At 43.5% G+C, this 1,153,433-nt stretch overlaps 1 protein-coding gene and 2 long non-coding RNA genes across 9 annotated transcripts; 2 read left to right on the top strand and 1 right to left on the bottom strand.

Moving 5' to 3' along the window:
* The first annotated feature begins 37,856 nt into the window (after positions 1–37,856).
* LOC141981799 (uncharacterized) lies at positions 37,857–42,767 on the top strand. The gene is made up of 3 exons (XR_012637925.1): positions 37,857–37,959; positions 38,168–38,263; positions 42,346–42,767. It is a non-coding gene; the product is annotated as an uncharacterized LOC141981799 (long non-coding RNA).
* Positions 42,768–301,825: 259,058 nt separating this feature from the next.
* DPP6 (dipeptidyl peptidase like 6) lies at positions 301,826–1,085,119 on the top strand. Of its 7 annotated transcripts, XM_074946296.1 has the most exons (27): positions 396,930–396,947; positions 593,306–593,392; positions 805,477–805,591; positions 817,438–817,536; positions 850,942–851,036; positions 856,441–856,515; positions 902,887–902,939; positions 921,220–921,301; positions 946,498–946,618; positions 1,003,734–1,003,888; positions 1,005,102–1,005,199; positions 1,015,850–1,015,973; positions 1,016,887–1,016,925; positions 1,022,268–1,022,375; positions 1,023,030–1,023,121; positions 1,027,645–1,027,692; positions 1,029,885–1,030,003; positions 1,058,516–1,058,563; positions 1,066,725–1,066,823; positions 1,069,276–1,069,345; positions 1,072,251–1,072,445; positions 1,074,303–1,074,357; positions 1,076,988–1,077,093; positions 1,079,357–1,079,415; positions 1,081,428–1,081,500; positions 1,081,616–1,081,689; positions 1,082,889–1,085,116. In XM_074946296.1, exons 2-27 carry the CDS (start codon positions 593,363–593,365, stop codon positions 1,083,036–1,083,038), a joined length of 2,382 nt encoding a protein of 793 aa, XP_074802397.1. In that variant the 5' UTR covers positions 396,930–396,947; positions 593,306–593,362; the 3' UTR covers positions 1,083,039–1,085,116. The 7 variants fall into 7 exon arrangements, with proteins under 7 accessions (XP_074802398.1, XP_074802394.1, XP_074802397.1 ...); XM_074946297.1 differs by lacking the exons at positions 396,930–396,947; positions 593,306–593,392 and adding an exon at positions 301,826–302,433 and having other exon boundaries at positions 1,082,889–1,085,119; XM_074946293.1 differs by lacking the exon at positions 593,306–593,392 and having other exon boundaries at positions 396,467–396,947.
* On the bottom strand, positions 1,048,922–1,105,783 carry LOC141983301 (uncharacterized). Its single transcript, XR_012638342.1, has 3 exons — positions 1,105,654–1,105,783; positions 1,051,569–1,051,696; positions 1,048,922–1,049,333 (listed from the first exon to the last, which is right to left on the bottom strand). It is a non-coding gene; the product is annotated as an uncharacterized LOC141983301 (long non-coding RNA).
* Between the last annotated feature and the right edge of the window lie 47,650 nt (positions 1,105,784–1,153,433).

The following is a 1,153,433-nucleotide window of genomic DNA, read 5'->3' as shown; positions in this document are numbered from 1 at the left end:
AGTTTGCAGTGGTGCAAGTAGAAATCATTTCTTGCCAGTACTGCACTCATGGGAGGGACACAAGAGAGGGCACGTGACCTCCCCACGTGACTTCTCCCCACCCAGCCTGGGGCCCCCACACTCACCCCCCCCAACATCCCCTTTACCTGTCTAAAATTTTAGAACTGCATCTGTTAAACAGATGCAGTTGTAAAATGATGCTTTGGGCCCCTGGTGCCACCTGTAGTTCCAGGTGTCATTGAGGATCCAGCAGCATCCCAAATTGAAAACTTCTTAAATGAAAGAAGGATAGGAAGGACAGTCACCCCACTTTCCCTTAACACACTATCAGTGCCTCCCTTATGTCCAAACTCAGCTTCTGCCAGTTTGCCTGTATCTAAGTATTGCTCTCCGCCAAGCACTAGGAAAGCAAAGATGCTGCACCATCTGGGTTTGATGGAAAAGAGGCATAGGACTGTGTGTGCCATGTGCATCTTGATAGAGCTACAGCCCACATTGTTTTATTATTTTCATCAGCATGACATACAGGAGGGGCAATCAAAATCAGCCTGGCAGAACATGCATCAGAATTGTCCCTGGACAGATAAGCAATTGATCAAAATCACATTCTCTGATCTCTTGGGGCCAAATCCTGTTCCCATTGAGATCAAAAGGAGTTTTGCTATTGAGTTCAATGGGAACAGGTTTTGACATTTGGAGAGGAAAGAACAAAACCACTCAAGCAAGGGCTATGTTGCTTATATCACAGGAATCAAAGGTTGCTGACTCATGTGAGAAAGTCATCAGACATCTGATCTTTGTCCATTGCAAGGGAGAAATCAGCAATCAGTGAGGCTAGAACAGTCTCTGTACCATATCCAACTCATAAGTCCATCTGCAAAGGATCAAGGAAATATGAAGGTTCCAGATTACCTTAAAGTCCTCAGTCCCTTCGTTAGAATGCTCCCATTAGTATATGTTCATAGTCCAGAGGCTGGAGCAGGAAAGAGGCCAGAGCAGGAAAGAGGCAAAATGGAGATGTTTCCAGGCCAGGGCCTTTTAGCTTCTGCCAAGTGCCAAGTAAAGGGAAATCTGTTCTAACTGTGAAAGATGGTGTTTGGAGTCACATGGGCAAGTTACACATCCATCACCTCCACCCATATTCTAGTTAGAACATTCACAAAAAGTCCATTAAGTGTAGACAGGTGTTTTCCAGGGTCCATTGTGAGCTAAGTGTTCCTTAATGGGCCATTCAACTTGACTTGTCCCTTCATGTGCTGGCTAAATACCTTGTGGGCGTTACCACAGGAGCAAACATGTAGTAAATATAGCTCAGATACCAAGCTCATAACTCAGATACCAAGATGAATATACATGCACAGAAATAGCAGAATTATAAGTACCAGCTATTTCACCTACATGACTATTCCCAAAAGAGATTCTGAAAAATCACACCACGTATCTGAGAGCCTATGTACCACCACCATGCCCCACTGGGGTTTTGTTATCTGCTATGTAACAACAGAGATGGAGCCAGTGACATGACTCCATTTAGCTTTAAAGGGCAAGGTAAATTTTTAACTTTCCAGGTGTGACTGCACCTTTAGTCAGTGAGGGCACACTGGCTGGCACACATTCAGTGTTCCTTTGCAGTTAACTTTTTAATGTTCAAAAACCTGGTATGTGCTGAGGTGGTTTCAAGCATAACAGTTTTTTAGATTAGCAATTCTGTGAACCTCTGCCTCTTTGAGATTTATTGTTAGTATTATTATTATTTTTGCTGGTCAGAATGTGGAAGGTATCCTCTCCGCCCCCTGCTCATGAGGTTATGTATGTGTTTTGGAGCACTCTTCTGAATACCAGTTAGAAGGAATTTTTTTTTTTCCAGTAAGTGTGAACTGATTCTTTTTTCTTAGAAGGCAAGTAATTTTTTCAGGTTCACACTGATTAACACAGAAAACAACTGGGGCTGTTAAACTTTCTTCAAATTCCATAAAAAATTAAGTTCAGCTATATTTTCCAGTACAGTGATTAAATGGGTGTTTGTATATACAAACATCAACACGCTTAAACCCCCAACACTTTCCCCTCAAATATGTAGTATTTCAGTCTATTTATACAGAATATGGGAGTTGGGTGAGGAGCCATTTCAGCATATGTATGACTTATTAAAAGACAAATTTTAAGTAGAACTGTATCCTAAACTGCATTATGCTATTGTACCCAATGTGGCAAATTGCCAGAATGATTATGATGGGTCCCACAGTTCCTCTTCTTGGGGGGGGAGGGGGGTTTCAGGACACAGTTTCCTGCTCCTGAACTAGGGTATCTACTGTCCCACTGGTAACCCAGAGAAGGGTAGTGGAGAGGGAGGGACCTAGGCCCGCTCTCTACTCTGGGTCCCAGCCCAGGGGCACTAGGGATAGTGGTAAACCACTTGAACTAGTGCTTCCTTCCCCTGGGGTACTTCCCTCTCCTGCTCTTCAGCTTGTGGGGCTTCCTGCCCTCTCTGCACAAGCCGGGTGTCTCTTTACCTAGGGTCTTGGTCTTCTAGCCAGCCACAGCACTTTTCCAAACTCTCCTCTACTTCAATTCCTCCAAACTGCTCTTTGCTCCAACTCCTTCCCCTGGCTGATTGAAGCGGGGGGGTTTTATCAGGTGACTAGCTTCAGGTGCTCTAATTGGCTTCAGGTTTCAGAGTAACAGCCGTGTTAGTCTGTATTCGTAAAAAGAAAAAAGAAAAGGAGTACTTGTGGCACCTTAGAGACTAACCAGTTTATTTGAGCATGAGCTTTCGTGAGCTACAGCTCACTTCATCGGATGCATAGCATATTGTGGAAACTGCAGAAGACATTATATACACACAGAGACCATGAAACAAAACTTCCTCCCACCCCACTGTCCTGCTCGTAACAGCTTATCTAAATTGATCATCAAGGAGGGCCATTTCCAGCACAAATCCAGGTTTTCTCACCCTTCTCCCCCCCCCCCACAGACACACATACAAACTCACTCTCCTGCTGGTAATAGCCCATCCCTCTTTGAAACCTCTCTTTATAATGCGCATGATAATCAAGGTGGGTCATTTCCAGCACTAATCCAGGTTTTCTCACCACCACCACCCCCCCACACACACACACCCCTCCAAAAACCCCACACACAAACTCACTCTCCTGCTGGCAATAGCTCATCTTACAATGTGCACAGCAATAATCCAAGTTTAACCAGAACGTCTTGGGGGGGGGTTGTAGGAAAAACCCTGCTGTCAGGGTGCCAATGCCTGAGATGATGGGGCGCCCAGGATTTCCAGGTTTATGGATCTTGGGTAGTAGATAGAATATCCCAGGTCGGGGTTCCAGGGGTGTGTCTGTGTGGAACACTTCAATCTCTCTGGTCACGCAATCACAGACATGAGGGTCGCTATCTTAAAGCAAAAAAACTCCAAATCCAGACTCCTGCGAGAAACTGCTGAATTGGAATTCATTTGCAAATTGGATACTATTAATTTGGGCTTGAATAGAGACTGGGAGTGGCTAAGTCATTATGCAAGGTAGCCTATCTCCCCTTGTTTTTTTCCTACAAACCCCCCCCCCCAAGACGTTCTGGTTAAACTTGGATTATTGCTGTGCACATTGTAAGATGAGCTATTGCCAGCAGGAGAGTGAGTTTGTGTGTGGGGTTTTTGGAGGGGGGTGTGTGGGGGGGGGGGGTGGTGGTGGTGAGAAAACCTGGATTAGTGCTGGAAATGACCCACCTTGATTATCATGCGCATTATAAAGAGAGGTTTCAAAGAGGGATGGGCTATTACCAGCAGGAGAGTGAGTTTGTATGTGTGTCTGGGGGGGGGGGGGGAAGGGTGAGAAAACCTGGATTTGTGCTGGAAATGGCCCTCCTTGATGATCAATTTAGATAAGCTGTTACGAGCAGGACAGTGGGGTGGGAGGAAGTTTTGTTTCATGGTCTCTGTGTGTATATAATGTCTTCTGCAGTTTCCACAATATGCTATGCATCCGATGAAGTGAGCTGTAGCTCACGAAAGCTCATGCTCAAATAAACTGGTTAGTCTCTAAGGTGCCACAAGTACTCCTTTTCTTTTTTCTAATTGGCTTCAGGTGCTTTTAATTAATCTATAGAAACTTTTCTTCCCTCTACAGGGAATAAGGCTTCTCCTCATCGTGGGACTTACATATCTCTCCTATATCACTCTCTGGCTGCTTTCTGGCCATGCTGTATCACACCAAACATTGCATTTCAATGGGAAATTCAACTTCCTTTATAGGAACAGAACAGACTCCTGAAACTCTTACCACAAAAGTGGTCCATAGACATGCAAATAGTCCCATTGTCTTCAATGGGATTGATCAAATGATTAAAGGTTTCCAGTATTAGGTTCCAAGTTTGTAAATTGTTCTAGATAAAACTGACAATGCCTGAGCTGTCAGATCAGAAGGAGCGTCATTCAAATAAAGGTGGGCAGATGTGTGATAAGTCTTAGCTCTGTTGCTAAGATGAGGAACATATTTTCAGCAAAGTTCTTGGCAGATTCCTGAGGCAGCTGGTTTAAGGTTGTCAGTGTCCGGCATTATAATCTTCACTTATAGTTCTCTCACCCACAGAGATGAAAAATGAGGCATTTGTTTCCTTTGTTTTGCTGCTCCAGTTCCAGTTAGCAAAATGCATGTTAGACTAGTTTGGCTGCAAAGAAAAATTCTATGTACATTGGGGACAACACCTGATACCTGTCAGGCTGCAGAACTGGGCTGACATCAGAATCCAAACATCTTCTGGTCAGTGCCAGCAGAGGCTTTCCTCTAATGATTTGGACTTGATGTGATACAGTATGGATGTCATGGATAATTTAGACTAATGGGGAGAAACAGAATAAACCCCACTGTTTAAACACCTTCCCCTACCCCCCACCCCTCTCCTCTTGAGGACTCCTGACCAATTTAACAGCACAATACATAAGCTAACAAACTTAAACAAAGCCTTTGTTTGTTTGTTAGCATATGCATTGTGCTGTTAAAGCCATACAAAGAATGAATGCCCTCCCTAGCCAGGCCACACACACACACACTCCCGAAGGGGGTGGGGGCTAGTCCCAAGTCTTTCCGGTACCCCGTACACGCTAAAAATCTCTTGCTGGTACTGCATACTGGAGAGTACCACCCTACTTGCACTACTGCCAGTTTGGCACGCATCACAAGCACTACATTAAATGTTAGTGCGTATGAAATGCTCCAGTTGTGGTTTGATAGTGTTTAACTCCCATGCTGCACTTGCCTGGCATAGATATACAAGTTTACACACAGTAATAAAGAATCAGGCCCCAGTCCTGTTTATGTTGAAGTCAATAGCAAACTCCTCATTGACTTTGATATGAGCAGGATTGGAACCTTAGTAAGAACCTGCAGTTTCCTATAAAGTTAATGAAAGTTGGAGGTGCTGAACCAGTCAGAATTTGGCCCTTTGAATGTGGCTTCTGTTCTCTACTAACCACATAACCTGTTGCTTGCCACCATTTAATCAAAAATTGTAGAACCGTTAATTCCTCTGAGGCAAACCATACAATGTTATTAAAAATGCTCTGCACCTGGTTAGCAGCACCTCAAGAGCTGTTCCTGCATATATTGCTCTCTCTTTTTCAGGCATAATGACCTTGAAACAATTTATGCAGAATGCTGAAAAATGACCAAGAGCAACATTTTAATAACTTCCATAACACATTACATTACAGGGAAAAAGCGACTTTATTGGGTTGAGCAGCTGATATGCATTCCAAAAGGATTTACTGAAAATCAGTTGCTTCTGGCTTTAAGATGAGTCATAATTGATCCCACCAGGATAACTCAACTAATCTCTGAGCAAAATATAATTATGGTAAGTATTTTGGAAAATTTAATTATTTTTGCCCCTGAGAATCCAAGGCCTTTAGAAGTGATCAGCTTCCTACCAGATCTATTTGGACCAATTCTTTGATTGTAAAAGGACAAATGTTTAACTCTCTTCACAAAACAGGCTCCGTTTATATCCCATTTAAAAAACCCACCAAAAGATAAGTTCTGCCCTTGGTTACATGCATTTACAGGCCAAAACCTGACCCTACAAGAGTCAATACCCATCCCATCACTCCATGTTATGAAAGCAAAATGTTTCCAGACCTTGCTCCCATCTAGCCATAGAGAAAGAGAGGGTGGGTGAGATCTCATGAGATCTGGTTGGAACCCCCTCGAGGTTGTGACCTCCAGGTTGCCAACCCCTGGACTAGACTGTTTAAAGTGTAGTTGTGCTCTGAAAAGTGACTATAAAATGGTGTCTGGTTCCATGTTCACAGGCTTTCTTATCAACTTCGTTTGGCTTGCAAGTAAAAAATGTGAGCCTATAAACAATCTTAAATCTGAAAGTCAAGCTGGAAAGTTTTTTTTTCATGCATCATTTCCAGTAATAAAAGTTCTTCGGGTCAAACTATGCCATCAGCTATAACTGAGCAATGCCAGTCGCCTTCAGGAGGACTACAGGATTTCAACAGGTGTAACTGAGTGCATAATTTGAAGACAATGGAGTTGCACAGTTGACTAACTACAGTCCTCTTTCCTTGCAAATATGTGATATACACTTCTCTATTACCTTTATTTTTACTCTACAAGATGCTCTTTTCTTTATTATCCATCTTTTTTTCTTTTTCACCCTTTTTGAGGGTTTTGAACTGTTGTCTGGGGCTTTTTATTTACACTGAAGTGAAGTTGCTGCTTAGATGAATAAACGTGTGGGCACAAGATTAAATATTGATTAATTGTTAGGGAGCCTGGATTCAAAGTAAATAACCATTCAAAAATCTGGCATGCACGAGGAGGAGAAATGTCAGAAAGGGTTTTAGTGAAGTGCTAGTGTCCATTTTTTTATACAATGCTGTTAGTTGAAAAGAAAGACTTGCCATATACTACTACATAGTATTTCATAATAATACTTAGCACTTTATGTAGCATCTTTCAACTACAGATCACACCATTGTTTATGAAGGCGGGGAATCATTATTTTCCCCATTATAAATGGGGGAACTGAAGCCCAGAGACTGGCTTGCCCAAGTCATTGGCAGAGATGCAAATAGCACCCAGCTCTCCAGTCTCCAAATCAGTGCTTTTTTCCCCTGGATCACACTGTCTCACTCTGGCAATGCAGAAATGGCTCTGACCAGAAGCCCTACCCTAGGACACACCTGTACTTTGGGGGTGTTCAAAAATCCAAACCCAAATTCAGATTTCACATAATGTTCATTTCTTCGTATTGTGTTAAATAGAAATCCAGATCCCAGAATCTGTGAACTTTGGGTTGTTCAAAATGCAGAGATGTGTGTCCAAATTTGGAGGCTCTGGATTATCTCTAATGATATTATACAGCAGTATCATCCTGGGGACAGCTCCTCACCTGATGCAATTGTCCTAGTTCCGTGGAAGTCAGTTGAGCTACAACAGTTTTCACCAGAAGAGGATCTCCACCCGGGAGCCTTAAAATTCCACTTGCGCTGCAGAAATGCAGTGTTTATGAAGGACAGGAAATGTCATGCAGGGTCAGGCCCTAGTTTGGTGGATCAGTAATTTCAAGAAGAAAAAGCTCTTCTCAGATACTAATCTGTAATGCTAGCCCTCCCTGCCAAGGTGATAGCTATAGGGCCAGAGGCTGATCTCAGTTTCATCAGAGTGAATTTAGAGGAACTCCACTGACTACAGTGGAATTGTTTCAGATTTACACAGTATTGTCCAGTTCCTACACACAGGCATAGGTAAGATTAGGATCAGGACTGCTCTGTTTATGCTTATCTTTGATCTGTGTTCAATTCTTGGGTTTGCTAGATCTCTGTCCATGGTGTAGGTAGGTCAAGCAAAGCTAGATTTAATAAATAGATACCAGCAATTCTTTAAGCAGGCAGCAAAATCAAGGACACCATTCTGCTTGCAAAATCTATTTTTCCTTCATAATAAAACTGAGGAAGTAATTTTTATCCCGGATTACATTGCATCCTTTGGAAAATGACATTGGAAGTGCTTCTTCTGAGAGCTTGTCCTCCAGCCAGAAGCACCCAAAATTCCAATGGCAATAGAAGGGTTGGTGTTCTGTGTAGTAGCAACACATGAAAAGAGGATAAAATATATTAATCCTGAAATACGAATGCATAATCTGTTGGAGCTACCACCTTTCTGCTGAATTCAAAGATGGGCTCTCTATCTATCTATCTCAGGTTTTGTACTGGCACCTATTGTAGTATCTGGGCACTTTCCATTTAAAATAGATTGGCAATAGCTAAGCCCCTAATGGACTTCATGGAGTCTCTCTTCTCTATTATTGGGGTACAAAAAGGTCTGCATGGGGTAGGGTATTTTTGGAAGGAGGAGGGTAGAGGGATCAGAGGCTGAAGTTGTGAAAATCATATTTATTTCTGGTGGAAAAACTTAATCTAATCAAAGGGTGCATGGTCATCATCGGAACGGTACAAACACAACATGTCTGGACATTGTGGAGACTTTGAACACTTCTGTGACTGTATAGGGAGGGTCGAAATTATAATGACTAAAATTTTCAAACTAGAGCCCCTCGAGTTAGGCACTATTTATTTAGGTACCTAAAGGTGGGTTTTAGATGCCTAACTTCATGTTTTTGGTGTATATTCTTGTTCTTCATATTGAAAGTGGTGGCCCAGTGGCAACAAGCATGGTCGTGAAGAGGATAAGCAATCCTGCAGAGGCAAAGGCTGTAGAGATTTCTGGTTTTTAGTACTTCTTCAACGCTTAGCCAGAGAGTCAGCCATAGCAATTGTTCGCCATTTGGTCCATTCCTGTGCAACCGCGAAGGCTTGACGGCCTGAGACTCCAACAACAGAACAGACTTGATGAACCCGTGTAAAAGGGGGTCTGCCTCTGGGCCGCCTTCACCCCTCGGTGGGTGGAATTTTATCCCAGATATTACAAGCCACCCGGAGAACTAGTACTAGTACTGAATAGTGAGTTACCAGATGTTGGTGTGTTTGCTTCTGTGAGGTTGGAAGGAACAGAACCGCAAGGATTTACTGTTCTCAAAGGTAGCACATTTGATAGCCTGTGAGCAGCTTTGTATACGAATACAGTAGCAGGGAACATTACAGTTGATTGATGTGGCCAGATGTCTACCCCCACACAGATGGTGAAAGAGTTAATGTAGGTCTGAAAGGCCAAATAATCCACCTGGTGTCACCTGGAGAGAGGGCCAGGGATAATTAAAGATGAAAACCAGCTGGGTAGGAGCTCTCTGCTGTTACAAAGAGAGGAAGCCTGGAGCAGAAGGGGGCTGTAGGAAGAGAGGTAAGAACTCTGCAGTCATTCTCTTGGCACGAAAGAGGGAGAGTAAAAATCATAGAATATCAGGGTTAGAAGGGACCTCAGGAGGTCATCTAGTCCAACCCCCTGCTCAAAGCAGGACCAATCCTCAACTAAATCATCCCAGCCAGGGCTTTGTCAAGCCTGACCTTAAAAATATCTAAGGAAGGAGATTCCACCACCTCACTAGATAATGCATTCCAGTGTTTCACCACCCTCCTAGTGAAAAAGTTTTTCCTAATATCCAACCTAAACCTCCCCCACTACAACTTGAGACCATTACTCCTTGTTCTGTCATCAGCTACCACTGAGAACAGTCTAGAGCCATCCTCTTTGGAACCCCCTTTCAGGTAGTTGAAAGCAGCTATCAAATCCCCCCTCATTCTTCTCTTCTGCAGACTAAACAATCCCAGTTCCCTCAGCCTCTCCTCATAAGTCATGTTTTCCAGTCCCCTAATCATTTTTGTTGCCCTCCGCTGGACTCTTTCCAATTTTTCCACATCCTTCTTGTAGTGTGGGGCCCAAAACTGGACACAGTACTCCAGATGAGGCCTCGCCAATGTCAAATAGAGGGAAACGATCACGTCCCTCGATCTGCTGGCAATGCCCCTACATATACATCCCAAAATGCCATTGGCCTTCTTGGCAACAAGGGCACACTGTTGACTCATATCCAGCTTCTCGTCCACTGTCACCACTAGGTCCTTTTCTGCAGAACTGCTGCCTAGCCATTCGGTCCTTAGTCTGTAGCGGTGCATGGGATTCTTCCGTCCTAAGTGCAGGACTCTGCACTTGTCCTTGTTGAACCTCATCAGATTTCTTTTGGCCCAATCCTCCAATTTGTTTAGGGCCCTCTGTATCCTATCCTTACCCTCCAGCGTATCTACCTCTCCTCCCAGTTTAGTGTCATCTGCAAACTTGCTGAGGGTGCAATCCACACCATCCTCCAGATCATTTATGAAGATATTGAACAAAACCGGCCCCAGGACCGACCCTTGGGGCACTCCACTTGATACCGGCTGCCAATAAGACATGGAGCCATTGATAACTACCCGTTGAGCCTGACAATCTAGCCAACTTTCTATCTACCTTATAGTCCATTCATCCAGCCCATACTTCTTTAACTTGCTGGCAAGAATACTGTGGGAGACTGTGTCAAAAGTCAAGGAACAACACGTCCACGACTTTCCCCTCATCCACAGAGCCAGTTATCTCGTCATAGAAGGCAATTAGATTAGTCAGGCATGACTTGCCCTTGGTGAATCCATGCTGACTGTTCCTGATCACTTTCCTCTCCTCTAAGTGCTTCAGAATTGATTCCTTGAGGACCTGCTCCATGATTTTTCCAGGGACTGAGATGAGGCTGACTGGCCTGTAGTCCCCAGGATCCTCCTTCTTCCCTTTTTTAAAGATGGGCACTACATTAGCCTTTTTCCAGTCGTCCGGGACTTCCCTGGATCGCCATGAGTTTTCCAAGATAATGGCCAATGGCTCTGCAATCACATCCGCCAACTCCTTTAGCACTCTCGGATGCAGTGCATCCGGCCCCATGGACTTGTGCTCGTCCAGCGTTTCTAAATAGTCCCGAACCACTTCTTTCTCCACAGAGGGCTGGTCACCTCCTCCCCATGCTGTGCTGCCCAGTGCAATAGTCTGGAAGCTGACCTTGTTCGTGAAGACAGAGGCAAAAAAAGCATTGAGTACATTAGCTTTTTCCACATCCTCTGTCACTAGGTTGCCTCCCTCATTCAGTAAGGGGCCCACACTTTCCTTGACTTTCTTCTTGTTGCTAACATACCTGAAGAAACTCTTCTTGTTACTCTTAACATCTCTTGCTAGCTGCAACTCCAGGTGTGATTTGGCCTTCCTGATTTCACTCTTGCATGCCCGAGCAATATTTTTATACTCTTCCCCGGTCATTTGTCCAATCTTCCACTTCTTGTAAGCTTCTTTTTTGAAAGAAAGGCTGTGGGGAACACAAAGGCTCCTCCAGGGTGAGGTGGAAGCTGTGGGAGGGAAAATACCTGGAAGACACAGGGTTGGACCAAGCTCCTGAGTCTGACCCTGACACAAGGACAGGAACTGAACCTCTGGGGAAAAGCCCTGGGAGGTGCTGCTTGGTACAAACAGCTAAGGGAGGGGCTGAGGGAAAATCCTGAAGCAAGGCTAATGGTAGGATGGAGTCCAGGGAGGCAGTGGCAAGATATCTGATGGAGCAGATCTTGGCTGCTCATCCTAGGGTCCCTGGACTAGAACCCAGTATAGAGTGTGGGCCTGGGTTCCCCTACCAGGCACAAGGAAGGGGGTGTGAAGGCTCCTGTGAAGGATGATTTTAAACCCTGAGAGAAGGGTGTAAGGATCACTGGGCCCAGAGTTAGGGGCCTGAGACCAGACATAAGGTCTTAGAATTATTTGTTGGACTTTTGTTCAATGGCCTTGATGTTAACTTGGAAGGGGTGGGCCTAAAATGTGACCTGGCTGGAGGGCCCCGTCGTGACAAGATGCAGACCACCATAGGCCTGGAATGACCATCAACTGGGAAGCTAGAGAAGGAGAGCCTGCTACATCACACCCAGCCGCAAGGGGATGCACCAGTGGTTAGTTGATCCTTCTACAGTAGGCTCCTCCATGATGTGATAGTGTATACAAAACCCACACTGGGCCTGGAGGGGTTAAAAGACAATACTAGGCCCAGGTACACCTGCCAAGGCAAGCATGCAAGGGTGGTGGACAGGCTGCTGGAGAAAGGAGTCCTTCTCCAGGAAGCCAGACAGAAAGTTGTGCTTGAGAAGGGACCACAGAGTAAGACCCAGAGGTTGTGCCTTCTCCAATCACCACCCCCTTTGAGAACCAGCAGGTCCCACAAGGCCCTGTTCCTTTGGACTGTCTTGTGTGATTCTGTGTGTTTGGACTAGGGGGCCATGCCCTGAACTGAAGGGACCTATTGGTAGGCAGTAGTCCAGGGAGGCAAACTTGGACTTACGTCAGGGAGGACCCTGCCAGCATTGCTTCACATAGGGCCCTGGGCTGGCATCTGTTGGAGAGGGAGGGCCCAGGTCCCCCTACCACACCAACTTAAAGGCAGAGGCCCAGATGCAGGGGGGAATCCAAAAATCCCCATCTTAGGGTCAGGAACAGATACCGTTACCACCCTGACAGAAAGAGAAGGGGGCTGGATGTCGGGTGCTCTAACCACTAAATCACCCGGACGTCTGAGCCCCCTATCACATATGGCTGCTACTGTTTGTTTCCTTGCAATCAACTGGCATTTTTGTGCTCTGAGAGATTTGCGTTTCTGATGATCAGCTTGCTAATACTCACTGTTTAACTGCTGATGTTCCCCTTTGGGAGGAAGCATGAAAACCACAGCAGATGAGAGCAGAGAGGTTACTTATCCACTTCTATAAATTCAGGCAGCACTATGCTATGTCATTGCTTCACATTTAGCATGCGGATGTCTCTGAAGAGCTTGATCAGCAAAGATTTGAAATCATCAAAACATAACTCAGGGTAGGAATTTAGTCCAATTTTTGTCTCCAAGTTACACAGGTATAAGTCCTGAATATCTAAACACCTAAACTGGAGCCCTTTCCTTTTCTCTTCTTCTGTTCTGTGAGTGGTGAGTAATGGGCATGTTTCCATTAATGTGTGATACCCACAAAGAGCCTGGATACGGCCGGCCCTGTGAGCACTCCTCCCGGTATCCCTGTGCTGGAACCAGGCACCGGTTCCTATTCGCATCCTCTTGGGTGCCACGTACCGAGAAAGAAGCAGGGAAAGCAGGCTAACACCTCTCCCTGCTGAGATAATACACACTGCCTCTGTTTGAAGAGTGGTGGAGCTGCCACTGCTGCGTGCACTCTGAGAGCTCCCAGGAGGCAATCTGGCTGATTTAGCCAAAATGCCTCCTGGGAGCTCCCAGAGCAGTGAAGCTCAAAAGCTACCACAAAACTCTCATTGAGTCTAATGGGAACAGAGTTAGGCCAATACTGATCGCTGTCTAAAATCCCATCCTCCCTGTGGCACATAGTGTGGCTATATTAATTACCCATTGGTGCCTAGCCTCTCCTTGATTTACAGCCTGCAGAAATTGGCATTTCCAGCAATAGCTTTACAGTACTGGCAAATCAGCAATTGTAGAAAGATGGTGAGGTGCTCAGCAAATATATCACTTCCAGCTTTTCAGGGAGGTACAGTCTGGGGTTGCGCTATAAGAAAAGCTGAATGAAACACCTATTGCTTGTCTCTTCCTGTGATGGTTTTGTGGCAAGCCTGAAGCAGTGCAAGCTCTTGCGTAAAGCAGTTGTAAGAACTCTTGCAACACCGGGTACATGTACACTACGATAAAAGAGTCACGGCACAGCTGGGTCCCAGAGTCTGGGCTCCAGCTCAAGTCCCAACGTCTACACCACCATTTTATAGCCCTGCGAGCCCATGTCAGCTAACTTGGGCCAGCCATGGGTGTTTTATTGCAGCGTCAGACTGCCATCAGATTTTATAATGCACCAGGTCTTTCATGTGTCAAGCTTCTCATGCAACTCTAGGTGTGAGTTCTTCCAGCAATCCAGTACGGTCCAAATACTACATCTTCTTTTCATCTTATCTAGGGTTAGTAATGCTAGGGGGATGCTGCAGAGCGAGAAACCCAACTCGCTTAACCTGACTGACAATCTGGGATGAATAAAAGGGGGGATTTATGGGCCCAATCCTGCATGCGTACACTGAAGGTGCTGGGTGTTTTGCTCTTATCTTCAGTAGGAGTAGGATGGGGCTGAGCTGTGAGATTCATGTGTTTTGATAGACAGGCGGGTCATGAATCACCTGAAACACCACAGTGACCCCACGGTTGCTTCTTGCCCTGCACTATTAAAGTTAACTCCTATTAGCAAACTGGCCAAGGACTTTACATGCAGCTGAGGTGAATGGAGATTGGTGCCTGCTGAACCTCTGGAATATTTATTCGGACATTACATCGGGTTACAGCTGACAATCCTCAGCCTAGGTGATAACTGATCAAGAACTCCGGAAGTGATTGTGTCACAAGGTGCAGCTTGTAGTAAAGAGGGATGCTCTAGCACAGAGGTAGCACACCTGCTCCAACAGCCCTTTGTGAGCTGCAGCTTACTCCTCGCCGTGTGGCTGGTCAGCTCTGCTGGCTGCTGCATGTGGGGAGCCATGGCCACACCTGCCCCCTGGGTTGCAGCTGCACATGGGAGGAGTACGGAGGGAGACTCTGGGCACAGGGATTGGTATTTTGGCCTTTACAGTGGCTGTATAAAGGGACGTGGGGGGGGCGGGGGTGAGGGATAGGCTCTGTATACTCTCTCCATTGTACACCTGCATGAGGTCTGGCAAAGAGGGCCAAAGTCATGCAGTGACTTTGGCGGAGTTGCAGCAGGGATGGATATAACCCGGAATATTTATGATCAGATGGTGCTATGAAGGCACAGTACTGACTAGGGGGCACGGTGGAGCTGCACTGCCCCAGGGGCGCTCAAGAAAGCATAGTGTCTCATGAAGCACAGTGCTTCACAGCAGCCACTGTGCCGTGGCCACCCATTATGAGGGAAACCCCCCGTTGGCAGCCAGTGGATCTTCTGGCCAGTGTGGTAGAGGGGCACGACACCATGGCTCTGTCTCCTCCCCTGCCAGAGACATTAGTACCTCCAAGGTGCTGTCTCAGAGCAGCTCTCACGGTGAGGAGAGTGCAAGGGTTGCACTCATGTATCTGGTCAGCCCTGCGTAAAGTGTGGAGAGAGCGGTGCCACCCAAAGAGGGGGGAGAAGTCAATAAGTTGGGGCCAGCAGGTTGGGGTGAAGAACAGTAGAGCAGGCATGGTGGGATGATGAGGGAGAGTGAGGAGAGGAGCTACTCAAAATGGTTGTCTGGGAGGAAAGGGGAAGGACAGGAGCAGCTGCCAGGGAGCTGGGAGCGATAATTTGAGTAGAACTAGTTGACATTTTCCATTACATTTTTTAACAGAAAATGCTCCTTTGACTAAAATGAAATTTTTTGTTTTGAAATAAAAAAGAAAAAATTTTGGTTGAACTTTTTGTTTTTCAATAATTTTCATACTGAACAATTGCATTCATTTCAGTGGGGGGAAAACCACCTTCTCTTCTTCCCGAACTCCACTTCCCTGTCTTCTTTTCTCTGATGGAAAAAAGTGAGAGAAAATGTGTCTTCCCTCCACTCTGTTAACAACTCTAATACTGGGAAAGAGACAGTGCAGAGGTAGGCAGGAGGATGGGTCCCATGTTACATTTCTGCTTAGGTGCCCCTCCAAATATCATTAAGCCCCTGGCTCTGGGCTAGTATTACACTGTTAGAGTGACCCAATGACACCATTCATTCCACTCTTGGCTGATGCAGGATGGGCAGATGGCGTCATAGCACAGAAATTCCATCCAGCGTGCTGTATTCATACCAGTCCTTGGATACAGTGTAGGAATGATGGCGCAGTGCCACAACACTGGCTGGTGACCAGGTGAATGGAAAGCCATGAAGCTGTCCGATGACACACCAGAATGCAGATTTGTGTGTGCTTGTTTAGCAGCCTGTGTATTCTTAATAATTTATCCAGCTGACACGTTCTCAGTGCTGACAGCTGAAGTCATAGTCCCTGCTGGTCAACAGAACATAGGGGTGTTTCTGAGATCTGTGAAACATAAATAAAGCACACATTAGAATTCCCAGTGCATTTCAGTGAGCTGCCAGATGATAAATATTTGATGAGTCGTAGATCAATAAAGCACATATCCTACCTGCTGAGGTCTTTTTTTAGGAACACAGCCTTGAGTATTAAGACCATTGCAGTGCAACTCTTTTTAAGTGTGTAGCAGCATGAGACCCTAGTGATGGTTGCAATCTTTCTTGCAGCCTCTTGTAACCTCATTAGAATTTGATTATTACTCTCAATTTTATGAGGCTTCTTTTTAGCAGCCACAGTGTTTGGAGAAGTTGCCACTGCACTGCTGATCTCAGTATTATGAATGTCAGATGCTACCAATGCTACCAGGAGCTTTTCCATTTGAAAGGTGAACTGCAAGGCTGAAAAAAGAAACCCAAGTATGCCCTTTATTGCTTCTCTATGATGCACAAAGACAGCCTCAGTGTATCCTTTTGCTTGTTTTTTTAACAGAAATATCAAGCCTTGATTTCCCATTTTTTTGCTTGCAGGTACTCTGGAGGATAATAGAACTAATTGGACAAAGACATCACAATAGACAGAAGCACTCCAGAAACCTTGGTTCTGTGGCTAGGTCACTGGAATGGGCATCAGGAGATGTGCATTCTATTCTGGTCACTGCTATGACCCTGTGCAAGTCACTTCATTTCTGTGTGTCTCTGTTCTCCCTCTTATCTGACTCTGTTATAATATTGTTATAATACTATTGTTATAATACTATTTGCCCCTCTGCTGCGTGGTAGCAGATGTCAGGTTTTGTAGTCAGCTTTCTGTCGGAGGAGAAATCACGGACAAGGAGTCTGGGTATACTCTGTGCAGTTTGTTTTCTTTACATGTATATGCATAAGTCCTGGAACTGAGGTGGCCACAAATGGCCCACAGGTCTTCTTGAAGGGATCTCAGCCCAAACACCAATGTCTGGATCCCAGGATGCAACTCTGCCTCAGTAATTGACAGCAAACTCTCCTTCTGCTTGGCACGGAGCCCTTAAAAAACACTACATCAGAAAACCAACAACAGGACAGCATTTTTTTCCAAGACCAAATACTTGCTTGCATGTTAAGAAAATGCTCAGAATGAGTAAGTCTAGGGCTAACAGCACCATCTAATGACAATAACAAAAGCATGTTGCAGTTTTCCCTGTCTAAAATAAAGGGATATTCAGTCAGTCTCTGTTTAAAATTTTCATTGTTGTTGAGTCAAACAATATATAACAAGAACACAGGTTTAACTCTGGTCTGCTTCAATATTCCCTCTTCTTTCAGCTAAGAGTTTGGAAATCTGCCACTCGAGTTTCAACCTACTGTGATGTCCCTCTAGGTCTCCACTCCTCCCAAGTATCCTCCAGCAAAACCAAAACCACTGAAAACTTGATATTCCTGATATTTCTATGGGGAAGGAAACTTTTTGATGAAAGGACATCTCTATGTATCTAACGGGCACAAGAAGGACTTACTTCCCCTTTTCAGGTCACCTTTGACACTTGGTGATGTCTGAGGTCCATGTTACCTTTAGTTAGGGATCAGGGGCCCAATATGACTATAAATACGTCCAAGGGAAAGAGATGAGCCAACAATGGGAATCATAACCTGCACACGCTCATCCCATCAATTCCATGTTGATATGAACAGTGGGCACAGTTACAGCAAGAGGGACTATCTAAGGTACTTACATGATCCCCTTTTCCATCGTATCTGAACACTGTACAACCTTTACTGTATTTATCCTCACAACACCCCTGGGAAATAGGGAAGTGTTATTATCCCCATTGGGAATGCTGAGGGAGAGAGAGACTAATGGCTGGCCTCAGATGACACAGGAAGTCTGGCAGATAGGGACCTGAATCCAATTCTCCCAGGTCCTACGCTAGTGCCTTAACCACTTCCTTCCTTTTTGAGTGGATATTATACACAAGACAAAGGCAATATGACCCAAATATTGCAAAATCACTTTCCTTTGCTGTTTCTGGAGGTCCAGAACATAACAGATTGTCTGTAAGCCAAGTACTAAGTTTAGTGGTGAAATATTTTTAATAAACTACAAATGTGGGAGATGAGGGAACAGTGATTAAAGCTGGTAACAACAGAAATGCTCTCCTGAATCCCAAGAGAAATACTTCGAGCCAATAACAGATATGACAAATAATGCTATTGTTAGTCGAATCGATTATTAGACAAATTTTTCTGTATTTGACCAGATCTATCGTGATAAAATAATATCCATTAGCTAACTTGTCAAAGAATGGATTATTTGCTGAGTATTCAACAAATAATTGTAGCTAGTATTCAACCAGCTCTGCTATCAACCCATAAGAATAGAGGACAAACAGATGCACATGAGGACAAATGTTGGGTGACTCAGATGTGAATATGCCTAATAGTGTTGCACACAAGGATCATTTCTGCCCTGTCTGTGCATGCCTGCCAGCACTGGAATGCTGTTCTTCTCATTGCTGCATGGGTTATAGGAAACACAACGTGTGACTGTGTGAGCCAAAAATGAAAAAATTAGTTGCAATGTCACATCAATACAGTTGTGACCACATTTGCTAGCAGTGAAATTGTTGAGGGGAGGGATAGCTCAGTGATTTGAGCATTGGCCTGCTAAACCCGGGGTTGTGAGTTCAATCCTTGAGGGGGCCATCTGGGGCAAAAATTGTGGACTGGTTCTGCTTTGAGGAGGGGGTTGGACTAGATGACCTCCTGAGGTCCCTTCCAACCCTGATATTCTATGAATGCAGTGGTGTTGGCCAGCTGAGCCTCAGGACCAGAGTCACGTGAAAAATACCCAATAGTCTGGAAGTAGGAATGAGATGATTTTTTGGAAATAAGAAGTTTACTTCAAAATTCAGTGTAGTGTTGAAAAGTCAATGTATGTAGCTGAAACCTGCCTGGAACCCCAATAGCTTCAATGTCCTATGTTCACCTCTGGAAAATTGTTGCTCATCCAACTTTGAATATCTGACAGCTGGTCAGACACCCCTGAGGCTCTCTCAGGAACAGCCAGTTTCAGAGGATACCAGGACACCATCAGCATACATGTGCCAAGTCCTAGTGTGCTGATGAGCTCTATTCCCAAATGGCAGCACACAGATCAAAACCAATATCAGAGGCCAACAACCACAGCTCTGGAAATATGCCATGGGTGAGTTAAATGAACAGAAGGTGAACACAAATGACCTCTAGACACAAAGTGGTGATAGGGAACAACTTAAAGTAGCACGGTGTCTTCTGGCAAGGGAGAGACATGACTCCAGAGGGCCACGCAGGGGCTCTAATTGAAGACTGTTAAAAGCACCATTCAGAAGAACAACAAAGGAAGGAGAGCGGTTGGATTGAAAAGTGGTCTGTAACTAAGTTAAAAATGGCCTTTGTGGAGTGCGCTTGTGTGAAGCACATCTCTAAACAGGAGTGTGTCAAAGAGTATGGCAGCTTGATCAGCGCGCCAATAGGCAGATGTAAAATGACAAGGCTAAGGCAAAAGTTGTGAAATGAATGCTGATTGCAGGAGTAATTTTAAAAGCGAAGAGGGAGCAGAGAGGTGATGAAAACAGGGGCCCTGTAGACATCCCCATGTAGTGTGCACCCATCCTCCCACCTTCTGTGCATGTCACCTTTGTGCTCACATGGACAGAGAGTGCAAAGTGGGGTGAGTTAGCCTCAGCCGGATCCAGTTACTTGGGCTAGGTATGCCACAGAAAGAGCGAGAGCATTTCCAGCTGGTTGGCTGAATAACGTCCCTTTGGCACCTTAGACCCTGGTTTCTCCAAGTGGAGGCTTACTCCACTGAGCAGAAGGGTGGCCCACTGGTTAAATGCTAGCCTGGGACTCAGGAGATCTGGGTCAACTCCCTGCTCTGGCCCAGGCCTCCTATGCAACCTTGTGCAAGTCTCTATAACAGTACTTCCTTACCTCACAGCACCACGTGAGGTGCTCAGCTACTATGGTGATGAGGGCCAGATAGGTACTGTCAGGGGCTAGAGGAGGGAAAGATATGGGATATTGGTTGCGGATGCTTTTAACTTTACTGTAGCACTGGTTGGAAAAACACTTTTTTCGTTGGAATTTGGTCGTTCATAAAAATGGAAATGTTTTGTGGAGACAGCTTGATTTTGCCAAAGTTCTGATGGAACCCAGGCTGGAAACCTTGGAAACACACCTGCTTTCCTGCCAGATCACCTGCCAAGCTTCCTGGGAAACCAGGCTTCCAGGGTCTGCAGCTTTTGGGCAGCCTGCCAGGCTGACTGCCCCAGAGTGGGGGCTTCATTTGTGGTGTTATGCATAATCAGAACAAAACCAAATGTCAGAATATTGAAATTGTCTGTGAAATGGAATTACCTTTCTCTGCCGAGCTTTACTTTACTGTGTCTAATTGTACGATACATCACCCTGGAATTCTGCTGTGAAAAGAAAGACAAAGTATTTGTTTCTTTTATCTATGCTTTACTATTTATTTTTCGAGGGGAGGGGATTGGATTTTTTGCAGCCTTTTCTCAATTTGTTCTGGCACACTGTCTCTCTGCAATCACTCAGTTCTATTTTCAATGCAGATCTGTGTTCTATTCCTGGTTCTATCACAGACTTTCAGTGTGACATCAGACAAGTAATTTGGAGTCAAATTTTCAAAAGTGCTTAAGTGAATTAGGCACCTGAGGCCCATATCTTCGAAGGTACTTAGGTGCTAACTTCCACCAAGTACATAAGTCACTATTTAAAATGGGTCTAAGGCTTCTCTGTCACTTAGGAGATTTTGAAAAACCACCCTTCATGCCTCAGTTTCCTCATCTGTAAAATGGGGCCAATGAAGCTTTTCTGCCACTCAGAGGTCTTGTGAGGCTGCTACATTTTTGCAGGCCATAAAATAACCTATATAGTTGTTTGGTTTTGATGGGATGATTAGCAAGAGTAGCAAATGGGGGATGTCTAAGAAGGTTTTAAAAGTGGAGTTATGGTGTATAGCATACTGTACATTATTTCCCTAATGCCGATGCTCTTGAGTTATACCTCTTCATGTGCTTCTAATAGAATTGCTTGCGTAGCTCAAGAGAACGGAAAATTTGCATTATTTTGTACTTCAGTAGGAGTGAGGATTCCACTGAGATATTATAGAATCTATTTAGCTGAAGCAGATCAGGAATTCTGCTATCACCATGTTTCTAGCTGAAAATCTAGTAGCTAATTCTGTGTGAGGAACAGCTTTGAAGATGTTTGTGTCTGTTTGGCCACCTCTCTCGCCTCTGTCTATTTCCTAGGTGAAGTGCAGTGTTTGGATCATACAAATAGGATTTATTTTTAAGTAGGTGACTATAGAAAAGCTGAGTACTGCTATTGTGTGACTCCAGCGTGTGCTGAGGGAGCCCAGTACCTTGCAGGTGGCACCCAGCCCCTCCCAAGATTAGATTTGCTATTAGTCAAGCTGGGATGGTTGTGGCTTGTCACAACCTTGTCACCCTGCCTGGTATGTGGCTCACCACTGAGAGGCCAATCTCAGGTCAGACAGTCAAAAAACAGGGCAGACACCCCAACTGTTTTTATATTCTATAATTAGATTTCACCAAGCCAGTAATAAATGTGTGCTTCTGGATTACTGTATTAGTCTCACCATGGAGCCACAGGCAGTCCTCTTCGGCACTCCAGCCAAATGACCACCCAGACAAACTGAACTTAATGATGAAAGGTTATTAAAACCAATATTCACCACACGCTAGGTCCTTCCAGCCCCAAAGGGCCAGTCACATACCCCAGATCTCACCAAAGACAACAACAAAAGACTAGGAGTACTTCTGGCACCTTAGAGACTAACCAATTTATTTGAGCATAAGCTTTTGTGAGCTACAGCTCACTTCATCGATGTGAAGTAGCTGTAGCTCATGAAAGCTTATGCTCAAATAAATTGGTTAGTCTCTAAGGTGCCACAAGTACTCCTTTTCTTTTTGCAAATACAGACTAACACGGCAGTTACTCTGAAACCAACAAAAGACTAACTAAAGATTTATTAGCTAAGAAAAGGAAATGAGAGTTATTGAGAGGTTAAAGCAGATAAAATATATTACAGGTGAATCAGAGTGTATAGTCCAAATGATGCAGAGTTGTAATGTCCGCTAATTTTCCATAAATTCCTCAGGGTTTCCCAGAATGGCTTTTGGAGTCCTCTGTCCAATCACCTAGGATTCCCCCTGTCAGAATCCAAGCAGTCCAGAGATGCAGGATCATTCCCAGGGTACATCTTTATAGCTGAAAACAGCCTGGCAAACATTCCTAGCACTGTGTGGGTCCACAGACTTCCCATTGTTGAACATACAATGACCCACTCTGAAGCTAACATTCTACTTCTTACGCATACACAAAGTAATCTAGTTACAGTGTTATACATAATGTAATTGCTGGCCATTCATTACAATCGGAATGGCTAAGTGGAAAAATAAGAGTATCCTTAATTAGTTTTCCACATCAAGTTAAGTCACATCTAAGCACTAAATACAAGCCTTTTGACCTAATGTTAATTAAGTAGCATCACGTACATAATATAAAGGTAATTACATAGTTATAGGACATGAAAAAGGATATAGCAACAAAAGGTTAATTTAGTTACACTAGTATACATCAAACAGGATGTAGATAGATGAAGACAAATACAATTAACATCTATTTAACAAGTGAATTGTCTAGATACACAATAGTACCTTTTAGCACCTCTTTGAAGGTCACCCACTAGTGAATTGCCCAAGGACTCTGATCCTAGCTTTGTGGTTAGATGTTCTGCTATGTGTCCGTGTTCTCCCAGTGTACTAGCCCAGCTCTGCGCAGACAGCTGGCACAGCAGGCCTTGAGTGAACCGCCCAATGGCCACAAGATCCGTTAAGGTACGAAGGCATCAGGCCAGGTTTATTATCAATAAAGCATAGTAATAGCACCTGGCAGACTTTACAAGAATGCTAAGAGATGTGTATGCCCGTTACAATGGATGCAGCTCAGTGAATGGCAGAACTTTCCATTCTCCCCTCAGCTGGACAAAGAAACTCCCTCTGAAATACTTCTTTATACCCTAATACAAACAAGTTAGTACCGCCTCTGACATAATTAGTCACTGCCCCCTGTCGTGACTAGTTATCACCTTGTACATGTTGGTTCAATTAAAACATTTCTATTACGTACTGTTATTTTGACCTTATCTTTTAGAAGGGTTCAGTGTATTCCCGTTATCCTTGGAATGTTTTTGTACCATCCTTAATATCAGGGTGTTCTGATACCACTTGATATTGGGATGTGTTTGCATGAGTATTTTGTAACTAGCACTTCTTAGAAATGTGTATGTCTGCAATATTAGCCCTGTTCTTGCCAGAGTCTGTAAAGAGGTCCTACCTCCTACCAGGCCTCTAATACAAGGGCTTATGTCTCAGACCCTCTTCCTATTACAAGCTGATCTGTCAGTGTCACACCCCCAGTGCAAGACTGATATGTGAAAGGGGTGTCACTGACACTTCTGAATATATCGTAGGGCTCCTCCATTCTCAATAAAGCATCAGCCAGTACACTGTCTTTCCCCTGGATATAACTATGTTCATATTAAATTCTTGTAGGGCCAAACTCCAACAAAGTAACCTAGAATTGGTTCCCCTAGCTTGGTGAAGCCATGTTAGAGAAGCACGATCACTTAAAACAGTAAACTTTCTGATGTACAGATAAGGTTTAAGCTGCTTAACAGCCCACACAATGGCATAGCATTCTTTCTCAATTGTAGCATAGTTTTGTTCAACTGGTGTAGGTTTTTTGCTTAAATACGCAATGCTTAAGTACCCCTCTCCTTCTTGCATTAGTACAGCTCCCAAACCAATATTAGAAGCATCAGTACACAGCAGGAATGGTTTATTAAAATCAGGGCTGACTAAGACAGGCTCTTTAGACAATGTATCTTTGAGATTTGGGAAGCCTTTCTCACAGGCCTCTGTTGACATCACCTTATCTGATTTCCCCTTTGTTGTAAGGTCTGTTATGGGGCCTACTATGTCACTGAACCCCTTTACAACCCTACAGTAATAGCTGGGAAGACGAACAAAGGATTGAATCTGCGTCTTTGTTTTAGCGGCAGGCCAGCTTTTAATGGCTTCTCCTTTTAAAGGGTCAGGTGGAACCAACCCACTGCCCACCCTGTGTCCTAGGTAGAATTCCTCTGCAGCTCCCATTTTGTACTTGGAGACCTTGACAGTGAGGTTGGCTTCTCTTAGCCTCTGCAACACAACGCCCACTTGGTACAAGGATCTTGCCAGGAGCTACTGAAAATAGCCACGTCATCTATACATGCTTTGGCAAATGTTTGCAACCTCTGCAGCACCTCATTAATAAGCCACATGAAAGTTGCACTGGAATTCTTTAATCTGAAAGGCAAAACCTTCAATTTGTATCGACCAGATTCCAGTACGAAAGCAGATTTTTCTTGGGCATCAGCATCTAAGGGAATCTGCCACTACCCATGAGTCAAATCTTAGGAATTTTGAACTCTCCACCCAGCTGGTCTAATACGTCTTCTATTCAGGGTGTGGGGTAAGGGTCAGTTTGCATGATCACATTTAGCTTCCTATAATCTGCACAATGGTTTTATCCCTTTTACGTACCATCACAATAGGATGACGCCCAAGGGCTTTTTGCCTTTGCAATTATTCCCATTTCTAGCATGCTCACAACCTCCTCCTGTATTTGTTTCTATATTTCCCCCTTGGCCCTATATGCCCTGCTAGGAGCTGGGTGGGGCCCAGTGGTTTGAATGGAGTGCACAATCTTGTTAGTTAAACCTGACGAGTTAGAAAAAAAAACATTTCTATGGTGCTTTAAAAGGGATAGCATTTCCTACCTTTGGGCTACAGTTAAACCCTCCCCAGACTCAGGGCATGTCTACACTACAAACTTAAGTTGATCTATGTTAGGTTGACTTACAGCCACTGCAGTAATTGCTTCAGTGATTCATGTCCACACTGCCTTCCTTCTGTCATGGTGCATATCCTCACCAGGAGCCAGGGCCGGCGTTAGGGGTCGGTGACCTGACAGGGATGTCAGCCCCTGGCCATGGCTGGGGGAGCTTTTGGGGCGGGGAAGAGGTCAGCCCCAGTCCTGGCAGTGGTGCGAGGATCTAGGAGTGGAGGGGTCAGCCCCAACCCCTGGCCGCAGTGTGCGTAGCTCAGGGGGAGAGGGGGTCAGCCCCCGGCATCACAGAGCTGGGGAGGGGTGGGGGGGAGCAACCCCAGCCAGGTGGCACAGGGCTCCAGCTCTCTCAGCCCCAGCTGCAGCCAGGGGGTGGAGAGGAGCTGGTGGGCAGGGCCAGGGGGCGGAGAGGAGCCCTCGGCCAGCCTGTGACCCAACAGGAGTGAGCGGGGGCAGGGGCCGGGGGTGGCGAAAAGCAGGCCGGGCCTCAGAGCCAGCCCAAGTGGGCCAGGCCAGGGCCCCTTTGGAGCCAGGGCCCGGCACCATGGTGCCACTGGCGCCATTGTAAACCTAGTACTGGGTGCCAGGACTCCAGGCATCAGCCTGGCTCTGAGTTGGGAGCCCAGGCAGTAGCCTGTCTGGGAGTGGGGAGCCAGGACTCCGGGGGCAGCCGAGCTCAACCACAGGGGTGGATAATGTGTCCTCATCTTTACCACACAAATCATATTGATGGCCACCTCCCTTTCATGGTAAGCTTTTAACCCATTTAACCTTTCTTTTAACCCAGTATGTACTGTCTGCACAGCTCCTTTGCCATGGGGCTTTTTCACATTATAGGTAACTTCATTAGGCCTTTCCACTACTTCAGAGGGTCCATTCTGTATTTTGTTTTTCCTCACAGGAATTGGCATGAACATTGTATCACCAATTTCAAACGACTTTTCCTCGGTATGCCTATCATATCAAGCTTTCTGATTTTTCTGACTTTCCTTAATATTCTGCTGTACCAAATCCATTATAATTTACACATTCTTCTTAAACTGTGACAGACAATCTCCCACTGGCTGTTCTGTGTTCTCCGTACTGCCCTCCCAAGAGTCATGAGTCAAATCTAAGGGTCCCCTGACCTGCCTCTCATATAGAACATCAAAGGGAGCAAATCCAGTAGATTCTTGGGGTACACGTCTGTACTCATACAGTAAAAAGGGGAGCAACAAGTCTCAGTTGTCCTCATGCCTGGAAATGTACATTCTAAGCATAGCTTTTAAAGTTCTATTTAATCTTTCCACAAGTCTATTAGTTTCGAGGTGGTAGGGTGCAGCCTTCAGATGCTTTACTCCACACAATTCCCATAACTTCTTAAAAACAACAGCCATTAAAATTAGTACCACAGTTTGTTAAAATTTCTTTGGGAAAACCTAGTCTGTTGAAGATAGTTAACAAAGCTGTAGCCAGTGTTTCAGCTTCAATATTAGACAATGCTATGGCTTCGGAGTACCTGGTAGCAAAATCTACCACCACAAGAATATACTTCTTTCCATTCCTGGAAGGTTTAGGAAGAAGTCCCACAATATCTACAGACACTCTGGCAAATGCCTCCCCAATAATGAGTCAAAATTGCAGAGGCACCTTGCAAGGTCCCCTTAAGCCCTACACTTCTGACATAAGTCACAGCTCTTACAATAATTCTTCGCCATCTGAAACATATGGGGCTAGTAAAAGTTTCGTTTTAGTCTGTCATCGGTTTTTTCTACTCCCAAATGATCTGCAAATGGCCCAAATTGGAGCAAATCTCTTCTATGCCCCTCAGGCACAACTATTTGCTTGCAAATTTCATCAGGAAGTCTCTTCTTCTATACCCCAAATTAAAAAACACAGTAAAAGAACTAAAAAAGAGCCACCGTGGCTTAACAACCATGTGAAAGAAGCAGTGAAAGATAAAAAGGCATCTTTTAAAAAGTGGAAGTCAAATCCTAGTGAGGTAAATAGAAAGGAGCATAAACACTGCCAAATTAAATGTAAAAATGTAGTAAGAAAAGCGAAAAAGGAGTTTGAAGAACAGCTAGCCAAAAACTCAAAAGGTAATAACAAAATGTTTTTTAAGTACATCAGAAGCAGGAAGCCTGCTAAACAACCAGTAGGGCCCCTGGACGATCGAGATACAAAAGGAGCACTTAAAGACGATAAAGTCATCACGGAGAAACTAAATGAATTCTTTGCTTCAGTCTTCACAGCTGAGGATGTTAGGGATTCCCCAACCTGAGCCGTCTTTTGTAGGTGACAAATCTGAGGAATTGTCACAGATTGAAGTGACACTAGAGGAGGTTTTGGAATTAATTGAGAAACTTAACAGTAACAAGTCACCGGGACCAGATGGCATTCACCCAAGAGTTCTGAAAGAATTCAAATGTGAAATTGAGGAACTATTAACTACGGTTTGTAACCTGTCCTTTAAATCAGCTTCTGTACCCAATGACTGGAAGATACCTAATGTAATGCCAATATTTAAGAAGGGCTCTAGAGGTGATCCTGGCAATTACAGACTGGTAAGTCTAACATCAGTACCAGGCAAATTAGTTGAAACAATAGTAAAGAATAAAATTGTCAGACACATAGAAGAACATAAACTGTTGGGCAAAAGTCAACATGGTTTCTGTAAAGGGAGATCATGTCTTACTAATCTATTAGAGTTCTTCGAGGGGGTCAACAAACATGTGGACAAGGGGGATCCAGTGGACATAGTGTACTTAATTCTAGAAAGCCTTTGACAAGGTCCCTCACCAAAGGCTCTTATGTAAATTAAGTTGTCATGGGATAAGAGGGAAGATCCTTTCATGGATTAAGAACTGGTTAAAAGACAGGGGACAAAGAGTAGGAATAAATTGTAAATTTTCAGAATGGAGAGGGGTAACTAGTGGTGGTCCCCAAGGGTCAGTCCTAGCACCAATCCTATCCAACCTATTCATAAATGATCTGGAGAAAGGGATAAACAGGGAGGTGGCAAAGTTTGAAGATGATACTAAACTGCTCAAGATAGTTAAGACCAAAGCAGACTGTGAAGAACTTCAAAAAGATCTCACAAAACTAAGTGATTGGTAAACAAAATGGCAAATTAAATTTAATATGGATAAATGTAAAGTAATGCACATTGGAAAAATAACCCCAATTATACATACAATATGATGGGGGCTAATTTAGCTACAACTAATCAGGAGAAAGATCTTGGAGTCATCGTGGATAGTTCTCTGAAGACATCCACGCAGTGTGCAGCAGCAGTCAAAAAAGCAAACGGGTTGTTAAGAATCATTAAAAAAGGGATAGAGAATAAGACGGAAAATATCTTATTGCCCTTATATAAATCCATGGTACGCCCACATCTTGAATACTGCATACAGATGTGGTCCCCTCATCTCAAAAAAGATATACTGGCATTAGAAAAGGTTCAGAAAAGGGCAACTAAAGTGATTAGGGGTTTGGAACAGGTCCCATATGAGGAGAGATTAAAGAGGCTAGGACTTTTCAGCTTGGAAAAGAGGAGACTAAGGGGGGATATGATAGAGGTATATAAAATCATGAGTGGTGTGGAGAAAGTGAATAAGGAAAAGTTATTTACTTGTTCCCATAATATAAGAACTAGGGGCCACCAAATGAAATTAATGGGCAGCAGGTTTTAAACAAATAAAAGGAAGTTCTTCTTCACTCAGCACACAGTTAACCTGTGAAACTTCTTGCCTGAGGAGGTTGTGAAGGCTTGGACTATAACAGGGTTTAAAAGAGAACTGGATAAATTCATGAAGGTTAAGTCCATTAATGGCTATTAGCCAGGATGGGTAAGGAATGGTGTCCCTAGCCTCTGTTTGTCAGAGGGTGGAGATGGATAGCAGGAGAGAGATCACTAGATCACTGTTAGGTTCACTCCCTCTGGGGCACCTGGCATTGGCCACTGTCAGTAGACAGGATACTGGGCTAGATGGACCTTTGGTCTGACCCAGTATGGCCATTCTTATGTACTTCCCTGAAGGAGCTTCCCTAAACAATAATCCAGCTTTATTAAAAAAAATAGCTGGGGCATCCTCAGCTGGGGCATTATTCTGTGCTGCAATTCTCTCATGTTCCAAAGAAGCATCATTTTGTTGAGCAGATATAAATTCCTTTTGTATTTCACTTAACTCCAGAACAGATTCTGGTACAACAGAATCCTTAGATCTGTCCTCAGCTGGCAAGCTGCCATTCTCAACATACAATAGCTTGGGGGAGGGGTTTACTCTCCCCTTCATAGTTCTCACTGACAACAGGCAAAGTAGAGGAATCAGATCCATACTTTCTCTGTGGTCTGGTTATAACATTAATTACAATGTTATTACCCAACCTGAAGCAAATACTCACCAGCAACCACACACCACACAACAGAACCACTAACCCAGGAACCTATCCTTGCAACAAAGCCCGTTGCCAACTGTGTCCACGTATCTATTCAGGGGACACCATCATAGGGCCTAATCACATCAGCCACACTATCAGAGGCTCGTTCACCTGCACATCTACCAATGTGATATATGCCATCATGTGCCAGCAATGCCCCTCTGCCATGTACATTGGCCAAACTGGACAGTCTCTACGTAAAAGAATAAATGGACACAAATCAGATGTCAAGAATTATAACATTCATAAACCAGTCGGAGAACACTTCAATCTCTCTGGTCACTCGATCTCAGACCTAAAGGTCGCAATATTAAAACAAAAAGACTTCAAAAACAGACTCCAACGAGACACTGCTGAATTGGAATTAATTTGCAAACTGGATACAATTAACTTAGTCTTGAATAGAGACTGGGAATGGATGTGTCATTACACGAAGTAAAACTATTCCCCCCCACACACACACACTGCTCCTCGGATGTTCCTGTTAACTGCTGGAAATGGCCCACCTTGATTATCACTACAAAAGGTTTTCTTCCCCCCTCCCCCTTGCTGGTAATAGCTCATCTTAAGTGATCACTCTCCTTACAGTGTGTATGATAACACCCATTTTTTCATGTTCTGTGTGTATATAAATCTCCTCACTGTATTTTCCACTGAATGCATCCGATGAAGTGAGCTGTAGCTCACGAAAGCTCATGCTCAAATAAATTGGTTAGTCTCTAAGGTGCCACTAGTACTCCTTTCCTTATTACCTATCAAAATATCAGCGGGTGGCAAATTTCTAATGCCAACCACAATATCACCTTTAAAATCTTCCCACTCAAGGTGAATTTTAGCCAGAGGCATAGTCACTGAAAATTCAGCTAAAGCCAAAAGATTTATACTCCTGCCAGGCAATCTGTCTTCCTCTCTTACAAAACTTTTTGTAACCAAAGTGGCACGAGAGGCCATATCACCTCACCCTATACATTCAATGCCATTCATGTCTGCACGCTTAATGAATTCTTCACTACCATCCCAAGGCTCAGTTCTAATACAATGTATGAGGCCATTTTCCTCCTCCACAACTTCCTCTGGGACTAATATGGTAGTGTTAGCACTCACGGTGGTGGTTGTGGGTGCAGGTTGTGGTGTTGTTTTAAGCTTTGGGCCATTTGGCTTTATATGGCATGGGGTCCCAGACTGATGGCAAGCAACCGGCTTCCCCATAGGGTAAGAGGTTTTTAAAATCTGGGCTTCCCTGAGGTTTTTGAACAAAATTGGGGTTAGGTTTACTCTTAAACCCTTCATCCCTTTTAATCTGGGGAGTAGAGGGATTACCCTTCCCTTAGGGCAGTGGTTCCCAAACTTGGTTCGCGGCTCGTTCAGGGTAAGACCCTTGCGGGCCATGAGATGCTTTGTTTATCTGAGCATCCGCAGGTACGGCCGCTCGCAGCTCCTAGTGGCCGCGGTTTGCTGTTCCCAGCCAATGGGAGCTGTGGGAAGGGGCGTGGGCTGGGCCACCGCTTCCCGCAGCTCCCAGTGGCTGGGACCGTGAACCGCGGCCACTGGGAGCTGCGAGCAGCCATACCTTCGGATGCTCAGGTAAACAAAGTGTCTTGTGGCCCGCCAGTGGCTTACCCTGAACAAGCCGCAAACCAAGTTTGGGAACCATGCCTTAGGGCTTCCACCCTTCCTGAGCCCTGGATTCAACATATTAATCAGCTATTTCTGCTGCCTTTAACACTGTGGAAGGTATTTTGTTACAGACAGCTGCTTTGATCTCATTGGTGACTATCCATAATAATTGCTCTTGTATAACCCAATTTAACATCTTATCAAAGTAATTATCAGCACCCACCCCAGTTATCCACTTTTTCACGTAACTGTGCAGCTTATGTTCATAGTCCACATGAGTGATATTGTCAGACATTTTAAGGTTTCTAAACTTTAAGTGATAGGATTCAGGTGTGATTTTAAACCTTTTCAATACAGTTGCTTTAAAGTTCTTATATACCATATATCCTTCACCTCCATTTCATTAAATTCCTGTCTGTCTTTTCCAATCAATCTGGTTAAAAGGACTGGCATCCAATTATTCTCTGGACTCTTGTGGATATCACATGGTCTCTCAAAGGTGGATGGGAATTCCTCAGTGCAGTCAGACACATGATAGATCGGGCAGGCTTTCTCCTATTCTCTGATGTTGAGAGGGGTTGTACTCAGAGGCTGAGGCAGCTGTTCCTTTTGCTTGTCTAGGACTTGGAGCTGGAGCTGCAGTGTGTGGGCTTCTTTCTCAGCTGCTATCAGCTTCATTTGCCTCTTGTGTACTTCCTTTTCAGTTCCAGCATTGGCTAGGCCCCTTTGCTGGGCTCTCTTCTCTGCTTCCTCCGCGTTTTTCTTCTTCCTTATTCAGAATTCCAGCATCTTTATTTCATGCCCATGTTGTTTCTTGGCTGCCAGCATCTGCAACCACATCACTTCTGCTGTAGAGGCATCTGCATTATCTGGGACATGGTGGCGGGGGACTGACTCCGTGCTTTTTGGTCATACTCCATGAGAGTTCCTGATCTGAGTTTTTCTTTTTAAAGGATAACCCACTTTGCAAGCACAAATCCTCAAGGGCTTTTCTGTCAAGATGCTTATATAATTGTGGCTCCCGCACTGTAACTAAGCTTTAACCCTTAAAACTCTCAATATCAAATTTAAATTTTAAATAGCATTGGGTTCTGATCTTAAAGCCCAATTGGTCTGTGGCATATGAATCCTGCAAAGACTATGCCAGTTGTTATGGTGCCTCAGATTTCTGACAGTCTGACCTGAGTTTGGCACTCTTAGTTGTGAGCCACTCCAGGCACCATGACAATCCTCATGTCATAAACACAGAGAAGAAGTTGGATAAAAATAACCAAATGCTCTTGCTGGAAGGTTGCAGTGTAACACTGCTTTTATTCTTAGACTCCAGAATGATAACACACTGTAACCAAAAATAGAGAGAGACAAAGCAGGCTGCTCTTAAGGCAGAGGGTCACAACTCATGCCAACTTAGGCTCATTCTTTTCAGGCTGATTCAGATGGCCCAGATTGTATAGCTTCCCTCACAGTGTCCTAGCCTGCAAGCAGGACCAGGAAAATCCCCCACATTTACTGTGATGGCTTGTCATTTTTTTAACACAGTTTCCAATAGGTGACAGTGATTAAAAACAAGTGATTAACTCACAGTGAATAATTTTCTTGACAAATGTAGCACCTTTCACTGCTGGTAGAACATTTGTGGGAAGGTAGGGATCTCCTTTAAGGATTAGCTCTTCAGATTTACTCAACAAATGTTTTTGTGGAGAGTTTGGTTCTTATAACTCTGTGAATTGACTCTGAGTAGTCTGAGAATATTTCAGACTCTACAGTCAAAACTCTGTCAATATCAGTTCCCTGTGATTGCTGATGCCTGGCACATACTGTTGGATGACTTGTGTGCTGTCCTATGTTGGGGATGGTGTACTGCCCTACGGAGGCAGAATTCCTCCTTGCATTCCCTGGGGCCCAGGTGGAAAATCCCCTGTGCTACACTCCTTCAGGGGGTGCAGCATGCACAGCGGCATGGCAAACTCCCCTGCACTTGGTCCCCTGCTGGCACACGCTCTAGACCTTACCCCTCTCTAGGCCTGCTGCTGTTCCAACTTCCTCCAGGGCTGCATAGCGGAGCATCAGGGAACCACAACAAGTTCCCTGCAGCTGCCACTCTTCCATATGTAACTTTAGCGCCCTCGTGGCCAAGATGGAGTCTGCTCTGCAGGCAACTTTGGCCAAGAGAAGGCACGCGCAGAAATGCAGCAGGAAAAATTCCTTCCACCCCAGGGGCACCTGTTCCAAACCCCCCAGAGTGAACACACACACCCACAGGAAAAGTACAGTGGATATAACAAAGGGAGATGTTTATTTACAGAGGGTTAAGGGAAGACAAACAACAAGGGGAAGTATAGGGGGAGCAGTAGAACAGGGGTGCATCCAAACCAAGGCCCCACAGGCCCAGTGGTAACACAGTCTGAAAGGGCAGACAGAGCAGTGAAATGAAAGAGCAGTGTGTCTGCACACATTGTTCAGGAGTCCTGAGCAAAGACCAGTTTGATGGTGAGTCTTGGGTGCTCCTGGTTGTCTTCGACGCCAGTGAACTTTCCCCAACAAACCCCTCCAGTGCCCTCTTCTGCCAATCTCTGCAAAGCCACACAGAGCAACAACCTCCCCACTTAACTAGCTAGCAGCCTCCCCTCCTTATTCCCAGTGCAGAGTCACAAGCCCCAGTACTCACAGCCCCATGCAGCTCTGGGCGGTAGTGATACTGGGTCCAGCTCCGGCCTGTCCTTCTCGGTCGATTCCTCCCTGGCACAGTGCTCCTCCTGGCTCCTGTCCTGGGGTGTCCCCGATTGGCCGCCCTGTCCTTCCCAGGCTTCAGGCAGGTTCTCTCTGCTTCACTTTGTCCAAGGCCTCCTGGCTGCAGCCCTTCTCTCCCCCCCGCCCCCCCGCCCCCAGCTCCAGAGCTGCACCCCCAAGTTTTCCCTCCTTTCTCTCACTGCTCCCCCTCCCCACTAGGAAAAAGATATAAAGAGGCCATGCTCTCTAAACCCCAAGGGGTTACACTTCTATCTGAGCATGGCTTGGGCACAGTAGATAATTGGGACCGTAAGCTTTATTTGAAGTTGCACTCTTAGGAACAATTCCCCTACCTAGCACCCAGCCTGAATAACTCAGCAAGTTGCTAGGATGCCCATGGGGACAGGAATCCTGTCCTGTATCTCAGCCGTGCAGTGGAAGCACTATTATTAATATAATTATAGGACTCAGAGGCCTCCGATCTGAGATCAGGGTCTATTGTGCTAGGCACTGTGAAAACATAGTGAAAATATGTCCTCTTCCCCAAAGAGCTCACAGGTACAAATGGGTGGAAGAGGGAGAACAGTGTAATGATAACAGGACTTGGGCTGTGTGAATAGCTGATTATTTGGTTCACTGGCCAAAACAAAACATAAACAAACAAACAAAAAGTTTTGGACTGACTCAAAATGAAACTCTTCCAAAATTTTCAGCAAACTGAAAAAGTCAGATTTTTTGTTTAGAAACTTTTGCTCAGCCCAAAATGAACTGTTTGGTTTTGTTTGAATTTGTGAACCTTTTCAAACAAAATGGAGTTTGTTTGGGGGAGTGGCCAGAATTCTTTTTTTTTTAAACAGTTCAGTGAATTCAACATAAATTCCCAGAATGTTTTGGTCAACCCATATCTGTACTTTTCATTAAAAAAAATAAAGTTTCTGCTGAAAAATTTCAACCAGCCCTGAACCCATGTTTTCATGGCAGTCTAGCCATACACAGTGTATCATTTTAATATCTGATCACAAGTTTCGTGCTCTATAAATAAAACCAAATGCAAGCCTGATGTGATACTAATAGGAAAAAGGATAAAATTGCTAATATGTTCTGGAGTTTTTATTTTGATGTGATAGGCCATTTAGAAAAAATCAATATAGATTTTCTGTCGTTTACTTGATCCACTTCCTCTCTCACCAGGGAACTAGTCGGAAGACAAGTTCTACACTCTTGTTTCATAACTGCTGCTGTTCTTAGATGTTTATGTTGCTCCTCTAATAGAAACGCATTGAGTCATTCACTTCAGATTGCTATTACCTATTATTTTCACATCCATTTCTTATTACTCTTAGCAAAGCACCCATTTGGCAATCGTTACCTGAGTCTGTGAGCAAATAATAACAAGATGTCTAGTGTCAGCAAGTAGGACTCATTACATATTGCATGCCCATATGTGTAACTGCATATGAATGGGATCTGTGCGTGCGGTTATACATTTTCAGTATGCAAATGCTGAGTCTTTGTGTGTGTGTGCTGATAGGAGATGTGCACAGGTATAATTTAGGTACCCATATTTGAAAACGTTGTCTTGCAAAATGCATGCTCATCTGTTACATGCACACAGTTCAGTTACAGCGTCTGGTCTACAGAGGCTGAGTGTCCTACAACAACTAGCAAAAGCAGTCACTCCTTTAGCTCAAGAAGCAGATACTCATTATTTTGGCACTGGAGTCCTCAAGTCAATGCTGGTGCTGATGCATGACGACCATCGTTACAAGAGCTGGTCAAAAACTTTCCATTGAAAGGATTGGGTTTGGTTTTTTTGGCAGAATCACAATGTCTGTATGAATGTGTCAATTCTGATGATACTTTGTTCTAAAAAAATATTCAGATGAAGCATTTTGATTATGTCAAAACATTCCAGTCTGACATTTTCAGAAGAGGATGTTTCATTTTGTTGTCATGACAACTTTTTTGTGTTGAATATTTTTAAACAGAATGGAAGATAAAATGTAGAAATCGAAATGAAGCACTTCAGTTTTATCACAAGAAACCCCCAAATGAAATTTTTTCAAAAATTCCCTTTTGCAGGACACTTCAGAATGTTTTGTTTTCAGTCCGGTCTGGGTGCTGAGGAAGGCAGAATGCTTGGCGATTCTGGGGGAAAGTACCTTTTAGAGATGTAGAAAGTGCGCCTTCAATCACCCACCTGTAACCCACTAGCTCTGTGTGAGAAGTATCTTTGGGCACTCAGCCATCCACACTTGCCCTCTTTAATATATATAATGCCTTTGGTCACACCAACACTTCTCTGCACCTTAAAATCAAGAGGTGTGAGTCCTGGAATTCTGCCTGTCCCCTGAGTATCAGGGTGTGTGTGTGTTTTTATACTTGCCCGGTATATGGTCTCTTATTTAACTCTAAAGTTAAAAAAAAGAAACCGTGTCAGTTGAACCTTTGCTCCAAAAGGTAAATAAAAAGGATTTTATCGTAAACTGTAAATCAAACCATTTGTGCATTGCTAATTCAGATTGTCATGCCTACTATTTATTATATATCTTGTGGTTTCCCCACTAACTTGCTGTTAATTCAGTGAGACAAACTTACTAGGGGACTGTTACAGTACTAATGTAATTACAATCCCATAAATCATATTTGCACAGTGCTTGGCTTTCCATCCCCTTTCAGTTTGTTCCTGATGCATTAGGGCATGTTTTACTCAAGATGAGAGATTGTTTTTACAGGTTTGCTTCACAAAACAAACGCAACCACGAAAAGCATGTTCAAATCATATGATGACTCTAGCATAAAACCACAAAAGCAAGGGATTTCAGAGTTGTTATTGCTGAATTGCCATTACCTGTCTACAGTGCAGGTAAGGAAACTGTGAAATTGTAATACAGTAGCATTAGCATGTACCCCAACTGTAGACAGTGATGATCAAGGGCTATGCTGACTTACTCCTTGCCCGACCCCATTGTTACCAGTGGAAGGAATAGAGTGTAAGTCAGTATGGCCCTCAGGGATATATTCTGGCTGTTAAGTCAGAGACTGCATTGCAGGCATTCAGCGAATCTCCAGACACATTCTAGCTGACTCAGCCAGAATTCCTCTAGGGGGCTGAGGAGTGCATAACTGGAGCAGGAGCCCCACCAGCCTTCCCCAGAATGCCCTGTACACTCCTCCATGTGCCAGCTGAGCTCTACCGGCCAGAGCAGAAGGGAGATGGGCTATGGCAATAGATTTGCCCTCACCCCCTTCTATATTCTTTCAGGATTCTATCATCAGTGGCAGCACAGGACTCAGGTTACCAGATAGGAAGTGTGAAAAATCGGGACAGAGGGTGGGGGGTAATAGGAGCCTATATAAGAAAAAGCCCCAAATATTGGGACTGTCCCTATAAAATCGGGACATCTGGTCACCCTACACAGGAGTCATACAATCCTTGGAGATTGTGGCAGGAAAGACAGGTGGAATGAGTGCTTATGGAGACCCCCACACACACACGCCACACCCACTCAGGGCCAGAGGAGTCCCATAAATGCTACAGTAAATGGTACTCTTTTCACAGCATAAGCACACTTTTTTGTGCCCATTGTGTCTTGACTGGTAGCTAAGGCCCTGATCCAGTGAATCATTTAAGCAGGTGCTTAAGTCCATCCCTATTCAGCAATGCACACACTTAAAATTAAGTGCTTTGCTGAATCAGGGGCCCTTGAACATTCCCTCCCCCACCCATCACTAGGAGAAGCCTGTATTACCTTGTTTTTTTCAGATCCACAGGCTCATTTGATTGCACTGGTTTTCTGTGGTCTAATTTACTTTCTCTGTGCTATTACTGTCGACTGACTGTGTATATTTAGAAAAAAAATTTAAACAAGTACTATTTATTTTAAAGACTGTAATGGCCCTTTTGGAGCGAAGCCATTATGTAGATTTTTTATATATACTTTATAACATATATCAATCCTTATTAGAGCTCATGCCATAAATACAACTGTACAAATACAGCGCTGAAGCCTGCAAACACTTGCCCCCTAAAACAGATCAGATTCACTAGGTACACTATGGTTGCTTTGCACTGCTCCAGCAACACAAAACAGCTGTAAAGCCAGCTTAACCGCCCAGTTGGTTTCACGGCTTTTGATGCCAGATCTGCATGAAGCAGTCAGAGCCAACATGTGAAGCTGGACCAGTGAATTTAATATGAAGCTAAAAGGCTGCAAAATACGGAAAATAACCCAGGTGCTTCAGTTACAAGAATACAAAGGTAGTGGAAACAAATAAAATTGTTTTCTTTCTGTATTTGTACAATTTAAATGAGAGCCTGCCAAATGGATTGCTTTAAAAAAACTGATAAAAATAGTCATTCCTCATTCATGTGAAGACAAATTCTCTTTGAATCAACTCTTATCTTTGCAGGTTGCATTAAACAGAATTCAGATATGATTTATTGTTATTATTATTTATTATGGTAGTGCCTAAGAGCTCCAGTCATGGACCAGAACACCATTGTGCAAGGTGCTGTACAAAGAGGAAAAAAAAGACAGTTCATATACCAAAGAGCTTACAGTGTAAGTAATTACCCAGGGGGGTGTGTGTGTGTGTGTGTATAACTCTCTTTGTAAAGATGTTCGGGAATATTTTAATAGGGATGGAATGTAAAATTTTAAAAGCAAAATTACTTTTTTGTGCTGTGAAATGAAATCAGACCCTTTGCCTGGAATAAGAAGGTTTTAGGGATAGCTACGTCTACAGTACAGTCAAAGGTATAATTTGCAGTGTGGGTAAGCAAACCCACTCTAGCTTTAATCTAGCCAGCAGGGAGTATGGTTATAAATAGCAGTGAGCCTGCATCAAGATGGGCTTCAGCACATGCTAAGAACATAGGAATATGTATCCAGGGGTCCAGGCAGGATTGTACTGATCATACAGATGCCCCTGCCACCGTGGCTTCACTGCCATTTTAAACCATGCTAGGTAGATTGAAGCTAACAAGGATACATCTACCCAAGCTGCAATCACCTTTTCAACTGCAGTGTAGACACACCCTTAGTATAGTCACCTTAATGGAGCCACACTGATTTACACCAGCTGAGGATCTGTCTCCATATGCTTAGCTATTGCATTCTTTTTCCCCTGTTCACACACTGACACTACCCGTCCCCATTCACCTGCCACACACACCCTGGCGTTGTCTCTGATTAAAAGATTTTGATATTTTGCTATTGATGCTTAATACAGGCTTCTAAACACAGTCAGCAAAGCTTCAGTTTTTAATCTCTGTGAATTCATGCACTCTCTCATGCTCTTCTTGAGTGTGAGCAACATGTGTGACTGAAGGGATCCCCCTACTAGTTGGATGAATGAACCTTTTCCTTGAGCTCAACTGCTGGAGATATTGTTTTAAAGCCAGAAATCCTGGATGCTCTGTCCCCGTTATTGCTGCTCTACGGAGACAGGGACATGGTTGTTGTTTTTTTCTTGTCTCTCTAAATCTCAACAAATTTACTCAGTTCCCTTTATAAGACCCTGTTACTGCACTATATCTCTGTGATATAAGGCTGCCTTGTACCTTCACTCACAACTTGGTAGCAAAGCTAGAAAGGGCTTGAATGATTTTAGAGCGAAGGTAAAATATTTTATTTACCCACCAGTGCTATCCGAAGAAGCCACACTGATGTCACTTTGTCTGATACAGTTCCTGAAAACAGTGCTTCCCAGGTGTGTTGTTATCGCATCAGACTCATTGAATAGCTGATGCAATGCAGGCATTCCGGGAACTAGCACTTTCAGGGGTGGTACTTAGGGAAGGGTGCCATGGGCATCCGTTTGTTTGATTATTGTAACTTTGTCCTTCCTGCCCCCAATGTGCTTTCAGCTCAAAGAATCTTCTTGTGTCTCTCTGGCCATATTACTGCTGAAACCCGACACTGGCTGCCTTTGCCTCCGCACATCAAGTTCAAGATCCTGCTGCTCCCCTTCAGTGTACTGCAGAGCTTCAGCCCTGCCTATAGCTCAACTCTCATTCCATTCCATGCCCCCTCAAGCCCTACATGGCACCCAGTCTTCTCTCTTGAGAGCTGCTTCTGTCTGCTTTCCCTTCCTCCCCATTAAGACAAAAACAAATGTGAAATTAATATGCCAGGCCAGGCATATTATGCGCCTTTGCCAGGCGCAAAGTAGGAAGCGGCTCCTCCCCCTGTTGCAAAACTGGGTTCTTTGGCATTGAGAGTCCCAGGACAGAGTGACAATGGGAACAGTGTAAGACTGTGTACAGTATTGCCTGTGGCACCCATGTTTTGAAGGAGATGACTGAGTTCTGCACCTGTGTGGTCGTGGAACTGCTGAGGCCTGATGTCCTGGAAAACTTTGCTATCCATATTGGATATTAACCCTACTCAGTTTGCTCAAGGTCTCCTGGCCAGCACCCAGCTGTAGGACTATCCTAATGGTTACTGGTGTAACCCATCCTGACACACTCTGGGATTGGAGATAGGTGTGAGGTGAGTCACAACTCTGTCATCAGTCAGTTTAATGAGAAGGAAACATGAATAAAGTCTTTATAAGATGGGTTTCAATCACCTTTTGATCAGCTGGCAAGAGCAAGTGGGACAAAGGCCCACTTTTGTCAAAAAGTGGGGTGTGGAGGAACATGTGGGGGAGGGGGTAAGTGGTGATACCAGCCCCGCCTGGGGAGTGGGGGGAAGGGCTTGGGTGGGGGCCAGGCAGGGCTCAGGCGAGCAGCGATGCCAGCCCTGCGTGGGGATGGTGGCTCGGGCGAGTGGCTCAGGCTAGCCCCAGAGGGGGTCTCATTTTCCCTTTGGGGAATATGGTCACCCTAGACTAAACTATCTCCTGTTTGTCAGAAAGTGTTAAATTGTCTTGTCACACACCAAGAGGAGACACTTTGACCTAGAAAATTAGATAAGATGCTTCAGTCTGTGCTAAGTAGTTTCTGCTCATAACAATTTCAAAATAGTAAAATAGAGTATTTCAGGTATTATATTATGTCAAAATCTGATATAACTCAATGTGATAGGACACCTCATATTATGCACTGCTACTAGTGACACTCTCAAACGGATCCTCACAGCTCCTACCACCATGAGGCAGGCAGGAGAGGATTGTTATCCTTACTTGACAGAGGGAGAAACTAAGACTGAGAAAGGTGAAGTAACTTGTCTTAGGTCACACAGCCAGTCAGTAGCAGGGTTTGGAATAGGATTGGGAGTCCTCACTTTCAAACTAGCTGTCACATCTTGAATTTCATACATTGAGTGATCAGAATAAAGTGCTCTCAAATGAGCTACAGACCAACAATTGTTCACAGTCATTATTCAGCAAGTCTTTTGGAAGAACTAGAACATTAGAGAGAATCATGAACTGCTCAGAGACAATTATTGGAGAGAAGCAGCAAGATCAATCAAATACGTGATTGGTTATGAGGTGTATGCTTGGTCTTAAAAGAGAACAAATGGACTTGAATCTCCTCCCTGTCAATACCCCCTTGCCTGGCCAATCAGCATTGAGACTCTGAGAGGTGAGAGGTTGAGGGGTCTCACTAGATGTCCCAAATGATGGCCCAGGTCACCACTGAAGGGGATCACTCTCAGAGCACTATTCCAGCCCCACCTCTTTGTGCGGGCCTCCCACAATCAGAGCAAACCCGCTGGAGGGAGAGAAGCAGGTAAAATGGAAAAAGGAAGCATGAGAAGAGGAGAAAGGAGGGCAGGAAAGAGGAAAAGGGAAACCAAAAAGGACAAACCCCAATGTCCCCAATGATTCTAAGGGACAAAGTCCTAGGCAAGAAAGCAAATTCTGCCACCTTAACCTAGTGTTTTCTGTGCCTAGAATTCAGCCAGCATCAGATGGATCAGATTGAACAGGTTCCTAACATTGCTGAGGCTCTTACCTTCTAAACAGGGACATTCATTTTCTAGCAATATCAGTAACAGAAAAGGAGAAAGTTCCAAAGAGGTTCCTCCTCACGTTCACTTATGTGAATCCTACTTCTCTCTCAATCCCCAAGGAGAGCTCTTGAGAAGCCACAGGCATCTCGGAGGTTGCCCTGTCCTGCCGGGCTGATGTCAGGGTCTCTCTGTGAGGTCACCGCCTCCCTATCACCTTTTACCAACAGCATGATGCTTTGTCCCTCAAGTACCTAGCACAGGATGTTACTGGAGACGATGGCAACAACTTGATGTAAGCTTTATTCCATCAAATATTTATTGTGTCAAAACTGGCCCCAGTGCCCAGTTAGCATTGGGCTGTAGTATAATGGACTGTGCAGGCAGTTGCTATTCTTTATTCTCTCTCCTTATTAATTTGGCTATGCATAAGGACAGTTCTACTTTAAGCTATACTTACAAAACAACATGACAGCAATCAAATATTTAAGCTTGAGATGTGCATAATTTACACACCTTGAAGCATTTATAAGCCAAACTGGTTTCTCATGCGTATATGCATATACACATAGGTATCTGTGACTGTACTTTTGTTTGCGTTAAATGATGTGTTTTGATTGTGCCTTGTTTGCCAAGCGAATCTGACCATGCTGCATCTGTGATCTGTTCTCATCATTATTTCCCATCTCACCAATCTTTGTGTCATCTGCAAACTTTGTTGGTAATTATTTTGTATTTTCTTCCAGGTCATTGAATATTGAAAAATATCGAATAGCACTGGGCAAAGAACCAACCCCTTCAGAATTCCAATGGAATAACCCTCCCTCATTGATGACTCTTTATTAGATCTATCTGCACACACGTACACAAATGAGGGGTCTATTGGAATTTTCACCTTTGACTTCACTGGGAGCAAGGTTGGGCACTATAAGGTTGCATCTGACTGAGTTATTGCTCATTCAATTTAACAGGAACTTTTCTCACTCAAGCAGAGTTTTGCTACCTAGTTGCAAAGGAAGATGATTCTAATCATAAACTGTATGCAATACCAGAGAAGTACTCATCTGTGAATTCTGAACCCACTCCCAATTCCCTATTATTATTGCTGAGAACACCCAGCCTCTGTCACTGGAAGAGCAAAGACACCACTCCAGATATTGTTGAAAATGTACCAAGCAGCACTATGTCCAGCAAAGTAATACAACCATCAATTTGGCTTCATATGTACTTTGTCTTAGTAAATCATTGGGCCAATAACCTTGACAAGGCCAATGTATTTTCCTTATTGAATTCAACTAAAGCAATGTCTAAGGCAGGGGTTCTCAAACTTTTTTTGCTGGACCCCCTTTGAAAATATTTCAGGGTGTGACGAACCCCCCCAAAGGGATAGCAAATTACTGTATATATTCATAGGAGCATTAAATGAAGCATGTATTCATTATCCCTGCCGTCAAAGGCTCTGAAGTCTCTCAGAAAGCGTAAATCAACAGCTGTCAGGAACAAATACATGGACATTTAAGAAACATGTTTTCTGGAAAAAAAATAGACAACGGGCTACAGTTTGGGAAGCTGGAAGCCTTTTTCAATGATTGTAGCAATAATCATAACATTGTCCAATTTCTGGTAATAATCATAACATTGGCCAAGGATTGTGGCTTTAGATGCAACTATGTACAAACAAGTAAATGGATACTTAATGTGAGGGATGCTGATGTTTGTTAGGGGTGCTGATGTTTGTTAGGGGTACCATACATCTGGGTTTTCCTGGACCTGACCTCTTTTTTGGTCCTCTGATCTCCATCCAGGCAGATATTTGTATTATGAAAAACCTTCCTGAGAATCTACGACCACTTCCGTTGAAGTTGTGGGAAACGATCTGCCAAGAACTACTGGCTGTGTTGGACCTCGGGGTTGTAGAGGAATCCCCTAGTGCAGCGTTTCTCAAACTGGGGGTCCCGACCCAAAAGAGGGTGGCAAGGCTAGTGCAGGAGGGTCATGAGTAGGGTCACCATATGTTCAGGTTTTCCTAGCTATTATGTCTTCTTTAGTCCTCCGATCTCCGTCCAGGTGGATTTTGGAAATATGAACAAATTTCCATGATTTTTCCTTGTCTTTAGAGCTGGGTAGCTGGAGAGTGGCAGCTGCTCTCTGCTGCCCAGCTTGGAAAGCAGTGCAGCTGCCAGCAATGGTGCAGACGGAAGTGTGGCAATACCATACCATGCCACCCTTCCTTCCGTTCTGCTGCTTGCAGTAGCGCTGCCAACCGAACCGGGTGCCCAGCCAGTGGCCGCCACTCCCCGGCCATCCATCTCAAGGAGGAAGGGGTTTGGGGCTCTAACTCCCCAAGCCAGCCAGGGGCGCTGTGGTTACTGCTCAGTAGAACCGGGCAGAGCCCTGGCTTGAAGTCCCAACTCCTTCCCCTGTCCCTGGAGGAAGAAGGGCCCAACATAGAATTGCACTGACTGCCCTGACCAAGGATGGCCAACCGGGGTGCAGGCTAGCAAATGGATCTTCCAGTCTCTGCTTTCCAGTTCTCCCCTGCACTAAGGTAAAATTGCCCCCCATCCCTCCTCATTGTGCTCACCTCCAAGATGTATTGGAGCCTGTGTCTGTTTGGGGACTCTGCCAGCAGGTTCCCTAGCATGGGATCCAGGAGGTTTGCCAAGACCTTGTGAAGAGCCTGCAAAGGAAGGGAGAGCCATGAGTCACAGTTAGGAAAACTAGGGAAACTTCTCCTCCCTGTCACTGGCCCCCTGCTCGGCCAATCAGAATTGAGACTCTGAGGGGTGGGAGGCTGAGGGGTCTCACCAGATGTCCCAAATGATGGCCCAGGTGACCACTGGAGTGGATCACTCTCAGAGCACTATTCCAGCCCCACCTCTTTGCCTTGGTCTACACTAGGACTTTAGGTCGAATTTAGCAGCGTTAAATCGATGTAAACCTGCACCCATCCACACGATGAAGCCCTTTATTTCGACTTAAAGGGCTCTTAAAATCGATTTCCGTACTCCACCCCTGACAAGTGGATTAGCGCTTAAATCGGCCTTGCCGGGTCGAATTTGGGGGTACTGTGGACACAATTCGATGGTATTGGCCTCCGGGAGCTATCCCAGAGTGCTCCATTGTGACCGCTCTGGACAGCACTCTCAACTCAGATGCACTGGCCAGGTAGACAGGAAAAGAACCGCGAACTTTTGAATCTCATTTCCTGTTTGGCCAGCGTGGCAAGCTGCAGGTGACCATGCAGAGCTCATCAGCAGAGGTGACCATGATGGAGTCCCAGAATCGCAAAAGAGCTCCAGCATGGACTGAACGGGAGGTACGGGATCTGATCGCTATATGGGGAGAGGAATCCGTGCTATCAGAACTCCGTTCCAGTTTTCGAAATGCCAAAACCTTTGTCAAAATCTCCCAGGGCATGAAGGACAGAGGCCATAACAGGGATCCGAAGCAGTGCCGCGTGAAACTTAAGGAGCTGAGGCAAGCCTACCAGAAAAGCAGAGGGGCGAATGGCCCCTCCGGGTCAGAGCCCCAAACATGCCGCTTCTATGATGAGCTGCATGCCATTTTAGGGGGTTCAGCCACCACTACCCCAGCCGTGTTGTTTGACTCCTTCAATGGAGATGGAGGCAACACGGAAGCAGGTTTTGGGGACGAAGAAGATGATGATGATAATGATGAGGTTGTAGATAGCTCACAGCAAGCAAGTGGAGAAACCGGTTTTCCCGACAGCCAGGAACTGTTTCTCACCCTGGACCTGGAGCCAGTACCCCCCGAACCCACCCAAGGCTGCCTCCTGGACCCGGCAGGCGGAGAAGGGACCTCCGGTGAGTGTACCTTTTAAAATACTATACATGGTTTAAAAGCAAGCATGTGAAAGGATTAATTTGCCCTGGCATTCGCGGCTCTCCTGGATGTACTCCCAAAGCCTTTGCAAAAAGTTTCTGGGGAGGGCAGCCTTATTGCGTCCTTCATGGTAGGACACTTTACCACTCCAGGCCAGTAACACGTACTCGGGAATCATTGTACAACAAAGCATTGCAGTGTATGTTTGCTGGCGTTCAAACAACATCCGTTCTTTATCTCTCTGTGTTATCCTCAGGAGAGTGAGATATCATTCATGGTCTCCTGGTTGAAATAGGGTGCTTTTCTCCAGGGGACATTCAGAGGAGCCCATTCCTGCTGAGCTGTTTGCCTGCGGCTGAACAGAAATGTTCCCCGCTGTTAGCCACGGGGAGGGGGAGGGTTGAGGGGGTAGCCACGCGGTGGGGGGAGGCAAAATGTGACCTTGTAACGAAAGCACATGTGCTATGTATGTAATGTTAACAGCAAGGTTTACCCTGAAAGACTGTAGCCACTGTTTTATAAAATGTGTCTTTTTAAATACCGCTGTCCCTTTTTTTTTCTCCACCAGCTGCATGTGTTTCAATGATCACAGGATCTTCTCCTTCCCAGAGGCTAGTGAAGATTAGAAAGAAAAAAAAACACACTCGTGATGAAATGTTCTCTGAGCTCATGCTGTCCTCCCACACTGACAGAGCACAGACGAATGCGTGGAGGCAAATAATGTCAGAGTGCAGGAAAGCACAAAATGACCGGGAGGAGAGGTGGCGGGCTGAAGAGAGTAAGTGGCGGGCTGAAGAGAGTAAGTGGTGGGCTGAAGACAGGGCTGAAGCTCAAATGTGGCGGCAGCGTGATGAGAGGAGGCAGGATTCAATGCTGAGGCTGCTGGAGGACCAAACCAGTATGCTCCAGTGTATGGTTGAGCTGCAGCAAAGGCAGCTGGAGCACAGACTGCCACTACAGTCCCTGTGTAACCAACCGCCCTCCTCCCCAAGTTCCATAGCCTCCACACCCAGACGCCCAAGAACGCGGTGGAGGGGCCACTGGCCAACCAGCCACTCCGCCACAGAGGATTGCCCAAAAAAAAGAAGACTGGCATTCAATAAATTTTAAAGTTGTAAACTTTTAAAGTGCTGTGTGGCATTTTCCTTCCCTCCTCCACCACCCCTCCTGGGCTACCTTGGTAGTCGTCCCCCTATTTGTGTGATGAATGAATAAAGAATGCATGAATGTGAAGCAACAATGACTTTATTGCCTCTGCAAGCAATGATTAAAGGGAGGAGGGGAGGGTGGTTAGCTTGCAGGGAAGTAGAGTGAACCAAAGGGCGGCAGGTTTCATCAAGGAGAAACAAAGAGAACTTTCACACTGTAGCCTGGCCAGTCATGAAACTGGTTTTCAAAGCTTCTCTGATGCGTACCGCGCCCTCCTGTGCTCTTCTAACCGCCCTGGTGTCTGGCTGCGCGTAACCAGCAGCCAGGCGATTTGCCTCAACCTCCCACCCCGCCATAAACGTCTCCCCCTTACTCTCACAGATATTGTGGAGCACACAGCAAGCAGTAATAACAGTGGGAATATTGGTTTCGCTGAGGTCTAAGCGAGTCAGTAAACTGCGCCAGCGCGCCTTTAAACGTCCAAATGCACATTCTACCACCATTCTGCACTTGCTCAGCCTGTAGTTGAACAGCTCCTGACTACTGTCCAGGCTGCCTGTGTACGGCTTCATGAGCCATGGCATTAAGGGGTAGGCTGGGTCCCCAAGGATACATATAGGCATTTCAACGTCCCCAACAGTTATTTTCTGGTCTGGGAATAAAGTCCCTTCCTGCAGCTTTTGAAACAGACCAGAGTTCCTGAAGATGCGAGCGTCATGTACCTTTCCCGGCCATCCCACATTGATGTTGGTGAAACGTCCCTTGTGATCCACCAGAGCTTGCAGCATTATTGAAAAGTACCCCTTGCGGTTTATGTACTCGCCGGCTTGGTGCTCCGGTGCCAAGATAGGGATATGGGTTCCGTCTATGGCCACACCACAGTTAGGGAATCCCATTGCAGCAAAGCCATCCACTATGACCTGCACATTTCCCAGGGTCACTACCCTTGATATCAGTAGATCTTTGATTGCGTGGGCTACTTGCATCACAGCAGCCCCAACAGTAGATTTGCCCACTCCAAATTGATTCCCAACTGACCGGTAGCTGTCTGGCGTTGCAAGCTTCCACAGGGCTATCGCCACTCGCTTCTCAACTGTGAGGGCTGCTCTCATCTTGGTATTCATGCGCTTCAGGGCAGGGGAAAGCAAGTCACAAAGTTCCATGAAAGGGCACTTACGCATGCGAAAGTTTCGCAGCCACTGGGAATCGTCCCAGACCTGCAACACTATGCGGTCCCACCAGTCTGTGCTTGTTTCCCGAGCCCAGAATCGGCATTCCACAGCATGAACCTGCCCCATTAGCACCATGATGCATGCATTGGCAGGGCCCACGCTTTCAGAGAAATCTGTGTCCATGTCCTGATCACTCACGTGACCGCGCTGACGTCGCCTCCTCGCCTGGTATCGCTCTGCCAGGTTCTGGTGCTGCATATACTGCTGGATAATGCATGTGGTGTTTAATGTGCTCCTAATTGCCAAAGTGAGCTGAGCGGCCTCCTTGCTGGCCTTGGTATGGCGTCCGCACAGAAAAAAGGCACGGAACGATTGTCTGCCGTTGCTCTGATGGAGGGAGGGGCGACTGACGACACGGCTTACAGGGTTGGCTTCAGGGAGCTAAAATCAACAAAGGGGGTGGCTTTACATCAAGGAGTATTTCAGGCAGGACTTCACGGAGGGTTCCAATAAGAAATGGTGCACCTAAGTTATTGTTCTTATTGGAACAAGGAGGTTAGTCTGGCCTCTGATTGATACATGGCTAGATTTACCTCGCTGCACCTTCTCTGTGAGTGACTGCAGTGTGACCTAGAGGAATGAGTCCCCTAGACAGGGGAGGGGGGGAAGCAAATGAGTACAAAACAAATCTGGTCTATTTCTTGTTTTGATCCACTCCATCTATCTTTTACATCTTTGGCTGGCAGCAGACGGTGCAGAAGGACTGCATGCCATCCACATCTCATGGCTGCTCGGCAGAAGATGGTGCAATACGACTGCTAGCCATCCTCATCTCTTGCCTGCCCGGCAGAAGATGGTACAGTACGACTGCTAGCAATCCGTATCGCCTGCCTGCTCGCCATAAGACGGTTCAATAGGACTGACTGCAGGACTAAAGAGAATGACCTGGTCAGGTCACTCCAAATTTAGTCCCTGCGCCCATGTCTGCCCAGGCGCTCCTGGCCGACGTGGCCAGGAGCACCTTGGACATGACGATGACGGCTACCAGTCGTATTACAGCATCTGCTGCCAGAAGGCAATGGGTTGCTGCGCCTGTGTAGCAATACAGTACCGCGTCTGCCAGCACCCAGGAGACATACGGTGACGGTTACCTGAGCGGGCTCCATGCTTGCCGTGGTATGGCGTCTGCACAGGTAACTCAGGAAAAAAGGCGCGAAATGATTGTCTGCCCTTGCTTTCACGGAGGGAGGGAGGGAACGGGGGCCTGACGATATGTACCCAGAACCACCCGCGACAATGTTTTAGCTCCATCAGGCATTGGGATCTCAACCCAGAATTCCAATGGGCAGCGGAGACTGTGGGAACTGTGGGATAGCTACCCACAGTGCAACACTCCGGAAGTTGACGTTTGCCTCAGTACTGTGGAAGCACTCCACCAAGTTAATGCACTTAGAGCATTTTCTGTGGGGACACACACACTTGAATATATAAAACCGATTTCTAAAAAACCGACTTCTATAAATTCGACCTAATTCCGTAGTGTAGACATACCCTTTGTGAGGGCCTCCCACAATGAGAGCAAACCCCCCTGACACTTATACACCTCCTTTGTGGAGGGAGAGAAGCAGGGAAAATGGAAAAAAAGAAGCATGAGAAGAAGAGAAAGGCGGGAGGGAAAGAGGAAAACGGAAACCAAAAAGGACAAACCCCAAATGTCCCCAGTGATTCTAAGGGACAAAGTCCTAGGTAGGAAAGCAAATTCTGCCACCTTAACCTAGAATTTTCTGTGCCTAGAATTCAGCCAGTACCAGGTGGATCAGACTGAACAGGTTCTAAACCTCTCTGAGACTCTTACCTTCTGAGCAGGGACTACAAAATTGGCAGTAGGAAAGGAGAAAACTCCAAAGAGGTTCCTCCTCACGCTCACATATGTGAATCCTAACTCTCTTTCAGCCCTCAAGGACAGACCTTGAGAAGGAGACTTGCTCCAGCAAAGCCATGGGGGTCTCTGAGGTTGCTCCTGCTCTGCACCTCTGTCCTGCTTGGCTGATATCAGGGTCTCTCTGTGAGGTCACTGTCTTCCCACCACCTTTGCCCAGTAGGCCGAGGTCCTGCAAAAGACCTTTGTGATGTCGCTGCCATACCAACCTCTTCCCTGCAAGGCTGATGTCCTGCCCTGGCCAGCCTCTTTCAGTGTGTGAGCTGCTTCCCTGCATCACCCCACTTAACTACTGCTGAGTCTGGGGATCAAGCAGTCTACACAGAAAAGCATCGGCGTCTTCTCCCCTTGCCACACTCAGTTTTTCATAAATTAGTAGACTTTAAGGCCAGAAGGAACCATTAGAGCATCTAATCTGATCCCCTGCATATCCAAGTCCTCCTGTATATCACAATAGGCAGGTTTTGATCAAAGCATGTACCAGAAACGCATCTAGTGTTCATTAGAAGACTTCAAGAGATGGAGAATCCACCACTTCCTTTGGTGGTTTGTTCCAATGGTGAATCATCCTCACATTTAAATATTTGTGCCTTATTTCTAATATGAATTTGTTTGTTTTCACCTTCCAGCCACTGGGTCTTGTTATGCCTTTCTCTGCGAGATTAAAGAGCCCTTTAATACCCGATATTTTCTCTCCATGAAGACACTTAAACACCTCAATGAAGTCACCCCTCAACCTTCTTTTTTATAATCTAAACAGACTGAGCTCTTTCAATAGCTCACATGAAGGCATTTTTCTCCAGCCCTCCAAACATTTTATGGCTCTTTACTGCACCATCTCCAATTTTTCAACATCTTTTTAAAATGTGGACACCAAAACTGGCTCCAGTATTCCAATCTCAGACATATGAGCAGAGCAGTGAGTAGGGTAGGGAGGTGACACAGCATCAGTGAGACTAATGATGGCTTTGGCCCTGTTCACCACAGCACAACACTGGGAGCTCATGTTGAGTGGCTTGCCCAGTATGACCCCTAAATTCTTGTCAGAGTCACTTCTTTCCTGGATACAAGGTTCCCATTCTATAGGTGTGGCCGGCATGCTTCGTTGCCGGGTAGATGACCTTGCATTTGGCTCTATTAAAACTGTTTTGTTTGACTGGGTCCAGCTTACCAAGTGATCCAGATTGCTATGTGTGACTGCCCTGGCCTCATTATTTACCACTCTGCCAGTATTTTGCTACCCACACATTTTATCAGCAGTGATTTTATATTTTCTTCCAGTTCATTGATAACAATTATTTTTAAAAAACAGTCCTTGAGAGCCTCTTCAGACCCCTAGTACCAAGTGCCTGCTCCCTACAGCACAGCAAGAAAAGGCCATCCAGCCCTGGTGTTACATAGGGGCGAAGCACAGAACAAACACATGCTTAGGAGCTGTGTTATCCATAGGCTCTGAACAACATGTTGGGGTTAGCAGCTTACAGATGCACTAGAGTCCTGTAGTGTAGACAGGCCCCAACTGTGTCTCAGTCTCTCACCCTGTAAAATGGGGATAATAAATGAAACCTTGATTATCTCTATTTTATAGTTGGCGAAACAGGCACACGGAGATGAAGAGACTTGCTCTTGGTCACAAAGCCAGGATTAGAAAATGGCAGGTCTTCTGATTGCCAGTCCTGGGCCCTAGCTCTGATTATCCTGGCCTCTCAGCTCTAACTTTAGTCTCAACCAAACCAGAGGTTTTCTTCTTCTCCATGTCCCTTAGCGCCACATCACTACAGAAAAAGATTTGCTGTGTAGCCATCTGGCTCTAATGGATGTGGATGCCTTTCCAAAGGATGTGCTCTGGCTCACTCACATGTTGTGGGTTTGATGGAGGAACCACCTGGTCACATTCTATGGTCTGTGTTATACAGGAAATCAGACTAGATGGACATGATGGTCCTTTCTGACCTTAAAGTCTATGAACCTATACATTTTTTTGCTGCTAGTTAGATAACTCTGGTCGTATTTTCTATCATTCACTTTCAGTGGGAATAATAAAGCTTACTACTTACTTAATCCATAACACCAAATTAGCCTTCTACCTTCTCTGAGCACATGCTTTATCTTGCCTCCTTTCTCACCTCCTCCCCCACTCTCTCTTCTAACGAGCTGCCAGCAATTTGCAGTAATACGGGGTAGAAGCAGGCAGAGTTATATAAAGAGAGCATGGGAGAGACAGGGTGAGTTAGCAGCAGATACACACTGATTATAGCGCTGTTTATTTTTATTGATGAACCACCTCAGAGAGGGGTGCATATATTGAGCACTGGAAAAACAATCATGTCTGCATCCCTAGAGTAGCGTGTTGTAAGATTTCACAAGATGAGCAGCGTCAGGGTTGGTTGGTGCTTGGATAAGTGTCCTCGAAAGAGAACAATGTGTTGTTGGGAGTACTGTGGATGTTTTAGTACTTCTGTTTGAGTCAGTTTGGAATCAATGTTCCAGCAGGGTGCTGCTGGACAAGCAGCTGTTTGGAACAGATGGAAAACGATGCTGTTGACCACTCCGGTGCTGAAAAATCCTAGTCCCAGTCTCCTGACCAGATGCCAAGGTAAGAAGCTACAATCTGCCTACCCAAATCCCCTTTGAATATAGTATGCTTTCTTAAATACCTGCCCTCAACAGTTTTTCAACAGCTCATGTTAGTGCTGCACACCCCAGAGGTAGCTGCATTTCAATAGACGATAAAATGGTTTCTCTTTCATGAATCTGATGCAAAACCCAGTGAAGTCAATGAAGTTGACAGAAAGACTTCCAATGAACACTGACACAAGTCCTATAGGCATTATGGATAGCCTTATTAGAGCATAACCTGATCAGGCCTTTCCAAGAGTTACTTTGTATAAGAAGAACCTACTATAAAGGTTAATCCTAGGGTAAGGCATTTATCAGCCTTCTGAAGATCCCTTGATTATGTCTGGACTGGATTTCAGGCCAGCCAGAGGGGGAAAGATTCTGGAGTTTACAGACCTTTATGATGGGCTTCATTGTAAAACAGGAACGTGAATGTAAATAATTTTATTTATTTATTTTACTATAAATTCACTTAAATTTCAAAACAAAGTTGTATCAATTCCAAAAATTAAAAACATCTTTGTTTAGAAAATTTTGAAGGGGGGGGGGGTCTTTCAATAATTTTTAAAATATTTTTTCAATTTTTTGTTTAAGTGGAAAATTTTTTCGCAACCATTCTTTTCCCATGAACAGTTTCGGTTTCAACAAATCAGCATTTTCCAATGAAAAAGCCTTTCATCAAGAAATTCCCACCCTGCTCTAGATCCGAGGGTTAGCCCCACTCCTGCTGCGAAGCTCCAGGTGGCCAGGGCACAAAAACCATGAGCTCAGCTATGAAGTTCAAGGTGACCTCTGGCCACTTGCTTAATACAATCCAACTAAAAGGCTAGATTGCTGGATTCAGACACTGCCACTGTGAGAGCTGTTCCACTTTGTATAAATATTCATTGACCCAGAAACATAGATTGACTCTATAAGCTGGTGGGTAGAAGTCTGAGGACCAAGTCCCTGCACTGGCTGATTCAGTTCAGGGACTTGAGCTGGGGTCTCCCACATCCGAGAAGATTGTCCCAACTACTGGTTATTCTGGGGTTTCTGTCTCTCTTGTGTTTTTCCACAACAAATTTCAAATGGCCTCATTTTCCGTCTGCACTGGAATGAAAACAAACTTCAAAACCTGGCAAATGTTTGGAAAACAGAATTGTTGTTTTCCAGTCAGCCCCAGTTACTGCCCCTAATGCACTTTGTGGGTCATGGAGAAAAACAAATACATATTCTATGGCAGCCACTTCTAATGCCTAACTGCCTCGTGGAGTTCATCATGATAGAACTGGTAGAGGATTAGCTAGGAGCACCACTCAGCCTCACAGTTCAATTCTCATTGAGCGAAATTGTAAAATACCTTTTCTTCTCCAACAGGAAGCATAGGGTGACCAGATGTCCTGTTTTGGCCGGGTCAGTCCCCTTTTTTAAGCCCTGTCCCAGCCGTCCCAACTTTTTTGGCAAAAGTGGGCATTGGTCCTGTTGGCTCTAATCCAATTGGCAAGAACAAATTGGACAAATGCCCACTTTTGTCAAAAAGTGGGATGTGGAGGAACATGCGGGGTGGGGTGGGGGACAAGAGGTGACACCAGCCCTACGCAGGGAGGGAGGCAGGGCTTGGTTGGGGGGCAGGCAGGCCTTGAACGAGCAGCAATGCCAGCCCCAGCCTCACGTGGGGGGCAAGTGGGGCTCACGTTAGCAGCGATGCTAGCCCCTTGCAAGGGGGGGGGTGGGAAAGTGGCTTAGGCTGGCCCCACAAGGAGGTGGGAAGGGCTCTCGCTAGCCCCACATGGTGGCCCATTTTCCCTTTGAGAAATATGGTCACCCTAACCCTAAACTGCTCTTAAACTAAGTACTTGATGAAAACCTCAGTTTCCACACCGACCAGTTTGAAGGAGGAGGGGGAACTTTCCTGCATCTTGCTGAGTTCTGTCTGTCTAGGTACCTATAATTCCCATGTGAGTGCATCACAGACATTAATGCCATGATCCAGAGTCATTCCCCACCTATAGATACTCCTGGAGATGATTTTGATCACTGGCTCATCATGATATGTCTTGAAGAACAGTTGAGTTCCTTTGAGAATACACTAGATTGCACCAACTGGCATATTTAGAAAATGTCCATGGGAACGAAACTCCCAGCCCCTTTAAATCTCCCTCCCCGTACAGCAGGCTTGATGGTCAGAAAATTTGGGATGAGATTTTTAAAGGAATTTAGGCACCTAACTCCTGTTGAAATCTTAGCAGCTCTGATGTTTGTCCTCATTTAGGACGGGGGGATTTGAGGTTAGTTGCCAAGGGCAGGCAACAAGAGCTTTTTATGCTGCTGGCAGAGTTTAGAATTCACTCCACTATCATGGTGATTGGTGCAAATGTACCAAATGGAGGAGAGTGAAGTTTCTGCAGCAGCTGTTTACATGATGCTTAATTCAGATGTAAGAGATTGGCTGCTTTCAGGCTAAGAAAAGCAAACCAAATATCCACTAGGAAACTGGAGTAAAGGTGCAAAACTCCATTATATACCCTCTTTCGAAGTATATATATATATATATATATATATACACACACCCACACAGGCAGAGCTGGTAATGATGCCAATCTTTAAGGTTGCCTACCACTTCTCATTATAAGACCCTCTTTTTAGTTGCTTGTTAGTTAAACTTTAACCAGTTGAGCTGAAATTTGCCATGCCAGGTGTTGCCTCTGAATGACGTTTTTTGGAATGTTACAGCTAAAAGGTTCAGCCACTTCAAAGAATGAGATTAGGAAACAATATGTTGTTTTGCCCATGTTAAAAACATTCTTACAGCTGTTTTTGGAGGAAGGACTTGAAATTTGGCAGGGAACGGCCTCTGTGTCTGGGATGTGCCTCTGGCTGTCCCTGTGAAAATCCATCCAAAATGGGCCAAGTTATAAGGCTCTGAAAAAAATCACAGTTTGCACATGCTTACGAGAGACTAATTAGAATTTGGCGGCTGCCTGAATCAAATGCAGAGGGGACCTGGTATTGGCCACTAGTTGGAAGACAGGGTACCAGGCTAGAGGGACCTTTGGTTTGACCCAGTATGGCCATTCTAATGTTCTTATGTAAGAAGCTTGGGAGGAGAAGAAGAGACAAGTCTGAAACAGAGGAAGGCTCATGCGGACAGGGGCAGAATGGGTCACATAAGGGAGTAGGAGGGTAGGGCTTGTTCAAAGACTCCATGGCCCACCTATGTTTCATAGTGAGGTTGGGGTGTGGCGGCTGCGCAGGGAGGCATCTATGCCCCTGTGGAATGCAGAAGACAGCAATGCAGATGGCCAAAGTGTTCTGTAATTTTATCAGCAGTGATTTTATATTTATGTCCAGATCATTGATGAAAACATGGGATAGCTTTGGGTCTAGAACAGATCCCTATGGACCACCACTAGAAACATGCCTATTCCATGATGATTCCTCCTTTCCAACTGCTTTTTGCGATGGGTCAGTTAGCCATTTCTTAATCCATTTAACGTGTGCTTTATTGATATTGCATAGTGCTAGATTTTTACTCAGAATGATGTGTGGTGACAAGTCAAATGCCTTACAAAAATCTATTACCTCTATGCAGTTACCTTATCATCCAAATTTGTAATCCCATCAAAGAATGACAAGATCTATTTTCCTTAAACCCATGTTGATTAGCATTAATTATATTGGCATTCTTTAATTCTTTATTGATTTGAATCTCCGATCAGATTTTCCATTATTTTGCCCAAGATTGCTGTCAAGCAAACTGGCCTATAATTTACTCACATCATCCCATTTACCCCTTTAGAATATTCACACATTTGCACTCTTCCAGTCTTCTGGAATTGCTCCAGTATTCCAACATTTATTAAAAATTAACATCTGTGGACCAGACTGCTCCTCAGCCGATTTTTGTAGGACTCTTTAGTGCAAGTTATCCGGACCTAATGATTTAAAAACATTTATTCCTAGTAGATTATGTTTAGCATCTTCCTTAGTCACTAGTGGACTGAAAGCAATTTATTATCCTCATGTGATATAAGTACCTCATCCTGCTTCTTTCCAAATATAGAACAGAAATATTTATTGAACATATCTGCCTTGAATTCTTTAACAGTTTTATCACCTCCAGTTAGTAATGGGCCTATACCATTGTCAGGATCTCTTTTGTTCTTGAAATACTTAAAAAACTCCTCCTTATTTGTCTTTTGCCCTGCCAGGCATGGACTTTTCCATCTTTAGCTTATCTTATGCATTTTCTACACTTCATAGCTTCTAATTTATATTGATCGCCATCTATGTCACTCTTTTCTCATTTCTTTTTTTTTTTATTCTTTCTAATTGCTGCCTTCACTTTCCCTCTTAACCAGGATGGGCTTCTAACCAACATTGTCCTCCTTCTTGATTGTGGAATCATGACTTTTTGGCTACCTAGAAAAATCTTAAAGAACTCCCAATTCTCATGTGCATTTTTCTAATCTAACTGTTCCCTCCAAATCAGCTGCTCTCAATTTTTCTCAGCTTTGAGAAATTAACCCTTTTGAAGCATCAACAACATATTACTGGTTGGGACTGTCCTGTTTGCCTGTGTTGAATGTGATCAGGTTATGAACACTTTTGTAGATAACCATCAACTTCCAGTCCCTTGCAATCCTTCCGTCTCTGGCATGGTCCCTCCTCCTGTGACACAGCCAGTCTTCCTCTGGCATAGTTCTTCTTGATCTCTGCTTCTGCAGTGTCATTCCTAACAGTCGCTCCTCCTCCTCCTCCTCTTCCATGGTCCCTGGCAGACCCTCCTTATGCAGCACAGTCCCTCATCAAGAGCTGCTGGCATCACAGCATTGTTGCATCATTTTCTGTGATGACGTATGTCAGGGACACAAGGGGCCCAGGGTGGACAGCGTTCAGGCAATGAAGCAGCTGTCCAATATTTCTTTTTATCTTCATTCTTTAGATACCACGATTAAAACTGAACAGACTAGAATGTGTGTCCCCAGGGAGGCTTTATTTACTGTACACCATCTAAAACCTGCCTCGAATTTTGGGAGCACTGTCCAACTCAGGGACACTCTTTTCCTTCTCTCTTCTCTCCCAGCTGTGGAGCAAACATTTCCCTCCCAACACAAGCACTGAGACATTGGTAGTAGCCCAAGGCATCAAGTCTTATTTTTACCTCCCATTGGGTTGTGCTTCTGCTATAACCTGTGTGGCTCCTACAGAAATTGGTGCCTTCCCTTAAAGAACTTCAGTACCACAAGTGACTTTCAGCTCCATCCTGTGGAAAGAGATGTGTTCCTCTTTCACCTGGTTGGAAAGAGTTTTTGAAAATGATTTTAAAAAATATTTTTAAGCAAAGGTCAACTCCTCCCCTTCAATTCAGGGGTCAGATTGGAAAGAAAAGGTGGTGGGACTCTGGAAAAATGAGACACCACTCACAGGAGATGGTACAGACACTCAAACTATGATTGTGTCCTGCTGTCCCCTAGCGTTTACCTTGACCAGGTAACAAGGGTTAGAATTACAGCTGCCTGTTCTCCACTAGAAATTTACCATGGGTTAGATAACAAGGATTAGTTTAAAATGCAACTTTTTCCCCAGTGAAACCCAAGATCAAGGAGATTGTCTATACTAGGGTTTTGGTTTTTTTACCTCAAGTCAGTTGATTGCCAGTTAACTCAAGGGAAATCACATGCTTGTAAAGGGGTGGACGGTGTCTGTGTAGGCCCTCCCCAGACATCTGTTGCAGGATATAGACTGACAGGTTCACCCTAGCCTGAGCCCTGTGACCTGGCAAGAGAGAGGAAGGGGGAACAGGATGGCGTGTGACCTGTTCAGGGGGGATGGCTGGGAGCAGAGGGGAGGGAAGCTGCTTCTTCAGTTTCAGGAGGGACAGAGGAACCATGGTGGAAGGTAGCAGAGGAGTAGATGTCAGGGAGCCAAATGTAGTGATTGAGGAAGGGGGAACAGCCCCCATTTGCTCAGTTGGCTGACTGAATTTCTTTAGGGATTAGAAATGATTGGTGGGCAAGGGAGTCAGAAATAATGTTTTATTGGTGTTATCTGGTTGCCCCCACCCCATCATATGAGAGACTGTTGAAAAGGTTCCTGATACTGCATACAATGTATTGTAGATACCATTAAAGGTATTGTATTAGGAATATTATCTGCCCAAAGCCTTCAGTAACTCAGAGTTAAGGTTGCCCAGTGGTGCTTTGCCCCCTTCCAGAATGTGGGCGGTGGCCAAATTTAAACCTCGAAATATTAGCGGATGAAGAGTTAAGGTAACACAAATGTAAACTTCTGGAAATTAGTAATTACAAAGTTCAGGCAAACACCACTCCTGCAATTCAGCCTTAGCTCTGCCCTGCTGGAGCTGGCAGTAGCCACTGGGAATGGGTCAGCAATGGTGATACAAAGGGTAACAAACATTCAAGGGAAGTGATGGATTCTGTACCTCTTGAAGTCTTCAAAGCAAGATGTGTTCATAGATTATCAGAGATGGAAGGGACCTCAGGGGGTCATCTAGTCCAACCCCCTGCTCAAAGTAGGACCAATCTCCCATTCTTGTCCCAGATCCCTAAATGGCCCCCTCAAGGATTGAGCTCACAACCCGGGTTTAGCAGACCAATGCTCAAACCACTGAGCTATCTGGAAAATATGATCCAGCCAAACACAAGTTATTCGGCTCAACACAGGAGTAACTGGATGAAATTCTATGCCCCTGTGCTATGCAGGAGCTCATACTAGATGACCAAATGGTTCCTTCTGCCTTAAAAATCCATTAATCTATAAACACATACGAGGAAGGACTAAGAGAGCATGTCTGTTTTGTGTTCCATAGATTTGAATTCCAGCGTTTATATGCATGCATGCCAGCTGCATTTATTGTGTTATGTGTAGACTGCATTGAATAGTGGAGGGATTAGCTGGAGCAGCTTAGTGGAGCTGTGACTGTAATATGAAGAGAGATGCATATGTACCTTGAGGGATCAAGAATGCTTCATTTCATCTCTGAATTCCGTGGTTTGTCAGTAGAGGTGCCTCAAAATGTCATCCTGTTATGGGGATTGTCGGCAATCTGGTGACAACTTGACAGTAGCTTCTGGGGCTTGATGAGGGTAAGTGAAGGCAATGTGTCCAAGGAATCATCAGGGCAAGGGCGAAGGGCTGGTAGATGTGATGGAAGTGGAGCTACTACACTTAGATTGTAAGCTCTTTGGAACAGGGAGCATCTTTTTGTTCTTTGTTCGTATAGCACCTACCTCAGTGGGGTCCTGCTCCAGGAGTGGAGCTCCTAGATGCTACAGAAATATGAATAATATGTAATACTCTAAGAATACTGATGATTTCATGAACACTGTCTGTGATCTGGTCAATGAGGGAATCTTATTGTATACTGGGTTCTAAGGCCTTCCCATACGAATGCATTGTTCTAGCGTAACAGGGGGCTGTGGGAAGAACAAACAGGAAGAGTACAACAGCACTAGATAAGGATACCCTGCACACATATGAAAGACAACAGGCAAACGGATCAGCTTCAATGACCTTGCTCCCCGTCACCAACAAGTTGCAAGCCTTGTGCTGCCAAGGCTGGGAACTAACAGATCACAGGGCTACAAATAGTTTAAAAAGTGACTTATTCCCTGGGCAGCAAGGTGATCAAAAGGACCAAAAAGCTTTTAAAGGGGATTCCCCCTGAAGTAAGGGGAGAGAACTGGTTTGGGAGTTGAGGGAACAGATCTGCCAACCAGACCCTAGAGGTCTTAAGGGGTCTACAGGAAAACTTAGACCTCCCAGAATCCCGCTGTGAAAGATAGACTCCTGGGAAGGTGGATATGTGTATAGCCTGTTTTTATTTTTAAGACCAGTTTTCTCTTAAATGCTTTTGTTCTAAATAAATGGCTTTGCTTTAATGAGGCTGTTTGGTCACTGGGTACCAGCCAGTGCTCTCAGAGGGAACAGATTTGCAGGTGCCGGACATAAGTCAGACCTGCTAAGGTAATCACAGTTGATACACAGGAGACTGCAGTCAGGGCCCAGTCTGAGTGAGAGAATCACATGATTCCTTCCCAAGGGACGTGAGGGCCTGAGACCTGACAGGATAGCCAATCTAAGAGACCAGGATGGGTCAGAGGTACAGTTAGCTGGGTAACTGTGACCATAACATTTACAAGCCTGGGTTGGTTTGTGTGGAGCTGGCTCAGTGTTTGAGTGTACGCACCTCCTCTTTACTATACCTAACCTAAACCCAGGTTTTGTCTAAGCAAAGAAAAGGTGTTAGATTGTGTCATACAGTGGTCATGTGTTCTGTTCCCAATGGGTGTGGCATCTGTATGACAGAAGGCAAGTGTAACGCCAACAGACCTTGGTTGTTGGTGGGCAGGGAACCTGGGAACTTTTGGAACTAAATGCAGGAGCCTCCACTGCATGAGCTAAAAGCCACAAGGCTCTTCGCTAAGGCTGTAGCAGACTCATTAATCTTTAAGTGGTTTTGGTGCCACTACCTGGGACAGAGCACCACACCCAGGAGGTGTGTGGGTTACACTAGTATGAGTGTTATTGACTGGATGGAGCAGCTCTCAAAGATACAGTGTTAAGGTTGCATTTAAGGGACGTTAAGTACCTTAACTTTGTATTTCCTGCCCTTCAGAGGTTTCAGTTTAAGCATTCTCCATTCTGGAAGGGCACGAGACACCACTGGGTAATCTTTACTCTCTGTTATCAAAGTTTTTGGGCAGTTATATTATATATATATATATATAAAATGCAAAATTTTGCAAAGGTTAAGTTTAATTGAAATCCTGGCAGTTTTATGGCATGAAATTTGCAGTTTTGCTGTTATTACTGAAGTTCAAGGTGAAAATTTAGCTGAGTGTCTGACCCAAAGCCCACTGAAGTAGAAAGACTCTCATTGACTTCAGTGGGCTGTGGCTCAGACCCTACATCATATCTGATACTGCCTCCATTGTTAAAATCAGTGCCAAAACCTGCTTCAGTGGCAGCAGAATAGAGCCACAGGAAATTAGTAAATGTTTGTATGGCTTGTATTGTTTACCTGGCACATCTCCATTGGATTCCTTGAGCAAAGATGATTTAACATAGCAGTTCCACAGCCACGACTTCTGGGTTTTTTCCCCAGAATATTATTCCTCTAGAACAGTGTTTCCCAAACTTGGGACGCCGCTTGCTCAGGGAAAGCCCCTGGTGGGCCAGGCCGGTTTGTTTACATGCCGCGTCTGCAGGTTTGGCCGATCGCGGCTCCCAGCTCCCGCGGTTTGCTGCTGCAGGCCAGTGGGGGCTGCGGGAAGCAGTGCAGGCCGAGGGACATACCGGCCGCCGCTTCCTGCAGCTTCCATTGGCCTGCAGCGGCGAACCACGGCCAGTGCGAGCTGCGATCGACCGAACCTGCAGATGCGGCATGTAAACAAACCGGCCCGGCCCGCCAGGGGCTTTCCCTGAACAAGCAGCATCCCAAGTTTGGGAAACACTGCTCTAGAGAGGAGACATGCTGTTTTTACTATCTGCCTTTTCACTCTGTAAGTTGACCAAAGAGGTTACCAATGCAAACTGTTCTATTGTTACTTCAGCAGACACTTTCCAAAATGACAGGTTTCAGAGTAGCAGCCGTGTTAGTCTGTATTCGCAAAAAGAAAAGGAGTACTAGGGGCACCTTAGAGACTAACCAATTTATTTGAGCATAAGCTTTCAGAAGTGAGCTGTAGCTCACGAAAGCTTATGCTCAAATAAATTGGTTAGTCTCTAAGGTGCCCCTAGTACTCCTTTTCTTTTTACTTTCCAAAAGTGTCCCGTAAGAAGCTGGCAGCATTTTTCTGAAGCACACATCTTGTTTGCAGGCATTGATCCTGTTGCAAAACGGTTAAGTGGGTTTTGCTGACTCATTCATGCAGGTTCCTCATTTCTCATACCCTGATATCAGGGAAGTGGGAGGGGCTCTCTGAAGGCTTGTGTTCACTGCAACAGTTAGCTCGAGTTAATACACTCGAGCATCAGCATCACTTGAGCTTCAGCTCCTCCCGCCACCACCATGGGCTAGTTACCTTATGCTTAAAGCATCAAGTAACTCAAGCTAGAGATTTTTGCATTTGGATGGGAGTCGAGTTGGGGTAATACTGCAGTTATAACTCAAGCCAACTGTGCTGTGAAGACATACCCCTAGACCAGTGGTTCCCAAACTGTGGGTTGCACTCCAAAATGGAGTTGCACCATCAGCAGATGGGATCATAGTGATCCCTAGTGTGTGGAGGATGTCATTTTGCTCACTGCATGACCTTGTGTGTACAGTGCGTGCAAGGCCACGATGCACAGAAGACACCATTTTGCTCTACAAAATGCATACTCCACATAGCATGGCATGACCATGCACCATATGTACAAGGTCACGCTGTGTGGAGGATGCCATTTTAGAGAGCAAAATGGCATCCCACACAAGGTGTGACTTCACATATACCGTGTGTAGTGCCCCCTCTTCACCTGGTTACCTTTTTTAATGCCAATCTGCTTACAGGTTTTGATGGACAGGTCTCGGTTCTTCTGGATCCCGCCACCCACTCAGCAGGGTGTATCGTCTTTATTTTTCCCTATGAATGTATTTGGCGGTGCCTCCACCCCCTTTGCTCCTTCATGGCAGAGTCACCAGGGCAGCTTGGGAGGAAAATTCTAACCACAAGGTAACCCCCACTTACTTGCCAAATAGTTGGAGACTCCCAAGAAATAACATAAATACATACAATGTATTCAACACAATAATTATATTAAACAGGAGACAAATATAACGTAACAGGGTAAAACACTATTTTTAGGGTCACCGGTGCCCACGCTGATAATACCCATGACTTTCCCCAGTAACGGGACCTGATGTAGCAAATGTAAGGTTAGTGTCCTGTTGGTACGCGTACTTTGTTGGGGCCCCTTTTGACCTATGACCACGATATCTTCTCTGCAGTGGTTTAGCAGGGTGTCTGACTGGCTTCAGTACAGCCCAAAGGACCTCACAAGTGGGAGGAGGTGGTAAGTCCCTCCACAGGTTTAATATGCAGCAGGTTGTAAAATCCCCAAACCCTTACTCCCTGGCTTGAGGACACAGATCAGGGAGTAGGGGGTCCCCAAAACAATTTCCCTGACTAACTAAAAAGATGGTGCACTCACAAACTCCATGAATGATCCTCAGGTTCAGAGATGACTCTGGACTCCTCAGTCACTGAAGAGGGGCTGATCTCTGCTGGCAGGGATCCTCTTCAGGCAGGAATCAGGGTTTCTAGTCCCACCCAGGATTTCCCCTCACCACAAAGGGGTGCAGGGGTCCAGGTGCAGATTACACAACTATACTAAAATCCAAACCGTAGTCTCCTAGCCCAGCGTCCAAGCACACTCACAGCAGGCAGAAGCCCTGAACGAGCAGTCAGAGCAGAGCTGACCACGTGGTGACTGGTCTCACCTAGGGAGCTGGGGGGCTAACTCAGCCCGGCTGGGGAAGTTTCCCAGCAAAACTCTACAAACTGGGAGTCATCAGTGGAGAAGGAAAAGCCCAGCTGAGGGATCTTGCTTTTAGGTCCCTAAAGGCCTGTTCTCGGGGGGAACCTCGGACTCACCAGCTCCCCACACAGCCACTCCTGCCCTTGCCCTGGCTGGCTCCAGACTAACTCAAAAATTTCTTTCCTGAGCTCCCTAGGAAGGGCATCTCACTCCCTATTGGTTGCCAGGCAGATTCTGAGTCTGCCTTGGCTCCCCCTCCCTACGAGGGACAGTGTGCCTCTCCCTGAGCTGCCAGCAGACAGAGCCCCAGGAATCTAGGAAAGCTCCTTGGGGGTTACTCGGGTGTGCGAAGTCATGCTGTGTGGAGGATGCCATTTTACTCTTCAAAAAGGCATTCTCCATGCTGTCTGGGGTCCTGGAAGGAAATAATTAAAATGGGGTTGTGCCAGCAAAAAGTTTGGAAACCACTAACCGACTCACGGGATATAGGACGTGAGCTGAATGGTCAAGTCTAAAGAGAAGGTTTGAGAAGAACTTTGTTGTTTTATTGCTGATTTCTTTGTAAATAAAATCAAACCTCAGGATAGGAATCTAAGTTTGGACTCTGCATACATGTTCATAGAGCAGATTGGGAAAGGCAGCTGATCACATGTCCCTTGCAAGTACCACTTTTATACACACATTGCAAATTACACTAGCCTTTTCATATATAGGAAACAATGTTGTGAAGAGGTAACCATTGCACATGTGTAGGGTTGTTTACTTGCAGCATTTTCTCTAACTGATCCATTCAGGAGAATTATGTTGGTGGTGTGTGTATAGCCGTTCAGTGGTAGATTATTATTTCTGTCACTGAGCTCTTCTGCAGATGTGATAGACAGAAACTTTGGCAGGGGGTTATGGGGTGTGCAGAATCTCATTAGCCTTGAGCTGTAAACATACTTGTATGCCACTGAGATAAACATGAAATACAACATCCATAAACACTAAACCCCAGGGCCCAGAATGCCTCGTGAAGGTGGACTGTGTTTCTTTCATTTATGTGGATGTGAGACAATGCTACATATTAATTGAAAATTAAGCAATAGTCACTAAGCATTCTTTATAAACAACATTTGTGTTGACATTTACCTTAAATAATACATTATGATAACATCTGCTTACAACATTTTAGGAAAATTATTGCCTTCGTGTCATTTAGATAAATAATCCTTCTGTTTCTAAGTGGCAGTTTGCTGTCAACATTTGCATCTTTTACCCACATCATGACAGCTTTGGCACTTTACCTTTCAAGCCCATTAATATTCAGCAAAATATCAGTGTTTGTGTTGGATGTGACTTATTTATTTTATCGATCCTCTATATAGAAGCCAAAAGCAAAATTAAATGAGTTCTGGCTCAGGCTAGCATGCAAAGGCAGTACCTATAAAAAATCAAACTGCAATGTGTTGAGAAGATTAATTGAAGAATAGTCTCTTGGTATTAGGCTTACCACATTAAACAGATCATTTTAGAAATCATGCCATGTATGCAATATTGCATTTATCACCATGGTGGTGAAATTTCTGTTTAGCTTCACTGCCATCAGTTTTTATACAATCTGTGATTTGGCTACAATTCCCAACAGCCTAATTGTGTTCTTTTTCTACCTGCCCTTGTTATGATGCCAGGAGTTTATTATGTGTAAATTAAAAATGAAAATATATCATGTGCAAAGTGTGGAGTCAGCTAGAGCATGTATCCTTTAAACTGCAATGTACATTAGTCCAAGGGCTTGTTTACACAGAGCAGGGATGTGATTTCTAAAGCTCACTAATGTGCTGCACATTAATTGGTCTGTTGGTGTGCAGTAAAGGTTCCCTACTGTGCTTCAACATAGTATTGTTTGAAACAGGTCCTGAGAGAGAAGGAGGGATCAGGGTCCCCTACAGCCTCCCCCAGCCAACAATCTAGCCACTGGTCTGCCTGGCCACTGATGGCCCTATCACAGGCCTGTTTTTCAGAAGTGAGTATGAAGCCTGATTCTAGCATGTCTTTTTAAGGTGTCTCAAGCTGGGCATCCAATTACTGAGACACCCCAAATCACCAGGCACTTTTGAACATCTTGGTCCAGTCAGGTGGTGATTAAGAATAGTGGTCTTCACTAGCAATCCAATCACTGCAGAGCTGCACCACTGAGAGTCCAATAATGGAAAATCTGAGGAAAAGTGTCGGAGTAGACAAGGGCTAAATGAAAGACTAAGAGAAAAGTATGTTCACAATGACAACAAAGATTTTTTTTATGTTCTTTGCAGACTCCTTTCTTTCCTCTTGCCAAAATAAAGTGACAGTGTGGGTCAGAGAACAAGAAGTCACAGAGATTAAGGGAAGAAGGGACCATCTAGTCAGACCTCTTATAGTACAGGCCATCAGCACCCATGTGCTTACTCAACAACCGAAATCATATGAGACTGAAAACACGATGTGGAGCTAGACGTGAATCCAAAAAGCATGTGATTGGAGAAGGAAGATAGGAGCATGGCCTGAGCAATAAAATGTTGAAAGCAAACCACAATACATGGAATATTTCCTATTTTGATGTACCGAGTTAACATTTTATGAGCCCCAACATGCAACTTTAAGAGTTTATTTTTCTCTTCACTGGGTTTTGTTGAGCCTGGAATAAACTATGAAATGTGGATTTTTTTTAATAACCCAACATTCTGAGCAAAAGAGCTAAGGAAAAATTCATGCCACTAAATCAAATTAGAGCCTCACAGGGGTTCCTTAGTTTGCCAAGTGCCAAAAGAATATTTGTTGCCAGTAAATGCTGGGTAAATAATGTGTAACAACTTACAAATATAGTATTTGACCTATTTTGTCTCTGTTATTTTGCCTGTGTATTGATCACAGTTTTCAGCTCTACCTCTGGGCTTCTTTGTAAAATGGGTCTCATAGTACTTCCTTATCACACAGGAGTCTTGTTTGATACTCCAACCCAATGCTGCAGGATCACTGGAAGTTCAGTTAACTCCAGTGTCCAAGAGGTCAGCTGGGAAACCATCTCAGCAAAGGTCTGAAAGCCTTCTGAGAACATCAGACTGAGGGTTGTGAATGTGTTCCATGCTTGAATGCAGAGCTCTGTTTGAGTCAATTCCAGGTTCTTTGTAAATATTTTATCCAGCTCCAACTGTGAGGTTTTGTTCATTCAATTCTGTAAAGTGTTGTGAGCTCCTGTGGAAAGATGAAAGGTGCTAAGAATATTAATTTATAATAAACATATACATTTTAAAAATATATTCTGAATATGACAAGACCATATCAATTTGGGCAAAGTCCATGGATTTTCCAATATTAGTATATGACTAGGGACTATATACTCCCCTTGGCTCATGCAGAGAATCCTTTGGCATCATTGGGAGTAGCATACGTGTCTCAAGGGCACCATATATGTGTAACTATGTCCTAATCGGGGACCTAAGCTAATAATATTCCTGCCCAGTGTGCAATTATGATTGTGGTCCAAACACTGCGTGCAGTACTCACTTGAGGCTCAATCCTACGCTCATTTAAGTCAGTGGAAAAGCGGCCACTGACTTTAATGGTGTAGCATCTGGAACTTGATTCTTGCAATGGGCTCAGCTAGAGTGGCCCACTGGGCCCTGTTCTAAAAGTTTACATTTCAGGATTAAGGCCTTACCCACATAAATGTAAAGGAGTTTTGACTATGTAGGATGTAGCCTTATGGTTAACAAATAGGTAAATTGCTAAAGGTTGAGAATTTGAGTCAGTATGGGAAATTTTTAGAGGCACAACTGATCTTGTCCAGTCCTTCCTACTCTAGAAACTCTGCTGGAAATGTCACAAGAAAAGATAATTTTGGTACCTTCTGATTGTGGCTTGGTCAGAAATGTTGTGACAATAAACTGTCTGATAGTACTTTTGATTCTAGTCACAGCCAAATTTAAACCTGTGAATAGGAAAAAAATAAATAGCAAGCAAATGAAAGTTAGCTTAATATTTATAAAAAGAAAAGGAGTACTTGTGGCACCTTAGAGACTAACAAGTTTGTTTGAGCATAAGCTTTCGTGAGCTACAGCTCACTAACAAATTTATTTGAGCATAAGCTTTCGTGAGATACAGCTCACTTCATCGGATGAAGTGAGAGCTGTAGCTCACGAAAGCTTATGCTCAAATAAATGTTAATCTCTAAGGTGCCACAAGTACTCCTTTTCTTTTTGCGAATACAGACTAACACGGCTGCTACTCTGAAACCTTAATATTTATGTTTTCACAGCCACTCTAAATGACTTGGTTCTGTGGCTGGGCTTTGAGTTGGGTCTGTGCTTAGTTGCATCTGGCAGTTGGTCCACTAGAGGATTACAGCTAACTACTTCTACCAGCTAACAGAATTATTCCATTATTTCAAATGATAGCTGTCTGTGATGGGGTTCAACAGTTCCAGGTTCAAACCCTGCTAATGACCCATGCAGAGTGTCATTATTACACTTATTAATTTGAAGTGATTTGCCCAGGATTCCCCAATGTTGATAACCCAGATCTCTATGCCACTATTTCTCATAAGAAGAGCATTCCAGCCTTTTCTCCTAAGAAAGTGCCAGCAATAATTTTGTTGCAAAGAAGAAAATTCTGCATAATACAACATAATTTATTTGGAAGAAATATGATGGAGGGGTTATTTTTAAATAACATAATAAATAGTTCAGCAAGAAAATAAAATGTGTTCTGAGTCTGGTAGGCTATCATCTGAAAATCAGAATCCCATGCATGAGGAGTACGAAGACAGAAAAAGGGCAGCATGAAAAATTGATCATAAGGATAGAAGCCTTAGCTAGAAAACATTTTTTTCAAAGAAGAACATCTTTTGCACTTTCAAAGGGAGCTCTAACAATTGAAAAGACATTTATAGGAGACAGGAAACTAGTAGAGCTGTGTGAAACATTTATATTGAAATCTAAAGCCTGGTAAAACACGACTGGCTTCAGGTTTTGTTGCAAGCTCAGAACTTGGAACAAATTCACTGAAACTTTTGGTAAATTTTGACTAAGCTTTGAGCAAATTTGGGCTGATTTATGGGTTTTGGTGAAAAATAGGCAATACTTCAGAGAAGAGCAGGGTCTAACCAGCATATTTTGGGAGGCTCAGTCAGTGGCACAGATGAGTATGGTATTGTGCAGTCTATGGAACTCTGATGTCATTTCCTAGTGAGCATTAAGTGGTCCAACTATAATATTACAGCAGTGCCCAGTAAAAGTCAGTGGGAGTTGCGGTGCTCAGTACTTTGGAAAATTGGCCAGTTATTTACAAGCTTATTTATGGACTAACTTTAGAGGCCTGTTTTTTTTTTTAATTGACCTCTACTTTAAGACAATGGTGGGTATCTGTGAATTATTTGGCGTCACTTTTGAGAATTAGGACTTTATCATCTCTTTTTGTGTATCACTGATCTGCTTTAGAGACGAGACTCTTGGCATTCTCCTCCTTCTGTCATAGCTCAGTAACAACCATTGCATCTTCTCTTGTGACTCCGTGAAGTTAGCACCACCTGGCTTTGATATATTTCAATGAAGAGATTTCACAATGAATCTTCACATGGCTCCTGTCACCTCAGACTGAGCTGTGCATACTTTGGGCCTCCTCTTGCAATATTATGAGGGCCATATTCTGATACTCTTACTCATGTTGAATAGCAACTTTATTCTGTGAGACATCCCACTGTCTTCAAAGTTAGGTCATCAATAGGATGTCTTGCAGAGTAAGGTGACACTGGGTGTGATCTGAGAGAATAAGGCCCAATGCAAGCAGACCTATGGATTTCAGTGAGACTGCTTGTGTTATCAGATACTACTCAACATGAAATCCATGGGTGTGCTATGTTTTAAGGTACTAGTCAGCCTGAGAAAAGGTGACAGAGCCCAGGTCTTTTGTGTTGGACCTCTTTTCATTTTGTTAGGTTTTTTTTATTTTTTAAACTCCAGTTAGACTTTCCCTTTTGCCCATGTTGGCACTCATGCCAACCCAGATGACATAACTGCAAAGCTTTCCTGGAACTGCTGATAAATCTGCTGTCAGGTCTATTGGAACTGATTCCAGCTATGGGGTGTATCTGTATGATACTTTAAGGACTATTGTGAATGCTATTCTTGAGCTTGCTGCAAAACAGTTTGCTTCTTGCTCTAGTGCATCGTATTAGTATTTTCCCTTAACTTTCATTTAGATTGGTACCGTACATCGGTACTAATTGCATACGGAGGTGATTCATGACTTTGGGCAGCATTTTAAGGTCACTCTGAAGGAACTGTAATCTGGGGAGATTTTGTGGTATTTGTGGCTTTTTCATCAGTTGATCGCAGAAGAATCGAGTCCAAGGCTCCGGGGATTCACAACTCTACTAATCAGCAGGCAAGTGTTTCCCTGCTCCAGGTTCAAAAAGCTGGACAGCTAATGAAAGTGATTTTTTTGCTTTGAACACTACTGCCAGAGTTAGTGATGCTACATCCAAAAAATGCCCTCGTTTGTCAATTTTTTAAAATCTGAAATGGGTAGTTTTTTTTCTATTCATTCTACATCTGGACAAAGGGCTGGATCCAAAATCCACTGAAATCAATACAAAGATTCCTATTGACTTCAGTGGGCTTTGGATAAGGCCCATATTGAGCTGGGATTTTAATACATTAAAGCTCACATTTAGAGGGCAGAGAAGTTAAGCTGACTGGCCTATAATTCCCCAGGTTGTCATGTTATTTCCCTTTTTATAGGGCCCTATATTTGCCCTTTTCCAGCCTTCTGGAATCTCTCCATTCTTCCATGACTTTTTGTAGATAATCGCTAATGGCTCAGATATCTCTTCAGTCAGCTCCTTGAGCATTCAAGGATGTATTTCATCAGGCCCTGGTAACTGAAGGCATCTAATTTGTCAAAGTAATTTTTAACTTGTTCTTTCCCTATTTTAGCCTCCGATACTACCTCATTTTCACTGGCATTTATTATGTTGGTCATCCAATCACTGCTAACCTTATTGATGGAAACTGAAATAAAAAAGTCATTTAGCACTTCTGCCATTTCCACATTTTCTGTTATTGTTTTCTCCCCCTCGTTGAATAATGGGCCTACCCTGTCCTTGGTCTTCTTCTTGCTTCTAATGTATTTGTAGAATGTTTTCTTGTTACCCTTTATGTCTCTAGCTAGTTTAATCTCGTTTTGTGCCTTGACCTTTCTAATTTGTCCCTACATACTTGTGTTATTTGTTTATATTCATGCTTTGTAATTTGACCTAGTTTCTACTTTTTGTAGGACTCTTTTTTGAGTTTCAGGTCATTGAAGATCTCCTGGTTAAACTAGGGTGGTCTCTTGCCATACTTCCTATCTTTCCTATGCAGTGGGATAGTTTGCTCTTGTACCCTTAATATGCCTCTGAAAAACTTCCAACTCCCTTAAACTGTTTTTCCCCTTAGACTTGCTTCCCATGGGATCTTACCTACCAACTCCCTGAGTGTGCTAAAGTCTGCCTTCTTGATATCCATTGTCTTTATTGTGCTGTACGATTTCCTCCTACCATTTTTTAGAATCATTAACGATATCATTTCATGATCACTTTCACCTAAACTGCCTTCCACTTTCAAATTCTCAACCAGTTCCTCCCTATTTGTCAAAATCAAATGTAGAACAGCCTCTCCCCAATAGCTTTCTCCACCTTTTGAAATAAAAAATTGTCTCCAATACATTCCCAGAACTTGTTGGATAATATGTGCCCTGCTGTATTATTTTCCCAACAGATGTCTGGGTAGTTGAAGTCCCCCATCACCATCAAATCCTGTGTTTTGGATGATTTTGTTAGTAAAAAAACCCTCGTCCACCTCTTCTTCCTGGTTAGGTGGTCTGTAGTAGACCCTACAATGACATCATCCTTGTTTTTACCCCTTTTAGCCTTACCCAGAGACTTTCAATAAATCTGTCCTCAATTTCCATCTCAACCTCAGTCTAAATGTTTACATTTTCAATATATAAGGCAACATTTTATCCCTTTTTTTCCCTGACTGTCCTTCTTGAGCAAGCTGTACCCTTCTATACCAATATTCCAGACTGGAAATATTCCAGTCAAGGATATTATCCTACCAAGTCTCTGTGAGGCCAACTATGTCATAGTTGTGTTTATTAACTAGTATTTCAAGTTCTTCCCGCTTATTACCCATATTTCTTGCATTTGTATACAGACATCTAAGATACCGATTCGATTTCCCCCCAGGTTCTCTCTTGTCTCTCCCTTATCCATGCTATAAGAGACCATGCTTTCCCCAGATTCTGACTCTTCTCCCAGATCTCTATGTTTTTGATTTACTAGTGGGCTTTTATCACCTGCCCCATTGAACCTAGTTTAAAGCCCTCCTCACTAGGTTAGCCAGTCTATATCCAAATATGCTATACCCCTTCCTCGATAGGTGGACCCCATCTCTGCTTAGCAGCCCTTCTTCCTGGAACAGCATCCCATGCTCAAGGAAGTGGAAGCCTTCCTGGTGACACCATCCTCATAGACAAGCATTCATCTCCAGGCCAGTCCCAGCTTTTGTCAGTCAGAGGTTTAGGGACACCCGGAGCATGGGGTTGCATCCCTGACCATCTTCACTAATAGACATTGATGGATCTATCCTCCATGAACTTATCTAATTCTTTTTTGAAGCCACATCCCATCACAACATCCCATGGCAATGAGTTCTACAGGTTGACTCTGCATTACGTCAAGAAGTACTTCCTTATGTTTGTTTTAAACTTGCTGTCTCTTAATTTCATTGCATGATCCTTGGTTCTTGTGTTATGAGAAGGGCTAAATAACACTTATTCACTTTCTCCATACCATTCATAATTTTATAGCCCTCTATCATACCCCCTTAGTCATCTCTTTTCCAAGCTGAACAGCCCCAGACTTCTTAATTTTACCTCATATGGAAGCTGTTCCGTACCCCTAATAATTTTTGCTGCTCTTCTCTGTACCTTTTCCAATTCTGATATATCTTTTTAGAGATGGGGCAACCAGAACTGCCTGCAGTATTCAAGATAGGGGTATATCATGGACTTACATAGTGGCATTCTGATATTTACTATCTAATTATCGATCCCTTTCCTAATGGTTTCTCATATTCTGTTCGTTTTATTGACTGCTGCTGTACATTGAGCAGATGTTTTCAGAGAACTATTCACAATGACTCCAAGATCTTTCTTGAGCGGTAACAGCCAAGTTAGAACCCTCCATTTGTATGTATTGTTTGGTTTATTTTTTCCATTGTGGATTACTTTGTGCTTATCAATGTTACATTTCATCTGCCATTTTGTTGTCCAGTCACCCAGTTTTGTGAGATCTCTTTGTAACTCTTCAGTCAGCTTTGGACTTAGCTATCTTGAGTAACTTAATATCATCTGCAAACTTTGCTACCTCACTTTTCAGTCCCTTTTCCAAATCATTTATGAACATGTTGAACAGCATAGATCCCAGAACAGATCCTTGGGGGACCCTACTATTTACCTCTCTCCCTTCTGAAAACTAACCATTTATTCCTACCCTTTGTTTCTTATATTTTAATCAGTTACTGATCCATCAGAGGATCTTCCTGCTCATCCTATGACTACTGACTTTGCTTAAGAGCCTTTGGTGAGGGACCTTGTCAAAGGCTTTCTGAAAGTCCAATAACAATATATCCACTGGATCACTTTTGTCCACATGCTTCTTGACACCCTCCGATAATTTTGATAGATTGGTGAGGCATGATTTCCCTTTACAAAAGCTGTGTTGACTCTTCCCCAGCACATTATATTCATCTGTGTGTCTGATAATGCTGTTCTTTACTATAGTTTCAACCAATTTGCCTGGTACTGATGTTAGGCTTACTGGCCTGTAATTGCCAGGATTGCCTCTGAAGACTTTTTTTAAAATTGGTGTTACCTTACTACCACCACCACCAGCCCCCCAGTGTCATCTGGTACAGAAGCTGATTTATGCTATAGGTTACATACTACACTTAGTAGTTATGCCATTTCATATTTGAGTTCCTTTAGGACGCTTGTGTGACTACCACCTGGTTGTGGTGACTTATTACTGTTTAATTTATCAATTTGTTCCAAAACCTCCTCGATTTACACCTCAGTCTAGGACAGTTCCTCAGATTTGTCACCTAAGAAGAATGGCTCTGGTGTGGGAATCTCCCTCACATCCTCTGCAGTGAAGACTGATGCAAAGACTTTATTTAGCTTCTCTGTAATAGCTTTATGTGCTTCCTTTTAATATGTAACAACATTTCACTTCCGTTTTCTAGCCTGGTGCAGGACTAAAGGTTTAGCTGGGGGAACAACATGGAAAGGGGGGTGGGAGAACCATAGAAATAGCATAAGAGAGTAAAAGATTGGAGGTATCTAGCTATCTGGAGAAAAGTCCTTCTATCAGAAGCCATGCTGCTGCTTCTCCCTTTAGAATGTGTGTTAGTTACCTCTTTGGGGGTCACAGTGCAGCCATACTCTCTCTAACCTCCTACCAGATGTTTGCTTTCCTCCTCTTAAAACAGGTATAAATCTCTATAGCCCCACACAGAGGAAGAAGAAAGTCTAGTTTCAGTCACCTTCTTTGGGGACTCCTGTTGCAAACCCCTTTAAAGGAAGGAAGATGATTTGTGCTTACTGTGGGGTGCTTTTCGGAAAGTGTTGACTATCCGGTGAAGCATCACACCTGCTTCACAGAAGCTGAGGCTGAGAGGTTATTTGCTCATAGTTAAATAATAAGCCAAGGGCAGAGTCAGGACTAGAAGTGCAGTCTTCTGACAGTGGTGCTGTACTGCCTCTGCTGAAATCCCTACAGCAACCCACCTTTGCACTAAGAGAAAACACACATTCCCCTGTGAGGAAATAATCCCTTTCTCTGACTTACCCCTTATTTTAATAGCCGCACTAAGCAGCTAGAATTGAACCTAGTTGCACTACGGTTTTGATGGTGAGCATCTTTGTACACCCATCATTTGGTTTTGAAGATATATGAATCATCCTCCTTTAGATCCTGAGTGTCAAATAGGTTCCCAGGCCTTTGCCAGGAGAGCGTTCTACAGTACCACTCGATCCGACCCTTCCCTTCTTTTCCTGTACTTATTGACTTGCACGGAATAATATCAAGAGTTGACCCTTAAAACTACGCTCAGCATCATTCATTAATTTATAACCCAAGGCTGTGTGTAAGCCCTAGTGCCAGTTCCTTAGTGCAAAGCTAGAGAACAGGAACAATTGCCTGGTTAACCTGACCTTGTACATCTCAGGCTAGCTACCTATGTCTGATCTTGAAAGCATAACCAAAGTGAACCATTAAATAACATACAGCAGGGCAGGCAGGGTCATGCAGCTCTGAAAGCAACATAAACAAATTGATTCTTTAAGCTCCATGAATGCATCATTCTGTCTCCGCTAGCACTTCTGCTATTTGCGGTACTTAAATACAATCCTTTTGTGCCCCCTAGGAGTGAATGGGAAGTTACAGGTTATATTCAATCTGAAGTTTTATTGCTTTACAGCAACAGTTGTCGCATGTTTCCCAAGATAGGTACAAAGTCAGGACTCACTGAGACTGACAGTTACAGGATTGCAAGATTTGTGATCAACATTATACGAAAGGCTCTATCAAGAAATATGTATGCAGTGTTATTACACTGCCATCCAATTAGGTACCATCCCTTGAAAAATCATGAGCATTCCTTGTAGGCAACATTACAGATGTTACATTGGAACATAAATACAACATTTATTATGGCATATTGATTTTATACAGTCATTAAACTAATTTATCACACTACTACTTATGGTGATGCAAAACCAAGGGGGTGATTCTAGAGCACTGAATGGCAGCAGGATCAGACCCTAACTAATGGAAAACATTTTCCAATTTTCTTTGAAAAGCAGGAGAGAGAAACCGTGCCATTTTCACTATGAAAAATCTGATTTGCTAGGTGATAGCTGTTCACCAAGGTGAAATGTTGTGCATTTTTTTACTACTATGTGTGAAATGTCCAGATTTCTCACTAGAATAATCAACATTCAAACAAAGAATGTTGGGTGCTAGAACCCTTTATAGGAGTGCACAACTTATTTTGCTGACTCATCTTGGCAGCTGAACCAAGTGGGTCTTATTAACATACCACACACAAGGAGTTCGAGAATATGTCTTTGAAGCAGGGAGCAAAGAGCTCTACAGGGAAAAATCCTAGGAAAAGCCAACACTAGGACAGAATTTAGGTTGAGATTTGTTTCCTGAGATTTGTTTAAGATAACAAGGACAAATCACAAAAAGGTCAGTGTGTAAATATCATGTTAAGGGCAGGATAGGAAGGTCACATGATTAAAGGTATGTTTTCTTTCCCCTCCCTTCTTCAAGCTTTCTTGTGTTTACATTGTACATCAGGGTTGAACATTCATCACTTTGACCACAACCACTTGAAAGGTCAAATGCAGTCTGAGTATTGACCAATGACAATGTTTTCTTGTTTCCTTATAGAGGTTAATTAGTGTCCAGCTGACTACCTGATTCAGGGTGCATTAAAGATTTTGTCTAGACTGTGAAAAGTGATAGAACTAGTTACTTAGGGTTACTTAGGTGCTAAGTGGCATTTTAAAACATGTCAATTAGCATGTTTTAAAGCTCCACTCTTTTCTCAGTCTAGACAAAACTATGGTGATGGTGGTATGCAGAAGCACCCCTGTTACCAGGTATGCCTTCTTTTGTGATTGCCTAGTCCCTAGTGTCCCACCCCATGGTGGGAATTCTTCTTCTAGGAATGTTACCCCAACATGCCTTTTTGGAAGTGGCCCTTTAAATTTAGTAGAGAAGTGACTATTTTACAACTTCTCAGTGGTTTGTTGCATCTTCCTGTCATCCTGCTAGTCAGAGTTCTTATCTTTTGCTATGTTTTCCCTTTTTTACATCTAAGGAGATAGCACATCCCCATGCAGGAAGAACATTAAATATAGGGTAGTTGAAACCTTGTAAGTAGATAGGGGCCTAAACCAACTTCTAAACCCCAAGGGCTTCCAAATGTCAATAATGATGATGTTGAACTCTCTAGTGAAAATGCATAAATGTGCAAACATTTGACAGTCTGCAAATGTTAATTTTCATTTACTGCATTCATAAATCTCATATTACAAAATTAGCTCTTAAAATGAAAGCATTAACTAAGCTGTACAAATATTTGTCAACTCTTATATCCTGTAATTATCATTCGGGCACTGGTACAAAACACAGTACATGACCTATATGTGAACGCTGTAGTCCATAGGAGCTGCTGTGTGCCCAGCAGCACTTCTGAAAATCAGTCCAGTAACTTAGACACCAAAATATGGACCTAGCACCCTAACTTTCAGCATCCATTGAAAAATCTTGGCCCTATATTTTTAGGTTCACTTTTATTTATATTTCTGCATATCCATTACTGCTAAACTATTTGCTATAACTATTGCCTTCTGTATTCATTATTTGTGATTTATTTGCACGAGTATTTGACATTCCATCAACTTCCTTGAAGATAAAGATTCCCTCTTGATTGTTTGTATAAGACAAACATAAAGGACCATGAATGCTTTTGAGATTTGTTTTTGTTGAATGAATGAATGTTTGCAAGTGACTTTGTGTAACCTATGACCAGCCCTAATGATTACAGTGCAACTACAACTACTAACCTGTGCACAAAACAGAGAAATATTAAAAAGGAAAACCGTTGCTTTTACAGGGATGCAGTGAATGAAGCTCAGCCAGGCCACAGAATTTATTAGTGGGATGTAGGGTAAGGTTGCTAGATGACATTCATTGTGTGGATCAGTGTGTTGGGACAGGAATAACATGCTTTGCAATGTCACCTTTCATCTGTTAAAATATATATTGGCTGAAACCAACAGGAATGTGCTGACTGCAGATCAGTGGATGCAAGTCCCAGTGATGAGAATTGCTGTGAGATGCTTTGGTTTTGAATTCTTTTCTGCAAAGCCCAATATTTTCTATAAAATAGAGTACAAAATATATATCAGTTACCGAAGAGAAGAGCAACTTTGATCAGACATGAATGAAAGAGGAACAAGAGATTAAAGGAGCCTCAGAGGCAGGGAAGCTTTTTGTGGGCCTGAGAAAGAAAACCCTTGGCCCAAAGGATTGCTTCCCCTCCTTGTGGGTTTTCAGCTTCTTATGGTCTTGGGGAGGGGAGGTTGGGTAGAAGGGTACAGCAGACGCCCACTGGCTCCTGTGCACCTGAGGGGGAGGCAAATACTCCCTGCCCCTTTTCCTTGTCGAGGGTGCTATTCTGGAGCAACAGCTTTCTACACAGTCACCCTCTCCTCAGGATTAGAGTAGGAGCAGTATCATACTAGTTGCCTTTTAGGGGCTGGGAAGGAATTCTTCCCTCACCACCAGATTACACTGGGCGGGGTGGTTTTGTTTTTTGCCTTCCTTTCAGCAGCCTAGGGACCTGGTGAGTAGGTTACGTCATAATGTGTTCATGTTGTTGCATCAGGTGCCCAGTGCAGGTATTTGTTCACTAGGGGATCCAGTTCACTGATAAACCAGATTGGAATCAGGATTAGGGCAGGGTATCCCATGCCCTAGAGAAGGTGGGGAAGGGGCTGGGGTTTCTAATGTCTGGTTTAGCAAAGGGTTTCCCCATATACCTTTGCACAGGGAGAGGGTGGTAGGGTTCCAGCAATGCTGCAGAGACCTAGTTACAGGTTTGGAGGGTGGCAGGGCTGAGGCCAGCCCTCCCCAGGTGGCACAGATTATGGAAAGAAGGATGGATGAATTATTGCTGGCTAGTTTCCCAGCAGTGTTAAATTAATAAAGTTAAACCACATTTCAGGAGTCTTGTCAGCCTTCCGGTGGTGTCCAAGACTGGGCATGCTCAGAGGCATTGCCACATACTCAAACAGCCCCACAGCCTCCTAACTCATTGTAGAATCCAGCTCAGAAATTGCACTTCTTCGGTCTAATCCTGCAACCCTTATTCATTTGAGAATCCCCTTAATGTCTGTGATTGCTTATGTAAATGAATGGCTTAATGACTGGATCCCTTCGGCCTGATTCTCAGTTACTCCATTTCTGTGCTTGGGGCAGGATGGGTAAAGGTGGTTATAACCACCTTTATACTCCTCAAATTCTTTGGCCACCCAAGACCCTAAATTGGAGCTGCTTCAGAACTGCTCTAACTTACGTTTTGTTTCTCATGATCCCATATGGGCCCTGGAAAGTAGAAAATAATTGTACTGCAGTGCACGCCAGCTACACCCCTGACCGACTTAAGCAATTCCCTACCATTGCAGGGGACTTCGTGTACCTCAGTCCTTCCTGTGGCACACAATAGTCACCTGAGGGCTGTAATTCTTTCATCTGATTCTGGTTGTGGGGCTTGATGTGGAGGTGGCTGGGTTGGGTTTAGTGGCCTGTGATGTACAGGAGATCAGACTAAATGATCTGGTGGTTCCTTCTGGCCTTAAACTCTCTGATATAGTACTTCCTATCCTGGGAGCAGGGCTGGCTCAGAACCCTTAACCAGTTCAAGACTGAGCAAGGGGCATCCCTAGCATGGTGTTTCCACCTATTGAAAGCCTCTTTGCACTGCCAGTGTGGTGTGAAAGGGCTTTAGCATAACTACGAGTCAGGTCTTTTGTTTTCAAAACTTTCCATGGAATTTATGCAGCTTACATGCTAAACTGCTTCTCTAGCTCTGCCCTTTCTGTCCATTCATGTACTCCCAAGGCGGTTAATGCAAGAGCCATCTCCTCTGCAGCTCCTGTCATCTGAACAACTGCCCCCCTCCACACTTTTTTCAGTTAGCCATCCCTTTGGAAAACTCATCAGATAATATATTTTGCCTGTGCCACAAATTTTTCTTTTTGCTACTGTTATGTCAAGGGAAGGAGTGGCAACCAAGGTGGAAAAAGTCATTTGTTTTGGGATTTTTTCTCTTAAAAGTAATTGAATTTCCTAAATACACCCTCCATAATAGTACTAATGGGTAGTAAGAAGTAGCAGTATTATTACATCTCGTATATTTTGTGTCTTGATATCATTTATATTTTATTAGCAGGTAAAGTATTTTGTTTTTTGGTTATTCTCTAGGACATAGTTCTCTTCTCAGATCTGCAGAGTAGATCTTGACTCTGACATTGTCCTCTTCTTAGGTATGTGGAACTGATATTGATGCCAGTTCATTTAGAGAGCTTTCTTCTAAATTAATCTTTTGTTCACTGGGGTATTTATAACCAAGTTTCCAGGCTTCTGTGTTGTAATGTTCTTAGAACACAATGCTATCTAAATTTTAAAATTCTGATCAATGGAATGACTTGCTTGGGAACTGCTGTGTTAGCATTTACTTCTCTGACAATTTCTCTGAACAGTTCTGGAACCCTGATAACATAATCTATATGAAGCCAACTGGGAAATACCAATGTAAACGTATGCATTCCTAATTTTATGCAGAAAGGTTCACTGCATCTGTGGTCTCTTCTCTGCTGGGGAATATCCAGTGGGGTGTTCCAAAATATTGTAAATATTCTCCTTACAAAAGGGCATCAGTTAAAGCCCAGGCTTTTCTAATCAGGATGCCATTGTGATAGATGGATACGGTTAAGAACTATTCCCCAATCTGTCTTATTACCACAGCTAGGGGCCATGTACCCACCCCCTCCCTCAGCACAGAGAGGTGTGGAAGGTCCCTCTTGCACAGAAGGCTGTCCAAGGGGCTGCATGAAAGACAAGGGCAGCCATATGTAGCAAATCCAACCATGTAGCATTATCTCCCTCTCTCTGTAGATGCCTGTAGCCTCTTATATGGGAGCTCAGCTCTGTGCACCAAAGAGGGGAGAGGTCAAGACACAGTCACGATCTGCCATGTTCCCATCTCTAGGCAGCATTTTGCTCTGAGTAGCATTTTTTTTTCCTTTCTCTGGCTTTAACAGACCACACAATATATGAGAGCCTGGGAAAGGTGTGGGAACCAGCCAATGGCAGTTCTGCGAGCCATGCTGCTATTGTGTGGGTGGCTGGTGATTGGGTAATATAGGGCAGTACAGATCTACCAGCGAACCTTGTGTATGACTAAAGATCCATGGGAGCGGGCGGCGCTTCATTAGTATTTCCTGTGGATTGCAGACGTATGCAAGTTTGCCAGGCCGTACTGCCTGCCTCATTTCGTGATCAAACTGGACAATTTTAGCTGAGATGGAGCAATAAGATTGAAATCCCACTTCTTCCACCTCTTCATTCTTTTGGTACCTTCCCACATAGCAAATTTCTGAGCATATTATTGTACCATCTCTTAACAATATAAGAGTGACCGGGGTGAACCAGCTCCATCGTTCTATTAATGTTAGATGAAGCTGTTCATAAATCATGTCTGAATTTCCTATGTTCCATTATGGTGGAACTGCTTCTGGCAGTGCTCAGTATAATTCAACTAACAAACAAGGATAGATTTATTTTTAAATTGCATATCTACATAGTATCTATACTAAACTCTTTTGGAAAGATGCAAATAACTTAAATGCATTAATTTATATGAATGCCATTGAGTACAGGTTACAGTATATTTTAATGCTGAAAAATGTTACTAGGCAGCTTACCTAAATAATTAACACAGGGGAGCAAACAAATCGCTGAGATCTCCTCATTTCCAAATTCCAGAGGAGCAGCCATGTTAGTCTGTATTCGCAAAAAGAAAAGGAGTGCTAGTGGCACCTTAGATTGGTTAGTCTCTAAGGTGCCACGAGTACTCCTTTTCTCATTTCCAAATGCCATCCAGGCACGTTTGGAGGAGGGTAGATACATCTGCGTCTGTCAGCCTTTCAAAACAGTAAGGTTGCAAGCTAAAGGCAATAATGGGAAGATTTATATTTCTTTTCTTGCCTTCCACCTAAAACAATTCACTTAATGCTGCAGCTGTAATGATGGAAGTAATAAGGGAAATGTTAATCTCTCTGAAATGGTCGAGACACGAATTACTTTAAATGAATGTTTAAATTGTGTCATTATTTTATTGAGAGATTGGAAAATGAGGAGTCAACAGATATTTCACAAATATAGATAGATATTTATTATGAATTATTATTATTTATTTTAATTAGTTCAATTTATACCGGTCGGAGTGGTCATTTCCATGCACCAAACTAGAGTTTGTTATGTCCTGCCCTTACAGGGCTGAAAATCCTATGTAAGACTTAGGACACAAGGACTTGTCTAAACATACAAGTTGCATCAGTTTAATTTAGATCAGTTTTTAAACCAGTTAGCTAAAGCAATGAAAACCACCGTGTGAACACTCTCATTTCAATTTGAATGGTTTATTTCAGTTTATCTTAAACCTGTTTCTTCCAGACTTAAACTAATCCAAAGTTAGTCAGCTTTAAACTGAACTAAGAATACCTGAAAAAAGAAAAGGAGTACTAGTGGCACCTTAGAGACTAACCAAAAATACCTGCATGTTTTTTGTGCTGCTTTAAAATGACAAGCTTAGTTAACCCAGGGCAACTTTTTTTTGTAGTCAAGCCCTGAGTCTCCACAGTCTTACAGCTTATACAGTCATTTGCACTTCTGGTAAATGAATGCAACACAGGTGCAAAAGTCTCCCAGTCTGATTCGGTAGTGTTCATACTTTTTGTTAGTCACATGGCACAGGTGGAAATGTCTACAAAGGGCAGTAAAGAATCAGTCCATTTGGGTTAAGTGGGCCCAAGCCACCTTCAATTGACTTGAATAGGAGCAAGATGAAACCCATGACCCAATTTTCCAATGCCTTGTGCAGTCACTTGCACCTAGCCAATTGGTATGCGAGTATTTTATACCAACTTCATATAGATAAAAATAACAACACAAGGCCCTGGAGAATCAGGCCCCCAGTATTCCTAATATCTCTGAGTGAGAGTACATGGGATAGGATTGTATGGCCAGTTCTTCCCTAGAAAAGGTCACAGAGTATATTGGAACAAGGCTGTCTGTCATCCCTGTGAGAGCTTCAGTGGAAATGGGAAATCTTTGTATTTCCTTTTTTTTTAAGAGCACTTGTTTAACTAAAAAAAAATCAGATGATTTGTGGAGAAATATTTACAGAGAATGAAATCTCTGTAGCTCTGTGTCATTTTTATACTTGCCAATCCTCCCCAAGGGCAATTTTCCTCTCATTCAGAGGTTTAGCAAAAGCCATTAAAATTGGCAAGAAGCTGTCTGTTGTTAGTAATATTCCCATGTGTAATAAACAGAGAAATGTTACTTTTAATATATTTAGTTTTAGTAAACTCTTTTCACTCTCCCTAACTCCTGTTCCTCTTTAATTATGTGAATTATAAACAAGTATCAGAGTGGTAGTGGTGTTAGTCTGTATCAGCAAAAACAACGAGGAGTCCTTGTGGCACCTTAGAGACTGACAAATTTATTTAGGCATAAGCTTTCTTGGGCTAAAACCCACTTAAATTTGTCAGTCTCTAAGTTGCCACAAGGCCTCCTCATTGTATAAGCAAGTATGTGAGTCACAAGTCATTTATGTAAGATTGCTTTAATTCCTGCTCATGTTTGATATTCTATAAATCTATCAATTTTCCAGAATGAACAAGCAAGATTAGTATTTCCTGGATGTTCCATAATCTATACACTTCTTATCATGAAATCCATATCTGTGATTTAAAGGAGCAATCATAAGATTATTTATGTTGTGTCTTCCATTCGACCAATAAAAGTGCTTTACAGGCATTAAATAACTATGCCTCAAGTAGCAAAATTCCTAAGAGGCAGGAACCTGTTGAGGGCTGATCCAAAATCCACTGGAGTCAACAGAAAGACTTTTAATTAATTTCAATAGACATTTAATTCAGGGGTAAACTGAGGCACATATGTGACATTATTTGGATTGTAATCTCTTTGTGGCAGAGCAGGCCTTCTTGTCCTGTGTTTTGTCCAGTCCCTGACACAGTGGGATCATTGTCCATAACTGGGGCTCCTAGATGCTGCCGTAATACAAATATAAGTAACATCTTTGTGCAGGTGATACAGCATGGAAGGATCAGAGTCTGTGAGGAAGGCACATCTGTAGCATTATAAATACCCAGTGCTGACAGTATGCTTGGTGACCCAGGTGAGTAAGTGGCCCCTGCTTAAAGGAGCTTATGAGCTGATTAGACAGAACACAGGGGGAGACCCCGTGGAGAAAGTTCTATCATAGTACAGTTATTTACCACAAACCTCTAATGGGTGAGTGATGGTATTTTGTTGTTGTTGATGTGGATTTTCATTGGTAGGATTCACAAATGCAAGGAGCAGCAGCATGGAAGACATGGAGTTCTGTGTGAGAAGAATACCAAGGGCAAGGCAGGCCTTGAAGAAGATGAAGGGCAGTGAGAAGAAAGGAGTTAGGCAGGGCCTTGGAGGCAGAGATGAGAAGCTCAGACTCAGTACAGAAAGCAAGAGGAAGCCAGAGGAAAAACTCGAAGAAGGGTGGGGCTTACATGGGGAGACCTTCTAATATTCAAAAGCACTTTACAAGGAATAACTAAGCACAATGCCCTTGTGAGGTAAGGTTAGAAGCCAGAAGTCCTGACTAGCTATTTCCTGCACTCATCATTGCACAGTGCTACTTAATAGGTATAATCTCCCTTGTTAGTATGTAATGCCTCATCATATTAATGTGAGTGACAAGTCTCTACAAAGGGGCAACTAAACACCTTCAACATCAAAGGGAATGGAAGAGGAACTAGAGTCAGATCTCATCCATATTCCTTCCCGTCACTCCTAGGAACTAGGCCTGAATGTGTAATTTTTCTTTCCAGAATGCAAAACCACCTTCTAACAGCATGCCATATTCTTCTGAACAGTCACAAAGTAAGGTAAACAAAGATATGAGTTGCTGAGTGCTCTGAGCAGCTAAATATAACAGATTCATGGAGATCAGAAATGGGAAATACCTATTAGGTCCTCTAATCCATGCAGATTTTTCTACTGCAGGATTATTCCCTATACTATTACTGCATACTTCCTTCCCAGCCCTTACCTTCCACCCCCCGCCCTCCAAAAAAATTATAGGAAGGAGAAGACGGCAGGCTTAAACCTCCATTTTCTCCCTGCCCCTCTACCCATCCCCTGTCCTCCAATAGTTTAGCTTGTTCAGTGTCTTAATGTTACTTGAAAACTGTCTTGAGAGTTTTAAGAAGCTGAAGTGGGAGCTGGTTTAAGTAACAGTTCAATGAGAAGCAGCCCAGGTGCCTCACAGAGGGCTCTCTCCTTTTGAAAACGTCCCTTACAAATGCTGCAGGGGTGCCTTTAAATGGAAAACGACACTACCCCTCTCAAACCTGCAGTGAACTATTTCTAACCGAAATATTAATGGGAGCCGGACTGACTACAGTTTTCAGTTAATTACAAAACTTTAAAGGTTAGCTTGTAGGCAGGAGAAGAGGCAGTCTGAATCATGGGCAGAAGGAGAGGGAGGACTGCTACAGACTGTGGCTGCCTTTACAGCTGAAGCCTGTAGGGTTGTTCATGTATATTTAAAGACAATGATACTTCTGCTTCAGGTATTATCCCTGTGGGTGCTCCACTTCAGGTGCCCATGCACCCTATGTGCCTTTCATGGGAGACTTTTGGTAGCAGTGCCTACTTAGTCCACACATTCACCCTAGCTATCCTTATGCCCTATACCATGTTTATAGGGCAGTGTCGTATAAACAGACCTAAGTTCCTTCAGAACCACTCGGTTTGAGACAGAGCAACTTGCAGTGCCAACTTCTTCATACTGGTTAAGCTTTTATGTAGCTTTCCCTTTCTCTTCTGTTCGTTTGAGTGGATTTTTTTTTCAAGAGACCTTTGTCTCCCGCCCCCCACACCTCAGTTTTATCTCCCTGTTCCCCCCCTTGGGGGGGGTTCCTTCTTCCAAAGGAGTTTACTTTTTTCCTCGGGGTTATGCCTAGATCCCCCAGTATTTAAGCATTGCCTAATTTGTCAGGAGTCTCTCCCATTCTAGCTGTACGCGTTGCTTAGGAGCCACCCATGTCCCTTCTAAGGAAGGTTCAAGACAGGGAGATAAAGTTAAGGCTTCTCATCATGGAGTATTCCTTCTGTCCTCCTTCGGACCCAGGCCCAGATTCCAGCTCCTCAATACATCAGAGTTCTGAGAATCAGAGTGCCTACTTGCCAGGGAGGTCTGCCCAGGAAAGCCTGTGAGGGATGATTCTAAGACTTCTATGAAGAGTAGCGCTGAATCCCTTCTGAAAAGAGTCAGAACTAAGAAGCTCTGGTCACCTCAGAGACCTGCCACGTGGGAGACCTCACATCCTAAAGAGAGTACTGTTGAGGTTCCAAGATCCTCTGGTAGTGAGTGTCTTGTGAAAGTCCCATGTACCTCTAAGGCTCACAGTACCCATCATCTCTCAGTACCTAGGCTAGTCTTGGTACCATCCAAGCAGGATCAGGGCTCTAGAGACTCTAAGCTCTCTGCATCAACCAGACCAGTACCGATTCTGGTGTCAGTGGCTCCTGCACTGCCAGTGGTACCCAAAAACATGTTAGACCAGTTCTTTACAAATAAAAGTCATCCTCAATATTACCAGCATCCAGCTCTGAACCACACCAGGTTCCTGAACAGCTTCACCTGGTACTGCAGGAGTTTAGGTTCTCCCAAGGCTTGATTATTTCGGACAAACCCAAGTTACCTCTGTTGATGGGTGCTGAAAGACTCTCACACCTCATTTCTTGCCAGTGCCACACCATTTCACCAGACACTCTCTGGTACCCACTGGCATAGATGGACACCTTGTCTCAATTCCCCGATCACTTGCCCCCATCTAGACTTTGGGGAGGGTAGCTCCTTTGACTCTCAGATATCTGTTCAGAGTTGTTAGATTACTAGTCCAGAGGTGCCTTTTCCAACAGCCTTTCCTTAAGAGAATCCTTGAGGCACAGACATGCATGGGCCACCCCACACTTCTCTTGGTATGAGCATTCATGGGTGCCCCCCTCCCCTTATTGACCACCCCAGTGGTCATTCTGGGATCCATGGGCTGCCTTTAGGGGGCAGTTCTCCAGAGCTCCTAACTACAGCCATGGGGAGCATCAGAGGCAACAACCTCCTACTCCTCCAGCTCTTCCACGTCAGTCACCTCCTCAAGAGGAATTTTTCAAGGATCAGGAGAGAAGGGCTGATGAGGAAGCTACACCCCTGACTAATATCTTTCTCCTCACCTGATGAGGCAGTAAGGCCTCCTCCCCAGTCACATGCAGATGATTTTAAACTATTTCATGATCTCATTTAAAGAATTGCAAATTCTCTCCCAATCCTTTGGGAGGAGATTCATAAGACTCAACACAAACTGATTGAGATCCTTCATCCTGCCTTCTCTGGCAGGGTAGCCCTGCCTATAAACTAGGCTCTGCTTGAACCTGAAAAGACAATTTTGCAGACTCCAGCTACCATACCCGACATGTACAAGAGGGCAGACAAGATGTACTATGTTCCCACCAAGGGTTCAGAGTTCCTGTTCACACACCCTACCCCAGCCTCCTTGGTGATTGATGCAGTCAATGACTATAACAGGCAGCACCACTCTATGTCCACCCCTCATGATAAATACGAAAAACAATTAGGCTTGTTTGGCTGCAAGAGTTATTCTTCTGCATCACTATAGTTTAGAGCTGCCAAATACCAAGCCCTAATGGCGAAATATAACTCCACCAATTATGGAAAGTTCAATGCTTTTATTGACCATCTGCCTCAAGAACAATGAGAGCAATTTCAGGCTGTCATTGATTTATAGTGAGGAGTTCACTACAGTCCTCGCTGGATGTAGCGGACACAGCACTCTCTGGCAACAGTGATTGTTATGTGTGGGGCAGGTTGGTCAGAATGCTGTTGGGGTTCTCCCGTTCAACAGATCCAAGCTTTTTAGTGAGTCCACTGAGTCCTTGCACCCTCTAAAGCAGGGGTCAGCAACCCATGGCACGTGTGCCAAAGACAGTAGACAAGTCCATTTTTAATGGCAGGCTGCTGCCTGCTGGGGCAGCAGCAGCCTGCCATTAAAAATCCTGCCCTGCCCAGCCCGCTCTTCTCCGCCCCCCACCCCCTCTGGCGGGGGCAAGGGACAGGGGGCAGAAGCTTTGTCCCGCCGGCTCCCCTGCCTCGTCCCACAGTGTGCTGGGTTCCTGCCACTCCTCCTCCTCTCCATCCCTCCCTGCTGGCCGATCAGCTGATGGCCCTTCCAGGGGGTGGGGGAGGAGTGGGGTCAGCATGCTCGCTGCTACCGGCGAAGGCAGAGAAGAAGTGGGGGCAGGGCCTTGGAGAAGGGGGGGTGGAAGCGGGCATATCCCCTCCAGCCCCCTGCCGTGAGCACCCCACGACCCCAGCCCTCTGCCCTGACCCCACCCTCACACACACCCAGCCCTCTGCCCTGAGACCTGCAGCCCCGCACACCCCTCAGGCCCCTGCCCTGAGCCCTGTACCCCCCCTCACACACACCCAGCCCTCTGCTTGACTCCTCCCCCTGCCCCCCACGACCCCAGCACCTCCACACATACCCAGGCCCCCCACACCCCATGCCCTGACACCTGCACCCCCCTCACATGCCCCCAGCCCTCTGCCCTGACTCTTGCACCTCCCACGTACCTAGCCCCCCCATGCACCCACCACATCCTGACTCTTGCACCCCCCACATCCCTACCCCCACCCTGAGCACCAATCGGGAGCTCCTGCACACACACCCCCCCACATTCCTACCTGCACCCCTCCCACCAAATGGGAGCTGCCCAGGTAAGCACTCCACAACCAAACCTCCTGAACCCCCTCCCTCATTCTAGCTCCTGGCCAGACCCTACACCCCAACCTGCTCCTTCACCCCCAGCCCTGTGCTCAGTGCACTCTCACCGTCAGCTCAGTGCAGAGAGAGGAAGAGAATGGGCCAGAACCAGGGAGAAGGTAGGTACGCACTGTATATGGGCAGGGCCGGGACCCCAGACTGGCAGCGGGCTGAGCGGGTGCAGCAGCTGGGATCCCAGCTGGCAGGAGCCGGCAGATGGAACCCCTGAGTCGCAGTGGGCTGAGCCGCTCAGCACACCGCCGGTCTGGCATCCTGGCCGCCGGCCCCACTCAGCCCGCTGCCGGTCTGGGGTTCTGGCTGCCAGCCCCTTACCAGCCAGGGTCCCGGCCACAGGGCCCGCTCAGCCCGCTGTTGGCCTAGGTGAACGGAACCCCAGACCAGCAGTGGGCTGAGCGGGACGGCGGCATAAGATCAACATTTTAATTTAATTTTAAATGAAGCTTCTTAAACATTTTGAAAACCTTGTTTATTTTACAATACAACAATAGTTTAGTTATATAATATACAGACTTTTATAGAGAGAGAGACCTTCTAAAAACATTAAAATGTATTACCGGCACGTGAAACCTTAAATTAAAGTGAATAAATGAAGACTGGCACACCACTTCTGAAAGGTTGCCAACCCCTGCTCTAAAGGATTCAAGCACCATCCTCCAATCTCTCAGTATTTACATTCCTGTGAACAAGAGGAAGTTCAGTAGGTCGCAAATCACAGTACAGAGGTTTTGCCCCATTCTGTTCTCAGTCTGCCATACACCGCTGGAGCCTCCCAAGAAGACACTCAAGCAGAGGGACTGGGGCCAAGTAACTTGGAGTGAAGTGAGGAGCACTAAAGATGTATATATTTGTCCCCTGTGGAGAAAGGATTAGCAAAACCTACTGTATCACAATTCCTACAGCACCTGGCACAAGGATAAAGTTAGTGTTTTGCCCTATAAATAAGGCTACAGTTTTGTCATGGACATTTTTAGTAGAAGTCAGGGACAAGTCACGGACAATGAACAAAAATTCATGGAAGCCATGACCTGTCCCTGACTTTTACTAAAAACGTCCCTGACAAAATGGGGAGGGAGGAGGGTCCAGCGCCCTTCCCCACTGCATGCAGCAGCAGGGAGCTGTGCCCCCCACCCCCCATCCCTGCCCAGTGGCTGGAAGCTGGGAGGGACCCCTGACTATGGGGCTGGGAGCTGGGGGGGGGGTCCACCACTGCCCATGGTGACTGAGATCTGCGGGGTCCTCTGCCACCCGCAGGGCTGGGAGCTGGCGGGGGGGGGGGTCCCCCGCTGCTGTGGTAGCTGGGCTGCTGCGGGAGGGTCGACCTGCTGCCAGCAGTGGTTGGGCTGCTGTGGGGCTCCAAAGTCATGAAGGTCTCTGGCAGTCTCAGATTCCGTGACTTCCACGACCTCTGTGATGTACTCGTAGCCTTATCTATAAGTCTAGTGAAGAACTAAGAGAAGTCCTTGCTCATAGGGAATTTCTCTCTTGCCTTCAAATGTAGTTGTAGTTTCAACTCGCTATGAAGAATGGCACCTTGTTACTCAATATAATGACTCCCTGTGCATGTGCACATCCTCTCTGCTTGCTTTGCTGATGAAAACAAGCGTTCACTTCAGCTTTCAGGCTATATTGGCTCTGCATTTCAAACTATGACAGCCATGGATGAGCGAGCTGCGTCTAACTCTGGATCGTGCACCATCATTGATTTAATGAGGAAAGCTCCAACTGCAGAATGTTAACTGCTATTGTGGTTAGAGGCAGGAAGAGTACAGCCGGATTTTCCGATCCCAGGTAGGGAGCACAATTAGAAAAATCACCATAACCTGAGCACATTTGAGAATGTGGTCACTGAGGCAATATTATTCTTTTCACCAGTAGATGACAGCCCACATTTCACTCCACTTCTCACCTGAAAGGGTTAAGGTAGATGGGAAGGGGCTAAGGGGAAATTAGGCTGGTTAGGCAAGCCCTCATAGAAGATGGAGCCCAGCTGGACAGGAACAGGAACAGGCTCAGGTGGTCTAAAACTAAGAAGCTGAGAACAGCGTAAGTTATAGTCACTCTCTAACCTTTGAGAGGGAAAGGAAGAAACTAAGGAGAGACTAGAAGTCTTGGGGTCCTGGCCCTGGAAGAGGAGCCTGATAGAGACAAAATAGGAGCAGCCCAGGGAAACAGTAGCAAGGTTTGGGACAGTGTACACTTGGCTGCTGGTTATAGGGTCCCTGGGCTGGTACCCAGAGTAGTGGGGAGGCCTGGGTTCCCCTACCAGCCACTGGGGAAGTGGCACAGACCAGAAGACAGCCTAGGACAGTTATTCAATGGGACTTTGGTACCCTGGAAGGGGAGGACTATAGTGACCTAGCCGGAGGCCAAGCCATGAAGAGGGCCCTGCCTGTGTCAGAGAGAGAGAGAGGTGGCAGGGCATGTGAATGAGCAGCAGAAGTGGGTGTTGGACCTGGAAGGAGCTAATGCGCAGAGCAGCCAAGAGGAGGCCCCCTAGTGGTGAGTGAATCCCATGACAAGGTGGCAGTTGGGTCAAGTAATCCACCATTTGTGCTCTGTATTTCATTTTGTTTTTCCCTTAGTGTTCTCTTTCTTTTAGACCCTTGGTGGCCAGTGGGGGTAGGGTGCTTTCTTGGCATTGTGTATGGTCAAAGATTAGAATTGTGTCAACATATACCAGCACACATGGGAAACATTTTCACTTGTGCCCAGTTCTGTGTGGCCTGGAATCAGATTTATTTCAGTGCTTGGGGCAAGCCTTCTGACCAGGATGGCTGTGTACTATTTCACTGAACACCATAGCAGGAAACATGCTAACACAACACAAAGTGGCACGTATCAGTGATTAGGAAATCATCTATAGGAGCATAAAGCCACCTAGGTGGGTAGCATTTGGGGGCTCTTGTTTCCATGCACTGTGTTGTAGTGAGCAGTGCCAGTGTGTGTGTTACCCAAAGTTTGTGCCCAGAACTGCTGGAGCCACAATCACTTCTTTGTTACTCTGCGTTGCTGTTACTGCCACCTTCTCTGGTCAACTGTCACTTTCCAACTGCCACAGAACCTGTGGACTCCAACATTCCATCAGGTTCTTTCTCACAGGGCCCAGTGTCACTGAACCTGGTTATATATTAAACAAAAAAGGGCTCTCAGCCATGCTTGTAGCTGCTTCCATTGCTTCACACTGACTCAACAGACTCAATGACATGCAGACACAGTGACGATCCTGGAAGATTTGTGTTGGTGGCAAATGAGGGATGTGTGCTGCGGTGAGGGGTTATGGGTGCTTGGGGTTATTGTGTCTGTTGGTTGTGTTGTGTGGTTGGTTTTGAAGAACAGTGGCAGTCGGGCCAAGTAATCCACCATCTGTGCAGTCTCTCTCCTGCAAACAATGACATTTGTTGCACGCAAGTTAACTCGAGAATAAGAGTCATGATTGGTTGAGTTACCTCTGATATCACAATGATGCCTATCTCTTGGCATGACATAGATGCATGCCTTACTGTAGCTGTACACTGCAAGAGGTATAATTTGTAAAGTCAAAATGGCTGAGAACTTAAACACTGACCAGTAACTGACTGCGAATACCAGTGGTAATTCAATCTGGTGATATTCTGAACAAAAATAGCCTTTAGCTATCCTTGTAGATGTTTCCACTGCTTCATACTCAGTGTATAGACGTTCTAGGATTCAGAGTAACAATCCTGGAATCTTATTACATAGATTACATTAGTACCACACCATGGTAGGTGTTACATGAACATGGAGCAAGAAATAGGCCCTTCCCCAAAGAGCATATAGCTAAATAGACATGCCAGACAAAGGGTGGAAGCGGGAACAGATGCCTCTGTTCCTTGTGACTTGCCCAAGGTCATATGGCAGGCCAGTGGCAGAGCTGGGAGTAGAATCCAGGTCTTCTGTTTGCCAGCCCAAAATAACCTAGCCATTAGACCACACTGCCACAAGGTATCAATTTGATAATCACTATAATTACACATCACTTTTATTGCATACTTGATCATACAGCCTCACAGAAGCGCTTATCACTTCAATGATACATAAAAGGGCAGGTGCCTACCATGAAGAGTTCAGTCTAAATAACACTCAGTACAGTAAAGCAATAAAGGACAATAAATAAAACAAGAGGGTTGGGAGGGCTGTAACATTAAATGCATTTTGAGATATCAAAGGACATATAACAAAATCCCAATCTGAGGGCAGTTAAGTTGACCTAAGTTGCATTGCTCAGGGGTGTGAAACCCCCTCCCCCCATGACACAAGTTTTGCGCTGTCCACACTGGCACGAGATGCTCTCCAACCGACATAGCTCCTGCTTCTTGCCAAGGTGGAGTAATTAGGCCAATGGGAGAGCGCTCTCCCATCGGCATAGCGCGTCTTTACCAGACGCACTACAGCGGCATAGCCGCATCAGTGCACATGTGCTGAGGTAGTGCTGAAGTGTAGACTTGCCCTGTATTATCTTTCATCCATAAGGCAGGACAGTTTGCAACAAGGGAGAATTAAGCTTAAATATGTCTCAGACCCATTGAAAGTTTGAGAGCACCTTCCTTTCTGCCTCTGCTGCCATCGAGGAAACTCTCCCAGCCAGGTGTGCTCCCACCTTTTCTCCTCTTCCTCCAATATCCATTAAGTGATGGGTTTTTGCTTGACATTCTGAACTCCTTTCTAAGTGAGGAAGTCCAGTCCACCCATTAAATGGAGGATTAGTTACCGTCAGCACTGTGATCCATTGCCACCTTCTGCTCTTCCTTGGATTTGTTGCTGTGCCTGGCTGAGGACTGTGGACTCCCGTGCTCTGAGTATCCACGATAATCCACCAGTGGAAGCAGGAGGTTGCTCCTAAACATGAGCTGACTTCCTGGTTGGTGTATATGTTACCATTAAATGATGCATATGAATGAGCTGGATCAGTTGTTGGGTGAAGGCAATGTGTGAGATGCATAAAGGAAGGTATGTGTTTGTGAGAGACAGACAGATGGTATTTCATACAATTGTAATGGAAAAGGAAGAAGTAGCATCCAAAGTGCATAAATAAACTGTTGCCCAGCTCTGCTTTATGGTTGCTAAGACTTCACACTCCATCAGGTCTAAAAAGACCTCTGCTCCTTAACCAAACAGCCGAGGCTTACATACAACTGGATACCATAACTCACTAAATCTTCATCACTCTACAGATCAAATTCAGCTCTGGTGATTTGAAGCCAACAGATTTGCACATATTTACAGCAGGGCTGAATTTGGCCCATAATCTTCACTGTGTCCTTTGGCACAGCCTACATATTAACTAGACCAAAGCATTTATGTCCAAAATTCAACAGACTAAAGTTATGAGTTAGCTGAATTATGTAATAAGAAAGGGAAATGCAACTTCATTTAGAGAGCTACAGAGATAATTTAGTGTTCCCTAGAGCCTCTTGACACGATACCTGAAAAATAAGGGTTTCCTCCTCACTCTGTTTAATAACCTAGCTTTCCTAGAAACCTTCAATTAAGTCAAACAACTTAAAGCCCAATCTAGCAGCTCCCCACATGGTACTGGGATATTTATAAGCAAGTTACAGCTAAATTAGTTCAGCCTTTGCTAGATCTATAAATTACACTTTTGGAAGTGAGGCATCTGAAAAAACTGGGCTGCTCATCATAGTTCTCTTAGAGTATCTTCCAGCATCCAGCCTTCATATTTCTTGCTCCACAAAATAACACAGGCACTGATTAAAAAATGACTGATGCTGGATTATCTGATTCTGATTTATGGTGATCAGGAAGGATGGCTCAGTGGATATTTATACACGTTTCTCCAAAGGCCTTTGACTTAATTGTCTTATGAGCTCTTTGGGGCAAGGACCATCTCTTTTATTACAGTGCCTAGCAAAATGGGGCCCTAATCCTTTTAGATGCTATTACAGTATACATAATATTTAATTTATCCTCAGAAATATATTAGAATTGCAAAAAACAAAGGGACACTCTGGGGCTTATTTCCAGTGGGACTCCTCAATTGAGCCCACAATATTTGCACTTGCTTTCATTTCTAGAGATGTGAGTTAGAGCTGAGCTGGAAATTGTTCAAAATTTTTCCTATTTTGTATTGGGATGAAACTGAGATATTTCTCAATGTTTTGCAAAGTTACTGCTCTGACTCAGGCAGGAATTTGAACTTGGGTTTCCCACACAATGCCCTTACCTTTCTCCCTGTCTCACATACCCATTCACAGTGAAAGTTTAATCAAAGCTGATACGTTCCCACAAAAAGTTTGTTTTGACAAATCAAGTGTTTAGCTGAAAAATTCCCATGCAGGTGTATCATGAATAAGCTTTGATGGTTTTCTGGGGGTAAACAGTGGTTGGGAGAATGAGGAAGGGCCTTATTTGGGAGTGAGGAGAGGTTGGAAAGGAACAGCCATCTGAACATAGAAATGATCCTTGATCATTTTAAACTGTCTGTTTGCATGTATAAATGTGAAGGTTTGATTGTGCAACCGACTGTGTGCACAAGTATTAGAGGACACTGAAGAGGCCCTTTGACAATTTGATCCAACATATTTTTATTAAAATATAAATCCAGATAATAATAAATGACAGTTAACTAACACACAAACAGAAGTGATAACCTATTGAGATGTGTAGTTAAATACCTTCTGCAGCTTCGAAGGTTTCTTTTCATTAACAGGTACATCACTGGATTTGTTCGGTTGTTATGACTTAGGACAGGTCCACTCTACAAACTTTTGCCAGCATGGCTATGTAGCTCAGAGGTGTGATTTGTGACTGACGTAGCTGTCTTAGTGTAGACAGTTATTTTGCCAGACCGATTAACATAAGTTTCGCCAGCATAAGTGGTAGTGCGGACAGCGCTATGTCGGCAGGAGAGCGTCTCCCGCAGACATAGCTACTGCTGCTCATGGAGGTGGTTTTATTATGTTGACGGGAGAACTCTCTCCCATCGGCATAGTGCGGCTACACAAGCTATCTTACAGCGGCGCAGCTGCATTGGTACAGTGTGCCACTGTAAACTTGCTAGGATAGACATGGCCTAGAATAAGCTATCCCAGCAGTTTTGCCAGTATAAACTGTGTCCACACGAGGAGTGCTTAACATCCCTCCAGTCATGGGGAGGGGAAGGAGCAAAAAAGCTGGGAGCCACTTCACCTTGAATGGTCCCTTGAAATATGTGTTAACTAGTTATGCTAAACAATCCATTCCACCTTGTATTTAGCTGTGACATTCTAGATATATCTACGCTGCTGCTAAACACCAGTGGCTGCCCTGAGTCAGCTGATCTGGGCTCGCAGGGCTCAGGCTGTGCAGCTGTTTAGTTGCAGTGTTGATGTTACGGCTTGAGCTGGGTTCTGGGACCCTGTGGGAGGGGTGGGTCCGAGAGCCTGAGCTCCATTGAGAGTCTGAATAACTACACCGCAATTAAATAGCCTGGTGAGCCTGAATCAGCTGACACGAGCCAGCTGCAGGTGTTTAATTGCAGTATAGATAGACCCTCTGAGTACGTGTCCAGACCTGAAGAAGAGCTCTGTGTAAGCTCACAAGCTTGTCTCACTAACAGAAGTTGGTCCAATAAAAGATTACCTCACCCATCTTGTATCTCTAATATCCTGGGACTGACACGGCTACAACAATGCTACATGCTTTATTAGTTGCACACTTCTATCATTTCCTTGATCGATGTACTTCTACAGTGTGCTGCATCCCTGGTCCCTTTCAGATTGGGAAATTTTGGGGTTGGGGACTGTTGTCCCCATTCTCCACAGTGCTAAGTGGCTGTAAAACTGCACCATTCAGATTTGGTAGCACTTTGCACAGCTGTGAAGGGATACACAAGGTGCAAGGCTGCAGAGACTCAGGCCCTGTGTCTTCTTGAATGAGCCCTTCACACATGATGGGTGTGCACTGCTGCAGTCTAACTAAAGAATAATAAGGATTTGATCCAGAGCTCATAGATGAGCTACTTTTTCATGTTCCTATGGAAAAACCAAGTATGTTTTAAAACAAATAATACAAATCCTTTTGTTATAAGTTGACTGAGCTACATGATTATCATGATTTACTATTTGCATTAGCATAGTGTCTAGAAGCCCCAGTCATGGAGCAGGACCCCGTTGTGCTAGGTGCTGTACAAACACAGAATAAAATGAGAGCCCCTGCTTCAAGGGGCTTCCAGTCAGGACGATAAATCTTTGCATTCAGAAAAACATAGATGGAATCATGGCACTGGGGCTTTCGTATGTAATTTACTTCAGAATTTAAACTTCTCTGTGTTGTTTTCAAACAAAATTACTTGTAGACCTTTTGGTTCACAGCATGAACCCAGGGGGATTTGGCCAGATCCCAGGAGGTGCCAAACACTCTTAGTTCCCACTGACAGCACTGGGTACGTGGGCACTAAGCACTCACTATGATCAGGCCCCCATTTCTTTGAGTCTCCAACCAGAGGGACAGAAGCAGGAGTACCAACAGAGTTATGCACTACCTGCTGCCCCCTCATTTATCTCCACAGAGTGTTACTTTTGAAGCTTAATTATCAGCATCCGTGATCCTGAGCAGACAAGCTAAATGTAAATTTCATGGCAATGCAAATGCAGAATTTCCATTTCATGCTTGGAGGAGGGAGATAGGATTGTGAGACCTCATCCAATTGCAGCCCCTTCCTGAACTAATAGATCCAATCTGATTCAAAGCTGCTGCTGCTTCTGCCCTTGAGTCTATAAAATCACTGCAACTCCCCTTGCTACTTCTGTAGCTTATTCTTTGAATATGATACTCTACCCTTCCCAGTCCCCCAGAACTGATTCAGTTTCAAACACACTGGCCTCTCCCCCACCTCCCAGGATTTTAATCCATGACCCTGTGTTGCTGCACGCAAACTCAGTCAGGTCCCTGGCCAGTCAAGTGCTGTAGACTTCTAGTGAGTCTACCCATCACAGAATTAATATCACCGTGCCCTTACCCTGTCTAAGGACTCCATTGCCATGACTGGGAAAGATCAATTTTTAAAGCGAATGTTAATCTTCTTTCTGTGCTGCTCCCATTGCTTTAGGCTGCCATCCAAATTTGTTACTGTACTGAGTTGGCTCTCTTCTGCATTCAGCACTTCCTTGTACTAAGCACACTGTGTGTGTCATGAAACAAACAGTGCTACACAGCTCCTGAGTTACAAGCTGTTTAACACCTTCAGGGGCAGCATACTCCTATCTAAGGGCATGCCGACACTATAAGCTTAAGTCAACCTAACATAGGTTGATTTACTGCCACCGTAGTAATTACCGTGGTGGTTCATGGCCATACTACCCTTCTTCTGTGGGTGGTGTGTGTCCTCATAAGGAGTGCTTCGCTGAGGGGTAGTGAGGTGGTGGGGATGAGAGCCACAGCTCTCAGCTCCAAACACAGATCCTCCTGCCCTCTCAGCTCCCTGCCGGGAGCCCAGCTGCCCCCCCACCCAGGCTCTTGGCTCCCTGCCGGGAGCACAGCAGCCAACTGGACTCCGGGCATGGAGATCCATGCTGGGCACAGCCTTGCTCCCAGTGGGGAGCAGGAAGCCGAGAGCCTGCGGGGCAGCCGGGCTCCTGGCAGGGAGATCCACACCTGGAGTTTGGTCAACTACCGGGCTCCCAGGGGGGAGCTGGGAGCCCTGGCAGCAGCCCAGCTGGGAGCCTTGGCCGGGGGGCAGCTCCAGCTGGGACTGGGGAGCTGGCTTTCTTGTTAATTTCATGGCTGGAGCAGAGTTGTGAAATTGACAAGAATGACACCCAATAGATGTAAATAACCTGGTGTCTACAGGGAACACAGTGTCACCCTAATTACACCAAGGTAAGCCCTGTGCCTCTTGTGGAGGTGAAGTTATGTCAATGTAGTAGGGCCCTTACATTGGTGGGAGCAAGGCTTGTACGCTGACATGATTAGGTCGACATAAACAGCCTTACATTTACCTAACACTGTAGCGTAGACCAGGCCTTAGGGCTTGTCTACACTTACAGCGCCACAGTGGAGTACCTGCCGCTGTAGAGCTTAGTGAAGATGCTATCTACACCAATGGGAGAGCTTCTCCTGTCAGTGTAGGTACTCCACTTCCTTGAGAGGTGATAGCTATGTCGATGGGAGAAGCCCTCCTGTTGACATAGCACTGTCTACACCAGGGGTTAGGTCAGTATAACTGCGTTCCTCCAGGGTCTGGGTTTTCCGTACCCTTGAGTGACATAGTTATACAGACCCAAATTCCTAGTGTAGACCATGCCTTAGGTTCTTCTAGGGTCCTCATCTGAGCTCCTCACAGTCTAGAATGTTTTTATCCTCACGACACCCCTTTGAAGTAGGAAGTACTAGTATCCCCTTTTTACAGATGGGAAACTGAGGCATAAGAGGCTAAGTGACTTTCCCAAGGCCACAAAGGCCAATGCCAGAGCAGGAAATTGAATCCTGGTCTCTCAAGTCCTAGGCTAATACTGGACTATCCTTCCTCTCTACTCCTGGGGGCTAAAACGTTATTTTAAAAAACACCTTCCCTTTTCCCCAGCTCAGGCTACAGAAAAACAGCAGGCAGTGTGAAAAAGGCAAGGTTTGGGGAGAAAAAAGGTGATGTAAGGCAAAGAGAATACCCCTCTCCAGTATTTTATTCAGGCACTCAACTTCTTAGGGTTCTGTTTCCCTATCTGCATAATGGGGCTATTAAAACCTACAAGAAATTAAAACCTCCCTGCTTTATAAGGATGTATGGCTCAATTTATGGATATTTGCAATGCACTTTGAGATCATGGGAAGATCCTATAGACATGCAATTTAAGTGTGAAGTGCCAACAACAATGCTGATAGATATTCAGAGGGCAGAACCCTCAGAGAACCATATAATGCCAGTGAATTCCCCTGTAATTGTCTAGCAGCTCCTAGTACAATCTCAGCCTCCAAATCATGAAAACAAAATGTGGCCATTTCAGTCCAAGTATTCCAGCGTTTCTGCATTTGTGATATGAGAGATGGTGAAGAAAGATTCTTGCAAAAATACACCCTGGCATGTAAGCCATGGAGTGTGGATATGGGGGGGAGAATAAATGCTTGTTCTTTGTCCTTCTCTCTCCTCCCATACTTAAATCAACTTGTGTAATGCCCCATGATCTACACCTCTGATCATTGTCTTGAGAGAGTGCATTGCATATATACCAGAGCTTGGGATACCAGAACACTCTAAAGCAGCGGTTCTCTAACTTTAGTAACCTGAAGGCCCTCATTTTGATTTAAAAATTTTTATCGACCCCCCCCAAGTCCTCCACTCCGCCCCAGGCCTTGCCCCCACTCCACCCCTACCCCCCATAAGGCTCCACACCCACCCCTCCTCTTCCCTGCCTCTGTCTGCCCCTCCCCTTGACTTGCCTCCCCTCCCCCTCCCTTCCAGTGCCTCCTGCATGCCACTGAACAGCTGTTCCCCAATGTGCAGGAGATGCGGTGAGGGGGAATTGATCAACAGGACCTGCGGACTCCCTGGAGTACTCTCACAGTCCCCAAGGGGTCCGTGGACCCCAGCTTCAGAAATGCTGCTCTAAAGGCCTGATTCTGATCACCCTTTCGCCACGGTACCTCTATTCACTTAATTACACCCTTGTGAGCAAAATCAGAATCCTGACCCCTCAAATAAATGAGGCATACTATTTGTTTCTTTTGGTTTGCTTTATGCAGAACATTTATTAGTAATCACTAAGAGGTGTGTGCAGTGCATGCAGGAGATACTGTCTTATGTCCTGCTGAGCACTCCCTTTTAATAAATAATTGAGACCGCAAAAATCCATTGCCAGGCTGCCAGATACAGCAAACCCTTAACAATTCTAGGTTACCTGCTGTTCTGCCCAAAATATGTTTAGTTCGTAATGATTTGAAGTGAACACACTGCTTTTCCTGATGACTTTGCACCTTTTTGAATTGCTTTCTCTTCCAGTGACACAGATGACTTGCTCATTTAATGACAGAAAAACTCTTTCATTTATCATTTCCTCCCCCCCTCCCTTCTTCTGCATTCTCAACTTTTTACGATCCTAGAGGTTCCATGGGGAAAGTCTGCATTGAATACATGACCAGATTTGTTTAGTAACAAATTCCTGAATATGTAACTAAATATAAACTGGTACTAAATTACCAGCAGCTGGTGAGAACATTCACTATACAGATGAATTAAGAAACAGAATTTAAAAAATAATTCTGTTTTATAGTTGTGATTAATCTCTGGGGGTTTCTGCTCTATGATGTTGATGTAATATGTGAATACGCTCATAGGTGCCAACTCCATGGGTACTCTGGGGCTGAAACACCCAAGGGAAAAAATAGTGGGTGCTTCGCATCCACCGGCAGCTCCCCCGATCAGCTCCTCCCCCAGCACCTGCCTGCCTGCCAGCAGCCCCACCAATCAGCACCTTCTGCCCACCAGGGATCAGCTGTTCAGCAGCGTGCAGGAGGCACTGGTGGGGAAGGGGAAGTGGGAGGAGTGAGGGTGGGGTGCACGCAGGGGCAGGAAGGGGCAGAGGTGGGGGCTTGGGCGAAGGGGTGGAGTAGGGATCCAGCAACTCAGATGGTGCCTCTGAATGCAATATTGCTGCTGGTTGGTGGATTCCTTATGTAACCCCCCCCCCCCCCGCCTTTCCTCCTAGGGTTACTCGGGAGCAGGCAACACTCACCTGTGTGCCTGGGCTCCTGCTGTTGTTGACATTAAAGAAGATCCTGAGTATCCCAGTGGTGATGCTGGAGAGGTGGGAATCCTCTGTTCACCCCTCTGCTGCAGCAGTCCCTTTACTCCGAAAGGAAGTTAAAATTGGTGGTGTCTCCACTTGGCTAGCCCCTGTACACACTCAACGGCGTGCCTTGGGAACCTCCAGGAATAAACCCCTTCAACTAGTAATAATAATAACCTGCGGCATGGGTCTAACTCAAAAATACCAATTATAAATAATATACATCCAATGTAGTTAAACTAGAGTTAACACACCTTTACTTAACAACTTAAAGAAACAGGGTATAACAGACTCAGATAAAATGTCACTACTAATTTAAATCCCCAGGGGCAGTTGAATAAAATCAATTAACAAATATAATATACGGTAATAAATGAAACTTATCTAACTGGCATGTGTACTGCCATCATTCACCCCACCCCGCAGTGTACACCCCTCTGGATTTCAGAGTCCTAGACACTTGCTTGCGTGGGCGTGCTTGAAGATCTGAAGCTGGAACAGCACTCTGTTGGTTTTGTGTATAAGTCCAGCCAAGGCAACAAGCTGCACAACCCCTCTGACGATTGGAGCTGGCCCCACCAAAGGTCAGCAGCTCTGGGTCCTGGTTCGGTGGGAAGATCACTCTGCCTCTCCTCAGACTCAGTCTCTCTGCTGTGCCCCTTCCCGTGCAAGTACTTTCCCAAACAAGAGTGTGGTTACTCACAGTCCCTTCACTGCAGACTCACCTCAGTCGGCTCTAGGCACAGCAACAGCCTCTGCCTCTTTCCCCAAGGCATCACAGAATATCAGGGTTGGATAGTCTATGATCCCATCATGGGAGTTGTAGTCTCTAAGGCTAGATTGCAGCACACAGGCTTTCCCCCTGGAACACTCCCAATAAAGTTCAGAGGCCCCTCTAGTAAAGGGTGCATACACTTATTAAACATTCTGTAGAAAAATATGTACTGCAAAAATATAACAAGAAAATTGGAATATTCAAAAGTAAGCTTCCTCCTTTCATCCACTACTGCAAAGTAACCTCTTTTACGCTGTGGCCATGTATCATAATGTGCAACAGTTATGGGCATGCTAGAAACAGGGCCGGCTCTAGGCACCAGCCTAGCAAGCTGGTGCCTGGGGCGGCAAACAGGAAAGGGTGGCACTGCGGTGGCTTTCGGCGACATGCCGGCGGCAGCTCCTCCACTTCCCTCTTCGGCGGCATTTTCCTTTGCCACTTGGGGCGGCCAAAAAGGTAGAGCCGGCCCTGGCTAGAAAGAACTATTTTCTGTATAAACGAGGAGTATGATTCAATGGTTACAGCACGAGATTGCAAGTCAAGGTTCCTGGGTTTTATTCCAGACTCCATCGCCACCTCATTGTGTCATTTAAGGATGTCATTTAACTGTTCTTTGCCTCAGTTTACCCATCCACAATGCAGGTGTAACAGCAAAATAATTATTACATGTACTTCAGTCTCAGAAGTGTTAGGTGTAATTAATAGATATTTATAAAACCCTTTGAGATTCTCTGAAGAAAAGCAATATATGTGCAAAGTATTATTATAATCATGGCCTAGTACTTAAAAAGGAAAATTGCTATTGGGTTGGATGCATTTCAGCAGAGCATAAAGTGATCCCTTTATATGATTTTATATCGGTTTTAGTTTTTAATGTGCTTTGGGATCTTTCAAGATGAAGGGTGCTATATAAATAAAAGATTATTATTGCTTCATGTTGCTGGGGCTGGAAGAGCCTTGTGGGATAATGGAAAAACAAAATTCTAGCACAGCATTCCATAAATGGAGTAGAGATGATTGTTTTTTGAAGCAAACTACTCCGAGATGAGCATTTGCAGAATGACTCAGTGGCTGTCTTAATCCAGCTTTCTGAAATTTAGAATATTGACAGAGATTGGGCGATACACGCCCAAGACTGGGAAGGCAGTTCCCATTGCCAAGAGTAAATATCTTCTCTTTCTGGGAATGACATAACCTGCTAGAAATGTGAACTCAACCTTGTCTCATTTGGGAGGTTGCATCCAGAGTGATTCTGTTTGCAATTAATGATTCCAAGAGAGGAGTTTCATTTACCGCGTGCTGGGTAATAACATGAGAGGACTCCATGCTTGCATAACTAAACGGGCTCTTTATTTAAAAAAACTAATTACAGAGATGCTGCAGCTAGCATTCCAGTCATGTGCACACAGATTTAGCTCCTGGTGCCTCTCGAAACGCTTCCTTCCTGCAACCTTGGCTCCTCCCTCCAAATTCTGTGCAGGTTGTTACAGGAAAGATCACCCAAGTTGGCAGTAGTCACTCTGCTGTAGTGGGAGTGGAATGGGTATGACATTTGCTGCATTGTTGCAGGTAATTCCTCGTAATGGGGCCAGCTTCACTGGTACATTCTGGGCGCTCCACTGATGCGTCATAGCCAAAAACCTGGCTTAGCTGTAGAAGCAGGTGGAGTAGTCTTCAAATAGCAAAGGACAATATATTCCACTATTGCTAGTGCCATATATGATGTCCACCATCTTGAGCAAAAGAGCCAGGCTCTCAGGCTGAGAGCTGTGACTGACCCATATCTCTGGGGATTGGAGACATATTCACTAGTTAGTTACACAACATCACAGTGTCTGACTGATGGAAGTAACTATTCCGGGTTGCAATAGCATGCATTTTACAAAAAGTGGAGATAGCAGGCCTGTCGAATATGCTTCCAGCCTTTCCCAGAACAATCTGCCGAAAAATCTGCATTTTTTTTTCTTGCGCCTAAATACATTTTGTAAAATTCCAATTCACTTTTTAAGTTGCAAAACATCCTGCTGTTTTTTTCTGCTTTCTAGCTTGAGCCTTTTTTAAAATAGGAGCATTTTGCACTCCTAGAGGTAGATGTTGTTATTACTTTATCCCATTGGAAAGCTGTGGTTCCAAACTTCCAGATGCTGTGTGGCATTAACGTTCGCTTTAAACCTTGGGTTCCTCAGATGAAGTCCATTAAAACCAAGACAATGAAGTTGATGGTGGAAGGAGAGTTGGGGAGAAGTAGCTGGGAATTGGAATGGAGTCCGTCTTTAAAGTCTTGATTCTGCAATCAGTCACATATATAGTTTCTGCACATTAAGTCAACAGAATTACTCAAATGGTAAATGTATTTAGTTTTTAAACTAGCAATAGCTTTTATCCCTGGTGGTTCATTGGATATTGTATCTTAAAATGGAGCAAGGAAAAATACAAGCTATTTATCTTTCAATACTCCCATCCCCCTGGGCCATTCCATAGATTGGCAGGTGATATAATGTCTATTAGGCTTGGCAGAACTTGAAATTTTTTATAATTTCAGCAGATAATTTTTTTAAAGCGTTTGTTTTTATCTGTTTAAATTTTTACAGTTGCGGGGAAATTAGGGGTGGGGTGTCAGAAAATAATTCTTTAATGACAGGAAATGTTGAGATTCAAAAAGTTAAAGCTACCTCAATGGCGTCTCCGCTCCAGCTCCACGAATGCCGGCATTATGTTTTATACAAACTAAGGTAGGACTCGAAGTTCTCCAGCAGCATTTTTCTTTGTTTGCCCATCTGTAATTTCGATTAGTATTGATGGAAATTTTTTTGTCAAGTTGGGTCTGTACACTGTAATCAATGTTTACTGAGATTTACCAATAAAAATAGAATCCTTCCAAGCCTATATATAATCTGCTATATTTACTGTACTTGAATTCATCCATTTACCAGTGTAGTTATTCCTATGAATATCAATCATGGAACGATCACAAAAGTAAACATCCTTGTTCTTACCCCTCACATCTGCCCCAGTGAAGACAATGTAGCCTTCTGGATGGTGCACTGAACTGGTACTCAGGCAATCTATATTCTAGTCCTGGCTTTGCCACTGCCTTACTGAATGATTCTGGGCAAGTCATGTCACCTCCTGTGCCTCAGTTTCCCCATCTGTAAAATGGGGATAATGATACTTATCTCCTTTATGAAGTGCTTTGAGATCTACTGATAAGTGGTATTTAAGAGCTACTAGGTATTGAATTTATTTATTCCAAACCTTCTGGGAATGTCTCTACTGGATTCCTATTTTTGAGATCTTTTATATAAACTTTTAGGTAAACTCTGTCATCTTGTTTTATTTATGCCTGTCTCCATCTCAGTTCAGGGTATACATTTTGTGACTTTGACCCAGCATGAACTGACAGAGAAAACATTTCAGGCTAACTGACAGTGGGTATCTTTAATCCATCCTCACCAAATGTGTATCTAATATACTTACTTTAATCCTAAATCACAGTTGTTCATTTTCACACCTCCACAGGAAGGCTAATGTTTCCATCTTGAGCCTTGAGAATAAACTAGCTGGAATGCCCAGTGGAAACACTGACAGTAAGAAATGCATGCCCGGAAATGCATCCATTTGACAGCACTTGTCTTTTCCCGGAGGCCAAGGTCTAAGGTTTCTCATCTTTTTGAAGTGCTCAGCTAGGATTATGAGTTTCCAGTGGTCTTGCACTACATTTGGGAGCCCCTCATTTAACTCTGTGCACCAATATAGTACATTTCTGTGTAACCACTTAAATATGCATGCAGTGAACAGTGATGGAAATCAGACTTTGGACAAATGCTGTTTTCTTGATATATTACCAAAATTGTTAATCATTTCCAAGGACTGAAGTTTTGGGATCCTTATCCCAGCAATAATAGTCTCATTTCTGATTGTAGTCCTGAAGGTGAGCCTGAATGAAGTCCCGGATCTGAACACCTCAAAATGTACTACTTTATCTCTTTTATGCTGCACAAAGGCAGAGACGCCTAATCTAGGCCGGGACCCATTGTTCTAGGCATTCTACAAGCATATCATAAATGACAGGCCTTGCTCTGAAGAGCTCATAGGCTAAAAAAGTTAGAAGTTGGGAGCTGGATCTAAATTTTGGGTAAAATTTTCAAAAATGCCTAAGTCCTATTGCAGGTGAGAGCGATACCATTTGTGGCTTATACTCTGGCCTATTAGACTTGCAGCGTGCTGTCCTGGATAATGGTATTTACCAAGTATGGAAAGCATCCACTGAAAGCCTCATACCTCTCAGTGCAGGCAATTAGCCAGCCTGTACAAATGGCTAGTGCAGCACATGAGTAAGCTGGCTGGCGTCACAATTAGTTACCCTGCTCCAATAGTTTTGGAGAGGAGGGGCTGGTGGTGATGATGGGGTAGTTAAAGAGCAGTATGGCTCTGAAAAGTGGCTATGTAAAAACAAGGGTTTCTTACTCATCAGATGTTCTCCCTCTGATTCAAAATCAGATCTGCTGATGTCAGGAGGAAAACTAAGTTCTGCTGCCTTTTGCTCTTGTTAGCACTGCAGGGCGAATGCAGCGGAGAGTTGAATTCTGTTCCTTCGTGGGCATCTACAGCATCGTTTGTGAGTTTACAATAGTCCAATCATTTACGCCTGTGCAGGAAGGAACACAACTGGAAGACTATAAGGTTGCATGGGTGTAACATAGGGTATAATATGGATGACAGAATCTGTTAATGCATGAGATGGGAAGAACTCACTTGACTTTCAGATTCCAAGGTTGGATTATAGAAATTGATAATTACAAAAACAAAAAACCCACCACCTTTTCATTTTGTGAACTAAGCACATTTTCTATGGAATAATTAAGAGGCAGGAGTCAGGGTACCCATTTGACACAGCCACTTTTCTGAATAAAACCATACTTAATTTTTCTCCTTTGAGTCCATCTATTACCCCTTGGTGTTTAAGTGTGTGCAACTCTTGTTAAAGTCAACGGAAGCAGTGACAATTTACACTAGGACTGTATTTATCCTCTGTATTCAGATATGGCTGAGTTCACAAATAAAAGGAGTCTGGTTATCTCTGTCTAGTTCACTGTTGACATCAAGGAACGGATTTTCAAAGGCAATCTCTAAATTCTGATACTTTCTTCTAAATAAAGAAATTGTCCATGCAACAACAACATGCATTTGATTATGAAAACAACATACATTTGGTATAATTGCATGCACAAAACCATGGGATATTTTGGTTTCGCCATGAGCCATGGAGGTGATCAAATGTGAATAAAAGAAGTGGAGTGTGGTAGATTGAGGTTTGGCACACCTTGTAGGGAGAAACTTGTTTAGCACTTTCTTGCCTACAAAAAACTTGACAAAGGTTAGGCAGTGGTGTGCTATCATGCTAACAAATAGTGTTTCATATTTCCTTTTGCTCTGCTCTCTGTACCCACCTGTCATTTCTTGTGTTATACTTAGATTGTAAGCTCTTTGGGGGCAGGGACTCTTTTTGTCCTGTTTGTACAGTGCCTGGCAGAATGAGCTCCCGATCAGTGACTAATAATGCTGTTTAGCTAGTGTTATTCATCTCAATTTTGTGAGCACTAAAATTCATCCAAAAGGTATTTATTAAAAAAAATAAGAGCTGTCAGGTAGAGTTATTGAATTTCTTATTTGTGAATAATGAGGGGAAAAATGGGGTGAAATTAAATACCTCAAAATGTTTTCACAAAAAGAAAAGGAGTACTTGTGGCACCTTAGAAACTAACAAATTTATTTGAGCATAAGCTTTCGTGAGCTACAGCTCTCTTCATTGGATGCATGTCTTCCCTCCCGTCACCACCATCAGACTCTGCTTGTGCTGATAGACAAGAAGATGTGTTGTTCATTGGTAATTTTATTTCCATACCTATTTCTTCAGAAGAGCGGGTCTAGTTAGGAAGATTGTCTTTCAAAGATATAGTTTTAAGGCATGAATAATTTAGCAGCTTCCTGGCACACTAAATATTTATTTGTGGCACCAGTCTGGGCAGAAATGAAACAAACCAACAAAAACAAAACACATCAAAAACAAACTTTACATTGGCCAGGGGGATATTTACAGTAGATTCTGCTTAATAGCAATCCTGATACTAGCAACTTCCTGTTAATGGCAACATCCTGCTGGGAACCAATCCTGTCCCATGAATATCAATGTTAATAGCATTCAGATATTAGCAAGGCATGCTGCTTATTCCCAACTTTTTGGGGGAAGACTGGTTCCACCTGCAGGCTGGTTTGCAGGGGTTCAGTCCCAGAAGGTAGCTCTGGGATGTGCAGAACACCCCTTGCAGGCAGGTTTGCAGGGCTGCAGCCATGGAAGGAAGTGCTGGGACATGCCATCTCTAGCTGCAGCCCTGCAAACTTGCTTGTGGTCAGTGCTCAGCCTCCCCCAGCCTTTCCTTCTGGGTCTGCAGTCAGGCAAACCTGCCTGCACACAAGCACAGGAAGTAAGGGGCTGTGAGGGCAGGCTGGGAGCAGGGCAGTAGCAGGGAGGAGGGGTGCAGTTGGAGCTGCTTGGTACATCTCCCTGTGCTCTGTGGGCTGCATCCTGATGGGGGACTGCATGAAGGGCGGGAAGTGCTGGGATGTGCTGAGCCCCAACCCCAACCCCAAGAGAGGGCAAGGAGAGGTATGGAAAGATGCTGATAAACTGGACAGGATTCAGAGAAGAGCCACAAGAATGATTAAAGGATTTGAAAACATGCCTTATCGTGGTAGACTCAAAGAGCTCAATCTATTTAGCTTAACAAAGAGAAGGTTAAGGGGTAAGTTGATTACAGTCTATAAGTTGGTACATGGGGAACAAATATTTAATAATGGGCTCTTCATGCTAAGAGAAAGGTATAACATGATCCAATGGCTAGAAGTTGAAGTTTGATGTATAAGGTATAAATAAGGTATAAAAATTTTAGCTGTAAGAATAACTATTGGAACAATTTGCCAAGGGTCGTGGTGGATTCTCCATCACTGACAAATGTAAATCAAGTTTCAATGTTTCCCTAAAAGATCTGCTCCAGGAATTATTTTGGGGAAGTTCTATGGCCTGTGTTACACAAGAGGTCAAACTAGATGATCACAACAGTCCCTTCTGGCCTTGGATATGCGATACACCCAGGCATGAAGCTTTCTTTGCTTAGGATACTCCAACTAGTACAGAATGATGCAGTACATTTCTTCAGCAACACAGGCTATCACAGGCACATCAGATCTGTCCTCCATTCTCTCTCCACTGGTCACCTTCCCATAGAATATGCAACCCTATTCAGGGTCTCAGCCTTTACCTGCAAAGTGTTCCATGGCCTGACCCAGGATGTCTAAAAGACTGCCTAAAGCTCCGGGATGTCAGCTGACAAATTTGCTTCTCTGGCACAATGGAACTCCCTCCAATAAAGATAAAGCTTGCCTGTGTGGGAGATAAGTTTTTTCTCAGAGGCTGGTCCAAGACTGTGGAATTAACTCCCCCAGGAACTAAGAACCATCACAAACCCCACCACCTTCTGTTCCAAGGCTCATCTCTTTGACCTTGCTTTCTCTAGTATAAACACATAGCAGCAGGCATATTTATTGAAATATAAATATCCCCCCCACCTTAAAATCTACCAAAACAAGACACCCCACAGCACATGCTTCTACCCCCAGGGAGAGGACGAGAGAACAAACATATGACAGATGTGTATTCATGGTGCTTAATACTATGGTGTTGAGGATGGTATAAAAACCTAGAATAGAGTGCAACCTTAATTCACCTCATTTATGCATTTTGATGATTTTTAATTACAAAATGAATTATGCATTTAGTTCTGATACTGTCATTAATTATATGATCCCACAGGAGTTTTGGGGGCAGCAAAGCATTGGCAGGTGGGGCCAGAACAACCACCATTTCTTCTGATCCTCAGTTTCTTCCCACCTCTGTCTGGGATTGGTGGTGTCATGGGACTTCGGTGAATGGCTCTGCACCTTATGTGCTCTCTCTGCCCCCTTCTCACTTACAAACGTTCCCTGTAGCCAGCTCATTTGCTCTGATATTTAGGGCAGGGGACTGTGTGTGTGGGGGGTGGGGGTGATTACTTCTTTGTGTCACTCACATCACTGAACTATAGCCAGCAATTGTTCTATAAGCTGCTTAATAGCTCAGCCATTTCACATTCCATTTGCCTCCTTCAGGTCCCTCTGACCCACATCTTTGCTTTTGGTCATTGTTCCCCTAAAATCTTCTCACTGTCTCATTAAGTTCTAATTTTGGAGTGTAAATTTGAAGTGTTTGTGAAGGGAAAACTGACTGCATTGGCTAGAGCCAAGCATAGTTCATGGGTATCTATAGGTTTCTTCATAGAACTCTGCTATAGAAAGGAAGGATGGTCTAGTGACCTAGGCTATGAGGGACCAGTATCAGTTCCCTACTCTGTAAAAGATTTCCTGTGGGACCTTGAGCAAGTCACTTAGTCTCAGTACCCACCAGCAGAATGGAGATAAAAGCATGCTCTACCTCACAGGGCTGTTGTGAGGATAAATGCTTTAAAAAATGTGAGTTGTTCAGTTAGGGCTATGATGGGGGACTATAAAAGTGCATTAGGTAGTGTGATGGGGCACCTGCCCCGCACTGGCCCTGAGAGGGTTAAAACTAGCCTAGGGAGGCTGTGTGGCAGGCAGCCAAAGGAGTGGCTGCCAGGGAACCGGCCAATCAGGGTGGTGGCTGGACTGGCCAGTCAGGGCCCAGCCAGCCGATATAAAACGGAAGCTGCAGACCAGAATGAGGAATCTGTTGCAGGGAGCCTTAGGGAGAAGACTGGCTTCCTACAGGACTCCTGGTGGGTTGCCAGGACTTAGGAGCGGAGCAGCAGGAATGGAGGCTGTGGGGAAGTGGTCCGGCCCAGGGAATAGAGACAGTGAGCTAGAAGGAAGAGGCAGCAGGAAGCTGCTGTTTGCAGGGTCCCTGGGCTGGGGCCCAGAGTAATGGGTGGGCCTGCCCTCCTCTCCCACCCCCCCACTAGCGGATGAAAGAGCAGCCCGCCTGTGGACTGCCGAGCTGCTGCAAGGAGTGGCTGCACTCTTGCTGGAAGAATCCCCCGGAAGGTGGGGGCGGACTGAATGGTGACACAGCCGGAGGGCTGTGCCGCGAAGCAGATGCCGAGATAAAGGAGCCGTAATGGGTCTGCAGGCGGAGGTGAGGACAGCGGAACCACCACCACCCCAGGGTGCACCCGCTGGGACTCAGCTAATTCACAAACTGCCCAGGAGGAGGCTCCAGTGTGGTGAGTGACCCTGTGACAGTAGATAGAAGCCCTATACAACAGCCTTCTCTAAAACATTGTATTTCTGAAGCATATTTTATGCATGCAACTGTTCCTTGTACCAACTGCAATAAAAAATTCACATGAGCCTCTGCAGACAGAGTCAATAGGGAGCTGTCTGCCTACATGTGGTTTTCAAACACGTTTCTCATAAGGGTGTTGTGAGGCACTCATACTACAGTTATGGGGGCCATATCAGTAACTTAGTTTAGATACCAGCACATCTCACTCAAAGCCTGTCCAGAAACACCTTTCTTGAGCCTGTCCAGAGCAGAAGCTGTTAATTATAACACCAAATTTAGTGGTGGGTTTATCCACTACAGACTAGCTTAACTAATTTTCACTTGTTCTGTATAGAATCGGAAGCTAAGTCTCTTGAGCCTTAGCCCATATCCTATTCAACTTCTACTCCCACTATTTTGGCATGTCGTCTTCTGTGGGCTTAATTGTAAGCTCGGATTCACAGGATCCTATCACTTGTAAAAACAGTCACAGAACATGCAAAGGCTGACTCCCCCCCCCTCTTTTGCATGTTACCCAGTGATAGGTCCCCCCACCTACCTGAAAGTAGAATCAAGCTCTTTGTTTACTGCTAGGTGTGTGAAATTGTTCTGCTTGAATTTCCGAATGGTTAGCTTGCAATCCCTGCATTTTTAATTACTCAGTACTGTACACTGCATCTGTTAAGCATTCTCATTCTTTTCCATAATCTGGATATCTTGACTTCTTCCGATAACTGTAACCTCATTAGCTATTATTCACAGTAACCAGCCAAAGTAAAATCAAGGTAGGAATTCCAAGTATGAGAACTAACAAGAGCCTTGCATATTAACACCATCGCTTCCTTGCACTTGGTTCATTTTCTGTCCTTCCATTGCTGTCCTCTATCCCCTATTCTGTTCAGTTTCTTCCTATATAGTCCATGCTGGTCTGTGAGTTAAGGATATTTCCACAACTTATCCCTATATCATCAGCGCTGGACATTGTATGACTGCTCCATTTCACATGTAAATACTTTTTAGCTAAATGTTAGCTGTTAGTTGCCATTTCATAGAATCATAGGCGTTTAGGGTTGGAAGAGACTTCAGGAGGTCATCTAGCCCAACCCCCTGCTCAAAGGAGGACCAACCCCAACTAAATCATCCCAGCCAGGACTTTGTGAAGCCATGTCTTAAACCTGTAAGGATGGCGATTCCATCACCTCCCTAGGTAACCCATTCCAGTGCTTCACCATCCTCCTAGGGAAATAGTATTTCCTAATATCCATCCTAGACCTCCCACACTGCAACTTGAGACCATTTCTCTTTGTTCGGTCATCTGCCACCACTGAGAACAGCCTAGCTCCATCCTCTTTGGAACCCCCCTTTAGGTAGTTGAAGGCTGCTATCAAATCCCTCCCTCCTGCACTTTCCATGTCTCTTAGAATCTAGCTTTGTTGTTCAGCATCATTTGTTCTTCCAGGTGTAGACAGAGTGAGTGGGTGATGCTACCTATATACATGTGTGCTGCAATACCTAGGCACAACGAGTTGGTGGTGGACACTCACTTTTGGGTAGGATTTTCAGAAGTGTTCGGTGTTGGCCTAACTCTGTTCACATTGGAGTCAAAAGGACCATCCTTCACTGTTCTATTACCTGTGGGTTTTTAGATATTTTTAAAAACCAGTGTGCCCATAATTAGGTCCTTAAATCCATATTCAACTACTTCAGTGAAAGCTGCAGGTGCTCAGCACCTCCAAATCAGGCTACTTATTTGAGGTGCCTAAAATGTGGATTTGTAAGCCTCATGTTTGGAGGCCCGATTTGAATATGTTCCTCTGTGTGAAAGAAAATTTCCTCTGAGAAGGACTGCCTTACCTTCCTCCAGTTGATTAAACTGATCTTTCTTGAGAGGAATAACCTTAAATACAGCATCCAATGAGTGTCTGGCTCAAAATACTTAGAGCCATTGAGAACAGAAGAAATAATCCATGACCCAAAACTTGCCACCTCCCTTAAGAAATATACTTAGCTTTTCTTGATATGTGGAGAGTGTATTTAATGACTCCTAAATTTATACAGTCAAAATCTATAGTGCTGGTGCTTTTCTACAGCATGACGATAACTCTTTTTTTAGGGGAAATGGTAAATATGTAGCTTTTTATGGCTTTCTGAGAATAAAAACTAAGTCAAATGCACTGAATCTGTTTGCAAAAGATGAACCAATGACAAAGATGTAAGGGATACCCACAAGTGCCTTTCATCAAACACTGCACAATCAATATGACACTAAATGAAATCTAGACTGCTGGGGTAAAAATAACACATTCAAGATCACTTTGGAAATTGGGCTAAAAATAAAGATTAGGTTTTGTATTAGGATTAGGTGGCTTAATATTTTTTTTAAACAAAGGAGGTTTGGAGACACAGTGGTTAATGTCTCTCATGGGATATAGGTTTTTTGTACATGCAGCTCAATAGAAAATTTAAATGCAAAGAGAATCTTCATCTCATTCTGAACACCTGCTTTTCCCACACACAGATCCCAGTCCTGCAGCCCTCCCCAGCCTGTGTGCATTGTAATCTCTCTGAAGGCAATAGGATTGCATTTGTGCAGCTTCAGGCCCTCAGATGTGCAGGTACAACTCATTTCCTCTTGTGGGGGTTGCACCTGCATGCACTACTTGAAGGCAAAATTGCTTTCTTGATAACTGGGCACTTAGTCAAAATACAGCTGGATGCTGGGCCGCAATTAAAAGAGTGGTTAGAACAGCTTAGCTAGAGTGGGGGTGTGGGAAGGTGGCTCAAAACCCACTTTCAACTCAGTCATAGCATTTAAGACCGGAAAGGACCACCAGATCATCTAGTCGGCCCTCCTGTATATCGCAGGCCACCAACACTCCCCAGCACCCACACACTAAACACAACAACCGAAATTCGAGCAAAGTATTACAGCCCATAAGAGACTGGAGCAGAGGTCAGCAACCTTTGGCAAGCGTCCCATCAGGGTAATCTGCTGACAGGCCATGAGACACATTTTGTTTACATTGACAGTCCACAGGCATGGCCCTCCCGCAGATCCCAGTAGCCATAGTTCCTGGCCAATGGGAGCTCTGGAGTCAGTGCTCTGGGTGGGAGCAGCGTGTGGACACCCCTGCTCTTCTCCCCCCACCCCACCCCCCACAGGGGCTGCAGAGATATGCCTGCTGCTTCTGGGAGCGAAGTGACACAGAGGGAGGGAGGCAGAGCGGGCAGGGAGATGCCCTAGCCCTGCTACTTGCACGTCTGTGCGCTCCTTAGGGGGCAGAAATGTGCCAACAGCCGGCCGCTTCTGGGAGCGGCGTGGGGCCACAGCATGCATGTAGCCTGCCTGCCTGAGCCCTGCTGCGCCTCTGGCTGGGACTCAAGGGCAGGTTGTCAGATATTTGTCCTGCATTTTGGGGGCCCCCCTGTCATTTGGGGGGGGCCCTATGCCACCGCATGGTTTGTTTCATGGTAAATCCGCTCCTGCGGCAAGGAATACTCTTCTGGAGACAAGACACAAAAAAACTCCTTTTAAAAACATCAGAAACAAGCTTCCTAAAACAAGGTAGTTATTGCTATTGTTAATTACACCTGAGACAGTAAAAAAACTGGTGAGTTTATAGCGGAAGGGAAGGGAAAGAAAGTGAATATGAGCGTGCATGTGAACCCAACATTTTGTCTAATCTTAAAGTCTTGTTCACAGTGGGAATTCAGGGAAAAACTAATTGAATTTCCATCTCTGATGCTACAATGAGAAGTGGATTTTAACTGTACAGTGCAGTAAAACAATTTAAGCGAGATTAGTCTTGGGGGGAAAATATTTCATTTGTCTTGGAGTACAAGATAGTGGCAATTTTCCATCGGTTTTATAGTGTGACTTATTCCCTCAAAAGAGCTAGTGTACAGCTAAAGAAATAGAGCGCTGAGCATAATGTGATAATCCTGTGAAACTAAATAGAAAAGGATGCTCCTTCAGTAAATCTAAGCATTCATCAAATACTGATATGTGGGCTTGATTTTATTCTCCATCATTTGTTCGAGTAAAAGAATAGTTTAACTGTTTTTGCTATTTGTTTTTTCCAAAAAATGGAAATATTTTTGTACTTTATGATTACATCTAGTGCTATTTTCTAGCCATCTTCACTGGGAAGAAGAAGAATAAAGAGTAATAGTTAATCTGCCTGCTAAATCAAAGGGCCATACTCTTCCCCTCTGAATGCAATGAAACTTAATGTAATTATACCAGCAAGGAATTTTGGCTCAAAATATTGGTCTACCTGGTTAACTCTAATGTGTCTTCCTGAGGCATGCTGGTATGTGAAAGTATAATAAGGAGTTCTGTACATATCTTCTCCCATCTCTCTCTCACTCATTCACTGTCTCCAGAAGTCCAAATATCCTACATTCTCCCCCCTCTGGTCTTATGTCTTTATTGACATGGATACAAGACTGTGAAAAGGACTTTTATGTTCTGTCTTCAGTAGTCTTTTAAATTTAATGCCTTGCATATTCTGTTTATCTTTTTAGGAAGACCATTATTTCCAATGGAATGGGTGGGTATCATGTAGGCATATCATAGGTTCACACTAAAATGGGATGTACAAGACCAAATTCTGTTCTGTGGTTTTTTTACCACTCTAAATACAAACTAATTCTAATAGTCAGTGGTATTGCTCTGGATTTACATGGTGTAAAAGGCAGCAGAATTTTATACCCACTGTATGATCTTTCACTAATTTACTGTGGGTGTATGTATGTATTTCCTTTTCAATTGATTCATCTTTTCTCCCACAAATACTAATTTTTTTGTACATTGTTGTAGAGTTTTTTTTGCCATTACAGTGGCTTGTGATTCATGGCTGTGTTTAAAGCAATGTTTTCTCATCCAGTCTGATTCAGGAGACTTCTGTACTTGCTGTATGAAAATGGTTATGTTCACCATCCATCATCAGCATGGAAGTCACAGCGTGAGAAAGGTGTCACCTAGGTTAGACTTGCCTTGTCAGTCTAATCACACGGTCCCTGTTAGGACACTGCTGAGCTGCAGTAAGTTATCAACCTGCCAAATGAAGTCAGAGGTTCCAGAACATCTGAATTTCCTTACTCAAGCCAGCAATTTCTGAAAGACCAAACAGCTCTGCATACATATGGATGGGAGGGAAATATCTTGCTGGCCTCTACAAATTGCCATTTGAATAACCATGTTGATTGTTCTTCTGCTCTTTGAAGCAGACATCATGCAAAAGATTGAGGGGAAACGCATTTTGAAGGACCACTCTTCACATGTATGCAATTATTTAAAAATGCATTTCCCTAAAGCCCTTGAATCTCTCATTTCCCCTACATTTTTTCTCCATCACTGCTGATTGCCAAGATACTTGCCTGTACATTGGAAACTCTCTCTCCCTATAATCAGCTACCTGTTTCTGTTTGATTTATTTCTTCATTGATGTCATACTTAAATGTTTCTTACAGCAAAATCATGCCTACCATGGTGGTAAATTATAATAGATGGGCTGTGACTTGATTGCAAATACTGAAATGTGACATTGCTGAGAAAGAGGGAGGTGAATTATTATTAGGAAGTACATTAGTGTCCTGAGTAAGCTTTCTAATAGCGGCAATGGAAAAGAAATCACAAAATCCGTATGCCACAGTTTTGGTAAAAGGAGAGTGTAATAACTAATGCTTACCTGACCTCAGGAGACTGCATGTTAAGGCTTCCAAGATCTGTCCTCAACTCGATTGCTTAGCTTCTTTGTGCCCCATGCACCCTCCTGTAGAGCAGGCACAATACCTTTTTCCTATTTCAAAGGTGTGTTGGAAAACCCAAAGAGTTGATTAATAAGCATCTTATGGAAGCTACTGTATGGGTCCAATGTGATGTCATTGTTAAAGTGTATCTGGCAGTGGGGGCAACTCTTCAATAGTGGATCAGGTTGTTTTGGTTGGGTTTGAGCAGTCTCTTTGTAAGTGATCTGAGATTCACCACTCTCTAGCTCCAGACATGGAATAAGCTGTAAGATTGTTCAGAGGGTTTGCTACTTTGCTGATGTAGCTATGTATATAAAATGTGATGTCATTGTGTTTTTGTGCATTGTGCTTTTAAACATGAGTCTCCTGTGCAGATACAGGGGGCAGCTGTGAGAGCTTCCATTTTCTATTTCAGTTCACATGCAGAATGTTGCTGAGTGAGTCACTGTTCTCTTTCTTCATCTGTCTTGGAGACTTTACATTTGTTCCTTCTGTCTTTGCTCTTTTCCTACTTTGCTGATGTAGCTATGTATATAAAATGTGATGTCATTGTGTTTTTGTGCATTGTGCTTTTAAACATGAGTCTCCTGTGCAGATACAGGGGGCAGCTGTGAGAGCTTCCATTTTCTATTTCAGTTCACATGCAGAATGTTGCTGAGTGAGTCACTGTTCTCTTTCTTCATCTGTCTTGGAGACTTTACATTTGTTCCTTCTGTCTTTGCTCTTTTCCTTACTCTGAAAATAAATTCCTGAAGCAACATGTTTATGCCGAGTGTCATCTGATTTACTGGTGAGAGCTCTCCAATATGTTGATGCCAAATGGTTAAGACATAGTGTCTGGCACTGTCTGTGCACCATGTTGTAGAATAGTACTGCAGTTTGGAAGCTCTGTAACAGTAATTGTCCTTTTAGATTTGAGAAATTGTTTTCCCAATATAGAAATACAAATATAGCAGAACTGACCTTGGTTCTAGAATGTATCCCATCTTACAGCAGAGTGGAGTTCAAATGTAGCTTAATGTGGGCAATAGTCTGCTCTTGGAGTTTGCCAATGGTTTAAACAGTAGTGGCCAGATTCTCAGTCCTGCTATCGCACCACTTTAAATATGGCTTAAAGAGCCCCTGAAGAGTCTTTTGGTGGTCAGGGGGGAGGGGAATGCTTGGTTAGTGCACAGCTGCTGTAGTGGCCCCTATATCGGTCTCCCGGGCAGGGGGTGTGGCTGGGGTATCCCTATGCCCAGGGAATCTCTAGCTGTGAAATGGTCCTTACAAGCTGGGGGCAGCCAGCATGATGCAGTGCAGCCGATTAGGGGAGCAAAAAGTGGGTACAGATCTTAGATTTAATCTTCTTCTTTTAGACTAGGAGCTGCTTGGGGCAGGGACTGTCACCTACTGTACATGTCTGTACAATGGAGACCTGGCCTGGTTAGGCAGTAGGTGCTGCCACACTATCAGTGTCAGATAGGAATAACATACAAAGCCTTGGCTACAACAGGCATGAAAGCCCAGACCCCGGCGTCTGACCCTGAATATATTAAAAGGACAGGTAGTTTCTTGTTTGGGGCTCCAAGCCCACAGTGGGGCTTTAAACCAAGTTTCAAATACAACTATGCCCAAGCATGGTGGGTAGAAGGCTGGTGCCAATACTCAACACCATTACAAGTCATGGGGCCTGGGCCTGCCATCCTTTCTTAGTCCTTTGCCCTTGAAAAGTTGAGATTAATGAGAGTCCTGACAAGGTAAGGACTGTAAAGACTCAAGAATTGAGCTCCATGATACAGTGGTGTTAAGGAGCCATGCAGAAACACTGCTACTGTGTCATTAATGCACTCTCACCTAGAGAGGAAGGCTGGTCTGGTGCTTTGGGCCCTAGTGTAGGCCTTGGGTGATATGGGTTCAAATCCCTTCCCTGCCAAAGACTTCCTCTGTGACCTTAGGCAAGTCACTTAGCCTCCTTGTTCAGCCTATTGTCCTCCATTGTAAAATGGGCGACAGTGATTCCCTATATCACAAGTAGCGGTAGGGATAAATAAATTAGGCAGTGTTGCCTAGTGGATAGAGCAGCTCACTGGGGTTCAGGACATCTGGGTTCCATTCCCAGCTCTGCTGCTGGGTGACCTTAGGCAAATCACTTCACGGCCTGGTGCCTCAGTTTTCCCATTTACAGATGCAGGTAATGATACAGATCTACTCTAAATGCTTTAATCTACTGTAAAGAGCAAAGTGGTATTATTATTCAAGACAGTGAGTTGCACATATAATGTAGCAATGAGGGCCATGTAAGTACTTTAGATAGCAGACTTGTTTTAAAAAATCTGTCTGCACTGGAGACCCAGACTGTAGTAAAGCCATAACAATTAGGGCTGTGGATTGATCGCAGTTAACTCACACAATTAACTCAAAAAATTAATCGTGATCAATCTCACTGTTAAACAATAGAATACCAATTGAAATTTATGAAATATATTTGGATGTCTTTCTACATTTTTTTAAAATATATTGATTTCTATTACAACACAGAATACAAAGTGTACAGTGCTCACTTTATATTTTTATTACAAATATTTGCACTGTAAAAATGAACAAAATAGTATTTTTCAATTCACCTCATACAAGTACTGTAGTGCAATATCTTTATCATGAAAGTGCAACTTACAAATGTAGAGATTTTTGTTACATAACAGTTTTGTTTTTGAGTGCAATGTAAAACTTCAGAGGCTACAAGTCCACTCAGTCCTACTTCTTGTTCAGCCAATCACTCAGACAAACAAGTTTGTTTACATTTGCAGGGGATAATGCTGCTACCTGCTTCTTGTTTACAATGTCACCTGAAAGTGAGAACAGGCATTTGCATGGCACTTTTGTAGCCTGCATTACAAGGTATTTACGTGCCAGATACAATAAACATTCTTATGCTCCTTCATGCTTTGGCCACCATTCCAGAGGGGATGCTTCCATGCTGATAACGCATTATTTTTTTAACTAGCATCAACTAAATTTGTGACTGAACTCCTTGCAGGAGAACTGTATGTCTTTGGCTCTGTTTTACCCGCATTCTGCCACGTATTTCATGTTATCGCAGTCTCAGATGATGACCCAGCACGTTTGGTTTTAAGAACACTTTTTTTCACAGCAGATTTGACAAAATGCAAAGAAGGTACCAATGTGAAATAGTACAGCACTCGACCCAAGGTTTAAGAATCTGACGTGCCTTCCAAAACCTGAGAGGGACGAGGTGTGGCGCATGCTTTCAGAAGTCTTAAAAGAGCAACACTCTGATGCGGAAACTACAGAACCCAAACAACCACAAAAGAAAATCAACCTTCTGCTGGTAGCATCTGACTCAGATGATGAAAATGAACATGCGTCAGTCCACGCTGCTTTGGATCGTTATCAAGTAGAACCTGTCATCAGCATGGATGTATGTCCTCTCGATTGGTGGTTGAAGCATGAAGGGACACATGAATCTTTAGCTTATCTGGCATGTAAATATGTTGCGACGCCAGCTACAACAGTGCCATGCAAATGCCTGGTCTCACTTTCAGGTGACATGGTGAACAAGAAGCAGGCAGCATTATCTCCTGCAAATTGTAACCAAGTTTGTTTGTCTGAGCAATTGGCTGAACAGGAAGTGAGACTGAGTGGGCAGGTAGGTTCTAAAGTTTTACATTGTTTTGATTTTGAGTGTAGTTATGTAACACAAATGTAGATTTGTTTTTTAAGTTGTACTTTCATGATAAAGAGAGGAATTGAAATAGTATTTTTTACAGTGCAAATATTTTTAATAAAAAATAAATATCAAGTGAGCACTGTACACTTTGTATTCTGTGTTGTAATTGAAATCAATATATTTGAAAAAGTAGAAAACATCCAGAAATTTAAATGCTATTCCATTATTGTTTAACAGGCAATTTAAAAAATGAATCACATTGACAGCCCTAATAACAATACATCATCTCTCTTGCCAGTTCCCTATTCAGAGTTGGTGACTTTTTTTCTTTTTTTAATAGCCTTTTTCCAAAACTCCTCATAGTACACTAGGCTGTCCTGCAGATTGATCTTTCTGAGGTCCACTGATATCTGGTCCATGTACTAAGTTTTTGGCTTCCCCCTTGGTCATCTTCCATCCACAATGTTGCAGGGGCCATCCTACCGATATAACTCTCCACTTGCTGCTGGATATTCCCATACCAACCTAACCTAGCTTCCCTCAACATGTCTTCAAGTGGAGCAACCCACATTAGGCCCCTTAACCTGTTTCTTTTCCTAGCGGGGCTGTCCAGTCATCTGATCATTTCAACATCTTCATTTCTGTGGTGGAGAGCATATTGATTTCCTTTCTTGTGGCTGGCCAAATCTCTGTTCCGTACATTAAGAGGGGTCAAATGTATACTCACCTTTTAGCTTTATTGGCATCCCTGGGAACTATATCTGTTTGCAAGCAGTTCCTGTGAAGTTGTTGGACAGGGCGAAGGATCTTGCACTGAATTCCAGAATGATGACCTCTCTGAAACCCGGATGCTGTTTATTACTGTGACAGAATCCTGTTTCGTGTACTCAGTGAGTGCTCCCAGGAATACTTCTGAGATGTATTGAGAGAGTTCATCTTGGAAAATATAACTTTTTTATTGCACTTTTGTGGCTGAGCATAATGAAGTCTCAACAGAATTTTGTGTGAGTTGCTTTTGATTTTTTTCATTGTTTTCTCAGTGAAATTTTAAAAGCAAACATTTCTGCAGATTTGACTAACTTGTTCAGCTCTTAGACATATCAGCAATAGTAACGTCTCTGCCATATATACCCCAGCAAAACAACTCAGAGTAAATGAAAGTGATGTGACCTCTGAGTTTATTTAGGCACCTGGCAATGTCAGTCTTTTGTTGGCATTCTTAATTATGGGGTGAATATTCAAAGTGGTGCATAAACTTTAGCTTTCCGTCTCCTCCCAATAAAAGCAATGGAATGTAGTGCAGCTAAAACCATATTCAGTGCTATAAAATCTTATCCTTTGTGCACCTATGCTTAAGCATTCTTCTCACATGGAGAATGACAATAAGTTTATGAAACTAAGTTTGAGATGCTTATTTTCCAAAGCCCCACTGAACAACTCACAACAGCTCTATATGTAGTTGAAGGTGTATATAACACCTGGGATATAAATACCATCTACTGAAATGTAGTTGATCAGAACAGAAGAATTTTGAGTAAAGGAATTGTCAGATGAGATGGAGAGACAGAGCTGGGAGTCAGTCAGTTCCTGATGGACCATGGTTCCTCAACCTCCTAGTAGCTTCACTAGCGCATTGAACAAGCAGACAATCACCTAGGACAACCCTGTGGGTTACTTCAAAAAGAAAGGAGGGAGCAATTCTATAGCAGGGCTCGAGGAATTTGCTAGCAACCACAGATGTCATCAAAATGTCATGATCACCAGTGTCAAAGGCTGCTAACAGGTCTAAGAGAAATGAGAATAGATGCATCACCAAAAAGATGGCATTGACTAATGATACTGGTGCTGTTTCTCTACAATACCCTAACGTGAGAATAGACTGAGGTCTCCTGAGAGTAATAAGTTTGTTGTGTCCGCACCTTTCCACCTACCTTTCTGAAATAACCAGTGAGGTTCAAAAGCAATCAGTCAGATAACAGGAGAGACCGAGGTTCCACCAGTGCTTGAGGCCTCTGCAATGTCAAGGAATTCATTAGATGAGAGATGCACGAAGAATTTCCCACTCCTTGTAAAGCCACATTCCAAGAAGCAACTGATTACATGAGAATCTCAGCTTTTATTTACACAAAGTTTCTGTCCCTCATGGCTGCAAGTAAAGCCTGAAAATATGAATCATTTGGACCCTTAATGGCTAGAAGGCAAATAAAAAGAAACCAAGTGGGGTTTTTTTTGTTTGTTGTTTTTTTCAAATCTCACTTCTTGAGGACTCGCTCATGATTTATGAACACTTGAGGTTGGCAAGTCAACTAAAATCATCCTCCACAACATCCCTGTGAAGTAGGGGAATACTGCTATCTTCCTTTCATGGGTGGAGAACTGAGACATAGCTGAATCAGGGTCTGGCTGACTCCCCCAAAGTCACAGAGAGAGTCTGAGAGAGAACTGGGAATTGAATCTATATCTTCTGAATCCCATTCTACTGCCTTAACCCCAAGAACATCCTTCTTTGTTTCAGTTTTCACCAAAAAAGTTAACAGTGATCAGATAGAGAACATCAGTGTAAATGGGGTAGGAGCTGAGGTTAACATAGGAAAAGAACAAGTTAAGAATTACTTAGACAAGTTAGATGTCTTCAAGTAGGCAGAATCTGATTAAATACATCCTAGAGTACTTAAGGAACTGGCTGAAGAGATCTCTGAGCCGTTAGCAATTGTCTCTGAACTCATGGAGGAAGGGAGAGATACATGAGAACTGGAAAAGGGGCAAATATAGTACTTATTAATATAAAAAAGGGAATAAGGACAATCCAGGGAATTATAGACCAGTCATCTTAACTTTGGTACTGGAAAGATAATGGAGCGAGCAAACAATCAATCAATTTGTGAGTACCTAGAAGAAAATAAGATAAGTAAAAGTCAACATGCATTTGTCAAGAACAAATCATGTCAAACCAAGCCAGTATCCTTCTTTGACAGGGTAACAAGCCTTTTGGATTGGGGGGAAGCAGTAGATGTGATATATCTCAAGGCTTTTGATACTGTCTCACATGACCTTCTCATAAACAAACTAGAGAAATATAGTCTAGATGAACCTACTATAAGATGGGTGCACAACTGGCTGGAAAACCTTACTCAGAGTAGTTTATCAGTGGCTTGCAATCAACCTCGAAGAGCATATTGAATGGGGTCCCCCAGGGATCTGTCCTGGGTCTGGTTCTATTCAGTATCTTCATAAATGATTTTGGATAATGATAGAGAGTACACGTATAACGTTTGCAGACAGTACCAAGCTGGGACAGGTTGCAAGTGCTTTGGAAGACAGGATTAGAATTCAAAATGATCTTGACAAACTGGAGAAATGGTCTGAAGTAAATTGATTTGTCTATATTGAATTTCATTCTAAGTACTACACTAAGGAAGAAATAATCAATTGCACAAATAAAGGGTGAAATTTCTGCAGTACTTCTTAGGTGGTCAAGAATCTGGGGGTCATAGTATATCACTAACTAAATGTGGGTCAATGTAATACTGTTGCCAAAAAAGTGAACATCATTCTGGGATGTTTTAGCAGGAGTGTTGTAAGCCAGACACAAGAAGTAATTCTTCCACTCTACTCAGCACTGATCAGGTCTTAGCTGCAATACTGTGTCCAATTCTGGGCACCACACTTCAGGACCGACGTGGACAAATTGGAGAAAATTCAAAGAGCAACAAAAGTGATTAAAGGTCTTGAAAACCATGACCTACAAGGAAAGAATGGGCCGGGGCGGGGGGGGGGAATAGGTTTGTTTGGTCTGGAGAAGAGACGACTGAGGAGGGACAGAAGAGTTTTCAAGTACATAAAAGGTTGTTATAAAGAGGAGGGTGAGTAAATTTTTCTCCTTAGCCACTGAGGACAGGACAAGAAGCAAGGGGTTTAAATTTCAGCAAGGGAGATTTAGATTAAACATTAGGAAAAACTTCCTATCTGTAGTTAAGCACTAGAACAAATTCCCTAAGGAGGTTATGGAATCTCTGTCATTGGAGGTTTTTAAGAGCAGGTTAGACAAACACCTTTCAGGGATAGTCTAGATAATACTTAGTCCTGTCTCAGTGAAGGGAACTGGACTAGATGACCTCTTGAGGTCCCTTCCAATCCTGTGTGTCTATGATTCTTCAGACAGTCCTTGGTTAGCCAAGCTATGAAGTGGCCATAGCCATCAGTGTTGGCTAGCTGCTTTTCTTGGAATAATAGCATCAGTGAAGACCTCCCTTTATACCAGTGTTACTCATGCTAGTACGTTTCAGTTGTGACAATGGAAGAGCAGCAGTGCACTCCTGCCCCTTCTGACATTGCAGCCTGTTAAATGATCCCAGGGATCACTGGCAACATCACTATCACTTATTGTGGCCATGGTCAGTGTGAGGGTGGCATGTTGGCAGATGATAGGCTGGTAGATGGGACACTTCTGTTGGTCCATGGAAAACATCTGTGCCTTAATTTAATCAATAACATTAGTCCTTCCTCTCTGTCTGGACAAATGGCAAGGAGATGTCCACTGCAGCAGTGAGGGTTACTGTGATCACTAAATAGTCAGTATTTGCATGATGTTACTTACCACGCAGTTACGTACCATGCATATTTTTCTATATACTTGTTATAGGAAATACTCTGAATAGGGTGGGACCTGATGGAAAATACTGACTGTAAGTGATCACTGATTTAGTCTTTTCCATGCCTCATCTTCTTGTAACTTGTCAAGAGGACAAGCTGTTTGGTTTGTTTTTTTTAAATACATAGTGTGGCCTGGTAGAGGTCTGGGTTTTTCTTGCTGGATTTTTTCAGTTGTTTTTCAAAGCTTAGATAAATGGGACAACTGCTTAAGAATGCTGTTTCAGCTATGACTACTTCAGTGACAACTATAAAGGGCTTTGGGAGGTGTTTGAAGCATGGTCCAGGCAGAGCAGAGAACAAAATTGTATATGATTTGTTAAATTGCTGTCTCATAAAGACTGTTCAGTCATGTAGTAGGTAAAATCCCATCTGGTCTGTACACCCTGAAGAAACTGCTGCATTGGACATTTTTTTTTCTCTGGTGGATCTAGGTAAAAGCAGTCTTGCAAAACTCTCACGACAATATACCAGTTCATGCACAGATTAGACTTGCCCGCTCTTTGTCATGATAACTCAAAAAATTATGCACATTATTTGCCAAGCAAAAATATATATTAGGGCTGTCAATCGCAGTTAACTCATGCAATTAACTCAATCACTACTAAAAAACTTTATCACGATTAATTAGTTTCAATCTCACTGTTAAACAATAAAATACCAATTGAAATGTATTGAATATTTTTCTACATAGTCAAATATATTGATTTCAGTTACAACATAGAATACAAAGTGTATAGTGCCCATTTTATATTACAAATATTTGCACTGGAAAAATGATAAAAGAAATAGATTGCACTACAGCACTTGTATGAGGTGAATTGAAAAATACTGTGTCCTGAAAGTGCAACTTACAAATGTAGATTATTTTTTTGTTACACATCCGTTTTGTTTTTGAGTGCAATGTAAAACTTCAGAGGCTACAAGTCCGCTCAGTCCTACTTCTTCAGCCAGTCACGAAGACAAACTAGTTTGTTTACATTTGCAGGAGATAACGCTGCCCATTTCTTGTTTGCGTCACCAAAAAGTGAGAACAGGCATTTGCATGGCACTTTCATAGCCAGCATTGCAAGGTATTTAGGCGCCAGATACGATGATCATTTGTATGCCCCTTCATGCTTCAGTCATCATTCCAAAGGACATGCTTCCATGCTGATGCTTTTTTTAAAAAAAAGTGTTACATTAGTGACTGAACTCCTTAAAGGAGAATTGTACATCTCCTGCTCTGTTTTACCTGCATTCTGCCATATATTATATGTTATAGCAGTTTCAGATGACCCAGCACAGTTCATTTTAAGAACACTTTACTGCAGTTTTGACAAAACACAAAGAAGGTACCCATGTGAGATTTCTAAAGATAGCTACAGCACTCGACCCAAGGTGTAAGAATCTGAAGTGCCTTCCAAAATCTGAGAGGGACAAGGTGTGGAGCATGCGTTCAGAAGTTTTAAAAGAGCAACACTCTGATGCAGACACTACAGAACCCAACCACCAAAAAAGAAAAGGAAACCTTCTGCTGGTGGCATCTGACTCTGATGATGAAAATGAACATGCATTGGTCAGCACTGCTTTGGATCGTTATCATGAGCATGGACACATGTCCTCTGGAATGGTGGTTGAAGCATGAAGGGACATATGAATCTTTAGCACATCAGGCACGTAAATGTCTTGCAATGCCAGCTAGAACAGTGTCCTGCGAATGCCTGTTTTCACTTTCAGGTGACATTGTAAACAAGAAGTGGGCAGCATTCTCTCCTGCAAATTGTAACCAAGTTTGTTTGTCTGAGCAATTCGCTGAAGTGGGACTGAGTGGACTAGTAAGCGCTAAAGTTTTACATTGTTTTATTTTTCAATGCAAATTTGTAAATTCAACTTTCATGATAAAGAGACTGCACTACAGTACTTAGGTGAATTGAGAAATACTATTTTTTACAGTGCAAACATTTGTAATAAAAATGAGCACTGTACAATTTGTGTTCTGTTTTGTAATTGTAATAAATATAGTTAAAAACATAGAAAAAATCCCAAAATATTGAAATAGTATTCTATTAATGTTAGAGCAATTAATCACAATTAACTTTTTTAATTGCTTGAAAGCCCTATTATATATTCACTATGGAAGAGAAGAATTTGCAAGGCTGTGTGAGAGGCTCATGAACTGAATGGCTAAGTTGAGTGCAAATTTCACTATATATAGGAAAGGCAACCTACTTTTCCTGCCCTAGTCTTTGTCATGTCTAGCTAAATTGTAATCTCTCTGGTGTGATGACAGTCTCTTAAGATGCATCTGTACAGTGCCTAGAACAATGGGGTCCTGATCTTGGTTATGGGCCTCTAGGAGCAACCATCCTATAACCAATTGATAATAGCATGGTCACTTCTAACAAATTACAGACTGTGGATGTAAATGAGTCCAGAAGCACCTAGGGAGATCATGTTTTTCTGATACTATTTTCTGAAATGAAGAAGCCTTCTGAAGTGAGCTAGTAGTTAACAACATTTCATCAACCCCATCCCACAGCAAGAGCAGAAGGAAATGTCACCTGGGAGCACAGCCATTTTCTCTAGCATGTGTCGCTGCCAGAGTGTCTACTTAGGGCTTGTCTACACTTACATTTTATAGCACTCTAAATGATGCCACCCATGCCTGGTCCTGAAGCTATGCCAAAATAAAGAATGCTAGTCCACCCCCTCTCAGTCAAAGACAAACTAGTATGCTATTAAATTCCAGGCATTTGGCTATTGGTGCACCTGTGTATCAGCCTGGCTTAACATAAATAACTTGCCTCATTTCTTAGTGGGCATGATTGTGAAGGTGAATGGTGTAAATAGGGGCTTGACAAGCAGTATTATGAAGTCAGGATGTCTGTACCAGCTAAGATAAGCAGCAACACCCTGATGCTAGGGACAATGGACAAGATAAACGTGGAGTATAAAGATCAGGTTTCACGTGGACAGACCATACTGTACAGGGATTGGTTCCTGCAAAGTAACCAAGTCAAGCCAAAAATGTGTGGTGTAATTTTTGCAAATGAAACATGTAAATGTATATCAAGGAAGAGGTTTTTCTGTGTAACTTTGGATGTGTGGTACATCCTATACCTACTTTCCTACATTTGTGTCTGATCAACTCAGCGTGGCTTTGCTGTATGCCAAATAAAGGAACTGAGTGATTGAAAATCTGGAGTCAAACTGAGTATTTTGGATTCTAGACAACTGGATGAAGTGTTCTCCCAGAACTGGACGAGGTCTTCTGGATAAGACGAGCGAAAAAGGTCTCAGAGGGAATCCCAGCAATGTGTGGCAGAATGTATGACTTGACTTGCCTGACAGGTCAGGGATGTAGACAACATTTTTTTGGCGTGGAGGGAAGGCTACAGTTTAAAAATAGGTTTCAGAGTAACAGCCGTGTTAGTCTGTATTCGCAAAAAGAAAAGGAGTACTTGTGGCACCTTAGAGACTAACCAATTTATTTGAGCATGAGCTTTCGTGAGCTACAGCTCACTTCATCGGATGCATGATGAAGTGAGCTGTAGCTCACGAAAGCTAATGCTCAAATAAATTGGTTAGTCTCTAAGGTGCCAAAAGTACTCCTTTTCTTTTTAGTTTAAAAATAATGAACTAGTAGCTATTGACTATCATTTTACACTAACTTATTGTAGCACAGATCAGCGCCTGGTAATTCAGTTTATTCTTTTCAGTCCAGGTGAAGGCAGTGAAAGTAGACTCCACCTGGTCTCATGAGGACATCTGGCAAGAACAGTGCAAGGATATGAAGTTATGTTCAGTGCACCAACAGATATACCAAAGGAGACCCAAACTAGAGAGATTGAATGCAGTTCAGGAATGACCATCCATTGATCCACTAGCCTCTTAATCTTGATCCCTGACTACCTTAAACATGGGTTCTCAGGAACTCAAAATCCTCCAGATTGACTCCAGAAAGCTCACTAGTTCAGTTAGAGGTACATGTATGGTGTATGAAGGTAACAGGATTGTTTCGCCAGCAAGCTTACAGAGATTAGTACTGGAATGCCTTAAAGCAGCAAATCATGTGGGGTATGAAAAGACACTGAGCTGAGTGTCTGACAGGGGTTGGTTGGTTGTTCTGGGGGATTTTTTGGCTGGGCAAGACTGTAGAAAAAGGAGAGTTAGGTGCTGTGACTGCTCTCACTCAGGGGTCCTCTGGTTTAGGCTTAGTGATGTGCAGGGGGGTTGTTGGTAGGAAGCCCAGGCCCTCTCAATCCACTGGGCTCTGACCCAGGGCCCTCTGAGGGCTATCAGTTCTCTGACACCCAGGGATGCCTAAGGCAGTCGTCCCTAAGCCACTTCCTACCACCTCCCTGCAATTGTCCAAAGGTCGCTCTCTGGGGACATGAGGACAACTGCCTGCTCTTGTGGTATGGCCCAGCTCAGTCCAAGGCTTTCCCATGCTGGGGTAGTCCAAACAAAAATAAAGGGGATCAATCAAGTCTAGAGTTCATATGAGAGGGGAATGCTTCCCTCTCGGGTTGTCTCTGTAGCAGGCCTTCTCTTCTCTCAGGGATGGGCCTTTGGGCAGTTGTTTAGAGAGATTCTGCCTTCCCTCAGCTCATCTCTCCTGGAGTTGCTGGTAGTAGATCTGCTCTCTTCCATGGTCTACCCCCAAATGAGGTGCTCCCATGCTTAACTCCTCCTCCTTGGTGCACTTGCTACAGGTGCAGCAGGGCTGGCTAAGCCCAGAGTAGTTCCTTAACCCCTTGTTGCTCAGTGTGGGTTTGTACACCCCATCGCAGGAGCCCATTGAGAAAGGAGAGAAGGTGTGACTACACAACTGGAAAAAGCAGCCTGGAAAAAATCCCAAACGTACAGCTTTTTGGAGGGGACCTTACACAGTAATTAAACTGAACAACTTATCCTTGGTGATATAGGATCAAGAGCTTGCCCCTTTGTAGTGCATAGAGAACTACAAACACCTAGGAGGCTGAACCACCATCCCAGATGGATGCAGAAGACAATATGGAGGTATCCCAGCAGGTTCCTATGGCCATAATGGGAATCGGTTGTGGAGGAGGAATTGCCAGGGTGTCTCAGGACCTCAACACACCAGTCTTCAACAGAGTCTGTGTACAATGGATAGGCCTAACCCTATAGGACATGAAACCTGCACTCAACGATAATCTAGTTCTAACTGCAATTGGTGTTGCAATGTCTGAATATAGGACTCAAGTGGCCAGAGCAACATGGAAAACTGTATGGATGGCAGAGGCAGTACAGTTTCAGGTAGAGAGGGGGAAGTTGTAGTGATTAGTGTAGAGAACATCTCCACCCAACAGATGTTCTGTGTCTTTATCTTAGTTTTACGTTGTTGTCCTGTATATTAGTAAGTTGTATCTGATGCGGGGGGGAGGGTTAACAGGAGGTTCTGTAGCCCCAGTATTTGACAGTACTTCAGTAAGCCATTTTGTATGTTCAACCACTGCCAGCTGAAACCCAAACATCACATAGCTAGGGATAATGTTAGGACCATGAGATGCAAGGCTGTGCAGCTGCATGTTTGCAGCTCTGCTAATCCAAATGGGAGGTTGGGATAGGGAGTTTAAGGTTCCATGAAAACAGAAGCAAAGTTTGGACAGCTGTTAGTTTTAAGCACCTTTGACAAGTAAGTTTTACTGTTATGATTAGAAATGCTTTGCTGATAAGGAGAATAATAAATTGTTTTTGGCTTTTTCTAGGGAAATTGTTAGCCTGTTAGGAGCTATTATGAGTTATGTGCTTTGTTCAGAGAAAATTTATAAAAAGTTTAGTTAGAAAGTGTGTTTTGGGAGCAATCTGAGGAAGCTTTCTTTGGGCAAGGATCTGACACCTAAGTTCCCCAGCAGCTAGATGGAAGGAGCTCCCTCCCTCCCCCTGCCCAAAAGCCTGGCTGTTGATTCCTTGAAACCATTTTAACTTAAATATAAAGGTTTAAGATGTTCTGAACCTACTGCTACAGCATAGATATGTGCTTGAGGCCTAATAAAAGTTGGTTGAGGTGAAAGCACTCTTGTTTGTATCAATCATATATCAGACGGCGGTGCTGTGTCCCCATTTGATTTATTCCTGACATCACTTGGAGTGAAATAGTTAAGTTACCACTGTTTTGGGTTTTGAAACCCAGGAAACAGTTTCAATCCTGCCTGTGTGTGCTGGAATTGGTTCTAGCCAATAAATCCGTGTGATCCTATAAGCGAATAGTACACTATTTCAAAGGAGCTGAAAGAGTCAAGAGAAGTCCAGTTATTCAAAATGAAATAATGGAAATTATGGCTCTTTAAATCATGGGGGATATTTCTGAGAAATGTCTGGAAAATGGTATACAGTTATGGTAGATGAAACGGACTTCTCCAGCAAAGAGTAAGTGGCTTTATGCTTGCGATATGTGGACAATGACAAATGTTCATGAAGAGTTCATTGGATTGTACAATGTAGCCTGTACATCAGCAGAGGTGGTAATCTGTAATTACAGAGATATTATTGAGTCTAAATCTAAGGATTGACAGCTGTTGTGGGCAATGCTATGATACTACTGCTAATATGGTAGTCTGAGCATCAGGTGTAGCAACCAGACTGCAACAAAAGGAACCATGAGCCACATGTACTCATTGCTATAGGTACACTTTGAATTTGGCATGCCAGGACAGTTATGAAAAATAATATTATCCTAAGAGATACTAACAACTGTTTACAAAAATCACAGTTAATTAAAAATCACCCAAATGGTCTGCTGCATTTAGGGACATAATATATGAAGTGTTAAGTACATCACATGGCATCTGTGTCATCTGTCAATCCAGAATTCACTCTCCATGCAGAAGCATTGGCTTTAGTTTCTGAGCACTATCTTGAACTGTCTGCAACTTGGGAGGTTGTGAAGGATGCAACAAAAGATCTTGTAATAAGGGCTTGAATTGGTGGCTTTGTGGCTCAAATGAAAAAGTTTAACTTCCTCTTTGGTATTCTAGGTCCAGATGCCTAAATATGGTAGACAATCTGTCCAACTCTGTAATGGATAGACGTTGCAGCAAGAGAAGGCCAATCTCTTATGAAAATAACACTTCAGCCCCTCTGATCAGAGAGAAGTTATAACTTATTCTGGGAGAAGATTCATCAGAAAAGTTTGAAGTTGGAGATTTTGGGAATGTCTGAGCTTCCAAGGAAGATAAAAGGTTCCCAAGAAAATGCAGATGGAGACAGATGTACCTAGCTACCTAAATTCTGCAAAGGAATTTTGTATACACATCTACTTCAAAGTAATTGATTTTACAATGTCTAGTATTCAATCATGATTTGAGCACATTTTATAAAATCTTGAAACTCTTATAAGAACTCCAAATGTAATAGAAATGCAAGTTCAGATGAGCTTCAGGTGTATGGTTCCAATTTCAACCCTGATTAACTAATTATGGAGCTTCATCTGTTGCAAGCCAGCCAACTGTCATCTTACAACAAGATAATTTGAAGTGAGTTCAGAAACATATCAGATTGCTCAGCCAAACCATACATCAGCTGTTTTTTCAAAGCGGTGAAGCTGATAAAAATGATTTTGATGGTATCAGCCACCAGTGCTGTAAGTGAGCATAGTTTCAGTGCTCTATGCTATGTTAAAACATGGCTTTGATCCACAATGGGACAATCACAGCTCAACTAGTGTATGATTTTACATGTACACAAGGATAAAACTGATGACTTACAGCCTATAGATGTTGTAGAAGAATTCATTTCAAGAAATGGGACTTTCATATTTACAAGTTCTTTTTAATCATGTTTATAAAAGTAATACTTTCATGAATACTTTTATAGTGAGAGAAAACCGCTTCTGTTCCTTTTATGAGTGCTGTAACGATGCTGCCTTTGGAGGACACAACTGAGAGTATTAATTCAGGACGAATTGCTTAGAGCAGGACAGTCACAGCCCCAGGCTGGTGGTTCTCCACCTCTAAGGCACACCAAACCAGCCAAACAGAGAGGACTTCTGGCTAACCATAAGTCATACAAGCAATTCCTTTAGACACTCCAGTTTCCCAGTATCACCACCAGTGCCACTTGTTATGGGGATGAATGGTTATGAAAACCAATACCCCACTAAAAGAAAAAGGGTTCTCCTGATCCCAAAGGACCAAGCCCCAGACCCAGGTCAATATACAGGTCAGATCTTACCCACAAATCATGCTGTTGCCAATCCTTTAGAATCTAAAATCTAAAGGTTTATTCATAAAAAGAAAAAATATAGATGAGAGCTAAAATTGATTAAATGGAATCAATTACATACAGTAATGGCAAAGTTCTTGGTTCAGGCTTTTAACAGTGATGGAATAAACTGCAGGCACAAATCAAGTCTCTGGAGTACATCCACAGTCCTTTGTTCAGCGCTTCAGTTTGCAGCAAGGTTCCTCCAGAGGTCAGAAGCAGGGCTGAGGACAAGATGAAGGAGATGCAGCAGCCTTTTACAGTCTCTTGCCATGTGGCCTCTGCTTTCTTTGTCCTAAAGACAAGCTGTCCATCACATGGTATGGAAAAACCTTAGAGTTCTGGCCATAGACATGTCCCTGCCTGCCTTGCTGAGTGATAAGGTGTATCAGCCTTCTCTCAGTGGGTCAGTTGTATAACTGATGGTCCTTAATGGGCCATAAAGCAGGCTAGGCCGTGCTGACACCAAATTGTCTGGGGTGTCACCCAGAAGCATAGCACAAGTTTGAGATACAGACAGTATAGAGCCAATACTTATAACTTTAAATGCAAAAATGATACATGCATACAGATAGGATAATCATAATCAGCAAACCATAACCTGGTCTTAGACACCTTATTTTACCCCCTTGATACAAGATTTGGTGCCACTACAGGATCTTGTTTGCAACAATGATCTATACAGTCCCAGTTTGTGTCAATAATGTCACAAATGCACTCTCTAATTTTTGGGGGATGGCACTAAAGCCCTCCAACCCCCCAGTTGTCTATGTCCATGCAGTTTAATCAACAAGTTGTCAGAAATACAAGGTACTGCAACAGGTGAGAAGAGTTTTCTGATTGGGATACAGTAGCTCTTTATGCTGCAACAGCACAAATGGGAGTGAGTAGAAATTGGAGCAGAACCCATTGTTTTTCTTAATGGGGAGGGGACATAAATGGCTGGTTTTAGTACTAGCTAGTACTGTCCCTCCCCCCACACACACACTTTTTTACATGCCTGCAAAGATGCAAATTGTGTGATTCTCCTTGGAATCATTTGCATCTTGGCAAATTCAAATGACTTAAGGGTGGCATCTGGACTAGACTGTACCAGTTGTCTGTAACACTGTTACAGCTTATGTCTCTGCCTATTGCATTTAAATGGGTCCTTTCATCCATGCAGGACTCCTTGTCGTCTTGACCTGCTCAGGTCAAACCTTAATGGACTATTTTAGCTTGTTTTAGGCAGTGGTTCTCTGACTTCTACCTGCGTGGAGACAGGTTTCAGAGTGGTAGCCATGTTACTCTGTTAGTTTGTTAGTCTCCTAAGGTGCCACAAGTACTCCTCATTCTTTTTACCTGTGTGGAGTAGCTGCTAGTGTTATGTGAGAGATGGTTACTTCCCTTCGGCATCTTGTTCTTAAAGTCATCACAACCAGCTAGATTACAGGATCTTGTAAGACACTTAGCTATGTAAGAGCCTGAGGCTCACGGTATTACTATCAGAAAGTCAGTTTCAAAGAAACAAACACAACATTAATTGTTTGCCTGCTGTAACAGTTGACTTTTAAACTGATAGAGGCTAATTCAAATCATGCCGTCATTAAAGATGAAAATGCGCTTGGACAATCAGAATAAAAACTCAAGCACCATCCAAATTAAACTGTTAGGTTTAGAATTAACAGGCCATACCATCTCTTCTGATTGACAGAAAAATTAGTCATTAAGTGCTGATAGATTATGTTGATTTATTTTCACCACGTATATTTTCTAAATTTGCAGCATGCTGCTCAGCCATACTAGTTGGAGAATCATAAAAATTGAATCCTGTTGTTTACAGTTTGTAATAACAATCCCTGCCATTCCTATAAATAATAGAAAAATATACAGCACCCAGTCAGATATGCTTTCTAAATAGGATACTAAGAAAACGCTACATTTTGGTATACTGTATAGCTTATTTTTCTGCCTCTAATTGCCAGTGGAAATTTGTTTACTGAACACAGGATCCAAACTGGGTTAGGATATTAATTTTTAACTGTCTTGTGTAAGTGGCTAATTAGACACATTTCCAGATTCAGTTACATGACTGATGTGCACCAGTATGCTAGTTGCATGTGCAAATTAGGCACACAAATGTGTTTCTAATGTGTGCATGCAGTTGTGTAGCTAATATGTTTGAAAATCTGTCTTCTAGTCTTTATTATTGAATAATAGTTTTTTAATATCTGTCTGAAGAGAGAATCTGGCTATTTTTTTACCTGATGCAATACTCATTGAAGTCACTGGAGCCTTTGCACTGATTTCACTGAATATTGGTTCATAAAACCATAGATATGTAGGGCTAGAAGGGACCTTGAGAGGTCATCTATTCCAATCCCCCATGCTGAGGCAGGTCAGAGTATACCTAGACCATCCTTGTTAGGTGTTTTTCTAACCTGTTCTTAAAAACTTCCAATGGCAGGGATTCCACAACCTCTTCTGGAAGCATATTCCAATGCTTAACTATCTTCATAGGTAGAAAGGTTTCAGAGTGGCAGCCGTGTTAGTCTGTATTCGCAAAAAGAAAAGGAGTACTAGTGGCACCTTAGAGACTAACCAGTTTTAGTTTCTAAGGTGCCACTAGTACTCCTTTTCTTTTTATAGGTAGAAAGTTTTCCCTAATATCTAACCTACATCTCCCTTGCTACAGATAAAGCCCAGTGGACATAGAGAACAATTGATCACCACCCTCCTTAAAACAGCCCTTAACTAGGGCTATTGATCGCAATTAACTCACACGATTAACTCAAAAAAATTAATCGTGATTTAAAAAATTAATTGCACTGTGTCATAAATATAAAGAGAAGGGTAAACCCCTTTAAAATCCCTCTTGGCCAGAGGAAAACTCCTCTCACCTGTAAAGGGTTAAGAAGCTAAAGGTAACCTCGCTGGCACCTGATCAAAATGACCAATGAGGAGACAAGATACTTTCAAAAGCTGGGAGGAGGGAGAAAAACAAAGGGTCTGTGTCTGCCTGTATGATGCTTTTGCCGGAGACAGAACAGGAATGGAGTCTTAGAACTTAGTAAGTAATCTAGCTAGGTATGTGTTAGATTATGATTTCTTTAAATGGCTGAGAAAATAGCTGTGCTGAATAGAATGAATATTCCTGACTGTGTGTCTTTTTTTGTAACTTTAGGTTTTGCCTAGAGGGATTCTCTGTTTTGAATCTAATTACCCTGTAAGGTATCTACCATCCTGATTTTACAGAGGTGATTCCTTTACTTCTATTAAAAGTCTTCTTGTAAGAAAACTAAATGCTTTTTCATTGTTCTAAGATCCAAGGGTTTGGGTCTGTGGTCACCTATGCAAATTGGTAAGGATTTTTACCAAACCTTCCCCAGGAAGTGGGGTGCAAGGGTTGGGAGGATTTTGGGGGGAAAGACGTGTCCAAACTATGTTTCCCAGTAAACCCAGATAAAGTTTGGTGATGGCAGTAGAAATCCAAGGGTAAAATAATTTTGTACCTCGGGGAATTTTTAACCTAAGCTGGTAAAAGTAAGCTTAGGAGGTTTTCATGCAGGTCCCCACATCTGTACCCTAGAGTTCAGAGTAGGGAAGGAACCTTGACACACTGTTAATAAGAAAAGGAGTACTAGTGCCACCTTAGAGACTAACCAATTTATTTGAGCATAAGCTTTTGTGAGCTACAGCTCACTTCATCGGATGAATGAAAGCTTATGCTCAAATAAATTGGTTAGTCTCTAAGGTGCCACTAGTACGCCTTTTCTTTTTGCGAATACAGACTAACACGGCTGCTACTCTGAAACCTGTTAAACAATAGAATACCAACTGAAATTTATTAAATATTGGTGGTTTTTCTCTTTTCAAATATATTGATTTCAATTACAACACAGAATACAAAGTGTACAGTGCTCACTTTATATTAGTTTTTATTACAAATATTTGCACTGTAAAATGATAAACAAAAGAAATAGTATTTTTCAATTTGCTTCATACAAGTACTGTAGTGCAATCTGTTTAGCATGAAAGTGCAACTTACAAATGTAGGGTTTTTTTACATAACTGCACTCAAAAACAAAACAATGTAAAACTTTAGCACCTACAAGTCCACTCAGTCCTACTTTTTGTTCAGCCAATCACTAAAAGAGAAATAAGTTTGTTTACATTTATGGGAGATAATGCTGCCCACTTCTTAATTACAATGTCACCTGAAAGTGAGAATAGGCATTCACATGGCACTGTTCTCGCTAGCATCGCAAGATATTTATGTGCCAGATGCACTAAAGATTCATATTCCTCTTCGTGCTTCTGCCATTGTTCCAGAGGACATGCTTCCATGCTGATGACACTTGTTTAAAAAAAAAAAGGCGTTTAATTAAATTTGTGACTGAACTCCTTGGGAGAGAATTGTATGTCTCCTGCTCTGTTTTACCTGCATTCTGCCATATATTTCATGTTATAGCAGTCTCGGATGATGACCCAGCACATGTTGTTCATTTTAAGAACACTTTCACTGCAAATTTGACAAATGCAAAGAAGAATTTCACCAATGTGAAATTGTCATAAATATAAAGGGAAGGGTAACCACATTTCTGTATACAGTGCTATAAAATCCCTCCTGGCCAGAGGCAAAACCCTTTCACTTGTAAAGGGTTAAGAAGCTAAGGTAACCTCGCTGGCACCTGACCCAAAATGACCAATGAGGGGACAAGATACTTTCAAATCTGGAGCGGGGGTGGGGAGGACAAAGGGTTCTGTCTATCTGTGTGGTGCTTTTGTCGGGAACAGATCAGAAATGCAAGCCTTCCAACTCCTGTTAAGTTAGTAAGTAATCTAGCTAGAAAATGTGTTAGATTTTCTTTTGTTTAATGGCTGGTAAAATAAGCTGTGCTGGAGGGAATGTATATTCCTGTTTTTGTGTCTTTTTGTAACTTAAGGTTTTGCCTAGAGGGATTCTCTATGTTTTGAATCTGTTTACCCTGTCAGGTATTTACCATCCTGATTTTACAGAGGTGATTCTTTTACCTTTTCTTTAATTAAAATTCTTCTTTTAAGATCCTGATTGATTTTTCCTTGTTCTTAAGATCCAAGGGTTTGGGTTTGTGTTCACCTGTACCAATTGGTGAGGATTATTATCAAGCCTTCCCCAGGAAAGGGGGTGTAGTGCTTGGGGGGGATATTTTGGGGGAAGACTTCTCCAAGTGGTTTCTTTCCCTGTTCTTTGTTTAAAACACTTGGTGGTGGCAGCATACTGTTCAAGGACAAGGCAAAGTTTGTACCTTCGGGAAGATTTTAACCTAAGCTGGTAAGAATAAGCTTAGGGGGTCTTTCATGCAGGTCCCCATATCTGTACCCTAGAGTTCAGAGTGGGGAAGGAACCTTGACAGAAATTTCTAAAGATAACTATAGCACTCGACCCAAGATTTAAGAATCTGAAGTGCCTTCCAAAATCTCCGAGGGATGAGGTGTGGCGCCTGCTTTCAGAAGTCTCAAAAGAGCAACACTCTGATGCGGAAACTACAGAACCCAAACCACCATAAAAAGAAAATCAACCTTCTGCTGGTGGCATCTGACCCATAAGGATGAAAACAAACATGCTTCAATGTACACTGCTTTGGATGGTTATCAAGCAGAACCAGTCATCTGCATGGACACATGTCCCCTGGAATGGTGGTCGAAGCGTGAAGGGACATGTGCATCTGGCATGTAAATATCTTGCGACACTAGCTACGACAGTGCCATGCAAACTCCTATTCTCACTTTCAGGTGACATTGTAAACAAGAAGCAGTAGGACTGATTGGACTTGTAAGCTCTGAAGTTTTACATTGTTTTATTTTTGAATGCAGGGGATTTTTTGTACATAATTCTACATTTGTAAGTTCAACTTTCATGATAGAGATTGCAGTACAGTACTTGTATTAGGTGAATTGAAAAATACTATTTCTTTTGTTTTTTACAGTGCAAATATTTGTAATCAAAAATAAAGTGAGCATTATACACTTTGTATTCCATTGTAATTGAAATCAATATATTTGAAAACATCCAAAAATATTTAAATAAATGGTATTCTATTATTCTTTAACAGCATGATTAATCTTAATTAATTTTTTTTAATGACTTGACAGCCCTACCCTGAACATATTTGAAGACTGTTATCAGATTCTCTCCTCGGTCATCTTTTCTCAAGACTAAACATACCCATTTTTTTAAACCTTTCCTCATAGGCCTGGTTTTCTAAATCTTGTAGCATGTTTGTTGCTCTCCTCTGGACTCTCTCTCCAATTTGTCCACATCTTAAAGTGTGATACCCAGAACTGGACACAGTACTCCTGCTGAGGCCTCACCATTCTAATTAGAGTAGGACTCTTACTTTTTGTGTTTTACAAGCAACACTCCTATTAACACACGCAAGAATATCAGCCTTTCTTGCAACTGCCTCAGATTGTTGACTCATTCCATCTGTTATTTACTATAACCCACAAATCCCTTTCAGCAGTACCATGCCTAGCCAGTTATTCCAGATTTTATAGTTATGCATTTGATTTTTTTCTTCCTAAGTGTACTGTGCACTTTTTTATTGAATTTCATCCGGTTCATTTCAGACCAATTCTGCAATTTGTTGAGGTCATTTTGAATTTTAATCCTGTCCTACAAAATGCTTGCAACCCCTCCCTGCTTGGTGTCCTTTCTAAATTTTATAAACATATTCTTCACTCCATTGTCCAAGTCATTAACGAAAATATTGAATAGTTCAGGGCCTTCCATTGTTCAATACAATGTAATAGCTTTGTTTTGTGTCTCCCTCCAAATGCTCAGCTAGCTAAGCCCTTCTCTATCTGTATAACTGTGGTTTCAGTAAATCAGGGTCACCTCAGTCTTAAATTGATGGGTCTTTAAATTAGCATAAGAGCTCAAATCTTCCTTTGAAGATTATCAAGACATAAAAGTCCTTCCTCTTTAACCACAGAAGAATTTGGACTGACTAGCGTGTTCTAGAAGGACATTTAAAATTGTGAAAGGAATTTTGCCAAATGAATTTGCATCCCACCCCTTATCTGTCAATTGTTGTCTTAGATTATAAGTATTTAAGAGAAGGGACTGTCTCTTCTTACCTATATGGTGTATACAGGACCTAGCATGCTGGTGGCACCATGGCTTACATTTTCAAAAGTGCCTTGTGATTGTGGGAAATGACATCTCTGTGCCCACCTGGAGAAACTTTAAAGGAAGATGGTCACCAGAGGGCAGGTTCTCAGAGCTTTGTAAAATCAGGCTCCATCAGATCTCGGGTTGAGCACCCGGTCATTTTTGAAAATGTAGGCCTGCATAAATCACAAATTAAATGAGATTGCAAAGGATCTCCAGGGCAGGGCCCATATTGTTCGTTTTTTACTGCAAAGAGGGCCCAGGTGGTAAAATATATATATATATATTGTTCTTTCCAGTAATCTACTTGGAGGGTAGGGTCAGAGCAGCCCAGCATTCCCCAGAGTGAAGAGCTGCAATTCTGTCTGGGCATTAGGTAGGCCATGCAAGGAAGGAAAGTTTCTAAGGCTCCTTCCTCACTGCACATCAGACTGGCCTAGCCTAGGTCTTCTGTGTGATCCTTACTCCTGTTTGCTGCCTTGATAACTAAAAATTAAAAATTCAATGTAGGTGGTGTGTTCATGTCTGGAATGGGAGTGGGTCAGTGGGAATGGTGCTTCTGGTAATAACCTCCTTCAGCGGAGAGGTAAACCTGCCATCTTGAGTTCCTTTGTACATTCTCCCAGCTCCTCCACTGTCTTACTAACATGGCAGACCCATGCCAAGTGGAGGAAATGGGAGAAGGCGGCAAAATAAAGAGTGTCAGCACAGACACAGCTGGGGAGGCAGGATAGGATCACGAAGGTCCTTCGTGGTGGTGGCTTTGGAAATTGTCGTGGTAAATCAGAAGTCTCCTCATAAAATCAGGAGGCTTAACAGACAGGTGGATAAATTATTAACCATTTTTATGTTCATATTGTAGATGCTCGCTGATATTTGCTGCTGCTTGCCACTCCTTCAAGTCCTTCCTAACAAGCCATTCTTAACTATAAGCCTTATGCTTTCATCCACCCCTCCTCTCATGCCTCCCCTGTTATCCCTCTAATTTAGCTCAATGACATTTTACATATTAAATTAAGTCAATGGCACTAGCAAGGGGCATGTCAGACTTAGCAGCTCCAACTCTTTATTTTTACATTGCATTCCTTTCCCCCACACTTCCCTGGGCTGAATTTTAGCTGCTAAGAGCTAGATTTAGAAAAAAGAGCACAACACCCCACCAGCTCCCATTTAGATCTATAAATAAGGGTATGTTTACATTGCATTTAAACACCTGCAGCTGGCCTGTACCAGCTGACTCAGGCTTGCAGGGCTCTGTCTGCAGGGTTGTTTAATTGCAGTGTAGACTTCTGGGCTTGGGCTGCAGCCTAAGCTCTGGAACCCTTCCACTTCACAGGGTCCTAGAGCCCATGCTCCAGCCTGAGCAGGGAAGTCTACATTGCAATTAAATAGTCCTGCAGCCTGAGCCCCATGAGCCCGAGTCAGCTGGTATGAGCCAGCTGTGTGTCTCACCTTGCAGTGTAGACAGACCCTTAATCGGCAGATTGTCAGAAGAGACCAGCTTCCCTTTAGGCACTCAGTTGACCACAATCCACTGTACCTTAGAGTTACCGTTGATCAGACACTGAGCTATCACCAACACCAAAAAGAAGATAAAGACAAGGGTTAACATCCTCCAGAAGCTTGCTGGCACATCCTGGGGATGTGATATATGCACACACTTCAAACAGCAGTACAAGCCCTAGTATTGTCAATAGCAGAGTATTGTGTGCCAGTTTGGTGCAACAGCTCCCACAGCAATCTCATTGACACCAAAATCAGTGCTGGGCTCAGGACTGCTAGCAGTTCTCTCCAATCAGTTCCAATACTGTAGTTCCCAGTTTTGGTGGGCATCATACCAGCCAACATCAGGTGAGATGCTGCTGTGATCCAGGAGAACAGGATCATGGTTGCTCCAGACCTGCTGATACACCGAGACCTCAGTTCACCACCACTCTACCAACTCAAAGCCAGGAAGCCTTTCTGGATTTATGTGTCAGTGCTAGAGACCAACAGAAAGGATGTCAGGACTCAATGGCTCAAATCATGGGCCACTTGTGATGTCTCAAACAAAGACCTGATTGAAGAACCAAAAAAAGAAGCTCTGGGATACTGCCTTTCCAATAGGCAGTGGATTTCACTCAATGGCATTGGACAATGCACGGAAGGTGTGGCTATCTTCTCCACAAATGGAAAATCACAGAATCACCAAACTCTGACTGTGATGAGGTACAAACCATGCAACACATCATAGTCAACTGCCCCATTCACACTGACAGTGGTGGCACAAGGGAGATCCACCTAGGTACCCCAGAAGCATTAGAATGGCTTTTGGATATCAAGATTCATTTATAATCCCAGCCTGTTCCTTTTCAAATGCCATATGGAAGAAGATGATGATGATGAGTTCTCAACCTGGAGATTGCAAGCAAGTTTCACGGGTTCACAACCATCATCCCTGTCTTTATACCTAGATGGAAAGAGTCGTCTTACACTTGAGGGGTTCCTATAACATTTTTCTGTTGTAATGTGGAATCACAATAGGAATATAAATACAATAGGAAAAGGCTGAGAATCACTGATCTAGTTGGCGCCTTCAGTTTTTCCTACGTGTTTCACATCCATCATGTCACTGCCTTCTTCATATAGGTGTTTCTTGAAAATATGGTCCTGTTTGTGGGTGCTGAGCTCTGGAAAATCAGTCTCTTAGATTATAAAATCTTCTGGGCTGGGAGCTTGGCATCTTAAATGTCTGTAAAGCTTCATGGGTCCAATGATACTTAAGACATATTGTTAATATGATGCTGAACTTTTAGCATATGTGTGAAACGTATTTCGTTGTCTTAGCCTTTATCTCCTGCTTTTGTACATTCAGTGATTATGGTAGGTCATAGCTAATCCTTAGAGATAAATTGTTTAAACTTGATTAATATTAATACTTTTTTGCTAATTAATATAGCATTTCTATTTTTGCCTAATTATCTTTAAGGGATTATATTTTTTCTCTCTCAGTATTTGGCAACCCCAGAAGCTCAGTGTTTATTGATCAACACTTTACTATACATTTTAATGTAACTGCAAGGTCAGTGTAATACAGTTTGATCCTTCTTCATATTGGCAATGAATACCCAGTACAGGCAAATGAGGTTAACCTTGGCTTTAGTACCTCATGGAGATCCTTTGGAAATTGTATGAAATAATGTTGCAGACAATAGTCTTACTGGTAACTTAAAAGTTCATTACAATCATGCCCAGAGATCTAATTCTAGTTAGATTTAGACTGGCAACTTCCAAATTAAGGTCTTTATTTTGCATCAGCAAATGAGGTCCATAGCATTCTGCACCACAGAAGCAAATGTGGGAGGTAATGGACCTTGACTCCATCACTGCCAAGGGAGAGTGATCTGGTGGAAAAAGCGGGAAACAAAGTCCGGACTTCTGAGTTACAGGTTAGCCACGGATTTGTTGTGTGACCTTGGGCAAGTCGTTTAACCTCTCTCCACCTTGGTTTCCTCATCTGTAAAGTGAGATGCTATCTATCTAAGCAGGGGTCTGTGAAGCTCAGTAGGAGTTTGCCAAAGCAGTTGTGTTGTTTCTAGAGGACAGGAGTAGGAGCTGGCAAAGGGGAAGGGCTCCTGCAGGAAGGAAAGAGGAGAAGGGAGAGCTGAGGCTATTTACCTTCAATCCCTGTGTGAAGACCACTGAAGTGTTCTTCTGGCATTCCAACAGTTAAACACTGAAGGGAAACCTTTGGGTTAAACATCAAGAATTGGGAAGCCCTTGATGCTACTGGGGTAAGGCCTAAATCAGATGGCCCTGGAATTAGTGCTGGAGTTTTTTGTTTTGAGGGAGTGGGTGGATCCTAAGGGGAAAAAAACTTGATGGGAGGGGTTGGTTAAAAATGGGATATGTGGATTCTCAATGCCTATGAAGTCTAGGCCCAATATTTAGGCCCCTAACCTAAGAACCTGCAGGTCTAGAGCCTGGACCCATGGGGGTTGTGGGCTGCTGATGCTGCCACATCACCAAAGGAAGCTTAGGCTAAGCTCCCAAGGAAAGACTCTGTGAAGCTGGGCTCAGGAGGAAGTACTGCTCAGCAGGACCTGAGTGGTAGCTCCTTACACTCCACTGATTGGCTGGCACCAGAACCTAAGCCAGGAAGCCGTGATGGGGAGCTGTCTGAGCAACAGCACAGCCTGCCTGCATGCTTCAGAGCCTGTGTGCAGCAGACCCCAGAATCTGGCTTCGGACTCTGCATGTCTCCTGACACCTGACTCTTGGTTTGTCCTCTGGTCTGTCTTGGACTCTAGCCTTCTGGTACCTGACCCAGCCTGACTCCCACATTCTGATCGTGACATCCAAGTTTCACAAATTTGTTCTTGAAGATGATCTCTAGTACAGGGGAGGCATGAGTGGAAGTGTGCGCCAGTCCTGAGATCTCATGTGATTTCAATTGAGATACTGAGAAAATCATAGAATATCAGGGTTGGAAGGGACCTCAGGAGGTCATCTAGTCCAACCCCCTGCTCAAAGCAGGACCAATCCCCAACTAAATCATCCCAGCCAGGGCTGTGTCAAGCCAGACCTTAAAAACTTCAAAAGAAGGAGATTCCACCACCTCCCTAGGTAACGCATTCCAGTGCTTCACCACCCTCCTAGTGAAATTTTTTTCCCTAATATCCAACCTAAACCTCCCCCACTGCAACTTGGGACCGTTACTCCTTGTTCTGTCATCTGCTACCACTGAGAATAGTCTAGATCCATCCTCTTTGGAACCCCCTTTCAGGTAGTTGAAAACAGCTATCAAATCCCCCCTCATTCTTCTCTTCCGCAGACTAAACAATCCCAGTTCCCTCAGCCTCTCCTCATAAGTCATGTGTTCCAGTCCCCTAATCTTTTTTGTTGCCCTCCGTTAAACGTTTTCCGATTTTTCCACATCCTTCTTGTAGTGGGGGCCCAAAACTGGACATAGTACTCCAATGTATTATCCATGAGCCATTTCATAGGGCATCCATGGATTGTGGTCCTCAGATTTCACTTCAATATTTCCCTAGCTCCCAAGAGTGTTTGATTAATGATTGGTTTCAGAGTAACAGCCGTCTTAGTCTGTATTCACAAAAAGAAAAGGAGTACTTGTGGCACCTTAGAGACTAACCAATTTATTTGAGCATAAGCTTTCGTGAGCTACAGCTCACTTCATCGGATGCATACTGTGGAAAATACAGAAGATGTTCTTATACATACAAACCATGACAAAAATGGGTGTTTACCACTACAAAAGGTTTTCTCTCCCCCCACAAACCCACTCTCCTGCTGGTAATAGCTTATCTAAAGTGATCACTCTCCTTACAATGTGTATGATAATCAAGGTGGGCCATTTCCAGCACAAATCCAGGTTTTCTCCCCCCCTCTCTCCCCCCCACACAAAACCACTCTCCTGTTGGTAATAGCTTATCTCCAACACACCTCTGAACAACATACTAATCCACAGAGACCTCCCTACCAACACTACAAAAAGAAGGATTCTAGGTGGACTCCTCCTGAAGGTCAAGACAGCAGACTGGACTTCTACACAGAGTGCTTCCACTGACGTGCACGGGCTGAAATTGTGGAAAAGCAGCATCACTTGCCCCACAACCTCAGCCGTGCAGAACACAATGCCATCCACAGCCTCAGAAACAACTCTGACATCATAATCAAAAAGGCTGACAAAGGAGGTTGTCATCATGAATAGGTCGGAATATGAACAAGAGGCTGCTCGGCAGCTCTCCAACACCACTTTCTACAAGCCATTACCCTCTGATCCCACTGAGAGTTACCAAAAGAAACTACAGCATTTGCTCAAGAAACTCCCTGAAAAAGTACAAGATCAAATCCGCACGGACACACCCCTGGAACCTCGACCTGGGATATTCTATCTACTACCCAAGATCCATAAACCTGGAAATCCTGGGTGCCCCATCATCTCAGGCATTGGCACCCTGACAGCAGGATTGTCTGGCTATGTAGACTCCCTCCTCAGGCCCTACGCTACCAGCACTCCCAGCTATGTTCGAGACACCACTGACTTCCTGAGGAAACTACAGTCCATCGGTGATCTTCCTGATAACACCATCCTGGCCATTGTGGATGTAGAAGCCCTCTACACCAACATTCCACACAAAGATGGACTACAAGCCGTCAAGAACACTATCCCCGATAATGTCACGGCTAACCTGGTGGCTGAAGTTTGTGACTTTGTCCTTACCCATAACTATTTTACATTGGGGGACAATGTATACCTTCAAATCAGCGGCACTGCTATGGGTACCCGCATGGCCCCACAATATGCCAACATTTTTATGGCTGACTTAGAACAATGCTTCCTCAGCTCTCGTCCTCTAACGCCCCTACTCTACTTGCGCTATATTGATGACATCTTCATCATCTGGACCCATGGAAAAGAAGCCCTTGAGGAATTCCACCATGATTTCAACAATTTCCATCCCACCATCAACCTCAGCCTGGTCCAGTCCACACAAGAGATCCACTTCCTGGACACTACAGTGCTAATAAACGATGGTCACATCAACACCACCCTATACCGGAAACCTACTGACCGCTATTCCTACCTACATGCCTCCAGCTTTCACCCTGACCACACCACACGATCCATTGTCTACAGCCAAGCTCTGCGATACAACCGCATTTGCTCCAACCCCTCAGACAGACAAACACCTACAAGATCTCTATCAAGCATTCTTACAACTACAATACCCACCTGCAGAAATGAAGAAACAGATTGATAGAGCCAGAAGAGTTCCCAGAAGTCACCTACTACAGGACAGGCCTAACAAAGAAAATAACAGAACGCCACTAGCCGTCACCTTCAGCCCCCAACTAAAACCCCTCCAACGCATTATTAAGGATCTACAACCTATCCTGAAGGATGACCCAACACTCTCACAAATCTTGGGAGACAGGCCAGTCCTTGCCTACAGACAGCGCCCCAACCTGAAGCGAATACTCACCAGCAACCACATACCACACAACAGAACCACTAACCCAGGAACCTATCCTTGCAACAAAGCCCGTTGCCAACTGTGCCCACATATCTATTCAGGGGACACCATCACAGGGCCTAATAACATCAGCCACACTATCAGAGGCTCATTCACCTGCACATCTACCAATATGATATATGCCATCATGTGCCAGCAATGCCCCTCTGCCATGTACATTGGTCAAACTGGACAGTCTCTACGTAAAAGAATAAATGGACACAAATCAGATGTCAAGAATTATAACATTCATAAACCAGTCTGAGAACACTTCAATCTCTCTGGTCACGCGATTACAGACATGAAAGTTGCGATATTACAACAGAAAACCTTCAAAACCAGACTCCAGCGAGAGACTGTTGGATTGGAATTCATTTGCAAATTGGATACAATTAACTTAGGCTTGAATAGAGACTGGGAGTGGCTAAGTCATTATGCAAGGTAATCTATTTCCCCTTGTTTTTTCCTACCTATCCCCCCCCCCCCCCTCGTTCCTCAGATGTTCTTGTTAAACCCTGGATTTTTGCTGGAAGTGGCCCAACTTGATTATCATACACATTGTAAGGAGAATGATCACTTTAGATAAGCTATTACCAGCAGGAGAGTGGGTTTGTGGAGGGAGAGAAAACCTTTTGTATCATAGAATATCATAGAACATCATAGAATATCAGGGTTGGAAGGGACCCCAGAAGGTCATCTAGTCCAACCCCCTGCTCGAAGCAGGACCAATTCCCAGTTAAATCATCCCAGCCAGGGCTTTGTCAAGCCTGACCTTAAAAACCTCTAAGGAAGGAGATTCTACCACCTCCCTAGGTAACGCATTCCAGTGTTTCACCACCCTCTTAGTGAAAAAGTTTTTCCTAATATCCAATCTAAACCTCCCCCATTGCAACTTGAGACCATTACTCCTCGTTCTGTCATCTGCTACCATTGAGAACAGTCTAGAGCCATCCTCTTTGGAACCCCCTTTCAGGTAGTTGAAAGCAGCTATCAAATCCCCCCTCATTCTTCTCTTCTGCAGACTAAACAATCCCAGCTCCCTCAGCCTCTCTTCATAAGTCATGTGCTCTAGACCCCTAATCATTTTTGTTGCCCTTCGCTGGACTCTCTCCAATTTATCCACATCCTTCTTGTAGTGTGGGGCCCAAAACTGGACACAGTACTCCAGATGAGGCCTCACCAGTGTCGAATAGAGGGGAACGATCACATCCCTCGATCTGCTCGCTATGCCCCTACTTATACATCCCAAAATGCCATTGGCCTTCTTGGCAACAAGGGCACACTGTTGACTCATATCCAGCTTCTCGTCCACTGTCACCCCTAGGTCCTTTTCTGCAGAACTGCTGCCTAGCCATTCGGTCCCTAGTCTGTAGCGGTGCATTGGATTCTTCCATCCTAAGTGCAGGACCCTGCACTTATCCTTATTGAACCTCATCAGATTTCTTTTGGCCCAATCCTCCAATTGTCTAGGTCCTTCTGTATCCTATCCCTCCCCTCCAGCGTATCTACCACTCCTCCCAGTTTAGTATCATCTGCAAATTTGCTGAGAGTGCAATCCACACCATCCTCCAGATCATTTATGAAGATATTGAACAAAACCGGCCCCAGGACCGACCCCTGGGGCACTCCACTTGACACCGGCTGCCAACTAGACATGGAGCCATTTATCACTACCCGTTGAGCCCGACAATCTAGCCAGCTTTCTACCCACCTTATAGTGCATTCATCTAGCCCATACTTCCTTAACTTGCTGACAAGAATACTGTGGGAGACCGTGTCAAAAGCTTTGCTAAAGTCAAGAAACAATACATCCACTGCTTTCCCTTCATCCACAGAACCAGTAATCTCCTCATAAAAGGCGATTAGATTAGTCAGGCATGACCTTCCCTTGGTGAATCCATGCTGACTGTTCCTGATCACTTTCCTCTCATGTAAGTGCTTCAGGATTGATTCTTTGAGGACCTGCTCCATGATTTTTCCAGGGACTGAGGTGAGGCTGACTGGCCTGTAGTTCCCAGGATCCTCCTTCTTCCCTTTTTTAAAGATTGGCACTACATTAGCCTTTTTCCAGTCATCCGGGACTTCCCCCGTTCGCCACGAGTTTTCAAAGATAATGGCCAAGGGCTCTGCAATCACAGCCGCCAATTCCTTCAGCACTCTCGGATGTAACTCGTCCGGCCCCATGGACTTGTGCACGTCCAGCTTTTCTAAATAGTCCCTAACCACCTCTATCTCCACAGAGGGCTGGCCATCTCTTCCCCATTCTGTGATGCCCAGCGCAGCAGTCTGGGAGCTGACCTTGTTAGTGAAAACAGAGGCAAAAAAAGCATTGAGTACATTAGCTTTTTCCACATCCTCTGTCACTAGGTTGCCTCCCTCATTCAGTAAGGGGCCCACACTTTCCTTGGCTTTCTTCTTGTTGCCAACATACCTGAAGAAACCCTTCTTGTTACTCTTGACATCTCTTGCTAGCTGCAGCTCCAGGTGCGATTTGGCCCTCCTTATATCTTTCCTACATGCCCGAGCAATATTTTTATACTCTTCCCTGGTCATATGTCCAACCTTCCACTTCTTGTAAGCTTCTTTTTTATGTTTGTATGTATAAAACTATGTTTTATAGTTTGTAGAGGTAAACACCCATTTTTTCATGGTTTGTATGTATAAGAACATCTGTATTTTCCACAGTATGCATCCGATGAAGTGAGCTGTAGCTCACGAAAGCTTATGCTCAGATAAATTGGTTAGTCTCTAAGGTACTTGATTAATGATTGAGAGGTGTTCAGATAGTCTGGTGTGAGGGCCATATGAGTAAGTAGAAAGACATCAGTACTTGATGGGAAATGGTACAAGAAATGGGGGGATAATTTATTTTTTGGGAGAGAGCTTTTGGTCCTGTTTTTTATAAACATGTTATGTTTGTTCCAAGAATCATGAAACTCAAGCCAGGGCCATTTTATCAGTTAAAACACTATGGCCTGAGGCTACTGGGTGATGCCATTAAGGCATTTCACCACTGTATCACTGGGTTGTTGGAGGATTTTTCCCTTCCGATTAGCAGCAAATGGCATATTGCCCTGGATAAACTAGAATGTGTCCCTGTCCTTTAAGCAGAAAAGGTATGGGGCTAGCTGGAACTTGCTACTTTATTGAGAAAACTGAAAACAGCCTTTGGGTGTGCTCATATGCTGTCAAGGAGAAGATAAGACTCCAGACATTCAATGTAAAAACATTTTGCCACCAGATTCAAACAGTTCAAGGGAACTATCAGCAATGAACACCTTCCCCCGCCCCTCACACAGTTTGTTTGCTTTACATGTTTATTCCCACTTCGGGGAGCTCAGCAACACGTTGTCGTCCTGCTGCATCTGGGTCTGACACGATGGTGACCAGTGCTAAATAAGCACTTGGGCAGATGGAGCTTCTCTAATTCCTCAACATTCACATTTCAGTGTCTGGAATATATTCTGAAAAGTCTGGGGCTGGATTAATACTGCTGCTACTGTGCAGCATGTGTTTTGTGCTTCTTTTATTTCTTACTCGCCAAAATCTTCAAAACAGGGTGCTCGAAGATAGGCTCCTAACCCCATATTTAGGCACCTAAATCTAAGTGGCCTGGTGTTCAGAAGTGCTGAGTGCGCACAAAGCCCATTGACTTCAGCTGAGTGAGTTAAAACGCTGTAATAATAGTAATTTGTTCTTCTGTAATATCTCCCGTTGGAGGAACTCCAAGGCCTTCACAAAAGAATTAAAGAATTGAACTGCATGACATCCCTGTGAAATAGCTAAGTTAGTTTATTGATGGGTGAAATGAAAGACAGAGAAAGTAGGTGACTTGAGCAAATTCACACAGAGTCAGTCAAAGAGCTGGGAGTAGAAGCTAGGAATTGTAATTTCCAGTTTCCTGCTCTAACCATTTAGTACCCTTCTCTCACTAATGCTAATATGCTCTGCAAACTACTTCAGATTTACTATCCTAATTTCCTCACATTTGGAGAAACTCCTTCTGGGGTTGTAACTACCATAATTTTTTTTCTATACCACTTTTCAATTATGATTCCACCTCTTGTTTAAATTTACCAGACTTCGCAAGTCCTTTCTATGTGTTCCTTACACCTGTGTCTGTTAAATTAAATTAGGACGCATGTTTCTCACTTTTAATACCATGTTTAATACAGGAAGGTAATTGATCTAATATTGTGAGCACTTACAACTGGTGGAAGGGAAATGAAGGACCATCCAGCTGAAATTGCAATTACACTGCATTTTACATTAGCTTGAATCGTGTCCCCCGTTATCACTGATATTCCCCTATCAGTATAACAATGTTTTTGTCAATGTTTCAATGTATCGAGGGTTTTTTTGCAATTCTATATTTAGGAATAAGGATACATAGCCAGCTATGGATTACTAATATATAGTAAAGTTGCCGATTCACAGACTCATAGATTTTAAGGCCAGAAGGGACCATTGTGATCATCTAGTCTAACTTCCTGCACATCACAGGCCACAGAACCTCACCCACCCCCTACTGCAATAGACCACTAAGCTCTGACTGAGTTAGTGAAGTCATCAAATCATGACTTAAAGACTTCAAATTACAGAGAAGCCACCATTTTCTCTAGTTTAAACCTTCAAGTTACCCGTGCTCCATGCTACAGAGGAAGGCAACCCCCCGCCTCCCTAGGTCTCTGCCAATCTGACCTGGGGGGAAGTTCCTTCCTGACCCCAAATATAGCAATCAGTTAGACCTTGAGCATGTTTGCAAGACACACCAGCCAGACGCCTAGGAAATAATTCACCATAGTAACTCAGAGCCCTCCCCATCTAGTGTTCCATTTCTGGATTTGCTACTAGCAGTTGCAGATTGGCCATATGCTATTGTACACAGTCTCATCATACCATCCCTTCCAGAAATTTATCAAGCTCAGTCTTGAAACCATTTAGGTTTTTTGCCCTCCACTTCGAAGGCTGTTCAAACTTCAGTCCACTGCTGGTTAGAAACCATCAAATTTCAAGCCTAAACTTGTTAATGGCCAGTTTATATCCATTTATTCTTGCGCCAACATTGGTATTTAACTTAAATAATTTCTCTCCCTCCCTAGTATTTATCCCTCTGATGTATTTATGGAGAGAAAGCATATCTCTCCTCAGCCTTTGTTTTGTTAGGCTAAACAAGCCAAGCTCCTTGAGTCTCCTCTCATAAGGTAGGGTTTCCATTCCTCTGATCATCCTAGTAGCCCTTCTCTGCACCTGTTGCAGGTTTGAATTAATCTTTTTTAAACATGGGGGACCAGAACTGCACACAAATACAGTCTCAATAGTGGATTGTATAATGTACTAACACTTCCCTGTGTCTACTGGAAATATCTTGCCTGGTGCAACCTAGGATTTCATTAACCTTTTTCACAGCTGCATCACACTGATGGCTCTTAATCATCCTGTGGTCAACAGTATAGCCAGGTCTTTCTTCTCCTCAGTCACTTCCAACTGATTTATCCCCAGATTATAGCAAAAATTCTTGTTGTTAGTCCCTAAATGCATGACTTTGCACTACTAAATTTCATTCCATACTCCCACTTTCAAGGTCATCTGATCTTCTTGTATATATTCCTGTCTTTCCAACTTTGTGTCATTTTCAAATTTTATTAGCACTGTCATAAATATAAAGGAAAGGGTAAACCCCTTTAAAATCCCTCCTGGCCAGAGGTAAATTCCTCTCACCTATAAAGGGTTAAGAAGCTAAAGGTAACCTCGCTGGCACCTGACCAAAATGACCAATGAGGAGACAAGATACTTTCAAAAGCTGGGAGGAGGGAGAGAAACAAAGGGTCTGTGTGTCTGTCTATATTCTGTCTTTGCCGGGGATAGACCAGGAATGGAGTCTTAGAACTTTTAGTAAGTAATCTAGCTAGGTACGTGTTAGATTATGATTTCTTTAAATGGCTGAGAAAAGAACTGTGCTGAATAGAATAACTATTTCTGTCTGTGTATCTTTTTTGTAACTTAAGGTTTTGCCTAGAGGGGTTCTCTATGTTTTGAATCTAATTACCCTGTAAGGTATCTACCATCCTGATTTTACAGGGGGGATTTCTTTATTTCTATTTACTTCTATTTTTATTAAAAGTCTTCTTGTAAGAAAACTGAATGCTTTTTCATTGTTCTCAGATCCAAGGGTTTGGGTCTGTGGTCACCTATGCAAATTGGTGAGGCTTTTTATCCAACATTTCCCAGGAAAGGGGGGGTGCAAGTGTTGGGAGGATTGTTCATTGTTCTTAAGATCCAAGGGTCTGGGTCTGTAGTCACCTCGGCAAATTGGTGAGGCTTTTTACCAAACCTTGTCCAGGAAGTGGGGTGCAAGGTTTTGGGAAGTATTTGGGGGGGAAAGACGTGTCCAAACAGCTCTTCCCCAGTAACCAGTATTAGTTTGGTGGTGGTAGCGGCCAATCCAAGGACAAAGGGTGGAATATTTTGTACCTTGGGGAAGTTTTGACCTAAGCTGGTAAAGATAAGCTTCGGAGGTTTTTCATGCAGGTCCCCACATCTGTACCCTAGAGTTCAGAGTGGGGGAGGAACCTTGACAAGCACACTCCCACTTTTTTGCCTAGGTCATTAATGAAAATGTTAAAGATTGGTCCCAAGATCCATTTTTGAGGAACTCCACTAGGAACCTCCCTCCAGCCTGATATTTCACCTTTCAGCATAACCCACTGTAGTCTCCTCTTTAACCAGTTCTTCGTCTACTGCATTTCCTTTGTATAAAAAATATCAGTTATCTTCTTCAGGAAAGAGAGACTGCGCCAGACCAACCAATCTCTAAGCCCATCCCCACTGAAAAAAATCTCCTTTAGAATATAACATACTAACATTTTTAACTACTCCATATAATTTAATAGAAAATTATCCCTGCTATAGAATTCTGTAGAATGATTCCAAATATTTATAGAAAGAATATCTTTCTCTGTCAAATTCTCCAGGTTTTTAATCAATTTACAATTCTGTAGATTTCATCCCTATTTACATTCAATAGGAGTTTCCTATACAGGATCTCTTTCTACCCCAGTGTCATCTTTAGGAAACTGGTCCAGAACTCATGGAAGGTATGTAGTGCCATCTTCTTTTATCTCTCCTACTTCTTCCAGTTACGCTGGGTGGACTCCCAGTTAATTCCTTTCATTTTTAATTGGGCCACAGGATTTGAAACTGGAAAATAGCTAACCGCTCAAGTCTACCCCCCTTGTGATTGCAGGACACAGTCTCCCCAGCTGAAGCTATATTGGCTATTAAATTTATGGTGCACTTCATCTTAGCTGAGCTGCTGAGCAATAAATCACTGTGAAGCAGTAGAAAGGGTTATGCTGCAGCTGAAATGTTGGCGCCACTACTGCAATCTGGAGGTCATACTGAGTTAAGCGCACCGTAAGCTTCCACTGTTGCTGAACAGGAGGTCAAGAAAAGTTCAACATAATTAATAGTTAAGAGATACATGGGATGGAAAAGTACTAGGCAGCATTTATTTAAGGAACTATAAAACTAGTAAGAAATAGTTAGCCTGACAGAGAGGGAACTATTAGATTCAGTCTTGGTTGGGAAAGTTTCTGAAATAGTGTTGTGATTCCATAAATGTGTGTGAAACTGTCTGAATAAAACCACATGAAACTGATTTCAGCAGCCCAGGAGCCAAGAGAGTACCAACTACTATTACTAGCTCGTTCTGCCGTATGAATGAGTGTGTTTGGGATGCTACTGACTCTTAAATGGCCAGCATGCCACGACACACTAATAATCATTCCCAGCTCTTCTAGCACTTTTCAGCAGTAGGTCTCAAAAAGCTTTACAAAGGAGTTCAGTATCATTACCCCCAATTTACAGATGGGGAAACTGAGGCAAGTGACACAATCGCTCCAGGTCATCTAGAAGGCCAGTAGAAGAGCTGTGAATAGAACCCAGGTCTTCTGAGTGCCTGTCCAGTGCTCTCTCAGTAGGCCCCCCTGCCTAAGATATTTCTAAGGGGCCTGCTACTGTAGTATCAAAGCACTGCCTAAGGGAGGAATCATCACCGTACTACGGTCACTTTATATTGATTCTATCAGTGTAAAATGGCCTCAAAGCAGCCACAGTCCCCCTACCCTCAGGACGGGTGCAGAACCAACCCCATGGGCTCTGTACTGCTTTGCAGAAGCCCCATACTCAAGGGTGTGCCCATAGGAATGGGGAGGGCACAGATATAGCAAAGACATTCCTATGTCCTGCTGATTAGTTGCTGGCACAAGCCCCATTGGTGCTATAGTAGCATGGAACATAGTTTAGGGAAGCACTCAGGCTTCCCCAGCTTGCATTAGGGTCCAAAACTGGGCCACACACCAGCTGAATAAGGATGGCACAAGCCACTTGCCTTTAATCCCTGCACTGGCCCTCATGCTGCCACAAGGATGAATTGGGCTGAGGAAGGGTTACTTCACATCATCTCCCACTGCTAGTGCCCTTCCATTGAACTGAAGGGAGAAGGCTTTCCTTCCTTTCTGATGGGGGCAGGTGGATGGGATCAACTCAGTAAAGGGAAGGTGAAAGCTGCAAAGTTCAGATCTGCATGTGAAATGCCACAATGTTTCAGTGGTGTCGAGAGCTGGGGGTAAGGGGTTCGTTCATTCCATTATAAAGTCAGGGGGTATTTTCAGAATACAAGCACGTGTTTTCCAAGCTTCCAAATGTGGCTGTGCCAGTGAACTTCCATCCTGGCGGACAGCACCATTCCATGCCTGGGACTCCCTCCCATTTATTGCTCAAATCTAATTGAATTTTGTGGCTAACTAATGGTGACCATCAAATTCACTTGACCTTTGGGAACCAAACCAAGGTCTCTGGACGGGAAAGGCTAGTACACAGAGCCACTTAACTATTGCTGTGCCATTAATGTGAAAGCTCTGCTTGTCTAGTCTGGATGCTGTGTCTCTATCTTCTAATGCAAATCCATAAAACAAAAACTACAACGTGTGAGCTAAGAGTTTTGCAGAACCATGCTCTTAAACACCTATAATGTCCTTGATAAGTATCCCTGAAAGCTGCTGGCTTTCATTTGTAAACAGAATTCTATTATCTTTGCTGGAAGTTAGTTTAATATTTAATTTGATAAATCTTGTCTTAAAATTGTTTTTCTTTCTTCCCTCCATTATAAATCACCTGTCAAGGTATCCATGGGACTATAAAGCATCAGAAATAAACAAAGATACTATATTAAAATTATGATTCAGATTGCAAAAATAACAAAGGGTTGACAAATGACCTGCCATTATTTAATGTGGACATTAACTCACACAGATACATCAAATGCCCCTTTCAGTGTGAATATATCACTTGGTTAAATTCATGCTGTCCTCACTCTATTGCAAGTGCCCATCACGCCTTGGGTGCTATATAAAATAATGGCCATCATTAAATTCTGCCACATGTATAAAGTAGAAGTTTTGCCTCAGTCAGAACTGTGTAAAAACTACAGCATTTGGCTCACTGTATTTTCCATTTTGTACAGTACTTTTATATACGTTTTTGCACTTGCAAGAAGAGAATGGAGCCTAGAATGGAAAAACTGATCCATGAAATTTCATATTACTATAATTAATGGGGGGTATTTTTATTACTAATATAAATTTATACCGCACTTTGCAAACCTAGCAAGATATTGTCTATGCCCTAAATACCTTATGGTTTTAGAGAGACATGCCAAATCATGGATCAGTCATTCATGTTCAAAGCATCTGAAATCATTCTCTGCAATGTTTGCATTTGAGAAGAATTTCGTAATCCTTTTTTTATAACTATGATTGGCAGTACAGACCCTTGTGGCCTAAAATGGGGGTCTTGGTACACCCCTATCTTAGCTTCTCCAGTAAAGTGAGGAGGCATTGCTCTAGGTATTGAGTCAGAATGACTTCTCAGGAATTCCTTGTGTGGTTCAGAGAATATCACCCTTTGGGAGTCAGGCTGTGTAACTGTGTTGAATTTCTAACACAGTAGAAACGTTCTACAGGAGCTTGTAAAGGCTGAGCAGACTCCCAAAGGAAACCTGTTCCCATTTACCCAGATAGTTTAAGGAATTAACTTTGTTGAAATCAACGTCTATGCTGAAGGTGTTATATAGCTAGCCCCGTGGCACTGGGCAGATCATTTGGGTCTTGATGCTGTAAGGTGCTGAGCATTCTAGTCCTGATCCATCAAAGCATTTAAGCACAGCTTAACTGTAAGCATGGGACAGGACTGTTTATATGCTTAAAGTTATACAGTGCTTAAGTGCTTTGCTGATTGAGGGCCAGAGTGCTTAGCACCTTGCAGGATCGGGTCCTGGAATTGGACTACCTTTGTATGTTTCATGTTTCCAAACCTAATAAATGAAGGATTGTAAGACATAATTTACAGTACTTTCTTTTCTCTAAGAGGAAGAGTCTGTGGTGGTTTGTAGTGGGGAACAAGAGTTCTCTGTTTGTGGGTGTCCTGTTTCTTCTTCAGAAAAAACATCATTTGACTTTAACAACAAAATCTAAAAGCTACCACATAAAACTTCTCTCTTCCTTTGTGGTACCATGTGAGAGGCTGTCAAACAAAGGTTTAAAAGACTCTGTACAGAGTGAGTGAATGATGGGAATTGTTACAAAGCAAGGATTACTACATGACTTTCTCCATTTTCTTTTCCTGTGGTTTGATGGTGAACAGCAAGCAAAACTCAGTCCCGATCAAGAGAATGCTGAATCCAAATTATCAGTCACATTGCTGCAGTAAGAAAAGTAGCAGCTGGGCTCATTTTAAAAACAGAGCTGTTTGATAAAGGGAATTTTTGTCCTGTGGGAAATCCTACTGTTTCAACAATTGTTTTCTTCCCAAAATGAGACCAAAAATTTTGGAACGAAAAGTTCTGAAAAATTTTGATTCGGAAGTATCAAAAGGAGAAACTCCGACCTTTTTGATCGAAAGGAAACCGGTTTTAAAAGGTCAATGTTTTTAAAACATTGAAAATATCGATTCAAAATTAAACATTTCCATTTGAATTTTCCTATTGAAAAATTGGAACACTTCATCAATGTTGACGTTTCCCATGAAAAGTTTCAATTTCAACTAAACCCCATATGTCATCGGGGGGAAAAATGGCCACAATTATTTCAGCTGAAGTTCTACAGTGCAGGGACTGTAGCTGCCCCGGACATTGGGCAGGTTGTGCTGGCTGACGAGAACTCTGTGCTCCATCCAGCCACACACACGCACATCCCCACTCCCCACATGCACAGAGCACTTACATCTGGTTTCTGCTGGGAGCATGTCCACCCCAATCCCCATAACAAGAGATTGATGTATGATGCTTATACTCTAGTTCTTGTTTGCCCATTACTTTTGCTCCAGGTTTAGTACAGCTTCCATCCAGTCAATGGGAGTCTGCAGTTGACGTACATCAAAGTGAGTTTGGGACCTATAGCAGGATTATTTGTGCAATCTTGTCCTCGGTCTCTCCTTGTGCTCCCCTGTCTGTAAGCATATGTTGTCTTTTGTCTTATACTTTGGCTACGTCTACATTACGAGGAAGGGGTGTGATGCCCCTGCTCCAGGACACACGCCCGCACTCGCTCCATGAGAGCTGGCATGAGTATAAGTGGCAGTGTAGCTGCCATAGTACAGGTAATGGCAGCAGAGGCACAGCTGAGCCATGCCAAGTACAAACCAGCCTAGAAACCAGCTGTCCATGCTACCATGGCTACACTCCTATTTATCCTTGCACTGGCTCTCAACGACCAACGACAACTGTGAGTGTATGTACACAAGCAGCGGAGTCACACCCTTAGCTTGTGGGGTAGACATAGACTTAGATTGTAAGCTCTTAGGGCCATGGACCATGTTTTTGGTCTGTGTTTGTACAGCGTGTAGCACAATGGGGTCCTGGTCCATGTCCTTGACAATGCCCCCCCACCCTTGTAGTGTCTTAAGTCCTGCAAGCCTTTCTGGGAGCATTCGTTTAGCTTCATGCAATCAGTCTATGATCAGAAGGAGGCTTGGAAATCATATTGGGCTAAACAAGACTTAAAAAATAAGCACCTTGTGCCGGATCCTGTGCAGAAAGTTCCTGAGTTTGACCTTCCATGGTCATCTTGGTCAACTCTGAACCAACCATGATAGATGCGCACATCTAATGCACAAATGGAAAAATCAAGGACTCCCCAGCGTGCGAGTGTGGTTCCCCACAATGGACCATCAGACATATCACTGTCTACTGCCCAATTTATAAATATGAAGGAGGCATTATTGCAATAAATTCTGATACTCCTGATGTAGCCATTTTGCCCAATCAAACTTCAGATGAAATTGTACTTGCTGTTCTACACCAACCATACGAAAGAAAAAGAAGAACTGGGGCGGGTAGGTGCTACAATCATACAAATAATTAATAGTAATAACAATCTCCTCAGTGTGAACATAATGGATTTTAATAGTATGCTGCAAATGATTCTTTGTTGGTTAAGCACCAGCACTCTACTTGGGTTTGTAAGTACTGAAGCAGTGACTTGTTTTCTAGGGCGTGTATTTGTTGTGACTGGGTGAGGGTCAAAATGTGGTTGTTAGTACATAACTTTAACTCTTCATGCTCCATCTGACAAAGTCATTATTCAGCAGGCACTTTGGTAAGCCAGGATTTGCCGATAGTGGCATGTCTGGGTTCATTACTGCTTTAATTTTCAAGTGTTTAAGGACAGTTAGCCATTCTTATAATAATGTTACAAAACGCTAAAGATAAGGGATTGATTTTTTGGTGGTTTCTATACACAGAATAATCGGTGTCATGTGTTATGTTAGCATTTTTTCTAAGTCCCCACAGTTACTACCTTTACAGCATAAAAGTACTGTGAGTGTTGAAGGCAAGCTGCCCAGTAGCGGTCACAACTCACTGTGGACACCCAAACTACCATTTCTTAGGTTAATCAATGATAATTCTGAGGACTTTATTGATCCGGTTATTAAAAATGAATTCAGCAACTTACAGAACATGGGCACCAATCCTGTTCCCACTGAAGTTAACTGGAGTTTGAAATCAGTGACAAATCAGGATCAGATATGACTTCAGTAGGAGTACTGGCATGCAGGGTACCATGTAAGACCTGTAAGCTTGGTCAAGCTTTTGTGTTTATCCATGGGATCAATTCATAGCAAAGGATGTTACTCTGTTACAATGCAGGGACTCTGCTTTTCAGTCTTTAATCTTTAAAGAGTTGTGTTTTGTCATTTTGAGTGTTTGGGTTGGGTATTTTTAACACTATAAGCTGTTCAGACACATCAGTGCTGAAACTTCTAAATATCAGTTAGCAATGGTGTTTAGTGTTTTATACACCTACATTTACGTTAACCATCACGCTAAGCTTTTGTGATTCCCAAGAGAATTTCCAAGCACCCTGATGCACTTTACAAGTACTAGGTAATTATTATTTATCATAAGCCCCTGAAGACTGGAATGAGAACAGGAGCCATATAGCAGTCAGCCTGTCAAGATCCCAGCTCCGGAGCCTGGCACAGGTAGAGGTTGGGGCCTGGGTTGGAGCGGCTTCGAGAACGTGGTCTGAGTTCAGTCTAGAGGATCAAGGCCAGAAGCAGCAGTCCATACTTGTATCACATTGTAGGATAAGGCTAGAGTTGAGGTTGATGAGCCACACCACATTAAAGCCCAGGGAGTCAGCTGAAGTCAGGTTAGTGGAATGGAGACAGGGTGAGTGGTCAGGAGTGGAGCAAGGCACTGGGAATCAGGGCCTGGAATGAGGCCAGATATCAGGAGTGCACAGGAGGATCTGTTTGCAGCAGCAAGCAAGGGATCCACCTATTTGCACAGACAGCCTCCAAGTGTTTTCCCTAGGCCTTAAATAGTGTGCCTGAGCCATTCATAGAACCATAGGATTAGAAGGGACTGCAATCAGGGAATGTGGTAGGCTCTGCCAATAAGGACCTTCAGGGGCAGGACATCCACTGGTGCTTGAACATGTAGGGCTCCCATTTCACCGGAGCTGTTGGGCACCAGTGTAGACACAGCAGCCACCTAGGCAGCAGGAGACCAGCTCCCAGACCCATCATCACACGGGCTTTTTAGAACCTTTCTTCTTAGCCACAAACAAATGCTTAATTATCACAACTCCACCAGACCAATATCTCCCATATACCTGTGCCATTTTGTGAACTCCCACCAGGCATTTCACACTAAAAGAAAAGACTCAGGCCCATACGCTTGGCCAGGGCCGTAATCAGAGCAGGGCAAGTAGGGCAATCACCCAGGGTGCAAAGCCATGAGGGAGAAAAAATGGGGTGACATGGAGGGCATGCAGATTCATGTGCCCCCCCCCAGATTTCTGCCTTCTATTTAGCACACAGATTTTCAAACTGGGGGGCATGCCCGGGGGGGGTGCACCCCACAGTTTGAAAAGCATTGCCTCCTGCCAGGAGCTTGTGGATCGGAAGCTGATGGGAGCCACCTGGCGCTATCAGGCCCCTGGCTGTCCACACTGTGGGGGCAGGGCCATTGGCTGCCTGCCCAGCAGCCCTCCCTGCCTTGCTTTGCAAGCCGGGCTGCCTCTGCATGGATGGGTGCTCCCCAGGCAGGGTGGGTGGCACAGATCTGAGCTGTGCCCCAACACGCTCTTGCCTCTCCCCTGAATGAGCCCAGTGCCAGCCCCTGCCTGTGGAGCCCAGCTGGTGTGAGATGCTCCCTGAGGCTCTCTCTCACCCCATAGTCTGAAAACCTCTGTGCTAAATGGAAGGCAGCAATTGGGGCGGGGGCATGTGCCCCCCCATGCATTGCATCTGGGGGGTGGGGCGGTGTGGCAAATATGGTCTCTCCGGGCACTAAAATGCCCAGTTACAGCTCTGGGTTTGGCTGCTTTCTTCTTCCAGCTCACCACACTCTGATAGTCCTCCTTTGTTCTGATCATTTGGCCTACTCCTCTGCTTATGATTATTACTTATATAATGGTAGGGCCTAACAGTCCCAACTAAGATCAGAACTCCATTTTGATAGGTACTGTTCAAGCACATGACAAGTCCCTGAGCTGAAGAGCTCACAGTATAAATAGGCACAATGGACAAAGTGGGGGAGAAAGGAAGTATTAACCCCAGTTTTACAGAAGGGGAGTAAAGACATTAGGGATAAAATTTTCCAACATATCTAAGTCCTGAAACTTAGACTCCTAAATCACTTCAGCCCCAATTTTTAAAGGTATTGAGGCATTGCTCCACTCAGCGCTGCAACACCCAACTGATTTAGGATCCTAAATGTCATATTCAAAAATGACTTAGGCACTTAGGCCCAGATTTTCAAAGGTATTTAGGCACCTAACTCCATTTACATTTAGTGAGACTCAGGCTCCTAAATGCCTGTTACTTTTGAAAATGTGATTGAGGCTCCTAAATTAATTAGGCATTACAACACTGATTGGAGCCATGCCTAAATATCTTTAAAAATCTGGGCCTTAGGCACTTCTGAAAATGTTATCCTAAGGGACGTGCCGAAGGTCATGCAGGAAATCTATCGGAGCTGGCAAATAAATCCAGATCTCCTGAGATCTAGTTTAACTGCAAGAGCATCCTTCCTCTCTCTACTTCCACCTGCTGCACTTTGTGAAACATTACGAGCTTCCCCTTTATTCCATCCAGCTACAAGTAGAATGCTCATCATCCTTCTGCTATAGAGATTTTCTTGCCTCTCACGTTTCAAATTTCTCTTTATACAGTGCAAACCAAAGAACAAAATCGCCTCAGTCCCCCAGTGTCACTTCCGCTTTTGCATGGTTCGTCATTTGTTCAAATCCAACATTTTTGTGTGAGGTAAATCAAGTCCCCAAATGTTGCCAGTCCTTCCCATTTCTCACCCTGGGCAATTAAATACATGAATTACTTAGACTTCGATAGTTCATCAAAGGTCATCATAAGCTGCCTTGTCAAAATAACTCAATTTTTTTCCTTTTAGTGATGACATTATGATGTCATGGGAAGAACTTGCCAAAAGTGCTTTCTGGTAGGTAATAAATTCATGTAGTAAACATCAGCTCAAGTAATATTGAAAGTAGAGGCACTAATGGAGATTAGCCAAAAGTAGCTGTGTTTTAATACTAGCAGATGTTTTGCATCCACAGCTATCATATTTCACAGCCAGCGTGTTATAATCAGAATTATTCTGAGACAATAAAAACAACAATCACACTCGCTGTTTCCAATTTGCTTATAAACCATTCAATCTATTTGGCCAATTTCCGGAAAATCAGCTCTGTATCCCTTTACCTTAGCTATGATGAGCACCAAGGCAACCATTGGGAAAGGTTCTTATTTGCAGCAATATTCCGCACTAAACCCACATCACAAATACATTGTCTTTCCAGAAGACACTGCATACCCATGCAGCCTTGTAGTACTATATACACAAACACTTTAGCAATCAAACAAATAGATTTACTGATATTTTGGGAGAGAGGCATTGTGACAGCAAAACATAACCACATACACTGAAGTCTGTTACCATCAATACGAAAACTATGGGATTAACGTTTTTTAAGATGGAAAGGGACACTGTCAAGTACTGTACCTTTAACTCTGTTTAACTTGACTGCAGTTATGTTATTATTTGGCAAGTTCCATCTATACGTTTAAAGAAGACATGGGTCCTGCCCCTAGGAAATTGTCTTCTAAATTAGAGAGATGATACAGTTTGATATATGATCAAATGAAAAGCCAGCATCAAAGCAATGTTGGTGACCTTTTTGAAAAACAAAAATCTTCACCAGATTATCATTTGAAGGCTTTATAGCAGGTATGATTTTCGGCGAGGAGGGCTGAATGATAAGGGTGGTCAGTGTGCATAATACTTATTTAGAAGTTGGTTGTCATGGGTAAAACTTTCAAAAGTGCTTAAGTGATATAGGAGCCTAGGTCCTATCCTCAAAAATGACTAAGGCACTTAAGTGCGGATACAGGCCTTGAAATCAATGGGAGTTAGGTAACTAAATGCCTTTGAGGATCTGGACCTTAGGAGCCTAAATCTCATTGCAATGTCATTTGTAAAAATGGGTCTTAGGCTCCTAAGTCACTTGGGGTATGTATGTCTATTCTACAAAATAATGATGGCCTAAGTTGTGTTGGCATACAGCCACCACAGTTGTTACATCACTTGTGCGTGTCCACACTACGCTCCTTGTGTCGATGGTGCACGTCCTCACCAGTGCTCGTGGCGAAGTAACTTGCAGTGCACCGTGAGTAGCTATACTAGCGTACAACTTGCCTCCTTGCAGAGCAGGATGTTTTGGGAAGTTTTCACAATGTCTCATGGGGCCAAAACAAGTTGCGCAGGGAGCATGGGTTCAACTTCCCGTCATGCAGTGTTCTCCATCCCATAATTGCATCTACACTCCGTAATGTTTTGTGCCTCTTTTCAAAATCCCACAAACCCATGCCTGCCTCCTTGCTGTCCACCATCTCCCACAGAAGCACGGAGCCTGCACAGCTCTGCACTGTTGTGAGGAGGAGTGCAAGCATGGGTCTACCTGGTCCTGCCGTATTTACAGAGCCACAAGATGAGCCAAAGGGCCCATGACTATTCCTTGGAGGTCAGATTGCTGTGGGACATAGAAAGACACAATTCAAAGCTGTTGGTGGCATTCACAGAGCAGCTTCAGAGGGTGGAGCGCTGGTTCTGGGCCTGAGAAACAAGCACTGACTGGTGGGATCACCTTGTCATGTGGGTTTGTGATGACGAGCACTGGCTGCAGAACCTTCAGCTGCGCAAGGCCACATTCCTGGATCTGTGTGCTGAGCTCGCCCCAGCCCTTCAGCACAGCGACACCAAAAGTAGAGGCATTTATCAGACCCAGATGGGAATGGGTCAGGTGGTTGCCTGGTTAGCATTTAATTCCTAGAAAGGCTGAAAGAGCTCAGTTGAGGTGGAGAGTTATGGGAAGCAAGTTGGTTATTGCAGCAGGGGAATCCCAGATAGATGGCCTATAAGAGGACTGGGGAACAGGTGCCATGAGCATGGAGGCTCTGGCAAGGAAGCCCATGGGCCAGGGAATGGTAGCTGCTGGATTTATGTAGAAGTTTTTTTATTTTGGGGTTTGCTGGAGATTGTTGGTGCAACCAGTAAATGGTGCCCTGAAGGAAGGGCCTGAACAGCCTCTGGGTGTGGTGCTACTGTGTCCTGGGCTGGGGAAACAGGCCAGCAGCCAACAATAACAAACAGCAAAGACTTTACACTCCTCACTCTAGCCATGATGTGACGTGTGAGTTCTCAGTCTGAGGACTGTGACCCTTAAGGAGGCTGTAAACAGGTCACAGGGTTGCAACCACCCCTCCCTAGTGGCTAGATGGGAGGAGACTCCTGAAAGTCTGGGCGAGGCTGGAAGATCTATTTGCCATTGTAATATTAGTTCACAGTGCAGAAAAAAGTCAACACACCAGCAGAGACAGAACACAGCAGGGTAAGGTCTATGTCATATAGTTGACCATTTCTGTTTCTCCCTCTCCTCTCTGGCAGACTGCCTCAGCATTGCAGCATGAAGAAATGGGAAGCAATATTTTTCAGTGGTTAGGGCCAGGGCGTTAGAATTCACAATACCTACATTCTATTTCCATTTCTGCCAGTGACACATGTGACTTTGGTCCAGTCACTTAGATCAGTGTGCTCTGACATGGTTGCCTAAAAGCCAGGCACCTAAACAAAAGGCCTGATTTTCAGAGGTGCTGAGCACCTGCCACTCCCATTGACTTCAAAGAGACTTCATTACAGTGAACCATTTACAAAGAAGCAACATTTTGGGGTTAGCTGTTTGCTACTCTTTAAGGTTAGTTTTTAAATTGGATGTAAGTTTTCTGACCAAAAAGGAATGATTCCCATTACAAATAGTTTGTAACCTTCCTAGAAACTAAGACACAATCCACTGAGTATTTCTGATAGAGAAGAGTACTCTCTCTAAAACTGAGAGAGGAGAGTACTCTAGAGTATGGTGTTTTTAACTCATGTAAAAATAGAATAATAGACTCATAGATATTAAGGTCAGAAGGGACCATTATGATCGTCTAGTCTGACCTCCTGCACAACGCAGGCCACGGAATCTCACCCACCCACTCCTGTAACAAACCCCTAGCCTATGTCTGAGCTATTGAAGTCCTCAAATCATGGTTTAAAGACTTCAAGGTGCAGAGAATCCTCCATCAAGTGACCCGTGCCCCACGCTGCAGAGGAAGGCGAAAAACCCCCAGGGCCTCTGCCAATCTGCCCTGGGGGAAAATTCCTTCCCAACCCTAAATATTGCGATCAGCTAAACCCTGAGCATGTGGGCAAGACTCACCAGCCAGACACCCAGGAAAGAATTCTCTGTAGTAACTCAGATCCCACCTCATCTAACATCCCATCACACGCCATTGGGCATATCTACCACTAATAGTCGAAAATCAATTAATTGCCAAAATTAGGCTATCCCATCATATCATGTAGCATTTTACTAGATCTTCATATCACACTTCCAGCATATACAGAACAACTTTTTGATACAGGGAGTATATTTTACAGCAATATTTAATAGTTGTGGAAATGAAAAGCCTGGGGGTGGTCTAATTAGAATGTTTGTTTGGTTTTTTTATAGTCAGATTTAACAATTATAGTGTTTCTTTTATTTTGCATTAGCTAATTGCTTTTCTAATGAGGATAACCAGAAATGGAGTTTCTTTGAGATTGTGACGGAATGGTTGGCGTGTGTCGTGTTTCAGCTGCTCATGTCACTTTGCGTTGTATCAAACTTTGAAGTGTAATGCTGTTACACTGCCACACGCAGTAAGGCACATTTGTATTTGAACACTACAAATCCAGGGCCTGCTCCTGCTCCCACTGAAGACAATGAGAATGGGACTGGGCCTTTTAAAAAGACTCCTTTTAAATTTAAATATCAGCATTTTTAGGTGGATGAACTATCTATGGTGGTAGTATTACTTATATCTTCCATTTCACAAGTTTATATATTGTTTGAACAATATGAACCTGATCCAAATCTATCAACGTCAATGGTCTTTGGATCCAGCCGTATATGAATCCATTCACTTGAGGATTACAAGTTCCTGAGCACTAGTTAAAGAGCCAATATAAATTAACTCTGTTGAATATTGTGCAGTATCATGTTTATTACGGTACTGTCTAAGGTCAACCAAGAATGAGGCCTCATTGTGTTAGGTGCTGTACAAACCCTTAGTAGCAGATAGTCCCTGCCCCAAGGAGCTTACAACTGAAATAGACCAGACAGGCACAGTGTGTGGGAAGGGGTAGAACACACAAGCAGAGTGAACCATGTAATGGCAGTAAATGGCATGTTAGTCCTGTGGTTTTATGTATTTATTTTTGAGGGGGTGCATTTAGGAGGGGATCAACTAAGTGGAAAGAAAAGTGAAGGGAGAGGGCACGTTGGGGGAATGGGGGTAAAGGGGAGAGGGTAGGAGGTAAGAGGATCAGGTGTGGAGTGAAGCTGAGGTTAAGAGACTGTGAGGGAGAGAGTTGAAGTAAATAGCCAATCAACACAGGACAGAGAAAGGTCCCTGCTTTGGCTGCTTCTGGAACTGCTCCTTCTGGCTGGTTCCTACCAGGAGTTGTTCCCCAAAACTATAAGGGGTGAGGGGGAGAGAGGAGGCGGCACCTGGGTCCTAGTGCTCCAAGTGTGTGTGGTTTTGGGTCTACGCCTACAGTTCTGGGTTGGGGTGTGTGTTGAAGGGAGAGGTTCCCCATTTCACCCCTTTTCCTCATTACTCCAGATGTTTCTATTCTGTGAAGATCTGATGGAAAAATTATTAGGGGTCTGGAACGGCTGCTGTATGAGGAGAGATTAATAAGACTGGTACTTTTCAGCCTGGAAAAGAGATGACTAAGGGGGGATATGATAGAGCACGTCCCTTGGCCCGCACTGCTTCCCGCAGCCCCCATTGGCATGGAGCAGCGAACCGCGGCCAGTGGGAGCCGCGATTGGCCGAACCTGCGGACGCGACAGGTAAACAAACTGGCCCGGTCCAGCAGGGGCTTTCCCCGACCAAGCAGCGGACTGACTTTGAGAACCACTGTGATAGAGGTCTATAAAATCATGACTGGTGTGAAGAAAGTAAACAAGGAGGGAGGAGGGATAGCTCAGGGGTTTGAGCATTGGTCTGCTAAACCCAGGATTGTGACTTCAATCGTTGAGGGGGCCATTTAGGGATCTGGGGCAAAAATTGGGGATTGGTCCTGCTTTGAGCAGGGGTTTGGACTAGATGACCTCCTGAGGTCCTTTCCCACCCTGACATTCTATGATAAGGAAGTGTTGTTTACTCCTAAAGAACTCTAAAGAACTAGGGGCCACCAAACGAAATTAAATAGGCAGCAGGTTTCAAACAAAAGGAAGTATTTTTTCACACAATGTACAGTCAGCCTGCGGAACTCTTTGCCAGAGGATGTTGTGAAGGCCAAGACTATAACTGGGTTCAGAAAAGAACTAGATAAATTCATGGAGGACAGGTCCATCACTGGCTATTAGCCAGGATGGGCAGGGATGGTGTCCCTAACCTCTGTTTGCCAGAAGCTGGGAATGGGCAACCGGGGATGAATCACTTGATGATTACCTGTTCTGTTCATTCCCTCTGGGGCACCTGGCATTGGCCACTGTCGGAAGACAGGATACTGGGCTAGATGGACCTTTGGTCTGACCCAGTAAGGCTGTTCTTATGTTCTAAAACAAATTGCAGCTTGAAAAATCTTTCAAAAACTTTGATGAATTGCTTTAAGAAAGTGAAAACAGTCCCTGGAATCACTCAAGTTTAGGAACAACATTTATTCGGCACATGTAGTTCTCCGTGATGAACCCTTCTGAATTTTGAAAAGGGTGCCAAATGGAAGGCAGACCGCAACACACTTCCATTTACCCTGGTGACCTTGTTACAAAAGTTGCATTGCACTGTACTTGGTAATGGATTTGCATCTGAATTCTATGCAAAGTACCAAATTCTTGCTGTCAGTGACATTAATTTAAATCTGGAGTAGGTCAGTGGAATTACTTTGGACTAAGGCTAATGGAAGTGAGTGGAGAATTTGATCCAGAATCTCTTCTTGAAACTTGTAATATAGATTGATTGAAACATTATTTCAGAAATATAGTATAGTCGATACCATGACTTCAAGGCTCAATGTCATCTTAGCTCTGCTGGCATGAGTACATGACATTTATTAATAGAGGTACAGAAGGACTAGCATATTTAAATCCAGTTGATGTCATCAGCCAAATTACTTCTCCATTACTTATTGATTAAAGATGTGCTTGGCATAGAACATGTGCTTTCTTTTTCTACCAATGGGAAATAGCAAAATACAATAGCCAACCACCCAGGTAGTTATCCAGTTCCTGACACACCTTAACCAAGGCCAACTAGAAACTCCAGCTTATTCAACATGCAGCAATCCACCTCCTAAATGGGAAGTGCCATCAAAAACATATCACACTAGCACTCCTCATGCTTCAAACGGTCTTTCCCACCTGACACTGGGCTGAATTCAAACTCCTGGTTCTATTCTACAGAACTAGGACAGATTAAGTCAAGGGCCACTTTGTCATGTGTGATCCCCAAGTCAAGAGGGGGTCATCAGTAGGGCTGGTCAAAAAATGTTGACCAAACTGTTTTCCTCAAAAAATTGCAGTTTTATTGAAATCATAATATTTTGTGGGAACACGTTGATTAAATTTTCAATGGGAAAAAGTCAAAATGAATTGTTTTGACTTTTTTGTTTTGTTTCAATCAGATAAAAACATTTCATTTCAATTAATTTCATTTAGATTTTGCTGTTCTAATAAAATATTAAGTTTAATAGATTGTGACGGTGCCATATAGGAGCTAGGTAGTATTATTTTATTTTATTACAATGTTTCAGCATTCTCAAAATGAAATGTTTTTTTGTTCTGTGGGAAATTTTGAAATTTCAACTTTTCATTCTGGTTTGGGATGAAAACAAATTTCAAAATGTCATAATTTCACATGGCTCAAAAGTTCCATTTTCTGGCCAGCTCCAGTCATCAGCAACTTTAACTAGAGGGTGACTCTTCGGAACGGGGATAAGGCATTTTTGGTACTAGGTCTAAGGTTTTGGAAACTATACTTGGTTCTTCTTATGCGCTTTAGTCTGACCACCTTTCCGAGCTCAATGCAAAACCCGCTTTGTGTGAAAACACCTAGAATATTATTATGATGTATTCATTTGTATTCCGGCAGCACCCACAATATAAAAGTGTTTTCTAAACACATATGAGAACATAGCTATGAGGACCAAGTGGGTTCTTATTGTTGTTAAGCTAGCTCACCCCTCCCTATAGAAAAATCCATAAAAGGTGCACAGCTATTATTCCTTCTAAATAAACCTTCTTGTCTGTCTCTCACTCAGAGGTGGTGCCTGACCATAAACTTTATCCTCTGGTTATTTACGTTCTGGCTGCTTTCAAGCCTTTCCTAAGGAGAATGTACATGTAGCTGCTGCTCTGCTGTTGGAACCAGCAGCTGCTGGTCAAGAATGTATTAGAGACAGCTGCTGCTCCCAGCTGAAGTACAGTCATCTGCTGAGATGTAGTTTTCATGTTTGTGCAGAGAAGGCTCTTGATTTAAGGTATCTTGGAATTATTTGAAAAGTTACTTTGAGGGTTGCTGGGTTGAACTCTGCTCTGATTTATATCCTATGCAGTCACAAAGACTTCAGTTGACTTGCGTGGGGAGTAAATCAGGACAAAATGTGTCCCATTGTTTATGCTCAGTGAATATGTGACTGAATGGAAGCTCTTTGGACCTGGCAAGCAACAGCTGTGGGGCTTCATGAGCAATTTCGACATCCTGCAAAGCATAATGCAGTGAAAAAAATCTGTATTTTTCAAACTAAAAATCTATGCTCCTAGGGACTGAGCTGTCTGAGTCACTGGCAAAAAATGGTAAATGAATTGAACTTCTTAGGTTGAAAGCGAAGAGTGCACAAGCTGACTGACTTTGTTTTCAAGGCACCTAGTAACAGTATTCTGGCTGTGATCTAATCCTTGAGCAGCCCTGAAAGAAGCCTCTCCATATATTTATTTAAGAAAAACAATAATACAGAAACTTTGCTGAATATAAGTTTTAAAGGGAAAATTGTGGCCTTCACTATACTATATAGCAGGGGTCGGCAACCTTTCAGAAGTGGTGTGCCGAGTCTTCATTTATTCACTCTAATTTAAGGTTTCGCGTGCCAGTAATACATTTTAACATTTTTAGAAGGTCTCTTTCTATGTCTATAATATATAACTAAACTATTGTTGTATGTAAAGTAAATAAGGTTTTTAAAATGTTTAAGAAGCTTCCTTTAAAAATTAAATTAAAATGCAGAGCCCCCCGGACCGGTGGCCAGGACCCGGGCACTGTGAGCGCCACTGAAAATCAGCTCGGGTGCTGCCTTTGGCACCCACGCCATAGGTTGCCTACCCCTGCTGTATAGACATTGACCATTCTAAAGCATTCCCAATCTTCTAACAACCATAACTCCACTTCAATCCACCTGCTTTCCTGAATACAAGAGGAAAAATATTATAAGCAGGGGAGGTGGGACTCGTAGGATGCTATTTTGTCCAAGAGTGACCTGTACTGAGTAAGTGACTAAGTTATCTGTAGCTACTGGTGGGTTCATAAATGCTTTGTCCTCATGGTGCCTGGCCAGCTGTTTACCATGGATGTTAGTTAACATCATGAATGGTTAGAAATGGCATTTTATAAGGAGCTACCTGAATCAGTGTCTAGCAACCAACATTAAGCCCCTAAAATTAGTTGACTGGTAACTTTAGTTATCACTAATGAATCCAGTCCTGCAAGTGCTCCACAGGCTTGCAGACGTGGGCCCTTTACAGGCCCAGACTTGGCTGCTGGATAACCAGTCACTTGTCAGGTGGACTGGTCACTTGTTGCATCTGTAGGTATGATCCACTGGCACGTAGGCATTAGTTGCACTGCACCATCTGCCCTGTTCCATCAGGGAATATTTCCATATGGACAGTTAGGACATGACTGCTGCTCTCTCTTGCAAAGGCCCCACTGCTGCCACCCTATGTTCCCCGGGCTGGCCTGCTGAGATCTGCTGCCCAAAGGCTCCTGCCTTTAGTGCCTGGGTGTTCCATACATGTATTCTGAAGCAGGAGAGGCAAGGGTATAATATCCGTACGGGAGCACGGCCACATTATAGCACCTCCCTGTTAAAAAGGAGGGTTGCTGTTCCTGTTTCATTTGTCTGAACTGGGTGTAGCCTCCAAGCTTCTGATAATATGCCAATTCAGCGCTTGGTTGGGAAAAGCTTGGGTATCTTGCCTTATAGGGTACGTTATTAGCCAGGTACAAAAGGTGTTACACAGCCATGTGCCATTATTTTTAACAGGCAATAATGTATGTAACTGTTTGTGCCCCATGCTGAAGATTTAACCGCACATCCCAAAGCCCAGTGAACTGATAGTTAGGAGCCATCTTTCATACCTGAAAGGCAGATCAATGAAGAGCTGTGAGCTTTTTATTACAGCTTCTGGATCTGTAAATATAGCCAGTAGATGACTACCTTAGTGTTAACAACTGCAGGTTAAGAAGGCTTGGAAATGTAGTACCATTCTGTGCTCACCGAAGTAGAAAGGATAACTTTTCTGGTGTGATGGGGAAGTTTGAATGCTATTACAAGCCCTGTGAGCATGGAGGTTTTAAGATTACAATTCCAGAAACTGAACCAATTGAGTGATACATCAGAGACTTGAGTCTGAAACATAAGTCATGTGTGGGTCTGTGAACAGAGGTCAGACCTGTGAAAGGCATGTAAAACAGCACCCAAAAAGTCTGCACATCTTTAAAGCAACGGGCTTTAGCAAAAGCCAGGTAGATTTTTAGCGTTTCCGTGGGGTTTCCAAAGATTTCTCCTCTGAGAAAATTGAGTGCAAGGAAACTGAAACAATAAGGTGAGGTTTTAATGGTCATGGATAAACACCATTCTTCCCTACCCCTCTAGCATGGGCAGTAGACAGAATGGGTGAAATCAGGGTCCTATTGAAATCAATGGCAAAACTCCCATTGACCTAAATGGGATCAAGATTTCACCCAATAACTGTACATTTCCAGGTTTCAGAGTAGCAGCCGTGTTAGGCTTTTACCCTAATTGTCTGGATACAGGCAAAGCAATACAGATATTCTACTATTGTTCAGCAATGCCCTTCCTCATGAGCATTTGGCCCATGCTCAGGCTTCAAACATATTTCACACAACAATACAAAATATAGCTGAGACAAGTAATAACACCACTGCGAGTCTAAACCTCATCAGCATTCCACTGCATGCGAAACAAATGGGGAATGAGATAAAAAGATTAATACAGTAAGTGCTGGAAAGATCTTTTTAAAACAAAAAACAGAGGGATAAATGTCAGCCCAAGGATCAAAAGCTTATGATGCTTGGAGACAGGTTGTCGACAAGCAGAACACAGCCTGCCCATAGAGTAGCATACAAGCAATTAGAAAATGTCCAGCCTGAGAAACCTAAGTCATCTTTAAAGAGTGCCAAGAACTGATACATAATGGATTTGATTCCTCATTCCTTCCACACCCAATGCTCTCCTTGGAGTCAGAGGGAATTTTAGTCATGCCGGGAGAGTGAAATTAACCCCTACGCAGAGGTCCAGCATAAGGCCCAAACACCACTTGAATTCCACTCACCCCTTATCTGTCCAGGGGTGGTGATAGCCTGTGTCCAGGAGTGAATCTCTATCTATTTTAGGGTTTTATATTGCTGCCCATCACCCTATTATCTCAGCTCCTATCTCAGCCAGAAAACAGGCAAGGGACCTATCTAAATAAGATTGTACTTGATTTTGCTTCTGTCAATGTTCCTTCCCCACTCTGATCTCTAGGGTACAGATGTGGGGACCTGCATGAAAACCTCCTAAGCTTACTTTTACCAGCTTAAGTTAAAACTTCCCCAAGGTACAAATTATTTTACCCTTTGCCCTTGGATTTCCACTGCCACCACCAAACTTTATCTGGGTTCCTGAAAAAACGTAGTTTGGACACGTCTTTCCCCCCAAAATCCTCCCAACCCTTGCACCCCACTTCCTGGGAAAGGTTTAGTAAAAACCCTCACCAATTTGCATAGGTGACCACAGACCCAAACCCTTGGATCTTAGAACAATGAAAAAGCATTCAGTTTTCTTACAAGAAGACTTTTAATAGAAGTAAAAAGAAATCACCTCTGTAAAATCAGGATGGTAGATACCTTACAGGGTAATTAGATTCAAACATAGAGAATCCCTCTAGGCAAAACCTTAAGTTACAAAAAAGACACACAGACGGGAATATTCATTCTATTCAGCACAGCTATTTTCTCAGCCATTTAAAGAAATCATAATCTAACACATACCTAGCTAGATTACTTACTAAGTTCTAAGACTCCATTCCTGTTCTGTCTCCGGCAAAAGCATCATACAGACAGACACAGACCCTTTGTTTTTCTCCCTCCTCCCAGCTTTTGAAAATATCTTGTCTCCTCATTGGTCATTTTGGTCAGGTGCCAGCAAGGTTACCTTTAGCTTCTTAACCCTTTACAGGTGAGAGGATTTTTCCTCTGGCCAGGAGGGATTTTAAAGGGGTTTACTCTTCCCTTTATATTTATGACAGCTTCACTGGAAGAGAAGCACAAATGCTTGCAATTAATGATGTGCAATTAATGATAACACTTAAGCATGTGTTTAATTTTAAGCATATGTTTAAGTCCCATTGAGAACTAGAGTCCCATTGAAGTAAATGCCTTTGCTTAAGCATCCTTCCTGAATAGGGGTGCTGGGGAAAAAAATTAAAAGCACGTAGGTGATTTAGGATCCTAAGTTGCATTGGAAATGGTGACATTTAGGCTCCCAAGGCTCTTAGGCACTTCTGAAAATGTATCCCACTTTCCTGAATGAGGGCCTAACAGAAAGTGGGGAAGACTAAGGATTAATAGACCGAGCAGGTACCTCATTATAATATCCAATAATATCTCTTTCCTCTCTCATGCTTTACAGCTGCTCTTTAGAGTTGTACGTAGGGGTGGACAATACCTTCCCTCTTGTAGACAATGTCCAGAAGAAAAAGTTACCATGTCTCACCCCCTGCCCCACACACATGCAGTGTTTATTTACAATGCCGAACAATTGTTTTAGGAGCTCTCCAGAAGAACTTTGATAACTTGTTCAGTCAAAAGCTCGCCATTGTCAATGACAGGAATGAAACATGACAGCAGAGTAGACAGAGACATATTTCATCTGAGTCAGACACCCCTTCCAATTTTCCCTGGTCATTTATTTTTTTGGTGGCTGTTTTATTTGTGCATTTAGGTTAAAAAAAATAAAGGAGAGGGGAAATCAGGGCACATAATTCCCATGACTGGAAGCATTTGGGTAACCTCCCCAATCTTTGCATCTCCTCCTGTTTAGAGTTAATGGTAGGAGTTATGGTATGGACCACAAGGGCATATATTACATGTGAACATCTGTCTCGTGTACAGCAATTGATGGATCTTGTATGTTTAATAATAATATTTGTCACTTATATAGTGCTTTCCTGTTGAAGGCCTCCAGGTGCTTTTCAAAACTGGGTGATTATTATTGTCCCTGTTTTACAAACCAGGAAGCTGAGGCACAATGTCTGTGATGTGCCCAAGGTGACATGGCTTGCCAATGGAAGAATAAGACATAGGACTTTTGTATCGTTATTTGCAGCCCTGTCTATGCTCCATCCACTAGACCACAGCTGCCTTTGTGTTCAGTAAATCACAGGGTAAGCTTATGGGCTCTATTATAAATAATAATCCTCCATATTTATAGTTTGATAATTTGAGTTTGTGGACTGGAGCATGAAATTGTTGCAGTAGCCTACAGGCTTCTCACAGAGACAAAGGAGAGCAAAATGAATCGCCTGGTGCAATTGTTAGGATGGGGAGAAGTTATAGATGCTGAGCTGTATTTTAAAAGAAATTTTCAATGACAATCAATACACACTTCTCCTCCTGGCCTTAAATGAAGGTCAGACACAAGAAGGTGAGCTTTGCTTCCTTTCAGGCAGGCTTCATTGACATCTGGGCATATCTGACACCTGTGCTTACCTCACCTAATCAATTCCCTTCCACTACAGGGGCCATATATATAGTGAAACCTTGGTCTCTCCTGTTCTCTGCCCATGGCACACAAGAGATTAGTCTCCTGGGGACTGAAATGTTGTAGTTATTGGGTTCAATATGAGATAACTGGATGAAGTTTAATAGCCTGTGATATATAGGTCAGACTAGATGATCTACTGATCCCTTCTGCCCACTAAACTACTACACAAAGAGAGGACTAAACCAGTGTTTGGACAGGAGCAGGGGTGCTCAGAGGTGATTTAAAACACTTCTGCCACCCTGCTATGCCAAGTGGTCCTTGGTCTCATCTGAGCATCTGGGCAATATCCTCCTTTCAAAAACCTAACCCATCACTGTATGGAAGGGTAATGGACTCAGAATCTAGGAATCTGAATTCTTATATCTACAGCATTTCTTGTCACCAAGTACCTTAACTCTGTCACATACCAGCTCTTCAACTCCATCACAGACACCATATGTATGTTATAAAAGTATCAGTTAGTGCCAGTTACTTTTGACTTGATGACAAGAATTCCAGAATGGCAGGTGAGCCAGAGAAGGAGACCTCTGAAGGACCTATTTGGAGTTGGTGGCATTCATTTCCATTAGCAGAGCTTAGAGAGATGTGTAGGTTATACTGATGTATGGTGCCTCTGACTGCTGGATGTTGGGACTGGATGACAGGGGATGTATCACTCGATAATTCCTCCTGTTCTGTTCATTCCCTCTGAAGCATCTGGCATTGGTCATTGTCAGAAGACAGCATAGTGGGCTAGATGGATCCTTGGTCTGATGCAGTATGGCCATTCTTATGTTCTTAAAAGGAAATCAACCGCTATTTAGCAGAGCTGTGTCTTTGCAATGTTAGAAAAAGTCCTACTTATTCTTATACAAGAAATTGTGGGCCAGATTTTTTAAAGGTATTTAGATGCCTAAAGATGCAGACAGGCACCTAGTGGGGTTTTCAGAGTTCCTATGTGGATCTTCAGGTAGCTAAATACATTTAAAAATCTGCTCCTGCATGATCGGATTAAGAGCAGACAAGGTGACTACAAATTGGATCACTACACAAAGGGTAAAAAACCACATTGATTTGTTTGGGTTTTCTCCACACAGCTGTTCACACCGCCACCACTACCACCATAAAGACAAGACTTTTTTAGTTTAATAGAATAGATATAACTTGAAGTAATGGAATGAAACTGGATGGAGGGAAGACCAGTATAGTCTGAATATTAGTAAGTATTTCATAACACTGGACTAGCAATGGTCTTGATTACAGTCCCTCAGATAATGGAAGCTTCATCCCTGGAGTCACTTAAAACTGGACTCAAAAAAGTACTGAATATATAGACTATTTTCAAAGCTGCCAAGGTGATTTTGACATCCAGTTGCCAGGTGTTCAAATCTTCCAGGAGGCTTTGAAAATTTCAACCATATTGTGATGAAAACCCCTGCACTAGCAGCACAATGAAAGCATGAAGAGTAGGCCTCTCCTATCTCTAACGTATGGGTTTCCCTTTCATTTGTTAGATTGTACAAGAAGTGGAAGTTTCTCAAAGGCACAAATGGCAGCTGTGCTCCTAACTCACTTGGTAAGTCATTGGGAGTTGGGCACCTAACTACTGTTTGTGCCTTTGAAAATCTCCCCTGAATTCTCCAGGTTTTGATGACATTGTCTTTTATTGCCATGTACTCTGGTAACAGGCATAGGGAAATATTCTCTGCTCAGCTCATGAAGTTTTAAGTGTGAATCTCCATTCATAAGAAAATATGCCCTTAAACAGAGAAACCTGTTCAATTTTATCTCCTTAACTTTTCTGTCCTCTGAACGACATGAGTCAGTAGCTAGTGCCAGTGGGTGTGCCTGGATATTGTTTTCAGGGACTGTGTTAATGTTAACATGTTCTGGCTTTTGAGGAAGAACTTTCTGTGCTATGGGATCGTGCTTTTTCCGGTTTGATGGTCTCGCTGGTACAACCAATGGAGGAGGAATGGAGGCTGGGGACATAGTACACGCAGTCTGACAAAGAGTGAAGACTTTGCTTTCCTTTTGAATTCCCTTCTGGCTGTCTGCTGTTATCAGAAGCAATAATGCAGCAGCCTAAATGCCACAGTACTATACAAGTTAATAAGTGCTGGTGTTTTACTTCTACTTGATATTTTTCACACTTCCAGCTCATGAGCTTTGTGTTTGATCTTTGAGCCCTTCAGCATGAGTTTTTATAGTCTCTTTAGTGTACTTGTGTGGAAAAAAATCTATTCAAAAACCTTTTGCAAGAATCTCACTGAAGCTTCCTCTTGAGGATGCGCCAAGCACCACACATCAGTATAACTTCTACACATCACTCCAAGTTTTGTTAATGGAAATGAATGCCATCAACTCCTAATAAGTCTTTCAGAGGACCTCTTCCTTGTCCCACCTTCCATTCTCGGGTTCTCGTCATCAAGTCAAAAGTTACTGGCACTAATGGATACTTTTTTATAACATACATATGGTGTCTGTGATGGAGTTGAAGTGCTGGTATGTGATTGGGTTAAGGTGCTTGGTGAAAAGAAATATTATAGCTATTAGAATTCAGATTACTAGATTCTGAGTCTGTTACCCTTCCATACAGTGATGAGTTAGGTTTTTGAAAGAAAACTATTGCCCAGATACTGAGATGTGACCAAGGACCACTTGGCATAGCAAGGTGGCAGAAGTGTTTTTAAGCTACATTTGAGCACCCTGCTCCTGTCCAAACACTGATTTAGTCCACATCATAAATTAAATACCCTGTTTATTTCTCTTTGTCTCTCTGCATCCTAATGTCAAACAAGTTGGTTACTTCAGCCAAGGGTTAGAGTTGTAGAAGATAGGGTGTAGAGTGGAAGTGTAGAGTTAACTATGAAGTTGCTACCATTCCCTCCATAGCAAAAGGTTTAGACATAGTAGATGATGAAAAAGTCCCCCAAGGAACCTAGTGGATGCTCCATTGCCTGAGTTATTCAAATTGCACTGGACTAAGCACTAGAGAATATACTTTATTATCATTATTATTATTTATTATTGATCATTATTGTATTATATTATTAATAATAAACATTTATATTACAGTAACTCTAAGAGGCACCCAGGCCATGGCTCCACTGTGCTAGCTGCTGTATGAACGAATTAAAAATAAAGTCCCTGCTCGAAAGAGCTATACTCTTAAAAATGACATAACAGGTGGATGAGACAAACAAATGTGTTGGGGGGGAGGTCAGGGAGACAAGACAAAACAACACAAACAATTAGCAAATCAGAGGCAGTAGCACCTGCCTAGCCATTCCCTTACTCTAGGGAACAATCCATTACTGGGCAGTGAATAAACTATATGATGTAATTGGTCTATCCCATCTGTAAATTAATCACTCTTTGCGACTTTAAAAATATGAACTTGGTTATGAGAAGGTGTTGACTTTTCCCAGCAGTAACGTTGCCAGTGGTTAGTTTCATTGTGTGTCATTCTAAACATTCCCTCTTCTTAAATAGGTGTTCCTGTTTGCTTCTTTGTTGTACACATTGTTAATATACTTGACAATTCCAAGGGGGAGGTTATTTTAAGGTACATGGGGCAGTGAGGCACCCAACTTCTACTGAATAGCAAGGGGGGTTGGGTATCTCATTTCTCTTTGTGCAAAGGAAAATCAGTCCCCTTCTTGTATTTTCTCACATGGTTGTGACTGGATGTCCTTGGGCAATAGATCTCAGTATACCAGGAATCTTATCTAAGTACTACGATAAAGTATTATACAATAAACCCTTACATCATTATTGATGCTTCATTTCCCTTAGAAAATCCCATTACATCTGACTTCACGAGATAAGGATTTATCAGATATACCAGGACAGCTAGTTACTGTCAGTAAATTCCATGTCTAATACCACCTCTCTTTTTTATTAAAATGTAAATTATTATTTTGTTTTATTAGCTGGTATTTCCCCCCCTAAATACGTTGCATAAACATATATCCGTCACTGCCAAAGCACCAAAGCTAAGCTATGCAATGTCACTTGCAAAAACCAGACACTTACTGGCCCTCTTCCACAGAATGTAATGGCAAAGGCCCAAATTCTGTCCTCAGTTAAACCAATGTAAGAAGGAGGAACCTCACTGATAAGTATTATTATTTATTTTGTATTGCAGTCACGCCTAGAGGCTTGATCTTTAGAATACAAGGGTACCTCAAGATTAGTGCAGATCAGTGTGGATACGTTATAGGCTGGAAGCATCCATGCAGAGCTCTCTATACTGCATGCCTCCCCACTGTCTCTAGGTTTTCTTATCTCCTTCCAGCTCCATTGGAATCACATTGGCACAGACTCCTTTGCCCACCTCTGCCTCTGGAAAACACCTCAAGGGGCTTCCACAGCAATGAGCTGGCTTAGCTTCTGTTTGCATTCATTTATTATTATGTGGTTTACAATAATGCCTCGAGCCCCAGTCAGGCATCAATGGGATGGTGGCAGGGGTTCTAATATGCAGATTGTGTAAACCCTGGACAAGGAGATGTACCTTATATCATGTTCTAAAAGTGGGGAAGTTTGGGATCACATGTACATTGAGTAGGACACCAAGAGGCCACAAATGAGAACAACTTGTTTCCCAACCTCTGTACTTGGGACAGACAGCTGAAAGCATCCCTCCTGCTGCTGTCAAAGTGAACACAGTTAAAGCCTACCAGTTGTAATGATGGGGCTTAGGAAAAGAGGTGGGATGATTAAGACCCAGGCCATTTAGGGCTTTATAGATGGTATCCAGTATAGATGGGTCACCAGCATAGAGCACAGGTGTGATGTGCTCTGGACAGTGGCTCTACTCAAGAGATGACTGGCCAATATGGCAAAAGAGCAAATTTTCCCAAATAATATTACTATCAATTAGTTACCACCTCCAGAAGCTGATGTTTGTTAATTGCTTTACCACGGGGTACTGCTGTGGCATGTTTGGTATTATCTAATTTGGTAAAATCCATATCTATTTAATATTGAACTAAAGTTTAATATAGTTTGGGTTTTTTTAAGTAATAGCACCCAAAAATCAATGTGTTTGCATTGTTAGCTAGTCACAATGCAATAGTTAGTCCTTGTGTGCGCATGCTTTGTGTGCTGTCTGCCTAAGCTATGCGTGGCACACCTACCTTCCTCTATTAAAGCACAGAAATATAGGCAGTAATGACCATTTCCAATAAGTAAACTCCATCATAAGTGAGTTAAATGGTATCTATTTGTTTTAATTTAGGGTTGACTCTAAATTAACCAACCAACCTTGCAAAGGGAACAGTGACCTCTTCAAATAAATTGATTGCCTTAAATTTCCAAGTGTCTTATGATTTTGGATGTCTTAAATTTTGCGTGGGCAACTTGAGATGCATTAAGTGGGTAAGAGTGCTCCTACCTGAGTTGTACTGACACTTAACGTCAAAAATAAAAAAGTGACCTATTTGTTCTTAGAAACATATAATAGACTCAAGTTAGATCTAGTGGTCTTCCATACCAGAAAAACAGGCTTAAGGATGGATTGTTGGCAAAAGGAACACACTGTCAGAAAGCCATCTGTACAGTACTTTATTACATGTAGTTTTTTCCAGCAACTAACAATTTGTTGATCTAACTTAACTAGCCACAAGACAGTGTGACAGGGTAGCTGGCCCCTTAAATTAAACTGGGCTCAGCTCTCCTGTTCCTGTCCAGTTGCCCTAGTACAGTGTAAGGAGGAGGGTGGGCTGCCCCTGGGAGTTATAAATGAGAGTCCTGAATCCTGAGAGAGAGAAAGAGTGTGTGTGTGTGTGTGTGTGTGTAGAGGGATAGTTCAGAACCCAGAGTTTAGAAAGGGATGGAGTCCAGAGTTCTGATTGCTCAGAAGACAGACAAAGCTGGGGTGAGAAGATGCCCCTGAAGGAGGGAGCAGTGAAAGTTCCCTGGTTGAGCAGTGGCACCAGATCAGGCTGGTGAAAGCAGAAAGCAATTGGGGGTCACCTACAAACTTCCCCAGGCCACAGAGCCATGGTCAGAGAGAGCTGTGAAGCCTGAGAACAGCAGAGGGAGATGCTTGCTGGCTTTCTGAGCCAGAGAACTGAAGCCAGGGGACCAGAGAAGGCTGATGGCTGAGGAATGATGGAGGTTGAGTCCACTGATGTCTCCAGGCCGGATCAGGACCCTACCTGGGAAGGAAACAGAGCTGAGAGACATGGTGAGAGATGCTAGAGCGGTAGTTTGTGTTGGACTGTTGGGGTGAATGTATTGTTTGGACTGTGCTGGGGGGATTCTGGTTGATGGAATTGAGACAGTGGGTGATAAATTAACTCCACAAAAGGGCTATTTATATGCTCTGAAGGCTGTACCCAGTTTTTCTGAAGAATCAAGAGATAAACTACAGTGAAGAGCCACTTGCAGGGCTGCCCTGCTGGCATCAGGGGATGCCTGGGAGGAGGCCACTTGTTTACAGACAGTCTTAGAGACTTACAGTGTTGCCCACTGTTGTGATTTGTATCACAAGCCTGGTAAACTCTGTTTTTTTCGAACCCCAGCTCCTGAAGTCGTGTGATCACCTGAGAACCTCAACTTTCTATTTTTAAAAAGTAAGTTTCTAGCTTTCCTGGAGAAATGCTTGGAAACATGACTTGAGTGCTCCCTGATCGCTTTTGTCATAGAATCAAGGTGAACCTGTTGCTGATGCTTTTCTCCATGGCTTTGTAGCATGGCTCATCTTAGGAAATAGCAGAAACTTGCTACTGGTTGTCTTTCTGTGTTCCCATAAAACATCTTTCTGTCTTTCTCCACAATCATTAGAGTGGCTATTAGTGTGCTGCTTACAGGACTTTGCATCTGTCCTTAGGAGGGAATCTACGGTAGTGTTCAGAGTACATTTTTGGTCCTCCTAGAGGCCAGACTCTAACAGAAGAGGTATTTTACATTCTACTAACGCCACTATTTCCTGTGTAGAGAGAGAGAAGAGGAGTGGGCTGAGGTCAGGGCCTTGGAAAACCCCCACAAAGAAGAGGATGGCAACCCATCAAAAGAGATGCTGAGACAAATGCTTCTGAGAGGCAGGGAATGGTGCTTTATTGCCTGGAGTACAGCCGTGGGTGGCAAGGCACCTGGTGCTGATCCCAGCGTTGTCATTCTCTTGCTGTGGCCTTGGGCACATCTTGTAACCACTCTGCCTCTTCTCCCATCTGTAATCTGAGCATAATAATGTCCACCAAAGAGAGTGCTGTGACTAGTTACTGTTTGTGAAGTGCTTTGAATGTGCAAAGGTCTGTGTAAATGCTATGTTTAAATATTCCTGTAATACAGGATTATGTGAACTGGAAATAATCTTCGAATTCAGACCTGTTCAAACAGACGTTTCTCAGTTCCCAGTAAGCGATCAGAAAGTAGAGCATGACAAACAGAAAGTATTTTAAAAGCTTTCACTTTCTTTACCTTGGATCTGATATTTCCTTTAATCCCATAGTTTTTACAAGTGGCAATGAAATTCAATTTACAGAGACTAGCAAACTCAGTGGTTTAACATTTCAGATGTGTGCCATTTTCTGGAGGTATTATCCTCTTTACTGACAACCAAGTGGAGTTTAGTAATTAAACCTCAGAAGTTTAATGTGAGATTATAAAACTTCTGCCTTGAGATTTTTTTTCCCCCACAAAGGTATCCATCTGGATGCTGTTGTCTTAAAAATAATCCTTTCTCAGGGTTTGGAAATAGCTAGGATTGTGACTATTGGTTTAAAATGATAAGGATTCCCCTGCCTTTTTGCACTCTTGTTCTGTGGCACATTCACTCCCACTAGAACCTTGTCACTCTTGGCCCTGTTTTTATAACCATTGTTCTATCATCTGCTACACTGCCTGATGTATATTTCTTTCCCTGCAGTCAGTAGCAGATATCAACAGTCTTCATCAGTCAGCAGGCCTGGTTTTAGGGATTTTATGTTCCCCACCGACCTGTCAGACTACTCTATCCTATCCCAATGTTTGCTTTATTATAGAGTTATTTAATTTTAATGTTCTGCCAGCGAGCTGGAGAATGTGGGGAAGAAAGCATAAGTATAAAAGGCTGATCTGGGGGCAGAAAGGGCCTTCCATCCACCTCCTGCTATACTGTGTTGTACCTGGAGCTTACTAATAAACACATTTGGTGAAGGTCCCTCAGTAGATTGGGTGTGCTGTATAATTCACCTGGAGGGCTGATCAGCCTGGGTCTTCAGGAGCTTCGCAGGGGGCAAAAAGGGGTAGTTTGCCCTAGGCCCTCTGTGATGTTCTGTACCTCAAGGGAACACCCTGCACCCCGATGGTCATTCTTATAATATGATTGTGTGGTATCCAATGCAAAGTTTATCATGTTGGGTGTTTTCGGAAAGCTCATGATGCACTGAGCATTGTTGTTATAGTAAGGTTATAGGTTGTAATTTCATGTATATAGTTGTGAGGCTGAAAATGTGTCCTCATGGCTTAAAACAAGCCCAGGCAAAAACTCTCCAAGAGCAGAGGGGCAGTTCACACCTCATCAGGGCTTGTATGGGATGAACCCAGCCCAGCCTCACAGGAACAAAGGACACTGCCCTAGGCAGCAATAAAGGAAATGTTAGACTCTCAAGTGAGTCACCCCCCTTCCTTTGGTCAGTTTGGGACTATGATGAGGTAATGCTCACATGACTCCGAAGCGGGGGGCAAAACCAAGAGGGAAGAAAGAACATAATAAAAGGGAGAGACGTTTGCCATGCTCTCTCTCTCTTTTCCACCTACATCTACAGACTCCACCACCAAGCGACTGAAGCGCTGATCAAAGGGGAGAGCCTGGCTGAAGGGCAACCAGCCAGCCTGTGATGAGAAGCATCTAAGTTTGTAAGGGCACTGAAAGTGTTAAGATCAGCTTAGAATGCATTTTGCTTTTATTTCATTTGACCAAATCTGACTTGTTGTGCTTTGACTTATAATCACTTAAAATCTATGTTTGTAGTTAATAAATCTGTTTGTTTATTCTACCTGAAGCAGTGCATTTGAAGCGTGTCAGAGACTCCCCTTAGGATAACAAGCCTGGTACATATCAACTTCTTTGTTAAATTGACAAACTCAGATAAGCTTACAGCGTCCAGCGGGCATAACTGGACACTGCAAGATGGAGGTTCCTAGGGTTGTGTCTGGGGTCGGAGATATTGGCTAGTGTCATTTGGTTACACAGCCCAAGGAGCAGCTTACATGCTAGAGGCTGTGCGTGAACGGCCCAGGAGTGGGGGTTCTCCCAGCAGAGCAGGGTAAGGCTGGCTCCCAGAGTCAAGGATTGGAGTGACCTAGCAGATCACCAGTACAGATAACACCAGGGGAACCTCACCCCTCCCCTGGAGAGGGACCCCAAACCAGAGTCACAGTGCCACTCAGGTTTGACCTGGCTTCCCGTCCATCTGTGAAGGGGAAAATGGGCCAAATCTGAGTGGTGCTGCAGCCTGCGTTAGTCACTTGAAATAGCTGGAGGTATGCAATAGGCAGGGGCCAGAGCAGGCTTACAGTCCCTGAGTGGCTCTGCTGTGATCTCAGCTTCAAACTGCTTCCACCAATGAAGAGGTGAGCACTTGCATTTGTAATGCATTATGGGACATATCAAGACTTCATTCAAAGGCAGCTTCTGCTTTAGACCATCTGCAGGGTTTGAACCCAGGAACTTAATCATCTACTGGTTGAGCTAAAGGAGCTATAGCACTAGCCGATAGCTGTAGTAGACTCTTAACTTCTCACACAGAGTAGCCACAGCAGAGAGAGAGACAATCAGCCAGCATGGGTTATATAAGCAGAAAGTAAAAATGTATTGTACAACATGGATGAGAAAAATTATGGACGTCAATAAGATGTTGATATCGCTCTAGAAAGAAATTATCTCTCCTTTCCACCCCATATATATACAAAACTCATATGTGGTCCCTCAAATCACATTTAATGTGTGTATGAGTCAGGCACATGTTCAATTCTGCATGTGCCCTTTGAAACAAATGCCTGTTTGTATGTTGTCATATCTTCTTGGGGAACATACTTACAGAAGGGTGAGTCCTGCAAAGTGCTGAGCATACAGGAGGTTTATTCTAACAACTCTGTGCTGTAACAATAGTGTTCTTCTCTTTCAGCATGGGTAAGAGTGAGATCTTAGACAACTAGAAAATGATACTGTTTCTTATCTAAGCAAATGAGCTTTCTCCCTGAAAACAAAGGTTTGTGCTCTTCCTTAAAAAGGGGGTCCAGTGACTGTCCTTGCTCATAGAAAGCAATTGACATGGAAGAAAAATTATCATTAGCAAATTCTCCTGGAGATCTTCCCGGGAAAAATCTCAGGACTGAGAGGGTGAGAAATGCAATCTCCATCAGTTACACCTGACTGTCCAGGGAATTAAGCTTGTCGTAAGAACAATAACAAATGTGTTTTCTGTCAGTGGGAAATTCACTGCACAGACATGTTAAAAGTTATTTCAAGAATTGCTTTAACCCATGAAGGATGCTGTTAATGTTTCCTTATGGAGTCTGGTATGTTTGGATTTCCTGCAAGGGCACCAGACAGCTTTCTGCCTTCTACTCTCAGAAATAGTGTGATCAAGTGGCTAGAGCCCTGGACTACAGCTCAAGAAACCTAGGTTCTAGTCCAGGCTACATTGCTGACCTGCTGTGTTATGCAGTGCAAGTAATTTCTCTTTGGTGTTTCCCCTTCCATCCTCTGCCTCAGAGAGGGGCTGAAGGACTGTCTCATACTGTGTGTATGTACAGTGCCTTGCATAAATGTCCCAATTCTATTATGTGTGTTGTGGTAGCATTTAAGAGCTCTTGTCATTGACCAGGACCCCATTGTACTAGGTGCCGAACAAACCCAGAACAAAAAGACAGTCCTTGGCCCCCAGGGAGCTTACAGTTATTGGGGCCTTGAGGTGCTACTATAATACAGATGATAATTTGTAGACATAGATATTGGCCATTAGATTGATTTGTCTTGTTCTTATGTAATGTCATGTTCCTATTGCTGTCAGCCTTGGAGGCCTCCTCCTTTCCTCCATTGGGTTCTGTACTCAATGGTGATGTCTCATCCCTGCTTGGGATCTGATCCAAAGCCACTGATGATCAGTAGAAAGACTCCTATTTGCTTCAAAAGTCTTTGGATTGGGGTCATAGATTGTAAACTCTCTGGGGGTGGGATTTTAATTTTGTTTGCACAATGTCCAGTGTAATGAGGCTTGATCCTGATTGTGATGTCAGGATTGGGGGGGGGGACCAAAGGAGGAGGATAAAGAAGGGAACATAGGCTCGGGTAGAGGAGGAGGAACCTCTGGGACTCAAAGCAGAGGGGGTACATTAGGTGGAATGGATCCTCCTCACGGCTAGAGAAGGTTGAGAAGGAGGCTGCTAGGCTCAAGGATTGAGGTACCTCAGGGATCACAAGGTAGGCAGAGGAGGAGGGAAATCTGCAGTACAATAGGAGAAAGGGAGGCCCTCCCTCAAGGCTTGAAGAGGTTGGATAAGGTGAGAGAGCCTCCTAGTATTCAAGGAGGCCCAGGGGATGGGGAACCTCAGGGATCAGAGAGTGGTCAAGGAGGAGCAGCACTGTGGAAGTTTTTGGAAAAGCGCTGTTGGGGCTCTGTGTTGCTAGGGGTGGTGGGTTTTGGAGCAGAGAGGCTGCATGTTGGGATGGAAGTTTTCTTTGTGCTCCTTTCAGCAGTGTCTGTGAGCAGGGTTCGGGGCTGCTCTGTTGCAGAACCTCATTGACAACTGGGAGAGCAATTAGGGCAACAAAAGAGTAGACTGCCTTATGCCATCCTTACTGCCTCTGAGCAGCATGTACTGAGGGAGAAAACATTATTTGGCTCCTGTCAGAGCTTTGTGATTATCCCCTTGCTAGGGGACAGAGTCTGTAATGCTTATTTATTCCCGCTTCCCATTTCCTTCAGCGGGACTACCTGTCTGAGTTAGCATGACTCATGATGAGTGAAGGCTGCAGGATCTGACCCATAGGGAAGAGCAAGATACCTGCATTATCTACAGTAAGTGAATAAACACAACTGAGGGCAGATCCAATCATTAACAAGCCCACAGAAGGCAGATGGAAATGTTTTCCATGAGGATGACATTTCCCATGAGCCTTTGCAGCGCTGTTTGTTTTCTCCATCACTGCTATGTGGGTCACATACAGACTTCTTGCTCCCGAACTGTCAGGGTGCTTTTTATCTGCCAGTCAGACTGCCTCAGTTCTACTTGCTATGCGCCTCCCTGCCTTGTTTTTGCTCATGACTGTTAATCCTTTGAGCACATGAGATATGGCACGAGCTGCATTTTTCTCCAAAACCATATTCACACTATACAGAGTAAAAGGAAACTACACACAGCTCAGAGCAAGGAATGGAACAAAGCAGATCTCTCTCCTTCCACCCCAGGAGCCTCCCCATGCTCCCTTGTGTGCAGGGAAAGAAACCCAGTGCTACACGCCCCTTCAGCAGGTGCAGCATGAACCCCACTGGGCATTGCCCCTGCAGCAGAGGCCAGTGCAAGGAGGGGAGGTACAGCTCTACCCCACAACTCCTTGGAGGTAGACTTCACCCCAGGGTCATAAACAGGAAGCCGGTCCTTTTCCCTGCCAGACACCCTCCTGCCCCTTCCCTGTTGTGCAACTGCTGTTTTGCTGGTAGAATCTTCAGGACAGGGACTCTCTCTTAACCTTGTCTAAACAAACACTTCATTCACAGCAACCTCGGGTGTAACTCTACTCTGCACTAGCCTGCCTCATGCCAAGTGTCCACGTGGGCCCTGCTGCTCCACACTAGAAGTTCCCTAGTGCACTTCAATATACGTCCATGCAGGTTACTGAGGAGTAGATTTACACCCCAGCTTACTGCCCTTACTGCGTGTGTGCATGTGCAGCACCTAGCGCGAATGGACCTTGATCCTGACTGGGGCCCTCCAGGTATACTGAAATAGAAAGAGTAATCATCTGTCCCTCACTGTTTAAAGCATTTTAGCAGCCTGGCAGAGGTGGAGGATATTTGATTTGTGCTTTAGCTAGAACATTGAATTAGGCTATTACTTACTTAAATGTATTTAAATTACTCCCCCATCAATCGCTCTAAACCCATTTATTTTACGTAGCACAGAAACACAGTGCAGATGGTTGTGCAGAATAGGTAGCCCAGGGGGTTCGGGAGCCTTCCCCTTCCTGCCCTTTCCAGAGGTCAGCCCAGTCTTTGTGCTCTCTGATCCAATTCACCTGCTGTGCAGAGTGGGGGGCAGCAGTAGGTGAATGCACTGATCAGGTCCCACTTAGAGTCTCAGACTTGAAGGGTGCATAGCCCCTGCACTGCTCTGGACTCACCCCCTTGGGGAGGTGTGAGCAAGCCCGGCAAAGGAAGGAGATGATGAGGCAGCCTGTCATTGGGCCTGTGCTCCTCAAGAACTTGTCAAAGATCCTGAGCATCTGGCTCAGTTTGTCACTAATAACACAGGTGCTGCAGTCCATCGGGGAAAGGCTCAGGCCCATTGATTTGTCCTGCCCCTCATCAAACTGGGGGGAAAAGAACAGAACAAAAATAAGCAAGCAACAAAACACCCCTCTCAGATTATCAACAATCTCTATCACCAGCCCCTGGACAGCACTCATTGGCTACCCTGAACTGAGGTCTCGTCTCCTTTCCATATGCTGTCTTGTTAACTTGCTGCAGATGAGAACTCAAACCCCAATAGCCACTGGTAACCAACACCTCATTCCCAGGTGCATACAGTCTGCCATGACCATTCAGACCTGTAAATGAAAAACAAACAAAGCCCCAGACAGTCTCTTAAAGCACCTGCTTCTGCCGTGCTGTAGGGATCTAAGAAGAATTGTGGCTGACACTGCTAGAATTCCCACACTGGCATCTTCTACTTGTCTTCAGATTCCTCCCTACACCCATTCCCATTTCCTCAGCCCGTGCACCTGTTCTGTGAACCCAGAAGAACATAAACCTGACAATGGCTTCTGAAGAGGCATAAAATTCCTGTAAAGTTTGCCCTGAACTTTAATTTTTGTAGTGCTGGGTTTTTGGTTTTTTTGTTTTTTTTTTTTTTTACCAAAATGTAGTTATTTCTGGGTGTGCAGGATGCTTAGGTGTGAGCATTTCACATTTTTTCCCTGTAATGCATCTTTATTTTAGGAAAAGGGAGAAAATGAGCATTTTGGCTCTGATATGTAATATAATTGTTTAAATTATTGATATCCATGAGATAGAGCTGCTGTTGGGATGACAGTGCAGCTTTAGTATGCACTTGTATTTCCCTTTATTCTCCAATAAGACAAGCTTTTTTTGTTTATGCCTTGTGCAGTCTATCTTGCCATCCAGACAAACTGGACTTTGTGATAAAACGGTTACTTACACCAAAAATCACATCATATTTAATTTGCTTCCAGTCCCAAGAGACCAGTTACTTACCCCAGATCAGTTGGTAATCTAGATCTTACAACAAAGACAATGCTGATAGCTAATTCTGTAATAAACTAATTAAGGGTTTATTAGCTAAGAAACAGAAATGAGAGTTATTGAGAGGTTAAAGCAGGTAAAATATATATACAGGTAAATTACAGGTTTCAGAGTAACAGCCATGTTCGTCTGTATTTGCAAAAAGAAAAGGAGTACTTGTGGCACCTTAGAGACTAACCAATTTATTTGAGCATAAGCTTTCGTGAGCTACAGCTCACTTCATTGGATGCATACTGTGGAAAGTACAGAAGACGTTTTTATTTGCAAATTGGATACAATTAACTTAGGCTTGAATAGAGACTGGGAGTGGCTAAGTCATTATGCAAGGTAACCTATTTCCCCTTGTTTTTTCCTATCCCACCCCCCTTCCTCAGACGTTCTTGTTAAACCCTGGATTTGTGCTGGAAATGGCCCACCTTGATTATCATACACATTGTAAGGAGAGTGATCACTTTAGATAAGCTATTACCAACAGGAGAGTGGGGTGGGGGGAGAGAAAACCTTTTGTAGTGATAATCACCCATTTTTTCATGGTTTGTGTGTATAAAAACGTCTTCTGTACTTTCCACAGTATGCATCCAATGAAGTGAGCTGTAGCTCACAAAAGCTTATGCTCAAATAAATTGGTTAGTCTCTAAGGTGCCACAGGTAAATTACAGTTTATAATTCCAAATGGCAGCAGTGATGTAATAAACTGCCAGTTTCTCAAAACTCTTTTCAGGGTATCCAGATTTTCTCTGGGGATCTCTGCTTTGCATCTGGTACGCTTCTCTGTAAGAGAGCAAACAGTCAAGAGATCCAGGATCTTTCCGTGAATCCATATTTATAGCTTATTCTCACAGAAAACAAGCTGTCAGTATCACTACCCATGTGGGCTTTTCCTCTGATGACGGAGAGTGAGGAATGCATTTTGAGCCTTTGACCTCCGATCATCACATACAATGACCACTTGCTTTGAAATGAGCGCTTTTCTGTTAAAGTTCTTCATTTGCATTCCACAAGGCTCCTTGTTCATTTGATGGGTTATTTAGTTACAGGAGTATACACAATGTAAACATTTGCTACTATATTGTAACATGATACAGATAAGTAAGAATAATGCAAGTAACATCCCACTAGTTTTCATGAAGTTCAAACACCAAATACACTCTTATACATTTAACAATCACTTTGATCTATACTAACACACAGGTGATTTTGTAACCCATGCCTGCTTCACATGCTGCTTTGTCCCCCTTTAGTGGCACCTAGACCATCTAGAACAGTGAGTCTCAAACAGGGGTACATGCACCCCGGGGGTACACAGAGGTCTTTCAGAGGGTAGATATTTGCCTAGTTTTACAACAGGCTACATAAAAAGCACTACTGAAGTCAGTACAAACTCAAATTTCATTCAATTGTTTATACTGCTCTGTATATTATACACTGAAATGTAAGTACAATATGTATATTCCAGTAGACTTATTTTATAATTGTATAGTAAAAATGAGAAAGTCAGCAATTTTTCAGTAATAATGTGCTGTGACACTTTTGTACTTTTATGTCTGATTTGGTAAGCAAGTAGGTTTTAAGTGAGGTAAAACTTGGGGGTACACAAGACAAATCAGACTCCTGAAAGGGGAACAATAGTCTGGAAAGGTTGAGAGCCACTGGTCTAGAGATTGATGATTCTGCTACAGCCTTTGCTAAGAGCCATGTGGTTTTTAGCTCATGTAGTAGAGGCTTATACAGCAAGGTTCAGAGCCCAGGTTGATCCTGCCCGCTGACAACAAGGGTCTGTCAGCCTTTCAAATTGTCCTGGGGCTCTGGCATGAGGTGGCACCTCCTTGCCGATGTCACAAATGGCATCCTGACTGAAAGTACAGGGTTGTTCTTTGTTTGTGGGAAAACTGTGAAATCCCTCCCATTTCCTCCTGGGGCGTAGGAGTAAAATGGCAGCTGTCACTGAGGAAGACAAAAGCTTTCTGTTGTGAGGATACTAAATTAGCTTCAGCTATTTCAGAAAAGTGCTGAAAAATCAGGTCGGATTGTGTGTGTGGGTATATACATAAAAGAGGTTGAAAGAGTGTCAATATTCTATTAGCTATTTAACATTTTAGAATGAATCACTGTAGTTTACCTTTCGTGCATCATCAGATGACAATAACCTTAGGAGTCAAATATATGATAGGTTCAACAGATTACCTCATTGTAACAAAATACTGTTTGGGATTGTTAAAGAGTATAAGTGAAACCATGACTAGGCATGACAGATGCTCCGTTGTTAGACTGTCTACTTTTAGACCTTCTTATGCTGTTAATAAAATGTTACAATTAATCTATAAACAGTGAGTAATTACTACGATCCCATCATCTTAACAGCAACCACGTGGGTAGTCAAAATCAAGGATCTCTGCAGCACATTGCATATTGTGCATTTCTTCATGTATGCATTAGCGCATGGAAATATACAAAGGCCCTGTCATGATGCACTAGAGCACCAAATCACGGCACATGGAGAGATGCTTAGGGACTCACTGCAATATTCATGCAACTATATGAGCAGTCCAGTCACACACCCCAGATACCAGCTCCCCGTCTGAAGTGCTGCTTGTATCTTCCTGCACCTCTGCCAATTGTCGCAGTTCGTTCTGTTCCACTGGATTGGATATGTAATGAATACAGAAGCCTGCCTTGAACCTGTAACTTCTTGTTTCTGACCCCAATATGAGTAGTTCAAGAAACTGAATGATTCTGGAAGACTTAAACAAAATGGGGATTAACTTCTTTCCAGTTTGTAACACTCAGTATCTCAGTTTCATCGTTCAGCACTGTATCCTCAGTAAATAAGTTACATTACCAAACCCAGTGTGGGCAAAGGTAAATATGTGTTTAAAATGAAGGATTTTTCTTGGAATGGGAGACAGTTAAGAGGTACAGCTTTTTGACCTACATTGTGCTGCTCTTTTTCTGGTGAGAACTATCTGAATTTTGCCAAGAAAGCCAGATGCCAAATGGGAAATCTTGCCATAGGCAGCAGTTGCAGTTAGTCACCAGTGCTCATGGCTAGTGACTCAAAACACAAGGCTTTTAGTGATTAGTGCGTTTTTATGTAATGTTTCTTTTTTTCACTCTTGTTGATGACAAAGTCAACAATTGTTGGACTGAAAATTATCACATTTAGATTTCTTTTATGCAAAATATCTCACTGAGGCAGCAAAGTGCTTTTTATGTCACTTCATTGCCCGAGGCATTTCTTAAAACCTCTCTTCATGAGCTACTTTTCCCAATGTATGAGCACAGCTATTCATTTTTAACACACATTTTGATTTTTTTCTTAAATGAAAGAGACCTAGGCTGGGAATATTATTGGTGCTAAAAGTCCTCTTCATTCATTTTAACTCATGTAATCATAGAGATTAGAGACAGAAAAGATTTATTGGGTCACTTAGTTCATCCTCTTGCCATTACTGGACTGTCATCTAGTGCATGTACAGTGTTTTGTCCAGTTTAAAATGACTGGAATGATGCAGTTTCAAACAGTTCTCTTAAAATAATAATTCCACGCTCTCATGTTGACCTGAATAATAGGAAAAAATGTTCAGAATTTCTTTGCTTAATTATTATTATTATGTCTAGCTGTACCGTTTGTACCACTGTAAGCTATTATCAGCACTTATACCTTTTCAAATTAACTCCTAACAGTACCACACAGACAAGTAACTGTGATTTTGCTTTCTGTGCGCTGCACCTTTAAATCTTTAAGAACTCTCCCTAAGGCAGTGGTCCGCAAACTTTTCAGGGTCACGCCCCCACTTACCCCTGTCCGCACCTCCCCTGCCCCAAAGTCAGGGCCAAGAAGGGGGTCATGGCTCCAAGAGGGGGGACGCAGACAGGGGTAAGGGGGCCAAGGCTGGGGTTGCATTGGGGGGGGTGGGTCTGGGGCCGGAGCCAGGAATGGAGCCCCGGCTGGGGGCTGCAGCTGGGGGTGGGGCTGGGAGTGGAACCCCAGCTGGGGGCAGGAGCAGGGCCGGGAGTGGAGCCCCATCCAGGAGCTGAGAATGGGGAGTGGGAGTGGAGGCCAGGGCCAGGTATGGGACCGGGAGCTGGGGCCGCAGCCATGGCTACAGCCACTTTAGGTACCAAAATACCAGAATCAGGCCCCTTCAGATTAAAAAACCACTCAGCTGCCACTGAACCTTGTAGGCACCTAAACCCAATCAGCCCCTACATTTTTGCAGTCGAAGTTCCCTAGGTGCCTATATTTCTGCTTCTGGACATGAGCACTGCCACCCCAGGGTGATGCACGAGCCAGGTGAAGACAGCTTGTCCTCCACCTAACTGACCTGCGGGGCCCAGTTTGGTAGGTGGGCTCACAGCTTGCCTATTGGATCAGGCCTCTATAGGTGAACTTACAAAAAATGGCCGGGGTGGGACGAACTTGAACTGGGGGGTCTCCCACACCCCAGGTGGGTACTTTAACCACTAGGCTAAAAGTTAAAAGGGAGGGCTCCGTCGTCCTCCACTTCTTGCCAAAAATGGCATAGGTGCTTAACTCCAAGAGAGGGTTTGTTTGCAGCTGAGAATCACATGGAGAGTGAGGTGCCTCCCTGCAGCCTGGACTTAGGCCCCAAACTCCCTTCGGAGGTAGGACTTAGGACACACTCCTCTCTTCAACATCTCCCATTAGGTAGCTTAGGTGGACAGCGGCCTAACAAGCTGGCTTTTGTGTATCCCATTCTGAGCCACCTGTCTCCGCATTGATTGTATAGGGAGTCTCAGTCTCTGTGAATCCCAGTGTTTTTTATAGGTTCCTAAAAGTCAGGTTTGATGATGCTGAACACCTCCATGCCTAAATTTCTTTGTGAATCTAGCCCTGGGTGCTCTCTCCTAAAGACTTTCCTTTTGTTTTTGTTCTCTTGGGATAAGATGATCTAATTGAAAGCATCTGGGTTTGTTCTTTGTATGTGATGACTACCAGTCAGGGTATGTCTACACTGCAAAAAACCTCACAGCAGTGAGTCTGAGCATGGGTCAGCTGACTTGGGTACATGCTAGGTGGCTAAAATTAGGAATGTAGACATTCTGGCTTGGGCTGGATCCCAGGCTCTGAAATGGGGAGAGCGCCTCAGAGCCCAAGCACCAAGACCCGGCCCCCTTGCTGGGTTGGAGCCCAACTATCTACACTGCTATTCTTAGCTCTGTAGCACAAGCCTGAGTCAGTCGACCTGGGCTCTGAGACTTGCTGCCATGGTTCTTTCTTGTAGTGTAGGCGTACCCTTAGTGTTCATGTCCTGCTCTATTCCCCCTCCAGACATCCCTGTAGCTGTCATTTGGCTAAATATTTTATATTTAGATCTCTTTAATCTTTCCTCACAATTCTACTCCTCCAGATCTATAGTCAAGTCAATTGAGTCTTTAAGTTCCTTTCACTTTGTTGGTATCTTTGTGCAGTCTCACCGGTGCCACAGACTCTTGCCTCTCTGCAACAGGATGTGCAGCCGGTGCATGTGCAGTGCAGCGTCGCAGTGTCTTTTGTCTGCACCATTTGAATTACAAAGTCATGGCTGTCTGATAGCCAGACTACTCAGATTTCTCAAGTTAGTGGGGCAGTATAGAGGTAAGTCAGAGCACCATCTGGCTCTCAGCACCCCATATTAAAGGTGTCTTTGGAACTTCCAGAGAACTTTTTTGAAAAATCAGAACTAAAATTTTGACTCAGGTGTGGCATTGACTTTAGCATCTTGTAGGGCCAGAATATAAACAATTCAGTCATCTGGTACTCAGTCCTCATGGAAGCGCTTTATTTTTTATTGGAAAATATTGTGCCACTCAAGCTTAGGTCAGCACAATCTTTACTATCTGTATATTTTCCAGTTTCCATAAAACAGCAAAAGTCCTAGGAAAGGTGCTGACTGTTCCTGTCCCCTTATATGGATTAGGGCCAGTTTAACAGGCAAAACTCTTCACTGGTTCAGTTTCTCATTCTGCAGCTGATGGCACTGTGATGTGTTACAGAACTCCCTTCCTGGACTGGTGCAGGGTTTGCTTGATACCTTGTGTTCCTGGCTGGCCAATGAGTGGGGCGGTAATTGCATCAGGCTTCCAGCAGATGAGGCCGTTGGTTCAAAATTTCAACCAATGGATAAAATATGATTGCGACAGCTCCTGGTGGGAGTGAGGGAGGAAGAGTTTGGAAGGTTTTGCCCCCAGTACAAGAGGGATTTCTATCTCCATCTGATCCAACATGAATCTGGGCTGGGACCAGTGATGGGTGGAGAATTCAGTTAGGTCTCCGAAAGGAAAACAAAATTCTGAGTATGGCAAATTGGAAAATTGCACTTGGGAGAGCAACGTTGCTAAGAGGGAGTGATCTGTCATGGAGGGTAAAAACTTGTTTGGCTTTTTACTAGGCCATTACTTGTGTGTGTGTGTGTGTGTGTGTGTGTGTGTGTGTGTGTGTGAATCCTAGCACCCGTGGCTCACCTGCAATGGACAGGAGACTGTTGAAGTGGTCACCTGTAAGCATTCCCAGTGTTCCCCGGACAATAGTATTCAACGGTTAGTTAAATACCATCTCTGACAGGCATCTGATACTCTTCATGTCTCGTGGGTGTTCACTTAAGAAAGGCATCAGTGTAGCTTATTTATGGAACCAAAGGGATCATTTCAAACTTGGGCCCCTAAGCCCCTATTTAGACACCTAAAAAAGTGGCCTAATTTGTCAAGGGTGAGCATAGGCATCTCCCATTGACAGAAGTGGCAGCTGTGGGTGCTCACTGTCTCAAATCAGGCTATGTATTTAGGTGTGTAACTTTACACACAAGTTTGAAAAGTGTGGCCTAGCACTCTTAATAGCCACTAACCCCCAGACCCTCCAAAGCCTGGAAAAAACAAAAACAGACCTTGCATTGTACCCCAAGTCAACAGCAGTAGGTCTCTACATTACCTGCGATACTAACTGGCACTGCCATTAGCGCTCTCAGTCAAAAAGCTAATAATGCTTTTAGCCTTTCTGCTACTACATCATGGAAAAGGAGTCTGGGGCGCATCCTGATCTCTTCTGGAGGGGAGTTTCACAGTCTAGGACCTCCCAATAAGTAGGTGCCTTCTGTGCCTCCTGTGAGTTTCCCCTTGGGGGCTGTCAGCTGGTGTCCTGTTTGATTATAGCTCATGCAGTGGTAAACAGAGGAAGAGGCAATTCCTGAAACATCTTGGGCCTAGTCCAGTGGGGTCTCTAAAGGGTCTGATCTTGCAATGGATACAGAGCCAGTGGGGAGCATTCCCTAGCAATAAGTGATCAGGCACAATTGTAGGAAAGAAATCTTTATTAACTATGGCCAATAGCCACATTACATGCTGAGGTGCTAGAGTTCTGTGTGACAACAACGTGGGACTAGCTTACATTCCTGAGCCTCCTGGTGCCATGCCAAACTTTGTCCCTCCAGACATCTGACCTTGTCTCTCCATTTCCACTCATCATATTTCAGGGAGCACAAGCTACACCCTTTCTTCAGTCTCTCGCTTCGGAGGTGGGCTGCTGCAACCCATGTGGGCTACACTATCAGTCCCAGAGAGAGTGCATTTGCAGACACCCAGGCTGATGGTGACAGTTGCATGTAGCACAGTGACTAGGCGCTCTTCAAAGAGGAAAGGACAGTGTCTCTTTATGGGGTCCATATTGTCCCTTGAGACCACTTGAGAGATGATTGAGTCCTGGAGCACTCCAGAAATGGAGCTCTCAGAACAGGAAGAAGCTGCTCGTTATGACCATCTGCAGGAGGTTTGTTCCTGATATATGTTAACCGTTGGTTTGTCCTGGCCAATTTTAAATAACAAAAGCAGTGAAGATTCCACCTTTTCCCTTGGACTATCCCATTAGATTGTAAGCTCCATGGGATGTGGACTGTCTCTTTGTGCTGTGTTTGTACAGTGCATAGTACAAGGGGGTCCTGTACCATGACTGGGGCTACTAGGTAGTGGTGGTTGTGCTTTTGTTACTGTTGTGCCTAACTGATTTCACTATTGGAAACTTTTCCTGATATTCAGGTTACTTTCTCCTTTGTTTAATTTCATCCCATTACTCCCCTTCACCTCCTACGTGCAGTGTGCTTTGCAGCACCTATTCAGTGAAGAAATATAAATCTCAACAATCTGTTTTTGAGTTTCTTATAAGTTTGGGGTTGAGAAGAGAAGCCACTAAAAAGTCCTGACCATGCCTCTCAAGTACCAGGGTGTGGTGGAGGGGCAGTTGGCTTAGGCCAGTGAGACCTGCAGCCATACACACATTACACATGGTGCATACCATTGGCAGAGGCAGGGCCACCCAGAAGGGGGACAGTATGCAATAGCCCCCCCAATTGAGAGGGCCCCCAAACTGAGTGGAATTTGCTCCGGGTTGCAATGCCACTCATTGAAATTTGGCACAGTGGCTCCTCTGTCATGACGGAGGGCCAGCCAAGCCAAATGGAAAGGGGACACGCTAAGTTGAAGGAAGAGAGTTTCAGTTGTGCATACCATGTGAGAAATTTCTGGGGCACTCCGGCTGAGACAGTTCCATTCAGGGACCCAGGGTTGAGGAGCAGCTGAAGAACGGAGGGAGAATGGGGAGTCATTTAAAAAGAAGACTGAGAATAATAGTTCACCTCTTTCTTGTGAGTAACTTTAGCTGGGAAGTGGGGGGGTTGTTTGTTTTTTGGATGAAACTTGATAGAAGAAGAGGGAAGATTTGCTCAAATTGAAGAGATTTCATCAAAACTTTGCTCTACTGAGGTTTGGGGTTTTTTGGTAGCTTTCCCATCACAAAAGATTATGAAATGCACCATGACAGAGACTGGGAGGAAAAGATCAAGGCAGAAAAAAGATAATTTTCTAATTTAAACTGTTGCTTCTAGTAATCATTTGAAATGAAAAGCTGTCAGATTGCCCTGCCTAGGCTTGGGGTCATAGAAAGACTCTGCCTGAGAAATGAGTGTACAGGATGTAAATCCTTTTAGTGAGTTTTTATAGACTTTCTGGGCCTGAGCCTCCATTCACATTGCTTTTACACCACTGTTACCATCTAACTCCATTACTTTCCATGGAGTTTCTCCTGATTTACATTAGTGAAAGGGAGATGAGGATCAGGCCCTCAGGTCTATGGAGCAATTAAGCCCAGGGTTAGCAGAACTGAAGTTAGCAGACCCTGGGTTTGTTAATCTAGGGCTTGAGCATCTACTCATTTGTAACGTTAGGAATTGTTGAATACTAGCTCCCAACTTGGGGATCTAGTGTCTATACCTCATTATGTGGGCCCCTAACCACCCCTAACCCAGACTTCCCAGCACCATCCTAGTATGTGGCCACTCTCGCCCTTTGGTTGTGATGCAGTGTGGGAAAACTTGACTGTTCACAAAACTTGACTGTCCAGAGGACAAAGACAGTTGGCCTGTGGGATTGCAGGATACTTTTGGCCAACTCCCAGAGCAGAAGTCCAGTGGGATTGCATCTACACTGCAAAGCAATAGAGCTTAAACCCTGGGTCCTGGCTTGATTCAGTCTCAGAACCTCCACTGCCAAGGGGGCCTGGGACCCTGGGTCCAAGCCTTAGGTTAGGGCTATTTGTGTGTAAAGGGAAGGGGGGTTATACTTGAGCCTGAGTTTGAATCCTGCAGTTACACATACCCACCAACACCCGCAGCTGGGCTGTATCACCTGACTCAAGCTCATGGGGCTTGGGCTGCAGTGCTGTAAAATTGCAGTGTAGACATTTGGGCTCAAGTGGGAGCCAAGGCTCTGGGACCCCCACAAGGTGGGGTGGGAGGGTCCCAGAGCCTTGGCTCCAGTCCTAGTCAAATGTCTATTCTACATGGCAATTTTATAGCCCTTCAGCCTGAGCCCTGTGAGCCTGAATCAGCTCCCCTGGGCAAGCAGCAGTGTTTTACTGTAGTGTAGACATACCCTCAGTATCTGGAAAAATCAGTATTAGATTCAACTGGCCAAATTCTATCCTACGTCCCAGTGCACTCCTTGGTATAAATAGGTGCTACGGGAGAAGATGCAGGTAGAATACAGTCCTTAAAGTGCAGTCTGCATTAATAAGGTATTGGGACACTAACTCCCTGCATTTTTAATGAACTGTGTGGGGAATCTTGCTGCACAGTTCCCATTAATGCCAGGGAAGGCTCTTTGCTACACTTTGTGATTACCACTCTGAAATTTTGAGGCTAGATTTGTGTAGATTTGACCTAGGAGCACGGAGTATGTTCAGATGACTTGGAAGGGGTGGATAGATCTGAGTACAGTTTGTGATAAATCACAGTGTGATCAAACATGTTGTTGTGCCAGATGAAGTCAATGGAACCATGCCAGTTTATGCCAGATGAAGATTTGGCCCCCTTTTTGTTTGATGGATTTACACCAGTGTTACTATCTAAGGGCTCAACCCTGCAAGGCGCTGAGTACTCTGGCACCAAAGTACTTAAGCCTGTGCTTCGTTGTTAGCGTGTGAATAGTAGGGTGATCAGATGTCCTGATTTTATAGGGACAGTCCTGATTTTGGGGTCTTTTTCTTATATAGGCTTCTTACGCCCTGTCCCGATTTTTCACATTTGCTGTCTGGTCACCCTAGTGAGTAGTCTTGTTGAAGTCTGTTTACTTGTGCATTATTGTTTGTATTTACCATAAGCTCCTAGGTGCTCCAGTCCCCCATTGTGTTAGGCACCATACAAACACAGAACAAAAAGATCATCCTTACCCTAAGGAGCTTACAAACGGGACCACAGGTCTGAGTAGCCTATGCACAGGTGTATGGAGGGTTCCTGCCACCCTGTTTGCCTGTGCACATGCTCATCTAGCCCGCAGGGAATAACATGCCATCACTGTTGCTTCTTGGGAGGATGGGTTGGGCTGCAATCCGCTCTAACCTTTAAGAAAATGAAATGGCATAGTAAAAAAAGTTACATAAAATAGAATATCAGGGTTGGAAGGGACCTCAAGAGGCCATCTAGTCCAACCCCTGATCAAAGCTGGACCAATCCCCAATTTTTGCCCCAGATCCCTAAACAGACCCCTTAAGGATTGAACTCACAACCCTGGGTTTAGGAGGGCAATGCTCAAACCACTGAGCTATCCCTCTCTCCCACCCAATGCAAATATTTCTAGTACAAATACAAGTATTACAATAACATAGTATAGCAGGGACACTCCGTCCTGCTGTAGTTCCCAAAACATCACCATTCATTCGATTTTTATAAATAAGAAAGATGCAAGAGATCACTGAGTGGAAAATCAAAGGCAAGTTCAGCAGTCAACAGGATATAATAAGAACAAATAGAATATCTAAAGAGCATAAAGGGATCAGGACCTGCCCTTATAATACCACATGTGTAAAATACCACATTTATTTGATAGATCTTCATTATCTCCCTGTGAAGCAATAGACTGATTAGACTAAGATTGTATTGGTGTGAGGAAGTGTTTGGGAAATGATGTGTTACTATTGTTAACTCTGAAGCACAGTGGAAACTAGCAGCGGGTTCTTGATGATACATCTGAGGAAGAACAGTTGTGAGGAGCTTTGCATAGAAACTCACTATGAAAAAGGCTGAGAACTGCTTTCTCCAACTCACTGTCTGTGTCATGCTACATAGAATCAGTCTCTTAAAGTGTAGGTGTATGTTAAGGTAGCTGCAAACAACAGACACTAACAAGCTTCCACACAGCTTGAGTTCCAGTGTAGGAGGTCAGACTAGATGACCATGATGGTCCCTTCTGGCCTTAAAGTCTATGAGTCTCTCTTGTTTACGTGGGACTGTGGTCTGCCTAGCACGCTGCAATATAGAGAGCTATCTAGTGGCTGGATAATGTACTGCAAATAAACATGTTGATGAGAAACTAGCTTCCTTTCACTGTCCCCTCCTCAAGCTAGGACGCAAATGTTAAGTTTCACTTGTGATCTTTCAGGTACCATGAGTCTTACTGAAGGAAACTTAATCTGCTTTTGGACCGCTATGTTTCTAAATCTTCTGTGATTGTGACAGTTTGGGAAATCTGTCTGTGTGAATTCTGGGTGATTTTACAAACTGTATCATTGTGCCTCAATGTATACGGATTCAGCCATTTGCTAACAGGGACTGTGGCACATACTGCACAGACCCTACCTAGAGAGCTGTTACAGGAACATCAAGACTCATTATGAGCATAAATTTGATCTAGTTGGCATTACGGAAACCTGGCAAGATGATTCGCACAATTGGAATGTTAAAATCAATGGTTATCACCTATATAGAAAAGACCAAAGGAGAGTGGCACTGTATGCCAAAACTAGTATTGCCTGTTTCTGAGTCACTCATCTTGAATGCTTATGGCTCAAAGTCCTAACAGATAAAGCACAAGATGAGGTGTGTGTTGGCGTCTGATACAGACCACCACATCACACTAGGGAACAGGGTGACCACACCCTTATGTATCTATCTATAATGTGTAAGAAAACAGACTGCATGTTCATGGGTGACTTCAATTTGAGTGACCTGTGCTGGAAGTCTCATGCTGCCAGTACTAAAACATCGCTGGAATTTTTAAACATTATAGATGATGATTTCCTATCTCGAAAAGTGTTACAGCCAGCACAGGGGAATTCTTTATTATACTTTGTCTTAACAGAGAGAAAGGAATTGCTTACAGCACTAAAAATTAATGGTAGCTAGCTACAGGTGATCATGACTTGATCACATTTATAATCAATTTACAATGAAGTACAAACCAGTAATACATTTACTTGGTGCTTTAATAGGACTGGTTTTGCAAAGCTGAAAACAATTGAGCCAAATCAGCTGGGAGGAAGAATTTAATCAAAATATGTGAATTGTAATTGCGAATCATTTAAGGATACCTTACTAGATGCCCAAATAGCCAGTATCCCACAATTGAGGGAAAAGACTGTTAGTTTTTTAAAAGATCTGGTTTGGAAAGGAAGTGAAGGCAACTATAAAAATAGCATATAACAAATGCAAGAAAGGGACAATTGATAGTAATGAATATAAATCCAAAGTAGGAAATTTTAGAAAATTGATAATGGAAGCAAAGAGACACGACGAGAAATCTATCACCAGCAGAGTTAAGGACAATAACAAGGTTTTTAAAAAAAAAATATTAGGAACAAAAAGAATTCTGACAAGGTCCATTTCAAGCTAGAAATGGTAAAATTATCAGTAATAATGCAGAAAAGGCCAAAGTATTCAATAAATATTTCTGTTCTGTATTGGGATGGAGGGACAGATATACTTTCATCATATGGTGACAACACTCTTTCCATTCCACTAGTATCTCTAGGGGATGTTAAATGGAAGCTACTAAAATTAGACTTCTGGACCTACTGATTTAAAAATAACTTGCATTCAAGAGTTTTAAAAGAGCTAGCTGAGGAGCTTTCTGTACTTTTAATGTTGCTTTTTAATAAGTCTTGGAGCACAGGGAAAGTTCCAGAAGACTGAAAGAAAGACTGTGTTGTGCCAGTTTTTAAAAAGAGTAAATAGATGACCCAGATTTTTATAGGCAGTCAGCTTGACATCAATCCTAGGCAAGATAATGGAGTGGCTGATATGAGACTTGATTAATCAAGTATTGAAGGAGGGTAATGTAATTAATGCAAATCAACATGGGTTTATGGAAAACAGATCATGTCAAACTAACTTGATACCTCTTTGGTGAGATTACAGATTTGGTTGATTAAAAATAATGATGGAATCTCCCTTCGAGTTTGACAGATGAGTTGAAGTCACTTATCGTGAGTCCTATGAAGAGGTAATAATGTTACTTAGACTTGTGTAAGGTGTTTAACTTGGTATGACACAACATTTTGATGAAAAAACTAGAATGACGTAAAATTAACATGGCACACAATTGGATAAAAAAACTGACTAGTAGGTTTCAGAATGTAATTGTAAATGGGGAATCATCATTGAGCACATGAATTTCTAGTGGGATCCCATGGAGATTGGTTCTTGGCCCTACACTATTTGATGTTTTTATCAGTGACCCGGAAGAAACATAAAATCATCACTGATTAAGTTTTCAGATGACACAAAGACTGGGGGAATGGTAAAGTAACTGAAGAAGACAGGACACTGATTCAGACAGATCGGCATTGCTTGGTAAACTGGGTGCAAGTAAACAATGTGCATTTTAATATGGCTAAAGGTATCCATCTAGGAACAAAGAACGTAAGCCGTACTTACATGATGGGGGACTCTCTCCTGGGAAGCAGTGACTCTGAAAAAATTTGGGGGTTGTGGTGGATAATTAGCTGAATGTGAGCTCCCACTGTCAGACTGTGGCCAAAAAAGCCAAAGTGATCCCGGGATGCATAAACAGGGGAATCTCAAAGGAGCAGAGAGGTTATTTTACCACCCTATTGGGATATTGTGTCCAGTTCTGGTGCACACAATTCAAGAAGGATGTTGATAAATTGGAGAGAGTTCAGAGAAAAGCCACAAGAATGACTAAAGGATTAGAAAACCTGTCTTGTAGTCGTAGACTCAGAGAACTCAGTCTATTTAGCTTAACAAAGAGAAGGTTAAGTAGTGACTTGATTACAGTCTGTAAATACCCACTTGGGGAACAAATATTTAATAATGGGCTCCTCAGTCTAGCAGAGAAAGGTATAACATGATTCAATGGCTCAAAGTTGAGGTAAATAAATTCAGACTCGAAATAACGTGTACATTTTTAACAGTGAGAGTAATTAACCATTGGAACAATTTACCAAGGGTTGTGGTGGATTCTCCATCACTGACAATTTTAAAATCAAGATTGGATGTTTTTTCTAAAAGATCTGCTCTAGAAATTATTTTGAGTTAGTTCTGTGGGGTGTATTATACAGGAGATCAGACTAGATCATCACAATGGTCCTTTCTGGGCTTGTAATATATGAATCTATTAACATTTGAATAGGTCTACCTTGGCCATACAAAGAGTTGGCTACAGTTTTTGGTTGGTTGATTTTTTGTTTCCCCAGTCTGGACTTTAGGTGGGTGGTAACCAATCAGCAAATCACTTATTGGGGGAGGACTTCATCACCTGAGGGGGGCTTTGAGGCTGACCAACTGGGTCAGATGAGAGGGAACTGCAAAGTTATAAAAGGACAAGGTATGCTCTGAGTAGCACTCTTTTTCACAAAACAGATCAAGAAAACAAGACTGGGCAGGAGGAAGGAAGGTAGGTGGAGAGATGATCTTGGGACCCGGAAAGTACTGGCCAAAACCCAAAGGGCTCTAAGTAGTGAGGACGCTGGAGGGAGGTTTTTAACATCCACTTATGTGTTATTTTTGCAAGGATCTTTAAGTCCCTTCTGCCTTCCTTGTGAGTAAAGTGAGTGTGTTTGGAAATTCCTTTGCAGAATCAGCATGTCTGGCTTATAGTGCTGCACAGTCCCTGAAGCAGGAAACAGAAAAACAGAGGGTCCACAGTTTCTGTGGATCCCTAAGAGCATGCAGCCTTGTGAAAAGTGACAGTAGTTTCAGGGCCTACGCAATTGGACTGTGGGGTCCCCACTGCCAAGAGGGGTATCAGACATGAAGTCTGTACTTGGAGTGTGCATCTAGGAGGCCTGGAGCTCTGCTCGGCCCCAGCAAGCCAAGTGTACATGGTTTGGGTCCAGTACAGCAACGTGGTGGGTATCCAGCAGGGGGAGCGCCTTAGGAGTGGAGTAGCCATATTTAAATTAACCCTGAATGTATCACTTTAAAATGTAATGTATTTCTAACCTTGTGCAGTTTGACTAAAGCGCCATGCCTGGCATGCAGGAAACTTGCCTGTGGAAACATAAGGTTTGTACAGAGTGTTTATGTAGAGAGAAGCCAACAATGTGCAGTTTGGAGACAAAACAAAAACCATCATATTCAGCATGGCATGAATACTAAAAGGACATTAAAGGGAAACAGCAACGGTCCAGGTCTCCCGCTGACCATGTATTATATAGTACGTTACACAACCCAGGCTCTGCTGCTGCTTCTTTTATGGCCGTAACAGGGGAGTTGAACTTCTTCCTCGGAATCTGGCCCTGTGATGTGGTCCTCGATAGAGTCAAATGGGAGCTGTACAACTTCTACCGGAAGCCAGTGCCAAACACTGTATGACAGAGACAAATAGAGCCACTCTTCCCCTCCCCCGCCACCCCAAGGTATCAGAGTCAAGCAAGTAAAAATAACTTGAATTATCAGAGGCCTGCTGAGAAACCGCTGCAGAAAGAGACAAACAGAATAGCCTAGTATTACAACAAAAGTTAGGAGTTAATCATCAGGCAAATTAAGCCTCTGCACTCAGCAAGACCTAAGTTAGATGACTGAGAAACAGACCTGGAATTAAAGTGCTGCAAGAAAAGAAAGAAGCTGGATCTTGGAGTGAATTTAGAGTGCTATTAAAGATGGTAGAAGCAGCTGGGGTCATCACAGACAAGTCTGAAGAGAGAGCTTTGGATGGGTATAGATGGTCACACTTAGCACAAGCCCCACTAGGGAGAACAACTGGGTGCTTAGAACCAGTGTGGAGAGACCTTTTTCCTCTAGTGAAAAGACATAATTATATCTTGAATAGTAGGGAATGTGGCCTGGTGTTCAGAGTCAGGAAAGGAAGGTTACTTGCCTCAAGCTGGAATTCTGCTATATTGCCTCTGTATCTGAGAAGAATAGACCTCTTTGGCCATGCCCACACCCTGTCATGGAATTGAGCCTTCCTTGTGAAGCTTTCTGACGGACTTCAGCCACAACTGCTCCACTGGCAAAACAGAGGAGACTCAAAGGAGGAAAGTGAGTCAGAACTCCAGTTACAAGTGAATAACTCCCCCATTAGGAATGACTTGTGCAGATTCACACTTCTTTTGGATATGGGAGCTGTGGTAGATGAGTGGAGAGATGGACTTTTTAATTGCACAGGACTGAAGGCCCTTCCAAAATGAGCATTGGACTAGTCTCCTGAATTAAGAATGTTACTAAGTAAAGGAATGCACTGAGTTACAGGTGTCAAACATTTCTCAAGTATACCACAGAAGTTTTCTTTAACTTAGTGTAATGTGACCTTAGGCTGTGATACTGTCATCCCTGCTGGAGAACAGCACAGTTGACATAGCCTGGTACATTCAGATGATCTCTTGGTAAAGGTTGCTTCTTCTTTGGAGTTGTCCCCCAAATGCCACAAATAACTTTGGAACTTTACAAAATGGGTTTTTGTTTTGTTTTTGTTTTCTGCCCAGACAATGCTATTGTATAATACTCTTGACATCTAACTTATTACAGATAGATTGTGAGGTTTTGGGAATATTGAATGATTAGGGCTCTAACTGTAGGGTGACCATATTTCACTATGCTGAATATGGGATATCTGACAAAACTACTCGTGTTCAAGTGAGTTCAACAGCAATCAATCAGATTTATGCAGTACAAACATTCAAATTAACATCAAGTTGACTGAGGTGCCGTTAAAAAGAAATACTGCATAGTTGGACTCTTTTTACTTACCTTCTTATCTTTAAGGCTTTAGGGTTCACACGGGAAGGGGTGACACACACACCCCTACCTCCCCACACACATACAAGGAGAGGTGACACACACACGCACTTCCATACACCTCTCTCACACAGGCGGGGTAACTGACTGACCCAACCCTCCCTACCCAGCGCTTTCTGCCCTCCATGCCTGGCTGGGCCCCCGGGATGGACCCTCCTCTCCTGGTACTTGGCGCTGTGTCTTCCTGAGGCAACATGTTGGGGGAGCATGCAGGGTCACATGCCCCCACCCCCCAGATTTCTGCCAGGGTTTCACACCAGAATGTGGCCAACAGCAACCTTTCCACACTGTGTGGGAGGGAATGGATGGGAGATGCTTCCAGCTGCAGGGGAGAAGGGGGAGGGAAGGGATGACCTGGCCCTTGTCTTTGCAGAGTTTCTCTCTTCTCCCGCACAGTGTGGCTGGAAGCAGCTTGTTCCTTTCTGTCCACACGGTGTAGAAAGCCAGCTAACACCTCCAGGCTGCTGCTGGTCACTGACCTAAGCAAGCTGCCTCCCGCTACAGCACAGGGAGGAAGGGGTTAAGCCCTAAGGATTCGTTGTGCACCAGGGCCCAGGGAACCTGAGTGCAGGGGTTTCAGATAACCTGGCCATATAGAGGTGGCTCAGCAGGTGAGGGTACCCAGGGCGGAGGAGAGGGGGTTGAAGAGGGTTGCTAAACCCCTGCCCCGGGGAATGCTGTGGAGCCTGCAGGTTCGGGGCATGAACAGGATGGCAATCACTTCCTCCCACCACCACCACCACCACCACCAATTTAATCAACCCAGAGATCCAAGTGACAATTCAACCCTTCAAGTACAACTCTTTCAATTTGCTTACAGCCAAGTTGCCTGTCCAGTACAAGCGCTGGTCAGGAACGTGGACTTTTGCAGTCTATGATGATTATCCCATCCCTATGCTGTTGGGGGAAGACTTGGCCAATCGTGTGAAGCCAGCCAAGAGGGTGGGAATGGTCACCCGCAGCCAGGCTAAACCAGCCATCATGCCTAGCTCTGTTCTGGAAACTTCTACCAGGACCCGGTCAGAGGTGATGGACCCGGACCCCAGGCCAATGTCTGCAACAGCAGTAGTGGATCCAGTCCCAGAGACCCAGACAGAGCCAGTCCCAGAACTGGAACCAGTGGAACAACTAGCACCAGACCCATTGCCAGCACTGAACCCAGTACTTGCAACCCCAACACCAGAGGGCCCCACCGACCCTGAACTGGCAGCAGCTGATAACCCTACACAAGAGGCTCAGCCGGAGCCTGAACCCCAACATAGTGCACCAGCGGAGAGCGGTTCACAGTCAACGGAAACAGCCCCATCCCCTACATCGCTTCCAGAGGGACCAAGTGTAGGTCCACAATCCAACGAGGAACTGATGTCTCCAGCATCAGGGGAACAGTCCCAGACTGAACAGGAAGCAGATGAAAGCCTCCAGAAAGCTTGGACGGCAGCACGGAGCAACCCACCGCCTCTCAGCTTTTCTAATCAATCCAGGTTTGTTGTAGAAAGAGGACTTTTATACAAGGAAACTCTTTCTGGTGGACACCAGGAAGACTGGCATCCTCAGAGACAGTTGGTAGTTCCAACTAAGTACCGGGCCAAGCTCTTGAGCTTAGCCCACGATCATCCTAGTGGCCATGCTGGGGTGAACAGGACCAAAGACCGTTTGAGAAGGTCATTCCACTGGGAGGGAATGGGCAAGGATGGTTCTACCTATGTCCGGTCTTGTGAGGTATGCCAAAGAGTGGGAAAACCCCAAGACCAGGTCAAAGCCCCTCTCCAGCCACTCCCCATCATTGAGGTTCCATTTCAGCGAGTAGCTGTGGATATTCTGGGTCCTTTTCTGAAAAAGACACCCAGAGGAAAGCAGTACATACTGACTTTCATGGATTTTGCCACCCGATGGCCAGAAGCAGTAGCTCTAAGGAACACCAGGGCTAAAAGTGTGTGCCAGGCACTAGCAGACATTTTTGCCAGGGTAGGTTGGCCCTCCGACATCCTCACAGATGCAGGAACTAATTTCCCGGCAGGAACTATGGAAAGCCTTTGGGAAGCTGATGGGGTAAATCACTTGGTTGCGACTCCTTACCACTATCAAACAAATGGCATGGTGGAGAAATTTAATGGAACTTTGGGGGCCATGATACGTAAATTCGTAAATGAGCACTCCAATGATTGGGACCTAGTGTTGCAGCAGTTGTTCTTTGCCTACAGAGCTGTACCACATCCCAGTTTAGGGTTTTCACCATTTGAACCTGTATATGGCCGCGAGGTTAAGGGGCCATTAGAGTTGGTGAAGCAGCAATGGGAGGGATTTACACCTTCTCCAGGAACTAACATTGTGGACTTTGTAACCGACCTACAAAACACCCTCCAAACCTCTCTAGCCCTTGCTAAAGAAAACCTACAGGATGCTCAAAAAGAGCAAAACGCCTGGTATGATAAACATGCCAGAGAGCATTCCTTCAAAGTAGGAGACCAGGTCATGGTCTTAAAGGCGCTCCAGGCCCATAAAATGGAAGCGTCGTGGGAAGGGCCATTCACAGTCCAGGAGCGCCTGGGAGCTGTTAATTATCTCATAGCATTCCCACCTCCAACTGAAAGCCTAAGGTATACCATATTAATTCTCTAACGGCCTTTTATTCCAGAGAATTAAAGGTTTGTCAGTTTACAGCCCAGGGAGGAGATGACGCTGAGTGGCCTGAAGGTGTCTACTACGAAGAGAAAAGTGCTGGTGGTGTGGAAGAGGTGAACCTCTCCATGACCCTTGGGCATATGCAGCGACAGCAGATCCAGGAACTATGCACTAGCTATGCGCCAACGTTCTCAGCCACCCCAGGACTGACTGAAGGGGCATACCACTCCACTGACACAGGTAATGCTCACCCAATTAAAGTCCAACCTTATCTGGTGTCTCCTCAAGCTAAAACTGCTATAGAACGGGAGATCCAGGATATGTTACAGATGGGTATAATCCGCCCCTCTGGCAGTGCATGGGCATCTCCAGTGGTTCTTGTTCCCAAACCAGATGGGGAGATACATTTTTGCGTGGACTACCATAAGCTAAATGCTGTAACTCGCCCCAACAACTATCCAGTGCCACGCACAGATGAATTATTAGAGAAACTGGGATGGGCCCAGTTCATCTCTACCTTGGACTTAACCAAGGGGTACTGGCAGGTACCGCTAGATGAATCCGCCAAGGAAAGGTCAGCCTTCACCACCCATGTCTGGCTGTATGAATTTAATGTACTCCCTTTCGGGCTGCGGAATGCACCCGCCACCTTCCAAAGACTTGTAGATGGTCTCCTAGCGGGATTAGGAGAATATGCAGTCGCCTACCTTGACGATGTGGCCATATTTTCGGATTCCTGAGCAGAACACCTGGAACATCTACAAAAAGTCTTCGAGCGCATAAGGGAGGCAGGACTAACTGTTAAGGCTAAGAAGTGTCAAATAGGCCTAAACAGAGTGACTTACCTTGGACACCAGGTGGGTCAAGGAACTATGAACCTCCTATAGGCCAAAGTGGATGCTATCCAAAAGTGGCCTGTCCCAAAGTCAAAGAAACAGGTTCAATCCATCTTAGGCTTGGCCGGTTATTACAGATGATTTGTACCGCTATACAGCCAAATCGCTGCCCCACTGACAGACCTAACCAAAAAGAAACAGCCAAATGCCGTTCAGTGGACCAAAGAGTGTCAGAAGGCCTTTAACCAGCTTAAAGCGACACTCATGTCTGACCCTGTGCTAAGGGCCCCAGAATTTGACAAACCATTCCTAGTAACCACAGATGTGTCCAAGCATGGTGTGGGAGCATTTTTAATGCAGGAAGGACCAGATCAAGAATTCCACCCTCTAGTGTTTCTCAGAAAGAAGCTGTCTGAGAGGAAAAGCAACTGGTCAGTCAGTGAAAAAGAATGTTACGCCATTGTCTACGCTCTGGAAAAGCTACGCCCGTATGTTTTGGGACGGCGTTTCCACCTGCAAACCTACCATGCTGCGCTACAGTGGCTTCATACCACCACGGGAAATAACAAAAACTTATTCGGTGGAGTTTAGCTTTCCAAGATTTTGATTTCGACATCCAACACATCTCAGGAGCTTCTAACAAAGTGGCTGATGCACTCTCCCATGAAAGTTTCCCAGAATCAACTGGTTAAAATCGCCCCTGAGATGTGGAAAATATTGTTAGTCTTTATATACTTGGTAGTATATTTAGAGGTGCAGTTAGAGGTCTTATTAACTCTGTTTTTCCTAGAGCTCCAGGAAGAAATCCCAGCCAGCGTTTCACCCTTTCTGTGATTTGGGGGGCATGTCATAAATATAAAGGGAAGGGTAAACACCTTTAAAATCCCTCCTGGCCAGAGGAAAAACCCTTTCACCTGTAAAGGGTTAAGAAGCTAGGATAACCTCACTGGCACCTGACCAAAATGACCAATGAGGAGACAAGATACTTTCAAAAGCTGGGGGGAGGGAGAAACAAAGTCTCTCTCTCTCTCTCTGTCTGTGTGATGCTTTTGCCACGGACAGAACAGGAATGGAGTCTTAGAACTTAGTAAGTAATCTAGCTAGATATGCGTTAGATTCTGATTCCTTTAAATGGCTGAGAAAATAAGCTGTGCTGAATGAAATGGATATTCCTGTTTTTGTGTCTTTTTGTAACTTAAGGTTTTGCCTAGAGGGATTCTCTATGTTTTGAATCTAATTACCCTGTAAGGTATTTACCATCCTGATTTTACAGAGGTGATTCTTTTTACTTTTTCTTCTATTAAAATTCTTCTTTTAAGAAACTGAATGCTTTTTCATTGTTCTTAAGATCCAAGGGTTGGGGTGTGTGGTCACCTATGCAAATTGGTGAGGATTTCTATCAAACCTTCCCCAGGAAAGAGAGTGTAACATTTGGGAGGATTTTGGGGGGAAAGACATTTCCAAACGGACTATTTCCTAGTAATATACTGGTAAGACGTTTCATGGTGGCAGCAAAAGTCCAAGGGCAAAAAGTAAAATCATTTGTACCTTGGGGAAGTTTTAACCTAAGCTGGTAAAAGTAAGCTTAGGAGGTTTTCATGCAGGTCCCCACATCTGTACCCTAGAGTTCAGAGTGGGGGAGGAACCTTGACGGGGCAGAAGGGTTGCAGAAAGCAGACTTGTCTCCCACCGCATGCCTAGTCTGAGTAGCAGAACAGGCTGTTGATTGACTCCCTCACTTCACAGGAATCTCCCTCAGAGATCTCCAGGAAACTGTCGTGGAGATACTGGGCAATCTACACTGCCACAGGTTCTTTGGCAGAGCTGCTTTGTTTCTTGCCCCATTAACAGCAACTTTCCTGCACCACTGTGCCATCATGGGGGGGAGGGGGCGGGGAGAGGGATCATTGCTGCACACAGGCAAGCCGCATAGGGCCAGGGCGGAAGCCGCAGGCTTGGAGAAGACCTTCCATTGATTCCCTGCTCACCCTCAGCAGCGAGATATCTTCCATAATGATCAGATCCTGTGGAAAGTGTGGGGACAGGAATGATAATCAGGCCCCCCCTACAGTGCTGGCTCTCCCCAAGAGCCATGTGCCCAGTGTACAGCAGGGTCCGGGAAGAGTGATTTACCCTGCCCCTGCAGCTATTCACCATTTTGGGGGTCCTATGACTCATGTGTGCTTGCCTGGGGTCAGCAAGTTAGTGACAGGTGTGTGAGTACTGGCTGTGTTTTAAATCACTGAATCAGCGTTGTCTATGTTGCAAACAATACCGCTTCTATAAAATGTTGCATTTAAACTTCACAGAGATGACCTTGGGATCCCAGCCTCCCTCTCTGTTTTCGGCAGCTGAATGGCTGTGCAGAATTAGAAAGCAGCCAAGAAGAACTAAGGAGATGTTATGATGCACTCTGCCGCCGAGAAATAGGAATTGAAGGAGTGGCAGGACAGCGAGAAGAGGGACAGAAAGGAGAATGCGGCATGCTAGAATGCTTTGAGCAGGGGGTTGGACTAGATGACCTCCTGAGGTCCCTTCCAACCCTGATATTCTATTCTATTCTATTCTATTCCATTCTATAAATGAAGCTGCAGAGAGGCTTTTAAAGGTTATGGAGCACCAAGTGGACATGCTCCAGGCGATACTAGCTCTTCAAACTGAGCAGCTCCACGCCTGCCCTCCCTAGCAGCCGCTTTTGCAAAACTCTTTCCCATATGCCCCCCAGACACCACCAACATGCTCTTATCAACCTTCTGATTCCAGTCTATACCTGCGGCATTCCACTCCACCCCCCTCACAGTCAAGCACTGTGGACTCCCACTACCCAATGCACTCAACACTCATCCCTCTGCAGTTTGGCCCTGCTGAAGTACAGTACCCACTGCAATGTACTCCAAAGGAGAAGGTTGGATATGATCTCTGGACATACACAAATCTTTAGCCGTCCTGAGACCCCTTCTCCTCCTGGGACCTTCCCTACACCCATCCCGCTCCCTGCTGATGGTTTTTTTGTTAGTTTGACGCTCTCCTCTGGTTGTTGTCTTTTCATAAAAGAATTGTGTTGGTTTGAAAGCAATCTTTATTCTATTAATTGAAAGCAAAAAGAGCCCTGCAAAGCAATATACAATTATGTTAAACCCCCTTATTGCATCATGTGCACCAATCACCTCCTAGCATTACAAGCACTGCAATCCTGAGCATAGCAACAAATATTAGTGGCTTTCAGCTTCAAATTGCTGCCTCAAGGCATCCCTGAATCTTATGGCCCCGCACTGTGCCACTCTAATAGCCCTGGTCTCTGGCTGTTCAAACTCAGCCTCCAGGCATTGAGGCTCTGCAGTGAAGCTTTCACCCTTTCCTTCACAAATATTATGGAGCGTACAGCACATGGCTATAAACATAGGAATATTGTCATCAGCCAGGACCAGCATCCCATAGAGGCAGCGCCAGCGGGCCTTTAAACGGCCAAAAGCACACTCAACAGTCATTCTGCACTTGCTCAGCCTTGCTTCATAAGCCATGGCATTTAGGGGTAGGCAGGGACTTCCAGGATCACAATGGGCATTTCGACTTCCCTACGGTGATCTTCTGGTCCGGGAAGAAAGTCCCTGCTTGCAGCTTCCTGAACAGGCCAGTGTTCCGAAAGATGCGTGCGTCATGCACCTTTCCAGACCAGCCTGTATTAATGTCTGTGAAATGCCCACAGTGATACACAAGCACCTGGTGAATAATTGAGAAATACCCCTTGCGATTAATGTACTCAGTAGCTAGGTGGTCTGGTGCCAGAATTGGAATATGCTTGCCATCTATCGCCCCTCCGCAGTTAGGGAAGCCCATTTGTGCAAAGCCATCTATAATGTCACACATGTTGCCCAGAGTCACCGTCTTTCAGAGCAGGATGCGATTAATGACCCTGCACACTTCCATCAACACGAGTCCAATGGTAGACTGTCCCACTCCGAACTGATTAGCAACCGATCGGTAGCAGTCTGGAGTAGCCAGCTTCCACAGTACAATCACCATGCACTTCTCCAGTGGCAGGGCAGCTCTCATTCTCGTGTCCTTGCACCGCAGGGCTGGGGCGAGCGCCTCACACAGTCCCATGAATGTGGCTTTCCTCATCCGAAAGTTCTGCAGCCACTCCTCATCATCCGAGACGAGCATGACGATGTGACCCCACCACTCAGGGCTTGTTTCCTGAGCCCAAAAGCGGTGTTCCACTATGGTCAGCACCTCCATGAATGCCACAAGCAATCTCATGTTGTAGCTACTATGAGTGGCAAGATCAATGTCGCACTCCTGTTGCCTTTGTAGTTTAAGGAATAACTCCACTGGTCAACAGTTCGGGATCCATTCCTGCAGCCCGAAGAGGCAGGGCGCGGAATACACAAACCATTGAAAGATGGCACCAAATGCAGACGGAAGCACAGGGATTGCTGGGATGCGAAGCAATGCATCACGTGGCACTGGGACAGGACCTAGGATGTCCCGCGACCCGCTCCGCCTTCCCACAAGTCTTAGCGGCCGAAGAGGAAGAGGTGCTCGGTGGTATAGCTGCCCAGAGTGCACCGCTCCAAATACCGCTGCAAGTGCCGCAAGTGTGAACACGCTATTGCGCAGGCAGCTGACAGTGTGAACGCACAAGAGTGGTTCCCCTTCAGTGCTCTCTGAGTGGTGCTGTAACTTTGCCAGTGTAGACGTGCCCTAAGAGACTGACCTACAGAGGTCACAGCAGAGAGGCAGGTGGCAGCAGAAGGTGACTGACGGGCGGCTGGTGGGAGCAGTTGGCAAAAGTGGCGAGCAGTCAGCTGGCAGGGCAGCCAGGAACAGCGGCTGGCGGCACGGTAAGCCGGAGCAAGTGCTCAGATGTTGAAGCAAGCCAGGTGCCTTCTTCCACGGGTGGAAGGTGAATTCACACAGTTGCACTTCTGAACCCAGGATCTTCACTGACCCAGAACAACCACTGTGAGTGGGGTGTGGTGAGGGAGCAGAGGGGGGCACAGTAAAGGAACTTTTGGTTGTAGAACTCAAAAATAGAAGGCACTGCCCCACGCACTCTGGGGTGGGTGTCCTGCTAGAGGTTTATGATTATAAATCCTGCTTGCAGCATTATCCCTAATTAATGTTGGGGGATTTCTCTCCTTTCATTAAAAGTTTCTTTTCTACACTCAGACTCTGTGCTTGCAAGTGGGGAAGTACTGCCTCTCAGAGGTGCCCGGGGTAGTGTGTAATTTTCCCAGGTTACTGGGTGGGGGTTCAAGCCAGTTCTGTGTTGTATTGTTGAAAAGGAACCCCTAGATATTGAACCCAGCCCTGCTTGCTGCCGGCTCCACATGGCAGAAGGGTTACAGTAATAATAGTATAGCTGCTTAGTTTAAAAAAAATTATTTTCTCCCTTATTTTATTTAGATAGATACTAGTTAATTAATAGTTCTTACTGAGAGGTTATGCCCAGTTCTTCCAGCTTCAGATGCTGTGGGTTGTGCCAGGAGGTGATCCTAGTAAGCGACAGGCACTCCCGCTGCTTCCTTTGCCTCAGGGAATCGCATGTTGCCCAGAAGTGCAATTTTTTTCTGGTGCTGAAATCAGGAGCCAGAAAAAACAGAGATAAAGCTTCGTCTCCTCATGATGGACAGCTCTCTATGCCTGGCTTCTGAGCCAAGCCAAGGGACCCTCATATGGTGGTCCCTGAACAAATCTGCTGCCTCCATGATATCAGAGCCGCACACCTGCAGGGCATCTGAAAGCAAGACACAGGACTCCTCTTATAAACCCTCAAAGGAACGTGCCTCTGACTCACCGGGCAGAGAATCTACCTCTAGAAAGCCAAGGTCGTCAGTGTCTTCAGCCAGTCCAGTACCATCAGCTCTCCAATAAGGTACTCACGAGGCTGCTGGTTCCTCAGGTAACCAGGGCTTGGCCTGACCGAAAGATGGCAAAGCCTTGGGCCCAGAGAGGTCATTGGTACTGTTAGCAGACAGAGGTGGCAAGAGCTCTTCCTCTGCTTCCTCTGTACCAAAAAGCCCACTTGGGCTCCAACCATGCTTCCCTCCACACCTACAATACTGTCAGTGTCCTCGGCCACAATCACCTAGGTACAGACTACAGGCTCCGTACTGATACCACTCGGTACTGCAGAAGTTCTGTTTTCCCCAGGACCTGGCTGTATCTGAGACTCCTGAGTCTCCGTTGCTTGGCTCCGACATGCTGTCAGTACCAAGAACATCAAGATCTCCTGAAGTTTGCCTGGTACCGGTGGTGTCACCTCAGATCTCCCCAGGTGGAGACTGACTAACATGCACACGTGGGCTGAACAGACACTACTATGGGAAATCTCCAATCAAAGACGCAGTGCCGCTAGTGCCCCGAGAGTGGAGTACCCATAGGGAGACACATCTTGAAGAACCACAGTTACTGCACAGGGTGAGTAACCGTTTCTTTCTGAGTCCCAATCCATTGTCTTCTCCACTAGATCACACTGCTGCCCCCAATGTAGCCTGCCAAAACACTACCCAGTGGTTAGGCCCTGGAGGGTCGTAATTATTGCTTATCAGGCTGACCAGTTCCATCTCCTTGTTACTTTGTGCTCCCCTATGTCTGTTCATGCCATGTCCTCAGATTCTAACCTGTTCCAGGCAAGGACCATTTTCTTGTTACATGTATGTACAGCACCTAGCACAATGGAGCCCTGATCCATGACTGGGGGCCCTGAGCACTCCACACTACAAATAATAATGAGGGTTTCATTCTTTTAAGTTACTGTCTTTCCAGTGGAGGAGGGAAGGAAGTCCGCTGTTCATCGCTTCTTTTATGCTGTAAGCAGATTTACTGAAAAAGCCCCGTCCATAACTTCTTATTTACCACTGTATCATTCCTACCTCTGTTCTATCCATAATATTTTATCTTCAGTTGTTCTCATTCTATGTTGTTGTTTTGGCTTTGGTTCTGCACACCTTTTCTCCACATAAGCTGTGTGTGTGTTTGTGTGTCCATTGTTTTGTCTCCATATTGTCTTCCCATCTACTTTACTTTCTTCTTTAATTCCTGGGACAACACTCTTTGCCTGTGATTTTTTTCCCCTCTCCCTCCCCACTTACTCCCTTAAGCTTACTACAAAGCGTATTGTCCTTCCCTGTAATGTTTGCAGCTCCAGCTTTGCTGTTATCTGTGTGATTCAGTCTTTATTTCACATTTTCCCTTCTCTTTAATTTGTATTTTTTACAATATTTGGGGTGGGGTTTTTTCCCCTTGTGGAGAGTTTCAGCATTGCACTTGTCGCTCACTATCTTCTCTTCATTCTATTCCATCTGTTCTTTTTTCCTATTTCCAGTATCTTATTTCCTGGGGATTGCCACTTTTCTTATTAAAATTAATTCTTTCCCTCTGATTTTATTACATTTTTTCCTGTCATTTTATATTATACTACACTTCTGAATTTAAGCTTCCATTCCCTTTTCAGCAGCATATTTCTGACTTGTCTGTATATTCTCTCACTCACCCACCCTCAGCCTATCTGCATTTCTTCTCTGTGTATGATAATATGACTCACGGCTCCTACTCCTTTCTGAAGTTGGGGGATTGTTTGTTTTCCCTTTTGCTTCCTATCCAATTTGTCTGCACAGTGATTGTGACATTGATTTCGTATTGTGTATTCGATTGTGTATTCACAGCCATGTAGGCCACACTCCTCCACAGCACTAGGGAGCTGATCCTGTACTCACCAAAAGTCAATGGGAGAGTTGCCATTGCTATCAACAGGAGCAGGACTGGGTTCTTAATGTTGTGCCCATTTACTTGTTTCAGCCTGACTGTCACAGAGCTGTGATGGTAACCACACAGGGTCCCTCACCACTATGCAAAGTCCAGATACAAAAGGGCTTTCTTTGCCTGCAAGCAAAGTAGTAAAAAGGAAGCAGGGCTGATCCTCACATGGTGAAGTCAATGAAGCTGTGCTGATTTACACTAGCTGAGGATCTGCCCAAGGGGGTCTGAGAAATGACATTCTCATTCCCCCACATGTGCTTTAGGGCACTGGTGCGACTGACCCACTGCCGCTGTATCTAAGAAGTGGCAGATGTCTCAGCTGCTCCCTCGCCAGCAGGGTACTGGGGGTGTGGAATTCCACTGTGTGACCAACAATTCCCACACATCTCAGTTTGCAGTTCACCCCTTGACTTCTGCAGGGGAATAACGTGTACTTGGAGCTTCCATGCCTTAGTCCACCCCCCTCCACACCCCACACCCCTACACACACAGCAGAAACACATCATTTTCATTGCATTAAGCTTTTACAGGCCTGCCTAAGCATTTTCAGTATTTGGGATCTAAATCATTATTTTGCTGTCAAAATGTTCCATTTTCTTTTCCTTCCCCAGTCTATAATTCTTTTGTGAGTGATGACTGCATAGTTAATCAGCAATTCATTATACGGCTGTCAAAAATCCAAGCCTATGCTCCTCTTTATATATTTAATAAGTGTCCTTGGCTTGTGTACAGTAATGTGTGGTATTTTTTAGATTAAACTATTGTTACTGGTTTTTAACAGGTTATACATCTAAAATGTAGTCATTGCAGGACATTGGAGACGCCTGTGGATAGGAATGGATGGGGTGAGCGGCAGAAAAAGCACAAGCTATGGTGAATGAACAGGGAAGTGAAGTAAACTGAGCTCTTGCTACTTAGTTCAGTCTAGTCCAGATCAGTAGTGGCTGAAAGACATTCCCCTCTGATGGATGTTCTGTGCTTTTTGTGAAGAGTTTGTTGGTTTCAATCCAGTTTAAAATTATGCTGTGGAAAGAGGTGACAGCAACAAGAGACACCTAGTGGGGGAATGAGAATGAAGAAATTGATGCCCCCAGCAAGTCTCACCTTCCCTTTAAAAAATAAGTCAGACTGGCACTGAAGCTAGAATGATAGTGTATCCCAAATCCATCTCTTTATGCATATAGCATTCAGAGACCTTCGCCTGGGAAATGACGTACAGCTAGATCACACAATTCCATCTTTCACCTTTAGATTATTCTCCTAGGATTATTTTGGTTGGGCGGGGCCTCCACTGTGAGCCTAATGTAGCTGCATTGTTAAGAATTAATTGCATTAGGTTGCTCAATTCAAAAAGATATATAAACCTGGACTGTTCATAAGTCACTACAGCAATTTTCCTCTTCATTCCAGTTCAGAAAAGTGCATTACTAAGTTAAAGGCAGTGTAAATCAGTCTACCCCCTGATGCAAAGTGTCAGCACGTTAAAAAAATATACCCCTTCTTAGCTATTCTGTGTATGTCCAGCACCTAACACAATGAGGTCCTGGCCCATAATTGGGGCTCCTAGGCACCACCGCAATACAAATAATGAGCAATAATCTTCCCATACAGAACCCAGTTCTGCCATCGTTACTCTTGTTGAGGAGGACCTTTTCCCTTAAAATCAATGGATCTACTCATGGAGAGATTCACTGCTCAGTATGAGGAAAGGAAGCAGAATCAAAGGGTCTTTCCCAGATGAGAAGACATGGATCAGAGGAGCAATGGTCTCAATTCAATCATTTGTGTTGGGTGGCTAAAACCTAACGATCCCAGAGTAGAAGCACACAAGTGATTTCAACATGATCTGACATGGGATGGTGAACTACAGCCAGCCAAGTAAGAACAGCTTTGATGCAGAAGAGCTTTTTCCTTCTCCCTCCTGGTAAGAGCGGTGTGTGATATGAATCACAGAAGGCACTGGGCTGCTATTAAAACAGGTGAAATGGTTTGATAGTAAAGCTTCTGATAGATGGGAACTTTCAAAGCCAGGAGCCTCATTTATGCGACCACTAAAACTTTAAAACGACCAAGCGACTGTCTAAATTACTGTTATAATGCAACAAAATGTATATTTATCTCTTTTTGGAAAGATTTGTTTCTTTTCAACTGGTAAAAGCTCATCAGCCTATAAATCACTTCTGTACCTATAGTACCTCTAATAATAGCATATAATCTGTCTGCTTGGGAATCTAGTACAGAAACTCTTGGTGAGAAAATAGAAAATCCAGGCAGGTCCTGAAATACAGGTGTCTGCCTTGGAGGCAGAGGCAGATAGTATAGCAGTGCTTACCACATTAGCTAACTAACATAACATTGGTTGATTGGGGATTATGGACACTTTAGACTCCATATAGTTAGAATGGAAGCTACCTGGTCATTGCAAGCCTGACTTTGATAAATACATGCCCACTCCTGACTTTGCCAAAATAGAAATTACCCACCTGCGATTTCACCTGAGTGACCCGGTGACAGATCTGAACTCTTCTGCAAAGCTTAAGACAGAGAATAAAAGGCACTGGGGACAGAGAAGGGTTCAAAAATGGAGCTCATTTTGACATTTGGAAATTTTCTTAATGTCCTTCTGGCTTGTAATATCCCCACCGCGCAAAACCCAGCGTGGTCTAGAAACACCAAATGTGTCTGTTATGATGTGGACTAGTGCCTTTAGCTAGGTATGGGGCTAGGCTGGGGGAGTTGTGTGGCTATTAGACACAATGGCAGTATTTCTGGTAGCACACAGTGTTGATGCAAGACTTAAGAAGCTTGCAGCCACTGACGGGAGACCTCCTAGAGCACAGCTCTGTGCTACAGCATGTGAACATCAATAACTCCACTATTAGTGGATGTCGGCTTCCTGCAGCTGCAGCAGCAAACACCGCTGTGGCGTTCGCTCACGGCCACTAGCAGCATGGCCGAAAGAGGAATGAATGCAGAAATAGAGCTGTCTTGAGTTCTAGTCTCACTCCTGCAATCTGGTCTTCACAGTATTTTACACATATGAAGTAGCTCCCCTGTAAGGTAGATGAATATCACTGGCTCAGTTTTACGGGGATTAATGGCTATACTTTTCCCCAAAACTCCATCTACTTTTTGGTGCATCCCTTCTTGGGTCTCTTGACATAACAAACCTGCATGTTGTTGAATTGGCACCCAAAACATGGAGGCACCCAATACTGGATGCCACTTTGGAAAACATGACGCTCATTGTCTCATCAGGACCCTAAGCTTTTTGCTCTGTGGCTACGTCTATGACTTCCCACCATGGGGCCTTTTGGTGCAACTGGCAAGTCATGTACAGTAAAGGCTGCTCTTAGTCCTGCTGCTGACCATGTCATCTCCTCAGCCCTCTGACTGGTGTGAGAATCAAACCCAGGCCCACTGAATGACACTCTAATGTAGTCACTAGATGACGAGGCTGACAGTCTAGCACCAGGAGATCAACATATTTATACAACAAATCTTGCTATTGTACTAAAATGGCCCCCAGAACCATAGCGTTTACGCACCTCAATCTTTAGTGTAGATTTTCTCACAACACCCCCTGAGAAAGAGGAAGTTCTGTTATCCCCACTTTAGGGATGAGAAACTGAGGCTTGCAGATTTTCAAAGGTAATTAGGCATCAAAAGCTGCAGATAGGTACTTTTCAAAATCCACAAGGCATCTGTCTGCAGCTTTAGGTGCTGAAATACCTTTGAAAATCTGGCCCTAAGTGACTTGCTGCCCAGGGTCATACAGGAAGGCTGTAGCAAAATGGGGACTCAAACCTAGGAATACGGAGACCTAGGCTAGTGGGCTAGCCACTGCACCATCCTTCCACCTTCTACCAAACTGGCACTGATAGTCCCCTTACATTTTTATTAGGCAAGTACTGGACTGTTATACCAGTTTTAGTCTATTTATACTCTCACCGACTTGAGACCTTGCCTCTATTGTGTATAAGTGCATTGAGGCAGCCAGATAGCAGTTGGTGCAGTTGTGACAAGCCCCACTGGTATGTCTACACTGCAGTAAAACACCTGCGGCTGGCCCATGTCAGCTGACTTGGGCACGCAGGGCTCCGGCGGTGGCGCTATAAAATTGCAGTGTAAACAGCAAGCCTCGGGCTGGAGCATAGGTATGCCTTTTACTGCACTGTAGACATACCTTCTCTTTACTCCTGGATGTAGTAGGCAGATGCTTTCTAACCAAGCCCTTTCTAACCAAGCCCTTCTAATGTTACCTGAAGAGCAAATAGAACCTGTAAAATTATGGATTCTCTTTTTAATACATGTCTGAATATTGTCATCAGTTCACTATTATTTTTGTAGATTGGTTACATCTCACCCAATTTGCTGTCCAGCTCTATTTCTTCACCAGTGTTGACACTAGTTTGGTTTGTTTGCAGCTCAGGCTTTGGTTTCGAAGGGGTGTGTAGAAGGAGGAGGAGGGACCTCCTTCTTACATACTCGCAATGAGCCTGGTTCTGTAACGTGCTGAGTATCTCCTGCAAAGTGCCAAACTCCGTGAGCTCCCACTGCACTCTGTTAGAGTGGAGGGCGCTCAGTACCATGCAGGATTAGGTCTGCAAATTGGAGGAATAATTCAGCCGGAAAAGATGATCCAGTAGCAGTCAGCAAGGCCTTTCCCAGGAGAATTAATGTTTATTACAAGAAAGCAAGAGTAGCTGGAAAGGAAACAGAACATTCTGCAGCATGGAGTCCAATCAACGTCTCTTACTCTGAGTGCAGAGCCCCACCTACCCACTGCCAGACACCCTGCTCTTTCTTCCAAGCAGGATATCTTTGCTTAAATCATTCTCCATGAAGCGGGTGTTCACATCTGAATTGTATTTTTATAGCACTGATGTTTCCCCATGTCGAGTGCTATAGCTATCCAACTGAGTAATTGGTGACTATGACATATGGCCCTCTGTGCATGTGTGCACCCGCTGAAAAACAACGTACACAGCAAATTAAAGGTTCATTTGAGCAGACCTCCCTTCCTCTGCACAGTAGGCTGATGTGCAAGGTGAATATTTAGGCAGCGTTGAGTATAATATTTCTATAGTAAACAGAAATATGGCACTTAACATGCTCCTTCTCTTGGTAGTAGTGCCACCTGCAGCTTCCAGTGTGCACTTTAACTAAAGACCCAGGTCCTGATTCTGATATTGCTTAAGCCATCTTTCCTCAGTCTGTTGACTTTGGTGGAGTTGCTCTTGACTTTCACCAGTGTGAAGCCAGAATTGGGCCCTCCAACCTGGGTGTAGAAGGCCTTACTGGGCCTCCAGGCTCTATCACAAAACAAATCAGCAGTGATAACTGAAATGCTAGTGATACTGGCTTGCTTAAGGACCAGTTTGTACTATTATAAAGGAATCCCAGCCTAAGTGAACGTGGAACCATATATGTGAGCTTGGTGGTGGTCTTTGCATTGATAAAACAGTGATCTGCTCTACAGCACCTCTTCCTTTCTAATTGGATACACCCACTAGAAATGAAACTGTGATGTTAGCTCGAGTAATGCTGTCATCTAAGCCTCTGTAAGTAACTAATGTTCTCAGCCTAAAAAATCTTAATCTCATGGATTCTTGACTTGGTTAAATGTAAATGGTTTGAAGAACATTTTTCAGGAAGGGATTGTTTGTTTTGATTATATGCTTTATACATATTACTTGAACAGTTCTTATCTAAAAGCTGGGTTGTTAAGATATCATTGTACTTCCAAGAGCAGTGGTGAAAGACTGATAGATTGTCCGTGCAATGCATGAGCAAAAGAGGCAAGTTAAACATCAGGGTCTGGATGAATGATTATTTAATCTGTTTACCAATGGCAATATATTATCAGCCATTTTTGATAAATTCATTTTATCCGCATCTGCTTTTCCATAAGAATGAGGATATTTAGCTTGATTCAAATTTCATGGTCTGAGGGAGCCTTTAATACCAATCATGCCAATAATCTATGAATATAAATAGGCTAAAGTACTAGAGAGATGTGCAGAAAAATATTATCTACCAAATGGAACTGGGGAGAGACAAAGATCTTTCTGCCTCCCTTGCAGCTGCAAAAGGGGCAGAATCTTAATGAGTTTTAAGCTAATACCCTCCCATCTCTCTCTCCATTTGGGTATCTCTGGCTACAGTCAATCTCTGAATGGGACAGGAACTGTATGTCTCTATTCCCCTGTAAAGTACTGAGCACGCATATGATGCTATATAAATAATATAACAGCATCAACTGCTAATGTCCTCTCTAGACTGTCCTAAGGGTTTAGCTGATCATGGGTACACACCATGGGCATGTTACAAAACCTGTGTCGTCTAGGCTTTTTTGGTCCACAGCCAACATAAGGGCTTGAGCGTGCAGCTGACAAAGCCATGTGTAGTGGGCTTTGCAGGGTCACCTCACCCCAGGAAGACCATGAAGAACTGCGTGGGGCACATGGGGAGTGTGAGGTCTGTGCCATCCCTAGGGATCATGGAGCTTGTTGCCTCTGGTGCACTGGCGCTCTTCTGTGGGCTAAGGGTAGGGGTCGAGGTGGGGCATGGCCCCAATTTCTCCTTGCCCCTTTCAGGTTGCTTTGCTCTCTGGAGGGAGTAAGGACCATATAGTCTCTGCACAGATGGACTGCTGGTGTTCTCTGTTCTTCAATGTGCAAGAGATGATCATATCTCCCATTTGGAGACTCCCAGCTCTCTGAGCTAGTGGAATTTTCTGTATCACCATTCCAGCTCAAGATGGTGGTGAAATATATGCGGCCACCATTTCTGCCTGCACACTCATCAATCTCTATATCAAGATTTGAGTAATACAGTGGTTTTGGTGTTTTTGTTCCCCTCTGTCTCAGACAGACAACTGCCCAGTTAGGGAACGGGAGCCATCCAAGACTACCCAGGAGCCGGTAGAATGCCTTGCTGTGGGGCAGTTCATAAAAACAGTTTCTTTCAATCCGGTTCTGGAGGCCTCCTATAGCTTCTCTGTTGGCTCGGGGAGAGAGTTATTTAGTCCACAAAATTGCTTTTTCAACATAGCAAATTTTTTAGCATGAAAGCAAGGTATACTAACACACAGGGCTTTTGTAAGTAATGAGAACATGACTTGTATCAGACGTGTGAATTTCTCTCCCGCCTGCTCTGTAGTCTACTTACAATCTACTCTCCCCTTCCAGGAAGGACAGACTGCACTGATCTCAGAAGTAGGAACCCTTTCTCAGCCAGTGGAAGGCCAACTGGTCTGGAGGGAATAGCAGCAAGGACAAGACTGATGTCCTTGAATCCTCCATTCAATCTGTTTATAGAGGTTAGATACCAACACGTTATTCAAATCCCTTCAGACTGTAACACTGGGGTGAGATGGTATTCAGATAGATCCTGCAAACTCAAGGCCCCATTTTCTATTCTTAATGCAGTTACCCTTACGACGTATAGAGAAAACTCTCTCTCAATAAACACCGAGGAAATATAACTTAATAGGCAAGTTAGAACTTTGTTTAAACATCTTGTTTAAATGTTGTTGTTAATACCCTACAACAACATCGATAGGTTGGAGCATGTGTGCATCACAACTCCTATACTGCAATAGTAAAATAAAGGAAAATATTTTTACCACTTATTATACAGAAAAGGGCAGCTCCCAGATTTAATTTTAAGGCGCTATGTATTTGTCAGTAATTTAGTTGTTTGTTGGTGGCTGAAAATTACCAGTTTATAAACTGAGAAGCATTAAAAAAAAGGTAGAAATCTTGGCTAGATACAATGATATAGAATAGGCTATTCCTTCTAGTGGCCTTGATTCTGCAGTCATCACCCCCCATTCACCCACCTGGCTTCAGTGGGACTCCTTATGGGTGCAGGGCTCCTCCACATGGATCCAAGCCCAGGCTCAAATGGATGCTTGTAAAATCAACGTCCTGCTAGATGTAGCAGGAATCTGAGTGGTGACACTCATATGCCCATTTCAGAGCATTTTAAAAGTATTTAGTTGTAAAAAATTCATAAATGAGTCTAGAAAATATCTGAACCTATGTTGACTGATGAGAATTTGAGACTAACTTGACCATCTAGAAATGGCTGCTTACAAGAATTGATTAACGGTAGCATTCTCTGATCTCTCATTTCATCCAGCAATTCCCCTTGGCTCTCCTGTAATTCCTGTATAGCAAGTAACTCAGTCACAATTTTACAACCACAGCTGGTTCTTACAACTCTTAAATCAGAACTTTCCTGTCTCTCCAGTATTTCTGCTGCTTCCAAAACAAGGCTAAACTTGCACTAAACTTGAAATCTTTGACTTAAAATCAGTCTTGCTATGACAGTTGGACTTGATTAAAAATCAATGGGTCAGCCAACAACTAGCATATTAATTCACTCGAAATAACATTTAATCTCGCTTTATCCTTCCCAAAATGCAAAAGGAAAAACAAGCTACATGTTTGTCACCATTGGTAAAAAGGTGAAAATGATCAAACAAAAGTTTGTATCGCAAATCCAAGTAGTGGTACAAAGCAAGTAATATAACTAGAATAGGAGCGAAGCAACCACGAGGCAGGGGCTTTAGAACAATACAACATCCTCATCTTGGCCTTCGAGGTGCTATGTAGATCTCTTCTGGATAGTCTCTTTGCTTCATCTTTCCACTCCGCACCTTCTGTTTGTTCCAGGTAGAGCGAACAGACTCCAACTTCATTTGTGCCATCCCCCCCTTCACATCTTTTCTGTAAATCAGCTTTCTCAAAGCCATTCTGCAATGCACTACATTCAGTGTCGAAATTGCAATTCATATAGGTTCTGAGAAACTAGTTTGGAAATCTAAGAGTAGATCTTAATTAGATTGTAAGCTCTTTGGGCAGACTACTTTTTGTTCTGTTTTGTACAAAGCCTAGCACTGTGGGGTCCTCGGCCATGACTGGGGCTCCTAAGTGCTACTACAACACACAGTCTTCATGCTGCTAGCTTAGACAATTGTAACAATTTAGCCCAAGCTGAGTGAAGTCGTCTTCTAACGTCTGGACAGCAGAGAAGCATGTAAAATCTTTGGCAAAATACAGTGAAGCCATCTTAAGCAGGAGGGTAGTGACTATGGCTGCTTTGTGTCTGTGATATGAGCATTTGTTGCAGTTCACCCTAATTGAGTAACTCCAGTGTGGCTCCCTGGGATCCCGGTCACACAGGGCAATTGCGTGGGGCCACACGTCACAGGGAGCCCCGTGAAACTAAGTTGCTCGGGCTTTACCTTCAGCCCCAGGTGACGGGGCTCAGGGCCCCAGGGTTCAGTCCCATAAGGTTGGGCTTTGGCTTTCTGCCCTAGGCTCCAGCAAGTCTAACACTGGCCCTGCTTGGTGGACCTCATGAAACCTTCTCACAGCCCAAGGGGCCCGGGATCCCTGGTTGAGAACCACTGCTTTATTGCACATTATATATGCATGAAGCTATGGACCAGAGTTGTCAAAAGTAACTAGTGATTTTGGGTGCCCAACATGAGGAACCACTAGGGGACTTGATTTTGAGAGTGCAGTTTCTGAGTATCAAATCCCTTTAGGGTGTCTGGAGTTGGGCACCCAAAATCACTAGTCATTTTTTAAAATCTTAGCCATGTTCCTTGGAGAGAATTGGGGAAATTATCAAGGCACAAATGGTAGTTAGGCTCCCAATTCTCGCTTCAACTCAACGGATGCTGGACACCTCCCTCCCCTCTGTGCCTCTGGAAATATTCCCTAGGATCTACAAACTGCATAATGGAAATGGGAAATCAGTGCCCAATAGTCTGCCTGTGTTTTGGTGATGCTGTTTCACTGCCTGGCTAAAGGCAGTTAGATGAGCAAGCATAGCTGCCCCCCCCCCCAAATAGTAACATTTAATAGAAACAAAAATAAATTGCATTTAATAGAAACAAAAATGAATTGCATTAGAATAAACATATTTCCTTGCCCTTGAAGGGTGATTAAACTTCTTTTACTGGTGGAAAAGGGAGCTTAATAGAGTTTTAGGTGTTTTAAAACTCATAAAAGAAATTTTTACATTCCCCCTTCACGGGTGAGCTGTCATCAGGCATGTGTTCGCAAGCTTATTACCTTTCGCCATTCAGAGACTGGCAGCACGGTTAGAGAGCTTTGCGTGTACTCTCTTTCCTTTTTCAGAGTAACAGCCGTGTTAGTCTGTATTCGCAAAAAGAAAAGGAGTACTTTTGGCACCTTAGAGACTAACCAATTTATTTGAGCATAAGCTTTCGTGAGCTACAGCTCACTTGTAGCTCACGAAAGCTTATGCTCAAATAAATTGGTTAGTCTTTAAGGTGCCACAAGTACTCCTTTTCTCTTTCCTTTCCATGCTTCGCACCATGGGTTCACGAGTGCTTTTGCTTCCTTTCAGGGAATTCTAGCCATCTGCAGTCCTCTGTTAAAAGAGGACAAAGAATGGATTCAGGAGCTCACTCTTTTTCTTGATTCATCCAGCTCTTTATTTGCCAGATATCCAGCCCTTTAAGCTCTGGTTGGTTTTCTTCTGTCAATTGTTGAAAACTGTATTGGTGAAATTGGTGAAGACATGTTAGGCTGTAAGCTCTGTAGGCCAGGGACTCTCTCTTCTTGTTTTATGCTTGTATGGTCCTTAGCACAATGGGGTCCTGCCCTGGCTCATAACTGGGGATCCCCTAAGGATCCCACAGTACAAATAATATATATGTTCATGTTTTGACCAGTGGTGTCAGATTCCTGTATTGCCTAATGCTTGGAATAGGAAGTAAATGCAGCACCTGAGACATCAGAGTGTCTTTGTTTGAATGGTCACTATTGTATCTACATAACTCAGAATTTAAAAGAAATATTCCGCAAAAATATAAGGACTGGAGCTTTAGCTCTGTGGGCTACATTTCCATTGTGGAAGTGACTCTGTTCAGTTGAAAGATGGATTCCATAGGCTGAAATGGTGGAGAACTAGGGCTCCAAGCCCAGAGAGAAGTCACCGAGCACCGCTGGAATTTTCAGAAGGGGTTTGCATGCACACACCCAGAGCAAGACTGTCGAGACCTTAGCCCCTATTGAACCAGCTTCGTAAGTGGCCTGCTCTTCAAAAGCTCTCAGCACACTGAATTTTTTTTAAGTCTGCCCATCCCATGTGTGAAGTGCTGAAGCCTTTAAAAACTATTTATCAACACAGTAGCATGGTGGGAGAAGCACATGGCCTAGAAATCACCCCTGCAATGGTCTAAAAAATTCTCCCAACAAGGTCTGGAGGCATTTATTTTAAATACACTGCAGTCAACAGAAAACATACGCTTCTACACAAGTTTCAGAGTAACAGCCGTGTTAGTCTGTATTCGCAAAAAGAAAAGGAGTACTTGTGGCACCTTAGAGACTAACCAATTTATTTGAGCATGAGCTTTCGTGAGCTACAGCTCACTTCATCGGATGCATACTGTGGAAACTGCAGACATCTGGTACAAATCCCAGAACTTGGCCCTATATATAGTAAGATCAAAATGATAGTGAAATTTTATCAATGCATTATCTAGACACAAGTCAACTACACAGAATGCTAGGATGGAGCCTAGCACACGTGGGTAAAACAAACTTTGGAGAAAAATTTATTATTTTAGTTCACACAGGCTATATAATTAACAAATGTCTCCATCAGTCACAAATTCAATAAGCTCTCAGCATTCTGTATAGAGCCCAAGAATAACAGTTACTTGATGCCTGCCACTTTACTGCTCTCTATTATAACAACTCTCTAGTGTGAAATACTGTTAATTGATCAGTATGAAATATTGATCATTTTAGTGCTGCTGTAAATAAAAAAAATGAATTTGTACTTGAGTTGCAGTGAGGATATTATTAACTCTTACAATGTGGGAAGGATTTGGGGGACCCATTTGATTGGTCAATACTAGCTTCAAGCCCTGTATGTAAATCACAAACTCAACAGATCATAATTCATTAGCCTGCATACTTAATTGCTAATAAAAAGGGAAGGAAAAAAAGAACTGGAGGAAAATCTTTAACTCCATTCCCTTTTGTTGTGTGGTGGTGTCTTGTTTCAGAGGAGTATAAACACACTATGAGCGTTAGCTATGTTGGTAGCTTGATGCTGTAGCATCTTCAAAGGATCTGTCTGTTATAGCCACAGGTTAGCTGACTCATCCGTGGGCTAGCTCTTTGAAGTTGCTGCAGCCTAGAGGAGATGCCAATGTGTTCACAAGAGACTGTTCCATTAAAAGACAACTATGTTGCGCGGCTCCAAGTTCTGAAGACATTGCACTTCCTAGAAAAAGAACTGCATTTCCAGACACCATTGCAGTGTTAGTCACAGCAACTGCAAATCACCCACTGCCTAGGTAGAGGCAGGCTGAGAAGAAACTTGGCATGGTCTAGTGGCTTGACCATCACCAAGGAAACAAAGAACTCCTGGGTTATAATCTTGGCTCTTGGATATAACTTGCTTTGTGGCCTGAGGCAAATCATGTAAGCCAGCATTTTCAAATCCAGTAGCATAAATTTAAGTATGTGGCCTGACTTCCCTCCATCCCTCACCAGTGCTGACTATGCAGAGTTGCCATTAAAGTACCAGTGTTCAGCATTATGATATCACAGTTATGCTAACTGTTCTGTCTCATGCTACATCTCTAGACAGATATATTTGACGTATCTCCTATTTAGCTGCAGCATTCTCTGCTGGAGCCTCTTGCATAAGTTTCCTATTTAAACAATAAATTAAGAAGCCAAATATCAAAGGGGTTTGGTGCCTTGTGTTTCTAAAAGGGCTCCTGAAGTTTGCACTGAGAGCATCCATTCAGAATTTGTGGTTGGTTTGGAGAACCTACATTAGCGATGGGCCCTGTATTTTCAGCTGCTCCAGGCCATGCTTGGCCTTAATCTGACATTCGCCTCCACTGAAATGGCTTGCTGGGGCACGTAGCTCCAGTGGTGCTGACCTGAGCAAAGAGAACTTGAAGAGCATTGTTTGTGGCTTCAGACACAATGATCTGATCACTCTGACCTATCACTCATTCAGGATAGGTATTGCTGCTGTTACTGGTTTCGAAAACCAGGGGCTGCATCACTCACATAGCAAAACCCTTAGAAAGGGAAAAAGTAAACTCCTGGAGCTTCTCCATACATCTTTCTGTTAGGGGGCTAGAAGGCTGTGTTGGCATGAGAGATGATTCTTGCTCTCAGTTGTGCAGAGCCTCTGGGATCACAGGAAGGGCTATGCACAGTGACTCCACTCCCTATGCGAGGCTCTGCTGCCTGGTAATGGGGTGGGGCTGATGAGCACATGCCTTGTGTGCCATTACTTCCATGAAAAGATGAGCAGGTGAGCCAGATGCTGGAGTCTGGCAGTTTGATTTCCCCCCATTGCCCATTAGGGAATATTAATATTATGGTTTTTGGCAGCTGAAGCACCCAGCATGCAAACCTCTTGCTAAAACAAATCCAAACACAAATTGAAATGGAAAGAGCACTGACATAGCAGTGATTTTACCCCTTAGCTGTTCACAAACATGCAGTGGGCGTAGTGTTGGAGAGAGAGTGGAAGCTGGCCTACTGCCACTGTTTTTCCAGCATTGCTGACTTTTTATTGTATTTCAGCCAAGCAAAGTAATATAAGAATTTGGTCCATACTATATCAGACCCCACTGGTCTACCTAGTTCAATATCTCATCACCTACATTAGCTTCAAAGGAAAATGCCCATACCTATCTATTACTATAGTGGCTGAGTACCTCACAACACCCTGTGAGGTAAGGAAATGCTTTGATCCCTAGTTTTATGCAAGGGGAATGGAGGCACAGAGAGACAAGCTGCTAGATTTTTGAAGAGATTAGGCACCTATCTGTGTTTGAAAATCTGGCTTTAAGTGAGTTGGCCAAAGTCACACGGAAACAGAGCAGGGAATTAGGTGTCCCAAATCCCTGACTAGCACCTTAACTGCTAGATTATCCTTTCACTCTGTGGATAAATACATACCAGCTTCTGGGTAGAGAAAGTGTATCCCTATCCCTAGGCACATAGGCGTTGGCATTTGCCTTCTGTGATGGGCTTCCCATACCACTCATGGAGCCTCCTCCTGGCTGTCCTGGGGATTAGCTCTGCCAGGTGCTACACTCTCCTCAGCAGTCTCTCTACGCATCTTGCTCTCAGAGCAGCAGCTTCTGGTTCGTGGCTTGGCCCTCCTGCCAGGTCACTAAGGTCCTCCCATCCAGGGAAATCACAGTCCCTCCAGACCAGCTATCCAGCTGACATCTCCAACACCCTGTGCCACAACCCAGCAGCTGGTAGGGTAACCCAGGCCTGCACTCTACACTGGGTTCCTGTAACATGCAGCCAAGGCCTGTACTGTCCTAGCCCTTGCTGCTGTTTCCCTGGGCTTCTTCCTACATAACTGGCCCCCCATTTTGGGTTTACCAACCCACTCTCCTTCCTCTCAGGGAGAGGCAGCAGACACCTTCCCTGCAAGTCCCCTTTGCCACTTGCAGCTCCTGGGCTTTATACAGGTCCCTCCTGTTCCTGCCCAGCCAAGCCTGCTTCTAATTAGTGGCCTCTTTGTAGCCTATGTCTCTCTCCTGTGTGCTGCTTCATTGGTTAATTAGGCCTGCCTGGCCTAATTTACCGTCTCAGGGCCAGTATGGGGAATATACATCACATTTTTTTGCATGAAAGTTCCTATTGCTTATAAATGTATCATCAATGTAATGTCTAATCCTTTTTTAATCCTACTAAACTGTTGCCATGAGTTCCATATTATTCATAATATGATCCAAACAATAATAATAATGTATTTGTGAATCAGTTTTTTTATTATGGAAACTGTTTTGAAACATTAATTATATCAATTGTTACCCGTGTCTCTTCAAATTAAACCAAAAATAGGTATATATATATGCTCCTTGTAAATACAGTTGTGAAATACGCACCTTGGGGGAAAAAATAAAGCTAAGGAAACAGCAGATTTAGGAAAAGTAATAAAAATGCTTTTGTTCCCACCTTGGAACTAGTCATGCTAATCAGGCATGACTAGTTCCAAGGTGGGATTAGAGTAACAGAAGAACCTGTGGGAACAAAAAAATGCTTTTGTTCCCACCTTGGAACTAGTCATGCTAATCAGGCATGACTAGTTCCAATGTGGGATTAGCGTAACAGAAGAACCTGTGTTAAATGGGAAATAGCTCTGTTTGCTCAAAGTAAATGTAAAGAAATTGTGAGATCTTCTTAATTCATTGTGGAGAAGATGAGGCCAAAAGCTGAAGTGATGTCAGTGCAAGAATTATTAACCGCAGAGGAGTAATTTCTCCCGTCAGTGCTATGGGGATTCCATTAATGTCTATGGATTAAGCACCCTTTGTAGTAGGTTTCTGCACCCTGCTGATCCAGTAGCCATGAAACACAGCTGAGCAGTGGAAATTGCTTTAGTTCATTACTTCCCAAAGACTTGCTGCTTCTTGTCTATGCGAGAAGTGAATTAACAGCCATATTCATTGGAAGGAGTGGGATCCAAGTCATTCAGTCCTCTGGGCTTCTGCGTGTATGTCTACACTACAGTGGCGCCGCTACAGCACTGCAGCTGGGCCCCTGCAGCGCTGTTGGGTAGACACTGCCTACCTTGATGGAAGGGTTTTTCCCGTCAACGTAGGTAGTGCACCTCTCCGAGAGGTGGTAGCCAGGTCAGTGGAAGAATTCTACAGTGAGGATGAGACCAACCCAATTATGTTGCAGAGGTCACAGTATTTTTTTACAGCACTGAGTAATGTAGCTCGGGGTCGACCTAAGTTTTACGTATAGACCAGGCCTCAGTGAATCTTCTTGTGTACATTGTAAACTCTTAAGGGAATGGCTCTGTATCTTGTACAGTGCCAAGCGCACTACCAGCAATTAAATAACTCCACAGTGGCTTCCAGTGGGGAATCAAATCTCATGATTTTATTTTAACTGATTTTTGTAAAGCAAAAAAAAAAGAGTTATTCCTTTATAACCTGCTCTTTGGAAGAAGGATTGTCTTTTCTCTGCGTTGTACAGAATCTGGCACAGTGGGGCCTTGGTCCTTAATTGGGGCCTCTAGCTGCTACCATAATACATAATAACATGACTATCAATAATGTTACTTCAATAGAGCAGCTCTCTTCTCCTTTAACACAGATGGGTGAATTCAGGATGGACAGACCTTTAAATGTTCTTGTGTAACTTGTGCCGTCGGCATTCACATCTGACTCATCTACATAGTCTCTTGACTGCTCCCACAACCATCTGTTCACATGGCATGCGGCCCACTCAGAAACTGGTCATACCCTCGCCCTTGGATACATAGTTGCTGCCAGTGATGAGCTTAGAAAAGGCCAGCCTGCATGATACTACAAGAGACCTATCCAGCAGTGATTCCCTTCCCTGTGTCTTATGGATGAGTGTATGTGGGAGCTCCGCCTCTTCTCCCTTCTAGCTTTTTCTTAGTCCCTGCTGGTGATGTGAGAAGGCACAGGAAGTGAGTCTTTCATTTCTTCCTGAGGCCACTGAGGTCCCTGACCATTCTCTGCTCAGGGGCACTCTCTCAAAATTAACCCCAGTTTCTAGGAAGAGCCTGCTCCTGCCCTCCTTAAATCCAACGGCAAAGCTTCCATAGACCTCCATGGCAGCAAGACAGGCCATAGTGAGTAGAGCACCGGGGTGATGTACTCACAATGGCTGGTGTTGCTTAGGAGACCAGCTGCTGTGTTTTGAGCTGACTGGTACATGTTTTTCTTTATGGAGGGTGCCACTATTCAAGTGCTCTGGTATGAATCTTGGAGGTGCAAATTGTATCCATGAGAAGGAGGCTGCCCTTCTACAGATCTACCCCAAATTAACGAGAAATGACACACGACATCAGGAGGATTTTCTTTCATGTATTCGTGCAGGTCATTTTTCACCATGTTGAATGTGAACAGGAGTAGTGAGCACTGGTCCTTCATTTTTAAGGCGGGTTAGAACAGAGAGACTTATTTGGAGGGAGTAAACATTCTCAGAGGAAAGCAGGTGGCAGGTCCAATTCAACGCAACATTAATTAAATTAGAGATTCTGGTAGCCAACCGTCAACTTATCCTTAGGTAGCTTGTAGGAACTTTTTGTATGGATTGGTTTCAGAGAATGTTTATTGCAACTTTTTATTACAGCTAACAAAAGCTGGTTATATACCTTGATAAATCTTTACCTCCTACCATGATCATAAAGTCTCTGTGAACAGATAGTGATTTACGCTCCATGGTGGAATCCTCACTTTTATAAGTAGTTCTTGGTCAGTAGCTTGACCAGAAGGTGTTCATTGCAAGTATCCTGGCTGGGCTATTCAAAAGCACTCAGCATTGACCTAGCTCTGCTCCCCTTCAAGACAGTGGCAGTTTTCCCAGTGACTTCTGTGAGAGTATAATTACGACCACTGCCATCTTGGCTGACACAGCAAAGATTGAACTGATACCTCCAGAGCCAAAAGCATAAGTCTCTACAGCTTGAACTAAAGAATTTGTCAATGCTGTACCTACTCCTTTTAACATACATGTTATATGTTCTCCCCTCAAGTCAGTGAATTGTGTCCAACTGGTATTTATGGTGGCCATTGTTTTATATTGATCATTTTGGGCTCTTAATATTCAGAAGTAGCAGGCATTTTATTGACAGTCAGTACCAAATCTAACTAGAGAAGCACTCTGATTACAGTATTTAATTAATTAAGGGTAAGTGCCTGAGCATTAGGGTAATTGGAATTATCAGTATTATGCAGTGTACTACTGTAAATTGTCATGCACTGAAGTCCTGCTCGCCTGACTTATGTGAGTAATCCCATTGAAGGTAACAAAACTACTTGTATGTGGGATTTCCCCCTAAGAGCATACCGGGTTGATGGGATATTTAGGTTCTGCCTTTACTAAAGGTCATATTAGCTGGGTTTTTAATCTGTTTCATATTAATATTCAGTTACAGTGTCATGTAAGATTCAAGGTCACAAAATATCACCATAATCCTTGATTCTGTGCTCCAGGCTCAGGCAAAGCTCTCATCGAAATAAATCAGTAAGAAGTATAGGATCAGCTTCTTGTTATAACTTGCTTGTCTTTAGGATCTAGCTGAGCCCTGCTTAGTAGTATGCTATCTCAGCTCCACTTCCCCATTACTGTTCCTGAATCTTTCCAAGAATAGTATTAAGACTGAAGCCAAACAAACATAAAATACTACAAATAATAGATTCAAGGCTTATCTGGGTTTCTCCTCACACTGGCTGAAATGCAGTTCACTGTCTCCAAGAAAGCTAAAATAGCTTTTATAGCAGTCACAGGTATACGGCCTGGATGCAGTTTTTACCTCCCAGAACCAGCCTTGCCTCTTATACTTGAGTGGGGATCTACCCCAGGGAGGGCAGGGAGTTTCTATTAACTAGGAGTAGCTTTAAAATCTACCATGGATTCCAACACGAAGACTGAGGAGAGGATAATTGGCACAACCCCTGCCAACTCTGCCCGTGCCCCCCCACTACCAGTTTTGCTCGCTTCTGAGTTGCAACCATTTTGCATTGCCATAACCTCTGCTTGACCCCATCACCTTGACTACTGATCAGGATCTATGATGGACCATGGACTGAATCTGCAAGCTTTGCTTAAATGCATAGCCTGATAGATTCACAGATTTATTTTTAAAGGCTAAGTGCAACCACTCTAATCATGCAGTCCAGTGGTTCTCAATATCTTCATAGTCTGACCCCATATTTCAACAGAAAAAAGTTTGGGAGCCCTCCCTCACCCCAACATCCCATCTAGCTATAAAGTAAGGGGGAATGGTTCCAAACCCTAGGCTGAAAACACCCATTGTCTAGCCTGATCTCCTGGCCAATACAGGATGCCTGATCACCAGGCCTAGATGCCACAACCACACAATAGTTGAAGATGGCCATACTGATTAAAAAACTATCTGGTTTAGAGGGGAAGTGAAGGCAGCTATAAAATATAATATAACAAAAATGGAAGAAAGGGGAAGTTGATAGTAACGATTATAAATCAGAAGTTAGGAATTATAGAAAATTGATAAGGGAAGCAAAGGGACACAAGGAGAAATCTCTGGACAGCAGAATTAACAATTAAAAGGAGTTTTTAAATATATTAGGAAAAAAATAAATCCTGGCATTGGTATTGGTCCATTACATTGACCATTGGTCAATTATTTGTCTACCTTTACGCCTTGTTCCCTGTCCTGTGCATTGAAGAAAGTGGAATGACCAAAGTGAGGTGTCAGAATCACTCAGCCCCATGATGTTTGTCAGGCTATTAGAGATTAAAGGATTTAGATCACTTAGTCCATCCACTAAGCCATGTGCATGCTAATTTCATACTGTGTATTTGTCCAGTCTAGTTTTATAGAAAATGCTCTTATTCTAGGGGTTCCCATAACTTCCCTTGGAAAGCTATGGCTAATGAACTCAGTGCTCAGAAAATGAACCGACAGCAGGAGCAAAGAGAAGCTGGAATGATATACACTTTAGTGTTCAGATCTTGGGAGAGGAAATACCCTTAATGGTATAGAGAGAAAATAAACTGTACTGCAGCAGAACAATAATAAAGATGGGAAAAGGTGGAGGTGGAAACAGTTTTCTACAAAAAACCCTATGGTGAAAAAGTAATAGGTATCCAAAAAGGGCAGGGAAATATACAGTATGTATTAAATACAATTAAATCTAATCTCTGAAAATAAGAGAAACCAGTGGGGTGGAACAGTCATGCAAAAATCACTATAAACTATAAAGAACATTAATCCTTCCAAAAATATATCCTGTAAGTTTTGGGAATGTTAATTATGGCCTGATCCTGAGAGGTACTGAGTGCTCATCACTCTCCTTGCTTTCATCAGGAACTGCTGGTACTTCCCGCCTTGTAAGGGAAGCTCAGCCTCTTTCAGGATCTGGGCCAAAATTAATGAGCAGTTAAGTTATTAGTAAAACAGAGGAACAAAACTTACAAGTGAGCGTTTATTAAATCAACCTCCAATCTGAAATCATTCCTTATGTGCCTTGTCTGGGTAAAGTGTCCAGTTATAAATGGAGGATCAGACATAACATAGTCCAAGTTAACTGCTGTACTTATTTAGCAGAGGAAACAAAACACTTCAAACCTACGGTTGGGAAAGGAGTACTGATGCATCCAGCCGAAATAACACTAACCACATGTGGCAAGATTTTCAGAAGTGCTGAGCACCTAAAACGCCACCAGAAGCTGTTGGAGCTGCAGGTTCTAAATGCCTCTGAAAATCAAGCCCATATTGTTTCCATATTCTAAGTAACTTAAAAATGTTTAACTCTCCTGAATCCTTGCTAGGCAAGTAAATATTATCCCCATTTTTACAGATCGGAAAACAAAGGCAGAAAGCTTCAAGTGCCTAAAATGGATATTAGGAGCCGAATTTAGACTCTGTTTAAAAGTAAAATCTCCACCCAAGTTGCTTCGGGTATTCTTAGAAAGGCAATGATCAAAGTCCCAGGACTGTATGGTGTAATTGCTGTATACACAAACTTCCTTTCAGATCAGTAGGATGGCAATTCTATACCACCTACCGTCAGAAGAGCTCATTTTTTTCAGAACTGTCAATGAACTAAGCCTTTACAGTATTTCACAAGGAAACTGAGGCACAGAGAAGTCATGTCACTTGCCAAGGTCATACAGGAAGTCTTGAGACAGATCTGAGAGTAGAAGCTAGATCTGCCAGACCTCCTAGCTCTTAGTCCTATGCCTTAGCCACAACACTATTCTTTCTACCCTCCTATGAAAATCAATGGCTGAATGTAGCCCACAGAAATGTATTTCAACCCCTTTGTATGATAAATCACCCTTCACTTTACGGGATAGAGAATTGATACCTCTGCTCCTACACTTCAGAGATTTCCTTAGAAAGAAAATTGTTTCCGTCTGTTTTGAGTTGTTTGGTTTAAGGTCTGGAAAAAGATAGATCTATTTACATGGAAGTAAATTTCATTTTTATTCCTAGCTGCATCCATAATCCTGTCGTCTACTGCGGTTGAAGCAAAGTTCACATGATGTGCTGCTAGAGACAGGTTTACGATTGTTTCATTAGAATTATCTATTTATTTATGGACTAGATTATCCCATCTTAAATAATGTACTTGATAGTCCCCATTGTTTGTCAGGAATATACGATGCCATCACCATTCAAAAGGTTCATTCTGAATTAATGCTCAACCCATTAGAAATAGTTTTCAATGTAGTACGTATTAGTGTTCCTCTCAAACCTCATTCATAGTCGTGACTGGAATAGCTTTCCAAGGGAAGTTATGGGAACCCCTAGGATGAGAACATTTCCAGCTCTAATAATCTGGCTAATTCATAGGGGCTGAGTGACTCTGTCACTCTCACTCAGGCAGAGCCCTCCCACTTTCTTAAGTGAATAGGACAAGGAGCTAGGCATAGAGCTGAACAAATAATTGACTCTTTGTTTCGGTTAGCACATGAGAAAATATTCCCTTCAATTCTGAAAATGTTTAGAACTTGTGAGCAAATCAGAGAAGTCCACTTCAGGCCAGCAACATTTGTCTGGGCGCACACCTGCCTTTGTAACCTTTAGCCCAGTGATTACGGCACTTTCCCCGGGATGTGGCAGACCCAGCTTTGAATCCCCACTCTGGAGCAAGGACTTGAAGTCAGATTTCCCTGCTGCAGACTGCTCCTGGGTGAGTTGCTCTCACTTGCTCCTGCTGTTGGGGCTGTTCCACTTTGTATACATGTGTAAATATTCACTGAGCCAAAGAAGCGGTGAATGAGAATGACTTAGGATAGCCTGTCCATTAAAGCACTCACCCCAGAGGGAGTCAGTGGGGATTCAAATCTTCTCTCAGCTTGATCCAGAGGAGGGATTTGAATCCATAGTGCCTACCTCCTAGGGGAATGTTTTAATTGCCAGAGCCATTCTCCCTCTTTGGCCCAATGAATATTTAAGTATTTACGGCTTCAACAGGAGGAAGTGAGAGCACCCCACCCCAGAACAGCCTATAGCCTGGTGGTTAGGATGCTCAGCTGGTAGGGGAGTGATTTGAGTCCATTTGCTGCTCTAAAATGGGGATCGCAGGCAAATGCCCTAACTGCTGGGCGAAAGGTTATAAAGGGGCTCATACACAGAATTTGCTGGCCCTGAATAACTTTTCCCAGCTGAAACTATCGGATCAAATTCGCATATAGTTTTGAGTCAACCAAAACTGTATTTTTCAGCAAATAAATGATTTTGTCTGAAGATATTTGCCCAGCTCTAGCTAGGAGTTCTGCCTCAGACTCCCTGTATGAACCTGGGGAAAGTCCTGTAGCATCTCTATGCCTGCAATGTAGAGTGTTGTGAGGTTTAATTCTTCAGTGGTGTTCCTCACAGAGTGAGGAGCTATTCCACGTGAGAGGGGGGAAGAATCTGACTCTATGGTAGCTTCTTTTCTTACATTTTCCTGATTTACTGCTCTCCTGTCAATGAAACCACTTCACTCCACCAGGGTTTCACAAAAAAGCTGCTGTAGTTTCCACTTTGCAGAGAAATAAATTGTAATATTTTTCCACGTTGTCAGTTTCGGTTCTGTTACTTCCAGATTCTCCTCTGCAATAGTTAGTCTTGGGCACTAAGAATCAATTCTCATCTTCAGAGACATTAAAGCAGGTAATAAGGTGTTAAGGTCTTCAGATGAAGCTGGCCAACTTTTGGCCATGTAGCAATAGCTCCGCCTCCACTAAAGAAAAAAGCTGAAAAAAATCATCCCTTGGCCCAAATCCAGTGCTTAATTTGTGCCGGGGCTTTCCAGGGCTAAGGCCCAGCACCTCTAGGCTTGGCAGTTGAGAGCCCCGGCACCTCTGGGCTTGCTGCATCAGTTATGAAAGTAAAAAAATTACTTGAGCCCTGGCATCTAATTGGGTGAGCCCCAGCACCTCTTTCATTACAAATGAAGCACTGGCCAAATCCCATAGTCCTTTGCAGCCACAAAGAATTGTGGGATATGATTGGTCACAGAACAGTTCGTTGGCCATTCTTTGGGTTGTGGTCCACAGGTTTAAACTATTGAAAATGAAATTCTGGGCATCTAATTATCTGTCATCTCCTACTGTAGTTACCTCTTGTATCTATCTTAATATCTAGGTATTTATAGCAATGCCTTATTTCCATTGTATTTAGACCCAATCTTCCCACTCATCACCACAGGAGTTTTAGGTGTACAGGGAATGGAGGATTGGGCCCTCTATTTAGAACAAAAACTGGCAATAACCAAGGAGCATGCACAGTCTTCCCTTATAGGTGGGAGAACGAATGGTTGCAGAACCTCTGTGCTTCCTCTGCGCAAGGGAGGCAGCATTTGGAGTCGCTATATTGGAGGGTTGAGCACAGAGGTTTGCTCTGCAGGCTCAATGCACAGGAGCTGCCCAGGAATGGGGCAAAGATGGGATGGAGATGCAGCTTCAGTTACTGTGTGGATCTTTCAGGCCTCCCAGCAACAGAATGGCCATGTCACTGAGTTTGGCAAGGACAAATTTCACGTTGATCATAGACTTCACATTTGCATAAAAATTGTAAATATATATCAGTAAAACATTGTGTTCAACTGATACATATACATATTGTGACCAGGGAAACTAAAGTTCAGCATTTCATTTTAATCACAGAAAAACATGGGGTTTTATGCTTTTTATTGGAGAATTTTGGGGGTTTTATCACAGAAAAACTAGGATCCCTGGTGTTCACATAATTAAAGACATAATGTGTGTGTGCAAGGGAGCCAAATTAAGGTTACACAAGCAACTTTCATTCTGGCATTTTCCTAGCTTTTGAGTACTTCACGTTGCAGCACTATTGTTCTTTTAATATTGTGTGTGTGTGTGTGCGTGCACGGCTGTTTGTGTGCACGTCTTTGTGTGCATGTGTGTGTGTGTGTAATTTCCTTGATTTATTAAAACCAAACTAATTAATAGAAAGTCAATCATGTAGCATCATTGACACCCATATGGTTCATCAGCAGGGCTGGAACCTTTAGGTCCAGTGCACAGACCTCTGCCACTTGAGCTAAAGGAGTAATTGATAGCAGTACTAGGCGGTCAGCTGCTATGTGGACCAGTATTACAAGGGGATGGGACACGTTACCAATGGGTTTCATAGATATTTGCTGGCAGCAGCAGAAGGATGAGACTCAGGAATTTTGGGTTCCATTCCAGAGCTGGAGAGGAGTGTGAACTAGTGGGCACAGACTCTTCTGCCCATTTACCCCCAAATTTGACCCCTTTTGATGTGTTCCCTTCAAACTATCTTTGTCCTACCCTTGGCTCCTTGTCCCCAGTCTCCTTGCTCAGCCAGTCCCAATTCCCCGTCCATAATACTCATCCTCTCTCTCTCTTCTCTGCCTCCCTGCACTACTCATCTAATCACAGTCTCCCACTGCCCTGTGCAGGGCTCCTTGTCTAGCCAGTCCCAGTCTCCAGCTACCCCCAGCTCCTTGTGCAAACTCAGTGCTCCCACCTTGTTCCCAGTCATCCATCTATCCCCCAACCCCACCCCACCCCCCACACGCCCTGTTTCCCTCACTGTGTCTCAGTTCCAGACCCTGACTTCATCCCCCCTTCCCTCCCGGTCCGGATCTTGCCCCTCTGCATTTGAATCAGAAGGCTTCCTCCTCCAGGATGCCTCGGTGCCAGCAGGGGAATCACTGAGAGCACACGAGACACAGGCTCCCTGCTCTCAGATCCAGTGCCTGGCCCAGAGGAGCTGGAAGCAGCCATTACAGGGAAAGTCAGGCTTAGCCCCTGGAGCCTTGGGGCCGGAGGGCACATGTTTAGTCACTCTGTGGGGATGGCACATGCGCAGTCTGGTCAATACTAGGAGCTGTGAGAGGCTTGAGCATGCTCAGTGTGGACAGAATATTGGGAGATTTTAGCTTAGCTCTAGCTAGTCTCTACTGAGCATGAGCAAGCTGTGATTCTTCTCCCCCCGCCAAGGCTTATAACTTGGCCAAATCTTGGTGGATTTTCATGGGGGATGGCTGACATAAGGGCCACCCCCACACACATTTCAAGTCCCTGTTCCACAGCATGTGCGAGGATCATGTTGCCAGAATTTTTCAATATGGGCAAAACAATGCCTGTTCCCCGGGCCTTGTTCTCCGTGTGGCTGAACTATTTTGGCTGAAATTTTCCCCCACAATCCAGGTGGAAGCAGACACCTGGCATGTCAGCCCAAATGCTTAAAGTTTGGCAAAGTTAGAAGCAACTGAAAAGGGGTCTTATAATGGGAAGGGTCGGGCAGCCCTAATAATAGGCAGAGCTATCAGCCCCGCCTATGGTGTTTGTGTAATAACATGTCAGGGGAAGTGTTTTCCATCCGGTAATCAGTTAAAATAGCCAGGGTGACCCTTTCAGTACAGAATCAAAAGCCACCCAAAAGACAAGACATTCAACCCCCATGTCAGCCTACTTTAGGGTGACCAGACATTAAGTGTGAAAAATCGGGACAGGGAGTGGGGGGTAAGAGGTGTCTATATAAGACAAAGCCCCAAATATCAGGACTGTCCCTATAAAATCAGGACATCTGGTCACCCTAGCCTACTTGCCTCCAGCCCAGTTGAACAAAAATAGCTGGACTGGTTAATTAAAAAGTCATACTAGTCAAACCAGGGAAGGGATCTGCACACACACACTGATAGATTACCAGGAAATTCAGAAAATGGGGTTTCCTGACAGACAAGAGCAGTGAAATCAGGTCCTGACCCTGAAAACTCTTGTTTGCATGAGTCATTCTGCTGAACTGGCAGGATCAGACTAATAAAAGGGAAAGAAATAGTGACCCACACTAATTCCTCTAGTTTGGGCCATAACATACTCTTCATCTTTGTTCAGAATTCTCACCCATGTTATGTCACTTGGTACAAGTGTAGAAATATATGGCGTTGTACCTTTTTCAAATGAAAATGGTAGGTGTTTATCCAAATCATTAATCCGATTTTAAAGCCCAGCAAAGGATGGGGTCCATTTCGGAAAACCCAGGTGACTTCAGGAAAACCAGGTTATGCTTCACTAGCTTGTTAAAATTCTTTGAGTTTTACTGTCAGTGTAAAGGCTGCTGTAATGAAACTGAACGCTACACAGTGCTAGGATATTCATAACGCTTTTAAACACAAATCCTTGGTTTCCAATTAAAATAACATCTAAGGGCAGAGCCATGGAGCCGGGAGATATTAGCGCAGTGCTTTAAATTAGACTAGTGCTAGAAGCAGTAGTGTTTTGTTTCCTTTAAGATTGTCAGAAAAACACCACAGAAAGCAGCATTGGGACATGAGCTTTGTTACTGTTTATATTAACAATGTGCATAATGACACTGAAATCAAGGTTTTCAGGTTTGTAAATTATGCTAAAGACCAACAAATGATAATGAGCTTTGAAATTGGACTCCGAAGTAATATCTAAATGGCAAATGTGATTAAATATAGATAAACAGAGAACAATCAGTCATGGAACAAAGAACCAAAAGAGGAATTGCAAAATGGAAATGTACTGCTGCATACTGCCAAGAGAAAAGCTTTGGGAGTGCTTGTAAGAGGGGGAGAAAATCAAATCCAGGATGTCCTAGCTCAGGCTGTGGTTTCTCTAAAGAAGGCAAACAGGATTGTGGGTTGTGTTGCTAGAGAAATATAATTATACAGTAAATCAAAGGAAGTGGTAATACAGTGTTGCTATATTAGGTACTGGTTACAGGTCACCTAAAGTGTCTGTCAGTATACCTTTGGAAGAATATAACTCCTTTTAATGGGGCACAGCATGGAAGGAGTGAAAAGTTACACATCTCAAAGCTTTGAGTTATGAGGAAAGAGAATGAAAATTAAGCTTATTCCTCACCACCTGTGATTAAAGGCGACCAGGCAACAGAGATGTTAAAATTCTCAAATGAGACTGATGAAACTGCATCAAACTAACAATTCCCCCCACGGGTATGATAACCAAGAGGGAAATGCATTCAACTCAGAAAACTAGCGTTCAAAGGGAATCCTGCATCACACTGGGAGTGGAGCTGTACACATAAGGGAAAATGGACATACAGTGTTCAGCAGTCATCTACAGTTTGTGACATGCTCCCCGGGAGGACAGATGTTGTTTGGATTGTTGTTGTTATTAACTACTTTTATTTCACTAGCATCTTGAGGCCCCAACAAGTTAGGGCCTAGGAAGAGACTGCCCCTGCAGCAAGGGTTTACAAACTGATGGGACAAGATAGAAGCCACACTTACCCATGGTCAGTGGTGGAACCAGGAACAGAACTCAGATTTACTGACTGCTAATCCGGTGTGTCTGAGTCTAGGGTCCTAGCCACAGACCCACATTGCTTTGCTAAGGTATAGAATTGGCTGTAATTTGATCCTGGGGTCTAGTCCCACCTTTTCCATAGCTTCCTGAGTAACAATCTGTATCTGCAAAAAGAAAAGGAGTACTTGTGGCACCTTAGAGACTAACAAATTTATTTGAGCATAAGCTTTCGTGAGCTACAAGTGAGCTGTAGCTCACGAAAGCTTATGCTCAAATAAATTGGTTAGTCTCTAAGGTGCCACAAGTACTCCTTTTCTTTTTGTGAATACAGACTAACACGGCTGCTACTCTGAAATCTGTATCTCCATTTCTCCATCTGTCGAATGGTGGGGATGGTATTTCCCTGCCTCCCAATGGTACTGTGAAGCTTAATTCAGAGTATGTAGAGGGCTTAGAGATCCGCAGAGGACAGGTGCTGTATAAATACAGAGTATTATGCATGGATTGCCAGCCCTCACTAGATCCCACTCTCTTTCCCATGTCACTGCTATTCATAGGTCTTGCACACAAAGTGGATAAGGACCACAATGCAAAGGACAGGGAATTAGAAATGAATAAAACTAAAATTCCAGATATGGTATTGCATAATGAATGGTGACTTTCTTCTTTCTGAAAACTCTTTCCACTTTATGTTCAAATCAAACCAATTCATTTATTACCGTCTCTAAAAGAAATGCCTATTCTGCCCTCTAGATCCTAACTGCTTTTCAGATTGTGTATATCATTAGTACTGTATATCTTCATTTATGTAGTAATTGAAAGTTCAGTCATTGTTATACTCACCATTCTGTCAACATTTATTAAAATAGAGCAATTAACTATTGTCTTAAATGGAGTTTAGAGGTAAGGCTCATTGGGTTTAGACTCATTACAATTAACTGGGATGATAAATGTAAAAGTATTTTATTGAAGCTTTGTACAGAAAAGTTGTTCGAACTGATTATCTAGGGTAAATGGTCTTTCTGCACAGTGCGCTTAAACTAATGTTTTTTCTGGACCTGTTTAATAATAAAACTCTGTATCTCTAAAATGGACACTGTGAAAAACAGTAAATCTCACAACTGCTCATGTAGCATTTGAAACACTATGCATCTTGCCCGCTGCAAACCATTGTCAGAAAATGAGGATTAGCTCTGCTGCTTTTCGAACGTACTCAGACTTTCAATCCCTGCGTCCATTTCATTCTTCACCCTGGCTCCTTTGGCATTTGATTTTTCATCATACTAGTTATGAAGACCATAGTTCAAAATGGTCAGAGCAATAGCACAGAAAGGTTATTCTTCTTCTATTCCCTTGGCAAGTGCTCTCTGTGTTACCATAAATACTGTTCTGTCAGGGTTAATTGGCTCCAGTATCAGGAGGCCAATGAATTTTCAGGTTCCACAGCCCTACAAAGCATGGTACAGAAAATCCTCCTTCACTCCCATACCTAATGGTTAGGAATCTGTTACTTTGCTTTCTGTGGGTCGTAAACAGCAGCTGGTCAAACTTATGGGTAGGATTTTCAAACCTGGATGCCTGACATAAAGCACCTAAATCTAGCTTTGGCATGCAGCATGGCCAGACTTTGAGGCTGAATGCCCACCATTTTCATTTAATTTAATGGGAGTTGTGGGTGCTCTGCACATCTGAAATGAAGGTCATTTTCAATTAAGGTCCATACCATGGGTCTAGGCTAGGGGTGGCCAACCTGTGGCTCCGGAGCCACACGCGGCTCTTCAGAAGTTAATATGCGGCGCCTTGGATAGGCACCGACTCCAGGGCTGGAGCTACAGGCGCCAACTTGCCAATGTGCCGGGGGGGTGCTCACTGCTCAAACCTGGCTCTGCCACAGGCCCTGCCCCAACTCCACCCCTTCCCACCCCCTCCCTGAGCCTGTCATGCCCTCGCTCCTCCCCCTCCGAGCCCCCTGCACTCCATGAAACAGCTGATCAGGAGGTGCGGGGAGGAAGGGGGAGGCGCTGATCAGCAGGGCTGCTGGTGGGCAGGAGGCAGGGGAGGGGGAGCTGATGGGGGCTTGCTGACGTATTACTGTGGCTCTTTGGCAAGGTACATTGGTAAATTCTGGCTCCTTCTCAAGCTCAGGTTGGCCACCCCTGGTCTAGGCCCTGATTCAGCAACGTGCTTAAGAACATGCCCCGCTTCAAAGATCTGAGTAGTCCCATTGAAGCCCAATGGGACTATACATGTGCTGAAAATTTTGGCATATGGCAAAGTACCTTGCTCAATTGGGGTCTTAGGTGCTAAGTTTTAAAATATTGGCCCCAGCTCTTACAGTGTGTTCCAACTATGGTAACAAAGTTGTTGCCAGCTCTATATCAATGCTCCAGACTTCATTAAATCAGTATGGAAGACATTGCATTTGCTTCTCTCTTTGAAAGTTTCTAGTCTTTCACATAACTTCCAGAACTTTACTTAATTACTTTCCCTCATTTAAACAGACCTTTCACTATTAAAACGGTGGGGGGGGGAGGGGAAAGCAGTAGGGATATTACTAATACATAAGAAACCAGAGACTGGAGAAAAACAAAACAACTATCAAACTCAATAAATGCTCCTCTAATGGTCAGACCTTATAATGTAGTCTCTCTGTCTCTGTCCTTTCACAGGCTTCATAAGTGCTTTGGAGGTCTGTGAGAGATCCAGACAGTATGCATTCTTGGATTCATCTTGGGAGGAGCATATTGCAGCAGCTCAGATCTCATTCGACAGGTAGGCTACAGCAGCAAACTTTCTAATACTCCTTTAGGGCAGAGTAGAAAAGAAATGGGAGTGGGGGAAGCCCCTAGATCTGTCCTCTCCCCCACCAACAACACACACACTGCAAACAAACTGATGTGCTGCTGGTGAAGGTTGTGGGTGGCTTCTTGAAAGCTGCCTGTCTTCTCCCGCTCTGCCAATAAGTCTTGAGGACTCCCAGAATGGTGTCCAAAATTCTGCTATTGCAGTGCTCGCTCTGGCCTGTCCAAGGCCCTGACCAAAAAAATCAGTGGGAGCTTTGTCATTGACTTCAGTGAGGTCGGGATCAAGCCCAAAAATGCACAAGTAAAACCCGTCAATTAAGAGAACGACCTTATTCATCATAAAAATATCATTGACGAGCTAGAAAAGTTGCCTCTGCTCTCACAAATCTGAAATGTAAAAGATTTGTGTGTCTGCCAGGTACATTTCTGATGCTGAGCAAGTGTTCAGTCTTAAGGAGACAAGCTATGTGACAGCGGTAGTTTTAACAAATAAATTGGTTAGTCTCTAAGGTGCCACAAGTACTCCTTTTCTTTTTGCAGATACAGACTAACACGGCTGCTACTCTGAAACCAGTGGTAGTTTTGTTATGCAAGACTCTGGGGACCTATGTGGGAAGCAGGAGAATTGACTCTCAGCCGTGATGTCTGACAGGAGTCAATTCTTGATGCAGAGCTGCTTCCTAAGAACTGGACACTGATGGAAAAAGCAATTGCCCTGCATGCTGTTTAACCATCTCTGCTCCAGGACTAGTATAAATAAAACAAGTTACACTTGGCAGTATTCCCAGACTGCATCACTGATTTCTTTCCAATGGGAAATAGACCTGCAAAGCCCTGGACATCTGCTACCACTCAACAGAGGAAGGAGGGATAGTTCAGTGGTTTGAGCATTTGCCTCCTAAACCCAGGATTGTGAGTTCAGTCCTTGAGGGGGCCATTTAGGGATTGGGGCAAAAATTTGGGCATTGGTCCTGCTTTGAGCAGGGGGTTGGACTAGATGACCTCCTGAGGTCCCTTCAAACCCTGATATTCTATGATTAACAATAATAATATCCTATGCAAATTTTAAAATCAAATCGTCTGTTCCTTAAAAGGCTTTGGCGCAATTTGAGTATAGGCAGCATATTAGCAGCATATTCCATTTCAAGTTACTCAATAATGATCACTTTATCTAAGATACTTATCTGGCCCTGATCACTGTAGTAGTAGCTGAGCCCTTCACCAACTTTAACATATTCATTCTCACAACACCCCCATAAGATAAGGCAGTGCTGTTAACCCATTTTACAGAATGAACTGAAGCTAAGTGACTTGCCCAAGGTCCCACAGGATATCTATGACAGAGCAGGAACTGAACCCAGATCTCTGGCTAACACTCTAACCACTAGCCAATCCTTTTTCTAATGTTGCATTACTCTGTCGTGACACAGCAACAGCATCATAAGGCTCAGGAATTCAGGATTCTCTCAATAGCCTTCAGATGTAGATTACAGAATGTGGGACAAGTCTATGAAAAGTCAGGACCATAGTGCCAGTATGGGAATGGGCGTCACTACTTAGCAAAGCCTCTTCCAGTGGCAGCGGGCATCGTGGGTGCCAGAGCTGGTGCTGTTCTGCATATTCATTGGGACTTGCCTAAATTCACTGATCAGCTGAATGACTTTCTTGCTGAACAATAATTAATAAAATCTAAATTACTTCAAAATTATAGGCAGAGCTTTATGTCTCAGAGCAGCAACAGGAGAAAAGATGATATTTTTCATCTGTTTAATGGACAGGAACTTGAGTTAAAGATTTCATTCTCTTCAAGACAATTATGGATAATACCCGTCTTTTATTCTACTCACATTTTTATAGAATGTTTTTCATATTTTAGAAACAAAAGGGGATAGTGTACAGAACAGACAGATGATAATAGTGGGGAGAAGACAAAGACATGTTCGTGAGAAGTGGGGGAAGAGAGGGAGGAAAAAGACTGAATAAAATCTTGGCTCCGTTGAAGACAATAGGAATTGTGCTATTGACTTCAGTGGGATCAGGATCCCACCCTTTGTGTGTGTACACATACATCTGAATACTGGCAGGGGGAGACTTTTCAAAGGCAAAAAACAAGAACTAGATCCCCAACTCCTAATGAAAGGCAACGAGAGCTAGGTGCCAAGCTTCCATTTGTTCCTTCAAAAACCCTGCTAAACAGGGAGCAGGAATTGACTTTTAAAGTGTTTTGTACAGCGCTGAGCACAATCCAATCCTAACTGGAGCCTCTGGGCTTTGATTAATCAACACTGTATGGTATTGTTGAGAGTAACAATACTGTATAGTATCACTGAGAGTGAACAGTACTTGAAGTATAACTACAGAGGTTATATTATGTTACTTGTAGAGCTGGTCAAAAATTTTCCGGGGGAACAGTTTTCCATTGGAAAATGCTCATTCAACTGAATTGAAATGTTTTGCAAGGACATTTCAACTTCATTGAAAACATCAGTGGGAAATTATCAAAGCATTTCTATAATGGTTGAAATGTTTCGTTTCGACTTGTATATTATAACAAAAAAAATCATTTCAACCTTATCAAAATAAAAAATATGATTAAAGCAAAATATTTCAGAATATTTTGTTTTGTGAAAAATTCTGATTTTAGCTTTTCATCTGATTTGGGATTAAACCAAATTTTGGACTCTTGGAATGTGCCATGGGATGAAAATTCCAGTTTTTGGACCAGCTCTAGTTACTAGTGTGCTGAAAAGGCAAGGTGAGTTAATGAGTTAGCAAACCAGAAGTTAGAAGAGTTACAGAGATTCATCCCTTCTCAGAGAACAGATGTCCAGAAACCTTGTAAACCTTCGTTAGTGAAACAAATATTCTGTGCAGTTTTGAATGGTTTTGGTCATATGCCACTGCATTGCTGTAACCAAGAGAAGAATTTAGCGCTTTCTAGGGAACATTCTCAGCACCATTTGCCTCTGTTCTTGAGTACCAAAATCACTGAAGCCAGCAGATTCATAGTTGTAGCAAATACGAATAAATGAAGCCAAGCTACTGGCTTCAGCAGTAAACTTCCTTCCAGCATGCCTCATTCCTCTTGTTTGGAAGAGGAATTTATATAAAATACAAAGAATCAGACTTGCCCTATCAGGCTGTGAATTCTCTTTAATCCCTGTAAATTATTCCCTTTCTCCAGCTTTCAGAAAGGCATATCATAGACTGTCTGCTCTTGACACTTAGCCTTGTGTTAAAGAAATGCTAGATGCAAGTGTGGGCAGCTTTGATGGTCTGTTATAACCCAGGCATTCTGTATTTATAAAACAGACTGGAGGATTCACTGACTTACTAGATTAAATATTTCATATCCAGCTCAGAATAGAGTGACCGAAAATCATTATTAGTTATTATCTGTGAAATGTCCAAAGTGAATTGAGACTTTGTGGTCTCATCTAAATCCCTAATGGACTATAATCCCTAAACATAGGGGTTGAGATGCATTGAAATGACGTAATATCATCTGTAATTAGGTAGCTTGGAATAGCAAAGCTACTTCAGCCTGCAGTGTAAATCCTGCATTCATCAGGCAATGTTTTTATACAGAATAAAGAGAGAGCAACAAGGAAACCACACGATTTAAAAAAAGAAATTGAACCAAATACTTCTATAGCTCCAATTCCCCGCCATCCCCCCGCTCCTCTGTTTGTTTCCTAGTTTGAAGTTGAATGATAATGTTTAACTTTGGCTTTTATTTCAATAAATAGCACCTCCTTCTCATTAGAGGTGATTTGAATAACTCATTTATGAGTGTCAAGAAAAGGAGAGCAGTACCACATTAATTTAGATCCCCATTTCATGCACATTTAGATCATTTCTGACTTCAGCATCTTTGGAATGAATATGTTCCTACTGGTTGCAACTTATATGGCTGGACATCTGATTATAGAAGGCTTTTTCTCAGTCTTTCATGCTATTTTTTTACTGCTAGCATTGATCTTGTGTTCTTGACTTTCATGGGAATGTTGACAGTAAAAGGGGAGTTTTGCATGAGTTAGGATTGCAGGCTCCAGCCCGGAGCGCTGTTTCACATTGCCTGCTGACATTTCAGTTACTCTGCTGCATTTTCACTGTTCAGTATCCAATCCAAGATTATCTGTGTCCATCTGTTATCTGTCCTGCTGCTTACGTGACCTGTGTATCACCCTACATTTATTTTCAAACCTAGTTCAGTTTTGTATCCATTCATTATTTGAGCTTTGTTACCTCTGTCCAAAAACTTACAGCACACACTTTCCTCTAACATGTATTTTAAACAAGAGTAACCTGCAGATTATTATAATAGAGGGATGTGTGTATATGTATTTAAATCATGTTACGTGTTTTACACTGGGTTACATCACCTCCCCTGGGTTTATATTACCCTTGTGCTAAAGGGGCAATGGAATCATAAGAGCCAAATGATTGCAGGATGCAATGCCTCAGGAAAGCCAGATGGTCATCGCATTAATCTTTGCCCATGAACCTGTAATACAGCCCCCTTGTGCATATGCATTATGATACAGTCCTTAATTACATGATTGCATACTATTTTTTCCACAGGACCCCTGCCTCATTCAGTGCACAGAGGGGGCCTGCTCTGGGGATGGAGCAGGACTGTGCGGTGAAGGAGAGTTATCTGTGGACTTGTCTCCTCTTCATTCAATTTGGGTGGCTTTCCTCCTCCATGCTTCATGGATACAAACGTAGGCTCCCTGTTCTGGTGCTCAGCCCAGACCTGCAGGGACAAGGAAAGTACCTCTCAGCCCTTGTGCAGATGGAATCTTCCGGAAATTTAGCTGTGAAATTCTAGCAAGCACCTGCTGAGCATGTGCAAACTGTGACTTTTCAAAGGTATAAACCTGGCCACATTTGGGCAGATTTTCATGACTGCAACAAAAGGCACATCCCTGACACAAAGGCCACCCCTTTGCTAAATGTCTTGTCCAAAGCACATGTGCTTAAGAACGTCTCAAAAAAGAGGTTGCCAGAAGTTTTTGAACAATGTTTTTTCCCTAGCCTTGTTCTCAGATGGCTGAACCAAACAGTTTACACGGGGGCAGACATCCAGCATGGAAAACTTCTTCCCAAACACTTTAAAGTTTGGCAAACTTATAAGCAACTGAAAAGGTAGGTCTTATAATAGGAAGTGTCAGGCATCCTTAATAATAGGCAGGCAGTACCAGCCCTGCTGGTGTTAATGGTTGCTATTGCTAATCCATTTAAAGGGGGCATCATACTTTCTTCCCCACAACAGCTTCCACTCACTAGTGATACAGAACGAGGTCTGTGGTCACACTTCACAGGGGGTGTGGTACTATCTGGTCCCAGTGCCTGCGTTCATGCTTCCCTGCACATTATGCTCAGGGTGCAAGCTCCAGAATTCTAACCGCTACTTGTAGAAGTCAGGAAGGGCATCCTGGCCTCTTTCCTTTCCCACCCCACTCCAACTTGTGCACCTGTGCATGAGCAGGTGGATTCTTGCCCAGCATGCAAAGATGTCTCTGCATTTTTGGAAAACAAAGTAGCATCTCCACAACACCAAACTAAAGGCAACTTTCCCCGCCCCCAGAATAATTTACAAACCATTGCCCGTCTCAGCCAGAGTATTACTGAAGCTGTCAAGAGAAAGGAATCTATGTAGAAACATCACTTTGCTGGGAAATATAAAACGGCAACAAGCGGGTCCCTCCTCAGCATGTCCAATACTTAATATAAAATGATGTACAACTAACCTGCAATGAGTTCAGTGCAGCAGCTCTCTTCTGGGATGCCTAATAGCAGGTATTGTGCTTGTTCTGAAAAATAGAGCTTTTTAAAACAGTGAATGAAAAAGCTATGTGGCATATCAGTTGTCAAGGTGAGCATGGTTGGGAAATGTTTTTTTTCATTCCTAATTATTTCATCATAGCTTTAACTCTCTCCTCACCTTAACATGTGTCTTCCAACCTATTGGCTCTCTTGACAATTAAATTTATCAAGTCAGTGACTGAGTCCTTTCCACTTCATTTTCTCCTCTTCTCTTGATACCTTTGCCCCTCTCTCCCTATGCATAGTCTGTTTCTCCAAACCAATCTTACACCCAATATCCAATTCATCTGCTCTTAAGCCGCCTCTAGAGAAAGTTCCTAGTGACTTTATGGATGTCTCCCACAATGAGTTTGTCTTGTGCTCTTTCATCTCTATTTTCTTTGTCAAACAAACACTGTCCTTCCACCCGCATTAATTTCCACACCAACAAACCACATTGTCACTTGTAAACCTTTCTTAACTCTTCTTTTTAAAAACAACAACAAAAAAACAAAATCTTGTCAACATCTTCAAAAGAAGATTGACAAGATCCACCAAAATGTCCTCTTTCATCCCCTCTTCTTTCTCTCTCTGACTCTAACGTTTCTTGCTTACTGTCTTCCTCCACACTATAGACTTCATCCTGTCCTGGCTTCTGAACTCCCTTCCCTCCTCTTTATCCTCTCTCTCCCCCACTCTTCTGATTCACCCAGTCAGAGTTCAAGCATGGTCTGGTGTTCCATCCCCACCTGCTTCTCCAACTAATGCCACATTTCTAAATTCATTGTACATGCCAGGTAAAACAATCACTTTGAGTTCCTTGTCCCCACCACAGTCCTGAATCCCCATCCCCTTCACCAAGACTGCTTTCAGCAAGGTTTTGAATAATCTCTTCCTGGACAAATCACAGGGTCTCTGATCCCCATACTCTGACACCTGCTGCTTTTGACACTGCGTGATGCTCTTTCTCAACAACTTGTGCTCTCCAGACTTCCACACTATTGGCTTCTCCTAGTTCTCCACATATGTCTGTGGCTATTTCTTCAGTCTCTCTTTCAGTGGGTCCTCCTGCCCTCTTCTACTTTCTGTGAGGGTCTCCTGGGCCACCTGTACTTCTCCCTTCACGTTTTTCTGTGTGATCTTATCAGCTGATGTGGCTTCAGTGACTCTTTATACTGATGACTCACATATGTACCTCTGTACTCCTAACTTATCTCCCTCCATTCAGTCTTGCAACACAGTCTCTGAGAGCATCAGGGTCAACTTAAACATAAGATGACCCAAAATGGACTATTTTTCCTCCAAAGCCTTCTCCTTTCTCCATTTTCTGTCATAGTTGAACACACCACCAGTCTCCCTACTGCCCAGGCCCACAACCTTTTACTCTCCCATTTTCCCTCACCCCACGCATCCAAGCTGTGTCTGAATTCTGCTGTTTTTTCCTCCATGGCAGTCGTCATCATGGCAAAACTCAAAGGGGCATAGCTTCCTTGCAGATCAAGTGACATCACGATCGATCTCTAGCTAGGTTCTTGAGATGGCAGTAAGGGAGGTTGTCCTCCTGAGATGGGTCTCTTCTTCTCTTGATTAATACATGGAGTCTCCATAGAATTATTGCTGAGAAAGCACTTCGTACAGGAAATATGCACTGTGTAACTGATTTCTCTGTGTTCTGCACATTCAGCAGAGTTATTTGAACTTAACTGTTGCAGGAAATGCACTGTGTGTGGTCCAAACATTTGTAAAAACTAGGTCAGAGTCTAGCACTTCTTAATAGTGTGGCAGAAGTCCTAAGGCAGGAATTTTCCAGTTCCTACTAGACATTATTGCCTATTAAGATGATCTGTTGTAACCACTGTTCTTCCCTTAGGAAGCAGTAGAGAGTGACTCTTATAAATTATCTGAGTTGAGCTCTAGGCTGAGTAAATATATATGGTAATCCTGAAAGTATCATTTTGCACCTCACTCCTTTTGTTTTAATCAAGGTTGTAAGACACTTATTTTGCAGGTGTTTTCCATCGTCAGATCTGTGGGGCTAGTAGCAGATCTCTAAATGTGATATATGCATTTTGACGGGGAGGATACAGAGAACATTTACATGGAATTGATTTTTAAAAAATAAATAAGCCAAGGTGTTTGTCACCCAGACAAAGAGACAGCTGTGTATTGTACAGCTATGTCACTGCTTCTTAAACTGTCTGTATTTGAAAATCAACGACAGAGGAAGGTGCAAAATCCCTCTGGACTTCCTGCCATTCTATTATTTTAATCATGCTGTAACTTCATGTTCATTAAGAATACAAAAGGATTTTCAGTTATACTAAGGCCCCGTTACACCACGCTGTAGAGTAAAGGGCATTATAGTGAGTAGGCCTGTCACAGGAGGGCTGGCCCTTTTAGAGGAGTTTGATTCAGCCCCACCTGTACCTGGTCATCTTGTTTTTGGGTGATTTGGGGTTGGAGTGGTAGTTGGGTCAGGTGACCAGGCATCAGTGGGGGCATTGCTTCTGATAAAAGGCAGCCAGATCACCTGGGAAAGACAGGCAGGGTATCTAGAGAGGCTCAGGAAGGAGTTCTCCACACCCACCACAGGGAAAAGCTTGGGTACACTTCCCTGTAGTGAGGGGCAGGTGCAAAATTTCTTAGTAGGGAATTGGTGGCCATGAGAAAGGGTCTGGTCCTTCCAGAAGGAAGTAGTCTGGATTGGACAGAGCAGATGGATAGTGAAGGAAGTTGATACTTGTTTAGGAATCCAGGCTGGGACATCCAGTGAGAATGGGAGGTAGTCCACCTTCTCGTGCACTGGGCTGCTGAGCCCTGTGAGGGCACATAGACCAAACAGGGCAGGACCCAGCGTGAGGCTGCTGGGCATCTGTCCAGTTTGTGTTGAACTGTGCTGTGTTAATAATAAAGTAGATCCTGGCAGGGGTGGCCACTTGACTTGCATGGTGTCTGGGGCAGTTTTGAGAACCCCAAGAATGGGGAGACTAAGACAGCAGCAGGGTCTGATGCTGGATGAAGTGAAACCTTGTTACACAGCCCTTGTCTATTACCAGATGGGTGTAAAGAGGTGATAGTGCAGCTGTCCCTCTAGACTAGAGAGGAGTCTTTTTCAAGGAGTTGTTTGCCCACCCCAGGCACCTGCCAGCTTGGCTGGCTGGCTAGTCTGGGTGTAGGGCATGCTGTGCACTCCCCACCCACTTACTCATAGAGGGGATTAGTGGGCACTCAGTCCTCATTCCCCTCCCCCTCCCCTCAGCTAACATAGTAGTTTGAGCAGGGCTAAGCATGTGAGCCCTATTCCCCTACCTGGCTGAGTCAAAGCCTCTGTTGAGAAGGCTAGTCTGGTGGTTAGCACACTAGGCTAGGATGCTGTAGAAGCAGGTTCAATTCCCTACTTTGCCACTGATGTCATGTGTGCAAGTCATTTAATTTTTTGACTCAGTTTCTTGTCTGTAAAATAGGGACAATCATCCCTAGCTAGCAGGGGTGTTGTGTGAGGATAAATACATTCAGGAGTGGGAGGTGCTCAGATACTATAGTAACAGGGGCGATAGCTGTACCACAGACAAGACTGTGACAGCCTAGCCCTTCATTTTTAAATAAAATACAGAACCTTTTCTCTGAATGTCTCTGTTGCTGCTGCAGAGTCCATGCATATGTGCACACACTGTGCAGTAATTTGATTAGGGAGACCAAGATAGTAACAATTAAACAAGTAAAGCCGCATATTTATTCTGTCAATCCGACTTGCTCACGCTTCAGTTGATAAAATTCCACCACTTGAGAGAAAACCCTGTAGCTCAAAGGCATCAGAGGGGGTGAGGAATACCTAGACGAGATTTTGGTTTGTAGGGAGCAAAGCTCCACTCTTGGAACTTTTGATTAAGATAGGGACCTTTGGCTCTTGTCATCCTAATGTGCCCTAATTGACTGCTTGGTTAGTCCGAAGGGTAGTGCTGTTCAGTTGATTCATGCAGGCTGAGATTTGCTTTGAATGGTTTAATGAATTTGGGCTCTCTTATTTCAACAGGGAAAAAAAAGTGGGCATAGGTTTGGATCATTTGGATCTGAACCCAGGTATTAATTTGAGGTATCACGTACAAAGATGCTACAGCAAGTATTTCTGGGGGTTATGTTTTTCACAGCTGGAGAGCTAGTTTCATGTTTTGGCTCTGGGCTTATGTGCAATGTGTTGGTTTGCAGGACTCTTGTCTTTAAAAAGGACATCTATTCATCCCACATTACCATCATACTGTTGAACTCAACTTGGCTGTTTGCTCTCAAGGGGTCCATGCCTGGGATAGCAAGGAGGGTTGCATGTCAGGCATGAGATATACCAACATAGGAGTGGGGAGGAATCAGAATATCCAACCAATGTAACTATTCTTCAGCAATTCCTTCTCTGAACCATAGAATCCAGTGGTCAAAAATAGGATCTTGGAAGTGGATAGATAATGTAATATAAACCTACTGGCTCTTTCACATAACAGCCATGCCCCACTAACATACCACATTTAAGTATATTCATAACATATATATAAAAGCACTCTCGGGAATGTATAGTATTTGCTTAGTAATTGCTCAAGCGCTGCAGAAAATGTACAAATAGTTTCTCACTTAAATGAATAAATAAAGTGATGGCAAAACTTATGGTATGATCTGATTGTACATACACACTGCTTGCCAGGTGACGCTGCAAAGCACTGAATACCTAACTCCCATTAAAGTTAGTCGAGAGTGTATTTACTGAGGGTAGTATTGCCTAGTGGACAGAGCACTGACCTAGGACTCAGAATACCTGGGTTCTATTCCCATCTTTGCTGCTAGCCTGCTGAGTGACTTTGAGGAATTCACTTCACTGCTCTGTGGCTCAGTTTCCCCAGCTGTAAAATGGGGATAATTATACTTTTGGAAAGTGCTTGGAATTCTACTGATGAGAGGTGCTTTATAAGAGCTGGCTATTATTCTACAGCACCTTGCAGAATTGAGCCATTTGTTGTTGTTCATTATTTAACCTTTACATTGTGGTAGTACGTAGGTCTCCATCAGGTCAGTCTCCCATTGTGCACAGGTCTACAAACATATAGCTTCAGCAGTAGAAAACAGTTTACATGGATGTCTTTTACTTTTAATAGAAGTAAATTTATCAGCATGTGCACAGTGTGCCCCACCATTCAACAGCATCATCAGCCAGATGTGGAGCTGGTAGCCCGCTATTGATTAAAGTCAATTGGCACTCATCAAGGATATGAGACAGTCTGAAGTTGACCACAGCTGCATTGCAGGTCATTAAAGAAAATGGCTGCACAGTTGTCCTGTCCTGTTCGAAACAGGAACGTAGTACTCTGCTGTTGAATAGCAGAGGGCTAGAGCTGATGTTCAAAGTGTCAGGGTGCTCACACCCCAGGTTGAACTGGCCAATTTTCTGGGCAAGTTGTTCTGACTACTGACTTTGACCATCAACTTCCTCAAGTGGTTGCACTATATTAATGACCTGTCCAATGTCACACTGAGGTCAACGGGGTTTGGGTCATGCTGCAGGCACTGGCCATTGAAGAAAGTATTTAACTCATGTCTTGTGCTTGCATTATGCAGATGAAATACACTAGAAACCATCTTGGAAAAGCTCAGCTACAGGCACCACTGACTACAATAGGCCGCCATGAACTTCCTGTCATTCAAGACTGTGTCAGTTTGAAGGAGGACTGAGCTTGGTGGCTGCAGCAGATGTCGTCAGCATAGATCAGCTTGCGTGAGAGTGTTGATGTACACATTGAACAGGATCAGTGAAAGAACTGAGCCTTTAGGAAGGCCATTGCGCTGACACTTCAAGAACTACCGCCGTTTCCCATGTGTCCTCTAAACTGCCTGTTCTGGAGAAAGAGCTCTACTATTTTGACCACTCAGCAACTTGAGAGAGTTTAAACAAAAGGCCTCTGTGCCAAACTGTGTCATAGGCATAGGCATCAACTCCATGGGTGCTCCATGGCTGGAGCACCCACAGGGAAAAAATGATGGGTGCTGAGCACCCACCGGCAACCCCTCTATCAGTTGCCCCCTGCATCACTTCCCATCTGCTGCCAGGCCCCCACTCTCTCCCTGCGCCTCCCGCCCACTGCGATCAACTGTTCCACGGTGTGCAGGCAGGAGGAGTGGGCAAGACATGGTGTTCTTGAGGGAGGGAGCAGAACTGGGTGGGAAGATGCCGGGGCAGGGATGGAGTGGGAACAGAGCCTAGGGCAGAGCCCCGGCATTTTGGAAAGTCAGTGCCTGTGGTCATAGGGGGTGGTCAAATCCAAGAAGATGGCTCCAGTCATTAGATTTTGTTGAAAACCATTTTTGATAAAGGTGGTCAAGGCCAGGACTTGATCTCAGGTGCTACGTCCTTTCCTGAACCCTGCCTGCTTGACTTGCAAGACATCCAAATCCGGAGTAATTCACTGGTGTCTGAGTGTTTGATCCTCCTTGAAACACACTGACAGCAAGGATATTTGGCAGTAATTTGATATGTTGTAGGGGTCCTTTTCTGACTTAAGAATGGCAATAATCTTTGCTGGATGCCAAATACATGGTAAATTCTTCTCATTAGTGACCCGTATGTAGAAAATAGTAAGTCACTCTGATGCCTTTGGTCCAAGGTGTTTAATGATTTCCTGTAAAATGTTATCATACCCCGCCACTGTGCCTGGCTTGATGGAGTTAAGGGTCTTATCTAGCTTGTTGACCGTGAGTGGTGCTGGTTGTCTCCTACCCACATTCTGATGTCGCAGTTGGTGCCATTTGTCATATACTTTGCATTTCAATCGCTTCTCCAGCAGGACCTTTGCTACCTGCAGTAGATGGGTTGAAGTAAAGACAATATATGAATACATCAGCCTCTTGGGTTGAAATTCACCCTCTTTCCAGGTCTCTACAGAGATTCATCGATTTTAAGGCCAGAAGGGACCATAAGATCATCTACTCTGTCCTCATGCATAACACCGGCCATAGAACTTCATTCAGTCACTCCTATACTGAACCCATTTTGAGTGCGTATGTGGTCCATAGGGCTTGTGTGAGCACACTTTCAGGAGGGGTGAATTTCACCCTAATATTGCTAAATTTTTTGAAAATGAAACACTCTCTGGGCTACAAATTTACAAGCATCAAATTCCAAACCCTTCCCTCCCCCTTTTAGCACATGAACACCTTTCCAAGGTGAAGATTTTATGGCACCATCGTTTGAATTTTCAAACTCCTGGGATTGAAAGAAGTGGGTACTGTTTTCTTCCAACCATGTATAAACTTGGCAATAAGCAAGGATGGAAGCTGGCTCATTTAAAGTGCAATGGAACAGTGGCATTTTGTGGCACTTGTCATGCTTACTAATGAGCTGCCTCTCTGTAGTAGTAGGTCACATGCAAGCAGGGATATGCCAGACTTAGTGGACCGACTGTGACCTGATAGAGAGCGCATGAGTTACATGAACTTTTACTGTGGCAGTGTAATGTTTTTGATGCCTGTTGTTTGAGAGAACTCATTTAGAGCAATCCTTTGGATCACCTGGGGCTCTTCTCTTTTGGCCCTAACGTGTATGTTTCAGACTACAACCCCGCAACTGATTCCCAGGGCTGCATATGGGTGCAGATGGTCCATCTGTATGGACCCAGTTGTATGATCAGGGCCTATGTAACCACAGATAGGCAAGTGATCATTATAATTTCAGATGATAAAAATTAGGTAGTCAGTTCCATACTTGGCAGATCAAATGTTACCTTGAACAGATAAAGTATACTCAACTATAGCCACATATATACACACACACACACACACACTTATATATATATATATATATATATATATATATATATATATATATATATATATATATATATATATATATATATATATATATATATTAGCTGAACAATGACCATTCATTTCTGGAGTGTGGCACTTCAGACTTCTTCCCCATCCCTCAGGAAAGGTATTAGATCAAAGCTGTGCATGTCAGGGCCTGAACAGAGACTAGAATAAAGTTGAAAGCTAAGTGAAAATCTCCCAGATGGAAGAATTTCATCCTGAGTTTGGATTAATATTAACTAAAACCATTTCTGACATGTCTTCTCTTAAACTACATATATAGTTAAAGACAGACTGAAATACAATATAAGGCCAAACTGTGGAATCTTTAACTCATGTTTGATAGTACTTTTGCTCCACAAACAGTTCCATTGACTCCAATGGAATGTCATCTTGGAGTAAGATACAAATGCAGTGCAAGTAAGGATATTGCAATTGCCCTTTCAAAAGCCTGTATTTTAAAAAGCATTTCCCTAATCCTTAAATATCAAAGACTCTTATATCTATTGGGAATCTAACTTTCAGAAGAGATGAATAGCATCACTGTCCATATTTGCATTTTTTGAGCTCACTAGAATATCAAAGGGGTATGGACATAAGAAATTTTCAGACCTTTTAAAGTGGTTATTAAAACAAAAAAGCAGCTTCCTTGCTCTCTTCCTTTGTGTCATTATGGGAAACATGCTATATTCTAGCATTAGCCTAACTTTGATACTTGGGAAAATATTGGAACAAATTATTAAACAATCAATTTGTAAGCATGGAGGATAATAGGGTTTTGAGGAATAGCCAGCATAGATTTGTCAAGCACAAATGAAGCCAAACAAACTGAATTTCCTTCTTTGACAAGGTTATTGGCCTAAGGTATAGGGGGAAAGCTGTAATTGTGATAGATCTTGATGTTTAGAAAGGCTTGACACAGTCCCACATGACATTCACATAAGCAAACTAGGGAAATGGGTCTAGATGAAATTACTAGAAGGTGAGTGCACCACTGGTTGAAAGACCACACTCAAGAAGTAGTTATCAATGGTTCACTGTCAAACTGGGAAGGTGTATCTAGTGGAGTCCCACAGGAGTCAGTCCTGGATCTGGACCAATTCAATGTTTTCATTAATGACTTGGATAATTGAGTGGAGAGTATACTGGAAGGGGTTACAAGCATTTGAGGATAGGACTCAAGTTCAAAATGACTTTGAAAAATTGGAGACTTGGTCGAAAATCAACAAGATGAAATACTATAAAGTCAAGTGCAAAGTACTTCACTTAAGAGGGAAAAAAATCAAATGCTCAACTACAGAATGGAGTAACTGGCTAGGTGGTAGTACCGCTGAAGAGGGTTGGGGGATTATAGTGGATCACAAACTGATTATGAGTCAACAACGTGATACAACTGCAAAAAAAGCTAATATTCTGGGGGTGTTGTAACAGCATGGCACCCACCTCTCACAAGCATCCCTTCTGGTCAGGTGTGTTTGTGGACTTTAAATAGTCTCAGCCCAGGTATTGGGCCACAGACCTAGCGCTTTGTCCCTGGAGGCAATAGTTTTGCCCTCCTGAGCTATTCTGGTCCCAGCTGGGGCACTAGGTAGTTCAGTTCCCATTCTGGGGTTTAATCACTGTCTGATTGTAGGCCAATTCCCCAGTGACCCATGCAGGGGGACCCAGGCCCACCCACTATTCTGGGTCCCAGCCCAGCAACCCAAAGAATAGCAGCCACATATTGCCATGTCCCTTTAACTACACAGTTTTCAGTTCCCTGGGCCACGTCTCCACAGCCCCAGACATCACCAAAGCTTCGCCTTTACCTCAGGGCTCATCTAAGTTCAGGCCCAACAGCTAAACAGGAGCTCTTCCTCACTGGCCCTCTCCCTACCCGCACTGAGCTGTCCATAGTACTGTCATTCCCTTTAGCCAGACAGGAGCACCATCTACACTTCTTCCTTGCTCCAGCAAGGAACTGATCATCTCTGCAGCTCTTTTTATATGGCCCTCCTGGTCCCCGACTGGCTGCTCCCTGAAGCCTCTCTGATTGGCTGCTTCCCCTGCATCCACTTTAGGCTGCTTAGAGGACTCCTCTACTGCTCCTTTCCTGGGACAGGTGTGGCAGGACACTGAGGCCTCTGGGCCTAGTCCACCCTGTCACAGGTGTATTAACAGGAATGTCTATGTAATACAGAGGAGGTAATTTTCCTACTCTCCTCAGCACTGGTGAGGCCTCAGCTGGAGTACTGTACCCAATTCTGGGTGGACGAATTGGAGAGCTTCCAGACGAGAGCAACAAAAATGATAAAAGGTTCAGTAGAAAACCTGACCAATGAGGCAAGGTTACAAAAATTGGACATGTTTAGTCTTGAGAAAACAAGACTGAGGGGGAACCAGATAACAGTCCAAATATGTTAAGTGCTATTACAAAGAGGATGGTGATCAATTGTTCTCCATGTCCACTGAAGTTAGGACAAGAAGTAATGGTCTTAAGGCAGAATTAGGGTAGATATTAGGGGAAACTTTCTAACTATAAGGGTAGTTAAGCTCTGGAATAAGCTTACAAGGGAGGTTGTGGAAACCCCCTCACTTGAGGTTTTTAAAAACTGGTTGGACAAACACCTGTCAGGGATGGTCTAAGTTTGCTTGGTCCTTTCCAGCCCTACATTTCTATAATTCTATGATTTCTATGATTTTATATTCAAGAAGCAATTCTGGGGAAATTACAGCTTCTATTCAGCAAAGCACGTAAGCACATGTTTAGGTCTCATTGACTGCAAGGTTAAGCATTTGCTTAAGTGCTCTGCTGAACTAGGGCCTAGTACACCTCTTATTACGCCAAATTAGATAGTATTAAATACACAGGGCTAGTTACTAACCAAGACTGTGCCCTTCAAACAGGGACCTAAGGGCATGTAAGATAACACTCTTGGATCAAGGGGAAATGGGGGGAGAATCTTGGCTCTCCCTGTTATGGTGCAGTAATGCACCGCTCCTTCCTTTGAGCTGTATCCCAGGGACATAATCTAGCCCAGAGATATCAATTATGATTCTGTGTTTTGAAAGTCTTTGGTATTGTGACTGTTTTTTAATGTGGAAGTTGTGCGTTTATAAAGGTAAAGTTTCCCATTAATGCATCTCTCTGTCTTTGCCAGTGGAACTAAGGTACACAAGCTTAGTGCCAGGAGATAAAAATTATTGAAATTAATAGCAGTTGATCTTTCTCCATCTGATCTGTTTTCATTCTCTCTCTCTCTCTTTCTGTGTTATTTTTCAATGCTCACTCTTGAAAGTGAAGCTCTATCAGCTATCAGGCATCAACACTATCAGAGAGAAATTGTTGAGGTACATCGGTCTGCAATCTTTCTCATGTTGCTTGTTTTTTGTGTGTCCCTTTGCCAACCAGTGTAATGTTTTGTTCTTGTCTGTCACTGTCTCATTTTCTTTCACCCTCCCGGTAATGAATGTGCTTTACAGGAGTTTGAAAGCTACTTGGGATTCTCTGGGTGCCACATAGAAAACAATGGTCTCTCTCTAAAGATAGGCTAACAAAATGCACTATAGTGGGAAAAGGTAACAAGATCTGACTCCTTCAACTGGAAGCTTTGCTCACACTGTGAGACAAATTATTTTTCATCCCTTTAGAAAGAATGTTTCATGCTTAATACATTCCTGCTGCTCTTATTTACTCTGTACAAAATATATATTGTGACCATTTCACTTCTGTTACCTATAGCCTATGAAAGCAGAGTCTGAATGAGTTCTCCCCTGACAGCTAGTTCGGGAGGGGGAGAGACTTCAGGAGCAAACTGTATTTACATGAACACACCTACTCTGTGAAGGTATCTAGCAGACAGGAGTTGTGTAGCTCCAAGTGATCAGCTTTGGCTGGTGTTGGGTTACAAATTACTTTAGTATGGAATGCGGGGGTAGGGAAATGTTGTTATCAATGTTGTTGTCTTCATTGTATGACTAAAGGGGAGCAGAACTGTGCTGAGCTTGTTCTGATTGAGGGGTCACCCTCAGCTGAAAAGGAACTCGCAAATCCAGGAGCTTGACTGCCAGACCCTTGTGAAAGTAAGAGGGTAGGGGACAAGTGTCCCAGACAGGCGGTGTGGATTCTCCCTAAGGGTTCCCGGTCTGGTTTTTAACCTGTTCCTCCCCACTGTTCAAAGATAGAGCTAAATAGGCTTCATCAGGAGCCTTTTCTTATCTTAAAGTACTCAATAAGAGCTGAAATCACTTGTAGTGGGGCAGTGTTTCTGCCCAGGCTGCAAAGAACTGAAAATCACAGCAGAGAGGCAGGTGGCAGCAGAAGGTGACTGAGAGTTGGCTTGCGAACGAAGAGGTGGTGAGCAGACTGAGTGGCTGGCAGGGTGGCCAGTGGAGAGGAATCACAGCTGGCAGGACGGCCAGCAGAGAAGAACCGTGGCTGGTAGGGCGGCCAGGTGGCAAGAAACAGTGGCTGGCGGGATGGCCAGCCAGAGCAAGTGCTCAGATGGTGGAGCAAGCCAGGTGCCTTCTTCCCTTGGTGGTAGGTGAACTCACACAGATGCACCTCTGAACCCTGGGTCCTCGCTGACCCAGGACAACCACTGTGAGTGGGGTGTGGTGAGAGAGCAGAGGGGGGCACAGAAAAAGACCTTTTGGTTGTAGAACTCAAGAACATGAGGCAGAAGACTGCCCCACGCACTCTCTGGAGTGGGTATCGTACTCAGAGGTTTATGATTATGAATCCTGGTTGTGGCATTTTCCCTTATTAATGTCAGGAGACTTCCTTCCTTTTATTAAAAGTTTATTTTCTACATTCAGACTCTGTACTTGCGAGTGGGGAAGTATTGCCTCTCAGAGGTGCCTGGGGTAGTGTGTAATTTTCCCAGGTTACTGGGTTCAGGCTTGAGCCAGTTCTGTGTTGTATTGTCGAAGAGGAACCCCTAGATATTGAACCAGGCCCTGGTTGCTGCTGGCTTCACCCGGCAGAAGGATTACATCTACCTACAAAGTCGTGTCCCTTCATTTCTCTGTTTTATTTCTGTCTGCACAAATTGTGATCCTAATTCTGACACTCTTACTCTCATTGAGCTCTACCTTCTTCTACAGGCAAACCCAATTAAGACCCCTGATCCTGCAACATGCATATGCAAGTTTTACTCATGTGAGTAGTAGCATTGACTTCATTGAGTAAAGTTGCACACATGCTCATGGGGCTGCGGAACTGAGGCCTAAATTAGTGGAGCTACTCATGGAGTAAGATACTACTCACTGTGAGGAAGGGTGAGAGTTCTGGGCCTTATCTACAATTAAAAAAAAAACCTGCCAGAAAATTAGATGAACAATGGCATGCCTATTTTTGCATGCCTAATTTTTTCTCCAAAATAAGGGAACTACCCACTTCAATAATTGGCCTCCAATAAATACATGTGTTTTTTTTTAAATAATGTTGGTATCAATGCACCTATGCCAGTTTACACCAGCCCTATATAATATTGCTGTTCTGCAATTAAGGACCTGATCCTGCAATCCTTTCACATTCAAAACTCACTAACTATGTTATACTTCTATTCATTTTATTCTGCTAGGCACTTTAATGTACTAAAATGGCATTGACAAAAATCCAGGGAGTATAGTGAAGAATAAAATAAGTGTAATGTACATGGCAAGCACATATGGAATCATACATACTCCTAAACATACACAATTCCCCACCATATCTTCATTTAATTCAGATTTCAAATACAAGATACACACACACTATCCATTTCTTTTTGCTTTAATTTTGTGGAGGAAAGCAAATTTCTAAACTGCTGTCAGACATACTCCTAGCCTTCCCTAATGGTTATCTAGTTAATGAACTGTTTGGTGTGGAGATGAAGAAATGACTACAGGGTTATTGCTCAGCCCAGTCTACCATTAACTAGTGGGAATTGTGTGCCTTCGATTGGTAAGTCTCTTTAACTACTGTGTGACTATAATGCTATGCTATATTTGGAGTTTACAATATTGGGCATTAATTTTGCAGTATAAAAAAGGGTGCAAATCAAGCTAGATCTTAGTGCTATAGAAACGTTTTGATTGAGATATTTTAAAATGTTTTGCTTTTAGTATTACTTTTATGTCAGCTAAGTAATTTGTTAGTCTCTGGGAAAGCAAATGAAGTGGTTAAAAAATGAGAACATCCTGTTAAGCCTTGAACTGTAACGTTTTTGTTCGTAAAACAGACACTTAATAGGCACAGTCCTTCAGTCATCCACATGCATAACTCCAACAGACTTCAGTGGGAGTTGTGTTTGTGTAAGGACTGTGGTACTGAACCTGAAGTGATCTCAGGTACAGCTTTAGATGGCAAAGGGCAATGCAGAAACCAATTACTGTATTTCAAAGAAGTCCTCCATAATTTTAAACTGTTGGAATAAGACACTACAAATACGTCTGCACTTATGGCATCGTGTAGAGTACTGACACTGCACACCCAACTAGGACAGAGCAGGCAGCTGAACCTGGTTCTCCCACATCCTAGGTTAGTGCCCTAATCCCTGGCTCTCAAATAATTGTCTGGATAGATGTTCAAGGAGAGGTGTATCCCTGAAGGACACAAAGTCCAGTGTAGATGTACACTGAATGCCATTTAATAAGACAGCGCTGACAGAGTTACCACATTGTGATATCTGAGACACGACAGTTATACCTTGTGATTGGGTGTACTAACCCCACGCTGGACAACAAGGAGTTAAGGAACTGCTCTGGGCTCAGCCAGCCCCACCCTGTCACACCTGTAGGACATGCACCAACTGGAGGAGGTGTTAAAAGGCAGGGAAGCAGCCTGCTTGGAGGCAGACCAGGGAAGAGAACAGACATGCAATCTACAGCTCCAGCAGAGAAGAACTGAGAGCAAGGTGGACTCTCTCCCCATGACAATTGGCCAAAGGCCCTTTCCTGAGGGAAGGGAGGGCCTACTACGGAGACAGCCTGAGAGGGAAGTATTCCCCTTTCCCTCTCATACAAACTCTGGACTTTGGTAATTCCCTTTGTTTGGTTGGACAACACGAGCAGGGGAAAGTCTTATGACTGGGCTGGCCCAGGAGGAAGGGCCGTACCACAGAAGGAGGCAGTTGCTGCCTGAGAGAGGAAGAGAGCTACCACGCTACACATAGCCTCCAGAAGGTACCTTGGGGTATGCGGTTACCCTTCATGCTACCTTAACCCAGACAGTGACTTTGGGACAATCACAGGAGGGAGATAGGATGTGGCCCAGTGAGGGCAGCCTTAAGCAGCCCCGGGCTGTCAGAGCACTGATAGCTTTCAAAGGGCCTGCGTCAGAGCCCAGTGAAGTGAGAGGGCCCCATTCCCCTACCAAGTCCTGGACCTAAGCCCTGACCACTACATGATGCTATCCTACCAACCAACCTCCAAGCAAGGACTGTTGCATACCCCTATATTTTGAATACGAAATAAAGCCCCAGTTCAGCAAGACACACATGTACATGCCTAACTCTAAGTAATAAGAAGCCTCATTGAAATCAGTAGTAGTGTTCACATACTTTGTTAGGCATGTACTTAAGTATCTTGCTGAATCTGGCTCTAACTGCAGAATCTCCGTTACACCCAGGTATTACATATCCCATCAGTAAGTGTTGCCACCTCAGCGGTTACCACAGTCAGCAGGTGGACATTTTTGCTTCACCAATGTAAGCAGGGTCTGAATGAGCATCTAGTGATGGGCTGGGGGGAGAAGACTTCAGGAACTGACCTTGTTTGCATAGACACACCCACTCTGCCTACATGCACAGCATGATGAAGCTGCTTTGCCCAAATGATCACTTTGGCTCGTGTTGGATTGCAAGTCACTCTCTTATTGGGTGCAGGGGTAATAAAGTGTAGCGTTAAGAGCTGTGTCAAGTGGTGGGAGCTCAAGACATCCCAGAGATTGCAGTAGAGAAGGCAGTGGCAGAGTGAGCAGCTGACAGAGTAAGCAGAGCAAGCAAGCAGCAAATGGTGGAGTAAGTGAGCAGCTGGGCAACAGCCAAGTGAATTGAGAGCAGCCAGACAACAACAGCACGGCCAGGCGACAGCAGAGGCATTGCTCAGTGCCTTCTCCCCCAACCCATAGGTGGGAAGTGAATTCAGGTGAATGTACCTCGGTACTGTGGGTCTTCCCTGACCAAGGACAACAATTGTGAGTGGGGTGTGGAGGAGGGATAGGGGAGTGGCATATTGAAGGAACTTTTGTTTGTTGAACTTTCTTACCGCAAGGTGAGAACCTGAGGCGAAGGACACTGCCCAACGTAATCTGGGGTGGGTGTTTTGCTCATTATCATATACTTCTGAATTATGCTTGCAGCGTTTTCCCAAATTAATACTGGGTTACTTTCTGCTTTTTATTAAAAGTTTCTTTTCTACACACAGACTCAGTGCTTGCGAGAGGAGAAGTACTGCCTCTTAGAGGTGCCAAGGGATAGTGTGTAATTTTCCCGGGTTACTGGGTGGGGGCTCAAGCCAGTTCTGTGCTGTATTGTTAAAAAGGAACCTTAGATATTGAACCTGGCCCTTGTTGCTTGCAACTCCACCGCTTTGTTAAGCAGTTGAACTACTGCTGATGTGTTCATCTCATGTTTTGATAAGTAATAGTTGAGTATTTTGGCAATATAGATTGGTTTAATCTCTCGCTTCATCCCTGTACATAGTGTGGCTACAAACAGCAAATTAAAGCTGACTGCCTCTTTTTTAGCTATCAGCTCTGTTGGGGGAGTGGAGAGGTTTTTACACTTTGGAAAGAATACCGAATGTACTACACATCTAGAGCAATTCAGAGGTTCCATCATAGACTTTCCTAGTGACGGACATGAGCAAAATCTCTTTAGATGGATAGTAAGAAAGAGAGCTTGCCTTTTTTCTCTCTGTGTGGGTGTAATCAGGACCATTACCCACTGAAATTGAGTAGTAAATCTAGTGTCAACGTCAAGGTTAGTATCATCTGGGGGGGTTCCAATAAAACCCAGGTTTGCTGGGATGAAAAATTTTGACTAACTGCTGTTGAGCTACTCTTGATGTAGTTCTTCAGCCTTCTGAGCACATCTCTGGGGCAGCGTCCCATCTCTGCCTCCTTAAGAAGATTTGTTGGGGGGGAGGGAAGGCCATTTATGCACAAAGGATGACTTTACACACACACACACAGAGCCAGAGCAGGGGGAAAGCATGGAAGGTCTGAGGCCAAGGCATAGGGCTGCAGTGCCCCACAGCCATTGCTCCCACTCCTGGACCAGGGCTCCACAGTTCTGTTCAGCAGAGGGCTGCAGCCACTTTGGGCCACTTTCATGGGACCGCTGCAGCTGTGTAAACTTGGACCCTATAGCCTCCTCCTTGGGTCTGTTCCCTGTCCTCCCCACTGGCTAGTGGGACACCATTAATGGCATCCTTTCTCTAGCATGCAGCAGGTGCAGAGACCTCACTGCACAGACACAATCCATAGATCCCTCCCTCCACACACTCCCAGTGTGGGGCATTAGTGGAGCTGCAGCCAGGTTCACAGAACCTGACACTGCTGCCCATCTCTGTTTGCTTTGCCATCTCCCTGGGGGAGAGTGTTCCTCCCCTTCCCTGACTGCCCCAGGTAACTTGGGGATGGGAGCACAGATGTTCCTTCCCTTCCCCCTGCTGGTGCTTGTACCCTGTATCTTCAAAAGGATTATTGTCCCCAGTCAACCCTTCTGTTGCCCATAATTCTTAGGGGAGAGGTAGGAGTACAAGCCCCCTTCTTCTAGTCTTCTTAGAGAGGCTGCAGAGTCTGCAGCCTATACCAGCCGCCCATGTTATGGCGCAGATGGCCCTGCATGTACTGATGACATAGGAGCCCATGTAAGCAGGGGGTGGAGCTTTACCTCCCAAACGAAACAAAGAGGACATTGTTGGAGTCTCCAAAACCTCCCAAATGAAACAAAGAGGAAATTGTTGGAGTCTCCAAAACCTCCCAAACGCACATCCAGGCTAGGAGTGGCCATTTGCTCATGCTGACCCTCCTTCAACTTTTTGAACAGTGAGTGGCACGAAGGAGTGCAGCCACACTTCACACTAGGGCCTCCTCTCAGGTGCAGGGGTGGGGGAAAGCCACCCAACCTAAATACCTAGATCATTCACGGGTGGTTGGGTGGCTCTGCTGAGCGGCCATTGATCTCCTTTATCTACACCTTCTCCAACCTCCCTGCACTCAGGGCTGGTTACTAGCTTTCTCAGCTTGTTACTTCACTGAAAGATTCTTAAAATTGCCTGCAGCATGGCTCCAAAACAGGCTTTCATGGTCCTCCTGCTGCAGGCCCTGAATCAGCAAAGCCCTTGAACACATACTTAACTGTAAGAAATAGGAGTGGACTTAGGCATTTGCTTAAAGTTAAGTATATTGTTGCCCCTTTTCAACCTGAGTGGCTAGTCAAGGTTTGGGGCCTAGGGAGTAGAAACTGGTGAGAAGTATTTCTTTGATGTAGTTTTGTTTATTTACAAAGTCCTCTGTCTCTAAACACAAAAGGAATCAAATATCAGGAAGCAACTTCTTTTGCTCATAGCTAAGGCTGCGAGTTTGTCACTGACATCGCAGATTCCATGACTTTCTGTGACTTCTGCAGCGGCCAGTGTAGTTGGCCTCGGGGCTGCCTGAGCAGCTCAGGCAGTCTCTGGGTCAGCTGCACTGGCCACTGCTGGGGCAGTCTTGGGCCACCATCCCCTCCCTCCCAGCAGCAGCAGGAGGAGTTTGGGTAGGGAGCTCAGGGTTGGGGAACAGGAAGGGGTGAGGGCTCTGGGCAGCACTTACCTCAGGGAGGCTCCCCAGAAGCAGCAACATCCCTCGGCTCCTAGGGGGAGGCACGGCCAGGGGGCTCTGCGTGCTGCCTCCACTGGCAGACATTGCCCCTGCAGTTCCTATTGGCCGCGATTCCCAGCCAATGGGAGCTGCGGAACCAGCACTCAGGGAGGAGGCAGCGCTCAGAGCTGCATGGCTATGCCTCTGACTCCGCCTAGGAGCTGAGGGATGTCGCCACTTCCAGGGAGGCACGGAGCCAGGTAGGGAGGCTGCCAGCCCTGTCAACCTCTCCCTCCCCCTCACCACTGGGAGTCCAGAGCTGTGTGCCATCCCCTGCCCCTTCCTGCCCCCTACCCAGCACCTGCATGCCGCCCCTGGGCTGCCACCACCCCAAGATTTAGTTAGGGGTATACAGTATAAGTCATTGACTGGTCACAGGCCGTGAATTTTTGTTTACTGCCCGTGACCTGTCCATGACTTTTACTAAAAATATCTGACTAAAACGTAGCCTTACTTATAGAACCCACAACTCTCTTTTCAACCTGCACCCCAACCTAAAAATCTTTCTCCTGGGGCTATTCCAGAATCACCCCTGTGCTTTCAGCTATTCCTGTAGGTGCACACATGCGCGCTCTCTCTCTCTCTCTCTCTCTCTCGTTTTAGTTTTCTATGTTCTCTCTGTAGCCACCCACACCCTGGAGTAGTCACAATACCCAATCAAACCCCCCATCAACCTGGGGCTAGCTTCTGGGCAGACTAATAGGCTTTATTTTATGTGTGGCCTCTTAATTGTCTCTTACAGCTGTCTTAAATGGGGGATGCATTCACACATTTTTAACTCAGTCCATAACAATATGCTGAAGTGTTTTGCTGAATTAGGGCTATGTGGCTGAAGGATTTGGTGTTCTCTAATGCTGCCTCACCTCCAATTAGATTTGAAAGGTGTCAGTGCAGCAAAACCTCTCCAAAAGAAACCAGAGAGGTTTCTCCAGCACTCTCACTTTGTAAGGCTGTATCCACTTTCTTATCTTACCACTTTCTTGGCTTATAAATGGCTCCAAGGCCTCCTGGATCCTAGCTCTCCTACTGAGACACAAATCTACTGAAATAGAGAATTCTGCCCCAGAGGGATTATAAGGGCAGGAGCCTCAGATTTATCATAATAAAGAACTGGTGAGACTGTAACTACAAATTAAAATTTTTAGCATAGATTCTGAGTGGGTGTAATTAGAGAAACCAAATTATACATGTTGGCTGGCATTCCAGAGCAGCAGGCTTTAAATGCTCAACAAATAAATTAACGGGAAGCCAGTGAAGGTATTTAACTGATGGAGTACTTGTGGCACCTTAGAGACTAACCAATTTATACTCCTTTTCTTTTTGCGAATACAGACTAACACGGCTGCTACTCTGAAACCTGTCATTTAACTGATGGAGTTGCAAGACAGCGAGAACAGTGAAAGCTAATTTCAGCCATTTTGATTACTGAACATACTTGTACTATGCCTACAGTGATATGTTTTGTATTGCCTGAGCATAGCACAAATGTTAAACAATTCACCCCCACAGTATCCCTGTGAGATAGAGAATTGAAGTACCCAGAGGTTAAGTGACCTGACGCAGGTCACACATGAAATCTGTGACAAAGTCAAGGACTGTTGCTAGATCTTCTACATTCCAAGGCACAGACTTTATCACAAAACCACCCTTTCTCCCCAGCTGATACAGGAGAGACACCAATGAGGTTATTCAAATAATCCAACCGGAAAAGGACTATTGTGCCATCTTGTTTGCAGTATTGTTGTAGCTATGTTGGTCCCAGGATGTTAGAGAGACAAGGTGAGTGAGGTAATTAATACCTTTTGTTGGACCAAATTGTGTTGGTGAAAGAGACAAGCTTTCAAGCTCCACAGAGCTCTTCAATCTTTCTATCTTCTCTACAATGCTTTATTCCCTCCTAACTGATTAAGACATGCTTGTAAAAACTATTGAAAGTACTGTTTTATGGCTTGTGGCTAGAGCCTGGGTTTACTCTATTGCTACACGCCAACCCAAACATTAGTAAAGAGAGTTCTGAATAGTTTTTTTTCTTTTTCTTTTTCTTTAGTTAAGAAAGTACTTGTGTAAGTCTGTCTCTGTGCTATATTTCATGAATCTTTCCCTGACTTAATGTTACATGGCCTTTTTTCAAGCTTGACTAACTGTATTATGGCAAAATGCTCACGGAGGTAATTGAAAGGGTCGCCGGTTCTGAATTGTGCAAAATGCTCAGAGTAAGCTAATACAGTTATTTTTTCTAATATGGTTGAAGTCACCATAACTCCCAAACAAATTCTGCTCTCATTTTGCACCTGTGCAGAATTTCAGCCATGATATTTCAAAGCCACATTTGAATCACAAGTTTTTAATTTTGCAGAGCTCCATCAGACATTGAGGGTCAGATTTTCATAATCCCAGGCCTAATGCCCGTGCGTATTTTTCCCCTTGCATACCTACTTTTATGCATGCAAGTATCACAGCTGCCTGGGCAAATCAGGATGTAGTTCATGCAAATGGGTGCTTAGATGGCTAATTTGTACACATATGGCTGTACTTGTACTTGCAGAAAATAATCATGCAAATGCACAAGCAGTAATGCACGTGAAACTCGGGCTTCATTTTATGAAGCTCCAGCCTGAGGTTTATTAGCAAACACGGGTGAGAAGCAGAGTTCAGCAAAGATCTTTCCATGGTTGATTTTATAATAAATGCCTGAGGCCTGCAATTGATTTCAGTGGGAGTTGCTGTCTCTCTACACCTCTCAAGATTTGGTCTGTTAGCATCACTCTAGATCAGGGGTCGGCAGCCTTTCAGAAGTGATGTCTTTCAGAGTAGCAGCCATGTTAGTCTGTATTTGCAAAAAGAAAAGGAGTACTTGTGGCACCTTAGAGACTAACCAATTTATTTGAGCATAAGCTTTCGTGAGTTACAGCTCACTTCATCGGATGCATTCAGTGATGTGCCGAGTCTTCATTTATTCACTCTAATTTAAGGTTTCGCGTGCCAGTAACACATGTTAATGTTTTTAGAAGGTCTCTTTCTGTAAGTCTATAATATATAACGAAACTATTGTTGTATGTAAAGTAGATAAGGTTTTTAAAACGTTTAAGAAACTTCGTTTAAAATTTAACTAAAATGCAGAGCCCGCCCAGACCGGTGGCCAGGACCCAACACTGGGCTGTGTGAGTGCCACTGAAAATCAGCTCGGGTGCTGCCTTTGGCACACGTGCCATAGGTGCCTACCCCTGCTCTATATAATCCAAGGTTTCTGTCACTTGAGAAATGGGCTGAAGTATGGGTAGAATGGGTTTCCCTTTACCTTCCTAAATAGAATGTATATAACATAACCCAAAATAATAAGCCTGTCTATGGTTGCTGTAGGAACTGCATACTATTTTCTCCTCAGGTTGCTCGCTGGCATGATAACTTTATTTGGTAATACCTCATAACATGATTGACATGTCCATGTCTCCTTGTAGGGTCAGGATAATGGGGGTCTACAAACAACATTGCCATGGCTTACTTGGAGATAAAATACAGTGTGTGCTATCTGGTAACACATGAACCAAGTTGATATTTGCAATATAGCATGTTTCCTTCTTTCTTCTTAATGTTGTTAGCCTAATAATCTGTAACATACAATTATAATTTATTATAACTAATAGGCATAAATACTATCAAACCCAATCACAGATGCACTGAAACATGAAGAACACAGAAAAATAATCAAGCTGTGATTCTAACTCTTATGATGAATCAGAGCTCTACAAATGCTTTTTATGAATAAATACCTCAGCATGCTTTGGTGGCTCAGAAAGAGAGTATTACAACTGTGACAGGGACAGGCCAGATGGCTACAAGAGAGTGGTCGAAGGTAGATACATTAGTTCCAGGTTAAGCAGGTCCCTTTTCCCTGGGTAAGATAATAGGGACTATTCCAGAATACCCAGGAACTTTCTAGAACTAATTAAGGCAGGCAGGCTGATTAGGACACCTGTAGCCAATTGGGAAGCTGCTAGAATTAATTAAGGCTAATCAGGACACCTGGTTTAAAAAGGCTGTCACTCCAGTTAGTGAGGGGTGCGTGTAAGGAGCTGGGAGTTAGAGGACATGCTGCTGGAGAACTGAGGAGTGCAAGCATTAACAGACATCAGGAGGACGGTCCTGTGGTGAGGACAAAGAAGGTATTGGGAGGAGGCCAAGGGGAAGTAGCCCAGAGAATTGTAGCTGTTGTGCAGCTGTTCCGGAAGACATTCTAGACAGCTGCAGTCCACAGGGCCCTGGGCTGGAACCTGGGGTAGAGGGCAGACCCGGGTTCCCTGCAAACCTCCCAACTCCTGACCCAACACAGGAGCTTCCACCAGAGGTGAAGGTCTCTGAGCTGGTCCCCGACCCACATGGTGGATCAGCAGAAACTGCAGGGATTGTTCTTACTCTTTTTTCCCCATGCTGGCCAGTGATGAGGTTATCTGAGTGAACGGCAGATTTGAGCCATGAAAGTGGCCAAACTGAGGGCTGCCGTGAATCTCTGAGGTGAGCAAAATTTGCCAATAAGCGCAGGACCCACCAAGGTAGAGGAGGAACTTTGTCACACAACTAAATATTTAGGAAATCTGAATAATTCCCAGTAAGATGCTGTGTATTATTATTATTATTATTATTATTAGGCTTGGCAAAATTTTATTTTTATTTTCTGTCATTTTGATGGATAACAATGTTAATTTTTAAGCATTTTTCCTGTTTTATCCATGCAAAATTATGGGCTTTAAATATTTATCTATTAAATTTTCACAGTTGCGAGAAAGTATGGAGGGAGATGATTATTTAATAACAGTAGATAGTGAGATTCAAAAAGTTAAATCTTTATAATCCTTAAAACACAAATTGTCAACATCAGATGTCCCAATATACAAAGTAAATATCCTTAAACCAAACTAAGTTTTCAAGCTGCATTTTTCTTACTTTGCCTACTCTCAGTTTTGATTATTAACAATGGAAAGATTTTTTTTTCATCAGCTTGTGTGTATGTGGTGAAATCAACATTTACTGATAAAAATCGAAGCCTGCCAAGCCTCATTATTAGTCACCATTTTTATGATACTATATGTATCCCTATTCAGGAATGCACTTAAATATGTGCTTAACTTCCATCGACTTCAGTGGGATGGAACATGCTGAATGCTTTGCTGAATCAGAGCCTTACTCTGAAAGTAAGCCTATGGGAATCCACAGCCTTACTCTGAAAGTAAGCCCATGGAAATCCTCAGCATAAGTAAATGTACCAGAATCAGAGCAGAAGGATGCTCCAGTGGTTAGAATGCTAGTCTGGGGCTTCGGAGCCAGCTTTAATTCTGTTTGACCCAACAGACTTCCAGTGTGACCTTGGGCAAGTCCCTTAGAGCAGTGTTTCTCAATGGCCAGTCCCTGGGATCTCCCTGACACAGTTTAGGAAGGCAGCAAGCCAGTCCCTGGTATCAAAAAGGTTGAGCAACAGTGACTTAGGGCGAGAGTCACAAAGGGCCTTAGGTGCAGTAAGTCCAACATGAAGACGCCACTGGCATTCACAGCTCAGCTACCACCTAACTCTGTAGGTGCTGAAGTCTCCACCATTAAAGTTCCCAAGGTGCCTATAGTTTGATAGCTGGGCAGGCATAGAGTTGCCTCAGTCTTGTCACTGCCCTGCAGCTTGGTACCTAACTCACATCTAAAGTTCCAAGGAGGGTTGCAAATTGAGCATTGCATCACTTATGGCTTGCTTGTGAATCCCACCCTGTGTGCCTCAGTTCTTCACTTGTAAAATGGGGATAATAGCACCATCCAACCTCACAGGGATGTTGTGAGGGTAAATAAATTAAAGACCATGAGGTGCTCAGGTACTACAGTGATGGGGGCATTTGAGTACATTAGACACGTAGAATCAGACACTAAGGAATTGCATTTCCCTGAGATGATCCACTTGGAGGGAAAACCAGATCAAAGTCAAGAGGAAGATACAAATGGAAGCCGGGGGGGGGGAGGGAAGACCACCTCCACCCCTCAAAAATAGAAGGATTTCTATCTTAACACCCCACTGGCTTTGTAAAAAGAATAACCCAATACAACAAACCTCCATGAAAATGGCATTGCTACTTTATCCCACAGTCTAGCTACACTCTAAAACAGAATGTAAAACCAGCATTTATATAACACATTTATGTCTATAGTTTTTTGGAAAATGTTACAAATCCAGCAAGAAAAATCTGTCTAATTTCCGTGTTCTGCAGGTAGGAAAACACACTTCTTGTCGTTTCACGAGTCATGTTTTCTTGGTTTTATCCAGAGACCCCTCAAAGTCATGATTTATGACTACATGGTTTAACCTCAAATCAGATTGTCGGAGAAGATTAGCTTTCCCTTTCTGTCCCATAATAGGCATTTAAAGCACATAGATCTTTCTATTTAACTGCAAGCTTCAGCCCCATTCAGTCAAGTTTTTTGGTTTTCCAGCGATCCTGTACATTGTACTTTAGCTTTCATAGATAACAGCTAAAACTTGCTTTGGAGAAATATGTGAATGAATAAATTTTTGATACAAAATTAAAAAACTAGAGACAGATGAACTGTACTTTAAATTTTCTGGCCACTTCATAATTTTGAATGAAAGGCAGAGTCAGAATAAAGGCTCTGATAGATGCTTGGAGGCCAAAGTCGATTGGAGTTGTCCTTCCTTGTGCATCATATTTAAGAAGTTCAATTACTGCAAAAATGCAGCTTACTGGAGTGGAACTAAAGCCCAATTCTGCAAGAAGTTCCACATGGGCAGACTCCATTGAAATCAATAGGGTGTCACACGGATGCAAGGGGCTGCCTCCTGTATGGGGCTCGTTGCAGGATGAGGACTCGTGTGGTGGTGGAGGGGGGGGGCCTTCATCCCACAGTTTGGTAATTCTGTTAAGAACCAACTCCAAAAGTCTGAGACCCATATACTGGCAAGTCTGCTGTTGATCATTCAGAAGCTCTATTCTATGCTGCCATTGGAAACATTTCTGTGTTCACGAGTGTTGTTCCTTGCATATGAATTCAGAACTTTCCATGGTCTGTAATAGCCCAGTTGCCTTAATGGCATGATGCAAGGCCTATCCTTTCTACTGGGTCCAGTGGCAACTGGGCTGTGACTGCAGGTGGATTCTGACTGTGATTTGCTTAGAGACTTACTACATTTCTTCCAGTTGTCTGTGCTTTTTTATAGTGCTCCCTATGGATAATTGCTGGAATTAATTTATTTTAAAATATACATTTTTAAGAGTTTGAGGGTGGCCACAGCTTAGGATGTACACACTTTTATTTACTGCACCATACATTTTAAAATAAATACTCCATGAAGAAACTTTGGTAAATATACACACTGAGACCACATTTACTTGCTAGAATTGGTATTAACATTGTATAATAATAATACAGGAATTCAAGCTCTCTGGGGCCGGGCTCCCTTCTCTTTTTGTGGTGGATGCTGTTCAAATACAATGAGCCTCAATCCTGACAGTGAGGTCTGGCTCTACCACAATATCAATAATTAACAGTGGATCCTGTGATGCTGTATAAAAAGAGTGATAACCAGATATACACTACTGCTACAATCACTAATGTATCATTACGGTGACCCAATTGCACTAGATCTGATACGAAGTATGTCATTTAAGGTATCAATGGAAAAGTAATGTGCTAAGTACGATAATCCTGTTTAAATGCATATATCATCTTTTTATCTGAAGTTATGAATATTTGCCATGTATGTGTTTCTCAAACATGCATTGTATTTCTGTGTGACACCTCGCCCCCAGACAAATTTACATTCAGACTAACCATCACTGGTTGATGGGCCATTGAAGGGAATCAGCTCTTCAGTGAGTCTTTCCTGAGGCTGCCTCAGACAACATGGAGCCACTGGCTACCCCTAAGAATCAGTACAACATGTAAGGACATATGATCTAAGACTCCATCTTTTGCCAGTAACTTTCCATGCATGTGAGCTGAGCAATAACTTGTAAGCTGTGACATCACTGCTTTGTCTTCATTCCTGCTTCTCTCTGGACTGTGATTTTTTTCTAAGGAAGCTTTGAACAAAGGACGGAATGAACCCCAACTTGTTTGGGCAAACCAGAGAGACTCATTACAAATTAGCAGATTTAACATCACTGCTATTATCCTGATCTGCAAACTCTGAAAATGAGTTGTAATGTATATGATTCCTTAACCATTTGATAACTCTCTTCTTTTCTTTTTATATTATTAAACCTTTAGTGTTTAGTTACTAAAGGATTGGCTACAAAAGTGTTGGGGTTTTTTGGGTAAGATCTGAGCTATATATTGACCTGGGGAGGTGGCTGATCCTTTGGGATTGGAAGAACTTTATGAATCTGGTTTTCAGAACCTCTCATCATCATCATAAAGACCAGATGTTTGGGTCGTGATAAGGGCTAGATTTCCTAAGGGGACAGTGTTTTTTGGCTTCTTGTTAACCAGTGTGGTGCTACAGAAGCTCGTTTTGTTACTGGTTTGGTGAACCAAAACTTCCAGTGGAAATTAAAGAATGCAGGTCCTGCTGTTCTTAAAATAACTTTTTGTATGGAACATGGTTCCTTTTTTCAATGAAAGGCCTGATTCCAAATGTTATATGTGCGTGTAACTTCTGTTGAAATAAATGGGAGTTTTATGGGTAATGTTTCTTCAGTCCTCCCTGCACAGACTAATTCAAAATGTAACATGTCAAACAGAGCACATAAAGGGTTTTATTTGTAGAATCAGGAGTATGTGTGTTTTGATTGCTGATTGCCAATGTGTACTTCTAGGGTCTTGAATCTGATTGTTTTTCATTTTGAATAATTCATCGCTAGAGGATCAACTGGTGTGTGTTCCTTTAATGTTAATTAGAATAAGATGGCATCTGCTTGTCCTGAAAGCCTCTTATATTGTTATTATGATGACTTTGTTATAACATCACAATGTAAATTAGTCTTTATTGATCTCTCATGTGGTGGTGGTGGGGGAAATCTAGATGAGTTTGATGCCAGCTATGGGCCTGATCCACTGACATCAATGAGAGTCTGTTCGTTGAGCTTTGGTTAGACCCTGTATGATCTGTGCCTTTTATTCAGTAAGGGTGTTTCAAAAATTGTTTATTAAAAAGCAATTATTTCAAAGACAAAGAAGCCACATTTGTATGACTTGGTTTTTCTTTTGTAACTGTTTTAACACCTGCACTCCCTCACATGCTTCATTCCACTCATAAATAACACAATTGCTCCATTTGCTGGGCTTGGTGCAATGAGAATTTTTGTCTCAGAAAACCATGGTGGTCTCTTCTCACTCTCTGAACAAATTCTAGGATTCTGAACACTTCTTTCACGCACTGTGGGTTTTCTCATCCTCTCGCAATTCACTTCTAGGACCACTAAACTATCTCTGTAATGACTCACTCAAATAGTTAGGTATTGAAAGATAATATGCCCTGCTTTTTAAAAGGATTCAGCTAAATCATTAGATTTTTTTTTTTATTTTTTTAGTGCTAAACTGGATGTTACTATGTGCATTTCAAGCATTCACACTATAATACCACATTTACTTACCAATTTCTTTATACATCTCTGATCATCAGTAACTTTTAAGTTAGCAGCAGCTCTATAAAGATAATACTATACAAGATACTGTCAGGGATGCTTGAAGATGTGATTATATTTTCTTTCAGTGTAATGAGTGATTGTGTTTAATATATATGGCTAAACAGGCTTACAAGGTAACACACCATGCCATGTAATGTCATGGCCTCTCAGGGTCTTTCTCAAAGATCTCATGTATCAGCCCCCTGGTGCAGTTCTTCCAGGGGGAAGAAGTCCATTTATATCACAGTTGGCCTGGACTTTTATATATGAAGATCATGCATCTAATTTCCTCCTGATTGCCCCCTCCATTAGATTTTTAGCAGCCTCCACTCATCCTCTGAAGATGGTCTCAGTTTGCAAACCAACACGCTGGTATTGGGGCTGTTTTTAGTCTTTTAGTTAGTCGGTGATGTAAATGTCTTCTCTTTCATCATTTTTTTTTTTAAAGCCTTGGTGGTAAACCACAAAGTTTTGTAACTTACGTACTATAGGGAATAACTCAATAAAATCTCTTGCTATAATGATAAGGTAAATTATGTACGGCCCAATACAATTTGTACAGAAAGTGCAAGGTAAAATCTTTAAGACATACAATGCCTTCCATGTAGTATGTATGAGCAATTATTGCATACATTACGTGGCATTTGTAAGACATAAGGGTGAATGCCATATGACTTCATGTGAGCAGTACCTTCCCTAGAAATACAACATCTAGAATTTTTTATTCCTGATAAATTTGTTTGTGTGGGGGTAGGTCTTATAGCACTTATGCTAGATTGCTATATTTAAGGATGCAACACAACTTCCATTCTAATCCCATTTGTTCAGTTGCTCATAATTTTTGTGAACAAATTTGCTAGTGTGAAGGTCAATGAAATTTTCCATGTGTGGGCTTTTCCCAGATGTAAATTTTATTTTCATTTCCCTGTGGTTTAAAACAAATAAAAAGATACAACACAGATTCAGATCCTAAATTGTGAACATGTATGAGTTTTGCTCAAAGTTGGCTTGTTTTGTAAAGCTCACTGAGAGAAAAAGAACAAGTAAGTTTTTAAGGAAATTGGCTGAATGGTTTAGATTTTGAAAGCTTGAATGCCACAGCAGGAGTTTCTGTTGAGTCCCGTTGCTCAATCTAGTGTTCAGAACACTAGGGGCACACGTGCAATAGAATCTTATGCTGCATAGTATTTAGTCCATCTGAAGCTGTAACATAATTTGGAAGAACTTTAAAAGTATCCATAAAACCCTACAAACATCTAAAGAGGTTTGCAACATTGTAAATCCTGAAGAGGATGAAACTCTTTGGCAGGAACATGACCTACATGAATAAGTCTAGGCTGTGAGACCAGAACTCCTGCATGTGGTTTCCGCTTCAAGCCCTTGATAGTGCTGTACACAGCACTTCACATTAAGGCTTGACACCACTCCTTTGAAGGAGATAAATACCTTGAGCCTAGCTTGACAGATGGTAACACTTATTACACCTTGGTTTCCCCATTAGAATAACTGGGCTGATAGTATTTACCTTCCTCACAACCTGTTCCCTAATGTAAATGGCCCTCACTTTACTGGCATTTCATCTGTTGACTTGGGAATTGAATGGGGGAAACAATTCATCATACAGACCACTGGCAATAAACAGTTGTTAACCTGCTAACACTATGAGTCTGATTTGCAAGAGGTGTTGAGGACCCACAGCTCCACCTGATGCTAATGGGAGCAATGGGTGCTCAGCATTTCTTCCAATCAGGCCAGGCATGTGAGCACATTCAGTTGGTCAGCAAAAAAAGGGGGGGACATTACACGCTGGGCATCTAGCTTCCAATAAATAAGTAACATTCTACCTGTAATCTGCACAAGATGAATGCATCTACTGCCTCTCTCTACCTTGAGTTTGTGGCCTAGAGCTCTGAAGCCAAGGGAAATTGTGTAAGGTTTTACTTCTGGGGAAATTCTGCACCACTGCGCACACATAGAATTCATGTCCCCTGTAGATTTTTGTTTTCTGCAGAATATAGATTCTACTGGAGAACACTGCGGTCACACCTTTTGCCCACCATGGGCTACTGTGGTGCCAGAAGAGAGGGCAGCCAGCCAGCGGCTGTGTTTCTCACAGCGGGGCCAGGTAAGGAGGCATGGGGCAGACAGAGTGAGGCACTCGGAGCTGCTAGGGGGTCACAGACTGGGATTCAGAAGGGCTAGTGGGGGAGACAGATGGGTGTGGGCTCAGGAGCTAGTGAGGTGACAGCACTGAGCCAGGGTTGAACGGGAGGGGGGGCTGCAGAGCCACAGGGTGTAGGGAGTGCAAGGACACATGAGGGCAATGGGTAGGGGGTGCAAGGATACACAGGGATGGGGCAGATGTGCCTGACTGAATGGGAGAGGCTAAGGGTCAGCCAGGGTCTGCATGGGGGAGGCTCCCCAACTCCCTAACAATCCCCCCCTCAAACCTGTTCCATACTTCTTCAACCATACCAAACAACCCTCGAGGTCTGCTTCCAGGCTCCTTTCTACTTGCTTAGCTCCTCTGTTACCCCTGACTCCTCCAAGCCTTTGTGCTGCTTCTAAAGGGTGCCAGAAATACATTTCTGTATTGTAGTTTAAATCAGTTACTCAAAGTTCTGTATTAATATGCCTAGTAAGGAATCTATTTGTCAAAAACAACTTCCTGAATTTTTTTGTTGTTTTCTGTATTGTTAGACATACTTGCTGACAGGTATTTTGAAATAAATTACCCAAATAATTGAAACCGGTGTGACTATATTGTGTTTATTTTGAGAAATATGCAGAATTTTGCAGACTTTTAAAATATTGTGCATAGAATTTATAAATTGTTGGCTCAAATTTCCCCCAGGAGTAATGTAAAGTTTGTAGTAAAGTGGATTACTCAGCATATTATGGGTTGGTGTATGCTTGACCCCTTCCCTTCCCTCTTGTTTAGAGCGTGGGAGACTCCTCCACCAATACCCTATTGTTTGTTATGTAGCTGAATACAGCTGCAGGTTCACAGCCTGAAGTCCTGTGAGTAGTATGTGTTTCCTGTGCACTCAGTAATCCCTTTACAAGAATGTTGTTGTGTAACAACTGAGCTAGACAGAGGCTCACATATGACATGGTTTGGGGGACTCTTGTGAGAGGTATATAGTCTACTGCAGTGTTTAATCAACCTTTTTGTCACCAGGGACTGGCTTGCTGCCTTCCTAAACAGTTCCAGGGAGATCTCAGGGACCGGCATCAACCCACAGACTGGTTATTGAGAAACACTGGTCTACCGGACAGGGCCTGTGACTGGGAATTACAAGACTAGAGTTGTGTGCCCGGTTCTGCCACTGACCTGCAGTGCGACCATGAGCAAGTCACTTCACCTCTGTTTCTCTGACCATGCTTTGTCTCATCCATTTAAATTGTGTGTGGTTGAGGTAGAGACTGTTAGATCTGTATCTTTTATATTGTAGTGAAATTGAGAAGGTGGATAGTCTGGTGCCGTGTTAAAGGAATCTTATCTCACTGCATCATTGGCTGTTTCTAAAAAAATGATGTTACCTCTAGACAAGAGTGTCTTTCTGTGTTATGCCAGATTGTCTCCTTTTCCTGCTTGAGTCATACCCATTGCTTTATGCAAACTTCACACCGCTGGGCTTGTAGCTCTGGAAAGGGTTTAGAGAAATGTTTTCAGCTTGTTCCTCTCTTTGATATTGTATTATTGGCAGAAATTACTCCAAGAATGTCTTGACAGAGGGAAAAGGGTGTTTTTCAATTAACATAAGAATGGCCATACTGGGTCAGACCAAAGGTCCATCTAGCCCAGTATCCTGTCTTCCAGCATTGGTCAATGCCTGGTGCCCCAGAGAGAATGAACAGAACAGGTAATCATCAAATGATCCATCCCCATTCCCATTCCCTGCTTCTGGCAAACAGAGGCTAGGGACAGCATCCCTGTCCATCCTGGCTAATAGCCAGTGATGGACCTGTCCTCCATGCACTTATCTAGTTCTTTTGTGAACCCTGTTATAGTCTTGGCCTTCACAACATTCTCTGGCAAGGAGTTCCACAGGTTAACTGTGCATTATGTAAAAAAATACTTCCTTTTTGTTTGTTTTAAACCTGCTGCCCATTAATTTCATTTGGTGACCTGTACTTCTTGTGTTTATGAGAAGGAATAAATAAAACTTCCTTACTGACTGGTGTGGAGAAAGTAATGATTTTATAGACCTCTATCATACTCCCCCATCAGTCATCGCTTTTCCAAGCTGAAAAGTCCCAGTTTTATTAATCTCTCCTCATATGGCCGCTGTTCCATACCCCTAATCATTTTTGTTGCCCTTTTCTGAACCTTTTCCAATTCCAGTATATCTTTTTTGACATGGGGCGACCACATCTGCACGCAATATTCAAAATATGGGCATACCCTGGATTTATATAGAGGCAATGTATTTTCTGTCTCATTATCTGTACCTTTTTAATGATTCCCAACATTCTGTTTGCTTTTTTGACTGCCGCTGCACATTTGAGTGGATGTTTTCAGAGAACTATCCACAATGACTCCAAGATCTTTTTTGGGTGGTAACAGCTAACTTTGACCCCAATTGAGTTAACTTAAGATGGAGGCAACTCACATTTGAACTCTAGGCTTAACAGGACTTTTTGAAGGTTTTGAGCTAATTTCATTGCAAACGTGAATTGGAAAAACACTCCTTTTTAGCCTGTCAGGGCAGAGCTCTGGTGATCTGGAATTATTGTCGTAGAATGGATTCATTTTCTGGTTTTGTCACAATCAGTGCAATAATGAAAGCTGAGGGCCAAAGCCCTTCTGAAGATTCCTCTACTTAAAGCCATGCAACGCTCTTGGGACACATTCTGCTCTGTCCTACTGCTGTAAACTTGGAGTAACTCCATTAACTTCATTGGATTTACACCAGGATAACTCAGAGCATTAATTTCCTGTACATCCTGTACGTCACTGTGCTTATCTAATTGTTCCATGTTTTATGGAAGGAAAATTTGGATTTAAAACACCTTGGATGAAATCCTGATCCCATTCAAGTCAATATCAGTGAGACCATTATGTCAGCCCTTGTGCTTCTCTTAAAACCAAATATACAATACGGGCTTGATCCTGCAAGGTGCTGAGCATTCTGGCCCTGCTCCAGCAAAGCACTTAAGCATGGAATTGACTGTAAGTGCTGCAATGGGACTACTTACCTGCTTAAAGTTAAGCAGGCACTTAAGTGCTTTGCTGGATCAGGGCCAACAGAGAATTGGGCCCATGGAATTTTTGTAAAGAAATGAGGTTGGTTCTGTAACTTAGCTGGACTCTGCTGAAACACTATGTATATATTAAACATTTTTGTTAGTGAATTTAGACAGATTGTCCAATAGACGTATAAATGAAGAAGTGGAGAGGTGCAATAGATAATCCACCTGCTCCGTGAGAACAGCCTAAAACTGAAGAATGAAAGTCTTCAGCTGGTATTTCTCCATCAGTGGATATAACAATAATAATATAATATTGAACTACTACAATATATCTTTTGTCTGATTATCTCAAAGTGCTTTATAAACACTTAGGAGTAGTCCAATTGATTTAAATGGAATTGCTTACACTAGTAAAATTAAATATGTGCATAAGTACTTGTAGAAATCTGGAAGTGTTGAACATAGTGATGATCTTCAAGCTACTCCCATGTGTAAAAGAGAACAAGAGTTTTTTCTAGTACCATATATCTACTAAGTACCGTTAGTCTATCAGAGTCTATTCCTGGTCTTACTGAAGTCACTAGAATCACTTACATTGATTTAAATGGGAGCAGGACACCTGAAGAAGATTAGATCAAAAGACTCAAAGCCAGACATCATAATGATGACGTGTCTTGTAAATTGCACTCATATTTTTAAAAAAGTCTTTGATTTCATAGTTAACAAACATAATACGATTTTCACAAGTATATGACCCTCCCACACCAATTACCACATGTAAGTTACTGTGTTTGTTTATATTTATATCTGTATACAAATAAATATAGGAACATACATGTGCTATTTGTTACACAATTGTAGGCAAAGCTACTCTTAAACAGTGTTCTTAATGACCTATAAAGGGGTATTTAATTTAAAAATTGGTGAGGTCACCAGGTATAGAGAAACTTTTTAAAGCTCTGTATGAGTGAGAGCAGAGGTAGAGGGATAAGGTTGTATCAAAGAGGACTAGTGAAGCCAGACTGAGACAATCCGAGATCTATGTTAGCTGGAGGTGGGGGGTGAGGTGTAGACTATGTTACACTGTGAGCCAGAAGCAGTTGTTCATGGTCTGTGGCAAACTGGTTGGTCCCATGATAGTGACTCACCACCCTGGTTCCAGCTGCAGTGTTAAATTGCATTAAGAGACAGCTAAAAATACATTAAGGCCAAGATTTTCAAAAGCAACTTTATTGTTTTGGGAGCCCAACCTGAGGCTTTTTAAAGGGGCCTGGTTTTCCACAAGTGGCTGATCACTGAGAGCCAGGCCCATTTAAGGTTTCAGAGTAGTTGCTGTGTTAGTCTGTATCCGCAAAAAGAAAAGGAGTACTTGTGGCACCTTAGAGACTAACACATTTATTTGAGCATAAGCTTTCGTGAGCTACAGCTCACTTCAGAGCTGTATTTTCCACTGCACGCATCTGATGAAGTGAGCTGTAGCTCACGAAAGCTTATGCTCAAATAAATTTGTTAGTCTCTAAGGTGCCACAAGTACTCCTTTTCTTTAGGCCCATTTAAGTTGTTTCAGGTGGTTAACCAATAGAATCATAGAATCATAGAATATCAGGGTTGGAAGGGACCCCAGAAGGTCATCTAGTCCAACCCCCTGCTCAAAGCAGGACCAATTCCCAGTTAAATCATCCCAGCCAGGGCTTTGTCAAGCCTGACCTTAAAAACCTCTAAGGAAGGAGATTCTACCACCTCCCTAGGTAACGCATTCCAGTGTTTCACCACCCTCTTAGTGAAAAAGTTTTTCCTAATATCCAATCTAAACCTCCCCCATTGCAACTTGAGACCATTACTCCTCGTTCTGTCATCTGCTACCATTGAGAACAGTCTAGAGCCATCCTCTTTGGAACCCCCTTTCAGGTAGTTGAAAGCAGCTATCAAATCCCCCCTCATTCTTCTCTTCTGCAGACTAAACAATCCCAGCTCCCTCAGCCTCTCTTCATAAGTCATGTGCTCTAGACCCCTAATCATTTTTGTTGCCCTTCGCTGGACTCTCTCCAATTTATCCACATCCTTCTTGTAGTGGGGGGCCCAAAACTGGACACAGTACTCCAGATGAGGCCTCACCAGTGTCGAATAGAGGGGAACGATCACATCCCTCGATCTGCTCGCTATGCCCCTACTTATACATCCCAAAATGCCATTGGCCTTCTTGGCAACAAGGGCACACTGTTGACTCATATCCAGCTTCTCGTCCACTGTCACCCCTAGGTCCTTTTCCGCAGATTGAGGCATCCAAAATTACAGGTCAGTATGAAAATCGTGGCTTAAATCTTTTTCTGCTATTACTTTCTTGTATAAGCAATTGTTGTAGTTACCTCAGGGATATTCTGTGTCCATGACTCACACTCTTCATGTTAAAATACAGATCACGTAGAACATGTACGAGAACTAAAAGTGGTCACAAATTTTCCATTTATACTGTTTTTGATAGATTTGATGATGCAATAAACTTTTTCATGAGAAGTTTCTGCTTTCTGTGGAAACTTTCAGTGTTTTTTTTTTTTTTTCAATTGACAAACCAAAATATTTTGACTGGAAAACTGAAATGTTTTGATTTGGAAATGCTGCCATGGCACTTCATAGGAGCCATAGTTCAGTTGCCTCATGTCCCCATTCTCCTCTATGGGCCAGGCTCCCCGGTCGAGCTACAGCTCCTGTGATGCACCATTGCCAAGGATTCCCATGATGATCTCCAAGAGGAGAAACTTCAATGCCTCATGGGAGATATAGTCTGACCATTGAGCCTGGCCGGTAGAGGAGAATAAGAACACCTGAATTACAACTCCTGTGAGGCACTGTGGCAGCATTTCCAAATTGAATTTGTCCAGTCTTAACCTGGAATCTTTGTTTAATTTCTGTTGAAGAATTGAAAATTTCTATGGAAAACTTAAATAAAAATTATTTTTGTCAATTTTCTTCCGGGGAAAAAAAAATGTTAACCAGCTCTCTTGAGAAGCTCTGGCTAAGAGAGAGTCTTTAGATTAAACAACTTTTCCTCCCTTTTATGAATTTTCCACCTGATTTGAAAGATGTGAACAATGGGAATTTCAAAATTCTCTAAGTGATTAGGAGCACAAATCCTTTTGATATTTTTTGTGTGTGTGTGTAGCAATTGGTCACTTTTGAAAGTCTCACCCAATTTGTACACTGCTAAAACACTGCATAATCCTGTGGATGGTCAGATTAACAGAATCACAGCATAAATCCTCCTCTCCTCCCCTTATCCTACATGTGGTGCTAGATCCTCAGCTGGTATAAACCGCTTCAGTGACTTCTCTGCAGCTGTGCACTGACTTGCACCAGCTGAGGATTTGAGAGTTACGCTCTTAACCTGCACACTCCTGCAGAAGTGGGATCTAAGTAAAATTACTTCTTATGGACCCGTTCGAGTAAAAGACAATCAATGTATTCTTAATCTAGTCTCAGAAATATTCAAAGGAAATGTACAGTGGGTGATTTTTCTGATGTTTATATAATCTGTAGAGATTATGCAACACTTTTGTTATATGCCATATATCATGAGGTGGTTTAATACCCTTTAGGAAGACTTTCAGACACAAGTAATGTGAAGATGGAAGTCTAATTTATTGATACTTAATGGCCTTTCATAGAGTGAGATCTATACTTGTACTGAATGAATAACCACCCTTGATAATCTTATGGTCTAAGAGGTGTGAGTGGATTATTACTAAAAGCATGCTAAGTGTTTTACTAACAAAGAGACAGGGTCCCTGGCTCAAGGGTCTTACAATCTAAGGCCCCAGGTCTGCAGGCTCCTCTGAACAAGTTGAACCATGTATCTGCATGGAGTGCCACTGAACTTAATGGGGATTCAAACGGATGCAAGGATCTGTTTGTGAGCAGACAAGGTCAGACTGAAAAAGACAAGCAGGCAAGGGAGCGAGTGAGCAGAGTTATCTGCAGGCATTCATAGAATCATAGAATATCAGGGTTGGAAGGGACCTCAGGAGGTCATCTAGTCCAACCCCCTGCTCAAAGCAGGACCGATCCCCAATTAAATCATCCCAGCCAGGGCTTTGTCAAGCCTGACCTTAAAAAACTTCTAAGGAAGGAGATTCCACCATCTCCCTAGGTAACGCATTCCAGTGTTTCAACGCCCTCCTAGTGAAAAAAGTTTTTCCTAATATCCAACCTAAATCTCCCCCACTGCAACTTGAGACCATTACTCCTTGTTCTGTCATCTGCTACCACTGAGAACAGTCTAGAGCCATCTTCTTTGGAACCCCCTTTCAGGTAGTTGAAAGCAGCTATCAAATCCCCCCTCATTCTTCTCTTCCGCAGACTAAACATCCCCAGTTCCCTCAGCCTCTCCTCATAACTCATGTGTTCCAGTCCCCTAATCATTTTTGTTGCCCTCTGCTGGATTCTTTCCAATTTTTCCACATCCTTCTTGTAGTGTGGGGCCCAAAACTGGACACAGTACTCCAGATGAGGCCTCACCAGTGTCGAATAGAGGGGAACGATCACGTTCCTCGATATGCTGGCAATGCCCCTACTTATACACCCCAAAATGCCATTGGCCTTCTTGGCAACAAGGGCACACTGTTGACTCATATCCAGCTTCTCGTCCACTGTAACCCCTAGGTCCTTTTCTGCAGAACTGCTGCCTAGCCATTCGGTCCCTAATCTGTAGCGGTGCACTGGATTCTTCCGTCCTAAGTGCAGGACTCTGCACTTGTCCTTGTTGAACCTCATCAGATTTCTTTTGGCCCAATCCTCCAATTTGTCTAGGTCCCTCTGTATCCTATCCCTACCCTCCAGTGTATCTACCTCTCCTCCCAGTTTAGTGTCATCTGCAAACTTGCTGAGGGTGCAATCCACACCATCCTCCAGATCATTTATGAAGATATTGAACAAAACCGGCCCCAGGACTGACCCATGGGGCACTCCACTTGATAACGGCTGCCAACTAGACATGGAGCCATTGATCACTACCCGTTGAGCCCGACAATCTAGCCAGCTTTCTGTCCACCTTATAGTCCATTCATCCAGCCCATACTTCTTTAACTTGCTGGCAAGAATACTGTGGGAGACAGTGTCAAAAGCTTTGCTAAAGTCAAGGAACAACACGTCCACTGCTTTCCCTTCATCCACAGAACCAGTTATCTCGTCATAGAAGGCAATTAGATTAGTCAGGCATGACTTGCCCTTGGTGAATCCATGCTGACCCATTGTATAGGTCAGTGTTTGTTTTTCTTTTCTTTGTGGTAGTTTTGTGTCTTCTCCTCCTCCCATTCTCACCAACATCTCCTGGGGTTTGTTGGCCTTGTAGAAGAAGTAGGTTTGAGAGGGGTGGGATGAGGGCTGTAGGTGTAGGGGCCACATGGAGGATGGCAATACTGGTTAAACATGGTATTGTATGTGTTCTTTATATACTGCATGGGTTGTCAAAACTTTTGGAAAGATCAATTGAGATACTCTTCCCAGTGTAAGTGCCAGTTCTAGATCAAAGTTTTAGGTGAGTTTGAATAACTCACATTAGTTGCTTGTGTCCCTATTAATAAAGCCTGGAAGCCAAAGCAGAAAGGTCTTTTCAGTGCTAACATCACAGAGGCTGTTTCTACATTGGCATTTTCCCACCACTGCATTAGCACTGATTCAGCTCCACAGCTGGTAGCAACAGGAGCTCTAGTTTAGACCACCATTAGCATTTTACCACTGTGTCATCTAACTTTGCTTAGAGCAGGCCTAGAGAACACAGCCTTTTTTTAACCAATTTACTCATGCTCCCCACTGTTGCACTTACAGTGGTGGAAATGTTGAAGCAAAATGCTAGCACAGATGAGGCAAAGGGGTAGGGGGCATATACTCACAGGGGACATCCTGATTCATCAGTTTTTTCATTTCGGCCTTAGCTGAGATTGTGAATGATAATGTGACTCTCATCTGTGAAATCTTCTTGAGCAGGCTTGATTGTTACAATTCTTCTCTTGCCAGGCTCTCTGCATTAGCTGTGTCCACTTCAGTGGATTCCAAAAGCTCAGCCTGGCTCCTGGCTGACTAAATCATCTAATTATAGCATTCCCATGCTGTGCTTTTTGGGTTCATTCCAAATCCATCAACACATTGATTTTTGGAATGGCATTCTTTACTACTCTCTAGTCTTGTTTCTCAAAACCTCCTTGCTCACTGTGCTCCTTTCACATGTCCTGGTTCTCCATCTGCAGGCATCTCCTTTTCTCCAAGCCTTGCCTTTATTTTACTTGCCACCAGGTATTTGCCCACAATTCTCCTCCTAGATGGAGCTTCCTATCCAATGAAAATTGTTTCAATCCATGTGGATTCCTACACTCTGGGTCTGATTCTCCATTGCCTCTACTTTTTGCATAGTCACTTATACCTGTGCAAAATGGGTATATACCAATACCATTCAAATGTGATTAACCCATTGTGCACCAGCGTGATTGACTACACCTGGAGCAGAAAAAGGGAGAATCTGACCATCACTGAGTTTTGTACTCTGTTTGCAGTGAGGACAAATAGAAAATTTCAGTCAAAATTACATCAAATCTGCAGGGTTAAGTTGAAGACCTGCAATACCATGAAGTGCATATAACAGTGAAGGAAAACCCTAAGGAAGCCCAATTCTATGTGACAATGAGCTATCTTGGAAGGCTTATAAACATTAGCAAATCTTTCAAGGGTCCTGGTCTAAGTCTGGAGCTTGTGATGAAACCAGGTGAGTATCACAGCATTTCCAATTCTTGTAGTCATATCTCAAGTCTAGCAATATGTGGGATTTCTCTTAAAGCCCTCACTCCTGCCTTTGAGGCTGTCAGCTTTTTTTTTTTTTTTTTTTAATATGTTTCTAGTCCCTCAAGGGTACAGAGAAAATCTGGGACATGTGTAATCTATAGGCTCAAACCAGAAGGCAAATAAAAATCTACGGTATTATTTTTTAAACAAGAATCTCATGATTTTAAAGCCAATGTAATGAGATTTCCTTTTAAAAATAATACATTTTGGGTTCTTTTTATTTTGGGGGGTCTAACTAATGCCTTGAGTACTTACAGTTGAGAAAATGATTTTGCATAATTTTGAGTTGGGTTGTGAATATTTTGTACAGCTGTAACTCTGCTCCCCAAACAAAATTATTAGATGTTCTTAAAAGTAGGATTAAGACCTCTCCTTTTTAATACTGTTCTCAGCTGAGTATATATATATAATCCTTTTCAAAGTGTAAAATGCCCGAGGATGCTTCAACAGTGCTTCTTAAATGACAGCATGTTTGTTCTTTTGCACTTCACTGAACAGCCTATGTTGATCTATACACTACTTTTTTTTGTCATACACATTTTAAAATTAATATTTGAATTTGTGCCACTTCTGGCATTTCTGTTTGCGTAGCTTGCAAAGTAAGACGTGCAGTATCATTTAGACTAAAAAGCAATATACTGTAATTATTTTAGTTGTATTATGGTAGTGCCTTGAGACCCCCAACTGAGATAAGAGCTGAATTATGCAAAGCACTCTGTGGATACATAACAAGAGCCAGTCCCTGCCCCCATACAATGTAGACATGACAGACAATGGCTGGGAGAAAAGAAGTCCCCATATTGTCCCCATTTTGCAGATGAGGAACTGAAGCACAAAAAGTTCACTTTCTTCAGGTCTGTGGCAAAGCTGGGGACATAAGAATGGCCATATGGAGTCAGACCAATGGTCCATCTTGCCCAGTATCCTGTCTTCTGACAGTGGCTGATACCAGATGCTTCAGAGGGAGTGAACTGAACAGGGAATTATCGAGTGCTCCATCCTCTGTCATTCACTCCCAGCATCTGGCAGTCAGAGGCTAGGGACACCAAGAGCATGAGGTTGCACTCATGACCATCTTGCCTAATCGCCATTGATGGACCTATCCTCTATTCACTTAGCTAATTCTTTTTTGAACTCTGTTATAGTTTTGGCCTTCACAACATCCCCTGGTAATGAGGTCCACAGGTTGACTGTGTATTGTGTGACAAAGTATTTGCTTTTGTTAGTTTTAAACCTGCTGCCTATTAATTTTATCGGGTGACCCCAGATTCTTGTGTTATGTGAAGGAATATATAACACTTCCTTATTTACCTTTTCAACATAATTCATGATTTTATAGACCTCTATTATATCCCTCCTTAGTCGTCTCTTTTCCAAGCTGAACAATGCTAGTCTTTTTAATTTCTCCTCCTATGGAAGCTGTTCATACCCCTAATCTTTTTTGTTGACCTTCTCTGTACCTTTTCCAATTCTAATATCTTTTTTTTTTTGAGATGGGGCGACCAGAACTGCACACAGTATTCGCAGTATGGGTGTACCGGGGGATTACCACTGGAACTAAATTCAAATCTCCCAAGTCCCAGCCAGTGCTTTAACCATAGGCTCCACCTTCCTCTTTAATATTTTGATGTTTATTAGGGCTTTGAAACACTTAGACACAACCAAAGTATTAAAAGATTCTTTAAAAGTAAAGTTCTCCTCTTGTGAACATTGAACTCTAAGCTAATTGGGGGCTGCCATTTTTTTATGGCAGTGTGGTCCAATGCTCTTTTTTTTTCAGGGAAACAGATGAAATCCAAGATAAAACTGCCCATTGGTGGGGAGGACATGTAATTCCGGGTAACCCTTTGTCTGGGTGAGGGATAGAATGCAAGAAGACTTCCCTTCCTGCTCAGGGGCTTCTAGCCACCCCACGTGGGTGGCACACAGGGAAGGCAGAGCCATAGCCCTGTGTCTCTTCCCCCCCCCCCCCCCCGTTCCACACCCCCCCCCCCCCCGCCGCACCAGCTAGTGGAGCTGGTTTGCTGCAGCATTGTAGTGATTCTCCATGCAGCCAGTCTCTTAGGCCTAGTCTACACTAAGGGCTTGTCTCCACTACGGGGAGATTGATGCTGCTGCAATCGATGCAGCACGGGTCGATTTAGCAGATCTAGTGAAGACCCACTAAATCAAAGGAGGAGTGCTCTCCGGTCAACCCCGGTACTCCACCTGTCTGGGAAGAGTAAGGTAAGTTGACCGGAGAGTGTCTCCCGTCGATGCAGCACAGTGAAAACACCGGGATAAGTCGACCTAACCTATGTTGACTCCAGCTATGTTCACGTAGCTGGAGTAGCATAACTTAGGTTGACTTACCCCGGTCGTGAAGACAAGACCTAAGAAATTAGGTCGGTATAACTGCTTTGCTCAGGGGGGTGAAAAATCCACACCCGTGAGCGAAGCAGTTAAACCAACCAACCCCCCAGTGTAGACAGCACTAGGTCGACCTAGCTTACAGCTCTTGGGGAGGCAGATTACACTACTGTGTTTTAAGTGTAGACAAGCCCTTATATCTGCTGTGTCCTGCCAGTGGTCTTCAGGTGGTAACTCCTTTAAAGAAACAAATTTTAAATACAAAAGCCGTTCTGAAAGAAGACGACCTGCCAAGTATTCAGTCTGTGAAACAACAGTGTATGTGAGAGACGGGGGAGGAATATTGCTTTTAACACTCTTTTGTGTGGCGTTTACTTTTTGCAGATCTAAAAGATAGGAGGAGAGCAAAATAATAGAACTTTCTTCTATTCCACATCGTTGGCACCAGGGTTTAAGACATTTAAAATCTCCTTTTGCACTATCCCTTCCCCCCACTGCATTTTGTAACTGCAACTGCAGATTGTTTCACCAAGGGGGCGCACTGCATGTCCCAGAGCAGCAAACTCTTTTGCTAAAAGAATAACATGCAGCACTACCAATAAAATATGCAACTCGCAAAATATATCATTTGATTTATTAGGCAGCATCTTGTCAGTAAAGTATGAAAACTGAGCCAGAAAACTATCGGGCCAGATCTGTAAACTTTAAATCTTAATCAGTATGAAAAGGAAGAGCCACCAGAGATGTGAACCAAAACAAAAAATGAACAAACCAACCCCAAACAAAAACATCACTGAGTGTATGGTAAAGTTTGCCAGTCTAAGATGCCTGATCAGTGACTGTAATGCTCAAAGTGAACGGAAGCTTACTGATGCTGCTTCGCAGGAGGAGCTGAATGACATCACTGGGAATTAAAGACTGTTTTACTAAAGCAAGGGAAAACCTACTGCAAATTACAAGAACAGAGTATGGGCAATAAAATGTGAGAGCACATTGGGGAACAAGGGTTGGCCCCCGAGGAGATGGTTTCTTGCCTGGGGGACCTATTTCTGCTATTGTGTGTCCCTGGTGTGGTATATGACACTGCTGACTCCCTTAAAGCCCAGGCCACCCTACCAAGAGGGAGGAAGAGAAGCTATTACCTTCTGGATCAGGGACCAAACACTTCCCTGGCTCAGAAGTTAGAGGAGCAGCTCTAACTGTGCCTTTACCTTCTAGCTAAGCTGTTTTAGGGTTAGCTATTTCCATGACCCTATTCTTGCCCCAAAGGTCTAGAGTTGGAAGAAGAATATGTCCAGCCCCCCCCCCCCCCCCCAAGCACACTACATGGTAGAAAGAAGAGCTCTTCTGGTTCCTGGGCTCCTCTTTGGAATGGTTGATGGAGGGAAGGAATATTTCTCTGGCCCTCTGGAAGGATCCATTTTACCACCCCTGGTGTGTGTGGTGTGGAGGGGAGGAGGGGGTAAGGGTCATATGAACAAAGGCTGTAAGGGGATCTTGTGGGCAAAACTGCACAGGCCAAAGGATGTAATCCACTGAGTCACCTTCTGTATCACATCAGAATCTTCAGTGAGTCTCCATTAATGTGGATCCTTTGTTGTCACAGGAGAAACTGGTGGCCCAATAGACAGCCGAGGCGAGGAATTTTGGTGACTGCAATGTTCAGGTTGGGAAAGTAAACATACAGAAGTCAGGAAATCAAAGTTGGGAGATTGAGACATTTTGGGTCCTAAAGCAGCTTTAACTCAGACACATAGGCTACACACATAATGGACTCGGATCTCCCTCCTTATGTTTTATCTTATGGGCCAAATGGACCCTGGGGCAACCTCTGTGAAGTCAATGAAGTTACTGCAGGAATGAATTTGGCTCTATACTTGTAAATTTTTACCATACCGTGTCTGGGCAGTTCAGCATTACCATCCCCCTGCATTCATGAGGGAGGCGCCCCAAAGCAGGCGACTGGCTTAAAAAGGGTGAGATTAATAATAGAAGTGTTGGGTTCTTTTTCTTTGCCCTAAGGTTTCTGAGTCTTCAGGGTGCCTTCGGGTCACATTTTCAAGCTTTTCTCTGCAATCATGAGGGCTACAAATGTATTTTTGTTTAAAAAATGAAAGCTGACATTTTTTTCTTAATTGACTCCCAGAGATGGGACTTTAAGAAAAATACCAACTACGGTGAGACTTGCAAGCATATTGTGAGTGATGGCAATGCTAATGGTATGTCTACACTGCTTCCCCATGCAGCCCCACCCCAGCCCATCCAGCACCTGGATCATGGTACTATTTAGTCCCCAACCCCAAACTGTACAATCTAAATAGAAAACAAGTGTAACTGTTCTTAGTCCACTGCAAACAGCTGGACCCTCCCTGATTCATCCAACCCAAGAGCAGCTGGAAAATGCTTCTCTGATTCCTGCCAGTTTTTAACGTCTCTCTCTCAATGCTTCTGGCTACACGGGAATAAAATATAACTGGTCCTTGCAAACACCCAGCTCTTGTTGCAAAGAGCAATAGACGTTCGGGGCCAAAACTGGGCAGGATTCAGACTTTGGAAGATTTTGCTGGCCCCAACCCTGCTGCCATGAGCCAGGGCTCGCTGTGCTCAGAAAGTGGCCACGGTGCTGGTTATTGCAGGCGCAGTGGAAGGAGTGGGGCACGGGATCCCGCACGGGCAAGGCGAGAGGGGTCTGGGTCTGGCCCTGCCGGGGAGCAGCCAGGCGGGAGGGGCTTCGCCAGCGCCTCCCGCCGGTGCTCTCTGCTGCTGCTGCTGCTCACGGCGGGGGGGGGGCAGGCGCCTGGCAGAGCCTCGCGTGCCACCTCCTGACGGTCCCGGGAAAGGCCGGAGCCCAGCGGGGGAGGAGGCGGGCGCGCGGCGCGCTCGTTAACCCTTGCGCGCCCGGCTCTGAGGCCGTGCCCGGGGTGGGAGCGGGGAACGCATCCCTGCGGAGCTCTCCCGGCGGGAGCGGAGGGAGCAGGGCTTTGCCCTCGCCAGGCGGAGGGCGCGGGGGGGTCCCGGCTGCTGCCCCAACGCGCATGACTCGGGGCCTCGGAGCCGGAGCACGTTGGGGAGCGGACGAGGCGGCACCCCGGAGCCTGCCAGCGAGTTGTCTCCTCCTGCTCCCCGCCCTCTCCTCCGCCCGGGGCTCCTCTCACCTCCGGCCGGGCCGGGCCTTGTCAGCGGCAGTCGGCGGAGGCTTGCGGGCCGGCCTCTCTTCGGGGGGGACTTGAAGCGCCCAGAGCCCCAGGGCTTGCTCCGCAGGGCCCCCCGCTGCTTGGGCGCCCCGAGGGCGGGAATCCCTGGGGAAGTGCCCCGCCCTGCCGGAGCCCAGCAGCGCCCCCCGCGCCTCCTGCAACTCTCCCAAGTCAGCCCGCGCCGCGCGCCTGCCGGGGCGGAGAGGGCGCTTCGTGCTGCCGCCGAGCGCGCCGGAGCGGAGCCTTCCCCGCAAGCGGCTCCGAAGATGAACCAGACCGCCGGGGTGTCCAACAGCGTCCGCTGCCCCAGCGGGAAGGGGCCAAAGGTAAGGGCAGCTCCGCGGCGCGCCCCGCGTTTGCAGGGGATCGGGCTTCGAACCAGCGCCTTGGGAAAGTTGGGGGTTGGTGCAAAGCAGGGGAGGGAGGGGAGGTGACATCGGCTTGTGATTCAGTGCCCGGGACGCACCGTTGTGACCGTAAGACTAGGACAGTTCGCCGGCCCGGGCTGGCGCTGGGAGCGCTGGCTGCTTTAGGCGCGGTGTGTGTTTGTTTTCCCCGAGGAGGTGTTTGGGGGAGAGGGGTTTCAGCCGCGCCGCTAAGTCCTTTACTCAGCCCGTCCTCGGCATTAAGAGGTGCTCGAACTGCTCCCATCTGATCACTTCCGTGCAGTGTGCGGCGTGGTCCGCTGATAAATAGCAGCGTCAGTGTTTCCAGACCGGAGAGCCTTGCTGGAGGGATGAAACTGTGATTTAGCTGGGGGACGGTGGGTGGGCAACATGGAAAGCTCCTGAGAAGCTGGAGTTTTGCCTTTCCCGTGTGTCTGTAGCGAAAGCGCTTGTCATTAGCGGGTGTGCGTCCCGCAAGCCAGTGTGCCGCCAACAGCGAAGGGAAACCGTCTCCAGCGAGGAATTATTGCAACCCAGGCAATGCGAGGTACAGCGAGAGGAGGAAATACACGAGCACACGGGGCTGTGATGTGCAGGAACGAGGGGAAGCTCCAGGGAAAGGATCCTGAGTCCGATGAAGTGAGCTGTAGCTCACGAAAGCTTATGCTCAAATAAATTGGTTAGTCTCTAAGGTGCCACAAGTACTCCTGTTCTTTTTGTGAATACAGACTAACACGGCTGCTACTCTGAAACTTTGCTCGTAGTTATTCACTGCACAGCCATGAAAACCAAACTCCTCTGTTTTTCATTTAGCCGTGTACGCGGGGAACTCGGCATCTTGATTTCTGGAGCATCCCTGGCTGTAGCTGCTAGTCACTTCATGCAAAAAAGCACCATCTTAAACTTTCCTAGAGAGACATTGATAATCCATGTGGTGTACTCCGGGTTAGCTGCTTAACATGACTTAAAAGTTTCCTTAACAGAGACAAACGCTGCTAACCACATGCTGTGCTATTTAACCAGGTACAGACACTTTGATTGCAGCATGCCTGCTCTGTTCAGGATAACCTTTCTGATGTTTCCATTTCAAGTTTTCCGGTTTTTGTAAAGAGTTTCAAATACATGTCTGTAGCTGGAGTTTTGTATTGGATGTTCTGTGATGATGCACAATTATTTTTCCTTGTATTTTTCAACACTGAAATCATGTTCTCTCTTCTGGGCTTTATTTCATATAGTTTGATTCAGTACTGATTCTTGCATGTTCTGCAGTTTTGCTTTTTAACTAGTGGAGTTCTGACCCTGCAAGCACTTCTGCATGTTAATCTATCCTGTATCGTAGTTCCCTAGCTGTAAAATGGGGATATTATACTTCCCCTCCTCACAGGAGTGTAGAGAGGATAACCTCCATTCATGATTGAGTTCATGTTCATATTCACATGATGAAAGACCTATAAGTAAGACTATGATTTAGTCCATGGGTATTTTTAGTAAAAGTCATGGACAGGTCACGGTCAATAAACAAAAATTCACAGCCTGTGACCTGTCCATGACGTGTACTATAAATACCCCTGACTAGATCTTAGCTGGGGATGCGGGGGCGCTGCTCTGGGGGGCTGAGGGGTCGCTGCTGCTGGGGGCCACCGAGGCCAGCGGCACCAGCCGCTGGGGGCCACCCCCAGGGCTGCCTACCCGCGGCTGCTCTGGCTGCTCCTGGGACCACTGCCAGGGGCTGCGGAGCTGCGGCAGCTTCCGCTCCCCCTGAGACCGCTGCTCGGGTGGTCTCTGGGGCCACCTGAGCAGCAGCCAGTGCAGCCGGCCCTGGGGCTGTTCCAGCAGCACCGGTGCAGCTGTCTGCGGGGCTGCTCGAGTGTCTGGCTGAGGAGTCGCTCCAGCAGTGGCCGGTGTGGCTGTCCGCAGGGCTGCTTTAGCAGCTGGCCCCGGAGCCAGCCTCACCGGCCGCTGCAGAAGTCACAGAAAGTCACGGAATCCATCACTTCCGCAACCTCCACAACAGACCCGGAACCTTACCTATACGTATCTAGAAAAATTAGATGAGCTCACTGAAATGACTGAGTCTTGTAAATATTTTCAAGGCAAGGCCTCCTTTGACACCCCTGTTTTTATTTGCGTGAAAAATATTATTTATTAATTTAATAAATCATATCAAATGCTAGTCTGTCATTTATTTAGTGGAGGGGGAAGAGAGGGAGTCCTATTTTTTGTTCTGCATTTTTCAGTGCCTAGTACAGTGGAGTCCTGGTCCTTGACGGGGCTCCAAGGTGTGATAGTAATACTAATTAATAATACAACAGTTTGACCCAGTAGGTCAAACCCCAGTATACCTACCAAGTAATTCATATAGTTATAATGTAATTCAAAGACACCTGCAGCATATTTTCAAACATTGTAAGCTGTAGCTATTATTTCCTTTGGAATTGTATTTCTTTTTCAAGACAGATGACTGATGATTTAAGCTTTTTAATTAAAACATACAAACTCCATGCGTGACTAATTCTGTTGCAAGGAAGCCCTCCAGAGTTCAGACATAATATCACACAGGAAAGGGCTGACAACCTCCTGTCTCTTTAAAATTAGTTAACTTGCCTGGGATGCTAGGTATTGAAGAGCATAGAAGTTTTCATGAAGTTTATTTTTCCCCCCCAAGATGTTTTGGCAGACAATGTAGATTCAGTGCCTTAAAAGAAACACAATTGCCAACTTGTTGGGAGCAAGGTCAGGCTGATTCCTGGCGTAGCTGTGTTTTTTCTCTCTCTGCAGAGTAAATCACTCAGATAATAACTTTCCTTTGCAAGATTTACAGCTTTGTATGCTACTCTGAAGCTTTGTATGGTTGCGATGAGCAATGGAGCTAACATTTTAAAGATGGAGATGCTATTAAATGAATTATAAAAGTGAATAGATTGTAGCAATATGTAAGGATCCACTAAAACCATTTGCATCTTATTGGCAAGACCATTTGACTTCTTTAGCTAGCTTAATAAACATCTGACTTCATGTTACTCACAGTTACCACTGAAAGACTATAACTGGTTGGTACTGGTTTTGAGGAAATATTTTGTATACACATAAAGGGCATACTCTACTTGCTTTATGCCATGTGTGTAACCCCATTGCCTTCACCAGGACAGCTGGTGTGAACAAGATGAGAAGGATTTTTTCCACAATAGTACTCTTTGGGGAAACATCCTCTATTTAAGGCTTCCTAAATTAGCAAATACTATGGGTATGGGGTCCACATCTGTTTACAATGAAGTCACTGGGGGAAATCTATAGATTTCAATGGAAGCAAGATTGGACCCAAGTTAGTAAAGCCTATATTAAAGGAAGGATGGTCCAGTAGTTGGGGGTTTAGCTTAGGACTTGAGAGACCTGGATTCAATTCCAATTCCCTGCCCTACCAAACTTTCTGTGTAACCTTGAGCAAGGCGTGTTGCCTTTGTAGCTATGCCTAGAAAGGGAGGGGCAGCCCGTGGCAATGACTCTCAGAGGCTAGGTCGATGGACTTGCGCTGTGGTGCTAGAAATAGCACTGTAGACTTTGTGGCTTGGGCTCTCAAGTGCACCCCCCTTCCTAAGTTTCAGAGCCTAAGCTGCAATGTCTGCACAGCTATTTTTAGGACCATAGCGCAAGCTTGACTCTGTCACTCCACGCTCTGAGGCTCACTGCCACTTGCTGTGTAGCTGTCCCCTCTGTGCCTTAGTTCCCCGTCTGTAAAATGGGATAATGTCACTGCACTGCCTCATGGGCTGTTGTGAGGTTAAATACAGTACAGATTGAATCACTCACGTACTGTGGTGGTAGGAGGCATGTAAGCAGAGCTAGGCAGGAAATGGTTTTCTTATCCTGCGGATATTTTGTAGAATCTGACTTTTTTTTCCCATCTCAGGATAGGACAATAAGTCAAACTACTGAAAATATTCATAAGCTGATAGCTGAAATGTTTTTCATGTTGGCTCAATCAAATGTTTCATTTTGATTTCAACCTTTTTTATTTAACCTTTTTTTGTTAAGTATAAGTAGCTTAAATTTTGAAAGAAAATAATTTTGAACCAGAAAGCTGGAATTTTTCATTTGGAAATTGTCTGTGCTGGTTTCAGGGAATTGGCATTTTTGATGGAAAAAAACAATGTATTGAAAATTTCTCAAGCAGCTCTACCTTAGCTATCTAGAAAATAGAAAGGGATTCTGAAAACTTCCAACAGGAAAGCATTGTACCTGTCACAGATGCAAGTAATACCTCCAGTCACTGTCACTGAAAGAAGCTGGGGGGGGGGGGGGGAATACATCTGTGTCTTATTTCCATTGTGCCTTTGACAGGACCTTGTGTGTAGTCAGCTTCACTACTTTGCTGATGGTCAGTGTCACTTCCTGTCTCATGCACTCATGTGATGACTGCGTTCTGTAGTGCTGCCTGGAGGGTTGCTCAGGTGCACTCTCTTCCACCGGTCTTTCAAGAGGGTGTTTGGGGCCAGGAGGCTGACTCCTTTTCCCATACTCCCTGCATGGAGCTGGGGTGGGGGTGGACTATGGGGGAACTTTCTCCTTCACTCAGTCCCCTGCATAGAGCTTGGGGGAGGGCCCGGCAACCAAGGGCAACCAAACTTCACTCCCCAGTTCCCTGCATAGGGCTGGTGGGTGGGGCTAGGATCACCTTAACTCTTTGCATCTGGGCTCATAGCTGGAGTGCAATGGAAAGTCTAATGGGGAGCAGCTGGGGACAGGTCCTTCTTTCCCTGGCACTCCCCTGCAGATCCCAGAGAGAAGTTCAGAACTAAGAGTGGAGCTTACCTGAATGCCTGGTAGGCAGCAGGCATAGGCGCAGATGTAACAGATGTGGGGAATGGGTATGAGTGCACAATGGGGAATGGTGAAGTGCACAAGAACCTTCCAACCATTATCAGGGAGATCGAAAAAAAGTGTGTGGGGGGGAGAGAGAGGTAAATTTAGGACATATTGAGGATGTTCTCTCAGAAACCTCAATTTTTAAAGACATTAGTCCATTCAAAAAGCTCATCTCAACAGTGTCCCTTTAAGGGCCAGATCCTATGCCTTTTGAAGTCAATGGGACACTTTCCATTTTCTTCCCAGCACACTGGGTCAGATCCTATAAATGGCTAGAGTATAAATCCAAAGACTGAAAAGGTTTGAAATCACTCACAAATAGAGTAGGCATGAATGATGCATTTTGGTCAAATCTAATAATATTGCATTAAAGTTGAGCAAATGGGAACTCAAGTGGTGGAAATAGTCACTAAATGCTCCTAGTGGGACACACTTTAGGCTATTGGGGATGTTTACTAAGCATGAGCCATATCTTGGCATTAAAAATATAAGTAACAGGAAAAGTTAGTGCATTAAAGAACTGTGTTTTTTTGGACAGCAGTCCAAATTATTGTAACCTGACCACTCTTTAGCAATAAAGAATGCCTATGGATAACACCGAACGATTTATGCAGACTTTGTTTTGAGGAAAAACAACTGTACTAATTAGCAATACCAACTTCTAAAAAAGAGGCTGGGGAAAACAATTAAAGGGTTTTTAAATTGCTTGCTGTCCCTATATGAAGTCCTTGCTCCCTTAAGCTTAGCCTAAATAAGATATTCAGGACTCAGTGCGCTGTTGGTAGCTACCCTATTGCTGTGAAAAGAATACATTTCGTATATGAGGATGACAAGCTGCTAATTTGTATAGAGTGGAATCCACAAACGTACTTTGGTGCCTGAATGCCATATTTACACATCTAAGTCCTGGGTTTAGGCACCTAAGTCCCAGTTTTGGCTCCACTGTGATTCACAAAACTCTCATCAAGCCCTGTGGCCACGTAAGCTCACTCGGCACCTAAGTATTTTCAAGCTCTGGGCAGGCATACTGCTGCTCCCCTCCAGGCGTCCGTGCACCTGTCTCCCACATAAGCCTCAGAGTGATTCATGAACCAGAGGAAGATTGGTCACCACATACCACTTAGACATTTGGCCACCTAACTCATAGGTGGCCTCTGAGCTCATCTACCAAATTGGGTCCAGTTCAGAAATCCAGCTGTGGGGGGAAGGGGGGAACATTATCTTTTACCCCATTGGTTAGAGCACTTGCTTGGAATGTGGGACACCCAGGTTCAACTCCCTCCTCTATGGCAGAGGAGAGATGATTTGAAAAGGGGGTCTCCCACCTGTCTCATGAGTGCCCTAACCACTGGACTACAGAGTTAGAGTATCTCCCTCCCGCCCTCCCACCCACCCGCTCCCCGATGACTGTTCCCCTGTGGATAAATGCTTAATACATCTTGCTGTGTCTACATTAGGGTTTTGAAATATGTTAGTTGGGGAATTTTAAATATATACGTCCTATCCTAGTCTAGTCAGTCCCTTAGTAATCACATTTCTGTCTGAACATTTTAACCTATTAATGCGATATTACCGTAACACACTGAGATCTATTTTAGGTTGGATATTAGGAAAAACTTTTTCACTAGGAGGATGGTGAAGCCCTGGAATGGGTTACCTAGGGAGGTGGTGGAATCTCCTTCCTTAGAGGTTTTTAAGGTCAGGCTTGACAAAGCCCTGGCTGGGATGATTTAGTTGGGGATAAGGTCCTGCTCTGAGCAGGGGGTTGGACTAGATGACCTCCTGAGGTTCCTTCCAACCCTGATATTCTATGATTCGGGCCCCATTGTGCTTGGTGCTGTACACACACATAGTAAGAAACAGTCCCTGCCCTAAAGAGCTTACCATGTAAATAAAACAGTAAGTGGGAGAAATGAGAATTGTTATCCTTATTTTACAGACAGTGGGCTGAGCTTTGGAGATTAAGTGACTTGCCCGAAGACAACAGGAAGTCTGTGACAGAACTAGGAATTGTTTGTTAAAAGTAACACCTAAGGCTACTATAATGACGCACTAGAAACATTTGTTTCGTGTCTGTGTATGTGTGTTTCATTTAATAGTATTTATGTAGAATCAATTTCACTCTTTCCTCTGTACAGTCAGTCAGTTTTCCCACTTGTTTGTTTGGGTCTTTCACATGGCAACAGAGGAGAGAAAAACATGTCAAAAATAGGAAAAAATGTCCAGAAAACTAAAAAAAAATAAAGAATTGACAGCCGGACTCTGGAGGGTCTAATCCTTGACACTGCTTTTATCTTTTTTTTTTCTTTTCCAAATTGATGCTGTCTCTTTAATGAGTAAATGTGGGAAATGTGTTTTGCAGCTGTTGATGTAAATTAAAAGAAGTTGCTTTTGTAAGCCTTTTAGGCAGACGTTAATTAATGCTACAATGAGGATTCTAGTATTAATGACTCCTTGTGAGGTTCTTGGCCAGAGCTTCTGTCTCATTTTATTTCAGACTTTAGAGTTTCTGCCCTCTTCATATTTTTCCTTGTAAGACTAGTGTTTGTTTTCAGTGAACTTCATATATGTGCTAGTGGGGACTCATTTGGGTCAGTTCTACTATCAGCCTTCCTCCAAACTCCCATTACCATTAATGGGAATTTTACATGCAGAACAATGGCAGATTCAGCCCCATAAATTGCAAAGAAAGTCTTTAGTCTTCCTTTTAAAAACAAAATAACCCCCTAATATATTTTCTCTTCAAGAGAAGAAGGTGACACCGTAAAATTTACTGGCAACATAAATATCTGCTAGACACTAAATAACTTTTGAAAGTTAAATGCAATGACTGGCCCATCAATTTGTCTTCCTTTATCAGTCTTTCCAGGTCTTGAACACTCCTGCAAGGGGAGGCAACATGATCTAGTGGACACAGCACTGGACTGGGAGTCATGGTTAGGCCACACCCCTCTCCTTGGCATTTCCTATTGGTTAGTTTAGGCAGCTCCCTGCTTGGTCTGCTGCAGGAGGGCTGGAACCATTTTTATAGTGGGAGTGCTGAGAACCATTGAGCCAAACTGTAAATGCTGTTTATAATGGAAACCAATCCAGGGGGTGCAGCAGCACCCCTAGTTCCAGCACCTATGGTCGGCTGGATTTTGTGAATCCCATTTTTGGGCTCCCAACTCTTCCCCTGTGTTGTATAGGGAGACTGGGTACCTAATTTGCAGTTGTGAATTCCACCAGGTGGCAGGGTTTTTAAACACTGTATAGCAAGGCTCTGTGTTGCAGCACCTAAAAGTGCTAGCTAGCACACTAAAATAGCAGTGTAGATGCAGTGGCATAGGCAGTAGGATGGGGTAGCTGCCCAAGTAAGTACCTGCGGTCCCGGGCAGGATGGTATTTGGGCAGCTAACCCATCCCACTGCCTGTATCACTGCACCTACACTGCTGTTTTTAGTGCACTAGCTTGATAAAGCTAGCATGAGTCTATGTACCTGAGCTGGGAATGACACCTCCAGCTTGAGTGTTGACATACCCTAAGTCCCCTTTGTGAACCTAGCCCCGATGTGTTTGTACAGGGTCTAGTGTAATGGGGCCCTGATCATATTTGGGGCATCAAGGCATTACTAAATACAAATAATAAAAGGTGCTGATTGTGTAGTCCCCTCAACTCCGCCTGACATCAGTAGGAGTGGAGGGTGCTCACGACTGAGCCCTTTAAATCTCCCACCCCCGCCCCAAAGTAATCTTTCAGGAATACATTAGTGAGCCAATGTAACAATGAATGGGAAAGAAACTTAGAATGAGTCTGTATCCAGCCTGATGCAGGGGTTCATGAACTGTGGGGCTTAGAGCTGGGGAGGGGTTGGAAGGGTTAAGCACAAACTTTCCTTGAATTTCTTTCCCAAACAGGTTTAGAACTTCTTTTTTCCACTAGCACTGTTTTTTAATATTTTGCGTGGTGCAGTATAAAGGGAGTGAGGTGCTCCTTGCCCCTGGCCTTTTCACCCTCAGTCTGAGAGCTACCCAGAGCTTGGGTTGCTATTATCTCCAGGCTCTGCCAAGTGGGTTGTAATGGGGAGGGGGGATGGTGCTCGCTTCAGCTCCAGCAGTTAATGTATTAGTGCCTGCTTCAAGCACACATCAGCTCTTGGGTTAGTGTATCACTGAACTGACCTCCAACACAAGGGGGTAAGAGAGCCCTCAGTGTATGTATCATTGAAGTTGTATGTCAGGTCAGCATTGGGAAGATTGCAGTGCTATTCTGGTCTGTGTATATCCGTGGGTGCTGATATCTGCTGCTGTTTTTCATCATTAATGAGAGATAAACACATCATAAAATTTTATTGGGTGTTCATGCTAACAAAATTAGCTAACAGTTGGTGCTTTAAAAATTCAGGCAGAGCACCATCACTAGAATATGCAATGGCTTTTTAACTAGCATACAGCAGAGAGCAAATGTCTGAGAACCTAATATGATGTAACAGATTTATATTAATATTTATCTTATTAGTTAAAACAGGTGAATGGCAATTCAAGAAAAATCTTACTACATATGCACAAATTAAGCGGCTTTTATCAGATTAAAAACTCCTTAAAGGAGCTCAGTCATTAAATAACTATGAGCTGTATTAAAGTAGTGATGTTAACTTGTAATATCGAGACTAGTGCACTACTCAAAAATAAACTAGCCTACCAACTTCAGTACTCAAACACTAAAATCAAATAACGTGAAGAAGATTTATTTTAGCATTTAAATGATTTTATGTCCCCATAAGCCAAAAATGATATGCTGTGAATATAATATGGGTCATCTAGGGCCAGTACCATTGACTTCTTTGGGAATCAGACTGGTCCCCTAAGCTATGGGGGGGGAGAGAAAGGTGACTTCATTTCAGACTCCTTTCCTTGGTCACTGGAATCTGGTTGGGTCATTTTGATATCAATGTTATATCAAGAGGGGAAAGATTTATTTATTGAAACTTCACCAATGCTGGGCCCTTTTATTCTCAGTGAATATGCTGTCTGGATAGAGTTTGATTTTTAATCTCTAAATTGTGAAGAGACTCTATAGTCCTTCATTCCCACCTTAAACAGCAGGTAACTCCACACAGGTGGGTCAACCTTTTTTCTGTGGATAAAGTAGTCTAAGTATTAGTTAACTTTCACTGAGTAAGGTGCAGGTGGGTGTCTCCGTCTATGGGTCTGGGTACTTGTACGGCTGTCATCTCAATAGTGTCAGAGAAGAAAGATGGCCTTGTGGCTAAGACATTGGGCTGTGATGTGAGTGTTGGGTTGATTCCTGGCATTAGGACAGTCTTCCCCAGAGACTGGGTAAGTCACTTAGACCAGTGGCTCTCAACCTTTCCAGACTACTGTACCCCTTTTAGGAGTTGGATTTGTCTGGCATACCCCAAGTTTCACCTCTCTTAGAAACTACTTGCTTACAAAATCAGACATAAAAATAAGAGTCACAGCACACTACTACTGAAAAATTGCTTACTTTCTCATTTTTACCATACAATTATAAACTAAATCAATTAGAATATACATGTTGTGGTTATATTTCAGTATATAGAGCAGTATAAACAAGTCCTTGTATGACATTTTAGTTCGTGCTGACTTTGTTGGTGCTTTATACGTAGCCTGTTGTAAAACTAGGCAAATATCTAGTTAAGTTGACGTACCTTGGTTGAGAACCACTGACCTAGAGTCTAATTCTGCACCACTGAATCAGTGGGAGTTTTGCCATTCTAGGATTGGGGCCATTATCTGTGTGCTTCATTTTCCCAGTCATAAAAAATAGGGATGATAATATTTACTTTGTCTGTTTGCATTGTAAGTTATTAGGGGCAAGGACTATCTCTTCCAGTATCTAGCTCAATAGAGCCCTGATCCCAGCTGTGGCCAGGTGGTACTACTGTAATATAAAATAATACAAATCTGAGCACCTCACACACCTTAAGGTCATTAATTAAGGGCATATAGTCTTTTTTTTTTTTTAAGGGAAAAAACACCTAGAAGGGACAGAAATACATACAAATGTGCACAAAATATGCATAGGAAGTTTCCATGTGTCATGCCATCAGATATACAGAAAGATATAAGTTGTAGCAAACCAAAGGAATGTTCCCTGTGAAAACCCCAGAGAGCTGAAACCTGCAGATCATGGGCTGGGGAAGATCTTAAGCACTGTGATCCTTCAGGTGTGTCTGCAAATTGAAAAGGAGGCAGGGGATCAATGTGTTTGAGCCCCTTACTGTGTGAGGTCAACAAACTCTCACATGTTTGTAGATGGCCTTTCTGTGCTTGGTATTCCAGAGACATTGCTGAGAATAATTTGCTGCTACCCAAGGCAGCAGTAACTTGCAATGTATTTTTTCTTTTAGTGAGTTAGGCTATGCTTGCAGGTTGCTAAGTCACGTACTTTGGCTTTTCTCTGACTTCTCCCTAGACATCACAGACACATCCTCATGGTTGCAAATTTTTGGCTGGATATCTTATTAAAGTAGGAACTCGCTCAATGTGGCATCATCCCAAATCTGAGGTTTTAAGACTCACATGAGCTTTTGGGATGGAGTATCTACCCTGCTCATCTGAACCTATGGAAACATATGACTTTACACAAAAAAACAGTATGATAAACATTCAGTAACTGCTACTCCACTCTAATATTATGATTTGTATTGAACTAGCCCCTAGGAGTCCCAGTCATGGGCCAGGACCCGATTGTGTGACTGTACAAACACAGAAGAAAAAGATGGTCCCTGCTCCAAAGAGCTTAGTCAAAGCTAGTTTTGATTTGTTTGCTGGTTTGTTTTTTCATGTGCTTATACCTTAGTCACCTGAAGTAAGCAGCATCAAAGTAAATATTACCAAACCGCACATGCATGCATAGCACATCTGCTAACCTTTCATTCCCTCGCATGGTGTTCCTCACAGCTTCTTCCCTCTTCCTGCTCTACCTCCGCTGTATTTTCATGGCAGGGGTGGACGCTGCATATGCTACTTCTAATGAAGTATTTTAAAAGTGAATTTAGCCTTTGTGAATATAGTGAAATTAGTCTTGCTTCTCCACAGAACAGGTATCCTTCCCCAGCTGTCCTGATGATACCCCTCAATCCTGACTCGGAGGTGCCTTTGGGGCCCCTCTAGAAGGTGTAGCTCAGTCTCCATTCCATTTTAGTCGGTGTGGCCTGTAATGAGAGGGTTTTGTTTGTGTATGTGTCATTTACTGCTTGCAAAAGGCCCTAGATGGACAGCCTCAGAGAGAGGAATGTTCTTTTTTCTACCACAGAAACAGCACAGCCAGCAACAGCTGTAGCTACTCCACACTGCCGTGGCAATGCGTCTAACTCTTGACCTGGAAACACTGCTAATAGATACCTGTTCACTAGGCACTTGTTAGCCGATGGCCAGGGATGTTTGGTGAGGTGCCAGCTATGCCCGTTTATACCATCCGTGACTTTAACCGCTAGGACGCACTGTCCCTTCACGGCAGGCAGCCCGGGCTAGGCTGACGGATGCCCCAAGGTCCTAACCACCCGTGACTTTAACTGCTAGAGCTCAGAGCTCCTTCGCAGCGGGCAGTCAGGATTGACTGACAGGTGCCCCAAGAGTTTGCCCTGTGGAGGCGGCACAACTCAACGCTAGGCTCTTAGTACTCTCACCTAATGGCCAGGCTTTATAGCCAAAACGGCTGAGGTTCTTTAATTGTGTTGGCTGCTTCACAGTAAACCAGAGAAACAAGTCAGGCTTATGCATAAATGGTTACCAAAATTTATTAAACTAGATTCTAATCATGTGGTTACAAAATTGCTAGTGCCTACTTATTTAAGTGTAGAGATGTTACACACACAAACAAGTTACAAAACTGAAGCTACAATCCCAAAGAAAGAAAACAAAGTATAGAGCTCTATTTCAAAATATGTGTACACTAAAGATAGGAGATCAGGTGTGGGTGCTTCTTACCCTCCTTGCATCTCTCGATTCCAGCGGTGCCAAGCCAGGATCGGTCACTCAATTCCGCGGAAAGACGAATAAGGGACAAGGCTCAGGGACCCTCTTAGCTGCAGAAGCCTTGGGAGGCTGTCACTTATCTGACCAGCAGATAGATAGTGAAAAGCACTCAAAAATCATGGTGCTGTAGGTCCCCTACTTATACCTCTGTACTCCTTTATTCTCTTTCTCCTTTCTATGCTAAATTGGGGCTGGTCTGTCGGGGTGACGCCAGCTCTCGCAAGAGTAGTTCACACTTGCAAGGGAGAAACAATAAGTTTCGACTACTGGACACTTCTTTTATCAGGGTAAATATTTTCCCACCTAGGATGTTGGTGTGTGTGCATCATGCTGTTTTAGTAGGGGCTAAGAGCCATGTCTGTCACAGCGCCTCTGCCTGCTGTGAGCCCAATTGTTGTATACGTTCCCAGAGGCACATTGTCGCAGCACACCTGTGCTTCTCTCAGCTTCAAAGGCTGTGCTGGAGTGCCCTGGTGTTTTGGCTCCCGTGTGTTTCCAGCAATGCTGGTCTGAGGGGGGGGGGCTGGCTGTCTGGCTACAGCACTGGACTGATACTATCACATTTCTTCTCACATAGGATACGGATAGGCCTCACAACTCTTGGTCACTCCTGACCTGGGCCCTTTAAGATGCCTCCAGTTGGACATCCAGAAAAGCAAGGCACCTAAAATTACTTGTCACTCTTGGAAATGTTGGGCCTGTTCTAGCCAGTGATCTAGGTGAAAGACTCCATAGGCTGCTGTTTACTAGCTGTTTAAAAGACTCTATTTCTGACAATGCTTTGAGTGGATTTTTTCTTGCAGATGAATGGAAGACTCCAGTGCATTACTGTGACTTTAATGCAATGAACTAAATGTTATGTGAGCTCACCTTATTACGATAAAAATATCTTGTTTGAAATTACACCTTTGACACAAGAGGACTATAAGTAACCTTCAATTATTAGCCTTCCTCAGCCAAGTATTTTTCATGTTGTGGTTTCAGTGTATCTTACAGTTGATTCTACCCTGAGAAATTTCGATTGCTGATGAACATTGACACACAAAGAGATTAGAGACTTCCCCTTTTTATGCAAGGGGGATTTACGTGTCTCACTCCCATTAATGTTAATGGAGCAACACACCTAAATCTGATGTTCATGGATAGGAGAGAATAGCCACTAAAGCTTTTTCAGAGTATAAAGCATAATGTTTATTAAAGAACTGGTAAATGAAAACTATGCTTCCTGGCACTTATATTTCAGTGACTGTACAAAAATGAGGCCTCCAGCCCCTTAAATTGTAGTTTGCAGTGACATTACCACAAATCACTTAATTTGTTTCAACACTCATCTATTCTAACTTCCTTGTAGGCATTTATTTGGATGGTCTCCATATCAGAATCCGCATCTGAGCACAAATATCAGTGTGTTAGCCATGAGCTGTCACTTGCAGGTTGTTAACTCATGTACTTTGACTTTTCTCTGACTTCTTCCTTGACATCACAGACACATCTCTATGTTTACAGTTTTGGGCAGGGTATCTTAATAAAGCAGGAACTCATTCAATATGGCACCATTAAAATCTGAGATTTTAAGAATCTTATGAGCTTTCTTGACGGAGTTGTTTTAAGTCCTATCTCTAGCAAGGAACATGATATATTTTTTTGACCTTGTAAACATTCACAACACTTAATGTATGCAGCTGAGCAATATCTACTTCTTGCAAAAGCTAAAGAGGCAGATGCACCCAGATATTGAGATAAAAAGAGAAGATGCAAGTGTAATCAAAGCGGAGTCCTATGTTGTCAAGGTTCCTCCCCCACTCTGAACTCTAGGGTACAGATGTGGGGACCTGCATGAAAAACCTCCTAAGCTTATCTTTACCAGCTTAGGTCAAAACTTCCCCAAGGTACAAAATATTCCACCCTTTTGTCCTTGGATTGACCGCTACCACCACCAAACAAATACTGGTTACTGGGGAAGAGCTGTTTGGACACGTCTTTCCCCCCAAAATACTTCCCAAAAACCTTGCACCCTACTTCCTGGACAAGGTTTGGTAAAAAGCCTCACCAATTTGCCTAGGTGACTACAGACCCAGACCCTTGGATCTTAAGAACAATGAACAATCCTCCCAACACTTGCACCCTCCCTTTCCTGGGAAATGTTGGATAAAAAGCCTCACCAATTTGCATAGGTGACCACAGACCCAAACCCCTGGATCTGAGAACAATGAAAAAGCATTCAGTTTTCTTACAAGAAGACTTTTAATAAAAATAGAAGTAATTAGAAATAAGAAATCCCCCCTGTAAAATCAGGATGGTAAATACCTTACAGGGTAATTAGATTCAAAACATAGAGAACCCCTCTAGGCAAAAACCTTAAGTTACAAAAAAGATACACAGACAGAAATAGTTATTCTATTCAGCACAATTCTTTTCTCAGCCATTTAAAGAAATCATAATCTAACACATACCTAGCTAGATTACTTACTAAAAGTTCTAAGGCTTCATTCCTGGTCTATCTCCGGCAAAGACAAAATGTAGACAGACACACATACCCTTTGTTTCTCTCCCTCCTCCCAGCTTTTGAAAGTATCTTGTCTCCTCATTGGTCATTTTGGTCAGGTGCCAGCGAGGTTACCTTTAGCTTCTTAACCCTTTACAGGTGAGAGGAGATTTCCTCTGGCCAGGAGGGATTTTAAAGGGGTTTACCCTTCCCTTTATATTTATGACATATGTGCAAACCGGAATATATGAACCCGAACCCTGTTCCACTCCAGATATAGGAAAGTCAATATGCATGTAATTTTCAATAATACAACATAGTTCAAGCACCCATCAATGCATGTCAAAAAAGAGAACCATGATGCAACTGGGAAGAGGACTTGAGCACTGGACTGGAATTTGGGGAACTTTGGTACTATTCCCAGTTCTGCCACTCACCTGCTGGGTCGTGACAAGCAGTGACGTGACTTGCCCAAGGTCACCCAGCAGGCTGTCGTTAGAGTCAGGAATAGAACCCAGGTCTTTTCAGTTCCAGTCCAGTGTGCTAGGCCCCAGTGCATTCCTATATATTGCTTAAAACATGACTCAGGACTTTCAGCAATTTTATCCTAGATATCTGTGACTACTTTGTCTGTCCCACTCCCCCGCACACACTTTACCCCACCTTGCATGTGAAGAGGGGCCCTAACTCAGCGCAGGATTGGGCCTCTCTGTGTATCTCTGTATTTGGCTACCTTTGTTTTAAACTGATAGTGACTGCTACTGAGTGCTCTTCTAATGAAAAACAAATGTGCTAAAATTAATATACTGAGCACCATGGCTTTCCTTTTTTAAACTAGCATTATGATTTAGCTTTTTTTTTTGTTTGCATGTTTGTTGTGATAAAGCCATAACTCGCCCCACTCCTTTCCCCCTCATGACAAATAACCAGCCTTGATCATAGCTGATCACAAAGCTGTCCCTTTTATTTTTTTTGTCAGATACTCAATGTAAAAGCTTTAGTGTTTTTGCAGTTCTGTTTACTTGTGGTGTTATATTTAGCAACTGTTTTTTGTTTTTTTGTTTATTTCCAAGAAGAGGGTCTATATCGGGCTCACTTCTTTCCTCAGTTGTTTAACATATATCTTGCCATTTTCTGCATAATTACAGTGAATGGCCAAGATTTTCAAAAGTGACTGATTTTTGAGGTCTTTGATGTTTTGGCTCCCCAACCTGAGGGGAGCCTGTATAGAGGAGACAAGCTGAGAGAGATAATATCTTTTATTGGACCAACTTCTGTTGGTGGAAGGAACAAGTAGTCGAGCTAGACAGAGTTCTTCTTCATGTCTGAGGAAGGAAACTAGAGTCCAAAGAGGGTCTGATTTCCAGAAAGTGCTGAGCCTCACACCTTGTGAAAATCAGGCCCTTTTAAATGAGTTAGGCAGCCAAAATGTAAGGAGTTAAGCACCTAACCACCTTTATAAATCTTGCCTTTATCTCTCTTGAAAAATCTTGGCGAATGTGTGTGGATTGTTATTAACCATTTGGTTGATTGATTTATTGCATTAAGAGAATTTGTTGCGTCCATTTTAACAAAAAACAAATGTTCATTCTTGACATTTCCTCCTGAGGAAAGCTCAGTTTTTGAGTGTTTGGGTATCTCTTACAGGTGCAATTTATCTGTCAAAGCTGTTTTCATTATGCATTTCCTGCTGCCTGGCCAAAAAAAAAAAAAAAAAAAAAAATTTGCTAACAAAGGACATTTTAGATCAAGGCCACTAACTAATTTTGTAAAATGCATGCAGGAATGCCAAAGAATTTGAATAGACTATTTCTCCTTAAAATGTGTGTTTTTAACAGCATATGGCTTGCAAGAGTGTATATACATTTTGGTTAGCTAGGTGCATAATTACCTGTTTCTGGACTATAAGCAGCTTTCTTATTACAAATTGAGATTACGATTCCAGTTCCCTAAGGTCCAAATCTTTTTGCTCAGAGCAGTACTGCTCAGGATGCAACAGAAGTGCTGTACTTCTGCTGTGTGGTGGGAGGAGGCGGGATGTGAGATGTTTACACTCAGGGATTTCATGGACTACCTCACTGCTGCACTCTGCAACAGACCTCTAACCCCTAGCTGAAGAGCCTGGAAATGGGTCCTAGTCTGCCCCAAACCAGGAGGTCTTAACCTTACATAGCAGCCTTTGTGTAGTCCTCTTCAAACACTGCATTTCTGGGGGATATTTTATACATGCAAAATATCCTGTGAACCAGCTGCAATAAAAATTCACAAAAGCTGCCTCAGACACAGACTCAATAGGGAGGTCTCTGCCTACATGTGATTTTTTATTTTTTTTTTATTTTCAAACATCTTTCCACTAACTTGGAAGTCCAAATACAAAACCCAGAGCATGGAGAGATGTGGATTTGTGACACATTGTACGGAACTGTCTAAGGTCTATAAAGCAATGAATGACTGACTGACTGACTGACTTCAATCAGTGTAGTTGTTTACTGTGACATGTATAACATGTATTCTTTGTTTAATAAATAATCTAAAGTGATATTTCAATACGTGACTGATATGGTAGAAATTAGAGCTGGGCTTGAGCTAAAAAGTTCAGCTCTGGGAGTCAGAGGTGTTCAAGGCGGGGATTATGGTTTGGCCAGTGATAGTCATGGAGGCCCAGTGCAGACAAAGCCAAAAAACCAAGTGTCCAGCCTGCTCCTCTCTGACTCAGTTTAGTGCTGCTTTACAGTGTTCTCTGAAGCAGGGAGGATTTGTGACGCTTTGGGTTTCAACACAGACAAGTAAGAGGCTATGTCACCCCCAGCCCTGCAGTTCTGGGTGCCTTACACGCTGTGGTGCTGCAGCTCACAGACCTGACACTAACATCCAGTCTTACAAGCATGCAGGTCGCACCCTGTCTGCCACTGCCCAGTTACTTTTTGCAGAGTGACCCCACCACCCTCCCAGTCCTTTTTCCCCCCCTCAAAACTGTCTCCTTGCAGTGTGCAGCCTTCTCACTGAACACTTACAGAAGTTAAGTTAGTTGCTCCTTTAGAGAGACAACACTCTGCAGCTCATTCATTTAACTGGGGTTTGAGTAACACTTTTATTTCAGTCACATCACTGAATTGGTTTATTGTAAAAGTAAAACAAGTGTATTAAATAAAAAGTCCTAGGTTTTAAGTGATAGCAAATATAAGGAGCAAAGGCAGAAAGGATTACAAACAAACAACAGTAAAAATATGCTTTTAAGACTAAAGTCTGCTTTAAACACATTAGAATCTTTGAACAAAAGAATTGTTTCCCAATAAGTCTCTTTTCAATCATGGCTGATCAGAACCTTGAGCCAGGACCCAACACACGGCACTCAAAGCGCCGGGCTCTTTGACTCGTCTGGTGAGGGGTAATTTAGGGGTTCACTCCCTCTCTCTTTATAGTCCAGTAAACCTTTGAAATGTATTCTTCTGAAATGTATCCCAGGGATGCCTTGCTGTTCAGTGTATACTCCATGCTGTCTTCGCCCCCAGAGGTGATTTTTGTAATGAAAATGTTCTTTTCCTGCAACCTCTGGTACAGATGAATAGCCCACTGAATTTGGCCACACCTGCTTTGAGGTGTTGCCCTCTTTCCTTTGTCTGGAGAAAACCTGTTTATCAACTCCCCCTGACATGCCTTGTTTAAACTCATTTTAGTCACACACTTCCACCATATTACTATGAAGTTCTTTCTGGGTTTACTGTAAATATATCAAGCAAGAATATTGATGATCAGTGAGGTTTTTAGTTTTCCAGTTATATTATTTGACACCGTTTGGGTATATATCATGACAACAGTGTGTTAGGTGTAGTGAGTATGTCACGCCTGACAAGAATTGCTGACAGACTAGTGAACCACCAACAGGCCTGTGTGTGTCAGGGTTGTGCCACACTGTCTCCACACAGGAAAGTGTTAGTCTGTCCCTTAGGCCATGCCCATTGTATGTTTTCCCAAAGCCATTTCCTGTTACAGTCATGGTCTCTGGGTAAACAAGTTTAGGCTCCTAATTCTTCTGTACCATTTTCACATTTTATCTCCAAATAAACACTCCTCAATTCAAAGGCCCTATGCCCTTCTTTCTATAATAATTAATGTATTTTTGCAGGCTAGAGATAAAATTGTCCAGACTAGAGCGGTCAACCTGGAGCCAGTTCTGTCTGACTTAAAAAAAAAACAAAAAAAAAAACAAAAAAAAAACCTGAGGTCAGATTTTTATTATAAATCCTTCTTAACTTTATTTCTACTCTGTATCAGATATGTATTATTGACAGGCTAAAGTCTGTCTTTCTCACAGCCCTACTACTAGTGTTAGCTAAGGCTACTCTTCTTTAGCTAATGGGATAGAGCTCTGTGGATTTGGCGCTAAACCACCAGGGTTCTAATTCCAGCTCCGGTGTTGATTTGTCTAGTACTGATGGCGGCTGTATATGTGTTGCTCATCAGAGCTAACTTGGAAGAGGCAGACTTCAGCAGTTGCTGGAGCCTGTTTTAACTTTAGAGTGTGATCATCTATTAACATTTGGTGCAATGCTTCAGCTTGTTGTGCTATCGCTCTATCTTGCTAGAAACTCCTGACGGTGGAGTTCTTTTGGACAACCCTGAAGTTCCTCTCCAGCATGTGCAGTTAGTTCTTGCCTCATTTAACTCAGCTGTGATGTTCCTAATACCACTCTAGACCAGGGGCGGGTAAACTTTTTGGCCTGAGGGCCACCTCAGGTTTCTGAAATTATATGGAGGGCCGGTTAGGGGAGGCTGCGCCTCCCCAAACAGCTAGGCGTGGCCCAGCCCCCACTGCCCTATCCACCCCCTCCTCTCATTCCTGACTGCCCCCCCCAGGACCCCGCCTCATCCAACCACCCCTTCTCCCTGACAGCCCCTGGAGCCCCTGCCTGCCCCCTGCCGCCCCATCCAGCCCCCCCCCTCCTGACAGCCCCTTGGGACCCCTGCCAACATTGAACTCCCCTGTTCCCCACCCTCTAACCACCCTGACCCCTATCCACACCCCCGCCCCCTGACCACCATGCTGAACTTCCCTGCCCTCTATCCAACCCCCTCTGCCCCCTTACCGTGCTGCCTGGAGCACCGGAGGCTGGTGGGGCTACAGCCGCGCCTCCTAGAGCACCCGGACAGTCAACCGTGCCACCCGGCTGGAGCCAACCACGCCGCCGCGCAGCACAGAGCACTGGGTCAGGCCGGGGCTCTGCAGCTGCGCTGCCCAGCAAGAGCTTGCAACCCCGCTGCCCAGAGCATTGCACCAGTGGCACCGTGAGCTGAGGCTGCAGGGGCGGGGCCGGGGTTTAGCCTCCAGGGCCAGGAACTCAGGGGCCGGGGCAGGATGGGCCCGATGTGGCTTGCAGGCCGTAGTTTGCCCACCTCTGCTCTAGACCCTCTCTTACTATTGCTCTTAACACACCAGTATGGAAAGATGAAAAAAACTTGTCCTCTTCCATATAGACATTTACAAAGCCATGACATATTCATTGTGTTGCCCTTATAATGCCCAGTCCAGCTGTCATAGAAGCAAATGGCCAAAGTCCTCTGACAATGGGAGTAGGTTCAGGACCACCTTTTCTAGTCATTCACTTTTTTCATGCAAAGGACAGAATCAAGACATAAACTACAAAAATCTTGCGAGTATCTGGCTCCAATCCTGGAATTTCATGTGTGTGTATGTGGGGGGGAGGGGGCGGGCAGGGGGAGAGAGGATTGCTGAGACTACTCTGAGCCTGAAGTCAGCAGGACCCTGTGATGGCACAGCACTCTATACATGGTTAAGAAACTGAAGGATTCGGGCCTTAGCATCTCTCCATCCCTCCTAAATGTTGGCACTCAATCTGAGCATTAACTCTGTGCACCAGCTTTATTTTACAAGAAAACAATTGCAGCATGCAGTACAGTCATGCACACCTTTCTCAGGGGCAAAGAAAGCAGACCACCACAAAACTAGGTCCCATAAAAGAGAAAAATATTTTATTACCGATGGTGGAAAATTGTAGAAGTATAATTAAAGAGAGATTGTACCACTGAATGCAGTCAGTAGATCCTCAAGAAGCAATATCCATAAGGCATTGTAACACTATTCCAACACTTTCTACACATTGTATTGTAGATAAGTCATCCCACTTAGTGTATATTGTTAGAATACAGATGCCACATAAAATCATAGAAATGTGACATATCAGAATGAAGTATATACACCTGCTAAGATCAGAGCTGAATTTGGCCCATTGATTTGACTCCAATTCTGCATTTGCTAATGTGAACAAAGCTTCTAACACAATTAATAATATGCAGTTAACAATACAGGGCCAGATTCACCTTGGGTTTTTGCCAGCTTTGGCTGGGATAAATCCTAGCACAAATTACCAGCAGTGGAAAGTCCACCAGTGACAGGGTAGTGGCAGTCTCCTTTCTGCAGGTCAGAGGGGCGGTCATCCTTTTCTTGTCACATCCCTGTGGTGATGGTCTTGTCTTCACGTAGGACTAAATGCCATCATTTAGTTACTGGCCTGACGTAGGAGTGAGCCCTGCAGGAGCTCCACAATAGTTTGTGGATCAGAGAGGCACAATGTGGGCCCTGTGTGGCACAGTTTGTGGTACCACCCAAGTTCATGGTGCAAACTGGTGTAGAGATGGGTAGCTTCCCTGCTCACCCTTCTCATCTCCTTTTGGGGATGCATGAGGGAAAGAACTACAACAGAGACCAGCACCACTTACTCTCCCTGTCCATCTGTGGGCCTCTGTAAGTAATTAATAGCAGGAAAAGCGCTGCCCCAAAAATGGGAGGGGAGGGCACTGCTAGGAAGAATGGGCTTGGCTGGGGAGTGCACTGACTCAGTGCCTTCTGTCAGTGGAGCTCCTATAGAGCCCCAGCTGTGGATTTAAAAAAAATGCTCACCTCTTCAGGGAAGGAAAGGTGCTGTTCACCCTACCTGTTCCTTCCCAAATGAATACTCTGCAGGATGTAAAGGGGCTTGCTGGCTCAGGGAGTTATACATTATACCTCCCTGTGTGAGCTATGGTGAATCCAGCCCATAATAGAATGCACGGTGTGATCTGAATGCAAAGCCATTCCCTGGCATGTGTTTCCAACAGAAATTTAATTTCTTTGCTATTTTTTTCATTGGCCCACTTAAACCCATCTACATCTGCCTTAACCATGGGGGGCCAGCAGCCAGACGTTGGGAAGTGTGCTAGCATATTTAAAGTTTACTCCTGCTGCAAAAGAACCCTTATACATTTGACTGTTAATTATAAGCAGCTACTTTGATAGCAGCAAAAATAAATTAACTGTTCTCTTACCTCTCAACACGTGGCATTGAACTTGTCATTGTGTACGAATGCATATCTTAATAGTTTGATCACAAAGTGGAATAAATGGCTAAGAATAGGCTGTTGTAAATGAGCCTATGAAAACCTGAAAACATTAATATTTGGAACTCAGTTTCTGTTGGAGTTAATGAGCATAGTGCTATAAATATCCAATTCCCATGAATCTGAGAAATGAAATATGTAAGGGTGTCAGTATTATGAGTGGCATATTTATTCATGCTGCTGATTGCATGATGATAGCACCTAGAGGCCCCTCCCAAGATCAAGGCCTCAGTGTTCTGTAGGTGCTTTTTAAACAAGCCCCTGTTTTGAAGAGTATACAATCTAATATCAAAGATAAAGGATGGAAGAGAGAGATATGAAGTAACTTGCCCAAGGACTCACCCAAGGTCCCACAGTAAGTCATTGGCAGAGCCAGAAAAAGGAACCCAACTCTTCTTCCCAGTCTAGCGTTCTAGCCCTTAGACCATGCTGATTGTCTTCAATAACTACTGTGAAGCTTAGGACATTGGTACCCAAACTGTTATTCTTGGACCATTTGTACTCCATGGAGCTTTATTGGTAATCATGGAGATCTGGCAAGTCACATGTGCTGTCTCTTCCTCGCTTCCCAATGCTTCTATAGGCATCAGTGCAGAGCCTATAGATGACCTATAAATGTAGCAAGCAGCAAGGAGGAGAGGGCAGCTGGATGTGAATCTTCTCCTCCATTGCATTTCTGAATGCTCTATAGATTTGAAAAGGAGCTCTTCTCTGTAAGAATATTGGATTTGCCATTCTGGAACATTATTCCATCATATTCACTATCCTTGCTTTGGCAGTACCATTACCTGACACTCCAGAGGAAGGCAACATATCCCATGTCATTCATGTGGCTAATGGTGCAGGGGCCCACGTGGAGGGGAAAGAAGCCCTCCCTACTTTCTGCAGCAATCGGCAAACAACCAGACATGGAAGGCCTGATTACAATGGCTTTGGCATTCATACCTACTCGTAGTAATAGACCTAAATTACCCAGTGCCCAGCAATATTAATGAGACTCTGATCCTGCATGGAGGGGAGAATATACACCTCATACAGTCTGCTTGACAGCTTAAAATACATTTTGTTCTGAGCCTGTAGGATTGCTCATACCAGGGTAAACCACTGGCAAGGTGTGTTACAGGATCCCGTCTGTACCTGATCTTCAGAAGAGATGAATCTGGGATTACTGCCCCAGCCAGAAAGTATTGGCTCTTTAACACAAGATATAGCAGCTCAAAGAATTATAGACTGTAAGACCAGAAGGAACCATCATTATCATTTAGTCTGACCTCCTGCAGGCCACAGAACCTCACCCACCTACTCCTTTAATAGATCTATAACCTCTGCCTGAGTTACTGAAGTCCTCAAATGATAAACACGTTAAAGTACAGCGAATCCACCATTTGCACTAGTTTAAACCCGCAAGTGGCCTATGCCCCATACAGCGGAGGAAGGCACAAAAACCCAGAGAGTCAGTCAATCTGACCTGGGGAAAAATTCCTTCCTGACCCCAAATATGGTGATCAGTTAGACCCTGAGCATATTACCAAGACCCACCAGACAGACACCTTGCAAAAAATTCACTGTAGTAACTCAGAGCGTTCATGCTTTTAGTTCTGCAGGTCTCCAGTTCACTCCCCTGTGCGTGGGACAAGATGGCAGCTTGAATACCTGAATGCTTCGAGGGGAAGGAAACCAGAGAATCACTCTACTCTCAAAGGAGCTTACACAGAAAAATAAGATAAACACCATATAATCTGTGGATGAACACTTTTCACAAAAGGATCTCTCCATATCTGATCTTTCAGTAGTTGTCCTCAAAGGAAATGTGCACAACACCTTCAAAAGGTTAGCTTGGGAACTTAAATTCATAACGGTGCTGGACATTAAAAATCATGGACTCCACAGGGCACTGGTTTTAGGGCTCATTACAGCAATTTGTAACACACCTGGCTGCTCCTAAAGAAACAGTACATCCCAGCTTACCAGTTACACCTCAGATCACTGCTTGGCTTAACACACAGCACTTAGATAACTTTGTTAAATAAACTTTTACTTGTTTTCACTAGAGAGAGATTTGGGTGACAGCAAGTAGAAATATTGAAAACAAATGGTTACATATACAATAAAATCATAACATGCTTTCTAAAGCCTAGACTTAACAAGATACTCATTTCTAACAAAGTATTGCTCACCAGCATTTTCCAGCCAGGCAGGCTGTGATTGCTTTTTCATGAGGTGAGTCATGCTGTCTGGTTGGCACCTCTGTGAAGAATGCCAAGTGTTTTAGTACCTGTAGGTATGTTAGGTCACTCCTTTGTTCTTTTTCATAAGCCAGACTCCCCCTGCTGATTGTTTTTTCCTATAGCCTCCCTCTCTTGTGGGCTTTGCAATATTTTAATCAGCATCTGGCTCTGTATGCAAATAAGCTTCCATTGTGAGAGACAGTACACAATGACCAGACAGGGAGATAAGCATCTGCTACCTCCTACTTGAAAGGGACCTGTTAGCTTTTTGTTTACCTGCCTTAACTCCAAGGCTTTGAAAATATAGTTTCCAGTATAGATATCCAACATTTCAAAATGATTATGATGGCCAGTGGCTACTGGCTTTTAGATACAGACCTTACTTTTGGTGAATTTAATCTGACCCAGTGGACCCCTGTAAAACCCTATACATCCCCCATGTCCTCTGCCAGTTAGCATCAAGAGGTTCCTGGGTCACAGTCACCACCTGCTGTTTTCAGTTCACGGAGGAGCTATGGTAGCCCTCCTCGTGGGCTACAATGGACCCCAAAGATACTGCATTATATTGCAATATTGGTCACATCTCCCCTGAAGAGAGGTTTATATATTATTGTGGGCTGGAATTGAATGTAACCTTAATACCAGAAGGTCTTTCAAAGAGATTGACAGTTATGTCAGTTTCCTGCACGCTTGTGTGTTAATCGTTCTGAATTCTAAGGAATAAAGTAGTGTTACTTTAAAACCTTACAGCCAGAGTATTTGGTGTTTTTTAATCTAACTTCTGTGTGTACTGTGAACATCATAATCCTGAGACGCAGGGTCATTCAGTTGCTCGTATGGTGCAACTTTGCTCTAAAAACCCGTAGCTGGATGGTCTCGTGTTGAAATACAGTTTTTTTAAAAAAAAAAAAGCACATGATAAAAACAATGTAATTCCACTTCTCTCAGTATCATTAAACCATTCGGCAAGGGATCCCAACCAAAAAAATAAGTTTGAGAGGAATATAGCTTGGTAAATTAGTTTGCTGCTTCCAGACGTCTGGGGACAAGAACAAAGTACACTTATCCCTGCTCAAACTGCTGAATTGAAACTGCAAAAAAAAAAACCCAAAAAAACAACCCTGGACCTTTGTACTTCTGGTTTGCATTTTAATTCTGTTATCAGAACTAGTACATTTAGCATAGACTGTACATAATTATTGCTGGACAGGTTTCGAGGATGTGTGTGGTGGTATATTCTGAATAATTTGATACTTGTGAAAGTGTTAATTCAGTGACATGTACCCACAGCAAGATTCCCTCCCCCCTGCCCATGGTCAGCCCACCAGCAAAATCAGGCAACGTCAGGTGCTTTAGGTTCACCAGCAGATAAAGAAAATGTGGAATCCAACACAAAACAGTTCTGGAAATAGCCCAGCACAGAAATAACTAGCACCAGTAGGCACCCTCTAGAATATAGTGCCTTCCTCAGGGCACTCCTAATTAATGGAGGCCTCCACAGCATCACCGTACACTCATATCTATGGGGGTTCCCAGTAAAAGTTAGGGCTGACCCTAGCATGGGGCTGGATGGGGGTCAGAATCAACGGCAGAGGCATAGGATTGTTGTGTGGCAGGTCTTTACCATGACAGCCTTTTGTAACCCTGACTTATGTCATGGGTCTCGGGCCAGGCAATAAAGATCAGACTTACCAGTACACCTGTGCTCTTGTTACACCTCGGTTTCCCCATTTGGGGGATAAGCAGGAGCCAGTGTGATCTGGTGGACAAATAGGACTGCCAACTGCCTAATCGCACAAACCCAAACACCCTTGCCCACCCCTGCCCTGCCCCTTCCCTGAGGCCACGCCCCCTGCTCACTCCATCCCCCCTCCCTTTGTCACTTGCTCTTCCCCACCCTCACTCACTTTCACCCGGCTGGGGCAGGGGGTTAGAGGGGGTGTGGGGCTCGGAGTGTGGGAGGGGGATCCGGGCTGAGCCTGGGGCAGGGGTTTGGGGTGCAGGAGTGGGTGTGGGCTCTGGGAGAGAGTTTTGATGCAGGAGAGGGCTCAGGGCTGGGGCAGGGGATTGGGGCATGGGAGGGGGTAAGAGGTGCAGGCTCCGGCCAGGTGGCACTTACCTCAGGCGGCTCCTGGAAGCAACCGGCATGTCTGGCTCCTAGGCTCGGGCTGCCAGGTGGTTCTGCGTGCTGCCCCTGCCTGCAGGCACTGCCCCTGCAGCTCCCATTGGCTGCAGTTCCTGGACAATGGGAGCTGTGGAGTCAGCGCTCAGGGCGGGGACAGCGTGCAGAAACCCCCCCCCCCCCTCAGCTGCCCCTGTGTCTAGGAGCTAGAGGGATGTGCCAGTCGTTTTGGGAGCTGCAGGGAGCCTGCCTTAGCCCTATTGTGCCGCTGACCAGACTTTTAGTAGCCTATTAAAATCTCCTGGATGGATTTCAGTAGCCACTGGGAGATAGATTCCAATTCCAGGAGACTCCCGGCCAATCCGGGAGGGTTAGAAACCCTGTAGACAAAGCACTGTACTGGCAGCAGGACACCTGGACTCTAATCCCTACTCTGCTGCTGATTTGCTGTGGGACTTTGCACAAATCACCTCACCTCTCTGTCTGTTTTGTTTCTATAGCATGACCACTCTTTGGCACTCTCACTCCTGAATGTGTTGGTGGTGATGAGCTGTAACTCCCTAATGCCTCCTGCAGTGGCATTACATCCAGGAGCATTGAAAGGGGAAACTATTGTGCCGTAAACAGTTTGAGTAAATCTGAAGCTGGGCTCAGCATCCTTGGTGCTTTCCAGTAACACTAAGTGAACAGGAATTAAAAAGGAAAAATAACTTTAATGAAAACCGCTAATGAGGGCAAGCTGCAGTTCCCTGGCCTACCCTCCAGCAGAGTCTTAAATATATGGGGAACAACAGGAAGGAAATTACCTAACTGTAAACAGCTTATTACTGTAAGTCAGCACCTGGAGAGAGCATCTGCCTTCCAATAATACTGTTAAATACACAGAAGGCAAAAAAAAATCTTGCAAATATATGCATCTTATGAGGGTGAGCTACGGCACTGCAGTGTTCATGAAAGATCTCTTTGTAGGGCCACTTCAGCAATCCTAATAAATCACAATAAAATAATTAGCAATCTGGGCCCATTGTTGTAGCACAGTATCATAAGGCTGAGTAGCACTAACATATTTAGTAGCCCAATTGATGTCACCAGAACTGCTCCAATGAGTAAATAGAATTAGTGGAAGTTGGGGATACAGAATCAGGCCCATCTATTTGTTTTTTTCTTTCACTTCATCGTTGACATTTTCAAATATACTTTAGGAGTCTGGATACGATAGTTTAGGAGCAGACCCTCAGCTGGTGTAAATCAGCATAGTTTCATTGAGTTCAGTGGCGCGCACTGTTCTACACTAGCTGAGGATCTGGCCTTAAACAGAATTACTTTCCATGTATGCTACTGGAAGGAAATTACTCCTTTCTCAAAAGTCAAGGATTAAAAATGAATTCTGTGCTGTTTTCACTTGGTAGGTAGTTTTTATTAGTGTGTAGCTGGGGGTTTCTCTCTGTCCTACCCCAAGGGACCCTTATCTTGAATCTGTACAGTATTTCTACTGTCCCCGAATGAGGAGTCTGCTTGGATTTTCTCCAATTCTGTTATAGGACTTCTCCTACATACTTTCTGGAGTATTTCTTGGAATCTTTCTTGGTGCTTCTGTGTTTATAGGTCCCCTTCTAGGTTAGGAGTCCCTCAGAAGCCCAGGTGGGGAGCCCTGAGGCTGTAGTTCAAGCTCTTAGCTGTTCAGGTCCCCAGTTTGATCTTTGCTGTGTCAGCCAAAATGGCAGTAATTTACAACAATTAATCTGGATAATAACACTACTTGCCATCTATGAAGCTTACCATTCTATTACAGAAGGCAAGTATCTGGATTCCTGTTTTACACACATGGAAAATAAAAGTTAGGAGTAGATGAAATTTTTTGGCCAAAGTGGAGGGTTTAAGTGAAAATGCTATTTTGGCAACACCAAAATGTTTTGCAAATTCATCTCTATTCAATTTGAAAAAACCCCATCTTTCCAAACAAATCAAAACATTTCCTATCAACATTTTGAACATTTGAAATTTTCCTTTAAATTTTGTTTAAAAAAAATGCTCAAGATAAAAATGAAACAGTTTGTTTTGGGTTGAACAAAATGTTGCATTTCACCTGAAATTAATTTTTTGTACTTTGATTTGCCAAGGTCTTAGAAAATTCTTGGGGTTTTTTTTTTGGTCCAACCCAAAATGAATTTCATTTCAACTTTTCAAAATTGCCAGCAAACCAAAAGGTCGGTTATTCTCCCAGCTCCATTAAGAACTATGATCTGTTGCTCTTACTCATGTTGAGTAGCATCTTACCTTCCACGATTAATGGGATGCAGAGATGTTGAGTGACTTGCCAAGCTCTATGTGTCTGAGGTGCTTCTATAGCCCCCATTGCTGTAGTTTGGGCACCTCACCATCTGTAATGTTTTTATTCTACAACTCCTGAGATATAGAAAAGTGTTATCTCCATGTTCCAGAGGGGCAGACTGAGAGGCTGTGTGACTAGCACAAAGTCACACTGCTCGTTTGCGTAGACCAGAGATTTGAATCCAGGACTCCAAAATTTGAGGGTAGGAGCCTAACCACTGGATCATCTACGGCTCTGCAACCTTCTACACAGATTGAAAATGTAGAAACCTAGCTAGGTGTCCCTGCAAGGGTTTTCTCTGTGTAGAATGAGCTCTAGTTCAGGCGTTCTTAGCCTACAGGTTGTGACTTGGTCTGGAGTTTTATAAGCATCTTCTCTATCTCAATGGCTAGAAGGGATAACTGAGTCCTGAAATGCTTTGTTAAAATGTGAGGGCCATGGTGTGGAAAGGTTCAGACCCCCTGATTTCTCAGAGGCAAGAACTGAAAAACAACAAACAAAAAAACCCTAAAATGTTGGGTCTGCAATCCTTGATAGAGTTCATTGAAAGATGATAGACATGAGTTTAAGAAGTGGGTGTCTTGTTTTCTCTTTACATTTGTAGATTTCTCACCCTGAACTGTTTCTATAGTTAGTTTAAATACTGCAGCCTCTGCATTCACCTTATTTTGCTCTGTACTACACTATCAAAAAGCATTGGAGCCATTCCTAGGTGCAATAACCAAGACTAGGTAGAGTACTCTAGGAGAGGTCTTACCAGTTCCTTACAGTATATAGCAGTGCTTTTGATATTATATTCTCCTAGCAACCAAACATTCTGTTTGCCTTCATTTCAGCTACATATTGGGCTAACAGCTTTAGGGATTCTCCCCCCCAATAAAACACCTTTAATCTTCCAAACAACTCCACATCTTTTTCCTGGTCAGCATGCTAGGGCTTTTTTTTTAAAAGGCTTTTTCTTTTATTATTATTTTTCCAGGGCATGGTTTTTTCCCCTCTTTATTGGTATCTTGGACTTTATTGATTCAAAGGTCTGGTTGTAGTTTTGTTTGTTTTCCCTTTGTTTATTCCAAGCTTGTATTGGCAAATTTGCCAATCTTATCCAAGTCTTATGTGCAGATGTTGAAAATCTGGCACCCCAAAGCTTATGTTCCACCAGCAACTTTTTCCATTTCCCTCCCCACCCACAGGGCATTCACAGCAGAAATTAGTTTCCCCACCCCCCCTTATACACAGGGAAGGCAGAGCATTTCTGCTATTGTGGTTATAATTTATTATGGTTTTCTAAATTTTTGTACAATGAAAGATTCCTTTGAGAACAGGCAGCTTTTATAGTGAGAGCCATCTGTACAAAACTGAACTCAATTTCTGTATTTATAAAACACAGCTATCACTCACATCCCTGGACCTGTACACCATAAGAACAGACACCAGACTTCTCACTATCTTGTTATGACAGCATAGGGCTGTATAATTTGGCACTTTCCATGTGGTATAGTGAGCAAATGGCAACCTCTGTGACAACAGTCTGAGCCTGTTCTGGCTTTTAATACTTTGAGTCAGAGCAAAACTTGACTTGCCTGTGCACTACTATTTTTGTTTATGTATCCATAGTGAAGGAAAGACTCACCAGCACGGCACCTCCTGCTGGTCATCTGGGAATTAGCTCTTTTCCAGCATACAGCACACCCTCTGCAGGTTGGTGTCTCACCTGCCACTGGCCCAGTGTCCCTTTACCTCAGGGTTCTGCCCTAGCAGTACCCCCTTACTCTGGATCTCCCCTCCCAGGGGAACCCCCAACCCTTTCTCCCCACATTGCCTCAGTGGCTACTGCCAGTCATCATGTAGCCCCCACTCACTGGGGCAGACTGCAGTCTGTAAACCACTCATCACTGGCAAGGAGGTTTGGACCAGCTGCCTCTGCCTAACCCCAGGCTGTACCTCTGCAGCCCCAGTACCTGTGTAGGCCTTCACCAAGGCCTGCAGCCTGGGGGGATTGCCAGGCTGGAGCTCCCCAGCTCCTCTTGCCTTTCCCCCAGCACTGCTCTACTCCTGGTACCCTGAGCTCCCAGGCAGCCAAGTCCTTCTCTCTCCAGAGCTAGAGAGAGACTATCCCCCAGCCCTCTTATCAGGGCCAGCTGGTCCCTAATTGAGCTGGCCACAGCTGTGGCTGTTTCCCCAATCAGCCTAGCTTGGCTGCTTTTAACCCCTTCCCAGGCAGCCACCCCACTACAGTATTGTATTTATTATTTGTATAAAGCATAGAACATGTGGCTGGCTCTACATTGATCAGTGAAGCCAGACCCTGCCTTGAATAACACTAGGGGAAAAAAACCAACATTTTCCACAATATTGTGCAGACTCATGAAGAATGGATGCTGGTCTCCCTTCTGCGCTGTCATATCTCTAGTTCTTCTGTTCTATGCAAATGAAGGGCTGATCCTGCTGAGATGCCCCTGCTTAACTTTATGCAGGTGCATGGTCTATTGACTTCAGTGAGACTACATGTGTGTATTACGCCTTTATCTCCTAATCCTGCATGCACAACAGACTTTAGAGTTTTCTACCATGTATAGTCTCACTGGGATCATTCAAGCATTGTGTATGGCCATGAGTGTTAGCAGGATCAGACCTTAAGGCAATCCTTAAGCCTCCTGAAGTCATTAGAGCTACATATGAGTAAACACCATTGAGTGAGTTACTGTTGCAGATGCAGGCCCTGGAATGGTGATTTTCATGAACAAGTGTGGCTGCATTTCAGGCCCCTTTCTGCTGTCAAGACCCTTTGTGGCAAATTCAGAATTGGTGTAAACAGTGACTTCACTCAAAGTGACTAACATGTGACTTGAGCTTCTCTATAGTTTACTCATTCTTGGGGTATGTCTACACCGCAATCAGAGGTGTGACTGCAGCACTTGTAGATACACTCAAGCTGGCTTTAATCCAGCTAGCTCAGATAATAGCAGTGAAGCCGCAGCAGCACCTTTGAACATGTACTGAGGGTACTGGGTGGGCAGGGCTAGCCCCCCTTCCATGCTGCTATGGCTTAACTGCTGTTGTTACTGAAGCTAACTTTGATCTAGCTAGAGAAAAGCTAGCTTGGGTATGTCTGTACGTGCTGCAATCATCCCTGCCCACTTCAGTGTAGAGATACCTTAGCTCTAGAGTTGACCCTTTGCATGGGCGTACAAGTCATATTTAAAATATTCCTGGATGAGTAGAATTAGATGCCTTTATTTTGTGGTATGTCAAAACCTTCCCAATTTCTGAATGCAGTTTCAGAGTTAAAGTTGCCACAGGCTTCTTATAAGCAAATAAAAAGCACCCTCCATTTTTCTTGTATTGAATGTTGGCAGAAAATGCAGAGTGTGTGTAGTGTATACCTAGAATGCTGTACCTTGCTGTAAAATAGGTAGGAACATGGTATCTTGGAATCAAAGGTATTGAATTGTTGCCAGTTGTTCTTGTATTGGTGCCCCTAGGTATTCTGGGGGTGGGATCTATCAATTAAAAATTCTGTCTACTTTGCATAGCCCTTGGCTTTTTAGAACTAAAATTTTATAGATATGTTTAACATAAGAATTCAGGATTAGAGTCTCACAACTCCCTGCACATTGACATGAGATAATATGCCGCTTAGGGCAAATACCCGAGATGGATTCACATGCTAGATGTAAGAAAACCCACCAAAGACTGACAGAAAAAATGTTAAGGTGACAATAGAAATCCCACTTGCCCAGACATTAGAAAGTGGCTGTGTATTTCTAATGGGTATTTTTATTATGCTGTTCAGATTACACGTGAACTGTGGCACAGGTGTTATAAACAGCCTAAAGAAACAGACTACATAGCAGATCTTTGTCACGGTTTCTAGAGACATTAGTCTCCTTTCCGCATAGTGCAGCTGCCTTTAATTACAAATGCAGGCAAACTATCAGGAAAAATAGTTTAACAATATTTCTATTTAATTTATATTAAAATAGAATCTGTTACACTGTATTCAAAAGACCTGTATCTAAGCAATGTCTTTTAGTTTTCATTTTCAAATACAATTTCTTCCTGTGATGCTGGCCTCTTGGATAATGCCCTGAGACAGTTTCTCTAGGCAACTTGTCTTAAGCCAAGTGATTACAGGGGAGACGTTCATGATTTACGTAACTACAAAGGAAAAATGAAATTGTGGTTTATATATATATATTGTGTGTGTGTGTGTGTGTGTGTGTGTGTGTGTGTGTGTGTAAAAAGACATTTTGGGCAGATGACTGATGTAATCCTACATTCCATATCCATTTCAAATGTATTAGTGGAGAACATATCTGTTTCATAGATTCATAGATACTAAGGTTAGAAGGGACCATTATGATCATCTAGTCCGACCTCCTGCACAACACAGGCCACAGAATCTCACCCACCCACTCCTGCGAAAAACCTCTCACCTATGTCTGAGCTATTGAAGTCCTCAAATAGTGGTTTAAAGACTTCAAGGAGCAGAGAATCCTCCAGCAAGTGACCCATGCCCAATGCTACAGAGGAAGGCGAAAAGCCTCCAGGGCCTCCAATCTGCCCTGGGGGAAAATTCCTTCCCGACCCCAAATATGGCGATCAGTTAAACCCTGAGCATATGGGCAAGATTCACCAACCAGATACTACAGAAAATTCTTTCCTGGGTAACTCAGATCCCACCCCATCTAACATCCCATCACAGGCCATTAGGCCTATTTACCATGAATATTTAAAGATCAATTAAGTACCAAAATCATGTTATCCCATCATACCATCTCCTCCATAAACTTATCGAGTTTAATCTTAAAGCCAGATAGATCTTTTGCCCCCACTGCTTCCCTTGGAAGGCTATTCCAAAACTTCACTCCTCTGATGGATAGAAACCTTCGTCTAATTTCAAGTCTAAACTTCCCAATGACCAGTTTATATCCATTTGTTCTTGTGTCCGCATTGGTACTGAGCTTAAATAATTCCTCTCCCTCTCTGGTATTTATCCCTCTGATATATTTATAGAGAGCAATCATATCTCCCCTCAACCTTCTTTTAGTTAGGCTAAACAAGCCAAGCTCCTTGAGTCTCCTTTCATAACACAAGTTTTCCATTCCTTGGATCATCCTAGTAGCCCTTCTCTGTACCTGTTCCAGTTTGAATTCATCCTTCTTAAACATGGGAGACCAGAACTGCAGACAGTATTCCAGGTGAGGTTTCACCAGTGCCTTGTATAATGGTACTAACACCTCCTTATCTTAACAGGAAATACCTCGCCTGATGGATCCCAAGATCGCATTAGCTCTTTTCACAGCCATATCACATTGGTGGCTCATAGGCATCCTATGATCAACCAATACACCAAGGTCCTTCTCCTCCTCCGTTACTTCTAATTGATGCGTCCCCAGCTTATAACTAAAATTCTTGTTATTAATCCCTAAGTGCATAACCTTACACTTCGCACTATTAAATTTCATCCTATTACTATTACTCCAGTTTACAAGGTCATCCAGATCCTCCTCTATGATATCCCGGTCTCTCTCTAAATTGGCAGTACCTCCCAGCTTTGTATCATCTGCAAACTTTATTAGCACACACCCACTTTTTGTGCTGAGGTCAGTAATAAAAAGATTAAATAAGATTGGTCCCAAAACTGATCCTTGAGGAACTCCACTGATAACCTCCCTCCAGCCTGACTGTTCACCTTTCAGTAGGACCCGCTGTAGTCTCCCTGTTAACCAATTCCTTATCCACCTTTCAGTTTTCATATTGATCCCCATCTTTTCCAATTTAACTAATAATTCCCCATGTGGCACGGTATCAAACGCCTTACTGAAATCTAGGTAAATTAGATCCACTGCGTTTCCTTTGTCTAAAAAATCTGTTACTTTCTCAAAGAAGGAGATCAAGTTGGTTTGACATGATCTACCTTTTGTAAAACCATGTTGTATTTTGTCCCATTTACCATTGACCTCAATGTCCTTAACTACTTTCTCCTTCAAAATTTTTTCCAAGACCTTGCATACTACAGGTGTCAAACTAACAGGCCTGTAGTTACCCGGATCACTTTTTTTCCCTTTCTTAAAAATAAGAACTGTGTTAGCAATTCTCCAATCATACGGTACAACCCCTGAGTTTACAGATTCATTAAAAATTCTTGCTAATGGGCTTGCAATTTCATGTGCCAATTCCTTTAATATTCTTGGATGAAGATTATCTGGGCCCTCCGATTTAGTCCCATTAAGCTGTTTGAGTTTCGCTTCTACCTCAGATATGGTAATATCTACCTCCATATCCTCGTTCCCATTTGTCATGCTACCATTATCCCTAAGATCCACTTTAGCCTTATTAAAGACTGAGGCAAAGTATTTGTTTAGATATTGGGCCATGCCTAGATTATCCTTGACCTCCACTCCATCCTCAGTGTTTAGCAGTCCCACTTCTTCTTTCTTTGTTTTCTTCTTGTTTGTATGGCTATAGAACCTTTTACTATTGGTTTTAATTCCCTTTGCAAGGTCCAACTGTACTTGACTTTTAGAGTGTCTCACTTTATCCCTACATGTTCTGACCTCAATAAGGTAGCTTTCCTTGCTGATCCCTCCCATCTTCCACTCTCTGTATGCTTTCTGCTTTTTCTTAATCACCTCTCTGAGATGCTTGCTCATCCAGCTTGGTCTACAACTCCTGCCTATGAATTTTCCCCCCTTTCTTGGGATGCAGGCTTCTGATAGCTTCTGTAGCTTTGATTTAAAGTAATCCCAGGCCTCCTCTGCCTTTAGATCCATAAGTTCTTCAGTCCAATCCACTTCCCTAACTAATTTCCTTAATTTTTGAAAGTCAGCCCTTTTGAAATCAAAATCCCTAGTTGCAGATTTATTTTTGTTAATCCTTCCATTCAGTTTGAACTGAATTAGCTCATGATCACTTGAACCAAGATTATCCCCTACAACCATTTCTTCTATGAGGTCCTCACTACTCACCAAAACCAAATCTAAAATGGCATCCCCTCTAGTCGGTTCAGCAACTACTTGATGAAGGAATCCATCAGCTATCGCATCTAGGAAAATCTGAGCCCTATTATTATTACTAGCACTTGTCCTCCAGTCTATATCTGGGAAGTTAAAGTCTCCCATGATCACAGTTTCCATTAGTATTTACTTTATTAAAAACATTAAAAAGGGCTCTATGCATATCCAAATTAGATCCCAGAGATCTATAGCACACCCCAACCACTATCCCAGGGGAGGCTCTAATAGTTTTCTTCCCCAATGTAATTTTTGCCCAGACGGACTCTGTCTTATCCATTCCATCACTTCTTATTTCTTTACATTCTACCTCATCATTGATATACAGTGCTACTCCACCATTTTTACCTTTATTTCGGTCTTTCCTAAACAGCACATACCCTTCAATACCCATAGTCCAGTCATGACTACTATTCCACCATGTTTCTGTTATCCCTATAATATCTGGTTTCACTTCCTGCACCAGTAGCTCTAGTTCCTCCATTTTGTTACCTAGGCTCCTTGCATTGGTGTACAAACATCTTTAATTTTTGCTGTTTGGCCTCGCTCACATTCTGTACCCTATTAGACACGGTCATTCTACAGCCCGTATAACCTATTAGACTGGTATCCACACTGCCCTTCCTCCTTGTATACATTCTCCTACCCACGGCTGTATCCTTTCTTACTTCGTTTTCTTCCCTCTCAATGCTAAAATCTGGCGTGGAGATTACCTGGACATCTCCCCCAGATTCCTAGTTTAAAGCTCTCTTAATCAGTTGTGCCAGCCTCCATCCTAGAAATCTATTTCCTTCCCATCTCAGATGAAGCCCAACCCGAGAGAACTGTCCTCTGTCCATGAATGCCTCCCAGTGTTGAAGGAGGATTGATGTGAGCGGTTTCACCAGGGTCGCTGAGAGCTCACCCATGGAAAGCAACCTTAAAAAGAAATACTGAAGTATTCTTTTGGTAATATTTCAAGTGCTGCCATACTAGCTAAGTTTTGGAGCCTTGTTATAGTACAACAATGGAGTCAGTGTTTAGGAATGTGAAATAAACAGCTGCCTGTAATTGCAGTCTTTCAAAGTAGAAAGATCTTTAAGGGACATATGATACAGACCTACAGGACTGGAATGAATGGCCCAGGAATTCCCATGAACATCCTTTCAAAGAGTTTCCATGAGAAAATACTTCCTCAGGAGGAGAGGCAGGCAGGAGAGGAAATTGCAGACCCAAAGCATGCTAACCCCTCCATGGTGATAGCTGATTTCTTCCCACCAACCTCAGTGCTGACATAGGTAAAAGGTAAGGCTTAATGATACTTGGAGAATTATGTCCTGCACGAATATCCACCATACTTGGTGGGGAGCATTTTACAGAATGGTGGATATTAAGGCCCCACTCTTGTTCCCCTCTGACATGCTCATGTCTTATCTGAAGATCCAGAATGCCATGGACTTGGGGCAGAGAGGCTTCTATTGCACCAGGAGTGGGTGGAAGGCAGAGCATGTACAGAGCTGCTATGCCACCTTTTATACCTTCCAATCCCGTTCTGTTTTTGCTCCTCTCATGCTATTGGAAGGGAACAGAAGAATAAAGCATTAACTACCTGAACGCATCTCCCTGTGCAATGTGTGCTCTCCAAAGCAAAAGCATAAGGTCCTTTTGCCTTTTGACTTGCTTCTCTGCCATGGCACAACTGAAGAACATATTATGAGTGGGATTTTCTAAAGCACTTCATCTAATTATGCTCTCAGTGAAGTCAGTTTGGGTTGTATTATAAATACTTTTCAAATATCTTTATATCTACAGTTCTGTCTCTTGCTCTCAGAGACATAAGTATATTTAGCCACCTATGGAATATTTAATCCTCCGCAGTCTAATAGTTATACATTCTTTTATTACATTTTGGCCTTTGAAAATCTTGATGTGCCTTTTTTAAAGTTTGCCTTAAACTAGTAGAAAGATGGACATGCAGAGTGAAAGCTAAAATTCTAGCTTTGCCTTGTTCCATTCTCTCCGTTACAGGTATAGTTTTAAATGACCAACTTGTCAAAAAAAAATCCTTTCTTGTGCTGCAAGTTCTCATAATAGGCCTTAAGAGCTTCTGTGGAGCCATTATTGTTTCTTGTGTACAAGAGATCTGTAAAATACTGACCCGGGGCTATGCTTAATGGACTGAACTCTCTTAGCATGATTTGGGAATCAGCTTATTTTCCAGTGGAACTGGGAACCTTTGCCCTCAGCGTGCATGCGCGCGCGCGCGCACACACACACACAATATTGCAATCTGTTACTTCTTTGCTTTGAAATGGTTTCATGTTGGAGCCAACTGTTTAAAAAAGCCAAAACACTATGCACTGTGACACTATAGCTACTGTGCAGTGAGGTTAAGAAAAATTAAATTTGTATTCAGATTAGAAGAGGTATGTGAGAGGAGACTGAACGAGATATATAAAAACAAGGCCTCCAGAAGACAGCGGATGCCACAAAACTATATGACACTCAAAAACAAGAGACAGGAACTTAATTAGAACCAAGAAAGCTCTTAAGTAAAAGCAGCTTCAGCAAGTTATAGACCAGAGGGCAGTTCTTTCTGCACAAATTCAGTGAAGTTCTTAATTTTGTATTTGGTTGATACATAGAAGGGCAAGGAATGCATTGAAATGTATTAGACAGAAAAGAAAGGAAGATGATATAGCAAGAGCCAGGAGAAATGTATTCTTTAACTGTCCAATTGTATTTTTATCACTGAAGATTCAGGATTTCTTAGGATATTAGTGTTTTGTTTTTTCAAACAAACAATGCACAATGAGCTTGTGGAACTTATTTTCACAAGATGTGTGTTCCGTATCAGTCTGACGCTGCCACCCCCTTCTATCCAATAAACCCCTACCAAAAAACCCCAAAAACAAACAAATAAAAACACTGCCCTAATCCCAAACAGAGCTTTTTACCCTATAAATTGAGAAATACCTGAGACTCCACGAAGCCACTTGGGACTTGGATATTGTTAATGATTTTACAAACAGGGCACTTAGATCCTATGCTGATGGGCAGCAGTATAAAACCCTAGGGCTTGTCTACACAAACAATTAAACTATGGCAAGCTGGGGCGTGAATCTATCCACCTTAGCCTGCCCTGGTCTAACTATCCATGTGCACCCCGCTGATGCGGATTATGGTTGTTAATGTGCTTTGAGCTAGTTCTGTTTCAAAGTGCTCTAACGAACTGTTAACATGTGCCAGTGGGATGCACGTGGACAGTTAGACCATGACAGGCTATTGTGGGGTAGATTCACACCTCAGCATGCCCTGTTCTAATTGTTCATTATAGAAGCCCTGAGATAGCTAGATATCATTGAGGGCAAGAGCTCAGAAAGACATAAACAAGGACTGGTTATGTATATGAATAGCAAGAACATCCAGAGTTATATTGGTGACAGACTGACATTGTCCTGAACATCCCTTATGGAATTAAGATAAACCTTATCAAATTAGGGCTAATAACGTTGGGGTACATTGTATTAAAAATGCAAGTTGTAGCACTGTATGTACCTTCTCTAGTAGGGAGGGGGATGCTAATGTTCTTCCTCTGTTATCAGCCCTTTAAATCCACGCCCCCACTCAGATATGCATGTACTACTTCAAACTGGATTGCCCAGGGACCAAGAGACAAAGAATGCGCTTTCAGATAAATAGCCTCGTTTTAAAATGGCTCGGCCTTCTTCCTGACCCAGGAAATGGACAGGACCCCAGTCCTTGGAGCACCCGCAGCCCTTAGGTAGGGTTGGAAGGACTGGACCTATTGAGGCCTAATAAGACTAGGGGCTTGTTCAGAGCTGGAGCTGTGACAAACTTGTAACCACAAGGAATCCCCTTGGGTGGGGTTTGAAGGACTGCTCCTGCCAGAATTCATGTTAGAGTTGGGGTTTGTAACCATGTGGCACCTACCTCTTGCCAGTGCCCCCTTTTGATCAGGTATGTCTGCAGTCTTTAAACTGTCCTGGTATTGGGTCATGCCCCCAGGGCTTCCCCCCTGGCGGCACTGGTTTCACCGCCTTGATCCGTTTTGGTCCCAGCTCTCCAGCTGGGTCTCTTAACAGTTCAGTTCCCCTTCCAAGGTTTTATCACTGTCCGAGAGGAGGCCAGTTCCGCAGTAGCTGCCTATGGCGGGGGGACCCAGGCCCACCCACTACTCCAGGTCCCAGCCCAGGGACCCTACAAATAGCAGCCACATGCCACCAAATCCCTTTAACTACACTGCTTTCAGTTCGCTGGGCCACTTCCCCACAGCCCCAACCTTCACCAAAGCTTCACCCTTACCTGAGGGCTCATGTAAATTCAGGCCCAGCAGCCAGCCAGGAGCTCTCCCTTGCTGCCCCACTCCGTGCCACCACTGAGCTGTCCATGGTGCTGCAATTCAATTTGACCAGCCAGGAGCACCAGCTACATTTCTCTAGTTCCAGCAAGGTACCAACTTGTTGCTGGATCTCCAGGTCCTTTTATATGGCCCTACTGGGCTATGAATGGCTGCTCCCTGCAGCCTCTCTGATTGTCTGCTTCCCCTACAGTGCCTCTAGGCTGTTTGAAGGACTCCTCTATCACTCCTTTCCTGGGGTAGGTGTGACAGGACACTGAAGCCTTTCCAGCAAGGGGCCTAGTCCAGCCCATCACAGGGAAGAACTTAGGTATGCTTATTAGCATGCATGCAGCTTCATTTTTATTTTTAATATGTTTTCTCTGTAATGCTTTCTACCTTAAGAATAGAATAGACTTGCACAGGAATTGCTGTATGGTACTATGATGGGGTTTACAGACCCCACACTAAACCAGGACAAGGCATAGAACAGTATTGGGGAAAGGCTGCCCCCCTCTTCCCCCCCCTCCCCCCCACCGCTCAGCAAGTGCAGGGCATACTCCAGGTGGAAAGAGAGTTTTTAAAAGGGCATTGGCAGCTCAGGGGAGCAGACAGCAGGAGGTGCTACTGTGAAAGAACCCCTCCAATGCTGTGCCCTTGTTCAAGGGAGTGCTCAGATGGTGAGCTCCCCCATTACATCTCTTATCTCTTACTATTGCCATATTAGCTTTTGGTGCCTTTCCTCTCCTGAGACAGTTGAACTTAATGAGATCATGGTCTTTATTACTTAATGGCTATTTTTGATTTATTTAGTAGCTTCTCTTCTTCTGTGTTCTGAACCTAGCTATTCCAAGCAGCAATCATTTAAGATATCAAGAAAACTGCTTCTTATCTGTCCCAGTGTGATATTTGATCAGTTTATATGTGGGTAATTAAAGTCGCCGATTATTACCATTTTATTGGACTTTGTTGTCTCTTTGATCTCTCTGAAAGAAGTGTCCCTTTCCTGGTCTGGAGGTTAAAAGCATAATCCTATTAATATATTTGTATGCTTACGACTGGAGATTTTAAAATGCAATTCTCTTGACTCAGAATTCTGGTGACACTAGATTATGTGGAATTTTTTAGGTATAGTACTACTCACTGCTTTTTCACCTAATCTGTCTTTCCTATATATTTTATAGCCAGATATTACACTATCCCATTGTTTTTCTTTGTCATTCCACTGTGTTTAATGCTTATTATGTCAAGGGACTCTTCCCTTGCAAGCATTCTGGTTCACCTGTTTTTGCTTTCAGAGTTCTTGCATGCAGACATATTGAACCAGATTCTGAGCTGATATAAATTGGCATAGCTCCACTGAAGCCAACGGAGCTACACCAGTTTACACCAGCTCAGGATCTGTCCCTCATAGTTTATATTTTTCACATGTGCTTATTTTTATTTAAGTCCTTTGTCTGACATCTTGTTAATTTATCAATCATGTATAATTAGGTCAAATTATACCTAACACAAGCATTACTTTGCATTTGTCAAAACTGAAATTCATTTGCTACCATGCTGCCAATTCACCTAACTTAATCAGACCTATCTAAAGTTTCTCATAGTATGTTCTCGTTCTGGCTAATCTAAATAACTGTGTAATCTGCAGATTTTGCCATCTCATAGAACATGCCATGACCTAAAACTCTGATAAATATACTGGATAACACAAGTCCTAGTATAAACCTTGGAAGAGGCCACTGTTACCCATTTTGCTATTTTGAAAAGTGACCATTCATGCCTACTCTGTTTTCTGTTTCAGCCAGTTTCCCATCCATGACAGCACTTTACCTCTGCGTTCATGACTATTCAGGGCCTGATCCCAAACCTGCTGCAGTCTGTGGGAGTCTTTCCATTGACATCAGTGGGCTTTGGATCAGGCCCTATGTTTCCTTAATATTCTCTTTCTGGGAGATTTTGTCAAAGGTTTTTTGAAAGTCCTAATATTACATCACTCTCTTCTTTATCCCCTATCTTGTCGATACATCAAAAAGAATTATTGTAGAATAGAGAGTCACAATCTTTTACTCCATGGAAGTATGAGCACTGGGAACTCACAGCTAATGAGGTAGTCCCAGGGTTTGTGTTCTGCACTGTTTTGTGGCAGACACAAGTTTTGAATCCCAGTGCTGGACTCTTTCTCTCCAGACCATTTACTTCTCCATAGCTATATAGATTTGGATCTTTAAAAGGTAATTTTCACAATGTTTAATAATTGCCTCTTTATAAATTAAGTAGTGCGTTTTCAGTTAGTCAAACATTGCATATAGGCAATTGGCCAAGAGCAAGACAACATCAGTTATGTTTAAATACCAGCATAAGAGTCAACTATTTTTGCATTCCAACCAGACCTGGTAAAATACTAGTCCACTGCCTCTAGATTCACAGGAAAATTGTGTATCGAAACTTTAAACAAAGCAAACATTGCATTAAATAAAGCATTCTCCTTTTACAGGGTTTTCCCTGTTGAGGCACAAAATTAAATAATACAGTGAAACAAGTGCAAGAGACCATCCTTTCTCAGCAGCCCCAAACTTTTGCTGTGTTTTATTGAGTGCAGTTCTGCTCCACCTTTGGACACCACTTCTGTTGCAACCAAAATGTGCTGGCCCCTTGACTAGTCACTGAAGACAGATTTCACTGTACTCTTAAGGATATTTACCTCTCTTTTTATTTAAAAACTCATTAAGAAATAACTGTTGATAAAATCAAGAAGTACAGTGAGAGAGGGAGAGTGAATTCATTTTATGATGGAGGGAATTGACAGTACATAAGAACGGCCATACTGGGTCAGACCAAAGGTCCATCTAGCCCAGTATCCTGTCTTCCGACAGTGGCCAATGCCAGGTGCCCCAGACGGAATGAACAGACAAGGTAACCATCAGTGGTCCATTCCTTGTTGCCCATTCCAAGCCTCTGGCAAACAGAGGCTAGGGACACCATCCCTGCCCATCCTAGCTAATAGCCATTGATGGACCTATCCTCCATGAATTTATCTAATTCTTTTGTGAACCGCATTTTAAAATCCCAAGTTATAAGCATACAAATATATTGATAGGATTATGCTTTCAACCTCCAGACTAGGAGATCAAAGAGAAAACAAAGTCCAATAAAATGGTAATAATGGGAGATTTTAATTACCCACATATAAACTGATCAAATATCACACTGGGACAGATGAAGAAGCAGTGTCTTGGTATCCTAAATGATTGGTGCTTGGAATAGCTAGGTTTAGAACACAGAAGAGGAGAATCTACTAAATAAGTCAGAAATAGCCATTAAGTAATAAAGACCATGATCTCATTAAGTTCAACTGTCTCAGGAGAGGAAAGGCACCAAAAGCCAATATGGCAACAGTAAACTTTGGATAAGAGATGTAATGAGGGAGCTCACCATCTGAGCACTCCCTTGAACAAGGGCACAGCATTGGAGGGGTTCTTTCACAGTAGCACCTCCTGCTGTCTGCTCCCCTGAGCTGCCAATGCCCTTTTAAAAAACTCTCTTTCCACCTGGAGTATGCCCTGCACCTGCCGGGGGGCGGGCAGCCTTTCCCCAACATTGAATAAAATGAAAGCTTTGGGAGGGGGCTTCTGCAACAGCCATGCTGGATTCAGCTAAAATAATTTGGATTAGAAAATGGCCTAAAAAGCTAATGACACTTTTCTGTTCATATTTTTATAGCCATAAGGCAGCTTCACTGGTCGCAGGGTGTTTCCCTGTCAGCAGGTAGGAGAGGGAGGCACACAGAAATGATATGAGAGAGGCTATAGTTATGCAGAATGCAAAGCACGGGAAGGAGGTGGAATCATGCTTCTCTGCACATGCTCCCACTAGGCACCAGAATGGGTCAAGGCAGAGTCCAATGCTGCACGTGATGCACAAGCTGGGTACCATGGGCTGGTGCCACAGGGTTAGGATCAGGAGGAAAGCTGCTTTGTTGGCTAGCTGGACCAGGATGCTATCTCCCCAGCAGCTGACAGAACCCTGAATACACAGGTCACACCCTCTGACCCCCACTGATGAGGAATCCAGCTGGGAGGGGGGGCATGCGGCAGCAGGGAAAGGACAGTATGCCTCCTCTCTGTGCCCCCTCCTCCTATGTGCTCAGTAATCTCAATCTACTTCAAATCCCTCCACAAATTCCCTTCCTTCAGAAGCTTTGCACCACTAATCTTATCTCTGCCACAATCTGCTCCCTCTGTGGTACCTGACCACCAACAAAAAGAAATGTTAAAGCTAAGAATTATATGAAACAAAACAAATGTGATTTTGCTTTCCTAAAAAAAAACCCCCACACTCTTCCACGACCCTGATACCCTCCCCATTGTCTGCTGTTGTCTTTTCACCCCCATTTTCTATCCTCTGTGCACCACAGCCTCTGTTATTTGTTCACTCTCTTGAATTTAGACTATAGGTCCTTAGTGCAGGGATCTTGTTATCTTTTATGTGTGAAAACTACCATGTACGCCAGGGTGGGCAAACTTTTTGGCCCGAGGGCCACATCTGGGTATGGAAATTGTATGGCAGGCCATGAATGCTCACAAAATTGGGGGTTGGGGGGCATGAGGGCTCCAGCTGTGGGTGTGGGCTCTTGGGTGGGGTTGGGGATGAGGAATTGGGGGTGCAGGAGGGTGCTCTGGGCTGGGACCGAGGGGTTCAGAGGGTGTGGGAGGATCAAGACTGGGGCAGGGGGTTGGGGCACGGGAGGAGGTTGGAGATCAGGCTCCGGGTGGCGCTTACCTCAAGCAGCTCCCAGAAACAGTGGCATGTCCCCTCTCCGGCTCCTATGCAGAGGCTCGGCCAGGTGGCTCTGTGCACTGCCCTGCAGGCGCCACCCCTGCAGCTCCCATTGGCTGCGGTTCCCGGCCATGGGAGCTGCAGGGGTGGCGCTTGGGGTGGGGGCAGCATGCTGAGCTCCCTGGCTTTCCCTATGTGTAGGAGCCGGAGAGGGGACATGCCGCTGCTTCCGGGAGCCATGTGGAGTGGGGCAAGACCCCGACCCTGCTCCCCGGCTGGAGCGCCGGAGCAGGCCAAGTCCCAGACCCTGCTTCCCGGTGGGAGTTCGAGGGCCGGATTAAAATGTCTGGAGGGCTGGATGTGGCTCCCACTCCGTAGTTTGCCCACCTCTGATGTACGCACATGTACTATACGATGGGTGCACTTAAAAAGGTCATTCTGGTTTTAGAAATATTACCAGTTATGGCATTTATTCTCTATATTTATAATGGAAGATCTTCAGATCTAGTGAATAATCCTAAGAGCAGGGAATAAATTCTTTGAAGTTCCTCCACCCTATAAATAATAATCAACCACCCTATTTTAGGTTAAAAAAAGAGATATAGTTTGTATTAAAAAAGCAGCCTGCTTATACTGTATCAGGAGATGTTATGCATTGTTTTTGGTAGTGCTTACAAAGAGCTAGTTGCTTTCTAAACATAAAAGAAAACCCATTCCCTGCTCTGGAAGGCTTACAAGCTGAAAAAGAGCGATTCAGTCTGCTGTCCCTTGCTGTGTACATCTAACAGGATATTGTTTCTTACTGCTCATGGCAGATGATTTCCACTCCCAAGTGCCTTTCCCATGACAGGCTGGTTTCTGAGTAGTTTGGCTGGCCTTGTTCCTCTGTTTGGAATAGCGCTCATCCTGGTGTGGAGGTAAAGGTCTGCTTTGTCACTTGTCAGAATGATCTAGTTCTGTTTAATCTTAAAGTCTGCTTTCTCACATTTTGTCAAGACAGTGCCTGCTCTGAAGGAATTATAAATTACTGTTTTATTGTATTATGTTGATTTTCTGGTAAAAGCAGATGATGTGCCTGGTGCTGTACAAGACACAAATAGAGTTCTTGTCCCCAAGTAGTTCACAGTCTAAGGCTTTGGTCCAACACAGATTCATGCATATGCTTAACCTTAGGACACAAACAGTCCCCGGTTTAGGGGGGCTGCTCACATGCTTAAAGTGAAGCAAATGCATAAGTCTCTGCACTACTGCAGGTAGATGCAGGATAAGACAAAATGCAGTGGGAGGTGTGGAGGAAGGTGTTAACTTAGATGTATTGATTTAGTTGTCTCTCTCTCTCTCTTTCTCACTTCTCTTCTATAAAAGGTGGAGAAGGAATATGACTGACAGGTTAATAAGAACATAGGAACATAATGTGTATGGGCCTTGCAGAAGTAAAACTTCAGGAGGGATTTGAATGAGTGAAGAGTGATGGGCCTGATGCTTTGGGATTGGGAAGTCATTCTGTGCATAGTGACCAGCATAGAAGAATGTACAGAATTTTGCTGATATTTATCTAGGGAGTCTATATTGGTCCTGTACCTCCGTACATGACTAAAGAATCCTCTCATCATGTAGCCATTTTACAAACCTAATATATCTCTTCAGGCCCACATCTTCATTAAAATGCTTCCTTACTGTTTTGAGCAGTGGATTGTACGGTTCCGAGACTACCACTTAAAGCTGGTTGAAACTGGTGTGATGGACCAGTTTTGTCAAAACTGAAACATGTCGTGGGAATGTGTCAATTTTGATGAAATTTTAGATGGGGGGAAAAATGGAAACAATTGTTTTGACTTTCTAATTTTGTTAATGTTGAAGCATTTGTATTTATTATTTTGATTTGACTTTTATATTAAAATATTAATTTGTGTATACTGTTTGTGTGTGTTTATATATAAAATTTTGTATTTTGAAATTATTAAAACAAAGAAAATCAGAAAAAAATCTGTTTGGAAATTGAAATTTTCTGATTTTGTTTGTTGGCATTGTTTTAAGTTTTGCAGAAAATTTCAAAATTCCATCTTTTTGTTCCAATCTGGATTGCAAAGAAATTTCACAATATCAGAATTTCCCATGGAATGGAAATTCTGGATTCCAACCAGCTCTGCTCCCAGTGAGCCTCCTTTCCATAAATATGCAGGATATAGGTTCCCCAGATTTCCTCTCCATTAAGAAAGTGAGTCAAATAGTTTCCACTAATACAGCCTTTGACATCAGTGGAGTCTCACAGATGTCAGTAAGAGCAGAAACTGGCTCAGTGGATATTGATGTTCCTTTAGCCAGAAGGTGATATATAGGACAGAGCAGCAATAGGGGTTGCAGCTCTGTGTGTATTTAAAAAAAAAAAAAAGATCAGTTCTGGGAAAGAGGAGTACAAAGATTACGTGGGTGGTATGGTGGATGAGCCTACAAGGTTCAAATTACCTCAAATGTTGCTGCCTTAAAAACAAATGACTGTAGCATGTGAGTTTTGAGGCTGATATCACAGTATAGGAGAATGGATAGTACTGTACTATATGACTTCTGAGTTCTTATTAAAATGTAGATCCAGCTATCTTTGCCATCAAGTGCAGTGCGAGCATTTCATTAGCTATGCCATTTGTGGAAAGTTTTAAAACCATATATTTCACTAAGGGTTATGCATCCAGTGTTTCCTTGGTTTTCAAGCCATGCTCAGACATCTTTCAAAATGAAGTGTAAATACTGATTTAGTGCCCTGCTTAAACATGCATCTCTAGCACAGACTCTACAGTATGTGTATCTGTGTCAAATAGAGAATTAAATTCACAGCTGGAGTTCAGTATAATAATTGTCTTATTTATCGGGTGCTGGCTTCTTGCTGAAAACACTTTAAAGTGTGATACAGCTCTGGAAAGTGATTGTAAAAATGGTGTGGTGGGGTTCCATGTTCATTTTCTCTACATGATGGCCTGTTGTGTCTCATGATCTTCCTTGTTCTATTTACAAGTTAAATGATTGGTTTTTTTTTTAATTGTTACGCCATCACACTCAACCTGAGATCTGTAAACCAAGCTGGGCTCTTCTCTGCTTACATATCATCAGCAGTAATGAAGGTTCTACAGGTAACTTTTGCTCTTGGTTAATCCAGTGAAATTCCATCGTGTACGGCTAGGGTGTAACTATGTTTCAGTGGGGCTACACAGGTGAAATGGAGTTGTGATTTATCCCCATGATTAGAGCATAGTTAACAATTATTTCCTGATGTGAAAGCAAACAAAATCCATCTCTCTCTATGCCAGAATTGTTAAACACCAGCAGGACAAAGAACAGGTAAAAAGTAGTAATAAACTGAAAGACACAAAGATATTTCTAATAGACACAAGGAACTGATCCGTTGTGTAATTTGTGTAGTCTCTTTTCAGAGTAGAGCCATGCTTTGGGGCAGATTCTCAGCAAAGAATTTGCCCCTATATCCCAGATCCAGTTGAGCACTGGGCCATAGTTCAGGTCTGCCTCAGGGCTGCTCTGTTAGTGGTCCAGAAGGTTGTTTTGGCATATGGGGATTGCCAAGATGTGGGGAAATCCCATCCACACCCTCTCTTTTCTGGACATATCTCTGATGCTAGGGCCCTGAAGGTTCAGGAGCTGCTATGGCATTTCTACACCACTGGACTCCTCCATCAGCCAGAGCCATGGGGCTTAATTCTTCTTGGGGTCAACAGTCCAGCACAAAACAGACTTGACTTAAACCCTGGAATCATCATAATCATAATATTCTTTTTTCAGTGCAAAAGTTTTGTAGTGCCACAGTTTGGAGCAGATTCCATCCATGTAAATTTTGAGCGGGCTGTTAGGCCTGTTGGGGATTTACCTGGATGGTTTCATATACTACGTTATGCCACTGTTGTCTTGGACAGCCACATTCCACACACACAAAGAAACTTAAAGAACAATAAAATAATTTAGCCGTAGGCAAACAATGAGATAAAATTGGGAGGGGAGAAACCAAGTCAGCTAGTCTGTGAAAGGACAGTAGTCTTGACCATCAGTGGTCTTTGAATGGCCGCCTTCTGTTGTTGGTACCCTCCACTAGTGTTGAGTGGAAGGAATATTGAACTCTCCCCCCTCCCAGCTCCTGGTACATTTGTGGGAGGGGGATTGTGAACAGGGCGATGCTTGCGGGCAGTTCTGCAGGGGCTGCAGAGGGAATCTAGCTTCTAGATGCTTTTCTTGATGCTCACCCAGATGCCTCAACGTGTCTGATTGGTGCTTCATAATCTGCAGCATCTCATCCTGCGTGGAACGCTCCTGCTCCTGGGATGCTCTCCTGCTCCCCATGTCTATGCCCAGTTTTTCAGATAAGAAAATCCTCCAGGCTCTTAGCTCCGTCTCAACTGTCCCAGAGGTGTTCATTATCTCACTGAACGTGTCATCACGCATCCTCTTTTTCCGCCTTCTAATCTGCGAAAGCCTCTCTCCTGGTGTGGAGGATGTGCTGAAGGATAAGCTTTCCGCTGTAAGGCATGCAAAGCACAAGGCAACCATTGTCAGCACGTATCCTGGGTCTAGTGCAAGGTTGCTATATAAAAAATACTCCCCTTATTACACTCTCAAGTGCAAGCCAGAACATACTTGGAATCCCTAGCTATTCAATGAAATAGTTCCAGCCATGGTGAGCATGGCTCCGCAGCAACGTGTGATAAACCTGCATCAGGAGCACAGGTGGACAGTGCTCCCTCCCCATAGCAACATGGACATTGCTTTGAGACAAGGGACGAGAATTAAGCCTCGCAAATTGCTGTCTTTGGCCCAGGCAACTCCCGGGGGGGGGGGGGGGGAGGTGGGGAGATAGCAGCCACAAGAGAACACAGAAAGCCTATCCACCCCTTTCTCTTAACACTGGTGGCAGTAGTCATCCTGGACTTTCAGAATCTGAGGTCTACGCCAATCCCTGCCAACCAAACCACTGGCATGTTAGGGAGAGCATGGTTGAGGGACCCAGAAGTTATCATGGGTGGTGGATCACATGCACTAGTGTTTGTGGTATGAGCACTTGTAATGAAAACTTCCCCCATTTCCCCTAGGTGACCCGATGTGATATCAGTCTCCTGATGGTAACAGAGGCTGCAAGGGAGCAGATGCTGCAAGTGTCTTGGTACAGACATAGTCCTTATGCTGCTATGTTACATAGCGCAATGATGCCAGCAGAGTTAATACTGGAGTCGTGTGGGAAAGTGTCCTCCTGTGTCAGAAGGAAGGCAGCCCTCCCCAGAAACCTGCACAGGATTGCAGAGTACCTCCATGAAAAGTTCCTAGAGATCTCCGTGGAGGATTTGCGGGCCACCCCGTGCACATAAACGGTCTTTTCTGGGGGCCACCCTCTGTGTAGCTGGAGCAGCCACTGGGAAGCAGATACCCACTGCATCTCACTTTTTCTTCAGATTATGCATAAACTATAAAAGTCTGTAACCCCTACAGTTTGATTGCAATTGCATACTTACCAGAGGTGCCTTCACCAGCATCATACTCTGCTACCATGCTGTTCTGGGATCGGCTAGGCTCCGGGGTTAAAAACAGCTCCTGGCTCTTGGGGAGAATGGATCCACTGCTCACCTGTCTCCCATTCTCCTCCTCTTCCTTGTCCAGAATGTCCTCCTTGTTGTTGCCTGAGGTGGCCCAGTACTCGGACTCCTCGGAGGTGTCCACACTGCGTTTGGGGGTAGTGCTGGGGTTGCCGCTGAGAATCGCATTGTAGAAGTGGCATGTCTGAGGTGCAGAACCAGAACAACTGTTCGTCTCCCTTGTCTTCTGGTATGCCTGCCAAAGTTCTTTGATTTTCATGTGGCACTGTTGTGTTCTCCTGCTGTAGTCAGGGACGGTGGGTAATGGAGGCTGGGGGAGGCTAAGCCTCCCCAAACCTCTGCTAAAGCTCTTTGCCACAGCCCCAGGCCTGAGCCTTGGCAGGGCTCAGAGCTCTTATGGGCGACCCGGGCTCAGGGCTCGGTGCTGGCTGGGGTTTGGGGCTCCTCCAGAGACTGCTCTGGGTGCCGGCGGTCTGGCAGGGCTGCTTAGGGCTGTGCTGGTGGGCCGGCTGGTGAGAGTGGCCGGGGGAAGAAGGGGCAGAGTGGAGGTGGGGCCTCAGGTGGAAGGGCTGGGCTTTGGGTGGAAAAGGTGAGGCAGGGAGCTAGCCTCCACGAACAGGGGGGTACACGTGTCACCCATGGCTGTAGACCTTTTCCTCTGTGCTCCGTGTGATCTTTTCATATATGTCTCTGTTGATTTGGCTGAATTAGAACTGTGCCTGCACAGACTCTTCTCCCCATGCACCAATAGGGTCCTCCACCTCCTATGTACTCCAGGCTGGAGCGCGTTCGGGGCATTGAGTCACCATGATCAGCTGGGCTGGTGAGCTCTCCACACTGATCAAACAGGAAATGGGAATTCAATAGTTCCTGGTGATTTGACAGGGGAGGGGCTGTTTCCTGTGTACCTGGCTGCTGTGCAGTGGAGTTGAAAATGATCTCCAAAGCAGTCACAGCAGAGCATTGTGGGACACCTTCTGGAAGCCTATTCAGTCGACTTACACAATGCTGCATCTACACTGCCTCTCTGTCAACCCATCAACATCAAATTGAGCGCTACGTCTCTCCTGGAAGTGGAGTAATGAAGCCAACGTTACAGATAAATTAGGCTGGCTGAAGGGATTGGTAGTGTAGATGCATACATTATTAGGTCAACATAAGGTGGCTTCTGTTGACCTAATTTTGTAGTGGAGGAACCCATGGGGCTGAAGAAGCCATGTTGGAAGCAGCCACAATAAAGCTGGAGTTTGTTAATTAATCTTGTGTCTGACTGAGGCCTTATATGGCAATGGATCTGACACAATGAAGCATAAAGCACTAACCAGCCCTTTCACAAGAACTAAACTGTGTATGAAAGGACATAGCAGAAAAGGCTCAGAGGTCAATGACTAGGATGATTACAGGCATGGAAAGAGGTGAAGAAGATTAATTTAAAAAATAAATAAATGTGACTTCCATGCTGTGAGAAACTCTACAAAGCTGTGCAAGCCCCCCCAAAAATATTTTTTCAAGACATCAGTGGTGTGAATGGTGATGTACAGTATGATTTTGTTGAAGAGTGCTCAGTCAGTAGTGTTTAAATGTAACTCTCATTTTTCTGAATGTGCAGTATTATAGGAATTTGGTATTCTTCACAAAGAGCATAGTGGTTGCGGTACTGGATAAGATCATTAATCCGTCCAGTCTGGTCTCCTGCATTCAGCAGAGTGTGACCCACTGTGGCCCTCATAAGCACAAACCTTTCTACTGTCTGTCTATACCGGGGTCAGCAACCTATGGCACGCGTGCCAAAGATGGCACATGAGCCAATTTTTAATGGCATGCTGCTGTCTGCCGGGGACCCCAGCAGACAGCAGTGTGCCATTAAAAATCCTGCCTGGCCCGGCCTGCTCTTCTCTGCCCCCCCACCCACTGCTCTCTCCTTTTAGGGCAGGCAAGCTTCCCCCTCCCCCCGCCTCTTCCCCCACCATGCTGGGTTCCTGCCCTTCCTTCTCTCCCTCCCTGCCACTGATCAGCTGACGGCCTTTGCTACGGAGTGGGAGAGGGAAAAGTGGAGCCGCAGTGTGCTCTCTGAGTGTGCTCTCTGCTCCGAGGACCTTGGGGAAGGGGGTGGAATCTGCATATCCCCTCCAGCCCCCTGCCATGAGCCGCTCAGGGCAGGGGGCTGGGAGCACCCCCATGACCCCAGCCCACACCCCCAGCCCTCTGCCCTGACCCCTGCACCCTCCCCACACCCCCCATCCCCCTGTCCTGACTCCTGAACCCCCACACATACCCAGCCCGCCCACACCCCTTGCCCTGACTCTTGCATCCCCCACATCCCCACCCCCACCCTGAGCATCAAATGGGAGCTCCTGCACACACATACCCCACATTCCCACCTGCACCCCTCTCACCAAATGGGAGCTGCCCAGGTAAGTGCTCCACACCCAAACCTCCTGCCCCAACCCTGAGCCCCCTCTCTCATTCTAGCTCCTGGCCAGACCCTGCACCCCAACCCCCAGCCTGCTTCTTCAGCCCCAGCCCTATTCTCAGCACTCTCCCACCCTCATCTCAGTGCAGAGAGAGGAAGAGAATGGCTAGAACCAGGGAGAAAGTAGGTACCTACTCTGTGTGGACAGGGCTGGAACCCCAGACCAGCAGCAGGCTGAGCGGGGCCAGCAGCCGGGACCCTGGCTGGCAGGGGCCGGTGGACAGAACCCCAGACCGGCAGCGGGCTGAGTGGCTGTGGCTGTGGGCTGACCTCTACAATTACAACACCGTGAAATTTCAGATTTAAATAGCTGAACTCATTAAATTTATGATTTTTAAAATCCTACGATTGTGAAATTGACCAAAATGAACCCTGAAATTGGTAGGGCCCTAAGTATGTGTCCTGCTATGAAGGGCTAAGTCTCTTTCGGAAAGCATCCAGTAATTGTAATGTATCTTTCTGAAAACATCCTCAAACAATGAAATGCATGTGATACCTATCCGGCCACTTCTGCTTCCATCAACTTTCTCAGAAGTTTAACTGACCGAAGTTTAACTGAAGTTTCTCTTGTCAGTTAAACACCCTTATTAATCTGCAGTTTAAGAAATCTGGGCGTAATGCTGATTCTTCTAGCACCCTGTTATTTTTATAACAGAGGCAAAATAAATATGGATCACCACTGTATCTGCCACTTTCTTTTTTTTTGTGATTTATTCCAACTTTTCTTCAAAAAAGCCTTGCCCTCAGTCCTCTCATTTAAAAAGATGAATGCCCAATATTTTGTAATAAACACAGTGAGAGGTATTGAATGTATACTCTGCTGATGGCTCTGTGCAAGTAAGAGAATGTTTGTTACTTGTATTGTTGTCACTTTAAGACACTGATGGATCAGGTTGCAGATTCAGAGAGACCAGTTGATGTCCTCAGGAAGATAGATGATATGAGAGGTTAATTAATGGCACATGGTTAATTTTAGATTTAGGCGGGGCACCAGCTGTACAAGTTGCAAGACAGGCTTATTGGAAGGGCAACACTGTTGAAACTAGAGGAGCCAGATTCCCTCTTGCTGGACCAGGCTGGCATATTGCATTTCCCTGTGCCAGCCTAGTTAACGGTGCTCTTGGGGTATTCACCCAAGAGGGAGTGATGTATTGGTTCCACTCTTAGCCTTTTATCTTTACAAAGAATTATAGGCGCCAAGCATTCCCAGGACCAATGGTTCCTAAATGTCCAAGTTAACACTGGTTCCTTGAGATAAGGCTCCATTCTGCAAGGTGCTGAGCACTTTGGCCCCAATCCAGGAAAACACTTAAGCACATGCTTAAATTTTGGTATGCAGATAGTTCCAGTGAAGTTGAAGCATATGCTTAAGTGCTTTTCTGGATTGGGTCCAGGGAGTTCAGCACTTTGTGGGACAGAGCCCCATGGTGATCAAGTACTACTTATAATAATAATAACAATAATTATAATTAATTCCTAGCTCTTATATAGTGCTTTTAATCAGTAGATCTCAAACCAACTGACAAAGTAGATCGGTGGTGTTCTCTCCATTTGATAAATGGGGAGACATAGGCACAGAGGTGAAGTGCCTTGCTAAGTGCACCAGGCAGGCCAGTGAAAGAGCTGAGAATAGAGCCAAACTTTACTGAGTCACATGTATATTCATGGAGTGAGTACTGCTGTCCTGCTGGGAGGAGCTACTTCATCAAGTTTGTTCAGTGGGGCCCTGTTCCCTGACCGGAGTCCTTCGGGGCTACCGAAGTAGAAATAATTGAGAAATTAATTATTAATTCCTGTTCTCCATCCCATGCTGAAACGTTGTAAAATGTAATGGGTTGGGTCACCCTGGGTGGATCCAGGAGATGGGATTCCTTCACATGTGGATCTCCGCCTTTCAGCAGTGAAGGGGTGGGGAGAGGGGGAAGTGCCTCATTTGTGACTTCTTTGTCTTGTGAGGACTGAAGCTCTATGGACTACAGGGGGTGGAGCCAGGTCAGGAGCAGGATGGGGAAGTTAAATGGAGCAGGAGAGATGCTGCTGACACAAGATCTTTGCATAGTAAGCTTATGCTCAAATAGATTGGTTAGTCTCTAAGGTGCCACTAGTACTCCTTTTCTTTTTGCGAATACAGACTAACACGGCTGCTACTCTGAAACCAGATAGGAGTTAATATTCCCTCCTTCTGGGTCTCTTCCCTGGCTGCTGTTCCACAGTCCTTGGGACCCTGGGCCTTGATGGAACTAAGCTACCAGAGGAAAGCGGGACAAGCTGAGACAGGGGTTTTGCATATTGATATCTTCTGTTAGCACCTTGTTCTTAGGATATTCCTGCTGCTCTGGAATTCAGTTGATTGAAGCAGGCAGGAGAGTGGTTTGACTTTTGTTTTGATCTGTCTCCACCGGCTGGTTGCAGGGGTTATTCCATTAGATCTGTGCTAGTACAGAGAAATACCCAGGGAATCTGTTTTTCAAACAGAAAAGGATTAATTTTCCGCCTATTAAATCCATCCAGCCATGTACCTTTTCAGCTAAAACCATTCCTTGTAAAAGTCCCATTGGTTTTGCATAGTTGTAATTAAGGGGTAATTTTTAAAATTTGTGCCAGAGGCAACAGGTACTTTCAAAAAACATTCTCAGAGTCTCAAAGAATTGTATGTGTCATGGTGTGCCATTCTTGGAATAAACGTTGCTTCTTTAGGCAGGAGCTAAGTGTTAAGGAAAACAGAGCTTGTTGAATGGCTAACTATACTGTCATTTACTCAATAACGGAGCAGGAAAGTGAGTTCCTTGATTCTCTGTATGTATACAAGAAACCTCCAGAAAATATGTATGCAATTATAATGAATTCAGGGGAGGATTAATGGAATGAGACAGTAGTTTACTGGTATTTAATGTATTGTTTCTCGTCAGTTTGCTGATTTTGTAAAATGTTAACTGACTTGACTGAAAAGCCATTGAGTGACAGGTGCAATTTATGACAGGTGCATCTCTTAAGCTCTGTTGCTACATGTTGCCACATATCTTTATAGGTTATCAAGGAAAGATAAACATCCAAAAACAACAGCTTTCTCTTAACTGTATTATGAACATTTTGAGAATATATAGACTAAGTTTGCCCTCTACTGGATTGCACATGCATCCGATGAAGTGAGGTATAGCTCACGAAAGCTTATGCTCAAATAAATTTGTTAGTCTCTAAGGTGCCACAAGTCCTCCTTTTCTTTTGCGGACTAACACGGCTGCTACTCTGAAACCTATCACTGACCTTATGACCAGTTAGAGAAAAGGGACAATAATTTAGAATACACAGGCATTACTTCCTAAGAATTTGCTCACCTTTAGTATCACCTATGCAGCCAACAGGACAAACTGGTCCCTGGATTTAAAAAAAGCATGGTGTTCATCTGAAAAATGACCACATACAAAATTAGTGTCCTACAGTATTCCTTTGTATAGACTCGAGGCCAGTCTAGATACCAGCACACAGCATTTTGGCAGAGTTAGGGGCATCCATGTATTCAAATACAGAGGTTTTTTTTAAGTGTGGGTGGGGCAAAATGGTTATAGAACCACGACAAGGAATTGTGTTGCAACCTAACCAAATTCTGTAACTATTTTTTGTCACTTCCTCATTGCCAGCAAAAGGGTTTTTTTTTAGTACATTGATGGCCTTAACAGTGCCAGGAGACCATTCGCTAGCAAGGTTAGACTTATAGGGCCAGATGGGCCCTGAAATAAAATCTGAGCATCTTTTAAACCTTTTTTAAACCATGTTATAGCTTTCATTCCTGTATGGAAATGGTGTGGTATTTGTTATTTTAACATTCTATAGGGGTTTGAATGGGGGAAATTATTATAAAAGAACTCTGAATAAATGTGAGGAAACATCCAGCCACTTCACATGATTCCTCTTAAAGAGATACTTTCATGGTAGTGAGACCTAAACATTGACTTACTCTGATTCTGGAGCCTACTTAACAGTTTCATTATAATAAAGACTGGAAACAGCAGGAGATGTGGGGAAAAAATACAACCACCCATTCCACCACTCAAAGAGCTGATTTCCTATGCCATTTGCTGCCTGAAACTGTATGTGGGGAGAGAGGAGAGGAATCAGGGTAAGGGAGAAAGTTAGGGAATTTTGCCTTGCTCTGGTTCTCCAATGTATAGCTGTGATCTTGTTTAAATCTCAACAGCATAATCAACTGCAGCAGGAACTTTTACATTTCTCCTAATGATGGAAGCAGGAACAAATGGTGTCAATTAAATTCAACAGCTGCAGCTGGTTGAATAATATTTGTGAGTAGTTTATTTGACAAATAATTGTTCAGGCATAAAATTTGTCATTCAGCCCACTCTAAAAATTATTTTCTAATTTTATATTTTTAATGCAAGTCAAAAAAACTATAAAAAGGAACAAATTTTGCCTTCAGTTACTCATGTCACCTCAGGTTTATGGGGTCACACAGATGTAACCAAGGGAGAATTTTGCTCTCTAATGAACAGTTAGTTGTGTGGGGCCAGATCCTCAGCTGCTCTATTGATTTCAGTGAAGGTATGCTGACTTACACCAGTTGAGGATCTGCATCATTTTCCATGTCCTTGGGATTTTTCCTCCTTGGGATTGAAAAAGGGACTTGTAATGCACATTTACTGGTCTCATCCCGCCATTTCAGACTGGTTCATCACTGTGTGATTTCAGAAAGTGCTGTTTTACTAATGGTATATACATTATTTCAGAATGTTCTATTTTCTCTCGAATAGTACTGTTAGGGGGCTTATTCTTTCACCCACTTACTTCCCTGGTCCTTCTCGCATAAACAGAGAGCAACAATACCCGAAGTCCAAAGGTGCAAACAATTTGGTGCTTATTGGGGTGACCTTCCAGCAAGCATAATTCCAGTTTCATAGAATCATAGAATATCAGGGTTGGAAGGGACCTCAGGAGGTCATCTAGTCCAACCCCCTGCTCAAAGCAGGACCGATCCCCAATTAAATCATCCCAGCCAGGGCTTTGTCAAGCCTGACCTTAAAAACTTCTAAGGAAGGAGATTCCACCACCTCCCTAGGTAACGCATTCCAGTGTTTCACCACCCTCCTAGTGAAAAAGTTTTTCCTAATATCCAACCTAAATCTCCCCCACTGCAACTTGAGACCATTACTCCTTGTTCTGTCATCTGCTACCACTGAGAACAGTCTAGAGCCATCCTCTTTGGAACCCCCTTTCAGGTAGTTGAAAGCAGCTATCAAATCCCCCCTCATTCTTCTCTTCCGTAGACTAAACATCCCCAGTTCCCTCAGCCTCTCCTCGTAACTCATGTGTTCCAGTCCCCTAATCGTTTTTGTTGCCCTCCGTTGGACTCTTTCCAATTTTTCCACATCCTTCTTGTAGTGTGGAGCCCAAAACTGGACACAGTATTCCAGATGAGGCCTCACCAGTGTCGAATAGAGGGGAACGATCACGTCCCTCGATCTGCTGGCAATGCCCCTACTTATACACCCCAAAATGCCATTGGCCTTCTTGGCAACAAGGGCACACTGTTGACTCATATCCAGCTTCTCGTCCACTGTAACCCCTAGGTCCTTTTCTGCAGAACTGCTGCCTAGCCATTCGGTCCCTAGTCTGTAGCGGTGCACTGGATTCTTCCGTCCTAAGTGCAGGACTCTGCACTTGTCCTTGTTGAACCTCATCAGATTTCTTTTGGCCCAATCCTCCAATTTGTCTAGGTCCCTCTGTATCCTATCCCTACCCTCCAGTGTATCTACCTCTCCTCCCAGTTTAGTGTCATCTGCAAACTTGCTGAGGGTGCAATCCACACCATCCTCCAGATCATTTATGAAGATATTGAACAAAACCGGCCCCAGGACTGACCCATGGGGCACTCCACTTGATACCGGCTGCCAACTAGATATGGAGCCATTGATCACTACCCGTTGAGCCCGACAATCTAGCCAGCTTTCTATCCACCTTATAGTCCATTCATCCAGCCCATACTACTTTAACTTGCTGGCAAGAGTACTGTGGGAGACAGTGTCAAAAGCTTTGCTAAAGTCAAGGACCAACACGTCCACTGCTTTCCCTTCATCCACAGAGCCAGTTATCTCATCATAGAAGGCAATTAGATTAGTCAGGCATGACTTGCCCTTGGTGAATCCATGCTGACTGTTCCTGATCACTTTCCTCTCCTCTAAGTGCTTCGGAATTGATTCCTTGAGGACCTGCTCCATGATTTTTCCAGGGACTGAGGTGAGGCTGACTGGCCTGTAGTTCCCAGGATCCTCCTTCTTCCCTTTTTTAAAGATGGGCACTACATTAGCCTTTTTCCAGTCGTCCGGGACCTCCCCCAATCGCCATGAGTTTTCAGAGATAATGGCCAATGGCTCTGCAGTCACATCCGCCAACTCCTTTAGCACTCTCGGATGCAACGCATCCGGCCCCATGGACTTGTGCTCGTCCAGCTTTTCTAAATAGTCCCTAACCACTTCTTTCTCCACAGAGGGCTGGTCACCTCCTCCCCATGCTGTGCTGCCCAGTGCAGTAGTCTGGGAGCTGACCTTGTTCGTGAAGACAGAGGCAAAAAAGCATTGAGTACATTAGCTTTTTCCACATCCTCTGTCACTAGGTTGCCTCCCTCATTCAGTAAGGGGCCCACACTTTCCTTGACTTTCTTCTTGTTGCTAACATACCTGAAGAAACCCTTCTTGTTACTCTTAACATCTCTTGCTAGCAGCAACTCCAGGTTTGATTTGGCCTTCCTGATTTCACTCCTGCATGCCCGAGCAATATTTTGTACTCATCCCTGGTCATTTGTCCAATCTTCCACTTCTTGTAAGCTTCTTTTTTGTATTTAAGATCAGCAACGATTTCACTGTTAAGCCAAGCCGGTCGCCTGCCATATTTACTATTCTTTCTACACATCGGGATGGTTTGTCCCTGTAACCTCAATAAGGATTCTTTAAAATACAGCCAGCTCTCCTGGACTCCTTTCCCCCTCACGTTATTCTCCCAGGGGATCTTGCCCATCAGCTCCCTGAGGGAGTCAAAGTCTGCTTTTCTGAAGTCCAGGGTCCGTATTCTGCTGCTTTCCTTTCTTCCTTTGTGTCAGGATCCTGAACTTGACCATCTCATGGTCACTGCCTCCCAGGTTCCCATCCACTTTTGCTTCCCCTACTAATTCTTCCCGGTTTGTGAGCAGCAGGTCAAGAAGAGCTCTGCCCCTAGTTGGTTCCTCCAGTACTTGCACCAGGAAATTGTCCCCTACATTTTCCAAAAACTTCCTGGATTGTCTGTGCACCGTTGTATTGCTCTCCCAGCAGATATCAGGGTGATTGAAGTCTCCCATGAGAACCAGGGCCTGTGATCTAGTAACTTCCATTAGTTGCCGGAAGAAAGCCTCGTCCACCTCATCCCCCTGGTCCAGTGGTCTATAGTAGACTCCCACCACGACATCACCCTTGTTGCTCACACTTCTAAACTTAATCCAGAGACTCTCAGGTTTTTCTGCAGTTTCATACTGGAGCTCTGAGCAGTCATACTGCTCTCTTACATACAGTGCAACTCCCCCACCTTTTCTGCCCTGCCTGTCCTTCCTGAACAGCTTATATCCATCCATGACAGTACTCCAGTCATGTGAGGTATCCCACCAAGTCTCTGTTATTCCAATCACATCGTAATTCCTTGACTGTGCCAGGACTTCCAGTTCTCCCTGCTTGTTTCCCAGGCTTCGTGCATTTATGTATAGGCACTTGAGATAACCCGCTGATTGCCCCTCTTTCTCAGTATGAGGCAGGAGCCCTCCCCTCTCATGCACTCCTGCTCGTGCTTCCTCCCGGTATCCCACTTTCCCACTTACCTCAGGGCTTTGGTCTCCTTCCCCCGGTGAACGTAGTTTAAAGCCCTCCTCACTAGGTTAGCTAGCCTGTTTGTGAAGATGCTCTTCCCTCTCTTCGTTAGGTGGAGCCCGTCTCTACCTAGCACTCCTCCTTCTTGGAACACCATCCCATGGTCAAAGAATTCAAAGCCTTCTCTCTGACACCACCTGCGTAGCCATTCGTTGACTTCCACGATTCGACGGTCTCTACCCCGGCCTTTTCCTTCCATGGGGAGGATGGACGAGAACACCACTTGCACCTCAAACTCCTTTATCCTTCTTCCCAGAGCCACGTAGTCTGCAGTGATCCGCTCAAGGTCATTCTTGGCAGTATCATTGGTGCCCACGTGGAGAAGCAGGAAGGGGTAGCGATCCGAGGGCTTGATGAGTCTCGGCAGTCTCTCCGTCACATTGCGAATCTTAGCTCCTGGCAAGAATCTTAGTTCCTTCCTTAGTGTCCCCCTTCCCAGCTCTGACACCACAGAGCCTTACACCTGTGTCCCTGTTCCCATTCCTGCCCTTAGCCAAACATGATTCCAATTTCCCCACCCCCATTCCCTGTTCCCATTTCCCCCACCGACCCACCCACCCACCCACTCACTCACTCGCCCATTCACTTCCTGATTGACTGCAGACTATATAGTAAAACTTGAGTTCTGCTTAGCTATACCATTTGCAAATTGGATACAATTAACTTAGGCTTGAATAGAGACTGGGAGTGGCTAAGTCATTATGCAAGGTAACCTATTTCCCCTTGTTTTTTCCTACCCCTCCACCCCCCAGATGTTCTTGTTAAACCCTGGATTTGTGCTGGAAATGGCCCACTTTGATTATCATACACATTGTAAGGAGAGTGATCATTTTAGATAAGCTATTACCAGCAGGAGAGTGGGGTGGGGGGAGAGAAAACCTTTTGTAGTGGTAAACACCCATTTTTTCATGCTTTGTGTGTATAAAAAGATCTTCTATACTTTCCACAGTATGCATCCGATGAAGTGAGCTGTAGCTCACGAAAGCTTATGCTCAGATAAATTGGTTAGTCTCTAAGGTGCCACAAGTACTCCTTTACTTTTTGCGAATACAGACTAACACGGCTGTTACTCTGAAACCAGTCATTTTACTGAAATGTAACTAACCAATCCTAACATATTGTAACATGATTATTTAACCAATTATATCCCACCACCTTAATTAGTTTACACCCAGCAAAATTAATTATACAGCAGACAGAAACAATCACAGAACCAGACAGCGATTATACAGACAAACAATGGGGAAATGGGGACTACAGTGATAGAACAAATACAGAAATGAGGATTTCACATCCCAGCTATTGATAAGTGAGTTCTTGCCAGACAGGATGCTATCAAACTAAGTTTCCTTTTACATCTTCTAGGCACTTCCCTTTCTCTGAAGGTGATTGGCATTATCAGGACAGGATTGTATTCCTAACAGCCCAATAGCACCTTATTTCAGTGTGACTAGTTTGGAATGTGGGGATGTGACCGGTCGCTTCCCAGGTTATGGCTGCCTCTGTTGCTTAGCCAAAGGCCTTAGCCTAAGAACAAGGCCTCAGATTGTCACAGTAAGAGAATGACCTTACACCGGCAGACAGTGATTTTGATTCTTTCTTTTATACCTCTGTAACTAGCCAAGTGATAAGAATACACCTAAATTCTTAGCGTATAGGCCTTTACAGACAGGCCTGAATATCTATATCCTAACAAGTACTGACTGGAAAAAAAGCATATATATTCCATCTATAGTCTGTACTATGGCCTGGAAAAGTCAGAAAGAAGTGAGATCTTAGGGCTGGACCTTTAGGTCTTTGTTTTGTGTGTGTGTACAGCCCCCTACCACAGTGGTGCCGTGGTCCATGACTGGGACTCTTAGGCAATACAAATAGTCAGTGATGTAGATGATAATTAGAGTCAGGTTCCTATCATTTTATTCATTGAGTCACTTCTGAAGTCCTTCTTGAGAGCATCTACAAAGGAAAAACATGGACCCTTAATTTCCCTGGGCTGATAGCCACACTGAGAACTGTAGTGTTGACAGGACTCTTGTATCTTTTACCCCCATGTCATGTCCTTCCAGTCCAGTGGAGACCTGTGTGTCTGAATTCTCAAAGTGCAGACAAGCCTATTCAGGCAAAATGCCTATTGCCCTGGGACAAAAGAATGCCAGAGGGGCATGGGGAAGAGCTCTGGAAGCCAGAGCCAATGCCTAGGCACAGGGTGTATGGTGTTGGTTTCCTACAGATCATCTGGGTATATCTTACTAAATCATTGCCCTGCAATTGCAGGGGCCTGGAGCATGCCAGTTAAGCACTGGAACAAATCACTTACAGAGGTTGTGGAATCTTTGTCACTGGAGGTTTTTAAGAGCAGGTTATACAAATGCCTGTCAGGGATGGTCTAGATAATACTTAGTCCTGCCTCAGTGCAGGGGACAGGACTAGATGACTATCAAGGTCCCTGCCACTCCTGCAAGTCTATGATTCTGAGATTGGTGGCACAGGTGCTGACTTCTGTTTTTCCTGGTGGGTGATCCACCCGCCCTCTGCCCCCTCCCCTTAGGCCCTGCCCTCACTCCGCCTCTCCCCGCCCTTGCTCTGCGCCGCCCCCCCCCCGGCCCACCACTGCCACTTGCTTCTCTCTGCCCTCCCCTGAGCACCTCCCACCAGCCACTCAACCTCTGATTGGGGGCCCCTCCCAACAGTTGTGGCTGGTGGGTGCTGAGCATCCCCTATCTTTTGTTGGTGTTTGAGCCCTGGAGCATCCACAGAATCGGCACCTGTGATTGGTGGCACTTCAGCACCACCTGTTCACTCCCTGTGGAACACAATATTTCGTCTCCTGAGGGCTGTTGTGCTTTGGTGTAATTCTGGTCATTGGGCTTCACATGGAGGTGGCTGGGTGCTGTTGAGTGGCCTATGATATACAAGAGATCAGACTAGAGGATGTAGTGGTCCCTTCCGGTCTTGAACTTTGAGATTCCCCAAGAATCTGGGGAAGCCTTGTCTGTGAGGAGGGAAGAGCAAAACCTGCTACTTTGGCAGGGTGATCTGGGGTAGATCTTCACAGAGCTTGCCTTTTCCAGAGTACTGTCTGGCAGGGTTTATTGGAAGAGGGTTTATGTGCAGTGCAGAACTCTCCAACAGTGCAGAACTCAGAGGGAGCCATAAGAATCTATGACAGTAACTGTAAAACAGCTTTGTTGCACAAAAAAAGTCACAGATTAAAAGTCTCGTACCTCCAACTGCTTTGAGGCTAGGCTCCATTAAGAAATAGGAAGTCTTTCCTTTCAATTAGTATAAAGTTCCTGTCTCCTGCCATCTGCGGCTATGAGAAAACCAGCTTTAACGCCATGACATTTTCATGTATACAAAACCTGATACAGGCCCAGGACTGAATACTGCCACTTCTGGGCCTCAGGAGTAAATTTGGAGGTGGGGTGAGAACTTGAGAATTCTTCATTTTGGGCTAAGAAAACAAACATTTCTCTGGCAAGATGACTTTTTTTACGGAGGCTCTTTGTAACTTCTCAGTGCTTTGGGAGTTAGAGTAAGTCCCAGGGGAGATGAATTAGTGAGCAGAGGGCAGGTAAGTTGGTCAAAGTCACAGGATAAATAAAATATACTATATGGCTCCACAGTTTATCACGGGGTATCCAAACTAGAGGATAATATGGCTGCTTGTTATATAGCAAAAGGCCTGCTTCTTCAGGTAGGGCTTGGATTTTTAATCAATGAAAGGTGTGCCACTGTCTGTAAAAGGCCATCTGGACCTCCCCAATGTGCAAACACACATGCTTGATCAGTTTATAACACTCAGGATAGTAATGCCTGATAAATGTTTAGTTTCTGAGTATCTGTAAACCTCTGCTTTTGTTCCTGTAATTCACTGTTCCTATTCGAGTGATGTCCCTATGGGTTCTCCACTATAGGTGCAGCAGCGCCTGGGATCTTCACCAGCAGTGCCTATCGGACAGCACATGAGCACTCCCCTCTCTCTTGTGCTGTGTGAGGAATGTATCTATAGCGCTGTGTGGTGCAACCTCCCCCAATTCTTTTTCTACCACCTCTGAGCTGGGATGGAATTCTCTAGCAGAACCCGCTTCTTCTATTTCCTCATAGATAGTGCCTTACCTGTTTAGTGTAGTTAGAAAGAGAAAGAAGAGGCGGAAAATACTATCTTAATAAATAAATTTTTTGTTTCAACTTTATCTTTACAGTTCTTCTCATAGCTTAGGTTTCATTTATGCTACTTCCTGCCCTTCCCTTCTTCACACTTATGCCTGGCTCTCCCAGGTTTAAGAGGTTCATTTTGTGCGAGACCACCTTCTTGATAGTGGATGGCCATCTGCAGTGTATCCGCACGTCCCTCAAAAGTGTTCCCACTGCCTTGGCCTTAAACCCAGAGCCTGGAAGGACAGGGACATTAGATTGAAACTTCTTTTCATGGAGAACTCACTACATCTAGCATTGGACCTAGGCCCGGACTCTTCCCCAGATAGGCCCTCATGCTCTGCCAGGTCGTTGGCTGACCCCCGACTCTCCATACTCCGTGAAGAGAAAGTCATCCTGTGATCATGTGGATGACAAGAAACTGGCTTCCTCTTCCTCACACTGTGAGACACAGCCCGCTAGGACACCATTCCTGGCTAGGTCAGTGGTTTCAACCTAATTCGACAGGGGACATAGCTCCAGGGCTCACCTCTGGTAGTGGCTCAAAGAAAAGGTCTAAAGACCCTCTCTGGGCAGACCTTCAGCCCTTGGCACCGTTTCCCAGCTCTGGGGACCGAGGTGGCCCACTTGCAGGAGCCATGGCACCGAAGCCATTTCTGGCACTGACGAAGCCATCAGCACTGGCCAAGTGACCGGCACTGACCAAATCATCAACAACAAAATCTTCGGCACCGGGCAAGTCTTTGGCACTGACTAAGTCTCTGGCGCTATCTTCTGCAATTTCATGGACATATACCCTCTCTTTGGCACTGTGCATTACAACGGCACCAATGATGCTCCTTCCCTCTCCACAAGACTTCTGATAAAGTCCTGCGAGTCTCTGACACTCCTGAGTCTCTGCTTCCTCAATGGGACCTCCTCCCTCTCTGGACTCACAATATTCCTCCCTCTCTCTGAGTACCACACCTCCCATCCCCAGTGAGGAGGAGGAAGAAGAGGAGGAGAGGGAGGAGGGCTCCATTGTTCCCTTGACTACTGGACAAATTGTACTGGCTTATCCTCACTATATGCAGACTATGTTTAGCCCCAATCCTGGCAGGGACTACTGTGGATGCAGTCACATGTGCCACTCCAACCAAATTGGCCATATTGGGACCCTTGGACCATGTTCAGGGCACAATTTGGGAACCCTCCCAGAGAACAAAGAAGGAGACCTACATCTCTCGCTTCTCCATGCCCTCAGGAAGTCAAACTGCCGCCGGCACCAACTGAGGAGGAAGAACAGGAAGAGGAGGCTCCCCCAACTTTTACATTTTTCCTTCTCCTCACCTGTTGAGGGGATTATGCCTCAGCCCCCTACATCTGCCGATGACTTCAGGCACATTCAAGATCTAGTCCATAGGATTGCAGACTCCCTACAGATCCCATTGGAGGAAGTCAAAGGCCAGCAGCATAAACTGATGGATATCCTCCACCCATCGTCTTCCTCAGAGATCGCACTATTGATCAATGACGCCCTTCTCAAACCCATGAAGGTTCTGTGGCAGACCCTGGCTTCCATCCCGCCAAACTGCAAACACGTCAACAGAAAATATTATGTTCTGGTGAAGGATGCTGAATTTTTATTTTTGCACCTCCCTCCAAATTCTTTGGTGGTCAGTGTGTAGGAGAAAGGCCATCAGTACCAATCTTGACCTAGCCATCCAGACAAAGATTGGAAATGCTTGGACTTATTGGGGTGCAAGACATACTCTTCAGCCACGCTCCAATTTAGGATTTCAAATTATGAAGCTCTCATGGCCAAGTATAATTATCCAAACTATACCAAATTGGAGGAACTCTGCCACGATCTACCAGAGACCAAAAAGGAGCAATTACCCTTCTACTTCAACAGAATAAAACCCTTCCAGAAATCGCCATGATTATTCTTCTCCACCACCGAAAGATCCAGAGGCACTGCTATATCTAAACAACGCCTCTCTAAATGGATCTCACAGTGTATACATTTATCTTACAAACTCCACAATAGACAACCTCCTACCTCAGTCAGAACACATTCCACACGATCATTATCTACCTCAATTGCCTTCCTTAATAGTGTCCCCATTGATGACATTTGTAAGGCTGCCACAGTGGCATCAGCAGACACTTTGCCTGGCACTACCGTTTTATGCATGATACCGCAACGAACACTCTCCTTGGACATTCTGTCCTATCCTCGACAGTACATGTTGCTCCGAAGCCCCAGCCTTCCAACTAAGGGCACTGCTTTATAGTCACCTACTGTGGAGCACCCATAGGGACACCACTTGAAGAAGAAGAAGAGAGAGTTACTCATTCTTTGCAGTAACTGAGGTTCTTTGAGATGTGTCTCCCTATGGATGCTCCACTACCTGCCCTCCTTCTCTCTTCTTCAGAGCTGAAAACAGTCTGCAGCAGAGAAGGAACTGGGGGCGGTTGGACCGCACAGCACTATATATACATCCTGCACACAGTGTGCGAGAGGGGAGGAGGTGTGCATGTGCAGTCCACCTAGCACTGCTGATGAAGATCTCCAGTTCCAGGCACAGCGGGCGCTGCCTCACCTAGAGGAGCACCCACAGGGACACACATCTTGAAGAGCTTCAATTACTGCACAGGGAGAGTAACCCTCTCTTCTCAGTCCCTGGTCTCTCCTGGGGTTTCCTTGGAGGCTAAGCAATTACTAGTGGTTTCTTAGGCTGGATAAACTCTGATTCCAGGGAGAATTGGGTGTATAACCAAGGGTGCAAGTTGGTTCTGAGCACTAAAATCAGCAGGTGTAACTCTGACTATATGCTGGGGATAGAGCTGTCAAATTAGGGGCTTTCTATTTAAAGAACAAACAAACTTTCTGAGTAGTTTTTGCATATCAGAGTAAAGCTGCACCAGAGGTCAGATTAAGGTCTTTCCACACTTGATTTCCTAAAACACCAGATTTCAGCTCCCTCTTCTAGGATAACCAAGGATCTCTTGGCATGTAGTTGTTCTGCATGAGCACAGTTGAATGTGGAGTACCATTTGATGTGGATCCCTGCTCAGTACAAATTCTCTGTGGCAGTGTGAATGGTCTATGTGGGAGCAGGGCACAAAGAGAACACAAACTAGCTTTGGGATCGCTGGTGCATGGATCCTTTCATCCTCCCTCACCCAAATGGGAGGGGCCTGTAAAGCAAGGCAGAGGTGCTATTGGGCTGAAATAATCTCTGTGTTCTGAGAAAGAGACTCTCCCCTAGCTCACGAGTCACCTGCCAAGTGCCTGGTCCAGCTACTTTTTCGCCATACACAGGGCTCTGGATTTGACCCTCCATGTATGCAGCTCTGTTAACATGGCTACAGGTATATTCTTGTTCTGTAATCTCGGCTCCTTTTTGCAAATTCTGTCTTTGATTTTATGCAAATTTCCCCTTAACATCACTGGGAATTCAGATGCACAATATGCAGCTGCCATTAGGAGCTCAGTAATATGGATCCAAGAGCAGGATTTTGCGCATAATAAAGTAATTTTGGGTATAAAATATATTGATTATGGTGCATATCCTGAACATTAATAACCTGCTCCACAGGTGTGCACAGCCCAAAAGGCAACAGACCCTGTGCGGTTTCACTGCATGGGAAGGAGGAGGCAGGTATGGAGAGCTCACACAGGGATCTCTAACTACCTGGACCTCCAGCAAATACCTGTGAAATCATTTTATAGCTACTGTACGGGCTACAACGGACCTAAAACTGGAGTACCATGCATGGAGGAGTTCCACTGGTACTCTGCATCCTGGAGGAGAGGAGATTGTATGGAAAGCTTTAAAAACTTTTACTGGGACAATATTTTGTGTCCTTCCACCTGTAAAGCCAAGTTGCCCTAGCACCACAAGTGCTCCAACCACTGGATCGTCCTTCCTGTGTGCTACACAGATCTCCTACTGTAATATATTTTAAAAACCTGTGTACATTACCTAATAGTTTTCCTGTGCATAAAACTTCACAGTATATTGGTTCCTTCTTTAAAGATAGAAGCAAATTCTGTGTCCCATCAGCAAGCTGTTCTTATCCCCCTTCTCATGGAACAATGATGAAGAGCTGAGATGTAACAGACCTTAAACTTCTCGCTGCTCTAGGACTGAATTTTGCCCCCTCCCTTTTCCCCTCTCACCGTGGATCACAGGCCATTGTAACTTTATGGGGCTGGGGGGAATTAGACATGTGGGATAAAGGAGCAAAAAATTGTTGTGGTAGTTTGATTGTTTTAAATGGATGTTTGAAACTGCTCAAAGGTTTGGAAATGCAAATATACCGGGGGAGCTGGAGTAATGGATTGAGTGCAGGCCAAGTTGTCAAAGGATCATAATGTAATTTCTCATAAGACTGCCATTAATCACATAGCTTTGCAATTTATCATATTGATATATAGTATATCATATATCATAGTGATATATCTAATCTCAAGAGAGGATGGTTAAATTAAAGGAGGGGTAGTGGCGGTCAGGGTTATTCATATGTTCTTTGGCTAGTCCTTTACGTATCATGATTATACAACCCTGTGGCGGAGGGGTCGTGTTTTGCCATGTTTGTACTGTGTACAACACCCAACCTAACAGGCATAGGAGGATCCTGATGGGGGTCTCTGAGCACTACTATAATACCAGTAATATTGTAAATACTAATACAATCACTTCTAAGCATTTAAATTTAAGATGATTCTCTGAGTGTGGCTCTGGCCTCCCATGCATCCCAGGGGATCAGTGAAGAATGGTGATGAGTCCCAAAGCCTTTTCCATGGGGAGCAAACAGCCCTTGATGAGACAATATGGGGGGATTTCTATAAAGGAATCCCCTCAAATTCCCTTCCTAGTGAGACCCTTACCATGTTGTTGTGTTCCCCTGCCCTTCTCCCCCACCTCCTGGAGGGGATGATCTGGGCCAGTGGATATAAGTAGGAGAAGCATTAAGTGGTGTGTAAATTCCCCATGTGCCCCTGACAATGCACCTAATTCATGACTTAGAACCCCTCCGCTGTTCCAGGCTGTGGACAAAAGTCCACTAGGGGCCAGGCTGAGACACTCAGATTAATTTGCCTTGCACGTAAGCTTGGCTTTGAATTCAGTTCTTGAGATATCACAGGCTAATGTATTGCCCCACTCTGCAAGCTGTAGTTCTCTGTTTTCACTTTTGAAAAACAGTAGCTGTAATATTGAAATGAATTCACAGGCATTATACAGAGAGGAAAATGAATTTCTCTTGCATTCCATCATATTTGCTCTCATCTAATTTATTCACCGCACATATGCATAAATCCACAAAGAAGCTGGAGTCAGCTGAAAACAGAATGGAGGAAGCATTTGTTGTGTATGCAAGATATAAAGCATTCTAAGAACGATGTTGTGGGGGGCAAAAGTGCAGAATTGGATAGCGGTAACCTCTGCCCTAATAAGATGCTTTTCACACTGTCCTGTGCAGGAGGGGAAGGGGGAATTGTTATAATGTCTGAGCAATAGCCTTTCATTACAGCTGGCTAAAGAACACATTCATCCCTCTTACAACAAAATGCCCCCATAAAATCATATTAGGTTAAACTTTATATTTCTGCAGACATTTAAAAGGAAATGTATAATGACTGTAATTGCCAAATCCTGCTCTCAGATTGGAGCAGTATGAATGGAAGTGCAAACCAGATTTGGTCCAGTATTATATGATTGTTTCAGAAATTATTTCACTTTTTTCTGTTAAAACATTTAAACAATTTAAGTTAATGGGGGAGGAGGTGTTAGGCAGGAGGAGAAAAGTTTTTGCATTTGTGTGGGATTGAATGGGAGATGGGCAAAAAAAAATCTTGTGGTTTACTCATTATTATTATTTTTTTTTAATTTAACTGTAGGTGGAAAAAGTTTATTTTTCCATTTTTATTTCTTTTTTCATACAAATATCCCCACTAACTAAATTTTTCCATGTGTTTTATAAACCAGCTATAATTTATTTTGTGAATCAGATTATCTTAAATCTAAATAGCAAAATGTAGAGGGGCTTGTGATGGGGTGTACCAGACATTTGCTGCTCCCTGCTGGAGGCCCTGCCACCTTGGCGCTCCCACTCTAAGAGGGTGCTCTGCTCGAAGGGAAGAACATCAAGTTCAGACCCCCAGTGACTGCCTGGAGAGGCCTCCCATGATCAGCTACAGGCAGAACCAGTCTGAGTCGGTCCCCTGGCAACTAGAAGGGTCAGGAACAGGCAGAGGCCAATCAGAGCCCAGCAGACCACAGAAAAAGGGCTGGCTTCTTCTAGTAGGGGCTGCTTTAGGGTGAAGCCAGGACAGTGAAGGATGGCTCTCCCAGCCCTAACCCAAGTAAGCTGCCCCGGTCAGGGGCCTAACCTTGGCAGTATTTGCCTTGAACCTCTGTGGAGGACTAGTGTTTATGTTCTGGACTTCAACGCCCAGGTGGCTATTTTGAGTTCAGCAAAACCCAAAATGAGCTTGCTCCATGGGGTACGTGGCTCAGGTGAGCCCTTGACAGGGTCTTGTTCTCATTTACACTCAGATATATTTATATTCACTTTAAGGCTTCTTTCCACTGCTAGAACAGGGCTTTATTGTAAATGAGAATCAGACCCATGTAGTACAATGCAGTTCTGAGTGCAGAATAGATTAATGGTGTGAATTGAATCCTAAATTCAAGTAAGGTTTGAGGTTAACAGTATTACCAACCTAAAAAAATCAAAAATTGTTAGTCATACCCTGTCAAGAGATCAAAAATAATGACTCAGAACCTAAAAAGCCTTGATTGTCCCCCAAAATTATAAAATGTAAACAATTAAATCATGTTTTCTGGTCTGTGCTTTGACTTTTTAACACTCCTCTATTCCTCTGCCAATGTTTGAGAGAGAATTTGAGATTGAAAAGTCAACCTTTAATTCACACACAAAATACATACCTCTCCCTGGCTGTTCAGATGGACACTCTGCTTACCCTCTCCTTCCCCCCCTATGACGGGGGAACTACCATCCATTTTCAGTTATTGTCTTGACTCAGTAACAGCACCTCTCTGCCCCCTGCTGAACCTGGGTCCCAGCAGCACCACTTCCTCAACTCCCTACTCCTCTGCCTCCTGCTGCCCTGGGACTCCCTCTCTGCTGTAGGGCTCAGTGGCATGCCAGGTCTCTGTCCTCATCCCTCAGGCTCTCCCGAGTCCTGAAAATCATGGGATTGGAGGAACTTTTCAAGCCATCGCAACAGCTCCTCCTGCAGGCATCAAAATCCTGTGACTCGCAATCAGTTTGTGAGAATTGGCAACACTGTCTTCCCCTGGCTGCTCAGAGGGGACTCCCCTGATCTGCCAAGACCACCAGGCTGGAGGAGCTGCCATTCAATCCCTCCATCTTCTACCCTATCACTATCCTCCTGGCCCCTGCAGCCCATTCCTCTACACCCCTAAATCTACCTCCTGTCCCCCCAGGACACCCTCGTTCTCCCCATCAACCTATCACAACGTCAGTGATGTGTCCTCTCATCGCCTGAACCATAAAGAGGCAGGCTGTGGGCACAAGCTTTAATCCATTGAAACAGTGGAAGGTGATAAGCCAACTTTATTAACGGCAGCCTCACTTGAACAGACAGACAGGCTACAGGGAGATGGTGCCTATCTTGTTGGCTGCAGCCCCATTGACAGTACTTGGAGATGGCCATTTTGAATAAGTGAAAATTCATGAGTTGGGGCTTCTCATCATGTTTTCATGATACGGTTTAAACCCCCCTCCCCCAAAAAATCAGGATGAAATCACACTAGTTGGCAATACAGGGTTAATGTTTGGTATTAACGTGCCTCTTACATAGGGTTGCCAGGCGTCTGTTTTTTGACCAGAACAGCCAGTCTAAAAGGGACCCTGGCGGCTCCGGTCGGCACTGCCGACCGGGCTGTTAAAAGTCCAGTCAGCGGCGCAGTTGGGGCCTGGGGCTAAGGCAGGCTCCCTGTCTGCCCTAGCTCTGCACAGCTCCCAGAAACAGCTGCCAGGTCCCTGGAGCTTCTAGACACATGGGCGACCAGGGAGGCTCCGCACACTGCTTCGCCCCAAGGGACGGCTTGACAGCTCCCATTGGCTGGGAACCGCGGCCAATGGGAGCTGCGGTGGCGGAGTCTGTTGGCGCAAGGGCAGCACGCGGAGCCTCCCTGGTCTAGGTAAGCGCTGCCGGGATACTGCACCCCAAACCTTCTCCTGCACTCCAACCCCCTGCTTCAGCCCAGAGTCCCCTCCTGGAGCCCTCACCCCTCCCAATACCCCAAACCCTTCGTCCCGGGCCCCACCCCAGAGCCACACCCCCAGCCAGAGGCCTCACCCCCTCCTACACCTCAACCCCCTTCCCCAGCCTGGAGCCCCTTACTTCACTCCAAACCCCTCATCCCCAGCTCAGAGTCCACACCCCCAGCTGGAGCCTGCACCCCCTCCTGCACTCTGAACCCCTCATCTCCATCCCTACCCCAGAGCCCACATCCCCAGCCAGAGTCCTTACCCCCCCTCACTCCAACCCCCTGCCCAGCCTGGAGCCCTCTCCTGCACCCCAAACCCCTCATCCCCCGGCCCACCCCAGAGCCCACACCCCCAGCTGGAGCCTCACCCCTCTCCCACACTCCAACCCCCTGCCCCAGCCCAGTGAAAGTGAGTGAGGTTGGGGGAGAGCGAGCAACAGAGGGAGGGGGGATGGAGTGAGTGGGGCGGGGCCTCGGGGCAGGGGTGGGGCCTCAGGGAAGGGAAGGGACAGGAGATGGGGCAGGGATGTTTGCTTTTGTATGATTAGAAAGTTGGCACCCCTACACTTACATAGGAGGAGGTATTAAAATCATAAACCATTAAAATCAGTTTTCAAAATTTAAATGGATTTAGGCAAGTTACATTAATAATTTTTGCTTTAATATTTCTGTTGGGATTGCACCTAGAGGCCTCTGTCTGAAATGAATGCCCCACTGTGTCTAGACCCTGTACAGACACAGACGGACACACTGAAAAGACTATCCCCTGCTCCAAAGAGCTTATGGTCTTAGGCATAGATCTTGTATGTGGATCCATACCTATGCAGAGCCAATGGACTTCAGCTCTAAGTATATGACAGGAGTCAATAGGTGGATACAACAAACACATGGGGGGAGCACAAGATAGCAGTCAGACAAGTGTGATCAATGTAATAAGCAGGAGTCATTCCTTCGCTACTGTGTATTTTCAAATGTTTAGTCTTCCTTTCACATCCCATCCTTACACAACCTCCGTAATGATTAAATTTTGAACAAAATGTTTATACTTCTGTTCTGAATTTATTCATCAAGAATGTACTACTTATTGACTTCTGGTGGTCAGTCTCTCTGAATCATAACCTAGTTCCTTTGATGTAGCCTATTTCTATCAGAGAACTGTTCAGGCTATATTTCCCTTACTACGGCTTTTGTGAGGTTTGTTTGTTTTTTTGATCTCTATCTCTTTTACAGGAAGGATTTAGATATGCTGTTTCTTTGTGATAAATGAAAGCGGGGGTAGCTCCCTTTTATGGACACCCAGCCACCCAGTTAGCTATAAAATCCCTCTTAGGATTTGTTCTCTACTTGCTTTACCGGTAAAGGGTTAAAAAGTATCCCTGCATAGGTAAAAGGAAGGGAGTGGGCACCTGACCAAAAGAGCCAGTGGAAAGGCTCGAACTTTTTAAAATTGGGAAAAAACTTCCCCTTCCTCTGTCTGTTGTTTTTCTTGGAGAGAAGCAGAGACAGGGCTGGAACTATGCTGTAAGAAGCTTGGGGCTAGGTATGAAAAATCATCTGAATCACACCTAGAAACTACTCACTTGAAACCCTCAGATATGTAAGTAGATCAGGAAATGTCTAGGAAGTCGCAATTAGGTTTATTTCTTTTTATTTCTTTATGGCTTGTGGACTCCTCTGTGCTAACCCCAAATGCTTTTGTTTTGCTTGTAACCTTTAAGCTGGACCTCAAAAAGGTTATTCTTGATGCTTAATTCTTGTAAGTGGGTTTTTTAAATCTAGCAATAGCCTGAGTTTTCAAATATATTTTCTTTCTTTTTGTTTTTAATAAAATTTACCTTTTTTAAAAACAGGATTGGATTTTGTGTCCTAAGAGGTTTGTGCACGTTATTTAATTAGCTGGTGGCAACAGCTGATTTCCTTTGTTTTCTTTCTCAGCTCTTCCCCGGAGGGGGTGGTGAAAGGGCTTGAGAGTACCCCACAGGAAGGCATTCCCAAGTGTGCTTTCCTGGGTTCTCAAAGTAGTTGTTGCACTTGGGTGGTGGCAGCATCTACCTATCCAAGGTCATAGAAAAGCTGTAACCTGGGGAGTTTAATATACGCCTGGAGTGGCCAGTATTAATTTTTAGAATCCTTGCGGACCCCCAGCTTCTGCACTCAAAGTGCCAGAGTGGGTAATCAGCCTTGACAACGTTTTGTATCTGTTGCTAATTCAGTCTAGAAACTAGCTATTCTACATTTTGTATGACTTCTTAAAAAATAAGTTAGGTTGGTTCACTTTGTACAGTTATTCTTAAGAGCAAATAGCTTCCCTGGTGTAAATATGCAACTGCTATTTACATAAGTCACTTTTTAGTCTTGTTTGTGAGGAATTAGGACCTGATTTTTCAGTTGTCTGTGGAACTCCAACTGAAGCCAATTGGAGCTCAGAGTGCTCAGGAAATCAGATCCTTAGTGTAGGACTGAACAGATATTTTTTTACCAAACTGTTTTTCAATGAAAAATTGGGGGCTTGACTGACTTAAATTTTTCATTAAAAGTGCGTGCTTTCCACAGGAAAATGTTGGTGGTTTTTTTAATGAAAAAATCAAAACATTTTTTGGTGAAAATTGAAATAGTTCAATTTAGAAGTGTAACCAAGATGCTTCATGGCAGTTGTAGTTCATTTGCTTCATGTTTCCATTCTCTTTTATAGTCCAAGCTCTCCTGTCAGACTACATCTCCCATAGTGCACCCTGGCCACAGACTCTTATGATGAACCACCTCCCCTCTCTTACAGGAAAGATTGTGGTACATCATGGAAAATGTAATCCAGCTAAGGGGACAGGCCTATAGAGGAGAATGCAAACATGAGGTACCCAAACTATGACTCCCAGGAGGCAAAGTGGCTGCATTTACAAATCAAAATATTTATATAGAAGAATTTTAGATGAAAATTAATGTTTTATTTTTGTTGAAATTTTCTGTGGGGAAAAAAACCACAGTTCTTGACCAGCTCCACCTTTACACCCTGTTCTAAATAAATAATAAACTTAATAAATTCTAAATTCTACCAATTTTGCATGCTGGTATTTAATAAATGTGGGTTTGTTTTTCAGATATGATAGGAGAAAATGAAGGTGCTTTGCTGTGGCTGAGTTAATTTAGATGCACTGTGTAATTAGAATTATGAGCCCGGCAGGCTGTGTTGTTACTGTTATTGTTAATGTAGTAATGCAGTTAAGTTACATTTACATGTTTGTAGCTACATTGCCACACACAAGCTTATACAAGCAACAAATGTCCAAAACATCCCATGAGTTCTACTCTTCTCAGCAAAACAATTTGAACAAATTAGACTGGAAATCCAAAGTAAAATAATTCAGACAAAACCCACAGAACTGACAAAGCACATCCAAAACCCACACTATTCAATCAGTCTGCTTTTTATTACATCCCAGTCCCTGTTCTTCATTTGTCCATTGTTAGTGTAATTTGAATGCTCTTCAGGCTAGTGATTTTGGCCCTGATTCAGAGCTCAGGGCAGCTTGGGGCAAAGGTGGCTGTGCAACATCTTTGTCATCTGTTGGATTCTGGGAATTTGCCAATTTGGTCCTTGGCATAAATTACAGTAGCTCAAAGGCTGCTCTATGCCAGTGGTTCTCCGCCAGGGGTACACATACCCCCGGGGTATGCAGAGGTCTTCCAGGGGGAACTCAGCTCTTCTAGGTCAGTGTTTCTCAACGGGGGGTGGGGTGTCACAGGATGGGTTTAGGGGGTTGCAAGTGCAGGGCTGGTATTAGGGCAATTGCTTGGGGCCCCACACCTCAGGGAGCCCCACGAAGCTAGGTTATATGCCTCAGCCCCAGGTGTCAGGGCTTGGGCTTTAGCTCCAGCTTCAGACAAGGCTCACAAGTGAAAAACAGACTCAAGTATCGCACTGAAATGTAAGTACAATATTTATATTCCAATCAATATATTTTATAATTATATTGCAAAAATGAGAGTAAGCAATTTTTCAGTAATAGTGTACTGAGACATTTTTGGATTTTTAGAGTCTGATTTTATAAGCAAATAGTTTTAAGTGAGGTGAAACTTGGGGTACGCAAGACATAGACTCCTGAAAGGGGTACAGTAGTCTGGAAAGGTTGAGAACCACTGTTCTATGCTGTGCTTGCCTGCCCACAGCCCCAAGGGGCTGTAACCGAAATTGAGAATAGCCAGAGCATAGCCATGCCCCCTTTCCCTCCACTGATCCCTGACACGCTCCCTTACATTATAGAAGGGGTGGCTTGGGCCTTTGTAAATCCACACTACCCCGAGATCTCTCTGTGTAGGGGAATTCCCAGATAGCTGATTAAGCTAGTTCTCCTCCTGCTATGCCCCAGAAGAGTAACATTAAGCAGGAGGAGCAGGGCTCAGAATACCTGTCTGTAAAACACCTAGACAAGTGGTAGCATGAGTAATAAATTAACGAATTAGAGAGAGAGAGTGTCTCTTTGTAAAGATTGTTAGATTTGTGAACAGCCAAGTTAGATCATGGTGTATCAGTTCAAATCGCTAATTTAAACAAGAGTAACAGCTAGTTCCAGCTCACCTCACACAGGGGAGTACTGTCAGTGAAGTTGCCAAATACTGTTGCAGTCAATGGAGCTTCTCGCATGAGTAAGGCAAGCAGGATTTGATTCATAGTTTGGAATCCATATCTCTGTCATATCCATCCATACCTTTTTGAGATAATAGCACTTCCCTCCCTCACAGAGGTCTCTGTGAGGATAAATACATTAAAGACTGTGGGGTAGTTGGACACTAACATGATCGGGGCCATATAAATATGTAGATATATAGAAAGAGGGTCATGATAACCCATATGTTGTCTGAAGGGACCACCTAGAGGGCTGGAAACCTGTTATAACATTCTCTCTCTGCTGTAGTCATGTCATTTGTTTCAATTACTCTTTTTTTTTTTTTTAACTTAACTCTTTACCCGTATTTAACTTATTGTGCCCAGATATCACTTCCACTGCATTTAAAAAGTAAAGGGAGAAAATGTAATTATGTGTAAGTCCAAAAGACACAGAATTTAATGAAAACACAATCCCATGCAGGATTAACCCTCATTCTCTGAGCCCAATACTGGCAGGTATAGTGCCTAATCTTTCATCTAATTAATTTTGTTAAAACTTCCATTGATTTCCTTGGGAGCAGCATTGGGCCCATAATTGTCACACTGCATAGAATCTGAACCTGCCCAAGGAGATCAGATCTTAATCCATACCTCCCAAAAGTATGTGGGTGTTCAGATCCTGGGATTTAAGTTTGTGTCCATCACTAACTGACATGAGAAAAAGAAATATTCTGCTATTGTTTGTATTATAGAACAGAGGCTAGGGCCCTATAGGCACTAGGCACTGTAAAAACACATGGTAAAAGATAGTCCCTCACTCAGAGTTTACAGTTTACTGGAAATAAGGGATCAAGAGATGGAGGGAAAGCAGAGAGGTAAAGTGATTTGCCCGAAGTCTTGTAGCAGGTTAATGTTAGAGCAGGGAATAGGACCTAGGTCTCATAGTCCCAGGCCAGGAGACTATCCACTGGACCATGCTAGTGCTGATCTTCTCCCATTGACGTTAATGGAAGTTCTGCCATTAAATTCCATGGGATGGAAGTAGGCACTACCTGTACTAGGTACATGTAGGTAGACTGCATCTCTTGTGTTTCAAAACTTGGAGTTGCATTGATTTCAATTGCATTTAAAATTGAAGCAAAAAAAAAAAATCTGCAGATAAGGTGGAAACAAGAGACAGCCCAGCAGCAAAAGGATTTAGCATTGTACACAAAGGTGTAAGAGGAATTTAAAATTCTTTAGTTCAAAATGCATTAACTAGCTTTATGTCAACTTGGACATGTATAAAATGTAATACAATTCAGTTTAGCCTTATTTTGTTGAAACATTTTTGTCAAGTGCAAGGTCTTTCTGGCTGATTCAGATAATTAATAGTGATTTAATTATCCAAATCTAGAATTTTTTTGTCAAAACACAAGCCTTGCCTGATTTGAAATTAGAATGTTCTAAGTGTAAGGCAGACACTAGGTCTTCTAGGATAGAGAGTCTGGCTAAAAGCTAATGGGAATTGGCAAACGTTAAACTATCTTCCTGAAAAAGCCTATATAATTTCACAAATGAAATAATTTTTTTATAGTTCTCAGTATATTTATACGTCTACGGCTACAGTTTTCAAATGGTAATTTTTTTCAGCTTATATTAAGATCAACACATCAGATGTGCCACAAGCCATGTAACTAGCACATGTATCAAAATAAGTCTTCATGCACAGGGTCAAATCCTCTACTCCTATAAACTCAGTTCCAGTTTACATAGTAGAGTGGTGCCACTTTATACTAGCAGGGAATTTGTTCCACAGTGTTGTTGTATATTTAAAGTAAAGTTTTAGGGCTAGATTCTGTACCATATAATTAAATGACAAAACACTTCAGCAGAGCCAGAGTGTTTGGCATAGTCATGGCAATATGTTAGATTCTCCATCAATGTTTGTCAAGCCAGTAATGGTAGAAGTGATTTGTTTCCAACTTGGCAGGAATTGCTACTATGATTGAACATTTGAATGAAAAGGGACTTCAATGTGTTTTGCTTTTCCAACATAGTTGTCATCAGATAATTTCAACTGTCAGACCAGTACTGGAATTGAAATGTTTGAACATAGAACATTTACTATAACAAACTTTTTCACATGTTTAAAACAAAATATTTTAATATTTTATTTCAATTACTAATAAAAATTCCTAAGAATTTTATTTTTAGCATGTTATATTTTGAATATAGTGAATGTTTTCATGTTATTCATTGTGTGTTTAATAATTTTGATTTTTCAAAGGCCTCTGTCTACACTAGGAGAAGACATCTGATAACATAGGGTTCTTTAATTTAGCAGACAAAGGCATAACAAGATCCGTTGGCTGGCAGTTGAAATTAGCAAAGTTAAACTCAAAATAAAATGCACATTTTTAAAAGTAAGAGTACTTAACTGTTGGAACAGATTACCAAATGATATGGCTAATTTCCATTACTTGGAGTCTTCTGAGTCAAGACTGCATGTCTTTTTAAAGAATATACAGATCAACCACAAGTTATTGGATTAGGTGCAGGAATCACTGGCTGAAATGCTATGGTCTGTGTTATGCAGGAGGTCAGACTAGATGATCATAATGGCCCCTTCTGTATTTAAAATCTATTAATCTATCAGCAAGAATTATAAGTGAGCTTCCACATGTTATGGAAACTCAGTGATCTGGCTTCCACGGCAGAGCCAGAGGAAAATGTAACTAAGGACTGGTCTACACTAGAAAATTAAGTCATCTTAACTACGTTTCTCAGGGATATGAAAAATTCACACCCATGAGTGGCGTAGTTAAACCGACCTAATCCCAAGTGTAGACAGCACTAGGGCGATGGAGGAATTCTTCTGTTGGCCAACCTACTGCCTCTTGGGGAGGTGGATTACCTTTGTTGATGGGAGAATCCTTCCTGTCAAAGTAGGTAGCGTCTACTCTGACCTGCTACAGTGGCACAGCTGCAGCAGTGCCATTGTAGCAGTTCAAATGTAGACAAGCCCCAAGGTCATCAAGTACTTTCAACAGCAAGCTACTCAAAAGGTGATTATTTTTAGATTAGTGTTTTCCTGTATCCCTTCTAATCCCCCACTCCCCACACCCTGGAATGGATCCTGATTCCCAAGAGTCCTAGAACCATCCTAGGGTTCTCAAATTTTTATATAAAGTGGACCATATTTTCATACAGAAATGATTTCATAGACACCTCTTCTCCCATTCGTCATCACATCACGGATCTGTGGCAACTTCAGCAAGTTCATGCATGGAAGAGTAACATTTGGAAAATATTCCATATTTTTTTTAGCTTTTCACGGAGTTTAGCAGCTGGAAACATGAAGAGAAAATCAGCACAATGTGAGCATAACCCACGTGTTTGTACTACTACAGTTGATATTGTTTTGTTTAAGTCTAAAGAGGGTAGAAAAGCAGTGGTGAGGAAATATGGATTTTTGTTGAATTCTCTTTGCTTCTGCACTTGTGGAGAACAAGGCAGTGTGCTTAGTTTGAAGGGCCCAGGAGTTTCTAGAGGTAGGGTGACCAGATAGAAAGTGCGAAAAATTGGCACGGGGTGGGGGGTAATAGGCACCTGTATAAGAAAAAGCCCTGAATATCGGGATTGTCCCTATAAAATTGGGACATCTGGTTACCCTATCTAGAGGAGGGGGTATGTGGTAGTTGCTGGTCATGCTCAATGTCTGTCTCTGAAGCTGTGCAGAGGGTTCCCATTAAGGGAAAAAAGTCTAGCAGGTTCCACACATACACCATCTAAGGGCTGGGTCAATTGACGCTCAGTGGGGGAAAGGTTATAAATAAGGGGAGGGGTTTTTTGCACATTTCATTTCTTTTAATGAGAATAAAAATCCAACTACAGGAAGCTCTAACCCAGCTTGCCCCACCCATCCGAGTGGCATGACATCCCCCCAGGGTCCTAGCCTCTCCAATCCATCTTCCCCTCCCTGCCATATTATACAAGACACATTTATATAAATATAGCCCCCACATACAGTCCAGCACTGGATGCCATGTCGCTGGGGGTGGAGAGGAGGCTGACATCCTTGGGAGGCCAAGTAGGGAGCAGGGGCTGTGTCCTGGCAGATAATGCCGCAGATGGGGAGGTAGCTCCAGCTGGTGCAGTTGGACACAGCCCTTTGGACTCAGTGTTTAGCAACATAGGACCGAGATCTGTTTGCTGTGAGAGCAGCATCCCAGAGCCTGTGCTATTTTGGATCCAGAGTGCACATTCCCTGTCTCACAGGAAGCTGAGGAGATGCCGACTATTGATACCAGGACTGGAATTGCTGCTAGCTATGAGGATCTTTGGGCTGCTTTTGCCGAGGAGATTGAGGAGTCTGGAGGGGAACTTTGGGGCTGCCATTCTTCTCTGGCTTTGAAGAATCCGAGTGACACACAGGCACTGCACTTTTGATGCCGCCCTGCAGAGACTGAGAAGTCATCTCTGTAAGAAGATTGGAGTGGAGGGGCAGAGGGTACTTACGTAACAGCAACAAAGTGAGGAAATCTGTGTGGGGAACACCAAGTGAATTAGTGGGTAATAGTTGTTTAAGAAAATTTTCAAATACTGGTTACAGGCAGAGGATTGTGTGTGTGTGTGAGAGAGAGAGAGAGAGAAAGAATCCTTAAGAAGTTCTTGTTTTTTCTCTCTCAGTGTTTACCTATGTGTTATACTTTCCTTTTAAAGTCCTGGAAAGACTGAGCTTTGGAATATGCTTTAGCAGAGAAGTAGGCTGAGGTACAGGAAAAAGTGGAGTGTGTTAGAGTTCTGCATAATGTGACCTCAGCACCCCGCAACCCATGGCAAGAGCAGATCACCAGCAAGTGCTTCATAGGCCACAATGTGAGAACCTCAATCCTAATCTGCTTTTGTGGGAGTTATCTGTTATTTACTAACTTGAATCAGATCTGAACTGCAGTCACCTCCATTCCAATCTCAAAAGCTGTGCACAAAGTGCCTTTTCAACCTTCCTTGTACCCTCTCCTGCAAACCAAAACTGATGTGAGGGCAAAGGTTTATATTTCAAACAGGTGCGAAGTAAGAGATGTGGGTGAAGTCTCTCAAACAATTTCAGACCACATCTAGCAATGCCTGTGTTGTCTAAAACCCAGAAATCAAAGTACAGGTATGTACATTTAGTGGTTGAATAGAGTGGATAAGCGAAACGGAAAGGCTTTCAGGTTCCCCACAGATTTTCAAAAAGAACTTTGAAGAATGAGAAATACGCTGTCCAGTTACTCCCTTAAGGAAGTACTTCCTCAAACAGACCATCAGTGTTAACATCAGTAACCCTTTTCTAGTGCAGTAACTTTTCAGCTCTTATACAGTACATTTTCGTAGTATTTTAGCTAGCTAAGTAATGCCTCTCATTGACTGAAATAGCTCCTGTGTTTTATGGGAAGCACATTTTAATAAAGCTAGAATGATGAGAAATGAAGGGAGAGGCTAAAAAAAACGGAAACAGTTGGAGAATGAGAGGAAGGAGCCATTGAATGCTAACAATATTGCAGCTAATATGCCTATAACTTGGTGTGATAGGATACAATAAGATAAAATAATCAACATTCAGAAGATGTCTTTCTAAGACATATTGCCATTAAAAATTCAAAATTTTTGACATAGTGGTATCTGGGTTAACACAGGTTTTTTTATATTCTAACTATGAGGGATAGCCCACTATGCAGTAGCTGCTGGCAAATGTTGACTTCTTAATAGCAACCACTGTACAATCAGTTCTAGTATTCTCAAGGCAGCAGGGAGTCCCAGATGTCAATGAAATACTTTTTATTTAACAGTTACATCAACATGGGGGGGAGGGATAGCTCAGTGGTTTGAGCATTGGCCTGCTAAACCCAGGGTTGTGAGTTCAGTCCTTGAGGGGGCCATTTAGGGATCTGGGGCAAAAATTGGGGATTGGTCCTGCTTTGAGCAGGGGGTTGGACTAGATGACCTCCTGAGGTCCCTTCCAACCTTGATATTTGATTCTATGATTCTATGAACATAATGGATTAAACCAGATTAACTGTCTGATTCAGAAAACATTTAAACCTAGTCTCTCTGCATGTCTCCTTCTATTCTACACCTTACATCTGAACTTCCTGTTACAAGTTCTTCTTGCCCTCTAATTTCCTGTTAGATACATGTGGCTTCCACAAGATGGCACTGTACCACATCAGCCAATACTGTGAAGAGTTTATCCAGTCCTGGTCAGAAGCACAATAATGTAGCAGCTGCATGCAAATCATCACTAAACATGATAATCCACTTGTGAGCCCCAGCTAAAAAGATCTCCAGAATTCCAAAGTCCTTCAGGTCATCTGAGTTTTCACTTTCAGTGGTAGTTGAATTGGAGCTCAGTCAGTGGAACCTCTGTCCCCTTTTCACATGAGGAACAATGCTATCTGTCTTTCTCTCCTTTTATATGAAATCTTAAAGCATTGAAATGAAAGATGTGAGGTGCTGCTCTTCATTTAGATACTTATGTGCTTTGCTGAATAGGGGTAGACTTAAGCCTCTGCGTAAGGTCTTTACAGTACTGGGCCCTTAGTTAGTTGATGCTCTGCTTCATACTGCCTGGTTATTCATGACTTAATATCTCTCTGCATAATGGTATTTTTTCCTCTTTGTTGCTGTCTGGTAAGGTACAGAAATAGGTCCCAGTGAGGCCTTTTATTATACATTTTTAGATATGGGTCTATGCTGCAAGATTTTGGCCCAAATCCTAAACTCTCAAAGATTAGGGGTATTTGGATCTAGGATTGTTTTGTGTTTTGATATGGCCTGTTACAAACATAGGGGCAAGCTGAAAAATTCAGAACTGGATTAGGTCTTTGATTCTAAAACATTCCAAATGGTGAGGGTGTTCCAATCCATGGTTTTGGCTTGGGTACAGTTCTAATACATACCCAATTGATTTTACAGATGTAATGGCTTTCATTGTTAGACTCTAGCACTCTGTTTAGTCAATCACTTCCAATGCAGTAGAACCTCGGAGTTTCGAACACCTCGGGAATGGAGGCTGTTTGTAACTCTGAAATGTTCATTACTGAACACAACTGAACGTTGACTTTATACAGCTTTGAAACTTTACTATGCAGAACAAAAATGGTGCTTTCCCTTTATTTTTTTAGTAGCTCATGTTTAACATAGTACTGTACTGGCTTTTTCTTTTTGTCTCTGCTGCTGCCTGATTGCGTATGTCCGGTTCCAAATGAGGTGTGTGGTTCACTGGTCTGTTCATAACTCAGATGTTCAGAAGTCTGAGGTTCTACTCTACTGTTATTTGACTTCATGCCTCTAATACATTGTGATCCCTTATCAAAACTCTGGATTTTTTTATGTATCAGTCTTGCTATCTACTAGCCAGTTCCTAAGGGATCTCACCACGCTCTGCAATGGGGCCTCTGCAACTTGCAAATTAATTGGCTAAGTTTAGGTCACTGTTAAGTATTTTCTATAGCTCTGTTAATCCTATCAATGTTTGTGTTATACGTCAATTTGCAGGAAATGGAAGTTCTACTTGTTTTTCTGTGATGAATAAGCAATTTTGTTTTCCTCTGAAAAATATGTGAGAATATTGTGGTATAGTTCCCCTAGGATACCAATCCCACATCCATTGCAATCAATGACAAAACTCTCCTTGACTTCAACAGAAGTAGGTTGGGGTTGTAGATGAGTAGTCTGAGAACCATTTTAGCCAAGCCATGCTACAAATTGACCCACATTGGTGAGGGAAAGGATGCTAGTTACAATAGTGTACATATACGTGGTTGTAGCAGCTACTAGCTATCCATTGTGGCCAGGGTCCAATACTAATGCCCTGATCAAGGTCTCCATTATTTCCTTGCAGGGTAGATTGATTTAAATCACCAACTGGAAAATCTTGATTTAAATCACCAACTTCTAAAGAAAGGTGCATTGTCATTGGTTGTTGTAACCATTAAAACATGTAAAGGCTCTATTTAGTTGTAAATCAACACTAGATTTGGTACATCTTTTTGCTACTTGGCAGGGTACACTATAACTGTATACATTTATTTAAACAATCATAATGCATAATATTTTCAGGTTCTTATTATTTGTACATTTTAGTATGTGAGAAAATGTTGAGTGATATATTGCTTATTTACTAGATAATTTAACTTTTTGCTCATGATTTGTGTCTAGCTGCATTAGGATGGTAACTGGAATTTAATGAAACACAATACAGCATATTCAATTCATTTTTATTAAACAAAACAATCTTAAATGTTTAGGACACATAAACCTCTAATCATAATGTTTCATATTTACAATTAAATTACAATAAGGTTAGGCCTTAACATATTTTGTATTAAATTAAGATTTCATTTTAAACAGGTTTATTTTTAAAGAAAAACTTGTAATAAATAACAAAATAAAATGGATTTCCTCCCCCCAAAAGTATTATTGGTGTTTTATCCACCCTGCCATGCAGTATTACTCCCAACATCTGACATCTGCGTGTTGTATTATTGATCACAATTCTCCCTAATATGGTAAACTGATTGTAAGGCAGATTCTACTGATAACCTGAAGCAGGCAAGCTCTTCATGCTGCTTCCCCCTCCCTCCCAACAGTATATTTCTGTTGTCAAAATACGATCATGGTCCCCTTTGTCAAAGTGAGAGCTGGCCCTCTAGGGGGTTGGGGCTCAACAGCTGCACCCTGGCATGTTCAGACAACCTTCCCAGATGAAAGGGATAAGACTTAGAGGTCATGGGGTAGAACACTGTGACTCAGAGCCAAGCCTGCTGGCATATAAAGGGCAGGCTGAATTCAGGGAAGGGAGAGGAGAACCTTCAGCCTCTCCTTGACTGCTAGGCAGAGAGCTTAGGGAGTGCAGCCCTGCAGGGAGCAGGCTAGAAGCAAGTTTTCTGGAGGAAAGACTCAGCAGAAGGGAGCAGAAAGACTCTCCTTAACTTGCAAGCAGAGAGCCTGTGGAGTGAGACCTGCAGGTAATAGGCACTGCAGCAGACCCTTGGGCAAGGGAAAAGGACATCGTTTATACGTGACACTTACATTAAACTGTTTTATTTGGGAGAAAATAAAGGGTTATCTTTAAGAATGGGACTGAAATCCTGATGCTTTTGGGATTGTTTTTTAAATACACTGGCTGGTGAGTTGGTCCACTGGATTGCACCCTCAGCAAGTTTGCAGATGACACTAAACTGGGAGGAGAGGTAGAGATATGCTGGAGGGTAGGGATAGGATACAGAGGGACCTAGACAAATTGGAGGATTGGGCCAAAAGAAATCTGATGAAGTTCAACAAGGACAAGTGCAGAGTCCTGCACTTAGGACGGAAGAATCCAATGCACAGCTACAGACTAGGGACCGAATGGCTAGGCAGCAGTTCTGCAGAAAAGGACCTAGGGGTTACAGTGGACAAGAAGCTGTATATGAGTCAACAGTGTGCCCTTGTTGCCAAGAAGGCCAATGGCATTTTGGGGTGTATAAGTAGGGGCATTGCCAGCAGATCGAGGGACGTGATCGTTCCCCTCTATTCGACACTGGTGAGGCCTCATCTGGAGTACTGTGTCCAGTTTTGGGCTCCACACTACAAGAAGGATGTGGAAAAATTGGAAAGAGTCCAACGGAGGGCAACAAAAATGATTAGGGGACTGGAACACATGAGTTATGAGGAGAGGCTGAGGGAACTGGAGATGTTTAGTCTACGGAAGAGAAGAATGAGGGGGGATTTGATAGCTGCTTTCAACTACCTGAAAGGGGGTTCCAAAGAGGATGGCTCTAGACTGTTCTCAGTGGTAGCAGATGACAGAACAAGGAGTAATGGTCTCAAGTTGCAGTGGGGGAGATTTAGGTTGAATATTAGGAAAAACTTTTTCACTAGGAGGGTGGTGAAACACTGGAATGTGTTACCTAGGGAGGTGGTGGAATCTCCTTCCTTAGAAGTTTTTAAGGTCAGGCTTGACAAAGCCCTGGCTGGGATGATTTAATTGGGGATCGGTCCTGCTTTGAGCAGGGGGTTGGACTAGATGACCTCCTGAGGTCCCTTCCAACCCTGATATTCTATGATTCTGTGATTCTTATATCCTTAATATATATTTTAAAAAAAGCTCAACAAATGAGAGTCTCTGCTATGCAAACAGTAAATATTCTGTTTGAAATTAAGTCTTGAAATTAGTATTTGTGATCTCTGTTGCTTTCCAGCCTCAACTGTATTCAGTGGGTTTATATTTGATAAAACAAGTTCCTCCATCCCTGTTCATCACAGGTTTGAACAGAATATTTGTGAACAGGATATAGTTCTTGTGATCTCTGTTGCTTTCCAGATAGAGTCCTCCCCATCATAGTGAAACCCACGCTGCACTGAATATTTATGGTACAAGTGAGAAAAGTACTGTTCCTCAAACTAATCCATAAAAACAACAACATACAGGGTGCTATATTTGTTACCATGATAGTAGCTGAAGTTTGGAGAAATAGTCTTGTTCGGGTTTATATATAAATCCTTCTGAGTGTAGGATTCTCCCATTGATAAATGGACACAAATCTGACATCAGGAATCATAACATTCAAAAACTGGTAGGAGAACACTTCAACCTCTCTGGCCACTCAGTAAAAGACTTAAGGGTGGCAATTTTGCAACAGAAAAGCTTCAAAAACAGACTCCAAGGAGAAACTGCTGAGCTTGAATTAATATGCAAACTAGATACCATTAACTTGGGTTTGAAAAGAGACTGGGAGTGGCTGGGTCATTACACATATTGACCCATGTTAAGTATCCTCACACCTTCTTGTCAGCTTGTCTAAATGGGCCACCTTGATTATCACTACAAAAGTTTTTTTTCTCCTGCTGATAAGAGCTCATCTTAATTAATTAGCCTCTTGCAGTTTGTATGGCAACTTCCACCTTCTCTGTATGTGTGTGTTTGTATATATATCTCTCTCTATATATATATCTTCTTACTATATGTTCCATTCTATGTATCCGATGAAGTGAGCTATAGCCCATGAAAGCTTATGCTCTAATAAATTTGTTAGTCGCTAAGGTGCCACAAGTACTCCTGTTCTTTTTGTGGATAGAGACTAACACGGTTGCTACCCTGAAACCTCCCATTGAGAAGTATCTTTGCCTGTAATGGGTAGATCTTCCAAAGTGCTCAGCAGCCAGTGGCTCCCTTTGAAATCTGGCCATTATGGCCTGATTCTAATAACGCTTTCACTTATGTAAAGAAGGAGTAAGTCCACTGAAGTATATAGTTAACACCAGTGAAAGTGAAATTGCAATGGGCTCCCACACTCAAGGAACAATAAGAGTCATATGTGTTCTGAAAGCTTACCTCTGACCCTATATAATGGTTTATATAGCATTGGACTTAACTGTGTAGTTGGGAAGTGCCAAAAGGTGCTATGATGAAGGCATTTTTTGTGCACACATTTTAACTTTCTTTGTGGAAGTCCTCTGGCTCCCACCATTTGGGCCTAAACCCAAAACAGTCACTGCTGCCAACGGCCACTGTAGCAAATATTCTACCCTTATAAATCAAGACTTCCTGGACAATCCTTCCAATCTATTACAAGTGTGTAATAACAAAATAGACTTAACAAAATTGGAAGTGAAAAATAGGCCAGTTTCATGCAGCTCCTAGCTACCTACCTTGTCATGCCTGAGTCATGAAAGTCAATTCCTGCGCCAATAGAGCTAAGTATCACGTGGAGCTATATAAAATTTGCCTTACAATGACATTTGAATAGATCGATGCATGACAGATATCCTCAGCCAGTGTCAGGAAAGGCAGTAGCCTGAATCTTGGCAACGTCTTGGAACATGATGGATACACCTGAAGGCATAAGAAAGTGTTCATCGGTAAAGAATATTTCAAAATCTCTTGGAAGATAATACAGGTGGCTATCTCTCATGTCAAGAGTTTTATCTACCTCTTCAAATTCACTAAGTAGCCTCCTGGCTCTGTGTAAGGCACTATGATGGCCAATTAAAAAAAAATGATCATGCCTTTCTGTGGGGGAAGCAGACAGTGTTTTGCATCCTATGGGTCATAAACCTTTGGTGGCAGGCTGTTGACTTAGTTCTGAAACCATCCTACCCAACCTGGGGGTGGGGGGGTGGGGAGGAAGTCATGGAGCAGAACTTGCCACAAAGACAAGAATTTCAGTTTTGTAAAGGATTTTTTTCTTTTCCCAATGTACCCACTCCCATTTTTTTGTACAGCATTGGAAAACATATATACTGTAATTATATTGGCGCATGCGTAGGGTCTGTTGCCACATCACTTGGAGTTGATAACTGTGATGGGAGTAGGATCCATGGCCAATGTGGAAAAGCAATAGTGCAGTAATCCTAGCCAAATGGACCAGGAGTGTCTGTGCTGAAGGCAGTGGGGGAGAAACCTGAATGGTATCAGAAGTGAAACCAAGCATTTTGCCAGCAATCTTCAAACTAGACTCTTTTAATCAAAGCAATTGCTACACCAATGCCAAAGACACATAAATTAGACTTTAAATAAGAGTAAGCAGACAAAACCAATACACTGCATTATGAGAGATTGGGGGCGGGGGGAAGACTGCTGCCAGAGTTTGTAAGTGATTCTGTTGGTATATAAAATCATTCAGGAGGCAAATGGGAACTACCTACTATGAAGCGTGTATCAAATACTCTGTCTTCATACATAATTAAAAGATCTGAAGATAAAGCACTCAGATGCAATAGGCAAAGCCTGATAAAAATAAAAAATGAATTAAAGAAAGCAGAGGGCAAGATTTTGGGGAGCACAGAGAAGACCTTCCAGTCAAGATAAACAACATACATTAGCTGTAAGCACTACCACGTAAAGGCAACTGAACAGACAAAATCAACAAAGCAGGAGTGAGATGTTTGTAAATCTTCCTAGATGAGCAGGGCAGACAGGCAGGGTTAGCTCTAGCACCATGTGCAATTCCCAACAATAAGAAACTGACCCAGGTGCCACCATGCTCTTCTTTTTGGAGGGTTATCCTCTAGAGCAGATAGGCTTCTGACAGCGTTACAGAATAATTTGATTTTTGCATGTGTCGGTTTCTCTGAGCACCCTGAAATGTGCGAATCCTAAATCATAGGAGCAAGGCTTCTATCAGAGCCTCTTTCAATCAACAGTTCATTTGGGTGGATAGGCACTTGTTAACTGGTTTGGTAGCTGAAAGAAACAAAGTAGTTTGTAACCCACATTAGGAGATTGTGGGTCTGTCTCTCCCTGTCCTGGCTGGGCCACATAAGAAGTTAATGTGTTTGCTACAGCTGCCAGTTAGGAGCCTTGGTTTTTGAGCTTGTGCTTTTAATGGTAAAGAGCCAGACTACAAACCTTTTTACAAAGTGAGCTACAAACAGAGGTTAAAGCAAAGGGGAAATATAGAGACATGCAGCTCCTCTTCCTCTGTTAAAAGAAGGAGCTTTGCCTCCTGTGCTTGGCTTGAATAGCAATATTCCCCCCTCCTCCTTGGCTTCCTCCCTTCCGGTTTCAATCTTCTTTAACCACTGGACACAATTCTCTCTCTTTTTTCAGGCCTTTTCCTTCCCCTTTGATTTCATACATTCTGTTATTCCTGAAGTCAGTATTCATCTGTCAGCACCAGAAGGAGCAGCAGAGTCCTGAAAAGTGAAATTGATGGGATCCTACTTGGTTCCATTTTACTCCTCCTAGGCAGACTACTTCCCTGAGTAGTCGTATCAGTTTCATTTTCCTGCTGTTCCTAACGGCCTCTGAGCAAATTACACAAGTAGGAGGGAGGGAGGGAGAGCAGGAGCTGTTCTTCAACAGGGAATTTTTAAAATGTTAGGTAGTCCAAGAATGTGTAGATCCTGATCCAAATCCAACCCTATGGTTAGGGGTGTGGTTGGTAAAGGGAGAGCTGATACATGTTTCAGAAGCAGGACACTGTACCTTTAAAAAGTGTGACCTATTGTCATCCCTTAAAAGTAACATTTGGGCAGGTCAGCCAGTGAGCACTTAGCTTGAATCTGGCGCCCTCCTCTGGTCTAGTGAGGAGCAGAAACGGCTAGGTCCGGCTTTCTATCCATTGGAGACAGTAGTGATAGCATGAGGCCCCTGGCCACGCTAAAGAGGAAAAGGAAGGGGGCGGGGCATCAATGAAAAGGTGGGGCGAGACTGGTCGGTGGACCAAGGAGTAACAGCAAGAGAATGGTGCATGTTTGGCTTTATGAAATATAGACAGTATCTGCCCCTCTCTGTGCATTTCCCAAATTGCATCCTCTCTCTCTAAATGCCACTCCTGCTGCCTACATAAGGGTTAAACCTCACACAATATATTGCTCCTGAGCCTTGGCATTTTTGGAAAGCCTTTTAGATGATCATCCCAACATTTCTCTGATGCGGCGTTAAGCAGCCTCCGGGTTTATGCTAATAGGATTGTATTGAATTTTCTGCTGTTGTATATCATCCGAATTGCCTGTTTTCAATAGCATTGAAAAAGACATGATGGGGTTTGTTTTATTTTATTAATAAAGGAGGCATCAACACGTAACACCCCAATACACCTTTAGGAGTCATCGCCCCTCTCTACCAGCGATTCCTTTGCCTTGCCACAAGCACCTGGGGGAGAAAACTGCAGCAGGAGGGTCATAGCATTAGAGTGACTGGACTGTAAATGAATCCTGCCTCTCTGCGTGTGTCAGCCCAAGAACAAAGTGGGGTTTTGAATGCCTGGGGTCGCCGCGGGAGGAAGGGTAGGAGAGAGAAGTGGGTGCACGCAGGCAGGCACCAGCGGGCTGAATGAAGGACAGGGGGTTTGGGCAGAAGCGCAGCAGCCAGAGGGGCTCGGAGGGGTGAGGTTAGAGGAGATAGGGCGACCCCAGAGGGCGGCTGGGCTGGGTGCGTGGAGGCCACGCAGCAGCCCCCGGGGCGGCGGGCTCCCTGCCGGGGGACGAGCTGGGGACGCAGCGGCCGGCGGGATGCGGCTGCCGCCCGAGGAGCGGGAGCCTCGGGGGAGGGCTGGGGACGTAGCCGCGGCTGGGTCGGGCGGGGCGGGGCAGGGCAGAGCGGAGTCTAGGCAGGCAGGCGGGGTGCAGCGGGGCAGGCTAAAGGCGCGTCACCATGGCAACGCACCGTGCGTGCCCCCCCCCCCACCGGTAAGGCCAGGATTTACAGCCCCACCCTGTGGGCAGCCACTGGGCGGGTCCACTTCCTGCCTAGCCGCGGCCGGGGAAGAGTTAACGCCGGGGAGGGGCGGGTCCGGCTCCGGCTCCCGGGCCAGACGGCGCGGTTCCTGTTTGTGCTGAAGCCGTGCGCGGCCCCCGGGAGAGGGGCGGGGGTGGGAGGGGGGATGCGCCGCCCTGTAGCTGGGTCTGAATGTGCTGGACCTCCATGCAAGTGGCGCTTCCTCTCGTCCCTGGTGTGAGCAGCAGCAGCCTGCCCGCGGACCTGCCTTCCCACCCCCCGCTCCCGGCACCGAGTGTCATTCAGCTCCCGCTCCTCAGACCCATCCCACAGGCTACTCGCAATAGCTGCCTGCTGCGTGCGTGAGTGTGAGTGCGAGTGAGTGAGTGAGTGTGCGGGGATGGGGCTGGCGCGTGTCTCTGTTTACCCGGGAGCTCTCGCCGGGCAGGAGCTGAAGCTGCTGGGTGTTGACTGAGGATCCCTTCCCCCGCAGAACGTGGCTTGGTTTTTCCTTTGCCAAAGGGGAGCAATTATCACTAATCTGCTCCAGAGGTGGAAAGACACCCCCCGCCCCCTCCGCCCCACCAAAGAGCCGCCGCAAGGGCAAGCCGGCTCTTCGCTGAAGTGCTGGGGCCGCTGGATTAAGTAACTCCCGGGGAGCCGCACTCACTCACGCACGCTCCCGCACGCAGAGCGAACATGAAGGAAAAGCCAATGATAAAAACCGCTAAAATGCAAGGAAACATGATGGTAAGTGGCTGCTGCTGCCGCCTCCAACGACTGTAAGTAATTGTGGGGCTCGTTCCTCGGGCTTGCAACTAGGCTCATCCCCCCCCCCCTTTAGTGGAAGCATGTGGGGTGCCCCTGGCCGGCACTTCAGCCCCCCCCCCCCCACTTTCGTTTTGCTTGGAGATCCCTCCTCTCAGCCTCGGTTGATGGTGAATCGTGGCTGTGAAGTGCCCCTTTCCTAGCAGGGTTTCGCTTAGGCAGAGGCTCCCCGTGTGCCAGGGTCCTTTCTCCTGCCCCTGCTAGGCACTGTGCCAGGGAGAGGGGGATTTGAACCTGTGGGTTTGGAGGGAGCCCCCTTGTGCCCCCCCAACGCAAGCGACTGCTCTGCTGTCTCTGCACTCTGCTGGGAGCTGCTGCTGCCCGGACTCGTGTGGCGAGAGAAGCGGGCACGGGCTGGCTGGGTGACGGCAAGAACCTCGCGCCCCAGGATTACAAAATGTCTGGAGAAGGGGGTGAGATGGTTTTGGGGGGAGCTGCCCAGCCGAAGTGGATCGCTGCACAGACAACTTTGATAACTTGAGGGCCGTAGTGGGGTTTTCCCTCTTCCCGGTCTGCCTCCTGCGTGACTATAGCAGTTGTCTTGATGTATGTGTTTGTTTCTCCGCACATCTGTCGTTCAGCCAACGGGGCTGGGGGGAAAACCCCCACCAAAGGCGGATGATCTCCCGGAGGAAGTGCCGGTTGCCATCTTGTGCTGCTAGAGAGATGTTTGTCTGTGTTGTCTGCTGTCTTGAGCCGCTTGAGGTGTTTGGGTTTTGCTTGGTTGGGGTAATTTCCCCCCGCCCGCCCGGCCTTTGCTTGCATGAGCTGATACTCTGCCGAACTGCAGGGATGCCATGGGTAGTGAAAGTGGATTGCAGCGGTGTCGTGGCGGTCTTTGTGCTGAGCAAGGGATGCCGTGAGACGTGATGTCTTTATAGAGGACTTGGCTTCCAAAAACAACTTATTGTAAATAACCCTGAAGCCTTTTAAAGACACCTGTTGACGATTAAAAACACAAATGCAAACATGTGAGATTTGTATTCCGCGTGCCCGCCTCTTAGGGAAATGCTCCCATTTAATGTAACGGGGGCAGCACGCGTTTCCCCCCATCCTGAGACGTGTAAGAAATGGCCAAGGTGTTCTAAATTCCGTGGTAAAATCACTCATTTTTTATACTACCAGGACAATCATGTTGCTTTTTCTAGCATTAGTTTTAACAGGAGGTGCCGTGCGATGTGACCTGTGAATTCAAGTAAGGGAGCTGAACAGGAACTTCTGCAAACATTTCCCCCCTGGAATATTACCTTAAATGTGATTGCAACGTATTTTTTTTATTATGCCTGTAAAAATACTTGGTGCTGGGGTTCTCTACCATGCGGGAATCTGCTTTTTTTTCTTAAACTGCTGTTGTAAAGGTCATTATAGTCCTTGACTAGAGTGATATCCACCACTAAAAGAATAATTCACCGCATGAGGTGATGCTGTCTATTAAGGGACAGTGTTAACCTAATTTACATATACAACATCACAGAATTAATAAAAACCTATAAGATATTATCCTTTGGGCTCTACAGTCAAGAAATAATTGGAGGAAGGGATCCCATTACTATTACTTATTCAAACGGCTGTATCTTCTGGTGTTATTTCTCTGTGTGACAAAAATGGATCCATCTAAGCACTTCTGTGCTAATGCATGCGAGACTAGAGTGCCTGATTTAAAAACAAAATAACATTGTAGGAGCTGTCTGCCCAATCAGAGCCTGATGCGATAAGACTCAATGGAGGTTTGGCCACTGACTTCAGGTTAGCAGGGTCTTGTTAAATCGCAGCCATAACATCTTATTGGCCACTCAACAGTCTGTCCCCCAACTCCAGTGCCAGTTTTTAATCTTGGTTTTGAAAAAATAATATTTTCAATCTGAATTGGAATGCATACTGAGAGATTTTAGGAGAGCATAACTGTTAAAGTGGCATGGGTGACGTAGATCCATAGTACTTAACTTTGGGGGTTTGTTTTACTTGTAGGAGAACTTGTTTCTGTTATAATTTGGCCACAAGGACCTATAATTTGGTTTGTGGCAATTGAGCGTGTAGCTAATATTTAAAGTGAGGGTTGACTTTTTTTTTAATTTGGTGGACTCAGAATATTTTATCCAGAAAATACTGAACAGCTTTTACCTTTCCTCAAAGTAACAATTACTGGATCCAATCCTGAAATCTAGGGCAAAACTCCCATTGACTTTAATGGAAATTCTAGCAACTTCAAACTGGTGCATTTCTTATCATGGCACACTTTTTAAAAAATATCATTTCGGTAAGTTTCATTTTACACATTTTTATTACTAGGAAAAAATGTAATCTTTGGTCATTCATATTAAAGCCTGATATTTTAAGTGTCCTTGCTAGATAATGCACATGGCAATATACTTTAAAAAAAAAAATCCTGCATGTAGTGTGCATGCCTGTATGTGTTGTCTGAAGTAACTCTGATTGTATTGCAGTATGTATTATCTTAATTACCTGGCAGAATTTGAAAGGTTACTGAAAATTCAAAGCTCGCTGTTTTTTTTTTTTTTTGACAGTTTCACTGTTGCTTTGGATCTTGACAAGAAACTAAGTACATATTGATTTTCTTCCTCTCTTTAAAAATCTCTCTTAAAATGAGATTTTTTTTTTTCTTAAAATGATGTGACAGTGTGTGAGAATCTTGGCCCATTGGCCTCTTACCTCACAATGCACCCTGAAGTGTGGTGATAGCTCATGGAGTCACTACATCTGGGGATGTCTTTTTTTTTTTTTAACTTTACTTAGACCAGCCAAAAGAAAAGTCATACTTGTGAGAGTAAGATACATTTTTGTATCCTTGTGGCAGTCTTTCACAATACGGTTTAAAAAAAAATTTACCTGGACAAGTGTCATTTTTATTTTACTGAATTGTTTCCTATCCATCATTTGAGCTGAGGGACTATCCTATGTGGAAACACAGTTCACAGCCTTGATAATGGAGCTTTTCTTATTTTCATGGGAATGCTTTGGCAAGTGGTCAATTGTTTCCTTTTATAAACTAGGTCATATTCCATGAGCTTGTCAGGATGTTTTTCAAACTATTGTGTGGTAACAGAACTTGAATGATATTGGGCAAACTCTTTGCTCCTGTCGTTATATACAAGTATTACTTAATTTTAGTTAGAACTTTATTCCCTTCGGTTCCCCATCAATCTGAGCCAAGTCTGGCAAATGAATACTATTCCCTCAAGTAAGCATGTTTTATAAATCTATAGCTCCCTGGCTTTGCAGTGGCTGTCACCTCACACATGCCAATTTTCTTATATATTTGCAACAAAAATGATAGATGACTGTTTATTTTAGAAAAGGATCTCCAAAGTAGTGAGACCTACAGGACCAAAGTCTGCCCCCGCTTACACCAGTGAAAACCCAGTGGGCCAAATTCATGGCAGGCATAATTGCACTGAAGTCAGTGGAGTTGCACCCACATTTGCCAGTTGTGAACTTGGCACGTAGAGTTCAGTGAGAGAATGGCTTTAGTGAAGTTGTACATGAATAACGGAGGGCAGAACTGTATGTAAGGGAGAGTTTTATGACTGTTTTGTCCAAGCAATTTATTATTCAAAGGAACAGTGAGAGGAACATGCACATCAATAGAACCCGTTGTGTCTGTTAGCAACAGAGTGGTGCTGCTGTCCAGTTCTTGTTCTGAATTTCATCATCTGGCTACAGCAGAGGTCAGCAACCTTTCAGAAGTGGTGTGCCGAGTCTTCATTTATTCAATTTAATTTAAGGTTTCGCGTGCCAGTAATACATTTTAACGTTTTTTAGAAGGTCTCTCTCTATAAGTCTATATATTATATAACTAAACTGTTGTCGTATGTAAAGTAAACAAGGTTTTCAAAATGTTTAAGAAGCTTCATTTAAAATTAAATTAAAAAGCTGATCTTATGCCGCCGGCCCGCTCAGCCCGCTGCCAGCCTGGGGTTCCGCTCACCTATGCCGGCAGTAGGCTGAGCGGGGCCTGCGGCTGGGACCCTGGCTGGCAAGGGGCTGGCAGCCAGAACCCCGGGCTGACAGCCAGAACCCCAGACCGGCAGTGGGCTGAGCGGGGCCGGCGGCCGGGACGCTGGCTGCTGCCAGCCGGGGTCCCAGCCGCAGGCCCCACTCAGCCCGCTGCCAGTCTGAGATCCCTGCCCTGCCCACATAGATGGGTACCTACCTTCTTCCTGGTTCTAGCCCATTCTCTTCCTTTCTCTCTGCACTGAGCTGAGGGTGGGAGTGCACTGAGCACAGGGCTGGGGTGAAGGAGCAGGCTGGGGATTGGGGTGTAGGGTCTGGCCAGGAGCTAGAATAAGGGAGGGGGCTCAGGGTTGGGGCAGGAGGTTTGGGTGTGGAGTGTTTACCTGGGCAGCTCCCACTTGGTGCGAGGGGTGCAGGTGGGTTGGGGGGGGGTGCAGGAGCTCCCATTTGGTGCTCAGGGTCGGGGTGGGAATGTGGAGGGGTGCAGGAGTCAGGGCATGGGGTGTGGGGGGGCTGGGTATGTGTGGGGGGTGCAAGAGTCAGGGCAGAGGGCTGGGGGCATGTGAGGAGGGTGCAGGAGTCAGGGCATGGGGTGTGTGGGGGGGCTGGGGTCGTGGGGGGTGCTGGAGTCAGGGCTGGGGTCGTGGGGGGGTGCAGGGGTCAGGGCAGAGGGCTGTGTGGGGGGGTGCAGGGGGCTGGGAGCACCCCTATGACCCTAGTCCACACCCCCAGCCCTCTGCCCACAGCAGCTCACAGCAGGGGGCTGGAGGAGATATGCCCTGATTCCAGCCCCCTTCCCCAAGGCCCTGTCTGCACCTCTTCTCCGCCTCCTCCCCGGAGCAGCAGCGAGCATGCTGCAGCTCCGCTTCTGCCCCCCCTAGAAAGGGCCATCAGCTAATGGGCAGCAGAGAGGCAGAGGAGGAGGGGCAGGAACCCAGCACGATGGGGGAAGAGGCAGGGGGAGAGAGGAACTTGGCTGCCCTGCAGCAGCAGCCGGCAGGACCAAGCTTCTTCACCCTGCCCCGGTGCGGGGGGAGGATGGGGAAGAGTGGGCCGGGGCAGGCAGTATTTTTAATGGTGTGCTGCTACCTGCTGGGGTCCCGGCCTGGGTTTGGCAGCGGGCTGAGCGGGGCCGGCGGCTGGGACCCAGCAGGCAGCAGGGTGCCATTAAAAATCGACTCGCGTGCCATAGGTTGCCAACCTCTGGGCTACAGTATTGTCTGTATTTAGAAAGTATCTAGACAGATCTTAGGCTGCTGCATCACTTTTACATTTTACGATGATGAACACTGTGTATGTATATGCATGTATAGGGCTTTGTATATGTATTATGCTAATGCTTAGTTGGAGGGCTAAGGTGGTTAGGAGAGGAACATATGGAGCCTTTCACATCTTGGCTGAATTAAAATCCAGGCCACATTAGCTGTGGCCAAAAACTGTTGCTATTTAGAGGTGAATGTCAAATAGGATTAGTGGCAAGTGTTCATAACACAAGAACTCAGTTGGCATCCTTATTTAATGCCTCAGAGAGCCCAAGGATTGGACAGAGATAGAGATTGAGCTACACTCTCATCACCAGAGGACCATCCGTGTCATACTGGAGACATGTTGGTGCAACAAAATTGAGACACTTGATTTGCTACTGCCCTTTCTGCTGTTCAGTCTCTGGTCTTGTCAGTCTGGTGCCTGTCATGAGTAATATATTCATATTAAAACAATAAAAGACATCAATGCTCTGTTGTGATTTCCCTTATTCACCATATTTCATTCCTAGGTTTATTGCTTGGAGATATAAATCACATCAGGCTGAAACTTGCCATAATGGTTCTCAGCCAGAGTACAGTTGTCTTTGCACTGATTCAGTGTAATCAGCCCATGTGGCAACTGATATATCTGGAAATCCACACATTGAAGTACATTGTGAAATCTCACACTCTTGACTGTCCCTTCACCTTGGCTTCCTCTTCTCTGAGCCCCACATGTCCCATTTCTTTAGAGCATGCAATACTTTGATCGCACATGCAGTTAATTGTTTGTGTGCTATATGGATGACTGCTATCTTGGCTGACGCACCAACGATTGAAGCCGGGATCTCCGGTACTGAAAGCATGAGTCTCTACAGCTTGAGCGAAAGGGCCAGGCTCCATGTCTGGGAGCTGTAACAGACTCTCATCTGTGGATCAGACGTAGAGGGGAATATGTAACACACCCTGACGTGTGGATTACACTATGATGTTATGTGCCCCAGACTGTGCAGTGCCCTAGGAAGTGCCAAAATATTCAAATTGCTGGCACTGAGGCCTAGCAGAAAAGCCCCAAGACCTGCTGAGCCAGTTCTGTTGCCATCTTACAGGTAAGTGGAAATGAGCATCTTGACACACCTAAGGTGGGATGGGAGAGGAAATCTCCCTGAGGATCCACTCATGGAAATTACCCCACATCATTCCACAGGGGGACAGGTTCTGCTCCCCTGAAGAGGACATGAGACCTTAAATATCGGGATTGTCCCTATAAAATTGTGACATCTGGTCACCCTATATAGGGTCCTCACTGCTGTACTATATGAGGGTGGAGTGGAGTTAAAAGAACTGAATGAGCTGGCAGTTGCAGCATTTGCGGCTTTTTGGCCAGTGGGAGAAACCACTGCAGATGGCATGAGTTCAGCTGGATCTAAGTTACAACCAGAGCTTGTAAAACACTGAGGATTGCTGTTGTGTATGTCTGCAAGGCTTTGTACAGGAACTGCAGACCCAAAGCTTTCCCACTGCGGTACAGAGGATGTGTGGGGGTTTTTGTTTGGGTTTTTTTGTTTTTTTTTTTTTTCTCACCTAATGTAGATAAGGCCTCATGGATGATGTGGCCCACTGTTTTCAGGTTGTTTTTTTTTTCCAGGTGAAATCCTCTCAAACCTGTTAAAGAACAGGTGAATGTGAAAAGCTCCCTAGTGTGTGTTCAAATCTCCGTGAGTCTGTATTGTGAGAAGTAAGCAGTGTGTGTATTTTCAGTGTGCGAAGATGGTCTAGAAATGGAAAACATAAAGCTTACCTTCGGATGAAGTAAAATCATCTGCACTCATGGCTGCTGAATGCCCTGATGCAGCAGACTGCATATGTGATAAGCAAAGCGGTCAGCTCTAGTGTGAGAATCCCTTTTAGGTTGAGTTAGAATCATTTGCCTGGCACAACCTTCTGTCAGCTCAGGCATGCATACAGACAGTATGTAAGTTTATTGGGGATGAATTCTGGTAACCCATTAGAGGACCTAATTCTGAAATCATTATTCAGCCTTTATTCAGGCAAAACTTCCACGAAACTTAATTGGATTACTTCTCCCATTGAACTCAATTTACCTGAGTAACTGATTTCAGGATTGAATCTAGAGACAACCTCTGATATTACAGTAAGGATTTTTCATTATATTTTAAAGATCTGAAATGGTGAAATATACTGAATTTTACCAAAAGAGGGGAGGGCAAGGAAAGAAAATAAAAGAAAAACAGAGCAAGTCATTTAAAAACTCAGGCGGTTACAATTTCAGGCCCTGATCCTGCAATTGACTGAACAGTCACGTATATACTGGAGTGAATGTGGCCTCATTCTGCATGTTTTCTACCTGCAGAATCTCATCAGTCCCTCAGATTGCTCACAGGGTTTGCCAGACTCCAGGACCTTTGTTCAGCTGTGATTTTTATTGATGATGCAGATGTGTGCTAGAGATATGGCAATCAAGGATGATATCTAGCATGTTTTGTTTGGTTACCCTTTTGCACTGATGTTATTAAAAACACAGATGGAAAATGGAATTATAGTTAGGCATGTTTCCTCCACTATAAATACTGAATGTTTTTTCTATAATATATAACACAACCAGAACATCCCAGAAATGAGTTTATATTGCTTTTTTTCTTGTGTCTAATTATGAGGATGTGAAAAACATACTTGTACTAATGTCTTCTCATCAGACTTTAAGAGGGCTGAAAGTACCTTTCATGAAGATCTAGTTTGTGAAGCAAATGATTGTAATGCGAGAATGTTACTCTTTATGAACTCTGGTTATTGATCCAGTTAAAAACAGATCTGTGGTCCATAGGAAGGATATCTGAAATGCTGGTGAATGGAGCAGTAGTTAAAAATTACAGCATGTCTTCATTTTAATAGGGCCCAGTCCTGCCTAATCTTCCCATTCATTGGGAGCTTTGCAAGTGAAGAAAGTTCAGGGTCAGTCTCATACGGTTCTTGTACTGTATTGTTTCTGCGTACTGTATTGCAACTTTAATATTTTAAATTTGTTAAAATCCCTTTTTTTAAATAAAGATGTTTTTCTAGATCTGGATACTTTCCTTGGATTCAAACATGTAAAAAAAATCTAAAAATGAGTTACATTAAAAGTATTAACTTTTCTATTGATCTTGTATTTTCATTTCTTTGAGCTCTAGGACGTTGTTTTTATAGATGTATTTTGCCTTTATAAAGGTAGTGATTCTTACTGTGTGTTTGTACAGCACCTAGCACAACAGGTACCCTGGTTGTGGGGTAGGTGTCTTTGGATGCTACCTAAGGCAAACAAATAAATACATGATATTTATAAGCAATAATGGTTAAAACAGAAATCATATACACCAGAGGCATATTCCCTATTTTGGCCTCAATTCAGAAAAATCATTGATTATGTGTTTAATTTTAAAGGGTAGCATATGCACTGGTACTTTACCGAATCGGGACCTATAAGAAGACTATAACACAGACACAACAGTCTAACATCTGTCCAGCCATCTGTCTTATAGTTCTGTACTGGTGTCCAGCACTGTGCTGGATAAGCATTTTCCAAGTTAAATAGCTTGGTGTAACAAGTTCCTTAGTAGTCTTCCTGGGATCTTCAGCTTGTTTATGTTTTATGGTTATAGAAGTTCTGTTCTGGGGTTGTGTAATTTTTGCTTTTTTGCTTAATAATTGAAAACTGGTGTACTGTTGTATAGCCAACACATTCCAAGGGATACTGTGAATACACAATAAATATCAATTCAATTCCATGTTGCTAACATGAATTTGGAACATCTCACATACATAGTGTCCACCCAGGAGTACTTACACAGGGCTATCAGTAATGGCTGTTTTAATGAATTACATATTTATTAACCCCTAAACCCTTACCTATCCCTGGTTTGGAATATTATTTGATGTTTGAAGCTGATTATGAGTATGTGTGGTGGTTACTTCTCATAAAGTTTAGTGTCCTCACAAGTTTCTTTGCAATGTTAATCAAAGTCCATTGTGGCAATGGCTATGGTAAAAAGTCAAAGGAATTCTGAGGCAGTGTAGGAAAATCAGGGCTGATGTTCTGAAGAGAAGTGAGATAAGGCAAAGGTATATCAAGTCAAAGGAGATCCAGCCATGATGTAAAGAAAATGACTCTTTTCAGTGCAAAGGGATGGTTAGCGTTTTACCCAACAAAGAAAGGCAAGTAACACCAAAGCAAACCTATTTGCAACTATCTGCAGTGTGGACAAAGTAGAAGCTATGGCAGTGTTGTTATGCTAGGAACAGCCAACAAGTATCAGTTCAAGTCTTTTCTTGTCCAGTTTTGGGCCCCACACTACAAGAAGGATGTGGATAAATTGGAGAGAGTCCAGCGAAGGGCAACAAAAATGATTAGGGGTCTAGAGCACATGACTTATGAAGAGAGGCTGAGGGAGCTGGGATTGTTTAGTCTGCAGAAAAGAAGAATGAGGGGGGATTTGATAGCTGCTTTCAACTACCTGAAAGGGGGTTCCAAAGAGGATGGCTCTAGACTGTTCTCAATGGTAGCAGATGACAGAACAAGGAGTAATGGTCTCAAGTTGCAATGGGGGAGGTTTAGATTGGATATTAGGAAAAACTTTTTCACTAAGAGGGTGGTGAAACACTGGAATGCGTTACCTAGGGAGGTGGTAGAATCTCCTTCCTTAGAGGTTTTTAAGGTCAGGCTTGACAAAGCCCTGGCTGGGATGATTTAACTGGGAATTGGTCCTGCTTCGAGCAGGGGGTTGGACTAGATGACCTTCTGGGGTCCCTTCCAACCCTGATATTCTATGATTCTATGTGTAAAAATGTAGAGAACGGAAAACTCAAATCTAGAGAGATTAAATTATGATACAAGGAAAGGCACAATGATATCAGTGATGCCAGAATGTGCATTTAACTCTTTCTGTATTTTGGATGGGAGGCTCTTGGGTTTCTTCACAAGGTTCCCTCTTTATTGCCTTCTTACCTGTGTCTATCGAGTTTAAGACTTACAGCTTTTAACTACAGTAGAACCTCAGAGTTACGTACACCTTGGGAATGGAATTTGTTCAGAACTCTGAAACGTTTGTAACTCTGAACCAAAACGCTGTGGTTCTTTCAAAAGTTTTCAACTGAACATTGACTTAATACAGCTTTGAAACTTTACTATGCAGAAGAAAAATGCTGCTTTTGCCATCTTAATTTTAATGAAACAAGCAGAGAAAGTTTCCTTATATGTCAAATCTTTTTTAATCTTTACCTTTATTTTTTTTAGTAGTTTGTTTAACACAGTACTGTACTGTATTTGTTGGGGTTTTTTTGTCGCTGCTGCTGCTGCCTGATTGCATATTTTTAGTTCCAAATGAGGTGTGTGTGGTAGACTGGTCAGTTCGTAATTCTGAGGTTCGACTGTACGTAGAAAGCATTTTATTTTAGTGTGGGATTTGTTTTACCTGTACTTTGTTTTTAAGGATTTGTTGTGTACATTGTGACATTGGAACATAATGCTGACATCATGTCTTAATGGTTCGTGGTTGACAAATGCAGATGCTGGGGCTGAAACCTCTGCTTTTTGCTATCCTAAAGAAGGCTTGTTGCGTGTAACTGTGACCGAGGAAAGGTAAACACTTACCAATATTAAGCAAGGTGGAAGGGATTGGAGGCCTTGCGGTTGGTAATGTGGTGTGAAACCTTTCACTTTTAGGTCCATTTGAATCCAGCCCCAGCTAGTAGCTGTTGAAAGTTCTAATATCCATTGACTGCTTGATGGTCTTAGTCCAGCTGTGGACTAGCGTCCCCATTACAAAGAGCACCACCACAACTGGCACCTTCATTGACAGACACAGGAGGACCTGACTGGGCAAGGAAAACAAATGATTTCTCCACTCCTAGAAGTGGTCCCTTTAGAGCAGGGTTGAAACACGTTGGCGAGGTGGTTTGGGGGAAGTTGCATTGTCATTCCCCAGGCTGTATCATTTCTGTGAATAAATGGGGCATCAATCACCAAGATGCTGTCATAAGCACTGTAATATAAAACAAAAACTACATCAAAATGCCAGTCAGTGTCCATGGCAAGGAAACATGGATGAAAGTCTGGGGACAGCAGCTCTTATAAAATGAGGGAAGACAAAACATCAGTGAGAGAGTCTGGTCAAAATTCTATCGTGTCAGTAAAATGATACAACTTGTGTATCCATACCAGTATGTGAGGTAGTCTGGGAGCGTGGTGGTATTGTTTACTATACACTTCTTATTTGCAAGCAGAAAAAAAGTCATGTGATGGTGAGAGGAAATGCAGAAATAGTATTGTACAGAAACAACTTTATGGTGTGAAAAAAGGCAGTAACAATTCCCAGCTATTAAGACTACATGCTGGTATAAAAAACAAAAGAATATTAATGCAACTCTATTGATGCAAAGCTATAGTGTGCGAAAATATAATTGAAGGTCAGATGCCACATTTCTCCAATACAGAGATGCTTAAGAAAGCAAATACCTCCTGCTCTGGTGGGAAAGGCAAGTCTAGAGACATAACTATAAACATGAGAAAGGACGAACATATGGTAATGCAATGCTAAAGGTCTGATCAAAATGCAGATGTTCACCTGAATAGTGCGTTGTTGTTTTTTTTTTTTAAATGAATGTGTCACTCAGCTCATATAGTCCACAAGATTCTCTTCTTACAGCATAAACTGCCCTTGGTATCCTTTTTGATTGCAGATTCCGGTAAAATTTCATTGTTACCGGTTGGTTTGCTTGCACAGCTGCATGAACTCCAAATTGCTTTGTCCAGTGGTTTCCTGACTCTTGCAGGCTGCAGTCCATGTAAGACAACTGTGACGACTTGTTTAAAATGGAAAGTTTGGGACATCTGCTCACAGATAGGCCCATTTGTAAAATGTCAGTTTTTCCTTTTTTCTACAGTGTATCCAGTCATAAAGAGAGGGAATGTAAAATGAAAACTACATCAAAATGCCAATAAAGGTAATACACAAAAGAAAAGAAACTAAGCTGTGGATGTCATGGTGGCCTTAGCTTTATAAAAGTATTGATGTAACATTGTATAGTTCCTGAGAGGAAACATTGTCTTGCAGCTAAGGCACTGAACTCTGATGCTCAGCAAATCTGGGTTCAACTCCCAGCTCTGCCACAGATTTCCTTTGTGACTATGGGTAAGTGTCTTAGGCTATGTCTACACTTACAATGGTATGTATAGTACAGGCACTACCCATGTAGCTACATGCTGTAGTGAAAGGCTCTAGCAGCAGGGGAAAGGCTCTGGTGGTGAGAAGCTGCCAGAGCCTTTACTTGCTGCCATAACCTTTTCCCGCTCCTGGAGCCTTTTGCTGCAGCGCAGAAAGGCTCCAGCAGGCAGAGGCAGAGGGACACTATGCTGTTAAAAATAACAGTGTAGATGTGGGATGCACTGCTTGGGCATGTAGAGAGTCTTATAGGTGTATATGCTCTGGGGATTCAGGTGTGTAGGGCACTCTACTGTAGTCACCTAAGCTGTGCCTCACCAGCTACACTGCCACGTATACCCATGCTAGCAGGGCACGTAGGGTCTTTACACTACATACCATTATAAGTGTAGATGTACCTTTAAACTCGGTGCCTCAGTTCCCATCTGTAAAATGGGGGTACTTCCTTTGACTCTCTGTCTTGTCTGTTTAGACTGTAAGCTCTTTGGGTTAAGGACTGTTTCACTCTGTGTGTGTGTGTGTGTGTGTGTGTGTGTGTTACCTAGAACAGGATTCCATTGTGCTAGTTTGGGGTGTTTTGAGTGGTACTGTGTTATAAGAAATTAATAATAAGCATTTGGTTGATGTATGGAAAAATTGTACATATAAGAGCAATGGACAATTAGTTATAACATTGCTCTATGCCAGTCAAAATGCACCTACAGTATCTACTGTTTTATTTTCATTTACAAAGAAAAGTAAGGAAAATATTGTATAAGTTCCATTTTTGCATGTGATTTATGTGTTTGTGTCTGTTTAGAGTGTTTTTTGTCTTCTTTAATCAAAAACCTGAGCAGAGTTTTTTCATATGTGGTGGACAGCAATTTACGCTTATTCCTGGACCAGACATTATCCTATATGTAAAAATAAGCTTAAAAAACCCCCAATTTTTAAATGCCTGTGACAGTCTTTTGATGACTATTAGAAATGGTCAAAAATTTTCCAAAAGAATGTTTTTCTATTGAAAAATGCTGTTTCATCAAAACCAAACTTCCCACGAGAACATGTCAATTTTGAAGAAATTTTGTTTTGAAAAAAAAATACTCAGTTTTGTATGCAGTGTTGTAGCCAGGTTGGTCCTAGGATATTAGAGAGACAAGGTGAGTGGGGTAATATCTTTTATTGGACCAACTTCTGTTGGGGAGAGAGACAAGCTTTCTAGCTACACAAAGCTCTTCTTCAGGTCTGTGTAAGCTCGAAAGCTTGTCTCTCTCCCCAACAGAAGTTGGTCCAATAAAAGAGATTACCTCACCCAGCCTGTCTCTCTAACATTAAGTTTTGAAATTTTGGAAATGAAAAGTTTTGACTTTCCCCTCCCCCTCCCCCAATGACTTTTAGCTCTCTTATTAAAAAAAAAATGTATTAAATATTGACATTTTACATGAAACATTTTGATTGACCTGAACTGAAATTTGTTTCATGTGAAATTTCAAAAATTTTTGTGTTTGGACCAATTTGGAGCAAACAAATGTTGTTTGGAAATGGAAAATGGAAATTTCAGTTACTGCACATCTCTAGTGATTATACATCTTAACACACACATTCTCTCACACCATGCCCCATAACTCAGGCATACTGTGAAAAAATAGTAAAATAACACTGAACTGCCCGAAGAAAGCATGCTGAGTTATAATGCTATCAATTGGTATTTGTAGTTAGCAGGTTTATTATGGCAGTGCCAGTGCCTAAGGGCCAACCAAGAGTGGGGGTCTCATTGTGCTAGACACTGAACAGAGCAGTAGACAGTTCCTGCCCTGAAGAGTTTACAATTTGCATAGACAAGACAGACACAAGGTTGGGGGAATGGATATAACACAGAAGCCTAGTAACATCGTGTTACACAATTTTTTCATCCTTTACTATTATAATGAGAGGTCACACACTTCTGTATAACCCCTATAATATCCAGCACAATATTTTAAGCGTGCATTGACTTCCATTGAATGCTTGCAATAATAAAGTGAGCAGGATTTGGTCCAGAGTGGTTTAAATTACAGTAACGAAGCTTTCACATAGTTGGGGGGATTTCATTTTGTTTTCCTTCTTTTATTAAAAAAGAAAATAAATCTGCCATTTGAAATTGTAATGGGTTTGGTAGATGCCTCTGTGTTGCTGTCCCTTTGGATCTGATCTGATTCCAAAGCAATCATTCTGGCCTGCCCAGTAAAAATGCAGTGGGTGTTTTGTAGCTGTTACGATCCCTATAAAAATGCCTGTTTAAGTCATTACCCAAGGTGTACAGAAGTGAACTGAAGTATTACTCTGTGCCTTCTTCAAACATCATGGTGTGGTTTCCAATGTATTGTTCCCAAATCTCCTTGTGGACAAATCTGCTTCAAATGTGGCCCCCAGAAGAAAGCCTACAAATCCCACACTGGGTGGTGAAATCCCTACTCTCAGGCTCAGGTGCTACCACAAGCATAGTCTGAGCCTTTAAACTTACCCCTGCAGAAGGGGCAGAGTCCAGCACAGGGGTGGGCAAACTTTTTGGCCTAAGGGCCACATCGGGGTGTGAAACTGTATGGAGGGCTGGGCTGGATAGGGGAGGCTGTGCCTCACCAAACAGCCTGGCCCCCACCCCCATTCGCCCCCTCCCACTTCCCGCCCCCTGGCTGCCCCCCTCAGAACCTCCCACCCATCCAACCCCCCCCGTTCCCCATCCCCTGACTGCCCCCCAGGATCCCCTGCCCCTTATCCAATGCCCCAGCCCCCTTACCATGCCGCTCAGAGCAGCATGTCTGGCTGCCATGCCGCCTGGCACCAGACACGCTGCTGTGCTGCCCTGCATGAGCGCACAGCCCCGCCACTCGGAGTGCTGCCTGCATGGCGGCATGGCTGTGGGGGAGGAGGGACAGCAGGGGAGGGGCCAGGGGCTAGCATCCTGGGCCAGAAGCTCAGGGGCTGGGAACAATGGTCCCCTGGGCCGGATGTGGCCCACAGGCCGTAGTTTGCCCACCTCCGTCTAGCTGCATCTCCCCAGGAGGAGCACAGTGAAGAGAATGTGACTCATAATTCCTCCTGGTTTGCCCTTGCTCTGGGAAGCAATTTGTTCCCTCCCCCCTGCCACCCCTTTTCAGGATGTAGCATACTCCCCCTGCTTGCCCAGCCACTTTTGGCTGTGGTGAATGTTTAGGGAGGGTGGAGCCAGGGGTCTGCCCTTTCCCTACCCATTTGCCTACAGCTGGGAGTGCTGGGTGCACAGTGGGGATGGAAGATCTTATGCCCCTTACACTCCTTCCTGTAACTGCATAAGTTTGGGGCACAGTCTATAGGCCATGGTGTTGCTATCTGATATACAACAATGAGCACTTGTGCATAGAACAATTTGAACTACTTTCTGGAGGATCTGGATGGAGGTGTCCCCATTTGATCTATATTTCTTCTTATCCTTACGTTACTGACATGACATATATGGAGATGTGGTGGTGCATTGTTGCAAAACATATCATGTAAACATTTAGTCCAAAGAGCTGAATTTTGCACACTAACCATATGTTGCTGTAGACAAAAGCAGGCACTGAACATGTGCAGTGTGACATAACTTGGCCTTTTAAAAAGCAAAGCAATGATTTGTTATAAGGCCACAGTGCACATAAGAGCCCTGTCTACAGGAAATGATACCTTCAGCCTTCTGTGTTATATAGGTAGAAGACCACAGATTCTGGCTGCACGGCAAGCTGACCTGACCTAGTCAGAAAGCTGGATGGCCTATTGCATAAAGCCATCTTCCTCTGAAGGAGTTCCAGCCCTCCACAGCAGGGACTTGTGAAGCACTCCTGTAAATGACCCTGATTATCACTTTCATAAATGATTCTGCATTTTCCAACCTAATGGGTAATGATATGAAAGACACTGAACAAGATTTTTAATTATAGCAAATGGAATCCGTGCTCCCTAATCGGATTGCTGGATAGGTGGCTATTATTCACTGCTAAAGGTTAAAACATTAAACTTCTGCTTGTCTTCGGGCAGACTATTCATAAAAGCACTGGCTAGTTGTTTGTTGTTTTTAAATGACCAGCTCTTGTGGAAGCTCGTAGATCAGTTTTCCAGTCCTGTCTGAATGTATCAAGTCAATAGGTGCAAGAAGATAGCAGCATAAGGCACAAATATCCATCATCTAATATGAATAAATCTAGGGTCAATCATTTCAGGAGTGAAGAAAAGGATCAGAACTTGTTGGTGCCTTGTGCTTTCAAAAAGGCAAACTTTAGTAGCACGCACCAGACTTGGTGTGAAATTTTGTGAGATCAGAGTTAGGCTTTGTCTACACTTCCTGCCTTTTAGCAACACAGCTGTGCTGCTAAAAAGCACGCAGTGTAGCTGCTGTTTGTCAGCAGGAGAGAGCGCTCCTGCCGACAAAGCGCTGTTCACTCTGGTGCTTTTTGTCGGTAAAACTTTTGTCGTTTCGGGGTGTTGTTTTTTTTTTAACACCTCTGAACAACAAAAGTTTTGCCGACAAAGTTCCAGTATAGACAAAGCCTTCGTGGGTGATGCTTTTGAACCACCTTCTTTCTCTCTCCTTCCTGATGTGTGCCTCTTTCCCATTGTTTTCTTGTTCTGGTCTGACTTGGGGACTGAGTGTCTGATCTCCTGCTTCCTTTGCACAGCTGCACCTTTTAATTCACTGACTGTGTTTAGGCAAACCAGGTAGGACTTGTTGATAAGCGCATTTTTTGCAACGGTCATGCATTAGTACAAACCCCCAGAGTAGAAGTGCTGGCGCAGCTTACCCTGGTTTTTAGAGTGAGCCACACTGCTGCAAATCACCTTTTAGTCTGGTGTCCCACATCTACACTAGGGATTTGCATTGGTGCAGTCACGTTGGTGCAAAAATCCACATTTATAGACAAGCCCCAATTAACCTGTCATATGTTTACCTATTTGTAAAATGGGCAGCCTAGCACTTACCTATCTCACAGGGGTGTTGTGAGGCTTAATTGAGGCTTATAAAGTGTACGGAGATCTTGGATGAAAGACATTATATAAATGCTAATAACTCTTTGCCCTACTCCACCACTGCTTTTTTTTTCTTTATTAGAATCAACTTGTCAGCTGCAGAGAAACTAGCACTCTGCTCTTCCACAAAAGCAACTTTGCCCACATTTCTTATTGTAGAGTGAAATTTATATTAATCAGAAGTGGCTCACACGTAGCCTTGGAAATTAGACTAAAGGCCCACAATCGCTAGTCAATTTAACTCTCAGCATGCACCACAGGTGAAGTGTATTCATAAAGGAGCAAAGTTTTGCCAGCTGCTGGCAACATTTGTCTAGCGGAAGTTAGTTGCTGAGGAAGAAATTAGTCCATGTGTATTTAAAGATTGATCTCTGAGGGGAGGGGCTACTTTTCTTGTCAGTCCTGGTCATTTGGTATAATAGAAGCATCTCGATACTTATATGGACCCATCACCGTAGTGTCTCAGCATCCTTGTTAAGGGTTCAGAGTTGCCTGCTGCTACAATATGGCTGAGATTTTTCCAAAGCTCTTGATGGGATTTGGATGTCCTGTTCCAATATATTTTAATTATCCCCAGGCAACTTCGACGATGTCAGCCTGAATGTTGTGCCTTCAGAATGACCATTATTTTCTCTAAAACCTTTTCTATATAAACCTTTTGCCTTTGTTAGAATGTATTTGTTTATGCTGGTCTTTTGTGAGGTTTTAGAATAAGGAAATGGCAGGGTGCTTTGTTCATTTCAAGTTAAGGCTAAAAATGCCAGATTGATAGCCCTGAAAACCAAAGTCCATCCGCACAGCTGGGATAGCATGAGTAGGTAAATTGTCTGTCAACGTACTGCCCAGTCCAAGAGCATCAGCTCTGTTTCAGGGGATATTGCTTACAAGGTACTTCATTTTTTTTTTTCAAGCCTGTTCAGTGCTTGGCCATTCTGCTGAGATTGCCAGTAAAGCATCTGAAAGGTGATGTGGAAACCTGTCCACAAGAACTGCACTGAGACCCATATCACATATGCCACCAGTGATGGTTTTGAAATATGATCCTGGTTGACCATGACTGAAACACTGATCTCAAGGGGCAAAGCAAATCTCCTAAGTCCTGACAGTCCCCACTAAGCATCTAATCCAGCTCTTGTTGACATCGATGGGTATTTTCCCATTGATTTCATAGTCATAAAATTTCAGTGGAAGCAGAATCGGAACCTAAGGCCCTGATTTAGCAAGGTAGCTTATGTGCATCCTTAGCTTTAAGCATGGCAGTAGTCCCACTGACTAAGTGCTTTGAATCAGGGACAAAGTGCTTAGGCTTTTCCATGACACTTATGTAGCTGCCGGAGAAACTCCAATGACAATCTCTCTTCATAACTCAAAAAGTTTCTTTTTTTCCTTAAAAGTTTGTATCCATCTGGACAGTTCAGTATTTTTGCTGATTTGGCTCCTAGGTTCCTTAGAGCCTGCCTCGCAGAAAGCGAAGTACTGATTGCAGTTTTATTGCAGGAAGCAGGAGGATTGGGCTGTAACTTTTTTTTTTAATTAAAGTTGTTTATTACTTATTTAGTAAGGATACTTTTAAGCTGATCCTGTGGAAATAATGACTCAAAGGGTTCACTGGGGAATCACTGCATGATTCCACAAAGATCTCAGAGTTAGTTTGAAATCATCTATCAGATATGGTAAATAAGATTTGGCATTTTTGTAAGGTCCTTTTAAAAAAGATATATATTTTTAAAGATTAATACCCCTAAATTAATGGTTTTAACATCTACCTAGACACTTACAATTTATAATTGCAAGAATGACTGGTTTTGCACTCTTGATTTTTCCACTCTCATTGGGCTGACAGAAGAACTGACGTTTTAGGTAGACTGCTACTTGAAGGCTGCAAAATTCTGTGAAGCAATGTGAGTAATAATTTTATAACTTCTGTTGATGCCTCGGACAAGAATAAACTATCTGTGGGGTTTCTGCAAATACGGGGTATGCTCTCAAGAATGCACAGCTGAAACTCATGATGAATATATATTATTTACCCATGAGATCCGTCATTCTTTTTTTCTGAGTGTCCAGACTCTGATGGTAGGTAACATTATTTTTGAATTTACCGACAAATAGAAAAATTAGTAAATTAAAATAAATTCACTGTAAGAACAAACCCCCACTAAAAACACAACAAAGAAACCTTCTGTGGTGTTTAAAGAAAAAGAAAAATGCTTCCTTTTAACAATCACAGCTCGACTCTTCTGTTGCTAATTTGCAATGGGTTTGCATAGCTATAAAGAAGCACATCTATTTCATAAGGATTCTTTTACCTACTGAAAAGTTATGTTTGTAATAAAATGTAAACTGCACTTTTGCACAATTTAGGCACAGTTTTCCTCATGTAGGGCCTGATCCAAAACCCACTGAGTTTAATGCAAAGACCCTCCTTGACTTCAATGGGCTTTGGATCAGGCCCTCTGTCTCCTCCTAACCTGCCAGCGCTTGTGCATGTGAGTAACTTTACATATGAGAATAATATAAAAGTATAGCTGGGTTCAAAAAAGAACTAAATGAGTTCAGGGATGGGTCCGTCAATGGCTATTAGCCAACATGGTCAAGGATGCAAACCCATGTTCTGGATGTCCCTAAGCCTCAGACTGCCAGAAGCTGGGAGGGAGAGACTGGGTGGATCAATCCATCTGCTCTATACTGAACGCTCCCCTTGATGCTATGATACTGGCCACTGTCCAACGCAGGATATTGGGCTAGATGGATCATTGGTCTGACCTAGTATGGCAATTATGTTCTTAAGTGCTATTGAACTCATTGAGGTGACTTGTGTGAGTAAAGTTACTCGCCTAGGTTAGTGTCTGCAGGAGCAGCCCATTAGTATGTTTCACCATGATGTCGAGTAAACTGATGCAACTTCATTTTATATCCTTCAAGTCTTGCCTCTGTGGCAGAGATGACTTCCCTTTAACTACTTGATCCTGTATTTTAATACAGGACTGTTTAAACTAACTGTCCTGTCATTTGTAGTTGAGACACTCATTGGTTGTCAGTAACAACACTTCCATGGCGCAGCTGCTAGTATGATACCCTATGCGCACAATTACTTCACAAATGCATTTTTCTCCATTATAAATTGGGTTCTAATAGGTTAGCCTTGAACATTTATTATGGCTTTAAGCAATGCATTTCAATTGTCTTTAAAACATTTTGATAAAGAGATCTGAAGAGCAATGTCTAAACAATTGGTGTGAGGATTTTAGTATTTCGGCTGTTTTCTTCTGTAGGCCCAATATTCAATAGAAAACACATGAAACATATCTGCCTTTGATTATTAAAGTTTAAAAACGTTCATGGACTGGAATGAAGTTGAATCAGTATGCTTACTAGTGTTTGAATATTGTGGATTTTCTAATTGTGCTGATCAGAATCTCAGTACGGGCCGAACTGATCACATTAAAGACCATTTTGATCAGACATTCAACTGGACAAAGAGCGGTACAAATAAAGAAATGAGGAATATTTTTTTAGCGTGATTTACAATTTAAATTACATACTTAAAATAAAAAAATCTATAGGAGTCACAAGTGACTTGTGATTTTGGGCTGCCTCAATTTTTGAGTACTGAATTTGCAATACTTTAAAGAGGGTGTGTTTTCAGGGGAGGATGCTCAGCACTTCTGGAAAATCAGGCTCCTTTAAGGTGTGACAAGATGGCCCAAAAATTGCTAGTCACCTTTGAAAATCTTGGCCTATGGAGTAGAGAGTTATTTTACCTCTGTATTTGACACTAGTGCGATCACTGCTGGAATACTCTGTCCAGGTCTGGTGGTCACAATTCAAGAAGGATGTTGATAAGTTGGAGAGGGTTCAGAAAGGAGCCATGAAAATGATTAAAGGACTAGAAAACATTGATAGACTTAAAGAGCTTAGTCTATTTAGCTTGACAAAGAGGAAGTTAAGAGGTAACTTGATTACAGTCTCAAGTATCTTCATGGGGATCAAATATTTGATAATGGGTTCTTCAGTCTATCAGAGAAAGTATAACAAGTAGATAAACTCAGACTGGAAATAAGTTGTTAAATCTTTAACAGTGAGACGAATCAACCATTGGAACAATTTACCAAGGTTCATGGTGGATTCTCCATCACTGACTCTTTTAAATCAAGATTGGATGTTTTTCTAAAAGATCTTCTCTAGGAATTATTTTGGGGAAATTGTTTGGCCTGTGTTATACAGGAGGTCAGACTAGATGATCACAATGGTCCCTTCCAGGTTAGGAATCTATGAATCTATACAAATCTTCTACTCCCATCCCTCATACACGCTAATATATTTTTAAGTCACTGAAGAAGGACTGGGTGACCAGTCCCAAGATAACAAGCTATTTGTTCCTTTTCATACGCTTGTACTTTTTGGTGCTGTTAGTAGAAGTTTTTGTTATACTTTTTAAAAGAAAACAAACAAATGAAATTTGCTGGATGGATGTAAAAAAGGGCGACAAACTTTGAAAGGTCTCTACCAGACATTTTTCATGTCACTCTTGTTTCTCTCCATAATTTCTACTGTAACACATTATTGGAAGCTTGCAAGTACATCTAATATCCTGTGGTCTCCTCTTTTTGGCATGCAGCGATTGTTTGCATGTATGTAGAATTAGAAGAGCATGGGCTTTTCACAATGCCTTTTACATCCGGGGAGTGCTACAAAGTACTGAAGAATAGGGTTGCCAGTTTTGGTTGGATGTATTCCTGGAGATTTAATCACATGACATAATCTTTAATTAAAGATGAATCTTTAATTCCTGGAAACTCCAGGCCAATCCTGGAGGGTTGGCAACCCTACTGAGGAAGAACCTGGGAGTGCAGGGACTGTGTGGGATGGGCCAGTATACACACAGCCACACTTCTGGAGCTCTATTCTCCAGCCACATGATAGCAGTCCTCTGCACTGATCAATGGGAATGGTTCTGGCTGAGGTGGGAGCAGAGGGCTCTTGTGGACATTTTTGAAAAGGGGGAAATCCTGCCTTTTCCTCTCTGGGTGTAGAGTTCCCCCTGGAAGCAGAACTGGTGTGATTGCAGTGCTGGAACATGTGTGTTTGTGTGTGTGATATTAAATGGGGTATAGAAAGGATACAGTCCCCCCCCTCCACAGAATGTGAAAATTGGCTTTGCAGGGGGTGTCTATGCACAGTATATGGGGTGGAGGTGGAGCTGCCAGATCTGCTCCTTGATGGATCCTATTCAGTCAAATACTGTGGTGAGTACCTGGATGGATGAATCTTCCCCTTAAGGGGTTACTTCAGCATGGTGGTAGCAGCCCATCCAAAGCAGCTTCCCTGCCACTTCACAAAGTTGGGGGAACATTCCTTGGCCTTCATCCACCCGCAGCCGATCTATCCAGAGCACAGATCTCAATAGTGTTGTGGGAAGTAGCATTGGAATTCGAGCAAGATTGACGTGTTTGGAATTCATCTGATCTAATCCCTATGCAGTGTGACGAGACTAATTTCAGTCATGAAAGTATCCCCAATAGAAGGGTTGATCAGAATACAGTATTATGGGTGCTTTGCCACTGGCTGTATAGTAATGGGAACAGAGTTAGGCCATTGGAGTGTGCTTTTTGGAATTGCGTGCCTGTAGGTTTACTTCAGATGGCTTCCCGGCAAAGGCCCCTCTTTCTTGTCCTGCTCACAGTTTGATTATTCTGTATGTCAATGTTCGTCTCTACATACTGGTCCAAATTCACCCTGTGTCACTAATATATATGCCCATTCAAATCCGTAGTATGATACCATTGCCTCCAGTGGGGTTGCACCAGGGATGAGTTTGGCCCATTGACCCTTATATCCTGTCAGAAAAACTGACATTCTGTTTATCTTTTCCTCTGTCTTGTAACAGAAGCTATCCACTTCCCAAAACTCAGTCTTTCCCAACACACTCAGCACCTACCACAGCCTAATTAAATTCTGCCATTGACAAGAGATTACATGAACCTGATTTAGCCAAGCAAATCCTCTTAATTAAAAACTCGTAGAACTTGAACACACAAGCACACTTACCTTCTCCAGCAATCTTTAAGGGATTACCAGGCTCCCTACCTGTAATTGTAGACTTGACCCCACTCCACTTAATACCCCCCCACCACAGTTTCATTAGAGAAGGCAGGATGGGAAGGGAGCAGCGCTATCCATCCTCTGCTAAAGCAAGAAAGACAGAGCTCCCTTTCTCTCCCTGGCTTGTTTAGGCAGTGCTCTCACAGAGCCCCCCTTATCGGTGGCTGTTTCAGGCTGTTCTGTTCATTCCCTCTGGGGCACCTGGCGTTGGCCACTGTCAGAAGACAGGATACTGGACTAGATGGACCTTTGGTCTCACCCAGTATGGCCATTCTTATGAGAGGGGAAACTTGGCCTCAGTGTCTGCAATCAGAGGGCTGGAAGTGTCTTTTCTAGAAAGCAAAAAAGATAGTATGGTATTGGTGTCTGGCTGGCTTCTAGTGGAATAGCTCATCATGGACTCACTGGAATTTGGGTGTGTGTATCTGGGCAAAACACTCAGGGAGCTGAGCCCCTTTGAAGTGTCTGTTTAGGGTTCAGAGTAGCAGCCGTGTTAGTCTGTATTCGCAAAAAGAAAAGGAATACTTGTGGTACCTTAGAGACTAACCAATTTATTTGAGCATAAGCTTTCGTGAGCTACAGCTCACTTCATTCCACTGAATGCATCCGATGAAGTGAGCTGTAGCTCACGAAAGCTATGCTCAAATAAATTGGTTAGTCTCTAAGATGCCACAAGTCCTCCTTTTCTATTTAGGGTTGTTTTATTATCTAGCCCATGCACCAAGGATGAGATCAGTGTTCAGGTGGCTGACTGTTGTTGTTATTTTGGTTCTTTGGTTGAGCCCTGAACATTAGAGGTGAAATCCTATAAGAGAGGGTTTTCTTTGATTTGATTTTTTTTTCCGGTAAAACTTGCCTTAATTTGTAGGGACTTGGAACCACAGCCACCTGCATGTTGTTTATTTAAAAACATCTTCAAAAAAGGCTAAAATGAGGAAAATCTGCATGCAAGAAAGAATTCCGTGCACACGTGAACAGAGCTTCTGAACTTGAGTTCTGATGCTAGAATTCTGGCACCAAATAGCTATGAGCTGTGGAGTAGCTGTGGGATGGAAAAGCATTCTGGGGATTAGCATGCAAATAAGGACACAAGTGTAGCACTTCATTTTCAAATTTCCATATTCAGTACTACTACAGCAAGTGTCTCTAAACTGGAGCAGAGTTTACCCACAAGGCAGATTTACAGGAGTACTTCTTGTATACCTGTTTAACACTGTCAGGGCTCATCACTCTAATGCAGTGACCGGTCCTGTATGCTGCTATTTCACAGCTATTTAATGTCAGAGCACTGGGGGATAAAGTGTGAGGTGTACCCCAAAGCTCATGGTGCAGCGCGTGAATATATAGTTTTAAAATTTTTTTGATGAATTTAGTGCTGGTTAAAGGTACCAACTTAGTAGGTCTAGCAATTAAGTCTTCTGTTCTGCCACAGTGCAGGCACATTATGGACATTGCAAGCTTGCAGACATTGGCTTATTGGTGTGTCTCTAGCCTGACCTGGAGGGACCAGAAGTGGACATTCTTGATGACCATCCATGCTTGGCCTGCACTAAGAGTGCATTTGGTAATATGGACACTTGTCCACTAGGAATTGGAGTGAGAGCACAAACCTGCACAGCACTTAGTGCAGTAAGGCCCAGTCTGGAGTGGGGCCTTTGGATACCACAGCAATACAAAATGGATAGTAACCCCCCAACCAGCTGCTTCCTGTGTTAGTGTTTTGAGAAATCAGGGAGAGGGGTGATGATGAAATAATCATAAGCCACTAATTAATTTAATTACATCTGAGTGACAAGTAAAGTGTAACAAGTAAAAACTTGTGAAGATCAGACAAAACATTACAATGATGCTGAATTTTAAGGCCTTTTCTTGAGGCTCTTTAAATACAAAAACTAAACTTGAAAGGATATGTAGCCCAATGTAAATGTAACTAGTGACAATTCCCTAAACTAGGGAGAGGACTTAACAATTAAGATATTACAAGGGAGTAGATATGGCTAAGAATAAAGAGATTAAATCCAGTAAAGGATATAATTTAGGATGAATGTCAGGAAAGGTTCCTGGTGGACTAACACATTTGGTCTGACAGATCCAAAGGACAGAACCCCTGCTGTGCTGGGACAGGAAGAGGGGACATATACCTGATCTGTGGTCTAGTCGTGTGGTGCAATTTGGGAAAAGGTGTGGCAGTGACAGCTACTCCTTCCCCTGAGCAATCCTATAAAGATCCTGACCCTTTGCCAGGGTCCTGTAGTTACTCCAACCTGAGCTCTCTCCTCTGATCTGCCTACCCTGTCACCATGGATAAGGCTTCTTTAGTCCACATAGCCCTTCTCTGCTCCATAGCTAGGACTCAATTTCGGAACTGTCAGGAGGGATCTATGTTTGTCTATGCAGCTCGCTCAGTCTTTCTCCAGTTGTCAGTCAGCCATTGGTCCCCACCAGCTAAAGGGATGTTAGTGAAGCACAGCGCACGTCTAGGGCCTACCTTAGCAATGCCCTCGAGGGACTGGTTGCTATGTGCCCCTCAGTTGTGGTTGGTGGGTTGAGCGGAGGCACTTCACAGATACCTCTGATGGTTCTCCTGGCCCCGTGAGATGTATGGAGTTGGAGAGCCCAGTAAACCAGCATAACACCAACGGTGTTGGAGACAGTTTTACTCTCAGCCCCATAAAGTGCACTTTGCTGGTACACGATGCTGAACAATTAATGTAAGGCTGTAACAAAATATTACATCTAATTAATTATTGTTTATTATTTGTATTGCGGTAGCACCTAGAGACCTGGTCACAGACCAGACCCCATTGTGCTAGGCACTATGCAAACACAGAACAAAATAATGGTCCCTGCCCCAAAGAGGTTACAATCTAAGTAATTAAAAAAACTAATTGCAGACAGGAGTTAGTCACCAGCACAACTGAAGGGCATAAAATACAATTTTGAAAAGGTCATTAACAATGAGACAGGAAGACACCATCTTAAAGGTTGGTTAGACTGGAGAAAATTGAGGTCCCACTGAAAATCTGACAGTTTCAAAGTTGTTTTAAGGTAAATTCTATTTTTACAATATTTTCAGTTAATTTAATAGTCCACTAAATGTTCTGTGAAGCTGGTTAATATTTGTTGAACAAAAAGATTTTTCATTGAAAAAGGACCTTTTCCAGAAAGGAATTTTTTTTGAGAAAAAAAATTGGCTTTATTTCTTTTTCCATTTTTTTGGCAAATGTTATAAAAATGTTTTTGTCGGAATTTTCCGTTTACTAAAATATATCCACACCTTAATATCTTAGTTTAGGTTTAGTAAATGAAAAATTCTGATAACCATTTTGATAACATTTTATATAAAACTTTAGAGAAAAAAATTTCGCAAAAAAATGGGTTCATTACAAACACTTCCAAACAAACAAGCCTCTGACTGCCAAATGCTGGGACTGGATGACACTTACACTGGATAATTGCCGTGTTCTGGTCATTCCCTTTGAAGCATCTGTGATTAGCCACTGTCGGAAACGGATTACTGGGCAAGATGGACCATTCGTCTGACCCAGTATGGTCATTCTTATGTTAACATCAACATTTGAAAAATAGGTTTTCATTTTTCATTCATCAGATTGATTAGCTTAACTAAGGTTTTGTGAACATACAACTTTGTAAAAAATAGATTTTACCTTAAAACCGCTTTACAGTTGTCTACTTTTCACTGAGTTTTTTCTTGAGAACTTAATATTTTTCATTTCTAATGTATCTCCATGGAGTTTGATGACCTGCTGAAATAAAGTGCTGTAGCACTAATGGTGAATGGCAAAGCAAAGTGCTCTTTTTTTGCTTCTCGATTAGGAATAAGACAACCTTAAGGGCTTGTTTCCACTGGGGAAATTAAACATTTTTGACTGGTTCATCTATATTGGGTGCACTGGTATTGATGGGCCACTGGCTGCTGGCACTGTTTTAAAACTTTTGTCCAGTAACCCTGCTGAGAGCAGATTTACAGTACACAGCTGTGACGGCCCATCTGTGCTAACCGTGATGGGAAATCCCAAGTGTAGACGGAGCTGAAGGTATTTTTTTAAATGTTGTTTTCTTTTTGTTTTTTATATTAGGAATATCAGATCTTGATTTTCCTTTTCGGGTTGGAGAGCTTTTCTTACTGCTCAGGTAATCATGTGGTATGTTGGGATGGTGCCAAATTATTATGAATTGCTGAGACTGTTATGAATGAATGTGGTAAGCATGAGTTTGGTATTGCTTGGTATTCCTGAATTTGCAAGAGGATTCTGGGAGCAGGATTCTCTTAGCATTAGATACATGATGTGGAAAATTACTAGAAATGCTGAAACTGCATTTGAATAGTTAATATAGGCTCGATCTGCATGTATGTTTCAACATCGAACTTTGGGGGAACCAGCTCGCCAAAGTAAGGAAGACGTAAAATCATGCGATTGGTGGGCTTGGTAGAGGCTGACCTCTGAATGGCATTGTCAAGGTTCCTCCCCCACTCTGAACTCTAGGGTACAGATGTGGGGACCTGCATGAAAAACCTCCTAAGCTTATCTTTACCAGCTTAGGTCAAAACTTCCCCAAGGTACAAAATATTCCACCCTTTGTCCTTGGATTGGCCGCTACCACCAAACTAATACTAGTTACTGGGGAAGAGCTGTTTGGACATGTCTTTCCCCCCAAAATACTTCCCAAAACCTTGCACCCCACTTCCTGGACAAGGTTTGGTAAAAAAGCCTCACCAATTTGCCTAAGTGACTACAGACCCTGACCCTTGGATCTTAAGAACAATGAACAATCCTCCCAACACTTGCACCCCCCCTTTCCTGGGAAATGTTGGATAAAAAGCCTCACCAATTTGCACAGGTGACCACAGACCCAAACCCTTGGATCTGAGAACAATGAAAAAGCATTCAGTTTTCTTACAAGAAGACTTTTAATAAAAATAGAAGTAAATAGAAATAAAGAAATCCCCCCTGTAAAATCAGGATGGTAGATACATTACAGGGTAATTAGATTCAAAACATAGAGAACCCCTCTAGGCAAAACCTTAAGTTACAAAAAAGATACACAGACAGAAATTTGATTTGATTGGGGATTGGTCCTGCTTTGGGCAGGGGGTTGGACTGGATGGCCTCCTGAGGTCCCTTCCAACCCTGATATTCTATGATTCTATGAAATAGTTATTCTATTCAGCACAGTTCTTTTCTCAGCCATTTAAAGAAATCATAATCTAACACGTACCTAGCTAGATTACTTACTAAAAGTTCTAAGACTCCATTCCTGGTCTATCCCCGGCAAAGACAGAATATAGACAGACACACAGACCCTTTGTTTCTCTCCCTCCTCCCAGCTTTTGAAAGTATCTTGTCTCCTCATTGGTCATTTTGGTCAGGTGCCAGCGAGGTTACCTTTAGCTTCTTAACCCTTTACAGGTGAGAGGAGCTTTCCCCTGGCCAGGAGGGATTTCAAAGGGGTTTACCCTTCCCTTTATATTTATGACAAAAGTAAAGAAGACGTAAAATCATGTGATTGGTGGGCTTGGTAGAGGCTGCCCTCTGAATGGCATCATGCTAAGAGCTTAAGTGAATGATTGATGAGAGGGTAAGTGTTGACTGAGAGTTGGTCTGTGTGTGCTTTGCAGTCCCTTCTAAAATATTAATTAGAGAAAACCAGTAATGAATGCCCACAGGGAATATTTCTGGGACACGTGACTCCTTTGAGAACAAAAAGGTATAAATGCTAAGCAAAGTAAATTAGTTAGTTCCTCAGTTAACATCTGAAGAGGTTCAAGACTGTGAGACAGAAGTCCTCGGGGTAACCTAAACCCTGCTTCGGGGGACACTTGACAGACCAAGTACCTGAGAGGAGAAAGAAGAGAAGAAAAGTCTCCATCTAGAACTGATAGCTATACCTGCTTTGTTTGCTAAACAGGATACTTGTGTAAGGCCAACATAATTACTGAGGGTTTATGCTTAGGGAATTGAGGCTTATTAAGGAGTGTGTGTTATGTAACCTTTACTGCTTGGGTGATTCTTTCTCAAATAAATTACTATGCATTAAGCATATTGTTTTTCAAATTTTCACTGGTACTGGTAACTGTCTGCCCATCTGTGGACCGTTAAAGATCCATTTCAACATGGTGCTGTAATCTAGTTCCTCCAGAGATCTTGCAGAGGTCTCTAGCCAAATGGGGGAAATCAGGACAACCTGGTATTTCTCACGTAATAAACAGATGAGAAGAAAATTGAAACAAGCAGCACTACATTTGAGGACATCTGTAATGAACTGGGAAATACCAGTATTATTTTGTCGGACTATGGTGCATGCCTGTGTGTGTTTATGATGGGTTACCTGTCATAGAGTTGGATCAAAAGGGATTGTGAGGGGAACCAAGCAGGAAAGATGGAAAAAATGGCCTAAATAAGGAGTACTCCAACAAACACTGAAACAGAAGAGCCGGGGTATAGCTGGGAAAAGGTGACACTTCCACCACCTCAGCCCTGGTGACGTCGCTGTTTTGCCACACCTGAGAAGAGAGAGAACAAAGGAAATGCTAAACCATTGCAGGACACTTGGACCTAGCAAAGGAAGCGGAGCTGGGTGAGCTAAGAGGACATATCTACACTGCAGTTGGAAGCGTACTTCCCAACATGGGCAGACAGACACACTCTAGCTCTGTTCAAGGTAGTGCATTAAAAATAACAGTGTGGCCGCAGCAGCACAAGTAGTGAGTGGCTCAGGCTAGCCACCCTAATACGTACCCAGGGGATTAGGTGGGTTTGGGCTTGGGTGGGTAGCTCAAGCTATCACCTGTGCCGCTGCAGTCACACTGCTATTTTTAGCACTGTAGCTCCAGCAGAGCTAGCATGTGTCTGTCTGCTCGTGCTGGGAAGCATGCTCCCATCTGCTGTGCAGACATCCCTAGAGAGGCTGTCCAGGGTGTCAGTGAGGCCTGACAGGCTGGCAAGGAAATGCACAGAGACAGAGCCTGCTGTGAGAAGGACAGTCTGTTTCTCTCAGCTAGAGATGGGCTGAGGGGCACTTACAAAAGCTGGCAAGGAAAGATTAAGGCATAAGACAGACCCATGCATGTATGCCTTTTATTGTTTTTACCCTTTGCTCCATGTGCTTTGTACCTATGGGGGAAGGAATACATGCAGCTTCATCTGGAAGACACAATCTTTGAGTCGCTTTAATCAAAATCACTGGTCGTAGATTCTTGGAAGGAAAGGGCTGACAGGTGCCAAACACAGTTGGGCCTGTTGTATTAACATAAGTAGGAAATGAGGGCTGAAGCCCAGAGACCCAGTCCTAGAGTGGTTGGATCATGTGATTCTCCCAGGGCGAGGTGCAGGAAGCCAGGCCTGTCCCTGAAGGGGTGCACTTGAAAGGGTCGGAAAGGGGTATAAGGTGCAGTTCGCCGGGTAACTGTGACCACGTCTTTATGTAATAAAATACAGATGCTGTAGAGGGGTGACTGACCATTCCTTTCTATGTTTTCATTGAGCTAGAATCTCAAAACTTCGTACCCTCATTCATGATAAGCTGCACAATCTTGGGGAAGGAACGTACATCTGAATTTTGGCCTTTCCAGAAGAGGTCAGTAGACTTTTAGTGGATTTCAATTGTTCAGGTATCTTATTGCATTAGTCTTTGGATAGTCCTTTCTTATAGGATGCTAGTTATAGGTTTGAAACAGCACATTCCTAAGTATTTTTTTTATCACCATAGGTCATCAGTCTAACAGTTTAAAAATTATGAGTTTCTTGTATGCGGAGGTCAGTTTGGGTCTGAGGGTGCCAGTACGGAAAAATGAAGATCCTGGAGGTCACCATTTATATTTATCAGGTTTTAGCCAAGGAAATAATTTCATAATGATAGTACTTTTCTATTATAGTATTTTTCATTCATAATTATATTTATCCAAGCAACTGGATCTTTATCGCAATTATTTTGATGAGGAAACTGAGGCACAGAAGTGCGGTGACTTGCTCAAGGACACAAAACAGATCAGTGGCAGAGCTGGTACTGGAATCCAGGTCTCCTGGCTCCCAGTCCAGTGTATGATCCATTGGACTGCACTTTGTGGCCCTGATTTTTTTTCAAAGACTTATTCACATTCTTAATATTAAGAATGTGAATAGTGTCAAATGAGTACAGTGGGACTACTTGTGCTTAAAGTTAAGCATACGTCAAGTCTTCAGGATTAAGGTCACTACAGGCAGTGACCCAAACAGGTGCATCCACCTGTAGTATGAACTGTCAACTGGAATATCCTCAATGAGCTGTAAAGAGTACAAACAGAAGCAGCTGTAATGGAATGCACCCCTATAGTCACACCATTGTAGTAATCTTTGTACAAAATATGCCTTGTAAGGTATTGTTTGAAAACTAATAACTCACTGGTCAATAATATCATGATGAAATATGTATAGCAACATTATATGTAAAATTATGAATTCCCCCTGAATGATGTTGGTGGCACATGTTCAACCCACATAGCCTTGATTAGGCTGGTCTGATACCAAGCAGGTCCTAAACAAAGGAATGTGCATTTACCTTAATTTACATATACATAGTAAACAAGGTCCTTGAAACAGCAAGAGGGAGACAAGGCAAATCTTCATGTTGGCAAACAAGAGCATGAAGCCTCTTTCCCAACAGGACTCCTTATCTCTTCCTCACAGCAGGAATGAACTGTAACAAGGGGTAACCCTCAGGAAAATGCATTTCAAAGGGGAGTGAACTATAGAAGAGCATGGCAAAACCCCAAGTTCTCTCCCTATCCACCTCTCTTTTCTACCTAAGAAGACAAAAGAACAGTCTATTGACTTGGGGAGCAGATCCTGATCGGAAATTTGGTCAGCCCTGTATCTGGAAGCATGTGGTAAGAACTTCACCTTGAACCTGTCTAGTTTAAGTTTGAAAGCATTTTATCTCTGTTTCTCTTGTAACCATTTTTTACCCTAGTGCCTTATACTTGTGCTCAGTTAGACGCTATATCTTTGTAGTTAAATAGACTTGTTTTATTCTTTAATTACAATTAATTCCGTGTTGTGCATTGTCTGGGTATCTTCATTTAAGGTAGCAGATTGTTGTATGTTGATCCCCTGAGAGGGACAATGAACCTAATATATCTGGACTGTCTAGGAGAGGACTGGATGGTGCAAAACACGCATTTTGGGGGGAAAACCTGGGACTGGGAGTATGTTATGGTCACCCTGCAAGTAGTAACCAAGGTTCCTGGAAGCCAGTGTGTGGCTGGTATGTGCTAATAGGCTGCTGGGGTCAGAGTTGCTGGACCAGGGCTGTGGCTATACACAGACACTCAGGGTGTGACCTGTATGCTGTTTGTGAGGAGCCCAGGTTGGGAGCTACAGACACCAAGCATTGTGAGGCACCCCAGATTGTAGGGTAAGTGGTCATAGAACACTTCACTGGTCTGGACTGCACCCTGGAATATCATAGCAGCTTCTGGGTGTGGCTTCAGAATTCACAATTAATCTGTCAGCCTCATAACCATCAAGTGTCTCAGTGAATGGAGAGAATGAAATAGTGACAAATATTTCTGAAAACTCTCTTGAAGATTCATATGTCTGCATGTAATACAAAAAAATAGGAAATATAATACATTTAATAAGTGTTCATTTTGTGCAGTGATTTGTTTACAGTGCCTTAGTTTCCCTTCAAGTAACTGTGCGCACTGACCCAAGGACCATTGAAATCAGTCATCTTGCGTAGGGAAAGTATGAAAGTACAGTATCTGTAGATCTACTGAATATTCCTAGGCCAGTGATGGATTCACTTACTTTTTCCAGTCAGGAGAAATACCAGTGAACTTATTAAAGCCCAAATGTGGGGCAAAAATATAGAATGAGGGACACACAAAACATACTCATTCAACAAACTCAACTGTGTAGGATTTATTCATTTAGTGTTAATAATGCTTTTCTGTAAACCACAATTTCATGATTCTTTATTTCTGAAATGTTCAACAGGTAAAGTGAGGGGGATGCCAAATGTGAGAGCAGCGCATGCAACTTGGGCCTGCCATGGAACTCGCTTGAATATGAGTAATTTTACCAGGTGTCCCATATTCAGCATAGGGAAATATGGTCACCCTAGTAAGTGGTGTAAGCTACACCAGCAAAAGCACTCTTGAGCCAGTATAAGCTGCACCTGTGTTAAGGGGAGTTTACCAGTTAACATTTCTAGTATAGACAAGGCCTAAACCAAGGGACGGTTGATAGGTATGTCAGGAGTCTTTCCCTCCATAGTTGGTGAATACAGCAATGCAGTGGAAGAAGCACGTGGTACAAGGACTTTTACTTTGTCTGGCGATCTGAGGCCTGGCCTACATCTAAAACTTCGGTTGACCTAGTTATGTTACTCCGGGGGTGTCAAAAATTCACACCTCTGAGAGGTGGAGTTAAGCGGACCTAAGCCTTGATTCTTGTGGATCTAGCTACTACCTCTCAAGGGAGTGGGTTTTCTACAGCAACAGAAAAACCCCTTCGGTTGCTGTAGTGTCCAAGCTGCACTGGTAGTGTCGATATAACCACCTAAGAACTTGTCTACACGTGACCAGCAGAGCTGTAGTGGTATAATTGTTCTACTGTAGCTATGCCAGTCAATTTTCCAGTGGAGACAAGCGCTAAGAGTAACTTGCGTTGAAGCCTACCTACAGCATAATAAGTTAGATGAGATTCAGTGTGAAAACTAATCAGAACACCGCGGTCAGTAATGTAAAAGGTACAGCTACCTCTTAGCACCTCTGAAGTCACACTCTATACCACTCCAGGCGTGCATGAGTAATCACTGTGTGAATTACCGAGAGCAGAGCATCATTTGAAACCATTTGTTGAAAATCAGTTCTCAGGTCGGTGTTCCAGTTAAGCAAGGGCCTCATTTAAACTACGTGCCAATTAATGGGATTCTACTGCATAGCCTTATACAGAGAAAGAGGTACCCCAACAAGCGGTGTATTTATCTCCAGTAGCCTCAGTTTGCCACTAAAAACAAAACACACATACCTCAGCAATTCTTTGTTCATATCCTACTGTTATAATATTTCTACCTTTACTGATTCTGTTGTGTGTTGCAGTGGGTTTGACCCTTCTGTAGGGGTATTCTGTTCTCATGGCTGAATCAAGCACCCTGTGTATTATATTGTGCTAAATCTTTTGTTCCAGATCTGTCAGTTCATTAGAAAGTGATTTTGAGAGATGCCGAAGGAGGGTTTTCATAATATTGGTTCTGTGTATTAAGGTGCACAGCCTTCTATAATAAAGAGTAGCAAACAAAAGGAAGAAATCCTAAAGTAGGTTTGTTCACTGAAATCAAGTGAATTGCTGAGATACATTCCAATGAAACAATCCATACATGCTACCAGTTAACAGCACCAGACCTACAAGACCTACAGAGACACGAAGGTGTTCTGAGCATAAGACTAGGAGGCAGGTAATGGTAGATTTGAATCCCAGCTCAGATAGTGACACCTTCTGTAGTTTTTTAGGGCAAGTCATTTAGGAACAAAGCAGGATATTGCCCTTAATCTCTGTGCCTCAGTTTCCCTCTGAGCACTATAGGGATAAAAAGAGTTACTAGGCAGATCTGTATTAGTATTAATTATTGCTGCAAGAATTCACATCAGCGAAGAGATTAAAATACATGTAGATATTGGGCCATATGTGGTTGTGGTATAAGGAGTCTCAGTTCTTAGGGAGGAAGTATTCCTTACTATTTTGTCTACACAGTGCCTAGCACAATGCAAACCTGATCACGGTTGGAACGAATAATAACAATTGTGCCCATTTATGTGGAGTTTAATTTGGCCTTACACATTGTAAAGTTGTTTTATGTCTATGCCAGCCAGCACAACTGATAGACCTGGTGGTTTGGGGACTTTCTGTTGAAATTGTAGGTGCCTTAATAATGAGGAAGCCTAGCACTTCACATCTTCCAAGCACATGAGAAACATTAAGTAACGTGAGCTTGCTCTCTCTCTCTCATTGCAGCCCAGGGACAAGTTAATACAATTTTGATAATACTACTAGTAAAATGTTACACACCTATTAAAAGCAGCTGATTAGATACCTAAGCATACAAAATATGGAATGATTAGATACCTAACAGAAGCTGCTTTTTGCTTTGCTGTGGATAGCATATGATCTAGAACAGATGTTGAATTTTACTTACCAGATGTTTTCATGGTGTTATGTGTTTTACTTTTCAATATGTCATCACTTCCAGATCAGAAAGGACTGTATTTACAGTACTAAAATGTATACATCAAGGATAAATAACTTTACTATGGTAAATGGGATCCCTTTTCAAAGGGATACTGAGAAGGAAACAGACATTTAGTTAGGAAGATCTTACACCATCACCTGTATGTAAGATGTTACTCATTAAACATTTCGTTTATTCTCACCAAATTCAAATATGAGATTCCCACAGGCTATAGCTTTAAACTGCTACCAGCTGATCAATCTTTGAATAACTGATGTAACTTCAGAGGCATGTAACTGAATACACTAAAGACTTTTGTCCATTACATTTTACTCTGAAAGTCTGCTTATGCAAAATCTGCCCTGATCACCTCAGAATGTAAGCATCAAGCTAAATTTGGAAGTATTCCCTGTATACTATACATTGGACAAGAAATATACACATTGTTCTCATCCCTCATTAGTCAGCAGAGCAAGTTGCTGTATAGTGCAGGGCTCTCATTTTCTATCAGAAGCTAGTATTGATCTATACAGCCTAATATTCCAAATATTCAAATTACACAGTTTTCTTGAATTACAGGTATTTTCTCATATTAATCTGAAAGCAAGAACACTTGTGTTGTTAACCGTTGCACACTGGTACTACCTATTTCTCGGAATCTTGGCATTAGACAATACTTCTGAGAACGATGCTAAATGTGATGAGGAACTTGTTGTCTCCAGTGGTGAGTTGGGTATCAAGATATGTGGTCTTCTCCTTAGTTAGATGCTAGTTCAGTTATTTGTACTGTGGTAACACTTAATAGCTCCAATCATGAATCTGGACCCTCTGAATCCTAGGCGCTGTACAAAAACATGGTCTGGTGCGTCCTCTGTTTCATACTGGCTCTCATTTTGTTCAAGGCAAGTGATAAGCTCTTCAAGGGAAGTTTCTCTGGGATTCCAAACTTGTCACATGACTAATTTTCATCTAAGAGAAGAATTTTACCATTTTGAAACATGAAATAGTCCATTCTCCCAGGAACCAGACTCTAATATAAACATAAAAGTCAAATAACACCAGGGTGTCAGGCTTTGGAACCCTGCGTGGGGATGCAGAGCTATTCTGGTGACTCATCCAGCCATCCAGACCAAAGGGGTCTCATTAGCTTCTACACAGTATGATTAAAAATTCTGAGGGCCTGATTCACATCTGTGTGAGATTAAACTCAGGCCCTGTGTGTGCGGCTGTGGAAAGAGACAAAGTGAGCAGTATAAAGAAGAACAGAAAGAAGCCTCGCAGCCAGGAGTCCTGGTGATAGCCAGCCCAGGAGGATCTCCCCTGTGGAGGGGATCCTTAAGTGGCAGAGAGCCACTGTAGGAAGGAAAGCCTATGCCATCATCATTCACATGGCTGGCATAGAGGACAAGGCCATGACTACCTGGCAATGCTTTGCTGCCACAAGAGTCCCTTGGCAAAGTGCATACCCATCATAAGAGTACATGAATCTAAGATTTTTAACGATGTACAGAAAAAAAAATGAAATGTTTGATGAAGGAGATTTTACATGCCCCATTTCTTGATGCCCATTATAAAGGGGAAATCTGAGCCCATGATACTTATATATTGATTACTGAATAAATACAGATTTTGTTAATTGTCTTATAATTGGGCTAAACCAATTCTACCAGGGCAGTTTGCATTATAAAAGCCAAACATCAAACAAATACCAACAATTGCAAATGAAGATGAGCAGGGCCCACAGAAATTCCAACAGAAGCATACAAATAAGGTGTTTGTCTGCTCATAAAGGGCTTATAATATGAATTTTCCACGGACTTCAATGAAAGCAGCCCCAGACTCAGAGGGAAACATTGTCAAAAGATCTTGTTTAATCTATCTAGATGTTTCTTGTGAGCCCATTGTGACACTGGCAGACCAGGTGCCGACTCATGCCAAGGTACGTAGGCTCTGTGGTTAGATGGTCGGCTGCGTGTGTGTGTGCTGCCTCAGCTCTGTGCAGACAGCCGACACCGCAGACCTCGAGCAAACCGCCCAATGACCACTGGATCTCTCTTCCTACTACATTCCCCCACTTTTTGTCTTTTTATAATGAGGGTCTCTTTGCTGCTTGGACCTTGGGAGAACAAGATTTCTAAGCATAAGCAAATGATCCCCAACCAGCTTAGCCTGGGTTAGCCCTAAAGGACATATAGAGCTTGCGTATTACAGGAGCTTCTATCACCCTTTGGAACCTAACTCTATAACTCATTTGTGTGTGTATGTTTACCTGCTATAACCTTGTAAATAACTCTTATTTCCTTTTCTTAGTTAATAAATATTAGATGGTTTATTATAGGATTGGCTACAGTGTTCTCTTTGGTGTGAGATCTAAGGTACAGTTGACCTGGGGTAAGTGACTGGTCCTTTGGGATTGGGAGAACCTGAATATTATTGTGATTTTTAGTGTAAGGGACCATCTTTCACAAAGGAAAGCTTGCTTGGGTGCCAAGATAGATCGGAGTACCCACAGGGACTGTCTGTGACTCCATGGTTAGGTTGTTATAGTGCCTGAGGATACTTGGTGAAATCTGTAAGTATAGAACTCACAAGAAGTTTGGGATTTGTGCCCTGCTTCTTAAAGCCTTCCCTGAGGTTATACTTCCTCATACTGTTTAGCCACTCCAGACAGCTTGACACCCATCACCAGTGTTTGGGTGTCTAATCTAGCCTATAACATACTCTCGCTAGTGCCATAAAGTTGAACAAATTTATTCATGACAAGTTAATGTGGCTGTGAAAGTGCTTACTCTGAGTAAGCAATTTCCAACAATTTCCATCCCACCATCAACCTCAGCCTGGACCAGTCCACACAAGAGATCCAGTTCCTGGACACTACGGTGCTAATAAGCGATGGTCACATAAACACCACCCTATACCAGAAACCTACTGACCGCTATGCCTACCTACATGCCTCCAGCTTTCATCCAGACCACACCACACAATCCATTGTCTACAGCCAAGCTCTATGATACAACCGCATTTGCTCCAACCCCTCAGACAGAGACAAACACCTACAAGATCTCTATCAAGCATTCTTACAACTACAATACCCACCTGCTGAAGTGAAGAAATAGATTGACAGAGCCAGAAGGGTACCCAGAAGTTACCTACTACAGGACAGGCCCAACAAAGAAAATAACAGAACGCCACTAGCCGTCACCTTCAGCCCCCAACTAAAACCTCTCCAACGCTTCATCAAGGATCTACAACCTATCCTGAAGGACGAACCATCGTTCTCACAGATCTTGGGAGACAGGCCAGTCCTTGCTTACAGACAGCGCCCCAACCTGAAGCAAATACTACCAGCAACCACACACCACACCACACAACAAACACACTAACGCAGGAACCTATCCTTGCAACAAAGCCCGTTGCCAACTGTGTCCACATATCTATTCAGGGGACACCATCATAGGGCCTAATCACATCAGCCACACTATCAGAGGCTTGTTCACCTGCACATCTACCAATGTGATATGCCATCATGTGCCAGCAATGCCCCTCTGCCATGTACATTGGCCTAACTGGACAGTCTCTACGTAAAAGAATAAATGGACACAAATCAGACGTCAAGAATTATAACATTCAAAAACCAGTCGGAGAACAAGTCAATCTCTTTGGTCACTCGATTACACACCTAAAAGTGGCAATTCTTCAACAAAAAACTTCAAAAACAGACTCCAACAAGAGACTGTTGAATTGGAATTAATTTGCAAACTGGATACAATTAACTTAGGCTTGAATAAAGACTGGGAGTGGATGGGTCATTACACAAAGTAAAACTGTTTCCCCATGTTTATTCCCCCTCCTCGCCCCGCTGTTCCTCAGACGTTCTTGTCAACTGCTGGAAATGGCCCACCTTGATTATCACTACAAAAGGTTTCCTTGCCCCCCCCCTTCCCCCCGCTCTCCTGCTGGTAATAGCTCATCTTAAGTGTACCCGCATGGCCCCACACTATGCCAACATTTTTATGGCTGATTTAGAACAACGCTTCCTCAGCTCTCGTCCCCTAACGCCCCTACTTTACTTGCGCTATATTGATGACATCTTCATCATCTGGACCCATGGAAAAGAAGCCCTTGAGGAATTCCACCATGATTTCAACAATTTCCATCCCACCATCAACCTCAGCCTGGTCCAGTCCACACAAGAGATCCACTTCCTGGACACTACAGTGCTAATAAACGATGGTCACATCAACACCACCCTATACCGGAAACCTACTGACCGCTATTCCTACCTACATGCCTCCAGCTTTCACCCTGACCACACCACACGATCCATCGTCTACAGCCAAGCTCTGCGATACAACCGCATTTGCTCCAACCCCTCAGACAGAGACAAACACCTACAAGATCTCTATCAAGCACTCTTACAACTACAATACCCACCTGCGGAAGTGAAGAAACAGATTGATAGAGCCAGAAGAGTTCCCAGAAGTCACCTACTACAGGACAGGCCTAACAAAGAAAATAACAGAACGCCACTAGCCGTCACCTTCAGCCCCCAACTAAAACCCCTCCAACGCATTATTAAGGATCTACAACCTATCCTGAAGGATGACCCAACACTCTCACAAATCTTGGGTGAAAGGCCAGTCCTTGCCTACAGACAGCCCCCCAACCTGAAGCGAATACTCACCAACAACCACATACCACACAACAGAACCACTAACCCAGGAACCTATCCTTGCAACAAAGCCCGTTGCCAACTGTGCCCACATATCTATTCAGGGAACACCATCACAGGGCCTAACAACATCAGCCACACTATCAGAGGCTCGTTCACCTGCACATCCACCAATGTGATATATGCCATCATGTGCCAGCAATGCCCCTCTGCCATGTACATTGGTCAAACTGGACAGTCTCTACGTAAAAGAATAAATGGACACAAATCAGATGTTAAGAATTATAACATTCATAAACCAGTCGGAGAACACTTCAATCTCTCTGGTCACGCAATCACAGACATGAGGGTCGTTATCTTAAAGCAAAAAAACTTCAAATCCAGACTCCAGCGAGAAACTGCTAAATTGGAATTCATTTGCAAATTGGATACTATTAATTTGGGCTTGAATAGAGACTGGGAGTGGCTAAGTCATTATGCAAGGTAGCCTATCTCCCCTTGTTTTTTTTTTCCCCACAACACCCCCCCCCCCCCCAAGACGTTCTGGTTAAACTTGGATTATTGCTGTGCACATTGTAAGATGAGCTATTGCCAGCAGGAGAGTGAGTTTGTGTGTGTGGTTTTTGGAGGGGTGTGTGTGTGTGTGTGGGGGGGGGGGGGTGGCGGTGGTGAGAAAACCTGGATTAGTGCTGGAAATGACCCACCTTGATTATCATGCGCATTATAAAGAGAGGTTTCAAAGAGGGATGGGCTATTACCAGCAGGAGAGTGAGTTTGTATGTGTGTCTGTGGGGGGGGGGGGGGCGGGGGGAAGGGTGAGAAAACCTGGATTTGTGCTGGAAATGGCCCTCCCTTGATGATCACTTTAGATAAGCTGTTACGAGCAGGACAGTGGGGTGGGAGGAAGTTTTGTTTCATGGTCTCTGTGTGTATATAATGTCTTCTGCAGTTTCCACAATATGCTATGCATCCGATGAAGTGAGCTGTAGCTCACGAAAGCTCATGCTCAAATAAACTGGTTAGTCTCTATGGTGCCACAAGTACTCCTTTTCTTTTTTCTTTCATCTTAAGTGATCACTCTCCTTACAGTGTGTATGGTAACACCCATTGTTTCATGTTCTCTGTGTATATAAATCTCCCCACTATATTTTCCACTGAATGCATCCGATGAAGTGAGCTGTAGCTCATGAAAACTTATGCTCAAATAAATTTGTTAGTCTCTAAGGTGCCACAAGTACTCCTTTTCTTTTTGCAGATACAGACTAACACAGCTGCTACTCTGAAACCAGTTACTCTGAGTGCTCATTCAACGACGCGTGCCCTGTTATAAACCACAGAAACCTGGTCATTGAAAACATTTTTAACGCATTTGGGCAGTAAATGCCCTCATTCATTCATAACTATAAAAACGTCCTGTTAATACTGTTTTGGGTACTTATCAGATATGAGGGATTCTCCAAAGTTTGGGTTCATTTTGGGCGAGCATTCTTGATACTTACCAGGCCTGGCTAAATCTGTTTCCTTAAAGATTCTAAAACTGATTTATCTTGTGCACATTATGTTGTTGCTGGGATTTTGCATGTTACACACTTTGCAAAAGGCTCAGGAACTCTTTTACTCTGTACTGCGGCATATGTATATGATTGAGACACTTTCTCGGGGCACCCAGAACTATGAACAACCTTCTTACCCCTTTGCCTTAGCAAAAGAGAGACTTGTGGAGCTAAACTGGATGACCACTCTTTGTCACCGCAGTCTGTTAGCCTTTACTTTGCCTTGCAGATAACACTTGGTGCACCCTAGTTCCTGGGCCTCCTGGAAAAGCATTCCCTAGGTGTATCCAGCTCCTATCACTGGGCACTCACAGAAATTACCAAATTCACTATCTCCAAAAAGACAGTGTAAACACCAGCTTGTCTGATTAAACTAAGAGTTCATACTTTGCTTCATATTAAAGCACTGAGAGCTACTTATGATAAAACAAAAGTTTATTAACAAAGGTAGAGATAAAAGAAAAGGAGTACTTGTGGCACCTTAGAAATTAACCAATTTATTTGAGCATAAGCTTTCGTGAGCTACAGCTCACTTCATCGGGTGCATTCAGTGGAAAACACAGTGAGAAGTGATGTAAGTGATACTGAGTAAGTGTAGTGGGAACAGAGTTGATTACAAACAAAACAAAAGCATAATCTGACTAAGCATAACTTTAGCAAGCTACTATACAATCTCTTGGCTAAAGCAGTTTTCTCACCCTCTTAAGTCCTTTTGCAGACTTTGCTGATTTTCAGTCAAACCAGGTTCCAGATCTTTCACGAATCATTCCCCTCTGCCAGGAGTGTTCCTCGGTGAAATGGAAAACAACATACCTTTTTTATTTCTCCTTAAATCTCCTCCAAACTCATTGTTATGGCCGGTGAGGCTAGACAACTCCCATTCTGGTTTTAGTTTCCAGTATCATCCCAGGCTAATTTCACATTCTATCTCCTCCCCACTTCCCCCCAGGTCAACCTGACTTTTCCTGTTGACTTATATGCAAATGCAGCTTCCTTTGTGTTTGGTTTTCTAATACTTAATTTACATTAGAGGCAGGGAGATAACTGGTTTCAGAGTAGCAGCCGCGTTAGTCTGTATCTGCAAAAAGAAAAGGAGGACTTGTGGCCATAAGTACTCCTTTCTTTTTAGGAAGATAACTGCCTTCCTTCATGTCTGGAGGAGAACCTGTTTCTCCCTGTGTCTGGTTTCAGACTTTTAAAGCATGATATCAGTAAGTATCCATAATTCCTTATACGGTGTTAATTCAAATGTTTCACAAAGATATTAGTAACCCTAGTGTCACTGGCTTTCATTTGATATATTTCAAGAGTCTTCTTGGCTGAACACCATGACAGTGACAAGTTAGGTGTAGTGAGTTTGCCAGACCTGACAAGAGTTGCTGATACAGAGTAATGAACCACCAATGAGCCTCTGTGTCTCAGTCATCTACCCTGCTCCCACTTAAGGTCCATGCAAAAACTCTCAACAGTGCAGGTTCAGGCCCTGTATGTGGTTGCATTAGAGTCCAATCCTGCCATCTTTACTCAATCGAAAACTCTCATTTACTTGAATATCTGTTTGCCTGAAAAAAAGATTTGAGACCTAATTTTATAACCCTTACTTGGTGGAGAATGAAATCCTGGCTCCATAGAAGTCAGTGGCAAAATTGCTCTTGATTACAATGGGGTCAGGCATTCACCTGCTGAATAATACAGTACCTTTATTCTGGGATCAGTTTCACAGATTTCAGGGACCACTCAAGGAGTAAGGTAGATTGCAAGTATAGTTAGGCTCTGAATAAGGACTTCAGAATTGAGTCCACTGTATAATTTTTCAGTGTGATGCAATAGCCACCCAGGATGAGCTGTAGTAGCACAGAGCATTTCACAAACAAGCAAAGCTTGATTTTGGTTTGGTCTGACTTGGTTAGCCTTGATCAGCCTTATCTAGGCATAACTAGACAAACTGAATATTCCCAGCTCTGTTCTGTCTTTAACAGCATTCATTTTTGGAAAGTGTGACGGCTTTCTTTTTATTGCACTAACTGTACTAAAAATGTGTCTTTAATATCAGTTCACCTTTTTTGGGTGATCTGTTTTAGAGACATTACATTCGTGTAGGACAAGGTGTCTGTAGTGGGTTTGTGCCTTGGGAAGTGTCAGAGAGAAAATGTGGTTTTTGTTTTTTCTAATTTTGTAGTGCTTTGGGGAAGTATAAAAAGGCATTAAAGACAAGAACAGGTTTAGAGAGACAGGCCGATGTGCAAGCGTCACCAACAGCAGAGGCAAATAAAGGACAGCAAGACAATATTGCTTTAGACAATCACTATTGACAAGTGATGATGCTTTCAATTTGTTTTATTTACATTATTAAACACACAAATGAAATGGACCTGATCCTGTAGAGCTCATTGAGCCAAAACTGCCATTGTAGTCAAGGGTGACTGAAGGATCTGTCCCATGAATCCATTGTATTTGCATGGTGATTTCTGTGGCTTTGTAACAGCTAAACCATTATCTCATTGTACAGTGTTTATGTGAATTTCAATCCAATCTGGGGAGAAAATCATAAAAATAAATGGAAAATGCCATTAGATACATTATGTGGCTCTTTAATGCTCTGAGACGCTCATTCTTGCAACCTAACCTTCAGATAATTAGGCATTGTTAATGTATTGTACATTGCAATAAATAACTTTGTTCAGAGTGGGGGACTCAGTTCAAAGAAACTTTTTTAATTCCAAATCTTCTAGACAAATTCAAGCTCAATCAAATATCCTCTACTTAATTCCCTCCCTTCTTTTTGCGCACGTTTATTTTAATGCACACTAGGAACAGTGGGCTTGGAAGGTGATTATTTTCCAGAGATAAGTTTGGCATGCAGTTTGCTAGGATGCTCTTATTCCACTTTCATCAGCAATTTTTTCTCCTCCTTCGTAGTACTGTGTTTTGGGAGGAAAGCTGAAGACTTCCTGCTGTCTTTCTTCCCCTCCCTCACGTAGCATTGATTTGTTGTCTGATTTAAATACGGAGTTCAATATTCAGGTAGGTAAGTGCAACATAAATAAAATGGTATCTTCTGCGGAGCCACAGGGGCTCTCTCTTCCTGAGAGCTGATATAACTTAGGACAGGCGAGGCAACCGCATAAATATTATTCGTGCCTTATCGCACCCAAACAGTAAACCACACTGGGCTGGTGGAAGACAGCTGGGCGTGGGAAGAAGAGAGGAAAACACACCCTAGGAGCTTTTGCAGCTCCAAGTTGGGGTGAAGGGTTCTAGTCAGATTTGCCTTGGTGTGACTCTGGAAAATTGGACCAGCGCTGCCCGCTTCAACACACGAGATCACCGAGTGAAAAGAGGACGGTTTTCCTGAATGGGGAGGAACGGAGATTTCATTTTGAGGATCCATCAGCCTCTGAGCAGGGGGATGGCAAGATGCTGTCTTCCCTGGGTTTGATTTCCTGACGAGCAGAGGAGGGAAGAGCGGACTCTTTGGCTGGGGAGGAGGGCATGGAAGAGAGGGACTGTTGATCTATCTGGGAAGGGGATCTCTCTCTCTCCCTGCTTTGCCACAATGTCCGTGATGATTTCGGCTCACGAGAAGGTGACCACCTCCTTCTCCACAGCAGCCACAGCCGTCAGCAAGCTGGTAGGTGTCCTTCCATCTAATGCTCCCTGCAATCACAAACCTCCCGGTTCACTGACCTCTCAAGTGTACCTGAACCAAGAGCTCAACAGAGGGTGCGTGTTTTGTGCAGTTGCTGCTTTTTGATCCAGGCTGTGCAGACGGAGGGAGCCTCCTTTAGTGCATTGTGTAGGGAGAAACTTTTCTGTGAGCTCGGTATCCTTGCTTTGTTTCGCTGATTAGTAGCAGGTAGCTCCATTGTGGTGTGGTGTGCCTGGGAAGGGAACTTTGCTAGCGGGCGAACATTATCCGAACTTGATTCTGTCTTAAATACAGGAGCCAGGAGCAGCTCAGATAGAATCATAAAATGGAAGAATACATGAATCTCCAGGATGCAGTTTCACTGTTTCAGCGAGCCACAAATTACAATGCAAATTGCATTCTTTCCCCCTCCTCCCGCGGCATGAAAAAGGAGAGTCAGCTTAAAGCTGAGGGTGATGTATAGAGAGGTGGTGAATGGTGCGAGGTGAATTACTCCATTCATTCAAAACAGCAGCCCCAGCGTTTCTGCATTTGCGAAGTCTCCAGCTCAGCATTTCCCCCTGGCATACTGTGTGTGCCTTTCTTAAAAAAAGGGAGGAGCGGGATCAAAATTGGGGTGTGTGTGTGTGTGGGGGGGGGAATCCCGCGAAGAGAGAGACCAGGGAACCCCCCCAAAAGGCATTAGATTGGGATTTAATGCACAGCCTTTTCTTAGAGCACGGGTGAGACGTGGATGGCTTCTGAGAGTCCTGCTGCTTCCTTGCCCACGTGCACTTTGTGGGGCCCGTCGCGCCGTCCTGCACCATAAATCAGCAACGGATCTTATTTTCCCGGGTCTCTGACACCAGCCCCGCAGCCGGGGAGCTGTGCCTGGGGGCCATCCAAGCCCTCAACAGGCTGCATCGCGCTGTCCTAAGTCACTGGCCGAGCGGCTCCTTTGCACCCCGGGGGGAGGGGGGGGCAGGCGCTCAGGCACGCGGACCCGTTAACACAGGCGGCTTTGGGAGGTCAGGCTCTGTGTCTTTAAGTCGGAAGGGCAGAGCATGCTGCTATTTGCTCCCCTCTCCCGCGCGGTGCGTGAAACTGCAGCCCAGTCCAGGGCGCCCCCTGGAGGAGTTGAGCCTCCCGTGCACGCTGCAGGGTCGTTACACTCCCCCGTTCTTTGCCCCGCCGCTGGCTGAGAAAGCCGCAGCTCGGGGCCAGGTTGGAGAGGCTCCCCCAGGCGGCAGTGTCATTCGCAGCCGGTAGATTGGAGTTGGGACGGTTTTAAATGGACAAATTATTTGCTTGACTGCAAAGCAGCCGGGGTTCACCCCCTCCCCCCACACCTGAGCGATTTCTGCCACCAGCAAATGTTGGTGTAATGCTTGGCAATTATGATGATTGTAAAGGAAAGACCTCTCCAACGCACACCTGCTGCTCGCTGATGCTCTTAGGTGGGAGCTCGGAAGGCTGCTAAACCACAGGGTACTTCTGAGGTTATATTTGTCACCTGCAGCTCTGATCACTTAAAATACCTACAGAAAAGCTTTTTTAGAAGCCTGAGCCATAACTTTCAGGTAGGAGACAGTGTAGGGGGAAGGCACTCTTCCATACTGGGCATGAATAGCACTTGGATCACATTTCAGCACTTCCACGGCGCTTTTAATCTTCCAAGCCCTTGACTAACAGCAGCTAGTAAGTGGGTTGGAAACATGTTTGGTTTGTTTTATTTTGACTCCTACCAAGAGGAATGTATTTTCCCTGATTTTTAAACTGTTTTTCCTGTTATGATTTGAAAACAGATCAAAATTAATCTCAGGGCTTTTTCTTATTTAGTTCTTTACGGTAACACCGTAACCAAGTTGAATTTGTATCCCATCTCTCATATAAACTGCATGCTTTGCAGAGTTAAATAACAGCCAGAGCATTAAATTGTAAGTAATGGAGGAGGCAGAGACAAATTAAGAGCTGCAGGCAAGAGAAAAATAATGCTTTCTGCTGAGATTTGAAAATAGATGGTTTAGGCAACTATTAATATTATTTATATTCCATTAGCTCCTAGGTGCTCCAGGCTGGGACCACGGCCCCACTGTGTTACAGGCACAGCAAGACACAGCCCTAGCCCCAAAGAGTTTACAATCTTGACTGAAGACAAGATGCCACAGGTGGATGAAACAGACAAATGAATAAGGGGTGGGGGAGATGATGTAACAATAATATGACCAATCACATTGGCTAGCTGTGTTCATAGTATAGCTCCCCAGCTGCCCTAGACTGGCAGCAGCATGGCATAAGAGGGTTTAAGGAGAATAAGGTGATGGTGGGGTGACTCTGGATTTTTTTTGAGGGAGCTTGTTACATCCATGGAAAAAAGCAGTGAGCGGGAGGGATACAGGAAGGCTGTGCATAAGAACAGGGGATGCAGAGAAGGTCCTCCCACTAGCAGGGCCTAGATTGTGCAAAGAGACAGAAATTAGTCTGGTGGCAGATAGGTGGAGGGCAGCAATGGCAGAAAAGATTTGTGTAATAGGCTGGGGCAAACAAGAATGAGGGCATCTTGGCTCTGGAAATCATGGGGAAGCCAATGGAGTCACATTTCCAACTTCCTTTTGCAAGCCTCCCCCTACATATTTAATCATGTTGTCTGATATAGGAGTAAGTGACGGGTGAGATTGTTAAAATTAGGAGTGTGTGCTTGCACAGATACATGTGTGAGCACAAACACCCCATGTGCATGTGCAAATCAGACATTTTAATGGCCAGTTATTTAATGCAGTTGGCATGTATGCATGCATATAGCTGACTTTTACATGCACGTAGAATATTTGTGTACAAAAGTTAGTCATGGATAAATGTATGCAGGCACTTGGTCATACCTAACTATGATAGTTGGTTGCAGTTCCTACTACATCAACATCTAGACACTGTGGGCAAGAAGCACAGTTGTGCTCATCGGTAAGTCACACAGCTTTGTATAATAGAATCTGATGGAATATAGCTTTAGAATATTGCAGTTATCTATTCATTTTTTTTGTTTTTTTTTAATTGCAACCAAGATTGCCACTAAAGACATGACTGTGGGATCCGGATCTTGGTATGACATCTGACCTGAAGTCTTGTATTACCTATATCTTTCAATAGTAGACTGTCCTTAGAATAGCACTGCCTTTAGGTACAATCCCAAATCCTTGTGTGGGACTTGGACCCACAATTATCCAGACAAAAGAGGAAAGTGTTGCCAGCTGAACCATACTGCCTTTTTCAGATGAGACAAAATCAATATATGGAAAATGAATTAATAAAATTTCAAATATTAAATGTTTGTATGAATAGTTAATTTTGTTCATTAGTAACAAAATGTTGATCTAGTACAGTTAGATAATGTTGGCATTTAATACATTACTCTGATCACTTTGCAAACATTTCAAGCTTAGCTCTTCACTGCTTTGTGCCTTAAGCAGTCACTAATATCCAGGTACGCTGCCACATCAGAGTGGTTGTGATTTATACTCACTTTGCACAAGTGCATATCGTTTCATGTACTGCATGCTAGGTAATAACATAAGGGGACTCCATGTTTCTTGAACTAAACTGGCTCTTCATTAAGAGAACTATTTACAGAGATGCCAGCCATGGGCAAACGGACTGACTTCCTGGTGCCTCTCCAATCTCTTCCCTCCTGCAAACTGTGCTCCTCCTGCCAAGTTCCATGCAGTTTTCTACATAAATGACTTAAGTTGCCAGGCAGCACAGAACTAGGCCCTTAATCTTATTTCTTGGGTGGAAACTAATTCATGAAGATTGGCTGCAACTTTGCAAATCTGTCTGTCATGTTCCTGGCATAAATCTAGAGAGTTAGAAATGAAACATAAATATTCTTCCTGAAGGGTTGCAATGTAACGCTACTTTATTTCTTAGAATTCAGAAATCTACTGCACAGCTACCAAATACAGGGAGAGACATAGGAGGCTGCTACCTAAGGCAGAAAAGCACAACTCAACCTATGTTGCCCCAGACTGCCTCTTTTGCAGACTGAGTGCTGAGGATAGATCGCATGCTCCCCCTAGGCTGTAAGAAGGACCACAAAACCCCTTAGAATTTAAAGTGATAGCTTGTAATTTTAACAATTTTCAACATCTTCCACTGTCTATCCATCTCTTGATGTTGGTGATCTCCACAATTATCCCTTTTTGCATAAGATTATTGAGAAAGTGATGAGGTAACTTTGGTGTAATCTGGACCTTAGATTTTCTCAGTCCGGTTTTTAGTAAGAAGACTGCACTAATTTGGTTGTGGGTGTCTTTCTGTTGATTTCAGGGGGCTTTGGATCACGTCCCCAATGATGGACAAGGTCAACTTTTCTGTTAATAGCCTTTGATGTCACTGACCTAAAGTTTTGTTGACTCTTGCACAGACCTTCGTTAGTGTTGTGGAGTAAGCATATTTATTCTAGGGAGTGAGTCCTTAAAACTGACTGCTCAGCTGATCAGTGTCTAATTGATGGACATGTGTGGGGACAGGAAGGAATTTTTCCTGCATGTCAGATTGGCAGTGACTTGGGGAGGTTTTGCTTTCCTCTGCAGCATGTGGGTGCGGGTCACTTGCCAGGATTATCTGGATATATCTCACTTAATCAGTTCCCTGCCACTGCAGGGGCCTTGAGCACTGGTGCACTTCAGTGCCTTCTATACTCTGTCTGTGGCATGTGATAGTTTAGCCTCCTATGGGTTGTAATACTTTGGTCTCATTTCAGTCGTTGGCTGTAGTGTGCGGGTGCTGGTGGCCTGTGATACACAGGAGGGCAGACAGGATGATCTAATGGTCCCTTCTGGCCTTAAACTCTGAACTTTAACATTGGCCAAATGTACAAATTCAGGCTTGAATATGTGGGGGAGAATAGCCTGTGGGCAGAGCCTGATTAAGATTTATTGGGGTTCTGGGCACAAAGAACATTTGAGCCCCCCACATCCCCCTCGCCATGGGGCTCCTCCTCTTCCCCCTAAGGCCCCACCCCCTGGCCAGACTAAGTGGGAGTCGGGCCATGGTAAGAGCCACCCAGGGAGCCCAGACCGCTGTGGGGAGCCCCGGACCCTCCACTTGCCCGGGGTAGCATGCCTCGGGGGGCAGGGATGTGGGACATCCTCCCAATCAGGGCAGTTGGAAGGTCCAGCTCCCCACAGTGGCTCAGGCTCCCCGGGCAGCTCTTCCCATGGCCTGACTCCGGCTTCCATCCTGGCCAGAGGGTAGGCCCTTGAGGGGAAGAGGAGGAGCAAGGGGCAGGGCCACAGTTCCAGCAACAGTGTCCCCCCACTTTCACACAGGTTCTAGCGCTCCTGTGGGGACCCCCAAATTGACCAGGGCTCCTGGGCATGGTGTGTTTATCCACCACTGTCTGTGGGGAACATATTTGCATAAACCCAAATGTATTTGATACTTAGATCATCATTGTTTGTCAAATCTCAATTGTCTTGTCATTGCCTTGCACTCCCTCCATCCTATGAGGTTGAATCTTATCTTAACTCAGATTGTCAGAAGCTGGGAATGGGTGACGGGGTGGATCATTTGATGATTACCTGTTCTGTTCATTCCCTCTGAAGCCCCTGGCATTGGCCACTGTCAGAAGACAGGACACTGGGCTAGATGTACCTTTGGTCTGACCCAGTATGGCTGTTATGTTCTCTGCAGGACAGGGACTGTCTCAGCATTGCCAGTCCTTGCTCCTGGAGTCATGTGAGAATCTCAGATTTAATTATTTCTTTTAAAGGAAGTTCCTAGCCCCCCACACCAACTGTGGCAAAAAGCTTGCAACCTGAAAGGTTCAAAAGCCCAAAAGCAAATAAAAAGAACTCTAAAGTATAAGTGGTTTGTTTTTTTATTGAAATTATGGTTTTAAAGCCAATCTCATGATTTTGGGGTGAGGGTGGCGGGAGACAAGCTTTATTTTTTTGCTTTATTTATTTATGTTACTTTTGAAAATTTGGAGTTGGCAAATCTGCTGCCTTTCTTTTATGTGTTCATATGGTACTTGTCTCAGTGGGGCTGTGTCCTCTAGGTGCTACTACAATACAAATAATAAACAACAACTTAGTAAAACTGGCAGGAAAAGTATGGAGAAAACACACGTACACAAGACCCCAGGGGAAAAACGCTCCAGTTTATAAGTGTAAAATAATATTTAAAGTTTTTCTCCAGCATGAACATATGACATTACAACAAGGTAATAAATCTCCAGTAGACTTTTAAAAGTTTAATTGCAACAGGTGCTATCAAAGAGATAAATCAAATATGTTGTCATTAATTACAAGTTATAACACATTGTTCCAGATGCACGGCATACCAATGGCTGAATTCAGAAAGCACAGGAAGGCATAAAGTGATATTTCCCTGTAAATAAATAATACAGAAATTCTTCTACTGGCTTAAGTTAACATTTATAGTATTGACATTGAGTAGTTCCTAGGATCCCCAGTCATGGACCAGAACCTAACTGTGCTAGGTGCTGTACAAACACAGAATACAAAGACGGTCCCAAAGAGCTTACAATTTAAGTAGACCCCACGGTTCCCAAATGCAAAGAGAATTCCACCCAGCAAACCATGCAGTTTTTGCAAAATTGTTACATTTTGGTGATGCATTTTGCCCCCCTCCACAGGCTGGGCCCCAATGCAGCTGCCAAACACTGCAGATCTTGAGGGATATGCTAGCAGGCAAGGCCATCCTCCTTGGAGTCTCTGGCTCTGCTTTGGTGACCTGTCTTCCCCCATGGCTCCCTGATAGCTGGATACCAACTGTGTAGAACTGGGTGCTGTGTTGAAGCACTTGAAAAGTTTGGCCCAGATTGTAGTTTATTTTAAAAATAAAATAATTAGAACCTAGAGTCTGCAGGTTCTTGCACCTGGGTAGACCACATGGCCCTCTGTTGGCTTAATGGGATGTGCCATGGGGGCAACTGTCACCCACATGCAGGATTCAGGCCCAGTTTTGTTTTCATTTATGTGGCAGGATCGAAGTGTTGCGGGGGCTATTTTTCCTGTAAAAGTTATTGATATCACAAATCCCTAAACATGAACAAGGGGCTATAGTCCACAAACTGTAATAGGAAATCATCAACTGGTGCAGGAGAAGTAGCACCCTGCTCACAGGTCTTGGCAGATTAAAATGCTTTCATTTAAAATGTATTGGACCACGCCTGGCCCCTTGATATGTAAAGTTCAAGTTTGCACGTTTTCTGTTGATGACTGGGGTTATTAAACTGTTTAAATTTTTAGGGTACATAATTTCTCCTTGAAAGCCCTGTGAAGCCATGACTATAAATATGTTCAAAATGTGACGGTTACAATTCATATGTACTTCAGACAGCATATTGCTTTTAAATAGATTTGTGACTGAGGAGTTCTATAGTCTTGCTAAATTTAATAATATACTGAAAAAAAAATCACAGGGTTATGCCTTCCATGTTCCCTGCACGTCATTCTGGGACTGAAAGGAAGTAGCACCAATACATTTCCCAAAACTTTTGCCATCTCACCAGTAGAAACTAGAAATGAAAAATCTGTTGGACGTGGCTTTCAAAAAGTGGCCTGTATTTTTGTACACGCAACTTTATCCTCACACAAATCTTTGCCCACACTTTATCAGTGGGGATAGAGTTTTCACATGCTAAACCCATGGCTAGTGATAGTTCACAAGTAGTTTGCATGCACAAAGGGCGATCAGGTTGTTGGCTTTACTGGAAAATCAGACCCATTAGGTCTTCTGTTACATCTGCCTTGCAAGAACACAGTGGTTCAATGACCACCACTTCTCTCCTGTTCATCCTTCAATCCCTCAGCAGCTTAGCAAACTAAACAGAAACTCAACCTTTTGCAAAGCTCTGAAATGATCAGGTAGAGATAGATAGACGTTTTTCCTCTTCTCATTTTGCACTTCTGGCTTCGAGCCACAGTGTGCACCAGAAGAAATGAAGCTACATGAGTGAAGCTGTCTCTGCAGTATTTTCAGCTGGAAACCTTCTAAGAACCTGTTCTGCTGAGGGTCTGCTGCCACCCACCCACTCTGACTCCTGCCCTCCCCTTCATCCTTTGGCTTCTCGCCATTGTGTTTGCCCACCACAGCCTGATGGCAGCACATCTCTTTGGAAGCAGATATGTCTGCCCATGCTCTCTAAGTGGTGGTTGTGGGTTCCAGAAACTTTTTATCCTTCAGCATCACTCCTTGGAGAATACAGGAGTACTGTGTTCTGTTTGGGGATGTTTGTGAAATTACCCATGCAACAGTTATCTTAAAACAAGATTTATTAAAAACAGGGAGAAAATGGAATTAAAACAAAATAAATGGTTTGCTTAACATATCTAGATGTACATTTCACAAGCTAAACAAGAGAAGGCATTCTCATCTTAGCTACAGAGACAAAATACCTTCTGTCTTTGACCCTTCTGATCAGTCTGTCAGCATTGTTTGCTATCCAGAGACCAATACTAGCTCAGATCCAGAGATTTCTATCATCAAGTCCACTCCTCAATTGCCCCAATCTAGGCTGCTGCCCTCACTTTCGAAAACCGTTTTCTCCAGTTACCTACATGTACAGTAAGATGTGTTTTCACTGCTTTCTCAAGCAGATGGACTATTAAGGATACAAAGACCATTTATTGATGGTAAATACCTATATTTCAAAGGCTTAATAACCCAGCTTGGTTACCATTTTCCATAGACCATTTGCCTAGTTTCAGTCAGACCTCTAGCTAAAACCCCATAAGCAATTTTTCTTTTGCTAAGAAGTAGAATTAGGGGCTCTGTTGCAGGGTATGCACGCCCTGTCCTCCTTTGGGGCAGAGTGCGATCCCTCTGGGGTTACAGCCTACCAGATTGTCCTTTGGCTGAAAACCGCATGGCCTAGCAGCTGGAGTCAATATGACTGCCCTTAGGGTCAGGTCTGTGTGGCCTAGTGGCCGGAGTCAGGGAAGCGGGCCGTGGTGGGGGACCTGGGCCCTCCCTCTCCATCAGGGCCCATCCCAGGGCCTAGTCAGCAGAGAATCCTATCGCAACATGCTGACCTTGCTAGGGTGATAGATACCACTCCCCTTTCCTCCCTGGGCCACTTTCTACCACGGTTCCTGAGGTAGCAGCCGCTATGCTGTCGGGACCTCCGGGCTCACTGGTGGGGTTAACTCCCTGAAACTCCGGTTCTCGGCCGCTCGCTCAGGGTAGCAGGTCACCAGTCTGGTCTCTGGGTACTCAGGCTCCTGCAGCCCCCAGCTGTAGCAGCTCCTGGCCTAGAACCTCCACCAAGCATGCTCTCTCTCCTCAGCCATCAGCCTAGAATGAGCTGGGCTGCTCCCTTTTATACTGTGGTAGCAGTTGGAGCATGCCCAGCACAGCCTGAAGGGCAGGATGTCCATTGCCCATAATGTGGAGTTAACCCTATCTTGCCCAGTGCGGGGTATGCACATCCCGTCACAGGCTGTTCCCCAGACTCTCGAGTACTGGTTTCCAGTGCAGTTTTATACACTTAGATCTGAGGTGACCCATAACTCCAGACTTGATTGCTTTTGCACATCACTGCTTTTAAGTCTGTCTCCATTGCACCACATCTGACTAACTGCAGCAGATTAAGAGAGAAGAGTATGAATTACCAACAGCCATAGTGAGACAAGTTTCCTTACAGCACACCAAGCCTGCTGGACTCCCCACAGGACTTGTCTCAGACACTGGTTAAATCTTCCTCTGCCAGCAAGTCACATCACTGGAGACAACAAAGGGAAACAAGGAAGCATTGCCAGACTTAGCAAGATATATTGTAATGTAAGAGGTCTCACTTTCAAGAATTGCCTCACAATGTTGCTGCTCTTAGGTTTTCAAAGAAGCCTGCAGATGAGATTTGGACATTTAACTGCCTTAGGCTCCTTTCAAAACCCCCAGCCTCAGTTTAAAAGAGGAGAAGATTTAATCATGTATTCTTGGTCCAGCTCTTACACACCCTTGAATCCGTGCCCCTGACGAACTGGGACAAGAAACTCTTCTACACAGGTCATCTCCAAGGAAGACTCATCCAATGAACTGAGCCTGGAAGAATTCCCCAGGAAATTTAGGAAGCAATGGCTAAAGGGCTGAGTTCAGACCTCTTGTCTTGCTTGCTCATCTCCACTGAAGAAGCCGCTTAAATACCCCTTTTGGACCTGTGGGGGGTAAAGGAAAAGGTCTCCTCTAGAAAATTTGCCTCATTTATATAAAACTGTTTTCCCGATAATTTCTCCTTTTCCAGCCTGGCCTTAGATATTTATGGGAGAATTAACTCCAATTGCTGAGAGAAGAAAAGACCAAAGAGCAGGTATTTCCCAGTCATCCCTCAATCAAGGCATTACTGATGAGCATGGGATCAGCTCCAGGTTCTGAATTCTCCCTCCCACTCAGACAGAAGCCATTTATTGTCTACCATCTGGGAAGAAAGAAGTGTGGGGGAAGGAGCTGGCAAACACATTTGGAGATGGAGGGTCAGTTCTGTGCTCCGGAATTCTGAAAATAAAGACCTCTCTATAGAGAAGGACAGGCAACACTGATGGAGACTAACGGCCACACCACCCACAGATGAGAATGTAAGGGCAAACAAGGTGATTCACTACTCCAAAATCATTTACTACTCTGTGTATTACAACATCTCACTTACGTCAGTTGCGCACAGTTGTATCCTAGATTTGTGGTTTGATATATGTTGTCAGTGGAGAAACAGGGTAAACAGATTTTTGTGATTTAATTAGTTTTTTTATTTTAAGGTGTAAGAATAGGAATGTATTAAAAAAATTAGAAGCTATGGGGCCAGTCCCTCAAAATCCATCACTTCTTATCCTAACCCGGCCTCACTTTTCTTAGAGTGTACTTGTTAGATGGTATTGCTTCTGCTAATTACCCCTCAGGTGAAAGAGTGGATGGGAATTTAGGAGGCCCTTGTATGTTTCAGCATTTCCCCTTATCTTCAGTAAGTCAATACTAATGTAATAAACCTGTTAAATAAGTAGTGCCTAAGGGCCAACGAAGAGTGGGGCCCCATTGTGTTACACTGTACTAACAGAGTAGTAGATGGTTCCTGCCCTGAAGAATTTACAGGCTGAGTAGACAAGATGGACACAGAGAAGTGGAAGGGTATAACACAAGCCAAGCAATCACCAGTAATGGTAGCAAAAAGCATGTTAGTTCCACAATTTTTTTAAAGTTATTTATTTATTGGGTGGGTTAGTGAGGAGGCGACCAGCTAAATGGAAAGAAAAAAGGAAGGGAAAGGGAGTGAGGACAGGGCAGGGGAGAACAGAGTAAGAGGGGCAGGTGTGGAGGTAGGCTGAGGTGAAGACACTTAGTAAGGAGGATGGGAAGAAGGGATAGGACTGGAGCAAACAGCCAATGAGCGTAGGGCAAACCAAGTCCAAACAAAATTGTAGAAACCCAGACTGTTTTCAAAATATGAGAAGCATGTTTGCTACCCCTACTCTCTCACCCCCATAATCTGGCCAGGCAGACGGGAGATCCCTCTGATTCCACTCCTCCATGATTCCCGACACCTGTTATGTCTGAGGGTTCAGAAAACTGAACATTTTGTGCTAATGAACCATGCTCTGATTTGCATATTGATGAACATACTTTACTTTGGCTACCATTTATGCAAATAAGGTCCTGGTTCTGACTGACAAGTCTGTCTCATAGAACTAGCTTTAGGAACACAGGAATTGCTGTGTTCCTGGCTGGCTCCTGTATCTCACAGGCATGATGCCTAGGAAAACTCTGGTGGTTCCTTGAGGCCCTGCCCTTGGTGTCTCCTAGTCCTGGAGTGGGTGGAGGGCTGTGGTTGCGTTGATAACCCCTAGTGCTGCTGCTCACTCTCACTCACTCACTCTCAGCCAGGAAGGGATTCTGGTTGCTTTCTACCAACACTGGGAATGCCCTAGCTGGGCTGTGGATCTCTAGCTGAGCGCCCAGCTTTTGTTGCTCATTGCTTCCTGAGCGCTGTCATCCTGCCCTTGCCTGTAGCTTCCTGGCTGGGGGCTCTGTCTGGCCTACTGTTCCTCCCTTGCAGGCAGCTATGACGTGGAAGAGATAGATAGAGTACTTCCCATTGTCACCCTTATTGTAGCTCCCAGTCCTTAGCCATAGATGGGTTAAAAGACTCTGCTCTAAGATAAGTCTCCATGGTTAGAATCCTCTTACCTGGATCGCTGTGCTTAGAGTCCCAGAGAACTAACTAATCATAGGGATCCTGCCTATAAGCAAAGAGTCACCACCTAGAGTATCTCCAGAGAGGAGCTGAAAACAGGAGCCTGCCAGCCAAAGCACATGATCTGCCAGCTCTGATGCCCATCTAGCTGGTGTATGTCTTTCCAAAGGGAGATGGCCTGCATTAGGTTCTGAAGACTACTTAAAAATCTGCAAGCAGGAGATGGTTATAAGGGCAGGGATCCAATATGTCCTGAAGACATTTCCTTGTATTTGTTAATGAGTGCAATAAGGGTTTAGACACAATTGTTAATTAAATTTACTTACCGCCCCCTCCCCCTCTACCAGATTTCTCAGGAGTTCAGAGGAATCTTTGTTGGTTAAAGAAATGGATTTCAGTCTTTTCCTGAGTTTCACAAATATTGCAATCTGTCACTGATGGACAGGAAAGTAATGCACATAGATATTATTAGAATTTTATAATAATTTTCAAGTTAGTGATCTAACAATGATCTGAGACTCTGTAACTTTGACATCAAATAACCAAATTATTCTAATGTTTCCCTAGTTTGCAACCTGGAAAGAGTAATAGATTCTAAGGCCAAAAGGGACCATTACAATCATCTAATCTGACCGCCTATATAACATGAGCCATAAGAGACTGAGAGGACTTCATCAGCTAATTTAACTGCTACTTCTTGAGTACAAGATATGAAGAATGTGAGATATCTGTAGTAATTTCTGTGACTATTTTGTGACCCTCTTGTTTGCTGTTTATGGAGTTGCTTGCTAAAGGATAACTAAGAGTTAAGTAAGTCTTAGGTGGTTTTCACTGCCGGAAGAACCAAAGTTAGATGGCCTAGTCACTGGTGATTCATTGATAGTACAGGTGTCAAGACCTTTGAAGTTTTCTCTCTGTCCAAGTTAGGTACAGTCATCCCTAGCAGAGGCCCTCCAAGTGGGAAACTTTAAACAAAGAACTTGGAAACTGTGAAAAGAGCAGCCCTGATGAGGGGAGAGGCAGGGTCTGCAGAAATGCAGATGGAACACAGGGTCCTTGGCAGTGTCACAGGGGGTACCTCTGATAAGCTGGGCTGGGATACAGTTTGAGGGAAATGCTGTGCTTTAGGTAAGGGCTTGTTTACCCAGGACATTAGCATGGATCAAGCTACTGTATGAATCTACAGCACACCAGCTTGCTATGTAATACTTTGCAATGCAGACACAGCTCTAATGCCCTTAAAGTGCTGTAGTGCCCTTTGATATACTCCTGTTTCAAACAACAGTATGTCAAAGGGCATCACAGAAATTTTAGGGCACTGTTGCAGTGTCTGCATGGGATGTTACTGCGCAGCAAATCTGCATGCTGTAGATTCACATCCTATCTCGCCGCGCACTAATGTTCAAGACACTATGAATGTAGGCCTTCTGTTGTTTGAACCCTTTTCTCTCTGATTGCTCTCTCTGTGGTTAAATAAATAATACTTTGTTTGAAGAAGAATTCCAGACTCACCGCATTTTCATACTGATCATGGCTCCCAAAGGGAAGTCTCTGGCAGGTGCTAAACCCAGTTGGGCCTGTTAAGGAGCTACAGCTGGTAACCAGGGGCTCTGTAATCTGGAGACCCAGTATAAAAGTGGGGTACATCACGGGATTCCACCTAGAGAGACGTACAGGTGCTGGGGTCTGTCATTTGGAAGGTGTTCCCACGGAGTGATTGAGAGAGAAGTCAAAGGTATAGCTAGCTAGCCCTCTAACTATGACACAGGGCCTTATCTATATATAGAGGGAGGGAGCAAGAGAGAGCTAATTAGCTATACTACAATTTCACCAAGGACTTCTCCCCATATTTTCAGCTGTTTGTAGCTTATGCCAATTATCCATGCACGCAAAGGTTAGCAGCTTAGCTTGTGATAGATGACTACAAACTGGTCTTTTACTTTTCAGAATAAATTTGTTAATTATATCTTTCAGATAGTGTTCTAGATGTAACTTTGCTATACACATGGACACCCTAATAATTAACAGTAGATAAAAACCTATGCATCCGATGAAGTGAGCTGTAGCTCACGAAAGCTCATGCTCAAATAAACTGGTTAGTCTCTAAGGTGCCACAAGTACTCCTTTTCTTTTTTCTTTTTACACAATTTTTTCCTACTCAACTTTACCTAACCCCTTATTTGACAATAGCACTTTCCTAGCTCAAGGCTGTTTTGTGTAAAATCTGTCATTCAAGCACAGGTCATTCTAGCTATGTAATTCTGTGACTATTTTTAGTCCTATATGTGCATTCACACCTCCTTGTTAATTAGGCACTTACTCTTGGGAGGGGATTAACAAATCTGTTGGGTCTGCCAGTTGCTGACGATCTGATGCTTGATCTACAGAAGTGTCATAGACCTGTGGAATGGAAATGACCATGATTTCTTTAATGGCTGGCCGAGTAGGGGACCCTCCCAGTTAACAACAGTCCTCACAATCCAGGGAACAGTACTCTTTTGATAAGGCCAGGGATTAATGGTGGACTCTGTGAAGAGCACCTTAAGCCAGCCAGGGTTTTCTAGAAGAAAAGAGGCAAAGCATTGCATTTGAAGTACAGATTCATTGATGATCCACAGCAGTGTTCACAGGGTCTTCAGTTAATCTCAGTTTTGGAGTTGGCTGTTTTTCATCCCCTGGGTTGTATGGACCTACCTCCACTTCAGGCACTTGCACTTACTTCTTCTTCTTCTCATATACCTATTGCCTGGGTTTTCTTGATCTTCCCCATGTAGAAGTCCAGCATTTGCTATTGTAAGAGTTGGAAAAAGATCTACAGGTGTCCTCTTGCAGATGTGGAGGGTAGAGGTGCACTTGGACCATTACATGAGTCTGGGCAGGTAGTATTCCTCTGCAAAGAGATTATATATAAATGCTTTGGAGCATTTGGTTAATTTGAAAAACCCTCATGTCATTTCTAAGTCTAGCTGCAAGAAAAGACATGCTTAGGGAGATCCAACAAGAAGGGTTGCCCCCTACTTCAACAAGCAGGAAAGAACTCAGCAGCCAGAGAGGAGTCAAAATCTCTGTTTTACTCAGTGGAGAAAATCTACTGTTTCTCGCTGCCTGCCATCTTCCAAGGGAAGAGGATATTCTGGCAGAGGACCTAAATTCACTCTTTACTGATGCAGAGAGAAGCCCTTCACCCTTGCTGGTACTATCTCTAAAAGATAAGTAGGGAGAAGGCCTTGTAGACATGTTTTGAAGAAGGGCAGTGATTCAGAAACTACAATGGACCAGATGCAGATTTTCTGAAGCCTGTTAAAGACTGAACGGCTGTCTGCTTGCATTTCAGAACTATTCTATTAATTCCTTGGTCACTTCCAGGGCAGAGAGAGAGGCTTCAGCAAAGATCTTCAAGATAGTCTCTAGGGCATTGAGTAGACATGCATCTATTTTGGCAGGAGTGCCACCTTTAGGTGTAGGGTTCTCCAGAGTATTCTGCAGAATTTGTAGTGTCCACCCCTACACTGTTCTCTCTGATGGATTCTCCAGTCAAATCTTATCCATCCCAGACTAGTGCTCTGAAGATGCAGAATGTAAGATTTGTATTTGTAAAGGTGATATCTACATATAAGAGGTGTGAGGTTTGGTACTGATGCAACACTTCTGGGAATCTTTAGTTATTTGTGATGGAACAGAGTGTGTTTAGAATGTTTTCACTTTAGCTTACTTTTGTTACAGAGTTGATAGTTGCACTTGGATGCACACTTACATCACAGGTATTTGTTTAGAGCCACCTCCGTATAAGCCTTTGCATGTTTGCGCTATTCATGCTTATAAAGGCTTTGTCTAGGTGTCGGGGATCTGGGTCCAAAAAGAGCTCAAAATTCTTGGTATTATCACAGTTTCCTGTCGTGTGTGATATCAAGGTGCATCCCATCAGACCCTAGAGAGGCAAAATTTAGGTTAAATCTTCATTTTGGAGTTGCTGCAGCATACTGGTCTTGTTCTGTGGACATTTTTGTGGATATTTTTTTTACAGTGATATTAATATACTCAGTTGCTCTTTTTTCTTTTAGCAGTCTGCTGTATTCAGCAGTTTGCTGAAGAGATTTTCAATTTACCTGTATTTAAAAGCTGCTGGAGTGAGTTACAAATCAATCTAACTCCAGCTGCAGGGCTCTATGGTGGTTCATCTGTCTTTTTGTTACAGCGTAAGCAAGTGTGTCTCCAACAAGCACGTTCATGCCACACTCACCAAGAGGGATCATGAAGGCAATTTATAGACATATGCCTTGAAACTAAGAGGACACTAGTGGCTTGCCACCAAAAAATCCCCCAAACCCAGAAGACTGAAAAGCATGCAGTCCCATGCCCTTGTTACATATTTAGGGTTGTTCCTGTTCTCACTTTGCCTGGTGTAAATCAGTAGTAATACCACTGTAATCAGTGGAAATACACCCATGTGAACCCAGTATACGTGAAGGTGGAAGCAGGCCTGTACTGTACTGTAATGGAGGCCATCTTAAAATTTGATTACTTGAAGTGCCAGGTGTATTCTGAGAGTGGTGGTCTGAACGTTATTGTGCCACTCTTTGTCACTGATTCCATATCAGAGGTATTCAGTTTACATGAAAAAATATATTTTTCAAATGCCAGAATTGTGAACTCCCCCTGGGATCTGAAAGCCAGGCTGGGTGCTGCTGCTCTTGAGCATTACCAATAGTAAATACTGTAATGACAGTACTTAGCTATTCTATAGCACTTTTCACCTGTAGATCTCAAAGTGCTTTACAAAGGAGGTCAGTATCATTATCTCCATTTTACAGATAAGAAACTTAAGCACAGGGTAAAGTGACTTGTCAAAGTCACTCCACAGGCTAGTGTTGGGGCCAGGAATAGAACCCAGGTCTCCCGAGTCCCTGTCCAGAGCTTTTAAATTCTACAGGTCAAATTATGCCTCCCCCAATTAACACCTGTGAAAATGCTGCTCCCTTAAGTGGTGGTTGCACCAGGTGTAACTGACTGGGACCATAGGCGCGGGAACTAGGGGTGTGGGGGTGCTGCAGCGGGGTCCCAGCGGCTGGCCCTGCACCCAGGGTCCTGGCTGCCAGCCCCAACCTTGGCCCCCTTACCATTGTCCGGGTCCCCCCCTCCCAGAGACACAGCCCTGCTCCCTGTCTTAGATGTGGGGGGCATGGCTAAGGATAAGGGGACTGGCTTTCAGCTCCCCCACTATTATGTTCCCACACCACTGATTGGGACTTAGGGTATAGTTCTGTGGATGATGCACCAGAAGGAAAAGAATCGAGCTCACATCCTCTCAGCTATGCTGACTCTGCAGGACTAATAGGCACAAAAACATCTCTTGTCACTAACATCTGCAGATCTGACTCTAAGTCAGAGGTGGGCAAACTACAGCTCGTGGGCCTGTCCTGCCCGGCCCCTGAGCTCCCCGCTGGGGAGGCTAGTCCCCGGCCCTCCCCTGCAGTCCTCCCCTTCCCTGCAGTGACGCTGCCGCGTGGGCAGCATTCTGGGCAGCGGGGCTGCGCGCTCCTGTAGGGCAGCGTGTCTGGCTCCAGCTGGGCAGTGCAGCTCCAGACATGCTGCTCTGAGCGGCGTGGTAAGGAGGCCAGGGCTGGGGGGTTGGATAAGGGGCAGAGGATCCCAGGGGGCAGTCAGGGAGCAGGGGGTGGTTGGATGGGATGGAGGTTCGGGGGGGGCACTTGGATAGGGCAGAGTTTGGGGTGGCAGGGGATGGGGAATGGGGGGGTTGGACAGGGGGTGGGGTCCTGGGGGGCAATTAGGGGCGGGGGTCCCGGGAGGGGGCGGTCAGGGGACAAGGAGCGGGGGGGGGTTGGATGGGTCGGAGGTTCTGAGGGGGCAGTCAGGGGGTGGGAAGTGGGAGCGGGGGCCAGACAGTTTGGGGAGGCACAGCCTTCCCTATCTGGCCCTCCATACGGTTTTGCACCTCGATGTGGCCCTTGGGCCAAAAAGTTTGCCCACCCCGGCTCTAAGTAAACACAGGGAGCAGATCTCCCGTGGAAGATGGTGACATGTTTACATCACTTTTTGAAGTAAAGCCATACGTTAATGGCTCAGTCCTGGAAGTTGCTGAGTAACTTCAGTAATCCGCCAACCACTTGATATTCCCGGTGACTCTACTGGGGGATGAGGGGGCTCAGCACCTTGCCGGGTCAGGCACACTTCTGTTTTGTAAAGAATGAGCTACTACAGCATTTTCCAAAACATCTTATTGGTAACCAGTAGGTGTATATGAGAGTGATTCAAAACTCACTACAGCATTACCTAGCTCTTCACAGAGAGAATTTTTCTATCGCTTTTCAAGCTGAAGGCATAGTAGGAAAAATGTATTTTTTTTTCTGCAGTGCTTTTATCCTCTGAAAAAATCAAGGTGAACTCAAACCCATCAAATCTGTGCTGAAAAAAATTTGCATGATGAGAATATGAATGCAGTCGGTGGGAAAATTCTATTCTCTGCCTCTATACGCTGAAAATACAAACCAGATGACTGAATTCTGCATCCTGGCTGTAGGTGCTTTGTGTATGTGTATGTTGGTCCTGGGTTTACACGCACTTGTTTTTACATGTATACACGGAGCACTATTGTATACATTTGGGGAGAGATTTTGGAGGACAAAAATGGCAAGTCAGAAGGAGTGACATGTCTGACTGACATTTGCACCTTTAGAAAATCTCCTCTTGGATAAAATTTTCTAAAGCTCCTAAGTGATGTAGGTTCCTAAGCCCCTTTTCCAAAAGTCAGTGGCACTTAAGGTCTTAAGTCCCAGTTTCAAAAGTAAATTTCAGGACTTAAGATCCTAAATCACTTGGGTAGTTTTGAAAATGTTACCCTTGAACTAGTGGTTGAGATGATGATATGATGTGCTTGAGATGCCTTTTTTATTTAAAATATGCTGTAGAAACATCTATGCATGCTAGTAACAAAACCATATTTGGCTTGCTGTGATTTTTTTAAATGCCTGGGATTGGTTTAACACGCATAGCAGTGATAGGGGATAGCGCTGGTTAGAATCAGGGGAGACAAGAGTCAAAGTAGACACTATATTTAATGGCTGCAGTGTCTCTCTGCTCTGCGGACCTGGTATTTCTGAGACTGTTCAGTGGATAAGGGGCTGGACACTACAGGGGAGCACTTCAAAGGGGCTCAGGGACTGGGATGCACCTATGGTTAACCAGCAAGGAAGAGGAAGGGCTGGCATAGCCCAGAGGAGAGTGCTTGGGTGGCTAACAGGCTGGGGGTGTCAGGGAGCTGACACCCACTTAAGTGCAAGCAAATCTGCCTCTTGCTGGAGGCAGGGAGATAACAAGGTTACTCAAAGTCCTAGGCACTCCAAGAACTATCACACCAAGTCCTAGGCTAATGCCCTCATCATTGGCCCTGTGGCAGCATGGGTGCAAGAGCAACGTTGCCTGTACCTCAGAAGGGGGGTGCACAGTGCAGAAGGTGACGTGATGCTAACTGAGGCACCAGCAGTTTGCACTGGCCTGCCTGGAGGGAAAGCAGAATGCAATGGCGTATGGCTGGCTCTCTGCATCTCCTTCCTGATGACTCAGCCTGAATACTGTTGACAATCTGTGAAGAGGAGCATTTTGTCTGTAGGATCAGAATATCAGGCGTAAACACCAGTCCTCTTTCCTTTGCTGAACGTTTTAGTATATGCTCTTAGCTATCAAGGAGTTGGGTGAAGAGGAGAGACTTATTGTGTTGCTGCTGGTCTGAGGCTGGTCTGTATTGATGTAGTCATAATTGACAAAGAATACTAAAAAATTAGACCTGCTATGCTTGTTATGTCTTTCATCATAAAACTTTTATTGAGCAGCATGGGCCAATAGTAATTGATGGAACTCTATTAAACCCAGTGGTCCTGCAGGTCAAATAATAAAGTCTTCTCAAGCAGCTTTTAAAGATTCTGCGTAACATCCATTTGCCTATGTTTCTGCACTGCAATTTTATTGGGTAGATAGAATGCTTTGCTCCTACTGCTTTGCTCTACTGTTCCCATACTGTTCTGTATAAAAGTGCTGGTTTTTCAGGTCAGGTGACTCTAGCATGGGTCTGGTCCTTTGGGCACATGCATAGCCCAACTTGACTGTTACATCAGAGTAGCCCTTTTAAGTCCAGAGTCTGGGGAAATTTAGTTGTCAGATGGAGCATGTGTCTGAGGGATGAAAGTGACTGGGGATCATGTGAATCTCTTGGGATTACAGAGGACAAATTTCTTGGCTTAGTGTGGAAGAGATCAGAGTTGAGAAAAGACCTGGGAAGTAGCTAGGCACAAGGCCTGGACTTGTAAAGTTCTTAAAGCAGTGGGATGCTGGGGCAGATCAGCAGGAGGTCTCGTTAGGGAGGCATGGCAAAGTTATGATTCATGATTGACAGCTGAAGTTTGAGATGAGTGACTATTATGGGGCAGGTCCTCTGTCTCTCCTACCCCCCACTCAACTGCTTTACACCTCTCCTAATGAACCTGTGGACCTGTGAATTACTCTGACATAGATGAGGTAATTTCCCCCGATGATACTCTCACCTTCTTGTCAGCTGTTTGAAATGGGCCACCTCGATTACATTGGCCTCATTAGCACTACAAAAGTGATTTCCACCCCTTCTTGTCAACTGTTGAGAATAACCCACTTCCACCTTAATTGAATTGGCTTGTTAGCACTGACCCCCCACTTGGTAAAGCAACTCCCATCTTTTCATATGCTATGTATTTATACCTCCTTACCGTATTTTCCACTCCATGCATCTGATGAAGTGGGTTTTAGCCCACGAAAGCTTATTCCCAAATAAATGTGTTCGTCTCTAAGGTGCCACAAGGACTCCTCGTTGTTTTTTCTGTGGGTATTCCTGGATGGCATAGAGCAGACATAGGTGGATTTATATCATCACAGCAGAAAGGATGTGACTGGATGAAGAGGATGTGAAGAGTGTGTCACTGTGCTCTGGCGATTCCAAGCTGTTTGAATGGCCCTGCGAATGGGCATTATAGCTGGGAACAAATTAGAGTAGCCCTGAGGGTGCTCTAACTTGTGCCCAGGGCATGCAGCCACTTTTATACCCCTTCCCCTCAGACCCTACACTATGCAGAAACCAGCTGAATCCAAGGGCCAAGCCCAGTGTCAATAGAGCAACAAAGAGAAGCATGCATTTGGCTGACTCAGCAGAGACTCTTGAAATGAAGAAAAGAAAGTAAGAAAAAAAATATAGTGAGCCTGAGCCTGGTGGCCTTGCTCAGGGAAAACTCTCCTTGATTTAAATGGGAACAGTGCCAAGGATCAGGCCCAATCTTTCGGTTCCGCTATACACCTCCTGGGCAGTCCAGGGAATGCATGCACATTTAAAGGAGGCCTATTAGAAATGCAGGTACTGTGGTGTAGAGTTCAACTACTCAGATACTGAACAGGAAAACAATAGTGGAACAAAAAGAAAAGGAGTACTTGTGGCACCTTAGAGACTAACCAATTTATTTGAGCATAAGCTTTCGTGAGCTACAGCTCACTTCTGTAGCTCACGAAAGCTTATGCTCAAATAAATTGGTTAGTCTCTAAGGTGCCACAAGTACTCCTTTTCTTTTTGTGAATACAGACTAACACGGCTGTTACTCTGAAATAGTGGAACAGTTAGTGAAGGAAGCCTGTATCACCTCGAGGAACAGGATTATCCCCTTATGCAGTGGGCTTCATTTTCAAATAGACGTCCTTGTTTTTCCACGCTCCAGTCTGGTAACTGTGTACCAGACAATTGCACTTGCACTCTGACATCATCAACAGGTGGCTTTGAAAAGTTTAGAGGTTATTGTACATCCAAATGAGAGCCCCAAATCCTCAGGGCATCGAGCTCATTGGAAGGGACTGCAGGTGTACCCAGCTATGATGGTGTGTACTTTAAGTGCCTATTTGGAGTCCAGTCCAGCTGGTGTAGCAGTGGATACTTTATCTTTGACTCCAATGGGAGTAGCTCTAAGTGCAGGTAGATGCCTAACTGGCCTTTTAAACCCAACTGTTGTATTTCTATATAGAAGTTATTACGTTTAAAAGCATTCACATTGGAATGCTTTGTTCTCCATTGACTTCAAATCCAATTATTGTGGAATTAATAAAAACTGAACCTCTTCAAGTGGGGAACAGCAACTCCTCACTTAAAGTCTTCCCAGTTAACGCTGTTTTGTTGTTACATTGCTGATCAGTTAGGGAACATGCTCCTTTAAAGTTGCGCAATGCTCCCTAATAAGCTTGTTTGGCAGCCGCCTGCTTTGTCCACTGCTTGCAGAAAGAGCAGCCCATTGCAGCGAGCTGGTGGGGGCTTGGAACCAGGGTGGACTGGCAGCCCCCCCGTCAGCTCCCCGCTCCCCTAAGTTCCCTGTGCAGCAGCCGCCCAGCAGGCTACCAATTGCCTGGCAGTGCAGTTGTCCCGCCCCCCCACTGCCGTGTGCTGCTCCTGTCCTCTGCCTTGGAGCTGCTCCCGGGAGCCTCCTGCTCGCTGTGTGGGGGATGTGGGGAAGAGGGAGGCTAATGTCAGGGTGTCCCCCTCCCCCCTACTCCTGCCCCCCACTTACACCTTCTCCATATAGAGCAGGGTGGGGACAGGACAGGGCTCAGGACAGCAGGAGCTGCTGTCTCAACTTCCTGATTTTTTTTTACAGGCAATGTACGTAGAGTGGGGTCAGCGTACTTAAAGAGGCAACGCACGTCTCTGTCTCTCTCCCCCCCACACAGGGTGTGTGCGTCTGTCTCTGCCTGCCATGCTGTCTCCCCTGCCTTGTAGCCTTGTAGTGTGTTAGGCTACATTAGCAACCAGGTGTTAACCCTTGAGGGCTCAGCCAAATGCTAGTTCATTTAGCAGTAAGGCATTTCCCCAGGAAATATCCCACCCTCTGACTTCACCACCTCAACCAAGCTTCACAATCATCATTGCTGTGTACAGTATTAAATTGTCTGTTTAAAACTTACACACACACAGAGTTTGTATATATATTTGTCTGGTGAAAAAAATCTCCCTGGAACCTAACCCCCCCTATTTACATTAATTCTTATGTGGAAATTGGATTAGCTTAACATAGTTTCGCTTAAATTTGCATTTTTCAGGAACATAACTACAACGTTAAGAGAGGAGTTACTGTATTTTAAAGGCTGGGCCACTTCCCCAAAATGAAGTGGATTGACAGAGCAGTGGGTTGGCATTGTGTGCTCTTGTGAAGATGGTGAAATAGGTAAATTCTAGCAATGGTTAAGTTTTACTTTGGGGGAGCTGCTAGACTTTGAAGATAGGTTAAATTTTGGGTCTGTAAACCTTGACCTTGTTTCTCTAAAAGATTTTAACTCTTGGTGTTTCTTCTCTTCTATCTTCCTAACAAAATTCTCCTCTCATTCCCTCAAAATCTTATTTCTTATAGCCTACTGAGAGTGCCTCTGCTGCTTTAAGAGAAGTTAAAAAAATCCCCAGAATTGTAAGGCTAATTTCTTAAGGGCATGAATTATGAAAATCTGGTGATATAAGGATTTTACACAATAGACTGAAGCAAAATGAGAAATTTATTTAAATATTCACTTGTGAATGGGAATCCTTCTTTATGACTCTGTATTTATTATACACTGGGTGTGGGTGTATGCATGTGTAATGTATACGTGCATGCACACACATGGGTGTTTGTGAACACATTCATTCATACAGTACATTCCTAAGTGATCCTGGAATTAAAGCACCATCACCCAACTGTTGATGTAGTAACCAAATGCTTTTTCTTCATATGTCAAATGCTGTACAAACAACTCTAATACAAGCAACCCCGTACTGATCTACCATCTGCTTTTCTTGCCATCTCTAAGGTAGAGACAACATCTGAGAAGAACTGTCAGCTGTGAATAACTCTTTGGCAATATCAATTGGGACTAGTGAAATCATCATGAAGGGAAATTGGTGAAACCAATGCAAAATAAGGGTCCTAAAATAGATGTTTATTCTTCCACTGTCAAGTAGGCACATGAGTCAGGGGTGGGGAAAGGCTTAATTTTTATTGCCTTTGCTTGGTGTTCTTTGTTTTTTCTTCAAATGTTTGATTGAAGTGTAATTAAATTTAAGATGAGAACACGAATTATGCATAGAGGCATGTTAAGGGATTAGCAAAATGCAGCTCATCATGTTTATAAATTATAAATGTATTATAAATTAGAACATAAGAGTCGTGGAGATGTCAAAGAGCGAGAGAAAATATTATTTATTTTCTGTAAAGTCTAGAATCCTGAAGTTTGCAAACAAAACTAGATTCAAACCGTTCGTCACCTTGTGACCAGGCTCAAATGCCGTAGGAGATGATTTAATGGCAAAAATCTTTGCATCCTCTCTGTAAGGGCTCACATTGTGTTTGTTTGAGACATGCTGCAGAAGTGAAACAAAGACATTTGTCTATTCTTAGAACGCACGGATGAACCTTGCAGTTGTCCCCATACCTCTTTCAGCGGAGAGGATCATAAACGTGGCAGGGAATAAATCTTCTTTATGCTTTCACAGGGTTATAGCTTCATACTGCAGAAGAAGAGGTGAACTACTTTTCTTTTTTCTTTTCTTTTTCTTTTCTTTAAGAAAGGACAATAAAAGAGAAGTAGAGGACAAAGGAGCAATGCCATTCGCTGGATTCCTGAAGAACTATAGCTGGATAAGATGGCCATTTCCATTTAATCATTTAGGTGTGATTCAGCTGCCTTTCTTTGCACACTCACTATAGCTGAAGTAGTAGTGGCTGTGACTCCATACAGGGTTAACATTGAAAACAAGCCACAGGAACTTGGGAGCACCAAGTAGAGGCTTGGTGCTCTTAACCTGTATGGACTCACAGTCATTAAGAGCACCAAGCCTCTACTTGGTGCTCCCAAGTTCCTGTTGCTTGTTTTCAATGTTAACCTGTATGGACTCAGTCATTAACATTGAAGGTGTTGAACTATTTGAGTTTATATTTTTGTAGTTATTTTAACTGACAGACAGTGTGATCTAGAGGATGGTAGTGGGAGTTAGAGGGATCTGGGTTCTGTTCCTGGTTCTGCTAATGAGCTTGCTATTGACAAGTTAATTCACTCTTCTACGTCGGTTTCCCTTCCCACCTTTACCTGTCTTGTCTCTGTTGTAAGCAATTTCCTAAAAGGTCTGTCCCCTCTTCTGCAATATAATATTTTACAATACGGGAAATATCAAGAGATGTAGAGTTAAAGCTAGTGAAAGAAAAAAACAAGATCATTATTTGTATTTCAGTAGATTCTGAAAGCCCCAACCGAGGTCAGGGCCTCACTGTTGCCAGACACATTACAGTCTTGATATTTCGCTTGTTGTAAAACCTTATTTTGCAGAACTGGGGACATACTGTTTAGGAAATAGCAATATTTCAGAGACTCCATGCCTTTGAGATTCCCTGCCACACTTTGGTTTGGTAACAGTACCGCTCCAGAGGGGTGTGCTGCTGTAGACTCTCCAGCTTGTGCCTTCCCCTAGAACGCCATCAGGAATAACTTTGGTACAGAATCTCTGTGGGCTTGGGGAGATGATGTGCAGAGAGCATCTGCTCCTGCAGAGGGGTATTTTTGGGGTCTATGGAAAGGGGGGACAATGCTGCGGTGTTGGGATTTCCCTCTGGGATCCACAGGGTTTTCCTTCCCATGATTACCTTTGTTTTCCTTGCTTGTTTTCTCCCTCTTTTATTTGTTTTAGGCCAGTTGCTGGTTTTTGGACTAGCAAAGCCAAGTAGTGCAATCTGGAAGCAGCAGTGCAAAATACCATGTGCTGGTAAAACTTAACATTGACGTATATCAGTCTAAGAGGGATGTATGGGGAAATGGAAAGCATCAAATAACAAAACCATAACTATAGCCAAATCCTGCACCCTATGTAATCCAATAGAATTGTGTGAAGCTTAAATCAGTACACATTTGATTTATATTTTTTAAAACTAGTCAATGAGGAAAAATCTATTTCCATAGATCATGATGATACATATCAGAAGCAAAATGTTTGCATTTTTTAAAAAGTAAAGGTTGATTTTTGATATAAGGAGAAAAAATCAGTTTATTAGCAATACTGAGATGAACCCAAGTGAGTGGTGTCAAAGATTGGTTTCATTCAATTCTTTTTGTGCAATCAGTTTGCTGCATTATTTCAATAAAGAGAAACCAGAATAATTTCAGTTGGGAATATTAGTGTATGAATGATACGGACCTGTGGCATTGACTCGGGAATAGGCTATATAGTATAAGAAATATGGAGCATTTTGTATATGTGTATGGAAAACTATTGCTTTTCATGTACGTATTTGGTTTGAAAACAGCAGGAAGAAAATTGCCCATTACAAATGTTCAGTTCACTCAGACTCATATCATTTCATAACCTGCAATGCTGTTTTTTTAAAACTAAGTTGCATCCTCAGCTTATGCCATTTATGCTGCTTCAATGGGAACCAGGTTTCTGAAATAATTTAGATGTATTATTTTGCTACAATATGTTGTACGTCGTACTGCAGTAAAACACACTAGTAAAATGGCTAAAAATACTTTTTCCAAAGAAACATGCAGGTATTAAACATCTGCTTTCAGTAGACAAAGTAATGGTTTCCATTTGTGCCATTCCAACTTAAAATATCATGGAGAGCTTACATGGAACATAGCATGATGGATGAAGTTCATAGTGAATGAAGAGAGTAAAATATTGCTCTATTTTCTATGTAACAAAAAAGCACACTGAAAATATCAAAAGCCTTCCTGTTCATTTAGGCTGTGTGTTGTGGATATCCTTTTCTTCTCATACAAATACACCAAAAAGCTGGTTCTTTGCTTTATAATAAACTCTGGGTTCAATTCAGTGCATAGGAAATCCCTACTGCCTTATGTAGTATTATTTGGCTATATAAAGTTGTCTGGGAGGACTTAGCTAACATTGGGAGATATTCATATCTCCTCCACACATTGCATAGAAGGCCTAATCAAATGCCTATGAGGTCAATGGAGAAATTCCTATTGATGTCAGTGTTTCTTGGATCAGGCCCACAGTCATCAATGGCCAGACTCAGATCCATAGATTGTAAACCAGAAGAGACTTTTGTGATCATCCACTATGACCTCCTGGATAACACAGGCCATAGGACTTCCCTGAGTAGAGCAGATCTCTCAGAAAAACATCCAATCTTGATTTTAAAATTGCTAGTGATGGAGAATCCAGCCTTAGTAGGAAGGGATAGGGCTTTTTGTACAGTGCTGGTTTTTTCTTTGTTTATTACAGTGTGTGTTTGAGGCTTTTGAATTTGTAGCATTTTGTAAAGTAGCTTTTACTCCAGATTATGAGGTGCAATCTGATACCTTTTAAAGCAAAATTTACTAAAAACAGGCACAAGTAAAAATGTAATGAAAATTCCTTAGACCTGGGATCTTGAATACCCAGGCCGATTCTCAGGGCAAGTGAGCAGGGGGCAGGGCTCAGCCTGGGTGCCAACTTTCTAGGGGGCATCATACTGTAGGACTGCTTGGTTCGTTTTTTGGGTTTTTTCTCTTTGGGGGACACACACTGAAAACATTTTCCGCACTGGCCGGCAAAACATCTAGGGCCACTTCTGTGCATGCCCATTGTCTAGCTGAAGTTCTAAATCCTGACATGTAATATGCACGTTAATGCTTATATTTTGAAAATATTATAACATGTAAAAATGGGTCAAGATTTTCAACAGTGAAATTTGAGTGCGGGGGACACATTAGTGTCCCCACTCGGATCCTTTTAAGGGTCCGCTGTTGGGCATCCAAAAATTGAGGGCCCCCCCCCCAAAATACTAGCCACTTTCAAAAATCTTGCCCATTGTGCATGTGCATGTTACACATGTAATGTGGCTTTTGGAACATTATCATAACCGTTGTACAGGCAAGGATACAATGACTTTAGACCCTCCATGTGCCCCATGCCAGGAGTGACAGCAAAAGGGTAGTTACTCCAATCTGGTACTGCACTGACATTGTTCTCCACAGAACATTTCTACCCAAAGCATGTGTTTAAGCAGGTGGTATTTGTTTGTTTGTTTGTTTTTTTTTAACTCTTATGCTGTGGCTATGCAGGAGGCAAAGAAAAAGTTCTTTTCCTCCACTGCAGTATCCTCAGAATCTCAGATAGCAGATTTGTTTCATGTGGTAGACTGTCTGGTAAATCTGGACTGTCTCAGCTGTCTGAGTCTGTCCTGTTTGTGAGGAAATGGCTTGTTGTTTTGTGGATTGATCAGATTAGGGATGGGCTGTCTGTTTCTGTGGTAGCAGAGCAAGGTCGTGAGGGCACAGGCCTCATCTTCTCTGGTGAATTTCAGCCAGTAATGCTGCCTGAGATACTGGAAATGTGGGAAGAACTTCGTCCCACAGTCTTTGATTTGAATCCATGTCCTTCCTGGATGGTGAAGGCCAGTAGGTAAGTACTGAATCTCTTACTTGTTGAGGTTGTCAATGCCTCTCTTGGAAGGGGCAGGCTGCTTATGGCTTTGAAAGAGTCATTTGCACGGCCTTTGTGTAACACCGACAGGATCGAGCCTGGGACCTCTGAAGCTAAATGCATGAGCTAAAAGCCATATGGCCCTTAACTAAGGCTGTAGGGCAGGCATATTAATCTCTAAGTGGTCTCGGTGCCACTAGATAGGAGAGAACACCACACCCTGAAGGTGTGTGGGTTATATATTTCCCCTAGATGAGGAAGCGTGTCCCAAGCTTCAGAGACTTCCTAGTTGGAATCCTGGATGAGCCCCCACTTGTAACACTGACAGACCCTGGTCATTGGCGGGCAGGATCGAACCTGGGACCTCTGGAGCTAACTGCATGAGCCTCTACTGCATGAGCTAAAAGCCATATGCCCCTTAACTAAGGCTGTAGAGCAGACTTATTAATCTCTAAGTGGTCTTGGTGCCATTAGATGGGACAGAACATCACACCCTGGAGGTGTGTGGATTACATTTGCTCAAGAAGTCATCACTGGATGCTGACGATCTTGCTAATTATCAATCAGTATCGCATCTTCCCTTTCTGGCTAAGGTCATGGAGAAGGTTGTGGTTAGACAAACTCTCATGATATCTAGATTACTTCGATCTCCTTGACCCTTCTCAGTCTGGGTATAGACCTGACCCAGAGACTGCATTGGTTTATGATGGATAAGGACCAGGTGTCTATGCTGATGGTATTAGATCTATCAACATTCGATATCTTTGGTCACAAGGCGTTGCTGACTCATCTGCAGACCCTGGTTGGAATGGAAGGGGCAGCTGTGTTCTTTTCCCTCGGAGATCTCAGTGGGTAGTTGTGAGCAGTTCTCTTCCCAAAGGCCCCTCAAGTGTGGGGTGCCACAGGTTGCCATTCTGTCACCTTTTCTGTTCAATGTTTATATGGGGCCCTTAGAAAGGTTAATAAGAAGCCATGGTTTGGTATTTTCAGTATGATGGTGACACTCAGTTGTAGGTCTCTGTCTTGTCTGAGTTGGATGATGAAGTTCCACGCCTCAGCCCGTGTCCGGTTGAGACTGGGGCCTGGATGAGAGCGAGGTGGCTGAAGCTCAACTCAGACAAGACTGAGGTGGTGATGATAGGTTGGGGGAAGCCAGCAGAAGTGGTGGTGGAGGTGATATCAAGGAATATGGCCACCATTAGTTATTAGTGTTCACAATAAGGATCACATTACAACAGTGACCCAGTCAGCTTTTTACCATCTGTGCCTGGCTGGGCAGTTGTGACCTTTCCTTTGGGATGCAGACCTCGCCACTGTTATCCCTGCTTTTGTCACCTCAACACCAGACTATTGCAGTGTGTGCTACATGGGGCCATGCACTCGATAGGGTTTATGGAGAGGGCTGCAGGTTTGCTTCCCACAGTGGTGAAGGGATGGAAAGGTGTCTCTGTAGGTGGCTGGCTGGATGTGTGCCTGTTAAATTGATTACTTCAGTGCTGCTGGGATTTTATTGTTAGGGCATTGAGAGCCTTGCAGAGGTGTCTTTTTAAAAATTATTTTAAATCTACGTAAATAAATTACTGTAGCATTTCAAGTGTCTCCATCTGCTGTTGACAATGACTCCCACCATCTCCAGAACTTCCCCCGTTTCTACTGTTCTGCAGTCATTAAAGCAGAGGGAATGGGCATGCAGTGGCTGATCCATAGTTATAATGTGATGCAAGGGACTACAAATCATGGAATAGCCAGGGTGTAGAAACCCCACCCCATGCCTTTTCCTTCCTCCAGCTATCCTGTCATGCAGTCAGCCCTACGGCTCATGTGCTAGGTACTCTTTTTAAGGCGGGGCCTTCCAGATTAGGTCAAGGGTGGGTGGGGTGTGCTGCAGCAGAGGAGGCATGGATCTGTGGTGTTCCTATGGCAACCCGTCATCTCAGGCAGGCCCAGAATGGGAAGGGACAGTGCCTTCCCTCTGTCCCTGCACTGACAGAGATGAATTGTGGCTGCAGAATGTAAATCAGCGTAACACATGGAGCTCCCACGGCTGTGACACGTGATCTGTGAAGCAGTGGAGGTAATACATGAGCAGGTTATGATGGATGATGCTCTGTTTACATGCTGCCTCAGTGCTTAGCTCCTTGCGGCACAGGGTCCCAAGAGAGGACACCCTCTATAGAGCTAGAAACAAACTCCAAAAGAAAAATGGAGTAAATGCCTCAGAAAGGAATAAATACCTGCTTCTAATGGGTATGTGTTGTCAAATTCGTCTTTAATCTTTTCTCAGCTAAGGCGTGGCATTAGCTACTAGCCCTTGCCCTCCCTTCATACCATACATTGACTCTTTGAGCCTGTGCTGTCCTTAGCTTAGCTACTCTTTCCCTTTGCATCACTTGATTGCTTTGGTTATAGTATGCATATTGCAGATATTAATGCAAAATAATGATAATACATCCAGTAGCTATAATCGTAGTAACCAGAACAATCAAATGATTCTAAAGGCCAACATGTTTCTCTGCTACACTATTGTAAATATGGAACCAACTCTGCTTAACTAAGGACAAACTCCATTGACCTTTTGTGGAGTTGCTGTTTTTCTGCCTATATAATGGAGAGCAGAATTTGTCTCCTAGTAAAAACTAACTAAAACAAGGGAAGTCCCATGACACATTCAATAGGGATTAAGCATGATAGTTACAGTGTTCAGAGCAGATTCTCTTTAACTAAGACCAATTGTCTTTATTAACTAATTTTAGATGGAATTAATACAATTAGGAAGCCATTATTCACATGATTGCTCCCACTGATGTCAGTGGAATTACTTGTGTGAACAACTGATCACTAATATGGGGAAGGAGTTTACAGTCTGGCCCCTGATTTTAAATTTTGATGTGGGAAAGTTCCAAATAGTCTAAACTACTTACAAATAATTGTGATGAGAGTTAAAACCTCAAAACATTTTTTTTTTAAATTCTTTTTGCAATTCTTTTATGATACTGGAGGAAAAATTGAAAACTGTCTGGGGGTCCTTATTTTTGTATATTGGCAAAGAGGAGATTTACAGGGAAGATTTTTCAAAGGCAGAAAATGCAGTGATGTGTCTGAAATCCAGTGGGACTCAGGCTCTTTCTAGTTAGGCTGAGATTACCAAAACCGCTTGAGGTGTATAGACACTTAGTTTGACAGCTCATCGAAAAAAATCAATGGAACAGTTTTGTCATTTCCTTTTGATAATGTCAAAACAATTTTCTGTTCTGTTATTAATTTTATTATATGTATATATGTTATAGTTAACATTTTAATATAATAAAAAGTTAAAACAAAAATGAATCAAAATGATAAAGGCAAAACATGTTTCAAGGGTCCTGAATCAAATTTTTTTCAGAATTTTTGTTTTGTGGAAAATTTTGACTTTTTGTTCAAAGTGGAATGGAAAAAAATTAGAAATGTCAGTTTCTAGGGGAACAAAAATGCTGGTACCTGACCGGCTTTGTCCAGTTTCCTTAGATCTCTTAGATATGATTGCTCTCTATAAATATATCAGAGGGATAAATACCACGGAGGGAGAAGAATTATTTAAGCTCAGTACCAATGTGGACACAAGAACAAATGGATATAAACTGGCCGTCAGGAAGTTTAGACTTGAAATTAGATGAAGGTTTCTAACCATCAGAGGAGTGAAGTTCTGGAACAGTCTTCCAAGGGAAGCAGTGGGGGCAAAAGTCATATCTGGCTTCAAGACTAAGCTTGATAAGTTTATGGAAGGGATATGATGGGATAGCCTAATTTTGGCAATTGATCTTCAACTATTAGTGGTAGATATGCCCAAAGGCCTGTGATGGGATGTTAGATGGGGTGGGATCTGAGTTACTACAGAGAATTCTTTCCTGGGTGTCTGGCTGGTGAGTCTTGCCCACATGCTCAGGGTTTAGCTGATCGCAATATTTGGGGTTGGGAAGGAATTTTCCTCCAGGGCAGGTTGGCAGAGGCCCTGGGGGTTTTTTGCCTTCCTCTGCAGCATGGGGCACGGGTCACTTGATGGAGGATTCTCTGCACCTTGAAGTCTTTAAACCACGATTTGAGGACTTCAGTAGCTCAGACATAGGTTAGAGGTTTGTTACAGGAGTGGGTGGGTGAGATTCTGTGGCCTGCGTTGTGCAGGAGGTCAGACTAGACGATCATAATGGCCCTTCTGACCTTAAAGTCTATGATTCTATCTCAGCCTTAGGATTCTAACTGATTTCGCAGGGGACGTGTAGAATTTTCAGTTAAGGGCAAAAGTTAAGGCCCCGATTCTGCACAGAAGGATCTCTACACCTGCGCAGACCTTTCTGCAGGATGGGGGCATGTGACTACACTTTTAATATCACACTATTCAAAAGTTTCTAACTTGAGGACCACTCCTGTTCTCATTGAAAGTGATGGCAATAGTTGCATTGACTGTAATGGTGCTGATTGGGACCGTTGGTGTGGAGTGCATTCTGTATTTGCAAAAAACATTGCAAAATCTAGCAAAAATTACACTGATCACCATAATCCTGGAATGTGCGATTTCCCAGTCCCCGGTCCGCAAGCTTTTAATTTTCTTCTGTTCTAGGTCCTAAGGCTTTTATAATTTATTTTTTGTTATATGTGTTTCAGTAAAACATTTACAATCTCTCTTTCATGCAAATTGTTTCAGAGGTAACATTGTCCCTGTTCTCCCAGTTGGGCCTTGGAAAGAGAATAAAGACCTGGTTCACCATTGTGTTACTCTAATTCTAAACAAACATTACATAGCATAAATCTGGAGTAATAGATTAGGTGATGAATCAGACCTGTCTGTGCTGAAAACAGAAGCGTTCAGCCCTTTGCAGTTTGGAGTGAGAAATAAATCCATTTAATATTGAAGCTATTAGAATTTTTCCCCCAACGGAAAGTTCGTTTTGTGACACTTTGCCATAGCTTAATATTATTAAATACCTCTCTTTCACCCACACGCATGCACACACAAATTGCAACCCTGCATTGCTTGGCATGAAAAATTTCAGCCCCAAGACCAACATTCTTCAGAAACTTCAGAGCATGTGAAAGCAGAATGTTTAATGGAAACTGGCATTCTCAGTTATAATGGGTGCATTCAGGCATCTGCTGTGATTCGAATACTCACACAGAGAGGAAAACTAGAAAAATTAGAAATTGTGATATAACTAAACTGAATGAACTGTAAGATAAGCACTCAAATAATACAAATGTTTAATTAAAAATTATGTGCCCCTAACATAATTCTAATACCAGAGAACCCAGAATGGCTGACATAATAATAAATGCACAATTCTCAAAGAGAGTTTTCTACAAAACATAAATCCTTCTTTTAAAATAAGGCACTGCAATAAATCACGTCACAGTGGAAACAAATAACTTATGCAAATTAGACTGAGTTGTCCTAGTATGAGGACGTCACACATTTGTTACACTGACCTTTACATAATCAACTATATTTACAATGTTGCATGTCATCTGTTGTTAATTATGTCAATTTATTCAGATCTGTAGTTCCAAAACTCGTACCTAGATACCATGTATTAAATCTGAACTAATTGTAACCATCTGCTAAGAGACAAAATGGTCTGATTATTTTTCATTTATAGACATAAATAGAACAAACACCTATAATAATACTTCACATTTTCAAACTAATTTCCCAACACTAACCCTCACAAATCACTGTGGGCTAGGTTATATACATTTTATTCATGGGGAAATTTAAACATACAGAATTAAAGTATCGTGGTCTAAGGTAATATTCTGGCCCCATTAAAGTCAAGGGAAATTGACAGGACTAGGGTTCCACCCTCAGTGTCCAAGCCAGGATTAGAGCTCAGGAGTTCTAGATCACCAGTCCTGTGGTCAGAGCACTAGCCCATGCCTCTCTCCTACCTATCGTTCCTTTTGTATCGGTCAAACGTTAGTCCCATTTAAGTAAATGAGAGTTTTAATCTTGCCTTTAATGTGGCCAAGATTTGGTTCTATTCTTTTTACAAAATCATCAGAGTAGAATCTCATTACAGTGGTTGCCATTAAAGTGTTAACTATTCTCACTTTGCACACTGGAAATGTTCCCTGTGGCATTTGTGGTCTTAGCATAGAGAAGTTGGTGAATATTCTGATAGCATTAAGTACTTGTAACGGCATTTATAAAGTTATCTGATGATGACTTCGGGTGCACCCTTTGTGAATTACTGAGATTTACTAAAACTGAGTATATGAGTTGTCAAGGTTTCTCCCCCACTCTGAACGCTAGGGTACAGATGTGGGGACCTGCATGAAAACCTCCTAAGCTTATCTTTACCAGCTTAGGTCAAAAAGTTCCCCAAGGTACAAAATATTCCACCCTTTGTCCTTGGATTGGCCGCTACCACCACCAAACAAATACTGGTTACTGGGGAAGAGCTGTTTGGAAACGTCTTTCCCCCCAAATACTTCCCAAAACCTTGCACCCCACTTCCTGGACAAGGTTTGGTAAAAAGCCTCACCAATTTGCCGAGGTGACTACAGACCCAGACCCTTGGATCTTAAGAACAATGAACAGTCCTCCCAATACTTGCACACCCCCCCCTTTCCTGGGAAATGTTGGATAAAAAGCCTCACCAATTTGCATAGGTGACCACAGACCCAAACCCTTGGATCTGAGAACAATGAAAAAGCATTCAGGTTTCTTACAAGAAGACTTTTAATAGAAATAGGAGTAAATAGAAGTAAAGAAATCCCCTCTGTAAAATCAGGATAGTAGATACCTTACAGGGTAATTAGATTCAAAACATAGAGAACCCCTCTAGGCAAAAACCTTAAGTTACAAAAAAGATACACAGACAGAAATAGTTATTGTATTCAGCACAATTCTTTTCTCAGCCATTTAAAGAAATCATAATCTAACACGTACCTAGCTAGATTATTTACTAAAAGTTCTAAGACTCCATTCCTGGTCTATCCCCGGCAAAGGCAGCATAAAGACAGACCCACAGACCCTTTGTTTCTCTCCCTGCTCCCAGCTTTTGAAAGTATCTTGTCTCCTCATTGGTCATTTTGGTCAGGTGCCAGTGAGGTTACCTTTAGCTTCTTAACCCTTTACAGGTGAGAGGAGTTTTCCTCTGGCCAGGAGGGATTTTAAAGGGGTTTACCCTTCCCTTTATATTTATGACATGAGTAAACACAATCTACTAGTAAATGTTCTGTACTAAAAGTCACCCTGGTGTCAGCACTGTCTCCATATTGGGTGGGTACTTTTTTTTTTTAGGTGGACTTTGAGGGGGTGGTTCTAATTTCAGCTACCCAAGGTGGGTAAGTGAAAGCTCTCTGTAGTTATAGATTCAGTTGTTTAGTGTTCCTGTTTGCATGTGTGGTCAGAGAATGAGCAGAGAGAGCTTAATTTTGTTGCTTTTGATTTTGTATTCTAATTTGGGGGGGGAGGGGAGGAAGGATAAATGCACAATTCTCAAAGGGAGTTTTCTACAAAACATAAATTCTTTCTTTAAAATAAGGCATGGCAATAAATCACGTCATAGTGGAAATAAATAACTTATGCAAATTAGACTGTCTGAGTTGTCCTAGTATGAGGACGTCACACATTTGTTACACTGACCTTTACATAATCAACTATATTTACAATGTTGCATGTCATCTGTTGTTAATTATGTCAGTCTATTCAGATCTGTAGTTCCAAAGCTCTTACCTAGATACCACGTTTTAAATCTGAACTAATTATAACCATCAGTTGTTTAGTGTTCCTGTTTCAATGTGTGGTCAGGGGCGTGAGCATAGAGAGCTTAATTTTGTTGCCTTTTGATTTTGTATTCTAATATTTTTCGGGGGAGCGGAGAGGAAGGTGAGGTGTGCAGGTCCCTGCTGTCTGTCCCTGTTGATATTAATTTTTGTTCTGTGTTGTCTGATGTTGGCATCCAGGGAAATAGGTTCTGGTTGGGGAGGTTTATGAGGTGGATAAAGGCGGCGGCAGGGGGGCTGAACTAGGGGGTTTACAATTGCCCATCATCATGGCTCTTTCTGGGGGAGGCAAGCCTTGGAGTTGGAAGAGGTTGACTGGACCAAGCCAAAACCACTTGGTATGCACTGATGAATTCATGAATGTCCTGGCAGGAATAGGTTGATCAAATCCCATCTGCTTGAAACTACAATTGTGATGAAGGCCAACACTATCCATGATTCTACCAGAGTTGTCATGAATCTCTGACCAGGTGTCAACATGGTTGTTGGAGACCACCATAGACTGTTGCTGTTGGAGTCTTTAATGCATGTGTGATATCAGTTTAGATGGGCCAGGATGTCTCATCTTGGAAGTGAAGGATTCTCTGAGCTTTATCCAGAAGATTCAGGGCCATTCCCACTGGGAATTTCTCAGTCTTGCCTTTGACTATTTCAAGCAGCATTAGATCACTCCCCTATTGGGGGTTTATTATCCTGTGTATTTCAGCACAGAGGTTGCTCCGCCCCCATATCAGTGCCAAAGATAGTCAATTTCTATTCACATAAGAACCTGGTGGATTTCTGCAGTCTCCTCCCTGGTGCTGAGTTAATGGCATTACTGCTGTCTGGCTGCCAGATTGCTTCTGCCTAATAGCAGGAATAAGGCCAAAGAGGGAGTGTGAAGCTAATCACCCAATTTGCATGCTAAGGATCCAACTCATGGTCTTAGACATGCCCATTCTTGGCTCATATGCCTTCCCTTTGTCCTTCTTTGCTGTAGAGAATAAGAGAGGTGGCACACAAGGAGTTGGGGCTTGAGACTTTCTACCAGTCAGTGCAGAGGATTGCTGTTAGCATGTACCCCATCCTGCAGCCTTTACTCCCACTTCTGCTGGAACACCAGAATCTTACTCTCTGTGCTAGTACCTTGTCAGGAGTTGCAGGATCAAGGTCCAAATTGTCGCCATCGTCATTCTGAGTGCATCTATGCAGCCTTCCAGGTTTACACCTGTAAATAGCCACATGTCAGAGAGAATTACAGCTGGGTGGGAAATGGTTTTCTCATCTCAAATCGGAATGAAAAGTTGAAATCTTGAATATGTTCACAAACTGACCATCTGAAAAAAGGGATATGGTTTGGGTCAATTGAGACATTTTTGTTTTGATTTTCACCTTTTTTATTTTCAATTTTTTTTTGCTACAATTAGCTTACATTTTGAATAAAAAAGATGTTTTAAACTGAAAGATGGAATTTGCAATTAGAACATGTTTAAGAGGGCCACTTTGATTATTTCAAAACTTTTTCCAAAAATCTTCTAAAAGAAGATATTCACTGAAACTGACCCTCTCCTGCGAACCAATTCAGGTTCAACCAATCGTCATTTTCTGATGAAAAATCATTTCACAGAAAAATTCCCAACCAGTTTTAGTGAGAGTGCTTATATAATAAGGGCCAATAAGATAGAGGAGCCAGTATCAGGAATGCCAAGTACCCCCAAACCTTAGAAACCTCAATTAAATTAGCATCATGACATTCTTGTTATAACAGGCAACTTTTCCCCTTTTTTTACGTCATTCGCTCTCTTCTTTTCACAAACACTGTCTCACACACCTGCATGTGCACAACTGCCTGTATAGGAAAAGGAAGATAGTAACAAAATAGGAAGATCCATGGCAGGGGGGTGGGGTTTGATTCAACCCATTAGCATAGGTTGTTGTGTCCCTTTTGAATCATTATCTGTTGTGTTTATGGCTTGTTTTTTGTTTTATTGACCATTCAGTAGGTCTCCTGCAGGGACGGGTCCTATTTATTTCCTATGGCAGAGACTATTCAAATGTCCTATGATCCTATACTAGTTTATAGCAAAATCAATGCACTGGAAATATTCTGTTTTATGGCATTCAAAGGAATGTTTTCACTTAGCCTCAGAATTTATATTTATGATGAATTTCTGAAGCATTGAATTGTGTGCATGTGCATTATTGATGTTGCCTTTTTCTTCTGCTTGATCTCATTAAAAAAAGAGAGAGAGAGAGAGAGAGAGAGAGAGAAAATCCCATTTGGTCATTCTAGTTACTCAGAAATGTCCAACCCTAGCCTTTGCTGTGAAACTAATTCTAAATGTTAAGTTCATAAATTGAAATAATTAGATGAATTACTGCAGTGTAGCTCTGTGCACAAGTACCAGTCTCACAGCACATCTTTGAGCTAATATTTTAAGAACTGCTGTAGCACCCTCAAGTGGTGATGCTGATCTTTATGTATAGCTTTTTCTAATCTTTATTTCCAGGCCTTCCATGATTCAATTTCATGCATAGTGTTGAACTGTTTAGATATTAACTCTGATCCTGCACTCTTAGTTCAGGTAAAACGCCATTGATTATAGTTAGTCACACTGCAGTCTGAAGTGGGGGCTTGGGAAAGATTTTCTTGCAGTGCCTGATGATTTTAAGTGGCACATAAAACATTTTCCTGTACCCTCGGGAACTGTTGCTGCTGCTCTTTGTGCTGGCAAATACAAATGTGCCGATCTTTAGAACACTCTACAGAAAAGAGAAAAACAAAAGCTAGGACTTTCCATGGCAAAGGACAAAGGCAGAAACTCAAGAAGGCAAGAGCACAACATCTGGAACTTGCTGAATTAGCTGCACCCTTTCAGTGAAGCTTATTGCAGTTACTTATGAAGTTTACTGTGTCTCAGTGAAGTTTTCTAGGCTCACCTATGGAGCACTGTGGTTTCAGCTTTTCTCTTGTGGCTGCCTGTTTAAGTAGGCTTCCATCCTCTGGCCCTCTGAATTACCACTTGTAGATACCAACAAGTGGGCAAATTCTTGCCTCAAAAAATAACAAGTAGCATCCTATATTCCTGATGCCCTCTCCTGGGACTTCACCCCTTTCCTAGTACCCAAAGAAGGAGGAGTCAGTAGAACATCAGAATATGAGAGATCAGGGTTCTGTTCTGTGCTCCAATACAGATTTGTGAGACCCTGGACAAATCACTTAATCCCTCCATGCTTCAGTTTCTCATTTGTAAAATGAGGATAATGATGTCTACTTACCACAAGTGTTGTGAGGCTTAATTCATGTTTGCAAACCACTTTCCAGTCCTTGGTTGAAAATAGCTATAGGCGTGCTTGTTGTCAAACAAATATTTTACAATGTCCGTTTTCTTGAGATAGAGATAATCTCTAGACCAGCCTGGTGTCTTAGATGAAGGAATGTGTATGGTTTTGTGGTCTGTGTGCCTTTTTGACCAAATGCTTACTAGATTTATGCCCTACCATTTTCAGTATATTTACAATTTGCAATTAAACACTCATATAAAATATTCTGTATAAAGCACAGATCACAATAGCTAACACTTATATTCATCTTTCAAAACACAGTATAAAAGAAAATAGCAGTGAATGTTAAAGCAAAATAGATGTTATAAACCTGTATTCCAGAGTCTGTGCAAACACATTTGAAGGTTTTAGCACGCGTGTTATCTTCTTTGACACTTTTGGTGTGTCCCTGGTTGACAGAAAGTTCAGCTCTCCTAGGAATTTCCTTAATTAGCTTGAAGATTCGATGTAATGAAACTAGCAGCTAAAACATAAGCATGTGAGCTACCGTGTTCTCCAGGTATGATGTGTATGAGAATAATTATATCCTTTAAAAATTCAGTAAAGGCACAGGCAAGTTTGTAATAACCTAACATTATAAGAATAAATTATTATAATTTTATTAACATTTTTGCATCAACAGTGTGGTGTTTTGTGGTTGGAGATATTTTTAAATGTTAATTGACATCTGTTCCTTTACTATAGCACAGAAATTCATTTATGTTTTTAACTATGTGACCCAGTCAGTCAAGATAAACCCAGGGTGCGCACAATTGAGAACATAATTTGATCCATAAGTTGGGAGTTGTTTGTGTAAGAAAACATATTGCTTAGCTAAGACTAAGATTTACATGGGCATGGTTAATAGGCAAAAGCCAGACCTCCTTGCCTTAGGCATATAGAGCCAGACTTTTAAAGATATTTAGTTGCCTAAAGATGCAAATAGGCACTTAAGTGAGATTCTCATAATTGCCTTCGTGCCTAACTCCTATTGATTTCAAAAGCCTAAGTGCATTTCAAAATCCCACTATTCACCTGTCTGTATCTTTAGAAATCTGCTCCGTAATCCCTTCAGTTGACCCACTCTGAGGGAGTGGAGTAAGTTTTTAAAAGAAAGCTTATATCCTGATACAGTAGGTGCAGGAAGATTCAGATGAGGTGTTTGAAATGAAATCTCTTCTTGTGTGACTAGCAAGTTCACTAAGTCTGATGTGCAGCTACCTGTGCTCATAAACTTCTGGTAAACCAGTAAAGGACATGCCTAGATAATCTTCCATCAGTATGTCACTCTTCTGCCCATGTCTTGTGTTCCATGAGAAGGTGATACATGTGCTTGGAGACCCACTTATAAGCCAATTTATTTGCTGATACTTAATAACAATTGACCAAAAACATTAACAAAGCCTTCAACTAGCATTAGAGGTTCTAAATTATTTCAGGCCTCATGTGACCAGGAGTTGAATAAATGGGGCAATTTGTACTTAGAAAAGTATTTATAAATGGATTAATTAATTTTTTAACTTTTTTATGAAGATGAATGGGCAGGAAAAGAACATACACCAGTACTAACCTTCCTTCCCTTTCATATTAATAATAATGTCAGACTGATCTTCAGTTGTACATCCACGGATTCAATTTACTTCCTTTCACGCCAACAAGAAAGCTGTCAGCCAGAGATTGGGTGACAAGAAGTCCCACAAAGCACAGTGCTGTTTAAAGGAAATCTTTTTTATCACAGGGGAGAAGTCTTCAAACCAAACTATTTTATATCTTGTCTGTTCATTTTTAAAGCTCTGGTATTTCTTTGAAATGTTGTCTGGCTAAATTGCTTGCATTTCACTGGAATTTTATTTTGTCTGCAAGTTCCTTGTGGTAGGTGGCAAATTCAGAATTTTTCTAAAGTCCACTTGTTCTGTGCTGTCAATGTAATATTGATTATAGATTAAATATAAAGGGGTGGCATTGGACCATTCCAGAATGGAGAGTCAAAGAGGTCCAGACATATTTCAGGTGCTAGGATGGAGAGAGAGAGCCCTCTAAACCTGCATCGCATGTACAGCTACATCACACTTTATGCGTCTAGTCAGCAATTGAGAATGTAAGAATGGGAAGAATAATGTCAGTGGTATTCCTGCAATAGGGATGGAAGTGGTCCAGGTTATACAATAAATAGGGACTTTTCAAACATGACAGTGTGTAGCTTCACAGACAACTTCCGTAGATAAAAATCATCAAGGATAAGATGGAGTTTTCCCCTCCATTCTTTATAAAGCTTCAGAGATAAAGCTCACATTCCTGTAACAGCCACCTCAGCCTTTGGAGCTTCTTTATGAAGCAACATCTGATCATTTTTCCATTGATAATCTCCTTCAGTAATCACCTTAATCAGGCAACCTAGCTGGCTCCTCTACATGTACCCAATTCTACCATCAAATATTAGCAGAACTTTGCTGCACAGTGAACTCGTGAAGAACATACATGTTAGAGACCAGATTCCAGCATTTGCCCTGTCCTACAAGAAAGACTCAGACATTTTTTGTACTCAGAGGACAGCTGCATCTCTCCATAACTGTTATAATAGAATAATAGAAATGTAGGACTGGAAAAGACCTCAACAGGTCATCTAGCGCTGTCCCCTGCTCTCAAGGCAGGAATGTTTAGTGTCTCTGCCTGTCTTAATGACATAGTTTTGTAGTTTCATCATAACTTCTTTCAGATAAAGGTTTTAAAGAGGGAAGTGCTTTTTCTGAGTGAGAGGAACAAGGTCAAACACAAATCATAATTATTTATTAATTTTATTTATTTATATTGAGTAGGAGTAACAGGCATGGCTCCATTGTGCTAGGCACTGTACAAACACATACATCCAGTCTCCTTGAACTCCCTTTGCTAGTCAGGCTTCCCAGCTGGCTCCACTGGCAGTAAGTGTGATTCCATCATTGCCCCTTGTACTCTCTTTTTCCTCCATGTCGTCTGTCTGCATTTCATCACCTCTGCACATTTGCAGAATTGTAGAAATTAGAGCTGGAAATGACCTGTCTGGTCATCTAATCCATCCCAACCGGTAGGATTGCCAACTGGTAAGATTGTTCCTTACAGTACATTTCCTAATGCTTTGCTGGGGACATTTAAAAATAGATTGAAGAATGGGATTTCCATCCCTTCCCTATGGAGACTATCCTGTTCTTGGAGGATCTCACTTTGGCAAGTAGTTGCTGATATTCAGCCTACATCTTCCGTCTTTTTATTTTTATCCGGTTACTTCTAGTTGGGACCTCTTCTATCTAATGTTTTTATCTATCTCAGGTATTTCTAGGATACCTGCCACTGGAAAGTGCAGCATCCCGGGTAGCATCCTAAGGTAATTCATTTTCATCCTTGGTGTTTACAACATTGCCATTGCATGTTGCTATGGCACTGTCTTCATTCTACCTCTTCTCAGCCATTCCTTTATCTATTCACCTTAATCACTGAAACTCAGGTCTCTTTGGACCCACCGAGTCTCATCACTTCAAACAACCATGTCTGTACAAGCATAGCAGCATGACTGTGTCACCCCCAGCCTCAAACAACTCCACTAGCTTCCACTTCAGGAACTAGTTTAAAATTTCCCTCCTTTGTTTTTAAAATCTTCTGTGGTGTAACTCCACTTAGTCTCACTGGGTTGTCTCTCTGTTCCCCATCCTGTTCCTCTGCTAATCTGCCATTAGCCTTCTCTCTGTCCACCCACATACATTATGGCAACTGCATATGAGTCTTCTCCTCTGCAGCATTTGCCATTTGAAACGGACACTGTTTCTTTCTGCCTCGTCAACTCTCCATCTCATTTAAAATCACTTCTGAAAACCAATATTTTCCCCCTAGCCTGTATCTCTTAATTTTTCTCTGTGAATGGTAGATCTAGGATTTTAGAATGTTGGATGGTGGAGGAAGTAGAATCAATATCCACATTAGATGCTGCTTTCAGAAAGTCTGCAATTCATTGTCTATCTCAGTGGTTCTCACCCCAGGATACGTGTACCCCTGGGGGTACGCAGAGGTCTTCTGGGGATACATCAGCTCATCTAGATACTTGCCTAGTTTTACAACAGGCTACATAAAAAGCACGAACGAAGTCAGTACAAACTAAAATTTTCATACAGACAATGGCCTGTTTATACTGCTCTATATATTATACAGTAACGTAAAGTGCATATATACACTGTATTGGACATGCATTTTATGTCATTTACTGATGCGTGCAAGCACGTTAATGATGTTGAAGTAGTCATGGTGTGTATGTGGTTGCAATGTAAAAATGGATAGATTTTTTTTTTTAAATGAGGAGCTGGAAGCGGTGGTAGTGGCGACAGTGAAAATTGTAAGAAATTGAAAACGACTGGGGAAAAAACCCATCATCAGTTCTGCGAGGAATATATTGCTTTTGGGTTCACATCTACAAATAGCAATCCACCTCAAGTTTTGTGTTTCCTTTGAGGAGAAACTCTATCAAATAACAGTATGAACAGTGCATTTGCAATGACATTTTAAGACAAAACACTCTGTGCATGCGGGTAAGCCAGTAGAATTTTTTCAGAGAAAGCTTTCTGAGTTCCAGACTTGAGAGCTTAAAATGAAAAAAAAGATTTCAGCTATTTCTACAAAAGCACTTGAAGCTTCATATGTAGATCATTTGGCCCACTTGACATCTGAGTTCAAGTGATATTTCCCCAACATTCAACACAACTCAGCTCAACTCGACTGGGTAAGAAACCCATTCATTTTGTCAGAGGTTAGCAGCAGTAACCTCTCTGCACGTCAGCAAGAAAATCTTCTTGAGCTGTCCTCAGACCATGTTCTGCAAATGAAGTTTAATGACTTCACACTAACCCAGTTCTGGTGTTTTGTACAAAAAGAGTACACTGACCTTGGGAACCAGGCGTTGGATGTTCTGTTACCTTTTGGGTCAACATTTCTTTATGAAGTCTTATTTTCTGCTATGACTGCCATCAAGACAAAGAGCAGAAATAGACTCAGTGTGGAGAAAAACTTGTGGCTGTCGCTTCACTGCCTCCAGAATGACAAGACTCACAAGTGAAAAACAAGCTCAAAGATCACACTGAAAGACTCACAAGTGAAACAGTTTAAATTCCAATCCATTTATTGTATAATTATATGGTAAAAATGAGAAAGTAAGCAATTTTTCAGTAATAGTGCACTGTGACACTCTTTTATGTCTGATTTTTGTAAGCAAGTAGTTTTTAAGTGAGGTGAAATTTGGGGGTATGCAAGACAAATCAGACTCCTGAAAGGGGTACAGTAGTGTGGAAAGGTTGAGAACCACTGGTCTATCTCATGTGTCACATAAGCAACAAACTTTTAAGATCTTGGCTGTCCTGCGAAGAGGTCAGTTGTATTTTCTCTCTGTTGTTAGTGTCTTGGGTCAACTCTTCATGAGTGCTCATCCGGGTTAATACATTCAAATGGCCTGCGGCCATTGATGTATATCTGGAGTTTTTCAGGGGAGCAGAAGTTGAAAGAGGCCATTCCTTAGAAGCTGTAGCTACAGGAAGAGCTGCAGTTATTCTTCGCAATATATGACGACTGTAGAGCCCAAACACATTAGGGTCTGGGGAGGAGCTAGTTACTGCAGCTCCTGCCTTGCCTTCCACCGTACAACTCATCTTTTTATCCTCCTACAATTCCTGTGTGCTTTTCCACTTCCTTGCTGTCCCGTCCCCACCAATCACCCATACTCCTTGTCACTTTCTGCCTTTGGGTCTGTTTCCTCCTTGGCCATTTGTCCTCCCCTTCTCTCAATCCCTTCTTCTCTTCTATTTTTTTCTATCCTACCTCCACCCCCATGCCAAATCCTGGAGCCTGTTGTTCCAACACACCCTAAATTCCCTATGTCTGGATACCATTCCTTTCCCTCCCACATGGACAGTGTTCCCCCCACTCCTGGAGCACTGAAGCATTCAATGCAAAGAGCCCTGGAAAACGATTATTTCCCAGCTGTACCCTCTCCATTCAGGCTTAGAAGGTTTTCTTTGCAGCCATAAAGACTATTAGCTGGACTATTAGTTGTCTGGTTAACCTTGAGGCCTGGGACAAATATTTCCTATGTCCTTCCCATTTGTCTCCCAGAATCAGCACTGTCCTCAGCTGCTTGTCTGTATAAAAAATTATTTAATTCTGACATTGTTTTGAGATGCAGTTTGCCTCCAAAAATGCTATGCAAAGTGAAGCTGAAGAGTATTGTATGCTACTCTCAGACAGCGCATTCCCCCTACAATCTTCAGCAGAATTAGTGAGAGTGTTGGGCATTCATTCAGGGTCCTGTGTTTCCCTAAACTTTAGGTATAGGGTTTAACTGGCATTGATACTGTCAGCCAGCAGCCACCTCTTTGCTCTTTCCAGCACAGCTATTAGATAAAAACTGAACAAAGTATGTCCCTGGAGATTGTTAACCTGGTGCAGAGTACTCATTCGACACAGAAAAGAGAGATTTTGCTCTTGTATTTCTTAGATGGCATAAAATCGCAAATAAATAGATGGCATAAGCCTGAGGCCATTAAATTTCATAAATTGAAAGTTTTATTTGAGCAAAACAAATTCTTATAGGAGTGGAAAAATTCTGTTTAGTGCTTGGCAAGTTGGTATTTAAATTAAAAAAAAAATACCGCCAGAGATGTTATCTCTAGGTAAATGAGATCCTGTGTTAAGAACAGCTATGAATTTTGTGGTGTTTCATGACACTAGAAGACAATCCTCTAATGACCAAGTGAACTATTGATGAGATTTTTGCAGAGCAGCTAGCCTCATGCTATAAAACTAGTGTGATAGCCTAGACTAAAGCTAATGTCTGTCTAGTTGGTGGACAAGGCTAGACTTTGGTGGATATTAGGGCTTCAAGAGAAAAAATGTGATGACAAATATTTTCTTTTCTTCCAAGGAGGAAAGAAAGAAAAAACCTATTCACGCAATCCATTCACAAGAAGCATAGAACTTATTAGACTAAGTAAACTATGACTAGGCAGTCTATACTAGCCACAGCTTAAATCTCCAATACTTTTGTTTGTGTTCAGACTAGGGCTGTCAAGCGTTTAAAAAAATCAATCACAATTAATTGCACAATTTAAAAAAATAATTGCAATTGTGCGATTAAAAATAATAATTGTGATTAATTGCAGTTTTAAACAATAATAAAATATGATTTATTTAAATATTTTTGGATGTCTACATTTTCAAATATATTTATTTCAATTATAGTACAGAATACAAAGTGTATAGTGCTTACTGTATATTTTTATTACAAATATTTGTACTGTAAAAAACAAAAGAAATAGTGTTTTGTTCAATTCACCTATTACAAGTACTGGAGTGTAATCTCTTTATCATGAAAGTTGAACTTACAAATGTAGAATTATGTCCAAAAATCTGCATTCAAAAATAAAACAATGTAAAACTTTAGAGCCTACAAGTCCATTCAGTCCTATTTCTTGTTCAGCCAATCGCTCAGACAGATACGTTTGTTTACATTTGCAGGAGATAATGCTGCTCGCTTCTTGTTCACAATGTCACCTGAAAGTGAGAACAGGTGTTCTCATGGCACTGTTGTAGCCAGCGTTGCAAGATACGTACGTGCCAGATGCACTAAACATTCATATGTCCCTTCATGCTTCAACCACCATTTCAGAATACATGTGTCCATGCTGATGATGGGTTCTACTCAATAACAATCCAAAGCAGAATGGACTGACACATGTTCATTTTCATCATCTGAGTCAAATGCCACCAGCAGAAGGTTGATTTTCTTTTTTGGTGTTTTGGGTTCTGCAGTTTCCACATCAAAGTGTTGCTCTTTTAAGACTTCTGAAAGCATGCTCCACACCTCTTCCCTCTCAGATTTTGGAAGGCAGGTCAGATTCTTAAAACTTGGGTCGAGTGCTGTACTATTTTTAGGTTTCAGAGTAGCAGCCGTGTTAGTCTGTATTCGCAAAAAGAAAAGGAGTACTAGTGGCACCTTAGAGATTAACCAATTTATTTGAGCATAAGCTTTCGTGAGCTACAGCTCACTTCATCGGATGCTGTAGCTCACGAAAGCTTATGCTCAAATAAATTGGTTAATCTCTAAGGTGCCACTAGTACTCCTTTTCTTTTTGTACTATTTTTAGAAATCTCACATCGGTACCTTCTTTGTGTTTTGTCACATCTGCAGTGAAAGTGTTCTTAAAATGAACATGTGCTGAGTCATCATCCAAAACTACTATAGCATGAAACATATGGCAGAGTGTGGGCAAAACAGAACAGGAGACATAGTGTTTTCCCCCAAGGAGTTCAGTCACAAATTTAATTAATGCATTATTTTGTTAACGAGCGCCATTAGGATGGAAGCATGTCCTCTGGAATGGTGGCTGAAGCATGAAGGGGAATACAAATGTTTAGCATATCTGGCATGTAAATATCTTGCAATGCCGGCTTCAAAAGTGCCATGCGAAGGCCTATTTTCACTTTCTGGTAATATTGTAAATAAGAAGTGGGCAGCAGTATCTCCCGTAAATGTAAACAAACTTGTTTCATTTAGCAATTGACTGAATGAGAAGTAGGACTGAGGTGATTTGTAGGCTCTAAAGTTTTACATGGTTTTGTTTTTGAATGCAGTTATATAACAAAAAAAAATCTACATTTGTAAGTTGCACTTTCACGATAAAGAGATTGCCCTACAGTACTTGTATGAGGTGAATTGAAAATACTTTCTTTTATTTATCATTTTACAGTTCAAATATTTGTAATAAAAATAATAAGGTAAAGTGAGCAGTGTACACTTTGTATTTTGTGTTATTGAAATCAATATATTTAAAAACATAGAAAAACATCCAATAATATTTAATAAATTCCAATTGGTATTCTATTGTTTAACAATGCAATTAAAACTGAAATTAATGACGATTAATTTTTTGGGTTAATTGCGTGAATTAACTGCGATTAATCAGCAGCCCTAAAGTTCAGACTAAAAAAATTTCTAAAATGACTAGTTAAAAAGGGATATTTTGCTATTTTGAAATATCAGTAGTCCCAAGTAGTCCCAATTTTAAAGGCACTGTAGTTGATGTTTCCCCTTAAAAATAGTCTCTTACTGCTTGTGACTGTGAACATATGAAAATAATAGGAAGCTTGTTGTTTAGCTCTATTCATTTATACAGCGAATGCTGGCTGTAGTGTCTGGATGTCAAGTTCAAAAATAAATAGAGGCATAAATTTTCTAACAAGATATGAAGGTGGAACATGAAGAACTCTTTTTGCAATCCTGAAACTTAGTCACCATGATGAATAATAGTAATATTTAATACTAAAAGAAGAGAAACAATACTAAGCCCTTTTTCTGAAAATGCCATTCCGAGAAGTCTTACACAAAAAAGATCTTATATTTAGCCCTAAAGGCAGTCACTCCCAACCTAATTTCTGACGGCCTAATATTGGTAGGACTCAAATGTGGGTATTAAATCATTTGCAGAGCAAGAAGAACATAAAGAAGGAATATTGTCCTACCTTTACATAAGAGCGGCCAGACCAGTGATCTCTCTAGCCTGGTATCCAGTCGTCAGACAGTGGCCAGCACCAAATGCTTCAGAGGGAATGAATAGAACTGGGGAATTATTGAATGATCCATCCCGTCTTGTCCACTCCTACCTTCTGGCACTCAGAGGTTTAGGGACACCCAGAACATGGGTTTGCATCCTTGACCACCCTGACTAATCACCATTGATGGGCCTAGCCTCCATGAACTTATCTAATTATTTTTTGAATCCAGTTATACTTTTTGCTTTCACGATATCTCCTGGCAATGTGTTCCACAGGTTGACTGTGTTCTTTGAAGAAGTACTTCCCTATATTTGTTTTAAACATTCTGCTTATTAATTCCATTGAGTGATCCCTGGTTCTTGTGTTATGTGAAGAGGTAAATAATACTTTTTCTTCACACCATTCGTGACTGTATAGACCTCTATCACGTGGCTCTGGGAAGAAGGATAAAGGAGTTTGAGGTGCAAGTGGTGTTCTCGTCCATCCTCCCCGTGGACTGAAAAGGCCTGGGTAGAGACTGTCGAATTGTGGAAGTCAACGAATGGCTACGCAGGTGGTGTCGGAGAGAATGCTTTGGATTCTTTGACCATGGGATGGTGTTCCAAGAAGGAGGAGTGCTAGGCAGAGACGGGCTCCACCTAACGAAGAGAGGGAAGAGCATCTTCGCAAGCAGGCTGGATAACCTAGTGAGGAGGGCTTTAAACTAGGTTCACCAGGGGAAGGAGACAAAAGCCCTAAGGTAAGTGGGGACCTGGGATACCAGGAGGAAACACGAGCAGGAGAGCGCGAGAGGGGAGGGCTCCTGCCTCATACTAAGAAAGCAGGACAATCAGCAAGTTATCTTAAGTGCCAATACACAAATGCAAGAAGCCTGGGAAACAAGCAGGGAGAACTGGAAGTCCTGGCACAGTCAAGGAATAATGATGTGATTGGGATAACTCACATGACTGGAGTACTGTCATGGATGGATATAAACTGTTCAGGAAGGACAGGCAGGGCAGAAAAGGTGGGGGAGTTGCATTGTATGTAAGAGAGCAGTATGACTGCTCAGAGCTCCGAGCTGGAACTGCCTTAAAACCTGAGTGTCTCTGGATTAAGTTTAGAAGTGTGAGCAACAAAGGTGATGTCGTGGTGGGAGACTGCTGTAGACCACTGGACGAGGGGGATGAGGTGGACGAGGCTTTCTTCCGGCAACTCACGGAAGTTACTAGATCGCAGGCCCTGGTTCTCATGGGAGACTTCAATCACCCTGATATCTGCTGGGAGAGCAATACAGCGGTGCACAGACAATCAAAGAAGTTTTTGGAAAGTGTAGGGGACAATTTCCTGATGCAAGTGCTGGAGGAACCAACTAGGGGCAGAGCCCTTCTTGAACTGCTGCTTACAAATCGGGAAGAATTAGCAAGGCAAGCAAAAGTGGATGGGAACCTGGGAGGCAGTGACCATGAGATGATCGAGTTCAGGATCCTGACACAAGGAAGAAAGGAAAGCAGCAGAATACGGACCCTGGACTTCAGAAAAGCAGACTTTGACAACCTCAGGGAACTGATGGGCAGGATCCCAGGATCCTGGGAGAATAACATGAGGGAGAAAGGAGTCCAGGAGAACTGGCTCTATTTTAAAGAATTCTTATTGAGGTTACAGAGACAAACCATCCCAACATGTAGAAAGAATAGTAAATATGGCAGGCGACCAGCTTCGCTTAACAGTGAAATCGTTGCTGATCTTAAGCACAAAAGAGAAGCTTACAAGAAATGGAAGATTGGACAAATGACCAGGGAAGAGTATAAAAATATTGCTCGGGCATGCAGGAGTGAAATCAGGATGGCCAAATCACACTTGGAGTTGCAGCTAGCAAGAGATGTTAAGAGTAACAAGAAGGGTTTCTTCAGGTATGTTAGCAACAAGAAGAAAGTCAAGGAAAGTGTGGGCCCCTTACTGAATGAGGGAGGCAACCTAGTGACAGAGGATGTGGAAAAAGCTAATGTACTCAATGCTTTTTTTTGCCTCTGTCTTCACGAACAAGGTCAGCTCCCAGACTACTGCACTGGGCAGCACAGCATGGGGAAGAGGTGACCAGCCCTCTGTGGAGAAAGAAATGGTTCGAGACTATTTAGAAAAGCTGGATGAGCACAAGTCCATGGGGCCGGATGCGCGGCATCCGAGAATGCTAAAGGAATTGACGGATGTGATTGCAGAGCCATTGGCCATTATCTTGGAAAACTCATGGCAATCGGGGGAGGTCCCGGACGACTGGAAAAAGGCTAATGTAGTGCCCATCTTTAAAAAAGGGAAGGAGGAGGATCCTGGGAATTACAGGTCAGTCAGCCTGACCTCAGTCCCTGGAAAAATCATCGAGCAGGTCCTCAAGGAATCAATTCTGAAGCACTTAGAGGAGAGGAAAGTGATCAGGAACAGTCAGCATGGATTCACCAAGGGCAAGTCATGCCTGACTAATCTAATTGCCTTCTATGACGAGATAACTGGCTCTGTGGATGAGGGGAAAGCAGTGGACGTGTTGTTCCTTGACTTTAGCAAAGCTTTTGATATGGTCTCCCACAGTATTCTTGCCAGGAAGTTAAAGAAGTATGGGGTGGATGAATGGACTATAAGGTGGATAGAAAGCTGGCTAGATCATCGTGCTCAATGGGTAGCGATCAATGGCTCCATGTCTAGTTGGCAGCCGGTATCAAGTGGAGTGCCCCAAGGGTCGGTCCTGGGGCCGGTTTTGTTCAATATCTTCCTTAATGATCTGGAGGATGGTGTGGATTGCACCCTCAGCAAGTTTGCAGATGACACTAAACTGGGAGGAGAGGTAGATACGCAGGAGGGTAGGGATAGGATACAGAGGGACCTAGACAAATTGGAGGATTGGGCCAAAAGAAATCTGATGAGGTTCAACAAGGACAAGTGCAGAGCCCTGCACTTAGGATGGAAGAATCCCATTCACCCCTACAGACTAGGGACCGAATGTCTAGGCAGCAGTTCTGCAGAAAAGGACCTAGGGGTTACAGTGGACAAGAAGCTGGATATGAGTCAACAGTGTGCCATTGTTGCCAAGAAGGTCAATGGCATTTTGGGCTGTATAAGTAGGGGCATTGCCAGCAGATCGAGGGACGTGATCGTTCCCCTCTATTCGACATTGGTGTGGCCTCGTCTGGAGTACAGTGTCCAATTTTGGGCCCCACAGTTCAAGAAGGATGTGGAAAAATTGGAAAACGTCCAGCGGAGAGCAACAAAAATGATTGGGGGACTGGAACACATGACTTATGAGGAGAGGCTGAGGGAGCTGGGATTGTTTAGTCTGCGGAAGAGAAGAGTGAGGGGGAGATTTGATAGCTGCTTTCAACTACCTGAAAGGGGATTCCAAAGAGGATGGCTCTAGACTGTTCTCAGTGGTGGCAGATGACAGAACGAGGAGTAATGGTCTCAAGTTGCAGTGGGGGAGATTTAGGTTGGATATTAGGAAAAACTTTTTCACTAGGAGGGTGGTGAAACACTGGAATGGATTACCTAGGGAGGAAGTGGAATCTTCTTTCTCAGAGGTTTTTAAGGTCAGGCTTGACAAAGCCCTGGCTGGGATGATTTAGTTGAGGATTGGTCCTGCTTTGAGCAGGGGGTTGGACTAGAAAACCTCCTGAGGTCCCTTCCAACCCTGATATACTCTGATTCTCTGATTCTATGTCTCCCTTTAGTCTTCTCTTTCTAAGATGAACAGTCCCAATTTTTTTAGTCTCTCCTCGTATGGAAGCTGTTCTACACCCCTAATAATTTTTGTTGCCCTTCTTTGTACCTTTTCCAGTTCTAATATATCCTTTCAGATGGAGTGACCAGAACTGCAAGCAGTATTCAAGGTGTGGGCATACCATGGCTTTATATAGTGGCATTATGATATTTTTCTGTCTTAAAATATATTATTTTCCTATTGGTTCCTAACACTGCTTTTTTTTTTTTTTTTTGACTGCTGCTGCACTTTGAGCAGATGTTTTCAGAGGACTATCCATTGTGACTCCACAGTCTCTTTATTGATTGATAACTGTTAATTTAGACCCCATCATTTTGTATGTACAGTTGGGATTAAATTTTCCAATGTGCATTACTTTGCACTTATCAACACTGAATTTCATCTGCCATTTTGTTGCCCAGTCACCCAGTTTTGTGAGAGCCCTTTGTAACTCTTCTCAGTCAGTTTTGGACTTAACTATATTGAGTAATTTTGTATTGACTGCAAACTTTGCTATCTCACTGTTTATACCCTTTTCCAGATAATTGATGAATATGTTGAACAGCACAAATCCCAGTACAGATCCTTTCGAGGACCCTACTATCTACCTTTCTTCACTATAAAAACTGACCATTTATTCCTAATCTTTGTTTCCTATCTTTTTAACCAGTTACTGATCCATGAGAAGACAGTCCCTCTTATTCCATGACTGCTTACTTTGCTTAAGAGTCTTTGGTGTGGGACTTGGTCAAAGGCTTTCTGACAGTCCAAGTACACTATGTCAACTGGATCACCTTGTCCACATGTTTGTTGACTCCCTCAACGAAATCTAATGGATTGGTGAGGCATGATTTCCCTTTACAAATGCCATGTTGACTTTTCCCCAACAAATTTTGTTTGACTATGTGTCTGATTATTCTGTTCTTTACTATAGCTTCAACCAATTTGCCTGCTATGGAAGTTAGGCTTGCTGGCCTGTAATTGCCAGGATCACCTCTGCAACCTTTTAAAAAAATCGGCGTTACGTTAATTACCCTCCAGTCATCTGGTACAGAGGCTGATTTAAGTGATAGGTTACATTTCACAGTTAGTACTTCTGCAATTTCATATCTGAGTTCCTCTGGAACCATCTGGTTCTGGTGGCTTATTACTGTTTAATTCACCAATTTGTTCCAAAACCACCTCTATTGATTCCTCAATCTGGGACAGTTCCTGAGATTTGTCACCTACAAAAAATAGCTCAGTGTGGGAATGTGCCTCACATCCTCTGCAGTGAAGACCGACGCAAACAATTAATTTAGTTTCTCTGCAAAGGTCTAGTCTTCCTTGGGTGCTCCTTTAGCACATCGATCATCCAGTGGCCTCACTGATTGTTTTGCCAGCTTCCTGCTTCTGATATACTTAAATTTTGTTGTTGTTTAGTTTGTGTCTTTTCCTAGTTGCTCTTCAAATTCTTTTTAGGCCTACTTATTTGTATTTTTACACTCGACTTGCCAGTGTTTAGGCTCCTTTCTATTTTCCTCACTAGGATTTGACTTCCAATTTTTAAAGGATGTCTTTTTGTCTCTACCCTCCTCTTTTACTTGGTTGATTAGCCACGGTGGCATTTTTTTGGTCCTCTTACTGTTTTTGTTTTTTATTTTAATTTGGGGGATACATTTAGAGTTTATTATGTTTTTAAATAGTTTCCATTCAGCTTGCATGCTTTTCACTTCTGTATCTGTCCTTTTAATTTCCACTTAACTATCTTCCTCATTTTTGCGTAGTTCCCCTTTTTTTAAGTTAAATGCTACAGTGGTGGGTATTTTCCCTTGTGCAAGAATGTTAAGTTTAGTTACATTCTGATTGTTATTACTGAGAGGTTCAGCTGTATTCGCCTCTTAGATCAGATCATTTGCTTCACTTAGGAATAAATCAAGAATTGCCTGTCCCCTTGTAGCTTTTAAAATGTCATTAAAAACATAAAATATTTTCTCTGAAGTAGCAATTCTGTTTGTTAAAATAATATATTTATATGGAAGGAAATGTTACTAGTTAGGAATTTGTATTATGTATACAATATTGTATCCTAAACTAGACAACCAGGAGGTTTTGGGAGGAATCATATTTGTTTTTAAGGGTCTTATTCTTGTCTTCAGTTATGTTCCCAGGATGTTGGGGAAAGACAGGATTTTTTAAGAAGGAGATTAATTTAATTAAATACCTCAGATCTCAGTATTTGTATTTTTGGAAGTGTTTATGTTTGACTTCTAAATTTATTTCACAATACAAATTACTTTCTTTACCAAAAATAACACCCCAAGCTGACTTGCTCTTTTTCTGCAGTGAAACCACATTTGTGCAATGTCTGTACAGGAGTTATTTATTGCCACTTGGATGTTACATTTCAAACACTGGCGCTTTTTCCTTTTTGGGGGGAGGATCTATCCTGTTCTCTATGCCATCATGGTGCATATGTATTATGATGCACTGTTTCATTACATAACCACATACACAGAGCAACGTCATTCAGTGCACAGATGGACAGAGTGAATGAGGCACAGAATTAAAAGAAGAAAAGTGGAACACTCAGTTTCAGACATTGAATTGGGACTCTGCAGTGCTGGGCTCTGTCCCTGGCTTTTCAACATGGACAAGATATCATAATTAGGCTTGGTAGAGTTCAGTTTTTAGTTTTTTAATAATTGTGATGGATAATATTGATGTTTATTTTTAAGCATTTTTATATTTTTTGTCCATATAAATGTTCACAGTAGGAACACTTCTAGGGGGTGAGTCAGACAATATGGGAGGTCAGACAACAATTATTTAATGATGATAGATATTGAGATTCAAAAAGTTAAAGCTTTATAACCATTAACCACAAATGGTCAACATCACATGTCAAAATATACCAAATAAATATCCATAAATTAAACTCTAATAAGTTTGCAAGCTGCATTTTTTCCTTACTTTGCCTATCTGTAAATTTCAATTAGTATTTATGGAAATATTTTTGTTTGTTTTTGTGTGTACAGTGAAATCAATGTTTACTGACATTTACTGATAAAAATCTAATCCTTCCAAGCCTAATCATAATGTATATGCACAAGGGAGCTTAAGTTAGGTTGCATGGTCAATTTAGGTCAGAACCCTGAGACTTCTTGTGAACAGGCAGACTTCCCAGCCCCCACAGAGCCCCATTGAAGATAGTGGGGTTCCACATGGGGACAGAAATTCACCTGCACACAAGAAGTTGCAGGATCAGGGCCGTAATTCTGCTATTTCCTAACTTTTCCTAACTTTTGAGTACGTGACTTTGCAATCTGAATGCTCTTTTAATGTAGTGTTTTGTATCTAGATATATATACATTACCATATACGCTGTATGTGTGGGTATAGTCCAAATTTGAATACATGAAATCTCAGTTGTCAAGAATTTAAAAAATACTTGAAAGCTATTGAAATTATATGGGCTGCTCAGGGATCTTAATCTTTCCCTTTTAAACCGTGAATTAGACCAGAGATGTTTTCTTTTTTCTGTGTCATCAGTTATTTTTCTCACTTTTATACAGTCATTCATGGTTTCTGTGCTATTTTTGCCTTTTTATTGATGCCTTTGATGCTTCCTTTATACCCATCTTGTTTTTTAAAAAAAAACCAAAACTATTTTTCCTTTTAGTTTGGTTCTTGTTGTTACCCTCTTTTGTTGCTGTTTGTTGCTAATAGTTCCAATTAGTCATGAGATCCCAGGAGAGTTCACTGACTTGTTCATGCAATTTTCCTGTGATCATAATGAGATTTAAATGAGGAAACTGACAAGGACTCTGGACTAATGTTCAGCTCACTGGTGACAGAACCATGAAGCAATCAGATGGACCGCTGACCTATGGAAAGTTGCGTTGGTAGAATGCATACCAAGACCTTTACTTCTAAGAGTCATGAGTTTACCTTCTAGTTTTAATTAAATGTCAGGATCTAAGTTCTGAAGATCAAAATGATTATTTCTTTCTTTCAAGTGCAGTCAGGAAGGAAGCACTGCATGTGTTTTTTCCCGATCCTGATGAGATAAGGGTTCCTTTTCATCTAAATGTTATGACTTTCCATCCCTGACTTTGAAGACATAAAAAAATAATGCATGAAAATTGTTTGGGTATAAAGTGATTTATGATCAGACTGGTGTTTTAATAGAAGAAAAGCAGGTTAATTGCACAACTGCTTAATTTTTTCTTCAAACTATAGGGTTTAAATTGTTTAAAAAGATATATGGATGATGAGGTGATTTTTGTAATCAAACTAAAAGTTTCAATAAGATCCAAGGGTTTAAAAAATTAATGATTACTCCATGTGCTTCATTCCCTAAACTATAACCGAGGGAAAGGATTTTCTCAACAGCTTGAGGGATCTGTATGTAGGAATGGACAGGGTATGGCGTATGTTGGGTGTTGCTGGTCTAAAAGGGGGTAATTCCCATAGTGGTTGGTTAACTTGGGTATCAAAGGGACGAAGAAGACTTCTGCTAGAGGAAGGGAAGGAGATTGCAACTCTGACTCCTTTTCTCTCTCCTTGGCCTCCGACTTTAAAACCTAAGCATCTGTTGCTATGGAAACCCAGGAGCCTGATGCTCAGAGAAGAGGCATTGCAACCCTCTCTGCCGAAGTATTCACACTGGACACCAATTGCAGAACCCCCCCCCCCCCCGTGCCCACTTTAATCGTGTGCACATTTTCTCCTCCATTAGCTGTAGAAGTGCATTAATTAGTGGTCCCATTTAGCCTTGAAATTAACACCGCACAAAGCCCAGGTCGTTTTGTTTTGCCCTGTAACTGAAGAGAGGTGAGGGTGGTGACAGAGAGGACCCCCCCCCCGCAGTCGTCTTCGTCCCCCAGCCCAAACAGCTTTTGATCCGACAGTTCCCATTTGTTTATCGCAGGCTGCTCCGGTGCGGAGCACAGTTCGGGTGGATTTCCACAGAGGGGCGCTGAAGCACGTTTTAATGCAGCAAAATGAATTAATACAAAGATAGTAGGAGGCACAATATACTGGATTTAATAAAATAAAATAAATCGTGAAGAGCGTGGGGTGGGGGCTGGAAAGCTTCCTCCCCTCCCCCCAGCTAGTTTCAGAGGGATCGCATTCGCTGCTCATTGCCTGGAGCCAGAAATCAAAGCGCACAGAAACTGGGGAAGCAGCTTGGACGCCGGCTCGGCAGCCAGTGGCATCAGGCGACGCTTTCGTCCTCTCTCCCCTTCTGCTTTTTTTGTCTTTCTTTCCCCTGGGAGTTTGCTGTGAGCCGAGCTAGGTTTTCAGGCATAGAAACTTCCCTGCTCCCGGCCGCTGGGTCCTGTCTCCCGGGCTGCGATCCGGTGTCTGTTGCTCCTTTTCAAGTTCCTTCCCGAAAAGCCACAGGGAGAGAGAGCTGGAGAGCAGCCCGCCCTCCCTGCCCAGAAGTGCAACGTGCTTTGAATGAGGCTTCCCAGTTTGCAGCCTGCTCCGCTCGGTGGCTCTCCTGGAATGCGACCTCGGAGACGCCGGCCCATCCCGGGGAGGCACTGACAGCTGCGATCCGTCCGCCCCCCCCCCCCCCCGACAGCCCCATTTAATACAGATCCTCTCCGGCGCCATTCGCTGGGTTCGGCGTGTCTGGGTGGCTTGCAACCTTGGCTGGTGCAACATCCCTGGGGCCTGTTCTTTGTTTTTGTTTTTGGTAATTCCCCCCCCCCCCCCCAATGCTGCTGTTGAAGCAAGGGAGAGAAATAAATATGCTGTCTCCCTCCTCGCTCTGCCCTGCACCCCAGCGCCACTGATGTGCTACGGAGAAGAGCTCACTTGCGTGCAGCATGCTGTAACCCCCACACACCCCCCCACCCCCAAAAAGCGCCTCTCGTGACCCCCCCCCCGATTGACTTCATGGCTTCGCTGTACCAGCGATTCGGTGGGAAGATCAACACCTCCCGATCTTTCCCGGCGCCACCCGAGGCGAGTCACCTTCTGGGGGCTCAGTGCACCGAGGAGAACAGCGCTGCCGGCCCGCCCGCCCGCCCGCCGCCGCCGGAGAGCCGAGCCCGGTTCCAGTACCAGCCCCGGAGTGACGCCGAGGAGGAAGATGTAAGCCCCCAGCCTGGTTTGGGTTTTGCTCTGTTTGTCCGAGTGTCTCGTGTGTGTCTGTGTGTCCGGAGGTCGCTTGGCTGCCTTCTCTCTCCCTGTCTTGATCTGCGCCTCGCTTCCCCGGCAAAGGCCGGCGAGGGTACTTTATTCCTGGCCATGTAAACAAGTCCCCAGACCCCCTCGGCTCCCGCTCTCCTGGGCTGCCTGGGAATGAGCCGGGTGGGGAAGGTCGGGCTGCTGTGCAATGTGCATGGTTTGGGTGCTTTGGGAAACCGCCCGTGTAAACTGCCTCTGTGCCCCTCCGAGCGTGGCTAGAAGTTTTTGCCCGGGGCAGAACCAGAAGGCTTCGCCTTGCCCCCTTCTTGTCCTTCCTGCCCGGCTCCAGAGCCCTGCCGGGGAGAACTTCGCACCCGACGCGGCCATTTTTGTTTTGTTTTGGTTTTGCTCGAAACTCCTGGTTAATGACCCAACGTGATGAGACGCGAGCCCCCGGAAGGTGCTGGCTGCAAACTTCTCTCCCGGCACGTTCCCTCCCGCCGCTGCCGCGGGGAGTAGCGATTTCAAAGGGGGGCATTTGCATATTGCCTTAGTAACAAATGACTCATCCTGGCCACTGGCTTGCTGCTGGGACTCCTGGATGGAGAGAATTAAATCACCTTGGATCGATTGTTCCTAGTTTTTTCTTGGGGGGAGATTTAGAAAGAAGAGGGCCCCGGAAGAAGGTCCAAACAATCAATCCATCAGTTTCCCATCACTATTTCAGACTGGCGTGCTATTATGTTTGTAAAGGGACTTCTCTGTGTGTGTGTGTGTGTAAACTGCAAAGGGGAAAGTCGCTGCAATTTGGAATAATATTCCTATCTATTAAAATATTTATTTTCCCTAAAGGTAGGTTTGGAGCTGTGATCAGTGTTAATTATAGAAACCACTGATAATGATCCCTTATAAGTACCGACTGAGAGCGTAGTTTTATGTCTGAATCCCTGAGATCCCTGTTGAGAGGGGGACTGCAGCGAAGGGAGTTGTGGGATTTTGGTTTTGCCCTCCCCCCCCCCCCACATGAAAACTTTTTGAAGTTGTAGCAGGTAAAGCGGATTAAGTTTTTCTAGCAGAGAGGAAAGTTGGCCTCAAATCCTCTGGCAGGATTTCCATTCTGTTCATTCCAAGGGCCAGTAGGTCGCTGGAGATGAGTTTACTTTTCTCGGTGGCTGGTGAAATCCTCACTAGCATCCTAAACACGACACACAGTTCCCGGGGGTGGCGAGACGCCTAACGTAAGATCACGCGCACAAACTAAAAACACCGGAGACTTTTTTTTTTAGGTGTTGATTTAAAAACTTTTCATTCTGAAACTCTTATCTCCTGCGATGTGGCCCTGGAGCGGAAATGTGCCGAAACTTCAGCTCATTGGCCTCTAGGTGTCGCTACGAGAAAGCGAAGTTGCCGCTTTGTTATTGGTCTCCGGAATATCTTTCTCCTCTGGATTTTTTTTTTTTTTTTAATTTAGCTTGGAGCGTATCTTTGTGGGTTTTCAATACGACAGATGTCTGGAACGGGTTGATCATCAAAAGCTTTGAGCCAAGAAACAAAGGGAATTTAACATGTGCAGATGATTTCTGCTGACACTGCTCTAAAAAAACCAAACAAACCCTCTTTCCCAAAGTTAAGCTCATCAGTGGAGTGATCTGTACGACAAAAATCTGCATTGCAAAGGCCTTTAAGCGGGGGGCAAGTAGAGGTGATGTATGTACACAGACAGCTCAGATTAATTCCAAAACCCACGCTGCTGGACTGCAAGGGGATTTATTTTATTGTATGTATTTAGAAAAAGAACTTTGCCGTTGACTGCGAGAGCTAAGTGTAGCATGTCAGGGAGTTAGAGCTTGGGAACTGCAATGCAAATGTCATTGATTCATAAGCTTCACATACATTTCCCTAAAGAATCATTTCGGCAGTTAAGGTTATGATGTAACCAGAAAGGAAGTAATGAAATTTGCCTTTAGAGTGACTATTGTAGAAATATTCAATGAATATTTCTGACTCAGGTTGCGCTAGGAATTCCAAATAGTCACATAGTTGAGGTAATAACCCTCGGTTTGTTTAGATCTGTGCAGTAAATCGGCATTAATTTTTGGAAACTAGTTGTGCTAAGGGAAGGAATAATGAGACACCTTTAAGGTGGTAAAATTTAATTTTGAAAATATATTTTTTCCAAGAAGCAGAGGCACAAATTATGCTATACACCCCCCCCCCCCCCGCCCCACACACTCACACCCACATTTCCCCATTCGCTCCGGAGAGCTGTGACTTTGGGAGCTGTCCCAGGTGCTGACGTGAGTCAGCTCTGCCAGGGAATAAGTACTCTCGCTTTGCACTGGGCAACTCAAACGGAAACTGGTGGCTTTATTGCTCTGTTGTGCCTTGTTGTCAGTCTGTGAAGTGTGCTCAGATATACACCAGACGGATTTCTGACCTTGGCCAGTAAATAGAAACAGAACGATTCCCCCCCCCCCCCCCCTTTGCAACTGAACTGGCTGCTGAATATCTGGATGACAGCGACAATAAGGCTTTCTCAGGACAAATTAATGCAGCTTTTGGCATAAAATCCCTGACGGGAAAACAAAATTTGAGGCAGGCACAAGGACAAAACTGGGTGCATGAAGTGCAATGGTTGTGTGATTTGGTGATATATATGTGCAGAATCCACTGACACTGAAGAGAGAGGATACTGACTGCTGGCAGTTCTACTGAATTGTAGTGGTATATGATATTGCTATTTGTAATTAGGGGGAGCCTGCCCGTGATTGACTGCTAAACCCCTTTTGAGAGAATTAAATCTCTGATGTAAATTTCACAGTGAGACTGAAACTGAACGTTCAAGATATTTTTCCCAGTAGAGGATTTTTTTTCTTTTCCAATTTCAAATTAATCAGTTCAACAGTTTCTAAGTCAGAGGTAGGAAATACAAAAAAAAAGCTTTTGTGTGTGTATGGGGGGGGCAGTAATACTTCAACTAAAAATGTAGCTAAGATTTCTTTTTAAAAACCACTAAATTGTTTTATAATGTGCTTAATAATCAGGCAGACTGAGAGTTTTTGAAAAGGCTAATGATCATGATCATAAGGTTTTTATACCTTAAAGATATTTATTCTGCATTCTATATCATTAATTGGTTTTATGGGTCAATTATTATCAAGTATTTCTTAAGTATCAATACATTCCCCAGTGCTATACAAGACAGATGAAGACGGGTCTGGCCTTTCCAACCCATGCTGTTGTTTATATGCAATATTTCCCCTTTCCTATGTATTACTTTCAGTACTAGAGGAAACTTACATGTAATTAAAATAAGAAACAAAAACCTGTATTGAAGTAATGCAAAGAGTCTGATTTGTACCCCCACAATTAAAAATGAGGAAATTTCAGAGTTAAGATTGAAACTCCTCATCCCACCATGAAGTAGCTGATGAGAGCGAGGTGAGTTTCATCATGGAATTTGAACTTTTATAAATGAGATAACACAGTTGTCTGGATGCAATTGGTATTTTGGCATCTAAACTTCACAGTAGTTAATTTTGGTAGCTGGTTCTGCATACCAAAAAGAAACAAACATGTTCAGTGATTTGGGGCATCCTGAGAACTTGTGTAAATATTGATAAGTTTATGACATTTGTTCTTGATTTTGTTATACTTCTGTATCATCCTAAACTGCATCCCTGATTCAGTTCTCTTTGCACAAATCAATCTCCCATTGGTTTCAGTGGAAGTACTGAATTGTCCAGTTATTAAAACTGTAAAAATGAGTCGTCATGTAAACATAACCCAGATGACATAATAGTTTTGTTATTAATGTGCCTTTTCAAATTAATTTATTGGGATATGGTACAGTACCTTTGAAGAATGTAATCAAAGTCCAGAGTGTTGTAATAGCAGAGTATTAATTTATGTTCTGGCAATGTAATCACCGTTTTTTCCTCTATGAGATTCATGTTTTGTATATTATCATGTAAACAGGAAATCTTTTTAGATGCTGGCTTTAGATTTTTTCCCCCGCATAAAATAGAGCTTTTTCATTTTTCCTAAGCTTACTTTTCTTTGGAGTTATAGTGATCAATGAGTTTAATTTTTGCAGGCAACTGCCAGGAGGTGCTGAGTAAGATATACATGCTGATTGTGTATAACCCTGTTCCTTTTAATTACTGTGATGATAGCAATGCATTAATCAAGTGCATAAGAAATTGAGCACTTCTCTGTAATACAGAATATTGATCTATTTCATAAAGCATTGACTATTAAAATGATAACCACAGTAATCCTTTTAAAATTAAATTCCTGATGATAAATGATGTGTTAAAGCTTTCTACTGAAGTGTCATATATAGATTTTCTGTATAAAGAGCCAAATGCTGCATTCCTTTTTCATTTATTCTTCAGGTAAAACTCCTATTTTTTGCCTGAGTAAAGGATTGGACCAAAATAAAGTAGCTCTCATTTTTACTTTGAAATCTGGAATACTTTTCATTCAGTTGTATATTGAATATTTGCCTAGTTGTATACATTGATGCTAATTTTTAAAAGAAGAAACTTAGCTATATTGTAGTTTTATAATTTTCAATAATGATAATTCAAACTGAGACTATTTTATAGAAGTGATCATTTCAGTTTTAAGTAGTAATTCTAGAAGATAAAAAGATGTGATTGCTGGTTTGAGAAGTAAATCAAAGGTTACATGTGTCATTATTGTTCAGCTTGTTTGAACAATATTACAAATATTACAGCCCCTGAGAATATTTGACATTTAATATGTAAGATTTGCTAACACCTGCAATAAAAGTGTTATTTTTCAATCCATTATTTTACTGTTGGATAAGCTATTGCTTCCCAGAAGAGTGTGTCCAGGACAGTGTTATATAAAGGGTTAGGCAAGAGCTGCAGAACAACTTAAATGTCAGAAATGGCTCAGTCCTTTCCCAAACAGATGATTTTTTTTAATTGTATATATTTTGGAGTGATCATTAATCAGTATATAGTGAAGTAGTCCATATGGCTACCAAAAATCTCTGTATAGATCAGATCAACAGTTTTCTTTCTGCAGTATTTGATGCCTTCTAATGGTCTCGCCTGCAGCCTATTCTTGGTAGGCTCTAGGATGTTGGGCGCAGTTATCCTGCTCTCTGTATGCTACTGAGGCCACTAATTTCAGTGGAAGCAGGATTAGGTCCCCATTGATTCGTTCAGCCCATCTCTTTAAATGAATAAAAATGCAGTTTAGTTCTATGAAGAGTAATAATTATACATTCATAAAGTTAATCTTCTCTCTGATTTGTCTGAATGCGAGTTAATTATATATTTCATTATGTAACTTAACATTGGATAATTTAAAATTACAGCAATAGGGGCTTTTCATGTATTGCTTAACAATTGCTATATTTGGAATTCAGTGGCTTCATGATTTTTGTTGCTGGTTTAAAATTAACCTTCCTGTTTTGCAAGCCTTACTAACAGTGATCAGGCCTTTGATATATTATGCATCTATTAAAAATCTGCTAGGTAGAATATATTTTTAAGACACAAGAATAACTATGCAAAGAAGTTGACTCATCTGTCTTGTGGTAGTGAAATGCACAGTAACTTGAATCTCACCGAGTTAGTGTACTCAGCTCAGGTCCTTCCTCCTGAGCTTGCAGGGGCTGGGAGGAATGGGAAGAGAAGGTACAGAGTCCCAGGAGGGAGTACTTTGTATTGCTTTTAAAGGAACTTTCCAGCAGACTAAAAGAAAGACGCTGGTGGGCTCCAGATGAAGCTGTATAGAGCTCTCCATTATCATGGCTTCAGTGAATGGCAAGAAATGGGGGAGAGAAGAGTGGATTCTCAGAGCTCCAAGAAAGGCTTCGAAAACTCCCCTGGAGCACTAAAGAAAGACAATCTGCAGGAGTAGAATCATTCGTATAAATGTCCTTTAAGGGCTCGATTCTACAGTCTGCATGCTAGCAAAGATCCCCTTCAAGCCCCGTGATTTCAAGTTGCTTTTACAGGGAGTTTTTACCTAAGTAAGTAAGGCCTGCAGGATGTGACTGGCAGAGTGCAGTTCGAAGTATGGATTTTCACACTGTGACCAAGGGGTGGCAGCATCTCTTATTTAGTATTTTGCCATAGATCACTTAACATAGCAATTTTTTGTAGTAAGTCATGAACTATTTGTTCATATAGCCACTCCTGCATTTAAGGGTTACCTATGTGTTTCTGTTTATTAAGGGCTAGTTTCCCAGATCTGCAGAAGAGGTCTGTGTAGGCTCAAAAGCTTGTCTCTCTTACCAACAGAATTAGGTTTTTTCTTGTTTGTCAATAGGAACTGAAAGCATTTTGCTCCAACTTTCCAAGAAAGTTCAGCCCCAGACAGACACCAAACCATGAACGTTGCTTCTCAAAAGCTGAATATTTGGAAATGTAGAAGTATGTGAAATGGGAAGGAGACAGTGGGAAAATGCTTTGCAACCTGAACTCTTGTTATGCTGCAAACATTCATTTGTGGGAGTTTAATACATAAATACATTTGTTATTACTTATTTATTACTAAAATGAGTTCTAACCCCACGACAGCCCATTGAGTTTTGCCCATCTTAATTTGATTGCTATTTATTGCTAAATCTCTCCTAATGTTCTCGTAGCTACAGATTCCATGACAAAATTACTTGTTTTTCTCCTATTTCCATTAGGTACCAGAAAAGAAAGAGGACACTTAAAAGACCAGGCATCTATTAAAGTGCAGATAGGAATGCTGTAGAAAGCCACAATGATATTTCTATAAAACCGTAAATGGCCTATAGTGAACCATGTCTCTCCAGCTCTCCTTGTTTTGCTGTTTGCTATAGTGAGTACAAAAGCATTATTGATACAGTCCTTCATTGTCTCTCTCTGTTTTATATTAGGTAACACACTATCTATTGCTCAGGCATTTGTAATCCTAGGTACAAAAGGGGCACCTGAAAAGAATTCTAAAGGGTACTATAATGCTTCACAATTATATCTCTAATAATACAGTCTCTGCTGAAACAGCTGTTTCATTCACCTGCAAACCACAGGGTAAACAATACTTGTCAAAACACATACAGTGATTCATTGCAAACGTTGCAATTAATGAAGACGGACACAGCCATGGTTTAATGCCACAATAACCTGATCCATTTCAGTTACGTTATGAAATTCTGCTTTGCCAGGCCTGCTTTATTACCTGTAAGCTAATTTTACTCAAAATACAGATTTAAGTTTAAATGTTATAGGTTGTCACTTATAGAGTGACATGTTAAAGAAGGCCGCATGGACTAGTGGATAGAGCCTTGGGCTGGGAGTTGAGGGACCTGAATTCTATTCCTGGCTCTTCCACTGACCTTCTGTGTCACTTTGGGCAGATTACTCCTCTCTTTCTGCCTCATATATTTAGAATGTAAACTCGTTGGGGCTTCCTGTCTGTTTGTATTAGAGAGACAAGGTGGGTGAGGTATTGGACCAGCTTCTGTTGGTGAGAGAGACAAGCTTTCAAGCCACACAGAGCTCTTCTTCAGGTCTGGGAAAGGTCCTCCAAGCCTCATAGCAGCTCGCACCACAGGGCCCAGATCTCAGCTGAGGCCTCTAGGTGGCGCTGCACAATTAAAGAAGTGCTGCCTTTTGACCCAGAAGCATCTGCACTTCAGTGGCATGGTGAAGTAACTCTTGTATATAGAATTATAACGTGCTTTGGGATGAGAAGAATCCATAGAAATGGAAGATATTGTTCCATTGATACTACTGTGGTCCAGTCACCCATTCTGTACCAAGCAACTCTCGCCAGAGCATCACTAATTCCCAAAATATCTGATTATGCCCTGCTTGTGGTAGGTTAAAGGCCTTTCAGTCATTGCTGCGTGTCACATGCAGTGCCATGAGTGGATAATCACTATAATGCACATGTTCTTCTAGCTAAGGGACACTAATAAGCATCTGTAACTTTGAAAATGTCAGAATGAGCCAAAGTGCAGGCAATTAGATAAGGATAATGTAACAGATAATAAGAATATGCATGATGCGGGATGAGTAGTTATCAGACTATTGTACTTTGGCTGCTAAAGTGCTGTGTGTCATAAAAGCAAGTGGCTTGTTGGCTGGGGAGAACATGCTGCAAGTAGTCAGAGACGGAAACATGAGTTAATGCGGTGTAGTGACAAGGTTAACCCTGGTGAGTGTAAACATACATTTCAGGCTGTTGATGGATGGAAGTGTTGTGTGGGTTAAAAGTCATGTGCTTATAACATGAGAAAAGAAATGGGAGCAAATATGGAAGAGATGGCTGGCAGGGTGGGGTCCTTTCTTAGAAGGTGTTTCAGAGATAACTGGCTCTGTGGATGAGGGGAAAGCGGTGGACGTGTTGTTCCTTGACTTTAGCAAAGCTTTTGACACGGTCTCCCACAGTATTCTTGCCAGCAAGTTAAAGAAGTATGGGCTGGATGAATGGACTATAAGGTGGATAGAAAGTTGGCTAGATCGTCGGGCTCAACGGGTAGTGATCAATGGCTCCATGTCTAGTTGGCAGCCGGTATCAAGTGGAGTGCCCCAAGGGTCGGTCCTGGGGCCGGTTTTGTTCAATATCTTCATAAATGATCTGGAGGATGGTGTGGATTGCACCCTCAGCAAGTTTGCAGATGACACTAAACTGGGAGGAGAGGTAGATATGCAGGAGGGTAGGGATAGGATACAGAGGGACCTAGACAAATTAGAGGATTGGGCCAAAAGAAATCTGATGAGGTTCAACAAGGACAAGTGCAGAGTCCTGCACTTAGGACGGAAGAATCCCATGCACCCTACAGACTAGGGACCGAATGGCTCGGCAGCAGTTCTGCAGAAAAGGACCTAGGGGTTACAGCGGACGAGAAGCTGGATATGAGTCAACAGTGTGCCCTTGTTGCCAAGAAGGCTAAGGGCATTTTGGGCTGTATAAGTAGGGGCATTGCCAGCAGATCGAGGGACGTGATCGTTCCCCTCTATTCAACATTGGTGAGGCCTCATCTGGAGTAGTGTGTCCAGATTTGGGCCCCACACTACAAGAAGGATGTGGAAAAATTGGAAAATGTTCAGCAGAGGGCAACAAAAATGATTAGGGGACTGGAACACATGACTTATGAGGAGAGGCTGAGGGAACTGGGATTGTTTAGTCTGCGGAAGAGAAGAGGGAGGGGGGATTTGATAGCTGCTTTCAACTACCTGAAAGGGGGCTCCAAAGAGGATGGCTCTAGACTGTTCTCAGAACAAGGAGTAATGGTCTCAAGTTGCAGTGGGGGAGGTTTAGGTTGGATATTAGGAAAAACTTTTTCACTAGGAGGGTGGTGAAACACTGGAATGCGTTACCTAGTGAGGTGGTGGAATCTCCTTCCTTAGATATTTTTAAGGTCAGGCTTGACAAAGCCCTGGGTGGGATGATTTAGTTGGGGATTGGTCCTGCTTTGAGCAGGGGGTTGGACTAGATGACCTCCTGAGGTCCCTTCTAACCCTGATATGCTCTGATTCTCTGATTCAGGGGATTCTGATTTTCAGTTTCTGTTGTTGCTTGTTTTCAGTGCTTTTTGTTTGTTTGTTTGTTTTTTGCTATTTTAGTGCCTTTGTAACATTCCAGAGAACATTTTTCTTTGAACAGTCTCATTCGCACCCTGGGTGTGCCCACAGCAAAAAAACAGCCACGTACCATGCCACTGCTGTGTGTGTCCAAAATGAGCACCTCAGGGAATGTCTACACTGCAGTAAAACAGCTGTGGCTGGCCTGTGTCAGCTGAGTTGGGCTGAGACTGTGGGGCTATAAAATTGCAGCGTAGATGTTTGGGCTCAGGGACCCTCGCCCCTCACAGAACCCCAGAGCCCAGTCTCCAGCCTGAGCCCAAATGTCTACACTGAAGTTGTATAGCCCTGAATGGAGTCTAGCAGGCAGCCCATGCTACAACCTTACTACCTGTCCCTCTCCCCCATGCTTAACCCGATCTAGTGTCCATTTCTGGGGGTTGGGCAGGGCCCCCCAGGCCACCGCTTTTTGGGGTAACTTACATCTATACCAACAGGGAGCTGTGCTTGTGTTCCTCAACAGCACTCTGCCCTCTACCCTTACCCATATCCATTTGTGCCTGGGCTCTCCAAATGTGTCCCACAGAGTTCAGGGGAGTGACATGTATGTTGCTTACACATCTCCCTTCTTGCATCTCTCTGGGCAGACTCCCTTACAACTCTGTTAATTTGGGGTGCAAGGAGGGAGCCAACACACTGGCTCAGATCATGTCTCCAGCATAAATACTCACAGAAAAAGATTTAAACATTACCTTCTTGTGATGATTTGAGCATGTGAATTTAAATTCACATTTCCTGAACATTTATAGAATCATAAAAATGTAGGGCTGGAAGGGACTTCAAGAGGTCATCTAGTTCAGCCCCCTGCGTGGAGGCAGGCCAAGTGTACCTAGGCCATCCATCCCTGCCAGTTGTTTGTACAACCTGTTTTTAAAACCTCCAGTGACGGGGATTCCTCACTCTTCCTTGGTAACCTATTCCAGTACTAACAATCCTTATAGTTGGAAAATTTTTCCTAATATCGAACCTGAATCTCCCTTTCTGCAAACTAAATTGTTTACTTCTTGTCCTCAAGCAGAGCTCGGTTGCTCTGAATGTTCCCAGAAAGCGAATTCAAAAACGGTGCAAGCATAGTCTAAATGATTAATTTCAGAATCTGAATGAGTGCTTGTGGAAGAGTTAGGAGTGGTTGATTTTTTTACAGTTTAATCAATAGCAAATTATATGCCCCAAAACAAGTTGTTAAAATCTCTCCAGTGAATACAGTGCTACATAACCCTTTATTACATCCTCCCATGTTGTGGAGCTTGCACCAAGATGAGATTCTGAAGACCTGTGCTTTCAGAAAGATAGTAGAATACTGGTGGATTGGAAAGATATACAAGAAGGCTGCTGTCAGAAGGCTGACTGTGCAATTTAGTATAAAATTTAGGGAGCTGCAGTGTGAATCAGCAGGTTGAGTTTCCCCTAAAATTTCCACAACAGGCTCTTCTTTTGTTAAAGACAGATTGTGCCACTCCAAACTGAACAAGTATAATTTAATTTGAAAGCAATGTTTTGCATTCCCTTTCACCTGATCTCAGTTGGTGACGAGCCATAAAATTTCTCCTTGGTCTACTGGAGTTCAATAGATGAGAATTTCCTAACTTGGTAAAATGATTAAAAGCACTCCAGATGTATATTATCAGTGAGGCTTCTGAGAAAGAGCTCATTCAGTGGTCTTTAGGAGCCAGGGTAAGAGGCTTTGTGAACACTGATTGAATGGGAGATTGCCAAAGTAATTATTAATAGTAGGGAAGGTTAATAAAATGTAAGGCTTTATGTTAAAATTAAATTCAAGAACAAATAATGGCATATGTGTAAGAGAGAGCTTTTACGGCTTGCTGCAGTGTATTTACATTTGACAAGGCTCAATGCTTTTGGCAATGGTGAGAGGTAAATGTGGCTGCCTCCTTGGCTAGCAAACCTTTCCTGTACCTTCTCATTTCAAATACATTTGAAATCGAGGCAGACTGAGAAGATCAGTTTTGGTTTATTTTGTTTTTTAAATACTCAACTAAGTCTCAGCTAAGAAACCCACCTCCAGCAGCAAGCCATAGGGTAAACTAAACTGATTACAGTATTCTTACATGAACTGTTCTTGATTGCAAAAAGAAATCATATCAGGATAATCACGCTCTATTCATGATATTCCAGATCCAGAAAAAAAAAGGTGAAATTGCAAAACATTTGCTCAGCACTGGTGTCTAGAGGGGCATCTCCCTGCTTCCCTTTTCCCACATATTGGCCAAGATTTTCAAACTGACTAATGACTCTGGATGTCTCAATTTTTAGGAGAGACGCATTAAAAGCCTGACTTCCCAGGGGGTGGGTGCTCAGCACTTTCTGAAAATCGGCCGTCTTTTTGGTGTTTCAAGTTGGGCACCCAAAACCACTAGTCACTACTAGCAGCCCTGGCTGTTGCTTTTAGTGGAATGGATTGCTAAAGGCCTGATCCAAAGCTCACTGAGGTGAGTGGGAATCTTTCCATTGACATCCGTGGGCTTTAGATCAGGCCCCCAATATGTATCTAGCACACTTAGCACTTACAAAGTGCTTTTCATCTGTGTAGCTCAAACAAATTAAGAAAGCTGAATCCTTCCTGAAAATGCTCAAGAGCCTATTCTAATCTCAGTACTCATGTGACCTTCAAGGACGCTCAATGGAATTATGCATGTCTTCTGAGAGGTAAGTAAGCTTTCTGTACTTAGAGTAGAGATCCTCTTTTAAAAGACGGATAATATAATTTTCTGTGACATAGATTCTTCCCTCGCCTGGAAATTGTGGGAGTGAAGAACGTCTTTCTACCTTTTGGGGGCCCATCTGGAATTAGGCACCTGAACCTTGTCCGGTCCAGGTGGTCTCAACCTTTTTTCTATTGTGATTCCACATTCAGCGTTCTACAGCCATTGCACCAAACATGCATGTGGTGGCAGTTCCATCAGTATTTAACAGCAGGTGGTACAGCCAATGGCTGAAGACCCTGCCTCCAACCAGGAAGTGCCAAATAGAGCCAAAGCACAACTGGAGTTGCAGCTAGCAAGAGATGTCAAGAGTAACAAGAAGGGTTTCTACAGGTATGTTAGCAACAAGAAGAAGGTCAGGGAAAGTGTGGGCCCCTTACTGAATGAGGGAGGCAACCTAGTGACAGAGGATGTGGAAAAAGGTAATGTACTCAGTGCTTTTTTTGCCTCTGTCTTCACAAACAAGGTCAGCTCCCAGACTACTGCACTGGGCCGCATAGCATGGGGAGGAGGTGACCAGCCCTCTGTGGTGAAAGAACAGGTTAAGGACTTTTTGGAAAAGCTGGACATGCACAAGTCCTAGGGGCCGGATCTAATGCATCTGAAGGTGCTGAGGGAGTTGGCTGCTGTGATTGCAGAGCCATTGGCCATTATTTTTGAAAACTCATGGTGATGGGGGAGGTCCTGGATTATTGGAAAAAGGCAAATATAGTGACCATCTTTAAAAAAGGGAAGAAGAAGAATCCAGGGAACTACAGACCGGTCATGCTCACCTCAGTCCCTAGAAAGATCTTGGAGCAGGTCCTCAAGGAATCCATTTTGAAGTACTTGGAGGAGAGGAAGGTGATCAGGAACAGTCAACATGGATTCACTAAGGGCAAGTCATGCTTGAACAACCTGATTGTCTACTATGATTAGATAACTGGCTCTGTGGATATGGGGAAAGTAGTGGACATGATATATCTTGACTTTGGCAAAGATTTTGACATGGTCTCCCACAGTATTCTTGCCAGCAAGTTAAAGAAGTATGGATTGGATGAAAGGACTATAAAGCGGATAGAAAACTGGGTAGATCGTCCGGCTCAATGGTAGGGATCAATGGCTCGATGTCTAGTTGGCAGCCGGTATGAAGCGGAGTGCCCCAAGGGTCAGTTCAACATCTTCATTAATGATGTGGTTGATGGGATGGATTGCACCCTCAGCAAGTTCGTGGATGACACTAAACTGGGGGGAGAGGTAGATATGCTGGAGGGTAGGGATAGTGTCCAGAGTGACCTAGACAAATTGGAGGATTGGGCCAAAATCTGATGAAGTTCAACAAGGACAAGTGCAGAGTCCTGCATGTACGACGAAGGAATCCCATGCACTGTTACAGGCTGGGGACTGACTGGCTAAGCGGTAGTTCCCCAGAAAAGGACCTTGAGATTATAGTCGACGAGAAGCTGGATATGAGTCAACAGTGTGCCCTTGTTGCCAAGAAGGCTAATGGCATATTGGGCTGCATTAGTAGGAGTGTTGCCAGCAGATTGAGGGAAGTGATTATTCCCCTCTATTCAGCACTGGTGAGGCCACATCTGGAGTATTGTGTCCAGTTTTGGGCCTGCGCTACAGAAGGGACACGGACATGGGAGAGATTCCAGCAGAGGGCAACGAAAATGATTAGGGGGCTGGGGCACTGGGGCACATGACGAAGAGGCGAGGCTGTGGGAACTGGGTTTATTTAGTCTGCAGAAAAGAAGAGTGAGGTGGGATTTGATAGCAGCCTTCAACTACCTGAAGGGAGGTTCCAAAGAGAATGGAGCTAGGCTGTTCTCAGTGGTGGCAGATGACAGAACAAGAAGCAATGGTCTGAAGTTGTGGTAGGGGAGGTCTAGGTTGGATATTAGGAAAACCTATTTCACTAGGAGGGTGGTTAAGCACTGGAATGGGTTACCCACGGAGGTGGTGGAATCTCCATCTTTAGAGGTTTTTAAGGCCCGGCTTGACAAAGCCCTGGCTGGGATGATTTAGTTGGGGATTGGTCCTGCTCTGAGCAGGGGGTTGGACTAGATGACTTCCTGAAGTCTCTTCCAACCCTAATCTTCTATGATTCTATGATAAGTGTAGGAGGGGCTTCATAATGGGGGAAATCAATCTTTAATTAAACAGGCCAAATATCTTTTTAAAGAAGCCCCAGTTATTATTAGATAGGCTTTAAAATTTAGAAAAGTTTTAGTGGGGTAAAAAAATGGCAGCTGGGGCCAAATTCAACTCTGCACAAGGCTACTTGGCCATGTTTGTTCATGATGATGCATGGATTGCTGTTTCTGGAGACGCCATGTAAAATCCATAATATTAAGCAAAATTTCTTCTTTGAATAGATGCAGCCATCTATTCTACTTCAGTGTGTGCATGCCCTGTGCACCAGATCTGGAGAACTTTGCCTAGCAGTACCCATAGGGGTAGCAGTCATGCCATACAACCCTGGCCATATAAGGGTGGCGCCACCCCAACCCCTTCTGTTCCTTCTCACTGCCTGTGGATAGAGTCAGAGTGTCGGGTGGTGTTTTTTCACCTTGTGCTTTTGGTCTCAGTTTCTGAGAAAATTTTCTTGGATGTAGTAGTTAGTACCTTAGGTTAAGTTTAGTAGTATTTTAGTATTAGTTAGAGTGGTTGGTTGCCCTTTGTGATTCTCTCACCAGGGTTCACCGTCTGTTGTAGGCGGGGGGAATCCCCAACAGTGATCTCATATGAGGTGCTTGTTGTGTCTCAGTGAACAGTATACTAAAGAGCTGCGCTCCGTCTGCAAGTTATTCACAAATGGTATGTCTACACAGTAATGTAAGCCTGGGCTTGAGCCCAGGCTCAAGCCAGCCAGCCCCTTCCCCCTAATTGTGTCCACAAACTAATTGTGCTAGCCTAGGGTGAGGACCCAGGTCCCCAGAACCCTGCAGGGTTGGAGGGTCTGAGCCCATGTTAAGCTGGGATCTAGGTTCCAAGCCCTAGTGCTTTCCTGTGCACACAGTCCAGGCTCGAGTCGGGTCCTGGAAGTCTTCTGGATGTATCCCAGAGTTCTTGGCAGCAGAGGAGCAAAGCTTACAGGCAGGAGGCGGCTCCCGGCCACTGGGGATCATCTCTCCCCTGGCCTTGCTGAGCCAGGAGCTCTGCTGCTCCCCTACCCTGCAGAGCAACTGCTTGGTCCCACTCTGATCTCTGGCCTTTGCTCCCAGGCTCCCCCTGCCCTCCCTGGAGCTGCATGTGCAGGGGCACTTGGGCAGCATGCACTGTGAGGATGGCAAGTGAGAGCCAGCCTCAAAACTTCCCTGCATCCTCCCAGGGATCTCTTATCGCTTTTTCCTGCAGGGATAAGGGATCCTCAGGACATATTGCCTTTGACTGAAGCAAAAAAAGAACCCAGCTAAAATGAGAAAAAGGAATTAAAAAGAAGTTGATGGCATTTTGCCAGCTGGTAGCAACATATAATTTTTGTCAAACTTGAAAGCAAAATCACCTTAATTGAACATCCCATCTTAAAAACTAAGAATTGCAATATTTCATTTGAATAATTTGACAGCCCTGGAGACGGATGTCCTGATTATCCTCAGAACCTGTGCACATGGGCATTTTCCTGCCACTGTGGCTCAGCCTAGAGGTGGAGAGCCCAATTCTCAGGTGAGACGGCAGTTCAGTATAAAGCTTTCTCAAAGAGCAACCATTCTACTGAGACATCCACCAAAGCAGCTAATTATGCAGTTTATGGACTCATGCACCTTATGGGCACCTGAGTCCCCTCAATAGCACTGTTAGAAAACAGGGTGGGCAGTAGAGTTTTCCCACAGTGCACCACGTTCCTAGGGCTAGAGTGTTGACATTGCGGGGGGTGGGTGGGTGGGTGCTAGGCACTCTGGTATAGGGTTACTTTGACTTGGGTCTGTGCACTGCAGTGTGGATGTCAGAGCTGGAGGTTCAAGCACAGCTCAGAAATCCCTTTACCTACCGATAAAATGCAATGTGGACACTGAAGCCCATGTTCCCTGACTCAGGTCAGCTAACTCAAGTCCGACTAAGCCTAGACTTACATTGCTGTGTAGGCATACCTAAAGAGGACTCTGGTGGTGAGATTCTTGTGGCTGAAGCAGCACCTGCTTCAGCACTGAGGCCCATCTCTGATCAGTCACTTTCGGATGTGACAAGTGATGCTGCTCCACACTTGGGCTTTGCTGGTTCCCCCAGGAGCAAAAGAGGTCATTCCCCCTCCTCTGGTACAACGAGAAAGAGGCCATAAAATAATCAGGACCATTCCAGGACTTGGGGAGACTCCTCCTCCTCTTTTAAGAGGACTACTGACCAGCAATTCCCTCCGGCTTGCAGGAATGGAGCAGGTCCATCTAACTGCTCCCTGGTACTGCACCGAGAGAGGCGAGACCCTGTATTGTTGACTCCAGTTCTGGCCATGGGGAATCTGCTGAGTCCCATACCAATGACACTGGCACCATCTCCAACTGTCTCCACAGTGGTGGCATACCAGGTGGCATCAGACCTTTGCCCCTCAGTCCTGGACTCCCGACTGTTTCAGGAGTTCGCTGGTGCCATGAGTCTGAGCATTTATTTCCCCATCAGGGTTGGCGTCCCCAATGTCACAAGAGAACCTCTGGGACTCTTCAAAATCCAGACTGGGGTTGTCCTCTCCCTCATCATTGGAAAAGCGCCAGAGATTGCCCTGGGATCACAATCAGTATCGAGATCAGCAACTGTTCCACAATCAGAAAGGGGCTTTTGGCCTGGCGCCTACTGGCCACCAATACCTTTCCATATGCCTGGTGATCTCCTTGGAATCCTTGGGTTGCTCTTTGATCCCAGAGATCCCACTCCTCAACTTCCTCCAGCATGAGATCACCGGTCTGGATGGTGACTCCTGCTCTCAAACCTTCTCAGCCACAAGCGACTGCAGAGTCCATTCCCTCTGGATCTCTGGGACTATTCTAACTGGAACCTGTGGTGCAAGAATAGGACCCATGGTCTGCACAACAAACCCCCTCTTCATCCTCTCTGGTTGACTGTACCATGCCGGAATCTTCCTCTCCCTCAGTGCCCAAGGACTTTAAGGTGTATCAGGACTTCTTGAGGCATTTGGCCACTATTTTGGGTATCCAAGTGGAAAACCTGCAGGAGACTGTGCATAAGTTGCTGGATATTCTCCAATCATCAGCTCAAGGGAGAGTAGCCCTCCCAATAAACGACGCTTTCTTGGACCCTGCAAAGGCCCCTGGAATACTACAGCTTCATTGCCTCCCACAGTGAAGCATTTAGAGAAGTAGTACTTCATTCCTGTTCAGGATTTTGAGGATTTTTACTCCCATCCAGCCCCTAATTTGCTAGTGGTAACTGCAGCAAATGATAGGGCATGGCAAGGGAGGTATAAGTCCACCCCTAAGGACAAAGAATCCAAGAAAATGTACTTAATGGGGAGGAAGATTTATACCTTCTCTTCCCTGCAAATGCACATTGTGCACAAGTAAGCATTGCTCTCTAAATATGACTTTGTCAATTGGGCGGCCATGTTTGAGTTTGCAGACAAGTTGCTAGAAACCTCCAAGGAAGAGTTGATGGCATTAATTGCGGAAGGCCATATGCTGGCCAAGACCTCATTGCAGTCACCTCATGGCAGTTCCTCTCCATGTCTCCTCCCCACCCCCTTACCCATCCCTCTTCAGGGGCCCTCTTGTGAGATACTGCTCCTCGAGCAGTTTCAGTCTCTGCTGGCTTTGAGGGCTGTAGAGGAGGTTCCCCGGCTGCATCAGGGAAAGGGATTCTACTCCTGGTATTTGCTGGTTTCCAAGCCCATGGGAGGGAAGAGACGTATCCTTGACCTCTGCGATCTCCACAAATACATCAGATACGTGAGATTTTTTATGGTCACCCTCGCAAATATCCTCCCCACCTTAAACCACGACTGTTTGCTGTCCTGGACCTTCAGGACACTTATTTCCATGTAGCAATCTCTGGGGTTTCTTCGGTTTGTTGTGATGGACTAACACTGCCTGTACACCGTGGTGCCTTTCAGCTTGTCTTCCACTCCTTGGGTCTTTACAACATACCTCAGGAAGAGGGGAACTCATATCTTCCTGTGTCTTGCTCAGTAGTAGAAAGCTGTCCTCCAGAGTGACCTATTCAGCCAAATGGAAGCAGTTCTCCATGTGGTCGTTAGTCTGGGCAGTTCAACTGAAACTGGCTGGTATCCAGGACCTAATGGAGCAACTGTTACACCTTCTGTCTTCTGGTCTTGCGCTTAGTTCATTAGGAGTCCACCTAGTGGGGATTTTGGCATTTCATCTGCCTATCCATTGGAAGTCTTCATACCCCGTGACAGTGAGGTTCTTGAAAGGAGTCACTCATCACCTAATGGTTAAAGAGCCGATTTTTTTGTGGGACCTTAATACTGTCTTAGCAGCTCTTATGGGATCTCCATTCAAATCTCTGGCAACTTCCTCCTTCTCCCTTCTCTGTCAGAAAACTGCCTGCCTTGTGGTGATAACATCTGCAAGGAAGGTGGCTGAGTTACAGGGTTGGATGGCGGAGCCCCCTTACGTGCAGTTCTCTAAAGACAAAGTAACCCTATCACCACACCCTAAGTTTTTATCCAGAGTGGTTTCCCAGTTTCACTTCAGCCAAGCTATATATTTACCAGTGTTCTTCCCTAAGCCGCATTCAACCCCAGAGGAGCAACATCCTCGCATGTTGAATGTCAGGCGATGTTTAGCTTTTTATCTGGATAGGGTCAAACCTTTTCGCTCCACCTCTCATGTATTTGTTTCATATGCAGACTGAATAAAGGGTCAAGGCTCTCCTCACAGATGATCTCCAGGTGGATAACTTCCTGTATCATGACCGCATATGAAGTAGCCTAGGCTATGCTGTCTCAAAGAGTGTGAGCCCATTCCACAAGAGCTCAGGCAACATTGACGGCATTTTTAAGTGACCTTCCTGATTTGGACATTTGCAGGACTGCCCTTTGGTCCTAGGTGCATAATTTTACAAACCACTATGCCACCACTGCCTCATCCAGATCAGATGCAAACTTTGGGAAGGCAATCCTGCCGTCCTTGTTTAAATATACTCTGAGCCCCATCGCCTATGAATACCGCTTGCACGTCACCCACATGGAATACACGGCTGCATCTACTCGAAGAAGAAACAGACAGTTACCTATCCGTAACTGTTGTTCTTTGAGATGTGGTACAGATATGTATTCCACGACACACCCTCTGTCCCCTCTGCATTGAAGTCTGTGATTCTGTCATTCAGAGCAAAGGAAGTGAGGGGGTCAGTGTGGCATTGCCTAGGGGAGGGGTCAGGGCCACAGGGCATGATCACCACCCTTACGGGTACTGCATGGCAAAGTTCTCCAGTTCCATTGTGAGGGGCACACACACCTAAGTCGAACACATGTCTGCATCACATCTCGAAGGAAAACAGTTACAGGCAGGTAACTGCTTTTTTTTCTGATTTACCAGCAGTCTGATGATCTGTTTCTTAGAGAACTCTACCGTTCCTGTGGGCCAAATGGTTCCCCTTTCAGGAGAGAGACACATGGTGAAATGTTAATGGATCTTTGCTCACCATAAGGGCAGTAGCATTCACAGCCCTTTTCCTTTCCCCCATTCTATGCTGGCAAATATGGCTCTGAGCATTTTTCTCTTTTACCTTTCTGTTATGCACTTTTATAATTTTGTTCCTCCAGAGTGCTTTGTTCTGCCTTTTCTATACAGAACAGGCTTCCTAAACGTTTCTTTACCTGAAATAGCTTTGACTATCTCACTAAATACAAATGGAGGAGCCTGGATAACACAAAAAAACAAGGCAAATGTCACTTAAGCATTTCTTTTATGCAGCAGTACAGTGTATGAGTCACTGTCAGGGGCCCTGAGGTTTCACTTGAACATAGATTATCCAAGTCACATTAATTAAAATGGTCAGGATTACTGCAGGTAAATATTGTATCCTATCTCAGTAACACACAGCTGGGTTTCCAGAAGTGCTCCACATTCACCTAACTCTGATCCCATTGAACTCAGCCAGCAAAATCCCACCTGTGGCACAGGAAACAGGCAGCATTTCTGAGAGACTCATACAGCCACGTCTTCAGATACAGTGACGAGTGCTACAGGAATGCCTCTGTGTTTGTTTGTGTACACACACACACACACACGTTCTTAAATTTAGATATAAAATTTAGTGAGTTCAGTGGTGTTGCCTGGTTTTAGGAGGCTAATATTATTAATGTGGATAGTACGGGTTATAAGCTCGCCAGTTAATCTGATCAGAAGATAATAAGGTTCTTGACCCAGAATCAGGCTACACAGAGTTTGCGAAGGGGGTATGACAGGATGCCCACACTGAGACAAATATCGTCTTAAAGACTTTTATTGAGATAAATGGAATACTGCTCAAATAGTAGTCAAATGGTAAAATAATCAGAGTTACAAATGCGGTACTATTGTTCTAGGGGTACGTGTGATCTTAAATACTATAAACCTTTTGATTAATATACTCACACCCTTCTTTGATAACCTGGTGGTCAGAGACAAAGGACCAACCTCACCTCTGGCATGCCAAGAGAGTTGAGGTCCAGGTTCTTGAGTGGGAGGTGCAGAGCTTAGGAGGAGCTAAGAGTTGTCAAAGCTCACTTAGAGTTTTACTTAACTAACTGACTTAAAACTTACAATTAGGAACTAACAGACTAATAGACAATAAACAAAGAAGACTTGAAACTTAGAAGCTTTGGAACTCAGAAGCTTCCTTGACATGGTGGGTTACCGCTCTTATAGAGCTTGAGCACTCAGGCCCTCCTTTTATATCCAGACTCGGTTTCCTTGGGTGCACTTACACCATAGGCTGGTATGTCTGGATGTATTGATGACATATTCATACATATTAATGACATTAGCTCATTCTCACAACTGTTATTTTTGTCAGTTCTCTCCTTGTGGTGTACCTGTTAAGTTTTAAAGGGCATGAATTTAGGAAGCCCCCTATGCCAAGCTGCTTCAACACATCCTTTATCTATCTATGTTAAAGGTCGCAGCCATATATGCACCTTATGCTTTAGCTCATCACCACCTATCTAGGTGAAAGGTCCTGAACATGTGTATGCTAACTTTGCTATCTGGGTGAAAGATCTCAGACACATGTACGCTAACTTTGCCTTAGCTCAACATACAGGATGTGACTTGTAGGTCCCTTGCGTTACAGCCAAAATACTTTAATATAAATCAATAAACCTATTATAATAAAACAAATAATCAAACCCATCAGAAACTAAGAAATCCACAAGAAAAGATATATAGGCAAGCAAGCAGGCTAGTCCTATAGGCTACAGTATATAGTGATGATTTCTCTTGCTTAGCCACCTCACCTATTATTCCAGCACTGTGGTAGTGGGAAAGGCTAATGTAGATAAGAACCCTCTCCCTTGTTGAGAGTGGCGGGGGGAAGGGGAGAGCTTGGATGGGGCAGGATGAGTACTCTATACCTGTGGGGTGGGATAAGAAAACATTGTTAACCCTTTCTATGACCATGGGAGTCTCACACAAAACAAGGTGGGGTGGGATGTGCATACTCATTTTTTATGAGTATGTTCAATGTGGTGGGGATCAGAAAGCTAACCACCAGTTAGCGTTGGGGGTCAGAAAGCTAATCACCAGTTATCACACCTCAGAGGCAGAGGGCAGGGAATGGCCCTTTACAGCATGCTATGTGTGAGTAACAGTATGTTAGCCAAGAGTTAGCCAACAGTATGTTAGCCAGTGGATAGAGTTCATGACTGAGACTCCAACCATCTGGCTTTCACTTCATTTGAGTCAGAAGCTTTGAAAACACCGTGCAACTTTGGACAGAAGATTTTGATTTATACAAAGAAAGCTATCTGTGATAATGTGTCTGCTCTGCACTGCACTGAGGATAAAGTGTTCTTATTATATCCTATAATCTCACTGGGCTTTCTCTTCTTGATGGTTTTCGTAATCCCTGGACTAAAAGATATTGTGACGGAAAGGATGGAAAGGATTCATCCAACAAAGAAGTCAAAATTCTTAAGCACTAACAATCATACAGGCGTTTTCTGCATTTCTGCAGATGCATTTCTGCAGACATTACACACCAAAGACTATGCAATCCAATTTGTACTATATAAAAGTGACAATGCACATGGAACACTCATCATTTTTGTAGTTATTTGGACTGGAATTACAGTTGCCTCCAAACACATGGCTTGTTTGAGTCAATGGGACTCCATGCACACTCAGGGGTCTGCCTGCCTGCATGGAACTCCTTGACGTGTAGGGGATGATCTGTGTAACGTTACATTAAATGACCATTATTAAGGTTGCCAATCAAGCATTCAAAAATTAGAAAATATCAAAATAAAGGTTGCTGTGGAACATTTAAGATGGCCCTCTTGTGTGCATATGTATCAGGGTGCAGTCTTTAATTACCTGATCACGTACTCCTTTTTCCACCGGACACCTGCCTCTTTCAATGACCAGAATCGTGCTCACTTAATGAGCAGCTATTCAATATTTTGTTTTCTCCTCATTGTTCAATGTGTGGCCCCGGGCCTTATCTAATGCACACTATTCAAACCCTGTTCTGAAGACAGAATTATTAATTTCCTCGTGAACTTTTTCTGTTACATTACTATAGTATCTGACCACTTCAGAAACATTCATAGAATTTATTTTCACAAACCCTCTGTGGGGGAAAGCGTTATCATTATCCACAATTTATGGCTGGTGAACGGAGGCACGGCAAGATTTAATGTCAAAAGTGTTCATTAATTTCAGGTGTCTATATCCTGATTTTTCAGAGAATGTAGCATTTTATAGCACTTTATATGTTCAGAGCACAACCCAATGTCCCACTGACTTGAGTAGCAGATGTGACTGCTCAGCACTTCTGTGAATCGCATCATAGGTGTCTCAAGTTGGGCACCCAGAAAATGAGGAACACACAGTTAGTGGCCACTTGTCAAAAGTTTGGGTTAAATATCTTGCCCAATATCACACAAGGACTCTATGGCAGAGGCAGGGACAGAAGCCAGTTCTCCAAGGTCACACTCAACTGCCTAAACCACAAGACCATCCTTTCTCTTCCTGCAGTCCCCTGCCTCATTAATTACACACCTTCCAATTTCTGCAACAAATAGGGAAGGGGTCATACAAACAACAGCCTTCTTCACTACGTAACCTTCACTCCCAGAGCACCATCCATCCTGTGGCAGGGGTCCTGTGGGAAAAACAGCATGTGGTAATGTAATTTAAGATGCTCTATTTCCTAACTCTTCAGTGCTTGGCTTTGCTTGGCAATAATGTTCTTTTAATGTAGTTTTCTTATATGTCATTTCCTGTGTTTTTAAAGAAGCAAACTAAAAAAAAAAAAAAAAATTCAGGTTGTGGAACCATATTGATGGCCAGATGGCTCATCAACAGGGTTAGAACTATTAGATCCACAGCACAGACTTCTGCCACTTTTGCTAAAGGAGTGACTGATAGCCGTATTATTATTTGTGTATTATCATAGCCCCAAGGTGCCTCGCTCCTGGACCAGGACCCCATTGTGCTAGACACTGTAGAAGTAAACCAAAAAAATGGTCCCTGCCTCAAGGAGCTTGGTCTCTCACATCCCAGGAGAGTGCCCTAACCATCAAGCTATAGTCAGTTGCTTGTTTTCTTGCCCAGTGAATATTGAATTAATTATACAAAGGGGAACAGCAGGCGAGAAAGAGAGAGAGAGAGAGAGAGAGATTGCTTCCATATTCTCTGCTGCTGATGGCATTTTACATATGTGCAAAAAATGGGAACATTCATGTCTTAAGAAGCTGGGGGGACGACTGATGTATGGGGAAAGATTAAAAGAAACACATACAGCTCTACAAAATTGTGACTCAACCTATGAGGGGGAAATAACTTTCTAGAAGTGTTTGAAGCATGTAAACAGCCAGCAGGAAGAGGGTTTTCTTATGGTCATACATGGGGGTAAAAGGATGAAAAAGAGAAAATATCACAGCTTGATATAAGGATGACTTTCTAATAGTGAGATCTATAAGGTCATGGAACAGTCTCCTAAGGAAAGTGGCAGAGATTCCACTATGTTGCCAACCTTGAGATCAAAAATCATGAGTTGGACCCCCTCAAGAGATGAGAAATCATGAGTCAATTCCAAAAAAAAAACCCCCAAAAACCCATGAGATGGCCCCACATATCATGAGATTTTAAAAATATCAATCAAACCATGTGTTTTTTTCATTTGCCTTTTGACTTGTTAATCCCCCTCTACTCTTCTGCCAATGTGTGTGAGATCATTTCAGATTGTATTAACGCACAGTAAAACACACACCTCAGATTGAGACTCCACTTACCCTGTACTCACCCCTAATATCCTTATTTTCTTGTTTTCCATAACACTTACAGCAGTCTTTCTCTTCCCTTGCATGAAATGACCTTCCATTACTCCTTAAAATACCTCCTCAAAACACATTATTTCTGCAAACCCTTCCATTGATTGCCTTAAGCTCTTACTGACACCCGGATCTGTGTGTCTGACTAGTTAGGTCTGTACAGGATTTTAATAAGCCTTCTGGGGCATAAAGGCCTGGTTATGTTTGTATTTTATGGATTTCACAGATTTTAAAGCCAGACCAGAGCATTATGATAATCTAGCCTGACCTCCTCTGTAACACAGGCCATAGTGCTTCCCTGAATTAATTTTTGCTTCAAGTCCAATAGCTATGATTGAACTAGAGCATATCTTTTAGAAAAATAGCCAGTGTTGATTTAAAAATTTTCAGTGATGGAGAGTCCACCACAGCCCTTAGCGAGTTGTTCGAATGATTAATTACTTTCACTGTTAAAAACTTAGTTCTCATGTAAATTTGTCTAGCTTACACTTCCAGCCATTGAATCTTGTTGTACCTTTGTCTGCTAGATTGAATTATCACATTTCTGATCCCCATGCAGGTACTTATAGATTTTGGTATGACACCAGGCCCAAGGCTGGTGCTCGATAAATACACAATTCATGCCACTGCCCCATTCTCGTGCTCATTTTTTCACAAACCTCATCTACTGTCTTGTTAGCGTGATGAGAAACCTGCCCAGATTCTGCATAGATTCATTATGGAGTCATGTTATCCTAATTTATTTCCTCCTTCTCCCCATAATCTACGGCTATTGTCATGAAACCCAAATGAGGATTAATTCACACTGTTTAGGACTCAGCAAGGAAAGTGAACTCTCCTCTCCATCTAACTATTGGCCCTTGGGAATGATTAGAATGGAAATTCTTCTGAAGGATATTAATCCATTTTGACAAGTGGGTTCTAGCCCACAAAAGCTTATACCCAAATAAATTTGTTAGTCTCTAAGGTGCCACAAGGACTCCTTGTTGTTTTAAATCCATTTTGAATAAACTGCCCCTTCTGCTAGAATATGTGTCTGCCTTAGCTTTACCATAAAAGTTAAGGCTGAGTCTGTATTGCATTGTGAAATAATGTTAATGAAACGTCTTAAAAACCGAATTGCTTAAACCCTAGAAACGCGGAAAACTTGCAGCTAGTTCAGACTCCAGCAGTTAGTAATGGATTTCTGCGTGTAGACCCCCGACCAACATTCAAGGGGAAAGAGAGAAAGGGGTTGAAAACACCTATGTCTCCAAAGCTAATAGACACAAGAGATCAAACAGATTGGAGCGGGGTTGGGGGGGGGGGGAGGGAGGAAGCAGAGGGAGAGTAACAATGCAGGTGAGAAAAGGTATAACAGTAGAACCCACATGACAGAAGCAGCATCTTCCTTCCTCTGGTGTACCTGATGAGCTGCATTTCACCTTTCAGTGTGTAGATTTTGGGTGGGGAAGTCATTGGCCTGCATTGGAAGCGCAAATGTAATAAACTGACCAGGTTAATTTTGAGCAGATTAAGGGGTCATTGCAAATTTCTTGAGGGCCTGATTTACAGAGATGCTCCTTTCAACTTCAGATAGAGTTGTGGGTGCTCAACATTGCTGAAAATTAAAGCTTGATTTTCAAGCATTTAGGTGTTTTTAAGCAAACAGATCACAAAATTCTGCTAATATTGTTGCAAAGGGCAACCCAGCCTTAAGCTGAACTCTTGCTCAACAGAGTTTCAAGTCTTGGAATGACTAGTAGAAGTGGCAAAGACCAAGTAGGTAATCTTGTCTGTCTCCCTGCCTGCTGCAGCAGGATGTTTCCTACACTATTTTCAAGTGTTTTGTCCAGTCTAATTTTAAACTATTCAAACCATGGGCTTCTCAGAAGTAGCCTGTTCCGTGCTCTCTCTCTCCCCCACCCCCTTGTAACTAGCACAACAGTAAATCTAGTGGAAATCCATACAGATCCTCAGTCCACAGAATAAACCCTCACTGATGCCAGTGGGAGATGTGTGTGCTTATCAGGGATACGTTATGGCCCATGGAATATAAATTCTTCAAAGAAGCAAGAGTTCCATTTGTCCCCATGATCCAGATTGTGGGCCTTAAGTTTTAAAAACAAACAAACAGTGTATACATTAGTCTTTCTCTCATGCATTCAAACGGCATTAATGACCATGGGGAAAAATCTTGGCCCAGTTAGGAGTCCTGCTATTCACTTCAGTGGAACTAGGATTTCACCCCTGGCATCTAGGCATCTTTAAAGGGGCTACCAGCAAATGCCATGCATCAGCATTTGATTTGCTAGTATTCTGCCATTCTCCAAAAACTGCAGGTCTCTACATCTGCATTTATGATAGTAGATTCCTTCCCTTTAAAGGTCTGATCCAAAGCCCGTTGAAATCAGTGCGGGTCTTGCCATTGACTTCAATGGTCTTCAGATCAAATGCTGTAAGAGCTTGGTTTGGCACTTCAACACCAGATTCATTCTTAGTATTGTACCACCTGAAACAGTCATACCTTAAGTACAATATACTGCCCCTGCTTGTAGGACATATGAGTGTTATCTGCTTTCATGTGATTTAATGCATCTTTTAGATCCAAATGCCAAATGTCCATTCAGGGACATTGTATGGCTCTTCCTGGAGGACTTAGGTTCTGTAAAGCAATGAATGAAATACATCATACATGGGGATGGGGGCGAGGGGCTGCAGGAACACATGGGGATGGGGAAGGAGGCTGCAGAGATCCATGGGGGTGGGGGTTAGGAGGATGGGGCAGATGTGCCTGACTGAATGGGAGAGGCTTGGGGTCCGCCAGGGTCTGCATGGGGGAGGCTCCCGAACTCTCTAACAATCCCACCCCTTCCCCCCAAAAAACTGTTCCATACTTCTCCCACCCACTCCCAACAACCCGCTCCAGGTTCACTCCAGGCTCCTCCTCTCTCCCTCAGCTCCTCTGTTACCTCTGACTCCCCCAAGCCTCTGCACTGCTTCTGACAGGTGCAGGAAATACAGTTCTGTATTGTAGTTTAAATGAATCACTCAGTTATGTATTAATATGCCTAATAAGGAATCTATTTGTCAAAAAAATTACCAGAGTCCTTTTTTTGGTCTGTATTGTTACAGACGTACTTGCTGACTGGCATTTTGAAATAAATTACCAAAATAATGGAAACCGGCATGATTATATTGTGTTATTTTGACAAAATATGCAGAATTTTAAAATATTGTGGGCAGAATTTTTTATTTTTTTGGCACAGAATTCCCCCAGGAGTATTTATTTGTATAAAACTACTTCATTTATAACAAAGATGGGTTATTCCTCATATAATGCTGCTCTTCTCACTGAATATTATGGGCTAAATTCACTGTTGGTTTAAATAGACGTAGCTCCATTGAATTTCACCCATTTACACCTGTAATGAAATTTTCCCCATGCTTTTATTAACAGTATGGAGATACATATTGGTATGGTACCTTCCATCTGAGGATCTTAGAGCACTTTAGAAACTACTGAATCTCAAAATAGTCCAGTTAATGTGTTGGCTGATGCAGTAAAAGATGTCTGCAAAGCCCATTTTGAATTGGACAGTGTGTCCAAAGCACCTTGTGTGGGGAAAAGGAGGGGTGCAAAAATTGTTGCAAAGTTATTGCACTATTTAGTGGTGCAGTCAATGTGAGATTGGGTTTGCTGCCTCAGTGGCTCTCATGTCACCAACATGTGCCAGAGCTTAGAGAGAAACCACTGGTATCTCCAGGACAGCTTGACATGGGCAGAGTTTTGGTAGGCAGCTCCCAGGTGAGAAGCATTTTAAAAATCTTGTCAGTTTCAAGCTGCTACAGAGGTAGCATTTGCAGGATGTGCTTGAGATGTTTGGAGGAATAGAAAAGGTGAGGATAAAAGACAGGAAACACAGAAAGAGACAGAGAGGGGAGATACACAGAAGTGGGCATGCATCGTCGCCTTGTATCCTAAGAACAGGGCTGGCATCTGTGTGAATCATAATGGATTTGTCAAGTGATATGGTGATTTGCAGCCATGCAGAGAATCTGAGATTAGAGTACAATGGGAAAGCTGTCAGCCACATGGCCTGAAATCCATTCCTCTGCCCTGGCTTTAAGCTACCAAAATGCAATTAAAGCAGCATGAATAGTATAAACAATATAACTCCCCGAAACAAAGATTGCAGTGGTTCCAAGTCTTCCAGATGTGTCTTCAGGAGGGCTCACTAGAGAAGGCAAATCCCACAAGTGTTTTGTACATCTCCCAGGTGTAGGTTTAAAGGTCAAAGGACCTATAAGACCAGGCAGTAATTAATGGCACAAGCAGATACGTGAAAAGAAGGCCAACGGGGGAAAAGAGGGAGTAATGGAAATGGAGACAAAAGATAAATAAAATAGAGCCCCATTATTTCTTCCTCCTTCCCCAATACTTTCTGTAGCACAAAGAGCATGGCTCAGCGGGCCACTGAGGTTCTGCCTGCATTAGAGAAATTTGCACCATATCCCTAATGCAGTCTTGCTGAGCAGCAATTTACCAAATGTAAATTGCACCCACGTAAGCCCTGTGTTACATTCTTGCATTTTCCCTAATACAGATAGGACCTAAGTTTCTTTTTAGAGCAATGAGACCATTCACCATTCTAGTGCTGTACAGCCTGCTATAATGTTGCAAACTCCAAAAGCTAAAATAATCATGCCTCAGACCCCCAAAATCACGATACTGAACCAAAAACATATGAGATTTAAAAAATATATCAATTAAATGTCTGTTGGTTTATCTTCTGATCTCTGATCTTCTCCCCTCAGCCTGTGAGAGACAATTACAGTGTTTCCTCTCTTGCAAATGTACAGTGAGCCAGGTGATTTTGGTTCCTGCTGCAGGAGCTCTCTCTAGAACAGTGGTCACCAACCTGTAGCGCGCGATCGACTGGTTGATCCTGGAGTCAGTCAGTCGCGATCTCTGACTGCTAAAAGTCCAGCGGGTCTAAGGCAGGCTCCCTGCCTGCCCGGGCCATACGCTGCTCCCATAAGTCGCTGGCATGTAGGGTGACCAGACAGCAAGTGTGAAAAATCGGGATAGAGGGTGGGGGGTAATAGGAGCCTATATAAGAAAAAGCTCCAAATATCGGGACTGTCCCTAGAAAATCGGGTCATCTGGTCACCCTACTGGCATGTCTCTGCGGTCCCAGGGGGGGGGGGGGAAGGGAAGGGGGAGGTGGCTCCGTGCACTGCCCCTGCCCCCAGCACCGACTCTGCAGCTGGCCAATGGGAGCTGCAGAGGTGGCGCTTGTGGGCGCGGGCAGTGCACGGAGACTTGCTCCCCCCCAGACAGCCACAAATGCTGCCCCCGCAGCTCCTATTGGCCACACTTCCCGGCCAATGGGATGTGCGGAGTCAGTGCTTGGGAGCCTGCCCCCCACAGGGGCCGCAGAGACGTGCCAGCCGCTTCCGGGAGTGACATGGGGCCAGGGCAGGCAGGGAGCCTGTCTTAGACCTGCTGCACCACCGACCGGGAGCTGCCTGTGGTAAGCACCTCCCGGCCGGAGTCTGCACCCCACGTCCCCTTCTGCACCCCAACCCAGAGCCCCCTCCTAGAGCCCCCTCGTGCACCCAAACTCCCTCACAGACCCCACACCCCTGCCACAGCCCGGAGCCCCCTCCTGCACCCAAACTACCTCTCAGAGCTTGCACCCCTCACACCCTCCTGAACCCCAACCCCCTGCCCCTGCCCCAGGCTCTGCCCAGAGCCCCCCTCCCACACGCCGAACCCCTTGGCCCCGGCCCAGAGCCCGCACCCCCTTCCACACCCTAAGCTCAGCCCGGTGAAAGTGAGTGAGGATGGGGGAGAGTGAGCAACAGCGGAGGGGGGAATTGAGTGAGCGGGAAGGGGCAGGGCTTTGGGGAAGGGGCTGGGTTGATCTTAAATTCAAAAAGTGATCTTGTGCGTGAAAAGGTTGGAGACTACTGCTCTAGAAGACTGAACTGAGATCAAGTTACACAAATTTGTATAAAATGCTTCCTGATGCTGCAGAGCTTCCACCTTATCCCCAACCCCCAACTGACCATTTTAACTGGGTGCCAACATCTGCCCATCCCCCAGCCCTGTGCCCATCCTTCAGTACCAGACCCCCAGCCTCACATCAATTCTATGGCACCACAGGCCCCCATCAGTTACTTTTGTGCCTTCAGTCCCTGGCACTCATCATTGCTGCATGCGCGCGCGCGCACACACACACACACACACCCATGCATGCCCCTTGCTCTGCTCTTTCTGCAGCTGTGGATGCCCTTCACCATGCTCACCACTCCCTGGCCGGGGCGGCAGCTCCATCAGGGGTTGTCTTCCCTCTGTTCCCAGGCCTTGTTCTGTAGGGCTGGAGAGGAGATGGGAGGAGGAGGAGCAGAGAGAAACTGAGTCAAGTCAATTTTCTCAAGAGGGAGGATGGAGCAGAACAGATCTGAACTGCTTTGCTTATTCCACTCCCTCCTCCCACCTCCCCCACTTGAGAGGATGGTATCTCTGCTCCTCTCTGCCCTCCTCAACCCCAAAACATCTGGGCCCTGAGGGGAGAGTGGGAGAGCTCTGCCTGCCTCCCAGAGCAGTTATGATTGGCTGCTTTTTCCTGGGAGGTGGGAAAACAAGGAAGGCAGCCAATCAGAGGGGGCTTTCCTTTTGACAGCTCTGAAAATTGGCAAAGGCAGCCACTGGAAGTCCACTTGCAGCAGAAGCCAAAATCCCATTATTCACGGGAGCTGGTGATGCTGATTTACCAGTAGCCCTGATTCAGCAAAGCACTAACACACAGGTGTAAATGTAAGTATGTACATAATGCTATCTCTGCTCAGGAAAGCACTTAGGGCTTGTCTTCACTACCGGGGAGATGGATGCTGCTGCAGCGGGGATCGATTTAGCGGGTCTAGTGAAGACCTGCTAAATTGATGGCAGAGCACTCTCTGGTCGACCCCGGTACTCCAGCTCCCCGAGAAGAGTAAGGTAAGTTGACCAGAGAGCGTCTCCCATCAATGCAGCATAGTGAAGACACTGGGGTAAGTCGACCTAAGCTATTATTCACGTAGCTGGAGTAGCTAACTTAGGTCAACTTACCCTGGTAGTGAAGACAAGCCCTCAGTCATATGCTTACGTCCCATCGATTTAAGCACATGATTAAGCACTGTGCTGAATCTGGACAAGTGTAAGCAAACTGGTGTTCTATGAATAGTAGGAGGGAGAAAGGACAATCTGTTTTACAGGACCCCGTGAACTTGAAATTCACACACTGTCTGAAAATTGTATGCGCTTTAATTAGCAGTAACACCTAGAATCCCTGTGAGGGAGAGAAATTAGTGGGGTAGAAAAGGTTTCTCTTTTCTCAGCTTGTTTACTTTGCTCTTCTATCTTCACTGCTTTGTGGCTGGCCAGTTGCATTTCCTGCCTCTCACACTGGCATGATGACCTTGCTCCCTTTCTGCTGTTCTGAAGGGAGCTCACGGTCATGCTCTGCCCCAAATTCCTGCTGCTATTCCTGAGTTTGGGCTGGGAGCAGGGGGAGCGGGGTCTCCTTTTCCCAGGGACCACTGTAATGGAGCCTGGGAACAACAAAGGTGGTGCGATAGCAAGGAGACACTCTTTCTCACTGCCCAGTCTCCTGGATGGGCTTGTGGGGATGTGAGGAGTCCCCTCCACTGTGCAGGGATTGACTGAGACTGAGATAGCCCTGTTATTCCCTACCTCTCCCCAAGCATTAGGCTGGGGAGCATTGGGGCAGGGGGTTAAGTGCCCTTTTTACTCCTTGGTTGCCACATGGGACTGGGGAGCAAGCAAAACTAGGGGAGCCATATTCATCCCCCACCCCCAAGTCTTCTATGCAGAACTGGGGAGCAGTGGGAGCCTTGTGGAATGGGGTGAGGAATCAGGTCAGAGGAGTAATGGGAGTTTAGATGCTGGGAGGGAGGGGCATATCCAACCGTGCTGCATCCGAAGAGACCTGCAGACAGGCACATGCACAGCAGGAGAAGTGCAGGCCTGAACAGGGAGACAGACAGGACTAATGGATAGACCATGGAACTGGGACTCAGAAGACCTGGGTTCTATTCCTGGCTCAGCCAGTAGCGTCTCTGCGCCTCAGTTTCCTCATCTGTAAAGTGGGGACAATGATACTGACATCCTTTGTAAGCACTTCGAGATCTGCTAATGAAAAGAGCTAGGTATTATTGTACTAGCACATTTGGTGGGGTTGCTCTCTGACCTGCCTGCACTCCCTTCTGTGAGAGAGGTCATCAGGGGAGCAGGAAACCCTGTGTAAAATATTTTTAAAGGAAAATTTAAAAAATAAAAGGACAGACTGTACAATAAACAGGCTGCTCTATCAGGAAATTGAGCTTTGCAAAAGTTATTGAACTTACAATTCAAGTGGTCAGCATGGTGTTCTTGGAGGATCTGATGAAGGGGTCAGAAGCCAGTGTATGAGAAAGAGAAGGATGCTTCTCTACTGAAGTTAACACCCAGCCTGTAACAGCATGTCTAACGTGGAGCTAGCTGCTGCAGCTTCACTGAACTCCTCAGGGTAAATGTATCAACTTAATAGAGTTGCTAAGGCGAGAGAGAGCGGAGTCTTAAAGGGACATGATCTTCATAGTGTCCCTTTAAATCCATGGCTCACTTGGAAGCCGAAACCTTGTCAGTTTCAAGCAGTTTTGGAGACCCTTGCTTTTTGTTTCACCTCTAACACATAATATTGTATCACAGCCTCTAAGGCAGCACTCCCACGGCTGCAGTCATTTACCCAGGTAAGAGTTGGAATAAATTTTCAGCAACATACTTCATACCTGTTGTTCAATCCAGAATGAGTTTTCTGCAACTTTTTCCCCACAGTAGATCTCAGACTTTACAACCCAACATACCACATGTATAAATCAAAAGTAGTTGGCAAATGCCACCTTCATGGTATTAATCAGTGTAGGTAGAATGGGTCTGCATTGTGATTCTATGCTTCAAATCAACCTGTGTGCCCCTGAGTGTGGCCAATGTACCAATGCTGGGGCACATACTAGCTTTTGGTAGAGCAGCTGTTCTCAGACATCGAATTACCATGGATGCTAACTTGGCAGTCAATGAATGGCTTCCAAGGAGCTGTAGAATCCTAACATGAAAGGTGTTTTCTATGTGCAAGCTATTGCTAAAAATAAAATCTCATCAGCAATAAACAAGAGAGAGCCCCTAGGAGACTGGAAGCGAGGACAATGGTGCTGCGAATACAGATAAGGCTAGACTTGCTGAGACTGTTACAGGCCCAGAGAACCTTCCTGTCAGCCTCCACTCGAGGTGCCAAATCCTGCCTCAAGAAACTATTCTGGGTGGTAAACCTGCTTCATCAATCCAAAATGCCTAGCCCTCAACAGAATCTAGCACCAAGCGCTGCAAAGAACTATCAATTTACTTCACTGAAAAGATCATGCATGTTTGGGAAGCCTTCTCAGTCAGCATGGACCTGCTCCCCTGCTGCCAGCCAACAAGCACCTGCCTGCATTCCCAGAGTTCAGTACATTTGCTCCTCTAGAAGTACTGCAAGCTTGAGCCTTGACCCAAGTCCTGTACGTCTGACTCATGCCCTTCCTGAGGGATGAAAGAGCCACGAGCAACTGGTACCACTTGTGACGGAAATAGCTGATGTCTTGTTCGGGGAAGAACTCTTTCTTATCTCCTTCAAATTCCTTTCCAGTGTCAAAGCTTCCATTGCTGAGCAAGCTGAAAGAGAAGCTAGCCAAAGGCCAATGACAAGTTCATCTTATTGAATGTAATATCTTAGACCCAGCACAATCTGGATTCAGGCCAGGACATGGGTCAGAAACAGCTTTAGTAGTACTAATGGATGATCTCCTGTCAATGGATGGAGGGCAAATATCCATTCTCCTCCTCTTGGATCTCTGGGCAGCATTTGGCACCGTTGACCCATAGAATACTGCTGTATTGCCTGAGAGAGGTGGCAGGGAGTGCTAAAATGGGGTGAGTCCTACCTGAAGGGAAAAGTAGTGATGGGTTACTGCACCCCCACAACCCTCACTTGCGGAGTCCCAAAAGGGTCAGTTCTCTCTCTAGGTCCTATTCAGTGTCTACATGCCAGCACTGGATGAACTGATCAGATTACATGGACTCAAGTGCCAGCAATGGACAGATGAAACAAAGCTCTACGTATTCTTCACACTACTAACTACCATGACAGCCCAGTGTTGGAATGAAATCAGATCACAGATTAAATATGGCCAGTTGAATCTAAACCTAAGCACAACAGAGGAGATGCTTGTGGTCAAAGGGAAGCATTTTGAAACATTTAGTATGATTCAGTATCCTTTGTGTACCCACAATTAATTAGTCATTTCAGTCCATAGCTTAGGTGTGCTCCTGGATTTCTCACTAATGCTAAGTTCTCAGATAGTTGAATCCACCAGTAACACTTTCTTTCTACTATCTCTGGTTGGCTATGAGACCGCATCTTTCCCTGAGGGATGACCACTTGGCTTCTATTATTCATGCCTTTAGTTCCTCTCAGCTGGACCACAGCAATTTAGCATAGCTGGGCATGAAGCCTTTAGGAAACTCCAGATATTACCAAATGCTGCAGCACACCTCCTCACCCTCACACGCTAATGGGATCACATCACACATGTCCACTGCTCCCCGTGCTGGCTTCTCATAGGCTACTGAATCAAGTCCACAGTCTTGGTCATTTTCTTCAATGCACTCAATGGCCTGGGCCCTGCATATCTAAACGATCGACTGCAACTCTCGGATGAAGGCCATAGCCGATAACTTCACTTGCCAGGCACAATGTAACTTTCTACACTAAGGATAAATCTCATCTGTGTGAGAGACAGAGCTTTTTGTACTGCCTGAGACTGCAGTACAAACTCCCCCAGGATCTAAGGACTATTGCAAACCTTATCACCTTCCACTCCAAGGACAAGGCACCCTTCTTCAACCTGCCTTCTCTACCATAAACACAGAGCAGTGTGTGCATTTCAAACCAAAACCCTACCAATCAAAACACTCTACTGCACATGCAGTTCTCCCCCTGGAGAGATGTTAGTCACGTCACTTAGAGCACTAGTGGAAGTTGTGAAGATACTATGGTGATGAGGACAGTAGAAGAGCCTATACAGAATAAAATAGTTGGTCCCTTAAATTTCAAAGTGGTGTGCAAGGTATGGGCCATGCAACTCATAATGGTGTTAGAAATGGAACAGTAAACTCTGGGTTCCTTTCTGGAAATGTAGTGACATACTAATCCCTGCCCTTGAAGTTTATGGGCCTGATACTGTGGCCATTTAAATCAATGACAAAGCTCCCATTAGCTTCAGTGAAGTATGACTGTGCCTATAAATTTGTAGTTTTTCCAATTTACTTAATTTATATAGTAGGCTAGTTCTAAATCTCTGTCTACAATTTGCAATTCAAGAATATTACTTATTTTTATAAACATTCCAGTGTGTCGAGTGTTTTAGTAAAAATTTAGCACTTTCTTCTGTTTTTAGGAACCATTAGTAGGTGACCTTATACACAATGGAGGCCTACATTAGATGCATAATTCAAATAGAAAAATAGTCATTTTGTATTAGCCTGATATCTACTTGGGAATAGAATTTAGACAAGAATGGATTTACATATGGAGATTGAGTATGAACTTTGGAAAATGTTTTTTGCATATGATTATATGAACAGCTAGAATTCACAAATATCTTCATTTCAGCAGAAAAGCTAGTAGCATTCTCCCTCAACAGGAATAATAGTGTGGGACAATATAAATGAACATTATAAAAGCTTTTAGTTTAGAAAAAAGAGAAGAAAACTACAAACATATTTTAAAAAGCATCTCAAATGACAACCTCAATATTTTTTTTTAAAAAATTATACCTAATCTAGTTTTCTAATTTAAATAGTGTGCCAGGTCCTGTTTCTGTGACCTTAAAAACTGTTTAGTCTTGAAAAACTTAGGTTCCTGATTGGCCAGATGTGATAAGTTTAAGGCCCTGATCCTACCAAACGTTCACGCACGCTTCACTTTTGCTTTGTGACTAGTTCCATTGCATTCAGGGGGACCATCCAAAGTGCATAGAGTGAGACGTGCATAAGGGGCCTAGTAAAAATGCTTACTCTCCAGTGCTCTTTAAATGCGCGCTCCTCTGTGCTATTTCGATGGATGGGAGATAAAAGCCTTAAGAGACTTCAGTGGCATTCTGGGACCTTGTGGTGAGTCACGGAAAGGGGGTCGATTTAGCGAAAACAGGGATGAATCAGAAACATAATTTATGCATATAATGCTCAGAGCTGTGCATCTCTTTTGTGGAAGAAATGTGAAAATCTGTCTGGCATGGAACACACTTCCATTTTTAATGATTACCGATTGAAGTTCTTAAGCTGAAGTATGCAAAGTGCCCACCCTGAACAGCTAACTGCAAATAATGAAAGCAGAAAATCAAAGCAATGAGCAGAGACTGCACTATTGTGATTTAGTCACCAGAGGGCAGAATTTGCTGACTAGAAATTGTTGCTGGTAAGAAAAATAGGGCTTAGAACGGAACCAAACATGAATGAAGGAAGAATTTTACTTATTTAAAAGAACTCTTTCAAATTTCCTGGGGTTCAACTTTGGCCTTACTTCTTCTTTGTAGAGTTTATGTAGTTCATCGTGGGTTTATTCCACAGCATATTCTTAGGGCCCCAGTTATTTAAGCATGTGCTGAATCCGGGACTGTCTGCTAATTTTCATAAATAAATAATTTTCATAAATCCAGGACTGTCCGCTAATTCGCAAAAACAAATCATTGAAGTCACCCCCACACTTTTGAGGAACCTTCAAATGACAATATAATGCTACAATACAGTGCAATACAATAAAATTGCAATGCAATAAAATGAAGGGTGAAATTTCTCTCTGAGATGAGGGTCAGGAAAAAGCCTGTCTCTGACAGGGGTGAATTTTACCCACTGTGAACAAAAATAAATTCCAGGCTTCTTTGTCTAAGCATGGTTATTAACAGCAGGTGGTGTTGGAAATAAAAAGTTTGTTGACTGCGTCCCTTTACTATATGGGGATATGTCTACACTGCAGTCAGAGGTATGACTGTAGCAGGTGCAGAAGTACTGGCCTAGCTTTGATCTTGCTAGCTTGAATAACAATAGCAGTAAAGCCATGGCAAGAGGAGGAGCAGCAGCATGGGCTAGCAACTCCAGTAGACATACAGCGCCCTGGGTAGGCTAGTACATCCCATGCTGCCCTAGTTTCATTACTACGGATATTTGAACTAGCTAGCTCTGATATGTCTACACATGCTGACGGCAGCATAGCCATATCCTGAGTGATCATTCCGTGAGATGATATTAGATGCTCCCAAAATTATTTTTGATTGCATGTGGCAAGTTGTCAGAGCTATTTCCAAAGCCAGTTTGCTTCTAGGATTTGTTTATATGTTAGCAGATTTTAACCAAGAGCTGTGTACTGGTAGATAAGTTTATGGATCAATCAGGGCTTAATAAAACAATAGTTCTCTATTCTCTTCCTATGGTCATAGGATGGCTCAGCCTTGGAGCTGGGATTTAAAAACTTTTGGGGGGGGGTTCTCTTTGGGGAACTGATTTCTTTTTAAAATGTCAGAAGGAAATCTTATGTATAAGGAAGAAAAATCAACTTTGGGCCTTTCAACTTTGGCAATGTCCCTTTAACCTACTGTTTATGTCTAATACAGGAATTGACTCCATGTAGATATTCCATAAGGTTACACTCACATAGCGCATGCAGAGTTATTCAGTAGGGAGAAAGAAACTTAATGGTACAGTATAAAGAAATAAGTACTGTCCATATTCTCTCAAATATAACTGAGATGGTTAGGGTTTATATTGGGCCCATTTCTGCTCTCATTAAGTTCAAAGGGAGTTTTATCTTATGTTTATTATTTGATGAGTTTTGTCATTGACTTCAATAAGAGCAATTAGATTCTGTGGTAATAGATGCTCTAGAAATGCCTATAACAGCAAGATAGAGAGCTGGATCAAGGGGATTAGGCATTGCAGACTATGGAAGAGTATCCTTCCATGCTTTCTTAGAAAGTGCTACCTGCCCTTGGACTTAGCACTGAACTGCTCTGGTTAGAATAAATAGAAAGATACTCAGTGAGAGGTAGATGTTCAAAGAAAAAATATTTTGAATAGAGGGGGATGTTTCTCAAGAGGAGTTTGTTCAGGTACCAACTGACGTTCTGATGTTGGCATCTGCACTTGCACCCTTGTTATCCTGGGAATCTTCTGATTCTTATGAAGCCTTATCTCATATAAAAGAGGGATTTCTTTGCATTGGCTCTGCTAGTCCTGGCTGCAGGAGCAACAGATGCTTCAATCACTTTCTAAAAAGAGAGCCGCAGCTCTGTGCAGACTGCCAAGCAAGGACAGCTGTACAGCACACAAAGCGCATGCTGGAGGAAGCAATTGGAGAGTTGTAGCCAGGTGTTGTGAACGTCACAGGATGCTGCTATACTATTTTGAAAAGTCCTATAACTATCAACTAATCTTACACACTTACATGGCGCCATTTCTGTAGCATCCGAGTGCCTCAAAATATATTTAACTTCCCACCACCCTTGGGACGTAGCACAGTGCTGTTATCCTCATTTTACAGATGGGGAACTGAGGCACAGAAAGGCGAAGTGACTGCCCAAGGTCACAAAGGAAATCTGTGGCAGAGCAAGGAATTGAACCCAATCTCCCAGCCTAGCATCTTTACCATTACACCATCCTTCCTCTCTGTAATACAACTAGTGACATTAATTATCTCTGTCTCAGGTGTTTCTAAGGCACTTTAAACATGAGTTATTTGCACAGCTCTGCTCTTAACAGATCTGTTCAATGCTACAGATTCACAGAGAAATATAAGAATGGCAAAATGGGTTCAGATGAAAAATAGTTCCAGAACCAAATTGTGCCTGAAACTTCACTTCTACACTAAGCTGTAGATTTGTTGGAGGTTTTAGGATTACAGTGAACTGCAGTCCATTGAATATTTAAGGAACTGTCAGGCAGCAAAGTCTGTGTACAGTATAAATTAGGACTCTCTAGAGAATGAAAAGATACGTGGTTTTTCTTTTTTAAAGTAGATAGTCTACTATTGAAAAATAATGAGTAGTTGCCATAGCAATGCCACTTTCTCATGGTGCACATGACATAAAAAGAGAACAGTATCAAAGAAGGAATCAAACCTAAGCTTTGCGCGTTTGAATTGTATTCTCCCATCCCAAACTATCCATTTCCAAAGCAAAACTGGTTTTTTCACATTAAATAATTATTATAATTTGCACCTGATATTTGGAAAGGGACGGAAAGTTAGAAATATTGCAGACAGAGGAATGTCCAAGGAAATAAAGACTCTATCCTTTCATAATCTGCAGGCTGAATGAAGGGAGAGCACTTCAAACTGTCAGGTTTTTCTGCCTGTTTCTATTTCTGAATCCAGTCCAGAATATACGTGAAGGCTCACATCATTTACTTCGTCAGCATCTCTCAAGGCAACGTGACACACATGTTGCTTATAACTTGAGCTGTGCAAAGCATTTGTGGCAAAGTCCAAAAGCAAGCCAACTTCTTTTTGTCACAGATCCTCAAAACCCAGCCTAGATTTGTTGAAAGGATTGCCAAGTGTTGTGATTTCTTCATGAAAACCTGGATTGATTTGTAATTACGTAGAGAGACCTCATGAAACCTACATGGTCTGTACAAAAATCCAGGTGACACTTGGTAATTTTGACTGAGTTTTGCTTTGGTATTTTGTGTCAGTTTGAATGAATCCAAAACTCAAACAACTGTTATGGGTCATGAACTCATGTGAATTGAAGCTGAAGAAAACTTGCAAGAACCAACACAAACTGAAACCGCTAGATGTGTTTGACCCTATCCTCTTTCACTATTTATGTCTTATTCTCTTTAAGAATCATTTACTAAATACCCAGAAATCCACAATCAAGAAAGAAAAAATACTCTAGTTAAAAACCAACCTAGCATAGAGAAGTGAAAGCAGCTATAAAAAACATATTTTATATATATTCATTTATATATATATAATCCAGAGGTGGGCAATCTACAGCCCGTGCGCCACATCTGGCCCGTGGGACCGTCCTGCACGGTCCCTGAGCTCCTGGCCGGGGAGGCTCGCCCCCGGCCCCTCCCCCGCTGTCCCTCCTCCCCAACAATGACGCCACCAGGTGGGCAGTGCGGCTGGCTACGTCCGGGCAGCAGGACTGTGAGTTCCTGCTGCTCTGAGCGGCATGGTAAGGGAGTGGTGGGGGTGTTGGGTAGGGAGTCCCAAGGGGCAGTCAGGGACCAGGGGGTAGGGAGCAGGGGGCAGTTGGATGGGGCAGACGTTCTGGGCAGGGGGCGGTCAAGGGTTGGGGAACAGGGGGAGTTGGATATGACATGGGAGTCTGGGGTGGGGGCCTGTCAAGGGACGGGGTGTGGATAGGGGTCAGGACAGTCTGGGGACAGGGAGCGGGGGGTTGGATAAGGGGTGGGGTCCCAGGGGGTCTGTCAGGGGGCTGGGATGTGGATAGAGGTTGGGGGGGCAGTCGGGACAGAGAGAAGTGGGGGTTGGATAGGTGTGTGAGACCCGGGGGGCCTGTCAGGCGGCGGGGGTATGGATAGGGGTTGGGGCAGTCAGTGGAGAGGGAGCAGGTGGGGTTAGATTGGGGTGAGGTCCCAAGGGGTGGATAGGGGCGGGGGTGCCAGGAGGGGGCAGTCAGGGGACAAGGAGTGGCGGGGGGTTGGATGGGAAGTGGGTGGGGGCAGATGGGGGACACTTGGGGCAGGAAGTGGGTGGGGGCGTATAGGGGGCAGGGGCTCGGCTGTTTGGGGGGTACAGCCTTCCCTACCCGGCCCTCCATACAGTTTTGCACCCCGATGTGGCCTGTGGGTCAAAAAGTCCCCCCCCCCGATATAATCAATGTTCCCTCTAATTGTTTCCATCCATGTGTGGAATGAATTTTATGTGCCCCAATATCGAGGTGATGTGTGTCCCCAGTAGAAACAAAAAACCTAGATATAATGTATATTTTTTAAAGTTACCATAGGGATAATTCCTCAGCCAGGACAGGTTAGGTATTTTAGAACTCCCGACTCAAAGTATTACATTTAAGCATAAGAGAGAAATAAAAATTATGAAATGCACAGACCAGTCAAAAAACTAAAATAACACACCTTGAAACAATAAAATTACAGATAATACATGTGCATTGCAGAAAGTACCAAGAATTAACACCAACAACAATAATACAAGTATGTGTTGGGAGGTCAATGTGAAAGACTGAGACAGTGTGTGTGTGTGTGTGACCCAGAGACAGTGTATATGTGTGTGTGAGACAATGTGTGTGTGTGCTGGCTACTGGGGAAGTCTATGAGAGACCATGCGCTGTCTCTTTAAGGCAGTCACTCACCAGAGGGCTCCTCCAGACCTCAGACCACAGCAGCTGCCAGCAGCTCTCCTGCTCCTGAGCCGTGTTCCCACTACCCCACTCCCCAGAGATGGGGTACATGGGCAGGGGGGAGGTGGACACCATGACATCAGCACACCCCCGTCACCCTCCGCTCTGCACAGGAAGCAGGACGGTCCAAGGAGCAGCTGGCCAGGGGCTCCAAGGCAGAGGGCAGGAGCAACGCAGCTGCAAAGCAGCAGGGGGAGGGGCACCTGAGCACATGCGGCCAGATGTGCGCAGCTCTGCTAGGGTGACCAGATGTCCCGATTTTATAGGGACAGTCCTGATATTTGGGGCTTTTTCTTATATAGGCACCTATTACCACCCACCCTGTCCTGATTTTTCACATTTGCTATCTGGTCACCCTAGGCTCTGCTAATGAAGTGCGCGGCACCTGATTCACTCTCGGGTGGCCGCACAACCGCACAGCTTAGAGGGAACACACATATAAAAAAATAAATGGGAAAAAAGCGGAAGTTGATAGCAATGAATTTAAATTAGAAGCTAGGAGTTGTGGAAAATTGATAATGGAAGCAAAAGGACACAGGGAGAAATCAGTGGCCAGCAGAGTTAAGGACAATAATAAGGTGTTTTGTCAGTACAGTAGGAACAAAAGGAATCCTAACAGTGCTGTTGGTCCATTACTAGATGGAAATGGTAGAATTATCAGTAGTAATGTAGAAAAGGCAGAAGTGTTCAGTACATATTTATGTTCTGTATTTGGGGGAAAGCCTGATGACGCATTCATATCATACAATGATGGTATATTTTTCATTACAACAATAAATTTGGTAGCTGCTATTTAACATCCTCCAAAGTTAGATATTTTAAAATCAGAAGCTCTAGATACCTTCATCTGTGATTCTAAAAAGAGTGGGTGGAGGAGCTCTCTGGACTGTTAATGCTGATTTTCAATAAGTCTTGGAATACGGGGGAAGTTCCAGAAGACTGGAAGATGCATTTGCTCCAACCCCTCAGACAGAGACAACCACCTACAAGATCTCTATCAAGCGTTCTTACAATACCCACCTGCTGAAGTGAAGAAACAGATTGACAGAGCCAGAAGAGTACCCAGAAGTTACCTACTACAGGACAGGCCCAACAAAGAAAATAACAGAACGCCACTAGCCATCACCTTCAGCCCCCAACTTCAGCCTCTAACACATCATCAAGGATCTACAACCTATCCTGAAGGACGACCCATCACTCTCACAGATCTTGGGAGACAGGCCAGTCCTTGCTTAGAGACAGCCCCCCAACCTGAAGCAAGTACTCACCAGCAACCACACACCACACAACAAAAACACTAACCCAGGAACCTATCCTTGCAACAAAGCCCGTTGCCAACTGTGTCCACATATCTATTCAGGGGACACCATCATAGGGCCTAATCACATCAGCCACGCTATCAGAGGCTTGTTCACATCTACCAATGTGATATATGCCATCATGTGCCAGCAATGCCCCTCTGCCATATACATTGGCCTAACTGGACAGTCTCTACGTAAAAGAATAAATGGACACAAATCAGACGTCAAGAACTATAACATTCAAAAACCAGTCGGAGAACACTTCAATCTCTTTGATCACTTGATTACAGACTTAAAAGTGGCAATTCTTTAACAAAAAACTACAAAAACAGACTCCAGCGAGAGACTGCTGAACTGGAATTGATTTGCAAACTGGATACAATTAACTTAGGCTTGAATAAAGACTGGGAGTGGATGTGTCATTACACAAAGTAAAACTGTTTCCCCATGTTATTCCCCCCCCCCCCATTCCTCAGCCGTTCTTGTCAACTGCTGGAAATGGCCCACCTTGATTATCCCTACAAAAGGTTTCATAACCCCCGCCCCCCCACGCGCTCTCCTGCTGGTAATAGCTCACCTTACCTGATCACTCTCCTTACAGTGTATATGGTAACACCCATTGTTTCATGTTCTCTGTGACTATAAATCTCCCCACTGTATTTTCCACTGAATGCATCTGATGAAGTGAGCTGTAGCTCACGAAAGCTTATGCTCAAATAAATTTGTTAGTCTCTAAAGTGCCACAAGTCCTCCCTTTCTTAATGTTGTGCCAATATTTCAAAAGGATAAATGGGATGACCTGGGTAATTATTGACCTGTCAGCCTGACACTGATCTTGGGCAAGATAAGGGAATGAATGATACAAGACGCAATTAATAAATACTTAAAGGAGATTAATACAATTCATGCTAATCAACATGGGCTTATGGAACATAGATCTTATCAAGTTTGACATCCTTTCTTGATGAGATTACAAGTATGGTTGATAAGGTAATAGTATTGGTGTAATCTGCTTAGACTTCTGTAAGGCATATAACCTAGTACCACATGACATTTTGACTAAAAACCGAGAATGATACAAATTCATGATGGCACACATTAAATGGATCAAAAACTGGCTTACTGATAGGTCTCAACATGTAATTGTAAATGAGAAAGTATCATCAAGTGGGTGTGTTTCTAGTGGGGTCCTACAGGGATTGGTTCTAGGCACTGTCAATCAAAGATTTTTATAAATGATCTGGAAGAAAATATAAAATCACAGATAAAGTTTGCAGATGACACAAAGATTGGGAGAATGGTAAATAATGAAGAGGACAGGTCACTGATACAAACTGATCTGGATTGTGTGGCAAGCTGGGTGCAAGCAAACAATATGTGTTTCATTATGGCCAAGTCTAAAATCCTACATCTAGGACATTCTTACTGCACGGGGGACACTATCTTCAGAAGCAGTGACTCTGAAAAAGAGTTGGGGGATTTGGTGGATAATCAGCTAAACTTGAGCTCCCAATGCGACACTGTGGCCAAAAGGGTGAATATGATCTTTGGATGTATAAACAGGGAAATATTGAGTAGAAGTAGAGAAGTTATATTACCTCTGGATTTGGCATTGGTGCAACCGCTACTGGAAGGCTGTATCCAATTCTCGCATCCACAGTTTAAGAAAGATGATGAACAATGGTACAGTGTTTAAAGAAGAGCTGAGAGAATGATTAAAAGACTGGAAAACATGCCTTATAGTGAAAGACTCTGGGTGCTCAATCTCTGTAGCGTATCAAAGAGAAGGTTAAGGGGTTACTTGATCACAGTCTAAATACTTACATGGGGAACAGGAATTCGAGACTAGAGGGCTCTTCAGTGTAGCAGACAAAGGTGTAACAAGATCCAGTGTTTGGAAGTTGAAGCTAGACCAGTTCAGACTCAAAATAAGAGGTAAAATTTGAACAGTGAAAATAATTAACTATTGGAACAATTTACTAGAGATTGTGGATTTTCCATCACTGGAAAGTTTTAAATCAAGATAGAATGTTTTTTTGAAAAGATATGCTCTAGTTCAAACAGGAATTAATTCAGAGGAGTCCTATGATCTGTGCTAGGCAGGAAGTCCAACTAGATGATCACAGTGGTCCCTTCTGGCTTTATAATCTAAGAATCTGTGTCTCTCTGCCACACTCTAATTCTCATGATACCTGAGCATCTATCAAATTATGTAGAAGGTCTGCTATAGACATATTCTTTCTTCTCTCCCAGTTTTCAGAAATGGGTTTTATTATTTTTAAATAAAAATTGGCACTAGTTCCAATGTATCTGAGAGATCTCTTAAAATAAACCTTCTACAATATGAATGACTTAATATTTCACAGCAAAAATTAAAAAAGTTATTAAAATAATGAATTAAGATTTTAATTTTGCAATATAAATCCTCTTTGTTTATTTCCCTTTTTTGGCACATTCAATAGCTATGATTTGGTATCTTTCACAATCATGTGTTAAATTTTACTCTTTTAGGCCCCAATTCAGAAAAGCATTTAAGCATGTTAATAACATGCAAAGAACTTAAGAATTTCCTTACTAGATCAGACCCAAGGTCCACTTAGTCCAGTATCCTGTCTCTGACAGTAGCCAGAACCATTTGCTTAAGAGAAAGATGAAAGGTTCCCTCAATAGGCAGATTTGGGATAATCTGCTTCTCTACAAAGACGCACAAGGTTTAATATCCCTTGCAAAATTTGTATCATCTTTAAGGATAGACGTAAGCATAGCATTAAAGTAAAGCATATGCTTCAGTGCTTTGCTGTATTGGATCCATGCATTTACAAGGAAGGTTCCTTTTTCCAAACTAGACTGATAAAAGCGGTTGTTTTCCATACTGGATTTTTTTCCCCATCCTTTTTTCACACTGAAAATCCTGAATTCACCTTACTCATTGTGTGCAAAGAATTTTTCATCCAGGGTTAGTCCTGTCAAATATTAAAGGGCAAAGCACCACCCAGAAGGGTCTGATTTAAAATCCACAAAAGCAAATTAATAGGTAAGTCCCAAACTTTCCCTAGCCTCTTATTAAAACTGTTCTAGATGTGCTATTTAAAGCCACAGCAGCCTGCTTGATAAAATACTGCTTAATGCCAGATGCTAATTATTAGTGGGAATACGCTTTTCTATAGCCCCAGGTTGTTGCAGAAAATGACAGCTCTTGCTGTTAATAAATAAAGTAATATACGAGTTCTCCTGTGGCAATTCAGTGCATACTATATACAATGAAAAGTGGATTTTTAAGGTCATTTCATTACTAATGACCTCATTGGATTATTTTTTTGTGTCTGATAATACAGTAATATATTTATTGAAAACATAAGAATATAACAAAAGAGTGGCCATATTGTGTCAGGCCATGTAGCCCAGTATCCTGTCTTCTGACAATGGCCAATGTCAGATGCTTCAGAGGGAATGAATAGAGAAGAGCAATTATTGAGTGATCCACCCTGTGTCATCTAGTCCCAGCATCTGGCAGTCAAACCAACCAACTTACAAGTGATTATTTTTTATCTGGCAAGTATACTATAGTGTCTTGAACGTTGCAATTCTAACTATTTTTCTTTACATATTTTGGCGCAAATATTTTATATCTTTGGCATAGATGAAAGCTGATCTAATTGGCTGAAGAAGGTTCCAGCCCATATTTTTTCTGTACAGGTCAGAACTATATTTCCTCTTCACCAGTCATATTATTTGCTTTCCCACTCTACTTATTTTTCAATTAATCTTTTTTTTCCTTTTGTATCATATTTTTAAACGTTTCAGGAATCCTCTGTTGCTTCCAAGACACTTAGGTCTGTTTTAGATCATCCCTATGTGAGTTAAGTAAGGCTCCAGCTGCTACTGCTGCACCTGGAGCTCATTGGGAACTGGTCTTAACTACAAAAATGCTGTACGTAGATCTGATCCTGGCCCCATATAAGTCAATGGGCAGTTTTGCCATTAACTTAACTGGGGGCAGATTGGACTATAATATACCATATATGTGGCACAAAATGAGATTTAGATTTAAGGATGAAGACCCATTGGCAAATAAACTGGGGGTCCCAATGGTTCAGAATCTCTCAAAACCCCTGGTCCTGTAATAGCCCAAAGTAGGGAGGGTCAGGTCAGCATTTGTGACACTTGTCCCCCTCAAATATGTTCCTGCAACATGTGCTTGAGCTACTTCCTCATGCACCTGGTTTCACCCTTTGGTACCACTGTTACAATGAGACTTTTATACCACTAAAGATGCTGCTAAAGCCTCCTGCAGCATAAAAGTGGTTAAATGATTTCCACAGGCTGCTCTCAGTTCTAGGTGACCTCTGCTGATGGTTAGCATCTCTGGGACCACTTGAGTCTCCTCACAAGCTACCCAGCTGACCCATGCTGGTTATTTTCTTCAAAGGATCACTGTTGCAGCTGCCGCTCCCTTCTGTGCAGGGAGCCTTTGAAACTGTTGCAACCCCTCCACCTCGTCAGAGTAACAAGCATTAAAATATTTTAAAAGTTAGCTCATTCGTTTTGAATTTTGCTGGATTCCATGGAAATAATTTAAGTTTATGTATCTCTGTCTATTGGAACGTTCCTTGGCAGTCTCGGTAGCTGAGTCATGCCAGTTGCTAGGATCCCCCAGTTTCTTGCACAAAGCTGGGCATCCGTGGTGATGGAAGAATTCTTTGTAGAGAAAACGGCTCCAAAGGAGCAGGTAGGCAGACTGGGGTGGGCTCAGATCGCCCCGTGCCCTTGGGAACCGCAAATGATCAAGCAGGCCCAGGTTCTGTGCAGTTACCTGACAAACAGCATTGTTTGAAGACTTGATCTTTCAGGGATCTAATGGGATTTGGCTCAAAGCAGCCTATAATGGGGTGTAAGGACGCCATTCAGGGTCTGGCAGGGAGAAGATTAAATATGTCCCCAGCCAGGCAATAACCCTTGTGTTCTGCAAATAGGGCAGGTTCTGCTGGTAGCAGGTAGCCTATTATTTGATGGGAGGATATAAACCACCAGCAATTAAGTTGGGAGAGGGAAAGGGCTGGAATCTGAAAACGAACTGGGAAGGGTGAGGGAGTGGGGGTTTCATCCCTCTTTTGGCCTGTGTGAGGATTGAGACAGTTTTACCACTGAGGCCTAGCTGCCTCTCTCTGTGATAGTGAGGCCAGGTGTACGCTTACTGGGGATCCACGCTGCTGTGATCGATGCAGCGGGGGTCAATTTAGCGGGTCCGGTGAAGACTCACTAAATCGACTGCAGAGTGCTCTCCGGTCGACTCCGGTACTCCATCGGAACGAGAGGAGTAAGGTAAGTTGACGGGAGAGCGTCTCCCATCAGCACTGCGCAGTGTAGACACTGCAGTAAGTCGACCTAAGCTACATCGACCCCAGCTATGTTATTCCCGTAGCTGGAGTAGCGTAACTTAGGTCGACTTACCCCGGTAGTGAAGACAAGGCCTTAGTCTGTTACTTGAGTAGCACATGTGAGGAAATTGTTGTTTTCACCACAATTACACTAGGGTGGAATTTGGCCCCTCTCCTTTAGTGTGTACCATAAAGGGACAGGATATTTTTCCTATTTATCTTTTGAAATTACTCCCACCAGCTGCTAAGCCTTATGCCTCAGCACACCATGTCTATGTGTATATTAAATGATGAATGCTTGTCACTGAATGACAAGCACAGGATTGCATTAGACATGTCTCACCCTGTAGTGTAGTAGGGTTTGATCAAAGCGATCCAGTACAATACAACAGGTAACACACTAACCCTGTGATTTTTCAGAAAAGAGATTGATTTGAAAGAATCCCATCCCCACTTCTAGCTTTCCCATTTGAGCCAGTAAGCAAGTGTCCTGTGTTATGGGCTTGTGCTACGACTCAAGAAAAAGTTGTTGGAGTCATTGTGGATTGTTCTCTGAAAACATCTGCTCTATGTGCAGAGATAGAAAAGCCAACAGAATATTAGTAACCATTAGGATAAGACAGAAAATAGCATAATGCCACTATATAAATCCATGGTACGCCCATTGCTTGGATACCGCATGTAGTTCTGGTCACCCCATTTCAAAAAGGGTATATTAGAATTGGAAAAGGTACAGAGAACAGCAACAAAAATGATTAGGGGTATGGAACAGCTTCCATAGGAAGAGCGATTAAAAAGACTTAGAAAAGAGATTACTAAGAAGGGAGATATGACAGAGGTATATAAAATCATGAACGGTGTGGTGAAAGTGAATAGGGAAGTGTTATTTACTCCTCACATAACATAAGGTCCAAGAGTTACCCAATGAAATTAACAAGCAGCAGGTTTAAAACAAACAAAAGAAAGTACTTCACACAATGCAGTCAACCTGTGGACCTTGTTGCCAGGAGCTATTGTGAAGGCCAAAACTATAACTGGGTTAAAAAAAGAATTACGTAGATTCATGGAGGATATGTCCATCAGTTGTTATTAGCCAAGATAGCCAGGGTGTCCCTAAACCTCTGACTACAAGAAGCTGAGACTGGACGAGAGAGACTGGATTGCTCAAAATTTGCTGTGTTCTGTTCATTCCTTCTGAAGCTTTTGGGCACTGGCCACTGTCAGAAGACAGGATACCGGGCTAGATGGATCAGTGGTCTGACCCAGAGTGGCCATTCTTATGTTCTTTTGAAGAATCAGAATTTCAGTCAAATTGTTTCTTACATGTCTGTCCTTAAGCCATGTTACGCAGTAATGCTTGGAAGGTAGTTAGCAATATTGTATGTATGGCATGCCCTGAGAGGTAACTTCAAATGCTATTGACATTTCCAAACATTATTTGGAAAATAATGGAAAAGTATTAATAATTCATACTGATCTTTTGAATAATGGATACATTTTAAAAATACATTAGAGATTGTCTTCTACTGTGTCAGTAATTCAGAGTAGCAGCCGTGTTAGTCTGTATCCGCAAAAAGAAAAGGAGGACTTGTGGCACCTTAGAGAGTAACAAATTTATTTCAGCATAAGCTTTCTTGAGCTACAGCTCACTTCATCGGCATCCAGTGAAGTGAGCTGTAGCTCACGAATGCTTATGCTCAAATAAATTTGTTAGTCTCTAAGGTGCCACAAGTCCTCCTTTTCTTTTTGTGTCAGTAATGTGGACCGAGTCTTGTTGAAACGTGAATAGCTGCTGAAAGCATTAGCTCCATTAGCTCCAAAGGAACTCTTTCTGCTTCCTCCGTGATCCTCATGCATAAATGCCATGTAGACTATAACAGCTCATGACGCCCTAGTGTCTTAAACCTGATTTTTCAACTTCATCCATTACAAACCCTGGGTGGGTCTGTAGTAGAAATTTATATTGGGAATGGGAGAGGCTGAGTCAAAGGACTCAGAAGGAGGAGGAGCATCCAAAAGAAGTGTTGAGACACCTGAAGAAATTAAAATCAATAGGCCTGGTTCTCCTCTCATTTACACTTGTGGGCCATCAGTGAAGTTAGTTCTGATTTACCTTTGGGCTGATAGTATATGAGAGGAGAGTGAGTAGCTAACACCCCTGTGTTAAATAACAGATTTGGCAGATCAGTAATAGGCTACAACATCTTTAAGAAGATTTGAGTGATTTTAGATATGAGCTTATAATTCATACTAAATGCAATCCTTCTCTGCTGTGTGGCTACTTTTCAGATGCTTCCAGGCAGATATTTAGCTGCCAACAGGATAAGACCTCAGTTTAATGATAGCTAATATCTGAAGTTTAGGATTTTGAAGTAGTCTTGTATAACTGCATACTTTGGAAGTTGTAGGCTGCCTATGACAAGAGCACTGTTTAGACCCCAGTGAACAAGGAGTTCACTTGAGCTGGACTTATTTACCCCTTTCCTTGCACAAGTGCTTAGGGGAAGGACTGTGAAATGGCTGCCTCGGAGGCTCTGCTGGGAAGAATGGGTTTACGAAGGCCAATCTTCATGCCCAAATTCACAGGGGACTTGGTTGAACCCCAAGCAGGGGAATTTTATGTTTCTTCTCATCTTGAGAAAAAGACCTTGGTGACTGACTATCCTTCTGCCGATTCATTCCACCAGCCTGGACTCATCTTACAAAGCCACGTTTTAATTTGAAGAGAAAACAATTTGTACTGTAAACTATATATTTATGATAAAGCCTACCAAATGTGTGCGGCATACTGTGAAAACAGTATTATGGTGCATTCTTAAGATGTGTGTTGCAGAAGGATGGAAGAGCTGTGCAAAACCCAAATGCCAGCTCTGCCAACATGCTCCCATTGAGTCTCTTGTGCTTCTCATGTGTAGAATGTTGCTGCAATTGCATTAATTTGGGCCAGTGCCAATGGTATATTTACATAACCTCTGCAGATCAGCAACATACTAATGATGCCTGGGCTGGTAAATATCCACTTCAGAACACGATTGCTTCTGTGTATAAGACAACCAACCAACCAACCACATCTTGCTCAGCAAACCCTGTCATTGTAAAGTAATGGGAAAGATCAAAACCTGCTCTTACAAACAGATATTCCCTACAGGTGGGTCTGTTTGCGGAGACCATCATTATCCTGGTGCTTGCTATCATTTAACTGAGCGCAGCATATGTCATTAGGTTTGTGGTGGGGTCTGTGGTGTACCAAGGAGGTTTCAGGTCAGGTGAAAGCTTCAAGTGTAGGTGCAGTGACTGTCTTTCAGGAAAAGACTGCTTTCCTTTCAAGCTAGCTGAAGAGTATAGTAAATAAAAGCAGTCTTCCTTCCAGGTTCAGTTAAACATAGTGAATGAGCCCAGATTATCGTCTGCTTGACTTGTTCATGAACAGCAACAAGAACATATTAGAAAAAGGATTTTTCCAGTGGCATAGAACCTGAGCAAGTTCTTAGACTCAAAGCAAATAAAACAGGAGATTGTTGGTTGGTTTTCAGCCTCTAGATTCTTTTTTTAAGCCAGGGATGTTTGCAGTAGTTATATTACAAAACAGGAAGAGCTGTCAATTTTCTTACTCAACGGAGTGGAATGTAATAGGCTGAACATCTTTATACGGGGCAACCGGGCATTTTAAAGAGCACCCAGGATGGGTCATGCATGTTTATGATCATTTGGTGGCGCTTGTGTGCGTGATGTGTTGTTAGGGCAACAAGTCAAAGCTGAGGGGATTAGAAAAATATCATATATCATAACCCATAAAAGAGATTTAAGCCTTTAGAATAATGGTGGCTTTTGCTATAAATAAAATCATGTACCAGCAACCAGCTAATTAAGATAGCTCTCTGGACTGCTTTGGGTTTCCACAGTAAAATATCAGTGAACTGGGAAAACTATGTTAGTATTGTTGTTAGATCAGGTTGAATTATTCATTGAAAATAAATTATGTAGAGAATTTAGTTCTTTTGTTTGTTTATGAATTGTTTGCAAACCAATACTGATTTCTTTGAATGTACTTACTTGGTTCATATCATGGTTTATACGTGCAGGTTTTGTGCAAACTTTGACCTTTCGCTGAGTGTGACTGGTCACTTAAATCTGATGCCATTGTTTCTGTTCAATAATTGGATGAGTGAACATTTTAAAAACATGATATTAAATTATTAATAACAATGTATTTCTAGCAGGAATGGTCAGATAACTAATCATGCTAAAGTTAATTAAACTTTTGGGATTCACAGACATGCTCATTAATAATCTGGTGCACATCTGAATACTTATGAATAGCAGACTCAGCAAACAGTAGCAGGGTGAAATCCTGCCCCCACTGAGTTACTAGAAAAACTTCTATTGATTTCAGTGGGGCCAGGCTTTCATCCATGGAATTTATGCACAAAAACATTTGCCAGTCACTGAACCAGCTCTCACTGTTATACCTCAAGAATCCCACTTATCCGACATGATTCATTGGCTATCTCAGTTTTCTTTCATCAACATCAGTCCCTGTAGAGCTGATCTTGCTCCCATTGAAGTCTATTGGAGCACTGCTGTTAGAACTGTATGAATTATGGATTTTCTTCAGTTTGTTGGCAATTTCAAAAAGTTGAAAAAAATCATTTCAGGTTGGACCAAAACCAAATTTTTTTGAAATTTTCAGCAACTCAGGAAGTCAAAAAAACTTTTGTTTAAGGTCGAACTTAACGTTTTGTTTTGATAAAGTTGAAATGTTTCATGTTGATGTTGACATTTTTGAACATTTTTTTAAGCATAAAATTAAAGAAAGTTGTGACTGTGGACTTCAGTGGCATCAGGATTGTGTCCTATACTTGCCGTGTTATGATCGCCACTCCCCAGACTCCACCCGGTTAATCACAGTATTCAATTTCCTCCTGGCAGCACGTTAGGCTGAGACCACAAACCGCTACTGCGGCACAATCGTTGGGTCAGGAAGAGAATAATTTAGCTAAAACTTTCATAGTAAATCATAAAATAAACTGGCACTTTGGGGTTCCCGTTATGATTCTTGCTGTTTTAGTGTTAAACCTTGGGAGATTTTACTATCTGAAAATTTTAGTAATTTTTATGAAGATAATTTGTCAGTGGTTTGAAAATTGGACATCCTAGATTCATGGGGCTGGAAAACTAATGATCTCTTTCTTCAGTGCTTTGTCAAAGTCTGGTACATTGCCCGTAAGCTAGCCCCTGCATTAGTAACTTCTTTGGGATGTGCTCTGGTGATTAATAAGGCACAGTTTTGATCTTAAATTAATACACTGACTCCTTAAGAATTCTTTTGATTCAGATATGCTTTGGTGGGGTTTACAAATCCCATACTGAGCATAGGCAGAAGGGAGATGAGAGTCTTCCTGGTTTACAGGCAACCAGGTTGACCATAGCCCAGCACAACTGCCAATCATGGAGGCAGGCACCCACAATTGGGATCAATAAGGCAAACAAGCGCCGCTATAAAGGAAGGAGAACAGAGAGTGATGGGGAGGCAGAAAAACTGGGATAGCAGAGGGGCAACAGCCCCATGCCAGGCTGCCTCTAAGAAACTGGCAGGGAGACAAAGGAAGACTGCAAGCCCTGGAGTTCAAGGGCTGATTGATGCATTTTAGGCTAAGTGCATGAACTGGGCTAATTTGAGGTGACTGCAGGGAGAGCAGTTAGGAGAAAGCTGGGACCTCTCGAGAGACTGCCACTATAGCCGTTCACAGCATGGTGCCGGAAGTGGGGTTTACTTTGCCAAAAAGGGAATCACTTACAAAAATCCCCCCCAAACAAACCCAGAACCAAAACCCACTTTCTTTCCTGCTGATATATATGCCAGAGCGCTATGGAGATAAATCAACTCCTGCAGTAGCTGGCTGACTCGCAAGCACAGCAGCAACAAGGGTAGCCACAAGTGTTTGAACAGCAACAGTTGTTACAATGGATGGCTGAGCTGACTACTGGCTGCTACTCCTCAGGGTCCTGCCACAATTAATGCATCCCACACACTTCAGGGAACCACTCTGACCCTGAGGCTTCCCAAGATGATGCTAGACAATGACCCGGAGTTATTCATGGTAACTTTTGAAAGGGTGTCCACAGCCTCTCATTGGCCCCCAGACCAATGGGCAAGCTGGCTCGCTGCACTCCTCGTTGGGGAAGCCCTGGCAGCATGCCAGGGACTTGACAATGCAGCAGCCCAGGACTATGAACAGGCGACCACAGCCATATTGGACCAGCTAGGCCTAGATGAAGAAACTTTCCATTAGTGTTTCTGCCATGAGCACTTACTCTCCCAAAGCATGGCCATGGGCAATGACCCAAAGGTTAAAGGACTTCTTCTGGTGTTGGTTAAAGCCAGAGTCTCAAACAAGACCCCAGATAGCAGAACTCATAGTTATGGGCAGTTCGTAGACTTCTGCCAGCAGGCCAAGACTGGGTTTGCAGACACTACCGGTAAGGCTACATTTTAGTCACGGGTATTTTTAGTAAAAGTCACGGACAGGTCATGGGCAGTAAACAAAAATTCATGTCCCGTAACCTGTTCATGATTTTTGCTATATACTCCTGACTAAAACTTAAAACTTAAAAACTTAAAAAAGTTTTAGTTTATAGTATACCAGCATGACAGTAAATCTGACTGTTGACTGGAAGCGAGGCTGATTAAAGGTATGAATGTCTCCGGATATCCCCTATCCAGAGATATTAGGCTGAGACTAGATGTATTTCCCTGAATTCTTCAAGAAGTTTCTCTAAGCGCAGGATCACAAGGAAGGCATGCCAAAAGAAATGTCAGGGGTCCTGTTCCCTTTTAAGGACCCTACCCTACTTACCTCTTGGCCCAGAAGGAAAAAGTCCCAGAGGGAGACATGGATAGAAAGGAAAGAGTGGAGAGAGGTGAGAGAGGCAACCCCCTCTGTAGGCATGATGGGGACCACAGATTCTGTAGTTGATCAGGGCAGTGCAGAAGGTGCTGGAGAAGGGCTTTCCACGGATCCAAACAAGACGCCCCCCTGCAACTGGACCTGAAGAAATTAACAGGCTTCTGCATGGAGAAAAGAAACGGCGAGACTTTGAGCCAGGCCTTCCAATAAGTGGCAGTGATAGACAACAAGGAGATGGACCACCTGAGGGCACAGCAGTACCCTTGTTTTGCCCATGAGATGGACTTGTTATATTGCATAGATCAGGACAAGCAGATGCAGAAGTTACAGACACAATTACTCGTGCCCCATGTATATAATCATGAGCTTCTATATCTAGCACATGGAATCCCATATGTGGGACACCTTGGGAAGGATTAGACAGTCTAGGATCCTAGCCCAACACTTTTGGCCAGAGTTTCTTAAAGTAGTCAAGCATTTCTATTTGTCATGCTCTGAGTGGCAATTAATGGCTCCCAGGGGAGCCCCATGCGCTCCACCACTATTCCCTTTGAATGAATAGGAATTGACCCTATAGGCCCCCTAGAGAAGAGCACCTCTGGACACCAACATATACATGTTATTGTGAACTGTGCCCCCTGATACCTGGAAGCCAGGTCACTTGGGTCAATGAATGCCAAGACTATCTTTAAGGAGCTGCTGAAGGTCTTTGTATGAGTGGGATTCCCAAAGAGATCCTGATGGACCAGAGAACATGAACTCCAACAGGTGGCTGCTTTTACAAAGGTATTTTCAGCCCACCTTGAAGATACCCAGGGCCCACCATCACATTAATATGGAACCCATTAAAGTAATATGGAAAAGGCTCCACCCAATCCACAGCAAATTGACAAGTACCCTCGAGAAAGAGCTCAAGGCCATGTTAGAACGTGGGATAAAAGAAGAATCCCAGAGTGACTGGAGGAGTCCTGTTGTGCTGGTTCCAAAGCCAGATGGCTCACTGCATTTCTGCATAGACTTCAGAAAGGTGAACACTGTTCCAAAATACAATGCCTGTTCTATAGCATGGGTGGATGAATGATCAGATGTGTTGGGAAAAGCGCAGTACACCACCTCTCTGGATTTGATGAAGGTGTACTGGTAGATTCCTTTAACATCAGACTCTGAGGAGAATATGGCTTTATCTATGCCACTCATCCTATTTCATTTTAAGATGATACCTGTTGGGTTATACAGGACAGTGGCTACTTTTCCACATTTGGTAGACTGATTACTCCAATAGCATAATCAATATGCAGCAGGTTGGGATTCCTGTTCATACAAAATAACTGCTGTTCTCTGATCACTGTGGGAAGCCAGGTTAATAGCTAACCCCTCCAAGTGCGTGATAGGAAAACAGGAAGCCCGTTATTTAGGAGACGTTGTCAGTGGATGGCATGTCTGCCACCTGGTGTACAAGGTTTGAGCCTTACAGACATACAAAACTTCCACCAGCAAAAGGAAAGTTTGGGCCTTCCTAGGCCTCATTGACTACTGTTGTTGGTTCATACCACATTTTGCCATCATAGCAGCCCCACTAACTGACCTAACTAAGGACATCTCCCCAGGATGGGTCTGATGGATGCCCAACTGGAAGAGGGCCTTACAAGAGCTCAAGGAAATACTCCGCAGACACTCTCTGTTCATAGTCCAAACTTCAGGAAGGAATTTGTACTGCACACAGATGCATCAGAGGTAGGTTTGGGTCAGGGGGTCCTTTCCCAAGAGGTAGATGGAGAAGAACACCTGATAATTTACGTCAGCTGAAAACTCTTTCCTCACGAGAGGGTATACTTGATGATAGAGAAGGAATGTTTGGTCGCCAAGTGGGTGAGAGACAGCCTATGGTGCTACCTCCTGGGGAACGAATTCATATTAGTTACCGATCATGCCCCCTTGCACTGGCTGAATGTAATGAAAGAGATGAACCAGAGGATCATGAGATGGTATTTGTCATTGCAGCCATATGTCATCTGGATACAGCACCAGGTAGGAAGTTTGCATTACAGTGCTGATTTTTTGTCAGGAGAAGTAGTCTTTGTCAGCCAGGGCCAGGCCTGGGCCTTGAGGGGAAAGATATGTAATGGGGTTTACAAACCCCGTAGATGGAAGGGAGAGGAGAGTCTTCCTGGCTTACAGGCAATCAGGCTGAGCACACCCCAGCACAGTTGCCAGAACTGCCAATCATGGAGGCATGCACCCACAGCTGGGACCAATAAGGAAAACAAGCCCAGCTATAAAGGAAGGAGAACAGAGAGAGATGGGGAGACAGGGAGGCTTGGGACAGAGGAGGTGCAAGAGCCCCATGCCAGGTTGTCTCTAAGCAACTGAAAAGGAGATACAGAAAGACTGCGAGCCCTAGAATTTAAGGGCTGATTGACTCATTTTAGGTTAAATTGATGGAATGGGCTAATTTGAGATGAACACAGGGAAGGCAGTTAGGAGAAATCTGGAACCTGTAGTGAGACTGTCCATACAGCAGTTGACACATGCTTATACCTCTTTGTGATCTTTGTATATAATACGATTGATCCCATTGTGATAAAAAAGCCTCAGAAAGATTGTATGTTTGCATGGATGTTGTTTTCCACTTGTGGAAAAGTGAATTATTATATCATCTAAAATACTGGGCTTTTTTAGTGTTCTGAGAAAACCATGCACTGCATCCTTCAGCCATCTGATAAATTCCCTGGGTCAAGCACGGTTGAATGAGTTTACCTTGATAAGTCAAAATAAAGAGGTGTTAGCAGCTCAGTTAGTTTGGTGAAGTTGCAAGGTGAAAGGAGAATGAAATTGAATGGCTTTTGAAAATGAAATGAAGGAAGATGGGCGAGTTTGCACATCTGAACTCTGGAACCGTTCATCCTTGTTCCAGTTGCAACACTGATGAGATAATTTCCCAGACAGGGAATTGTTTGTCCCCTTCTCTGTGTATTTTTCTGTGATTTGCATTAACAGTGTTTTTCATTAAATCTTATTATTACACACCACAACTCTGCACAGCACTTTATGGAGTTTTAATAAGACATAGGAGGAGATTTTTAAAGGCTCAAATGGCAGTTAAGTGCCTAACTATCTTTGAAAGTCAGTGGGAGTTAGACACGTAGTGGCATGTGTGGCTTTGAAATGCTCCCCCATGGTCCCTGTCCCAAAGAACTTACAATCTGAGTGTCTGATTCTATGGCCATGTCTACACTAGAGAACTTACAGCGGCACAGCTATACTGGTGCAGCTGTGCTGTTGTAAGGTCTCTCGTGTAGCTGCTCTGTGGCGACGGGAGAGAGCTTCCCCATCGACATCATTAAGCCACCCCCAACGAATGGCAGTAGCTATGTCAGTGGGAGACACTCTCCCGGTGACATAACACTCTCCACACCAGCGCTTCTGTTAGTGTAACTCATGTTGCTCAGGGGTGTGTTTTTTTCACACCGCTGAGCAACATTAGTTATACAGACAGATGTGGTAGTGTAGACATAGCCTAAGATAGATAAGGTGGGTGAGGTAATATCTTACACTGGACCAATTTCTATAGGTGACAGAGACAAGCTTTTGAGCCACACAGAGCTCTTCTCCAGGTCTGGGAAAAGTACTCCCAGTGTTACAGCAAAATGCAATGTGGAACAGATTATTTAGCACAAGTAGTTAGCACATATCATGAGGGAACATTCAAGGTAGAGTAGCCCCTTAACACCTCTGCAGTCATAGGACAAAAAGAGGGGGTTAGTGGGTTACAGATTGTTGTAATAAGCCATAAATCCAATGTCTCTGTTCAGTCGATGTTTTTTAGTGTCTAGCAGAGTAATGAACAAGACTTCCAGGCTTGTCTTTGGAAAGTGTTGTGCAGGTTTTCTTTGAGGATGAAGACTGATAGGTCAGATAGAGTGATCATTTTGTGAAAAGAACTCACCCACAGGGGATCGGGTGTTTTTGTCTTTTATCATTTGCCTGTGTGAGTTCATTCAAGAGTGTAGTGATTGTCTGGTTTCACCCACATAGTTGTTATTGGGGCATTTAGTGCACTGGATGAGGTACACCACATGTTCTGATAGGCATCCATCCATGGATCTTGAAAGGTGTGTTATGGGGGGAGTTGATCGTTGCAGCAGTGGAGATATGTCCTTCTGCTGCAAGTGCAAGGTACACCTTTCCAGCCTTGCCTTTGCTAAGATAAACAAAGAGCACAGTGTATGGATAATTTTTAACAACTGAAACAAAATGCTACACTTCATGCACAATTTTCCCCCTGGGGAAAGAATGAAAGCAAGAACGAACCATGTGACTGAGTTATCACAGCACTTAATACACTTCTGGAACGTGCTCAAATACTACAGTAAAAAGGGAGGTATAAGAACCTGTTTAGAATGGAACAGAATCAGAAGGGGGTAAACACACAACATGAAGAGGTAAAGCGACGGGATTAGGGGTCAAACAATATGAGTCAAAGCGTAGGGTGAGCAAATCACAGAAGTTCTGATATTTTTTAGACTTTGGGCCCAATTCTGCCCCCCTTACTCATGGTGAGTAGTCCTTTACTCTGTGAGCTCACGCTGTCCCACTGAAATTAGGCCTTGATACAGAGCTGGGTTTGGTGAAGAGGACAGTTGCTAAAAATTGCAATTAATTTTTTTTCCAAATAAACAGTTCTAAAACTTTTTGTTTTAAAATATTTTCAAAAGTATACTTTCTGCATCCATCTCTGTTAGACTGCTGCAAAGTAGCTTTTAAAAAAAATACTATGTGGCACCTGAATTTTTGGTGATTTAATCTGATCAAGTGATCTGCAAGGTAAACACGTGTTCCTGTGATTTGTTGATGCACCTAGTAATTTTGTTGCAAATATATTTCTAGCCTTCTGTGTTTCCATTTGTTCTGAGGCTACAGGTTTCTTAGCTTTTAAATAATATCACAGTATCCCCCTATTATTCAGGGTAAGATACCTGGCCACTGTGACAGCATCATTCCCTTTTCCCCTAGTCCTTTACAATAAGTAACAATAAAGCAAGATTGCAAGTGTAAAACGATGGAGCTCTGTCTCCTGCTTCTTAGAATGTATCCGAGCTTGGCATTTGATATGAAAGACATGAAAGTAATTGTGTGGCTGACTGCTCATGGTGACTAATTTATTTTAATCTTTTTTTCCAGTTCATGTCATATTTTTTGTAATCATTAGGATTTTCAAGGCTGGAAACAGATTCCTGTATGGAGGAAACTTTCCAGAAGGTGTGTGTGTATGTTGTAAGATAAGCTAGATATTGAGTGTGAATTTTCCATAGTATTTCAGATTGTTCCTGTAGTGACCTCTTCCTTTCAAGGCCTCAGCAGTGTCCTTGGAATTGATGCTCTTTAAAATGCCTCAAGCCAAAGTTTCTTTTTGTAGGCAGGGGAAAGGTGGAAGAGGCCTAAACCCCTTCCAATTTGCATCTCCTTTATGGGGAAGACTTCAAATTCCCCTTCCTCCAGCAGCTCCTGAAAAGTGACCCTCTTGCACTAGCAGGTCTCCTTCAAACGGGAAGACCTGAGGTCCTCTCTCTGCTGTTTACATGCTCTATGGTGTGTTTACGGACAGTCAAATTTGAATTCCACAGCAATTGTATGCAAGAAGAGAAGCTGCTGGACGTACTGGCACCTGGAGCAGTGACTGCCGAGGTCGATTAAGAAATTTAAGGAAGAGGGATCTGAGTGATGTGAGGGGAAAAGGGGCAGTGGTACATACCACTTACAAGGGTGTTGCCGAGGGGGCTGAATCAGAGGATCATGGAGAATGGTGGGAGGGAGGTAAGGAGGAATTCTGTTTTATTTATACAGCAAATACTGTAATAATATGTATACCAGCGGTATTATTCAGCCACTAGATGTCTCTGGGACCTCTAAAGAGCTCAAGATAGTGTCTGTTCCATCATAAATAACAGGGACAAAGCAGGAACTCAAGCTGTGTAGAAGCCTGTTTGCTTCTGTAGTTCATAGTTGTTCTCTATATAAGATGCTGCCTGTTTGAGAAGGGCAGTGATTTTATATATCATGACAGTAAATATGTGTGGTTGTTGAAGCACCACTAAACCTATTTATTCATTCAGCTTGCAAAACTGCCATGGAAATTTACCAGCCCAGGCACAAAGTCTAATCTCCTAGCCTTAGCAGTCTGGAAAAACTAATGACATTTTACTTGTCTATCAAAAATAATTACATGTCCCAGTTGAATGGACAAGTAGAATTTGCATGACTTGATTAAATGCCTACATTTGGGGGATTCTATATGATATTGTTGTAAAGCACTTTGATATGTGTGATCAGTATAAACTAACTACTTCAATGCTGCCTCAACTACCAGGTACGTGGGCAAAACTCAGATTCATTGGGGTCTTATTTCAGAGTAGCAGCCGTGTTAGTCTGTATTCGCAAAAAGAAAAGGAGTACTAGTGGCACCTTAGAGACTAACAAATGTATTTGAGCGTAAGCTTTCGTGAGCTACAGCTCACTTCATCGGATGCAGTGAGCTGTAGCTCACGAAAGCTTATGCTCAAATAAATTGGTGTCTTATGTAGCTTTGACAGGATGTTTCTACCGAGAGCTCGTGTTGGAAGATGGCAGCTGTAGCAAAGAAATTGCAGCCTAATGCCGCAATGATAAATAAACACTAATAAATGAATGTTACAACAGCATTGTGCTGGAAGACCAATATTTTCCGAGTTTTGTGTGAGGTTATTGTGCATTATGTAATCAGTGAGTAACAACAACTCAGTGAGAGATGAAGTGTGGAGCTCCCAAGGCACAGCCCAGCATTAAGAGCATTGTAGAGCCAACCTGCCCCAGGAGAGCTTGCAAAGGGGGTTGTTCCTTAGTGAGATATGATGCTTCTCTGATCTCCCTGGTGTGCCTAAAGTGTGCATTCTGCTATCCTGGTCTCCCCAACTTGGTCTGCAGGCCAGTCTTGGGCAGGTGAGGTATAGCCCTGTTTCTTCTTTCCCCATGCATTGTGTGTCCCTGGGGGAGAGCGGAAGAGCAGGGCCTATGCTCTCCAGTGTACTGGGACCCTCCAATTGTAGCTGGCCCTTAAGCAGATTCTGCCAAGGAAGAAACACTGCTTCCACTTCCTCGCCTACATACTGTCAGGTACAATCTGGCCATTTGTGTGCCATGTTCTTGATAAGGAAAGTCTTTGAAGATGGAAAGCTAATATTTGTGATGAATGTGTCACATACAGCACTGAGTAATGAGATTATCCACTTGCCAGAAGCCTTAATTGTAGACACTGAGTCAGATAATGAAAGTTTTGGAGCAATAATGGTCCAATATCAGCCACCTACAATGACTTTGAATCCTCCACGTATGCCCTTCCCTGCATACTCTAAATAGATTCCACTGGTTCTGTTCTAGCACCCTCGCCCTCCTCCAGCATCTCAATCAAAGCCAGGTTCCGCTGTTGCTAAGCCAAATCTTCCTCAAGTAAGTGCTTGCAAGTCTAATTTCTGACAAATAGGAGCTTAGTGGAGGATTTATGCAACAAAGTCTTGTATGTAGGGTAAATGAAATCACTCTATTTCCTGACATAAGTCATAGAGCACCTGCAGTGTGAATGACTGTCCCTTAAATGTCACAGGGACATTGATTATTCTGGAAACATTACAGATCTACGTCATATTACTGAATAGAATCATAGAAAATGAAAATCAAAGAGAACTGTTAGCACATCAAGCCCATCTCCCTGCCAGTGATGCTGGTTTCCTATTACTCGTCAAGCACAGTGTCCAGTAACTCTCCTCTTGGACTGCAGTTAGTGCAATACCTAGCCTGAAAGCTACCAAGCAAATATTAGGCTCTGATCAAACCAATGCATTGAAGATTTTTTTTTAAAAAAGCTCCTTCCATGGAGCCCAGGGTGCGGTGAATAATTCTAAACACTATAAAACAATAGAATTAATAATGATATAATAAAAGCTGTCTCCTAACACTTCAGAACAAAGGAGACAATTAGAGGAAGATCTGAGTGTGTGGAGTGAGAAGTTTGATATCAAGTAATGCGACAATATGCAGAAAATCAGTAAGTCATAAACTATTTTGTCTTGAGATTTAAACAACCCAAAAAACCTCACCCATATAAAAAGCTCGAGACCATCTAACAATTAATTGAGCTTACAATAAAATGACCACCCACCAGCATTAACTACTCATAGTTAGGTAACAAATTAGCTCAGCCAGCCAGCAGCATTAAGTAATCATTCAGACATACATAACCTCAGCTGGCCAATAAATCAAAACAACTGAAAAGCCCGTTTCCGCACCACCTCCTCCAAACCCTGTCAAACACACAAGCTTCTGTACAGTGTCTGGGAGGCCATCGAGTTTTGGCTATTTTGGACCCGGAGGGGGAGCCAGTCCCAGAATGAAAGGCTCTCATAGACAACACTCTGCTGGCCATTGGCTCCCTAGAGGAGGGCTGTCTACCTCAAGCACCTCTGCTTGTTGCAGCTCTGGCACCTAGTGCTGGGAAGAAAAGCGAGTCCTCAGACAGGCAGCTGTGAAGGGAGAGGAAGAGTGGGCCAATGGTTAGAGCACTAGCCTTGGCTGAGGGAGACCTGAATTCAATTCCTGCCCTGCTACAAACATCTTGGGTGACCCTGGGCACCTTACTTCGGCTCTGTGCCTCAGTTCCCTATCTGTAAAGTGGGGATAATAGCACTCCTCTCCCTCACAGTGAGGATAAAGACATTAAAGATTGTTTTCAGAGTAGCAGCCATGTTAGTCTGTATCCACAAAAAAAACCAGGAGTACTTGTGGCACCTTAGAGACTAACAAATTTATTAGAGAATACATACAGAGAAGGTGGAATTTGCCATAATTAATTAGCCTCTTACAGTTTGTATGGCAAGTTCCACCTTCTCTGTATGTGTGTGTGTATATATATATATATATCTTCTTACTATATGTTCCATTCAAAGCATCTGATGAAGTGGGCTGTAGCCCACGAAAGCTTATGCTCTAATAAATTTGTTAGTCTCTAAGGTGCCACAAATACTCTTGTTCTTTTATTAAAGATTTTGTGGAGCTCAGATACTATACCAATGGGGCCATGTAAGTATCTTCCATAGATAGGTTGGTCCCCGGTCATTGAGGGATTTCTAGATCATGGCTGAGGCTATGATTTAGTCACGTGTATTTTTAGTAAAAGTCATGGACAGGTCATGGGCAGTAAACAAAAATTCATGGCCCGTGACCTGTCCTTGACTTATACTATAAATACCCCTGACTAAATCTTGGAGGTGGGGGGGGTCACTGCTGGGGGGAGGGGGCAGCCTGGGGGGTTGCTGCTGAGGGGAGTAATGGGGGGGCGCCGGGACCAGCGGCATCAGCTGCCAGGGGCCGCTGAGCAGCAGCTGCTCCAGCCACCCTGGGACCATGCCGGGGGCTGCTGAGTAGCAGCTGCTCCAGCCGTACCAGCCACTGCTCGGGTGGTCCCTGGCCAGCTGCCTGGGGCCGCTCCGGCAGCAGCCAGTGTGGATGTCCCCAGGGCTACCCGAACAGCTGGCCCTGGAGCCAGCTGCTTGGGTGGTCCTGGGGGTAAGCCACACCAGCCGCTGCAGAAGTCACAGAGGTCGCGGAAAGTCACGGAATCCATGACTTCTGCCACCTCCATGACAGACATGGAGCCCTAATCAGGACTAACACCTTAAACTCCACCCTGAGACCAACAGGCAGCCAGTGCAGATCCCAGAGCACTAGTGTCAGGTGAGATGCAAAGTGCCACACACTGCACCAGCTTTAGTCTCTGAATGGCTTTAAGGTGTGGCCTCATGAAGAGCACACTGCACTTCGCTAATCTTGAAGTGATGAAGGCATGGATAACGGTAGCAAGTGCCACATCCGAAAGCCGGAAGGAGGTATTTGTGGCAGAACTTGTGCCCTTGTGGCCCCTAATGGTTCCACACAACTGGAAGGGTCTGCCTGCATGGATTAGCTTGCAGGATTGCAGTCTATCTTCCCCAGCTGTAGGAAATCAGGCTTCTGACCAGCTAGCCACTGTGAGAGTCTCATGATTGTTTTACATTTAATAGATAAAATCAGCCTAAAAGCACATCTGTGAATCAGTTAACAATGGAAGGCAAATGCTTCAGGAAAATGCACTTTAAAAAATATGACTGTTCGCAATGGTTTTGAAGTGTTTAAAACTTGTCACTTTCTGAATCTGGTCTGCTCCTCAGGAGTATAGGGGAAGGAGGAGAAGGGTATAGTCTCTGAAATAACAAAGGGATAAGATGCAGATTGCTAGGTGTCCCCATAAGAAGAAACACATGTTGGAGATTATGAGAGAAAACCCACAGAATAGCTAATAGCCCAGTGGCTTTTTGGCCCAAGGGCCACATCGGGGTTGCGAAACGGTATAGAGGGCCAGGTAGGCAAGGCTGTGCCTCCCCAAGTGTAGGGCTGCGGGAAGGGCTATAACATGTAGATGGTTGTATTAACCATTTCCTATTAGGATCAGTACACTATTCCCAAATGATTCCTCAGCCTTGTCACCATTAGCCAGCAATTGTGGCATCTTTGGTATTAAAGAAATGTGATATTTGATGAGGAAGTGTCTGAGTGCAGAATTAATAATCTTTAGTATGAAAAATTTCAAAAAGCCAGAATTTAAAACCCCCACATAACAGAACCAGCCTGTTAGGCACAAGTGTCCCAGTTCAAAAGCACCAGTCTATCAACTTGAACAAAATGTGCATTGGTCACCTCAGCTCCAATTTTAGCCCTAGTGACATGTCTCGTGCAGATCTATCCAGACTGAAAAGACATGTGAACAAAATACTAACTGATCAGGTCTGCAGAACTGAGTTTGTCAGGTATTTAAACTCCCAGATATATTGATGGAAAATTCTTGGGAAATAAAATAGCAGGAGAAGTTGAGATTATAATTACTTCTATTTGTGAATACCCTTACATGACTGTAGGACCTGATATGTAAGCGAGCACTCTCCACTGTGGCTTAAGGAGGCTGAGTCGTAAAGTGAGTAGAGTGCTGAACTGGGCGCCAGGAGACCTGAACTGTATTACTGGTGCTACTTGAGCAAGTAATTTCACTTCTGTGCTTCTGTTTGGGTTGTCTGCCATGTCTGTTAAGGTTCCTATTGCACAATTGATAACAAATGCATGGAAATCAATAGGGGTCCATGCAGGCTCAGAAGTCTGTCTACATGCTATCACTTGCAGGATTGGAGCCTTAGACTGTAAATTCTTTGGGGCAGCTGTTCTTTCTTACTATGTGTTTATACAGTGCCTAGCACAAGGGGACCCTGATCTCAGCTGTGGCTTCAATTCACTACTGTAGGAATATATATAAACTCAACGAGGTATGTGCCCCAAGTGCTGGCAGGATTGGGCCCATGAATTGTATGTGCAGAGGTCATGGTTCTATCTGACAATATGTCTGCAATATGGTGTGTTGCCCTACTGGGAATTAGCCAATAACTTATTCCCTGGTTCATCCAGAAGATCATCATTTTCCAGTTTATCCTTTAATAGAAATTAATACATGGACATAGAGAGAGTGGTTCTTCCTGGGGTGTTAAAGGATTCAATAATCTAAACGAGCCAGAGAAAACTCTAACCAACCTGAAAAGATAAGTGTGACACGGATCTTTATTCACAAGGTGTATTTACTCGGAAAGGATTTACAAAAATTACAGAAATGTATTAAAGTTATATATTTTTTCCAGTTTATGAGAAGATATGTCACTCAGCCTGGCCTGGGGAACCTTTGAAAAGGCACATAATTGCAGAAACAAAGGTATTAAGAAAAATGAAAGCCTTGGGAAATAAATAGATTGGCTCTAGGGATGACAGGACACTGAACAATATTGTAGCGTCAAGGGTATCGCATAAAGGAGGAGCGACAGTGTTGTCTTGTAATCTAACAGTTCTTTAATGCACCCTTACACAGCAGCACCTGTCTCCCCCAGAGTGGGATGCAGGCAGCACCATACCAAAGAACATTTTCTTTTCCCCTCTCCCTTTATTATAGTTATTTGACATTTATATTTTGCTAGCACTTAAAGGCTGCAGCCAGTTTGGACTGCACTGTGCTAGGTGCTGTACAAACCTACCATAACTGACAGCCTCTGCCCCAGAGAGTGCGCCAGTCTAAACAAACAAGACAGACCAAAGGTGTAAGAAAAGCAATGGTATTATCCTCATTTTTAAGTTGGGAAAATCGAGCCACACATTTCACAAGTCACACAGCAGAGGAGCCCTATGCATAGGTCAGAGGGGTGGAAACGAATGGGGGTACAGAACTGATCTATTTGGGGACTGGGGTGGATTTGATTTATTTGGGGGAATGAAGATGCTCCAATGAAAACCAAATATTCATGGATTCGGAGGGTAGGGCAGCAGAGTTATTTTTTATTCAGGCTACTAATATGAGCCCTATTTCCCATTCCCCTAGCCTCTCTCTCACCACATCCACTTGCAGCCCAGTCAATGGAAACCCATTACACTAAATTTCCTTTAAAATACAAATTTCACCCTATTCTTAATGAAAGATCAGGAAAACCTCTATTTGTGCATCTAAACCAAATACTGTACAGAAATTAACATTGCTGCAAATTATATAGAGTCTAAAGAATCAGAAGTAACATTTTTATTTTTGGAGGGGAGCTCAATACAAAAGTCAGCCACCAGTGATGTGGGTTCTGTCTTAGTCCTTTTTGGAACTGTACCCCGGTTGGTTTGCTACGGGAAGAAAAGGGGGAGCTGAAGATATAGGGCATGATTTTGGGAGTTACTGATTTCCTCTTGTAATGTGCTGAGCTTTCTCACTGCCCAATGGCTATAATGGGAACCAAAGGTACTGAATATCTTGAAAGATCAGGCCCTTTATGAGAACTATAGTACATCACACATAACTTGGAATAGTGAGTGGGGTCAAGCCTGCCAGATGGCAGCAAAAGACTGACAGTGGTAGCAATTCCAGCCAGGGGTCAGAGAACGTTTTCTATGAAAATAATCAAATGGGTTGAAACACTTGATGATTCTGTTATTGATACACAGACTCTGGAGTTCTGAGTAACACAATCAGATGGAATCCCAGGGGAGAGGGAATGCTACATGGGAAATGAACTCTAGTCAGCTGCATTTCCTTTAATAGTTCCCCCCAAGTCTATTATGTGTGTACCACATTGAATGATTATATGTTTAATTCTCCTTTCTATTTTGATTTATATGTTACCTAAGGCTGTGTTCGATTTGACAAAAATCTAGTTAAAAAGTTTATTCTTTTAATACTGTTGGGCCCTGCTTCTTCGCCGCCTTGTGCAGTTACTTGTGTCTGGGCAAAGTGAAGAGAAAGCAACCTCGGAACAGACATGTAAATGACGGAGCAAGGTGTAAGGCAATAGAGAATGAGGCCATTGTTTCTTGTAGTGCTTAGGCTCCATTGAATGCACCAATTTATGTGGGTGCACAATTTAAAAAAATTGTCCCTGCAAGCAGTTTTTATGCTGACCTTTCATTTTGCATTAGAGTAAGGCAGAAACATTTATCTATAACTTTGAATTTAACAAGAATGAAGAATTGTATGTCTGTCTATTTGTAGTGATAGAGCATCTTTCTCTCCCTAAATATGACCCCACTTTTGCAAAGTGGTGTGCACCCTCAACTTGGGAATGAGTGGATGATGAGGGTGCTAAACAGGATTGGTCCCATATAAACATAGTGTGTCCTCTTCTTCCAACAACAGAATCCCACTACTAACATCAGTTGTACCCCTCTGCCAAGTGGTAGCAGAATTCTGGGTCCTTGCAAGATGGCTTTCCAGTGGAGGAGAAATTGGTGATGTGGATTCTGGGTGAATTCTAAGTGTAATTTGTTTTATTTACACTGGATACACTCGTACTGGAACAGCATGAAGGGCAGTCCTCTCTTCCAGAAATCGCAGTCCTCACACCAATGCCTGGTTTCCAGAAAGATACTCTGCTTCCAAATTTCCTCCAAATATAGAGACTATAACTCTCTGCTATCTGCTACAGCTTCTCTCAGAGAACTGCTACACATGGCTAACAACAAAGCATTTCTTCAAAGACTAAAAACCTGCTCTCCTCCTAGGAAAAAGAAGTTTGAAGACTATGTGTAACAGAGCCATCTGGTTACTTCCACCGTAGCCAAAGGGTCATGTAGTTGGCTCCATTCTGTGGTCACCTCCTTCTCCCTAAAGCTAGGTTCTCTGATTACTTTCTCCCTACTGTAAGGGGACAGTGGAGACTTTGCATTGGCTGCTCAGGCAGAACACTTTGGGCCAAAGCACCCTGGTATAAGCAGGTGAAGCCCCTACTAAATTCAATGGGCATTGGACTCGTTTATGTATACTACTCTAGTTTATACTTAAAATAAATCAATTAAGCAGGGTTGTGTTGCAGTGTCCTAGATCCCTCTGTGTGTGTGTCTGTGTGTGTGTGTGTGTGTGTTCTTGCTAACTCACAAATGAGTCCTCCAGCAATTTGTGATAACTAGAGAAATTCTGTATGAGTAGAATGGAGGATGAATGATAAAATACATCAGGTGAGATCATTGCCCTCTTGAAGTCAATGGCAAAATTCCCATTGACTTCAGTGGAGCAAGGATTTGATCCTTAATGTAGAGGGAAAAAAGATGCAGCTGTTCTAAAGTGGTGACAAAGTGATGACAAACCACTACATAGGTTTGGGACTACAAGTTATCATCAAAGAAAAAACACCATTGCAAAATGCTCCTTCTGCCAGACGTATTGCTTACACAGAATAGTTTTGAATACTTGATTAAAAACTATTTTATCTGATCAGTAATGCAACAGTAAGGAAGTCAGTTTTGTTCTTAATCTTCAGTTGATTATAGCTATAGGAATTAATATTGCCAAAGTTTGGGAGAAAATAAGGATTTTAGGACATTTTAAGGAAGAAACTAATTTACATCTATGGAAATGCCCTCTTTGCACATTCCTGTTTGCGTTAAAACAAATGCATAATGCAACATGAAATGAGGTCTGTCTACGGTGTAAATTCTGATTGCAATTGAAATAAATTCCATGTAATAGACTGTATGCTGTTCTGAAAAGTTAAATATGAGCTTGATAATGTGAAAATAAATTTGGTCTTTTTATTCTCTCTCTAGCAAACTTTAACAAATAAAATGTAATGTCCCTGAAGGACAAATGATTCAGAGAACTGAAAGCAAAAAGCCTCTATGGATTAGGGTCATGCACTCAATCATTTCTTCAAAACTTAACCATAGGTATGAGAAACACTCTTAGCTCTTTATATATCAAATCCTGGGTCTTGACTCCATACTTTTGTCACAATTTGTTATTGGGATATAAATCACTAAACAGAAATCTCCATAAAGCCTCATTATAGAAAAGACTTCTGCTGGTACCATTGATTGATTTGCTGATGTACTGCTTGCTCATCATTGATCTGATCAAGTCATCTTTTCAGCTTGCTAAATATATTCCACATGCGTCAAGTAAAATTTTTAATGTTTTCAAAGCAAATAAGCTGAGAGTCGGACACACATTCATTTTCCAGTATCCAAACCTAGCTCTGGCCTAACCAATCAGTGCATTATAGTACTCCTCCAAAATTAGGGCCCCGATACAGGAAATTACTTAAGAACATCCTTAACTTTAAGAATGTGCTTGTGTCCCATTGAAGTCAATGGGAATTAAGCATATGCTTAGTGCTTTCCTAAATCTATATTTAGGTGCCTAAGAGTGGAAAGTCTAAAAGTGCCTAAGTGACTTCGGAGCATAAATCCCAAAATGCTCCTTTTGAACATCCCACCCTGAGGCGCCTAAATATGGATTTAAGAGTCTAGCTTCAGGCTCCTATTTTTCAAACATTTGGACTGATGTGCTCAATGTTAGATTTAATCTAGAAACAATTTCCTTTACAAAAATCAGTTTTGTGCTTTAGGAAATATTTAGACATCTATACTGCTGGGCTTGTTGCGCGGCAACTCCGTCCACACAAGTCAGATACAGGCTGACGTGCCAGTAGCCTGCCTATGACATCCAGCTCTTTACGCAGTGTATGGTGAACAGCTTTCTCAGTGTGGTCTGGAAATGAGTGCCTGGATAAACAGCAGTTGACTAAAGAGCAGCCCAGGTAAAACATATGAAATCATAGACACCGACTCCGTGGGTGCTCCAGGGCTGGAGCACGCACGGAAAACAATTAGTGGGTGCTTAGCACACACAGGCAGCCAGCTACTCCCTTCCTCCCCCAGTGCCTCCCATCTGCCGGTGGCCCTGCCGATCAACTCCTCCCCCTCTCTCCCAGTGCTTCCCGCCTACCGCAATCAGCTGTTCCATGGCATGCAGGAGGCGCTGGGGGGGGGAGGGGAGGAGCAGGGATGGGGTGCACTCAGAGGAGGGGGTGGAACTTGGCAGGAAGAGGTGGAGTAGGGGTGGAGCGGGGGTGGGATGAGGCAGGGCAGGGGTGGGGGCTTGGGAGAAGGGGTGGGGGTGGGGCCTGGGGTGGAGGCTTGGGAGAAGGGGGCGGCACCTGGGCATAAAATGCTGATTGAAAGAAAGAAATGTTTTGAGGAACATGCCTCCTCTACAACATGCTTCACTATGTAGGAGGCACATACTCCAATGGGATCCTTTAGGGCTCCTCAGCGGGCTCCCAAGATGGCAAAAATGCTCATGTCTGCTTCATCTGCACATGGCCAGAAGAATGTAGCCTAGTGAATTGGACGCTGACTGGGCACAGTGATGTACGTGTTCATGATAGAGTCGCAGCGGTTAAGGCCAGAAGGGATCATTAAATCATGTAGTAGTCTGATCTCCTGTATATCACAGCCCACCCGCACCATCCAGCACCCACACACGAAACCCAACAATGGAAATTAAACCAAAGAAAATGAGACTTACCGGAGACTAGACTATGATGTACCCCAGGCAGCAAATAAGAGGGGCCCAGGTGCACCCAGTGCCCAAGACCTCTGCAGTGGCTGGGACTGATTAAGTGAGATACACCCAGATAATCCTGGCGAGTAAACCACACCCACCGAGGAAGATGAAAAACCACCAAGGTCACAGCCAGGGTCCCCTGCGGGAAAACTCTTTCCGGTACTCACACATTGCAATCAGTTATACCACAAACGGAGCAAGAACTAGCCAGGCACCTGAGATAGAATACTTGGTGCTACATCAGAGCCCTGGCCGATCCTGGGTCCCATCTCTAGCTGTGGCAATCCCACAGATGCTTCAGAGGAAGGAGATTAAAAAAAACCCTCCCAGAATACATTGGGGAAGGAAATACCTTTCTGACCCTCTGCAGGTGGTTGGCTGAAACCCTGAAGCATGAGCTTTTGGAATATGATATAAACCAGAAGTGAGCCCCAGGGCTGTTGAGCCGTGCCCCACATCATCACAAGCAACGCTGTTATACAGTCGCACTCATAAATTGGCCCATTTCTCTCTCTCAAAACTAATTATGTGCTTTTGTCTCCACAACTCTTGCTGGGAGGCTGTTCCAGAACCTCACCCCTGGGATGGTTAGAAACCTTCTTCTAATTTCCAGCCTGAATTTGTTCATGGCCAGTTTATATCCATTTGTTCTTGTGCCAGCGTTGTCTGTTAGCCTCAATAGCTCTTCACCCTCCCTGCTATGGACCCCCCTAATGTATTAATAGAGAGCCATCATATCCCCTCTCACCCTTCTTTTTGCAAGCTTAAACAAGCCAAGCTCTTCCCTTCACTTCTGGGGCTGTCCATAAATTATATAACTCGCTATGGGGTGGGCGTGTCCTTAATTTTGTTTGTTTGTTTCCACATTACAAAGGTGGGGAGTCTTGAAAAATTACCAAAAAAATGTGTTCTGTAATTTATGGATATCACCTCTCATAAGATAGCCCCCCCCCCCCCCGCCAGCTCCCTGATCATCGTACTAGCCTTTCTCTGAACCTGTTCCAGTTTACATTTGTTTTCTGGTCACCCACGTTTAAGAAACTATGCACAGTATTCCAGATAAGGTCGTACCAGTGCCTAGTACAATGGTATTAATACTTCCCTATCTCCACTGGTAATACCTCACCTGATACATACTAGGAAACATTCAGCATTTTCTGTCAACATCTTTTAACCAAACACACAAAAGCAAAACTATTAGGACTGCTAAAGCTTTGAGTTGCATTATGTAACCATTATGTACTTACCAATATTTTGATTCTTTTAACGCATATCTAGTATCATGAAAAAGCTCCACATTGTAAAGGTTGAATAGTGGCCTCATGGTTAAGGCATAGGACTGGGACTCAGGTGATCTGGGTTGAATTCTCAGCTCTGCCACAAACTTTATGCGTCACTTCATCTCTCTTGTCAAATGGGGTAATAATACTTACTTTCTCCCTCTCTTTGTCTGATTTGTCAATTTAAATTGTCAGCTTCTCCTTTCAGGGACCGTCCCTAACTCTATGTTTGTATATCAAGCAGTGGTCAAACAGCAGAAATAACTGCAGCATTAGTATAAACAGTTTGCCTGCTTTTCTGTGGTTTGGATTTACTGTATGTTATAAATAGCCATAGAAGTAGCTGCCACACATAGTGTACTATGTACTCAATGTGATCATCAATGATTTTTTGTCTGATAGCTTAACTACTTGAAACACTCCCTATAAAAGAACACCGCCGCTAGTGAAATCAACAAACCAATGCAATGGGCTCCATTTCAGGCTAGTTAGCATTCTGAAAAGCTTCTACAACACTCACTCACTCACTGTATACTTATTGTGGGAAGCACCTGGTAGAAAAGGTGGATTATGTCCTCCGCTCCATGCACTCATCACCAGTTCAGTTAACTTCCTGTTTGAACTGATCACTTAAGATATGGGGATATGCAAGTTTAAACCAAGTACTGAAGGTGGTGACTTAGTATTTCCGCTACTTCGTCTTAAAACTAAAATGTAAGGAGAATTTGAAGTCAAAGGAAGCAAAACTGCAACCCCGCAGGTCGAGTATCTGACTTATCAGATTTCTTTCAACAGCACAATTAGAACATTTGAAGAACAAAAATAAATAATATACCCTAGGGGCAAACACTGAATACCTGCTTTCATCCTGGGCCGAAAGATCATTTGTAGTACAGTATGTTTTCTTCCCTGCGTTCCAGAGGAACTTGGGCTGTCCTTGGACAGCTGTGCAGAAAAAGGCCGGACCTCTCCTGCTACATACCTGTGCTCCTAACGGGTGCTCCTAGAGCACTGGGCTTTTCAGAATTTGTGACTGCTTTATCATGGCCTACCTCTCTTCTCATGCAGCATGACATCTACAACATTGCAAGAGACAACTATGAAGGGTCGCAACTCAAGCAAATAAGAAGTGATTTTTCTACTGTAATGTACTTGCTTTAGGTTGGATTTCTGTCAGACTTCCATTTCTCTGAAACTGTTCTCTTAAATTAAAGCTCCATTAGGTAGCGCACAGCTTTTTCAGATGAATATTGCTAGTATTAATTCTTTTGTTTATTACAAACATTGCCACTACACATCATTCACATATGAATCTATCCTTAAATATACCCTCTACTCTAGATACCCAATTTAACATGATTATAATGTATCATTATAATTAGTCAATACATTTTCTACTTCTAATAAATACAAACTTTGGGGAGTTTAAAGAAAAACAACAACCCAAAATATTTATATTAAATATATATTAAAGCATTCAACCATATCCAATAGAGTATCAGGTTTACCATTGACAATACAGGGATGAAATCTCTAGCATTTGGGAATTTTAATAGATTTTACTCTGGTTCTAATAGTGCACCCATCACCAGGGCATCTGAGCGCCTTCTGGAAGTGCAGTAAGTGACATGACTGTTATCTGCTATATGTGATTCTTTCCTTTTTTCTCTCTTTTGCTAGGGGGAAACTTGGATGTTGAGTTCTAAAATACTGTTATTTTCTTTAACGTGTGGTATGTTCTGTGGTTTGATTACTGAAGAGACAGTCAAAGAAATGTGCGCTGGTGGAATTTGTGGTTCATCTCAGATGCTGTCAGGAGCTAGTTTCACAGTGTTGGTCTAGCCCCCTGAGAATGCTCAGTTTCCTATACAAGGAAGCTTTACGTTTGCAGCAGATATAGTCCCATTGTGCCTGAGGAGTGGAGTTGTTGATTGGGATCTGTGACAGGGCGACATCCTGCTCCTGTCTTCTGCTCTGTCTATACAGACTTGGAGACCTTCAGTTGTTAGATAGCCCAGTACAGTTTATTCGTGTTTTGCTCTTTTCACCACCTGACTGATCTATACACCATAATTATTTATCTCCTCAGTTCTCTGCCAAGGAGAGGAGAGAGAAGAGATCTCTCTACTCAGAGATCCTTTCTGGTCCTGGTTCTGGTTCTGCTAGCCTGCCTCTCTCTCCCTATGCATTTCCCTCCCATGCCTTCTTATACTTCCTGTGTTAATGGGCCAATTTGCTTGTTAGTCCTCCCCCAGTCCTTTCTAATCCAGTAATTACATCCCATCCAGTTCACCCTGGGGGGAATTAATTGATGTTTCAGTGACCAGAGTGCTGGCTCAGCTGTTGGTTCCCAGCACTCTGTCACCTACCCTTCTATTTCCTTCTGTGCGTTTACATCCTTTAGGAAGATCCCTAGAAGTAACAAAACTAAGAAGACAAAATGGTGTGTGTCTTTCTGGGTCACCTAGCCCCCAGCAGTCAGTGTATGAGGCCTCTGCGTCAAGCTGACATACAAAGGAAAGGTTGCGCAGAGGACAAAATGGGACGGAAGGCGGGTAAGCAGCTCTTCACTTGGGCAATGAGTTTCCCATCTCCTGTGAACCACAACTCCTAATTCTACCCCTCTCCCTCTTTTCCCACCCTCACCCTGTCAGCAGGGCCGGGTGGGTCACAGCACTTACTGCAATTCTAGGGCCCAGGTGTGTCCAGGAGGCAAAAGAAAACAGCTGAGTCTTGGGCTGGGTTTGAGTTGCGACAGTTTCCGTTTCTATGTTCACTCCTATTGAGGGGGGTCTCTTGCCCTCAGTTACCAGAGGTGGTAAGTGAGCCCCCACTCTTTGAAACCTGGTGGAGAACGGGCTGTCCTGAGTGGCAGAGATTCCCCCATGATTGCTGTTTGAGAAGGGAAATCTTCAACCTTACAGGTTCCTATCAACCCTTTGAGCATGAATGGAGCTATCATCCAAGGGGAAGCATTTCAATCTATACACCTCCCTCCCCTTTGCATTTTCTTCTGTGGCTAGCTGAGATCAGATCTCATCCCCCAGATGTTTTTCTTATGAGCCTGACAGTCTTACGTTGCAACAGTGGGGAAGCGTGGAATCTGGGTCTCCCTACGGGTAAGCAGGCTACTTAGGCAACGGCAGTATTTCTGGCGTAGGGGCCTACTAACGACCATACAGTTACCTTCCTGATGGTTGGTTCCATGTCACGATGGTTCTGTTTAGAGTATTCAGAAATATCACTTACCAAAATGCTAGTCCTGTCAGCTTATTTAAATGCAGACATTTTCAAAGCAGCGAGAATGTGTGCAATGTATGTAGGAGTCATTAAAACTCTAGTTAGGCAGAATGTCACCAGTTATCTATCTCCCTGCCCACAATGCAGAGGGCGACTAGCCTCTGAATTGCCTTCTCCAAAAAATGCCGCCATTTCGTGTTAAAATGCTTTGTTTTTTGGGCCCAGGTTTGATCACAATTCTGTGTGAATACATAATAACTCCTTTGACTTCAGTCTAGTCAATTCATGATTCACACTGGGACTACTGTCTGTTATTTGCATTGCAGTAGCACATAGGAGCCCCACTCTTGGATCAGGACCCTGTTATGCTAGGCATTGTATAAACATGGAACAAAATGACAGCCCAGGCCCTTTGTTGACTTTTACCCTACCTTCAAGTTGGAAATAAATACTGTCAAGCCAGAGCCACTTGTTAACTTCCCCTGGTAACCTCTTGTTTTCAAATATGTTGCTTTCAGCTGAGATTTGCATTTCTTTTTTCTATAATGACCCCGTACAGCTTTTTAAAATCTTTCAGACTCTAAATGGTATAGTCCAACTCGATCCAATCCATCCTCATTATTGATACCCCCTAAAAGCTATATCAATCTGGCAGTTGTCTGTAGAATTACTCCTTGTCTACAAGCGCACTGGCATTTTGTATGGAAGTAGAAACATTTAATATATAATTCACTAGAGGAAATGACTATCTGCTGCAGAGTAGTTATGAGAATTACAGCCCGATGTAAATAAAGTGCAGACACAGTATTAGGAGAATTGTTAGCTATTACTGGGCAAAAAATAAAATAAAATCCCAAAACAAAGCGCCTATTCTTGTCTGCAGAGTGAGCAAGAGCTTGCTCCGGGAGACAACAACATTTAAGGAACCAGCTTGTAAATCTCTCATCATGCTTATTGCATACCCTTTGCTGGGGAGAAGACCAAGCGCTCTCATTCTCTCTTGCTCTCTCTCTCTCTCTTCTGCCTTTTCTTTCTACGGGTGGAAATTTTTTGCCAGAAATTTTGAAAAAAAAATGTTTTATAAAATTTCCCCCCATTTCTCTCCCCCTTTTTGACACCCCACCAAATGGTTTTGGTCTGTTTGTTTTTCCTGGTTTTCTGTCCCTTTTCCTCCCTTTTACAATTGGGGGGGAAAAGGAGGAAAGTGAGGAAAAAGGGGCGGGGAATGAAAAAAATTAACCCACTTATATTTTTGCAGTTTGTTTTGTCAATGAAAAACTTGGTAAGAAATGAAAATTTTCCACAAAAAGTGTGTTTGGGGAAAAAAAGGTAATTTTCCATTGAAAAATGTTTTCAATAGAAAATGTTTCAACCAGCTCTATTATTGACCCTCCTTTTGTGTTTTTCCTCATACCTCCTCTTTCTTCTCCTTCCACCGGTTCATCTGTCCTTTTATATCCAGTCTCATTTTTCTCCTTTCTTCTATAATCTGTGTCCTAATCCTCTTCCTTCCTTTATTATTTTCTACGTGCCAAATGATAGAGCTCTGTATAGTTTGAAAGCTTGTCTCATTCACCAACAAAAGTTGGTCCAATAAAAGATATTACCTCACACACCTTTTCTTTCCAAATTGTACTGAGCATTTTCCACATAAAGATCAAGCCAATTTTCTGTTTTAAATGTAGATTGCAACCTCTTTCAGATAGAGGTTGGGTCATCAAATGTGTTTTTACAGCACCCAATGTAATGCTCTATTTGGAGGCTCTTGGTGACACTATAATGCAAATAAATTATAAGACAAGGTCCCTACCTAGAAGTCTTTTTCTTGTCCATTTCTTTTTTTTTTTTTTTTTGCTCTCTGCCCCATCTCTTTCCTTCCATTGTTACTGCCCATCTCTCTCTCGATGCTCAGTCCTTGTCTTGTGTTTTGTACCCTCTATAATTCTCCTCTTGTTCTCTGCCTGCCCTGTTTCATCCTGCCCAGCCAGGTTCCTTCCCTACTTTCCCCTTACTTCTACCTTTCCAATCTCCTCCTCTCCCCTTCTCCAAATCAAAGATTTCTGCCACCCCCGCTGATTTATCACTTGGCAATGGTGAGGAATGCGTTGCACCTATTTGCAGTGTTTGACTTATCAGCATTTATTTACAGCGATGATCCAGGGGTTAGCACGATAATGCAGTGCAAATCTAAATTACATCAGGTTAGATATTATGCAATCAACTACATTAAAATTTACTGCAGAATTCAGGAAAGTCACTGGTTCAGCACCTCATCCCAACTGGCAGTTATTTTGCCAGCCTATCAACACTTTATAACAAACAGATGCAGATAGTTCTTCTTTGAGTACACATCCCTATGGGTGCAACACTGTCGGATATGTACATGCCCATGCACTTTTGACCAGAGACTTGTAAAAGCAGTATCCACGTCCCCAGCACCACTTGCTTCCATCCGAGGGCATATGAGGAGTTGCGGGACCTGCCGTCACTCAGTGCCTTCTCAGCTGCCTGTGGATCCAGATGAAGCACTTTTGGCATCTGCTGTTCTCAGCATCCTGCCTTTTCTCACTTACAGTGAACCATACATTTTTTTATTTTCTTAAGTTTTTATTTCATTAGCTGTTATTTTTTTCTCATTTTCAGCGCATTTGTGCTTTGACATGGAGGGTCCTCGCCCCCCATCATCTGGGCTTCTTATTTACTGCTTTGGCACTTCTCTGGGTTATGTCGAAAACCCTAGAGTTCCAGCCCTGCCACAGGTCTTTTCCCCAGAGCAAAGGGCACTCTAGCAGTTTATGGTATTTCTGAGACACCCTCGTCCCATCACAGTGTATGTCTGCACGGGGTTTCAAAGCAGGCCTTGAAAGGACAGAGAGGCTAGGTTGAAGCTCCTCTCAATGGAATGTTCCCTTTTCCAGCAGGATCCACTTCCCTTGTCCCCGCTACATTGGCCTCAACATCTCAGGCTGCTCTGGCAATTGCCGGACCCCCAGCAGCAGTTCCAGAGATGAAGATGTTGAACAAAAAGAAGCATCTTTCTCCTTCCAGGGAGTCTAAGAAAAGGGTGGGTCACCCCATAAATCTGGCTCCCGGGAGACCTCGTGTCCCACAAAGGGCACCGCTGAGGCTCCAGCTGAAACCCGTACTGAGGCATTTGTATTGCCTAAGAAGCCTCAGTCTGGGAAGTCTTCTGCTAGGCAACACAGGGAAGCACCCACCTCAGTACCATCTGACACCGCTTGGCACCAAACGGTCCTTAGCCACTGCAGTCGTTATGTGGTAAGCATCTTGGCTCCAGTCTCCTAGACTCCTAAGGGAAGTACAGAGGTACAGGGCCCAAGCTCTTCAGTGCTGACCTGGACCTCTCCCTCCACTCCCTTAAAGATTCAAGGGCAACATTAGACTGTCACTGTACCATACAGCATTGCCTTCAATGGGGAGGAGTCGGTAGCCAGGACACTTAACCTATTTAGGAAAAAGTCCTATCATTATTTAAACTTCCTGCTTGTAGTGACTATATTTTGGCTTTGGATCATTCTGAGGTATTTACTTTTTGGCTTATGCTCTTCTCATGCGAACTGAGCTTTCTGTGTATAGAAGAGATGCAGACTACTAATATTTAACATACCCTAGAGAAGTTAATTAAAAACCCACATAGCTGAAACATAAGTCTATATGAGATACAACCCAAAGTGTTTAATATACTACATACTGCCAGAAAATGTACTTCTTCAGCAGGAACTATTCTCAGTGATGCTAGACAGGCATTTAATTAAACTGAATGGAAATAATAGATTTATGTAACATTCTGGTTAGAGTTCTTCTATCTGCTGTATTTTACTAAGTATAAAATTATTTGAGGAGTCCAAAGCTATTGAACAAATGTTGTGAATCTCCAGAATTTGGGATAATTTCCATAACTTACTTTTTGTGTATTCCTAAGTACTGCTCCAAAAACCAGGGCTATATTCTGATATCCTCACTCATGTTGAGTAATGCCTTCCACGGGGCACATTCCCAGTGAAATCAATGGGGCTGTTTGTGGAGTAAGGTCCTATTCTGTTTGGGCGAGGGTGTCAGAATCTGCCCCTAATTATTTTAGGGGATGACATGATGTCACCTGACATGTGCAGAGAGATTAAAACTGTAATTACATTCCAAGGCCCACAGTTTTCTGAAAGTGGTAGTTTTTGGAGCAATATCAAGAGAGGGCAACAGTCTCTCCACTGTCAGAGGAGTCAGAGGTAGAACATTTTTAGTGATCTCCTGCTAATGCCTGAGATTGCAGTATCCTCTGTATTCCCAATGTGACAGTATAATGCAAAATGCCTTAGTGCTCCCCACCATTTAGCAGGCGCCTGATACTGCCTCCTTTACCTCCTCGAGTACTAACTTACCTTGCAAGTAGTCCTACTTGGGCAATAAGGTATTATTCAAGGGGAGATAAGTCACAGATGGCATCTTTGGACTGTAGAAGTTGTCAATGACCCCTATAGGTTGAGTAGCTTTTACTCTTTCCTCCAATAGTAGTTATGAAGGAGTAAGTCAGTTTCTCGATTCCTCCATTTTGTTGCTCTTAATTGACCAAACATATCCTTGTGTGTGTCCTTCCTTTGTTATATACAGTGGCTAACATTTTCAAAAATTATCTCTGATTTTGCGTCCCAACTTGACACACCCAGGGTCAGGTTTTCAGAAGTCATGAAACCAGTGGGTGCTTCCGGTGCCCAACACCCCTGAAAATGCCACCCAAGGTATTCGAGAGGCAGAAACAGAGGCACCCAAAATCAGAAGCCCACTTTTTTAAAAACTTGTTTACTGCTGAATTAAACTACATTGTGTTTTGGGGAGCTTTGTAAAAGGACTGCATGTACTATTGAAAGAGATACGCTGGAGTACACAGTGATTTATTTCAGTCACATAGTGTAGAAACTGGCGTGGTGACATTTCTTGGGTAACTCTCCAAACAAAGGAAAACAATCGAGTGCAGAAATATCACTTCAGCCAGAAAAGGGTGTATTTTATCTACAAACCTTTCAAGAATAGCCCTGGCTGACATTGACAATGCCCAAAGAAACCAATCATAACAAGAAGATAAAGCTTGCAATCACCCCTTGTATGTAGGTTGATATTCTTCTTGGCTACCCCGATTTGTCTTTTACTAGATAAACATTCAACAGCCTTGTGTTCTGTGGACTTTCTTAGCTCCTTGGGGTCTACTGCCTCACCTGACTCCTCCAGATGCAGACCTGCATTTCTAAAACCCCAAATCTTTCAGAAAGCCCAGCTCTTTTTCCAAATCTACACATGCCACAAAGAAAATCTTGAAGCAAATTTTATTACTTATAGAATTGCTTTTGCTGTGTAGGATTGAGCCAGAGTTCTAACTCAACACACACAATACTGCTAAAATACACCTATACACCTTTCTTTCTTTTGAGCCTAAGACTACTTTCAAGTGACCTCTATAGGTGTGAGCTTGTACTCCTTGCCAAATTAGGTTTAAATTCCGAGGCAAGGGTTCTCTCTCGGTTTCTATAGCACGTTAATGCAGCAACTCCAGTAACATTCAAAAAGAGACTTTTTCTTGATTTAAATATGCAAAGGAAGACTACAATTAATGCAGGATTTTGATATTAAATAGCATCTATTGTCCCTTACCTTTTCTATTTTCAGTGTAGCACAGATTTTTGCATTTGCAATTCAGGAATTCCTTCCTGAATTTGGCAGGGTGGAAGCTGGAGATTTTGGTAAGAGACAGCTGGGGCTTTGGGCAACAAAACGGCATGGGAGGCATCTTGGGATTGTAGGATAAATACATTTGTTGGATTTTTTTGCTAAAGTGATCAGCAGTGAAATAGTTAACAAAGTTGACATTTCCAATGTTATCTAAGTTTCAGGTTTAACAACCGATTGAGGTGAATGGAGCAGTTCAAACCCCAGAGCTATTGTTTCAAAACTATCTATCTACAGATTGATAGATAGTTTTGAAACACCAGCTCTGGGGTTTGAACTGCTTCATCTGTGAATTGAGTGAATGCAGCAAGGTCTATCTATAGATAGATAGACCTTGCTGCATTTACCCAATTCACAGGTTTAAGGATTTCTCTGCAATCATTCAGGCTAAAAAATATGTTTCTAAATAATAATAATACCTAGCACTTAGATTGAGGTCTACTAATGAAAACCACTAAATACAAAGGAAGGTATCATTATCCCCATTTTACACATGGGGAACTTAAGGCATAGGGAGGTGAAGTGACTTGCACACGGTCATGCAGTAGGCTAGTGGCAGAGCCAGGAATAGGCCCCAGGTCTCCTGAGTCCCAGTGATATTTTGTTTTAATTTGCATGAAAGAATGCGATAGCAGCCTAGAAACTGTGCCAGTCACATTTCTGCCCATAGAGACATGATACGAAAAAAATGTTCCCAGCCAGGGTGGTAGATTGTTACACTTCACTGTGGCTAACAGGTGCAAGAGAGGGAATGAGCCATCCATGTTTTAAGTAATGTTTAGTTTTGTAATAGTGGGTTGTTTAGGTTGTTAAAAATCTCAGACCTCTCTAGCTATAAAAATGCCAATGGATTATTTAAAGTTATCAAAGCCATAGAGGGACTTATAGCTTTTGGATCACTTACGATCATTGCTCTCATCTCTGCTCTTCCATGCTAACCCCATTTATTTTTTTCTTTTTCCTTTTAAGTTTGAGTTGACATTGGGCAGTGCCACTGCATGACAATCCCATACCATTGCTGCTGTCTTCCGACATCGTTATCATACCTAGGCTGCTGCTAACAAAACAGCTGCACTGTTAATCTTGCATGGTATTTGGAGAATTACGGTATCCCGCAGCCCCTTCGTAAAATTACAGCTATCTACTAACGAACTGCCTTCTGCAAGTGACAGCCCTGTATGATTAAAACTTACACAGCCTCTCTGGTGGTATTAATCAGAGTGATGAGTGATTGAGAAAACCAACGGACTAATGCAAGGTGCTGTTCAATGCACATTTAATTTAATCAAGTAAAAGCAGGCAAGAGAGAGCCCCTTTCTCTCTCACACATTTTGTGGGAGCTCTAAAATAAAATTTCATTCTCCCGCCTCATGCCAAACTCTTCCATTCTCTCCTTTTCCTTGTCACATAAGAAGTTTTTAAAGAATCATTTAGGATTGGATTCTGTGTTGTGGAAATTGGGGAGATTTCAGTGGGAGGAGAAATGGACCCTACATTTATAGCAATTGCCAGAAATGGTGTGGGGAAGAATCACACTCGAAATCAAGAGGCAGCGTGGGTAATGGTAGGACACTGGAATAGGACTCTAGAGACCTGGGTTCTACCACTGACCTTGGGCTAGTCACTTCACTTCTCTGGGCCTCTGTTTCTCTCCCATTCTTTGTCTATCTTGTCTGTTTTGATTCTAAGTTCTTCAGGGCATGGACAAATCTCATACATTTGTACAGCACCTAGCACAATGGGTTCCAATCTGAGTTAGGGACTCTAGGTGCTACCATAATATAAATAGTGATTATTATTCTTTAGCAATTTATCTAGGGTTGCCAGGTGTCCAGTTTTCGATCAGAACATCTGGTCGAAAAGGGAACCTGGCAGCGTCCGGTCAGCACAGCTGATGGGATGCTAAAAGTCTGGTTGGTTGCAGTAACTCGCCTCTGCCACTGGGGGGGTGGGGGTGGGAAGAGCAGCAACTGCGACTGGAGCCACATGGAGGAGCTGCTCTCTGCTCAGCTGTTGACACCTAACAGGGAGCAGTGGCTGGCTTCTGGACTGGGCTCCAAGAGGTGGGTGCCGCTGCCCGGGGGAGGGGATCCTGTTCATCCCCCCTTCTGCCCCACCATGCCCTGATTACCCCAGTCCTGGCCCCTCGCTATGGGGACCAAATCCGACCCCTCCCCACCCCGGCCCCTTGCTCCGGGGACTGACCCCTGCTGTGCCCCGATTGCCCCAGCCCTGGCGCCTTGCTACGGGGACCGAATCTGACCCTTCTCCGGCCCCTTGCTCCAGGGACCAATCCGCGCTGTGCCCTGATTGCCCCAGCCCTGGCCCCTCGCTACGGGGACCAAGTCTGACCCCTCCCTGCCCCAGCCCCTCAGTACGAGGACCGACCCTTCCCCACCCCAGCCCCTCAGTATGGGGACTGACTGCTCCCCAGCCCATTGCTATGGGGACCAACCCCTCCCTGTCCTAGCCCCTTGCTCCAGGAACTGGCCCCTGTTGTGCCCGAGCTGGGCAGGTGGACAGGCTCCACGTCAGCTCCTGCCAGCCCGGCTCTGAAGGCAGCAGGTCAGTCCTGGAAGGTGGGGGATTGAGCAATGGGGGGTGAGAGCGAGCAATGGAGGAAGGGGGAGAGGAGTGGGTGGGGGGCAGAGCCTCAGGGGAAGAGGTGGGGCAAGGGTATTCAGTTTTCAGCTTTTAGAAAGTTGGCAACCCTAAAATTATTCCTTTTTATTTCTAGTAGGTTTGTTCCTTCCAATATCACTAGGTTGCCAAAAGCATATATTAAAGTACAGGGAACAGGAGGTGTGAGTCTCCTCTCGAACGTCTGAAGGATACGGCAACCATTCGACTCTCTGAATTCTGTATTGTTCTTGAGACTTTTTTTACACATGGTTGACTCAGGTGAAAACAAAACAGCATGCCCCGAACTCAATTCAGTAGCAGTAGATTTCAGTACGATGCTCAATGGGATGCCGAGTCTCCCCTCCCATATTGCTTAGGGATCAATCCTGTGAGGTGATGAGCATGGACTTCAATGAGAGATAAGGGTCTCAGGAGACACTGGGCACCTTGCAGGATTGGCCCTTTAGTGAAACTGTGGATCTAGTAATCTCATGGCCAAACTGAAGTGAAGTATCGTTACGAAAATCAATGAGGTTGTATTCATGATTAACCATTACTGACACGGTTTTGTTTTTCTTCTCAGCTGGCTCATTGTTGTGTTTCTTAGGGTTGTTTTCAGTTACATAAGAGTTCCCTCAGCCTCTGAGTTTTGAGGTCAGCCTAGGGCCATGCTATTTCTAGCCGTCCTGCTGATGCGGGCAGGAAGAGGTTACGCAGGGTAACTTTGCCATGCTCCTTTCTCTGTAATCTATTGAAGGTGGATTCTGGCAAAATGTAGTCTATACGTAAACATTATTTCAAAGTTGTTTTTTTCCTTTGAGTGGCACAGCTGGATTTCTACAACCTCTGAAGCTTTGAATACAGGTGGTGACAATAAGCAGCTATTTGTCACACTAGAATGCCGTGCTTATGTAAACTGCCTTTTGAATGACTACAATTCTCATGGATTCTAAAATGTACTTCTGGGTACAGAAACTATTTTCATGTATTGCTGTTTAAATACTGAACTCCTGACTCTGGCAAAATAGCCATTGTTTTCAATGGGGGTTTTGTCTGAGTAGAGGGTTGAGGCATGGCTCTAGTATAGGTGTGTGTGGATTGGAGAGAAATCCACTTTGTTTACCAAGACAATATTACTATCCTAGGCCCCAGTCCTGCAAACACTGAAACCTTGCAATCAATGGGACTGTTCATCTGAACCACATTATCCATATGTATGTTTGCAGGATCAACGTGTATCACTGTTATAAAGTATGCTAGAACTCAGATTTGACTTTCACAATAGGCTGATGATAAAGTAAGTATCCTTAATTCTTAGTAAAATGGACCAACCTTTGCTTCTTTACTCTGATCGTACAAAATGGGAGCTAACATTCAATGCAGGTTATTCTTAGCACCTGGAATAGGAACCCTTCGCTTACAGTTCGGAGTGCTGTCTCTTGGCAGAGAGAGATGATGATGAAGTCTAAGGTTTTGTCTACATGGGAACTTTGTCGGCAAAACTTGTTGTTCAGGGGTGTTAAAAACCACTCCTCCCCCTCCCCCCAGATGACAAAAGTTTTACCGACGAACAGCGCTGATGCGAACAGTGCTTTGTCAGCGGGAGAGCTCTCTCCTGCCAACAAACAGCAGCTACACTGCGTGACTTTTAGCGGCACGGCTGTAGCAGCACAGCTGTGTCGCTAAAAGGTGCGTAGCGTAGACAAAGCCTGAGTGTAAAAGAGAATAGACGGGTGTTTAGCTAAGGGTTTTGAATTCACAAGATTACTGTGCAGAGTCTTCCTTATTCAAAGTATAACATGGTGTGTTAGGTGTTGGGGCAGGGGTGGTCAAACTTTTTGGCCTGAGGGCCACATCGGGGTTCCGAAACTATGGAGAGCCAGGTAGGGAAGGCTGTGCCTCCCCAAACAGCCTGGCCCCTGCCCCCATCCTCCCTCTCCCACTTCCTGCCCCCTGACTGCCTCCCTCAGAACTCCCGAGCCATCCAACCCACCTTGCTCCTTGGCCCCTGGCCGCCCCTTCCCAGGACCCCGTCCCCTATCCAACCTCCCCTGCTCCCTGGCCCCTGACTGCCCCAGCCCCTGTCCACACCCCCACCCCCTGACAGGCCCCCTGGGACTCCCACACCTATCCAACCGCCCCTGCTCCCTGTTCCCTGACTGCCCCCCGGGATCCCCTGTCCCTTATTTAGCCCCCCACCCCACCCCTTTACCATGCCTCTCAGAGCACCAGGACTGGCAGCCGCACCACCCGGCCGGAGCCAGCCATGCTGTCGAGAGCACCGGGGCAGGCCAGCGGCTCTCACAGCCGCGCTGCCCGGCAGGAGCTTGCAGCCCTGCCACCCAGAGTGCTGAGGCTGCGGGGGAGGGGGCACACCAGGGGAGGGGCCGGGGGCTAGCCTTCCCAGCCGGGAGCTCAAGGGCCGGGCAGGAGGGTCCCAGTGGGCCAGATGTGGCCTGCGGGCTGCAATTTATCCACCTCTGTGTTGGGGGGAAGAAAATAAAGCCGCCACAAAAGTTAAGCTTCTAAGTAAACTGCTGAAAATTGGAATGAATAAAAGCAGAACGTTCTGTTCTTGTATGTTGTGGATCCGAAAGAGGAGAGACCTGAAGCAGCGTTGTTTGCAAATGTAGCAGAAGTGGCACATCCTCTTCAGTTTGATAAGAGAGAGCCAGTGAGAAATTAGAAATAGGCATGAATAGTATGAAATACCTTGTGCTTCCAGGAAAATGTTACCCATGAGAAATGTACATTTCCCAGGAAGAAGGTCACATAGATCAGCATGTGACAGACTAGAAACTGGCTTTGAAATGGGTGGAATATGGAGATCATTGAGGCTTATTAATAAATAACAAAATCATGCTGTGTTTCCAACAATTAAAAAATAAACAGTTCCAACTTATCTTCTGCACAATAATTTTCAGGAGCCAAATTTAGGCTTTGATGGAGCAACTCTAAATGGGCTGAATAAACAAGGCACGACAAAGTGATCGATTCCTTCAGCTGACTGGTTAAAGGGTTTTACGTCCCAAGGTCCCCTGACTTGGAAATCCTGTCGTGGTGTCTGTTGCATATCATTGCAGTATAAAATTAGCCTTAGCCACATACGAAATGTAATACATGGCAACAAGCATGGCCACCATGATTTTTTTTTTTAAATGTAGTTGTGCATCCAAAAATTATTTTTTAAGGTGCATGTTAGTAGAGGTGGGCAAGTTTTACTTTACTGTGTGCTATGGGTGTCGAAAGCACACTTGTGTTCATAGATTTTTAAAGTAAAAAAAAAAAAAAAAAGAAGTATTTGGTCATCTAGTCCAGGGGACGGCAACCTTTCAAAGAAGGGGAGCCATTTTTTTGGTTTTGTCTTTGACCAAAATATTTCGAGAGCCGCATCACATGCAAAGCTACTTGTAGAGTTAGAATTTACCAACTAATAATTGAACATGTTAAAGTTATTACTCTCACTAATACTTTTAATGTGACTTCTGCTGTTTGAATTTGAATATAAACAGGAGGGGGCTGTGGGGTCTGGAAGGGAGTTTGGGTGCAGGACGGGGTTCTGACCTGGGGCATGGGGGTGAAGTGCGGGAGGGGGTGCGAGCTGCAAGCTCTGGCCGGGAGGCGCTTCCCACAGGTGGCTCCCAGCTGGCAGCGCAGCAGGGCTCAGCAGGCTGCGTGCCTGCCCTGGCCCCACGCCACTCCCAGAAGAGGCTGGCTGCTGACATGTCTCTGCGTGCCCCCACCCCCAGCACCATCCTCACAGCTCCCACTGGCCCATTGGTGGTGGAATCTAACACTTCCCTTGGTGGTTTATTCCAATAGTTAATCACCCTCAGCGTTAAAAATAAGTGTTTTAAAATGACTGTGTATCCTAATACACTATGCAATGAACAGGCTTTGGCAGGTACTGTGGGAGCATGGAAGAAGAACAGATACTCAAAGTCAATGTTCCCTCTAATTTTTGACAGGCCGTGCGCGCAACATATTTCTTCTGTGCACATTTTTGTGCGTGCAGTGTTTCGCCGTATGCACAGGGTTTAGGATCTGTGTGTGTGCGCAAACGCACACAGCTTAGAGGAAACAGTGCTCAAGGTGTGTAGAGCTGGTTTGAAAGCAAAACTTTTGTCCCAAAGGAAAGTCTCATATTTTTAAATTTGTCTAAATCCCAAATTGGGACAACATTTCAAAATTTTTCACAGAACAGAAAGGTCAGAATCATTTTGGTTCAGAAATGTCAAGAAATTCTGCATCCAACTGTAAAGAAACATTTCAACATTCCCAAATCATAGAGTTTCATTCCAGGTTGTTCAATGGAATCAACACAGTTAATTTTGGTTTGGTTCGCCATTAATCTGTGTCTCTTTGAGCCTCCTGCAGTGCCTCGTGGAAGATATAGTTCTGAAATCTCATGCCCCCATTCTCCTTTGGCTGGACTACATTTCCCCTGGTGCACACTCAACATGTGACTCATACAACATACTCCATTGTCAGTTTAACCAGAGAGGCAACTATGGTGCATCATAGGAAATGCTGTCCATCCAAGGAGACAGAGAAGAATAGGGGAATGAGACACTTAAACTTTACAACTGCCACGAAGCTTTAATGTCAAAGTGATCCAAAATGTAACATTTTGATTTGGTTTGACAAATCAAGATGTTTCATTTCAGTTTTCCTGATGGAAAATGGAAACATTTTTGCAAAATACTGATTTTGGAGAAACTGTATTTGTCATTAAAACAAAACAAATAAACAAACCAAAACATTTCAGTGGAAAATTCCCAGCCAGTGCTAGTGTTCAGCCTGTATGAATCAGAGTATCACCATCTGGCAGGCCATTAGAGAAGTGCAACGACACGTATTTCCCTGATGTTACTGTTTGATACTTACAAGACAGACAACATGGTAACATATTGTATTTGGGAATTCATGGGAACAAGTTGTGAAACTTCAATAGCTTTGCAGAACTGAGGTGGAGAGGAAGATGTTTTCAGTCTGAAAATAAAGAACAAACCTAAAACAGGTACTGTAGCTCTTGAAATAAAAAAAAAATAGACAAAGCACTGTAAAAGAAAGAGTCCAGTTCTGCAAGACATTGAGCATCTCCTGCAAGGCATTGAACATCCTCAGTTTCTACTGAAATCAATGGGAACGGAGGGCACTTACCCAAAGAAACAAAAATGATTGTGGTGTAGTGGTAAAAGTTACTGTTTAAAAGTGTCACCATTTTATTCATATCTAATCGAGATGGTCAAAAAAGTGGGATTAATTGTTTGAATTTCTTCTGGAAAAAATCAAAATGTTCCAATACTGAAAACTTGGGCCAAAACCCAAAGTATTTTGATTTGGAAATACTGCCACGGGGACTCTTTGGAATGGTCATTCAGGTGCTTCATGCCCCCATTCTCTTCTGTGGGCCAGGCTTCCTGGTCAGACTATATCTTCCATGGTGCACCACAGTCTCTCCTCTTGAAGATGCAAGGCAGTGCATCATGGGAGATCCTGTCCATTGCGCCTCATGGGAGATGTAGCCCCGCCCCTAGAGTAGAATGGGACATGAGGCAACTGAACTGTAGCTCCCATGGGGCACCACAGCGGCATTTCCACATCTAAACTTTCTGGGTTTTGACTGAAATATTTTGGTATTTAGAATTTTTCCAATGAAAAATCAAAATTGTTTGCAGAAGAGACACTTTTTGTGAAAAAAAATTATTCAATCCAGTTAATTCAATCAATTTAACCCAATTTTCTGTCAAAAAAAGTTTCATTGGGGAATGTTCAACTAGCCTTAGTAACTACTATTTGTATCTCTCATCTGCAGACTTTACTGACAAGAAAAAGTCTACACTACCCTTAAAGCTGCAGAGCCAATATAGCTATGGACGATGATGCTGCATTATATTATAACGTATGTAGAACACACAAAATTGTTGTCTGCATTTCTAGTTTGTTATTTTACTGATGGCAGAATTTTTATTACTGGCAGTGATTTCAGAGGCAGGTAGAGCATAGCCTGATTTGCAGATCTCAGACTGAGTTTGCAACGGTGAGAAATATCTTATTTTGACATGTAAGCTAAAGAAGTTTGATATGGAACTCATTGAAGCCTGATCCAAAACCCATTGACCTTTATGGAAAGACTCATTGATTTCAGTAAGTTTGAGGTCAGGCCCTGAGGGATGGTATGAAACACCACAATGCTACTTTAACAGATTCACTTTTTAGAATACAACATAATTTAACAGATTAAACTGCACAACAAAGGTGGTCCTATTTTTAGACAGCAGTATAGACTCTACAGGTACTTTTGGAAGAATTTGTGCAAAGAAAATGAGACAGAACAAGTGGGAAAGTGTTTACTACAGAAGATGGCAGGCAATCTCAATTTTTTTATTGGCATGCTAACTAATGAGCCTTCTAAAGAAAGAATGCTGTGTAAATCTGCTATTGCTATAAAAGATAATAAAGCAGTGAGAGCCATTGGGTCAGTCTAATTTCATATCTTCTACATTATGCAAGAATTTGAATGCAGAAACACTGCAAAATTCTGTGTCAGATTAATAATAGATTCTGAAGAAGAACTGCAAGTACTTGGTAAATGCAATTTGAAATGCAGATTCCTCTGTACGTACAGAGGAGAGACATTAGAATTTCAAGCTGTGAAGCTTAAACTCTTGAGCTATCCTGGGTCTTGCAGCAGTAATTTGTTTAAATCTGGTGCAGAAGGTGAATACTGAAAGGTAGGGGAGGCATCTGACATAGTCCTGACCCTCCTGAGTTCATGGATTCTTTGAAGGCCCAGATAGTTAAACAGGAAAATATTAATGTTGAACAGACTTGAAAGGGTTCAGCTGAGTTGAGATAAGTGTTTGAAAGTGTGGATATTTTTCTGAAGCTTAGAATAATTATAACAAAAATATGTTTTACTTGTGTAATTAGTTAGTATTTGTTCAGCATAGTCCAGATGGAAATTTCTATGTGGGTACTGAGAATTCTGTATTTTAGCGTCTATGGTGCTTTTCACCCAAGCATCTCAACGTGTTGTTCATGCATCATCTAAACCCCCACCGAACCCTTGTGAGATTGGGAAGGATTATTAATTATTTCTCCCCTTTCATAAATGGGGAAGCTGTGATTAAGTACATTATCTAGGGTCACAAGGACAGTCTATGGCAGAACTAGGATTGTAACCCAAGTCTCTTAACTCCCAGAATATTAGATTGCACTGTTTCCTATCCCAATTATCCTGAGTCTCCTTCCACTATCATCCTAACATCCTCTTTCTCCTTATTGTGTATGTCTCAGACTGTCCTGGCTTCCTTCCTACGTAATCTGCCCTGGCTCCTTCCATCCCTGCAACCAGCTCACTTTCAGCCTCTCTGGGTGTGGTGAATTAAATTTTTGAACACATGGGGGTAACAAACCCAAAATGCACTGTGTGCCTGAGAGCTCTGAGACAATACCATGGAATAGTACAGTTGTAACAAGAGTAATTAATGAGTAAAGAGTAGTTAATTGCCAGAAGCTGGGAATGGGTGACAGGGGATAGATCACTTGATGATCACCTGTTCTTTTCATTCCCTCTGGGGCACCTGGCATTGGCCACTGTCAGAAGATAGGATATTGGGCTAGATGGACCTTTGATCTGACCCAGTATGGCCATTCTTATGTTCTTAATGTACTTATTAATGGGAAAATACCACAGGGCCATGTTGTGATCAGTGGAATAGAACATGAGTGTAATTCAGGGAGGAATTTGTTCCACAAGATATATGGAAAAAAATCTATGATCCCACAGAGCCTGATCCAGAGCTTGTTGAAGTAAATGGGACTCTTTCCACTGATGTCTGTGGACTTTGGATCTGGCCCACACCTGACTAACTGTGACTGTAAATAAGCCCTGTAGGGCAGAGGTTCCCAACCCTTTTATTGCTGTGTCCCCCTCAGGCAATTCATGTCCCTTGACACCCCCCCCTTTAAGAACCAGTATTTTTGCATAGAACAAGAGGGTCTGCTCCACAGCATTGGGAGTCTGGCCACGAAGCTCTTTGTGGGTGTTTATTGGACAGCAGCTCCCCTGGGCGGGGGTTTCAGGCCCCCGCACCACTCCGGGCACTCTGGGCCTGGGGATGCAGCTCCCTTCATTGCCACCTTTGGGTAGCAACAACCACTGTGTCCCTGGAAACCAACTGCTGGGCAGTCAAGGGCGGTGCTTTGGCCCTGTCACGCTGCAGCTCCAGAGCCTCCACTGAGCAGGGCCAGCGCTGCAGAGTTCAGCTGTGCCCTTCACCTAAGGTCCTGTGCAAGGGGTATCCCTGAGCACATCACTGGGACTGGAGAGGGTTGTGGGGGATGATCAGAGCAGGTTCATGCCTCAGGGGATGTCTGCACTGCAGCTAGGAGGTGTGATTCCCAGAGCAGGTAGACAGACTTGTGTTAGCTCAGCTTGAGCTAGCACACTAAAAAGAGCAGTGTGGACGTTGTGACACAGGTGGTAGCATGGGTTAACCACCTGAGCTCAGACCCAGGGGGTTAGTGGCTAATCTGAGCCATGCGGCAAAGTCCACATTGCTATTTTTAGCACGCTAGCTCAGGCAGAGCTAGTGCAAGTCTGTCTACTCACTCTGGGAATCACATCTCCTGGCTGCAATGTAGATCATACCCCTAGAGGCAAACTAAGTATTAGAGACACGAATGAAGGTCCAGAAAGACAGCAGCAGAAACTTGACTGGTAGAAGAAATAGTTAGCCAGTCAGTGCAGGAATGTCTGTCGGACATTGCTAATGCATGGTGACAAACCTAAATGGGAAACATTCTGAGGTGCATCATTCAGGCAGAAGATGCTCATATTTAGGAGATTATTGTTGTGATTGAGTGCTCCACTTGCAACAATATAAGAGATTCAGAGACCATACATGACCATCTTTGGGGGACTTGGCTGGCAAACACATGTTAAGCAAGACTGAAGAACATGGGGCAAAGAAAATTATGATTAAACTGAAAAAGAATAAATAGAATCAGAAACATTGCCCAATAGTCATTGAAAACTGAACTTTTAACTGTAAGGATGTGGGGAAGAAAATATTATATATTGTTGTATTTGTGGACATATGCAAATCTTTGAGCAAAAAGGCCTGCTAACAAATCTCCAGCATTATAGTACATGAATGTAAAAAAGTAAATGACTGATGGGTGGAAGTTGGCTCAATTGAATTAGGAGTTGACCTACTAGAAAATGAGGCACCAGCAATAAAATAAACAAACAATGTAGCATAATTACAGTTGTGACCTTCCGTAATTAACAAAATTACTGCTTAAGATCTTAGTTGATTTATTGTTCATTTTGTAGCTATCGTTTTTCTCCTTCCCCAGAAACAACATTCGTAGACTTAGAGAGAACTAGAGATGGAAAAGATAATTTAGATCCTCTAGTCCATAGATCTGACTGCCATGCAGCCTTGTCCAGTACTTTGTCCAGTTGTGCTGTGAATATACTCATGTAGTGAAGGATTGTTTCTTGTGTCACTTTCACTGTGAGACTGTTCTGCAGCCTAATTGATCTTGCCCTTTATTAACATTTTTGCTTCTATTCAGCTTATATTTGTATTTGCTCAGTTTCATCCCATTACTACTACTTATACTTTCTTTTACCACTCAAACTCAGTATTATCCCTCCTTTAAATACCTCTGCATGATCACTTGGTTCCCCTTAATCATTGTTTTCCCAATTCTGCTGTCCTTGTTCATGTAGAGAGACAGAGTAGGTGTGGTAATATCTTCTGTTCTAGTGGTTCTCAACCAGGGGTATGTGTACCTCTGGGGGTACACAGAGGTCTTGCAGGGGGTACATCAACTCATCTAGATATTTGCCTAGTTTTACAGCAGGCTACATAAAAAGCATACAAAGTCAGTACAAACTAAAATTTCATACAGACAATGACTTGTTTATACTGCTCTATATACTATACACTGAAATGTAAGTACAATATTTATATTTCATTTGATTTATTTTATAATTACATATTGTAAAGATGAGAAAGTCAGCAATTGTTCGGTAATAATGTGCTGTGACACTTTTTTGTATTTTTATGTCTGATGTTGTAAGCAAATATTTTTTAAGTGAGGTGAAACTTGAGGTACGCAAGAGAAATCAGACTCCTGAAAAGGGGTACACTAGTTTGGTGCAAATATGGATGGTTTGCAGTTTTGCACTCAAACCATGCAAAACTCATGCAATTACTTGACTGTTTTGCCTGGAGTTCACTGTGAAATTATGGGTTCATTGGAACCTCAAACTCAGAGAAACTCCTGTGTGCCATTGTAACAGTGGAAGTAATTCATAGACTAAAAGAGACTGGGTTTCAGCAAACCTCCTACCACACATATGGGGGTCAGATGGAATCTTGAGAAGGCTGTTAACAACTGCAGTAACAGGGAGGAAAATAGAAACAGCTACTGTAGCTAATAGCTAACTGAGATCATACTTGTAGCCACTAAATGACTCACCGATACATGAAGAGGATACTTTCACACATCTATTGAGCTCCTGTTTTCTTGTCTCAGATCAGAAGTTTAAACAATTTTCAGAAATCTGCCATTAATGATATGGCTGATAAAAAGTCATTTAAAAATCACTCTTAAGGGGTTGTCGGAAGTAAAATTCAAGAGACTGACAGCTATACCAATAAATCAACTGAAATAAAATCATTATATGTATTCTATAAGTATGCACGCACAGATTAGATGGTATGTATATATAAAGTGCACACACAAGACATATACAAGAAACCAACTGATATAACCGAGATGCAAACAGCCAAACTTATATAAGTAACAAACACATAACCAGCTGAAAAAATAACAGTTAATTTTAAAGATGAATTAAGTATACTCAAAGGGTTAGTACTCAAATATTAGTGAGTGGTAATTCCAGGGACTCTGAATAAAGAGATTCTGAACATACAGGAAATATAGTTGAGAAAGAAAAAAAGTTAATGGCTGATCTTAATGGCTCAGATAATAGAACTGACTGTTAATATACCGAGAGATAGTATAGAGTGATCAGGATAAAACAAGAATAAGAAATACAAGTAAGAACACTGCCTTATGAAAGACCAGACAAGTAATAGAAAATAAATGCATTGAAGTTTCATGAAATTGATTGACTAATTTGAAACATTCTCTCAAAAGAGAATTTAACATTCATTGTAAATTGAAGATTTCCAGACATCTCATACTTAAAGGGAGAGTAAGTGATAAGGGGACTTACTTAGTATGAAGAAGTGATGTACTTAAGGCACCAGACTAGGTGTCAGGAGACTTGGGTTTATTCCCCAACTCTGCTACAGACTTCCAGTGTGACCTTTGGGGTGGGGGTGGGCGGGTGGGGGAAAAGACACTTACTCTGTGCCTCAGTGTCCTGTCTTTTCATTGCCTCTTTTGGGGATGACTTGCGCCCCTGAGGGTGCAGAGAGGCAGTGATCCCTGAATCTTGAATGTGGAAGGCAAATCACAGTAGAGCCAGAAGCCAAATAAAATGTAAAAGACTTTGCTTGGAATTAAATATTTTACCCACATGAATAAAACATTGAACAGCTATATGGGGAAGCGTACCTGATCTTTCTGACAGACCAAGTAATTTTTCTGCTAATCTCGTGGCTGGTCCTCCAGAGCTGAGGGCTATCACCTGTCCTAAGGAACTCAGAAGGTAACATCGTGAATTATAATAGTATGATTTTTGAAGGAATTGCTACCTTTTATGCAAACACTTCCCTCTGAGGTCTTAAGTCTCATTTTCAAATGCAGTCCTCCTTAGATAAGCTACTTCTGCCAAACTTCCAAACTCATTCAGAAGATTTAGTTGAACCTCTCTCCCTTGTGAGGAGGTGCTACACATATGCAAAGACTTCCATAATAATACGTCCCCATGTCTAGATACCCCCCCCTCCCGATTGCTACAAAAATTAGGACTGTTACTACCTGCACAACTGGATGCACTACATAGCCATATTTTCCCTTCTTTTAATTTACTTAAAACTGGGACAGTAGCACATAGCTCTGTAGTGCTGAAAAAATCTAAAGACCTGTTGGCCTGATCTTCCTGCAGAGCAAGATCTAAATTATCAGGTGTCCAATAATTCCCTCAGCTGGCCTATTTAGAGCCAGGCCTCATTTTTTCCCCCCTCTCAGACTCATAGTAGTCAAGATATACAACTCTGTTGTGACAAATATAAAGGCAATTCTTTCTTGGAGCTGCTGGATACAGACATACCCTGTAGTTCTTGCTGGCACTCTGACTCCCAAACTAAGAGCTTGTCCGGCAACATGACAGCTTACAGGGCCTCCCTAAGTCTTGTCCTGGATTTAGCAATCATGGAATGGACTGTCAACTAGACCACAGGTTCCCAAACTGTGGTACATGTACTCCTGTGAGTATGCAAGACATCTCGGGGGAGGGGGTTCGTGGGAGAAATTGTGTAAAGGTGGATTTTATTTATTAATTATTTTATTTATTGCACTTTCATAATAGGCTACTCAGACGAAGCTTTAAAACTGTGGAAATTTGGTACATCTTGAAATAAATTAACTACCACATTTTATACAACAATGAGAACACAGATACACAGAGACATTGACGTACAGAGCCCTCACCTCCAATCACTGTACAGCACAGGTTCAGTTGCCCAACAACTGTCCAGTCTAATTGAGCTCAGAATTTAGGGGACTTGGGAGCAGGGTTTTTTTGGTTGTATACCTTGCACTATAACTATATCTGTACCTAACAGTGAAATATGGACAGATGGCTAAAGACAGGTAGTGTTAAGTAGAACACTCAAAGTGTCAGTGATGAGAAGGAGAAGGGTACATGGCCAGCTTGTAGATCTGTAAGAGGGTACTCAATAAGAAAACTTTGGGAACCTTGAACTAGACTGTAGGTCCTAATAGCAAAATGTATCTCTGTGCAGAGATTGAGGGTTACAGTTCAGGCCTATGTCTATTTAATATCAATGTGATGGACTTTGCCAAGCTGTCAATAAGGCACCCTACCATTATTTAATCATATTAGAGTAGAGGTGCACAGACAGTTTCAAAGAGACAAGCTAGCTAGTAATTAGTCTTTTTAATCATTGTATATTAAATAGATTATTTTTACAAGCATCTCAAAAGGAATGTAAACATAAAGGGATAAAATTGGCCTATGATAGTTTTGATTTTATCTTTAAAAAAATCCATAACTTTTCAGAGGACTCAGCAGAGATTACCTTCTCTTTTCTCCCCCCACTATTCATTGCATTCAGAATGGAATTAATGATTTTCTTAAAGGCCTATTCCCTGCTGAAATGAATTTAGAAAAATCATCTGCCCCGACAAAATAGGCAGAATTTCTCTAAAACAAGCCTTGTATTTTTTCCTGACTGATGAACTGATCCTTGAACTTGGATGACCTGCACAAGTGCTTCAGCTTGAAAGATAGTTTTCATCTTCAGAAATTTCAGTATGAGCTTTCCAGCTGTGCAAGCAAGGACATTTTTATGCATGTGCATAGCACCACAGATAAATGATTAATTGTCCCATATGGGCTTTATTATAGTCTTGAACTCACTGAATGTGACTGGTAACTATAGTTGAAGAGTGATGAGGTTTTGATGGAGACAACAGGGGAAAAGAGAAGGAAAAAAAAAAGGTGGCTTATATATAATATGCCATATTGTTATCTCTTCCTCTAAGCAGTGGAGAAGATTGTGGTATCTCAGATACCTGTGTGGTGACTGGTAGTAGAAGCTGACTTTTTAGTGGTGACTACTGGGCATTTATTTGACCAGCCACTCACATTTTCTCACATTCAAATCTCTGACTAACATCTACCTGTACAGTAGCTTGTAGAGGCTTCAGTCCAAAAGGAAATTTGTTCAGCAACTTATAAGTAAGGCTAAGATTTAGTCACGGGTATTTTTAGTAAAAAAGTCATGGACAGATCATGGGCAATAAACAAACATTAATGGCTTGTGACCTGTCCATGACTTTTACTATATAAATACCCCTGATCAAAACTTAACAGCTCCTGGAGCCCTGGGGTGCTGCTGCTCTGGGAGACCCCAGGACACCGCTGCTCTGGGGGGCCCCCCAAGGGCCGACTAGCCTCTGCACTGGCCATGGGGACTGACTGCCCCCCGCCACCTGCTGCTCCGAGGTCCTGGGGAGCATTGCTTAGGCAATCCCCGGGACTGCTGCTCAGGGGCTGCCCTGGAGCCAGCCATAGTGGCCACTGCTCAGAGGCCGCTCCTGGGACCACTGCTTGGGCGCCCCCCCCAGGGCCAGCTGCCTGGGCCGCCCGAGCAGTAGCCAGTGCAGGCTGGTTCCGGGGGACCACCTGAGCGGCTGGCCCCAGGGCCGCTCCAGCAGCTGCCAGTGTGGCTGGCCATAGGGCACCCAGCAGCTGGCCCTGGGGTCAGCTGCACCAGCCACTGCAGCTGCGAAAGTCTTGGAGATTGTGGAAAGTCATGGAATCTGTGACTTCCGTGACCTCCATGACAGAATTGCAGCCTTAGTTATAAGGCCTAGAAAATGAGCTTATCATGAAAGTGCACAGCTGTGATGATAACATCACACTGCTGGACTCTGAACTGTATGGAACATAGTGTTTTTCCATTTAGCCATTTACTGTGTGCTGTTGTTTTGCTATCCTTACCTATATTGGTTCCCATTCTGCTGCATTCACTGTGAAGCTGGGAGTAGAACTATACGAATCTGTCATAATGAAACGCAGAGATCTGCCTCCTTTTTGGTTTTGCAACCAGACCCAAATGGGCTACAGCTCACTTCATAGCTCACGAAAGCTTATGCTCAAATAAATTGGTTAATCTCTAAGGTGCCACAAGTACTCCTTTTCTTTTTGCGAATACAGACTAACACGGCTGTTACTCTGAATTCTGTAAAAATGTGGCATATGTCTGGAAAGTGTACTATTCCCTTTATCCCGTGTTATTTTTCATCCATTTGTATGGATAATCTACAACACTTCAGTCAAAATATTCCATTCAGTGCAGAGAACAGACACTTGACATTCAGGTAAGATTAAACAGTAAAGATCTACAGGTGACACTTCACAACAGGGAGATAAAAGTCTCCTGGCTGCTATTCCCATGCTCAGTGCATGCGCCCTCACAAGACTGGGTACAATCTGATCACTCTCCATTGTGAGGCAGAAGAAGAATTCTGGCAAATATAAATTGGTTATATGAGAGACATGATGGCAAGAAAAGAAGGAGAACTCTAATTTGAGCAACACACAACAGTGCTATCTGCCTCTGCTCCAGCTTTCCTAGCGGTGGGCTACATTGTTCCTCGCATTCACATGGGTGCACAGGGAGGGTTGAAAGAGTCTTTCCCCTACCCCTATATTCTGAGCTCCTTTCTCAAGATATCAGGGAGAATTGCAGACCCTGCTTTTGATGGGAGTGCAGGGACTGCTCTCTACACGTGCAGTTCACCCATTTCCCTTGCATAGCAGGGAGCACAGAGAGAGGTTGCACCTCTGTAGCCACAATCTTATCATAGAATCATAGAATATCAGGGTTGGAAGGGACCCCAGAAGGTCATCTAGTCCAACCCCCTGCTCGAAGCAGGACCAATTCCCAGTTAAATCATCCCAGCCAGGGCTTTGTCAAGCCTGACCTTAAAAACCTCTAAGGAAGGAGATTCTACCACCTCCCTAGGTAACGCATTCCAGTGTTTCACCACCCTCTTAGTGAAAAAGTTTTTCCTAATATCCAATCTAAACCTCCCCCATTGCAACTTGAGACCATTACTCCTCGTTCTGTCATCTGCTACCATTGAGAACAGTCTAGAGCCATCCTCTTTGGAACCCCCTTTCAGGTAGTTGAAAGCAGCTATCAAATCCCCCCTCATTCTTCTCTTCTGCAGACTAAACAATCCCAGCTCCCTCAGCCTCTCCTCATAAGTCATGTGCTCTAGACCCCTAATCATTTTTGTTGCCCTTCGCTGGACTCTCTCCAATTTATCCACATCCTTCTTGTAGTGTGGGGCCCAAAACTGGACACAGTACTCCAGATGAGGCCTCACCAGTGTCGAATAGAGGGGAACGATCACGTCCCTCGATCTGCTCGCTATGCCCCTACTTATACATCCCAAAATGCCATTGGCCTTCTTGGCAACAAGGGCACACTGTTGACTCATATCCAGCTTCTCGTCCACTGTCACCCCTAGGTCCTTTTCCGCAGAACTGCTGCCTAGCCATTCGGTCCCTAGTCTGTAGCGGTGCATTGGATTCTTCCATCCTAAGTGCAGGACCCTGCACTTATCCTTATTGAACCTCATCAGATTTCTTTTGGCCCAATCCTCCAATTTGTCTAGGTCCTTCTGTATCCTATCCCTCCCCTCCAGCGTATCTACCACTCCTCCCAGTTTAGTATCATCTGCAAATTTGCTGAGAGTGCAATCCACACCATCCTCCAGATCATTTATGAAGATATTGAACAAAACCGGCCCCAGGACCGACCCCTGGGGCACTCCACTTGACACCGGCTGCCAACTAGACATGGAGCCATTTATCACAACCCGTTGAGCCCGACAATCTAGCCAGCTTTCTACCCACCTTATAGTGCATTCATCTAGCCCATACTTCCTAATCTTTCTCCCATCTGTATCTGGGGTGGCGCAGCTTTGTACCATAACCTTGTCAGCGCTCTGCCTTCATGGCACTGTCAAGCCCTTTGCAATTTAAATACATAGCAAACTGCATTTAATAAGCAATACAGAAACAATCAGTTCTCTAACCCAGCCCAAGCTAAGGGGGACCAAACAAGACCAAACATGGGCTTAGAAGTTGCCCTCTGTGGTTTTGAATGCACTTGTGGCATTTATTTTAAAGGGCTGAAAAGTTCCAAACCAAGATGATCGTTATGATTTTATGTGATATTTTTCTGTAAAAGTTACAAGGATCCTCATTTGCCCTTCAGTGATCTTAGCTGGCAGAACAACAAATCTACTTTTTATGCTTTTTCAGGCCTTGTTCAACTGATGACAATGAATGAGGTGAAATTATATACTTCCTGTTTTTGGTGGTGGTTTTTAGCAGTTCGTACAATTTCTTGACTTGTAGCAGGGTTGCTCTACCAGAAACTGAGGCAATTTGCCAAAGGCTAATGATCCAGTTTTATGATTTAGTTTCCTTAGCCAGATCCTGAGCTTTAAAGGAACTAATAAATTATTACATCACTAATCTCTAAAATGCTTACAAAGCCTCCCATCTAACCGCATCAGGACTTTAAGCCTGATATTCTTTTGTTCATGTTTCTGTTCCATTTTGTTTGGAATCAATACATTAATGTAAGTACTGAACAACTACTGGATTATATGACCCAGATAATTTTGCACAGCTTGCTACCACAAGGATTTATAAACAGAACAACTTGATGGAGAGGCATATAGGAAAATGCAAGTTTCATTAGAGGAGAATGCTGGGGCTATGATCTGCCATTAAGCTTGATGCTCAATCAAAATGTTTTTAAGTGGGAATGGAGCCTAACATTCTGGACACCGCTGGTGTTTTTCTGCTGCTCCAAGCAGACTCGGACACTAAGCTCTCAATTTTCAAAAGTGACGAGTGATTTTGGGTGCCTCAATTTTTAGGTCCCCAACTTGAGAGTGGAAAGGAGCCTAAGCCATTTTTATAATGTGCCCTTCTCTCTCTACACCCCTTCCTCCAAGCACCAGCAGTCATGATTGGGGCTTACCAGAGAACCTTTCAACGCCTTATACGATGCTGAATGTGATTATAAAACATTGCATTTATATAGCATTATCCCATCAGAGGATCTTGAAAAAAATGAAGGAAGTTTAGTCTCCCAGTGCTTCTATACGAAGGTATGTTATTCTACAGGTGAGGAAACAGGCATGGAGATGTTGAGTGGTTGGGTCAATGATACATGAAGTTGGTGGGAACTGCTGGTGCTGGGCAGCTGTGAAAATCAGCCCCCTTTTAGGGAAACTAAGGTTGGCTGTAGGAGCCTAACCTTAGATCCCCTCGTTGTTTTCTGAAATGCAGTGGTGTGAAACCCACCGTTTGCAAACCAGAACTCTTCACACAGAAAAAAAAATCCTTTTCTTTTTAACAAAACAGCCTCAGTTGGGGTTTGTGGCCCTCGCCTATCTAAATTGTTGTATTAACATAGGAATTGCCAAATTGGAATGTCATAAACTAATGTTCCATTGGGTCCAATGTTGTTTCTAACAGTGACTCACACTAGGTGTTTCAGGGGATTAAGTGCTTTAGGGGAGGAAGAGGGAGCTCCCTAACTAAGTATCCATCCACTAACTTGATCATTGGGCCACCGCTATCAAAAATCTAGTAATAGACAGAGCCCACCAACACTTCTGCTTCTCTAGTAAACAGCACAAAGAAATATATTTCCCTGGGGAACTTCAGTATCTTACATCCACTTCTATGCACAGGTATCCTCCCTCCTCTCCTGAGCACATCCATGAACTCTGGGACCCTCCCATGGTACGTCTAAATGGCAAGCAGAAACGGGCAGCAGCAAGTCTCAGAGCCCGGGTCTGCAGACTTGGGCTCACGCTGTGGCGCAAAAAATTGCTGTGTCGACATTCGGGCTTGGGCTCTGAAGCCCAGGAATGTGGGTGGGAAACGACGACATAGCTATTGTAGCATCGTGGCACACTTTCCACAGTATGCATCCGATGAAGTGAGCTGTAGCTCACGAAAGCTCATGCTCAAATAAATTGGTTAGTCTCTAAGGTGCCACAAGTACTCCTTTTCTTTTTACCTGGTGGGTGTTACCTCAGGAGCAAACACATCTGACATACTGGTACATAGTCAATATTCAGAACTTCAGATATAAAAATGATACAGGCATACAAATAGGATAATCCTGTTCGACAAATCATAACCAGTGACAGCTTACATGATATATTTTGTACAAGACTTGTTGCAATTGATTAACAATGGCAATACTAACGATATAACTAGTCATGTGTTCATCATACAGTGTCACAACTCTGTCCCCCTCCAACACTGCCCCCGCAAAGACACATCCAGCAGCATAGCTGCACCAGTGCGCTGGGGAGAGTACTGTAGACCATGACAGGTATATATCCAGCACAGTTTTCTCTCCAGCAGTGGGGAGGGAGATTGTGATTCCCAAAGTCACAGTCTCCCTCCTGAGCTGCTCCAAAGTCAACCAAGTCCCTTACTATGTGCTAGATTGCAGACTAACAACGCAGCCCTACAGGATTTTATTGGGCAAAGCTTCTCTATGAACTGCTAAGGTATTTTACAACCTTCATATGTTTTCCTTAGTGGGAGGGTATCAGGTTACCTGCACTTTGATACTTAGGTAAAAGGCATCTTAGAAATATCAAAGGTGGACTGTGCAATACAGTGACACAACTGGAGCCCCTTCAATGGTAAAATGGTCAAACTACAATGAAAATCCCAGCCATACTCCATATATCGCTCTATATATGATATTTATTGTATACAGTACAATTGTGTGTTGTGTATATACAAGAGAAAAAGTGAGGCTGAGTGCATAGAGGACTGAACAATGACTCAGAACACTGGGGTTCTAGTCCCAGCTCTACTAGCCAGCCAAGTGACCTTGGCAGGTCTCAGTGCCACTCTGTGTCTCAGTTTCCCCATCTAAAATGGGGATAATGACACTGATTTCTTTTGTAAATGACTTTGAGATCTACTGATGAAGAGCACTATATAAGAGCGAAATGTTCTTAATTATTATTATATATGTAAGAGAAAGAAGATGGGATAAAAATGTCCTGGAATGGATAAATTTAATAAGATAGCGATGATATGGACAGATATAGTATGAAAGGAAAATATAGGCGGGATAAAATTAAAGCCAAATATAAAATTAAGAAAAAATATGCTGATTTGGGAAATAAGACAATGGGAAAAAATAAAAAACAAGAAAAATAAATTTTAAAAGGTAGAAATTGCTTACCAGGAAATAGGTGGCAGTAGATGCCTGTAGGGAAAGGAGAGTCTGTTAGCAACACTACCTGTATGGTATTGAATTATAAATATATTTTAAAAATGTTCGACAATTATGTCTTTCTAGAGAAAAATGCAGAAAGAATGAGGCGTACTTGTGGCACCGGAGAGACTAATAAATTTATTAGAGCATAAGCTTTCCTGGGCTAAAGCCCACTTCATCAGATGCATCTCGTGGAAAATACAGTAGGAAGATATATATATATATACAGAGAACATGAAAAAATGGGGGTTGCCATACCAGTTTTAATGAGACCAATCGATCAAGGTGGGCTATTATTAGCAGGAGAAAAAAAACTTTTGTAGTGATAATTAGGATGGCCCATTTAGAGCTGTTCAGACATGTAGGGCTATGGCTTACTGATTGCTGACAGTGGGTTCTGCGCTGCCCAGTAATTACATGTGAGACACTGCCCCTGCCCCTGCTGGTGCCCCAGGAACTTACAAGCTGAACAGACAGTAGGCTTATTATATACTTGGATCTAGTACAGCAGTGGTTCTCATCTCTGGTCCACCGCTTGTTCAGGGAAAGCCCCTGGCGCACCGGGCTGGTTTGTTTACCTGCTGCGTCTGCAGGTTTGGCCGATCGCGGCTCCCACTGGCCCCGGTTCGCCGCTCCAGGCCAGTGGGGGCTGCAGAAAGCGGTGCAGGCTGAGGGATGTGCTGGCCGCCCTTCCCGCAGCCCCCATTGGCCTGGAGCCGCGATCGGCCGAACCTGCAGACACGGCAGGTAAAGAAACTGGCCTGGCGCAAAGGGGCTTTCCCTGAACAAGCGGTGGACCAGAGTTGAGAACCACTGTAGTACAGGCTCACAGCATTAGTGGTGTCCAAGAGAGCTTACTGGGGAAGGGATTGAAGAAAGGGAAGCAAGGCTACTGGGACACAAGAAGAGGGAGAGGCAAATGTATTCAAAGACATTTGGGGAAAGGTAGAAAGGGGACGGTGGGAATGGAGGCTTGGGAGGAGCAAGGGGAGCCAGCGAGTACATAGATGATAATGAAGGCAGCAAGAGGTTGGCACTGAGAAGAGTTTGATCAATGTGGAAAACAAAGGGTTTTTAACAAGGGAGCCATGTTGACAGAACTGAGGAAGAGGACAGGACTATACGAATTCTGGGGGAAAGGATTTTGTTAGGCAAAGTGGTATTTGTTCCATGTTCACATTTTTAGCAAATGTCAGTTTCCCTTTATAGAATCCAAAGCCTGGAGTTGTGTTCTTCATCTCTCTCTCTCTCTCTCTCTCTCTCTCCCCCTCAGGTCTACTGTATTTTTCTTACAAAGTGTAGTTCATCTGGTAAATGATCAATGGGTTAATAAAAGGAGGGCAGCTATTGATTTGAAGATAAAAACCACTGGACTGTTAGCACTTTTTTACTGAATGGAGCCTGAGTTTCAGGTCAGGGTGTACAGAAAAAAAGGGGTGGACTTAATGTTGATCAGGCTTGGTAATATCAGCTGGGCTGCATTCTGCTCTCTTTCAGATCCCTTATCTTAATCAAGGTACTTACTGAATGTCATTGTTTTAACATTTGTGAGCTTCAGCCTTTTGAATACAGTGAAAAGTGATTTTTCCAAAGCACACGTTTCAGGTAAAGGAGTTTGGCAAAAAGAAAAGGAGTACTTGTGGCACCTTAGAGACTAACCAATTTATTTGAGCATAAGCTTTCGTGAGCTACATTCGATGAAGTGAGCTGTAGCTCACGAAAGCTTATGCTCAAATAAATTGGTTAGTCTCTAAGGTGCCACAAGTACTCCTTTTCTTTTTGCGAATACAGACTAACACGGCTGTTACTCTGAGTTTGGCAAATTAACTCTTCTCGATTATTTGCAAATTAGGCCTTTATCCTGAAATCTACACCTAGGGAAAAAGTCAGATTGAAATGTTGAAAAGCTGTCAAAGCATTTTGTATGATTCCAAACTGGATTTAATTCAGATGTAACCATAATTTCTCTTGGCTTTAATCATAATACCCAAACCACAAAGAAGAAAGCCTCAAGACCAAATAGTGTTCACCTTGCCCTTGACCCAGGAATACAATGCTATTTATAAGCATTGATCAATGCAAGGGAAAGGATTGCACTGAACAATTTTCAGCCTGTACACTCAGTATAGGAAGTAAGGGTCAGAAGTTCCTATTATACTTCTGAAGGCAAGGAACTGTAAGGTGGATTGTTTTTCTGCTTAAAGAGACTGGCTCAACTATGATTAATAGATTTCATTTTGGATAACCACTGGAAACTAGATGAATTGCATACTGTACTTTCCATGACTGTAGCCTGTACTATGAACACCAATAGGAGAGAGAGCGTGGGCAGCATTAAGATAAGAACAGAATGGGCCAGGTTCTGGCCTCTTCTTCAGTAGTTTAATTGCAGCAACTTAAAACTGAGTATCTAAGGAGGGGAATCCCTCTCCCTGTGTAGGGGAATCCCCAAGTGGCATAGGGCCAGCACCTCTTCTACTATACTACTGCTCTCCCTGTTCCAAGAATAGAGGGAGTTGCTGGGCCATAGAGGCATGGCCTGTGAGCCTCTGTGTCTGGCTGATCCTTGGCTGGACCAGAGAACTTGGTCCATTGTCATCTTAATTCACAGCAAAAACAACCTAGTTCCAGATCTATTGATGGCCTTCATCCAGTGTCTATTCATTTCTCCCTTCTCATGTCCAGATCTTCCTTCTCCTTCCCCTTCTGAGCCCTGGAATCAGTACAAGAGTTCTGTCCCAGAGACCTGTGAGCTGTGAGAACTCTGGAAAAACAGGAGGCCTGGTAGAATAGACCTCATATTGTCTTTGGGGACTGGCTGGGATACCTAGGTACAAACAAAAGTGCAAATTTGACCACTGAGGTAAGAGCAGCTTTCACAGATCAGCGACTGTCAGTTCAGACCTAACATACTGCACTTCTTTGAAGACCACACTCATTCTACAACATACATATAATCAGACACTAGATCGTAAGTGAAATAATCGCAAATCTCAGATGAAAACGCTCAGAGAAGAAACGATGTGTGTTGTATAAGATTTTTTGCACCATGTGATAAAAGGGCAGGATGAAGTTTCCTGCACCCCAACCATTTTTAAGACATTGATTTGTAAAAGTGCCAGAGTCCCAGCTCAGTCCTGTTGATGCAGCTTTTACTGGACAGCCATGTTTTTAGTGGCATATAGCGGATATCAGTTCAATTCTTATGGCTTTGTTGCAGGCAATACAGTTACCTGAAGATTCTCGTTGCTTAAGTTACTGCTCCTTTTTTGAGGGGGGAAGGGTTATGCGACTGCTCCACTTTTCAGTATTAATTTATTTTGTCTTCATGTCATCACTGCTCTACATACAGCTTAACTGCAACTACGACATTCTTAAGTAAAAATACCGCATAGCTTCAAGAGTACATGCTAGAGATTCTTGTATCTTCTAAATCCCGAGGTGCCTATGAATATGAAATTGTTTTATCTGTCTTTTCAATATTAATTAGATTAATAACAAATTGTCAGCGTGATTGAAAATAGAGTTGGGATCCTATCCTGAATCAATGTGATTAGAGAATTTCTGAAAATCATTATTAAGGCAAAGTACTTATAAAGCATCAAATTAGATGTAATAAGTTTCTCTACCAGACATGAGGGGCTTTTATTCTTTATTAAACAAGGATCCAATCATGCTTCCATTGAAGTTAATGGTAAAGCTCTCATTGGCTTCATTGGAAGTAGGATCAGGCCTTCATCATCAAACATTAGAACAAACTTATCAAGAACTAAGGAAATCCGCAAAACCAGTCAGTGACTTCTGAAACGAATACAATTTTTTCTCTTATATGTGAACCAAACTTGATAGTCATTTTAGAAGTGAAGTCTTACATATAGCATCAAATTTCTTTACAGTCACAAACTGTGGGCCAAATCCTGAACTTATTCAGGTTTTTATTTCCATAAGGATTTTGCCTTCAGAAGTTCACTGATGACCCACTGGAACTGTTAGCAGCAGGATTTCATCCCTATAGCTTCAGATCCATAGCACAGATCTATAGATCTTTGCCTCTTGAGCTAAAGGAGAGTTGGTAGCAGTAGCAGGCTCTTAATCCTCTAGTGGATGAGACACTAGAGCAGAGGTGGGCAAACTCCTGCCCAGCCCCTGAGTCCCTGGCCCCTCCCCTGCAGCCTCAGCTCACTGTACTGCCGGCACAATGCTCCAGGTGACGTGGCAGGGCTGCGAGCTGACCTGATGCTCTGTGCTGCGCGGTAAGGGGCCAGGGAGCAGGGCGGGTTGGATAGAGGGCAGGGGAGTTCAGGGGGATGGTCAGGGGGTGGGGAGGGTGGATAGGGGTCGGGGTGGTCAGAGGGCAGGGAACAGGGGAGTTGAATGGGGGCAGGGGTCCTGAGGGGCAGTCAGGGGCAGGGGTTCCGGGGGCAGGCAGGGGACAGGGAGAAGGGGTGGTTGGATGGGGCAGGGGTCCTGGGGGGGCAGTAAGGAAGGAAAGGGGGGGCTGGATGGGGCAGCTGGGGGGGCAGTCAGGGGCAGGGGTTCCGGGGGTGCTCAGGGGACAGAGAGAAGGGGTGGTTGGATGGGGTAGGGGTCCTGGGGGGGCCGTCAGGGAACAGGGGGGGTTGGATGCGGCAGGAGTCCGCGGGGGGGGGCTGTCAGGGGATGAAAAGCGGGGGCGATGAGGGGCCGGGCCACACCCTCCTCCCCTAACCAGCCCTCCATACAATTTTCGAAACCCAATGCGGCCCTCAAGCCAAAAAGTTTGCCCGCCCCTGCCCTAGAGGGAGACATGAGATACACTTTACTAGTGTGTTTCACAAGCACTTCATGAGCACTAAATAAGAACGTTGAGATTTGGTCCTATGTACATTGAAATCACAGTACCCAGCAACACTGTGCCCCAATTAAAACTGTAGGTGAAGTTTAGGCAGGTTGAATGTAAATCATGAAGAATGATCTAGAATTTGGATAGGATGTCCTCTCTGCTCTTGAGAAAAGAGCCATGTAATGTTTAATGACCATTACAAGTGAAGACCTGTTTTTGTGTTTCGTCTGAAAGACTGACTTTCTGAACCACAGTGCTCGATTGCACCATGCTTTGGATTACTGTTGGCTCAGAAAGAAAGGTGAAACCTACTCAATCACCAAGGACGCTTCCTGGAGCATTCTGTGGTTTTTCTTTTGTGGTCCACCTGTCAGAGTCCTGACCATGGCTGATGTTGTTTATCTGGCGGGATGTGACTAGATTGCATGCTGAAGTGATATGATTGCAGTTGTGGGTTTTTTTCTGATAGCTACTAGAGCAATCAGCTGCTATAAAGATCTGCCTCACAGTCAGTACTTGTTCAAAAGAAATAAGAATGTTCTGTAAACAAATTTATTTGCTCATTCCAGAAACGGATGATGAAATAATGAGTTATATTTTTTACTGAAATTGAGTTTCTAATGCTCTTAATCCTTCGTTTTCCATTTGCTGAATTTATGCCAAGGAACATAATTAAACAAAGTCGAAGCTACTGCATGAAGAAACTCTTAGCATCATTCCACTAGAGATTATTTCAGACATTTTTAAATGTCTGTTCATTTCCATATATTTTGAAGCAGCTTTGGATTTTATTAATATACGATTAAAGCAATCCCTAAGTAAGTTAAAGCTAAGCATGACAATGTTTCATACCATCACCATTTTCAGTTCATGAGTCTTCTTAAGGTTGGATGTCTGACAATAATATTTTTTTCCCTGACCTAAATCAAGCATTGGATGGATCAAGACTGCTCCCTCTATGATCTCTGTAGAGCGTGGGTTTTTTTTAATGTCATGTTCAGCTATTGGTTACTTTATGCTGAGCTGTGAACTGTGTGGTTATTGGAAGCAGCATTAAAAGCTAGGGAGTGCCTCTGTTTTCAAGAATAACTAGCATTTTACTGTTTTGGACATCAAGCTGATGTAGAACATATTTGCTGCTATATAGGATACATATCTGACCTGCAGACATCAGGAATGAACAAAGCAAAATTGTCCAGAGTGAAGAGATTTAAAAAATTGTGGAGGGTGAGTGAAAAATATACATTAGCCTACTCAAAAAAATGTAATGGTAAAAAATAAATTATAAGCAGGTGATCTATTTCAGGACAAATGGCCAGCTGTATGTGCATTAGCTGATCAAACTGAACAACGCAGAATTTGATTGTGTATGCTTTGTTCCTTTGCAAATTAATTTCCTTGTAACACATTTTTTGGTAGGCACGTTTAGCATCAATTTGATATGGTATGAGAAAAGTTTTAGAGAGTTTGAAGCAGTGGTTGTACGTAGAAAACACTTGCGAATACCAGCCTGATTTCTTCCATGTCCTTTAAAAAATAGATTTACTGTAACCTGTGTATAGAATAGCATTTTTTCACTCTCTTTCCACTGACGCTGTATTTCAGAGCTGAGGGTGAGGCTGGTATGAAAAGTAAAACACAGTGTGAAGCAATCTTCTTAGTTTTACCTTCTTGGAAAGTGGAACAAAATAGAACTGTCAGAGTGAGGGGGGAAGGTTTGAAAAAGCTGAAGTATTTTTTTCTTGCCATTGATAATTAAGTATTTTTGAGATTATCAAGGAATAAATAATCTGCATTACCCACACTGGCATTATACAGATTTCAAATTTACGTTGTTATCCACTGCAATGGTCAAAGGAACTGAAATCTAATATCATAGCATCTTAATCCTAATAGCTCTTGCATCGTTTGTCGGATTGTAATAAGATCACAGAGAAATCATACAGACCATTCTTTGGAATAAGTAGGCTGAATTTGATGCAACAAGTGAAATGGTTACATCTGTCACGTCTCCTGAACTATTTTCTTCAGTTTTGGTGGAACAGATTTGGGGTATTTTCTTTATTGTGAATGCATATGGCATAAACAGAGATTACTTTAAGAAAGCTTTGAGATAAATTATCTGTATGTATTCAGAATATGGGAACTGTTATCACTTAATGAAACTACATGAAGTGGCTTCAATACAGTTATTAAATAGCATATATATTTTCAGTGACCTGAAACTATTTTGATTTGCTTCACAATATTTATTTGGCTATTTAACATTAGTTGTGATATGAGGGTGGGAAATAGATGATTTACATGATTATACAGCTATTTGTAATTAAGAGCAGAATAATATGGGATTTCCCTATTTTTATCAGTCTATCTTGCAAAGACAGTGATGTGTTTATTTAGGTATTTGTTTATAGGAAAATATGCATTACCGCTTGAGTGAAAATTACATTTTAATCACCGTACCATGTTTCAGTTGGGCAAAACAGAAACTGTTTCCTCGAAAATTAAGGCATATCCATTACACGTAAGTAGACATTATATCATATTAAGTGACATGAGATAATTACTACTGTCAAAGCATAGCACTCAAACGGGCTTAGGAAGCATTGAATTTTAAGCAGGCAAGATGTCCTCCTTAAATAGAAATATTTTATTTACATATAACTTTTTACAGTGTTCTGCTGCTCAACATTTAATCTTTTAGCATGGGAAAAACTGGAAACTGTTTGTAAGAGCTATTCAATTGTAAGAACTTAAGCTTCCTTTATTTAGTGCACATACGGTACTTCCTACCTACCTGAAGCTCTTGTACCATTTCCATCACCCTGGTATCTGTTCTTTTAAAGCTACCTAGTTCAAAATTAATTTCTGGAAAGGAAAGTTTCAGTTTTCAGTTTTATTGTTTGAGGGTTTTTCCTACTTTGGACTATTCCAACTAGAAATACACCCAAGCCTTGCAGAGAGTTATTATGGCTGGAATGAGACTATAATGGATGGACATTTTACCATGAAGCATTTACAGTTATAACAGACCATAATATATTTAAACAGGAGATTATATAGCTGTATAATATGGCACACGGTCCCTTCACCCACTTAACTCTGACTCTTAACTTGCTCAGTATTGATGGCTACAGTTTCACATAATACTGATCATTAACATCCCAAACAGTAGCTCTCCAGAGTTCTTCCCACCCTGTGGAATACAGTAATAAACTGAATCTAATACCAGATAAACTAAATCCTTAATTGTTTTGTGATGATGAATTCACGGGATGATTGCAGAAAGGTTTAGAGAGCCTTCTCCCTAGCTGGTGTTAATAGTGTAGCTACATTGAAACCAGTGTGGTTATGCTATTTTATGCCAATTGAGAGTGTGGTCCATATTGGTAATTATCAACTCCCCTTTTAAAATGTATTAATAATAATAATTGAATGTAGGAAGTGTTTATTAAAATAAGAAAAGTTTCGCAGATAATTCTGAAGTACTATCTCAAATTAATTAAATGAAAACAATGCTTGAATATTATCAATTATATTCACATCAAAAAAGAAAATTGTGTGTTCCTGAATAAACATCTAATTTAAATCAGCAAAAGCCAGTGAAACTTTACCTTTATCCTTTCCTCCAATGTCCACTGAAGTCAGTGGAAAGCCTCCCATTCTCCTCAGTTGAGTCTGGAATCAGGCCCCTGGGTGCACTTTGATCTCCAAAAAGTGGATGATTTATACAACAGCTGGATTTTCAAAAGTGCTCTGCACTCAGTCACTCCCACTGAGGACAATAGGAGTGACTGGATGCTGAGGACTTAAAAAATCTGGCCATATTTGTGCTGCAAAACCAGGGCACAACTAGACTAATTAAGGACAGAGGGACAATTTTACTGCTGCTAGAAATCTGAAGAAACATTTCATCAAGGCTACATTTGTCCCAAGGTTGGAAGTGGGAAGAAACCCTACTGTGTTTGATTCTGAGTGTGTTTGCTTTAAAAAAAATCTGTTTGTAGTAATTAAAAAGATTGAAGATTATAATTAATTTACATATGGGGGTGTCTTGAGGATCCATTAGTAACGTTTGTTAATGTGAGAGAAGTGTTTAGTTAACATTGTTCTGTGCTTTGATACACAGTGCTAAGTATTTAGTTATAAACAAGAAAAGGAATTGTCATGGAATCCTATGAAAACTGATATGAAAGGATATAACAGCTTCTTTAAGGCCACTGCAGGCTCTTCTGTAAGCCTTTAATTAGAAAATGTTTAAAGCACTCATTATTTACTCAACAGAATACTCCACTGTGAACGTACTCATAAGCATTTAAGCGCTATTTTAAAATCAATTTTGACCCAATAGAACATAACAGCTATAAAAAAAGCTATTTTGTGCCAAGTTTTTGAAGGGGATGTGTACAGAGTAAATATGCATTATAACTCCCCCTCTAACCCCTCAACATCCCAACCCTATAATTTATTTAGAAAAATACTAGTGGTGTTGGGTGAGGCCTTAGCTACTCTTCAACATCTAGCTCAAGGAACCATCAAGGTTTCCATCAGAAACCTGTATTTTCCCAACTTTATAATTTGTTCATAAATCTGTTTTAAGTTGAAAATTGGTATAAAAAGCATCAGCCCTGAAGCAATTTCTCTATGTTTCTTTTTCTCTCCACCTTCAAAAAACAGCCCATGATAAACCTTGGGTTAGTTCAGGGGTGGGCAAACTTTTTGGCTCGAGGGCCACATCAGGGTGCGAAACTGTATGGAGGGCCAGGTAGGGAAGGCTGTGCCCCCCAAACAGCCTGACCTCCACGCCCTATCCACCCCCACCCACTGACTGCCCCCCTCAGAACCTCTGAAGCATCCAACCCCCCCCCCCCAGCTCCTTGTCCCCTGACCGCCCCCTCCCAGCACCCCCCACCCCTAACTGCCCCCTGGGACCCCACCCCCATCCAACCCCCCCACTCCCTGTCCCCTGACTGCCCCCCAGGACCCCCTACCCAACCCCCTTTGCTGCCGTGTGTGCCGCCGCTGCTGCCCCCTTACCATGCCGTTCAGAGCAGCAGGAGCTCGCAGCCCCACTGCCTGGACGGAGCCAGCCGTGCTGCCTGTGTGGCGGCATAACTGCAGGGAAGGGGGGACAGTGTGGGAGGGTCTGGGGACTAGCCTCTCCGGCCAGGCACTCAAGGGCCGGGCAGGACAGTCCCGCGGGCCAGATGTAGCCCACAGGCCATAGTTTGCCCACCTCTGGGTTAGCTGCTTTTCAGTAATATGTAGAGAGAAAAAAAGTGATGACCCTTTTGTTCCTAAATCCTCAATTTAGTGAAAACATTGTGACTACAGTGAGAGAGACAAGGTGGGTGAGGTAATATCTTTTAATATCTTTTATTGGACCAACTGCTGTTGGTAAAAGAGACATGCTTTCAAGCTACACAGCACCCTTCTTTAAGTGACTACAATGGGAGTTTTAACTGACTGCCTTTCTGTTTGAGGGATGTTGCCCTCTGCTGTCTCTCTCAGAGACTAAAGGAGTTGCTCCTGATTAGTTACTAAAGGGGATCTCCCTTAGATCATGTAGCAAAGTCCTGTGGTTTTTGTGCTGAAGGAGCAGGATTCTAATACATGTTCCACTGAGGGCATATCTACAAGGAATACTCCAGAAAGTTAAGGTGAATCAACCAAAGAGCTGAAGTGAATTAAACCCCTGTGTGGAATCTCTTGCTCAGTGTTTTACTTCTTTGTAACTTTATCCTCAGTTACACTGAATTAAAGCCACTTTACTACTGAGTGAAAGCATCCAGGGGGGTGAGGAGAGAGTTCACACAGCTTAATTTATCCACCTTGACTTCATATCTTTAGTAGATTCACCTTAGCTTTCCTAGGTGCCCCCAAGTAGCCAAGAGTGTGGCTTTATAAAATAGCTGTGTCCATTTGTTTGTAGCACATAAAATAATCAGCAATAGGTTGCATCTGCAACTCTGCTGAGAATTCTGTTGCATCCATGCAGTGTTCAGGGTCTGCCTTTTCCACAATAGCATGACTTCTGCATGAGCCATAACCCGCCCTGTCCAAAGGAGATGTGAGTACATAGGATAAGCTAATGGCGCAAGACTTACACATGGACATACAATGGTTTTGAAGGAAGCATGTTGAATAGAGCATCTGCTCCTTGGTTCCTCTTCCTCCTTTCCCAGTGGTGGCTGCTAAGGAGGGTGCTCACGGGACTAATGTCCACCAGTTAAGTAGCCTCTCCTTAATTAAGGAGGTGCCTTTCTTTTCTGTCATCTATCAAGCAGCACCATGGAGAAAGCAACAATGGGTGGGAGAGAGTAGGAGATGAAAGGAGGGACTGGAGGGTTCTCACTCTTCAGTGCAGCACCATAGAGGGCAGGCTGGGAGGGGCCAGCAGCCTCCAGGAGACCTCCTCCTTTGGCCACATGCAGCAGTGCGGAGATCGCACAGGTCGCCCTGCAGTCTTCTTCGGGGCAGAATCAGAGTAGCCTCCCCGGAGCATTACGCAGGCATCGAACCATGCCAAGCCTCAGGAGCGCACCAGAGAATGAGACTGCTGAGCTTGAGCAGAGGGAGCGAGGAGGCAGCCGATAGGAGCTGGTGGTCAGGGTGGGAAAAGGCTCTTCCTGCCCAGGGAAAGGATTGAGGGTGGGTGTGTGACCTGGCTGGGGAGATGGGCAAAACAGAGGGAAGAGCAGTGGGAGCAGAGCAGGGAAACTATTGGGGGTGGTATCAGAATTCCTTTATTGGGGAGGAGCAAAGGGAAGACCCCCTCCCCAGGCTGATTGGTGTTGGTTGATTGATTTTATCTGGGAGATCGGAAATATTCATGGAGGGGCAGAAATGTATTGAGCAGGGTGGGGCAGTATCCAAGTCCCTTCTCCACTGGTCAACTCTTAATTTGGGCATCAGTCCCCACTTCTTGAAATCCCACATGTGGTGCATATACAGTGCAGGTCAGGATTTGAGAGCCCCCTTCCCAGTGATATGAAGCAGTACATCCTGAATTCACTTAATCTGGGATTTAGCAAGCCAGAGAGAGATACAGGGCATGTCTGTGCGTCCAGGAGCCTCTACATTGTTTGCGGGAGTATAGGCCTTGGTCAGGACTACGGGATGAGGCTCTATATATACACCCTTGATATCACATGTTTTAAAAGTAAACAGATAATCATATTTTTACCTGCCAATACATGAGAGTCAGGGGCCTGTGTTTCTCCCCTTCAAACAGCCCATATTTTCAGGCTGTGCAAAGGAACCAGAACTCTGCCCCATTAAAATGATGCCCCAGTGTTTGTTCAGATCCACTTGGAAAGTGTTCAGAAGAGTGAACCAGTAAAACTATTAAATATAAAACAATTTTAAAAATGGCAAATAGGTTGTTTATTTCTTTCCTTTTATGATGGTGAAAATGTCAAATTATTTATCTGAGGGAGACCAGTTGGCACCACTACTTTGAATGCAATGCAATTTGCTGCAGAGAATGACCGAAAATAAAACATGCTTTGCTGTAAAACAATAATGCAAAATGTTTTTAATTGCTTTGGCTGGTAATTAGTTCTAGGTAAGAAATTAGATGCTTTTAAATAACATCAGTGTTACATTTCATAAATGTTCAGCTGGGCCCATTTCCTACACGTTATGAAAATACTGGAACACGCCTTAAATAAGCTAGTTCAGTAATAGTTTCAGATGCTGTTGTACATTGCATATTCCAGATCCTTAGTAATGTAACTATTACATTTCATACTTTAACATCTGGTTTTTAGGGCCAGATTGTGACTTTTCATGTGAGTAACTGCTCACCATTGTGAGTAAAGAGTTCATAATTTGTCCTCAAAATTCAGTAGATATTCAGTGTAAAATAAATTGAGCAAACTTCTTCAAGAATTAGTGAGTCTTGTAAGAATTAGTGAACTCTGATTAGGGTGGAATAACTTAAATCACTTGATTTTTAAAAAATCATTGGTTTAAATCAGACTTTGTAAATCTCATTTGAAAATATATCCTTCAGTGTTAGCTAGCAACAAATGAAAAGCTATTTACATTTTTAATACAATGCAAACGTATTGTGAATTTTTTTGTACACATGAGCCAAATTTTTTTGAAAATAAGAGCCTAAAGTTAGGCTCCAAAGGGCGATATTTTCAAAAGCACCCAAATAACTTTGGAGCACATGTTGGGTGAGGTAATATATTTTATTATTTTATTTATTATTTACAGATGTTGATTCAATAACAAAAATATTACCTTACCCACCTTGTCTCTCTTAGGAGCACAAATCCTATAGACTTTGAACTGCAAAGCAACCGCTGATGGAAGAGTGTAGCCTTGTCAAAGCATTTCAGCTTTCTTAACTTGTGGAAGACCAGTATATCAGAAGATGAGGCTGGTTGCAAATACAGCAGGGACTACTTGATTATCAAATTTGTGTTTTGAGTTTTTGTTCCCAGCAGAAGGATGTTAATGAGGTCCTGGACTTGTCTCCTTTAGCATAGGGTGAGCATTTCAAGTGTGACATCTTGTATTAGAAATCATCTCTGTGTAAAACTGAAACTCTGCTAAATAGGAAACTAACAAATGAAACAAATACAAAACAGCCACATAGCAATTTAACATTACTAAATGGGAAGAAAGTAAAGCATTAGCAACATATAAATAAAAAATATGGTTTAAATATTAAAGATTTTTTTTTGTAAATCATGACTCTTATGCACTCTGATTCTCATTCTAACAGAAGATACTAAGGGAGCTGTAGCTCATGAAAGCTTATGCTCTAATAAATTGGTTAGTCTCTAAGGTGCCACAAGTACTCCTGTTCTTTTTACGGATACAGACTAACACGGCTGCTACTCTGAAACCTGTCAAGATACTAAAAGACACCCATAACTCATCCATTTTTAATTCTTTATTGCTGATGCAGTACTAATGTGTGTTTATAACCATCACTGTTAGCAGTGAAAGCACACTGTATAAAAATAACATTGGCATTTCTATTTAGCATTCTGATTATGAATGAAAAGACGCTGGGTTTCTGAGGTGAAACCTTGACCCCACTGAAGTCTATGACAGAGCTCCCATTGACCTCAATAGGATCAGAATTTCACTTCTAATTTTTCCAGTAAGTGCACCCAGTTGAAAAAATGCTGTACCTGAGCTTGGATGCATTGGGTGCACAATCAGGCAGTTCGAAAAAATTTATTCTTATTCAAATGAGAATCAACATGTTCCTAAATGGTTTAATTTATTTTTAATTGACAGCATTGGAAGCTCAAATGCTGCAGTTAGCCACAAAACAGGAACAAGTGAGCAGCTGCATTTGGAACTCCTTTGCTCTGCATCATCACCCCTCAGTTGGAGGGACCGTTTTCGAGCACAGCACAATCTCCCTGGCCTCTCTACTGAGACTGTCAGCATGGGATATGTTGTTTTTTGTGATTTGGGCTTCTCTCCATAAGGCACTGCAGGGAGAGAGGCCACTAGTCCACTTCATGTAGGCCTCTGGTTAATTTCAAATGGGGCACTAGATAGCCATGATGATCTTCCAGTGGCTAGCATCCTGGTTCAGAACTACAGCTGTGTCTCATTATCAGACACTGAAACTAACAGTCCTCCCCCTCCCTTTTTTTTTTTTGATAAATAACAAGCAAAACAGGAAACAGACCAAAGTCTTCATAAAACTTCCCTTCTTAAATGTACCGTTTAATTTTGAGAAATTTGTGAAGAGCCTACTGTTGGATGGTGAGATTGGAGTTGTTGAATTAATTGGCAAACAGATGGGCTTAATTTATTTGCATTCAGCAATAATATTTTTACCTGGGATCTTTCTCTTTTTTGTGCTGATGTGACAGCATTAAGTTATAATGCTCTGGTGATAGTATTGTGGCAAATAACTTTCTTCCTCGCTGCCTGGATGCAATATTTCTGGTGTAACAGAAATGAGTGCCTGTTACTTGTTTAAATGGTTATTTGTCTGCAGTTTGGTAGCACCTGGGGGGCCCTACTGAGACTGGTATCTCATCTAGGTTGGTACCGTACAAATGGTTTGCAGGATAAGGATTGCCTCATTTTAGGCTTACAATATAAACAGACAATAAGTGAGAAGGGAAACTGAGGCACACACCGCATAATTCACTTGCCCCAGGTCACATGGCAAGCCAACGGCTGAATGACAAATAGAACCTAGGTCTCTTGACTCTCATTCAAGGCTCTTCCCATGAGAACACACTGCCTCTCAATTAAACAGTTAGGGAGTTCTACGAAATGCATTCTATTATAGCTCATGTATCAGAGCAACCGTGAATGGTGGGGGTGACGAAGACCGCAGCCTGAACTGGGGGTGAGGAAAACCACAGCCTGAGCTGGGACACTGATAGGTCCTAGTGGGTCAGTGAAGGAACAGGCATAAAGATGCTAAGGGAAGCATAGTTCAGAGCAGCAGCCGATATGCTACTTCTATAGGCATAGCCTGTGCTTTTCCCACCGCTGTCCTGCAGCAACAAAAAGGTGCGCAGGGAATGGGAGGCAAAAACATCACTTACTGGCTGGTGCACCCTCTCTGGGGCTTAAAGCATTGCAGCCAGTGCTGCTTGGCCAGTCTCAATCACTTGCGTTTTTGGAGTGGTGGTCATGTAGCTACAGCTGACTCCAGGGTGAGCAAATGTGGCTGGGATGCTGCCTGAAGTCTCTCTCTCCCCTCCCCGGGGCACACCAAATGGATACCCATAATTTAGCCTTAGGTCTCTCAGAACTCAGCACCAGCATAAATAGATACTGCTTCATTGGCATTGGCCCTTTGTGTTCTCTTGTTAATCATATATACACATAGGCCTATTTGTACAGTGTCTAGCTGTACTCAATCAGCCCCATAGATTATAGAATAATAAGAACAATGGGGAGTCTGGTGGCACCTTAAAGACCACCAGATTTATTTGGGCATAAGCTTTCGTGGTAAGAGGGTTTTTTACCCACGAAAGCTTATGCCCAAATAAATCTGTTAGTCTTTAAGGTGCCACCGGACGCCTTGTTGTTTTTGTGGATACAGACTACCCCTCTGATACTTGAGAATCATAAAATGTAGGACTGTAAGGGACCTCGAGAGATCGTCTAGTCCAGCCCCCTGCTCTGAGGCAGGACCAGGTAAACCTAGATCATCCCTGACGGGTGTTTTTCCAGCCTATTCTTAAAAACCTCTGATGATGGGGATTCCACAACCTCCCTTGGAAGCCTTTTCCAGAGCTTAAATACTCCTGTAGTTAGAAAGGTTTTTTTCCTAATTTATAACCTAAATCTCTCTTGCTGTAGCTTCAACCCATTATTTCTTGTCCTACCTTCAGTGGATACAGAGAACAATTGATCACTGTCCTCTTTATAACAGTCCTTAACATAGATGAAGACTGTTATCAGGTCCCACCTCATTCCCTCCTCAGTCTTCTTTTTCTCAAGACCAAACATCCCCAGTCTTTTAAAATCTTTTTTCATAGGTCAGGCTTTCTAAACCTCTTATCACCTTTGTTGCACTCCTCTGGATGCTCTTCAGTTTGTCCACATCTTTCCTAAAATGTGGTTACCCAGAATTGGACACAGTACTCCAACTGAGGCCTCACCAGTGCTGTGGAGAGTGGGACAAATTACCTTGTGTCTTACATATAACACTCCTGTTAATACATCCCAAAATAATATTAACCTTTTTTGCAGCTGCATCACATTTTTGACTCATATTCAATTTGTGATCTGCTATAACACTCTGATGCTTTTCAGAAGTACTACAACTTAGCCAGTTCTTCCCCGGTTTATAGTTGTGCATTTGATTTTTTTCCTTCCCAAAGTGAAGTACCAGACTTTGCACTTATCGTTATTGAATTGCATCTTGTTAAATTCAGACCAATTATCCAATTGGTTAGGGTCACTTTGAATTCCATTATCCAAGTCATTAATGAAAATATTAAATAGTACTGTACACAGGCCTGACCTCTGTAGGACCCAACTAAATATTCCCTCCCAGTTTGAGAGCAAACCTCTGATGATTACACTTTAAGTATGGTCTTTCAATGAGTTGAGCACCCATTTATAGTAATTTCATTAGATCACATTACCCTTGTTTGCTTATGAGAATGTCATAGAGTCCCACATGTGGGACTGTGTCAGAAGCCTTACTAAAATCAAGATATATCATGTTTACTGCTCCCTCATCCACTAGGCTGGTATCCTTGTCAAAGAAGGAAATTTAACAGCACAAAGTCAATGAGACTTGTCTTTCTACATCCCTCAAGCGCTTTTGAAAACTTCCTGCAGTAGATATTGGGCTCAAAACGGGTATGTGGGCGAAATTCGATCACTGGTGTTATACAGGAGGTTAGAGTAAATGATCTAATAGTCCCTTAGTTTTATATATGTACCTAGATAGGTAAATAGGATGTTCAAGTCCCCAGCATCCTGGGTCCCTATCACTGTAGCACTGAAGTACTTTTTATAGTCCGATAGTGAATACACCATATTTCAGTATTAACTCTGTAAAAGTTTCATATTAATTGAGGGAGACTTCAGAACTCGATTCCCTAAAAGAGAAGATAAGCGAGGCCATTTCTGCAGCTATGTTGTGTATCTCTTTGCACACCGTGCTTCAAAGAGGTGCTGCTAAGAAATGTGACACAGAGAATTCCTGCTCTCGATTTCAGCTGTATTTCCTGTCAGCTCTGCCAGTATCACTTGCTTGCACAGAAAATGTGGTGTTAATGTTGAACATTATTAGGAATAAATTTAGTTATTTTTACAACAAAATAAAACGCAGCTGAGATTTTTTGTATAGGGCACTTGAATGTCTCCCCACAATCACTGAACATATGGTAACTCGTAAATTCTTTATAGTTTAGATTCTTCTTTGACAGCTTTTTGCCCTTTAAATATGATCTAGATTTTGTTGTTTTTAAGTTTTCTAATTAGCTCCCTTTTCTTAGATATTGCACAACTTGGTATGTGAAATAGTCATTGAAGTTAGGAATGGAAGAGACCTGTTAGATAATCCCGTCCAGCTGCGAATTAGTGCAGGTTTGCTTTCTAATGTGCATTTCTAGTCTTGTGCAATCTGGTTTAAAATGTTGCAACCTATGGCTGTGATCTTGCAAAGACTTAAGCACATGCTGAACCTGATGCACTGTAATTCCATTTCAGTGAAGCTATTCACAGTGCATAAAATAAGGAGACGTGTAAATCTTTATAGGATCAAGTCCTATGTAGCTTACTCGCACTGCCCTGGGATGCTTCTGTAGCCTAGTACTCTGCTTCTCACAGTTGCAGTTTTCCTTATCAGTTTCATCCCTTTATACCTTGTAAATATAGAAACAATAATATTCATATAATAAATACCTGCTCTCCAATCTGGCTTTTATCTTGTGTGCCATAGCCAAGTAGTTGAGGTTGGCCGATGTGGGTTCTGTGAGAGGAGACATCTGTGACTGGTGCTACAACTCTGGGGCTCTCTCCTACTCTCCCTGCCCTATTAGGATTTGCATAATGGTGGACCTGCCTTGTCTCACACAATGCTCAATTGCTGAAGGATGTGCAAGAAACCTCTGCAGAGCCTGAGCTTCAAATCCTCCTCCCCCAACCCAGTGCTGCAGAACTGCACAGATTACACTGCATTTAGGGCCCTTCTGTGCTGCAGTGTGGAGATGGGATTAACCCATTGGTGTCTACGCCCTTCAAATATTTGTAGACTGTTATCATTTCTCTCCGTTGGCCTTCTCTTACCCAAGCTCCTGTCTGGATATTTAGCTCTTTTAATCTGTCATTGTAAATCAATACCTCCAGCCCTGGATTGCTTTTGTTGATCTTTTGTGATTTCCCACCAGTGTGTCAGTCTTGAAACATGGTGTCCAGAACTGAATGCAATACTCCAGGAATGAAATCCTGGCCCCACTGAAGTGAATGGCAAAATTCTCATTGATTTCAGTGGGCCAAGGATTTCATGTTTCACATGTTAATGCCAGCACCACATAGAAGACGATTGCCTCTCTGCTTCATGACATAATTTCTCTAAGTGGTTAGTTCAGATTTCCATTGGCCTTTCTTTGTGCTGTATAGTATTACAGATTGTTGTTTACCTTATTCTCTGCTATGAACTCCTAGGTCTCCTTCACTGCTATTGTTTCCTGGATCTCTCCTTCTTATTATGTGTAGAGCAACAAAAGTGGTCAGGGAGTTGGAGTGATAAGTATATGATAAAAGATTGAAAGAGCTAAATATGCATATAGTGGCTTGGCTAAGTGACGGCTAAGAGAGACAGGTTATAACAGCCGGCAACTATCTGAAGGACAGAAACACCAAGGAAGGTGAGGAAATATTTAGTGTGGTACATCGACGTATAATGTAGAATAAGAGATGAAATTTTAAAGGGAAATGCTGCCTGAGAGCTGCCTGGAAGAACTACTCAGCTATAGACTAGTCTCCCAAGGGAAATGACAAAATCCCTATTCCTTTATTTGAAATTTCTAAAACTGGACTGAAGGAAATACTAGAATACTGATTTTAAGGGAACAATTCTGCAGTAGCAGGGTTATGGACTGGATGATCTAATGATTCTTTTCCATCCCTACCTTCAGGGATCCGATGGTTCTCTGAATTTACCAACATCTACTGAGGATAAATATAAGAGATGTTATATGATGCACTGAGAATATTCCGAACTTGGGGAATAAATTGTAGCCGCTGAAATTAATTCTGGCCTTCGTAATCAATTATTACATCTAATCATATCCTCAGCAAAGCAATTCAATATTGTTTCTCTTGATGCTTAGAAAAAAAGTTTCTACCTGTTTCTAACAGTAGTTTTTATTCCAAGGTGCTGTGATAATTCTAGTATAAACAGTATCAGTGCAGTATAACCAATATAAATATCATGGAAATGCTCTTTCTAATTTCCTGTAGGAAAGACTAATATTTAGCCCTTGCACAGTGTTTTAAATTTTCAAAGTGCAATATAAACATTAACTAATGCTTACAGCAGCCTTCTAAGTTAGACATCAGTATCCTCATTCTGCAGACTGGAACAGTAGGATAGAGATTAAGGACAAAACTTTCAAAGATGGATGCCTCAAGTTTGGCAGGTAATTCACATGGAAGTCATTGGGTGCTGCAGGTGCTCAGCACTGCTCAAAACAAGGTCACTTTGATTTGGGTATCTAAATATGGGTGTAGATACCCTATTTTAGACCTTCAGGTTGTAAAATTTAGTCCTTAGGCACTGGCCAAAATCTACAGGAGTCTGTACCAAAACTAGGATTAGAACTCAGAAATTCTGGCTCTGTCTTGTGTTCAAATCCCATGGATAAGGATCTCCATCCCTCTAGTGACGTCAGTTTCTTCAAAGGTTTCCCAAGGGGCTACCCATATACAATAACAATTCTCAAGGGAGAGAACATACATTACTGCAGTGAGGGAGGGGTGTTTTGACGGAACTTCATATGCTATAGACATTGCTGGAACGGGTTACTCTTAGTGTGAATGGGAGGCAGACGAACTCCTCTCAAGTGATATGAACTCTCTGAAGGTTGAAAACCTCTCTCAGCAGTGCCAGATCTTTGAAGTGGAAACCTTCACAGTGTGAGGGAATGTTTGAAGTATGAACTCCGCTCTGCTCAGGACACCCACCCAGCACTGATCAGTGGGACTGTACAATGAATGATAACAGCTGCACCACCGTTTTTCTTTATACTTCTACATTTTTAAATGTCTCTTTATGGCTGCTGGTCTCCCAGGCTACACGGCAGTAATATGGGGCCACTGAAGACCTCCCACTTACTAGATGAAATATTGCAAGCCATTCCTATGGTGGCATTCAGTGTCTTGCCCCATACACGCGCAACTCCTTGGCATGGGGTGGGGGCACATTATCCTCTGGCTGGCTGATACTTGAAGGGTAAAAGTGTAAAGAGGCCACACGACCCAGAGCCAGATCCTGGGTTGGTGTAAATCATTGTAGTGCTGCTGATTGAATGGAGCTATGCTGGGTTACACCACCTCAAGGTCTGGCCCCGTGTCTCCCTGGCTGGTGGTATGAATAGGGAGCGTATCTGGGAAGATAAAAAGGGTTCCTGGGGTTGAAGATTCCACCATTTGGCAATTATGGGGAGGAGCACCCCTCTCTGTTTGGGAAAGCCCTCCACAAAGGTGCTGGGCAATTGCCACCTCCTATGATCAAGGACAGGAGCCTCACCACTCATCTGCCTGCACTGATAGGCTGTGCTCTTGCATGAACACAAGGTCAATGACCCAGCTTATGACTGTCGTAATTCCCATTGGATGCGCAGGTCCAGCAGTATCATGCTACAGAGGCTGCGGTGGCAGGTGTGATGTAGGTGGTCTGGCTATCTTCTGAGTAGGCTATTCTTGAGTGAGAGACAGCATCCTGTGTCTGGAAGGCCACAGATAACTAAAGCACTTCCTGTATTGGGCAAGACCAAGGGGAATGCAAGGCAATTGGGAGTGGCTCTATAATATTTTAGCAGAGAATGAAATGATACTTGGCTACAGACATTATAAAGTACTCATGGAGCACTGACATTTTTCCATAGGAAAAAATAACCCCATAAATCTATTTTTTCTTAATGTATCCTCCTTTCTCACCAGTAACCATAAAATAATTATTCTATTAAAGAAATGGAGAAGGTGATGACAACTCTTCAGGAGATTGGGTGATCTGATTGGCTGAGCATCTGTGAATGCTCTAATTGAAGCAGAATATTTAAACATTTATTTTAAATTTCCTGCTTCAATTAGAGCCTTGCTGCAATCCATATTTAGACTTCATTTTCAGCCAGAGCCGCCATTCTTTCTGCTTCTCTTGTCACAAAACGGGATCAAGAAAATGGGTCACAGGTGTTTTGATCCTTCTCACAAAGTTCTTTGCTTTTGTAGGCTCCTGTCACAACCATCATGTGTTTTCACAATCCTGAGGAAGATGTCTCGAGGTGCCAGACAGGGGCATTGTAACTTGGCCTACTGCAAAGAAAAAGATATTAGGTTCCAATAAAAAAAGATTGGTAATGTAAAAAGTGCTCTGAATGCTTTCAAGGATGCCCTGAAGAGGAGGGCATTATTGGTCAGATCTCTTACCCCAGAGAGAAAGCGCAATGTTGACTTATGAATATTGTTTCTGCATTTCACATACACAGCTTGGAAATGTCCTCCTCATAGCTTAGTATGTTATGAGGTTATTGTTAATTTTTTTAGGAATATGCTATTTCCCTTAGGATGAATGACTGCATTTGAGCTACTCCTGTTCTACGCAAGTGGTGAGCAAGATCAGAATCAGGCCCCTGAAACTTCCATAAGAGTTTTGGTTGCACAACAAATGCAGTAGCAACTGCTTTGCTATTACCATGAGGGCCACTAAGGCTGATGCACAAATATAAGTTATCCCCGATCCGTGTGTAATAGTTCCCTTATGTTCAATAATGGAAAGTGTAATGAAGGGAACAGAGGTATAGGTTTGAAGAAAGTTATGCCTCAGAGCTCCAGACAATTTTCTGGTTGGCCTACATACTGTGTTTATATCTACCAATTATCCATAAATATTCAGATAGAAAGCTCCTTGCCTGACCAGAGGATCTTGAGATATAATTTATTATGAGTGCATATTCTGTTTATATAACTTTTTTTTCACTTTTGCATAACCACAGCTTCCCTGTGATATTTCAAGCCCTGCATATTTCAGAGACCCCAGGGTGATTTAGCCCATCGGGATACATTATGGATAGTTACTCAACTCATGTCTCACTTCTGCACTCTATAATAAGTACTGAGCGATTGCTCTGTGTTTATGTAATTTGTAAAATGGATCTGCTAACTAAACGTCTGACTCACTGACAAAGGAAAAGGAAAGACAAATTAAATGTCTTATGCAATGGTTAACTGCACAGCACTATTTGGGTATTAGAGATCTACCTAGCAGACTCTGGGAGCGTCTGAAGCTAGCACACTTTGAAGCTGCAGTCTCTTTATTTGTCATCACGCACATGTATCAGATACAACATATTTTAAGTGAGGTGAACTTATGAAGGTGCAACTTCTCCTGCCCACATGGAAGTGCTGGTTGTAGAAGCCCACCCTTCTCCCTGGATCCCCAGGGATGTCCCTCTGCTGAGACTCTGCAGAATCTGTGGTCCAGAGTAACGGGCACAGGTAGTGAGAAACAAGGCACTGGCTGCTCTGTAGAAAACCCAGGTGCGGCATTAATATTGCTGAAAACCATAACTCCTGGGGAATCCTCTTTATGACAGCTCCTGAGCAGCCACAGCATCCTAGAGTCATACTGGCAAGGGATGGCAGAGTGATGTTGCTGAGGGATGTCTAATGAAACCTACCCAGTGTATTGTTTTTGTAAAGAACAATACTGATCCTTTCTTTCCGAAGAGAATTGTTCAGTAGTATATTTTACTGCAAGGTGGCTATTCCTGAGGGGTGGAATCACTTAATAGACTGGAGATTTACAGTATTTTGTTAATGTGTATTGTGACAAAGCTCTGTCCTTGTATCCGTGGGTCCCACATTTCCTGGCAGATTTCACGAGTCTCAGAGGCTCACTGTGACCCTCCATGTAACCCTTCTCTCTCTAGAGACAAGGGTCACAGTCTACTGAGCCATTTTCATCATAAACCAGTGAGGGAAGTGAGGAGAAGCTATCCTCCTTTGCACATTCTCTGTTGTCTCCCAGTCTCAGTGATTAATTGGGGGGATGGGGGGGGGCAAAGGGGGGAACCCACGCCCACCCTCTACTCCGGGCTCCAGCCCAGGGACCCTAATAGTATCAGCTATGGTAGCTGACCTTTTAGAAACATGACACATACAATTCCCTGGGCTACTTCCCCACAGCAGCCCCCACTTCCTCAGGCTCCACTTCACCCTTACCTCAGGGCCTCCTTCTTTGTACCTGATATGGTGTATACTGCTCAGTCTCTCCAACAGCACAACTTCCTCCCACAACTCCTGACATCCACACCCACCTGACTAACTAGGAGGCTTGTAACTAACTAGTTTCAGCCAGTCCCTGATTGGCTTCAGGTGTCCCAATCAACCTAGCCTTCTCCCTGCCTTCTGGAAAGTTCTTAATTGGCCCCAGGTGTCTTAATTGACCTGGAGCAGCGGCCATTTAACTTATCCTGGTTCCAGGGATTTGTTTAGCCTGGAGCTAATATATCTATCTCCCACTACTTTTCTATAGCCATCTGGCCTTGCCCCGTCACAGTATGTGCATCTCCTATATGATAGGGTAGTGCAGGAGAAGACCTTTTTAATTAAAAGGCAAGATATAATGTTAGGTGGTGTAAAGGGGTGACTATATATGGTCACTCCCAGGGCATCAGCAATGACTCCCTCCCATAAAAGAAAACCACCTTTGCCTTTAGTTATCTTTTCTCTCTAGGGGCCAGTCTTTTTTCTCCCAAGTCAACTGATTTTTCAGAAACCACAAAATCCCACTAAGGTGCTATAGCCTCCCCTCAGAAGCCTCGCCTGTTCTGGGAAAATGCATAGTGTTAGACACCTTGTTAATATACGTGTTCTAAATTCTATTATTGGACTGTAATTTTGCTCTTAATGTGAACAGGGACAACTTAGCAAAACAAACAAAGTTTCCCTAGGTTTCTATGACTTGTTAACCACACCCAGACAACACATTTTGAAACATGGCTTTTCCTTGTCTAAACTAGGTGCTAAATCCTGTTTAATGTATTTGTTCTCATGCCCGCACTGGGAGAACTCATCATGATGCGAAACAAGTCCAATGTATGCACATAACTCCTGTTGATATTTAACAAGAGCGACATGCAGGTGAGCTACTCTCAGTGGCTCAGTGCCTTAGGACTGGGATGCAGAGCCTCTCCCATCCGGTCCAACAGTTTACATCCAGATCAGTCGTAGCAATCCAATTGCTGCTTGTCAGGCAATGTGAAGTGTTCCAGGTGGGCCAGTGACAGTGCCACAAATACCACCATTCTAACTGGCACTAATCACCAGCCTCAGCAGCTTGAACATTCATGGAGTCTGAACTTAAGTTAGAAATTGTCCCTCCAAAATAAGGTGGAGCCACATTGTTTGGCCAGAGCGGTCAAGCTTGTATTGCCACTGTTTTGTTATTTTGTTGATTTCAGCCTCCAGGGCTGTCAGTCTGGCACTTTACATGGGCACTGCTTTCATTTTTAAAAATCCAGCATAAACTAAGAAACCACAAGAATCTCAGGCAGGTGCTGAGAGAATACTGACCCAACACAATTTCAGTACATTTTACTTTGCAGGTGCAGATCAAAAATTGTCCAGGGTCTCCTACAGTATATCCTGTTTGTGGAGTATAGATGGAGAAATGTGGCAAAGAACATAGCTGAGCAGAGATTCTTGTATTTGAGGATGGAGACTGACTGAAATAGTATAGTAAAAACTAAACCACTCAAAATGTTTATCCTGCAGTTCTGTATCTTTGTATTCTATACACTTTGTTGTTAGGGTGTGTGAGAGCTGGGTTTTTTGAATGTTTGCTTTTGTAAGTAATAGGGTAGTTTAACTAAATCATAAATCTGCTGTCTGTTTCTTCTTTGAGGTTGTGGAGACAGATGGAGCAGATTCACTTTATATTGTGCTTTCTTCAGTGAAGCACAGCAAATTTGTAATCTGGAAAAAAAAACTGCATAAGCAGCATTGCTTATACCAAATGCTGTCCAATTATTTAGTGTGAAAATAATATTTGTAGTTCCTCCCTGATGTCTAGACTGCAGTTCACCATATCTTTTCCATAGCCCAAGTATCTTTCCTAATCTCCCTTCTTGAGTGGTAACAGCTAATTTAGACCCCATTATTTTGTATCATTCCCATAATTGGGATTATGTTTTCCAATGTGCATTACTTTGCATATATCAACACTGAACTTCATCTACCATTTTATTGCCCAGTCACCCAGTTTTGTGAGATCCCTTTGTAACACTTTGCAGTCTGCTTTGGACTTAACTATCTTGAGTAATTTTGTAACATCTGCAGATTTTACCACCTCACTGTTTTCATCTTTTTTCCAGATCATTTATGAATATATTGAACAGCACGGGTCCCAGTTCATATCTGTGGGGGACCCCACTGTTTACCTCTCTCCATTCTGAAAACCGACCATTTGTTCCTATCCTTCGTTTCCTATCTTTTAGCCAGTTGCTGATCAATGAGAGGACCTTCCCTCTTATCCCATGACTGCTTAAGAGCCTTTAGTGAGGGAGTTTGTCAAACACTTTCTGAAAGTCTAAGTACACTATATCCACCGGATCCCCCTTGTCCACATGCTTGTTGACCCCCTCAACGAATTCTGATAGGCTGGTGAGGCATGATTTCTGTTTGTAAAAGCTGTGTTGACTCTTCCCCAACATATCATGATTATAGATGTGTCTGATAATTCTGTTCTTCAATATAGTTTTAAACAATTTCCCTGGTACTGAAGTGAGGCTTACTGGCCTGTAATTGCTGGGATCGCCTCTGGAGCCTTTTTTAAAAATTGGCATCACATTAGCTATCCTCCAGTCATTTGATACAGTGGCTGATTTAAATGATAGCTTACATACCACAGTTAGTAGTTCTGCAATTTCACATTTGAGTTCCTTCAGAATGTTTGGGTGAATGTCCTCTGGTCCTGGTGACTTACTACTGTTTAATTTATCAGTTTGTTCCAAAATCTCCTTTAGTGACACATCAGTCTGGGTCAGTTCCTCAGATTTGTCACCTAAAAAGAATAACTTAGGTGTGGGAATCTCCCTCACATCCTCTGTAGTAAAGACTGATGCGCATAGATGCTGAAACTAGAAGTGCTGGGGGTGCTGCCAGACCCCCTTTTAGAAGTGGTTTTCATCATGTACAGGGTTTACAGTTTGATTCAATGACTCTTAGCACCCCCACTATACAAATTGTTCCAGGACCCCTGCTGATGCAAATAATTCTTTTAGTTTCTCTGCAATGGCCTTATCATCCTTGCGTGCTCCTTTAGCAACTCGATCATCCAGTGGCTGATGGTTTCTTAGGAAAACTGTGGTTTCTTGGCAAAACTGTAGAATGCACAGAAACAATGTTTCATGAATTGTGGCCTGTACTTATCTGATTTTATGGTAACATGGTGCTGGATTTTCACCTAAACTTACACTATTTTTAAAATTAGGTACCATGTGGCCATTTATGTACATATATGAAGCTTGCTTCTTTGTGTTCTGTTTGTTGATTCTTTGGCACACAGTTTGCCAATCTAGATGTCACTTCATTAAGGAAAATGGAGAAAAAATAGTAAAGGGAAGGAATGAGTGGCTGAATTGGAATTCTGAATATGCAATAACAATTATATGCTTCAGATGCACATATATATATATATATATATATATATGACTACATCTGAAATTATAGGATAGTGCAACAATTCTACATTTTAATCTATTAGTATGTGTTTAGTTTATCTTCAGTATAAAACTAATTACGGTGGGCTAAAATGTAATTTTTTCTGGGTACAATTACCAGTGACAACAATGTCTGTTCTGGTCAGGTAATTGAAAAGCTGGCACCATTCCTGTCACTGAGTACAAAAGAGATGCCACCAAAAAGTATAGAAGCTTTTCTCCTGTAGTTGTAATTTGAAACAGTGCATCCTGTTTTTTTCCCTCTCATCTATATTAGACAGCTGTACAGCAATTGCTGTCAGCATGAATTGAGCAAGCTTGCAAATTGCCTTCAAAGTCATCCAAGAAAGTAACTTTATCCTTCAAAGTAACTGAAATATTATGTTGATATTATGTACAATTATTCAGATAATTTATCAGTTTTCTTCAGGACAAGTTAAGTGCACTGTGTGTTTTTATCTGGATGACTCCTAATGCATGGAAACTTGAATTATTCATAAATTGTCCTTTGGTTGCAGGAATCTTTATATAGCTTTTGTTTGCTAATGCATTTGATAGGCTTTTTTGTGCACTAACACATCTGTATATTACTAGCAGTAAAATAAATGTTAAATTATACATTCCATAGTTCTGCATTAAGAGATTGCACAATATGATTCATCATTTTTCCTGTCTTCCTGTTTACAGGTAATTCATACTATGAAATTGTCTCGAAGTTCATCTAAAATACACCATTATTGTACAACTATAGTATCGTGTGTTGATGCAGAATTGGCACTGTTGACCATTCATTGTTAAAACAAAGGTAACACTTAAAGTCCAAATTCCAAAGCTGGGAACCTCAGTAAAACATCCAGATTCCATATTTAGCCCATAGAACTTGCATGTAGACAAATACAATTGGAATTTATATATGTAAGTGATGGTTTGATCATCATCAAAATGCAGAACCTGAGCATCATGTAAGGGTGCCCATGTGTGAATCTGAAGTTATGAAGGCACTAGTGGACAAAAAATTAGCCCTGGGGTCCGAAATGCCTGCAGACACAAATTCAGTTTGTTTCCTTTCATACTGTACATAGTTTCTTATGGAATAAAAGGATAGCTGACGCAAAGATCCATAACTGCCTGTATATGCATGCCATAGTGAATCTATCTAGCTAGCTACTTATCTGGTTGTCATCATCCGAGTATATGATCATCTTGTAATCTGCACTGGATTTTAATTTCACAATACTTCTGTGAGGTATGGAAGAATTATTCCCATTTTACAGATTGGGAACTGAGGTACAAGGCAGACAGTGACTTTCCCAAGGTCATACAAGGTGTATGTGGCTTAGCCACCAATAGAACGCAGGTCTCCTGATCCCCAGTTCAATGCCCTGTCTGCTAGACCTAGCTCCTAAATGACTATCAAGTAAGTTTATCAGAAGTAATAAAATGAAGGGTAAGAGGAAAGATAATGCAACAGAAAGGGGGCTAGGCTTTGTAGAGTAAATTGCAAAAGGAAGATTTTATTGTTTGAAAATAATATATAAGAATGGTGATTATTTTTTAAAATATCTTCATCTATTGTCTTAGAATTCCAATATTCTAAATTTCCAGGGGACCGTGTGGTTAAAAGTAATCAGAGAATTGTTATTAACCTCTCCTGAATTAAGAGGATGGATGGTTGAACAACCTTGGAGGGATTCCAAACCTTCATAAACTTTGTGAGTTAGGATATAATAGACTTGTTAAATCTTATCATGTTTCAATTAATCCTTAGTGTAAAGATTATTCCTTTTCTACAATTCATAATAACGTCTTCAATTGCAGAGCTCAGCAGGATATATTTAAAGAACAACTGCTTTAACTGAAGCGTATGGGCCTGGTTCCCCGTTGCATTACAACTTTTGTCAGTCATTTACACCTGGGTAAGGTGGGTGTGAAATCAGTGATAGTGTTTTACACCTACCTTGTGCTTGCTTTGCATCCGTGTAATGACAAGACAAATGCTAGGGGCTCGTGGGTAGGTGGGTGTATCATTCCAACAGGAATACAGTTTCGAGATAGGAGACGAGGAAAGTGCAACCTCTACCCTACCCTTCCTGAGAGTGGACCATACATGCCCAATGCAGAGGGCCAGCACTGCTGGTCACTAGGGGGCTTTGCTCCTTCCTATCCCTTTTTGGACCCTTTTGAGTGGCTAGTGCTTTTGAGGGCACCAACTGGAAGCTGCTCTCGAGCTCTCTGAGCATGCCCCTGAGTGCATAGTAATTGTGCCAAGCCCTTGCATCTTTGGGGCAGGGACCGTCTTTGTGTTCTGTGTTTGTACAGTGCCTAAACAATGGGGTCCTGGTCCATGACTGGGGCACCTAGGCGCTGCAGTGCTATAGCAGCTAGGTGCTCTAGAAATGATGGCACAAGAGGGAAAGAGCCTTCTCCTTCTCCCCTGGCCCCAGCTCCTTTATGTCCAAGGACCAGCCCGGTTTAGTCTTGAACATATAGTGTGTTTGAAAGGTCATTTTCTTGGGGGAGGAGGGTTGGCTTTTCCAAACTAACTACACGACTAAACTCTCTCTACTAAACTGTCTTCCTGGGGGTATGATGGAACTCTGCGATGACAAAGTGTGGCCCCAAGAAAATGCTGCATTAGACAAAGAGTTAGAGTCAGATACTTCCTTCCACTGTATGGTATGAACGGGAGCAAAGGACTGGAAATCCTTTCAGACAGGGTACAAAACTCTCATGAATAGGAAAGCTCCCCCACTCCATTCAATCCTGTCCAAGCCCCTCTATGTGAACACTATGGGGTTCTGGTTCTGCAGGTTTTGTGGGGCTATGACCACTGCAGTATGATAGATCCAGGAAGCAGTTACTTTGTATGGGGTATGCTCCCCTCCCAAACAAATGGATATACTGCAGTGAATCCCTCTTGAGAATAGTGTTATCTTCAGCTCAGTGCTTTCTAGTCCCCTTTCGAGTGAGTTAGGTGTGTATGCAGCAAAGAAGTGCCTTGAGCTTAGTCTGCATGACAAAGTTGCATCAGTTTCACTCAAATCAGTTGTTTAACTAAGTTGATTTAAAAAGTGCAAACCTCTGTGTGGACAGGCTTTTTTTGGTTTAGCTTGAACCCTTTCCTAATTTAGTTAGTTAAACTAAGTTAACCTGAAATCAGTGTGTCTACTCAACCTTTTGCACTATTTAAACTAAATTGGTTTAAAATCAAAACTTTAGCTAAAGGAGTGCAGAGAAGAGATGTAAATATCGTTTAAAAAGTTAACCGTTTAAATGATTTAAAATATTTCATTTAAATGGTTAACTGATTAAAGGGCCGGCTGGTTCACCATTCCCAGCCAATGGGAGCTGCGGGAAGTGGTGTGGGTCACAGGGACGTGCTGGCCGCTGCTTCCCACAGCTCCCATTGGCCGGGAATGGTGAACCGCAGCCACTGGGAGCTGCGGGCGGCCGTGCCTGCGGACGGTCAATGTAAACAAACTATCTTGTGGCCCGCCAGAGCATTACCCTGATGGGCCGCCTGCGGCCCGTGGGCCGCAAGTTGCCCACCGCTGGGTTAACTGGTTAACATTTTACATATGTAGTGCAGACAGGCCCATAGACACCAATGGTAGAATGACTCTTGAGTGAGCTGTACTGCTTGGGAGACTGGGCCATTGAGCAGTGCAGGAGCAGAGATGGATTTCCCTAGAGATCCTTTTGCTCTGCATTGCTAGATGGCTACACCACTAACCACCTATATGTGGCTAATAATCCTTCATACTGGACAGCAGAATCCATTGATCTTTTTTCCATGTGGTCACTTGCCCTGAGTTTTGTGTGTGTGTGTGTACTTCCCCCTCCCTTTAAAGAAGAAAGAAAAACAACAACCTTGTGGCAGGGAAAAATATGGACTAGGTCCCTACCAAATTCACGGTCCATTTTGGTCAATTTCACGGTCATAGGATTTTAAAAACCATAAATGTCATGATTTCAGTGATTTAAATCTGAAATTTCTTGGTATTATAACTATAGGGATTCTGACCCAAAAAGGAGTTGGGGAGGGGGGTTGCAAGGTTATTGTAGGGGGGGTTGTGGTACTACCCTTACTTCTGTGGGGCTGATGATGATGGCATGGCCTTCAGAGCTGGGCAGCTGGAGAGTAGCAACTGCTGACCAGGACCGCAGCTCTGAAGGCAGTGCCGCCGCCAGCAGCAGCGCAGAAGTAAGGATGACATGGTATGGTATTGCCACCCTTCCTTCTGCGCTGCTGCCTGCAGAGCTGGTTCTTCATTCAGCAGCCGCCACTCTCCGGCCGCCCAGCTCTGAAGGCAGCAGCGCAGAAGGAAGGGTGGCCTGGTATGGTATTGCCACGTTTACTTCTGTGCTGCTGGCAGGGCACTGCCTTCAGAGCTGGGCACCTGTCCAACAGCCGCCACTCTCTGGCCAGCCAGCTCCGAAGGCAGCGCAGAAGTAAGGATGGCAATACTCTGATCCCCCCACCCTAAAATAACCTTGTGACCCCCCTGCAACTCCCTTTTGGGTCAGGATACCCAATATGAGAATGCTGGTCTCCCCTGTGAAATCTGTATAGTATAGGGTAAAACACAAAATAGACCGGATTTCATGGGGAGAGACCTAATTTCACAGTTCGTGACGTGTTTTTTCATGAATTTGATAGGGCCCTAATGTGGACCAAATATCTCAAATCTTTTTATATATATTGAATTATTCTAACCTTGAATTCTGAGAGCAATTCTAATGGCATAAAAATCTATTCCTTTCAAAATGGAAAGTGCAATATCTCCCTAATATAGCAGTATGGATTGGTTGTTAACTACATTGTGCCAATTTAGATAACCAGACCTAGAATCCCTTAACTTCATAAATCATAAATCATGGTGTGGTCATGCTGAGAAGAAGAGAGAATATTAATAAGACAACCATAAGATTTGATCGCCTCGAAATATTATTTGATTAGTTTTTATTTTAAAAAGCTAATTAGAAAAGTGACTCATATTTCACTGACTTCATCTCTTATAGTCTGTATAAGGATGTGAAAATTATTTATAAAATATCTGTGTGGAATACTAATTTTGGTATGTCTTTCTGCAACTTCTGTTTGAACTTTATGTTATATTTACTCTTCGTATACTGTAGTGCTTTATGGCTGTGATTTTTAAAAGACACATAAGGGATTCAGACACATATTTCCCCCTGAAATTAATGGAGTAATGCATCAGAATCCAGCAGGTGACTTTGAAAATCTCAGCCCATATCTTCAAAGTATTGTGGAAACGTTAATTAGTTAATCTTTGCAACTCCCCTTTGAGAGAGGTATATACCCATTAAATATTGTATTTGTATAAGCTTGTACATCTAACATATGTACTGGAGTCAAATTATGTGTAACAAAAGGCAGGTCTACACTACCGCTTAAGTCAATGTAACTTAACGTCGCTCGGGGTGTGAAAAAGCCACTCCCTTGAGCAATGCAAGATACAGTGACCTCAGCAGTGTCCACACTGGTGCTACGCTCAAATAAATTGGTTAGTCTCTAAGGTGCCACAAGTACTCCTTTTCTTTTTGCGAATACAGACTAACACGGCTGTTACTCTGACACACTGGTGCTATGTTTGCGAGAAAGCATCTCCTGCCGACATAGCTTCCACCTCTCATGGAGGTGGAGTAATTATGCTGACAGGAGAGCTCTCTCCCATTGGTGCAGCTGCGCTAATGTAGCACTTCTAGTGTAGACTAGCCCAAAGGGATGAAAGACATAATGGGCCTGATCTCATGTCTATCCAAGTCAATGGATACACTCCCTCTGACTTGGCACGAGTAGGAATCATGAGCCTGATCCATTATATAGCTATCGGTTCAATTTGTCTGACAGTGCTTCTTCTCCTGCTGTTAACTAGAGTTTGTCAGAAAATGTTTTTTCCCTGTGGAGAATTTTTGAGTGTGTGAGAAAATTCTAATACTGAACTATTTCAGACGCAAACCAAAAATTATTTTGAAATGTTGCCACAAGGCCTTCATAGAAACAGTTCAGGTGCTTTATGCTTCCCTTCTTCTCCAAAGGCCAGGCTCCCTGATCAGACTAAATCTCGTTGTGCAGTAGGGTGTTCCCTTTTCGCAGTAGGTGTGCATCATGGTATATGTAGTCTGGCCAGGTATCCTGGCCCATAGAGGAGAAGGGGGACACAAGGTAACCAAGCTACATCTCCAATGAGGCAAACCAAAATGTTTCCGTTTGTGGGTGTTATTTCTTGACCAAAAAAACCTAAAACAAAACAAAATTGTGTGCAGTAAGCAGACACATGTCATTAAGTTGAAATCCTTATTTTTACATTGAAAGTTTTGATAGAAAATTTTTGACCAGCCCCGCTGTTAACCTAATAAGCTCCTATGCCAGTACAATTTTTTACTTTTAATACTCCTCTCCCTCCCCAAAGTAATAAGGATAATAGAGACTCCAGGCCCATCCTACTGTAGCCAAGCCCATCCTATTGTAGCCCTTCAAGTTAAATTTAAAGGACTTTTTTTTAGTTGGACCACAGAGAGAGAGAGAGAGAGAGAGAGAGAGAGTGCTAGAGGAAGCATTAGAATTCTGGAGCTTCTGGCTTACAGCCCTGTAGTACACAATATTAACAAATGTTTTTTCTATTCTCTGCAAGTTATTATTCTAGTGATCCTTTGTGCATGGTGACTGGTACAGCCCTCAGGGGTCCGCACTGTTCTAATACACCCTTAATCTCAGTTTCCCCAATAAGGGGAAGCAGTGTTGCTAGATAGGGCTCCAGGGGAAGCTCAAAGTCAGAAGAGTTGCTCTTTCAACTCTGGCGAGTTGAGAGGAATACCTGGATCTTTCTGGAGCCTGATTCACTGAAGGCAAATGCTCTAAAGGAAATTGTCTGGGAGGTGCTCTCCACTTTCCCCTGGATCTTGAGCTGCCAATACCTAGTGGCAGTTTCTGGAAAGTAAGCCCAGACGGTGTATGATATTTCTAAATACTTGGATTTATTTTAGCCACCAGCGTGCAGGCTCTGGGAGGAGGGGGCTCCAAGTCAGTTCCTCTTCTGTTTTGCTCTCCAAACCAAAAAATGAGCCTCTCTAAGGCCTCTTCTAAACGTAAAAGTTTTGCTGGTATAGCTGTACTGGCAAACCCTCCTAGTGTAGATGCAGTTTATAACGGCAAAAGAGACTTTTTGCTAATTTCACAAACTTTTTCACTTTTTTGCTGGTATAACTGTGTTTGCACTAGAGCTTTTCCTGGCATAGCTGTACCAGCAAAAAGTCACACCCCAACCCACGTAGATATGCCAGCAAATCTTTTAAGTGTATACAAGGCCATAGAAGGCAACTTTGGAGACTTTTTTGTTTTTTGTTTCGGAGGAATCTCTTGTGGGGGACTGGAAGTGGGGTTGGCTTATGGTGTTTGACAGAAAACCATAACACAGCTGCCATCTTTAAATTACAAAAACAACATTGAATCTAAAATCACACTATTGCCAGCTCTCTTGGGTTTTATCACCTGTATCGGAATTTCAGAGGGTTCTGGAGCCCATCTCACAATGACGTGAGAAGCTCCAGCCCTCTCACAATGTTCAGCCCTGCTGAAAGCTGGCGGAATCTCTCGCCCTCTGCTGGCAGTGTTCTCACGGGACAGGAGGAGGGAGCAACGAGTCCAACAATCAGTGCAGCTCTGCTCCCTCTTCCCCCTTCCCCTCCTGTGAGAAACATGGATGGGATGGCACCTCCGCTCCTCCCCCGCCTCCACCCAGTGGCACCAGGCCTGGGAGGGAGGTGAAGAACCCCTGGAGCCATTCCCCCCAGCCTGGGACAGGGGAAATGAGAGGAGACCTGACTGCAGCCCCACAGGCCTGGGAGAGTGGGGGTGAAGAACCCTAGGAGGAGCAGAGGTGAGGCTTGGGAGGTGCAGCTGATGGGGAACTGATGATGGCGGCGGAGGGAGGGGTGTTGCCAGGTTCGAGGAAGGACAGTAGCTGTGGGAGGAAAGAATACAATGAAAATGAATTATTTTTAGCAGTTTGGACAACTCAATATGATTTTTAACCCCTAAATTTAATTGTAATTACAGGATAATGTCTGCATGTAGTTATCAAAATTATACAAAGAAAGAAGAATAATTTAAAATAATTCAAAATACTTTGAATGTGACTGAAGTGATTATTTTAAAATAATATTTAGGGATTATAAATATAATTACAGCACTGAAATATAGAAAGCTCTGAAAGGTGGCTGATGCTGTAAAGATATTCTTGCCTGTAAAGATATGTAAATCTTTATTGGAAAACTTGATACTTAGAGTGAGCACTTTGTGTTACTTGGATGTTTGTTGTTCATTTTCCAGCTCCATTTTATAGGCCTTGTACAGTATATTTTGAAATATAGTTCTGAGTTAAATAAGTTTTTCATCATATTTTAGCTTTATCACACTATAGAGCAGCCCACTGAATACTTACATTATATCTGTGTACAGGATGCTCCACTTTTTCCCACCAGCATGGATGCCTTCCCTCCAGCCCATCTCTCCACTTTTGAAGGGATGCGTTAGAGGGAAAATCCATCCTAATAATGAGATACTATTAACAGAAGCATTTGAATTACCTTGAAACGAGTCTCTTGCTACCTAAGACGAGACCAAATAAAATAAGACTTAACCATTTTGCATCTTCTCCATTCTTATTCTCCTTAAATATGTTTGTGTACCTCCAATATAAACAGAGTCTCCATTTGAGCAGTCAGGAAGAGGCATGTATGCAGTAAAGGTTGACTTTTCAACCTGAACTTATCACACACATGTTGCCGGAAGAGTAGAAGGGAGTTAAAAAGTCAAAAAATGGATTAAAACCATGGCTTAACATTTGTTTGTTAAATTTCGTGATTTGTTGGACCAATGTAATGGTTTTTGAGGATCTGATCATTATTTTTGATCTCTTGAGGTTGGCAATACTGTTATCAAATACTCCCATTTTGAATAAAAGAGAAAAGAACTGATTCCAGCCCTAACACAGAATGTGCTAATTCTTTGTACAGGAAATAAGGTTAAAGCAAAAGCTAAGCAATGTTTGTATTGAATGGCCACACTGCAATACTAGCACTATTACTGAACTAGTCAGATGAGTACACACTCATGTGTGAAGGATTTCACCCACCTGACTGCAACCCTGAAATCTTGTTCTCCAAAAGATTCCTCTTACTATATTACACTTAATTTGTTCTGTATGTTAAAATGCAAGGCGTTTCAATGTTTAATTCATGATCATTTTACCATATGAACTTTTTATCTCGGTCTGTGCTGCTCACGTGTTGGGAGATAGCTCTGTTATGCCTCCGTCTAGGAGGCAGAGGGGTTTGGCTTACTTTCTAAGAGGGTATTTCTGTGAGCCATTATGAGACCAAGAGACTCTCACGGTGAAATTCAGAGGTTGACCCTGTGAGGAGATGAGTGCCCCCAAGTTCATTTCGCTTTAACCAGAGTTAAGAGTGCTCAGTACCTCATGCAATTGGGCCTTGAGAGTTCATAGAGTTTAAGGTCATAAAGGACCTTAGATCATCTAGTCTGAACTCCTGTATATCATAGGCAGCTACATTTCACCCAGTTACCTACCTGTATTGAACCCAATAACTTGTTTCACTAAAGCACATCTTCCAGAAAGGCATCCAATCTTGATTTGAAGACTTCAAGAGATGTAGAACCCACCACTTCCCTGGGCAATTTGTACCAATGGTTAATCACCCTGACTGTTAAAAAATTGTGCCTTGTTTCTAATTGGCATATGTCTGGCTTCAGCTTCCAGCCATTGGTTCTCATTATGCCATTTTCCACTAGATCAAAACAGCCCTTCTGTACCCAATATTTTTCCTTTCAAAGGTAGTTATACACTGTGCAGTCAAGTTGCCTCTCCATTTTATTTTTGATAGGCTAAACAGATTGATCACTTTAAGTCTCTCAAAAGATCTTTAAGGCTCTTTCTCTAGTGCCTTAATCATTTCTATGGCTCTTTTGTGCACTCCCTCCAGTTTTTCAATACCCTTTTTAAAATGTGGACCCCAGAGGAAGTATCATAGAATCATAGAATCTCAGGGTTGGAAGGGACCTCAGGAGGTCATCTAGTCCAACCCCCTGCTCAAAGCAGGACCAATCCCCAACTAAATCAAGTATTTCAATATATGTCTTGCTAATGTTGTATACAGAGGTAAAGTCACTTCCCTACTCGTATTCACCACTGCCCTATTTATATATCCAGTAATTGCCACTCAACATGGTATAAAGTTTGATTGATAAAAGTAACTGTTCAGATGTAATTAGGGTGACCAGGTGTCCCGATTTTATAGGGACAGTCCCGATATTTGGGGCTTTGTCTTATATAGGCTCCCATTACCCCCAACCCCCTGTCCCGATTTTTCACATTTGCTATCTGGTCACCCTAGATGTAATATATTTATACTTTTGTAAGGCATTTGGATTAATACCACATGAAATTCTGATTACAAAATCAGCACTATAAGCTATCGATAAAGCACATATTCAATGAACGGGCTAACTGTAGTTGTCAAAAAGTAGTTGTCAGTGAGGAATCACTTTCAAATGGCGGTGTTTCCAGTTGTGTTCTACAGGGATTGGAACTAGTCTGATGCTATTGAACACTTCCATCAACAATTTGGAAGTAGACATTAAAAAGATTCTGCTGGATAAAATTTGCAGATTACAGAGACTGGCAGAGTGGTAAATAACGATGAGAAAAGGGCAGCCACACAGGATAATCTGGATCATTCGGTAAGCTGGGCCCGTTCTGGTTTAAAAAAAATGTTCATCCTTAGTAGATGTTATTTAACACGCTCCTTAGTTACTAATGGACTGGAAAATATTTTATCATCCTCATGTGATAGGAGCACATCATCCTGCTTGTTTCCAAATGCAGAACAGAAATATTTATTGAACACTTCTGCCTTTTCTGCATCCTTATTAACTATTTCACCATCTCTACCTTGTAATGAGCCTATATCCTCACTAAGTTTTCTTTTGTTCCTAATATATGTAAAAGAACAAACCAAATACATACACACACACAAACTTCCTTCTTGTTGTCCTTAGCCCTGCCAGCCATGGATTTTTCTTTGATGTTTTTAACTTATCAATTTTCTACATTTCATAGCATTCTAATTTATATTGATTGCTATCTATTTCCACTTTTTTCCATTTGTTATATATTGCTCTTTTTTTAAATTTCTAATTGCCATCTTCCCCACTCAGCCAGGGTGGGCTTTTGGCCAAAGCAATCCTCCTCCTTGATTGCAGAATTGTGGGATTTTTTGGCTGTCTAATAAACTACTAAAAAGAATGAATTGCTGGGTCTGTAAAGTCACATTTTAAACATTGTGTAATACGTTTTCAAATGAAGAATAATAACTTACGATACCATCACCTCGAGGCCCCAACCAGGAGCAGTGTGTTAGGTGATATACAAACACATGGTAAAGTAGGAAGGATAGTCCAGTGGGACTGAGCACTGGATTGAGATTCAAGGACTGTCTAGGGGACAGTTCATTAGATCAGACAGGTTTCGGCACCCTCTGAACTTTATGGGGAGTGTTCCAGAGAAAGATCCTGTGTGCTGCAATCTAACCTTAGAAACTACAGCTCCCACAATGCCTTGGGGAAAGGGTGAGAAACTCTTTCTTCCAGGCAGTGCAGGAAGAGCAGGGGTGGACGCCATTTTGGGGAAAGGAGTGAGATTGCTGCTGTGGAGCTCTGTCCATACTAGCAGCTGCTGCTGGGAGCCTACGGGGGCTTTGATCGAGCAGGGAGCCTCAGAGGCTGTTGGTGGCTTCACTGGACCCAGGGCAGAGACTGTTGCTGTGCCTAGAGCTGACTGACGTGGGCTTGCAGTGAAGGGACTGTGAGTAACCACACTCTTGTTTGGGAAAGTACTTGCACGGGAAGAGGCACAGCAGAGAGACTGAGTCTGAGGAGAGGCAGAGTGATCTTCCCACCGAACCAGGATCCCGAGCTGCTGACCTTTGGTGGGGCCAGCTCCAATCGTCAGACGGGTTGTGCAGCTTGTTGCCTTGGCTGGACTGATACACAAAACCAACAGAGTGCTGTTCCAGCTTCAGATCTTCAAGCACGCCCACGCAAGCAAGTGTCTAGGACTCTGAAATCCAGAGGGGTGTATTTTAACTTCCTTTAAGAGTAAAGGGACTGCAGCAGAGGGGTGAATAGAGGATCCCCACCTCTCCAACATCACCACTGGGATACTCAGGATCTTCTTTAATGTCAACAACATCAGGAGCCCAGGCACACAGGTGAGTGTTGCCTGCTTCTGAGTAACCCAGAAAGGAAAGGGGGGTTACACCAGCATTAGTCAGTGCCACAGGTACACAATCATGGATTAGTAGATAGTGCAGTGGGCTGGGTTCAAATTCCTGGCTCAGTCACAGACTTTTTGGGTGACCTTGGGCAAGTCACTTAATCTACTCTGTGTCTTCTAGACTGGAGGCTCTTTGGGACACTGTCTGTACTTTAGCTTTGTACAGATCCAAGCATCCAACCTGATACAATGCCCATTCAATCAATGAGCATTGACTATAACAGTTGTTGGGTCAGGCCCCTGTCGTTGCTACAGTAACAATGATAATTACAGGTCTGTTGTGTTTCATTGCATTTGTTGAGGCCAGAGGCAAACTAGACAAAATAACTGATTTACTTAGTGAGATGAATTCAGCTGAGGGAACAAACAAAAACACTGTAACAACAAGAGAGAGCAGATTGCCATCAAAGCTCTCTTCCCAGTGCTGAGTGACAGTACATTCAACCAATGACTCATCAGATTATTGCTCCTTTGGATGATCCATGATGCCATGGCAGGACAGTTACCTAGCAACTACTGAGTTGCTGTCTTTACAATTAACCCTTCAAAATTTCAACGTATGCCTCAAAGACCTATTTGTACAGACACTTCTGCTACAATTGAATCATATTCTTATTTTAGTGCGCTTTGAACAATATAGGGAGCAGGCTAGAGGACTCTTGAAAACCAACTTGGTTGAATCGGACAGGTCAGTGGAAACATGGCCTGCAAAACTTTTTCCCCTGCTCTCACCTCTTCTTTGCATTAATCCCTCAAGTGTGTACAAGTCTCCATCAGGAGTCTCTCAGTTGGACTCGCTGAAAAGCGCTGAAGGTGTGAAGCAGGAATGCTGAAGGCCCAGAGGTCCAACCTAAAGAGGCAGTGAAGTCACAGGGCTTCCCCTGGAGGAAGAATGGGACCCATAGGGGGTCTGGCGCACTGAAGGGGTTCCTCCTAGAGACTGTTCCAGATCTGGGGCCATAGCACTGATACTGTGGATCCAAAAGAGCATGCAAACACCCTTTTCAATAAAATTTGAGCAAAATCTTTCCCTCATTCATATGACATGTTTTTCATAGATTCCAGGGCCAGAAGAAACTATTGTGATCATCTGGTCTGACCTTGTGTATTACACAAACCATAGAACTTCAACCAAATAATTCCCAGCACATATCTTTTAGAAAACATCCAATCTTGATTTAAAATGTTCAGTGATGGAGAATCCACCAGAACCCTTGGTAAATTGTTCTAACGATTTTCATCAGGAGCCTTATAAAAAGTTGAAAAGCCCCTGCAATTTCATGTAAAATTTTGGCCAAGAGAAGGAACACTTATTTTTTAGAAGGACAGGGGGCAGGAGTTTGTATCTTTATTCATAGGCGCCAACTTCTAGTGTTCCCCAGGAATGCTCCACTCCGAGGCCCCACCCCACTCCATCCCTTCCCCCAAGATCCTGCCCTCACTCTGCCTCTTCCCACCCTCACTCCACACCCTCCCCCAAGGCCCTGCCTGCCTGTCGCTTGCTGCTCGCCACATTCCCCCAAACCCCTCCTCGAGCTGCCAGACAGCTGTTTGGTGGTGGCTGCTGATCAGCTGTTTGGCTGTTTTTATCCCTGAGAGTGCTCCACACCCAGAGTACCCATGGAGTTGGCGCCTATATCTCTATTTGTAAAATGGGTATAAGAATTCTTATGTTTCTTCCATACACAAAGTGCAAATTGACACCTTCAATCAGAAGAACCTTTAGTTTTAGATTAAAAGAACAACAAAACAGCTGTTCTTGTGTGCTTATTATTTTCTCTCAGCTTGTAAACTTTTAACAAAGCAAAGCCTTGAATTTTTGATTATTTAAAGTTGCTAAAAACTTTTCAACACTGTCATTTTTCAGATTTACTTTGCTGACCGGAGGAGGGTGCACGATTGACCAAACACTGCATAAATAGTAGAACAGTGCAGGAAAGTGGAACTGATTTAATTGCAGCGAGTTAAACGAATGTGACTATGGTGCCATTGACTTACAGATTTATAAACTGTAGTGTTCATTGTCAGTGTAGTTAGTTGGCAAGAAAAGCCATATATAAAATCAATAACAGTGAATGGATGGTTATTGCACTAGCCACAGGTACATGTACTGACCTGTCACTTCTGGAGACCCTAGTTTAAATTTGACTTGGGGTCACAACTGAAATGAATATGATTTTTGGCCTCATCCCTAATGTGTACATACATTGGGCATATATGTACTTCTTCACATTGCAAAACTAGCACTTGGTCCTTTGCTTCTAGGTCACTGGCTTCAATCCAGTTCACGTTCACTTGGACAGAATGAAGAAACTTGCCCCAGTCTGAATAGTTGTTCTGTAGCCTGTGAGAAATGTGTTGGTCATGTCAGTCTAGTGACCGGTGTCCGTATATACAAAGCTATCACCATGCTTGGCACTGGTTTGGCATCCTCATTGGAAATCTCATTCTGAAACGCACAAGACTGAATAGTCTCTAGGAGATAGAGAGTCGTGGTGTAGCCGTGTCGGTCCCAGGATATTAGAGAGACAAGTTGGATGAGATACTATCTTTTACTGGACCAACTTCTGTTGGTGAGGGAGAAGCTTTAGAGCTCTGTGGAGCTCACCCACCTTGTCGCTTTAGGAGAGGCTTTCAAAGGTGGTACTTAGACATCTAGCTCCTACTGAAAGTCAGTGAGAGATAAACTGCTAATTGTCATTTGTGCATCTGAAAATCTCCCCTGGGGCAACTGAGCCCCATTCTCGTCCCTACAGGGTGTCACTCCATCTCTTGATTGAGTTGCAATTGGTAAGGAAGGGTAGGTAACAAGTACATGGGAAAGGAAATGTAACTGCCTCTGCTGTGTGTATTCTGAAGATAAATGAAGGAGCTCAGAGTCCAGGGCTCTCATTTTATCACCTTTCACCAACTCTAAAACCCCAATAGCACTCACTTAAGTACATGCTTAATTACATGCATGTGAATAGTCCCATTGCCGTGGCACTATTCACAAGCAAAATTTTTTGCTGGAGTGGAATCTATGTTCTGTAGAGAAAAAGGGTTACAAACCCTCCACAGTTTGATATTATGTTGCAGATCTTGCTATATCTATTAAGCAGAAGCTCAGGGCTCAAATGTTAATGATACTACAACTTAAGAAGGAGGTGATCTGGCAGAGTTGCCTGGGGAGGTTTTCATATACTAATATCTCTGCCGCTTGCCAGTGAAAATAATCTCTCATGAGAACTAAACTTTGCCTAACTCATTTAGAAATGTCAAGGAGAAAACAGAAAATCAATAATAATGAATAATATTACATAAGGAAGATCTGACTGGGAATTGTTTTCCCTTATTGCACTGATAATTGTACATTTTAAGAATGACATCATTACAGAATTCAATAGTTTAAGTATGAGAATGAATTTAAAAAGGAAAAAAAAACCCAAAACAAATGACCAGATCAATAGCTTCACACACCACAAGATTAGATTCTACAGAAACTCCCAATAAACACTACAGGCTGAAATGTGATACTCCATTTTAAAATAAATTGTAGGAAATTTTGTTCTTGTGAAAGCTGTTGTCTTGACATTTCTGGAGAGTGAGTAGTGCTGTTTCTCCTCATCACAAGCACAATATGGGCAGTGGAAATAGAAGCTTCTCTACTTGGACCTGTCTGAGAGTCAAAATTTGGACATGGAAGAAGCATCTTTCTGCAGCCATCCAACGAACAAACCTTCTCAGAAAATCTGATACTCTATAGTGTGTTTTGTCTGTTTGTTCGGTGTGGGGTTTTTTTCCAGGTTGGGAACTGAAGAAACATAGAAAAACTCAAATTCTTCCTCATCAGTGCAACATTGTTCTTTAAAGAACTTCCTTAATTTCTCCTAAAGGCAAACCTAAAAGCGCTTTAAATGATCTTCTAGTAAATGGAGGTTGGCTCAACCATAACCTTTGATCTAGCCTCTCTCTACTCCACATGATCAAAGCAGCTTTTATTCGGCAAAAGTAAAAGTCAAGCAATGTGTTTTTGCAAATCCAAAGCATGGCTCCCTGGGTCTAATGCTTAGAATTCAGCAAGGTCTGGATTGAGCAAAGCACTGAAGCATGTACTGAAGTTATAATAATGTGCAGAGAATCTGTTCTATCCCATGGTCCAAGATATAATTTGCCAATGGCAATTTTAAAAAAAATCTACACAGCTAATCTTGACTCAGTCTGCTCTCCCTGCTTGCATGAAGTTCCCATTGGGAAAGTAGGATATCTAATGTATAAATCGCTCTAATGAGCCTATTGTTATGGTTTCCAAATAGAGTTCCACCAAGCATATCTGTGAACAGAGTTTTTTCCTGTATTCTCATTAGGGAATATTTTAGAAGGAGTAGTTATTTGGGAAGTTGTAATGTTAAATACATTTATATATATAACAAAAATAGAAAAAAGATAATATTTGAACAGATAAAACCTACTATATAAAGAAGAAAATAACAAAATTATTTATTAAAAAAATACCAGTACAGCATTGCAGCATATGTAAAAAGCTTAGCTAAAGGATGAAAGGTTACACCGAGATGAAATTTTCGTAGCAGAGGACATGCAGAGAGAAGATAAGAAACAACATACTGCATATCATATTTTTAACCAAGATTTGAATGAAAAGAGCCTCAGTTATTGGAAATGGAGCTGAGTGCTGTAACGCACAGCTCGGCAAAAGGAGTTCATCACCAGTAACAGAATTTGAATTACTTTTTACAAGATTTCCTGCATATGTCAAAAATAAATAATTGCCAATTGCCCTGCTCAGAAGAGCTGATGAGATACAATAATTTCACCTGAGTGCATAAGTGCAAAGCCAGAGACCACTTGGGAAGGATCTGTGCAGAGAGACTGAAACTTCAAGCAATAGATGCTGAGAAATCAAAATAAGTTGAACAAAAGGAAAAGTCCATACTAGCATGGTTCTGGAATGGAGGTGATCGGCTCTGAAAAGAAACTAAGGTACAGCACCACGCAGTCTAATGCATTTGTCCTAACAACAACATCCTAACAACAGTACATCTAGGAGCAAAGATGTAGACCATACTTGCAGGATGGGGGATGACTCTAACCTGGGAAGCAGTGACTCTGAAAAAGATTTGGGGGTTGTGATGGATAATCAGCTGAACATGAGCGCCTAGTGTGATGTTATGGCCTGAAGGGCTAATGTGATCCTTGAATGCATAAATAGGACTATCTCAAGTAGGAGTAAAGAGGTTCTTTTACCCCTGTATTTGGCACTGGTGCGACTGCTATTAGAATAATATGTTCTGGTGTCAGCAATTCGAGAAGGATATATATAAATTGGAGAGGGTTCAGAGAAGAGCCGTGAGAATGATTAATGGATTAAAATACATGCCTTGTAGTGACAGATTCAAGATTTAGCTTAACAAAGAGAAGGATAAGGGGTGACTTGATTGCAGTCTGTAAGTATCAACATGGGGACAGATGCTTGATGAGGGGCTCATCAGTCTAGCAGAGAAATGCAATACCCGATCCAGTGGTTGGACAGAAGTTGAAGCTAGGCAAATTCAGACCGGAAATAAGGTGTACATTTTTAACAGTGAGGATAATTAATATCTGGAAAAGTTTGCCAAGCGTTGCCATGGATTCTCCATCCTTGGCAATTTTAAATCAAGATTGGATGTTTTTCCAAAAGACCTGTTCTAGGAATTATTTTGGAGAAGTTCTCTGTCCTGGTATCCTGGAGGTCAGACTAGAGGGGTTCTCAAACTTCATTGCACCATGACCCCCTTCTGACAACAAAAATTACTTCACAACCCCAGGAGTGGGGACTGAAACCTGAGCCTGCCCAAGCCCCACTGCCCTGGGGTGGGGGAGAAAGCCCGAACCCCACCGCTCCAGGCAGGGGATCCAAAGCTAACTCTCAAGGGCTTCAGGCCCTAGTCAGAGGGCCTGCAATCTGAGCCCTGCTGCCCAGGGCTGAAGCCCTCGGGCTTGGGCTTTGGCCCTGGGCAGTAGGGCTCAGGCTTCAGCCCCGGGCCCCAGTAAGTCTAAGCCAGCCCTGGCGACCCCATTCAAAGGGGGTCGTGACCCACTTTGGGGTACCAACCCACAGTTTGAGAACTGCTGGACTAGATGATCATAGTGGTTCCATCTGGTCTTGGAATCTATAAAAACACTGTGAGGTCAGGCAGTACCATTATCCCCATTGTACAGGTGGGGAAACTGAGACACAAGCAGACTAAGTGTCTTGCTTGAGATAACAGAAGAAGTTGGTGGCAGAGCAGGGAACTGAACCTGTGTCTCAAGCTAGCACTGGACCATTCTTCTTTTTGAAGGCAGCTAGTTAAAACATTTAATTAGTTTGTTTTATCCATCTGTGGAAGGTTTATAGAATTCATATGGAAGCCAGTATATCATTTTTCCACCAACTAAAATGGGTATAATACCACGCCTGCAGAAGTATCATGAGAGTTGGCTGGTGTTTGTGAAGTGCTTTGAGACCGTCCGATGAAAGGCACTCTCGAAATGCCGGGTGTTGGAGCATGACAGCCTTTGTGATATGTGGAATGGTACATGTAAAAACTAAATGTATCCCCAGTAAAAAACACTCAACTCCATTTCAAATGGTACATTCATTTTATTCTTCTAGGAACTGGCCTATTGATGCAGCTACCCACAAGACACAATGGGAAAACTCCCATTGGCCCCAGTAGGGCCAGGATTGGGACTGTAACTCTAATAGCTGTAGCTTTTTAATTAAAAAAATAATTAATTATTGGGAAATAATTAATAAATTGACTTGTGAGAGTCAGAGTAGATTGCAGTTAAGGAGTATTGGGCATTCACTAGCATGTATCATCCTGATCCTTGCTTGCATAAATTTAAATTCTTAAGATTAGAGTATTTCCAGCAGGGCTTGCAGTAAGTGTGCGCAGGTCAGACTCTATAATTCCCAAGAGGCACAGGAAACAGCAAGGTGGTCTCTTGCAGTAGAGAAGGGACAGGACTCTGCTGTATTGAGTATAGAGGAGATTCTTTATGAGACAGCTAGACACAGACAGACCCTGTAGCTTTCAGACTGGCTAAAATAGCCAGCGGCACCACACAGGGGACAAGATCTGGCCAGGGGAGATTTGTCCCTGCATTGGGGGATCCTGGGGTGGCACCTGTCATCCCTGAAGCTGGCACAAGGGCTGTGGACCGGGCATCCCTGTGCCTCGACAGTCACTGGCTGCTGTAATGGCTCCTTGTGGGGGCTTGTCAGCCTACTTTAAAACATGTGCTGGGGACAAACTTAACCCTCTCAATGGCAGGTCTGATGTCAAATGAATAAAATGTGTATTATTATTAACATCACTTTGTCTGGATATGTTCTTGGCCCAAATCCCTTAGGTATCTTGTTGTTTGATCACACTGGAGTTTTCTTTCTTTCTTTTTAAACATTCCTTCAGACTTTCTGAAATTCTCCAAGCTGTTCTTTACTAGCCTATATGCTAGCTTAATAGCTTTTGGAGCGGTCTCTGGGAAGAAGGGGATTTTAAACTAGTAAGGAAGTCACAGTACATTATTTAGAAACAGCCTGAAAGGAAAACTTAAGACAATAAAAAAGACAAAATCTATCAGATCAGCTTGGTAGTTGGTAAAGAACACATTCTGAGAGCCCCTGGAGGGTAGATGACCCTATAAATGAAAGTAATAGACACTGTGAATATGAAGAAATGGTCCATGCCCTGAAACTTGTGACTAAGGCTACACCGGAGACACTGTGAAGCTGAGACATCCCTTTGAGCCATAGTTCATAGTTCCTCCCCGCTTGCTGGCCTGTACTAGCATGTAATTTACACACCCACTGCATGGGCTCAGCTCTGCTGGCCAGTGAGCGGAGGGTTGCACCTGTTCTTCACCCGCTTGGCTCTGGGCCTGCTTTCTCCCATTCACAGTCTGGGTATGGTAGCGTGCGTAATGATATAAAGGAACCTTCTTACAGAGGCATGTAGTCCATCACAATCTAGCTTTGAGAATCTCCCTGCTTAATCTACTTAATTAAATTGTGGTCAGTTACTTAATGGCTCAATCACCCTTAATTACTAAATTAACGGCTGTATATTACTTAGGGCGGTGTAATCCTTTTCCCTGCCTCTCACCTAACCTCCTGTTGTATAGCCAACAACCCTTGGATTTTTCTCATCCTACCTATTATTAGGAAGGTTTACCCTCAGTATTAGCCCACATTACAACTTTTTTTTTTTTTTGATGGAGGTTTTTATGCTTCTTGCATTTGTAGTTGCTGGGACAGAGTTTGGTCTCAGTTACACCAGGCTTACTCCTGATTTACACTGGTGTAACTGAAATGTGAATCTTGTCCCTTATTTCTCATAGTATGGTGGTTATTTTCATTAACCTCATCTTCCAGGCACCTTGGACTTATCCTTTACTGGATTGCTTTTCCTTTTCCCTGCCTGCCATCCTGAAAGTACAAATAGATACTGTCCTATCCCCTACTGTTAGATACATAGATTAACTTGTACCACTGCTTTCCCAGAATTAATTGTCTGACCTAATTCTTCCAAAACATCTGCTGGCTTTCCCCCAACTCCCAGTTAAACAATCTCCCAAACATTATTCATTTTCATTATCAGCAGTCTACTTCTCTTTCTCTTCAAAGTGAAGATCATTTCTTCTTTTACAGGTTCTTCCTTGAAAGGTTCCCTAATGACTATTAAAGTAAAACCCCTTTTTTACATCCTCTCTTTTTATTCATGTATGGAGACAATGCAAATAAAACAGACAAAGTGAGCTGAAATAACACAAACCTTTGTAAAATGCAACAGTTGGCAATTTAACTGGTTGTTGCTATTGGAATAAAGTGGTCCTGTATTCAGTTCTTAAAGAGGTTAGCATATTGATTCAAGCATCATCTCAAAGGCACATAAATAGTGCCAGGTGTTTCATATTTTATAGCCAGCTGAATTTGCCTCTCTGGGCTGGTAGTGTTGTGTGTCTTTCTTTAAAAAGGTCATTTCTAGAGTCCAGATAAGTCCACTGACTTTTTTTTTTAACCTTCTGACCCAATTTATGGATTCGGATTATAGTTCTGTAATGATGTACTAGGCAGATCCAAAATAGTCTGAGAACAACGTCTTTAATGCTTTAGAGGATGCTGACATACTTAAAAAACATCTATAAAATCAGTAGCTTTCACTATACTAAAAATGTCCCTTAAACTAGGTTCTTCTTCAGCCCTCTAGTTCTCCCCTCCCCCTCCCAGAGTTCTCAGGACAATGCCAAGCAGCGAGGAAGCAACAGCGTCCAGCGGAGGGCAACAAAAATGATTAGGGGGCTGGAGCACATGACTTATGAGGAGAGGCTGAGGGAACTGGGATTGTTTAGTCTGCAGGAGAAAAGAATGAGGGGGGATTTGATAGCTGCTTTCAACTACCTGAAAGGAGGTTCCAAAGAGGATGGATCTAGACTGTTCTCAGTAGTAGCAGATGACAGAACAAGAAGCAGTGGGGGTCTCAAGTTGCAGTGGGGGAAGTCTAGGGTGGATATTAGGAAAAACTATTTCACTAGGAGGCTGAAGCACTGGAATGTGTTACCTAGGGAGAAGGTGGAATCTCCTTCCTTTGAGGCTTTTAAGGTCAGGCTTGACAAAGCTGTGGCTGGGATGATTTAGTTGGGGATTGGTCCTGCTTTGAGCAGGGGTTTGGACTAGATGACCTCCTGAGGTCCCTTCCAACCCTGATATTCTATGAACAGCTCCCCCGGCAGTGGCATTCTCTGTGTCTATGCTGCCCAGGGAGGAGGAAGCAACAAGGGAGCTGGCGGATGGCTGAGCTCCTCCTCTCCTCATCCCTACAGCTGCCGCTTCTCTTTCCCTGCTGCTGGAGTCCCAGTGCTGCTGCCTGCTTTGCAGACCACCTGCTCAGGTGAGCCAGGGGGTGGAGACAGAGGCAACATGTGGGGACTCCAGCAGCAGTTTTAACAGGAGCGCCATTTCACATTTTGGTAGGGGACGGCAACTTTAACCGTGATTCCAGGGGCTACTTAGATACCTGAAACTCTAGTTTTTTTGCAGGTCATAACTTAAAATTAGATGACAGGAGCATTGTACCTAATTCCTATATAAAGAAAAAAAAACAACAAACACCAAATTTAAGTTTATTTGTAAATAAACCCCCAAACCCTTACCCCCTGGCCTGAGGGCACAGTTCAAGGAATAAGGGGTCCCCCAAACAATCTCCCTGACTCGCTAACTAAAAGATGATGCACTCACAAACTCCGTGAATGATCCTCAGGTTCAGAGGTGGCTCTGGACCCCTCAGTCACTGCAGAGGGACTGACAATCACTGCTGGCAGGTGTCCTCTTCATGCAGGAGTCAGGCTGCTGCTGGTGCCAGGATTTCCCCTCACCACAAAGGGGTGCAGGGCTCAATCTTTAGTCTTCCACCTCAGCGCTCAGCCGGCGGCAGCCTTGGACTAGCAGTCAGAGCAGATCTGGCCATGTGGTGACTGATCTCACCTAGGAGGAACATAAGAGTGGCCATACTGGGTCAGACCAAAGGTCTGGCTAGCCCAATATCCTGTCTTCCGACAGTGGGCCAATGCCAGGTGCCCCAGAAGGAATGAACAGAACAGGTAATCATGAAGTGATCCATCCCCTGTCGCCCATTCCCAGCTTCTGGCAAACAGAGGCTAGGGACACCATCCCTTCCCCGGATAGTGGAGGGCTCACTCAACCTGGCTGGGGAAGTTTTCCCAACAAAGCTCTACTAACTGGGTGTCACTTTGCAGCAAGAAAGGCTCAAGCTGAGGGATCTTGCTTTCAGGTCCTCAAAGACCAGTTTTCAGGGGGAACCCTGAATACAGGCCTGGGGCTCGCCACAAAGCCAGTCCTGCCTTTTCCCTGGCTGGCTCCAGACGGCTCCAAAATGGCTCCTCTCCTCTCCTGAGCTCCCTGGGAAGGGCATCTCACTGCCAATTGGTTGCGAAGCAGACTCTGAGTCTGCCTTGGCTCCCCCTCCCACAGGGTCAGTGTGCTCCTCCCAGAGCTACCTGCACTCAGAGCCCCAGGAACCTAGGTAAGCTCCTTGGGGGTTACAAATGTAATTAATATGAAGCATCAAATGCTGTAATTCTTCAATCATCATGTTTGAAACAGATTCAGCATTTAGATTTTTCATGTGGAAGCAGCCCAGAGCTCTTTCCTGAATGATTCCTTTTCAATGGTAGTGTAAAAGGAGCCACAGCTGTTCTTTTTCTTTTTTTTTTTTGATGAATTTTTAGTCTAATCAACAAGGACAGAAAGATACTTGGCTTGTCTTTTTCACCACTGTCACTTAGAGTGTATCTACACAGAAAAAAGCAGTGCATGGGTTAGCCTATCTGAGGTAGCTTCAATCCAGCTAGCAAAGGTAACAATAGCAGTGAAGACAGGACAGGGAAGCTTCAGCGTGGGTAGTGCAAGTCTGGTATGGACTTTGGGTGCATACTTGGCTTGCTAGCCCACTCTGAAGCCTGTGCTGTGCTGGAGTACTGGTCGATCTGTGTTGTCCAGCAACACTGCCTTCATCCCCCATGAGCTCCGCACCTGCTGGCAGAATTTGCAGCACAGCACAGACACCCAGCTGTCCTTGAAGCTGCAACCACTAGTGGACACGATGGCGCTGGACCAGAAGGATCTGTCCCCAGTCTCTTCCAAGGGAGAGATGAGGATGTTCCCTGATTCTCTGGGAGCAAATGAACCCCAAGACCCAATTAGCTGCTCCTAGCCCCTTCCTTTTTGTTAGCTCCCCCTTCCTCAGGAGCCTTGCCCCAGAGGCTGTTCCGCCTCAGCTGCTTCTCCAACACTCACTGCCCCCTGTCCCAGGGCACAGCCCTGTGCCCTCACCTCTCCCTTCTCCTGGAGACTGACTCCCTTTCCCACCCCACTGCCCCCTACCAAGCTCCAACACCCCCCACCTGCCACTGGGGACCCTGTGCTTCCCCAACCACCCTGGCTGACCCCTTCCTTGCCTGCCCTACCCCCAAAGGCCCTGGGGACACAGAGAGTGTGGCCAGCTGTAGTCCTCTGAAAGCTTCGCTTGCTGTGTGGTGCCCTGGTTGTGGGGCCAGGCCGTCATAGGCACTTGTTACCCCAGTTGGGGCGACTGTCCTGTATAGTAGAATGCTACTATTGGTTAGGAGGATTGTTGCTCCAAATCATGTCTGCTGCTAACTGGTGCAGGCAGACAGCAGAGGTGGGGTGGGTAAGCTAGTGCAGTGCAGGGAACTGACCACAGACAAGATCTGTGCCTAGGACTAGGGTGTGCTCTAGGAGCAGACCTCCGGTATAAAATTCAACTCGCCCTCCCTAAACTGCACCCCTGGGCCGGAGGAGGAGTTCAGCTGGCAACTATCCACCCTGCTGCTCCTTTCTCTGTGGGCTGCAGGGCCAACATGCCCCCCCTTGTGCACACCCCTGAGGGTGTATTACAAATTGTTGTAGTGAGCCATAACCCAGTGTCTCTATTTAGTTCATGGTTTTTAGTGTGTAGCAGAGTTATGAATTTAAGTTCCCAGGCTCACCTTTTGAAGGTTTTGTGCAGGTTTCCTTTGAGGATGAGTATTGAAAGATCAGATATGGAGTGATCACTTTGTGAAAAGTGTTTGCCCACAAGTGATAGGGTGTTTTTGTTTATCATTTTTCTGTGTGAACTCATTTGAGAGCATGGTGATTGTTTCACCCACATAGTTGTTGTTGGGGCATTTGATGCACTGAATGAGGTACACTACATGTTGTGATAGGCATGTGTAGGACCAATGAATCTTGGAAAGCGTGTTGTGGGGGTGTTGAACACTGTAACACTGCAGACATGTCTGCAGGTTTAGGTGTGTATCCCAGACTTTGTCTCTGGAGAAAATTCTGTGGTATCTGAGTGTCTGGGTGTAGATAAAAGATTTCTTTGTGTATTTGGGGTGTGTGGCTCAGGTGATTGCTGGATCTGTGAAGGTAAGTATGGTGATCTGTGGGGGTTTTTCTGTAGTCATTTGTAGGGTTCCAGTGTTGAAGATAATCATAGTGTCCAAGAAGTTGATGCCGGTGTGGAGTTTGATGGATGGGTGATGATTGCTGAAGTTGTGATGGAAATCTATGAGGGAGTTTAGATCTTCTGTCCAGAGGATGATTTTCATATAATTGATGTAGCTCACGTGTATCATTGGTTTTGTGCTGCATTTTCCCAGAAATTCTTCCTCCAGGTGACCCATGAAAAGGTTGGCATATTGAACTAAGTGTTTGTTGTTAAATTTGAAGTTGTTGTGGATGGGGATGAAATGGATGAATTTGGTGATATGCTTAGAGTTGATTTCTGAGCATTGTAAATTATAGCTATTTTGAGAAAGGCAGTGATGAAGGATGTTGGTATATAGGGAGATAATATCATGGTAGCAAAGATAGTGTTCTGGGGGAGATTGTTGATGTTGCAGAGTTTCTAGAAGAAGTCGGTAGTATTTTGGAGGAAGCTGGCACTTTGGGTGGTGAGCGGTTTGAAGTTAGTTTCTATGAATCCTGATGTTTATAGAATCATAGAATATCAGGGTTGGAAAGGACCTCAGGAGGTCATCTAGTCCAAACCCCTGCTCAAAGCAGGACCAATCCCCAAGTAAATCATCCCAGCCAGGGCTTTGTCAAGCCTACCTTTAAAAACCTCAAAGGAAGGAGATTCCACCACCGCCCTAGGTAACCCATTCCAGTGCTTCACCACTCTCTTAGTGAAAAAGTTTTCCTAATATCATAGAATCATAGACTTTAAGGTCAGAAGGGACCATTATGATCGTCTAATCTGACCTCCTGCACAACGAAGGCCATGGAATCTCACCCACCAACTCCTGTAACAAACCCCTAACTTATGTCTGAGTTATTGAAGTCCTCAAATCGTGGACTATCTAACCTAAACCTCCCCCACTGCAACTTGAGACCAATACTCCTCGTTCTGTCATCTGCTATCACTGAGAACAGTCTAGAGCCATCCTCTTTGGAACCCCCTTTCAGGTAGTTGAAAGCAGCTATCAAATCCCTCCTCACTCTTCTCTTCGGCAGACTAAACAAGCCCAGTTCCCTCAGCCTCTCCTCATAAGTCATGTGCTCCAACCCCCTAATCATTTTTGTTGTCCTCTGCTGGACTCTTTCCAATTTTTCCACATCCTTCTTATAGTGTGAGGCCCAAAACTGGACACAGTACTCGAGATGAGGCCTCATCAATGCAGAATAGAGGGGAATGATCACTTCCCTCGATCTGCTGGCAATGCTCCTACGTATACATCCCAAAACGCTATTGGCCTTCTTGGCAACAAGGACACACTGTTGACTCATATCCAGCTTCTCGTCCACTGTAACCCCTAGGTCCTTTTCTGCAGAACTGCTGCCTAGACATTCGGTCTCTAGTCTATAGCGATGCATGGGATTCTTCCGTCCTAAGTGCAGGACTCTGCACTTGTCCTTGTTGAACCTCATCAGATTTCTTTTGGCCCAATCCTCTAATTTATTTAGGTCCCTCTGTATCCTATCCCTACCCTCCAGCATATCTACCTCTCACCCCAGCTTTGTGTCATCCATAAACTTGCTGAGGGTGTAATCCACGCCAGCTCATTAATGAAGATATTGAACAAAACCGGCCCCAGGACCGACCCTTGGGGCACTCCACTTGATACCGGCTGCCAACTAGACATGGAGCCATTGATCACTACCCATTGAGCACGATGATCTAGCCAGCTTTCTATCCACCTTATAGTCCATTCATCCACCCCATACTTCTTTAACTTCCTGGCAAGAATACTGTGGGAGACCATATCAAAAGCTTTGCTAAAGTCAAGGAATAACACATCCACTGCTTTCCCCTCATCCACAGAGCCAGTTATCTCATCATAGAAGGCAACTAGGTTAGTCAGGCATGACTTGCCCTTGGTGAATCCATGCTGATTGTTCCTGATCACTTTCCTCTCCTCAAAGTGCTTCAGAATTGATTCCTTGAGGACCTGCTCCATGATTTTTCCAGGGCCTGAGGTGAGGCTGACTGGCCTGTAGTTCCCCGGATCCTTCTTCTTCCCTTTTTTAAAGATGGGCACTACATTAGCCTTTTTCCAGTCATGTGGGACCTCCCCGATCGCCATGAGTTTTCAAAGATAATGGCCAATGGCTCTGCAATCACATCAGCCAACTCCTTTAGCACTCTCGGATGCAGCGCATCCGGCCCCATAGACTTGTGCTCGTCCAGCTTTTCTAAATAGTCCCAAACCACTTCTTTCTCCACAGAGGGCTGGTCACCTCCTCCCCATGCTGTGCTGCCCAGTGCAGTAGTCTGGGAGCTGACCTTGTTCGTGAAGACAGAGACAAAAAAAGCATTGAGTATGTTAGCTTTTTCCACATCTTCAGGCACTAGTTGGCCTCCCTCATTCAATAAGGGGCCCACACTTTCCTTGACCTTCTTTTTGTTGCTAACATACCTGAAGAAACCCTTCTTGTTACTCTTAACATCCCTTGCTAGCTGCAACTCCAAGTGTGATTTAGTCTTCCTGATTTCGCTACTGCATGCCTGAGCAATATTTTTGTACTCCTCCCTGGTCATTTGTCCAATCTTCCACTTCTTGTAAGTTTCTTTCACTGAGAGATCCGTGGACAGATATGATGAGTCTGCCTGGGTTCCCTTGTTTGTGTATCTTAGTAAGCATGTAGAAGGTATCTGGGGTGGGTTTGTGGGGGATGAGGGTGTAAAGTTTTTCTTGGAGTTTGGGAAAAGATTTGATGTTATTTTAAAATTCCTATATGAGTTGTAGGGTCTTTGAGTTCTATATAATGGGTCGTGTCAGAGTGCTGTCTGTTGGCCTTGTTGACATAATCATCATGATTAAGGACTGTGACAGCACCCCCTTAGTCTGATGGTTTGATCACTATATGGTGCTTGGATAGGGACTGTATAGCTGTCCTCTCAGTGGTAGAGAGATTGTGGTGGATGTAATGTTCAAAGATTTCACAGTCAATTTTTTTTCCTGAGCAACTGATATAATGATCCACTGTGTGGTTTCATCTGCTGATTCTTTTTTCTTATGACTGTTGGTGGGGATGTGGGAGTTGTGAGCGGTGTCATCTTTGTTGTGAAAGAATTCCATAAGGCAGAGTCAGTGGAAGAATTCACCTAGTTCTCCACATGGTATATTATATCAGGCTCTATGGTGGGGTGGAAGTACATATATACAGTTCTTGTGAGGGGTAGTCTTGGTAGGTTGATAATGCTGGTGGGTTATGTAGTGTCCAAGAGTTGGGTCCTGGTGTCATGGTTTCTTCCAGAGGTGGTATTCTGTTGGTTGTGGAGGAGTTGTAGTTGGTTCCACCAATTAATAATTTCAGAGCTCACAGTAGTTGCAGGTGACAGTCTCATCTGACATTAGTGGGATCGACAATCTCCAAAAGCACAATGAGCTCTGTAATAGTCTACCCCCATTAAGTACCCAGAGAGATGTCTATTTAAAATAACTAGTGTGTCAGAAAACACCTCAACCATTATCACCATCCTTTTCAAGTGCATTTTGTAGTAGGCTCAACAGAGAGAAACAGATATTCACAAGGAAGATTAATAACTTCCTCACCTGATCAGCTGTTTCACAGATTTTTATAAAATAAGAAATGAATGAAAGACTTAGTGAAATGAATGCAAAATAGAGTGAAAGAGGAAACAGCTCTGAACATAATGAAAACTCTTTTTGAACAATCTGAGAACCCACATCAAGCAAGCAAAACTTCCTTCTTCCAAAATGAGAGTGATAATAGCCCACTCCGCTGATTTGTTACTTTTGAAAGAGAAATACATTAACAGTTTCTACATTGTCTTTCTCTTGTAGTATCCTAAAATGCAAATTTCATGAGGACAACATGTAATGTGTATGAGATTTTTTTTTTCGGAAGTGGTATGTTGTTCAGGATTTTTAATAGCACCATCTGTCACAGCAGCAAGTGCCAAGCTGCAGTATTGATCTTGTCACTTTGGGGAACGGTATGATATTTAGGATTATAAAAAACATTTTTCTTTGCTCTGTTCAGATTTTTAGTTTGTATATGGAAACTGAGCTCCAAAAACCACTACTCTTCTCACCAAATCACACATACAAGTGTAGTCAAGAACTAGCATGGGCTTCCAAGGGAGGCTGTGAAATCCCCATCATTGAAGGTTTTTAAGAATACGTTGGACAAACACCTGTCAGGGATGGTCTGAGTTTACTTGGTCCTGCTTCAACACAAGGGATTGGACTTGATGACTTCCCAAGGTCTCTTCCAGGCTACCATTCCTATGATTCTATCTACTTTTTCAGAATCTACAAGAGAAGTATTACTGGATCCTGAAGAACACTGTTGATAATATTAGCTGTCGGACATTAACGCTGTGAATAATTTAATCTTGTCTACGGTATTTTATATACCACGAGTCATGGTAGCAGCCTCACCAAAGATGATGGCTAATAGTTGTCACAAGGTCATCATTGGGCATAGCTGTCTCTGTGTAAAATAGGGATTGCTATGCTGGTGAGATTTTAAATAAGGAACTCTCACAAGTACTGTATTGCTATCTATCTTTTCCTTCTGTCTTAAAGTCTTAAGTAACCGGCCCCCAGGTATTTACAAGCCTCTTATCACCTTCGTATCAAAGTGTCAATCATCAACTGGATTTTGTTTTAAATCTTCATTTGGAAAAGAAAAGATGTCATACACGGCTGACTTTTGTTCCAGCTACACTCTAGAGAGAATGGGGGCGTTGGAACCAGGTTGAGGTTATCAGGGAATTGGAAAGGTTAAAGCATATTGTTCTGCTTGCTTCAAAATAGTGACTCTCTTCTGAATGAAACAGTATCTAGATCCTTCTGTCAGTATGGAAACTTCTGCCTTTTGTCCCAGTTTGGGATCTGTTGAGTTAGATGCTTTTCTAAACCCATTGGGCTAAATTCTGCTTATAGTTATTTGATTGAAGACAGAGGGGCTCAAAAGGGGGAAATGCAAATTGAATTTGGCACGTTATTTTACAAGAGGTGCAGGGTTTGTGTACTTTTATCTGTAGTTCTTTCTTTGACATTTGACAGTGGAAAAATTACCGAGATTTTAATGAGGTGCCAATACTTTTTTCATTCCACAGTCTCCTTTTTATTTTTTTAAATTACACGGTGTGTTGTGGGCTAAACATAGCAGGGTTTCATTTGAGATTTGTAGAGTTAAAGTATTAGAATGGAAATGTTTTAATAGCATCTTTTCTATTAGGACTTTTCCAGCTTCTGAATGTATATTTATCCTCCACAGAGCAATTTCACTTGCAACTTCAAGGCATCACTCACACCTCCATAAGTACTGTACTTTATAGATTGTCAGTGGTTGTCATTAAACACCTCTCTTGAAAAAAGCACTGACACAAAACATCAAATGATGGTGCTAAAATAATCCATTATGATCCCATTCTTCATTCCTGATGGGGTGAGCAATGTTCAGATGAAATCAATTTGCACAACTACGTACAAGTGGTTGGGTGCCCTTTTCTTTAAAGAGATTTACTCTTACAAAATGCAGTATTTTTTACAGGAAAAAATTGAAATCTTGTAAATGGGTTTCTAGATATAGATATAAAATATGGTGTACACAGCAGTGCAGTAAGGTCATTATTTGTGGATTTACATGCAATATTTAACAGAAATCAACTAGCCACTATAGAAAATTATACATACAGTACAGGGTAAGGGCAGTATGACAAAGACTTGATAGTGATTCCAGAGATGTCTTAAATCCCAGATATTTTTCTTCACCGCAGCAAACACACAGAGTGGAGGCTGAGAGAGACTGCCTGGAGAGGAAAGGTGGCTACAGGATAACAATGCTCCTCTGAGCAGCTGTCTCCAGCCGTTACACAGCCGCAGAGCGGGAGCTCAGTTCCACATTGCCAGTGCCTGGTCAGCTGCACTAAGAAAATAGTAATCTGCCATTCACGGGGCATGTTATCCTTATATAAAATTGTAACTTACAGTGCATTTTAAGCTACTGCTACTGTGAGTAGCTGTGACTCTCTCTCTCTCTGCAGCTTTTATGCTTTGTGGATGGCTGGCTGCAGACCGTACAGCAGCTAAGTGTTGCACGAGTCCTGGGCAGAAAGCAGCCAACCTGAGATTCATGGGAACTGGCCTTGTTCCCACAGATGTCCGCCTTCCAAAGGAACTGACAGCAAATGCCCCTGGCAGTTAAGCTCGGTTGCCACGGCACCACTGGGGTCTCAAGCAAGGGAGGTGAAGTCTAAAAAACTTACCGAAAGTTTTCCGAAATTTTACTGAATAGTATCGGTATCAGGGTATGACTAGAATCAGGGGCTGGTATGGAGCCACAGGGGGCAGGTGGGAGATAGAATTTAGGGACTGGGGATCTGGGGGTGTGGAGTGGGATCAAAGGGTTGGAGGGGAGGAGATTGGGGTAGATACCCAGGGGTGGGGAGGGTTTAGGGGCCAGAGTCAGATGGGTCAATGTGAGCGGGAGATGGGCCTTGCCAGATCTGATCCCAATCCAAGAAGTTGAATTTCTGAGCGCAGTTGATGCTTTTCTGCACACACGCCGCCCTCACCCCTGCCATATGCTGGTGCCCCCAGTTTGGTCCTTCGCTCCAGTCAGATACCTGGGTCTGAACCAGCTGGTCCCATCCCACACTGCCTCAGGTGATACTAGGAGACAGTGGTGGAGTTTGGGCTCCTGGGTGTGAGCTGCGCAGTAAAAAGGTTCTGACAGTGGCAATGCTATTCCCCAGTCTACCACACCCCTTCCCAGCTCCTTGGCACCCCCCTCCCACATGGCACCCCCAGAGTCGGCTCCGACTCCTAGGCATCCCCCCCACCTCTGGGCAGCATCAGGGTAGCCCTGGACAGGCAGTGCTGTCCCCGCCAGCCAGCAGCAGGAGGAGCAGGAGGTCCTCCACTACTGCCATTCTCTGTGGCCAGGGAGAGGAGACCTCTGGTTCAGCTCCACACTGCCTCTGAGGCCGCAGCGGTACTACCAGCTGGGAGATAAATTTCCCCCTCTTTCCCCCACCCCCCTGCCTTGTGGAGCCCCTCTGGCAGCACCTCCAGGAAGGGTTTCTAGATGCGAGAAAATGGAAGCGGCTTCACACTGGTGGATGCCAAAAGCAGAGTTCTTTCTTTCCATCCCCTTTTATGCATGAAGGAAAACACCTTTTTTGCTGTTTTTGGCAAAACTTTAGTGCAGAATACTGTATGCAAATAAAAGGGTTCTCTGTATGGTGCGGGAGCATGCACCAGTGGGCTGTGAATTCTAATGCGCACCAACATGTGCACTGAAAGTTCCCTAGTGCACGTTAACATAACACTGTATAAAACAGCTTGGTGGGGAGGAGCAGGGGCATCTTGGGAAGGAGAAGAATGAGACAGGTACAAGCGGTAACTTGGGGAGAGGGCGAACAAGGACAGAATCCGCTTTGTTGGGGAGGGGAATAGGGACAGGAGAATTTCTGTGAATCTCTGTGACCAAATAAAAGTGTTGGCAGTGCTGGATTTGATCAGAAGTACATTTCCAGCTCATAGTGAAGCACTCTCATCTGGGCTGGGTTATGCTAGCTGCATGCTCCTCAGTGTGGATTTCAAATGAAGAGAAAAGGATTTCTTCTCCTTGTTATATCAAATATGGGAACTGAAAATGAGTGTATCTGTCTGATTAGAACAAAATCCCAAAGGAGGCTAATTCTGACAGTTGTCTTTCAACAGGTGAAGCTTTGTACGCTGTATATGCAGCCCACATAGATGGGTTATACGTGGGAGAAATGAGCCCTGAATATTGTCGGGGAGATAAGCAGAGCTGTGCAGAGAAGCTGAGGTGGAAAGGGCAACTGCGTCATAAAGAGGATGCAGAGAAGAGCAGAAGCATTGTTAGGAGGAAAGACAAAGAAAAACATGCACTTTGAGTGGACATTAATTAAGCAGCAAATTTAATGTGGAATTTGCGGGCATTAATATGAAAGGAAATTATCTCCAAAACATATTACTGTGAAAGTCCTTCTGTATCCAGACACAGTATATTGTGCAAATGCACAAATCCCGGCAAGCAACGAAAAGCAGCTGATCAGGAAACATATGGACATTCTAAATATGACATTCTAGCTATTCCTTAGCCAATATGATGAAATTGGCTCAGACAATAATAGCTTGGTGACTAATATTAAAGGTCACAGTTAAGAAGAGATGGGTGTTAATTGTAAGGATGAAGCACAGCTTTATTTGCAAATGAGAATTTTGTAATCCTTAAGACAACATAAACTTTCGGGGGCAGGAATTGTCTCTTCTTAATTGTCCATGCTCCCCCTCACACATTTTGGGTGCTATTGTAATGTAAGTAGTAATAATCTGGTAGAAACTGAGAAGAGAATCAAGTGGCACAAGGACAGAGATCTTCTGGACTGTAATGGCCTTTTAATGTTATAAGCCTCTTAATTAAAAACAGCAACAGGACAATGAATAATGGTAGATATAAAAAAAAAGCATGTTATGGAATTAAAGCTGCAGTTAAGGGATATTTTGCTTTAGCTAAGTATAGTGTGAATTACAAAATGGATTGAGTGTGACTTGCCCAATCACCTTTCACAATTTTCAGAAGTGGCCATTGACTTTGAGTGCCTGTGGTGCCCCATGTAGAGGTCTCCAGATGGGCACCTATAACGGAGGCATCCAAAACTATTGGGAAGTCTTGAAAACTTTGGGCCAAGATTACAGAGGTGTAACAGTTGCCATTAAATACTCAGCACTGTCTTTACTGTAGTGCTTGTAGCATTTCCTATACTTATAACAGGAAGTTCGTAGATGCAGGAGAGACAAATGCTGCAGTGCAGTAAATACCAAGGAATTTGTGCCAGGAACTGGGGGGAGAAACTCAGGCCAATGTGCAGGAGTGGAACCTTTTCGTGGCTCACACTGCAGAGTTCGGGCTGCAATAGTCTTTGCTGTAGCCACGTCCCCACACAAATACCCTGTAAAATGTAGCCAGTGGATAGTGCTGTAAGTAATTTCCAGCATCTATCAAAACCCTGTGCACTAGGGTGACAGGACACTCCACAGAGCACAGCTCAGTGGTATGAAGGGTGTATGGATGCCTATATGAGCTCCTTCCATTGAGTGCAAAGCGCACCAGTGGGGAGTAGACGAGGCAAAATTAGTCCCATGCAAATCAGCCCACCTGGATGATATGCATCCTAGAAAATCATGGGCCCCTGAAAAAAAAAGAGAGTGATCTTGTCAATCTGTCCTCACCTAATAAAGGTAACTTTTGCGCCCAGTAAAATAATAGAACAAAACTTACTGTGAAAAGTTACATGTGAATTGGCTTGGCTAGAAACACTAATACAGTAAGTGGATTGAAAACTGGCTGAAGGGATCTGATAAACATTAAACAATCTACCTACACAGAGTTGTCTACTGTGGTGCCCTCTAATCTGTATTAGGCTGGGTCTCATGTAACATCTTCATTAATGATCCTGATGGGGTAGTAAAGAGCCCATTAATGAAATTTGTATGTGATGCTATATAGAGAAGAGCCTCAAACAGATGGGAAAGAAATAGTACAAAGGGAGTGGAGAAAGTAAACATTAGCAGAAAAAAACAGAAGAAAGTTCATCTTGGAATAACACAAACTAATACATTGGGGGGGGGAAATTAACTGAAATGTTGGGGAGAAACCATGACAAAAGTCATTTAGGAGGCTAGCAGGCAGGAAATTGGACATGAGTCTGCAACATGATAGGGCTCCAAAAAAGGCCAAAGCAATTGCAGCACGTGTCACTAGTCAAGTAGGTAAGAGTCCTTCTCTGTCCATTGTCATTTGACCACAGCTCGAATGTTGTGTTCAGCCCTAGCTTGATACCAAAAAAAAAAAAAAAAAAGAGATTTACGTAGTGAGATAAGCTCAAAGAATAGTAACAAAACTAGTTAGGGGGCTGGATGAACTGATTTATGAGGCAAGATTAGAAATGCTAAATTAGAGCATGGCTAAGCGTTGGCTAAAGTGGGGGACAAAACAGAGATTTTGGAAGGGTGCTAACAGCAAGGAAGGAAAGGCAGCACTTAGGGTGACATGAGGGGATAAGTAGGAGTAATCAAATGAAATTAAGAACGGGGAAATTTGAGCTGGCTATCAGAGAATTCTTTCTGATAGTCTCCCAGTGGAAGTAGTGGATGTCTCATCCAATTGATTAAGATCAGCTGTGGCAAAACACTAGGAAAGGTACAATGGGGAAAAATCCTACATTGTCAGAATGGACTAGATGACTTATAGGGTGTTACCCTGTGGGCCTTGCTCTTGATGATACTAATTCTGCATCACTGTACGTTGCCAGAGTAGTGTTACAGGGGCTTTAGTGTAAATGAGAATCTGGTCCTATGATTCTCTTCTCTAGGAGCAGGCATCATCCCAGCATTTTAGCACTTCAGTTTCCTGTCCTATCTGGATCCAGAAATGAAAATCATTAACCGGGCATTTCAGTAACTCAAAGGTTTGGCTCAAATTCACATCTAAAAATAGGTGATTTGCACACATTTGGATCTTAAAAAGAAAAGGAGGACTTGTGGCACCTTAGAGACTAACATATTTATTTGAGCATAAGCTTTCATGAGCTACAGCTCACTTCATCGGATGCATTCAGTGGAAATGATCTTAGTTCATCTGGTTTGCCTGCTTTCTCCTGAGTGTCCCCAAATGATGGAAGAATGTTTTGGGAATGTTCTGTACCTAAACCTAATATTTCAAAAACTGATTTCTGAAATGAATGGGGGCTGGTGTGTGTGTGTGTCTGTGTGTGTCTGTGTGTGTGTGTGTCTAACCTTTCATAATGTTTTTAGGCCTCTTACCTAGGTAAAGTGCTCGCTGCATTTATTTAGCACCGTGCCTCATCACTCTTTTGTCATGTCATGCTGAGAGAGAAATAAATAATTGCCTTTTTAATATATCAGCAGGGAGGAAAATTTGAAAAAAGCATGCAAAATTAAAAAATGTATCTAAAAACTTAAATTGGGCCAGCAGGCCAAGTAATAAATAAGCAATGCATAAATAGCAACAATGTCCTTAAACAGCATAAAAGCAACTTGGCAATCAAGAGGTCAGTGGGGGCATTAAGAGACATGAGTGGGAAGTGACAGATGAGGCTGATATTGCGGAAACCCTCCGTGAATTCTTTGCCGTCAGTATTAACAGAAAAACCTGAAGGTCACATCAGAGAGACTAGAATACATTTTCCTAGGGGCAATGTGAAATGTTAAAAGGTTTTATGATTATGCCAGAGCAGATAGTTAGGCAATTAGAACTGTTAAAAGTTGACAAGGCACCAGGTCCAGATGAATTACATCCCAGAATCGAGAAGGAAGCAGCAAGTAAAGCTTTGGCAGAGATTTTTGATAGCCCTCCAAGGATGGGGTGGTTCAAGAGGACTGAAGGGGAAGAGCGGCTAATGCAGTTCCTATATTTAAACAGTGATCAAGAGGAGATCCAGGAAATTGCACACTGCCTACAGTCTGTAGGTAGGAGTATAATGATATTGATAAAGGAGAAGCATATTCTGCTTATGCAAGGGTGTGATAATGGATTGTTTTCATGGATTCGGGGAAAGGAGCTGCTGGCTGATGAATGTGCTTGAATTTCTGAACCACATTATTGCACCAGTAGACAAAGTCAAACAATGACTATAATTTATTTGGATTTTCTGAGAGTCTCACATGCAAAATATTGATCTATTTAATAAGCATGCGTTAGTTACTAAAAATTATTCAAAATTAGTGTAGGTCGAAAGAACAAATAGTGTCAGTAACCAGGGGCAGATGTAGCCTCCCAGGTGCTCTGCGCTAAACTCTTCTTCTTGGACGTGATTTTGAATTGTAGTCAAGGAGGGGCACTGACTACCACAGCAACGCCCTCTGCCTTGGCACTGCAACAGGGTGGTGGGGAAAGCTGGAGAGCGAGCTCATCCCTCACTAACGCCACAGCAGTGGCTCCTGTCCCAGGGACATGGGCCTGGCTCCCCACCCCAGGCATTGTGCACAGGGTCGCAGCACCACTCAGGCATGGTACCCTTGGTTTATGATTTCTGTGGGTGCAATGGAACCCATGAACCCACACTGAAGCTGCCCCTGTCGGTAACATAGTTGAGGGTAAAGAGACAGTGGAAGCATGAACACACATTGGATGCTGTACTCTAGTATTAGACTTGCTTTTTAAGGACCTGATCCTGCATTTCTTACACAAAGCTCTAGTGATTTGACATAGCGTTCCATATCATGGAGAAAAGGGCCAAATTGTGCTCTTCTTCACAGATGCTGAGGTGCTGTTCAGCTGCACAAATGGGCAGGACTTGTGGTGGGCTATGCAAGGAGTGTGTAAGCCAGGCATGGTAGCTAGGGGTTGATTGGGGCTGTGGTATCTATAGCCACCATTTTGCTAAAATAGCCTCAGTTGAACAGCTCATTCTGGGTAGCTCAGCAGTGTGAGCTAGGCTGAAAATTGATCCCCTGTGTATTAATGATATTTCAAATATTGCTAAATTTGAGGCATCACAGAAATGAAAGGGCAGTAAGATAGAATGGTTGAAACCATTTGCATAAATAATCCTTCGTGAGCAAGTATTCCCTATACTTGTATAATAGGGGATGCCACTAGCACCAGTAATATTTTATCACTAAAAAAGTAAAGGAGACAGTCTTTCTTAACTGCATCCTCCCTGTGGTGTTCTGCTTTCCTTTGATGTTATTAAGTATCAAAATCGAGGATTCAAATTGGTAGGTCTAATAGCATGTTGAGCTCCTGATGTGACAGTGTTCTGGCCAGAGGACAAAAATAATAATAGGAAATACAGTCACTTGTGAGCATGATATGGAACATGAAACAGAGAGATCTGGGGGTGATCATGGATATAACACACACATGATATGTGCAAAATGTTTGGCATTATTTTTTTGGGTTTTTTTTAAAGACAAACAACCAGGTTTGATGTAAAGCAGCCAAGATTATTCTGGCACTATCAATGGCACTAATGAGACTGCATTTGGAATATTGTCTGAATTTCTAGTCACCATATTCTAACAAAGTTGCTGAAGAAGTGTAGCAGAAGATTTAAGATTTAGAGGGTAGAAGTAAAAGGAGGACAGGTTAGACATCCCTGGTGTGAATGGAAGAATTGAGTTACTGTTTGTGATGTCACAAAGGAGAGGAATTGAGTAAAAGTTAAGGCTCTGATTCTGTCACCTTGAGACGCTGGGGCTACTTGCGAAGTAAGTCTCCTTAGTCCTTTTTGTGTTATAATGTGGTGTGAGAGAAAAATGGCGGTACTAATAAAGTGGTGTTGCAATAATTGGCTTAAAGTAGGAGATTGTAGGTCAGGGTTAAGGAAGAGAGAAGCTGCTATACAGGGACCTATTTATGAAACTGCAGAAGAGATGAGTACAATTGGTCAAATTATATGTCATCCTGTATTTGGCAAGGATTCTCCTCCTTCCCTTCTCACCCATGTCTTCTGTATTACATTGCACCTGAGCAGCTGCTGTGAGTGGGTCCTAAATGTTAGAGTACTGGGCATATTAAAAGAATTGCCATTTGATTAATTAGATTAGTTTCACATTGTGAAGGTCGCCCCATCCTTGCTCAGATCTCTGTGGTTCTATTGTTTGTATCAAATGGCACAGTGTAGGAATCACTGTTGTTCTATGGCCTGTGATATGCAGGAGGGGTCTGACTAGGTAATCATAGTGGTCTCTTCTGACCTTCACAGTTAATCTCTGTCTAACTGTATTAGAATAGAAAACTTGAGTGCAGAACTGGACTTTTTCACTCCCAGGGCTGGAAAAGATGAGGCATGGCAAAGGTGTGTGCTGAATCTATGAATGCAGCTCTCCTGACTCCACCGGGTCTCCTTTGCTGAATTTAGCATCTCCTAAAAAAGGGATCCCATCTTCCATTGAACTTACTACAGAGAAGGAAAGGTTAGGAAATAAACAGGACATGTTCTAAGGATGAATGGGAGACAGAAAACCTCCATGTCCTTCCACCCTGTAGAGTAAGAAAGATATTGCAGAATTAGGGGGGATTCAGACAAGAATAATTAGGTCTTTGGAAAATTCTCACACGAAGGATGATTGAAAAGATTGGGATAATAAAATAATATAAAATGACTAGTTTAGAGAAGGTGGATCAGGAACTTGTCCTTCTTTCATAACCCAAGAACAAGGGGACAGTCCTTTAAATTAAAAAGTGGAAAATTCAATGAAAGGAAATATATTTTGACATAACGCATCATTAGACTGTGGAACTTATTGCCACAGGAAGATATTGACCTAGAATTTAGCAAGCTCCGGAAAGAGAATGACACTTATATGGATAGTAAGACTATCCAGAGTTGCTATAGTTAATGGGAACACATTTTGGAAGAGATAGTAAAGCTCATGCTTCAGGGCTTAAGCCAATCTCTGTCAGAGACCAGGATGAGAACTGATTAAAGGTTTTTTTTGGTGTGTGTGGGGGAGACTCTTACACCGTGCTTCTAAAACATTTGGTACTCGCCAGGATCCAGTCTGGGAATCCCAGTGTTACCTAGATAACCAGGACATCCAGGGTTATAACTATAAAATTTGAAAAATAAAGTAAACTTTTAGAAGGGGTATAAATCCTCCTTCCTGGGGATGTCCTGAAGCATTTTTCCATCTTCTTCTTCTTAGCGTACATACACTGTGCCTCAGGTGGCACGTGACCAGGATTCATCACTGAATTTGGTCCTCTGGTTGAATCATTAATTTCTCTGTCTTGGATCTGGTACTGACAGGGAGTGTGACGTAAATGCTGATCCATGCCCCCCATGTTTCCTATAACTTCCTATTACAGGTTCTCTTGCATCGGCCTCTGAAGCTAGTGCTGTCTGCTGTCAGAGACAGCACACTAGACTAGATAGACCATTGGTTTAATCCAGTATGGCAATTCCTCTTTTCTTACGTTTTGGGAGAACTTTATCAGTTGTTCAGGATGGCTTCACCCAGTAGGTATACTTGCATGGGCTCCAACTCAGGAAATTGCATTACAACACTTGGCAGATTGACACCCTCGTATCATTCAGCACTACTATGGCACAGATAGTCTTAGCAGAACTAAATAAAAAAATAAAAAAGCCTTTACATTGTAAAATCTTCTTCTTATTGAAAATGAGCCTAACTTTGTTATTTTGGCCAGAGGGCCTTCGACACGCTGTAGGGATAAATGTTTTATTTTATTACAGTAGATTAAATTATGTTCTGTTCCTTTTTTACATGTTTTTTCCCACTAACAGAAAGCATGATGTCTAAAATCTTTTATGTCTTGTTCATTTTGATTTAAAAAAAAAGAAAAAGAAAAGGGAAGTCTTACTTTGTGAGTGTCACAGCAATGAAACAAAGCTGTACGCAGGTGTTGCTTTGCATGCAGGCTGCAATGGAAATGTATGAGTGTATTACTATTTTAAATAGCTCTGCTACGTGAAGTGGTGATGTGCCCATACTACCTTGGGCTCTGATGTCCTCAGCTCATAGAAACTAAGCATGGTCAGTACTTGGATGGGAGACTTTCAGGATTGCCAGCCACAAGAGGTCAAAAATAATGAGCCAGAGCATCTCAAATCATTAAGAACCACAACACTTTCAAAGCAGTATGGTTTGGGTTCTCTTTGCCTTTGGAGTTAATGCTTTCAAATTTCTCTCCAAAGCCATGAAGGCTAGAAACTTGTGTTTTTAAATGAAATCTGAGTTGGTCACATAATCACATGACTCCAGGAGCTGAGGCTTTAAGGAAAAGACTAAAAATTGTGACACTCATTAGGCTTGGTTGCACTGACACCTGCAAGGAAAGCCCAATATGGAGCTTTAGAGGATGGAGCTGCGATTCAGTAGGAAGTGGTGTTCTGCTTTAAGTCACTGCTGATGGAACCAATGCCCCGTATGATGGAAAGACACTGCTGTTTGGAAGATGCACTGTCTCTCAGTAAGTGCCCTGGAAGGCATTGTGCTAGCGCTCTTTAGTGCATGGTGGTGGCATGCACACTGCTGCTGCCTCCACAGTCGCTGCTCCCCTGGCCTGCCTATGGGGAAGGTGGAGCCATGGACTTGCCTTCTCACCTTCCCTTCCCTAATCCCTTTGGAGTGTTCTGTACCCTAAAGGGAGTGAATAGTCTATGTGCTCCCTCGACCCCTGGGACTGGTATTCAGCCTGGTCCTTTCGCAGTTCCCACAAGTGATGAGGGAGGGTCCTTACTCCCACTGCACTCTGCACCCTGGCATGGAGCCAGGTAGGATCTGACCTATAGACTGGGAGCTTTGAGGGGCAGGGAACATCTTTGTCATCTGTTACGTGTCATGCCCATTTCTGTTGTTATGCTAATAATAAATAACTTGATGTGAGATGTTGGGCAAGACATTTAATTGTTGTGCTCCATTTCCCTACCCATGCCCCCCCCCCCCATGGTCATGGTATCACTTACCCACCTGAGCAATGGGGACTGTGCTGCTACCCTCCTTTATAAAGCACATTGCGGTGCAGCAATAAAATTTGCTATGCAAGTGCTAAGTATTGTTATAAATAATGATTGTAGTAATTAAAGCTCCCATAGCACTTATTACCTGTGGGGGGGGGGGGGGGGCTGTTAGTGTACAGCCTGTTTAAATTCCACTGTGAGTAATTACTTTCTGCTTGTCACATTTTCCTATGCAGTTTAAATTGGCTATGGCAGTGTTTCTCAAGCTGTGGGTCGTGAATCCTCGGGGGGCAGGGAAGTCACACAAGGCAATCAGTGGGGTTGCAAGGTGTTGAACATTGTATTACAATTGAAAGCAAAGAAAAACTTGCTCCCCCCTGCCCATTTTCTGCACAGCCTTATCCTTCAAAGCCACGTATTCTCTGTCAAGCTCGTGGAATAAACGCAGACACACACAAATTATTCAGTCTATTCAGTGACACATGGTTTTACTCCGATCTTTATAGTAAATGTAGGAAGGTTGTGAATAGTTTTGACTTTGAATACGGGGTCACGAACCTGGAAAGGTTGAGAAACTCTGGGCTGTGGTATTCTTCACTTGCTGGCCGAAATTATGGTCATTTGTTGAGGTGTGCTGTTGAGCAGCTGCTCAGTGTCAGTCCAACGTTGGCTGCAGTTGGTGAAGCAGTTACTGTCGGCAAGGCTTGTAAATTCTGAAAGGTGTTCTTCTGAGTTGAATGGTGACTTGGAAATGGATGCTAATAATAAAAATAATTACAAATGAAGGCTTCTGGAAAGAATCCTGACATTTTAAAAGAGCTATGTTAAAGGTCTGATCAGAATTGGTGGTGCCCTTTTAAAACCTCTTTACCTTTTCAAGCTGACATCAGTGATCTGATCAAGTCATATCAGCTATGTGGAATTACATTATGTTAAACTACTGCTACCTGAAAATGTACATTATGGCACAATGCAATAATTGACAATTTCCCCCCTAAATGTGGCTTTCGGAAAGGAGTGATTTTAAGGGGAGGGCCATTTGAATTATTTCCTGAGTACCTAGGAGCTTAGGCTGGTAAATTCCACTTTGCAATTAGGGAATCTCACAGCTCCAGAGAACGAGGAAAAATCTGAACCCCTGTGACTATTGCTAGTCACCTGGCCTGATGTGACCGTCAGTATGCTTTTACAGACCAAAAAAAGTCAAAAGTAGAAAATGACAGGAATACGTGAATTATCTTGTGAAATTCAAGTTTCTCAGAAGCTTGTATGGTGGATGTAGAAAGTTGTGGGTTAATATTGAGTGTCCTCAATTTTTGGGGCACTTCAACCCTGCATAATGACTTAAAGAGCCATAGTTTAGTGCAATGGCCAAAGAGTACAGTTGGAAGAAGCTTTTAATCATTGTTATTAAATTAGAAGATTATTTTAGAGCTGTAATCCAGTTTTATACAGCATGATAACGCTGTTGGTAATGGTTTTGGACTCAGCCAAAGTTATGTTGAATCAACGTTTGTCATTTAACATTTCCTGAATCAAGGTAATATTCAGTGTTCCTTAATTGAATAAAACACAAAAACGTTCAGTTGGAATAAATGCAGATGTGAAATACTGAATTTCTCAAAGAAAGAATGTTTTCACTTTTGTTTAAACCAGAGCATCAGCTTATTGAAAAATGTAATTGATACTGGGTTGAATAGTATTCCTAGAGTACATTGAGTGGGACAGCACATCAAAATAATATTGTATTTGGTGAAGAGCAATTTAAATAGTGCACAATTAACCATAATGGATTTCTGAAATGAAAATGAACTGACATGTCCCTATTTGTGTGGATCAGATGTTCTTCATAAATGGCTCTCTAGACAAGTTCTGCACTTTTAGTGCTAAAAGTAAAGCTTCACTTTGAAATGCCCCCTAACATTAACTTGTGATGTAGCTATTATTTCTGTGGTACCAGCATGCCAGGCCCTCCACAGGCAAGGGTGAAGACTAGGGCTTTATCCCCAAAGAGTTTACAGTCTCGGGGCTTACAGCCAATGCTCATTGAAATAAATGGGAGCAGTGCTACTGACTTAAATTGACTTTGTGTCAAGCCCTAAATAGACAATTTACAGACAGAGGATGGAACATGGGATGCAACAGAAGCCAAATCTGTTGGGTAGTGATGTAATTTTAGGGATTTTTAGTTGTTTTTTGATATGAGGTATTCATATGTTTTAAAGAGGAGTCTGAAAGGAGGAGAGGGATATCACATAGCAGACTTGCTCAGGAAGAGTGTTTCAGCTGTAGGGTGCCTCAGAGGTGAGTGTGGGGGAGAGAACCTTCTATCCTGGAAGATTTAATCAGACAGCTTGCTATTAGTTAAAAAATTAACTAATATTAAAAAAACTAATTAACTAATATTGTTCTGTTTGTGTAGCACCTATCAAAATGGGGTCCTGGTCCATGGTTGGGGTTCCTAGGTGTGAACACAATACAAATAATAAATAACACAATGAGTTCATCTGTTCATGCTTTAGCTTCAGTCCAGAATTTCTGCTAATACGTAGATTTCTAACACACTAACTACAATACACAATAGAAATTTTCTGAATCAATGCCTTTTTCTGATCATTTTGGATACACAGGGCCAGATTCTCATTTTATCACAAAGGCCCCTTTATATCACACAAAGCAGTGTAAAGTGGCCTTAGTGTAAACGAGAACAAGGCCCATAGTATTCTGTCCGGATAGATACAATATGTTCGTTTACTTATTAACCTTTTAATTAATCAGATATTCCTAATGATAAAATCTCAAGTCTTGTCTACAGTACAAAATCTGAAAGGAAAACATAGTTTCTGCATCTTTAAAAATAAACTGATTTTCCAAAACCACCAACAACTGTACCTTCAGTCAGGCAAAGAAAGCCTCAGAGAAGATATGGGTCTTGCATTGTGCCATAAAAGTATGCTAACTTGTATGCAAACAACCTTTACATGAAATGTAATTTTACATAGACATGCTTATTATGAATGCAGTCTATTTACCTTATATCACTAACCACAAAGCTAAACCAGTAATCTTCCTAGGTGAGTACATAACATGTAACACACATACCTTAACCACAAATATTGAGCTATGTAATTCCACCTCTGATACCATCCTATATGAAATCACACTGAAGAAAAACATCCTTTTAGGACTGCAAGAGGCCTGTCTGAGGTTTGTGTAACACAGCTCCTTTCAAAGGGCAAGCACATACAACTACTGTCTGTGACATCTAAGAGGGCAGGGGGGAAACCTTGTTGAAAATAAAACCATCAAGTTTTGAAATCTTGTCTGTTGATTTAACTCTTAAGCAGTAATTAAATGCCTTATTCTGCTCCATTGAAGTCAGCAGGAGTTTTCCAGTTGACTTCAATGATCTTGCCTTTGTGCAACGAGGACATGTTTCCAACTTTAAGAAGGATCATAGCCATGAGACAAAAGCCCAGGGTATAATTTGGACATTCTACATAATTCCCTGGTGCTTGACCACGAAACCTTTTTGCCACAGCTTCCTTTCCTTGCTAGGATTATATTCACTGGGGAAAATCCATGTGTCCACTTCCTTCAATTCTTTTCCCTCACGTTAGCCCTTCTAGGGTGTCATTAGCATTTTTAAAACCATCTTTGACATATAATACTGTTCTAGTTGCTTTTAGGAAAGCTGGAGTTTCATACTTCCTTGGCTTCCTGTTGGATGCTCATTTGTAAGGACTTTGCACATTCTTGCATATTTATATGTTATATATGAGACAGATTGGGATACTGTAGAACTTCCTGTCTGTCCCCAAAGCATCTAAAACTTTCATCCTCCTGCTATTTTATAAAAATAAAAAGTGCCTTGCATTAGGTTCATTTCAGAGATGTGCTAATTTTATTCTGTCATAAACTACCTTGAAACAATGATTGAACCGTTATTTCTTCCTTGCTGCTCTTACAATATGGCAGAATGTACAGAACAATAGTATGATCAGAGAGCTTTTACTGTGCACAGACTCATTTGTGAGTAGTATAGCGTGGATGTGTGCTAGTTGTCAATTCAGAGTTACATGGAGGAAGATCCTCTTAAATAGGTCATAGCAGACAGTCTCATTTTCAGTGTTTCAGAAATGCTGCAGTGCATTTTATTCATATTAATACAAACACAGGGGACCACACTGTGAGGTCCTTATGCAGGCAAACTCCAATGAGCCAATGCCAGACTGAGCCATCTCTTTTTAAGCAGTGCTCCCCAATGATTTCCTGATATGATACTGCTGAGCACATTCAGTGCCCACTGAAGTCAATGGAAGTTTTAGATGTTCAGTACTTTACTGGAGGTGGAATTCACCTGCCGCAGAGGATTTATAAACTGCCCATGTCCCACTTATATCCGTGAAATTTGGTTTATGTTGTACATAGGACTCATGCTGGCCCTCTGTATAAGGGCAGATATTTCACCCATGATTTAACCCAGAGCGAGTTCATCTGAATTAGGAGTGAATAAAATAAAACTAATAAATACTGTGGGATTTGGCCCCTTCTTACACCACTTTATGCAGCTATTGGTATTGGTCAGTGTATTCAGCAATGATATATAGTAAAACTTTGCATGGCATGTGGTAAAGCATCTGCTTTCTACATGTTATCAGCTGGTTGCAGGGGTGTGGATTTAGTTTCATGCGGGATCCCAGCAGTGAAAGTGGAAATTGGTGCTATATCATTTTCCGAAAGCACTCAGCACCTTTCCAGGTGTGTCATGCTGGGCACCCAGAATCACGAGGCCATTTTTAAAATTTAGGGAAAGCGACTTACTGACTTATTTCATCATAAGAAATGAGTGAAATCTTGAGGCTTTGCCAGTAACAAGCAAACATCCTTCATTTTTTCCTCCACTGGTCAAACACAGACACACCCAGCTTCCTGTTAAGGATTCTGGGTAGAATAATCCAACAGGCCTTTCTTGTTCTATAATTAGCATTTCCACTAGAGGGCATTAAAAACACCGGGAACATACTACAGCCATCATATGCTTTTAAGATATATTCTAAAAAGCCATGTAGGCCAGACATTTGAGCACAATAGCAGCAGTGTGTATTGAGAGTGCACAGTTATATAGAGTACTTAGTGCGTTCTCCCTCTGTGCCCCTTTGTTTCACTCTTGTGTGCAGACTACTAAAGTGAAATTGCCTAAAACCTTGTTCTGCCCCACCCTCTTTGCACTTCAGAGCGCATTGTTTTTATATAGTTGATATTTCTGTGGTCTCTCTCTCTCAAAAAAAAAAAGCGGGGGGGGGCAGGGAGGCATAGCAGGGGGAAGCAATATGGTCTTTTGTGTGCCTGTGAACAGAGAGAAGGAGAGTCTCCTGCAGTGTCTTTGTTGTTTGTGCACTTGAAAATGCTGCTTTTGGGGGGAATAAACTGTTAGGGAATCAGAGGAGTGGTATCAAAAATGTAATAACATATGTTTACACATAACACCTTTCAATCCTACAGGATCTCCAAATGACTGCAGCCATCACAGCCCACAGTGATAGTTCAGGGTAGGAAGTGTGGGAGAATGCCACATGCCATTAAACTCCAGTGGGTGTTTAGATTGGTGGTGTTCAAATACCCAAATAGGACCTTTAACCAGGATGCCAGGAACAACACCCCTGTACCTCTGGTATTAAGTGAAATCTTTGACAAGCAGATGTCATTTCTGCAGCTGTACATCTCATCCCAGCGCTGAGGCATTGATTCAGAAGTGACCTACAGGAAAGAGTGTCACCTCCTGCATCACACCACTTCCTCTAGCACCTGGGGGAGATCTCTCAGCCACTTCAGATCTGGCTTGAGCACTCCCCTGAGCTTGTGAGATTTGTCACCTTGATCCTACCGGGTGCTGAGCCTCTCCTTGGAGGTGCTGAGTGCCCTCAGCTCCCATTGACTTCAATAGAAATGGAAGGCATTCAGCATGTTTCAGGATCAAATCTGACCTAACCCATATCTGCTACTTGTGCAACCTCATAGGACGAGGTGGTATGAGCTGCAGCTAAAGATGTCACTTTTAGGGTGGGGTTGTATATTAGACCAGCAGTGTCCCTTTAATTACTTTTCATGGATCATTGTATTGCATAGGTTCCACCACTGAAACCATAGTAATCTTATTGTGAAGTCAAGTATTCTTACCCTCTTTCTTGTTTTTAAGGCCAATATAAAAATAAATGAAAGGCAACAATCATTGCAATGAGGAGCATACTTCATAAAACAAAAGCTTAAATAGCTACTCACTCCAGCTGTGTCTTTTATGTACAAGGATCTCTGAGGCAATGGTATGTGCTTACATAAGATCTTTCATAACATTTACATTAAAACCACTCATCATCTTACATGCAGATAATTTATTCAGCCTATAAATCTGTACTGTTATAGATAAAATGAAGATGAAGCTCTCCCCTTTCCAAGCATTAAAGAGGACAATAATAAAAGCTAATATGTTTGCAGCTGCTTAAGAGATGTGGATTCTCTGTTTTTGAGTATAGTGGGGTTTTTACCTCTCTCTTCCTTTCATTAATGGAGAGCTTACATTTCTTGCTGTGTGTACTTGGAATACTTGAGTGGTCATTTTATGGATCTCACATTTTAATAATAAATTTTAAATTGCTATTAAATAAACCTCCAAACTAGAAACAAAAATTCCACTCGACCAACAAGGAATTAGCTCCGAACCTATCCAGAAATAAACAAGGAGGATTTTTTTTCCTCAGTGAAGACTGATTTATAAGACTGGAGGGAGCAGAAGGGCAAGCCAGGCCATGAGGACCCTGTTTCACAGCTGGCACTGACACTGGGACCTCAGAACTCTCTCCCCTACAGATAAACAGCTAGAACTAGGCATCTGTTGCATTACAGCTGCCAAGGTCACTCCAGCAGGGACAGAGAAGGAGGGGAAAAGGGTAGTAAAATCCATATTATAAGCAGCAGTAACAAAATGGCAAGTGACTATGATGATCATATGCGTGTACCTTTGGAGTTATACTGAGATAGTGAAAAGTATTCAGTGATTCAAGGAACAACCCCAGTAAATAATCATGAGAAACTTTTTTGTAAAACATAATCCCTTTAAATTGGTGACTCCTGCATATTAGCACATATGATTAATCTTATTTACAAGAAGCCAGATTCTCACACCAGCCAAGCTGCACACATTATCCAAATGGGTGTGGGGCAGAGATGGCTATCATGATACATGGAGTCACAGTCCATTTTAGACAAGAGACATTTATTACACAAAAATGATACAGGCTACAGGCAAACAAGCAGGCTTCTTCACAGCTTGAGTCCCAGCATTGTCTCCTTTGCTTACCAGGAACCTCAGCTTGTCTGGAATTCTGTACAGCACCCAGAAACATCTAGTGGGCAGCAAGTAAACCTTGCTTTATTATTCAGCAAGTAAACCTATTATAGTGATGTTACATTGCCTTTCCACACCCACTCTCTCAATTCCAGGAGCACAGCTTAGAGCAACTTCTAAATTGTGTCAGCAATAAGAGCCTCTTCGGGCTATTCTACCGGCCTAGGATTGCTCTGGCTACACCCACCACGCAGTGGATGGGGGCAGTTCAATATCGTCCATTCGACATATAGGAATAGAAGGCTTTCTCAAACTAGTAAAAACAGTAGAAACACTTGTAAGTGTGGCCTCTGTAGCAACAGATATTTATCTAAATACACAATTAACTGACATCAGTTAAGTAAACTAGCTGAATCTATTGAAAATATTGCATTAAATAGGTTTCGTCCTAAGGCAGTTCCTGGACAGGTCATGGATAATGGAAGCCTTTTGTATTTTCATCTGTAACTTCATCTTTGAACTGTTAATGTCTCTAACACACTAGATCTTTGAAGAGCAATCTGCGTGGGTGGGCCCTGTGCCCGTACACTGAAGTTGGTGGGAGTCCATGGTGTGTAGGCATCCTCAGACGCATCTTTTTGCAGGATCAAGGCCTTACAGAGACTCCAGGAGATGGATACCAAGGGCAAGGCTATTACAAGATAAAACTTGTTTGTTCACATTATTGAACAGCGGTGCTTTTTCCCCTTTCCAACGAAATATCTTTTGTGATGCAGCAGGTCCTTTAAAAACTATCAATTCTTCTAAAAGAGGGATGTCTGTTTGTGAGCAAGGTTATAAGTGTGTTAGCTGTTCCACCGTCAGTAAGAGATATATAGGCAGCAAGTAGTGTAGAAGGTGGGATGGAGATAATGACTATAAGTACTTCTGCTGCCCTTCATAGGAGTAGAAATGTGTGTCCCCTAAGCTCATCGTTAAGTGTTTCAAGTTCTCCAGTGTGACAGAGGCCATTACTGTAATATCCCACTCGGTGAGGTCAGCACGTTCATGGAGAGGGCCAGGGCACAAATTGCATTTTCTGAACAAAATAACAAATTCTCCCCATCAGAAGAAAATCCAGAGAACAAATTAAAAGCTAAAAGAATAAACAGCCAAACTACTCTGGTCCCCACAGACAGAAGTCCTTTTAAAGAGGTTCTTTACTCGAAGGAGTACCAAGCTCTAATTATATAATCACATCCTGGAGTTCTGGGATCTGATTCTCTAAGGTGTGCTGGTAGTCCTTTGAGTTTCATAGGTAAGGACCCAGTGCTGTATATATCTGGGTACAGCGATGAGTCTTCTAACATCCACCCACCAGCACCAAAGGAAAGCTACAAAGTGCAGCGTCATGCCACAATGTGCCCTTTTTGCTACTGAGTGTGTGCAGACTCCTCCAAATGTGCTTTGTGAGCTCGTGTAGGGAAACCATACATTACACTGCCAGAAGAAGTGGAGGCGTATTTTGTTGGAGGGGGGACGCATTTTGACATGACAGTGGTCTTGCTAACGGGCTGCCATGCACAAATCCAACTGACTTGTTTTCCTGCTCTTGGCAATGAAGCCAAGTCCACCTGGCACTTAGGAGTAAGCAGGAGAGCTGTGATCAGGGAGGAGTGAGGTGGCTGCAATCCTTCTCTGTTAGGCCTGGAGGATGAGTGAAGCTCCCTCTCCAGGAGGCCACCGCTGCTGAGCTTAGGGGGCCCAGAGCACATTTTGGCTGAGCAGATAGCTCAGCTACGGAGCAGAGCCACTGGGCTCTGGGCTACTGAGCAGAGCCTGCTTCTGCAAGACCTGCCAACCTTGTGTCCTGCTCTCCTGTCTCCGCTCCGGAAAGCAGCGGCATTGCATATTGAACGCTTTCCCCTCTGCCTCCTGTGGGTCTGTTTTGATCCAAGTTTAGTCAGTCTCCTTCCACATTAATAACATTAACACATGCACAAAATAGAAATTCCACTGGCTATCTCATTTGACAAGCTCCTCTCCCTGCCCCACTGTGGACTTGACCTCTCGCGGGTTGTTTCTTGCTGGTTCTCTCTTATTTACCTTGCTAACGCTTCTTAGGTCCACAACACCATGTTCTAAAACCTTCTCCAGGAGGGTCTTTTCTTTACAATCTGCATGTGAGCTAGCACGGGAAGTAGGGGATTGTGCATGTGCTTATACACTGCCACAGATTGCCAGAGCGAGTGCTCCCTTTTGTCACATGCCACTCCTGAAGTGAGAGGAGACCAGGCAAAACAACAGTGATTGTTACTGATTAATATCACAGAGGAAATACAGAGGGCTTGGTTTGCCCAAAAGCGGACTACATGAAGTGTGACACTCAGGACTTCTGCCAAAGATGTGAATGACAGCATCCTCAGGACTAATGGCTTGGACAGTTCTGCGGAAAAGGACCTAGGGGTGACAGTGGACGAGAAGCTGGATATGAGTCAACAGTGTGCCCTTGTTGCCAAGAAGGCCAATGGCATTTTGGGATGTATAAGTAGGGGCATAGCGAGCAGATCGAGGGACGTGATCGTTCCCCTCTATTCGACACTGGTGAGGCCTCATCTGGAGTACTGTGTCCAGTTTTGGGCCCCCCACTACAAGAAGGATGTGGATAAATTGGAGAGAGTCCAGCGAAGGGCAACAAAAATGATTAGGGGTCTAGAGCACATGACTTATGAAGAGAGGCTGAGGGAGCTGGGATTGTTTAGTCTGCAGAAGAGAAGAATGAGGGGGGATTTGATAGCTGCTTTCAACTACCTGAAAGGGGGTTCCAAAGAGGATGGCTCTAGACTGTTCTCAATGGTAGCAGATGACAGAACGAGGAGTAATGGTCTCAAGTTGCAATGGGGGAGGTTTAGATTGGATATTAGGAAAAACTTTTTCACTAAGAGGGTGGTGAAACACTGGAATGCGTTACCTAGGGAGGTGGTAGAATCTCCTTCCTTAGAGGTTTTTAAGGTCAGGCTTGACAAAGCCCTGGCTGGGATGATTTAACTGGGAATTGGTCCTGCTTCGAGCAGGGGGTTGGACTAGATGACCTTCTGGGGTCCCTTCCAACCCTGATATTCTATGATTCTATGATTCTATGACTCAGTGGGACTGCAGGTGCTCAGCACTACACTGCATTTAGTTCCACGTGTGCAATGCCATGGACTTCATCTTTCTCAATGTATTGAGGACAAATGAGCAGCTGGCTTTGGCCCAGCCAGGGTCCCGGGTGGCCTGAGGGCAGAAGGGCCACCATGCAGCTGCTATTGCCGCAGGACGAAGAAAAAGCTCAAAAAATAATAAAAACGAAAAGCCAGCCAAATACCTCTCTTGCTGCTCAGGCTGCATTGTTCACCTCCCAATCAACTGCAGGCTACAGTAGCCTCATTTGGGCCATGCCCTCTTGCTTACACGAGGGGCTGGTGGGTTCCCAGCATGTAAGGGGTGGCGTTGGAGCTGGCCCTTGGAGTGTGCAGTACAGCAGGGCAACTATTTATCTTGAAATGGTAGATTCGGGTTGACTGAGAGATCTTGTGGATCTGTATTGAATTGTTACAGTAAAAAAAATATTTAAAAAGTTTCATTTTGACATTTTCACAACAAAATGTTTCTATTTTTTATTCTAAATGACTCTTTGTTTCCACCCTGTCTGGTGGGTAGGGAATTCCACAGATATGGAGGGAGGGGTCAGGAGATAGCCTTTTGTAAACAGATTCCCTTAGGAATTCATTTAGGCAGGAAACAGTAAACAGGGTTGCTGTTCCATCCAGAACACACTCACCACCTTGACATGATGGGTGGCCATACAGAATAGCTACTCTGCTTCAGCCATTAAGAGATTCATAGGGATTCTTGGCAATACAAGTCTTTTTAAGCCTTCAGTTTTCTCCTTCTTATTGACCCCTCTAATCTTCCTTTGGTACTGAAGTAGTTTTCGTCAGACAGGAAACGTGTCTGCACCAAGGGGGAGCTAAAATGCTGGTTCTCATTTGGTTCATAATTTCCTAACAGTGTTGGGCAATTGTCATCCCTGACTTAGGCCAACTTCCAGCTTGGTCAGACAGGATTACGAGGGTCCCATCATCATCTTTTTCTGTCGGCTCCTTCCCCCACTACACTAACTGTACAGTTGGTGTAAACTCCTTTGCGTCAACAGCCACTGGACTCTGGAGATAAGACTCTTGTCAAGTTACAGGAGTTTGTTTAACCTTTTGTAACTCGTGACTCAGGCCAAACAACGAAGTCCAGTGTCTAACCTAGCATGGAGGTCAAGATAGAAGGCCTGAACACCACTCGTACATGAGGATTATTCTGCCTGCGTCAGTCAGTACTGTTTCTGAATGGCAATGGCTTTTGGTGCACATGGCCACTGCCTGTTCTAATAACAGTTTCTTCTGCAACGACCTGTTTGTTGACTATCTGAATCCCTCTGTCTGGGAGGGATCTTGTCAGAGAACTGGAGGATGTGCTTGCTTTGTTGCTTCCGTGTTGTCCTAGAAGAAAGTGGTATTGCACAGAAATCTGAGAGGATGAAATCCTCCATGCATCTATGTGTGGCATTTCAAGAGGCAATGGAGATCTACAGTACATTCCAGTGAAGTGCTGGGATCTAGGTAAAAATGTCACTAGCAAAAAGCACAAGAAACTGGCTGCCAGGTGAGAGCACTGAACATGAAGTTATGGACCTAGATAGCAAAGCTAAATATGAATTTGGATAGTTAACTAATGGACTAATTAGGACAATGAACACTTTGTGTTCTGAGGCCAAGCTTATTGGAAGAAATTAACATAACATTGCAAGCGAGGGTGGATATCTGCAAAGCTGGTGAAAACTGTGCTTAAATTTAAAATATTAACAGTGAAAGAATATGTAAATTGAAAATGCATGCCAAGGGATGGAGGCAGAAGAAAAGGGTAAACAAACAGTACAAACCATGTTTGTTCTCAATAAGTGTCACAACACACATCACAACACACTCCAGCATAAAGGGTGTGGCGTCATGCATGCAATAAACACAACCATTTTTGCAAAAGCTTGTTTTTTTAGGCACAAATTGAAAAGAAAAATAAAAGCAAAATGTATTTTAAGTACTCGTATAAAGAGGGAAAGTCAGAAGTAAATCTGACTCAAGTTCTACCCATATCTGAAGGAAAAATAGACAAGGTCAGGTGTGAAACACAAAATGACCAAACGTTTAGAAGACCTAGAGCATAATTCTAGTTGGGTAGGTGGGCGGGGTGGGGGGAGGGACTGAAAAACAAAATCCTAACAACCTAACTATTGGGACCATAGAACTGATATTGGTCCATGTGATGTAATCGTGATGAAAAGATTTTGTGTTACAATATCACACAGCATGAGATCAGAAATGCTAAGCATGATCCATAGTGTACATATGGCTACTGAGAAGTGTGTGAACAGAGTCCAAGATATCCTATTCTGGCTAGGTGTGGACACTGTCACTGAAGATAATTATCTAAGTGTGAGATCTGCAGTGAATACAGGGAACAGAATGCAAAGAGTCCCTGGAACCACATGAGATTCCTGATCACCCTGGGTCCAAGTTTGGCCCAGCTCTGTTAGAATTAAATGTGAACCTCTTGTCAGAGGGCTGCTACTTTCAGTTTTCTTTAAGAATTAGCCACTGCACAGCCTCAGCTGAGTGGGGGCAGGCAATAATATTCCGTTTCTTACAAGCTCTCCTGTATTTCACACCTATTTCATGTCCTAGTTACTCTGAAGTTCAGTTTGCTGGTGGTAATGCAGAAATGCTTAGAAGGCCTTTGGTGAATTAGTGAGAGACTCTTTGGAAAAATTAGCCTGATTTTGTCCCATCTGTGCATTTAGGATCAAATTCACTATGGGTCTAAGAGGGCTCATCTCCATCAACTTCAGCGGAGTTGCACCCACGATGAATTTGACCCCAAGTGATGAATTCCTGAAATAAAAATTGGACATTGGTCAACTGCCTGCCCTAGAAATACTCTGATATTCCACTTCCTTGGTCAGCAATCTGCAGATTCAGCAGGGGGCCAAGCGCTGGACCTTGAGGAGGGGTGTGTAACCTTTCCAAAACGCTAGAACAATGTGTAATCACATTCTGAACTACAATGTAGGATCCAATCCAGTGCTGTGGTTCAGCTGGCAGAGGAATAGTGGCAAAGGTGGCTTTATGGCACCTGCACCTTCATATCTGTCCAGTATTGGAGCTGATTAGAGACTGGCTCTGTGCCCAGCATAATTTAGAGCATCCTCAGAGCTGCTCTAAATTATTCCCAACTGCCTGTGGCCCCAAAGGGGCCATTCAAGAGTTTTGGTTTGCTAGATATAGCAACCAACCATATGCCCCCTTTCTCCCATTAATGCTCCCTGTTGAGGGCTAGTTCCATGCAGCCCTAGGGATTCCCTTTATGCCAGAGGAATCCTCAGGGAGCTGGCCAAGCTGGAATGGAGCAAAGCAGCTAGAGCAAGTGCTATGTGTAAGCTGACCTAGACAGCTGAAAGTTAGTGTAAGACAGCAACAATAACCAAAAAATTTGAAGTAACCCCCTCCAGACAGCAGGTGCCTGTGTGGGGGCAGGAGCAGAGAAGTATGCTATACCCTTCTCAAAGTGCCGGTCTCTAGCCAGTGAGGCAAAGAGCTGAGTGCAGAGCAATTTCTGATGCATGCATGATATCTGTTGGAATTTGCCCCTGAAAGGTCTGTTGTATTCTCTGTGATTCGTCCCTTCTGCGTTGGAGTGGGGGTTCAATGTCTGTGGAGTGCATTGTAACCCTTGCAATACATTTCCCTTATAGATAGGGGGTGCAAACAGGTGGGGGATGAGGGCACTTCCAAGTAAGGAGATATGGGTGGGGACAGCAGGTTTTGTGGGGTATGTCACTTTCATCAGAATCTGCCCTCTCTGGACAGAGGAAAACACTGGGGGTGGGATGGGGGGTGAGGGCAGTTTATGTGGAGTGCCCTGTATCCCCTCAACATTTGCACCCCTAGATCCTTTATCCCAAACGCTGGGAATGCAAGTGGCTGCTGAGCTACATTCTCAGAGGGAGGCACATTCTGCTACAACACCAGCCGGTGCATGCGCAGCTCCAGCGCTGACTGTGTGTGGAGGTGGGGGAGTGAGGACCACATCGCTGTCTTCTAGCTCTGAGCTGCCAGTTGCTGGTTGCCAAGCAGTTATCATTGTTTCTGTGACGATTGCAGAGGCTGTTGCTAATTGAAGAAGCCCCCACAGCATCCTTCTTTTCCTGATTTTATTTTAGAGGAACAGGGAGAGAGAAAGAGAGACCGAGATTTATTGCTTTACATTTTTATTTTATATTTTTGTGGGGGTGAGGGGAATTTCTCTCTTTCTCTCTTAGCTAGTGATTAAGTGATGGACTAGTTACACATCCTTATCCCTTTAGCTTTTGTGTGTGTCCCTACACACACACACACACACACACACACACACACTCTGTAAAACCCTGTTTACCACTGCAGTGGGGACAAATAGGTGAGCATGACTACAGCCAAGGAACAAAATGCATCAGGAAAACAAGCCCAACAACAAGAACAGGTAATGCTGTTTATTTTCCTCAACTGGAAGCAAATATAGATTTGAATTATATAGCTATCAATTTCCTGTATGATTTTTGGTTTTGTTGTTCTCTTTGGTGGCTGTTACTAAAATTGCCACCTGAGTCACTAGTCAGCGGAGGGAGGAAAGCGCTTTGGAGCAGGTGTGTGGTTCACTTGTTTGGGGCTTTTTTTGTTATGTTTAAAAGATTGTACCCTGTAATCAATAATGTATAGGTGAAGAGTGTTCTGCTCTGTAACTTCCTCCATCTGCTGCGTGGGACTGATGTTTGGTACCGTGGGATGGGATAGGGGTCCCTTGGAATAATCCAAGTTTTGCATGTGGAACTTCCTAGGCTTTTTTACAACTACTCTGTAGTTGGGCACAAAATTGCAAAAGTAGATTTCAATTGCTTCAGAGGCATGTGTGTATCTACATATTCAGTATGTATTTGCCAGATGTAGCTACAGTATAAAGTAGGCACAACTCCCATTGACTTAAATGGAAATACCAGCTGCTTACACCACATCTGAATTTGATTTGCTCTATCTTTGTGTTTGTCATTGCAGGTGTGTTTGTCTTTATATACAAACAGAGAGTGAAAGACTTAATTTCCTTTCTGTTCTATTGTCTCTGTCAGGTTTTTGAATATGTATCTCTGCTCATCTTCATTCTGTGCTGGTAGGCAAGGGGGAAACTTTCTCTGACTGAAAAGCAGGAGCTACATCATTAGCCCTAAGTGATATGCAAGATAAGAAGGGGTGACATAAGGGGAAGTCAGGCTGAGATACAGCTAAGGACAGCAAAGATTTCAGAGATTCTTTATATGGCAACATAGCAGCAGTTCTGTCCTCTCCACAACCCTGCTTTCCTTTACACATTGTCAGAGTCTACAGGGAAATAAAGATTAATCTTGAATTCTTATATTTTCACTGAATGCATCCGATGAAGTGAGCTGTAGCTCACAAAAGCTTATGCTCAAATAAATTGGTTAGTCTCTAAGGTGCCACAAGTCCTCCTTTTCTTTTTGCGAATACAGACCAACACGGCTGCTGCTCTGAAACCTATATTTTCATTGTCTCCTTAAAAGATTGGAAGTTCAGAGCTTTAATCATTGGTTAGGATAGCACAAGAGGATAATTTAAATCTCTCGGGACACAAATTAATTCTTAAAATAGTTTCTTCCTAGCTCTATACATTGGGAGCACCAAACATTTTCCCTGGTGTTACATTTTAAAGACAGGTGGGGAAGGGAGAGGTTGAAATCTCATTGGGTGTCCTGCCACCAAAGGTAGCACAATCTGATATTTATTTTCAGGGTGACATTTTACTAATGGCCAGAGCTTTATCAGCTGTTCTGCTAAAATGTGAAGAAATCAACTTTGATCCTGAGAGCAGAGAGACTGCCTTTAACTAAACCTGTCATCTACAGCACACACACTCTTTTTTCATTGTTTGTTTTTGGGACATACCCATTGTCATTGCTTGCTGCAGATAAAAATGAACAAAGCTGTATGTCCAGGAGGAAGGAAAATAAAAACTGCTTCTTGTGAACAAAGGCAGCAATAGGGATTATTCTCCCCAAGTTTAGTAAAAGTGTTGATATTAGTTAGGCTCTGTTGGTTCAGAAAGTGTAAATCAGTTGCCTTTTGTAAAGGAGTCCTGCTTTTGTTTTTAAGTATTGTTACCTTCCTAATGCCATTTTGTTATTGACTTGTCCCTTTGTGACCTTTCCCCATTTTTAGTGCACGGCATGTGTGTCCACCCTTTCGCATGATGCAAAGGTTCTTGATTGTTTTCAGTCAGTTATGGAATTAAGTAGCAATTCAATCCATATGGTACATTTAATCGTTCGAAAAGCGTGCGTTGCCTCAGCGCAGCCCTAATGTGGGTATGAAATAGAAATATCAGGCATACAGAAATATCAGTGGATATTAATCTTTGAATCAGTACAAAAGTTCGCCAGCTGCTATAAAATTTTTGTTTTGTTTTCACACTGCATAAAATGATTTGACACCCTGGGCCAGATCCTAAGTTGCTGTAAATGGGAACAGCGCCATTGACTTCAGTTCAGTTGCACCCATTTACACCAGAGGAGGAACTGGACCCCATCAGACTTAAGTAAGTCGTTTGTAATTGTAAAGTAGTACAGAGTTCTCCAAACATTTTCCACTGGATATTGGTTTGTGGCTGTTGAAAAATCGCTGTTCTTCTCTTGCTTGAAACTGATCAAGCTGGAGATTTTACCTGGGATAACATGACGGTGAAAGTGCTCCTCTGACTGTGTAGAGGACTGAATGTTCTACAGGAGCAGCTGCTACTGTCATATAAGATTGTGACTGTTTCTTTTCTGCATTCCTCATTGTGACATCTTCTTGATCCGGAGGCATTCAAGTTGCACTGTTGGCAGAGGTATAGTCTCTTCCCTTATAATACTAAGCTAAACAGAAAATGGTCAATAAATGACACTGCAGGAGAGGGTGGAGAAAGTTTTTTTTTTTTTTAAAGAAAAATACAAGCAAAGGTTTTATACTTAAATCAAAACCTTTATAGTGATCTGTATGCCTGTAAGGAAAATGAGGTTATATTGACATGAAGGTATGATTGCTCTTGAAATATTAAATAAAGAATTTGAAGCTGTACTATGCAGAGATTCAGCAGCCTGAAGAAACGAATGAACAACCCCCTCCCCGTTAATTAAAAAATGTTTATTTTGATTTTTATAACATTATATTTGAACTTATAACATTAAACCTCCTAAGTCGAGGAAAGATGCCCTCAAGCGATTTTTGATGCTATCTAAAACCCACAGTTTGTGATGGCTTTACCAAGGTGGGAGTTGGATGTAGTTTTCTATTTATGCTTAGTTACCTCTGCCACAATAATGATGTCCCCCCAAATGGTTGGAGAGCACTACATACAAGTGACTGTGCATGTTGTCATAGACCCTCATCCAAAGCCCAGTGAAGTCAATGGAAAGACCTCAGCGGGCTCTGGTTCAGGCTCAAGAGAATACCAAAGCCTTTGGGGATTGCTAGCCGGACATGTGACTGAGCTCTGAAAGCTATGTTTGCATGTTAATGATTTAAACAAGTGAATATGAAGAAATAAGAAGATTCTTGACTAGTGGAAATCAGCATAACTCCACTGAAGTCAGTGGAACTACAGTGACTTACATCAGCTGAGGATCTGGCCCAGTGACTTTAATGGTAGCCTAAAAAATATTGCTTGTTGCATGTAGCGGACTGTGTATTTTATATATAGTTTAGTCTTATTTTCTGCTACTGTTACATGGCATTTTGTGATGTGATGGGCATGGGAATGCACATAGCTCCGTATTCTTACATAAAAATAATTGGGCCAGTTTTCATCAAAATTTGGTACTCAGCATAATGGTAAACATTTTAAACATAATGCTAGACATTTTAAAAGTCATGTATGACAGGAATAAAGAGAGAGAGAGTGAGGGAACAGTCCTTCTCTTTTGAAAAAAACCCTGTAATTTAAAAGGTTGCTGGGTTAGCTTCATACTTGAACATACAAAATTGATTAAGATGCTGATCCTGCTTCCATTGTAGTTAATGAAAGTTTTGCCATTGACTTCAGTGGGAGCTGGATTTTGCTCTGACACAGACATTTCCTAGACACGCTTGAGTTAACAATGACCATTTATGCCTAGTGTGTTGTCACATGTGCTGACCAAATGTTAGATAAAAAGGCAAGAAAGAGGAGGGCTGCTTTGGACTGAAATATATTCCCACAAGGAAATGAAATGGAGTCAGATCAATAGAATAGCTCTCTCTAATAGTCATTAAGTTAATAATTTTTTAAAATTTATTTTCAAAGGTGCCATTCTAATTTCAAATGATAGGAGTTTGAAAAGGGGTGTGGGTAGTTAATTCAGGAAACCCAATTGAAGCTCGGTGAGGAGTGGAAGGAAGGAAAGATTAATGCTCCCAATCTACCACGGCACGTTGTACTTCACAGGCAGAACTGTAGTGTGTTGTCAAAGAGGTACATTAATAGTGTCTTGTACAGTGTGCTAAAGTCTGCCTCTACTTCTGCAGGTTTGCTCGAAGAGTGCCAAAGGGCACCAGGCATAATGTGTGGCTCCAGAAGGGGCATTTCTGGACATGTGCCAGGGCCCCATCTCCTGCCAGGGTGGCTGGTTGGAGGGAGATCTGGCTAAGCCTATTTTACAGCTGTAGCACTCCCCAAAGGCCCCTTTCAAAGACACATATCTATCCAGCCAATGCCAGTTGGGTTTTGTGCTGCGGCTTCCTCTCCAGTGTCACTCTGGGCAATAAGAACCATGACCAAGCCCTGAATGTGTCTTTAGCAGGAGTGGGAGACCATGACTTAGAACTCTAAAGCCTCCTCATGCCACCCTGGCAATATAAGGTGGCCTTAAAGAGCGTTAGGCTGCTTTACATTGCCAGAGTGGTGTGAAAAGGCCATAGAGTAGCTGAGAATCAGGCACAGTCTGTCTTGTACACGCCACGTTATAATGGAGGTTGTGAAGAGTATTCTCTCCTGTCTATTGGGCCCATCACTTTTGGTGTTGGTGTATCTTATGGGAGTTCTCCAATTGGTTTCAAGGGGAATGGATTGGGGCCTAAATGTTTCTTACAACAAGAAAGTTCTGATTCACGTCCCAGGTTCCACCTGCTTGTGCTGTCAGGGCTCTGGGAGCACAACATTTAGAATAGAATTGGGGAACACAGTGGCACGAACTGTCTGCATGCTACCCAACTTCCACAGGGGGCTAGGAGCAGTCTGGGGTGGACCAGGTGGGGCTAGGGCACCCAGGAAATGAGCTAATTCAGCACATCATCTCAGCAGCCTGGGACACCAATGCTCCTACAGAGCCTTGGCTGGAGCTGGAAGCTGTCCTTTCCCAAAGGTGAATCCCCACATGTGCATACCAGTCTTTCTAGCCAACTCGACATAATGTCTGGGCTCTGCTTACTCTAGTTGTGCAGAAGGCAGAGAGGAGTGTCCTCTGGATGCTGACATTCAAGAGTAGGAAAAGAGCAAGGACGCAACTGGCACTGACTTAGACCAAAAACAAAGCTGGATTTTTTTAGTGAAAACTGTGTGTTAAATTCACATTTTAATTTTTTTTTAAAAGAGAAAACTCTTGACACGAGAATAATTTTCTCATTTGATAACTATTCCATAAACCACATTATCATACTGTAGATCCAAAACCCGACTTTCTCCAGGAAATCATAGTGAACATTTGTGTTTTATTCCATTAATGGTATTTGATCTATTTCGCAAGAGATTAAATTTCCATAATAGGGCTCCTGAGAACACTGTATTCAAGAACATGAAATTGCATCAAACTGTGTCAGTTTTTTCAAGCTGCTAAGTTGCTGTATGGAGAACAGGCCACTAAGAGGTGGTGGAAGACAGAGATGGAAAGGAGTAAATTTGGCACATAACCATTTACAATTTTTAGTATTTAACGTGTATTGAAGTAGAACCCAGAGGCCTCAACCAGATCAGGACCTTGCTGTGTTAGACACTGTACAAATACATTGTAACTGGTAGTGTCTGTCCCAAAGCATTTAAAATACATTGGGCTTGACTCACCCCTGCTTCATCTCCCATAGTCACCCTCCACACACACAGCTGGTACATCCCTAGTGCTGCTCTGAGGGTTCCTCCCCTCTTTGGGGATTCCACTTCAGGGAAGTACAAGTGTTAAGTTGTAGTCCTGACTCCTTGGGAGGCTTAAGCAGAGATTGCCTGTTGGATGTGCACATCTCCCTGCTTAGCCATCAGCATGCTCTACTGGGACAGATCTGGTTGGCTGTTGTCCCTACCTCACTGCTGAGGAGGAGTTTGTGGGTAGCATATGTTGCAATTTTCCCCCAGCTGCCTTTTCTGCAGTGGGATGCCTTGAGTTTTCTGCTAGAAACCAGAGGAACCCAGTTGTGCAGGTAGTCAGTTAACTAGCATTTGCAAGACATGGCTTTAAACTCCAAAAGAAAACCTGCTTTATCAAGGAAAAGGAATTAACTGGCTCCTTTTGTCCTCGTGTAGGGCATCTAGCAGCTTGGACTCAATTGTGATGCATTGGAGAAATGTTGTCATGCACTGCTGCAGTTAACCGGTGAACTAAGATTTTCTACTTTGTAGTCTTCTGACTTTAATGCTGTTCCTTTGTGATTTTTGCAATACCTTAAGTAGCCATGAATCATGATCACTTTAGACTGTGAATTCAAAACAAGGTAGTAAATTTAAAATAATTTAAATGACAAAAAATACCTTGTATTCATGTTCTTTGTACCATACATAATAGAAAAAATCCACTGAACGAAATGTTACTCTTTAGGGTATTATCTGAAACACATCTTGTGACCAAATGCTGTGAAGAAGGAGTAGCCTAAATAAAAAAGGACAGGTTTAAAATGGGATTTAAATAAGGAAGAGCAGGGTAGCAAATCTGAGAGAATAGGCCCCATCCGTGAAATGTGGATGGGAGGGCATAGACTGGAGGAGTGAAACGGGTGGTTGAAGCAAGTCCACAAAGTGTTTTGTAAATTAGAGGGGCACTTTGGCGGTGGAGATGTTTAAAAAGCCAGTGCAAGTGCTGGAGGATGAGGGCAACTTGGCATCACTCCCTAACTCAAGAAGAAAGTTTGGCTGTGGCATTATGGGCTGCTTGACATTTAGAGAATAGACATATGGGATAGACTGTAAAAGAGGGAATTGAAATAACTAGTATACAGGGTAAAGGCATGCAGGAAGATTTTGGTCAAAGAGGGTCAAGGTGAGGACAAATGCTGGCAGGATTCCAGTGGTGGCAATAAACAGACTTGCAGACAGGAAAGATGTGGGAGGCAAATGGAAGCTTAGGTTTATATATGACACTAAGGTTTCTGGAATTAGAAGCAAACAACGTTGGAGTGAAGGTACAAGAACAGAGGCGTACATCACTTTACATAGGGTAAAAGGACATTTTACTTACAAGGGAAACATCCGCATTAGGAGCGTGCAGTGCAGCTGGAAGTTGGCAAAGGCAAGACACATAGGCAGAGCTGCAGATGGGAGGAGTCAGGGATGATAGTAGAGTTGGATGGCATCCTGGGAACAGTAACATTTAAGGCTGAAGTGAGAATGTGCAGCAGGAGAAGACCTATGTGGTGGAGAGAAGAGGGTTAAAGGGAGGGGCCAGACCCTCGGCAGTTGGGGCATGGAGCAATGGACGTAGCTCCTCCGAAGCCGATGGAGCAGTGCAGATTTACATGGGCTGAGGTTCAAACCCAGGGGCTTGTGGCACTGCATAGTGAAAGGTAAAGGCTCTACCAAAAGCAAGGGAGGGGAAGGATTCTTAAAAAGGTAAGATGGAAACAGAGAAAAGAGTGCTGGGGGCACCATCTCTCCTTGCTTGAAGCACTCGGGGCAGGACAGGAGGATGAATGAAAACCATTCAGAGACCGAGCAAAATGAAGGGAGAGAGGATCCAATCTCTAGAGAGGTGCCAGGTGGAGAAGGGAAGCCTCAGTCCCGTGAAAGGTGCCTGAGCAGAATGAACTTAGGTTTGCCGAGGTGGTAAAAGAGGACCAGCTTCTCCAGAAGCTTGCTGAGGAGGCTGATGGTCAGTAGCTGAGCAAGAAACAATTGTGGACACACCTCTTCTGTCCCGCAGGGAGTGATGATGACAGTAGCTGTGAGACCGGGAAAGATCAGATGAAGTGCTTGAAGGTTAGAGACCCTGGTTTATCACAAATACGAAATAAGAGGAAAGAAAATGAAAAAGACATCAAATGAAATAATACCAAAACAATCACTTGTTACCGGAGCTGCAGTTTTCAGCCCCATCACTCCTCGCATGCTGCTGCCTGCAGCAGGGCCCACCAGCCTCTCCACAGCTGGATGCATGCACTGCTGCTCCCTGCTGACGAGGAGAACAGCTCGGCTTGAAAGGGTGCCCCTGCGTTGCGACCCTGTGCTCCAGGCTGCAACGCCATTCACACTGGTTTGGCCTGACCACCGCAGAAAGGCGGGTCCCTGCTACTGGCAACAGCGCCCCAGCACTGGTGGTGTTGAAACAAGTCCCTGGCAGCCTGGCCTACTAGGGAGCTGTGCCATGTGGGGAGGGGGACCCTGTACAGCCACTGAGGCAGGGGTGCCTGGTCCATGCGCTCCTGCCCTATGCTGCGACTGCAGCTCCCTCCCGGGTAGCAGGGAAAGGGGAGAGCAGGGCTTGATGTGGGGATTTATATATGGTCATTTGAGGTATTTGATTAATGTACATGTAATAAAAAAAGACAATATTTTAATGGATAAAATGAAATAACATGAAATTCCTGAAAAATAATTTGAACAATTATACAAATTAAAAGGATTTCACGGGGCTCTATTAATGATGGCTGTAATACAGGCTCTCCACTGCACTGCCCCTTGTGTATCCTTTACACCCATGCAGCGTGCATCAAAAGTGTTACCAGCTTAGAATGGGAAAGCTTTGTACCCACACTGCACACTTTTCACAGGTGACTGTGACTGCACAAGGTAGTAGAGAATCAGGCCCTAGGTGTTTCAGGTGGACAATATGGAATGAGACGTAAGCACATAAGAACATAACATAAGAACGACCATACTGGGTCAGACCAAAGATCCATCTAGCCCAGTATCCTGTCTTCTGACAGTGGCCAATGCCAGGTGCCCCAGAGGAAACGAACAGAGCAAGTAATCATCAAGTGACCCATTCCTTGTTTCCCATTCCCAGTTTCTGGCAAACAGAGGAAGAACTTATTTTAAAAGAGTTAATTTCCTCCTCAAGTCCACCTTATCATAGAAGGCATCTTATAGAGAAAACCAAGAGTTTATGATGATTAGAATAGTAATAAAACAACAATCTGAGACCTTAGTGTTTTCTTAATAATACTCCTGAGGTTCCCCCCGCCCCCTCTTGGCAACAATGCAAAAATATGCGGATTTTGCTATTTATAAAAAATAGCTCAGATGAAAATAAAGGCAAATTTTATGAAAAGATTCACACTTGCATTGGCCTAGAGTATTTTAGATTACTTCTTACCTGCTGTGCGGCTTGAAATTGGAGCAATAATAAGCTTTCAGCTGAAGCAATTAGTCTGCAGTTTTTGACTCCATTACCTTCACTTATGCCTGTTTCTGAATAGCTACACTAAGATACTTAAAGCTTAGTTGTAGTATATTACGTGCCAAAAGTGAATTTGCAACTTAGAAGTTGATTTATTGTTAACTTAGGTGAGCTAAATATCACTGTAAACATGGGAGTTGACTGGTGGTGAATCTATATAGTTTCATTTTATGCAGAATGCGTTTTGCATCTTTAATTTAGCATAATCATACACTATGACCAACCTCTCAACTCTTCTTGTGTAGAGCCTACAGGGACCAAATACTTAATCTCTGTATGGTTGTAAGAGATAATTAGCATATATTAAGCCATATGAATAGGCTTGGGTATGTTGACAACCTTAAACTTTTACCTTTCCATTTTTATGGCCAAGAGCAAATAGGATAATCTATTACATAGCATTTTCCATTTACTAATGGAGAGAAGTGAATGGCTATGGAAGGGAAAAAATATTGAAATTTAGCCATTATTAAAATGAGAGCAAGAGAGGGACACAAAGACCTTGTTTGTTAGCTCTGCAAAATTGGCTTCCACAAACCAGAACTAATTCTATAGCTTGAAAGAGGCAATAAGAAGGCAGATTCTTTGTTATACTTAATAGGGACCAGAGTGGTGCTTAAGATTTAGAAACCCAGTGAAACTTTTTTTTTATTTTTGTTATTCTGTAAGTATCAGTTTCTGTAGATGTTCCTGCTTTACTCATCATCACAGGAAATGTGTGCATTTCTTTCACTTAGGAAGTTCTGGCATTCACAATATATTCCAGTTCAGGAGAACCTAATAGTATTCAAAGCCTCTCTGGGTTGTTTTTTTAGATGTTGCAGTGTGGTTAACACAAAAGCTCAACACACAAGTATTTCTTAGAATGTTGCTCCATTGAATGGAATGGCTTTCACAGATTAATCTTGGTGAAACTTAATCAGCACAGGATTCAGTTGCATTAAATCAGACTCTTTTTCTGTGGTCTTTTCCTCTTAAAGTGTAATACATGGTTTTACATGGATTATATTGATCCTTGATTTTATTGTTGCAGTCTCATTATCATTAGAAGTTTTATTACCCCACGCTCAGAGTTAAACCACCCCGGTAAAACACAGAACAGTTGTGAATACACAGGGTAGCAAAATCCAAGGAGAAATTGACTGAAATAGTCCTGTAAAGTACTTAGCACATAAGGGTTGTCCATTAGTAAAATGTGTATTGATTAGTGAACCTTTTGACTTTCCTTGTTGGGAAGGTTGAAGATTTTTCAGTTCTTTATTGTTTAAATACTCAGCCATCCCTCACATGAACTGTTGGTAAAGCTCTTTCTAACTGCAACACCCTGCGGTATTTTTGTACAGATATCCCGTTCTGCTCTCACTGTTACCCCTCCATCCTCATCTCCCCTAGCCCAGCTGTTAGTGGGGAGAGCTGTTTTTTGCAGATGCACTCTTCTCCCACAATCACTGTAAGTGGCAATGCTTCTTGCTCTACCTGACACACATGGCCAAAGGGGAGTTGACTGAAAGAGGAGCAACTAAGCAGATTTATTCCCTGGGCAGTGTGTGGCTCCCCAGTCTGGTCAGATGCTCCAGGCCTGGAAGTAAGACTGCAGTAACTGAAAGAGAAAAGAAGAATGGTGGAGTAGCCCAATACTTCCCAGATCCTCCAGCATGTTGGGAGAATTGTCCTTGAAGTTTGCTCTAAAATATTAGATTTTATGGTATCGAGTGTCTTACCAAGGACACATGAGCATCATGACTTCACTCTGGGATCAAGAAAGAGACAGTGGACTGTAAGGGAGCACAGCCTACCCTTGTTAGAGACTAACCAATTTATTTGAGCATAAGCTTTCGTGAGCTACAGCTCACTTCATTTGGTACATAGTAACACAGACTTGGGAAACTTCCGAAGAGGAAATCAATTTAAGGTCTGATGAGAAGCCTTTTGATCCAATAGCCATTGATTTCAGTAGGTATTGGATCAAGCCTCTCAGCAAATTTTTTTTTACTAGTATGGAAGTCCCTCTGAAATAAATTGGGACCATGAGTCTGATGAACAGAAAAGCTTATTGCCAGCAACTCTTCTCACATCTGCCCATACTACTTTCATCTGGATTCTGGGCTTCAATTCAGAGTGTTTTGAATATTGGAAATGATTTCTTCTTTATACGTCTGACTGATTAAATGGTTTCCTGGTCAAATAGTGAAACAATTCCTAATTCCTCTTCCCCCTTCCCTTCCAAAAATATATCCCACCATTATCAAACAGCGAGCCCTTTTTCAGTTTGATCAAGCACAGAATCACCCTCCATCCATCATTCTGTGGTTTTTTTTCCTTTGCAAAAGGTTTTAAATCCGGTTTATTTTATTTTCCTAAGCGTCAGTGAAAGAATTTTTGAAATAAGGGAAGGGTGAAGAACAGCACCCTTTTCAGCCACTCCAGATAGAAATAAACTCACTGGGAAACTCCACCAGTAAGACAAATGCTACTTTCAGCACGTGACCAATGTCTCTTTAATCTTCCGCTGCCTGAACTCTGTTGGTGTTTTGGCTAAGGACTAAAGGATCAGGACCATTGTGTAAATTACGTAACTGGACTGATGCTTAGATATACACACCTATCACCATAGTACCTTGGTACTATATGAAAAGAAATCAGCATCACAGTATTTCCTGCCGGGAAGGCAAAAACCTTCTAGCTTCCCAGGACACTGGTGTGAGCTACTGAAAATCTGATCCTTCAACTGGCTCTGCAATGTTGTTAGTGTCTACTTGAGCCACTTGTATGATTTAGTCTGTCACAGGATTGGTGCCAGATCTGGACTCTCCAAAATTTATATTAAGGCAGATTTCACATGGTTGGGAATTTTTCAATAAACCATTTTTGCCAAACAATGCCAATTTGTTGAAACTGAAACTTTTAGAAGACAGGGTTAGTTTTAATGACTCTCCTGACTCAAAACTTTTTTGGCAAAAATAGTTTTTGAAATTGTTGCAAGATCACATTTGGACATTTTCAAAATGGAGAATTTCGGTTCCTCAAGTTGAAATGACTTTTCGTTTTGAAATTTTAGTAATTTGCACTTCAAAAGGCTAAAAAAATTAAAAGGTCAAAATTAAAATGAGATGTTCTGAAATTATTGAAACTAAACATTTTGATTGACCTGAACCAAAAAAATGTTTTGGATCTTGATTTGTGAAAAATTTAGAGATTTCATTCACTTTTTGTCCCAGTTCTGGATGGGCGAATTTTTCAATATCTCAGATTTTCATAGGACAGGAAAACCATTTCCTGCCCAGCCCTACATAAATTATGGGGTTTTGTTTTGACTCATTATAGAAGAGGGAGCAATCTGAAAAAAAAATAGATTCAACATAGGAAGTGTTCAGCATCCTCAAGGGCTAGTATTTAAGACATGAAAGAAAACTAAGTTATTAAAATGAGAAAATAAACATTAAAAACCCCACTCCAGTTTGGAGTTCAGTCCAGTCCCCTTGGTGTGAAGCTAAGACTTATCAAAGGTATTGTCTTCGCTCTGTCCCCCAGACATTTGCCCTTGTAGCCATCCCCCTGACTGCTGTGCAAGAAGAGGGGGAATCTGAGCTGGAATCAGTTTGTTCATTTGGACAGTACTCCGACACCCTGAGAGAGAGAATGTAGCTGTGGTCTACTATTAGGTGGAGCGTTTTGTTTAATAGTGTAGACAAGAACAATACACATGCTGGAAACATATTATGCAAGTAGATATCAGATGAACGGAACAGATCTGCATGAGCTCTCCATTGCTTCTGAATGTCCATAGTGTGAGTGAACAGATGTCTACGTACTTCATCCACACTATGTATACAGGTTGATTGTTCTATTCTGTTCATTCTATTCAGCTGCTTCTACCGTGCTCATCACAAGTGCCCACAGGTTGCCACCTCTAATATCCAGCAAAGTCACGTTTTGCCATTTTTCCCCTTTTCTTGAGTAAATGCTTGGTGTCAGTTAAAGAGAAACCCTTCTTGTGGATAAAAGGAATGAATTTGTTTCAAGCCGGGTATCAAATACTGTTTGGCTTTTTACATTTGGCCGATTGTTCATTGGCTGTAATGCATAACTTTTATTTATTTTTACTGCTGAAATGGTTGATAAAACAGGAGATGGCAGGTGCTCTACAGAGACTGAATTTAGGTGATACTACTATGTTTATATTTCATTAGTTTTTACTGACTTGACAGCTCCCATAGAGTTTCTTTCCATCCTACAACCCTTCAATAACCACATGAAGATCGGTACATGGCCCCAAGCCAGGAGACTATTGAATAGGAGTTTTTTATATTCTTCAGCAACATGGACAATACAACTGACTCAGAAAGAGATCAGCCTCAATTAGATTTTCTTGGAGAATAATTGTCTTGGCAGAGCGAAAAAGTGAGGCCTAAGGTTGGAGTGCAAAAATGCGTGTGAGTGCTCCCTTGCTGCATTTGTGCATCCACATGCAGTAATTGGGTGCACAAACAGTGGCAAGCAATTGCCCATGCATTTTTGCATGCAGATAAAGGGCAGGACAGGGAGCGGGAATTGTCAGCCCCAGTAGTGCCAGACCCAAGTATTCAAAAAACCACAAGCGAGGCCTTAAAAACAATCCTGAGATTGGCGTAAAAATCATGAAACTGTTGGTTGGGTTCTGTGATGGGGCTCAGCTCAGCACTGCAGTGCCTCCTGCTGGCTGTCCTGGGAATTAGCTCTGGTTCACTGGTGCGCCTTCATCTAGTGGCATCTTGCCGCCATTGCTTCTGCTATCAGGACCTGTGTCGCTCTCAGGACCACAGTGTCTTCTTCTGGACACAGCCCTCTGGCTGTTTCCCACTTGGTTCTCCCCCCCCCCCCCACACACACACTTTTGGGGGGCCTCGACAGTCCTCTGTCCAGCTACTTGCCTCAGTGGCAGGCTGCAGTCCAGGGTCTAGCCACCTGTGTCAGTGGCAGCTGGGGCCAAAGGATCGGGGGACTGGCAGTCACACACTGCTTCACTTCGAACTCCCGCCATCTGTTTCCCTGGGCCACTTCCCTGCAGCCCTAGCACCTTCTTCGCCCTTGCATCAGGGCCTCAGTCTAGCCGTAGTCAGCCGGGAGCTCACTCATGCTCCCCTGACCCCACGCAGCACTGCTCAGATCATGGTGCTGTTTCTTCTCCCTCCTTCAGGGCAGCCAATCCTCCCTCCTCAAACTCCAAGGAGTGACTGAAGCGGCTCTGTTCAGCAGCCCTTCTTATATGGCCCAACCTGGCCCTGATTGGCTGTCTCTCTAAACTGTCTCGACAAAACAAAAACCTGGCCCTTTCCTAATTGGCTGCCTCCTGCGCAGCCTCCCCGGGCTGCTTTAACCCCTCTTCTGCCAGTGTGGAGCAGATTCCCCAACACAGGTTCTTTTTATTTACCTTCAGATGTCAAAACCATTTAGCTGCACGTGGGTCACATTTTTAGGCTTTTCGCTGCAGCCACAGGGACTAGATAGTTTATGTATTTATTTTTAAATAAAAGCGGAGATTCTTGCCTGCAAGAGCAGGGGCTTTAAGGAAAGCAACAACAATTGTGAGACTTGTGAGAGTGAGCAACACTGCAGTCCATATCTCTCACTTTCCTCCCTTCCCCAAAAGTATTGCTATGAAGCCTCCCTGGCCCCCTTATATTCAAATGTTAAATTTGTTGCCTATTCCCTGGCTAGTGTCATTCCCCCTCTTTCTACTGTTTTGTTTGAGTCTTCAGCAGAGAGGAGAGCAGCTGAGGTAAGGATGAGATAGGACTGAAGTAGCATAGGTGCCTCCCTGTGCCTTCTCTAGTGACAAAAGGCCATCCACCCTGCCTTCTTCTTACTCAGCTGGTGCTCAGGACGTTGGCAGGGGCTGTAAGTACCCACGAGTGGAGTTTACAAATGGGGAATAGCCTCAGATTTTTAAGAAACTACATGTGGGACAAATCGTGCCTTCCATTAGTCCTGTGCAACTCAGTTGAAGTCTGTGGCAGCGTTTGTTTAGAAATGGAGTTGCAGATATGGACTGGCTGGCATTCTGCATTTTAAAAAAAATATATAGAAACCTGCAGATCCTTATTTTGACAGCTGGGATTTGGCATGAGCTGACCAATTAACTCAAAAAGCCAGGAAAAAATCAAATAGCTGCGGGAAACATTGAAGGTAACAGATGAGAGAGAGTTGCCTGTAGAATCTTGATTCTACACAATAAATTAGTGCAGTCAAATGGAACTCCTACCCACTTTTCAGTGGTATTAGAGAGCTGGAAGTGATGCATATTTTGGCTAGGAGATCATCCACTATCTCTTATTGACAGGCGAGTAAAATTGGAAGGAGGAAAAGCACTAATTAATCATTACTTTATGTAACCTTTACTAGAGTGTTATAGTCCTGACATTTGAATCCCACTTTGCAATGTTCATTTAAATACAGTGTGGTTTTTATGCAATGTCATCTGAGGAAAAACATGCACAAGTAGTCAGAGTGGGATTTTCAAAGGTGCCTAACAGAATTAGAGGATCAAGTCCCACTGAAAATCACAGTCTCAAATCACATTGACTCACAGAGTACACAGTAAACTCATTTAACGTAGTGTATGCCACATACCCATGGGAAAAATTGCTGAACCATGTGATAAATTGTTGGGCTCCCAGCAGCCCTTGTTGAACTCATTGGAGGCTTCTGCGGGCTCAGCACAATTGAAAATCAAGCCATTTTTTTGGGAGCTTCAGTATGGACTTGGTAGCCCAGCTATTCTTGCCTTTAAATAGTATTCTGGTGAATTGGTCTTTATTTCCTAAATAGCTTAATTTTAAAAGAAACTAACAGCTAGCAAACTTGGGATAAATTAAATGAACTTGTACTTCACACAACCCAGTGGATAGTCAAATTCTATCATCTAAATTTGGGAAAGGGTGGATAACTTTATGGCCGGTAATAGTAAAGATGACAAAGGTAACTACATCCAGAGTTTCAGGGCAGAAGACAATATTGCTGGGGTTTGCTTTTTTCTTTGCACCCAACTGGTAATTGTGGGGGATGCTTTAAAATAACTATTCATATAACTAATACTAATATTTGAATATAAGTACATGGCTATATTGCTATAATATATCCCCTTGCAGAATGGTGTGTTATTAAACCAGCTCTCCTAGAAAAATATAAGTAGTCAGCTAGTAACATTTAGCATTTACTACCTGGAGTACTTTGTCTTGAAATCGCTTTAAAAAAATTAAATATTCCACATGACATCCCAGAGAAGTAGGTACATTGTAATATCCCTACTCGACCGATGGGGGAACTGAGACTCTGGGGTAAAGTGAATTGCCCCAAGCCACACAGCAAGGCTGTGGCATAGTTAGGAGGAAAACAGGGGAGTTTCTTTCTCCCACTTTCATGCTCAAACTATGCGACCATACTTTTTTACTCCAAGTAACTCCCCATGTGGATAAGGGATATACAGTAACATTTTCAAAAGTTCATGAATGACTTCGGAGCCAAAGAGCCTACATCACTTTGGAAGAAGGGGTTTGGGCTCCTAAGTCACTTAGACACTTTTGAAATGTTTACCCATGATATTAATTTATTAATTCAGATTTCTGTGACTTTAAATAAGATAAGATCCCAAGCTCTGGACACCTTTGGGGCACCTCTAGGGGTCTTGACAAACTTTTAGAACACACTTTGTAAAATAGACTCTAGCACAGTACCCTGCTGCCGAGATCACAGTACCATGGGTAAAGCTTCCATGTAAATCCCCACCAGAGTTCCGCTACAACCTTTACCAGTGTGAAAAGTACCTTCAGGGCATGCGACAAGGCCTAACAAAGTCAGATTGTTACGTACCAAGGAGACTGAAATTAGTATGGAGTATTAATGATTGTAGCATGCAGAAGCCCCAAATACGATCAGGCTCATATTCTGCTAGGCATAGTCTAAGAGCCAGTCCCTGCCCTGCCCACTGAAATTATTACATATGCAGTCTGTCCACAGTGCTGCGTTTGTGAAGTTCCTAAAGTGCGAGAACCTAAAATCTCAGCTGTTACGGTGTCTGGGTGAATTCTAGAGCGGTGTGTGGCTGCGTGTGTGGTGACAACAAAGAGCTGGGCTCATGTTCAGTCTGTCAGAGGTACTTACATGGCTCCTGTTACCATACTATCTGAGCACCTCACAGTCTTTATTGTAGTTAACCTTGCAACATGCCGGTGAGGTAGGGAAGTAGATTCATAGTTAATAAGGGCTATTGCGATCATCTGGTCTGAGTTCCAGCACAGCACAGGCCATAAGGCTTCCTTGAATTAATTCCTGTTTCCCCATTTTACAGCTTGGGAACTGAGGTACAGAGAGTCTAAGCTAATTGCCCAAGATCACACATGTCTATGGCAGAGTAGAGAATCGAATCCATGTCTCAAGTTTGGATAGTTCCCTAATGACTGGATGTTCCTTCTTCATTCTGAATTCAGTTTTTCACTTCCCTTGCTTGGTAGAGACCAGGACACTAGAATCTGTGTATACACTCGGCTCCCTTAGGGATATCACTCTGCAGTAGTACCTGCTAGAAAGTCAAGTGTGGCATTAGTGTGCACTTTGAAGAGAGCTCCTTTTAACTCTCCTGGTGGGCAGACGGTTTTGTTGATGTGAGTCATTTGTCTGGGAAGAAGGAAGCTTATAAGGCTTCCAGAAAGGCCCAGGTTTGACCTCCTGGCTTTTATAGCCTGATGAGGTGCTCCCTTTTGTGAAACTGGGGAGTACATTTAGGCCAAGAAAGTGCATGGAGGCTGATGGAGAGCGATTCCTAGCATTGACAGTAGATGCGGGGCGGGGAAGAATTTTTTTAAAAATTGATGGAGCGTAAATCCCATCATTTCACCAGAAAGCCAGACAGTCTGTCCATTTCCTTGTGTTGACTTTGGCAAAGCTGCAAATAAAACTGGAGACAATGTCTGCGATGAAATATTCTGAATGGGATTTTTTCCCCTCTGGCTCTATAAACAAAAGCAGTTGTAATGGTGGCTAGACACAACCTGTTTGCCCTCAGAGCAGCCACTCCATTTTCAAGAAGAGAAGTGTTCTGGAAGTGGGAGGACTGTGATAAATGTTGTTTTCAGGAAATACTTTCCAATTAAGAGAGATAGCTCTTTGCCTCGAACTAATGATTGCAAATTACTCCCTTCTCCTGGCTTAATAGTTCAGTTTTAAACATACTTACAATACCTGCTCTGCTCTCCTGGTTGTTTGAAGAATTTGTACTCTTCTGTAAATGGTTTTAGGGTTGAACAACATTATTTTTTTCTTGTTTCCTAATAGACTAATTGTCAATAATAACACCCTCCACCCCTCATACCCCCCAAAAATCTACCTGATTTTAATATACAGTTAAGATTGTGAACACCTATTAATTAGTAATGGGGAGAAGTGTTAGAACTGTAGTTATAAATGTTTGAAACCTAGAAAATTCTAATTTAAGGGTAAAGTTTTAAAAAGTACAGTTCTGCAAAGTCAGGATGGCCCTGCTCTGGGGCTGATTCAAGGTTGTTAAGTAAAGGAGGCTTTTGTCTGTAAGGCCACTGCCTCATTTCTTGCAGAAGTTGGAAGGTGTGTAGTGATTGAGGCAGGGGAATGCAGGAGAAGAAGGGAGGTTCTTACGGTTAAGGTTAACTGAATGTTAATTCAACTGAATACAGTTCCTATGTGATGCTGGGCAAGTCACTTAACCCAAACTTTTCCCAGGTGGTCTCTAATTGTGTCCTCCTCATTTTCTGGGTGCCCAACTGTAGACCTTGGTATCTGAAGTGCTGAGCACTCACAGCTGCAACGGAAGTCAATGGGAGCTGTTCCCTGAGAAAATAAAGTGCTATAAAATGCTAAGTACTCTGAAGAATCAGGTTCTAGGCATCTCAAATCAGGGACCCAAAAATCAGTGGAAAATCAAATCAGGGACCCAAAAATCAACTCATAGGGGTGTGGCAGAAATAAATCCATTAAGGTCCGTGAGACACAGATAGAATAGTGATGCACAACATTTGGAAATTAATTAGGAAATTAATAATGCATAGAGGTTAAGGACAGAAATCTCATAGACCTGCGCATGGGTGGCCAGGCGTAGTGATCAGAGCCATGGTGGTCAGGAATTAGAAGCCAAGTGGGAGGGCCGGAGCAGGGCTGGGAACATGACAGGCACAGGAGTGATCGCAGCTGCGGGTGTAGCGTTGAACAGCCCCTGTCTAAGTGCTACTGCTGGGTTTAACAGCAGGTTTGGCAATGCCACTCAGCAAATTGGGCAATCTGGCCAATTAGGGATTTCAGCTGCAGTTAGCTAGCTGATCCCAAGCCCAGCTGCAGGCCCACACTCCTAACAAGAAGGGACCACCAGATCATCTAGTCTGACCTTCTGTATATCACAGGCCACCAACAGCACCCAGCACCCACACACTAAACCCAACAACCAAAATTAGAACAAAGTATTAGAACCCTCAGGAGACTAGATTATTATGTGCCATAGCCTGAAAATAGGAGGGAATGAGGTGCACCAGTGCTCAAGGGCCCCATAATGACAAAGAAATGATTAATTAAGCGAGATTGTCATAGGGTTCAGAGTACAATCCAGACCAGTGAGGGGTGTGTCACCAACCTGCCCTGTAACCCTGCAGCAACTCCTAGCCTGTGATGCTCACGGCCAGCCTACAAGCATGCAGGTCATACCTGGAGTGTCTGTGTGCTGGACAGCCCTGGTGCAGCAGCTCTGACCCCAGCAGAACTGCCCACAGCCCCACTCTGACTTCCACCAGCCTTGGTTACAACCAGCACGGTGACTCCAGCACACTCCCACTCTTGAATTTTCCCCACACCATGTGCTCTGCAATATCCAGCCCTCCGCTGGACAGTTCAGAAAAATAATTATGTTTGTTTGTTCCTTGTAAAGAGATAAAAGCACATCACAGCTTCCTAACTGGGGTAAATCCACCCTGCCCTGCAAACACAGCACTGAGTTGGTTCACAGTAAAAACAAAACAAATTTATTAACAACAGGATGTAGGTTAAATGATGCCAAATAAAGGACATAATGTTAGAAAGGGTTACAAGCAAATACAAGTGAAAACACTCATCTAAAAGTCTAAAATTAAATCTAGAAAGGTATATGTTTTGTTCAAGGTGGTTTTGCTGCTTCTTCCCAGCCATGGCTGACTTTCCACAGAAGTACCAGATGCTGGCTTCCCATGTCTTCCTAGGTCAAAGATCTTTGCCTGAACAGTTTTCTCATCTGTATTTAATTTCAAGAGACTTCAATCCCTCCTTGGTTGAAGGACCCACCTTTCTCAGTTTGCATGAGCTGTGGCCTCTTGTGTCTCTCTAGTGATAGATAATTTAGGGGTTCTCTGCCCCTCCCTTTTCACAGTCCAGTAAACCTTTGGAAAAGCATCTCGCTCAAAGTTCATTTACCTTGCTTCTAGAGGGAGGATGACCTCATGCTGTTCTTCCCTTCCTGTGCTCTTCTCATTCCTCTGATGATTTCTATGTAAATGGAGCCTCCACTGTTTTTGGGTCATGCCTAGCTTAATTTCTTTGGAGACAAGTAGATAGTTGTGGGGTACACTGACTGGTCAGGCCAGCTGAAACTCATTACCTGACACTAGTGAGCTCCCATCCCCTCTGGCATGGGGATGCCCATAGGCTCACACCAGCAGAGTACATGGTTTGGGGAAAATTCAGGGGTGGGAATGTGCTGGGGTCACTGTGCTGGTTTTAATCAAGGCTAATGGAAGTCGGAGTGGGGCTGTGGGCAGGCTGCTGGGGTCAGAGCTGCTGAACCAGGGCTTTCTAGCACACAGACACTCATGGTGTGACCTCCATGCTTATAGGCTGGCTGTGAGTGTCCCAGACTGGGAGCTACAGCAGCAGGACCTTTCAGGCACCCAAAGTTACGGGACAGGTGGTGACACACCCCCTCACTGGTCTAGATTACACTCCGTGACAGAGAGAGTCCCAGTTAATCCAGGCAAGTGACCTGTACTCTATGCTGCAGAGGAAGGTGACAACTCCCATACTCACTCTCATTCTGCCCTGGTGGAAGATTCCTTCCCGATGCCACATATGGCGATCAGTTAGACCCTGAGCATGTGAGCAAGAACCAGCTGGGCAAGCACCTGAGACAGAGTAGGCCCATGTGTCCCATCTCCAGCTGTAGCCATCCTTGATGCCTCAGAGGAAGGAGACCAAACTCTGCCCCCATAATACATGGTGGGGGGAATCCCTTCCTTACCCATGAAGGTGGACGGCTGAAGCCCAGAAGCATGAGCATTTAGAAACATAAGACACATACCGGACGGGACCTCCAGGGCTGCTGAGCTCTACCATCTTAAGCAACCATGTCATACAATCACATTCATAAATTTGACCGATGCTCTTAAAACTAATTAAATTGTTTGCTCTCACAGCTCCTTTTGGGGGGCTGTTCCATATCATCACTCCTCTAATGGTTAGAAATCTTTTAATTTCCAGCCTGAATTTGTTCATAGCCATTTTGCATTTGTTCTTGTGTTAACATTGTCTGTTAGCTTAAATAACTCTCCACCCTCCCTAGTTCTTACCCCCACCCCCAATGTATTTATGGAGAATAGTCATTTTCCCTCTAAGCCTTTGGTTTGGTAGGCTAAACAAGCCAAGCTCTTCCCATCTGCTGTCATAAGATAGGCCCTTATTTCCCCAAATCATCTTAGTAGCTCTTCTCTGCACCTGTTTCAATTTGAATTAATCTTTCTTGAACATGGGTGACCAGAATCGTACATAGTATTCCAAATGAGGTCTTGCCACTGCCTTGTATAATGGCATTAATACTTTGCTGTCTCTGCAAGGAATGCCTCACCAGGGACATACTAGGGTCACATTTGCCTTCTTCACAGCTGCATCACATTGGTGGCTCATTGTCATCTTACGATTGACCCATGCACCCAAGTCTCTCTTGAACTCTGTCACTTCCAACTGATGAGCTTCCAGCTTGTAGCCAAAATTCTTATAATTAGGCCCGAAGTGCATGACCTTGCAGTTTTTATATTGAATTTCATCCCATTTCTGTCACTCCAGTCTTCAAGGTCATCCAGATCTCACTGTATAATATTCTGATCTTCCTTTGTATTAATGCCTCCCATCTTTGGATCATCAGCTAATTCTGCCTTCAGAGCAGGGTTTGAATGGTGTGCAGTAAATAAGGTCATGGGCCACACATTGAAAAATGAGACTAAAACAAAATACTGAATAGCTGCTCATTAACTGAGTACCGGCCGTCCTGTGCACTGAATGAGGCAGGGGTCGTGTGGAAAGATTAGAATGTGATCATGCACTTAAAGATTATTATAATGCATACACTCAAGGAGTCCGAACTAAGCTTGCACAGGCAACTGTTCCTAACTTTTGAGTGCTTGACTTTGCAACTTTAACATTCTTTTTAATGTGGTTTTTGTGGGTAATATTCAACAAGGGTGAAATTTTTCAAAAGCACTCAGTATGAGCCACACTCCTCTGCGTCTGCCATTAAAGTCAATGGGTGTTTTACCATTGACTTCAGTGGAAGCAGAGTTAGGCGAGTGTTGAGTGCTTTTAAGATCCCGCACGATGACTGTAATACTGTTCTGAGAAACACACTGGTAGAAAATACCGTCGCTTACTTCAGTGTGTGAACTCTGCAAAGGACTTTTTACTCCTAAGGGTTGTTTGCTTTCTCTGTTAAAAAACAACTTCATATGTGATATTCTAAAATTTGTTGTTGGCAGTGTTTCCTGTTGTTTGCTAGTGCTTAACATAAGTGTACACAATTTCTCATATAAACCTTTCAATAACCTGACTCTGAATTTTAGCCTCATTGAAGTAACATAGAGTATTTTATTTGGTATGCATAGGTTTAAAGGACCTAAGGTACAGTTTTATTATATTATACTAGCACTGCAAGCCCCAAGCTATACCAGAGCCCCACTGTGCTAAATATTGTACCTACACGACCCTGAACAGCTTACAATCTAAAGAGACACAAAATGGGAAAAAGGAAGTATTTCTTATTCCTGTTTTACTCTTGGGGAGCTCAGGTACAGATTTGCTCAAAGTCATACTGGAAGCCTGAGGTAGAGCCAGTAACTTAACACAGGTCTCCTGAGTCCCGGGCCTGTGCCTTAACTTCGAGACCCTCATTCCTCACTTTTCTTTTAAGAACATCATATTCAAAGTTGATGTATACGCTAAGCTATCTCCGTATCCTATTATGGTTTTTCCCCCAACTCTTTCAGTATGCAATATACTTGAGAATATTAGGATAGTGGCAAACGGTTGCCTCCCTCTACCAACAAGACAAACATTTTATTAAAGCTAATGCTAAAAAAAGTATGTAATACATAGGTTGAGAAAAGAGTGTCTGTACATCTGGGTATAGTGCTTAGATTATCCACAAATACAGAGTTTGTTTTTAAAAGTCTTGTGATACATAGAGTACATAATCAGCAATAACCCAAATTTAGGTGAATAAATTTAAGAATACAGTTTAGAAATTAGCATTCAAGTATTCGGGTACATCACTCATGAGACGTTGTACAAAGATTTGGTTGTGGAAAGCAAAATGTATCAATGAGTGGAGATTGTCCCTTAGTAATTGATAATCAGGGTAGGTTGTCCATTTAGGAAATACAATCTATCAGGGAAGCCTTTCAGTTACTTTCCTCACTGCGCTTCTCATCAGCACTCCAGCTCATCCATCCTGGTATTGTCGAGGTCTGGTAATGTGTTCTATGTAGATGTCCCTGGACCATCTGATGGCGCTCGACACCATGAGTTGCCGCATCAGCCGAGCGTAGTGTTGACTGATTCTGTGTTCTCGCAACACTCGCTCGTTATTGGGGTCTGACGATCAGTGCATCTGTCTGAACCTGGTTACTCCTAGGTCTCAAGGTGTCGGCCAGAGTGATGTATTTCTCCACCTTTTGAGTTCGGGCATCGTGGAAAGCAGGGTTCCTGTTCTCGAAGGGCACTGTGATGTCCACCATGATGATCTTCTTCCAGTCCTCGTTGGTGTTGATGATGTCTGGTTGCAGTTGGCTGTCGGTTCCGGGGATGGCGGAGTTCACAGCAACCTTCCCTGTGGGTGGTGGGATGGCTCTGACCAGGCAATCTTGGATTGCGTTGTGTCTCAGCTGCCAGGCTCTGGAATGGGTCTTGCAGCTACACATGACATGGGGTAGTGTCTCGTTGTCATAGCCACACTTCCTACATTGCTTGTCCCGATTCCCATGGTGAATGGCTCCATTCAGCAGAACACAGTTGAGCCAGGCCCTGTGGATGAATCTCCAGTTGGCAAATCGCGTGAAGCTGCCCCTGGGGAGGAAGTGGTTGCTGGTGTCCCACTTACGTGTCAGCTCAAACGCCTTGCCCTGGCCCGACTTCTACTTCAGGTTTTCCACATACTGGCAGCAGATGGCATCCTTCAGGGTCCTCTCTAGCATCGTTCTAGCTTTCGGACTGAGGATTGTGTGGTCCATGTTCTTCACATTATTATTTTTCCCATCCCACCTGCCACATCCCTCTTTGTATCTTAAACAATTGTAAATCAGAAGGTAATCAGTGCTGATGCTACAGCAAATGACTGACTACACAAGAAGGAAAAAGTCACAACAATATATAATTTCATGCATTGATTTTATTTATGGTGTCATGCAAACATTTTCAACATTAAGAAACAAACTGTTAATTATAACTATTTTGTTATGATCTACTGTGCAATGCAAGAAAAACTTACTTTTCTTAAATATGTGTTACAAATGCAAGTAGAACTAGTCTTTACAGTGAGGCATCACAATGTATATAAGACAAGGTCAGCTCCCAGACTGCTGCACTGGTCATCACAGTATGGGGAGGAGGTGAGCAGCCCTCAGTGGTGAAGAACAGGTTAAGGACTATTTAGAAAAGGTGGACGTGCACAAGTGTGCTGAGGGTGTTGGCTGATGTGATTGCAGAGCCATTGACCATTATCTGTGAAAACTCAGGGCTATCGGGGGAGGTCCTGGATGATTAGAAAAAGGCAAATATAGTCCCCATCTTTAAAAAAAGGGAAGAAGGAGAATCCGGGGAGCTACAGACTGGTCAGCCTCACCTCAGTCCCTGGAAAAATCATGGAGCAGGTCCTCAAGCAATCCATTTTGAAGAACTTGGAGGAGAGAAAGGTGATCAGGAACAGTCAACATAGATTCATCAAGGGCAAGTCATGCCTGACCAACCTGATTGCTTTCTATGATGAAATAACTGGCTCTGTGGATATGGGGAAAGCGGTAGACATGATATACCTTGACTTTAGCAAAGCTTTTGGTAGGGTCTCCCACGGTATTCTTACCAGCAAGTTAAAAAAGTATGGATTGGATGAATGGCATATAAGGTGGATAGAAAGCTGGCTAGCTCGTCGGGCTCAACAGGTAGTGATCAATGGCTCGATGTCTAGTTGGCAGCCGGTATCAAGTGGAGTGCCCCAGGGGTTGGGCCTGGGGCCAGTTTTTTTCAACATCTTCATTAATGATCTGGATGATAGGATGGATAGCAACCGCAGCAAGTTTGTGGATGACACTAAGCTGGGGGGAGAGGAGAGATATGCTGAAGCATAGGGATAGAGTCCAGAGTGACCTAGACAAATTGGAGGGTTAGGCCAAAAGAAATCTGATGAGGTTCAACACAGACAAGTGCAGAGTCCTGCACTTAGGACAGAAGAATCCCATGCACTGCTACAGGCTGGGGACTGACTGGCTAAGTGGCAGTTCTGCAGAAAAGGATCTGGGGATTAGAGTGGACGATAAGCTGGATTTGAGTCAACAGTGTGCCCTTGTTGCCAAGAAGGCTAACAGCATATTGGACTGCATTTGGAGGAGCATTGCCAGCAGATCGAGGGAAGTGATTATTCCCCTCTATTCAGCACTGGTGAGGCCACATCTGGAGTATTGTGTCCAGTTTTGGACCCCCCACTACAGAAAGGATGTGGACAAATTGGAGAGAGTCCAGCGGAGGGATTAGGGGTCTGGGGCACATGACTTACGAGGAGAGGCTGAGGGAACTTGGCTTCTTTAGTCTGCAGAAGAGAAGAGTGAGGGGGGATTTGAGAGCAGCCTACAATTATGTGAAGGGGGGTAACAAAGAGGATGGAGCCAGGCTGTTCTCAGTGGTAGCAGATGACAGAACAAGGAGCAATGGTCTCAGGTTCCAATGGGGGAAGTCTAGGGTGGATATTAGGAAAAATTATTTCACTAGGAGGCTGAAGCACTGGAATGGGTTACCTAGGGAAGTGGTGGAATCTTCATCCTTAGAGGTTTTTAAGGCCCGTCTTGACAAAGCCCTTGCTGGGCTGATTTAGTTGGGGTTGGTCCTGCTTTGAGCAGGGGGTTGGATTAGGTGACCTCTTGGTATCTCTTCCAACCCTAATCTTCTATGATTCTATGATAATTTTACACCTAGGTATAAGAAGTGCCTGTGCTAGCCACTGGAAGCTGTCCAATTTGGCAGTCTAAAAATGTGCTTTGAAAAAATACCTATTAGCTGTTTCCTCCAAAGGAAGCACCATTGCTTTGCTATATTTTCTTTTTCTCCACTGGTCCACTGCTTCATATCTACCATATAGAGTTGGGATAAAGCTAATCATAATACCTAGCACTTCTCTTTTGCAAAGCACTTTACAAACATCATTATCTTAATTGCTCTTCACAAAGCCCTATAGTAATATGGTTCCCACTTGCCAGATGGACAAACTGAGATGCAGAGAGGTTAAGTGACTGGCCCAAGACCAAGGTGGGAGGAGTTGATTCAAAGGTGGATTAGAATTCAAGGAAAATGAGTAACTCCCATTGACATCAGTTGATCTCACTTACTTGAAATGGAATATATATATATATCCTGCAGGAGATACACTATTCAACTTCTCATACCATTAGACTACTACTCTCCCTCTCTGGAGCTTTCATTAGCCAGTGAGTAGAAGTTGTGAGTAGAAGTTTGTATTGTGGTTGCACGTAGGAGCCTCAGTTTGTTGTGCTAGGCGCTGTACAAACACAGGACAATATACTTATAATCTAGATAAGAAACAAGAGACAACAGGTGGAGATAGATAGGCAGAGGAGCACAAGGAAATAATAAGACAATAGGGAGAGGGAACAGGGTAGCAGATGTGTGGTAAGTGTGTTACGGTGATCTACTAAAGAAGCATAGAATATTAGGGTTGGAAGGGACCTCAGGAGGTCATCTAGTCCATAGCTAACAGCCTGGAAGAAAGACCACAAAACTATAGATAAGTGAACAGAAACAAATGGGCCTCCCATGTGAAACTGAGCACTATTTTGGAACACAATGTTGTCTTCAAAGGGACTTCAAGTGGAATCCCTTCCCCTGTCTACGATTCAAGAAGAAAATCCAGAGTGCAGCTCAGAAAGGTCTATAATAGGGCTAGATAATCTAGGTAGTGGAGGCCCTACAATGCTTAATGCATGTAATGGCTATAGAATCACAGTTCAAAGGGTAAGTCAAACACCCTGCTTTCATTGTTCCTCCTCTCCAGATATTTAACCCCTTCCTCTGCTGTATGGACTTCAGTAATGTTCATTTCTAGAGCACAGAATGTCCTATTTTAACTTGCTCTGAAAGTCCTAATCAAATAATGACAATCCACAAGACCTTGAGATTTTAAATGCTAGGTGCAGAATGAGTTCAAGTAAAGTTTCCAGCAAGCTGAGAGTCTGATCTTGCCCCGACATAGGCAGGTACATGACACTGTGCATCTTATAAAATTAGCCACTAGCCATGTGTGCAAAAGAACAGTAGCTGATTTCACATGATGTGCATTGATGCATGCCCACATCTTAGAGGTGGGCCAAGCACTATATGTCTGTTAAAATTCAGCAGAATGAAATCTCAGTCCTTTATCAACCACACATCCAGGGTTATTTCTGGAAGAGGCAAGATTTCCGTTGCCCGAATGTGTTGCAATTAGGTGGCTGAATTCTGCGCTTTGGTGCACATCTGTGGTTCTTGTAGTCATCCTTGGGAATGCTACACGTACATCTGAAGGGAGAATTCAGCCCGTCATCTCTAAGTGCCTTTTTCAAACAGCTGATTTAATGAACTGCAGAGTGAAAAGTCTGCTTTTTATTCATCTCACAACAGATTTGTGTAAAATAAAGGGAGATTTCTAGTGCAAACTGAATTATTATCACGCGTTACAAGGATCTGTTAATAATAAAGGAAATGATTACAAGATCTGGATACACTGTGTGGCTATAACTTTACCAATTTCTTCGGAAACTTTAGTTATTTACTTAGGGCTAGATTGATACTTTCCTCCCGGGCTGACTAAGGGATAGTCTATAGCAGCACCCTCCAGGAGAATCCCTGGAGAGGAATTGTGACTTTCCCTGACATCTGGAGGGAAGTAACTTATTGTAGCTGTAAAAAGGATTCAGTTTTACCTCTACTTTTGTTCTGTCCCACCCCTGCTAGCTGGCGAGTTCAAGGGTCTGTAGTGGCCCAAGGTTCTACACAGAGTTGACCCGGTCCTACCAATAATGTGTGTGTGTGTGTGGAGGGATGGGGGGCAGAGTCAGGGCAGCTAGCTTCAGCAGTGTTACTGAGCATGCTCAGTCCAAGCCAAGCAGCAAATGGGGGGGAGGGGGCGACACGTGACCCTGTAAGCCCTCCCCACACATCACCTCTGCAGGCCACTGTCCACCTTTCTCTACCTCCCCCTCCCCCAGTTGTGTCAGGGAGTTTACAGAAAGTAGATTTTGCTCCTTTGCACAGCTGAATAATAAAAGGTCACTATGTAGCCCATAGTGGATTAAAAATTGGGCCATCAATGGGAGTATTTAGTAAAGTGAGCAGGATTTGGCCCATTATGTACAGTAATTGGTATAAACTCTCCAGTAATTGGTATAAAACCCTCTGTGAACAACTTCAGCAAAACCCTCTAGCCAAGCCATTATAAATACAGAACAAGTGTTGATCTTGGAAACTTGGATTACGATGCATTTAATGAGAGACAGAGAGACAATTCGGTTTAACCAGTAATTGCATGTCAGCTCCATCAAATGTCTGGATTATTTAAAACTCATCTACCACAGCAAGTGATATCTGGAGCCATTAAATCCTGCTATTTGACACACCGTTATCCCTTTTAGTTACTTTGATTTCTTCATTGACTCTCAGATTTTTTCCCATTACTTACATTTCTCACTAAAACAGCATATTATCTGTCTTCCATAAGATCTTGTACATCCGTGTTACTTCAGCAAAATTCCATCTCTTAGCACGCTGCTCTAGATAGCATTTTTGCAATTTGTAGCCAAGATCTAAATTGTTTTCTTTTACTTAAACCCAAATTGTTCTAAGATGTGGGTGTCTTGTGGAGCACTGTTGGAGTGGACTATGTGGGGGTAGTGCGGAGTTGTGCTGGCCCAGGTGACAGCACTGGGATGCACTTGGCAGACAGGAAAAGCAAGCCTACTCTTATCTCTTTGGGATGGTGCACGGGGTCTGCTCTTTGAGATTTCTCTGCGCTGGGTCTGCTCTTCTGGCCAGCACATAGATTTGGATGGAACTTCCTCCATACATCCTTCAGGATGATTTGTGAACCTGACAGCAATAAGAGGGAGCAGCCCCTATTATCTGGAGAGCACAGGGACTACAGTTGTGATTGGCCTCTGGGTAGGAATATAAGGGTATGGGTGAGTTCTTGCAGCATTTTCCCATGGGGCCATTCCCAATCAAGCCCCAAGGAATTCTTTATTAGGGTCCAACTCTGATCTCAGAGACACAGTGATGGTTATCCATGTATTGTGAAAAAGTAGATTTGTCTGTGCTGGTTTTTGTTACAAACTACATTTCCCACCTCTCCATATATGTGATATCGGAACAGGAAGCTTAATGCAATGCAGTAAAGATTTTTTTTTCTGTTCAGTTTTCTTAATAATGCCAGGAAACTTTTGCTAGGTTTTTTAAAAAATGCTTTTAATTTGATTTTTGAAACACAAAATTAGCTGCCCGTACCCATCTAGATTCAGCAACTGCATCAACTCAGTCCAATCTATTGTACAATACAAGCCCTTGTTACATTAAGGATCAACTTTGTTACAATAAAAAAAAATACTATATGAAACATGAAGGTTTCTATTGAATGTCAGTCTGACAAAGATTTCCGTATTTCCCTCCTACATCTATTACAAAGAGTGTTATATTTCTCACTTAGTAGCAGGTTTGTTTTAATTTTATTACATTTGAAAGTGGTATGAAGCAAAAATTCACTATTCTAGCCCCTTGTGACCAAGTGACCTGAAAGTGCCTGCATCCATTTAAGCATTCCCAACCTACTAAACCGAGCCTTATTGTTTTCTGAAATTACACTGCCAGTTATAACCAATGGTATCATTAATCATTGGCGTCATTATTACCGTAAAGGATTCTTCTGATGAACTTACAGTATATTTAAATTGCACAAAAAGCAGTTAGACATTTTTTTCTAAATAACGAGCTTGTTGCAAACATCTAAAAAATTATGTAATCAGAAGAGACTGTCTGGCCCTGGTGATTAGTAATGGGATCATCTTTAAGGGCCAAATCTTGGTCCCACTGAATTGATGTCAGTGGACTCCCAGTTTGGCCTTAAATGACTGCCTTGAAGTTAAAGCCTGAATGGCCTTGAACATAAGTCATTATTACCCTGTAGTTATTCATTAGCTTTGTGAAATGCGTTAGAGTCTTCAGTTCAGTCCCTACTAGAATTATAATTACATTTTCTTTTAGTCTCCTATAGAGATTAGCCATTGTTAGCTAAAACAAAAGCAGTGTTCATGAAGTCAGTTGAAATCTTTCCATTTACCTTGATGGACATTGGATCAAGTGCTGTATGAACCAATGTATAAAGTGTCTTCTTCCCCTGCCACTTGCTGTTCTATGGGTCAATCCTACAGACTGCTGAGCACTCCTTGGAGTGGTTGAGCATACTCAACTCTATTTACAATGGATGTTGACAGTGCTTGGCACTTTGTGGAAAAGCCGCCCCTAATACTTTCTCCCACTGATGTCAGTGACAGCAGAATCTGGCTCAGACTGCCAGTACCTATGGAGCAACCTGTTTGTATTAATGATGCTCAGGATCTCTGCACTCAGCAGTGTGCACTCCATGCTGCCTGACCGCAGTTCAAAAATGGTGCAAGCTTTCAAGAAACAGAATTATGGAATTCCAGAAAATGAATCATGGGAGTTGTTCAGTTTGACCCCAAATCCCAGAATTCCAGTAGGTTCTGGTAGGCATCTCACACTGCATCATGAGAAAAATCCTAGCATGCATAGAGGCCAGTGTCAAAACACTGCACTATGGGATATCTGCCCAGAATGCTGTGAGGTAGTTTTGAAAAAGTCGAAGGCTATGTGGACACAGCAATTCACAAGGGAAGTCGCTTAATCCAGCATAAACAAAGCATGCGGATGCACTCTTTCATTATAGTTATTCCTTATTCGTTATAGAGGGAAAAATTATTTCAAACAAACTTCTCTGTGTAAACAAGGCCTTGGACACTGTAAAACCCAGCCTGAAGGAATGAAATTTGCTTAAAGATCTTAAAATGACATATTGCCCTCTAGTCGGAGTGGACTGTGTATGTTTGAGATGTTATATCAACATCTCTTATGATTTTGGTTTCTGTAGGCTCAAACTTGTAAACAGTTTGAAAACTTGAGAAATCCCAAAACAAGGAGTGGCCACCTGAGCATCATGTTTGCCAAAATTAGTTTTCCTCATTGTAATTTGCCTCACTTCTTCCTCATCCCCCCATCCATTGCCACGCTCTGTCACAGCAGACACACATCTAGTTCTCTTGGCTTAAATTCATCAACGCTCTTTGGTTCAGTGACTGTTCTGAATAAATGATTCCATTGAGTTTTGTATGAATTTTGTTTTTATTCACGTACTCCTAATTAGAGATCTGCTCTGCTTTGATCATCCACATGACAAAGTTAGATCCTCATACACCATCTGTTTGCTACCACAGTGAGAGATTTCCTTTATACATGGATTACTCCAGGAGTTGCTTCTTTTTTGATGTCCTTAGGAAGTAAATCAATAATCACTGCCTCAGAGAGTTTATAGTCCTGGGCCCTGATCCTGCAATTGACTCCAGGTGGCTGGACCCTTGTGCCCATGCAGAGCCCTGTTTGACTTCCTTGAAGCGCCACGCAGCGGATTGTGCAGATTCCACTGCAAGATCAGGGCATAAGACCTCACATTATTAATATGTATGTTGCAGTACAGTGAAAGACCACAACCAGGTTGGGCCTGTAGTGTAGGCTCTAGTACAAACATATGGCAAGTGGCCATTCCTGCCCCAAAGATTTATAATCTGAAAGACAAGATCGGACAGGTGGATGACACAAATAAACAGGCAGAGGTGGGGTGGAGAAAGATTGTGCACATCCTATAGTATTTGTTTGTTACCCGTATGAACACAAGGATAATAAATACTAATGATAGATGCACAGTACTTCTAACCCAGTGGAGCAATTAAAATTAAAGTGCTATTTGTCTTCAGTAACTTCAACAAGAAACTGATATTTTTATCATCAGGAATTAGCTCCAGTAGGACAAACTTGGTATACTGGGGACACCTGTTATCGCCTGCATTGTAATGATTCTCTGTGCATGTTGATGCTTTTGAGTTCCATGGCTTGCAAATGATACAATGGATTTCCAGATAACACGTGTCACCATTTAGCTTAAGTTTTCACAGACTCATAATAATACACATGGTTCAACTTCTGAACTAATTTACTTATTTATTAAAGATAAAACCAAAGAAGCATTGTGTGCCCTTCCTCACCCACCACTGTTGGCTTCCTTCCCATTTCTAGTTACATAAACATATTAATTATACATTGTCTAATGAATAAATTATAAGATGTTATCACAGTTGCTGCTTTTTCAAGCCTTTACCTTACTGGTTGTACATCATATTTATGGCCAAATCCTGCGTGCTTTACTCATGCGAGTAGTCCCGTTAAGTTCAGTGGGGTGACTTTCATGGTTAAAAATTACTTAAATATGGGTGGCAGGATCAGGTCCATATTTTTAGTGGCATTCAAACAGACCATTTTACTTCAATGTCCACCCAATATCTGTGGACAGAAAGTGTTAAGTTACCCATGAAAGACAGGACAACAGATCCTATTCTGTTTTAATTTGGGTCTTACATATAGAAAATTCAGACTACTGGAGCTTTAAAGTACCATCTGTCCTCCAGGAAGGAAGTGTGTGTATTTTCTTAGAGGAACTCCAGATTAGCCATACTGTAAATTCAGCAATCCACTGCAGGACAAGCAAAGGATTTTTAAAAAAGAATTGGTCCCTTATTAGTTTCCATCTGATGTATAATGTAGACATGAAAGGCTGGTTGATTTATTTTCTTTGTACATAGATACATTTATAGATGCATTTTCTGCTTGTTTTTTTTAGCTTACAGATATCAGGAATTCCCTGGTTTTGTTGGAGCCAATGGAGGAGGTCTCAGGGGTGCTTTTTATGAGCTCTCACGCTTTAATTGAAAGGATCCAGACTCTTTGCTCTCTAACAAAGGCTTCCTGTCCTGAAAATGAAAAGGAGTACTTGTGGCACCTTAGAGACTAACCAATTTATTTGAGCATAAGCTTTCGTGAGCTACAGCTCACTTCATCGGATGCTTATGCTCAAATAAATTGGTTAGTCTCTAAGGTGCCACAAGTACTCCTTTTCTTTTTGAGAATACAGACTAACACGGCTGTTACTCTGAAACCTGTCCTGAAAATGTTAGTCATTGAAGGGCATTTTTATAAATATGATGAACTCATAAAATAAAATAATAAATTTCATTTGTTCTCTGCTCATCAAAGTTGCCATGCATCAGAGGAACCTGAATTTCTAATTTTAAAAAAACCAAGCAGGCAAGGGGAAAACAAACAACCACCTACCTTTTCAGGCTTTCTTCATACATAAAGCATTAAAAAAAGTTAAAACTCCAATTTGATTTTCCTTCAGTAGGTCACCTGTAAGACTCCAGAACTGCATGTGTCCGTATTATACATGCACGAAAGGCTTTCTATTTATATTAGATCTAAATAAGGAGCTTCCAGTTCATATACACTAAACAGAATTTATTTGTGCTTTGTGTATTTTTCATCTGACAAGGTGTGTGATTTTTTTAACCTTGTCTTCAATACTTTGCTGTTTCTTCTGGATGTTTTGGACATTATTTCAAGTATTTTTCAGCTTATTTACTGAATTTTTAGTATGTTTGCCCCAGTTTAAGGACCCTTTAACCAGCTACCAGCTGCAGTTTGAATTCAGACAGTGAGGCTGTTAATATGGTAGTGTGGGTTTCCCTCACGGAGACAGCAGGTGTTGGCCTCAGGGCCCTCGTTGAACAGGCCGTGGAAAAGGGGTTGAGATTAAGTGCAAGTGTGAGTGTTGGTGTGCATCTCCTGGTGTTCAGAATTTATTTGGAGGCTTTTTTTCCCCAGCACATTTCAGACTGGAGAGTTTCATTCTGTTCTCTGCAGTGATGCTCTCGGTTGTAACTAACTGCTGGCATTTCATTCTCTCCTTCTGCAAAATCGTTATGGCAGCTTATCCTATAGGCTATTTTTTTACCTTCGGTTTCAGTTGTGGTGTTGTCTCTTAATGGAGCAATTCAGAAATATGAAGTACTTAATCTTAACCTGGTTCATCAGATGCAAACAAGGGGACACCTGATGACATTAAATGACAGAGTATTTAGGATCAGTGCAGTCAATACAGAAAAACTCTGCAACGTCCCTCAGAACACCATCCTTGCCACAATGGATGTCACTTCCCTATTCACTAACATCCCTCAGAGTGACGGCACAGGTTCCTGCCTGAAGTATTTACAAGCCACTGGACAGTCCTCAGATATCCATCCCAAACACATCGCCAAACTCATCCAAACACTTTGTCCAAATATTGAGAGCAGCCATGGATACTAGGATGCCTTGAAAAAGAATTTCTGGACAAATGCACCATGAAACCAATGACATACCTGAGATACATTGATGGTATTTTCATCCTGTGGGCAGATGACTCATACATGTCCATCACAACTTCAGTAAACATCACGCATCCATTAAACTCTGGAACACGCCCACACTAGCATCAACTTCCTGGACACCACAATCAAACCCTACAAACAACTATATACAAGAAACCCGTGGATTACCACACTTACCCCCACAGATCCAATAACCAGCACAAACACACCAAGAAATCATAGAATCGTAGGACTGGAAGGGACCTCGAGAGATCATGTAGTTCAGTTCCCTACACTCATGACAGGACTACGTATTATCTAGATCATCCCCAGGTGTTTGTCCAACCTGCTCTTAAAAAGTTCCAATGATGGAGATTCCACAACCTCCCTAGGCAATTTATTTCCATGCTTAACCACCCTGACAGTTAGGAAGTTTTTCTTATTGTCCAATCTAAACCTCCCTTGCTGAAAATTAAGCCCATTACTTCTTGTCCTATCCTCAGAGGTTAAGGAGAACAATTTTCTCCCTCCTCCTTGTAACAACCTTTTATATACTTGAAAACTCTTACCATGTCCCCTCTCAGTCTTCTCTTCTCCAGAAAACCCTATTTTTTCAATCTTCCCTCATAAGTCATGTTTTCTAGACTTTTAATAATTTTTGTTGCTGTTCTCTGGACTGTCTCCAATTTGTCCACATCTTTCCTGAAATGTGGCTCCCAGAACTGGACACAATACTCCAGTTGAGGCCTAATCAGCACGGTGTAGAGCGGAAGAATTATTTCTTGTTTCTTGCTTACAACTCTCCTGCTAATACATCCCAGAATGATGTTTGCTTTTTTGAAACAGTGTTACACTATTGATTCATATTTAGCTTGTGATCCACTATGACTCCCAGATCCCAACTCTGTTTTTACAGCCAGTCACTCAGATACCACAGAATGTGTTCTGAGAAGAAAGTCCTAGATATTCACCTTAACACACTCAGAACTGCCTTCACCAAACAAAGACACTGTACCAGAGAAGTAGATCACATTGTGGAACAGGCCACACAAATACCCTGGAGAGCCTGCTTCAATACAGATATAACCCCTCCAACCTCACACCCCTAGTTGTCACCTACCACTCCACACTGCAACCCATACAGGTTATCATCAAACAACTGCAACCCATACAATGGGCAACCCATCCTGGAAGAAATCTTTCCTGCACCCCTACTTCTGGTTTTAAACAACCCCCCTCGAAGCTGATCATCAGAAGTCCATTTTGATAAATTTCATGGTCAGGGGATTTTTAAAATTGTAAATTTCATGATTTCAGCTTTTAAATTTCATGATGTTGTAATTGTAGGGACCCTGGCCCAACAGTTGTGGGGAGGTTGCCAGGTTATTGTAGGGGGCGTTGCAGTACTACTACCCTTACTTCTGCACTGCTGCTGGTGGCGACGATGCCTTCAGAGCTGGGCAGCTGGAGACTGGTGGCTGCTGGCCAGGACTGCAGGTCTGAAGGCAGAGCCATTGCCAGCAGCAGCATCGAAGTAAGGATGGCATGGTATGGTATTGCCACCCTTACTTCTGCGCTGCTGCCTGCAGAGCTGGGCCCTCAGTCAGCAGCTGCCACTCTCCAGCCACCCAGCTCTGAAGGCAGCAGCGCAGAAGTAAGGGTGGCAATACCACAACCCCCCCCCTAAAATAACCTTGTGCCCCCCCACAACTCCCTTTTGGGTCAGGACCCCCAGTTTGAGAAACGCAGGTCTCCCCCGTGAAAACTGAATAATATAGGTAAAAGCACACAAAAAAACAGATTTCTCCGGGTGAGGGGAAGGAGGTGGTGCATTTTTCATAGCCATGAATTTGGTAGGGCCCTAATCAGAAGCAAGCTCCCCGTAGAGCACTCAAAGTGGCATCAGACCTGCCACAGTGATCAATACCTCCAACAAACACAACTTTCAAGATCCATGGAGCCTACATGTGCCCATCACAGCATGTGATGTTCCTCAGCCAGTGCATTAAATGCCCCAACAACAACTATGTGGATGAAACCAGACAACCACTACACTCTCAACTGAACTCTCACAGGAAAATGATAAAAGACAAAAATACCCTGTCATCTGTGGATGAACACTTCACAAAGCGATCATAGAATCATAGGTTATCAGGGTTGGAAGGGACCTCAGAAGGTCATCTAGTTCAACCTCCTGCTCAAAGCAGGACCAATCCCCACTCTTTGCCCCAGATCCCAAATGGCCCCCCCAAAGATTGAACTCACAACCCTGGGTTTAGTAGGCTAATGCTCAAACCACTGAGCTATCTCTCCCCCCATCATTCTATGTCTGACCTATCAGTCCTCATCCCCAAAGGAAACCTGCACAACACTTTCAAAAGATGAGCCTGGGAGCTTAAATTCATAGTACTGCTAGACACTAAAAATCATGGACTGAACAGAGACACTGGATTTATGGCTTATTACAACAATCTGTTACTAACTATCCCTCTCCCTTTTTTTGTCCTATGACTGCAGAGGTTTTAACAAGCCACTCTATCTTGAATGGTCCCTTAGAATATGTCCTAACTACCTATGCTAAACAATCTGTTCCATCTTGTATTTAGCTGTGATGCTCTGAGTGCTTTTCCCAGATCTGACGAAGAGCTCTGTGTTGCTCGAAAGCTTGTCACTATCACCAGGAGAAGTTGGTCCAATAAAAGATATAACCTTACCAATCTTGTGCCAGTTGGATACATACACACATGGATAAATGTGCTTGTTGGATATACACGCACATGAGCAAACATTAAAATATAGGGGGAATTTTCCATAGAATTTCCAGATTCCAAATTCCATTACTTTTACGTAATGCCCTTAATATACAGTTCAATACAATGTTTTACAGTGAGTCAAAACAGAGCAAAGTGACTCAGTGAGGGAAGAGTGACACAGTTAGGGGCAGTCAATACAAAAGCAACTTTTCTGGGAGAAGTGAAGATTGGAGTAGGGGGATGTAGACTAAATCAGAGGGGTAAAGTAGAGCATGACAAGGCACAGTTTTGAATCCAAGAGAACAGTCTAGATTTTGTGAATGATAGGGAGTCAATTACTAATGCATGGGATGGATGCTCCCATATTTTGTTTTGAGAGACCATAACATTCTGACCCCACTGATTTTAGAGAATAAGGATTTAGGAATCAATAGATTGTGGGGGAATATAAGAAAAAAATAAATCAGTGAAATGTCCCTGTCCTTGGTAGAATGAATTTTGTCTGTGAAGTCACGTATTATATTGCATATTAAGGAGTTGGTTTCTATAAAATTAGTTCAGTATCGCACTCTTAGCGTTTAAAATAATGTATGAACTGTAACAATACTTGTAATTTATCGTATATAAGTAAAATAAACTCACTTTTGTATCCTCTTGATAAGTGATTTACTTAGCTTGTTGAAGCAAGAATGCTTTATTGAATTCCAGTAGAGACCTCCATGAATGATACATAAGATCTCACTTAATTGATCCTTTGGTCTTTCCATTTCATACTGTATTCCCTTTGCTTCCTGAATAAGATTAGTGTTATATAATATATGAACTTGCCATTTGAAAGGAACGTTGCTATTAATATTGGAGTAGTTCACAGAGGCCCCAGTTAGGATAGGGCCTCCCTTGTGCAAGGTGCTATAAACATGCATACGAATACATAGTCATTGCCCCATATGAATATGCACTCATTGCTCCAAGAGCTTGCAGTCTGTAGGCCCAAATCTCCTGCTCTTACTCACCTTCTTCACTTCATTATTTTGAGTAACTTCTTATTCCATGAGTATTTCTTTTGAAATCATACCTTCTTCTATGCTACTACTATTCAGCAGCCTTGGGAAGGGTGGCAGAATCTAGCTTGTAATGTTTGGACTAGGTATAGGAAACTGGGATCAATATGAGATTAAATAAACTTGTGTCATCTTAAAATGAAATTGGAAAATTGACTGTATCTTCCTGGGGACTGTGTGAAAGTAAGGGCTATGGAGTATGGACCCTTTCCTTCAGCACTTGGTCTCATGAATGGGTCTGGAATTCATCAGCACTGGACCCTGAGTCAAGAGTTGAGGTTTTGGCCCTGTGTCATTACTGTAACCTCTAGTTTATTCATTGAATTGAATGCCTGGATCATAGGTAGCCTCGCATGGGTTTGCAAAACAGCTGGTGGCTGGCTACTCTGATGAAGGCTGGCAGGAAGATGTACCTTTCTAATCTCAAGGTAGGTGCTCTCATGGGCTGCTTGGAGTCTGTAGGCTCGGTCCTGAGGAAGGGGTGGTGTGAAGTGGAGGCACACAGGGAAGGAATTGCAACTTTGAGTCACCGTTCCTTCCTGGGGCCTCTCCATGTGTTAGAAGAGGAGTAATCTACCACATGCCTTTTTAGGCTGCACCACCTTTGTGCACTGGGGAGGGAGAGCCGTGGTCCCCCCTATTTGCTCATGTTGGAGAGAACTGGGCACACGGGCCTGATATCTTGCTCTGCACTCAGAGCCAGGTTCTGAGCTGGTCTTACCTAGCTGTGCAGGAGGGTGGGGCCTTACTGTCCGCACTCCCCTGTATGGCAGCGAAGGACCAAGGCACAATCTAGCCTTGTAGAACTACTGTGACTGCAGAGTCTCTGTTCGATTGTCAGGTAGGTTTAATACCACCTGTACTACTGTTCAGATTCCAAATTCTATATTTGATTATACCCTTTATTTACACATTGTAGATTACAATTGGTTAACCAAGGAGTTTGCAGTAGACACTTAGGGAAATATGGAAATTAAGTGCTTCAAGGGCAGAATTAATAGGTTGCCATTAAGAGACCTAACAGGTACTTCCACAGTGTTGGAGATAATCTGAACATAACATTCAGTATGTAATAGCAGTGGCTATTCTGAGGTTATTGCATGGGAACTGGAACTCCTGTGAAGTATTCTCAATTCTGCCACATGTACTCTTGGGCCAATCGCTTATCCATGCCATGCCTCAGTTTCCTCATCTAAAGGCTGGGTACAGTTATGCATACTTCACAGGGAGGCTTACTTAAATATTGTAAAATGCTTTGAAATTCCTAGATGAAAGGCACTTCATCAGTGCAATGTACTATTACCACTTCACCCCAAACCTGCTCCTTTTGAGAGGTTAAGGGTAGAATATCAGCATGTTTCCTTCCAGATCTGTTACCTGATTCCAGAATTAGACCATTTCGCAGGTATGGGCATCTTACAGGCCACCTGTCCCTACTGTGTGAATGGTTCGATAATAATTCTATCTGCTCTGTTGGCCTGTGACGGTTGTGAATTGTCCTTTGTGTCTGAGGGAAGAGATAAGGAGACATTCACAAGAAGCTTTCTATTGGGAGGAATCTGAGCCTGACTGGTGCAGTACAAGCCCCTGCAATTCCTCAAACTATGTATATTCGTGATTTTCTTTTTTTTACCTCCTTATTGCATCTAGAAAATGTGATGTTTACCTGTCGTTTCCCTGCCATTGTTTCAAATACATGGGTCTGAGGGAAAGATACCAATTACTCACCTCTTCATCAGTTTCATTTACTTGGAAGAAATGGGCAATTTTAAGGCTCTCCATGGTTTAGTGTTTAGCAGAGGCAATGTATTTCTAGCACATTTCTATTTTTGGCTTGAACATACTTTATAAATAGGAAGAGAGAGGATCTTGCAGAAACAATAACTACACAAGATGTTGCTGGTCCAGCTTTTTTTTTTTTTTTGCACTGATTCAGTGATGTTTTGAAAAAGGCCAGATTATTGTCACACTTGAACCATTTCGCAAAAAGAAAAGGAGTACTTGTGGCACCTTAGAGACTAACCAATTTATTTGAGCATAAGCTTTCGTGAGCTACAGCTCACTTCATCGGATGCATACTGTGGAAAGTGTAGAAGATCTTTTTATACACACAAAGCATGAAAAAATACCTCCCCCCACCCCACTCTCATGCTGGTAATAGCTTATCTAAAGTGATCACTCTCCTTACAATGTGTATGATAATCAAGGTGGGCCATTTCCAGCACAAATCCAGGGTTTAACAAGAACGTCTGGGGGTGGGGGGGTAGGAAAAAACAAGGGGAAATAGGTTACCTTGCATCCGATGAAGTGAGCTGTAGCTCACGAAAGCTTATGCTCAAATAAATTGGTTAGTCTCTAAGGTGCCACAAGTACTCCTTTACTTTTTGCGAATACAGACTAACACGGCTGCTATTCTGAAACCTGTCATCTTGAACCATTTCAGCTCACAGAGGAACATAAAACAGCGGGAAAAGCAGGGAGTGCTGTATATTTTTCCTTAGATCTGAGCACAATGCTCCCATTAAACTTCATAGGAGCTACACATAGGTCCCTCTCTGGCCAATTTGTGACACAGTGACATTATGCCGTTACAGCCCCTTCCTCATGAACACCTTCCTGTGTGACTGTTGGTCTCTACCTTGCCACAGGTTGCCCTTTTACAGGAACTTTTTTTGGAGCATGCTTTTCTGTGGGCTGCCCCTCTAAATCAGGCAGAGACAAGCAATAGCTGCCCTCAGTGCTGTTTGCTGCATCTCTTTCTTTCAGCTGGTAAGTATTCTTAACTTCTCTTATGTATTTTCTCCAGTTTTCCCCTCATCACTCCTGAGCAGATGGCACACATCTATTGTTTTCAAATGTGATGATCCCAAGAAGAAGGATGTTTGTAGTTAAAGCCCAACGCTACTGGGCCTCAGGAACCATGAATCTCATTCCCAGTTCTGCCACAGACTTCTTGTGTGCCCTAGACAATTCACCTTATGATCTGATTTTTGGAAGCACTGAGCATCTCTAGCTCTAGATGACTTCAGTAGAGGCTCAGGTTGGGAGCATTTCTGAAAACCAGACATTAAAATCTTTGTGACTCTATTTTATCACCTGTAAATTGGGGATAATATTACCAACACCTATCACAAAGTTTTGCAAGCCTACATCCAGTAACATTTGTAATGTGAGATCAAGTATATGATGAAGTAGGGGATAAATCTGACACATCCTCTCTGTTGCATGGGGGAGGCAGAGGAAGACTGGTAGCTTATTTTGAAATGAACTTGTAAATTGGTGGAGTGGATCATCTGGTTCAACAAAGAAAGAACAACCCTTAGGTCAGCGAGGTTTCCTTCCCGTGCTATTCTTGCAGAGTTCCAGTATGTGGGTTCCAAGATAAATAAAATAATGTATTTACACAGCTAAGAATCAGAGGAGGAATTCCAGCTTGCAGTATAACCTGGCTCTTTAATAAAATTCTGTGGCTTTCTCAAAGTTCTACAACCCCCGCTCCCACCCCAATTTCTGCAAAGCAAGTAGGTTTCTAGCTTCCTGTGTTTCCTCTTGGAGCCTGACCTGGCCTTAAATCCCCTGCCCTGGATTGTTCCTCCACCCTGTCTGCTTCTGTAAGGTCTGGCCTGGATCCCGAAAGCTGTTCCCTGTGAGGGGAACCCTATACCAGTGTGGAGCCCTGTTGACAGAAGTAGGCTTACACATGGCACAGGAGTCTGCGTGTGCAGAGCTGCTTGCAGGACTGGGGAGTCTCCACTTGGCACTGCGGCAGGACTCTCTAACCCTACACAGAGCTCGTATGTAAAAAGTATTTTTCTAAGGAAAACTAGGACTTGCGTGAGGAATTAAAAAATAATTTGCATAACTTGGTGTGTGTGCGTGTGTGTGTATTAGTGGCCACTGAAATACTGTATAAACTTTCTATGACCAAAACATGACATTAACACAAAATTAATTGTAATTAATCATAGCTGGCTGCTAATTACCTGTAAAATCTGATTAAAGGGAAAACTAAATTTACTGTAAAGTAATTAGTGTTTTGATACTAAGGTTGTGTCCATGGAAATGTGCCTAGCTCCCCTTGCTAATTTATTACCAGTGATGGTTATGAGCATTTTATTTTTTTTTCCTTGTTCAAAGGTTACAAAGACTGAACGACAAAATTAGAATAATGAATGTTTGTTTATTAATACAGCAACAGAACAAATATTGTACAGATGTTTGTAGATGCCAACATTATGATACTGTCAGAGGAATGCAGCTTTTCAAACATATTAGCATAGAAATAGGTTCTTTTCCTGTTACTTCAAATAGTTTTACTTGCACTGGTTTGTCATTCAGCTGTCAGTGGCAAGGCAACAAATCTTCACTGTGAATTGACCCCCCCAAGAAAGGTCCTGACAAATGGATCCTGAAATATTCATATAATTAAATCCCCTAAACAAACAGACTTTAATAGCTAATTCGGTTTCATAAGGCTGCATAAAATCATTTTATATTACTACAGCAGGACATTCTGCCGTGAATTTTCAAGGGAGTATGCAGGGGTATATACCACACACTTCTGTGGTTAAGAAAAGGATCATGCGTAATGCCCTACTCCCTACAGATGCATGCAATCCCACGGAGTCGCTATAGAAATTGTTCTCCAGTGAGAGTGGCGTAAGCAGATGAAAGCCCCTGTTGTGGAGAAAAGAGCATGCTACGGTCCTTTCACAGGCTTTGTGTGGAGCAAGAGTAAGCATAGATTCTGTTACTTATATAAGGAGCTGGAGGATAACAGCAGCTTCTTGGATATGATTCCGTTTCTCCACACCTCACTAGGATAAGAGTAAATAGATGCTCTCCTATTCGCTCTGTGCCATTAGGATATCCTTATAGCAAATTAAAGAGAAAAACCAAAATATTAAAATAGCATTACAGTTTTCAGGCAACCAACCCCCAAATAAAAGTAATTTGGAGTTCAGCCCCTTAACTCTGCCCTAATGTGCCTAAAATTACAGCACAAATGGTCAATTAACATATGGTCTGATAACAAAATCTATTATGTCTACTGTGTGTGCTGATTTGAACATCTGTGCTGCAAGGTAAGGCATGGTGGAGCAGAGTTTTACTCCTGAGGGCATTCTGCTTCAAAAAATTAAAAATTCTGCAACAAAAAAATAAAAATTCTGCACACAATATTTTAAAATTCTGCACATTTTATTTGTCAAATAAATGTGGAGGCTCCAGCATGGCAGTGGGGAGCACAGGCCACTGGCTGCGCAGAGGTGGAGATCACTGTGCAGCTCTCCCCCCCCGGGACACGGACTCAGTGGTGAGGCTGCGCCCATCCCTGACACAGTGCAAGGACCGAGCCTGCCCAAGAAACACCACAGACCTCTGCCTCTCTGTGCCAGGTGCACCAGTGTGGGCAGGCAGGCCCAGCAAGGCAGGATCCAAGTGTGGAGGGGCTTAGTGTGGGGGCAATCCAAATGTGGGTTGAGAGGGTTCTGTGTGGGGCAATTTGGGTGCAGGCGGCTCAGTGGGGGATCGGGGTGCAGGGGGGATCTGGATGCACAGGGGCTATTTGGGGGGTTCTGGGTGCAATGGTAATGGGACTCTGCAGGGGGGTCCAGGTGAAAGTGGTTGGGATTCAGCCAGGAGGGGTCTGAGTGTGTGGGGGGGATAGAGTTCATCGGGAAGGGGGTTGGGTGGGGGAGTCTCAGTGGGGGGGTCTAGATGCTGGGGGAATGGCGCTCAGTGGGGTTGGGATCCATGTGAAGCTGGTTGGGGCTCATTAGTAGGGGATCCAGGTGTGGGTGGCTTGTCGCGTTGGTCCAGGTGCAGGGGGAGCAGGGCTCATCCAGGGGGTCTGGGTGTGGGGGAGCGGTGAGGCTCAGCGGGAGGATCTGCGTATGAGGGGGTCTGGATGCATGGGGGTTGGATGGATGGGGGAGTAGCTCCCTGTACAGTGATCCCTCCCTCTGCAGTTGAGCGATGGGTGCAGGCAGAGGGGCCGCGAGGTGAGGGAGTTTGCAGAGCTTCCTACAGCCAAAGGAGAAATCTGGGGGCGGGTCTCTGCCAGCTGCCCTGGGCACCCGAAACACACTGTGGGGAGGGTAGCATGACTGCTTTTGTGGCTTCCCTTTGCTTCCCCATCAGAAAGTCATTTTTCTGTGGGGAAACAAAGAAATCTGCCGGGGACCTAAATTGTGCACATGCGCAGTGGTGCAGAATTCCCCCAGGAATGAGTTTGTTCTCGTAAAGGGTGAATGATAACATATTTAATAATAAGCCATGTTAAGCCAGATTCTGCCTCTAATTACCCGTGTGTTCCCAGGGGGTTAACAGATGTAGCAAAGGGCAGAATTTAGCCTCAAATGCAAAAATATGTGTTGTGAACTAGGATTATTATGTTGGTTAAAGTGTCCTGCTCAGGGTATATTTAATGTAATATGGAGCATTTCATCTATATGTCATGGATATGACTCTGGTCCTGCTCTACAGTGACCCAAAGCAGATACCCCTCTGATGACTCGTCAGTGGCTTGTGTGAAGTGAGTTGGCAGACTCATTCCAGGCCGCAATGAGAGCTATGCACATCGCAAAAACAACCGTCACAACTGGCCCCTTGGTTGACAGCTTCAGCAGAGGTTAAAGAAACCATGACCATGGAGGCTCAACTGCTCTCTTGATCTTTGAAGTGATCCCTCCCAGGTTCAGGGCTGAGCAGAATGGCAGGCTGGTGTGGGCAGTGTTTTATTTTGCTGTCAATCCTTTGCCTGTTCTATGGATAAATGGAAGACTTCAGTCTTCAGGGCACTTTTCATGAACATTAATCTAACTAAAAAAAAGTAGTACGATACTTCAAGTTAGCAGCTTGCCTGTTCAGTTCCATAATAAAGTTAACATTGATTTTCCAGCAGTTGGGAGCCATCAAGTTGTGTAGCAAATACCTGTGTCATGGTGTGATCAAATTTTTATCTTGGTTTTCCCTTCAGTCCTTCTGGTGGTCAGACTCATTGGATTCCGATTGTTCAAACTAGATCATAAGCTCCTTTTAGCAGGGATCCCCAGTCCTGACCAGAAACTATCGCAATACAAATAGGAATGCTATGGTAGCCAGTGAAAAGCGTAGAGAAGAATGAGAATGCCTTGTATTTCATCCTCAAGGGCATATTTCCAGTCGACAGTGTCTATTCTTATTTTGAGATAGACAAGTTGCTCCCACCTTCAAGGACCTCCACCAACTGCTTTGCCAGGCAAAGCCATGCTTTGCGCTTCTGGTAAGTGGTTGTGATGATAATAACTTTTGTTATTTAACTAGCAGTAAGAGCTGCCACATGTTTCATTATAATTCTCCTGTGTAATATTGCTGAGTGCTATGGGGCATGGGAATTTAGGTCTTGTTTATAGTGGAGATTAACCCCAGATTTCAGTAATTGGTGGTATAGTCATTCCAGTGCAAGCCTCTCATGTAGACAAGGAGAGCCACAATTGAAGTGGATGGACCTCACCCGGGCTTCAAGTAGGAGTAAGCCACTGGTGCCATGTGCAGTCTTCACTGGTGCATCAATTACTAAAATGAGGGCTAACATCCAAAGTCTCAGGTAGTAATCAGATACCCAGAAATTCAATAGATAGATACGATCTGGCCCAACCAACTGCTGTAGAATCCTTAGCACCAAACCCTCAGATGAAAATCATTTGGCACTCCTGTCTGCCCCTGGTAACCCTCACATCACAGGCTGATGTAGCTGAGGCCATGTCTATGCTACAGTGGCACAGCTATGGCACTGCAGCTATAGTGCAAACACTTCCTACAAAGACGGAAGGGTTTTTTCCATTGATGTAGGTAATCCACCTCTCCAGAGGTGGTAGCTAGGTTGATGGAAGAATCCTTCCGTTGACCTAACTGCATCTACAGTGGGGGCTAGCTTGACCTAACTGTGTCGCACAGGGCATGAAATTTTTCACAGCCCTGAGCAATATAGCTCGATGAATCTAATTTTTAGGTATAGATCAGGCATGAGAGGCAGCAAAATTATGATTTACAAGTAAAACTTTTCATTTCTGTAGCAGAAAAGATTTTGACAAATGGCTAAGCCTGCATCTTGTGAACATCTTCAACAGCCGTAAAAATGACTGAATAGCTTTAGATGTAAAAATTGTTTTGTCTCAGAGTCAAACCTGTAGATTGATGGCTTAGGCAATAAAAGATGCAAAATGCAAACTGACTGGAACTGCCAAGTGAACTGTTACTATGTAACTATGGACAATTTAAGGACATTTCCGTGGTAATTTAATAGGGTGAAGGACACATTTTTGTTGATAACTGGTATGAAACAGCTGGTACAATATCTAACCAGATTAAAAAATCATTGGTTATTATGGGCCGACTAACAGGATTTTAACAGTGCTCTCTTTATGCAATGGTCATTTGTTTTTGTTGGCACGTGGAGGAGTTTTTTCTTGGTGTTGAGACACAGCTCTGATTACAGAGGCTGCGATTCTTCTTTTATATAAAAGACAAAAACAGCTAATGATTCAGTCTATTAAAGTCAAACTGCATCTAAATGAGTGGTGATTCTGTGTTTGAAATCAACACAATAGGCCACAGCTAGCATTAAAATATTGATCCAGGAGCATCAGGTTGGCATCTTTCAAAAATTCAGAAGAAAAACAAAAGGGGTCAACTACAAAATTAATAAGATACTTAAAACACAGACTGAACCTCTCTCCAGTGAACCAGATTTTCTCTCTCTCTGTCTCTCATTCTCAAAAAAAAAAAAGGAAATTAAGCAAGCGGATACATATATATTTGAAGAGAACTATAAAAGGAACTCGTGGCAAACAGATTGTAAGCAAGGTCTATCCATTTCTTAGGCAGGAATCCAGGTAGGATTAAGCCACTTGGCTTCAAGTAGAGCAGTCTCTTCCTGGCTGTGAAAAGAGAATTAACGGGCGTGAGCTCTCTGAGCTGAGCTGGTATAAATTCCAGTATAGCTACCCAAGTGCCCCCTTCTTGCTAGCGTTCTATCTGTGCCTGTACTGCTCTTACCTGCATGAACCAAAGCACCTGGGAGTTAGCAGTGCACTTGAAACATCAGCTAAATAGTAAATAGCAGGGCTGGAATGTGCAGCTAGATGAGTTTGCTGAAAGTCAGGTGGACAATTGAAGATCTTTACAAATTCTAGGAGAAGATGAGTGAAAATGAGCATGTTCTTTAATCTACTATGTCAGCAGTTTCTCCTCCTCCTTTCACTCCCAAAAGGAGACAGTACTTAAAGAACCAATGCTGTCTTTCCCTTCAGGAGATTTCTGGAAATCCATTTAGCATGAGCAGTTGTTTTAAGTCTTTAAAGGAAGTGGGATCAATGACAAGCCAGGGTGAAAGACAGGATTCTTAATTCAAATCATGTCCCGTCACGTGGTCGACCATCAAACTACTGCATATAAACTCTGTGTCTTTGCTGGCTTTTCCTCTGTTTGAAAGGGATGCTGCCAAAGTAAAAAAACAAACATATACTTACACAAAAACAAAACAACAACAAAACACCCAGAAGAGAGGAAGAAATTCCCATACCTCTTTCACAAATAACATTTTAGTTGATTCAGATTGAAAGAATATTAATATAGGGCCAGATTCTCAGCTGGTGTAAATTGGCATAGCTTCACTGTCTTCAATGAAGCTATAGTGATTTACAAAAGCAGAGGCTCTGGCCCATAATGTACAGTACTTTTCACTATTTACTTAATCACTCTTTGCAACCCAAGAACTTCTTAATGCCAACTGGTAATAAGCCAACAATCTGTAACCCACTAGCCCCTTTTTTTTGTCCTGTGACAACAGGGGAGTTAATGGACCCACTTCACCTTGAATGGTCCCTTAGAATGTGTGCTAACTGCTTACGCTAAACTATCTCTTTGATCTTTAATTTATCTGTGACTCTCTTAGTACCTGAAGAAGAGCTCTGGGTAGCTCAAAAGCTTGTCTCTCTCACCAACAGAATTTGGTCCAATAAAAGATATTACTTCACCCACCTTATCTCTCTAATATCCTGAGACCAGTACGGTGACAACACTGCATGTCCAAATACCATGTAAAGAATTAGGTATATATACTGAAAATATGTTCGTAAAGTGTGTAGAGACTGATCACTAGCAGGTTTTCTGTCAGACAAATTACGTCAATCCATCTATCTGTTTTCATGCAAGTTGAGTATTGTCTCATTCACAGTGGGTTTCATATCACCCATCTGAACCGAATGCAAATAAAATATTGTCAGAACTTCAGAAGGAATGGAACAGGAAGAGAAAAGTGGTGCGGGGAGAGAATCTTATCTGGAGGTTCACTTCAAAGGTTGGCTTAACTATATTTTGGGGACAGAGAGGACATCCATCAACCCTTCACTGAGGAAGTAAAGGGACAGTGGTTTTGCTTAATGAAAAGGGGGTCTCAAAGAGGCTTGGCTGAAAACACTGCAGAGGACTTTGGGTGAGATAAAACACCTTTAGACAAGAGGTTAACCTCTTAGCTAAGTTTAGACTCTAGAAAGTGTGTTATGATTTTGCTGTATATGTAACCATTTCTTTCCATTATTCCTACTCGCTACTACTTGAATCTCTATTCTTTGAAAATAAACGTGTTCTGGTTTTCACTATAAATATATCTAAGTGCTGTAGTGTTAAGCAAAATGTTTGTCCTGAACTGCATCTTACTCACTGGTGTGTACTGTTCCTTTGGGAACAGCAGGCCTGGTAGTTCTGTGAGAGTTCAGTGAATAAGGCTGTACCCTGCAGACAATGCGCCAGGGACTCAGGGGTTGCTGTGTACAGAGAGAGAATGAGGCCTGAGGAGGCCTAGATGTCAGTGCTGTGTTGTCAGAGGCTGCTGATTTCAGGGAGCTGATCCACAGCAAGCACAGAGAAGTTGACTTCACGCTAAGGGCAGCTGGTGATGAGGTGCCTCACAACCCTGGGTACCTCTTAAAAGCATCACACTGTTTTGGCTCAGATTCTCAAAGGAGCCAACGGAATTTGGTAGTCTAGTTCCTTTAACCACCATTGGGAATTGGGTGTGTAATTCCCTTAAGTGTCTTTGAAAATCCCAGCCTTTACTTTTGCTTTTCTCCCAGCTAGGACAATGAAAACTTAATGCAGAAGCATTTTTTCCTAGTAAAACGCCTTCTTCTCAGGATACCCAACTGGTCGTTATGTGGAAAGGTGGCAGGACCATAGCTCTGACCCTGTCTCTTCACACTTCCTTTGTAGTATCACCACATCTGCTAGTTCTAGACACCCTTGGCCTCCTGCATATCAGGGGTAAAATTTTGGCCTCATTGAAGTCAATGGCAAAGCTCCCATTGATTTTAGTAGGGTTAAGGATTTCACCCCTGAGCGTGAAGAGTGATTCTGAACATAGCCTTTATACAAGGGTAGCCAAGGCTCTTTGTTCCTTCATTCCCACCGTTTTGTCACAATCTCTCCCTGGATAGGCTCAGGTTTCTTATGCAAGATTAAAGCTAAAACAGTGTTTGAATGAATTGATTCTAATGATTTACATTCATGTGATATGGTGAATGTAAATCAGATGAACCGCTGCATCTGTCTGCCTACCTAAATAAAACCTAATGCTTGAATCAATAGAGTGAAGCTCAAGGAGATCTATTTGAAATAAACATCTCAAGAAAAGGTACTAATTCTCTTTGATCTTGAACCAATACATTTACAGTGGTTGTTTCATTAGTGCATTATGTCCCAAAGGTAACTGGGTTTGTCAGAGTCGAAATAAGATTAAACGAATCAGCTATTGTAGTTCATCTGTTAAATCACAGCACTTTGCTCTCCGTTTGTAAAATGATCTTCAGACTAATGAAGTAGGGTCAATCTCCTGCATTTTTGCAGGAACGAAATTGCCATTAATTGTATCATAGCTTTGGTAAGGTCGATAAATGTTGCCTTCATACACTGAGTATTACAATGGCAGAAAATAAAACCATTTTTCACTGTCATGGGTACAGATTTAGGATAGGGCACAGATCAGAAGTCTAATTTCTACCATATAACAGGCTTCCTGAACAACTTACGTTGTTCACACAAACATCAACAACCTGAAAGTGTGCTGTTGCCAAAATGTGTGCAGTGGAAGCAAGAGCAGGGATTGTGCAGAGTGCAAAGCTTTGAGTCCATTGGAAGCAGTGGGCAGCTGGAGTAATCTCATAGTGTTCAGTAAAGGGCTGGATCCTAGAGCCATTCCACAGGTTCAAATGCCATTGTGACTTTAGTTAGAGTTTTGTGTGTTAGAGCAACTTTTGTGGGGGAAAAAGTCCACAGCCATCCTGTTTTGGTCTATGACTCTCACTACAGTATGTGTGGGATGGGGGGCGAAGGGGGGGGCTGATCTTTATTGAGTTTTAAATAAAATATCTTGAGCAGGTATTGTAGTGTTTAAACAATACTGATGGCATATATTGAGTTTCATTTGCTAGCAGGTTAGTCAGGAAATGCACCCAGAAAGGGAGGAGATGTTGGAGCCTGATATTCATACCTCCTGGCAAACACTTCAAGGTATAAGAGACAAGACAGAGACATCCAATTTGAAGTGCACCTCTGACAGCCTGCAGAACTGTTGGATTTACCAGGCTCAGGAGACACTGGTGAGAACAAAGATCTTTGGCTGGATTTAAAAGGGGAGTCCTTGAAAGACGGGGAAGACTGAGGCAGAGACTACTGGGGACAGTCTCACCACCTTTCCTCAGATGTTAGGTGTATGGGGTAAGATAGGCCTGCCTAGGTCTTTAGGTATGATAGACATACATAAGATGCTTTTATTTTGTCCTTGCTTCCTGCTGTCAAGATTGAACAGTCAGGGGGGTGCACTCAGAAAGACCAGTGAGGAGATGCAGCTAGCTCTGTAACTGTCACAGTGAATACTTCTAATGTGCTAAATACCACAGTGTGGCCTCTTCATACAAAGTCTGATGCAGTCTCCTCATAAGATAATAAACTGTTTACACAGGCACAAAGGGAAAACTTGCCTCTGGTTCAAATAGTGTATCTTGGTTTCAGCATTCCGCTTCCCCTTATGTGTGAAGAATTCCAACTGGTATCAAAAGGACGTCTTTGCAAAGTCTGTAGTAGTGACTCGAGAGTAGTGGAGTGGAGCCGAGGCATTTCTGCTTAGGTGTGTGTTCAGTCAAATCACACTAAAATAGAAGACCCAGGCCACCGATTTTTTTCTTCTTTGCTTGTTGTAGTTGCTAGATACTGTCCAAACATAATTGTATTTGCTAGACATAGCCTGCCTTTTTATCCAGATACTGATATGTATCTGGATAAAAGAAGTATATGAGCACCTAATTTCCCTGCCCCTAAAAGCTCCCCGTCTAATCTTAATTTGTTGTTAATATACCTTGTGCAGAACAGCCAAATAGAGGAATCTGACAAAAATGAAAGTAAGATACCTAATTCAAATATAGAAGAATAGAGGCCAAATACGAGGCTAAAGTATGCTCTCACTTGACTCACATGAGCTTTGCACGGGTATATACCATGAAGGAATTGGGTCTCAGGTTTGTTTTTTAGATGTAGGAATTGAACATATACCAAATCAGTATGAAAAGAGAGCACCGAACTCTGGAAAGGTCAGTACACTTCAGCAAGCCAGGTTGTGTCCTCTGATGTACACAGAGAATTCCTTTGTTCTCTGCTTTCTCAGCTGAGTGAAAACCGAAGGCAGAATCTGGCTCATGAAGCAGATTGCTTCTCATCGCTATCTTCTAATTGTCTATACCTTTTAAATTTGGTATATGTCTGCATTGTACAGCTGTCGGATCTCAGGGAGGTTAACAATCAAATGTAATATTTGGGACTCAATTCTGCCTTCAGTTTCCTGGTTGCAGCCTTCATTAAAGTCAGTGGGAGGTACTCACCTGTAACGGAGGGCAGAACTTATCCCATTGGGTAAGAATTGGCAATAATGTTCCGTACAGAGGTGTTTTGTTTTTGAAAATTGTGCTCTCTAGTACACGCTCATAGATCCCTCTTGAAGTTAATGAAGGTGGAGTGAGCTCAATTGAGAGCAACGTTTGGTTACTGCTTATACCACCTGCTTACCTATCTTGAATTAAAACCAGGTAAGGCAAAGAGAATATTGTATTTGAGATCTTACATATAAAAAGGACTCAAGATTCTGAACCGTTCTACTAGAGGGGCATGGGTTTTTTACACTTTAATAATAAGAATGCACCATGTTTGTCAGCACTGCAGCAGTCTAGGCATGCTGTTAAATTCATCTGGGCAGCAGTGCTTGCCAAAAACTGGTATCCAATGGAAGCAAGTAAACAAAGAGAGGGTTTTTTTAATTATTATTTTGATTAAAAGCAAAGCACATGTGGTTGTCTTTATGCTCCTTTAGTCAGTCCCCTGCAGGGGCAAATGTGTAATAGCTGTTGTTTGAGGAGGGGAAAGGATATGTGAAAAGGGGATTTGACTCATCATTTCACTAGGACGGATTTGTTTCTAAATGCTGTGTTACTGCAGTGCCGTTCCACAAAGCCAGCACCACATTCAGCGATTGTCACTGGAGACACAGGACTGGGCAATGAGGCAAATTGTATTTCTGCATGGGAGAGTGATTGTGCTAGCTGCACAGCATTCGGCATGAAGCATCCAGCATGTACAAGCCTTTGTAATGCATTTATTGTCTACACTCATTCCTCTTGGGCGTATGCTAGCAGAAGCCAAGCAACTCATTACAACCTGCAGAGGGCTCCTGGAAAGTCTACTTGCTGGGTGAACTATTAGAGTGGGTAGCTGGGAATAATACCTCATGGTGAAATAATTTAACACCTTTCTTTGCACTATATTCTGCACAGCACTAGATTGCAGTAGCTATGACTTCATTACAGTTGCAAGCTGACATCGTTCCTCCTGGCTTTGTATCTTTAGGATCCCACATGCAGAGCCCTAATTACAACATGTTTACACTGCCAGGCAGAGCACTCACTCATGGGGGATGACTTCAAATGCTAAAATGAGGAAAATGTCTTTCACTGGCCCAGCAACTGCAGGCACAAAAGATCCAAAAGCACTAACAGTTCTTTCATGTCCCTAGTAAGAGCCTCTGTGACCCACCCCACCTGCCTCAGACTTAAGCCTGGTGCCAAAATACAGATTTACACACACCGTAAAAGTATAATATTAACCATACTTTGCATTTCCATAGCACCTTCCAGCTGAGGATCTGAAAGTGCTTTGTAAACAATACAATGCTGCCAGCCTCATGTGCTCAAAAATCGGGAGCCATGTCCCCCCCAACACCATAGGACAGGATTACAAATCATGAAATTTAAGAAAAGTGATAAAAGTGTGTTCTTTTTAGTTGCTTTCTGGTTTTTGAGCCTTTAAGGATGCACGTGGGTCACACTTTCAAACGTCTCCATAACCATGAGGGAAAGAAACCTACTGTAAACAAAGAAAGCTGTGATTCTCACATAATCACATGACTCCAGGAGCAGGAGTTTTCAGAAAATGACTAAGTGGACATGATTTTCAGAAAGGCTTAATGCCCTACAGCTCCCACTGAGTTCAGTTGGAGCAGCTGTTGGAGCTCTGAAAAGGCATTCAGGTCCTGTGGTAGTGGGGAAGGGCATATAAAAGTATCTTAGCTAGTATGATAAATGCCATACATGAAATCCTTATACAGGACTCACGCTGAAGCCAAAATGAGTTTTGCCTGACTGCTGACTGAAAGATCAGACCCAAAGTCAGAGGAATGAAGCTGTGAAAGGTGGTAGCTCTTTATGGATCTGACTTGCTTCCACTGAGTATTCCTGAAAGTGAGGATCTCCCTCCAGCAATCAATTTTACTTTAACAAGGCGAAGCCGGAAAAAAAGTCCCTGTGTTTTACATATCATCCCACAGGACCGAGCCGTAACAAGCAATTCTACTCCCCTATTTCAAGAAATAGAGGAATTAAGGAATTGATTAAACTACGTTATTGATTGCAGATTAACTGCATTAAATTAAATGATTTCATTCAATATAAGGTGATTTTCCAAATTTACCAAATCATACATTATTTTAAACATGCATCTAAATAAGAAAAGCCAAACAAACATTTTAAATGGCTAAAAGAGTTAGAGTCAGAAAAATAACTTTCCAATCAAAATAAATAGGTAGGGTCAACTTTCAGTCTCTGTTACTCCATTACTAAAGTCAACGGAGTTACCATAGAATTACACCCGTGAAGTAAATGTTAGGATTTACTCCCTAGAGGTCTGCCAAAATAGATACCACTTAATCCCCTCCCCTCCAGAATAAACAGAAAAAATGATAATGAGATATGGGACATACCAAAAGGAGGCAAAACACATATCTTTAAAATGAACCAGAATCTAATCAAAACTAAGAGTGTAGGGGTATCTGTGGGATAAAAATCACACATCAGAATTACAAAGAGGAATTATACAGTAGTTTGCTTCTTTGAGTCCAATGATTTCTCCAGGATTCAGAGTTTAGATATAAAGTGTTTCTGACTGATGGAGCTGTCCATGCTGTCTCTGTGCCTCACTGGTGTTCTCCCCAAACTGATACATTTAAATGTTACCTTAGCTGGATGACCTTGGTGATGGCCTGCAGCCCTATCATTTCAGACTATGACAGGTCTCTAAAACTAAAGAAAAAGAGGTTTCATCAGTGCCCAGAAAACCCCAGTTTTTGCTAGAAGCACGGTTTATGATTTAGTGCATTTAACATTGTGAAAGGTGTAGGACAGAAATGGCAAGAGTTGTCATCACACTGTTCCAGACATGAAGAGCCTCTTACCTGCTCCAGGTCCCTCATTGTTCCCTCTGACTCTCTGTTAAGTCAGTGGGCCAGTGTAATGCTAGTTGGCATATGCTGATGGAGGTGCCATTTTTCAGATGAGGTGTAAAACCCTTGTTACTGCCCATTGGTAGTTTTTTAAAGATCCATGGCTTTCCTCCTCATCCTTCCCACCCCCAAAAATATAAGGGTAATATATACTTCCCATATCTTTGCTAAGTTTCAGCTGAGATCCAGTGGGTGTTCTATTGGCTGCCACATTACACCCCAGAGTTGGCTGGCCAATTCAGTGACTGCTGCGTTACTTCTTATCTGTCTAGGCAGACAGGGCCACAAGCAACCCCCACTACTAAGAGTGGTGGTTAGCAGTGTTGTAAACCCTTGCTATTTTATCACAAGTCTGGCGATATTTGGTGTTTGCTTAAAGCTGCAGCTCTCGTCTGTGAGTGACTATATGAAAACCTCAGCTTCCATTAAAAAGAATCGAGTCAGTGCACTTTAAAGGCCCCCAAACCAGAAGGCAAATATCAAAATTCACTATTGCACTTCACTTCTCAGCTCGGGGTTGGAAGTGCCCATGATCCTTCGTCACTCCTTGTGCTCCATGGCATGGGTTTGTAGGTCTTGGTGTTCCAGTCCTTGTGTCTTCAGAGTTCTCTTTCCATCATATCCTCAGTCTTCCACATCCTTTCTTGCTGTCCTCTTCCTCCCATGCTTTCTTTGCTGTTCATTCCTCTCCCATTCTTATCGTGTGTCCAGCCCACCGCAAACGTGCACTCTGCAACCTATCACTGACAGTCCCAAGTTTATCTTCCCCCTAACTTCCTCCATGCACACCGTCTGCCTACCGCTTGCTCGCCATTCTCCTCAATATAATATTTTCTACTACCTGTGTAGTCTTTTCTTCCATATCTGTAAAACCCACCATTTCCAAACCATAAAGCAGGTAGGGACAACAACACACAGCATAGACTTTTCCTTTCAGTTTATTACTTAATTGCCAGTCGCACGTTACTCCTGCCACCTAGTTCATTACTGCCCATGCACATTGGGTTCTTCTTTTTAATTCTCCAGATCTCTCTCCACTGGCACTAAGTACACTTCCCAAGTACACAAATTCTTGTTTCTGTTTCAGCTTCTCTCCTGAAAAATCAGCCAACAGCACGTCTTTCACCTTCCCTACTTCAATAACTTCCATTTTCCTTGTGTTTACTTTCAAACCATGGTCTGACACAGATGCCTACTCTGATACCATGTTTACCAGTTCCTCTTTGCTGTCAGCCAATAGGGCCAGATCGTCAGCATACATTTAGTTTGCTCTGTCTCCACAGGCATGGGTCTCCTCCTAATGAACTCCATAACTGGGATGAAGTAGACTCAGTGTACTGCCTGGTCTCAATCCCACCACCACCTCAAAACTCTCTGAAATTCCATGTACTGTTACCACGTTAGCCGTTCACCCTCAACACAGCTCCTCTATCAACTCCACTTCTTGGCATCCCCACCCCATCCATCTCAATACTTCCAATACTAGCTCCCACAGAACCAAGTCATATGCTTTCTCAAGATCAATAAATGCTACGTAGGAGTTACGACCTCCATTTAACTTTCAAATGGCTGCCTCACTGCAAATATTGACTCTATAGTACTCCTTCCGTGTCCTATATTTTCCTCCACCTTGCCTCCAAAGCTCTCTCAAAGACTTTGAGAGGCTGACTTAATAGGGTGATGCCCTGATAAGTATTTGGATCATTTGTGTCACCTTTACCCTTCCAAAGAGGCAAAATCAATCCTGTTCTCCAGTCATCTGGTATCCTAGCTTAACAAACACAAAGTAATCTATGAAGCCGCTTGACTCCAGGATCTCCAACTACCTCAATCATATCAACAGTTATCTCATCTTCACCATTTGCTTTACCTTCTTCATCTAAGGCTATGTCTGCACTACCGCGGTAAGTCGACCTATGCTATGCAACTCCAGCTATGTGAATAACTAAAGAGCCTTAGGTCAAGTTACTGCGGAGTCTACACCGTGGGGGGTCATCAGGAGAAACTGTCCCGTTGACTTTCCTTACTCTTCTCATTGGAGGTAGAGTACAGGGGTCGACTGGAGAGCGATCTGCTGTCGATTTGACAGGTCTTCACTAGACCCGCTAAATAGACCGCTGGTGGATTGATCTCAGAGCACGGATCCGGGCTGTAGTGTAGCTGTAGCCTTATTCAGTGCTTGGTATACCCTTCACACCTTTCACCATTTTCATATGTTCTCTTTTTATCAAAATATAATCCACCTGGGCTTTACTTTTTCTACTGTAATACGTCACCATGTCAGATTCTTTTTTTTTTTTTCAAATCATGTTTTCACCACTGAAAACCTGTTAAAGAAACACAACAACTCAACTCATTTCTCTCCTGCATTTCTTTTACCAAAGCAATATTTACCCACCACTCTTGCTGGGCTCTCTTTACCAACATGGCATTATAAATTGCCACCAACCACTAGCAAGATGTTACTCTCAGCTATAACTACCAACTCTTCCAGCTTCTTTCTAACATTCTCCTTCTCTTCCATAGGTCTGCCTTGTTGTGAAGCATACACTGGCATCACACAAATAACCCTACTGTCTATCATCAACCATACTGCTGTCAATCAGTCTCCTCTTCTTTCTACCCTCATGGCACCCTCAGCTGTCTCCTGAATCAAGATAATAGCTACTCCATTCATTTTCTTTTTTCCTCCCGGCCAAAATATTTTAATTCCATCTTTCAATATTTTAACATTGCTACCACAACCCGTAGTTTCCTGCAGACATAGGATATGGGTTCTCCTTCTAACCATTGCCTCAACCACCTTTCCTGACCTGCCCGTAACTGAACCTGTTCCAGGTTGCAATTCCCAGATCCTTGCCAGTTTGTCTCTGTTGCCCAGAAGACGGCATGTCAGTTACTTTGAATGCAGAAGCATGTTTTAAATGACTAAAGTGTGAAGAATCCATGATACACAAAGAACCTAGGAGACAAATAGTCTGCCAGCACTGCCCCTCTTTGCAGACCCTGCAGCGGTGTTCATTTGGATTTTACCTTCTCCTAGATCAGCCGCCATCCAAAGCTTCCAAGCCCAATCCACCTGTAGCAGAGCATAGTCCACTCCTTCCTTCTAGTACCACAGAAACCTGCCCAGACTCCACCGGTTGGGTATCCACACCATGCTGTTTGTTTATGTTCCCTCCACCAACACCTTTACAGTTTTGTGCAGCAAACAATGTCCTTTGTATTCTCTGCCCTTTTCCCAAGAGAAGAGGTCTCCCTTCCTGGAGATGTTGCGGACTCTGGGCTCAGCTAGCCCATATCCTTCCTGAGCCTTTCTTATCAGTCTTAAACTGATGGGCTGATTGGCTCTTTTGCTCACCCAGCCTGCTAATTACATTTCCTTCCCCAATTAGACCTTTCTGGGGAGCCAGTTAGTGCCAGGGTGATCAGAGTGTAGACTCACCTGTTAACTCCCTGCGCTCCGTCACTCTACTCTCCTCGAAATGTTCCACCGCCCAGTGAGGGGTGATAGCCGATACTGGTGAATGCTTGGTCCTCAGAGCTGTACTTGCCACTCATTGAGTGTTACCACCCTTTACTACATTAGTATTTTCCTTTTGTGGGAGTGGCACCATAGAGGCATTACTCAAACTCCTCCAGTGAAATTGGGGGGGTGGTGGGGAATTCATTATTTATATTTTAAAAAATCAAAAATCAAAAACAATCAAAAACCCCCTCATGACTTCTAAGCCAGTCTCAAGATTTTGGGGGGCCTGACTTGTGATTTTTGATCACTTTAGGTTAGTGATACTGGATTAGCAAGTAGGGGGGGAGAAACATGGCTTTCCTGCATTGTTGCATTGGCATCTGGACCTTGTTGAGGCCCCGCTGTAGGGTAAGGGCTCTGTTTGTGGAACTGTGGGTAGAGATTGGAAGGTGCTTCAGGATACACCATGCTTCTCTTAGCTGTGGAACGATTTCCTAGTGGAAGTCTACTTGCAAGTTACTACCATCATACTAGCAGTAACCTCTCCTACAGGACTCTGAACCCTTCTGTAGAAAGGATTTTGATGCAGCCACTGGTGAAGGAGGGACGGCATGACTACTATATGGTAGCACTGCCAAGATGGACGAGTGGAACCAATGGGCACAGTGAATGCCTTCCCTCTTGGGGCTATCCGGAGAGCCTTCTTCACCCTTTCATGGGTGACCTCCCTGCCATTTCCCTGGAGGTGAATTAGGGGGAATATCCAGCACATACTCACTGGATTTCCAAGTCCTTATGCAGGAAAAACTTTAGGGGTAGCATGGGTGGGCTTGCAGCTTGCAAAGCACTTTGGGCTCCTTTTGGTGAAACATGAGTTGGTTTGGTAATTACACTAAAAGTGTCCACCCATGGCATATTATTTTCTTGTTGGATTTAATTGCTGTCTGATGCTTAGCTGTGTGATGCTTCATTTGTGTTTCTTCCAGCATATGTTTTCCCACATGGACAATGCACCGTGCTACAGAAAATGTTAAGTAATTAATAAAATTGTATGCTTTACTTCCCTTTTCAGGGAAAGAATGATGGCCTTCTTGTCTGTTGCAGATATTAAGGCTGTGACAGTGACTCCCACTGTATTACTCACAACTTGTTTTGTCGATACGAGACCTGCAGTGCTGTTGCTAGGTTCCTAATAGTTGTCTGAACTAGAACATCTTTTACATTCAATGCTAATTTAATAGGATTTTTTGGTGTTTCATTACTCAAAACTGACAGCAAGGGATTCTTGGATCAACTTTCATGGTGCCCCTTTATAGCGTTAGAAATTTTATGTAGAGAAGGTGGTCTAGTGGTTAGAGCAGTGGACTGGGCCCCAGGAGATTTGGGTCCAATTCCTGGCTCTGCCACAGATGTCCTGTGTGACCTTGGATAGGTGCTGTTTGTAACAGAGAGGGCCCTCCAGCATGAGCTCGCTTGAGACCATGTCATAGGATGTGCTCATGTGTATAGAACCCCATTAAAGTCAGTGGGGCTCCCTAAACATGCGTGACTTCACCCATAATGAAGTGCAGAGGAGCTTGCAGGTAAGAGGCCATAGCTGGGATTCAAATCAATAACTGACAGTTGAAATGCTCAGTATCCCATTACCAATATAATCTCATATCTACTACCTATTAGACAACATAATAATAATAATTAACTGTAGTAAGCAGACACTGTATATTGTATTCTACAGTTGAAATAGTCTTCATTTTCACTGATAAGAGTAGAGGTAGTTTTTGCATCTAATTAGGAAAAATTGATTCAAAGAGTGTGTGTCATTTTCATTTATGTGACAATTAAAAATGTGCCAAACATTTCAAACTGCAATTTGTGAGCAGCTAGTATTTGATATTAGTAATCTTTAGTATCAGATGTGTTTTAAACAGAATTTCTGTGAAACTGTAATTATATCTAAAGTACAATTAGATTAATCCCATCTGCATAACCCTTATGCTTTTCTCAGTGCGTATAATAAATATGTCCCCTGCCCACTTGTTCTGTGTAAGGGTGACAAATCAAATCCAGGAAGATATTCAGCTATGAGGAAAAGATTACTTTTCTCACTTCAAATGAAATGCTGAAGCCATATAACTTCACTTTGTTTATTACAGAAATATTTCATTTGCCTATGCAACCTCCGATCATCACTAATTCTGAGCAGGGATAATGGGTCACTTGTATCCTGTATGAAGGAGGATATTGGTAAGAAAGCTAATCCTGTAGCTTTCCTCCCATGAAAATAAATGGTGTTACTTACAAGAGGAAGGACTGAAGGAACAGGCCCTAACACTGACAAGAATTGGACTTCATCATGAAAAAAATGAATGCAATTTAACATGCCCATGCTGGGGATGAATTAAATTTTTATTTCCTAATAATTAATATGTACTTGAAAAAAGGCCTCTCTGCCTCACTTTACCCCGCTGTAAAATGAGTCTAATACATAGTTACTGATCTGAAGGAGTATTGGGGTCCTTTGACACGAGAGGTATATAGTGTTAATTAGTAAGTGTTTATTTGTGGAGCACTGTGGAAATGTCAATCATTATTGTATATAAGTGCTAAGTATGATTCTTAATACATAATTGACTGAGGTGATATGAGATCAATGCTTAGGTAGTAATGCAAGAAGTCTTGCAGTTCAGCAAAACGTGATGTGTGCAGAGCAGGGTCCACACGGACAGTTCGTGTGTAGCATGCCTAGAGTGCTCTAGGTTTACACCCCAGCTTGCCGCACACTACTGTTGCTTAGACAAGCCCGGTGTGTGTTTACTTACACACACACACACACATCAAAATCAGTCCATATAGATATATAGTCTGGACTTAAAGTGGAATAACTTCCAGTGATCTCCAAGGGGAGTTATTCAGAGTAAGGGCTGCAGAATCTATGCCTTAGTATATTCATTAGAACTGTATGAAAATCTGTTCAGTACAGTCATGACTTCAACGACAACAACAAGGAAATATATTCACTTAAACTAAATTTCTAAAGTGGAAAGGATTTTAAAGATCTAGTCCTAGGAGGTGAGAGTAATAATTTTTTAACTAAACTCAGCCAAGCAGAAGGATCCATTTGCATGTGCAACCTGATTGACTGGCATTTCTTTAGTGCTCTGTCTTGTTTACCTTGGAGAAGGCACATTATACTCACATGCTGTTTTTAGCCAGTCATTACACTATCTGTCTCACAGGACTATTGTGAGGTTTAAATCATTCTTGTTTGTAACTGAGCTCCTCAGATGGAAGGCTCTATAGAAAGAAGAACGCAATATTGGCAGTAGTATCATATTCAGCAGTTCATGCCTAAGGTAACTCCACTGACTTCCAGGAAGTTACATCAGAACTGAGTTTGGCCCATTATTATTTCTGGTAATGAGGCTCTAATGGCAAGGGTCAAATTTTGGTATTTAGCCACTGGTCTGTGCTCGGGGTGGTCCTGAGCTGCAGCAGCCATGTTGGGGGAGTCCTGGGAAGGGTGGTGCACAAGCTGCCTGTTGCATGTGGAGATGATGGTGCAACCTGTTCTCCATAGGGGGTCATGCCCCCTCTTCTTTGCACCTCTTTTGGGAGTATGTGCCCCCCGCCAGGGTGCAGTGAGGGAGTTGTCTCTGTGCTTCCATGAGCGCAGTATGCACTGTGGGGAAGCTCCTTGGGACACTCCCCTTGTGCACCCACAGAAGGTGCTGTGACAGCATGGCCCCCCAAAAAATAGCCAGTGGAGGGGGAGAGGATTCCAGTCCGCCACGATGCTCATTTAGCAGTTGTCTGTAGACTGATGAGCAGAGAGTCCCCCATATCCAAAGATGTAGGCCCATGTTTTTCAAAGGCAGGTGCATGAGTCAGGGATCTGGATGCATGGAGTTTTGCATGAGCACAGTCTTGACATCAGTGCATGTGGTAGGTCTTTTAGACTTTTGTATGCATGCTTTTCTTAAAATGAGCACCGTAAATATTCAGATCTATCCAACATCAGAGCTTTGATGGTGACTTTCTCCCTCTCCATTCCAAGGTTCTGGCACACAGGGCCTATCTGTCCCTCTGTGCGTATAGAGCTGTATATCCAGAACCCACCAGTAACCTTCTGGGTAGGCCAGAGTCCGAAAGGCAGAATGTACAAGCACTGTCTTGTCACCAGACCAGCACAAAGGCCTGGTTAAATTTTTAACTACCCATGGGGAAGCTAAAAGAATTTCCCGATCTTGCTATTTTCTGATTCCAACAATTAGGAAGTCAAGTGATTTGAAGATGGTTTTAAAAATGTAGCTTGTACAAAAGCAAATTACCATGGTACTAGTAAAGTAGGCGGGAGACTATATAATATAGCATCTAAGTATGCACAATTTAGCTGTTCTCCAGCTGAACGTTTGTTCAAACATTTGAGTAGTTTTTGGGAGAAAACACATTTTTCTTTAGGCAGGTTTATTCTCCCTACTAATATTGAGGAAATTTTACTCCCCAAATGGAGCTATTGTTATTTATTATCGGTGACACAGGTATCGATGCCTACAATTAAAGTAGCTCAAATACTTTTCATTATAAGACCCTGTTTTCAGTAGCTTATAACTTTGCCACACTTCATTGGCTTGGGCTGAAATTTTCCATGCCGGGTATCTGCCTCAGCCTAAGGGTTGTGGAAAGTTTCAGCTAAAATGGTGCAGCCATTTCTCAGAATGGGGTTTTGGGGAGGGGAAATCTGTTGTTTTCCCCATGTTAAAAACCTTCTTACAACCACTTTGTTGAGAAGCTCTGGCACCTCTCTGCTTTGGAGCAGTGATTTGACATTTGTCAAGGGCATGGGCAGTCTGTCCTCTCAGTGACAGGGATGTGCCTATTGCCATCCCTGTGAAAATTCACAGGCAAACTTATAAACCTCTGAAAAATCTCTGGTTGCACATGTTCGACAGAGACTTGTTAATTTGGCTTCTAAATTCTTTGAAGATTCCACCTGCACAGAGCATGCTCCATTGCCTCATAACTTCTACATGTTACTGCACTGTGTGTGCGCCACCTCAGAGAGTGACTGAGCCTGCTCCATCCCAGGGCTGCTGGGGCTGAGCAGGACTTTCCCTGCAGTTGCTGCTCTCAGGAGCCCCTGTGGCACCTGGAACAAAAACTGAGAGCAAGGAGACTGTGTCCCTTGTGCTCTCAGTGCTCCCCTGTAGGCATCCAGGCAACAGGGAGAAAGAAGCATCTGCCCTGGAATGTGGAGGTGAGGAATTGGACCTGAGGGGGGTTAGCAAGGTTGGGAGACTGGGATATGTTGTGAAGAGGAAACTGAGAGGAGAAGCTGAGGAAGGGTGGTGGTGGGGAACTGGGATGTCAAGCTATGTAGAGGGGAATGGAGGTGAGGAGCCAAAGGCGGGCTGTGGGAGGGATAGACAGACTGTGAAGAGCACCCAAGGTGTGTGTGTAGGGGACACTGGGATGAGGAGCTGAAGCTGGCAGGGGGGTAGAGGGATGCTGACACTGGAATAAGAGAGGAAGGATTGTCCAGTGTTTAGAGCTCCAGACTAGGACTTGGGAGACCTGGGTTTAATTCTCTGCTCTGCCTCAGGCTTCCTGAGTGGCCTTGGGTTAGTCACTTCAGGCTGGAGGTGTGATTCCCAGCCTGAGGCGACATACCCATGCTAGCTCTGATTGAGCTAGTGCACTACAAATAGAGGGCAGTCACAACAGCGTGAGTGGCAGGAGGAGCTACCTGCCCTGAGTACAGTCCCATCCAAGATGCTACGCACATCTTCAGCACAACTAGCCCCTCCTGCCGCTTGCGCCACCGCAGCTACACTGTGTTTTCAGCATGCTAGCTCGATCGGAGCTAGCGTGGATGTGCCGCCTTGAGCTGGGAATTACACCTGCAGCTTGATGTGAGGACACACCCTGAGTCTCTGTGCCCTAGTTCTGCATCAGTAAAACAGGGGTAGTCCTTACCTACCTCACAGGGTGTTGATGGGAGGATACATTAAACATTGTGAGGCACTCAGTTACTATGGTGATGGGGTGGTGGTGCTGTAAGTAGAAAAATAGACAAATAACAGACAGGCTGGAGGGGCCAGGGACAGAAGGTGTCAGGCTTGGGACAGACAGGAGCAGAAGAGTCTGAGAGTAGTAGAACATGCTCCCCACAGATCCTGGAACAGAAGCTGGGATTCCTGAGTCTCCACATTCCTCTGCAATTAGCAAATATTTCTGAAACCCACTAGCAAAATGTGTCTCTCCTCTCCCTCTAGCATAGAGGATGACTGCTTTCTACTGTTATCACTTTCCTTAGCTCAAGTGCAAAGGCTTGTGCTGTGTATCTGAAGATCCAAATCTACTGATGAATCATTTGGAAACAATATAGTTCCACATGATGGTATTCCTCTTTTTTCAGTTTGCTTTTTTAAAAATCTAGGAAGTTACACACAAATACTCCATTACAAGAATGTTAAGATTGCAAAGTTGAGTATTCAAAAAGTTAGGAAATGCGAGAACTAAGGTTGCCCATCTAACCTTAATTCAGCTATTTTATGATAGTCTTTAATTTCAAGATCACATGTTGCTTGTTCCACAGGACCGTGCTCTCATTCAGTGCACAGTTCAAGAATGGTGCTCTGGGAATGAATTTGGTTGTGTAGTGAATGAGGCTGTTGTCTGTGGGACCCTTGCATCATTTGTTGCAGTAGTTGAAAGGTGTGCAGTGAATGAGGCAGGGGATTGCAGAAAGAGAAGGGATGTTCTCATGGTTAAGGCCGGTGGAATGCTGTCCTGAAGAAGTGGATTCTATCTGCCTCTGCCACAGAGTTCCTTTGTGATGTTGGGCAAGTGTTTTAAACGAAACTTTTCACTAACTGTTCTCTGGCCACTAACAGAGTTCCTCGTTTTCTGGGTGCCCACGTAGGTCTGGATCGTGCTCAGCACTTCTGCAAATAACTGCAGCTGACGTCAATAGGAGGTGTGCACTAAACATAGCAAGTTCTGTAAAATGCTAAGGTTTCTGAAAAATCAGGCCATCGGCATCTTAAGTTGGACACCCCGCATTTCACATTAATGTCTCTGTGCCTGCGTTCTTTATCTTTAAAATGGGCATAATGCCAAATTACTTCACCAGGTTGTTGTGAAGATGAACTTCTTAATGTTGTGAAGCATTCAGATGCTAGGGTGAGGAGCAGCGTCGAAAAACCTGTGAGGATATTAATTATTCTGTATTCAGAACAGAATGTGAATGGTGTGCAGTAAATACGGTAGGGGGCACACAGGGAATAAAACTAACTATTGAATAGTAGCTTATTCAGTGAGCTTCATCCACCCTGTGGACTGAATGAGTCCTGGGGCTCTGTGGGGAAAAAAAGTATATAATCATGTAATTAAAGACATAATCATGTGTCTTAATGCATATGCCCATGTGTTGAATGGGCAATCTTAACTCTGGCGCATATATATGCACACACACACTGGAGTATCTTCAAATGTGCTAGCATTTTTAGAGACCATATGCATTAGCACTCATCTGTAGCAGACATGTTGGATATTCAGATTGTTCATATGGTGCTTTGGAGAATCTGCTGGTAATGGGTAATTTGCTGGAGATTTGTGATTTGGGGCGAAGGACAGACTAGCCATGTATTTGAGCAGATGGTGGTCATTACTTTTGCCAGTATGTGACTGCGTTTAATTATAATGGAACTGCTGAGATGGATCATTTTGCTGGGCTTTTTATTTTACATATACCTTCATAGAAAAAGGAATTAAGTATTCAAGGAGGCATGGAAAATAAAATGTCAGAGTTGCCATAAATTCATTTTAATCACATCCGTATTTAAAAACCAATTTCCAATGTTTAGAAAATCACAGTCTCACATTTATTTTCATGTAGATACTTGGCTCAGGAGTAAGAGAGCTTATTCGTCCTAATTTTACACTAGCCAGGAATTACGGTTCAGCACAATGAAAATTGCCTTTAACTGCAAATCCATCAGGCCGTACAGAGAAGAGTGTGCTTTGCACAACTGTAACGATAAAGGTGGCTGGACATCTTAGAATACAGATACAACTTGCTGTTTTAAGCCAAATTATATAGAATTAGCTTTAAGGCAACATGATTTCACCTTGGATCTCATGCTTTTTTATATGTAAATGCTCTCTTTTAATCATATTTCAGAGCAAATGTTTATGGATTATTTTATTATTGTTTTGCTGATGACATTCAAATCTACTCCTCTCTCTCCCTGAAAACGCATCTTTGGAGACAGGGAATGTGGTATCTTTGGCTGTACAATTGTGGTTATGGAATAACTTTAAACAATTAAATACAGTACTGATTAAATTGCTTCTTCTGCTCCATAACTGCATGATGTAGAGAGGAGAAAAAAATTGCAGGAACAGCTGTAATGGGGTAACGTGCAGGGAAAAGGGGAGTATGTAGGATGTTTCCTTCACATATCCCAATTATTTCAGGCACCTTTCTATAGCTTCACCGACATCCTCTGACCAACAACCCATGTGGAAATGCTCCAAGTGGAAACTGTTCCATATTCAATCAGATAGATGCTGCTTAGAGTGGCCATGAGAATGGCCACGAGCTTTGAGATGTGTATTGGAGGAGTCTCAAGATTCCAGCCAGGGGCCTAGCAGTTAGTGGCATCGTGGTAACTAGCCTGACAGTACTTCCAATGGCTTGGGAAGGTGTGCCCGGATGGGATCATGGGTGGGGTTCAGTGCCGTCCTTGTGCATCCAAGAACTGTTCCTAGCTCTACATTGTCATATGGACCAGTGGTGTGAATTCAGCTGAACTCCAGCTCATACAGGAAGAGTTTGATTCTGCACTATGGCACTCTGAGAGGTGTTTTGTCATTGATTTCAGTGTTGGGCTTCAAGGGCCTAGCACCACCTTTGGGGCAGTATAAATAACAATGCACCTTTATGATTCCTTGGTGTGTCTGTCATTTTGCTCCTTTATAATGGTCATATTGTGACAGTCTCCTCTGCCAGAGATTTGCTTGTCATTCGGATGCCAGGCTAATTATGATTAAAGCCAATGAAAGTGTCACTAAATGTTTCTCTTCACAATAAAGTAGCTAGAGTAAAGTTCTTTTCCCACTAATAATTATCTGAATATCTTAATTATTGCTGCCTTGGTTGCCTTGTAGCTTGTTTTGTTACCTCTGTTTGCTGGACTACCTGCTAAATCAATGGAAGCCTTGAGCTTATCCAGGTCTCAGAAGCTAGAATTTTGCCCAAGGCTCCACTAACCCAGCCTACTCTCCTATCCAATAGCGTATGCCAGGGTTTTGGGTACCATTCCATGTGTTTGGTTAGAATTTTGCTAGTATCCTTTAAGGCATTTCTGGAGCTTAGTCATTCTGATCTTTTAGTTATTGTGACAGACCCAGACCAGTGGGGTACAGGAGTTTGGTAGAAGGCAAATATACTGGCCACTGGATGAACAGTTTCTGTTCCCTGAGTGACCAGAGCAGGGGCTGCACTAGAGCAATCAGGAACCTGCAAGAACCAATTAAGACAGGCAAGCTAGTCAAGACACCTGGAGCCAATTAAGAACATACTAGAATCAATCATGGCGGGCAGACTAATCAGGACACCTGGTTAAAAAGGACCTTCCATCAGTTAGGTGAGGGGGTGCACGGAGTGAGAAGGTGTGCTGCTGAAGGACTGAGGAGTACAAGCGTGATCAGGCTTCAGGAGGAAGATCCTGTGGTGAGGATAAAGAAGGTGTTGGGAGGAGGCCATGGGGAAGTAGCCCAGGGAGTTGTAGCTGTCATGCAGCTGTTACAAGAGACACTGTAGATAGACAGTTGAGGTCCACAGGGCCCTGGGCTAGAACCCGGAGTAGAGGACGGGCCTGGGTTCCCCCCATCCCCCTCAACTCCCTATTTGAGACAAGAGGAGGTGACGTGGACTGTGGGTCCCACCAGAGGGGAAGGTCCCTGGCCTATCCCCGGACCCACTAGGTGGGTCAGCAGAGACTGTGGGGATTGTTCTCCTCCCTTTCCCCATGCTGGCCAGTGCTGAGGGTAGCTGAATGAATGGCAGGTTTGAGCCACTTGCAAAAGTGGCCAAACTGAGGGCTGCCGTGAATCTCTGAGGCAAGTAAATCTGCCAATAAGCGCAGGACCCTCCAAGGCAGAGGAGGAACTTTGTCACATTATATTAACCCCATATTTTTCACCCTGTATTTTTGTATAGCTATTAGAGATGGGGCTGCTGTTTGATCCATCATTTAATTTGATGGCCTTTTGAGGTTATCTGGCAGCTTCTAATGGCATTCTGCCATAGAGATTGGCAACTGTGGGGCTACAGTAGTTCTCAAGTGAAAGATTTCCACTTGGTGCACAGTGTGGGTGGGGGGTGAGGGGGGATTCTTCCCTTGTTTAGCGTTAGGGCCATTTAGCTGAGGGAAGTGGAGCAGACCAGCCCTGGAGTGGATTCTTTGAGCCATTCTGCCATCACAGAAGAGAATAGCTAAGGCAGAGTGGGAGATGCACAGTGCCAACTCATAGCACTCAAGGAGTCCTCAGGGGGACTCATATTCTTTTGCTGAACACATGCACTGGAGGCCTGGGGAAAATCCTTCTTGCACCTGTACCCATTTTTATCACAACCACATCTCAGGGTAGCTTTACCCTTAATATATATTTATGTGGTGGTATTTTAATTTTATTTGAATATGAAATTCTTTGAGATGTCTTTTGTTAATAGCACTAAACAATTTTTTATTGCAGTGCATGCAGGTAAAGGACGCTTCTGAACAATGTACATGCATAATTTTTCTGATAAGTGATACAAACTTATTGCTGGCTGGTAAATCAACTGCTACTGTGGTATGTTTATTTTTGTTTGTTGGATAGATTTGCCTAAGCTGCAGCTGTTATGTACTGTATTCCTTTGAGCCTTATCACACCCCACAACTCTTTAATTAAAGTAAAATGACAAAATTAGTTAGGCCCTACAGGAGATGGTTTTAGTCTTTGCTACTGACCTTCACTTAAGCATTTTGTACTGTATAAATATTTAAATGAGCCGTGAATCAAGATTAATGCATTAGTGGCTACCAAATCATTAACACTGCAAGGTAAAACAAGAGGTTTTATTAAACAGGGTGTGTCAATCATTAAGGATAAAGGGACAGTACTGTGTGTGAGAGCAGCACCCCGAGTGCCCTAGGCATGCAGCCCTGTGTAGCTCGTAAATCTTGGTACCTTAGGTAATAACTGTAGGGCTGTGTATCTAACTTGGTTGAAATCACTACTGTGACTGAATTCTGATTAGGTGATTTACTCCATCTCTTCCCACAATGATGATGATGACAATTTACTTTATTTCCCATCATCCTCAAAACCATAATCTGAATAGTGCTGAGAGGAGAGGGATTTGTTAGAGCGTCAGAAACAAAACATTGAAAAGAACAAAGTGCCAGAGTGTAATACAAAACTCACAGATTATAGCAGGTATTAAAAGTCTACGGTTTTTTTTTTTGGTGGAGATTGGAACAATAACAGACAATAAAACATTATGAATCCAATCCCATGATAGACTATTCAAAAGATAAAAGGAGAAAACCCAGAATCCTAATTTTGTTTACACTTTGAATTTCCGTAGCTCTCTTGAATGTAATTCGTTTACTTTACTCATTTTGTTTGGTTCCCCAAATAGTTAGAATTCTAGCTTTTGGCTAATACAACAAAGATATATATCGAGAGAGAGAGAGATTTGCAAACATTCTTTTGAATAATAACTGAAAATTTACTTTGGTTGCATCTTCGTTTGCTTTTCATGAACAGTTTTTATGAGTGATTTTTTGTTTGCAAGGATGATGGCCATAGGAGAAAATATCACAGATATCAGTGTGAATATGTACTCAAGTGAATGGTGTGTATTATGCATGAGTATTCACACTGAAAGTGTTTGGCACTCATCTTGAAAGCCCTTTCTGAGTTTTTTGAGTTATCTAGTCAGGGAGCAGAATTACAGGACTTTAGGTGACCGGTCCCTAGTCTGGAATATGAGTTCCTTATCTTCCTTGCCAAACCTTCTCCTGTTTTCCCCTTTCTCTGTTACTGTTGACAATGTTGCCATCTCAGTGCTGCCAATGATTTTCATTTTACGTTACTCTCGCAATATTTAGTGCCTTTTTAAAAGTCCCAGCTCCTGGAATCCTCTGACTACATGAGACTATCAACTTTCAGTTTTAAAATGTAAGTTTCTAGCTTCACAGAGAAAGTTTGAAAACATGAGCCAAGTGCACCCCAAAACTCAGATAACAAATAAAATAAACTCAACTGTTACAATTTGTTGAAAATCTTGAGATTTTTAAGCCAGTCTGCTGATTTTTTTGGAGGCCTGACTCCTGATTGTTGAACACTTGGGACATCCTCCCAGTCATTCAGGTCAGTGCTCTGGGGGTTCTTTTAGACTCTTCCCTCTCCCCTGCTCCACACTCCAATGCCATAGCCAAATCCTGGTGCTACTTTCTCTTCAGCAGCTCCAAGCTCTGTCCTTTATCATTCCATGCCCAGAGCCAAATCTCACATTCAGGTTGTTGCTATAACCTGCCTCAACAATGTGATGTACCTTCTTAGCCCACTCATTTAAAAAATGCAATATGAGTCAGTTGAATGTAAATTCACGACTCCATTAACTCCACATAGTTTTCAGGGGAAGAATCTGAAGTCCTCATGATTTCAGCGATGTTACTCAAGGGCTGAAATCTGCATCCAGTATATATGCACGATTCCCACTGACTTCCGGAAGGCACTCTGCAGTGGATAATTAGCACTTCTCGCCCTCAGGCCTCAGCTGCAGCCAGCAGTTCAGGATTTGGCCATTGGTGAGGAAAGAGAACAGCCTGTTCCTGGCCAACATTTTGTTCATCTCCTTGCTGCTAACATCTTTTGTCCACAGCACATTTTCTCATCCTCTGCCTTCTTTCTCAAATATCATGTTCCCCTGAGATATCCGTTTTCTTTCCCCTAAGGTATGGGTACATCTTTACAAACATGTCAGCCAGAAGGAGAATGCCAGTATTTGAAATGGCCAGATTTCCTGGAGAATCATGGAAACCACTCTTCCTTTTGGGTGGTTACAGAACAACTGCTGTGATTTTAGGATACTGATAAAGATCTCTATCCTACTTCTATTGACATCAATAGCAGAACTTGCAATGACTTGAATAGGATCAGGCTAAAAGAGAGAAAATTCCAGCAAGTTACTGTTGTTAAATACAGTATCATAAGATTTACATTGATTTGTGTTATAGTCATGGTACTGTGTTGTAAAATGTTGATGCCTTTTATATTACATTTTCCAGAGTTGAAGTTAGCATTTTTTGCATTGCTTATTTTTCATAAGCAATTACTAATGTGTGATTTAAAAGATCAATTTATATTTATCCTAGGTTTATGTCTTATTTCATAGTGATTTATTTTTGTGTGGAATGTGGTTTTACGATATGTGACATTCTGGTAGCAGATTGCAGTCTCTGGAGTCCTTGAACTATTTCCAAGCAGTAAACCTGCTGGGATTTAAGCCAGTTTGGAAATCTGTCTGTTGAGTTGATGGATTATAGCCCATGTAGTGAGCACTCAGCCTCCACAAGGTTCATGGCATCTTCACCTTTAAGTATCTAATTTATGTAGAAATGCCGATAAATTATTTAGAACGACATTCTTGTTGATATCAGCAGTTCTGGAGCAAGTAAAAGAAAATGGTATGACTTTGCAAGTCATTGGAAATGTTGGCAGATCTTCAGCAATTCTTCAGAGGTTCATACTATAAATTTTTGGGAATTGAAAAGCATATTCCCCTCTCTCCCCCTAAGATTTTCCTGGCATTTATTTAGAACTCTGTTATTATGTTTTTGGAGTTATGTCATCACCGAAACAGTAGAAATAAATTAGGGAAAAAACAAAATAAAAAAATTATTTAACCTTGGTAAAAATATAAAAATCTTCTTTCCTTCCCTTGGTTTATTAAGTATTCAGACTTGAGTTCACATAGTGGTTAGCCAGGGAGTCACTTTACTGCACAGCTGAAAATATGTTTGGCCACCAGAATCCTAAATGATCTGAGGCCAAAATTTTCAAACTTAGATACTTAAAATGAGACTCCCGCCCCACCAAATCCATATTTAGACATCTAAATAAATGACCTGATTTTTCAGAAGAGCTGCACACCCACGCTTTTTGTTGAAGTCAACAAAAGCTTGACAATGTGAGTCTGTGGACAGAATTGAGTGAAAGTCTTGGATAGAAGTCTTGTATTGTCTTGGATAAAAAGTGCAACCTATTATTATAATTTAATCATCATCCCCATAATACCATTCAAAGTTGGCCTTAAATTATATATCCAGGTAGACATGTTATACCAATCCATGCAGTGAAATATATTTTAAAGGAATATGACACAGTGCATTGAGTTTCTTGCATCCTGAAATTCAGTGAAAAAATCATTCAGTTCTATTTTTAGCTCAGATCCATTTATATAAAACATTTATTATTACTTTTTGTCAAGCCTAATTGAATTTTCTAAACAGGATTAAATCTTTAAACTTTGAAGTGTAACATAGTAACGATTATGACAGGCTATATTAATGTAATTTGCTCTAATTCTTGACAACAGCATTGCAAACCATTCTCTAATGGTATCACTGCACATATATCACCACTCTGTGGTCATGTGGCTACTGGCTCATGGCTTTGGGAATACTCTAATGATCTGGAAGTGTCTATACCTTTTCACTCAAGGCAGCAACTGCAAACCACAAGGGTATGATTTGTGTGTGTGTGTGCATCACAGAACAGCTGTCAAATAGCAGCTTTCAGTCCTTATTAACACAGGCAGAATTTGAACCAGCTATTTGCAGTTGTAGTACCTTGTACCCTGTTACCACTCCCCTGGGTCATCATGTTCCCCTGTTGCTATTTTTTAAGTTCTTGCTTTATTCATGTATGTATTTGTTAGGCTATTGTCTGACTAGAAGGATATATCTGTCAGCTGCAAGCAATACTCTGACAGTAATCAGTAAACACAAACAGTAAACATAGCTGTTTCTTCTCATCCTTTTGGAGTAGGCCATGAGACAGTAATTTGAGTATGTGATCCGCTCTAGGATACTGTACTGGGACATCAGTCATCAGAAGAAGATAAATGTTTTTCTAGCACTCCCTAATTCCCATAAATTGGACTGATCAACATGAACTATCTGACCTTAAACTTCAGGATCTGATGAGAGGCGGGGAGAGACCCTCAAAGCATTTAATTATAGGGGAGTGTGGAAAAAATACTTAACTTGCTTTAAAGCATTTCACAACTTCTTGCTGTTCTCAGTCTTGGAGATATGTTGGTGATGCAGGTGAGTTTCAAGTTGTCAACATCAAACTCCTCAGTTGCTGGACTCAAGGCAACGGAGTTCCTTCAAAGAGGATTTGTAATTAAGTCCTTTTCTGTTCTGAGTTTGTACAGGACACAGCAAAATGGGGTCCTGGTCCCTGGCTGGGGCTCCTGGGTGCTACCCCATTACAAATAAATAATCATTATAATAACGGAGGTCTAGGTTTTCAAGATAACTCACCTTCCCCTGAGCCACTGAAATAAAAGGCCATATTTTCAGAAGCGATGAGCACATCAGATGCTGACTTCATTTGAAAATCTGGCCCATAAGTATCAGAATGGGAGATGCTGGGTTTTGAGTACAGTACTTCTGAACATTTGGCCGTTCATTAGGTGCCTGAATGGGAACGGAGCTCTTCTGAAAATCGGGCTCCCATTGTGGGTGCTGAGCACTTGAACATCTGGTCTCTGAGAGAATCTTCCGTGGCGCAGCCAGCACTAGTACCATCTGTTTTGTTGGTCTCTGATATGTCAGACTCTGTTTGCTGCCCCAGTCTGGGCCTCTGACATATGCTGAGGTGGAGCCTTAATGGCACATTGGTGCACTAACAATGCCATAGCATTTTTTCTGCTAGTGGCAAATCCATCCGGCTCTCCTGCCACCTCACTTGGTAGCAGGAGGGTTATGGAGGCTTCTGATAGCAAGGACTGGGAGAGGGGCAGGAGTCTATCGATGGCTGATTAACCGGAGAGAGAAGAGTGGCTGGGAGTGGTGAAAAGGGCTGGTGTTCATATATTAGTTCTGGTTTTGCATAGTCATATTGATTTGGTCCTGCTTTGAGCAGGGGGTTGGACTAGATGACCTCCTGAGGTCTCTTCCAACCCTGATATTCTAGGATTCTGTGATTTTAGCAGTGAGATTTTGTTCTCCTGTATTTTTTCTTGGGGCCTGGGGAGTGTCTTTGAATTGGTTTCTGTGCATTCTTTTAAAATTATTTGGACTATATTAGGATCTTTCCTTTAGACGTTTGTGCATCATGTCATGTAGAAATAACCCTCTAATTCTGCAACAAATAAAGACCTGTCTGAAGACCCCAGTAACTGTTTTACTGATCGCCCTTTTGATTAATAAATACCCACCTGTTGCTCAACAGGAGCTGAAATTTTTATGGTTGGCAAGAATTCTTCGAGCTTTAAGCCAAAAGGAAACTGGCAGTTGTAGCCTATGGTCCATTAATATATGGTCCAAGCAAGTCTTGGCTGTTAGACTGAATGGGTGTTGAAATGTTTAAATCTTTCAGAGCTCTCCTAGTCCAGGTAGTGAGAACTACACAAGATATTATCACCCCAGAATGAGTACATGCTAAAGTAAAGAGGTAGATATGTAATTTACCTTTTGGTTTATGAAGATGCAGTACAGTAGAGAAAAAGTAATGAAAAAGGTAATCAGTATGAGGATGGAAGTACAAGATTTATATTTCTGTTTTAATTTTTAATCACTAGCAAATCCATTAGGGAAAAGGAAATATAATATCATCAATTGATATAAAATGATATTTTCCAAAAATGTTAATGTCTGTATTATGAAGTAGCACCTGTTACTGAAAGTTATTAAACTGCATGTGCATGATATAATTCCTGTAGAAGAAATTAGATGAATAACCCATAATAAATCATATGCCACAAGGGTATGCAGTTAATATCCAGATTAATTATGTACTGATTTCTGAGTCATTAAAGCATAGATTACAATGTTGAGGTTTAATTTTTCTGTAAAAACTGATGAATTCTGATATAGTTGTTTAACTATTTATAAACACCCTAGAGATGCAGGCTAAAGCAAGACGTGAAAACGTATTACTACTACTTTGGTTTGCTTGGCACAATGGAGTGGTTAAATTTACAATATCAATCATAATAAAGCTTAATTAGAGTTTTTGGTTTCCGACTCTACCTTGTTAACATCTCTTTGTTATTTTGTTTTGAATTTTAAATTGTTCTAGAGAAAGATGCTAGTAAACTGCGGTTACTCTTTTTTAATCTCCTTGATAATTTTCTATTGAAATTGTACCATAGTGGCACCATTTATATCTGATATATGAAACTGATTTAAAAGCTGGAAAATACAATATAGATTCTGGCACCTTGATAAAGTTTTATGAGTTGTTAATAGGCAATTTGTGTCAAATGTAATTTGTTTTCTTAAATAACTATCATGTTAAAACTATACATATTCTTTTAAGGTGTGGTGATAGGACTCAGGCCCTGACTCAGCAAAGCATCCCTCGCTATTCAGGAAAGTACTTAAATTCAGCTCTAAATCCTATTGAAGTTCATGGGATTTGAGCACAGTGCCTGCCTGTATACAGATGGATTTAAGGATTTCCTGAATCATGGACATCTCTGGACCCTACAGGAGTCTAGGACAAAAGGAGGCTGTTACTCTCCCCCAAGCACTATACCACATCATGATTCACCCCTATTTTATTAGGAAGGGGAGAGCATCCTATCAAAGAGATAGGCGAAGACTAACCATAGTACAGTATCATTGCTTGTTGATTAATGGCACTGTTTTCTAATCTATACTGAAAAGAATTTAATGGAGTATTTAATCTCATTAGAAACTCTCCATAATATGCAGTTGTTAAAATTATATTCAGATAGAGAAATCAGCAGTACTATAAGGCACAAAGCAGTTACAGTTAAACAAGAAAAAAATCAAACAAGCAAAATCAAAATACATAAAACCGCCACAATATGAGACATGCTTTAGCTGCATCAGGAATGATAATGTTTCCTTTGTCTGACCAAAACAAACAAACCAAAAAAAAAAAACCACACAGAGGGTGAAATTTACAATGCAGAAGGACCACCCAGATTGTCTGTGTACATCAGGGAAACTCTGAGCTAATTGAATGAATGAACACAATTTGTGGGAAATACTTTCCTGAGAGAGGACATGCAGCATGACCCCAATGTCCTGAGGTGCTAAGTATGTGTTGCAAGGTGCCGAACACTTTCAACTCTCATTGACACCTATGTCCGCTCCACTGTGCCAGTTCATGTCAAAGATATTTTCAGGATCAGACCCCGTGAAAGAAACTATTAAGCATTCCACTGTGACCTCTCTAACAGTTAGAGCTCCCGTACACGGAAGAAGGATTCTTCTCTGCAACCAATATTTTAATAATTGATAATGAAGGTATTAATGTGAAACTAAACATGATATTCATTCATGCAGCATAATAGGAGCTAATAAAATATACAGAGATTGGATCTACCTGTGTAAGATAATGGAAGACGAATAGTATGCCCAGTGATATTCTTCAAGCAGAGTTGAAATGTTCCTCTCCTGATAAAGTAATGAGAAAAGGTCTGATTGTTTGCGGTAATGACAGTTGATTGACAGTAACTGCCTGCTTGTATTACTCAAAATGATGCCCTTCCTTCCCCCATGCTGCTCACACTACAGCTGTGCTGCTGGTGGATATGGATGTAAGATTAGCTGCAGTGCTGGAATTTGGGCATAGGTGCAGGTGTAACCCACACATCTCCTGGGTGTGGTGCTCTGTCCCATCTAGTGGCACCAAGACCACTTAGAGAGAGAGAGATTAATGAGTCTGCTCTACAACCTTAGCTAACAGTCACATGGCTTTTAGCTCATGCATTTAGTTCCAGAGGCTCCAGGTCCTGTCCACCGACAACCGCGGTCTGTTGGTGTTACTTGGGGACTAGGCATGCTGGGGGTGCTGCTGCACCCCCTGGCCTGAAGTCGTTTTCATCAATGGCCCTCAGCACCCCCACTATACAAATTGTTCCAGCACCCCTGAACTCGGGTATTATATTAGCTGTCCTCTGTTTGCATTAGAGTGTAGAACTCTGTTGGTTTTGGTGGAGTTGGGCCTGCATATGCCAGTAGTAGGCTTTGGCCTTTTATGTTTCAGAGAAAACCAGTGAACCTGTACCTTTCCTTAGAGCCACAGCCAGCAACCTGCTCCTGAGACTTTTCTGTTCTGCAGTCATTCCCATCTATTGATATGTTTACACAGGCAGACGCTTTAGAATTGTACAGGCAGACTGGAGAGTAGTGTGGAGAAAACTTAAAAATGCTTCTGGTTATACCAAGCCGTACCGTTCTAGGTGTAAAATCAGTTCATACTCACACTGATGCTGACCCTCAAAGGCTCCCTCCATGCTCTCAAAATCCCTGGGGAAATGGTTTTGTTCCAGACGTGGGCAGGGCACCAGTGGAAACATGGCTTCTAAAGCAAGTTGTTCTGTCACAGGTGGTAAAGAACCTGGCGACTGAGCCTCAGTGTAAATTCCCAAGCCCCCTCTGTAGATGCCCTGACAGGTTTTCCACAGGTCACAGGGCAATCCATAGGGCGAGAATCTCCTCATCTCCTCAGGCTGTGAAGAGGAAAATGAGGGGAAATGCATAGCAGTAGCTAAGGGTATGTACCTGCTAATAGAGAAGGAGATGCAGAATGGCTACCTTACGGCTGCAGGTGCGTGTTAAGGCTCAGTTACCAGAGAGGCACGCTGGGAGAGGTTCTTATAAGAGGGCAACATAATAGTGCAGAGGGTCAGTATTGACCATAAAGGTGCTTATGGGCAAGGGGCTGATTTTGTGTCCCTGCCACCTTCTCTCCCACCAAAGTGGGATGACTTGGGGCCGTTACCTCAGTGGGTCCTCCTTTGAACTAGCCCTGGGCAGATTGAGTGCAGAAACCATAAAATCAAACCACTACAGTACACAGAAGACAATATTCAAAATAAACAGTCTCAGTAAGTTCTTTCAGTTGGGCTCTTCTGCTCAGATGTTTCTGCAGAAGGAGCATTTTGCCGGTTCTCAATCCAGAGAGGAAATGCGAAGGCATTTGGGTTCCATAATTAGAAGGTATTTGGGTTGTGCAGGGCATAGAGCAATTTAGAAGTGTGTCTGGGAATCTACTCCCTATGTGATCCAAGTTATAGCTGCATGTGGTTTGATCTTTCAGGGCCTCTGCATTCAGAAGTACCTTTGGCTTCAGTGGGAACTGATGGCATGGGTAGGTCTGTAGGATTCAGTCATTCCCACAGAGAATAATGCCATCCTGAATAATGTCCCTGATGGCAAATGTGTGTCTTTCCTCTGCAGAGTTATTAGCCAAAGGTTAAATGCCTCTAAAAAATTCTAAATGGAGATTTGATTCAAGCCTATGGCTACCTTTCTGTCTGTGGTATGCAGTTTTTTTGTTTGTTTGTTTTTGCTAGAACTCTGCCTTGTTGTGCACACAGGGTAACACAGGGGTTTGCTAAGAGCTTGGAAGGTTGATTTATTTTCCAGTTCATGTCTTTCACTTGGAAAGGCGCTGTGCTGTGTGACTGAGTAATCAATACAGAATGTGTGTACTGCGTGGAACTTGCATCGGGACTCTCAGCATCTGTGGAATTATGTTACTGGACCCCAGGGAAAACCACGCATCAGTGCTTATTACCTACAAGGGAGAATTCTTTTTTTCTACTCAAGCATAAAAGGAGGTACAGGCAAGAGACAAATCTGAACTCCTTTTTCTCCCAGCAGAATTCTTCTGCCAGGAGGAAGCCCAAATAAGTCGTGAAGCAGCTATTAAAGATAAATCCAATTAAGATGAGGTTTTGAAAGATTCAAAAAGAAAGCTATCTGAAGATTGTGGAATAGATGTACGGTTGTCTGAACAGAGTATAAGGCTCTTTCCCATCTCACATATTTTCATTAATTAGTCAGTATGGTCAGAATCCCTCTCCACATTGGGAGGAGATTAACTGAACAACTCATTTCTGTTGCACCTTGTCACGGTTCGGTCTGTGTGAGCACAGTGAGTGAAGCACGGGGCAAATGGCTCCAGCTATTGACTTGCTGAATATTTGTTTAGAGACACCAAGATCCAGCTCCATCCAACTAAGGAGGAAAAATTCACTTGTAACCCACCTTCACCATGCAGAAGGTGCAGAAAACTATGAACAGATAGAAGACATCAGCTGGATTTGTGCTTATGTCAATGGGGAGTTGACCACCAGCTATGCTGCGGTCAGAAAGCAGAGCCAGCCTTTTTCTATTCGCCGCTTTACTGTAGCAATATACTGTAGCAGATTCACTAGCGAAAGGCCAATTGCTTTTTTTTACCCCACCAGCACCAGTGGTCCAAAGAAGTGTGAGGTAAATACTTGCAAGTATTTTAGTATCATGGATTTTCAATTTCCAGACCAGATAATGGGTTCTGCCATTTCATTTTATCACAGTAACAGATGGCTGGTCCAGACTCTCCCTGAATTGATCCTCAGACCAAAGTGTAGGTAGAAGGAGTAAATGATTCATAGTGAGCAGGCAGAAGACAGTAGGCAAACAGGATGGACGCACGCATGCACCCACAGATAAGCTAAGGTCAAGGCCACACATGTTAGCAATTCAGAACATCCAGTTAGTTATGGACCCGTTTGGAGGACATGGTGTTTCTAGATGCCACATAATTATGTTGGTAGCTTATGAAGATGTAACTTCCATATCTCATGTATAACCACAACAAATTGCACTCATGTTATGTATTATCGGCATTATGTTAATGCTTAAAAATATGATCGGCATATGCACTGCTGGCCCCAAAGAACTCATCATTTGCAAAGAAATAAAAGGCAATGGGGGAGGAATGGGGAAAGGGACACATCATACAAACAAGTGTGTGTAGTTTTTCAAAGTATAAAAGTACTCATTTTTTCATATGTAATGCTTTAGAAGTAGGTTTTGGGGTATGATTTGAATGAGGTAGGGGTGAAGAACACACAAATTTCAAAAAGGGTGTTCGGAGTATAAGGGGCAGCAGGAAGAAAGGTACAGAGACAACTGTGCATGTGAGAGAGAGAAATCAAGAGTACTGAGGTTGGTATCTTTGGCTTAGCAGAGAGTGCTGAATGGTGGGAGCTATGAAGAGGGAGCAGGGCAGAAATGCTGGCTTGGTCCTGTCTTATGATGAGTCTTGAAATCAAGGGTGAGATGTTTCAAATTGATGTACAGCACCACGAGGAGCCAATGGAGTGACTTCAGAGGAGGGTGGCATGAAATGATGATCGAGAGAGTTTTGGAGGCAGCATTTTGAATGGACTGAACAGATGTGAGATTAGTATGAAGAAGACCTGAGAGGAGATTACAGTAGTTGAGGCCAGATATGATCAGGGCTTGGACAAGTGATTTGGCCATTGGAAAGGAGAGGAAGGGAAGAATTTTAGAGAAGTCTTTCAGAAGTCTGGGTTATGGTTAGGATGCATGGCAAGAAGAGGAAAAAAGAGAAGGAGAGGATCAAAAGATTATCTTCCTCCCCCTCCCCTCCCCCTGGTTGTGGGCTTGAGTCACAAGAACAGAGGATTTGTCAACAGTAATGGAGAAAAGAAGATGAAGCAAGGGGGAGGAAAGATTAGGAGTTTTGATTTGGCCATATTGAATTTGAACTGCCATCAAAACCAGAATGAAATACAGTGATCACTGAGAGATCTGAGATCAGACAGATGGCAGTGGGTCTGGAGTGCAGAGTAGACTCGAAAATCAGTGGCACAGAGATGATAGTTGATAGATGATAGCAAGTGGATACAGTCATCAATGACACGGTGACAATGGAGGAGAGGAGAGGGCCTGAGAGACATCACAGGGAGGATCTCCCCATGAGAGAAGAGTGGAGTAGAGGAAGATTTGCAGAAAGAAACAATGGAAAAAATGTGTGTGTGGGGGGAAAACAGGTGAAGAAAATATTATCAAAGGCAAGTTAGGATAGACTATCTAGGATGAGAGCGTGAGTAACAGTTTCAAAGGCAGCAGAGAGGTCAAGGGGGTTAATGGTGGGTACTGGTTCTGATACTTGGCTGGTGTGCTTCAAGACATCATTTAGCAATGGCCAAAGACTCACTTCATGCTGAAAGGTAACTCAGTCTCATTGTACACCAACATCCCTTGTAAATGCAGATTTCATGGAGGGACCAAATGAGACCCACGGGCTGTTAGCTATGTGTGAGGGGTAAATTAGCTATTTATATCCTTGAAGTAAAAAGAACATGACACAGCTGCTTTATCTTGACTCACCCATGCAATCTGACTATTACCTTTGCCACCGCACAGCTATCTTGCGGCACACTGCAGTAACGCTGGTATACCAAACGCACATTAATTGTCATATTCTTTTTTTTCCCCACTTCATTGGCAAACATATAGCATGCCACAAAATGTTGCCATCTTTAATATTCCCTTTGAGAACCTAACCCCTTGGTGCAGTGAACAAGACTTGGCAGAGAGGCCAGCAGAAGGGTTACAGGCAGGGTGACCAGATGTCCCAATTTTATAGGGACAGTCCCAATACTTGGGGCTTTTTTTTTATATGGGCACCTATTACCCCCCACACTCTGTCCCGATTTTTTATACTTGCTGTCTGGTCACTGTAGTTACAGGTGATTCATGGGACACGTTGGATGGAGCAGTGTAATCTTGAACAGTCTTTCACATTATGTGTTTTTACTTGGGTCTTGCAGTGCCAACATTCATGTGCTTGTAGGATAATGTTAGTCCAATAGATTCACCCCAGTGGTCTAGTTGGGAAAAATCTTATGCAGGTTTATTCACATGTTCAGTAAAGGCTTTGCATGCATAAAGACTACCGGATCAGCTGCCTCATGATTAGGAACCAAATTCTGCCTTTAGTGGACCTACAAGCATAGGTGAAGTAGGGCTGAATTTGGTGCATGTGTGACAACTGACAAATGTGGTTTGTATCCAAAATGATTTTATAGTGCGCTAGATAAAATGCTGGGCCCTTCAGGCTGGCAGAAGAAAGAATGCTGCTTCTATTCACAATTCAGCATTTTTTTTCCCCAGCGCCACAGCCTAATTTACAACAGAGAATTCCCTTTAATTGTTTTTTAAAAGTGCACTCACACCTGCTGCATTAACCTTTTCATTCCCTTATGGTATGTGTCAAAGGAAAAAGGGATTCTTCAGCTCTGGGTAGTATAGACACAATACATATGAAATGCATTAATCGGATGGAGTTTCTGTTCTGCATTGAACAGATGCTACGCACACTGGGAGAAATCCTAGCTCTGTTGAAGTCTGTCTTCGGTACTTCTGTCCCCCCATCACTCAGTGAGCACCTCACAGTGCTCCAGGTCAGTGCTGAGGCACTAAGTGACTTGCCTGAGATCACACAGAAAGTCTGGAGGAGCAGGAAATTGAACTGCCATCTTCCACGTCCTAGATTAGCATCTTAATGACTGGACCATCCTTCCATTCCTGGACATCACTCCCATTGACTTCAATAGGGATAAGATTTAACTGCTTTGTTTAGACCCCTTCTGTGACTTGGTTTCACTGGTAACTCAAATAATAGCCCCAAAATGTAAATCTCATGCTGAGCCTTCTTCCCAAGATAGATTCTTCCTCAGATTTACTTTTCAGATAACTCCCTATGCACATACCCAGCTACCTCTGCTCCCATGCGGCACTCCCACCTCCCTTCTGTCCCTGGTGGAGTTAAAGAGCCACAGCTGCTCCAGTGAGTTAGCAGGAACCAGTTAGTCTCTTTCAGCAGGGATCTGAGACACCTGTTAAGCGTAGGTCAGCAGAAGAGCATGGTTGGGTCTGCCACCCTGGAATGTAATGTGTATGGATGCTGAGGTGTGGTAGAAGGGTTTCAGCAGCATGGCATAAGTTTGAGATCACCTCATTGCTTGTGAATACCACAGCATGGTGAATGGGTGGCATGGAGAATGGGAACATACATTGTCTGCCCCTGACCCCCTTGGGCAACCTGCAGTGGAATTAGCAGAGCCGTAGAAAGGGCTGCAGCCTGTGGAATCTCTGACAGCAAGGTTCCAGTGGAGCTGGACTGCAGAGGTGTCAGGAACCTTTGGAGCTGTTGTGGTGTTTGTATAGATGGCTCTCTCCCTGTCGTGGGTCCCCCTAGATCCATACAGCTTGGATGTGAAAGACCCCACTCGCTGTCTGTTCTGGAGGGTGGAGATGGGACTGGTGTAGGAAACAAAGAACTTGGAGGAAACTCCACAAGCACTGCCCTTTCTTTCTCCTGTGAGTTTTCCCATGGGTGGGGCGAACTGGATCATGGGACTCAACACGTCTTCACCGTCTCCACTGTGCTGTTTTTTTCTCTTTTCCAATCCTACAGCATGTTTAAATTAGTGTAAAATCATTGTGTTCGGCCCCTGTTCCCAGTGCAGAGGGTCCTTGTTAGATAGTCCTGCAGTCAGTCACTGATCCATTCTCTTGCCTTTAAATTCCTCAGCTTGGGTGCAACAAGACATCCACCAAATTTAAAGAAAGTACTTTGATAATGGAGGAAACTTCTGGTTTGAGACCAGTAGAAAGAATACAGTTCAACTAACAGCCTCTTCCAATAACAGAAGCATTTCTCTCTGGTCCATTTTTTCTCACCACTAAGAGGTTTAAATGAGTTACCATGCTGCAGGAGTGGGGATTCAAATCACAATTACAATGCACTGGCTCTGCTGTTGTGCTGTAACCGAATGGCACGGCAGCCTTAATGGAATGGATTATGTTATTTTCTAGCAGGAAAATGATGGTTTATGTGTTTTTTAATTCATTTACCCTGAACCTGTTTCCAGGGTTTTATTTTATTTCATTAAGGATATTTCTTTTAGATTAATAGTGACCAAGAACAGTGTTTCTCAGATGTAAGAAGACATGTTCCTATATTACTGTGTCACAGATAAGATAACCTGATATATGAGAGAATTAGCATATTGCTTTCCTAAGGAGAAATGACTTGCTATCTGTTTGCTGTTGTCCAATAAGTTGCTCTTTGAAAATGAAAACGAATGAGTTCTTTACAAAACTCTTTGCAATGTGCTGCAGAAGCCTTAATAAAAAAAGAAATCAATTAAAATAAACCGAGCATAAGACTTATACAGCTCTGAAGTCCTTGGAGCCACTGTGTCTGATAGTGGCATTCTGTATTGAGCCAAAGCCAAAGAGCTGGCATTTCATGGCAAAGGCCCTAAAACCCTCCAATGAGTTATAATTCTTCAGATTGCATTTTTACCAAGCTAGAGCTGGACAAAAGCCTCCGGGGTCGAGACTTGTTTAAACTTCGAGACCATCGATCTGGAACATGCACATGCTGCACTTTTAACACTGTTCAAGGATAGCTGAAGAAACTGTAACAACATGCCACTCGGAAAAGAACTCAGAGGGTACAAATGTCTCAGAGCCATTTTCAGTAAAGCCATAATTCCAGACTATGTTCTTCTACCACAGGATACAAGCAGGTCCCATTGAAATCAGTGGGGGTTACTGATAACCTGCAGAAGGAAAATCAGGTGTCATTTTATTGTCTTGAGACCCAATTCTGCAGCTCCTTGCTTGAGTAGCACTTACTCAAGAAGTGCCAATGAGGAAGCACTGTTCAGAGTGATGAAGGGTTAAAGAAAAGAGCTGAGTTAGTAACTATCAGCCCAACCTTCTCAGATTCCCCTTCTTTTTAAGAGGTGCTGCATGGGTGGAGTCGGGCTGCATTTCTCATCAGGATCAAGTTAATTGATCACAAGAAATAGTTCAAAACATCTTGCCCAGGTTGTTTGATATGATGTCATTGTTTCAAGCTGAATAATAGTGACCATATACAACCACATGATAGGTTTTGGTTTGCTGCATGCTCATCTTGATGATTGTGGGGGTTTTATTTGTTTTTAAGAAAATTATTTTGCAATTTTTTTTGTAAATTGTGCTTTATAATATTGGAGAATAGTGGAAATGGCAAAACAGCCTTATGTCCTACAGGCTTTTTCTCCCAAGGACTAAATACTAGCAGTAAAGGGCCTCTTGCAGTGAATGTTTTTCAGCAAGTAGCTCAGGGGTGGGCAAACTTTTTGGCCCGAGGGCCACATGTGGGTGGGGAAATTGCATGGAGGGCCATTAATGCAGGGCTGGGGCAGGGGGTTGGGCTGCGGGAGGGAGTGTGGGAAGGGGTGCGGTGTGCAGAAAGGGGCTCAGGGCAAGGGGTTGGGGCAGAGGAGGGGTGTGGGGTGTACAAGGGGCTCAGGAAGGGGGTTGGGGCGCAGGAGGGGGTGCACAGTGTGGGAGGGGACTCAGGGCAGTGGCGCAGGGAGGGGTGTGGAGTGCGGGAGGGGGCTTAGGGCAGGGGATTGGGGTACAGGAGGGATGCGAGGTGCGGCAAGGGGCTCAGGGCAGGGGGTTTGGGTGCAGGAGGGGTGCGGGGTGCAGTAGGGGGCTCAGGGCAGGGAGTTGGGGTGCAGGGTGAAGGAGGGGTGTGGGCTTCGGCCCGGCGCCACTTACCTGGAGTAGCTCCAGGGTGGCAGCGGTGTGCACCGGGGCCAGGGTAGGCTTCCTGCCTGCCTCCCTGCTCTGTCCCCGGCCCTGCGCTGCTCCGCTCCGGGAAGTGGCCGGCATCATGTCCCTTTGTCCCCTGGGGGAGGGGGGCCAGAGGGCTGAGCACACTGCCCTTGCCTTTGGGTACCCACAGCCAGTCGGAGCTTCGGGGGAGGTACCCACAGGCAAGGGCAGTTTGCTCAGCCCTCTGGCCCCCCTCCCCCAGGGGCCACAGGGATGTGGTGCCGGCCGCTTCCTGCAGTGGAGCGGGGCCTACAGCACCACGGGGGTTGCAATCCTGCGGGACGGATCCAAAGCCCTGAGGGGCCAGATCCGGCCCACGAGCCATAGTTTTCCCACCCCTGAAGTAGCTCAATAGAAATAAAGTGGGCCATTCAGGGAGTAAGATATGACACACTATGAATAATGGTGCTAGAAACTGATCTAAAGCATCCCTGAATGAAATTCAGTTATTTGCCTTTTTCTTGTTGTTATGATGCACCCTCCTTCATGGTATGACACCAGATCTAGGCTTGAGTCCTGTATTCTTCACACACCCTACTGCTCAATATAATTTTAGTGGGAGTTTTGGGTGCATAAAGAATACAGCATGCATCACCATTTTGACTAAATGTATATTCTATATGAAAATTAACTAAAGGACTCAATCCTTCAACTATGAATGTTGCTATTTGCCTTCAGTGGGTAAAGGTTCAGGTGCAAAATAAGGAGGAATTTTTAGCTTTCGAGTTATATTGGCTTACTTGAGTGAAACATTTCATTTAATTGAATTGGACATTTATGTAAAAAACCAAAACTTTGTGCAATGAAAATGTCATTGCATGAATAATAAAACCATTATTTTTAAAGCTGTATAAGATTTGCTGTATTGCTTAACAGGCTAGTTTAATCCCAATACAGCAGAACCTCAATAGGATCTTACATTGCAGAGAGGAATATGGTGATTCTCACTGCTTCTTGATTAAAGATTGAGAAGGTTTTCATGTGTGGCCATCAAGCTAATTTGATAATGTCATAGCTACTTTCCCTTCTGTCCTGGTTTAGTTTTGGATGTTGCACTTTGTCCAGAAAGTAACTGCATTTTGTATCTCAAACACTATGTTCGGTGAGTTTTTAAGGCACCAAATGCCATGAAAGTTCTTCACTGATCACTTTTTTAAAATGATGATTATCTTGGACCAGATACTCACCCACTCTCTAACTCCTGCATCGACAGCTGCATTTGCTCCTATCCTCACTTCTTTCCAGGCCATCCAAAAGCATCTTTTTCGCCCATCATTTTTGTCCATGTCTCCCGTGCCTTTCTGTTAATTACATCCCTGGCTCCCCAGGATTCTGTACATCAAGCTTACGCTTCTTGTTCATACCTTCAAGGTACTAGATTATGAAGCCCTTGTGTACATTTCTTACCTGTTTTTCTCTAATGTTTCCACTACTTTGCCAGTGAAGCAAGGGTCTGCGTCCCTTTCATCTGCCTCTCTTACAAGTGTCTCTGTGCCTTCTTCCTTGCTTGGAACCGCCTTCCAAACATTTCCTCACCAAACTGCTCTCCGCTCATTCCTTTCCCTCCTGAAAGCCCAGGTCTGCCATAACACCTACAAAGAAGTGACAGCGAGGGAAGTGTATTAAAAACAAAAAGCAGCTGAGTAATTTCAGCCAGTAGTACTAGGGTCTATGTGTCATTGCAGTAACACTCAGTATTGCACATTTCTCAGTTAATTAAAGTCAGAGGCAACACGTGGGGGCTTACACAGACTGAGCATGCTCAGTAACATCTGCTGAAGCAGCCGACCTCACTCTGCCCTCCCCCCACTATCAGCTGGTACGGGTTGTCTCTGTTTAAAGGTTTATTTTGTGTCAGGCAAGGTTTTGTAAAGATTTATATCAAGTTACCATCCTGCTATTGAAGACCCCTAGAGGTTAACATTCTCTTTTCCATGTGTGCACTGAAGTTTGATGAGCGTTAATGAGAAGTACATATGTTTATCAACTGGAGAGTGAGCCCCTGACTATTTTAATCCATCTACGCATTAGTATAATAATAATTACTTTATCACTCATTTGGTTTCAAGTACGCTGCCAAGGTAACATTTACTTTCTTCACAGGCAGTGCAATTTTTGTATCCTGAGTGTGATGGACACCGGAGAAGCACTCAAAACGAACCTGATACAACCATTTTCTTCTTTCCAGCTGTCCATACCATTTACATATTAAAGACAAAACCTCTTCTGGATGCCTCTGCAGCTCTGTTATTCCAAAATTGTGTTCTCTTCGTGTCTATTTCTCAGGTTGTTTAGAAGCAAATTATTTTGAAATTAAATTAAGGGGAGGAAAACCACTACCCTTAGATAGTGGTTCTCAACCTATTTCCCATTGTGGGCCGCATCCACATACCAATGTGTTACATGGGCCGCATCCAATACTACCTGTAATGGCCCTGAGGATGTCACATGGGCCACAGCTCTGTGCTGCTTGGGCCGCAAGTTGAGAACCACTGCATTAGGGAAATGTAAGTTGTTAAACAGCACTGGTAATGCAGCATTTTTACACTGTGAGATTAAACATCTCACTACTTCAGTTATCTCAGATTTCTTCACAGGTGTCCAGATTTACAAGCTTAATGAGATTTACCTTATTTTGAAACACAAATTCTCCATGGGTTTTATTCTCCGTTCCACTAATGTGAGGGATCGAGGCTTGGAAAATGTCCAGCGGGCACAACTGCAAATTGGAGAGTGGAATCACTGTCTCTGCTGCAAGTTCCCCAAAGCACATGGAAGCACGTCCTTCCCCATTCCTTGGGACTAGAGTTTCTTAGTGTGGAGGTGCAAGGTTAGGGGAAGGGCCATGCTCTGCCACACGGATCACTGGAAGCATTCAGGGAATCCTGCATGGAAGATAATGCTGATGCAGTCGATGTGATCTCCTGCAGATTCCCCCTTCTTGCCCTGAGGGTGTAGATTGGTTCAAGGCACCGAGGGCTCAGGAGTCCATAGCACAGCACAGCTAACTCCCTGTTCCTATGGAGTTAGAGTCCCAACAGCACTGTAAGGCAACTGTGGCCAGATTGGGTGTTCTAAAATCTGTGGTATATCCCTGGATTTGGGGATATCAGCTGGTTTGGTGGGTCTTGTTCCTGCCTGCTTCATGGAGCTGTTCAAATCCCTATCTCTTCCACTCCATTTCCTGGCTCCACCATAGATTTTTCATCAGAGAGAATGATTTTGCCTCATGTTTGGAGATAGCATGTTAGCTCATATCAACTACTGAAATAAGAACAAAGAAACACTGTTGATTTCATACCCTATCACTTCCAGGAATTGAGCTTTAGTTGTTTATATTCTGGTAACAGCTAAAGGCTCCAATGAGGAATCAGGATCCCATTGTGCCAGATGCTGTAAAATATCTAGGTTACAGCACAATCCAAGAGTTGAATGAAAAAAACTGGAGGCGGGGGATGATGATGTAGAAATAATCAAGCCTGCCACAGGTATGTGGCTAACTGCGCCTCTAAGCTCTCCTGGTCTCTTAAAAATGCACTTCCTCTCAGTCCTTGGACTGTTGCCTCTCTCTCACGGTGGCATCATGTGATTCTCCCACCCCTGGTCCGGGCTGCCGTCCCCAGGTGCAAATCATGATGACCTCAACAGGCCTGACTTACGTTTAGTAGCTGCAGGTCTGTTGCCTCTGGCAGCAATGACCAGTGATTAATACAGTGACCACACAGCCTTAAAGCAGCATATTATTTATTTAGAACAAGCATTGCAGAGAAAAAGATCTTAAAATGATAAAATAGATTATGCTCGTGTCTATCTTACCACCTGTCTGTCCTTCTTGGGCATCCTAATAGGCCTAAGCTTCCCACAGGCATCTCAAGATCTTTAGGGTCTAGGTGACTGTTTCTTCCTTGAACTCACAAATCATTTCTCCTTTCTCTGCTTTGAGGTGTGGCTGCTTTAGAAGGTGCTGAGTCTTTTTGATCACCTCGCACCTCAGGGAACACATCATTTTATAACTGTTTATAGCCCTTTGATCTGTTAGTTCCCAGTCTTGGCAAAACAGCTATATAACTTCAGGTTGGAGCCTGGAAGTAGGCCATTGTCCTATAATTGCCCCTGAAGGGTTTGTTGGATGATTGCGTAGCTAGATCCATTGGGTTGCTTTCCTGCACATTTTTCCAACAGACTCCTGGTAATGCTAGACCAGTACATTCATACAGGAACTTTATCTCATTGACCAGGTCACATACCACAGTGATTCTCAACCAGGGGTACATGTATCCCTGGGGGTACTCAGAGGTCTTCCAGTGGGTACATCAACTCATCTAGATATTTGCCTAGTTTTACAACAGGCTACATAAAAAGCACTAGTGAAGTCAGTACAAACTAAAATTTTATACAGAATGACTTGTTTATACTGCTGTATATACTATACACTGAAATGTAAGTACAGTATTTATATTCCCCCAATTGATTTATTTTATAATTACATGGTAAAAATGAGAAAGTAAGGAATTTTTCATTAGTAGTGTGTTGTGACACTTTTGTGTTTTATGTCTGATTTTGTAAGCAAGTGGTTTTGAGGTGAGGTGAAACTTGGGGTATGCAAGAGAAATCAAACTCCTGAAAGGGGTACAGTAGTCTGGAAAGATCGAAAACCACTGACATACCATACCCACAACATTATTACAAAATGATGTTCATAGATTATTACATAACAGCTCTATTTCTGCCACAAAGCCTGTCTAGCACAATGAGCATTAGTCATGCCTTGTCATTGTCAGTGGTCAAAGTCTTGTAGGCATTATGACAGACAGGAGTTTTAAGGAGATACCCTATATGTTTAGACTATTTCACTGACTCTTCACTCTAGCTAACTCTGAAGAGTTAACAGCTCAAGATCCAAGGGCTCAATTCTCAGCTAGTGTAAATCAGCCCAGCTACTTTGACTTCAATGGAGCTATGCCAGTTTGCAACAGTTAAGGTTCTGGCCCTATGTTCCTTATGAACTAGTATTAAAGTATGACTGCAGTCAGAAAACAGTGCTTAAAAATGCCTTCACGGTGTGCTGTATTCATTCTCTCAGAGACTTTTGGGGTTGCAGGGGAAGTGGCTGGGTGGTGGTTAGTGGCCTGGGAGGTCAAATTAGATCCCTTCTGGCCTTAACCTCTATGACTTCTCAATTGAATTTGCTTACAATTCTTCACCATAGAGTTAAACAACTAGATTGCTTTGCCTCAGTATTTCTGGCATTCCCTGTGCCTCTCTCTATCCACTAAGGACCAGATTTTTAAAGCTAGCTAGGCACCTAAAGATGTACATGGGCTCTGTGTGGAATTTTCAAAAGTCCCCAGATGGCTTACTCCCATGGCATTAATTCCCTGGTTATTCCCAGCACTTTTAAAGGTATTTAAGCCCCTAAATATGAAGATAGGTGCCTCATGGGTCCTATGGGAATTAGGCATTGAGGTGCTTTTGAAAATCCCACTAGCTGCCTATTTGCATCTTTAGGCACCTAGATGCATTTGAAATGGCCTGAAGTGCTGGGACTATCTGGGGATTGCTGCAGATACTGTTATTTATCAACATGTAAGGTAATGGGTACATTTTTAAGTGGTAAGTGCCACCACTGTATTTAAACAAACAATAATGAGAGACTCACCATTTTCCCATGTTTATTAACAGCATTTGCTGAAAGTCTTTTATTGTTAGCTGACCTGGAGAAGGTTCCACAATCGTTCTCATTATAATGCTCCTTAAGCAGTATGATTATGTAAATTTCGTAAGTATGCATTTTTGTATTACCCCTTTGCTTGCTTCATATGCTGTCAGAGCTTTCAGTTAATGCTGTATCCAAATAGGGTTTTTAGAAGCATTTCTACTTAATGGTAACATTGGGCCTGATCCTCAGTTGGTATAAGTTGGCGTTGCTCCATTTTGCTCTAAAATCTTCAGAAGAATTGTCATATGTTAAAGCTAACCGTTAGCCTGTATGTATTAGCGGCAGATGGTGTTTGGTTTCTACTTTTGGCTCTGTAATAACTTGAAAGATTGCAGGCTTGATCTCAAGACATAAAATATGCAAGGATTATTCTTATTAAAGGCTGAAAATGACAGATATAGGCTTTTCCTCTATCATTCTCATATATTCCCTTAACACCAGAGCACAAAGCATTTTAATGTATACTTTATTTTAAATGATGACAAGAGACATACCCGCAGAGACAAAAAAAATGGTTTACTGATATGAACAAAGGGGTTCCTAAGATGAGCTCTGAGGCTAAGATAGTGTGTTACAGTTAAGCAGGGCACAAGATTCTATCCTACAGTTTCACACACTGGGCAACAGTGACGTTAAGTATAAAACTAACCCATTGCTCCTTAATAGGAAATACATCTTTTAGCCAGTCAGCGGAAGATAAGCGTAACCTGGTTGCCTTTTATCATTGCAGCTAGCAGGAAGTCATGGCCTGTTGTAAAGTTTTCCATTCTGTAATCCTCTGAATCTTGCCAGAGGACACTTGTAATGAGGCTGGTGTATTATCCATCCTACCTCTAAAAGTAGGTCCAAGCTTTTTAGTCTCTCCAGCACCAGAAAGTGAGGTGACTGTTTGCACTGTCACCTCTAGCGTCTGAAGCACAAGGGTTGAAGAAACCTTTCCCCACAGAAGAGGCTTGTTCTTTAGCATCACTCTTCAGCTGGAATACAAAAAACTAGAAATGCACAGGGAATCTGCAGAAGGCAGGCTATTAGAAAGGGAATGGGGAAGAGATGGAAAAAGTCACTCCCTTAATTAAAAAAACCCCACCCCAAACCTCCCTCCTGAAACCAGAGAAGAGATGTATTGATACGTTATTGTTATAGATAGTGTTGTTATTTATTTGTATTATGGTAGTGCCAAGGAGCCCCCATCATGCACCAGGAACCCATTGCTCTAGGTGCTGTACAGACACAAAATAAAAGGTAGCCCCAGCCCCAAAGAGCTTCTGATCACAGTATAAGGCAAGAAACTAAAGGTGGGTACAGACAGACAGGAGAGCACAAGAAAACAATGAGGTGATAATGGTCTGCGGGATAGGCAGCGGTCTCAGCACCCCAGCAGTCTGGGTTCAGGTTTTAAGTGTACTGCCATTATCCCCATAACAAACATTTTCTTACTGCTACTACAGTTAGTACTGTATCAGTAAGAGGTGCCCATGCTGTAGCTCATTGTAGTAGTTGTGACAAAGTTCCTCCTCTGCCTTGGTGGGTCCTGCGCTTATTGGCTGATTTGCTCACCTCAGAGGTTCACGGCAGCCCTCAGTTTGGCCACTTTTGTGGCTCAGATCTGCCGTTGACTCAGTTAGCCTCATCACTAGCCAGCATGGGGAAAAGGAAGAAGAACAATCCCTGCAGTCTCTGCTGATCCACCTAGTGGATCGGGGAACAGGCCAGAGACCTTCCCCTCTGGTGGAACCCACAGTCCAGGTCAACTCCTCCGGTATCAAGTAGGGAGTTGGGGGGATGGGGGAAACCCAGGCCCGCCCTCTACTCCGGGTTCCAGCCCAGGGCCCTGTGGAATGCAGCTGTCTACAGTGGCTCCTGTAACAGCTGTGTGACACCTACAACTCCCTGGGCTACTTCCCCATGGCCTCTTCCTAACGCCTTCTTTATTCTCACCACAGGACCTTCCTCCTGATGTCTGATAATGCTTGTACTTCTGAGTTTTCTAGTAGTATGCCTTCTCACTCTCAGCTTCTTGTGCCTCTTGCTCTCAGCTCCTCACACACACACCACAAACTGAAGTGAGCTCCTTTTTAAACCCAGGTGCCCTGATTAGCCTGCCTGTCTTAATTGATTCTGGCAGCTTCTTGATTGGCTGCAGGTGTTCTAATCAGCCTGTCTGCCTTGTTTCCAGAAAGTTCCTGATTGTTCTGGAACCTTCCCCACTACCTTACCCAGGGAAAAGGGACCTACTTAACCTGGGGCTAATATATCTGCCTTCTATCACTCTCCTGTAGTCATCTGGCCTGACCCTGTCACATAATGCTTAGTGGCTGATAGTAACCTACAACAATTTTTCGTGATAAAGTACTAATTCATGGCTGGATTCCCACTGAACTCCACTGGAGTTTTGCCGGGAACTTCGGTGTTCATCGGAGTAGACCCTAGTTCCTGAGGAATACATTTACTGTGGGCCCGATTGTAAACTCAATCTATGAGATGACTTACGAAGTAAGATACTGCTCAGCACAAGTCAGAGTTCCATGAATAGCCCTTTATTTGTTGTATTTATGACTGTGCTCTCTATTATCATACTTCAGTTAATTAACATTTGTGAGCAGATCCTTCACAGGCCTAGAAAAGATGCCCATCTGAGGAAGTGGAAGCCCTAATCCTCATCCTTCTCCCTTTCCACAGCCCCAGGTATGTATCTCCAGTGCTCCCACATGCCTGCAGGAGTGGTATTTTTCAACAAAACAGGCACTGCCTGGCAGAACTTTTTCTCCTGGATTGGAATAAGGTGTTTTACAAATGGCTACACCTCCTCTCTGCCTTCATCATATCTCCTTGTCCTATTTACATGCACACCTGAGAGCAAGGCCTGTGGCTGTCACTCTTGCATTGAGTATTCATAATTAGATATACTACTTAGTAAACAGATGTAAATAACAGGCATTTAATATTATGCCCGTAATTACTTGGAGTGCACGTGTGTTTCCCTCTAAAATGTTATTAAGACTCTTCCAAACCTTGTAGTGTACATTATTCTGAATACCATAAGTACATAGTATACACCTTAAATTGAAAAAATCGTGTCATTTTTTAATGTTTTCTTCTCCACCAGCAGTTTAATTATTTTTAATTATAGGCATGAAGCAAGTTCTGTTGTTTCTGGTTGTATATACTTAAATTTAGGATGGGTTTGTTTTCTTTTGGTTGTAAAACATTGTAGCCTTTCACTGTGATCTGTGGCAGGTGGGCTCTATAATGAATACATCATACCCCACTGTTATTACTTAGAGGGTGCCTAAAAGTGAGATAGAATAAGAATTATTATTCAATTAATAAAAGCAAATATGTGGACCCTACCCCCAAAATTTCTCAACCTGAGGCCCCAATTCTGCAAACACATGAGGCACATTACTCAGCCCAGTGGTCCGAGAGATTTCAGTGGCACTATTCAAGTGACATTTGCAGGATCCATCCCCAATTTTAGATGTGACTCAGTGAGCATGTGAGACTGGGGTCTCAGTGGGGGCCATCTGAGGTCACTCAATTAGGGTGAACTGCAAAGAATGGGGCAGACAAACCCCAAAACCGGTGGATAATTCAATACTTAGATTTACCAAGCCAGCATAAAACAGCTTCTTTATTACTTCACTGGTTGCCCCAAAACCAACAACACAGATCCCTTAAAGTAACCCAGCCTCAGTCCTCCATCCAGGTACCCGACTCAAATATGATGAAGACGTCTGAAAATCTTATTTCATCATACAAAGAAAAGGTTCTACTAATCCCAAAGGATCAGACACATTAGCTCTCAGGTTTTTGAATATTCCAGAACTTACCCAAATACACACATACAGCCAATTCTTATTAAATAAATTAAAATGTATTAAAAAACGAGAGAGAGAGTATGATTAAAAGATCAATATACATACAGACATAGCCAAGATGGTAAGCTTTGTAGTTGCAAAGAGTTCTTTTAGAATTTAGTTAGTAGGTTATAGTCCAATGTCCAATATCCTATTCAGGGTGGACCAGTCAGCATGGGGATCCCAGTCTTGTGGCTTAAGCTTCCCCTGCATTGAAGTATCAAGCAAATCTGAGATGAACAGGATCAGGACCAAGGGTCTTTTTATACAGTGTTCTGTTTGTTACACAGTCCTGGGTAAACAATAGGCTTTTGATGTAACCTTCTGTTTTCTGAACACTACCAGTAATTGTTACACAAATTAACATAGGGCAATTTATTTATTAGGCAGGCTGTCACAAACTTTAAAGAGTCATATGGACAATGACATTACTTCACCTAAGATTCATCTAAATGTTAATATTCCCTTTTGATCTCTGAATTAGTAGCTACAGTAACAGACAGGAACTGTCTGTTTACATGGGTAGCATCTAAGATACACACAATTAATAATTTTGTTAAGATGATGTTGAAGTAAAAAGAAAACGGTACAGAGTTTAAGCATAGAAGTTTCTGGTTATCAGGGAATAAGGTACAGATTATCAATGGGTGCGAAATTCGGTTTAGGAATGGGTGGCATAAGGAATACATAATCTGCAATCTCCCTGACTGGGGGTAAAAGTTTAACGGGTCAAAGTACAGACATTGAGATATGGGGGTATGTTGTTCATATAATGGCTATGTTCAGGTGTGGAGTATAATGAGTGGATACGATGATAAGGATGGATTTACCCTCATTTGGTGGGATTTAATGTTCAGTGAGTTTATGGTTCCAGTTCATATGGTCCAATGGAAAAAGTCTCTCAGTCCCTTTCCCATAATTGATGCACGATGTCATACTGGCTCACACCTCCTGGTAGTGTTGGCGGCCGGTGATGTGTTCGATGTAGATGTCCTATTACCTCTAACTTCTAACAACATAGGTTTGCATTTCAAAGTTCTAGCCTATTTAGCCTGCAAGGGCCCTAATTAACGTTTCTAACATGTCTTTAGAGGTTGGCTTTGGGTTAGTTAGCCTGCAAGCTGTTTAACCCTTTCTGGCCATGAGTTATATTTTGTATAAGATTCATTGCAATTAAATAACAGTGGTCGCAGTAATGATTTGCATGGTTATGTTTTAATTAGGCAACGTCACGGTGAGAGTCACAAACAATAAGAAGGTTGGAGTGAGGAGCGATATAGGTACTGTATGTGTTTTCCCACCCTTTGCATTATTATGAGGGCAATTTCTCATTAAAAAATGAAAACTGCTGCTTTTACAGACTCTTCAAGATGGAGACCATTTTTTGCTGTGCTTGTACAGCACTCAGCATGATCTTGATTGGGGCTTGTGGGTGCTAACTTACAAATAATGTATAATAATAAACTTCCAACACTGATGGAAAGGAATAAAGAAAATAAGGCTGTTTGTGCTATGTAATTCTCACTCGTCTGAATGACACTGCTCTTCCTAGTGAACGGTATATGACAGATTTACATCAACTTTTTAAGGGGCTTGTTATGCCTACATTTTGAATAACAGCTGCCAGTAGTTGCGAACACTGTGGGTGAACTCCTGGCCCCATGGAAGCCAATGGGAATTTTGCCATTGACTTCAGTGAGTTCAGGATTTCACCCCATGACTTTATACGCTTGTTAAAGCACATACTGCAGTGCTAAACATTTTCTTAATCTTGGAATTATACAATTGGAAAGAGACTAGATCTATTAAAGTAGATCATCTTTTCCATCATCCTCCTAATACACAATATTCCCTTAACTATATTCTTGATTGCTTTGTGCAATCCAGTCTTAAATGACTTAAGCAAAGGGGCTTTCTCTGGCTTCTTCGGCAGGGTATTCCACAGTCAAATGAAACCCAGTATAAGGAATTTAATAAAACCAAAAACTCAGCCTAAATTACCCCGTGCTTACTGTTATCCTGTTATTCCAAGTTATAAACTCCAGGACCATCCTAAACCATTATTCTGCTTCTTTGGGGGTTGTTGTTTTTTATATATACGAATTCAAATACTATGAGCCACATCCTCACCTGCTGTAAATAGACAGAGCTGCATTGTGAAGTCAGTGGAGCTGTACCAATGTACACCAGTTGGGAATCTGGCCCAATAAAAGGGCCTGAATCTGATCATGCGTATCACTGGTTGTATACCATATATGTAATTTCATTTCAGTAGAGTTACTTCTGAAGTAAACAGATGTAACTCAGAGAAGAGCCCGGCCTTGAACGTGTTTATACATCACCCACTAACTTCAGTGGAGCTACCCCAGTTAAAACACATCTTGTGCTGGTCCAGGGCACCACCCCATCCACTGAAATCTCCCCTGTCTGTGGAGGGGACATTACTGTAAAACCATTCCCTTTTGGGAGATACAGAATGACATTAGGGCTGGCAGAAGGGACTGGCTGGGTCAACAAGCTGGGAAGCTGAAGGCCTCACACCAATGGGCCACAGAGAGCAAGGATGGCCTGATGGTTAGGCTATAAGCAAGTCCCTGCTCTGCTACGGACTCCCTGTGTGACCGTGGACAAGTCTAGACTGCAGGGTATGTCTGGACTGCAGTTGCTGGGTGTAGCTGCCGCTCAGGCTGACATACCAGAGCTGGCTTGGGTCCTGGAGAGGTGAGGCTGTGGCAGGGTGGGCTGTACACCCTAGGTAATTACTCAAGAGCCTGGTCCGTGCTGCTGTGTCTTTACTGTTCTGGTACCTGAGCTAGTGAGATTAAAGCTAGTTCAGGTATGTCTGTTTGGGTTGCCGATGCCCTGTGCCTCATTTCCCCATCTATACAATGGGGATAACAGCACTGCCTGACGTCACAGGGGTGTTGTGAGTGCATATAGGTTTTGAAGTCCTCACACCATCAACCAACCTGTGCCGGTGCGAGCCACTCTCCACCAGGGAGCCTCACACACTATGTGCTAGTGTCATTGCACAGCCAGCAGGGGGAGCTCACACTGTGGCTGGAGAGGGAGTACACAACATTGTTAGATTTTTTTGTGGGTCCTGAAAAAATGGTAACTCCTTCTCAGACAGAATGTCTAAAAGACCCCACATGACTAGCCTAGCTTGAGTAGTTACAAACTAACTACTAAGTTGGGACTGAGGATCTAGCTTGCTATGCATAGTATTAATAAGTCATATTAATATACATGGACATAAGTAGTACTGGCAGGTAACATCAATACTGTCATTTGTTTAAGTAGCCATATAAATATTGCTAAATGAAAGGGCAACAGAAGCTGTACTTGATGAGCTTTTGTTTTCAGAGGGTTAGGTCTGTATATTATTATTCTAATATGGCTACCTAGCTGGCAGATTTTTGGCAGGTTTGAAATAAACATGCCAGAAATTATTTTGCTGACAGCCTCCCATATTGGAGCATTTCCAGCATTCATCCAGTGCATGCCAGTGCAGTGATTCTTTTACATTCATGAAAATAGCCCATCACAGATCCATATTCTAGAGTCTTAAAGTACTGTAGGTGGCAGGGATTTATGGCTTCGAAGTCATCCTAGCAGGTGGGCAACATTATGGTGCAATCATAAAGCGAGAGGAAAACGGTAACATTTATAAGGTTTAATACGCAGTTTGAGTGAAGTGTTCTTATTTTAAAACCTACAGTAACATCTGTTTTACTTTTCTAATCCAGAAACAATTACGCTTTTATGTAAGAGGCCAGGGCAGGGGGAATGAACAGCAAAGAAAATGGGAGGGGAAAAATGAGTTTAAGGACTTTGATTTGTTTGCAGAGGTCGTTTGAGGTTTGTGTTAATTCTTCACCATTAGTAGCATTAAGCAAGTGAGTTCTTCAAATGATTGACATTGTTTTAATGTTTCCTTTGAGCTGATGTTGGTATTATTGGTGCTCTGTTAGAGCGGAAATTTTATGCACTTGGTTTGTTTTCACTTGAGTAATAACCACTCAGACTCAAATGACATCACTATTAAAAACAAAGCAGCATCTTTAGGATTAACGGCCCGAGATGATTTATGAGTGGTGTCTGGTTGGTTTATTGTTTTATCTTCATGCTGGTATCTTTCAGTACAGGGCAGATTAGGCTTCTCCTCCTCATGGTAGAATCAAATGTCTCTGAGGCCCCAAATCTGAAAAGCACTTAAGCACCTGCTTCACTCCATCCCTTCCCAGGACATGAATTAGATATGTGCTTAGGTGCTATCTTAATGGAGATGCTTTCCTGACTTAGGGCTGCAGTGGAGCGGAACTGGTGCTGTTCCTCTGTGCAGGGTGTCAGGGGGAAGGAAGAAGGGAGGAAGTACAGGGGGTGCATGCATCTTTACTGAGGAAGGAGGGGAAGCAGTACTGGGCAGGACACCTGCCAGTGAAAATGACTTTGTGAAGTCACCAGTCAATCTCCCCATTCCCAGTGGAGACATAGTATGGCTCCATAGTTTTGTGGGAAGGATTCTTTCCATCTACATGCTGCAGAAGTGGCCCATATGTAAGGGCTAGATTCGGCCCCAGGTGAAGTTCAGATCGCCCAAAAATCTCACTTAGTCAATGAGGAATTTCATCTCCTGAAATCATGACCTATTAAAGTCAATGGGAATTTTTGCCATTTACTTCAATGGAGTCAGGATTTCGAGCTAATTAGTTCATCTCGGTAAGGACTATAAGGGTGTCATCCAAAGTCCACTGAATTATGTTGAAGCCTCTGCACTGACTTCAGTGGGATTTAGATCAGGTTTTCTGTAAATGCTGCAGGGTTTAGGCCACAGGGTTGGTGTCTGTAAGAATTGGTTAGTTTCTAGCTTTCATTTTTTAATGTACTCCATTACATCACTTTATCTTCAGATTAAATCAGTTCCACAGAGGGCCTTAACATACCCTTTTTTTGTGATTTCACTGTTACACACAATTAGAATGAAATCCAAAGTTAACTATAAATTCAATACTTTGAATGCAATACATATTAATACCGTTGGGCCAAGAAGTAATAAATTAATCAGGGGTAATAATAAAATTGGCAGCATAGATCAGGTTCTGAATTCTGTATGCTATGTAGGTATGTTAACATCTCAAGATTTTCCCTCTTCTAATATCATCCTACAAGAAACAGAAATGATTAGAAACCAGTTTCATGCGCCTGAGATGTATGCATCATTGGTTTTGTAATTTGTTCTTACCCTCTCTACCCGTGGTAAATGGCCCATGAAACATAAAAGAAATTTATAGAGCATATCTTTTCAGCATCAACAAATATTAGGAGGAAAGTCTATTTGAACTATACAATGAAATAACTCTGTGAAATATTTCTTAGCTCAGGTTCCTCTGTCCCTACCTGTCCCCAGGACTTTATGTAGTTACTGTGTTGAATTTCAGTTGATTGGCTGTCTGAATTCACTGTTTGTCATATGAATAACACAATAGTTTGTTTGAGTTTCCCTGAATTTTCGAGGGGAAAATCAATGGTTATGGCAACAAACCGGTGCAATGTGCATTTCAAAAGGGGGGGAAATTTGTATACTTAAAAAATCATCTTTTTTTGTAACAACTTGAAATTAAGCTAAAGGTAGCAGAGAAAGACTTCCTAGAAATAGGCTGCTTTGGATAGGAAGGATGGCCCTATGGACAGGGCACTGGACTGAGCCTTCAGAAAACAGGGTAATTTCTGCCTCTATTGCAAACTTCCTAAGGGACCCTGAGCATGTTGCTTAGTCTCTCTCTGTTTCTCTCCCCATCTATAAAATGGGGGTAAAAGAACTTCCTTTGTCTGGCTCATGTATTTAAATGGTAAACTCTTTGGTCCAGGGACAGTCTCTTATTACATGTTTGCACAGCGCCTAGCACCCTGGGGTCCTGATCTTGGTTGGGGCCTCCAGTCACTACCATAATGCAAACAATTAACAACAAAAGATTAAATACTGGGGTAATAAAAAAGTAAGTGTGGTTGGATTTTGTCCTTTAATGCCACATAGGATCCCATCTGTAGGATTAGTTGCTAACATTTCTCTAGATAAGCTGTTAGCAGCAGGAGAGTGGGGTGGGAGGAAGTTTTGTTTCATGGTCTCTGTGTGTATATAATGTCTTCTGCAGTTTCCACGATATGCTATGCATCCGATGAAGTGAGCTGTAGCTCACGAAAGCTCATGCTCAAATAAACTGGTTAGTCTCTAAGGTGCCACAAGTACTCCTTTTCTTATTTCTCTAGAACTACTTTAACACTTTGCAGGGTCCTACCCCAACTTCTGTCAGTCTGTGTCATGGTCATCTCTGTGAGCTGACAGCACTGGAAATTCTGACATGTTGGAAGAGGCTTTCTATAGGGATGGAGCTCCCACCACAGCAGCAGTGCTGTGTAGACTGTCTCTGCCCCCAGAGCCCTGATTGGTTAAGGAATGGGGAGAAAATAGGAGCTGGCCTCTCCCCAAGCCCTGGTTGGCCAGAGCCCTGGCCCTTCCTACTGCTAGTTTTCCTCCCATTGAAAACCAATAAGCCATTCCATCAGAGACTGCAGGATTGGAGGAGAGAGTTTGTGCTGCAGAGTTTGAGTTCTTTTGTGAAGCCTTGAATTTATTAACATGAACTGTCCTTTTCAGTGATGTTGTGATTCTGCGATAAAGGTGTTGGAATTAGAGCTGTACCTTGGAGTGTTTCCTGGGTAAATTCCTGTCTTCCTAAAAACTGTATGGGAGGATTCTTCACCCCAACACAAGGGGTGGGAGTTGGGGACAACTTTCCAGAAAGAAGAGCCCCCACTGCAGTACGAAATGGCAAGTCACTGGGAAGTAACAGCTTGTTGTCGTGACCCAATATTGCTTCTTTGAAAGAGACAAAAGTATTAGAAAACACAGATAGAAAAGGCATGTGGCCACAGTCCTTATGGTCCTAATCTAGTTCCTTCCCCATTACAGCATGTTCATTGTGAGAGACACTGAGAATTCAACTGCAGGATGAGGACAAGAACAGAAGTAACCCAAACTTTGTTGAATAAAGCTATTTACCTATTTTTGTTTTGTCTGTTGTTTATACTCCTCTTTTTGTTTCAGGAACTGCTGTCTAAAAGATCTTAAACGTCACTTGCAAATTAAAAAAAATGTTTCCTTTTTTGCTCTTCTGTAATATATAAAAGCCTGAGGCTTTACCAATATTTTCCCCTTGTTTTTTATGGTAGAAGTATCAGGTCTTGTCTACTGTAGTGTTGCTGGAGGACTTTATGGGTGACTAGGGATTTAGTGGGATTATGATACTATTATGTGTTCAATGGGAATGCACAAGTACATAGAGTTAAGGATGTGCATAAACCTCTGCTACATTCGGATCTAAGGATGGGCAGACCTCACTTAATTCAAAGTTTTATTAATCTGTGGCACTATGTCAGAGTTTTTAAAACTAATTTGAGTTTGTGAATCTTTCGTTTTCTTCCTGTAATTTTAAATCCTTTGGGTGGTGGGGGGTTAGTTTGTTTTCAGGAATTAATGGCTTTATTAAAAAGTGACAACATTTTTCTGGCTAAAGGGAAGCCTCTTCTATATAGGGCACAGTTCCCAATGACTTAGCTGTTCTGTACACTGTTCTGTACACAGTTCTGTATCTATTTTTATCAGGTTTTTTCTTTCCCCTTCTCTGCTCAACCTTTTCAGTCTCTATTTGTTTTTCACTCCGATGGCTTTCTCCTCTATAATTCACCATTCTCCCTTATGTTTTCTCTCTCCTCTCTCCTCCTGCTGTCATCCTGCCCTAGGTGGAGGGCAAACCCAGGAAACCTGGAATTTACATCAGACTTTCAAGTCATAATATTCAAGTAGATTCAATTTTAGGCAAAGTGATTCTGCCTTCCTTAGGAGAAACCAGCTGCTTTGACTTCCCCTTTTCTCTATTAACACTACGTGCCAGTTTGTTCTTACAACACTGTAAGAGCTAAGATATTTGAAACCTCAGGACTGCATATTCTCTGAAATGACCTTTTGTCTGTTGTCTGTAACTATTGTCTATAATGTTTTTCTTGGCACACAGGTTTTCCTTGCTTCAGTTCCTTCTGTCACGCTGAGGGCTGTAAGACAGTAACAATTGATTGTGACTGCATTAGTGTGTTGATAGGATTACAACATTCTAGCCAAATGCTTCCCCAAAGTGTAAGATCTCAAATAAAATTCAATAAGTGTAGGATAAAATAAATCTTTGAAAAGTTATATTGGTCTGTGTAGCAGCATCAAGACCGACACACTGCTGGAATCATCATCTAATGTATTCCATATGCTGCATCCAATATGAATTTTTAATATTTAGGAAGGCAGAAAAGACACTCTTTGAGCTACATTTAGATTTTGCAGCTGGAACCAACACTTCAGAGATCAAGCTTTCCAATATAGGATCATGCAAAAAATATGTCTGGATTTGTTGCATCCCAATAGTCCACCACATTGACTTGTTCAAATGGAGCATTAGATTAGCAGCTATTTAGAGCCTGTCTATACAGTGAGTAACTTCTCATGCAAGCCGGGATGTGAATCGTACAGCATACCAGCTTGCTGCACAATAACTCACCACATACAAAAGCCCTTAATCTGTGCAAGAAAATCCCCCTGAGAATGCAGAAAGGTTGGGTTTTGTGGGCAAACCTAAGCCCTAGAAGAATAAGTGCTGATACGTTAACACTCCCTTTTATCTACAGTTTATCCAAGGACCTAATCCAACTGTCATTGAAGATTTTCCAGTGATTTCAATGGGAGTTGGGTCAGGCTCTAAGGCATATAAAATTCAAACATTTCCTTCAAAAAGTTTCTACTTCTAACCCATAACTATGCTTTGAATTAGGATAACACAGTGCAGTATAGCTTGCTTGTTTGCTGAAATGTTTTCTCAGGTAACTCTGGCAAACAAAATTCTACAGCTACCTTTTATAATTATACCATGAGCTCTGACTTCTGGTACCACAAATATGGACCACATATTTCCATGGGAATGAAGGCCACAGTCACTACCAAGTGCTTCCTTTTTCCTGGGAGTGAATTCAGTATTATGGTCTGTGTGGGTACCGCAGGCCTTATTCTAGATTGCCAACAGAGTGACTTGGTGTGTGTTTCTTGTGGTATATTTTTTAAAACTAAAAGAAACCAGGGTTTCAGAAATAAGGAGCCCCACTTTCTAGCATGCTAAAGTTCTTTACCAGTGAACCCTCCTCTGTAGGATAGCCCCAGTTTTCATGAAGCAAAGTCGTGTTCTGTAAGCTAAACTGCAGTTTGGGTTGCAGAACGTTGAGGTATCAGAGGTAGCCCATCATACAGTGTGGTTATCATGAACATCATCACAAAGGCCTTGCTGGCCACAGCCCTTACTTGGCCATGTAGGGGAATAAAAAGGAATAACCCCTCCTGGCAGGGGCCGATTAAGACCTTTAGAGGCCCTAAGCACTGAAAAGATTATGGTGCCCCCTCCATATGTAATTCAAAATAAAAACAATACTATACCATAAAATAATATTTTATTTTTCGAAATGACACAAAACTTACATGTATGCTGAAATTAAAATAGCTTCTTTCTAGATTTTCTGATTGCAAAATTCTGGGTAAATTCATCGAAGCTGACTCGACGAACCATGTCCGCTTCCATACGCAATAGGAAAAGTGAATCAAGTCTGTCCTGACACATTGTTGTTCTCTGAGGGTTTTTTATTCTTTTCAGCTGAGAAATAGAGCGTTCTGTGGAGCAGTTAGTAATCATCAATGTTAGAAAAATATGTAGTGCGATCTCTACATTTGGAAATACACATTGTATTCCATCTTTCAATGTTGTGTCATGAAGATCAATTTGACTGAATTTCATTTTTCCTGTTTCATTAAACTTTGCGCGCATATAACAGTGGAACTGCTGTACTGCTCCACAGAGATTCATGTTCAAGTCAACAGGGTATGAGTCAACTAGCTTTTGGGAACCTTGCCAATATTGTTTGTCAGATAAGTCCATATCGTTTAGAAAAGAAAATCTACTTGATACTTCTTCGTACACTTCACCTCTCTTCTTCATATGAGTTTCAATTGTATCAATTATAGCGTAGTAAGTAGATACGCAAAATTTGTCTCTAGGATTCAATGCTGTTTCTGTTGCACTGCTATCATTTGCTTATTTTTTCCTGATTCGCTTGCGGGACTGGGCTTCTTAGTATCAGGCAAAATATCTTTTGATATGTCTTCAAATCTTACGAAATCACTCCTCAAAGTGTGTAAGTGGTCTGCTAATGATTGACAGAGGTCTGTACATTTTTTCAAATCCAATTCTTTTTTTTGGAGAGCTTGACCTGTGTGGTAAAAGAGAACAGAAAAATGGGGGAAGACTGTGTAGTGGAGTGTAAGGAAGTCTAACAAAGTTCTGATTTTTCCCATGATGACTACTTCAGTGCTTTTTTTGAAATATCAAATATCAAATTTAAAAAAAAAAATCTCATTTTTTTTGGTGCCCCCTGCTTTGCTGGTGCCCTAAGCATGTGCTTAGTCTGCCTGTTGGGTAATCCAGCTCTGCCTCCTGGCTCTCCTACTGAGATTCCAGAGTAGCAGCCGTGTTAGTCTGTATTCGCAAAAAGAAAAGGAGTACTAGTGGCACCTTAGAGACTAACCAATTGAGCATAAGCTTTAGTGAGCTACAGCTCACTTCATCGGATGCAACTCTGTTTTTTCCTAGAGCTCCAGGAAGAAATCCCAGCCAGCGTTTCACCCTGCCTGTGATTTGGGGGGGCGTGTCATAAATATAAAGGGAAGGGTAAACCCCTTTAAAATCCCTCCTGGCCAGAGGAAAAATCCTCTCACCTGTAAAGGGTTAAGAAGCTACGATAACCTCGCTGGCACCTGACCAAAATGACCAATGAGGAGACAAGATACTTTCAAAAGCTGGGGGGAGGGAAAAACAAAGGGTCTGTCTGTGTTATGCTTTTGCCGGGGACAGAACAGGAATGGAGTCTAAGAACTTAGTAAGTAATCTAGCTAGGTATGTGTTAGATTATGATTTCTTTAAATGGCTGAGAAATTAAGTTGTGCTGAATAGAATGAATATTCCTGTGTGTGTGTCTTTTTGTAACTTAAGGTTTTGCCAAGAGGGATTCTCTATGTTTTGAATCTAATTACCCTGTAAGGTATTTACCATCCTGATTTTACAGAAGTGATTCTTTTTTACTTTTTACTTTCTTCTATTAAAATCCTTCTTTTCAGAAACTGAATGCTTTTTCATTGTTCTTAAGATCAAAGGGTTTGGGTCTGTGGTCACCTATGCAAATTGGTGAGGATTTTTACCAAACCTTCCCCAGGAAGTGGGGTGCAAGGGTTGGGAGGATTTTGGGGGGAAAGACATTTCCAAACAACACTTTCCTAATAAAAATAAACCCAGATAAACGTTTGGTGGTGGCAGTGGAAGTCCAAGGGCAAAAGGTAAAATAATTTGTACCTTGGGGAAGTTTTAACCTAAGCTGGTAAAAGTAAGCTTTGGAGGTTTTCATGCAGGTCCCCACATCTGTACCCTAGAGTTCAGAGTGGGGAAGGAACTATTGACTTGGTGAGAAGAGCAGGGACATCTTGCTCAATACTACTCCCCCCGAAAGTGAGTGGGCAGGGAAGGGGATGAAGGGTGAGTAGATGGAGACTTGGCTCTGCCCTGCAGCCTCTCCCACCTTCCACTCCGCACCACAGCCAGAGAAGCTGTGTGAGAACATGAGGTTGAGTAATTTCCTCAGAGCAAGGGGGACCAGGGAGGGACTTTAAACTAGTTTTGAAAGCCCAGCTGTGACACAGGAGCTAAGACCAAGTCAGGCTTTTTTTGAAACTCATCTTTTAATATTTCATTGCCCATTCCCACTCCCAGCTCCAGTGAGCAGAAGCTACCAATGTCATTGACTGAATGATTGATTAGTTTACTTTGTGTAATGCACAGACTGTTACTAGAGAGCGTGGTATGCTTGATGGAATGAAACTACAAAATTCTGCTCTGAAGTCGCAAGGATTAGACATTGCCTTTGTCTGGTTAGTGGGAGAAGTAGAAGATACTGCACGTAAAAATATCTTTGACACTTACTGCTATTGCTAGCCCTGGCTGTCTCTTGTTAGTGCTTTTGCCATGTTTGTAGCAGTGCTTTGCAAGGGAGGAAGTGGGGAGTAGATCAAGCCCTTGCGCCATCCTTCTTCCACCTTTGCCTATTGAAGTGTAAGAACCATTTGGTTAGGCTTTGGCTGCACTCAGTAGAAGCACTGTGCAATTTGGATGCTTTCTTTCCATATATCCCTCTGTTCCTTCTGCTCTTGCTGGGCCCTTTTACAGGGAAGGACAAGTGGTCCTATGGGTAGGTGGCATGTCCTAGATTCTTTTCCTGGCTCTTCCTCTGAATTCCTTGGGGAAAAATCACAAAATCTCTCTGGGTCTTAGGTTCATCACCTGAAATATGGGGATCACAATGCAACCCTGACTCACAAGGGTGTTGGAGGCTAAATTAATTAATGTTTGTGAAGATGCTCAAATGGAAGGCACTGGAAAATGTCAGGGCATTTCTATCTTCTCTATTTAGTTGCTGTCAGTCTTGCATTTCTCAAAGCTCCTGACCTACTTTTCAGATTCTTCTTCTAATATAAATGATAAAACAGAAATTATTTGCTCCTTCTAATTATATTTTTCTTTCAAGTACAAAGCCAAGAAACAGAATAAACAGCTGAAATACAGATGTCACTTTCAGATGCTTACTGGCATGGGTTCTCAGCCTGAGTTCAAGACCTTTTGTATGCCTTGATCCCAAACCACATTAAGGGAGGGTTCCAAAATTTTATTTTGTTGTGACATGGGGGTCACGATGTGGAAAAAGTTGAGAGCCACTGACATATAGCATTATCCCCATCATTTCTCCAAGATCAAAGGGAGAGACATTTGCATAAATGTCCCACTTTATGTACCATTGGGATGACATTCTTTGTACAAAAAAACTCTACATCACAGCAAATAGAATTAATCTTTTGAACTCCACGTGGACTTAATTTGGACAAAACAGTTTTGCTAGCAAAAAAAAAAAAAAAAAAAAAGGCACCTGAAACAAGAACCAGTGCAAAGTGACTTCTCCCCACCATCATCCATAATTCTTCAAACTAGGCAAAATCCCAAATTAGTAGAGTTTTAGTGCTCTAGCTATAAGCCCAGATTTGCTGAGTGATTATTCAACCTAGTAAGAAAGCAGAGTCCATTGGATGTTTCAGTGCTAAGGGAAATCCAGTGGAAGCTAGGAAACTAAGGCAGGGGAGAAGGTGCAATAAATATTTAAGATCCTGTGAATGTGTATGTTTCAGTCTCTGAGTCTTTCTAAGTCAAACTTGGTTCTGGTGAACTTTGGCTTGATGATTTTCCTTAGCTGCAGCCAAAAATTTAGCATCACAAGGTCATGATCACTTCCAATATCAGCACCAGAACAAAATCGGTTTTGCACCATGATGTAGTTGATCTGACTATGATGTAGACCATTAGGTCTGTGCCATGTTCATTGTCTGGATGCTTTACGTGCTCCTAATGTGTTTGCAAGAACCAGTTTGTTATAGCTGGCAAACTCCAAAAGTCTGAATCCTCTCTCATTGGTTACCGCATTACAGAAAGGGCCACAATAATCTCACCAATCTCCCTGTGCGTCAGTACCCACTTTAGCATTCCAATCTCCTTGTACAATCAGGATATCTTTCTTGTGTACCTTATCGATGATGTCTTGGAGCTCATTGTAAAAATCTTCGATTTTCTCATCATCATAGTCTGTTGTAGGGGCGTAGACTTGTACCACTGTGATATTAAATGGTTAAAGCAATGATCGGCGGAAAATTTGTCCCGCTGTTTGCTCTAGAGGAAGACGTAGAAACAATGACCAACAATTTCCACTCTGTAATGAATGAGACAGCAATGGACACCCTTGGGAAACATCATAAGAAAACAAAACCATGGGTCACAAATGAAATACTACAAATGTGTGACATTAGAAGAAAACTTAAGAGAGACACTTAAGAGAGCACTGAGGAAGCTGATAAATACAGAGCGATTGGCAGAAAGATCAGTAAAGGAATGAAGGTGGCCAAGGAGATATGGATTGAAAAACAATGCTCTAAAATTGCAGAGTGTATCAATAATAAAAATAGCAAACGAGGCTTCCAGGTTGTAAAGATCTGATGAAGGAAAGATGGACCAAAGCTAATGCAATTCAAGACAAAGAAGGGAACAGTCTTACAGAAGAAAGGGACTTCATCAATAGGTAGACAAACTACTGCTCTGATGTATACAACCACCAGACAAATGGAGATCCTAGTGTCTTAGACAGCCCAGATTCAACAGAGGAGGATGACTTTCCAATACGGCATGAAGAAGTGGACACAGCTGTGAAATCACTCATGAATGGAAAGGCTACAGGTATTGACAACATCCGAGCCAAACTGATGAAATTCGGAGGAGAAATAGTAATAGATGTACTCACCAAGATCTGCAACAAGATCTGGCAGACCGGTGAGTGGCCCTCCACGTGGACACAGTCACTAATTATCACTCTGCCAAAGAAAGGCAATCTGTAACTGTGTCAAAATTACCGGACCATAATCTTAATTAGCCATCCCAGCAAAATGATGTTGAAAGTCATATTGAACAGGTTGAAGCCACAAGCAGAGAATATCATCGCTGAAGAACAGGCTGGCTTTCGTGCTGGAAGAAGTACCACAGAACAGATTTTCAACCTTTGTGTTCTATGTGAGAAGTACTTACAACACCAGCACGACATCTACCACGTCTTTGTTGACTTCAAGAAGGCGTTTGACAGACTATGGCACGAAGCTCTCTGGGCAACCATGAAGAAGTACAATGTTGGTCGTAAGCTTATTCTTACCATTAAACAACTATATGCCAAGGCCAGCAGTTCAATTCTCATCAATGGCACAATAGGAGAGTGGTTTCGCACCACTGTTGGAGTCCAACAAGGCTGCCTTCTTTTGCCCATACTGTTCAACATCTACTTGGAGCGCATAATGACTGATACCCTAGAAGATCACATATGCATAGTCAGCATTGGGGAGCGAACAATCTCAAATCTTTGGTTCGCTGATGACATTGATGGCCTGGCAGGCAGTGAAGATGAACTTGCCAACCTTGTGAAATGATTGGATGAAACCTCCGCAAAATATGGCATGGAAATCAGGGCAGAGAAAACCATGCTGATGAAACATGATGGGATCAGCTCATATATCACTGTCAGTGGACAAGAGCTGGAGACGGTGAAACAGTTCAAGTATCTGGGGGCAATCATCACTGATGAAGGATCCAAGGCAGAAATTCAGGCAAGAACTGCACAAACAAGAGCACCAGTGGCAAAGCTAAAGCCAGTCTGGAGGAATAAGAACATCTCCCTGGAATCCAAACTGAAACTGCCCCACGCACTGGTCATCTCCATTTTTCTGTATGCGTGCGAGACATGGACTCTTATGGCAGAACTTAAATGGAAAATACAGGTAGTAGAGATGAGATGCTTCCATAAAATCCTGGGCATCTCCTACTTCGACCACGTCACTAATGAAGTGGTCAGCAACATCATCACCCAATGCGCTGGGTCATATGAAGACCTCCTGATGACCGTGAAAAAGTGCAAGCTGAAGTGGTACAGCCATGTAACAAGACCATCTGGCCTATCCAAGATCATCCTCCAAGGGATAGTACAGGGGAATAGAAGAAGAGGTAGACAGAAGAAGAGATGAATTGACAACATAAGAGTGGACAGGAATGGACTCACGGAGACTCAAGCACTGACACACAATCATCAGGGGTGGAGACGCTGGATTGCTCATCAGTGATGGTGTGCCAATGACCAGTGCGGTTATGGGAGTGATGATAATGATGAATATGTATGCAGTACTTCATAAAACCCTCAGTGAGAAATGCCAGAGAGGTCGGAAACAGAACTATATGGTAAAACCTCAATAATGTCAGGCTTATCGGTAAATAGCAGTGTGGCTTTCTGAATGTTTCGGGCCAGGCTCAGAGCTGATGTGTAAGACTCGCTTCTGATGTGTCAGTGAACAGAAGGAGGTCTACGTTGATGCAGTATGTTTTGAGGAGTGAGAAAAAGGTGTAAGTCAAGGAAGGGGGTGGCCTAGTTTATCTTATATCTATTTGCACCCTCCTGTATATTGCTTTACTTTCTGGACTCCTCTCTCTGGTGTCTTTGTGCGAGACTTCCTGAGAGTTACATTAAAACTCCTTACACGCAGACTCAGTGAGGGGAGAGTAGTGAGTTGTTACACGGTGGTAAGTGGGTGTGAGTCTAAGCGAGTCTTGGTCTACATGAAGCTAAGCTGGTAAAATATGCATGTTGGGGCGTTGTAAGAAGGTGGTGTTTACATGACTGTAGCTCCCTCTAGACTTCCCGGACTCATTCACACCCACCTGTGACTCTGGATCTTGGCCATTTTAAACGAATGTGCATCACACAGCCCTTTTGATCTAACTTTTTTCCATTTTAGATATGATGACTGCAGATATTTATGAAGTCCTATAAAGTGAGTGCTAGATGATGGCTGCTCCAAAACCTGTGCCCTGGGGGTAGGGGCACCCACACCAAATACTCCCACAAAGGAAGAAGCAATGATATGACCTCCCTCACTCTGCAAGTGCAGGGGATTGGGGAGAGGACCCTTGCATAGCTGTGAGCATTGACTAGCCCAAGGAGGTATGCCTGGGCACTGCTGTCACAGCAGACAGAGCTGTGCTGGTAAGGCAGGGTGAGGAGGAAGGAGTATGCTACCCCCTCTTCCACAAGTGTAACAAGGGTGACTGTACAGGGGATACCCTTTCCACTCTCCCTTTGAAGCATTCTGGCTGCTCCTCCTTTAGATACACACAGTTACCCAAGGTTTCAGAGTAGTTTCAGAGAGTTACCCAAGAGGAATTATCTCAAATATGGATTTGGCCCATCATATTTTTTGGTTCTATACTTTGATCGAGAGTGAATCAAATAAACACCAGAACATAGTACTATGAAATAAACTGTAGCCTGAGTGGCTGTTTGTGCTACCATGTTCACAGCGATATATGGGACAGTGTGAATATATTGGGAAAAGTGCACTGCTGTTTGGATTTTGTTGTTTGTTTCCTTGTTTGGTGCCTTTACTTAATATTCCCTGTCCTTTGTTATTTCTAGGAGCTGGTGGGGAGTAATCCTCCACAAAGAAACTGGAAAGGAATTGCAATTGCTTTACTTGTTATTCTGGTTATCTGCTCCCTGATTGTCACCTCTGTTATACTCCTGACACCAGGTATTTATAATCTTTAACTCGCTTGCTTTCTGTTTTTCTTTTGTAACTTTGCACCTCCAAGGGCAGAGACATGATAAAGTGAATGCAAAGCAGAGATCAAATAGTTTCCTATTCTTTAGCGTCCTTTAACGTTGGGTGCAGAATACTGTCCAGAACATTGTTTTATATCAGGACTCTCTAGAGTCCTGATCCAAAGCTCTTTTCAGTTGATGGAAGGATCCATTTGACTTCAGTGGGGTTTGGATCAGACCCCAGCTCTTTATTTTTCTAAGAATATAAAACACAACAGTGCACTACACTGCTTTGTAGTGGAGTAAATAATTTATACTTCCCAATGGGTGATCTTTAAACTTCATCTTTCAGCTGTATTCTGTATGCCTAACCTTTGTAAATTACTTCTCTTACGATAACTGCCAAGTACCAGGCAGAGGCCATAGGCATGAATTTTAATGTGACATCATTATATTTATTGATTATTACATATTTCTATGGCTCGTAAATTTCCATGGCTATTTACAGATTAGAGGTAAGATGCTTTCCCTGCCCTGAAGGACTGGCAATCCAAACAAGACAAGAGAAACAAATGTAAGACAAGACATAGCACAACAATTCAGTAACAAGAAGGTTTAGTGGTTGCTAAAGATGGAGGGTGGAAGGTTTCCCTGAAGAGATGGGTTTGAAGGAAGAAAAGAGAAGATTCTCCATGGACAAGAACAGATGGGTGGTTGCAGGCCTAGGGAGCAACATGATAAGAAGCCCAGAGCCAAAATGGGGAAAGGAGACAAAGGGAAGCAACAGGAATGAGAAGAACATAGGGCATGCAAATGCAAGCTCTGGGAGCAAGATTGCACCAAAGTTTGTGTAGGTACCGGTGCTCCATGTATTCCTTAGTAAATTTGACCTACCTTCTGTGGCTGGAGTCTACAGTCCCAGAGATTCTGTGTCAGCCTCAGATAAATCAAGAAATGCAGGTTTCTATTACACTAAATATGAAAATGAATTAGACAACCACTACATTATCCCTTCTGCTATTTAACTTGATACCATATTCAATTTATTTGATTTGGCCCTCTAAATTTTAAGTGTGCTGCAGAATTTTGAACTCGGTCCTCAGCTGGTGTAAATGGACATGGCACTATTGACTTAAGTATAGCTATGGCAAGATCAGTGGACTGATGATCTGGGTCCTAGTATTGAAAACACACCACTGCATTGTAGGATTTATCAGACGGAAGCTGGAGGTTTGGCTAGCTGGGGTAGGGGGCAGTTGCATCTTTTGACACCTGAAAAGGTATAGCTGTCAGTTTAGTATTGTGGGATAAGCACATTAGCTGGATGTTTGTGCTAAAATGATCCAAAGCGAAGTAGTTAAGGTTACTGTTTAAACTTCCTCATTAGGTTTCAAAGTTAACACCCCATTGAGATGAATCTGTCTGTTCAGGGCACATTGAGCTATTTTTTCAGGCTTTCTGCTGACTCGGCTTGCATCATCTAGGTAGGTAGAAATTTTCCTGCACTGAATCTTCAGAGCTAGTAGTTGGTGAATAACTTGTCACTGAAGTAATCTGCTGTGACTCAAAAGACATACAGGGAACAGATATGATGAGTAAGCTCTTATTTGTACATAATAGTGTGTGTGTGTGTGTGTGTGTGTATAAGCACATGTGTGCACACATATATACCTTTTCTCTCTTGGGATGTACATATATCATATAACTATAAGAACACACAGAGTAAATAAAATGTAGGGAAATTTTCCTATAAATAATAGTGTCCCAGACTCAATCCTACAAATGCCACCCCTATAATACCAGTAGTCCTGTTCCTGTTGGCCTGCTGCTGAAAACCTCTTCCTTTCTTTGTCCAGTTACTCTTCCCTCATACCTACCTTTAATAGATCTATCACTTACCTGGAACCAGCTCTCACTTTAGTTCATTGCTTTGAGCCACTGCTCCAATGGCCCACTCTGCAGTGCTTCCCCCAGGCTTGCCAGTGCATAGATCTTCAGGAATCAATCATGAGCATGCTGCAAATGCCCTAAGTAGGTAGAGTCTGAGGCAATTTGGGAACCCACTACAGAGTGCAGGATTACAATACAGCTTTAAGCAAAGCAGCGGTGATTAATTGTATCCATACCTAGCACATGATGGTGGGGTTTTCATGCAGGGTCAGTATCAGGACATGCTCTTCAGAAAGAAGGGTGAGTGGTAGGTGTGGAAAAGGGGGAGGATTTGCTTAGAAGGTTAGGTGGGTGGAGCCCAGTAATTGAGGAAGAGGGTTTTATATACCTCTTTAAATTTCTCTTCCAAATTGATCAAAACCTTTAAAAAAGGTTTTAACTCTGGGTTCAATTTCCGGTTAGGCTGAAATTCATGCTGGTACAGATGTTTAAGAAACAGGTCACTATCCCTGTTTTAAGCTAGCCCATAAATTATGAGCAGAGTTCATTACATGCCTTAGAAAGTCTAATTGGTAACAGCGGTGCTTAATTTTCAACTGCTTTTTTATTTCTTATTTTACAAAACCCTACTAAAATTGTGAGATTTCAGTGATTTATATTCCTTTAGACTTGCAGGGGCAGCATTTTCAAGTCCTGTATCTGCTTGTCTTAGCGGATATTTGCTAGTGAGTATCTGCTTGTGCAAAATTGCCCACAAAACCCATAGTAGTTTGTGGCTTCAAATAAAGATTTGTGTGAGTGCAGCTGTTTCCTCCTGCTTTGAAATGCAGAGCCAGTTCCTGCTTCGAGTTCACATCAATTAAAAAAAAAAACCCACAAATTTTGCTTGAGTCCAGTGTTGTAGGACTGATACTTTACCAAACAATGTTTAGGCCCCTTCTCACAAGAGGTGATAGAAACTAATATGTAAAGTAAAGGCTTGCTATCAGTTGGCCCAATCCTGCAGTGCTTTCTCAATCAAACTTCTCATTGACTTCAGTAGGTGTTTTGCCTAAGGAAGATCTTCAGGATCAGGCCCCGTGTTTGGAAAGCAAAGCTAGTCAATGGCTTTATGCATGTTTCCTCTTAGGGTATGTCTATTCTGCAGCTGGAAGCATGCTTCCCAGTGCAAGACACCAGTAGCTCTGCTCAAGCTAGAGCGCTAAAAATAGCAGCATAACTGGGGATTGTGTGAGGGGCAGCTCAGAGACAAACCTGAGACAAACCTGCCCAGACCTCGTAGGTACGTACTCAGACAGCTAGTCCTAGCCATTGCCTGTGCTGGCTTTGCTGCTCTTTTTAGCATGCTAGCTCAAGCAAAGCTAGCACATGTCTGTCTATCCATGCTGGGAAGCAACCTCCCAGCTGCTGTGTAAAGATACCCTTAGTCTTTAACACTTTCTGGAGATACACTTCAAGATGGTTCCTTTCAAGTCTGACCTTTAACTGTATACATAAGTGCATCCAATTCCCTATTAAATTTTTAGCAGGTGTCACAGGCACCTTCTTGTACAGAGATAGTGTGAAAGGCAGTCACTGTAAAGCATTAGCTCACTGAGCACTACCAGCAGCTGCACTGTCGGTGAGCCATGAACACGGCCTAGCGTACCTAGCATCAGGCAGGCTGTTCTAAAACAGTGACAAAAAAAACCCCTTCTGTGTTTTCAGAAAACTTTATTTTCTGAATTTCTGTTGTTGAATTTCCTGTTATTGTAATAGCCCATAGGGGACCTGAGCATAAGTTAGAGTAGCCTTTCCAGAATATGGGGCATGCAAAGATGGCTTAAAGCCACCTTATCCTTCTGGGATATCAGTTTCTGTGTACCAGCAAGACACCAGAAATCCTGTTTTTCTAGCTGCACAAATCTGGGTTTTACAGCTCTAGCTGTGGTCTTTAAGGGCCAGGGAGTCTGGGCCCAGCCTGTCTTGTTCAATAATCAGATCCAGGTGAGAAGGGGTCACGTGTATCCTATAAAGGGCTGAGAGAACTTGGTTTGAGGTGGAGCTGTGGGAAGCAGGTGGGTTCCTGTGGCTGGCCCTGGAACAGTACAGGGAGATGTAAGGGGAAAGACCTCTGGGCCCCTGCTTGGTCAGGGGAAGCTTTGCTTTTATTTCTTTGTGTTACTTTGTGAGTGTGTGATGTTGGCTCAAGGCACCTTATTCCAGCTGCTCAAAACACAGAACAAGGTCCTTGGTTAGTCTCCAACCTGAATGTACATAGGCCAACACTAACTGAGGTTAATGTTCTCCACAGCACGTTGTGGGCAATGTTGTACCCATTAGCCCAGCCGTGTGATGGTGTTGAGTTCAAGGAGAGACTGTGCTGCAGCTCGGCTGCTCCGTGTGTGTGTGATGGGGAAAATAGCACTGCCTAATCCTCGGCTCCTTTGGAGCATTAGGAGTGCCCGGGGCCCTATGGAGAGAGTGGTCCCAGGGCTGAGTGCAGTTGTCCCTGGCCTGTGTAGATAGGGAAGGATCATGCCCTCTTCCCCACGCCATCCCCAGGTTCCAATTTAGAAACAAGGGAGCGTCTGTCCTTATGACTCTGCTGGAAGACCAGGGACCCAACGTATATATCCAAATGTTTGTTCCATAGTGGATTTTCCTAGTAAATAGTTTCCCCATCAGCTGGTGGCTGGCCTTGCTATTTAGGCTTTCGTAGCTCTACCATTCCTCCCCCACCTACTCTGGTTACCCTGTTTGGTGCCATCAGGTACTAAGTATTAGCACCCTGCTGTTTATCACTAATTGAAGAGATCTGTTCCCTTGAGTTCCTCAGAACCTATATTGTTGGTTGAATAAAAATGTGAAGAGCATGGAAAAATATTATTGCATAGAGGGTTTGACAGGGGATTTGTGTTAGGCTATTTCAGTTCTTGTAGTGCGTGAGGCCAAATCAAGTGAAACAATTAAAGACTCAAGCGTCGTTTGAAAATAGGAAAACTGAAGAACGTTATAACTTGGTACAGGATGTTTGAGCAACTTCTAGTGAAACAAAACACGTTTCACAGTTAATACGAAGTAGCTCTGGGTTGCTCAGTAGCTGTAGATCAGTGAAGTAAAAAGCCATTTTCCCCTCCCTTAATTGGCTTCCAGGAGTCTGTTTCCACTGTATGTAAATGCATAGCAAGTTAATATTAAATAGTAGTAAAGAAAATTAGGGCCACATGATACCAACACACCTCAGGCAATCAGATCCTATAGCGATGTTGTAGAAGTAGATAGACCTGCACTGGTGACCTCCAAAATTTGACTTTATTTCTGCATTTGAGGAATAAATATGTGTACTAAGGGCTGAATGAAAAAATTTCCATTTTTTTCGCCCCAAAATTGCAGGACAAAAAGGGGGGTTTCCAGCCAAAAAATTGTTGGTATTTGGTTTTTCTATGAAAAGCAATAATTTTCCATTTTCCACCCAGCTATGTATCTAATCTAGGCTCCATTGATATTACATATGCTCTTCATCCATTGGCCTGAGAGCCTCTATCATGTATTTATGAAATAGTTTGTGTAGATGTGGCATGGAAGTGACGAGACAAATGAGATGTCATGTTAGTATGGGAGTGTCTACTATGCTAATGTCTGTGTTAAGTTTCTGACCACGCCTGGTGTGAACTACATACGTCCAGTGCGAAGCTAATAATAGCGCTGTGCCCTCCTTCTAACCATCCTGACTCCTGAGTGCTTATTAAACACTGCAGACATTAATTATACCACAGATAAAATTAACTTTCCTTTAAGAATCACAAAGCTGTTGATCTTCTCTGCACTTGCTTTGGATTGTCACCAGACCTCTAATGCTGTATGGGTTCAGTTTTTAATAGGGCCCACTGGAAATGTACAGAGGAAGCACTCACTTAACTCCTTGAATCCTATATGCCATATTGCATTACACACTGGAATCAGAAGACTTTTTTTTTTTAAAGTGTCAGTTAGCAATGTCTGGGAATCTTGATGTCACTGTTGGCAAAAAAAAAAAAGAGGAGAAAAAAAGCGCTAGATTGCTTTATTTGTACCAGTGTCATGCTAGCCAAAGTATCTCCCAGCAAATCCTAAAGATGGGCAAGAGACTCAGAATTCAGAGCAGAAGGGAAATCATGAAAACACTGTGGTTCTTGCTCAAGAGTGCTGAGAAGGCAGCATCTTAATGCCATTGAGAAGTTCTGCCTCTTTAGTAGAATGCCCCCCTAGTTCTGTTTTCTAGTAGCTGGTACAAAATCCCTCTGCAGTATAGTGCAGCAGTTAGGCCCCCGTATTTAAGTTTCACAGCAAAAGTACCTTCAGTACATGTTCAACACTACATTACAAGGGTGGGGCTGGGACTCCATAGAAGAATAAATAGTACAGGAAACCAGCTTTCCTTCTGCTTCTGCTGTTCTCCTCTTTGTCTCCTCCCCTACCCCTATTCCACAGCAATGAGGCTAGCTGCTGAAAAGACAGTGTTTGGCCCAACCCCAGCCAGCTGTGTTCAGGCAATTAGCTGGTGCCCCAAACACCTGACCTGAAGAATTACACATCAAAGCAATCTTTGTTCTTCTTCGAGTGCTTGTTCACGTCCATTCCACATTAGGTGTGCACGCACTGCGAGCACGCGCGTTGGAAACTTTTTCCCTTAGTGGCTCCCGTTGGGCTGGCGGGCCCCCCGAGTGGCACCACTGCGCCGTGCATATATACCCCTGCCGGCCCAACCCCCTCCAGTTCCTTCTTACTGTCCGTGGTGGCGTGGAACAACCTCTCTCTCTCTCTCTCTCTTTCTCTCTCTCTTACAAGAGCAGTCCCTTAGCCTTTACAGTAGCTATTGTCAGTTAGTTTACATACAGATTGTGGACACTTAACTCATTAGGTGCTTGGAGGCCTCCAGCACCTGCCCCGGGCCACGGGGCATGCCGCAGGCCCATGGCTTCAAGGCTTGTGCCACGTGCCGCAAACCTATGCCAGTTAGTGACCCCCACGACTTGTGTCTACGTTGCCTGGGGGACGGACATCAAACTGAAAGGTATAGGATTTGCAAGATGTTTAAGCCAAGGACAAGGAAAGAAAGAGACTTTTGCCTAAAGCAACTGTTGATGGAGGCCGCATTGCAGCCGCCGGGCCCAGAGCTCCCGACGCCAGTTCAGGCTTCCTCGGTGCGTAGTGCCCCGGAGCCGTGGAGAGACCCAGCACTGGCTAAGCACCGTAAACTGTCGGCCCCGGAGCGCCAGGCTAGGCCCCAAGACCGATCGTTCTCCCCGGTGTGGCCCCCGGCACAGCCTAAAGGAAGGTGTGGTCGTTCCCGGCACAGGAGGCTAGCGCCTCCCAAGGCCCCGAGCGCCGACGAGAGCGGGAAGGCTGCGGTACCGGCGCTGACACAGGCAGTCCCGGCAGCACAAGCCCCACCGAGCCCAGACCTAAGTGAGCTCAGTGCGGACGATGGACTCGAGGGCATAACGGATCAGCCCTCCACGCCTGGCACCTTTGAGGCTGCAAAGGACCTCATCGAGCTGTTGGCAGCGAGCTCTCTCCCATATGGGGAGAACCCTCCGGCGCCTATGCCTTGGGTGCCGTCAAGGGGTAAGCCGGCAATGGTATGCCGCTTGAGGACACCGTCCCGGTGCTGCTCCCGGAGTTGGTCCCGGTTGAGCTCCGACTCTGCAGACTCGCACTTGCCAGCAGCCCAGAAGGAGATTGCGAGGCAGCGGGTCGACGCGCAGAAGAAGCACCAGAAAGGGCACGCAGCTCTCCAGCACCGCCCAGAGACTGGCACTGGGAGGAGTCGAGACGGCCCTCACCAGAGGTCTCCCACAGACGGTCCCAGTCCAGGGAACGCTGGCACCGGTCCCAATCCCGGACCTGATCCCGGTCCCGGGGATACTGGTACCGCTCCCAGTCTCGCTCAGCCAGGAGCTGCTCGTTCTCCCGCCGGCGCAGATTGTTGGCACCACCATGGCCTTCGCGATCAGCGTCGCCACAGTCCGGCACCCACTCCAGCCGCTATATCTACCCGCACTGGGGCCCAGAAAGCAGGGACCCTCAAGGGGGCTGGGAACCTCAATGGGAGCCGCCAGGCCATTGGCCCTTCTGGAACCCCTGGGCCTATCAGGGGCCCCATCCAGGGCAAGTTACTCAGTGCAGTTGTCCTGGTCCCCACACCGATGAGGCGGTGGTGGGTACAGAGGTGTCCGGCCCTCCGCTGATAGACCATGGAGCCCACCAGGAACTGTTGCGCAGAGTCACCCAAAATTTGGGGTTGCAGGCCGAGGAGACGGTTGAGCAGGAGAACCCCATGGTGGACATTTTGAGCCCCGAAGGTCCATCCAGAATAGTCCCGCTCAATAAGACCATCCAGTCTAACTATAAGACTATATGGCAGACCCCGGCCTCCAGCACTCCAACGGCTAAAGGAGCGTAAATACTTTGCCCCATCTGAGGGCTATGAGTTCCTGTTCTGCCACCTGAGTCCATGCTCCCTAGTGGTTTCGGCGGTGAACGAAAGGGAGCGCCATGGTCAGCAGGCCCCAGCCCCTAAGGTCAAGGAGGCGAAACGCCTGGACCTTTTTGGTAGAAAGGTGTACTCATCTGGGGGCCTTCAGCTGAGGATTGCTAACCAGCAGGACCTCCTCAACAAGCACAATTTCAACTCCTGGGCGGTGGTGGGGAAGTTTAAGGACAACCTCCCGCAAGGTTCCCAACAGGAGTTCATAACCCTGGTGGATGAGGGCAAGGCAGTAGCCAAGACCTCTCTCCAGGCCTCCCTGGATTCGGCAGACGCGGCGGCTAGAACAATCGCGTCGGGGTGGCATGAGGCACTCGGCATGGCTCCAGGAGTCAGGTCTGCCCCCGGAGGTCCAGAATGCACTCCAGGACCTCCCCTTCGAAGGGCCCGGGCTCTTCTCGGACCAGACAGACTCGAGGCTGCATAAAGTCACTGGGTATGCAGACCCCGGTGACTCAGAGGAAGCCCTTCAAGCCGCAGCCTCCCCCTCAACGCCAGTACCAGCCTCGCCATAGGCATGATCCTTACTGTAGGTGAGGCAGGGATAACAGGCGACGGCGCAATAACAATAATAATAATAATGCGCCGGGCCAGAACCAAGGCAAGTCCCAGCCGGGCACTAAGCCAGGCTTTTGAAGGTGCGCTCGAGGACAGCGTACCAGACCAGTCACCGGATCCGTCCCTTTATTTCCTGAACCACCTGTCCCGTTTCTCCCGTGCGTGGTCCATTATGTCAGACTGTTGGGTCTTACGCATGGTGCGGAACAGGTAGTCACTGCAGTTCGCCTTCCTCCCCCTCCCCCCGCCCCCCCTGCCTGGTCCCTCTTCAGGGACCTCTCTCATGAGCATCTCCTAATCTCCTAGAGCAGGAAGTCTGCTCGCTGCTAAAGGCGGGGGTGGTAGAGGCGGTGCCTTACGGCCTAAGGGGAAAGGGGTTCTACTCCCGGTACTTCCTCATCCCCAAGGCCAAAGGGGGCCTTCGCCCCATCCTAGACCTGCGCGGGCTCAACAAGTTCCTGGTCAAGGCCCGGTTCTGCATGGTCTCTTTGGGCACCGTCATCCCTTCCCTGGATCCAGGGGACTGGTGGCTGCTGGTCCACGTGGCAGCATGCACACACGTGGTCAGGCATGCCAGACTGAGACTCAGGACTCTGCAGGCATGGCTCGCTTGGGTGTACCGCCCAGGCAGGGACCCCCGGACTTGGTAGGGACAGCCCCAAGGGATGTGCTGGACTCCCTGCTGTGGTGGCAGTCCCAGCCTGTGGTTTGCAAAGGCATCCCCTTTGCTGCCCCACTTCCGGACCTGACTCCGGTAACAGATGCGTCAGACCATGGATTGGGGGCTCACCTGGGGGACCTCATGACGCAGGGATTGTGGTCCAAGGCAGAGCGGTCACTCCATATCAACGTGAAGGAGCTCAGGGCAGTTTATCTCGCCTGCCAGACCTTTCACACCACTCTGAGTGGTCACAGCGTGACAGTTCTGACGGACAACACTACTGCCATGTTTTATATAAACAAGCAGGTCAGGGCTCATTCCTCGCCACTCTGTCGTGAGGCTGTCCTCCTCTGGGACCTTTGCATAGCCCATGCAATTCACCTCGAGGCATCCTATCTCCCGGGCATGCGGAACGAGCTGGCAGACTCCCTCAGCATGAGTGGATGCTTAGGGCGGACGTCGTGCTTTCGCTCTTCCACAGGTGGGGGTTTCACCGGGTAGATCTGTTTGCCACCAGGGCCAACACCCAGTGCCCGCAGTTCTGGTCGTTCCAGGGCCACAGCCCGGGCTCACTCACGGATGCGTTTGCGATCCTGTGGAGAGGGGGCTTGATGTATGCCTTCCCCCGGCTCCTCTTGGTGCACAAGGTCCTGCTCAAGGTGTGCAGGGACAAGGCGGCGGTGATCCTCATCATCCCAACCTGCACCCACCAACATCGCTCCTAGAGCTGTCGGTAGAGGCCCCAGTAGTCCTGCCCCTACACCGGGACCTCATTACACCGGACGGCAGGCGGCTTCTCCACCCTGACCTGCAGTCGCTGCACCTGACGGCGTGGAGGTTCTGTGGCTAAATGCCCTGGAGAGCCAGTGCTCCCTTCCTGTGCAGCAGATTCTGCTTGGCAGTAGAAAGCCCTCTACCAGGGTGGCCTATATGGCCAAGTGGAAAAGGTTCTCGTGTTGGTGTGAACTGCGACAGGTGCAGCTGGGCCAGGCCAAGTGCAGGCCATTCTGGAGTACCTCCTGCACCTCAAGCAGCAAGGGCTAGCCCCGTCCTTGCTCAGAGTGCACTTTTTTAAAAAAGTGAAGTTAGTTCATATCTGAAGATACATGAAGATTTGACTTTGCATTGTGTGAAATTAGTACTGAACAATGAAAGACTTGCTCGCATATTTATGTTTGAATTCCCCTGTCTCCCTATTGTTGTATCTGAGTGTACCATTGGATGGTTTCCAGACTCAAAGGGTTCTTTTTAAGTCCTTCTGCCATAGAGCAATTGCTACTGTTTTGTGGTCTTCTCTACCAAGATTTCTACCCTTTTGATGTTGAAATTGATTCTCCTCCTATTATGTGAAGATATATAGTGGGAGTCCTGTCCTATTGCATGAGAGTTTGTGATGATAGCATCCAAGTTGTGTAGGAAGCATTTTTTGGGGCAGGGAAGGGAAAGCAATAGAAGTAAGCATCATCAAGAGACACAGTATGTGTGAATGATGCTGGGCCTATCCCTCTGCCGTCTACTAAAAAGTCTTCCAGAGTCTCAAAATTACGTGCATGTAATCCAGAGAGCAGCTCTGTTTTCACTGTTCTTGAGTTTTGTCTTTTTATTGTAAATGTACCTGAGTGGGGGAAGACTTATAAAGGAGCCTAAAGATGTAGAGAGTCACTTAGTGCGATTTGCAAAAGCCAAGTTTAGGTACCTAACTCGCCCTGAAATAATTTGTAAATCCTACCAAGAACCAATCTGTATCTTTAAGTCCTAACTATCTGTATTAATCTAGATTTGTGTTTTCTTTTTCTTTTCCCACATGTGAATGTCTAATTTATGGCATAATTTAACCAGTGGTGTTAGAACAATAATTTCTATTGCTATGACAAATATGTTAAAAAAACCCAAGTTTTGTTCAGAAGAAACCCATACTTTGGATCTGATCTTGCTCCTTTTGTAGTCCTTGGGACCAGGCATTGGCTCCTAATACACAGTATATATGAACGTCAGAATACTGAGCCAAATTTGACTTTACATTAAGGTCCCATTATACCACTCAGCCTGCCTACAGGGGCCTTAACATAACTGAGAATTCAGGCCATGATGTTCTCCCCTCTATTCTGAAACGTGGAAGAGCTCAGCCTGGGGAGTTATGCCATTCACAACTGTTGCGTTTGCGGATAAATTTCAAATTAGGAATAACGCCTATTTCTTTCTGAATGTTTTACAGTTGAAGATAACAGCCTGTCTCAAAAGAAAAAGATAACAGTGGAAGATCTGTTCAGTGCTGATTTCAAAATTCATGACCCAGAGGCTAAATGGATAAGTGGTGAGTCTTGCATGCACACTTGACAATAATTCTGCTCTCACTTATTCTTTCCTCTCCCTGTCTTTCTCTTTCCCTCCTTTTCTCACTTTTTCTTCTGACTTGTGTCTCTAGTGTCCAAATTCGTACTCCAGCTTTCCTCAGGGTAAATGTGTAAATGATATTTCTCCATTATACACAGCATCACATATGTGTCAGTAATACCTAGAGGCCCCAATCAGGGCTGTTGGTAGATGCCGTTCAGACATGAAGTGAAAAAAACAGCCCCTATCCCAAACAGCTTACAATCATGGTAGCTGACAAGATGCAAGAGGTGGTCAAACCAAATGGTTAGAGCACTGTCATGATCAGTCTTTATTTTACCATAAACAAATCTTCTGATTTATATTTTCATAATGTATTCCCTCGCCAAAATATTTTTCCAGGCAGAGAGGTGAAGCGTTGCTAGGCAACTAGCAACAGAGTGGTCCAGCAACAGCTGGTCTGCTCCTTGTATGTAAGCCATGTTTTCTTTTTATCCTGTCTTACAATCTATATTTTCCAGTACCAAGGGGAAGAGACAGAATAATACCAGAATTAATGCACACCATATTTGCAGCAGTGGAAATTGTTCTACAGATGCAAATTCCAGCCCCCCACTGCCATCTGCTACAATCTAAATCAGCTCTTGCTGGAATGAAACAACAATGTGCTGTACAGCTCATTTAGGGCTGACTCTCATTAAATTGAACGGGAATCTTTCTATTGACTTTAATGGGAGCTGAGCCAGGTCCTCGCTGCTGCAGTCTGCCTTTTTTTTTTCTTTTTTTTTTAGGGGTTCTACCCTGTGGGAGCAATTTTAATCCCCGGAGGGGGTGGGGAGAGAGATTGCCAAGGGAAACTAGGCTGGATCAGTGCATCCCCCAGTCACCCTAAGCACATCCATCTCTGGCCAGCCCCATCCACTGTTTTCTGCTGCACTAGCCGCTGCTGGAGAAGCCACTGCAGGCAGTGTATGTCACTACAACCCCTCGGATACTTGCCAGAGGAGTTCTGGCTGGTGAGTGCCCTTTTTCAGGTTCTGCACACTTGTTGGAATGTGGCTCCCAGTACAGCAATCTATGGGGAGAATAAAGGTGGAAATACTTCTTGAATTTAGGAGTTCAGAAACCGTTCTTCAGCATTATTATTTAACCTTTTCATGTCTAAAGGCCCCAATCAGGAGGGGGCGCCACTGCTCTGGGCACTGTACAGACACCTATTACGAAACATTCCTTGCCCCAGATGAATTTGTTTGATTTTTTTGCTTCATAATATTCTGTTCCTATGAATATTTTTGCCCCTAAACTCTGCCACTCGAATATTTGTGGGATGATAATGCAATATATTTTTTTATTGGAACAAACATCAGGAGAATTTTCCAGCTCCACTTAGAGGTTTTCAAAAAATAATTTCTTTCATGGTTAAAATGTGTTTTTCTGCACAGTAATGTTCTTTTTTTTTCCCCCTGTGCAAATATAAGCTTTCCCAAACTGTGTTTGCATGCTGGTACTGTCTATATGTTTTTATTAGCCTCTAATTTTTGGCAGGCATTATAAGTCCCACATTGAATTGTTGGTAAAGGTCTGGATCCAGTGCCCACTGAAATCAATAGACTCTCTTGTACTTCAGTGGGCTTTGGATCATATCTAAATAATCTAAGGTTATATAAAAGTAAAAAAAATGATATTAAGCTGTCATTGGTCAAGCCATTATAAACATGGCTGATTAAATGATTTGCCCTTTGGTGCTTGTTATAATAATTATGTATCAGATTCCATTGTCAGGTACACCAGTGTAAATCTGGAGGAACTCCATGAAACCAGTGATATTCCTTTAGATTCACACCAGTGTAACTGAGAGCAGAGTCTTGCGGTAAAATACTATAATGCTCTTCATCCAAGAACCTCAAAGCACTTTACAAACATTAATTCTTACAACATCCCTTTGGATAGGGAAATATTACACTCTTTGTACAGCTGGTAACTGGTAAATCAGGCTTACGGTGACCAACAGCTCAGTGGAAGAGCTTGAAATAGAGCCCAGTAGTCCAAAGTTCTAGTCCATGCTTTGCTCACTCCACCATACACCCTGTGTCCTGTTGTACCCCTGTTCTTGGTTCTCAAAATGCAAGTTCGTCTTCCCTCAGGACTCACTGAAGAAGCCTATTTCACACTAACACAGCTTAGTAGAAAATAGTGCTGAAAGCTGTGTGTAAAAGTAGGAATTAATGGGTGGAAGGAACCCTGGTTGTTTTGGGATTCCAACAAAATAATTGAAACCATAACAGCGTCTTATATCCTTGTCCCCATTCTTCCCCTGTTGTTAACAACACAACATAAACCACTCTAATGTAAAGAGATCTGAAAACTAGATTGCAAAAATCAATGCTCTTGGCTCTTTTCACATCTACCAGATTTCCTTTAAAGGGTATTACTCTCTCGCTTTATTTTTTGTGTTGTTATAAAAGACAAGAGTTTGTTAGCCTAGCCAATGATAAGCACGTTGCATGGCTAGGAGTATTCAAATTGTCTCAATTATTTGCTTTCAAAGCAGTTCAGCCAATTAAATCTCTCAATTCTGATCCATTTGCTTCAGTGGGGTTTTTTTGGGGGGGAGGGGGTTGTCTTTTCATTGATGTCAGTGGGCATTGGATCAGGTTCTAAAGCCCCAACACAAGAAGGCATCTCTCTTCAGGACAAAAATCCCTTTGAAGTAAATGGAACATGCGTAAGCACTTTCCTGAATTGGGGCTTGAATGCAGAAAGTGTGTGGTTCTGACCTACACCGATGTAATCCCATTGATTTAATAGTAGTTAACAGAGAGAGTTAATTCATGGTGTCATAAATATAAAGGGAAGGGTAACCACCTTTCTGTATACAGTGCTATAAAATCCCTCCTGGCCAGAGGCAACATCCTGTTACCTGTAAAGGATTAAGAAGCTCAGTTAACCTGGCTGGCATCTGACCCAAAGGACCAATAAGGGGACAAGATACTTTCAAATCTTGGGCCGGGGGAGGGGGGAGGTTTTTATTTGTGCTCTTTGTTTATGTGATTGTTCTCTCTTGGGAATGAGAGAGGCCAGACAGAAATCCATCTTCTCCAACCCATCCTAATCCAAGTTTCCAATATTGCAACCAGTATAGGTAAGCCAGGCAAGGTGGATTAGTTTATCTTTTGTTTTATGTGAATTTTCCCTGTGTTAAGAGGGAGGTTTATTCCTGTTTTCTGTAACTTTAAGGTTTTGCCCAGAGGGAGATCCTCTGTGTTTTGAATCTGAATACCCTGTAAAGTATTTTCCATCCTGATTTTACAGAGATGATTTTTACCTTTCTTTTTTTTTAATAAAATCCTTCTTTTAAGAACCTGATTGATTTTTTCTATTGTTCCAAGATCCAGGGGTTTGGGTCTTTGATGATTTTGTAACCAATTGGTTAGGATATTATTCTCAAGCCTCCCCAGGAAAGGGGGTGTGTAGGGCTTCGGGGGATATTTTGGGGGAAGATGTCTCCAAGTGGTTTCTTTCCCTGTTCTTTGTTTAAAACACTTGGTGGTGGCAGCATACTGTTCAAGGACAAGGCAAAGTTTGTACCTTGGGGAAGTTTTTAACCTAAGATGGTAAGAATAAGCTTAGGGGGTCTTTCATGGACCCTAGAGTTCAGAGTGGGGAAGGAACCTTGACACATGGTATGCCCATATCTTGAATACTGTGTGCAGACGTGATCACCCCATCTCAAAAAAGATATATTGGAATTGGAAAAGGTACAGAAAAGGGCAACAAAAATGATTAGGGGTATGGAACAGCTTGAACTTTTCAGCTTGGAAAAGAGATGACTAAGGGGAGGTATGATAGAAGTCTATAAAATCATGATTGGTATGGAGAAAGTACACAAGGAAGTGTTATTTACTCCTTCTCATAACACAAAAACTAAGGGTCACTAAATGAAATTAATAGGCAGCAGGTTTTAAAACAAACAAAAGGAAGTATTTCTTCACATAATGGACAGTCAACCTGTGGAACTCTTTGCCAGAGGATGTTGTGAAGGCCAAGACTATAACAGGGTTCAAAAAAGAACTAGATAAATTCACGGAGGATAGGTCCATCAATGGCTGGGATGATGTCCCTAGCCTCTGTGTGCCAGAAGCTGGGAATGGGCGACAGGGGATGGATCACTTGATGATTACCTGTTCTGTTCATTCCCTCTGAAGCATCTGGCACCAGCCACTGTTGGAAGACAGGTTATTGGGTAGATGGATCTTTGGTCTGACCCAGTATGGCCATTCTTATGTTCTTATGAGATGAGAGTTGACCTCAGAGTGTGACATAGCTACACTTCAAGTGCTAAGAGTGCAGATCTTCCTCAGACTTTGAGTATCTCTTTTAAGTTGGTTTGTGTGTTTTTATGGTATTGGCAGATTGTTATAAGTTAGATGATTTTCTTAAATTCAAGAGAGAAGCCAAAACTGGTACTTTGGCTGTGAACCCTTAGAATTTTTGAGGTGTTGAGGTGTTTTTGAACTCATGGATGCAAACCCTAAAGGTTTTGGTTCCTGAATTCAGAGCAGCACAGGAATCTTCATGTCTCCATGACCCATCTTTAATAATTCCCCATGGTTTCCAAACTGCTGATTACAGGCGAAAAAGATCTAAATCAGCCCCACAAGGTGTCTTCTGGGGGACAGGATCACAGCTCCAGCTCTCAGTGTGAGTAGGCACAGCCTTAAAGGAAAAAAATTGGCAGTTGTAGTGTGTGTAGCAATGTAAATGTAGGGAAGCAATGCGGTGGGCCAGAGTCTGAGCTGGTGTAAAGCGCCACAGTGTCATTAAGTGCCAGGGAGCTGTGCTGATTTATACCAGTTAAAAAACTGTTCGTCTGTTTTCTGCACTTTCAGATCTCAGGAGCATCCCTTCCTTTACACAGGGAGACAGTGTTGTGAGTCATGTCCAGGTGGCTAGGTCACTGAGACTTACATTTGTTCTTTGTTGCTTTTCCTTAGTGTCAAGTGCATTTCGCCCACCCCAAAAGTACATGTTTTCTTTGTGAATGGGAAACGTAACAGCAGCCACTTCACTGGTTACTGCAATTGACTGGATGGAGTGTGCCGCCAGTGCCTGCTATTTACAGGATGTTTTTCCAGCCCCAGTTGAATTAGTGTTTGTTGTGACATCTGGCAACACATGGTTATTTATTTTTTGTATTATGATAATGTTTAGAGGCCCCAGCTGAGAGCAGGGCCTCATTGTGCTAGGCACTGTACAAACACATAGTGAGAGCTGGTCCTTGACCCAAAGAGCTAACAATCTAAACAGAAAAGACAGTCAAAGGATGAAAATCAGAGAGTACTATTATCCCCATTTTACAGATGAGGCCTGAGGCACGGAGACATTGAGTAATGGAACTGAGCCCTGTTATCTTGAGTCCCAGTCCACAAGATTACCCTTTTTCACTGACATAATATTCCTCCTCCTACATGAAGAGACACAAGAGGTACAATTTTCAGAAGGACCTGAGTCCCATTTTCAAAAGTGGCGTAGGCACTTCGGAGTCTAACTCTCATTGCAAGTCAAATGCTTTTGACTAAGTCACAGGCCCTTTTGAAAATGTTACCTAATAACTGAGATCTAAACAAAGCAAAGCCTTTTTTTCATTATGCTGAACATCACATTAGTTTTATTGTATATTTTACTAATACAATTATAAAATAAATCTCTAGGCTCTTTTAAAGTCTGATATTGAATTTAATGATCTAGAACTAATATGTTTTATTTACCATGCTGAAAAATGTTGTCTTGTACTAGCAGCGGTAATTTATTTCAGTTTACCTTTAGTAATAATGCTCAGATCAACAACACCCTGAGAGCCTTGATGTCCCCAAGCCTATTCTGCATAATGTAAATTCATTGCACTGTATTGATAGAACCGCTGATGCATTTCAAATGATGCAGATGCATGTGGAGTAAATTAATTATTTATGGTTCACTCTGCATAAGTATTAGAACTTTTTAAGTGCTAACATTTTTCACTTTTTAAAGAAGTATGAATTAAGGTGCCACAGTGACATTCCGGGGGACTGAAGTCGCAGTGGTATAGCACAGTTAGCTGGAATTGCAAGTTTCCCCAAACTGCTCCTGTAGTGAATTTAGAGGACCAGGGGAGCGACTGAGTATGGGACCCACTCAACTCCTGTCAAAGTCAATGGAAGTCCTTCCATTGACTTCAGTGGGTGTTGGATGAGTAATTACAGGATGTTGGACTGCTTCCTGCAGGAGTGGGAGAATAGTTCATCTTCCTGGCCCAGTCAATCCCTGGTCCTAGTTCAGATGGTCTTGTTTCAAATCTTTCCTCTTAAATACATCCCACTCATCTGCTTTTGAAACTAAGTACATCTTAGTGTTCTCAGATGTGGGTGCTGGTAGATTAGGGCAACATACTTGTCCTGGTTCTCCTGTTACTTACAGCAGTGTAAATTCAGCATTACTCTACTGGCATTAATGCTGGTGTGAATCTGGGGGGAAGTGGGAAAAGAATCAGGCCTGTTATATTTTCATTTTTGCTTGGCTCTTCTGCTATCTGAACTCCTAATTAATCAAGTTTTATTTCATTGCATTCTCAAATGTGTTTTGCTGAGATGGCTGAAAAGAGACCTCCCTCACCCCTGACTGTGGCCAATGCTGGAATCATCATTCATGGCTGCCTATTCTTGTTCTACTCCAGTGTGCTTTTTGCCCTTTTGTGTGCAACTGCAATGTTTTGTGATGGATGTATCAAAAACCACAGGCCCATTCTTGCCCTGGTCGCATTAGGGTGAAATCTTAGCTGTCAAGTCCATTGTCATGGTGTCTAAGTGCTTCTACCCCCAGGTGCAGAGGGTGGTGAAGGCCCTGCAATGTTGCAGATCCGCAGCAGTTTCAATGTGCTCATGGCCTCTAAGGCTTGAAGGGGAAAGAGAAGCAGGTGGGGGAAGGGTCTGAGAGGCTGCAGGTACCTCCGGTGTGCAGATACATTAGCCACAGTCCCCTATGCAGCCAGTTTTTGAACCATGGCAGGGATATCAAGCTACCTTGCCCAGGGATTGAATATTGGATTCCTTCCATCCCAGCCCTATTCCTTTCATGAGGCTTGTTTACTAGGGTTTTGTAAGTTTGTGTGCACCAATTAATCAAGGCGTTTAAGCACATGCCTAACTTTCAGTATGTGAGTAGTCCTGTGGAAGTCGGTGGGACTGTTCATGTGCTTAAAGATAGTTACTGTTCATGTGCTTAAGTGCCCTAATGAACTCAGGCCTAACGTTGCAAAACCAGAATTACTATAGGCCCATGGTCTGTCCTGCCTGAGCGCCTGCCCCCAAAGCCATGGAGATCATTCATGCTCAGTGCAGGATGTTACAAAGGGAACCGAAGGACAAGCATATTTACACTTCTATCATGCACCTGTTTTGTTTCGTTGCTGCTAAAGAGAAGGAAACAGGAAATCAATCTGGCCCTCCTGAAAATTAATTTAGTCTGCAGAAGCATACTGGTGTGAGGCTACAGTCTGTTCTTTCGCTTTAAATGTATCCTAGTGCATTGCAGGGGAAGGCTGTGCTTCTCTGCAGTGCTAGAAATGCTGTGATGCTACATATAGCTGTTAAATGGAAAGGCTTTGGGCATCCTTTGGCCAACCACAATTCTGCTTAGTACTTGTGTCTTATTGATAGGACTCTTTCTAGGCAAGTTCCTCCTCCTGGACCATCCGCTCCTAGGCATCGTTCCCTTTAACATTATATAGTATATCGTAATATTATTGTTTATGGCTGCAGTGTAATAGTGTGCAATGCACTTCACAAAAAAAATTAGAACACGGCAAGGGATGACAATGAGCAAAGAGTGAGCGGGGAAGCTCTGGGGAAAATTTGGACTGCCACAGTAAAAGAAAGGGACATTCTCTTTTTGTGTATGCAGGCCAAGACTTTCAAGCTTGATGCCTAAAATAGGCACCTAACCCTATACTTAGGTACCTTGTTGTATGGCCTGGTTTTCTGAAGTGTGCTGAACACCCATAACCCCTACTGACCTCAACGGTTGCTGTTGAGTCTCAGCACCTCTGAAAGTCAGATCACTTATTGAGATACCCGAGCATGGAGTCAGGTGCTTAACTTTAAGCACCCCCATTTGAAGATGTCGTTATGTCATTGCTTCATACCAGGCAGAGTGAACCGAGTCCAACCCGCGAGCCGGAAATGAGGAGTGAAGGTCAGCTTTGAAAGGCTGGATGAAAGGAGTGACTGATGAGGAGGGATTTGGAGGAGAGTAGTGTTGCATGGTGTGAGAAGAAGTTGCAGAGTCATGTCTGGGAGAGGACCAGAGAAGTTGTGAAGATGCTCTGCATTGACAAAGCTGACGGTGTGAATAGGGAACTGGGGGAAATGTAGGCAGGGTCAGAGCTTTGCAAGACCTTGGGGGTGAGGAAGAGGAGTGAAAAAGTGAAATACTGAAGGAGATTAGAAGGCAGTGCAGGATTGGCAGAACAGTGGGGCAGAAAAGATGTTTTAGGCTTCAGCAGGTTGGATAGGTTAATGGGGAGCAATGTGGGTTTCAGAGCCAGAGAAAGGGAAGTTGTTCTACAGCATTACCTAGAGAGCTTTGTGAACCTTTGCCTGGTCTTCCATCCTGGACTCGGTTAATACCCACTTTCCCTAACAACCTCCCGATAGCCTGGTCTTGCTCCCATTGAAGTCACTGGCAGGATTCCTATTGATTTCAACAGGAGAAAGATCTGAATACATACATTTCCTTAACACAAGGAGACAAGGTGGGTGAGTTCATATCTTTCAATGGGCAAACTTCCATTGGGGAAAGAGACAAGCTTTCGAGCTCTTTCACCACCTTGTCTCTCTCATATCCTGGGACTGACATGGCTACAACAACACTGCAGTCAACACAAGGAGACAGAGAGGTGACTCCTTCTTGGGGCAGTGCTGCAGGTGGGGTCAGCAAGCAGGGTTTCTACACTTGTTACAGCTGTCAGGTCTGCAAGAGCAATTACCCTGTTTCCCCTCACTCAGCAAAATTAGTGCTTTCCTCTTAAACGAACACTCATGCATTCCTCCTGCTGTGATAGTGCCTCTGAGCGAGCAATGGGTGTCAGGAGAACATTTTGGAATGGTAGCAGGTGTGGTCTCCAGGATGACTGCTTTTGCGTTATATGTTTGCTCACAGGTTTGAGGTACAGATCCATGAAAATTAAATGCCAGCTCTCCCTTTCAGTTCCTCCTCCTCATCTGTCATCTTCTACCCTTGTCACCCAAACTACATTTCCATTCTTTTTGTTACGTGGTGTGTGGCAGCACAGAATGGTTCCAGACAACGTCAAGATTATGGACTGCTAGTGTTAGTGGCTAACGCATAGCTGTTGGGTGTAGTGCTTTATCTCTATAAAGTGACAGATGGACAGAATTATTGCTGTAGCACCCCATTCGCCAAGGGAGCCTGTTTATAAACAGGATAACGGAGGGGGCGGGGTAGGAATGGCAAACTACTACGCTGAGCTACTCCATTTGTGGGGGACTTTGAAAGAGCGGGATGCAGCTCCCACACATCTGTTTACAGCCTATAACACCACAAATTCAACATACGTGCTTAAGAATCTGCAACCAGTTAAAAGACAGGGCCTGATTCTCCTCTTACCTGTGGTGGTTTAAATCAAGAGTTGCTCCTTTTGAAGGTAATGCAGTTATACTGGTTTTACACTGGTATAACTGGGAAAAGAATCAGGCTTACTCTATCTAATCTATAATTTTAGAAGTCGGTGTGACTAATTGCCTACACAATGGGCATGCCTGATTTGCATGCGCACTTACCAGGTTTACACATGCAAATCAGATGATTGTGTTTGTGGTTGGTATTCACGCTAACTATACACCTAACTTCTTTAGAAAAAATCAGGTCACTGATCAGCTAATTTGGATACATTGTATCGAACTAACAAATAGCTATCTGAGCCCCTTTATCCCAACATATCAGAATCTATATCATAATGGCAACTGGTGCTATTCAACATTAACTTTTGAACAGGTCAGTATCAAAGTACAGAACTGCTTCTGAAAGGGATATGAACAACAACAAAGTCTTAGGACTTAGAAGTTATTGTGGCTCTTGTAAGCCAACGGGTCAACTCACCAGTCAGTGTCAGGGTTGTCAACTTTCTACTTGCACAAAATCAAACACCTTTGCCCCACCTCCTTCCTCCTCTGAGGTCCCTCCCATCCCCTTCTCAAAGCCCCCCACCCCCGCTTATTCCACCCCTCCCCCCATCACTTGCTCTCCCCACCCTCACTCACTCGCTCATTTTCACCAGGCTGGCTCAGGGGGCTGGGGTGCAGAAGGGGGTGAGGGCTCTGGCTGGGGGTGCAGGTTCCAGGGTGGGACTAGAAATGAGGGGTTCAGGGTGCAGGAGGTGGCTCTGGGTTGGGGCAGGGGGTTGGAGTGTGGGAGGGTGAGGGCTCTGTCTGGGGGTGCAGACTCTGGGGTGGGGCTGGGGATGAGGGGTTTGGGGTTTAGGAGGGTGCTCTGGGCTGGGACCGAAGGGTTCAGAGGGCGGGAGGGGGATATGGGCTGGGGCAGGGGCTTGGGGCACGGGGAGGGGAGTGAGGGCTTCAGTTGGGAGTGTGGGCTCTGGGGTGGGGCTTAGGGTACCAACCACTTTAGCCCACAGTTATCATCTTGAGCAGAGCGTTCCAGAAATGTCTATGTCTACAGCAGCCGAAAGGCTACCTTTTAGGTGACCCCAAGCTTTGTAGGGAACATTAGTTAGTAACTTACCGGTGTTGCCCTAAAGATGCTCCCAAGTTCTCCACCGCTCTCTACTTCGAATCATAGAAGATTAGTGTTGGAAGAGACCTCAGGAGGTCATCTAGTCCAACCCCCTGCTCAAAGCAGGACCAACCCCAACTAAATCAGCCCAGCAAGGGCTTTGTCAAGACGGGCCTTAAAAACCTCTAAGGTTGGAGATTCCACCACCTCCCTAGGTAACCCATTCCAATGCTTCACCACCCTCCTAGTGAAATAGTGTTTCCTAATATCCAATCTAGACCTCCCCACTGCAACTTGAGACCATTACTCCTTGTTCTGTCGTCTGCTACCACTGAGAACAGCCTAGCTCATCCTCTTTGGAACCCCCTTTCAGGTAATTGAAAGCAGCTATCAAATCCCCCCTCACTCTTCTTTTCTTCAGACTAAACAAGCCCAGTTCCCTCAGCCTCTCCTCGTAAGTCATGTGCCCCAGACCCCTAATCCCTACGCTGGACTCTCTCCAATTTGTCCACATTCTTTCTGTAGTGGAGGGCTCAAAACTGGACACAATACTCCAGATGTGGCCTCACCAGTGCCAAATAGAGGGGAATAATCACTTCCCTCGATCTGCTGGCAATGCTCCTACTAATGCAGCTCAATATGCCGCTAGCCTTCTTGGCAACAAGGGCACACTGTTGACTCATATCCAGTTTCTCATCCACTCTAATCCCCAGGTCCTTTTCTGCAGAACTGCCGCTTAGTTAGTCGGTCCCCAGCCTGTAGCAGTGCATGGGATTCTTCCGTCCTAAGTGCAGGACTCTGCACTTGTCCTTGTTGAACCCCATCAGATTTCTTTTGGCCCAATCCTCCAATTTGTCTAGGTCACTCTGAACCCGAACCCTGCTCTCCAGACTATCTACCTCCCCACCCAGCTTAGTGTCATCCGCGAACTTGCGGAGGGTGCAATCTGTCCCATCATCCAGGTCATTCATAAAGATGTTGAACAAAACCGACCCCTGGAGCACTCCGCTTGACACCAGCTGCCAACTAGACATTGAGCAGTTGATCACTACCCTTTGAGCCCAACAATCTAGCCAGCTTTCTGTCCACCTTGTAGTCCATTCATCCAATCCATACTTTTTTAACTTGCTGGCAAGAATACTGTGGGAGACCATATCAAAAGCTTTGCTAAAGTCAAGATATATCGTGTCCACTGCTTTCCCCATATCCAATGAGCCAGTTATCTCATCATAAAAGGCAATCAGGTTGGTCAGGCATGACTTGCCCTTGGTGAATCCACGTTAACTGTTCCTGATCACCTTCCTCTCCTCAACTCTTGATTCCCTGCTGGAATTCAGACTTGGCCCAAATAATATTTTCCAGGCCCAATTGCATTTATTGAGCAGGCAGTACTAGTTGCAGATGCAGACAATTGGAAGAGCGCAGTACATATTCCTCCACTTGCCCTGTGCTGTAAAATATTAATTTCATAATAATTCAGCAATGGGGAATACCATACTCCTGGTAATTAAACTTTATATCAGATATTTGTAATTGAAAATGTGCTGGGTAAAGACTTATTCATCTAACAAAGAAAGTCTCTTGTGACTTTCAGATCTCTTGATTGTAATGGTGTTCAATAGCTTAATGATATAAGCCAGAATGTAACTCTTCCCCCTTTGCCCCCCACCCCCACCCCCATGAGACACTATGTTGGATTTACATCATTCATTACAGGAAACTGTGGGAATTTAGAATCAAAAGAACATCACAGGGTAATTAAATGTAATCCAGTCTCAAAATATGAGCCCTCTAATCTCTCATATCTGTGAAGAATAAATTAAGAGTAGGAAAGAAGCACTAAGATGTCATGATAATTAAAGGCAAAATTTCCCTTAATATAGTTAACTTGACCCAGAAGAAGAGCCAAAAGATTTTCAGGTTGCTTTGTATCAGAATTCAAGACTATATGTCTCAAGACCTACTCTTTACGTTGCATCACATAAAAAGTTGGCATAATACCACATAGTATCAGACAATCTAGTACATCGTTCTGCCCTTCCCAGTTAGGGTGCCATTTAGTTTCTGGGTAGAGATCAAGGTATTGGTTTTAACGTTGATTGTCATAAACTTCTTCAGAACTGGCTACTTCAGTGTAAGGGGGAATCCCAGCTAGATAGTGAAATAATCTTGTGGTGGTCCCAGAATGGAAAAGGGGATCTCTGAGGTAGGGAGAAATGATGATTTAGTGTAATATGTCTTCTACAAAATTGACTTCTGTTCCACTTCATGCAGTATCCATACATTTTAAATAGCCCTATAATTCTTGCACTCATTTATATGAAATATTCTCATTATTTTGTAATATTTTGGTGTTTGATACTCATTCAGATTATTTGAAGCAAAATGTGTAGAGTTACTTAGAATAAAACTTAACGTGTTCTTTGTTGGATCTAAAGGACAAAGTAAAACTTGGCATTCATTCAGGAGTGCAGGAACAATTTGTATGGGGTGTGCGTATGCTGAGAGCTATTGAACCAAACTACAAACCCTGCATATGATGGAAACCACTTCAAGACAGGGGGTGGGGCAGCACCCCTCGTTCCAGCACCTATTTTAGAAAACTGAAAAACAAAACTACTGCTGTCCTTTTAAGGGATGGGAGGCGTGAAATAAAATGCAGTGACAAAGTCCTGCTGGAGAGGCTACTGCCCAAAGCCTTTGACTGGCTGAGAGAAAGAGACCTGAACTTTAAAAACAATACTGTGATGTGTCTCAGTGTGGCCAGAAAGAGAGCTGGCATGTACAGTGTTGCAAGCTCTCATTATTTTATTGTGAACCCTTGATATTTCATGTTTTACTTAAAGGCCCGAACTCCTGGAGTCAAGTGACAGCTTGAGAATCCTGGTTTTCATTTAAAAAATGTAAGTTTGTAGCCCTCATGCTTGCAGAGAAAAGCTTGAGAATGTGACCAGAGGGCACTAGAATGGTTGAAAAATGAGAACACAAATGAAAAGAACCTGATATTCTATTCATAAATCTCATGATTTTTAAGCCAGTCTCATGATTTTGGGGGGAACCTGACTCATGATTCTTTCCTGCTGGGGGCTGGCAGTATTGCAGGTAGTCAGCCTGAAAGCATGTCTGATTTCAAGAGCTGGCAGACCACATAAGAGACATAGTAACAGTGAAGAAAATCTAGGAGAAAGGCAGTGTTGCATGCTGAAGCAAAACATGGCAATGTTCCAGACTTGCCATGGGGCTTAAGTCACATGGGATGCCTTTTCAGCCTCTCATTTACCCTTGGTTGCTATGTGGGAGACTGTTACATTTTCTATCCATTCATGAACATTAAAAACATTCCTTCCCCTCTCTCCCAGTCCTTCAGCTGGTTGTTCTGTGTTCTTACCATTTTACATCATATTGACATAGCTGAAGCGAACTGACGATTTTTGTCCAATCCCTAGCAGTCCAGTGCCTGTATAGAAACCCCACTGCCACAGCAGGCACTAATGGGCCAACCTGTTGGCTGTGTCCGCAGAGACTGGAGACCATGGAGACAGAACTGTCATCTCATCAATAGCATTGCTAGGGTTGAAGTACATTAGCAGGGCAATATGTTAACACCTTCACTGCTGCTGATGTTTATTGCACCATTTGATTTATTTATATTAATGAATTTAACATTTCATGGAAGATTTATACATAAACCAAGACCCTTATTATTCACTTGGAAAGCTCTTTCCTTTCTTCACTTTCATTCCAGAGGGCAGGATTGATTCTGTTATTAAAACTGGTACCTTACATTCAGATTTTTTTTTCTGTAAATGCAGTTCTGGGGGTGGGTAGGCAGGGGGGATTTTCAGTCCTTCTTCCAGGTTTTATTCCAAGGGAGACTTGCATGCAGACAAGTCCTTTGTGCCTTTTCCTGCAGTCCTTACTCAGGCAAAATTCCAGTTGAAACCAGTACTGAAGTAGATGGAGAATCCAGGATATTGCTGTGACAACACTAATCAATTAAACTTTATTCTTTTTGTGTTTTCATGCAGCAAGAGATGTGGAAAAAAATTCTGAGAAGTCTAATTTATGTAGGAATTAGCCACCAAGATATTAAATAGTCTTTTTTTTTCTTCCGTACCCCCCCCCCCCGCATTTTTTCCAGATAGGAGCATTCTCATGAAAATGTCCATTCAATGGAGATGTGGGCATAAAAAAAGGAGAGATGTGGTTTTGGAATTCTGTGGCCCCACATTCGGTTTTTGTCCCTGTTGGGCAGGCAATTGAAAACATCTGATAAATATGCCGTGCCAATCTAAAAAAGCAAGCAAGATGATAGGCTGTGTTAAGAAAGAGCATGAGAGAATAATATTGAGAATATAATGCTGTTATCTAAATTGATGGGACACACTCACCTTGCTCACAGACTACACTGGATTTGGGTCAGTCATCTAAAAAAGATACGTTGTAGCAGAAATAGAAAAGGTAAAGAGAAGGGTAAAGAAAATGATAAAGGCGTCCATATAGGGAGAGATTTAAAAGATGCCACCAATTTAGTTTGAAATGGAGATGAATAAGAGGTGACATAATAGAGACATTGAAAATAAGGAATGGTATAGAGAAGGTCAGAGCTTATCATAATACAGCTATTCAGTAATTATAATACAGCCCATTTAAAACAGTTCAAAGGAGATCTTTTTTTACACAGTACATAGTTAACTTGTGGAACTCATTGCCACAAGGTCTTATTGAGACCAAGAGCTTAGCAATAATCAAAAAAGTATTGAGCATTTTTTTGAACATAATATTATCCACCACATTTAAACGACCTGTGATAAGAATTATAAGCAATATCAGCCCTCCCTCATGCTTCAGTACATAAACCAACAAGTTTGCCTGTGATTAGGAAGGAACATCCCCGGTAAGTGTGTTTTTGCATAATAGTCTGTTATGTGGGGTTTATACCTCTTAAGCAGGTACTTGCCACTGCAGGATTCCAAAATTGATTGATCTTTGATCTGATGTGGTAAAGCATTTCCTATGGGAGAGAAGGGGGTTTGTGCAGTAGAGAAATTTGACGTGTCCAAGGAGAAGAAAACATTTTAGTTGATGCTATTTTTTCCCACCATAGTTGCTGTTCAGTTTAAAACTCATTAGTGTGTATGTATAATCCCAAACTACTTCTCCCAATGTGCATTGCCTTGCGCTTCTTTGTGCTGCCCACTTGCCTTTCTTTGCTAGGTCCTCTGCCCCAGGTCCTGTTCAATTCTTTAGCATCATTTCTCTGCATTTCTCAAGATGGTCCTATTGACTCTGTAGAGGAGTGCCCTCTTGTGGCCAATCCGACATCAATCTGTTTCCACAGGCGGTTTAACGACAATGTGTAGGTTGTTGAATAAAGGGCCTGCCTTCCATTTCAAAGGCATTAAGTTCAAATCTTTTGGCAGCTGAGTTTTTTTTTAATTTACTTATAAACAGACTCAGATACTGTGGTGATCAGTGTGCTAGACATACCTTGAAGTAAAGGGATCATCCAATACTGCACTCAGGGATAATGAAAACATTAATGCAGAGCTACAGGCACAATCTAATTTGCTTGTTAATATTCAAACATTTCCTTCAATCTGTACTGCAACCGAAGCACCCTGCCGGCCTGAACATGAAGAGAAAGAGCGAAACTTCTTTTAACTGGCTTTGTGCTCTATCAGGACTGCTAACATCTGTAATACAGTTGGGAGCAGAGGCAAAGAGGTAAGGAAACGCACAGGGGGATTAAGAGAGCCAGCCGTGGGGTCACATTTTAATGAAAATTTATTCATAGATTCTGTTTCTTCTCGGTGTCAAATGGATTATTACATTTATGGGTAACACTTAGGGTCACATGCTCCCCTGTGTGAAGCCAAGCTAAATGAGGCAGATAAGCCCCCATGCGTTCGGGAGAGAAAAGCAATGTCCTGGAGTGATGCTCCCACCAGCAGCCGACTGTTGGAGTCTCTCTGCCTGAGAACTGTGTGGATCTGGGGAAGTTTAAAAGGAGCAGCCACTACAAGGTGACCTGGCCTATGAGATTACCTGCATAGGGTACGGCTGACCCATGGACTGAGTGCCATTTAGTTTCTGGGTGGAGATCAAAGTGTTGGTTTTAACCTAGCTTGCCCTAAACAATTTAGGGCCTGGTTATCTAAGGGACAGCTTCTCTTCCCTTGTCATAGCACCATGTCTGGGAACTACAGAGGCACTTGAGCTGACCACACCCTAGTTATAAAGGGAAGGGGCCTGTGCCAGGGCATTTCCAGGCAGATTCCTCGGCTCTGGAACTTCCTGTCTGTGCTTGGTTGGTTCACCACAAAGCTCACCTTTCCCCCAGGGGTTCTGTGAAGTCTGTGGATGGTTAGAGGTGGTTTTTGCTGTTGTTATTTTGGGGAGATTTTATATTGACCTGGATAGATTGGGCAGTTTATGGGTGTGCTTGTGTGGGGGATTTTTGTTTGTGTATTTTTTGTCTATTTTAAGTATTTTGTACATGCTGCCATATTGTAAAAGCATCCAGAGCCAGGTTAGAGGCACTTCTGTGAAACTGAAATCAGGTCCCCGTTTCTCACCCGCATCTTTAGCGAGCACAGCTTTACCAAAGATGGATACACCTGAACTACAAAGCTGGGATCCCCATCCAAACCAGGGCTGTTCTGACCTGGGGGGTTGGTTCAGACCCTTAGAGCTAGCCACATAATCTGGCTCTTAATCCGGAACTCCACCTCATCAAATTTTGGGTTTAAGACTTGGGTTTGGTCCCAGTTCTGCGCCGTATCTGGACAAACTAATCTTTTTCTAACTTGGATTTTCCAGGGTTTGGGATCAGACAAAAGATATAAATAGAATTTTGTAACTGATGTATATATTTTTCTAGGAGACCTCAGCCTCTCTTTTAACCTTGGACATGTAAATTTAAAAGGCTGCTAGATGCATGTAGATGGTGGGGGCTCTTTCCACCTTTAATTTGCCTGGGATATAATTGTTTTACTTGAATGCTGCCACTGAAAAAGCATCAGATTGTTGCAGTGGGTATGTGCTGCATTGAAGTGATGAATGATTAAAACTACTTCTTGCATAATAAAGCACACTCTGTCATGTTGTGCTTACTTAATGTACCAATGCAATGTGATATTCAGCAGTTAGCTAAATTACAGTAACTCACCTATTTAGAAAAGTTTTCGTCTTAGCTCTTCATGCAAAAAGTGCTAAAGGCAGTAAAACGATAATGACCCATAATGCCAGAAAGATAAAAATGAGTTTCCTCCCAGAATGAAGGGCTGCACTCATGTTGTTATGGGCAAGCTGTTCCCTGTTCCTAGCTGCTTCCTTACAGCAGTGTCTGGGAGTATATTAAAAGGTTGCTTATTTCTGCACTGCTGAGTAACAGCCCTCAAATAAAAGGGCGAGAGCCGAGGAATCTGCCTGGAAATGCCCAGGCAGAGGCTCCCTCCCTTTTTAACTAGGGTGTGGTCAGCTCAAGTGCCGCTGTAGGTCCCAGACATGGTGCTATGACAAGGGAAGAGAAGCTGTCCCTTAGGTAACCAGGCCCTTGCTTGTTGGCAGAGAGCGGAGCTGAGTTGAGGCTGGAGAACTGTGTTCCTAATGAGCTACACGAGGGGGCACACCTCTGTGTGCCATGGAGGCCAGCTCCATTGGGCATTGTTCTGTAGCAATACTCATGAGTGAGGGAGGTGGGGAGGTAAAATTGTGGGTGAGTCACGGGTGTGCCTAGGCTGCGAGCTAGAAGTTCCCTGGTACATAGGTTCTCTGATTTCCTCATCCCCCACTGCAGAGCACCTTTGGTGCCACCCCAAAGACTGGGTAGATGGGAGGATTTCTCTCCCTTTCCTCATTGTGTTTTTCCCAGCCTCTGACCAAGGTGCTTGGGATGTGCATTGGGTTGTGGATTCACCAGTAATTTGGGGGTTTAATTGTAATTGTTTGTGACTACACTTCATAGAAGATTGAAAGACACACTGCAGCATGGCTGGTAAAAATGAGACCTTAATTTTATAAGGCTTCATTGCAACACTCTGCTGTTGCAGCTTTGCCCACTTTTGGGGGCGAGCTGTAGTTTTTGTTTATATGGATTACAAAGCAAGCATTTTAGCAGCACAAGGCTTAGTGAGCTTGTATCGTGTTATTTCTTGTTTGGCGTCATCTGATTCCTTGGTGCTATACTGAGGAACACACAATGCCTGCCCCTCAGAGAAACTCTGAGTCAGCTCTGCCTCCTTTGCACTGAGTTACTATGCAAGTTATCCCACTGATTGCAGCAAGAGAGGTACTACCCAAAGTGAGCAGTTAAGCCAGAACCAGACCTACACTCTAATATATAAAAAAAATTACAGTTTCTCATATCATGAATGCAGAATAAAATCAGTATTACTTTCTAAGCTTGGCTATGCTAGTGCTTCTTCACCATCCTGTTCTTGGACTTTCTCTTCCCACTCATTGCATTTCTATTAATCTCTCTGTTGTGTTTGTCTCCCACCAGACTTTCCCTAGTTCCTTTTTCTGTTGCTTTAAATTTCCTCTTCTTTGTACTTTGTCTCATTCTGTCCTTGTTTTCTCACAATCTAATTCCTCTGCTCTCAAAATCAATCAGTGGGAGCTGTGGTCGCTCTGCACCTTGCAGGATTGGGCCCGTTTGTATGGTACTTATCTGTGCGCTGATCACAGACAGAGCAGCCTCTTCACCTCAGCCTGTCATGCTTGCTATTTCTCATCACTCAGAAAACATTGTTTTGACTGGAATTCCCAAGCCCTTCACAATTTACATTCCATGTGTGCGTTTTCAGATGTCCAGGTGAATTGTTTGGCTGGAAGGTTGGCTGTTTTTAATCTGTAAGCCTATTGCAGACTCAGTGCTTGCAGGCTGCTTTATCACCTCAGTGGTTTGCTGAGAGAGGGCATGGTTACCTAGTGAATACAAATGGGTACTCCATGCTACATGCAGCATTTCTAGGTTCAAAGTTTGCAGGTTCTATTGCTATTGTGACAATAAAATGTTATTCTTTAGCATAAGAGCAGAAATGCAATTCCTCATACGCTGTAAGGCCTAAATCCCACAGGGCCTTAAATCCTCCCCCACAATGCACAGAGGCAACAGTGATCCCTTGGAGAGTTGCATCCCCCACTGTGGTGTGAATGGCTGCTGGATTTGTGTAGCCTTGCGTTGAGTGCCTTATAGATTCATAGATATTAAGGTCAGAAGGGACCATTATGATCATCTAGTCTGACCTCCTGCATAATGCAGGCCACAGAATCTCACCCACCCACTCCTGCAATAAACCTCTCACCTATGTCTGAGCTATCCTCCATCCTGTCCCTGTCCCTTTTCTTCATCCTGTCCCTCAAGCCTTCTACGCATTGAGGTGCAAGGGCCTTGGTACACTGTGCATGAGATTTTTGAATCCCACCTTCCCCCAGTGGATGGTAACTGCACTGCTTCTCAGGTCCCTGTGTCTGCTAAGGCAGTGTGGTAGGATTTGAGCCTGAAAATAACATAAATAGAAACCTCAATGAGAAAGAGGGAAGTAAAATATTTTTCTTTCATTTAGCCTCATTCCATTCCATTGCGTGAATCATTTATTAATTCCCAATGAATATTAATACAGTCTGTGTCTCAAACACTATCTTACAGTCCTACATCCTGGCTGTTAGCTTGTTTGATTGTAAATGCTAACCAGGTAGGCCTGATTAACCCTTGACTGGGACAACATCAGGGAAATCCCAGGTAGGGGTAGGAATTGGCAGTGGTGAGTCAGCAGATGGAACCTTTCCACTGCCATGGTGCTGAGCCACCCCTCCCTTCCCCTCACCCCCTTTCCTTCCTCCCCCCAACCCCCCACCCAGCGTCTTGGTATTAGGGGCCATTGAACCGAAGTTTTGTCTTTCAGATGCAATATAAAACTAAGGTCCTGACCGCTTGTGGTCATTAAAGATACTATGGCACCTTTCAGGAAGAGAACGGATATTAATATTGGTGTCTTGGCTCAACTCCAACTCAAATAATTACATTCTTCCTATCTGAAAAGTTCCTTTCCAGTTAGAATTGGATACAGTAATTTCACTTCCTGTGAAGCTCACTGGATTCACTGAGAGAATTCTGTAAGTCTGTCAGATATTAACTATCAGCTAGTTAATGTGGCTAACATTAGTGGAAGCGGGGTCTGTTGCAAATGTGCTCCTTCATTTGAGCTGCAATGGTGAGAAATAAACAAAAGATACCTTACCTTCTTCCGATGGTCCAACAACATTAGGTATGCCCAGTGAACAACTAAATCACAGCAGGTTACATTGCATACTCCAGAATAACTTCAGCCCTGAGAAAGCTGAGTCAAACTGCTCTCATAGGGCGGTCTACAGCCTACTTTGTTGACATTGTCTAATTGTCATAGTTTTGAGATGTCATTTTTTCTTTGCGTGATTCTTGATTAGACCACTAATTAGGGCATTCTCTGTCCCAGGCCGAACCTGTCCTAACGGTTCTAATGTGACCTTCTGGTTTTTACTGAGATGTCTGAAAAGTAACTGCATGACAATTTTAGAATTTCTATTTTTATGCCTTTCAGTAATTTGTTGTGTTTGCTGAGGTCTGAAAAGGTAACAAAAGGCTACATTATTTTGTATTTATCTGGATGAAATTCTTATTGCTCTATATCATTGAACAAGTAGTTATGCTCTCTAGAGACAAATAATGTAACAGGAAAATTCTTCTCAAAAGTTTATCAGTCTCTCATGCATCTTGTGTTCCTATCTCTGAGCTATAATATTGGATGTTATTACTGTATCAGTTTAATATTGATAGAATGGTTGTAAAGCCATTATTTCTTCCTGTTCGTTGACACTGATGTAAATATTTGTCCCCTAGTCCAGACTGTAATTCCTTAGAACTTCTCATGTCCGACTGTGGTCAACCTTATTTTTACCATGGGGTATCTGGAAGGATCCCCAGCACAATATTTCAACAGAGGTCAGTTATTTGGCTGCCCGACTTGAGACATCAGGAAGGCACCTGATTCTCAGACACCCAGTGCTCAGCATTTTCTGAAAATAAGGCCCCTTTAGGATGTGTCGAGTTGGACATCTGAAAATGGAGGCACCCAAAATCACTAACGAAATTTTGAGCCACAGTGCAGTGTACCACCTCTTTAAGTGGGAGCTCTGCATTTCTTCTTGGTTCACACTAATGGAGAGGAAGCAGGATGTGCTGCAAGAGAGTACAGAGTTGACAGAGTCCTGGGTAACCAATCTAACAGACACACACACACACAAGAAAGGAAACTGTTGCTGACAAATGATGTCATGTATTGGTTACCCACAACTCTTTCAGGTTTGAAGTTAAAATTCACTTAATTTCAAAGAAATATGGATACCCATTTAGTATGGTTGCCATAAAAAGTAAATGTAATCAGAGAGTGTCATCTTTTAGATTACTTGTGACCCCTGGGTTGTGCTTGGATATGTCCAAAGGGCATTTAGAAGCACAAATGTCCTTTTAACTATTGCCTTGTAAAACATACATTAAATTGTGTTGGCATAATGATTTCTTTCATTAGTTTCTCTGCATCTCTCATTGTGTTCTTCTGTGGAATTTTTCTGGCTAGTGGCTAAAAAGGACACAGAATATTGGGCCTTGTAAGCTGGCAGAAATCCATAATACACTGTGTAATGAGTTAAAATGTGTTAAATGATTCTCAGTGGACACTCTCTTCGCTGGCAGGATCTTTTGGCAGATGATTTGAAGGGTGGCTCTGGAAGAACAAATAATTAAACTGATATAAGTCCATCTAGTCAATTGGTATCTCTATAAAACATGGACTTAGGTGCACACAGTCCCTAAAATGATATTAACTGAAGCCTTTGTTGTTGTTGCTGGTGGTTGTTCAAGAATATATACGTTGCTCTCCATTCGTATACAACTCACTCTGGGTTGTTTTTTTTAATCAAGGGCGAAATCCTGGGCCTGGTCTACACTTAAAAGTTTTACCAATGTAGCCATGTGTTACCAGATTTGCCCATTACTTTGGGGTTTGCTCATTTATTAGGGTTACTCTTCGTGGGGAGAGGGGGTTCTGTATTTCTGTCAATGTACTGCCTGTGTCCCTTGTGTTCTCATATGGAGCTCTACTTCTCCCTGCTGCAAGTTCCCTCCCAATGGAGCTGTCCTGCAGGAGCTAGGTTCCCCAGGGCTGGGTTCTTCCAGCCCCAGAATCAGACGGACACACACACACACACACATTAACAGAGCACGTCTGAGAGGACGAGTTAATCAGCACTCCCAAGGTGAACCCTTATATGTCCCTGGACTCAGTAAGCTGGGTCTAGCAGCACTTCCAAGCTGTCACCCTCATAGGCCCTTGGACTCAGCAGGCTGGATCGAGCAGCACCTACCTCCAAGCTGACAGGTTTCAGAGTAACAGCCGTGTTAGTCTGTATTCGCAAAAAGAGAAGGAGGACTTGTGGCACCTTAGAGACTAACCAATTTAGCTACAGCTACAGCTCACTTCATCGGATGCATACTGTCTTTCCACAGTATGCATCCGATGAAGTGAGCTGTAGCTCACGAAAGCTCATGCTCAGATAAATTGGTTAGTCTCTAAGGTGCCAGAAGTACTCCTTTTCTTTTTACCTCCAAGCTGTCACCCTCACATGCCATGGGCACCGCACCGGAATAGAGCACGCCTGAGCCGGCTGGGTCGAGCAGCACTTTCAAGCTGCCACCCTTATATGCCCCTGGACTCAGCACGTCCTTATCCCCGCTTTCACGTTACAATTGTTCTGGTAGTAACCCACCGGATGAGCAAACCCCACAGGGTTTTTGGGCGCTGCAGGGATCTTTAGCTTAGGTATGAGGAGCGTTGCTGCAGAGAGAGAGAGAGAGAAGCAACCAGCTTAACCATGAAAGTTATTTCTTGCTAGGTAATAACCATACAAGGGGAGTCAAGCAAACAAAACAGTTATAGTATTAAGTCTAACTTAAATTTGATTATAAAAGTCAGGTTTAGAAAACTATAACTGATCGCACAAGTCAGGGTCAGAAGGCTGTACTTAGAGAGAGAGCTGGGTTCTCACCACTCCGTGAAGCTTGAATCGATTGGGGGTCCCAGGTGGTGGGTCTGGAATGCTGGAGACAGGCAGAGCCCCCAGCACAATCAGTCAGGAGAAGATGAAGTCCCAATGAAACTGATGCAGATTTTGGATCCAAGCATAAGAGCACTTACTTGAGCGTGGGTTAGGGTTTTTGTAGGGGAAGAACAATGGTTCAAGGGAGAACACTAGGTTTGTTTGTGGGTAAACTGATGGCTCAAGGGAGTATACCAAAGTTGTTTTGTTCAGGCTAGACAATAGGAACGGATCATTCCTGGCTATGGGTAGTGTTCCTTCGAGGGAGCTCACAATGCAGTTAGGCAACTTCAGTATTTTGGATACCAATAAAGGATTTATTACTAGAATTTGTCTGATAACTACTGAGGTGGGTGTGTGCAGGCATGGGTTCATTAACATCTGGAGCAGAGATTCCCCATCATAGAATCATAGAATATCAGGGTTGGAAGGGACCTCAGGAGGTCATCTAGTCCAACCCCCTGCTCAAAGCAGGACCAATCCCCAATTAAATCATCCCAGCCAGGGCTTTGTCAAGCCTGACCTTAAAAACTTCTAAGGAAGGAGATTCTACCACCTCCCTAGGTAACGCATTCCAGTGTTTCACCACCCTCCTAGTGAAAAAGTTTTTCCTAATATCCAACCTAAACCTCCCCCACTGCAACTTGAGACCATTACTCCTTGTCCTGTCATCTTCTACCACTGAGAATAGTCTAGAACCATCCTCTTTGGAACCCCCTCTCAGGTAGTTGAAAGCAGCTATCAAATCCCCCCTCATTCTTCTCTTCTGCAGACTAAACAATCCCAGTTCCCTCAGCCTCTCCTCATAAGTCATGTGTTCCAGACCCCTAATCATTTTTGTTGCCCTTCGCTGGACTCTCTCCAATTTATCCACATCCTTCTTGTAGTGTGGGGCCCAAAACTGGACACAGTACTCCAGATGAGGCCTCACCAATGTCGAATAGAGGGGAACGATCACGTCCCTCGATCTGCTCGCTATGCCCCTACTTATACATCCCAAAATGCCATTGGCCTTCTTGGCAACAAGGGCACACTGCTGACTCATATCCAGCTTCTCGTCCACTGTAACCCCTAGGTCCTTTTCCGCAGAACTGCTGCCTAGCCATTCGGTCCCTAGTCTGTAGCTGTGCATTGAGTTCTTCCGTCCTAAGTGCAGGACCCTGCACTTATCCTTATTGAACCTCATCAGGTTTCTTTTGGCCCAATCCTCCAATTTGTCCAGGTCCCTCTGTATCCTATCTCTGCCCTCCAATGTATCTACCACTCCTCCCAGTTTAGTATCATCCGCAAATTTGCTAAGAGTGCAATCCACACCATCCTCCAGATCATTTATGAAGATATTGAACAAAACCGGTCCCAGGACTGACCCCTGGGGCACTCCACTTGACACCGGCTGCCAACTAGACATGGAGCCATTGATCACTACCCGTTGAGCCCGACAATCTAGCCAACTTTCTACCCACCTTATAGTATATTCATCCAGCCCATACTTCTTTAACTTGCTGACAAGAATACTGTGGGAGACAGTGTCAAAAGCATTGCTAAAGTCAAGAAACAATACATCCACTGCTTTCCCTTCATCCACAGAATCAGTAATCTCATCATAGAAGGTGATTAGATTAGTCAGGCATGACCTTCCCTTGGTGAATCCATGCTGACTGTTCCTGATCACTTTCCTCTCGTGTAAGTGCTTCAGGATTGATTCCTTGAGGACCTGCTCCATGATTTTTCCGGGGACTGAGGTGAGGCTGACCGGCCTGTAGTTCCCAGGATCCTCCTTCTTCCCTTTTTTAAAGATTGGCACTACATTAGCCTTTTTCCAGTCATCTGGGACTTCCCCAGTTCGCCACGAGTTTTCAAAGATAATGGCCAATGGCTCTGCAATCACATCCGCCAATTCCTTTAGCACTCTCGGATGCAACTCGTCCGGCCCCATGGACTTGTGCACGTCCAGCTTTTCTAAATAGTCCCTAACCACCTCTTTCTCCACAGAGGGCTGGCCATCTACTCCCCATGTTGCGATGCCCAGCGCAGCAGTCTGGGAGCTGTCCTTGTTAGTGAAGACAGAGGCAAAAAAAGCATTGAGCACATTAGCTTTTTCCACATCCTCTGTCACTAGGCTGCCTCCCTCATTCAGTAAGGGGCCCACACTTTCCTTGGCTTTCTTCTTGTTGCCAACATACCCTTCTTGAAGAAGAAACCCTTCTTGTTACTCTTGACATCTCTTGCTAGCTGCAGCTCCAGGTGCGATTTGGCCCTCCTGATTTCATTCCTACATGCCCGAGCAATATCTTTATACTCTTCCCTGGTCATATGTCCAACCTTCCACTTCTTGTAAGCTTCTTTTTTATGTTTAAGATCCGCTAGGATTTCACCATTAAGTCAAGCTGGTCGCCTGCCATATTTACTATTCTTTCGACTCATCGGGATGGTTTGTCCCTGTAACCTCAACAGGGATTCCTTGAAATACAGCCAGCTCTCCTGGACTCCTTTCCCCTTCATGTTAGTCCCCCAGGGGATCTTACCCATCTGCTCCCTGAGGGAGTCAAAGTCTGCTTTCCTGAAGTCCAGGGTCCGTATCCTGCTGTTTACCTTTCTTCCCTGTGTCAGGATCCTGAACTCGACCATCTCATGGTCACTGCCTCCCAGATTCCCATCCACTTTTGCTTCCCCCACTAATTCTTCCCTGTTTGTGAGCAGGAGGTCAAGAAAAGCTCCCCCCCTAGTTGGCTCGTCTAGCACTTGCACCAGGAAATTGTCCCCTACGCTTTCCAAAAACTTCCTGGATTGTCTATGCACCGCTGTATTGCTCTCCCAGCAAATATCAGGAAAATTAAAGTCACCCATGAGAACCAGGGCGTGCGATCTAGTAGCTTCTGCGAGTTGCCGGAAGAAAGCCTCATCCACCTCATCCCCCTGATCCGGTGGTCTATAGCAGACTCCCACCACTACATCACTCTTGTTGCTCGCACTTCTAAACTTAATCCAGAGACACTCAGGTTTTTCTGCAGTTTCGTACCGGAGCTCTGAGCAGTCATACTGCTCCCTTACATACAGTGCTACTCCCCCACCTTTTCTGCCCTGCCTGTCCTTCCTGAACAGTTTATAACCATCCATGACAGTACTCCAGTCATGTGAGTTATCCCACCAAGTCTCTGTTATTCCAATCACGTCATAATTCCCTGACATCACCAGGACCTCCAGTTCTCCCTGCTTGTTACCAAGGCTTTGTGCATTCGTATATAAGCACTTGAGAGAACCTGCTGATCGCCCCTCATTCTCAGTATGAGGCAGGAGCCCTCCCCTCACAGACGTTCCTGCCTGTCCTTCCTCCCGGTATCCCGCTTTCCCACTTACCTCAGGGCTTTGGTCTCCTTCCCCCGGTGAACCTAGTTTAAAGCCCTCCTTACTAGGTTAGCCAGCCTGCTCGCAAAGATGCTCTTCCCTCTCTTCGTAAGATGGAGCCCGTCTCTGCCCAGCACTCCTCCTTCTTGGAACACCATCCCATGGTCAAAGAATGCAAAGCCTTCTCTCCGACACCACCTGCGTAGCCATTTGTTGACTTCCACGATTCGACGGTCCCTGCCCTGGCCTTTTCCTTCCACGGGGAGGATGGACGAGAACACCACTTGCACCTCAAACTCCTTTATCCTTCTTCCCAGAGCCATGTAGTCCGCAGTGATCCACTCAAGGTCATTCCTGGCAGTATCATTGGTGCCCACGTGGAGAAACAGGAAGGGGTAGCTATCCGAGGGCTTGATGAGTCTCGGCAGTCTCTCCGTCACATCGCGAATCTTAGCCCCTGGCAAGCAGCAGACTTCTCGGTTTTCCCGGTCAGGGCGGCAGATAGATGACTCAGTCCCCCGGAGGAGAGAGTCCCCGACCACCACCACCCGCCTCCTTCTCTTGGGAGTGGTGGTCGTGGAACCCCCAACCTCAGGACATCGCATCTCATGCCTTCCAACCAGCGGAGTCTCCTTCTGCTTTCTCCCCCCAGACGTATCGTCTGGTCCACTCTCCGCAATGGTACCTGTGGAGAGAACATGAAAGCGGTTAGTTACCTGTGTCTGCGTTGCTGGAACTCGGACATTCCCCCTTCTTCTTCTGGAGGTCACATGTTGCCAAGCTTCTTCACTGGCCGTGCTTCCCTGCTTTTCTGGTCCCAGAGTTCCGTGTGGTTCTTGCCTTGGAATCGCTGTTCTCCATTCTGTATGCTAATGGGGATGCCTCCCTGTCCCATCTTCGATGCAACTGAGGCTAGGGGAGTTTCCTTAATCCTGTCACCCTTGTCTGGAGGGGTTTAGGTGGGTCTCCCACTGCCTTTTCATTGCTTTTTGTAAGTCTTTCTTCTGATCGGCTTTGGTTCAAGCAGAGGCTGTGTAGGGGTGGGGAGAGAGGTCTTTCGTGAGTCAGACAGGCTGGATACTGCGCCCTGGTTCCCCAAGAACACAGAGCTGATAGGTAACACATGTCAGTTAGGGGTCTGATTTTAAAAAAAAAAATTTTAACCAAGAAAGCTACAGCAGTAAAAGCCCCAGTGTAGATGCAGTTTTACTGGTATAACTGTGCTCAGACTAGTATAGCTTCAACTGGCGAGAGGAACCAATTTAAGCTGCACTAGTGTAAGCATTTGTATACCGATATAACTTCAACCACACTAGCTGGTCTTGCGAGTTTAACTATACTGGTATTGGTATACCAGCAAAACCTTCGCGTTGTAGGCAAGGCCTGGCTCTTTTTACTCGTACAAGGAGTTCCATGGATTCAGTGGGACTGCATGCAGGTGTAAGATTAGCAGGATCTGTCCTATGTGTTTATTCAATCTAGGAGAGGTCATGATGGTACATTAGAGGTTCACTTGTTCATCTTATGTGCAGTGAAGCAGGTCTATACTGGATTCTTAGATTTAGGACAATGTGTGGGAAGGTTTAATAACTTACAGCATCAGTAACTTTAAAAAAAACCATAGCCATGCAGATAAAAAGCCTTCAGAAGAGGAGGTGGGTAATCGTGAAGTTTCCCTTTTAAGGAATGAAGCCAACTTAGTTGTGGCCTGTTGTATTTCAATAAAGGCAAGTTCTGCGTTGTAGACATTGAGCCCTCAACAGCAAAATTTTCACCTAAGTCCAATTTTTGAAAGAGACATAGGCACTTAGGATCCAAAGTCTCCTTGACTTTCAGTGGGTTTGAATTCAATTGTTTGAGACTGTCAGTTGATTTCAGTGGCAATTAAGTATCTGAGCAGGTTAGGCACCTAAATCCCCTTGAAATAAGTTGAATTCAACAGGATAGGTGCTTTTGGAAATCCTAGTAGGTGCCTTTCTGTATCTGTACTTGTAGGCCTCTAAATACCTTTGATAATCTGGTTTTAAGGCCCTTTTGAAAATTTTACTCCAAGTCCTTACCCAATCCTGCTCCATTGAAATCAATGGGAGTTTGATTGTTGACTTTACTGGAGCAGGATCTGGCCCCTGTTGTGTCCAACAAGTAGAAGCTTCATGTAAGGTTATGCACAATCCTTATGCACTGGGTAGCAGAATATCTCAAGTCCTGTGTGCGCCCTTTCTCTTACGTTCAAGTGTATAGAGTGAATAAAAGAGTCAGGGCGTGGGCAGAGGATGGCCATGTTTGAGGAGGCAGGGACTTCAGAAGGATACTCAGCCTGCTGCTAAGACTAATTCCTGCTTCCCAGCACACTCACTAATGCAGAATTGGGTTCTGTGGCATTGTCTGGTCTTCATGTCATTGTTTTTTACCTTGTGCCAATACTCTCAGTGCTCCACACTTGTATTATATAGGGTCAACCCATAAGGTTATTTCTGAGCACTTTTGTCATCATCAATAATGGAGAAATGTGGATTTTTTTTAGAAATTCTTTCAAATGGTCAATTTCCTGGAAGTTGGATGAGGGGGAGGAGTAATCTAAGTGACCTAAACTTCTGACTGCTGGAAGTTGAGACTGGCTGACGAGATGGATCACTCGAAATTGCCCTGTTCTGTTCATTCCCACTGGCCACTGTCAGAAGACAGGATACTGGACTAGATGGACCATTGGTCTGACCCACTGGGGCCATTCTTATGTTCTAACTCTGCTGTTCAAGAAATCCATTATATTGTGGAATAAACAGCATTATGCCTAAAAATTACAATTTTTCAGCAACATTTACACTGAATAGCAGCCACACCGAAAGGCAGATGTAAACAATGAGATTCAGTGGTGACCTTTATCAACTGTAGTGACAGCTATTAATCAGACTGCAAATTCTCATCAGTTCGCTGAACAGAATTCATTAGAGACAAAGATTGCTGTGTTGCTTTTGTCTTTGATTGAGGTACGTCCCATTAAAAAGAATAGTCTTTTACCGGAACAAATCACACATTTCAAAACAAAAGCCTAATATTATTCATTGATTCGTTTGATGACTAAGATAACCTGACTAGAAGACTAGCTAAAACTTATTGTGTTTTGCCTGGAACACAGTGTGGATCAATTTGTTCTTCCTTTAAGCAAACCAATTTTCTGTTCATTAAATTGGACCTTTTATCGATGGCCTGTTCTGAATATAATAGCAAGATATAGAGCCTTGACAAATGAATGCTGGTTTTCTCTTTTTAAAATGTGTTTTAGTAGTGCTAGAAACACATAGAAGAGATTAACACAAGATTTTAAGCTTGTTAAATTTTTAGGAAAGTTTACTACTTCCAGCTATGGAATAGCATTTACATAGTAACCTTGAAGATTTACAGTTCATTAAAGCATTTTGTTTTCGTTAGGGTAAGTGTAACCAGGGAAATAAGGAGTAATAAAAGTTTAGTAGAGATTTCATTAGGGAGAGCAATATAATTCTTGTCAGTTTGTGTTATGGTCTGAGAAATAGGTACTAATTATTAATAAACCTACAGACTCATTTGATTAATAATATACTTCACCTATGTGTTCAAGAGGATTGAAGTTCTGGAACAGCCTTCCCAGGGGAGCAATGTGGGCAAAACACCTAACTGGCTTCAAGACTGAGCTTGATAAGTTTATGGAGGGGATGGTATGATGAGACTGCCTACAATGGCATGTAGCCGATCTGCGACTGCTAGCAGCAAATACCTACAGTGGCCAGTGATGGGACACTAGATGGGGAGGACTCTGAATTACTACAGAGAATTCTTTCCCAGGTGTCTGACTGGTGGGTCTTGCCCACATGCTCAGGATCTAACTGATCTCCATATTTGGGGTTGGGAAGGAATTTTCTCCTGATCAGATTGGCAGAGACCCTGCGGGAAGTGACCCTTCCTCTGTAGCATGGGACACGGGTTACTTGCAGATTTAAACTAGTGTAAATGGTGAATTCCCTGTAACTTGAAGCCTTTAAACCATGATTTGAGGACTTCAATAACTCAGATGGAGGTTACGGATCTATTACAGGAGTGGGTGACCTGCAATGTGCAGGAGGTCAGACTAGATGATCATGATGGTCCCTTCTGACCTTAAGGTCTCTGAGTCAAGCTTCCAGTTGGGGGTCAGGGTTTAATAATCAATTTACTTAATTAGAAAATATCTTAATACTTTGAATGGTGTATCTGACCACACTTAAAGTTGGCCTGTTGTATACTGAATAGAATATATAATTGAAAGATCTCGCATGTTGCTACATAACACAACGAGGAGTCCGGTGGCACCTTAAAGACTAACAGATTTATTTGGGCGTAAGCTTTCGTGGGTAAAAACCCACTTCTTCAGATGCATGGAGTGAAAATTACAGATACAAGCATAAATATACTGGCACATGAAGAGAAGTGGAGAACCAGTGACGACAAGGCCAATTCAATCAGGGTGGATGTGGTCCACTCCCAATAATTGATGAGGAGGTGTCAATACCAAGAGAAATTGGTATTGACACCTTGGTATCTCTTGATATACTTATTTTATACATTACGCCAATTAAATTGCAATGGTATTTTATTCAAATGGAGATGATGGGTTGCAGGCAGATATAGAAATATGCTAAGCAACGTTACTGATACTAATAATGTTGTACACTTAATACTTTCTATCCAGAATAGAGGTGCATAGAGCAGATGGCTTTTGAATTCGGATTAGATTTAGGCTAGAATTTGAGGCCAGAATAAGGCTAGAGTTTAGATTCAGGTTTGGATTTGACAGTCTTGGAATCTTGTGAGCTGTTCTCATAAGACTTTGCCCCAAGCTGGTAGAATTCTCATGAGACTACCTGATCACATTGGGCTGAAATCTCTTAAATGCGATTGCATCCAAAACAAAAAAAGGCTCCACTTGGCCCAGGCTAGGGTTTAAATTAGTGAAAGGAGAAGTTGAGGGAACAATCAGCTCCCTTCCTCCCCAAGCTAGTCAATGAGGGGCTAGTATCAGAGGGGAAGCTGTGTTAGTCTGTATCCACAAAAACAATGAGGAGTCCGGTGGCACCTTAAAGACCAACAGACTTATTTGGGCATAAGCTTTCATGGGTAAAAAACCCCACTTCTTCAGATGCAGTGGGGTTTTTTACCCACAAAAGCTTATGCCCAAATGAATCCGTTAGTCTTTAAGGTGCCACCAGACTCCTCAAATGAGTGGCTAGAAACTCTGTAGGGGAGGGGCACCCCTGCATCCCCTCAGCGTGTATTCTCCTCCCCCTTCAACTGGGACTGTCCCAGTCATTGCTGGATCGATCAGTTTCCCCACCTGTTGAGGCAGGTTTGTGGCATTTTAAGACAGGAAGTGAAGAATTGCTTCCCTAATTTAAACTGGAAGGGGGAATTTAGGCAGCTAGAATAATAGCCCAAGTTCTTAATTCAGCGAGGTCTGAAAAGTGTCATGGGATCTTTTAATGATAAAGTGGTCAGGACCTCAGTTTTAGGTTTTATTTGAAAGGTGCAGTCTCCAGCAGCATGCTCTACTGGAATGCAAGGACATTACTGACTCTAGAGAAGAGATCTACCTTCAAACACCCCTTTGTGCAGTACCATGATTTTTCTCCGGTGTTCTCCCATCAAAGTACTGATCAAGCCCAACCCTCAACTAAAGGACCCTCACAAACCTCACCACCTTCCTGTCATTGCTTTGACCTGGCTTTCTGTAAAATAAACATGTAGCACTCTCCCTCCTGCTCTGCACATGTGTATGTGTATATAATTAAAAAATCGGAATGAAAACACTTCCCTGCACACATTTCTCCCCCTGAACAGAGGATGAGAGAACAGAAACATCACAGATGTTAGTCATGTTACTTAATGCACTTCTGGAAGGTACTCAGAGACAACAGTCATGAGCAGGTTTTTAGAACCTATACAGAATAGATTAGAATAAGTGTGGTATAAGAACACTAAATAGAATAGAAACCAGTAGTTCTTTTTGGCACAAATCCATAGTTAGTTCTACATAAATAAGCAACTTCGCTGGCTAAAATCTGTCCAATTTCCTTAATGTTCTTTTTTCTTTTTCCTGCAGATAAAGAATTCATTTATAGAAACCAGAATGGCACTGTGATCCTGCGGAATGTTGAAACAAACAATTCAATGGTATTAATAGAAAACAAAAAAATCGTAAGTATCTTCTTTAATAAGCAGAATAATTTTACAGTTTTCTTGCATTCAGGTCAATAAAGTAGAAAATGACATTTAATTTTCAACTTCATGTATTGCCAAGCAGAATACTCTGGACTAAGCAACTACAGATAATGTGAAATAGAATCTGTGCTTTCTTTATTAAGCCAGAAGCTCAGTTTCCTTCTGTTTGCAGAAAGCTCTCTACTACAGGTATTTGAAGCAAGCCTTGCATATCATATGTCACTGAAAGAGAAATACCTTAGGCTTTTACACAGTTACTTTAAAGAACTTTGCAATTATATATTTATAATTTGCTTTACACTGCTAGGACTGATTCTCTCTCCCCCCCCCCCCCCACCACCCACACACAAATATTTCTTCAAACACTTGGGAGATGCTGATTTCGTTTGCACAAAGTTTGAACTGGAATGAAATTATTAAAAGAAATTTTGTTTAAAACATCTGGAGCAATGTAATGGGGTTACTGCATGTCAGGTTACAGGGAAAAATCAAATGGGTTATGGGAATAAGGTGTTAGTAAGGGGTTCCTGTAGTAAGTTGAGAGAACCAATTGATGCATAAGACAGAATTGTATCTATGTAGAAGATAATGAAAAAGTTTTGTAACATTAAATCATATACCAAATTAACCCAGCATGATGACGAAGCTAACATGTTAAATACCAGAATATTATCAACACTTGCTGTAAAAATGAATAGATCAAGTTAGTAAAAGACAATTGCCTGACATAAAAAGTACACTTGTATTTACAGCGGTAATGAAAGATGAACCTCATTGTTGTTCTAAAATTAATGCTCATGCATTTGAGCTGAAGACATTCTGGATGAGAAGCTAATACTGCAAATTAATATCATTCACCACTCCACTATAGACAAGAGATCCCTATCACTTTGGATGACCTGTTCTGCCTATCTCATCTCTACCATGCACTCTGGTTCAGATCATTCCCACACAATTGTAACCGTCAAGGGGACACCAGAGGCATTTAAACACCTCAGTCAGGAACACGATATAAATACCTATCTAAACTGGTATGAAAGGTGCAGAAGACCTCAAACCCCAAAACTGTATTGGAGGGAGCAGAACTGAATATCAGTGGCATCTTGCCTTCTTCTCTGATGTTGTGAAAGCCCTTCTGGAGATATAACCCTGATAGGATTAACTCTTCTAGTCATTCATCCCCTCCTGCTGCGTTTTGAGGCCAGGCAAGGATGAGGAGACACAACAGCAATGCTCTAATGGTTCTTAAACTTTACTGCAGCCTGCACCCCTTTGGTTCTCAAAATATATTCTTGCACCCCTTATCAAAAATTGTTCAAGTAGGTCAGTTCTTTAAACCTAGATATATTTTTGTTTGTATATCACAGTAATCGTTAAAAATATATAATGTTAATAAATACATAGGTTTGATTAAGCAAAGTAGTTGTATTTATGTGCCTGTGCTTAATTTGTGTTTTCGATGATTTACCTTCTAAAAAAATCTGGCATGTCTCACACCCCCAGAAAGGGCATCTCGCACCCCCAGGGAGTGCATGCACCCCAGGTTAAGAACCACTGCTACATGAAGTTGCCTTGGAAGGCAGAAAGCAAGGTGGCTTGGGGGATATTGCTGAGAGTCTGATTCTCTGTGCAGATGCCCCAGTCCTCTGCTAATACATCCAGATATGTAGAATTTCTCCCTTTTGCTGCACCCGAATCCCTTCAGAAAAGACTATGTAGCAGAAAGCCTGCTGCCTCAAAGCTACAGTGTTTATTACCTAACTTTCCCCCCCATATAGGAGGGATTGGGCTTTCTCTTATCCATATGCACCATCCTCCCCATGCTAAGCCATTTTGCTCTAAGTTGCACTGACTGGAAACATCCTTCAAGAGGCCATTTTGCCAGCCAACAATCGCATTCCCATATGCAGGGGAATCCCCACATGGCTGGTAGAGCTGCTTTTCTGCCTGCTTTGCAGGAATGGTGCAAAACACCATCAAAGAATCCACTGCCCTTTGGCATCAAACTTTTGTTCCTCTAAGTTTTGGTGCAGTCAAAGGTTCTTCTCCTTCCAAGATCCCAGAAATATGTCTGGTCACAAAAGCAGAACAAAGCTAAGGTACATTTAACATAATTGCCTAACAGCTATTAAAAAGAGCACTGGAAATTGTGGACTGAATTTTGCCAGCCAAACCCCCCCCCTCCCCCCCCCCGCACAAGAAAGCCTTGTTCAGAAACCGGTTTGGCTTCAAGAAAATACTAAAACCACATTCCATATTGACTTCACGCTGCAGTAATCTCAAATTTCCTCATCCATAGTTCTAGCACAGTGTCAATGTGTTAAATATGCCTAAAAGATCTGCCTAAAAGCAATACTGAGGTACTGTCTTCAAGCTTTTTATCATTGTGCTATATCCAGCTTTAAAGGCCACATGTTTTCATTTTACCTTCACACCTTGCTACGTCTCCGAGGCTGTACTGTTTTACCATAACTTTGTCCACAAGCAGACACTGCATAGCTAATTACATCAATGCCTGATTCCCTGGCACCTTTACAAAGTGAACCACAGAAATTCAGTTCAACCACAGAAATTCATATCAGGGAGCTAAGAAGGGGAGAATAAATAAACCGCATCTGCCTTCAAGGACATACCACTAGTGTCCTGATGTGTATTTTAGACCTGTGGAATAAGGGTTTGGTCGTGGTTTTCATGTTTCAGCTTGCAACAAAACCAGTAGTCATCCAGCTCTTTCTTTGTTTAGTAGTGCAACTCTACAATACAACAAATATTTCATGCTTTCCTCCTAGGAAACCCCCATGTTTTTTTTTCCCCTATTCATTTCCCACCAGCCTCAAAGGCCACATGCTGAGGTGCCTCTGTTCCCTGACAATGACTGTTGAATGGAATTTTCTCCAGAACCTATCGGTTGTGCCTTTCAGGTCAGTGCGGAGCACCGTCACATAGTATATGCTCCCTCTAATATGGCCTAAGAGCACCATCAGCCCATGAACAGACCGAGGCTTGTTTTCATCCATTCTCTGCATGACAGCACCACGTGTTGGATCTAGACCAGCAGGCTGTCTCTGTTGAATACTTTCTGCTAACTGCATATAATAATTGTTCCTATAACTGCTCTATGCTGTTATTCCCACGGAGAGCATCATCTGTGCTCTGTGTAGAGGAATAGACTAGATTCCTTTAATAGCTGACTCTTCTTAGCTGAATTCATATGAGTTTTATTTTCTATGGCTTCAAATAGCCTTTCACTGTCTGCTTTTTATTCCATAGGTTCTTAGTTTTTGGCCATACCATAAAGAAAGATAGTCTCCAGACTAGCACTCCTTCCAACCCCCCAATCCCCTACTACTTTGTTTTCCCTCCCAAAAAATATTTAATTCTGCAGATCACCAACGTGGGTTCTCCAGCCCAATTGATGGCAGTCCATGGACCTGGTATGAGAACCCTGCTCTACCTTATTCAGATGTTACAATAACACTGTGACTTACAATAACTTTTGATGGTAAGGTATGCAGGACCTCACACAATATTCTGAATGGGGCCTCCTTTGTTTGGCTCTAGAAGATCTTCCTCTCTATTACATTGGGCCCCTGTCTCTAAACGCTGCAGAGCTGTATTCGCTTACTCTTTACTGCTTCTCGTGCCCTGTGCTGGAGGTTTTAGATCTGTTCTTTGGGGAAGAGCCTTTTCCCATGTGCTGTTTTATCATATAGCCACTGAAGGAACATCTAATTTTTGGTTGTTTTTCCTTTGTCTCACTACCTCAAACTGTATTGTATAAGCATCGTATCTGCTTACGCTTCTAGACTGCCTAGTTTGTCATGGATTTTATTATCCATCTTATTTACATTGACTTATTCCTTCTATCCCATCCACCCCCTTCTTTCATCCTAGTCTTGTGTTAGAACTACTTTCATTGTCTTGGCACAGATTCCTTCCTTCGCTTTATTAATATATCATTAAACAAAATCTGTCTTCATGCTGACAGTGCTGCCTGGCACACTCCTACAGACACCCCTCTTGTCTAAACTGCTTTCACTTCTCACTGCCCTCTGCCTTTGGATAGCTCATCTGATTCTTAATGCACTCGTGCAACTCGAACCCGCTCTCTGACCTTGTGAAGGACTTTTTTGTGTGATACCGTCCGCTTGCACTATGTCCAAGATCCTACTTCATTGTGTTTCTTGGTAATATCTCAAAGAATTCTGTCTAATTTGTTATGTGGAAGAAAAGGATTTAAAAGCAAGAGGATGAAAGGCATATTAGAGTGACCTCTCTTTGGCCTTGGCAATGTTGGAGCTGGCACTCCATATTAAAACCACAGAGGAAAGGGGAAGGGACATCCTGCACTAGACAAATTAGAAGCAGAGGAGGGAAGAGACATCGCCAGACAAGTATCAGGAGCTGCTGTATATTAACGGTAATGCTAGGGCTAATTTTAGTCATGGCCCTCAGGAAAGGCTGGCACGTAAACTACATCACCCCAGAACCAACCTTGGGAGACATGGTGACTCAGAGACCCCTGTGAGGAACAATCCCTACTCTGATTCTGCATTGCTCTCACTAGGGGTGGGTGACAGTATGTTTTATGGTTGGCCTGTACCAGCAGTGATTTACTATTCCTCCACCCCTGTTTGGTGGCTCAAATACCTCGACCAGTGACTGGGGATAATTGGGTGGAACCAAGGCTTTTCCTATTGCTTCTCATTCACTTCCTGCCCTTCAGCTACAGGGAGGAAGTAAAAAAATAAGTAGGCCTGTTTACTCCTATGCTGTCAGCCCCAAGGTAGCCTGCATAGGCATGCAAGGGGGGTTCTTACTCCATGGGGCAGGCACATAGCCCAAGTCACAATGTAGCTTTTATGCAGCACCAGCAGTGTGTTGGCCATGTCCCAGGTATAGAAGATGGCGGGGGTTCCTGCCTCAGGAGTTTACAAACTAAGGAGAAGACAACAGCCTCTGAGGGGAAGAGAAGGACAGAGTCCTCTCCAGTTTTTACTATCCTGTATTTTCTGTCCCCATCCTGACATGCATTTGCACCTACTTCCCATCCCATCAGCTTTTTGCATAGGACTACACATATGTGGTACTGTAGATGGATATTAGTGTGAGGGAAGGAAATGAGCAGGGGAGAAAAACACATGAGTGAGACATGGTACTGTGCCTCCACGGGGTGTGCAGGTGTAAGGGCATATGCACAGATGTGTATAATCTATTCACCTTTTTATCAAGACAAAGTAGGATTTACAAGTGTCTTCTAAAAAAATGAAGTCAGACAATACTTCCCTCCCTCCCCCCATGACGAGCATGAAAATAGTTTGACATATGAGGCTTTAGAACTACAAAATCTCTTGTATTTTAACATCTGATTATTTTTTAGGAGTCCTTAAAGGCCATTCGCTATGAAGTGTCACCTGATCGGGAGTATGCGCTTTACGCATTTGATGTTGAACCAGTAAGTACATCGATTTCATCGACAATATACAATTAATCGCTTTTCCCATTTGATTTTGATACAATATTTAATTTCATTCATCATTATGAAACAAAGAAAGAAAGAAAAGCCCCTCACTGCCATAAAATATATCCTCCAGGTGTGTGTCACTGCCATCTAATAGGGGGAAAGGTATAAATAACACCATGGGGTAACACTGTCAATGCCAGAGTTTTATAAGGTTTGGGAGCAAGATTGTAAGGATATGTCTTTGCTACAAGGATTTCTGTTCCCCTTTAGTGTAATTCTTTTCCATGACTCCTTTCTCAGTCACACTATAAATTTCTTCCTAAGAGCAAAAAGCAACTGTCAGTGTCTCCCACAACTGAAATAATACATTAATTATAGTATCACTGTTCCCAGTGCTGCAGTAAGGTTGAGCTATCACTTTCATTATAAAGCCCTTTTTTCAGAGATTTATACATAAATCATCCATAAAAATTCACCCCAGGCTACTACTAAGTTTTAGATTAGGGGTTTTTTTTTTATTTTTTCAAGTTAAAAAGAAAAAAACCTGTAGTTTGGTCACTTTTAAATGATCATTAAATAAGAGCAAACGAGACATTGCCTGGCTCCGGATGCTCTTTTTGGGCTTCCATAATGTTTCGTTTTCCTTTTAAACCTTGTATGTATAAAATCTGAAAGTTCTGAATGATGGGTGTGTGGTCCTATCTGGGGATGCTATAAGCACACAAGTTTTGCTTTCAGAGTTTACAGTAGCACCAGGACCTCACAGTGGAAATCATTCAATCTTTGCCTGTTGTGGAGGGGTTGTTGTTTTTTTCCTGTATAATGACATAATTACCCAAAGGACCAGCACATTTCTGCGGCTTTAGTCGAGGTTGTAGTCCTGGTTCTCATTTCACTTACTCCAATATCTTCGCTGGAGTTATTCCTAGTCCCCAGTGGAGTAAGGAACAGGACAGTCATGCCTGGTGCTGTTAGATAAAGGTCAGGTAAAATTGTGGTGGAATCTTTGAAGGTGATTTTAAAGGCTGCTTGATGTGGGATGCTGCCTGCTGGAAAATGGTCCTTAGTGCAGATTTCACAGTATGCTACTTTGCAACCTTTCTTACTGTACATTTCCCCAGAAGGTTAGTACAGTTCAGAGTGAGCCATTCCAGACTTTGGAAGGGAATAGAAATTTCTCAAATTAAAAAATACTGAGACTGTGAAAACTGCCTAATGCTATGCTTACCCAAGCAAGCAGAATCTGCACCCTCTGGCTGGTGTCTCTGATAATTATGATGATATGGAGTAAAAGAGTGGATTAGATACTGCCAGTAAAAATGCTGGGCCCACATTGTCCCCTTTTGGGGTTAAACATCACAAAAAGGCTCAGGGGGAGAAAACTCCCACGATGTGTCTCAGTTTTCTCCAAATTCTTCTGAGAGTGAGGGTGGAGTTTGCATTCCTGCATAAGAAGCAGCAAAGCCAACAGATCCCCATTCTCCGCAAATCTGCACAGAACTCAGAAGATATACAAGAGGCCAGGATCCTTTTACACAGTAGCTCTGTGACTCTACCCGGTTCTCTGTGACTTGCCTAGTTCAGGGGCCGTTGCAGATCAAACCAGGTTCCCTGTTTTCAGCAGAATTCCTGTTGTAAGGGAGAGGCAAGGTGCATTCCTTCCACTGGCCCCCTCCCCTCTCCACATTTGCAAGCTCAGTTCCATGAAGGGTTCTCAATAGGCTCCCAAGCAGGAGTTTGACAGTGGTGTGGAGGTGGAGAACCCAGCCCAGGGATGGATGGTTGGATGGATGGATGGATGGATGATTCTGTCCGCATGCAGAAGTAAGGAGCACCATCTCTTCATGGTTTGTGCTCCCTCCTGATGCCTCATGCCATCAGAAAAGGAAAATGCTAGGTTTAAGGATGGAGAGTCACCCTTTGCAAAGATGTCAGAATGTTTCACACTTGTGACTTGACAGCCATTTGTATGTAATCTGTATCTCTGCTTTTACTGCCATGGTCCCTGTTTACAAATCTGGACACGTAAGTTAGGATGCTCCTTTCTAAATCTGAATGTTCAAAGGATTTTTAAGGCATCACAAGCAGTTATTTGGGCATCTAAGTGCTGATCTGCATTACCAGATGTGACATTAGGCCTCCAACCTTGTAACTTGTTCTCTACAACATGGTCATATATGAGATTATTATAGCAACAGTTTCCTATTCAAGAGTATTTGTATGTTCAGTAGAAAGCTCCAGTTCTTAAAGGGAGCTGCACTGGTTCCTTATTTTGCATCCTGAAAAATTATTGAATTTTGCTCTTGAGTAATGTACCCATAAACCATGTTTGTGGCTCCTTGATTAGCGGAATGTAGCTAACTATTCAATTAATTCTCCAGATTTATTGTCATTTTATATATAGACTGCAATTGTAAATGACTGCACATATTAGTAAACTTTTCTCGCTTACTGTCTTAGGATCGGATGAAATTAAAATTGTGTTGGTTTCTGTAATGCAAAAGCTCCAAGTAATTGATTCCTGGGACTTTTGGTGGTTGTTTGTGATGCAAAAGTCAAAAAGGAGATTTCAGTGAAACTGTTAGAAACATTTTCATCATATTTCAGTTTAAATCTACAAATCTTTTCAAAACAGATTTTTGCTTATACATATATAATCACTTAGCATTTGAAAATTACTAGGTTATTCTTTATATTTTTGATCATTAGAGTATGATACAGTACATTTTAGATATATGTTTTGTATTGTGACAGGGTCAGGCCAGATGGCTACAGGAGAGTAATTTTTTTTGAAGCAAAAAAGGTGTTTTTTTTTATTTGCATAATACACTTACAAAACAAAACAACAGCATATGCAATGTGTAACACAGCAACCAATCACAATTGTTTTCTCATTAGCTTCAGGGGAGGGAAGTGTTCAAGCTTGCCTGGGCCCAGAGCGGGGGGTTTCCTCAACTCTCGTGGTCTTCCACCCTTCCGAGTTACCTGGTGGCCCAGAGCGAGGGGGCTTCATCGACTCTCAAGGTCTGCCACCCCCTCGAGTTACCTGGCGCCACACCCGAGTGTCACCAACAATTCCCTCTTCTGAAAGCACCCAACAAAAGGGGCAGGCTGTGGGGTGGACAATTCGGAGGGGGGCATGTGCACCCACGTGAGAAAGGACCCCTCTAAGGTGGTGGTGTCCGCAGCAGCAATGGCTGGGGCTGGGGTCCCTTACTCTCTCCCCCAATCAAAGGGTCAAAACAAAGGGAGCCAGATGGGAACACTGAGCAGAGAGCCTCGGACAGCTCCTCAAAAGCATCAAGGGAGTCGGTGGACGCCGCCCAGAGGAACTCCGCCCAGATACGTGAACGGACCGAGGATCGGAAAACAGCCCCACAGTCACAGGAAACTCCATCGGCCAACCTCCTCTCTCTGGTTTTATAGATGGCCGTTTTAGCCAGGGCTAGGAGGAGGTTAACTAGGAGATCCCGCGACTTTGTGAGGCCATGGATGGGGAGTGCATAAATAAAAAGGTGAGGGGAAAAATGCAACCAAAAACGTAATAAAAGATTTGTGAGGAGCCGGAACAGGGGCTGCAGCCTGGCGCACTCCAAATATACGTGCGCCAGGGTTTCCCTCACACCGCAAAAGGGACAAGTATCTAGGATGGGGTTGAACTGTGCCAAGTACGTGCCCGTGCTCACAGCTCCGTGAAGGAGCTGCCAACTGATGTCCCCGACGGGCCTTGGAACCAAGGTGGAATATAGGCTGGCCCACCGGGGCTGCTCACCCTCCAAAGGTGGCAGAAGGTCTCGCCACTTTGTGTCGGGGCGGGACACTAGGGTGAGGGCGTGAAGCGTGTGGAGCACGAGCGTGTATAGATGTTTCCTTGGCGCAGTTTGGAAGCATACCGGCTGCAGTTCATGCAGCCGGCTCGCCATAAAGGGGTGAGGGGGTTGATTGGGTCTACAGGGCAGGGGTCCAATTAAACGGTCCGGCGGGCCTGGGGTAGAGGGTGGGTGGGGCGTGCCCTCGAGCAGGACCCAATCAAGGTAAGCTCTAGCAGCGGGCGGCAAAGCGGCCTTCACCTCCTGAAGTACGTGCCGGGGGGTACGAGGTCTGGAGAGCCCCATGCGCCGAGCGAGCATCAGGGGATTCAGCCAGTCTCCCCGGTCGTAGTCCAGGAGGTCTCCGACTCTCGTGACTTCTGCCAGGATCAAGCTCTGGCGCACCGAGCGGGACTCCGCCACCTGCACATGGAGCTGGGGGTTGTGTAGCAGGGGCTCCGCGAGGAGATCTGCCCCCTCAGTGGCCGCCACGGACCTGTTAGTTAAAAAGTCCGTTTCCAAGTCCGGAGGAGGTCCTGGTAGAAGACCGGCAGCCCAGAGAGGTCTCGCGGAAGACCTCCTGGACAGAGATAAAAGAGCTGCCGGTCATATTGGAGCCCTCGGATGTGGTGCAGGATGGCATGCGCCAGTATGCTCCACACCGAACTGCCTGCACTATAAAGGAGCCTCTGTAGGGCCTGGAGGCGGAAGATGCAGACCTGAGTGTGCAGACACTTCAGGCCCTGTCCTCCTTCCTTCAGGGGTAGATGAAGAACCCCTACAGGGGCCCAGTGCATTCCTGACCAAAAGAACCCCAGAATCGATGTCTGGAGGTTGGTCAGGAAACCCGGGGCCGGGACCAGGGTGTTGAGCTGGTACCAGAGCTTGGACAGGACTAGTTTATTAAGCACCAGCGCTCTCCCACGAAGGGAGAGACATCAGAGTAGTCCCGTCCATTTCCGGAGCCGCTCTATCACCCCACCTTCTAAATTTTCCCAGTTCTCCAGCAGAGAGGGATGCGTGGCAGAAAGGTAAATGCCGAGGTAGAGCAGCGGACCCGCGCTCCATCGGATGGTCTGAAGCGCGGGTGGGAGGGAGCTCGCCTGCCGTCAGTCTCCTACTGCCAAGCCAGAGATCTTGACCCAGTTGACCCGGGTGGAGGAGGCTGCCAAATAGATGGCCTGGCAAGCCTCCACCCGCGCCAAGTTGCCCGAGTCCTGGACCATGAGGAGCACGTCATCAGCGTACGCCAACAGGACCAGCCGCAGCTCCAGCTCCTGCAGCACCAACCCTGTCAACCTCCTGCAGAGGAGGCAGAGGAAGGGCTCGATCGCCAGAGCGTACAGCTGGCCCGAGAGGGGGCACCACTGCCGTACTCCTCTCCCGAAGCTGACCGGTTCGGTCAGGGTCCAGTTGAGCTTAACCAGACACTCTGTGGAGGCGTACAGCACCCGGAGAAATCCCACAAACTGCGGTCCGAAGCCAAATGCTCGCAGAGTGTTCAGGAGGTACCCGTGGTCCACCCTATCGAACGCCTTCTCCTGATCTAGGGACAAGAGGGCAAACGACAGACCGTCTCTACACCCGAATTCCAAAAGGTCCCAAACCAGAAATAGGTTATCAAAGATACTGCGGTCCAGGATGGTGTAGGTCTGGTCTGGGTGGATCACGTCCGCCAGCACAGACCCTAGCCGCAGCGAGATTGCTTTCGCTATGATTTTGTAGTCCGTGCTGAGGAGTGAGACGGGACGCCAATTTTGTAAATCGCGGAGGTCCCCCTTCTTCGGCAGTAAGGCGAGCAGAGCTTGCCTGCACAAAAGAGGGAGGACTCCGCTCTGCAGAGACTCGGCCCAGACGGTAACTAGGTCTGGGCCGAGGACGTCCCAAAACACGCGGTAGAACTGCACGGTCAGCCCGTCCATGCCTGGAGACTTATTAGTGGGCATATGACGGAGGGCTTCCGAGAACTCGGCCAGAGTGAGAGGCAACTGTAGCCGGTCTCGGTCGCTCACGCTGACCGTAGGGAACTCCTCCCAGAGCACTTGCAAGCGCCAGGGTCGGTCGGATCCGTGGAGAAAAGACTTGCGTAGAAGGCCCGGGCCCTCCCGCACATCTCCACCAGTTCCGTGAGGGGGGGGCCATCTTCTGCCAGGAGGCAGGTGATGTGTTTCTTGGCCCCCCCTCGTTTTCTCCAGGACATAGAAGAAGCAGGAGCCGCGATCCATCTCCCGAAGGTGGTGGATGCAGGATTGAACAAAGGCGCCCCGGGCCTGATGGTCCTCGAGGGCCCGGAGCTCCTCCCGCTTCTTCCGGCACGCTCCGCAGGGGAGCAGGTCCTCGGGGCTGGCGGCCAGACGCCTCTCCAGCTCTCAGACCTCCCGTTCCAACTGCTCTATCGCCGCATTTCTCCGTCGGCTGGTGCCCCGGGTGTAGTCGCGGCAGAAAAGCCTGGCGCGCACCTTCCCCAGGTCCCACCATCACCGTGCCGAGGGAAAGGCACGCCGCTGCCCTCGCCAGACTAGCCAGAATTCCCGGAAGGACGTCATGAAGCCCTCATCCTCCAATAGGCCGGCCCCGGCCTCTCCGCACAGAGGGAGGCTGTCACGGTGGCTAGATGATGGTCAGAAAATGGGGCCAGTCGAATGCTGGAGGAGTGGGCTCGTGAGAGATGGAAGCATGATAAATAAATGCGGTCCAACAGGGAGTGGCTCGACCGATGGGCTTCCACCCGGACAAAGGTGAACGTGGAAGTGTCATTCGGGTGGCGGTCGTGCCAGATGTCCACTAAGGAGTGATGTTCGACTATCTCCCGGAGGGTGTCTGCGGCGGCCGGGCTCTGCTCAGTCCCCGAGCGGTCCTGTTCCTTGAGGGTGGTATTAAAGTCCCCTCCCAGGACCAGGCACTCGTGAGAATCTAAGGTACCGAGGAAGGCGGACGCCCGCTGGCAGAATTGCAGCTGCTCCGGGCCCGATGTCAGGGCATAGATGTTAACAAGGTTAACCACGAGCCCCTCCATACGGACCCGGAGATGCAGCAGGCGACCCGGCACGGCCTCGGCAACCCCTAGCACCTCGGGCCGTAGGTCGGGAGAGAACAGGGTCGCCACTCCAGCCTGTTGAACCGTGGCATGGCTAAAGTAGACCCTGTCCCCCCACTCAAGCCGTCAACTGTCTTCGGCATTTGAGTCCGTATGGGTCTCCTGCAGGAAAACCACAGAGTACCCTCCCTCCCGAAGGAAGGAGAGCATCTGGGACCTGCGGAGAGCCATCCTACAGCCCCAGGTGTTCAACATTGCGATGGTGAGAGGTGTCATGGGGAGGGTCCGGGGGGGGGGGGGGGTTCACTGGCAGGGATGCTCGCATCTCCCAGCGGGCCGCGCAGCAGTCCGTGACCCATCCCGTAGGTGAGTAATTGTTCACAGAAGACACGGACCCGCCAGTAGGCCGCGGCATCCTGCTTCCCTGTCCCTTCACCTTCCCCCATGAGGGCCCTTGTGGCCCAGAGGATTTGAGAAAAGTCCCCCCATCGCTGGAGAGCAAGTTGTACCTTGTTGCGGGAGCCACGGACATCCTCTAAAAACTTCTGGAGCTCTCCTCGCAGCTCATGGGGGGGGTGGGGTTACAATTTCCCGGCGGGGCCCTTGGTGCAGCCCTGTGGTCCACTAAAACGGACAAGCAGGGTGCGGACCCCCGACGGGGTGCCTGATGGGTTGGAGCTTCTAGGCCCGCCTCAAGCTCTGGGGCAATAGGGGGCGGTGGAGGGAAAATAGCAGCTCCTAATGGGTCGGGGCAGGAGAACACAAAGGCCGCTCTCTGGGGGTCATCAGTTGGGAAAGGGAAGAAGACAGCCCCGGGGGCGGCAATGACATTGCAGGAGGTAAATTGGATAGGGGTAGGAGTAGGGGCAGGGGCAAAGGCGAGGTTCTGGATTTCGGGAGGCAAGCAGCTGGATGGTGGCACCTCCCGATCAGGCTCAAGGGTTAAGGGGGTGGGGAGGGAGCTCTCAGTGACACTGGGCACGCGCTCTGCGGTGGATTTAGCGGCCACAGCATCAGGAGGTGGATTATCTTCTGTAGGGCCCCCCCCGGGAAGGAAGTCGATTGCTCTGCACCAACGGGGGGTGCCCCTGGTGACTCATGCCCCGGCCGCGTGGTGCCGGCTGTCACCTGAGCAGGCTCGGTGGCCATCAGCGGGGTGCCATCAGCAGCTGGGTCAGTGGAGGAGTCTAGGGGCTCCTCGGAGGTGGGAGCGGAAGCAGCAGTTAAAGGGAGGGCGCATGGGGAAAAGAGGGGTGGAGTGAGGTCGCCCAGATCGAGATTTGGTGGCAAAAGGTCGTCCTCCCCCTGAGCGACCGGGGTCAGATCTAAGGCCTCGATCTCCTCGAACATGGAGGAGAGGACACTTTCCGCTGCCCCGGGGTTCTCCCCGCTGGCACCCGCCACGATGGTTGCCTCGGGGTTCACAGGGTCTTCGGGTAGCGTCAGGACAGAAGAGGCTTCCTTGAGGGTCTCGGAGGAGAGGGGCTCCCGTGGAGGGGAGACGCTACCCTCTGGTGCTGCCACGTCTTTCCCGGCTGACACCGGTGGATGGGATGCACTCGTGGGCAAAGCGGAAGTTTCGGTATCGGTGCCCCCCTTCCTGGTCTTCCGGGGGGCCTCCGCCTCGGGAAGATGAGGCGGAGCTCGAACCTTCCGCTTCCCTCGCTTCCCCTGGACTAGGGCCCAGCCCTCCATGGCATCATCTGGGGCCTGGTTAGCAGGGGTTGTGTCAGGGGGTAAAGGCGATGGCTCAGGGACTTGACGGGGGGAACGGTGGGGCAGCATAAGGGAGGGAGGATTCTCCCTGGGGCAGGCTCTCTCCCATGCCTGGTGGTATCTCTGCCACACCCTCCTCCATAGGCCCCGCCAGATTGTCAGCAGCGAGGGCGGGGCTCTCCCGCTCGTCTGGGCGTTGTAGGGGAGGTGCCCCTTCGGCCTGAGCGGGAGTAGCGGTGGTCCGAAGAGGAGGGGGGGCGGGTTCGGGTACCGGGCGGCCAGGGGCGTCGGCAATGATGGGGCCGATGTCCTGCCGGGTCTCGGGTATCCCAGGTGCCCCTCCTTCCCGGGCTAAGGGGCAGTCTCTCCGGACATGCCCCGACACCCGGCAGAGGTAGCACTGGGCTTCCCCCGTGGAAAAGTACACCCGGTTAACGGGCCCCCTGGTGGGGGACTAGGAAGGACCCTTCGAGTGCCACTCCGTCATGCGCCGCTGACGGCAGTAAAAGTTGCACTTGCCGGCGGAAGGAAAAGATGTGATGGAGGGTGGGGTCCTTGCAGCCCAACGGGAGAGGGCTGATAACAGAAACAGGTTTCCCCAGGGTGGAAAGGGTGGGTAGCAGGTCAGCATTGGGGAGAAAAGGAAGGTCAGAGGTCAGGACCAGGTGGACGCCCAGGTCCTCTAGCGGCTCTAGGGGGACAAACACCCCCCCCACCGCCAGGCCCCTCTCCACCGCTTCCTGAGCAGCAGCCTCCGATGCTAAGAAGAAAACGACCTTCCCGTACATTTTGGAGGCCGCCACAATGGCCGAGAGCCCCACCACTCTCGCCAACGCCCGCACGTAGGTCTCCACGTGGGGCGAGGCGGGCACCAGGAGGCATCGGACACCGTGCTTCCTTGTCATGGTGGGAAAGGGGCCCCGGCCGCTATTGATGGTGGTGGAAGCGGTGGGCGGGAGAGATGATGAGGCGGCAGGTGGGGGGGCTGCTGCCGCCCGGGCATACATCCTGGGGGCTGAGGGAGGGACATCCGCAGAGCTGGTGGAGGGGGCAGTGGGGGAGGACACCGTGGTCGGTGGCGGGGCTGCAGCAGTGGAGGTGGCCCCTGCCATGGAGGGCCCGGTGGTTTTAGCGGGGCCCTTCCCCTTCTTCTTGCGCTGGCCTTTCCCGCCGGCTTGGGGGGCTTCCCTAGAGTCTGGGGAGGCGATGGGCATGGCAGCGACGGAGGTCACCCCGGTGCCCTCCATTGCCGATGCCCCAGCTGGGGAGGTGGCAGGTGATTAACAGGAGTTGGGGTCAGGTAGAAAGGGACAAGCTGTGGGGTGGACAATTCAGGCTGGGGGGGCACATGAACCACCGTACGCTTGTCCAGAGAGTCCTGTTTGGTTGGCTGCTGCTTCTGGCCCACGCGGTGGAATCAGGGCGAGCAGCTGAGTCCAGAGGCAGATGTTGGACAGCCAGCAAAGATGGTGGAGTGGGGGGGCGAAGATCGTAGTGTGGGGGTTGGGAGGACACAGATGGATCGGGGGGCAGCTCCATGCCACACCCCCTGTGTGCCTACAAACACAGTTAAAACACAGTCAAGGCCTCCCCCCACACGAGAGCACAGTTTGAAAGTTACTCAGTCTTAGGCCCCCTCCATGGCGATTTGTAGATTCCCCGGGCGGTGTTCCTCCGGTGGATGGCTTTTTCTCTGTCTGTTCCGGGCTTTCTTTTTGCATTCCAGAAATGCCGGAGCAAGTGATAAGAGTCCTGTCGACCGGAAACGGGTCCGCAGACAAACAGCAAGCAGCTGGATCTGGGGGCTGGGTCCTTCCTCTCGCCCGCTCCGGGGAAGCGGGCCGGCAGGTCCCCCCTCTCTCAGGGTGGGGGGTTTCAGCTGGAGTGGCAGCAGCGTCTGAGCGCGGGTGGGCGGGGGCTAACAGCCGGCCGGCAGCCGGCCAGCACTCTAGCAACAGTAGAGAAAGAAAAAAAACAACAAAAAGAAAAGAAAGGGGGGAAAGCGTCTGGCCCGGTCGGGGGGAAGCCGAAAGCAGGGGCAAAAAGCAAGGAAAGCCCAGGCCAGAGGGCAGCAGCAGGAGAGCAGGCTAAGTAGGTCCCTTTTCCCTGGGTAAGGTAACAGGGAAGGTTTCAGAACAATCAGGAACCTTCTGGAGACAATTAAGACAGGATGATTAGAACACCTGCAGCCAATCAAGAAGCTGCTAGAATCAATTAAGGAAGGCTAATCAGGGCACCTGGGTTTTAAAAAGCAGCTCACTTCAGTTTGTGGTGTGTTTGTGAGGAGCAGGGAACAAGAGGCACAAGGAGCTGAGAGTGAGAATGTGAATGTGGACTGTTGGAGGACTGAGGTGTACAAGCATTATCAGAGACCAGGAGGAAGGTCCTATGGTGAGGATAAAGAAGGTGTTGGGAGGAGGCCATGGGGAAGTAGCCCAGGGAGTTGTAGCTGTCGCACAGCTGTTCCAGGAGGCACTCTAGACAGCTGCATTCCACAGGGCCCTGGGCTGGAACCCAGAGTAGAGGGCAGGCCCGGGTTCCCCCCAGATCCTCCCAACTCCTGGTCAGACACAGGAGGAGTCGACCTGGACTGTAGGTTCAGAAAAACGGCCAAGCTGAGGGCTGAAGTGAAGCTCCAAGGCTAGCAAATCTGCCAATAAGCACAAGACCCATCAAGGTAGAGCAGGAACTTTGTCACAGTATATATAATTATATATATATTACTGGTATTCTTTTTTCAGTATTATTTATATCTATATCTCAATATATTTCAAATAATTAATTAATTAAAACTGTATCTATCATTTTAATATTGAGAGATGTCTCTTACTTTAATGCTAAATTTGAACAAAGGCCAAAATAGAAAAATGCTGTATATTATTAAACAGTGGTAAAATACATATTCATACGTAAGAAGATACTGCAAACAAAATCAGTTACCATAAAAAGTGCTGGTAATCAGGATTATTGGATTGAATCCAGTTTAATGATTGTAGGATTAGAGGAATCTTATAAGTAAAGCTATTTTTTCTGGTCCAGACAAGAATTTCTCTGTAGTCTTGGTTCTGGTCCGGCACTGATGACATTGTTGCTATACGGTAGCCCTGAATTGGCAGATAAATATTGTGCTAAGAAAATAGAAGTAACCAACATGCATGTTTCATGCTGTATCACCTCATCATCTCAGTGCAGTAAAAACCAAAGTGGAATACTTGACATGTATTTCTGGCTGAGAAGTTTGAATGACAGACATGGGAACCGTTGTCTATATATTTGAATATAGATGTTGCGGTTGGTCAGATTGCATCAGTTTCTATTGTATACTGGTTTTTTTTGCTCATGTTTATGAATCTTTCACCTTTGAGGCTACAGTTTTCTATATGTGCTTTCTGTGAATAGATTTTTATTTTTAAGTTTGTGCAAAAAAGGTTTACAGTTTTCTCATTCGTAAAAAAAAAAAATTTAAAAATTCTTGGAACTTTAACAATGCTAGAGTCAAAATGGCTGGGATTTAGATGTTAGAGTTTGACGTGGGAAAGGTCACCATTGTGCATGTTTTATTCTAGACAAGATGCTTTTGCATTGACCAGCTTACGGGAAGACGGCAGAATTTGATTTTTATTTGTTGATAATTTCAACAGATCATATCTATGTGTATTTGTAAGCATTTTATTTTTTTATTTTTATTTATTTAAGTTTTCTCCGTTGCAGGAAGGTCACAGAATGGGTGTGGGTGGGGGTGAGTGTCAGACAATAATTATTTAATAACTGTAGATGTTGAGATTCAAAAAGATAAAAGCTTTATAACTGTTAAAACACAAATTGTAAACATCACGTCAAAATATACAAAGTAAATATGAAACTAATAAGTTCTCAAGCAGCACATATCTTACTTTGCCTATCTATAAATTGTAATGATTATTCATGGAAATACTTTTTCATCAGTTTATGTGCAGTGAAATCTATGTTTATCGACATTTACAGATAAAAATTGAATCCTTCCAAGCCTACTTGTTAGAATTGCAAAATAGTTCTGAGCATGCTCAGTAGATTTTATTCTGCTTGCTCAGGAAGTGCTTAGCTAAGGAAATGTACGCAGCTAAGTTAACTTTCTAATTAGGGTCATCACCTGGGACCATGACTGAAGCAAGGTGCACAGAGCAGAACCTTGACCTCATCCCCTGTACTCCATCTGAGGTTGTAAATGAGCAGGGATAAAGCCAAGGCAGTAGTATACCTTGTGAGATGCACAGAGGCTGAGTTAAAGGCACACTGGACTAGATCCTCAACCCTGGTTAAGTCCTCTTTGCACTGATCCAGTTTAAAGCTGCCTCAATCAGGCAGCCGTATTGTATCGTAATACAACAAAAGCAGAGTTATGTCACTAATTTCCTGACTCTTGAGCACTTAATCTTGCAACCTTTGTGCAGCTTTTTGTATAGGATAGAGGTAATATACTTGCTTGAGAAGGGAGGAGCAGGTGGTGTTTGTATCCTGGATTCAATTTCGATTAGAGTTTGGATGTTTTAGCACCAAAATTTAAAAACACCACCATTTGAAACTTTGGCATTATTTCAACCAGGAAAGCCCCTTTTCGTTTGGGTCTGACCTGGAATGGGTGATCCGATACAAAGGCCTTAGCCCCCTGGAATTCAGTGGGGGTTTGGATGGAAGGGGATATACTCACTCGCATGCTGGCTTTTCTTTGGGGTTCCTCTTTCTTAAAATATGCCTGGATTCTAGCCACGAAGTTCAGTGCCTCCGAAATGCAGAGGCTTATGATTTTTTGTGCCATAGCACTTTGATGTTAAATACATCAAATCTCAAGGCCAGTTTCGCAGATTTATGCTCTGGCAGGAGGCCATACTTGGATCATGGATGTCAGGAAAGGGCACTCTTCTTCACCTTTTCTTTCTTCATGTGGTCCACCCCGCTTGCCAGCTGTACTCCCGGAACACGCTCCTGAAGAGCTGACGCTGCAGTCCCTTGAACTGACCCTGTTCCATTCAGGCTGCGCATGTGCCACGCATGCAAGTTATAATGATTTGATCTTCTGCAATGCCTGTCATCAGAGAATCTCAAAGGGTCCTGCTGGTTTTGATTTCCACCCGAATTGCATGCCCAGAATGTTTATGGATAATATAGCTTTTAGTGACTGAATTTTAAAATACCCTGGCGAACAGACAGCTTTTCTGTATTCTGTCCCATATCCATAGCTTGTTGGATTTGAAGAATAATAATTTTAAAAAAATAAACCATAAACTTGTGCAAGTTCTTCTGGTAATCTGAATAACCAGTGGAGTTTGTGTAATTGGTAATAAAAGAAATAGAGGAAAGTAAATGAGGAGAAAAGAAGTTTTGCTGAGTGACACAGTGAGATATTAAATAGAGAATACTTAATTGCTTTTGTTATGAATGGCTATTATTGTAATGTGGCGGTAAGGGGAAAAAAATTGCCCGGATCCTTTTTAAAGCTATTTGTTCTTCATTTCCAATTTAGCAGTCAATTACTGTGTGTGAGCTAGTTAAGAACAATTATATCCAGGAAATCCAAGCTGATTAATATGGACCAAACTACTAGAGTTTTCTGCACAACAGTTAGGACTTAGGGACTTTTATGGCTGGTACAACAGACACTATTATCTATTTTGCAGCTAAAGCAGTTCATTTTATATTGCTGAAAACTATAAAGAATTAATCATTGTAATTAGAGCTGGTCCAACTGTTGAGAATAGTTTATTTGGTGAATTCAGCCTTTTGTTCTGTTTTCAAGTTGTGACAGAGCCCATGATCATTTACAAAGTTTTTGTTTGTGTGTTTAATTTAGCATTGAATGATAAAAAGTTTGTGAACAAATGCCAGCCCCTACAGGCTACTCACAAACTGTTACACTTAGTTATTCACTGTTTGGAATGGACTATGTAAATGGCTTTACTGATCACATGATATTCCTTCTGTGGAGCCATGATTGACCAAAGCACTTAAGCACACGCTGAACTTCAAGCACAAGCAGACTTCAGCATGTGGTTTGCTCATTCTGGGCCTAGATTATTTAATTTTATAAACTATGTCCACCCAGAAAAAAAAAAACTAGGCCATGTTTCTATTCAATTAATTTTGTTTCTTGATTAAATAAATCTCAGCTTTGGGTCTAGAACTTGTGAAAAATTGTGCCAACAAAACCTCACTCACATGAATATTTTCCAGGCCTAGATTTGTGCTTTTGACTCCATTCACACACTTACTTATTCTACTTTAAATAAACATTTAAAAATTAATAAAATAATAACAATATGTTTGTTGCCTTCAAAGCACTAATGTTTATGGAAGGATGGATTCTCCTGTCGCATTGGTGGATGTGTGTTCAGCTAGAGCTGACTTGAGTTCTGGGTTTGTTTGTTTTTATGGCTTCTCAAACGGGAGGCGAGTCCAATCTGGGATTTGAAAATGGGGTTGCATGTCTTGCAAATGTAGTCATTGTTGGGGGTGGGTTTAAGGCCTTACGAAATGCTTTCTTCTCCTGCAAAGTCCTCACACACCCCTCCTCAAAAGCAATCATGGCCCCAGGGCACAGACCCCTCCGTCTGGGTCTGTCCAGTGCAACAATTTCCCAGGTTTTACTGTCTATCTTTCATGCTTTTCATGGCCTTCAAGGTGTCTTTATATCTGAGGATGGATTGACCCTTAGCGCGAGTTCCTGTGCTCACTTGGCTGTAGAGCAGTCTTTCAATATATGGGAGATCTCCATGCGGACCCCATGTCTGACCCAGTGAAGCTGAGCCCTGATGAGCACGCTTGCGATGCCAGGGATTTGGCATCTCTCAAGGACTTCAGTATGGGGGATCCTGTGCTGCCACTTGGTGTTGCAGGTGGATCTTAGGCAGCGAGGATGGAAGCTCTTCAGCTGTTTGATGTGGCATTGGTAGAGTGTCCGTGTCTCACAGCCACAGAGGAGTGAAGTGAACACAACAGCGAGGCAGATTTTTATCTTGGTTCTGAGGCAGACTCCATGGTCCCTCCAGGGCCTGGTCTTTGCTAGGCACTGAGTGAGCTCATCATCTAACAGGATGTTGCTGCAAAGTATGCTACCCATGTAGCAGAATTTCCTGACCTATTTAAGGGATGTGTTGTCATTTGTGACAATGGGTTAATGGTCCTTATGAAACTGGTGGCCTGGTACTGACTGGTGCATGACCTCCATCTTTTTCAGGCTGACTGTGAAACCAATGCATTTTGAGGCATAGGCAAAGTGGTCCACGATAAATTGAATGTCCTTGAGCATGAGTCACCAGCAAACAGGAGCTCTTTTAATAGCTGTTCGTTTACCTTGATGTGGGCCTGGAGACACTGTAGATTGAATAGACCCTTATCCAATCTGAACCAGATGTACACACCTCTATCAAAGTCCTAGAATGAAAATAAAAGTATGGCTAAAAAGACGATGACAGAGGACTGGAGCCATTATGCATCCTTGTTCAGCGCCATTGGTGACAGAGAAGGCTTCTGATGAGTTACCACACTCCATTACCCTGGCTATCATGCCATTGTGAAATGATGATAGCACTCGTCTTCTTTGTGCAGCCAAATTTATGAAGGAGTTTCCATAGGCCCTCACAATTCACCACGTCAAAGGCCTTCGTCAAGTCAACAAACACCATGTACACGTCCTTGTTCTGTTCACAAAATCATGTCCAGGGTTCCGCAGCCAGCATGAAAGCCACACTGTGACTCTGGATATACCGAGTTCACTAGGTGAGAGACAAGCCTGTTGAGGACAACCCATGCAAGGATCTTCCCCACTATAGACAGCAGTCAGAGTCTGTGATGGTTGTCACAGCTAGATATGCTTTCCTTCCTTTTGTACAGATGGATTGTGAAACATCCTTTTACTCCTAGGGCACTATACCCTGTTCCTATATAGTCTTGAAAAAGCTGGTGAGTTTTCTGACCAGGTGTGCATCTCCACATTTGTACTTTTCAGGTGGAGTACCATCAGGGCCTGCAGACATGCCCATGGACAGAGGCTTGATGTCTTCAGTATCCTCGTCTAAAGGGGCCATGGACAGCTCCTCCAGGACAGGATGCTGTGGGAGTGAGTCAGTGACTTCATCGGACTTAGTGTATTGACAGTTCAGGAGACTATAAAAGTGCTCTTCCCACAAGAGAGAATATTGCCTTTGTCTGTGAGAAGCCAGTTATCACCTACTGTGAGGACAGGGGCTGTACCGTTGGATTTGATGCCATACACAGCACAGAGACCTTCATGGAATTCCTTCATGTCATGCTTGTCAGCTGCTTCCTGCAGTCTTCTCTTCCCATCAGTGGTTTTTCATTAGCCTTAATTGGGTTTGTAGTATATGTTTGGCCTCCTTTGTTGCTGATTTCGTGTCCAAGATGTAGGATTTGTGTGTGGTGTGCACGGTCTCCAGTAGCCAGTCTATCTCAGTGTCATTCTCATTGAACCACTCTTGGTGTTTCTGCCTTACAAAGCCAAGAACCTTGGATACTGAATTATAAGTGACAACTCTGAACTTCTGCCAGGTTGTCTCAATGGCTGAGGAGTTCTCTGGGACCTCAGCTAACAATCTCTAGTGTCTGTTCCAACTTTGCTTGTTTGCTGGGGTTATTCATGTCAGCCACATTGATCTTCTTTGGTGGTGTGAGGCATCTTCTGGGGCACTTTGGTGAGGAGTGTAGTGACATGATGCTTCTCACAAGCTGATGGTCTGACCAGCATTTGGTGCTTCTGAAAGAGCAGGTGATGTACACATCTTTAATGTCTTTAGACCATACAGTTACATAGTTCAGCATGTGCCGCTGTTTTAACTGGTATACATCCATGTTGTCTTATATTTGTTGGCACGTGGAGAGAAGAAGTTGACTGTTGGAGTTTGACCTTCCAGTGCTGTGATGGCCTAGCACAATGATCCATGTGTCAGTTGATTCCCACGCAAGCAGTAAAGTTTCCAAAGACGATGAGCTCGTCCTGGTGTGACTCTGGTGAGATCTTCAAAAAATATCTCATTGCTCTCATCTATGAGAGTCATTGTCTATGCGTAAGCACTGACAATGGTGGCATACTGTTCTCTGGACAAGTTTTATAAAGTCAATAATTGACTTCCTTGGGGAACAAGTCAACCTTGCAGGCAATGTCAGACTATACCATAACCCCCACTATCTCAGCTCATCCTTGGCCTGTAGGAAATGTAGCCTGCTCCCACCTCCTCAAGGTGGCTCTCATTAGCCAGTCTGGTTTCACTGCGGGCAGCAACGTTTATGTTGTACCTCTCAGTGTTTTGGCAAGAAAGGCTGTTCTTCATTTCAGTCTTTGGTCACTGTCGAGAAGAGTTCTGACATCCCATGACCCAACAGTCACCCTGTGAGTCTTTGTTTTAGGTCGACCGCTGAGTGGGATGGCCAGCCAGGAGCGGTAGCGGGTACGGAAAGGACACGCTATGTTTAGGTTCCTTTTCAGTCCCCTTTCCCCAGATCGGAGAGAGCAGCGCTGTGCCTAAAAAGGCCTGCTCTGCTACCTCAGCAGGATATGGGCTCCAGATCTGCCCTGATCTGTGGAGAATGGCCATCACCCTGAGGCTGCCAGTGTGCAGAGTTGTGATGAAGAGATTGCCAGCAGCATCCTCTGCATGTCCCCATCACCGCAGGACTCTGGTGAGTTGAGTAGGTTAAATGAATTGAATGAGTTAGCTGAACAACCTGCACTATGAATGGATTTAAGTGAGAAAGGTCTGTGCAGAGCCTTTCCCACTTTCTCATGCAAGCAGCAGCTAACGTGGATGCAGGATTTGTATTCAGAGTTGTCCTTCTCCTAGATGAGCTGCCAACCTGAGCTAAAGAGCCTCATCTGCTCATAAGTATAATGCTTGGCCAGTGACTGCATATCAACAGTGCCAGAACCCGGGGGAGGGGAACAGAGGGGCCGTGCCCCCACTTTTAAAAGAGGAAGGGCCATGCACCCCCCCCACTTTTTAACAAAAGAAACATGCCCTCCAGATTTCTGCCAGGGTTTGTGGCCAGCGCAGCCTTTCAGCACTGTCCAGGCAGGAAGGGACTGGAGCTGCTTCCAGCTGCAGGGAGGAGGAGGGAGGCCCGTGGCTTTGCAGAGCTCATCCCTTCCCGTCTCCCTGTGACTGTGGAGGCAGCTAACACCTCCAGGTGAGCTCTGCTTAACTCCGTTCATCCTCCTGCTTCCTGTGCTGACCTGGCAACTCCTACCTCTCCTCAGCCCACCCCTCCCTCCTCAGCCGCCAGGCAGCCCACAGGCCTGCCCGTGGCATAGGGATACCACTGGGCTGTGGTTTGTTCACAGGATGAGCCGCCCCGGTTCAGCCAGCGCGTGCCCGCACCATGTCCAACCACCTCAGGCCTGTAGGGGGTGCCGTGCTGCAAGGAAGGGCTGGCGAGTGCCACTGCCACCCCCGCTATGTACACAGTGGTGATGGATGTGGGCAGCACGGTGTATTGTAGCCACATCTACAACGAGGCAGCCACAGTCAGAGGCTCCAGCAGGAAGAAGGTGAATGGAGGGAAGAAGGGAGGAGGCTGCTGAGGGTAGGGGGGAGGAAACTCAGCCCCACTCACTACTACATGCTGTGGGGGTCTTCCTCTAGCAGGAAGGTTTAGGGGGTTCCTCACACTTATCCAAGATATGACCCAAGACTAATGGAGGGCGGGAACATCTCACTCTTCCCGTATAGACCTGTGAATGGAGGGAAGAAGGGAGGAGGCTGCTGAGGGTAGGGGGGAGGAAACTCAGCCCCACTCACTACTACATGCTGTGGGGGTCTTCCTCTAGCAGGAAGGTTTAGGGGGTTTCTCACACTTATCCAAGATATGACCCAAGACTAATGGAGGGCGGGAACATCTCACTCTTCCCGTATAGACCTGTCAGATCTTCCCACTGCCCCAACCAATGTGCATAAATATTAATAAATCTTCAGAACATCCCTTTGGGTTAGTTAAGGACTATTACTATGATAAATATGACTGAAAATTAGGTGCTATCACAGCTATCACCAGTAATGCTGCTAATATTGTAGCCCTGATACTGAATGCAAATTTAAATAGATTTAACCAGTTCAGTTGCGTACTGGGACCTCGTCTGTAGAGATAATTATTCCCTTTTATTTTATATGGGTGTGGAAATGGAGGTTTTGGAACTTGCTCATGGAGACTAGATCCCTTGTGTGCTTTGCAGTTGCAAAAATTCAGAGGAACATTGACTATCAGCGAATGCTAATTGCTAAAACTCAGGCTAATAAAGAGCGTTTAGCAAGTTTTGCCTCTAAACAGTCTTTTCTCAGATTATTGCCATTTTTATATCCAGAACATTTTAGCACCACTAAATGTGAAAAAATGCGTACTTGTTACCTACCATAATTACTCACACATTAGCTGGATAAATGACAGCAGCTTTAGCTCATACCTATGAAAAGTCAGCCTTGAGAAGGTCAAACTTTTCGTCTGCTGAATTGTTTTGTGAGGATTATGTCCAGAAACACGAGTGCACGCATCTCAGGCAATAATAGTTCTCTTTTCCTGTCTCAGTGAAGGACAATAATCATTCAGTGATTTTTTTCCTCATTCTTTGGTTTGTTGCCATCAGACTCTCAGCAATTTCATGGAAACTCATAGGCCCAGGCGCCAATCCACTTTTTCTATCTGTAACGATGAATCAAGTTTTCTAATCAGTGTTGGATCCCTTCCATGGATATAGCAACTTCAGTCACTTCTTTAAGAATCAGTAACTATACATAGGTCTTATGTCATGTTTTTCATCCATTGACGACAAAGCACTTGCAAAGGGTAGTCATTAGTCTCTATTTTACAGATGAGGAAACTGAGGCAAAGAGAAGATGGAGCCAAAATTTTCAAAAGAGGCTATTGATTTTGTGTATTTTTGCTTGTCCATCTTGGGACAAAAGTCCTAACTGGGACACAAGTCTCAGAGCTGCTGAGAACTGGCTGCAAGCGTTTAGCTCTTCTGAAAATCAGGACACTTTCATTTAGATGCCCAATTTAGGCACCCAAGTTTGAAAATGTTGGCTTTCATTTCTTGGACCCTCTAGTACTTTAACCCCTTATGCTTTTTTTATTCATAATACTCCATTTCCCAAGTGCAATAAAGTCACATCTTTTTGTTTAATCATGTACTTTTGTACCCTATTTATAGTGATAAGAATGAACAGAAATGCTCCAACTCCATTTACATAACAAAAGATGAGTCTTGTATGCACTGAACTATTGTATTAACAAGAGAGCATTGGAAACACAAATGAGGTTAATTTTGTGTGTGATCATTTATTTTAGATTCAATAGCTGTGGAAGTAGCTATTATTTGAGAATACTAGAGGCCAGTCAATTGTTAAGACGCTTGTTTAAAAGTATGTTGCTTAATATTTTTAAAATTATGAATCTGATCTATTTAAAAATGTGTTGCAAAATACTCTACTTTTTCTAATCTCAAAATTACAATGAATAAATTCCCTGATCCCCTTTTTGCAATACTGGGTGCACAGCATGAACAAAATAGGCAATGGTGATTTTAAAAAGCATCCAACAAAGTTAATTTGAAAAGCAACCCCATGCTTTCAATTACCTTTCTGAAATGTCAAAATGGAAGTGTGCAACTTGTGCAGGAAACCAGTGCTTCCCAGTCACAGTGAATTAATTATGCTGTATTGCCAATGGGGCATGAGGATTAATCGGAGGAAGTGACAGATGTTACAGCTACTACAAATTAATCACTGTCCATACACGAATATCAATATTTCTGTCAGACATAACAGCATATGGAGTTTTACTTTACTGCATTGGTAGCATACATTAATTGGTTCAGGCTAATTAAAGCTTGATTTATGTTATGGCACAGGGGAGAGAACACAAATGCACAAGTCTTGAGGGACTGATGATGCCTTTTGGGCTGAATTTTTACAGCCGTCCTTAAATTTTGTACAAATAACAGCTTTCCAAATGTCATATTTTGCAAGTTCTACAGCAAAGAATATTCAGTCAAGAATGCTCACTGCCTTTTATCTGCCTTCCTTCAGTCACTCAGATATTTATAACAGTAAAATATTTAACTTGAGCCATCCTGAGATGTATGGGTTTCATCTGAGTAACCCCACTATCAAATTACAGGAACCCTTTTTGTTCCTTCCCCTTATCTGCCTCCTGTCAGTCACTCCCATTCTTGTCACATTTAAATTGGAAACTACCAGCACAGAATCATGGGAGCAGAACTGGAGGCAGGTTGGACATCTATAAGTTCTTCTGAAGGAGAAGCTGCAGAGTGATTGGAGAAACAAGCATTCAGAGCCGGTTTTGAACTACCTTTATTAATGACAAACAAGAAGAAAAGTGCACAAGTACACCCTGTAATTTACTATGCCTGAGCACCATCAGGAGGAGCTCATTCGAATTCCTGACAAAGAAAATGTGTCCCTTTATATTCTCTTCATATTGCTTTGCCCTTAAAAGTGACCTCATGCATTGACACAGTTCAGATTGATTATGGAGCATGTCTTGTTTTAAACAAGAAGGTGGAGATTTTCACAGGTGCCCCAGGAGGTTAAGCACTCAAATCCCATTGTAATTCAGTAGGAGTTGGATGCCCAACTTCTTTAGGTTCTGCTGAAAAAAAATCCAGATTAAATTTAGAATCTGTCAGTTTCCAAACATGCCCTCAGGGGATGAAAATATAACTTGTTGCAAAAATGTGGTGGAAACTATGAATTCCAAATATAAGCTGTTTTTTTTTTTAATAAAACAAGTATATGATAAGTGTCTAAAACAGCTCACTGGGAGGAATTCCAGGTGACATTTAATAGACAGCAGCCTTCCGTTGGCTCTCCAATGGGGGCTGCGGGAAGGGCAGCCAGCATGTCCCTCAGCTTGCGCCGCTTTCTGCAGCCCCCATTTGCCTGGAGCAGTGAACCGCAGCCAGTGGGAGCTGCGATCGGCCAAACCTGCGGACGTGGCAGGTAAACAAACTGGCCTGGCCCGCCGGGGCTTTCCCTGAACAAGCGGTGCCCCTAGTTTGAGAACCACTGCTCTAGACCTTTAATAATTTCTGTTGCTCTCCTCTGGACTTTCTCCAATTTGTTCACATCTTTCCTGAAATGTGACACCAAGAACTGGACACAGTTGAAGCCTAATCAGCGCGGAGTAGAGTTACTCCAAAGAATTACTTCTTGTGCCTTGCTTACAACAGTCCTGCTCATACATCCCAGAATGATATTCCCATTTTTTTTGCAACAGTGTTACACTATGGATGGAGGTAGGGAGGCTTTGCATGGAAATAGGGGGGCTTTCTTTAGCCTCCATGTGCCCCTAATGCAGGGGCAATCAAAGAGAAAATGTTTGTGCTCCCTAATTGAAAAGATTGAAGGGTGGCCAAAGCATGCCACACTCCCACAGAATCCTGGATCAGCATGTTAGAATGGGGCTTTCTTGTAGCTGGAAGCATTTGCGGGGAGGAGCACATGCTGCTCCTTTACTTAGATCACAGGCTCTTCAGGGCATGGATCATCTTTTGATTCTGTGTTTTGTACAGTATCCTGCACAATGGGACCCTGATCTCTGATTGGGGTCCTTAGATGCTATTGCATTGCAAGTAATAACCTCTGAAGGATATGTAGGATCCACTGCTTAGTGGGCTTACAGACTCAAGTCTGCATGCCTTAGCCCTGCATAGATAGTTTCCCTCTGGCCCTGGCTGCTGGAATTGTGCACCTCCACTCATACCCCTTGTCAGGGTTCCCCCCCCACTCTGAACTCCAGGGTACAGATGTGGGGACCTGCATGAAAGACCCCCTAATCTTATTTCTACCAGCTTAGGTTAAAAACTTCCCCAAGGCACAAATCTTTCCCTGTCCTTGGATGAGTACTGCTGCCACCACCAAGTGAGTTAGACAAAGATTCAGGAAAAGGACCACTTGGAGTTCCTGTTTCCCCAAAATATTCCCCAAAGCCCCTTCACCCCCTTTCCTGGGGAGGCTTGAGAATAATCTACCAATCAGATAGGTAAACAAGATGAGCACAGACCAGACCCTGGGGTTTTTAGGACACTAAAAATCAATCAGATTCTTAAAAAAACAGAACTTTATTATAAAGAAAAAAATAGTAAAAGAAACACCTCTGTAAAATCAGGATGGAAGGTAATTTTACTGGGTAATAAGATTTAAACATAGAGGATTCCCCTCTAGGCAAAACTTCAAAGTTACAAAAAACAGGGATAAACCTCCCTCTTAGCACAGGGAAAATTCACAAGCTAAAACAAAGATACTCTAACGCATTTCCTTGCTATTACTTACTATTTCTGTAAGTTTAGATGTATCATCCAGTAGGAGCTGGATTACTTGCTTGGTCTCTCTCTTTGTCTCCCGAGAGAACACACAAAACCCAAAACAAAAACCTTCCCCCACAGATTTGAAAATATCTTCTCCCCTTATTGGTCCTTTTGGTCAGGTGCCAACCAGGTTATCTGAACTTCCTAACCCTTTACAGGTAAAGGAGGGATTTTATGCTACCCTTAGCTGTATGTTTATGACACCCCTGTCATGGCACTGGATGTAAAAAACAGGCTAGAACCTGATTCATTTAGCTGTGTTGCTCTATATGACTCATTTGATTTTCAGTAGTAGGTGAAATTTACAATAGGAGGAATGAGGATATGAATACACACTTCCCATATGAACATAGCAACATAAGAATGACCACACTGGGTCAGACCAATGGTTCATCTAGCCCAGCATCCTCTCTGATGACAATGGCCAGTACCAGATGCTTCAGAGGGAATGAACAGAACAGGGCAATTATCAAGTGATCCATCCCGTCTTGTCCAGTCCCAGCTTCTGGCAGTCAGAGGTTTTGGGACACCCAGAGCATGGGGTTGCATCCATGACCATCTTGGCTAATAGCCATTGATGGACCTATCCTCTATGAATTTATCTAATTCTTTTTTGAACCCAGTTATGCTTTTGGCCTTTACAACATCCCCTGGCAATGAGTACTTGACTGTGCATTGTGTGAAGTACTTCCTTATGTTCGTTTTAAACCTGCTGCCTATTAATTTCAGTGAGTGACTAAAGGTTCTTGTGTTATGTGAAGGGGTAAATAAAACGTCCTTATTCACTTTCTCCCCACCAATTATGATTTTATAATGCTCTATAATATCTCCCCTTTGTCTCTTTTCCAGGCCAAACAGTCCCAGTCTTTTTAATCTCTACTCGTATGGAAGCTATTCCGAACCCCTAATAATTTTTGTTTCCCTTTTCTGTGCCTTTTCCATTCTAATATATCTTTTTTGAGATCGAGCAACCAGAACTCCATGCAGTTTTCAAGATGTGGGCATACCATGGATTTATACAGTGGTATTATGATATTTTCTGTCTTACTATCTATCCCTTTCCTAATGGTTCCTAACAGTCTGTTTGCTTTTTTGACTGTTGCTGCAGATTGAGTGGATGTTTTCAGAGAACTATCCACAATGACTCCAAGATCTTTCTTGAGTAGTAACAGCTAATTTAGACCCCATCATTTTGTATGCATAATGGGGATTATTTTTTCCAGTGTGCATTACTTTGCACTTACCAACATTTAATTTCATTTGTCATTTTGTTTCCCACTCACCCAGTTTTGTGAGATCTCTTTATATCACTTCACAGCCAGCTTGAGGCTTACCTATCTTGGGTAATTTAGTATCATCTGGAAACTTTTCCACCTCACTACATCCCTCCTTTCCCACATCATTTCTGAATATGTTGAACAGCACAGATCCCAGTACAGATCTGTGGCATATCCCGCTATTGACCTTTTCTCTATTTCAAAAACTGACCATTCATTCCTACCCATTGTTTCCTATCTTTTAACCAGTTACTGATCCATGACAGTGCCTTTCCCCTTATCCCATGTCTGCTTACTTTACTTAAGAGTCTTTCAAAGGATTTCTGAAAGGCCAAATACACTGTCTAGATTGCCCTTGGACACATGCTTGTTGACACCCACAAAGAATTCTAATAGATTGGTGAGGCATGATTTCCCTTTACAAAAGCAGTGTTGATTGCTAATCCCACATATATTGTTCATCTGTGTGTTGATTATTCTGTTCTTTACTATATTTTCAACTAGTTTGCCTGGTTCTAAAGATAGACTTACCAGCCTATAATTGCCAGTAAGAATGTTTTAGGTGTAGATGTACCATAGCTCAGTTTCTGACTGCCATCTCCATTTTAGGAAATTCACTGTTTGTGTCATTGACTGGATGCGTGAAATTAACAGCATTATAAACATATATTGACTGCAACAGTTATCTAGAAACATGTAGTTTCTTAAAGCATTAAACTCTTTCACTTTATAAACTAAGGGCTGGATTCTGTCTGGCCTCTTCTCCAAAAGGTCAAAGAAAACTGAGCCCGGGACAAAGAGTAAGCCCTGTGATTTGAGAAGATTCTCTTCAGCAGTTTGCACACACATAACTGAAGGCAAAATTTAGCAGTAAGTTTTTCAGTGGAAGCAGGGCAATTTTGCTCACATAGCAGAGGCCAACAAATTCTCTTACCCATTTATTCACAATTACAGATATACATCAGCAAACTCAACATCAACATCAAATCCACAGTGCTGGGGAACAGGAAAGCAATATCAAGAAGTCAGGAATAATTAGCCTGTCATGCAAGAGTACAGAGAGGTGCCGTGTATCAATATCAGCAATCTCTCTGTAAATATTTTGGTTAGCAAATTAGATTTACATCAAACAGAAAAGGGGGAATTAAAAAGAATAATGATAAAAATCTGTGCTATAAAGCTATGCCTCGCTTTGTTTGGGCAATATAACACCATTTTTCATTCTGGTTTTCTTTAACTCAACTATATTAAAAATTACCAGACACCTCAAAGGTGATTGTGATTTAAAAAATAAAACAGAAATAAACTAACTGTGTATGTTCCTCCAAATGGTTGATGGCAAAGGGGTATTCAACAAAGAACTGATTGAAAATATTCTTTTCTTATATTTGTCTGAGAAGAGAGTAGAGCGAAACCCTTATGGAGGAGTCTTCTAGACTGTAATAGGGATGAAGTAAATACAGTTTCATAGAAATTACTTTAAAAGCCTATATAACATAATAGAAAATTATATCCCTTCTATTATGGCAGGGTGGTGGTGAAGGCTTCATAGCTGCAACTGAGTTTCTATGTTAAGTCCAATTTTGCCTCCCCTGATTCCTGTAAAATACATACTTGTTATCTGGCCTGAAAATTGGTATGTAGAAGTGATTGGGTTTGTTTAAAATTCGGTCGACAGGAAGACTTTGAGACTGGAACTCAAAACAGGAAAGACGAGCCCAGTGAAAAGGCATTAGAAAGGCAAAGTTTGAGAGTTGTGAAGTGAAATTCATTCTTTTTGCTGGGCACTGCACAGACACAGAGGATATTTCTACACTGCAGCTGGAAGCGAGCCTTCCAATCCAGGTAGACAGATTCACGCTAGCTTCACTCAAGCGAGCGTGTTAAAAATAGCAGTGTGGATGTTGCTGCTTGAGTGGTGACACAGGCTAGTCACCTGAGTCTCAGCCCACCTGACCCCCTGATCCAAGCTCAGGTGGCTACCCCTACCACCACCTCTTCCACAACATGCACATTGCTATTTTTAGTGCGCTAGCTCAAGGCATGCTGCCAGCTGCAGTGTAGACATACCCATAGGAACAGAGGGGCCCTGCCTATACTAGTTTAAAACATATTTTTTCTGATCCCCACCATCTTCCCCCCACCCAACTGAAATCAGAAAAATGTATTTAATGCCTTTCTCTAGAACACCAAATTTGGCTACATAAAGAATCCTCAGGTAAATTCAGGTGCTCAGAAACTCCAGTCTTAATGACACAAATGCGCTCCCTTGTGCTTGAGTTATGTGACTAAGTCCAGGGAATGTGTTGCCCTGTGTTTACCTTCAGCAGATCTCTTTAGTCTCAGTAGCTGCCTGCAGAACTCTGTCTTGATCAGAGATTGTGTTAAAACCAGCAATTAATGCCCCTCCTTGGGCAGCTAATGTCCCAGTTTTGGAAACAGGGTCTCTCTCTATTTTCTTCGCCCATTCTCTCGTCGCAAAGGGCGCTGTCCTGGGAATGGGAGAAAATCCAAAGGGTTTTCTTATATAAAAATGTGCTACAACAGCGTGGAGCCCGAGTTCTCAGCCCTAATGTGCTTAAAATAGCAGAACCCCTGCCTACCGAGTCTGGTACTGCTGCTATGGGGGGTAAGCCATGCAGGGAGTAGTAGTATTATTTATTATTTCTATTATCCTAGCTCTTAGGAATCCTAGTCATTGACCAGGACCCAGTGGTGCTAGGTGCTGTACAAACACAGCACAAAATGACAGTCCCTGTCCACGTATAGTCTAAGAGACCAGCAGTAACAGATGGATGCACCCCGGTGGCGGAGTACAGGGAAACAATGAGATAATATTGGGCAGCATGATAGGCAGTGGTCTCAGCATGGTGAATGCTGCTTCCCTCCTAGTCCCGTTCACCATGCCCCAGCAATCATCCATGTTCCTCAGGGAAGACACACCACTATGTCACAGGCATGACACACAAGAGGTGCAGAGTGCCTGTGGTCTAGAGTCTTATCTCTCCTGTTCTGAATTCCGTTCTCGGTGTCTCTGAGATGCCACTGAGCACATTAACTTTATATAAGATTTCAAAGCCAGTGCTGATCTTCCGAGATTTTCTTCCCCCTGCATATCATTCACTCCCGCTATTTTTGTATATTAAAAAGGACTTTTATACTGGAACAAAGACTTAAAAAAACAGACCATCGATGAGGATGATGATTACTCTATATATTACTCATTTCCTTGTTGGCAGAAATTAGTGTCTAGGCCTTTCACTTAGAGGATAAAACACAAATTAGCAAACAGTTGGTTTTTTTCTTTTCTGCCAGTTTGTTTTTGTCACTCATTTCCTGAATTCTGCCTCTGACACTGCATCTAGATATTGGTGTTTCAGTTAGCATTTTAATTCTTTACCAAGCCTTGTTCCTGTTTGATTCTACAGTGAAGGCCTAATCCTGTTCTCCACATCATGAATACATCTAAGGGAGCTGCCTATGAATGAGCGAAGAAATAGTCACAGAAATAGTCCAAGGTGAAATTTCCCATTTGAGACGGGGAGATGCCCTTGGCCCCAGTGTCATCCCCCCTAGGGGTGGAGAGGTGGACCTTAGCCCCTATGCTGTCCCCAACACAGGCGGGGAGCCAGTCCTCAAACTATACACCACTAAAGTCCTGCCTCCAGTAGGACTTCAGTGGTGCATAGACCGTATGCTCTCCCTCTGTGCAGGATGTGAATTTCACTCTGAGTTATTTCTGTGAATATTTCTTGTTATTCTGCGAATAGCCTTTAAGTCCCTTTGGAAGCCTAGGTGGTATATAAACCTACTGCTGGCTCCCTGCAGAGAGGGGACATCACCTTGGGTGAATAATTTTGCATTTATAAATACACTCGAGAAAATTGCAAGCTATTCAAGGACAGTTGGTGAAAGACATAGGTGACATGAATTGACTGTGATATTATGTGACTGTGAATTATTTGCCCAGCTCTAGTCACTAAGAGTATTAAAAGTGAAAGAATTATATAGATCTAATTTGGGAGGGCTTCCTGCTTTACATTCAGGCCTTGATCTTGCACTGAAATCTTCTAACCTGGAGCCCTGTACCTATACAGAGTCCCACTGAAGGTCTGCAGTAGCCAAACCCAGTGCAGATTTGGGGGCCTCTGCTTTGGCAGAAAATTTACTACCTAGCTCTTATGTAGTCTTTTTATTAGTAGACCTTAAACTGCTTCACAAGGGAAGTCAGTATCGTTATCCCAGTATTACAGGTGGGGAAACCGAGGCACGGATGGGGCGGGGGGGAATGGTTTGCCCAAGATCCATGGCGTACTCAGCTCTCCTGAAACCCATTTGGAGCTTGCTCCATTAAGCTATTACTACTCAGCTGCATGTCTTTGTTCTCATGGCACTAGCATAGTGCTGCAGCATTTGGTTTGCAAAACAGTTTCTCTGCCATTTAAAGAAATGAATGAAAGTATTTTTTGTTAATGTTTGGTTTTGTACCACCGCCACCACAGCTATCTTGTTAAATATGAAACCTTTATTTGCTGGGTTAACTCCTTGTAATGTACCTTTGGCCCTTAGTCTTGGGCCATCAATGTCATCCGATGAAGTGAGCTGTAGCTCATGAAAGCTTATGCTCAAATAAATTTGTTAGTCTCTAAGGTGCCACACGTCCTCCTTTTCTTTTTAATGGGAGTTTTGTGACTGACCAGTCAATATAGGATCTGGCGCTAAATAGGTTTATGTGTCTGTTTGATCCTGCATGGTTCTGAGGCTTTTGCAAGGGCCATTTAACTTCGCTGCAATAATTTTTAAAAATGCATGTGTATAGGGTTTTCTTCATTGATTTTTTTAAACTATAATAAATCTGATTTTAACAGACTGAAGCCAAATTCTTCGAAGAATTATGCAAATTATCCAGGTTTACTTTACCTTTTTTGAGTATGCTTGGAAATATTTGAGAATTTTATTGGACTAAATTCTTTCCTAGTGTAACTTCACTGGAGTCAGTGAAGTTACACCAGACATGAATTTGACCCCGTGTGTGTGGCTCTGCTAAGAACACGTTAGAGCAGAAGGGCTATAAGAATCTGTCATACAGAGTAGGATTAGCCTACAGGATTAGGTAAGAAACCATGTAGTCATAGGTTTCAGAGTAGCAGCCGTGTTTGTTTGTATTCGCAAAAAGAAAAGGAGTACTTGTGGCACCTTAGAGACTAACCAATTTATTTGAGCATAAGTCATAAAAGATCTATTAACTCCATAATTAAGGTTGAGTTCTCTTTTGCACTTAAAGGGATTCAACCACTTTGTTTTTCATTAAAAATACAGTGTGTCCTCCTCATAAACTTGTAGAACTTGCTCTTTGAGGACAGAATTAATTTTCTGAAATGTTTACAGGTAAATCATTTAATTAGTTAAAATAATTAAAACCTGCATGATGTCATGAAAGGAAGAAAAGTATTTAAAAAGTAACATATTTAAAAATCATTTAAATTTAATGTGGGACTACAGATGCTAAAATGCCTTCATCATAATGGTATCGACATTGCATGACACCACTGCAGGGTAGAAGATTGGTTGGGTGCCTTAACTGTGCATTTCTTACATGTTTGTATTTATTTTACATGTGACCGTAACTCTGAACTGCCTGCGTTTGTAAAGCTGGGCTTTGGGATAATTACAAAGTTCCTGTAATGTTTTTTACCCTTAACTTTCTAATAGGCACTCTCAATCTTAACAGCATTTTAATGTAGTCTTTTGTGTGTCTAGGAATATTGTATAACCTGGTAAAATAATAAGATTAAGCTAGAGTTCTGGAATACCTTATCCTTTGTAAGTTCCTGTCCAGGATTTTATAACAGGCAGAGACACCACACCTGGAAAATCCATGCCTGGTTGTACACTGAACCTGTTGCATGCTGGGACAGAGCTTTGGGAGTTTAGTCAGTGCCATGTGAATGCTTAAACATGTATAAAAAGGTTATGAACCATAAATTCCCATGCACTTCACTGTCAGTTCTCAGTACCTTGATTGCAGATACTCTGGAATATAAAAAGTACAAAATACAAATGTAGGCAGGAAATGCTAAGAGTATTTTGAAGCTGCCATTATTTATTTACCACTAAAATATTAAACAGTACGTCTTCTCTAAGTCACTCAGTCACTGCTAGCCATTGCTATTTCCAGTGGTGCCACTTATGTGCTGTGAAGGACAGGTGGCTCAGGAGCAAAAGAAGGTTTTTGTATTGTTTGGCAGGCCTGCTCTGTATTAGAGGAGAACAGCAGTTGGCAGATTGGATTAACATTCTCCTGAGGGCTGGATCTGGTGTGCCAGCTGTATGTTTAATACGTGTAGGTCATACTGATTCCATACTAAATTTGTAAGGAAGAGCAGCCAGCCACTTTACCTCCGCTGCATCACAAAAAGGTCAGTCCTGAAGCCAGTGGAAAGCTCCCATTCCTACAGCATCCACAGGATCAGACTCCAGAAAGTGGGATTTGAAAACAAATATTTAAAAAAGAAAAGTATAATTATGAAATAACAGAGCATGGCACTAGAATCATAGAATCATAGAATATCAGGGTTGGAAGGGACCTCAGGAGGTCATCTAGTCCAAACCCCTGCTCAAAGCAGGACCAATCCTCAACTAAATCATCCCAGCCAGGGCTTTGTCAAGCCTGACCTTAAAAATATCTAAGGAAGGAGATTCCACCACCTCCCTAGGTAACACATTCCAGTGCTTCACCACCCTCCGAGTGAAAAAGTTTTTCCTAATATCCAACCTGAACCTCCCCCACTGCAACTTGAGACCATTACTCCTCGTTCTGTCATCTGCCACCACTGAGAACAGTCTAGATCCATCCTCTTTGGAACCCCCTTTCAGGTAGTTGAAAGCAGCTATCAAATCCCCCCTCATTCTGCTCTTCCACAGACTAAACCATCCCAGTTCCCTCAGCCTCTCCTCATAAGTCATGTGCTCCAGCCCCCTAATCATTTTTGTTGACCTCCGCTGGACTCTTTCCAATTTTTCCACATCCTTCTTGTAGCGTGGGGTCCAAAACTGGACACAGTACTCCAGATGAGGCCTCACCAATGTCAAATAGAGGGGAATGATCAAATCCCACACTATGCTGGCAATGCCCCTACTTATACATCCCAAAATGCCATTAGCCTCCTTGGCAACAAGGGCACACTGACTCATATCCAGCTTCTTGTCCACTGTAACCCCTAGGTCCTTTTCTGCAGAACTGCTGCCTAGCCATTTGGTCCCTAGTCTGTAGTGGTGCATGGGATACTTCCATCCTAAGAGCAGGACTCTGCACTTGTCCTTGTTGAACTTCATCAGATTTCTTTTGGCCCAATCCTCTAATTTGTGTAGGGCCCTCTGTATCCTATCCCTGCCCTCCAGCGTATCTACCACTCCTCCCAGTTTAGTGTCATCTGCAAACTTGCTGAGGGTGCAGTCCACGCCATCCTCCAGATCATTAATGAAGATATTGAACAAAACCGGCCCCAGGACCAACCCTTGGGGCACTCCCAAGGCGCTTGAAACCAGCCGCCAACTAAACATGGAGCCATTGATCACTACCCATTGAGCCTGACGATCTAGCCAGCTTTCTATCCACCTGATAGTCCATTTATCCAGCCTATACTTCTTTAACTTACTAGCAAGAATACTGTGGGAGACCTATCAAAAGCTTTGCTAAAGTCAAGGAATAACACATCCACTACTTTCCCCTCATCCACAGAGCCAGTTATCTCATCATAGAAGGCAAATAGATTTGTCAGGCATGACTTTCCCTTGGTGAATCCATACTGACTGTTCCTGATCACTTTCCTCTCCTCTAAGTGCTTCAGAATTGATTCCTTGAGGACCTGCTCCATGATTTTTCCAGGGACTGAGGTCAGGCTGACTAGCCTATAGTTCGCCGGATCCTCCTTCTTCCCTTTTTTAAAGATGGACACTACATTAGCCTTTTTTCCAGTCGTCCGGATCCTCCCCCGATCACCATGAGTTTTCAAAGATAATGGCCAATAGCTGTGCAATCACATCCGCCAACTCCTTTAGCACTCTCGGGTGCAGCGCATCCGGCCCCATGGATTTTTGCTCGTCGAGCTTTTCTAAATAGTCCCGAACCACTTCTTTCTCCACAGAGGGCTGGTCACCTCTTCCCTATGCTGTACTGCCCAGTGCAGTAGTCTGGGAGCTGACCTTCTTCGTGAAGACAGAGGCAAAAAAAGCATTGAGTACATTAGCTTTTTCCACATCCTCTGTCACTAGGTTGCCTCCCTCATTCAATAAGGGGCCCACACTTTCCTTGACTTTCTTCTTGTTGCTAACATACCTGAAGAAACCCTTCTTGTTACTCTTAACATCTCTTGCTAGCTGCAACTCCAGGTGTGATTTGGCCTTCCTGATTTCACTTCTGCATGCCTGAGCAATATTTTTATACTCTTCCCTGGTCATTTGTCCAATCTTCCACTTCTTGTAAGCTTCTTTTTTGTGTTCAAGATCAGCAAGGATTTCACTGTTAAGCCAAGCTGATCGCCTGCCATATTTACTATTCTTTCTAGACATTGGGATGGTTTGTCCCTTTAACCTCAATAAGGATTCTTTAAAATACAGCCAGCTCTCCTGGACTCCTTTCCCCCTCATGTTATTCTCCCAGGGGATCCTGCCCCTCTGTTCCCTGAGGGAGTCAAAGTCTGCTTTTCTGAAGTCCATGGTCCGTATTCTGCTGCTCTCCTTTCTTCCTTGTATCAGGATCCTGAACTCGACCATCTCATGGTCACTGCCTCCCAGGTTCCCATTCACTTTTGGTTCCCCTACTAATTCTTCCCAGTTTGTGAGCAGCAGGTCAAGAAGAGCTCTGCCCCAAGTTGGTTCCTCCAGCACTTGCACCAGGAAATTGTCCCCTACACTTTCCAAAAACTTCTTGGATTGTCTGTGCACCGCTGTATTGCTCTCCCAGCAGATATCAGGGTGATTGAAGTCTCCCATGAGAACCAGGGCCTGTGATCTAGTAACTTCCATTAGTTGCCGGAAGAAAGCCTTGTCCACCTCATCCCCCTGGTCCGGTGATCTATAGCAGACTCCCACCATGACAGGACCCTTGTTGCTCACACTTCTAAACTTAAACCAGATACTCTCAGGTTTTTCTGCAGTTTCATACTTGAGCTCTGAGCAGTCATACTGCTCTCTTACATTCAGTGCAACTCCCCCACCTTTTCTGCCCTGCCTGTCCTTCCCGAACAGTTTATATCCATCCATGATAGTACTCCAGTCATGTGAGTTATCCCACCAAGTCTCTGTTATTCCAATCACATCATAATTCCTTGACTGTGCCAGGACTTCCAGTTCTCCCTGCTTGTTTCCCAGGCTTCGTGCATTTGTGTATAGGCACTTAAGATAACTCACTGATCCTCCCGCTTTCTCAGTAATAGGCAGGAGCTCTCCCCTCTCACGCTCTCCTGCTCGTGCTTCCTCCTGGTATCCCACGTCTCCACTTACCTCAGGGCTTTGGTCTCCTTCCCCCGGTGAACCTAGTTTAAAGCCCTCCTCACTAGGTTAGCCAGCCTGCTTGTGAAGATGCTGTTCCCTCTCTTTGTTAGGTGGAGCCCGTCTCTGCCTAGCACTCCTCCTTCTTGGAACACCATTCCATGGTCAAAGAATGCAAAGCCTTCTCTCCGACACCACCTGCATAGCCATTTGTTGACTTCCACGATTCGACGGACTCTACCCAGGCCTTTTCCTTCCACAGGGAGGATGGACGAGAACACCACTTGCGCCTCACTTTATCCTTCTTCTGAGAGCCACGTAGTCTGCAGTGATCCGCTCAAGGTCATTCTTGGCAGTATCATTGGTGCCCATGTGGAGAAGCAGGAAGGGGTAGCAATCCGAGGGCTTGATGCATCTCGGCAGTCTCTCTGTCACATCGTGAATCCTAGCTCCTGGAAAGCAGAAGACTTCTCGGTTTTCCCGGTTGGGGCAGCAGATAGATGACTCAGTCACCCTGAGGAGCAAGTCCCCAACCACCACCAGCCGCCTCCTTCTCTTGGGAGTGGTGGTAGTGGAACCCGAATCCCTAGGACAGTGCATCTCATGCCTTCCAATTGGCGGAGTCTCCTTCTGCTCCCTTCCCTCAGATGTATCATCTAGTCCACTCTCCGCATTAGTACCTGTGGAGAGAACATGAAAACATTTGCTTACCTGTATCTGCATTGTTTGTATGGACGCTCCCCTTTCTTTTTCTGGAGGTCACATACTGCCAAATTTCTTCAGCATCCTTCTGTCCCCGCTGCGCAGCCTGCTCTGACTCTTCAGAATGTTGTGTCTGTAGAAGCATATCCTAATGTCTGTCCAGGAAATCTTCAGTTTCTCTTATGCAACGCAGGGTCGATACTTGTTTCTCCAGACCTTGAACCTTCTCTTCCAATATGGAGACCAGCTTGCACTTTTTCGCTTCTGTCCTGTGGAAGAAGGACAAACATGGCACATCCTGTGCAGGTAACAACAGCTGAACGCTCCCCATCCATATTACCTTCCTTCTGAGAACTTCCTCAGGCGCTCAGAGAAGCCTGCAAGATGAAAGCCTCAGTGGGCTCTCCCCAGGCGAACTCCCTCTGTTCGCCGCTCAGCTGGTTCGCAGTTGACTGGCTTTTTATAACAGTCAGGCCCACTCAAGGCTCACCTGGAACAAAGCACTCCCAATTCACACTTTTCAAACAATCAAGCACGCAGTCAAACTGACAAACTGTCCCTCAACAGACTCTCAGATGCACTAGCTAGTTATGCTCTAGATAGTTCAGTTTGTACAACATTAACTAGCATTATTATCTTACAGTACTAGAGTCTATCCACATTAGTCTGGCTAAAACACTTTATTTTACTGGTTAGCACTTTACATACTAGAGCTGGAGCTGCCAGCTAATGGAGTATTCTTTTAGCTTAGCTGGTTTAGAGGCATTTTATTTTGGAGCTGAGGAACCAGGGTTCTGCTCCCAGCAGCCTCTGCATGTGAGATCTGCATAGTGATTTTGTCAGTTGCTTGCAGCATGTAGATTTATTACAATAGGTTTGAGTTCTAGCCACAAAAGCCTAAAATGTACCTGGACCAAGTACCCTATGGCACAGATGTTTTTTCACATCATGATGCCACATCACTCTGGAAGTGTTTGTGCTCCAAGGGACCAGACCCACCGTGTGGGTAGCAGAGAAGAGCTGGGCATTTCTGGATCGGCTAGTTGAATAGTGTCATGAGCCCTCTGCTGTTGTGTGACGAGAAGGAGCCACCCGTCTCCACTGTCCATGCTCTGAGGATGGGCTCACAAAGTGAGGGCTGTTTTAGGCTGATGTTGCAATGTTCCAGTACTGTGTTGTACAAACTCAGAATGTTTGGTCTAAGACTACGTCAGCCCCACCATACAAAAAGAATCAGCCCCTTGCACAGACTCTTCCTGCTGTTCCACCTCTCCTTTCTCTTCCTCCCAGGCTCCATCCCATGCACAGACCATTCCTTTCTATTCCACTTCCTTCAAAAAACTCTTCTTTCTTCCCAGTGCTTGGCAGGCTCCCTAGGCAATCTCTGATCTGTTAAGCTAGCATAAACCTGGAGTCTCTCCAGTGATGTCAGTGGAGTTGCTCCATGTTTACACTGGTGTAAATGAGATCAGAATCTAACCCTTAGTTTGTCCCTGACTCAGTGTTTGGTTGGGCCCTTTCCGCTGCCTAGCCCAGAAACTAGGATCCATCCTTAATCTTCTGCTGATGTTAGGATTCAGGTCTGCAGTCTTAAGCAGACTGGTTTGAGTGGACTTGGATACATTTCCTTCTCTCAACCCCAGTACAAACACTTTTTAAGTATCATTTGCTGCCCTCCCTCTCCATGTGTATGGGAGGTGACCTAGAAGCCCCTCAGCGGTTGCTGTCCCCTCTACTGCTACCTGAGGTATGAGTAGCTGGTGCAAGGGAGTAAGGATAAAGGAGGGGAGTTTATGCTCCCTCACTTCCCTGTGTGGGTGCACAGGACAGGCCACAATTTGGCCTACACCTGTAAGTAGATATTAGTGTCACTGTAACTAATATATGTGGTCCCAAAATAAGTCAAGTCAGTTTCCAGAGAATATGGAGAGAATAGCAAAGATCCTCAGTGCCAGAATGCTTTGTCTGTCCATCAGTTCCAGAGAGACAACCGCAGCTAAGTACCAAGCCCACTTCTACCATTCCTGCTCTGTCAGAGGCTCTGCTCACCTCTATATCCTTCTATAGGAAGTTCACGGTAGGCTTTCTTTGTAGCAGTGGGTACATTACATGTGTTTATCCTTTTGTTTAGCCATGTGAGTACTGTGCAGTGGGACATGGGGAGATCTCCCTGCCAAATAATGCGTTTAACAGTCGTGTCTGTTTATTTGACTGTCAAGTGAGCCGAGACACAAGAGGTGCCTGACCTTGATTATGGTCTTCTTAATTTAGGATAGCTGCAAAGAATGTGCAGCGTTGCTTGAGGAATGGGATGACAGGCAGACACACACAGTTCATAGCACCATAGTTAGGGATATATTACTTGGGAAGGAAGAAAGCAAATAGGATTATCTGATGGCTCTCGCTTGGGATAGGTTGGTAGGGAAGTGCTTCCTAGTGGTCAGGGCTTAGTCCTGATGTGCAGAGGGGTTGTTGGTAGGGGAGCCTGGGCCTCCCACTCCGCCAGGCTCTGACCCAGGGCCCTTTGAGGGCTATCAGCGGTCTGACAGTTGAGGATGCTTAAGGTGGCCCCCTCGAGCACACTTCCTACCCACCTCCCTGCTGTTGTCCCAAGGTTGCCATCTGGGGTAAGGCAGGTGAGGCTTATCTGTTCAGCCCAAGGCACCTTCTGGTGGCTGTGTAGAGCAGGTCATTCTCCTTTTGCTCTCGGATAACGACCGCCTCCTCCTGTGGTATGGCCCAGCCTCTTGGGCCAGCTCAGTCCAAGGCCTTTCCCCCCACTGGGGTAGTGCAAACAGAAAATGAAGGGGCTCAATCAAGTCCAGAGTTTATATTCCCCTCAGGCTGTCTCTGCAGCAGGCCCTCCCTTCCCCCGTGGAGGGCTCTTTGGGCAGTTGTTTAGGGAGAGATTCTGTCTTCCCTCAGCTCGTCTCTTCTGGAGATGCCAGTAGCCGGTCTGCTCTCTCCCCTGGTCTGCCCTCTTCCCTGGTCTGTCCTCAAATGAGCTTCTCCCCTGCCTTTTAATTCCTTCTCTAGTTGGCATATTTCCTACCGGTGAGCCCAGAGTACTTCCTTAACCCCTTGTTGCTCAGTGTGGTGTTTGTACACCCCTGTCACAGGTGCAGAGAAAAAGCAGAATCCTCTGCCACAGAAGGAAAGGTGACACATCAGAGAGGCACCGTGATAAATACGAAAGATTAGAGAGGTGGAAAGAAAGCCTCCAATTACATGAAGTTATCCGTTGGCTCTCTCTCCTTGCAAATAGCAGAGCTTCCCTGAGTTTAGGACACAGGTATAACTGCATGGATTCCACATTCTTGGATTGCAGTGACTGTCGAAGATGTAGATATTTACATAGTTGAACTGGATTCTGCAGGAAACAAGGTTCTTATGGAACTCTTGTTAGCGATAAAATGGTGATGGTGCTTTGATCCGATAATAATGATAGGTGGGAAGAGCATTACCTCACAATCTGTCGCCACCTAAAGGAGAAGCTGAGAGCCATCTCCAAAACAGTAGGAAATGCCTCAGCTGGAGGTTGCTCCTAGTGTTATAAGTCATTCATATATAAAAGCAAGAAGAAAAATGTAATTGCATTTTATGTGTTTGAAAAGGTTAAAAGTTTAGCAGAACGTTGCCATGGTTACAGTGTCCAGTTAACAAAAGTGGATCTTTCCTGCCTATGAAGTAACATACAGTAGCCAGTACGGAAATAGGACTTCATTCACGTTTGGTTAGTAAACAGAAAAATGTTCCAAATTATGAACTGACTAATCTCAGCCCATAGAAGTCCCATTAAAATCAATGGGCTCACAGGGTGGTTTAGAATATAATTAATCATACAATGAAAATTTAGCCTTTTGTGTTATCCTGGTATAAAAATACTGAAATATTACCCAGTGGGGTGCATTGATTTGTTCCAATTCTTTAAAGAATTTAACGAAGAGGAACTGTGATGACTTGTTTAATCTGACAATTAGTCTTTTCAGTGCAGGAAGATTTAAACCACCAGGAAGTAACAACCCAGTATTACTTCTTAGTGATTGACTCAGGAACGGATGTGACAATAGAAAAGTGAACAGGCTCTTACTATGGGTCATCTGTTTTAGCATGCATAATGCACGCTATACGGAGGCAGTCTTAATAATGTGTAACACAGCCTACCACTAACACCTGGATCTTATTTCCTCTCTGAACACAGTTCTCCTGTTGATCCCTTTAGTAGATAACCAAGCAGGTCCCTTGCACCCCCACCTGTCCCTTAGTATAGCAGAGAAATATGCTGTCACTGTGTTCCACTCATGATCTTGTTTTTCTCCTTCTTGTTACTCTTAGTTTGTCAGCGTCAGAGCCTAGTTATATTCCACAGGCCTAAAGAGTGAAATGTCCCAAGGCCTCTTTTATCCTGAGTCTCCTGCATCACAGTGTGGGTTACTGTTGCCAGGCTGTCAGGTCCACTCTGAAGTGGTATTAATAGTTAACTCTCTTAAAGTGCCACAGCCTCATGTGTTTGGTCTGACACTGATATATTCATTTCTGCATTGCACAATTGCAGTGAAGATAGGAAAAATGACCTATATAAATCTTCTGCTGACAAACCACATTGTTAGAGATATTAACGGAGGACTTTGCTGGCAGATCTAGCAGCTCCAGTTTCACACACCATCTGAGCTTTATTTGTACTGCTTTTCTCATTTGAGAGGAAAAGGGACAGACGATTACAAGAATAGTTTTGAGTCCAGTGAGGATTCAGAGCAGAGGTGGGCAAACTACGGCCCGCGGGACCATCCTGCCCAGCCCCTGTGCTCCCGGCCAGGGAGGCTAGCCCCCCCGGCCCCTCCCCTGCTGTTCCCCCTCCCCTGCAGCCTCAGTGCACCTTGTTGCTGGTGTAGTGTAGTAAACTGCTCCGCGTAGGAATGTGCTACTGGCAGCAGTTATGGAGAGCAATTTACTACACTACACCGGTGCAACGCTCTGGGTGGCGCAGCTGTAGCGCCGCCAGCCACCGTTGCTCTGTGCTGCGCGGTAAGGGGGGGGGGTGTCGATAGAGGGTAGGGGAGTTTGGGGTGGTGGTTAGGGGGTGGGGAGGGTGGATGTGGTTGGGGCAGTCAGAGGGTGGGGAACGGGGGGGGGTTGGATGGGGGTGGGGTCCCGGGGGGGGCAGTCAGGAAGGAGGGGGGGTTGGATGGGGCGGTGGGGGGCATCAGGGTCAGGGGTTCCGGGGGTGGTCAGGGGACAGGGAGCAGGGTGGGGGTAGATGGGGCAGGGGTCCTGGGGTGGCCGTCATGGAACGGGGGGGTTGGATGGGGCCAGAGTCCCGGGGGGAGGTGTCAGGGGGTGAGAAGCAAGGGGGAGGATGGATAGGGGGCGGAGGCACAGCCTTCCCTAACCGGCCCTCCATACAATTTCCAAAACCCGATGTGGCTTTCAGGCCGAAAAGTTTGCCCGTCCCTGTTCTAAAATGTTTTTCCTCTTGTGAACTGCCAATAAATTGGACTTCTGAGTTCAATGACCAGTGGTGCAAGAGTAAGGTAATTGATTGCCCTTGGAGGACCCTAGTGAACTTCATATTTGAGCAGGATTTGGTGAGTTACCACCCCGTTGATTTCCCTTTTTTAAACTGGCCCAATGACATTCTTAAGTAATTTTTCAATTTATAAGGTGATAATTATGTTTTCAGCTTTGAGTCTCAATCCTTTCAGTTTGTGCTCCGTGTTTTTCTCGTGGGCAGATATTTCGCATACCCTGGAGCCTTAGCGTCTAAGACATTTTCTGATCCTCAGCTACTCTGTTTCTGTTTTGTTTCTGAATATTTCTAATTAGTGATTCATTTTTCTCTGAAATTTGATTACTCTTCCATCTGTAAAAGTAAATCACTTGCATGGCAGCAGAGATATCGGAAAATAGATCAGTCTTCTGTCCTTCTCTTCTAACCATTTCCTTTCCGGGAGGTGGTCTGATCTCTTAATTTGGTTTCCTTTCTCTTTATGTTTCTCTTTGGGATATAATTGTATGATGCCGAATCTAAAATCTTCTAGTGACATTTTTAAAGAAGGTTAGGAAACCTTTAAAATCAGTGATGATAGGAAAGGAAACAACCGTTTTATAGCCAGATTCTGGCTGGCTGTGTGTGGCTCTACTGGACGATAGGAAGAGTGGAAACACACCCATGTTAGGGGCAGCTATGACCTGACTGTGAAGCACAGGGGTAGGGGGAGATCAGCTATCTGTGCCAGAGTTTGGGAGGAAAAGAGAGTCATGCCATCCTTCTGACCCTTGGAGCACTATCAGATGCTGCTGGAGCTGTGATGAGTTTTGGGGCAGGAGCAAGGGCTATGGGCTCCCCAGTACAACACCTCACTTAAACAAGCACTTAACTTTAAGCACTGACAATGAATAGGTGGGGTCAAATCCATGGAGCTACTCATGTACTTCAACAGTACATGCTCAAGTGCTTTGCTGGCCCAGAGCTTCTATGGAGACATTATAGACACACTACCTTATTCCTCAGTGCTAGGGGCTGGAAGGTGCTGGAAGTTCTACGCCTGGGTGGATGAAGGTATGAAATGAAGTCAATGGTTTCAGGGCAGAGTGTAGTCAAATCTGTATGTCTCTGAATTTTAGATAAAATAATTGCCTTTTAGGCTCTTAGGTACTGAATCTGTCTTGTCATTTGGTACCATTACGAAGAAGACGTGCGACTGTTGCTGTGGATAATGTGGATGAGAAGTGGAAAAGACCTATGTAGCTGATTGTAGGACGATCAGCCCAATGGAGGGAGATCCTCTGATGGCATAGGTTTGGCACAGTGACTTCTGTGCCACCTGCAGCTGGCATAGGGAACATGGCTGAGGATTTTCTGTGACCTGATCCTCCTTGGGCCCATTGGTAGCAGATGTAATGTAGAGCAGCCCTAATTTTGCTCTAATTTACACTTGGGAAATGGCCTGGCACATATCCAGCCTAGGATCTGGGGAGTAAAAAGAGGTTGCTTCAAACCAAGCCTTTTTCACACACCCCTATCCTTGGTTGTGCTGCAAGCTGCTTGGGTTTAGGCAAGGATCAGGGCTGAGAGCTCCAAAGCTGTGCAACTCCTGCAATGCCCCAGGGAAGCAGATAAGTAGCATTATCTTCCCTCTTCCCCTCTTCTCCTTGTATTGGTGCAGAACATGAGAGACTGAGAGATTTCATGACTTACCACCAAGTGAGTCTTTGGCACAGCTGGGATTAAAACTAATGAATTCCTGGCTCTCCCTTTATCACTCACCTCATTAAACCATATTGTCCCTCTAAGTCAAAGTTTAGCCAACCTGTGTGAATGGAGAAGTGAACTGACCACAGGAGGGGAAAGGGTTCCCTCGTGTCCATGCTGTTAGGAAAGTCCGATACTTATCATCAGAAATTCTTCAGTTGTTCATTTATTGGAACATGTAACTCAAACACATAGAAAATAACTTTGAAGAGTTTGCCAGCCACAAAGCCTGAGTCTTTGATTCCAGGTCGCTCTGTCCGATGTTTTGCCCTTTGGGGGACATTTCGGCAGGTAAATAAGAAAATTGCTCCAAATTCCATCAGAAGTCAACAGAAATTTCCATAGAGATATTAGATAACTCTAGCCATTCTCCCAGGACTTTGGACTAATTTAGTTCTGATTCTCATACCAAAGAAAGATCCAGCTATTTCATATTGCATCGAGGTCTCTTTTGCATCCCTTTCTATTTTAGGAATATGTCTACCCGTGTGTAATCTCAGCATGTATGGGACAGTGGGAGTAACCAGAGCCATTGCGGCCCATGGTCTATTAAGGATAAGAGGTGAAGTAGCACAGCTAGGACCTGTTCCTGCAAACTTTATTCTCATAACTAGTCCTTTGATATCGGGGATTCAGTGGGATGGCTCACATGAGCAACGGTTGCTGCCATGAGTGACAAGTCATGGCGAGTCCCCTTAGGAGACAGCACACCACAGATAAAGCCAATGTAACATGATAGACTCATAAAACAGAGAGAGATTGGTCTCTCTCTTTAATGAAAGATGATCCTGTGTGCATCTGTAAGGGTTGGTCCCAGACCTGAGCGGGTGTGTGATGATGATCAGATAATAAAGCCGTCCTCAAAGGACGGAGCAAGTTTGGCCACCCTCTGCAAGGCACAGGCTCTTCCCTTTCTGCTGCTCCAGTATGAGCTCCCTTCCACTCCCATTTTCCCCACCCCATCCAGTTTACCCTCTCAATCTCTGTGTCTCCTGCACTTAACAACCTCTGTGCCTCAGACTCTGCTAATTGCTGTGGTGTTGTGCCTTCTAACATGGCTGCCTGTAATCTATAGTAACCACAGGAAAAAGCACTAACCAATGCCTTTCCCAGCAGTTGCCCTATCTGTTTGCCTGCCCACTCCATTTGTCATCTCCTCTCCTTCTCCTTTGTGTGAGCCTGACAGTGTTCATACTGGTACTTCAACTGTCTTCAGATACGTGGGATAGTCCTGTCCTGTTTGAAAACCTGCCTCTGTTAATAAGCAAGAGAGTCATGTTCTAGTCCTGAACTTAACCTGTCTTCCCCATTTTTCCCCCTTCCTAGAGGCTTTGGAGGAATATTTAGTGGTTCCGAGGCATTTTAAAGATGAACAGTGCTCAGTATTTATGGACCCTGGTAGTTTTAAATACAGGTATAAAGGGAATTATTCTGAGGACAGTTTGGTCTGACTTCACATGAAAAATCTTATAGGACATTTCCGAAATGGTTTCTAGCTTAGCTGTGCCAAGATTTTACTGTATAGCTCCATGCAGTGTTTCTCCTTTGTATTCAGGATTTGCTATTCCCATTCTTTCCCTTTGGGGAATCAGAACAGCTTTATAACTTCAGTAACACTAAAGTAAAACCTAGGGACCTATGCTACCTTCAGATTCACACTGCAGCTCTCCAAGTTTACACTTTGTGACCTCTGAGGAGACCTCAGCAAACTTAATGGAATTAAGGGCTGGGAGGGAAATACAACACTAATTAGCATTGCACCATCTCAGAGGGGTGGAGGGGACATGTTCAGCATAAATAAATGCGAAACTGCAGCAAAGTCATTTGCATTCCTGAGCCTTCTCAGGTGTGTAGTCACGAGGTAGTTGTCTAAGCTACAAGTGGTTTTGCATATCTATCAAGTAAATCAGAGACTCAGAATCCTAACACACATTAATAGGATGTGATTTTGTGATGCTCTCTGAAGGAGTTTGTGTCTGTAAAGGAATGAATGAATAGAGACAAAAGGTGCAGATTGCCATCTATAACCAATTAGATATTGTTCCGGTGTCATACCTCCAGCTTTTGGGAGACAGCTCCCCCTACACCCTGATAGCTGCTTCCCCCTTTCATTCACTGGCTTTCATGCACTGGCACAAGGCTGCAATGTTTGGGTTGCAATTGCCACAAAGGAGCGTCTGTGTTTGGTAACCCAGTAATCAGCGTGTATTAGGTTTCCCTCTCTGCCCAATCCACAAGAGGTGGGTCTGCTGAAGCCTTGTGCATCAGGCTAGCTCAAGCTGTAGCAAATGCTGATATCATCTCTGGAGGTCTCTAGTTCAATTCCTGTTGGGTTAAGCAAGATATTGGCCCTCACACTTTCATTTTTAAAAATTTCACAAAGCTCTTCTATTATTATTGTTTGACTATTTTGTAATTTATATAATGAAACCTACACTTTCACCCTAACCCTCCTGACTGTGTCACATTAATCAGTGTCTACAATGTGAACAAAACAAGGAGCAGGATAAAGAAGGAAGGGAAGCAGCTAGATACTGCAGCCAGTTTTTAAACTAATTTCTGCAGTTGCTTCTCCTCAATTCTATAGCATCGTCTTGTATTCTGTGGCCTGGCTGTGGCATCACAATCAAACAGATTTTAGTTAGTGTGTGAGAATGGTAATAGGTCTGTGTTATGGTCACATTAAGGTTTCTGTCACCCTTTAGGATATCTGTTGGTCTGTGGGAATAGTCAGAATATTTTGTACAAGTTAATAGGTAACTCCTGGAAAGAGTACAGTGATGTTGTGTATGTATACAGGACTACTATTCAAGAGGCCCTCAATCTATGACAAAGTTTGAGTGCTTTATGAGCAAAGGTGGGGGCCACATAAACTAGCATTGAAATCAGAGTGATATCCCAGATGCCATGGAGTGGTCTATGTGGGTAAATGTTGACTTTTTAATGTGTTTTAAGTTAAAGCAAAAGACCAGAGTTTGAAAGCATGGATGCCTAAAGTCAGATACCTAAATCTATATTTACATACCCACATTAGCAGCCTGACTTTCACAGGTGCTGAGCGCCCATTCCTCCCACTGAGCAATCAGAAATCCCCGGGACAAATCAATTCACACTGAAAATCCGTCCACCAAGTTTTAAACCATTAAAACAAGTAGTAAATTTTCCCTTCTCAAAGGGCCTAATCCTGTGAGGTGAGGAGTGCCCTCACCTCCCAGAAAAGTCAGTGAAAGTTGAAGATGCTATTCAGCCTCTCTCAGGGTCAAACAGACCTTAAGTCATTGCTGAGCCCAAAATCAGCCAGCTTTCCTCTGATGGCTACGAAAGGGTGTTGCAGTACATACCATATCCCTGTTGTGTCTTGTTATAACCATGTCGCCTGTCTCCAACTGACCAAGGTGTCCTCATTAAGGATTGTTCTATATTTAGCCATTGCTGGGAGCATCTGCCCCTACCTTAATCAAAGACCTGGTAGCCATGGCAATGACACAGAGCATCTGGATGGATACAGTTTGCCAAACATTTTAACAAGGTGTGAGATGAATATCACACATCACCATTAGGTGAATTAATTTATCGTTCCTTTCCAGTACAGATTACAAAGTATTCATAACAGCTCCCTTGCCATAAAATGCTAGACTTTGCATTGATATGAGCCCCGTTAACATAGATTACATTACTAATCTTGTTTTCTTTTAAATTTCATTTTGCAGGTGTATCAGCATTCGTTTACGGCATATTATGTCCTCAGCAAAATACCTTTTGGGTAAGCAATAATTCAGTCTTCATTTTAAAACACAGCAATTTAAAATTCTACAAAGTAATGCAAGATACAACTAATGATTTGCCAATGACAATTCTGTGCAGCAGTCTAGCATCCACTGCACTGTGTGTTGTAGAACAGAACGTAACCTGAAAGAAACAAAAGTAGTCCACTTCCGGGAGAGGGCCTAGTTTTCATGCTGTTGGCTGGAATGTAGTATAAATAGCTAAAAACTGGGAAGTGAACATAAATTTGTGTACTCTGAATATCACACTAGCTACTAGTCACATGTGCAAATTTTTACCAGCAAAAATGGGGAGATACAATAGACCTGTCCTTTGCTGTTATTAGAATATTGTAAGTGCAATTCTCAAACTAAAGCTCTAGTTTGCTATTCACTGTATTCTTTCACCGGTTTATTATTCCTATAGAGAGTGTCCAAACAGGTGGTAAGCATTTCTCATACCTAAAAGTCAGCTCCTGTAAAGACTTGCAAGTGTGCCTTTTGTTATGCTCCTGAGTAGTTTCAGTGAAGTCAATGACACTACACATGGCTCTTATCTAGCAAGGCACTTAAGCAATTGCTTAAGTCCCACTGACTTCAATGGGATTTTTTATTTCAATTGAGCTTAAGCATCTGCATGAAATTAAGTGTGTGTGTAAGTGCTTTGTTGAATCAGGATCCTGTGAACAGTTGTGCATAAAGTTTGGCAGGATAAGGGCCTAAGTAGACAAAATGGGAGGAGGAGAAGAGATGTTACATACCTTTTTATAAAGTGCTGGATTGCAATATTCTATAGTACCTTTCTCCACGTGAAGCCCCACTGAAGTCAGTGGGTATTCGATGAATAAGTTACCACCAACCACAAGGAGGTGGATATCAAAATGTGGCCCAAAAATTTGGTTTTACATTTTTCAGTATGTTTATCCTACCATATTTTTATATGTACAGGAAAGTAGAAATACAAAGTATTTATAATGATCTCTTGGAAAGCAATTATTAATATAATACTTTTTATAAAAATTCAAGCATGAAAGAATTTAGTCATGTCGGCACAAATTTTTAAAGGTATTTAGATGTTGCTGTGCTCAGCATGGCAATGCCTAAACGATTTAGGAGCTTAAATATCATTTTCAAAAGGGATCTAGGTACTCAGCAGTCTAAATCCCATTGACTGCCAGTGCAGTGTAGACTCCTAGATGCCTTTTGAAAATGAGATTTAGGCTCCTAAATCAATTAGATGTTGTGATGCTGAGTGCAGCAACACCTAAATAACTTAAAAAGCTGGAGCGTAGTTTTCCTGTTAAAGGTCTCTCTGATTTTAGGTTTGAAAATAAATTCCTAACTTCAGAGTATGATTTAGACCTCAGTCTGACAAACAGACATCATGTTGAGTTTCTTACAACGCTGGTAATGTGCAGATGTTGTGTCAAGGAGATATCTCAGTATATGCCCCCACTTAGTTAAAAAAGAGTTCACATAGAGAATTTCTTTCAGTGGTGTCCCGTTAACAGCCAAGAAACATCACTTTGCTTTCTTTACAGAAATTCTGATTTCTGCACATATATATATTTTAAAAAATCCCCAAATGTTAGAAACTCTCTAAATTAGCAATTTAGGAATCCAGGCAGTTCCCTACTACCACAGAATCGTTCATCATCCACCCCACCAAATTTACATCTCATATTGAATCTTTATTTTGTTCTGTAATGGAACCATGCTGTTGGATGAATACTTTTGATTTCATTTATTCATTCAGTGTGAAGTGAAGATTCTGAAAGGAATATAGTGCCAGGAGGCACTGAGTTACGTCAGAGTCCTGTCTGTTTTCTCACAGTATGATGTGTTGGTAGAGCAGGAAGATATTTTAATGGAGAGAATTGGTAGGATTGCTCTGTTTGATGTTATGAAATGTGTTGATCACATAGTGTGATCGGGTTGTGTAAGTATATGTAGATCTCGCAAGCTCACATTTTTATCTGTATTGTAGAGCAACTAGCAAGTTGTTTCAGAGTACCAGCTATGTTAGTCTGTATTCGCAAAAAGAAAAGGAGGACTTGTGGCACCTTAGACTAACAAATTTATTTGAGCATAAGCTTTCGTGAGCTACAGCTCACTTTTTCCCCAGTGGGTAATGTTGCATGATGCGATAGTGCAATAAGTACATTGTAAATGCATCCCTTGAAGAGGGCTACTGAAGGGGAATTTATAATCTTCTAGAAATATATTTGGAATTTTGCATATGATGTAGGAAATTCTAGTGGATATAGTTAAAAGGGTGGTCCCAACTGAGTGGTGTGATAGTGGGCAAGGAAAGTTGATGCACAACTCAAAAGCAGTGCTTTCATTTAGAGAACAAAACTCTCGCATCACACCGGGTGGGAGTGGGGAGGGGAGGCTGTTGACCTAGTAGAGACACACACACACCTGCCTTAGAGCAGAGTATTTATTTTATTGTATTTCTTTAGATTTGACATTCCTGAACAAAGCTCTTGTAAACACTTTGAGCGCCTTGACAGCAATTAAACTTACAATAACCACCCAGCAGATTTAGTACCAATATGCAAACAAATTAATGTCACTAGCCACCAGCCTTAAATAATCAAATGGAGGGAACCATTTACCTCAGCTTGCAGACAGTAAAAATGACAACTCTCCCAGAAAGCTGCTCAGCCCCAAATCCTGTCCCAGGACACTCTCATGTCCTTCTCCCAAAGCCCTGTCAGGTGCAGTGCACCCTACTTCTGCTGCAAAACGAGGCAGCCTATGTACTCTGTTAGTATGTGCTGCCAGCTGGGGGGCTTGGGGCCTGCTCATGCTTCCAAGCCAGTGGCCACAGCTTGAGCCTAGGTGGCCACATTAGCTGTGACCCCAGCCCATCTCAGTCCTTCTGTGTCTAAATGTGAATTCCACAGAACGTATACCCCATGGGCTGTGCCAGTGTAAGTTTCCCTGAACTGTCTCACCCACCTTCCTCGCCCGCAGCTCTGACCTTTCATAATGAGAGGAGTAGGTAGTTCAGCCTTCATGCTCATTCAGCCCTTGCTGCCTCTGCTGGGATTTCCTAATAAGGGAGCCAATTAGTGTCACCACTTTTAAAGAACATGACATTAATTTAATTCAATTCTCTCCATAAATTGCTTTTTTTAAGGGAAATTACTGATTTTTTTGCTGGTTTCCTGCAGATCCTGGTTATGATTGCAACAGAGATGGATCCGAGCCACCAAAGTTTGGCTTTAGATTTGAACTTTCCCCAAGTTCCGGTTGGGAGCTTGACTTGGGTCCACCTCTAGTTTATAATGTACAGATCAAGTGAAGACACTGGCAAATAGTGTGTGAAATGTCCCGATCTGGAAACCCTTACTCCTTTCAGTGCCTTTGGAGATGTATCTCAACTTGTCTGTGTGAGTAAGAGAAGCAGGTTTGAGCCCCTTGTGCAGAGTGAGTGATAAATGATAGCAGAGCCTCATTATAAGATAAGCCTCATAGTATCTTATTAAAAACGAAGTATAAGGTTGAAGTAGAAGGGAAAGTAATCCCTGCAGAGTTTTAAACCCTTCCCTTCCCCTCCCATTATCTCAAATTTCTACAGATTTTTTTGTAGATTCAGGATAAAAACCCCCATAGATTTTGCCAAATTTCCCTTCAGATTTCTGTGGCCCACTGATGTTAAGAAGGTTTTTAGTTTTTTTATGAAGGGACTGATTTATGGGTCTATAATTGTTCTTATTTTCAAGAGTATAGGGGGTTTTTTGCTTTATTTTTTTTAAAGGCTGCTCAACAGAGCTAGAAACATGGCATCCACTACCTGTACCCCTGTTTTCTTTCTATCAAGTGTCAGAGCAGTGAAGCTCATACTGTTCTTGGGTGCCATCTAGTGGATTTGTTACTTTTGTAAAATTTATCAGGTTTCATCAGACACAGCTTTGTATCCTACATTTGTTTTTCTCTTACTGGTGCTGTCAAGGAACCTGATGGAAATGGCTTGTTACCTGCATTTTAAAATACTTTTGCAAAGCTTCTAGTGCAACATGATGGCTTCACTTGCCAAGCTGTCAGTGGCCACCTGTTATTATTTATTTATTATTTGTGTTGCAATAGCACTTATGAGCTCCATTCCTGGACCAGGACCGCATTGTGGTAGGCACTGAACATAAATACAATCCTATTTGTTAATTTCTGATTGTTGTTCTTTTGTTTACTCATGGAGCATGAATTCTGCTCACTAGAGTTACTCAGTGTAATTGATCCTTGCTAGGCCCCAACTGCCCAGCCCCGCAGACAAATCTTCCACTGAGATGGAAGAAATGTATGATTTGTGTACAGTCTGCAGGATGAGCACTGCATTCTTCAGCTAGATTGAAAAAATATCTTCCTGCTTGACTCTTCCCCTTGAGAACCACTTGCCAAAGTTTTTTGTATTGAACTACATCATATGACTCCCTATTTCTTGTTAGGTTTTATTACATGTTATTCGTGCTCTTGCTGTGTGGTGCCTGTTACTGTTTTACATTATTTAATAAACCAACACAGTGTTTAATGGACTGTATGGTTTTTTTTGTCTTTTCCACTGGGGCTCTGCACTGGAACCTTGCACTGAATAATCACCATCTCTTATCTAATGCTTTTTGTCCGTAGCTCTCAAAGCACTTTACAAAGGAGGTCAGTATCATTATCCCTGTTTTTCAAATGGGGAAACTGAGGAGGAACTGACTTGCCTAAGGTCACCCAGCAAGACAGTAGCAGAGCTGGGACTAGAATCCAGGTCTCTTGAGTGCTTCAGAAGGCAGGTTATTGCATGAGTGCCTACTACACTGACCTCGAGGTTGTTGGTTACTGGCCGCTGTTTAAAACAGCATGCGGCACTAGCTGGACCACAGGTCTGTTCTGGTATGGCAGCCCCTATGGAAGAGGTAGCATTTGATTGTTCTTTTTCCAAGTACCTGTATCTGCTGCCTTCACCAGGGCCTAAAAAAGACACCATTTTCAGTTCTGCTTTATTTTTAAAATGCCCAAAGTAAAACTTAGCATTAAAAGTACAGTCTGTCAAACTTCCTGCTGTTCATTTGTTTCTGAGCTGATTGTTATCCTTTAGCACTACTGGTAGGAAAAGATTGCTACTGACCGCCAAGCAATGAACCCTCGCCACAGTATGTGAGAGAAAAAAAAACCCCAAAGCAGAATTCTCAAATGTGCTTGTAAGGCTCAGACAGGAGGAGATTTAGCAGCGATTACACTGTATGCGGAGAGGAGGGAATTGTGCACAACAGCTTCTAGGCAGAATTTACGCTTCTTGCCAGATTTATACTGTGTAACAAGAGGCAGCTGGCAGGCATATCCAAGGAGAAATCTTGGAGCACAGTTATGCTCTTCATAGCCACAGTGTAGAACTCTATTCAATATTCCACACTCATCCCCCACACAGAACTCTGATTAGCATCAAGAAAAGTTCTGTGCGTGGACTAAGTGCCAAATCTGCAGTAGAGATCCCCACAATGGATAAGAAATAGGAGAATTTTGCTCTTTGTGCATCAGGGATACATTTTCAAAGCAGTGTGTGTAGATTTCACTGTACAACTCCCACTAATGTTCAGATTCACCCTGTGTCTCTTACACCAGCTATTGATAGTAAACAGAATAAAATAAAATAAAATAAAGAAAGCCAAATCAGACTTTGTATACAGAAAGATAGTTATCACAAACACACAAGAATCTCGTAGCAAAGCAGTAGAGACTAAAATCTTTCTCGTTGAAGGACAGCAAGATTTTATCATAACACTTAGGGTCTGTGACAGGAGGAAGAAATTATTTAATATTTAGTCTCATGGCTAAAAGAAACAAAAGTACTGGGAGTAAAGAGAACTGGGTTCAGTTCCTGGCTCTGCCACTGACTTCTTTTGATTTCACCTCTTCCTTTGATTGCTACACATTACTATGGTATTTGAACACGGTGGCAAGTCAAATAACTTCACTGTGCCTCTGTTTCCCCAACTCTTAAAACAGGGATGATAATGCTATTTATCTACCATGCACAGCTGTTGTGAGATTTTATTCATTAATGTTTGAGATACTTGGATGGCAAATGCTACAGAAGGGCAAAGTACTATTATTATATCTATTTGCAGCTAATTGGATTTTAACTAGCAGAAACGAGTGATTTTTCTCTCTCTCACTTACCTATACATATATAGCTCCTCCTACAGCTGTATGTAAAAATTTAGTGACGTGAAGTATGTTAAACAAATATGGAACAAATACCTTTCATTCACTTAGAAAAATCTATGCTCTCCTATCACTGCTACTTTCTTTTCTTCCTCCACTTGCCTGATTATTGCTGCCATCATTTTTGTTGTATCTATTGTTGTAGCCTGACCTCAAAAAGAGAGGTCTGTGTAAGCTTGAAAGCTTCTCTCTGTTACCAACAGAAGTTGGTCAAATAAAAAATATTATTTTTGTTGTCTTTTCAATCTAATTTACACTATGAGCTCAGGGACCTTTGCCTGCAAAGTTCCATGCACACCTGTGTCTCTCTATAAACAATAACATCCTCATGTTGCAATAGGCTTATTTTTTATTTTGTTCTTGAGAACAGAAGAATTAGCAGTGGGTGAACACAGTGTGATAAAGCCCAGTGAAGTCAGTGTGAATCTTTCTGTTCATTTCAGTTGGCTTTGGACAAGGCCCTGATAGAGATGATGTTGGGTCAATGAACTTGTTGCTATTTTAAATTGATCTGAACCTCAAACTCTACAGGCCATTGTACACTGGCTAAGTTATTACAAGGGCATTTGTTTGTTTTTAAAGCCCATTTTGTTTCCTTTAGTAAGAAAGTGCCAGCCATTTTATCCAACAGAGCCCATGCTTAGGGCAACATCCCCCATCAAGTTTCGGACTCCTTGTTGTTTTTATCTCCCATCAAGTGACTGCTCTGCAAAAGAGATTCAGATTTGAAATGCAGTTCCATTTGGATCTCTGGTGTGCACAGTTAGAGGGAAATCCCTTTCAGCAGATCAGCACCGCATCATTTCAGGAGGATTCCCTGTTCATCCCCATAGGTTGATGCTTTTTTTGTGAATCTCTTCCATCTTCCCCCAGGCTAGAGCTACCTCCCAACCCACCCCCAACTCTGCAGGGTGTATACCCTTCACCAAACTGGCCAGCACCAAATCTCAGCAGATGGGGCTGAGTTTCACTCCTTGTTTATACCCAGCATTTTAAACATGGTACAAAGACCACAGTTAGAAACAGAACAATGAAGATAGAGGAAAGTGAGAAACCATTAGATTACAGTGCCATCATTCACCACAAAGCAGGCCACACACATTTGTAGAAGCCCTTTCAATTGTTCTGCTTTTCTGTAGCACACATCCTGAAATAGAATAGAAGAGAATGCATAGGGTTTTTCTTTTGTTTTGTTTATTTCTTTAGCTGGGACGTTTTCTGCATTTGTTTGGAGGTTGGAGGAGCTGCTTTTTTTGTTTCTTGTTTTGTTTTGTTTTGGTTTTGCTGATGTACAAGATGCCGTGGGATTTTCATGTTACACAGAAGTAAACCAGATGCATTTCCCCAAGGGGCCCGTTTGTGCGTTGGCCCCTATTACACAGTATATAGACCCTACAGGCATGAACTTTGATTAACATTTGCAGCTATGCACACTGTAGGCTCATAAAGTTGTTAAGCCCATTTAAAATCTGGGTGCATTATTGTTCAATTATGTAACATGCTATTTTGTGCATAGTGCATTGCAAAGCACAAACAAAGGCATGGTAGTCCTTAGAAAAAAATTGCAGCCTCAGGGCCCAATCGTACAAGGTGCTGAGCACCTCCCCACTCCTGTGGGTTTCAGTGGGGGTAAGGATGCTAAGCACCTCTCCAAACTGTGCACTAATGCATGCAATGATGTTAGTGTGTCTCATGGGCTCTGGTTCCCTTCATCAGCACCATGCTGCTAGGGACTCTTCTGGCTGCTGCTGACCCTGGGAGCGGATTCTCTGTGGAAAACATAATATGGTCCCTGGTGGATGAGGCACTTTGAAACTGGAAGAGGGGAATGATACATATCCGCACCGGGTCTTCCTTCTCCCATCCCACCCCTTGGCACAGATCTTGGCCTCACAGAACACCCACCATGGAGTACGGAAGAGGAGAAGGAGCAATGGGACATAAAGGTGACTGATCTTCTCCACCATCATATATGTGAGGGAGAGATCAAGGCACAAAGGGTCCTTACGTATGCAGGGGTGCGTGTGAGCGCACACATGGGTGAGAGGGAGAATCCCCACCATGAGATTTCAGATGTGAAGACTTCCCCTTACACATGTACTTCAGGTGTATGCATTTCTTTTGTTTGGCAGAATTATAGGGATGGAGTAGTACGTTGTTCCTTCTAAATAAGGAATGTATTTTATTAATCCAGTTTTAAAATGTATCTAAAATCAAGTTAATTGTAGCACTGCCTATCAGTGACCATGTCCTCATTAACAGGAGTCTAGTAATAATGGGTCTTCTAAATGTACATCTTGGATCTTTTGTCTGATGAGTAAACCCAGCTTGAGTCGATGGCATTTAACAGAAAGGTGTGTTCTACCATCCTTGAAACACACACACACACTCAACCCTCCAAGATTGCCTCTAGTCCTGTTGACTTGACATGAAAATGAAATCTGAAGACAGAGTCCTAGCTTTCAAAAAGATATGTAAAATACCAAGTCAGTCTTGTTTATCTAAAACCCAGTAATACAAGGTGATAGATTACATCAGACAACAAACCCAAGAATCAATCTCTTGCCAGAACTGAGGGCCTGATCCTGCTTCCAATGAATTCAAAGTTGTTGGTTTGGGGGGGGAAGGAATGGGGGGGGGATACTCACTGACTTTGGTAGAAGCAAGATTAGGTCCTTACTGATTTATCTCAACCATATCTCCTCTGAGATCTTGGTGCCCAGAATGGCTCTCTGCAGGCATTGCCTCCATGTGCTGTAATCCCAATAGATCTTACAAGTCAGTCCAGGGCAGTTGGATGGGAATCTCCAAGGCAGAAGTTCTCAAACAGCCTTTCTTGGTCCTATTGGGATCCAGGAAGTGGGCGGGCAGAAGCCCACCCACTGGTAAAAGACCCCCCCTCAGCCTACGGGGAGCATCTACAGGACCTGGAAACCAAGTGATTTCAGGGGACAACTAATGAAATAACAGGGACAGGAGTGCGGTCACCTTTCTTGGTGGTAGGCAGAATTAACCACATTTAGGAACCACATCTAGGAACATCTGTAGTGGAGGGAATGAGGTGGGGTGGCAAGCAGTCCAGGGGGGAGGGGAAAGGGACCAAACCTTCCTTAGTAGAGCTGCTGCTCTAAGGAATACTTAGGTGCTGTATGTAGGAAGGTGTTGGGGCTTCACTAAGTGGTGTTTCTCAGTCTGAACCAATGACCCAGCTGATTTTTAGGAGATGCAATGCTGAGGTGTAAATACGAGGTTTGTTGTTCCTAGGATCTTCCAGAGATCACTTCTGAAGTATATAGGTTTTACATCAGGGTCTCTCTAGCCCCTTCCCTCCCCATTTTCTTATTTGGGAGGGCTGATCTTCACATTTTTATTTATTGTTTGTATTGTGGGAGCACCTAGGAGCCCCAGTCATGCACCAGGACCCCTTTGTGCTAGGCTCTGTATAAACGCAGACCCAAAAGAGGGTCCCTGCCCTAAGGCGCTTACAGTCTAAGACAACTGGGAACAGATGGATAAGGACAGATGCGGGAGTGCAAGTGACCAGTGAAGCAATATTGGTCAGGGTGACAGGCGGTGGTGGCAGCACACCAACTGGCTAGCCGTTGTCAAGATGTCCGTAGGCATCACGGCAAAGGAGCTTTTTGAGAAGGGATTTGAAGATGGAGAATGAAGTAATTTCGTGGATCACCTCGCAAACATGTGGTTTGCAGCATGGGAGAAAGCGCGAAGGTGCTTGTTTGAAAAACTGGCAAGTGGGCAGTGGAGGCTGATGTCATGGGTCAATCGGAGAAGACACACGGCTACTGTAAATGTACGGTATCCCACGTAGTCCTACTCGCTTTAACATTTCTAGTCTCCCTCTCAGGGGAGTCCTTTCAAGGTCTGGGTTTTATTGCTACACCTCGGCTGTTGATTGCTAACCTGACTTATTTGAGACCCTGCTGATTCCCGTGGAAGATTCACCTTCTGCCTCATGGAGATCCAAGACTAGATAGCTGCAAAAACTTAATGGAGTTAAACACCAGTCAGAGAAAATGGCTTTTAAGTGGCTTATTTTGTCCCTTGGAGACTGTCACCTCTTCACCGTCCCTTTGTGTGGACTAGATATGATTCCAGCAGTGGAACCAAACGTTTTTTTTTTTTTAAATCTCTGTCATATACACTTTTGAGATGTCACATGAGGAACATAAAGACCATTTCCAGCATCTGCAGATGCTCAGAGAAAACTAGAGATTCCAGTCAATGCCTCCATTCCTCCAGACTAGATTACTGTAACTCCTTACCATTTCCCAATCTCTGCTGGATTTTTAAATCACCTCCAGTGTTTTCACAATTTCACAACAAAGACCAGCCTGTGCCATGAATTTTACATCATTCCGAATGGACATCCACTGGCTCCTGCTATGACAGATGATTGATTTTAATGTTGTATTAGCATTTTTGCCAGGTTTTGCTTGGCCTACTGCCAGATATTACATCGTTGTATGCGTTAGCCACACAGACAGACTGTAGTCAGCTAGGCTGATTAGACTCCTTACATTTGTGGCTGAATTTGACTGGGTTGCTGACTCTGTTGAGCAAACTTTTTTTGTTACCTGGTGCTTTTGTGTTTTATGCTCCATGTCTGGAATTCAGTGCCTGTGGGTGAAATGTGTGGTATCCCTGGTTGTTTTTAAGACCAAACCACAGATCTGCTATATAGCTGAGCTTGAACCTTCAATGGGTTTCATTTGCTTTCATTTCCTGCATTTTCCTTTAATCATTGAAAAACACTGCTTGGGGCTTACATGAAGTGGGCTGTACGATAAAATCTTGGGTTATTTCTCAAGACATTTTAAGTGTGTTTGGGTGTGTGTGCTTGCATACGTTCATGTGCACACACACATACATGCACACTTAAAAGAGAAAAAGCCCAAAAGAGCTCAGGAGAGGTTTTCCAGTCTATTTAAGCACTTACATTAAAATGTGGGGTGAGGAGAGGGGTCCTAGTGCTGCATCTTCAGACAGTCTAAGTCCTTGATTAATTGTTCCAGCATGTCTTTGATTCCCTTCAGTATTTTGTTTTCTTCTCTCTCTCTCTTTCTGGGCCTTTCTGTAGATCTGTGTGTCTCCTGGGAAGTGTTTCTCTTTCTGACATCTGTCTCTTCTCCTCCTTTGTGTACACTGAAGTAAACAAGTCATTTAATTGTTTAACAATGTCTTTTCCGTCTGTTAGAAATAACCTTCCTATCTCTTGGAAGATTTGCTTTTTCTCTCAAAGTCACTACTGTACCTTTGGTTCTTTTGTACTTGGACACATTTTTAGTTCCCGTAATCTCTTCTACAATGATTTTTGTGTTCCATCTTGCTTTTCTTATCATACTTCACACATGCTTAACTGTATAGTCTTCACAGTTCTTTAGAGTCCTTCTGCTCGTACACATCCACCATCCTGTTTGGAACAATTTAGCAGTCTCTCCTCTAGAAAGACTTAGGCCTAGCATAGCAGGTTTTAAACAAGTCAAGATAGAGGTGCATTGGGGATGTTTGCACACCTGCCCCATCTTCTATCTGGTTCAAAACAGTGAATATTGTTCCCTCACTTCCCAAGCACTAAAATCAATCACAAGTTTAAGGGACTAAAGAAGAGACGGTAAACCTTTAATAAGAGTGTTCTCAGTGATTTCCAGGTTTGGAAATGAAGGCGAATGTAAAGACTGTTTGGTTACAGAAAAGAATAGTGTACGATAAAAATAGTATAAATGTGTAATGGAAGCGGTTCATTAATAAACATTGTATGAACTAACTAATAGTGCACGAAGATTTATCCAAAATCACCCATTTTCAAGCCAACATCCTGTACAAATGAGACCACAAGGGAAGGTTCAGAAAAAACTGCAAGGCGTACATACAAGTAGCTGTGAGAAACACAGCATCTTCAGAGAGGCCTGAATGATTGTTATAAATGATAGTTCTATACTCCTGGGGAAAATTCTGCACCACTGCATGCATGCAGAATTCATGTCCCCTACAGATTTTTTTGTTCCCCACAGAAAATAGATGCTGCCAGCAAGGCACTGCAATTACACCTTTCACCCACCAGGGGCTGATGTGGTGCCAGAAGAGAGGGCAGCAGGCTCAGGGCCTGAGCAGCCTGCCACAGAGAGGGAGAAGGAGCGGCTGCTTTCCTCACAGCACCCTGCCCATGGGGCGAGGTGAGGAGGCAAGGGATATGGGGGAAACAGACAGAGTGGGGCACACAGGGCTGCTGGGAGATCACATAGCCTGGGGTTCAGAAGGGCTAGTGGGGGGGACAAACTGGGGCGGGGCAAAACAGCTACTGTGGTGACAGCATTGAGCCAGGGGCTGAATGGGAGTGGTGGTGCATGGACATGTGGGAGTGTGGGGGTGCAGGGCCACATGGGGTCAGGGGGAGGGGAGTGGCTGAGTGGAAATGCAGGGACATATTGAGACAAGAGGGTGAGAGGTTCAGGGACACATAGGAACAGAAGAGGGGGATGGCTGAGTGGGGGTGCAGGGACACATAGGGATGGGGGAGAGGGAGTGCAGGGACACATGGGGATGGGGGGCAGATGTGCCTGACTGAATGGGAGAGGCTAGTGGTCAGCCAGGGTCTGCATGGGGGAGGCTCCCCAACTCCCTAACAATCCCTCTCTCCCCCTCAAAAAACCCCTATTCCATACTTGTCCCACCCCCACCCAACAACCCTCCAGGTTCACTCCCAGGCTTATTCTCAGCAATTACTTCCTTGTCCTTCAGCTCCTCCATTACCCTGACTTCCCCAAGCCTTTGCACTGCTTCTGAGGGGTGTGGGAAATAAGTCTTGTATTGTAGTTTAAATAAATTACTACTCAAAGTTCTATATTAGAGAGGAGAGGAGAGGAGGGATGGTCCAGTGGCTAGAGTGCTAGTCGGGGATTAAGGAGACCACCATTCCACCAATGGCTTCCTGTATAACTTTGGGCAAGTCACTTTATGCCTTAGTTCCCCATCTGTAAAATGGCACAATAGCCTTTCCCTATCTCACAGCTGTGGTGTGAGGCACTCCGATAATACAGTAATGGGGTCCAGCTGCCTAAGAGAGATTTTCAAATGAGCTCAGGATTAGATTTCCAAATGCTTGGCACCCACAGTTGGGGCTGGATTTTCAAAAGGGCTCAGGACCCATTCTGCTGTGGAGCCCTTCTAAAGATCTGGCCCATGCTGCTCCTCCATGCCATGGCGACGCACTGCACTGAGCAAGCTGTTGCTCTCTGGTTTGAAGTCAAGGGTTAGCACTGAAAACAGTTACTTTGAATGCATGGCTTATTAAATCCTGCAACCACACAGTATAATTTGCTATCCGTTATCTTTGTAGTTGGAAGCACAAGGTTTGGAAATGAATTAGCGCAACTGCAGCAATGTTTTTGCTGCTTTTTAAACTCTGCAAACATCAGATAGTTGCAGCCCATCTAAACGATTTAGGAGCTAGTTCAGTGGATAACGTTCTTTTGTCTTTAAAAATAGGTGTGAGAGAGAGAGAGGATGACTCTTCCTGCTTTGTCACTAGCACAGCACCTTTCTGGTAGAGCGAATGGTGGTCTTGTCTTTCTGTGTTGTGTTACCCCTTATCAGTTACCAAAGCTTGTTTATGCTGCAGTTCTCATTGTAATAGAATTTAGCTCTCCTGAAAGATGATGCAGTGAGCAGAACTGACATGACTTGTCTGTTATTGGTCTGAATTATTGGCTAGAATTGATATGCATGTCCCTCAGCTCCATATGCTTTCTTTGATGTGTTGCTGGCTTGAATTCTTGTAGTTTGTCCAATCTGTTCATTTGAGGGGAATATTTTAGTATTATAATATGTGACAGACCCAGACCAGTGGGGTACAGGAGTTTGGTAGAAGGCAAATATACTGGCCACTGGATGAACAGTTTCCTGTTCCCTGAGTGACCAGAGTAGGGGCTGCACTACAGCAATCAAGAACCTGCTAGAACCAATTAAGACAGGCAAGCTAATTAAGACACCTGGAGCCAATTAAGAACATACTAGAATCAATCATGGCAGGCAGACTAATCAGGACACCTGGTTAAAAAGGATCTCCCATCAGTTAGGGGAGGGAGTGCAAGGAGCAGGGAGTGAGAAGGTGTGCTGCTGGAGGACTGAGGAGTACAAGTGTGATCAGGCTTCAGGAAGGAGATCCTGTGGTGAGGATAAAGAAGGTGTTAGGAGGAGGCCATGGGGAAGTAGCCCAGGGAGTTGTAGCTGTCACACAGCTGTTTTAAGAGACACTGTAGACAGTTGCAATGCACAGGGCCCTGGGCTGGAACCCGGAGTAGAGGGTGGGCCCGGGTTCCACACATCCCCCTCAACTCCCTGTTTGAGACAAGAGGAGGTGACCTGGACTGCGGGTCCCACCAGAGGGGAAGGTCCATGGCTTATCCCCGGACCCACTAGGGGGGTCAGCAGAGACTGTGGGGATTGTTCTCTTCCCTTTCCCCATGCTGGCCAGTGATGAGGTTAGCTGAGTGAACGGCAGGTTTGAGCCACTAGCAAAGTTGGCCAAACTGAGGGCTGCCCTGAATCTCTGAGGCGAGCAAATCCACCAATAAGCACAGGACCCACCAAGGCAGAGAAGGAGCTTTGTCACAAATATTTTACATGTCTTATTGGCACAGGTGAAAAATTGGCCTTAATAATTTGTGTAACAAGTGGTTGAAGTGTGTTTTTCCTCTCAGTAAATCACAATACAATTTTTCATAATTTATCAGCCTGCTATGTTTCTGCCACACAAAGAGGCTACTCTCTGTTGGGGTAACCAAAATGGCTAACCACATTGCTAGAGTTTTGACAGAAGTGGCCGGCTGGCGGCTTAGGCATAAAGTACATGTAAACCTAGAATTAATCATAAACAGCTGTGAAGTTGTTCCATTGTGGTGACTGGGAGCTTTGTGGCTGATTTTAATGGGAACAGAGAGCACTCAGGATAGAGTGAATCATTTACTTGCTCCCCGTCTCAGATCTTTCAAAAGCAACTAAGGACTATGATAAGCCCTTTATAACCAAACTTTGCAGGATGGAAGCAGAATTTGCACTGCTCCAGGAGACATTCTGCCTTTGGAGGACAAAGGCCGTACGAATGCCACAGGGGTCATGCATGCTATGCTGGAGCAGCAAATGTTATGCATCTTTTAAAAATGAGTTCAGCGACTTCATAGCTTTCTTTGACAGTGTAACAAGCTTTGTGGATGGGGGGAAGCAGTAGCTGTGGTATACGGGCAGTCCTTTGACTTACGACACAATTGGTTCCTGATAATTGCGTCATAAGTCGAAACATTGTAACTTGGAGCCACAATCTACTCCAATTCAGAAATGTCGTAAGTCCCATTTGTCATAAGTCAAACCTTGTAAAGTCGAGGACTGCCTGTATCTTGACTTTAGTAAGGCTTTCATACTGTTTTGCATGACCACCTCATAAACTAACTAGGGAAATACAACCTAGATGAAGCTACTATAAGATGGGTGCATAATTGGTTGGAAAACCGTTCCCAGGGAGTAGTTATCAGTGGTTCACAGTCAAGCTGGAAGGGCATATCAAGTGGGATCTGGCAGGGATCAGTTCTGCATCCAGTTTATCTATCATTGAATCTTAGGACTGGAAGGGGCCTGAAGAGGCCAATAATTTAGATAATGGCACAGAGAGTACACTTGTAAAGTTTGTGGACGGTACCAAGCTGGGAGGGGTTGCAAGTGCTTTGGAGGATACGCTTAAAATTCAAATTGATCTGGACAAACTGGAGAAATGGTCTGAAGTAAATAGGATGAAATTCAATGAGGACAAATGCAAAGTACTCCACTTAAGAAGGAACAGTCAGTTGCACACATACAAAATGGGAAATGACTGCCTAGGAAGGAGTACTGTGGAAGCGGGTCTGGGGGGCAGAGTGTATCGCAAGCTAAATATGAGTCAATAGTGTAACACTGTTGCAAAAAAGGCGAGCATCATTCTGCGATATATTAGCAGGAATATTGTAAGCAAGACACGAAAAGTAATTCTTCCGCTCTACTCCACGCTGACTAGTCCTCAACTGGCATATTGTGTCCAGTTCTGGGCACCACATTTCAGGAAAGATGTGGACAAATTGGAGGAAGTCTAAAAAGCAACAAAAATTATTAAAGATCTAGAAAACATAACTTATGAGGCAAGATTTAAAAAACTGGGTTTTTTTAGTATGGAGAAGACTGAGAGGGAACATAACAGTTTTCAAGTACATAAAAGGATGTTACAAGGAGGAGAGAGAAATTTTCTCCTTAACCACCAAGGATAGGACAAGAAGCAATGGGCTTAAATTGCAGCAAGGGTGGTTTAAGTTCGACATAAGGAAAAACTTCCTAACTGTCAGGGTAGTTAAGCTCTGGAAAAAATTGCCTCGGGAGTTTGTGGAATCTCCATCACTGGAGATGTTTAAGAGCAGGTTAGACAAACACCTGTCAGGGATGGTCTAGATAATACTTAGTCCTTGCCATCAGTGTGGGGGCTGGACTAGATGACCTCTTGAGGTAGCTTCCAGTTCTATGATTCAAGCAGTAGGCCACCAGTGCATGGGGCAAGGCTACGGCCTTGGTTACAGCCACACCCTATCATGCCCCATTTGTGGGTCCTGCATTTCTTGCTCTGTGCAAGCCCTGGGTTTTAGCTGTCCTCTGGACAGGTGCACAAGGGAAGGGCTTACTCTACCCTCATTTGTACACCCATGCAAGAACAGGCGGAACCTAGCTGTACATCTCTTTGTCACCAGTATATCTATACCCCACTACTGCAGACCTTACACTGAGAGAACACCCAGTGAGGAAAGGAAGTTTTTGGCTAATTAAAAAGAGCAGGATCAAGCCCTTATATATAGCCTCAGCCACAAAATATAATGCATGTGAGCTTACTGTGTTTTCCCATCTAAAAGGGAAAAGGGCACACATTTTTAGACATAATTGGATTTAACTGGTGGTGTCTAATTATTGCCTTTCATTTCATTGTATTGTAAAAGGGGCAAGAGAAAACAATGTGTTTAAGGAAGGAATAAAAGTCATACACGTGAAAGAGAGGCAGTGTGGTCTAGTGGTAAAGCACTGAATTGAGACTAAGGACCCCTGGATTCTATTCCCACCTTTACCACTGGGCTACTCTGTGACCTTAGGCAAGTCACTTTGCCGCTCTGTGCCTCAGTTTCCCCATCTATAAAATGGCAATGATACTGACCTCCTTTGAAAAGTACTTTGAGAGCTATTGTGAATAACACTATATGAAAGCTTTATTAATATTCTTATTTATAGAGTTGTTATATAAATAAAAAGGGTTGTAATAGCAACTTCAAAATATCAAAAATAATTATTTGCATTGAGTATAAGCGCCATCAAAACAATGGGAAACAGCATGATGCCTGTGATGTGACAAGTTAACATTGTGCAGCACTGACATTTACAGAAGCGCACTATTTTTTTATTGCATTTGCCATGTCCACTGATGTCCTTCTCTAAAACAAAGGTAACAGGAAAAGCATTTCAATTTTATTTTTAAAAGATTGAGATTCAGTATTATTAACAGCTTTTCCCCTGAAAGCCAAGCTGTATATCAGTTTATGAGGTAGTAACAGAGATGCCAAAGTTCTTTGCCATCATGTTCAAAAGAAAATTATCAGGCAGAAAAACCATGGGATGAAGAAGATGAAATTATATTATCTCATGGCAGTGTGTTCCAGAACTGTAATTATTGTTTGTCCTTTGTGGCTATCACAAGTGTTGATAAATATAATTATTTTGTTTGCTTTCCCTTGACATTGGTAGAACTAATGTATTTCAGTCTTGTATGAGTGAGAAGAGGTATTTGTCAGCTGATCCTACCCATGCTTATTACCAGAAGCAGTGCTGACTACATGTTAAGTAGTCATTGAAATCCAGTAGTAAGTGCTGGCAGGTTCTAGCCAAAGAAACAGACGCAAATGCATGTGAAGGAACTTCAAAGTAGGGACTGCACAAGTTTAAAGGATGAAACTCTAGAGGCTGAAATCTTTGTTTTTTTTGCAGGGACCCCCAGAGTTTGTATCCACCTGAAGTTAGTAACGCAAAGCTTCAGTATGCCGGATGGGGGCCAAAGGGGCAACAACTGGTAAGATAGCACAAGCATGGAAATGAGTTTATACGAACACATACCATTGTAATTTTGCAAAATAATTATAAATAGATATTGTGCCAACTAGACCCTTTTCTCTTAGAGCCATTCTTCACGGGCTGATTTCTTACAACCAACATAGCAGATATAAGTCTGGAGCATTTATGGGATATTGTCCTCACACTATTAAAATCCTAACTCATCGCTGAATGTTGTGGCCCCAACTTTTCAAAAGTGGGCATTCTAGGTTGTGCCTGTCCATCAGCACACACCCAACTTGTACATGCTCAATACACTTGTACACTCAATGCATGGGGATACATTGGCATTTTGTGCCTGCACATACCGTTGCTCATGTGCAAAATATCAAAACATATGTTTGTTGACAACAACCCCGTGAAGCCATGATCCCCTCAGCGCTACTGCAGTGTAAATATTTAATAGAAGAAAGTATTCCATAGGCAACGTCACCAAAGCTTTGTTTTCCACTTATCTAGTATAAATTGTCTCCTTTCGTGCTGGCTCTGCCCTGCTCCAGTACAACCCTTCCTCAAGTCCCTTCTATTGTTCAGTCCTGCATGTTTCTAAAAGGAGTTGATTTAGCAATAGCACCTATAGCATCTGTATAGGGGTTGTTCTTAATATTAAGAAATGTATGTCATTTATTAATACTCTATAGTAGGAAAAAATAGATTTAGTTCAAACTGCTGATTATTTGAAATATAGAAAATGAGCTCTTTGTCAATAGCGACTTGAGATCCTGGATTTGATTCTCCTGGTGTCCTGCGTAGGGCAAACTTCTCTACACCGGTCTGCCAATATATCTTAGGTGAAACATCCCTGCTTCATGAGAAGTTTCTGCTTCCCTGGAGCGTCTGTAATTATTTGGGCAGACCCAGAATGGGTAGCTGGGACATGGCAGTTTAAGGCTAAAATGTATTGACAGACCTGTGTAGAGATGAGCTATGTGTAAACAGCAGTTTCCACAGAGCTACTGTGAATTTGCACCCAAATTTGGCCCACAATGGCTTGGGAAATGGACAAACGTAGACAAGGACCCAAATCTGCAGGGGTGAAAAAGGGAGCCCTCATGGAGTGCATTGTTCCCAAAATTGTCATGGTCTCTTTGTGGCTCAGGCAGGTTTCCACGCGGTGAGAGTTTGTGCAAGCTCAACTATGCCAGCTCACAGCTCCTGCCACGTTAGGCGTGTCCTTCCTTAGAGCAAGAATCCCCTGCCCGCATTTCCTGGTGCAAATCCAATATCTAAACTTTTAAAGAGTCAACTGTCACTTCTCTCAGAAGGCACAATTAAAAAGGGGCAGCCACAAGTTGTGTTAAGCAGGCAGTGAAGCCGTGATGTTTTTGCTTTTATAAAAAGCCTGTTTTAACCTTTGCAGTCTGATAGGCTTTCCATGTGGTAGAGCAGGAGGAGGAAGCCATGAATGTTTTTGATAGCGTTCTCTAGAGAACTTAACACCTCTCGTGTTGAAATTGTACCTTCTGGGAGAAAGTGTTTGTAGCCGGTTCTAAGGATTTGTGATCTGCCAGAGGCATTTGTGCTACTGCACGTTCAAATGGGCTTTTACACAGAAAATTAAGCTTGAAAAGTGGACAGGGGAACCACACTTGTTTTCCCTCAAGGAATATTCTCACAGGCTAGCTGTCAAAATGTTCAATATGTGGCATTGCTGGAAGGAAGATGGCTTCCAAAACACTGAAGGAGCCTTAGGTACTACTGTGGTTCATGACAAAGAAATGATAGCAGCTGCCACTGCCGGTGTCTAAGTCCTCTCTTCAGCACTGCAGCTTGTAGGAGACACAGGAATGACACTTGTCTTCCACTTCACCTGAAAAGTCAGCTGTGACGCAGCTGCAGGCCTAAGAGTTACTGCGCAAAGAGCCTAGCAATACTGATGCAGGGGTTTTCCCGCATGTGAAAAATGATTAGAAAGAGATTCCTCTTCTCACTGCACACACTCACACACCCTTCTCTCACTCCATCTGCCATGTGTACCATTGAACGCCTTCAGGATGTTGACCTTGTGGCCACTGTGGTGTGGATTGTACTGGCACATGTGAGGTTTGGGTTTGAGAGAGCGCTTTGGACTCCCGACTCGTGGAAATGTGGGGTGTTCACACTGATGTAACTCCATTGACTTCAGTGGAGTTGCTCCTGATTTCCACTGGTGTGGAGGATCAGGCCCTACTGTTCCCAAGGTGTGAAGAATCTGCTGACAGTCTTCTTGAGAACATCTTGCTGTCTTATAAGAATAAATTTTTTTTGGTGACCTGAGTGAAATGACTTGGTGAGCCTCATTCTATTGGCTTCCTGTGCTATACATACACTTTGTGCTGATATATAGCAGATGGCTGCTTCCAGAGGTAAAAATGTGGCACTTTTTATAAGGTATAAACAATAAGGTACTGGTGGGGACCTTTAACACAAGAATGAGAACACTGAAAGAGGAAAGCTTGTAATGCCATATGTGTAAAGACATTTTCATTAATAAGGAACTGCCTTTAGAAAAATTGAAGAATAGAACAAAAGAAGGGGTTTTTTCCTGTTACTTAACTGTTTAATTTTTATTTTAGTACAAAGTGAGCTGTTCAAAACATAACAAAACCTGGACTCTTCTAATCTGAAAGACAAGGCAACCTGACTTGTGCTTGGGCCATTTCCTATGTCATGAGTGTATCTTCCTTTCTTCAACAGATTTTCTGCTGGGGTCAATCACTATAGTTACCTGCCATTCACTCCTAGAATCATAGTGTAATACTACTACCCGTTACTTTAGATTTATTTGATGGTCATCAAGGCCAGCCCTCTGTACTGAGACAGGCGTCGAGGACTGAGACTATCCCTGAGAGGTGTTTTTCCAAACTATTCTTTAAAATCTCCATCAATGGGGATTCCACAATGGGCAATTAATTTGCATCTTGGAAAAAGGAACATAGCCATACCAAAACCCAGACTGACCCTCCATTCAGTTCAATATCTTCTCTCTACCAACAGTCTATAATGAATCCTTCATGGAGAAATTAACAGATTCCATATCATACCTCCCCAATTGTTTAAGATGCAACATGAGACAAAATCTCTTCCTCTCTTCACTGGTGATCATTTAGGGCCTGATCCTGCATCACTGATGCCAATGGGACTTTTTTCCTTTGACTTCAGGGGTGAAAGTAAGTCGAGTGACTTACCAGTTCTCTGGGGCCAGCTCTGGCCCCCAGAAGGGGCGGGGCTTAGGATGGAAGGGGCGGGTTTGAGGTGGTCAGAGCCAGCCCCAGCCCACTCTGTAAGGTCAGTGCCTCCCCTGCCCCCACCGGGGTAACAGCAGCAGCCTGGGGCTCCCCTCTTCTACCGCCCTGGCCCTTTAAATAGCCGCCGGAGCCCTGGGGAAGCGGCGGGGCTCCAGGGGCTATTTAAAGGCCGGGGCTCCAGCTGCCTCTGCCGCCCCGGTCCTTTAAATAGCCCCTGGAGCCCCTGCTACCCCAGGGCTCCGGGGGCTATTTAAAGGGCCCACGGCTCCCCTGCTTCTACAACCCCGGTCCTTTAAATAGCCGCCGGAGCTCTGGAGTAGCGGCGGCGGGGCTCCAGTGCTATTTAAAGGGCCAGGGCGGTAGAAGCAGGGGAGCCCCAGGCCCTTTAAATAGCTGCCACAGCCCTGCAACCGCTACCCCAGGGCTCCAGCAGCAGGGCTCTGGAGGCCCTTTAAATTGCCCCCTGGGGAATCCAGGCTGCCCCAGTATGGTGCACTGGCTCTTGCCGGTATGCCGTACCGGTGTGTACCTGCTTACTTTCACCTCTGCTTTTATATATACTGTGCATTTTATATACCTCTAGCTTATTGTTGTTTTTGCTCTGTTCCTTGCCAAGCTAAATAATTTTAGACTTTTAAACACAATGTTGTTGTTAAAAGAAAAGGAGTACTTGTGGCACCTTAGTGAGCTGTGGCTCGCGAAGGCTTATGCTCAAATAAAGTGGTTAGTCTCTAAGGTGCCACAAGTCCTCCTTTTCTTTTTGCGAATACAGACTAACACGGCTGCTACTCTGAGTGTTGTTGTTTTCCAAAAAATTCAAGTATGCAGTCAGGCCTTGACTTTCCAATTACATAAAACAAATCAGTAACATATCGTGGCATAGATGCCCAGGAAAAAAGGGCAGGATAAAGAAGATGGAAAAAAACATTCTGTGCTCCTTATTCAATATTCCAAAACTACTTAAACTGCTCCAGTGTGTATTGGTCATCTGCTTCCCAGCGGACATAATGCCTTCTCACAGGGAAGCAATCCAGACTCCAAAACCAAAGGATCTGTTTTTTCTCTTTGAAAAAGGTTGGTAAGGTTCTGAGAGTTATACCCAGTCTCTCACACATTAAGAGGAGAACAGACTATTTGATTGTTTGTTTCACTTGAGTCTTCCCAGTCTTCGTAAACCCCATGGGCTCAGTCTGCAGCTGTGCTGAGCTTATACTTGGTGCAGTTGAGAGCAGTGAAGGGATGGGGGAAGATGGCTACCTGTGAGCCTCATTTCTGCTCCCCCAGTCCTGGCCTGATGGAAGCCCAAAATGGCCCTTGGAGTGACTCAGATCTGCTCCAAGCTGTGTCAGCTGTAGGGCCGCCATTAAGTGTTTTGTCACCCGGCGGTGGGGGGAATGTTTTTAATTCTACCCACCCACCCCCACTCACCAAGTCACTCTCCCAAAGGTAACAAGAAGTCTGGTGGCACCTTAAAGACTAACAAATTTATTTGAGCATAAGCTTTTGTGGGTAAAACACCACTTCTTCAGATGCGTGGAGTGAAAATTACAAATGCAGGCATTATTTAATGACACATGAAGGGAAGGGAGTTACCTCACAAGTGGAGAACCAGTGCTGACAGGGCCAATTCGATCAGGGTGGATGTAGTTCACTCCCAATAATTAATGAGGAGGTGTCAATTCCAGAAAAGGCAAAGCTGCTTTTGTAATGAGCCAGCCACTCCCAGTCCCTATTCAAGCTCAAATTAACGGTGTTAAATTTGCAAATGAATTTTAGTTCTGCTGTTTCTCTTTGAAGTCTGTTTCTGAAGTTTTTTTGTTCAAGTATAGCTACTTTTAAATCTGTTATAGAATGTCCAGGGAGATTGAAGTGTTCTCCTACGGGCTTTTGTATGTTACCATTCCTGATGTACGATTTGTGTCCATTTATTCTTTTACGAAGGGACTGTCTGGTTTGGCCAATGTACATGGCAGGGGGCATTGCTGACACATGATGGCATATATCACATTGTGGATGTGCAGGTGAATGAGCCTCTGATGGTGTGGCTGATGTGGTTGGGTCCTCTGATGGTGTCGCTAGAGTAGATATGGGGACAGAGTAGGCAATGAGGTTTGCTACAGGGATTGGTTCCTGGGTTAGTGTTTCTGTGGTCTGGTGTGTAGTTGCTGGTGAGTATTTGCTTCAGGTTGGGGGACTGTCTGTAAGCGAGGACTGGCCTGCCTCCCAAGGTCTGTGAGAGTGAGGGATCGTTTTCCAGGATAGGATGTAGATTGTAGATGATGTGCTGGAGAGGTTTCAGCTGGGGGCTGTACATGATGGCCAGTGGTGTTCTGTTGTTTTCCTTGTTGGGCCTGTCCTGTAGAAGGTGATTTCTGGGTACCTGTCTCGCTCTGTCAGTCTGTTTCCTCACTTCCCCAGGTGGGTATTGTAGTTTTAAGAATGCTTGATAAAGATCTTGTAGGTGTTTGTCTCTGTCTGAGGGATTGGAGCAAATTCGGTTGTATCTTAGGGCTTGGCTATAGACAATGGATCATGTGATGTGTCTTAGATGGAAGCTGGAGGCATGTAGGTAGGAATAGCAGTCAGTAGATTTCCGGTATAGGGTGGTGGTTATGTGACCATCACTTATTTGCACTGTAGTGTCCAGGAAGTGGATCTCTTGTGTGGACTGATCCAGGCTGAGGATGATGGTGGGGTGGAAATTGTTGAAATCCAGGTGGAATTCTTCAAGAGCCTCTTTCCTGTGGGTCCATATGTTGAGGATGTCATCAATGTAGTGCAAGTAGAGGAGGGATGCTAGGGGACGAGAGCTGAGGAAGGGTTGTTCTAAGTCAGCCATAAAAATGTTGCCATACTGTGGGGCCATGCAGGTATCCATAGCAGTGCCACTGACTTGAAGGTATAAGTCGTCCCCAAATCTGAAATGGTTGTGGGTGAGGATAAAGTCAAAGCTCAGCCACCAGGTGTGCCGTGGCCTCATTAGGGATACTGTTCTTAACAGCTTGTAGTCAGTCCTCATGTGGAATGTTGGAATATCCCAAAAGTGCATGCAAAAAAACTTGACAAATAACTGCAGATTTGGCAGCCCTGAATGTGATGATTTGGTGCCTAGGACGGACAGCCTTGTTGCCTGTCCCGAAGGCCAGCCCTGATCAGCTGGAGCCAACTGTTATGCAGGCCAGGGCTCTGTCAGATCACCGTCCCCTTCTGCCTACCTCCTTCCTTCTCTTCTCTTACATGGGTTGGAAGGGACAGGTGACGTGAAGCCAGCTGCACTGGCCTTGTACCAGCTGAGGATTCCCCTGTGTTGAGAGGAAGGTTGTATCCCCCTTCAGCACAGCTTTCCAGCTGGTGTGTGCTGCTTCAGGGCAATGGGAGTGGAGGGTCTGGCCCCCGTGGTTTATGCTTTTTGTGGCTATTTTTTTAAAATCCCTTTCTTCACATTTCTCCTGGGGGAGCTTTCAGTCACTAACGTCAGCTACAATGCTGTCAGCTATTACTCTGTCTTGTGTGCCTAATTATATTAGAGAGAGAGAGAGCTGAAACAGAAACAAACTAAATGATCTGCATTCTTTGTAAAAATCCTCTCCCAGGAGCAATTTCCCTTTGCCCATGTTTTCTTTTGTCTTTTCCTGTTATGTTACCTGTCTGTTTTAGATTAAAAACTCCTTAGGGCATGGTCCATAGGATCAATTTATAGGAGCTTCTTACTCATCTCTGCAAAGTGCCATGCACACCAGTGGAGCTATCTAGATAATAAAAAATACCATAGCTGAGAAAATCTACTTGAGTTACAAAACCAAAGTGCAAATGTATTTCACTTCTGACCTCTTGAAACAAATGTTTCGCAACAACTCTTCCTCCACTGTTTGAAAATGAAAAATCCACTAACCGATAAAAGCATTTCAGTGTGTACTACCAGACTGGTGTAAAAATCAGCCACTAGCCCAACACTAGGGGAGTCAATAGAAGGACTCTCGTTAACATCATTGGATGCTGTAATAAGTCTCAGCTGAGAAGATATTACTTAAATACAGGTGACTTAATGGGCCTAATTCTTTATCGTCCTGCATCCTGTGTGATCATTTTGGCCTGGGCAAAGTAAATGCAAAGCAGTGCTATATCAAAATGGTAGTGCGTTATGTTCACTTTCCACTGGTGTAAATGACTGCGCAAGGTGCAGGGCAATAGAGAATCAATCCCTTTCATCACTCGCCCTGTAGCCTTCACCATTTCTCCAGTGTCACACCACCATCCTTCAACTTGTAACAGTACATTGCTAGCTGGGTTTAAATTGATAATCTGTATTTGTCAAACTATTGAGATACGATTTTCTAGAGATGTGGGGAGCTTGATGGTAGATGGCACTAGAAGTATCATGGGATAATCTGTTCATTTGTGGCATCTTTGCCTTATTTCATTTATGCCTGTCTTCCAGGAAGTCTTCTTCCCTTCATCCCACAGATATTGGTACCCATGACCCATCTTCCTTCTCTCTACCATCCTTCTCTCTTGATTCCAGTGCTATTCTGTCTGGCACAGAAACCCCTATAAATTGATCCCATTGGACTATTTTCTCTCTCTCAGTTTGTAGCTTTAAGGTTTCAGGGTGAAATTCAGCCTTGTGCAGAGGTCTCACACAAGGCTTCGATGGTACATAGCCCTCATGAGAATCATCAGCACAGATAAATGTCCCCCTTGGTGAATTCAGAGATCTTGAATGACGTGAGACTGACCAGCCTAAAGCCCTCTATTTATCCACAGGACAGGTGTAATATGAGCAGCAGCAGGCCAGGCTTCCCTGCCAACTTGTTTCAGCTCTGGCCTAGGGAACCACCTTTAGGAGTGAGAGTGTCACCAGGGGTTAAATTCACATTTAGGCACTGGAATAAAGGTGCCCAAGAAATGCAGTGGAAATTGGCCACTTTTATCTAAGTACTTAAATAGGGATTTAGGTGATTACATTCACATGCACACACAGGTTTGAAATGTTTGCCCTACGAATGTGTATGGCTGCTGCTCTTCTGACTAAGGCACAAGCAACAGGGCTTCTGTAATTAGTCTGCTTAGAAATAGGACCTGCAAAATGTGCCTCAACAAGTTGAAAGCACTTTTCACAAGAGGTGTTCAACTCCCATTTTTAAATCAGATGGATTTCTGATATGCTGCTATTTTCAGATTTCTTCTGTGAGAATTCATAGCTGTCTATCCAAACAGATATTCATGGTACAGTCACATATCAGATGCTGGGGGAGCAATTCTGTGGAGTCCTGCGGCCGGGAGTTATAATCCAAATGTTCTCTCTTCCTCTGATTATACTACTTGTTCTAGGCTGAAGATAGGTGATTTATTCTGGTGCTCCCAGCCCTGTCTGTTCTTTGCCGTTTCCACTGTCTTTTTAAATTGCATGAAAGATGTGGAAGGGGATTATATCTGTCCCTAGCAGCTAAACACTTTTTTTTTGCTCTGGAGTTTATTACAAATCCACAGGATGGTCAAAATTCATCCCTCTTGCATTTCCACAGAAGTCAGTGGAGCTTTTCAAATATGAGCTCTTTGGTTTTTACTTTTGTGCCTTGTACAGCACTGAGCATGAAGTCAGTGCTAAACAAATTGATGATGGAAGCTGTAGTAATTCCAAGAAGAAATCTCAAATTCACTGAAATTCTTATGCCAGGGAAAAAAAGCAACATACATCAGCCAGTGGCAGGTTAAGGTTTTGTAGAAGCCCTCAAGCAATGAACATCAACGCAGGTGAACAGCTCCCTGTAATTAATGGCACTGTGTAGAAAGTGCAATGTGGATAAGACTAAAACAGGAGTTCAGGTATATACTGAAGAGTTGAATCACAAAAGCTACTGCACAGGACTAGGACATGCCTCTTTAATTTCTCCATACGGCTGGCATTGAATTAGTTCAGCACTAGTACGTGTCCCAGCTAGCTGGGTTTTTCAGTGGCACAATGCTGGTTAAGTGATGGCACCTGGAACTAAACTGGACTGACTCCTCTAATTAGCTTCTGTCCGCTTGCCTGAATTCATGCCTGTCCATCTGGCTTAGTTCCAGGCGGAAGTGCCGAGCAGATATCAAGTGAGGGAGACCTCTTTCACAGGAGTAAGTGATAGTCTCTTGTTGCTTCTAATCCAACAGGGCCTCAGATCTGCAGTGAGAATATAAATCCTGTAGGTATGTTTGTTTCCAGCATTATATCATTAATTTTTCATGCTGCTGTTCTCTATTTTCCATTGTGATGACATCTGAATCAATACTGAGCTGCAGTCTACTATATGTAATTAGTCTGGTTTGGTTTGCTTGTTAGGGACAAGGAGAAAAAGGTAGCCTTTCCGTAATGGCTATATCTGTCCTGTTTGAATGAAACATTATGGGGCAAATCTGAAGCATAGCAGCCAGCTGATATAGACAGACAGGGACCTAGGGCAAATGAGCAGGGGTGGAGGAAAAGATTCTCTGCATGGGGTTCTGTAGCCAAGTGATTGGAGCAGTGTACACAGTTCCTCACCCAGTTCTTCTGTCATGTGGAAGACAGGCGGATAGGTGCAACCATGGATCATCCAATCTGTCTCTTCCCCTGCCATGCCCTGAACACATGGTACTTCCTGATCCCCAAGTCCAAGGAAGGTATGAGACCTGTCCTTGATCTCTGCAGTCTCAACAAGTACATCAAATACCTGAGGTTCCACAAGATTACCCTAGCAGCTATTCTCCCTGCACTGAATGACAATGACTGGTTTGCAGCCCTCAATCTTGGGACACTTACTTCCCTGTGGCACTTTTCCCAAGACACAGGAGGTTTCCGACATTTGTAGTGGCAAGTCAGCATTATCGGTACAACATGCTTCCTTTTGGTCTGTCCTGTACTCCATGGGTATTTACCAAATGTGTGTCTGTGTAGCAGCATATCTCAGAAAAAGAGGAATTTATGTCTTCCCATACCTGAACGATTGGTTAGTGAGAGGCAAATCCAGAGAACAAGTCCTTGGCCATGTCCGATTCACACTATGTCTCTTCGATCATCTGGGCCTGATTTTGAACAAAGGAAAGTCTATATTAATACCACCTCAAAAAATCAAGTTCATTGGGGCCCTACTAGGCCGTAGGAGTTCAAGAGCATTTCTGCTGAATGAATGATTTCAAGTAGGTCGTCACCTGTGTCTGGCACTCCAATCTCAACCTTCAACTCTGGTCTGCATATACCTGAAGTTACTAGGTCATATGGCTGCCTGCACTTACCTAGTCCAGCATGTGAGATTGCACCTTCTTCCTCTTCAAGTGTGATTGAAGCTGGTCTGTCACGTGAGTAGTCAATTGTTGAACAGGCTTGTCTGAATGTCTTCAGCAATCCTGGACTCTCTGGAATAATGGACAGTTCTAAGCAATGTGTGTCAGCGTGTTCTCTTTGCTTATCCTCCACCAACCAAGACTGTAGTCACTGCGCTTACATAATAGGTTGGGAAGCACATCTAGTGACACTGAAAATTCATGTTTTGTGTTTGTAATAGGAGACTTCCTTTCATATCAACATCCTGGAGCTCTGAGCTTGCCGAGTGTTTCAGGATCACATCAGTGTCACAGCGGCTCATATACTTACTGACAGCACCACTGTAATGTATTATGTGAACAAGCAGGGAGGCACTCACTTCAACCAGGTCTGTCAGGAGCCAATAAATTTTGACAGTTCTGCATCAAGGACAGCATCATTCCCGCAACCCCCCACTTACTTACCAGGGGTCCAGAATTACTTTGCTGATCACCTCACTGGAAATGTTTCAGAGTAACATTTGTCCCAGAATCAGGAGTGGTCTCTGAAGACCAGTGCGTTCAGGTCCATCATCAACAAGAGGCAGTGGGTCTCAGTCCAGGCTCCTTAACCGATACTTTCCATCTGAATAGGGGATCAGCTCTGATGTATGACTTTCACGCATACCACTCATTCCTCATCTTATTCTCAAACCAAAGTTGGATTATGCCAAACACAATCTCATTGCACCAGCTTGGCAGAGACAATGTAGGTTCTATGACCTATTCAGTCCGATCTCCCATATCTCTTTCTCCTGATCTACTGACTCAGCACCATGGTCGAGTTTTGCATCCAGTGCTGAGCAGAGTACACCTCACAGCGCGGATGCTGCATGGCTAGATGAGTAGGAGGCATATTGTTTGGAAGCTGTTAGACAAATGCTAACCAATAGTAGAAAATCCTCCACTAGAGCTACCTATTCTGCCAGGTGGAATCAGTTGTTGATTTGGTTACTAGCCCAGGGTATTCAACCAAGGCTAGCCCTCATTCAGGAAATTTTGGAGTATCTACTACACCTTCAATCCTCTGGTCTGTCTCTCAGCTCCTTGAGGGTCCACTTAGTGGTGATTTCAGAGTTCCGTCTTCTGATCCAAGGGAAGTTAATTTTTTTTTTAACTCCATGGGAGCAAGATTTCTAAGAGGAAATTACTCATCTCCACCCGCTGGTGAAAGAGCTAGTTCCCTTGTGTGGCCATAATACTGTGTTAGCTTCCGCTTGAGCCCTTGGTGACTTGTTCTCCATCAGCTCCTGTGCTAGAAGACAGTCTTCCTTGTTGCTTTAACATCTTCAAGGAATGTAAGTGAGCTACAGGCCTCAATGGCAAAGCCCCATATATGCAGACCCTATAGTCACATCCAAAATTTTTGTTGAAAGTGGTTTCCCAATTTCACCTTAACCAAGTAACAAACTTACCAGTAGTCATTCCTAAACCATGCTCAAAGGCAGATGAACAGCAACTTCATACATTGGATGTGAGACAATGCTTGGCATTTTACCTAGAGAAGACTGTGCCTGTGTTATCTCCTATATGGATCAAATGAAGGGCAGGCAGTCTCTATGCAGTTGATTTCCGGGTAGATAACTTCCTGCATTACAACATATGAAGTCGTTCAGACCACACCTTCGCAGAGATTATGAACTTATTTGACAAGAGCCCCAGTGGTATCAATAACATTCCTCAGTGATGTTTCAGTATTGGACATTTTTAGGGCTGCTATCTGTCTTCCATACATATTGTTAACAAGCACTATGCTATTACCACTGTGTCTAGGTCAGATGCAAACTTTCATTGTTTAAGTAGACTCCGAGCCCCACCTTCTCTGCGTACTGCTTATGAGTCACTTGAGTGGAATACACATCTGCAACCACTGGAAGAAGAAAAAATGGATACTACCTGTTCTTTGAGATGGTGGTGCAGATGTATATTCCATGACCCACCCTCCATCCCCTCTGCATCAGAATCTCTACTTTCAAACTTCAGTGTGAAGGAATTGAGCCGGGGGTGGGTGGGAGGGAGGCATCAGGGTAACACTATCTTAAATATCCAGGAGAGGAGCTAAGGGTCAGATGGCCCAAACACAGCCCCTGTTGGAACTGCTAGTCAAAGTTCTCCAGCTTCGGTGTGCTGGGCATGCGCACACCTAAGTGGAATACATGTCTGCACTCACATCGCAAAGAACAGCAGTTACAGTACAGGCGAGTAACGGTTTTGTCCAACAGGCCTGAAATATAATGCCAATTCTTTCTTTGGGTCTGTGCAGAAGTATTTCTAGCACTTTATGAAGAAGTAGTTGGTTGATAGCTGCTTTCAACTACCTGAGAGGTGGTTCCAAAGAGGATGGTTCTAGACTATTCTCAGTGGTAGAAGAGGACAGGACAAGGAGTAATGGTCTCAAGTTGCAGTGGGGGAGGTTTAGGTTGGATATTAGGAAAAACTTTTTCACTAGGAGGGTGGTGAAACACTGGAATGCGTTACCTAGGGAGGTGGTAGAATCTCCTTCCTTAGAAGTTTTTAAGGTCAGGCTTGACAAAGCCTTGGCTGGGATGATTTGATTGGGGATTGGTCCTGCTTTGAGCAGGGGGTTGGACTAGATGACCTCCTGAGGTCCCTTCCAACCCGGACATTCTATGATTCTATAAAGCTGGCCTTCAAAGTAAGTGTTTATGAAATTCAGTGTTGCCCCTTGAAAGTTACTATTTTGCACTATTAAAATTGTCCCCTTTAACAAGAGGGGTAAAATACAATCTTCTCTGTAACCAAAAGAGCATTGACTTAGTATATTATCATAACAGCTGTTGTAGACGGGATAGCCCAAGCGGAACGAAAGAGTGAAATCGAATGGATTGTTGAATAGTCTTTCAAGAGCAGTAGTGGAGGCATCACCTTCATTAGGTGCAATCAGAACCAAACTGGACAAAGCCACACAAAATATATACCGTAGGGAACAAGCTAGTACTAACAACTGAATGAAATAAGCAAGTTGACCTAACAGACGTAGGTGATTTCCATTTCTAATTACTTTGTGTGCAAGGGATGTCATGTGAACTGTCCAAGATCATTTAGCATGTTGGTGAAGAAGCCCAGAATCTCAACTCTCCGTTCTGTATGCTAACCACTAGAAAATGCTTTCTTCTTAGTCAGACATTATAATGTAATAAAATATTTTCAACGAAACAGTGTATCATCCCAGATGACAAAATCTAATTTACAATGGTGCCCTACATAGCCATCACTGGTATTAGGTTACAGAACAACAAGGTAATCCATCATGCAAAACTTAAAAGCACAATCAGAGTTCCATACTAAAGGGCACACTTACATATATACACTTCAAATAATGTAACAAGGCAGTTATAAATTAAAATAACCATATTAGAAACCGTGACAGGGAATTTTCAGTCAGCCGTGGTTCTATGATAAGATATAGCATAAAACCCTCTTTTCAGTTCTGCAAGAAAGAAAACCGCATATTTTTTAGAAATTTCCAAAAGTACTATATCTGTTTGTTTGGCTGGACACCGAAAACTATAGGCCTGATTAGGATTCATACAGCTTATGGAACAGCTTGCTCACAAAATATAAATGTGAAATCCACTGCAGTCTATAATGATGAAATATCTAAAATTAAAAGAAACTTGCAGAGGCATGTGGAGAACATTAAAATAGTATACACAGACTAGCCTGGGAGTGCCAAGATAAAAATGCAGTCCCTTCAGGCATGATCTGAGAGGGAGAATTTTGGAAGATAATGCCAGGTCATAGAGTTCCATGAAATTGCTCTTGCTGGATCTGACATAGGACTATGTATCATGCATATCAGTTTTGATAGTTATGGATTCTCACAGAAGAACTTTGAAAAGTGCAGCATGTCACAAATCCTTCTGATTTCAAAAATTTAACTGAAAGTAGGTGGCTCAATTGCTCCTTAAAAATGGATTTCCAGGATCTGTGTCTTAATAAGAATAAAAGCAGATGTACATCTCTTCTTGCTAAGGAGCAACTGAGCCACCTACTCTCAGTTAACATAAATGGGGCTTTCAGAGCTAAATCTCAGGATGAAGAGTTGTGACTTTGATCTCAGTGAAATTATCAATATGTGATTGATCACATGGAAGATTTGCATGGGACCACCCGTGAAAATGCTAGTGGAAGGCTGGACTGTGTAGTTTACAAAGAAACATAAATACCATTGAAAATGCCCTCCATCCTACACCTCCATCTTAATCTGGTATATTTCTCTTTCCTACCATGCAAAAAATTGACCATTTTGGTATTAAAAAAAAAAAAAAATTTCTGGAGCTCTGATGTCTTACCTCCATTTTCAAAACTTATTCCCCCCCCAACCCCCCCCCCCAGCTGTCAAATTTAAACAGAAATCTTGAAAAGCTCATTGGAAATGCTAGGTGTCAGCAAAAGTCATGCTCATTAGTATTGAATTTTGTCAGTGAAAACCAATGTTACAATTTTCTTGTAATCTATCTGAAGAAATTATAAGATCTGGCATAATTGTGTCAAATGCATAAAGAACAACACCAGCAACAGAATGTATTAATAGAAGCCAGCTGAACATCAAAGGTTGGATTGTTTTGTAGATCCAGAAGAAAAGATACATCAGTGAAGTGCTCATTAAATAATGCATACTCAATCAGCAACAGGCTTTACAACTGATTGCTAGTTGATCATATAGGTTTATAATGCTGTCTTTGATGGGAGACTAGTAAAGGCAAAGTGACAAGACATTTTCAGTACAATATTTGTAAGATTTCTTTTGTACCCCAAAGTAAAAGCACTCATGATTCTCTGATTTGCCTTAAGGTGCGTTATGGGCAATGATGGGCAAACTCTAAATCTGTCACCAAAACAAAATAGCAAGGACCTTTTTCTCTTTGTTTTTCATTTTCATGGGCCTCTGTAGGTACATCTACACTGCAATTGGATACCCGGGGCTGGCCCGTGCAAACTGATTCAGGCATGTGGGGCTTGGGCTAAGGGATTGTTTAATCGCAATGTAGCTGTTTGGGCTCGAGTTGTAGCCCGAGCCCTGGGACCCTCTCACATCACAGCATCCTAGAGCCTGGGCTCCAGCTCAAGCCTGAACATCTATACCACACTTAAACAGCCCATTAGCCAGAGCTCCGTGCGTCCAAGTCAGCCATGGGTTTTCAACTGCAGTGTCGATGTATCCTGTGCTTCCAGGTTTCATGCAGGAGTGGAAAAGCCAAAATACCCGAGACAGGCTATCGTCAGAGTATTTGACTGGAAGTGGGAAGTACTAGAAATCTCGAGACCACCTGTTCTTCATATGCAGCCATGGGACCCAATCTTGCTCCAGCTGAACTCAGTGGCAAAACATCCATGGAGTTCAGTGCAAGCAGGTTCAGGCCCCAGCTTTGCAGAAATAAGAGAGTCAGATAGTTAGGTTAAGTGTCTATGAGGATAAGGACCTGGCCCAAGACGTGGCTCTGCCATGGATTTCCTGGATGACTTAAGGCAAGTCACTTAGCGTGCGTAAAGGGGATAATATTTCCCTGCCTTCCAGGAGAGGGGTATGTGAGGATATATCTGTTAATGTTTGAATGGCTTTCAGATGCTGCAGTGAGGGAGACCATATATAAATAAGTACATAACAGTTACACAGTTGAACTCAATGGCCATACTGGATCAGACCAAAGGTTCCTCTAGCCCAGTATCCTGTCTTACAACAGTGGCCAGTGCCAGAATTGCTCCCTATAAGTACATTGGAGGAGGGGGTAAACACAAGGGAAGGAGACGAGCTGTGTCAGCTAAAGGACAATGCTGGCACCAACATAGATGGGCCATGAATAAATTTTAGGCTGGTCATTATAAGAAGACTTCTAACTATTAGAGGAGCAAGGCTCTTGAATAGCCTCCCAACAGTAGTGGGGGTAAACAACCTAACTAGTTTTTATGTGACAGAGTTGCCTGCGATAGCTGGAACTGGACTCGATGATCCTGTGTTCCTATGGGTTTTGATGAAGACCTTGTTCAATATCCAATTGTGGGATTGCTCACATGTGTAACTGACAGAACAGTAAAAACAGACTGCCACCAAATGTGTGGAACAAAGAAACTTTAAAAATTATTTTAGTTACAATGATTTTATTGAAGGTGTTCTTTGTGACAGTAGTAGGTAAAATATTTTCAGGCAGAAGTGTAATTTTGAAGTTGATTTGGCCTTTTAAGTTATTTGCCCAAGGTCAAACTGGTATTTCAGGGGAGAGCAGCATTTAAAATTTGAATCTCCTGACTTCCAATCTTAATTGTTTAATCATTGTGACATCATAACTATAGGAAGGCTGATTTTGTGATTAAGGCATTGGATTGGAATCAGGAGATGCAGGTGTAATTCTTGGCTCTTCACAGAATTCCTGGGTGACCTTGGGCAAGTCTATTAAACTCTCTGTGCCTCAGTTCCCCCATCGATAAAATGGGACTAATAGTACTTCCTTCCTTATATCTTTTGTCTGTCTATTTAGAGTGTAAACTTTTTGGGGTGGGGGGCTGTGTCTTTCTCTGTGTTTGCACAACAATTAGCACTGTGGGGCCCTGATCTTGGCTCTGGCCTCTAGTGCTACCACAATGCAAATAATAAATGATCATGACAACGCAGCCTATATGTGCTGAAACTTTCACCGCCTCTATGGAATTTGTGTGAGCATTCCATATATAGAGCATAGAGTCCACAAAGCGATCTGTTGTTTATTCTGCTAGAACAGTGCTCCTCAAAGTGGTGGTCCGTGGACCAGTGCCGGTCCACGAGCCATCGGCTGCTGGTCTGCATGCACATTGGAAAAAAAAAATTGCTGGTCCCCCACATCAGATAGCTTGAGAAGTACTGTGCTAGAAGACTCCCTCATGCAAACTAGTTTGCCAGTTTTAAAAAAGAGTTCTTTAGGGGGAAAAATGAGTCATTAATGCTAAAAACAAGAGAGAGAGTGCAATGGAACTAGCGAAGTCTAGATGTAGGGCAGAATGCTGACTTGCTTATACATTTCCCTTGACTATCCATGGGACCTGTTAGTTCAAAGTCTTTTCAATGTATTGGCATTTGGGGGCTGATTTGAGATGGTATTCAATTTTAAAATATCAGAAATACCAAGAAGTTAGGTCTGTTTGGTACTCTCAATGTCAAAGCCCAAGCATGTGATCAGGACTAAAACCCTGATCCTTCAGTTGGATCTGAGTGGGCAGATGCTTAAACTGGACAGAGACCTGTTAAAGTCAGTGGGCTCCTGTGTGGGGATGGTTCTCGTCCAAACGCAGGATTAGAGCACAGATATGAGGCACACGGAGAGAAATAAAAAAGGAGAACAAGAAGGTTAAAATGCCACAGGAGGTACCCTCTAACTTGTATGAAAAGTCCCCTGTAACAATGTCAATAATATAATGCTATAAAGAGCCAGAACACCAGGCTTGTGCTTGGTGGCGATAAATTTGGGTAATGTTGCTCATTCAGTTGACAGGCTATAAATGTGGGAAATTATAGGGGAAACAGAACATCAACTTAGAATCCTGCCCTCAAATTGGAAAATAAATAGAAGCAGTAAAAAATACATAGGAGTAAATACATTTTTCTGTCGTCTTGTGAGGAAATTGGAAATACACTCACCTGTGTTGGGTTTTTTTTGACAAGGAGCAGGGATTGTAGTGCTATAAAAAGAGACAGGTTATGAAACAGCACTGCTCAGCACTGGCTGTTATGTTACATTAAAGAGATTCTTATCAGTAGGTTCATAGAATGTCACATATTCAAAAAGTTCTAATTATTCCACTGTTTTCATTACTAAAGCTTAATATTGTTAATACCATGGTAGGTCCAGTTCAGCCAGAGAAAGTGCACTTAGAAGCCTGAGAATGACTGCAGAAATATTAAAAAACAGAGTTTTCCATAGCCATGTTCATGAAGAAGCCCTGATGTATTTTAAATGAATCAGGCAATTTTGTTGCAGTTAGTTTAAACAGTAATACTTTTTAAAGGGCTTAGATCTGAGAGTGTATGCTTCTTATAGATCTTCCTGTGCTATAGACTTTTGCTACTTTTTGGCACCCTTTTTCCTGAGGCAGGAAGGACGAGATGGCCTGATCTTATCTCATTGGAAAACTACCAGAGTTTTCATACTGGATCAGACTGGTCATCTATTCTAGCCCAATGGTTTTCGACCTTTTTTCATTTGCGGACCCCTAAAAAATTTTGAATGGAGGTACAGACTCTTTTGGAAATCTTAGGCAGAGTCTGCAGACCTCCAGGGGTTGAAAACCACTGATCTAGCCCAATATTTTGTCTGCAACTGTGCCCAGCATCAGATGCCTCAGAGGAAAGTGCAAGAAATCCTGCAATAGGCAGTTCTGGAATAAACTGCCCATAGCAATAGTTTCTCCCAGTTTATATAAGGTAGTGGTTTACTGGTATACTGATGCCTAGATGAGGGAAGGATTTTATCCCTTCCAGAACTTTTGGGGTAAATCCTGTTCCCACTGAAGTCAGTGGCAAAAATCCCATTGACTACAGCGGAGCCAGGATTCCACCCTTGGCATTTTTTTTTAAAAAATCCTTATTATAGTATCTGTGAATGTTTTTGTTATCTGTATAAATAGAGGCCCAATTCTTTGAACCCTGCTCTAAGAGAGGGTTTTCATGTCTTTCATATCTGTGCCAGTGAGTTCCATAGGTTAATTATACATGGGGAGGGGAATCATTTTATCCATTTTAAATTTTTTTTCCTCTCAGTTTCATTTAATGTCCTCTTGTTCCTGAAAAGGGGTGAATAGCAGTGCTCTGTCTACCACCTCTGCACCATTTGTTCACCTGTCTACCCTGTTTACCACTCTCCCATCTTTTCATGTATTTATACCTGCTCCTGTATTTTCCACTCCATACATCTGATAAAGTGGGTTCTAGCCCACAAAAGCATATGCCCAAATAAATTTATTAGTCTCTAGGTGCCACAAAGACGCCTCATTATTTGTTAGTTTGTGGATCTTTATTATGTCCCACCCCATTGTTCTTCTCCGTTCTAGAGCAAACTGCCCCAGTCTTTTCAGTCTGTCCATGTATGGAAGTTTTTAATTGCCTCTATTCATGCTGCATGTCTATGAACCCCCTCTGTTTCTGCTATTTTCTTTTGGGGAATAAGTTGACCAGAATGGATTGCAGTATTCCAAATGGAAGCATGTTAATAATATAATATGTTCTGCTTTATTTTCCATGCTATTAATTATGCATCTTAACATTTTGCCTGCTTTTTTTACCATTGTGACAGTTTCCATAGACTATCCACAGTAAAAAGATGGATAATAATGGATTTAATGCATACACGTAAATCCCACTGCAGTTGAGTTTACACAGAAAAAGGAAAGGGCACCAGTAAATTTAGTGCTTGAGTCTACTCCCATTGAACTCAGTGGGAGTCAAATCAAACCATCTAATTTCCATGCATTATGTTAGAGTTGAAATATACTACTGTCATAAATATAAAGGGAAGGGTAAACCCCTTTAAAATCCCTCCTGGCCAGAGGAAATCTCCTCTCACCTGTAAAGGGTTAAGAAGCTAAAGGTAACCTCACTGGCACCTGACCAAAATGACCAATGAGGAGACAAGATACTTTCAAAAGCTGGGAGGAGGGAGAGAAACAAAGGGGTATGTGTGTCTGTCTATATTCTGTCTTTGCCGGGGATAGACCAGGAATGAAGCCTTAGAACTTTTAGTAAGTAATCTAGCTAGGTACGTGTTAGATTATGATTTCTTTAAATGGCTGAGAAAAGAATTGTGCTGAATAGAATAACTATTTCTGTCTGTGTATCTTTTTTGTAACTTAAGGTTTTTGCCTAGAGGGGTTCTCTATGTTTTGAATCTAATTACCCTGTAAGGTATCTACCATCCTGACTTTACAGGGGGGATTTTTTTTATTTGTATTTACTTCTATTTCTATTAAAAGTCTTTTTGTAAGAAAACTGAATGCTTTTTCATTGTTCTCAGATCCAAGGGTTTGGGTCTGTGGTCACCTATGCAAATTGGTGAGGCTTTTTATCCAACATTTCCCAGGAAAGGGGGGGTGCAAGTGTTGGGAGGATTGTTCATTGTTCTTAAGATCCAAGGGTCTGGGTCTGTAGTCACCTAGGCAAATTGGTGAGGCTCTTTTACCAAACCTTGTCCAGGAAGTGGGGTGCAAGGTTTTGGGAAGTATTTTGGGGGGAAAGACGTGTCCAAACAGCTCTTCCGCAGTAACCAGTATTTGTTTGGTGGTGGTAGCGGCCAATCCAAGGACAAAAGGGTGGAATATTTTGTACCTTGGGGAAGTTTTGACCTTAGCTGGTAAAGATAAGCTTAGGAGGTTTTTCATGCAGGTCCCCACATCTGTACCCTAGAGTTCAGAGTGGGGGAGGAACCTTGACAACTACTTTATAAAGTAAGCATAAAATAGTGTGGAATTAATGTCCATAAAATGTTTTACAAATAATTCTCATCATGTACTGACTAATTCAAAAGAATCTGGTTATTTTCGATATATTTCTCTTCTAATGTAAAAAAATTGAAAATATTATAATGGTCTTTCATAAAATCATCTAATATCTCTGTAACCTGGGATATGGAGTAACGTAAAGACATTTCTTTTTGATGGATAGTGAAAGTTCAAAAGCTTTTTCTTAATTTATAAACTACATTACACAGAAGTCTTCTATGTGCTGCTTCAGTTATGTTTTATCTTGATTATGGTTGACATTTTCAGGGTACAAGGCACTGTAGTTAAGAGGATAATTTTAAATTCTCTATGAGGTGCTGCAGTTTGGCTCTGAATTATATGGAAGTTACTTTAAAGTAAAAATACCGTATTCGTTTTCCATTGCAGCTCTCTGGTGCAGTGTGCACACTGATTAGTGTAGCAAAGCTCTGAAAGATGCAAGAAGTGAAGAAATATAAGCATATTGCTACTCGGCTTTGTTTACTTTTCCTGTAGATTTGTTTAAAGGTAAATAACATACAAAGTATGGCAAGCCCTTCTGTTTCAATTGCTGTGAAACTCCGAGCAAGGAACATGTTATGTTGCATCACTTGAATAATTTCTTCTAATCTGAATGCTTGATTGGATGATCTTTGCAGAAAAGAATAATAAATCTCATCTAGAGGGGACTAAATGGAATCTTTCTATACAGTGACGAGGCCCCCAGAATATACTGTGTTCATTACTATTCATCATACCATAGAAAGGAGGATGTTGTCTGGGAATGTAGCATTGTAAGTCTGCAAGTACCTGATCCATCTCCCTTTGATGTGACTGGAAAAACTCCTATTAACTTCTGTAAGAGTTGGGGTGGGCCTAACAGTCAAAATCTAAGGCCAAAATTTTCAAACATGGGTGTCTAAACATGGGTGTGTAAACCAATAACTTCACCTGAATGCATAAGAGCTGGGAGTCTGGGGGAACCCCCATCCTCTCCTGTCACTGGGAAGAGAAGGTGTTGACAAAGTGCCCAGAGGCCAGTTGTAATCTGTCCCTTTCCCTTTTGGGAGGCTCTTCTGTTCAGAAGTGTTTTCATCTAGGTTTGGATATAACCTAGTGCAATGTTTATGCCACCACAATCTAAATAAATAGCCATAATACTAACCATTAATGGTGCACTGCCCTGTGTCTTTGGTACTTACAACATCGCCGAAACCCTAGACAACTATGAATGCGGTTATCTATCTTAAGTACTTATGTGGCCCCTATTACCTTAGTATCTGAGCACCTCACAGTCTTTAATGCATTTATCCTCACAACACTCCTGTGAGGTAGGGAGTGTTGTGAGGATTTGCATTTTACAGATGGGGAACTGAGGCACAAAGAGAGTGACTTCCCCGAGGTCGCACTAGAAGTCTGTGGTGGAGCAGGGAATTGACTCCATGTGTCTCAAATCCTAGGCTAGTAGCATAATTACCGGACTGTCCTGCCTCTCTCACAGCAGAGATTGGGAGTTGCTAGAAGCTGACCTATCCTGGAGAGAGCTAGGCCTATTGTGGAGAGCAATATAATTTTTTAAAGAACCACTCCTACACACAAGGGAATTGTGGAGCAGGTTGAGTGAAGGAAGGGAATTTGTACAACACCCACAACGTACCCTGCCCTGAACCCACTACCTCTGCCACTGGGACTGCAGAACCTACAGGAGTTGCCACACCCCTAAGGCCGATATAAATTCTGTGCAACAACATTTTTCATTATTAATATTCCTTAGGTTGCAGTAGCACCCATGATGTGCTAGTTATTTGACAGATGAAGACACAGACCTCCTGCCCACACACACGCACAGTGGCCACAATTTGCTCTCTTTAATGCAAATTAGCTGTAGTCGTTTGGGCTCCTTGCTAGTTTACAGTGTGTCTGAGCAAAGTTTGGGCACCTCTGGGCTTGACTCTGTAAGTCAAGAGTAGCTTCACTGAAGTCAGTGAATGGATTTATACCGATGGCGATATGATCATAATCAGGTACCCTGGTTCTATGTGGCTTAGAGTTTGATTTGTGTTCAGTTTTCGTGACCACAGCATCACTTTGATTTTTTTTTAATTTCATCCACGAGGGAGAGTGCTGGTTTTAGAAGTGTAAAAGAAAAATCCAGTATTCTTCTTACAGTATGTTATTCTGCTTAGTTCTGACTTTGTGTGCATCTAAACTTCAGCATATGCAAAATTGTTAGTTAATATAACAGTCTATGCACAGTACCTCTCATTTGTTTTATCTGCCTACTAAAAATAAAAATAAAGGCAGGAGAGAGAGAGGAGAACTTAATATCTGTCACAGCATATTTTTACTTTCAGAATACATTAATTGGATGCAGCTCTTTTTAGCTCAAAAACTCAAGTAGGCTGAAAAAGAATAAAACAAGTTACAGTTTTAGTTCTACTTTTTACCCCAGGCAAATTCACCATAACAGCTGCTGAAATTAAATTTGGATCTATACTTGCTTTTGGCAGCTTTGTAACTCATCTCTGGTTGAAACACTACTGTAATAGGATGTGAAACATGAATTGAAAGCAAATATTTTTTCCAGTTCTACCTTTTCATAAGTACAGTGTAAGAAATTACATTCTTGTATCGTGAAAAAGATACTTAACATTTGTTCCAATAGCATTAAATGTATAAAAATCCCACCCTTAAACATCCATTAAATGTCATTAACAATTTGTCTTTCCAACTGAATTGCTTTGCTGATACTTCTGTGCCTTGCATCTCTGCAGCCTGGTAGAATGAAGTTTAATAGTATTTTTCAAAGCAAGATGTTATTTTTAAAAGGATGAAACTTGCTACACAGAAAACAACCCCCCCCCCAAAAAAAAAACAAAACAAAACATCCCTTTATTGCATGTGACAGTGATACAGGAAACAGTGTTTAGCCAGAGATAAGGACAAAGATTGAGGCCAAGGACCAAGATTTTCAAGAATATGTGCTTACGGTTTTGCTCTTACGTCCATATTTAAACACCTAAATAAGAGGCCTAATTTTCAGAAGAGCCCAGCATCCACCAGGTTCTGTTGACTTAAGTAGGATCTGTGGATGCTTGGTACTTTGCAAACCAGATACTTAGTTAGGAGCCTAGCTGTAGGCTTGAATTCTTGACTGTTCATAAACCCTTGAGGTGTGATGCTGCAAACCTTTACTCATGCCAGTAGTCTTTACTCATGCAGATAGTCCCACTGACTGAGTAGAGCTACCTGTGTGAGTAAAGGTTTCCAAGGTGAGGCCCTTTGGTCCTGACCAGTCATTGTCATTATAGGAGGACAGAGTAGATGATCACAGTGGTCCATTCTGGCCTTGGAATCTATGAATTAAGGATCCCCTGTCACCTGTCTCAAGAGTATGCATATTAATGTTCATGTCCTGGCCAAATTTCAGTCTGGGTAATTACCTTCCGACAACCTAAAATTACCCAGTAATTTCAATAGGGTGTGGCAGGAGATTTCGCAGCCCTTTCAATATAGGCCACATGTTAATAGAGAATCTAAATTGTCTTGAGGGCCACCTTCCAAGCCACTAGTAGTCACACAGCCCACTTCCCCTCCTATTCAGAAGGACATGTCATTCTTGTAGCATCTACAGCCAGACCTTGCATTGAAATCACTATTAAAAAAGTATTTAATACACCATCAGCTATCTTTTAAGGAAACACATTCATCTACAGACAAGGAGAACCAGCCTTCTATGACCAGCCAGGTCTCCACACAGCAAACGTTCTTCAGACCACCAGTGGTCTATGCTCCATGTTTCAGAAACTACTAGGAGGATATGGTATTTTTCACTTCTTGCCCTTAAGCTGCAGATCATTGCTGTTTAACTGCCATATTTCATTATCTAAAGTGATGACAATGTTTTAGTAATGAGTGAAGAAATACTTTAACGGGTTCTGTTAAAGTCAATGGAACTATGCCAACTTAAATCAGCTGAGGAGCTAGCAATATACTTGATAAAAGGCTTTGGGATCCTTTTTTGTTAAAAGTTGCTGTAGAAATGTGATCATCACCATGTACTGCTGATTGTTGTGAAAGCAATGCACTGTTTTATAATGGACTCCCTGCTTACCAGTGTTCTCTTTTCCTTTTCCCTTCAAATTAGATATTTATCTTTGAGAATAACATCTATTACTGTGCTCATGTGGGGAAACAAGCCATCCGAGTGGTCTCCACTGGAAAGGAAGGTGTTATTTTCAATGGCCTCAGCGACTGGCTATATGAAGGTAGGACACAATATTGAAGGCTGCAGTTAGTTATGAGTTTAAGCTCTAGATTTGCAGTATGGGGTAAAATTAGAAGTGAAACATTTGACTTCTCAGGACTGTGGCCCATTAGTTGGAAATTCAGCTGTTCCAACAGTTAACTGAAGTGCTGAACTGGGAATAATGTGAGAGGATGTAAGAATTGTATTTTCCAGGGCTTCCCCCCTGTTTCAAGGATGATAAATCACAGGGTGTTAATGAACAGAACAGTTTCATTACGTAATGGCACCTGCAATAACTCAAGGTTTCCATCAGACGTGCTTATTTTCTAATCACAGTAAGTGACAGACGTGTGTGTGGGGAAGGGGATAGGGGGATAAGGGTGAGAAGTTAACAAAAAACCTCTGATTTAGATTTCTAGAACCAGGTGCTCTGGCCCTTTTGTACCAGACCAGGTAGCACAAAGAAGCTGGAAGCTGTGCAGATCTAGGTAGCTGAGAATTTCCTTGGCATGGGGAAGTCCTCAGCTGGCACAGAGCCAGTGCAGTTGACTCCTACTCCACGTAATGGTCCCATAAGGGCAGGAGGGCCATAGCTAATACAATGTTGCACGCCTGCTATTCTCAGTTGGCAGATGTCCCCTTGTGTGCCACTGCTAGCTGGCATAGTGTAGAGCAACCCCTAGGCTATTCTACATTGTGCCAGAGTTAAGGCTGGTAAGGAACTGGCCTCAAGAACCAGAAAACTAAAACCAGCCCTTTTTCAGTCATCACTCCCAAAGACTCAGGGCCCTAAATTGTACGCACACGTCGTGGAAGTGTTTGCTACCTGTTTGTCATTGTTTTTGATGATTAAATGTACGTTGAAGCTGAAATACTTATGCATCACAGAATACTTAACTGTTAACATTTTCCCTGTAATGAGACAAGGTGATCTCTTTTATTCTGTTGGTGAGAGAGACAAGCTTTCGAGCTTACACAGAGCTCTGTGTCTCTCTAATACCTGAAGATAAACATGGCTGCAATGACACTGCATGGAACATTTTCCCTGTAAAGCATTTTGCAGTTAGTCAGAGTGGCTGATGGGTTGTTGCAAAATGCTGATTTAATCTAATTTTTCCAAAAGAGATGAGGTTTCCTTGTTGCGACTCTGAAGGTCAAGTGTACATATCAGTATCTCTGTTTTGCTGATAAACAGCATTTAGTACATAAGGTCTTCTCAAAGTGCGCTGCGTACAGGGCATAATGCTGACAGAAGGAGTTTATCATGTCAGTGAACTCCAAGTGATCAAACTAGCATACAGTGATGCTGATGTTATGCTGACACACGTTTTTATTCAATTAATGGATTGCTCAGGTTACTTCTTACATGACACACTGATTTTCAGTTTTGTCCTTTATAAAAAATTTCTTGTTAAAGCTGTGTTAATTTACTGATAAAATAAGTGATTCTGTGATCAAATACAATGTAAATATACAGGGCCTGATTCTGCTTTCCTTACACTGAATAGCACTTACAAAATAAGTAACCCCACTGAAAGTGCTACTCAGTGGGAGTAAGGGTTGCAGAATCAGGTCCACAGTATCCATTTATTTCTTGGTAATTTCATTGTTATATGATGATCATACTTAAGCCTTTTGTCTGTGATGCTAAGTGTCACAGACTATGTGACTGAAAACAGTTTATATTTGAATAATAGAGTGACCAGTCCCCACGAAAAGGGTAGAGAAGGGTCCAGAGCAAAACCCTAGGTAGAAACACCCACTAAGTTTTGAGGTGGAGTTCAGAATCTGAGTTTTGCAGACCTGTCTCTCTGGTCTAGCCCATAGGCCCCACACTCCTCAGGGAATTGTGAGCAGAAGAACCAGGGAGCAGAGAGCTCTGTGCATCTTAGGAGCTCTGGATGGTCTCTGGTTCCCAGCTGGTCTCCATAAGTGAGCTCCCTTCCACATTGCAGCATCCCCCAGGCTTCCTACCTTGATTCCCCGTCTTCCCATGAGCCTGATGTGATCTCCACTGGGTTCTACAGATTTAAAAAGTCTGTAGGAGGCAATGCTGGGACTGGAAGTAGGAATCAAGATATTGATTGCTGGGGAGCAGAGAATTGATGACTGGGTGAAACCAAATGGACAGTAAGCAAGCAGGAGGGTTAAAGGATCTGGTGTGCCCAGGGCAAGTCTGTGGAGCTCAGGAGCCCTGTAGGCACACTGAATTTGGGAAGTCCAGAGGAAGTTAGGAGCTCAGTAGTACTAAAGGAATCACCAGGACCAGTGGAAGTTGGAGTCCAGGAGTGAAATCCTGGCCCTATTGAAGTCAATGCGAATTTTAACATCAGTTTCAGTGCAGCCAGGGTTTACCCTAGCTGCCTGCATTGTGCTGTGCTGTAATATCCCTGCTGGTGGCGGCCACCTTCCCACTACTAATATGTGCTCTGCAGTACTGCCTTTCTGTAATGAGCCAAACCAAATAATGAGCCAAACCAAAACCATGAATCCAAACATGCCTGAATGTGAAGCTAATTGAAATCTGAGCAAAGAGCTAAATTTTGCATCTCAGGATCATCTCTTAGTGCTCTGCCTTTTTCACAGGTTCCTATAGCAATGTCTCCCCCACCTCTCCTGTGTAGACAGGCCAGATGTTCAGTACCATATTTATAGTTGTTTGTGCTGTTAACATCTCAGCAAGTTCTTGGGGTGGATTCTGAAAAAATGCAAAGATCTCACTCCAACTGTACAAATATATGCACCATATAGTTAGAGAATGAGCTACAGTGAAGGCTGCAGTATTGGCATAAAGAAAGAGAGTGTTCTCCTTTTCTCTTGTGTTCTTGTTGTCACTGATGTTTATGACCTCTGATAATGTTAGCAGCTGAGGCTCTACTGAGTAGTCATTTGGGTGATGGTTACAATTTATGACCTATTTAGTACCTTCTCCAAATGCAGTACAAAAAACTTCCCAAATTTCAAATTTAAAGAGTAGGATTATAAAACCCTTTTGCAGGTAGTCTGCATCTATTGGTGTGCCCCTGCTACTGGTTAATACAGATGACAGCCCCCAGAGGGACCGTTTTTCTTCATAACGTGATTGCTTTTGTCACAATAAAAGAGGTACCATCTAGTATTAATCAGATGGTTTTGGTAAATCCGGAAGCAAAAGCAGCTTTAGAGTGGATTTGAAGGGTTTTTTTCCCTCCCCTATAAAAATGCAGAACTTCATTGTGATTCACTTTAAGCATTTGCTTTTGTAAATCTGCCAAAGGGGAAAAACTTTCTTCAAGGTACTTATGCTGAACTGTTGTATCTTGATAATATAGTGGAAAAACATTTCAAATCAATCAGAGCTGATGTAGCAGCTTAATCTACTTAGTGCATTTAGCTGGAAGGTTGTGGGCTGATACATAGATTACTATAACATGAAAGGCTAGATTAAGCATGGTTTTTATGAAGCTAAAATAAACATTTCTAGTGCTTTGGTATAGTCTGTTATCACTTTTTTCTGCCACGCTGTTTACATGTCTAATGTAAAAATGAAGTTATAGCATAGAAGAAAGAGAACAGATCCACAGAGTCATTCCAGGTATCTATGTTGGATGCCCCTTGAGAGTCCTGGGGCTGTATACAAGCTATGTATATACATGAGTAACCACTATAGAATGGTGTAGTTTGTTATATGTGACCACTGTCAGTTTGTGTGTGTCTGTGTGTTAAAAACAGTGAAATGTAAAGATAATGTTTAAAATAAATAGAGGCATGATTGAAAGTGTTTTCTGTGAAGTGGAGTGCTATTTTGACAAAAGCAGTGTACACGTCCATAAAAAATGTAGTGAATTTTAGAATGCATTGCACTCATGCATTTTGTTATAACACGCTCTGACAGCAAAACCTAATATTCTCACCCCCATTGTTATTAATGTCTCTTCATAACTGTCAAAATTCTGAACACCTGAAGATATTGTCCAGAGGTCTTGATAAGTCAGAGGATGAGGGGTCATGGGACCTAGACTCTGTTCTTAGCTCAGATGAGCTGTGTGACCTTGGAAAAGTCGTAACGTCCTTGAACCTCTGTTTCCCCACTTGAAAACAAAGAGATAAAAATATTTCACAACCTCACATGTTGTGAGGCTAAAAAGGGCTTAATTGTTCTGAAGTGCTGAGAATACTGTGTTGCTAAGTACCGTAGAAAGGCCTATGAATAAATACATGCCGACACACTACTGCAGTACCTGTAATGAACAGTTTGTGGTGTGTAAGTACTGTAGTTCAGGCCCAGTATACAAACCACCAGAGAAGTTACACTGCACAAAAAGGAGTTTATCATAAAATCACTACCTGGCCTTCTTTAGCCAGTCTATAACCACTGTGTTCTCTAGAAGCTGGAGTCACTTTGTGCTGCTAGATGTGTGGCCTCGTACTGCTTGAAGAACGTGAGGGGATTTAAAAGAGACAAGGTAATGTACCAACTTCTGTTGGTGGAAGGGACAAGCTTTCAAGCTTCATAGAGCTCTCCCTCGGGCCTCTTTAAAACATGAATTTCATTCATTTGTTGGCCATGCTCTGCAAGAGTGGAGGCACGGATTTTATTTAGGCTCTTATCTAGGTCTACCCTGTTTATATACCATCAAACTGAGCACTTCCTTTTTGGTTTTTGTGTACATTTCCTTGGATATAGAAAGTAGCCCCTCACAAAGTGATAGAAGCTGCTTTGTGAGTTGATATACAGGGCAGCGTGACAGAGTATACCTGGCCTTTGCAGCTCCATACAAGAAGCCCTGCAGTCCTACCATACCCGGACCCAGGAAAGGACCAGTGAAGATGGTTGTCTAAGCCTGCGTAGGGAGGCAGCCAATCAGAGCCCAGCAGACTCAGATAAAAGGAGCTGTGGGACCTTAGCAGTTCAGTTCCTGGTGGTGACCAGAAGGGCAAGGAAGTGTGCTCCTCTCTGGGCCAACAGATCTCGAGGACAACCAGAGTGTTTCTGGCTGCATTTGCTTAAGCTGGGTTTGCAGGGAGAGAGGACTAAAGTACCTTAGCCCTGAGGTAAGGATGAAATAAATGTGGCCAGATAGGAGGAGGCCCAGAGAAGAAGCAGCAACGAACTGAAATGGAGCAGTGCATAGCTGCTATTTATATGGTCCCTAGGTTGGAACCCAGAGTAGTGGGCAGGCCCAGGTATCTGTGCCAGCCACAGGTAAAGTGGCATAAACCCCAGGTAGGAGACAGGCCTTATTTTAGAGCCAGAATAAAGGGTCAAATTTAAAGGGCTCAGAGGCAGGGCTGAAGACCCTAGTGAGAGCAAATAGGCTGTTATTTTTTGGCCTCTTTAATATCCCGGAAGGGATTCATTTGGACTTTGTGACTCAGCCAGATGCCCAAGCCAGGGAAGACTCACTAAGGTCAGCTGGCAGCTTGCAGGTGGCACCAGGGACAAGATGAGAACTACAGTACCACATGCAGCCACTAGGAGGTGCTCAAGAGGTGAGTGCTGCCCATTACAGACAGACTATGTGATTTTTAGGGACCTAGTTTTCCAGCGGGTTTCTTCCCTATCTGGTGTGGCTGCCAAAGGGGATGATCAAACAGCAAGTTGACCTGCGAGTCTGTCATCCAGAAACTGACATCCTCAAGTAGACAGATTTGTGTTGGCTCGACTTTAAAGCTAGCCCTGATTTTCTGGTTACAACACCAGGATATTGGTGTTTGTCTTAATTGTGAGAAAGGAAGCACCATATCTGTGGCACTGGGCAGCAACAGCATCTTAAATGTCAATCTCTTACAGACTTTTGTACAGTAAAAGATACTTGTACCCACAATTTACAATTGAACCTCTGTTCTTTTGTTGAGCTTTACACAAAGCAACTGTTACTATATTTTATTTTTGGCTAGCAGAGTAGAGAGCAAAAAAAAAATGAAAAGAGATTATTTTACTCAGCAGTGACCTTTACATAGGTTCATAATCCACAGTTTGTCTGCATCGAATGTTATCATTGCTAGATACTGTAATGTGACTTTGCAGTGACACCTGGTGGGAGAGGCCAGGATGTCATTCTCATTAAGATTAAATATCTTATAACCATACAAAAATTTGCTGCAAGATATTGTAAAATAGTCCCAATGTCTGCCCTCAGATGCATCTATGCAATTCCTCCTGAACTCGAGGCAACTGCTTATACACAGATGCTGGCAGAATCTTGCCCATGTAAGTATGCACCCTTTCCTGACTTTAAAAAGACAATGCAGGATGTAATTATGAAAAGTCTTCCTCCAAAATTTAATCAACACCTTGCAAAAATTAGAGTATAGTAAATCATGTATGGTTGTCTTAGAGGTGCAGTCCTTCACAGTATCTGCCAAATCATATAGTGTTTACTTTGAATCATAGAATATCAGGGTTGGAAGGTGTCAAGGTTCCTCCCCCACTCTGAACTCTAGGGTACAGATGTGGGGACCTGCATGAAAAACCTCCTAAGCTTATCTTTACCAGCTTAGGTCAAAACTTCCCCAAGGTACAAAATATTCCACCCTTTGTCCTTGGATTGGCCGCTACCACCACCAAACTAATACTGGTTACTGGGGAAGAGCTGTTTGGACACGTCTTTCCCCCCAAAATACTTCCCAAAACCTTGCACCCCACTTTCTCAACAACGTTTGGTAAAAAGCCTCACCAATTTGCCTAGGTGACTACAGACCCAGACCCTTGGATCCTAAGAACAATGAACAATCCTCCCAACACTTGCACCCCCCCTTTCCTGGGAAATGTTGGATAAAAAGCCTCACCAATTTGCATAGGTGACCACAGACCCAAACCCCTGGATCTGAGAACAATGAAAAAGCATTCAGTTTTCTTACAAAAAGACTTTTAATAAAAATAGAAGTAATTAGAATAAGAAATCCCCCCTGTAAAATCAGGATGGTAGATACCTTACAGGGTAATTAGATTCAAAACATAGAGAACCCCTCTAGGCAAAACCTTAAGTTACAAAAAAGATACACAGACAGAAATAGTTATTCTATTCAGCACAATTCTTTTCTCAGCCATTTAAAGAAATCATAATCTAACACGTACCTAGCTAGATTACTTACTAAAAGTTCTAAGACTCCATTCCTGGTCTATCCCCGGCAAAGACAGAATATAGACAGACACACAGACCCTTTGTTTCTCTCTCTCCTCCCAGCTTTTGAAAGTATCTTGTCTCCTCATTGGTCATTTTGGTCAGGTGCCAGCGAGGTTACCTTTAGCTTCTTAACCCTTTACAGGTGAGAGGAGATTTCCTCTGGCCAGGAGGGATTTTAAAGGGGTTTACCCTTCCCTTTATATTTATGACAGAAGGGACCTCAGGAAGTCATCTAGTCCAACCCCCTGCTCAAAGCAGGACCGATCCCCAATTAAATCATCCCAGCCAGGGCTTTGTCAAGCCTGACCTTAAAAACTTCTAAGGAAGGAGATTCCACCACCTCCCTAGGTAACGCATTCCAGTGCTTCACCACCCTCCTAGTGAAAAATTTTTTTCTAATATCCAACCTAAATCTCCCCCACCGCAACTTGACACCATTACTCCTTGTTCTGTCATCAGCTACCACTGAGAACAGTCTAGATCCATCCTTTTTGGTAGTTGAAAGCAGCTAGCAAATCCCCCCTCATTCTTCTCTTCCGTAGACTAAGCATCCCCAGTTCCCTCAGCCTCTCCTCCATAACTCATGTGCTCCAGTCCCCTAATCATTTTTGTTGACCTCCGCTGGACTCTTTCCAATTTTTCCACATCCTTCTTGTAGTGTGGGGCCCAAAACTGGAAACAGTACTCCAGATGAGGCCTCACCAATGTCGAATAGAGGGGAACGATCACGTCCCTCGATCTGCTGGCAATGCCCCTACATATACATCCCAAAATGCCATTGGCCTTCTTAGCAACAAGGGCACACTGTTGATTCATATCCAGCTTCTCGTCCACTGTAACCCCTAGGTCCTTTTCTGCAGAACTGCTGCCGAGCCATTCGGTCCCTAGTCTGTAGCGGTGCATGGGATTCTTCCGTCCTAAATGCAGGACTCTGCACTTGTTGAACCTCATCAGATTTATTTTGGTCCAATCCTTCAATTTGTCTAGGGCGCTCTGTATCCTATCCCTACCCTCCAGCGTATCTACCTCTCCTCCCAGTTTAGTGTCATCTGCAAACTTGCTGAGGGTGCATCTTGCTGAGAAAGATATTGAACAAAACCGGCCTGAGGACCGACCCTTGGGGCACTCCACTTGACACCGGCTGCCAACTAGACATGGAGCCATTGATTACTACCCGTTGAATCCGACAATCTAGCCAGCTTTCTATCCACCTTATAGTCCATTCATCCAGCCCATACTACTTTAACTTGCTGGTAAGAATACTGTGGGAGACAGTGTAAAAAGCTTTGCTAAAGTCAAGGAACAACACGTCCACTGCTTTCCCTTCATCCACAGAGCCCGATATCTCGTCATAGAAGGCAATTAGATTAGTCAGGCATGACTTGCCCTTGGTGAATCCATGCTGACTGTTCCTGATCACTTTCCTCTCCTCTAAGTGCTTCAGAATTGATTCCTTGAGGACCTGCTCCATGATTTTTCCAGGGCCTGAGGTGAGGCTGACTAGCCTGTAGTTCCCCAGATCTTCCTCCTTCCCATTTTTAAAGATGGGCACTACATTAGCCTTTTTCCAGTCGTCCGGGACTTCCCCCGATCGCCATGAGTTTTCAAAGATAATGGCCGATGGCTCTGCAATCACATCAGCCAACTCCTTTAGCACTCTCGGATGCAACGCATCCAGCCCCATGGACTTGTGCACATCCAGCTTTTCTAAATAGTCCCGAACCACTTCTTTCTCCACAGAGGGCTGGTCACCTCCTCCCCATGCTGTGCTGCCCAGTGCAGTAGTCTGGGAGCTGACCTTGTTTGTGAAGACAGAGGCAAAAAAAGCATTGAGTACATTAGCTTTTTCCACATCCTCTGTCACTAGGTTGCCTCCCTCATTCAGTAAGGGGCCCACACTTTCCTTGACCCTTCTTGTTACTCTTAACATCTCTTGCTAGCTGCAACTCCAAGTGTGATTTGGCCTTCCTGATTTCACTCCTGCATGCCCGAGCAATATTTTTATACTCCTCCCTGGTCATTTGTCCAGTCTTCCACTTCTTGTAAGCTTCTTTTTTGTATTTAAGATCAGCAAGGATTTCACTGTTAAGCCAAGCTGGTCGCCTGCCATATTTACTATTCTTTCTACACATTGGGATGGTTTGTCCCTGTAACCTCAATAAGGATTCTTTAAAATACAGCCAGCTCTCCTGGACTCCTTTCCCCCTCATAAAGAAAAGGAGTACTTGTGGCACCTTAGAGACTAACCAATTTATTTGAGCATGAGCTTTCGTGAGCAACAGCTCACTTCATCGGATGCATCCGATGAAGTGAGCTGTTGCTCACGAAAGCTCATGCTCAAATAAATTGGTTAGTCTCTAAGGTGCCACAAGTACTCCTTTTCTTTTTGCGAATACAGACTAACACGGCTGTTACTCTGAAACCTTTCCCCCTCATGTTATTCTCCCAGGGGATCCTGCCCATCAGTTCCCTGAGGGAGTCAAAGTCTGCTTTTCTGAAGTCCAGGGTCCGTATTCTGCTGCTTTCCTTTCTTCCTTGTGTCAGGATCCTGAACTCGACCATCTCATGGTCACTGCCTCCCAGGTTCCCATCCACTTTTGCTTCCCCTACTAATTCTTCCCGGTTTGTGAGCAGCAGGTCAAGAAGAGCTCTGCCCCAAGTTGGTTCCTCCAGCACTTGCACCAGGAAATTGTTCCCTACATTTTCCAAAAACTTCCTGGATTGTCTGTGCACCGCTGTATTGCTCTCCCAGCAGATATCAGGGTGATTGAAGTCTCCCATGAGAACCAGGGCCTGTGATCTAGTAACTTCCATTAGTTGCTGGAAGAAAGCCTCGTCCACCTCATCCCCCTGGTCCGGTGGTCTATATAGACTCCCACCACGACATCATCCTTGTTGCTCATGCTTCTAAACTTAATCCAGAGACTCTCAGGTTTTCTGCAGTTTCATACTTGAGCTCTGAGCAGTCATACTGCTCCCTTACAGACAGTGCATCTCCCCCACCTTTTCTGCCCTGCCTGTCCTTCCTGAACAGCTTATATCCATCCATGACGGTACTCCAGTCATGTGAGTTATCCCACCAAGTCTCTGTTATTCCAATCACATCAAAATTCCTTGACTGTGCCAGGACTTCCAGTTCTCCCTGCTTGTTTCCCAGGCTTCTTGCATTTTTGTATAGGCACTTGAGATAACCCACTGATCGTCCCTCTTTCTCAGTATGAGGCAGGAGCCCTCCCCTCTCACGCGCTCCTGCTCATGCTTCCTCCCGGTATCCCACTTCCCCACTTACCTCAGGGCTTTGGTCTCCTTCCCCCGGTGAACCTAGTTTAAAGCCCTCCTCACTACATTAGCCAGTGAGGAGGGCTTTAAACTAGAGCAGCATCTTTCATGGTTTTAGTATTTTAAGTACCTGAAATAGACATTTTTCCTTTCTTAATGTAGACTGGTGTCAAATGAAGTATTCATACAGGAGTCTTGTAAAATTTTGACATTGATAGCATGATAGATACAGGAAACTTATTAGAGTCTGCTGAAAATATTATCTTGATTTGTCTGCTTATATGATTTTTTAACTTCATAATATTAGAACTGTGAGTCCCTCTTACCTGAAACTGAGAACTTTCATAGTCAGTTTATGCATGAAGTTGAAGAAGAGCCAAGTACGATGACAGCTGTAAGTGAATTACTCCTAAAATTGCTGGTTGGTGTCGCCAGAGAAAGAAAACGGACATTGTAATATTTCACACTAAAAGGTAAACCATAGCCAATAAACAGTAACCACACAGTGTGATGGGGCAGGTGAAGGAAGAAGAATTAGCCTGAGTCATCTCTGATGAATTATTCTCCGAAGGAGTGTCTGTCAAAAGTGTGTGAACCATAATAGCCAGGGCTCCAGAGACAAAGAGAACATAGCCCCTGTGGGAATATCAAATGGAGCAAGATAATCCATTTTGAGAATGTATGCTTAGAGTCATTGGTTCCAAAAGAGCAATGAATGGCAAGATTTTTGAATACCTTAACGTCTTTACTCACCCAGAGCACTCTTCACTGTGGGAGATGTAGAAATTCCACAGATCTTCCTCTAGCATAAGGAGGCAACCATGACACTGGGCCCTTTGAGTTTGTGCTTGAAGGTACCCCCAAGTTATAATGCCACAGAGTATGTGTCACACCTGGGAATCACCAGATTGCAAGAGATTTGATACCTAATGAACAGGGATGTTTTGTCAGGCTGTCTTAATAATGCCAATTTAGTTCCAGGGGAGTTGCAAAGAATTCAGCCCATACTGTTTTATAGCTGGTTATTGAGTGGTTGACTGTTGGGGCATGGCCGGAAGCCTACATTTCCATCGTTCTCTATGGCAGCAAAAATATAGCACTGCTGGAATGATATTCTCAGAAAGCTTAAATACAAAGTTTCCCCATGTTGTATGGGGGCATTATTCATGCATTGTCAGATACATACCCATCATTAGGTTTATGTCACTACAGCAGCAATTTAGTTTGAGGTGGGTTCCTCCCACTGTAAAGAATTCTGTTTCAGGGAAGATTGATCAGATTTGGGACAGTCTTTCCAAAGCATCATGCACCGTACTGTTACTGGAGGGAAAAGGCAACTCAGTCTTCACAAATCAAATTTCATCCAGTCATGCAGTCAAAGGTTCTTGATGCATCAGAAGTTCCTCGTTCAACTTGATGCATGAGGTAAACTTCAGTTGTCAAGGTGAGTTATGCATTATAGATTGCATCAGATGGATGGGGTCCTTGTCCTTCTCAGCTGGTCAAAGCCAGTGAAGGCTGTCTGGGCCATTTACCCTGTGAATGCCTGCATGGAAAATAGAAAGCTCTGAAGAATTTTAAACATGCTATTACCTGGTCCTTCCTCAAAAAATTGCACTGGGCAGCAACAGCCTTACCAACTTCAGCCCTTTTCTGAGGAAGGTCATTTAGAAAGTGGTTACAGGCCAACTCAAGCTACAACTGTCAACCTCTAATTTTTTGGATTCCCATCATTTGGGCTTCAAGAGTGACTTTTGGAATGAAAACAGCATTATTTGCCATTCAGTGATCTCCTCAGGGCATGGACAGAGGCCAGATGTCCATGCTGATATCACTAGATCTGTCCGCAGACATCAGTGCTGCCAGTAAAGAGGTATTCAACTAATGAACCTAGTGAAGATTATTGCTTTGAGACAGCTCACTCCTTCCTTTCATTGAGTCTCAGAGACTGGGGCTTTGTCTCCAAAAGAACCCCAAGTGGTAGAAATTCTGATGTCAGCATTATGCTAATAACCTTTTCTGTTTTCCTTTACTGTCCTAGCATGGGACAGAGATAAGGACCGATTGAAACCCATCTGACTTAGACTCAGTCCAGATATGGCAGAAGCTTTGCTGGACTTGCAATGACAAAGTTTGTTCAATGAACTGAGGGTGTTTTCTCACCAGGCATGCCACTATAGTTAAGGTTGACGAGACATTTCTGTTTAAAGAATGTCTTTTCTCGGTGCTCTAAAATCTGTATGGTTACTCAGATTGCCTTGGAATTCAGTGTTCCTCATGGGAGTATGGAGTATGGGTAAGAGATCCAAATGTGGAGTAATTTAACCAAGGGATTCCTGAGATACAACTCCCCAAATAAACAGCTTTTCTAAGGGTATATTCTGTCCGTGTTCTTTTACCTAGACCTAGAGATCCAGCCATGGCTCTGAACCTGGCACAAGGGTCTCACTCGCTTGAGGGTTACCTCCAGAGAGTGCATGGCACCCACTAGCCCTGTGGGGGAGCAAAATTCAGAACAATATTAGAAACGACTTTGACTCTCCTGCTAGACTCTTGACTAAGGCTCACCCAGATAGGTCACACTTAGAGCGAGGCTAAGAAGATTTGTAGGTGGAAAGCTTGCACTGCAGGTGGATAGCTCAGAAGAATAAACAGTAAGCCTTTGATTCTGAACTCACCCAGCCAGTGACAACTTGAGACTCACCTTGGGCAGAAATCTGGGAAAGGTTGGAAGGCATATTGCTAAAATATGTCAGGGATTTTTGGGGAGGGGCAGAGGAGAGGCAGGTGAACTCCAGCTATCTCAGAGACTGCCTTCCACTGTACCCAGTTATGACAACTAATTTGGAGGCCGTGTTTTGGCTAGCTTCCTCTTGAGTGCAGCTCAAGGGAATCAAGGCAGGTTGTTGTTGGGGGACAGACCCTCCTGCCTGGAATTCTGTCCCTCCAAAAAGAGTCTATGCCTCAGCCTGGCTGCATTCAAGGTGAGATATAAAATTAATCTTTCCAATTGGGCTCTCCTAGTCAATCATCTAGATATTACCCTCCCTCTTGCTTCTCTTCAAGGAAAATGAGTCAGCTACTGCAGAAAGGCACGGAGTAGGTGCTCTTTATTCTCATGATATTTGGCTCTTCATAAATGGTTTATACTGTGGGTAGATATCACAGTGATAGGAGCTTTGTAAATATTTGCAGCAATAACAGAAATAATATCAGCATATACTGCTGCTGCTATCCAGAAGTGCCAGTATTTTGATGTTTTGAAGCAAACCTCGCATTGACTGCTTTAGTTGCTGCAATTTAAGAGAGAGTCTGTTTAGCTGTTTGATTAAGCAGGTCACTAAACTTATTATGGACATCCCGGACATTAAAATAGGATGTATCATATCACATACAAGAGGCTGAATTCTTCCTAGATACATCAGTTTAAATCTAGAGTAACTCCACTGACTTCAGTGGATTTCCTGTCGATTTACGATAGTGTAACTGAACACAGAATTTAACTCCCAAACCATGATCGAGTCTCTTGTCCTTTGCAGTAGTATTACATTGTAACTTTAATGGAGTTAGCTCCTGGTTTACACCAGGGTAACAGGAGAATCAAGCACACTGTGTTTGCAAATAGTTAACCCAAGTAGATAACCATTGTGATGCTTAAGTGAATTAAAAATATTCCCCAAGATATGGTATTTAGATTAATCTCTGAAGGGTGAAAAATATACCTACCTGTAGGTATTTGAAGTTAGTTAATATCTCATGCAGTCAAAGAAGAATATTCTTGAAAAAAGTAATGTTTAATGTTGCACAATATGACTATTTTGGGTTTCAGTTCGATTTTAATCTCTTTCTAATTTCACTTGTATTAGCCCCAGGTTGAATACAGTCCTCGACATTTCTGATGATGCTTTTGTTTTTGATTAAATAAATAATATACTAGCGCATTTAAATATTACCAGCTAGATTTGCTGGCTGTCATACTAAGTCTGGAGTAAATCCATTGAAGTCAGCAGATTTCCTCTGGATTTTGCACCAGTGTAACTATAAACAGAACTTTGTTCAAGTTATAATATTTATGTTCTCAGTTCACTATAGGCATAGCTGCACAGGCTGTTTTAAACTTAGACATTATTCCTAGAAAAAGATGTATGACTGTTACATGCCACCTTGTGGTAAACTCACATAATTATAAGAGCTTCATTTTTTCCCCCTGTAATGTTAATGATTTGATCTGAAGATGCTTGTAATAAAGCAGAAGAATAACAATTGTATCCAGACTGGACCAGAAATTTGTTTGTGTTTTAAAAATACACGTGTGGCACTATAAACATACAACATTTACATTGAACAATGCTTTCCACTTATGATTTTTTTCTGCATATTGATTTTTTAACAAACTTTGATCCAAACCCCTCTGCAGGAATTTGTGGGTAAAACACATATTTGTCATGTTAGCTATGGAATAAATAAAATTGGGGCATTTCTATGTATAGAAAACTATTTCAGGTTATTTTAGAAGGTGTTATGGCTTCCTCTCTGCAATTAGACTTGTGACAACTCAGAGGATTACAAACAGAGGGTAAAAGAAAAATAAATGTATCCAAATTAAAATAGGTGAAGGCTACATGTGAGAGTTAGGAAAATTTTGCTGAAGAGGGTGAAATTCACCAGAGAACTGACCTGCTCATTTCTACTGTAAAGTCTGTAAAATCAAAAAAGCATCCAGAAATTATGATAGAAGTTGGGGGAAAAAAAAATCTGTCAGCCCAAGGTTATGCAGTTTGGACACACTATCCTTGCTACCTAAAAACAACAATGTAGAGGTTAAAGAGCTACATCTTGAAGTCCCCAATATCAAGCTAAAAACATTCACAGGTCACAGAGTTTCTTTGAGTGGAAAGCCAGAGGTGGCAGTGACCTGTGAAATGTACAAGGCAAAGTTACTATTGTATGTCATCTTGGGATCAGGCGTGGCCCTGCAAAGTTGAAATTGACTCTTTCCTCCTGCTGTGCTAAACTCCTAAGCTTCCAACCATACTCTGCTGTGTTTTAAAAGACAGAACAGAGGAGGCATTGAAATGACTGAGAAGTTTGGATGTTATAGAGAATGTATATTATTCAAAGTGATCTGTACCAAAAACCACACGGAGTTATTTGTTTCTATAGTGACTATAAAGTGACATTAATGAGGAGATGGAGGTGACTCATTACCATTTACCTACAACCAGAAGAACTGGATTTTTGAAGCTGTCCTCTCGCTGACACACCAGCAATAAATAATAGATAAAGCATCCAGAGATTATATCACCATCAATGCTCAATTAGGTTTATATTGCCATAAGTAACTACCATATGGCATAGCTTCCACACCAGCTGTTTTCCAGTCATCAGTAGATATTAGTCTACAAAGGACACTTGTGCAAAGTTATGTTGATGTTTAACAGTGATTAGAAGAAAGGAGAGAACTAACACATTTCAGAGGCTGTCTTAAAACATGTAGATTAGTATCCAGTATAAGGGTCCAGATGTGGTCTGACTGCACTGTACCACTCTGGGGACACTGAGTGGCTGTGAATCCATCTTAACTGGCTGGTTACACTAGGTTTATGGTTGTTTTGTGTCACAAGATTGGTAACTGGAATATAGTCGAAAAAGTCCACAGCCATATTTTTAACTCACAAACCCACCATCCATCACGTTGCATTTACTGTGAATGCTGAGGGAATCCATCCAGCACTATCATCGGTGGAAGCTGATGTAAAAGGCTCTGCCCTAAAATATGTGTAAAAGCTGCAGCCACTGCTTGGACATTTTAAATTACCACTGAAATATACTTCTACTGCATCCACAGTGGTAAACCTCTGAACAGACTAGAATAGTTTAGGTTACCTGGGAGTGGACTGAAATCTGAAAGGAGTTTTCACACACCAGCTTTTATTGTCCACTGATGTAGAGCCAGTACTGCAGCTCCGAGAGTCAAGTGACATTGATGATTGTTAAGCCAGTGCGGAAATGTCTGCAGGCAGTCTCCAGCAGGAGGCCACTAGCAAGAAGAAGCCTCCTGGCCCCATACCCACCTCCAGAGCCGACCTGATTCCCTGCTTTGGAGGTATTGCTCTGATTCTGCTTGGAAGTGGAAGGAGGGCTATGCTGCCGCTCTTGCCACATGTCTTCTCTGCTGCATCGGTGGCCCCGAGGCCCAGTATAGAGTGTGAGTAGGGCCCAGGGTCCTTTAATTCAGCCCTGCAATGTGAGGTCTTAGTGCACTGTGACCAGTTACACTTCCTGCTCATGCTGCTTCATTCAGCCTGGGAGCACTTATCTCTCATGCTGACCAACGTGGAGATCACTCTCTCCTCAACACACCTATTTCAGCAAAATTATGCAAACTAAGCAAGAGGTTTTAGCTATTTTTTTTTTAATATGGCTGGAAATTTAGCGAACATTCATCTCTGATCACAGACCATTTTTAGGACCAAAAAAAAAAAAAAAGATATTCTAGTTCTAGCTGCATTGAGATGCCAGTGGTGAGAAGTCTAAATGATGGTCCATTTGAATGATATCCGATAGCACTTCGACACAAAATGCTGCTCTCGTTTTACCTTTGGACGATTCTGTGGCATACTGTTATGCTTAAGGCCCAAAACGATGTCTAGATCTACATTGTTTTGGTCTTCTAGAGTGCAGTGCTGCAGACAGAGCCACTCTATGCTTGTGTAAATGCAGTTAGCCATAAAGAATGCAGCTACATCCACCAAACGATTTCCTCTTGCCCTATGCTCATAGGCCTAAATAAGGTAAATATGCAAAAGGTGCAGTTACAGTTCTAGCATGCATGATATTATATCGCTATTCTGTTAGCAACAGCATATTTCCATCAGTGTGATATTCATGCCTGGGAGTAAATGTGTCGGAGAAGAAAATGGACACAAACTTCATGTGTTATAGTCCTGTTTATATTTCTAGCCCAGGGCAAAAGTGTGTAGTGTGATCAAATGCTGCTGCAACTTTGTTTGACATGTATACATTCAGCAGGGTATTAAAAGCTCACTACAGCATAATAGCTTCATCACATGTCAGAACATATTTCTCTTCACAAAATGCACTGAGCAGAAGGCAGTGCTGGGTTGTTGTTTTTTTCCCCCTCTTATTCTAATTAAGTTCCTTGTTCAGTGTTAGAAGAAAGTGGCTCCTTCTGTGATTATTTTTTTACTGTAATCATGTTAGAGGACGGGGCCCAGAACTCAGGGCCAGGCAGAAGGTCTCAGAGAAGCAGAGTCCTGGACACAGAGCAGGGACCTCAGTCCGAGGCAGTGGAAGGGGAAAGGGGGACAGTGCTTGGGATCACTGGGGAGAGAACCTCAGCGATTGCCTGAAGAGAGGCAGAGTCTTGGTTTTTGAACCCAAGGGGTTACAATTGTGTTTATACCAGGGAATATGAATTAAGCCAGCACAGCCTGAAAAGTGGGCAAGGCTGGGCAGAAGGTGGCCTAGACATTGTGGCTGGTGAGCACACTGATTCACTGGCACCCAGTGACACCTTCCATTGGTGGAGCTTCAGTGCAAGTTAAAGCTTTCCACCCCCTCAATGGAAACCCTGAGGGAAGGCAGAGGGGGGAGCTGCACCTGCCCTCCCAAAGCACAGGAGGTTAGCTAACACAGAGAAGTGCAATTTACATCAACGGGGTAAACTGAGAGCTTCCGTACAATGCTGACACCTGTAACAAATGAGCACCCTCCTTCCACCAGCTTTACTGAATCTCGCCCTGAGTGTTCTTGAAATGGTCCTGCAGACATTATGCCTTGAATTGGATTGCCATAGTTGAATATAACCAATTAAGCCTTAAATTTGTGATGTATGAGCAGAAAAAAGTGGGTTTTGGCTAAGAATAGTTAGGATTTTAATTTCAGTCTGAGAAATGTCAGCAGTTTCCCAGAAAGTGAGGGTTAAGTGGTATGTCAGTATATCAGTGCCATCTTGTAACTGAAATTGTATTTTTAAATACACACAGCAATCATAGTAATTAAAGACAGTGCAGGTTTACTCCTTGCCATTGTTTGCTAATGTTTTGTCCAGTCTACCTTTAAATCTCCTATGCAACAGGTTTTCTACCACATTCCTTTCCACTCCTCTCTTTATTATTTTCTCTCTGTGCCTTTGCCTTTCTCTTTTGTGCTTCAGGCCTTGCTCTTTTCATGAGTCATTTTTAAACTATTTTTGAAATAATTGAAATTAGTTTTTAAAAAATTATATTACAGAGAATAAAGGAGAAAAGGATTGAAGGAGAATGGGACAGACTGTCCACATCTTGAAAGGAAGGAGTTAACACAGGGAGACAAAAGAATGCATTGAGCAAATAAAAATAATTCCAAAGTCGTCATCTCAATTTTGGGTTTAGTTGCAGGTTTGGGGAACTTGTAATATTGCATTAACTGAAAGGGAAAAGCTACTAAATAACAGTGTTTAGTGTTCTTTGAAATGAAATATAGTTTATTTGAAAAAAGAAACCCATTATATTTTACTAAATTTCTAGAGGAAATGGAAAGCAGCCACCTAAAAGATTGTAATGGCCACCTGCTTGGATAATAATGATTCTGGATAAGAGGTAATGAAATAGGAAATCAGAAAAATGACCTGTTCCCTTCTCCATTAAGAGAAAGATGGAAGTTATACCGCCACCTTGTGGTAAAAATATTGCAAGTTAGGAAACAGCACTTCGATGCTATGCTTTAGCATCAATTATTTGACATAAACATTCCAAATGATTATAATTCTGAATGATTATGTTGGAAAAATATAATATGTAAATAACATCACCCTGATTAGAAATGGGAAGTAGTGCAAGGAAAAAGCTCAGTTTGCTTATTGATTAGTATATGCTTTTTACCCTAATTTTAGTTCAAATCTCTACCTCTTGTATTAAATATTCCGTGGGAGGAGGGGGGGAAGCAAGCAGAGTGTGGAGAAGAATAAATAAATTGTTCTCTGTTTTAAAATGAGGACATTTACAGGCCTTCATGAATACAAAAATCCATCATCATGTTATTTGTCTTTTGCAATTGTTTCCAAGCTTCTCCATGAATTTTGATTTTCTCAAATACTGCATGTAGTTCTGGGACACTTTCCAACTCTATCACAGTTAGAAACATAGGGCCTCTGAAGCATCAGCAAAAAAAAAACCTGGAAAATTCTCTGCTTAAGAAATAGTATTGCTCATATATAGTGTGTTCTAAATTTCTCTTCTCTCTTTGTTTCTAGGAATATTAGTATTAAGAAGAGGATTTGGGTTTTCTAAGTATTTGTAAAAAGAACAGGAGTACTTGTGGCACCTTAGAGACTAACAAATTTATTTGAGCATAAGCTTAAATTTGTTAGTCTCTAAGGTGCCACAAGTACTCCTGTTCTTTTTGCGGATACAGACTAACACAGCTGCTACTCTGAAACCTAAGTATTTGTGTGAGCCTGTGCTTTTCCTCCAATTTCAGTTCATAATCCTTTGTGCTATAACAGCTGGTTGCTGTGGAACTTATTGTGATGTCAGACAATTTATGGTTTCTGAACCTGATGAGCTCTTAGCAATCCTCTTTTCATACCAATTTCATATCAGATTATTGCTGACTTCTGTGCTAGCGTGTGCAGTCAGGAAGGACAAAATGAACCTCTCCATTGGCACCTTCCTGAAAAAGGGACAGGCCCCAGTTGTTCACTGTCTAGCTTCCCACGTGTGTTAGCTAACCCAAAGAGGGTAGGGAAGAGATGGAGTAATGGTGAGGTGTTTCCGTGCTGCAGTGTTTATTAGAGTTAGGGTAGCCACCTGGTGACAGCAAAGAAATAAATCTTTCCTGAAGTGAATTTTCTGGACATCATTACATTTATTGCATTTATTTTGATTTTTCCAGCCCGTTTCAGGCTCTAACCACATCACATTATTCAGAACAAAACATACAGTACATATTTTAAAAAAAATGTTTATTGGACTGTCCCATGTTAACATGGTGATTATTATGTCCGATTTTGTAGCACACAGCAGCATGCTAGGCACCATGAAATACAAAAAGGGAGACCGGATGCATGCCCCGAAGAGCTTAAAAGCTACTTTAGACATGATGGCTGAGATTCTGTGCCACACCTCTAATAGACTGGGCACATTTTCTATAAAATAAAAGGTAGGAGACATATTTGGGGGAATGTAGGTAAAGAAGTTATCTTTCATAATTTGAATGGACTGAAGTTGAAACAAATGTTTACCGAGCTGAATTTTGAATATTGTGCCTTCTAAACTGGAGTTCAAAAGTTAAGTACATTTTGAAAAATTAGCATATTTCTATAGGTTTTATTCCACTACAAACAGTTGATATATCCTGCACATTGTTTAGACAAGCATAGTTTAACAGTTCCTACACATGCCAACACACCCCTTGCACTTACAGGCCCCAGTGCATGCTAATGTCGCATTTCTGTAGCTACCCCGTTGTGATATGCACCTTTTGAAACATCAACAGGCAGGGGAGCTGGAACGATTTGTGTAGTGGTGATGCTGAGAGCCATTGAACCAAACTGTAAACCCTGTATATGATAGAAACCACTTCAAGCCAGGGATGGAGCAGCACCCCCAGCACCAGCACCTATCTCCACTGGTAACAATTCATGCCCAGCTTTCGGAGATTGGCTCCAGGATATTAGCTTGGGTACCAGTTCTCCACTGTATTTGATACAACTCATATTCTCTGAGTGTAGTGTGGGATTGTTGCAATTTGCCTGCATCCACACCATGGCTTGAAAGTGAGTTCTTTCGATACAATAGTACAACATATCACTTGTTAGTGGCAGGGCCTCTGGTGATCAAATGGTTGGAGAGCAATGCGACCTATGCCTTGTTGCAGCTCTCCTCATCAAGTAAATTGTACATGCTGCAGATGAACTTTTCTGCTGAAATGATTGTTTCATTCTATCAGTCATCTTCCACGTTTCTTAGAAGTCCATGTTTCTCCATGAATGTTGTCCAAGAAGTTTTCTTGCTGTGCCCAGCAATATGGGAAACAGTGTCTTGGTCTGTCAGTGCATGGAAGAAAAATATTGTTTCTATGTCTGCTTGAAAAGCTACAGGCAGAAGCTTCTCTCGAATAGCATGTACAGGATTTTTTTTTATGTTCCAGCCTTCATCCACAACTTGCTTCAAGGTATTTTATCGTAGTGTGCCACTAACAGAAGAAGAAGATCAGTGTCTTGTGCTGACACAGTGACAGTTATCATGTGTATGCATGCAGTGCAATACAATCCTGGTGTCCACCTCTTCATGGTCAGCTTGCAACTGAGTTGTGTCCAGAGCTGGGTTTGATGATTTAACCATATTGTCTTTGAACCCTCCAGATATGACAATTGTTTTGTGTTGTGGAGCATTGTCTAGGAGTTCTTCAGAGGCGAAGCAAGCCAGACCAGGCTTCTTTGTGGGATGGGCCAAGAAGTCTGGCCATCTGTTAGGAAGTGGACCAGATCTATCCTCAGTGATTTTTCTGACTTGACCTAGGAGCTTCGGAATGCTTCTGTCGCATAATTCCTTTAATAGAATCCCATCTTAACCTATCAAAAGTTACATCAGTCCTGTTGACATGCTGTCCAGAATGAAGAACCGACTCAACAAAAATGTTTACAAGGTCACCAAAGGTTGTACATGGAAGAGGTTTTCCTGGTGCCATTACAAGTGCTTGGCCATCCATCACCACAGAGGATGTTCAGGGGAACAAAGGATGTGTCTGGTTAAAACATTTATCATAACATTTATCCAACTCTAAAACACTTGTATCTGAGCAAGAGCAAAGGGAATGCAATGTTTTATGCCAACCCATTGTCCTTCCCGCATTATTGGCACTAATGATGCACTGTTCTTTGAGACGATCAGCCTTTTCTTTTCTTTTCTTTTTCTTTTCAACTGCATAGTGGGAGGAAAATGTCAGAGTCCTTGTCTTTTTCTGTGGGTCACAGAATTTGGTATGGGGGCTTCCCTCCTTTGGCATCATGAGCCTTTCCTGAACAAAGCTATTCAGTTGCTCATGGCCAAATACTTTTGTCATCAGCAGAGCTTCCTGAATTGTTTCTGTAGCCAAATCCTTCATTGCAATGTTTTGTAGTATGTCGCAGGCTGGCTCACTAGTGAATAATTCGAATCTTTGAAGGTCATTAACATTTTATTTTCATCAACGTGATCACACTGCTTTCGTGCTTGTGTGGATTCATTGCAAGTCATTAGGTCAGCAAGTTCAAGGCTGAATAATTATCTGGTTTGGGCTGCAATTTGGGCATGAAGATTATACAAGAGAGCCCATAGGCTGAGGCCACTCTTGTGATACCTATAAATCCTGCCCCCCCTTTTTTTTAAAAACCAGTGGTATTGAGCCACTCTTGGGTGTGAACCAGATCTACCTGATTAAATCTTTGTTTGGAACCTTTCACAAGCCATTTGCCCCTATAGAACTCTTCAAATACCCCCAGAGTGAGCTGGTTCCTTTTTGCTAAGTTCACAGATCCCTATCGAGCAGAATTTGTGTGGTCATATCAGTAAAAGAACAGGTTTCAGAGTAACAGCCGTGTTAGTCTGTATTCGCAAAAAGAAAAGGAGTACTTGTGGCACCTTAGAGACTAACCAATTTATTTGAGCATAAGCTTTCGTGAGCTACAGCTCACTTCATCGGATGCATACTGTGGAAAGTGTAGAAAAAGAAAAAGATCTTCTACACTTTCCACAGTATGCATCCGATGAAGTGAGCTGTAGCTCACGAAAGCTTATGCTCAAATAAATTGGTTAGTCTCTAAGGTGCCACAAGTACTCCTTTTCTTTTTAGTAAATGAACAGAAGCATTTTTTTGAAGGCATGCAGATGAATCTCCCAGATTCAATCCCGTGGAGCTCTGGTGAAGAGTATGAGGATGCATACCATATCTATGTACTAACATCGGTACTGGAAATTGGGATGGTTGTCTGTGTTGCTCAGCACAGATGATGCCATCTGGTGACCAAAAGTTGCTGATGACAGAAGAGACACTAGGTTATTGTGATCTTCCGCAGCATCAGATTTTGCACAATCCAGGAGTTTTTCTCTGAGTTTCTTGTCATTTTAGCTGTAGATAGCTCAGAGGTTCTGGTAATAACAGTTGCCTTGTTGCCTGCAGAGTGATCTTGTGAGCACAAGATGGCTTTTGCATAATTTTTACTAGCAATTACATACTATATCATTCATCTACCTAAAATTCCACTTTCAGTCCACACACTTGACAATCCAGAATCTTGTGTATGCTTCCCCAGGTCTTTTAGGAAGTTCATTGATATGTGTAGACCACCTAAGTGTGGAATCAGGATATCTTTATATTCTTGTACCAGCCATTTTAGCTCCATCAGAGCAGGGAAGAATGTTTGATCAACTGTCAAGATTACATGTTTCTGTTGAAGATAATGTGTGACTTGTGCAAGTCTTTTCATGACAATATTCAGTGTATCAGCTTTATGATCTGGGGACTGAATGAGGCATGTAGCCATATGTAGGTAATGGAGAGTTATTGTTACTGTGCTTTTTATTAAAACTTGTCCCGCCAGATTTTGGATTTTCAAATTGACGTTTAAGGAAAAATGCCATATTCTGTGCTTGTGCTTTCAAAACTGACTGGCAATCATTTATGTGTCAATTAAACTATTCTGCCAAGACATCTTCATTGAGTTTTGGTTCTGCTTTACCTTATGTAATATGCGCAGGAAAGATGGTGTTCATTACATCTGGAACATTCAAAGTAACATTCTCTGTGGGCTCAATGTTCTGCATATCAGATTAGATGTGAGTCCTCTCTTACTGTGTGGCATGACATGTGTTTTGCTCATCAGGTATACACTCATTTATATCAATGTTCTCTGCAGTGAAATGGATAAATCTTTCTTTAACCAAGTTTGATGGGATCACTGTTCCATACTCGTTCATTGCCATCTTGGCCAGTGCTGAGACAGCTCAAGATACTTCCTTGTAGCTAATACAATGCTCAGCAATGTGTAACATCTGGACATGTGGGGTTTTTTTGTTTTTTTTTTTTATTTTGTGACCTAGTGAAGAGTGCTTCCAAGCCCAACATTTTTTGGTGTCCACTTCTTACCTCCACCCTTACACTGTGGATGAAATCTTGTGCAATACTTAACATCCTGGACTGTTTATATGATTCCAATTTCTCATCTTCACATACTTCTACAAAGTTATTTTCTGTGTCGTCGTCCTCCTCCTCACCTTCTTCATTTTCCCCTACCTCAAGAATATACTGGGCACCCACAAGGAATCACAAAAACATTTATACACTTTGGCACACAGGCTAGTGCCTCTTCCTCACTGACCTTTAGCTCCGTGTAATCAAGATGAGCAAGTAGACCTGCACATAATTTCAGTGCTGCATGCACCATTGAGAGAAATTCATCTACCAGCTCAATCTTGTAAACTGGAATGGTTGGTAAATGTTCTTCCTCTCCTCTGTCGAACAATTTAGAGAAAGGGATGTAATGGAATTTGACAGACACCAGTAATGTTTGTCTCTCTGAAGCAGGTTGATCATAAGAACTTGTAAGAACAATCAAGATGTAGAATAAGTTTTTCTTTGAAGGTTGCCATATGACTTGCAAATGAACATGGGACCTCTACACCAGCTTCATTTGAGAGAAAACAGTAACGAGCTCATACCTACGGAAGTTCCACAACAGCTTTTTTCTGCCCAATGTTTTAATTCATTACTAAGCTAGACCATGGCCAAGACAGTTCCATTATGAATGGTTTCATGCTTAGTTTTTGTCACTTTTCTCAAAAAAAAAGTATAGCAATTAGGGTGGTATTTCCCTTTTGAGGCTATAAGGTCACTTATCCCAGCTCCACATACACTGAACTAATGTTCATATTCTCCAGTGTGAAATATTTGTTTGTTCATTTTGAATGTTGTTACAGAAGAAAGTTTTTCTTTGGAATTTCCATGCTGGCAGAAAATGCAAAGACTCTAGTTCAGAAGAGGGACCTTGCTTCAAAGTACTCTCAAGTTTTTGGTGATTGCAACACAAGATTGGGTTTGCAGTTCACCCTTACTGGTTGATGAAGCAGCTTGAATGGATTTATGATGTCTGCCAATTTTACCTTTTATCTGTGTACATTGTATAGCTGTTTTTATGCCAAAGTAATTATTGCTTTTATTCAGATTGAAGAGCTCTTAGAATTCTACCGGTTGCAACTGTATTTTGGAAATTACTGAGTTTCTGCCTTGCATTGGTTTCTTCTTGTATTGTAGCCAGTCCCTGTTCACGAGAAGCAAAAACGTTGTCCTTTTTCACTTGTTGGCAATAATGCATTGTTCATAAGATACTGTAGAGGGACGCGTCAGGTTCAAACTACCTCCATGATTCGTCTGTGGAATACCTGCTGCTGCTGATAAATATAATTAATAACGATCATATGAATAAATAACAAATATATAATAAATATTTACCAGTATATAGCTTATGCCATGGCATTGGTATCCAAATCAAAACTCAACTCACTTACACTGTAAGCAAAAGTCAGCTATTTTTGAAAGAGGAGAACTTACTGAAATAAACTATTTCGTACTATGTGTATCACACTGTGTGTAATGCACAGCAGTGCATTTAACTCCTTCCCATATGAAAAATACCTGAAAAGTAGTTAGTTTGCTTAATCTTAAATGTCGTCCTTACTGCAAAACCAACAAAATTCAAGTGCGTGTCATCACGTGACCAGAGGAAGCTGAGAGTATGTTCTTCAAGAGAGATCTATCCCTGCGTTTCCTGAGACCATGATATTCGAAATTAAGAACATATTCCATATTTAGTACCTCTCCTTTACTTTCTATTTATTTTTTTAAGTTACAAATGGTAGCCATTTTTTTAACTTGTCTTAAAGTTCAAAATTCAGCTTGATAAACATCATTTTCAGATTAAGCACATTCAAATGGTGAAAGAAAACATGTTTACCAAGTTTTCCCTGGAAAAGCTTTCTGTTTCATTAATACAGATTTATCTGGGAATTTGGCATACTCTAGAATAGGCACAGCACAAACTTGCAGCCCTGGGGGAAGATGGCTTTAAATCACATTTGCACCCTCCATGTTCCAGGGACTATCCCCAGATGTCATTTAGACAACCCTTGAGGCCTGTTCGAGTTACAGCAGTCTCCCAGGCTGCCCTGTAGTATGGGTCACAGTACTGTGGAGATTTCAGGCTGCACGGCTTGCTATAACCCTGGCCCCACCTTCACCCTCACCCATGACTGCAAGTGCCTTGTGCTAGAGTTAACAAGGGGGAGCCTTATAGCTGACAGGAGGCAGCCTTATAGCTGACTTCCTCAGTGCCTGCTCCAAGGAAATCCTCTCACAGCTGGATATGGGGCTTTCATGGCCCCTTTGCGCTGTTCCTGGCCTTTTACCTAGTATACAGAGGTCAGAGCAGCAATGGGATTGTAGTAGAAAGGGCAAGGGCAACTTCAAGGAGATGACATGGTTACTGGGCAAAGGCTAGCGCAGAGCATAAAGGAGCAGAGAGGGTCTTGTAAATCTGCCAGACCACAAGCCCAGTACAGCCTTCAGCTCTCAATCTATCAAATCAACTCTGTCCTAGTGCCCACAAACAGATGTATTTAGTGGGCAACAGTGTATATGAATTAACTATCGACCAGTGAAGTCACTGCTCAGAGAATCCCCATCAACAGAACTGGTGGGAAAAACCACTAAAAAAAATTGAGGGATTTTTTTTTTAAATTTTGTATATTTTTAAAAATAATTTTGACAGAAAATTTCACTCAGCTCTGTTGCTGGTGGGAAAACCTGCAAAACTTGGACAAAAATGTTCATTTTCATTAAAAAATAAATTATTATTATTTTTTGCTTTTTTGTTTTTGTCTACAAGTTGCATTTTCAATTGAAAACTTGACATTTGGAAATTTCTACCACCTCTATCTATCAGACTTGTTCTCTGCATAGCAGAGACCTGCAGCCAGATCCAGGAATTGAATATCACTGGTGGAAACTCTGGTTTTAGGCCTCCACTGGTGGTAAATCCACTTGGAGCACAAGATGCTCACTGCTCATGTACAGTGCTTGGAGCTGGTTAGCACAATCCCTGTAGTATATGAGGCCATCCCCAGAGAGGGAGAGATCTGGTTGGTGGGGTGCACTCATTCAGTGCCTCTCTTATGCATCCTCTGCCAGAAGAAAGGTGTCCTTTGCATTCCTGACCAGATCTGAAAACTATTCTCATGGCTAAATCTCTCGTCTGCCCCAGGAGGTGCAATTTGTACCTCCTTCTAGCTTCAGGACCCAGGGATGAATCTTGATCCTACTCTAAATACTGGGTTCCCGTCAGTGCTTTTCTCCTCACATCTCCACTTTGATATTCGTGCATTGTCTTCTCCTGGCTAAGCATGGATGTTTGAATAATATTCCCTAAATATGCCTCCCATATACAATGGGGATCTGGGCCAGATCCTCAGCTAGCGTAAATTGATGCAGCATTCGTAGAGATGATTTTTGACTGGTACAACTCCGGACCAATCTGATTGATCATCGAGAGGGATGGTTTGGGTTCTTTTTACAACTTATTTGGCAGACCCTTACATTGTGAAAAAATTGTTTGTAAGCCAATGGGTGGGTGAACTACAGGTGTTCGGCCCTCTGAAAAGAGGCTACTTTTATTTAGGAGCCTAAATATGAATTTTAGGTGTATAACTTTAGTTAATCAGTTTAAAACTTGTGGCTCATGTGTCTTCCCAGTAAGCAATTGAGCTTGGGAAGTCTGGCATTCATCAGGAAAGGCTTTCTTCTCTCAGTGCTTTAGTGAGAGTCTGGAAGAATGCAAGAAAGTCAGTAATCTCTCAAAGGAGAAAGGGGAGCTTCCAGTGGATTACTCTGGCTCTGTTAGCATAGAGCACACAGTAACAGATGAGAGGTGGGAGTAATAAGATTGAAATGTAGACATAATATCAATTTTCTTTCAGTGTGAGCTGCCATTCAGAAGTTCTGTACTACGTGATCTACTCATTATAGAGGCCCAAGATTATCTTTAATAAGCAGATCATGTAGTACAACAATTCTGAATGGCAGTTCAGACTGAAAGAAAATTGCAAGAAGAACGGACTATTCGTATGATGGAGGAAAGCATACTATTTTTCCCTTGTTTTTTTTAGCGGGAGAATGTTATTGATATTGTATCACAGCCAGACAAAAGGGGCAGATAATAGCAGTGTACTTTGAAGAAAGAAGTATTTCAATATTCTGCCTTTAAAGAGACACTGCAAGATCAAATTAGGCACCAAAGTTAGGGTTTTTAAAAAATAAATTAGGATTTTTATTAATTGTATAGAACATTATGAAAGTATGTAGGACTTTTCCATAAGGGTTGGTTGTTTCACTCTTTATACCCTTTATATGTATCACTGTGGTTACTTCACTGAGGCATTCCTCGTCACCTTCTTCTTCAAGTGTAAGGTGCATTTCTTTAATCTTGCTTTCACTAATAGAAATACATAGCAACATGTATATTGAAAAAAGAAGAGGAAAAGCCTACCTAAACAAAACACTCCCCTGCTCAAACTTCTCTCCCTGGGGAGAGGATAAGAGACCAAACAACACATGACAATATTAGTCGCATAGTTTAATGCACTACTATGGCGATGAGTGCGGTATAAGAACCTATATAGAACAGAACACCCTTTACTGCCATTAACCCTAATGCAGCACAGTGTTGTTCAAACCAACAAGACTTTTGTTTCTGTATCAGGCTGGATGTTCTCCATTATGATCTGTTTTCCTTCTGCCTGGGTGTAGATGACTAGTGCAGATTCTCTGAAAGATTTGTACCAAGTAATAGTCATTGGTGGAGGGGGACTGGATCCTGCCTCTCCCACACCTTGGGGGAGTTCTTTGACCACCAGGCTATAGAGTTATTCTCATGCTTCTGCTTTCTCCTCCTTGGACCAAATGACTCTTCAAGAGAGGGCGGGCACAAGCATGACAGTGACTCTGTGGACTGGTCATTAGAGCACTCACCCGAGAGGTGGGGGATCCAGTCCCCCTGCTCTAATGACTCTTTAATCATTTATCCAAAGTGTAACAAGAGAAAGTGAGTGCCCCCCTACATCATAATAGTGGTTAGAGCCCCCGCTCCTGAGAGGGGGGAGACCTCTGCTCAAATCCTTTCTCTCCTTCAGACAGAGGAGGAAATTGAACTTGGATCTCTCGCATCCTGGGTGAGTACTCTAACCACCAGTCTAAATGTTATGAGGTAGGCACCACCATCGGGCCTCACATATGACTTAGGTGGCTGAGCACCTCTCTTCCCCATGTGTGAGAATCGCTCTGGGGCTTAGGTGAGAGATAGGTGCCTTGGTGCTTACCGGGAGACAGCAGTGCATATGCTCAAAAGCAGAAACATAGATGGCAGGCAACTTTTAGTGCACAAACTTAGGTGCCAAGTAACTTTAGGCACCTACCAGATTTGGCAGGGGATTTTGTTCATTGACGTGGTGCCAATACTAGGACTTAGGCACCTAACTCCTTTTGAGCATCCAGGCCTTTATCTTCTAGAAGAAGAAGGTGTATATTAAAAAGCACAATGGTGATGCATTTTATAACGATATTGCAAAAGCCTAGCACTCTATCCATATTTTAGCAGCTGAAATGTGCTAAACGAGGCCCAAGAGATCATTTTGCTGTCTGACTTTGTCTTGAGTTGGTTGTTTAAATTAATGGAAATGATGTGCTGTTTGATGGACATTTGAAAACAAGGAAGGGTGTAAGACAGATGTGTGCTCACGTAGTTTTGCTGTGTAAATGTCTCCGTTTTGTTTTTAAGTTGCTAGTGATGAGTTATGCTAGAAATCCATGCAAGGCTGTGAAGGAAGTGTTTTGGACCTTATAAATACTTTACAAGACTTCATTGACCAAGAATAGCATTGTGGCATTACATCGCTGTATGTTAGAATGGAAACTAAGGGCAGGGTCCTCAGTTGGTATAAATCAGCAAACTCAGTGGGGTTACGCCTCTGTACACGAGCCAAGAATCTGGCCTTAAAATTGTGCTATGCCAAGTTTCTAAATACATAATACACGGGTATACAATTTGCAGGCTACTGGTCAGCAAGGAGGCTGAGGTTATGGCAATACAACATTATTAGTTGTTTGTAGCTAATGAGCATGCATTTGTAAATGGACATTAAACTCTCAGTGAGTATTTCATACAAAAGTCTCTAGCTACTTTAAATTGAAAATAATAAAAATCTGTCTCATACAGTGGATCACACATAAGCTCGTCTGTATTATTTTTAACACATTTTACAATATTCCAGCTGAAATTTTCTAAGTGTGATGCATGATCAAGATAAAACCTCACACCTTTCATGCTGATGTGAAATAACCAGAATTTATAACTACAGAGTAAAGCAGGTAGTCTCTAGGGGTGAGAGTGAGCGAGAGAGAAATATTCCTTTGAAGACATCAGAATGATAAATCATTGCGGCCATTTTGGATGCGCATTTACACATACTGATCTGTATTCCCCTGGAGCCCAGGGCATATATACCAGGGACTGTCCCGAGCCATTAGGTATTGGCTAAAGGGAACATTTAGTCAGCCTGCAGCGTGCTAACTTATCCAGGGGAAAAGTGTTGTCTTGAAAATATCATCATAGTGATCCAGGAAAGTTTAAATGTTAACTCTGCTTAAAGTACACACAGTATTTTGTTTTCCTCTGTTGGCAGCAATGCAGGTAGAACTCAGATCCAAATGCTTCAAAAATAACAACACAAATTAAAGGAGAATCAACTTTAGCTATTAGCATAAGGGCTGGGTGCATGAGTCAGCGGTTCTGATTCCATCTGATAAATGACAGTGGTTCACATCCACAGGAGTCAGGGCGTTGGCAACTGTAATAATTTGTGCTTTTATAATGCTTTTCATCCAGACATCTCAAGCACTTTGGAACATTAGTGAAACCTCAGTGAGACAGGCAGATCAATGAATAACTTGTTAACAAGTTAAATGTTATTGCTGTTATTTATTGTTTGTTTTGCAGTAGTGCCTAGGAGTCCTAGTCATGGGCCAGGACCCCATTGTGCCTAGGCGATGTACAAACCCAGAACATAAAGATGGTCTCTGCCCTGGAAAGCTTCTGATCTGAGATGGATACAGATAGATGGACGGGAGAGCACAAGGAGACAGTATTGGTCAGCATGATAGACAGTGGTCTCAGCACAATCTTTGCTCATTAACATTTCAGCGCAACACATTACAAAAATTAGTGGGCAGAGCCATGCCTGTCTGCAACAGATCAGTTGTGGTATATGCTCCATCCTTGGATTCACTGGGTCCCTCACTGGGAGTTTCCCTGTTGCTCTTCATTGTTGTTATTGTTTGTACAGCAGTAGCACCTACAGCTACAATCAAGGGGCAGAGCCCTGCTGTGCTAAGCACTATAAAGTCACACTGTAAAAGGATGGTCCCTGCCCCAAAGAGCTCAGTCAAAATTAAGACAAGGTGAACTAGGTGAATGAGACAAACGAACAGAGGTAGGAAGAGATAACAATACAGTCAGCAGGAGGTCTCAGCTCACCTCCTTCCTAGCCAGCTTCATTGTGTGTTTATGCATTTTTCAAAAGAATGGACCTTCTGTACAGAAGTCAGCTGCGACCCTGCTGGAAACAGGAAATGCCTTGTTTTACCATGGAAGAATATCAGATATTTTATTTTATTATTTTTATTGTGGTAGCAGGTAGGAGCGCCAGTCATGGATCAGAATCCCATTGTGCTAGGTGCTGTACAAACACAGAACAAAAAGATGGTCCTTCCCCCAAAGAGCTTACCTCTTCTAAACATTTGTGCAAGTAAAGGTCTCGCTTTGTCACTTTTCCTCATGCTGAGGAGTTACTTCACTCTGTGAGGGTGGCAGAACTGGGCCTTCTATGCCTTAGGAACCCAGTTCTTTTGTTTTCATTCTCTGTCTCCCTTGTTGTTGTTTCTTTGTTTGTTTGTCTAGTTATTGTAAAGAGATTTTTAAATGTCCACTCCAGGGATGCACTTGAATGCAATCCTTTAGAGCATTTATGAATCCTATGAATGACTGTGCTTCATCCAAGTCCACCAAATGGAAGAGATGTATGCACACAAGGTTAAGTTGTATATACTGTTTTGTGAGGGGCTGTACACGTTTTCTGCTCCGTTCTCTTGGCCCTCCTATTGTATAGCAATAGCAGGCTTCAGCCGCATTTTCATACGAGCAGCAAAGTTGCAGGTACAGAAGGGATTTCACTGAGTGGGCACTTTAAACAGAGTAAATAAAATATATATTTTTGAATTTAAAAACTAAGCATGTGTTTTTCTGGATAAGAATGGGTTTCAGCATCTGCTTAAGGACTTTTTCTGAACTGGGGTCACACTGTCCTCCTCAGAAGTGGGTACATACTCATCGGCTCTAGTATGTGTTGACATACATCAGATACGGCTGCAATAGTGTATAACTCTGGTTATTTCTCTCTCACTCTCTCTCTTTCTCTCCACCTTTGGCAATGACTTACTCTATAGTGATGACAGTTTTCATCTTGATAATATATCAGGTTTTGGAGATTGGGCATAGTGCATTTTAGAAAAAAAAAATCCAGAGGTTAGTTTTGTTCTTAGAGGGACAGATCATGGCTTGGTTGTGCAGAGGTAAGAAGAGATGTATGATCTCCACTTTCCTGTACAGCCTCCTCACATGTCCAGTGCAGTCATGAGCAGATAGAAGGGGTGGTATGTCCATTACTCTCCCCCAATACCCCTCCATACAGGTGGGCAGAGAGGATCAGGGATAGGCAAGGCCTTGGTTTCAGCCCCTACATGCCGGCTGGTGCAGCTGAGTTGGTATGTGGGATGATAATCTGCTACTGGTAAACCTCAGTAATAGATTACTTTCTCCTGGGAACAGGGAGTAGGTGATGCCTCTCTGACTTACCGTCCCTTCGATGGGCTGTTCCTGGCTGCACTGCCACTCCATTCACAGGGCTAGGAGTAAAGAGACAATCTAGCAGGATTTATATTTTCCAGAGCAGCGGGAACAGAAAGGATTTCAGTGGGTGGATATCCTCACATAAATCCTTTTCTCATTAATATGTGTTTACCTGATTCCATAATTGGGGACTCCCAAGACTTGCACAGAAGAGGAATGGGAACTCTGGTCAGTTCTGGAGCCTTTCTATGAAATATTTCTCCTTCAGTTGGTGGGAAGCCTTGTTTTCCAGAATGCCTCAGACCCATTTTATTTCCAGTTTTGCTGCACAATTCATGCACAGGACAATAATGCAGTAAGACATGAAATGATTTCCAAACCTGACAGTGTTCTGGCGTGATGGTCTCTTTTATGGCGCCGGGATTGCTCTCCAGTGTCAAAGGCTTTGGAGATGAGTGCTGCATGAGGCATGAGTGCTAGTAAAGAGTGAACATGGATTGGCCCCAGACAGGCTCAAAAGCACAAGACTCTGTTACCCCTCTCTTTGCCTGCATCACTGTAAATGGGTTTATTGATTGCAAAATTGTCCATCTCTTTTTGGGAACCTGCCATATCGTTACTGGATTTGATCGCAGAGTCCATCTCCAATGAGTGAATGTAGCACAAGTTTAGGGCAAATTCTCATTCCTTTCCAATGTTTGTAACAATTATTTTATTAAGTTCATGTTTTCTCTTGATGGGCTTTGTGCACAGAACTTGAAAAAGTTATGTACCTCTTATCACCCCCTGTCTCCATGCCCTGCCCCTCTTCGTCCTGCCACCATGGAACTGTCCTGAAATGTGTTTCCTTTGTGAATTATCTGTTGAATACAAGCCACATTATTCTAATGAATGCCGTGAAACCACAGTCACCAATCTAGAGCCTAATTATTTCACGCCATCAGTATAATAATAGCATTTTAATAATACATTTTGCTATTATTTAAAAAGATGGCTATTCTGGCACACTGCTATGGACTCAATCCTGATCTCACTCCTATATTACACCAGTATAACTCCCTTGACTTCAGTAAAGTTACTCCTGATTTACACTTCTGTTCGATCATAACAGGCCCATAGCCTTTACTCAGATAAAACTCTCATTTGACCAGAGCCTGAATCCTTATTCAGTGCTGAAGATAATGGGAGTTTTGCCTGAGTAAAGACAGCATAATCTCTGAGTGAGGGTTTCATGTGTTGGCTCATAGGATTCTGCTTTGCCTTGGTAAGGGCAGGACTGTATCAAGGTCTATTAATGTGCAACAATTTCCCATTTTACAACTTCGGACCTAATGGTGCAACCGTTAATGACATATTTTAGCACTTACACCAGGTGACCTATTTGAAGTGAACAGGATTTCCTGGGTGAAGGAGTGCTACGCAGATTGAGTAACAAGTTACTCACCCGAGTAGCTTTGACTTCAAAGAGGGCACCTTGTGTGAGTACTAATAACAGTTCCATTGACTGTAGAGTCAGGTTCTGTAATAGCAGCCTCCTGCTGTTCAGCCTTCTTGTCTTTCCTGTTCCGTATGAAACTTCAAGGGAGATTGCAATATTTCAGGAACACCAGTGCCCCACAGCAATCTTTTAATGAATTTTGGATCGTCGAATTCAGGGGGTTTTGTGATTGCTAACTTTCTCGTATGTCACTTGCAATTGGCACTGGTCCCTTGTGTCAGGCTCTGCAGCGCATTGTTTTTCGTTCTTAAAGCCTGCAAGTCAGCCAGGCAGCGTCTCTAACCCTTTTATTTAAAGGGAAAGCGGCAGTGAAACCTACTCATAGTGAGTTTGAGTAGATTAAATCTCTGTTCATTGTGAAAGCCCCAATTTGTTTCATTACATTGCACAGATAAGCAAACTGTATTTCCAGCCACAGCAAAGCTGTTATGTGGAAGGAGAAAGACTTCTTTGTAAGGGGATCTACTGTCTTCCACTCAGATGTGCAAACATCACTTCTGTCTCAGTTAAGTCTTAACAACTGAAAACTATGACAGGCCTGGCCAAACCATGGCTCGCGAGCTGCATGTGGCTCTTTTACAGTTAAAGTGTGCCTCATGAAGCCCCCCATGCTTCCCCAGTTCTCAGCTTACCAGCCTGAGGGGCAGCTCGGGGCTCCTGCCATGTGGCAGGGTGGTGGGGCTAGGGGTTTCTGCCCTTTGGGGAGGAGGGTCTCAGGGCTTTAGCCCCACGCCCTGGGAAGCACTGCCCTGTGGGGCAGGTTGTATATGTCTTGTGGTTCTTGAACTTCTGAAGATTATCGTATGCGGCTCCGATGGTCAGTAAGTTTGGCCACCCTAGACTTTTGATATGACCTCCTTGCAATGAACGCCTAATACTATACCAATAAAGAGTGCTTGTGCAAAGTATTGCAAATCCTCAGAGGATTTCTGCCAGCAAAAGGCTACTATATATTCAATACCTCTATCTCACAAGCTTTCATGGAGAACTGTCAACAGGCCATAGGGTTTATGTTTATGCCAAGTGACAGGAAATTACATTCTTACTGTGCATTAGCAATACACAAGCAGATTGCCGCTTTGAACTGGGTTTTCCAGGTGCGCGTGCTGTTTTGGAATGGATGTTAGAAATGAGAGTGATTCATTATGAAATCTGTAATTAACATCCTTACTTTCATAATTCATTCATTGTTTGATTGTCGCCAGGTATCTTGGCAGATGAGAGTCTCACTTGTTCCTAAAATATCTTCTATGCATTGATCTGGCAACAGTGATTCAAGAGAGATTTTACAGTGACAGTGATGGATATAAACCGGGGGAAAAGATAGCTTGCTCAGCATTGAGTGCCATCCTGAGAAACACTGTGGACATGAATCCATCACATGCCTGAATGTATTTAACAGCAAACAGCTATGGCTGTTCAGAGACTGTGAACTGACTGATCTCCTCCACTGCAAGGCATGGACAAAAAGCCAAAAAAGGGCTGGCTGAAAACAGCAAAAGTGGAAAGAAAGAGAATTGTACCTGCCTGAAGGGCCATGTCTTCCTATGTGATAGTACAGGGCCTAACACATCAGATTCCAAATCCTGATAGGGACCTCTGAGTGGACTGCTAAGTAAATAAGAACAGCATTGGAAAGGAGAGTCAGATCTCAGCAGAGGTGGGATTATTTGTCTCCCCACAGAGAAACGTTTGGTTTCCAAGTGAAATCCTTGAAGAAAAATCCCCCTCCATGATCTCTTTGTCTCCTGGAGTGGGGCTATTGGCAGTACAGTTCTTGTGTGAGCCAAGACAGCATGGAGGCACAGACATGATTCACAGCCCCCGGATCTGTAGGGCGGGGCCTGACTTTGAACTCTGTGGAATTTCAAGGCTCCTCAGCCCTCTGAGCATCTGCGGCCGCTCCCCCCAATGAAAAGAATCTGTTCATCCCCCCACGCCTACACCATGGGTAGCACAATGTGTTTCTGGCCCTTTTTTCTTTTTTGTGTTTGTTTCCAGGGATGGGGGAGCTTTTGACCCACCCTGATTACCTGGTTAGTACAATTACATGTCAATAAAACATCCACAGCCCAGTTCTTCCCTCCCATATGTACGCCAGTGGGAGTTGCAGGATTTATCTGAGGGCACAATTAGGTCCTTAATGGGTACCATCAGCAGTTTAAGCCCTCCAAAAGTTCTGAAATCAAGGATGTTTGCCAATTGCTTATCGATAATCCTCCTCAGTGCTAATGATCTCACATGCAACATCACATGATAATCCTCCTCGGTGCTAATGATCTCACATACAACATGACCTGCTGTATTTTATGTAGCTGACTCACAGTCCATTTCTGAGAGCTACTGCCTCTTCCATTGTATAACATGCAACCAAATGGGAGGAGAATTCCTAATAGGCCACACAGAGCTTTTTAGAGCAGCAGATCTGAGGTGGTCCAAGTCAGTGGGGTTGGAAAACCTTTGCTATCTGTAGACATCTTGGTGGCCTCTTGAAAAGAGTTGTTGATCTCAGTCCAGTACCTAGTGGACAGGTGTTCACTTTGTAAAACCGTCATCCCAGTTGGCACTAATAGGCATTCTTATTGGCAGTCTCAGGAGAGAGGCTAAGAACTACATGGACTCAGCACTTATACTCTGTTGGTCAGGATTCAGGCAGGTTGAGGGGCAATGTAAGGATATGCAGCTGCTTAAACTGTACCTGTTCTGTGGACTCAGTCTGGCACCAAGAATGAATGGTGCACATTTAAAATAAGTGCATCCAAAACCTGTTGTTATCAACAACAATGCAGAAGAGGCAGAAGTGTTCAGTAAATATTTCTGTTCTGTATTTGGGAAAAAGACAAGTCTTGTAGTCTCATCCTATGGTGATAACACTCTTTCCATTCCACTAGTATCTCTGCAGGTTGTTAAACAGAAGCTATTAAAGTTAGGCATTTTTAAATCAGCAAGTCCGGTTAACTTGTATCCAAGAGTTTTTAAATTTCTGGACGAGGAGCTTGCTGGTCCATTAATGTTGATTTTCCATAAGTCTTGGAGAACTGGGGAAGTTCCAGAAGACTGGAAGAAAGCTAATGTGCCAACTTTTAAAAAACAGTAAAAGGGACGACCTGGGTAATTATAGGCCTCTCGGCCTGACATTGTTCTGGGGCAAGATAATGGAGTGGCTGATATGGCCTATCTGTTATCTTGTGTTATGAGAAGGAGTAAATAACACTTCCTTATTTACTTTCTCCACACCAGTCGTGATTTTATAGACCTCTATCATATCCCCTTTTAGTCGTCTCTTTTCCAAGCTGAAAAGTCCCAGTCTTATTAATCTCTCCTCATATGGAAGCTGTTCTATACCCCTCATCATTTTTGTCGCCCTTTTCTGTACCTTTTCCAATTTCAGTATATCTTTTTTGAGATGGGGCGCAGTATTCAAGCTGTGGGTGTATTGTGGATTTATATAGAGGCATTATGATATTTTCTGTCTTATTATCTATCCCTTTCCTAATGTTTCCCAACATTCTGTTACCTTTTTTGACTGCCACTGCACATTGAGTGGATGTTTTCAGAAAACCATCCACAATGACTCCAAGATCCCTTTCTTGAGTGGTAACAGCTAAGTTAGACCCCAGTATGTCAGAAAACTATACTCTAGCAATTAGTTGGGGACATTCTATGCTCTGTGTTACACAGGAAGTCAGACTAGATGATCACAGTGGTCCCTTCCGGCCTTGGAATCTATGAATCTTTCACTTTAGAACTTGAGTCTCTCTGTCATTTCTGTGATAGACCTAGCAGCATATCAGGGGTTGGTGGTTTTGGTGATATTCCTTCTTAAAATACATTAAGAAATTTAGTACTTGTGGCACCTTCGAGACTAACAAATTTATTTGAGCATAAGCTTTTGTGAGCTACAGCTCACTTCATCGGATGCGATGAAGTGAGCTGTAGCTCACGAAAGCTTATGCTCAAATAAATTTGTTAGTCTCGAAGGTGCCACAAGTACTCCTTTTCTTTTTGCAGATACAGACTAACACGGCTGCTACTCTGAAACCTGTCATTAAGAAATTTGTGCTTTGTGGGTTTTTTATGGAGAATATGGGCTAGATCCTGCCCTCTGCTGGGGGGAAGGAGAGAATATCAGCAGCTTCTTTGCCTATGGCTCACCGTGGCTAAAGCAGCAAAGCACAGTCTCTTGCCAGCATGCAGAGACCTGGCCAGCTAACGTGCCAGCCTGCACACAACGTTCCCCAAGAGGGCATGGTCTACAGATTATGAAACATGTCTAGCTTCCCACCCAGGCCCAGCTACCCTGTCCTGATAAGTACTGAGCACCCACAATCTCATTCAAATTAACCTCCACTCAGTATCAATGAAAAACAGGCCATATGCTTATCTTGTGAACAACAATAAGCCCTAGTCAGCTGCAGGTAGGACTACACTGTGCTTCTTCTCAAAGCAGCAGTCAAGGGCACCCCAACGTGTATCCCGCTGGTCCACCCTGAAGAACTCTGCCCTGGCTGGTAAGATCCCTGTACCAAAGGAAGCACTGCTCACACTCTGCTCCAGCCAGGGCAGGATTTGGCAGCGCAGTGGAGACCAGGATGATAGCTAACCTACAAACACCATTAGGTGATCAGCTCCACATTACGCATGTTGGCTGGGTTGATAAATAAACCCCTTCTTTGCCTGTCACTTTTCAAACGGGGGAGTCCACATAGTCCTCTTGATGAATACTAGAGACTAATGAGAATGTTGTGTGTCAATGCCGGGGACTGGAAGGCTCCCTGAGCGGAAAACAATGTGTTCCAGATACTTAAACTTCATGACTAAGAGGAGATTAACATGACATTTTCAGCCCACACCTTCCTTGTGCTTGAGGGGATACACAGTGACCCAGCTGTTCTCATTTCCCTGAGATTATGGCTTTTAAAATCCTTAGGCCTGCCACTCACATCCAGGCATTTCCTAAATACAGGCTGTTGGTTCTGCTCTGTGCCTCATAGGGATGGTCTCTCTATAGCACTGCTGCCACTTGGCTGTGAGTTCCTCAGAGCTGGGACCTTTGTTGTTTAAAATTGCCTGGCTCAAAAAGCATGCTCTACACCAAGGATCTCAAACTCAAATCACCACGAGGGCCACATGAGGACTAGTACGTTGGCCCGAGGACCACATCACTGACACCCCCGGCACGCTGCCCCCAGCCCCGCCCCCACTCCACCCCTTCCATGAGGCCCCACCCCTGCCCCGCCTCTTCCCACCCCTTCCCTGTCCCCATTCCAATCCCTTCCCCAAAGTCCCCACCCCAACTCAACCCCCTCTCTGCCCCTATTCCAACCCCTTCCCCAAATCCTTGCCCCTGCCCCACCTCTTCTCCGTCTCTTCCCCTGAGCACGCGGCTCCCTGCTCCTCCCCCCTCTCTCCTGGAAAGTGCTAAGTGCCGCCAAACACCTGTTTGGTGGTGGGAAGCACCTGGAGATAGGCAGAGGAGTGGGGACGTGGCCTTGGGGGAAGGGGGGGGCGCGGGTGAGAGGAGCTTGGTGGCCATAGGAAATAACTCGTGGGGGGGAGCGGGGAGCTTGGCTGGCTGCAGCAAATAACTCCGCAGGCCGTGGACACTACACCAAGGACACTACAGAAATTACAAATGCTTATGGAATTTTCCAAAATGAACCTGGTGTCCTTTCGTTTGGTGTTTATTTTTCAGGTTCTTTAGAATGTATGTGTTTGGGAAGGGGTCTGGGGCACGACCTGGTTGTCAGTAGTGAAGCTCTGCCTCCCCCTCACTTTGCACAGATGTTCAAGGGAAAGGCTGCTTGGAAGAGTGGGAGAATGCCTTTTTGGAGGTTGGGCTCTGCACACAAGATTCATAGGACTTGATGGAACCCTAGCACAATGGGATCCTGGTCTATGACTAGGGCTCTGAGACAATAGGATAATACTGTTAATGATGATAAGTAGGAGCGTTGCCAGCAGAGCGAGGGACATGATTGTTCCCCTCTATTCGGCATTGGCGAGGCCTCATCTGGAGTACTGTGTCCAGTTTTGGACCCCACACTACAAGAAGGATGTAGAAAAATTTGAAAGAGTCCACTGGAGGGCAACAAAAATTATTAGGTGGCTGGAGCACATGACTTATGAAGAGAGGCTGAGGGAACTGGGATTATTTAGTCTGCAGAAGAGAAGAATGAGGGGGGATTTGATAGCTGCTTTCAACTACCTGAAAGGGGGTTCCAAAGAGGATAGATCTAGACTGTTCTCAGTGGTAGCAGATGACAGAACGAGGAGTAATGGTCTCAAGTTGCAGTGGGGGAGGTTTAGGTTGGATATTAAGAAAAACTTTTTCACTAGGAGGATAGTGAAGCACTGGAATGTGTTACCTAGGGAGATGGTGGGATCTCCTTCCTTAGAGGTTTTTAAGGTCAGGCTTGACAAAGCCCTGGCTGGGATGATTTAGTTGGGGATTGGTCCTGCTTTGAGCAGGGGGTTGGACTAGATGACCTCCTGAGGTCCATTCTAACCCTGATATTCTATGATTCTATGATAATCTAGGAAGATTCTGTCTTTCCTTTCCTATAGTACATTCACCATTCCTTGGGGATTGCATTTTTTTAAAGTTACTGCAGCATAATGCTTGATTCTGATATCATGCCAGCGTAAATCAGGGTTATGTCCACCAAAGTTAGTGGTGCTACATGAGTATAAGTGAGATCAACGTATACCAGTGGTATAGAAATACCCTAGACAGGCTGAGTCAGGCACTACCTATATAATATGTATTACCTTGACAATTTTGTGCGCACAGTAGGGCACATAAAATTATGGAGTCGGTGTTATTCTGGGATTACACCAAAGTAACTGAGAAAGTGAGCATGGCAGGAATATGACACTGTGATCTTTAGAAACAGTCAGCACAATATGTCTCACTGAAGGCCTATCTGAACAATGCATTTCCCCTAACAGAATAAAACAGCCTGCTTTAAGACTGTAAAATGGTAATCTAGTTGAATGTGTGGTGGGTGATTTGAGATGATCTAATAATTGATTTTTAAAAAGATGGCACTTGTCAAATAAGCATTTGTATGGGTTTGTTATTTCAGTGAAGACCCCTGTGGTTTCCCTTATCTCAGAACTCTTTGTTTTCTCCCTTTGCAGACCCTCTTCCCTTTCTCTGATCGCTCTTCCTCTTATCTTCTTTTGATGGTTCTTACTGACAAATTCTTTGAGTTTTCTCTCCTAATATAAGATGTGGCCTTTCTTAGGCTTTAATTTCCTTTTGTTTAAACTTCCTTTTTATTCACAATTTTAATAAAACAATACAGTGTTTTCAGTGCACCATCTGCAATATACTCCATAAATAAAACTGCTGATTTTCCTTGATCAGCTGTCACTCTTACTGGGTTTAACACATTAGCAATCGAAGTAACAACAGAAGAAAAGGAAAGTCTCTCTTAGACCGAGAACATTTTGCATAACTTCTTATGGGAAAATTAATATATGCTGACATTAATTGATCTATTGACAGCAACGTGTGTGAAGAAAAAGAATCAAAGTATTTACTTTCTGTCTATATTATCACCTGTGGTCATGGCTTTCTTGGTCCTTGTTTTGATTTCCTACTGAAAGAGAGAGGACATGAGCTTTGGTGCATGAACAGAATAATCATGTGAAAGATATGGATTTCTTGGGGGGTGAGGAGGCGATAAATAAAAACTCCTTCAATCCATTTCACCCTCCTTAGAGGTTGCTTCTCACCTTTTGAGATGCAAAAGGCTTCTGCTTGTGTAGTTGCAGTAAAAAACATAACCCTGACTGCTGAGCCATTTCCAGGGATGGCTGGTGTGAATTGGGGTCGTTCCACTGAAGGTAATGATGGTGTATCAGTTTATACCACCTGAAGATCTGGCCCATACAGCTTAATAGAGTTCATCACAGCATACTCCAAATTCAAATCTTTAGAAGCTTTCTTGTCTGCCACAGACGTGAGTCTATACTTTAGTTATTACATCTAAAAAAAAGAGAGAGAAAATCTTGGCTTCTTTATTCCTCGCAACCTTCCCTGCTGGGTATGCTGATAACAATCATAGAAATTAAGGATAGAAAAGACCTTGGGGGCAATCATGCATTGATTTGCACTATCCTGAAGAAGGGCTTTGTAAATACCTGCAGGAGAGCAGCATTCTGTACAAATCTCCACTCAGTACAATGCTCCGCTCCATATGCACTGGTACAAATTGAAATGTGGATATAGAGTGAGGGTGACCATGGTTGGAACTCCTTCCATGTGATCCTGCCCCCCTGAAAGCTGATGTATATGGTCCCTTCCTGTATAACTAGTCACTCCAGCTCCGTTGCAGGAGTTATGGAAGATAAGCAGCAAAGGCAGAATGGCTGCTTAGGGGAATATCTTCCCCGCACATCACCTGCATCATCTGAAGCTAGGATGTTTAGCCCCGTACTGTGTTAAGCTGTCTGCAGATAGCATGGAGACCTGTAAGTACTCTCAGCACAGCAGTGGCCCAGGATGTTGGCTCTTTCAAAATACAACAAACATGAACTGATGTTAGTGTTTAGAGCTGGTCAAAAACTGTAAACACAACTGCATGAAAAATGTCAAAATTTTGGAATTATTTTCATTTTCCAGGGTTCAAAGCTGACCTGTGGGTTTTTTTTTAATTATTATTATTGGCCCGGGGGGAAGGAGGAAGAGAAAGAGGGTTGGATTAATGGATGGATCGATTGATTGATTAGAATTTTTAGGTTTTTTTCTGTGTATTTTTCTGTTTCTTTTTTCACTTTTTGGTTTGTCCTTCTATTGCCTGTTTTGATTTTTTCCATTTTTTTCTTTTTCAATTCATTTTTTTAAATGACTAGGATGGAGGGAATCGGGAGGCAGGAGGGAATAAAGAAGAAAAAGACGAAATATAAAATTGATAACTGGAAAGAGAGAAAAATGTCACCAACAATGCTTTTTATGGCAGCTCTAAGGGTGGAGTGATGGATAGGTGCTTAACCCAAATGCTGCAGACAGTGCCAGCCAGCACCTAGAGTGAAATGATGATGATCACATTCTGCATAGATGGACAAAGGACAGGCGCTCCCTATGAGCTTTCTCCTTCCAGTGCACTCATGCAAGAAAAGGAATAATTTGTCCCACAGTTTCAGCTCTTACTCAGGCCAACCTATTCCCTGACAAGATATCAGGACAGGAAGGTCTTGTGTCACATCATGTCATTGCAGAATTGGGTTGGTAGCTGAAACTGACAATCACACAGAAAGGGGTGCCCTTTTCATTCCCATCCTCAGCAAAGAAACTGATCATGGATGCAGTAGAGCTAGGTTGCGGAGCTCATTTGGATCACCTATAAATTCCAGGAACTTGGTCTCTGGACAACATGAGACAGTTTATGAAAGTTTTGGAGCTCAGGGCAATTGTATGGCATTCCTACCTGTCCTTGAAACCCCAATAATACAAGTCTTTACATACAACACGAGAGCTGTGCACTACATAAACAATCAAAGGGTGCCTGCTCCTTGCCATTCTGCTTGTAAGCCATCAAATTCAGGATCTGGTGCCAGCAGAACAGGGTATCCCTGATGACCTTCATCTCCCAGGAGTTAGCAACAGCCTAGCAGACACCCTGAGGAGCTAATCCATAACTAATCCTGAATGGTCCCCGCAGAGCTCCATCATAGGAGCAATAATCCATCTTTGGGAATCTCTTATAATAGACTTGTTCACCAACAAGGAAAAGAGCAATTGTCAGAACTTTTGCTTCAGAGGGGGCCTGAGAGCTCAAGACCAGTGGAACAGATGTTCTGTGCCTTTCCACCAATTCCCCTGATTCTCAGGATGATTTCCAAGATCAATAGAGACAAAGCCATGATCATTCTCAAAAAGAAAAGGAGTACTTGTGGCACCTTAGAGACTAACAAATTTATTTGAGGATAAGCTTTCATGAGCTACAGCGCACTTCATCGGATGCATGAAGTGAGCTGTAGCTCACGAAAGCTTATGCTCAAATAAATTTGTTAGTCTCTAAGGTGCCACAAGTACTCCTTTTCTTTTTGCGGATACAGACTAACACGGTTGCTACTCTGAAACATGATCATTCTCGTAGCTCCATACTGGTTGAGGCAGTTTGGGCTGACTGACCTCTCATAGATGGCATTCCAGCTTCCAGACCACCAAGATCTCACAGCACCATGCCAGATGCTCCAGCCAGACCCAAAGTGACTGTACCTGATTGATAGCCTGCCCATTGGCTGGCTGAATATGATGGACAGGTGCTGCTCCCTGCAGCTCCAGAAAATCCTGGTACGGAGCAGGAAAACATCTACCAGGAAAATGTACTCTAAATGGAAGAGGTTCTCGATATGAGCAGCCCTGCACAGTTAGTACCTTATACAAACCCCAACATCAAAGACCCTGGACTATATATTACTCTTAAAGCAGGCCAGCCTTTTGTTCAGCTTGAGTAAGGTGCATCTGGTGGCAATTTTGGTTTGCCATCTGCCTGTGCAGTCGTATATGATCTTTTCTTACCCAACATTATCAAAAGTTTCTCACACTGGGAACTACCCCTGCCTGAGACTTCAGTATGGTCCTTCTGAGGCTCATGGACTCTCCCTTTGAACCTGTCTTAGACAGCTCCATGCATTACATTACTCAGAAGACTGTTTTCCTGGTGACTATCAATTCAGCCAGAAGAGTGAGCGAGCTTCGGGCACTTATGGCCAAACCTCTCTATATGATGTTCCATAGGGACAGGGTGATGCTGAGAGCTCACCTGAAGTTCATTCCTAAGGGGGTCTCAAAATTTAATCTAAACCAGTCAACTTGTCTGTCTTCTTCCCAAAGCCACACTCGGCACCATGAGAAAAGAAATTACACACATTAGATGTATCCAGGACTTATTAAGTTGACAGGTTAAGTCATTCTATTTCTATCCATAGGACAGGATGTTCTAAATATTAAGCTGTCTCATTACAAAGGAAACTGGCTGATGCACCTCTCCCCCCAAACATCAAGGCTCATTTCACTAGAGCAAAAGCAGTATCCTCTGTCTGGTTCAGGAATGTGTCATTATTGGAAAGTTGCAAGGCAGCAATATGGGGTAACCTACTGACTTTTGTCAAGCACTGCACCTTGAACTTAGGCACCAGGTCAGACGCCACATTCAGGAGAGCAATACTGCAACCGCTGTTTCATTGATATGCTGAAACTCTTCGTTCCCACCGTCCTGAGGGGATACTGCTTGCCATTCACCAACAGTGGGTTCCACACTGACACACACGTGAAGAAAGATTTCTTACCCTACAGTAACCGTTGTTCTTCCAGATGCTGTAGTCAATGTGGATCCCATTACTCACCCTCCAGTGATTTCAGATACCATGGGCTTCAAGCTGTGAGAGAGCCGAGGGAGGGTCGCAGGAGCCCTGCCCTTTATGTTTTCACATGGACCCATGAGGAGGCAGAGAGTGCACGCGCAGCCCCAGTGGACCCTGCTAGCCAAAGATGCTGATCCCATGTTGCTGTACAGTGGGGTCGATGTTTACTACATCTTGAAGATGCACGGTTGCTGTAAGGTTAGTAACCGTTCCTTATGTTCATGAGGTGATTATGAATACGAAGAATAAAGAGGCCCCCACTCTCTGATACTTACTTTATATTCATAAATACGTTCTCTGCTTTGCTAAAGCTAATTGCTCTTTCTAATCATGGCAAGATCCTGGCATTGTTTCAAGGCAAAGGTTCACGCAATTAAATCTCAGCAACAGAGGCCTACAAAATGGCCACTAAAACCTCACTTGGCATGTGACCTTCAGCTGAACTGCTTCATTAAGCCTGAGAGCTTGGAGAAAATGTTTGCTGAATAAAGTCATTCCTAATTAATGTGAAAATGTCAAAGATTTGTCTGCCATCCTTTTTACCCCTTTCCTTCTAATGCTCAATTATGTCTCTAATGAGCTGCTAACATAAAAAGCCAAAAGCCGTATTTTAATAGGACAATACAATGAAAATATTCCAACAACATTTTGCCAAGTAGATCTATGCTGCTGTTTGTAATATTTCATATTTCTTACTCACCCTCCCAAGCTTGTACTGGGAAGGTCTTGGGATGTCATTAAGTTATGATTATTATTAGTAGAAGTAGTAATTATTTACATTAGTTGCCATCAAAACCTTTTCAATGCTGCCTTGTATAACTGGACAGCAACCACAATCTCAGTGTTTGCAATGTCCCCTATACTTAGGGAAACATTATCCTTAAACATAAAGGAATATTGCCAATACTGTCCTAATGTATCTAGCTACCACAGGCAACCTAAAAAGTTGTAAGAATGACTGCTGTATGTAGCTTTGTATAGTGTTATTAATTTTGTTGTATTAAAATTGAACATGTTGCCTTAAGATATCAAACAAGAAAAAATGTCCCTGTCCCTTAGACGTTCCAATCTGACAAATGATTTGAAAGAAGGTGAAAAGAGTGGGCCCAAACCTACTCATTGACTTAGGCAAAAGCCCACTGAACTCAAGGGAGTGAGATTTGACTCTTGATGAAAATAGCCTGAGAATGTTTGGGTAAAATGAATAACAGTTATCTACCCCAAGGCTGCATGATTATCATCTGTTCAAAAAAGGTTCTCTTGATCCATTTGCCAAATTATGTAGTGGGATTTTGTTGTTATTTCTTGTTTTATTTGAGCATTTAGGGACTAGGATGAGACAACCAAGGTCTTTCAATAATATATACATGAAAAAATATTTTAAAAGTTATAAAGACAGTTTACGCATAGTAATTACTCTAGGTAACATGTCTAAATTATTTCCCCATAGAACAATAAACAGCATTCTGTGATGATCACTCTCTCAGTTAGCTTGAAAAGAATAAATCCTTGAACACTCTATACACCCCCATTTATGAGCGGGTACCTGGATGGGCCATGTCATAAATATAAAGGGAAGGGTAACCACCTTTCTGTATACAGTGCTATAAAATCCCTCCTGGCCACAGGCAAAACCCTTTCACCTAAAAGGGTTAAGAAGCTAAAATAACCTCGCTGGCTCCTGACCAAAATGACCAATGAGGAGACAAGATACTTTCAAAGCTGGAGGAGGGGGGAACAAAGGGTTCTGTCTGTCTGTGTGATGCTTTTGCTGGGAACAGATCAGAAATGCAAGCCTTCCAACTCCTGTTAAATTAGTAAGTAATCTACCTAGAATATGCGTTAGATTTTCTTTTGTTTAATGGCTGGTAAAATAAGCTGTGCTGGAGGGAATGTATATTGCTGGTTTTGTGTCTTTTTGTAACTTAAGGTTTTGCCTAGAGGGATTCTTTGTGTTTTGAATCTGATTAGCCTGTCAGGTATTTACCATCCTGATTTTACAGAGGTGATTCTTTTACTTTTCTTTAATTAAAATTCTTCTTTTAAGAACTTGATTGATTTTTCATTATTCTTAAGATCCAAGGGTTTGGGTCTGTGTTCACCAGTACCAGTTGGTGAGGATTATTATCAAGCCTTCTCCAGGAAAGGGGGTATAGGGCTTGGGGGGATATTTTGGAGGAAGATGTCTCCAAGTGGTCTCTTTCCCTGTTCTTTGTTTAAAACGCTTGGTGGCGGCAGCATACTGTTCAAGGACAAGGCAAAGTTTGTACCTTGGGGAAGTTTTTAACCTAAGCTGGTAAGAATGAGCTTGGGGGGGGGGGGTCTTTCATGCAGGTCCCCACAGCTGTACCCTAGAGTTCAGAGTGGGGAAGGAACCTTGACCTGGTGGCAGAGTGGTGGGATCATTTTGACCCAGAGATCATTTTGAACCAGAAGCACAGCAGGATTTTAAAAGGTTTTGTAAAAGGTGATTGCAACTGTAGATTCTGTCTCTCTGCCTGGGGGACAGAGCAGCAGGCATAACAAAAGGATTTTTCTGTAGGCTGAGAACAGCTATCAGAGACAAAGGGTATCAGGTTACAGCACAGCAAAATCTTACAAGCCAGGGTTTTTTTTGTTTTCTTTCTAACTCTTGGGTGTAAAGTTAGTTAAAAACAGAGAGGTTAGGAAGACAGAATGCAATGTTCAACAGAAGCTGGAATTAGCCAGATTTGAGGCTGAGGAAAGACAAAAGGAGCATGAAAGATGGGTAGAACTCGGACAGATGGAGATGGATGCACGAGCAGCCAAAGAAAAAGAAATGGAGGCTTCCCACCAGAGAGCTATGGAGGCAGCGAAAGAGGTAGAAAAAGCCCAGGAGGCTGCCCACCAGAGAGCTATGGAGGAGAAGGAAAAAGAGAGGAAGCATGCACTGGAGATGGAGAAGGCAAAGGCTCAGCAGAATATATCGAATAACCCTAACAATCCTTCCCCAACAGTCCACAAATGGGAGCGACTATGTCCACATTATGATGAATCCAGTGATATTGCTGAATATTTTCTCAGCTTTGAGAGACTGTGCACATTTCATAAAATTCCTGAAGCTCACAAGATGACCACATTGGTTGCAAAATTGACTGGAAGCGCTCTGGACATATTAAACAAAATGCCTATTAAGGAGGCTTCTGACTATAATAAATTCAAGGATTTGGTTTTAAAGCAATTTCAAGTTACACCTGAAACTTACAAAGTAAAATTTCGAACCCTTAAGAGAGGGCCTGGACTAAGTAATGTGGCTTATGTAAACCAGATGACAGATCTGTTTGATAAATGGGTCAACGGACGGGCTGTAACTAACTTTGGAGGAATGCGGAATTTGATGATACAGGAGCAATTCCTGAATATGTCCAAGGAGGATATAAATCAGTGTTTATGGGATAAGAAAATGGCCTCAGCAGGAAGTCTTGCTTCTTACGCTGATCAATACGAGCAGTCCCAGACCGCCAGAGAGGCGGGACAAGCCGGAACATAACGGGTGAAGGAGGAGAGAGGAACAATCCTGGTCGCAGTTGGAGCAGATACCAGAAGGGACACCCTCAGACCACATCCTACTACCGGGGGCAGCCCAAGGGCCCAACTACACCCTAAGGAACACTCCAGACATCTTACCATCCCACCACACCATTCTCCAGCAACCCACCTCACCCTAGTGACCAGTCAGCTGGGCGATGTTTTAAATGTAACGAGCCGGGGCATGTAAAGGCCAACTGCCCCAAGAACCCCAACAGACTACAGATCATTGCCCCAGAATCACACTAGAGGCCCTCAGGCCCAGATGCCTCCGAGATACCCTCAGAGCAGAGGGAAACTGTGAGTGTGAGCGGGAAGAAGGTCACAGCGTGGAGGGACACCGGAGCACAAGTGTCAGCTATCCATGCTTCCTTAGTGGACTCCAATTTAATCAACCCAGAGGTCCAAGTGACGATTCAACCCTTCAAGTCAAACTCTTTTGACTTACCTACAGCCAAGTTGCCTGTCCAGTACAAGGGCTGGTCAGCAACATGGACTTTTGCGTTCTGTGATGATTATCCCATCCCCATGCTGTTGGGGGAAGACTTGGCCAATCATGTAAAGCTAGCCAATAGGGTAGGAATGGTCACCCGCAGCCAGGCTAAGCAAGCTGTCACACCTAGCTCTGTTCCAGAAACTTCTACCAGGACCCGGTCAGAGGAGATGGAGCTGGACCCCATGCCAACGTCTGCAACAGCAGTAGTGGATCCAGTCACAGAGACCCAGACAGAGCCAGAACCGGAACCGGCAGAACAACCAGCACCAGACCCACTGCCAGCACTGAATCCAGTATTTGCAACCCCAACACCAGAGGGCCCCACCGAACCGGCACCGGCAGCAGCAGATAACCCTACGCAAGAGGCACAGCCAGAGTCTGAACCCCAACATAGTTCACCAGCAGAGAGCGGTTCACAGTCCACGGAAACAACCCCGTCACCTCCATCGCTTCCAGAGGGACCAAGCCCAGGTCCACAATCCAATGAGGGACTGATGTCTCCAGCATCAAGGGAACAGTTCCAGACCAAAACAGGAAGCAGATGAAAGCCTCCGGACAGCTTAGACGGCGGCACAGAGCAACCCACCACCTCTCAGCTCTTCTAATCGATCCAGGTTTGTTGTAGAAATAGGCCTTTTATACAAAGAAACTCTTTTTGGTGGACACCAGGAAGACTGGCATCCTCAGAGACAGTTGGTAGTTCCAACTAAGTACCAGGTAAAGCTATTAAGCTTAGCCCACCATCATCCTAGTGGCCATGCTGGGATGGACAGAACCAAAGACCATTTGGGAAAGTCGTTCCACTGGCAGGGAATGGGCAAGGATGTTTCTACCTATGTCCGGTCTTGTGAGGTGTGCCAAAGAGTGGGAAAACCCCAAGACCAGGTCAAAGCCTCTCTCCAGCTCCTCCCCATCATTGAGGTTCCATTTCAGAGAGTAGCTGTGGATATTCTGGGTCCTTTTCCGAAAAAGACACCCAGAGGAAAGCAGTACATACTGACTTTCATGGATTTTGCCACCTGATGGCCGGAAGCAGTAGCTCTAAGCAACACTAGGGCTAAAAGTGTGTGCCAGGCACTAACAGACATTTTTGCCATGGTAGGTTGGCCCTCTGACATCCTTACAGATGCAGGAACTAATTTCCTGGCAGGAACTATGGAAAGCCTTTGGGAAACTCATGGGGTGAATCACTTGGTTGCCACCCCTTACCACCATCAAACAAATGGCATGATGGAGAAGTTTAATGGAACTTTGAGGGCTATGATACATAAATTCATAAATGAGCACTCCAATGATTGGGACCTAGTGTTGCAGCAGTTGCTCTTTGCCTGCAGAGCTGTACCACATCCCAGTTTAGGGTTTTCACCATTTGAACTTGTATATGGCCGCGAGGTTAAGGGACCATTACAGTTGGTGAAGCAGCAATGGGAGGGGTTTACACCTTCTCCAGGAACTAACATTCTGGACTTTGTAACCAACCTACAAACCACCCTCTGAACCTCTTTAGCCCTTGCTAAAGAAAACCTAAAAGATGCTCAAAAAGAGCAAAAAGCCTGGTATGATAAACATGCCAGAGAGCATTTCTTCAAAGTAGGGGACCAGGTCATGGAATTAAAGGTGCTCCAGGCCCATAAAATGGAAGCATCATGGGAAGGGCCATTCACGGTCCAAGAGCACCTGGGAGCTGTTAATTATCTCATAGCATTCCCCACCTGAAACTGAAAACCTAAGGTGTACCATATTAATTCTCTAATGGCTTTTTATTCCAGAGAATTAAAGGTTTGTCAGTTTACAGCCCAGGGAGGAGATGACGCTGAGTGGCCTGAAGGTGTCTACTACGAAGGGAAAAGTGCTGGTGGCGTGGAAGAGGTGAACCTCTCCATGACTCTTGGGCGTATGCAGCAACAGCAGATCAAGGAGCTGTGCACTAGCTATGCGCCAATGTTCTCAGCCACCCCAGGACTGACTGAACGGGCATACCACTCCATTGACACAGGTAATGCTCACCCAATTAAAGCCCAACCTTACCAGGTGTCTCCTCAAGCTAAAACTGCTATAGAACGGGAGATCCAGGATATGCTACAGATGGGTGTAATCTGCCCCTCCTGCAGTGCATGGGCATCTCCAGTGGTTCTAGTTCCCAAACCAGATGGGGAGATACGTTTTTGCATGGACTGCCATAAGCTAAATGCTGTAACTCACCCAGACAGCTATCCAATGCCTCGCACAGATGAACTATTGGAGAAACTGGGACGGGCCCAGTTCATCTCTACCTTGGACTTAACCAAGGGGTACTGGCAGGTACCGCTAGACGAATCCGCCAAGGAAAGGTCAGCCTTCAGCACACATGTCAGACTGTGTGAATTTAATGTGCTCCCTTTCGGGCTGCAAAATGCACCCGCCACCTTCCAAAGACTTGTAGATGGTCTCCTAGCAGGATTAGGAGAATATGCAGTCACCTACCTTGACGATGTGGCCATATTTTCGGATTCCTGGGCAGAACACCTGGAACATCTACAAAAAGTCTTCGAGCACATAAGGGAGGCAGGACTAACTGTTAAGGCTAAGAAGTGTCAAATAGGCCTAAACAGAGTGACTTACCTTGGACACCAGGTGGGTCAAGGAACTATCAACCCCCTACAGGCCAAAGTGGATGCTATCCAAAAGTGGCCTTTCCCAAAGTCAAAGAAACAGGTCCAGTCCTTCTTAGGCTTGGCCGGATATTACAGGCGATTTGTACCTCAATACAGCCAAATCACCGCCCCACTGACAGACCTAACCAAAAAGAAACAGGCAAATGCCGTTCAGTGGACTGAAGAATGTCAGAAGGCCTTTAACCAGCTTAAAGCGACACCCATGTCTGTCCCTGTGTTAAGGGCCCCAGACTTTGACAAACCATTCCTAGTAACCACAGATGCATCCGAGCGTGGTGTGGGAGCAGTCTTAATGCAGGAAGGACCGAATCAAGAGTTCCATCCTGTCATGTTTCTCAGAAAGAAGCTGTCTGAGAGGGAAAACAACTGGTCAGTCAGTGAAAAGGAATGTTATGCCATTGTCTACGCTCTGGAAAAGCTATGCCCATACATTTGGGGATGGCGTTTCCACCTGCAAACCGACCATGCTGCGCTACAGTGGCTTCATACCACCACGGGAAATAACAAAAAACTTATTCGGTGGAGTTTAGCTCTCCAAGATTTTGATTTTGACATGCAGCACATCTCAGGAGCTTCTAACAAAGTGGCTGATGCACTCTCCCGTGAAAGTTTCCCAGAATCAACTTGTTAAAATTGTCCTTGAGATGTGGAAAATATTGTTAGTCTTTATACACTTGGTAGTATATGTAGAGGTACATGTGTCTTATGAACTCTGTTTTCTCCTGGAGCTCCAGGAAGAAATCACAGCCAGTGTTTCATCCTCTCTGTGATTTGGGGTGGGGGGGGGGTGTCATAAATATAAAGGGGAGGGTAACCACCTTTCTGTATACAGAACCAAAAAATCCCTCCTGGCCACAGGCAAAACCCTTTCACCTGTAAAGGGTTAAGAAGCTGAGATAACCTCGCTGGCTCCTGACCAAAATGACCAATGAGGAGACAAGATACTTTCAAAGCTGGAGGAGGGGCAGGGGGGAACAAAGAGTCTGTCTGTCTGTGTGATGCTTTTGCCGGGAACAGATCAGGAATGCTCTTCAGAACTTCTGTTAAGTTAGTAAGTAATCTAGCTAGAAATCCATTAGATTTCCTTTTGTTAAATGGCTGGTAAAATAGGTTGTGCTGAATGGAATGTATATTGCTGGTTTTGTGTCTTTTTGTAACTTAAGGTTTTGCCTAGAGGGATTCTCTATGTTTTTAATCTGATTACCCTGTCAGGTATTTACCATCCTGATTTTACAGAGGTGATTCTTTTACCTTTTCTTTAATTAAAATTCTTATTTTAAGAACCTGATTGATTTTTCATTGTTCTTAGATCCAAGGGTTTGGGTCTGCGTTCACCTGTACAGATTGGTGAGGATTATTATCAAACCTTCCCCGGGAAAGGGGGTGTAGGGCTTGGGGGGATATTTTGGGGGAAGATGTCTCCAAGTGGTCTCTTTCCCTGTTCTTTGTTTAAAACGCTTGGTGGTGGCAGCATACTGTTCAAGGACAAGGCAAAGTTTGTACCTTGGGGAAGTTTTTAACCTAAGCTGGTAAGAATAAGCTTAGGGGGGGGTCTTTCATGCAGGTCCCCATATCTGTACCCTAGAGTTCAGAGTGGGGAAGGAACCTTGACAGGCCACACGGTGAATGCCACGCTCAGGGCACACTGCAAGAAATAGGGCAGACAATCTCCCAAACTGGTGGTTTATTTATAATTAGATTCACCGAGCCAGTAACAAATGAATAGTACCACACTGGTTAACAAGAAGCCAAACACAGTCTCCTGTAGGCAACCCAGCCCTTGGCTCCCATCTAGACAACCAAGTCTAATATAATGAGAGGTTACTGAAAACTCTATTCACTATACTTATAGTTCTGCCAATCCCAAAGGATCAGACACTCACCCTAGGTCAATATGAGTCTCAGATCTTACCCAATAACTGCACTGATGCCAATCCTTTCATAACTAAAAGCTAAAGATGATCGAAGAGTTAAAGGATCATATACATTCAAGTGATTTTCAGGGTCCATAGTTCAGTATCAGAGCAGTGATGTTATAGCTACTGGTTTGTGAAAGTCTCTCTGGAATCATCCCAAAAGGTTTGAATCAAAATGCAGTTTAGATGTAGAGTCTGATAGAGTCTTTTCATGAGAATTCCAGGGTAATCCAGGTAACTACTTGGTGACCTGGTACTATGGTTTAGACTTTCCCTGTTAAAATTTAAGCAGACCTGAGATGAAAAGATCAGGCCCAAGGTTTCACCTTTATAGCTGAAGTGGGCTGTTAAGTGTTTTGAGCACAGCGTGTGACTGAGGATTCTTCTTTGTTGAGCACACATTATCTCATCACTTTGAAGTTAACATTCTAGTTACGATGCATACACAGGTAATCCAGTTATACTGTCTCACATCTTTGATTTTAAGATTAACTGACCCATCCACATACATGATGTAAGGAAATTAAGACATGGCAGGGAATTAGCATCCACAAGCTAATCTGGTTACATTGTTAAACTTCTAACAAGATATAGGTAAACACAGACCAATGGATCACACACAGGTTGGCTGGTCTGTCAGTGTCACACTGTGAAAAGCCCAAAAAAACACTTAAAAGTTGTGTGTGTCTGTGTGTAGTGACAACAGTGCAGATCTGGCATATGGGGACTCTGTAAACCCATCCCTATGCACAACAGAGGAAGGTCATATTCTGGTCAGACCAGAGGATCTCTTTGGAGTGGTGTGGTGCATGGATCCAGTGGACCGAAACCCTGTATGACCAAAGCTCTGAATGTTTTCACTCTTCTTCATAACTTCTAGTTTCCAACACTCTCTCTAATCCTGTCTGCAAAGAGGCTTTCAGCTTTTAGATGCATACAAAGGCTGTAGAAATCACTGTTTAAGTCCTAAACTTCTCTATTTATTGGCATTTGGAAGACACTAACTTGACTTCCTAAAGTTCCAGTTTTGTGAAAGGTAATAATCTATTTTCTTTAAGAGGTTTAATATCGTATGAGTGATCCTGACTAAAGCACAGCAGAAGGGATTGCATGTCCTGTACAGATTACTGTACGGGAAGATAGGTTTTGTTCTTTTGATGTGAGACTAAGAATCACAGATTCTGTAGAGCTAAAGCTTCTAGAGAATTCAGCCCTAAAAGGCACAGCTATGTAGGCAGACAAGCCCTGGCTACTACTACAGGTTCTTGGAATTCATATTAGGTAAGCATTAGAGGTGGTTCTGGGCATGTTGCAAGACACTGTCTTTCTGATTACCATTTTGATTTCCTACCACACACACACACACACACACACACACACACACACTTGAATTATGACATAATTTTTGTGGCTAATGTCTGAACAATCAGTAGATATTACGGCATATATATATATATATATATATGTATGTATGTGTGTGTATGTGTATATATATATGCCACCTGAAAGTCTGGAGTCTCAGCATTCAGTGCTGTGAAGCATTAATTCCTGACTCCAGCAGTTTATAAGATACTGGTTTGAAAAAATTGTCAGAAATGAAGTGGTAATAAAATGCAAGATGGTAATCAGAATGACATGCTTTTAGTATGTCAGTAGCTTATGATGTGCCAGTGTTACCTGCCCTCTTCAGACCAGCAAACTTTTCCAAACCTGGGAGCAGTAATTAGAAAGATAAAAATTTCAGTCCTTGACATGTGCTTGTATCTATGTTTCAGTGCTATAGCAATTTAAGACCACCAATACCTCCTTAAAGAGAATAAAATCTCAATCTCAGAAGCATTTTCAGTAGTCCATAACAGCTATGAAATATCATCCTTTTTGTTGCCAGCAATGAGCTATAGGCCCAAACTCTCAATATACTTATACATGACATTATGTACAGTACGTACTTAATATGTACGTTCACATATCTGTGTACCATATACCTAACACAGTGACAGCAGTGCCTTTTATGGTGTCATGGGCATATGTGCCTGATAATTTAAGCAACCTGATGTTTCTTGAGCAGTATTTATGCCTAGTAACCTATATGTTGAGAATAATTATCATCAGTTGTGTTCATTAGTGATATTGCATAATTTAACAAGCATTTTTTACTGATTTTCCTGTTGCATCCTCCATGTGCTATGATTAGACTAGGATCTTTAGCTCTACGCTGTTTGGTTTCATGTCTAATAGGTGCTTTTTTCTTTTTAAATTAGAGGAGATCTTGAAGACTCATATAGCACATTGGTGGTCTCCTGATGGCACCAGGTTAGCATATGCAACAATAAATGACTCCAGAGTCTCTACTATGGAAATTCCAGTCTACACTGGCAGCCTTTACCCTACTGTTAAAACATATCATTATCCAAAGGTAAGGGAAAATATAAACAAACAGTCAACAGGTTTTGAATTTTTCATGGTTTTGTTTCCAGCTGACTCCGATATGGTAATATATAATAGAACATATTCATAAGCAGTGCAATGAACAGAGAAAAGATCATTCATTCCCCATTGAACTGTTAAACTGTGGTCTTCATTATTCTTTTGCTGCCTTTGTAAAAGTACATTTTTCTGACACTGCTAGTAGTCATTCAAAAAAGTAAAAAGAAAAAATAGTCTAAACTCTTTCTCCCTCTTGTACCTGGACAAAATCAGTTGGGTTTTGATGCTAGATGGGGCATGACTACATCTGAGAAGTTGCAAACAAAATTATGATATTTGTTGGTTTTGTGCCTTTACATCAAAAGGGCAATCAGGAAAATTTAGTACTTAGACTTTCCTGTAAAATTCAAGATTGGATAGTAGACAGGACAGATAGTCAGGCCTCTGAAACACACCACACCTTAGCTTTAGGGAGACAAAATGAATTAGGGATGAAAAGGGCCAATCCTGCATTGCTTTGCAGAGCCCTACAGAAGATTGTCGCTGCAGGTGAACAGCATCTGGTGCAAATCTCAAGCCAGTGTGGAATATTATTATTACTTTCTGCTGCAATATAATATGTTGTTGTACTGTACTGCACAGCTGCTTCCTGTAGACATCTCACTTTGTGTGGTGGTCCCCTCAGATCTCACATGCTAAGCCAAGTCAAACCCAGCTACTCCTGAAGATAGGAGACATCAAGAGAATACATAGATGCTGCAGGAAGTGGTGCTGATGATTCAGCAGGAGGCGCTCTTTCACATAAGCCAGCGTTTAACCAATGTCCAACATGGGGCTAAAGGATACCCTGCCATTTTCAGATAAGGCATCAAATTGAGATCCTGACCCTCGTTACTAAAAATACCATGACATTTTTCACAAATGTGGTAGATGTTATTGTCAATGTTCTAGCCAAATTTCAATGTGGGCCATTACATCCGACCATCCTAAGTTCCTCACACTTCAATGCCTGCTCAAAACTGTTGTATGCTTTTTCTGTGCATTGTTAAACAGTTTCTGCTTTCCAGCCCAAGGGTGGTTGAACTTCATAAGATAAGATATTTTTGTGTATATTATGATTACAATGCATTTTAGGATCCGTTCAGATAAAAGGTTATATCTATAAATGTAAGGTGTTATTTATTGTCATTTTTAATTTCCAGGCTGGAATGGAAAATCCAAGCATTTTTTTACATGTCATTGGTTTGAATGGCCCTACCCATGATCTGGAAATGACTCCCCCTGATGATCAAAGAATGAGGTATGTTGCTTAGTATGTTATACTATTGCTTTACTTCAAAGATTACCTTTATAAATATTAATTGTACAGCCTTTTCCTCCACTGCTATTAAATGATTTCATTCTGTGCAAATAAAAAAAGTAACTACTCGAACCACTTGAAAGTGATTTTTCTTCTTAAGTGTGATTTTGTATAAAGGTTATTTTTGTTGGTTTGTTTGTGTGTTTTTTCTCCTTAAAATCATTTTGCTCAGGATTAGCCTGAGGGCTATTCTGAGGAAACTCTTTAGGCTGCGCTAAAATCTGCACAACAAATTCATTTAATGTGCTGATTTTAACTGTTGTAAAGACAATACCTTAATTACAATTTTCACCAAATATCGGAGAGCTCCAAAGTAGACATTGGGACAGACATATAACCACTGCAGCGCAAGCACGAAACTCAGCTGGTTTGGCACTCAAACATGAAAATGAAACCAGGAAGGCTTTATGCAAATGTTTTTTGATCCAAGAACCTTTCATCAAAACTAGAAGCAAAATTTTTTGCTGTTTCTGCATAGGCTTGAGTTTTTAGAAAGTAAGGCCCCAGTTCAACAAATTAGTTAAAAATGTGCTTATCATTAAGCATGTACTTAAGTTTATTACTATTCAGCAAAGCACTTAAAAACGTTGCTGGGATTTAAGCATATTCCATGGCAAAAAACTATGTTAACACAGAGTTAAGGTTGCTTGGTGATATGTCGTCCCCTTGCAGAACACTAAGTTGAGCAAAACAACAAACTTCTGAAAACCAGGAAATGCACAGTTGGGTTGCCTATGTAACCTAACTCTGCCCTCTTTCAGAAGTGCCCCAGTGTGCCCCGTTAACACACATACCTTTACTCTGACCAGTCTACAGTTTCTGAAATGTACAAGCTGCTCACCTTTTACAGCCCATCGACTCCCACCCACAGGATTCCATCCAGTACCATTAAAGGGGAAAAAAAGGTTATTAAATCTTTATATTGCCCAGGTGTACAAAGGTTTGGACTAGAACTGTCATTGGTGGGGTGCTCACCAGGGGCAACGATGTTGGCACAGTCCCTTGAGTTACCCAGGCAAGTATAAAATGGTTGCAGAGAAACCCTCTCATGGGTTTTTCCTTTTCTGGTGCACGTGTACTGTAACCACAACACATCTATGCAAGTGAAGAAGTGTACGTTCTCTTATACACCATTCACCGTTTGGGTCCCTCAAAGACTTAGTGGGTGCCATGCACTACCGTGTGTAAAAACTGGCCAACTGAGACCATTTTGACCTGCGTCACAGCAATATAATAGTTTGCTCTCTAGTGCTGTGCAAAAAAAATCCACCCGGAAACTTTTTGGAAAATAGCTCTTCTTTTTGGGGCCTATGTTTCTGGAACTCCTGGCTCAACTGATGCCACATTTGGGTCACTAACCCTATCTTACACACCCATGAGGCATAGAAAATTTCACGATAATCCATGTTGGCATGCGGATTTCAGGGTATTTTAAAGTGTCTTCCTTTGCATAGGAAGGATAGAGGCACAACACAGACATAAGGCTCCTCTAAACAGGCATCTGCAGCATAGGAAGCTCTGAAAGGTGTGAACTGGCTCATTCACCTCAATATGATGTTCTCAGTTGAATGAGAACACCCCTTGGAGATTACTACAACCTGAAACAATAGCTCTGAGACTTGTGAACTACTCCATTCATTTGAGTAGGTTTTCCCCTCCAGCTCCTGAGTGCTTTAGAGCCACCCTGTGTTATGAATGAAATATGCCTGTTCTCAGCTCCCCGCTCAAAGGGCAGGATTTCCGCAGATCCTGGCTCACATGGATGCAGGGAGGGAGCCTCAGACTCTCTCAAAAGGGCAAGCCCTGCCCCCTCAAAACCCAGCTCATGTGATGGAGAGTGGGGGTCCAACCCCTACTGGTGGGCATTGGACTCTCAGACACTGGCATACACACGGGGGCAGTGAGAGGGGCTCAGGCACCCCCAGAGGGGCAAAAGCCCCCCAGAACTGGGCATACAAACAGTAGACCGAGCAACGTGGGGCTCACAGGTGCCCCCTCGCCTATTCTGCAACAGTCCTCCTGACACTTATACCTCATCCCCCTTCCCAGTGTCTCACTCCTCCACTCCCACCAACTCCCACGCCTCCCTCACCTAAGTCCCAAACCTCTCTGCCCTTTTTACTCCTGGGGGAATTCTGTGCCACTACGTGTGTGCAGAATTCATGTCCCCTGCAGATTTCTTTGCTTCCATGGAGAAAAATGAGTTCTGATTGGGAAGTGAAGGGAATCCTCATGAGCAGTCATGCACCCCACCCCATCAGCATGGGCATGTCATTTTGGGCACCCAGAGCAGCTGGCAGAGAGATAAATCACCGTGGGGGTGGGAGGTTGGGGCTTGAGATGCCTTGGCTTGTGGCTTCTACCCTGTATTGGGCTCAGCTGCTAGTCCCAGCTTCCCCTGCAAGGAGTGGCCACGGCTGGGGCCGGCTAAGACCCACCCCCAGAAACCTCCCCCAGCTGCAGGAAGCTCTGCACCTCCCCTTTCCCCTCTTCCCCCTGCTTATTGCCCCCATCACTCCTCAGCTGCTGGGGGAGGGGTCACTGTACTGGGAGCTGTTCCCCTGTTCACCCAACCCCCGTGCACCCAGACTCTCCCATGACCCCCCCCCCCCCGCTGCCAGACCTCACCCCCCTGACCTGGACCACCCCAATGAGCCCCCCCCCCAGACAGATCCCTACCCCACCAAGCCCCCCTCCCCTACACCCACCCACCACTGAGCCCCCCACACCCAGACTCCCCCTGCTGAACCCCAATCACCTTCACCTGGATCCTCCGGCAGTGTCCCATTGCCCCTTCACCTGGAACCTCCCAATGAGCCCCTGTGCATCCAGATACCCCCTGCAACCAGATCCCAACACTGAGCCACCCACATCCAGATTGACCCACACAGAACCCTCACACCCCACACCTGGATTGCCCCACACTAAGCCCATCCACACTTCAATCCTGCTAGGCTGAGCCTGCCTGCCCACTCCTGGTGCACCTGGCGCAGAGGAGCAGGGCCGTGGGGTGTTTCTGAGGCCTCGGCGGCCCTTGCACTGTGCCAGGTTTGGGTGTAGCCTCACCACTGAGTCTGTGTCCCGGTGGGGGGATGCAGGATGATCTCCCACCTCCATGCTCCCCACTGCCATGCTGAAGCCTCCCAATTTATTTATAGACAAAATTTGCAGAATTTTGCAGAAAATTAAAATATTGTGTGCAGAATTTATATATTTTGGTGCAGAATGCCATCAGAGTACTTTCTGTATCAACACCCCATTTATCCCTCTTCCCTTACTGCATCGCCAAACACCACTCCCCCAATTTCCCCACTCCTCCACCCCCTAATGCCCCTTCTCCCACCCAGGAAACATTCACATGTCTAATTTTGTCCCCAGATACTTTCATTACATTCCCCCTCAAATAAAATTGCCACCCATGACTCACTAATTGTAGCCACCTCCAGGCACTCAATCCAAAATGCCTTTTGTCTTATGTGGGGGCTTGTGATTAACTTATCCTTAATTATGTTAATTGAAGGGTAAATTCATGGCCATCAATCTCAACAAGGTCTGTGACTCATCCAGTCATCAGTTCCTCTCAGGTTAACAATACGAGGCAGTTGAAGGAAACTGGGATTTTGTTTTGTTTGTTGGGGCAGGGAGGAAAGGAGCTGTAATTCAGGAACCCCTGAGTCAAATGACCCAAAATCTGAAACACTAATCATACCCTGCACTCCCATCAGGCACAACAAATTTGAAATCAATCTGAGTAATCATTCGAATTCTTGAGCATTTATAAAGGTCGCGCTTTAAAGCACATACATTGGTGGGAATGGAAACGCTCTAGCTGTTTCTCTGAACTGGCACATACACACTGTAAAAAACATTAGTTTTCTTAAATACTGGTCTCAGTTTGGGTCCCCAAATATTTAGTGAGTGCCATGCACTTCTTTGGGTAAAACTTGACAAATTGAAACCATTTTGACTCAAATCAGTTCAATAGTTTGCTCTCTAGCTCTGCACAAAGAAAACCCACTGAGAAACTTTTTGAAAATTGCAATCTTTTCAGGGGCTGTGTCTCCAGAACCCCTGGCTCAAATGACCGCAAATTTGGGTCACTAACCCTACCATGTACGCTCCTGAGGCATGCCAGATTTCAAGGCAATCTGACTAATCATGGCAATTTCAGAGAACTTATGTACAAAGGTTGACTTTTAAATAGAAGTCATGATGTAATCTTAACTATGGTGACACTGCTACACCACAATAACTCTTAAGTGCTTAGCTGACCTGGGGCCTATGTGTTGTGGTTTCTTGGACACTTGAAAACAAATCATTATACGGCTATAAAGAACAGTGTAATGTTTTGGCATAAGAATTTATTATCATAATCAGTCTGCCTTCAGGGGAGAAGAGTTCTAATCTGCTGCTTTAGCTCAAGTTTGATGCAGTCACCTACAAAAGCCTGGAGGCCAAATCCTGATTTCATTTATGCTGATGTAAATCAGGAGTTAGTCCATTGACTTCAGTGGATTTACACCAGTATAACAGAGATCAGAATCTGGTTCCATGCCTACACTGCCACTAATGGTCCCTCTCCAAATATTAACAGAGCACTTTGTGTGAATGTCAAATACAATTTGTGAAGATCTCTTCCTCCAGGATATTAATTTGTGTATGGTCACCAGACAGATATACTGGTACCGCTGGGATATTTTTAGTTAGATGTTGGGCCTCCAAACAAAACCACACCAGCCAGTAGGCACTGCTTAAAGCAGATGAAACTTGCCTGTTTGCCGGGGGGAGGGAAGTGTAGTGGGTTAATCTTCATTGTGCATGAGAAATATAAAGGGCCAGATTCTGATACCGTTACACAGGTGGAGTAGTTCTGTACTCCACAAGTGGTCCCAAACCAATAGAACTATCTGTGGAGTAAGATGTCCTTCCATTTGTTTTATTATAGTCTATTTGATTCTATATCTTATTCTAATCTATTGTAGGCTTTTAAACTGTGCTAATCACTAGTATCTGAGCACCTTCTGGTACTCCTTCAGTGTAAGGGGTATCAGAATCTTCCCCATGGTGTTTTTCGCATTGTCATTCTAAAGTGTTACATTACAGATCCATTTATACTACCAAGACAGAAGTGTCACCAGTGAATACACTCAAAAACATGCAGAACAGGACTTGTCTTGTAACAACAATTTCAAATGTGCATGTATCAAGCAATGGCTCAGTATAATGTGATACCTTAAGACCATTGTTACTGTCATTTTTCTGTTGGACTGGTGATTGGGAAATAGCATTGTCTGTATGCAGAGAGGTGCAAGCTAAAATTCTTTAACATAGTTGTATTGTTATAACAGCTTGAAACAGTTTATAGAACTGCCACATCTTAGTACTCTAATAAATATGTGTAGTGTGGGGTTTAGCTATAACAATCATGGACTAAAATAATTTATTTGATATAATTGATATTATACAATGATGCAAAATATACAAAAAATTAATGACTCTGTGTATTTCATCAAAAACATTTCCAGAGCATAGTACAAGTAGAATCTGCTAGACTCAGGATACATTGTCATTATGCATATATTGTTCTGAAATGAAGGACTTACTGTGATTGCATTTTATTAGAACAGACAGTGGGGATCTCCTATAGAATTAGGGTTTGCCTACACTTGAAACATTGCATCACTGCAGTTGCGCAGCTGTAGTTCTTCAGCGTAGACATTACCTATGCCAACAGGAGGAGTTGTCCTCTCAGCGTAGGTAATACATCTCCCTGAGAGGTGGTAGCTAGGTCAACGGGAAAATACTTCTGTTGGCCTAGCGGTGTCAACACCGGAGATTAGGTCAGCTCAACTGTGTTACTCAGGGGTGTGGATTTTTCACACCCCTGACCAATGTAGTTAGATCAACTCAATGGAATAGCGTAGACCAGATCTTAGTCACTGAAAAGAGTTTCAGGGAGGAAGGGAGTGTTTCTCACAAGTATCTACAAACAGAGAAGTCAGTATAAATAAAGCTAACACACACGCAATCGATTCACTTAGATATATGCAGTCAGTGGCACTTCCTGGTGTGCTGGGGGATCTTCTTAGTGTGGGGTTCTCCTCAAGGGAACTGGAAGAGCTAGTAGTAAAAATGCAAATTATTTTCCATGGGAATTTTGAGAAATTTTCTTTTTTTCCTCCTGAAGTTTCCCCCCCTCAGAATTATTTTTTACGTCAAAAAACCAAAATTGATCAAAGACAAAGTTTTAGTTTCCAAATACTGTTTTTGTTAAAATTTTTCAGGTTTTGGTAAAAACAACTGGCTTTCAAAACTTGAAGACTGAATATTTTTATCAAAACAGAACAATGTTACCAAAAAAAATAAATAAATTGTCACAGAAAATTTTGGTGTCTGTTTTTTGTTGAAAAGCCAGAAAATTTGGACCAAAATAAAAATATTTTGTTGTTGCAAAGCAAGCTCATCACAAAAAAAAATATTTTGATGAAAAATATTAAACCAGCTGTAGCAAGTAGCCTGATCAATCAGCTAGTCATCCTGGGAGCACGGTAATGGTCCCATTTCCTATCTGCCCCATAAATGTGCCTCAGTGGTGCATTACAAGAGCAGACACTTGAGTGCAGAGACTGCGATTGCATCTGGCCCTTGCACAGGTTATCAAAAAATAAACTACTAAGAAAGGAGCCCAGTCACTAGAATCTGAGGTAGGAACTGACTGCACATGCTTTGAGATCACAAAATGGAAGGTTGTGTGCCATTTTGCCAGGCAACATTTCACCGTTTTTTGTGATGGCTGACATTCCTATTATTAAGTGCACGCACAATTTGGATTTTAGATTCCTAGCTGCAAACCATACATGTAGTTATGGGAATGTAAATGTCTCATGATGAAACAGTGAGATGATTTCTGCTATGAGAAGCAATGTGATCCTCTTCAAAGGGGTCCATATATTTCCTGAAAGACTTCTAAGCCTTTCAGGAGAATTTCCTGTGAGAACAAATGAAATTCATTATTATTGTTGTTTATTACTATTCCATCTGTATTACAATAAAGAATCGGGGGCCCATTGTGCTGGGTGCTGTGCAGACAATAGTAAAAAGTGATCCCTCCCCTTGTGAGCTCACAATCTAGGATTGTGATAGGATGGACTAGGTGGATAAACAGACAAATGTCAGGTGGGGAACTCAATAATGCAAGTGGAGAAATGAGGAATCCTCAACACTAAAAAGGAGTTTCAGTTTGCCACTTGCCTAGTTGTTAAGTAAGAGGAAGTATGATCCAGTGCTTAGCATGGGACTTTGAAGACCTAGGGCCAATTCCATGCTCCACTACAAACTTCCTGTGTGACCTTGAGCAAGTCACTTGGTCTCCTTGTATCTCAGTCCCCCAACTGTAAAATGGGGACAATAGCATTTCCCTACCTCACAGGGAGGTGCTCAGATACTAAGGAAATGGAGGCCACATAAGTACTTAGATTGCCAGCTGGTCGTGTTCTGTAGGCAATGCGGCAGAGATAAGTGATAAGGAGGGAATTTGAGGTTGCACTCCCATCTTCATTTTTTGCAAGGGAGACAATATTGGACCTGAACTAATACGTGTAGTTTCTAAGCTAAGAGCTTTAGTTGTTACATCCCAGCCAGCTTCTGTGACATCAAAATTTAACATAGAATCACAGAATATCAGGGTTCGAAGGAACCTCAGGAGGTCATCTAGTCCAAACCCCTGCTCAAAGCAGGACAAATCCCCAACTAAATCATCCCAGCCAGGGCTTTGTCAAGCCTGATCTTAAAAACCTCTAAGGAAGGAGATTCCACCACCTCCCTTGGTAACCCATTCCAGTACTTCACCACCCTCCGAGTGAAAAAGTTTTTCCTCATATCCAACCTAAACCTTCCCCACTGCAACTTGAGACCATTATTTCTTGTTCTGTCATCTGCTACCACTGAGAACAGTCTAGATCCATCCTCTTTGGAACCCCCTTTCAGGTAGTTGAAAGCAGCTATCAAATCCCCCCTCCTTCTTCTCTTCCACAGACTAAACAATCCCAGTTCCCTCAGCCTCTCCTCATAAGTCATGTGTTCCAGCCCCCTAATCATTTTTGTTGACCTCCGCTGGACTCTTTCCAATTTTTCCACATCCTTCTTGTAGTGTGGGGCCCAAAACTGGACACAGTACTCCAGATGAGGCCTCACCAATGCCGAATAGAGGGGAACAATCACGTCCCTCGCTCTGCTGGCAATGCTCCTACTTATACAGCCCAAAATGCTGTTAGCCTTCTTGGCAACAAGGGCACACTGTTGACTCATATCCATATCATGTCCCCCTGTATCCTATCCCTCCAGCGTATCTACCACTCCTCCCAATTTAGTGTCATCTGCAAATTTACTGAGGGTGCAATCCACGCCATCCTCCAGGTCATTAATGAAGATATTGAACAAAACCGGCCCCATGACTGACCCTTGGGGCACTCCACTTGTTATCGGCTGCCAACTAGACATGGAGCAAATGATCGCTACCCGTTGAGCCCGATGATCTAGCCAGCTTTCTGTCCACCTTATAGTCCATTCATCCAGCCCATACTTCTTTAACTTGCTGGCAAGAATACTGTGAGAGACCGTATCAAAAGCTTTGCAAAAGTCAAGGAATAACACGTCCACTGCTTTCCCCTCATCCACAGAGCCAGTTATCTCATCATAGAAGGCAATTAAGTTAGTCAGGCATGACTTCCCTTGGTGAATCCATGCTAACTGTTCCTGATCACCTTCCTCTCCTCAAAGTGCTTCAAAATTGATTCCTTGAGGACCTGCTCCATGATTTTTCCAGGGATTGAGGTGAGGCTGACTGGCCTGTAGTTCCCTGGATCCTCCTTCTTCCCTTTTTTAAAGATGGGCACTCCATTATTTACTTCAGATTCTCAAAGGGATTTACAGAAAAATGCTCCAATCAACAATTTGTCCTAAATGAATAGTTACTCTTGCTTTTTTAATATTTTTATTTATATGTTTACTTGTTGCCAAACCTGCTGCTGACTGTCATTTTTTTAAAACAATTTAACTTTGCGTGACCGTTTTCCCCCCACCTAGGGAATGTGCTACTGCTGATATTGAGTAAAATCACAATTTACTTCAGCCACTGAATTTCCAGGACACTATTACCTTGCCCAAAGGTGCCCTGTCTTCCAGCATTGTGCATGCAGCTGAACTCGTTCGTTTTTTCCCCAGCCAAATTCATGCTCTAAATATTGCTGAAAGCTACAAAATTAATTTCCAGCTTGTTATTTTGCTAGACAAACAGATCGTTGTTGCTTTTGCCCTTTCTCTGCACTATGTGTGGGAATTGTTGCCAGAATACTCTCTAGTGACACAGCACATTAATCCCAATGAGAGCAACAACTCCTTATACATATCTTATAGCAAACAAATGAACTCATAAAATTTTTATAGACTGCACACTATGAAAAGTCATTGTATTATAATTTAAAGGTGCTTTTGGCCCACACTCCTCCAGTATATTATTGTATCTCTACATTTGTCAGTTCAGCAAGAGTCTCGCCCTTTAGATTAATCCCTCTGTGACTGAAGATGGAGAGTTGTGATTGCCACCACTAACTGGCTAAGAATTTGCACTTCCTATTATAGTTATTTGTTTACACATCTCCTCCATTCCACCCCAGCCTGCTTGTTTGTCTCATCCAGTTGTTGCATCTTGTCTTTTATAAGCTCATTGGGGCAGGGACTGTCCTTTATTATATGTTTGAATAGCACCTTGCACAATGGGACCCAACCTGGTTGTGTTCCCGAAGAATGATCCTAATGTAAATGTTTAGTAATAAGAAGATGGTGACAGAGGTTGTGGGCCAGGTTCTGATGTAAACTGGTGCAGCTCCATTGACTTCTTTATACAAATCTTTGCTGTGCTAAACACCTACAGTCTGATTTTCCACTCCGTAAAACTAGTTTATTTTCAGCATGGCTCCACTACTAAGCCACTATAGTTTCATACTGGTTGTAGAGGTCTGTTTGAATGGGGGATTAATTTGTTCTTTAACTGAGTCAGACCTCTTGGGCCAGAGACACCAGAATCTATAAACCATTTCTTTCTATTCCTCCCCAGATCCTAACAGGCATTTTAACTAATTTGCATATTTAGAGGCCAGTAGTTCTATATGAGAGTGGAAATAGTCCATGTAATTTGTTTGTTTGGTCATGTATGCTTGAATATGTAGCCCAATGCACTTTCCACCCATTCCTGGGAGGTTCTGAATAACATGTGTGGTGCTGTGTTGGTAGATCTGACCCCTCTATTTTCACAGCTGGCAAGCAGAGTGGGAAGTTGCAGGTACATGCATAGCCCAAAAAATGCCATTTTCAGGTGTTCATATGAATGCATAACTAGCCCTAGAAAGATCAAGACAGAGATGTTCTAATAACAATAGACTTTTCCTTTCCTGTCCATTCATAGTACGATCCACAAACCCCAGTGATCTGCTGAGCTGCAAAATATTGTGGCATTTATATCTCTTGCACGTACTTTAGTGATGTAAGTGATCACTGCGGCAATACTAGCTGAGTGCATTTACATGTTTCCAGGGACTACTACATAACCATGGTGAAATGGGCAACTAGCACCAAAGTGGCAGTAAATTGGCTGAACAGGGCACAGAACGTTTCTATCCTGACGCTGTGTGATGCTACCACTGGAGTCTGCACAAAGGTAGGAAAGACACTTAAAAGAAGATTGTTTGACCTTCCGTATTTGTAATCCCCCTGGGGAGAATATCCTTCAGTTCTTTTATCTGAAAGTGGGTCACCGGACACACAGTACTTTATGTATAGATAGAATATAAGAGATGTATACAATATTTACTGTGCAAGGGGTGTGGGCTGATTGTGGCCCCGTACAGAAAAGCTAGGCACAATCCAGTTCTAGCTGTACAATATATATGTGTATTTATATATAGGGAGAGAGAATGTAGGTGCATTCTCTGTCACACACACACTCACTCACACACACACCCCTACTATTTTTAACTTGGGTGTCCTTTTTAATATCTGAGCTCAATAGAAATATACATGGGGTGGTCTATACATAGTTTTGTACCAATTTAGTTAAATTGCTGCAATTCCCTCATGTGGGCACTTTTATACAGACATGAAGACATGTATATCACTATAGTTTGTTTCAGTACCAACATATAAACAACTTTTAACTGGTATAACTACATCCACACTATGGGGATGCACCAATTTAACTAATTCGGTTTTTGAACTAGTATAGTTAAAGTCAGTGCAAACACTATGTGTAGACAAGGCCCCACACAAAGTTGCTGGGAACAGTGTAACAACAACTCAATTGCTATCTTTCTTTAGGGAGTAATGTATCTGTTGGGTTCCTTTTTCTGTCAGTAGGATAACATGCCTTCCCATATGCTCACTTGCTTGTTTATCAGAGAGAAACAATAGAGGACAAAAAGAGCAGCCCAAGATTACGTTCTGAAACAGCATGCTTGAACAGTTTCTCGCTGCTTGTTCACCCCTGTTCAAATTCAGTCAAACTGCTTTCTGCACCAATGAACAAAATGTAACCTGTGCAAATTACGCTCTTTAATTATGTCCTTTCATTTTAGAAACATGAAGATGAAAGTGAAGCCTGGCTACACAGACAGGTAAGAGTGATCTTCTCTTCGTGATTATATTTTCAAATGTTTTTTCCCCCAAGAGAAAAAGCTTATTTTTGGAACTCCAAGTGGTACTTTGATATCATGATGGTTCATATTATAGAAGGGATTTTCTTAACAGAATATACAAGCTCTTCTTGTTGAAGTAAGGGGCATCTTCACCTAATGTATCTGAGACGCCCTCTTACATAGCAGACCACAGTGGCTGGAAACATAATTCCCAGCATATGTTGAACTTGAATTTAAGGAACCTGAAAAACAAGTGTTGGGTGAAATTCACACAGCACACAGTCTGTCCCCTAGTGAAGTCCCTGATTAAGCCTTATTTTGGGGCTTACATTGGATTTAAGTTGTGTATTGGCCTTTTGCTGGCCCTCCGCACAGGGTAAATTCTACCTATTGCCGTTAAATGATCAAAAGTCAAATTTTCAGAAAGGATCCAAGTGACTTAGGAGTCGTAAGTCCCATTTTCAAAAGTCACTTAAATGTTTAGGAGGCAAAGGGTAAAATTTTCAAAAGCACCTAAGTTGTGTTTTAAAATCAAAGTGACTTAGTGCCTAAGTTACTTTTGAAAATGGTACTTAGGCTCATAAGTCTACACTACGCGCCATTTCTGGCAGCATGAAAGGTATGTGTAGCTGCACAAGTCAGTGAAAGGCTCTGGCAGAGGGGAGGCAGCAGGGAAAGGCTGAGCCTTCCCTCATTGCGTCCCCCATTTCAGAGCCTTTCCCCACTGCCTCCCTGCTGCCGAAGTCTTTCCTCATTGATGGAATCTTTACCCTGGCAGGGAAAGGCTCCAGCAGTGGAGAAATGATGGAGTCCTTCCCTGCTGTCAGAGTCCTTACTTTCAGCAGGAGTCTTTTCCTCCAGCAGGAAATAGTTATTATTATATGAACGTTATAATGTTCTGTAGATAGCCCTTACCTAGCTCCAGCGAGACACTCATTTCCAGGAAGCAAGGGCAACAATCAAAGTGAGAAATTCATTCTGTAGAGAAAGCAATGGGAAAAGCAGGTACCTCTGAAGGCTGGTTTTCAATGAGTTTCAGTCGTGGTTTATTTACCTATTTCTTGTAAATATAACTTTGTCTTAAATTTAACTTTTTTAAATAGGCAAGTGGAATCCAGGGTGAAATCCTGACTATATTGACTTCAGTGAGACCAGGATTTCAAGCCAGGAGTTTTACACAGAGAGAGAGAACTGACAGCACCTCCTACTTTGGCTGAACATAGATCTACCCCTGATTTTGTTCCCCTGAGGTTGCACTCTTCACACCAGTCCTCCTATTTCCATAGCTGCCTCAGCTCAGCCTTGGTCCTATAATGAAGAATGTTGTTGTGTGTTACAGTGAGATATTGAAAACCTCATTCAACCTCCCTTGTTCCCATCACCATGGCAAGATGGCCCTAGCAATGGTTCTCTCACAGGTAGTTAGTATGCAGCATCAGTTACATTTTTCAATAACACCAGTACTCTGGGAACCTTACAAACAAGTTTGGCTTTTTAATCCTTTACGCTCAACCTTCAGTGAGGATTTTGTATTTAGAACCAATGAAGGATAAAAAATGCCTAGCTACCTTGGACTTCATTTCTGCTGCACTGCTATCGCCTTCAAGTTCCTAGTGACCATGGTGCGCAGCAGGGATAGAACTCAGAGCCTCATGATTCACAAGCATAGGACCCTTCTGCCTGAGCTAAAGGGGAATCCCTGTCTGGTGTGAGCAGCATGGGGCTAATGGCACTTAGTTGAGCAGTTCTGATTCCATCCAGTGGAGAGCAGGGATACACATAGACACACACATACTATTCGCAAAAAGAAAAGGAGTACTTGTGGCACCTTAGAGACTAACCAATTGGTTAGTCTCTAAGGTGCCACAAGTACTCCTTTTCTTTTTGCGAATACAGACTAACACGGCTGTTACTCTGAAACATACTATTCGGTTAATCAGAGTATTTATGTCGTGTTCTAATATTGTTGGGGGTGGACCCTCTGGCCTCAGAGATCGACATCGGTATGTTGAACCCAACCTCACAGATCAGTGGGGGAAAAGGAGGCTCAAGGAGTGGGGATTCTGGCCCCTTAGCTTCGGGGATGAAATTGGTACGGGAGGGAGGAAGCTGGCTCCCATAGCTCCAAAGATAAGCAGGGATGGGGGTGGTGAGGTAGCTTGCCATGAAAGGGGGATGGTTCTCACTGACATTAAACCACAATACAAACATTTCAGCAAATCCCCCAAATCCACAATCTCACTGAAAGGTGAACTGCAAAGGGTTAAAAAGCCACACTCATCTGTGAGAGTCCCATACCATCGCTGTTACGGAAAACTGCCATTCTTGGCAAGCAAATAATTTATGGGGCCATCATTCTGGGAATTAGGGAGATACTGTATATATCCAACAAAAATGAACATCTCGCTGAAACCCACATGACGAAATTATTCATTGTGGAACCCGGGGTCAACTGGGTCAAGCAGACAAATAGCAGGATTGTCCTGAAGAGGGTAAAGGGAGCGGGGAGGGTATCACAAGAGTTATAGGAGATGGACGGGTAGTTCAGACTATCTGTTTCTGTGTGAAACTCTTAGACCCTTTGCCTATAAAATAAAAAAGAGAAAATTCATTCAAAACAAAATTATATGTACCAATAAATAAATACACATTGACCCTTACTTAAACCAGCTTTCAAAGCTCCCTGCTTTTCTCCACTCATCTCTGTGCAGAATTATTATAATTAGTTAGTATGGTAGCACCTAGAGGCCACAGCTAAGATTGGAGCCCCATTGTGCTAGGCACTGTACACAGAAATAATAGGAGATAGTCTTTGCACCAAAGGATTTGCGGTCTAAAGAGACAAAGGGTGGGAGGGAAAGACAGAGGTGAAGTATCTTACTTGAGGTCACACAGCACATCAGTGGCAAACCAAGGAATGGAACCTCCCTCACTCAAGTCCTGGTCAAGGTCCCTGTCCTCTGGTTCACCCTGCCTCTTAATGATCAGTAAATTCTTCCTCCCCCCAGTTAGCCTTGCTTCCTGAAAATGGTTGCATCCAGAGTTAATTTTACTTTTTATTTTCATCTGCACCATGCTAATTTTTCTTTCAGTGCCAATTTTAGTATTTTTATACTAGACTGTGTGAACCTAAAATGCATTTCCTTCCAGTTCATTTTTTCTCTTTATATTAATAAGATGAAAATATTGCACACATCAGCTTTAACTCAGGCCAGGTTTGTTTTCAAGATTCTTAGTGCTGCTCTATACAATATGAAGATTATATCCCCAAAATCTCTGTCCCAGTGGCCTCTTTGTGTGTGTGTGTGTGTGTGTGTGTCCATACTGAGTCTCTGCAACACAACTACAGGTTCTTAAAAAAAAACCTGACTATATTAACGGAGTTTTTCCATCAGCAGATACAACAAACAGACCACTCATAATCTCAGAGGAGTACTGATGAAGATCAGTAATCATTTGTCTGATGTATGACTTTTCTCTGTACCTGGAAATAGATTCAAGTAATCTGTTAAACCAGTCTGTACAAAGTCTACTTCCACTGCCAAGAGAAATGCTGCTACAATAGTACAAATTTGTATAAATAGTACAAATTCTGTACCTTTCTTGATTGGTACAGCTCTATTGACTACAATCGAAGTGTGCCAGTTTACACCAGCATAGAATTTGGCCCATGGTGTGATAGTAGTTTGCCAGTGGTTTTTTTAATCTTCTTAGCATAACTCTGGAAATAATCATATAGATTTTCATACTTAAAGTTCTAGAAACTATAAGAAGCAGGTGAGACTTATTTCATGAAATTTTGCCAAGCGAGAGATGGTCGTACTTTTACAATCTTTTAGACAGGTAAGGAAGGAAAAATAAAAGGAAACCTGGCAGGTTCGGCCCAAAATTTAGACTTTGTAAATCTAACACTAATAGAAAGTGAAATACTTAATGAGTGATGAGGAGCAAAGTAAAATAAAGCAAGAATGCTGTTGCAGCATTAAAAAAATTAAAAGGATTCGTTTGTTGTTAATGCAAATAATTAATCTATAACATTAAAACAGTCCCCAGTATGATCAACTTACTATTATTGATCTTGGTTGGTTCTGCTTGGTGTTTTGACATGTGTTAAGAATGAGACCAGAATATCTGACATGGCAGATGTGTCCATTGGGTGGCTGGTGGAACATACAAGGGGCTTACTGAAAGAATCGCTCCATTGAACAATACTCAGAGAGGGGGAAACTTATGGGACTTAACAGCATACTGAATATGCAAAGAGTGCCCCAGGATAGACAGGGATGGTGGAGCCTTGTTCGTACTCTAAGCAACATCTGATGGAGTGGGAAGGAAGGCTTCAGATTCTTCCTAAATTCATTCGATATGCACTTTTGGGAGATTAAATTTTGTACTTTAGTAACCAGCCTTTCTGCCAGTAAGAGCTAGAACAAAGGAGGTGCAACCAGCCAAATGCCATGATATATCGAGCTAATGATTTTTGCCACCCTCAGGGACCATATATATCAAAGTCTTCTGCATTCCCTTGTAGTCTACTACACAACTATCTCCCCCAACAGAAAGGTCCCAGCCGCTCATGGATTCCTACAGCAGAAAAGAAAACAAAACAGTCTTCAGAAAAGAACTAGTTGCTGCCCTGCAGTGTTTGATTTCCATGCACAACACCTTGTCTCTCTCTGACTGAAAGTTGCAATAATGGGATGAAAATCAATCACTAGGTTCACCTGGGAACCTTGAAGCAAAGACAGTTTTAAAAGACATTCTTTCTTTTTATTCTTTCGCCTCCTCCCTCTCCCCCCCCCCCCGGGTAAATAATTTTGTGAATTAATCACCTGTGAGAAGGTAGGGAAGGAGACAGGACTTAGACTCTGAAGTACAGGTTGGTGATGTTTCTTTAAGAAAATGTATGTGGAATGATACACAGCCCAGTGCAGTTTTTCCAGCTGAGTAAACAAGATTTGCTAGGCACACACTGTTAAGTCTATGTTTATTAAAACGCTTCATTCCTGTTGCCCCCAAACAAACTTCTCTGGAAGCATGTAGGTTTTTCCTGCTTTGCAAATGGGGATTGCCTCTGAAGCCAAGAATGCTGCCTTACTATCTGTCTCCCTTTAATTCCACAGGAGGCTAGCTGAAAGATGACTGCTTCTCAGGGGATACAAAAACAAGGGTTTTCAGAATTTCAGGGCTCATTTTTCCCTATTTTGAGGGGGCTGTTTCTTTGTTTTAGGTGGTTGTTAGAAGTCCTCTGTGGACAGTTTTAAAAAACACCAAGAAGCCCAAACTAGTGAAAATTAAACCCGCTCAATTGACATTTACAGAATGAAGAGCCAATCTTTTCCAAAGACGGACGGAAGTTTTTCTTCATCCGAGCCATTCCTCAGGGGGGGCGAGGAAAGTTCTACCATATTGCCATGTCATCGTCACAGGTGAAACAACCATTATTATTCTTTTTAGTGCTGACTAGAACATTCCATGAACATAAGACCTGTGTTTAGACCCAAGATATGTCAAGGTGTCTATAGAGAATTTGAATCCCTCTGTCCATAAGGATGAATACCTTAACTGTGCTAAATGCTAGTAGCATTTCAAGCATAGGAGGAACAAGAGTTTCAAGTGATGCAGTTTGCTTAGATTTATAATTAAAAGGTCTTCACATTTCAAGTAAAATTCAAAGAATGTCACTTTTGGGTTTTTTTAAAACAAGCTTCTCCTCCATTATTCCTAAATAAGTGGCTCTCTGCACAATCATCTGAGGTTATTATCCAGAACCCATGGGCAGAAGAGGATCACAGGAAAGGACTTGAATCTGTATTCTTTATGCTGGGCCTAATTAATTCCATTATCATCAATGGAGTTATGCCAGAGATTAATCTGATTCAGTATATTTAAGTGTGTCTGCAAATTCATAGCAATACAGTACTTTGGGGGAATCACAAATTAGTGATTACTTTTAACAAGTCATGGAGGAGTCATGAGGGCATCATGTTTTGAGAAATAAAAAGAGAGGTTTTTTAGTCGTGTTCAAGTGTCGTCTTTTCAGAAAAAAGAAAACACACTTTTTTCTTTTTTTTTTTTGGCAGCCCAATAGCAGCAGTGATAACTTACAGTCCATTACATCTGGTGATTGGGATGTGACAAAGATTTTGGCATATGATGAAAAGAGGCATAAAATGTAAGTAAAGAAGTCGGTGTAAGTAACAAACCAAACAGGCTTTCATCTTTTAGTTCTGGCTCTAGAGTTAGCTAGTCTACAGTAGCCATCTTGAAAGCATCAGAAGTGTGTGTGCATGAACAGCTAGATGTACAGACAGCAGGAGAAGGCTGTCTACATCTGTTCGTGGCTTAATCTCTAGTTTACAATCTAGTGTTTCAATGAAGTCTTGCCTTGGTTTGTTCCCTCCCCTATCACTGACTTTGTGTGTTTAATAATCAATCTCATTTTGATATTTGACACGCAGAAAGAAGCCTGGTTTACATATATATACGTGTGTGTATGTTTGTGAGTGTGTGTGTGTTGCTGTGTTTCTTCATCAACAACATTTGATTCAAAATTTGAAGAGAGAGTTCTGTGTTCTGTGTTGGATGGCTTTGCTCTTTTAGTCCTCCTAGTCTTGGAAAAAATTCTGTTTGACACACACGAAAACTATTGTAATGAACAAACATTTTTGCTCGGTAAACTGCCATCTTGTTTTTACAGTTTCCCTCATTTTCACCTTGATCCTTTGTTAGTGATGTTCCAGTTCTTGGTGTGCTTCCCATTGTCCTAAATCTCAGCAAAATACCATAGAAGAGAGCACTCTGAAAGGGTTTCCAGTTCACATTGTATGGAGTTGCTCTTTCAGGCAAAGTTTCAATGAGATGCAAGATGCTGAATTCTAGACTTCTTAAATTTAAAATGATCTATTATCTCCAGCACTATCCCTCATTGGCACTAAATAGCTGAGTCAAAAGGCATTAGCCCATCCCAAACACTGAATGATTAATTAAGGGCCCAATTCTGGAAGGAGCTAAAAATGCCCACAGTTTCTGTTGACTTCAGTGTGAGCTGAGGGCTAAGCTGGCATAATTACTCACATTGCAATTTTAACAGCATGTGATATTTGTGGTTTGACTGCACAATGTGCGAAATCTACATATCCAGGTGAGCCCAGTTTATAGGAAATAGACCTGCTGGATTGGATACGCCAGCCATTATGTTATTCAGTCCTCCCCTCCCACCCCCCACTAAAACAATATCTGCTCCTGTGGGTCATCACCACCCTTGTAAAGCTTATGGCCTTTGGCCCCCATGGAGATATCAACCTTGACTTTGCACTCTGAATTGAAGTTGGCCACCCCTTGCATATCCAGCTAATTCACGGACTGAAACAGTAATGATGACCTCAGAAAGCTGGTGCTTTCACTACTTATCACACAGAAATGGAGCTGGCTAGAGTGTCTCTGTGAAGGGCTTGTCTACACTGGCAATTTACAGTGCTGCAAGTTTCTTGCTCAGGGGTGTGAAAAAACACACCCCTGAGTGCAGCAAGTTTCAGCGCTGTAAAGCGTCAGTGTAAACAGCTGCGCTCCCAGCGCTGGTAGCTACCCTTCTCGTGGAGGTGGTATTTTTTAGAGTGCTGGGAGAGCTCTTTCCCAGCACTCTGCCGGGACTACACAAGCCATGTTAAAGTGCTTGTGTTGCCAGTGTAGACCAGCCCTTAGACAATGACATTCCTCTCAAGTCAAGGCTATATCTTCCCTAATGGTTGGAATCCCCTCTTCAAGCTGAGGCTCTCAATGGGTTTTTCAGGTGCCTGAAGCCACATAGCTGTTCAAAGAATCATAAGTGATCAAATGTTTTGGGAAGAGGGGTGGGTTGCTTTTTTAAAATCTCTAGATAAAAAAAAAATCTATTTAAAGGTACGGTGCACTGTAAAGCTTTATACTTTGTTGGGGTAACTTTTCTGTGGTGAAAAAAGAGGTCAAGTTTTCTTGCTTCATATCACTTAAGACCACTTTTATTTTGTATAGTATGTATTCCTCACATATTACACATATTATTATTTTAACACACTGACTTATTGCATACTTCTTTACAAGCAATTACAATATTATGTATAATATATAGAGGTAACAAAGCTTCCTTAATGAGTCCTTGGTTTTGCTTATTCAGTGGATGCAGTAATTTTGCTGCTATCTTCTATTGAAATGCTTGGTCATGTTCCTACAGCATTTCTATATCAGCTTGGTTTCTGAGAGACACACCAATTTTAAACAGTCTGCTTCCTCTGGCAATTCTATTAAGTTTCTTTTGGTGTAGTTGCCCTCCCACTTGGCAGTCTTATGCATTCTAAAGTGTACATTTTTGTTTAGAAACTTTTTTCAACAGTTTTTAACTATATTGCACTAAATTTTAGTAGGCATAATTCTTTAGGTAGACCTACAGACCTGTAAAATGTAATAACACTGACACATACATAAAATGAACATTTTTGTACAATATTTCCTTAATAGGTCTTAACCCTAAACCCTTTGGACCTGTTTTTAGTCTAAGACATTTTAATCTTTTTTTTTCTTACAAAACTCCACCATATAGTTTTTGTTTTTACTCTCTTAGTAAAATGTATTTTATACCACAGATAAACAGAACTTTTGAATAGGATTTCTATAGTTGGAGGTTTTGTCATGTTTTTGAATGGCCACTACACCATTCAAAGTAGCTCTTTTATTCATAATTAATAACTTGTTAAAAGAAAAGAGAACTTGGATGGTACTTTCAAATAGGTTTTTGGTGATTGGGCTTCACTACTTATATTTACTGCAACACCCCCCAACTATTTAATTGCCCCAAAACTCTGCAGTGTTCATTTGTGCAAAAGATACTTTTAACTTCACACTCTGTCCTTAAATCACTTACTTATTTTCCAAAGTGACACATTTCTCAGCTGAATTCTTTCAGCAGCTCTAAACGTATTTTTTAATGTTTTTTCCCACTTGTTTCTTAATGTAGTACACTTTGCTTGCAAAGCTGTGCTCACTAAATACAGTCCGTGAAGGATGGCTGCTTTTTACTTTGGATTTATGCAAATAGGTAAAAGATATTGTTTTCTCCCTGACCTTTCAGGAATCATTTCCATTTAGTTTATTTCCTTCTTTACAACTTTCATTTGCTTTTAATGCCTTTTACACTCATCCCTTAAAATGGCAGATTTCATTTGTAAAGTTTTAGCCACGAGAAATAATCCACGTGAAACTTCTGTCTTGATTCGGGTTTTCTTTACCTTAGGGAAAAAAGAAACTAAATACTATTTTTTCATGGCTGCCAATGGGTCCTATTTTTTAACATTTCAGTGGCATTCAACAGACCTCTACTGTTCTCTGACAAGTATTCTTTTACATAGGTACTGAAAGTAACTCTCTAATGTCCACTTTTATTTTGTTTTAAAAATGCCTCGTTAGACTGCACAGCATATGCCTTATGTATCTCTTGGTGCTCTTCCAGCCCATTCTTTTCTCTCTCAAAATTTCCCACATAATGGTTAGCTATTTTATTTCTCTATGCAGGGCTTTTATTTCCTGGATTAGTTCCTGCAATAACAAGCTTTTTGCTTCTCCTTTCTGCATTTTTTATTTAGCACTATTCGTTGGCGTTCCTTTTCCACCCAGTCTCCCCCAGTACCTCTCTGGGAAATCCATAAGATTTGCCCTTAGATTTAACCTACTCCTCCTCTGGTGCCCTGGAAACCACCTCAAATTTAAAGCCTTCCAATGCCATTGCTAAACTGATGGTTTGTGATCCTTGACAGTAAAGCGACTTGTATAATAAACTGTATGTTACTTGCTCAAGATGAATGGATCCAATCTGAGTCCCAGCACCACTATGTTGGGGTTGCCTCTGAGACATCTTCCATTCAGTTCCCCAGAACTCAGTTTGACTCTGGTCTTGACGCTTAGGTTCCTTTATTTGACATACAGAAAAGCTTTGCTGAGTTGATTAGACTTAAACGTAGAGGGTGGGTACAGGGTATACCACACAACCAAAGTTACACAGAAGCCCCCTTCCTTTATATACTTTTATACATTACATTGCATCAAATGTTTTGGGATTGGCTTGGTCACTTTGCTGGAACCAATCCCTGTACCGCATGCTCTGTCCATTCACTGTCCATGTACAACTCATTCTTTACTTCATCTTTATGTTCCCAACTTATTGTATTCATTGTTATCTTGTCCACTGTAAATGGCTCCCTGAGTGTTCCTCCCCTATCTTAGCTGGTAAAGACATTCTGCTTCCATTCCAACCTGCTGATCCATTTACCTGCCTAATGCTGTCTCCCAAGAAATGAGGCCTCACCCTTGTCCAATTATTCGTGTCAAGCCAAGCCTACATACCTGAATTCAGGGGGTTTTTGCATGGAGCATTTTTCCCTTGAAGCACAGCTATCATGTATACTTCTGCATTGAAATATTTTTGCTTTTATTTTTAATTGCAGTGCAGTTTACAAAACATTTCCTTGATTCTGTGCTGAAGAGAGGTCCCTTCTGATTGGTTTTCTGATTCAGTGAAACGGAGAAGTCACATATCCTTGCAGTTTGCTTCACAAGATCAAGGAAATGTTCAAAAGATGGGCGTGAGGATGGAGATGCTGTTTAATAACATATTTGTAAATTCCCTTCCAAAACTCTATTTCTCACTACTGTACTTTGTATTTTTAGTTACTTCCTCAGCACAGAAGATTTACCAAGACGACGACACTTATATAGGTATGTTTTTCAGTTCTTTCATAGAGATCATTTTCCAGTTATTCCTCTATGAATGAGATCATGACAGAAGATGGATTGTGCCCATCATTACTGACATTGTTTATTCTCTGATTGAACCTAAGGAATAAACATGAGCATGTCACCAAGTGGGAAAGAGGTTTGCAACCAAATTTGAAATGCTTGAAATTTGAGCATTTTCTCATTTCATTGCCCATTAGAAATTGGTCCCATTCTAAAGCAAATGGCACATTAAAATGGAAACATTTTCAAACAAAATTGTTATGCACTGCAAAAAGTTGCATCATTGCGTACATTTGTATTTTTCACAATCACGTTACTGTTTGTATGGAAATCTAACCAAACCACAGAAGTTCTGGTACTTGAAAATAGGCAGAACAAAATTGCTGAACATTTGTGAATGTTTTTCTGCAATTTCATGTGGCTCCAATATGTTCTCAGTAGTGGTGTAATAGGTAAACAATGGTTAGCTTACGTACATGGTATCTATATTACAGCTAATAAATATGACGCTGTGTGAGAAGGAAACAGGAGTAAAGAACAAAAATTCCATCCTAGAAAATGCTTGTTTCAATTGCCAAGAGGCTTTAGGAATCCAGCCTTATTTTTTCTCATACAAGATTTCTAAGCACTGGAAAATGCACATTTATTAATTCTCACAACACCCTGGGCAGGAGGGAAGTATTATTATCCCCATTTTACAGATGAGGAAACAGAGGCACATACTGACAGTTAAGTTTGTTGTATTCCTCTCTTTTAACATCCTTCCTTCATCCCATCTTGTGGTATTTTTTCCTGCCTTGGAAGCATCCACAATGAAGGGAAGGGCCGTGCTAGCTTCATTTGATACGAGATTGTCAGTATATTTACATCCTGCAGTATGATGTTATGTTTTTTTTTCTCAAGCAGGGAAGGGACTACAACAAACTGAATTGCCAGTCATTTAATTTTTTCCTTCATTCTTAAACCTCTGTATTTGCCCACTGCTGTCCACAGGGCTTTGTGAGAGGCTAGGGTATTTTCAGCATTTTTTAATTAAATAAATCACGCTGAGTCTGTTTGGGCCAGTCATTTGTACTGGAGTGAATAAAATTCAGTGTGAAAGCTCAATTCAGGGAGAATTCTTCACAGGAAACAGTGGCACAATTCACATTGCTTCCACCTTGCCATACCCCACTAGCCTTTAAAGGTGGCTGACTTATGTAAATTGTCATAGCCCCATTGAAGTCAATAGAGCTATGACAGTTTATATCGGCTGAGGATCTGGCTCTCAGTTTTTAAATTCAGAGTTAGTGAGTCACACTGGGATTCCTCTCCTGAAGAAAAGTGTGAGCTGGAGAGAACGCAGGAACGGGAGCCAGCGACAACTGTGTGGTGACCCTAGCTCTGCCACTGACCGTTCCTGTGGTCTTGAGCAAGCCACACAGCTGCTCTGCATCAGTTTTGCTATCCGTGAAATGGAGTAATAATCGTGACATGCCTCACAGAGGTGTTCTAAGGATCAGTTAGGTAATGTTTGTAAAGCATTTTGAAGTTGAAAAGTGCTATAGATGTGCTAAGTATTATTTATTATTTGTTACTAAATCGTAATTTAGTCTTTAACCAGCATAGTGCTCTTGAGCACACACACAGGCCAAATTGTGTACTTCAAAAACAAAGCAGGCAAAACATGATCTTTTCTTTCTACCTGGATGTTGTGGTTAACACTCCATGACCCACTCTTTGAATGCCAAGGGAGAGGATTGTCTATGAGGTAGCCACTAGCAAGTCAGAAAAACTGCCTTTTAAAGACAAGATCTCTAGTTCTCCTTTGTCTGCAATAAACATCATCTAGCATAGAAATAATCCCTAGTTTCATGTCTATTCCCTGAATTAAAATGTGTTCCGTTTATATTGAAAGTTCAGTTGCATCCATCATTTTCTGGAAAGCTGTAACATCTAACATAACTACCTGCCATGCACAAAAGCCATCAATACCCTTTAATATCTTTTCAATTCTGGCAACCGCCCCTTCCCCCCTCCCCCCCAACAATTTAGCAATTTAGAATGCCTCGTCTCTTAGTATAGCTGAGCAAGTTATGTTCCTTTTTTCTGGTGCAATGAAGTTTAAAAAATGTAGCTTCAAGATAACCCTCGCTCAATTGACCTTCATGTACTTGTATTAACTTTTTCAGTGCAAACACAAATGGAAACTTCAACAGGCAGTGTCTGTCCTGTGATTTGATTGAAAACTGTACTTATTTCAGTGCGTCATTCAGTCACAACATGGAGTACTTCTTACTGACCTGTGAAGGTAAGTTTCTTTTATTATTAAGGATAGATTTTAGAGCAGGCAATAAACAAGCTCAGTATATACCTTCGAACTGCGACTAGCAGCACAAAAGTCTGTTGCCTTCATAGAATAGAATCATAGAATATCAGGGTTGGAAGGGACCTCAGGAGGTCATCTAGTCCAACCCCCTGCTCAAAGCAGGACCAATCCCCAATTAAATCATCCCAGACAGGGCTTTGTCAAGCCTGACCTTAAAAGCTTCTAAGGAAGGAGATTCCACCACCTCCCTAGGTAACGCATTCCAGTGTTTCACCACCCTCCTAGTGAAAAAGTTTTTCCTAATATCCAACCTAAACCTCCCCCACTGCAATTTGAGACCATTACTCCTTGTTCTGTCATCTGGTACCCCTGAGAACAGTCTAGATCCATCCTCTCTGGAACCCCCTTTCAGGTAGTTGACAGCAGCTATCAAATCCCCCCTCCCTCTTCTCTTCCGCAGACTAAACAATCCCAGTTCCCTCAGCCTCTCCTCATAAGTCATGTGTTCCAGTCCCCTAATCATTTTTGTTGCCCTCCCGCTGGACTCTTTCCAATTTTTCCACATCCTTCTTGTAGTATGGGGCCCAAAACTGGACACAGTACTCCAGATGAGGCCTCACCAGTGTCGAATAGAGGGGAATATAATCCATTTTGCTTGATGATTTAAAAAAACACATTTTAAGGGGGAAAAGGTCTTAATCCTAACCAAGGGCAATGGTTCTCTCTAATTCAGGCTTTAGTGATTTCCTTGATCCATTGCAGTGTGTTATATTGTGACATTATGAATTTAGTGACTGTGGGTAAAATTTCCAGAAGTGCCTAAATCCCATTTTCTAAAGTGACTTGGGCACTTAAGAGCCTAAATTCCATTGATTTTCAATAGATTTAGGCTTCTGATTTCAATGGTAGTTAGGCACCTAACCTGCTTAAGAGCTTTTGAAAAGCCCACTAAAAGCCTCTCTGCATCTTGATGCCCCTAATTACCTTTGAAAATCTGGCCTTAAATGCTCAAGTTACTTTTAAAAATGGGGCTTAGGTCCTACATCACTTATGTGCTTTTGAAATTTTACCTGGTATGTCCATGTTTTAACACAGACTTTTGAGTATTATTATCAAACATAGGTGTATATAGCGCTGCAGTTGTGTATGGGGGGTTTTCGTGGTGAGTAAAGACAGCACACAAAACAGGATGCTGGGGGAGGTAACTAAAGGAAGAAGGTTGGGTTATGGAGTTGCCTGGTGGTACAGTATACATCCTGGTGCAGTAGTTGCACTGAACAAGTTTATTTTATTTTGAAAGATTCTTTCAGTTTCAAATTCCTTGTACTTAAAATGGGAATACACCTGAATCAATAATCTCAACACAGAGGTAACTTTAACTGTCATTACTGGTCCAAGTTTTCTGTCCTTTTTTAGATAATTATATTTTTAAAGAAAATTGTTATCTGGGTTTGTGGGAAAAGATGGGTAGGAGGGATTTGAAGACGTGGGGAGGTTGATTGGCCTACAGAATCAGAGCGTTGAAGAGATTAGGAGAAGGGTGTCACAGTTGTGTTTGACTTTAATAATGTTCTGTGTACTCAATACCTTTGAATTACCTTTTTAAAGACATATTAGGAATAAATGCAGAACTCTACAACTTTCTAATGCAGTCACCACTTAGTTCTACCAAATTACATATAAACGTAGGGCCAGATTGCAGGGCCCTTACTCACCTTGGTGAGCAATTACTTACACCAGTAATCCCACTGAAGTGAATGGGGCTGCTTAAGTGAGTAAGCCAAAATGAGGAAGGACTTCACGATCTCTTTACTGTGGTTGCAGAGTAAAAAGGGTTCTTAATTATGAGGAGTTTGTAATCCTATAGTAAACATGCAAGGACTAAGGGCCTGGTTTACAAAACCTCAGGCATCATGCAAATAGTGTGTGTGTGTGTGTGTGTGTGTGTGTGTGCGTGCGTGCGTGTGTGTAAATATCCAGTGTGTGTGCACAGTCATGATGTAATTGTCCAAGTGCAGTCGGGTACCTTATTTTTTTTTAATGTCAGCAAGCTGTCAGTCAGGATGTGAATTGCGCCTTGTCTAACTGTAAAGCGCTTCTTGTGAGCCAAGAATTGTCATGTTATAATCAACTCCAAGGACAAAGAAATATTGAGGATGCTACATGAGGAAATAACCAGAAGCAATGTGATGAAACTGAGAAAGGGAACAGTTAGAATGAATATCAGGCAAAACTTACTGAGAGATATGTAAGGCTATGGAGTATTCTACCCAGGGAAGTGGTATAGGCCCCATCATTTGGGACAGTTGTCATAGGAGACTAGATTAAACATTAGAAAATACCCTGTAGGGAGCGTCTCTGCACTGTCGGTGTGGTGAACTAAGTGGCCTCAGGGATAATTTCCACTTGTAATTTCTGTGAATCTATAACAATGGAATATTTTTACACTGGAGTATAATTGACTGGAAAACGTACAGTAGTACAGTAAATACCATGTTGATCAGGTTTGTCTTTTGACAAGGAAAGCTGTGTACAATTTTTAAAAGTGTCAGTTTCAAGACAAGCTGTCAGTAATTGCTGATAACATTGCCCATTTTCCCTTTTTATAGAGGATAAATGTTTTAATACAATTAGAAGCACATGTGAATAACAAGATTATGGTTCTTATCAACCCCTAAGTGTTGATAAGTTCCTATTGCATTAGAGCCAATCTACAATAAGGCTGCTGTAATTCTTTGAGAGATTTATATAATTTATTAGAATGTATGTCCCTACAGTAATAAATTACCCAAGTACAAAAGATCATCACTTTCAACTAAACAGCTCTGGACCAGCTCCACAGCTAGTGTAAGTCATCATAAGTCTGTTTACTTCAGTGGAGTTGTGCTGATTGACACCCACTGAGGATCTGTCCCTCTGTGTTCTAATTGTACAGTACTATGTTCTCAAAATGTAATCCCAGTTTAAATGCAAAAGTCAACCCTTAACTATGGGATCGCCACTGACATCTCCATAATGAGATAGGCTGGGAAAATATATGCATATAAGAAAAGACAGGGGTCCCGATTTGGCTTTCCCATACATTGGTTTTAGATCAATGTCAGTCCACTGACGTCAGTGGAGTTACTCCTGATTCACGCTACTGGAAGTGAAAGGCATATCAGGCCCTTTATTTTCAACCAGCGTACAAGGAAAACATTGTTTTGCAGCAGGTATGGGCAAAATATCAACAATGAGGCTTTGAGCTGTCTCAGATATGCTGAATATGTGGAGGCATTTCATAATTTAAGCTTTTTCTTTTGCAACGTATCCATTTACATTACACTTCATATTAAGTGGCACAGAGAGCTTGTTGGTCTTTATTTGCCTTTTACTCACAGTGGTGAAAATCAAAAGTAACTCCCTCAGAAGTCAGTGGAACAACACTAGTGTAAAACTGGTGTAAGTTAGAGGAGAATCTAGCCTCTTCTGTTCTGTGAGTTTGAATAATATGAGAATTCTTTTTTCATGGTGCTTTGTCATAATTAGCATGAATCTGGCCCCGCTTCGGTATCCAAAATGTTTTTTTTATTGCTGCTGGATAGCTCAGATCCAGGGGTTTTGGAAGGAACTTCCTGATAAGTAAGTAGCCATACCTCCCTGTGTGTCCACATATAAACATAGCCCACACAGACATAAAACTACTTAAATGAGCATGTTGGAGGAGCACTGCCTTTCCCCTCGTAGAGAGCTTTGAGGTTGACTCTGCAGCCAGCCACTTTTGAAGAAGAATGCAAGCGTCTTTCTAATGTCTTTGCCTGTCTACGCTTTCCAGGCTCCAGACATTTCTATGTTCCAGTTCTCGAGTCTAGATTACGCTAGTCACAATATGTTGCACCTGTCTACATCTATCCGTGACTAGTGATCAGTGGCACTACAGCGCAAGGGCCGTTAAAAGTCCAGTCGGCGGCATCAGGGCTAAGGCAGGCTCCCTGCCTGCCCTGGCTCCACACAGCTCCCAGAAACGGCTGGCACATTCCTGCAGCCCCTAGGCACGGAGGCGACAAGGGGGGCTCCGCGCACTGCTCCCTCCCCCAGTGCTGGCTTTGCAGCTCCCATTGGCCAGGAACCGCAGCCAATGGGAGCTGCGGGGGCAGCACCTGCGGGGAGGGGTAACGCACAGAGCCCCTGGTTCTTGCACCTACGAGCCGAACATGCCGGCTGCTTTGGGGAGTCACGCACAGCCAGGGCAGGAAGACCCTGCCTTAGCCCCGCTGCGCCGCCGACCAGGAGCCACACGAGGTAAGCGACGCCTAGCTGGAGCCCACATCCCGAACTGTCTCCCACACCCAAACCCCCTGCCCCAGGTTGGAACCCTCTCCCAGAGCCCTTATCCCACACCTCCAGCCCTCTGCCATACCCAAAGTCCCTCCCAGAGCCCACACCCCCTCCCGCACCCACCCACCCCCCCAGGTCGGAACACCCTCCTGCACTCCCGGAGCCCGTACCCCCTCCCACACTTCAACCCCAGCCCTTAGCCCCCCTCCACACCCAAACTCCCTCCCCGAGCCCACACCTTGCACCCTCTCCCGCACCCCAACCACCTGCCCCAGCTCTGAGCCCCTCTTGCACCCCAAACCTCTCATCCCCAGATCCACCTATGAGCCAGCATCCCCAGCCAGAGCCCGCACCCTCTCCTGCTCCCCAACCCCTGCCCCAGCTCTGTGTCCGCTCCCACACTCTGAACTCCTTGGCTCCAGCCCAGAGCCCCCTCCTTCACTGAAACCCCTGATCCCCAGCCCCACCCCAGAGCCTGCACCCACAGCCAGAGCCCTTACCCCCTCCCACACCCCAACTCCCTTCCTCAGTCCGGAGCCTCTGCCCACACCCTGAACCCCTCATTTCTGGCCCCACCCCAGAGCCTGCACCCCCAGCCAGAACCCTCACCCCCTCCCGCACCCCAAACTCCTGCTCCAGCCTAGTGAAATTGAGTGAGGGTGGGGGAGAGCGAGCGACAGAGGGGAGGATGGAGTGAGTAGGGGCGGGGCCTCAGAAAAGGGGTGGAGAAGGGGCAGGGCCTTGGGGCAGGGGGCGGGGCAAGGGTGTTCGGTTTTGTGCGATCAAAAAGATGGCAACCCTAGTTGTCCTGTTGGAATAAGTAATCCACCTCCCCGAGATGTGGTAGCTAGGTTGTCAGAAGAATTCTTCCATCAGCCTAGTACTGTCTACAGCAAGGGTGGGCAAACTATGGCCTGCGGGCCGGATCCGGCCCCTCAGGGCTTTGGATCCAACCCACGAGATTGCCCCCCGTGGTGCTGCAGGCCCCGCGCCGGCACCACATCCCTGGGGCTCTGGCTGGGGCGGGGCTCCATGCGTTGCCCTTGCCTCCAGGCACCGCCCCCTGCAGCTCCCATTAGCTGGGAACGGGGAACCACGGCCAATGGGAGCGTCAGAGGAGGTACCTGGGGGTGTGGCAAGGGCAGCACGTGGAGCCCTATGCCGCCCCTTCTCCAGGGGCTGCGCAGGGAAGTGGTGCTGGCCCCTTCCTGGAGTGGTGCGGCATGGGGCCAGGGCAGGCAGGCAGGGAGGCTGCCCTGGCTCCGGTGCGCGCTGCTGCCACCCCGGAGCCGCTTTAGGTAAGTGGCACTGGGCCAGAGCCTGCAGCCCGAGCTCCTCCTGCACGCTGCCCCCCAACTCCTTGCCCTAAGCCCCATGCCTGCACCTCGCACCCCTCCTGCACCCCAACTCCTGCCCTGAGACCCCTGCTGCACCCTGCACCCCATGCACCCCAACTCCCTGCCCTGAGCCCCCTGTCGCACCCTGCACCCCTCCTGCACCCCAACCCTCTTCCCTGAGCCCCCTCATGCACTCCGCATCCCTCTTCTGCCCCAGTCCCTTGCCCTGAGCCCATTCCTGCACACCGCACCCCCTCCTACACTCCGCACTTCCTCCCACACCCCAACCCCCTGCCCCGGCCCTGCGTACAATTTCCCCTCCCAGATGTGGCCCTCGGCCCAAAAAGTTTGCCCACCCCGGTCTACACAAAGACTGAGGTTGGCTTGACAGTGCTGCTCCTGGGATGTGGATTTTTCACACCCCTGACTGACATAGTTAAACTGACCTAATTTTCTAGTGTAGACCAGGCCGCAGTCACACTCTCTGACCCCTGTAATGTGAACACACAAATGGTATGGATGGGAGGGGGTTAATTGCATTTAAATTTCTCATTGTGATGATGGTATTTTCTCCCCTAGAATGTGCTGTGAAAACTCAACAGTTGTATAAAGAGGGGAAAGTGCTTGTGTACAGTGAAGAAAAGGAAAGGCATAAAAATGACAAGGCTTGGCTAAAGAAAGCAAGTTACTTTTGGTCTCTGTAATGGGCTCCATCCTGCAAAGTGCTGAGCCGTCTGACCCCAATCCAGGAGAGCACTTAAGCACATGCTTTACTTTACTCTCATGAATAGTCCCATGAACCTTGCAGCGTCAAGCCCTATCAAAGGATATCCCTGTAGCCGCACTCCCTGCCAGTGGTCAAAGGATCCTTCCCTCACTCATTACCTTAACCTAATGGCATTGCCAAAGGACCAATGTAATTAAGATTGTGCATGATGCTGGGAGGGAGGGAGGGAGGCACAGCCTGTTTTGGTTGCGTAGGAAATTGTATACTTCTCCATCAATTGACTTCAACAGGCTTGATTCTCCTGTCTTCTCTCCGACAAAAATCCCTTTGAAGGCAACGGGATGTTGCCCACGTAAGGACAGCAGGGCCCAGCCCAGTACAATTTGGGAGGCAGGATCTTCCCCAAAAATGGTTAATGTTTGAGATTGCAGAAACAAGATTAATTGTGAGGGAAACCTACGGTGCACACATACGTTATTGCCAATTAGCACATAATAAAAATGATGTGGATGCATGCAGTTCATGAAACACTTAGCAGCCCTCAAATTAAAGCACTTCAGAATCATACAGTATCAGGAAGGAATTAAATCATTTATTTAAGGATGACCCAAAGAAAACGGATAGATAGACAGAAGGGTGGGGAAACTAAATGAAGGAGAAGCAAAAGCTATTGTATTTTTCTCAGAAATGTCTCTGTGGTTGGTAATCACTCACTGGAGTACACAATATCCTATTATTTATTAAGGGTGCAATCAGTGGCTAGGGGGAAAAAAGTCAGCTTTCCTTAGGAGAGACACAATACCACCACACCGTGAGCTAGATGATGGACCGCTTTATCTGCCTCCATTGGATCCCAAATCCATTCTCCTTTCTCAGTACTAATATGTTTGTCTGAAATATTTGCCATTAAGCGTGATCTGTTCCAGCTGTTTTGGAAGACACATCTCATATGGTTTCTCTGCTCCCCAACATCTTCTGTGTTGGTATGCTTGAGGGGTAGTTCTTACAGACAGTGCCGTGAGAGGGCAGGGAAGAAATGCAAAGAGAAGGTAGACTTTTAGCCAGAACAAAAAGCTCTATCTTCTGATTCAGATGTCAACTCTGCCAACACAGCTGTCACTAAATAGCCTTGGCCTTGTTGCAGTAGGTCAGAGCAGTGATATCATTGAGAGCAGTGATATCATTCCCACTCTTCTTGGCACATAAATGTTGCAGATGTAGGACCAGATGCTCAGATCCAACTAAGCTGTGCTTGACACAAGAGCTTAAGGGTTGTGGGAAGACAGGATACAGCTGGGTGCAAATGCACCTTAGCTAATACTTGCTTTTCCTAGCCATGTCCCCTACTCCAGTGGTGAGGATGGGGTAGCATTGAAGCCACTGTGGTGACCCCACAATGCTGGAGAATGTCCCTAGACATGAGGAATCCTGCTGGGGGTAGTAAAGCTGGTGTTAGAGCTCCTTTGTGCTGCCAGATCACACCAATGAATCAGACCCATAAAGCAGAGAACAGGAGATGTAGAAGCAGAGGACAGGGAATGCGTTGCAACATATGGGACTCCCTGGAGAGAGTGATTGATACCAATGTAGAAGCAGCACACTCAAATTAATGATAGCCTGCATCAAATTTCAAATGACCTTGTCTTAATTGGTCATGACATTGAGGCATCTGGTACTATGTTCATCATCATAGCTAGATTATTATAGTTATTTAATATTTATATCGTGGTGTGCCCTGAATCCCCAGTCAGAATCGGAGCCTCATTTTGCTAGGTGTCAAACACACCCAAAGGCAGGGTCTCTGCCCTCAAGGGTTTATAATTTAAAATCCCGTACCTACACATATATATACATTTACTATTCTGTTCAGGGTCTTATACCATGCCAGTGAATGCACTGTGGTATCTAAGCATCTGTTGGAGTTCAGTGGAGCTACACATGTGCCTAAACTTACTTGTGTATGTAAGTGTTTGCAGGATAGGGGTCTAAGAAGGCAAGTACATATATAGGGCCATGGGGAGGAATATAGTCAAATACTGTAAGGGACCGGGGCATCGGCAGTTTTGCCTAGCGATCACAGCTGGGCTGGGGTCCACATGCCAAGAGCAGTAGTTGGTGAGCAGGGGTTGGAGGAATCACTAGAGCCAGGTTCAATAAGCAAGAGCCGGGCCAGGGTTGGAGGCCAGAGATCAGAAGATGAGGTGAAGTCTGGAGTCACATCAGGCCAGAAGTCTGTGTGGTTGCCTAGACAACATCCTGGGCCTCCTGCCAGGGTTAAATAGTGTGCTTGGCCAATCAGAGGGGCGCAGGGTATTAGCACTCTGAGTCCTTTGGGCGGTACTTCCCACAGCACCTACTCTCCACAGTTCTCCCTTGCTGTAGTGTTGTGTGGCACTGTTGGGCTATCGGCCATCCGAGGCCCTGCAGATGTGGGTTCTAGTCCACCGGGCCTTCCAAAGCAATATAATTTTCATATGCTTTTGCAATTTTTAAAAATGTACAACTAAAATAAATGCAGACTATCCCCTTCAACTCCCTGGAGCCACTCTCAATTAGCTGATTAATGCCAGAAACCATAGGAGAGGCTACCCACATCATCCATGCTGACATGGCAAAAGACACATTCAAGAGTAACAGTAAAACCTGGGGTAGATCTATGATTGAACGCAGGTTATTGCTATAATGAGTGAAGATGATAGAGAAAGTAATTGGGAGCCTTTACTGGCTATGACAGATGTCAGACAGAGCGGGGAAAGCGTAAGACTAACGAGTACCTGTTCAGAACGTATAGAAGTTATTGTTTAAACCCTATACAGAATATTTGCCATTTTTTGTTTATTAGAATAAAATCTATGTGCTACAAGCTTAACATTTACAGAGTCTCCCTGTAGCTATAAACACTTAAGCTCTTTCAACTGTTTCCTGAGGACTTAATTTATCTTCTTACCTCCCTGTAGGAAGAGCCTAATATGTCATATTTTTAAGGAACATGCAAATATCTGGAAAGTGGAGCACACAAGTGCAATAGATACTTGCTGTCTCCATTTTTCAAGTTTATGTCTAAGCATTTGAAAAATGTCTTCGTTATTCTGCATTCATTTTATTTTCTAGGCGATTGTTGGAGTCGTCAAAAGCTTTCACTACCAAGTTGTGCTGACTCAGCTGTTTTAGAACATCCCAATTCCTTGGGGCCCAGCCACACTAGAGTTTTAACCATGTTGTAATTCAGCAATGTCCAGACCATGTTTTAGCAAGTTTGGTCTTACCTGTGTGGAATCATTTGATTACATCCCTAAGCTTTACAACATGTAACATTGGGTTACAACATGGTTAGTTCTTGTTTACAGATATACTGCGAGATCAAGCTGTATTGTAACAAGGTTGGAGCACTATCGTGTAATGACGTGATCACTCGACATGATACATTTTGCATATAGGTGACCCAAAGGGACATTATTAATCATGCTGTGAAGTCAGTTATGTGTCCTGAGGGCAACTTCAGCAAGATATGTCAGCTTTGTGTTTACACTTGTAAGGACCTGTGTGTCCAGGGATCAGAACCTTGGTAGCTACAATCATGTTTCAGCACAGCTGTTGCTAGCTGGATTCTAGCATGGTTTCTCAAAACAATGTGGACAGAGAATTTTTACTTAGAACTGTACTAGGCAACCTCCCTAGTAAAAGGGGCTTGAGAAGAAGTTGGACTTGGTCAGGAAAGTGGGCAAGTTAGTTGATTATTGTGTCAGCATATGCTGCTAACTAAGCGTGCAATAGTCTGTGAGATGAACCTAGATAGGATTCTGGTAGGCGTTAATGTTGTTTGTATGCATTAGGATCAGAATATGGCACTGCGTAGTCCAGAGGGTTAAAAGACCAGTGATGGTCAAAGGATACTTGTGAGTAGACACAAAATTCACACCATTGCTTGTACTGTTATTCTTTGCCAGGTGACATTACTGAAAATCGGCTGGCTTCAACTTTCATTTCTATCGACCATTAGTATCACATTAAATTGTGTATGTATTTCCAGTAAGTATGTAGGGTAATATTGAGCCAATAATTAGGGCCCTACCAAATTCATGGTCCATTTTGGTCAATTTCATGGTCATGGGATTTAAAAAATCTTAAATTTCATGATTTGAGCTGTTTAAATCTGAAATTTCACAGTGTTGCAACTGTAGGTGTCGTGACCCAAAAGGGGGTTGTGGATGGGGAGATCACAAGGTTATTGTAGGGGGGGTCGTGGTATTGCCACCTTTACTTCTGCACTGCTACTGGCAGTGGTGCTGCATTCAGAGCTGGGCTGGTGGAGAGCGGTAGCTGCTGGCCGGGAGCCCAGCTCTGAAGGCAGAGCCAGCACCAGCAGCAGTGCAGAAGTAAGGATGGCATGGTATGGTATGGCGTTACTTCTGCGCTGCTGCCTTCAGAGCCGGGCACCTGGCTAACAGCTGCCACTCTCTGGCCATCCAGCACTGAAGGCAGGCAGAAGTAAGGGTGGCAATACCATGACCCCCCCCACAATAACCTTCTGATTCTCCCCCTGTCCCCTCCCCCCCACAACTCCCTTTTGGGTCAGGACCCCTAGTTTGAGAAACCTTGGTCTCCCCTGTAAAATCTGTATAGTACAGGGTAAAAGCTCATAAAAGACCACAAATGTGTCACCGTCTGTGAATTTAGTAGGGCCCTATTAATAATGGATTCAGTGTTGCTTGAGTAAGGACCCCAGGATTTGCTCCAGTACTACAAAGGTAATTCCAGTTTAAGATTTTGCCCTTTTTAGGTGTCAGTGTTTTGCTATCTCTCTGTTTAGCAGTTACCAGTTTCAGATTTAAGTTCACCAGGCTTGCATGTATTACTAATAAAAGATAAATTAAAACCAATAAAGCATTTGGATTTATTGATGAATTTTACTGTAACAAAGCAACATTTTATGTTAAGCTCCTTTTTCCAGATTGAAGCAGATACAGTTTATCAGCACATCTTATAATGCTGGGTTTTGCGAGCTTTCTTCCGGAAAGCCAACTAAACCTCTGAATAATCTGGGTTTTAATGTTCACGTATCTACTCAGAAAAAATATATTAGTTTTAATGAGTGGCCACCCAGCAAACACTGATCTGTAAGATTGTAACAAAAAGTTGATCAGATGCTTTATCCTGTAAGGGTCCCATCTGAAGTACTGAGTTCCTTGTTCCCCTTTAACCATTGGAACAATTTATCAAGGATTGTGGTGGAGTCTCCATCACTGACCATTTTTAATTCAGATTGGATTTTTTTTTCTAGCAGCTGTGCTCTAGGAATTGTTTAGGGGGAGGAGGGTTGGGTCGAGGCCTTGTTACATAGGAGGTCCGACCAGATGATCACAGTTGTCCCTTCTGACCTTGGAATCTATAAATCTTTAAAGATTCTCTACATCTTATGGTTATCAGGCACTTATTCTTTGACTCCTTTCCCAGTTCCTTCATTTAATCAAACCTTTTAACCTACGCTTTTGGGGCCAGAGCCAGTGTCCATGGAAGTCAATGGAAAGACCTGAGATCAGGCCATTTGATACCACCTTAGACGCCAAGGTGACAGGAGCCGTAGAAAAGTCTAAGGTTCTGTCTACACTGCAATTAAAAACCTGCAGCTGGCCTGTGCCAGCTGACTCGGGCTCATGGGGCTCAGGCTAAGGGGCTATTTAATTGCAGTGTAGACATTAGGGCTCAGGCTGCAGAATGGGCTCTTGGACTCTGCAAAGTGGGAGGGTCCCAGAGCTCAGGCTGCAGCCCAAGCCTGAATATCTACAATGCAGTTAAACAGCCCCATAGCCCGAGCCCCACGAGCCTGAGTCAGCTGGCACAGGCCAACTGTGGGTGCCTAACTGCAGTGTAGACATAACCTTAGATTGTTTTAAGGCTCCTCCGAGTCAGTGGAACCAGTTCTTAATCCAGTATTCTGTATCCAAAACCTAACCACACTTACTAATGTGTTGTACCAAGCATTGGATAGAAAACTTGTATATCACTGTTTCAGCAATACGGTTCCCTAACCTTAAAATCTGATTGCTTTTAGTAGTTTTTCCCCTAAATCTCATTCTCATAAGCATCAATGAGTAATGCTGAGAGTAATGGTGAAAATGCACAGCTTGGGGGGTGGGAATATGTTGAGCTTGACATATTTCACACAGCAGCCAAGACTTTAGGCAAATTAGAGAAAGCAATAGGTGGACTGACCTTTTTATCCTCTTCATGATTTATAATAGAAACTAGTCTTAGTTTTGGAGCATCTGCTGATGCTCTAAATCCCATGCATTCTGAATGTGGACCTGTCCAGTGGGCATAATCACAAAATATGCATATATTGCTGGACAGTCTCTAATTAGGCTTGGCAGAATTCAATTTTTTAAAATAATTTGGTGGATAATACTGATGTTTATTATCAAGCATTTTTCTATTTTTAGGTTTCAGAGTAACAGCCGTGTTAGTCTGTATTCGCAAAAAGAAAAAAGAAAAGGAGTACTTGTGGCACCTTAGAGACTAACCAGTTTATTTGAGCATGAGCTTTCGTGAAGAAAAAAGAAAAGGAGTACTTGTGGCACCTTAGAGACTAACCAGTTTATTTGAGCATGAGCTTTCGTGAGCTACACGAAAGCTCATGCTCAAATAAACTGGTTAGTCTCTAAGGTGCCACAAGTACTCCTTTTCTTTTTTCTTTTTTCTATTTTTATCAATTTAAATGTTCAGAGTTGTAAGAAAGTACAGAGGGTCTGACAATAATTATTTAATGAGAGTAGATGTTGAGATTCAAAAAGTTAAAGCTTTAAAGCCATTAAAACATCAATTTTCAGCATCAGATGTCAAAATATACAAAGTAAATATCCTTAAATCAAACCTTAAGAAGAAGCATTTTTCTTACTTTGCCTATCTCAAAATATTTTTGTTTTCATTTGTGTGTTTATAGCAAAATCGACGTTTACTCACATTTACAGATACAACTCTAATCCTGCCAAACCTAGCTCTGAGCTGCAAGTGTTCAAAGACATTTAATTCATGTTTCTGAGGGTGAAAGGATAGTTTAGTGGTGAGGACTCTAGCCTGAGAGTTAGGAGACATGGATTAGATTCCTGACTATGACACAAACTTCCCATTTGACTTCAAGCAAGTCACTTAATGCCTCAGTGTCCCATCTGTAAAATGAGGATAATACTTCTCTAGCTCACAGTGCTGTTGGTGAAGCTAAAATCCATTAATGACTGTGAGGTGCTCAGACACTGTGGTAATGTGGGGAATGTAAGTATCCAGATAGATAAATTATAAAAGAGCAGTTCTGTAAGATTCAATGAGTCTTGAATCCCTTAATTGCACAGAAACCTACCTAATAGAAACCCAGCTATTAACATGCAGCCCAAGTTTCCTGTAACAAAAGCAGCATGCTGGATGATTCAACCATGCAGCAGTGAAGATTTAACGAGGTTCAGTGGTTGCACCCATCTGTTTTTAGCTCACTGCCTCAGTAGCAACTCAATAACCATGCTGTAATTACAGAGCAAACTTTAATAACTATGGGCCTGATCCTCCAAGATGCTGAATGGTCTTAACTCCCACGGGCTTCAGTGTGGGTGGAAGGCACTTAGTGTCTCATAAGAGATTCTGAGCACAATGCTGGATTGGATCTCAGCATGAATCAGCAGCTTGTATCATCACATTAAGTGCCAATAGCTGCCTTTATGTATGTATGTGAAGTTCAATAGTCTCTTGAGCAGGGATTGAGATTTCAGTCACATCTGTGTTAAAATAAAACAATTATGAGAACTATAACACGTTATTTTAAGTTTCACTCTGCCGTCTTACTGTGGTGGTATCATTATCGATGACTTGTCTGTGTAGTGTCCAAAGTGTGCTCAGAACTTGACAGAACACATTCAAACACATATGCTTTGCCCTGAAGGGCTTACAATCTAATTGTAGATATGCTGCAACAAGTGAGGGAAGGATGGGGTGAGAAAGGAAGAAAGAACAGTACTAAGAACACGCAGTTACTCTCGCTTGGCATGTGCAGTTCTCAATGGTTCTGTCTGTGAGTGTCTGTGAAATTTAGAGAATTCACTCCTTTCTTATAGGTGACACAGCAGGTGTGAGCTTTTAGGAAAGATTTGAATAAGGAAAGGGCAGTTGTTTGGCAAACAAGGATTGGGCGATTGTTCCATTTACTGTATCAAGATTAAGCTGTTTGAGCCCCTTTCTGTTATTGACGGGCCTGGAAAGTGAAATTACTCTTTAACCTCTACTTCAGGCTATGGGGGAGGCGCATCCGTTGGCCAATGTATTGTATTGCCGCTTGTTTGTGCCAGACTTTCAGTCCAGGACTGTTCACAAGCACTAAATGAACAGAAACAAAATCCAGATTGAATCCCTTCTTCAACTCAGTTACATAGAAGTTCTACTGTCAGGCAGTGTCTAAGAGGAACGTGGTTTCGTGTCTTCTAGCAACATCATACAATGACAAATGGTGATGAGAAAGCATTTTGGAGTAAGAGTCTGTGAAGCATTTCCTACTTATCATAGAATCATAGAATCATAGAATATCAGGGTTGGAAGGGACCCCAGAAGGTCATCTAGTCCAACCCCCTGCTCGAAGCAGGACCAATTCCCAGTTAAATCATCCCAGCCAGGGCTTTGTCAAGCCTGACCTTAAAAACCTCTAAGGAAGGAGATTCTACCACCTCCCTAGGTAACGCATTCCAGTGTTTCACCACCCTCTTAGTGAAAAAGTTTTTCCTAATATCCAATCTAAACCTCCCCCATTGCAACTTGAGACCATTACCCTCGTTCTGTCATCTGCTACCATTGAGAACAGTCTAGAGCCATCCTCTTTGGAACCCCCTTTCAGGTAGTTGAAAGCAGCTATCAAATCCCCCCTCATTCTTCTCTTCTGCAGACTAAACAATCCCAGCTCCCTCAGCCTCTCAGATTCAGGGTAAAGCTTTTTAAATGTTGCTGGGCCAGCTAGGACATCTAAAGCTTGGGATTTAGGGTAACCTTCGGCAGGGACCGTAATAGATGTGGTCTGCACAAGTGTAACTTGAAGCTGAAATAATCACTGAGGCTGAGACAGGAGTTTAATTGACAGCCAGTAGCTGATGAATAAAGAACTACAACGGACATGCTTATGTGTCAACAAAGGTAAAAGGTTGGCTCTCAAATTTAGCAAAAGTAGCGAGAGCCAGCTATTGTTGTTATTACTATTATTATTTATTTTTTATTATTGTAGTTGTTGAATTACAGTCACATCTAGAGACTCGAGTAAGATCAGGACTCCATAGGCTGGCGACGTATATATTGAGAGACAGAATGCCATTAGGAGATTATAATCCAGACTAGTCCAACTAAGGGCTTGTCTGCACGGAGACACTCAGGGGATGCCTACTCTACAGCAGCACAGCATAACATGGCTACACGAGTGCTCTTACGCTGTGCCGCTGTGAGCTTGTAAGGGTAGACCTGGCCATGGTTAGGTCGACCTGGCCTATGGTGTAGGTGCGGCTAGATTGACAAAAGAATTCTTCCATTGACCTAGCTACTGCCTTTTGGAGAAGTGGATTAACTGCATAGTTGGAAAGGCCCATTCCATGGATGTAGGAAGTATCTACACAATGGTAGCTCAGCAGCACAACTGCAGCACCATACCTGTGCCACTGTGGCGGCTGTCATGTAGACATGTTCTCAGTGTCCTCACATAGGCAAGTCCTAAGGCTGGGAGGGGAAACTGAGGCACAGAGAGGTGAATTGACTAGCCCAAGGTCATGCAGCAGGTCAGTTTCAGAGCTGGGGAGAGCCCAGGTCTTCTGAGCCCCAGGCCAGTGCACTTGTCTCTTCTATCCCCATTAAAGTTAAAGAGCATTGCAGGTCGGCATCTTATTTCATGATTCCTAGTGTCTGTCAAGACACTGTATTAATAATTGTGTTGTAGACAAGACATGGGGTAGGATTTTAACCTGCAATCAATTTGTCTTTAAAAATAAATAAATAAAGGCAGTGCTGATGAAAACTATGGAATAAAGGGTGTTGGAAACTGAAGTCCTTTATTGAGCCGTAGGTTATGGCTTGAGCAGGAAGCAACAGTGCTGGAGCTTTTCCATGTTTCCTCTGCCAATCGGCCTCCATGATGGTAGTATCAAGACAGTAGCTTAATCTCCAGGCCTATTCAGTCCATGCAGCCTGTCAAGGCTGATTTCCCACTCTGGCACTTTGAGTGCAGAAAGTGGGGGCCTACAAGGATTCTAAAAATTAATACTGGCCACTCCAGGCTTGTATTAAACTCCCAAGGTTACAGCTTCTCTCTGGCCTTGGATGGGTAGATGCTGCCACCACCCCAATGCAAAATCCCTTGGAACCCAGGAAGGCGCACTTGGGAATTCCTTCCTGTGGGGTACCCTCAAGCCCTTTCAACCCCACTCCGGGAAAGAGCTGAGAAAGGAAAACAAAGAAATCAGCTGTTGCCACCAGCTAACTAAAAAACATGTGCACAGACCTCTTAAGACACAAAAATCCAAATCCTGTTCTTAAAAAAGGTAAAGTTTATTCAAAACAAAAAAAAAAGAAAATACATCTGAAAACTCAGACTATTGCCTGTGGAACCCCTTGTGAGGGGATGTTGTGAAGGCCAAAACTATAGTGGGGTTCAAAAACGAATTAGATAAGTTCATGGAGGATGGGTCCATAAATGGCTATTAGGCAAGATGGTCAGGGACACAACCCCATGCTCTGGGTGTCCCTAGCCTCTGACTGCCAGAAGCTAGGAGTGGACAATAGGGGATGGATCACTGTATGATTGCCTGTTCTGTTTATTCCTTGTGAAGCACCTGGCATTGGCCACTGTTGGAAGACAGGATACTCGGCTAGATGGACCCTTGATTTAACCCATAAATGATCTGGAGGATGGTGTGGATTGCACCCTCAGCAAGTTTGCAGAGGACACTAAACTGGGAGGAGAGATAGATACGCTGGAGGGTAGGGATAGGATACAGAGGGACCTAGACAAATTAGAGGACTGGGCCAAAAAAAATCTGATGAGGTTCAACAAGGACAAGTGCAGAATCCTGCACTTAGGACGGAAGAATCCCATGCACCGCTACAGACTAGGGCCGCAATGGCTCGGCAGCAGTTCTGCAGAAAAGGACTTGTGGATTAGAGTGGATGAGAAACTGGATATGAGTCAACAGTGTGCCCTTGTTGCCAAGAAGTCTAGCGGCATATTGAGCTGCAGTAGTAGGATCATTGCCAGCAGATCGAGGGAAGTGATTATTCCCCTCTATTTGGCACTGGTGAGGCCACATCTGGAGTATTGTGTCCAGTTTTGAGCCCTCCGCTACAGAAAGAATGTGGACAAATTGGAGAGAGTCCAGCGTAGGGATTAGGGGGCTGGGGCACATGACTTACGAGGAGAGGCTGAGGGAACTGGGCTTGTTTAGTCTGAAGAAAAGAAGAGTGAGGGGGGATTTGATAGCTGCTTTCAACTACCTGAAAGGGGGTTCCAAAGAGGATGGATCTAGACTGTTCTCAGTGGTAGCAGATGACAGAACGAGGAGTAATGGTCTCAAGTTGCAGTGGGGGAGGTTTAGGTTGGATATTAGGAAAAACTTTTTCACTAGGAGGGTGGTGAAACACTGGAATGCGTTACCTAGGAGGTGGTGGAATCTCCTTCCTTTGAAGTTTTTAAGGTCAGGCTTGACAAAGCCCTGGCTGGGATGATTTAGTTGGCGATTGGTCCTGCTTTGAGCAAGGGGTTGGACTAGATGACCTCCTGAGGTCTCTTCCAACCCTGATATTCTATGATTCTATGAACCCAGTATGGCCGTTGTTATGTTCTTATCAGATGATCATGACTTTCAGTCACTATGAACCACAGCAGGAATTAAAGCCATCAAACATCTTATTCACAACCATGTATATGATTATCATCTGTTTGCTTAGTATTCCCTTGTTTTCTAGTGCACACAGTGCATATAGTAATGAAGCATACCACAACTAAGTTGAAATTAAATATAGGTCGGAACTACCCTTGGCACAAGTCTAGAGTGCCGTAAGGGGAGGAAAGGTGGTATATTGTATTCTGTATACTGTACCTTTGTATTCTGTCATCCTCGGGTTAGTGGCACCAGTCATTTACCCGGGCACAAGGGCAGCCCCAGCCAAGTCCCGTTTCTTCTGGGGCTGGGAGAGGGATTTAAAGTAGGCACCATTATTCCACTCTTAGGCCATAGCAGCAAAGCAGACTTAGCAGGCCAAAGAATCTGAGACAGGTGTGTAAAAGTGAAAATAAAATGTCACTGCATCTCACATTGAGATGATGATCTGCAGAACTTTGTGCATGACAAAATAACAGGGATGCTTGTTTCCCATCCTGTAAAATACTAAAGAAGTGCAGCAGTAGGATTCTTGGCTGGAAGGACGTGTTGGTTGCTGCTAGTGTATTAGGTCACTGAGTGACTGTTATCTGTTGTGGCCAGAATGGTTTCCTACACAAGGACAATTATGAAGATTCCTTTTTTTTTTTTTTTTTTTTTTGTATACCCAGTAGCAGGAGGCTGTAATTAGTGCTTCAAGGCAAATGGTGACCTTTTGGAACTTTTCCTGAGGCTTGTGAAGCTTAAATTAGTTTCTGATGTTTGAAAGCTTGCACAGACTTAATCTCTGGGTCCCATTTATATTATAATTACTGCATGATTCACATTTGCATTCACTTGTCCCTAGTTCCAAAGGACCTGTATCCTTAACCGTTAAGGATGGCTTCGTGTCTCCAAGCTCCTTTGTGTATGGCTCTGTGTCAAAACTCCTCTGGGTGAAGGAAATAAGCAGTGTGCCCTCCTCTTTCAGTGTAGCATTGCTTCAAAATATAAGGCTGATGTGAAAGTCTCTTTCACACAAGCAGAAACCCTCCTAGGAGCTTTTCCTGCAGGAAAAAAAATAGGATAGTATTAGCTTGTTTGGTTTTTAAAAGAGAACATCTGTTCTGTCAGTCGTTTACAACATAGTTATTAAAGTAGTCTGAGATTAATTAAAATTGTCACTTTTGTGGATGTTCAAATTACATTTCTCCTTTCTTTGATCAGGCTTTCATTTATCTGTTATAAAATATTTCATTGTAGTGTTATGCATCATTAATTTTGCGTAAATTACCCTTAATTGTTCTCTGACAGGGATAAAATGTGAATAGGAAATGATGCACAGGAGTGTTTAATAAAAAAAAAAAAGGATGAACACAAAGAGCTCCATATAGTTTCCAGTGTTATAAAACCAGAGCATTTATGGGATGAGAAATGAAAATCCCATCACTCCCAGATTCTGAAAATCGCTCCATTCTGAAAATGGTGCAGTTACTCGTTTTACATAGTTTGATCCTGTTTTGTTCTTTAGTTTTGCTTTGTAAATATGAGCCACCCCAAACCACCCAAACATTGTTTGTTTATAGCCAGGAATCTTCATTGCTTGGTTGCTCTGTACTATTTTTATATATTTAAACTCCACTCCAGGGACATAAATGACCATGACAACAGGATCCCCATGATGCTTCAAATAATGAATCTTCACAAATCAGGCAGTGGCATCTTGCACTCTGAAAATTATTTTCAGCTATATGAGCGACCTTGGATGAACTAATTATTCTTGAGTGTACAGTACAGATGTTACTAAAGCTTGCTCTAAGGAAAACTGCTTCATTTACCTGGACCACCTATTAGGTTTATTGTTGGCTTTTGTTTCTGGTTGCGAGATACACGTTTAGTGTCTTTTTAATGCAGTCAAGGACATATTAAATCCTGGGAATCCATCTGAGGAAAAATAGATTAAGATATAAACCTGAAAAGCAAGGTTTATACCTTTTCAAGTAAGGATGATATCCAGCATTGGATATCGAGCTAGGAAGCTATTATTTTGTTGTAGGAGAAATTTTCTTATGGAAGAGAATAACTTAAGATGGTTCTTTAAATCAGCTATGCTAGTTAATTGCAAGAATCTGGTGAGCTAAATAGAGGCAAGTGCACATGCAACTGTACATTTAGGAGTACATCTCTCTCCTTTGCACCTGCATTTGTTTTATTAGTGCTAATGAGTTACATACGTGCTTTGAAAAGAGAGTATCTCCTGAAGGATATGATCATGAGGAAACACCCTTTTCCCCTGCATGAACTTGGTTGTACATTATATACACAGGCACACATCACAAATATATGGGCCTGTGAGAAATGTTCCACTGCAAATGGTGTTTCTCTTAATATTAGCATATTGAATGCTATAACAAACTCCAGTATATTTGAGAAATACACCCAAATGGTAACCTGTGCTCCAAACCGACTCCTGAGCTTGGGGAAAGCTTGGCTTAAGACTCCTTGCATAAGCCTAACTTGATAAAGGACCCAACGCAGAACATGTCTGATTCTGAACTTGGGGAAAGTTTGGATCACAGTCTGAACTTCACAGCTCAGGCCCAGCTCCCAAGCCTGGGTTGGAACAACAATACTGGATCCAAATGTTTTATTTTATTTCAGGGGATGTGGGGAGAAGGGTTTTTAGGATCCAGCTGTGAATGACACAGCTCACTCCCCCTCTCTATTATATACATATCTGAGGCCTCAGTAATGGTGGAGGTGTAGCTCTGTGCCCTCTGCTCCATGCCAGATGTGTCTGAGCTGCATGCCCCCTTCAGATGCATGTGCCCCTGGTTTAGGGGCCCTTTTCCATCTGACCTGATCACTGGGAGTGTGTGAAAGTGCCAATGACTTTTCCTAAGGATCGCAAATTATTCAGATTCCTCCTTACAGCTACCTACAAATATTAAAACCATGGCCACAGATCACTTGATAGGCGAGAGATCTCAGATCAGTGTGTGACTGGAGAGGAGAAAGAGCCATCCAAGTTGCTCCTGAGGGCACTGATACCATCACAGGCACCTGCCCAGCCATTTTCCTGCAGCAAAACTGGCTCCTCACAAAATCTCTCCGATTATCTGTGAAACTGGTTTATTTTCCAGAAAACCTGGATTTTTTTCAAACTGCCCTGATCCCACAAATGCTTATTCACGTCAGTAATCTCTCAATGAGCTCAATGGGGATATTCATAGATGTAACGTAACTCAGGTTCCTGAGTGCTTACAGGATCCAGGGTCAATACTTGTTTAAATTTTACTCACTCAGTTGCCCTCCAGACTCTTCTTTATCTGGACAAGTAGGTGCGTCTGTACTTCAAGCACGTAAGCACAGTATCTCCATACAGTAGTACAGAAGCCTGCAGCCCCATCAGTGTTGAATGAACACCTCACTGTATGTTGCATTAAAACAAGACAGGAGTGATGATTATTTTTCCAGACTAGACACAGATAAGAAAGTAAAGATTAAAAAATGAAATGTCTTGAGAGAGGGTGAATAGAAGCATAAATCTCTGTTTGATGTTTGTGATAACAAGGTTGCACAACAAAATATCAGGAAAATTTGTCTGTGGCACTGACTAGGCAATACTGTTGACCGGACAAAGATTTTAATTATAAGCAGTGGCTCAGAAGACTCCCCATGCCTTTATTTATTAGTATGATAATATCACCCGATGTATGAACTTTATGCATTATGTATAAATAATTCATGAATTAGCAAATAAAGAGATCTGGAATCTGTACGCGGAGATGGCTGATGCCAATTATCTCACTTCTGCAGAGCCAGACCCTCTCGGTTCACATTGTTTGCAGCTGCTCTTTTAAATCATTCATCAGCGCTTAAGAGATATGCTGGTGGTGCTGGGAGAGACCATTTGAATTTTCATTGTTTACACACTGTGAATTTAGCTTCTGGTCTGAAATTATCTGCCACAGTGAAGCCTCTGAGAGAATACAGATGAAAAGAATAGGACAAGCAGCATCTCTTACTTTTAAAAAAAATATATATATATATATATATATATATATATATATATATTCTTGATTATTTTTCTTTTGCAATTTTATATCTTTTTGTGGTTGCTGTTTAATTTTAATTTTGAATTGTCAAATTTTTGTCATGCTGCTCAGAGCATGGAAGAATCAGAAACATTTTCAAAACTCTCTCACAAGGTTTCTGTATGAACGCATGACAAACATTTTGCTCGTGGAGGTGTTGTGTGACAGAATGTGAGTTTTTGGTTTTTAATTTAGCAATCTATTCTTTTCCACCTAAACACCTAGGATTGTCTCTTGGTGTCAGTTTTAAAACTGAATTTCCCATTGAGAATAACGATAAAAGCTGCTTTAAAAATGTGCCATGGTCACTAGCTTTTTCTTGTCAAATTACTCAGTTATTCTGTTCATACTTATTTTCAGAATATTGCCAGTACAGTACATACAGTACTCTAAATTTATAACATAAGAACATCTATACTGGGTCAGACCAATGGTCCTTTTAGCCCAGTATCCTGTCTGACAGTGGCCCAGATGGGAATGAACAGAACTGGCCAATTTCGAGTGATCCATCCCGTCATCCAGTCCCAGCTTCTGGCATTCAGAGGTTTAGAGATTTCTGGAGCATGGGGTTGCGTCCTTGACCATCCTAGCTAATGGCCATTGATGGACCTATCCTCCATGAACATATCCAAGTCTTTTTTGAACCTGGTTATACTTTTCACCTTCAAAACATCCCCTGACGATGAGTTCCACAGGTTGATTCCGCATTCTGTAAAGAATTACTTCCTTTTGTTTGGTTTAAAACTGCTCTCTGATTAATTTGCCCTTGTCATTATGGTGACGTGGCTTAATGTTACTTCCAGCATGGGTAAGGACTGTGATTGTGTTTGCATGAAAGGCTATGTGAGAAAGCCAAATTATTAGTTTTATTAATTGAAATCCTGTTTCTGTAGTTATGGATTGATATAGGATCATTAACTACAGTACCATTTAGGAACACCCAGCATATTACATTTCATGTGCATGTTCCCTAGTGAAAATCTTCGGGCCTGATTCCCCCCTCACCTATGCCAAATGTAAATCAGGAATGGAGACGTCAGTGACTCTGGAGTCAGTGGGGTTATATTGATGTAAAACTGGAGCCAGTGAGAGGAGAAACAGTCTGTTTATACGACAAACCCATGTTATATTGGCTTCCTTTTGATACTGGTGGGAAAGCACACTCTGCAGATTGATAATTGCTGTATCGTTCCATGACTATGCTTCTTTCCCACCCCCTTTCAGTCACTGGGCACCCCCAATCCCTGCACTTCCCTACGGCCTGTGAAGGTGTTTGGCTTTTCGTGGGCCATGCAATGAGTGGGAGGCTCCATTCTGGCCCACAATAAGAAGTTTGATATAGTCTTGGATTATTTTGGCCTAATTCTGATCTTCTTTGCACCGCTTTTACCCTGATGGAATTCCACTGATTTACATGAATTTGCTACTCTTGATTCTGGACTCGATCCTGTGAAGTGCTGAGTGCCTTCAACTCACCCTGAAGACAATGGGTGGGTACTAAAGGCCTCAGTATCTCTCAGAATCAGACTGTCACAGGTGCTAAGCTCCCATGCAGTGAAGCACTAAAGTACATGCTTAACTTTAAGCACATGCCTAAGGCCATCTGTATTTGGCAAAGTACTTAAACAAGTGCTTAATTTAAGCATATGCTTAAATCTTATTGGGATTTAGGCATATACAGTACTTAAGTGCTTTGTTTATTCAGGGCCTAACTGAAAGCAGAACCAGGCCCTGGTATATAGCAGGGAGAAGGGGGAACACTCCCATACATCAGTACTTATTTAAAAAAATTAATAAATAAGTGGAATATGTCAGGACTCAGGAGTCCCAATCAAACTTCCACTTGAAAGGGCTCCAGAGAGAGAGACAGTACCGTGCAAACTGTGCCCTCGCTCTGTTTCTGTCATCTCTGAATATTTCATCGAACAAATTAGATTTCACTGTTAGATCTGTAAATGACAGCGGATGGCATTTGCCAGATGGTGTGTGTATTGTAACTGTCACATCATTATAGGTTTAAAATTAAAGTATGGGAAGGCGGCTAATGAACATACACTATATAATTTCCAGAATTCAACTCCGCAATGGTAGACATTAGCCACTTAGCGCATTGTGTGTGGTAAAAAACAGTTACATTTAACAATTTTCCACATTTTTAACTAGGCTAATTTCTAAACTGGTTTGTTCAACTTAGTTTAAAAGTCAACAGTGAACAAGATTATTTACTTCGTGCCTGAAATTATAGGGTTTTTTTTCTTGAAAACTTATACCCTGGCCATATCTAACAGATGGAATTATGAGGAATACTTAACTAAATGGTCAGGAATAAAGTCTCAGATTAACTGGGTGACTCTATTCAATATACTATGTTGACCATTACCATTTTTTTCCACTTGCAAAAAACAAACAAACCACAATTGAGTACTCTAATTCTTTTGGATTGTGGATATATTTTTTTCAAATGCCTTTATTTGATATTACCATGAAATGAGAACCTGGGTGGGAGCTTTGCTTAGCTTTATAAAATTTGTTTGGGTGGAGGGCAACAGAGAGAGAGAGACCACCCAAATAAAATTATACATAATATATGTATTGTTGCTAAACTACATAACTGGATTGTTACTATTTATCTTTTGACTTCTCACAGTGTTGCCAATGCTAGCACAAAGAGGTACAGAAAGAGAAATCAGAATTTACATCATGTTTCTCACTTGCATTCTCTTCTTTGTATAAGGGATATCTTTATTAGTAAGAGACTGATCCAGCTTCCACTGAAGTGAATTGAAAGACTCCCATTGTCCTCAATGGAAATTTGATCAGGCCCTATTTGAACAGTACTTTAACTTAGTTTCACTCTAAAAGCCTTGGTTTGGTGATGGGGGGGAGGAGAAGCTTTATAAATCAATATGTTTAGTATGTCATTGTATATCAGTAACTGAAAAGCTGCACCACCCTCTCCAGTAATATTTAGCACTGTGTTTGAAATCGACTTTCTATTTAGCTTGCTACCAACAAAACAAAATTACTAGCCTCTTTCCATGCTCTGTGATGATTCCATTTCATTCTGAAACCATTTAGCAAACAAAGAATGAAGGAATCACTTTGTTAATGAAGAAAGTTCGCTGTTGACAGGGGCTGAGAATCAGACCAGCCATATCAGTCAAACTGTACAATGAATAAACCTACTGTGCCTTCATTCATATCTGTGCTGCACAAATGGCAAACCTGTCTGAAATGAAGAAACATATAAATTTGGCAACAGTATGTTTTCTCTATATCAGAACCTGATCTCATTTACACTGGTGTAAATCTGGAGTAACAGCATTGCCTTTAACACAGTTGGTGTTTGATTTACAGCAGTGTAATTGACATCAGGATCTGATCCACTTAATTTGATTGATTCCTTGTGTTCTCTATGAAGAAAAAAATACCACACTTTTGTGTTACTTTGTCCCTTTCTGCAATGCATACAGTGCTGTAGTCCTCAACAACATTAAATCTAGTATTTTCTGTGTCAAAAGGCACATCATAGCCCATGTATTTTTATATTGCATGTAAAGCACTAGCGCTAATCAGAAAACGATAAGTATTTTGCATGAAAATTTCAGAACGAAAAGTAAAAAAATAGTTTTGTTTGGTTTTTCAAAATTTTTTATAGGCTAGGTGTACACTTTTGCTGGCAGAATAATGTTGGTTAGGATGCAGGGTTTTTTTTAAAAGGACATAGATATAGCTCTTGTGTAGACGCAGTAGTGCTGGCATAAAAGTGCTTTTTTCATGTATAGCTTATATCGATTACCAAACCAGTATAAGCTATACTGACAAAAGCTCTTTTCTGCTAGGATATGCTGCACCTACACGAGGAGGGTTTGCTGGCATGGCTGTACCAATACAGTTATACTGGTAAATCTTTTCTAGCATAGACCTGACCATAGAAATTTTCTGATTTTGCAGTGAAAAACTAAAAATGTTCGGTTTTCTGTCCCTGATCATTTTTTGTTTAGAAAAAAGTGACAAATGATTGTGGGTGCTTCAAGTTTTGGGGCGCTGAAGTTGAGACACCTTAAAAGGGAAAGGTTCTCCAAGGGCGAATGCTGAGCACCATCCGAAAATCAGGCGCCTCTGAGGTGGTTAAGTTGGCCACCCAAAATAATTTAGTCGCTTTTGAAAATCTTGGCCTGTCAGCTGGAACCCGCCATCCTCTCCTGGTAGCACCCACAGTAGGGGACTAAGAAGCTGGGCAACTCTGCAACATATCCCTCATGTCATTAGCAGTGGGCAGGGTTTGCCTCTGGTATGGAACACGCTACACTTCTATCCCAAGCACAAAGGGATTCTGAGTGATCTGCAGGAGACAAGACCCCTGTGTCTCCATAGCAGCTCTGGATCCCGGGCAACCTACTCCAGTATATTTCCTGGCAGCTGAGTTCCAGTAGAGCCATTCTACCAGGACCTCCTCTGGCCACAGCTGCCCTTGGAACACTCCGATGCAGGGAAAACAAAGAAACAATGGTGCTGCTGAATGGATTTGTTGTTTTTATTTTTAATCTTGAATGTGTACTTCAGGGATTGATCCTGCAAAGTGCCGAGAACCTTCCAAATTGAAGGTCAGTTAATTTCAGTGGGACTGCTCATGTGCTTAAAATTAATCCCATGCCTAAGTGCATTGCTGGGTGGGTGCCAGAGTTTTCAGCACTTTTAACGGATCGAGCCCTTAGCTGTACAATTGTTAAAGCGTATCTCCAGCTCACTTTCCACGTGCTTACTGGCCATGCAACTCAGAGCGTGCTGCGCCCTGCAGATCACTTGACATTTGAAATTATCAGCACAAGGGGAAATGCCAAAATGAGCCCCTTCCAATGCCACCTTAAAGACAGTGGTGGGATAAGGTTTCTGACAAGCCTTCTGCTGGGTTTCCCTACACAGCCAGATTTAAACATTGCAACCTCAGCAGCTTGCACAGCCACATAGCATGCATGATTTGAATTGGAAATATACACTGTATGTGCTTCTAGCAAAACCATGCCACTAAGAGTTGAGCCTGCACCAGCTGCAGGGAAGGGAGCAGTACTGACCACGAACCTGGCACTGTAGCCAGTGCCACAGAAAGGTTCAGGATGGAAAGTGTTGCCAGGAGCATCTTACTGTCTTTCCATAAAGCTAGCATGTATTCTACTGCCAACCATAGTGTGCACACAGGGTGGCTGGGAGTATGGCCACTATCCCCTTGCTGCTGTGATCCACTCCGTGTTATTGTTCCCTCTTCCTATTGCCTGGGTGCAGTAATGGGAGAAGACAAGGAACATAAGCTAGTTTATCCATTATGGGGTTTCTTCCTCATCAACACTGCCAGTGACAGGATATTGGGCTTGTTGAACTGCTGGTATGAACTAGTATGGCGGTTCCCACCTTTCTGCCCCTATCCCTACCACTCCTCAACATACCTTCCCACACGACTCCTCCAGCAACAAAGGGCAGGATTTAGACTTCACTGCCAGTTCTCCTGCAGAGTTATGGCCAACTTCTCTGAGAAAATCACTCCCTGCAGTTGGCAGGTGTTGGTACAGCACTTACCACAATTTGTACAGCACTTAAGCACACTGGTTGTGGCCTTTTGATGCTACCTCAATATAAATATTAAATAATACTCCTCCTCTTTACAAACTGACTGATATCATATTGCACACAGCTATGCACTGCAGTTCTAGGGTGAACCTTTTGTATTATTGGAACGTACCTGGTGTTTGATTTTAAAAAACATACAGCATCTATGTAACAGCAACTATTAGCCAGGGCACATAAAATGTAAACGTTCTGTGCAGTGATGTTTGTGTGTCATTAGAATAAATTAAAAAGCAAATGATTTAATTGTGTTTGTGCTAATTAAAATATTTACAAATTAGAGAGAGATGCATTTATTGTCCCAATGGGAAAGGGCCTTGAAACCTCCCATGTCTTGGAGTCTACAGTGCTGTCATTTATTCATAGACTGCTGTGCATACCTGGGTGATTTGCTTTTTAGATTACTCTTCCATGACACGTAATTCTCAGGAGCCTCCAACTTCAAGGGATTCAAAAACAGGTTTACATGTACACATATATATGTGTGTGTGTATTTTAACCAAATGCCTTTCTTTCCCCTTCTTTTCTAGGTCCAAGAGTTCCAATTGTGACTGTTCACAACACGACGGATAAACAAAGTAAGTACTGTGCTGTATTTTGTATGTCCTCAAAGAAAAGCAGTCAGGCAATGTAATAAAATACAGCCATTCTCCATTACTTTCAACAGGGAGTACCCAGACTTTGTGGGCCACACAGACATCTTAGCTGGAGCTGAAGGGTTGAAACTAATGTATATTATACTGAGCAGATTGCAAGGCAGGTTGTGTGCCTTGAGTAAAGCTCATTGTGCTAGATGCGCAATGTGCATGTTTTAATGTTACCTCGTCCTCTCCTCCCCTGCTGTGTGTTTTATCTACCTGTTGCATGTTTTTGGAGCCTAGTCTGAAAAGGGCTATCTTTCAGTAAGGGTTTGTACAGCCTCTAGGACGGGGAGCCCTGGTTGCTGAGAGGAGCCCTAGGCATGACTGTAGTACAAATAATAAGCATTAATAACAGACTGCTGGGGAAGTGTAGCCAGCAGAGACCACAAGTTGCATCCGACAGTGCTTATCTTTACTGTGGAATGTGGCCCAAAGCTGAGCAGATGTAGCTCCCAGCCAGATGGAGCATCGCCTCCTGGAACTGTCGTCTCCAGGGGTCACACCGCCATAGTAAACTAAGTGCAACCACACCTGAGCTTCACTGGCAGTTCTTACTCCAGACTTAAAATTACGGGCTGAACACATGAGCAAACTAACCAGGTTTTGGAGCACCGTATCCAATGGCTATTGGATTTGTTATTCTGCTCGCTGTCAGCTTTCAAGTAGTAATGAACAGTTGTAAGAATTACTAAGGGAAATGATTTTCAAGGGCACAAAAGGCAGTTTGGGGCTCAACTCCTACTGAAAGCCAGTGGGAGTTGAGACCCTAACTTCCATTTGTGTCTTTGAGAATTTGCTCCTGAGTTATTTATTCTAGTGGCACGTAGGTGGATAACATTGTAGCTAAGTACTTACTTGGCCTCCATTACTGTAGTGCCTGAGCACCTCACAATCATTAATGTATTTATCCTCACAACAGCCCTGTGCGATAGGGCACTGCCATTATCCCCATTTTACAGATGGGGACTGAGGCACAGAGAGGCTAAGTGACTTGCCCAGGTCACACAGGAAGTCTGCGGTGGAGCAAGGAACTGTACCCAGGTCTCCTGCATGCTAGGCCATCACTCAGACCATTGCAGTTTAATTTCTGCAGTTACCTTCAGAGAAATATTTCTAGAAATTTTACTTATATGTTTGCTGATCAAAAGCAAATTGGAAATCCCAGTCATCATTACAGTTGCAGAGAGTTGCACAATCCAAATATATCTCCTTGTTATTCTTTCATTAATCTCATACTATGTCATCATGGAAAAGACATGTTTAACAACCAGTTGATGGAGTGATAAAAGCCATTACCATACGTACCTACCAAGTGTGTGTGTGGTGGGGGGCAGTTATCTATTGATTCAATCACCAGACTTGGACTACGGAGTTCTGGATTCTATTCCCAACTCTGGGCGGTTGTTCCAAGCATAGAGAATAGCATGGAAGAAACTGTGAAGCCAAGGGTTTTATCAAATAACAACCCTAGACTTGAGCAATCTTAGGGTGTGCCTACACTTTGAGCTGGGGGGTGATTGCCAGCTCAAGGAGACAAACCTGCATTCACTCTGCTCAAGCTAGTGTAGCCAGGGTGACGCAAGCAGTGGGAGGGGCTAGCGTACTTGAGGTGGCTAACCCCTCCCACCATTCCCTCTGCTGTGGCTACACTCTGTTTTTAGTGCGCTAGCTTGATCAGAGCTAGTGTGGGTATGTCTCCTTGAGCTGGGAATTACACCTCCAGCTCAAAGTGTAGACACACCCTAACATTGTCTTTATGGACCTGATCCTGTACTCCTTGCTCAGGTAAATCTCCCATTGAAAACAGGATCAGGCCCGATGCAGTATCATGATGTGTAAAGAAAAACACAAGGCTTCCACCTGTTGTTTCAACGTTGCGTGTGTGTATGTGTGATTTCATTCTTCCTGCTCTCTCAATGTGCTTTGCTGACAATGTGCCGTTCAACTACTTCTCTCCACACCCCACCAGAAGAGTCTTGTACATAAGCAGAGCTGGCAGGGCACAGCCACAGATGTGTAGCTGAATGATTTAAAATCTCTTCCTGTAAGAACAGGTTTCAGAGTAACAGCCGTGTTAGTCTGTATTCGCAAAAAGAAAAGGAGTACTTGTGGCACCTTAGAGACTAACCAATTTATTTGAGCATAAACTATGGTCAAATAAATTGGTTAGTCTCTAAGGTGCCACAAGTACTCCTTTTCTTTTTCCTGTAAGAATGCAACTGTGACTGGGTAAAGTTATGGCTGGAGAAGGCATGTAGTTTAGATTCATATGGGTGTTTGGGGGAAAAGCATAAATAAAATCAAGGTTTGCTTGTCGTATGGTTTAACGGAAATATAAGAGGGTGAATCAGAGTGGAAAATGTCCTATTTGATATATATTGTAACTTTTGTTGTTAAGCTATAAGCACTGAGTAAAATAGTGTGCTTCATTTGGGAGATTGCCAAGGAAGATATATTGTACACTGTAACAGAGTCCGATGCCTTCTGAGTCCCGCCATGTGGCCTGCCTCAGTTTCCCCTCTTGGTTCCTCAAATAACTCGGACTTCTCCGTGTTCAATAATACCCTTCCTTTCAGCCTGGTTTTATTGGCAAAAAAGCTAAAAACAACACAAAAAGTCTTCTCTTTCCCACCCTTCACCTTAAACTGGGCACAGCTCCTCCTTTCTGAGGTACTGTCTCAAAACTCCCTGCCATCTCATGGCCCCTCCCTTCCCCCCCGCAAAGAACCTGAGCCCAGGTCTTCCTGCCTGGAAACTTGCCTGGTGTCTCAGGAACTTCCCTGCTTAAGCAGGCCACTCCCAGCCCTTCCTAGCTGGAGCAGCTCCCCTTGTCTCACAATCTTCCCTGCAGGAGCCTTTCTCACTCTCTGCTACAGTTTCCTCTTCCTGTTTCCTGGTCTCCTGGCTCTTTGTAAAGCCCTCTGTCAGGCCCCATTGAGAGGCTGTTAATGAGGCACAGGGGGGCTGGACCAGTTCTCTCTCAAAGGGTCAAATCCACCTGTGATGTACATTTAACCATAATTTATTCCCCTTCCCCATCTCCAATTAACTGTTTAAAATGAAAAGTTTTCTTTATGATGAAATTCTTAATACAGACAGCACAGAAATCAGCAGCATCCCATCTCTGAGAGCCTTGGCAAAAACAGAGCACTGGGCTGGGATTCAGAACACCTGGGTTCTATTCCAAGCTCTGCCACTGGCCTTCTGGCTGACCTGGGGCAAGTCCCTTCACTGCCCTATGCCTCAGTTTCCCCATATGGAAGGTGGGGCGAGCGATACTGACCTCCTTTGTAAAACATATTGAAATTCTGGATGAAAAGCGCTCGGTAAGAGCTAGGTGGTGCACTTCTCTCTGACGCATTCCTGGTGGAATAGTACGGACACAAGCAGCAGGAGCTAACCAAGAGCAGATCACCCCTTCCTGCAAGAAGCATCTGGGGTGGGGAAAAGAAACTCCATGAGGTTTCCCCAGATCATTGTGTCTGATAGGGAGGGTTTGTCCCAGATGGAATGGACAGAAGGGTTCTGCCTTATCTCGCAGATCCCCCAAGATCTGTGCTGATCTCCACCGGAAGCACAGCACCACCCACCCCCTCTAGCTCTGTTGGACACCCTGAAACCTTCAAGGGACCCTTTCTGGGAGTCACCCCTAACGGGTGTTCCCCAGCATGGCTACCCTGAAACTACCTTTAAAGAAGGGACTGAGCTGTGTAGAAAACTTATTCCAGCCTAGGCCTTCATTTATTTTTCTGCACATATATTGCTGTTTTCAGCGGTAGGTGTGGGAGAATGGTGTAATTATCCCCAGGCTTGTGGAACTCCCTTTCTGGGATCCAGGGCAGAGCAGATGGAAACAGTGCCGTGGAGGCAGGACAGAAGCAGATCCAAGTACAGAAGGAATTCCCAATGTGTGGAGCTGGGCCCTGGTGAAGATGCAGCTTTTGCAACGCACAAATACCAACTGGTACTTTCTGATAGATACTAGATGCTAAAACAGTCAAAGAGGCTCAGAAAATACCTCTTTACATGTCAGCTAAATAATATTGAGAACATATTACAAACATGCTGTTTCTTTAACCTTAACACACTGTATAAGTATCTACCAGCATCTCAGCCTCTCTGTGCTCTCTACAGCTATAATGAGACATCCACCCATTTTGTCCCTGATGGAGGCTTTGGCCTGACTCCTCCTTTGCACCAGTTTAAGTCAGGAGTTGTCCCACTACAGTCAGGGGAGTTACACTGGTGTAAATCTGAAGCAACTGGGAGGAGCAGCAGGGCCATAGAAAAAGCCAAACTTCAGCCCAGGCAATCTCTGTGTTTCCTCAGGCTACCCAGTCCTAGGAAGCTACAGCATTAGGCTGTCAGAAACATTTCCACAAGTCAGGGATTGCTTCATAACTCTGGGAACTGCAATTACAAGAAGGCTATGTGAGCTCATCATTAATGAGTAATAGTATTCCTGATCTCACCCTCATGCCTAGCGTATAGTTTTTATGCAACTCATACAGTATTGTTTGGTCACTGTTAAACCTAGGCCAGTTTTTCATTTTGTTTCTTACAGAAGAGGTAAGGGGTGAACCACTCCTAGGAGAGGGGGATCTTCTGGAATAAGCTTCTTCATTTTACCTTTTAAGTAACTGAGAAAATGGCCTGCTTTAAATCTGCTTATTTTATGTTTCTGTCAATGTCAATGAGACTAAGAGCATGACTAAAACAGTCAAGATTTGGCCCTGATTTTGGACTTGAGCATGGAGGTGATTTAATTTTTGGACATTCATGAGCCTTTTTTGGCTGTTTTTTTCTCTCCATTTTCTTTTTCCTTTTATATAGATAGTTTGATTTTCCCATGGCTTTAGATGTGACTGACTGCATATAACAGCATATACCTTCTAGTGCTCTCATGATATTGAAAACAGTGTCATAAATGACTATTATGTGTATAGCATGAGAGCTGTCGTGGAACGGAAAAAGCAAATAAAATACTTGACAGAAGTGGCATAAAACATACTGAGAATGTCGATGTATATTGAGAGTTATAGATGTATAGTATTTATTGCACAGGTAATTAGATACAGGTGTGCACAAAACTCATCCTGTTTGCTAGAATGCATGATTTCTACATTTGATTAGCATTTCCCCTGGCTCCTCATTTTCTAGCATTTTGTTGCTTCTAAAGAAAGGAGACAATTATGACAGTTGAATTTACTCATTTAATTTAAGGCCATTACTCTATAAAGGGAGTTTGTCTCAGTATTCTGCAATAATCTGATAACAATGAGTCACGCCAAATATTATAGAGTGCTTACATTTAATTAAACACTGACCATTTGTACTTCACAGATGAGGGTTCCCTGTAGTCCTAAAGCAGAAAAGAAAGTCCTTTAGGAGATGTGCCAATCTTTTCTTATTTCCTTCACTCTGTTCCTGCCTTTCTCTGGATGCAATTATATGAACAAATAAAATGGCTTTACTGAACTCCCCTGTGTGGCAGACCTCTTTCTGCTGATAAAGCTAGTTGTGTGGGCCATAATTAAATGAGAATCCTAATATTTAACTAAACTTAATAGTCTGTTGCTTTGGAGCTTTTGTGGGAGTTATGAATTCAATAGAGATGATCCAGGCTTTTCAGAAACATGTTGAATAGTCATTGAACCATTATAGCCACTTGATGAAAGATCTGTGAAATGTATTAACTGGTAACGGCATGTTTTTGTGCTGTGCCTGCTTTTCTATTCACTGGAGATGGGCATGACTAAATGTGATTCAGAACGTGATTATGAACTTCCTACAGTATTATATTTTCAGGAGGACCTGAGGGAGTAGTATCCATAAGCATAAGTGTCATTAAAGTGCTGTTATAGTCAATAAAATGTGTAATTGGTGTTGGGAGTTTCCACATTATATTTTACTCAGTGTCTTCCAGATCAAATAGACCATGTTTATTATCATTTCATAGGGAAAAAAATTTCTGGGTCAGACACTCAGCTTACAGAAGATGAAGTGTTCGTGGGGTCCAGATTTCAAGAGGGATGGGGTCAGAAGGAGGGGCCCCTGCTGGAGAAAGTCCTTGTATGTGGAAGCTGAGTCCTCAGTACACACAGATGAGGTTCATAAATCAAGCCTGCCTCAGCCAGACTCTGGTTACGAGAATCAAAAGGCACTAACCCTTGTCAGAACCCACTGTATCAAGGAAAGGAGGGAAGGTATCAACTGGCTCCCTGCACCCATGACACAGAAAACTTACCCAGGGCCAAGATATTAGGGTCCAGGCGTGTGGTGCAGAATCTGGGAACCTGGGAGTTTTACAGCTGGACATGAAGAGGCTGATTGAAGGAGGCTAGGGGGCAGGCGAGTACTTGGTTGAAGGCCTGCTGTTGCAAGGACCACTCCTCTGACAAAGTCGTTTCTGGCACAGCCAGTCCATTGGAAGATTCAGAGAGCTGGGTACATTCAGGGCTTTGAAGGACCCCAGAGGAAGAGGACATTGGATTCTCCCTGGAATGGAACATTCTTTTCCTGTCTTGATGATTCAGGTTGGCCACCATGGTTGTGTTGTCCAATGTGATCAGGATTTGGCTGAGGAAGGAACTGGAGAGACAATCTCTGACAGCCTTGAGCTCCAGGGAGTTGCTGTGGCACTTTGTTTCCAATGGCCTGACTCTGATGAGTTGTTAGATGCTAGAGGTCTTGAAGTAAGGCAAGGCCTGTCCAGCCTTCACTTGCTGAAGGAAATGAATTAGGCCTTCTCTGTCGAGAGGGAAGAGAGCAAGTCTTGCCAGAAAGGCTAAGAATGGAACCTGGCCTGCAGCAAAGCCATGCATGATCAGACACAGTTGCTCCATGTTGGGATGTGTCTCCTGGCCTCCTCTCCACTTAGCACACGTTGCTGCTGAGAACCTTGAGAGCTCTTCAGCCAAGCAACTGCTCAGCTGAGTGCAGGGGGCCATTGTTAAGCTGTTCTGGAGAGAAGTCGCTCGGCTGCTGGCCTCCTGCCTGGAAGGGAGGGGCAAGCTGGAGATGAACCACCCCATGAGGGCGAGAGAATTTGGTTCCAGAGCAGGAGGGAGGTTGCTGCTCGGCAGGAGGCAGCTCAGCGTTCAGGTACAGCCTGGGCAGGAGGGAAGGGGATGCCACCTGGAGAACAGCTGATCAGGAGAAGGGAACAGCTCAGCAGGAGGCAGTGAACAGCCACGAGGAAGATGTCACCCTAGGCAACTGCGTGATATGCCTATAAGATAGGGCCAGTCCTGGCACCAAACACCCATGAATCCAGTCAAAGTGGGAGCCACATGGGCTCAGAAACTGGGACACTCAAGTTTGGTGGGACACTTGAAAATGTAGGGCTTAGGCCTTAACCACTAGATCCCCTCCATAACACAAGCGCTGTCTGTCTGTGTTGTCTCTGTGCATGGCTGTCTGTCTGTCTGATTCAGAGCATAGTGCTGGTCCAAGGGAGATGTTCAGAATGTGAACCAACTCTGCTGCAGTTTGCGGAGCTGTGTGGTAGACGATGAATGATGTTCTGTTGAGAGCTTTCATTGACTCTTAATTGTTTCAGATTGATTTCACATGCCTGGAGAACTCTCGAACAGAATATCTTCCCCTTGAGTGAAAATCTCAACGAAAATATATCTGCACCAAAAAAATCCTCTTCTCCCATTCCACTTGAACTGCAGAGCGAGCTCTTAAAATGTATCGATTCAACCGTAATCTTCTGTTGCTTTGTCTGAGGCAAAAACACTGTTACAGCATCTAGACTTAGAAGGCTAGATTCTCAGCTGGTGTGAATACACTTAGTCCTTTTGATTTCGGTGGACGCCAGTTTATACCACCTCTTGATCTGGGGCAAAGGTGGTTTTTTTTCCTCTCAGGTAATAGAGCCCATAATAATTCTTTGGATCTGAAGCATGTTTCAGAAATATTGCAAGGTAACTACTATATTTTAGCTGTGCATCTCTCCTCATGGACTTCAGAGGGGACAGTGTGTCTAGAAGGAAAATATTTGTTTTAAAAATATTAGGGGCATGGGCAAAATGTTAAGTTGTCCATGAATAACTCCGGAGGGTTTGTGTAGTTTTTGTCCTTATTCTTTCAGAAACCTTTGAGCTGGAGGTAAATGAAAATGTGCAGCTGGCTGTAAATGACAGGCAAATGCCTAAAGTGGAGTACATGGAAATCAAGATAGATGATTACAGTAAGTATCTCTTTTTGCCTTCCGCTATTATTGTTGTGAAATGGCACAGTATCTCGACTGGATTGGCAGGAGGAAAAATTACTGTGGCTGTCAGTGATGTTGTCCAGTTTGGGAAGCACTTAGTTGGGAAATGCTACATAGAAGGAAGTTATTCTGGAGACAGGAGTTGATGAGGATGGACGAGACAGAAAGAGAAAAGGATAAAAATTAGCTTTTATATAAAAAAAGTAATTGACACTGGGAGATGACATGATGTGGATCAGCTGTCCATTACAGGGTGTGTTTGCTGATTGGTTTATTAGTTACAATATTCCATTTCAAACCTATTGTATGTGCTTACTAGCTACAACTGTGGCAGTCTCTCAGTACAGAGCAGTAAATTGCAGTGAATCAAGCAGCAATTACCAATCAGGAGACATGCATGTAAGAGATTTTCAGTCTCAGTGATTTAAAATTTTTCATAAAACCCATGTAATTTGATAGAAGTTGGAAAAAACAGCTGTACAAGAAAAGGAAAGTCCAAAATCTTATTTGCAGCAGAGAAGAATGACACTTGGAGCAGTTTACAAACGCAGCTAGTTCTTTTTTGTGCCACTCCTTAATTAAATATTCTCTCCACATCTGTGTGCAAAAGAGGCGAGACTAAAGGAAGGGGATGGGGACAGAGATACAAACAAATAAACCTAATATAGACAAAGGTAGGGCCAAATAGTTCAGATATTTTCCACCAGCCCCCTTAGCTGCACCTGCAACATTTTTAAGAGTGTCTGTTTTGTTACATGGAAACTCCACATTTGAAATCCCAAAATATGTAATGGCTCCCAGAGATCCTCATTTCTGCGTGGCATTTGTGTGGCTATACTTGACAATTTGGAAGCAGTTAAGGAAAACAGGGCTGAAAACATGTTCCTTGATATTTTCCCTATGATGGGATTGGTCATAGTAGAGATTTTCTTCAAATGCAGAGTACTGTAATAGAAAACATCCATTCAGATACGACATAGAATGACACTTACACGGAAAGGAATGAGAGATACTGTGTTACTGCGTAATCTGGACCAGTGAGTGGTGTTATAAAATATGAGGCCAAAAGCCGAGTGGCTGTAGCTGTTTGAACACTGCAGTAATTACCTAAAATGCTCTGCCTCAATCATTGATATTATGAAGGGAAATGGATGCATAGAAATAAGGAAAACAGAGCTGTGCATTTCCTGAACATTTTGGGCAAAGATAGAACATCAGTGACAGCCTATCATAGACAACTCTATCCAGACCCTATGAGCCATTTCATAATTATATTTTGAATTGACTATAAATAACTCAAGAACTGCGGCTAACATTATTAACTGCAGTTGTTAGTGAAAGTATCTTCTGCTGATCTTAACTAGCCTGTTTTTTGTGTGTAATAAATACAAGCTGACTGTATTTTTTCATGTGCCTTCACCATGTATCCAAGGTCTGCCCTAAAGGCGTCACAGTAACGGGAGCACTGTGTGCCATGTTTTATGTATATTTAAAGTCAAATGGCTGACTCTCTGACTGTCCCTGGGCCATTGATCCAATTTGCAGTCCATTAGCATTCAGATGGAATAAGTAATTAGACTGAGTCTCACAAAATGATTGCAGAACAAACCACTTAAACCTAGTGCTTAAACTGTATATTAATTCTATTGAAAATCCTGCTAATACTGATTTAATTGCCATGCCTTTGGTAATCTGGATTATAGTTAATAATTTAAAAACAAATGCAGTCTCATTAATGCAGAAAGCATTTGTGTGGGACCACTTTCATATACCAGTTGGTGGTCAAGAAGAGCATCTCAGAGAACTTAAATGAAGTTTTAGGAGGTATCATTGCACAACTGGGGCCTAACTCAGATGTCACAGATTTTATACCAGTGTAACTCTGTCAACTTGGAGTTACTCCTGACTTGTATTATACCAGAGGAAGTGAGATCAAAATCAGGCCCCTGGAATTTAGGATTAAGAGGCAAGTCCATCCCCTAACTGTCTTGAAGCCCCTGAAGCAGAAAAATTCTGCCTGTCACATCAACAACCATGTTATTTGGCAATTGTACCTTACATTCCTTTTGTCTTAAGCTATTGTTACCCTCCCTTTCTCTGCCTCCCCAAAATATTGATTCTTGGCAGTGTCACTCATCCAGCTGCCTAAAGGGAAAATAATAGCTATTGCCAGATGTTAATTGCCTGTTGTGTAAGTGATGCATGACTAAATAGCTCACTCTAGGTTTAAATTTCTTGTCACCTCAGCTATTACGGTCCGGATCTTATCCTTGATTACATCTGTGTTTTTAGGGTTTTATTTACCAGAGCATCTTATTAAATGCTGTTTTATTTCAGTTGATAATGGCCACAACATTGTAAAAATCTGTGATAGTTATCTCAACATTCCCATATTAAATCCTTCTTGCTGTTTGTTACTTTTGCCTAGAATTGCCAATGCAAATCTTAAAGCCAGCAACCTTTGCGGACACCATACACTATCCTTTGCTACTGGTTGTGTAAGTTTTCTTATTTTTATTTGTAATCTGTAATTCTGATTTTCATTTGTAAAAGCAGCCAAGATCAGAGCCACGGTGGGGTAGGTGCTATACAAACAGAGGATAAAAGATGATCCATGCACTGAAGAATTTACAATCTAAGGCCCTTATTCTGTAAAGAATTATAGACAAGCTTAATTATACACACTGTGCGTATTGCCACTGACTTAAGGGAAAACATACTGCATTTTTAAGAGATCTCTTACACCTAGCCAAGTGCAATGTTGGGTACCAACCACACACAATACTCCCTTTATGCTATGCCAACTTCGTTAGACTGAGGGTACGTCTACAAAGCAAGTAGGATTTCACGGCAGCATGTCTCAGAGCCCAGGTCTACAGACTTTGCTACAGCCCTAAAAATAGCTGGGAAGACATTCAGGCTCCGTCTGTAGCTATTTTTAGTGCATAGCATGAGCCCAAGTCCGTAGACCCAGGCTCTGAGACTTGCTGCCCTGGGGTCCAACTTGCTGTGTACACGTACCCTAAAGACTTTCATAGTTAAAGCTAGAATGATAGCAGACCCAAAACCTTTGGGATCATGCTATTTCAGGATGATAAAGGAGATGTCTTCAAAAGGAGGGCTGCCTACAAAAGAACTGGTCAAACAAAAAAAATCAGCAATTTTTTTTAAATTCACATCCTGCTCCCTTTTGGGTGAAGCTCAGGGGACAAGCATTAGAGTTCCCAATCTGCTACAGGAATGTGGAACTTCCTTAAAGATCTTCAAATAGATTTTTCACTGAACAATTTGTGTCATCTCTTCATCACAGATAACAGTGCTGGCTCCACTCCACTCTTCCAAATTGGTTATTATCTCTCTCAAACCTGGCTACAAACACTGTAAATTGCCTTGGGCAAAAATGGACAAGGCCTTAATGAAAATTCACTTTAAACCTAGCAGAGAGTTGTGAAATCAGCTTTTCTCAATACTGCAGCTATTACAAGGGATCATTTTTATTTAACTTGAACCCACGGCACACCACTTCCTCCCATGGCTCCTCAATAGTGTAATATCTGTGGATCTCTTAGCAGGACTGGGTGAGCCCACTCACATTAGAATACTACATTAGGGGATGCATTGTCTTCCTGTTAAACTGTGGCAGTCAGTGTTGGGGAATAGTGGACATGTTTACTTTTTAATGGGCTATTATAGCCTCTGCAAAAGCTTAAATCTATAGTTACTCTGCCGTGTAGTCCTAGAAATAGCAGTGAATAACCAGTCACCTCCATCCAAATGGTGCCTTCCTCATAGCAGCACCAAACTATTAATGCCATCTATCCCAACAACTGAACTATCCTTACAACTAGTCCACTGAGTCATTTAGGCTCAGATCTGCAAAGATTTTCAGGCACCTAACTCCCATTGATTTCAAGCATGGATGCACTTTGCCAGGAGAAAGGAGTCTGATATAGGAATGAAGGAGGCAAAGATGCATTGCGAATGAATTCCAAAACACCATCCTGCAGCTTCTTTCAATGAAGGATAAAAACACTGCAATAAACAGGCTACCACATCACAAAATTACTTCAGCAAAAACGTACTTCATTATACAAGTGCTTGAGGAAGATTGGTACTCATCAAGCTAATGACACTTGGTTAGGCTGCCTCTGCAAGTGGATGCTCCTGGGCCTTTGTGGAAAAAATGCAAATAACTAAAGTCATGTGCATGTTAAAAAATTGAGAGAAGTTTTCTTGTGTTTCTGGGAGCCCATAAAAGGAACTGAAGTAGGTGAAAATGCCAGTATCCCTAGTCATTTAGAACTAACTCCACAAAATTTCCTGTCCCTTGCTCACCCTATTTCTGTGGGTGCACTGTAATTTCTGCTTTGTATGGAGAATTTGAGAAGTTTGAGATGCTCAGCTAAGTGCTGTTTGCAGTGTTTGTTTTGTCATGTGTGTTTCTTGTGATCATTTAGGACTAAGTGCCCCCAAAGAGCATGTAATCTAAGTCCTTGATCCTGCAAAGAGAACTGCATTAGTGGGACCCGATTTGGCGGGTGGGTGGAAGAAGTCTGATTACACAGTTCTCTTCCAGGACCAGGATTTCCCTGAGAGAGAGCCCTATTCGGCTGATCACCCTGACTACCCACTGCAACCAGAGCTGAACTGTCACCAGTTTGTTTTTTAATTTGCTTTTCCCTTGTATCTATTTTAAGCAATAGTGACATCAAGTGTCTGACAGTCACATCTGTAGCCACTATCCGACACTCCTGCAGGAGAGGGGAGGATTGCGATGGGTGACAGGAGTCTAACGAGTCAATAGGTTTTCCTCCCCAAATTTTCTGCCATGCTCCCAGGCTAGGCCCTCCCAGTTAACCTCCACCAGCAACCCCACAAGAGTTCAGCCCCTACAGACTGGAGGGATGAGAGAGAAAGAAAGAAATATAGATTGGGGCCAGCTCCTCAAGTGGTGTATAATGACATAACTCCATTAACTTCAGTGGAGCTATGCCACTTTGGCCAAGTTGAGGATCTGGCCCATTTATGTGTATGCTTCCTAGTTTCACAAAATGCTCCAATATCCTGGTGGTGGTTGCCATATGAGAATCTAGATAGATAGCTGAGAAAACCTTCCTGCAGCTTCCTCACCTGCCTCAAAACCCATCCCACACACCAGACCTCCCTGCGGCAGTGCTGTATGAAGACAGAGATCATGGCTTTCTCGTTAAAATCAATGTCACCTTATAACGCATGTAGCATCGGTACAAGCTGCTCTGCAAACTCACCTTTAAAAGGAGAGACTATGTTGTCACTTTTAAAAGAGATTATGTAGCATGAAAGGTCTCTAGTCTTAGGCAGCCTTGACATTGTTCCATTGAGCATGAGTAATATGCATTTGTTTTGTCTCTGTTTTTGTTTCAGTGACGGAACACCTGGTAGCCAGAGTGTAACAGAAAAGTTTGAAGTGAATTGGGAAAGCGTGCTGGTCAGCTCCCACAATGCAATTGTGATGAAGTTTGATGGCAGGGGCAGTGGATTCCAAGGCACTAAGTTGTTACATGAAGTTAAAAGAAAATTGGCCCTTTTGGAGGAGAAGGATCAGTTGGAAGCTGTCCGGTGAATGACACTGTCATTATAAAAATTAATTGCATTTATCATTGAAATGTATTCTCAAAGGCTCCGCAGCTGTATCTGGACACTAGAAAATACTCTAAGGCCCTGATCCTGCAAAGAGAACTGCATTGGTGGGACCTCACTGAAGTCAACAGGGATCTGTGAGGAAGGGGTGGGAAAAATCTGCTTACACAGTTCTCTTCCAGGATCAGGGTCTCCCTGAGAGGGAGCTCTGTTCATCTGATCACCCTGCCCAGGTGCTGCAAGCAGAGCTGAACTGTTGTTAAAGTCAATTGTTTTATCTCTCTAGGTACTCAGTGATGCATCTCCTCCTATTTGAATACTGTTGTGTAAACAATTGAAGAAATGTGATAAATTGAAAGTACAAATACACTCCTGTATATTTCAATATGGGGAGTAAAATGTCAGCTAAATAAGAATTCCATTTATAAGCCAAAAAACTTTTTCTGATGTTAACATTAATAAAAATGTAGCTGAAGGTCTTAACTTTTAAAAGTTCAAGGGTCTGCTTTAAAATATTTGGGGGAAGGAGAGGAGGAGGAATATTTTTTTTTAAATGGTTGGGTTCGGTTGAAGGCTCATTCAGTTGTTAAGAGAAGGATCTGTTGGAGGCCTGTGAGATCTTCCTCAGAGGTGTTGCCAAACCATCAGAGTAATGCATGCCATGTGACTACAGCAATAGCCTAATACATAGCAATGGTGGTTCCGTGCCATTATGAAGCTAGTTCGGTTGATAAAAATATATACTTGGTCTCTAAGGAAGTGGGCACATATATGGATGATGCTAATGTTTGTTATAATAAATAAACAAACAGCCTTTATTAAGGCTAATAATTTGGCATCAAAATGGTGGATTAAGATGTTTAAGGATTTACGGAAAGATTATTTAAATAAAATTCTGGGGACTGTATTAAAGATGACTATGAATGTTTCTGAAAAACATACAAAAAAATTTTCTTACATTTTTAGTCTTACAAATAACTTACAATGATGTATTTGCTTATAATTACTTATTTGCTGCACAGGTAGAGACTTTGGCTAATTTAAATATTTAAACATTGTTAAATGAAGCTATCTGCCCCCTGCTTATGTTCAAGTCCTAGCCACTTACTTTACTGGGGGCGGGGGGGAAATTCCCTACTGCTAGTACTGTGGTGCCACTGCAGATACAGAAAAGTTAGCTAGATTCTGTGCTTCCCCGTCCACCAGTAACGTTCTGATTTCAGACTCTGTGCCACTGGGGATAAATAACAGAAGGGGCAGAAAGAGTACCGTTTGATTTTCCGTGCCTGGATTAATTTTGCAGTGCTAGCAGTTGGGAAAAAAAATCCACCTTCTGACTTGTAAAGTGAAGATATTTTTCATTTAATTGCAAGACAATAAATATGGGACCCTGTACCGTTTGCAGAGTTACTGTTCTAAGTATTTCATACCTTAAGAATGCCGTTGGAACCAGGTATAAGTAAGAATTTTGTCATTGGTTCTACAGGTAAGATGTTGTGCTTCCGTGATCCAATCAAAATTAACGGAAATTAGGGTGTACCTGGTACTTTTTGGCTCACAGGAGGTGTGTTCTGCATGATGTACCTGGAATGTTCCATATCAGACATAGGGTTAAAAGAGCAAGAACAAATCAAACAGAAAGCTACATGAAAGCAGTAGCCATCAGCGTGAGTTTGGATTAGCCTATATAATTCGCTTGAGGCTTGGGTAATACAACCATCCTAAACTCATGCTGATAAAATCTTCAAGCCACACAATGCCATCATGTACAGTATTCCATGTATCTAACAGTGTCCTCCTTGAACTTAACTATTTCTCATCTGTTTCATATTTTAGGATAATGTTGAAAGAACATTATATTGATAAAATGCGAGTTGCTGTATTTGGGAAGGTAACATTTTCCTGTGATTCCTACCCTCTGTTATTGTTTGCTGATGTATTTAAGCACTTGCGCTTAATCTTGATTTATTGAGTGTACTTGTGGTGGTTGTTTTGTTTTTTGAGACAGGCTACTTCTTGCTTAGAGATTCTAAAGATGAGAGCTTTCATTATATCAGCCCATTTGAAGTGAGCTGTAGCTCACGAAAGCTTATGCTCAAATAAATTTGTTAGTCTCTAAAGTGCCACAAGTCCTCCTTTTGTTTTTCCATTTATCAATGTTTCCTTTGAAATTATCTTGAAAAGGAAAAACATCTATTATTTGTGAGGAAAAAATGCTGTCAGATATGAGAAGGGGATTGTTAGAAGAAACTATTGATGCTATCCGTATAGAGGTACAGTGGGTGAAAAGTGCTGAACAGATCATAGAATCCCTGTCTCAGAGACTGCTTACCAGTTCATAGCAGCCACTGAAATGCTAATAACAGGTTTGCTATTGGCACTATTTCTGAAGGGGTTGAGGAAAGGAGATGGGTTCTTGGGTTGGTACCAGTTCATTCAACCTGAGGGGAAACATACTAAGGTTGACACTATAGAATGAATGTACCATTGTAGCTTTGAAAACTCAGACCTTACACCCAAAAAAATGGGAGTTTTGCCCAAGCAGGGACTGCTGGTTCAGGGTCTAAGTGTAACCAGTGTGAGTCCGACTGTGTGCTCTGTTTCAGGTAGATGAGACACATCCAGAATCTTTGCTGGCACTTTGGGCATTGCAGTAACCAAATTCAGTACCAGTGATTGATGTTTTTTAGAGGATGTTGCAGTTTTACAGACTCTGCAACAGAGCAAGACTTTATTTAACCACACAGATACAGGGCCCAATCCTGGACACAGACACATACAGTTATATTGATGACACAAGTGGTCCTCATAGGCCAGATCATTCCTCTCCTTTGGAAGAGCACACAGGAGGGGGCTCTGGGGAAAGTTAAAATTGCCAAGAGGAGCTAGGAGACATAGGCTATGGGGCCCTCTCTTGAACCTGGCGGTTCCCCAAAGATCCAGGGAAGGCTTGGCCATCTGTATGTAGCCTTCTGTACCTCTGCACTATCAGGGACTCCTATGGCCACCGCTTTCCTTAGAGACCCTGACTGAGTTAACTTTCCCTCCCATGCACTCTTCTCACCCTGGTCTGATGAGCATCCACACCTCTTCCTGCACAGAGATCAGACTGCAGAGGTGCCTGATATCTTTACACAAGGGGGAGGGTCCCCTCCCGTGTACACATCTGCAGGCAGACACTCTCGGTTTATAACCTTTAGCCAGTGATTAGAACACTCACCCAGGATGTGGGAGATAGGTGGGGAAACACCTAGTTTGAGGAACCTGCTTGGGCAGCAGGACTGAGGCAGCTCTGCACATGCCCAGCAGCAGAAAAATGCAGGTGCCATGGGACTTTCCCAGTGGCAACTTAGGGGCCTAGGGACGTAGGTACCTGCAGGTTTAGGCAGCAGCTGAGCAGGGTTTGAAGATCTAAATTTTCGATTTAGGTGCCTAAATCGCTTAGTGGATCTAGGCCAAAGTTATTCAAGTGCATAAATGGTTGCAGGATCAGGCCCATAGTTAGGACCCAGGCTTCCACTACTTACGTGTGCAAAACTCCCACTGAAGTAAAAGGGAAGATTTGCCTGTGTAGGGCCTGCAAGAACCCGGCTTTAGGAACTGGCTAGTTTAGTAACTCTTTTGTGGGGCTGTGGCACTGGTTTAGAACCTTGTTTCCCATTCGTTAGACTGTGTATTGAAAACACCACTGCCCCACATAGGTGCACACAATGCTCGCAGATTTGTCAGAACGCACCTCACCGTGCCCCAGTGCGTCTCAAAGTAGCTACCAGCCCATTACACTGGAAAGCAGAGTTGAATGGTTTTTAATCAAATAAACACTCTGTTCTGCTGTACCTTGGCCTGGTGGGATTTTGTGTCATCTAATGGCGGTGGGGGAGTTTGTGTGCGCTTAACACCCAGGCTAAGACATTATCTTGTATTAGTTGGGCTCAATTTACAGCTAATCCCCACAGAGCCACAGCGGTGGCTCAGGGTATGTCTGTACTGCAGTCAGAGATGTGCCGGCAGCACGTGTAGACATACCCAAGCTTGCTTTGATCTAGATAGCTAAAATGGCATTGCAGCTCCTGCAGCATGGACCAGGTGGGGTTGTATAGCCCATGCTTCAGCCTGCGTTACCGAGCTGTCTAGAGCAAAGCGAGCTCGGGTATGTCTCTGCATGCTGCAGTCGCACCTCTGACTGCAGTTTAGACATACCCTCAGATTATAAGCATTCTAGGCAGGGAGCCATTTCTTTGCTGCATGTCTGTGCAGAGCCTAGCACTATGGGGCTGGCACCTCTAGGTGCAATACAAATAAATATAAACAAAGAGACTGTATGCTATTTGTCATAAAGCACCCACGGGGTTATTGGCCCTCAGATGTGCCTGCCTGTATGATGCGTTATCACAGCGTTGCATCGTGTCAGCATGGCCACGGTTCTTGGTAACACTGACTGATGTGTGAGACGACGGCTTTGGTGCCCAGCATTTCTGCATTCTTGTTGACACGTGTGCTGTTTGTCTGTCTGTATTCTAGGATTACGGGGGCTATCTGAGTGCTTTTATTCTCCCAGCTGGTGAAGAGAATCAAGTGTTCACGTGCGGAGCCGCTCTTTCTCCATTGACAGACTTGAAATTATACGGTAAACACCACTCCCCGGAGGCCACAAAATGCCAGCTCCTAGCCATCAGTGACATTCCCACCCTCCCCTTACTAGGTCTCCCTTCTCGTTGTTTCTTAAAACCTGGCTTCTGCCTCTCCCGGGGTCTTTAGTGTTTGTCTATTTCGAGCCAGACTGTGAACCCTTTACTCCCATTGGTGAGCAGTCTCCTTCACTTCAGTGGGATGAGTCCCCTGCATAAGTAAGTAAGAGGTCTACAATATGGCCTCAGACAGTAGAGTCCTTAAGGTAGGGACCCTTTGTCCTTCTGTGTCTTATACCATGCTGAGCACACATGAAATAAAGAGTAACAATGGTAATGACTGCAAAGTGCAGCCATCCACATTGCCACTTTGGCAATACAGCCCGTCAGGGAAATCTGCTGGCGGGCCGATCGCGGCTCCACTGGCCACGGTTCACCGCTCCAGCCCAATGGGGGCTGGAGGAAGGGTGGCCAGCACGTCCCTCAGCCCGCACCACTTTCTGCAGCCTCCATTGGAATGGCGAACCACGGCCAGGGGGAGCTGCGATCAGCAGAACCTGCGGACGCAGCAGGTAAACAAACCAGCCCGGCCCGCCAGGGGGCTTACCCTGAACAAGCGGTGCCCCTAGTTTGAGACCCACTGCTCTATGCCATTATCTAAATCATTGATGAAGCTATTAAATAGAACCGGACCTGGAATCGATCCCTGCCAGATCCCACTCATTATGCCCTTCCAGCATAACTGTGAACCACTGATAACTACTCTCTGGGAACAGTTTCCAGTTATCCATCCACCTTATAATAGCTCCATCTAGGTTGTATTTCCCTAGTTTGTTTATGAGAAGGTCATGCGAGACAGTATCAAAAGCCTTACTAAAGTCAAGATATACCACATCTACCACTGTCCCCCATCCCCAAGGCTTTTTACCCTGTCAAAGGAAGCAATGAGGTTAGTTTGTCACGATTTGTTCTTGACAAATCCACGCTGAGTGTTACTTATCACCTTACAAATGGGTGATAAATACATACATTTGTGTCATAAACACAACCCAGACACTTCTCAAAAAGGTTTGTTCAGTATTAGGAAGAACTAGGGCTTGAGCTCCAAACTACTCCACCCTGTTTAACGTTATACATTCTGACTAGATTTTAAAGCAGCCTGCGTCAGCTTGTGCATGCAAATGGACACATTTGCCTAGGTTGCAGACTCACCTTCTGATGGAGCTTTGTGAGCTTGATAAATGGTTTGGTCACATGTTAAATGAAGGCTTTTGAATAAGGTCTAAATAGAGACTTACCAGCCCAGTTCTGTGCATGGGCAGACTCCTGCACCCACCCAATGACCCACTGGGGAGCCCCACAGAACCTTGCTCATGTGGAGGGCCTTGTAGGATTTGGGCTTTATTCATTGAGTGTCACACCTGCTGGGTCTGCAAATTCTCACTATTGCTTGTATCAGCCCATTGGAAACTCAAACTTGAAATCTTCTTTCAAAGGCCAAATATTCCCATCATCATTTGCAAAGGGCTGCTCCCACTCTGATCTAAGGCCACCTTCTAGCCTCTCCCATCAAAGCACACCTCTAAGGGGAAGCTATCCCATTCCCATCCAGTAGACCTATATAGGGATTTTCCTCTTAGCTGCTGGAAGGCACAGCAACCTCCTTGCCTCCCCTCCATTCTCTCCTTGGCTGGCTACTCAGTGGGACTGATACTCTCTCACTTTGCACTGGTGTAAATCAGGAGTAGCTCCATTAAAATCAAGGTGCTACTCCTGCATTAGGGCCCCTGCAACTTCCACTGAAGCCAATGAGAACATTCCGATTGACTTCAACTGGAGTTGGATCGGCCATTAGGTGAGAGCAGAACAAAATTATATAACTTGTAGCTCCCAGTGTATTTCAGTTGCATTCAGAAGTCAATAGCAGAGCCCCCCTGTGAATAATGCAATACCTCTCTATATACATTCATGGGAAAGGCCATGTAGCACAGTGGATCATTGGTAGCTGTATGTTGCAAAGGTTTGGCATTACAAATGTGTTTTGACTATTCTTGTATTAGAATTAAGTTTTCTCTATCAACGTTATTACAGACGGAGTCATTCATTCTGATCACATTTCTAAAACAAAACAAAAATGAGAGTCTTGTTAAGTCTACATTTCTCATTTAATGAAAGCTGAGTCAGGAAATGTGGCTTTTATTTTTGGAACGGGCTGCACTGGAGTGAAAACCGACCAATACGTTCTCTTTATTTCTTTTCAAGCTTCTGCCTTTTCTGAAAGGTATTTGGGACTACATGGCATTGATAACAGAGCATATGAGGTAACTGCATGGAGTTGAGCACAGAGCTTTGAGCCAGTGTGCGCACTTTCATGACAAAATGTAAACCTTTCTTTAACTTTTTAACCCTGTCTTCTTATGTACAATTTGGGGGAGGAGGGAAATACCAAAAACAGTGCCTGCAAGTAATAAAAAGGTCTTTGTTGGCAAGTTATTTTGGCTTTAAGTCTACAGACTGACTAGCTGTTTTGGTTTCCTTGAATTTAACAGTAAAGTAATTCATAGCCTTGTCATTCATTAATCCTCAGGCTACCCCTCTAAAACAGGTAGGTATTATAAGCCCCATTTTACAGGTGGGAAATCTGAGGCAGAGAGGTTGAGTGACTTGTCCATGGCCACAGGACAAAACAGTGTCAAAGCCATGATTAGAACTCTGTTCTGGTGCTCAGCCCATTAGATCATGCCTTTTAAGCTACAGTCCATTTAAAGTCCCTTTAACATTTCACCCCAGGATGAGCTGCTGATGGTGGTAAGCACAGAATGGGTATTTCAGAATTCTGAAGCTTGAGTTGGTGGTAAGCAGACCTCTGGGCTTGGGTCGAGCAGGGTTTAAAATGAAGATAGCTCATTAATTAGGGCGTGATTGTTTAGGGTGAGAGGGAGGCTCAATGGGTGTGAATGCTTCAGTTATTCTGAAGAAACTAGAAAAGAGTAGCTACATGGAGGGAAAGGGTCACTGGGCTGTGTCTGTAAAGTGCGGAAAAATTGGTGCTAACCCTGCACACAGCCCGATGAAATGGATTTTGCACAGGCATTCACCACTGGGGTTTGAAGAAATTTCCCACTTCACAACAAAGAAAAATCAGCCAGAGCCCCTGTGCGCCTCCTTCAGAGGTAGGGCTCGTGGGTAGGTGATCCATATAGTGAATTCACTGGCCTTCTGAAATTTCACAAGCGTAGTTAGGCCATGGTAGGTTTTTTTTTCTAGAAATTTGAAGGCAAATGAATCAAAGTGAAAGGGGTTCCAAAGCAATCAGTGTTCTCATTTGGATGTAGTGCGAAATAGCTTGGCTGTATGTTTCTGAAGGTTGGGGTGAGTAAGTACGGGTACTTTTGACTAGCTTGGGGAGGGAACTATTTAACTGTTAAATGCCATTGACTGTATCTGTGGAACATCACAGTGTTCTAAGTGTGGCCTGCTATGCCAGACACTGATGTAATGTGTGCTTCCTAAACACCACAACTAGGCCATGTACTCTCTAGGAATCAAGGAGCACAAGACTGCCATTTCCTGAGCCATGGAACTGTGATGTGGAATTTATAAAGGCTGCTGATGCAGACTTTATAAACCATATTATTCTCCTGGAGGCAATGTTATAACAGAGGGAGCAGCATGCGGGGAACTAGATGAGAACCAAGAGTCTGTGTGGAAGGATGTTCCCTGCTGGGTTTTTTTTTTCACCTGTGTATGCTTACATTCAGGTTTCCATTTGTTTCCTCCCTCCCCCATGTCTGCTTGATAACTCTGTTTACTGCTTAAATGCAAATTAAAGCAAACACACATTCCTTTGTTTAGGACAGATTTGTTTGCTGACTTCTGCCTGGGTAGGGTAATGAGGAAGATGTGCTAATAACATCAGAATCTTATTTGAAAACTCATAACTTGCTTGTCAGCATTGTCATGGTGAAATATATATAGCAATCTAAGCTATAATTAAGTTATGATACCTCACAAGGCATACTTTGTACAAAGATTATTACAATAGTGTGTAGGGTGTGAGTGCAGGGGTGCATCCATCACACCCACCATCTACAGTTGGGGCAGGATTGGTCATGAAGGGCAGGAAAAGGTTAGACAAATAGACAGCATAGTTCCTCCTCCATTCTGCTGCTGTAATGATTCAGGCCGCCAAGAGGAAGAGGTTGCAATGATATCAGCTTGTTATTCTGGTGATCAAATATAAAACAGAGTTAAGTGCTACTTTGCTGTGTATACAGAAATCACTCATTTCTGGCATGATGCTTAATCTTACCCGCAACTTTTATCTTCACAGATCACCAAATTAGCACACAGAGTCTCATTACTGAAAGATCAAAAGTTTTTGATCATTCATGCCACAGCTGATGGTAAGTGAACTCACTATTTTAGCGCGATACATTGCGTAGTTTATGAGACTCTGATTTTTTTCTTAATTAAATTTGCCACTTTTATGCATTTATTGATCCTAATCTGATTTTACAGAAAAAATCCATTTCCAGCATACTGCAGATCTTATTACACACCTAATTAGGGCAAAGGCTAATTACAGCTTGCAGGTACAGTATATGTATGTTTCCATTTTTCATACTTAAACAGTCACTTTGCACTTTGAACAGAAAACAGATGTTATGAAGTAAGCTTTAGAAAGTCCTCACTGTATATACAGTACAATATAAAAATACAAATAGAACAGTAATTGTAAGTCATATGTATATTATATAGTTCCTCTCTCTCTCTCTCTCTCTCACGCGCACACACACACACACACACATTATTATCATTATTTAGATTTGGCCCAATCCTGCAGTTGTTAGAGCTCCATTCGTATGTTCTTACGCTGGGATTTTCAAAGGAACTTGGTATTCAACTCCTGCTGACTTTCAGTGAGAACTAGGAGCCCAGCTCCATAGTCTCCTTTGAAAATTACAGTTTTAGAAGTCTGTTATAATCAACTGGCATTCATATAACATGTACAAAAGTTGCCTGTTAGATCTGAATTAAAAGCACAGTTGAGATTATGTAGGACAGTTCCTTTACAGAGTTATCAACGTTCCTTCTAACAAAAAATAAATTCCTTTTTCAACAAGTTTACATTCAACTTTTTAAGTAATGAAACTCTTTTAATTCATATTGCAAGGAGTAGATCCTAAGGCCTTATCTACATAGGACTACACTCATTTAGTTCAACTGGTGGATACCCCTGTGTGGTCACCCTAAGGGCAGGTCTACACTACAAAGTTTTGTCAGACTAGCTATGTCAGTCAGGAATGTGAAAAAAACACCGCCACCTCCAACCGGCATAGCTGTGCTGGCAACACTCCCAGTTCATGTCCTTCAGGACGCTGGTGGTACAATGATAGAAAAACTCCTTCTGTCAGCATAAGCTGCAGCTACACTAGAGGGCTCTGCTGGTATAGGTATTACTTTCAAAGCATTCATACGTAGCTAAGGCCTATTTAGGTTTAACTTAAACCTGATCAGAATCTACTTTTAAATTGAAATAAGAGTGTCCACACAGACGTTGGCACCAATTTAACTAAGCGGGTTTAAATACAGTCTGTTCGGTTAGCCAGTGCAAGACAAGCCCTAAGTGCCACATGCTAGTGTTTGTATTGATGCTGATCAGCTAGAGCTGGGCCCGAGCTGCAGAGGTCAGCTCTGGCTGGATCCCAGGTGTTCAGATCTGGGACTGCAGTTCGGGCCCCTCTTTAATCTTAACGTAAAGCTACTCATGGCCTCCTTGGTTCCTTTGCAGATATACCCTGACGAAAGCCATTACTTTAACAGTGCAGCTCTTGAGCAACACTTGTACAAGTCCCTTGTCAATTTCTTTGTGGACTGTTTCAAAGTTCAGGACAAACTCCCGATAGTCACACTGAAAGAGGAGGAGGAGGAGGAGGATTAACCCTTTTGGTTCGTGCAAAGCACAAGGCCGTTCTTTATAACAATATGCAACTGAATCATTTTCCTGGAGAAAGAAATGTTATGTTGTTAGCATGTGTTTAAACGAAACTGAAAGCAGCTCGCCTGCTTGACAGACAGCAACTCCTTCCTGAATGGAAGAACATTGAGCATGATGAACTCAGCAGAAACTGCTGTCTGACATGAATCCGTCACAGACATCACAGTCTTCTTTGCCACAAAATGACTTCTGGAGTAAAAGGCTCTCAAGAAATTGGACTTGAAGGACCACACCAAGAAACTACCTTGAGGACTAGAAGGTTAAATGGCCCTTTTGCATTCAAGAAATGAAGCAGTAGCAATGAAATACATCATCTCTTTTAGGGTTACCATAGTTAGCATCCCGTTGTGTCAGATAGAACTTAATAAATGGAAAAGATTATAGCACAATTATTTTAAAGGTACTGATTCATACATATTTGCCTGCTCTCCCCCATGTTTAGAAGATTCATCACTGCTATGGGGCATACAGATTCTAATTATACCAAGTATCACTGTAGTTACACTAATGTTTAATTAGCCTCATGTAATTAATTACTATTTTATATTGTTTTTACCTGTTCCTCTTTACATTTGATCTCATGCTCACCTTATCAGCTTCACCACTTGTCATGGATGTGGAAGAAAACATGCATTGAACTAACTAGACCAGTGTTTTTCAATTGCTGGGTCATGACCCTAGAGGGGGACACAAAAGGCAATCAGGAAGGGGGGGGCGCCAGGTGTTAAATTTTTATTACAATGTAAAGCAAAGAAAATCTTGTTCCCTCCCTCCCGGCACGCGCTTACCCTTCAATTATTCTCTGTTAGCCTCTCCAAGCACACACTTAAATAAATTATTTTGGGGCAGTTCAATGGCTTGTGTTATACAGGAGGTCAGACTTGATGATCACAGTGATCCCTTCTGCTCTTGGGATCTATGAATTTAGGCTTAGCTTTGATATCATTTTTACTCTTAAGTAAATGTAAGGGGGTTGCAAACATTTGTTACTTTGAATAAGTGGTCAGAAAAGATTGCGAACCGCTGATCTACACTCTGGTAGAGGGAGTTTGTATCAGATACTTTGCTGGTCGTCTTGTGAAGCATTAAAAAAGAAATCAGAATGGATAGATTTATTTCACATGCTGTCTGCAGCTTAGTTTTGATTTTGGATTCCAAGTCAATGATTATCACATTCCACTTTTAGTTATGTCTTCTGCTTGCAGGAGGTTTGTAAAATCAGAGCATCTAAAATCATACTGGTCTGTGCGGGGGTGGAAAACAATGTTTAAAAACCCAGGTGAAAATCGTTCAAATCTCAAAAATCATTCCTTCACCTCCAGTTACCATATCATAAAGATTTTGGCTAGTGTTGCTCCTTGTAAGATATTCTGACCAAATGTACAGCCAGGATTAATATTGTATATTTCATTTTGTTGTATATAAAGGAATGTAAGTCAGTTATTTGTCAGGTCTCCAATCCAATATTAGTCTTGTGTTGAGCATGCACACTATAACCTTCCTTTGCTGATCAGGACTCTTTAGAAGTACTAGCTTGGAAATATATCAATTAATGTAATTTCTTTTCTTGTTTTGACAACTTGAATGTCAGCACCAGTTTCTACATTTTTACACAGTACTGTGGGTAAACTCACATCCTGACAGCAATGATGATGTATCCATTGTGCTCCTTAATGTGTCAAGTTTTTTTTTATTTTAATCTCTAAGCTTTGACTGTTGGTTGTAGTTAGACCATCCTGGACACTATACTGGTAAATCACAGAAGCAATCTAGTTTGGTTTGGGGGGGGTTTCTTTAATTTACAGTGCATTGATATTTTGCGAACAGGAACTACAGTATAAATCTACTTTACTCGGCAGTATGCCAAATAGACAATACGAATGCTGGGTGTCCAGGTTTTACTACACTAAATGGGCTCAAAAGTCTGAAATGAACTGGGTCGGAAAAACATCAAATCTGCTCTGTCCGCAATCTTTTGTAGGAGGACATTTACGATGTGGCATGGTAGTGTTCGTTCATCCATGAAATAAAACATTATTTTACCACCCTGCTTGCTACTTTTTGGTTTTTAGTTAAGTACTTAAATAATAGTTACCATAAGTGTGATTTCTATCTGAGTTGGAACCCAAGCCCCAGATGAAAAGATGCAATATATAGCATCTCAATGTGACTGCAGAAAACCACTTACTGAGCACATCACCCTAAGGAGTGATTGCTGTTTCTGAGGAAGACATGAAGTGCTGTGTAGAATGTGTTCAGTCCAAAAGAACCGGCTAATGCAGGGGCGGGCAAACTTTTTGGCCTGAGGGCCGCATTGGGTTTTGGAAATTGTATGGAGGGCCGGTTAGCGGATGGGGGCATGGCCCGGCCCCCACCCTCCCCTGCTTCTGGACCCCTGATGGCCCCCCCCCAGGACTCCTGCCCCATCCAAACCCCGCTGTTCCCTGACGGCCCCCCCTGGGGCCCCTGCCCCATCCACCCCCCCCCCCCCGCTCCCTGTTCCCTGACTGCCCCTGGAACTCCTGTCCCTGATTGTCCCCTGCTGCTCCATCCAACCCCCCCTCCTTCCTGACTGCCCCCCCCAGGATCCCTGCCCTAGTCAACCCTCCTGTTCCCCGCCCTCTGACTGTCCCGACCCCTATCCACCCCCCCACCCCCGACCACCACCCCCAAACACCCCTGCCCCCTTACCGCACTGCCTGGACCACCGATGGCTGGCGGTGCTACAGCTGCACTGACCGGCTGGAGCCAGCCACCCCACCGCGCAGCACAGAGCACCGGGTCAGGCCAGGCTCTGCAGCTGCTCTACCTGGCAGGAGCTCGTTGCCCCGCCGCCCAGAGCATTGCGCCAGATGCGCAGTGAGCTGAGGCTGCGGGGAAGGGGGGAATATTGGGGGAGGGGCCGGGGGCTAGCCTCCTGGGCCAGGAGCTCAGGGGCCGGGCAGGAGGGTCCCGCGAGCCTGATGTGGCCTGCGGGCCGTAGGTTGCCCACCTCTGGGCTAATGTGAGGGCCTCTGTTATTCAACCATCTTTTCTGACAACTGTGCTCTTCGATGTACATTCTCTTTCTCTCCCAGAAGAGTCATGAGTGTCCTTTCTACCTTCCACCCCATTAACCTTGGGGCCACCCCAATTCTTGCCTGCCTGTGGCTGAACAGCAAGGACATGGGCCAGTAGTCTCAACTAGGGAAGCTTGGCCAAATGGACTTTTAACATCAAGGACAGCAAGTTGCAACGAAGACCACAAAAGAGTGTTTAACTCTCTTGCCATCTCTCCCCTGTCTCTTCTGCTTGAAGAACGACGGTTTTCAGGTTAAAGTGAAAGGACTGAGAGTGAGAACGTGCTATTCCAACACTGATTTCCTGTGTGATTATGGGCAAGTTACCTGTGGGTGTGTGGGTGTCTATCAGTAAAAGGGGAATGATACCCATGGCTACATGGCATTGAGCTCCTTGGTTACTAGGGAAGGGCTACATTTTCCTCACATCTTATATGTATCCTCTGTCAAATTGGAAAAGAATCCTTTATTGTTATAAGCGCTGGTGTAAATTGGAGAGTTTTCTCCCATTACAAGCCTTGGCTATCTTCCGTCCCCCTTACATACACACAAATGTTACACACTACCCTCCACCTCAGGCTGCTACCTCAAGGGGAGTTGGAAATCTGCACGCCCAGAACTCACCATTCCACCACAGGATTTTTTCCCTGTTATCCCTTTAAAAGCTTAGGGTCAGGTGCTTGCTCCTGGACTAATATGGAGGGGGTGGATGGCACATTTTGCAATGGCATCTTGCTAATTGTTTAGGTCACATGGCCTAAGCTCAGAATGATGTGACATTATCTGATTCAGTGTGCTGGACCCTATCTCTGAAGGAGTGCAACAAGCAGATTTCACAATCAACAAGGTAATGGTGGACAAAGTCATTTTAATCTCTGCTACCAGCAATTCAGGCATCAAGAAGATTTGTCATTGCTATGGGCGTAAGGAGTCCAGTTATCCAAAGTATTGCTGTAGTTACACTACAGTTTAATTAACTTTATGTAATGAATTACTATTGCATTGGCTGATCGAAGTGAGCTCTTAACCTTCAAATTGATGGCAGTGTTGTCTGGCTGGAACTTTTGAGCATTGCCTCTGATCAATTCCAAAAATTCAAGGACCATTCAAAGCATGGATTGAGCAGAACCCTATTGATTTGGGGGAACTAAGGGACACAGAGCCCCTGCCAGCTGGTGAGCAAACCCAAACACCTTTGTAACTGTCTATAGATAAAAAAAAAACAGCGGTTGATGGCAGCCATTAACACCTTCCAGCAAATCCCTCACTCCCCACCCTCCAGCCACCATATCTCAGCTCTATTCACCCTCCCAATATAGTTTAACTTGTTGACTCCCTGAATGACTTACCTCCCAGACAGAAAGACAAGAAATAAGAACTGGGGGGAATTGTGGCACATACAGAGCCCCTGCCTTGGTGGGAGAGAATGGAGGACCCTGTCATGGAAGAATGGGGGAGGCATACGGACCCTTGCTAAAGGAAGAGAATGGGGGTAGGGAACATGGATACTCAGCTGTGCTGTGGCACGGGGGACCAACAGGGCAGGCACACAGCCATTGGCAGGGGAAGGGGGTAAGAACAGAGGGACACAATGAGCACTTGGCCTGAGCGGGGGTGTGGGTTTGTACAGAGTCTCTGAAATAGAGATCAGAACATAGTTTTTGTGAAGGGAAATCATGCCTCACCAACCTATTAGAAATCTTTGCGGGTGGGAAGATTAGCAAACATGGACAAGGGTGACCCAGTGGCTATAGGAGCTGTACTGGGATCAGTTCTGGTCAACATACTCATAGGTGAGCTGGAAAAGGGGAGTAAGCAGTGAGATGGCAAAATTTGCAAGCAGTACTAGATTACTCAGTCCAAAGCTGACTGCGAAAAGTTACAAAGGGATCTCAAAAAACTAGGTGACTGGGCAACAAAATGGCAAATGAAATTGAGTGTTGGCAAATGCAAAGTAATGCACATTGGAAAACATCATCCCACCTATAGATACAAAATGGTGGGGTCAAAATTAGCTGGTACCACTCCAGAAATTGGTCTTGGAGCTATTACAGATAGTTCACTGAAAACAGCTGCTCAATGTGCAGCAGACATCAAAAAAAGCTGACACTGTTAGGAGCTATGAGGAAAGGGCTAGCAGATAGGCCAGAAAATGGCATAATGCCACTATATAAGTCCACAGTATGTCCACACCGTGACAACTGCATCCAATTCTGGTCAACCCATCCCAATCAAAAGATATATTAGCCTTAGAAAAAGTACAGTGCAGGGCAACCAATATGATTATGGATATGGAACAGCTGCCATACATGAAGAGAGTAAAAAGACTCAACCCTTTCCGTTTTGAAATGAGACAACGAAGGGGGATATGCTAGAGAGCTATAAAATCATGACTGGTGTGAAGAAAGTTGAGGGAACTGTTATAGACGCCTTAATATAGCACAAGAACTGGGGGGGGGTCACCCAATGAAATTAATAGGCAACAGGTTTAAAGCAAACAAGAGGAAGTACTTCTCCATCCAATACACCGTTAATGTCTGGAACTCATTGGGGGATGTTGTGAAGGCCAAAAGTGTAACTGAGTTCAACAATGAGTTAGATAAATTAATGGCGGACCGGTCCATCAACGGCTGTTAACCAAGATGGTCGGGGCACAAACCCATGATCTGGGTGTCCCTGACCGACATGAAAGGAGCCATTCCCTGTCGTCCAGGCCCAGGGTCTAATTGCTCTGTTCTGAAGCCAGGCTACTGGGCGAGCTGGGCCATGGTCTGCTTCGGTACAGCCAGTCGTATGTAATGCAAGGAACCCCTGGTGTGCCCAATGAGAGGCGTTGACAGAAGCAGCGGCAAGTGCAACCCTCGAATACAGTGTTCACGTGTTGCTCTGTGTTCTTTAGACTCATGCTCACCTATTAGCTCCTCTCAGGCCCCCTACAACCCTTCTCCAGGGCAAACAATGCCCCTCCCCCCGGGCCACACCGCAACCTGTTGCTGGCTAGAGGACTGGTGCACCGTGGTGTAGCAGGCCGGCATGTTCACTCCCTGGCTGGTGGCACGGGACACTCACTCCCCTGGTCTAGTTGAGCGGGAAGCCTCATATCATCCGCTCTAGCCTCCTGCAAGGGTTTCACGGCTCTCGCTCTCTACCCACCCCTTGACTCCAGTTGTGCTACGGAGGAGGCCCTGTTCTTGCACCCAGCCCATATGTCATCACAATGCTTCTGCTTTGTCCAGGCATCTGGAAGCCCATTGCCCAGTTCCTGTACCTAGGTTTGTCAATATTGGTCAGATGTATTCCTGGAGGTTCCATCACATGACATAATTTTTAATTAAAGATTAATCTTTAATTCCTGCAGACTCCAGGACAATCCTGGAGGGGTGGGAACCCTACCTGTACCCAGTAGCGCCTCCTCCTGGAGCAAGGCAGACGTACCAAGGAAGGGGATGCACTGGTTGTAGAGTGCGCGAAGGCCCCCACACAGCAGCAGACCCTGGTGCCCCGGCACAGCCGAGCAATGCAAGTGTGACACTGCCGCAGGAGAGGCCCTGGTCCACCGGCTGGCCTGGGGCCTCTGACCCAAAAAGGAACTACAAACCAAGCTGTGCAGTGCGGTGCAATGCCGTTGACAATACTAGAGGCAGGCTGGCTTAGTGGCTAGAGCTCTGGAGTGGGACTCAGTCTGAAGACCAGGGGTGGAGGGGGGCTTCCTCACCCTGCCACTGACCTGCTGGGTGACTAAGGCCACTTCTCTATGGCTCAGTTTCCCAGCTGTAAAATGGAGCTAATGCTACTGCCCTTCTCTGTAAAGCACTTTAATAATAATAATCCAGAGATTTCAAAGCACAGCTAGACTGTACCCTCACAGCATGACAGACATTGGCTCTGTGATGTTGGGGGGGAGGGGGGTAGAAATAACAAGTGGGAGGAAGAACATGGCCTCAGTTTCCTATTTTAGTAATTGTATGGGTTTAAAACTCATTTTTCTCAACAAACATCCTCCCCCTTTCCTGTTCACATCCCTCTTTCTGACCCGGAACACTTTCAGCCCGGAGCATCAATGCGTTCTCTGGTCCACTGCTGACCCCTCCTCGGCCTCACCACCGACAAATACGAATAAAGCTGGAAAGCATGCCCATGGCCCCCTTGCAAGGCATTGGCTATAAATAAAAACCAGGGCCAAAATCGATAACGATAACCAGCAATATCCACTTCATTCCTTGGGAGCGTTGTGTGGTTTGTATTTATTCCCTCTGTGGCTGATTCGCAAGGCCCAATGAGTCCTTTTCTAGTGTAGCCCCCCCACAGGAGCCTGGCTGCTTCAAGGATGCATTTCAATGCTTACTGGCCCCTCCCCAGTTTGCTTTGCAGTCCACCCGTTTTATTTAGTTGTGTACCTTTGGCTGCGTTGGTGCAGAGCGGGATTGTTCAAAGAGGAGACAGGGGCTGGATACAGTCTTTGGAACCATAAACCAGCTCGTGCACTGGTCACGGACTTGATGGCTACAATGAGTCTGGCCAGTCAGTGTCCTGACAGCCACCCAGCACCAAGCACAGACTGGGACACTGCACACCAGCTGTGGATTGGTCACATTAAGGGCACTGGATTAGCTTTCACCTGGCCCATGCTCACGCTGTGGCTACATAGAATCATAGAATATCAGGGTTGGAAGGGACCTCAGGAGGTCATCTAGTCCAACTCCCTGCTCAAAGCAGGACCAATCCCCAACTAAATCATCCCTGCCAGGGCTTTGTCAAGCCTGACCTTAAAAACTTCTAAGGAAGGAGATTCCACCACCTCCCTACGTAACGCATTCCAGTGTTTCACCACCCTCCTAGTGAAAAAGCTTTTCCTAATATCCAACCTAAACCTCCCCCACTGCAACTTGAGACCATTACTCCTTGTCCTGTCCTCTTCTACCACTGAGAATAGTCTAGAACCATCCTCTCTGGAACCACCTCTCAGGTAGTTGAAAGCAGCTATCAAATCCCCCCTCATTCTTCTCTCCTGCAGACTAAACAATCCCAGTTCCCTCAGCTGGTACATGGTACAGTAAAGCCCCACTGACTCAGGCAGGCATTTATTCAAAGAGCAGGGCTATTAAGAATGTCCCAGATAACACCACACCCCCCCCCCCCCGTGATCCTGAATTTATCCAATACACTATTGAAAATTAGAGGAACCTACCTCCCCATGGCACACCTTGCCAGGCCTCGTACGCTAGGACTCATTCCTGTCACCATTCATTCAGCACGAACTAGCCTGGGCCTGATCCAGTTTCCATGCGAGTCAGGCTGGCTGTGGAGGTGAGAGCCTGGGGCACCGCAGGGAGGAGGTGTGAAGGCTGGTGTAGGGGTAGGGCTGGGATACCTGGGGACGAGCTGCAGAGTTGGGGGGCCAGGTAGGAACCGGGAGGGGAAGCACAAAGCTCCAGTGGGGTACAAAGCACTGGGCTTACAGCAAATTTCAGCTTACAACCCCATGCACACAGTCTCTTCAGTCCGGCTCTTTGCCCACCTGCTCCCCTTCACTGCCTTCATTCATTCAGTCCTTCCCGCCCCGCTGACTCCCTCTATACAGCCCATGCCCCACATGCATCATGCTGCCTCTGCTCTCCCTGTGCCACATGCCCTCCCCCTCCAGGGCCACTGGAACGTGGCCACCGCAGCAAGAGTGACAGACCTTAACGTGACCTAATGCAAAGGCACAGGGCGCGATAGCTTAAATTAAAGGATCCACTCTGTTCGCTGGATCAGAGAGATGCCCCTCAGAAGAGCAGTTCTGAGTCCTTCCAGTAGAGGGCAGTGGTGCACACTAGGAAATACCTGGCATGTCACACCTTTAAGGGCACACATTTTAGCTAAGGCATTCTCACAGCCTTTGTGTGAGGGGCATGCGTTTAAATCCTCAATTTAGCGAGGGAGAAACTGAAGCAGATAGTTTAAGGCTACCCTTTTCAAACTTGGGTGCCTAAAATTAGGCACTTACATGCATGTCTATCTAGCCAGGTTCTGGTCTAGTCTTAACATAGCCATCATGGCTTGATTGTCAGCGGTGCTGAGCACCCACATCTCTCACTGGCCTCCAGTGGGATTTGGGGCTGGGGCGTGGGGGGCGGTGCTCCAAAGGTCAGGCCATTTCCAGGTGACTAAACATAGATTTTTAGGTGCTTCACTATTAGTGCCCAGGCTTGAATTGTTTCACCCAAGTGGCTTGCTCAAGATGCAAGGAGGACACAACTGCAGCACGAGGGAGGGGATTTAGCAGGTCCTGGGTCCCTGTCCTATGCTCAGACCACTAGCATCTTTAGTATCCTAGTTTGTTGAACTCAAGGTATGACATTCTGTAAACTGAAACTGGGGTGAGGGCACCTAAGTAACTGGGCTGAAGGGAAATATGTCTCATGGAGCTGCTTCTGCTCTTACTCCCCACAGACATAATTCACTTGGGCCCAGATTCACAAAAGTTAGGCTTCATTGATTTCATACGGACACAGATTTCAATGGGAGTTAGGAGCCTAAAGACCTTTGTGGAGCTGAGCCATAATCCCACCTAAAAATTCATGTGCTGCCTATGAACTGGAGCTTTGGTTTTTCATAAATGTGTAACCCTTCTGCCAGGTGGAGCCGGCAGCACTCAGGGCCTGGTTCAATACCTAGGGGTTCCTTTTCAATAATACAACACAGAACTGGCTCGAGCCCCCACCCAGTAACCTGGGAAAATTACACACTACCCCTGAGCACCCCTGAGCGGCAATACTTCCCCTCTTGCAAGCACAGAATTTGAGTGTAGAAAAGAACTTTTAATGAAAGGAGGGGTGTCACCCGACATTAATTAGGGAAAATGCCGCAAGAAGGATTCATAAACCTAAAACAGTGAGCAGGACACCCACCCCCCCAGAGTGCGTGGGACAAAGCCTTCTGCCTCATGTTCTTGAGTTCTACAACCAACAGTTCCTCTATTGCACTGCGCTCCCTCACCACACCCCGCTCACAGCGGTTGTCCTGGGTCAGAGAGGACCCAGGGGTCAGAGGCGCATCTTTATGAGTTTACCTCCCACCCAGGGAAGACGGCACCTTGCTTACGTCACTATCTGAGTGCTTGCTTTGCCTGGCCGCTCTGCCAGCCACGGTTCCTCTCCGCTGGCTGACCCACCAGCCGCTTCTTGACTTGTCAGCCGCTCGTTGCCTGACAAGCCGCTTGGTCGGCTCACCACCTTACCAGCCACTTTCTCGCCAGCTGACTGTCAGTCACCTTCTGCTGCCACCTGCCTCTCTGCTGTGACTTCTGCACATCGGTCTCTTAGTAATTGTCAGCTCTTTTCAGGCTGGGCAGAAACACTGCCCCAGCTCAAGTGATTTGGGCTCTCAGTGATTTTTTTTTAGCTCTTCGCAAGCTGGGCAGAAACACAGCCCCACCACAGCTGATTTCAGCTCTGATTGAGCGTTTAAAATAACAGGGAGGCTCCCAATGAAGCCTATTTAGCTCTTTCTTTGAACAGTGGGGAGGAACAGGTTAAACCAGACTTGGGACCCTTGAGGAGAGGCCACATCTTCTGGCTAGGACACCTATGCCCACCCCTCTTATTTTCACAGAGCTCTAGCATTGGAGCCCCTGGCTTAACGAGGTCCTTTCAGCTGTGGGTGCCCTCATTTGCCCTCTTCCCCTTTATTCATACAATAATAAGCCCTAGGGTGGACACAATTGTACCAGCATAAAAGTGCCTTATAGCAGCATTGCTCATTTGCCGTACTATACAGGAATGAGCTATCCTGGCATACGGACTTTTAGACACACAAGCTCTCACACAGCCAGCACACTTAGGTCCCTTCTGCACTACATCTAGCCATGGTAACAAGCCGTTTGTTAAATTAATGGGTTCTGCTAAGGCGGTTGGTGTGGTTTCTGCCAGTGGCTGGGAGAGGGCAGCAAACGTTTAAGACATTTATAAAAAGAACATTTAACAAAGTGCCGTCCTGTGCCCATCAATCAGTGTGACCAGGTTAGCAGAAACTATTTCAGTAAAATATTCCTTTCTGGGCACAGCTGCATACTGGAGTCAGGGCCAGACACAGCTGTGACTGGAGACAGAGCAGACTGTACACTGTGGAATAACAAAACATGCTCCCATGAACCATGCTTCACCTTTAAACTTTAATGAGGTATATAAATTAAAATGTGTCTCTTTTTGGTACAGCAAACATTATACAAATTGCGCTCGGTGTCCTGAGATCTATTCCTTCATACTCACTGGTACAAACACACAGGACATACGTTTCTCATGTCTGCAGCAGCTGTTGTCAAAGTCCTGAAATGTAATTTGTGCTGAGCAGCCACAGGTAATTTGAACTGACATGCAATTTGTCTTGAGGATTGGCAGCTGGATTGCACAATCATTAAAATGCCTACTACCCACTGTCTCCTTCAGGACGATGTTCTAATAAGATAACTCCTCTGCTATAGCTTCAGTAAACCCTCAAAACTCCAACAGAAACTAGCACACCAGACCCACGAGTCCAGCAAAGCCGCTCTCTAGTAGCATCCAGCCACTTTGTGTCTACAATGGCCTGTGCATGTTTACCATAGCTCATAGGAAAGCCTCTCTGACATACAGGCTCTCCAACTGCTACTAAATACCACCCGATCAGCTCATTCATTTGTCAATCAAAACCCTTCTCTGTGATGATGAATCGGTATGCAACCTGTTATACCAATCAGATCCATGTCCAGCTTTAAAAAATGGTTTCCCATTGTAAAGCTCCAAATTTCAAAGAAATTTGGCTTTTGAGACACTGAGTGCTGTCAGGGAGATGGTGTCGTGTTTAATATCTACAGTCCTCGCTTACAAGCCTGCCAAGATACTGAGCTGGGGCAGCCCACCTATAAGTAGTTTTCAAGAGTAATCCTCTGAATGGGATAGTTCTCTATCAGATATACATTATTGCAGGTTTCAGAGTAGCAGCTGTGTTAGTCTGTATCCACAAAAAAAGCAGGAGGACTTGTGGCACCTTAGAGACTAATAAATTTATTTGAGCACAAGCTTTAGTGGGCTACAGCTCACTTCATCGGATGCATGCAGTAGAAAATACAGTAGGACGCTTTTATATACACAGAGAACATGAAACAATGGGTGTTACCATAGACACTATAATGAGAGTGATCAGTTAAGGTGAGCTATTACCAGCAGGAGAGAAAAAAAACTTTTTGTAGTGATAATCAAGATAGGCCATTTCCAGCAGTTGACAAGAATGTGTGAGGAACTGTGGTGGGAGGGATGCGGGGGGGGGAATAAACATGGGGAAATAGTTTTACTTTGTGTAATGACACATCCACTCCCAGTCTTTATTCAAGCCTAATTTAATGGTGTACAGTTTGCAAATTAATTCCAATTCAGCAGTCTCTCGTTGGAGTCCGTTTCTGAAGTTTTTTTGTTGAAGAATTGCCACTTTTAGATCTGTAATCGAGTGACCAGAGAGACTGAAGTGTTCTCCGACTGGTTTTTGAATAATTCTTGACTTCTGATTTGTGTCCATTTATTCTTTTACGTAGAGACTGTCCGGTTTGGCCAGTGTACATGGCAGAGGGGCATTGCTGGCACATATCATATTGGTAGATGTGCAGGTGAATGAGCCCCTGATGGCGTGGCTGATGTGATTAGGCCCTAATAATGTAGTGATTATTACAGTTATTAGCTCTTGTCCCAGGGTTTAGCACATCATAAATGCCTCCTATATTACAACTCCATTCTCGCCAGTTCCACACCACACAGTGTTTTGTGAGAAAGGCTCTGGAATGTATCACCCCACAACCAGTGATTACTGCAGGAGTTGTGGAAATAACTTACGGCTCCCTTTACCTCCTAATGACTCTTTGTGGTTTGAGAGGGCAATGCTAGCACTAATATTAATTAGTTATGCAGACTTTGCCTGTGTTTTGCACGCTTCATGATTATTATTAGTAGCACCTACAGACTCTGACCGTGCTCAGGATGCTATTGTGCTAGGTGCTGCACAAACATCCAATAAAAAGTCCCAGCCCCAAAGAGTTTGCCATCTGTATAGAAGAGACAATATAGACGGGAAACAGTAGTGCAGACAAAGGAAACCTGGCCAGGTCAGGAATAGGACCGTGGTCTCTTACCACTCCAGCCAGTGCCCAGTTTGACTGGACCACACGGTCTCTGCTTTAAAGAGTAACTCACCATTCACTTCCCTTTGAGAACCACATCATTGAACCCTGCTGCATGGAGATACTGTTGCTTCTATATCTTCAGCTACAGTAAGCTACAAAAGCACAGAAAAAGCTGACCTATGTGTCCAAAGCATGAGATCTGTTTGCTAAGCCATCATGTCAAGACAGGCTTTGAGTTGTGGAAATTGCACTGCTTGTAGCTTTTAGAGGTGCTTGGCGCAGCAGGAAATACACACATACAGAGATCAGTCGAGAGCAACAAAGATAAGGAAAGGTGCGTGGTGTTCTTACCTTGGAACTATCAGCCCAGCCACTGACTGTACCCACACCCTCCACCCGTAAACACTAATGGGAAAGTGTCTTTTGACTAAGAATTGGAAAACTTTAAACCTTATGAACTGTAGGGGAGTTATCCTTGCCTAGCAGGAAAGGGATGGACTAAATGACCTAATCAGCTCCCTAACTGCTCTGATTATATAATTCCAAGGAAACTGAGCTGGAACGAACGTTCTCTATAGCCACTAGTGGCAGAATATAAATGATTTATTGTCATGCAGCACATACCAACAGCAGACAAAAACTCAACTCACACTTCTCCGACAGTGTCTGCAACCTCTGTTCCAATAAGCAGAATGCTGAGTCACATCCCAGAGCAGTGCACTTTCAATACATGGACCACCCTTATTTTTAAAACACAATATCCACAATTTCTCCAGTCTGCCCCTCCAAAACAAACTCTCCCTCTCCAAAGTACTTAATTGAAGCGAGATCTGTGGCCCCAGTTTTTGCTTTCCAATGCCCATAAGTTTTTGACATGCTGGTAGATGCTGCAGCCATATGTACTTTAAAGATAGGTTCAAGGCTACATCTGCTTTTCTGGACAAATGTTAACTGTTATATGATACCTACAGTTAGTGAAGGATTACAAGGCAAGCATTCCCCAGTGAACAGAGAGTAGGGACTGGGACATAGGAACCTAGGTTCCATTCCTACCTCTGTCACCAGCCTGCTGGGTCACTGACCTTCCGCAAGTCACTGTACCTCCCTGTGACTCAGTTTTCCCATCTGTAAAATGGGGATAATGATATGTGTCTCCTTTCTAAAATGCCTTTAGATCTATGGATCAAATCTGCTCTACAACAGTAAGAATACCTAGATCTTATAGTAGAGAGACAAGGTAGGTGAGGCCATATCTTTTACTGGACCAACTTCTGTTGGTGAGAGCTTACACAGAGCTCTTCATAGCTCTTATAGAACATTTTTCATCAGTAGTTCTCAAAGGGTTTTGCAATGGAGGCATATATCATTATCCCCACTTTACAGATGAGGTATTTGAGGCACAGAGAGAGGCAAAGTGACTTGCCCAAGGTCACCCATCAGGCCAATGGCCAAGTCAGGTATAGAACCCAGGTGTCCTGAGCCTTAGTCTAGAACTCCATCCACTAAGAGATAGATATTATTGTTAAATAAGTTAGGGGAGAAATCAAAATGAAAGTGCAGGTAAACAATTAAAAAAAAAAAGGCTTCTGTGTCTACTGAATCCTAAGAAGTCAGGTTAATGCCTTAGGACACATTGTGTGGACAACTCCTTTGAAAGAGAGAGACATGGAAGCGTCTATCGGAGAGTGAGTGTTTTACCAATAAATAAATATTAATTACAAGACAATATAAAGTGAACAAAATCCCCAGCTTTGTTACAGACTCCTTGTCATAATGATAACCAAAGAATTCAAACATTTCCTATTATATATTGATTTGTTACACTTTTACACAGTCAGGAAAGCTTCTGGGTGGTAGGATGCCATCTGCTGCTTCAAAATGTTATTTTCTTGTTTCCTGTTCCTTACAGGATCATTCAGGCATGTGACTCGTACTTACTGGGGTGGGGTGGGGGGACAATTTTGTATCGAACTGAGTTTATTTGCAAAGGAAAACATGTTGGTTAATGAAACAGAATTTGCCCAGAGAAAAAAACATTGACTAAAAAGTTTTGAGATAGGGCAAGCCAGGTTTGGTTAATGAATGAGAAGAAGAGGAGGAGTTATAGAATAAATGAGGCATCTCAGAGAACACACACAATATTTACACTATATCATGCTTTGAAAACAATATTGGAGTTGGTGTAATTTTCAGTTTAATCCTGGGATTCAGTTATAAATGCAATTCTCTGATATTAAAACAATAACTATTCCCCTGAGCCAACGCAACAGCCTGAAATATAGACGCAGCACGTCATTTTAAAGTCTGCAGAGTGAAGAACAAATTAAAATACTCTGTCAGCTCTTAGGAACCGGAGTTTAAACCTTCAAGCAAGGTTGATAAAGTCCAGGCATACTCAACACCACAATGGAAGTAAAATGAAATGCATGGTGTATCATAGTCGCTGAAACTCAGGCAGTAATAAGCATCACACTGGGCTCACTGCACTGGCTAATGCATAATTTATCTGGCTTCATAAATATCAAAACACACCACAGCTGTTAGTACTTCAGTGCAAAACTGGCAAATATTCTTTCAATTATTCAGGAGCCCATCTTAGGGAATCAGTTGACTCCTCCAAAGCTGCATTTTTAGAAAGTATCAATTACTCAAGCGTTGCAAGGACGTGATGCCACACCAGCTTTAGCATCACCTTGCGGAAGGTACAGTGACGAGAGTTCGAAAGTTCCTTCTCCTGCTGAGTGGGCTCGCAGAAGTCTGCAGGATCCTGCAAAAATCCTGGTTGCAATGCACTGGCACAGCCCAGAGGAGCCCATTCCAGGACAGTTTCTAGGGAAGTTTTTAAAAGGCTTGCTGCTGTAAGGCCTAGCTTTAAAGTAGCTGCTATAGCATCGCTAACCAAAAGGGTGCTGAATTATTCAATAATAAAGTGAATCACCAAACAGGTGTATTTTCCAAAAAGAGAGGGGAGAGGTTAACAGGACTTTGGGGAAGGCAATAATTTAAAGTTAAATATCCAGAAGATATCGACTGAACTGTTTTAAACAAACACACAAGTATTCAAAAGTCCATGGTTAGTTATGCCCGTCCAACCTTATTATTGAAACAGTAGTTGTGGCCAAGCAGGATGTTCCTGAGAGTATTTCCATCTCCTTAGGGAGGATATTTAATGCCACAATGATTGCGGCTTTAGAAGTACCGAAGACAGGGACTGGCAATAATGACTGATTGGTTATCTGAGGTCAGGGTTTTGGTTACAGTATCACACAAAGAACAAGGAGTCTGGTGGCACCTTAAAGACTTATTTGGGCATAAGCTTTCATGGGTAAAAAACCCACGTCTTCAGATGCATGGAGTGAAAATTACAGATACAGACATAAATATACTGACACATGAAGAGAAAGAAGTGACCTCACAAGTGCTGACAGGGCCAATTCGATCAGGGTGGATGTAGTCCACTCCCAACAATAGATGAGGAGGTGTCAATTCCAGGAGAGACAAAGCTGCTTTTGTAGTGAGTGACCAACACACACACACCAGTTCCAGGGGATTTGGACATTTCTGATCATTCACTGGGTCAGTAAAGTATATCCTCATTTTTTATTTTACTATCCACTATTCTTTTAAAATATGATGGTCTGTCAGGAAACGTATTTATATTTTCACTTTATAATACAGTCCACACGTTAGACTCAGTACACAAAACCAAATGTAAAACATATGCAAAAACCAGGTCAGATTAATCCATTGCCAACAAAAATGACTAGACCAGATTGAATTTTTGTCAAAAAAAGTTTTTTTGTTGAAAATTTATCTTTTTTTCCATTTTTACTAAAAACATCATTGAATTTTTTAAAATCAGAATGATCAAAAACTGGATTTTCTGTCACTAAAATTTGTTCAATAATAATATTGATGTACAATTATTTTGTAAGGAATGCAAAAAAAAATTTGAAAAACAAAAAGAAAATGTTAAGCTTCCAAATGTTTCACATGACCATTTTTCCATTTGTGGACCAGCTCTCAAAATAACACAAACTCACCACCCAGCTACGAGAAAATAAATGGAACTAAAAATCATCCCAACTCCTGAGAGAGAGCCTGGGTAAATACATAGGCCTTGCAACTTCCAGGAAAGTCAACAAACTCAGGCACTGTTTGGTGGACCAATTGTCACAAGTGCCATAGCAGAGGGCTGTCCTGCCTCCACTCTCCTGATGTTTAAAATCTCAGAGCTGTCAGAGCAGGTATTCCAATGGCTCTCATCAGCCCAAAAGACAGGCAGTCTCTAAAATGTACAGGATACATACCATAAAGGGCTTTTTCAGATTCAAACAAATGCATTGAATTGCACCTAGAATCAAACTGAAAGCCAAAGCAGTCTCTGGAGTATGCAGGGAAAGAAATGGGTGAAAAGCTATACAGAAAGTTGTATAGAAGAGTTGGTGTTTTAAAAATAAAATCACAATGGGCATTTTTCACAGCAACTCTTCAGTGGAGTGGGGGAGGATTGTACTTCTTTTCCTGTGGACTGTTCTAGCCCAGGGCCATCTATTCAAAAATGCCTTCTAATTTTGAGTGCCCAGCTTGAGACAACTTGGGCTTGACTTCCCGAGGCATTGACCACCCACATCTCCTGCTGACTTCATTTAGAGTTTTGGATGCTCAGTACCTTTGAAAATCACATGCAAGGCACCTCAAGTGTGAGGCATTGGAAGTCAGTGACCACTTTTAAGATTGTTAGTCTAAGTGTCTGGGCTAGAAAGTTTAATTCCCAGCTTGAGTAGACATACACATGCAAGCTCTGGTCGAACTACCACACTAAAAATAGAACAGAAGAATGGCCATACCTGGTCAGACCAAAGGTCCATCTAACCCAGTATCCTGTCCTCCAACAGTGGCCAATGCCAGACACTTCAGAGAAAATGAACAGAACAGGGCAATTATCGAGTGACCCATCCCCGTTGTCCACTTCCAGCTTCTGGCAGTTTAGGGACACCCAGAGAATGGGGTTGCATCCCTGACCATCTTAGCTAATAGCCACTGATGGACCTATCCTCCATGAACTTATCTAATTCTTTTTGAAATTCATTTATACTTTTGGCCTTCACAACATCCCCTGGCACCAAGTTCCACAGATTGATGCTGTGTTGCGTGAAAAAATACTTCCTTATGTTTGTTTTAAACCTGTTGCCTAGTAATTACATTAGGTGACCGCTGGTTCTTGTATTATTCGGAGGCACTTCCTTAGAGGTGCAATTGTGACAGCATGAGTGGCAGGAAGAGCTACCTGCCCTATGACCCTGTCAGAGAGCCTAGGGTCCCCAGGCAGCTAACCTGTCCCGCCACCCATGCTGCAGTGGCTACACTGATATTTTTAGCACGTGTGGGTATGCCTCCTCTAGCTGGAAATTATATCTTCCAGTGCCAGTAGAGACATACCCTTAGAACAGAGAGCTCACAATGAAGTAAGCACTGTTGTATCTGCTGTGGGATCTATGCACTCAGGCTACACATAGAATTCATTTCCTTCAGTGATCCTTTCTCTCCTTTACTATCTCCCTCTTTGTTTGGTCTTGAAAAATATTTAGGAGTAAATGGTTTCAGAGTAGCAGCCGTGTTAGTCTGTATTCGCAAAAAGAAAAGGAGGACTTGTGGCACCTTAGAGACTAACCAATTTATTTGAGCATAAGCTTTCGTGAGCTACAGCTCACTTCATCGGATGCATAGGAGTAAATTCACAGGAGTAAATGGGAAACAGACACTAACTCCTCTGTTACAGAATTTGCTATAAAAAAGAGATGCCTGTATATCTCTCAACAGATAATAGATAAAGTGCCGGTAGATGGTTCTCAAGAATACACAGTATTGTTCCTGGACTTTGTAGGACCAATGCAACCTCTTGCTGTGCACTGCAAATGGCTCTATGTGTGTGCTTTCCCGCTACTCAAAGCAACAGAGCACACTATCTTGCATATAATGGTAATGCGGTGTAATAGCCTGGGTTTTTATAAAGACTTTAAAATAAACTGGGTACTCCATATTCAAACCCCCGCAAAGAGTAAAAGTGAAAAGTCTCACTGCAACAACTGCATGGCAGGATGGACAGATCACCCACATAGAATAAGAACTAGACCAGACCTTTAGCTATGTCTAACCAATTTGAGGATCTGGAGCTAAACTTTGTGGCTGAAGCCCATTTTATTCCCAGAGTCCTGATCATGGTCCAGCCCCTAATGATCTGGGGTTCGGCAGTCTGTATCAGTGCTGCTAATACAGAGTCCCAATAGTATTTGCTGTTCTGCCCACTCCAGTGCTCCAAGACCTCTTGCTCACTCTCCCAAGGCCTGGTCATGCATCACTGGGAGGTTTGCCATGCCTTCAGTGGGAATAGGAGCAGATTCCTGGAACTATGATGCACTCATGGCTGTGAGCAGGTCCCTTTATCTCCTAGCCCATCTCATATTTTTTTGGCAAGTGGCAAGTGGCAATTTTTTTTCTGGTACCATTACCTTTGCAAGAAAAATAATGTCCTATATTTTGATTAAGAGCATTTCCCTTCAGGACCTGAAAGGACAAGTCAGCAGGGAGACAGACACCTGCTGCTAGGCACAGCTCTTGCAAGACAGTGGCATGAAATTTTCAGGCAGATGTTCCCAACTGGGCATCTCAAAGCCCATTCCCAGACCTCTATCCCTCCCCTTAGTGAATAAATCACTCAGCCTAGTTAGTGGTATCTCCAACAACAGGGCAACAGGCAGTCACCTAAGATGCTGAGCTTATCAGGAAATCTGACATTACCAGGGAGAAATGTTAGTCTTAAATTTGTGCCAAAGAGGACAAAAGAAAATAAGAAAAAAATAGCAGAATAGTCTGATATACAGTGACAGAATATGGGCATAAGTGAGACTTGAGTGCTGTTCAGGTGTGAATTTCACCTGCATTTTATCTCCTTAGGTAGGTTAACAAATAATTTCTGAATCAATCCCAGGTTTTTTTTTAATGTATTTGTTCACTGTAAATATTCACTAAATACCATGGGGGGAAATTCTTACTATGTAGATTGTAAACTCTTTGGGTTAGGGACTGTCTTCTTGTTATGCATGTATGGCACAATGGGGCTCTGATCCCTGACGGGGGTCACTAGGTGCTACCATAGTACAACCATTAATAATATTGGTTGCTCAGGCTATTCACTTGGGTTATATTTGCCATTCACTATTCGTGTTCTGCGGTTGGTCACCTAAGTCACATGATATTTACTCTGATCCCTGATTGGATGATAAAACTTTCTGGAACAGAAATAAAATAAATCTTGAATAAATCTAATTTGGTCTGAATTTCTGGAGGAATAACCATTTGTGCTAAAATGCTGGACACTTTCTGGAATCATGAACATTTTCACAAAGAACTGGAGATTACGCAAATACTCACAAACAAGGACTGAATCACAGATGGCTTAAGGGGCACATAAGTGGTGGACGGGCCTTGCGTAGAAGTGAATTTTACCCAGAACAAACACTCATAGCTTGAACGGCTCTGCTTTGTAGTACAGATGTTGTCCTGATATTGTCCTAAAAACTTCTTGAAGTTGTTTACTTCCAGATCAGCTACCAGGAAACATTTTTTTCCTTTTACCTCATTCACTCGTCACCTTTACTATACAGTGCCGTCATGTTACAAAACAGAAGAGTGTTCCCTGCTAGCTATAAAGCGGGGGTGATCATAGCCCCCCTGAACCCTACCCATGAACCCCAGGCTAAGAGCCATTCTGCTCTTGTATTTACAATACTCTCTGCATTGTTCTGCTCTAACACTGACTTTCTCCAGCCCCTCTTTCAGACTAACAAATATGTCTCTGAGCGCATTGTTCTGCGCTCAGAGACATATTTGGAGACATATTTTGTATTTCAGAGACCTGAAAAATATATTGGGTAGCACCTTCCAAGTGGTACTTTCAATCCATTTAAATTCACACTGTGACACTTCAAGACTCCACGCTTCCAAGAGGCTGTAACAATCCCCCTTGTGCCCATGTCCAGCAGGTGTCCTTCACCAACCTGCATACAGTCATGACAAGCATTAATAGAATACGACATAATGCTGAGCAAAGGACTAAAATGCTGAGATACTGGGAGGCTATTAATGCACGGGGCTGCATTTTGCTATGGTCAAGGAGCTTCATTTCCAGAATGATTACAACTCTCGGCCCCTCATGATGAGAGTGTCTTTGCACTGAGTGTGAATTTTGCATGAGGTGCACTGTTCACCCACTGAGCTTCTCAGCTTGGGAATGCCCTTCTGGTGCCAAGTCTACAAAGGGTGAAGACAAGTGCAGGTATAGGGCTAAGCTCCTATTTTCTTAGCCAGAGGCACATTGGAGGGGACGTACTACAGCGAAAGAGCCAGACAGAAGTACTCCTAGGCTGTCTCGGGGGGGGGGCATGCTGCAGTGGCAGCGAGGCCCCCCTCCCCCGCATGAGGTTCGGTATGAGCCCAATGAACAGCCACTGACTAGTGCAGAGGAATAGAACCGTGGTCCCACCCTCAGCATTCCTCGTTCCCTTTAGGGCAACTAGCACTAGCAGCCCTGTTAGCAGGGAGTGGGTCATGTGCTCCTGAATGGGCTTGTGCCAGACCACTGCAAAGTGGTGCAAGGGAGGGGAGGCGCCGTGTTCCTCCTGGTGCACCTCTGTACTGGCAGGTACCATCTGGTCCATAGACTAGAGATAAGCCTGAACTGGCACTCTGTGTCCAAACAGCCCTGAATTTGAGGGGGCTGAGGGGATTGAAGGGTCACCAGTTCTGAGGTCGACAACAAATACTTGAAGCCAACATTCACATAAGGGGCCAGAAATAAGGATACAGGGACAGTCTCAGCTGTCAACTTTCAATGCAATTTAACATTCTTTTAACTTTTTTAAAAAGTAATAATTGTATCTATATATCAATTTTGCGAACATATATACATACATACATATACCGAAAATAATAATGTTGTCTCTTTTTCCCACTTAGCAAGCAGTAGCAAATGTCTGGGGCCTTGCAGGCTGGCTGCCCAGTGGACAAAGGAAAAAAAAAATCAAAGAAATTTTAAGTGTCATAAACAGCCAGCCAGGAAATCCCCACTGTCAGAGATCTCAGTCCAACATCAGTGCCCAGTTGCCAGGGAGAAACTGCAAACGGCATTAAGAATGGACTCCAGTCAGAGACCCAGGCTGAGAGCAGACTGCTGCTGCTGCTCACACAGTTCCCTCTCCCCAAAACCCTGCAGAAGAAAACTATCACCACACAGCATGCCTCCCCAAGACTGAACATTGCTTCACATGCTAAGAAAAAGAACTTGGAAGACCATATTTAACCTCACCATCTGTTGGCACCTGCCATAATAGTTCAGTCGTACAAAGTTCAAATCCAGAATTCACACCATCAGGTGGTATCAGGTTAGCACTGCAGTGCAGCACCACGTAGCACTAAGCAATCCGTTTTCGTGAGGATTCTCAGCCCCCTTTTCACTGTGAAAGAAGAGCAAGTCCAGTGCTGTGTTCAGAGCACTGTTTATAATCCTGATGGGGAATGCACTTTACTAGCGTAGCTACTTCTTAAAAATGACACGGACTAGCAATCTGCATGCTTCCAGGCAGCATATGAACATATGGCAGTTGCTGTGCTTCTTCTAAACTTCACAGCCCTTTCATCCTGCAGGGCTCCATAATTATCAGCTTCTTTGTATATGCATCAGACCACCTTAACTTCAGCAAGATACACAAGGAGAGCTAGCAGGCTGGCAGGCAGGCATCTGCTATGGCCCATAGCCCAGTGGCTGTCTACACACTGTCAGCTGCAGTAGATAAACACTAGCTTCTTTAGGAGCATTTGCAAAACCTTCCATTGTCGATGGAGTCCATTTGCTTAAATGCTAGGCTAATCTGAGTTATTTTCAGGAGATTTCCCTGGCTGCTTATTGTGGAGACGAACGGAGGTCAGTAATTCCAGGCTACTGCTTGCTTTATTAATGCCTGTTTTCCAAATCCATAAGCTTTTTTCAACAAAAATATTTGGAGTAATAGGGGAAATAAAATACCTGGATTCAGACAATTTCTTTTAAAAGAACAACAGGCCATATTCTGCACTGACTTACCCTCAGGGGATTGAAAGGTCACCAATTCTGAGGTCAACAACAGAGTCACAGACTATAAATGGGTGCAGAATTTGGCCCTAGACGCATGTTTTGTCAGAATGAGCTAATGTCACAACTTTGTATAGACCAGCTCGTAGCACCATCACCTTGGTGTTGTCTGCTGACCCACAGTCAGTTGTTTGTGTGGAGAGGTTTATATTCTATCTAGGGAGCAGTGCACAGGCTGCTGTTTGAGCGCCTTAACCTACACCTTCTGGGTTATATTTGTAGAACCTAGAGCACCCTTGAGCACTTCCAAGTGCTAACGCTATGCTCCCCAAGCCTCATCCACTTGGAGCACAGGAGCCCCCTAGAGCTCAGGGGACTTAGGCACAACCAAACACCAGCTTTGAAAATCCCCCTGGCACCCAATGCCTCAGATGTTATCACAATGGGGACCACATGGCTATTGACACCATCATGACCTTTGAAAATGTAGACCTAGATTTAGATATTTTGGGTTATCTAGAGGACAGAGGAGCTCATTTCTTCTTATAAGAAACATGACTGAGATCTGTTTCACCTTCTGCGGCCATTTCATCCCTGGATTAACTCCCCAAGGAGTCCTGTTATTGAGTATGCTTAAAATGCCTTCTAGGGAGCTAGAAGGTAGACAGCTGAATGGCGGCACTGTAAATCACAATACACTGTGAAAAGAGGAATGGAGTGAGTCATGGTGTTTCGCCTTTGCCTGTTGCTGGGTCTTTCTCTATATATTTGTCACTAGACAACCCTACAGCAGCTCCATTGATTACAATTTTGATGAAAACTTTGCAAACATTTATTGCTGTTTTTCAGTCCAGGTCAGGTTTTAAAAATGGGAAATTTCAATGAAAAATGTCATTCCTCAAAATGTTAATTTGTTTTAACGAAAATAGGGTTGGGGTTTTTTTTTTTTTCATTTTTCCACTCACTCTAACCCCAGGGCTTTAAATTAACCCCTCTCACAATTTTCATCAGCACTCTATGGTTTACACAGTGAGGGTCAGCGAAAGCAGAGCTCCCCTGCACTTCAGTTCAGGGTACCTGAGAAATCCAGAGTAGAACTGGCTGAAACAAGTGCAGATGCTTGGATAAGATGAAGGACAACAGAAACCTTGAGATGGGGGTTGCAGATTCAAACCAAGGACTTTGAGGAGCTGTAAGTGATTTTGGGGAAACTCTGTTTTCAAGTGCCTAACTTGAGATTTAGAAAAGCTGGACGAGCACAAGTCCATGGGGCCGGATGCTCTGCATCTGAGAGTGCTAAAGGAGTTGGCGGATGTGATTGCAGAGCCATTGGCCATTGTCTTTGAAAACTCATGGTGATCGGGGGAGGACCCGGATGACTGGAAAAAGGCTAATGTAGTGCCCATCTTTAAAAAAGGGAAGAAGGAGGATCTGGGGATCTACAGGCCAGTCAGCTTCATCTCAGTCCCTGGAAAAAATCATGAAGCAGGGCCTCAAGGAATCAATTCTGAAGCACTTACAGGAGAGGAGAGTGATCAGGAACAGTCAGCATGGATTCACCAAGGGCAAATCATGCCTGACTAATCCAATTGCCTTCTATGACGAGATAACTGGTTCTGTGGATGAGGGGAAAGCAGTGGACATGTTATTCCTTGACTTTAGCAAAGCTTTTGACATGGTCTCCCACAGTATTCTTGCCAGCAAGTTAAAAAAGTATGGGCTGGAAGAATGGACTATAAGGTGGATAGAAAGCTGGCTAGATTGTCGGGCTCAACGGGCTCATTGGCTCCATGTCTAGTTGGCAGCTGGTATCAAGCAGAGTGCCCCAAAGGTCGGTCCTGGGGCCGGTTTTGTTCAATATCTTCATTAATGATCTGGAGGATGGTGTGGATTGCACCCTTAGCAAGTTTGCAGAGGACACTAAACTGGGAGGAGAGGTAGATACGCTGGAGGGTAGGGATAGGATACAGAGAGACCTAGACAAATTAGAGGATTGGGCCAAAAGAAATCTGATGAAGTTCAACAAGGACAAGTGCAGAGTCCTGCACTTAGGATGGAAGAATCCCATGCACCTCTACAGACTAGGGACCGAATGGCTAGGCAGCAGTTCTGTAGAAAAGGACGTAGGGGTTACAGTGAACGAGAAGCTGGATATGAGTCAACAGTGTGCCCTTGTTGCCAAGAAGGCCAATGGCATTTTGGGCTATATAAGTAGGGGCATTGCCAGCAGATTGAGGGACGTGATCGTTCCCCTCTATTCAACATTGGTGAGGCCTCATCTGGAGTACTGTTTCCAGTTTTGGGCCCCACACTACAAGAAGGATGTGGAAAAATTGGAAAGCGTACAGCGGAGGACAACAAAAATGATTAGGGGACTGGAACACATGACTTATGAGGAGAGGCTGAGGGAACTGGGATTGTTTAGTCTGTGGAAGAGCAGAATGAGGGGGGATTTGATAGCTGCTTCAACTACCTGAAAGGAGGTTCCAAAGAGGATACATCTAGAACGTTCTCAGTGGTGGCAGATGACAGAATGAGGAGTAATGGTCTCAAGCTGCAGTGGGGGAGGTTCAGGTTGGATATTAGGAAAAACTTTTTCACTAGGAGGGTGGTGAAGCACTGGAATGTGTTACCTAGGGAGGTGGTGGAATTTCCTTCCTTAGAGGTTTTTAAGATCAGACTTGACAAAGCCCTGGCTGGGATGATTTAGTTGGGGATTGGTCCTGCTTTGAGCAGGGGGTCGGACTAGATGACCTCCTGAGGTCCCTTCCAACCCTGATATTCTATGATTCTATGATTGTATGAGATGCCTAGAAGGGGCATGATTTTCAGCACTTCTTGAAGCCAGGCTGCTTTAAACTGTCAAGCTGGGCATCCAAAATCACTAGTCATCATTGTTGAATATTTAGGCAATGGTTTTTTAATGATCTGATTTTGCTCACCGCACAGCACTGGTGGAGCATTAAATACAGAGCAAACAAATCACATATTAGTTGGGCTTTTGGTCTAATAAATGACCTTGTTACTTTAAATTTTGGTAATGTAATATACAATAATCATTAGGACTGTAGCCTAAACTGAAGCCATCAGTCTTTTGTCTCTACGCATCTCTCTTTAGAACTATATCTAAGGTCAACTGCAAATGCTCATTCTTCCACTGGGGATAAAAGTTTACTTTTAAACTTGGGATTTTTAATTTTCTTGTTTCTTACTGTTTGGCTGTCTCAAAGACTGAAGAATTACTCTGCAATTGAAATTGGTTAAACTGAAGCCTATAATCATGGAGTCATTTCATGGTCTCATTTCTTCTAGCCTGCCCATTTACCATTGATTGCCATGGGATACACAACAAATCATTTGCAATAGGGAGTTCAGAATTGCATTTTGTCTGGAATAAACCTTGATTGGTCGCATTGTGCTCATAACTGATCAGCACTGCCCTGCCTCATCTTTTCAATGCTGAAAGCAGTTAATCATGTCTCCACCGCTTAAACCTGAAGCCCTTGGAGTGCCCTTTTTTGCTGAGCTGCTGGGATCAAAAGCATGAACACTCAAGGCAATCAAAAGTCAGTGGGCTCAGCTAGACTTCAGCTACATGGGTGTGGCTGCTATTAGCTTTGTGCGAATAGCACGCACCCCTCCTCCCCCCAGTGTAACTGAATGCAGAGTGGAGCTCTATATGGGCTACTTTAGGGCACTGCTCTGAACTCCATACTTGGGCAAAACTCCAGCTGGATTCAGTGGGAGTTCCTCATCAGTAAAGGGTTTGGAGATGAACCCTCGGACTAATATTAGTGGCTGTTCTTCCTTCTTCAGTCTCTTCCTTAGCTCCCAATCCCATGAGTTTCTGAGTACCCCCAGCCGCCATTAACAACATATATTTGTAGGGTGTAATAAAGCCCCTTCCAAAGACAAAAATTTGGCAAGCTATACGTAGTCAGTTCATAATCTTTTGTAGTGTGTCAATGCACCAGGCCCCTAATCATTTTTGTTGCTCTGAATTACAGATTGTCAATGTCTTCTTGGTAAAGAGGGGCTCAGATTTGCATATAGATTATGTCACACAAGACCCATACAGAGAAAGCACTATATGTCTCTGGGACAGGAACTGATGGGGATATCTTAGCAGCCTACAACTGTACTGGCTTTTTGGGGAGAGGTGGGAGGGAGGGTCTGTCATTACTCCTTGTAGAATCACATATGAAAGGATGAGAGAAGGTTGTGAGAAAGGGTAATTTTGAGATTAGGGCATTGGAGTGAGACTCAGAAGATCCGCATTGAGTTCCCACCTCTGCCACAAAAATCTTTGCCCAGATTTTGGCAAGTCACTTGATCTTGCTGTGCCTCATCAGTAAAAATAATATAACAATACTTCCTTCTTTCCATAGTCTAGAGGACTACAGGGTCACACACTTTGCCACTCATGTAGACCAAGCACTGTGTTATCTGACTTTTTAAGTACAAATGGCTTTTCAGGTTTAAGGACCCTCTGAAAAGATATTGGGGGGAGGTGGCAAAATCTGAGCATGGCTGCCCACAGAAACTGAGAACTTAGATATGGAAGCTGAGGCTGGAAGAGTTGGGACAGTAATGAATTCTCCATGAGAACAGAATGGTTGAAGTCTACCCCAGGTAACAGACTCCACAGACACAACAGATATTCGTTAAGAGCCCATAGAGGAAAGCAGTTCCTCCTGCTTTGCTGAGAAAACACTGGGCAAGGAGAGATAGCTCCAACGTATCTGGCAGGGGCTTCTTGCCCACCTACTCAGGGTTTAACTGATATTTGGTGCTGGGAAGAAATTCCCCCATTCCCCACCCCGGTCAGATTGGCAGAGACCCCTGGAGGGGTTTGGCCTTCCTCTTCAGGGTGTGGCACGGGTCACTTGAGGGTTTGAAATAGAGTAATTGGTGGATTCTCTGTAACTCGGAGTCTTTAAATCAAGATTTGAGACTTCAATAACTCAGCCAGAGGTGTGTTGGGCTTCTTACTGGAGTGGCTGGGAGACTTCTGTGGTCTGCAATGAGCAGGATGTCAGACTAAATGATCACGATGGTCCCTTCTGGCTTTAAAGTCAATGAGATTAGGATGGGAGTAAAATTGATTGGGACTGTGAGGTGAAATGTCCTGACAGAAAAACACTAAGTTAATATTACACTCCTGTTGTTGTGCTCGAAGGCGTTAATGGCTGCCATCAATCAGAGACCTGGTTAAAGCTGATGGTTGTACCCCTCCATTTCCCCTATTCTCCCACAATGCGAGGGCTCTGCGTGACCTCGTTCCCTTCCCCGCCTATCCGGATCTCCCATTTTCTGCCCTTGTAGGCCCGGGCTCTGTGCAGGAGTGGTAGAAGCTCCACCGGTGCCTGAACCATGGCCCCATCCTCTGCGCCGCCCCTTCTCCCCAAGTCCCTGCCCCCTGCTCACTCCTATTCTCCCCCTCCCCACATTGCTTACCCTTACAGCTGGTAAAAAGTGATGGGGCCATGGCCCCCCTGTTCCGGTGCCCCAAGCTCTGTGTGTCTCTCTTTTTTCTCCACCTTCCCCCTATATGGGAAGGAAGGGACAGACAGATGGTGCCCTCTGTGTGTCTTTCCTTCCTCCAACCTTGGAGCAGGCTTTGGGGAGGCAACACACTAGGAAGAGGAAGGAATGAAACCTCCCTCACTGCCCTCTACCTCTGTCTTCCTCTGCTGGCTGGTGGGTGGCTCTCCGCAGGCAGATCAAGGAGTAACTGTTTAAATGTGAATGGCTTTTCTAATTTTACAGTTTTTACCAAAATCAACAGGATTTTGCTGATTGATGCCGAGAAAAGTTGCTAAAATTTTGCAACTGGTATTTATAAGTTTTCATGTTACATCAAGTCAAACAAATTCCTAGATTCCAAGGCCAGCAGGAGCCATTGTGACCATCTTGTCTGATCTCCTGTAAAACACAGCCCATAGGATTAATTAATTCCTATTTGAACAGACAGAAATGTTGAACGTAGGGAGCTAGCCAAAACTCAGTATTTTCAGCTTGTGAGAAATTTAGAGATTTCACAGTTTCAGTTTTGATCCAAACTGGATCAAAACCAAATGTTTCAAAATATCTTGCAAACTGGCAATCTGGGAACAAATTTCTTTCAGAACACTTGACACATGGTGTTTCCTAAATGAAATATGTGTCCCATAACTGAAGATGACATGCTTGTCAGTTTTATTGTTTCTATTAGACTTTATGGCAGCCTCAGGGCTTCAGGCAGTCTTCATGGCAGGGCTGCCATGGACCCCGGAAACCCAGGCTCCACAAAAGCCTGCCAGGAGAGCTGGCAGGAAGCCAAGCAGTTTTCTGTCTGAACCCTGCCTATGATGCAAAGAAAGTTTGTCAAACCCGGCTAACTTTCGCAAGACACTTCGGGTTCAACAAGGTAGCATTTTCTGACGAAACTCTGAGAGCCCCTCTATACAATATTGTAAAACAAATAATAATAGAACTTGTTACCTTGAAACATCTTTTTCTGTATTATCAACACCAAGTTTCTCTCTGCACTGATTATCTGTTTAGTTTTTGCCCCATTCAACTATACTCTTCCCCCACATTCATTACCTTGCATTTTTCCAAGCTGAATCTCATTTTCCACTCAGATTTCTAACCTTCTCCTAATTTTCCCCCCATCCTTCATGACATTTTCAGCTCTTCTCAATTTATTATCATCTGCTAATTTCATTAATTTGCTGTTGTGCCCCCTCTTCCAGAACATTCACGTGCATAAAGTAATGGAGACTCGATTCTGATCAGGTCTCCAGGGTGAAATAATGTGAAAAAAGATTGGCTTTAACACCAGTCCTTGTGCTACCTTATTACATACCTTTCCCCACAGTTCAATACACTGCAGTGTATCATGATGTCTTTATGTGTGTGTCTTTCAGCCAGTTTTCAATCCATCTGACAGTTTTCTATTAGAATTCATTTCGGGTGTAAGATTTTTTTGATGCTCTCTCAGCTACTTTACTAGCAGCCCGATATACTGCATAACATCCACATTCCTTTCAATCACTAAGGCATGAATCCTGCAAGCACTTTGGCACATAATTCAAACAGATAAAGTTACTTTGTAATTCCATTTAAAAACTGGGCAACATCTTAACCTTACTGAATGGAATTTTGCCACTGACATCAATGGGGTCAAGATTTTACCCAGTGTTTAAACAGGGGAGTTTGGTCCAGCCTATTATAGAAACAAACCAGCTGTGAGTCCTGCTCCCTTAAAGATTTTGGCATGGGCCTGTCTCAGATGGTTGTAAGAATAGCTCTCCTATTCTTCCAACACTGCCATTATCCAATTCCATTACTGTGTGAAGGACGTTTGTGACACAACCAAAGGAAAAAAACCCACGTGTATATATATAATCCTGCCTAATACACTTATGAAATGAGAATGTTATTAAGGCAGAAAGGAATTAATCCAGGATGCTGATGCTGTGCCTTGCTGAAGAGGTGCCTCGCTCAGAGAGTACTAATTAAAAGAAACACTTTCTGCATAAGAGAGCTCTTTTGCTGCAGAGGAAATAAAAATTTTCTGCTCATTTTAATCAGACATTGACAGATTGCATTAATCAGGTGCAACAACATTTCGGCATTGTCTTCATGCTATAAACCTGCAGATCACTCTGTCTTATTTGCTGAATATCCTTAACACTCACTTTGGGGCATGATCCAAAGCCCAATGAAGTCAGTAGAAAGGCTCCCACTGACTTCAATGGGTTTTGGATTAGGCCTTTGTTGAACAAAGAAAACATGCATTTCTGTCCCAAACCCTAAGGCAGTAGTTCTCAACCAGGAGTACATGTAGCCCTGGGATACGCAGAGGTCTTGCAGGTGGTACATCAACTCATCTAGATATTCGCCTAGTTTTACAACAGGCTACATAAAAAGCACCAGCAAAGTCAGTACAAACTCAAATTTCATACAATGACTTGTTTATACTGCTCTATATACTATACACTGAAATGTACGTAGAGTATTTATATTCCAGTTGATTTATTTTATAATTGTATAGTGAAAAATGAGGACGTCAGCAATTTTTCAGTAACTGTGCTGTGACACTTTTGTATTTTTCTGTCTGATTTTTGTAAGCAAGTAGTTTTCAAATGAGGTGAAGCTTGGCCGTAGGCAAGACAAATCAGACTCCTGAAAGGGGTACAGCAGTCTGGAAAGGTAGAGAGCTCCTGCCCTGTGGGCTCCACAAAGCTCTGAAGCATTTGCATGATTTGTAGGCGGGCAAAGTTCTAAAAGTTCTCCAAAGGCTTGATCCCACTTCCACTGAAAGCAGAGTTTTGCCGTTGACCAGAGTGGGAACATGAGCCGACTGCAAAAGTGAGGTTTTTATAAATTCCAAAATTTGCTCCACCCCCTCCACAGGACAACCCCCTTCGTATTCTGGATTTAGCCCCACTAGTTGCTGATGCTTCTCCCTTCAACTCCATGAAAGTGATAACATTTCCCTTTTCTCCTGACTTCATAGTACAAGTGTAGCAATGGAGAGATGTGCCAACACCTCAGGAGATTTATTTAGCCTTTTCCAGCACTGATTTGGAACTCTGGGTGCTACACAAATATTAAAGCCAAAATAATTTTACACACATGTAGCCTAGCATCACTAGGTAAAAATCCAGCACATCACTGTGCCAGAGGCTGAGCTGTTGTAAATCAATGGAACTAAAGCATGTTACATCAGCTTAGGAGCAAGCCTATGGTCTACAATGGCAATGACTTTGGGGATCTCTACATATACTGAGATAGTAGCATTTTTGTCTCTTTCTCTCCCTCCCCCCCCCCGTCTTCCCACCCCAAAATCATGCTTATTAACAGTTAAGTCTTTGAATGGTATGAGAGAGACACTTATCTAAGGTACTTCTCTGTCCACTAGCACTATAGTAGCTGAGCACCTCACAGTCTTTACCCTCACAGCACCCTCGTGAAGTAGAGCAGGGCTATTATCCCCATTTTACAGATGGGGAACTGAGGCACAGAGAGACTAAGTGACTTGCCTATGGTCACACAGGAAGTCTGTGGTGGAGAAGGGAACTGAAGCTAGTGCCCTAACCGCTGGACCAACCTTCCTCTCCGTAACAACACTCGTTCGTAATCATAATATCATATCAATATCATAATCACACTGCACAGCTGCCCAAGGCGTAGTGGGATTCGCATTGCCAGAGCTGTTGTGAAGGGATTCAGAGAAACTGTTCGGAACAGCTCAGAAACTCATTTGCCCAGAAGAATTTAGATAACGTATAGCTGGGCTGAAGAGTTTCCCCCCAAAGATCACCCTGCAGTTTCTGATTTTCAGGGAGCCGAGCAGCGTCTCATGGCTTATTGTTTTGCTTTCCTGCCCTGCAGTACTCTGCAAACAAAACAAGTTATCTACTAAGGCCTCTCGGTGGAAGAAGGCAGCAAGTGGAGAAGGAGGCAAACTCACTTGGAGGGGGGTTGTGGAAGTGGGAGGATTCAGCCCCATGACATGCTCCTTCCTGCCTCCCAGATCTTATAGAAGCCCCTCAGCCTATGCTTTGTGGAATGAGGGCTCCCAGGGATATAGGGAGCTGAGGATGGATCTCTCTGCAGCAGGCCACCCACCCAGATCTCTCTCCCTACAATAGCCCAAGCAAATGTGAATGTTGCTGCCAGGAGCCATTAGCTTCCCTGTGGTCACCTCCATCGTTACTGAGGCACAGGGAGGCAACCAGCTTATTAAAGAGGGAGGATCGCCACCAGGACAGTACAGAGACTCCAAGATCCATCATCGTCATCTATCCCTCGATACGAAAAAAGTCATTGGTGAGGGGGAAAAAACGTCATTGATGAGACTTAAGATGGCTGAGGAGTCCAATCCGTGCTCTCCAGGTTTTTCCACATATGTGACAGCCTGCAGAGCACATCTGCCGGCCGCGATGCTGTACACTTTCCTTCCTCCTCTGCCGTTTCTCAGCCTCTTGAGCAAGGCGATTCTCTTCAAAATGGGCTGAGGCATGATGTATGATGCAATGCCATGGCAGTCTATTGCCAACCTGCTCTTCCCAATTCGTGAGGTCAATGCCTCCTTTTTTAAGATGTATTTTCAAGGTGTCCTTGTCTTGTTTCTTCTTTCCCCCTGCGGGTCCTCTTACCATGCCTAAGCTGAGAAAAGAGGACTTGCTTCAGAAGACGAGTATCAGCCTCTGCACACCATGGCCAGCCCAGCAAAACTGATGTGTCATAATCTTTGCCTCGACACTGGTGATGTTAGCTGCGAATGTTGGCATTAGTGCGACGGCCTTCCCATCTGATACAGAGAACCTTCCTAAGGCAGTGCTGGTGGAGGTAGCTGCCTGCCCTGCTCCTGCTGGCCGCTGCCCCCTCACTGCACTCTGTATCTTGCGGACTAAGCGTGCTGAGGAGCCGCAGCACCTCTCACTCCGTTGCACACACTGACACAGAGGGACAGCGGCCGGCAGGACTGGAACACATTGCCACTGCCACGGTGATCCCATGGGCAGGTTTGTGGGGGGACGGCCGGGGTCAGGCCAGAGCAGACATCCACTATGCAGCCTCCAAAACTTTTCCCTCCCCATGCAGACTCCAAAAGCGGGAATCTTGCAATGTTTTCTAGGCTCTGTCCCCTTCCTGTGGATGTTTTCCATGACAGGGTGCAATATGGTCCATACAGGATCAAATTCTACCTTCAGTTACATCCATATAGTCCCAGTAGAACTTGTTTGGTCCTGGGTTTCCTGACAAACTCAGAACTTAGCTCAGCTTCTATTAATTCAAGCTCGGGACTGGGAGTTAGGAGACTTGGATTCTATCTCTGGCCCTGCCTGTGTGACCTTTGGTGATCACATAACCTTTCTGAGCCTCAGTTTCCCCCATCTGTAAAATGGCATGTATCTACCTCACACAATGTTATAGCCTAGCTAATAATATGCCAGATTCCATTCTCAATTACACCACGGTAAATATGGAATTACATACACACACACAAACTATGGTAAAAGAACATTATTAAGATTGCAAAGTCAAACACTCCAAAGTTAGCAAATGATGGAATTAAGGTTGACTATTCTACCTTAATAAAACCCCTGGTGCATATGCATTGTAATACAGTGTCTAATTATGTGATCCCATATTTTTCCAGAGGACCCCTTTCCCAGTGCTCAGGATGGACAATGCTAACCAGATGAGCAGCTAGCCAATATTTTATTTTTGCTTCGCTGTTCAGTGTAAGGCCCTAGGCTTTATTATTTTCCTCAGCAGCTTTTCTGTGGTGCTCCTCACTTTGGTATCTGAATGCTTCACAAACATTAAGGAATTTATCTGAACAACACCCCTGTGAGGTGAGGTCAGGGAGTATTTTACAGATGGGGAACTGAGACAGAGAGAGACTGAGGTAAAACTACCCACTAATTTTGGGTGTGCAAGCTGAGATGCCTAGGCCCTGATTTTCAAAGTATTTAGCATTATATAGCACTTAATATGTGCAAATCCCAACTTTCATTGATTTCAGTTGCAGCTGTGAGTGCTCAATGGAAACCGTGTTTACATATAAAAAATAGAATGCGATCATGTAATTAAAAACTGCATCATAATTCATATGCATAGGGGAGCTGAATTAAAGTTCCACAGGCAACCTTAATTCTGGGATTTCTTAACTTTTGAGTGCTTGCCTTTGCAACCTTACTGTTCTTTTACACAGTTGGTATGTGTGTGTCATTTCCTAGGTTTTTCTGTTAGCTTTCAAAGAAAACAAAAAAAAATCCACCAAAAATTCCATCATCTTGTTGCAAATTGACACCCACATGGGTCATCAGTGGGGATAGAACCTTTAGCTCCACCACACAGACCTCTGCCACTTGCGCTACCAGAGTAACTGATAGCAGTTGTAGGTTGTCATCCTCTATGCAAACCAGCACTAGAGGGGGATGGGACACTTTGCCAGTGGGTTTCACAGGTATTTGCTGACAGCAGAGGAATGGTGAGACACAGGTATCTTGGGTTCCATTCCAGCCTCTAGTGGGTACAGACTCTTCTGCCCATTTCCCCTATGCTTGACCCATTCTACCTCATCCCCTCTCAGTCTGTCCCACCTCCTGGTTCCTTGTCAGAGTCCCATTCTCCTTGCCTATCCAGTCCCAGCCTACATTCCTCAGGCTTCCTCAGTCCCAGATAGTCCTAGCCTAGCCCTCTGGGCTTGCTGTCCAAGTCCCAGTTTCCCCTCCCCTCCCCCCCCAGCTCCTGCTCTCTCCCTCTCCACAGTTAGTTCCTGTCTTTGCCCAACCAGTCCCTGATACCATCCACACACACAGACCACCTCCTCGTTCCCAGTCTCCTTGTTCAGCCAGTTCTAGTTCCACCCCGCACCCCAGCTCCTTATCCCATCCATCTCCCCCCCAACCTCACAGGCTCCCAGCCCCAGCCTCATCCTTCTCAGTTTACCCCCGCCTTCCTCCCTGGCTCCTCCTCCCAGTCTCTTTGCCCAGACACTCCCATTTCTCTCCCACACCACAAATCCTTGTGAGGTTGTGAGATCCACCTCTTCTCCACCCACCCCTATTGCCCCTCATTGTTTCCTAGTCCCAGTCTCCTTCTTCAGCTAGTCCCAGTATCCTCCCCATCTTCTTTCCAGAGCTCAGTGTTTCTCCCAGCCAACTGGTTCCCAGTCCCACCACCACCCCTATTTCCCTCACCAGCTCTCAGTCTCAGTCTCCTTTCCAGCCAGTTCCAGCCTCCCCTCCCCTTCCAGGTCCCAGTCTCAGTTCAAGTTTCTTCTTCCCAACCCCGTCCAGCTCCAAATCTCACCAAATAGTATTGCCAACATTGTATTTTAAAAATATGGGACAGTTTTCCGAGCACTCTCACCCCTTCAGGCCGACCTCATGGAGATGCACTGATTTTTTTTCAGGGAGGGAGACCTGTGAAATGTGAGGGGTCTAGTTTATGGATTATTATTAAGCAGTACTTGTCTACATATGCCAGGAGTATTTCTTTCTGCTTTTTGCCACACTCAGTAACTCCTGATCCTGCTGAAGAAATCTTTTCAGGATAACTGGAAAGATATGCAAATTTGGAGTTCACTTTTAATTAAATCTACACTGCATCTCCGTGTTCTTCGTCAGATCATTTATTCCCCATTAAGGAAAAAAATCCTCTCAACAAACATGTTTGACCTTGGTACACTAAGTACAAACGGTACAATTTTGAACAAGTTTTCCAGGTTTTCTTTTCAGAAACACATCCATCCACTTTGCACTCACAGATTTGGAAATGTCTTTTCTTGATGTTTCAATCCTATTTTAACTGGTGCAGAATTCCTCATAGATTCACATTTGTGATTTCCTTCATTTTGAGTGCTTCTTTTACCTCCTCAGGTCTGAGAAACTAAGCTTCTTGTAGAGGCCAATGGGATTCAGCTTCATCATTACATTGTCAAAAGAGAAATCAAACCAATTACCAATGTACTAACGCACAGAGTCATAAGACTTAATGAAGCCTTGCTTTACCTTCACTTTTTCGTTCTGATAGTAGTTTTTCCAATCAGTTGTTTAGCTTGGAATCCAAAAAACTATTCTCTTTCTGCTTTAGCATCTTCAACTTCAAATGGTACATCTGTGTGCACACATCAGTAACACAGTTTTGGTTCCTCCAACTTCATCAAAGACACAAACCACATCGTGTCAAAAACAATGTAAACTTCCACAATGCAGGTGTAGTGCCCCTTATCTACCCAGTTACCTCCTTTAGTGTCAATCTCCTTATGGGTTCTGATGGACAGGCCTGGGTTCTTCTGGATCCCATCACCCACTCAGCAGGGTGTAACTTCTTTTTCTTCCCATATGAATTTATTTGGCGGTGCCTTCACCCCCCCTTGCTTCTTCCAGGGGTCACCAGGGCAGCTTGGGAGGAAAATTCTAACCACGGGGTAGCCCCCACTTACTTGCCAGATAGTTGGAGGCTTCCAAGAAAGAACACACATACATACAATATATTCAACACAGTATCATATTAAACAGGAGCTAAATATAACGTAACAGGGTACAACGCTATTCTCAGGGTTACCAGTGTCCATGCTGATAACACCCGTGAATTTCCCCAGTCACGTGATCTGATATAACAAACGTAAAATTAGTGTCCCGTTAGTACAGGTACTTTGTTGGGGCCCTTGATGACCTGTGACCACGATATCTTCTGTGCAGCAGTTAGCAATGTGGCGGACTGGGTTCAGCACAGCCCAAAAGACTCACAAGTGGGATAAGGTGGAAAGTCCCTCTGCAGGTTTAATAGGCAGCTGGTAACAAAACCCCCAAACCCTTACCCCCTGGCCTGAGGACACAGTTCAGGGAGTAAGAGGTCCCCCAAACAATCTCCCTGACTAGCTAACTAAAGGATAGTGCACTCTCAAACTCCGTGTTGGATCCTCAGGTTCAGAGGTGGCTCTGGACTCCTCAGTCTCTGCAGAGGGACGGACAATCACTGCTGGCAGGCGTCCTCTTCATGCAGGAGTCAGGCTGCTGCTGATGCCAGAATTTCCCCTCACCACAAAGAGATGCAGGGCTCAATCTTTAGTCTTCCCCCTCAGCACTCAGCCGGCGGCAGCCCTGGACTAGCAGTCAGAGCAGTGGTGCCATGTGGTGACATATCTCACCTAGGCAACCAGAGGGATAACTCAGCCTGGCTGGGGGATGTTTTCCCAACAAAGCTGCACAAACTCGGAATCACCTTGGAGTGGGAACAGCTCAAGCTGAGGGATCTGGCTTTCAGGTCCCCAGAGGCCAGTTCTCAGGGGGAACTCCGCATACAGGCCTGGGACTCCCCAGCTCCCCACGTAATCAGTCCTGCCCTTTCCTTGTCTGGTCCAGATGGCTCCAAAATGGCTTCCCCCTCTCCTGAGCTCCAACAGAAGGGCATCTCACTTCCGATTGTCCAGGCTAGCTCTTCGTCCCGGGCTTTCCCTTGTCAATCATTTGACTCCGCCCCTTCTTCTGATCAGGCACACCTGCAATCCTCCCCCAAACCAACAAGGGCCCTTGCTGTTCTAGGTAATGTCTTTCCGCTCTCGGTTGCCGAGCAGACTGAGTCTGCCCTGGGCTCCCCCTTCCTTCCAGGGTCAGTGTGCCTCTCCCTGAGCTACCAGCACACAGAGTCCCAGGAATCTAGGTAAGCTCCTTGGGGGTTACACAGGTATATTTGTCATCTTCAGTAAAAAAAAGTTCTTTTAAAGCTACAGGCCAAAATTCCCTGAGTGACTTGAAGTAGGTTGTAATTGCTATCCAGTTTCTCAGAAGCTGGCTGACTCTGAGGAGGAACAGCCATTTTGTGCTCACATGTTGCAGTGCGTCTGTCCATTCGATTTAAACAAATGCAAAGAAACTTCTGAGTTCTTTTCTGCGCTTTGCAGACACGAAACAATGGTAGTAAATTTTCAACACAATGATTTCTATGTCAGCTGACAGCTGACCACTCGCATGTTTGCAAGTATTGTGGGCTAGGCGTGCGGGGCAGTTCCCCTTCATAATGCAGTCATTTTCAGCACATAATGACTGACAAACCAAGTTGTGTTTGCTATAGCTCACATTTGCATGATCAACGTATGCAGTAATACAATTAATGTTAAGCCAGTGTTTCTCTAGGCAATTCTTTACAGCCTGATGGATGCTTCTTGCAGATTCTTCGCTGTCTTCAGAAAAAGTAACTTGCACATTGGAGACATCTTTCCGTTCAATTTATTTGGGGCAACAGTCACGACAGAAAAATACCCAGGCTGTTCTGGTGGTGGTGTTAATAAATCTCATAAAAATCCCTCACAGATTTCTGAGCAAAAATATTGGTCAAAAATTCAACCTTGGTTCTTCTACAAGACAATTTGTTAGCAACATTTGAATTGCAAATCATTTCACTAGCAAGCTTATTGCTATATTCCATGCTGTTGTGACTAAGGATGGTTTTAACTGTGTGGTAAACAGTTTCACACAGTTGCAGGAACTGACAAGTTGGCTCTCTAGCTCCCAGCCTGTGCTGTCTAATGTCACCAGATCGGGGCTTCCTGAGTACTTCCTGTTAGTTACGGAAGGGACAGGAGGCTGCAGCCTTTACTGCAGTGCACGTTAGAGCCACAGGGTACCTGATGTGGACCTGGCTCCTGTGTTAAGTTGTACTGAGAGGGTGACTATGAACAGTGTTCCCCAAGGGACTGGGAGGAGGAAGGCTCTCTGGCCCTACCTCTGCAAAAGATGATCCGCTCGTAGGGGATCTTCTTCTTGGTCTCCAGGCTGGAGCAGCTCCAGCACTGGTCCCAGAACTGGTGCCAGCACTCATAGATGGAGATCAGGATGCCCTGGATGGCAGAGGCCGTCACATTCGAGTTGCACACACCCACCTCCAGCTACCCGGTCACACCACCACTCAAATTTGGCACAGTCACTGCCTGGGCCAAATCTGACTGGTGTTACAACCCCGTGCGCCAGGTCATGTTGCCTACCAGACAGCAGCACTTTGCAAAGTGAGGTGCCAGCACGCCACTCCCCGTCCTAGTTGAAATACAGGATAAAAGGCACCTCGTATTAATTTAGTACTGAGCAGCCAATTCTTTATTTCAATAAAGGACATCCTTTATACTACGGGACTACTGGCAACCCTGTCACCAGACTCCTGGATCAAAATACTCTTTTTCCTCTCCCTGCTCTGGCGTTTGTCCCCACTTCATTTGAATCAGATGCCTTCTTCCTCCACGCTGCCTGGATGCCAGCACAGGGGTCACTCAGAGCGCAGGACAGAGTCTCCTTGGGTCTCATTTCCAGTGCCTGGCCCCACTCTGGCCTGGAGCAGCTGGGAGTTGCTATTACAAGGAAAGTCCAGGTTAAGATCTCATCTCATCTAAGATGAGGGGATCTCATCTTAGTTTGCTTGTAACCTTGGGATGGAAGGAGCATTCTCAGTCACTCTGTGGGGCTCGTGCTTGTGCAGTTTGGTCAACACTGCGAGCAATGAGAGGCTCGAGCATGCTCAGAAACGATGGAATTTTTGAAGATTTTGCCTGTTAAGCTTTAGCAAGTCTCCACTGAGCATGCACCAACTGATTTTTCACAAGCTTATAAGTAGAGCTGGGTGAAATATTTTGGTCAAATAGCAAATCCATGGAAACATGCAGTTTCAGGGCAACTGAAACTATTCTCGAATTGGGATCAAATTTGGCAAATGCATAGAATATAAGAACGGCCATACTGGGTCAGACCAAAGGTCCATCTAGCCCACTATCCTGTTTTCCAACAGGGGCCAACCAGGTGCCCCAGAGAGAATAGATTTAGCTGAATAAAAAATGACGGGAAAATATTTTGAAAAGTTAGAAGTTAGAGAGACAAGGATGGTGGGCTAATATCTTTTATTGGACCAACTTCTGTTGGTGAGAGAGACAAGCTTTCCAGCTACCCAGAGCTCTTCTTCAGGTCTGGGAAAGTTACTCCGCGTGTTACAGCTAATTACCAGGTAGAACTGATTTTTTAGCATAAATAGTTAGCACATATTGTAAGGGACCATTCAAAGTCCACTCTGCCTTGAATAGTCCCTTACAATATGACTTGGGTTTGAATAGAGACTGGGAGTGGCTGGGTCATTACACATATTGAATCTATTTCCCCATGTTAAGTATCCTCACACCTTCTTGTCAACTGTCTAAATGGGCCATCTTGATTATCACTGCAAAAGTTTTTTTCTCCTGCTGGTAATAGCTCATCTTAATTAATTAGCCTCTTATTCCACCTTTTCGTGTTCTCTGTATGTATGTATATATCTATCTTCTTACTATATGTTCCATTCTATGCATCCGATGAAGTGGGCTGTAGCCCACGAAAGCTTATTCTCAAATACATTTTTTAGTCTCTAAGGTGCCACAAGTCCTCCTGTTCTTTTTGCATAGTAGTAATCCCTCTAGCACATGTGATTTTTTTTTTTTTTTTGAAAATCAGCTGTGGTTGAAATTTCAACTCACCTCCTATTTTGAGCAGAACATTTTTTAAGAAGATGCTGCAATTTCACAAAATCAAAACCCTCTAATATTATTACACCCATTTGATTAAGGGCAAATGCTCAGAGAAATTAGGTGACCTGTCTAAAATCACACAGCCTATCAGTGGCAGAGGTCTGTTCAGCACCAATCAACAGATTGACCACTGCTTTGTACAGTCATTTAATGCCTGATCCAAAACACTTTGAAGTCCATAAGAGTCTTTCATTAACTTCAGTAGACTTTAGGTCAGCTCCGTATGTCTGTTCTAGGTGGGTATAAAATGCTACCACTTGAGCAAGAGGGTGAGACTTCTGGTTTGGTAGCATTTTACATCCAGTTTGCACAAGTGTGTTAAATGACACCACAAGAACAGTGGGGAATTTGGCCCAAGATCCTAACTCACAGTCCTGTACTTTAACCATAATGAAGACTACCTCTCTTCTAGTACTCTGTGCTTCTGGAAAAAAAATCAACAATCAAGAAGTGCAAAGGTATGCAGGAGATAAATCAAAGTTAGCCATGTTTTTTTGAGATCTCAGTAAACATTTATTTTGGGAAACGTGTTCTGGATTAGAGCAAAAACTTGAATACTTTTACCTAACCCAGTCTGCCCTGAATCAGTAACAATGATAAAGCCAATAATTTGACAGGTTTCAGAGTAGCAGCTGTGTTAGTCTGTATCCGCAAAAAGAAAAGGAGGACTTGTGGCACCTTAGAGACTAACAAATTTATTTGAGCATAAGCTTCCGTGAGCTACAGCTCACTTCATCAGATGCATTCAGTTTCGTTTCAGTGTCCATCTCCCCATGATATCAGGGTAGGTTTATTTTATTTTAAAGAGCTACTTCCAACATCCCTGTGATGTGCTATCTTAGCTCCATGTAGGGAAAGAGCATAGGCACTGTATGTTGCGCTAAGTGTGCATCTCAGTTTAGGGTCAAGCTGCGTGCCAGAGGCATAGTCAGAAACCAATGCACGCCAGACAAATGTTATTGTAACGCTGCATGTGCTTGAAGCAAACTCACTCTGTTTCTCTCTCGGTAGCCTCCCCCAACAGCCAGAGCCTTAGCTTAGATCGGTAGTTCTGCCTTCACTTTCTTGAGGCAACGTTCAAAACACAATGGTGTTTCTTTGAATGAAAAGAGCTTTCCGGCGAGCCAGTTGTTATTTTGAACTGTGGGCGGAAGAGCCAGGAGGGGATCTCATCTTCGTTTGCTCCTGGTTGCCAGAAGCACTGTCCAAAAAAAAGGCAAGACATTCCAGGCTCCAACCAAGTGCCAGGAGCATCTGTGGAATCAAACATCCGCTCTAGGAAATGGAAGGCAAAGTTAACAGGTGAGTATTTTGGACTGGGTTTCTGGAAAGCCTCATCTTTCCCATTGCTCCTCTCCCACACTCTCAGCTCCACATGGGGAAGAGTTAAAATGTTTGTTAAAGGAGGGAGCTGTGTGTGTTGGGGTTTCCCTCAGCCCCGTGTGCTGGTGGTTTGATGCCTGCCAAATGAGCTAACTTGATGCAGCTGATAAAGAGATGCATGCTGGTGGAAGACTGCTTGGGACAATATCACTGCTGTTGCTGCCATTGCTGCTTGGCCGTATGTCTATCCTTCTCTGCACTGAGACAAGACATTAAGGGAGCTCAGTTACTGTGATGATGTGTGTGGCATAACAGACAAAGATAGACAGGTATAGCATGAGAGAGGGGCATAATTTTCGAAGTAGGGTGCATGGAATTGCATGCACGTAATCATGCAAGGCTACAGCATGCCTGCAAATATTCAAAGTTCTTGCTTGAAGTATGTGCATGTTCAAAAGGCGCAGTGTGAGCACATAAGTATGGAATGTCCAATTGTAGGAGCACAGGGACAATTTTGAAAATGAGGCCCCAGGAGTGAAAATGGGCCCAAACTAGAACACAGGACCTCAACCCCCAGGAGCTTTGGGGAAGGCTAGATGGATCCCAACTTCTCAACTTGGACCTATTTCTCTTTTAGAACCAAACACATCCTTGTGTTTATGCTCTGTCAATCCAGGGCCAGATTTCCTCTCAGTTACACTGGTGTAAAATAGGAGTCAGGGACAAATTTCTTCTCAGTTACATTGGTGAAAATCAGGAGTGAGTGGAGTAAAAATGGTGCAGATGAAAGACGAATCAGTCCCTAGATTGTCTGGAAGGAGTGGCTCAGTGGCAGAAAGCTTAACATTTCCCAAGTAAAAGCAGAATGAAGAATCAAGAAAAGAATGATAGTATAAGTAGCAGAAATGAGTTGGAGAATGGGGGTAAGTAGATGGAGGAGAAAGAAGAATTGAGAAGAAAGCAGCGGATGGCTGGGTTGAAGTCACACTTTCCAGGAAAGTTCTATACCCTTCTGTCTCTAGCAGGACCAAAATTCCAGCACTGGAAACCCCAAAGGATGGACCCTAGACATGTGAATTACCAACGAGTCAAATTCTTGACGGGGTCACTATCCCAACACTGCAATTTCTGACAGTAGTTCCCAATTCCCTCTCACCAGCCCCTGGGAATGAAAGATATCTTTCCCTCAAGATGATCTTCCATGGAACCCAATGTGACATCACAAGGAGCCGCTGCAGGTTCCCAAACCCTCAGAGAAGCAGAAGACCCTCTGGTGGTTCAGCCCCTCTGGAAATGGCCATGACATGTTGTGCACATGTATTGATACAGGATCATGCATTGATAACGGCTTCTTTCTGAAACCCAATGAGGGCTTTCAATTTGGGGACTTTGGTGTAGGGCTTTCAGTCAGGTCCTGCCCCTTGGAAACAAGAGTTTGTCTGATGTATGTTCATTTGGGAGTTCACCAGTACTGTCTGGACAACAGGAAGATTTTACTCAATTACATATTGTAATGGGAAAAAAAAGAAAAAAAAAAAAGCCCTGGAAGCAGCCTGCACCTAAATGCTTCTTTAAGGGAACTCTGAACATGTCCATTAATCACTGCAAATAGGGAGTTTGAGGAAATGAAAACCTTCTTGAAGAGAGAAGATCTAACTCTGTGAACATATGGGGTTAGATGTAGGGGATCGTGAATGTGTGCGTGGATATGCGCATGCACCTCTGCCGTCTACAGGACAGAATCAGAACTGTTTCACTGAGAGTCTAAACAATTTGAGCCAATGAGCTAAAAGAGATTCTTTGGTAGCACAAGTGGTATTGGCCTGTACTTTTGAGCACAAGGATCCCTGCTGTATTCCCCTCTCTGTGTAAAGTTCTGACTTGCTATGGTGTCTAATGTAATAACCATTAACTCTCAGGATACCAAGGATTGCAATGTACAAACCTAAAGGTGGCTGTGTCAGCCACTGGTTTCACTGTCCTTGAGCAGGTTCATAATTACCAGTACAGTCCAGCTGAAATATTATGGTAGCCTAAATTGCCTTGAAAAATAGTTCTTTTATAAACTGAAAAACCAGCTTTAATGTAGGTTCCAATTCTGGGTGGTATGGACCACACGTTCAGGCCTTTATCGTGAAGCAAATGAGCATCACGCACCCATATGCAATTTTCTTTATAACTTTGCCATCAGTCACAAACCATCAGCCCCTGGGAAACTCCCAACTAGTACGGAATGCTGCAGCTAGTCTCCTCAACCACTTGGGCTACTGTAAGCACATCAGACCTGTCCTCCGCTCACTACACTGGCTCCCCATAAATATAGAGTCAAATTCCATGCTCTCAATGAACATGGGCCCAGGGTATCTAAAAACAAAAGCTGTGGGATGAAGACTCTGGTTGATGACTCTGCTCCACAGGCACAATGGAGCTTTCTACAATAAGGGCAAAGCTCATCCGTACGGAAGACTGAGCTTTCTCAGGAGCTGGCCTGAGACTGTGGAACGAATTCCCACAGAAAGTAGGAGCCATCACAGACCTCACTACCCTCTGCTCCAAGGGCATGCTGGACTTCTTCATCCTTCCTTCACTAACAGACACAGAGCACACTGTGTACCTTCAAAACAACAGACATACCCAGAACAAAACCCTACCCAAACAAAGCACTCTGCCACACACACACACACCACTCCCCCTGTAGAGAGGATGAGAGAATGAACCCCATATGACAGCTGTTAGTCATGATGCAGAATAGCACAACTGGAAGGCCCTCAGATACTATATAAAATAGAACAGGACCTTGAAGACCATTCCAGTAAGTCAGGGCATAGTTGAGATTGTTCTCTTTGAGAATCTTCCCTTTAATGTAAAGCATAAATAAAAGAAACAAATGAATCCAAGGCTGTCCGCTAACACATGCAATTTGGGAGGTTTTTACCTTTCTAAATCCAAGGCTGAATCGCCGTCAAAGCCATTGTTTGAATTACAACCACACTGTGAAGAGGAATAGATCTAACCAGCTGTTCCAGCAAAGAAATATGCTCCTGCTCAGTGCTGCTTGTAAATAAACTGCCTCAATAATTAATTGCCAGCAGAGACATCACAACAGAAAAAAACCTCAGGTGATTTTTTTTTCCAGTAACATTTAAAAAAGCAGCAGTATACACATAGCTAGAAAAGCTGCATTTAAGAAAAAATAACCAAAAACCAACCCTCCCCCCAGCCCACAGCTCTTCTTTAAAATGAAATATTGATGGTGGTGGAAGGCACTGGCCTCTCTGACCTAGGTTAGAAAGGACAAGGTCTCAGAAAGAGGCTCCACCCATATGATACAAATGTCCACCCCTCAGTGAAAGGGGAGGAGCCAAAAATTAATGAGGGTCAACTGAGAGGGAGCGTGAATAAAGAAAATGGAAGGGAGGGGAGGAGAAAGAGTGCAAGGTCAGACATGGAGGAGAAGGGGTGGGGGGGACGGGATGGGAAATCACTGTTGCTTTGACAGTCCTGGAGATGGAAGTGCCCAGATGCAGTGAGCAGCCACACAACAGACAGTGAGAGCTTCGCTTGCCAATATGCCCCGCATCCACCCACAGCAGTAGGAAAAGTGGAACTGAGTAAAGACTGATAAGTTTTCTGGTGGCTAGTCAGAAAGAAGGAGGGAAGCTCTGCTTCAATCTCCAGCCAAACGGCAGAAGTTTGGCTGGTCTGAGGCATGGATGACCAAGTCCCACCAGAAAACTGTGGCCACCGTCCTGTCAAAATATGCCCTGCATGAAAACTGTGTCCTCTTGGCTACTGTGAATATGGCAATATGATGGCCGCCATCTTGGCTGATACAGTGGGGATTGAACCTCCAGAGCTAAAAGCATGAACTGCTACATCTTGAGCTAACAAGTCAAGGTTGCCTGTGCTGTAACAGACCCATTTCCTCTGTGGATCAGGAACACACAACCTGTAACACACACCCTTCTCTGAACATACCTGGTGGGCACGTGCCAGGTGGATGCACGTGCACACTGGGGAAGTGAAGCCTCTGCCAGGCCCCTGCCCCCTTTCCCTCAGTTTCAGTGAATGATTAACTCTCCCATCCACACTGTGACAGTGTGAGGCTACTGCAATGATGGGCATTTGCAGCTCTTGGAGAACCTTCTCATCCAGGCTCTTTAGCGCTCACCATGGAGCGTGAACTATATCTGGACACTCACTATGATGGCGGGGGATCATCCAATTAAAATGATAGATCCATAGGAAGGCACATTTTGATAGGAATGGGGAGCCCATCAAAATGTGCCCACCCACCCTCATTTTTCACCCCTAGCCCCAAGGAGGGGCTCCTCATACCTGTCAAAATACACAACCCTTCATTACATTGCCAGAGCTTAAGATGGCAGCCAGGTCCATTTTGATGGAGGGCACATTCTGACATGACAGCACTCACCACTGGGGGGAGAGGGCTGCTGTACAGTTATTCACCAGACAAGGGTAGTGCAATGCACAGGTCAGGACGTTCTAGGACTTACAGGCTGATTGCACGAGTGTTGGAACCAGCTGAACAGAGTGCAGCCATGGATTCTCTGTGCAAGAAAGAGCAGCTGCTTTTGTTCATTACAAAGATGGAGGCATAGTCTTTCATTAAGACAGACACAATAAAGGTTTGCGAGAATCCCCTCCAGAGGCCTGCCACAGGGTACAGAGAGCAAGCCATGTGACCACTCCCTGAAAGCAGAGCTAATGAGAAATAAATGCACCAAACTAGCAGGACTGCAGCTGTCACTCGTAAACTCCAGCTGCAGAAGGTCTCCATTAAAGGAACAGGAGGCAAATTGGAGAGAGGCCTTTGAAAAAGAAATGGCAAAAAGTCACTAAATCTTATATCCTTTAAAAGAAGAAAATTGCACTTAATTTTACTAGTCAAAAATCAGCTGCTTACAGTACATGGCAATGTACCAAGTTAGTGGCCACCTGGAACCTCCTGGTTGTCCTTACAGTGAAAAATTTGATCACTTGGAACTTCATGGAAACATCTGGGATAGAACACAGACCCTCCTGTCCCAGAAGCACAGGTCCCTAACACATGGGCTAAAGAAAAGTCTCCCTCAGCTGTTAGGGGTATAGGGCCTCTGGCACTTTTACCTGAGCTGTTCTGATTCTTTCCAGAGGAGGGTAGTGCATGCATGCATGAGTGTTGTCAGTTTAGCCATTTTCCAACCATCCTGTAAATCCAAACACACACCCCTAATTTCAATTCTTGGGGAACACTCTGCAGCTGATGGTCCAAATCCTGGCCCCTATGCTAATCCTAAGTAAAAAAGCTTGGTGCGGAGATACTCTGCATGGGACAGAACCCCCCCACTTCACCCAAAGCAAACACAAAAGAGACAGCAGAACTACTCCATAGCCATTACTGCAAGAAATTGGCTTAAATTTTTGTTCTTAATTTCATCCCATTACTCCTATTTTAGACTCTTTATTACATTAGACATTAATTTCCTAAATATAGTTGAAGATGTAAGGCCAGATTCAGAGGTGAGTGTCTGGAAAACTGGTTAAAATCTAGATAATGGTGTAACACGCTGCCAGAGGCTGCAAGAGAGGTGGGTAGCCTCTGAATTTGGTTTATGTAATAATAAGATAGTGAGATGAATCTGGCAAAGATGGATTGGTATATGCCTCGTGCTTTGGAATGATTGTGTTTCAAAACTATGCACTTAATAAATGGGCTTATTTAAATTAATCATATTTAAAAGAACCAACTGAACAATTTAATACTTAGAATCCTTTTATATACTTGTTTCAGAGTAGCAGCCGTGTTAGTCTGTACTCCTTTTCTTTTTATGTACTTGGTTATAATTGTGAAAGAAGAAAGGTGAAGAAAAGACCCAAGGATATTGTACCTGATTTAGAGTCCAACTCTGTTTCTCATGCTTTGGTGTGTGACAAGGTTGGATTCACTGTCATATACACCCTTTGTTAGTGAACCAAACCGTTTTTTTAAAATAAGAAGCTGAACGGACACAGCACTTAAAACTCATGCCCTGCATGTTCTAGGATTCTTCGGAATTCAAGTTAAAAAGTCAATAGAAAATAAATAGAACAAACTGACACTGAAATGAGAGATTATAAACCAGAGTGGTGAAAACACATCCCAATCAGGGTTACAATTACTGTATATAAAATGAAATGCAGAGGTAACTATGCACATCAAACTAATGAAATTATCCCACAGACTCACTACTAGCTAATGAAATTGCCTACTTAGTATACATTAACCAAGCTGCATCTCAAATTCCAATACAATTGCATTAACACAAACACATAAATGTTCTATCACTAGTGAAAGAGCAGGGATCCTCCTAATTCTCACCACTCAGCTAGAGGGAGACAGGTTAATATTATATCATAACTACTGCAGACATGAGCCCAAGGTACAAAGCAGAGAGATTAGAATTTGAATTTAACCAAGGTTCAGGAATATTCGTATAAAAAGTTCTGGTCCATCTCTCAGTTATGCCCACAGCAACTGACTGCAGAGATTGGAAACCATAGGACACAGTGCATTGTGTGTCCTGCTGGTAAACTCAGATGAACAAGCTCGTAACTATGTAGCCCTAGTGTGAAAAGCAATTCTATACCAATGACATCGTGTGGTTCCACATTTATGGTTTTTCAGTGCATCCACGTCAGATTTTCTCAGGTTATAAAAGTAAAAGATAGTGTCTTTACTTTGTGCTGGCCCTGCATATTTCACCTGGAATACAGAATTCAAGCCAAGTTCTTTCTGGCTCATGGATCACCAGCAGTAATATTCTGCAGCTGGAACTTCATTAATTAACAATTCTGTTGATTACACTATAAACCAGAGTAGAATACAGCTCATAGTCCTGCAGAGATAATATAGCTCTGGGAGTAATAGAAGTGAATTTAAAAAAACAACAACAAAAAACCTACCTTATTTTTACCTCTAGAGTATAACTGAATACAGATAGGAAAGTGACATGATGAGTGAGGAGGTGAGATTTCTACACCCTCATTATTCTGACTACAGTCAGAGAGCCCTATTTATTTTGATGAAAACTGGAAAAACCTGATTTCTCCTGGTATAAAACAGATTAGTCAACTGTGACTAATACACCCAGAAGGCACTTTCTGGGGAGTCGAGCATCTCTAGTATTTGCTATGAAGAGGAAGATATGAAGTCTTCCAGCTTATGGGTGATCTAACGTTTTGAGCACATGCGATCAGGTGGATTAGGATAAGGATAGTTAATCATGTTGGGAATCACAAGAGTTAGACATGGAAACTGTCTAATGAATGATCCAGATTTTCTTCCTGGTAATGCAGGATTGTCCCAGTTTTAAATGATCAATTATTTTGCCAAGGCTAATTGTAAGTGTCCCAAGTGAGGCAGCTTCCACCATTTCCCTTTGCAGATTATTCCACAGCCCAATAGATCATGCAGTCACTCCTTTACTTCAGTTTACCCATTTGTAACACAGACATAATTGGCCAAGTGAAGCCAGGCCCTACATTCAACTCTATGGCATTTCTCTCTGTTGCTCTGTAACACTATAACTCTTGAACGGTGTATCCAATCAATTCAGAAATCTCAGGGAACATTCTCAGCATCAATGGGAAGAACCCTATTGGTTTTGATGACAACTGGAAAAGCCTGATTTCTTCTGGTGTAAGCCAGATTAGTCACCTGTGCTTTGCTGATGATATTGACCTGATTGGATTGTCACAAGAAGAGCTGCCAAAATTGCAAGAAAGAGTATCCGTGGAAGTAGAAAAGTTAGGCTGAAAGATATCACACAAAAAGAGAAGAAGAAGATGGTGACATTTAAGTCTGTTGTAAAGGTGAAGCTATTGCTACCCAAATCTGAGGATGCACTGGACTGTGCTGAGCACTTCAGATACCTGGCTAGTATGACTACCAGTGATGCTAAACATCATATAGAGATCCGACATAGAATAGGATTCGCAACTGCTGCTCAAGTGACACTCGGCCGCCTTTGGAGAAACAAAGGTGTTACCGTGAAGTGTAAGATGCAACTGCTGCTGTCTCTTGTCTTCAGCATCTTGCTATATGCACGCGAGATATGGATGCTAAGGAAACAGGGCATTAAGTGGCTTTCTGCCTTTGAATTGAAATGGTACAGATGATTGATACACATTAGCCATATCTTGGAATGATACTAGATATCATCAAGAGGATCAGACAAAGACAACTTGAGTTTGCGGGAGGTGTGGGCTGGATGGAAATGGAGGAAGATTTCCAAATACCAGAGATTGGTACTAGCTGTCAGAGGCACACCTGGCAACTATGGTTTGACGATGTGGCTGTCTGGACAGGATGTGGTATGGCGCACTTCTCAAGGCTGTGTGTAGACTGTGAATTGTGGAAGGAGATTGCTGGCCAATGACTCCCATGTGTTATATTTTGCTGTTCATTGTGATGCGACTTTACAGTGCTTCGCACTGGGAGAGAAGGTCATGTCTAGGGAGAGGAAAATCAGTCCCACAGAGTGCCTGTTTTGGAGCCATCAGGCGGAGGAATCTCTCTGGTGCCTCCTGCAGCTGCCTACACATATCACAGGCAGCAGCTTAATATGCTGCTCTCACCACTTAGTACACAGCTTGGCCTACAGAAGCAATGAAGCATGAGACGCCCTCGCGATACCAAATTTCAAGTGTGTAGAGATCTCTGGATGAAAAGTGCTGCACAGCAACTAAGTATTGCGGATATCACTGACAGCCAGCTTCGTTGGTGTCCTCCTGTCCAGTGAAAGCTGGAATTTGGGTGCTGTATTGCTGTTGAAATTCAGCTGGAGTTTGGTGCCTAATCATTTCAAATCTGAAAATCCCACGCTGCAGCCCCAAGTAGACACCTAAAATGTTCAACTGTTAACAACCATCTATATCTTTTCACAGTTTAAATACACTCAAACGCCGACATGTTTCCTGTGAAAGGATGGGTTTCAGATTACATGCTGAGCAACATGAAGTTTCACATAGTCCTCAGATTTCTAATTGGCATTTATCAGGACTTTTTTTTTCCAAATCCTGCCACTCACCTAAACAGCCAAGCAATCCATCTTTCAGAAATCCTGACTGAAAAGGTTGGCTTCATGGACAAATCCATAGCCCCATAGGCTGGAATTAGATCTGAGGTCTGGTCAGCATTTGGAGGGGAAAATGCAGGTATTATGGAAGTGCTGACCCCCCCCGAGTCAATATATTAGCATGGCTCTAGTACAGCGGTTCTCAAACTTCATTGCATTGCGACCCCCGACTTCTGACAAAAGTTATTATATGACCCCAGGAGGAGGGACTGAAGCCTGAGCCCACCTGAGCCCTGCCACCCCGGGTGGGGGGGCGGGAAGGGGGCAAAGCTGAAGCCCAAGAGCTTCAGCCCAAGGAGGGAGGCCTCTAGCCTGAGCCCCACCACCCAGGGCTGAAGCCGAAGCCTGAGCCCTGCCAACCAGGGCGGAAGCCCTTGGGCTTCGGCCTCGGGCAGTGGGGCTCGGGCTTCAGCTTTGGCCCCAGGCCCCAGCAAGTCTAATGCCAGCCCTGGAGACCCCATTAAACAGGGTCATGACCCACTTTGGGGTCCCGACCCACAGTTGGAGAACCGCTGCTCTAGGAAGGACCATGCTGCTGGAGGGAGGAGCCATCTTTTAAACGAGGCACAAAGGTTAGGCCCTTACCATCAGAGGTCATTAAAGAACCCCTGCACTGTTCACAAAGTCAGGAATATTAATCCCATTTTCGGAGGCAAATTCGAACCTGGGCAACTACTGTACGTGCTGCCTACAGACATTCCTCATCTCGCTTCAAAGTTATTCTTTGCCTCTCTCTCCCAGAGATGCAGAACAGACACTGTGAGCCATCCCTGAAGGGACCACTTTTCACTAGTGGGTGAAGCAACCTTTCTACATACAGCTCTTTGGGTTGAAGATTGCCACATCAGATAAAAAGGCCTATGAGTCAATCTCCTCTGCTCATTTGATTAGTTCAGTCTTTGATGAGCCAAAGAACTGGCCTCCATTTCCCACATATCCATCTTGCTTCAATCTCAACCCTTCAAGGTCAGTTAAAGTTTTCAAAATGTATTTGAAAAAAGTTCTATCTCCTGAGCAAACATTTCCATCTCCTGGACACAGCCTCATGTTAATAGCGTAGAGTGTCTTTCAGCCTGTCTTTATGACTGATTCCCTGCTTGGATCCTATTATCACTACTCACTGGGGACACCAGGTATGTTTGAAAGGAGCCAAGTCTTCCAGCTTGTCAGTTCTGAGATATGTCGCCTCAGGCGGCTCGAGATCTTGTTATTCCTTATTCCTTATGTGGTCTATGGCTAGCTGCAGCTCTCACCCCCTTCCCTGCACTAATGTCTTCATGTTTCAGCTGCTGCCATTTACAAAGGGATGATTTGTCTGCCTCTTCGGACACTGAAGGCCTTTATATTACACACACAACTTTATTCAAGGCTGAGGAGCTGTGAAGTACAGTCTGAAGGCAGGAGGCATTGTTGTCTCATGAGAACCAATAATAAAATCATATGTAAATGGCATTCAAATGCAGGCAGCAATTGCAGGTCTGCACCCTGATGTGCTGGTTTTAATTTCCTGAATTTATTTAATTTCCTGGATTTATTTTTAGTTCTTCATCAACTCTATCAACACATTAGTTTTCTCTCTCTCTACCCCCCCCCCCCATGCTGTGGTCTCTAGGTGCAGCTGCCAAAACCAGCACGTCAATAGCCATTCCAGGTGCCTACGTGCCAGCCCGAGCACCCAAAAGGAGGACTGGGTGCCTAAGTATGAACTTTTGGTTCAGTGTGTGTAATATGGCCCATTTACCTAGAACAGGGGCAGGCAAACTTTTTGACCTGAGTGCCACATCGGGTTTCTGAAATTGTATGGAGAGCCAGTTAGGGGAGGCTGTGCCTCCCCAAACAGCCAGACATGGCCCGGCCCCTGCCCCCTATCCGACCCCTCCTGCTTCTTGCCCCTTGACACCCCCCCCGGGATTCCTGCCCCATCCACACACCCCTCCCCATTCCCTGTCCCCTGACCGCCCCTGGACCTCCCGCCCCTGACTGCCCCCCACTGCCCCATTCCCCCCCCCGACTGCCCCCCAGCACCCCTGCCACCATTCAACCCCCCTATTCCCCACCCTCTGACCACCCCAACCCGTATCCACACCCCTGCCCCCTGACCACCACCCAGAACTCCCCTGCCCTCTATCCAACCCCCCGCTCCCTGCCCCCTCACCGCGCTGCCTGGAGCACCAGTGGCTGGCGATGCTACAGCCGCGCTGCCTGGAGTACCAGGACAAGTAGCCGTGCTGCCCGGCTGGAGCCAGCCACGCCACTGCGCAGCACAGAGCACTGGGTCAGGCCGCGGCTCTGCAGCTGCGCTGCCCAGCAGGAGCTCGCCGCCCCGCCGCCCAGAGCATTGTGCCAGTGGCACCGTGAGCTGAGGCTGCAGGGGAGAGGGAACAGCAGGGGAGAAGCCGGGGGCTAGCCTCCCGGGTGAGGAGCTCAGGGGCCGGGCAGGAGGGTCCCATGGGCTGGATGTGGCCCGCGGGCCCTAGTTTGCCCACCTCTGACCTAGAAGCATGATGCCCCAGATTTGCCAAGTTATGCAGATACAAATGTACAGAAATTTGCATATGCAGTTTACAGCAGCAGTACCTGAAATGCACACACAGATCTAGTATTTGCATGTGAACATGGCAAGCTATACATCAGGGCATAAGTCAAACTCCTGCTATTATTGGGTTAGGAAAAACCTTTCCATGTGACCAGGTTATCCTATCACTGCCTACTTCAGGGTTCTTTTGCCCCTGGCTCTGAAGCAGCTGATTTATCTGGGGGTCTGATCCAGTCCGGCAATTCCTATGTGCCACGCTGGCCATTGGCACGCATTGTGCACACGCATATCGGGATTGCATGTGTATCAATTAGACATATGCAAATTTATGCATGTGGTTGCAGGCACCTTAACTTTAAAAATCTGGCCCCCAGCAAATAAAGGTGGGACTGGAACTTACTGACCCACATGTGTTTGTTAGCAGCACACCTGGCATCAATATTATAAATGAGGTTTAAACTGTGAAATACCAATAGGGAATGTTTAAGGAAGAGCTAGGTGAGCCTGTATGGTAACAAAGGGAATGCCAACAGGATGGCTTTGGGGACCTGGGGAGGGTCTTGGAGATCATTCCAGCGAATGGAAAAGAAAAGAAGAATGATTCTGCCAGCCAATGGTAAGGAGGGGAGGGATTTGGAGTCACCCAATCTGCCAGAGGGATGGGTGGCTGTTTATATTCAACACTCTTTATTCCAACAGACTGGGTACTGACCCCACATGTTCAAAGGATCAGGGCTTATGAGATCAAACTTTAAACTAGGTTTCAAAGGATAGGTGGGCAGCTCTCGATTCAGCTACATTGCCATGTACTTACAGGGTAAATAGTCAGAGGGAGGACAGACCTGCAGGCTGGACTGCTCCAAAGCATTGGCTGCAGGGTCACTCCTGACAGAGGTGGTGCCTCTGCTAACAAAGCCCATTGCCCAGCTCTGCCGGCTGAAATGGGGCAGCATCGGGGGTAACCTGAATGCTGCTGTGGGATAGTCTTCAAGGGAAGTGGTGGGTCGTTTAGGACTGGATTGAACCCAACTCCAGGAAAACCTACAAATAGGGAACAGTGCTTCATTGGCTGGGGAAAGGGGAGACCTAGTGGGTCATCTGGTTTATGGCCAGTTTCTAGAACTCTCCCATGAGCACTCTCCAAGTGGGATTTTGACACCGGAGGTAAATCAGACAGATGTGGCCTGCTGTGGCGGGTAAACCTGGTCCAATAATAGTCACAAAGAATTTGACTGCATTTTTTAAAATCAATGGTTTTAGTTCTATTATTTGCAAATAAACGTTTCCCACTCCCTGCCCAGCCCTAGAGAGGCTCAGACACCTGTTAGCAAGTTATTCATTATCCTTGTCCTGCCCTGACCCACTGGCCAGTAATTCGCTCATTAATACTTCCACCCCTGCTTTCTGCCTGCTCTGCTGGGGGGATTGTGAGATCAACAAGCCAGCCCACCGCTTTGTTTTCCTTTTCTCTCCTTCCTCCCCTACCCTGAGGTCATCACTAGTGCCAATGCAGTGCAATGCCGGAGCTCCTTACTGGCCCCGGTATGCAGCACAGACGCAATGCAACATTATTATATTATAGAATTATTTAAGGGATATGACTAGACTCCTCATTACAGAGATTGAGGAGCCGTTCAGTTTCAGAGCGATGTCACCAGAAAGCTGTATTTCACTACAACGAACATACAGCTTGTCGGTTACATCTTATCTGTAAAAGATACCCTATTAAGGAAGTGATCAATCAAACAGGAATATTTTCAACCTAAGGCTATTTATAAAATAGTCAGGCAGACCCAGAGCTTTAAAAGCTCTTCAGAGATGACAGGAGCACAGGCAATGCGCCCTCTAGTGGAAATCTGCCATTAAGTTGTCATAAGACGTTTGTTTATAAACATTTGAAATCTTATTTGCTAAGTCCAAAGAATGACCCATATAGAAGGCTAAAGAGACAGCCTAGAAATCCCTCAGGCTTTGCATTGTGGTTTCCCTGTCATCAGCGCCCCTGGATGGGCATGTTCTAAGCTCATAATTTCCAAAGTAGCACCCCATCCCCTCATTCAATAGAAGTAACAGACATGCTAGTCAGAGCTAGAAAAAAAACCCAAACAAATCATAATGCTTATCAGCTGCATAGAGTCCACTGGCATTCACCCTCACCAGCCTTTACTGTCTAATTTTTACTGCAGTAGCATTTAGAGGCTCCAGTCAAGCTTGAGGTCCCATTGTGTTACCAGCCATATGAACAGATGCAGGCACAGTCCCTCTGCCCAAGAGCTTACAGTTGAAGCTGGCAAATATACCCAGTGATACAGTCAAAATATGGAGCACTTTTTAATATACATATCTATTCTTAAATGATAAATCAATACAGATCAGCTATATCCAATTGCCCCTCAGCCTCTTTTGAGTGGTCAGATTTCTAGGGGGATAGCAGAAAGTGTGGGTGTTGAGGGTGGGGATTTGGAGGAGGAAAGTGGAGTGAGCTGGTGGATTGGTCTGAGGAAGGCATTTCATGAATGGAAGGAAGCATGGCCTCATTTACAGAAGTAGAGGACAACTGAGTCATCACGTTGGGTATCACTGCTGGAGAGAAGGAGACGAAGGAGTGATGGAATGAGAGACAAGAGTAGATAAGCAGGGAGGGGCTGAGCTGGGAAGGGCCCTGAAGACAAAGGGAAAAAAAACTTAAATGTGATGCAATAGAAAGGGGAGAGCCTACAGAGGGATTCAAAGAAGGTAGGGGAATGGTGATATGGTCAGAGAATTAGGCAAGGAAGACTATCCTGGTAGCTATGTTTGGAATGGACTGTAGGGGACAACTGTAGGGGCCAGTGTGGGTGGGAGGGGGCAAGAGAGGAGGAGGCTGCAGTAGTCAAGATGGAAGATGAGGAGGGCCTGGCTGAGATGTATTTGAATGGTGTGGACAGAGAGAAACGGCTGGTTCTGAGCCTCCTAAGCATCTTCCAGCTGGTTTTATAGATGAGGAAACAGGCAGAGAAAGATTAAGGGACAACATGACCAAGGCCACCAAAGGAGTCCGTGTCAGTGCCAGGATTAGGATTCCTGGCTCCCAATCCCGTGGTTAGTCAAATAGATCAGATGCAGTCGCACCATAGCTGAGATAGAATTCAGAGGGCAGCTATCACATAGACATGATACGGTGGGAAATATGAATGACGTTCAGTCCTGGCAGAGAACAGGTATAAAATACCTGACTCAAGCAGAGATGCACCTATCTGCACCCGGGCTGAATTTGGTCTCAGAGATGTTTGAAAAAGATTGTGGGCAAAACCTCAAGACTACTTGCCCAGCGTTTTTCAACCCACACAATTACAATTTCTGGAAGTGAACTGTCTGAGCCCAGGATGAGTAATTCAGCCTGTCATCTGTATTTACAGTATATGGCACCTTCCACACAAGTTACTCAGATTGCTTTATTAGCACTAATGAATAAAGTCTCATGCCACCTCTCTGTGGAATGATGGGCCCCTTGTTATGAATGAGGAAACTGAGGCACAGCCAGGTGAGCTGTGACTAGCCCAAGGTCACACAGGGAGTTTGTGATAGACTTAGGGATAGAATCAGGTCTCCTAGCTCCAATCCTGTGCCTTAAAAACAAGACCACTCCACTTCAGCCAATGGATACAGTAGACCGGCAACTCTCAGAAAGTTCTGTTTGGATACATCTATGAAAATTTGGCTGCTTAGCTAAACTAGACTGGTCTAGCAATAGGACTGAAAATTTCGCTAGGGACCTGCTGTTATCAAAATCAGTGGGACTTCTTGTGTGCTTAAAATTCAGCATGTGCTTTACTGCTTCGCTGGATGGAAGACTCAGTGCTGATTGTGTTGTGTCTCTCATTTTATAAGAATTCAGTGAGGTGAACCATCTCATCTGTTAGGACTGTCTTTACTCTGCCAACTGATGTGTTGCAGATTCATTATGATGGGTACATCTCTTGTGGCTGGCAGATATCTGCTAAAGCAAGAGTGGTGGTGATGGTGGCAGTGTGTTGTATTTAATAGTTATTACATTATTATATTTAAACACAAGGACTCCACATTATGTCCTAGGGAAGTGTGACAGCTATGGTGTAATTTTTAGTGTTAGCCCTGATCCCATAAAAGGAGCAACTGAAAGGAAAGACAGGCCCTGAAGAAAAAAAATCCTGTTCAAATAGTCCCTGTTTGTTCAAACACGTCCAACCCAGGATGGCATAAAACAAACCAGAAGTGCAATGCGTCCAGTGGGTATTGCCACTCTTGACTTGATGCCCTAGGCAAGGGCTTTAGGATTTTGGCCAAAGAAACTAAAAACAAACACCAGATGGCAGCAAAGGACACGTTGTGGGGAAAGCATGGCCTTGAATACATTCCCATTTTGCCTTGTGGTTACAAGCGTCTCCCACCCTAAATATTATCCTCTGGTTAAGCTTTTCATGTTGATTAGGAGCTCAGATCCCAATGGAGAAAGTTAATGGGATTTGTGCTCCTAAAACACTTAGGTGCTTTGGAAAATCCCACCCAGAGTCCATCAGTGTTAGGCCCCTTTCTCTAAAAACCACTGGCATTTTAAGGACAGAAGGATTAACGAGTTATACTAAATGGCAAATAAAGGAAAAGGAAAAAAAATACGTTGAATTATGAGAACTGAGGCTGAACTGCATTTCTGTAGACTCACTATACATGGGCCTGCATGGAAACACCCATGAACTTAGTAGAGGGATGGAGGAAGCAAACCTGGAGCTGAGCCTATCTAAGCGAGGCAAACCAAACAACAGCTGCGGGAAAGTTCACATCCAGATGTTGCTGAGGCCCATCTCTAATAAATACCCCACTTTCTTAAAGACTTTCAGAAAGCCAGTGGCAGTTATCGTTCAGGATGAGCAGAAGAGTAATGTAGCTACCCCTTGAGAGGTGGAATTTACGGGTTTAATGGCATGCTACCCTGTAGAAGCTCCCAGGAGAAAATGAATTCACTTAGGTTACCTCCAGTGCCCATTCTTTTAAAGGAGGGAGAGACTGAGAGTCTCAAGATTTTCATAGGTGACTAGTCATTTTGTGTGGCCCAGTTTGGGGGTGCTCAGCTTGAGACACCTTAAAAGAGCCAGATATAAGGAAGGTGCTGAGCACCCTCCTTCTGCAAATCAGACCCCTTTAAGCTGACCATCCCAACACTGAACAAAATCACTAGCCACTTTTGAAATTCTTCCCGTCAGATTTTCCGCTGTCAAAGGAGAGGTTTTTTTATTTATTGCTGAGAAGGCTGAATTTCCTACTATAGGATGGCCCATCTGTAATATTTAGATGCAAACATAATCCTAAATATCTGTTCTCTGTACATCTCTAGCTACTTTCCTGTTTTCTACTCTCTCGTCTTCCTAGTAGCATTCTTACATTGCTGACAGGAACTAATTTATTCAAGTTTAGAAAGACTTGGCAGAAGTGCTAGTGTTTATTCTGTTAGAAGACTCTCTTTCCTTACTACCCTCAACATCCTAACAGCTCTAGAGGTTGTTTCTGATGGCAAAGCTTTGCAAAAACATAAAAACAGGGAGAACATGTTAACTCAGCCTACAGAAGACAAGGCAGCATCTTTGTCAAATGATGCCAATGTGTTCAGTGCTGCAGCTGTAAATTTGTATGGGCAAAATTAAATTAACTACAGGACTAATTTTTAAAAATGTTCTAATCATGCCAGCAATGCACATATAAACTGTAGAGTAGAAAATGTACAACAAGACATAATTAGGTGCACTATTTATTTCAATTAAGGTGTATTATTAGACATAATATTCAGTATCCCTAGGGATGATGCGTCATTAGGTCTCCAAAGGAATATATGCAAACATCCTCTTGTGCAATGAGTCCACTCCGCATACTGTGTATTCCGTACAATAAATACAAAAACAGGACAGCTGCCACCTCCTCAGTGATGTGTGGGAAATAATTGCTAGGTGACCATGAAAAATATAGTTTTGTGAAAAATATTACAGGGAAGGGTTGGATAGGAGACACGCAAATCTTTCAAGGTTACAGATTCTAACCTAGTCTCCTAGATCAATGGGGACTGAAAGTTGCCAGCTGGCAGCTGTCCAGCAGCTGTCTCAGGCAAGGCCCTATGGACAGATGTCCAGACTGTGGTTGGCATTAACTGCTTGCAAGAGTGCTGTTCTCATACAGAGATGCCAAGTATTGAATGAGCATTTAGACAGAACTATGGTCTTGCCCCTACAGGTGGCCCTTCCGGGCCATGGTTGGGATGTGTTGATGGTGCAAAGTGGGGAGGGTTGTGTTCTTGCCAGCTAATGAATAGAAGGTTTGATCCTGCAGGGGGCTGAGTGCTCTGGCCCCAATCCAGCACATGACTTATCCCACTTGAGGCAAGCACACATTTACGTGCTTTGCTTGATTAGGGTCAGGTGTTCAGCGTCTTGCAGGACTGAGCCCAAAGAAAGAACTTCAGAGCTGGCTACCTGATTACCATCCAAAACACTGAAGACATTTGAGGTCAGACTCTGACCCCATTGAAGCCTATGGTAAGAGTCCCTTTGACACCAGTAGGACTGGGTGTTGCCTCTTTATATCAACATTTCAAAAACCGATCCCAACACCGCTGACATTTTTCTTGATAGCTGGGGGGCTGGTTCTCTTAGTGTTTCACTTCTGGGATATGAGAATACAAGATATGGCTCAGTTCTACAAGTGCCTCTTGCACTGAGGTCAGTCCAAATATTGTCCAATACGGATTGCAAGACTGGACCCCCCGCCCAGAAGTAGGGGGAATTGGCAATGCTATATTCAACATTATGGGATGTCTGTAGCTGAATGGGAAAGTAGGCAAATGAGCGAGTTCAAGCTATGGCAGAGTGCCATGCTCTCTCAGAAATCTGTATCTAACTTTACATCTGCAAAGCTATACCAAGAGCCACGCGCTGTCCTCAGGCCCTGTGTGTGCCCAATTCCAGGTGTGATCCAGAGCAGGGGTGGCCAAACAGTGGCTCACAAGCCACATGCGGCTCTTTTACAGTCAAAGTGCAGCTCACGGAGCCCCCCACACCCCTACCGGGTGTTTTACTCCCTACAGAAGTTTTAGCTGTCTTAAGGATTAAACGTTCTTAAGATCACATTTTAATAGAACCAGAGTGGTAGCTTGCTTGCTTCTGAGCTACAGCATTCGACGTAGTTATGGGGTACATTGCTTTTCTGTTTCCAAGGGGGGAAGAAAGAAGTCCACCAATGGCATTTCTAGCACACCTCTTCTTGCAGAGCAAGTGCCTGGAAATCGGCTGCCTGACTGAGTGTGCTTCATGCATTCAAAGAAGCAGAATAATTTAAAATCTTTCCAAAGCAGGAGGATGGTTTTGAAACTAAGGCACTTGACTGGGACTCAGGAGATCCGAGTTCAAATTCCCAACCTTGCCAGGGATTTCCTGTGTGACCCTGGCATGTCACCTTAATTGGCTCCCAGCCTGCACCATGGGGATAATACTTCCTTTCTCCCACCCTTTGTCTGTTTTGTCTGTTTAGCCTGTAGGCTCTTTGGGTATGTCTACACTGCAGCTGGGTGCATGCCTCCCAGTCTGCATAGCCAGACTTGCGCTAGCTTGGCTCAAGCTAGTGCTCTAATAATAGGAGTGTGAATGCTGTGGCACTAGTGATGGCTTGGGCTAGTCACCCAAGCTTGGACGCAGCTGACACCCTAAGTCTGAGCTTGGGTAGCTAGCCTGAGCCACCGCTTGGGCTGCGACATCCATGCTGCTATTTTTAGTGCTCTAGCTCAAGCTGAGCTAGCTCAAGTCTCTCTACCTGGGTTGGGAAGCATGCTCCCAGGGGCACTGTAGACATCCCCTTTGGGCAGGGATTGTCTCCGATTAGGTGTGCAGCACTTACCTAGCATAGTGGGGTCTCAGTCTTGGTTGGGACCTCTAATACAAAGAGCAAACACCACCATTATGAATGGGGTAGCACAGTGTAGGTAAGAGCAGCATTTTTCCCACTGCAACAGTTTGAAAGTGGAAATAAGGCCATGGAAACTGTAATTTGGAAAGTAACAGTTATTGCCTAGAGTATGTTTACATGAGGCAAAGAAATTTTAATTAACACTTACAGTGCATTCCAGCCCATTCAGTCTTTATTAACCTGGAAATCCTGGATGCCCCATCATCTCAGGCATTGGCACCAGGACAGCAGGATTGTCTGGCTATGTAGACTCCCTCCTCAGGCCCTACGCTACCAGCACTCCCAGCTATCTTCGAGACACCACTGACTTCCTGAGGAAACTACAATCCTTTGGTGATCTTCAAGAAAACACTATCCTGGCCACTATGGATGTAGAAGCCCTCTACACCAACATTCCGCACAAAGATGGACTACAGGCCATCAGGAACAGTATCCCCAATAATGTCACGGCAAACCTGGTGGCTGAACTTTTTGTGACTTTTTCCTCACCCACAACTATTTCAGATTTGGGGACAATTTATACCTTCTAGTCAGTGGGACTACTATGGGTACCTGCATGGCCCCACTGTATGCCAACATTTTTATGGCTGTCTTAGAACAACGCTTCCTCAGCTCTCGTCCCCTAACACCCCTACTCTACTTGCGCTACATTGATGACATCTTCATCATCTAGACCCATGGGAAGGTGGCAGTTGAGGAATTCCACCAGGATTTCAACAATTTCCACCCACCATCAACCTCAGTCTGGACCAGTCCATACAAGAGATCCACTTCCTAGACACTACAGTGCTAATAAGCGATGGTCACATAAACACCACCCTCTACCGGAAACTTACTGACCGCTATACTTACCTGCATGCCTCCAGCTTTCATCCAGACCACATCACATGATCCACTGTCTACAGCCAAGCTCTAAGATACAATTGCATTTGCTCCAATCCCTCAGACTGAGACAAACACCTACAGGATCTCTATCAAGTGTTCTTAAAACTACAATACCCACCTGGTGAAGTGATGAAACAGATTGACAGAGCCAGAAGGGTACCCAGAAGTCACCTACTACAAGACAGGCCCAACAAAGAAAGTAACAGAACTCCACTAGCCATCACCCACAGCTCCCAACTAAAACCTCTCCAGCGCATCATCAAGGATCTACAACCTATCCTGAAGGACGATCCTTCACTCTCACAGACCTTGGGAGACAGGCCAGTCCTCGCTTACAGACAGCCCCCCAACCTGAAGCAAATACTCACCAGCAACTACACACCACACAACAAAAACACTAACCCAGGAACCAAACCCTGCAACAAACCCTGGTGCCAACTCTGTCTGCATAGCTAATCAAGGGACATCATCATAGGACTCAATCACATCAGCCACACCATCGGGGCTCGTTCACCTGCACATCTACCAATCTGATATATGCCATCATGTGCCAGCAATGTCCCTCTGCCATGTATATTGGCCAAACCGGACAGTCTCTACGCAAAAGAATAAATTGACACAAATCTGACATTAGGAATTATAACATTCAAAAACCAGTAGAAGAACACTTCAACCTCCCTGGTCACTCAATAACAGACTTAAAAGTGGCAATTCTTCGACAACAAAAAAACTTCAAAAACAGATTCCAGTGAGAAACTACAGAACTGGAATTAATTTGCAAACTGGACACCATCAAATTAGGCCTGAATAAAGACTGGGCGTGGATGGGTAACTACAAAATTTCCCCATACTAATTTCCCCCTACAGTTACTCACACCTTCTTGTCAACTGTTTGAAATGGGCCACCCTCATTACCACTACAAAAGTGATTTTTCCTCCCTTGGTATTCTACTGTTGAGAATAGCTTATTTCCACGTTAATTGAATGGTCTCATTAGCACTGACCCCCCACTTGGTAAGGCAACTCACATCTTTTCATGTACTGTGTATATATACCTGCTACTGTATTTTTCACTCCATGCATCTGATGGGTTTTAGCCCATGAACGCTTATGCCCAAATAAATTTGGTAGTCTCTAAGGTGCCACAAGGACTCCTTGTTGTTTTTATTAAAACCAGAACACTCTTAAAAGTTCCGGAACAGTTTTGCAGATAATGCTTTCAGTAGTACAAACAGTTAATAATCTGTTAAAAAAATAAATCAATGCACATTTTCGTCATTTAGGGAAGAAGTAGGCCTGAGCTGCAAAATGTGGGTGCACATCTAGATCTGAAACTCTCCAATGGTCTTTTTTTTCTTCTTTTTTCAGAGTGGAGTTGGAGGGGAGAAGAGAATTTGCTGAGTCCAGTTTGATGGATCTATGTAGTTTAATGGAAAAACATTTCTCTTTCTACGTATGTACTCATTACCATTGCACTCAGACTACACAGCTATCGTTGCAGTATAATTGCCCATGCAAGTTCTAAAAGAAACACAAAGGTTCTCGGTTTCTCTTCATCTCCCTAATAGAGGGATTTTTTTAAACAAAATAATTATTGTGGGAAAGCAAATTAATATGGTCCCATATTAATGTACTGCTTATTAAACAGAAAGGAAAACCTTTTCATGGAAACCTCCTCAGACACACACAGCCACAATTATCTTTTAAAATTCTAAATCAAAGCAAATTAGCAGCCTAGTGCTGAGCAGTAAACTTGAATTGATTAGGCATTTCATAGGCAGGATGTGACAGAAGTTTTTGAAGAACTCAGTTACGATTTGTGAATCATGCTTTTTCTGTATTATAAAGAGCTCACAACACAATGATGACAGCTAATTCACACAGGGCCAAGGCTTCAAAGGGACCTCAACCGAGCATTGAGATTTAGCTTGGCACAGTTGGTCGAGCTGAAATGTTTAAACTCCATGTTACCAGCTCTCGTAGTTTTATCCCAAGTCTCATTATATTCGGTGTTTTAATTAAAGCCCCAGCTCCTGGAGGCCTTTGAATGCATCAAAATCTAAGACTTTGGGTTTTTCAGAAGTAAGGATTCAACCTCAGGGTTCAAGAAAAAAGGCTTGAAAATGTGATACCTGAAGTCTCAAAAGCCATTGAGTAAACCCAAACTGCTATTTTAAGTCTTCAATTTTTAAGCAAATCTCATTATTCTGGCCAGACCAACTCCTGATTTTCAGTGCTTGGGGTTGGCAATATTGTAAACTACCTGACTGGGAGAACAGTCTATCATATGTGTCATCAATTGATTGTGGGCATAATTATATCTATAATATGGCAGGGTCAGTTTGAGGCAGGCTGTGAAAATTCTGACCTAGAAAATCAACAGTTCAGTAATAGTTACCTGACTTGGGTGGCATTTATGTCACTTGGCCACAAAGCTTTAAATCACACAAAGCTTCAAGTTTAAGCTTTCAGCCACGAAGCTTTAAGTTCAGCTGGAGCAAAGATGTCCTTCGGCACCATGCTTGCAAGAGTGTAATGGAGGATCAGAGGGCACTTTACACTTACTCTACTCTTCATTAAAGTCGGGCAATTAATGGGCTTGCTGGGTTGCTCCGAAGCTGCTTGTGTTCATTCACAGCTTGCTAAGGCCAAAGTTTTCAAGTGGGGCTCAGTTTGGCAGACGCCCATTTTAGCTCACAAGAGCATGCACCTGTCGTCCATTGCAGGTGCACGTTTCGTAGTTGGAGTAGTTTTCAAAGGTAAAAGTGGCAATTTGGCACCTCGTTTCTCTTGGTTTTCAATGGAAGTTAAGCACCCAACTGCTATTTGTACTTTTGAAAATGTCCCTCTTGAGGCTAAGTAGCTCCCCATCTGCCAGTCCAAACAGTGTGAGGTCTAACTGCTATTTGAGCCTGCAATCAAGTGTGGGTACAAAATTGAGCTTGGAGAGAAGAAAAGAAGCTTCTTTTCTGGTCCTAAATGTGCTCATCCAAGATGATGATTTTAAATGCCCAGAGCATGCTAGGTGTTTTCCAGACAAACAGAAGACATGATCCCTCCCCTGATAACCATGTGGGCTAAACAGACGTGACAAGAGACTGCAAAGCCAAAGGGAGTGGGATAGGACCAGGATGAAATGACAAGGACATGACTTTATGTAACCTGGTCTATCAGCATCTTGGTGGTGCGTTGTCATTAGAATATAAGCATCTTGGGAAGGGATTTCCATGTAGAGCTGCCAAACAAGCTTGCACACCTAACAGAGCTATAGTTTATAAATAATAAATCTGAGCTAACAATAAACGGCTGGAGAAATCTGGTTTCTCGTCAGCTCTTGATTTTCTCCAAGACTGAAGCAGGAACCGAACATCGGGAACATGCCGTTCTGACAGATTGTAAAGTACAAGAAAATCAACGAACAAAATAAACAAGCATTAACAAGCTTGTCAAAGAGGAACTGAAACAGGGCGCTGTTGCCTTACCTAGCTCCTCAGAACATCCCCCTTTCCTTCTGCATCAAAGTAAAACTGTCAGTGCTCACCAGTTCCTTTGCACTGAGACTTCAGGTCAGTGTAGTTGTAAGGAATTGTGTGCCAGAGAGCAACAGCGTCAGCCAAAGGTGACACAGGAGGTAGCTAGTGGATTGCAGATAGGGACATGCACAAGTGGCAGACACACTACTGCTAGTCATATATTACACCACACACAGAGTACACAAGTGGTACTTGTTAGCCAGAACAATCCACTGTGGTCACTTTTAGAATTCAGATTTCCCCACCCCCACCCTCAAAACCAACTTTGTAAGAAACAGAAGCCCAAAGGACATCTTCCAGAAGATTCACAGTAGCTAAGGGACTGCAAAAGCCCCGTGTGATGTGCCTGATGCTGCTATGCAGAGGCCAGTCAAATGGAAGGTGCATGTAGGTTTCCTACAAATTGTCCACAGATTAGCGGGCATGATGTTACAGGGCCATGAAACCAAAATCACTTTTCCTTTTCAATTGACTTGTGTGTCTATGTGTAGCTAATTCTCCCTGGGGCTCCCTTCCACTTGATTGTTGTTGGCTCCGCTCTCTTTGAATAGGCCTGGTAGCTATTTGCGTAGGAGGAATGGAGCCTTGAGGAGTTGCCAGTAATGATTACAATGGAAGCAATGCCACATCATCATGCCCCTGCTGACAATTTGTTCAAAGTGGCAGTCATGGATCTACAATGGGGCGGACAAACTTTTTGACCTGAGGGCCACATCAGGTTTCCAAAATTGTATGGAGGGCCAGTTAGGGGAGGCTGTGTCTCCCCAAACAGCCAGGCGTGACCTGGCCCCCCGCCTCCTATCTGACCCCCCTCACACTTCTCGCCCCCTGACGGCTCCCCCAAGACTCCAGCCCCATCCAACCCCCCCTGCTTCCTGTCCCCTGACCACCCCCGGACCCTCCACCCCGACTGCCCCCTGCTGCCCCATCCAACTCCCCCTCTCCTTCCTGACTGCCCCCCGGGATCCCTGCCCCATCCAACCCCCCTCTTCCCTGCCCTCTGACTGCCCCAACCCCTATCCACACCCCTGTCCCCGACCGCCCCCCCAACTCCCCTGCCCTCTATCCACCCCCCCCGCTCCCTGCCCCCGCTCCCTGACTGTGCTGCCTGGAGCACCGGTGGCTGGCGGTGCTACAGCCGCGCCGCCCAGAGCACCAGGTCAGGCCGCGGCTCTGCAAGTGCGCTGCCCAGCCACCCAGAGTGTTGTGCCAGCAGCGCGGCGCACTGCACTGAGGCTGCGGGGGAGGGGACTAGCCTCCTGGGCTAGGAGCTCAGGGGCCAGGCAGGAGGGTCCCACGGGCCGTAGTTTGCCCATCTCTGGTCTATAAGGTTCTATACTGTGAAAGTTTTCAGTAAAGAATATGGGTTATTCCCCTGCCAATAAGCTGCCGATGTCAAGGAACTTTAGTGTTAGAAAAGTTGCCTGCAGTAAGATACATACAGTATATCTGTCAGTCACGGAGACGTACACCCCATGAAGTCAAGATGAACCACACCTACTAAAGATCCATCTGAGCCAATGAATTGTGCATGCAAAGTATGTTAGCCAAATAGGAAACAGCAGTGATACAGAGGAACACCACAGATTGTTCCAAAATCCATTATATTAATATTTTGATGTAACCGCCACAACACACCTGCCAGTTGAATGGGTTTCCCAATTTACAGATGGAAAAATGGAGGCAGAGATTAAGGGTCTGATAATTTTTTTTAAATGCATATACAGTTGCTTGGCTAATTTGCAAGCAGAATTTCTGTGCTTACAAGCACAGACTGGATGATTGTTCATGCAAGTCAGAGGCAAAAATAGCTGTTTCCCTTTACGCATATTTGCAGCAATTTTTGTACATGTTGTTGCATGCGCTTTCCGGGGTGCAGTGGTGGGGAGGGGTTGGTGATTTGACAAGGCTATGGGGGAAGGGAGTGTTAAAGCTGGGAGGTGGACTTGTGAGTTTCTAGCTCCCAGTCTCGCAATCATTAGGTGATGCCTCTGTCTACTGTGGGCTAGATCTGCGATACAATTGGTATTCAGTTAGGCCCTGATTCAGCACTGCATTTAAATAGGTACTTTAAGCATGGAGGTAGTCCCAACAGAAGCTAATACAACTCATGTGCTTAAGCTATTGGGGCCCAGTACAGTGGCACTTAGGTTAATAGGAGTCTCTCCACTGATTTTCAGTAGGGGTTAGGTCAAGCCCTGGTTGAATACGGATAGGACTGTTCGCATGATTTAACTGCTTTGCTTTGCTTAAATGCAATTCTTATGAATCAAAGATGGGGGTGATGAGTATTCCATGGAGCCCTCGTTCATCTACTGGCTGTAACCAGCAAGGGAGCTGCCAAGGATGTCAGACCTAATTCTCAGCTCTCATTGCTTCTCTGTTTGATAAGCAGCCAACCAGAAAAGGAGGCATGGCTACATATTGGTACGTTGCTATTTTTCCTAACCAATCTAACATTATGCTAGTTTTAGTGCCTAGTTTGACAGGAGAGGGAAAGTCACTGAGGAACCCGAACTGTTTATCGAGCTGGGTAATTTATGCCTTCTGTTTTTTCTGCATTCTGTGTTAAGCCTTTAGTGCTGCCAAGACAGATGGCCATTCTATCGTCAGTTCAGTGCAGACTGCTGCAGAACATCCTCCCACCCTACACACAGTGGTCTCAAAGATGGCATCTTCACCTTCGTTCATTCTCGTTCTGAAGCTAACAGCCAGGTCAGTCTGGCTGGAAGTAGTGTTTGTGATTTGTGCACGGGGGGGCGGGGAAATAACTTCTGAAGAGTTAGGAGAATGAAGACTTGATGATTAAAAAGATTAGGTCAGTATTTGGTAGACGACCAAAGAAAAGCCAAGGTGATGCATGAAGCTGTGCTAGTGATTCAAGTTGCAGTGGGGGAGGTTTAGGTTGGATATTAGGAAAAACATTTTCACTAGGAGGGTGGTGAAACACTGGAATGTGTTACCTAGGGAGGTGGTGGAATCTCCTTCCTTTGAAGTTTTTAAGGTCAGGCTTGACAAAGCCCTGGCTGGGATGATTTAGCTGGGGATTGGTCCTGCTTTGAGCAGGGGGTTGGACTAGATGACCTCCTGAGGTCCCTTCCAACCCTGATATTCTATGATTCTATGATTCAGGAGCTAGCTATTAAGTCAGTGCTAAGCCAATGCCCCGCACAGTGCTGGAAGCACAATGATGATTGAGCTTCTGTTTCTTGTGTTTGAGATCCTGCCCACTTGCTGTCACTAAGCTCCTACCATGTGGCATTTATCACCAAGATAAGTGTGTTAGACATTGCATCCTGGCAAAAGCCCATTGTGGATATTTACTGCCTGGCTACACTCCACCTGGAACTTTTATCTGGATTTTGATAAATTGGAGAACTGGTCTGAAATCAATAAGATGAGATTCAGTAAAGACAAGTGCAAAGTACTGGGGTTGCTTGTGATTGTGGGGGTAGGGGGGGGAGTGACAGAGCTCAACAACCCAGAGGTTCACTTCCAGTTTATGTTTTGTGTTGCTAAAGCTCATGCTTCAGGGTTTCAGCCAGCCACCAGCAGGGGTCAGGAAGTGATTATCCCCCCTCCGAATGTATTCTGGGAGGGTGTTTTAA

This window comes from Natator depressus, chromosome 2 (genome assembly GCF_965152275.1).
Source record: "Natator depressus isolate rNatDep1 chromosome 2, rNatDep2.hap1, whole genome shotgun sequence".
Lineage (NCBI taxonomy): Eukaryota > Metazoa > Chordata > Testudines > Cheloniidae > Natator > Natator depressus.
This window is presented reverse-complemented; position numbering and strand designations above follow the sequence as displayed.

Bases quoted from the DNA above. Each gene is read 5' to 3' on its own strand.
- DPP6 (XM_074946290.1), top strand. From the start codon at position 501,551: ATGGCTTCGCTGTACCAGCGATTCGGTGGGAAGATCAACACCTCCCGA. The intron at 817,537-850,941 runs GTGAGTCTTGCA...TTTTTCCTGCAG, and splicing joins AGAGGCTAAATGGATAAGTG to ATAAAGAATTCATTTATAGA. The intron at 1,023,122-1,027,644 runs GTAAGTAAAGAA...TTGTATTTTTAG, and splicing joins GATGAAAAGAGGCATAAAAT to TTACTTCCTCAGCACAGAAG.